The sequence below is a fragment of the Antechinus flavipes genome, chromosome X (genome assembly GCF_016432865.1).
Source record: "Antechinus flavipes isolate AdamAnt ecotype Samford, QLD, Australia chromosome X, AdamAnt_v2, whole genome shotgun sequence".
NCBI lineage: Eukaryota > Metazoa > Chordata > Mammalia > Dasyuromorphia > Dasyuridae > Antechinus > Antechinus flavipes.
In genome coordinates, this window is record NC_067404.1 from 37183180 (window position 1) to 38336612 (window position 1153433).

Genomic DNA, 1153433 nt, shown 5'->3' on the forward strand with positions numbered 1-1153433 from the left:
TGTTCAATTTTCTCTGTGAGCATTTATATCTCAGACCTTCGCAATCTCTACAAATCAGGGCTTCATTTATTGTTTTATTCACTGTCTAGGTCTAAGAAAGTGTTAATATTGTAGATTAAACTTACCAGCATACCCCTACATTGCTCTATAAACAGCTCACCAGGAGTATGGTAGAAGGCTTAGGAATGAAGATATCACTAAACTGAAGATCTGGTAACTACAGACTAATAATAATAATATTGATAATGATAGGCAATTACATAGCACTTTAATGTTTACAAAGGTTTAAGGTGTACGTCTGTTATTTCATTTGAGCCTTAGCACACTCCTGGCTATCATGCCTTCCTCTAGGCTGAATTTACCAAGTTCCTTTAGCCAGTGCTCATATGGAATTAATCTAAGGCTCTTGACCATTCTGGTCGCCCTCCTCCAGAGGATTCCAGATCTCCAAAGTCTGTCTTACACCATGGCACCTGGATCTCAGATCTCTGATGTCTTCCCTACAACATGGTGCTTACAATAACATAGCTAGATGTGGTCTGACAAGATGGAAGACAACAGAATAAGTGTCTTCACATTCTTGGACACTTTTCTTTTTTTTTTTTAGAGACTTTTTTCTGATTTTATTTTTAATTTCATGAGTGTATATTCATTGAGATTTTTTTTCTCATTGAGATGGTTTTGAATGCACTTTCAAATCATTATCAATTAGAACAATATAATTTTATCCAGTGATCCTTAATTTAACATTTTTTATATTTCATTTTATTTTATAATAACTTTATATTGACAGAATTGGACACTTTTCTTAATACAGCCTGTAATCACACTAATAAAATTTAGTGGTGTTAAAATGACTTGAAAACTTGAAAGGATTTATTTTTTTTCCTAAATTGGAAGTCATGACCCACATCTCGAGTGACTAAAATATTAGGAAGGCAGGATTACTTATGTGACTTGCCAGATTTCTGGAAGCTTTATTCTGAAGGTTGAAATGGCTGCTTTATCGCTTAATTTTGGCAAAGGAAAGCAATGATGGATTTTTGTCTGTGCCTCCCCACCCCCAAACCCTTGGTTCTAAATTGTATATAAAAACTTCAGTATTGATTTCAAGTTTCTTTTACAAAGAATTGAAGAATGGTTAAAGCAGAGACAACTGTACTCCTTGATCTTACATTTAATGGTTAAGTCCCTATTTCTTTCAACCCGTTTCTTCTTCTGCATAATGAAAGAGTTGGATCTTTAAGGTCCCTTTCAATTTGAACAATTCATGATTCTACATTTTATTTTTTAAATTCCAGGAAAAGCTATTTGTCAGGAGAATGGGGGTGAAGGGGGTAGGTGGGAAGTGTAATATGTTTAAGGATTTGAGAACCTCTCTTTCATAAATAGGCCCTGTAGTATGAATTGTGGTCTCATATAAATTTCAGGTCAGTTGATCCCATTGCATATTCAAATAGGCCATGGTGATGATGTGGGAAAGCTGTGTTACTTGTGTAAAACACCGAAAAAACACCCCAGCGTTGTGCTGTTCATTTAAATTTTCATTTGTAAATAAAGCAAATCTTACGTGATTGAACAACTATTGCTTCTGAGGTTACAAATAAAGGTACCAATGGGGATGGGAGGCAGCCTGGTACAATGAATAGAAGTTACCCTTGGCATTAGGGGGAGCTGGGTTCAAGTCTTGCTAGCTGTGTGATCTTGGGCAAGTCCTTAGCATCTCCTAGTGCTCCCAAGCATGTCTCTAAGGCTAAAAGGTACAAACATTTGCTGTTTCTTCTGCCTTAGGGGTTACCACATGGATGAAATTATGGGTCCAGGCCCTTCCTCCGATTGTGGATGATGCCATAATGTGAAATGAAATAGTAGCTCATGTATATGTTGCTTTAAGGTTTCCTCACTCAGAAAAACCCTAAGATACAGGTTGGGCAAATATTATCATTTCCACATGACAGATGAAAAGATTGCGGTACTGAGAGGGAAAATGTCTTTCCCTAGAGCACACAGATAGTCAGTGGCCACAAAGCCAGGACTGTGGATGTCTGGTACTGTTGTTTTTACTGCACAATTATGTCTCTTAGGCCATTAGGTGGCTTCTTTCTGTTAGCACAGCAGTAAAAGTAGTGCAGCTGAAACTCAAGCAAAGGAAGGAATGTGGGCTGATACACTAAGGGATTCACTGCTTTTTCCAGCCTACTCTATTAAAACCACAGGGAGCAATCCACGGCACCAGTGAGCATTTCATTACAGGGAAAGTTTCATATAACTTTTGAGGAGACAGGGGAAGAAGCCAGGTAGGACTCAGATACATGGCTGCGGTGCTTTGAGGTTCCTTCTGTTAGCATCTCTGCTGTCTCTTGATTGGCTCAGTGTCCTGAGAAGGCAGCAAAAGAGGGAGCCATGTGTGTGTACCCCTCCAGATATTTCATTTGTCTACAGGTGGCCATGTCTCTCTTTAGAATCTGAGGATCACAGAGGAGCTCCATGATGAATCACTGCCTCAAGTCACGTGGACTGTCTGCTACCTGGATAGTTGGATAATCTGGATGTCTCATTGGTTCAGCTTGAGGCTTCTTCTGTGCCCTTTAAATGCTCTCCTGGCCAATACCATGTCTGATTCAGACTCTGGCACCTCAGCTTCGCTCCTATTCCTGTCAGGCTAATACCTCAGCTGTACACATCTCACTACCTTCTTCAGTAGTGTTAGCCCAGGCAGCCATTTCTGTACATGTCCAACCCATGAGCCCCAGACTGGGAAACTGATGACAGAGAATCTTTGTAGCTCATATGAGAAGCCAACTGAAATTTAGATGCAACAAACTCTTCCCTAAACTCATTACAAAATGACAGGTTGACATGTTGCTTTTTCCTTATTAAAAAAAAATCCCACACAATAAATCTGACCACATTTTGAACATTGTCTAGTTTAAGCATATTTGGGAGTAATTTTGGTGTCTTTGTGAGCAGACTGTTATATTTCAGACAAGTAGCTTAATTTCAGATGTGTAGATGTTATTTTTGTGAAGGTCTATAAAATTGTTTAGATCTGCTTTCATGGGGGAATAATAGAAGCATACCTCGTAGCACTTAGAGCAGGAAAGGACCTTGAGAAATCATATGGTCAAGCTCACTGTCCTCAAGCAAGAAAGGTATTACTAGATAATTTATTTTAGAGATAAGGCAACAGAGGCCCCCCAGAGTGTCTAAGGGTCACATAACTAATCTCTGTGAGCCTCATCTTCCTTGATTCATAGAATTATAGGCCTCGAGCTGAATGGGACCCAGAGAGCCATATAATCCTCATTTGACAGAATTGGAAACTGAGGTCCAGAGAGTTTAAGTAACTTGTTCAAGGTCATAGGAGTAGTAAGTGGCAGAGCTAGGGTCTTTAACCCTTTAACCAGCTGACTCCAAATACACTATGATTTTTAATGCAACCACCTCTAAATCAATATATACCTCAGGGCTCACATAGCCATCTATGTTCCTGTGCGGGGAAACCTTGGGAAACATTGAAAGCTAAGCGCTGCTTCATTTGGCCCTTTATGAACTGGGCCATGGCTTAGAAAAGCATAAGGCTGGGTTATAGAGCTAGAGAATTTTGTGTCTGGCCCTCACTCCCTTGTTGCCACCTGCACGTTGGAGGTCTGACCCCCCTCCACTCCTTCCCCCTTCCCCAAGCCTCTTATAGTTTTTTCACAAAGCTGCCTCTTCTAAGATGAGAGGTGGGGTGGGGGTGGGGGAAGGCTACTAGCAAAGCAGTGGTATTCATGCCTCCCCACCCCCAGCCCCAATCCACTGAAAAGAAGTTGCCAAGATGTGGCTTTAACTATGTAATTTGAGTCTGGTCTCTTTGAGGCTTATGTTTTCTTTCAATTCGCCTACTGTGTTCTCTTTGGAAATCTTTCTTTGCTTGACCATTGTTCCCATCGGGTATAGATTCGGGAGGAATCCTGGTACAGGGGGTCTTGCATTGAATTTCCCCTGAGCTGGACTCTGCCAAATGAACTTCTTTGGGCCTTACATGACCCATATATTCAGTCTGGTATAACTGGTTTCCTTAGGTCAAAGGGGGAGCTTGGTCATCTTTTCAGATGCCAGGTCTTTCTTTTCCTTCTCGTTCACGCTGGTAAATATTTGATTGGATGGTGCAGAAATTCTGTAGTAAATAACCTTTTTCCATTTGACGGATGAAGGCTAAATTCATTCTGGCCAAGCTGGAGAGAAACAAATGGAAGGCTAAGCTGGAAGTTAAAGGCATGAGAAGGCATGGGTACTCCACTGCATTCTAGACTCAGAATCCCTCTCCTCTCCCCCACTCCTGTATCAATTGATGTTTAATATTTAAGACATCCTGATGATTGGAAGAATGTTTCAAATTCTAAATAGTAGATACAAAGATCAGTGGGGTGCGATTAATTGGAAGAGCACTGGATCTGGAGTCCTGACTTGACTCTCACCAGCTGTGTAGCATTGGTCAAGTCATTTCCCCTCTGGGTTTTACCAGCCTTTTCTACAAAAGGGGAGGGAAGGGGAAGGGGAGGAGGGGAGTGTTGATTCTTTTGAGGGCCCTTCAATCGATTGAATCCTGAGATTTGTCAACGTTTCCACAAGGGGGTGCTTATCCTGTTATGGTAGAAGCACTGGTTGTTACAAGTCTAAAAGTTCTTGGTCACATAAGAGAAATTGACAATTTAGATTTTGCATAGTAGAGTAATGTTTACAAAGCCTTTTCCTCAAAGAAACCCTGGGAGGTGGGAAGGGCAAGGATTGCTGTCCCTGATTTATAGGTGAAGAACCTATTAAGCCCCAAAGTGGACAACCGAGTTACGGTTTCACATGCCAGAGCTAGGATTTGAACCCAGGTCCTCTGACTACCCCCACCCCCACAAGGTGCATGCTTTCTATTCTTATCATGCAACTGAAGAATCCATATTGGCAGGAATCATGTCCTACCTGAAAGTTGTCACTCCCCAGCATCTAGACTTGGGCTGTGCATAAAGCTGGTGGGCCCCTAATGAATGTTTGAGTCACAAAGACAGTGCTTAATAGTACCTCGTAGATACTTAATAAATGATAGTTAATAGATCCAAAAAGCCTTTTTTGATTTTGTAAATGTCCCCAAGGCAATGTTTTCCTTTTAAAGCAATATTTTTGTCTCATAACTAGCAGCAAATGAAAAGTTAGCCCAAATTCTTATCACAGAAAATGTCCCCAAATAGGTGTAATCAGAAAAAAAAACACTGGCCTCATCAACTCCCATGGATTTAATTGATATCTCTGTGCACTTGGCTCGTAAATCTACCTAGTCGACCATAATCTCTTTCCTGATCTCTGGTTCCTATATCACCAAGTGCCTATTGGATATTCTTATATGTATGTCCCATAGGCTTCTTAAATTCAACATGTCTGAAAGATATCTTTACTCCCATTCCCCCAAACCCAGATCTTCTGAACTTAATTCCACCAAGGGTTTTTCTGTTCTTTCAGGTACCTGATTTGGCAACCTCAGTGTCCTCTTCAGCTTCTCATCTTCACTTACCCCATATATCCAAACACTTTCTACCATTTCAACATTTTTCTCATTTGGCATATAATTACTGCCCTAGTTCAGAACATCTTTACCTTTCACCTGAACTGTTATAATTAGCCTCCTAACTGGTTTCCTTTCCTTAAATGGCAGCTAAATAGGAGAGAGATAGACATGTGGATTCAAAATCAGGATAGACCTCACTTCAGATCTCTTCTCAGACTTAGTAGCTGTGTCATCCTGGCCAAGATTATCGACCTCACTTTGCCCAATTATAACATGGGGATCATACCTCCTGGGGTTGTTGTGAAAATCTAATGAGATAATATTTGTAAAGTGTTTTATAAATGCTAGATAGTATTAAGTCTCTCCCCTCTTCATTTCAGTCTTTTCACAGTGCCATGTGACTCACATATAATCAATTCCAGTGGCTTCTATTACTTCTAGGATCAAATATAAATTCAGTTCTATTTGGCATTTAAAGAGAAATAAAGAATTTATTTAGCACTTAGCAAAGCGACTTGGCTCCAGGTTTATATACTCTTCCTTTTTCACACTTCCCTGATCCAGGCAAACTGACCTTTCTGTTTCTTACGCATGACATTCCATCTCTCATCTCCATGGCTATTCATGGGCTGTCTCCCATATCTGGAATGCAAACTCTCTTTCCTCTACCTTTTAGTCCCTGCTTTCCTTCAAAATGCAGGTCAAGCACCAACCTCTAGAGCAGGGCTGGGGAACCTTTCTTCTGCCAAGGGTCATTTGGATATTTATAACACCATTTGCAGGCATACATAATCATCATCTTCTAGAACTCTAGCAGTAGCAGGTTATTGTTTAGCTTTTAGCTCATCAGCACTTGTGGTTGATTATGTAGGCCTGACATTCCCCACCTCTATTGGACATGAAGGTATTTCTGATTGACTCCTTTACCCAGGAGCCTTTCCAGTGCCTTTCCCTTCAAAATCACTATATATATATAGTAATACACACACATACACACACACACACACACACACACACACACACACACACAAAGGCCCCTGTTAGAATATAAATTTCTTGAGAGCAAGGACTATCTGAATTTTTTTTTTTTTTGGTATACCCAGTTCCTAGCATGATGCCATAATAAGTACTTAGTAAATGTAAAACTGAACTGAATTGACCTATCACTACTACTGCTATTGCTACTATTACTACTGCTACTACTGCTGCTACTACTACCAGTACTATTACTGTTATTATTGCTACGGTTGCTGCTACTGCAACTACTACTACTATTGCTATCACTACTACTGCTACTGTTGATGCTGCTGCTGTTCCTCTTCCTCCTCCTCCTCTTCCTCCTCCTCCTCCTCCTTCCCCTACTATTACTACATAGTTACAGAAGATTCCATGATCCCTATCTAGATTCTTAGCGAGGCACATTTTAAAAAGTTCTTTATGTTACCAAAACAAAGATGCCCCTTTCATTGAACAGATAGAGACTATGGAGATGGGATGTTGCATGTCTTGTCAGTTGCAGTTGTATTTTCTAGTTTTGCTCTCTTTTTTGGTATAAGGGAAGGGAATAGGGAAATGACTGATATCAAACAAAGACATCAATAAAACAAAACAAAAAAGAAGGCGGGGAAGGTAATGAAATGTGAGAGAAGTTTTCTCACGGTTCCATTCTCTTTTATGACCAAATTCTATGATCTTTGCTTACTTTTATTTCATTCTTATGACCAGAACTTTTGAAGTCCATAGCTTGTCTTAAATGGCAATGATAGTAAAAAACCTAGGATAAACAATCTCCTTTCTTTGCACTGAGATGCTTTCTGAATTACATTCCTTTCCCTCATCATTCATGGAGCCCTTTTCACAGTTATTCATACGTTCTTCACCGACTCTTCTTGCCGATTCATGTAAATAGACTTGAATACTGCAAAAGACTTCTGGACTTCATCCCAGGGGTACAGGCAAAGAAGCACCAGAAGGCTCACAGTAAGGAATTTCTGTCAGTAAGTTCTTAGAACAATGACCCTGAGGACAGCATCAGGAAGAAAATATGTGTATTTCAGTCTTGAGTAGATCTGAAGATGGAGGACATGCAAAGGATAACATTCTGTATAGTGGATCTAGTGGCTGATACAAAGTCAGTAACTTCTGAGTTTGGATTCTACCTTAAATTTTTACTGGCTGAGGGACCCTTAAGTGCAAGGTCCTTAACTTCTCTTTGCCTCAGTTGCCTAATATATAAAATAGGGCTAATCAACATATCTACCTCACAGGGATATCATTTGAAATAACATATAAGGCACTTTGTAAAACTTAAAGTACTATAGGAATGTTGGCTATTATAATTAATAGTTCAGTATTCCAATGGATCTGTGTTCACTGGTCCAACCTAATTTGGAATACCTATTTCATATGAGGTGCTGTGCCAAGATCTGGAGATAGTTTTCTATCTCCAGATAAAAAACAGAAATGGTGTTTTCCAGTAAGGGGTTTAATGTTCTGCTGAAGGAGCGGGGAATACATGTAAATAGATAAATATGGATGCGATTGCTGGAAATGGGAGAGAATATTGACAAATGGGGAGGGGAGAAGAATGGCTTCCCAATGAGAAGTGGCATATGAGTCCAATCTTTAAAGAAACTAAGTATACATACTCCCATCACCATGAAAAATGGTACATCTCATCCTGGCCTTCGAGAAATTTTCTATATTGGAGTTACCCCAGGGGATAGAGGCATTCCTCTTGTGTATGGTTTTTAATATTTCATCATGCCAGTATGACACTGGAGATTCAGTCTCTTATCTCTCTCTTGCTACGTGACTCCTCACATCTATTTCCAGTCACATCATGTGTCCCTGATAAACACATAAAACATTATTATAATGATGTCACTGGCAGCAAAATAAAGCCATATAGTTTTCTTCATCTCTGAAAAATCTAGGGCTATGAGGAAATGGCAAGATATGGTGAAAAGAGTACAGGATTTGATGTTAGAAGGCATGAGTTCAGATTCTACACCTGCCATTTATTATAATCTATTTGACCTTGAGCAAGGCATTGAACCTCACTTTCCTCATCTTGATGGGACTGCTAAGTTCTAAGGTCTATTTCAGCTTGTCTCCCCCATTCCCCCGTTAGAAATGTATTCCTAGAGCTTAGCACAGTATTTGGCACGTAACTTATGACATAAATACTTTTTGATTGTTTGATCTTATGATCCTACCCTTAAAAATCAGGGCAGTGATAAAATAAGGCAAAGATAGGGGGATTTAGGAAGGATTTGGATATTAATTCATCAAAATTTAGTAGACCCTTCCTAGGAAGTTGACTGAGATTCAGAGGAGCAGAGAGAGGTTAATGACTTATCCAGGGACAAACAGCTAGTGTCAGAGGCAAGATATGAGTCAATTAAGACAAGCATTTTTCATGTGCCTATTTATGAGCCAGGCACTGTGGCTAGAAACTGAGGATACCAAGAGAAAAATGAAAGAGTCTCAGTCCTCAAGGGCATTAATATTCAACAAGCATTTATTAAGCACTTTATGTGACAGGTATTGTGCTATGTACTGGGAATACAAAGAAAGGTAAAAAACAATCCCTTCTCTAAAGAAATTTACATTCTAATATATCTGTATATATGTGTACACATATCTATCTACATACATCCATACATATATGTGTGTATACACATAAGATACGTACAGAGTATATATGTAAGGTAATCTTAGATTTCTCTGCACACTTAGTCTCTGCAGGAGACCATAAAAGGTCTCTTGCAGAAGGTAGTTCTTGTGCCGAGTATTTAAGGAAGCCAAGAGTTCTAAGAGATGGAGATAAGGAGGGAATTCGAACTCAGGTCTTCCTGGTTCCAGGATCTTTTAGGAAATCTAGTGAAGTCTATGGACCTCAGATTAGTGTTTTTAAATGCACAAAAGAAAAGAAATAGCAAGAATAAGGAAACCAATCAAATTGAATTATAAATATATACCAAAGTTCATGGACCCCATGTTAAGAACTCTCACTGTAGCTGTACTTTGCCACCCTGAATCTATGCCAAGTGTAAGGTGGGAAAAGGTTAATTCTATGATTTCTTAAAGTCATATTGTTTCTGATGAGAAGAGAGAGTCATGGACCAGGTGCTGGTATCTGCATCCATGCATATGTGCAGGAGGTATCTTGTTGACTCAAAGCACTCTGCATGCAGAGGGAGCACATATAAGCCAACCTTTGACAACTCTCTTCTGTGATTTTTTTTCTCTAACAAACTCTGCTCAAGGACTATGACCTACATATTCCAGTAATAATGCTTTTCTTGAAAACCTTTTCAAGTTTGAACCTCTTTTCTCATTGCATCCCATAAACCACAGTTTCTGTGACAGCTATTTATGAAATGTAAATTAGTGACCTGAAAAGAGAGCCTTGCACCCGTGTTAAGTGGTCTGTGTATTTTTATGTAAAATTTTGAGGCCAGGATAAATTTGTGCCCAAGGAAAGAAGCTAGGAGATTAATAACCCAAAGGAGAGATTGTAAAGATTGAAGGTCCATTACAAAATCGGAAGCTTTTATAGGATTATACTCGATCGTGTATCTCCCTGAGATGTTCACCATTCCATCTTTTGATGGAAGGCAGAGATGTATCATGAGAAGCTCTGTTAGCACATCCATTAGATCATTCGCTAAGGGTTACTGCTGAGAGGATCTCATCTGCTTTATTGTCTTGTATTTATTTCATTTTCAAATAACTGAAGCATTGGAGGAAGTCTTAATGATAAGGAGCCTGGATGGTTGGGCAGGAGATGGGGCAGATTTCTTTCATGCCCGAGTCCATTCATTCATCAAACATTTATCGTAAGCCTAATTGTATAGGGTCCTTTAAGGGTGCTGGGGGGAGCTCCAAAGACTATGCTGCAGCTGCAGACTATCCTTGGGGCAAAGTCATGCACTAGAAGGAAAGCTTAGGAGGAGGAGGACCTGGCTTCTCACCCCAGTTTTACTACTTGGATGTGACATGTCTTTGTTCCTCTCTGGGTCTCAAGTTTCCTCCTCTGGAAAGTGAAGACTTGGACTAGATGGCCTCTAAAGTCCCTTCCACCTCAATGATCTTGAGTTCCTTTCTCTCTCAGGACCTCAGTTTCCTCTTCTGTCATCTGAAGGAGTTGAACTGGAAGGGCTTCCGGAATCCCTTTTCATTTCCATGTCCCTACTGGATTCACAGTCTAGTAGAGAGACAGAACCTTAACAGATGTGATAAGGAAGGTGGGAAGGCTTCCCAGAGGAGTTAGCATTTGAGTTGGTTGCTAAGACAAATGAAGTTCGTGTTACCAGGGAAGGGCAATATCGTACTTTGGTGACGTTCCACTTTGAGGCAGATATCAAGTAGAATCACAGATGTCAGTGCTGGAGGGAACCTTAGGAGACTGTCCTATTCTAATCCTTTATGTGGCAGATGGGGAGACTGAGGCCCAGGTGAGGGACATGGCAAAGCCAGAAGAAGAAACCTAGAAGAATGGCTTTCCATTGCAATTCATTAGAAAGAAGAATTTTTTTTTTTGCTCTCCCTTGTGTTTGTTTTCCCCTGCATCCCCCTTCTCTAGCCATCAATCAATGACTCCCCCAGAGAGATATTAAAATACACACTTGAAAAGGTTGGCCTGTACACCATCTGTTCACTAGCTTGACAGAGATTATTTAAAAGGGTAAAGGTTGAAGAAAGCAGGGTTCCTTATAGTTTGTCAAGTTTGGGAGGCATCCCTATAGGAAAGCTGACTCAATTTCCTCTCCCTCCTCTCCTCTTCCCTTTATCAAGTGCAATCTGAAGCCACAGGGTGATAAAAGTGGGAAGTAATGGATCTGAAGTCACGTGACCTAGGTTCAAATCCCAACTTGAATGCCACTTCCTAATTGTGTGACCTTCAACAAGTCCCTTAATTGTCCACCCCTCCATCCTCCCGACCTTATCCTTTGTCAAATAAAGGCTGAATTACATATTCTTCAAGATCCCTTCCAGATCTTGAGCTAGGATGTTGTGAACACCATTAGAACAAATTGATCCCCATCCCTATCCATACTACTCTGTGCCAGAACAGAAGCTGCTCCTCATTCATTGGCTTTCCACTGGGTTTTGTTTTTGTTTTTGTTTTGTTATTGAGCAGCCTCTCTGGTCCTTTCTTTCTTCCATTCCCAGTCTTCCATTCCCATGCTGCCTTTATCACTCAGAAATCTCAGACAGAGGCCACCATGCCTACTTTGTTCTGCCCTTTGGGCAGTACTGGCTGTTTGGAAGGGACTTGGAAGTCTTCGCATCTGTGGCATGCACTGTTCTTCTGTTTCAGGAGCTACAGAGCTTCACCTGGGCTTCCTATTTCTAAACCTGGCCCCAAAAAGCTCTGATTGGAGTAAGGGGGTGGGCCTTAATCCTTTAGTAGCCTAATCTCCCAGGTGTGGGGATGGTCTTGGCAAGGGGAGAGAAAGGGTTGAACTGGAGGGGTCTTTCCAGGCACATCGGTCTAGAGATGGTCAAAGCTAGCTCAACCCTCCTCATTTCTCCTTTTTTTTTTTTAAATAATAGCTTTTTATTTTCAAAACATATGCAAAGATAGTTTTCAACATTCATCCTTGCAAAACCTAGTGTTCCAAATTTTTCTCCCTCCCTTTCCTCCACCCAGACAGCAAGTAATCCAATATATGTTAAACATGTACAGTTTTATAGCACATTTTCATAATTATCCTGATGCACAAGAAAAATCAGCTCAAAAAGGAAAAAAAATGAGAAAAAGCAAAATGCAAGCAAACCACAATAAAAAGAGTGAGAATGTTATGTTGTGATCCACACTCAGTCCCCACAATCCTCTCTAGGTGTCGATGGCTCTCTCCATCACAAGATCATTGGAACTGGCCTGAATCCCCTCGTTGTTGAAAAGAGCCAGGCCTATCAGGATTGATCATCTGGTAATCTTGTTGCTGTGTACAATGATCTCCTGGTCCTGCTCATTTCACTCAGCATCAGCATCATTCATGTAAGTCTCTTCTGCCTCTCTGAGATCATCCTCCTGATCATTTCTTATACAACAATGATATCTCATATCCCATAACTTATCAGCCATTCCCCAACTGATGAGCAGCCACTCCAAGAAGGGCTGCCCCAAACATTTTTGCACGTGTGGCTCTTTTTCCCTTTTTGATGATCTCTTTGGGATACACACCCACTAGAGACACTGTTGGATCCAAGAGTTTACATGGTTTGATAGCCCTTTAGCCATAGTTCCAAATTGCTCTCCAGAATCAGCCCTCCTCTTTTCACGGGCGAGGTAAGGGGATTCTCCCGAAGTGATCCCTGGTGTGAACGAAGCCTGGGAGGGCACTCCACCTGTCCTGCCTCTCACTTCAGGCTTCTCTCAGTGCACCTGGCCAGCCCTTTGTCAGGAAAGCGCATCTCAGCCTCTCGGTGATGGACTAGATTTGACGTTCAAGGCTCTCGGAGGAGGAAAGGACCACAAGTGGGGAAACCTGGGGCCCTAAGCCCTGGGGGAGCCCTAAGCCCTGAGGGAGCCCTGGCCACTCCCTTCCTTCTGTGGCTCTCTCTCTCTCCTCCGCCCTTCTCCTCTTCCACAGGGGCGAGGAGCCCCGTGGGGCCGACAGTAGGGCAGTAGCCAGGGTCCTGCCATCTCCGCCCAAAGCAGCAGTAGCTTCTGCGTGAGCCCCAAACTCCACTTAAGTTTCCCGGGCCGTCCGGCGGAGGCGGAGGAGGCTAGGGGAGCGCGCCGGAGGAATCCCAGCTTTGTCGGCCTTGACCCTCGCACGCGCGCGGCCCGAGGGGCCCCCCCCGAGGGGCGGGGCTAGGGGTGGGGCATTCTCGGTCCCCGCCCCCTCCATAGCTGCCGCCTCCTCCTCCCAGTCGGCTAGCTGCTCGCAGCCCGGGAACCCCGGGCCAGGCAGTAGACGGCCCGTCGCGGGTGGCAGCGGGAGCAGGCGGCGGCCGTGGCAGTGGCAGTGGCGCTGACAGAGGCAGAGCGGTCGGTTGCGGCGCGGGGGCGGCGGCGGCGGCGGCGGCGGCGGCTGCGGCTGCGGGCCCAGGCGGGGCGGACGGACGGGCGGCTTGAGAGGCGCCAGGTAGGCAGGCAGAGAGGGAGGAAAGGGGGTGATCCGGCCAGACGGGGTGAGGCAGGGCAAGATGCCCCCCCCCCGGTTGGACCAGCAGCCCCAGCCACGGCACCTGAACCTCTTACCGGTTCCCCCGCCAGGCCCGCCCCCTCTTCAGGAGCCCAGCCGGGCATCCCAAGCGAGCTGCCGGCCGGGCTGCGGTGCAAGCGGACATGGCTCTGACCCTGACCCCCGAGCGCATCAAGATATCCGAGGTGGAGATGGAATGCTACTACTGTCTCCTGCAAGCGGCGGCCCTCATCGAGTCCATCTCTGCAAGTAAGGGACCTCTTGCCTCCCCGACACCCCCGAGCTCCCTTTCCCTACCCACCCACCGGAGCCCTCCATGCGGCAGTGCTCCCCTCCTGCCTCTCCCCTGCTGTCCTGCTGCCCCGGAGGGACTGGCAAAGCGGCGCCCCCCCCCCCCCTCCCCAGGTCCTCGGGTTTAAATGGGTCAGCGCAGCTGGAAGCGAGTCTGGGAACCTCCTGCGGCGCACCCAGTTCAGCCGTTTCCCCTTTAGTGACACTACTAGAGAGAGAGCGAGAGAGCACGTGGGCGACACAGCCACCCCCCACCCCCCCCGCTCAAAGAAGTTCCGTGTTTTCTCGGGGATCCCTGCTCCCCAAATCTGGAAGGCGAGGGAAACCCGTGGGAGGGATGGCGAGTCCAAGCCAAGCTTCCAGGGCTCACGCCGGGAGGCAGGTGCTGCGGAAGGAGGAGAAAGGGCGTCAGCCCCTCGGCTTGCTACCCACCCTGTAACTTGCCAGCTGGACTGATGATTTGGCAAAAGAGGTGCGTGTGCGTGTGCGCCAGTGCGTGTGTGCGTGTGCGTGTGTGTGTAAACTCCCTTGCTAACAGCTCGGTGTAGTTGAGGCATCTGTGGTAGGGACCGCGGGGCTGGCCCTTAGCCAGCGGTGATGCAAGCATCATGCTCCCTGAGGACGAGGTGCAGCTCAGGAGCTCGGGAGACGTGGCGGCACCTGGAAAGCATCCCGAGGCGGCTGGGCTCCAGTGCCAAGCAGGTTTTGAGCGCTTACTGTATACCAGGCACAGTGCTAAGCAGCGAGGCTGCGGAGCAAGGCCGGTGAAGTCTCTGTCCTCAAGGAACTTGTATCCTAACGGAGGAGACGACCTGCAGACACACTGATACATAGAGATCAATCTAGAGGAGGTAGAAGTGAACCCATGAAGGGAAGGCACTAGCCCGGGGGAGAGGGAAGTGAGAGCCTCCTAAAGGAGGGGGCTCCGGAACACATTCTCCAAGGAAAGCCCGAATTCTTGGAGTCACTGGTCAGGAGAGTGCTTTGCATACAATGGGTACCAAGGCAGGGAGTTGGGAGATGGTATGTGGGCCGCTGGGGCTGGCCTTAGATCCAGTGGAGGAGAATCATCTGTCAAAAGGCTGGAGAGCTGGAAAGCACCCACGTTGTGCAGTACCCCGAAAGCCAAATCCAGGGGTTCTCTGGATACCGGAGGTAAGAGGCTCATCTTTCACTGGGCACGATTGATGAGGCTGGCCCAAGGGCATAAGGTTAAGTACGTTGGCAGAGCTGCAGGTCCTCTGGCTCCGAGTCCAAGTACGTGGCGGACTGATTCTGCCCCCATCCTGCTTGGGAGCCGTGCCAAAGGGTTTTTCATCTGTTTCAGAGGGCATGGCAAAACTGTACGGCTGAGATGAGCCTCTTCAGAGAAAGGGCCTGAGGACAGTGCATTTATGCGTAACCTCCTCTAGAATGGCAGCCTGGTCTGAAGAAAGCGAAAATCCAGTTTCTCTCTTAAACAAGGGACCTGGACCACAGGCCAGGCCCACCCTGGGGCTGAACTGCTAGACTGGTGGGCTCACCGGAGACCGGAGTTCCATTCTCATCTCAGACACTTTACATATCACACTTAGCGAGTAACCCAAGTGATTCTTCCCCTCTCCCAACTGCTTTCCCCCATAATCTGTGAAACAGATAATCATTGGATCTACCCCATAGGATTGCTGTGAGGATCAGACAGGAAGCATTAATTAAGCGCTATGTGCCAGGCACGGCGCTAAGCATTGGGAATCCAAAGAAGGGCAAAGACGGGGTAGTCGACAGTGGTAGCTGAACACCCCTGAATGGGATGCGCTCTGTCCCCCCTGCAAGGATCCTTCTTTCTGAGCTTACCTTCTGGTTCATTTCCTATGCAAACTTTGTCCAGATTCCTCCAACTGGTAACTTTCTCTCCTCTGTCTCACCGGTGTATACTTAATTGTTTATATGTATATGGATTTAGAGCCGAAAGGGACCTTCTGAATCATCTCTGGTTCAGTTTTCTCTTTGACAGCTGACAAAACTAAAACCCAGGGAAATGAATTCAGTTGACTAAGGTCCCAAATGCATAGGAAGTACTTGACAGGATAGGTTACAAACTCAGGTCTTCTTCCTTCAACTTTGTCTCTCTCTCCACCGTTCAGTCTTCATGTCCGATGGAAACCCCTTGAGGTCAGGGCTGGCTTTTTCTTTTGTGTCGATATCATTAGCACTTAGCACAGTGAGGGGTGATACAGAAAGGGCTGTGTGTTTGGGTGTCTCTGTAAATCTCTAATATGTAATCTCAGAGGTTTTCCTACAGCATTTTGGTGAAGTGACATATTGGTTCCAATAGCCAATATGTTTGAGAAGCATAGCTTCAATCTTGGTCTTCCTGACTCTAAAGTTGCCTTCCATCCACTACACTAAGCTGTCTCATCTCACACATAGTAAGTGCCTAATAAGCGCTTACCGGATTGGATTGTCTAGTGGATATCTTGCTTAGGTCCTGGCCCATGGAGCCAAGTCCTTTGGGTTTTGTTTAAGTCTATCTCTACAAATCCTACAAAAAGATCTCAACTGAGAAAGGAGGAGAAGGCTTCAGGGTTAACGGCTGCTCATTCATTACAGATGGTTCCACTGAGTAGTCTAGGTCAACATTTCTCCATTTCAGTAAGGAGTCACACAACTGGGAACACACAGAGTGTGTCCATCTCCCACTTTGTACCAGGTCGCTTAATAACCCTTATCTTTTGCTAGCACAGACCAGACTTGAAGCTAAAGTAAGGAAATTTCTCTGTCCCTTCCTCTACCAAAAAAAGGTTCATTTGATGAACCCTTGGGAGGAAAATGACAGCACATCTAAGTTTACTGGTTTTATATCTGAAAGCAGAGAGGATACCCAATCCTGACTAGACAGGACTTTTTTCTTGGCCTGGGAGCATTCACCTTTCTTAACCGAATCGATCTTCTTTTCCTCTTTGCAGATCAGTGGCATTTAGAAACTGTAGTCCCTGTGTTGTTTGAACACAGCATTAATGGAGAGGAGTTTAAATGCTGTACTGTCCTCAACATTAAAATAAATCTGCAGTCCACAGCAGGCTTAGAATTGCCCCCTTTCTGTGACACCAAATTAAAGTGATCATTGATGCTATTTCTCTTTGCTCATTATCTCAGAGATCAAAGAATTTGGAGCTGAAAGCAAGGGTTTTTAACCTAGGGTCCATGATCCCCAAGGGTCTGTGGATGGATTTCAGGGGATTCATGACTTGGATGGAAAAAAAATTGCATCTTTATTTTCACTAATCCCAAACTCAAATTTTTTAAGAACTTTGTTCTGAGAAAGAGTCTATATGTTTCACAAGCTCCCCAAAGAGTGGATCATGACACAAAACTATTAAGAACTTGGCTTAAAAAAAAAAACAAAACCTTAGGAGCCATCTAGTCCAGTCCCCCTCATTTTATAGAGAAGGAAACTGGGATCCAGAGGAGGGAAGGGACTCGATAAAATATTTGCTGATTTTCCTCCAAAACTTGATTTTGCATACATAATTTCTTTTGATTCTCAATGAAAGCCCTGGGAGGTAGGTACTATTAGTGACTCCATTTTGCAAATGGGGAAACTGAGAGGAAGAGGTTGTCCAGGATCACATTGCTTGCAAGCATCTGGGGGATTTGAACTGAGATATTTGATTCCAAGTCATCACCCTCATTTTAAAAAAATTTTTGGTGATTTTTTTTTTTGGCAAGGCAATTGGAGTTAAGTGACTTGCCCAGGATCACATAGCTAATAAGTGTTAAATGTCTGAGGCTGGATTTGAACTCGGGTCCTCCTGGCTCCAGGGCCAGTGCTCTATCGATTGGACCATCTAACTGCCCCCCCCCCCACTCATTTGTTAATAGTTTCTTTTATATATGCTAATCCTAAACTGCAAGAAGGCCCTTCTATGGGGCCTTTCAGAGAGTTAGAAAAAAATGGAAGAGATTATTATGAGCAGAGGCAATATATGGGAACAGCCCTGGGATATCTCTCAGAGTGCAATAGTCTTCCTCTGGACTGCTTAGAAATGAGAAGCTGAATGCTTCATTTAGAATTTGAGTTTGTAGGTGAGGATTCTGAAATGTGTCTAGTACATGGGTAATCTTTCCAAAAGATGGGGTTCTTTGCAGTTGGAGGTCATCTGTGTGAAGCTAGAAGTCTTGCTACAATTTCAGTTTTATCCATCTTGTCTTTTTGTATCACATTTGGTTCAGGGCATGTTTCAGGGCTCGCCCCCCACCCATGTCTACCCCAAATGAACTCTCCTTTGTAATGATATAATAGCCATGCCTGCTAGGGTATGCAACATGCTGTTCTTCTAGTCCCTTGTCTCTCTGCCAAGAGGTGGTAAATCTGGTTCTTAATTTTCTTGTCATTCAGAATCAATTCACTTTATGTTATAAGTGATCATTTCCCTTACAGTGTTGCTGTCATTGTTTATACTCTCCTCTGGGTGCAGCTAATTTGACTTGATGGACCATGTTTTCTTAAATTCCTCATATTTGTTGATTCTTTTCAGATAAGATGTGATTGCGTTCACAGTCCACCATTTGTTTAGCTGGTCACACCTCTTTGGCTTCCAGGGGCTGTAATAAGTCTGGCCATTTCATTGTCAGAGGACAACTCGGAGTGATGATTGTCACTTGCATTTGAAACGTATGGATTCTATTCCATGAGGTCTTTGGAACTAGCATTGCTGTATTTTAAGTTGTGATTATTGGAGACAGAAGCTATACTATTGTTGTTATAGGCAAGTTGGCCGTATTTCCTGCTATGGATAAAATCATGACGAGACCTTTTAATCAGTCAAATCTCTGGCATCAAAAGGTATGTAAGAGTATGTCAAAGTCATTCCCTGAGTTATAAATGACACCGGGGAGGCAAAAACCTGTTGAATTTAAAATGAGAAAGACCTTATTTTGAATCCCATCTCTAAGACTGACTTTGTCTCCATGATCAAGCAACTCTACCCTTTTGAACCTTTATTTGCACATCTAGAAAATGGAACTATTGAGAAACAGTAAGACTCAGAATATATAGAGATCTAACCTTGGAGTCAGGAGAATTTCGATTTGAATTCCAATTCATATACTTTCTATATAGTGGTGTGGCCAGGGAGAAGTCATTTGACCACTTGTAATCTCAGTTATCTCTGCATCTCTTTATGTGACTTTTCCCAAACTTCTTTGCCTTTTTTTTCCCTTCAATAGCTATGGTCCAATATAGAGCTATATTAAGGTTCAGAGGAGTTGTCAGGTGCTTTGTGTATTTAAAAGGTCAGAAGTTAATGAATATAATTTTGGGCAGTAACCAATACCTAGAAACAAAGTAGATCTCCTTCTCTCCCACCCCCAGTTAAATGCATTTACTCCTAAATCTTTAAACATGCAAAGCATTTGACTAAACAACATGATTTAATGTACTGTAAGAAGTAATACCAACAATTCAGAGAAATTTGGGAAGATATAGGTAAACTGAAAATTAGTGAAATAAATCGAACTGAGAAAACAATACCCTCAATGATTACAACAGTGTAAATGAAAACAAAACCAAGCTAATTATAAGTTTCAAGCTTGATTCTGGAGATGGGATGAAGGAATTTGCCTCTCTCTCTCTGATTTGCCGAGATGGTGGCAGGGCAGACGCTATGTAGGAGAACATTACATATACTGTCAGATCAGGTTGGCTTGTGGATGAGCTGCTGGCTTGTTTTTCCCCTTTCCTTTTTATTCTTGTTACAAGAGATGTTTCACTGGGTAGGGAAAGGAGAAGAGATATATTTGGAAGTAAAGGTGACATAAAAACAAAAGGTATTTTTACAAAAGAGTTAATGCTTCTAACGTACTTCACATACCATCAATTACTATCTGACTGTGAATTGTTGGATGTGCAGCCCTTTAAGGTCAGCTTGTTCAACCTTCTTATTTTGTAGATAAGGAAACTGAGACCCATCTTTCCCCAGATTTTGAGCATTAGAGCTGAAACCTGTTCCTGTGTCACTGGCCTCATAAACCCAGGTGCTTTCCTCTCCAGCAACTGATCTGTTGGACTGCCATTTTCCTGGAATTTCTTCCCTTTTGAATATAATTAATAATCACTCATTCTTGTAATTGGAAAAGTAGATCACCAAAAGTGGCCATGTGCTTATGCTAAAATTACCTTCTGAACTGACCTTTGGAGATTGGGCTTAAATGATTTTTCTTTACCCTAAGATAGGTCCCTATTTCTTTATCTAAAGGAGCAAATTAGAGATGTTCTGCTTTCCTGACAGAAAAATATCAACTCCGTTGATGTAATATGACCTCAGATAAGAAAATTCCAAGAACTTCAAAAGGGAAACTTTTCTACATTGTAGCAGGTGATAAATTCTAGTTGATAGTAGAGAATCACTGTTACAATATTCAGTATTATATTGAATGTAGCACAGTTAGGACTTGGGAACACTGTGTTTTTCTGGCACCACCGGTGGGGGGGGGGGAGGGAATGTAACTTTATCAAGTTCAAGACCTGAGTTGAAATCTTATCTTAGATACTCAGTAGCTATATAATCTTGGGCATATCACTTCCTTTTTCTCATCTGTAAAATGGGGATACTCATAGTACTTCCTTTATCTAGGGGAGGATCAAATGAGATAATAAACAGAAAGGGCCTTCCAAACCTCCAAGCACTATAGAAAGGCAAGTTATTTTTGTTATTGCTAGTTAAATTTTTCAGCGTGCCCTTTAAATACCCAAACTTTTTAAAAACTCAAACCATCTTAGATGAACATCTTTTGAAAATAAATTGCACATTTTTCTGTCTGCTGCCACAGAATTCATTGAATGTCATTCGGTCTTTTTGATGCTCACAGGAACTACTGGAATGCGCTGGGCTATCCAATTCAATAAATATTACCTGATTAACATAAATATTGCAGTACCTTCTAGGTACAAGGCACCGGGGAACAAAGAGAATGTGACACAGTTCTTGTCCTTAGGAGACTTCTGTTTTCTTGATGGGGATGAGAGGGCTATGACATATGCACAGATAAGTATATAATGTGAGAGGCAAAAGAGAGAGACTGTGTGCTAAGAAAATTGGAGGAGGGACAGAACACTTTCTGCTAAGAGATCCGGGGGACCTTTTCAAAGGAGGTGGCATCTGATTAAGGCCTTGAGAAAAGAAGAACAGATGGGGGAAGGGCAGTGTCCCAGGCATGTGGGATGCCGAATTCCAAGAACAATTAGTAGCTCGGTTTCCCTAGAGTGGAGAGTGCCTTTAGGAGGGTCATACGAATTAAGGCTGAACAGTAGGTGTCAGCTTATTTGCAGAGATCCTTCCATTCCAGGCTAAGGACATTTTATTTTTTCCTATGGGCAGTAGAGGAACATTGGAGAATTTTGAGAGGGAGAGTGACTCATGCAGCAGGAAGATTATTTTGTGGATAGTGGCTTAGGAGGGGAGAGACTAGAGGCAAGAAGCCCAATTCAGAGGCTATTTTCATGGTCTGGGCCAGAGATAGAGAGGGCCTGATCCACGGTAGGAATGGAGAGCAGGGGATAGAAGACAATGGAGATGTGGGGTTAGGATCGGTGGAGGTTGGTACCTATTTGAACACTGAGAGAAAAGATGCTTCCGAGTCTGGGTGGGCCCAGAGCATGGTGGTGCCATGAACAAAAATAGGAAGGTTGGGAGGAAGGGACAGATAGTGTGGAGAAGATGAATGATCTCGAGTGATAGATGCTGGTGGGATGGAAGGGGTGCAGCTGTCCGGCAGGCATTTGGAGATGTGGGCTTCAAGTGACATCTGTGGATCTCCTCTGAGATGAGTATTTTTGAATTCATAAAATAAAATACATGGGATTACAAAAGAAAAGCGTAATCCTGAAATATGGTTATAAAAATAGTTTAAAAAAACAAAGAATCCACTGACTCCAGATTAAGAATGCCCGTGATTAGGGACAAATAGTGAAGACACTAAAAAGGAACAATCAGGCCAATCGGAAGTGTTACAGGTGTTGGACGATGTTAGAGATGGCAGAGAATCCATAGAGGAGCTATTCCACCCGCCTCGTTTAAAAGATGAGGAAGCTGAGGTCTGGGATGGAGAGCTGTTAATTTAGAGCCAGGACGCAAACCCTCCCTGCAATGTCCAAGTGTTATCCAGTGCTTTCAGGCCCTGAAAATACAACAGCAACAATCACCACAAAAAGTTTTTATTGTTCAAGGGGTCTCTGATCTCACGGATATGGGTATTTTCTTCAGTAATGCTGATTTCAGTCCATCTCTTACTGCCCATAACGTGGTTTATTTCCTTGAAAATCTGCATTGCTTTTTTAACAAATGAATTACTAAGAACAAGCTCTCTTTCCTAGTATAGCTTAATCTAATTACCAATTTTAGCTATTGAAAGATCAGGCAGAGAACTCTTTGTCATTCCTGTAAGTGCTTCGCAGCTCTAATAGGCATGGCTCTCAATTCTTAGAAATTACCCCAAGGTACTTTAATTTATTTTACAAATAAATGTTCTGGTTCCCCCATGCATGGTGTCATCCTGGTAGGAGTTCTCTCTCTTAGTAACCAAGTCATAACTGTCCTCCCCGATGGGGAAACTGAGGAAAAGCTTCAGATGGGAAGTGCTTCGTGCTGGAGAGAGTTGGGAACGATCTGGGTTTGGTTCCATCTTTGACAGTGACTGGCTTTGTGACCATGGACAGGTCAAGTTTCTTGGTTGGTAAAATTGAGATTCCCAGACCTCTAGCTACTTTGCAGAGTTTTTCTGGATGCTCTTTGAACCTCAGTTTTGCCATTTATAAAATGGGGACAGGAATATCTGGTATGCCTCCATCACAGAGTTGTGAGGCTCTCTATTTCCTCATTCGTAAAATGGAGAAAGCATCAACGTCAGGGTTGTTGGGCAGATTAAATGAGATCGTGTCTGCAGTGAGCTTTACAAACTTGCAAGTGTTATTTAAGGGTCAGTCATTATATCAGTTATTATAAGGTGAGAATGTCATTAGACATTCTGAGAAGCCCTTTTTTTCCTAGCCAGGACCCTGTAGCAATCAATCCAGAGATCCCAAAGTAATATCTGGCACAGAGTAGACTCTCAACAAATGCTTATTCCTTCTATTCCCCCCTTTTCATTCACCTCCTGCTAGTGAGGGATATGTCCAACGCCGCCCAGACTTTTCAGTCTCTAAAGGCAGGACAATCCAAGGAGGGCCCTGCTTGTAAACCAGCTGTTTGTCCTGGAGCAAACACCCACCTGTATCACCTGCCTTCCATTGTAGAAAAAAATAACAAGTCATAGTTTCTTCATCTCCCCCCTGTAGAATAGAAGCTCCTCGAGGAGAGGGAAGGCATTGTGTGTCACCACTGTACCCCCAGCCTTGTTTGTTTGTAGTTATTTATTATGTGTCGGATCCAACTGAATTCTGGGGAGACACGGCTGGATTTCCTTTGCTTCCAGGCTCTTTCTGTTATGGGAGCACAAGCTGAGAGCTTCAGGTGACCTGAGAAACTAAGTGATTTGCTAAAGCCGCCTGGAGAGTTAATTGCAAGGCTGGCATTCAAGTCCGGGTCTCTGATTCCAAATCCAGCAAGCTTTCCTTTGTAAAAGTTATTTTGGCAAATTTGTACTCATCTCTTTAGTGTTTACATCACCGTCTTTTCCTCAGTTCATCTCCCTCCTCTCCCTTTTCCCTCTGTCCCTTTTCCCCCTCTGTCTCTCCCTCCCACCTCCCCTCTCCCTTTCTCTCCCCCTTTCTCTTCTTCTCTCCCTCCCTCCCTTTCCCCTCCATTTCCCTCTATCTCTCTTTCTCCCCCTTTCCCTCTCTTCTTACATCCCTCCCTCCCTCCCCACTTGTCTCTTTTCCTCTGTCTCTCTCTTTTCTCCCTTCTCCCTCTCTTCTTCCTTTCTTCCTTCCCTTCCCCCCTCTTTCCCTGCATCTCCTTCTATCCCTCTTTCTCCCTTCTTTTCCCCCACCCTTCCCTGCCTCTGTCTCTCCTTGTTTTCACTGGATATGTCCTTTTCCTAGTTCAGCTGATTTTTACTTTCCTTGACCTCTTTCTAGTGTCTTGTTCTTCCTCCATCTTGTGTTTGACAGGAGGTACCTCATTAGTTCCCAGACGCGGCTTGTTCTAGATTGAAAAGCAATGCAGTGCAATGGCAAAGAAAACTGGCCTCCGAGTCAGATGCCCTGGCTTCTATACTTGGCCCTGCCATTTTCTGGATAAGTTCTCTGGGCCTCAGCTTTCTCATTTATAGTTGAGAGGTTGAATGATCTGGCCTCCAAGGGGTCTTGCTGCTCTAGTCTATAATCTATAATCCTCTGGTATCTTGAGGCCACCCAGGTCGACTATCCCATGATGCAGGAAGATCCATCCCTTTTCTAAAACAAAACAAAAACAAACCAAAAAACCAGATGTACCAGGAATCATGGCCACTTGTTTTAGATCAGCTCTAAAGCCCCATCTCATAATCGACATTCTCCAAGAAGAAACTAGTAAGATCAGCTTTAGAGGAATCAAACAGTTTCCTGTGAAATGAATAATTTAAGACATTGAAAATGAAGTTTAAGATTCCGGACCTGAGACAATTGTTTGTATAATTCTAGGGTGTCTTAGAGGATACACTCAGGATTCCCTGGCTCTTCTCTGTAGTCCAGTTTAATCCAGGAGTGAGCCAAGTGTTCAGATGTACAGGTGGCCCCGAGCAAAGCCAAACCACTCTTGTGCTCTGTTATTAACATCCTAGAATTATCGGGGGCTTGAGTGGTCGATGTCTCTCTGGAGCCATCAAAAATGAGCATCTATTTAATACTTTAAGGTTTGCTAGGGTGCTTTCCAACTATTATCTCCTTTGAGAAAAATAACCCTGGGGGAGAGGTGCTTTTTTATTATCTCCATTGTTTACAGGCAGTGAGAGATAAAAGTGACTTATCCAGGATCACAAGACTAGTAAATAGTAAAAGCTTTTGGCTCTAGGACCGGCATTCTATCCACTGGTTTACTTAGCAGCCGTTGACTTTTGACTTAACTATCCCCAACAGATAGAGATTGAGGCTTTCTTCAAAGACTACTCCTACTGTCTTTCCCAACCCTGCCCCCTAGGAGAGTGATTGTACGACTTTGCCCTGGAAACCAGTTTGGTGTTAATGATCCTTAGCAATAACTTGTTTAAGTTGGGTCCTTGTTCCTTCTCTTCAGGTCTCAGCAAGATGGCTCCTTGATCATCCTTGAGAGAGAATCTGACTCTGCTTTTTCACTTTAATATGAAATTTACCCAGAAGTTAATTTAAGTAGGGGCAGGAGGGGAGAAGAGAAAAATGGACTGCGGGAGCGCTGGACTGAGACAGCTGGTTTACAGTCCTATGTGGACAAGTCTTTGAACATGGCATTTCTATAAATAGAATCTAGAATGAGGAGCATTGTGGTGCCTGGGGTAGGGGACTCACCTCGGTGTCAGGAGGACGGCCTCTAACGTGTACTGACTGTGTGATCCTGCATAAATCACTTAACCTCTTATTATTCCAGCTAACTCTCCACTGAGACTCATGAAGTTACCAAACAGTTGTCAATCTGTACTGGTAGAGGGAGTTTCTATAATAGGAGTTATATATGTCGAGGATATCACAGGCATGGCCCAAGATACACACGCACACATATACATGCATACACACTCAGTCTCTCAACACACATACACACATAAACCTCCCCCCCCTGCCCCCAGAAAAAAAAACAAAAACAAAAAACAAAAAACTTTGACTACATTAAAATTTCCAACCTACTACAGTATAGTTCTGGTTTCTCTTTCTAGCCTCCTATTTCCCGATTCCCCTTTTCATACCACAGATTCTAGCTAAAAAGGCATCAACACCTTCCCTCTGATGCCCTCTCCCTCCCTGCCTCATCTTGGTGTGTTGAAATTCTACCCATCCTTCAAGGCTTAGTTCAAATGCCACCTTTTCCTGGAAGCCCTTCACGACCTTAGCAAGCTAGAAATGATTTGTCTCTCTGCTGTACCCTCATCTCACATAGTCTCTCTCTTAATGTGCTCATCCTTCTCTCCTCTTGTTCTAGTTAATTGAACATATGGTCTTATTCTCCCTCGCTGACCCCAAACTCTATGATGGTAGAGATTTCATTGTAATTGATCAACCAATAGCAGGCTGGTCTATGTGGATGAATCAAAGTGGTCTACCTGTATTTTGCCTCAGGACAAATTTATTTCTCTTTTCAGCCACTGTCACTTCTTGGGGAGGCATCCTGTGACATTTCTAGGATAAGAGTTTACTATGGCACCAGAGGAGGAAGAAGAGAAGGCCTTTTCAAACAGAACTCATAATTTATTTAATTACTCCCTGCCTCTGGGAAATGGTGAACCAGTAGCCCTCCGGGAGATGAGCCTGCTGTGCTTAATACGGGCTTTTGCATCCATCTGAGATGGGATGCTGTCCATTCCCAGCAATACAGTGGAGAACAAAGAGGACCCCTTAGCAAGAGGGCAAGTTGAGGAAGCAGAACAGCCCTGTGGCTCCTCCCAGATCTGATTTTCTCAGTTTGAAGTCTCGTGTGTGCTCAGAATGTCTGATATACACACTGAGTTTAGTTTGGAAATTCTCAACAGACTTAGAGGATAGGACTTCTAATGCACACGATGGGTAATTGACTCTTTGTAGTTGGTCACTGACTTAGAAAGGTTATAACAAGCATTTTTACATGCTCACTGTGTGGTAAGCACTATACCGAGCACGGGGACATAAAAGACAGTCTTAAAAACCACTCCCTGTCTTCAAGGAGTTCACAGTTCACATTCTACTGGAGGAAACAACAATATTGAGTCATTTTGCATTTTGTCAAGATTGAGTCATTTCAGGAGGGAATTTCTCTTCTTTTTTGGAGAAGGGAGGCAGTCGGGATTAAGTGACTTGTCGAGGGTCACACAGCTAGTAAATATCTGAGACTGGATTTGAATTCAGGTCCTTCTGATTCTAAGGCTCTTGCTCTATCCACTCTGCCACCTAGTTGCCCTCACAGAACATTCTTTCTAAAGGTCAGAACTCTCTTTTCACTAGTGCAGATCGCAATCCCTTCTTGCCTTAGTGTTCAGTTTAGTGAGTGACTGTCCCACTCCTCCCCACCTCTGTCCCTGCCTCCCAGAAAGTATGCTCTGGTGACCTTTCTGAGAGTGAGCTCCTTCACCCTTCATTAGGGTGAGCTTCTGATGACTTAATGTCAGCAGGCATTGGAATGTCTATTAATTCCTATCATCTGTATAGCATGAGAAGGTCAGCAAAAGATCTTCAGCTAATTTTTTCATTTAAGACTCAGGATAGCTCTGTGATCATATTGTCCAGGACGAGGAAAGTAGAGTCTACTTTGATAGGCTTACTCTTGTCTGACACTTGGTGATCCCATTTGGGGTTTGCTTAGCAAAGATATTGGAGTGTTTTACCTTCTCCAGCTCATTTTACAGATAAGGAAATTGAGGCATAGCAAAGTGACTTACTCAGGGTCACACAGCTAGGAAGCGTCTGAGGCTAGATTTGAACTCAGAAAAGATGAGTCTTCTTGACTCTGAATCCAGTGTTCTATCTGCCGTGCTGCCTAGATGTCTGCAAGCTACTAAAGATCATAGATACAATACTAAAAAACAATCTTTCAGGTCATTTAATCCAGTCCCCTCATTTTGTAGATTGGGAAACTGGGGCTCACAAGCATTAAGTGGCACTCCCAAGGTCACACTTTGTAGTAAATGACAGAGCCAGGATTTTAGCCTGGGTCCCTCCAACTCTGAAGCTCAGCATTCTGTACTCTATCCTCCCACCTTGTTATGAGAAGATGTTGGGCAGTGATTTTCAACTATTAACGAAAATAGAGCAGAGATCCTGCCAGAGCCTAAGAGGCTTTTTTCATTTCTAATTTCTAATTACAGCTCCCAGAATGCAACATTTGGTAGTGTTTTAAAGAAGGACTATGGGGACTGAATGTGGATCACAATATAGTATTTTCACCTTTGTTGTTGTTGTTTACTTGCTTGTTTTTCTCCCTTTTTGAGCTGATTTTTCTTGTGCAGCATGATAAATGTGGAAATGTTTAGTATTGCACATGTTTAACCTATAATGGATTACTTGCTGTCTGGGGAAGAGGGGAGAAAAGGGAGAGAGGGATAAAATTTGGAATTCAAGATTTTGCAAGAGTGAGTGTTGAAAACTATCTTTGCATATATTTTGAAAAAGAAAAAGCTATCATTATTGAAAATAAAATCACAGAATATACAAAACAAAACAAAAGAAGTCAGTTGATAACAGGGCCTTGCAGAATGGGGTGATGATATCCCAATGGAAAGGAGAGAGATATAAACATTTAAACATTACCCTCATTAGGAATCTATAAAAGACCATCTGCTTTGCCAAATTAGATAAACCAATTTATCTGAGGGATAGGTAATTTTTTTTTAAGAGAAGAATGTCATGGCCGAAGAGATAGGCTTTGGGCCAACTAATTTGTGGATTTGGATTATGATAGCAATAATGGATATTTCTATAATATTTTAAGGTTTCCAAAGTGCATTTTTACCCATTATCTCATTTAAGCATCATGACACCTCTGGGATAAAAATTGTTCCGCACCGTGAGAGATGTTATTATTTCCCACTTTACAAAGACAGATCTGAGGTTCAGAGATGTTAGGTGATTTGACCATGGTCACACAGCTAGCATGTAGAAGAAATGGACTTTTAATTGAGATCTTCCTGATACGCAGTCTAGTAATATCCTGTGAAAGAGAAAAAAAACCACCCATTTTCCATTAGATCCGAGGTTTATTACTTTGTTTTGTGTCCTGGATCCCTCTGTCAACCTGGTGAATTCTTTGGCCCCTTTCTCAAAATCGTGTTTTGAAATGCATTAAACAAAATATACAGCATAACAAAGGATATTAAGGGTTGATGAAAACAAAGCCATAATTTTTCTCTATCCAAGTCAATCGATCTCTCTGAAATCTATTCATAGATTTGGTGTGGACCTCAGGATAAGAAATTTTGCATTATGTTGTGTTTCTTCCAAAACCCATGCTTAATCACAGTATATTGGAGCTGAATCACACCTCCAAGAGCATTTCAAAGGATCTCATAATTGGAAGGACCTCTTAGAGGTTATTTTATACCTTTGGTGAAGCTTTGAAATAGTGGATTTACTAACGATAATAATAAATTAGCAATGTCAAGATTGTAAAAGATTTTACAGAAAGGACCCAATTTGAGCTTCACAACAATCCTGGGAGGGAGGAAGGTACTACAGGTATCATTATATCCATTCTACAGATGAGGAAACTGAGGCTCAGAGAGATTTACTGATTTGTCCATAGTCGCATAGCCAGTTAAGTGTAGGAACCCAGGCTATCCCATATTCTGTGATCTGTTGGAGATTAATCATCGACCTTTAAAGATGGAAAAGGCTGAGAGCACATAGTCCTAGAGAAATTGTGTGTTACAGCTAGAAAAGTCCTTAGAGTTTATCTGTTTACCTTCCTACATGGGAGGATAATACTTGTAATTCATTAGAACATTCTTATTATTATGGCAGAAGGAGTATATATAGACAAGGCACGGGTGTCAGTTGAATATGAAGGGATATCTTTTTAAAAATAATGAAATTAAGGGGTGAGAAAGGAATGTACTGGGAGATAAGGAAAGAGAGAAGTGGAATAGTGCAAATTATCTACTGTAAAAAAAAGAGGCAAGAAAAAGCTTCTACAGTAGAGGAGAAGAAGGGGAGGAGAGGGGGAGCGAGTGAACCTTACTCTCATTAGAATTGTCTCAAATAGGAAATAACATATATACTCAGTAGGGGTATAGAAATCTATCTTACCCCGCAGGAAAATAGGAGGGGAAGGGTGATAAAAGAGAGAGCATATTTGGGGAAGGAGTGGTCAGTAGCAAAACACTTTTGAGGAGGGACAGGGTGAAAGGAGAGAGAGAATAAATGGGGGGATACAATTAGCAATAGTAATTGTAAAAAGAAAAAATTCTAAGAAAAGTCCTTAGAGATTATCACACCAAATTCTATCATTTTTTCAAAGGGGGAAATTGAGGTCCAAGGCAGGGGGCTGGCTCTCCCAAGGTTTCGTGGATTGAAGAATTGGAACTAAAACCTGAGTTTCCTGACTCCTGTTTTAGTGTTCTTGCCAACATGCTCCACTTTTACTGAAGCTTTGAAATAGAAAGATTTAAATTTCCCTTCAAATGCAGCCACAGGTTTTGGATTGATTAATTCATTAGACTGTGAGCATTCGGCATGTTCTACCCCAAAATGGCAGCTCCTGCTGTTGCACGGTGGAAAACATGCTGTCTTTGCTTGGTGTTTTTCAATATAAAGGTGACAGAAGGAAAAAGGGCACTGCTGCCAATCCCCCATAATTAAACACCAACGAGAGACAGATTCAGGGAAAAGTAAGCCGTGGCACCTGTGGCAAATAACGGCTGCTGCCTTCTTCCTACCCACTGCTTTCTCTCATATTTATGTGGCTTTCTTTCTTCCCCCCTTCTCCCTTTTCCTTCGTGCTCCTCCTTTCCTTCCATCTCCTTTCCCCTTTTTCCTCCATCTCCTTTCCCCCTTCCCCTTTTCCTTCCATTCCTTTTCCCCTTTCCCCTTCCCCCTTTCCTTCTTTTCCCCTTCCCCTTGTCTGAAAATATATGCAAAATTCGACCTCAGCAATCCCTTGACCCTCTACTTAAAGCATTTATTAAATACTTATTATGGGCCAGGGACTGTGCTAAATATTGGGACAGAAAGAAAAGTAAAGTCAACTCCCTTTTTTAAGAAACTCACAGTCAGTCTAATGGAGGAGACCACATAGCAACAATTAGGTACACACAAAAACTATAGGGAAGAAACTGGAGATAATCCCCAGAGGGAAGGTTTAGCATTTTAGCTGAGACTTGAGGGTAGTCCATGAAATCCTGGGAGAAGGGAGGGAGAATAATGGGGGTTTTGGGGGACATCCAGGAAAAGTGCCTGCAGTCGGGAGCTAGATAGGGTATCTAGGTCCAGGAACAGCAAGGGGGTCAGTGGCACTGGATCTGCCTTGGGATGGTGGTAGCAGCAGAAGAGAGAAGGGAACACTTACAGGGAAATGTTTCCAAGGTACAATTGACAAGCCTTGACATCAGTCTCTGTTGTCAAGGAGCTTCCATCTAATAGAGAAGACCAACTGTAAAGGAGAGCTGGAAGGCTGCATGTTTCATGATCTCCCCTTTCCTTTTCATCCATCTGTTAACAAGTACTTATTTAGCACACTATATACTTAATTGGCCCTGAGGATAAAAATAATAAAAGACAGTCCCTGTCCGCAGGGGATTGAGAACCCACCAGGGGGATAAGCTAACATATACATGCATAAGTTGACATGGAGAACGTACAGAATCAATATGTGTGTGTGTGTATTTATGTCTCTATCTGTCCATATCCTTCTCCCCAACCTTCTGCCTCATTTTAAAAAAAAAAGAAGTGTTTGGTCCTTTTTGTGTTTCTATCTATCACTAGCTTATTTTCCTGTCTCAGGCTGGTGATACAGTCATTCATTAGCTATGCCCAGGAGGGATCTGTTGATCAAATTGTGATCTTATTGTTTCCCTACTAACCGAGCTCCCAAGCAAGGACTTAGCATGTCTGCTTTTTGAAACAGACACTCTACTGGTAACAGCACATTTGAGGCCCATGTCCGCGGGCTCCTTGTGGAAATAAAGCAGCCCCATCACTGACATGTAGGGAAGCCTGAGCCTGGTGGAAGCCCGAGGGGGTTAGCTCTGCATGGGGACCCAGTCTGCTGCTCTTTGGAGCAATCTGGAGTCGATTATCCATTATTTGAGGACTATCTGTCCAGTTCTCTCAGCCGATTAAGTGGTTGATAGCTGGGAGGCCAGGGTGGTACGGTTTGTACACAGTTGTCCTGGCTGGGTCCTAATTAGAGAGGGACTCAGGCGCCCCATCACGTCTTTGATGGCTCCTGACCTCAGGCTGTCTTATATGCCTTCCTGTCTGTGCCACCCTCTGACACCGTGGAAAATTGGAAGATGAAAATCAATACAAATGGTACTGATTTGCCAAGTTAGTCACTGTGGGGGCTTTGTCAGAAATTCTCCTGGGGTTTGGTTAGGAGGAGGCAGCCTTATCAAAATCGTTCATGCTACTTATTGCCCTCCTTTTTTTCATATTCAAATGATTTTTTTTTCTCTGATAGTTTGCTAGGGTGGAGGTTTGTACCTCTCTCCCCTCCCCCCCAACCTCCTTCAATGAGAATGGCATTTGCAATATGGGATCATAGGATCCAAGATTTTTCCTTGATAGTCAGTGGGTTTATTTCCCTGCACCCCAATTTTTGACAGAGAAGGGAGAAAACTAAGACTCAGAGAGGGGAAGCTACTCATAGTAGATCACATAGGTAATAAAGGATAGAACTCAATTTGTTTCCAGATCCTCTGGCTCCATTCTCTGCCTTTTTGGTTCGTTTTTTGTTTGTTTGTTTTTTTGCTGCCTTCCATTCCAAATTAAGAATAATTATATATATATATGTATGTATATATGTATGTATATGTATATGTAAGATACATATACACACACACATATATTTGGGGGGTTTATTGCTTTAAGTAAAATGCTTTTAACAGGTTTTGTTGGCAAAGATTCTGTGTGACCCAAGGAATGGAATGGAAGATGATTGAGAGTTGTGAGTGTGGGGCCTGAAGATAGATTTAGGTAACCTTTTCAGGTGACTTGGTCACCATAGTCCAGTGCGTAGTCCTCTTCCAGCCAGTAGAGACTAAGATTTTACTATTAAAGGTCTCTTTGTCCATTTAACAAAAGAGCATTTATTAAGTACTTGTTTTATGCCAGGCGTTGCACTTGGTGCTGGGCATGTAAATACAATGAATGAAATATTTCCTCTTGGAAATGAGCTTGTTTTAAAAGCGGGAAGCTAAGTGATGCTATAGAGGATAGAGTGCTGGGTTTGGAGTTAGACTCATTTTCCCGAGTACAATTCTGGCCGTGGACCCTTTCTAGCTGTGTGACCCTGGCCAAGTCACTTCACCCCATTTGCCTCAGTTTCCTTATCTGCGAAAAGAACCGAAGAAGGAAATGGTAAAACCGCTCTAGAATCTTTGCCAAGAAACCCCATTTGGTGTCCCAAAGAGTACAACTTGACTGAAATGACTGAACAAGAGTAAGTACATACGGAACAGATACAAAGAGAATAAAGGCAGACTACTACTAAGTGGTTCAATCTAAGGGAAGGGCACTAGCAGTTGGGGGTGGGGATTGCAAAGGGCTTCACGCAGAAGACGGTGCCTGAGGTAAGTCTTGAAGGAAGAGAGGGACGCTATGAGACAGAGGTGAGGAAGAAGGGCTTCCTAGGCATGGGGGATAGTTAGCCTGCGTAAAGGCAGGGAGAAGGGAGATGGAGGGGCTCGTGCGAGGGGCAGAGAGTTGGCCACTTTGTCTGGATGGCCAGATATGGGCAGGGGGAGGATCTCGTCCAATGGGGCTGGGAAGCTAGATTAGGATGAGATTGTATGAAGTTGGAAAAATGTAAAGGAGGGGGTTTGAATGGGATCTTTGTAGCAACAGGGAGCCACGGAGGAGGAAAGCAGGCTGGTTGGAACTGCACCGTGGCAACAATGTCAAGGCTAGACAGGAGAGGGGAGATGAGGCAGGGAAGTCGGTTAGGACATTGCTACAATAATCAGAGAGGAAGTGCCGGAGAAGCAAAGAAAAAGGCCGTGCGATTAGAAAGGGTAGGGGTGGCCCGTATGGGAGTTCCCAGCTTGTCCTTGACACATGTAGCAATAAAACTAGAATTCTAAGAGTTCTGAATACTTAGGCATCTCATCTCATCGGATCTGTGCGTCATCTCAAGCCTTATTTGATTGGTTCTCTCATTATCCTCACTTTACAGATGAAGAAACAGGTTCAGAGAGTCAGTGACTTGCCCAGGACCTCATAGCAACCGAGTGTCTGAGGGCAGGACTTGAACCCTGCTGCAGTTCCCCTTATTCTCAGGTCGGAGCAGTGCAACACATCTTGCCTCACGCACTGGCACTGCTACGGGTGAACCCTACCCTCGCGGTGCCCTCGGGGGCAGTTCCCTAGGCTGGAAGTCTCTGCAGAACTGCCGGCTGACCGGGCTCGGATGAGGGAGTCGCCCCATGCTGGGGAAACTCCTAGATCTCAACTCCAGAGCCAGAGGAAAGCGAACGAGTCCTGCTGTGGGGCTGTGGTGAGCCTCCCGGAGGGCTGCCCCTGCACGGCCTGCTCCTGGAGGCAGAGGCCTTCCCGGGCCCCGCCGAGACCTGCCCTTCGGCTGGCTGGCCCGTTGGCAAAATGTTGGGACTGGACTACTCGGTAAATGGCGTGGTGGTGACGCTGATGATCTTGCTGATGGTGGTGATGATGATACGGGCTTTACAGGTCTTAATTCATTTGGTCCCCACAACCACCCCGAGAGGTAGGTGCTGCTATTCTATCCGTTTTACTGCTGAGGAAACTGAGGAAGACCGTGCTTGAGTGGCTCGGCCAGGTGGCGCAACCCGGTAAATGTCCGAGGCGGGAGGTGAAGCCGAACCTTCCTGACTCCAAAGCTGGTACTCTGGTCATCAGGCCACTGAGAGAGATCTTTAAGGTTCTTCCCAATTATAAATCTTTTGGGCCTCCCCTCTTTCTCTTCCCCCCCTTCTATTCTCTTCTCTTTCTTTCATCTGTCTCTTCTCTCTCTCTCTTTTCTGTCTCTCCTCTTTCTCTTCTCTTGGTCTCTCTTCTCTCTCTCCTCTTTTTTCTCTTTCTTTCATCTGTCTCCTCTCTCTGTCTCTCCCCTCTGTCTCTTCTATTCTCTCTTTTTTGTCTTCCTCTCTCTTCTATTCTCTCTTTTCTTCCTTTCATCTCTGTCTCTTCTCTCTCTTCTCCCTTTCATGTCTCTTCTCTCTCTCTTTTGTCTGTCTCCTCTCTACTGTCTCCTCTCTCTCTTTCTCTCTCCTCCTCTTTGCTCTCTTCTATTCTCTTTTCTTCTCAGTCTTTCCTCTCTATTCTCTCTCTCCTACCTCTCTCTTTCTCTCTCTCTTCTCTCTGCTGTCTCTCCTCTCTCTCTTTATCTCCTCTCTTCTTTCTCTCTTCTCCTCTTTGCTCTCTTCTATTCTCTTTCTCTCCTCCTCTCTCTTTTCTTTGTCTCTCCCTCTCCCTCCTCTCTCTTTTCTGTCTCCTGTCTTTCTGTGTGTTTCTCTCTTTTCTTCTTTCTGTCTCTCATCTCTTCTCTGTCTCTCTTCTATTTTCTCTCATCTCTCTCTCTTCCCCTCTCTCTTTCTCTGTCTCTCCTCTCTCTCTTCCCTCCTTGATTCTCTCTTTCTCTCCCTTCTCTCTCCTTCTTTCTCTTTTCTGTCTTCCCTTTGTCTTTATCTGTTTCTTCTTTCTCTCTTTTTCTCCTTTCTTCTCTCTCTCCCTTCTCTCTTCTATTCTCTCTCCCCCTCTCTTCCTTCTTTCTTCTCTTTTTTGTCTCTCTTCTCTCTTTTCTTCTTCCTCTCCTTCTGTCTCTCATCTCTCTCTCTCTCTCTCTCTCTCTCTCTCTCTCTCTCTCTTCCTTTCTCTTGTCTCTATTCTCTTCTGTCTCTCTCTTTTCTAATCTCTCTTTTGTCTATTCTCTATCTTCTCTTTCTCTTCTCTGTCTCTCTCCTCTCTCTCTTCTATTCTCTCTCCCCCTCTCTCTTCCTTCTTTCTTCTCTTTTTTGTCTCTCTTCTCTCTTTTCTTCTTCCTCTCCTTCTGTCTCTCATCTCTCTCTCTCTCCTTTCTCTTGTCTCTATTCTCTTCTGTCTCTCTTTTCTAATCTCTCTTTTGTCTATTCTCTATCTTCTCTTTCTCTCTCTGTCTCTCTCTCCTCTCTCTCTTCTATTCTCTCTCCCCCTCTCTCTTCCTTCTTTCTTCTCTTTTTTGTCTCTCTTCTCTCTTTTCTTTTTCATCTCCCTTTCCTTCTGTCTCTCATCTCTCTCTCTCTCTCTCTCTCTCTCTCTCTCTCTCTCTCTCTCTCTCTCTCCTTTCTCTTGTCTCTATTCTCTTCTTTCTCTTCTGTCTCTCTCTCTTTTCTAATCTCTCTTTTGTCTATTCTCTATCTTCTCTTTCTCTTCTCTGTCTCTCTCCTCTCTCTCTTCTATTCTCTCTCCCCCTCTCTCTTTCTCTCACCCTTCTCTCTCTCTCTCCCCCTCTCTTTTCTGTCTCCTCTGTGCCTCTCTGTTCTCTCTGTCTATCCTCTCTCTCTTCTCTCTGCCTACTCTGTCTTTCTCTACCCTCTGTCTGTTTTTGTTTCTCTCTCTTCTCTCCCCCACTTTGTCTCTCTGTCTCCCCTCCTCTTCTCCGTCTCTCTCTCTCTCATCATTAATAAAGTTATACACACATGTATGTATAGACACACATTTAAAATTAAACTCTCTATTTATTTATACATACATAAAATGAAACACAAGGTTGACATATGCATATATGTACAGTTCTGTGCTTTCTTTATCATTTCGATCACATTTGTTGCAGCAATATAGTTAGTATTTGTAAGGTTCTACCATGTGATTTTTTTGGTAGGAGTAATGTAAATCATAGGCTCCTAGATCCTGAGTTAGAAGGTACTTCAGAGGCCATCGAATCCAACGCCCTCATTTTTCAGGAGGAAACCGGAGGCCTGGATAGTTAAGGAATTTGCCCCCATCACATGAGCCATCCCATCTCCGAAGTGGAGTTTGAGTTCTGTTGCTGCTCCAGGGTCAGTGCTCTTTCCACTGTGCCATGGAGCCATGTGGGTCTCTCTTTACATGTCTCTTTCTCCGTATCACTGCCAGTCACCTTACTTGGAATATTTTTCAGTCTTTCCTTGTTAAAGCTTTAAATTAGAGCTTAACAAGCTGTGTGCCTTCTTTGTGCCTTAGGAACTGAAGATGCTTTTAAACAAATTCATTCCTGATGGGGAACTGTGGGACCTGAGTTCCAGTCTGAGTATGGTCTGAAACCTTCAGCAAGGTGTTGACCCCCTCTGGGCCCCAGTTTCCTCATCTGGAAAAGGTGGGAGGAGGGACTGGATGAATTTCCAGGTCCCTTCCACAGCTCTGGAATGTTGTGATTTGCACTGAGCTTTGCTATTTTTAGGGAGACCATGTGTCAGTCAGATGACAGTCCCCAAGCCAAGATACAAGAGGAAAATGGTAGCAAAGTAGGGAATCTGTTTGTCATGGATACAGCAGGTTCTGACATTAGTAGGTCACCTTCTTTAGTTCATGTTTTAAATAGCTGTTCTCTGATGGGCTGATGTGCTAATGATGATGACAAAGTGCCTTGTGGGGTATTGGTCTGTAGCTCATGTTCACACCTGGTCCCATTTGTTTGTACTTCCAATCCTGACTGGTGACTTGATAAAGTGTTTCTTTAAGTCAAGACTTTCCCATTTTCTCTGACTGAAAAGTAATTGAAACACTCAAAAAACAGTACACTATCCCTCCCCTCCCACCATCTTTAGGCAGCCAGGTATCAAAAGAGATTGAGTGCTGGGCCCGGAATCAGGAAATGTGGCCTCAAATACTTACTAGCTGTGTGACCCTGGGTATGTCATTTACTTCTGCCTTGGTTTTATCATAAAATGTAGCTCACAGGGTTGTTGTGAGGATCAAATGAGATAATATTTGCAAAGTAAATTTGCAAAATAATATTAGTACAGTGCCTGGCACATAGTAGGTATTTAATAAATCCTTCCTTCCTTCCTTCCTTCCTTCCTTCCTTCCTTCCTTCCTGCCTGCCTGCCTGCCTGCCTGCCTGCCTGCCTGCCTGCCTTCTTGCCTGCCTGCCTTCTTGCCTGCCTGCCATCAATGTGCTTTCAGAAGTAGCCAGGAAAGCTAATTACTAAATTTTTTAAATAATAGATAATGTAGATATCTAAAAGATTTTGTCTATATGTTTCTGACGTGCTTTTTCCCTAGAAGAATCTTTATCAAATTTTTAGAATAACCTACAAGAATGAATTGATTGAATTGTTATATGTTTAAGAGACATGATGTACTTTGGGAAAGATAATGGTTATAACGTAAGTTATAACCAGTTCTCTCTACTTCCTTCCCCAACACATATTTAAAAAAAAAAAAACTGCCAGTAGGGAAAAGGTGATGAGAGCAGGGAGAAAGATGAATTCAAAACTCTTAAAAAGAAAAAAAAACTTGCAAGAAGGATATAGTAGAGGGAGGCAGTCTACAAATTTCCTGCAACGTCAGTCCATAGTAACTTAGTAACTATCCAGTTAGTAGTAACCTCCATAGCTTGACACAGTATCATCCTTCTGTAAAGACACAAGGTAGAGATAGATTTTGATGTATCTCTTCATACATCTCTAGCAAAGATACCTGGAACTGACAAAGCTAAATGCTGTCAACATTCTGGAAAAACAAGAATGCTCATCATACATTATTGGTAGAATTGCAAATGGGAAAAATCACGTTGGTCGGATACCCTGGCAGTACCAAAGAGTTATAAAAATAATCATATCTTTTGATTCATCTTATTTTGGAGAATACGATCTAAGATTGACATCATAAAGAAAAATGATACCTTTTATTTTTAAAATGTATAACTGATGGTGAATGATTAAATCAATTCTGGCATATCAGTAGAATAGAATGCTACACCACTATTGATAATTATTAATATATGAAATGTGAAGAACTTTGGAAAGCTCGAATGATTTTATACAAATGAAGAAAGCAGAGCCAAAAGGACATGTATATATGCTTACTACAGTTACACGAAAGGTAAGTTGTGTATACAACTAAAGAGAATGAATATATATCTATATATACACATGTATTTATATATGGACTTATATATGAATATATAGAACAATGTTGTTATTACACCTTATTATGGACACAATGCAAAATTCATTTTGAGTATAAATAGTTGTAAATGTATGTTAGTTTTTATTGTTGTTTAAAGTAGAATAATAGAGCGATAGGGACTTAACCTGTGATTTTATTGATATAGAAGACTTCCAGGTGAGTAAACTCTCTCCACCAACGCAGGTTACTCTGTCACTTATGGTCCTAGAAAATTGCTTGGAGCACTGAAAAATTAAATGACTTGATCAGGATCACCCAGCCAGGAGGTATAGCCAAGGACTTAAACTAAGGCCTTTTTGGCTTTGATTCTGGCTCACCTTCCACTGCAGTCCTTTGCCTCTCTGTTTTACAGATGAAAGAACTGAGGCTCAGAGGCTGAGGGGTTATGCTTAGTATCTTAGAGCTAGCAAGAGGCAGCTCTATTGTGTCTTTTTTTCCCTCCCTTCCTCTTTCCCTCTCTCCCTTCCTCCCTCCCTCTCTCCCTTCTTTCCTTGCTTCCTTCCTTCCTCTTTTTGAAATGGTTTAAAACTTGAAAAAAAAATTTAAAATGACTTGCCCAAAGTCACACAGATTCTAAGTATCAAGCATCCAAGGTCAAATTTGAACTCAGGTCTTCTTGACTCCAGAACTGGTACTCTGTCTACTGTGCCACCTAGTGACCCCAAGGTAGAATTTTTTTCCCTAAAAAAGATCTGGGAGTTTGAATGGACTACAAGCATTACATGGGTCAGCAATGTGATACAGTAACCAAAAAGGCTATTGGGATTTTAGTAAGAGAGGCATGGTGTTCAAAGAAATCTTCCCCCCACATTAATTTACTATCTCATTCACTCCAGCAGCTTTTCCAAACCTTTTTATTCCTTCTCAGACCTCCCACTCTCTCAACTGAGAACTCGGGCTCATATTTCACTGAAAAAATTAAGGCCATTTGTCTAGAGCTTCCTCATTTCCCTTCTTTCTCATTTCACATTACCCAGGTGCCTCCTGCCACAATCCCTTTCCCCCATTTCACATGAAGAGGTGGCACTTCTCTTTGCCAAGACTAACCCCTCTATATGTACAGGAGACCCTATTGCAGCCCATCTTTTCCAGTAGATTGCCTCCTCTGGCTTCTTCACTCTCTCACTTAGCTTTAGTTTCTCCTTGACTACTGGTGGCTTCACTATTGCCTACAAACATGTCTGTGTCTCCTCCATCATCAAAAAACTCACTGTGGGGCAATTAGAAGGCACAATGGATCTAGCATCAGCCAGGAAGTCAGGAGGACTTGAGTTCACGTCTGGCCTCATACACTTAAAACTTAAATAGCTGTGCGACTCTGGGCAAATCACTTAAACCTGATTGCCTTGCCCCTTTCCCCAAAAAAGGAAAAAAAAAAAGAAAAACTCTCACTTGATCTGAGACTCCATGAGAGTCTCATATCTCCCCTCCCTTTTGTGGGTGAGTTTGAGAAAGCCGACTACGAACGCTGCATCTCCTTCCTCTTCTCTCACTCTCTTTTGAACACCGTAAAGTCTAGCTTCCAACTTCATGATTCAGTGGAAATCTCTCTCCAGAATTATGACTGATTGGGGCAGCTTGGTGATACAGTGAATAGAGCACCAGCCGTGAAGTCAGGAGGACCTGAGTTCAAATCTGGTCTCAGACACTTAACATTTTCTGGCTGTGTGACCCTGGGCAAGTCACTTAATCCCAATTGCCTCAGCAAAAAAAAATTAGGACTGATTTTTAAAAATGGCCATAATTATGGATTTTTCTCAGTCCCCCTTCTTGACATCTTTGTAACTTTTGTCAGTACTGATCATCGTCTCCTCAATACTTTCTTCTTTCTTCTCCCTAGATTTCTGTGACAAGGCTGGTTTTCCTCATATTTGTCTAACACTCTTTCTCACTTTATTAGATCTTCATCCTGATTTCACTGTCTAACCGTGGATGAGCCCATTGCTCTATCACGTTTCTTCTCTTTTCCCTTTCTCCCATTTCATTTGGATATTTCATCATCCTTCATGGATTCATTTATCACCTGCATTCCACTGTTCTTGGCTATACTTTTCCAGCCCTAACTTCTTTCCTGAGCTCCAGACTCACATCTTTAGTGCTTTGTTACACATCTTAAACTGATGTCCCATGGATAGCTTCGACTCAGTGTTACTCAAACTGATATCGTGTACTTTCCTCCCTTTTAATTTTAGTTTGTCATTCAATTGTGTTTTGGAGGTTTTCTCGATGAAGATACTGGACTGTTTTGCCATGTCCTTCTTTAGTTCATTTTACAGATGGGGAAACTGAGGCAAACAGGGTGAAGTGACATGCTCTGGGTCACACAACTAACAAAGTCGGCTTTGAATCCAGGAAAATGAATCCTACTGAATCCTGGCCCAGCTCTGTAGCTGCCCTTCTAAGTTACCCTTCATCTAAAGTTTCCTGTTATTGTCTGGGGCGCCATCCATTCTCCCATTCGCTGGGGCTCATCGCCTGGGTTTCATCCTCAATTTCTCCCTCTCTCTCACCTCTGCCCCCCAGATCCAATCTGTTGCTGAGTGCTGTAGATTTTACCTTCATCATTTCTCTAGTAGATGGCCCCTTCCCGCCTGTGAAACTGCCACCACCCAGACTCTCATCACCTCATCCATGGACAGCTACCATTTGTCTCTGCTTTAAGTCTCTCCCCACCCCAGTCCATCCTGCATTCAGCTGTCAAATTCATCTTCCTAAAATTCAAGTCTGAGCACGTCATCCTGATAGTCAATAAACTCTCCTGGCTCCTTATCACCTCCAAGATCAAATATAAAATGTTCTGTTTCATGTTCAAAGCCCTTCATAACCTCCCCCCCCCCACTTCAAGTTATCTTCTATCTTACAATCCCTCCCCCTTGGAATACAGTGACACTGGCCGCTTTGCTGCTCCTCACTTAAGACACTCCATGTCTGGACTCTGAAGCTGGATTTGCTTCCATTTTATCATCTTCAAAATGAACAGTTCCTAAGGTTCCTTCTGGCTCAAAAATTTTATAATAATAGCTAACATTTACATAGTGCTTTAAGGTTTGCAAAGCTATTTACATATATAGTCTCTTGCCTTACACTCTCCCTCCTCCGTGCCCTCTTTGATCCACTGGCACTGAGCTTGCTGTTATTCAAACAAAACACTCCATCTTGACCCTGGGCATTTTTCCTGGCTGCCTCCCCCCACCCCCACCCCCAAGCCTAGAACTCTCCTTCCTCAATTCTGTCTCCTGGCTTCCCCAGCTTTCTGTAAGTCCCGACTAAAATCCCATTTTCTCCAGGAAACTTTCCCAACCTCTCCTAATTCTGGTGCTTTCCCTCTGCTAATTATCTCCATTCCCTTTCTAGAGCTTGTTTGCACATAATTGTTTGCATGTCATCTGCCCCCTTAGACTGTGAGCTTCTGGAGAGCATGATTGTCTTTTGCCATTCTTTGTATCCCAGTACTTAGCACAGTATCTGGGGCATAGTAGGACCTTACTAAATGTCTGTCGACTGGCCAGGGTGGTAATAATCCCATTATGTTCTGTCCGGGTCAGACAACAACTTGGCTATTTGGTGGGCACCATATTTTGGGAGGAACGTTGATAAATCAGAGAATGCTGAGATGGGTGTGACCAAAATGGTGAAAGCCCCTGAGGGCGTAGTGTAGATGACTAACTGAGACACTGGAGCGTGTTTAGAACCCGTAGGAGGGACTTGATGGCTATCTTCAAGAAAGCCAAGTGTAATCATGTGGAAGAAGGGTTAGCTTTGTTCTGTTCCGGGGACGGAATTAGGAGGAATGAGTTGAATTTATAAAGAGGCGGATGTACCTTTTGATCTACTCGGTCTTTGATTTCAGAATAATAATACCTAGCCTTTATATAGTATTTCATATAGCACTTTATACATGTTAACTCATTCAGTTCTCACCACAAATCTGGGACGTAGGTGCTATGATAATGCCACAGATCCTGAGATGGGAAGGACCTTAGTTATATATAGTCTAATGGCATCGTATGAGAGGAGGAAACCGTAGGCCAGAGAGAGTTTAAGTTTATTTGCCCTGAGTCATACAGCTAGTGAATGGCCCTGCTGAGCTGGGAACCCTGGGAAAGTGGCTCCAAGTCTCAAACTTTTTCTTCCACCCCAATCTGGTTCTGGAGATATTCCAGCTGTATATTCATTTCACTTTGACACAATATGCCAGACATCACGATAGGCCCCTTAAACCGGTCCCTGACCTCAAGGAACTTGCATTCTCCTGGGATGACATGACATAAAAACAGACAGATAAATATCAATATAATTTGAAAAGGGAGAATACACTTACAGCCAACCCAAGGGACCGTGGTGTTAGCAGTCACATTGTCAGTTGGTACCAGTTTCACAAGGACCGAGAGTCATGGCATGGGCATGAAGACATGCTTTCCCCTGAATTGATTGTGGGAGTCCTTAAAGTATACTACTGTCAAACACATTGACTTTTGTGCTCTGATGTGAATATTCCTTAGGGATGGAATCGGGCTCGGTTACTTTTGGGATCTGCTCTTTAAAGTATGAAACTTGTCTAGACACGTTACAGTTCATTGCATATGTTGTCATTTGGTATAGAATATAAAAAAGAAATAATAATAACTCACTTTATGTAGCACTTCAAGATTGTTCTAAAAGCTTTGTAGTCATCTCAATTGGGACTCACCACAACTTTGTGAGATAGACGTATTATTATCCCCATGTTGCTGATGGAGAAATTGAGGATCAGGGAAGTTCAATGAGCTGCCCAAGGCCATATATTCTGCTAGTAAGTGTCAAAGGCTGTTTTGGAAGCCAAGTTTTTTTTTTTTTGACTCCAGGGCTGCCCTCTATCTGCATATTACCTCAGCCTAAAAGATTTCTATGCTTTAGTAATAATCCTCATAATTCATCTGAATTGCCTGCCATAATTTAAAACCATCCCAGCAGACTTACTCGCTATAACCCAGTAAAGATAGAGAAGGAAAGATTTTATTCTAAGAATTACCATCCGTCTTTCTATAAAGATGAAGTTGAGGTTTATAGTAAAACCTGTTCTTTGAGAGCTATTGCCCCTTGTCCTGGCAGGTTGTGGCTAAGGCCCCAAGTCTTCCTTGAGTGGTCTCTTATGGTAGAGAGACTAGGCAAATGATGGTAGAAAAGTTCCTAAGAGTAAAGCTTGGGAACCCAAGGAACCATATGCCAAAGGCCAGAAATTGCTCACAGGAATAGCAGACGTGAAGTGAAGGCACACGGGGGCCTTGAGGTACAGAAGCTGTGGCTGAGGCCAAGAAGTAAAAGCTGGCAGAAAGCTATCAGCAGTATCCTAGAGGCAACAGGCAACGTATGCTGAGGTCAGGTCAATCATGTTTCCAACAATGTCTGAGTTTGAGCAAAGATAGTTCAGATGTAATTTGTCACACTCAAGAGAGGAGCGACTTGGGTTTCTGTCCAAACTGTGCATCTCCTTCTAGTTCCTCTGACACTCCCGACAACAACTATTGATATTTCCTGCTTAAAAAAAAAAAGACAGTTCCTATGACACAATGAAAACTTGAAACAAAGAGAACTTTGCGATGGATTCATCTATCCCATGATTACTCTAAAAAGGCACATTTGCCAATCATTGATATTATTTTATTTTTATTGATTTTTCTATCTTTATATCATCTCTGTCTCTGTCTATATCTTCTTTCCCAATGAGCCATCCCTTGTAAACAAGATTTAAAAAGAAGGGCGAAAAGCAGACCTATTTTTTCTGTTTTTGATGCCTATGCTGTTGCTTTAAGGTATAGTTTTAGGTCTGAAAATGCTAGTCCTACTTCATTCCTACCTGTTTTCATTATTTCCCTGAGATTCCAGATGTTTGGTTCCTTCAAATGAATTTTGTTAGTGTTTTGTCTAACTCTATAAAGTACCCTCTTGGTAGTTTGATTGGTATAGCACTGAATCTATAAATAAATTCAGATATTATTTTATTATATTAGACTACCCAACTTAATTGGCAGTTAGCTTTCAGTTGTTCTTTCCTCTCTCCAATTACTGCAGACATCTGAAGAGTGTTTTGTAATGCGTTTGTATAGGTCTTGGTTGATTGACTACTGGATAATTTGTACATTTTGTAATTAGTTTGAATGGGATCAACTTTCCTATGATTTCCTCCTAACTATTAATTGCCTTAATTGGTTTCTTTGCTGATTGTCCAGAGGTTTTCCAAGCAAATCATTATGTGTCTGCAAATAGGAATAATTTTAGTTCCTTTGTCAGTGTATGCCTTTAATTTCTTTCTTGTTTTTCTTGCTAACTGCAGCATTTCTCCAATTAAGTCAAATAATGGTGAGGAATATCTTTTCTTTACTCTTGCATGGGAAAAGTGTTTCTCCATTCCATATAATGTTAACTTTTGATTAGGGCCATGCTTTTGATCTTATTTAAAAGTGGCCCATCTATTCCTATGCATTTTGGAGTGTGTTTATTTGTTTTTAATCATGAGTGAATATTGTTCTTAGCAAAGGCTTTTTTTTTCTGCATCCATTGAGACGATCATGTGGTTTGGTGTGTTTTTGGGTTTAATGATAAATCACAGTAATTGTTTTCCTAATATTGAACCATCTTTGTATACCTGGTATAAATCCAATTTGCTCCTACATGAGCTTTATTTTTAAATGGTTTTTAGGCTAGAAAAGCCATGTGCTTTTTTCCCCCAAGAGATCTGACATTTTAGAGATCATTCAGGATGAAATGTAGCCTTTCTAAATTAGACTTTATTTATTATCTGGTTACATGTAGCTAGATATTTGCATCGTGGCTCTGGAGTATGTTTTTCTGCATGCTGATTTTAGATAGCCTGTCTGAAAGGCAGAGTACTAAGTAGATTGACTGGTTTAGTAAAAAGAATTCTGGATTGGGAACCTGGAGATCTGGATTCTAGTTCTAGCAGTGTCACTAATGTTCTCAATGGCAAGTCAGTTATCCTTTCTGAGTCTGAATTTCTTCCGTTATAAAAGGAGAGTTGGACTAGGTGCTGTCTAGAATTCTAACTTCTTATGAGTCTTTTGATAGATAATATCATAAAAGTGCTTCCAAGCAGATTCTGGGATTAGAAAATACTGGAATTGAGGGAAATGAAGAATGTAAAAGAGCCCCCAGGAGGTGGGCATGGAGCAATAGACTGGATATTAAGAGACACGAAAGCTCATTCTGACTGTTATTAACTGGCTGAGTGATCTTAGGAAGGCCACTTTCTCTTCTCTAGATTTCAATTTCTCCATTTGCAAAAGGGATAAAGGGCTAAATGATCTTTAAGTTTCTTTAGGACTGCTAAATTCTCTGAGTTGTAGTTAAGGGGCAGTGATAAGCAGAGAATTGGGAATTGTAATAAAAGTTGATAATTTTTATAGTCAAAAATTTGCAAAATACTCTACCTACCTTTTCTTGGTTGAGCCTCACAGAAACTCTGTGAGGTAGGTATTCTGGGAATATTATTCCCATTTTACAAATGAGGAAACTGAGACTCAGTTTACAAATGAGGAAACCGAAAGACCAAATGATCTGCCCGTGGTTATGAAGCTAGTTAAGTCTCAGAGGTGACATTTGAACCAACTTCTTAGTGATTCCAAACCTAGCGTTCTGTGCACCATATCAAATACTGGAAGTACTTGAGCCTAATAGACTCGATTTTACCGTTAAATCCAGAAGCATATTTATGTACTGAGGGAATTGCTGACATAGAACAGGAAGCTCAAGATTTGAAATAGCCATTGTGGGGAGTTAGAGGAGGAACCCAAATTGAAAATCAGAACCATGAGGTTAAGATTCACGGTGCTGTTCACACTGAGATCAAGTCTCTGGCTTCTCTTTCCATCGGAGTTGGGTTTTGTCCCTTTTCTTTTCCTCGTCCATTGATTTCGTTTGTTCAGCGAAACCTTACAAACTTCTATTCCCTAGAAGAGACCTTCTTTCTGGTTGCCATGGAATAATTGTGGCATGATAGGTGCCTGAGGAAAGCCCACTTCTCTGGCTTCTAAGTGACTTTGTCTATCTTTTTCCCCAATCACTTTTTTCTTTTCTTCTTTTATTTCCTCTTTTTCCTGAGGAAAACCTCCAGGAGTAGAGGTATTCCCATTTGTAAGCAGTTCCTTCGTTCTGATTCTGCAGTACTTGGATAATGCCAAGCTTGAGTGACTCATGTTTCACCCTCCTATTTTTTCTATTGTCTTTGAACAGTCACCCAGGAAAGAGGATACATGTAAACAAGAAGGGAGTATCATGGGGAAAGGAACCCAGAGCCAATGAAATCTCTATTCTCAAAGACTGTGACCGGTATCAGAAAGATTTTTTTAAATGGCTGTGTTTCAAATAAAGCATCATAAAGCTGAAAAAGCCTTTAGTCAAACTCATGAAATAGCAGGCAGGGAAGGACCATGCAGTCCATCCCCTTCTGCCAGGGCATAATAACATGCTCCCACCACTTAGGCAGAAGTCTTCCTCTTACCACACAAAGTCAATTACTCATTCCGTTCAAAAGAAGAAATGGGAAGAACGGCTTTTAACTGGTCCTCAGTCAGTGGCCTTTCAAAAATTTGAGGAATATTAATTGTCCAAACCAAGTCTCATCTTCTCAAGGTTTAGAAGTATAAAACCAAAGATTTTATGGAAGGGGCCTTAGAGACCAGGTAGCCACATGTTTTTATTTAACAGAGGAGGAAATTGAGGTCCAGGGAAGGGAAGTGACTTGTCCAAAGTCACACTTAAGATCATGGATCTAAAGGTAGAAGGGGGTTCAGAACCCTTATATTTCAGGGGATCTTAAGTTTTTGTGTGTGGGTGTTGGATCCTCATCTCAGTTTTTAAATGCATAAAATGAAATGCATAGGGTTATAAAGCAAAGAAGCTATAATGAAATACAGTTATCAAATATTTATATAATGAGTTCCTGGATCCTAGAATTAGAACCCTTGATCTAGTCCATCCCTTTCATCGTATGGAAGTAGAAACTGAGTTCTAGAAAAGGGAAAGGGTCTTATTAGAAGGTCACACATGTAATAAGCACCATAGCTGGAAATCTAATCTAGGGCCTCTGATTCTAAACATCCCCGTATTAAATACTTCTAAGCATTGGACACTGTACACATGTTAGGGATACAAGTACAAAAAATGGGCTAATCCTTACAAGGAGTTTATATTCCAAATGGCTTGGGGGGGGGGAGGGGGAGACAATTTCCCAATTCTCAACAGGAATCGACTGTTTCTTTTCCTGGCCACTAGGGGATGCTGCAGTAGATAGAACACTGGACTGGAGTCAGGAAGTTGTTGAGTCATCTCAGTCTGTCCAGCTCTTGATGACTTCATTTGGAGTTGTCTTGGCAAACATAATGAAGTCCTAATATGCAGGTCTGATTTTATCACTCTCCTGCTCGATATACTCTCGTGACTCTCTTGTATCTTCAGTAGCTCCCTAACCTCAAAAGGCTTATATTCTACTTGAGGGAAATTTTACATAAATATACACACATATATGAGTGTGTGTGTGTGTGTGTGTATGTATGTGTATATATATATATGTACATATATATATATATATATACACATACACATATATATGAAGTATATATAAAGCATACATGCACACATATAGATATATATAGATATAGATATACACAGAGCTACAAATATATATTAGATACAAAGATATATACGAGGAGAGAAGAATTGGGGGGTACCAGGGAAGACTTTGTATAGGATGTTGTAGTTAAATTAAAATGAAAGGAAGTTGGATATTTTAAGAGGGGAAGTGAGGAGAGCACTCTTCAGGCACAGGAAACAGTTCTTGCAAAGGTTGTCAATAAGACGAATTATTTGATAGAGAGAAATCTATGAGGAACAGCAAATAGCCATTTTCATTGAAACTTGGTATATGAAGAAAGATAGTGGGGGTTCCCAAAACCTGAAAAGAAACATTGGATTCAGATTGCCCCCATGGAAGTACCCATTACTTCTCTTGTTAACCAGGCCAAGGTTGCTATAACTGTTTCTCAGTCGGAATGAACAAGGGACTGGCATTGGTGAGCTTGGCACTGTTCCCGTATCCTGTGCACTTTAGCCTCATTTATACATTCGTCCGGTCATCTTGTGAAATCTTCCTCAGATGCTTTGGTATGGCCTAGAGGTGACCTTGGCTTCTTGAAGGCTATGAAAGCAAAGCACAAGGTTCCATCTTGGAAAGTCTTTGATTCCCCGCTTGGTGATGGACAGTAGACCAAGCATCCAAGGGCCTGCCTTGCTAAGGTCAGAGAAATCCGTCATCAGAGAATTAGCCATTTTGGATCATTTGGTCCCATGTCACATAATGACTGCCTGCTGAGGCGCAGAAGGCTTGGCGTCTCTTTAAGTCAGGGTTCTTCACCTGGGGTTCATGGAGAAATCTCAGGGGGTCCAGACATGTGAATGAAGCAAAATCTAGCTTGGCTTTTATTACCTTTGTTTTCTTTTCTAATCCCCAAATTTTCTTTTATGTATTTTTTTTTGAAAAGGGCTCAGCATTTTTTTCTTCTTTTTCTGAGAAGGGCTTTGCCATCCATAGGCTTAGCCAGATTGCCAAAAGATAAGGACAGCACAGAAAAGGATTACAAAGCCCTTCTCTGAGTGAGGAGGGAGGCCTAAATGGGGAATCATCCCTTCACATTGAAATACTCATCAGACTGTTGAAGGAGGGGAGGATACTGAAGGTGTGGAAATAATCTCAGACTTTATTAATACCACAAAGAAAGTGACTGGGACTATATTAATTCCCTATCGCTATAAAATTTTGATGAGAATCATCTATAAACTTTGATAGCATTCTTGATGATGGTGTTAGTAAGTCATATAACATAAACCCTTTTTATTTAGTGCTTACTATATACTGAGGATTGTGGATACAAATAGAATAGCAAAATGATCCTGCTCTCAAGGAGCTCACGTTTTACTGGAGGAGGTAGCAATTCAAAGAGTTCAACTACAGGGTGGGTAGAAAGGCTTGAAGAATGTAGCGATAGGATGGAAGGCGAGGTCTTTATGTTACCCTCTGGGGAAGGAAAGCTCGCTCTGGGATCTGGGTTGGAAGAGTTTTGGGTGGGGTCACTGGGGAAAGAATCTCAAGGTGGTTCTAAGTTCTGGGGTCCCATGATGATCTTTGGGAAGTAAGACTTGATCTGGAGCAATTTGGGAAGGGGAGGAAGATGTAGTAGGGACTGGGTGAGATTTTTAAGTGTTATTACACACTATGTAGGACCTTGACTATTATAAAAGTGATATGGAGAATCCTAGATGCTGCTGAGTTCATTGTTTTTTTTTTTTTTTGACTATAAAACAGTGTTTGAATCAGCAGAGCAAAATGCCTCCTCAAAGACTCTTCCTCCCCCCAAAATGTCTTCCATGCTCGTGTCAAAGTTATGGAACTCCAAAGCATAAAGGCATTAGATTTTGAGTATAAGTACCACATTCCTTGTTCCATCCCGTTTCCAAACAATGCTTTGTGTCCTGTCTCACCATCAGGTGGCAGAAGGTCAAGGATTTTTAGCCAGGTGCTTAAAGGGGAACAGCAGGGAATAAATATTTATGTGCCTGGCACTGTGTTAAGCTCCTTTACAAATATCATCTCATTTGATCATCACAGTGATTCTGGTAAGTAGGTGCTACTATTAGGTGCTATTATTATCACCATTTTGAAGATGAAGAAACTGAGTCAAATAGAGATTAAAGTGACTTGCCCAGCACCATACACCTAATTTGAGGTCAATTTGAACTCAGAATTTCCTGACTCCAGGATGGTGCTTTAGATGGGAAAAGAACCCAGATACTAGACCTGGGAACAGGGCTGAAAAGCACTGGTCAGAAGTACTGAGTCACAATCAGAACTGAGAAGTAAGGGAGAGATATCTCCCCAAAGGATCAGCCAAACTGGGGGCTCAAAATGAGAAATGCCGGTGTCCAATACGGGAAAATGATCATAGAATCACAATTCTAGGGCTAGACGGGACCTGAGAGGTTATCAAGGCAATGGCCCCATTTTACAGATGAGAAAGTTGAACCTTAAAGAGTTCTGGTGACCTGCCCCGGGATTGTTTTTAAGTATCTAAGGAGGACTTTGGACAGAGGTCCAAGTGATCCTCTTGGTCAAATGTTTAATGCTTATCTACTACACCAAGTGTCATAATGTAAGATTATTCTAGCCTTAGAACTAGTGTGGAATTAAGAGATCATTTAGTCTTACTAGACTAAAAAGAGAAACAGATCAGGTGATAGTGCACATTGACAAGGCCATGTCTAAATCCAACAGCTTTAAGATTTATAAAGCACCTTAAAACACTAGCTCACTTGAACTTTACAACAGGTCTGAAAAGGAAACAGTGAAAGATTTTGCTTTGTTGTTTTTCTTTTGAGAGACAACTGGGGTTAAGTGACTTGCCCAAGGTCACACAGCTAGGAAGTGTTAAGTGTCTGAGGTGAGATTTGAACTCAGATCCTCCTGGTTCCAAGGCCAGTTCTCTATCAGCTGTAGTGCCATCTAGCTGCCCCAGTGAAAGTTTTTGCAAAGATATATATATTATATATATATATATATATATATATATATATATATATTATATATATATATATATATATATGTATATATGTATATATATTTGTGTGTATATATATATATGTATATATATGTGTGTATGTATGTATATATATATATATATATATATATATATGACTTGTCCAGGGTCACACAGCTAATAAATTCCAGAAGTGAAATTTGAACTCAGCTTTTCCTGAGAGCTGTAGACACCATGCCATGCTTTCTGTCTCAGAAACAGCCCTGGGAAGAAACGAGAAACTGAGGACAAAGATTAAGGGTCCAAGAAAGCCAGAGAAGCATTAGACGAGGTACAGAAACTGGGCCATTGAGAGGAGTGTCTGTTTTCTCTAGTCAGCATTTGTTAAAGAGAAGTGTCCTAATGTTAATGGAGCATTGGGGAATACCCTCTTCTTTCCTTTAAGGGGTCATGTCTATCAGAAGTGTGAACCTGAATAGAAGGATCATAAAAGTAAATACAGGAAATGAAACTTTGCATTGAATTTAAATAGAAACTAGGTACTTTTCTTTCTTTCCTGAGGTTTATCTGATTCCTCTTCAATGGTTCCGTCCGTATTAAGTATTTATATCCTGCAGTTCATGAGCGAGCTCAGATTGGTAGGGAAAACATTTCCCCAGTGACCTCCCTCAAATCACGATTGTATGCCATGAATATTAGCTGTAGTATTTCTGTCCCCAGAGTATGCATTTTAGAAGGATCCCGGAAAGATGGCCAGATGTAATGTCAGGGGAGATGATTCCAAATCCTTCTTAACGTTTACTTCTTATGTGATCTTGGAGAAGTCTCAGTTGCCTCATCTGTAAATTGGGGAGGAAAATATCACCTGGGGTTGTGTGAAGGAAAAGATGAGAGGGTCATAGGTTTAGAGTTGGAAGGGGCCTTAGAGGCCATGAAGCCCAACTCCATGTATATAAAATACATTTACAAATCCCAAAGTACAACATAGGGCAGCAAGGTGGTACTGCAGTGGATAGAGTACAGGAGGACCTGAGTTCAAGTGTGGCCTCAGAAATACTTATTAATTGTGTGATACTGGGCAAGTCATTTAACCCTGTTTGCCGCAGTTTCCTCACCCATAAAATGAGCTGGCAAAGGAAATGACAAGCTATTACAGTATCTTTGCCAAGAAAACCCCAAATGGGATCATAGAGAGTTGGACAGGCCTGAAAATGACCAAGCCACAAAAATATAGGTTAGATGGTAGCTAATGTACATTGGTTTGGTTTGAATTAAGTGTTTCTGACAATAATGCTGCCCAAAGGAAAGAGCTTAGGAAAGTGTTTGGTATCCAAGAGGTGGAATAGTATGTAGCAGGAGTCTGGGTTTGGCATCAGATGATTTGAGTTAAAACACTGGATTCACTATTTAATATCTGTGCATCTATGAGTAAACCATGCCCTCTCTGGGACTCAGTTTCTTCATGTGTAAATGAAATACTTCTGTTAACTATGGAGAGAGAGATTATGTGAAAAAAATGACTCAACATTGGAAAGGACCTCACTGACCATGGGTTCTAAAAAGAATCCACCCTACATCATAAAGATAGCCTTTACCTGGAGACTTCCCATCGAGAGGCAAAAGATAGCTCTTTCTGTGCTCTTATTATTTGGAAGTTTTTCCTGATGACAAGAATACATTTACCCGTTTGTACTTTGTACCCATTGCTCCTAATTTGGTGCTCTGGGGCCAGACAGAACACGTAAGATGCCTTCAAAGACTTAGGCAGTTATCCTATGGCCTTTAAGTCTCGTCCAGACTAAACTTCCTCACTTCATTCACCGCTCCTCATGTGGCATAAACAAGAGGTCCCTCACCGTTCTGATCATCCTCCTCGGGAAGCTTTCTGACTAGTTCACTGATACTTCTTTCCTCTGAAACTATCTATATGGGACAGTGTTGTTGTTCTGGCATTTCAGTCAGATTCTCTATGAGCCCATGTGGGATTTTTCTTGGCAAAGACATTGGTGTGGTTTGCCATTTCCTTCTTGTTTATTTTACAGGTGAGGCAACTGAGGCACACAGAGTGAAGCGACTTGCCCAGGGTCACCCAGCGAGTAAGTGTCTGAGACTGGATTTGAGCTCAGGAAGAAGAATCTTCCTGACTCCAGGCCTGGTACTCTGTGCACTGCAGTGCCCATTTATTACTAAAGGGGTGTTGAGAAATCCCTCTCTTGCCCTCAGTTTCCTATCTGTATGATGAGTGAGTTAGAGTACAATGATCTCTAAGGTCCCTTCTGGCTCTAAACCTATAAATGATTAAGCTCTCAAAATATTCATGTGAGACTTTTTTCCAATGTAAAAGCATATTTAATGTCTTTACTTACTCATCTTCCCCCAATCTTCTTATCTATGAAGTGTATCTGACCCCTCAGACTGGCATACATGACATATAGAGACAGGTTGACATAGTACCTAGAATGCGACTCTATCCAGCTTTGGCCCTCAGAATTACCTTGTGAGCTTGATAATGCAAGTACCCATTTTACAGAAGAGCAAAAATAAGTCGGAGGTGAAGTGGATCTGCTTGAGATTAGACATCATGTGAGTGACTGAGATGGTCTTAGAATCTAGGCATATTGATACAAGAACCAGTAATATTTCTACCATACTCTACCATTTCACACGTGCCTCGCTAGTGTTAGCTATCTCCTTCTTGTTATGGCTTTCTTTTTGACTTTCAGAGGGGCATAGCACGTGGATCATTGAGTCATTCAGTAACTTCATTTCAGGAGCCTGAAGGATGTAGGTAGAAGTCATTTCTCCACACTGTCTTGGTGCTTACAAGTTTTAAGAAAGGGTTGCCAGTTCCTGGGTGTGCCAAGGTTAAATGTGCCCATTGATTAAAGTGGGTGGTGCATGTGAAGTGCTTGTGTGCAAGTGATTGAGATTCTCTTAATAGAATTTTAGAACTCAGTGATTGGCAGTTTTGGTATCAGAGAAACTACGGAACATGGAAAGAGCGATCACAATTCAGATGTTGGGGTGAGTTGATAAGAATCGGCTTTAAGTGTGCAAGCCAACTATTATATTGGTGGATGGGAGCAGGCTCAGTGTTCCCTTGGCCTTTTTTTGTGGAGTGGAGCAGGGAAAGGTACATAGAAAAGAGAGTTTTCTGGAGGATGAGATGGGTAGGTCAGGTTCCAGTGATATAACTACCCCCTCTGGAATGGAAATGTTGACTGAGTTTAAAGTAGTGGAAAAAGTCTTGAGCAGGGAGAGACCCTGGAAAGAGACCCAGGGTATATTACTGGGGAGTCCTTCACAGGAGGAGGGAATAGAATGAACTGTGAAGGAGCTTGCTGAGGGCATAGCCACCTAGGAGTGGAAGCTTAGCTTCTCTGTTTTACCTAAAATTAGGTACTTAAGTCAGTTGCTTCCACTTATTGAAACAGTACAACTGGTGTCATCATCTGAATTTTGAACTCTTGGACCGAAGTCCTGTTGCTGTGCCTTAGTTATGGTTCTGGTCTCAGAGGCCAGGTTTCTACTGGTGCCAGCCTTCTCCCGTAGAAATTGTGTTGGAGCTGGGCTGCAAGACCAAAGGGGGTGTAGGGGCTGATTTGAGGAGATACTTGGGCTCAAAGTCTATACTTCCCGTGGCTGAGGAGAGAGCTTTTCAAAGTTTTTGATCAGCACTGGATCAGTGATCGTGGAAACTGTTCCTTCTCTCTGTTAAGGTTTGATTGCCTTGGGAAAAGGGCACAGCATATAGCCCAGCTTCTTAAACTGGGCTTTGCAACCTCATGTGGGGTTTTGTAACTGAAGGGGGGATGCAAAATTATGTTTTATCACTAGTCAGTGTTTCATTTAACACATGAAACTTCTCTAGTGAAAAGGGGCTGCAAAGGGAAAAAGTTGTATTTGTTTTTTCCAGTTATATGTAAAGATAGTTTTCGTCATTCGTTTTGATGAGATTTTGACTTCTAGATTTTTCTTTTTCCCTCCTCCCTTTCTACAACGACAGGCAATCTGATGTGGGTTATACATGTAGAGCATAGAGTTCTAAAGACTCCAAAAGAGAAGCCCCTCCTTAGTAACACAGAATTGAGGGGAGCAACGTTCTGAGGCTGGAGGCTCGGACACTGACCCCTTCCCCGTCCCCCAGTTTGCCATCCATCAGACACATTCTGAGTACCTTCTAGATGCTAAGCACTGTATTAGGCTCTGGGGATCCCCAAATCAAAATCAATGCCTTTTATTTTGCTACTTTGATGGTCTTTTGTCTTCCTGATTTCCTTACTATATTTGATACTATTGTCCACCCCCTCCTCCTGCACACTCTTTCCTTTCTAGGTTTGCTGATGCTGTTCTTTTCTGGTTTTCGTCCAACCTGTCTCACTTACGTGTTCCTTCTTTGTTTCCTTTGCTGGCTCTCCATCCACATCATTCACAAAATCCTAGTATTTGAGAGTTGGACATAGAGTCCAACACATACATCAAAGGAATCCTCACCGTAATATTTTTTACAAATGGTCTTCTGGACTTTGCGTGAAGATGTCCAGAAAAGGAGAGAACACAGCAGCTGTTGCCCAGCTCCTTCCGCTTTAACCCTAAACGTTATAATTTTTTTCCTTATCAATCAAACCAAGTTTGCCTCTTGAAAACTTCCACCCATGATTCCTCCTTTTTTTGCCTCTTGGGACCAAACAGAACAAATCCAATCCCCTGTCCACATGACAAGCTTTCATATACTTGCAGACAGTTCCCATGATCCTCGTGAATCCTTTCTTCTCCTGTCTAAACATGTCTAATTCATTCATCCGATCAATCCTCCATACTGGGGGTTGTTCACCATAACTCTGTCCTGGGCCTTTTCTTCTACTCTTGCTAGACTTTCACTTGGGAAGCTCCCATGGGTTTAATTATTTTCTCTCTGCAGAGAACTCCCAGAGCTATTCGGCCAGCTCCAGTCTCTCCCTTGAGCTTCCATTTTTTCTTACCAACTGCTTTTTGGACATTTTAAATGGGAAATCCCAGAGACACTGAAAGCTCGACATGTCTAAAACAGAACTTATTATTTTTCTTTCCAAATCCCCTCCTCTATTGAACTTCCCTTTTTCCCTTGAGGGCATTACCATCCTCCCAGTCCCCCAAGTTCTTCTTAACTTTGATGTTCTCTGACTCCTCATCCTCTCACCAATTCATATTTGATCACTTGTCAAAGATGCCAAAGATTACTGTTCCTGCCAGTTATACTTTGTTTTTTCCCCTCACGGTGCTGCTATTCAGGCCCTCATCATCTCTCACCTGGTCTATGGCAACAACAACCTCCTAACTGGTGCTCCTGCCTCAAGTCTCTCCCTACTCTGTCCTACACATTGTCACTAAGTGCAGAATTACCCGTGCCCCTCTTCTCAGTAAATTGTAGTGGCTCTTTCTTGCCTCTAAGATCAGATAGCTTTCCCTTTGTATTTTAAATAGCATTCACAATGCGGACTCACTCTATCTTTCTAGTCTCCTTCTTGTACTTGGCTACACTGGGCTTCTCTCTCTGTTGTTCCCATGGGGCATTCCTTCTCCCCTTTCAGTATTTTTGCACTGGTCACTTCCTGTATGCTTACTCTTCATCTCCTCTGCCTTGCATACTCTTTCTTTTCCTTTAAAGGAGTCATTTTCTACAAGGACATTTTCCTGATTTCCTTCTGTCTATGAGTCCCTGCTCCCAGCTATGTTGTTTTTTTATTTTCTAGCATTTGTTTAATTCTCTAGAGCTATATATATATATACTCATGTTATCTCTCCCTTGAACAAATGCAAGCTTGAAATAGCAACTGCTCTGTTTTTTGTCTTTGTATTTCTAGACCCTAGCACAATACTGGGCACACGGGAGGGAGTAAATAAATATGTGTGATTGATTACTGTGTTCTTTTCTTGATGCTTTTTATTTTTGCTGGAAGGAAGAGAGATTTGAGTATCCTTTTGGGTTTGGTGTAAGGGTTTGGAGAAGACCTCATTCTTCTGGCTTTACTAGAAAGAAGTTTGCTATTACCAGAGAAGCCTGCCTACTGTAGTCTTTAATATGTGTTATGGAAGAACAAGCTGTAATTATGATGATGATGAGGGTTACTAGAAGTTTTGTTTTGAACATAAGAAGACAATGTCCCCATTCTAAACTGCATATATAATTTTGACTCTCATTTCTCTGTGGTTTTAAAGTACTTTTATCTTGGTGACCTTGCAAACTATGACCTTAAGAATTCCTCTACCTGTTTTCTAAAGAGAAAATGGCAACTCAGAGGGGTAAAAAAGTTCCATTGAATCTGACCTCCATACTTGACAGATGAGAAAACTGAAGAACACAGACATTAAGTGAATTGTCTGGTCATACGTCTGGGAAGTATTTGAGGCCCGATGTTTTACTCTGCCTCTGCTACTGCAGACTGAATCAGGTGTAGGTGATGTGGCAGAGTGTTATCAAGTGCACTACTCTTGGTGTTTCAACAAATGCATTTCATTTTTTATGTTAGGGACAACAGGTCCCATCTGTGCAAAGGACATCTCTGATTCCTTGATGAAAGAACTAGCCTTCCTTTCTGGTGAGTATACTTCCTCATACCTTTGTTGCCTAATCTTTCAGTGTGCATGTTTTCCAAAGCATCCAGGGCAATGTTACATATTAAAAACAAACAACAACAACTAAGTGAACCCTAAAATGACGACATATGAACTTATCACTTTGCTAAACAGTGTTCATGAGGTCTTTGATCTCAGTTGAAGAATGTGAATAGTCACACCTCATTCATTCAGATGACAGAATATTTGTAAATACACACATATATATGCAAATAATAGATACATATATATAATATATAAATAATATGTATGTATGTGCATATATATACATACACATATACATATACACACATTATTCCAAGGAAAGGTCCATGGATTTCACTAGACTATCAAAGAGGTCTAGAATACAACAAAAATTAAAAATTCATGCCCTACTCTTTTTAACAATGAGGTGATTCAATTCAATTCCAATAGACTTGTGATGGAGTGAAACATCTGCATCCGGAGAGAGGAATATGGGAACACAACATAGTATTTTCACCTTTGTTGTTGTTGTTGTTGTTGTTGTTGTTGTTGTTGTTGTGTGCTTGCTTGTTTTTTTCTTTCTTTCTCATTTTCTTTCTTTTTTGAAATGTGTTCAGAAGAATTGCACATGTTTAACCTAGATTGGATTACTTGCTGTCTAGGGAAGGTGGGAGTGAGGAAGAGAGGGAGAAAGATTTGGAACGTAAGGTTTTGCAAGGGTGAATGTTGAAAACTATCTTTACATATATTTTGAAAAATAAAAAGCTATTTAAAAAAGTCATGTCCTAAATGTGTGATCCTGTTTAGTGTGAGAATACAAAAAGCTGGATGGGTGCAGAACTCTGGAGACTTTTTCCCCTTGCCCAGCCTCATCTGGCATCTTTCTGCCTCTTCACAGTCTCCTGAGCCCATATTGGCAATGATGTCCATCACCACAATGTTTCCCAAGCTAATAGAGCTTAGTTTTGTCTTCTGACATCCAAGATTTTCCTCTCAATTACAGACAATTTATTAAAAAAAATGTTTAATTAAATCTATCCCTGCACTGATCCCTGGGGAGCCTCATTGTTTACAACTTCACCCACTAACAGAGTGTCTTTTTATCTCTAGGTTTGGCTGTCTTTTTTTTTTCAGTTTTTTTGCCCATGAAAAAACTCAGTGACCTACTTCATGCTCTCCATCTTTTCCATCCCATGGTGATGCATTCATCTCTCTCTCATCCTATAGCAACTCAATTTTTCCTTAAATAACCATCAATATGAAACCTTCCAGATAAGCTTTTGGAGTTATAGCTACTGCTTTCCCCTTGCTTACATGCATGTTGACCAAGGACTAATCATAGATTAATCAAGCATGAGCTCCCATTAGAGGAATGAGGCCGACTTTCCCTGAATGAGTTGTATTTGCTGTAGTGCTCAGTGACTCTGTCCTTTTTTTATGGCCATAGCCTCTACCAGCTCAGCTACTATGGAAGTAAGTTCTTTCACATAGCTTTTCTTATACTGGGCATCTCTGGGCAGTCAGCCGCCTTCTTGGTATGGTGTCCATGTTCAGAGGCAGGCTAAGTATTTCGGCTCCAAGCTTCTCATTTCTACTTGAATTCTTTCTAAAGTCTTTGGTGATTTGTTCCCAGACTTGTCAATTTATCTACATCTCGCCTGTCATTTGGGCCTAGTTTGTGTTCCACTGATAAGCTTATTTTCACTATTCATTCACCCCCTTTTCTCTCCTCATGCTAAAGTTATTGATATGGAAATATTTCAGTATTGGGGTTTTGGTCTCCAGGCATTTTCTAATACCACTGCCTAGCTACCAGTTTGGTGCATCTGTAGCCATCATCTGGCCATACAATAAATACAATAAACTGGTGTTTATTGTAATCTTGTATTTAGCCTCTTTGCTTTAAGAGACATTCTGGGAATGGGACCTGCCCTTGGTATCTTCCTGCATCAAAACCAAGGCAAAGAGTTTGTTCAGTCTCCCTCTTTTCTCTCCCATTTCTTCTTCATCACCATGGTTATCAAATGGCTCAAATGATTCAGTAACTTTCTTCCTCTCTTTGATCTATACAAAGCATCTCTTTTGATTAATTCTGGGCTCAGAACTCCTCGACTGGATATTTTCTTCCCTGAATTTTTACGTGAAACCTAAGGCCTCCCTGTTGTCAGACCATCTTGCCAGCCTTGGGAGCCTAAACTGGGAGCTGGAAGAGTTTGCAGAGGTAACCTGATCCGTCCTCTCCTTTTACAAAGGAACAAACTGAAGCCAAAGGGGGAAGTGATTTGTCCAGTGGCACTTTAGCTAGTGAATGAAAAAGCTGGGATTCACACCCAGTCCTGATTCCCTGTTCCATGCTCCTTCCACTGTGCCATGATGCCCCATCACAATCAAATCTCTGTCTATCTCTGTGGCAGGTGCCACAGGGCAGGACTTTTTGTTTTTTTGCTTTTTTACCTTTTTGACAAAAGGCAGTATAGCCTAATAATAGAGAACTCTCCTCAAAGCCAGGAAGACCTGATTCAAGTCCCATCTTGTATATATACTCTCCAGGGTAACCCTGGAGGAATCCCTTAGCTTCTCTGTATTCTAGGCAATTAATGCTCTGAAGATGAGAAAATGTAAAGAAGGTATGGACCTGCAATGGTAGAGAGAACCTCCTCATTTGGAATTTCCCTGTTATAATGAAATCACAGGCTCATTCCCAATCCCATCTTTAGAAATCCTGACCTACGTTCATTTATCCTGGGCTTCCAGATAGCTGTTGCTGGTGCTTCTGTGAATTATTTACTTTTCTAACACTTCCTTCAACTTCCTCCCCTGACTAATGCTCACATTTTATTTCTACCCTTTGCAAAAAGCGTTATTCTGAGTTGGCCATCCAGATCTGCTGCTCTTCTTTCAAGATGTTCACCTTCAATATGCTGTGTTAATTATTTCACCTTTGATTATCCACCCACAATCCGCTCTGATTCCAGCCTGTTTCACAACTCTAAACCTCGGCCTATATATTTCCCTTGCCCATGATTCTAAAAAGTATCCATTTGGGGGAACAGTCACTTGTCCTCTGAGACACTCTGGCCTCCCTATTATCTCACCCTAATGAAGTATTCTGTGAGCCTGTCTTTAGATAATGAGAGTCTCCCATTGTTGCTGCATGGCCTCATCCGCTGCTCCCCACATTGCGTCTAAGAAAGTCCATTTCAGTCACTTTCTCCTGGACAGGTGGCCTCTAGCTCCACCCCCCAACATTTTTATTATTCAAGTAAGGAATTTAAAGACAATTAAATCCTTTTGAGATGAGTGCTTTATTATCTAATTTTATTCAAGTAGACTTTGATCACTCTCTCCTAGTAAGTAACAAAGGGAAGGTGGCTAAGTGCCTTGTGCCCCTGACTGCTTTGACCCTTTTGATTCTGTGATCACACTTTCCCACACTGTTTAAATCACACATTTTGACAGACAGAAGAGGTCTAAGTGATGGCTGAATTTAACCTATAAATGACAGGCATCCCTGTTACCATATACCTGCTCAGTGGTCATCGACCTTCTTTTTGAAGCTCTCCAGTGGCATGAAACTTACTACCTCCAGAGGAAAAACAGGAAACTGAGAACTACAGAATTGTAGAATATCCCACCTGTGCAAAAGAGCAATGATTTCCTCCTGGCAAAGTACTTTTATTCTGTCTCCCCTTCCCCAAATAGATTTATGCTTCTTCTGCCTGAGGAATTCTTGGGCAACTGTCAAAGCAATGTCAATCTCACTTGATATTAACCTGTTTCTGTACCTCCTTTCTTCCCATTTTATTGTTTTTAATTTAAACCTTAAATAGAAAATAGAAAAAGAAACTGTTACATGTATGGCAGAACATATGAAGGGATTCAAAATAGGTATCAATAAATTTCCATTTCAAGAGAATGTAGATAATAATAAGACACATTGTATTCAGAACTGGTCATCTTTTCTTTTTGCTTTCTTGTAGGTTTTCTTTTGTTCTCTGCTGTGCAGTTTTTTCCCCTTTTTTCTCATCCCCACCTCCCCCAAGCAGGCTACATTTAGCGTGTGTGTACACTCACACACACACTCACATATACAATACAGACATGCACACATACTTATATATGCATACCCACATATGCATCCCTATATACACATTACCTCTTGTTTCCTGCTAACTCTTCTATTTTACTTCTACCTGTTAATTTGCCTTGCTATTACTTAACTTTCCTCACCACCACCATGGATTCTTGCCATGTCCTCTCCCCTTACTCTTTACCTTTTCTTTATCCCTTTCTCACTAATCTACATACACTATCCCACTCCCATTAATCTATCTACTCTTCTATACCTCACCTTATTTACTTTATAGATTTTGGAGGAGGATATATTCTTCTTTGTAGATGCACACACATGCACATGTATGTATGCGTGTATTTTTTCTTCTTTAATCCATTCTCAATGTGAGCAGGATTTCAGAACTATCACCTTTCCTTCCCCATCTAATTCCTCTGGGTTGGTCCTTGCTCTCGTACCTCATTCTTATAATATAATTACTGTTTGGGCCTTTGCCTACATGTTTTTACCTTTTAGAATCACATCATATATGGCTCTGACCCAGTCTTTCTTTTCCTATTTTATTTTCAAGTAAGATTTTTATTTACTTCAGTTATTATCAAGCATTTTTTTTCTCTCTCCCAAATCTTCCTTACATCAAGTAGGGAAATGCTGCCTGTAGCATTATTAGACCTTTAAAAAAAGAAAGGAAAAAAAAATTTTCACCCATATTGTTTTATTTGGCCCTCCCATACAATAGCCCTTTTCTGTCTCTTTCCTTCTTATAGAGTTTGTGTTCCACTGATAAGCTTATTTTCACTGTTCATTCATTCCCTTTTCTCTCCTCATGCTAAAGTTATTGATATGGAAATATTTCAGTATTGGGGTTTTGGTCTCCAGGCATTTCTAATACCACTGCCTAGCTACCAGTTTGGTGCATCTGTAGCCATCATCTGGCCATAAGCTCATAATGAAATGTTTTTTATCACTTTGGATTTTTATTAATTTTCCATTCTCTTCTACCCCTGGCTTTTTTATCTTATAAGTGCCGCTTCAGCAGCACTTAAAAAAGGGTCAAGTAGGACTCTTTTATTTTGTCTCAGTCCTGTCTGCCCTGACATCCTCCTTGGGGCTTTGGTTTTTTTTTTTTTATTTTTAATTATATTTGACTTGTGTTTTTCAGGTGGCAGAGGGAAAAATAATGACTGCATTATAACATTTCCAGAAAACACAAGTTTCAAAGAAGTACCAGAGGATGTCTTTAAAAAAGTGTTAACTTACTTAACGTCCCTTGCCAGGTATGCCATTATTTCATTACTGTTGATCCCCAGTACATGGGAGAAAATAATCATTTTTGTGTAATATTAGAAAAACCGAACCAATCTGGAGAGAGGACTGGTCTGAATAACTGCAGGTATAATTGTTGAAATGGTTTCGACTTCTTGGGCGTCTATGTTGCTGGTATGGGTTAATTTTGTTGTGAGTATGAGAATTAACACATAAAGCACTAGTGAGCTAATTAAGAAGATGATTATTTAGTGTGTGATCATGAAAATGTATGGAGTCACAAAGTTGAGTCTTGTCTCTGACAATAATGAGCTGTGTGATGCTGGACCAGTATTTTACCTTTGTGTGTCTTCTAAGCCATTCTCTAAGACTTTAAGGTACCGATAAGTTATTGATATGCATCAGTAGAAGGAATTCATAGTTGGAGAGTTCTCTGAACTGATGAAATCATTAGTCTAGACCTTGAGTTCGGTGGGTTAAAACATAGATAATGGAAAACCTTGAATTTCTATAGTGCTTCTAACATTTAATTTATTATTCTTGCCAACTAAAGTTCAAGCTTTGGAATCTGAATTATAGTTATTTGTGATGTCTTATCTCTTCTTCCAAAGGGCAAGGACCCCATTAGCACAGTGCTTTGTCCACATTGGAGGCTTTATAAATGTTTATTAGATTAAGTTGAAGAGCTCTGAAGGATGAAATTGGAGAAGGAATGTTTGAGCGATGAAGGCTACAGGGAGACTTCTTTAGGAAGAGAGAAAAAAGAATGTAGGACTTTTTAGGTGGGAACCATGAAGGCTGAGGGAGTTTGTGATCTAGATCTAGAACATCATGAAAGGATTAGGGACAGCATGGACTTCAAATGGATTAAACTTTATGGACTCCTAGAATGAGAGAGCATCCCTGGAAGGGGGGAAGGGGGCTATTTATAGGACCAGAAAAGAGTCATACTTTTACACAGCAGGGAAGACATCATTACCCCCATCTGATTGTGGTTAGAAGAGCTAGAAAAAGGTTTTGTGGGTGATAGTTCCTTAATTAATCAATAAAGGAAACTAGGGATATATGGGGAACAACCTTACTTTAAGATTATTTTATCAATTCTTTAAAATATGGTTGTTGCTTCCCGTATCACTCCCCCTGCTCAAGAGAATCCTCCTTTGTATCACAGATAAAGAGTTAAGCAAAAACAAATCAACACAATGTATGCTTCTTTTTGTACCCATTATTCACCATCTTTCTACTTATAGGAGAGAGATAATATTTTTGTCATCAATTCTCAGAAGTCAGGATTGATCATTGAATCTTTTGAGTTCTGGTGTCTTTTAGTGTTTTTTTTTACATCACTGGAATCATTGATATGATCCTATCCTTAGGAGAGAACACCAGAGAGCAATTATCCTGTCTTCCCATAGACCATCCCTTTGGTTACTGCCAGAAAGCAAATCCTGAGCTGGATGAAATGTGGACTCCCAAACCCATTGTGACCCTAACTATGTCCTCATTTATTCAGCTGATATTTCCATGCATACCATGTGCCACTCTGACAATGAGATGGCCTTTCTCCTCGCCGATCTCTGATATGTACCCTTCATGTGCTGAATACAATGTTAGGTGAGAAATAAAATTTTGATAAGTGATTGCCCCTGCTTTTATGAAACTTTATGATCTAATAGTAAGGGATAGGGGATCCATCTTCAAGTAGACTCTCACTGAAAGAAGACCTTTCTTTAGTTCTTCTCTAATTGATTTTCTTCCTTACTCCCTCATAGAAGCTATTCCAATTTTTTTCATTGAATCTTAAAAATGTATTTTTATTATGTTGTCTCTAGCAGCATCAACTTAACATGTGAGACAAATAATTAAGTCTATAAAAGGTATGTTTGCTTATTCATGGATTCATTTATAGATTTACAGACTCCAAGAAATCAATATACAGTCATTTATACTGCCCGAGGGCTTCTTATTAGGAACCACTATTTTCATCATTCGTTTCTCCAGTCTAGTTACAGACACAAGGTTAAAAAGTCAATGCTCTTTCATTTCTTTTCTTTCCTTTTTGCTTAATGTTTTATTTTCTCCCAGCTACATGTAAAAAAACCCAATTTTTAACATTCATCATTAACACTTTGAGTTCAAAATTCTTTCCCTTCCTCCTTCCCCACCTCTTCTCATTAAGGTAAGAAATTTGATATATGTTATACATGTGTAATCATGCAGAACATTTCCATATTAGTCATGTTGTGAAAGAAAACATAGATAAAAAACCCTCAAGAAAAAGTTTTCTTTTTGCTGAGACAATTGGGGTTAAGTGACTTGCCTAGGGTCACACAGCTAGGACTTGGTAAGTGTCTGAGACCACTTCCTATCTTTAGGGATGGTGCTCTACCCACTGCGCCACCTAGCTGCCCTGAAAAATACAATTTAAAAAAGTATGCTTCAATCTGTATTCAGATACCATCAGTGCTTTTTCTGGAGATGGATAGCATTTTTCATCATAAGTCCTTTAGAGCTGTCTCTGTTCCAAATTTTTTCTTCCCTCTTCAAGCCTCCTGTGCCTCCTTCTCCTTTCTCTTTTCCCTAAAGGAGAACCTTGACTCTTATTTTACTTAGAAAAATAAGGTTATTCAACATGAGTGCCCCTTCTCTTCATCTCAAACCCCTTGACATTATTTCCCTACTCTCTCTTCCAACTGCTTCAGTCTCTGACAATGAAATGGCCTTTTTCCTTGCCATGGCCGATCTCCAACATGTACCCTTCATACTATGCCCTTCCCTCTCCTTCATCACATTGCTCCCTTATCATTTCCCTCCTTTCCTGAACCTTAAAATTTGCTATCTTCTGATTTCCTCCCTTATTGCCTTTAAATATTCCCAAGTTTCCCCCATTCTTAAAAAAAACCTATTATATTCTACAGTTCCCTCAGACTTTTGTCTCATATCTCTCCTCTTTTTAGCCAAACTCCTGTCCTTTTTTCCTCTACCTCCTTTCCTTTATTTATTCCTTGATTCTTTATTTATTTCTTGGTTCTCAATCTTATCTTTCAGCTGCAAAGTTATCAACAGCCCTTCCTTAATGAATTCTGAAGGCCATTTTCCAGTTCTCATGTTTCTTGATCTCTTTGCAAAATCTGACACCACTGGCTGCCCTCTAGGTTCTGGCCATCCTACCTGCCAGTACTCTTCCTTAGTTTCCCTTTAGACTCTTCATCTATAACCTACCTGCTATTTCAGAGGTCCCCAAGATTCTTTCCTAGGTCTTCTTCTGTTCTATTTTCTCTCAGTGACCTCATCCATTTCCATGGTTTAACTATCGTTTCTATGTAGATGATTCACAAATCTATCTCTCCATGGAACTTCAGTATCCTATCGCCAGGTGCCTATTAGAATATTGTATATTCTTCAAACTGTATAACCTACAGACATCCCAAACTCAGCATGTCCAAGACTGAACTCCCTAACTACACCTTTATCCCAAGCCTCCCTGTTTCTATTAGAAACGTTACCATTCTTCCAGTCTCTATGGTCTGTAATCTTGGTATCATCCTCTATTTCTCTCTTATCCCACATAACAGATCGATTGTCAAATTTTGTCATTTTTGCCTCCACAATGTCTCTTACATTTGGCCCTTTCCCTCTACTCATACAGCTGCCACATTATAGCCAAACCCTCATCCCCATATTGCCTGGATACTAGCCTCCTAATTTGTCTCCCAACCACCTCTTTCTTCATTCCAGTCCCTTCTTCACATACCCACCAAAGGGATTTTCTTCAAGTGCAGATCTGATCATGTCACTCCCTTCTCTGCACAGTAAACATCAAGTGCTCCTTATTGCATCTAAACCATTATAGCCTACTCTGTTTTGCTTTTAAAATCTTTCATTACCTGGCCAGACCCTACTCTCTAGCCTTGTTGTACATGAGATGGCCTCTATAATTTTGCCAAGCTAACCTTCTCTCTTTTTTTCATATGTGGTGCTCCATCTTCCATCACTGTAACTTTTCACTGATCATCCCTTGTGCTTGAACCCCACCCTCCTCCCTCATTATTTCAATGTAATCCTTAACTGAAGAAAAAGCTTGTTTCACAAAAGCAGTAGTTTTAAGATGAAGCTCAAGTGTTCTTCCTCCTGGAGAAATCCTTCCCTGATTCTGCCCCTCCCCACTCCCTACCAACTGCTAGTGCCTTCCCTCTTAAACTACTTTTTGTTTGGCTACTCTGTATTTGTATTTATTCCATAAATAGTTATATGTGTCCTTGATGATTCTCCTATTTGAAAAGAAGCTCCTTGACAGCAGGGATTATTTCATTCCTTATATTTATATTCTGAGTGCCCAGAACAGAGCTCACTATCCAGAAGGTTTTGCTAAGACTAATTGTTAAGATAGATCCAATCGCTAATAATATACAATCATACACAATGGAAAGGTTAGAGGGGAAAGGTGGCTCTTGGCTCCAGAGTGGGTTCCATCATGTAATGAGTAGCATCAGAGCTGGGCTCTCAAGGATAGGTAGGAACTCAGCGAACAAAGGGGAAGAGAGAATACTGGGCATATGGATCAATATGAGCAGAATGTAGAAGTGGGAAAATGACCACTTTGGAGGGGCAGAGAATCTTCCAGTTTGGCTGGAGTATTGAGTACATAGAGGAACGTGGTGTTATGAGAAAGCTGTGAACATTTGAGTTTCTGTTATCAGGTTAAATAAAGTACAAATGGTTATATTTTTACAAAAAACTAAGGGACTGTATTTCTTTTAAGTATTTCTGAAATTTGCCCAGCATAAATGTAAAACTAAGGAATTTTGAATTCTAGAATGGCAGAGACTACCCAGTCCAATCCTTCCCTTTAGCAGATAAGGGGAACTGCCTACCAAAGAGGGAAAATGATTTGTGCGAGGTCACAAAATTAGTTCCTGTCAAACTCTTTTGTTTTCAAAGGTTGTTTTTCCTAAGTGATAATGGCAAGATGTGACAGATGTGAGGAAAGTTCCTTTTTGGATTATGTCAAAAAGACTTGGGAGGAGTTTGCATTAGTCAAGGCCAAGGTCAATACCTGATTACCCAATGTTTTGCTAAATTATAGATATACATCTACAAGATGAGGAAATGAAGTATTACAAAATCTTTTGCTTACAGGTTTTTTTTTTTTCCTCCTCTGGTCCTTGTGGGGAAGTGGTATCTAAATTCCATACTTTCCATCTCTGAAAGTGGAAGGGGACAGTGGGCTCTTGGAGAAGCATTTAGAGACATTCTCTCTTACATGGATCAAGGAGATACTGTCTTCAATATCATTGCCTAGAATTGGGAATACAAATGCGTGAGAAATCAGGAAGTACTGGATTTGCCTTTCACTAATTCCCATGCTAAATGCTCAGAAATTGAGATGTCAGAAAGTAAAAAAAAAAAAAATCCCAAACCTAAAGTAGACTTTGGATGGGCAATTTGGAAAGTATAAGCTCATAAAAATCCCGGGGTAATAATGGAAAGCATGTTGTGACAGCCAAAAAAGTAATTTGGCTGGGAGGAATAATTCATTATGTGAGTGCCGCAGAAATAAAATGCTCCAAAATGAATTGTGATTAATTCTTCTGATTAATCTGGATCTGTCATATTTAGATGGATTTGATGTACCACAATACTCTAAAAGGCACAGAGATGGAAATAAAGATATGGAAGGGTCTTTGGGTTTAGGTGGGCTGAGAGGGCTGCCAAAGCCCCTTCCCGCTCAGGGAGGCGAGGGTACAGATCATCCCAATGCCTTTGTGGTTTTAGCATTTTGTAATTTTTAAAAACAATTTTTTTAGTATTTTTTGTTTTTGTATTGTGAAAAATCTCTTATCCCTCCTGGATCCCTTCACCTTATCCTTTCTAGAGAATATAGAAGGTCTGAGTTGGCAGATTCCTTAGAAGACACAATATCATAGAATGCCAGGGTTGGAAGAGGCTATGGAAAATACAGTTTCTGACTGAACAGGACCTGAGAACATGGAATGCCATGGATTGAAAATTACCTTAAGACATGGAATACCTAAGCTTGGGTAGGGAGGGAAAGAAGGAGGGAGGAAATGAGAGACAGAGAGACAGAGAGAGATGGAAAAACAGAGACACAGAGATAAAGACAGACAGAAACACACACACACTCTGAAGAGAGAGAGAGAGAGAGAGAGAGAGAGAGAGAGAGAGAGAGAAAGAGAAAAGGAGAAGGAGGGAAAAGAAATAGAAAGGGAGGGAAAGAGAGAAACAGAGGGAGAGAAAAAGAGATACACAGAGACAGAGTAAGAAACACAACAAAGAAAACAGAGACAGTCAGAGAGAGACACACACAGAGAGACAGACAGACAGACAGAGACCGAGAGAGAGAGAGAGAGAGAAACAGAGACAGGCACAGAGACAGAGAGACAGAGATAGAGAGACAGAGACAGAGAGAGAGAGGTGGGGAGGGAGGAAAGGAAAGAGAGAAGAAACAAGAGACAGAGAGAGATGGAGAAAGAGGACATACATACAGATGGACAGACAGATAAAGGAAAGAGTCCAAAGTCACATAGCTAGGAAAGAGCCATACAAGTCTTAGAATCGAAGGCTCCTGATTCCTAAACCAATTTTCCTTCCACTATGTCCCTGACGCCTACATATTTCAATCAGCATCTTCTAGGTCCTACTTTTCAGAAAAGGACTACATGTTCTTTCCAGTCTGATCTAGCTTTACTTGAATCCAAATCCTTTTGATGCCACAAAGTGACCAGAACTCAAACAGGCTCAACTTCTGGATTGTTCCTATGATCTTATTTCTCAGCCTCCCTCCCTGTTTTTTGTCTTTTAGAAAACGTGTACCAGATACCAAATTTATCATTATTTTGGATAGAAGACTGGATACCTGGGCATCTGTAAAAATCACTCTCCAAAGAATTGCAGTAAGTATACATGGATTTTCCAGCAGTTGTCCGTTTTGTGTTTGTGTCATACTTTATAAGAATTGTCTAGTCCTGGAGTTTAGAAGAAATGAACAAAGAGGAGAGCTGGTAAGGAGAGAAAGTAGGATGAAGAGTTGGTGGAAATGGTACCTAGAAGCTCCAGCTCCATTAGATTCCATTGCAAAGCTGTGTGTAAATGGGACTTCAGAAGAACATTCATGGTTAGCATAATGACTGGGTTGTCTCAGAATTCCAGATTAATGCTGTGGCTGAGTGATCTCTGTGATCTCCAGCCTTGCCTTTCAAATAGGAGGTGCCCTGAGTATCCTCATTGGCCTCTTTGGGCAGGTCTCTCTTTTGCATCTCATAGTAATCGGTTCCCTTTACATTTTCAGAATTCCATTATGGAGAGCTTCCCAATCTGGCCTAGACCAAATTTTCCCTTTTTAGTCCATGAAATCCTGCCCATTCTTTTTACTTCGGTGGCTGAAATTCACTCTCCTTCACTCTAGGGGGTTTTATCAGATTATTTCTTGCATTCATTTCTCATCCTACTTATTGCTAAAATTATTAAATTGGTCTAAAAATTAAATTGGAGCACAAATCCCTTGGGCACTCCACTGGAGACTTTCTTGTGAGCTGATATCAAATGATTAATGACTGACTTCTTCAACCACTTTGAAATCTACCTAATTATATTATTATCTGATATACACTCTCTATTTCATCCACCAGAATAGCAAGAAAGTCACATATCCAAGATAATAAATCTGGTTGGTAGTGGAGCTGAGATGAGAATGCAGTGAACTTCTGGGCACCTGTACTTTTCAATTACACCTTCCCTTGCATGTTTAACAGCCTCATAAATAATGAAGGAAGGAAATAAGTAAGCATTTGAGTGCCTACTGTATGCCAGACACTTGGATAAGTTTTACAAGTATTTTCTCATTTTATCTTTAAAACAGCCCCGTGAGGCAGATACTGTTATTATTCCTCTTTTATCGATGGGGAAACTGAAGCAGACAGAGATTAAGTGATCTGTCCAAAGTCACATAGCTAGTAACTATCTGTGGTCAGATTTGAATTCCAGTCTTTTTCATCCCAGACTTAGTGCTCTAAACACTATCCTACCTAGCTGTGTCTTTCAGGCATATGCAATATTCAAACACTAACATGAATGAGATCAAGGCTCTTTTGCTATTCAGATGAAATTCATATTTTTTCCTCATCTTTTTTTGGTCTGTGTGTCTGAGTGTTTCTTCTCCTCAAAGTTATTTAATCATAGATAGCAGCAAGGTATTAATAATAATGAATTATGAGGATATAACCGATTTTATTTAAGTTAAACCTTGTCAGACATTTGTATAGAATTTCTGGCTTTTTCGTTGGCTTTCGGGCATATTGAGTTTTTACTTGCATTCATCATAGTGGAGTTTCTATAGTAACATTTTTTGGTCATTTTCTGCACGAAGCCTCTAGGCTGACCTAAAGAAGGGCTGCCTGACTTTTTGTGTACTGCATCCCTTTGGCAGTCTGTCTCAGGAAGCCTATGCAACATTGGCAGAATCATGTTTTTCTAGGTAAAAATGAAATAGAGGATTACAAAGAAAACCAATTACATTGAAATAAAGATATTATTTTTCCCATCCAAGGTCAGCATCACCCTGAAATCTATTCATATGTACTAGGCTAAGGACACCTCAGCTTAAATAATTTGTTCAAGATCTCATTGCTATCTAGTTACAGAATCCATTTTTTTTCCTCCTAGACTAGGGCCATCACACCCTTTTATGACTGGGCGCTGAATGGTATACTGGGGAAAATCCTGGGTTTTGGGGCTGGAAGCCCCCCTCCTGGAGAATTGGTTTGGCCACTTACTCCCTGGGGGATTCTGGCAGTGGGGTGCTATAATTATTTCTGAGGTCTCATTTTTCTCAACTGAGTACTTAAAGTTAATGTTAAAAAAAAAAAAAAAAAAAGAAGAGCAACTCCAGTAGCTTAGTTTCAGCTGCTGAAGTGGTCCACAACACTTGATTTGAGTTCAGATTCTGCCTTAGACATATACATGCTGTGTCACTTGGTCAGGTTACCTCACTCCTCTGAGACATCATTAAAACAAGAGCAATAATATTTGTGGCACTTAGATCATAGGATTGTCATGAGAATCAACTGAGATAATTTTTATCCAGTGCTTTTCAAGCTGTACGCCATCAAATAAAGGCCAATTGTTGGTACTGATGTTATTTTTGTTATACCAAGGAACTGTGTGAACCAAGCTATGGATTTTTGACCTCTGCTGCTTACTATCTGTGTGGTCACTTTTCCTCCCTGGTCCTCAGTTTCCTCATCTGTAAAATGAAGGATTTGGAGTAGGTGACCTTTTCAGCTTGAGATCCAGAATCTTTTTGCAATACTAGGCAAGGCACTTTCCCTCTCTGGGCCTCGATTTCTTCATCATCATTCATCAAATGAAAGGGTTGATCCAGAGGGCCTCTGATGATCTCTTCTTCCATCTTTAGATCTAGGATATTCTCATCCAAAGTCATTTTCTCTTCCTGAGCTTCATTTTCCTCATCTAGAAGATGAGAGTGGTTGGTTTTCTTTTTCTGAAAGTAGGATCTTCTGATCCCTGTACTCTTAAAATTAGTCCTAAGGCTTGATTAACAGAGTTCAGTTTGTGCCAATAATCAATATACTAAAATTAGTACTTTGTATAATAATGCAATTTTTCAACATCCAGTAATTTTTTTTTTTGGCCAGCACAATCCACTCCCCAAATTGCTTTTTTCTTGTATTCAATGAAATGAATATTTAAATATGTACTTGGCATATGGCCTTGTCTTAGACAGGAGAGGCAGATTCCAAACCTTGGACATCACGCAGAATAGTATTTTTCTTCATTTGTGTGTGCATTGTGTGTGTGAAGGTTCAGTTTTATTTTTAATTTCTCAGGACACTTTGAACAAGACTCAGCGTGATGAAGTAAAATCAGCTTTGTCAATATTCTAGGATCAAAAGGCCTATTTCTGACATTTACTAGACCAGTGACCTTGGACAAGTTATTTGTCTTTCAGGGGTGTCTTTTTCCTTATCCGTAAGAGATGGACAAATGCTTGCTCATGTTTCCCACCCCACATTGTGTGCAATCCAATGAGAAAAGGACTAGCAAGGGCTTTAGAAGCGGCAAACTCCAACTGATTTACAGATGAGTTGTGATATTAGGTTTAAAATATTTTTAATCAGGAAAGAAAAATAATGGTGGCCTTGGGGGACTAATGCAGGTTTCTACTTTTATGAGTAGAACAGACCGACCTTCTCTTCTTAGGTATTATTTTTGATGGGGCCAGATGGCACTGGGCTTTGGACTAAGAGGACTGTACTTCCAGTCCCAGCTCTGTCACAAATTAATCATGTGATCTTGAACTAATCATTTCACCCATTCAAGCCTCAGTTTCCACTTCTGTACATTTAGAAGGTCAGACTAGATGGTCTCTTAGGTCCTTTCCAGTTGTAGATTTATGGTGGTGTTATTCAAAGTCCCTTCTACCTGGCTTTCAGTTTTGTCTTCTATTAAAAAAAAAAAAGCGTGGGGGGGGGAGGTTGGACTAGATGGCTTTTGAAATCCCTATCAGCTCTTGGTCTTTGGCCCCCTGATTCCATGAAGAGGAATTCATTCCATAACCAAAGCTGACCAGATTTCTTAAAGGGCAACCCCCGAGATTCTGCTTCACAGAAACCGACCTTCAGCTGCCACGGGATACAAATCCAAGCTGCAATTTGGGCAACCACCTTTAATTGGTGCTATCAACTATCCCTCAAGTCTGTATTTCAAGTCAAGAAGAATTTTTCAATTACCTCCAGGGTGCTGGAATAAAAGGAAAATTAGTATCTTTGGTAGAAAAATTAGTAGAAAATTATTATTCCCACAATCTTGGTGGGAATTCTAATTGCTGTAATTTAGAAGTTCTTAGTGCTTTAGAAGTGTGATTTTTTTTTGAGCCAATTGAAAATTTGCGGGATTTTTTGGGAGGGGGGAAGCGGGTTGTTTTTAGTTTTGGTGGACCTCTCTTTGGCTCGTCCCTACTCCTACAAGTCCTTCAGAAAGGAGGCAGCGTGGCGGGGCCATCCTGTGCCCTGGCCTGGGAGATTGGCTAAGGCCAGTCTAGTCTAACTCTGAATCTGCGACCCCTGTGCACTGTCCTCCCCTTCCCCTGGCGGAGGGGCATATACTTTCTGGCTCCCTCCCTTCTCCAGGTGATCCACAGTTCTGGGAAGCACTAACTTTATTTGCAGTAGGTAGTCCCAGTCCCCCTGCTCGTTGCCGCTGTCCAGCACAGTCCGGCTGGATCATGCTGTCCTGGCGGGACGGCTCCCGGGAAATTGACTTGGAGGCCGCTCTCCTCCTCCCTTTCTCCCCCCTCCCCCCTCATAGAGCACCCTGGCAGCGGCCACGCCGCCTTCACACCCAATCTTTGCTTTCCACCTTAAAAATCCGACCTCACGCACAGCTGAGCGCTTGCAGCAGCCCCGCTCCCAGCTAGGGGACAGCTTAAGCTGCCTCCTGCCCCAGTCGGGACTAGGTACCAGGTGAAGAAGAGGTGTGTGTGTGTGTGGTGGGGGGACAGCAGATCCAGCATCCCGTCATTCAAATGAGGAGCCAGGGACTTGGGAAAGGCTTTGTCAGCTGACCACCAGGGGGTAGTGGCTTCGGGGAGGGCTGCCCCGTGGGGAGGTGATTAGGGAGGGGGTTGGGGGCCGCTGCAGCTGGTAAATAGCACCCCTGGAGCAGGTCCTATCTCCCCAGTGTTGCATTGGCAACCGGAGAGGAAGAGTGGGCTTGTGTGTAGGCGAGATGGCAGAAGCAAACCCCACGAGAGGCAAGCCGAGATTCAAAAGGAATGCGGTAAGAGCTGGCGCTGCTTGCGGTCCCGGGAAGCCGCTGCTCAAGTTCATGTGGACGGCTCGCTGCCGCATGCTTTGGCACAAACTGCTGCTGGACGCATTAACTGAGGGGGGGGACTGGAAGGGCACGGGGCGGGCTGGAGCTGCGTGCCTCTGCATGGCTTGCATTAGTGCGCTGGCCAGGGTATTTCCGTGAAATGCCACCCAGCCGGCTTCACGAAATGGAGGAGCTGGCAAAGCATTGCGGCATCCCATTCCAATCAAGTTCGTGGCGAAGTGCCGTCAGTCGTTGGCCCGGACCGCCGCCGGAGCACTGGCGGAGGAGCCCTAAATGCCGAGGTCACAGCACTCTCCAGCGCGAGGCTTTGCTCTTTCTTTCAAAGTGCTAAGACGTAGGGCGGTCCTTGGGACAAGGCCCTGGTGAGATTTTTCTCAGCAGAAGCCGTTTCTGGGTGGAACGACATACACTTAGCTCAATAAAGCGAGCCGCAGTGATTTACGTTCAGTCTGGCTGCATGCAGATTTCTGATCTTACAAAGAGACTCGAGATATTTATATCTAGGGCTGGACTCTTACCAAACCCTTCTCGGGACGGAATCTCATTTTCCGCTGTGCAAGTGCGAGATGTTGCTACTTCCCTTTAAGGTGCTAACTTTTCAGGCTGGGTCCCGATCTGTCGGGAGGCCAAAGCGCACCCCCCTACTCCCGTAGCCTTTCCTCCCCGCCTTTAATGTTCGTTGACTCACCCAGGGCTGACCTTTCTCATTTCCGAGGTGAGATTGCTTTCCCGTACCCCACTTCTCACCGAGACCCCTCCGATGGCATTTCCACAGTGACCTGGTGGGGTCGTGAATAATTCAGTGAGAAACTGAACCTGTCAAGTAGGGTCCAGCTCGTGAGAAAAGTGTCTAGAAAATGGTGAATGGATTCATGGCCCTATTGTTCTATTCCTCCCCTTTTGTTTCCAGATTTTGGTCCCATATCTATGAGAATGTTTCCTTTTTTTTCCCCTTAGGTATATCTACCAGGTTATGATAAAAGGCTCACATATTACAGTGTTCCTCTTTTCTTAAAGTTAGTTACAAAGCTATCAGAAGTAACTTCCTTGGGTATCGTCAAAGTCCCCAGTGCTCTAAAGAAAATGTGCTACTGCTGGAGCCACAGATTTTTCTGTGTGTCTGAGTCTACATCATACTAGACTGGTAGTTTTCAGTGGCGTGCAGTCATTGTTCTTCTCTATCTTTACTACTAAAAAGTAGCACAAAGTGAGTTACTCCATGGGCCAGGTGCCAGGTGGACAGCAGGTCTTGGCAAAGGTAAGGAATATGCTCCTTGGGCATCATCAGTCACTTTCCAATAACTTGTGGAGGGTTCCTTCTGAGGAGTTTCCTTTTTGGCCAATTTGTTGCTGCTTCGATTGCTTTTCAGATTTCTTTTTGACTCTCACTCCTAAATGAAAGGTTCTGCTTTGGCACCCTGAGTTAGAGACTTGCAAGATTTTGGTTAGAAGCTCAGAATTTAATGATTCCCCACAAGTGCTCTGAGGATGCCTAAGCCCATGCCTATCTCTCTGCCCTTTATTACCTACCTGACTTTGAGCAAGTCAAAGTGACATCTCTGGATCTTTGCTTATAAAATAAAGGAACTAGACTAGATGTGGGAGGCCCCTTTGAGTTCTAGGTCTTTGATCATCAGTCTGCTGAACATTTTCCAGACATGGCGTGGGTTCAATGCATGCATTGGAATGAAAGAATCAAGGCTGATACTGGCAAAGAAATGGTTTTATTTGAACATTGATGGAGTGCTAAGAGATGGATTGCAGCTGGACACCCTAAGAGAGGGACAAAATTTATGGGAGACGGCTCAAAGATATGTCCTAGTAGAACTGGAGTGCAGAGAATGGTAGCTCCCAGGGATGGAGATCTCTGAGTCATCACCCCATTGATCAAAAGGACCTTTTCTGAATGGTTCAAGAAATCATTTGTGTTTTCTTTTCTCCCTGCCCACGCCTCCCACTTAGGGAGAGGGGAGTGCAAGGGTGAGAATTACAGTGGTATGGTGCCCTTGATAATATCCCACAGAAACCTGGGGTCATAAACATTTTCCTACCTCATTTTGGAGAGTGGCTAGTCCAACTTTAGTAAAAGTCAATAGTATATCATAACTCTAAATTAAATTTTTAATATGATCTTGTGTTCAGACTTTTTTTGGACTGTAGATTTAGAGAAAGAACCTTAGAGCTCATTTAGTCTGCTTCCTTCATTTTACAGATAAGGAAACTGAGTCAGAGGAGTTAAAAAAAAAACTCAATCAAGATCATACAATGGGAGTTTGACTGCTGAGATTCAAACCCAGAAGCTATCCTCTGATTGTAAACACAGTCCACTATACCCCAGCACTCCCTTTAAATGTGTTCCATCTCAGTCAAGTACATTTTGAGCAATATTTTCTTTGCCATTTTGGAGATGCTGAAGCAAAGAAATTGTCACTGACTATGAGATAGCGATCAGAGATAATTTCCTGTGGTTTCTTGGCCGGTCATCTCTTCCTTTCATTGTGTAAAAAATGAAAAACTATGGGCCTAGAAAATAGGACTGTATTGTCTAGCCATTCTATTTATGATACACTAAGTGCTTAAAACATATTTAAGTTTTAATAAGGTTTGGCCCTGAATAATGAGAGGGCAGAATAGTGATTCCAGAGAACAGATAATGAAGCATATCTACCTCCTATCAGAGGACAGGTGAAATAACTAAGAAGAATCTCAGATGCAGTCACTACATTGGATGTTTTTGCTTAACTGTTCTCATTTCAAGGGGAAGGCTCAATTAGGATGTGATATTTCTAGAAATGATTATAATAGAAAATCAAAAGACCTTACCAAATTTAATTTTAAGACTGTAATGGAAGGGTTTCAGTTGTGACTCTGTTGAAGATTTTTAAAAAAATGTTAAATGTAATTTTCTCCTCTTCCTCCTTCCCTTCCCCCTCCTCTACCTTTTCCCTTCATTTCCTCCTCCTCCTCTTTCTTTTTCCTCCTCCCTTTCTTCTTTTTTCACCTCTTTTCCTTCTCCTCCTCTTCTTCCTCCTCATTATTATTTTGTAAGGCAATTGGGGTTAAGTGACTTGCCCAGGGTCACATAGCTAGTAAGTGTTAAGTGTCTGAGGTCGAATTTGAACTTAGGTTCTTCTGACTTTGGGGCCAGTGCTCCATACACTATTGTGCCACCTAGTTGCCCCAATGTAATTAAATTATAATGCATTGGAAAGACTGTTCCATCTGAATCTGAGGATCTGGGTTTGAATTTTAGCTTTTTCATTTTGTATAATCTTAAACAAGTCCCAGGATCATAGATCTCGAGCTGGTAGGGATCTCAGATTCCATTAAGACCAAACCCTTCATTGTAAACATGAGGAAACTGAACTCCAGGGAGGCTGAGTGATTTGCTTGTTGAAGATCCCACAGATGCTAAATGTGAGGTCTGGGCCCAGATGTTTTTGGTTCCAAAGATTCCTTTGTCTTCTGTATCATCCTCCCAAATATTTCACCTCCCCGGGCTTCAGTTTTCTTATCTACAGAATGGGAGTTTGGGCTAAGATAACCTTTCAAGCTTCCCTTTTCCTCTCTGTGGGTGATGCTCTGGCCTTCGATGAAAGTCTTGCTCTGATTCCTGTCTTTAAGAGTTTGGCCCTGGCTATCTGATGCTCTACCAGCAAAGCACAGAAACTTTGATTGGGTCTAATTGGAAAGGTTTTGAGTATGGGACTAACAATACATTTGATGTGTCCCTTGTCCAAATTTAGTCGGGGCGGGGGTGGGGGGGCTTTCAAAACAAGTTTAGCCAGAATGTAACTGATTTATTGTTTGTTTTTGTCTGGAGCAATTCCTGAAGCTCATTTACTAAGGTAGAGAGGGGTTGTCTGGATTGGTGACTTAAACCCTTTCACATGGAATCCTAAATCATTAAAGAAGTGAATAATTATCTACTGTTTGACCTGGTCCCTGAAGTAAAAATAATACCTAGACTCAAACCTCTCCTTGGTCATATCTGCCAGATCTTGTGCTCCATTAGCATATTCTTTGGAAACCTGGGCTCACCTCCTTATTCCAGTGGTGTCACTAACTGATGAAGGTGTTTCGATTGTAGCCAAAAGGCTCGGAAGAGGTTGAAATCTTTCTTTGTCAGTTGAGGGAGATACATACAAAATGGTGGATTCTTTTCTTTGAAAGATAGAATAAAGAATACTTAATATTGCTGGCTGAGATCTGACAGTCTATTTAGCCTGGAAGAGTTACCCTTTAGAACAAGTCAAAAGGGCTAACTCACAGTGACCTGGGATCAGGAGATGGAAGAAACAAGAGCTAGAAAGTCCCTAGATAGAATATCTGGAGCACAAAAGTTATCTGATTTACTTGTGTCTCTATAGTGGTTAGATGTTCAGGCAAGGAGAGCAATGAGAATGACTCTTGCCTCTTCCCTGCCAGTCTCCATGTTTCTAAATTGTTTCTTCTGTTGTGCATATGTTCTTAGAAAGTAGTTGATCTATTTCTAGAATGCCATTGGGTTTTTGACCAACTTTCAATGACCAACTCACTTCCTAGTGAGGTTTTTATTCTTCAGAAAATTGAAATGATATTTTATTCTCTATTACCCACATGATAACAGGGCCTCAGACTTGTATGTCCAGGACTTAGAAAAGAAGATCCCAAATACAGTGGTCTTGGACTATAAAAGTAACCATTTATATTTGAATGTTTACCAAAAAATTATCAAGGCCTTTTGTTTGGATTTTCTTGGTTGTTTCTGTATCCATCCATCCAGAATTAAGCTCTCATTTTCAACAAAGAAAAATAGTTGATATCAGGATCACATCTGACATTGCAAGATTCCACTCCTGTGGTTCTCTGCATCTTTGACAAATGGAAAGGAATCTAATCTCTCGAGTTGCTGCTGCTCTTTGTCTGTTTCTGTGACCTTTTCATTGGTATCATTTTAATCCTGGTTATTTGGGATCTGTTGATTTTTCTCAGATCGGTTCACAAAATCTTCCCTGGTTTCACTGAGTTCTTCTTTTAGCCATTTCTTATTGCACAATAAGGCAACTGCTTTGTGATGGATAGACAGACAACCTCAAAGCCAGAAAGACCTGGGTTCAAGCCCTGCCTTCACAATACACAGTGCTTACTAAGACTTAGTGTTACAGGGAAAGTAGTGACCTGAATTAATGAAGGGAGTTCCTTAGGCTGTTGAAATAACAGACTGATGAAATCCCCATCCCTTTATTCTTATACAGTAGTTGGTTCCCCTCTAATTCCAGAGCTGCATTAGTACTGTTGTGGAACTGAGATAACAAAGTAAAAGTCCTCTGATGTTGGTAGCAACACGTATGCAGAACTGCACCACTGTAGCCATTTGTGGTGGCATTATCCAACTTGCCAAATACTTTGTGTGTTGGCTCCATTCTTTGCTTCTTTATCTATTTAAAAATCATTTTATTTTTTATTATGACCTCTAGCAGAGGGCCTGGGTACATTTATCCTGGAAAGGATAAGGTCATAGGGAGGCAAATTGAGGCTTTTCCTGACATTCCCATAGTTCCTGGTTCTGCCCTCTAGGGCTATATGGAACAAGCCTAAGCCTATCTCTGCAGAATAGTGTCATCGTGGGGGCACTCACACAAATCAAGTTAAGAAGGCAATTTTTGTACTTAATGATTTTGGGGTTGTTGTCACACATATTCCTACTCCTTCATTTTCTGTCTTCTTTCCTCTCCTCTGCTTCCACATCAACATTTATAGAAGGCCAGAGGTAGGTCCTGTTCTGAATGACCCTTCTGTTTTCGTCCATTTTTAAAATTGTATCATCTTTCCATGAACCAGAATGACTATATGTTAATCCCAGTTTGCTTCACTTGGGGCTACCTTATTGACCTAGGAACAGGGAAGGAAATTAATATTTTGGTGTCTCTTCTAGATGGGATGACTTTAGAAATGAAGTTGATTTCACTCTTATCAAAATGGATCAGCTTATGTCTCCTTTCTAACCTCTTCTTCCATCTTAGGGTCAGGTTATTTGCTTGTTGGGATGAAGGAAGAGCTATCATCTCAGCTTCACTGATCTATCCTTTCCTCCTCCATTTTCTTTGGTGGGAGAGATTACCTTTGGGTTCTTCTTAGCGAAGATACCAGTCTTCCTCTATTCTTTCCTGTACTTCCTCAAGCTGAGGGCTATTGAGCTACCTTCCCTCCTGTCTAAAGTGACTGTGCCTTTTGTGTTAAAAGTCTTTCTGCCTCCATCTCTCATACTAGAGTACAATGTAACTACAGATTTGAGAAATTAATCAAATTTGGGGTTTTCCCTTTCATCCCTCCTCTTCTGGGTTAGATTTTTGTGGCCAAGATTCAACTTGATTTAGTTAAATTCAAAGAGTGTTTACTATGTATCTCCTGAATGTAACATACTTTGCTGGTTGTTGAGAATATAGAGACAGAAACAAAATAATTCCTGCTCTTAAGGGTTACATTCTACTTGGGGGGGGGGGGCGGGAGAAACACCATGTACACAGGAAAGACCCAATCTAGACAGAATAATTTTGGGAGAGGTTGACAAAAATCTCAAACAGAACTTTGAAGAAAACTATTAATTGAAAGAGTTTGAAATGAGCACAGAGAATGTTCCATGAGTGGAGAGCAGAATGAGCAAAAATACAAAAGTGATGGATGAAATATTATATATGGATAATGGAGAGCTGGCCAATTTGCCTGGAATGTAATGCCAGGCAGTATTATGTAATCATTGTGGATGGATAGGCTACAATGAGATTATAAAGGAGTTTCATTGCCAAAGGAGTTAGTTTAGATTTTTTCCTAGAGGCAGGAGGGAACAATGGAAGCTTCTTGAGTCCGAAAGTGGTATGGTCAGACTTCTAATTTAAAAATATCAGTTTGGCATCTGTTTGGGACCTGATGCCAGTTGGGTACTTGGAGCTCTGAGAGCTGGATTCGAGCTCCTCAGTCCTTGCTATATCCTTGAGTCCTGGAATCTAGCCTTGACTGGTAAGAATCCAGGAGTGCTGAATCTCACTGAAGGCCCAGGCTTCCCAGGGGAGCTCTGATTCTCTAAGGACACAATGGCCTCAGGTGTATTTGGAAGAATTTTTTCAATTTCTTGGCCATAGTGAGCCTTCTTGAAGAAACTTGTGGAAATGTATGTCTGATTTTTTTTATTAATTCTTTCTCCCTTCTTTAAGCAGCTAATTTAATTATTCTCCTCTTTCCCCCCTCTCATTCAGATTCCCCCTTTCTTTTCCCTCATTCTGCTTATCTTATTCATTAGGTTTTAAATTTCATTTTTGTCCCCCTTTCCGGACAATATTTCTCTCAGTCTCTTCATTATCTGGACTTTCTTTTTGTCTATTCTAGATCCTCATATTCTGGTTCATGATTCCTGTAATTTTCCAGTTTCTCTCTATTGCCCTGTATTTCTCAAAGAATTCAAACTTGTGATGTATCCATTCATGGCTGTCCCTTTTGTTTGCCTTTTGCCTTGTATAGCTCGCAACATGGATTCCCCTTGTCCAGTGTTCCTCCCTCCTAGGATAAAACTACTTTCTTTAAGTGAAAGAAAGGATACTGCCTCATGGTTGCTCCTTTCCCTCATTACATCCCTGATTATGCAGCTCACTGATGATCTATACCATTACCCTCCTGCTTACCCTTGCCCCCAAATTTCCTTCTTGGGTTCCAGTTCTCCTTAGGAGTTGTAATTCTCCCCTGCCCTGAGGATAGACTAGTAGTCTTTTCAAGTGCCACTCCCTCCACCCAAGTACAAGGTTCCCATTTCCCTTTGAAAAACATTTGTGTTCTTCCACAGGAACATTCATCAGTGGACTCCTTCCTACCCCAAAGCAAGACGTCCCTCTTTTACCACATCTCCCCCTTTTTAATCCTTCTCTCCCTGAGAGACCACATGGTTCAACTTTTTGTTCTGACCCAAGCACATTTCACACTCCCTACCGTATTCTGCTCCTTTCCCTTCTTTAAGACACCCACATTATCAGAAAGTTCTGTCTATATTGCCTTAAGCTGACTTCTCTCTCCACTGTTATCTCCACTTGACTTCTAGGTTTACTCCCATCTCCTTGTATACATTTAGAAACAAATCTCTTCCTGTTCTCTGTGTTGTTACTTGATTGCTATTGCTATCCTTAGCTTCTACATTTATTCATCCTTTGTACACTTCTGGGGGTGTTATCTGAGTGTTCAGAAAGCAAATGATCTCTTCTGATTGGGTTTTGTAAGAATAGTATTGAATATTAAGACATTTTCATTTATAGTTAAGCTCAGGTTTGCAGAGTAGGTCATTGTGGCCATTGAGCTCAATATGTTTTGATTGGATAGAGTAAATTTCTTTTATTATTGTTTTTAGCTTTTCTTTTAGATTATCCTCGTGTCTGTGTTTTTGAACTGCAATAATTATTCTCTCTACCAGTGATTTTAAAACAACAAATTCTGCTTTCATAATTTCTTTTTTAAACCACTCAAGAAGACCTTGTTAGGCTCCATGTTCCCATATTTCACAGGCTATTCTGTGTCATCAAGTGCTTGTTCATTTTCTTTTGTTTTGCAGTATTTATTCATAGTTGCCTCAACTTATTTACTAGATCTAGAGGCCATATTTTCTTCTGTTGTTAATCTTTTCCCTGTTAATTTATTGACTTATTTTCCAGATCTTTGATTTTTCTTCTTCTTGAGATCTTGGGTAATTTTAATTTCTATCCCACCTTATTTTCCCCTATTACTCACTTTCCCTTGTTTTTTTTTTTCCCCAATGGAGGGTAGATCAGTCAGTCACTCAATTAGTACTTATTATGTGCTACTATGTGCCGGATGGGTGCTAAGTTCTGGGGATACAATAAGAGGCAAAAGATATCCCCTGCCCTCAAGGGACTCACAATCAAATGGGAGAGAAAACAAGCAAACAAGTATGTATAAATGAGCTTTATATGGGATAAACAGGAAATAATTGAGAGAGGTGACATAGTAGAATTGAGAGGTTGGGAAAGGCTTCCTGCAAAAGATGGGATTTTAGCTGGGACAAGCTAGGGAAGACAGGAGATGGAGATGAGGAGTAAGTGCATTCTGGGCATGGGGATAACCATAATGAATACTGAATACCAGGGCCAAGATATGGAGTGTCTTGCTTGGGGAACAGTAAAGAGGCCAGAGTTACTGGATCAAAGAGTAAGTAAGGTTTAAAAAGATTGGAAAGATAGGAGAGAGGTAGGTTAGGAATGACTTTGAATGTCAAACAGAATTTTTTGTATTTGATCCTGAAGGCTATTGGGAACTACTAGAGTTTATTGAGTAAATATGTATGGGTGGGGTGACATGGTTGGATTGGAGCTTTAGGAGAATCACTTTGGTGGTTGAATGAAGGAAGAATGGATTGGAGTTGGGAAAGACTTGAGGCAGGCAGAGCTATCAGCAGCCTATTGCAATCGTCCAGGAATGGAGTAATAAGGGGCTGACCAGTGTGCAGTGTCAGACAAGAGAAGGAGCTATATTCCAGAGATGTCGCAAAGGTTTTCACCTTTGGCAGGTCGTAACAGCTTGGATGTGAGGAGGGCGTGCAGTGAGAGATAGTGAGGAATCAAAGATAACACCTCGGTTTTGAGTCTAAGGTCCTAGGAGAATGGTGTTGACCTCTATAGTAAGAAAGGCAGAAATAGGGTAGGATTTAGGGGGAAAGATAATGAGTTTGGGAATGAACATGTTTAGTTGAAGATGTCTAATGGACATCCAATTTGAGATGTGTGACATTGGAAGTCAGTAGATAACCAGGGGCAGAATTAGGTAGATTTGAGAATCATCAGCATAGAGATGGTAATTAAATCTATGAGGAGATCACCCAGTGAGATAGTGTGGAGGAGAAGAGAAGAGAACTCAGGACAGAACCCTGCCATCTGGCCGTAATCTGGAGGGAGGATACAACAAAGGAGAGGTCCTACAAGTACAAGGAGAACCCAAAAATCAATGAGAAAGGAGTATCAAGGAGGAGAGAGTGATCAACAGTGTCAAAGACTGTAGAACGATTGGGGAGAATGAGGAGTGGTAAAAGGCCATCAAATTTGGTAATTAAAAACGTATTGCTAACTGTGGAGAGATGAGGGTGGAAGCTAGATTGTAAGGGAATGAAAAGAAAGTGGAGGCTCATATTATAAATGAGTTTAACCACAAAGGACAGAAGAGATATAAAATGAAAATGATAGGTGGCAGGAATGGAAGGATCAAATGGAGTGATTATTATGCAACATAAGGTTGCATTCCAAGGAGCATATTGGAAGGGACTAGACAGATCACCTCTATGGTCCCAGTTTCTCCTGCCCTGCTCAGATCCTAGCTGGTGGACTGTGTCCAGCTCTGGGCACCACAGCTTGGGGAGGGGGGCATTGTTGATTGGAGAGTGTCCATAAGAGCGCAGTTAGGATAATGAAGATAGAATGATGTTTGAAGCAACCGGAGATATTTAACCTGGAGAAAACTTTAGGTGGGACATGATAATTGTCTTCTAGTAGTTTAAGGGTTGTCAAGAGATGCTGCTGCTTGGCCCTAGGGGGCAGAACTAGTAGTAATGGGTGGGATTTGCCAAGAAGTAAATTCAGTTTCTCTGATGTAAGGAAAATCCTACCAGTGAGAGCTGCTTGCAAGTGGAATGAATGGGTAGCTTCAAGCTCTCTGTCACTGAAGGTCTTAAAGCAGAGGCTTGGGGACCACTTTTAGGGAACAGAGACTCTTGTGGAGGTGTGGGGTGGACTACCTGGCCTCGGAGCGCCTTCTAATGCAGAAATTCTATACTTCTTTGTCATTACCTCTGACTCTGGACTCAACTCTTCCCCTCCCTCTTTCTTCCTGCTTCCTGCAGAATTCTAACAGTCCACTTGGTCCAAAGATAGATTCTTTGTTTGCTTTTCTTTAATACCCTGGCTGCCACAGCCTCTTGGCCTAAATAGCACTCAACGTGCTGGGTTCAACTGCCCTCCTCTCTCTCTCTTAAGCCATAGGCTGGTGAAGCCCAGAAACTCCCATCTGCACTCTACTCAAGCTTTCTTCTCCCCATTCTCTAGCTGTTGGGGGATCGAGGATCAGAGTTCAAACTTGACTCCTAAAAGAGGATACGAGGAATAATACAGTGGCTGAAATGTTTAGAGTGCTTTCCACAATGTTATCTTGCTTGAATCTTTCTTTTTTTTTTAAATTAAATTAAAATTTGTTTAAATAACTTTTTATTGACAGAACCCATGCCAGGGTAATTTTTTACAACATTCCCTTGCATTCACTTCTGTTCCGATTTTTCCCCCAGATGGCAAGCAGTCCTATACATGTTAAATAGGTTACAGTATATCCTAGATACAATATATGTGTACAGAACTGAACAGTTCTCTTGTTGCACAGGGAGAATTGGATTCAGAAGGTATAAATAACCCGGGAAGAAAAACAAAAATGCAAGCAGTTTACATTCATTTCCCAGTGTTCTTTCTTTGGGTGCAGCTGCTTCTGTGCCTCGTTGATCAATTGGAACTGAGTTAAATCTTCTCTTTGTCAAAGAGATCCACTTCCATCAGAATACATCCTCATACTGTATCGTTGTTGAAGTATATAATGATCTCCTGGTTCTGCTCATTTCACTCAGCATCAGTTCATGTCAGTCTCTCCAAGCCTCTCTGTATTCATCCTGCTGGTCATTCCTTACAGAACAATAATATTCCATAACGTTCATATACCACAATTTACTCAACCATTCTCCAATTGATGGGCATCAATTCATTCTCCAGCTTCTTTGCTTGATTATTTCAATGAGCAATACAGGTATTTTACAGAGAAGGAGACAGAGACACAGAGAAAACTGAAAGACTTACTCATGCCATACAGAAAGTATTCAAACCTGAGTCTCTCTTACCTCTAGGCCCACTTAGTTTTTTCTGCTATGCCAATCTACTTTCCCCAGAGAAAGAGAGATTCAGAGACTGAGAAAGAGAATGAATGCACAAAGAAGGAGATTTGAGGGAAAGGGATCAGTTGTTTTCTGAATGCGTTTTTGACCTATTTTTGACTACTCAAAATTTAGATTTTCCATTACCGAGCACTTATTTTCTTTCCCTCCCTGATTGGAAAAAAAGTTTAAAAAACCTAACCCTTGTAATGAATATGCACAGCTAAGTAAAACTCATTTCCCACACTGGCCATGTCCAAAAATATAAGTCTCATTCTGCATGGCTGAGCGAGTCAAAAGGATGACTGGAAGATGGTGGGTGAGAACAGGATGGTTAAGGAGAGGATCACATGGGCTTCAGAGGATAGGAGGGATCGCCTGGTAGCAGAAAAGAAGGCTGGAAGGGTCCAGGTCATTGCCAAGTATTTGCAGATATGTCCTTGGTCTTAAAAGCCAGGTAGAGGAGCAGCCATTAGGGAGAGCTCAGGCAGAAGATCAGTGTTAAGTTTTTATGAGGTGGAAGGAACCCTTGAAGAAAAGAGTGAGTGTGTCAGGTTGTAGTCGTTTCTAATAGAATAGTGTTCAAATAACTAAGGAGGGAGGGAGCTGAGCTGGCTATGAATGGGAAGATGAAGGAACATGATAGTAAAAGGGTCCTGTTTTGTTTGAACTCTCAGGAAACATTTATCTTAATGTATGTTGGTAGGTTTTATGTCATAACATATCCTTGGTGATCTTTAAAAGAGTGACTGCTGTATGGCTTACTCCTATTATTAATTGTAAATCTATTGTTTTTCAGCTACATTATGGGTTACACTGGAACTTGTGGGCTAGCCCAGGAACTGGGCAACCAGATCTCCTCTTGTCTCCATGGAAAAATGTGTTTTGAATTCTAAACAAACAACTCACCGTTTAAGAAAATATAGCATGGGAAGCAATTCTCAATTGCAATTTGTGTTTGTGAGCCTCTCGATTACAGGTCTTATGATGGATTTTCTGAGACTCTCTTGACTTTGCCAATGACTTTCTAGATGACTCAATGGCCAAGGGAGGGGAAGGGGAATCTCCTGACTGTTTTGTTTTTTGTCCCCAGGCCTCTTTTCCAGGGAACTTGCATTTGGTTATGGTATTGAGGCCCACAAGTTTTATCCAACGTACTTTCACAGACATTGGCTTTCGGTTCAGTCAAGATGATTTCATTCTCAAATTGCCGGTAAGAGTATTCGTCTGCTTTATTTTTAAAGAATATTTTTGATGTGTATAAATAGTCTAATCCTCATGAAGACTTTGCAGTGCCCTCTCTCCTTTGAGGTTCTGCTTGCTTGGCAGCCAGCCGACCATTTTAAAGAATAAAAAATAAAATTTAAATCATCGGGAAGTCAAATTTTAAACTATTTTGATTTTTTTAAAAAAAATTATTTTATTGATTCCTTAGCTTTCCTTTTCACAGTAATTTCTGGATATTATGCCCCGTCCATGGTATTACGCCTTCCTTTATAACAAAGAAAAAGTTGACCTTTTCTCCCTCAAGATCAAGAGAAAGAATTATGTTTCTTAATATTCTACAAAAGATGTAAAGACATTCATTCTTTTAAAAAATTAATCATTCTGCCAGCAATTTAACAACCATTTATTAAATGTTAGGCATAGTTCTAGATATAGAGGATTCTCTGATAAAAACAAAATAGGTCCCTGCTTTTAAGGGGCTTACTATCTCCTAGGGAGATACAAGATATATAAATTCAAAAGATATAAAAACTAACCCAGAATAATTGTGAGAGAAAGAAAACCCTAGTAACTAGGCGCATGAAAGGACTCATTTTGGAGGGAGTACCTGGAATGAACCATGAAAGAAGCTAAAGATTCTGTGTATGAAGTAGTTATATCACTGCAGATTCTTTTAAAGAAAAATATATTGTGTTGTGAAGTAACTGGAGCTTGTATCTTAGGAAATTACAGAACACCCTGATCTTTTTATAATTCTAGTTTTTAGTATACCACCACCAATAAACTTTTTTAGTGCTTTGCATATATTTTATCAGTGGTACCTCACAACAGCCCTGTTAAAGTAGGTAGTATAGGTATCATCATCCACATTTTACAGATGAGGAAATTGAGGTTCAGAATGGCAAAGTGACTTATATTTAAAAAAAATAAAGCTTAAGGGCTACTAGGTGGCAATCAGGAGCACCTGAATTCAGATTTGACCTAGGATACTTATTAGCTATGTCACCCTGGGTAAGTCACTTAAACCCAATTCTTCTCCCCCCAACCCCAGAAAAAAGAAGCACTTAAAAGTGTTGAAGGCAAGATAAGCTTAGAGGATGCAGAGTAAATATTTTTTTGTTTGCCTGTTATTCCAGGGGAACATAAACTTCCTGAGGTCAGGGATTTTGTTTTTTTAGTTCTTTCTACGTATGTCCAATATTGGATTAGAGTCAGGAAGCTCTCCTCTCATAGTTCTTATCTTTGCGTAACCATGAGCAAATCAATTGATATCTCCAAGCCTTAGGCAAATTCAAACTCATTATTAAGTTTTAGATTAAGGTTTCTGAAACTTTGGCATGTTCTGGACTTTTTTGATGGCCCAGTGAAGGTTATAGACCTCCTCTCAGAATTATATTTTTAGATGCATAAAAGGAAATATATAGGATTACAAGGATTATATTGGAATACAGTTATCAAACTATTTATAAAAAATAATTTCATGGACCTCAGGTTAAGAACCCTCAATGTATAGGAACCTGAAGCATTGGTGTATGTGTCTGTGTAGTTCCCACACACATCCCAGACCCTTGTGTATTTTGAGGGTTCAAAACAAAATAGTGATCTCGACAGAAGTGGGAAAACAACTGAAGTTGAGTCATTTGGAAAGTTTCACCATTCTACTCTTATTTTCAGCAGCACCAAGATGAACATAGAGGCATCTGTCCAGAAACCCTTCTTTGGGTTCTGTCTAATTAGGGCTCTTGTGGGTATCCCTTGGGTTCTATTTCCCCTTTCTGAAACCTCACCTTTGACAATAGATGCTTAAAGGAAATTTAAATATTGACGGTTTCTGTGGCAATTAATCTTGTTTCACAGAGGAATGTTTTTATAAAATAAAAATTTGTGTTGCCTTACGAAGGCAATGAATTAAGACAGTGTGTGTGTTTGTGTGTGACTAAGAGTAGAACTGAGAAGAAATGATTTTTTTGCTTAAAAAACCCTACCCCATGTGACATGTTGTTTTCTAATCCACTTGAGGACTCCAACCAAAGGAGACTTAACAGCATGATTCTTTGTCCTTACAGGTTGTAATGCTTAGTTCGGTCAGTGACTTACTGAATTACATTGATGAGAAGCAGTTAACCCCTGAGTTTGGAGGGACTTTGGAATACTGTCACAGTGAATGGGTCATCTTTAGAACAGTAAGTCCTCTTAGAACAAGGTTTCTAAACCTTTTTATGTCCTGCACTCCTTTAGCAGTTCGGGGAAGCCTAAGGACCATCTCCCTTCTCAGAATGTCTTTAAATGCATAAAATGGGATTGCATGGGGTTGCAAAGGAAACTGATGGGATTGTTAAATATTATTAAATGAAATAAGTATTAAATGATGATAATATTAGTAACGATTTATAGATAAATAATTATATTTAGTAATAAAAGAAACAAAATGGAAAATGACTAAATGCTAAAAATTATTATTAAAATATAAAAAAATATTCATGATTCTCTGAAACCTCTCCATGGAGCCTATCAATATCAGGTCACAACCCTTTGATTTAGAGCCTCAACCCCAAGCTAAAAGTAGCTTACCAAGCCTTCACGTATATGTTAAGAGGTGAGAGAAATAGAATGGGTTAATTTCACATAAAAAGCTATAACTAATTCTGGGTGAGTGGGACTTTGTCCCAGGATGCTTACAACCCGGGGTGGCTGGTATACATACAAATGGCTGCTACTTGGGGCAGCTGGATGGTATAGTAGAGTACTAGCCCTGAAGTCAGGAGGATGTGAGTTCAAATGTGGCCTTAGACACTTAAAACTTACTACCTGGGTGACCTTGGGCAAATCACTTAACCCCAATTGTCTCGCAAACTAACAAATGGCTACTACTTCTCTAACATCTTAAAGTTTTTTATATTAGAGAGAGAAGAATATAAGTATAATCTCTGTAAAAAAATAGTCAGCAGAACTCAAAACCTAGATATCCACAGTTTTCCCTTTGCAGCTTTGTTTTGTTAGTATCTAAGATTCATGTTTTATCTAGAAAAGATGAGAAATGAATCTGAGTCCCTTTATGCTGCTTAGAGCAATCGTTCTCAAAGTGTGGTCCAGAGAATTCTGAGGTTTCTGAAACCCTTTCAGAGGGTCTACTAATTCAAAATTAGTTCTTATTTTTAATATGATCAATATCTATAAATATAATTCATATAAACAAAGTCTTTGGACAGATTCTCAATCATTTTTAGTAGTATACAGATACTGAGAAAAAAGCTTGAGTACCACTGGCATAGAGGACTAGATAGAAAGCTGGACTTGGAATCAGGAAGACCTGGATTTGAATGTTGCCTGTAGTTACATAGTTCTGGGCAAGTGAGTTAACCTCCCTGAGCCTCAGTTTCCTCATCCTTGAAATGAGAATGATAGCATCTATACTAAAAAATTATATTGTGAAGGTCAAATGAGCTAATGGAAAGCATTTTGCAAACCTTCAAGCCCTATATGGATATTAGTTATTCTCCTTCAAATGTTACATTAAGATAAAAGAAAACCTTTTCCTTGAATGCAGGATTTAAAAGATTAAAGAGATGGTCTATGGTCATACCTTGTCTTTGACATAGTGCTAGTAAGCCTGTGCTTGTCCCATAGAATAATCATTTCCTCTCATCCAAGTAATAAAACTCCCCAGATTTGGAATGTTTAAAGAAAGCTACCTGAAAGAGGGATCTTCATGAAATGGGCATGTTAGCATCTGCTTAGCCTCTTTATTGCTTACAGAGTTGAAGGGTTAGTCACTTAAGAAAAGAGGGCTTCCATTGGGAGCCTACATAGTCATGTCACATGTAGAGCAAGGTTGAGAAGTGTTAACAGGGCTGTTCTGGTGATCAGACTGGACCTTACCTAACAAGCACGGTCTCTCCACAGGCTATTGAAAATTTTGCCCTGACTGTGAAGGAAATCGCACAGATTTTGCAGTCTTTTGGGACTGAGCTGGCTGAAACTGAACTGCCAGATGATGCTTATTCCATTGAGCGACTACTGAAAGTTCGTACTGAAAAATACTTGCAGTTGAAGGTAAGGCTAGTAGAATGGACCATTCCATTGGCGCTTTGGGTTTTCCTTTGCTTGTAAAGACAGCAGATGCCTCTTGTGTTACAGATTGCCTCTTCCCTTCCCCCTTCCTTCTGTGTCTCTGATCTATTGTTTTGGTTTTTTTAAAAAAAAATTTATGACATACTGAAAGATAAGTTAAGTACGCTAACCCTACTATATTCTGCTAGGTACTGCAGGCCTATGAAAACAAAAGCAATGTCCCTGCCCTCAAGGAGCTTACATTATTACACTGATGAACTTTAGGATTTTTCCTACTTCTATAAAATAAATTTTTGATAGCTTGATTGGTATGGCATTGAATAAATAGATCAGGATTTCTTAATTTTGAAGTGGGAGGGGGTAGGAAGGAAGAGGAGAAAGGAAGAAAAGAGCATGATATTGAGGGAAATGGGTCTTATTTTGAATGACTTTCATTACACTGCTCAGATCCAATGTGTGTACTAAGTCAGAAAAAGTATATGCAAATTAACACAAAATAATTTGAAGATAGAATGCTAGAAACAGAGTCAGAAAGGTCAGGGTTTGGATTTTGCTTTAGAAAAAAATGCTGCATTGGGTATTGGGAAATATCTAGGTCTGAACAGGCCACTCATTGCTTATGGGATGGGTAAACATTTCACTTCTTCAGCCCTGGTTACATAAAATGAGGGGGTTGAATTAGATCAGTGTTTCCCAAAGTGTGGTACGCGTATCCCCAGGGGTACGGGAAGAGTTTGGTGGGGGTACATGGTGCACCGGAGTTTGGTGGGCTTATGCACTACACCGTGCTTAGCTGCGCCTAATTCTACCTTCTCATGAGTCAAGTCAAGACAGTCTTGTGAGGAGTGAGATGGTCCAGTGTGACACGGCGTGAATATACCACACTTCGTTACAGAGACAACTTACTTCATTAATAGTTAGTGGCTTCTCCAGGCGCCTGTGTATTTTTAGCTTTTGTGCGATTTTTTTATAGGAAAAGTTTGTTATGTGCTTTAGTAAGTCCAACTGATTTTGATTATTTTTATATAGAAGGAGGAAATTGTTTGTGCTGAGATAACAGATCGTCATAATTTGGTTCCCTGGTTGTTCATTTTAATCTGAGATGCAGCTCCACATCCAATAGTCTTTTCCTTATTTTCGACTTAACGTGTACAAATGCTGAAAAAGCAACTTCACATAAATATGAAGTTGAAAAAGGCAAGATGTTTTTCAGAACTTCTTCTGTTAAAACAGGATATACATGTTGCATTTGTAACCAGAATGATGTTAAAGTACATTCCTTATGTTTGTTTTTCAAGAATCCGTCTGAAGCCAATTCAAACAATTGTTCTTTTTCCGCATGCGACAAATCTTCTGGCATGGATTTATATTTTATTATGAATAATTTTATTTTCCATTTATTATTATTTTGTGTATGTACCAAAAAAAGAAAAAAATAAATATATTTTGATTGTTATTAAAATACATCCATTTTTTTGATGAGGGGTATTCAGCATTACGGAAATTATAGAAGGGATACACATATGTCAAAAGTTTGGGAAACACTGAATTAGATATGGTGGCACCGGAGTGGCTAGATTGCCAGGCCTGAAGTTGGGAAGATCTGAATTGAAATCCCGACTCAGACACTTCTAGCTGTGTGACCCTGGGCAAGTCACTTTACCCTGTCTGCCTCAGTTTCCTCATCAGAAATTGAGCTGGAGAAGGAAATGGCAAATCACTTCAGTGTCTTTGCCAAGAAAACCCCACCAAGGGGTCACGGAGAGTTGGACATGTCTGAAAAACCACAGCAGAAAGTTGAGATTCCAAGATTCATATAACTTATCTGAAGCTCTGAATGGCCATTTAACTAATCCATCTTTCAGATTCTTCTTCTCTATTATGGATCATCTGTTAGATCTGAGGATGTAAGGTGATGTTTTGGAAATTTAGACTATGAACACAAGACTACAGTATTGTGGTCATTATGTTCTGCAGAGATTTAAAGTAATTCTCTGTTAATGGTTTCTCTTTGTTCTGCACTTAACTAATCAATGAAATTAATGTTAATTAAATGGCACCAATTAATTTAGTTGATGTGATTGAACCTCTTAGCTTGTATGTTACATGTTATATAGTTAAGAAAACTTGAGTTCCAATTCTGCCTCAGATAATTGCATGCTAGGTAAGTGACCCTGGTCGCTTAACTTTGGTTAGTCTCAGTTTCCTCATTTATAAAATGAGATTAACAATAATAGTAACAATGATACCAATCTCTTGGAGTTGTTATGAGGCTCAAATGAAATAACATGCAAAGTACATTACACACCCTAAAATATTTTTGAAATTCTAGTTATTAAATAGAATGCCATTGAAGCAATCCTCATGGGTAAATGTTGCACCTCTGGAGATAGATCCCTGCTTCTGTCTTCGGAGGCACATTTCTTTTTGTCATTTCAATTTCTTTGCCATCTGGCTCCAATTCCATTTTCTAGACTCGTTTTCTATCACTTGCTCTCATCCAATCTCGGTTCTTACTAACCAAGCTTCCTTGTTGTTTCTGTGCTCCATCTCCTGTCTCCCTGCCTCTGCACAGGCTATACCCCATGCTTGGGGTGTATTCCCTTCTTACTTTTCTCCTTTGGAATCCCGAGATCCCTTCAAGGGGATGCTTCCTTCCAAATGCTTCCTCCAATACAAGCTCTTCCCTGATCTCTGCCAGTTGGTGACACTTCTCTCTCAAAATTACCTTGTGCCCTCTTCATAGCTCAATGTATATCTCATTTAACTGCGAATAGAATGGAAGTTCCCTGAGGACAGTGGTTTTTATTATTTATGTCTTTGCATCCTTAGTGTGGAACATATGGCCTAACAAATGTTGTTATTTAGTATTTCACTTGTGTCCTATTTGGAATTTTCTTGGCAAATGTACTCGAGTGGCTTGCTATTTTCTTCTCCAACATGTTTTACAGATGAAGAAACTGAGGCAGACAGGGTGAAGTGACTTGCCTAGGGTCACACGCCAGTAAGTGACTAAAGGTGGATTTGAGCTCAGGAAAATGGATTTTTCCTACCTCCAGACCTGGCACTCTATCTGCTGTACCACTTATGTGCCTGGCACATAGTATGTGCTTAATAAATGTTTGTTGAGTCATTAGATTTCACAGGCACAAGGAATGACTTTCTCTTCTATAGATTTAACCCTATAGGGCGAACCGCTTTTGTCCTTGATTGAGGAGAGCACAATATTCAACCAGAGTTTACTTTAAATGGTCCCCAGAGTCTTTCTTTCTTTTCTTTTTTGGAGGCAGTTGGGGTTAAATGACTTGCCCAGGTTCACACAGCTAATAAGTATCTGAGCCTGAAGCCTTGCTTTCAAGAAGACTATGGCTGGCATAGCTTATGGCTCCTAGGGAGATGCCATTTAATGCATCAGTGTAAAAATCTTGTTACTCTGTTTAAGGATCTTCCCAAACATATTCTGTAGTAGCTGAGCTATAGATTGAACTGTATGTAAGCTCTTTCAGAAAGCTGGCTGGTTAGCTGAGTTGTCAGGAGGGGCAGCCTCGGGGAGGGGGCTGTCAGGAGGAGTACTGCTCCCTTTTGCAAAGTGAAGTCATTTTAATTTTAATTAGGAAAAACAATATTTAAAAGAATCGAGAGGTGGTTTGACGTAATGAATAGGAAATCAGGAAAAAGTTCAGAACCTGGAACACTCTCACTGTCAGGAAATGCTGGCACAGCCCACCAAGATCACGCATCTTCAGAGAGCTAGGATACCAAGCGTCATTTCTTGGACGGAAGGACAGAAGAGGGACTGTTGCTGTAGTGAGGGTGTACTTACTAGAACTAAAGTATGAGCTATGAGTGAAGTGGACTTAACCCTGTGTCACTGGCTGCCTTTGCCCAGGATTGATCCTAGAGTGTGGAGTAGGCTGCTGCCCACAGGTGGAAATCAACTCGTTTATAGAGAGCTAAGCTCTTCCAGTAGGTTGGTTTTCCTTTCTATTTTGCTTCCACAATATATCCCTGTGGCTAGATGGAGACAAATTTGAGCTGATAAACTTGAGTTTTTTCAAAGAAGAGAAAAAGTAAATTTTCTGTGGTCTTATTCTTTTTCAGGAACAGATTAAAACTGTTACAAAAGAAGGAAATGTGCTGCTGAAGACCTTTGAAGTGCCTAACACCAAAGACTCAAAGAAGGAATCTTCTCAAGAACAATCTGGAGACTGGGAAACTATTCAGAGGTGAGAATCTTGTTAGTCTCGTTCAGTTCCATTTGATAAGCACATACTGTATGCCAGGCACTGTTCCTACTATTCAGAGACATCTGGAAGGCAGAGATACACTGAGGTAAAAACAAAACAGTCCTGCCCTCAGGAATCTTTTTTGCCCCCATAGCTTTTTATTTACAAGTTATATGTATGGGTAATTTTACAGCATTGACAATTGTCAAACCTTTTGTTCCAATTTTTTCCCTCCTTCCCCCCACCCTCTCCCCCAGATGGCAGGATGACCAGTAGATGTTAAATATACTAAAGTATAAATTAGATACACAATAAGTATACATGACCAAATCGTTATTTTGCTGTACAAAAAGGATCAGATTCTGAAATATTGTACAATTTAGCTTGTGAAGCAAATCCAAAATGCAGGCGGGCAAAAATATAGGGATTGGGAAGTCAATGTAATAGTTCTTAGTCATCTCCCAGAGTTCTTTCACTGGGCGTAGCTGGTTCAGTTCATTACTGCTCCATTGGAACTGATTTGGTTCATCTCATTGCTGACGATGGTCAGGTCCATCAGAATGGATCATCATATAGTATTGTTGTTGAAGTATCTAATGATCTCCTGGTCCTGCTCGTTTCACTCAGCATCAGTTCATGTCAGTCTCTCCAGACCTTTCTGAAATCATCCTGTTGGTCATTTCTTACCGAACAATAATATTCCATAATATTCATATACCACCCTCAGGGATCTTACTGTGCAGAGGGCATCTTTGTTAAAATTTTGAGGGAAAGCCTGATTCTTCTGCCCCACTGTCCTAAGGACAAAGGTTTTCTTGGATGTCCCTCAATCTCTTGGCTGTTACTAGTGGGCATTAATGGTGATCCTTATGGCAGACTTTTCCTGATGTAGTGGGATTTGGCACCTGGATTCACATTCCATCTCACTGCCTTATTTCCCCTTTCAAATAAGGGGCTAGTTTAGGTGATCTCTAAGACCATTTTTGGCACTAACATTTGATGGTCCTAGGAAGTCCTGGGGAGACTTCTGTTTTTCTATCTCTCTGAGGCATCATGGGTTGGAGCTTTGCTTATGTTTCACAGTTGCCAAACAAAATTCTTGCTCTGGAAAATGAATGTCTCTCTGAAACCTGCCCCCCCCGGCCATGTCTGTGTGTCTATGTGTCTGTGTATCTGTCTGTCTGTCTCTCTCTCTTTCTGTGTCTCTCTGTCTCTCTCTCTCTCTCCTTCTTTTCCTTCCTCCCTCCTTCTTTCCCTCTCCTTCCTCCCTCCCCCCACTGTCTATCTCTGTCTCTTTCTGTGTCTCTCTGTCTCTCTCTCTCCCTCCTTCTTTTCCTTCCTCCCTCCTTCTTTCCCTCTCCTTCCTCCCTCCCGCCTCTGTCTATCTTGTCTCTGTCTCTCTCTTTCTCCTTCTCCCTCCCTCTTTCCTTTCCTTCCTCCTTTTCTCCTTCTCCTTCTCCCTCTCCCCTCTGTCTCTGTCTCTGTCTTTCTGTCTGACTGTCTTTCTCTCTCTCTCTCTCTCTCTCTCTCTCTCTCTCTCTCTCTCTCTCTCTCTCTCTCTCTCTCACACACACACACACACAATCATCTTTGGATTTTGCTTTGTCTAGATTACTTGCTCAATTGCATGATATGGAAACAGCCTTTGATGAATTTTGGGATAAGCACCAACTCAAGATGGATCAGTTTGTACAACTTTGGAGATTTGAACAAAATTTTCTAGAGGTATGTTAATCCATTGCTCTTCCCTAGGGAGATTTTAGGCATTTTCAAGGAGATGATTTTGCTATCACAACATCCTATTCATGGTTTTTCACAAATGTATAAGCAAATATAGGAGTTTAGTGCGTTAAAAACAATTTCTCTATCCCAGTAATCAATAAAGAGATATTTGAAAATAATTGAGAGAACAATTAGGTGTTTCCAAAAAAAGGTTGAATAATTAGTAAGGGTGACATTTTATAATAGTTAAAAGTTTGTAGAGGGCTATCGGTAGATCTTCTTCATTCTGTGAGACCACTCGTTGAGGTGCATACTATTGTAGTGTCAGAGAGGTGGAGAACCTTTCCCTGAGTCACGTAGGTCTTAAAAAAATCTGTGGGGAATTTGAATTTAGATATTCCTGAATCTAAGCCTAATACTCTATCTTTGTTCCACCATGAATGGCCTGACTCAAGGAATTGTCAATCTCAAAAAATAAATAAATAAAAGATGGGGGCAGTTCATAGCTGTTAGTAGATTGGAAGCTCCACGGGAGGCAGCTGTGTGATGAAGCAGGCAGAAAAGCTCATGTGATCTGCGGCTTCATTTAGAGGGATCCAGCTTTTGGGAATGAAGAGGTGATAATCCCACAATCCACTTCTTTATTCCTACCACATCTAAGGGATTGTGTTCAATTCTGGACATCACATTTTAGGAGGGACATCAGTAATCTGGAAGATATCCAGAAGAGGAAAGCTTAGATGGTGGCAGATCTTCAGTCTCTGCCATGTGAGGATTGGTTGTAGGAATGAGGGGTAGATAACCTGAGGAAGAGACGACTTAGGGGAAAGGTATGTGATATCTTCAGGGTTTCAAAGGGTTGTAGAAGCATAGCTTTACATGAAGAAGACTCCAGATGGCGCCATCCATTTTGGCCTAGAATGACACAGGGGCAGAGACTTAACAGGTACCAGAGATTGGACTGAGTTTCAGACTCCACCTCAGTATTCCTTCCACCTCATGAAGCTGGAAATGGAATTGGCATTATCTTGCTTGGCCTTAGGGAGCAGAAAAAGGAGAAGGGGAGAAAGTTCTAGGGAGGCTATGCCAAACAGCAGAGTTCTCTATAAATGTGATGAACTGATATTATCATGCCTTTTTTAACTTCCTACCTCATCAGTGTTTATTCATATCATTGCTGTCATCTGTCCTGGAATGAAAAGCAATTCAAGGCAGGGAGTGTGTCCATTGAAACAGTTTTTATAGCATTTCATCTTCTCTATGCCCAGCCACATCTGATAGGATTCTGCCATGGAGTTGGGAAGAACTGGGTTTGAATTCTGACTTCAGTATTTTCAAAGTGGGTGACCCTGAGCAGGTGATGTCATCTCTCAGAGCCTCAGTTGCCTTGTGAATGTAAATGGGTATAGTGGTACCTCTCTCAGGGACTTATTTGGGAGGATCACAGGAGATAATGTATAGAAAGGACCGTGAAAGTGGCATCTGTTATTTATTATTATGGTTATAGTTACAAAAGCTTTCTTCCTTTGGGCAGCTTTTTTTTCCTTCTCAATATTTTAAAAAATCATGTTTTTCTAGGAGACTTAATTAGAAAGAAAAGTGCCTTTTAAATTTGTCCATGCCAGGTAACTCTTCCCTCTATGTCTTTAGCTAAAGGATGCTGTCGAATTCTTAATGGAACAACATGCCGCCATACCCAGTACTGGAGAAAATGTGGCGGATGTAAGGCAAAAGCTCACAGAATTGGCCACCTTGGATGAGATGTCTAAGGTAAAGTTTCATCTTCAGTACTCTCCCTCCCCTTTCTGTTCGTGAAATGGAATAGGTGTTTGGAATGGGACTGAGCAGCTGTTCTTTTCTCATAGCACGTTTCAACAGAATTAGCTAAGCCCACCCCATGTCCAGCTGCAGAAGGATAGCTGATTTTTATGACTTTGGGGGAAATGGCCAATTGGTTAATAGAGCTATGGCAGGAAGCTCCTGGAGGAGTGGAGTGGACTGTTTCCTCTAATGGGCAACAGCTGTGCCAATACAATCTGTGAAAGTGATCCTAATAAAGAGAACAGCCTTCTAATGAGCTTGGGTGTTTGGGAAGGATGGGCAACAGATCAGTGTTATCCCAGGTGCTCCATTTCCTTGTTGGTAGTATGATGAGGGGGGCAAGGATGTTAACTACAGTTGAGAACTGGGACTTGAGAACTACTGCTTCTTACTCCATCTCAGGAGTTGATTGGGAAGGCCCAGCTCGTGATACTGCAAGGGCATCAGCTTGCCGCTAATCACCACTATGCCGTTGACTTAATCTGCCAGAGATGCAATGAGTTAAGACACCAAACGGATGTATTGTCTGAAGAGCTGAAAGCCAAAGAGAAGAAGCTCAGCAAGACCTTGGAACTCCAGAATCGGCTGCGCCAGGTAGTGGGCATTCTGAGAAATGGGGTCATCCCTGATAACAAACTCATTCACCCTTGTGAACTCAACTCCCTCCTGCGTGCCAGTGACTCTTAAAGCTGCAAAGTGAATGCATGAATGAAAATTTATTTATTAAGTGATTAGTCTGTGCTAATCAGTGAGGCTAGGTATGCAAAGACAAAGATATTTTTCCGCCCTTGAGGCATGTGCATCCTAATTGGAGGGAGATAACTCATCCTTCCAGACTCCTTATATGACTACCCAAGTGAATATATCTAAAACAAAGTTCATTATCATAGAATTCTAGAATCTTCGAATTAGAAGAGACATTGGAGACTATCCAGTCCAACTCCAACTCAGGTGGCAAAGGGCCTTGAGTCCATGCCGTGTGAGGATTCGTTATAGGAACTGGGGTTGGTTACCCTAGAGATGAGAAGACGTAGGGAAAGTACGTGATAACTATCTTTGAGGTTTCAGGGGATTGTAGAAATGGAGCTTTAGAGAAGAGAGACCCTAGATGGAACCATCCACTTTAATCCCCTCGTTTTATGGATGAGGAGACTGTGGCATCCTCTATACTTGGCCAGGAATTTCTCTACTACATACATCCGAAGCAGTCATCCAGATTCTACTTGAAGATGTCTAGGGAAGGGGCACTCTCTTCTTCCCAAGGTAGCCTATTCCAATTTGGGACAGCTCTACTTGTTAGAGTATTTTCCCTGATACCAAGCTGTTGATTTTTCTCTCTGTAACTTGAACCCACTGCAAGTTATTCTGAGGCCAAGTAGAATGATGCCTTTTCTAGACAAAATTTTCCTATCTCCTTCAATGAGTCCTCATGGACCATGATGTCAAGTTTTATCACTAGCCTAGTTGCCCTTTGTAGGATGTTCTGCTGTTTAGCAATGTCCTTCCTAACATGTGACACCCAGAACCCAATGCAATATCCCAGACATGGTCACATCTGGCCTAAATATGGAAGAACTTTCGTCCCTTAGTCCTGGATGTTCTGCCCTATTGAATGCAACCTCATATTGAGTTATCAGTTCACCAAAACTTTGCAAAAGCTCTTTTCCAGAACTGCGAACTATCTATAAATCTCCCATCTTCTCCTATGAAGTTGCTTTTTTGACCCCTGGCATGTAACTTCACATCGATTCCTGTTGTTCCACCTTATTAAACAATCAATCCGTTAATTATCAGTAAACATTGATTATTAGAGTAAATTCATCATTCTAGCCTGTTGAGATTGTTTTGTACATATTCTCTTATCATTCATTGTGGTGGTTATTCTACCTGACTTTGTCTCAGCTGGAAATCTGATGAGCTTGCCAAGGATGCCTCTGTCCAACTGGTTGGTTAAAAAATATGAATGCACATGGGATCACTCTCAGACAGCTGGAGACACTCCACTTCATTGGAGACCTCTTTCTAAGCTGATGTTATCTCCCGAATGGTTCCTTTTTGTATCTGGTCCTTCAGTTAGTTCTGAGACCACCCACCTGTACTCTTTGCTAGTTAACATCACTCCGTTTTGTCCACCAAGATAACAGAAGAGACTTTATCAGACGCTCTGATGAAATACTGACCAACTGTGTCTACAGCCTTCTTCAGATCTACTAGTGTGACAGCCTGGGTATCGGAGGAAATGTGGTTAGTCTGGCATGACTTTTTCATGAAGCCATGTCAGCTCCTGTGTTCACTGCTTGCTTTTCCATATGTTTGCTGACCATCTCTAATAAAATGTTTTATGTTGCAGTCAGTTTCACTAGCGTATGGTTTTCAGAATTAACTCTTGCATTTCTGAGCAAATCCGTGCAATATTTGTCCTCTTTAGTTCTGGAATGCCTTGCAGCAGCCTATCTGTTGTGTATCTTTCCATACCCTCTGAAAGTAGTTGAGAACTTTCAACCCCTCCCACATGGACTGGCTTTCTAGCGTTGCAGTTCCTGGGATCCTAATGATAGCAACAATAAAAATAATTCCCATTTATATGAGTCCTTCAGGTTTTCCAACAACTCTCTACACAGTTAAGTCTGAGAGATTTCTTCAAGCCCTTTGAAATCTGCCCTCTCCAAATCTAGGCTGCATCTCAGTCTGGGACTATCCTGTCCCATCTTTCCTATCCATTTCTATCACGAATCCCAAGCTGGCGTGGTCACCTCCTCCACACCCCCATCCCACCCCCACATTTTCCATCATTCCTCCTTCAGCAGCCAGCTTCTCTTTGTGGGAATCTAGTCTGGAACAGCAATTCCCCTTATTGCTTCCTTCACCTTCTAAAGGATGAAATGATCATTAAGGCAAGCTAAGAAATGATTAGCTAACTCTTTTTGGCAGAGGGAGGACTCCAGCAGATGTTCAGATAATTGAAAGCCCCCATCACCACTCTGTCATGTCTCTTTGCCAGTATTGTGATCTGTTGTTGCTTTCTGTCTGTGTGGTCTGTAGTACTTAGGACAATGTCACTTTTTTTCTTCCTCTAAATGCTCCCCGACCCTTTTAATTTTTCTTAATCTGCAATGTCCACCCCTCCCCCACATCTAATTCTGCTTCGTTATACTGTTCCTTTTGGATGTCCTGGCTCTTTCTCCTTAAGGTCATCCCTACTGACTTTACCATGTCTGCTTGCACCTCCCCCTTCCGTTGATCTTGCTGTCCATTTTTGTCATTTATATTATGTTGACTATATTGGTGATCTTGTTTCTCCTCTCTCCTTCCCACCAAAGCATCCTTCAGACTGTTCCCACATAGATCCCGTCACGCCAGACCTCGGCCCAGAAGTTATCCCTATGGTCTACTGAGTTGTTTCAGGTCGCACTCTTCAAAGCTCTCCTCACTCTTGCTTCACCCAACCTTGCTAGCCTGTTCTCCTGTTTCTCTCTTTCATAACTCTTCTTTCCAGCTCAACAGGGGAGCACTTCATGCCTCTACCAGGTCTTAGATTCTCATAATCTACTCTTTGCTGGGCCTGGAATGGCCTATCCACACTCTTGGCTTGTTGAAGTCACAACCCTCTTTAAAGCCCAAGTGAAACGTATTACCCTATGTTATATCTTCCTCAGTCTCCCTTGTGATGAAGACCTTTCCCCGGTACCCCCAAGCATTATGTCATTTCATACTTTCTAATAATGGATAATAAGAGGCGGCTCAGTATCAGTTTGAAGACTCAACAACCATTCTTTGATGGGCTCTACAAAAAGCAGGAAGTAGGTCATAGTTTGTTGACTCTTGGTCATCAGCCTGGGAGTCGGGCTCATCTGGAGCCTCTGGCCCCTACTGGCTATGTAACCTTGGGCAAGTCACTCAACTGCAAGGCCAGCATACAGTAGTCTTAAGTGGACACATGCCAGGCAAAAGAAGGTGCTAGATTCTCTATTGGGAGTGAGAGTCTCTTGCAGTGGGGAGATCACAGGTGTAGTCCTTCATAATAATAATAACTAGCATTTAGACAGTACTTGAAAGTTTCAGAAGTATTTTCTATTTGTTGTCATTAATCAACATGCAATATTATATATTCTAGCTATTTGTGCTACCCAAGCCCCCACTCCTGGGCTAGACTGTCAGCTACATGAAGGGAGGGACCACACCTTAACTAAACTTTGCGCCTCCCTTCACACCTAATATTGTGCCTTGTACACAAGAAGGTCTTGACCAATAGATTTTGTTTTTGAGATCAAAGGCATTTAGCATCCATACACTACCTTATGAGTTTGGTCCCATAAGTTTCCCAGTGCACTGGGGGCGCTGTTCTCCAGGGGGCGCTGCTGCAGTGCTGACCATTATCCAGGTGCGGGCTGACCAAGAGCTTTGTTACTTGTGAGGCCGCATCCAATTCTTGGAAGGAAGCCTTCATTTCTATCTTCTATCGCTCTGCTCTGCATCATTTACATAAAAACTTGGCTTTTTTTTTTTTTTTTTGGCCAGGTATCTTTTATTTCCATTATGATTTAATTTATGCAACACGGAGCAAAAATATCAATCATTGCCGTGTTCGTTTTCCTTATTGCCTCAATGGATGAATATGTTCAATCTTGCTTCGCTTCTCCCTGCCAGGCTCTCCTGTGCTGTGATGAGGGGGCCTATCTCCTTGCTAATCAGCCGATGGATAAATGCCAGGCAAAAGAAGGTGCTCAGAGAGCTCTTTATGACATCGAGAAGTTCCTTGATGTGACTCTCCCCAATTTAAAGTATGATCCTCGTGTCCTACAGCGGGAATTTGAGGTCATTTTGACTCCCGAACTCAAGGTATGGTATGTGCAGTCAGACCATAGATCTGGCAGAGTGGGCACTGGCCAGGCTACTCTAAGGCTGCCATCTTCGATAAGAGCATCGCTGTGGAGCTGGAAGGGACTTGGGGGCCATTAAGCCTGCTCCCTTTATTTTACAGATGAGGAAGCTGAAACCTCTGTAGATTGGAGTGACTTGCCCATGGCCACACGTAGGCTCAGAAACGTAGTTAGGGAAACTGGTCTCACAGGAGCGGATGGCAACCCAGCCCCTTCATTCTGAGAGGCATGGCAGGGACAGCCAAGAGATACTCCAAATTGAAGGCAAAAGTATTTGAGGCCTAAATGTGGGCAGCTGACTCCTTTCCTAGTAGGCGCAGAAGGTGCCCAGTCGAGCCAGGGCAAAAAGAAAGCTGTTTATCCTTTTGGTGGCCCAGGATTGAGATTGGGCGGGGCTATTGCCTATAAACTTCAGATCTCATACTGCTGCTCAGAGCTCACCTTTCCCATTTCTAAAACTGACCTGGAGCTAGAAGGGATGGGGGAGCCGTCTAGTCTACTTCTCTCCCTCATTTTACGGATTGGGAAACCGAGATCTAGATATTTTATTTAATCGATGCCTTGATCCAACTTGGAAAGGAGTCAACTGCTGGTATTCTGGAGGTACATTGATTCTCCCAGCATGGGAAGGGAAAACTTTTGGTTTTTTTCTCTGAAATTAAGGGCTAAGACTTATTAGACGAGCCTGTTTTCCCCCTTCTTAAGTCTGCACCAGTCTTCCTAGGGTCACTGGCGTCCTGGTGGAGGTGTTAGAGTTGTGGCTTTGTAGCCATGACAAGGCTTTACCACTTTAATCTGCTTTACATTACTTTCCTCAAGGTTTCCGACTTGCCATATCTTAAGCCCTCAATTGAAATCCTTCCTTTTGGTTCGTGCTGTTCTATTCTTTGGGGAGGTAATGGGGTTTTGGGGGCCTTCCTTTCGCTGATGATTTCCATCCAGTCCTTGATCCAGCATCTCATTTTGTGCTCTGCAGGCTCAGATCCAGGCTGTCCAGGTCAAGCTGGAAAGCATTCGCAGCATGTTCCAGAATCGGCAGACTTGTTTCCGGAAGCTGACAGATAAACATTCCCGGCCCATCCAACTTGTGGCACCCCGGCCGGAACTCACAGGCAGATCCAAATCGCCACTGTTCTCACCCAGACATGGTAAAATTGCTTCTTGTTGTCTTGCTAGCTTCTTAGCACAAATACCTTCTTTGCCTTATAAAAATGTTTATGTAATTCATTCATTCACTACCTAACCCTAAAACATGGAACTTCTCAGGTTTATTTCAATAGTTGGTATAGTCAATTCAATTCACTCTTTCTCAAATATGTATTAAGCATCTGCTCTGAGCTCTGATTCGTGCTCAGCATTGGGTTTACAAAGACAGTCCCTGCCCACAGTGAGCTAGCCCTCTGCTAAAGAAAAGTAACTGAATACCATCTGTATAGAAAATGATTGGAATATCAAATTTGCACATGGCACTAAGAGGGGAGGCATTACTAACACGATGGGTGAGTCAGGAGCAAAAAAGAGCTCAATAAGCTAGCGTGTTAGCACAACTCTGTTAAGAAAACATGCAATATGAATAAATGTGATCTTGAATGTTACTTCCAAAAATTAAGTTTGTAAGTAGAGGATGGGGGAAGTAGACAGTAGTTTGCCAGAAAAAGATCTCAGTGTTATGTTTACTACAAACTGTTAAAAAAAAAAAAGCTAATGTTCTTTGGGGATGCCTTATGAGAGACCTGGTTTTCAGGAATAAGGAGGTGATAGCTTTTGTACAATATACGCTTTACATAGATTCGAGAACCCAGACAGTTTACCGGGAATAGAGAGTGTTTGAAAGTGAGCAACATTCAATTCCACCAGAGATTGCAAGGTTGTCATTGGCCCGAAGCAGAATGACAATTGGGATAGTCCCTAATGGGTACCTAATACCTTCGAGTTTACCAAGTATGGTCCCATCTAGTCTCATTCGCTCTTTCCAGCAGAGCCCAGTGAATTGAGCAGACTTACTTTTTTTTTTTTTTTTAAATATTTTACAGTTGAAACCGAGGTCCAGTGGAATTGATTGGCCCAAGATCACATGGAGCCCTGACCAGTAATTCAGGCCCTATGATTCCCAGTTCAAGGGTCTCTCCACTACAAAGATTTCTTGCTTCTAAATCTCAAGGCATGGCCTTGGCAAATGAGCCTATAAATAAATTCATTAGTCCAGGGCTGTATTAACCAGGGATCTTTAATCTCCCATAGCCCTCTCTAACCCTTCTTCACCCCTCCACCTGCCAGAAAACTCCCAGGGAATAAAATAAACTGGGATTCTTTACTTTTTGTCTGAAAAAAAAAACCCCAAGAAAGCCAAAAAAACCCTTTCTGTGGTTTGCACAGGCTGCTGGGAAGCTGTTGGCATCGCTGACACCAGCACAAGAGATGTCTGATAAATGCTGCTGGTAATTGAATTGGCAGCTCTATACCCTGGAAAGGATTTGCTTGGGCTTGAGTGGCTGAGCCTTTGGACCCCCCTTTCACAGCTGAGATGTAACCATTTCAATTCTGAGGCTCTTGTAAAGCTAATAGAGACCAGCCTTGGGCTGTCTCTTTCATTCTCTCTGTCTGTCTCTTTAACTTTGTCTCTCTGTCTCCGTCTCTGTCTGTTTCCATCTCTCTTTGCCTCTGTCTATATCATTGTGTTTCTCCATGTCTCTGTGGCTATATCTCCGTCTCTGTGTCTCTCTGTGTCTGTGTCTGTCTGTCTCTTTCAGATTTAGCCTTCCTGAGATTCCTCTCTCAGCTTTGGGAAATGGCTGTTGATCACTTGGCCTTCTATTTTCTTGCTCACCACTTCTTCCATCTTATTTTCATAATAGTGTGCTTGACTTAATTAGAAATTTTAATCCCTACCTAGGATTTCAAGATATTTTTATTTCATAAGTGAACAAAGCTTTTCTGAATTTTGTTGGCATGGTCTGCCTTTACCCCCTCTCCCCAATCCTTTCTTTGGTAGCAGTTAGTTAACTTAGGAAAAGTTTCCATAGAAAGTAGGTCAGACTGTAGTCTGATTTATACCTTAGAAGCATTTATCCAGAGGAATAGGATGGAAGAGTTAAAGGAAATTGTTGATATAGTCTTTTGGGTCATCCATCACTTACAAAGTGGAATGTGATGATGGTCTCTGTTCTCATGGAGGTGACAGTTTAGGAGGGGAGCCTCGAATCATAGAATTTCTGTGCTATCAGATGCCTCAGCAGCCATCAAGTGTAATCCCTAACCCCAAAAGAATACCCATTATTTCTTTCAATTCAGGGAGCATTAATAAAAAGCTTCCTGGGTACCAGACACCGTGATAGCCACTTGGGATACAGAGACAGATATGATAACAGGTTTTCCTCAAGGAGCTCTTATTTTCCTGGGAGAAATGAAGGGGAGAGAGGAGGAAACTTTTCCTACATCTTGCAAGAGTTGTTTTTCTTTTTCTAATGGGAAGTTGGAAAGTGACTACTTATAAAGATAAGATTAAGAAAAATTAAAAGAAGGCCACTAAGGCATTTTTTTAAATGCAGAGAGGTAAGTCCAGAAATATGTCTAAAAAAGCAGGTAATCTCTGAAAGCTACAGGTTGAAATTATATATATATGAATATATAAACATATATATTCATAAGAAACTACATATAATAGAAATATGCTATTTCATGTACAATCCTCCTTTTTGTTCTATATTTATGGAGATATCCATTATTTAAGTCTTTGTTAAGTTCAGAATTTAAAAAATTAAAAAAGAAACAACATGTACACCAGTTAAGAAACATAAAATGCATACACTATAAAGAGTAATTTTTGGAGGGATTATGATACTAACAACTGAGACAATCGAGAAAGGCTTCTTGTAAGAGGCAGTGCTTGAGCCTTGAAGGGTGTGCCTACGAAGAAGAAGAGGGCAGGGAGTTGAGCATGTAGTAATGTTGCTGCAAGGTATAACAAGCAAGCCAAGTTGGCTAAAACAGTGGAATATTCCCCATAATAGGCCATTTTGCATTTGCTTGAGGCCTTTTAATAAGGGGGCAGATATTTTCTGCCATTTCCCCAGGCAGCACAGTGTACTTTGTTAGGAAGTTACTTGTCTGACATTAAGCTTTGATTTGCCTCATTTTGATTTCGACCCATTGCTCCTGGTTTCACCCTTTGGGGATGAACAGAACAAATCGAAGGGGATAAATGGGACACAATTATCTGTGATGCAAATTTGAATATAGGAAATACCTATGTGAGTGATCTGTGATTTTGTGCAGAGTGCTTGTCATCCATAGCTCGGGAGATAAGTCTTTGAGAGTTAACTCGGGCTCAGAGAGGCTCTAAATTAATGTATCCAGGGTTATTTAGCTAGCATGTGTCAGAGGAAGAATTTGAATCTATATCCTGTGCTCCAAGTTCAGTATACTATGCATAAGACTAGGCTTTCTCTTAAAAGTAAAAAAGGGAATATACATCAAGTGTTAAGGGGGAGCCAGAAATATAGAGCTCAGATTTGTCTGGGGTGAAATAGAAGAAGCAGTGTATATCTTCGGTTTGATTAAAGGTAACCAATTCTACTTTTTAAGCAGTAGTTTTCTTTTTCCAAACTCTTGACTCTTTTTTTATAATTCTTTTGTGTCACTCTCATTTTCTTTCCCAATTTTTCTTCTATCTAACATGATTTTTAAGATCCTGATCGAGCTCTTCCATGTGTTCTTTCTGAGCTCGAGACTACTTCCCGTTTTTCTTTGGGATTTTGCCTCATAGGTGTTTTGACATTGTTATCCTCTTCTGAGTTTGTGTCCTAAGCTTCCCTGTAACCATTATCACTTCTTGTGGTCAGATTTTGTTGTTGTTTGTTGCTCCCTTTTTTTTTTGACTTTTTTTCCCCCTATTTTTAAAATTTGAGCTCTTCTCCTGGAGTGGAAGGGGTACTGTCCAGGTTTGTGCCAAGGGTCTTGGCTGTTTAACTAATACTGCCAAATTTGGATATTAAAGTTGTATTTGATATATTTAATTCAAGTGGTTTATATATTTGGAATCCTGATGCAATTAGAGTTAATTGTGGTATGTGATGAAAGATAAATCTCTTTTGTTCATATGGCTATCCCATTATCCAAACAATTATTAAGAACCAAGAAATAAAAGTAGATGAATATAAAGAATTCACATCTGATATGCCTACATAAAAAAATCACCATAAAATGGAACCACAATTCAACAAAAAATGTTTGGAGAATGGTAGTGTTTAAAATAGTAATAGGGAAGCTCACAAGTCGAGAGAGTTGGGGAGGAAAGATGAGCTCATTTTTGGACATGTCAAGTTTACAATGTCCATAGGACTTCTGTTTGGGATGTCCAATAGGCATTGGCAGAGTGTATGGAGAGTTCTGAAAATTGTTTTTATAGACATGATGAATCCATGGGAGCTTATCAGATCACCAAATGAGATAAGATATTTGGGCCACTGTCTAGGATGAACATACCTGATTATGGAAGGGTTGTGATCTGCTTCGTGGAGGGTAGTCACATGTGGTAAACCCAAGATGCTCAAGAAATCACAGATCCTTTACGTATTTAGGCAACTAATGGGACACAATGGGGTTAGGACAATTTGACTCAAATTCTACCTTCGATGTTTATTAGTCTTATATCTCCCTCAGGGTCTGTGAACTTCAGACAATTACTTAGGACTTATTTCCTACATCATAAGTGAGTTATCACCTGAAATGTGAAGAGTTTCTGCATTGTAAGAAACCCCAGAGTTTTTTTTTACCTTTTCATATAAATAGAAACAGTCAGCTATGGTGTGTTGAAAGCACAACCATCCCAGAATTTCTCATTTGTTTTTTAAGGATCTAAATGTGTTCATTCTCTGAGTGTTAGCTTAGCTCTTACCTCTTGGAATCTAAAACTTCTAGAATGCAATTTTGGCTGGCCCAGTCGCTGGCTGTTTGGGAGTATTTGGTCTGGTTATTTAAGCTCCCTGCCTTTGTCAAATCATTTTTAAGATGATCCTAATAATCGTTGAAGCTTTATGCGGAGTGTGAGGGTGATTACTGATTGTTCAGCATTTTTAAAGACCTCTAAGATATTGTACTATTATTATGTGAAATTGACACCCTGCTACAGCTCACTCTGTGGTTCATTTAACCTGCAAGTTCCTGATTCCCTGCGGGATCAAGTCCAAATATTAATTCCTCTTCACCTCACTGTTCTGGGCATTATCTTTGAAGCAGTATTAATGAGATACACATATTTCAGTGTTCATATTGAAGTCAAATGGATGATTCTCTTCTTTTCTTTATTTTTATTGAAGGGATGGACTTTAATTCTTCTTTGAAATTCTCCTTTGATCTCTCTCTTCCTGGGAAGAAGTCAAGAAAAAACCAAAACTCACGAAAAGTAAGAATCATTGCTAATAAATTTTATAGCCAAGATTGACCACAGGCAAGTCATCTCTGAACTGCAAGTGACTTTCTCTCATTATAGAAGGGTCATGAGCAGTATTAAAAGGCTGGGAAATCATATGCTGGACATTCTGAAATTAACTATGGAATCACAGGTTATCAGTTTGCTACTCTTGAATGTGGCTTCAAGAAGTTGCAGATGATTGATATTTTATGATTTATATTTAGATGGAAAGGTCATTGAAATGGATGTTACTGTCTCAGGCTAAGACCTAATATGAAATGAGTGCTATGCAGCTCCTAAACCGCTTTTGTTTTAAAGCTGATTTGTATTGCTTTCAAATGTCTTCCAGATTGAAGTGATGCATGATTATCAAGAGAAGAGAAATTCCTTACAGTACTTTATTTCAGAGAATGATGACAGCTTGCATGTGCTTAAAAGGTATAGTCCCCTCTGTCCTGACCCCTTTCCTCCAACCCTTTTCATTCATACCTATTCTAACAGAAGTTCCCTGAAGCTTGGAAGATAATATGATGTAATGGAAAGCATATTGTATTGGTAGCCAGGTAATCTGGGTTTGAATCCAGCTTGGCATTGTACTTCCCATGAGACTTTGGGGCATTCTCCATTAAATTGGGGGGATTGTAGGGGAATCAGAGACAGAGACAGATAGACACAGAGAGAAAGAAAGGGAGAAAGAGATGGAGACAAAGAGAGACAGACAGAGAAAGAGAAAGAGAGAGAGAGAGAGAGAGAGAGAGAGAGAGAGAGAGAGAGAGAGAGAGAGAGAGAGCGCACGCGCATGCGCACAAGAACACAGAAAACAGAGACCACATAGCAAACCAGGACCACTGAAGAACTGGATTTTTTTTTCTAATTTCTAATTTATAAGTTTGGTCATCATTTCCCCCTCTTATGCCTCTTCCTCCTCTGTAAAATGGGAAAATAACACATTCCTTAGCCATCTCAATGTGCTTGAAAGCACTTTGGAAGCCATCAAGTGTGCAGAAAATAGAAGGTAATGTTATTTAGCACATTTTGCAATAGTTGTTTTTTATAGTGGTATATAAGAATATGAAGACATTTTGCTAATAATAATACAAGATCATGAGAGTTTAAGGTTTAAAGAGCAGTTTGCAAACACTATTTCCTTCCCAGCTATGCTAGCTTGATGATATTGCTATCACCATTTTACAGATAAGAAAACGATCTTGTGACTTGGCCAGGGTCACACAAGTAGTAAGTTTCTGAGACAGGACTTAAAAATACTCCAGCGGGTATTAGCTCAGAGATACTTTAAAGTGTCCAATGAGTGAGAAATTAGATTAAATTGTTATTTATGCTAAGTAGGAGAAGAATCTCCTCTTTCACATTGAATCTCCTATTTCGTATTGAAAATGAATTTGAACTAAGGCTATGTTCAGAAGCTCTATAACTACTGTCTTCAGGCAGATTTCTAAAGTGGGCAAAGATTCTGTCTTCTGTATGTCATAGAAAATTCTCAAATGACAGAGACACTAAAGGCAGGGAGAGAACTGGGGTTTAAACACTCATTCAAATGGTGATAAAGTGAGGGAAATATGTTTTTTTTTTTGGTAGTCTCTGATGAATGATGTTACCATTGGAGGAAAATTCCTCTCTTGAAATAGCTTAGCTACTCATGTCTAACATAGACAGTTGCCTTGGAAACAGAGACACTAGGTAGTTGCCCATGGTCATACATGTAGTATATGTCAAGGATAGGTTTTGAACTTAGGGCTTCCTGATTCTTTTTTTTAATAGCTTTTTATTTATAAGAGATATGCATGGGTAATTTTTTAGCATTGACAGTTACAAAACCTTCTGTTCCAACTTTTCCCCTCCTTTTCCTCCACCCCCTCAGATGGCAGGTAGGCCAATACACATTAAATATGTTCAAGTATATCTTAAATACAATATATGTATACATGTCCATATAGTTATTTTGCTGCACAAGAAGACTTGGACTTTGAAATAGTGTAAAATTAGCCTGTGAAGGAAATCAAAAATGTAAGCAAACAAAAACAGAGGGACTGGAAATGCTATGTAGTGGTTCACACTCATTCCCCAGAGTTCTTTCGCTGGGTGTAGCTGGTTCAGTTCATTCCTGCTCTATTGGAACTGATTTGGTTCATCTCATTGTTGAAGAGGCCACATCCAGTAGAATTGATTATCATATAGTATTGTTGTCGCCATGTCTAATGATCTCCTGGTCCTGCTCATTTCACTCAGCATCAGTTCATGTCAGTCTCTCCAGTCCTCTCTGCATTCATCCTGCTGGTCATTTCTTACAGAGCAATAATATTCCATAACATTCATATATCACAACTTACTTAGCTACTCTCCAATTGATGGGCATTCACCCAGTTTTCAGTTTCTAGCCTCTACAAAGAGGGCTAAGGCTTCCTGATTCTAAGAATGTGTTCTAGGACTACCTCATAGTGGCTTATGAGAGATGCCTGTGAATATTGTCAGTGTGAGCATTTACACCTTGGAAATTGGCAAATTCTACAAATCGGGACTTGATTTATTATTCCACTCATTAATTAAACCAGAGAAGTCAGATATGCAGCCCACAGACCGCAGATGCAAAGTTCCTGAGCCTCAATCAGACTGAAATGTAATTAAAAAATGTTTAACAGAATAAATAAAAATACGATAAAATATAGATGACATTACCTTTGAAAACTAAGGCAATATGAGGTTTGCAGGAATACTTAGGAATGGTTTAATGGCCCCTGTTTTTTATTGGCCTTTGACACAATTAATCTAGACTTCAGAAAGTGATGATGAAAACATTAATGATTGGATTAAATTTGTAAGTGTATCATGCAGATATTTTTTCCAGAGATACAGTTGTTAAACATTTATCATCATAGAGTTGGCCAACCCTCTAGGTGCTACATTGTATTGCCTCTCTGGGAGCTATAAATATAGGAAAAACAATTCTGCGGTCTAGAAAATCTCAGTATCGTTGTGATATTTTTCCAGGGAAGCTTTTAACTACTTAACTTTTTAGAAAAAAGTTTTATTGATACCTTAAAAAAACCCTACAGACATTTCTGTACATATGCCTTCCTTCCAAGGCAGTTTCTCTTGTGACAAAGAAAAATAATTAAATAAAAGCCAAGTAACCAACATATCAACCTTATCTGACAATGTAGGCAATATTCCAAACTTAGTCCCCTCCCTCTTCAATAGAAGGAAGGATGTACATTTCCATTGTTATTGTATATATTGTTTTCCTGATTCTGCACACTCCATTCTACATCACTGGATACAAGTCTTCCTATGTGTTTCTTAGTTCCTCAATTTCATTGTTTTTTTGTAGCACAGTATTATTTCATAAGGATCAGCTAGATGGTTCTGTGGATAGAGCACTGAACTTAGAGTCAGGAAGGCCTGAGTTCAATGTGGCCTCAGACAGTTACTAGCTGTGTGACTCTGGGCAAGTCACTTTACCATGTTCATTTCAGTTTCCTCATCTGTAAAATGAGCTGGAGAAGGAAATGGCAAACCACTCCATTATCTTTGCCAAGAAAACCCCAAATGGCGTCATGGAGAGTTGGATGTGACTGAAGTGACTGAACAACAATTATTTTGTTGCATTCATCTATTAAAATGTATTTAACTACCAAACCACCAATGGAAACCAATGTTGTTTCTAGTTTCTATTAAAAAGAACATTATTATGTATATTTGGCATAGATGGTACCCTTATTTCTATCTTTGACTTTCTTTTTAGAAGTTTTTGCATAAGTTGTCATAATCCTTCAAAATTTGATGAGTTGTAGAAAGAATGGGCAAACTGATGCATTCCTGGTAGAATTATAAGTTGGTCTATCTGTTGTGGAAAGTAATTTGGAACTATCCAAAGGAAGTAGCTAAAATATCCATGCTCTTTGACTCAAAGAATCCATGATTTGTCACATACCTCAAAAATGTCAATGACAAAAAAGACCCAATATACACTAAAATATTTACAACATCATTTTCTGTGATAGCAAAGAACTGGAAACAAAGTAAATGCCCACTGATTATGGAGTGTTTAAAACAAACTGGTGGATGAATGTGATGGAATATTACTGTGCTGTAAGAAATGATGAATACAGGAAAGCATGGAAAGATTTGTATGGATTAAAACAGAGCAAAGTTAGCAGAACTAAGAAAACAGTATACCCAATGACTACGGTGGTATAAATGGAAAGAGCAACAATAACAAGAGAATCAAAACTGAATGTTCAGAAATTATAATGACCGAGCCAAAGAAGAGAGAGGAGAGGTACCTCCCTATTCTCCTCTAGCTTGTTTGTAGGTATAAGGTACCACTTATATGGCATATTACATATAAGATCATACTTTTTAATTCGTGGGTTAGTTTTGATGACTTTTTTGGCTCTTATTTTTTATTCTTTACTATGTGATTGACTAGGAGTGTGTGTTTGGACAGAAGCATTGAGAAATGCAGGTGATATCAAAGGAAAATATATCAGTGCCATCATGATAATGAGAGGGAACTTTGTATTAAATTTCTCTGACAAAAGTCTTGTATCCAAGATAAATAGAGAATTAACACAAATATATAGGATCAAGAGCTATTCCTTCCTAGATATGTGATCAAAGGATATGAGCAAACAGATCTGAATAGAATTGCAGGCCATTAACAACCAATGTGAAAGATCTCTCCAAGTTATTAAAATTTTAAGAGGTGCAAATTTAAATAATTTTATGGCTTTAGATCATACCCAGCAAATTGGCAAAGATGACAAAAGTGGTCACTGTTGGAGAGTGTAGGAAGACAAACACTTGTTGACACTGTAAATTAGTTGGTCTAATTTGGAAAACAATTTGAAATTATGTGAAAATAATACTAAACCTAAGCATATAAGGATCAGATTTTGTTATAAACTTTGATAAATCATTATCACATAGATCAAAAAAGAAGATAGGGTCAATAATTTTAATAAGAATAAAGTATTCTGTATGCTCTACTGGTATTTTCAGGATGTCAGGAGAACTGGACTCCTTGCTCATTGGGTGGACTACCCTTCCCTATAGTAAATTTATGGGAGGGCATGAAAAATGGGCAGTCATGGAAGTGTTTCAACTTCCATTATTAGAGAGGCTATATATGTTTATCTTGTGGTTATGTGTGTAGATTCATTGGAGTGTTGGAGTACCTAGGCCTGGAAGGGACCTTTAAAAGCATCTAATCCAATCCCCTCATTTTACAGAGGAAGAAGGAGACTTAGAGAGGGGAGGTGATTTATCTGAGGTGACACAGTTAGCCAAATCCAATTTCTTGTGCTTCACATCCATTCCTTGCCAATAATTTTTAAAAAAGTAGATTATTGTTTTTCAGTCTCCAGAATAAATTATTAAAACCCATTCAACCTGGTTCAAGAGTTGGGAGAAGAAGCAAACATAATACTTAGGTTAGAAATCTTGTAGCAAGATTTCATTTACTTACATTACAACCCCAAAGAACTTAATTTCTCAATTTGACTATAGGTCTTAGCATGTGTTCTGAATCTGGCTTAGATTGCCTGATTCTCATTTGTCAACACAATCCTGACTGATGGGAAGTCGTGTTTTCATGGACTTACATAGGATTTATTTAGGCTTTTATAAACTTTAATATGCCAAAGAAATAGAGATTTTACTAATTAAAGGTGTTTTCCCCTTTTTCCCCAGGCATGTCATAAATGAGCTAATAGAGACTGAGAGGGTGTATGTGGAGGAGCTGTTCATTGTCTTGGTGGTGAGTGCCATTGTAATTTCAGTCACTTTCCTCCCCTCCTTCCCCTTGTCAGAAATAATAGCTTGCATTGATAAAGAGTATTTTAAAAGTCTTGCTGTGGTTTTAAGTTATTGAATCTTAAAACCGCACAAGTCTTTTTGAATATGCCATATAGCTCTTTTATATACATTGTCTCCTTTAATCTTCACAACAGCTGAGTGCATTTGGGATATATTTGAAAAGCAGGTCTTCCCAATTCCAAGCCTTGTTGTTTTGATTTTTCATATTCACTCTAGAATATGTTGTTATTGGTGTGTGTGTGTGTGTGTGTGTGTATGAGAGAGAGAGAGAGAGAGAGAGAGAGAGAGAGAGAGAGAGAGAGAGAGAGAGAGAGACAGAGAGAGAGAGAGAGAGAGAGAGGAGAGAGAGGGGAGAGAGGAGAGAGAGGGGAGAGAGGAGAGAGAGGGGAGAGAGGGGAGAGAGGGGAGAGAGGGGAGAGAGGGGAGAGAGGGGAGAGAGGGGAGAGAGGAGAGAGAGGAGAGAGGAGAGAGAAGAGAGAGAGAGAGAGAGAGAGAGAGAGAGAGTGTGTGTGTGTGTGTGTGTGAGTGTGTGAGTGAGTGTGTGAATGAGCAAACAGCATGTTTCTTTCACCTGGAACTCCAGTCCAATGCAACAAGTATGTAATAAGGGCTTATTATATGCCAGATGCTAGAATACACCTTTCAAAAAGAAAAAAGAACTCCTTTCTGAAAGAGCTAACAACATATGACATTACAGTCTTTTAGTGCTTAATTTAAGGTTTATAATCATATTACATCTACTTATTTGGGTCTAACCACAACCCTGACAATTAGGTAGGGAAGGAGTATCATTGCCCTCGTTTTCATGGATGAGAAAACGCAAAACGCACAGAGTGAAAGGATTTGCTCAAGTATTGGCTGAACTGGATAGAACTGAGCCTCAAGTCATTTGAACCCCACGTTCATTGCCATTTCCATCACATATCACAGTTCCCAGGCGGCACTCTGGTACCAATATCACACGCTGCTCTGTATTTGAAAGAATAGCTTCTTGCTTACATAATGAACTCAGAGTGAAGTAAGATCCTCATTTTACCCATTCAGCCAGCATATGTTACAATAATGATGGCACAAGAAGTTCAAAAGGCAACATTCGAGACCAAGACATGTATGTTAATGAAAAGTTACTCAAGATACTTTAGTGGAATTCATAGGCTCATGGCAGGGAGCATGGAATGGTGGAAAGAACACTGACCTGGAGTTAGGAAAGACTCAAATTCCTAAATCCTCCCTCTGACACTTGACAACTGTTTGACTCTGAGAAAGTCACAACATTTGTGATCCTCAGCCTTCTTATCTATCTATTAAATAAGGATAATACCAGTAATATGAGTTAGGAGTGACAAAATTGTTAGGCAACATAAATTCTGGACTTAATAAATTGATGTCTCTTTGGGGGTTGGCCAGGGCTACCGAGCAGAGATGGAAAACCCTGAGATGATACCACTTATGCCAATGTCCCTGAGAACCAGGAAGGATGTTCTCTTTGGTAACATGCCTGAAATCTACGAATTCCATAAGAGGTACATTAATGATGAAGCAGACATTCTTACTTCATAGAATTATTTTCCCTCCTATGTCCAATGGAAGAGTTGTCTTATCTTTTCTCTCGACTTTTCACAGGATTTTTCTGCACAGCTTGGAAAGCTGCCTTGAAGCTCCACAACGCGTGGGATTTTGTTTCCTTGAAAGGGTTCGTTAGATCACTGTTCATCTCCCAAAGTAGTATTCTCCTTCCCAGAGAATCATCCCGGAGAACAGGAATTTCATTTTTAACCGGGGAGACAACAAGGCTAGATCTAGGGGGTCCCAAAAGTCTCAGTGCAGTTTTACACTTTAACAGCTAGACTTTTTGATGGCTTGACATGGGGATAACCTGTATGAGTATATAAGCAATAAATAGAAAGAAGAGAAATAGAAATACACAGAAAATTGTTAAAGACAAAGTAATTTGAGAGAGATAGCTGCAAGGCTCTATTAGAAGATTATGATTTTCTTTCTTACTTTCAAGACTGTTACCGTGGGGACCTAAAACTCATTAATTCTAGCATTTGTTTACTTTTGGTATCTAACGAGTATGAGATGCATAGTAGTTTACTTACTAAATGTTTTCTGAATTTATAAGACTATATAGCATCTTAGTTGTCCCCAGAGGGCCATCTAGCGCAACTGTTTCTTTTTACATAGGAGGAAACTGAGGCCCAAGGAAGAGAAATGACTTGCCCAACATCACAATAGACTCCTAGATCTAGAGCAAGAAAAGATCTCAGAGGGCATCTAGTCCAAGCCCTTTATTTTACAGAATTTTACAGAACAGGCCAAGCAGAGAAAAGGACTTTGTCCACGGTCACAGGGTAGTCAGCATGGCAAATCGTAATGCAGTATGGGCCTGTTCTCCATAGGCATTAATGTCCCTTCATTCAAGCTTCTCATCTAGCCTTGTGACTGATCCATTTGGAAAAGGACAACAATATTGCATTTTATTTCTCTTCCAGAGGAATGATTTTCAGATCTATGAGACATACTGTCAGAACAAGCCCAGATCTGAGCTACTTTGGAGACAGCACTCAGAAAGTGTATTTTTCATGGTGAGTGTTATTTTATTGGAGAGAGTAGGGAAAAGTGATTTTGGGGATTTGGGGATTTTGCTATTAGACTTGCCCCCAATAGATTGAGTGCTAGAAGGGACTTTAGAGGTTATTGGGTTCAACCCTTTTATTTTACAAATGGGGAAACTGAGGCTAAATGACTTCCCAAGGTCACACAGCCAGTTAAGTGTTAGAAGTCGATTTGAAAGTATGTCTTCCTGCCTCTGAGTCTCTGGCACTTTATTCACTATACTGTGCTGACCATCCAAGAGTGCTCTACTTTGTTGATTGCCTAATTTTCTTCTCCATCTCTGTGAACTACCCTTATTTCATTGCTGCCCTCTGACCTTCTGTTATACCTCTCTTCCCCATTAGCCCAAATTCTGTCTGCCTAATTAGAAGTCCCCAGATCTTAGGAGCCAAGGTCATGGCCATGCTGTATCCGACTCTAATGTGCCAGTAGTTTAATATTTAGCACAAATGATGTAGGTTGTGTTTTCCTGTTTTATGAAAAAATCCTTTATGCACATCCCATGTGATTTCTTTTCAACTCAGACTAATTTTTTCCCTGGCCTTTGGAATGTGGAAGCCATACTCATTTGCATCAGTGTATTTGGAAATGTTTTCACATTAGTCCCCAGTTCATCCTTCTTTCCCTAAATGTTTTTTTTTCCTTTTATACATCTCTCTAACGTACCAATTCAGTGCTAATGTACCCTTTAAAGTGTAAATTATTCAGTAAACCTAGTGCTTTTTAGGATTGTAGAATTTAGGGGCTTCCCTCTACCACATTAATGGGATAATTTCCAGTCTTTTCTAAACTGTCTTATACACACTAAGCTCTTATGCCATCTGGATGTCGTCTGGTTTCTTTCTTTCTTTTCTCTTTATTCTATTTGAGGTTTAACGGATATTCACATTTTTGAACTAGTGTCATTTAACAAGTGGCACTTTTATGGGTACATGGTTATAATTCAGACACATTGATCTTTCTATTATTTTTTGTGACTTAGGAATGCCAAAAGAAACTGGATCATAAACTTGGCCTGGACTCCTATCTGCTCAAACCAGTGCAGCGCCTGACAAAATATCAGTTGCTTTTGAAGGTATCCACGTGATGCTCATTAATTTCTGGGAAAATCACAAAAGGTTTTGGTAACTCTCTAAGCTGCATTTGGACTGGGTGGACTCTGGGACTTGCCAAGTCAAGGACCACACTGTGTTATTCTGTGTTCCCCAAATACTGAGGAGGCAGATTTCATCCTTTCAATGCCTGCCCATCAGCGCCTGATCTCTTGGTCACATGTTCTCATAAGTTACCACTGGGGAGGTCATATGGCTTCATTTCTTTTCATTCACTGTGACAAATTTTTATTTTTGTTTTTTATTCTGTATTTATTTATTTTTCCTGAGGCAATTGGGGTTAAGTGACTTGCCCAGGGTCACACAGCTAGGAAGTGTTAAATGTCTGAGGTCAAATTTGAACTCAAGTCCTCCTGACTTCGGGGCGCCACCTAGCTGCCCCTGACACATTTTTTATTAAATACTAAATATTAAGTGTTTTATTAAGTACATGCCAAACACTGTGCTAGGCTGTGGGATGCAAAAAAACAAACAAACAAAAAAATTTGCCTTTGGAAAGCTTATATTTTACTAGGGAGAAATGATTATTATATTACAAAGATAATAATTATAAAGAAACTTTAAGATCAAGAAAGTGCTAATGAATGGGGCCAATTAGGAAAGACTCCAAATAGGAAGTGATGTCTAAGCTGTGATTGGAAGTAAACTAGGGGTTCTAAAAGACAGGATTAGAAGGAAGTACACAACTGTGGAAGGCCAACCATGCAAAGGCATGGAGATGAGTGAGGAAGACAGACTGTTTTCTATAGGCAACAGCTAGAATGGAGAATATGTGAAAAAGACAATATGAAATGAGTTTGGAAAGGTTAATGGGTGCCAGACTGTGGAAAGTTTCAAATGCAGGACAAAGGATTTTCCAATAAAAGCATTATTATTGGGGAATATCTTGCATAATGTTGCCCCAACCAGCCCCTGTTCACAGCAGCATCATTGGTACATTATCTTGAAGCTCCTCTCCATGGTATCATTCATTATCTCTGCAGTGCTAATCAGATGTTTGGCATTGAGCTCATGCGTCAGCCCTTGTGGTTTTAACTCCCCCGAGTCGGCTTACTGCGGCGTTGCTTATTACTGATAGATGATGCTTGGCTCCCCCTGAAACATTGTTTCTCCTAATTTTAAGTTTTTGTGGAATTATCTAATGGCATCATTCAAGGTATGGTCATTTTTTGAGTCACATCCCATGTGAGAAATGCCCCTTTGGCATAAACCTCAAGCCATTATCCCACTGAGAACATCTGGCATTTTCTTAGCCATTTAATTAGCCATCCAGAGAGCTGTTTTCCTGGGGTTTTTATGAGGAACTTATATGCATAGCCTTCAATAAGAATTAATAAAAATTAAAACTGCAAACCCCTGTCTCTTAATGGAATGAAAGTGCTGCAAGAGAGGTTGCTTTGGTTTCCTCAGGAAAAGATAAAGATAGCATTCCCCCAGAGTATTGACGTGGTTTCTATTTTTTTTGTCCTGGAACAGTCCAGGTTTGGGGCATATTGATACATTTGAACTATGTGCCACAAAAATAAAGCAGGCATTTGTGTGCAGACCCCCCACAAGGTCTAATGATACCTCATATTTGTAGTTACTTTTCAGAGTTTTGCTCCCAACAACCCTGTAGAGAAGATGGTGAAAGTGTTATGACCCCTGATTTCATAGATGAGAAAACTAAGGTACCTAAAGCTGGTACAAAGCAGAGCTAGAACTCAGACCCAGCTTCTCTTTCTTCCAAGCCTAATCTGTCTCTTTCTCATTTATGCACAGCTCTTGCCTCTTACATGGTCACCCTGAGTATTGCAGAAGCCCAGTGCTTTAGGGAGCGTTTGCTTCTTAACCACAAGCCCCGATTTTATATCTTCCACATTTTAGAACAGAATTAGTTACTGTAGCACAAGGGTGACAAGTGAGGCAAGTGCCGTGTTCCCCGAACTCCACTGGACAGATTGTGTTATCCTGGAAATAAAAACCAAAAAGCCCTCATCTATTTCTTTTCTTGAATTGTTAATATCAGAGGAATGTTGAGTTTGGATTCTGATGTCTCTCTCTAGGAGTTACTCAAATACAGCGCTAGCTGCGAAGGAGTTCACGAGCTCCAGGAAGCTCTTGAGGCAATGTTGGACTTACTGAAGTCAGTCAATGATTCCATGCATCAGACTGCCATTACTGGTTATGATGTAAGTGGGGGCCAGTAATTCTGTATATACTAGGGACCAATGTTTTATATAAACCATGGGGATGATGAGAGCATATCATGAACAGAATTGGTTGACTGGATAAAAAGAGCTTTCTTGTATAATTCCAAGTTATTTTCCAGAATAGCTAGACTAATTCATAGTTTTGCCTAGGGATATTCATATCATATGTCTTTCCTGCTGTAACCCTTCCAACATAAACCGTTTCTGCTTCTTGGCATCTTAGTCGGAGCACTAATTTTTTTTATTTTTTCATTTCATTTCTAGGGTGACCTCAGTGACTTGGGCAAGATATTAATGCAAGGATCCTTCAGTGTGTGGATTAGTCATAGAAAAGGAGCCACCAAAATGAAGGACTTTGCCCGATTCAAGCCCATGCAACGCCACCTTTTCTTGTATGAGAAAGCTATTGTGTTCTGTAAGAGGAGAAACGAACATGGAGACGGACATGAGAAAACACCCTTCTATAGCTTTAAGCACCATTTGAAAGTAAGACATATTTAATCTCTTGCCATAATGATGCATCCATGTGTATCTCTTTCTCTATAGGCCTCCTCTGAAAACTCATTGTCGCGTGCAGGTGACCCTGCACAGGGGCATTCCTTTGGTTTGTTGTAGACAGCTTGTGCTGGCTACTGACACCCTCCCTCATGGGCTGTGTATTGCTGTGTTGTACTGTTGCCATGTAACACATTGTTCTGTTTCCCGGTACGCTTTTCTAAGAGTTCTGTGAGCAGAGCTGGACTCAAAGAGATTAGTGCCTATGGTGTTTATTCACATTTTCTCTCTTGTTTTTCTCTCTTCCTTTCCCCTTAGATTTATAGATACTTTTTTTTAAAAAGTCAGTTTCACTTCCCAGTGGTGCTTTCCTCAGACCCATTAGAATTCACTTTAATAATAAAGACAGATCTCTCTGCCGGGAGTTCTTCACCTGGGATCCATAACCTCAAAGGGGGTCTATGAACAAGTTTCAGAGGGAGTCTGTGAACTCAGAAGAGGGGAAGACAAATCACTTTAAGTTGTCCTAACTTTTTATTTCCTTGGTAATTTTATGCATTTTATTTTATTCATTTAAAAGCATTACTCTGAGAAGGATCTATTGGCTTTATCAGATTACCAGAGGGATCCACAACACAAAAAGATAAAGAATCTTGATCTAGGTAAAAGCAATAAACATATTGGCCATATCTGAACCTGTATGCCTCATTCCACATCCCCTAAAATGCAGCATCTATTGAAATATGGAAGACCGTTTCACTGTCAGTTAGCTAAAGTCACAGTTGATTAGCCTTTTCATCAGAATTGTGTTTTTCAGTGTTGTTTTCCTTTGTATACTATGTAAATTATTGTTCTCTGAATTCTTCATGTTTGCCCTTTCTTATGGTGTACCTTTCTTGGTGCATTCCATTACAATCATATGCCCCAGTCTGATTATCTCTTCCCCGAGTTAGTGGTTGCTCACCTTCCGTCTTGTCCTTTGCCGCAACAGAAAAGTCACTGCAAATGTTCTTGTTTGACTTCTGCCTTTGCCGTGCTTGGGGTATATGCCCGATGGTGATATCTTGTGGTCAGAGGGTATTTAGAATCTATTGACTGTGAAATGACACATCCCCCACCCCCCACCGAATCTTCCCATTGCTTTTGATGAACAAATTCAAGAGTTTTTATTCTCGTTCTAATTTCCTTCCTGATGGATCCATCCCCAACCCGATGGTGAGAGCAGTTGAAGAGGTGGGAATTATGTGTAATTAAAATCTGTTTGCTGGAAGTGGGATAGTGATTTAATCACTGTTCAAACCTCTTCAGATGCTCTTAGCAAGCCTTAAGAGTTTCAGGGATGTTGTTTCCTACCACTGGGAGAGAATTTATATGTATGAAAAAATTAAAAAATGCTTATGTTTGATCTCTGTAATCGGGAGACGGGGTCGGTGAGGAGTATGGGAGCAGAAAATGAGATGTATAAATATTGCGGTCCTTGGTTTTTTTTAATAAAGATAACTGATTTTGTTGCCAACTCTTGGCTAGGTAACCAACCAATTTCCAGGACAATCCCTGTGTCTAGATAAAAATGTGTCCTTTGAATGAGGCTTTGTAAAAACAATCTCCTTTGTCAGACCACATGTCCTTATTTTTGGCTCAGAAAATATGGTCATCTGAATGGGTGTTCTCCTGGGCCATTCTTCCTTCCGTGGCATATGATTTGAGTGCCGCAGTGTATCTCTTTACCACCAAAGGGTGATTTTGGATGTGGGATTTCTAACTTGATAGATTTAGCTTTCCAAAGAAAGAAATGGTTCAAATGTTTTAGCAGCAAAACTCATTGGAAAGTTATTTGGAGACCTGGATTCTAGTCCTGGCTTTGCTGAGAACCAGCTGTGTGGCCTTTGGCAAATTATCTTATCTCTCTGGGCCTCATTTTTCCCATCTGTAAAATTGAGGGGGTTGAACATGACTAAGGATCGGCTTAACTTTTTCTATTGCAGTCTGGTGAAGACTGGACCCCTCCTTGGAAATATGTTTGTAAACAATATAAAGAAATGTTAAATTTCAGTTAGAGGTTAGTGAATTTAAAGATCTATTTCGTTTCACCATTCATGTCATATAATGTCCAGAGTCTTCTCTCTGTCTGTGTCTGAGCTCGAGCATACACACGCACTCGAGTCTCACACTCTCTTCACTCCGTCTCTCTCCAGTCTTCTCAGCCCTTAAATACCCTAGTACAATTACATCACTACAGCACACTGAGCATGTGCCAACTGTAGAACCATTACATCACCATACTAAGTATATGTGAACTAGAGGACCATTATCTCATCAGTCACACTGAGTAAACACCCTGCTGTAAGTATTCTTGTTTCAAATGTACTTCTCCAGAGTTCCGCCCTCTATAATGTCACATATCCCTTGGAGGGGTACATGGGCCCCAGTTTAAGAATCCTTGGAGTAGATGATCTCCATGATTCTTTCTGGCACGAGAAATGAGTCTAATGTTTTATGCAGAGAAATTTCTTAGTTGAAATGTGTATTTGTGCTGAGCCCATGATGCTTAGCTGATGCACATTATTGTACCAGGCCATGCAGATGGATTTCCTGATATCTGAAGGCAATTTTTTGAGCCTACAAATTTCAGAATAGTTGCTATGTTGCATGGCTAGAGGGAATTCCTCATCAGAAGTTCCAGAAACCAATGGAACCAGTGTATTCCTTCTCCTCAAAACTGGCCATGATGTTCACTTTTACCCTTCTTCTAGGTACAGAGAAGATCTTCTAAGAGCAGTTCACTTGTGTCTGGTCAAATTGAATTTCAAGCCAGTTTTCAGAAGCCTGCGTCCTAATAACTCAGGCCTTAACAATGCCAACTAAATCCAACTAAAAATGAGTAATACCATAATATGCATAACTAAACAAAATGCGGGTAAGAAACCCCTCTAAAAATTATGGTGTTCAGGAAAACTAGAAAAGGAACAAGAAGTAGATTGGCAACAGAGAAAGAACTCGGGAGTTGACATCAAATGACCTGAGTTTGAGGCCCAGGCCTATTAACTTTGCTTCTTTTTGGGTTTCAGTTTCTTCCTCTTAAAGGAACTTAAAGAAAATTTCCTCCTTTTTTCTCTCTTTAAAATTTATAGCTCTGGCATTCTGTGATTATATAAAATTTTGAAGGAAAACCTCCAGGCACTTCTAAAGGTTAAAGGCGTTGGTTCTTTAGAATGTTTCTTACTTCCAAAAATATAGGCTGGGGCAGCCAGGGAGTGCAGTGGATAGAGCACCAACCCTGAAGTTAGGAGGACCTGAATTCAAATCTGGCCTCAGCAGTTAACACTCAGCTGTGTGACCCTGGGCAAGTCACTTAACCCCAATTGCCTCAGCCAAAAAAAAAAAAAAGGAAAAAAACCCCAAACTTAATGGCTAACTTTTCCTTGATGCAGATGTTTCCCTAGAAGTACTCCTGCTAGCCACCGTTCATTTGTTGCTTTTTCCCCTACAGTGATGTACATAACAAATGTGATTTTTTTTCTCCTGAGGTAATTAGGCTAAAGTTAGAGGAACAAAGGGAAGGTATAAAGGGTTAAAGAAAATATGGAAGTATATCTGTGAGAGAAGAGTACGTAAGTGGGCATCACTTGGGCTGTTAGTACTGAAAGAGAAATAAATGGGATAGCACAATCTGTACACAATTCCACTGGGAGAGAAGAAAGGAGGTGGTAGGAAAGGGAGTATATACCATTAGGCCCAGAAACATGTTATTCTCTAGGGTGTTGATGGTTGAGGGTAAAGGGAATCAAGGTGGGGAACAAAGTTAGATAAAACAAAATAAATGTGTCAGGTAACCAAGCAACAGAAAATGGGGTTCCTAAATCAATTTCTTGTACATTTTCTCATTGAACTCAAAGGGCATTTTTATTTCTCTTTGATTAAAAAAAACATGAAAAAAGACCATGCAATTCATTTGAAACAGCACCTACTTAAAAGATTTACACAGGACCAATTTAAAATGAATCACTTGGCTTGTGTTTATAATATTTGTTTTTTTTTTCTCCTCTAGAACTACTAATCCATTTTCCAAATTACAATGAGTACTTAGAGTCAAGCTCTAATGTTTCACCAAAAACATTTCTATGTTCTTAACTACAATAGAAATTTGTAGCTTGGTAATTCATAATTGCTGAGCACAAAATGCTCATTTTGTAGGGAGCGTGACATTTTTTATGTAGAATATGATACAGTGCATGGCCCTAGTTAAATTTGAAATTTGAAATAAAAGGCTCATGAGAATCTCTCTCCTTGTTTTGCAGATGAATGCTGTTGGAATCACAGAGAATGTGAAAGGAGATAGCCGCAAATTTGAAATCTGGTACAGTGGGCGGGAAGAAGTTTATGTCTTGCAGGTTAGCAACTTTCTAAGATGGCCTGTCCTGCTGATCCCTGCTTCCACAAAACTTGTGATCTACATCCCGCATCAGTTTGAATTTATGGAGCTCATAAGTCAAGGGATCTATTTTTATTTCACAAAGGTTTTCATCAGAGTTCCTTTTCCATAGAGTATTTAAAACACTATTTGATTTCCTAAACAGATCTATACAGATTCCTCTTTGGAGGATATCCTCTGGATAAATTGTGGCTCAGTCATACCATTACAGAACTTTTACTTAGAAAATTAGAAAATGTTAGAGCAGGGAAGGAATCTTGGAGATAATTAAATTCAACCCCTTTTACAGATGAGAAAGCCAATGCTTCTTGAGGGGGGGAGGGACATGTCCGATATCACACAGATCATATGATAGTAAGATTATATATTTGGGACTGGAGAATTCCTTCAGAATCTAGTTAGTATAAGGCCTCCATTTTATGGATGAGAAAACTAAGGCCCAGATGTGGCAAAGTACTCGCATCATTGGATCATGGATTTAGAACTGGAAGAAGTGGTGCTGTTGTTTATGTTCAGTCATGTCTGACTCTTAGTGACTTCCTTTGGGGTTTTCTTGGCAGAGATACTGGAATTTTTTTTACCATTTCTTCCTCCAGCTCATTTTCCAGATGAGGAAACTGGGGCAAACAGAGTGAAAGGACTTGCCTAGGGTCACTCTGCTAGTAAGTGTCTGAGGCTGATTAGAACCCGGAAAGAGGACTCTCCCCAACTCTAGGCCCAGTGTTCTGTGTGCTACAGTGCCACCTAGGGGTCCTGGAGCTTGGACAGAGACGCTGGAATCTTCTCTTCCAACCCTCTCCTTTTACAAATGAGGAAATAGCTGTGAGAGGTTGTGAAGTAGCAACAGGGCCAGTGTTAGAACTCTGGTCTTCTGATTTGGAAGGAGGGTTGCATCCCTCCCCTGCGAGGGTCTGCTTTCCAGGTAGCTGCTTTTTCATACTAATTAAGTGCTCCAGGCAGCGCCTAGAAAGATGGGACTGTGAGGTCTGCTTGGAGCCCTTTTTGTGGTCTCCCGGCCATATACACAATTATAAGACTACCCACTGTGGCCCCCCAGATTTTGGCCTTTTCTTATCAGACACATGGTTGGGGCCACAGCCAGGTGTGCTACAGGCTCCCCTCAGCTCTTTTCTTTCAGGAAAGGAGAGAAGGAAACTCGGGTCATCTGGGAGTTGCCATTGAACCTAGATCTTTGTCACCAATGTTATAATTATTTTTTTTGGCAGTGTGAGTGGGTGAAGGGGGTACAAAACATGAAGGCACCTAATGCAAGACTATATGTGGTTTTGAGTATTTGTTCATTTTCTTTTCCTTCTTTCCATCTTTTTTCCCTTTCTCCCTTCCCTTCCCTCCCTTTCCTTTCCTTCCCTTCTCTTCTTTTCTTCCTCCCTACCTCTTTACTTCCTTCTCTCTCTCTCTCCCCCTTCCTCCCTCCCTTCCTTCCTGCCTGCCTTCCTTCTTTTCTTTCTAGCAGCAAATACAATATTATCCTGCTATTACTGATTTGGGGAAGCTAGGTACTGCAGTAGAAAAATGGGACACATGGACACAGGAAGGCTCCTCTTCCTGAATTCAAATCTGGCCTCAAACACTTACTGGCTGGATGACCCTGGACAAGTCACTTCACCCTATTTACCTCAGTTTCCTCATCTGGAAAATGAGTTGGAGAAGGAAATGGTAAAAACACTCCAGTATCTCTGCCAAGAAAACCCCAAATGGGGTCACAAAGAACTGGACATTAATGCAAAACAACTCAAGAACAGCATTTTTGGTTTCAACGTTTTCGGCTCCTTTAGTGGGGTTATTGATCACTTTTTAATGAAATCATTCCAACGAATAGGGGCAATCTGGCATAGTCTCTAGAGTGCTAGCAGGTAGAAAATCTAGCTTCAGAGCCTGCTTCTTGATCCTGGCCCAGTCCCTTCATTTCTCAGTGCCTGAAGCAACTCCATATATCTTATCTGCAGTGGAATACAGTAAGGAAAAGCCCTGAGCCAGAAAATCTGGGCTCCCATTCTGCCTCACTACTTGTGTGACATTACGTGAGCGACTTCGCCTACTTAGGCCTCAGTTTCCTCTTCCATTACATAAGGAATTGGACTTAATGGCCTTAAGAGGCCCCTTTCAGTTCTAAATATAGGAATTGATAGCTCGTCACGATGGGGTAGTTTCTCCCCACAAGTGCCCCAAACAAAGTCTTACTTGTCAACCCAGAAACAAAATGGTTTTGTTTTATTTTTCTTAAACGACAGCTGGTGGCGGCATGGACCGTGCACTGGACTTGTAGTCACGAAGACCCGAATGCAAATTTGACCTTAAATATTAATTGGCTCGTGACCCTAGGCAAGGCACTCCACCTATGTCTATGCCAAGTAAAGATTATTGAAAGACACCTTCCTGTGTAACACACACAAAGGTGACCTACACAAACATACCCACATAAACGTTGAAAGCCCATATTTGGTGTTGGTTTTGTGTTGGTTTAAGTGCTTATACCTCTAGTTCAGGGATAACTTGAAAATGGTTTGGTGACTTCTATTGAAGGTGGTACTGACTGACACCCAGGGTCAACTGCTCAGTTTCGGTTTAAATACAGAACTTGGGTGTGCCTAGAGAATGGCTCCTATTGACTCCCTCTCACTTCCCTTTGTTCTGTCATTCCAAAGCTGGCTTCCAGGAAGTCATTGAATGTTACCTGGTCCTTCCTCTTTAGGCCCAGACTATGGAATCCAAGACAGCCTGGTTGAATGAAATAAGAAAAATTTTGATCAAGCAGCAAGAAGTTGGAAGAGGTAATGTTGGCACTACAAACTGGCTTGGGGCTAGGGGGAGAAGGGAGTGGGGTTACCCCCCTGCTTCGATTGGACTTCTTTTTTTTATTGTATTTCTATTTCTATTTATTTCTTTTTCTTTTTTTACTAGTATTTTATTTTTCTCAATACACATCAAGATATTTTTCAATATCCATTTTTGTAAGACTGTGTTCCAGATTTTTCTCCCTCCCTCTCTCACTTCTCCGCCTCCCCAAGGCAGCAAGCAATCTGATATAAGTTAAACATGTGCAATCTCTTTAAACATATTTCTATATTTGCTTGACTGAATTCTTGTTGGCCCACCAGCTCTATACTGTCAGCTGCTTGGTCCTGAGCCTTACAGGTTCCAGGAACTCGTTTTTAGCAGCCCACCCGAGAGTGATCAGGATCCCAACCAATTAATTTATAGTAAAAAGGAGAATCCCCAAAAGAAGACAGGTTATTTGGGTCAGTTGGTCAATGCATTCTCTTTCTAATAATAATATTGACTTGAAAAGTGAAACAGAGTATTGTGTGGGCAACTGCAACTCAACATGGTCAAAACAGAACTCATTATTTTATTCCCCTAAACCAATCCATCATTTAAAAAAATGATTTTTATTTTGAATTTAGCAAATACCACATAAAATGAGCATTTCCATAAATATAGTAGAATAGAAAAAAGAGGATTGTACAGTTAATTACAGATTTCCATTATACATCCACCCTTCTGAAGTGCCCTGTTTCTTTTCAGGTTATCACCATTCTTCCAGTCACCTAGTCTGATGACTTCATAGTCATTCTCAAAATTTACCCCACATATATGTTTTTTCCTGTCCCTGCAATTTCTCTCACAACCATCTTCTTCTCTGTACTCAGGCGGCCACCACCGTAGTTCAGTTTTATCCCCTCTTGCCGAGACTATTACAAAGTCTCTTTGCCCCCAGTCTTGTCCTCTCCCCGATCCATCTTCCACACAGTTGTCCAAGCCGTAGTCCAAAATACATAAGTATATTTAAATATAAATATAGCCCCAAAACATGGGCTTGATTGTTACTACCATCCTCAATAAACTCCAATGGCTCCCCATTACCTCTAGAATCAAACACATACTGCTCTGTTTGACATTTAAGTCCCTTAAAAACTTTCCAAACTCATTATATATTCTCTGACTTTATGTACTCTCAATCTAATTAAACTGACTTTCTTGGTCATTTACATAGAACACTCCATCCCCATCTTTTAACAGGATGTTCTCCATGCTAGAGGTGTATTTCCTCCTTATCGTCACTTTTTGGAATCTTTAGTTTCCTCATATATATACCGCAAGTGACAACTCCTGCAAAGAGGTCATCTACTGGTATTGAGCTTCTCTCTATTTCATAGGATTATGGATTTTGAGTTGGAAGAGACCATTGATGTTCTCACATCAGGTCCAGTTTTCTCATTTTACAGATGAAGAAACTGAGGCCCACGGAGGTTAAGTGACTTGACAAAAGTCCCAGTAAGTGGCAGGATGAGGCATTGAATGTAGCTCATCCTCAAGCAGCAACCACACAGCTTTTTACCAGGTCACACTCTTCAGATTGAGGACATACCAGAATTTGTCTACTGTCATAGTCTTCAGGAATGCTGTCAGACTTTTGTACTTGCAAGTCATGAGTCAAGGGGATGGAAAAAATTCCCACTATGTGCCCTGCACTTTTGTTCTAGGCCTTAGTATTACAAAAACAAAAGCGAAACATCCCTTGCCCTCAAGGTGCTTACCTTCTAATTGGGAGACAGGGACAGAAATTTTGGTCGGGAAAGGCTCTGGGATGTTGCATGGTGTCATTGGGCAGTGGATTGCCACACCTTTTATGGAAGCTATGGTGGTGTTTATTTGATTATTGCTTCTGAAGCAAGAAATAGAAAGTAAACTATGGCTAAATGAGGAGCGCTCCTCATTCGGCTGCAAATCCGATAGCAAGATGTCAGGGGGCTGGGAAGTGAAATATGGTGTGGAACTGTTCACGTGGTCAGAGAATACTGTTTCTGGTTAGGGAGTGGGGAACCAGGACATAATTTAATCCTTTCATGATCTTGTACCTCTTCTCAGTCAGTCAGAATTCGTATTAGTATTACTCAGTGCTGATAATTGTTGTCTAAGCCATAGCTGATAGCTGGTCTTTGAAAAAAATAGGGAATGGCAGCTTTTCTGTAGTCATCGGTAACCACTGGAAATCTGGGTTCTCTTTGTAGTTGAGAACCAGCAGCGGCACCAGGCTGCGGAAGCTGTTCCAAGTGTTTCTCAGCTGACTGAAGGGTAAGTAACTTACTGTCCCTACCCTCATATATCTTGTCTGGAATGAAGAAACATAGACATAAAACCATCTTTATTCTTCAGTACCCTTTTTCAGCCCAACAGTCACTCATGAAAGGGAAAACTTGTATCAGTTTCCTCATTCTGTGCTCCAATATGGGACCAGATGGCGTCCGACCGTTGCCGCGATGGGACACTAGGTGAAGGGCTGGATTGCTTTGCACATGCACGTTGTTTTGCATACCCGAGGCCAGGCATTAAGTTGTCAGGATGTCATGATGGTGGAGGTTGTGGAACTGCAGTTATTGTGGGCCATAACTCTTGGGGAGACCCCCAGACGTGATGGCTGCTATTGTGAACTTTGCATAGTCTCCTCAGCATTCAGCTTGTTGATTTCTAGAAGAATGACATATATTGAGAGAGAACTCTGCTTCTGAAGATAGTAGACTGGATGGAGGACTGCCAGCTTTTCTGAGCTTCTATTTTTCCTCTGTGCTGTAATTGCAACCACCTAGTCATTTGACCAACTTCTACCACCTCTAACTATGGGGTAGGGATGGAATTTTAGCAAGTCTGCCCTGATTCATGGGACAGTATCATAGCTGAGAAAGGGCTGAGGGCTCGGTAATCCTAGGTACAGCAACAACAGGGACACAGCCGTATCTTCTAGCACAGTAACTGTGCTTGCCTTTAACTCTCCTCACACAGGGCTAGCGAGCACAGAGCTCTTTGCCCACATTCTGCATTTCTAGCTGAGTCTCTTACTAGCCATCGGTGGATTCTGGTCAGCCTTAATCTCATATTTCTCTCTTCATTCAAATCATACTTCTGAGTTTTCTAAACTCCTTTCACTCCACACCTGGACAGCGAGTTTGAATGTAGTATACGGGTCAACCAGGAGACTATGGATTATAGTATCTAGGACCTTTCTTTGAAGGTTATAAGTTTGTAAGGGAAGAGTTAGATGTAATCTCAGATACCGTCTAGCTCCACTCCCTCATTTTCAGAGGAAGAAACAGAAAATCAGAGAGGGAAAGAGAGTACTATTTGAATCCAGGCCCTTGGAATCTGAATCCAGTGCTCTTTCCTTTTCCTTACAAGACAGCTCCGTTCTTTGTTCTCCATCACAGTGAGAGATATCTTCTTTAAAGTCTGTACATGGCTGAGGATGTGTTTTGAGAATGAAAGAGGCATGCATGGCAACTAGGGATAGATTGAGGAGATAGCCAGTTCAGTTTTTTTAAACTAGTTTTAACTTATCCTCAAGAAGTCATACTTATCTCAAGCCCTCCAAGATTCCAAGTAAAGTGACTTGCTGCTGGAGCTAGTGCCATGATTAATGGGCTTTTGTCAGCTACCACCTGCATGTTAGGGGTAATATCTTCTCTCTGAACCTACGCATCTTCCGCTATGAAATGAGACGTTTAGAATACATGATCCCAAGTCTCTGATCACTGAGCAGGACAGAAATCTTGAACTCTCCTCAAGACTTCTGGCTATGAATAAAGAATGTCAGAGCTGGGAAAGATCTGGTGAATGAGGGGAAAGAAAAAGGTCCAAGTGGTTTAGCTACAAGTCACACGCTACAAGTTCCAGTACAAAGTTGGGTGGAACTATCTTTGATGGAGGCTCAGACTCTCTTGTTTTGGTGTTTGATTTTGATGGTTATATATCCGTTGAGGGCCATGACTGGTTATCAAACTTACTCTGTACCTCCGACCACCCATTCCCTGTCCCCAGGACTTAGGATAGTACTCTGCAGAGAGAGACAGCATCTGAGGCTTTGGTGGAGTGCATTTCAGCAGGGCTGAGACATACACACATTGCTCTTTCCCCAAGGTTTGATTCTGCCTATTTTTTTGGACAGGACCAAGGCTGGAGTTTGGGAGAGTAACGCTGGATGCGGCCATTCCAATGGATGCTTTTTAAGGGGGCCCAGAATAGAACTGAACCCAATGTTCCTCTCTAACTCCACTGAACATGCCAGTGTATCCTCAGGCTTCCCTCAGTTCCCATACCTTTTCCAGCAGACTCAGTTGCAGCCCTTGGTCTCTAACCCCCTGAGATTCTTTTAAGTTCTCTCTACATGGAGGGAGAAAGGCTCAAGATTTCTTTCTTGGCTGTTTCACCCAGAATTCTTGACCTGACAGCACGACACCTTTGTGTTTCTTTTCTTCTAAGAATATTTGTGTAGGATTCAGCAAGAGTTAAACCTTGAAAATCTGGGCCTGGGGTTTTCTAAGTAGTAGCTTTTAGAAATTCCCACTCCATCTGTAGGTGCCACAGCTCAACAGCACCAAGCATTGTTTCCCCCCTGGTTTGTACCTGGCCTTTCAGAGCTGGCCACAGCCAGAGGAGTGTTGGCTGATTCATTCTCAGAGTCTTTCCAGAGTTACCCAGGAGGTCTTCCTCCTTCTGGGCACTCAGTACTTTTCAATACTCAGGCTTTGACCATAAGTAATAGGATTAAAGGCTTCTAGGTTTGATGCAGTAATTGACTTCTTAACAGCTGGTGAAAAACCAACTAGCATTCTTTTAAGGTTCAAGCTTCATTTATATGCACACCTTACTTAATTCATTAAAGCTAAATGTCTGCACAGCAACAAGGATTTTCCACAATATCCTTGCCGGGGGAGCTAGAGTATTTCTTGCATATTAATGACTGAAGCCTGCTGCTTTATAACCTGTGGTTTGATGTATAACATCATCTTGGATACAAATGCACCAACTGAAATTATGAGGCTCAGAAAGGACCTGTGGCCCCCTCTGGTTTCCCTTCTACTTGTCCCAACCTGTCGTTAAGTGCATACCCCCTTGTGAAGAAAAATCACCTAAAACCTAAGGTATCTCCCCACTCGACTCCTGCCCTGACGGTATCCCCAGTAACATCCTTGCAGCAATGGCCTGGGGTCTTCATTAAGGGTTTCTTCACGCTGCTCGGCCCAGGCAAGCTTCAGAGTACTTGCCTCAGTGACAGAAAATCCTAGTTATGGCTCTGCTTAGCTGGGACATTTTGGATGGTGGCTTAGTTGTTTCGGGGCTTCCAAAACTTAATTCAAGTTGATATGTCATTCTTAACTATGGGAATGGCAGAAATTAAAATACATTCCAACAGAAATCCAAATCGGAAGCACTAGCTTCAGTCAAATGGATTTCTGACACTGTTCTCATGAAGTGATATCTAAGCAGATACATACTGGGGTTGTTAAACCGCCTTTCCAAATGGCCTTATAGCTTTTAACTTCCTTGAAGGCAGGGGCTTTTTTTTTTTTTTTTTGTTCCTCATACTCCTTGGAACCAGAACAGTGCTTCTTTCTCCTATGAGATGTGCCTTATGGGATATTGTTGCATTGAATTAAATTTCCAATTGATCAATCATTTTCACATGGTGAATATTTCAGAATGCAGCAGCGAGTCTCCATAAGCTCTGAAGAAAACGAATCTGATCGCACCAGTCCTGGGACAGCAGACAGTTTGACGCTGTCATCTCAGACTAAAACAAGAAAAAGTATGTGTAAGCTTCATCTCCTTCATTCCCAAAGACAAGCCGGGTCTGGGCAGGTCTGAGTCTCCAGGTATTTCTCTGGAGAATCGCTCTACTTGTCCAAGACCATAATGTTTATGATGTGAACTGAGTTCATCACTGATTTAGGGCTAGAGCATCAGGCGATAATATAGAGATCGTGTAGCAAAGCGCGAAGAATATATTTATGAGCTCACAAACTTTTCTCTTGCGGTCCTTTCTCCCCTCAATCAGGGCCCCTTTCCTTATAGTTTTCTAGAAACTAAATAAATCTGCCTAAGTGATGAAAAAGTTCATAAAGCATCATTTGGACTAATTAATAGAGAGGGGGATGCCAGTGGGAATGAGTAGAAAGATTCAATTTTACAATAAATTGATTTAGAGAAAGGTAGTGAAATTATTTTATTTAGAATCAAACAGAATCTAGGAATGGACTTTCCTAGACAAGAATTCTGCCCCCAAAATGCTGATGAATGGTCATCCAATCTTTGTTTGCAGACTGCTCATGAATGGGAACTCATTCCTTTCCCCAAGATCAACGTGGCTTTTGGTTAGCTGGAATTGTTAAGCTATTTTCACTCGAATCAAACTAAACTTGGCCTAAATTTGCCTGATTTTTCAGCTTTCTCCCATCCATTTTAGTTCTGCTTTTGGAGGCCAAGCAAATCTAATCACTCTTTTTTGTGATGATCCTTCAGAGAGGGCTGAAGGCCATGCCAGTCATTCGCAGAATGTCAGAGTTGGAAGGGATCCCAGAGGCCATGAAAGCTGAACCCAAACCCCCTCTGTAGACTGTCTCTGAGCAGTGACCATCCAGCCTCTCCTTCACTGAGGAGACGTCTAATTACTCCCTGAGGCAGCCCAAGTTTCTCTTTGGACTAGCATTCATTGTTAGAAAATTTTTCCTGCCCTCCAGCCTGGATCTGCCTTTCTGTGATTTCCCTCCATGGCTCCTGTTCTGCCCTCTGCCAAACAGCAAGGCCAGTCTCTGTTCCACATGCTAGCCTTCCAAGCCTTTGAAGACAACTATCATGTGTTCAAGCTTCTATTTCTGGTGACTGAGCCCGAGTAATATTTTCTCCCATGAAGATATCCTACTCAGCCTGCTTTAATGAATACATAAGAATCATCTTCAGCTGGCCATTCATTGTCTGCAGATAAGCTTGTGCCATCTAAAGTGCTGATAAATGTCATGACCCCTTAGGGAAGTTCAGCTTCCTCCTATAAAATGCCTTTTAAATGCTGGATTCTCTTAACAAACCATTAATGTGACTAGTTGCAACATCAACCAGCCAGGCCAAATTTGTGGAATTCACATTCAAAGTTTTGCCATAAAAAGGTTCTCGGCTTATACTAAGAAAGCTTCCTAGCTCAGTGCTTGTATATAAAATGGCGACTCACAACAGAAGCAAGACAGAAGTCAGAAGCTTCAGTTTTTTTGTATTTCTCTTTCAGGTTCCTCAGGGACTTCACTGACTGCGGAACTCAGGGACAACCTGGAGGAATGGGTCAACAGTAGCTTCCTGTTGGCTTGTTCAGACACAGAGGAGGAAGATGGGAGCCAATTGGTTAGTGATGATACGTTGAAATAAAAGATGTTGAGGCCACGTTAAGTGAGAAAACGGGGGCCAACCTTGGTGAGGGATTTCTCTATATCATTGAGTTCATTAGGCATACCCCATGCAGACAATGTGAAACCGATTGTATTGTTAACTGCGTGGAAGTACCCCATGTGTGATCCTACTTTGTCTCTGTATAGAGAACTCCCCCTGAGGTTGACCATATCAATGTTATAGAATTTCAGGTCTGTCCACTGAGTACACTATCCCAGGTCACTTGGAATTGGCCAGTTGTTATCATTTGGTAAGCTCTACTGCTCTTTTCTAACTAGACAAGGGAGGTAGAAGCTGAGACCAAATGAATCTACTTAAGCTTTACAAATAATTGCCTTTTGTCTTATCAGTAGATCAAAGCTACCACTGGGACTCCAGAGTGTTGGCTCTCAAATAACATATCAATAAATGTTTTATCATGTTCAACCACAATAAAACTATACAGGGTAGGAATGGGATGGATTAACAAGGTCTGTCTCCAGATAAATGTACTGAGGAAGGATTTTGATAAACTGAACATCCCAAATTCCCAACCATTAGAACTACATCATTATGCTGAATCACAGTCCAGGGTTCCTTCCATCGAGTCGTCTACAATGCTCTGTCTCCAAATCTCGGCCTGTTGAAACTCCTTCCTTCAACACTTGGCTCACATGCTCTTCCTCCCAGAATCCGAACTGTAAAATTAAGGGATTGAACCAGAGGATAATAGTTATGATATTTGGCATTTCTCTTCTCTCGTTTGGGCATTACAACCATCCCGGAAGGGTAGGTGCTATTTCCCCTCTTTTAAAGACCAGGAAAATGAAATTCAGAAAAGTGATGTTACCTGCTCAGGGCCATGCAGCTAACAAGGTCAGAGATGGTGACAGATCTCAGAACTCCCTGACTCGAGGGCCAGCACATTAGCTACTTTGCAACACTGCCTGTCTTGTACAGTGCTTTCAGTTTAAAGAGTCAGTCCAAAAGAATACGTTCTACAACAAGACAGCAAATATCTGGAGTCCATCACCCCGGTAGGATATATCCTTGGCTGATAGATAATGGGCCATTGGGATGGGATTGGGGCTCTTATGAGGGGAATAACCCTAACCTTCTGAAGTCAGCAGTGCAAAGTACGGTCACCATTCCCTCATTTTACCGTGTCGATGGTGTGGCTACCATGAGCCACGATGTCCTTCGAATATAAGCTCTTTGAGGGTAATGACTATTTCATTTTGGTGTTTTTATCCCCAGGTGCTAGCATTATACATGTACATGTAAATAAGTGCTTACTAAATGTTTGTGGATTGTGTACCAGGGACACAGAGACCAAAAATGAAACGGCATTTAACCTCCAGGAGTGTACATTCTCCTGGGGGGGGTGTAATGTATATATGTCTGTAAAATACAAGTTAACCTATGCCCTCATGTGGAGGTTGGGACTTTAACTGAGCCTTGAAGAGAGTCAGGGATGGCGAGAAGAAGAGGAAGAGAGCATTCTAAACTTTAGTCGGGAGGGCAGAGAAAAGGGACAGTCTAGGAAGGACCCTTTCAGGATGGTGATGGGACCAACCTGGTGTGATACTTTTTAGGTTGAAGAAAAGGAGATGATGGCATAGATGTTTCTCTTAAACTTGGGGATGTATTATAGACCCACCTACAGCTTTCTATTTGGGATTTTCAGCCTCATGTCCTTCCAAAGGCTTTCTTGATTGAAAGTGACATTTAAAAGAATCAGCATTTTGTGAGCCAACACCAAGTGACTGGGGTAGGAGAGGGTGGTGGTGATATGAAGCTCAAATGTGTGCAGAGCATCACAGGGAAGTTGGCCACAGATAATCGACACATGGAGAAATCAGAACTGACAAGCCTTTTTAACTTCGGCATTGTCTCAGCCACAGTGTCTGCAAGGGAAACCGATATCTCACGATTGGTTAACATTTTATGGCAAGTCATAAATCCTGATGTGGAATATTGTAAAATGCTAAAAAAGCATTGTCAGTAGCAGTTTATTAGAACACAAGCAAGACAGTGCTTTTCTTCTCTTTACCCTTTCTTGCTTACAAATGGGGGAATTCAGAGGCCTGGCTATCAATTCCTAATGAGATGTGCAAAGGTTATCTGTCCAGTTGGGATGACCTGTGGCCACCGTTTGGGTCTACTCTCTCCCTCTGCAGCATATCCCCCCGATTGCATACCTTGAGCCCTCACTGGCTGGGCACAAATAACTGTTAAGCCTGGTTCCCCAAGGTTGAAACTCTGCAAGGGGAGTAAGATGATGAATTTCAAAGGTAAAATCTAATTGACTTTGGGGATTACCTGTCTTTCTGAGTTCTCCATGCCACTGGTCTAAGCAGTGGCCAGTGAAGAGCTGGTGCTGTTGACCCTGATCTGGGTGCCAAGCTTGTCTGTAGAGGTTCTGCCATTGTGCCTTGGTTTCATAGGTGCCTTACTTTGGTGCAACCTCTATGCGGATTAACCCTTAGCTCTCTACTTTGTGCTGTTGAGCCTGTCTGGAAAACCTATTTTTCAAGAGATTTGCAGCCCTGCTCTTGTTGTGGATGTTGTTTTCAGTCTCATTTCTGTGGATAAGATGATCATTGACTGAGAGATTCTTGTGTGTTTTTTTCTGTATTTGAATTTTGGGGTCGTACTTTGAAGTGATCACAGTATCTGAGGGCTTTTGCCAAATGAATTCTCCTATTGATGTGCCCTTGCAAACCATATTTTGTTTCTGTTCCCTGTCCACTCTTGAGCTCAGTGCAGTCAGTGTGCCTTGGAGTGTTTACTGTATGGATGGGTTCCTTATGAAATCATGTTAACAAACAGCTAAGGTTGAGCAGGGAAGGCTGTTGTGCTTTTGGAAACTTTTTTGATGGGACCCTCTCATGTAGGCTTGTGTAGTAGCGGGCAAAGCCCAAGAGTCCTCTCGGTTCGTAAATTTATCGTCCACAGTCGTTGCCTTTCATATGTGCCAAAAGGAATTTTTCATGAGATCGGTTTACCAGTGCAGTCTTTTAAAATAAAAAAGTGAAAATGTTTCCAAAGTTTATTCTTAGAAATGATGTAATTCAGAATTTAGTTGTTCTATTCTTTTCTGTCTCTGGCTAAAGGAGAATTGCTATTCAAATAAAAAATGTATTCTTGATGCTACGCCTTTCTTCCTTCTGCTTTGTGACCATCAGTGTCTCTCCCTTTACTCCTGCCAATCTAATACCTCCCACTCCAGCTTCTCGCTCTAACTTATGATGTCACAGAGAATGTAATTGTGTCAAGTGATAGCCACGGAATTTGTCCATAACACACTTTCTCCAAACAACTTTCCAGTCTCCAAGAAACTGTAAAGTCCTTTCAGGATGTAAGAAGAAAGAATGGAATCATCAGCTGGTTAAAATTGGGGATGCCCGTTCACTCCTACGTGAGAATGGTGGGGCAGAAGGGTAGGTGTCACACCTCAAATGCTTTTCCTTCCTTCTTGCTAGGGGACATTGGTACAGAGTTACCCTTTTTGCTTACACTAGTCCTTTGTCAACCTTTTTTCGGTGCCTCACACGCTAAGAAGCAAAGGAGTCATGTTTCTTATCAGGGATGGGATTGATTTTCTCTGTCTGAGCACGTGCCTGGTGTTGAGGGTGACCTCTCCCGGCAGTTGAAAAAGAGTGTGCTTGGCAGAGACCTGGGCAAGGATCTTTGAAAGCCGGTTTGCAACGAGTCCATGTTCCCTTTGTCTTCTTCCCCCACCATCCGGCTATGTTGACTGAGGCTTCTGGGCTGACCGCTAGCCGTGATATGTTACGTTGATTCGCTTTAAGTTCTGCTTGGAGCTTCTCCCGATAAGCCACCGTTCCCATGCTGTCAGCTCTGAATATTGACTCAGTACAGACATCCTGTCTACTCCCCTCAGCCGGATTTTATGTTGCGCTCATTACTGAGGTATTTTGGTCAAGGACCTAGTTTTTAGCATAAAACAATACGAGATGGGTAGGACACCACAGCCTGCTGACAAAGTCGATGATTTTGTGATCTTGATGAATGTTCAGAGGGGGAGCCCTATGAACCTTTCATACTTGGAGACAGAATTCTGATGCTTTTGTGCAGACCCCAAGAACATGTGGTCTTGATGGAGTTGTTCATTTGAACTGGAGTCCTCTATTAACTAGGTGCTGTGTCCCAAAGAGACCATGAACTAGTCAAGTAAGTAATAAGGACCATTACAAATAGGCATTCCAGATCTAAGTATTTCCTCTGTCAAAGGTCAACTTGCCACTGAGCGTACACTTGCCGAAGCTTTGAAAAGGGTCCGGGTTGCGGGGTGAACATTTGCGCAGCCATATTCCATGTTTAGGTTCTTAATTGGCACACGTTTACTTTTGTTGGCCATTAATTCATTTATTATTTAAAGGTCGATGAAAAATCCAAACAGAAGAAAAGAAGTTGTGAATCCGGGGAACAGTTCACAGAGTGTAATCTGGCACAGTAGGGCTCGGAAGGCCAAAGCTAAAGGTATTATATGAGTTGAACTGTTAGCTGCTTTTAAGGCCACATCATAAATGGAACTAGTCTATGTCAGACTGCATGTCAATTAGGCGTACAGGAGGACCAGCTCGGCCCTTAGAAGTATATTTGCCAATGTGTGAGTTGGGTTGAAGGATTGGGGATTGGGAGCTTTTTTTTTTCTTTGATAGTTTTCATATCAGATTTGTTTTTTCCTTTTGAAAGCCAAACTTCCCACCTTCCCCAGAGTTGCTGTGCTTGAAAGAGCTTCAGAACATGAGACATTTTGTCTTGTTGAGGGAACCTTCAAGAAAGAAGTGGTAGATATTTTAGGTGTGACCTGACCCTCTGAGAATCTCATGCCTAGAAATGTTTCCCCTCTGTCCGAGAAGCACCAGGAGTGCTCTTTTCTCATATTATTCATTGCCACTCCCACGTCCTGCTGAAGTCATAGTAGGGACATACACATTTATATCTAATTTGTGACTGCTATCTTTGAGGAAAAGCAGAATGAACCAAAGGAAATGTGGGATTTGAATTTCAAAGATGTGGGTTCAAATTCTGACTCTGCCACTTACTACCTAAGTCAGTTCAGATAAATCACTTGGCTCTGTAGACCTCAGTTACCTCATCTGTAAGATGGGGGTAGAGTTTGCCTTTGAGGTTACTTTAACTCTAATTCTATGAGTCTAAATTTATCCACCTAAACTTAATGATCTGAATAGGGGTGTAGCTGCCCTTCTGTGTGTGTGTGTGTGTGTGTGTGTGTGTGTGTGTGTGTGTGTGTATGGGTGATAGTCCTCCATGACATAAATTTTTTTTCCTGTACACTCATTTACTTGTAAACCTTCCCTGGAGCAAGTAAGTCATGTATGGTCTATATACCACTGGAAGGAATAAGCATATTTCCTTGTAAGTGAGAGCCTTAGTTCCCTCCCATAGTCCGTAGGGTAAGGCTTTGTAATGGCCTCAAACTGAATCAAATCACCAGCCTCACATAGCTCTTAGAGTTCCTTGCCAAGGAACACCCTTTCCCAATAAATGGGCATTCTAACAGTAGCTCCTCCAATGTTGGATTTCAACTAGGCTGGGTCTAAGTTTGCATAAGGCGCAGATCAAGGCATTAAGACTAAATAGTGAGTTTGTCATAGGTCCCTTAGATGCAGTGTCTTCTTGCTTAAAAGACACATGTTCAATGCAACGTCTGAATTGTATGTATTTCATTTGTGTAATTTAGAAAACTGAAAAGAGGGCGTCAGATGCATTTCAAGACTACGCCACAGGCTGAATCCAAGACTTTGTTTTTTACCTTTCTCAGTTTCCACCAGCTAGAGCAGAATGCACCCTTTGGGTGTGGTGTTGGGCCCACCTTTCCCTTCTTACCTCCCCACCTCAAAACAAATGCTTTTTATATGAGTCAATTGCCCCCAAATCCACTGCTGCTGTGGACTCCAGCACTGGGCAAGACAGGTGTATGGATCCCAGTTTGACCTGCTCTCTGCTTGAAGAGAGGAGGGAAGAAGAGAGGATGCTTGTGTCTTGGCAAACAGAACAGCGATCGAAATTCGTGTTTTTCCAGCCATTTAGATCAGCGTGCTTCAACCAGCTTTTAATTAAGCAATACAGTTTTGACAAAGAATAAAACCATGGACTGCCAGTGCAAGATGGGTGAACACTTCTGTGTTCAGGTCACAAGCATTTGTTCCTTTTCTCATGTGACCTTCATGGGGTGGAGACCATTCATCTTGAATAGAAAGAATCAGAGTTGCCTTTTCCATAACACCAGCATTTTAAACATATGAAAAGAGTCATAAGTCCTGATCTTGAACTCAGGAGAAAATTAATTACATTAATTTTTGGCCCAATTCAATGCAGGGTCTCAGAAATGAAACACGTGATAGGTTTTTATTTCACCCCATTCATCACCATAACTAATCACAGTAGCTTTGAAGGCACATGAACACCTTTTTTTGTTTTGTTTTATGAAGCGCTTGCTAACAAAGAAATGTAAATCCACTTAGGGCCCATGCATGCAGAAAAGGGCTTAATTTGCTAAGACAAATCCTTGATTTTAAGCTTCCATGTACTTTGGGAAACATTATTTTTTGCTAACCATAATTAGTTTCCATTGCAATCACAATCGGATTAATGGCAGGTAGAATAGTATGGTTACGAGAGTAATGGATTTGTATCTGTGGTCCCTGGTTTTAAATCTTCCCTGTGCCACTTTACTACCCAAGGAACCCGATTCAAGTCACTTAACATTTCTGAGCCTCAGTTTCCTCAAGTGTAAAATGAGGGGGTCGGACTACATGATTTCTCATATTTATCTTCCACCCCTCAATTTAATAGTGGAAACATTGCTCCCCTCCACCAATATGTTGTAGAAAATTGAACCTTTTGCAACAATCCGAGCATCCTGGTGGTGATCATTATTTTCTGAGCAGTTAATAAGCACCTTTCTTTACTTGAAGATTGACTGCAGAGGACATGGCCTCTGCCCACCAGGAGTAACCAATCAGATCCACCACACACAATGACATATTGGTTATTATTTGGAAGGCAGTGTAAGAAAGTGGCTAGAGAGCCAGACTTGGAAACAGAGGAGACTTTGGTTTCAAATCCTGCCTCTGATGCTTGCTCACCATGAGGTTCTGGGTGAGTCATTTTTACCACTCTGAGCCTCAGCTTCCTCATCTGTGAGATGGGAATACCAATAACTGTAATATTTTCCTCACAAGATTGCTGTGAGGATCAGGTGGGAGTATGTTTGTAAAGTACTTTGCCAACTTTTAAGTGCAATAGAAATGCCGGCTATTATTTTTAATAATTAAAGATAAGGTGCATTTTCAAATTCCATAGCCAAATCAGTTGATTGAAAATCAACCCTCTTCAGTGGACCATGGTAGAATGAAATTGTATCATGTGGTCTTGATCAGGCTGTCCAGCCTCACAAGACATTGTACCTGACCATTTGCTGAGTATTGAAATGTTAGAATAAAAAGCTTTTTCTAATGCATGTGCTAGGAGGTGGGTGGGATATTTTTAAAATTGTGTTTTTAAAAAAAAGTCATTAGAATATTACTGTTTGTAGACTTTATGTGATCATAGAATATCTGCACTTTAACAAGGTTAATTCCAGGCCTTAAATGTGATCTCCATGCATACAGCATTCTTGGCAAAGCATCTATGAAATCTGGGCTTGAGAGAGAGGCATTCTGTTTATTTTGCTTCCCAGTCTTTGTGTCATCAAATAGATGCCATTAAATAACGATGACGGATGTCAACTGACTATACATTTGGAAGGTTTCTGTGGCAGAAGGCATTCTGGGAAGGAAAATAATAACATCATGCTTCGTTACTTTGTAGACGCTGCTTTGAGTAAAATAAGAATGATAAATCCCCTTTGAAATAAGGGAGTTTCCCCCTCCCCCTTACATTTGGACACTCCATTTGCAGGCAAGAACTAACAGTTCCCCCTCAGTGATATTACTGAGGGAAAAAAAATAGCACAGTGATAATGGTAAGCACCCTGCCCTGTCCATGGTACTCACTGCCTCAACTTCATCCATCCTAAGATGGATATTTTAACACTGGGTAGCAGTGCTCTTAGGAATTACCTCCATTTCTCCATCAGAACCAAGGGAGGAAATGCAGGCTTCTTTTTATTCTTCTAAGAACATCCATTCTAGACTCCACCTCCCAAATTGGACATCAATTCAATCTAACCTTCACTCATTGAAAACCATCTCTGTTTCTCTATTTAGACACTTGGGGGAAGGGTAGCTGGTACTTTTTGCTTGACCAAAGAGAAAAGAGCAGATGGTTGTTCCTCTGTCTTACTTTTTCTTGAAAAAATGTACTTGTCTCTTCTCACTCTGTGGCTATAATATAGCAAACCAACCAAGCATTAATCAAATAGTTCTCAGCAGTACAAACTTAAACATAATTAAGTAGTTCACAAAAGCACCTCTTTTTGCAATTTGAACCACCCGAGGTTATGAGATCAGCATTCAGACTCCCCAAAGTTCCAAGGCCAAATGGAAGTGGTAAGGGTTATGTTTGCTGACTTGTGACTTTGGGAAGTGTGCCATAGCTATTCTCACATACATATATGCTAGAGATATCCTTTTCAGCATCTTTACCTCCTTTTAAATTTTGGAAAGAAAACAAAAGCACTATCCTAATAAATGTTTTTTCACAATGTGTGCTGTATTTCTTCGAGATTTTCCCCTTTTCTTGGTAACACACACTTTTTTCAGTCTGTAAGAATACAATTTCCTGTTTTGAAATCCTAGGGGACAGTAGTGTGCGTGTGGTAGTGAATGTGAGCCATCTGACTTGCCTTAAAAGTTTTCTATCATAGTTTGGAAGGTGACTGTTTGGCAACTGTTTTTCTGAGCCATGATTTCAGAGTTGTATGATAAAAAGTGCACTTTTTTCTGCGATTGTTTCTGTATGAAGGGATTGTCAAGCATTTCGGTGACACCGGAATACTGTGGCACAGTACTATTCTTTTCTCTATTCTATTTAACACCATAGGCCAGTCCTGTGAGGTTGTACTAATGGTATAACAAATCAGTTAGATTTTAATCAGAGATCTGGAAATTTGATATTTTCTCACATTGTCCAGTTGCTGCAGTACATCATGGACAATTTTAAAATCATTCATGAATATGTTGGTATATTTTAAATTTCCCTACAGATTGAATCTAAATACTAGATTTGCAATTAATTTGTCATGTGTGCCAGTCCTATATAGTGAGAGGACAAACTTAATAGATAATATATTGCTGAAAGAACAGTATTTCTTAGCATTTAACACTTTTGTGTGGAAAACATGGGGGTCTTTTTGGCTCCCATAGTCGTCAATGTAACTGTTTGATTTTTAGGGTATTGTTTAGGGTATTTAGGTTCTATAGATAAACATTTCTGTTCTAATATTTTAAAAGTTTTCATTCTACACACTTATTATTTGTTTTTGTGTGTGTGTGTGTGTGTGTTTACAAATGCAACCACAGTATTGAAATCTGACAAGATTCTAGTTGTAACTCATAGTAGCAAAATCACTCTAATTTTGAAACTCAAATTCTGTTAATTTGCACTTATTAAAACTGTTAATTCTCTTTGAAAATCAAAAGCTTAAATAAATGTATTCATAACTACCAGTTTTATTTCTGTTTAGTAAAATATTGATTGTATGCCCCTCATTCATTGCCTGTTCCTCAATGGTGACATCTCCAATCCACGACGCCCCTGGAACCACTATCCCCTTGATTTGTGGTTCCTTCTATTCATTCTAATAGAAACCCAATCACACCTGCTTTTTCTGTGCGACTCTAATAACCTTCCTCTAAGAGGTTCTCCCCAGGGAGTACACTGTACCTGGTTGGGAGAAAGGTAGTTTTTAGCTTTCTCTTGACATTTTCTAGGTACACAGGGGTACACAGACTGTCCATCTGTTACGCTCTCACTCTCTCTATGTGACTGACCCACTTCCCATTTCCCAGGCGCTGATTTTCCTGATGACACCCTTCAAACTCACTTCTGCAGCCACCACCTGTCATTCATAAAAGCAACTTATTTCTTTGGAGGGAGAGGTTTCATTTAGGCATGGGAATGGGGAAGAAGAAAGGAATGATCACTTATTAAATGCCTACTGTGTGCCAGACACTGTGTAAAATGCCATAAATATTATCTCATTTGAACTTTGAAATACCTCTGAGTAGGTGCTATTTTATTCTTTTTATTAACCCACTTTTGCAGTTGAAGAAGTTGAAGCAGACAGAAGTTAAATGATTTGTTATTAAATGTCTGAGACTACAGGTCTTTCTGATCCCAGGTTCAGAGTGCTCTCCATGGTACCACTTCAATGACTGTGTGTCATTGGCAAGGCGGATGCCATTATTTTCTCTAGAGAAGAAATATGATTTAGTAGAGGGACCAGTCTTGAAGCCAGAGACATCCAGGTTCTAGTCCCATCTCTGGTACCCACTAGTTGTGTGACTTGTATAGGGGACCTCCCCTCTCCCCTGTTTTTCTCATCGAATTCAGTGTCTGGCTACACTCCCCTCCCTTCCTTACCTCAACTCCTTGGTGACCCAATTTACCACTACATTATTTTCTACCCTCACTTCCCAACATTGAATGATTACTCTTTGCCAAACCTCAACCCTTGATTATCTCGACCATCATATCCACTTGCTGCTTACTGGAACCAGAGGAAATCATGAAAGTTGGATGACTGGATTTAGTACGAATTGATCTTATCTAATCTTACCTGGGACCTTCTATTCCTCTTTAATTGATTTGCTTGCCACAAGGCAAACCTTCTATTCCTCTTTAATTGATCTGCTCACCACTCTCTACACCAGCTGTTCCAAACCTTCACATATCTTCTCGAGCCTCTCATGTCGATTTCTCCTTTCCACTAACTCACCTGAGAATTTTGCCTGAGGACCTTCGCTGAAAAAAATGAGACCATTTACCGAGAGCTCTCTCTTCTTCATCTGACATGCTATTCTTCATCTGATTCAACTATCTCCCTCATTCTGGGGACTGGTGAAGAGTTGACCCTTCTCCTTGTCAAAGCCTCTACTGAAATCCCACCTTCTCCTACCTTCTCCAGAAAATTGTCCCCTACATTCCCATTCTCTCTTATCTCCAGTGTCTACTTATCTACTGGATCCTTCTGTACCTACAGATGTGTCCACGTCTCCCCCATACTTTAAATCTCTCATAGTTTTTATCCTGTCTCTTTTTTTGATCCTTTTGGTCTCTGATCCTTTATCTTTTCATAGCTAAGCTTTCTGAGTGAGTCTTTTGCGACCAGGTTCTCCCATCCTCTCATCTCACTTGCCTCTGGAGCAGATCTAGAGCAGATATTTGTAACATCATTCACAGGCCATATTAAATTATCAACTTAAAAATTCAAGCAGTGGGAGGCTGCCATACCTAGCTTTCAGCTCATCATCTCCTGCCTTGACAGGGCCAAACAGACCAAATGATTTTGTGGGCCTTATATGGCCCCCAGAATGAACATCCCCACCCCTGCTCCAGACTTGGCTTCCGACCTCATCATTCAACTAAAACTGCCCTCTCAAAACTTAATCACGATCTCTTAATTGTCAAATCCAATGACTTTTTCTCATTCTTCAGCCATCATAAGCTCTCTGCCACATTTGACACCACTCATCATCTTTCTTTTCAGTTACTATCTCTTCTGTAGATTTCTGTGAAATGTCTTTTTCCTTGTCTCTCACCCTACCTAAGTCTCCTTGGCTGGTTTTTCATTCATGTCACATCATCTAACAGTAGATGTCTCCTTGGGCTCCCAGATTCTCTTATTTTTTTTATTCTATTATTTATTTCTTGTTGATGGTATTAGCTCCATGGCTTCAATTAACATCTTTATGTAAATGATCCCCAGATTTAAATATCTTGCCTTATTTTCCTGAGCTGTAGTCACACGTCCCCATCTCCCTTTAACATCTCAAACTGGATATCCTCTGGGCACCTCAAATATATTACATCCAGCACAGAACTCAATATCTTTACTTTCAAGCCCTTTCCCTTTGGAATTTCCTATTACAAACAAGCACCACCATCCTCCCCATTACGCAGATTACACCTTTGATGTCACCCTCAGTTCCTCACTCTTCCTCACATCACACATCCAATGCATTGCCAGGTTTTGTCATTTCTATCTTAACGACCTCTCTTCTCCCTCTAACTTCTCCGTTCATATAACCACAATGGTAGCTTGGGTCTTCATCACCTCCTGCCTGGTCTAATTACAAAAGTCAGTCAATTGGTCCCTCAGCCTAAATTCTCTTCCCCACTCTAATCCATCCTCCACTCAGTTAGGAAAATGATTTTCCTAAATGTCAGCCCTGCTACTCGATAAACTCTGGTGATTTTTAGCTTCGGGATAAAATATTAAGTTCTTTGTTTGGCCCCTAAAGCCCTGGCCCCTTTCTACCTTTACAATTTTCCTGTGGTTTACTCCTTGCTATGAATTCAAAGGCCCACTTGCAGGTTCTTCTACACTCCATTCCATCTCGGATCTCTGAACTTTTTCCCTGGCTGTTTCCCCTTGCCTGGGGGATGCCATTCCTCTTTTCCTCTGCCCCTTCCTTTCCCTGGCTTCCTTCAGTGGAATGGTTTGGCAAATCCAGAAATAAGTCAGTGTCTCTTTCCCAGTTCCCGTCTCCTCAACCTTCACACACCTTCAGCTGCTAGTCCCTTCTCTGCTCAGAGAGCTCCTTCTCTTCCACTTAGAAGATCAATGTCTTATTATGTATCTAGTTGTTTACATGTTTTCTTCTCCATCGGAAAGTGAACTCCTTGGCACCATGGGCCATTTGTCCCGCCCTTACTTTTTATCCCCAGTTTAGCTTAGTGCCTGGAACATCTTAAGTATTTAAATATTAACTAACCTACTGAAACAGCAGAGTTGTGACCTCTTCTAGCGATATTCAGCAGGATGGCTGTTGGGATTTCACTAGAAATGAGCAGTTCTGAATTTACCAAACTATACCACCATTTTGTCCACATATTTCCATCTTGTCCACAAGAATCACATGAGACCTTTTGTCAAACATTTTGCTAAAATCTAGGTAAACTATCCATTACTTTCTAACACACTGGTACTTGTGGGATTTCGTTGATATGAGCACACTCTTCAGCAATGCTGATTGCAACCCATTTGTATCTTCTGTGCATTCTATTTGACTCTTGTCCTTGTTTTCCCACAAATTCTCCAATGGCAGACCACCAGATGTACTAGGGACTATTCCTCTTATTCTCCTGACAATGGATGAATACTACTGGAACCTGTGGCCTGTCTGTAATTAGATTTTCCCACACCACTGAAGCTGTGTCTAATGATCGCTGGTTCTGCCATTTCCCCCTCCCCTTTACTATGTTTTTGGCCTTTCAGTAAAGGCAGACTGACTTAATTCCATGGCCTTCAAAGTGGCAGTTAGGCCTGCCCCATGGGGGTTGGTTGTGATCAACCAATCAGAGTGGGAAGATGGTTCACATCCTATCACTCTATGGCCTTATCTCCCAACAGCCCCCCTGCTGTACCCACTCTTTCATTTATCTAGCCCTCAGCCTTTCTGATTCTAAGCCAACTAAAGGTCACTTGGGGAAAATTTGACCAAATCAAAACCTGGGCATCCACAGCAGAAACTAAGGAGAAACCATTGGGAAATTTTTCTTCAGCTCCCCCTCCCCTTTCTGCTCCCCAGATCATCTTGTGATGGTGGCAGGAAAACTCAAGAGTTTGGGCTTTCTGCTCCGGAGGCAGTGACTGATGAGTAAAAGTCTCAACTTCCCTCTTTTTTGTTTTGAGTGGGAGAGAGTGAGTCACACAAGATGAGCAGGCATAGATGAGTGGTGTTCTCCATCCCAGATCTCATTCCATTATCTTTTCCCCAGCCACTTCACCTTTAAAACCTTCCTGTTACTGCTGAAGGCACCACTAACCTCCCAATCACTCGTGTTCATAATCTTGCTATTATCCTCAGATCTTCACTCTTAACCATTGTACAAAGGCAGTCATTTATCTAATCATATCTTCTCAAACTCCATTTACTATATATATATATATATATATAATATATATATATATATATATATATATATATATATATGTATGTATGTATGTATGTATGTATCCCTTTCTTTCCACTCACACAGCTACTGCTCTAGTTCAATCCCTCATCACCTATCACCTGGACCATTGCATTAGCTCCTAATTGGTCCCCCTGTTTTGTTCCTCCCCCCCCAACTCCAATTTATCCTCCACTAAGGTGCCGAAATGACTTTGCTAAAGTGCAGGTCTCATCATGTCACTCCCCTGCTCAATACACTCTAATGGCTCTCTAATCCCTCCAGGATCACATCTTATTTTCTCCTTATTTTTCTGGTTTTTAAGTTCTGTTTTTTGTGCAAGTTTTATAATGGATCTAATTACATGTATGTGTGTGTGTGTGTGTGTGTGTGTGTGTTATTTATTTTATTTGTGACTGACACTCTGTGACCCCATTTGGCATTTTCTTGGCAAAGATATAGGAGTGGTTTGCCTTTTCCTTCTCCAGCTGATTTTAAAGGCAAACAGGATTAAGTGACTTGTCTAGGGTCACACAGCTATTAAGTGTCTGAAGTCAGCTTTGAACTTACGAAGATGAGTCTTTCTGATCTGTCAACTACAACGTCACCTACTGCCCCTCTGTACAGAAGTATATATGTATAATTTATAAATAGGCAAATGTACATATGTTAGGGATGAGTGTTCAAAATGTTTTTTTTTTACTGATAAGGGAGTATTCTGTCAAAGATGTTTGGAGACCACTGACTTCATGAGCTGACTGTATAAAGGTAAGCTATTGAAAAGAAGCCGCTAGGTGACTAAGGAGAGAGAGTATGGACTTATACAGAAAAGTAAATGCAGGTAAGCAACTCTAAGACGTCAGTGTTATGTGAGGTCGGCTCACAGTATGTGGTCAGTCTGTCTAACACACACACACTCACACACACACACACACACACACACACACACACACACACGTCTCTGCAAGCAACAGATTTAAATCTTGGGCCAACATTTATTAACCTGATCTGGGGGCCGAGGGTAACCCAGGTCCTATCCTATATTCCGGGAAAAAAATGAATATACTTGGCTTTCCTCATTGCCTTATTTTCTGTTATGTTTTTGAAATTCTGCCTTTACATTAGTGTGGGGTCTCTGCAAGGAATTGATGATGATCCTACATTTAGAGCTAGAAGGGATTCTGGAGGCTCTCTGGTTCAAGGGAAACTGAGGCCCATCGAAGTCAAGTGACTTTCCTGAAATCACATGACTTCTAAATCACAAAGCTGGGATTTGAACTTAGGTCCTTGATAGAAAGACCTTTTCTACTGCTCCATGCGGCCTAACTTTTGCACAGTAACATTAAGGATACTTTCCTCCGTTTCGATCTGAGATCTGAAAGGCGTGTTGCCTTTGTTGGGATTCTCTTATTATTTGGTAGGACCGATTTTATTTTCCCATGAGAATGCCTCCCAGTGTTCAATAATGCAACCTGATGGGGAAATGGACTGTGAGCACTAAGTGCTTATATTACAGGCAGCTAATGGGAACATTTTATGAGATCACCATTTACTCCGATTATTAGCCATTTAATTCTATAAACATTTATTAAACACCTCTGACTCCAGGCCAGATTCACTAGCCCCTGGACTACCCAGACACCTAGTTAGCAAGGAACTTCAGAGGCCATGCAGTTCAAACTCCTCATTTTACCGAGGAGTAAGCTTAGGCCCATGTAAGTGAATTGACTTGTCTAACGTCCCACAGGTAATAAGTGACACAGCTAGGATTTGAGTTCAGATTCTCTGACATCAAATTCCATGCCCTTTTCATTGTTCTTCCTAGATTTCTGATGCTACTTGTGATCTTATAAACTCTGTAAACTTACTATGTAGATATGACTGAAAAGCGTTGTTTCCCACCCTTTCAGGAGGAAGAAAAAAAGAAAAAGGGTTTTTCCTTTCCCCTTTCCCCAGGCCTTTCCATACAGTGGTTGCCTCAAAATGGCCTTTTTGTTCATGTAACCTCTCTGGGCCTCAGTTTTCTCATCTGTAGAAGTAAGGATTTGGGGCTAGATGACTCCTAGCATCCCTTCAAGCTCCAGATTTAGGATAATGGGAGTTTACTCTGTGCCTAAAACGCTTGAGTCACTGGGGATGCCTTCAGGGAGTTCACATGCTAAATGTAAGATACAAAGTAATTTTGGAGGCAGAGTGATAACGCTAATGATTGTAGAGGTCAGAAAGGGTTTGAATGGAGCTAGGGATTCCAAGAGGCAGAGGGAAGGAGGGAGAATGTTTCAGGCAGGAGGCACAGCCTGCTCAAAAGCAGAGATGCAGGAAATAGAGCAGGAGATTTGGGAAATGGCAAGGAATCCATTTGGGCTGAAACAAAGGAGTCTATAAAAGGGAGTGCATCGTACAAAAGCAGTGTGGAAAGCTAGGTGACAGCTAGATTGTGATGGTCTTGAAAATTAGCCAAATAGAGAAGTTTTTATTTTATCCTGGAAGGATAGTACTGAAAAGATCCCTCCAGCTATCTGAGCAAACCTAAACAGAAGGAATGCCCGTTTTGGCAAGGGTGGATTGGAAAGGATCGGAAGGAAACCAATTGGGTGATCATGCAATAGTACAGCTGTCAGGTGAGGAGGGTCTGGATTTGAGGGTCACTCTACTCCTTCCTGACTATACAGCCCCTCTTTTCTCTGGAGCTCAGTTTCCTGGTTTACAAAAGAAATGGGGCTTAAAAGGGGGGAAACATATCCCTACCTTTTCCCAGCATTGTAAGCCGTTGATTTCCCCAGAATGACACCCTCCCAAAGTCTTACTTATGCAGCAAGGGGAAATTTCTGTGCTGTAATCATGTACTTCTCCCAACTCAGCAAGGATTCTCTTTTAATCTGTCACTTCCAATAGAAGAGCAGCATGTTTTAGCCCATTTGGGCTAAGTAGCTCCCATGCTTTTGAAAGTGTTAATGATTCTGGTATGGGCTGGAGTGTATGCCCTAGGCAGAAGGCGACAAGGGCACAGCTTGCAAGCTGTCATCCCTGGGGTCTCTTTAAGCCGGGATGGAATCATAGATCAGGAGCTGAGAGGGAACTTCTGAGATTGTCGAGATGTGAGGAGACTGTTGGGGCTGCAAGAAGTGAGGGCTGGAGCAAAGGGAAAGGGAGGGACAGGTTTGGAGACGTGGTCTCAAAGACTCTTCATCCAGCCTACGAGAAACAGTTGCCGCCACCATATTGCTTGAGAGTTGGTGATGTACTTTTTAATAAAGGATCTCATTTGAGCTCAGCAACAACCCTACTTCAGTAGGTGCTATGGATAGTTTTCATTCTGTTTCCCATTGAAAGAAATTGAGGCTGAGAGGTCAAAATTGAAGCCAGGATCTCATGACATTAAGTGCAATCCTTTAGTCACTGTGTGCTAGGTCCTACTGAGCCCAGATTCTAAGAACCTGAGCTCTTGGTTTGGGGGGGGGCCATCAGAGGCCTGCTTCTGGGACAGCTGATTGTCATAATGAGGTCAGGAAGCCCCATTTTCAAAAGATGGAGGAGACTCCAGATGTCCAATGAAGTGCTGGAATCTTCATTGAACATATGTCTGAAATCAAGGGAGACAAGAATGGCTCTTCTCTGTTCCTGGTCAGTATTTTGCTTTGGGAAACCTGGATCTTTGGTTTCCTCCATAACATTTTCCAGTTCTCCCTCTATGGTAGATGGTTCAAGAGAGAGAGCGCACAGAGCGCTGGGCCTGGCATCAGGAAGGCCTGGGTTCAAATCTGACCTTGAACACTTACTAGTTGTGCGACCTTGGGCAAATCACTTCATCTTCTTTGCCTCAGTTTCCTCATCTATAAAATGGGGAGAATAATAGCCCCTATCCCCCAGGGTGATTGTTGTGAGGATCCAATGAGACAATACCTAGAAAGTACTTTGCTAACCTTCAGGTACCATGAAGAGCATTTTTCTGAGAAAAGGTCCGTAGGCTCCACCAGACTGCTCCACTCTAGGAGAACAGGAGCTGCCTGAGGATGGATATTTGGTTTCTGTATCCCCTGCACCTAGCTCAGTACCTCATGTGTAATTAGACTAGATGGATAGATTCCATATTGAGGGGGACGGTTGACATTCTGTTCTGGTTTACATAGGGAACTTAGGACTGAACTAAGATTCTAGTCCTGCTTGGATCCCTCCCTGCTCAGTTCCAGACTGTGCCACCTCCCCAGATTTGGTTCCCCCTGCCTGTGGGGGTTCATGTGGACCTCTGGCTTGACTCATCAACTCATGCAATGCCAGTCAAAGAGCATTTCTTGGGGGCCTTCGGTGTGCCTGGATACAAGGGTGATATCTGGAAAAGGCCCTGCCCTTTGGAAACGCCTACTCTTGCTTTCTGGGATATTTTCCCCGTGAGTGGTAGGTGTGTTTCCAAGTAGGTTTTTGAGGACTCACAATGCCAGTATTCACTATGAGCAGACTGGCACTGGGGAGAGCTGGACAGCTTTAGCTTTCCAGCATTTGCCCCCTTCCTGGGTCCTTAATATACTTACAACTTTTTTCATGACTAATATGGCAATGCTTAACATAATTGCACATATATAATCTATGTCAGATTGCTTGCCATCTTGGAGAAGGGGTAGATAAAAGAGGAAGGGGGAAAATTGGGAACTCAAAATCTTAGGAAAATGAATGTTGAAAACTATTTTTACATGCATTTGGAAAAATAAAATACTATTAAGTATAACAAAGAAAAAATACATCTTGATGTATTTTTCTGAAAACAAAGTCCCATAGTGACAATCTCCCCTTGCTCCCTTATTCCCTCACCCTGAGTCTCCTGTATGAGCAGGGACGGAACCCAAATGGCAGCTGCCTGGATGTGCCAATCAGTGAGTGGCCACCTGGCTGGCTGATAAGTCATCCGATCAGCCCCATGTGATGGAGGGCCTGGGCTAGAGAGGAGGTCTGGGACCAGCCAGTATATATTCAGGAATGAAGGGTCAGGCTATAGAAGCAGAGACCTTGGAGAGCTCTCTCTCCAGGCCCTCAGGAATCTGGATATTTTCAAAGCCACTCAGTGAGCAGTTATTTATGGAAGTTATCGTGCTTTTAAGAGTATGAAGCTGCCTTGACAAATAGGTAGAGGAGGGCACCATTTACAAAACGGGATCGGAAAGGCTGCACAGTTGAACCGGTAACGTTGGTTGTAGAGTGGGAAGAACAGGACAGGACTGGAGTCATGGGGTGCTTTTGGAGATGACAGACCCAGAGCCTTGGGTGTCTGGGGATGGGGTGGGAGAGTAGCCAAGGAAGGAGCTACAAAGGAAGATGGGTTGAGTAGGGAAAGGAAATTCAAGGGAGAAGAGATGCAATGGGAACAAAGAGATGGTAGCAGGAAGAGGGATTAGAGACAGATGAGGTTGAGAAGCCAGACTTGGTCTACTTCACAGTTTGGGTAGGAGCTGGTCTTATGGGACTGATCATGATGTCACAGCATAATATTTATTCAGTCATTGTTTCCCCTCTTGTATATACAAACCGATGTATTCTGAGTTCTGCCCAGAATTCTCTCTGTTCACAAGGAAGTAGCAGTATTGGAAGATAACACAATTCATGTCCAACAGTTGATAGGAAATTGATTAGTAACATAGCCATCCCCATCTCTTTTCTCAGTCCCAAATGACAAGCAACATTCCCAAAAGGGAGCAAAGGCAATCTGGCTTAGGTGTACCTTGTCTTCTCTTTAATCCATTTGACAAAGCTGGAGACCTTCGTATAGATGCCATACTTGCCTTTGACAGCACATCTTTCTCCCCAGCTGATGATGCCAGTAAGGAAGCTGGTGCCCTCCACTTCTATGGTATGGGGCCCCCCACTGTCTCCCTGGCAGGAATCTTTTCCACCCTGAGGATAGCCGGCACAGAACATGTTGTTTTCGATGGTGACCGTGGTAGAGCGCAAGCACGTGGCTCTGTCCACGAAGGGAACCGTCAGGAACTGGAGGATAGAGGCTGACCGACCATTGTGGAAGACCTTGCCCCAGCCGCTCACGGTGCCCTTTGCCAACTTGAGGAATAAGTTGGTGTACTTCTTATCAGCAACGCAGATCGGGGTCACATACTCGTTCAGCTCCAAGGGCTCCTCGAGCTCCAGAAGGGCAATATCATTGCTGTGCAAGTTTTTGGAGGCATTGTAGGTGTGGTGAGGAATGACTCTTATTACACGGCGCGTCTGCTCGGTACCTTCTATGGTTTCCGTGTCATGCTCACCTGGGAGAAGAAAACATGGCACCCTTTAGCACTTAGGATTTCACCTCAGCATTTACATTTCTCAGAGTCCTGAATCTTCCACAACATCTTCCCACAATGACCTTATGAGAGAATGGGGAAAATAGTTATTCTCCTTCTGCAGGTGAGGAAATTGAGACTCAGAGAGGGCACATAAGTTATCCAAGGCCACCTAGGTCATAAGGGCTCAGAGTTAAGGTTTCTCAACATACAGGTTCAAAGATTTAAAGCTGAAAGGGACCATATAGTCCAATTCCTCCTCTCCCCTCATTTTATGGATGCAGAACTGGGATTGAAGAAGTCAAGACTTTCCCAAGATCATATGGGCAGACTCCAGGTTCTCTCTGACTTTGAAACCAGTATTTGTTCCTTGGTATCACTCCAGGGCTTCATAAACTGTCTATATTTGAGACCCCTTTTCATCTTAGAAATTTTTATGTGACCCTGGGTATATAGATACATAAAATAGGTATACAAATCAAACATTTACTGATAAAAAATCATAATTTCATGATTCACAATTGTTATGCAGTATATGGGGTTGTGACCCACAGTTCAAGAAGCTTTGCTTGACATCACCTTCTTGCTTAAAGAAAATTCTTCCCCTGTGCTATCCCATCTCCTATAGAAAGAGCTCCCCTGTCTCCTACAGAGTGCTCAGTGCCATGGACCTCATTATGGTCTCCAAGGATTCATATCCTATACCAATTGATCCCACAGGAAGAATACCAGGAGCCAAGTCACATGATCTCCAAAGGACCTTCCAGCCCTAGCAATCTACAAGTTCTTAAGTTTCTTCTGTTCCAACTCCATGTTTCCATCTAATTGGCAAGTGCTGGGAGGAGTGGTCCCCATTTTTCAGGCTAAATGCTAATTTGAAGGTAGTGCTTCCTTCTCATTGAAGTCTTGGTGCTCTTACAGAGGAGCAGTCCCTCTACAGTCATCTCAGTTCCTCTACAATGTCCTCACCATGAGACCATTTAGCTTTCACTTGAATATATTCGGTGATGGCAAGGTCAATCCCTGTGGAAATAGTTTATTCACCTTTGGGACAACCATAAAATGCCACGTGATATTTTCCATAATCCCTTTTGCAAATTTCAACATCTCAGTGGGTAATGGTTCAAATCTCTATTTTGCTTACCTGCAACGACAGTGATTTCATTGTCAGGTTTAATGCAATGGGCTGCAGTTATGACCCATTTCTCATTGATGATGGAGCCACCACAGAACCCTTTAACCTTTCCATTCAAAATGACCTGTGGAAGGAAAAGCACCAGGGTTTTCTGATGTCATTCTGAACAGAGGACAAGCTGGAAAACAGGAGCAAAATTCAAATCTTCATGGCTCCATTGAGAATTAAAGGGACAGTTCCCAAAGAAAATGGAAAAGGAGTTGGAGGTAAGGAGATGGGTGAAGGGTTTAATACTAGCCATGGTGAAGTAGAAAGATTGACTTCTTTGATTGTTTGGAACCTTTTTCCTTAGGGAGTCTGAGTGGGTTGGGGCCTGAATCGTTCTACGGAGATAATAAGGCAGACAGTGGGAGAAATGACTTAAAAAGCCCAGTCTAGCATCAAGCATATTGGCTTAACAAACCAGTGGCATCTTCTTTGCTGGAAGAAAACACTGGGGAGCTCTGTTCCTGTCTATGAGGGCCCCTGGAGTCTGCTTTAACCTGTAGTGCTAGGAAATGAATCAGAATGGTCTCAAAAGCTTAACCTAAGCAAATCTTCTTTAGACCTCAGCAGGCCATGCTTCCAGGAAGTAACACAGGCTCTGGAGTTCCCCATGGGATGATGTGTCCTGACTTCAGGCTTACTCAAGCTAAGTAAGGTTTATGCTCAAAGGAAAGAGGCACCTTTCCCCAAAGCCCTGGGGCGGGGCAGGGATGGGGGGGTCCTGAAACTTTCTTGTTTCCTCGACATCTCTAGCTGTCTGATGAAGTTTAGGCACTGCTTCTCGAGAATAATGTTCTAAAATGTCGAAAATAAGATATATTGACTTCCAGAGGAAACCAATGCTATTGAAATCCATTTATCGAAATGTTAAAAAATAACAAGAAAAATCTACAAGGTCGCAGATGCCATGTTTAGAATCCCTGATCTATAAAGTTCTTAGAAGGGAAGAGCCCTTCTGTGGAACAAGTGAGTGAATCCACCACTTTGTAGCAATAGTGGATTTCTGTGGGGGGAGTTAAGCAAGGAAATTGGCTTCTCTCCATTTTCTCGAGCAATTCCCCACATTTCATCTATTTCACAAAGTGCCTCCAAACCAGGAGAGAAGTGGGAAGTTCTGAGCGCCAGAGGGCGCAATAAACATTTGTTTAAAGGGATCCATGGACGCAAACACGCAGATTCACAGGAATCGGTTAAGGTTTTGCTTTTTGCTAAAGCATATATGCTAAATTAAAGATTTGCGGGTAACTGAAAAAGAATAGCTCATGATCCTTTTGGGTGGGGCTCAGCAAAAGAGGCAATGAATTTTTCAGTGAGAAAAGTACAGGTCCTATTTTTTCTGAGTCACTGCCTCTTCTCATTACCTGGAGGAACCTTGCCTTTCCTAGGGAATCAAAGGTGCTCTGGCTGGGGTGCAGGTAGAAGAGGGTGGCTCTCATTCTCGTCTCTTGCCTCTGTTCTGGGCAGAGGTCCCCAAAGGAGAATGGGGCTTGTGCTCGTTCAAGCTATTTCCCTTACCTTCTGGGACACTGGATCTGCCCCAGCTTCCCCAAGAACTTCTTTCTTTTGATTGATGGCGGCTAGTCAACCCCAGGGATCTGTCACTGTCCAATCAGCTGTGAATGACAAGCTTTTCCCAGCTGCGTTATCAATTCCTCCTTTCCTCTTTCATGGGGCAAGCTCTGGCCATTGTTTCCATTTGGAGCCAGTATTTTTTCACCCTTTGGCTTGACCTAAGTTTCTCCCAGGTGCCTCGAGGTTGTCCCTCTCAGAGGGCTACTTAATAAGATCGTGGCCCTGGAGCGGAAAGCCAAGGAGCTAAGCTGGATCCTGAGCCAGAAGCTGAAGGTCAAAAGCCGGGCTGTGCTGCGAGGTGGCTGGGGACTCTAAGCTGAGTCCTTTTATCCCTCAGTCATCAAACGAGGGGCTTATGGGGATGCCACAGAAAGAGCACCAGATGGAAAATCACAGGACCTGAGGCCAGATCCCAAGGGTGTGATCTTGGGCAAGTTCCTCCCCCCGATTTCCCTTTCCTCTCCTGGAAAGTGAGGGGCTTGGACCAGACGATCCCCAAGGTTCTCCCAGCTGTAAGTCTACAACAGTGAGAGAATGTGCAGCAGCTTCTCTGCTGCTGTTGGGGGAAGAATTCTGGCGAGCTGGGCTTTGAGGGGACCCCCCCCAAACGGGAACGGGCCTATTTCTGGAAAGGCATTTTGATTCATTTCTCCTTGAAACTATGACACTAGTTCAGAGATGTAATTCTTTGCTCAAAACACGGATCTGATGAGCCACAGAAAAGCAGTTTCTGCTTTTCCCCCTAGACCTTTTCTACCTAATACCACTGCACAGCATTAGCATTTCAGGCAGACCTCTCCTGACCCAGGCAATCCCTTTGTTCTTTAAATAAACACTTTTGGAAGGGAAGAATTCTCATATACTCTCTCTCTCTCTCTCTCTCTCTCTCTCTCTCTCTGTGTCTCTCTGTCTCTCTGTCTCTCTTCCCCTCCTTTCTTCTTCCCCTCTCCTCCAACCATTCCCCTTTCTGCCTCTCTCTCCCTCCTTTTCCCTCCTCCTTCCCCCTCTCTCTCCCTCCTTTTCCCCCTCCTGCCCCTCCTTCTCTGCCCACCTTTCCCTTCCCTTCCTGCTTCCCTCCTTCTCCCCCTTCTCCTCCTCTCCATTCCTCCTTCCTTTCCCTTTCCTCTCCAACAAGACTAAAATATCTCAGCATGATAGGGCTGAAGGAAGCTTGTTCCACACCTCCAGGTATTCACCACCTATTCATGGACCGTGGATTATTTTCAGGGGCTGCTGGGGGAAATGCCAATATTTCAGGCTGTGTTATTCATTGTTCAGCTTGAACAATCACTGAAGGATATTTCATCAAACAGAAACAACTCTAAAAATAGGGACAAATATTCTTGTAAAAAATAACAGTGAAAGACATGAGGAGTGGGGGGAGATTGTAAGTACAGTATTTTCATTTCAAATAAAGGTGATCCATTTTCATCCGAGATAAGGAGAATAAGAACAATAATTCACATTTATGCAGACCTTTATGGTTACAAAGCACTTTGCATACATCATCTCCTTGATCCTCTCAGGTCCTGGTGGGGGTAGGACTCAGAGACACAGTAGAGGCATTATAGTCCAACCTATTCCTATATGAACAGACATCCTTGCTAAAACTTATCTAAGTGGCTAGGCAGACCCTAAGGAAGGAAGACCCAGCACATCTCAAAGCCAACCAGCCTATCTGAAGACCACTTTCAACGTGAAGAAGTTTTTCCTTACATTGAATTTAAATCTGCCTCTCAGCAGTTTACATCCCTTGCTTTTAATTCTAGCCCCTCTCCCGCTTGAAGGTAAACAGTACAAAACTAATGGGTCTTCCACAAGACAGCCCTTCAAATACTTGAATACAGTCATCATATCCCTCCCAAACCTTTTTCCTCCAACCTGGATAGTATTACGTTAACCATCCAAAAAAAATCCCTCCCTTCCCTGCTTCTTTTTGGTTCAGTCTTCTCCATGAAGGAGAATAATCAAACTCGAAATGAGAAATAGATATGATTCAGATGAACTGGAAGCTGCAGAATGGGGAGGGGATGGCATGGCATGAGGGTACCTAACTGCTTTCAAGTCTTAAGGAGCAGACAAATGACAGTCCAGAGCATTGGAGTACCGGGAGACGTTATTGTAGAACGAGCGCTGGGAATGGTAGAGAAACTGAGGGCAAGAAAGTGACAAAACCACAAACTTGGGGAAGGTCCCAATTGTTTAAGAGTGAGGAAGAATTCGGGCCCTCTCCTCTTTCGTGCTCCTAATTTTTGAAATAGTCGTTGACATTTGATTACTGTCCTTCCAGAAATATGTCGCTCAGAACTGAAGCCATCCCTGCAGATCTGGTCTAACCAGGGCAGGGGACGGTAACACCATCACCTCCCTCTTTCTGGATGCTCAGTCTCTGCCATTATGCTAGGAGATTTCTGAGGCCCGAGGCATCTCAAAACCTCTATTACACATAGGATTTTTTTAAAGTGTAAAATACGTTGCAAACTTTATTAGTAATGGGTCCTTCAACTAACTGTCTGTGGGGCTGAAGAGTAGAAGTAGATGTTAGAATTCTAGAAAATCTCATTCTGGGGATAAGATATTTCCTCCCCTTCCCCAGAACACAATTCTAAAATTATTTGTCAGTCAACAAGTATTTATTAAGTATCTATTCTGTGACAGAGCACAAATACAGTGAATGAAACAGCTCCTATTTCATAAGGTGCCTAGCTGTGTGATCCTGAGCAAACCACTCGACCTCTATTTGCTTTATTCCACTGAAGAAGGAAATGACAAACTACCTCAAGGTAGTCTGTCAGACTCTCAACAGACAAAACCCTCAAGGGGTTTGACAGAAAAACCCTGTGGGCAGTATGGTCTACAGGGTCACTAAGAATTGGACATGACTGGATAACAACAATAAAATCTTTCAAAGAAATTTCCTCCTTAAATTATGAACTGACAATCACGAAAGGTGAACATGTTATCAATAACACAAAAAAGGATCTCCTCCAAAGCTGTGAGGCTTGGTTACATATTTTTTTTAATGTTTATTTGGAATTTAATAGTAATAACCAAACTGCGCTGGTTGTCTGTATTCCCAAGGAACTTCCTTCTGCTTAACAATTTGACTTCCCAATTCTTTGTCACCAGCTTCCTCCAAGGTCACCGACGACCTCCTGACTTCTTAATCTAGTGACCTTCAGGTATACTTATAGTGTATCTAATTTATACTTTAATATATTTAAACATCTACTGGTCATCTTGCCATCTAGGGGAGGGGGTGGAGGGAAGGAGGGGAAAAATTGAAACAAAAGGTTTGGCAATTGTCAAAGTTGTAAAATTACCCATACATATAACTTGTAAATAAAAAGCTATGAAATTAAAAAAAAATGGGATGAATAAAAAAAAATCTAGTGACCTTTTCCCACTCTCATCCTCCTTGATCACTCGGTAGCAGTTGACATGGATGAGATCACCTTCCTTTGGGATACATTGTTCTACCTTGGCTTCAGAATCACTCCGCTTATCTGGTCCTCCTCTCTCTCTCTCTCTAACCATTCCTTCTCTGCTTCCTTAATTGATTCGTTGTTCTGCTCTTGACTCCCTAAAAGGAATCTTCTCTGTGGATCTGCCCTGAACCCCTTCTCTTCTCTCTCCATACGCTCCTTTAGCAAATTCATTCACTCCCATGACTTGAAGTCCCACCTCTGTGCTAATGACCTCCAAGTTTGTACCTCTAGGCCTGACCTCTCTTTGGAGCCTTAGAAGCAGCTTCAGTTGCCTACATATAGGACACCTTCCCATCCCAGGGTTGGAAAAACTTTTTGAATGAGACATTAATGAGGAATTGGGATTAGCTGCTAATGACAGGTTCAAAAAAAGGAGAAAAGAAGGAGAGCATCTTTGAATGTTTAACAAATACATGGAAAGGACCACTTGACTTTTAGGGAAGAATCTTTGTCAGGAAACTCGCCTTCAATTAGCTCTGAAAATTTTTTAATAAAAAATTTTTAAAAATTCAAATAGGTCAGATGACTAAAGAAATTCATGACTAAAGAAGTTAGTTTCTCAGGGATACAGACAAATGGGGCAATTTTATTACTACTGTGTTAAATTTCAATAGACTTAAAAAATCTGTGTAACTGAGCTTCTTGGCTTTGTAGGAGATCCCCTTTTTTGTTATCTATTGATAACATGTTGATGTTTGGTGATTTGTGAATTTCTAATTAAATGTGAAATTTCTTTTAAAGATTTTGTTGTTGTTATCCAGTCATGTCCAACTCTTGGTGATCCCATGGACCACAGTGCCCATCGGGTTTTCTTGAGAAGATATTGGAATAGTTTGCCATTTCCTTTTCCAGTGGATTAAGGCAAACAGGCTTAAGTGACTTGCCCAGGGTCACATAGCTAGTAAATGTCTGAAGTCAAATCTGAATTCAGATTTTCTTGACTCCAGGCCTGGTACGCTATACACTACTGTGCCACCTAGCTGTCTAAACAGAAGTAAATACAATGAAGAGGAAAGCGGGGACGGGGTTGTTTAGAATGATGGCTCACTCACTGACCAACTCACATTTTTAAAAAGACATGCATTGGAGGTGAGAGCAAGGGCAGGTCCTGCATGAGTATAGATGAGTGTCATGATCCTGTAAGAATCGTGACAGGAGTGCTCAAGATGGGTAGAAAATAAAGCTGAAGAGGAAAGCTGAGAACAACAGGTAAGAATCTTTAAGTTTTATGAGGGAAACAAAAAGAATCCTACATCTAGTACTGGAAGGAAATTGACAGATGAGAAAACGGAAGCCCAGAGGAGGAAGTGATTTGGCCAAAGTCATAGAGTCAGGTTTTGAACCCAGGTCTCCCAATTCCAAAGTCAATGCTTTTTCAGCTATACTGGATGCCTCCTTAGAGAAGAGATGGGGCCACTGCTCAAAGTGAATGACATGAAGGAGTCTCGCAAGTAGAGCTGCTAAATTCTTCTTTTACTTAGGTTTTCTCTGACAAGAAGAATAGTATTTGGACTAAAAAAGACAGACTCAAAATGGCCAAGAGGGAATAGATATCCACTGTATGTAGAGAGATAGAGCTATTCTTGACAAAGTCTAGTCACCTGGCCCAAAAATTACATCCTGGGATATGAAAGGAAAAAATCAACCATTGTAAGATGATCATCTGTGAATGACATAACTATTCCAAGACTACTCTGAAAGATTTAGGATGAAAAATGCTATCCATACCCAGAGGATTGTCTTTGAGTACAGATTGAAGCAGGCTTTCTTCATTTTTCTTGAAGATTTTTTTTTAATTTGTGTTTTCTTTCACAATATGACTATTATGGAAATGTTTTCCATGACTACACATGTATAACCTATATTGAATTGCTTGCATTCTCAAAGGTGGTAGGGAGGGGATGGAGGAAGGGAGAGAATCTAGAACTTGAAGCTTTAAAAATGAATATTAAAAATTATTTTTACATGTAGCTGGGGGAAATGAAATACTAAATAAAAAAAGAGATAAAAAAAGAAAAAAATCAACTCCACAGATAAAGGGTAGGGTAAGACACAAGTAGATAGCATTTAATCTGAAAAATATTTTGAGTTTTTAGTAGGCTATAATTTCATTATGAGTCAATTATTGTTGTGAAGATCAAATGAGATAACATGTAAAGTGCTTTGCAAACCATAAAGCATTCCATACATGCTAGCTATTCTTGTTATTAATCCTTATGTGGCAGACAAAAATGGTAATGTCACCTTAGCCCAAATTGAGAAGCACCAACTGTTACCTCCCTAGTTCGGGTCTAGTGAGATGATGAACAGATAGACCCATGGAATAGTACTCTGTTGTATTCAAACAACATCTGTAATATGTTTAGTTCTGATGGCCACATTTTAGGAACAATATTGGCAAGTTATACGGAATATTTACACTAGAATATTACACTAGAAAGCCTCAAGGGGAACATGATACCTGCCTTCAAGTATCTAATGGAGGAAGAATTAGGCTTACTCTGCTAGGAACTAGAAGAGTGGATAGGAATAACAGAGAACAAATTGTGGTTTGATTTCTTGTCAACTAGAGGACACATCCACACCTGGAAGGGACTGCCTCGAGAGGTCATGGTGCCTCACTTGAGGTCTTCAAGCAAAGGCATGATGGTCCTGATTGTTCATGCTTCAGAGCGGATTGCTGTTCAGGTATGGGTTAGACTCGCCGGCCCCTAAGGCCCCTTCAGACTCTGATCCCCAATGCTTGGATCTCTCGAGAACATCTCACTCTTACCATATTTCAAGTCATAATTTCACCTGGATGCCCACATTCAGATCCTTACTCTTCTCTTTACTGACTCTATGCTTCTATGAACCCATTACCCCAAGAACAATCACTTAGGAAGCACCTGCTGTATATCGTGCCCTTTCCTAAGTCCTGGGGACACAAAAGCAAAAATGAAACAATCCCTGTCCTCTAGGGACTTCCCAGGGGGAAATCATTTTTATATACCAAGTCAAAACAAAATATATACAGGTGAATACAAAATAATTTTGCTGGGGATGGAACAAGTCCTAACAATTGGAAAATCCAGGAAGTGCAGTGCCTCACCAGTAGGCACTTACTATCAGCCTCTTAGATAAAGGCAGTGAAGATACCATTATTATATTTGCAGATGACACAGAGTAGGGACACATTGAATGATGGACTCAATATTCCATGGGATTTGGATGGATTGGCCTGAAGGGTCAAAATTGCAAATGAAGTCCAATTTTGACAGATGTAAACCCTAGCACTTAGACTTTAAAAAAGAAAGAAAGCAAATCAACAGCACAAGAATAGGATCTGAATGGCTCAGCTTATCAGAAGCCATTCCTAAGAGAAAAGATTTAGGGATGTTAGCAGACTGCAGGCTCTGTGTGAGTCAACATTATGATGTGCTTGCCAAAAATGCTAATGAAATATTGGGCTGCAGTAGGAAGGGAAGAGCTTCAAGACTGAGGGATGATTGTCCCACCGGAGCCCTTTAGACGGATTGTGTTCGGCTCTGGGTCGGGCCACCCCAGTGACAACCAGTAGGTTTCTGGCTCGGCTTCTGACACATTCTCTGGTAATTCTTTCTTTTTTAAAAAAATAGTATTTTATCTTCCCAAATACATGCAAAGATAGTTCTCAACATTCGCCTTTGCAAAACCCTGTGTTCCAATTTTTTCTCCCTCTTTCCACAAGACAGCAAACAATCTGATATAGGTTAAACATGTGCATTTCTTCTAAACATATTCCACAATTATCACGCTGCACAAGAAAAGTCAGATCAAAAAGGGAACAAATGAGAAAGGAAAAAATAAGCAAGCAAACAATAAAAAAGGTGAAAATCCTATGCTTTGATCCACATTCAGTTCCCACAGTCCTCTCTCTGAGTGCAGATGGCTCTCTCCATCCCAAGTCTATTGGAATTACTTTGAATCACTTCATTGCTGAGAAGAGCCAGGTCCATCACAGGTGATCATCACATAATCTTGCTATTACTGTGTACAGTGTTCTCCTGGTTTTACCTACTTCATTTAACATCAGTTCATGTATGTCTTTCCAGACTTTTTCTCTCTGGTTTTTCTGCTTGTTCTCTACCCATTCCCTTTTCTCTCTCCCTTCTTTTTCTTTCTTCTTCCTCTTTTTTTCCTTTTGTCTCCAACTAGGAGGCAAAGGAAAGAATGATAACCCCTTCTAAGAACGTTTTAAGGTTTGCCAACCACTCTCTCTCAGGAGCCTTATGAGGTACAGTAGGCAATGCAAATATGATTATCTCACTTTCACAGTTGAGAAAACTAAGGCTCCAAGAGGGAAGGGGCTTGCCCAGTTTTACACCTAGTGTCACAGTGTAGAGTGTCAGATTTAGGATCGAAACCCCAGTCCTCTTGGCCTAAACCCTCTTTGTATTGTATCCTGATGTACCTCTAGAAGTGAGCTTGGGTGTACTTTGGACAGTTCCACTTTCTCCCTTCCCCATCTCCTTCCATGTCTGTCTGCCTGTCAGCAGGGAGGGGTGGGAAGCAGTCTTTGGTGAGTAGCAGCAGTAGTGAGGAAGTTAGAATATTTTGTCAAGGTTATTGAGGTTCCAGCACAAAAGTGGGAAAACATGGTGGTCAGGAGGAAGAAGAGCTGTAGCTAGAACAAAATCCTGCTTTGGGTAAACTCAAAGCTGACCTCTGGGCAGTGTTAGCAGCCCAGGCTGTCTGCCCCTTGTAGGAAGGAAGTTCTTGGCCAAGCAATCCACTGCTTTCTCAAGACATGAGAATGCCATCCTGGAAAAGTGTTTGGGAAAAATTAGTTCCAGTCAGGGGCTCAGAACCACTGAGTTTAAGTCCTTTTGAGCCAATAAATGGGAGCTACATTTCCTGGGCTGCTTGGTGTATACAACAATGTAATTTTTTTTCAAACTGAAGCTTAATAATCTTGCAGTGGGGTTGCTTGGCCCTCTTCTTCCCTCTTCCTTTCTTTCCTTCTTTTCTATTCTTCCATGGCTTTTTTTCTGGTGATGAATGAAACCCAACAAATCTCTTAATGAGCTCCTACTATGTGTCAGGCTCTGTACTATATACCAGTATACAGAACCAAAATTGAAACAGTCCCTGACCTCAGAGAGCTTACATTCTACTGGGGGAAGCAGCAGGTATCCAAAGGATTAGACCATAAGATGCTTGAGGGCAAAGACTGTCTCTAGCCTTTCTTTGTATCCTCCATGTTTAGCACTGTACCTGGCACATAGTTAAGTGCTTTGTAAATATTTCTTGGCTGCCTAAAGTAACAGCCAAGTAAAGTCAGTAGGAATAGATGCCCTACTATAGCACAACTGGAAAGACTTTCTTCGAGGACCATCAAATGGTTGTTTCCAGAGGAAAGGAGATATGTTCTATTCTTCCTTCTCTGTCAACCTCCATATCCAATGGATGACTACAAGTTGTCAATAGGTACAGTCAACAGAATAATGACTCAGAGTCAGGGAGACCTGAATTCTAATTCATCCTCAGATGCTTATTAGCTGTGTGACATTGGGCAAGTCCCTTAACTTCTCTGGGGCTCAGTTACATCATTTGCTAAAGAGGTTAGACTCAATGATTTGTAATGTCTGTTCCCGCTCTCAACCTTCGTTCTCTGACTCAGGTTGGAAGAATAACGGGGCAGAGGCTGAGATGTTCTTGGTAGCACAAAGAATAAACCAGGGTCTGGTAGCACATGAAGACAGTCAGGAATGGGATCCTACCCCCTGGAAAGCCTTGTGGATCTGCTCTTGGCTTCTCAGAAGAATCCAAATGGGCAAGGACTTGCTGCTGGAAATGGTAAGAATCCTTCCAATTTTGCCCCTTTTCCTTTACTTATAGAAGCACGCTTACCTCCCTTTACCTTCTTCATGTCCCTCTAACTCAACACGGACAGTAGCTGGCTCTTTACACATAGAAGATATGGAATAGCTATTTGATGAATGAATGAATGAATTATTGGATCAATGAATGAAAGATCTATTGGAGAATGTGAATACCCATCATGGTCAAAGGAGGTCATAGGAACAAACGTATCTCAACTTGCTAAGGATTATTTTTCTAGATACAAGGCTGTATCCATGGTAAGATTGATATAACAATCCAAAGGAAAAGGCCACTTTTTTTCCTGGATAGCCAGTTAAGTCACAGAAAAGGAGAAAAAAGCAGATAGTAACACAAATACATGTACCTCCATTTATCTTATGTACAGCATGATGTAGTGAAGAGCACGCTGTATTTGTAACCGGAAGACCTGGGATATGAATCCTGTGTTGTTATACTACATATGTGAAATCTTCCAGATTATTTCCCCAAGCTGAGCAGCACTTTCTCCTTTGTCAGGTGGAGATCCCAGAAATCAAAATGTTTGATGGCTGGAAGGGACCTGATCAGGGAGCTAGACCAAGCCACTCATGAAGGAACCCTATCTGTAACCTACCACTCTTGAACAATTCTAATCGTTAACAAGCTCTTCTGGACCTATAGCCCTGATCTGGCCTCTTTGCCAATTTCCATCCATTGCTCATGGTTCTCCCCTCAGGGCCAAGCCTTTCAAAAACTTGACCAGAGTTATTACTAAGCCTGCTTGCTGCTGCCCCAACCTACCCCCAGCCTTTTTTTTCCTGCAGGCTAAACATATCTAGTTCTTTTGGCTTATCTTCATAGTTCATGACCTCCAGGTTCTTTACCAAATAATTTACCCTCTTCTGGACCCTCTAGCTTTTCGATGTCCTTCCTAAACCAAGAATCTACCAATCATCTTCTGAAGAGTACCCCAGGAATACTAAAGGTGAAATCCAGAGCTGTAACATCAAGGAAATAATACTGCAAGCCTCCCAAAAGAAGCAGTTTAAGTAGCAAGTCCCTAGAGTCAAGGTCACATGAGGCCTGTCAGCTTCCAACAAAGGCAAGTAAACTGAGATCTTGAAATGCTATAAAAAGGCAAGAGACATGGGCTCACATAAGCTAAGAGGGAGAATGAAATTAAGGTTAGTCACAAGCAAACCATATTTCCTGATCCTGAAGGGAAGATTAAAAGGAGTAAAAACCAAAGCCAAAGAATTAGAATCTTAGGGAGCTGTCCTCAATTGCCTTTTAGAAATTGGAGAAGGATTGAACAAATTGCAGTATATGAATGTGATGGAATATTAATATACCATAAATGATCACCAAATAAATAAATCCAAAGAATCCTGAACCGAGTAAGAGAATGATTGCCCAAGGACAATGACAAAGAAAAAAAAAACTCTGAAACTCTTAAGATTTCTGCTCTCTAGAGGATCTATGATGAAGCACGCTACCTCCTGAAAGCCATCAGCATCCAAAAGAATGAATCTCTTATGATGGAACTTTGTACATCATTGAGGAAGATGTTTTGAAACAAGGAAACTATAAGTAACATCCCTCAAATTACCATTTCTTTCTAAGGTGTGTCCACTAGGGTCTCTTGTGTTAGGTCAGATATACTCTGGGTACAGTACCTGCCAAGGAATCTGTCCCTTTCTGGCATCTTCTCCACCAACAATTCGAGTGTCTTTTTTGTGGAGGGGAATGATTTGTGTGACTGCATCTGGAACCTCTTCCTCCTCAGTAGAGTTTGCAGTGTCCATATCCGAGAAGAAGTTTTCGGCACGGGTCAGTTTCCTAACAGGAAGTGAAACTCTTCCACATGGATACGGTACTAGAAGAGGAAGAGATTGTCACTTTTGTGGTGTTTCTCTTTGGAAAACAGAAAGCAAACCATGAAAAAGTCCTGCTTAGCCTTCCAGGCACAAGGTAGCCTTATCAGCAGCTATGAACCGGTAGGCAGATTTTTAATTTTAGCTAGCAGTTATGGGTGTTTTATGATTTATGGAATTATTTACAAATCTTAACTCCTTTCATTGTCACAACCACCCTGGGAGGCAGATGCTATTATTATCCCCATTTTACAGATTGAGGAAATTGAGGGGAACAGAGGTTAAATGGCTTGCCCAAGATCACACAGCTCCTAAGTATTTGAATTCACATTTGAACTTGGGTTCTCCTGACTCCAGGCCTACAGTGCTTCCCAAGTAGATGAGAAGTCTGGTCATACAGTTGGTTTAAATGTCTTTATAAAACACCCTGAACGTTCTCTGAGCCTGGACAGCTGTTTCCAATAGTCCCCTTGCTGAGGCAAGGAGAGAGAATGTCTTCCTGCTTTGAGACCATATCATTATAAACTTGAACATCTCTGTCCCCTTGCTCCCTAGGTGAGTCAGTGTCTCAGCTTCTGCACCACTTAATCAGAGATACCAATGGCCAAGCAAAGATCAGACAAAGAGTCACTTGAGTCAAATGTGTCTTTTCACAGTGGTTGAGTGAAGGCCTGGAAGCAGCTCCATCACCCGTAATCGGGCTTCAATTCACGTCACCGAGTCAGGGCTATAGAGCAAGCAGGGGCCTCATTTTACAGATGAGAAAATAGAAACCCAGGGGAAGGCACACAGATAAAGATCATCAGAAGCCAGATTTCAATGCAGGTCTGCTGACTCTTGAGCCCGTGCCCTTTTTGTCATACTAGATATTCAACTTAATAAGCATTTGTTAAATATTTACTATGTGTCGGGCACTGTTCTAGAAACAGACACAAAGCAGTCTTTATTTTCAAAGTGTATGTTTTGCTGGGGGCAAAACATCATGTTCACAGTAGTGTAATTGAACTGGACCTGAGATGTTGTTGGTATAGGGAACTCCCCAGTGAGAAACTGCCTTTTGCCAGTGCTGTTGGGCACCTTCTCTATAACATGGACTTTTAGGGACTTGATGAGAGAAACGAGATATTCAATGCCATGCTCAGGCTCACACAACCAGGATGTGTCAAAGATGGTACTGGAACTCAGGGCTTCCTGGCTTTGAGACTAATTCTCTTTCTGTACCTCTGCTACCTAACACTACCTCTTGTTAATACAAAATATCTATAAATTAATATACAGTAAATTCAAAGGCATTTAACCTTTCATAAGAAGTGGCATCTAAGGTCAATACTGAAAGAAGCTCTGGAGACAAAATCTTCTAGCCACTAGGGATAGCCCATGGAAAGGTGTGATAGAAAGAGATTGAATGTCACATACTAGATGTACCAGGTATGCCAGTATGGCAGAAGTTCAAAGTTTGTGAGCTGGAGTAATAGGCGGCAAGAGGTCTAGAAAAGTCACTTGAGTTCAGACTGGAAAGGGCTTGCATTAAGTCCCCAGCTACAGAAGTTTTGATTTTATCCTAGAGCATTCAGGGGGCCTTTTTTGCACCAAGCAAATGAGCTCAGCTTAGTTCCTGGCACATAGTAGTTGTCTAATAAATATTTGTTCCCTTCTTCCTCCCCCAAGTGGAATGAAAACCTGGTTGCCTCCCAGGTGTAGCTCTTTTCCTTGCCTTTTGATCGCCTGCGTTCTGGGCCTCTTCCAACCCAACCAATGGGTAGAATTCAATGATATCTAAGGATTCTGTAGGATTCTATTCTGCGTGATGTCAGTAGATTAACATTTTCCTCTACCTCCCATTTCAATAGCTATCAAACTTCCTGGGATAAAATTGGGCCACCTAGTTGTCCTACCATTAACCAGTCGGTATGTCCAAACTGGAACATCAGAGCGGGTAGGTTAGAAATTGGAGAGGAGAATGTCTTGTCCTCAGTCATATGGTGATTGAGTGGCAGAGGCAAGGTAGAGTCCCTGTCTCTGCTACTCCATAGCATATGCGACATGGTTAAAATAATCTTACCTTCTGTGCCTTGCTTTTCTCAGATGTAAAATGCTTTGTAGTATATGAGGCAGCGAAGCAGGTATTTAATGTGGAGTCTGAGAGCCTTGTGACCTTGGACAAATAAAGTAAACTCTGTGCCTCAGTTTCCTTTTCTGTAAAATGAAGGAGTTGGACTATTCCTTGAAATTCATGAGCAAATCATCTTATGAGTCTGGGTCCTTCCTAGCATGATATCACTGCCTTATATCAGAGATATTCTTTCTCCTCTCTCCTATGGCCTCCCATCAGAATCAAATGTGAAAGCCTTGGCCAACCTTTTCTCGGGGCTGGCTCAGTCCCCGAGCCTCGGTGAAAATCTAGAAGGCCCCCTCCACCCGCAGTCAGGCTCAGTGGTCTCCAGATTCATTTCTGTCTCTTCCCAGGAGCCTGAATGCAAGATGTCCCATTTTGCTTTTCTACCTCTGCATCTTGTAACCGACATCTCTATTAGCAACCAGCTGCAGTGAGGTAACAGCATGTGTTCAGCAAAACAGGAAATTAGGTTACAAAGGCTTCTGTATAAATATTAATCATTGGTAATGGCTAGGGAGAAGAGTAGAACGCTAGCGAATGACTCTCGTTTAGTCTGTTTCGCTCCCCCTCCAAAGCGAGGCCAGTTTAACAATAGCTTGTTTAAAAGTTGGGGAATAGTTCTCATTTATTCTTTCCTCACTTAGGACACATGAGAATTTCCCCACTGCAGAGTTCCCGCCCAGGTGGGCAATGGATTTTCAGTCTTAAGCCATTAATCCGGGGAGGACTTGTTTTCCCTTCCCAAGGTTACCTGAGTTTTGGCAGCGGGAGATTTAGAGCCTCCCACAGGTCCATGCAGCGGGGAGGCATTTTGGACCAAGAGGGTCTCAACCTGGGCATGACTTTTAGAAGCACTGGGACTCTGAAGAAAAGTTTTTCTCTGTTGTTTTTGAGGAGTGGGGAAGAGCACTGGATTTGGAATTGAAAACAACTGGGTTTAGATCCTACTTCTTCTCCTTACTAACTTAGTGACTCACTTTACTTCCTCTAGACTCAGTTTCTTCAGCTGTAAAGTGGGTGTAATAATACATCCCTCACAGGACTGTCATAGAAGCTCAAATAGGAAGATATGTACAAAGCCCATCGCAAACTTGAAAGAACAATTGAACTCCCAATTATTATGTTTTTTATAATGCACTTCAAATAGAAAGTTCCCTAGGACAAATACATACTGTCCTGCTATTTTTATTCTTCACCCTTCAATGAGCTTTTTCACAGATGGATGAAATGACATCTTTACAATTTAATTATTTGGGCCAACATGATTGGCCAGCCCTGATGGCAGTGAGCACCAAACAGTTGTGGCCAGCTGCTGATTCCCAGTGAGAGGCAACACAGGACTCCCTGGGTGATCTTGGCTGTATCTTTGCCCTCATTTTGACTTCCCCAGGGCTCTTTAGACTTTAAGGGTCACTTCAAAGTGCCACTTCCTTGGGGAAATCCTTCCCTGGTCCACCCAGCTGTCAATATTCACCCCCTGCCTCATAGAGCTGGTATTGACTTATCTGTGTGCATCTTGTTTCCCTCCAGTAGTCTTTTGAGGGTGCAGGCAGTAGGATTTTTGTGTTCATGTCCCCAATTGCTAGGATCTTCCTAACTAGAATTAAGTTTGAGGGAGTGGCTTAAGGTCACTCTGGCTGAGTGACTTACCCAGGGTCTCATAGCTAGTAAGGAGCAGAGGTGATACCTGAACACATCCTCGGATTTGCCATACACTCCTGCCTTTCTACCTTGCACATACATAGGAAGGTGGTAATATTTCTCAAGTTGAATTCAATTTACCCCCTGGTGAGACTGCTAGATATCAATGTAGAGGGAGAGCTAGGTTTCAAGGCAGGAGAGATCTGGATTCAAATCCTATTTCAAATACTTCTTAGGTAGGTGACCTTAGGCTGGTCACAGCCCCCTTCAATCTGTTTTCCAATCAAGAAAAGAAGGGAGTTGGACTTGAAGGCCTTTAAAATGCCCCCAGGCTCTACGTGTGTGGTTCTCTGATCTCCCATCCCGTGATTCAATACAGAAAGGTCTGCAGGAGCTGTCGGGCTGCCAAGTCAAGGGATGCTTGTCCACAAATGTTCAAGCAAAAGCAGCCAGCAGACTTCTCTCCTTGCTGCCTTGGCTCCATGTCTCTGTACCTATTTTTAGAAGAGAGGGGAGGAGAATGGCTCCCTGGGGCCCAAATAATCCCAGCAGCCACGGTGGGGTTAAAACCATCTTGCAGATGGCAAAGTTTGAAAGATCATTCACTTAAGTTGCTGCAGGGACACTCCTGGTTCTTGGTAACGTCTTCAATTTCCTCGGCTAAGATTCGCCTCGATGCTGAGATAGGCAGCCCGCATGAGTGTGCTGACGAAGCTCAAAATGTGATCTACCAGACTAATAAGATTCCGCTTTTGAGACATCAAAAACAGCCCTCTCCCATACAAAATAGGCACAAAGGAGCCACTTCTCAGAGACAACTCCAGGATGCTTCATTCAACTGGTCACCAAACACTTATTAGGCGCCTACCGTGTACCAGACGATGTGCTAAGTGCCGAGGAGACAAAGACAAAACAGTCCATGTCTTTGAGAAGCTGATGGCAGGGGGTTGGGCTGGTGGGGGTGGAAACAAGTCCGCTTATACAAATAACACATATTTATAATACCGCATATAAAATAAACGTAAGGCAGGTTTCTATGGAAGATGTTAGAAGCTGGGGATATCAGAACAGGCTTCAGGTAGGAGATGGCACTTCAGCTAGGTTTGGAGTAAACCCAAGGATTCTAAGAGGTGAAGAACGACTGTATTCTAACCATGAAAGGACTGCCTAGACAAAAACATGGAGGTGGGAAGCTGTGTGTAAGGGATAGCCAGAAGGCCAGTTTGGTTAATACCAAGGGAAAGGAAAGGGAAGGGAAGTCATGTATGATGAGTTTAGAAAGGTAGGTTGGGACCAGGTCGTTAAGGTTAGTTCTCTCTGGTGCTAAAGTAACAGTATTGCTGACAAGAGGGCTGACTTGATCTATTTGAGATTCCCCCCTACATCATTTTCAAAGAAGAGGGCAATATGACCACATTTCTCTGCATGTAGCAGCAGAACGGCTCTCTGACCTTTCTGAACGCATGAGTTGCCCAATCAACACAGGCCTTTGCTGAAGAGGCACAGCCAGCAGAACTGTCTAAAAATGTTGGCCTAGAGAATCGACTCCCTGCTGCCCAGATGCATGGCACTGATCAATCTGACCAAAAGTACAGCTGCAAGAGGGATTGAGAATGTACCAGGTTCTTGGAACACAGCTTGAAACCCAGGGATTTTCAATGATCTCTGCAGTCTCCCAGTCAGGGGCTTACGGAATCATGCTTGGAACACTTGGTCTCTGAGTTTCTGGCTGTTACCACTGATTGAATTTGATTTACTAACTCACAAATATTTAAACTAGCCATGCCAACTGGTGTTGCCCCATGTCCTGAGAGCCTTAGAGAACACTGCTAGGCTTTAAGAAGTTATGGGAAATGGACAGAGCTGAAGAATTCAACTCTAAGAAAAGAAAGAAACAGAAAAGAAGGAACAAAAGAAAAGAAAGAAGAAAAGAAGAAAGGAGGAAGGAAGAGAGAAAGAAAGGAAAGAAGAAAGAAAGAGAAAGAAAGAAAGGAGGGAGGGAAGAAGGAAGAGAGAGAGAGAGGGAGGAAGGAAGCAAGAAAACAAGGAAGGAAGGAAAGAAAGAAAAAGAAAGAAAGAAAGAAGAGAGGGAGGGAGGAAGGAAAAAGGAAGAGAGGGAGGGAGGAAGGAAGCAAGGAAACAAGGAAGAAAAAATAAAGAAAGGAAGGAAGAAAGAAAGAAAGAAAGGAAAAAGAAAGACAGAAGGGAAAAAGAAAGAAAAGAAATAAAGGAAGGAAGGGAGAAACAGAGAGAGAGGAAGGAAGGGAAGGGAAGAAAGGAAAGAGGAAGTAAGTTTAAGAGAGTTGAGAATTCCCATACTAGTAGGGTGAAGGTATTTGAGACCAAAGGGCATGATTTATTTCTTGTTTTGCTCTGGTGTTCCCAGTGCCCAATAAATAGTGCCCAGCATCTGGTAGACATTTAATAAATGATTTTTTGGATTGAACGTGGAATTAGGGAGGGGCCATTAGAGATCTTCTAGTTCAGGGATTCTTCCTCTTTTTGGTATCCTGGGCCTTTTGACTGCCTGAAGAAGTCCATGGCCCCTTCTCAAAATAATATTTTTAATGTGTTAAATAAAATACATAGGATTACAAAGAATACCAATTTCCATGTAAATACAGGTTCACAAACTCCAAGGCCTCTGGCTAGTCAAACATTGCTAAGAAGGAGTTCTATACTCCATTCCATGTCTGGGGTCCTACTTGCTGCTATTCCCAGAACTCCCCATTCCATCCCAGGCTTCTGTCCCTTTGTATAAGGCCCTCCTCATGCTTGGAGTGCTCTCCTTTCTCCATCTCTTAGGATCCCTGGTTTTCTTTAGGGTAAAACTCAGGTGCCACCTCCTGTAGAAAATCTTTATTTGATCCTCCCCACCTCTATTTGGTAGGACTCTCCTACCTTGAGAAATCCCGTGCAGACATAATCTGTATCCCTCAGTAAAATAGAAGTTTCTTGAGGTCAGGTTTGATTTTTTGGGTTTATCTGTGTATTTGGGGGGCCTAGCACTATGACTGGTACATAGTAAGCGCCTAATAAATTCTAGTTGAAACTTAATAAATATTGGTGGTGAATTGATTTGATATGCATTGGAAGGGGAACTAGAAATTTTCAGATGATCAAGAATGTTGAAGGATTAATACAAGTTAGGCGAACTTATCTGTAGGACTTTAGAAAATGTTTCAATTTGGACCTGCTGGTTCACAGGACTTCTGGTCTTCTGCCAGCTGATATCCCGAAACACAGGAACACACCACCTTGTTCAACTCATTCATCTTGCAGAATTGCTTACAGCCTCCATTTTTAATACTGCAGTCAGCATCTGAAAGGGAAGTCGGTTATTCAGTCAATAAACATCTAATAAAGCATTTATTGCACAAAGATAAGCAAAAAGAAAGACAACTCCTGCCCTCAACGAGCTTATATTCTGAAGATAACTCCTAAAGAGACATCTGCAAAACACAGGGGGAGTTGAGAGTAGAAAGTGTCTGCGATGGGCATGCCGGTTCTGTCTGGAGAAGGAGGCTCCTTCCAAGCCAAATAGAGCTTTGGGAAAAAGTCACCAGCTGGAGACATGGAGATTCCTTTTGTTTATGGGATGGACTAGACTACTGCTGAGACTCCCTTCCAATGATCATATTCTATGGTTCTGGTCCTAGCGAAGTTTTTTTTTTTAATTGAAGTATAAGGAAGTTATATATTTCCCCACATTGCATTCAGTTTAGATGACAATAGCATCTCCGGGAAGACCTTGGAAGATTTAGTCTGGAGAAATTCGGAACTCAGAGGGGATAGTGTTAGATTATAGATTTGGAAATGGAACGGACCTTGAAGCTATCTAGCCCAACATATTCATTTTACAGATAGGGAAACTGAGAGATAAATGTAAGAACTGTCTTCAAGTATTTGTGAAGAGGGATCAGACTAGTTCTTCTTGGCTCCAGAGGGCAAAATAAGCAGGAGGAATGGTGGAGGAGATGGAGAAAAGGAGATTTAGACTTCAAGACCACTTGGGCTCTCCCAAAGGGATGTGGGCTGCCTTGGGGGGAAATGAATGGGCTCTTCTTCATTGGAGATCTTCAAGAGAGGGAGTTCTCATTCACACATGGCTACTGACTGAATCAAGAGCAGCCAGGGACTTCTGAGGCTATCTAGACAAATCAAATTATTTCCTTATTTCAGGGGAAAACTGAAGCCCCAAGGTAATGAATAATTTGCCTGATGATATATGGCTAGTTAAGGCACAGAGCTGGGGTTTCAGACCCAGGTGTCCTGACTCCAAATTCCGTGTTTTCCTCACTATGCAGCAGCACTGCTAAAAGGTAAAGCAAAAAGTAAATATTTTCCCAAGGGGGCACTACAGGGACTGAAATTCCACCCAGTCTCAGAGATAATTCCCAAGAAGGATTGTAGCTGTTTTTAATGAATATGAATGTGACTTTGGACTTAAAAAAAAAAACAAAAAAAACCTTCCTCTGCTCTCCCCACCTACCCCACTCCAGTCCATGCTGATAACCTTGCCTATTTTCCCTTTCACTTGGTATCACTTTATTTCTTCCCAGAAATGGGAAAGTGTACAGCCAAAGCAAACAAGACCTGGAGAGAGTTTTCAGCCAATCTGCAGATGAGGTGAGAGGCTTACGATGGAAAGAGCCCTTTGGCCCTATCTGGGTCACCCTTCATCCCCCAGCTCGGTTTCTGTGTCATGTGACTGCTGTGGTCATTTCCCACCTTCATCCTTGCCCTGCACATTCAAGGGGGCCTATGTTCATAGTGAGTGATGGAGTCATTGGCAGAAAAGGGTTCTAGGTTAGGAGCTAGAGTTGAGAAGGCATGTGCCCTTATTCTGTAACTGCCTTTCTTCTCCAGAAGATGACAACATTGGTTGCTACCCTAACCCCTCTTTAATCTTTAATTTCTTTCTATCTACTGGTTCCAGCATTGCTTTCCAAAATTTTCAAGTCTCCCTCAAATTTACAAAGTTAGAAAAAACCTCTCTTCACTAGACTTTCCTACCACAAAGTTACCTCTCATCTATTCCTGAGCCAAAGCTGTCCACACATGCTGCTTCACTTCCCCTCCTCTCTCTCATTCCTCAACCCTTTGCAATCTTCCCTGACGTTGTGCTCTCTTCAGTTACCAGTGATCTCTTATATATCAAATTTCCTGGGCTTTTTGCCAGGCCTCATCCTTCTTTGTAGGCCAACTGTAGCTTTTGACCCTATTGCCCACTCTCTCCTCTAGTCTACTGTCTTTCTCTGCTCTCATGAGACTCCTTTCACCCATGTTTCATCACCCATGTGACACAGCTGAACTGTGCATAGTCTCCCAAGGTTCTGTCCTGGGCCCCAGTCCTTCTTTCTCTCCATTCTCTCTTTGGGTGACCTCCTATCTCCTATAGGATGACTCCCAGATCTTTATATCCAGGTCTGGTCTCATTTCTTCCCTGGACTCCAGCTCCACGTCACCAGTTACTTAGCTGGTAACTAGATATCCCAGAGACTTCTTGAGGTCAACACATCCACAACAGAATTTGTTTCTCTCTTTCCCCTCAATCCATCCCTTTTCAGAACCTCTCTATTTCTCCTGAAGGTCCCACCACCTTTCTAGTCTTCTAGGTTCTTAACCTGTCTCTTCCTCAATTCTTCACTGACCCTTACCCCATACATCTAATTTGTTACCAAACAACATTTCTACCCCCCAAACATTTCTGAAACCCTATCCTTGTCGTCCCAACATGGCTTTCCCCTTAGTTCAAGCCCTCTGCGGTTATTGTAACTCTTTTGTTTAGTCTCCATGCTTCAAATCTTTCCCTACTCTAATCCATGCTCCACACTACTAACAAAGTGATTTTTAGGTATAGAACCAACTATATTACTCCCCTACTTATTCCCCTACTCTCTCAACTCCACTGCTTCCATATTGCCTCTAAAGTTAACTGTACACTCTAGTTTTTGAGACCTTTCACTTCCTGAACTTCTACATTTACTCCTAGCCTCTTTGCATATTCCTCTGCCTCCCATAGCACTCCCCAGTCCAGTCCAACTGGCCTTTCCATTCTTTGTACCTAACCCTCCATCTTCCATTGTCATGCCTTTGTACTGGTTTTTCCCCCTTCAGGGAATACCCTCTCTCCTTTCCTCCATCTCAAAGAATCCCTCTCTTCCTTCAAGACACAGCCCCCAAATCACCTCCTGCATGAAGCCTTTCCTGATCTCTCCAGCTGCTACTGCCTTCCTTCCTAAACTACCATTAAAAAACTATATTGTGTTTAAATTTCTTTTGGATAATTAGAACACAAGCCCTTTGCAAGTAGACATTGTTTCTTTCACTGTATTTGTAGCCCCAGAATTTAGCACAATGCCTGGCATATGGTAGATACTTATTCAATACTTCTTGGTTGGTTAATTGAGTTATATAATCTGGGGCCAGTCTCTTTGTTGGCCCTCGATTTCCTTCTCTGTAAACTGAGGCAGGTGGAGGAAAAGCTGTGCCAGACCCTTATCCCTGACATTCTGGGATTCTTGAAGAGCTCACCCTTTAAAATACTAGCTCTCATGATGCATCCTTCTCCTTTCTATCTCCCCCTTCTTCCCAAACACCCCATGTTAATACAAGATGCCTCTGCTCATTCCCAGTGACTTAGAATCAACTTTATGATGGGAGGGTTTATGTTCCCATTTTCTCCTTTTCCTTTTAGCTAGTCCCTTTTCCTCTCTGACAATAACAACAGAAAGGCTTTCTGGGTAATGAGATCACCTCAGAGTTCATTGTTGTTATTCATTTAGCAGAATTTGCCTAATTCCCAACTTTCATAGCTCTGTAGCCAGCCCTAACACAGAGAAAAAGCAGCACTGTTTAGAAGAGTGGAAGTCTTCATATTTGAAGTAGAAATGCCAGAATACAGAATACAGAAACCTGTCTGTTATGAAATATCTATCCCTCTCAGCTGGTGGAGGGATTATGAGCTCTGTACCCTTGAAAGGGTAGGCAGGTAAGTAGCCCAGCAGATAGAGCACCAGGCCCGGAGTCAGAAAAGCTCATCTTCCTGAGTTCCACCCTGGCCTCAGCCCCTTACTAGCTGTGTGACCCTAGGCAAGTCGCTTCACCCTGTTTGCCTCAGTTTCCAAATCTAAAATGGGCTGGAGAAGGAAGCAGCAAACCAGTCCAGTGCTTTTGTCAAGAAAATCCCAAATGGAGTCACCAAGAAAATTGGACACATAATTGAAATGACTGAACAAATGAATATTTTTGAAAGGGACATGGCACTAGGGGTGCAGGAAAGGCCATGTAACAGGAGCAGACACTAGACTGGTTGAATCCTGGCTCTGCTCCTGGCTAGCAGTGTAACCTTGGGCAGATCCCGGAACTGAGTGGCAAAATGAAGGGACTGGGCTAGAATCCACTCGCTAGGTTATTTCTAGGATCCCTTCCCAGCCTGAATCTATGACCCTCTGATGTGGGGGCAGTCACTTCTCCACTCAAAGGACCTGAGAGCTGGGAAGCCTGGATTTCCTCCATCAAGGGGTTAAAGTAGTTTGTCTTATAGGTCCCTTCCAACATTCAGTGCTTGTCATTGGGTGGGTCTGCTGCCTAGGGTCACGGCAGTGATCTCAGTCCCTTCTCACATATTCCTCTGCAGAAGGGGAGCAGAGTCCCAGGGGAAGGTGGGAAGGGGAAACCTAAGAATTTTTTTCTTAAAAAAGGTCACTTTAGAATCATGTGTATTGTCTATTGCCCCAGCCTAATCTCCTTCTTGCCTTAGTTAAGCGTGACAAAAATATATTTATTTCTATGCTTCTCTGGTTCCAGTAGATATGTTTTTATTATTATTGTGTTAAAAGTTCTATATAGATTGAGAAGATATTAGTGCTGGAAGAGACCCTAGAGCTGACTTCTTCATTATACAGATGAGAAAATTGAGGCCCAAAGATAGTAAGTGATTTGCTCCCTTTTAGCTCCTTTATAAAACCTCCAATCGGAGGACTCAAGATGAAGAAAAAAACTGATGTTTTCAGATATGGCCAAAGTGGGAATTTGTTTTGCTTGACTGTTGCAAGAGTTCATTTATTTGTTTGTTTAGTTAAGATTGAGAATATGGGCTTGCTCTCCCTCCAGAAAGCAAAAGGAAAGCAGGTCATTAAAGCATTTTAAAAAATGCATAGAGGAGAACAGAAGGCCAGAGAGAATCCCAAACTAGAGGGAGGGTGGTGGCTCTTGAAATTACATGTTGAATTTATTCTATATTTAAAAAGAAAAGCCAGCTGTATACCCCAGTGATTCATAGTTTCATGTACAATTCTCTTTTTTTCAGTTCAACTTTAGGTAAGAAAATAATTATACTTCACTTGCTGTTTGCTAAAACTTAAGAACAAAAACATAAAATTTCCAAGTTAAAAAAATGAAAAAGAAAAAACCTCCAGACTTGTAACTTGCTGAGCTGAGAGGAACAGGCCCTTCCTCCATTCTGAGTCAACCTAGAGATCCATATGCTACTGAGCCCAGACCAGCTACAGGCCCCAGGAGAGCCAGCAATTGCTTTCCCTTGGGCCCCTAAAGTTTTTTTTTGAGACAATAAAGTCATTTAGGAATATTTAATGCTAGGGACCAGTTTCAATTATGCTTTCTTTATTGAATGCGTAATTGGGTTATTCCCTCAGCTCCCAGGCTTTCATTATTTAAGCTGATAATAAGTAACTACTTCAAAGATTTCTTCTTGTTTCTACCTTAAGGGGAGCTGCATTAGGCTGGGGACATTCTAGAGCAGGGTTGAGTGCATTTCAGGTGAATGCTGCTAGCTAGAACGGAAGTGATTGAGCACCCCTCCAAAAAACACCAATAAATAAAGAAATGAAAGACTGGAAGCTGTTTTCGACCACTGCAGAATCAGCAGCTCTTCATGCTGAAAGAATGGGCTCAAAGCTGGGACTCAGAGAATCAACCAGAGGCTGGCCTTCCTCCTTCCTCATCTCTTCTCCCTCCTCTTCCCTTTGCCTAATGTTGTATTCTTTTTAATCTGGGGGCAAGGGAGGCCATGTTTTGAAGAGAGACAGTCTTTACATCATGCTTTCATCCTGCATGGATTTCCTGGTACCTTTATGGCTGACTGTGGCTCCTGGCTTGGTTCTGTTCTCCACACAAACAAGAGGCACCTCCATGTTTATGTCCCTTTGATTCTCTTCCTCTTTTTAGCTGGTATGGCTTCTTATGTCTGCTCATTGTATTCTTCTCTTGGAGGCATGAGACCTGTGAGCCCTAGTCCTCTCTCCTTGTTCTATTTGAGTTTTGGAGAAAAAAAAGAATCATCTATCAGCACTGGATTCCTTCCTCAAGTAGTTTCCCATCTTCATCTGGAGATGGTAAACATTGAGCTGAAGAAGTTATAGTTTTGCTTGGACTGGTCCATCACCCAAGCTCAGGAAATAGCTTTTCAGGATGGAATTAGCATTGGGTAGAGGGGTAGAAGGAAGTTGTTGATAAGGTCATAGGATCAAAGGATCTTGGGATCTAGGTATGGAGTTAGAAGGGCCTCAGAAGTCATAGAGATCAGTCTCTGATTTTACAGTTGAGAAAAGTGAGGTTCATTTCACAGAAGTGACTTGTCCAGGATCATACAGATATTAAGTATCTGATGTGGGCTAGGAAGTTCAGTCTTATAAGACTCCCTATCCATAAATATGTTGGAGAAATGCAGATTACTAGATTGATTTTGTCCATGAAAAGAGCATGTAAAAAGGTTTGATGAGGAAGACTTGGACTGTGGAGGGAAGTGAGCGCTGGTTCACCTAACTGAAATTTCAGATAGGCGATTCCCTCGTTCTGTGTGACCATGAAATTTTGCTGAAAAAGCAGTTCCATTTGGCATTTTCTGTGATTCCTGATGGAGGGAATGATTAAAGCTTGTTAAGAATCCATAAGATGCTTTGCTCTTGGTAGAGAGGGATCGCCAGAAAAATCCAGTTTTGACCGTAAGCTCTTTGAGGGCAGAAGTGCTCATCATCGTTGTTTTGTATTGCTCTCTCACAGTGCCTGGCACAGAGTAAGCATGTCATAAATTCTGGTAGAATTGAATTATATGTAAGCTTCTTAAGGACATGGCTACTTATCCCTTTTCTCTTTGCAGCCTTAGCAATGGAGAGAAGTGAGGGTGGTCAGCAACAAGCAGCGAGGACTACACAGGAAAACATCGTCAAGGAAGTCTTCTGAGAAATGTATGAGTGAATAAGAAGTTGGACTGGTCACATGGCAAGTATGAAGGCTAAGCAGTGGCCCACCTCGGGCTCCATAGATAACTTTATGATGTGAAGAGAATACAGAGAAGGTCCCCTGGCAGCCTGAGTATATTCTCATCCTTTCTCCTGATGATGAACTTCCAGGAAGACATGGAGAAGAGTAAGGCATGATGGGCATGGACGAGCCTCAATTTGCTTCTTTGGAGAAAATTCTTGCCTTGAAGAAATTGAAGCCCTTTGGAATATCATCATCTTCCCAGTGCCTTGTACACAGTAGGCATTTAATAGATGTTTAGCAGATTAAGTTGTGCTGAATTGACAAGTCCAGTTGCTCCAAGGCCATTTTAACAGCCAGCAATCGGTAGTACCCTGTAGTTTGGTGCTGGGAAGGTAGCCTGCAGACAAAAGCTAGGTTTCTTTGTTATTTTCAAAACTACCTCACTGTTCTTGGTATAGCCTCCAAGCCATTGTGTATCCTCATAAGGACAATGTGATGCTAGGCGGTTACCTCATAGAAATCACAAATGTAGCTGATGTTTTAGAAAGCAGCAAGTAAACACTGTGAATTATATTGTTGTATTTGCCCATTTTGTGTGTCGAGCTGTTTCTTAACAGGAATCAATTCTGGATGGTATTGACTTACCTAATTCACAGTTCTTTCCTTCATATCCCTTTCTGCACCAGCACTCGTAGGAATTGATTTCGTCCTTGCACACACCTCCATTTAAGCAGGGATTAGACTCACATTGATCTCCATCTTTGAGATTGAAAGAATAGCATACTGAATTAGCAGAGAAGCTACCCACAGAACCCACTTCTACCCCTCAGATTCCCAAATACAGAGAGGGGAGGAGGTTGTATTCAGTATCTATAGAACCACCGATTTGAAATACAAGCTAGTTGCTTTCAAACATTAATGATCTCAATATTTGGGGGTTTCTAGGAGAATTCCCTAAAGAATGAAGGATAGTGTTAGTGTTGTGAGAGGAGCACTGAATTTGGACTGTACATATCCTGAAAATGAGAGCAGAACATTAGAGGTGGGATACCTCAGTAACTGACGCTCTCCCAAGGACAGCCACCAGATCTTTTTATAAGTCCTCTGGCTCTCAAGGCTTCAGTTACACTTTAAGGTACATGGAAAGGACTTATATTTGAGCCCAGAGAATCAAGACTTCTTCTTCCATGTACATGTATACACAACTAGACCTCCCTCTGATCTTCTGCACCCAGTGCCACTTCTTTTATCCAATGCTGCTTATTTTGTAGAGATTGTGCATTCATTTAACAGTGCTTTTACCTAGACCTTCATGTATCAGTCATGTTGCTTGAGACTTAGGGTACTGCCATTACTATAAAGCTCCAGGTAGTGGGAAAGCTTTTTTCATATTCTTCCACTCTTCCGATGCCTCCTCCTAGCACGGAGGTGGTTAGTCCTGAGTCCTTGAAGACTGTGTTAGGGGAGCACGATCTCTGGCAGCTGCTACCAAGCTAAGAAAGCTTTGGGTTGGTTACACGCGTGTCTAACAAGGAACCACCCTGGTTAGGGTTAGAGCAGCTCATCAGCATAAGGATAGTTACCTACTCTTCCACTCTTCAAAATTAAGAATCCTTAGCCCTTTCCCCCTTGCTTTTAGTCCCAGAATAGGGACTAATAATATACTAATACCACTAATAGTGGTATTAGTCAGGCTGACTCCTTTATTGAATCTCTCAATCCCCTTCCCCGCCCCCCGCCCCCGTTTTCTCTAGGATACTGTTCTAGACTGCATCCATCCCTCCTTCATGTATATTCAATCTTTCCCCTTCCACTACCTCTTTCCTGTCAATCTATAAACATACAGTCATAAACAAAAATCTTCCTTTGGCTCTTCCATGTCATCCAGCTACAGTCTCATCTCTTTTTTCCTATTTACTGCTAAATGTCTATACTCATTGCCTCCAATTCGTCAAATCAACATAAAGTGGCTGCTATCTTTGCAGGTTTTTTTCTGAGTGCTCTCTTTAAGGTCACCAGTGATCTAATAGCCAGGTCCTGTGGTCTTTGTCTGGCCCCATAGTCCTTGACCTCTGTTTAGCATTTTGTACTGTTAACCATTCCTCCCTGAATACTCTCTTCTCCTTGGTCTCTGAGCCCTTTCATTTTCCTGGTTCTCCATTTGTTTCTCTAACTACATTTTGGGTAGCTCCTTGTTTTTATCTCAACTTCACAATATAGGTGATCCCCCAAAGTTTACCTGCAGCTCTCATTTCTCTCTACATTTTTCCCTTTGGCAATCTCATCTGCTTTCATGGCCTTTACCTACCACCCCTTGGTTGGAAATTTCCAAACTGGTCTCTAGCCCTGATGTTTCTTGTGTACTCCAAACCCACACTTCCAAATGACCATGGCACTTCTTCATGAAGATGTCTCATCAACATCTCAAACTACCTATGTCCCAAACTAAGCTCATTATCTTTCCACCTCAACCAATTCTTCCTTAAGGCTCTACTATTTTTGCCTCTAGCACCCTTGTATGTGTAGTCTTCCATGGCCAAATCCGTGGATTACCTTTGAATTTTCCTTCACCATCATTTTTTGTATCATCAATTACTGGGTTCTATTGATTTCCTCCCCCTGTTCCCCACCACCACCACCAAACACCTCTCTCCTCTGCCTACTCTTCCCTATTCCCATTGCTGTCACCTCTAGTATACAGCCTCTTCCTGGTCTGCACTCCTTTACAAGTCATAGGACTTTACTCTTGGAAGGGACCTTAGAGGACATCTTGTCCAATCCCCAATTTTACAGATGATCTAGAGCTGGAAAGGACCTAAGGACTCATCTCATCTAACTCCTTCACCAGAAGGGAAGGTGAAGGGACTTTCCCAGAATTTGTCACACACAGAATCAGAGGTCTGGAGCTGAAAGGGACCTCGGACATCATCTAGTCCAGCCTTGACATTTTACTGAAGAGGACCAGAATGTTGAAGTGATGATTTGCTCAGGATCCTCTCCTTCTAATCTCCCTTTTATATCACTGCCAGAATAGTCCTTCTTTTGCATTAATTTGTTCATGTTAGTCTGCTGAAAAATCTTCACTGGCTCCCTCTTTCCTGCTAACTTGTGGCTGGTGTTCGAGGACTTCTCTAAATTGACACCACCTTGCCTTTCCCAACCTGTCCTGTTCATCTTGTGCTCTTGACCCATATTTGACTTTTTCTCTCTATGCTTTTTGTCCCATGGGGCTCTCAATGCTGTGCCAGTTCTATCACTTCACCATCCCTGCCACAAATTCTTGCCCCAGCTCTGTGGGCCCAGTGCAGGGACTATCATTCCTTCCTCGGGGGAAAACCACTCGCCCCAATTAGGCGATCATATTCCCCTATGCTGCTTGTCCCAGCACATGTTTGTCCAAATGCTCTAATTTCTTTTGATTTCATGAGAGCAGTGACAAAAGATGGTAGCACCGGTTTATGTTCTCAGCAACGCTGGGAACTTGTTTCCAAACAAACTCTGCTAGCACGTTCCATTAAGGGCTGACTCCTCTGAATTATTGAGGATGTTGCAGTGAAGGGCCTGGGCTTCCAGCCAGCTCTGCAGCCACTCGGTGGCTGAAGCAGGGCCTGGCAGCCAGCCTTACTTCATCTCGCCTTCAGTCTTCCCTTATGGGCTTATTGGGGTTTGCTGGGGGATCAGGCAGAACTAAAGGTTAAGAGGGGTTAGAAAAGAGGGGCCGGTACCTCCCACCAAGTGAGACATTCATCTGGAGAGCTGCTGAGTCACTCTTTACTGAAAAAACTTGGTTTGGATAAACAGTCATGAAGTCATCGATGGACAGAGCCAGAAGAAACCTTGGAGTTCAGCTTGCCCAGCCATCTCATTTTACAGAGAAGCTGCAAAGTGGGCTAGTGAATATGTAATGGAAATAGGAGTTTGATTTGCCTTTACTTTACTGAAGGGAACTGCCAGGTGAGGAAACTCCTTCTGCAACCTGTCCTGTAACTTAGAGTCTTAGCCAATTGGCTGAGGGCACTAAGAAATTGGACAATTTGCTTAGGATCGGTAGCCAGAGGGGGTTCTTGAACCCAATTCTTTCTGGCTCTTGAGTGCATCTCTCTCTATCCATCATACTATGCGGTATGGAATATGGGGGGGCGGTATGGAATAAGGATAGGGGCTGAATCTGTTTCCATTGGCTTAGGTTACTGAAATATCCTTCCACAAATGAAGATAAATAACTGCAATTTAAAGTTATTAGGTAACTTCAAGTTAAAGGTAACTTAGTTAGCATCGAGAGATAACCAGTATGGCCTACAGCCAAGACAGAGTTTGAACCCAATCTTCCTTGAGGTTGCCAAGCACTTTGGATGTATTCTCTCCTAATATAACTCTGGGTGGTGATTCAGAAGGGATGTTGGGGTGGGGCATGTGGTGACTAGAGTGCTGGGCTTGGAGACAGTGTCTGAGTTCAAATTTAATGTCTGGTACATAGAACTTATATGAGCATGGAAAACTCATTTAGCTTCTCTGCTCCTCTGTGTCTTCATCTGTCAATTGGAGATAATGCCTGTGGTATCTACCTCACAGGATCGAGCACCAGCGACATATATCTAAGGTTTACTCGGCAAGCTACAAAGCTAGGCAAATGGCGGTTTGGGTTAAGTTCCAGCCCCATTTTACAAGATCAGACTGAGGCTGCAAAAGGTTCACTGGCTTCCCCCAAGGTCACACAGCTGGCAAGTATCTGAGGTGGGACTCAAGGTCCCTACCCACCAAGGGTTGTACAAGATGACACTGCTAATTAGTAGCTGAAGTGGAGCTAGAATCCTGGCCTCTTATGTTCTTACTGGGGACTTACTAGGGACCACTCCATGAAGTGGTGATGTGCCTGAAGAAAAGAGACCTTAAGTATCAAGTTCCAAGATCTACAGTTCTAGGTTTGGGCCTAAGGCAGGACTGAGGCCAGAGTTCTGGGACTTGGAGGCTTTGCATTTGAGTGAAGGCCTTGGCTTCCCTTGGTAATAGTAAAAGAAAAGGGAAAGACTATACCTATAGAAGAGTAATAGCAATAGTAATAATAGCCGCTGAAATGCAAAGCACTGTCTAACTTAAACTTTTGGTGCTATAATTTTCCATTTTCCATTTTCCAGCTGAATTTGTGGCTGTTTAAGTGATTTGCTCAGGTCATACAGCTAATAAGCATCAGAGGCAACTTTTGAACTCAGATCCTGACAACTCCTAAGTCTAACTTCTTACTCTTGACTCCACCAAGCCGCTGTGCCAGTCATATACAGAGTTTAACTTGCTCCTCCAATGAAAACTTCCAACCATTCAGAATCGAGACCTCCCATTCTTCTGTAGGTGCTCTTCCATCCAGTGATGCTGGCCTCCTTTCCATTCTATGTCTCAGCTCTAGGCATTTTCTTTGGCTGCTTCCCCTATCTGGAATGCCCTCTCTTTTCAACTCAGACTGGTGGTTTCCTTTAAGCCCCAGCTAAAGCCCTACCTTCTAGAGCCTTCCCTGTATTGAGTATTTTCTGTTTATTAACCTAATAGAGCTAAATAGAATAAATATAAATAATATTGTAATCATTATTTATCCTTATTATATTATTCTTTAGCTCTTTGTTTCTCCCATTAGATTGTGAGATCCTGGAAGGTGAGGATGGCCTTTTGCCTTTGTATCTTCAGGACTAAGGACGGTGCCTGGCACACAGTTGAGTTCTTGTTTAGTCATTTTTCAATTGTGTCCTACTCTTTGTGACCTCCTTTAGGGTTTTCTTGGAAAAGATACTGGAGGGGTTTGCCAATGCCATCTCCAGATCATTTGACAGATGAGAAAACTGAGGCAAACTGGATAAAGTGATTTGCCCAGGGTCCCCAGCTGGATTTGAACTCAGGTCTTCTTGATTCCAGGCTTGGAGCTCTATCTGCTGAGGCTCTAGATGCCCACATAGAAGGCATTTAATAAAAAACTTATTGATGGATTGCAGTATTGACCAATGAGACAAGGGATTAGAACAACTAGTTTGTGATTTCCATCTCCTCCTCTGTCCCTTGCTTGTTAGCTAGTGCCTATGAGAGGAAGTGGCAAGGCTAGAGTTAAAAAAAATGGAACTTGAAGCTTAAAAGTGCTGGGTGTCTAGCTCCCTCACTTTATAGCTGTGTGACCCCACCTCTCATCTGTAAAAGCTGAGGATTATGTACACTGATCTTGCCAGATGCCTCTACCCCAGTTCTCAGAAAACCTCCAATGGAAATAAGACCTCCCAGAAGGGTTTCAACCTCAAAAACTGGGTCAGAGCATGAATGAGGCTGATGGGTCGGCATCCCTTTTGACAGCATTTATATATGTCTCATCTGTTTTACAGTGAGAGGAAATCAATACTTACCCACATACTGCTTCCAAAATTCAGTCTATGAAGAAAAGAGAAAGTAATAGAAGAAAATAAATGATGATGTCATTTATCTCTTTATATATTTAAAACGACTTTCGTTGATACTTTTGGTTTTTAAATTGCATTCATTTTGGGATATATTGCTCAAATGCAATGGATGCCTCTCTTGTGATAAAGAAAATCACTTGAACAAAATGATTCCTGATATGGTGATCATGTCTGATGATGTATCTAATCCTAACCTCTGGACTGAAGGTGAGGAAGATAAGCTGGAGCCCAATTATGTCAGATCTTGAAAACAAATTCTTAAAATTTATACCCTGGAAATCATCAAACACTCTAAATCTGGGCTTGATTTGTTCTTTTGTTGATTTTTTAAGTTCAAAAAAATGATGGAGAAAATATTTCTAATGAGGTTAAATGTAAAAGTATGCCGAGCATATTTTTTCCCCTAGAAATCTGGTTGTTAAACACTTGCTAGCATACCCTTGGCAAAGTAGATATCATTGTCTGTTCTTTGAGATCATGAATGGTGAATTTTGAAAAAATGCTTTAAAATCTGTTGCATTCAAAATCTGCCATATTCCATCATCTACATTGTCCAGGAAATTGTTAAACTGTTACTTTATCTCTCACTTGTACAGATTTGTGCTTTCATCAATGGGGTGCTCCTTTCTCCAACATAGATTTGGAACCCCTTCTGTTATCTTGTTCTTGTGAGTTATCGTGGTCCTACTCTTCCCCTCCAATCCTTCATTTGTGGCCAACTATACAGCGAGGAAACTCTTTCTCCATTAGACTGCTTCTTCTGAAGCCTACTAAAGCCCACTTTGCTGAGATCCATCAGGGCTGGAGTTCTACTGGCAGAGCCTTTGAGAACTTTGAAACAACTGCATACCATAACAAAGAATGGGAAGAGAATGGGAAATACTTACTGTCTTTTCTGTGTTTTCAAAAACTTCTCGAGCCTCTTCAAAACTACATTTTTCTTCATTGCATTCTCTTTCAAGGTTTCCTCGAACAAATTCTTCCAGTTTACCTGAATTGTACCTTTTTGGCCGATTAAGAATCTTGGAGGCATTTTTATGGTCCAGAAAAACTGAAATAAAAGTCAATAAATGTATTATAGGCATAAGAGAATCGAGATCAGGAAAGAATAGCCCCAAGAAAAAGTCTGATTTTCAAACCAGATGAGCCTCAAGGCAATTTGCCACCAGGACCCAAAATGCTGGTCTTCCCATGGGAAACTTACAGAACCCATCTTTGGGAATTAAATTTTTTCTTTTAGCCAGGGCCTTTGGTACTAAAAACCACTACACTTCCTTTTTTGGTCTGATGTTCAAAAGAAATCATTAAATTAGAATTCATCAGATCCTTGCTAATCATCTTGAGGCAATCCAGCATGTTGCTGCAGTCAGCCAATGTGCCAACATTGAGGATGCAAAGAAAGACAAAAGGTGATATTTTGCTCAAGGATCTTATCATCTAATGGGGAGGGAGATGATGGGCAAACAACTCTGTACGTAGAGGCTATATATAGCAAAAATAGGAAACATTCAACAGAGGGAAGGCATTAGAATTAAAAGGGGTTGGGAAAGGATTTTAGCTGAGACTTGAAGGAAGCCAGAAGCCGGAGATGAGGAGAAAGAGTGGTCTAGGTCTGTCTAGTGAAAATCCCAAGTCTAAAGATGGAGTATATTATTTGAGCATTAGCAAGGAGGTTATTGTCATTGGACCGAAGTGTATGGGCGGGGGGTCAAGAGTATCAGAAGTCTGGAAAGGTAAGGGGAGGTTAGATTGCACAGAATTTTGGATGACAAATTTTTTAGATTTCATCTTGGAGGTCATAGGGAGCCTCTGGAATTTGAGAAGGGGGAGGAATATGGTCAGACCTGGAAGTAAGGAAGATCACTGTGTCCTTTCAGAAAGCAGTGGCCCAAAGATTTTGGCTACACATTCCTGAAAGGACAGGTGCTTGGTGGAGTTTTAGCTGCAGATTAGCCCCTTGTCACTCTTGTCAGTGCCTTTAGGGGGAGAAGGTTCCCTGCATCCAGATACCCTGGGCACTCCTCCAGGCTTCAGGAACTATTTATATTTTGATGACTTTGGAGGACTGAAGTCCTTTTAATCTTAGTTAAGGAACTGAGATTTGGATAGATGTGGAAACACCAAGGCCTGGAGATTTCTTGGCTGTGGGTACTGCAGCCCCACACTGTCTTCTTCTTAGTAAATGGAATGCATGAGTTGCTAAGGCTGAAGCCATTCATTATCTACCACTCGGTCCTCTGGGGATGAGCCTCAGTAAAGGCAGATTGGGCCTCTTCCCAATTCATACTCCATGCAGCTATCCAATTGATCTTTCACTAACACAGGTTTGGCCATTCCACTTCCACACCAAATATCAATAGCTTCCTTTTGCTGCTAGGATAAAATACAAATTCCTCTGGTTGGTGTTGAAAGCTCTTCACAATCTGGCTCCAGTCCATCTTCCCAGAACCTTACTCCAGAATCTTATTCTTGTTCATGTTATGTATGTTCTAGCCTTGATGGATTATTTGTTGTTACTCAAGTCCATTTCATCCACCACCTCCCTGCTTTTGCACCTATCCCTTGCCTGAAATGATCCCCCTTTTCATCTCTACCTCTTGGAATCTTTTCTCTCACAAACACTTCTTTTATTTTGCATTGTTGTATAATGACTTATTGTGGATGTCTTGATTTCTTCCTAGGAGAATGTAAACTTCTCATTTTTTTCTTTTAAAGATTTTATTTACTTGTGTCAGTCTACCTAAACTATTATGAACTTTACTTCTTTTTTCATTTAATAGTATTTTTTTCCAACCACATGTAGATAGTTTTCAACATTCATTTTGGTAAGGTTTTGAATTCCAATTTTTTTCTTCCTCCTCTCTTTCCTCCCCCTCCCCAAGACAGCAAGCAATCTCATATAGAGTATACATTAGAATGATTTTAAACATATTTCCATATTAGTCATGCTGTGAAAGAAAAATTAGAACAAATGGGAAAAACCATTAGAAAGAAAAAAAAAGTTAAAATAGTATGCTTCAATCCATATTAAGTCTTCTTAGTTTTTTCTCTGTATTGGATGACATTTTCCATCCCAAATCTATTGGAATTGTCTTGGATCGTTGCATTGCCGAGAAGAGCTAAGTCTATCATAAGTGATCGTCCCATAATCTTGCTGTTACTGTGTGCGATGTTCTCCTGGTTCTGTTTATTTCACTCAGCATCAGTTCGTGTCCATCTTCCCAGGTTTTTTCTGAAATCTGCCTGCTCATCATTTCTTATAGAACAATAGACTTCCTTTACATTCAAATACTACAACTTACTGAGCCATTCCTCAATTGATGGGCATCCACTTAATTTCCAATTCCTTGACACTACAAAAAAGAGCTACTACAACCATTTGTGTTTGTTCTTTTCCCTCTTTTATAATCTATCTCTTTGGGCATACAGACCCAGTAATGGAACTCCTGGATCAAAGAGTATGCAGTTTTATAGTCCTTTGGGCATAGCTCCAAATTGATCTCTAGAATGGCTGGATCAGTTCACAACTCTACTAAATGTGCATCAATGTTCCACTTTTCCTATATCCTCTCCCACATTTATCATCTTTTCCTATCATCTTAGCAAATGTAATAGGTATGAGGTAGTATCTCAGAGTTACTTTAATTTGCATTTCTCTAATCAAAAGAGATTTGGAGCATTTTTTCATATGACTATAGATGGCTTTACTATCTTCATCTGAAAAAAGTATTGATATTTTTGATGGTTTGTCAATTGGGGAATGACTTGTATTCTTATAAATTTGACTTAGTTCTTGATATGTTTTAGAGATGAGACTTTTATCAGAAACACTGGCTATAAAAATTATTTCCTAGCTTTCTGCTTCCTTTCTAATGTTACCTTAATTGTTTTTGTGCAAAAACCATTGAATTTAATGTAATCACAGTTGTCCATTTTGGATTTCATAATGTTTTCTATTTCTTGTTTGGTCAGAAATTCCTGACAGATGAACTAAACCTTGCTCTCCTAAATTGCTTATAATATTACCCTTTCTGCCTAAATCATGAACCCATTTTAACCTTATCTTGGTGTGAGATGTTTCATAGTTTCTGCCATACTATTTTCAGTTTTCTTAGAAATTTTTGTCAGCGAGTTCTTATCTCAGAATCTGAAGTCTTTGAGTGAGATTTTCCTTTTTTCTTTGTCCCCCAGTATCTTTCAATATGACTGGTAAATATTAACTGCTTAATAAATGCTTGTTAAATTGGTTTTTTCTCAGATGAAAGACACATAGTCCACTGGCATCTGTGGGATCATACTAGAATCATTTTCAGGTTGGCACACACGCAAACAGAGCTTATTCTCTGCTTTGAGAAGCCAGCCCCTCTCTCTGACACATCCCAGTGAAGCAGCAGAGAAGGATGGTACTTGGGGGGATATGGGTACTTTACGATATATATAAAATAAAATTAATTTCTGGAATTTTCAAAGATGCCTTAAAGTAAGACCCTAGTTCTTCCCCAAAATAAAGGATCTGAAAAGGCTAGAAGTTCATCAGGTAAACTTTCCAAGGGAGTTTGGGTTGGAAACCCCATGGTCATCTCACACTGAATCTGACTAAAATGTGACTCATTTCCCTCTTTAAGCATGTTATCTGTTAAAGGTACCACTTCTTTCCTGTCATTATCCTCAAGTCTTGGTTCTCTCCCATCGATTTTCAATTAGTTGCAAAATTTTGTCAGTTCTATCTTCGCAACATCTTTCTGATTGATTCATCTTCTTCTATCCACTTAGATGGTTCTCTTCACATCTCACCCAGAGTAATGCATTAGCCTTCCTTGTGGGCTTCCATTTTCACCCTTTCCTTTTGTCAATCCATCTTCCACATAACTACCAAAATCATCTTTATAAGACACAGGTCTGAATATGTTGCTCCCCTGCTCAAACATCTTTGGTGGCTCCCTCCTTTCTCTAGGGTAAAATACAAACGCCTCAGCAAAACACTTAAAACCCTCCATGGAGACTCCAGTCTCTTGTTCCAAGCCTCTCATTTTTTCTTTTCTTGAATTCTATGTTCCAGCCTCACTTGCTAACAAGAGTAAGCCACAGAGTTGGCATTTTATCTTCATCTACAAAGTAAACCCCACAACCTATTAAGGAAAAGCACACATAAAAACAAAAGATATACATAGAATAAAAAAAGAGGCTAAAAAAAATGAGCATGCGTTATGAAAATCTATCCCCAACTTTCATATCTTGGCAATGGCTAGTAGCCAATAAGCCTGGAAGGCATTTATTCCTTGTCTCTTTTTAGAATCTCTAAGTTCCTTTAGTCCTCCACTCAGTTGTCCTCTCCTACAGGAAGCCTTCCTTCTTGTTAGTACTCTTTCTCTTCTCAAACTCTTCTGCACTTACTAAGCAACTCCAAGTCCTTAACCCTTTCTACCAAGTCCTTGAATAATATAGCCTCCATTCTCCAGCTTATAGCCTTAGTCACCTTCCCCTGGATATTCACCAGCTTGTCAATATCCTGGTGAAAATATGCTTCATAGATGGACTTCAGAAAAACCTGGGAAGACTTAGGGGAACTGATGCTTAGTGAAATGAGCAGAATCAGGAAAACATTATATACAGGAGTAACAGAAAGATTATGTGACGATCAACGGTGATGGACTTGGCTCTTCTCAGCAAAAAAAGTGATCCAAGACAATTCCAAAAGGCTCGTGATGAAAAATGCCATTCACATTCAGAGAAAGAACTATGAAGTCTGAATGCAGATGAAAGTAGGAGATTTTAATTTTTTATCATTACTTTTTTTCTCATGTTTTTCCCCTTTTATTCTGATTCTTCCTCCACATCATAACTAGTATAGAAATATGTTTAATGTGTATAGACTATATCAGGTTGCTTGCTGGCTTAAGGAGGAGGGAAGGAAGAAAAATTTGGAACTCAAAATCTTACAAAAATGGGTGTTGAAAACTATCTTTCCATGTGAATGGAAAAAATAAAATATTATTAAATGCAACCCCCCCCCAAATATGGTCCAATTCCTAAGCAAGTTCTTAGTCTTGCTTCCCTCCCCTAGAGATATGTATTGAATACAAAAACTCCTAAAATCTCAACTCCAAGAGCTTAGAAACAGATGAAAGTCCTTCCTTTTGAGCTGTGACAGTGGCTATAGGGTTTGCTGAGAAATCTCAGTGTTCTAATGAAAAGTTAAATGGCAGCACTGCAACCTGCAAACTTGAAGTGGGAAAAGATTCTTAAAATAGTAATAGGCAATTAGACCTTGCGGAGCTGTTTACCTTTCAAGTACCTTGGATAACTTTGAAAGGTGGAGAAGTTTGTAAACACTAGACAGCAAGTTGGCATGGTGACTCTCATTTCACCCGGTTGTTTGGAAAGGAAGGTGTAGGAAAAGTACCAAGGTCTAGTAGTAGATGACTTACTGGCTTGGAGTCAGGAAAAACTGGGTTTCAGTCTCATTTGTTAGACAAATTGAGGGGACTTGAGTAAGTCTTTTTACCTCTGACCCTTGGTTTCCTCATCTGTAAGGTTCAATTCAATTCAACAAACATTTGCCAAACTACTTTTGGTGTACCAGGGGCTTCGTTGGCACTGGGGATGCAAAGACAAAACCAGTGGTCAGAGGCTTAAAGGTGGGAGCTTAACGTTTATTCAGATAAGAATGCAAAGTAAGTGCATAGTAGGGGGAATTGGAGTAGGAAATGGCAAACCACTCCAATATCTTTGAAAGAAGAAGCAAACTTCAAATGTAGTCATAAAGAGTCAGACAAGAATGAAAAATGACCCAACAACAAAACAACCTTTTTTGATTTAAGCGATGATGGATAATTCATTGTATTGTAAAACTCCTTGAATGTGGGAACTGTATTTTGCCTTTTTTTTGTATTTGAACAGTGCCTGGCACATAGTAGGTGATTAATACTCATTCACTGAATTGCATTGTTGAAAGTAAAGGGCGTCTTATTTCCAAGGCCCAAGCCTGACTCCAAAAGGGAGTCTGCATGGGCCTAGTGGAAAGAATAGTAGATCTAAAACCTGGACTCCAAAGGCAAATTTCAGAATCCTGGAATGTTTGAACTAGGAGTAGGCTTAGAGATCACTTACTCTAACCCCCTTATTTGACAAAGAGGGAAATTGAGACTCAGAGAGGGAATAAGGAGTTAGCTAAGACCATACAAGAAGGCAGGACTTGACCCCATGAATTCTGACTCCCAATCATCTAGCACTCTTGTTATGCCCTGATCTCCCCTTCCCCAGGCCTCAGTTTCTACTTCTGTCACTTAAGAAAATTTGGCTAGATGATTTTAAAGATCTCCTGTAGCCTAAGCAATTCACAATACATGTTACAGCTAAGAAAACCATGAAATGTTCTGGATGATCATAACTGATATAAATGAATGAATAACAGAGCCCTGACAGCAGAAGAAGCCAGAACCTCCCAAAGTCACATACACCCTTGCTATATTTTTTTTATCTCATTGGCTGATACCGACATCCTGACCAAATAGAACGAAGTCCCCCTAGCCATTCATTTATACCTATGGTTAAAAGAAATTGAACAAGACACTAACCTGTGCCTTCAGCACCAAAAAGATATCCTGAACAGCAAATAATCAGGAGCAGCGGTAAGTCAGTCATGTTCAGACAGCAGCACACGACTTTTGCTTGTCGATTGTGCAAGTAGGGAAGCTGAAAGATGATGGTTCCAAAGTGCAGATGAAGATTTATTTGCTTCTGGTAAATAGTTAAAAAGGCTGGATCCTGGTATTTGGCCCCCAGCCTGTGAAGACAGAGGGGGAAGGATGGCCAGTAGCCATCTTAGATTTACTGGGTTTGCTGCTATTCTCCAGGGAACAGCAAGGGAAGGTAGAGATTGTAGAGCTGAGAGGGGAGCCTCCACATCTCTACAGTTTTCCCCTCTGATGTCTCCTACAGCCTGATGCCAACTCCTAGCATAATCATTGGGCCAGACGTATGATCTGGGGTATTCTGGAAGCCACATTGCAGTGCCCAGGTTCACCATTAGCCTCCCATTATTTGTGCTCAGAATCATCCTCTATTTGGAAGGGCTCCCATGCTTAACATCATTTTTTCTGTGCTGAGTATTTCCCTATCCATTACTTCCCTGGGTCTCAACACTCTCTTGTGAGGTGAGTTAGGCTGTCCGCACCTTATTTGGTGTAATCTCCTCTCTTTCCTTAAGGTTGAACAGAAGGCCAGAAACAGCAAAGGACAGAGCCAGGTTTCTGGGCTCCCACGCAAGTGCTATTCTACTCCAATCCAAAGCCTCCCAGAAAGAGATGACTATCCCCATCTGACAGGTGAGGAAATTGAGGCTCAGAGAATTTGAAGTTGCCTGGGGTCAAATACGTGGTAGATGCCACTCTGATGGGGCAGTGTGATAAAAGCCTCCATTCCACTCTTCCTTCTCCACTCTCCCCCCTCAACCATTTTCTTTATAATCCACCACATGACCTTGGAAAAATCCCTTCTAGTTTTAAATGATGTGAAAAAGGGTGGATTTGGAGTCTAAGGACCTGGGTTCAGATCTCACCTCAAGTCTGTGGGCCTAGAATTACTAGGTGCTTTAGTGGGTCAGTGGTCTCCTCATTGAGGGGACACAGCTTCTACTGATTCCAGTCCCCCAGACTACTGTGACAGAACTGAGATGTGCAGTCAGCTCCTGTGGCCAGATCCAAGGCTCCCTCTATGGCAGCCACGCTCAGGGGGATGAGAGGGGAAATGCCTGGCTTGTGGCTGGCAGAGGCCCCATCGCTAGGTGGGTGGGCAAACCTCCCTGTTAGTCCATAGCTGTATTTACTCACTGTTTAAGGCTGGGCCAGCTGAGCTGTTTTTCAAGGGCACCGAGAAATACCCAATGTTCTCCTGCCTCTAAGTCAAGCAGGAGAGTTTGCTGCTAAAGGCCAATGTACCTAAAGAGCTGGAAAAGTCCAGAGAAGTTGCCAAAACAAACAGCACAGAGAAGATACAAACCGAGTTTGTTAAATAGCACTTTGAAACTGACAGAATGTTTTTTGGCTTCCTTTGGAGGATTGACTACTCTGTCTGCCCCCCATGCAGATCAAGTTGCCAGAAGTTATTAAACCACTCCCATGTGCCAGGCATGGCGGTATGTACTGGGAATACAAAATTAAAACAATTCTTGCCCTTAGGGATCTTGTCCATCCAGGGGAGAGAGTATGTATGTATATACACAGGTGTGGATGCATCTCTCTCCAAACACATACGTGGCATAGTGGATAGGGTGCCAGCCCTGGAGTCAGTCAGTCTCTCCCTAAATTCAAATTTAGTCCTTTGAAAAGTCTCCTGGTCCTGTTCATTTCACTCAGCATCAGTTCATGTAAGTCTCTCCAGGCCTTTCTGAAATCCTCCTGCTGGTCATTTCTTACCAAACAATAATATTCCATAATATTCTTATGCCACAATTTATTCAGCCATTCTCCAATGGATGGGCATCCACTCAGTTTCCAGTTTCTGGCCACTACAAAGAGGGCTGGCACAAACATTATTTGTGCCAGTCATTTTGAAAAAAAACTTTCCAGATATTAATAGTAAGGGCTAGCAGTTATAATCTCTATTATGTTCCCGTCATTGATCCAAGCATTATACACAATTTAGTCATCATAGCTACCGTTTTATAGCACCTACTATGTGTCACTCGCCATGTGAAAAACATTATATTAGTAGTAGCTAGTATTTCCATGTTGCCAAATATGTGCCTGTCACAGTTCTAAGCTCTTTCCATAGGTCAATAAGAGCTGACATTTGCAAACTGCCTGCTTTGTGAAAGTCACCATCCTAAAAGCTGCATATTTATTAATAATAATAAGTAGCATTTATTATACCTACTGTGTGCTAGTCATTGTAGAAAGGAACTCACCAAAATTCCTAAAAAGAGTCTGCAGTTACACCACTTGCATATGTGAAGGTCATTGTACAAGACACTATACTTTTACTGATCATGGCTGGGACTTGTGGCACCTACCATGTGCCAACCATTATTCTAGGCAATGTCCATATATTAATAGTAATCCTCTGTATTCCTGACACCTACTATGTGCCAGTCATTTCGCAAAATCTTTTCCAGATTTGAATCATGAGAGTTAACCTCTACAGCCCCTATTATGTTCCAGTCACCGATCCAAGCAATATACACAAATTAACATTCGTAGCTACCACTTTCCGCCACCTACTAAGTGTCACTCACCATGGGAAACACTGTCTATATTAGTAATGACTAGTATTTACACACTGCCAAGTATGTGCCTGTCATACTTCTAAGCAATTTCCGTAGGTAAATAAGAGCTGGCATTTACATACTGCCCACTGTGTGAAAGTCACAGTACTAAGGGCTGTATGTTGATTAATAGGAATAAGCAGCATTGATGGTCCCTATTATGGACCAGTCCGTGTAGAATGGAATTCACAGAAAGTCACCAAACGTGTTAGCATTTCTGCACCTACTATAGGCCCGCCGCTTTCCACTGATTGATCATAACTGGGATTGATGGCATCTACTATGTGCCAGTCATCGTCCTGCTCAATGTACTTTTATTCATAGGAACAGTTTCCAATTATCCCACATACTATGGGCCATTCATTTTATGAAATCTTTCCAGATATTAAGAATAATAGCTAGCATATAGCCCGTACCACGTTCCAGTTCCTCTTGCAAGTAATATACAGAAAGGACTACGCATACCTAGCAATTGATACCACCTACTGTGTGCCAGTAGCCATGGGAAAGCTCTGTCTCCATTGCAACAGCAAGTAGTTGCACACGGCCCAATAGGGGTTTTCACTCTTGGAAGCACTTTCCCTAGACAAATAAGAGCTAACCCTGACATCCTGCTGTTGTGGTCGGGGATTCTCCTTGCTGATCTCTTGCTTTGAGGGGGATGATGATGATGCAAGGAGACTGAGGGGCAGTTGCTGTTCTCTGCTGTCTCCACAGAGCAGCAGTTGCAATCTGCCTGCCCTCTCCGACCTCCCGACCCCGGGGGCAGTTGCCCTTCTCTCCCCTCTCCACAAGGTGGCAGGTGTGGTCTCTCTGCCCTCTCCGACCTCCCGACCCCGGGGGCAGTTGCCCATCTCCTACCTCTCCACAGAGCCGCAGCTGTGTTCAATCACCTCCCCCCATGGGGAAGCAGCTCCACTTCTCTGACCTCTTCCCAGAGAGTCCCTTTGGTTCCCTTAGCTCCCCACCGAGAGGCCTTTGCGTTCTCTCGCCTCTCTCCTCTTCTCTCTGCCTCCACGGGATTCCCTTCCCAGGCCACAAGCCCCACGGCCTCAGGAAAGGCTGCCCCACAGCCCCCTCAAGGCTCACACGAGCCCACAGCTGCTGAGCCTCTCCGGGAATTGACCTGCCCTTTCAGCTAGGTTCAGAGCTAGGGCCCAGAACATTCAGAGCCTTTTTGTTTTTCCAGGCACTCTTCCAATCATTGTACACAACTGACTCCTCACACCTAGCACTCTAGTCTCCCTACTGTGTGCCAGTAACCCCATGAAACACGATCCATAGATTCCCAGATCTAGTCTTTCTCTACTGCCCCATTTGTGCCTGTCACTCTTCTCAAGACTTTCCTTAGACCCTGATCAGTCAATGGAATTCACAGAAAGTCATCAAATGTGTTAGCATTTCTGCACCTACTGTAGGCCCGTCACTGGGTAAAGCACTTTGCATTGATTGATCATAACTGGGATTGATGGCACCTACTATGTGCCAGTCATCGTCCTGCTCAATGTACTTTTATTCATAGGAACAGTTTCCAATTATCCCACATACTATGGGCCATTCATTTTACTAAATCTTTCCAGATATTAAGAATAATAGCTAGCATATAGCCCGTACCACGTTCCAGTTCCTCTTGCAAGTAATATACAGAAAGGACTACGCATACCTAGCAATTGATACCACCTACTGTGTGCCAGTAGCCATGTGAATCACTCTCTCTCTATTCCAAAAGCTTGTATTTACATATTGCAAAATAAGTGCTTTCACTATTTTAAGCACTTTCCATAGATAAATAATAATAGGTAACTTTGACATCCTGCTGTTGTGGTCTGGGAGCCTCCTGCCAGTGACTGCTGGAGGTGAAACTCGGGCCTATAGAATGGATCTCTTGATTTTACAGGATGATGATGATGCAAGGAGACTGAGAGGCAGTTGCTGTTCTCTGACCTCTCCACAGAGCAGCACTTGCCGTCTCTCTTCTCTCCGACCTCCCCACCAGGGGACAATTGCCTTTCTCTCACCTCTCCAAGGACAGGGCCGCCACAAACCTTTTGGCACATACAGGTCCCTTTCCCTTCTTTATGATCTCTTTTTGACATAAGCCCAGTAGAAACACTGCTGGATCAAAGGGTATGCACAGTTTGATAACTTTTTGAGCCTAGTTCCAAATCGCTCTCCAGAATGGCTGGATGTGTTCACAATTCCACCAACAATGTGTCAGTGTCTCAGTTTTCCCACATCCCCTCCAACATTCCACATTATCTTTCCCTGTCACTCTAGCCAATCTGACAGGTGTGTAGTGATATCTCAGAGTTGTCTTAATTTGTATTTCTCTGATTAATAATGACTTGGAGCATCTTTTCATATGGCTAGAAATAGTTTCAATTTCTTCATCTGAGAATTGTCTGTTCATATCCTTTGACCATTTATCAATTGGAGAATGGCTTGATTTCTTAGAAATTGGAGTCAATTTTCTATATATTTTGGAAATGAGGCCTTTATCAGAACCTTTGACTGTAAAAATGTTTTCCCAGTTTATTGATTCCCTTCTGATCTTGTCTGCATTATTTTTATTTGTACAACAACTTTTCAATTTGATATAATCAAAATTTTCTATTTTGTGATCAATAATGATCTCTAGTTCTTCTTTGGTCATAAATTCCTTCCTCTTCCACAGGTCTGAGAGGTAAACTATCCTATGCTCTTTCAATTTATTTATAATCTCATTCTTTATGGATAGGTCATGAACCCATTTTGACTTTAACTTGGTGTACTGTATTAATTGTGGGTCAATGCCTAGTTTCTGCCATACTAATTTCCAATTTTCCCAGAAGTTTTTGTGAAACAGTGAGTTCTTATCCAAACAGCTGGGGTCTTTGGGTTTGTCAAAGATTAGATTATTAAAGTTATTTATGATTTTGTCCTTTGAACCTAACCTATTCCACTGATCAACTAGTCTATTTCTTAGCCAATACCAAATGGTTTTGGTAACTGCTGCTTTATAATATAATTTTAGGTCTGGTACAGCTAGGCCACCTTCATTTGATTTTTTCATTAATTCTCTTGAAATTCTTGACCTTTTGTTTTTCTATATGAACTTTGTTGTTATTTTTTCTAGGTTATTAAAATAGTTTTTTGGGAGTCTGATTGGTATAGTGCTAAATAAATAAATTAGTTTAGGGAGTATTGTCATCTTTATTATATTTGCTCGCCCAATCCAAGATCATTTAATATTTTTCCAATTGGTTAGATCTGACTTTATTTGTGTGAAAAGAATTTTGTCGTTTTGCTCATATAGTTTCTGATTTTCCCTTGGCAGAGAGATTCCTAAATACTTTAAACTATCAGTAGTTACTTTCAATGGAATTTCTTTTTGTAACTCTAACTGTTGGGTTTTGTTAGTGATTATGTGGGTTTATTTTGTATCCTGCAACTTTGCTAAAGGTGTGGATTATTAGAAGTAGTGTTAATGAGAACTCCTTAGTGCTGTATATGGTCGCAGCAAAGTATAATAGAAATAACACCGACTAGAAGATTCTAGTCCTGTCTATGTCACCCTAGTCAAGTTATTTCCTCATCAACAAAATTAAAAAAAAACAACATGAACTATCTCTCATCATATTTAGTGCTGGCAGGGGGCTTTGGAGTCCATCTAATATAACTCCTTCATTTTGCAAATCATAGTCATAGAATGCTATAGCCTGGCATATAATAAGGATGTAATAAAGGAACATTTCATTGAATTGAAATGAATTGAATGACACCAGAAAATGAAAAGAAGGCAGAGATACTCAGCTCTTCATGTCCATTTTCTCCTCTGAAGAGAACTGTCTTTGAACTGGAAGGAGAAATTAATAGTTTCGCCACTTTAAGGTTGGCAGAGTCATCAGAGGCCATTCAGTTCAACCACAGCCAATAGAAGGTCATCTATAGTCTACTTGAAGACCTCTAGTGAAAGAGAACCCATTGCCCTCCTGAGGTAGCCTGTCCTACTCTGTTGCAACCCTAATGGCTCAGAAATTTGTTCTTCCCACTGAGCATCAAGCCTAAATCTGCCTTTCTTCACCTTCCAATTATTCTGCCCTCTGGGTCAGATGGAATTAATCTATTCCTTCTTCCTCAGGAAAGCTCTTCAATTACTCGAAGAATGCTACAATGCCCTTCCCAAGTCATCGGAACCAAGAGTAGTGAATGAAAGCTACAGAATTAGGCGTGATATCCAGAGAGCTCCCACCATTACAGCTGTCCCAAATTGGAATGGGCTCATTTGAGAAGTGGTGAGTTCTCCATTGTCGAAGATGGTCACAGAAAGGTTGGGTGGATGTTTGTCTGAGATGTTACAGAGGGGATTCTTGCTCAGGGATAGAATGCATGCTTTCTAATAGATCTTTTGAATTGTGTGGTTTTTATGAACTCCCAAAATGTGGTGTTTTTCTTTTTTAATATATAATATGATGGTTCTCTCTAGGGGAGAGCAGGTTTCTACACAAACTGATGCTGAGTGAAACAAGCAGGGCCAGGAGATCATTATATACCTCAACAACAATACTATATGATGATCAGTTCTGATGGACCTGGCCATCTTCAGCAATGAGATGAACCAAATCAGTTCCAATGGAGCAGTAATGAACTGAACCAGCTACGCCCAGCGAAAGAACTCTGGGAGATGACTAAGAACCATTATATTGACTTCCCAATCCCTATATTTTTGCCTGCCTGCATTTTGGATTTCCTTCACAGGCTAATTGTACAATATTTCCTTGATCCTTCTTCATCTTCACTAAGAATAAAGATCGACGATTTTCCCCTAATCTGAATTCCTGACTCTGGCTGATTTTAAAATATGCGGTCATCACAACTACCGATACATATAACTTGTAAATAAAAAGCTATTTAAAAAAAAGAGTGGTGTTCTTGGTGAAATAATTTTCTTTGTTCTTAGTTCAACCTACTGAGGAAGTTACCCATGTGGAGCTGCCCCTCAAGAAACTTGTATTTTAGTGTTATTCCTTGCCAGCACAGAATTCACAGGTCAAGATGGAATTCCCTGCAGGAGGTAAGGTCTTTAAGATGTCCCTATTTATGGATGACATGTTATTGCTCACATAAGATTCCAGAACCTCACAGAGCCGTCTCAAAGAGATTTGTAACTGCTCGAATGAGTTTGGCCTGTCCATCCACGAAGGAAATTTTGAGTTAGGGGTCCATAGGCTTTGACAGACTGCCAAAAAAGACAAGAACTCTTATTCTAGAGTCTACCCAGCAATATTTATATACGGGACAGAAAGTTCAGAAGGCCAGTGACAGCAAAGTACCAAGATTACTGAAGTGATTCAATTAAAACATGTTTTACTGGTGTCGTGTGGCTTAGGGACATCCAACACCATCGCCACTGAGGAACTAAAGATGAGCATCATCTAGAGAGCGATGGAAATATACATGATAGATATGAGCAGGCCACAAGTTAGAACCAATACGGAGCTCCAAAGAACTAGGAGTAAAGGATGTCAGAAAGAGGGGATGGCCTGGCCACTTGGTAAGAGTGAGGGATGACAGGATAGCCAGAACTAACGATGCAGTCAGAGGTAAGTGGCGAAGCCCTCCAACCCATTGAGTAGGCCCTGGGTAGATATGGACAAGTGTTACCCAGGATGAGCAGATATGGGAAGACTATGATCCCAATTATTGGAGGGAACTCCTGAATTAAGGAGATCACAGATCCATCTGAACTGGAGGTAAGTACTTGTCAGAGTTTTTTACAACTAAACATAACTTGACTCTTGGCCTGGCAGGCCAATTCTGAGCCAGTGCTTGAGAAAAAGTATGGAGAGGGAGCTGATACCTGGGAGCAAGTATAGAGAAAATAATGCAGAGAAGTAGCAAAAGTATAATCAGTGGGAATCATCCATGCCCCCAAATGCTGGCTCTTTCCAGGTAAGCTTCCCAGGCTGCATTACTTCTAACTATCCTTTCCCTGTCTACTCACTCATTGGACAACTAATTATTTGGACATTTATAGTCTAAATCTGCCTCTCTGTAACTTCAGCCCATTGCTTCTGGTTCCAAAGAGTATTTCTTTCTCCCCTGTGGTCCCCTGGTACTCCAGAAATACCTTCATCCCTGTGGCCTTCCCCTCTGACTGATGAGTTCTTTTCTGGAATCTCCATTAGAGGAAGTATCCCCTGAATTGTTGCTCATCCCTCTGCTTTCAGCTCCCTTTTATATATATTATCTTCCTCCTTAGATTGTAAGCTCTTTGATGGCAGAAACTGTCTTGTCTAGTTCTGTGCCTGGCAAATAGTAGATGTCTAATAATTGTTTCTTGATCATCTGCTTGTATTCACAGACCCTTCCACAGTTCCCGGCACTTAGCAAAGGCTTAAAACATGGTATATGTTTCTTTTTTTTCTTTGGAGATGTTTACCCTGGTGAAGAGCAGACTGGAAAGGGGGTATGATAGCTGTCATCAAGCATTTTGAAAGCCTGACACATGGTAGAAAGATTATTTCTGCTTGACCCCAAAGAGAGGCAGATTCAGGCTTGCTACAGAAAAAACTTCTCAACCATGAGAGCTGTCCCAGTGAGGGGCCAGCTGCTTTGGGAAGTGGGAAGGCTTCAGGCAAGCACTCGCAAGATCTCCACTGGAAAGGGGATTTTTGCTTAGACACAAGTTAGACCATATGTCCTCTGAGGTCCCTTCTGACTCTCAGATTCGGTGATCCCGGGAAAGTTCCAAAGTATTCAGCACAGCATTATTGCTAAATCTTGTATCCTCCTCACAGCATAACAGTTAGGAACCCCCTTTGATGAAACAGCAATTCTAGCAGTATCAAAGTTCTTTGGGGCCTAACACTGGGAAAAATGCTTGTCTGCCAGTGGCATGAAAAAAAGTATCGGCTATCTAGCTTATCCTTGGCTCTCTGCCTATCGGGGAAAGGCAAGGGGGAAGGTTTGCCTAGTATGGGTGAGGTACTGTGAGAAGTTCTTTTACAAATATTATCTCATTTGATCCTCCCCACTCTGGGGAGTAGATGCCATTATCTCCATTTTACAATTGAGGAAACTGAGATAAATAGAGGTTAAGTGCCTTGCCCAGAATCACATCGCTGGTATGAGACTATATTTGAACTTATTCCAGGCCTGGTGCTTTATATACCATACCACTAACTTTCCTGTGGATCTTTCCAATTGTCTAGATTTGGAGAAAACAAGATCTGTAACTAGGGTGGTGCAGCTGGGGCACTGCTCCCACCTAAAGTGTTCTGTATCCTCTACGGCAGTGGTCTCCTGGTCTCCTGGAGCCTCTCCCACCCCCTACTCCCTCTGAAATGGAATTTATCTTAAAAAGATGACTTGAGGACACATTTTATGTGATTTTCTGTGGGCATATTTTGTGCTCCATGCCCTGGGCAAAAAAACTCCCAAGGTACCGCTCTGTTCAGAATGGTCTATTTCAATATCACAATGCATTTTCCTCCAGTAGACATGGCCTCAATGAAGATTTATTGAAATAGTTGTCAGGTGAACAAAATAGAGACTCGACTCCTATAAAAGCAGCCCTTTGTTTTCTCGAGTTTAACAGGGCAAGCTGCCACCGAATCTTGAATCTCCTTTTTCACTCTGCCAGTCCTGCCAAGAGAGCTCGGACCTTTGCCTTGCTGCCCCCTGCAGGTTTTTATTTGATGCCAAGCTTGCAGAATGGCTGCTATGCACCCGGGCCCTGCCCCTCACTTTGTGAAGTTCTCAGACATTTGGGATCTTGTTTTGTCAGAGCTTTAGAGCTAGAAGGCATCTTAATAGTCATCAGGTCCAAACCTTTCATTTTATAGAGGAGGAAACTGAGGACCAGAGAAGAGGGAAAGGGATTTGTTTGAGATCAGCCATTTTTATTTTTATTTTTCAGTCATGTCTGACTCTTTGAGACCTCATTTGGGGTTTTCTTGGAAAAGAAACAATGGCAGACAAGCATGTGGAACGGTTTGCCATTTCCTTCTCCAGCTCATGTTACAGATGAAGAAACTGAGGCAAACAGGGTGAAATGACTTGTCCAGGGTCACGCAGCTGGTCAGTGTCTGAGGCTGGATTTGAACTCAGGAAGATCAGTGTTCCTCACTCCAGGTCCATCAGTCTATCCACTGTACCACACAGAGGTAGTAAACAGAAGGGCACCGATTTGAACCCAGGTCCGTGGCTCTAGATTCAGGAGCCAGTGTTTCTCTGCTACTCCCACCCCCAACTATACCACACTGTCATTCCCAACAAGTTGCTTTTAGAATTACATGGCAGCAGTACTGAGTGTCTGCTCTGAGTGTCACTATGTTATGTAATGCCAAAATCATATTGCACTCGCAATCCACTAAAACTCTCAGATCTTTTAATACAAACTGCTGACTAGCCACATGCCCTATGGCTTTTACTTAGGTGACTGATTTTTTTATTCCAAGTATAGAATTTATCCTAATTAAATTCCACCTTATCAGACTGAGCTCACATACTCTGTTCTCCATCCAGACTGTTATTGGTTCCCTTTATCTAGCTCAGTGCCTTTGTTTACAGAGTCCCTCGTGCTTAGATCTAGCCATCACTCAGGATGTAGAAGGACTCTTGGACTTGGTTCATGTGCTTGGTTCACTGCTTGACCATTCTTATTTGTTGCAGGGGTTGGTTTTGTTTTTCTTTTTGCTTTTCCCAATCGGGGGTGAATGGAAGAAGAGGTGTATAGGGATAGAGGAGCCATTAAAAAGGAAAGAAAGAAAAGGGAGCCATCGAAGCATGTTTAAAGAGAACAAAAGGGAACAGAAGGAAGGCCAGAGAGAAGCACCAACAGGATAGTTTCCAAAATCCTATGCCGCACGTGTAGCTAAAAGGAAAAGCAAGCTTATATATAACAGATTCTGCTTCATGCATCATCCCCTTTTTGTGTTCTATTAGATATGTGGAACAACTCATTTTCTTTAGTGTTTGTAAGGTTCAGAAGAAAAAACTAATAAAAGTGCAAAAAAAGAAACTGGGACTGTCTCTTAAGACCCAACTCAAATACTGCCCGTTCCACAAAGCCTTCTCTGAAGTCATCAGTCTCTTCACACAGACTTTTGCTAGTACCACTTTCATGTACTTAATCACAATTGCTGTATAGCTGAGAATCAGGTACTTCCAAAGCCTCTGAAGAATAAAAACTGTGGCTTACCCAAAAGATAGCGGAAAGATGCATGCTAGGTATTGGGAAGGAGGTCACAGAATAGCTCAACTGTAGCTTATTCTAACAGCAATTTGTGTAGAAGAAGTGATATAGAGGAGGTGATTCAGGAAATGTAGTTAGAGGAGCTGGAGGTTGTGGTGGTAGAGTAAGAGGTAAGTAATGGATCAGTCTGAGTGTTGTACCTACAGCCACCTAATGTTAAGCCTTAGACTTTTCCAAACCTGTTATGCTTTTATTAATGGAATCTAGGATCCTCGAGGGAACTGGAGCTCCATGGGCTTATAGGTAATGGAGGATTTGCTCAGGCCTAACTCATTTTTTTTTTTTGGCTGAGGCAATTGGGGTTAGGTGATTTGCCCAGGGTCACACAGCTAGTAAGTGTTAAGTGTCTGAGGTCAGAATTGACCTCGGGTCCTCCTGAATCCAGGGTTGGGGCTGTACTTCCTTTAGCACCACCTCACCACCCCTTTGGTGTTACTTTCTACACAGCGACATAGCTACAGATCCTTTTCCCCTGGAAAAACGATTCTGTCCAGAAGGGGCTCTTCATCCCTTTGAGCTTCTCCATGTGTGTTTTCTTCATGACTTTGCTCAGGTTCGACATTATTGCTGTCAACTTCCACCAGCCACAGGAGCTGCTCATAAGAGCCACCCAGTGATAGATCCATATAACAGGATAGTAAATGAATTTCCTGAAGGTCCTTGTCTACTGTGGCTCCATTTCTTCCATGTTTGCTGCTCTTTGGGAAACCTACTAATGAAATTAAGAAAAAAACACCTAGAAGAAGCCATATGAGTAATGGATAGACTCTCTATGGAGGATTTAAGGGAAATCACAGAGCAGAGTCATACCACGCAGGGACCGGTGTACCCATAGAATACTTAACATAGTGCCTGTCACATAGTAGATACTTAATAAATGTTTAGTTAGAAGGAATCCCCAAGCCAACATGAGATCTCTATATCTCTATATATGCCTTAGCACTCTATTAGAATTTGAGCTCCATAAGTACAGGGTCTTATCTAATATAAATTTTGAACCACCTTCTCCTAACTCCACTGAGTGTGAGGAATTGGGTTCAAATTTTGCCTCTGATGTTTACTATCTGGCAAGTGACTTGACCTCTCGGAATATGTTTCCTCAGCTGCAAAATGGGGATTAATGGTCTCTGAGGTCCATTCCAGCTCCTCTAATCCTCTATCACTTATCCTCCCTGGGCCTCAGTTTCTCCATCAAATGAGGAAGACTGAAAGGTCTCAGGTCCCTCCTGGCTCTAGATCTGTGATGCTATGAAATCAGAACAGGACCCTCTACACACTAGACACTTAATAAGTGCTTGTGAAATTTAATTTAATTTAATTACCAAAAGTCTCTGTCTTGGAAAGTGGATGAAATGTTCCCCAGCACAGGTTCTCTGTAGCCCCTGCCACTTCTCATGTTCTATGGTTTCATTATAGGAGTGAACAAACCTCTTAGATTTTGCAGGTTGAGAAAACAATCATCGAAAAGGAAATTGGGCCAGCCAAGTTGTTAAGGAAGAAAAGACATTAAGCTTGTCTTCACACAGTCAACTCAACCAGGCACAAAATGAAACAAGCACTCGTGACAACCATTGGGGAAAAACAATTAGGATTGTCAGGCAGCATTCTGGTTAGCAGGAGAAACTTGTGCCCAAAGTACAGAAATGTAGAGCAGCCCTCGTTTGTCCCTGGTGCTAACCACCATCAGTGTGCCTCCCCTCTTACGGGTGATTGCCCAGAAACTTCTCCTGCCTGAGCCAGATAGGGGGATAGTGACTCAGAAATATCATCCCTGATCCCAGGGGAATGGTCTGGGGCTGCTTCCCCTCTTCTGCCCAGAGCCTTTTAAAGTTTTAAGCTTCCTGCATGGAAGACCTGGCAAGAAGAAGAATAGGTGAAGCAGAGTTGCTTCATCCCTGGCCGGGAGCCAGGAAACCTATTCTCTTCCTCTTCAAAAGCTATGAGAGAAGCAGAATGACCCTGTGGACAGAAGCTGGAAAGACCTATTTTACATCCTGTATATGACATATTAACTTTGTGACTCTGGGAAAGCCTCGGTATCCTAAATCATTCTCTGCGACTAGAAGTTAGAGATTAGCTGCTGATCTTTTGATGGAAAGGGGCAGGTTCACAAAGGAAGTTCCCAACAGTGGTGAAATCAGAGGTCCAGATTCTAAATCCTGTCCCCCACACTCTTTCCTAAAAGAGGGAACCATGGAAGGCAATGCAATGCAACTGTTGCTCTCTTGTGCTGGTAGACAACAGAAAAATAACACGAAGGAGGCCAGATAAAGAATTGGAAGTATAGCTTGTAGATAATCGGTCTTTTAATTCGCCTAGGTTTGTGACTTGAGTACCATCTCTAATTTGTTCTTACTCATATTCGTGTATCCAAGTACTTGTCATGTCTATCTCCATGACATCTTCTCGAATTCTAGCACTTTTGCCCTACCACTTATACAGATGTCACTTTGATCCCAGCCTTCTCTTCATCAAAAAAACAAACAAACAAAAGACTCTTTTGATGCCCCTTGGATGATCGATGAAGAGAACCCTGTATGGCCAAGGGCGGCCTACTGAGCGATAAATTGAGGAAATGATGAAAAAGGGCTCCAGTGCTACCCATTGAGAGCGTCTGATTGTGAAGATGAAGGCTGAAGTTGGAGCCATACGACAGAATATGATACTGGAGTGAAAGTGAAACCACGCAATAGCACCAGGAAGCAGCTGGGGCTGATCACTGTACTATCATGAAAGCTTTACATGACAACTTTGGATGTAGGGGTCAAGAAAGGATCTTACATTTGGTAAGAAGCACATTTTATTGGTCGAAGATGACTACAGCTGTCCCCAAGAAGCCCGAGACTTGCACTCACTGAGTGCAAAGAAAAGCACCGTTGACTTGTGCCTTATATGGGGGTAGTATTAGCACCAGGCAAGCTTCAGAAGCGGTCTGCATTGATTTTTAATCTTTGGAAAGAGTTTGCAAGAACACAAGTCACATATTGGTCATGATTGATCACTTCACAATGTATGTATGCAGAGGCATCCCCGAAGAAGAACAAGAAAGCACCCACAGATGCTAAAATACTGAGAACAAGTATTTTTCATTAGATGGACTTCCTGCTGGGATCCATTTGAACCAAAGCAAACAGCTTTGGTCTGCATTAAGAAGTTTAGAAGCAGGGTGGGGAATGACAGCTAGGTGGTACAGAGGATAGAGCAGCAGTCCTGAAGTCAGGAGGTCTTGAGTTCAAATAGGGCCTCAGGCACTTCACACTTCCTAGTTCCAGTGTGACCCTGGGCAAGTCACTTAACTCCAATTGCCTCAGCAGAAGGCAATTCTCAGAAGAAGAAGGAGAAGAAGTTTAGAATAATGCCTTACCTCCATCAAGATGGACTCAAGACCTGAACATTTCAACTACACACTAATAAGATATCAGGCACACCGAGATCAGAACAAAATCACAATGGAGTCAGAATCTGTAGGGCATTCCACCAGGAACATGACGCTAACTTTACATGCCATTTGCTAATGCTTGGGCATGAGGCACGCCCACTGATTAATTTGTGTTTTGGATTCCTGATGGTGGAGGGATTGCAGTTATCCCCAACCATTATATTTCTTGACTGAGAGGAAAGCTAGATCCAACTTCAGCCCAAAAGAACTTCAAAAGAAATGCACAACGATCCGATCTCTGAATTAGTTGTCGAGACTTGCACTAAAGGGACAGAATTCTGCTGAGAAATCTTGCTGTTCATGGGACACAAGCATTAGCAAACTGATGGAAAGCCATTGCATATTTAGTAGCGGAGAGACTGGTAATTTGCCTGTTTACAAAGTAGTCCTGGAGACAGGTGGAGGCTTTGTACATCCAATCCACTGTAATCACGACTGCCAGTAGGTGAGGCAGTTGGACTGGAAGATGAACAAATAGAGGCTGATAGACACTGAGACAGAGACCTTTTGGAAGTCATACAAAGTCATCCTGCCCAGAGACAGTGCCTCAGAAAGAGATATTTCAGATGTAAGAGACTTTCTGTGTTGGACCTCAAGAGTGGAATATGATATTCCGAAAGGCTAAGGAACTTGGTATGCAACCAAAAATAACTTACCCAGCGAGAATGAGCATCTTTTTCCAGGGAAGAAGATGGACATTCAACGAAGTAAGCGAATTTCATCTATTTCTGATGAAAAAACCAGAACTTAACAAAAAGTTTGATCTACAACTATAGAACTCAAGAGAAATCTAAAAAGGTAAAGATTAATCTTGGGATCTATATTTCAGCTATATAGATGTATAAAGAATACATGTATACCTTGTTCTAGAAACTGATGTGGAAAGGACATTGTATCAGAAAAAGGGGAAAGTGGGGGTACTACATCTCATGAAGAGGCATAGGAAACCTATTATATCTGAGAGAAAGAATGGAGGGGATGAATATAGTGGGTATTTTACTGCCTTCAGAATTGGCTTTAAGTGAAAAATCTTAAGACATATTCAATCTATGGTGAAACTTCTCCCACCTCATTGAAAAGTGAGAAGGGAAAAGTGAAAAGGGAAGGAATAAGCAGCCTCGGCCCTATGCAAGCCCAGGATAAGGAAGGGAAAGCCCCAGTTCTTCTAATGATTCAGATCAGCCGCTACATACAGTGGGCAGATAGCTGAGCAAAGCACAGAATGCAAAGGCTGGCCAGCTGGTGACTAGACTTGAATGTCATGGCAGCACATCCCTGATGTCATGGACTCTTCAAGAATGAAGGACACCTAACAACAGACTGACATGATTTGTTAGGTGAGATTGGGGAAAGTTACACATGTAGCTAGATAATTATGCCAGTGTTTACCCATATGATGTGTTCTTTTCCCGTGATTGCTTGTGTTAATTAACCCACATGTTAATTGCTTTTTAATCATGTTATTTTTCTTTCATACGTATATTTGTTGGCCACTAGATGCTGCTGGGGTGGATAGAACACTGGGCCTGGAATCCAGAAGACTCCTCTTTCCTGAGTTCAAATCTGATCCCAGACACTTTCTAGCTGTGAGACCCTGGGCAAGTCACTTCACCCTGTTTGCCTCAGTTTCTTTATCTGGAAAATGAACTGGAGGAGGAAATGACAAACCACTCCAGGATCTTTGCCAAGAAAACTGTAAATGAGGTCACAGAGTCAGACATGACTTAAATGACCAAACAACAACATCATATGTTTATTATGCAGTTTTTAAAACTGTGCTTAGTTTGTTGTTAGCTATATTCAGTTATATAACTGAGTACCTCTTTGAATCTGGCCACTTTGCATTTTCTACTGATGTTATTAAGTGACTGAAACAGTCATTCCATTAAGACTTGGACTAGCTACCTTGGGGGGTGGGGTAAGGTATAAATCACTAAAGGCCCTGGAGATTGATTTTCTTCCCAGTTCAGGAAGAGAGGAAGCAATCTTGAGACAGGAACTGAAGATTGGAGGGTTTTTTTTCCTATTACAGTAGGAGCTTACATTTTATGGAGAAGGGAGACTGTTAATTATGAGATATGATCATAAACTGCAGCAAACTTTTCTTGAGACTCTTTAATACAAAGTACTCAAGGTTGTATTCAAAAAGGAAAATGTAGAACCTTTGCATTTCAGTTAAGAGTTTTCCAAGATTTAGGACTCTGAGTTTTGCCAAATACATTCAAATAGATTTTTTTTTTGAGGACAGCAGATATTAAAGCTGAGGACAGAGTAGGAGATTCATTAATTATCCCACCCACTTAAGATGATTACTTTTGCTAAATCAGACCACTTCTTCTAGGATAAAATCACTTCTTGTTGGACTCTCTCAATCAGAAACGAGTGTGAACAGGACCGATATACCCGTTTGAATCATTCCAAGTCATTGGTTGAGGGGGAGGATTCTGGAAAGATGGTGGAGGAGGTGAGTACATTTCCAGCTCTCCAGATCTGCCCCCACAAACAGAACCAATTTGTGCCTCAGTAGGAAAGCAAACTAGTGAAAAATCAAAAAGACTTGGGGCAGAACAGGGATCATGCCAGCAAGATCCAAGAAGATGTGAAGAAAGCCCCCAGGCTGGGGATTAACCAGTGTGAATTGCAAACACCTCCAAGAGTGGGGAGCCCTGGGGCTAGCTGGGTTTGGTTGGAGCCTCTGCAGGGACCACACAAACTGTCACCTCCTGGACCCCATGTGTAGTCTGGAATCTGAATCCTGGAGGACTGAGGGGGCTCTGGACAAGAAGGAATCAGCACACTGGGAGGACAGAGGCTGTGGGTCTGGGACACTGCTGGCTGCAGGCACTTGTGGGAGGGGGAAGCTCTTGATTTGGGGTTCCAGGTCAGGGAGGAGAGCTGAACTGAAGGTAGAGGCACCCATTCTCCCCATCTCAAGATTAAAGATACTTACGTGAATACTTCTCATTAAAAAATAATGAATTGGCAAAGAAGATCCCAACCATAGAAACTTAGCAGGGGAAGAGTGAAGACGAGGGTTTATCTTCAGTGAACACTAAAGTAACAAAAAGCTTCTTCTACCCCAAAGATAATGTTAAATGGCTCCCTGGCTAGAGAGAATTTACAGAACTCAAAAAATTAAAAATCGGCTGAAAGCCAATGAAGAAAAACTAAAAATAACACACACACACACACACACACACACACACACACACACACACATGAAAACATCCAAGAAAAACAAGGTAATTATAAAAAACGTTAACCAACTAGAAAAGGAGATAGAGTCTTAAAGATGAAATTTTTTTTTTGGAAATTAGAATTGGATCACTACACACCTCTCAGATTGGCTAAGATGACAGGAAAAGATAATGACAAATGTTGGAGGGGATATGGGAAAACTGGATACGTTTTTGGTGGAGTTGTGAACGGATCCAGCCATTCTGGAGAGCAATCTGGAACTATGCTGGAAAGGCTATCAAACTGCATACTCTTTTATCTAGCAGTAGATCTGCTGGGTCTGTATCCTAAAGAGATCACAAAAAAGAGAAAAGGGCCCAAATATTTTAACAGCCCATTTTGAAGTGTCAAGGAACTGGAAACTGAGTGGATGCCCATCAGTTGGAGTATAGCTGAATAAGTTAGGGGATGTTATAGAATATTATTGTTCTGTAAGAAACGATCAGCAGGATGATTTCAGAAAGGCCTGGAGAGACTTACATGAAATGCTAAGTTACTTACATGAACTAGGTAAGTGAAATGAGTAGAAGAACCAAGAGAATATTGTACACAGCAACAAGATTATGTGATGATCAACTCTGATGGACTTGGCTGTTTTCAACAATGAGGTGATTCAGGCCAATTCCAGTAGTCTTGTGATGGAGAGAAAGTTCCGCATCCGGAGAGAGACTATGGGAACTGAATGTGGATCACAGCATAGTATTTTCACTTTTTTGTTGTAGTTTGCTTGCTTTTTGTTTTCTTTCTCATTTTCCCCCTTTTGATATGATTTTTCATGTGCAGAATGATAAATGTACAAATACATATAGAAAAATTGCATATGTTTAACATATATTGGATTACTTACTGTATAGGGGAGGGAGTAGGGGAAGGGAAGGAGAAAAATTTGGAACACAAGGTTTTGCGAGGGTGAAAGTTGAAAACTATCTACATATATATATATATATATATATATATATATATATATATATATATTAAAGCTTTTTATTTACAAAACATATGCATGGGTAATTTTTCAACACTGACCCTTGCAAAACCTTCTGTTCCAAATTTTCCCTCCGTCTCCCCATCCCTCCCCTAGATGGCAGGTAGTCCAGTACATGTTAATATGTTAAAATACAATCTACATATATTTTGAAAATAAAAAGCTATTATTTAAAAAAAAGAAAATTAGAATTGGGCAAGGGGAAGCCAGTGAAGTGATAAAGAGATCAAGAAATAACAAAATAGAATATAAAGAATGAAAAAATAGATCAGAAGTGAAACAAGAACCGATCAAGAAGAGAAAATGTAAGAATAATTGGACTATCTGAAAACTGTGACTAAAAAAAGAAACCTGACACAACAATGCAAGAAATTATCCAAGAAAATTCTCCTGGAGTGATAGAAAATGTGGAGAAAGTAGAAATAGAAAAAATCTACCGATCACCACCTTAAAGAGACCCTTTATGGGAAAACATATGGGAATATTATTGCCAAATTTTGAAACTCCCAGATCAAAGAGAAAATCTTGCAAGAAACAAGAAAAAAACAAATATGCTGAAGTTATAATTAGAATTGTGCAGGATTTATCAGCAGTCACATTAAAAGACCACAGGTCCTGGAATAACATATACTGGCAATCAAAAGAATTAGGTGTGTAGCTAAAAATATCATATCTAGCAAAATTATAATATTGAATGAAAAAATGGACATTCAACAAACTTGCAGATTTTTCAGGACTTTCAACCAAATTTGAACTCGATAGAAAATTTAACATATAAGAGGCAATATCAAAGATCACTTTCAAGGAACTTAACATGGATAAATTGTTTTTTACACAGAAATGTATTCCAGATGTTTAAGATTGACACCAGCAATTGGGTAGCTCAAAAGAAAAATTGGGGCAGAGATAAGGTAAAAACAGTAATTATGTTATATAAATGAGGTATAGAGGAAGAACAGACCCAGTATTAGAGGGAGGAAGAGGGCTACCATGAAGGGTATAGCACCTTCCAAAATCCATAAAGCAATAAAGAGAGAGGGATGGGCAAAGTGATGAGCAAAAGGAAGAAGACAAGGGAAGAATCCACGGATGGGGGAAAATTAAATAATAACAAGGCAAGTTAAGGAGCAGAATTAAAGCAAAGAGCAGGGATAGGAAAGATACATATGTGTGTGTGTATCTATCTATCTATCTATCTATCTATATACATAAATATATCCTTGCTTAACTATAGCCTGTTAAGTGGAGGAGGTAGTGGGGATGAAAGGGAAAAAAAGAAAAAAGGAAAAAAGGAAAAAAGTGTGTAGCAGAAAACAAAAGAACAACCTACAAGGAAATAAAGAAAAGATGGACACTCATGAATATAATTTCTCCTATTATAATTTCTTCATATACTTTCTTGAATTGGTAATTTGTTGTTCCATAAAAACAGAAGAAAAAAATAACAAAGTCATTGTTTGTGAAACTTAGTTATGCTTTAAGGAACTAGCATAAAAGGAAGGAGTTATCTCAGATACAGATTCTGAGGGCCTGAAAGTAGAGCAGGAGTAGAGTTGTACAGAATTGACAAAAGAAGCCCCTTGAGCCAAATAGGGCAAGGAGAAAGAGAATGGTGAACTGAACTGATGTGGAGAAAGGAAATATTGAGGAGAACCATCAACTCTATAGGAAGCTTAGAGCAAAAGACCTAGGCTGATGTCATCAATACTCACACATATGTGAGATCAAAAGGAAGTCCTGAGAAAGACTATTTCCTCTGCTTCCTCGGTAGTACCTGTCTCCCGATAAACTGCTGTTTCTGTCCTCAAACATTTCTAGTGTTCACCACCAAGAAGTCAGAGGTAAGCTAGAAAATGGAAAATTTGGACAATCTGTACCTAAATATTAGGAATCTTCATAATAATACTGGGGGCTCAGCATTTGTAATTGAACTCATAACTTTTCTCCTAAAATAAACTCCCTGAAGCCACAAAGGAAGGAACTATACGGATCTCAGGTGCCATCATATTGCTACTAAACTTAGGACAAGCTAATTATAATGGTGTGTTGTTGATGTACCTGTTTTCTCTCTTCCTCTCTCCCTCCCGCCAAACAGAATGTGAGCTCCATGATGACAAGCGTCAGTTTCGTTTTTGCTTTTGTTTAGCAGGATGCTTGACACATAGTAGGCACTTAAGAAATGTTTTTGTTGTCGTCCAGTCCTGCGATCTGCGAGTCTGAAATTACTTCTTTTTCTGTGCCAGAAAGGACCTGAAGGATTTAGTTCAATCCTGCTACTTTATAGATAGGAAACTGAGGCTCAGAAAAATGAAATGATATGCCCACGCTCATCTAGTGAATAATGGCAGAGCCAGAATGAAAATCCAAGTCTCCTGACTTCCAATGCTTCCCTTGACACTGTGTGGCTGATATTTGTCTTCTAGAAAACTTTCCAGGGCAGCACTTTCACATTTCTGCTGGAGAGATATGTTAAGATATACTCACCATATTTATGAATGCAGTCTGGTAGATGTAATGACCATCATTCATCCTTATGATCTCCTTGTGTTAGAACCTGTAGACAGGCAAAGCAACAAGGGGAAAATCACACGAATAGCATTATCGGGTGTGCCTGGCTCCCAGGCCATCCTTCTCACCGACCTAGATAATTAGATCTTTGATGCATGGTTCCGCAGAGAAGGTCTGTGTCTCAGCATACATTTCAGGCTTTACCAAGAGCAGCCCAGCCCCATCTCTGCTTCGTTCTAGAAATATCAGCCTGGGGAGTGGGAGCTGCTCAGTTGTGATGACCTGACCATCCAACGTCCTGACACAAAATAGATATATCGGATTTGTACTTAGGTGAGTTTCAGAAGGCACATTTGAGGACAAATACGTTGGTGAGTCTGAGCCTCTTGAATTATGATCTTTGGAAGAAGCTCCTTATTGCCTCCAAAGGGAGTAAGCACACCGTAGCAACTTGCCGGGGAAAAAGAAACTTGGAATGATGCGATGTGGAAATTAATAGTTCATTTTCTTCAGGAGCCAGACTTGCTATATGTCAACAGTATTGGCTGTCATGGGAGATAGAGGATCGAAGCACTTTTCTCACAGGGTTCTTGGGAGGAAAGTGCTTTAGAAAGAGGACTTCTTCATGACTTATGGAAATGTTTCACATAAATTCATATATGCCTCCTCAGTGAGGGGGAGTATTGGGAGAAAGAGAGAGAACCCAGAACTCAAAGTTTTAAAAACCAATGTAAAAATTGTTTTACATGTAACTGGGGAAAATAAAAATATCAAATTAAACAATAAGAGAAACTTTAAAATTAAAAAAAGAAATATGAGTTCTTTTTATTCTCTCCAATAAAGTTTTCCTTTAGCGTTCGATCATAGTGTAGAGATGACCCTGGGCTTTCAAAGGCTTCAAACTGGGCACTGTCTAACTGGAAAAGCTTTGCATATGAGCCACCCTGTGGAAAAATGTTTTTGATATCTGGGAACCAGCCAGGGTAGCTTTGGGGATCCTCAGCTCCAACTTGACCACAAGATGATTTAGCAGAAGAAAATCCAATAGAATGCCTCTGAAGGCAAGGGCTGTTTCATTTTTGTCTCTGCATCTTCAGGTTCTAGCTCACAACCTAGAATGGAGTTATATGCTTAATAAATGTTTGTTGAATGAATGAATCCAAAAGGCCTAAGCCTATTATTATTATCCAAAGGGAAGGGAATTTTTCCCTCCAGCATAAGAGGCGATGTGTTATAAGAAGATTAACTCTAGGGGCAGCTAGAGGGTGCAGTGGATGGAACACCAGCCCTGAAGTGAGAAGAACCTGAGTTCAAATGCAGCTTCAGAAACGTCACTCCGTAACTAACTGTGTGATCCTAGGCAAGTCACTTAATTGCCTCACCAAAAACAAATAAAAAACTATAGACTCAAGGGTATTGGAGTGAGTCAGGAGACCTGGGTTCAAATAAAGATTTTAATCTTTAGCTCTGTGACATTGAGTCTGACTAATTTCACATCTGCGAGCCTCGATTTTCTTCTCTGTAAAGTAGGGATAATATCATTCCAACTACCAACATATGTCTTCCTAGCACTATCTTCTTGCCTTTCTTGGAGCCCAGAAGCCATTTACTCCTCACTGGCTCTTTTTATCCTACTCACTGGCATATTCCTTCTCTCAAAACCAGTTCTTGCTATTAAATCATTTAGATTTTCCTACAACATTTGCCAACCAAAATAGTTGAATTAGAGAAAGTCTGATAGGATCCTTCAAGAAAGTTTATTTTACAACTATAAATGTAACTCATTTTCATTTCCTTTAGAAACTCAGTGTCACAATCAGTATTCATCTCCTCACTTCATATTTACCATTTGCTTCAGGCCATCTTTAGGCCACACCTTTCAGCTTTTCAATTTACCCCAAAGAAAATTCTTTCTTTCTTGATTTCCTGCTGGATCATAATCCCTATTTTCTCAAAATTTTAATTAGACTCATCTGTGGATACCTCCCTCAAACTCCACTTTTCATCTGAGAAAAGCTGTCACTGTCAAAGATTTCGAAGAAGACAAAAAGCAAAAAAAGAAAGCACACGACAGGTTCTACTCTTTGAAAAATCTCGCCAAGATTAGTTAGTTCCTTTCTCAGATGACAGAAAAGGATGTCATGTCAAGGATAGCTAAAGATCCAGGGATAAGGATAAACATGATTATTAATTCATTAGTAGGCCATCGTCTTCTTCTCCACCCTTATCATTTTCCTTTATTAAGTCCCTTTCTCTTGATGCTGAATAGCCCGAGGTTATTTTCACAAGCCAACTCCTTAATTCTATTTATCTCTGTAAGGGATCACAACCGCATTTGTGAAGTAAAATGAAAAAAGCTCTCTGCTGGAGGTTGGATGAACTGCATTAAAAATAGACAATTGAATTGTCAATAAAGACTCATCATAACTCTGGTCTATGTCAACGTAGCTAGCTTCCCAAGAAATTTTCTGTTATAATTAGGACTGCAGAATTATGGCCTTATCATCTTTTCCTTCCCTGTTCTTCAAAAATTCACTCAATATACATTTTCAGGTGCCTACCGTGTGCCAAATACTCCGAAAAACTCTGGGGATACAAAAAGAGGCCAAAGGCAGTCCCTTCTTCAAGCGGCTCACAATACAGTGGTAGAGACAACATGGGAACAAGCCTATGTCAACAAGCTTTATACAAGAGCAATAGGAAAAAAGGTAACAGAGGGAAGGCACTACCATTAATTAGGAGAACTAGGAGAGAATATTGTCCTAAAAACCTCGAGAGGAGATAGTTTCGAGGAGGAGAGAGTGACCAACAGTTTAAAGGCAGCAGAGAAGTTAGGGAGAATGAGGGCTGAGGAAAAGCCATTGGTTTGGCATTTAAGGGATCAAGAGAGAGGTTTCAGTGGAATGGGAAGGATGGGAGCTGGATGGTAAGGGGCTAAGAAAAGATTGAGAGAAAGTGGAAAAACCTGTTGTAAATGGTCTTTTCCAGGATTTTAGCCACAGAGGTCAAAGGAGATATAGGACTCTAATGAGCAGGGATGGAAAGATCAAGAGAGGGTTATCTGAGGATGGAGCAGACATGGGTGAGTTTGTAGGCAGTAGTGAAGGAGCCAGTAGACAGAGAGCCTGAAGATAAGTAATAGAGCCGTAGAAAGCAAACCCTCTAGCTTATCTTCGAGTATTCTGAAATGGAAAGCTTAAAACTCCTACTCTGATGGCTCATGCTCTGGGTACTCCAAGGAGAGGAATCATTCTGAGTGCTCTTACCAAGCTGGAAGAGTCTCAGTGAGTCGGGACTTTACCACCTCTCTGGACTTCACCCCCTCACCAGCTGGCTTCTCCTGCTGAAGAAAGCTCCACTCTAAAGTCCACTTCTCTGACTGGGGAGTCCTTAATTCAGATGCCCATTCACAGAGACCTCAGCAACACCCGCTTTTCATTCCAGTTTGACTCTCTCCAGATTTCATCTCCTCAGCCGCTCCCTCAGCCTGTCCCTCAGCCTGTCCAGGTACCCTTCTTTCCAACGCCCCACTTTCTAGATTCCCTAGGAATCAGCGAATGATCTGAGTTTCTGTCATCTAAGGACCATCTAAGAATTCTTTGGGGCTCAGCAAGTCAGGAAAATGGTCTGTTACGGCACGAAAGGGCTGCAAGCTGCATTTGTAGAAAGAACATCTATGTCAGCGGCACTTGGCTTTGGAAGCACTGAAAGACTATGTTCTGCTTAGGCCCCGAGAACAGAACAAGGACCAGAACAAGATCAGAACTGCAATTAACCATAGCTGGATTTGACGAAAGGAAAAACTTCATTTTCCTAGTTTTTTTTTTTAATCTGTGTACAGGATGTTGCCCCCTAAGTAGAGTGTAAATTCTTGGTGGGAAGGGACGATTTGGTTTCTGTTTATGCATCCGTAAGGGCACCTAGCTCGGTACTTCACAGAGTAAGTACTTCACAAATTCTTGTCCAAATGGATTGAATTGCCCTATTTGGTCTCCAGGCCCGGTGATGCTATCCGAGTGGGCAATTTCTAATCTAGATGAGCACCTCTCTCTAACTTCTAGTCTTAGGGAGCTGGCTAACTGAGATGTTAAAGGACTTGTTCAGGGTCACACAGCCAATATGTGTCAAAGGTGAGACTTGAATCGTCTTTCAGAGTCCATGGCCAGCTTTCTATGGACTATGAGCATCATCCAAAATCCAAATGGGCTGCCTTATGGGCCCTCACCAGAGGCTCTGAGGCTTAGTCAGGTAGAGGTCCTACTAGTTCCTTAGTTCCTTATTAATGCTAAGTGATATTCAAACTGTTCTCAACTCCATGATCATCTTAATTTCAAACTGGAGTAAGAAGAAAGATGTAATCAAAACAAGGCTTATCCACATATGTTTCCATTCCATTCTCCCTTTTCTCCTCCTTCTTCTTCTCCTTTTTCTTTCTTCTTTTTCTCCTCCTCCTTCTTCTTCTCCTTCTCCTTCTCCTTCTTCTCCTTCCTTCCTTCCTTCCTTCCTTCCTTCCTTCCTTCCTTCCTTCCTTCCTCCCTTCCTTCCTCTTTCTTTTTCCTCCTCCTCCTCCCTCTCCTCTTCCTCCTTCTTTTTTCTCTTCTCTGTCTTATTCTTTCTGCCTCTCTCTCACAGATTGCTGCCGTCTCTAGATTATTTGTTTAACTATAGAAGAACTCTGTTTCAAGGCCTACTCAAGTTGTCTAACAGAGAACTGATTATCTTTCCCCCTGAGCCCTTCCCTCCTCCTCCCTTCCTCATGACTGTAGAGGGCCACACACTCTCCCAGTTTCTCAGACTCACAGTCTCGAAGTCACCTTTCCCTGCTCACTATCTCTCACCCATCCCCTCCCCAGATGTTGCCAGCACCTGTCCTGCTCATCTCTGCAGCATCTCTCAAATATCCCCCCTCTTCTTCTGTGGCACTGCCAGGGCTGGTGCAGGCCCTCGTCGCCTCCCATTTGGACTATCACACTGGGCAGGTCTACCTGCCTCCACTTTCTGCCCCCTCCAGTCCTTCCTCCCTGCAGCCAGCAAAGTGATTTTCCTCAAGTTGGCCGGTCTGACTGTGCCAGTCCCTCCTATCCTGACTCCAAGGACCCAGGATCCTGACCTTCAAGATCAACTACAAGGTGGTCCATTGGGCATGTAGAGCCCTTCGCAGGCTAGCCCCTCCCACCCGTCCAGGCTTCTCACACCTCACTCCCCAACACATACATCTTGGTCCAGTGAAATTGGCATCCTTGTTGCCCAGCAAACTAGACACTCTTAGCTCCTGACATTTTCTCTGACTATCCCCGGACCTGCAATGCCCTTGTTCCTCATCTCCACCTACTGGCTTCCCTGGCTTCCTTTAAGGCCCAATTAATAATTCATCTTCTCCAAGAAGCCTTTCCCAGCCCTTCTTAATTGTAGTGTCTTCCCTCTGTTACCTTTTTCCTACTCATCTTGTATAAGCTTGTTGACACAGGTTTGTTCCCATGTTGTCTCTGCCACTGTATTGTGAGCTGCTTGAAGAAGGGACTGCCTTTGGTCTCTTTTGGTATCTTCAGAGCTTATTGTAGTATCTGGAATATAATAGGTAAATATTCATTGATTGACTGACTCCAGATGAAACATCATATATAGGTATCTGCTCATTGAAGGCAGCAAATGCCTTGTTTTTATTTCTTTATCGGCCCGGTGCCTACCACCATTGTGGGCACTCCATAAATATTTGATGCCTCAATTGTTTGGTTCCTTCAACTAAAGCTCCCTCTTATGCTATGATCTTGAGGTCCAGCCTCCTATCCTGCACCCTTGCCTCTGCCCTCTCTCTCTAGTTTACCAACATTTTTCCTAACATGAGAGAGCTAGAATATGATGGTCTCCTCCATTGGGGTTTGCCCAGGATAGGGAACAAGGGACTTTCCAACTCCCCTGGAGACTTGGACATCTTCTGTCTCTTAATGATTCCTGTGGCCATACTGTCTTTCTTCAACTCCCAGCTCTTTCTCACATGAACCCTTTTCCAACCCAGTCTGTCCTTTCTTGAACTTGGGCCATTTATTTTTCAGACTCCACTGTAGACCTTGGCGTTCATTCCCACGACATTTCATGTTTTTAGAACTGGTCTGCTGTGCCAGCTCGCGGAGATAATAACCAGCATTCGTCGAGCCCCTTAAGGTTCTTTACATTTCATCTCATTTGATCTTCACCACGAATCTTGGAGATTTTCTAGATGACAAAATGATGGCAGAGATAGATGAAGTGACTTGCCCTGAGTCACACAGCTAGCAACTGTTTTAGGCTGGATTTGAACTCAGGCTTTCCTGACTCCACATCCTGTGCTCTACCAATGGTAGCACTCTTCTGCTCTTTTTTTTTTTTTAAAGCATTCTAGGATATCAGCTTCAACATCTCCACTCTGACCATCGAGGGTGTTATGTCTGTATGCAAATGAATTGACCTTCCTGGGAGAACAGCCCCCTGGTAAATCGTCTTTGTTTTCTAATTTCAGCATTTTCCTGTTGGACTAGATGTGTGTGTGTGTGTGTGTGTGTATCACATTTTGCCCCCGCTGCTGTAAATATTGTATTAGCTCGGTTACAGGATTGGAGGGGGGAGCATATCTTGATGTGATTGAAGGGAGCTTCTCCGGGCGAACTTTTTATTTCCAAAGCAACATGTCAAATTAGGGGAAGGATAGAGTGTAGAGTATGTACTCGGCATTAAAAGCTGTCACATTTTTATGGCATGAGTCATGTTTTAGGCAGGTAAGCTATATATAAACTCTCTCCATAAATATATACGTATGAACCGCAGAGAAATTGTGACCAAATTGAGAACGATAGAAATAGTTCTGTCCCACTTCCTGACTGTTAGACTTAATATGTTTGAGTCCTTCAAAGTTATAACTAGGGAGAGGTAGATGGGGGTTGCCATGGCTGCCACCATCTTGGGGGATGTTCTTCTCTCTAATCATCTGGAGTTTTCCAGATCTCGCCTCAGAGCCCTCTTATGGCCCACCCCTTTGGAGACTGCCAGAGGGAAGATGGGGGCTAGGAAAAAGCAAGCAAGTAGGATGGGGAGGACAACAGACAGTCAAAGGAAAAGAGAGAGGGGAAAGGCTTACGACTCTACCTCTGGTCCCGTCATCCATTTTCCCTAACGTCCACCTTGTGCCAGCATGCGCTTCTCAAGTGAATTGGTTCTGGGTGCCGGAATTCCTGATGGTGGCCCTGGAGAGGCTGGCAGTTCAAAGGTTAGGAACGAGTTTCAGAGCCTAAAGGGTTTTATGGGTCTCTTTTTTTGGCCCACTTCACTAAAAGATCTTGGAAGTGCCTTCCTTTCCTTAGCATTTTTCCTTTTTAAGCAAAGTGAATTAGAGCCCTCCCATATATGGCAAAGGTTATTCTGTCCAGGCCTTGGGCTCCACTCCAGTCCCCTGGCTCACAGATGGATGCCTATCTTGGGCTCTAAATGCAACAGTCACATGCAAGTGACTGTAAGGGTCACTTGTTTGTTTATAAACTACTTCTCTGCTGACCTTCTGCATTCAGGGCTATGATTGCCACTCAACATGGGCTGAGAAGAATACAAAGAATGCCCTGTAGAGTCCGAAAACTATGGTACTTTGACACTATTTGTTTAACTAAAGCTATTAGTCAGAGGGATGGATCTCCTAGAAGAATAAGCAAATCTGGAGGCAGGAACTGGGCATTTCCAGCCGTGGCCAAACTCCAGACCATCCTTGAATGCCTGACTCCACATTTGCTTCTAAGCCCTGGGGGGTGGAGCCAGGTCCTGAAAGTGAACCCTATCCTGAAGAGAGGGATGGCTTCTATGAGATCACCAAGACACAATGAGATTTCTCCAGTTCCAGGCAGTGGCGACATGGAGCTTACTTTCCCATAGGGACGGGGTTAGGTTGAGGAATTATCCAGCTTCTAGTTGTCACCAGGGAATTGGGGGTAAGTCCATCTTTAAGGCAGCAGGACCTCCATCCTTCCCGTATCTTCACATTGGCATGTGAGTGTCTGTGCTGTTGAGGCACCCACTAGCGGAGATATGAGGATACTTCCCTCCCGGTAAAGACATTCAAGGGCTGTTGTAAGGAGCAAAAGAGATAATAGTGCAAGTGCTCTAAAAGCCTCTCATTATTCAGTCATGTCCTATTCTTTGTGACCCCATTTGGGGTTTTCTTGGCAGAGATGCCCGAAATGGTTTGCCATTTCCTTCTCCATTTGCAAGCTTTAATGCACTATATAATGCTAGCCATGCTGATGACAATGATGGCTATGACGCTGATGGTGTCTGCAGACTACTGGCTCAAAATGGCATCTTTCAAACAGAGATGACGCCAAAGGTTTGCTTTCTAGGGTACGGGTCACAAGCTTTGGGACAGTAAGTGAGCAAACGATGACCCCAACCGTCAGCAAAGCAAGAAATTAGGCAAAGTAGGCACTCAACTATCATCGCATGGGCTCCATCTCAGCAATATGTATTAGGTGATAACTCGGTGGCCGGCACTGTGCTGGGCTTTGAGAGTACAAAGGCAGAAACGAGAGTCTCTGGTCTCAAGGAGCTTACTTCTAGTGAGAAAACAAACTTGGAGGAGAGAATGAGAAATGCAGGTAACTACCCTGATCCAGAAGCAGTCACGCCAGATCACAGATCTAGAGACAAGAAGGTCTTCAAAGGTTATCTGGTAGAATCTCTTTATCTTACACATGAGGAAATTGAGGCCCACAGAGATTAGGTGAATTGCCCAAGCTGATGCAAATAATAAGTTCTCCTTTAAACTGTGTTTCGTAGGTTTAATAAGCCCGTCATGAGAGAAGAAGAAAACAATTTCAAAATGTGGTCCTCTCACAATCACAGCAAGTTGGGCTTTCTGCAGATTTTCTCCTTATTGGGCCACTATTGGGAATCCAGTCAAGAGTGAAGTCAGCCACCTGCCATTTTAATGTTTATTTTCACGTATATAGTACCTGAAGTCCTGTCATCTTTCTCCCAAGCTCCTCCGGCCCTGCATGTCTGTGTGTCCTAAGATGGATTTCTCTTTTTCTCCCTATTCAGCTCCGCCTCTTGGCCACCTCAGTTCTGTCATCCAGATGCTCCTCTCTCTCACCTCCTGCCGGTCATCAATGATTCCTTCTCTTCTCCTTCCAAGTTCTGCCAAGTTTTATCCCCTCATCAAGGTTTTCATATCCATCTCTTCCTTTCAACCCCCATTGCTATCATACTAGGCCATATCTTCAGAGTCTGGCACTTAGGCTACTCTTATAATCTCCTCCTTGATCTCCCTACCTGTAGTTTCCCCCTTTCTCCAATCCAGCCTCCACAAAGATAGCAGACTAAGCTTCTAATGACACTGACTCCTTTGTTCAAGACCTCCAGTGACTTCCCATTGGCTTCTGAATAAAGTCTTAGACTCTTGACTGATGTTCAAGATCCTTCCCATTCTGGCTCCAACCTAGCTTTTCCGCTTTATTTCTTCTACGTGGTTGTTGTTCAGGTACTCTGTGTACCATGGTCCTGAAACATGTCCTTTGCTTTCCTAGCTTTCGGATTTTCTTTATGCCGTTGCCTCTGCCTGGGATACCTCCCGCCACCGTTCTTACCTGTTGATATGCTGCCCATTTTTTAAAGATGAGATCGAGAATACCTAATATTTATGTTGCACTTACTATGCGTTAGGCACCATGCTAAGCCCCTTTAGGAACCTTCCACGCGAGGCTTTTTCTAGATTTCCGTCTCTCCCCACCCAGAGGCTCCCCTGAATTAGCTTCCCTCTCACATCTTTGAATATCCCTAGTTTGTTTGCATGTTATCTCCCTTATATTTGCTAGCTCCTTGAGACCAGGGACTGTGTTTTTGCTTTCATTGTCAACCCTCCCCCCCCCCTGCATTTAGCACAGTGCCTGGCACACAGTAACATTTAAATAAATGTTTATTGACTGACTGATTGCTTCTCCTCAGCTGAATGCTCTTTCCTCTTCTAGCCCTTGGGATACACATTTCCTATTCTGTAATGAAGAAATGACAGATAGCCAGACAGAGACACCCAGCTGTGGCTCATGGATCACCCCGAGCTTAAGGTTGACTGCCTCTGGATTTAATCCCGAGGGTCAGGAATTTGATTTTTAGCAGGTTATCCAGGATTGATTAGACCCCCGGAGACTGATTCCTGCTAAGCAGCCTCCTCAGGAACTGGGGAGCTGATGAAGCAGAGTTCCAGTTTCTTTATTGATACTGAGAGAATATCCAGCAGGGCCACTAGTCGGTCCCGGACACTGGAAAGAATTTCTTTCCTGGGGGAAGAAATTCTCAGGGTACCGAATTCCTGCTCAGAAGGTGGTCGGGCAGGTCCGTTCTTAACCTTAGCAGAGTGGTCCTCCCGCAGTGATCCCCCCATGGCCAGCAATAGCCGGTTAAGTTTATGTGCCGTATACCTTCATAATTCCTGCGCTCATAAGGCAAATATCCGCAGTTATCTAGTGCTTAGCTAAGCGCAGGCTGCTTAGGAAGGTCCTTCCTTATGGGAAATCTTGAAGGAAAGGACAGATTATTGCTTGTAGAGCAGGGGATTAAAAAATGTGTGGACTGAACTAGGTGGTCACTGAGGTCCCTTCCAACTCTGAAGTTCTATGGGTCTGTGATCACCCAGTTCTTGAAGTAGGAAAACTAAGGCTTAGGTAGATTGAAGCGTAGACCAAAGATTTTGTTAGAGGCAAACCTGGAGGGTAGGTCTTCCGATTCTGAATCTCCCGAGCCTTCCACCATACTGACAGTGATCAAAAGTTAAACAGGTCAGAGTCCGTGGCATCATGGCATTTGGAAATTCTAAGTGGAGACAATGAAAATGACGAGGATGCTAATTCATATTTCTATAGCATTTCCGGCTTCCCCAAATGCTTTCCATTCCACCATCTTGTGAGGCTGGCAGCACAAACAGCATTATTCCATTTTTTCCGAGGGGGAGATCGAGGCACAGAGAGATCACGTCACTTGCCTGACAAAAAGGTCACATGATTTGCCCAAGGTAACATGGCTAACAAGTGGCAGAGGAAAGTTGCATTCTTCTGCAAATATTCATTTTCTGTTTTCAAAAAGGTTTGGCTGTTTCCTCTGCCAAATGAGATTTTAAAATAAATTACATTTAAACATAAGTTCTTCATATCAGCCAGGCTTTTATCTGTTTTCATTATTCAGGGCTCTGGCAGTTGCAGTCTGTCACCTCTCTCAGAGATTTCCCATGGCTCCATAGAATGGTTTCTGAATAGAAATAGCTCCATCACAAGAGATTCTTCCAGGGAGTATGTATTGGGGGAGGGCAGCTCTGGGCTTTCCAAATGAGACCCCCTCATTCAGACTCCCCTGACTGAGGAGACTCCAGGTACCAGATAAGAAGAGCGGTGTTAATCAAATATTCATCCCTTCCTTGGTGGTGAAGACACTATACCTCACCAACCAAAAGGCAGCTTTTCAATCAGGAAAGCTTTCCCGGGTCTTGAACAGATTTGTCTTTAGAAGACCTTTTGTTCCAAGCAAGAGGATTACATGCCAAGTATGTGAGATGGATCTTCCTGTATTCCCTTGCTCTTCCCTTGCAATTTCTCCCCCCCCCCAAAAAAAAAAAAGTTTACTTGCTGTGTACAGAGTCTTTGTTTCCAATCTGCGCTCTTTGTGAATCTAGACAAGTAGCTTAACTTCTCTGTGTCTCAGTTTCCTCATCTGAAAAACTAGGAGGTTGGACCATAGGGTTAGTAAGGACCCTTCCAGGCCCAGATCCTGGAGACTGTGTGACAGAATCGGGGCAGAGTCTACTAAAGAAAGCGAATGATTAAAAGAGGAAAAGGGGCTTAGACTCCAAAGGATTGGGACCTCAGACTGCAGCTGATGCTCAGCTATATATACAAGATCACCCATATATATACAGCTCCACTCCCTGACTTGAAGGCAATACACAGGTAAACTACTTTCTCCTAAACCATTATCCCACCTACTTCCCTTCCCTTTCTACTTCTTAATGTATTGTATTTAGTCATTAGATTGTAAATTTTTTGAGGGCAGGGATTGAGTGGTTGTCTTGTCTTTTGCATGATTAGATTTAGCACAGTTCCTGGAATTTAGTAGATTCTTTTTTTCTCTCTCTTTTTTTATTTTGAAAAAATTTTCTTTACAACATTATCCCTTGCACTCACTTCTGTTGCGACTTTTCCCCCCCTCCCTCTACCCCCTCCCCTAGATGGCAGACAGTCCTATACATGTTAAATATGTCACAGTATATCCTAGATACAATATATGTGTGCAGGACCAAACAGTTCTCTTGTTGCACAGGAAGAATTGGATTCAGAAGGTCAAAATAACCTGGGAAGAAAAACAAAAACAAAAATGCAAACAGTTTAATTTAGTAGATTCTTAATAAATATGTTTTCTGTCTGCTTGTCTTTCTATCAGTCAATCTATGCATTCTATTTATGTCTCCCTTCTTTCCTTCCTTCCTTCTTTTCTTTTTTCCTCCCTCAATTCCTTCTATTCTTCCTTCCTTCCATCTTTTCTTTCCTTCCTCCCTCCTTCCCCCTTCCCCTCCTTTTGCATTTCCCTCTTTTCCCACTCTTTCTTTCTTTCTTTCTTTCTTTCTTTCTTTCTTTCTTTCTTTCTTTCTTTCTCTTTCTTTCTTTCTCTTTCTTTCTTTCTTTCTTTCTTTCTTTCTTTCTTTCTTTCTTTCTTCTTTCTTTCTCTTTCTTTCTTTCTCTTTCTTTCTTTCTTTCTTTCTTTCTTTCTTTCTTTCTTTCTTTCTTTCTTTCTTCACTCTATTTATCTCTTTATTCTATATATCTCCCCATTCTATTTATCTCTCCATTCTTTCTTTCTATCCATATCTCTCCATTCTTTAAATCTTTCTCCATTTTTCTATACATCTATTTCTCCATTCTATCTATGTATCGATGTCTTTTGTTTTTAGTAGTTTTCAGTCCTGTTTGATTCTACACGAACCATTTTTGGTTAGGTTTTTTTTTTTTTTTGGCAAGATATTGAAGTGGTCTTGTCATTTTCTTCTCCAGCTCATTTTATAGATGAGGAAACTGACACAAGTAGGGTTAAGTGACCTGCCCAAGGTCACATTACTAGTTTTCAGTCCTGTCTGATTCTACATGAACCATTTTTGGTTAGATTTTTTGGTAAGATGTTGAAGTACTTTTGTCATTTCCTTCTCCAGCTCATTTTATAGATGAGGAAACTGAGGCAAATAGGGTTAAGTGACCTGCCCAAGGTCACATAACTAGTAAGTGACTGAGGCCAGACTTGAACTCAAGAAGATGAGTCTTCCTGACTCCAGGCCCAATACTTGATCCACTGTAATGCTACCTAGCTGCCTGTTTATTATCTATCTGTCTGTCTATCTTGGACCCTTCAATGAGCCCCTTTGAGTACCACTCAGTTTTAGCAATCTCTGACCTAGTTCCTCAGGGACCTATGTGAGGAAGCCAGGGTCTTGTGTATAGGCCACTTATTTTGATTCTTGACCCCGTTTTGCACCTTCTCTCCAGATCGGTCTCTCACAGATATATCCTCGGCCCAATTCGGCCAGGTAAGAGACACTGTGCATATCCTTACTCTCCACCTCCGTTGCATGCACAAGCCACACTGATGGAGAGATGTTCATTTACACAGGTGAAGAAGACAAGGTGGTCCAGTGCAGTTTGCCCTAGACTGGGGAACAGAGGACCTTGGTTTGGATTATGGTCCTGCCACTTGATTGTGACTTTGGCCAGAGAAGGTCAACACAATATGTTTCAGTTGTAAATTCCCAACTCTAAGCTTCAGAAGTTGTATGAACTAAAAAAAAGACAGGTAATATTTTATGACAATAATTTACAGATACAAGTGGATAATAAGCTACAATTTCGTAAAGAATCATGGACATTTTGCATGCTTTCTTGACCTTTCCACCTAACTGGGCTCGGTTTCTCATCTTAGATCATCTCTAAGACAACTAGGTGGCATAGTGGATAGAATACTGGCCCTGGAAAAGGGAAGGACTCAATTCAAAACCAGCCTTGGGCACATACTGCCTGTGTGACCCTGAACAAGTCCCTTACCGTCTAGAAGCAGCTCCCCAGCTCTATCCTATAGTTGGGGTTGATTTTTATGGGGGCACTACAGGAGACTGTAAATGTCTTGGGGCCAGGACCCGTTTTGTTTTGTGTGTTTATTCCCTCGAGGCCTTGCCTCAGGGCCCTGGAATAAATTGAAGTTTGGAGTTGAATTTCTTCACCTTGTGAGTTACCCAGGTAGTGATGCTTGATAAATGTTTGCAGATAAAATGAAAGTGATTCACAACGTGAAGGCTTCTGAGCTAGCTGGTGAAGCATCCAGGATTTATGGGAGGAGTGTTTTTTCAGGCTTCTTCCAAGCCCTAAAGCACACATTCATTGAAGTTTCAAACAGGTAGGAAATTCACCCTTCTTCCTCAGTCTCTTCCCTTGCCTCCTTTCTAATGCCAGTTAGATTTCCCAGGAGGATGAACGTTGCAGTAAGGCAGGAGGCCTGGGCAGTAGGACCAGCTCTGTCTCTCATGGGCTGTGTGAACTTAGGGAAATCATACAACTCTTCTGAGGTCTTGCTTCCTGGAATAGCAAATGAGGTAATAATCCTGGCCCTGCCCATCTCACAAGGCTTTCCAAGGAACAACTGAGAGAATGAACAGGAATATTCAAGGTGATCCAGAAGTCTTAGTGCATTTGTAGGCTATTAAAGCTTAAAAGTGCACCAAGATTTTTGGATCACCCTCCACTCCATATGGAAGGGACATTGTATTTGTAAGATCCAAATGAACTTCATTTAAGCCTCTTCTCCATTTATACTTGCTATTATCATAGGAGATTAGCTCCAGAAAGGACTTCAGGGGCCCCATAGATCAGTCCCCAGATATTTATAGAGCATTTATATGAGGCCCCGAACAGTGGTAGTATGGAAGGGAGAGAAGATCATGCAGTCTAACTTTCTCATTTTACAGATGAGGAAACTGAAATCAAAGTATTGTGAAATGATTTCCCTAAGATCACACAAATGGTGACAAAGCCAGCATCTGAACTTGGATCTTTATTTTCATTTATTTATTTATTTTATTTTATTAAAAAAATTTTTTTTGAACTTAGGTCTTGACTACAATTTTTTTTTCCTTTTTTTATACCACGAGTGACCAGTGCTTACAAAATTAGTTAAGCACAATTGAGTTCCCTAAGGCCTTGAATGAGCAGGGCACGTAGAAAATGGATGCCTTCCCTCTTTACTAAGAAGTTCTTAGAGTTAAGATAATTTGGATCCCAGATTTTTGAACTGGAAGGAACCTTCCAAGAAAGCCTAGTCCATGCCTTCCATTTTACATGCTTTCCCATGAAATGTCTCTTGTTACAAGCAGATTAAAAAACAACAAAAGAACCTACCTAGGTCTAGCTATGGTTCTTTTCCAAGGCTATCCACTTAATAAGCAACCAAGTGGGAATCTGAATGTGGGTCTTCCGTCCACAAAGCCAATACCTTCATATCCACCTTTGGATAATGGGCTTGGGCATTTTCCTGGTTTCATATTGCCCGGTTTCTAAATATGAGCTCTTCAAGCCCTCGGAGTTCCAGAATTCTCAGGTGAATGAGAAACGAAGAGGGGCAATGTTAGAGAGAAAAATCAGGCCTCAAGTCATAGGTTCAAACCCCATCCCACTGGTGACTGGTTCCAGATGAAAAGCCTCCCCTCAAGGATGTGTGTGTCCCTCCTCTGCTAGGATTCATTCTCAGGATCATGGTGCTCACAGCTTGTTAGTGGCTAACTCATTTCCCTTGGGTTGCACTTGGGTTCCCATCATTTTGTGCTGACCTCAAGGGAGTTGGAGTGGGTGGCCACCCTTTGGAAGAACTGAGTTTCTCTGAAAGAGAATCCCAGAGATTCAGAGGCTGAAGCGACCTTAAAGGCTCCTTTTACTGGCCCAGGGGCTCTGTGTGAGAGCTCCAGTGAGGGATAACCTCTCAAGGTGCCCCTTTACCTTTGGGACAGCTGTAAATATCTGGAAACTTCCAACATCAGACTTAAATCTGACTTTCTGTAACTTCTATTCATGTCATCTTGTAATTTTGCCCCAGTTTCCTTTACCAGGGTAAAGTCTTTTGAATTCCCCTCAAATCTGAGTGTCTAATTTTTAAAGTCATCAATTGTCCTTCCCCTGAACGAGTTCTTTTTGGTTATGCAGTCCAGGGCTGGGCAGAGTGTTTCTAGACAGTGTCTGGCCCACCCTGAATAGGCCGACAGCCTCACCTTTCGTCCTGTGGATGGATGAATGTGTTGTCCTTTGTAGGAAGATGATGCCGCTGGCATATTGTCAATAGAGTGTCTGAATCACCAATCATGGCCTGTTTGATCCGGGAAGAATATGAGAGATCATTCTGTCTACTTCATGCCCCCATCTGATGGATGGTGTGTTTATGAAGACCATTAATCCTGTCTGGCTACATTATCCAACTTGGTCTGTGTTAAATTGCATTCTTTTTATTTTTGACTCCAATTCCCAATTTATCCAGGTTGTATATGAACTGGGACCTGCTCTTCCTGAGCATTGGGATGCAGTTTCTTTGTTTAGGTCACCGAATATGAAGGGCGGTCTGAGAGGGAACCAAATGCAGAAGACAGAAAGAATAAAAACAAAGTAATTTCAGGGGGATTGGAGAAAATTCACTGGGAGATCACAAAAATCCTCCTGTGGGAGAAGAGAAACCTGAGCTGAATCTCAGAGGAAGCTAGTGGGGCTAAGAAGTAGGAAGGGAGCCCATACCAAGTAGGAGGATATCCTGTAGCAAGGCATAAGGATGCGAAATGAAATATCATGAAGGAAGGGTAGGAGGTTGAACTCTTTGGCTGAAATGTAGAATATATGAGAATGAATAATGGGGGGCCAGTGTGGAAAGATAGGGTAAGGCCAATTTATAAAGGATTTTAATTGCCAGTTAGTGTAGTTGGGCTTTTTGAGAGATAATAGGGAGCCACGGAAACTTCTTAAGCTGAGGATTGACATGCTCATATTTGTCATTTACCCATTTTAAATGGTAAAACATCTTTACTGATGCTTTTGTTATCACAAAACCTTCACTTTGGAATGTAATGTTTCCTTTCCCCTCCCTTAAGCAGAGATCAGGAGGAAAAAGGAAGAAATAAGTTAATTCAGTAAAACTAATCAATGCATCAGTCAAGTCCACTACATGCTGTAATACTCTATACCCATACTCTCCCACTTGTAAAATTAAAAAAGGAGAGCAATGTATTTTCATATCTCTTCTTTGAGACCAGACTTGATTGTAAAAGTTATTTTCCAGTTTTTTTTTAAACATGGAATCATCATTATATATTGTTTTCCTGATTCTCATTACTTTGCATCAATTCAGATGTGTTATTGTGTTTCTCTTAATTCTTGGAATTCATGGTGTGTGTGGTTTTTTTTAAGCACAATAACCCATTATATTAATTTACCATCCTTTCTTTAGCCTTTCCCAAATAAACAGCTCTCACTCCGTTTCCAGTCCTTTTCTCCTTTTTATAAGCACTACTTAGGAATAGATGAGACCTTTCTTTCTCTTTTTAACCTCCTTGGGGCATATGCCTAGCAGTGGGATCTCTGGGTTGGGAATGGACTTTCGGAATATCAATTTGACAGCCATGTGGATGATGGATTGGACAGGGGAGAGACCAAATGCTGGGAGACCAATTAGGAATCTATTGCAGGTGAGCAGTGGTGACCTTTTGAGTGAAGAGAATGAAATGAGATTGTATGGTGGTGAAATCAGCAGAACCTGATAATTGGTAGGTTAGGAGACTAAGGGAAGGAGAAAGATGTTTTTCAAACTTTATTTTTCTCTCTAAAACCATATTTGCTAAAATTCTAATGGTAATTATTTTTTGGGGGGAATAACTTGACCATTTTGAAAATTTTGAAATGATTTGTTTTAAATTTCTGTTGTGATTTAGCAGCAAGAACACTATATTTAGAGCCAGAGATCAGGATTTATATTTCTCCTGTACTCCTTACTGTATGACCATTTAACTTCTTTTGGCCTCAGTTTCTTGTACTGAAAGATGAAGGGATCTAGCCACATGACCTCTTTGGTGCTTTCGAGCTCTAAATCTATGATCCTATGACCTTAGAAGCCAAGGATTATGGGGGGAAATTTTTTAGGGCTTGCGATGGTTTACTCTGCATTACTTTGCAAATGGCAAAATTATATTTACATACCTTCCTACATCCTTCACAGCTTTACAACTCTGATTTGAACTGACTCCCTATTGAAAGGCGTGAGGTAGAGGAGTTGGGGGTCGGTAATAGAGACATTTTACAAAAAATCAAGAGAAGAATTTTACACATGAGCTTTCTGGAACAGCTAGGGTAGCACACTGGGTAGAACATTGGGCCCAGAGTCAAGATGACCTGAATTTTAATCCAGTCTCAGACATTTTCTAGATGTGTGACTCTGGGCAAGTCTGGTAACCCCTATTTGCCTCAGTTTTCTCATCTATAAAATTGGAATAATAACAATCCAATTCCTCAAGATTGTTGTGACGATTAAACTAGATGACTGTTAAGCTAGTGCCTGGCACGTAGTGCTATAGAAATTTTGGTTATTATTATTATTCCTTCTTATTCTCTGCCTGGCTTTAGCCTCATGGACCAAATACACTACACTCAGGTTGATCTATGTCTCTGGGTAAGTATGTTGCCTGTGGGGATGTGTGTGCCCAGTCCCCTCTAGCTACCTTTCAAAAATGTGCTGATTAGTTTTATTTGCAAAAATGGAAATCTTTCATCAGATAATTTGGAGCTAATAATAAGAATTCAGGGCTTTATGGGCGGAGGGAGACACGTTACCTTTTGCTATTGTAACCCTCCAGTTCCACTGTTATTAGGGAGCTCTGAGTAACTCCATTTTTTTTTATGCCTTTTAGGCAACTGTTCTGCAGCTTATAGCTGCTGAGAGTTGCCAGGGGAATGAAAAATTACTTTGGGTGGAGGCAGGATGCTGGAGAAAAGGCAGGAACTCGACGGAGCACTTTCAAATTTCCCTCCAAACAACTTTAAAACAATGTTTCAAAACAAATCCCAGAGCAGAGCCAACAAAATGATGGGGTGAGACCAATTTCCAGCCCAAGACAATGTAGAAGGTTGGCAGGAAGGTCCTGTTTGAGTAAGATGAGAGCAGAGTGCCTGTGTAGGTGCCAGTCAAAATGAGACCCTCCCTCCTTCCCCCTAGTGGGGTAGTTAGAAGGAATATACATAGAGGGTACTGGTATGAGTTGACTATGATGGGATGATAGCCAAAAAAAGCAAAATTAAGGGGTGAGAAAGAGGGATGTGTTGGGAGAAAGGGGAAGGAAGAGGTAGCATAGGGTAAATTATCTCACATACAAGACCTATTACAGTGGAGGAGAAGATGGGAGGGATGATGGGCAACAACTGAACCCGGCTCTCCTCAGAATCGGCTCAAAAAGGAACTAACATCCAAATTCAGATTAGCATAGAAATCTCTCACCATACAGGGAATTAGGAGGGGAGGAGGATTAGAGACAGGGAGAACTGCTAGAAGGGAGGGCAGGATGGAGGAGGTAGTGGTCAGAGAGTTGCCCGGGACACTGACAAATTAAGTGACTTTCACATATTATCTCCTGTGTCAAGAGGTGGGACCTAAACCCAGGTCTATGACTATGACGGCAGTCTATGAACTATAGCAGGCTGCTTCTTGAAAGTGGTCCCAACTCTTACAAATAGGATGGCAAGTCTAATTTTACCATGAAAAGTATTTATTGTCTGTGATCTCTTCATGGCATAGAGGTGACCTGGTGTCTCTGAGGCTGTGCCAGGGGATCATAAACCCTCACAGATCCTACTAAACTGGCAAGGCTTTGAGTGTGACTCCCCATAATTCCAGCATCTGACTTTTATCTTGTGCCTTTAAGGCTAACTAAGCTAGCAAAATGCTTTACCTTGGATATGTCATTTGAGCTTCACAACAGTCCAGTGAAGGAGGTGCTATTACTATCTCCATTTTACAGGTGAGGGCACTAAAATTCAGAGCAGCTAAGTGACCTGCCTAGAGTCAAAACAGTTTGCAAATGGCAGATTTGAAATTCAAATCCAAGACCTCTCAACTTCAAGTTCAATACTTTTTCCACTGCAAAATAGGGACTATCCTTCTTCCTTCCCTTTTTCCTCCCTCCCTCCTTCTCCCCCTTCTTTCTTCCTTCCTTCCTTTGTTCCTTCATTCCTTTCTTCCTTCTTTCCCTCCTATCTCCCCCCCCATTCCTTCTTTCTTTCCTATGTGTGTATATATATGTGTGTGTGTGTGTGTGTGTGTGTGTGTGTGTGTGTGTATTTTCCCTCCCTGACCTTGCCACCATAATGGGCTGTCTGTCTGTCTTCAGCACCAACCAGCCTGGCCCCAGGAGAATGGATTTTTCAGCCACAGCAACTCTAGAAGACTACCTTTTAAGTCCTGGAGGGATCTCCATCTGCATTTGTGGAACATCCTCTGATGAATTGCAGATGATGGAAATATAGTCAATAAACATTTTAAAGTCACTTACTATGCTATGCCGGAGTGCTAAGTATTGGAAATAAAAACAAACAAAGGAACCAAAAGAATTTCTGCCCTTAAGGAACTACCAATTTAATGGTGGAAAACACTATATGAAAAGAGTTCCAAACTGGGCAGGGAGGTCAGTGACAGAGGGAGGGTACTCTGGAGCACAATGCAGTCCTGCACTTGGCTGGGGAAATGAAGCCCTTGCCTTGGGCCTCCTCCTGAATTGGCAGAACCAGGAGGAGCTGTCCAAGGTCCCTGGGGGCAGTAGTCCAGGGGCGCAGTGTACTAGGGCAGGGATCAGAGTCAATGTAATTTTGGATGATGCCATTGAAGAAAGGGCCCGGTAGGGGTGCACACACACTCCTGGCTGCTCCCCAAGGGCTTCTCCGTCGAGCCTGCTTTGTCAGACAGGATCATTGAGATTTTCTCATTTCAACAGCTTCATTTTCCTCTGAGTCTCTCAACTCTGTAAGTGCCAAATGTTTGACATTGGGCAACATGGTTAAGATGCCCTGCCTTTTAAAAACTCTCCTTCCCTCAGAGGGAGAGATCTTTGATTCTTGAAGTTTGTTTGAAACTCCCCCAAGTGGTGAAAATGAGCAATTAATATCCTGTATGGAGATGAACAAATCACATTAAAGACTGTCATAAAATTGGGATCTAGAAGAGATGTCAAAAATCATCTACTCCAAACTTCTTGTTTTACAGAGAAGGAAATTGAGATCCTTGAGCAAGGTAGTCAATATCAGGAGTAGAATTTGAACTCAGGTCCTCGACTCCACAGTCAATAATCTTTTCGGTGTGCTACAGCACCTCTTAACATACCAATTAAGCCTGCTAGCTGTCCATTTGTTTTACTCCACTCTTTCCTTATAACGGGGCAAGGGGCCCAGCATTAATATCTGGGGTGATTCATTGGCGACCTCCTTGCAAATCAACATTCAAAAATTAATTTCTTATTTCTCGTTACTCTCTCTCAGTGCCATCCCAGATAGAAGGAGTTTTCTTTGATCTCACATCACACTGTTGATCCACTGAGCTTTTAGTCTTCTAAACTTTCCCGGACTTTTTTAGCCAAATGATCGACTAGCCCCCTCCTCCCCTATCTTTTACTTGTGAAGCTGATTTCTTGAATCTAATTTTGTGTGTGTGTGTGTGTGTGTGTGTGTGTTGAGATTGATTGAATCAATCAGTCATTGCCATTGCTTCAGTTGAAATAACTAACAATATGCTTCACCCTGACACCTTTATCAGTGGAGAACACCTTTATTGAAAGACCGAATCGATCCCAGACATCAGACTAGGTCTGAGAAGTCCTTAATTGATTTGGAAGGAGTAAAAAGCCTTTGGTTAAAATGGAGTGACACTGTTCAGAAAGTGTATTGGGATTGACTGAAGAGACTTGGTCACACCCTCTGGGTCTTTTATAAGATAGCAAATCAATTTGGAAGCTGGTATCTGAGTACATGGCCAGCAGTTCAAACCAAGACATTGAGATGGAAACCCCGGGGTGGGGTGGGAGGATAGGAAGGACAACATCTACTTTCTCTTCTTCTTCTCTTTTTCTCCAAGGTCTCTTTAAACTCCTCAGAATCATGCACACAGCAACCCAGTCCCCAGAGTTTTTTCCCAAACATTCAATGCTATCTATTCTGGGAATCTGAGCTTCCCAGAACAGGGGCTCCATAACATTTAACATTTGGCTCTATTAAATTCCATCTGATTAGATTCAAGTCAATTTTGTAACGACATGGTTTTTGTAGCTCGCTGTGATTTTTGCAGCTCGACGCGTAGCACGATCATTTGGGTCTTGTCATCCAGTATGTATACAAAAGTGCCTCCTGTGTGCAAACCACTGTCCTACCCAGTGGGGATACAAACACAAAATAAAATCCAATCCCTGCCCCGGTGGATCTTATATTTGATGAAGAGAAACAACATGTATATAAATTTATATAATATATTAAGGAAATGAAGCATTCCAAGAGACTGTGACAAAGAGGGAATGAATTCCAGGCACCAGGGACAGTCTGCAGAAAGGCACAAAAATTGGAGGCAGGAGGTCACGTGTGAGAAACAGACTGGGAAACAGGAGGAAAATGCACGACAGTACTTCAAAGGTAGAGTAAAACCAGGCTGTAAAGAATTTGACATTTGATTCCAGAGGTAATCGGGTGCCCCTGGAGTTTTCTGAGTAGGGCAGTGACATGATTAGGGGTCAGGAACGAGATAATGGAGATGAAGCACTTCTCCAACCTGAAATCGCTATAAATTTTAGGTATTATCCTCATCTTCATCATTATCATTATCATTATCATCAGCCTCCAATCAGTCACCAGGCCCCCAGTCTGGTGATGACTTCATTACCTAATCATTATAAGCCACATCTTACTGCCGAGTCCGAGTCCTGTACGGGAGGGTGGAGCGGGGTATGTTATGCGTGCCCACCTTAGCTAAATCTGCCTTATTAACACTCGCTTAAGTCTTGAAAATTGACAAAGCAATAAATCAAACTCTGATCTCTAGCATTTGCAGATATCTGAGGTGTAAATTTCACAATCAACTCTACCAAACCAGTTCAAGCTGGCTCCGGAGCAGTCCTGATTTAGAGCTTTCCTTTAGGACCGTCCTTCCTAGCTTTGTGTCATCTGCAAATGGGCTAAAAGTGTCATTTATTCCTTTACTCAAATCATTCCCCTTCTTTTCCACTAGCACAGGAGCAAGCATAGGTCCCTGTGGCAGTGCAATTGAGACCACTTAAGTTGCTGCAGAGCCGTTAATAAATCTTGAGTCTAGCTATCCATCCCGTAATGGTATTATCATCTAGAGAGAATTTTTACAACTTGCCCACAAGAACAGCATAAGAGATTTTTTTTATTGTCAACGTTTAGCTAAAATCTAGGTAAGCTCTATCTCTAGCATTCTTTAAATAAGGAAAGTAGCAACCTTTCAAGAATGAAAACATTTTGACTAAGCATAATTGCTTAACCATTTAAATTGGCCAATCAATTCAGCCTGATTAGCAGACTTTTATTTGGAGGATTACTCTGAGAAATGAAGGGGGTAAAAAAACATCTTGATTCTGTCCACTGACACCTTAGGATTACATATTGTAATCAAATAGTCGTGAAGATATCATGGGTACAACTAAATAGACTTTTTCTTGTGTCTTTTGTTTTGGGTGGTTGTTTTTGCTTCAAAGTGAACCAGTGGTTTCTGAATACTTGTTCTGGGTGGGATCTCAGAGAAGAAAAGAGCGTTTGTGACAATTCCTTTTTTTCTTTATTTTATTTTATTTAAAGATATTTAGAAGAAAGAAAAGGTCTAGGAAAAACTTTAATATCCTTGTTTCCAAGTCTTCTTCCAAAGATGAGTATTTTACTTATACTTGTTCTAGTAACACATAAACTTAGAAAGTTTTGATCTCATCATCACATTTATCTTGGCAGAATGAACCTAATGATTACACAGATACATACACAGGACTCCGAAATGAAGGTTGTATGTGTATCTGACATCAAAGAAAAATCAATTGCTAATGGAAAATTTTCACCCAAGGACAAACATGCAAATCAGTATTCATAGAAATAGGGAAATTGCCTGAGTGAGTGTTCATAATAGGAATTAAGCTCTAATAATTCCTAACAGTCACTTTCGGGACACAGTCAAGCAAAAAATAAATAAAAAGGCATACATACAGAAAAGGATAAAGTATTTTAAAAGACAGAAAAACAGAGAATAAAGTAAAATATTTCTCTTGTATGCAAAGCACCTTGAGAAAAAGAGAATCCAGTAAAATCCACTGTTCTATTTTGGAAATGTGCTGAGTAGTTTAGCATGTACTGAAGCTTCTTGTCCATTTAGGGAACTGGAGGAAAAAAAGAGTGCACATGACAGTGATCAAAAGAAAAAAAGAGGGTGTGGGTAAGGTAAATAGAAAAAGAGAGGCAAAATGGTTTATGACAATTCCTACGCTCACAGGATTTGCCACTTATTGAAATGGAATCCACAGTCCCGTCACTTATGGGAGAAATGGCAATTCAGCGCTCTAGATGAATGGAAGAAGGGGGAATATCATTTCTGATTGAGAGAACTGGGGACAGCTTTAATTCAGTGAGCATCTATTATATATGCGTGACATTGTGGTGGGCCTGAGGAGGTAGAGGTGAACATAAAGCAGTCATTTGTCATCTGGGATCTAGTAGCCGATTTTTGGCCCACAATATGTACATAGTTGTTAAAAGATATCAAGTTGCTTTGCTTTCTTAGGCTCAGTTTCCTCATTTGTAAAATGTGGGGCTTGGACTCCACGGCCTCTTAAGATCCTTTCTACTTCTAAATCTATGGGGTTGGGGAGGAGAAAGGTCATAGATGTCAGGTGTCACTTCAGCTAAGCTTTGAAGGGAGTTTGTGATCCCAAAAGGAAATGATGAAGAGGGAGTACATGGCAGGTATGGGGAGGGTGCATGTGAGGGGGTAAATTCTGCAAACGCACAGAGGTCAGACGTGGAAGGTCATTTACAGGAAACTGCAAGTAGGTCAAGTTGGTAAAGATTTAGAGAGAGAGTATGAAGAGGAACAATATGGGATATTGGTCTGACAAATTGGATAGGAACCAGATTAAGAGTGTGGGTTTTATCTTGGAGGCAGGAGAGAATCACTGAGGCTTCTTGGGAGTGGTGGCATTTGAACTGGACCTTGCAAGATGGATGAGCTCTTCCGATTGTTCAGGAGCCATTGCTTGGATGGGACTTCTAGATTACATGCTCTTGCCGTTTTTAACTAGGCATGCTGCTGCTGTGAGCCCTGGGGAAGGGTGCGGTGTTCTGACTAGACACAACTTGGGCTACAGAAGCTGGTGATATATGGCACAGCTCCCTCCTTTTGGCAGGGCCAGGGAGGGTTAGGTGAGCAGATCTCAGTGGCAGTCTCAAGGCAGCCACTTAGTTGTACGATCAAACTGATTACAGGGATAAAGTGATGTATTGCCCGTCTTCTCTCTCTTCCTCATATCTGTGACACACAAGCCTCTTAAGATAATTTGATCCCTGCTGGCTGCTATTCAGAAAGTTTTCAGGATGACATGGCCAAATCTGAGTTGAGAGAGCTGGGGACCAACTAAGCCATTGTGGACCTGAACAAGAAACTCTTTTCAAAAATCCTTATCAAGTAGGCATCTCCCTTCCCCTTAAGCCTTTCTGGTGACAAGGGAGCTCCCTATCCCCCAAGGTGGTCCAGTTCCACTCTGGAGAATATAATGATTGGAAAGTCAGCCACAAGACACGACACACCTCTTCTTCATGTTCCCAGAAAGAGGTCAATATGAGCCTTCACTTCTGCTCTAGAGCCCTATCTACAATCCCTGGTCTGTAGTGCTGAAATGCTAGGGATCCTCTTCTCATTTTTGCTTTTAACTCTTCCTGGTTAACTGGTAGTTAGATATAAATGATTCCAATCCAAGAACTTTTCTTAAGTGCCTTCTATGTCCCAAGCCCTTTGCCGGGCATCTGAAAAGACAGAGACAAAGGAAACTGCTCTTGCTTCGAGGAGCTTACCTCCTTCTGGTATCGAGACAATATGTGCCCTGGATAAATGGATACAGAGTCTATGCCATGTGAGTACATATTTTTTCCCAGCAGGAGTGAATGTTAATAAGTAGGGGAGAGATCAGGCAAAAAGCCGGATGGAGGAAGTGGCAGCTATGCTAGAGATTTGACAGAAGGCATCAGGCTATCCTCTTTCTATCCTCACTGCAAGGACTCGATCCTTTTGACCGCAAGCTCTCCGGTGTGTTTCTCTAAGAGAAGGGGGCTGCTCAGGGGGCCCTCTGACTTTGTATACAGAGGCAACTCTGTAGGGCAAAAATGACTGCATTACCCTTTTTGTCTCCTGGCTTGGTAATCGAGAGAAATGTCTCCCTTAGACCCCAGCTGGGTGAGTCACAGATCCACCAAGCAGGCTGCTCTACCAGGGCTGCACGAGGAGCCTTTAATTATAAGGATTCTGAATCACTTGGCCTATCTCTTCAGAATTAGGCTGTCTCTCTTTGCTGCTAAATCGAGCCTGTGTCTGGCAGGCGCTACTTGGGGATATACATCGAGAGAGCTAGGGTGATGAGGCAAGTTTTAGGTCCCAGTACATGGTGGAGAGCAAGGTCAGAGAGTATGGGCCAGAGTGGCTGGCTGGCCTGGAGCCTCTAAGTGATCTCTCTTTACTGCAATGAGTGTTGGCCTGGGAGTCCGGAAAACCTTGTTTTGAGTTCTGGCTCTGGGGGCCTTCCTAGCTGTGTGGACACGGGTGTGTCCCTGAGCCTCAGTTTCTTCATCTGTAAAATGTGAATAGTAGTCTCCATGAGAATCAAATGAAATTATATGGTATGGTGACCTACAGAAAGGCAGTTCTCATTCTCTCTGCAAGGATCTTTTGCCTTCTACCTCCAATGCTCCTTAACCACAGTGGTGGATCCAAAATGCCTCTGTCTTGGCTTTAGCCTACAGTGTGATCAATATCTTCTGTCTGTTTTCTCTTTGCCGTAAGCAGATGGACAAACAGCTACTGTTAGCAACCCCCAGGCAGAATATATCATCTCTGACTCACCATCCCCTGGCATTCTGAAGTTTTCCCAACACTTTCTGACGATCCCCTGGCATTCTGAAGTTTTCCCAATACTTTCTGACGATCCCCTGGCATTCTGAAGTTTTCCAAACTCTTTCTGACAATAATTTTGTGACGGAGGTAGCACGAGACAGTAGCAAGAGAGCTGGCTCTGGGACGTGAGGACCGTTGGTTAGATTGCACCTCTAACATTTTATTTACATGCATTGCTTTGGACAGAGTCAGTTCCCCTCCGAGGCCCCAAGATCTTTCTCATAATACCGAAGAGGTTGAACCTAGATGTTTTCTGAGGTCCCTTCCAGATCACAATCTATGAACCTACAATCCCTATTTTATTAATGAAGAAACTTTCGTTAAGAGCGGTAATATAACTCTCTCAGGGTCACATAGTGAGTGTTTAGAGATAGATGTCAGGCAGTTCCCTCAATTGTTCTAAACCCATTTTTTTCTCTCCTTGAATTTGGTTTTTGTGACTCCCCATCGGCCAGTTGGGAAATGATTCAGCTGACAAAATATTACCGAAGGGAAATAGCGGTCTGTGGGTAGATCCCCTTTGCCCCCTGGGGGAAGCCATCGCAGGAACACTAGCAGAGGCGCGCTGGGGTCATGGACCGTAGAGCTCATCTCACCCCAGTCTGGGGGCTGGTTCTAGGAAGGGCACACTCTGGTGTCCTCAGTTATCAGTCTCGTTTCTCACTAACTAAACACATTCTTCATTTTCTTGGCTCACCTTTCCTTGTCTGACATGGAATATGCCTACAGAGAATTCCTCAATTAGGTACTTTAGCATTTTAAGATGCCACAGTTGATGTCTTCAGACAACTGACCTTTTCTGGGTGTTTACTAGCTTCTCATTCATGCATTAAATATTTATTGAGTTCCTTACTTTATGTAAGGCCCCGTGCTAGGTGATGTGGGGGATACCAATTGGAAGAGGGCACAGTCCCTGCCTTCAGATGCTTATGGGGAAATTTTTTGAGTTAGAAGGGAAACTGGGGCTCCGGGACCTCAAGTGATTTGCTAAAGGTCTCACATGGGTCACAGATTTAAAACTAGAAGGTCCTTAGAAGGCATCTAGGCAGCTGCTACTTTTTACAGAAGGGGAAACTGAGGCTCTGGGACGTTAAGTGATTTGATCGAGGTAATCCAGATAATAAGTGACAGAGCCAGGATTCAAACTGAAGTCACTTGACTCCAGATACAGCCCTCTTTCCACTGTTGTGGAAGCAGAATTTGTGTTATTCAGAGGAGGACACAGTGTAGGTTTAGATCCTGGCCCTGCTACTTTGTTGCTGTGTGACTCAGAAGAAGTACCTTCCACTCTCTGGACCTCAGTTTACCCTTCTGTAAAATGCAGGAATTGGAATAGATGGCCTCTTAAGTCCCTTCCGGCTCTAAGTCTGTGATTCTTTGATCCTGTAATTGGGGGGATCCTTCCCTTCATCAGGGAAGCTCGAGGCTCCTCTGTGAATCAGGGAAACAACACCCCTCTCCTGTTCTCTTGCCACACCGTGGCCCACATGGCACCGAGACTTCCCCTTGTACCTAGGCTGGCCACCGTGGAGGCCTTTATAGGGCTCCTATTTTCCGTTTTTCTCCCTTTGGAGGCCCTGCCAAACTTTGGTGCATTCGTCTCCTGGCACAGCCTTTGAGAGAACACAGGGTCACCTTTACTGTCAGAGGACTTGGCTTCTCTCAAGAATTCTGTCCCTGCCTTCAGGTAACCTTGAGTTAGTCGCTAACTGGCTGTGCCTCCATCCCCTGAACAGTAGCACAGAAATGATGGAAACGCCAGGATGGAAATTGTCAGAATATGGAGAGTGCGAGGCTGTGAAAGCCACTTCTGGAAAGCATTGCAAATCGAAGCCAAGCCAACTAATTAAATCTGGGAGGTACCAGAGCTGCGGGATCTTATATTATGAAAATATAAAACCCTTCCTGGCGGGGCTAGGAAAATCATTTAAGCCAGGCAGATAGCTCTACTTCGATTCTGCACTGCGGGGTTTTTAGTTTGGAGAGGGGCCGCGCGGCAGTGCTGATTCAGAGTTTTCTGAGGTGCCAACAAGAACAACCCCTTCCTCACCCCACTAGTCTCCTATTTGCCTTCTGGAACCAGCCAGTCCCAGAGAGGATTCTGCATAGGACAGAGCTAAGGGGAGAGAGAATTTAACTCAGTATATAAAGGGAGCTGTGGCAAAGGAGAATGGACTGCTTTGGGAAATGGCAGGAATCTCTCCTTATTGGATGGCTTTGAGATTGTATGTCCACTCATTGGGAGATCGTAGGACCTCAGAGACCATACCCCCTCATTTTAGAGATGAATAAACTGAGAGGTTAAATGACCTGTGATCTTCAGATCAGAGGATCCTAGATCTTGAGCTGGAAGGGACCTTAGAAGCCATCCTGTCCAATCCTCTCATTTTGTAGAGCAGGACCATGAGCCTCAGACAATTGAAATGGGTTATTTAAGGTTTGTTCTTGTTATTTAGTCTTTTTCCAGTCCTGTATGACTCAACTCGGTTACCCCATGTGAGGTTTTCTTGATAAAGATAGTGGAGTGGTTTTCCATTTCCTTCTCCAGCTCATTTTACAGATGAGGAAACCGAGGCAAACAGATTATAGTGACTTGCCCAGAGTCCTGCAGCCAGTGTCTGAGGCCAGATTTAAATTTAGGTTTTTCTGAATCTAGGCCCAGTACTCTGTCTGCTGAGCCACCTAGCTGCCCCGAAGGTTATACAAAGGACAATAGACCTAGAGTTAGAAGGGAACTTAGAAACCATTTAGTCATTTTATAGAAATGAAAAATAATCTTCATGAAAGTGAGGGGACTTATCTAAGGCCACAGGAAATAAGCCTCATTGTGCAAATATGTTTGACATGATCGTACATGTACAACCTATATCAGATTGCTTGCCGCCTTGGGTTCGGGGGAAGGAAAACAGTTGGAGCTCAAAATGTGACAAAGATGAATTTTGAAAACTATCTTTACATACAAATAAAATACTATTAAGGTAGTAAGCATCACAGGTGGGATTTGATCTCTAGGTGCCTTCTGGAGCACATGCTAGACTAGATGACCACTAGAATAGCCAGCTTCTTTTGTGATTCCATGCTCCTACAGTTAATTAGCATGACTGCACTACTTTCCATTAAATGCCTCTCCTCTCTCTTTAAGAATGAGTTGCTCAAATGTGCCATTGCTGCTGACATTCGGCTATGTTCCTTTATTAAGTCCTTGTCCAGATCCTGGGCACAGATGATTTTGGTCAATACCGTGCTCCATGTTAAAACTCAATTGTCTCTGATGGACGTGGCTCTCTTCAACAATGAGATGATTCAAACCAGTTCCAGTTGTTCAGTGATGAAGAGAGTCATCCACACCCAGAGAGAAGACTGTGAGAACTGAGTGTGGACACAACATACAGTCTCACTCTTTGTTGTTGTTTGATTGCATTTTATTTTTTCTCATTTTTTCCTATTTGATTTTTCTTGTGCAACAAGATAATTATATAAATATGTATGCATATATTGGATTTAACATATATTTCTACCACGTTTAACATACATTGGGCTGCTTGCCATCTAGGGGAGGGTGTCAGGGAAGGGGGGGGAATTGAACACAAGGTTTTGCAAGGGATAATGTTGAAGAACTGTCCATGCATATGTTTTGAAAAATAAAAAGCTTTAATTAAAAAACCAAAAACAAACAGAATGAATTGTTCATAGTCCATGTGAGGGCAGTGTGCTAGAGAAACAGAGGACTTGATGCTTGCCATCTAGGGAGACTTGTAGTCTCATGGTATAACCTGTAGGCATGCCAAGGGTTCAGAGAAGGAGGTGATCACAGAAAGCTTCACCCATTGGTAGTGGCTCCCCAGAGGAGCCCTTTAATGAGGAATTAAGTGACAAATCGGACAAGTGGAGCAGATTAAGAAGGGCATTACAAGTATGGAGGGAAGGGAAACAATTAGAAAAGCTAGAAGGGCTGTTAGCACTAAGGATTGGTCCCATTTTGATTCTGAGTTTCTATTTGATCCTTCTTTCTTTCTGAGAATTCCTCCTCATGTTCTCTTGCCCCATGATATTGCTTTTTTTTTGTTTTGCTTTAATTTCTTCATTGACTGCATTTTTCTGTGAGGTGAAGAGTTTGGTTTTTTACTTTTCCCTTTTTGTTGTTGTTTTCCTTTGTTACATTTTTTTTCTTTTTTGTGTATTGCCGTTTTGAAGGGACAAAGGGGAATTTGCCTTTATTGTGACCACACATTTCACTATCTTGGGGGAACGTCCCCAAAATGAAATTCTATAGGAAATAATGGATTATCCTAGACTTTGGTTCAAACAATCAATTGCACAGGTATAGCATGGGGAAAATACAGATAGATAAGAGCTCTTCTGACTAGCACACAATGGTCTGATGGAAGAACTCAGTACCAATCACTTATGTAACATGGGTCCTCCCAAATAAAATACAGCCTCAGGTTGGGCTAAGAATTACCACGTCCAAAAATGTTGTCAGATGAAGGTTGGAGTTTTATATTCATTTTGAGGTGCCATGTTTTAGGAAGGCCATCGACACATTGGACTATGTCCAAAGGAGTGTCATCAGGAAAATAAGGAGACTCAAAAACATGTCACATGAAGATTCTGGAAGAGGCATCAGAGGAGTAATGCCCAGATTTCAAGAGTTAATGTGTCACAGTTCTGGAAAGATTCCTCAAAACTATCAACAATTCAAAGCTAAAGACCCAACACAGCATGTCGCTATGAAGAAAACAAGGGGGAGTGTTGTTGAAAGGACCAATGTGAATGCACAAACAACTCTCTCATCCAACTCAGATTTGTTAAAATGGAATCTTGCAGAAGGTAGGAACAAGGGCAGGCAATGAAAAGTGTCCTTTCAGAATAGTGTCAGGAACACTAAAAAAGTGTTCCTGGAAAAAAAAGAGAAGAGGATCAAGGAGAGAAAAAAATTGATGCTTGAGGAACATGGGATGTTGAGTGAAAAAGGACAAAACTATATAACTCTCACTTTGGTTTTCTCTACCATCCCAGTATAAGATGATGTTGGACTGGAAAGTACAGAATCAAATCGCTTAATGCAAAATTGTTAAGTAAGAACATAAAAGGCCATTCATCTTCTCTTGGCAAATTCCGAATATCAAACCCTGACAGATTGAAAGAAGAGAGAGAGGTTCTTACTGAGCTACTGTCTGTGACCTTTGAAAGATCACGGGCAGGATGAGAGGTGCCACAAGACTGGAGAATAACAAAGGTCCCAGTTTTCCAGAAGAAGAACAGAGAGTAGAGTCTGCAAAGTGTAGGCAAATGAGTTTAATTTGAATCCATTTCTAAACTTCTAAGATATATTATTAAAGTAAAGGCAACATCTAGACAAGAAAGCAGTGTTCACTGTGAATCGGCACGATCTCATGAAGAACAAAGTGTATCATGTTAATCTCATTTCTCTTTTTTTGATCTGATTCATTAGACAGGTAGATGAGGGGAAAGTTGTAAATCTATTTTGCTTAGGTTTAAGTCAACTATTTGATAGTGATCTCTCAAGCTATTCGTATATTCCAGAAAGAAAAACGTGGGTCAAGATAATAGTCAGGGGGAGTCAAAACTGGTTTGGGTTGGACTTAAAGAATAGTCAGTAATGGATCAAAGTCAACTCTGAAAGAGGTCTCTAGGAGTGCCCGAGGCATCTGTGCTTGTCCTTGTTCTGTTTAATATGTTTATCAGTGATTTGGATAATGACACAGACCGTATGCTTGTCAAATTTTAGATGATGAAAAACTGGATAGGTAGCAAACACGGTGCCTGAGTTGTATCACAAAAGATCTCAACTGACTAGAACATTGAGCTGGAGCTAATAAAATGAAATGTCATAGGAATAAATTTTGAGTACCGTGCTTGAGTCTAAAAAAAAGGCAACACTTCACAAATAGGAAATGTGGGAGGTGTAGCTAGATAGTAGTGCATCTGAAAAGGATCCAAGGGGGTCCTAATATGCTGTGGGTTGATAGAAACCACTGTGTGAAATAGTCAAAGAATTATCACAATTTCAGACTTGATTGAGAGAAATCAAGAGCATGTCACATGAGTAGCAGCTGAAGGAACCGAACTGTGGAACCGGGATGGTTGTGATAGCCATGGTTAAATATTGGAAAAGCCGCCTCATGGAAAGAGGAACCAGCCTTATTCTGCTTGGTCCCCAAAGATGAAACAAGAAGTAAAGTATAGAAGTTGCAGAGAAAAACAGAGAGGGAGGGGGGAGGAGCCAATAACTTTTCCTAATAATTCAAGTGATCTAGAAGTAAAATAGGCTTCCTGGAAAAATCATGGACTACCCATCACTAGAGGTCCTCAGAGGAAGACTAGATTACCAGGGGATTCTTGGTCGGGTATGGGATAGTCCAGATGCTTTCTGGGATATCAGAAATGCTGTGATTCTGTGGATTAATTTGAGAAGCTGGGGGGGATATAGAGTAGACCAGTTGGCCTGGAACAGAGAGTTTATATAGTGGTCGGTGGAATATGACATTCAATAGTTAAGTTGGCACCAGTTTGTGGAGAGCCTTCGATTCAATTCAGCCGACATTTATTAATCATTTACTGGGTGCTCAGTCTTATGTTTGCTCTGAGGTATCAGGCTAAGCCCTTTGAGTGCTGAACTCAGATAGTGGCTGCCTGAGGCAGGATTTGAACCCAGGACTTTCTGATTCTGAGCTAAACACTCTAGTTGTTATGCCATGTTGCCAGTCTATTGCTGTTAGCAAATTGCAACTTTTCTCCAATTATGTTCAAAACTGTGGCACAGCAACAGCAGCAGCAAGCAGCGGGAAATCAGTGCTACTCTGCTTGTACTAATTAGGCTGCACACAATTTTGACACTGAATAAGAGTTGAAGTTTATAAATAAACCGAGACTTCCACCCGGCCTAAAGATAGTTGGCACTGCAGTCTGCATTTAACAGTGTAGAACAAGTGCGCAGTCATAAGCCTACCATGGACGTAAGCAGTTTTTATTTTCTGAGTTCTCTGAGACTAGGAGTCTAGATTAGAGAATTCCAGCAATGGGAATTGTAGAAAATACATTTAAAGCTATGAGGAGCCTTAGCAATCACCTCCTCTAAATCCTTCAGGGTCCCCAAAATGTGAAGGGGCTTACCTGAGGTCTCACCCATCTTAAGCAACAGTCAAGATTTGAATCTAGGTCCCTTAGGATTATAAATTTAGAGCTAAAAGGAAATTGAAAGATTAGTCCAATCCCCTTATTTAGATAAGAAATGGAGAGTCAGAGAAGTGACTCAGTAACAGAGGACACATTTTAACTGGTACTTTCAGCATAGGCAAAGCCTTCAGTGGGAAGTGGATTAGTCTTGGATTCAACTGAGCTGCTGGAAGCAAGTTGTGCTCATGGGATTGTTTACAAGGACCAAGAGCATCAAGCAGAGTCTGGACTCTGGCTTCTAGCACAGCTTTGTCTACATCTGTTTCTGCTGCTGTGAATCCCTGAGACCCAGACCGAGTTCTCCCGGGCCAGGAGAACCTGGCAATTTGGTTAATGAGGACATTGAGATACAAATGAGAGAATTTTCCCTTAAAGCTACAGCTCTAGGGATCTGTCCCTCATCCGATGAATAATGAAGATGGAGACCAACAAGCTGCCGAAATTGCACTGAAATTGCCGATGTGTTTGAGGACATCATATCTAGCATACATTGGGTGCTTACTAAATGCCCTTTGACTGATCAAGCTCAGGAGCCAAAGTGAAATTTGAACCTGGACAAGTTTTGTTCAGAGTCCATTTGAGAATTGAGTTCTCTCTCAAAGAGAGCCTAATTTAGACGATTCTTTACTAGTGGATTGAGGTCTGCACTTGGAGTCAGAATGACCTGAGTTTGAGTCTCGTCAGACATCCTCTAGCTAAGTCGCTTTGCCTCTCTCAACCTCAGTTTTCTCATCCATAAAATCAGAATAACCTACCAGGATTAGAGAAAATGAGATAATATATGTAACATACTCTAGAAATCTTTAGGTACTATGTAAATATTAGCCGCTATTATTACTAATAATATAATAAATCTAGAGGCTAATGACTTCTAAGGTTTTGAATTTTTAAGTTAACTTAAGTTCTCATGACAGGTCCTGGGGAAGTTTAGCATGTGTTAGCTGGTTATCCTGACATGGACCTGACATCTATCATATTCTCCCCCAAATCCCGAAGGCGATGCTCTTTTAGAGATAAGATCATAAGTTTTAAAAAAATTTTAATAGTATTTTATTTTTCCAATTACATGAAAGGCAGTTTTCAATATTCCATTTTTGTAAGATTTTTAGTTCCGAATCTTCCCCCTCCCTCTCTTACCACTTCCCTCCCCAAGACAGCAAACAATCTGATCTAGACTGTACAGGTGCAATCATATTTCCATATTAGTCATGTTGGGGAAAAAAATCAGAACAAAAGGGAAAAAAATCAAAACCAAAAAGGTGAAAATAGTATGCTCTGATCGGTCATCATACAGTGTTGCTGGAAATGTAAATCTCCTGGTTCTGCTCATTTCACTTGGCATCAGTTCATGTCAGTCTTTCCAGGCTCTTCTGAAATCTGCCTCCTCCTAATTTCTTATAAAACAATAGTATTCCATTACATTCATATCTCCTTTTTTATTCCTTTATTCAGCCATTCCCATGATGGATTAGATTATAAATCCGATGAGTCTCCGTGAGTGCCTATAGATGAGGTAGGTCGATGAGTATCTCTTCTGTTTCCAATTCCTTGCCATCACAAAAAGAGCTGCTAAAAACATTTTTGCATATGTGGGTCCTTTGCCCTTTTTTATAAGGTCGTAAGATTTAAAGCTACATAGTTCCGGTAGTGACCATGTAGTCTAAACTTTTCATTTAGTAGGGAGGAAGTGACTTACCTAAGGCCACACAGCTAGTAAGCAGAGCCATAACTAGGAATTTTTACATCCAGTGCAAAGTGGCATGAAGTATGCCTTCAGTTGAGGAGGTTTAGGTGGCACCTTGCTTTATAGTGGGGAGCAGGTCAGGGTGAGGGGGGGAGTCGATCTTAGGTCAAGATCCAGTACTTTACTGTTTTAATGAATCATTGTGTTAACCAGACGCTCTGACGTTTTAATGCTGCTGAAGAACTGCAGATGCTTTGGGTGACCTTTAAGTTGAGCACCACTGGAGTTGGGCCATGGCTTTCTGGTGTTCCTTATCAACAGCCTCTGCTGAGAATGTGTGGAGTGCCTACTGTGTGCAGAGCATGGTATTGAGTCCTGACGGTTATTACCATGAGTTCTGGGATACCCTGGAAAGATGAATTTGATTCAGTCTTTCAATCATTTATTTCATATCTTGAGTACAAGGAAAACACAAAGTCCCTGTCTGAAAAATTGTCCACTTCACTAGCATTCACTAGGATTCACCCAGATGAAGAAATGCAAAGTAGCATCCTAGTGGGTGAGAAGACTGACAGGTGAGCCAATTAGTAAAACCTTGCAAGAAGTTAGGGGTTCAAGAAGGCAAGGGGGAGGAAGGAAAGCCTTGCAGATGTGGGAGACAGCTTGGGCAAATACTTGAAAGCAGGTGATTTAATATTGCCTATAGGGAACAGGCAGTAGGTTTATTTGACTCAAATGCACAGTATTTGAAGGGGAGCGTTGCGATATAAGTCTGGGAAGATGGACCAAGCCAGGCTGACTTTGATGACAAAGTAGTTTGCATTTTATCCTAGAGACACTGGGGAGCCTCTGATGCTTCTTGAGCATAGCAGTGGCAAACTCAGACTCCTGCTTTAGAAATATAAATTTGGGTGGTGCATCAATAGCTGATGAGTAGATATGATTTCTGTCCTCAAGGTGTCAGTATGCTAGGCATAATGGGAGGCAAGAGAGAATGTGGGTGGAGCCTTCTGTGCACATGAGATATCTTCATGAGCCCATTCAGATCATAAACAGCTGCAACAAAAAGCAGCTGATTTCTTGGACTCTTGCCTTGAGTATTATTTAAAGGCTATTTAGTTGGAAAGAGGAAATGGTATAGCACAGCCCTGTCAAACTGAAATAGAAATGGGGCCATTAAACTAGATGGAAGAATCTCTGCTAGCTACATATTGACTTAGAAAACCACACATCAACATTATCTATGTTCTATTGTATTTTTATTTATTTTCTTGCACATTTCCTCATTGCATTTTAATCTGGTCCTCTACACTGAGAAATGTTGTGGATGAGTGACATCTCTGGAGAAAGAACTGGTCTTAATGTCAGGAAAACATGAGCTCCAGTTCTGCCCCTGAGCATACTAGGGAAGGAAACGTGGGCAAGTCACTTAATCCCTTAGAACCTCTCCCCAGGCAACTTTCTACATCTCTAAGTTTCCCAGGAGGCACTTGTCTAAAGTTCCTCAAAGGGAACTCTCCAAATTGATAAAATCATAGTCTGAATATGGAGAACAGCCTACCCGAGTACATGGAATTGGGAGAATGCAGGGCAAGATGGGAGAATGATGAATTGGTTGGAATAGAGGAGATAAGAAAGGGAATGAATTAAGGCTAGAAAGGGAAGTGGGACCCTGATTTGGGAAATTCTCGAATACAGGCCGAAATCCTCTGACCTGGAGCTCCCCCACCCCTAGGTTGGTCTGCTGTTTGACTGAGCTCGGCACTGGCTTGATCATTATTCTTCTATGTTGGCCAAGATACGAATCTGATTCTTTCAGCCATGATCACACAAATCACTCAATGTTTCCTCTATGATGTCATCTGTCTCCATCCAATCAGTGAGCAAAACACTTTAATTCTCTCAGATCGATCAAAGACTTGTAGGGTGGGTCAGTGAAGTTTATAGCTTGGACTTATTATTTTTCAGAATATATTTCATTTTCTTTGCTTTTTTTGTGATCGCAGACTACTTGCATTGTTCTAATTTCCTTTCTTTTATACTGAAGTTCTTTGCTATCCAAATTGTTCAATTTAAATACTAGATATTTTGGAATTTGAAGCATGACTTTTCATTTTTCTGGAGATGATCTGTAGATTCTTTGGATCCATGTGTTGATGTGTGTGTTCAGAAGATCTGGTAATTTTCTTGTCTTATTTCTTGAATCTAGAATCATGTTCTTTTAGGAGACCTATCCTTAAATTCTGTCTATTCAACTTGCATATAAAGCCACTTCCTTTGGTAGATAGAGAATTCATATGTTGCTTTTGTTATATTTATGAAAGATTTCCCCCCACTTCGGTATTTTTGTATTCCATTCCTGTTGATTTTTCTTTCACTGTTTAAAGAGATTTTCTATAATGGATTCTTCCCCCCCCCCAATCTGTTAACTGAGTTTTAAAAGTTCTGCCCTGAACACTCCTAAGTTCTAACCTATATTCCTTCCTAGTGCTTACTTTTGTTTGCTAATGTTTTCTTCTGTAAACTGTTCTGAAATTCTGTATTTTATCAGACATTGCTTTACCTTCCTTTGTGATACAACAGTTGTTAAGATCGTGTTATTTCCTATTTCAAAAATCCCTATTCATCCTTCCTTCTGATTTTATGGTTCCCTATACTGGCTTATCTGATTGTGCTTTGGAAATACATCGTGGGTTTTTTCTCATAAAATCTTTGGTGTTTCAGCCTTCTTCTTTGTTGCCCCCATCATTTGCTTCTTGGCTCCTCCACATTTGCCGATCTGTATACTTCAAGCCCTTTGGGCTAACACGTAAGGCTAGCTCAGGCTCCTTTTGTGTTAGGGCACATTGCGTTTAGCAGCACGGGACCCTGCCCTGAGTATCCTCTGAGGGGCTTTTAACTGCAGTGCACGATTTTAGAGATCTCTTGTGAAACTCAACTTAATTTTCTTGCTTTTTGGATCCTTAGTTGGTGATCCAGTGCATCAGCTATCTCTTCCCATCTTTGTATCATTATACAGTTTTGATACGTGTTCATCAGATGAGAGTCGGTGCCTCGACTGTAGCATCCTAAAAGAATTGAATGATACTTCTAGTCCGACTCCAACATTTTATAAATGAGCAAATTGAGGCTCCAGTTACGGTTTGTGTTTTTCCTATTCAGTCAGGGTTCCACTGAGATTTTGGCCACCCCAACGTTCACTTCTTAGACACAGGGAGGCAATTTGCTACAACCACCGTCTCTCAAAAGAATTTGTCCTACTCTTCCATTATGAGAGACTTGGATTAGAAATGTCTCGGTATTGCCAAGTCCTGACTCTGCTTTCAAGCTAGTTCCTTGGCTTCTGAAGTCCATGTCACCAGCCTTGATTTGTGGAACAAATTTGTCCTAGAATTGAGCAGCGCTCAGAAACCAGGCCAGAATTTGGTTCTTCTGGAGGAGGGAGAAAAATTGCTGAACCCCTCGGTCAGCCTGGGGTTAGGCTCCTGCATGTCAGAGATGGGAACATTAAGAATCAAACAGCTGCCCCCTTCCCCTGGTCTCCATGTCACTGTCATTCTCTCTACAAATTACAGACAAGAGTTAGGGAAATGTCACTCTCATTATCCTGTAGAGGAGACAGTGTAAACATAGCTCATCCAAGAGCATGTTTTATTGTTCAATTAAAACAGCTAATTAAATAACCTCTATTATAAACCTTCTATGCATGGGAGATGCAGTGCTAGAGGGTGATATTTCATGAACATATCTAATGGATGCTACCTGCAGCCGATTTTTCAATCCTTATTGAATTGGCAGTGGCCACAGCTCTGATTGAGGCTGGAAATATAGCCTTGAATGTGAAAGATTATAGAAAAGCTGGCCACACTGGGATAATACATGCTGCAGGCAATTTTTTTTCAACCCACTTGCTAAAATAGCTAAAACTCATTCTTCAGAATCCATTTCCTGGGCCTTTGAAACAAATTTTCCTTAATATCAACATACTAGTGACAGTATGAATAGGAGCAGGGACTCTTGGTCATGTGATCTCCTATTCCCTCTGGGCCTAGGCTCCTCCACTTGATTGGGTTTGGTAGCACAGAAAGGGTCCACTTTGCCAGTTTTGTAGTATCTTCTTTTGTGAAAATGATTGGAGTTACATAGGCTCAGATGACTGTGATGGTTTTTCTAGGAAAAGAAGTTTTTAGAAGGCTCTCATATGCTGGTCTTACTGTCGCTCTGTGTAGAGGAAGTGGCCAGTTATGACAATAATATGCTACAGGGCTACCATTTCAACTCCAGCCTCTTACTGGTATTTGGCTGGGAGTCATGACACGCTACAGACTCACTAGCAGGATGCAGCACATAATGAGTAAAGAATCACGGGAAAGATCTCCAGAGTGAAGGATGACGTTAGCGAAACGTCCGAGCCAGAAAGAAAGTAGGCCGATCATAGTGGAGAGTGAGGGCTTACTGACGACCTGTGAGCCTCACAGAGAGCCAATCGATGTCAAGGGAAGGCAAAGAAATCCCCCAGCACGTTAGGCACACTCTCCCTTTCCATGGTGAACTTAGAGGAGAACAAGAGACAAGAACTGTACGGGTTTAGATTGTAAGCTGCGTTATTGGAGGAAACATTTGCATTACTGGAGGGAATATCTACACCCTGATTGGTGAGTCCCTAGCCCAGACTTCCATTTTTTTTTTCCATTTTATGAGGGGCCCCTGCCACGCTCACTTCCCTTTCAGCTCAACTTACTCTCTAGACTACTGTCCTCCATGCTTTGTCTTCTCTCAGGAGTTAGAATGTAAGTTCCTTGAGGGTAGGGACTTCCTTGTTGGCTCATATTTGTATCTGGAGCACTTAGCGTAGTACTTGGTACATAATAAACACTTAAATACTCTCTCCCCATCCCTTTTCATTTCTTCCTGCCCGGTCCCTCTCCTCTACTGCCCTCTTTCTCTCTCTGATTCTGTGTAATCAAAGAACCACTGGAGTATCGGAATACCTACTGAGAACTTGATATTTCTTATTGCCCTAACTCCTCTTTGCCAGGGAATACCCATTTTTCCATATGAGGAGACCAAGGCTCAGTGATTGACACGGGTTCATGCATCTGGCAAGTAGCTGAGCTTGGATTTGAACCCAGGCTTAGGTGAACTTAAGTCCAGTGTGGATTCTTCATTATAACGGAGTCACTATTAGTTATTACAAGGCATTTGGCGTCTTTATATCACTAATATGTGTTCTCCTCCTCTGCCTTTTCCAAATGAGGCAACCCCCCCGTGCACATATCCATGCAAAGGTAAAGTGAAGCTGTGGAGATATAACATGGTGCCACGTTATCCATCAATCATATGGAACGGTTTAAGGAAGTTGGGCAGGGTGGGAGGGGTGTTAGTGGCTCAGGGAAACATAGTCTCTGGATGCAGACCCTTCTTGCATGTTACTACCGTAGGCTCTTCACAAGGTGTTAGTCTACGGGTTACAAGTTAATGGGCAGAACATTTTGGCACAATGGATATAATTCCTTTGATGAGTTGAGATATGCAGGTATATGTATATCGCACATGTGCATCCACAAACATGTGAGCATATAACATGGCGTGACACCTGAGGGATGCTCCTAAAGCCCAGCTGTCCCTGGTGACACTAATAACCTTAGCTGGCTCTTCCTTTTCTCTACCTTCACATTGACATTTTCTACAACCAACAGAAATTCTGGCTGGTTCTCCAAGAATACACAACGAGTCTTCCCACCGTGTTTGGGCTTGATACAGAAGCCCTGGATGGAAATACTTAGATACTCCACTAGTTTTGCAGTAGTTGCTTTAACTGGCTGCACCAAGTCTCTCTGTGCAGTCTCCCGCATGCTGTGCATACTCTTTCCTCTCTGTGGCTCAGTCTACTAACCACCCCGACCTAGATATGATGGTCCTAGCTAGGTGTGTCTCAGAGGGCTCCCTTCCATCTGGGCTCCCGGGATCTGGGACTTGGGAAAGACATTCTCAGTATTAGAAGAAGGTGATTTCACTGTCTTGAAAGGCCTTCAAGCAGAAGCTAGGTGATCACTTATCCAAAATGGTGGAGGGAGAATTCAAATTAAGGGACAGGCCAGACTTGATGGTCTCTAAGGTCCCTTCTAACTCCAAGGTTCTATGATTCCAGCCTGAGCCAAGACTGTACAGTGATGGATGAGAGAGCTATGGCCATTTTCTCATGTCTGGGGAGGGTTGATCCATCTGATTAATGGGGACTGAGGTTACCTTGGAGAGCTGACAGTTCAGTTATTACCCAGTATCTAGCCTGGGAAGGCTAAAAGGTGCGGGTGGTATGCAGAGCCTCATTAATATGCCAGGAGGAGTGTTTCCCAAGAGGACAGTTACATCCAGGGGCAAAACTTTAATTCAGCATCAGTTTTTTTCCTCCCTTTTTTGTTCCTTTCTTCTTTTCCTCCATCCCACTGTTCTTTGCATTTTTCCTTTCCCTCTCTTCCCTTCCTCTCAGACTCCTTTCTATTTCCTGTCTCCATTCCCCTTCTCTCTTTTCCTTTTCTCCTCTCCTTTCTTCTTTTCAGCTCTCCTTCCTTCTTTTTCTTTCCCTTCTCCTTTCCTCCCTCCTTCCCTCTCAACTTCCTTCATTCCTTCCTTCTTTCCTTTCTTCCTTCTTTCCTTCCTTCCTTCCTTCCTTCCTTCCTTCCTTCCTTCCTTCCTTCCTTCCTTCCTTCCTTCCTTTTCTCCCTCCCTCTTTTGCTTCCTCTCTTCTTCTCTCCCTCTTTTCCCTCTTTCCTTCCTTTCTTCCTTCCCCCTTCCATGAATCACAGCATGGTTAGCCACCTATAATAACACCTCACTTTCTCCTATTTGCTGGAGAAGGAGTTGCTTTGAATGAGTGAGTTTCTCAGAGAAAAGTGATGTACCAGGTCTTTAAAGAAAATTTTCCAGTTGGTGAAGGAAACATTTTTAAACCATGTTGTATCCTTCATTGCCTACTGTGTTGGCCAGACAGGGACAAGGCCATGAATTCAGTTCTGTGGTTGAATGGAGGCTTATATGGGACTGGCAGTTAGTGCCAAGGTGGGATCTCTCTGGGGACCACCATAACGGGGCATCCCACTCAAGAGAGAACTTTGTATCTCCCACCAAGAGGGTTCGGGGAGCATTACATCGCCCCTGAAGCTTGGGGGATTGTGGTGGTGGTCAGAAATGGAGAGCTCACACTATAGGATAACCAGCTATGGAACGGCCAGGCGTGCATGGGATTTGCCTGCTCTGGGTGCTACGGCTCGTACGGTCAGTGTTTCTAGCATCCCCAGCTGTCTGGGTCTCTGCTAATCTCCCGCAGCCGTGGCACTGAAGTCCGAGCACCTTAAACTGAGGATATTGAAGAGAATGTAACTTTTCTTGTAACCTGGTGTCATTGCTCTGTCAAGGCAGCATGGTAAAGTGGTAAGAAGTTTGGATTTGGACTCAAAAGAGCTGGGTTCAATTCCTTTCCCTGCTCCTTCCAACCCATGTGATTTTGGTCCCTCTGAATGTCTGAGCTTCCGTTTCTTTCTGTGTTAAGTGGACTAGATGATCTCTAAGGTCTCTTTTGCCTCTGACAGTCTGTTATCCTCTTTGTTCTACTGGGAGCTTTCCAGTATGGCTTTCATATACATAATGTTCAGATAAGGAACTGCTCCGTCCAGAGAGATCTGCGCCTGGATGAGGGAGCTGGGAATACGAAAAAGGAAGAAAAGAGATCGAGAGCTTGGGCAAGAGATGGAAGTAAGAGTCAAGAGGCCACATGGAAAGCAGCTTTCTGGGATGTTCCTAAGAGACTGGGCAGAGTCGAACTGGATTACCAGGATAAAAAGGATGTACTCTGCAGATTGGCAACTAGGTGGCACCAAAGCTGCCTAGGCTCAGGAAAACCCATTTTCCTGAGTTCAAATCTGACCTCAGAGACTTACTCTCTGTGTGGTCCTGGGCAAGTCACTTAATCCCGCTTGCCTCAGTTTCCTCACCTGCAAAAGGAGCTGGAGAAGGAAATAGCAAACCACTCCAATGTCTTTGCCAAAAAACCCCAAATGAGGTCACAAAGAATGAGACATGACTGAAATGACTGAACAGCACAAAAAGTCTACTGAACAGGGGATGACAGTTCTGTTCTGGGGTGATCCAAAGTCTTTTACTGCATGCAGAATTAACTGGCAGGAAGATGAATTGAGACTCAAGAGCATGAAATGAATCTCCATGCTTGCTATTGACGGGATACTGAGAGAAGGTAGGGAAACTATTAATAATTCTCTCAACCCATCCACATATGTCCTAGGTAATAGTTACCCCACCCACAGGAAAGTTTCTTTCCTATCCACTCTCTTGGAAGGTTTAGAGAGATTTCATCCACCTGTACAGGCATGGGCAGAGAATGATGCTGTATCCAGGAGATCCTCTGCTTGTTTATGTTGTTTGATGTTTTAATGAAGTGTTTTTAGCTTTGGATTTGTGCTTTATATGGCTTGAGATAGAGGGTTTACACTGAAAGAGGCTAAAATCATGATTTGCAGGATTTGGTTGCCCCATGGGGCCCACAATGAATCTGAGGAAAAGAACAAAGAGCTCCAGATTCCAGAGTTTTCAGGGTCCCAGCATTAGTCATCTCAGGAAGCCTCGTGGAAAGGATGTGGAATGTACTGAGTCTATGGGCCATAGCATTCCGTCTCCCCCTGCCATCCCCCTTCTCTTGTGGCTATCCGTACACTTCTCCGCAGTCGGTGGTACCGCTCCCTGCATTTTTTTGGGGAATGTTTTAAAAGCAGTGACATTAACTAGGTCAGAGCTTATGAAACAGAAGGAAGATGCTATTAGTGTCAAGCTGGCACTGTTAGGAAGTGGGAAATCTCACTTTCTTAGATGCTCAGGACTGAGTAGAGTCTCTGGTTTATTTATTTTAGATAGAAGAGTTAATCTATAACTCTAGAAATCAATAAAAATGAACAGACCGTCTGAGTGATTTTTATGCTAATGACCATCCCCTCTGCCTTGGGGATACAATATAAAGAATGTGGGTACTCGGAGCCAGAAGACCTAATTTTCAGTCCCCCTTTTACCTTACTAGCTGTGTGACCATGGACAGCTCACAGAGGGCCACATGGATTTGTTCCCTCATTTGTAAAATGGTGAGCATTTTTGTATTGTCTAACTCATCTAGCTACTATTAGGAAGGTTAGAAACTGTAAATGCCAGAGAAATAAGAGTTTCCATGATTATTTGGACTATATTACCAGGGTGGTGAGATAGGTATATTCAGGGGAAAGAAGAAAAGAGCAAACATTTTAAAAGTGCCTGATTTGTGCATGACACTACGCCCTGGAGATATTATCTTGATAATATCCAGGCTACAAGTATTTGCTTTGATCTGCACTTGTCCCTTCTCTCTATGTGGGTGCCTGAATCGGGACTCATTCGCCTTGCTGTTGGTACCGACACAGGAATCGTTCCCTCTTTCTCCTTTTTATCTTCCCCCCATTCTTCTTTCCTGTGGAAAACAGCCTTTCTCTTGCAGCTTTCTTTCCACACCTCTCCCTTCCTTGGCATCTCAGCTCCAGGGAGCCTTGGCTTGTCGCTGCCTACTTGGGCAACACCTGCGTGCTTGGCTGGCTGCTGATCATCTCTTACCTGAGGCAGAGCTAACGAATACAGGTGTTTAAGCCGGCGATTTGGTGAGAGAAAGGCAGCCTTCACTCTGGGCGAAGCAGATAGGGTTTGAATTGGGAAGAGAGAAGTATAAGCCAAATAGTCAGGCCAGGTTGGCAACAGGACATCTTTTAAACGTCAGGATCCAGGGGATTGAGATGAGCAGGAAGACCAGTGGGCAGAGGAGTAATTTAGGACTGTGACAGATTCTGAAGGAAGATCATGTTTCCGAGTTGAAGAGGGCCTTGAGTAAGCTAATTACCCCATTCTATAAAGAAGTCGGTATTCTCCTAACACTGGTAGTTGGTGCAGAAGTAGGTCTAGGAAACTGGCTCCTGGGTCCTCGAATTTGTACTGATGTAAGTCTGTGCAGAGAACAAGGATAGAATATTAGTGTCACAATGAGATGGCAGAAAGAATAGTAGAAAGAGTTGAATAACACCCTAGGAGACTGATTTTAGATTAAAAGACCAAAATCCAGGAGATGTCAAGGGACCCACTGTTTGACTCAACCCAACTCCCTAAAACTTGGTTCTTATTGTAGCTGCTTGTGTTTTCTTGCCTCTTTTGATTCTCCTAAAATCAACATGAATTTATTAAGTACCAGTCATTGCCCTGGTATTAGGAAAAGAAAAACAGAAATAAAACAGGCCTTGACTTCACAGGGTTTGCATTCCACTTCAGGCTGTGACATGGACTCCATATGAACGAGAGTATTAACGGGGGCATGAGGAAAACCTTTCCAGAGGGAGTGGTGCCTAAGCCAAGCTGAAAGAAAGACAAGGATTCTGGGAGCTGGGAAGGAGGAAGGAGGGCATTTCAAGGATGAGAGCTGAGGGGATGATGGAGCCAGTTGGACTGGGATGTTGTCGGTGGGCAGTGCCTGCCAAGCTTCCCCTATGGCCAAGTTGGAACTTTGTACACTGGAAGCCTTCTTCCCCATCCCAGTTCCATTGTTATCTCTCTTATCCCCTAAAGAGAGGGGACACGACTCTCTTAAGAGCTGGGATACTGCAACCAGTCAACCAGCCAATAAACATTGGTTAAATGGCTCTTATATGCCAAACACTGTGAAAAGCACTGGGGAGCCAAAGAAAGGCAACAGTCAGTTCCTGATCTTGAGGAGCTCACAATCTGATGGGAGACACAGCATGTAAATAACTGTATAACAAGTTTCTTGTTGCTGTTGTTCAGCCATGTTCAACTTTTTGTGACCCCCTTTGGGTCACATTTCTTGGCAAAGAAATTAGAGTGGTTTGTGAATTCCTTCTGCAGTTCATTTTATAGATGAGGAAACTGAGATAAACAGGGTGAAATGACTTGCCCAGGGTCATACAGGGAGTGTCTGAGGTTGGATCTGAACCCAAGATCTGCCGATTCCAGATGTAGCATTTTATGCACTGTGCCACCAAACTGTCCCAGAAATAAGCTACATATGCCACAAATGAGAAACAATTTGCAGAACTGATTATCTTATGTTTATGTGGAATTAATTGAGCTTGGGAAAGACCTCTTGTAGAAAGAGGAGCTTTAGCTGACACTTGAAGGAAGCCAGGAAGCAGGGGTGAGGAGGGAGAGAGTTCCAGGCTAGGGGGACATCCGGGGAAATGCCCAGTGGCAGGAGAAGGAGCATCATTTGTGAGAGACAAGAAAGAGGCCGGAGTCACTGGGTTGGAGAAAACATAGAAGGCTGTAAGGTCCAAGAAAGCTGGAAAGGCAGGGGGAAGTTAGAAAGGACTTCAAATGCCAGAAGATGTTATATTTGATGCTGAAGGCAATAGGGAGTTGAGAGACAGACAGACAGACACAAAGAGAGAACAATGAGAGAAAGGGAGAGGAGAGGAGAGGAGAGGAGAGGAGAAGAGAGGAGAGGAGAGGAGAGGAAAGGAGAGGAGAGGGAGGGAGAGGGAGAGGGAGAGAAAAAGAGAGAGAGAGAGAGAGAGAGAGAGAGAGAGAGAGAGAGAGAGAGAGAGAGAATGGAGAATGCTGTATTGAGCGTCATAAAGATGTAGATTCAAACACAACCTCCAGTACTTGCTGGTTATGTGACTGCTGGCGAATCAGTTCATCTTTCTGATGATTTCTTCTGTAAAATGGAGATAATAATATCTGTGATGCTTACCTCATATGGCTGTTGTGAGATTAAAATGAGATAATGTTTGTAAAAGAGAAACTTTAAAGCTATATACACGCATCGCGTCATAATAACAATGAACAATGTGTGGATTGTAGATTTAGAGGTAGGAGAGATCTTAGAGGACCATCCCCCTCATTTTACAAGGGAAGTAATTGAAGCACAGATGGGTCATATGACTTAGCCAGTAAGTATCCAAGATGGGATTTGAACTTGGGTCTTTCTGACTGCAATTCCAACACCCTATCCACTATACTAAGCTTAATAGCAGGCTGATAACTACAGGACAGAATCTTCATTTTTGTTTTAAGAGTATTGATATATTTGAATAGATTCAATAATTTGTAAATAAAAAGGCTGATGGCACTATTATTTTAAACGCTCAGTTTGAATGGCAAAGGCATGGCGTTTCATCTGTGTATTATGGAGACTGACCTGGGAATGCAGCCACCACTTATAATATCTATCTGTCTACACACACACACACACACACACACACACACACACACACACACACACACACACAATTTCCTACAGGAAAATCTGGATGAACTCTGAGGACTCTTCCAGCTCTAACTTGATGATCCTTCATATACTTGGGGTGAGGCAGGTACTACAGACATCATTACACCTATTTCCCAGAGGAGGCCCAGGAAGATCCAATCACCCCGCCACTGTCTCCCAGCCAGCAGGTGTCAGAGGCAAGATGTGAACACAGATTTCAGGGACAACAGTCATTTCACTGTGTCGTACTTCCTCCCAAGAATGAAAAGAGAATCTTTGCAAAAAGCAAAGAGATCTGTCCCAAATTTTCACCACATAGTGACTCTGTCCTTTCCCCCCTTGCTGTGAGCAAGGGCCTGTCCTTCACTTCTCCCCATACCCTTTGTCCCCCTGCTATGGGGGCTTCAGATTTCTGCCAATTATTACCCCACTCCTACCCAAGCGAAGGTGACATTATTCCCACCTTGCTGTCTCCTAAGTTTCAAGGTTAGGCAGAGGCCCGTCAGGGCTGTTAGACTATACCCCTAGTGGTTTTGAGACCACAGAGAAATGCCAAAAGCCTAACAAGGAGCACCGAGTCAACGCAGTCGGTTGCAGCAAGGGGGACCCTGGCAGGGAGAACTTGACAATTGACAGTGGGGAGCTGCTAATTGTGAGAACCTGTCTTGCAATCAGTAGAAGATGTGCAAAACCAAGTTCTGCCAAGCTCTCACTGCTTTTGGTGCCAAGTTAACAAGAAGGAAGAGGAGTCTGTTGGCTGAAGTGAAGATGTGTCAACCTGATGGAGAGCTGCCAGCCTGGGTCTCCTGGGAGTACTGTATAGTGATGAGTTGACCAGGGTTCCAAGGCTGGTTCTTTCAGATCTGCCAGTTCACAAAAGGTCAGTGATCAAGTCATCCCTGCATCCTTGAACTCTGGGGAAACTCCCTCACCCGATTAAATTTGCCAGAGACCAGGATGGTGGTGCTTTGTTTAGGCACAACTGCAGAACAGATTGGTTGGTTCGCATTGGCCCTTTTGAATTCCTTCTTCCCAGGAGGGAGACTGACTTGGAAAGTCTATTTAGATCTAACAGTTGATTAAAACCAGGGTCAGCAAAGTGGTTGGAGGATCTTGAGATAGTGGAACGAGGATGGGGGAAGAAAGAGCAATAGATTGGGAATACAAGGGCCTGGCTTTGAATTTGGCATTGCTGTAAAGCAATCATCTTCTCTTACTTTGGGAAAATCACTTTTCTTGTTGGGATCTCCAGTTTTTTTTTTCCCAAATATGTAAGTGGGAGAGACCCAATAGATTAGAAAGCCATTCTTGGAATTAAGAAGACTAAGATTCAAATTCTCCTTTTGACACAGCCTTACTTGTGACCTTGGGCAAGCCATTCAGTCTCTCGGTGTTCTAGATCCTAACACACTTAAGTTGCAGAGAAGGCATTCCCCCTTCATTGGAAAAGAGAGTACCCTTTATCAGTCAAATCATAATCCACTCCCTCCTCCCTGCAAATTGTATAATTTACAAATTGTAATACACTCCCATGTAACTAGGCTAAGGCAACAGGTTCTTTGCCCAAGGGAACATGCTTCCTCCTCACAGCAGTTGTCGGCCCTTTGGAATTGGGAGGTCATTGGACATTCCTCAGAGGTTAGATCTGTACTCTCTGGAGAATGAGATTCCATCACAAATGTACTCCAGACGTCTTGTGCACCCCTCCCTCTCTCCCCCTTCCTTTGCTTGGTGAATTTGTCCCAGGTGCCAGAGTTGCCTGTCACAGATCTGGCTTTTGCACCTGTAAAATGAAGGGGATAAACTGGATGATTTCGAAGGTCCTTTCTAATTCTAAGTCCTGTGATCCTCCATATTTATCAAACTGGCAGCCTCATGAGTCACCCTTTCCACTCTCAGTGCACATCTGCTGAGCAGACTGGATGCTCCTGTCTACTGATCAGGGCCCTATGACAAATGGGCTTGCTTTTCTTTGTAGCTTTAAAAAAAACTGGTGAAAAAAGGAAGGCGGGCAAGCCTTGGTGCCAAAGGACAAGCTCTTGGGATCATTGGGAGGAAACTTGGACACTCATATGCAATGTCAAAGACCCAGGCTTGGATTCTTGGCCATGAACAGTGTTGAAGATTCTGACAAAACTTATGAAGAAGGCTCTAATGACACTTGAAGGGGAGAAGAAAAACTGCCCAGATAAAGCAATAGAAGAAGGTTCTCTAGACCATTACTATTATCTGTAGGTCTTAGCTCCCTGATTCTGTGCAATCCGGTACTGGCTCTTCCCTAAACTTCATATGTCCTCAGAGGTCTGATGGCATTCTGTACACAACGGGAGCTTAATAACTGTTTACAAAATCATAGAGTTAGAGCTGAGAGGAAGCTTGGAAGCCACTGAGTCCAGTCCCTTCACTTTACAGGTGAGGAAACAGACCCAGAAAAAATAAAATAAGTTGTCCAGAGTTTCACAGCCTTGTTTGGAAGCAGACTTTGAATTTCACTCTTCCTGACCTCAAGTCCACTGGACTTAGAATTCACAAAAAAAGGAATAACAGTAGAGGAGCTGCCTTAGAAATTTTTTCTTTTTCTTTGTTTTTCTTTTTAAAATAAAAAAGTTCATTTTTTAAGCAAAGCTTTCACTTTCCAGTGACTCCCTCCTCCTTCCCACAGTAGAAACTTCCCTTGTTTACAAATAAGTGCAGTTAAGGAAAAAACAAAACCAAACCATTAGTCATGTCTGAAAATGTATGCCTTCCTCAATTCCCTTAGTCTACCACTTTTCTCCTGAGAAATGGTAGACATGAGTCACCATCAGGTCTTCATGACTGGCCACTGCATTCATCAGAATTTTGAAATGTTTTAATATTATTTGGACACTTTCATGGTCATCATAAACAGTGATTTCCTACTTCGATTTCTTTGGCTTTGGATCTGCTCTTACAAGTCTTCCCAAGTTTTTCTGGGTTTTGTTGTTTCTTCCAGTGCAATAATATTGTGTTGCATTCATGTACCCCAGTTTATTCGGCCAATTCACAATCAGTCAGCATTCACTTTCTTTCCAATTTGTGGCTGCCACAAGAAAAGAGATGCTAAAAATACTTTTGTATGGAGGGGAACTTGGTTTTTTTTTTTTTTTTTAATTTTTGACCTCCTTGGTATATATGCAAAATGGCAACGCTGAGTCAAAGAGCATGGACAATTTAGTAATTTTATTTAGTATTATTCCAAATTGTTTTCTCCCATAACAATGATAATTTACTTACAATTCAAAGGAGAAACTTAAGCAGGAATAATACTGCATCATGAACATATTATTAACCTCTCCCACCTAAGGCCCCTAGGTGGCGTTGTCGATAGAATACTAGATTTGGAGTCAGGAAGACCCTAGGATGAATCCTGCCTCAGATACTTATTTACCACCTGGCACTGGAGAATCTCAGTTTCCTCATCTGTGAAATGAAAGTGTTAAACTTAATAATCTCTAAGATCCCTTCGAGCTCTCTCTCTATGATGTTATGACTTTGCTGTTGACTTTGAATTCAACAAGGCTGTTTCTCTGTGTTCATTCAAACAAGTGCCTCTAGATAAATTTAATGTTGCCAGAGGTAGAGTTGGACTGGGAAGGTCAGGTGCTCCTGGTGGTTCTAGTGCTAATTTCTAAACAGTGCTGTGTACAGCTCTCAAATTTCCCGGTCACTGGCGGGGGAAGCCGGGTCTTGAGAACGTACAGCCTTAGATTACCCAGTGGCGGGACCAGTCAACGACCACATTGAGATTTGGAAGGAGCACTACCCAAATTCCTGAACTCTTTAAATGTTCCAACTAATGTGAGGAGGAAGCACAGTCCCAGTCAACAATGGGGCTGAGCAGGAGAGGATCTCAGAAGGGTGTGGGATGGAGCAGGGAGGAAACCATGGACAATGTAGTTTCTACCTTATCGGTTTCCTGGACACAGTGGAAAGGAAGATATCCTAGGTTGAGAACTAGACAGAGTGGTGGAAGGACCATGATGGAGGGGGAAATACCACGGGGGTGGGGAGGGCAGTGGGATGGCAGAGCTTTTTTAGGCTTATCTTAGGCTAATCTTCAAGTCTGAAGGCCATTCCCCATGATTGTGGAGACAGTAGCAGAAGAGAACTGGGTAGTTCCATTTTCCTTGTAATCTCAAAGGGCTAGCTATTGATTGACCTCAAAGGGTTGTTAGAAGTATCAAATGAAATGGTGTATGTAAAGTGCTTTGCAAACATTAATCAGTTTTTATTAGGGTTCCTTAGATAATGAGTTTTCACTGTTTTTTGTTTGTTTACAGAACAATAATTGCTTCATAAAGATTCTAGGGGCGAACATTGCTCAGAGATTAAACTAGAGTATCTCTGAAGTGCCGATATATTTATTATGTCAGTGAGAACACAAGAATGCATTTACAAATTTTTTAAATGACCCTTTTTGTTATAGAACAGTCATTTCCCAATATAATCTCCCCTGCTCACCCCTTTGAACCTTACCTTGTAACAGAAGAATTAAGCACAACTAACTGACAAACGACTGAGTCCGATAACGCCTTCACCGTTTGGTACCTTCAGTCTTCCATCTCACTACCAAGGACAAAGGTGGGTTTCATGGGAAAATGAGCGGTCATTGTAATTAGAGTGGTCTTATTGTAGTAGTGAACATTATCCCCCGACTGATTTCTCTACTAGTTCATACCAGTCTTCTCATGTTTGTCTGAATTTCTCGTGTTTGACATTTCCAATGGTATGATAATATTCCATTGCAGTTATGTGTGATGATTTGCTTCGCGCTTTGCCCATCACTGGACATCACCTTTGCCCAGGCTGTCCCCGGTGCCTGAGAGTGAGTTACTGCTTGACTTTTACTTCCTGAGATTCCCAGCTTCCTTCAGAACTCAAGCACGACTTCCTACACGAAGTCTTCCCTTAACCAAGCCTTCCCCCAAACCAGGTAGCTAGTCCCTTTCCTCTCTCTCCCTTTCTCCATTTAAAAAGTCCTACTCACTTATTTTGTATATTGTCTGTTTATTTATATGTATATATCATTTACGATAGAATGTAAACTCCTTGAGGGCAGGAACAATCTCATTTGTCTTTGTATCTCTAGACTAGGGCTTCTTAAACTTTTTCTATTCATGACCTTTTTTCACCTGAAAATTTTTTATGTATAAGTACCTAAAATAGGGAGACAAATCAAACATTTACTGATCATAAATCATAGTTTTGCTATCCCCACATTCAGTTACGTGACTTCATATGGGTCACAATCCACAGTTTAAGAAACTGGGTTTTAGACCATAGCACATAGTAGGCATTTAATAAATGCTCTGATTTGTTTACAAGGTCCTTTCCCTTACTGCAAAGTGTGACGTTGTGATTGTTTTGGTCGATATGGCATCTTGCTATCTTTGACCTACGTGGGATATGTGTATATGCATTATGTATGTGTCTTGCAACCAGAGACAGCAGTGGACTCGAATCAGGAAGTTGTTGTTTAATTTTCTCTTTGTGACCATAGTGTCCGTGGGATATTCTTGGCAGAGATATTGGAATAGTTTACCATCTCTTTCTTCAGGGAGTTAAGGCAAGTAGAGGTGAAGGCTAGCAAGTTCACAGAGTTAGCAAGTATCAGACTGAATTTGACCTCAGGTTTTCATGACTCTGAACCCAAAATTAAGCCACCTAGCTACCTTCAGAGTTACAAAGACCTGAGTGCAAATTATATCTCAGACACTTGTAGCGTTTGACTCCGGACAAGATATTTAAACTTCTGTTTGCTTCAGTTGCCTCATCTGTAAAATGGGAATAATAACAGCACCTACCTCCCAGGTTGTTGTGAGGATCACATGAGATACTGATTATAAAATGCTTTGAAAAGTGCCTGGCACACCGTAAGCCCTATATAAATGTCAGCTATCGTCATTAGTATGTAAGCTCTTTGAGAGAAAGTACTGGTCTTTTTTCAATATTCCCTGTGAGCAGCACAGTGTCTGGCACACAGTAGGCTTGCTGACTGATTGACTGACTGACATTGGTGTTCTTGCCATTTGTTGTGCAGGATCTATTTAGATCCCTGCAGCAAAAGGTGAGATGGAAAACTAATCAGCAAAGTTATCTTTATCCTCACTTGATTCCATGTGGGGAAATCCCACAGAGAATGTTCCTTACTTGGCCTAAAGCCTGGCCCTTTTCAGGGTCCCATGGCTTCAAAATAAGATCTGGGTAAGTGGGACACTGTCTACAGGACATCCATCTTCTTCCCCTGAGCTGCTCAGGACGCACTGTTAATGTAGTTAGGTTCAGGAGTCATTTTTCAAAAACCCGAAACAATGGGACCTTTATCTGAGGATGTCATGTTAATGTGGGACTCTTGATGAAGGATTTCAGTCTTAGATTCTCCAGTGAACTCCCAAAGATAGTTGGAAACCTTCGCCTCCTTCCTAAAGCCTTCAATCATAACACTGCCTCTGCCCTCCTTCATAGCAAATGACCTTTCCTCCTACTTCCCTGTGATAGACATCGCTGCAGCTCTCTAAATACTCCCATCAACTCACCTTTCTTTCTGCGCCTAGCCTCTCATTTTTCCCGCTAGTCAACGACTAAAGCTAATCTCCTCTACCTGTGCTTTAGACCCCTTTCCCTCACAATCCTCCAAGACCTTATTTATCTTGTTCTCTCCTCTTGCATCTTTCATATTTCCCTCTCCTCGGATCTTCCTTCTGTGCCTTAAGATTCACAACTTGGGAGAGAAGAGGGGCTTGGGAAAGAGAGGGGTTCGATTCCTTGAGAAAATGATCGGAAGAAAATAAGGAGACGTATTGCTGGAGATCGAGCTGAGACTAACAAAGCAAGGTTATTGCAAATAGCACCAGGAGGGCAGCTCCATCCCTGGCCCATGCCCACAGCTACCTTCGAACCATTTCAACCCTTTCATTACCATCACTGCCATGTTCCCCAGAATTCCTCACCACCGCCCATTGGCGGCCGCTTCTTGGCTTGAAGCTATTAGGCTCAATTACCCGAGCACATTGCACCTTGGCTGAAAAATATAGCTTCCGACATAACAACGGTAGCTCCAGAAATTCTCTTTGAAGCAAAAGTAAAAAAAAAAAAAAAAAAGTTGGAAAGCTACCTCAGTGATGATGTAGATGTTAGCACAGACTTACTGAATTATGAAATAATTCACATACAGGAACATCCTTAATGGCACCGAAGGTAGGCTCTGCTAGCTCTGCTATTAAGTCTACCCAGGGAAACTGAGGTTCAGAAAGGCCAAATGCCCTTTCTTACGGATAGGTAGTTAGCACGTACTGGAAGTAGAAGCTTGCAGAAACAGGCAGAGCAGGAGACATGGAATCAGGAAAACCTGAGTTCAAATGTGGTCTCAGATACCTCCTTTGTGACTCTAGAAAGCAGAGTGGGGAGGAGAAGGAAGAGAGAAATGGAGAAGAAGAGAAGAAAAGGGGCAGAGGAGAGGAAAGAGGGAGAATGGGAGACAGGGAAAGGGAAAGGAGGTGCTTTGCCTATCTTAAATAGAGATAGAGACTGCAGCTGTTATTTCCCTTGGTATCCATTTCCCTTTTGATCTGTTTTTTTAGTAGCATGATGAATATGGAAATATGTTTAGAAGAATTATATGCATTTAAGCGACATGGGATTGCTTAATATCTTGGGAAGGGTGAAGGGGGAAAGAGAGGGAGAAAACTTTGGAATACAAGGTTTTGCAAAGGGTAATGTGGAAAACTATCTTTGCATGTATTTGGAAAAATAAAATATATTAAAGAAAAAGATGGGGCTTCCAGGGGTGTTGTGAGAATTGAAGGAGATAATAATTATAAAGCCCTTAGCACTGTGCTAAGTACTATAGAATAATAAGTACTATAGAAATTCTAATTGTTTTTGTTGTTACTTGTATCCTTCAGCAGATTTCAGCTCCTTGAGAGCTGGGACTGTTTCCTTTTTGTTTATCTCTAGCATGTAGCACCAAAGCTGGGCACACAGTAGGTGCTTATGAAATATTTCCTAAATTCAACTGAATTGGTTTTTAGTATTTATACCTATGGATTCATCTTTCATTTTGTCTACTTTTATATCTCTACGTGTTTCCCTCTGTCTGATAGAACAGAGAAGCTTGGCCAGATAATTTCAGTCATCTGTCTCGATTGTTCTGGGTGATCTTTCCGCCCTCAGGAAGCCATTCTCTTCACCCCTTCCCAAACTCAAGGATATAAAACCATGGTCTCTAGGCATTCAACACAGACTCATAGATTTAGGGTTGAATGAATCTTCAGAAGCCATCTAGTTCAGTATGCACTGTACAGATGAGGAAACTGAGGTCCACTGGAGTTCAGCAAGTTGTCAAAGGTCACATGGGTGACCAGGGTCAGAGGCAGAATTTGAATCCAGATTTTCTGCCTCAGATTCCAGTGCTCTTTCCATGAATAACATAAAGTATACACTGTTCTTAGTGGAAAGTAGGTTTCAAGTATTTACAGGAATATTTCAAGGTTCTATAATTTCATAAGATAATAGCTCTAGAACTAGAAAGGACCTCAGAAGCCACACTCTCCTCATTTTGTAGATGGGGAAACTGAGGCCTGGAAAAGTAAACTGGCTTGTGTCAGATCCCACAGCTAGGAAGAGGAGGAGATTGAACCTGAACATAGATTATCTGATTAGAAATCAGAAGAGAATCACAGAATCTCCCGGGTGGAAGAAAACTTTGTGGCCATCTAATCCAGGGATGGGGAACATCCAGCCCACAGACCATATGAGGCCCTTGAAATCATTTGCTTAGGCGATTACAGGTGATGTTGAGCTGAAAGCTAGGTAGAATAACTTCTCCCTGCTTGAGTTCTGTAAGTTGATGATTAAAATTATTAAAATTATAATTATAATTATTAAAATTAAAAATATCCAAATGGCCCTTGGTGGAAAGAAAGTTCCCCACCTCAGTCATGTCTGAACTCGAACCCCATGAAGCATCCTCTCTAACATACTAGACCAGGGGTCATCCAATCTCTGTCTGAAGATCTCAGGGAGCCCATATATTTTTGGGACAGCTCTAAATTACAGTGGGTTGCTCCTGATATCCCACCAACTTTGGCCTCTTGGCAGCCTCTGCTCCTGGATTTTAGCTCTCTCTTCTGAGACACATCTTCATTCTCATCCCCGAGTGAAACAAGCTAAGGTGACCTCTAAACTAAACGAACCACCGTAAATTACGGGCCCGGGATTTTGTGGCTTTCCACTTCCTGGTGTGGCCCAAAGACATGTTCAGTGCTATACCCATTAACAAATTATCTTTAAAATATTCTTCTTAACAGTAACTCTTTGCTTTGAACTCTTGGTTCAGTCACAATTTCATAATTTCGGTTTTTACTTAAAAGGATTTTAAAAACAATTCTTGTGGACGTTATAGCTTTTTGGGAAAAAAATGGGGTAGTGTTCTTGGTGACATCATTGGTCGTATCCCTTCTCCATCCTGGGGCAAGGGTTTTGATGATTTATACTAGTTGTGAGATGTCAGTCCTGGTCCCAGCGTCAGAGGCTCATGGGGCTGTTCAGGTCTCTTTCTTAGTTGCTCCTATTTTTTGCTCCTTTAGGTTTCTCCATTTAAGCCACACATTGAAGCCTTCCCATTGGGACCTTTTCTTAAATACAGCAGATCAAAAGGAACGTCTCTTCCCTGACGTCTCTAATTCTTCTCTTTTGTCTTAGCAATTGTCCTCCCTTACTCTCTGGTCCTAATCTCATTCCTGAATTCATTCTACTTGTCTGCAGGACATCTCCAGTGGAAGGCCCCATCAGTATCTTATTTTCTAATTTCCTCAATATCATTATCCTTTTTTATCCAGGATTGCAATTTTGGAGTCACTCTTGCCTCTTCCCTTTGCCACAATATCTACGTCAATGTAGATTCATTCTCTCCCCACAAGATCTCTCGCCTCCATTCCCTTCCCTTTTGGTCACTCTGCACATCTTCTTGGACTAAGGAAATGGCCTCCTAAGCAGCCCTACTCCCACTTCAAGTATCTTCTCTTTCTAATCAATACTTCATAAAGCTACCAAATTCATCTCTCTCAAATGCAGATGTGACCATGTTATTCTCCTATTCAAATAGCTTTATTGATTTCCTCTGGGGCTTCGAAGAGATTCCGTCCTCTACTCCCATAGTTCTGGAAATTGCTCCCTCCTTACCTCCACCTTCCTTTGGAATCCCTATCTCCATTTGAGATTCAGCTCAAGTATCACTGACTCCAAAACTTGCCTGATCCCCTACAGTTCTCATAGTAGTCAGCTGTTTTGAAATTGTTCATTTGTTTTAGTTGTGCCTAACTCCTCATGACCCCATTTGGGCTTTTCTTGGAATAGATACTGGAGTGATTTAGTTCTTTCTGCAGCTCATTTTACAGATGAGGAGACTGAGGCAAACAAGGTGAAGTGACTTGCCCAGAGTCACCCAGCTTGTAAGTGTCTGAGGCAGGATTTCATCTCAGGTCTTTCTGATACCAGGCCTGGAATACTTGCCCTCAGAGAGCTTATATTCTATTAGAAAAAAAAAAAAACAACCCACTGACAATTAATGCAAAATACCTGAATAAATGATATAGAGGCAGCTAGGTGGCGCAGTGGATAGAGCACCAGCCCTGAAGTCAGGAGGACTGGAGTTCAAATTTGACCTCAGACACTTAATACTTCCTGCCTGTGTGATCGTGGTCAAGTCATTTAACCCCAATTGCCTCAGCAAAAAATAAATGAATGAAAACATGAAATAATATAATTTAGGTGGTTCAATAATTAGAGTGTGAGGTCTGGAGTTAGGAAGTCCTTCTCTAGTAATTCTTCAACTTCTTAACATCCTAAACTGTAGTGTGCTATGGAATATACAATACTCTAGCTTACAGACAGACTTAGATAAAGGTAAAGAGGATTTTTACCTCCTTATTTATGAAATCTGTGCCTCTCAATACAGCCCAAGAGCACGTTATGTTTTGGCAGCCATAAACATAAATTACTCCCGCCCAGAGTTTGTGATTCATTTAAACCCCCAGACCTTCTTTTTCAGTATAACTTTCCACTTCCCAAGGCATCATGGGAAAGTTTCTCCCAGGAGCCTCAGAGCAGGGTTCCCAGCCAGTCAATGTGGATCTAGCATTAACTCAGAAGCCCTGCCTGGCAGAGCTCCACACTTGTTGCATGCACCATAGCATGTACCTTCTATCACTGGGGTTGTTCACTGGGATTCTGTTGGGTTCTGCAGTGCGATCAGAAGTGGGTTTCTGTTCCCATTCCTCCTTGTCGGCTCAGTGCCTCCACTCCCACTCCCTCCTCTTGGGAAAAAAATGATCTCCTTCCCTACTAAGGTTGAGGCTCTCTGGCCCCCAAACAAACCCTCCCTTGGAGAGATGATAGGGGAAGCCCCCAGATGGGCCGGGCTTCAGCATGTTCTGCCAGAGAAGGATGTATGTGCTCCCAGCTGCTCCCCAGCGTCAATTAACTCACAAATCTGTGCTCCCAAACAGGGCAGATTCCTGCTGTCATCATTGATGAAGCTTGTACACAGATGGAGAAGTAAATAAAAGAGAGAAGTGTTGCTTTGGCTATATTTACCGCGGAGTAAGCGACTATTTTTGCCCCATGGAAAAGCAAATTCTGAAGGGGCGAGGGAGGAGAGGCGAACAATGTTTCAAACAGGAAGCAACATCCCTGTGGCCTGTGGCCCCGGCTTTGTATTCCCTTCGCCAGTGACAAACAGGAACAGACCGGCTGCTCCTGCTTGGTCCCTTGTGGACATCATGGAATTATAGCTCAGTTTGGAACAATTCGGCTCGAATATCATTTTCAACTTTGCTGAGGTCTGAAAGAGCAGAGTGCAGGAGAGTACAAACCCCAACAGAAGCACCCAGCGGCCTTCTGGGAAGGCCTCAGCAAAACCTGGGAACAGGTAACGGTTCTCTTAGGCCAAGGTTTCTTGCCCTTCACGTGTATCACCCAGTGTAGTTGCTGATGCCAGCTTAGGAAAAGGGGTAGCGGTCCTTAAAAATTCCTCAGTGACTAAAGGGGATCAGAAGACAATGCCCAAAGGACGGGATGCATCCCAGGCCTTGATTTGGGGTTGGAATTGGGCCTGTCCAAGACAAAACTGCCCAATGAAGGAAGTTATTCTGTCTCTGGCAGCCAGTGAGGATTCTTTTCACCCCCGATACTTCTTCCCGCAAATCTGTGGCCCATTTCTCTCTTCCTTATCTTTTTTTAAAATTTAGCTTCTCTTGACCCTCACCACACCCTCTCTCCACCCCCCCCCCCCGCCGCTCCCCCTCCCCACCAATTGCCAGCACCCTCCTCTCAGAAACTCCTTTGCGCTTTCTTTTATACTGAGTTCTGTGGCTGCTTGTTGTATCCCCTCATAGAAGGTAAGCTCCCCATGGACAGGGGCTATTTGGGTTTTGTCTCACAGGTAGTACTGTGCTCGCTAAGTAGCAGATATTGAATAAATTCTTATCAAATGGACCAATGAACGAAACTCCTTATCTGATAACTAGGGTCTTGATCTTTCCACGGGGACCTCTAGAAGACTGTAGGGCCATGAAATTTCAAAGGAATTAAGTTGTAATCATGGAATTATTAGGCATTGTGACAGGTTAATGGTAGAGATGGGGGAGGTGCTCTTCATAGGATAGTTATATGTGTTGGGGAGAACTTCCCAGAAGTCTTTTCACTTTGTAGAGAGGCAGCTGCTTGCCTCCTCTTTTTTAAAATAAGATTATTGGGTACCCATTTTCTAATCCGCTTGGGGCTCCAATTCCTGGCGTCATTTCTGTATGACAGAAAGGAACAACGCCATTCCCTGTTACCTCCTGGTGGGAGACAGAAGGTAAATCTTTTTTGGCTTTCGATCATCTGTTTGTTTTCAGGGCTTATTTTTAGAATGGTTAAATTCTAGTTATATTTAAAAATCATTCCATCCTGAAATAGCTTCCATTCCCCCAAATTGGAAAACTAAAAAGCTCTCAAGTTGTAAATTACCACATCTACAATTGGAACCCATCTCTTCTATTAAACAACTAGTGATTAAGTAAGCGGGGAAGAGAAATCTTGGCTCCTCACAATATGCAGCACTCCCCAGATTGACAGACCAATTCCTAATCAGTTTTCTAGCCATCGGGTCCCAAGTGTTATTGAGATGTGAATACACCCGTCCCTTGTTTCACATACACAGCATGGCCACCAAGAAGATGTAAGCCATGTCCACTTTCAAAAACACCTTCCTGCCTCTAAATTAGTGGTGCTGTAGGGGCATTATTTTTAGTAACTTGTACTGGACTGGTTAGCTCAGATGGAGAGAGCTGAGTGCTAAGGAGGCTGAGGTCAGCGATTCCATCCCTCCACGGGATAGTTAGCATTTCACAGGGAAAAAAAATCAGTTCCGTGGCCTTAGCCAGCCATTTCAAGGAGGCTAGCAAGTGGTCACAGGCAGCCAGGCGACCTCACTGTGAGGGATGCAGTCGACAGCAGGCTTGGGGTTGAATCCTGGCTTGGCTACTTCCTTCTCATGTGATCTTGGGGAAGCCAGCGTGTTCTGATCAGATCATAGGATTCTCTGAAGATCTTTCTAGGGCTAAATCTATTGTACCCTCAGCCCAGAAATCTCTTTGTTATAGATCTTAAGTTTTCTTATATTCGTGCAAATCCTATCTGATCTGATATCAGATCTGAGCTGATGTTTAAAGCGTCACCTTTTGACATGAAGGATGGGACTTATTATCACTAAAAATAACCAAAAATATCAAAGCCAGAAAGGACTTTTGAGAGCACCCAGTCGTACCTTTCATTTTCCAGATGGGCAAACGAAGGCCTCGGCATAGCCGTACCTTGTCTGAGGTCACAAGGTGAGGTAGTGGGCGAGCCAGGGTGTTAACCTGGATGTCTTCACTCCCCTTCTGATCCTCCTTTCCCTCCACGACATTCCTCTCACCCCCGAAGAAGCACACAGAGCCCATACTTTCTATTAGTTTGGCTGCTGAGCCATTGAATCGAGTGCAGCCATGGTCATCAGTGAGATATATCCAGAATGCAGGAAGAGAGTGGCCCTGTTGTTTCCGTTTCAGAGCTCTAATTACTCTAGTTCAGGATGCCAGAGCCTTGATATTTAATGTCAAGGGTATATCAAGAATGAAACGGAACTAGCAAGCCATGCATATGACACAGCCCCTTGGAACAGGCGAGGACCCGAACCACCTGTACCCAGTCCAGAGCTGGGGAGTTCAGTGTGAGCCTTCTGTGTCTCCAAGAAGAAGGAAATATAAGTGCTGACACTAGCCGGAGAGTCCAGCCCTGGCTTGGGTAGACACATGTGGGAGGTAGGAAGCTGGCATGCATACTCATACACCACACACACACACACACACACACACACACACACACACTCACACACCATATACACACACACACACACTCCACACACACACACACACCACACACACACACACACTCACACACACCACACACACACACACTCACACACACCACACACACACACACACACACACACACACACACACACACACACGCCACACCATACACTACTCAGTAGCAGGGGTGTAATAGAAGGCACCCTGGATGGAAAACCAGAATACTGAGGTATCAAGCCCTGCTGTGTGATCCTGGGTAAAGCACTTAATCATGTAGTGCCTCTGCTTGCTTAACTGTAAAATGGGAATCATGCTCCCCAATCTCCCAAGGGAGCTGTGAAGATGGAACCAAATTAAACTATCCTTATGAATGGTACAAGTGTAAGTCAGAGGTCTTTGGGCAAGTTCTTGAGAATGGTTCATTATCAAATTAGCCCTCTCTGTAAGCAGAGTATTATCATACTCTGATTATCTCTTTCCCTAAGAAGTAGTGACTCAAGACTTAAGGTAAAGCAGGCATTTCTTTTTCTTTTTCTTTTTCTTTTCTTTCTTTCTTTCTTTTTTTTTTTTGTGAGGCAATTGGGCTTAAGTGACTTGCCCAGGATCACACGGCTAATAAGTGTTAAGTGTCGGAGGTCAGATTTGAATTCAGGTCTTCCTGACTTTAGGGCTGGTGCTTTTCCCCTTAGAGTGCTACCTATCTACCCCAGACATTTCTTAGATAACTATTTATAAGAACAATATCATTCCCTGTCTTTTGATGCAACCAAAAGTACAATGGAAGGCGTATTCATTCCAGACTTAATGGGCTTGGGTTTAAATCCATCTCTAATTCTGTCTGTGTGGTCTTGGACAAGTCACTTAAATTCTCTAGCCCTCGGTCTTCTCATCTATAAAGTGATGGGCTTGGATTAGATAGCCTTCAAGATCTCTTATAGTTCTAGAACTAGGATTTTGTGTGTGACATGCTAAGGGTGATTAATTAAGGGAAATGGGCATACACCATAATTCTGGGCCACAGAATTCTCAAGCCAGAGCTTCAATTCAGTTCACAGAAGCCCAGAAATGGTGACTTTGCAGTCATCTCTACATCCATCTAGTTCAAACCATACTTGAAAAAATAATGCTTAGTAGAACAGGTCTGAAAGGCAGACTGTCAGCTTCTGTTTAAAGACCTTTGCTGAAGGGAAGGTCGTTGCTTCCAGAAGCAATCCATTTATTTTTTTTTAATTTTTATTTAATAATTACTTTATATTGACAGAATCCATGCCAGGGTAATTTTTTTACAACATTATCCTTTGCACTCGTTTCTGTTCCGATTTTTCCCCTCCCTCCCTCCACCCCCTCCCCTAGATGGCAAGCAGTCCTATATATGTTGGATATGTTGCAGTATATCCTAGATACAATATATGTTTGCAGAACCAAACAGTTCTCTTGTTGCATAGGGAGAATTGGATTCAGAAGGTATAAATAACCCGGGAAGAAAAACAAAAATACAGATAGTTCACATTCGCTTCCCAGTGTTCTTTCTTTGGGTGTAGCTGCTTCTGTCCGTCATTTATCAATTGAAACTCAGGTCTCTTTGTCAAAGAAATCCACTTCCATCAAAATATGTCCTCATACAATATCGTTGTCGAAGTGTATAATGATCTCCTGGTTCTGCTCATTTCACTTAGCATCAGTTCATGTAAGTCTCTCCAGTCCTCTCTGTATTCATCCTGCTGGTCATTTCTTACAGAACAATAATATTCCATAACATTCATATACCACAATTTATCCAGCCAGTCTCCAATTGATGGGCATCCATTCATTTTCCAGTTTCTAGCCACTACAAACAGGGCTGCTACAAACATTTTGGCACATACAGGTCCCTTTCCCTTCTTTAGTATCTCTTTGGGATATAAGCCCAATAGAAACACTGCTGGGTCAAAGGGTATGCACAATTTGATAATTTTTTGGGCATAATTCTAGATTGCTCTCCAGAATGGTTGGATTCGTTCACAACTCCACCAACAATGCATTAGTGTCCCAGTTTTCCTGCATCCCTTCCAACATTCATCATTATTTTTTCCTGTCATCTTAGCCAATCTGACAGGTGTGTAGTGGTATCTCAGAGTTGTCTTAATTTGCATTTCTCTGATCAATAATGATTTGGAACACTCTTTCATATGAGTGGTAATAGTTTCAATTTCGTCCTCTGAAAATTGTCTGTTCCTATCCTTTGACCATTTATCAATTGGAGAACGGCTTGATTTCTTATAAATTTGAGTCAGTTCTCTATATATTTTGGAAATGAGGCCTTTATCAGAACCTTTAACTGTGAAGATGTTTTCCCAGTTTGTTGCTTCCCTTCTAATCTTGTTTGCATTAGTTTTGTTTGTACAAAGGCTTTTTAATTTGAAGTAGTCAAAATTTTCTATTTTGTGATCAGTAATGGTCTCTAGTTCATCTTTGGTCACAAATTTCTTTCTCCTCCACAAGTCTGAGAGATAAACTATTCTATGTTCCTCTAATTTATTTATAATCTCATTCTTTATGCCTAGGTCATGGACCCATTTTGATCTTATCTTGGTATATGGTGTTAAGTGTGGGTCCATGCCTAATTTCTGCCATACTAATTTCCAATTATCCCAGCAGTTTTTATCAAATAATGAATTCTTTTCCCAGAAGTTAGGGGCTTTGGGTTTGTCAAACACTAGAAGCAATCCATTTATTAAGGACATGCTTTATATCAGAGACCAGGCTGAGTTCTGAGAATGTGAAGAAATGTGGAAATAAATCCTGTCCTCAACGAGATCACAATTTAAGACAGAAGACAAGTTAAGAACAAATTCCAAAGGGAGACATGATAATTATCTTTGATTATTGGAAAGGTCATCATGTGGAAGATGGAAGGTCCAGGAGCATCAATGGCCAGAAGTCACAGAAAGACATACCTTGGCTTGATGTTAAGGAAAAAAAGTCTTAAAAATCTAGCCTATCAAAAGAACTCACTATTTGACAAAAATCTGGAAAATATTATGGCAAAACTAGACATTGACCAACATCTAACCCTCTATAGCAAGATAAGGTCAAAATGGGATCATGATTTAGACATAAAGGGTGACACTATAAGCAAATTAGAAAAGTAAGGGATAGTCTACCTGTCAGATCTTTGTAGAAGAAGGGATTTATGGTGAAAAAAGAATTAGAGAACATAATGAAATTCAAAATGGATTATTCTGATTAAATTAAAAAGGTTTTTCAAGACAAAGCCAATGTAGCCAAGATTAGAAGAGAAGTAGAAAACTGGGAAATAATTTTTACAAACAGTGTTTCTAAAGTATATGGAGAAATGACTCAAATTTAAAAGAATACAAGTCATTCCCCTGATTGATAAATGATCAAAGGATGTGAACAACTTTAAGTTGGAAAAATTAAAGCCATTTCTAATCATATGGAAAAAATGCTCTAAATCACTATTAGAGAAATGCAAATTAAGACAACTCTGAGGTACCACTTTATACCTCTCAGATTGGCTAAGATGACAAGGAAAGATAATGATGAATGTTAAAGAGGATGTTGGAAAACTGGAACACTAGTGCATGGTTGGTAGAGTTGTGAAATGACCCAACCATTCTGGAGAGCAATTTGGAGCTATGCCCAAAGGATATCAAACTGTGTATCCCCTTTGATCCAGCAGTGTTTCTACTATGCTTATGTCCCAAAGAGATCTTAAAAGAGGGAAAGAGACCCATATGTGCAAAATGTTTGCAGCAGCCCTTTTTGCAACAGCAAAAAACTGGAAACTGAGTGGATGTCCATCAGTTGGCGAATGGCTGAACAAGTTGTTGTGTATGAATGTTATGGAATATTATTGTTCTGTAAAAAAAGACCAGCAGAATGATTTCAGAGAGGGCTGGAGAGACTCACATGAACTGATGCTGAGTGAAGTGGGCAGAACCAAGAGAACATTGTACACGGCAACAACAAAATTATATGATAGTGAACCCTAATGTACTTGACTCTTCCCAACAATGTGGTGATTTAAGTCAATTCCAATTGACTTTGGATGGAAAGTGCCAGTAGTATCCAGAAATATAACTATGGTGACTGGATATGAGTTAAAGCATAGAATTTTCACCTGTTTGTTTTTTTTTTTCTTTCTTTATCATGGTTTTTCCCTTTTTGATCTGATTTCTCTTGTATGTGACAAATATGGAAATATGTTGAAAAAGATTGCACATATTCAACTTTTATCAGATGAGGGGGAAGGGAAGGGAGGGAGGGAGGAAAATTTGGAATCCATAGTCTAACAAAAATAAAAGCTGAAAGCTATCTTTACATGTATTTGGAAAAGTAAAACGCTATTGAAAATGGTAAACAAAAAAGAATCAAGGCTGTCTAATGGACTATCTGGAGAAGTAGTTTCCTCCTTACCTTGAAGTCTTCAATCAGCAAGTGTTTATTAAGTGTTTAGTATTGTGGGGTTTTTTTCCAGTAATGATATTTGGCCGGGAGGTCTGGACTATAAAGAAAACTGAGCACCACAGCATCAATGCTTTCAAATTGTGGTGCCAGAAAAGACTTCTGAGAATCCTTTGGACAGCAAGGAGATCAGATTACTCAATAAACAAATTAATTCATTCTATTCATTGGAAGATAAAATTCTGAAACTTAAGCTTAAAATACTTTGGCTACATAATGAAAAGACAGGACTCATTGGGAAAAAAAACCCCTGATGTTGGGAAAAAATGAAGTCAAAAGAAGGGGACAGCAGAGGATGAGATGGATGGAGACTGTCATGGAAATAAGGAAAGTGAACTTGGACAGACTTTGAGGGTGGAGGATAGAAGGATCTGGCATGATATGGTCCATGTGGTTATGAAGAGTCAAACATAACGGAGTGAATGAACAACCACAACAAAAATATACTAGGTACCATTTGAGGTTCTGGAGAGAGATAAAAGTGAAATGAATCCCTATCCTCAAAGAACTTACAGCCTAAATAGAGCAGACAACATGTGTGTGCACACATGTGCTCACACAGGCACATGATCTTAATATAAAATGAATAGAGGCTGACTTCAGGAGGAGGGCACTAAAAGATGGAGGGGAGTAGGGAAGATCTTATGGGGAAGATAATTCTTGAAACAGGCTATTAAGAAAACTAGAGAAGTAGGGCTGAGGAAGCAATATATCCCAGGAATGGGAGGCGCTTAATACAAAGACACAGAGGCTGGAGATCGAGAGCTCTGGATGAGAAAAAGAAAAAAAAGGAAGTTTGGCTAGATTGCTGTGTGACTAAAGGGAAATAATGTAAAATAATGCTGGATGCTTAGTCTGGGACCAGGCCGTGAAGGACTTTAAATGCCAGAGGAATTTGTATTTGACCCTAAAGGTGGGCCAGTGAAGCTTATCAAGTAGAGTAGATTTACGCTTTTGGAAAGATCAAAGATGGATGGATTGAAGGGAGGAGAGATGACTTTAGGAGACTCTTACAATAGTCCAGGCTCGAGATGTTGAAGATGGGAATTAGGGTGAGTAGAGAGAAGGCTGTGGAGGTGAGCAATGGAGCAAAGTATTAGGGATGAAATTTTACAACTGATTGGATATGTGGGATGAGGGAGGATGAGGAATGGGGCAGGAAAATCAGTCTGGCTGAAGCAGCAAGGAGAAAAAGGAAGCAGATATGGCCACCAAGTGAGTCAGGCTGCCTCTTCGACCTGAGTTTTATGAACCTGGGTGACGGACTGTAAAGATGGCAGTGCCCTTGACAAAAATAGAGAAGTTTAGAATAGGGATAGATCGGGGGGAAGGGAGCCGAGTTTAGTTTTGCTTATGTCAGGATTGAGACATCTACTGCATGTTGAGTTCAAAATGTCCTGTAAAAAAGTTGGTGATGTAGGGTTGGAGCTCAGAAGAAAGACAAGGGTTAGAAATAAAGATCCGAGAGTCATCAGCACAGAGATGGTAATTAAACCCACGTGAGCTGATGAAGTCATCGAGTGAGAGAGTGTGACAAGAGAATAGAAGAGGGCTTGATACAGTCTTGGGGGACACCCACAGTCATCAGGCATGACAGATGATTCAGCCAAGGAGACTGAGGAGTAACTGCAGCAGGTAGGAGGAGAACAAGGAGATATCTGTGTCACACAAACCGGGGAGAAGAGATTATTCAGGAGAACGGGGTGGTCACCAGGGACAGATGCTGAGGAAGTCACGAAGTCCTCCAGCAGCTGTGCGACTTCTGGGAATTTTGTCTAGTTGTCTAGACAACCACTGTTTGGATACAGGCCTGGTGGCTTCCAAAGTACTCCCAGTGGATAAGATTGTTGAGTGATGTTCCTAGGCAAGCGTGAAGGAGAGACCCTGGCTAAATATGAGAAGACATCTGAGATAGAAGACGTACTATAATGAGGGGTGGCACTGAGCAGGAGGAAACACAGGTCTCAGGAAGGAGAATATTGACTTGGCCCGACAGATGTGACAATCCCCTCTTACCACAGTGGATCTCGTGGGCAAAGACACAGGACTGGGGGAGGCCAGAACAAAAATGGGGAAGCATTCCCTCACGTTTGCCTTTACTTAGGGGGTGGAAGCTAAAGCGAGCCCACAGGTCACTGGACAAATCAGGGTCTCCTGGACTAAGCCCACTTTGCCGTGGCTAACACCATTTCAAACCTCTCTGTCCACCTTATCTTTCTTTAGATGCTGCCTCTGGCCCCAGAAGAACCTAACTGGCTGGTAAATTAAACAAATGAGGTCTTTTATAAATTTTTACTCACGAGCCCTCCTCAAAAACTTTCAATGACTCATCATTATCCACTAAATAAAGTCCAACTTCTTCAACATGTAATTCAAGGCCCTCTCTAACCTCTAGAACCAATATGCCATTCTAGCTCTATCTCACAACTGTGCTCTAGCCAAGCTGCGCTCTTCCTCATTTGTCAAACACATTTTTTGTTTTCTTTTTCTTTCCTCTGGAAATTAGAAAATAATTCATTTCAAAAGATGACAGAAATTTAGGAAGTCATTTTGAATGTAAAAACAGATTGGCAAAGCTCTGTCTCAGGGAAGTCAGGGACTAAGGGATTTTCTTTTTTCCCTTTTTCTCTTTGCCTCCTACTAAATTCCATCAACGGGGCAGGAAAGTCAGTCTGGCTGAAGCAGCAAGGAGAAAAAGGAAGCAACAAGGAGAAAAAGGAAGCAGATATGGCCACCAAGTGAGTCAGGCAATCGCTGCCTCTTCGACCATCACCTCCAAGTACCCACTAACTGCCAAGAGTGGAAGCTATGGCTACCGAAGACCTAGAAAAAAACAGATCTCGCTACCCAAGTCCTTGGCGCTATCAAATGGTTTTATATAAGAAATAGATGTAGTTTTATCAGGAGAACAGCTATTCAGAAAGATGTACTAATCCACTTTGCTGCTGCACCCCCGAGGACCATCAAGATCTTTCGGTCTGATTTGCAACTAAAACCTCTCTTGTGTGCTGTCTCCCCCGTTAGATTGTGAGCTTCTTGAGAGCAGACTGCCTTCCTTTTCTTTGTATTACCAGTGATAAGTACAGCGCTTTATACAGAGTAAGTACTTGAGAAATGCTTGTTCATTCATCCCTTTATTCATTCCCAAAGAATCAGGAAGGTCAATACGCAAAGTAGTGGACTTTGATTTTGTAACATTCCAGGATCCGGACATGACCGCAGTTAGCTGGTTCGTGAGAAGGCAGGGCACAGGGGGTCTCCTTTGCAGGACACAGTGGACAGAACTGGTTTCTAGCCCCCAAAGAGTGCCATGTCTGGACCCGTGTGTTAATTGGACTTAGATCGTACTCTAAAAAAGAGATGGGAATCACAGATGGGCCTTCAGAGAAGCTGCCCTTTACTGGATATGCTTGGGTGTAGCTTTCTGCCTCTCATTCTCATAGATGTTTGGATCCTTTGTCTCTTCCTCTACCCAATGGTCATGGCTTTTAGTGATGGAGAATCAAACCTGACTCTAGAATCAGATGCCATGAGTATGGAGAACGATTTAGTAGTGATACATCCCTCCCTCATTCCTGACTCCACCAGTGAAGAAACGATTTGGAATGGGCATCGATTGCTAAGGGGGATAATTTCAAAAAGAATGGTGACTTGAAAGGTACTGACATGATGGTACAGACATCGGCAGACCTCCTTGTTCTCCTGCCTCTCCCAGTGTGAATCTGTCCTGTACACAGTGGCTCAGACATAAACTCCTCTATATGAAATCTAAAGCTTTTCAGAAACTGATTCCTCATAATTCTGTGAGGACATAAAGAACATGGAAGAGAAAATGTATAAGAAGCTTTAAATTTCAAGCAGAGGAGTTTGTTTGATCTTAAAAGTAATAGAGAGCCATTGGAGTTTATTGAGTCGGGGAGGTGACGTGACACGGGCAGACCTGTACTCCAGAAAATCTCTTTGTCAGCTGTATAAAGGATGGATTTTATGGATGAAATTGAGGCTGAGAGAGGGGAAATGACCTCTCCAGGCCCATTACAACGTAAATTCCCTTTGATACGGATTGTCTTCATTTTTCCTTTGTCTCTACCACTTAAGACAGGGCTTGGCACAGAGTAAGTGTTTAATAAATATGCTTATTGATTATTTAATTTTGTAGTCAGAGGACGTGGGCTCAAATTCTGCCTGTTTTACTTGTATGACTCTGAGCAAAACATTTAATCTCATGGCATCTCAGTTTTCCTCTCTGTAAAATGAGGGGCTTGGGCTAGATAACCATTAAAGTTCAATATTTCAAAAACCATGATCCCATGAACTCGGGCAACCCTTGACTCCAATATAATTAGGAGAAACTTTGGCTCTGAACCAGACCTCATGTGGACTCAGAGACTAAAGTTATTCACATCACTGCAGGAGTCTAAGATAAAGCTCTTGTTTTCAGGATAGTAAATCATGGACGCCCTCATTTTCCAGGGGTGAGAGAGTAACACACATCTCCATGAAATCTTTCCTGTATTTATTACTGTGTTTAGTTAGTGCTGTACTTGGGGCAAATTCAGTTGAGTGGAGGTGGCGGGGGTGATGTTACTGGTGGGGGAGCAAACAGTCCCACCTTGGATTCATTCATGTGAATACGAGGCACCTGTTTCTCAGAGTGTCCTGTATGGTTGGTTTTGGCCAGCCCCCCCCTGGCACTGAGACATGGGGAGAACTGTCACTGTGAAGAGGAAAAATATTCCTTGGGGAAGAAGGAAAGTCTTGCCAGGATCATCACCCTGAGGGAAAAATCTGGGCTCCTCAGGCTAGTTATGCCTTTGGTTTAGGTAACATTTTCCAATCGTGTGTCAAAGAGTGCTTTAAAAGCTCCCTAAGAAGAGGAAAAATACTGTTCTTTGGAACAATACATTCAAGTACCATGTAAATGCTTTGAAGCTGATGCCATCCAAACAGGAAAGTGAAGGCAATCTTTGGATTCAGAGACACTTTAATATTTTGAGGAGTCCTCTTCTTTATCTAGATGACAGAGGGTTGTTCAGAACATCTTCTTCCTCAAGGACAGAGATACTTGAGATTATTTCATTTGGGAAAATTTGGAATCCAGAAAAAAAGGCTCCATATAGTTATAGCAATAGTCTTTGTGGTGAGCAAGAACCAGAAAATTGGTTGAAAATGGTTAAATAAAGTGGAGTTCATGAATGCCATGGAATATTCCTATGCTAACAGAAATGATAAGCATGCTCAATTTAGAGAGAGAGAGGAAGAATCAGATGTACCAGTGCAAGGAGAAATAAGCAAAGCTTGTAAAACAATAAATATACTAACTAGAATAACATCTAGGAAAGGAACAACAAAAGCAAAATGGTTGACAATGAAAACTATGAAATCATAATTCTCAAACTTGGCCTCAAAGAAAAGATGAGAGCAGATTGCTGTCTTTGTAGAAGTAGGGGAAGTGGGGAGGGCGAGAATGCTGCATAGAAGGTCAGACTTTTTGGATATGTCTCAGTTTATTTTGCTGAATGTTTCTTCTTCCCCTCATTTATTATAAAGGCTGGCTCTCTGGGAGAAATTGGAAGGGAAGGATATAGTGGGAAATATAAGACTTGCAGAAACAAACTACTTCTATTGAAATGTATTTTTGATGGGGTCTAAAAAAAAAGGTTTGAGCTGAATCGGAACAAAATTTAGTCAAAATGGATGGTAGCCAAACACCCTAGTCATAAGTATAATGATGATAGTCCATGCTGCCCCTATCCTCAATTAGAAGAGATTCGCATTGTTTTCTCGATTGGAATCTTTGGGTACGGATCCGGGTGCCTTGAGATCAGACTTGGGCATTGCCCATTGTGGAGCTGCCTGGACCCTGGTCAGAGGCATGGAATATATGTATTGATTCTTTCCTCCTGGCATGAGACCAGCACCTGCTTTTGTCCTTGGGACTTATGGTCACGGATAGCTTTAGGGTGTCTCTGGGTTATACATTTGCAGTGAGGTTCTTCCTCTCTGGGTCCACTGAGAACTGAAGAAGACCCATGATCTGTGGCAGGGAAAAGTAATAATGGGAAAAATATGGTGGACACCTGATGGACCAGGTCTGTGGAAATGGCCACCTCTGTCACTTTGATCAGCTTCGTTGGAAGCAGAGGAGGGTCTCTGTTGGTTAGCGTGACAACAGGAATGAGTGTTATATTGGCTTTCCCAATGACTCTGCGATCTCAGTGGCATCGCGCTTTTTCTCAAGTTCTTTGCCCGATAATTGCAAATGATAGGCAGAGCTAGCTTCTTGGTCCCTGTATTTACTAGGAGGGAGTGTCGATGTCGCAAGTACTTGATTTCTTCCATTCTATGCAGCCTGACAAATATTCATGGATCAGGCACTGTGCAGAGGATGCCCGGGAAAAACAATTGAAATCGTCCCTGCCCTCAAAGAGCTTTTATTCTGCTGAAAAAAGCAACACACATGAGATACATGTATACAAAATGAATAGAAAGTAATTCCGGAGTCACCGGTGATTTGAGGGCATCAGAAAAGGCTTCTTGTAGAAGGTGGGGATTAAACTGAGCCCTGAAGGGAACACAAGGCTTTCAGAAGTGAGCGTGAGGAGAGAAGGCCTTCCAGATATGGGCCACAGCCTGTGCAAAGATCCTGAGCTGGGAGAGCAAAGGTCCTGTACAGGGAATGTATCAAGCAAGGTCACCTGGGCTGGAATATAGAATGTATGAGAGGGAACAATGGGAAATCAGACTGGAAAGAGAGGTTAACATCCTGAAGTTTGGCATCTTAGTCTACAAATGGCTGAGAACTGGCTTGGAGAGTCACTAGAGCAAAGGTCTGTTTAGATTGTTCCTTCTTCTGAACTCAGTTTGCCTGGAACACTCGGCTCTCTTAGAAAGAGGAAATGGGCTTTGCAGATTAGGAGCCAGATGAAAACAAATCAAGCCTCCTGAGCATCCTCACAGTCAAAACAAGGGGGGTACGACTGGGACTCTGCCCCAAGCTGGTGAATTTAGAGGATGCAACAGCGCTTGAAGTCCTTCAGCAGCAGCACCTTGGCACTCACCACAGTAGCAAAAAGAATGAGGGAAAATAGCATCCGATCCAGAGGGGGACTGAGGGGAGTTCCTCCCCCACCCTCTTTTGTTTTGTTCTCTTTGCTCTCCAATGTGTCATGGGGTCCCTAGCTGTCACCTCTCATCCAGGAGCCAGTTTGTTCCTCCTTCTTAACTTTAGGCATGCTTCATGCCACTTGTCCTGGTAAAGAGTTTGTACTTGCTCCAGCCACAGAAAACGGCCGGTTCCGGCTGTTGCTGACCACATCTGGAAGGCCAGCCGCCAATGGCACTTCTTGGCCCTGACGACTCTCCATTAGCCTCAGCTCCTTGTTTTCTGACCAGTTGGCTTCTGCTCAGATGGGTGGTATGCAGAAGGCAGGGATGGACTGGGAGGCAGCTGCTGTCCCTCCCTGCTCTCCCTCCTCCCCTCAGCAGCGGGAAGTGAGGGGGCGGGGTGGGATAGGAGGGCCGACACGGGAACTTAGCTTGGCCCAGAAGATGGGGGAACTTTCTCTCATCAGACTTGTCACATCCGATGTTTTCCAGAAGCAGTGACAAGAGTTACCACTAAGAGGATTGTCACTTTTTGTACCAGGAGGCACTAATTGAAGCCAGCCCTCCTGCAAGGGATGGCAGACCTGCTTTTTCCTTCCAAGCACCTCACCGTACTGCTGGGGACCCAGGCTCAGAGCCTCGTAGGCATCTTTGGCTCTCGTGGCCCCCTGACCTATCTTCCTCCATCTAGTCAGTCGATTCTGTCTCACAATCTCTTGATCCCTCCTTTCCCTTCTCTTGGTCCCGTGTTGACTACCCTAGTTCAGGCCCCCATCAGTTATTGCCTCAGCTTGTGTATGAGCTTTCTAAATGATTCTTTCCTTTCTTCAATTCATTCTTCTCACAGCTGCCAAGATAATCTTCCTCCTGTACAGGACTGACAGGCTCAGTCCTTTGTTCACAAACCTCTCTATTAGCTCTCAGGGAAAAATGAGCTCCCTAGCCTGGCATTTCATACTTACCTTCTCCAATCTAGCTTCCATCTCCCTTTCCAGTCCTTTCAAGGCCAAGGAATCTTGCTTGAAGCTGACCTTTCCAGACTGATTTCACACATCTTTCATTCTCCCTGTATCCAAGCCCAGCTGCCCAGGTAGCTGTCCCACCTCCCCCAGCCACATCCTTTGCTTTGCTATATTGCAATTGCTATATCTGTATTTGGAATTTGTATCTTCATCGCTGATCCCAGCTTGTGCTCGCTGTCTGTGTCTGTGTCTGTCTCTGTCTCTGTCTCTCTCTCTCTCTAAATTCAAATGCTCCCCTTCTTCACCCTCCATCTACTGAAAGCATGGTCTCCCTCCTCAGATTCTTAGAGTGATTTGCCTCACCTTTGCCCTGGCTACTCACTGCCTCCTATGAGACTTAGCTGCGTATGTGCCATTTCCCTCAGTTAGACTATAAGGTCCTTGAGGGCAGAAGTTGTGTTTGCCGTATCTTTGTATCACCAAGGCCCAACATTTGTTTTGTATTCGTTTAAACAAATTTGTGATTTGTATATAAGTCTGAGTTCAGTGATGGTTGATGTTTGGTAGTTATTGTCATAATGACTAACATCTTTTCAAAGATTTTATTTTTTGAATGAGGTTTTACATAAACAAAGTGTTCTAACATCTATTAAAGCTTAAAAATGCACTAAGATTTGTCAGACGCTCATTGGAGGCAGCATGAGTCTTATCTCACTTGATTCTAATAACTGTGAGATAGGCGCTTTTAGATGACAACAACAAGAATATGTTACAGATTTTACAGATGAGGAAACCAAGGCTGATAGAGATGCTTATTAATCTGGCCTTGGTCCCTGGACTTGATGAATCAATCATCAGACATTTGTTAAACACCTAATATATGGAGGCACTGTGCTCCAATATGGGGATGGCCTTCAGTGACATCTCGGTAGCTATTCCCTCAATGTCATATAAACAGTAAGTGTCTAAGTTTGCATTTGAACTAATTTCTTCTTTATTCCTAGTTTAGGCTCTCTCTACTACGCCAAACTAGGCCATTGAAAGTTTAACGTTTCTGTCTCTGGTCAGGGTTTCTAAAAACTCGTGGTCTTGGCTAGAAGAGTTGGCCAGTGCCAGACGTGTGCTCCATCTTGGACCATCACAATATCAAGTATAGTTCTGTACTCCTCCCCTCATCCCTGCCACTCTTGGCAGCCTGGAGAAGTTCAGCTCTAATTAGGTCTCATGTACCCTTTCTCCAGATGGTCTTGAAGTACTCAATGCCTGCTTTGCCTAATAATAAATAGAAGATGAATATCATGGGAATTTTTTTAGAGCAGTGGCCTGGGTTACCTAGGATTCCTCAGAGGATGCCAAATGGATTGACTACAATGGTTATTTGACTGTTACAGATTCATGGGTATCCTTTAGGTACAGGTTAGTGTTGATATATCTTGCATTGGCTTCAGGGAACAAGAGACTTGGTCTTGCCTTGGTCACCCTTTAAAGGTAGGGGTGGGCTTCTTGGGACTAATCTGGAGTCTTAGGGGCCATTGTTGAGTAGAATGGAGCATCAGTATTCAGGGATGGGCTAGCTCCTTTTTGGGATTCTGACTTATCTGTCTTCTGGGAAATTTCAAATTTCTGGGGAATTTGAAGAGGAAACAATACAGAAAACCACCATTTGACTTCTACAATAGATGGATTGATTATGTTGATTTTTTCTTTTTTTTTTGTCTAAATGATTTAAGGAAAGAAGCTAATAAATGTGGCTGAATTTGGGGAATCAGAGAATCTTACAACTGGTTCATTACGAGTAGGGATTATTTCTTTCTTTGGACTTGTAAGCATTTATCAAATATCTGTTAATTGGTTGATTGGTAATGCAGCCCACCATTCAGCTCAGGAATATCATACATAGAAGAATCCCTAGAGTATCTGCTTTAGTCTTTCTGATGACAGGAAGCTCGTTCTGTCACAGAACAGACTTTTCCATCAGTGGAGAGTTCTAATGGTTAGAAATGTTGCTCTTTTGTTGTGCTGAAATCAGCCTCCCTCTAATAACTCCCACATTAGTCCTAGGGCTGGACTCTAGAATGTTCCTCCCTGAAGAGATGCATTCCTAGTTATTTTCTAAAAACACAAGCATAGAAACAAACAAAGTGTGAGCCTGGGATTATGGGTTTTTAGCAGTATATCAGATAGTCACTCTCTTGAACTAATAGTTCCTTGGGGGGAAATTCTTGGTATAGATGGGATATGGATCTGGATAATAGTACGGAAGTATTGTTTTTTCTTAAAGTGAAGGGAAGGCATGTGGTCGACCGCATGGGCAGTATGATGGAAGGCCATTGGAAAGGAATGAGACCATGATCGGGGCCTAGTTAAAACCTAGAAAACATGAAATGAACCCTTTGATTCCTTTTCTGATGTTTCTTTTGTTTTTTTACATCACCTTCATTTCCAAATATATATCTTAATTGTGTTACCCAGTGAGCCATCCTTGGTAACAAAGACTAAAAAAAGAAAGAGACGAAAGAAGTAGTTCAGTAAAACCAACAATCATAAATCGCATTTGATGATACATGCAAAATTTCACAGCAGTAGTCCCCTACCTCTGTAGAGAATAAAGGAAGGTACATTTTCATAACTATGATTACGGCTGAGCTTGATCATTATAACATAGTATTCGATTTTGTTATATTGTATATGTATCATTATATTGTATATTATATTTGTTATTTTGTCATTGTGAGTATTGTTTGCCAGGATTTGCTGACATTATTCTGCATCAGTTCATGCAAGTCCAAGTTTTTGTATGTTTATCTGAATTCTTCATATTTATAATTTTCATTCATGTACCACAAGTTTATTTAGACATTCTCCACTTGAAAAGCATCTACTTTGTGTCTACTTCTTTGCTACTGTGAGAAGTGTTTCTATGATTCTTTTGGTGTATTTTGGTCTTCCTTCCTTCCTTCCTTCCTTTCTTCCTTCCTTCCTTCCTTCCTTCCTTCCTTCCTTCCTTCCTTCCTTCCTTCCTTCCTTCCTTCCTTCCTTCCTTCCTTCCTTCCTTCCTTCTTTTCTGTCTTTCTCCCTCTTTCCCTCCTTTTTGTCTGACTTATCTGTCAGCCTTTCTTTCTCTTCTTTGGACTATGTACCTAGAAGACATATCTCTGGATCAAAGAATATGGGCATTTTAGTCACTTTATTATCTTTCCGCCATATATAATAGTATTTTATCTTTAACCAGTTACATAGCAAGAACAATTTTTGCATTCATTTTTACGAGATTTTGAATTCCAAATTTTTCTTCCTTCTCCCTCTCCTCTCTTCTTTTGAAGATGATAGGCAGATTGATAGTTTATACTTGTGCTATCATATAAAACATATTTCCATATTAGTCACAGTTATGAAAAAAGAAACAGATCAAAAGAAAAAAAAACATGAGAAAGAATAAAGTAAGTAGAAAAGATATGCTTCAATATGCATTCAGAATCTATCAGATCTTCATTTGGATATGGATAGCATTTTCCTTCCCGAGTCCTTTGTACTAGTGTTTGATCATTTGTTGCTGAGAAGAGCTAAGTCATTCATAGTTGATCATGGCACAATATTGCTGATACTATGTACAATGTTTTCTTGGTTCTACTCATTTCAGTTCATGTAAGTCTCCCCAGGTTTTTCTGAAATCTGCTTGTTTATCATTTCTTATTGCACAATAGTATTCCATTACATTCATATACCACAACTTGCTCTCCTGTTTCCCAATTGATAGGCATCCCCTTAGTTTCCAATAGTTTATCACCATGAAAAAAGGCTGCTATCAATATTTTTACACAGTAGGTCCTTTTCTCTTTTTATGATCTTTTTGTGAATCAGACCTAATAGTGACATTGCTAGGTCAAAGGGTCTGTAATGTTTGGTTGCCCCTTGGGCAGAGTTCCAAATTGCTCTCCAGAATAGCTGGATCAGTTTACAACCCCACCAATAATGTATCAGTGTCCCAGTTTTCCCGTATCCGCTCCAACATTTACCACTTTCCTTTTTGTCATGTTAGTCAGTCTGGCAGGTGTGAGGTAGTACTTCAGAGCTGTTTTAGTTTGCATTTCTCTAATCAAAAGTGATTTAGAAAATATTTTTTTCATATGACTATAGATGTCTTTGATTTCTTCATCTGAAAACTGCCTATCTACATTCATTTCACTTCTTTGCCACAACAAAAGGCACTTTATGATAATTGGATTTGGAGTTAGAGGATCTAGTTATGAATCCCAGCCCTGCCTCTTGATACCTGTGTGACCATGGGCAGGCCCCTTACTTGTTTTAGCCCTCAGTTTCCTCATCAGTAAAATGACCCTTTAAATTAGATCTCTCTATCAGAGCTCTAAAACTCTATCAGTGCTCTTAGAGCTTATGGTTCATTTCTATGATTGCCTTTAAATTGCCAACTATTCTTTTATGTTTGGAAAGACCCCCTAACTCCCTGGGAAGGTGGCAGGAGGAGGGATATAAAAATAAAGAACCCTAAGTCAAGGGGTGGTGAGGGTTTCAGTATCAAGAATGCAAATGGCCAAGGATAAAGCCCCTGTGTGATAAGAATAGAATCTTTTGCTCCTACTTCAAATGCGGTTCATCTTTCTGGAAGGGAGGGTGGTCTGTGGTCAGTAGGCTGAAAAATATAACCTTCCTCATGCATTAAGGTTTATGTCAGATCTGGATTTGCCAGACCCAGTCTCCCACGCTGAATGGTAGATGGACAACAGTTGTATTCTTAGCCTGGACAAGGCCCCCGTCCTCATGGGCTCAATTTGTCTTCTACATGATAGATACAATCTGCACATTTTCAGTATTGCTTTTGTGCTTAGGTTTCACTCTTCTGCGAACCTTAGCTCTCAATCCCGCCTACTTCTGGCTTCTGAGATAAGGCAGCACATACCCCTTCTTCCCTCAGGTCCTGCCTTGTCACTGCCCCTTAGAGATGCTCAGTAAGAACATCTACAAAGGAACAAATCATGTAATCAAGCCAGGGACAGATTTATAGGCACCCAAGCCCAGCTTTGATGTGGCCACTGACTTGCTGGTTGGGATGATGAATGGCCTTATATCCATTGCTACTCTTTCTTAGATAGAACACACAATCTCTTAATTAGTAATCTGATGATTTATATACCCATGTGGCAGCCCAGAGCATAGGGGTGAAGAAGCCATGTCTCCTTATGGTATGGGGATCACTGCCCATGTGAAACAGAGGCCTCATTTGGACGCAGCACAGTAAGGCTCAGTTTGGGGTGGAGGCTCCTTGGAGACCAGTCCATCACTATTGTAATATATGATCTAGACTAGCTAGTGCTCTCTTGGGGGTCAGTTTTAACCTTAGAGAAAATATAAGAGATAGACACAAAAGGAAGATAGGTTGGCTTGGTGTGAGGACAGTGGTCTGTCTCCATGTCACTAGATGCAGGGTTTATGAAGATTAACTATGCCGAAGAAGTTTGCCACCTGGAAGTGGTCAGCCAGGATCATGCTGCTGTTGATTTCTAACTGATCTTGTGAATCCTTCAAAAATACCTTTAACCTTGTAACTGTTTAAGTCTAATCACATTTGAACCTGAGTACCGATCACCTGGTCTATCAAACTCATGCAAACGAAAATCAATTTTTCCTCACGTGTTTGCCTCCTCTAGTGGTGTTCCCTTCTTAGTGTAAGCATTGTGAGAAGGGCCTTCCAGTTTGGGCATGACTTGGGTCTCTTTCTCTTTTGCCTTGAGGGAACACCCATGGAAAGGTAGAATGAAGGAAGGAGAAACAATACTTAGGATGGCTGCTGTCTGGGGCACCCACCTCTAGTTCTCTATGTATTTGAGAAATGAAGCCTTTATCCGAGTACTTGCTCTGAAGGTTGTTCCCTACCTTACTGCTTTCCTTTTCATCTTGGTTGCATTGGTTTTGTTTGTGCAAAAGCTTTTTAATTTAATATAATCAAAAAATTCCATAACAGTCTCATCTTTTGTTTGGTCATGAATTCTCCCCCTCCCCATAAATCTCACTAACTGGCTTTCCATTCTAGCATCCAACTCGTTAGTTGATTAGTAGAATGGAAGCTAAGCAGTTGGGTGACACAGTGGCTAGAGTTATGAGCTTGGAAGACAGTTCAGACCCAGTTTAGATACACACTAACTGTGCAGCACAGGGCAAGCTCCCTAACTTCTGTCTGCATTACTTTACTTAACTCCTACCTTCTCAACAACCTACCCCCCGAGTTGTCAGGCTCAAATGAAATAATATTTGTAAATTCCTCAGTGTAGTATGTCAGGTCCACTTTCTGGAGCTTGTCAATAAGCCATTAAATGGCTTAAAATGTCCATCCTCTGTCTCTCAGTAAGGATCTGGAAGAAGTTGCTACTAAGTATGGTATGATGGTCACGTTGAGTATCAAACTGCTACTAGGTCCTCTTCTGGATATCAAGAAGAGAGGATGAGTGATGTATTGACTGAAATCTTCATTTTGAGGACAACTGCATTTGGGCATTATCCAGAGGGAGCTGAATACAGTGGCATAATGGGAATTGGGTCCTAGTACCTTTTTTTTGGAGGGGGGAGGCAATCTTGGTTAAGTGATTTGCCAGGATCATACAGCTGGTGAGTGTCAAGTGTCTCAGGCTCAATTTGAACTCAGGTCCTCCTAACTTGGGGGCCAGTGTTCTATCCACTACATCACCTAGCTGTCTCTGGTACCCAGTACTTATGCAGGATTGTATTCCTGTGATGCCTGGGAGTGGTTGTGTCCCCCACAGTAAGAGAAGCTGTGTATGAGAGAAGGAAGCTATGGCTTCTGATGCATAGAAAGATGAAGGGGATTAATATCTCAGTAATAATAGTTGTTGTTGCTGTTCAGTCATTCAGTCATGTCTACCTCTTTGTGACCTTATGGACCACACCACACCGGGCCCTTCTGTCCTCCACTGTCTCACAAAGTCTGTCCAAGCTCATTCTGGTTGCTTCTCTGACCTTATCCTCTGCCATCCCTTTCTCCTTTGGCCTTCAATCTCTGACTCCCTATATTTTAGACAGGATTCCTTTCCCTGGGGATGAATGTGAATTTCCTATTTGTATTCCCAACTTAGAGTACAGATAAGAACTGAGGAGGCCAAACGGGAATCAGAAGTTTTCTGACCAGGTGGCCCATTGGATGCATCTCTTCTTTGCAAATGACATTATCGCTTGCTTGGAAATAGTATAGGGCAGTTCCTTTCGTAAATGGCAGAAACTTGAGAGTCATGACCAAGACCGAAGGGCAATGATTTGATCGGACAATAGTTCTGAACTTATGCTTCTCATGGGACTTCCTCTTAGCACGTGCCAGAGGTGGCGACACTTCCAGAGTCTCCATTGTATTTTCTGTGCCATCATATCAGATGGAGTTAGGCATTTTTATCTTGTATGCTTGGGGATGGGGATGGGGTGGGGTCTGATTTATTTATATAGACATTGCACTAAGAAGGTTCCTCAGTGGCTGCACCTCTGTATACCACTAGTCAAGGAGTGGAATGGTGAGATACTGTCAGGGGTATGCTGGAGTTAGTTTAACCTGTCTGCAAGAGCTGATGTTAAATTTTCTTTGTGAATATTTACACCTTAGAAATCCCCAAAACCTACAAATCAGGGCTTGACTTAGTTTTTGACTGTTTGGACTTAAGAAATTGTTAATAATGTAGATTAAAAGTGTGTACGTGCTCCCCCCCAGAGAGCCCAATTGGTACCCATTTACTAGCACATACTTATCTTGTTCTGTAGACATTGCTTGAACTCAGCAGGAGTGTAGTAGAAAGCTCAGAGAATGAAGTCACCATACCGGAGTCCTGGTGATCGTAAGCTAACAACACCAACCATCCACAACAACTAGCATATAATGCTTTAAAGTTTGTATCATGCTTTACACCCTTTATCTGATTTGAGCTTCACAACACCCCTGGATCTATCCCCTTTACTTGGAGGAGCAAGAAGAACATCCAGATAGAAACCATTATAGTGACTGGTGAGCACCCATTCATGAGGTCCCAGACTTCAAAAGTAATCTACTAGCTTCTGTGTCTAGTCTTATCTCCTTATAATTGGAGTATATATTGGTCACTGAGGCTTTCTAAATCTAGATAGCAATATCCAGCTCATGTTGTCTACCTCAGTCTAAAACTGCAGACTCCTAACATCTCTGGACCATTCAGTAATAACGTTTTGAATGGAATCAATGTTCTGTGAGCAATTTCACTTGCAATCTGGCTTGCTTTGACTAGGTGAAGTTGTGGAACACAGAAGGTACCAGTGGGTAACCCAAGAACACTTCTGTATTCTTTCTGACTAAATATGTATACATTACTTGTATGTTATTCAGTGAATCCTATAGTTATCTAAGATAGATGTGTGGCTGTGTTCCTTGAAATCCAAAGTTGACTTGAAGTTCAAACTTACTAATAATGAAATGCAGAGTTTATTGTCTGTAGTTTAAAGGTGAAAAAACTTAGAAACAGAAGTTAAGTACTTGTCCCGGGCCATACAACTTTTAGTTGTCAACATAAATAAACAACAAATAAATATTTATTAGGGGTCTAGTTTGTGCTAAACTGCTAGGGATACAAAGGCAAAACACTATCTACTATGAAGGAGCCCACATTCTAATGGGGGAGACAACATGTAAGTGAATATAGATAAACAAGATGACATATTATTGTTTATCTCTATATAAATATATATATATAACACACACACACACACATGCACACATACACACACACACACAATTGGAGATTATCTCAGAGGGAAGACATTTGTTTAAAGGGCAATCAGGAAAGGCTTCTTATAATCTTTGCAGCTGAGACTTGAAAGAAACCAGGGAAACCAAGACATAGAGATGGGGAAGGAGAGATTTCAAAGTGTGGAATTTTAAGTGGTAGAATCCAACCTGTAGACTTCAAATGCATGGATATTTCCACTACATCCAGTTGCCTCACTATCATGATCATCGTCTTGTTATTTACCATATATGTCCAAAACCTAGCACTGGTTCAAATTGAACCAGTTGTGGCTAGACTACAGTAGAGTTTAACGAGACTCTCATTTCTCTTGTTTTGGAGATGAAGGCACACCTACTACAGGGAAATGTTAAGCATAGTCTTCCTCAGAGTCTTGAGGGAACTGGAGGCTATTCTACATAACAATAAATTGAAGGAATTGTGAATGCTTAATCTGGGGAAGGTAATATTTCAGGTAGCTTATGATAGGTGCCTTCAAGTATCTGAATTTTTTGAAAGATGATTAAAATTTTTTTGGGGGGGGAGCTTAATCCCAGAGGACAGAACAAAGACTTATGGTTATGAGTTACAAGGAAATGGATTTCAGCTCAATATAAGGAGGAATTTGCCATTAGAGCTGTACAGAAACGCAATAAATTATTGTGGGGAATCCTTCCTCTCTGAAGGTCAGGCAGTAGAGTGACCACTAGTTAGATAAACCATAGAAGAGATTCCTATTCACTTATGGGTTAGAGGAGAAGAACCCTGAGCCTTTCTGAAAGAGATTCTGTGAATCTACCATCAATATTATCACCTTCAAAACTATCAGATAGAAAGAAAAGTGATGCTATGTCTTTTCCTGAATAAGGATGTTTATTTTTCCTAAATATTGTGGTTTACAATAAAACAGAAGGGCTGGAAGGACCTTTGTTGCACGAAATGACAAAGATGCAAGGGACCTCGTGCGTGGGTCTAATTCAGCCCTCTTATTCATCATTCCCTCTTAGGAGTGGATACTTGGCATCAAGTGTGAATCCAAATACTCATTCTTTATGCAACACACCCTCTGTAGAAGTGAGCCTTTGGCAACACAGAGAGCCTTGAAGAAAAGAGGGCAGAATCAGTCTTAGGGTTGGAAGGAGCCTTAGATGAACTCTTGCCTAGCCTTGAGATGAAACTCAGGAGAACACCATACAGAGTAAAGACATTAAAGGCCCCTCACTGGACCCAGTGTGAAATGAGGGCCAGAGATAAAAGACATTCCCTCTCCGTGGTGCTGAAGTTGTCGTTAAGGGGAAACTAACCATCTACCACCTGATGTAACTGCGGGTGTTAAAGGAAGATTCCCATGTGTTTCTATCACTTTTCCCTCTTTATTCTTCTCACATCCCATTAGAAGAATGAACCCATCTGTCTGCTTTTCTTTCTGGTCAGGTAAAGTAGACTGTGATTATCCTCACACAGGACTCTGGAATCTTCCTCTTTAATCTGGCAACTGGAATTTCAGTGACTTCTAAACGCGTGAGCAGCATGCCATAGACTACTTATTCTATAGGCGGATCACAGCCACACTCTAACTTTTACTGATGAATGAACCCTTCAGCTCTAAAGGCAATAGCTACCTATTAAAATGTTCACCCTGGCCACAGTACTGAAGAGCACAGATTTTTAAAGCGGGTCATGCTACAAGAGTTTTATTCTCATGCTAGCTTAGCTTTTTCTCAAGAGGCAATGCTGTATATGGAGTCAGGAAGACTGGGTTCAAATCCTTCGTGTGTGATCTTGGACAAATCGGTTTACTTTTGTCAGCCTCAGTTTCCTCATCTATAAAATAAATCTAATAATAGCACTCACTTCAGAGTTGTCATGAGGAACAAATGAGATAATGTGGGTATGGAGCTTTGTGAACCTTAAAAAAAAGGTCTATTTTAATTCCATCCAGTAAGCTCTGTCAGGCATTTACTTTCTCTGCTAGACACTGAAACCTTGGTGATGCAGAGACAGAAGAAAATGGTCCCTACCCTCAAGGATTTTTACAGTGTTGGAGAGGTCAATAAGGGATAGTGATAAGACCACTGGAATATGAATCGGAGAGCTTTGAATCCCAGCCGTACCTCTTGTGATCTGTGTGATGCTAGGTGGCCCTGGAATAGTGTCCTAGGCCTGGAGTCAGGAAGAGCTGAGTTCAAATCCAGCCTCATATGCTTACTGAATGTGTGATTTAGGGCAAATCACTTAACCTCTACATAACTCAGTTTCCTCTCAAAATGGGAATGATAACAGCACCTACATCTCAGAGGTGTTGTGAAGCTCAAATGAGATAATTTTTGCAAAACAAATAGCACAGCGCCTGGAATATATTAGATATTTAATAAATGCTTGATCTGCCCTCACTTAACCTCTCTGGCTTTTAGATTCTTCATCCGTAGGAAGTGAGGGACATGCACCAAATGCTTTCTTAGCACTTGTAGCTCAGCTCTTTGGCTAAGAGGTGAAATAACTGGTCTAAGGTCACATGGGAAGTCAGTGTCAAAGGCAAGTCTGACCCTCAGCCACATCTTCAGAACCAGGTAGCCTCTTGAATAGTAGTAATAATAATGACAGTCATTTACATAGCTCTTGGCAGTTTGAAAAGTAGTTTACATCTATTATCTCAGTTGAATCACACAAGGAACACATGAGGTAAAGGGTACAGGCATTTTCCCTATTTTATAGATGAGGTACCTAATGAAACTGGAAACCACTTCTCTAAGAGTCAGGGGCTATTCCTTTCTGTCTAATAGGAGCAGGCTAATTTTTGTTGGTGTTCAGTTGTTTCAGCCGTGTCCTACTCTTCCTGACCGCATTTGGGCTTTTCTTGGCAAAGTTCCTGGAGTGGTTTGCCAATTCCTGCTCATTTTACAGATGAGGAAACTGAGGCAGACTTCTTAAATGACTTTCTCAGGGCCATGCAGCTATTATGCATCTGAGTCTGGATTTGCACTCAGGTCAGCACTGCCTCCACTGTGTCACCTAACCACTCCTAGGCAGTTAAAACTGGCCAAAGTACAATGAAGATGAAATCCAATGAGAATCATGAGGGATTTTTCTGCTTGCATATAAGTTGCCAACCTGCATTGTTAGAGGGAGTCTTGTCACTGAGAGTTCCCTACACAGATCCAGCCCTGATCTCAGCCCCGTGCCCTTAAAATGGGAACGGGAATACAAAGACCAAAAGGAATAAAGTTCTTGTTCTCAAGGAGCTTAAGTCCTCCCGGGAAGATACAACATGTCCACAGGTAAGTGAATACAGAGTATATACAAAAAGATTGCAAGGGGACGAGAACACTGGTAACTGGAAGGCATCGGGACAGGCTTCTTGGGAGAGGTGACCCCTGAGCTGAGCTTTGCAGCCAATGGTTTGAGCGCTGGATATGGAATCCGGACAACATGGCAGTAAATTTTAGCCAGACTTCAGCACCTTTGGACTCCATGATATTTTACTCCCTTTGAGTCTTCTCTGTGCTTCAGTTCCCTAAGCTGTAACAGAACTGAGGGGAGGATGGGAATTGGACTAGATGACCTCTAGTTCACCAAGGGAAAGTCTCGAAGGTCCCTTTCTGCTCTGCATCTGTGATGCTGGGAGTTTGCAGATGCTGTTTTATCCAGAGGAGTTTGGCAGGCTTCATGACGCACTGGCCCTTTCACTCACCCCCAGTGTAGTGCCAAGAGACCAGGGCTCAAAGAAATCGTTCCTCGTCTAACTTGTGGGCCTTCATTCAAAGAATCCCCGAGAAAGTATTATCCTCATTTAGTAAACGTCAAAGCAAGAGACCACAAGATGAAGGCCATGTTTAGCCAGTATGGACGTGATCGGACATGCTGGCCAGATTGAGTCACTTGGATTTGCTAGGGCCAGCCTCCAAGACTGCGAGTGCCAGGGACTCCAATGCTCGACCTCTTGTCATTCTGTGAGGTGATCTTAATTAGTTTTGCGGCATCAGAGTGACTAGACCTCCCAGCCATGGCTGCATCTTTTATTCATGGAAACAGGAGCTCAGCCAGTGGTCCCAAGACTATAAGAGCAGTTGGCATTCAGGACCAGGGCCCTGGAGACTGGCCCTTTTGAAGGGGCAACTGTCAAAAGTCAGAAGTTGGGTCTCTGATACTGTCTTTGGTGTTTGCCTGGTATGGAGCAGGGACAAGTAGCTGAGATACCACCCCGCACTAGCCACTCCCCCCAATTACCTTCCATTCTGAAAGGGGGGCCAGAGACAGAGAGACAGCATGATACAATTGAAAGTACACTGCCTCTGACTCTTATGTGACCCAAAGCCAGTCACTTTCTCCCAGAAACTGTTTCCTCATTCAGAAAATGAGGGGGGTTGGCCAACATGGTCTCTGAAGTTTCCTCCAGCCGTAGCTCTGGGACCTCTCCTCCTGCAGGACCAGCCTAGTGACACTAGAACAAGGCCCGAGAATCCTTCTCTCCTCTAGGCTCTATCTTCCTGTGCTACCCCTTTTCTCTGTAAAGTCCATTGTTTGGGGGCAGCACCAACTTTGTGTCCAGTTAATAATGATTAGCTTTAGTTTTTCTTTCTTAGTAATGAAAGGTTTTGTTTGTTTATTACTAACCAGCCTCAACTTCCTGCCCTGAATGACACCTTTTCTCCTTGGCCCAACAATCCCGCCTCTTCCCCTCAGGTAAGCTGGTCTCTGCCTCTGGGTTCTTCAGCTAGGAGAGGCGGGCTTTTGCCTTATTGTACTAGACACAGGCCTCCCTCTCCCTTCCTGGCCTGCTGTACATCATGATGCTTTGCATGTATGGTTTTTCCTATTAGACTGTAAGCTCCTTGAGGCTAATAGTTGTTTTGCTTGCTTTGATTTAAAATCTCAGAGCTCTGGGGCAGCTGAATGGCACTGTAGTGGATAGAGCACCCCGCCTAGTGTCAGGAGGATCTGAGTTCAAATCTAGTCTCAGACACTTGACATTTACTAGTTGTATGACCTGGGGACAGTCAATTAATCCCAACTTCATCACAAAAAATCCTCAGAACTCAATAGAATTACTGGCACATAGTAAATGCGTAGCAAAATTTTTCCCCACCATGAGTACATGCTGGCTGACTCTTCCAAAGTCAAGGCAGCTATCTCTGTCTTTTAAAGTTCTAGGGTTTGGGACATTTCTTTTCCCTCCAATGACATTGCTTACGTCCTCCACAAGCTGTGTTTCCTTCGTTGTGAGGTGCTACCATTTTCATGTCCAGATACAGCATTTCCATGGGTGTGGGTCCAAAGTCACTTCTGTAGGTCATTCATTGTTCTATGGGACATCACCGCTAGACTGACTGTAAAACCTGGACTGGAATCCAACTCCCAGATGCCTGTGGCTCACTCTCCTAACCCTTTGAAACGTTCAGGATCAGAGACGGTATTCCCTTCCCCAAGAATGGAAAAGAACAGACACAGACATCCAGGACCAAAGCCGGTATCTCCCGGCCACATGGCATCGATGAAGAGGAGAATCCAAAGCCTCTCTCCTTACAGCGCCTTATCGACACTCTTGTATCTCACCGAACACAGTGAGCAAAGAAATCCAACCGTGAAAGAGAACGGCCAAAAGGATGGGGTCGAAAGACAGGTGGAAGCTGACTAATGCTTTCAAAGCCGGCTGCCACATGGTTAGCCAACCGGTTCCAGAATATCCACAAATGCTCCACGGTATCTACAGGGCACTTTGCTCATACGTCATCCAGCTCTTCCTGGAAGCAAAGTCCTCGGCTTCACCGCACGCGCTCAGATATTCTGCAGGTGTACGGGACCCCTGGTGCATTCTCCTCGGCTTGCAGGATTTGATGCCCTCAGCAAATAGGCAGTGATGCCTTTTAAACACATTGTTCATGTCCCTAATCCAGAACAGCCCTCCTGGATCTCTGAGGAAGCATAAGATTTGGAGGCAAAAACTGCAATTGTCTTTAAATACAAAGTGATAACAGATTCGACAGAAAAGAACATTTCACTGTTTATTAGAGATTATACTACTTGCTCAGTGCTCAACAAGTACTTACTATCAGGGCCAAATGGCCTTCCTCAACCCCACACAAAAATAAATGAAAAGGCCAAAATTACATTTGGTCCCTATACAACTTCCCAGACCATGTGCAGTTCTCCCTGAAGCCTGCCCCCACCTTTCTCTGTCTCTGTCTCTCTTTCTCTCTCTTTGTTTCTGTCTCTCTGTCTCTGTTTTTCTGTGCTTCTCTCTCTCTCTCTCTCTCTCTTTCTCTCTCTCTCTCTCTCTCTCTCTCTCTCTCTCTCTCTCTCTCTGTCTCTCTCTCTCTCTTTCCCTTCCCCTGTTTTTCTTTGTCTTTCTCTGTCTCTGTTACTCTTTCTGTGTATGTCTCTCTCAGTCTCTCTGTTTCTGTCTCTCTCACTCTCTTTGATGTGTCTTTCTCTCCTCTTTCCCTTCCCCTGTTTTTCTTTGTCTTTCTCTGTCCGTTTCTCTTTCTGTGTATGTCTCTCTCAGTCTCTCTGTTTCTGTCTCTCTCACTCTCTTTGATGTGTCTCTCTTTTCCTCTTTTCCTTCCCACGTGTTTCTCTCCCTCCCTCCCTCTCTGTTTCTCTGTCTCTCTCTAACTCTCTCTTTCTCTTCTGTCCCTCTCTCTCTCCCATCTCTCTCTTGCATATTAGAAGTGAGAAAGCTGAGCCAAGGGAGAGAATGGGATTTCTGTAAGGGAGAGAATGGGACTTCTGTAAGGCAGCAGAGACAATTCGAGGCAGAGCCGGGACTGGGACCCTGAACCATTCAGCCCCAGGGCAGAGAGTGTTCTTTTTGCTCCTCTGGGTGGCCCTGGCCAATTTTTGTCTGTTTTGAAAACAAAACATAGGGAATAAAGCGAATAGCAGCCTATATTTTCCTCCTTCTCCAGCCCACCCTTGGATCTGTATGAAAGTATCTCTTTGGGCTGACAAGAGAGAAACACACACACACACACACACACACACACACACACACACACACACACAGAACTAGAGACAGAGATTATTTTGTGATGTTTAGGGAGCTTAGCTCTTTGCCACTTGCCGCTTGCAAAAAAAAAAATGTGGGTGACATCACCATTTCCTGTTCAGAGTCCCAGCTGCTGTGGAGCCTGGAATTTGGGTAACCTCCTGCCAGCCGCAGCTCCACAGAACAGAGCTGGGCTGTGTTTGGGAAACAGAGTTACCCTGGCAGCCCGGCCTTGCTGCTGCTGAATTCCCAAAGTGCTAGGAGTCTTTCCCGGCCCCGAGAAAGCCCAAAGCAGGGGAAAGAGTGGAGCCGTGGGCAGACAGCACCCGGACAGGAAGGTGGAGGTCCCAGAGTGGCCTCGGGAGGTTCTGGACGCTCCGTACTAAAAGGGACCTTAGCTGTGATTCGGTCCACAACTCTCCTTACATTGTGGACTTGGCAGTCCCTGCTCAAGAAGCTGCAGAAGCTCCCTTTTACCCAAGGATAAAATACAGCCTCTGTTGGCAACCAAGAGTTCATTACAATCCGATTCCCTTTACAATATAAATTTCTAGAGAGTGTTTTAGCCTTTCTTTGTATCCCCAGTGCCTAGCACAGTACCTGGCACATAGGCACTTAATAAATGGGTGGCTGATTAGTTGTCCTTCAGGATGGCCATCGTGTCACCTCTCTGAAAGTGGTCTCTATTCCAGCCAAACTGTGCTTCTTGCTGTTTAGCGGGCCTCTATATTCCATCTCTGCGCCTGTGTGATGGGCTAGAACCCTGGGGGCTCTCACTCCTCACATCTTCCTTCTCAAATTCCTAGCTTCTGTAAAGCACAGGAACCTTCCTTGGCCTTCCCGATTGTTACTTTTCTCCTAACCCCTACAAAATAATTTTGTGTTACTCTGGTTGTTTTTTCTCCTCTTCCTCCTCTTTCTCCTCCTCTTCCTCTTCCTCCTCCTCTTCCTCCTTCTCTTCTTCTTCCTTCTCCTCCTCCTCCTTCTTCTTTTCCTCCTCCTCTTCCTCCTTCTCCTCCTTCTTTTCTTCTTCCTCTTCATCCTTTTCCTCCTCCTCCTTCTTCTCCTCGTTCTCCTCTTCCTTCTCTTCTTTTGATTGAACTGGTGTGTAAACTCCACTGTTTTCTCTCAATAGAATCTTTTCTTTTATGTCTTTGGATCTCTGTACCTAGCGCTGAGTAGGTACTAAATAAATACTTGTTCAATGAATGAATGAGCATCTAAAACACTGTCCGATACATATTACTTTATGAATTGTAGTTGAATTAATGAATATCTATCACATAATTGATACATAGCAGATGCTCAATAAATGTCTCAAATGAATGAATGAACACCCATCTCTGTGTCTGACTAAGAATAATAGTGTCCAGAGAAAGGTAACCAGGCCAGTGAAGGGCTTTAAGATCACACTTTATAAGAATCAGTTGAAGAGCCTGGGAATGTTTAGACTGGAGAAGATAAGGCTCTGGCCGGAGGGGGGGGGAGGGGGGAGGAGGAAGGACTCTATTCAAGAATTTGAAAGGCTATAATGTATAAAATGAGATTAGATCCTTTTCTGTTTTGTTAGGGGGTGGGGGAGAATCAAGAGCAATAGACAAAATTGCAAGAGAGGCAGACCTGAGCTTGATGGTAGGAGAACTTTTTAAGGAGAGCTGCCTTGAGGAGGCTGGGCTGCTTTGAGCCCAAGGGGGTTCCCTTTCCCTGGAAGTCTTCAGGTGGAGGCTAGATGTCCACTTGTCAGAGGGGATCCTTGGACTAGATTGCCTCTGAGGTCCCATCCAACTCTTAGATCGTTGGAGTATGGAAACTTAGATGAGAAAGATGGAATAGGTTGGCTGGGACAGATTTCACTTATCGGGAAAAGGGGCAGCTTTTTGAGAGATGGATCCCAGAACAGTAAGTGCTAATGCTTCATTATCTCATTTGATTCTTACAACAAACCTGTCCATTAACTGCTGTTATAACCCTCATTTTACAGATGAGGAAACTGAGGCTTAGAGAGGTGAAGTGAGTTGCCCATGTTCACATAGTTAGCAAATATCAGGAAATTCAGACTCTGGGCTTCCTGCTTGTCACTAGCCACTATGGCATGTTGCTTAGATGCTTTTACACTTTCATTGATTATATTTGCTTAGAAAGATTTTCACACTTGTGCCTGAATTCATTCTTTCATTCATTCACTTTGGCCATATCTCCTGCCCTTCTCCCCTCACCCGATAATCGTCTCATCTCGTTCTGTGTTCTGAGTCCTTTGCCTCCCTATTGGGACTGGTGCCCGGATTGATCGAATCATGTATACTTTCAGTCACAGTAAAAGTTGTGCTTGCTGTCATTTCTTCTATCTGGATTTCATATTGGTCGGGGCTTCCTAAACATTTATTTTGGCAACAAATATCTCTGAGGACATAGAAGGAGGATTTCTTTTTCCTTCCTCTCTTTCTTCTTGACCCATCGTGATGGCTTCCTAATTGCACAAGTTCCCCTCCAACCCATCTTCCACACGGCTACCGAAAAGTTTTCTTAAAATATATGTCTGGTCACATAGCGAGTCCCTATTCACTAAACTACAGTGATTCTCTGTTACTTCTAGAATTAAATATAAACGCCAGGTTGAGCCTTTCAGAGACACCCACAACCAGGTTCCAACCTGAATTTCCGGCTTGTACACATCACTCCCCTTTTGCTAGACATCTTTGGTGGTTTTACCAGCTATTAGCAACTTCTCTCTTCTTCCTGCTTCCCCTTGCCTCCACGTCTCCATCAAGGTTTCCCCGCATTAGCCTTCCGTGTATCATTGTATGTCTATGCTGTCTCCCCCACTAAAATAGACTCTTTGAGGACAGGGATTATTTTGCTTCTGTTTTATAACACGCTGTCCAACACACAATAACGTTTGATAAATGTTTGACAGAATGTTTTTCCTTCTGGTAGGCTAGGAAAATCCAACTGGGTTACTCTCTAGGTCCTCCTTTGTAGGTTGGGATGTCCAGAGAGGAGACTTGTCCTCTATTTGGCATTAGATTCAAAAACAAAAAGTTTGCAAAGTTGCAGTCAAAGGCTTGCAAAGAGGAATCGAGTGGGAATTCTATCAGAACCACTATGGCATTTCCATTCAAGGGATGCTGGTTCTTGGGTGAGAGGCCCTGTGTCAAGGCCTGGGCAAATCATTGAACATATCTGGCCCACTTATGGTTTCCTCCTCTGAAATGATCTCTCAGTTCCATTCCTGCCCTAAATCCTATGGACATTTGATTGGATCTAAGCATTTATTAAGTGCCTACGGTACACCAAGAATTGTGCTGGGCTTTGGTAATTTCAAAGCCAAAATGGAAATAGTCCTTGCCCTGAAGAAGCTTTCATTTTAGTGGAGGAAACAACATGTGCCCCAGTAAGTCAACATATCACATATAAAGCAAGTGCCAAGTTATTTCAGGGTTTGGAGTACTAGGAGAACAATTGAAGGAATACATATTTTGAATCGTGTTCTTCTTTTGATACAAGTAAAGGGACTTATTTATTCCACCTTCAAGAGAAATAGAGATTCATTTAGAAGTCAGGGGCTAAAGTAGAGAGAACGCTGGCAGACTCCTGCCTCCTAGATCTGTCACCCCTTTTTCTCTTTGGACCTTGGTTTCCTCCCTGGTAAGACGAGGCAGCTGGTTTCAAAGCGTCTAAGGTCTCTTCCAGCTGGAATGTTTTATGATTCTGCTCGGGTCCATCCCAACCTTCTGGCTTAGCTGGGAGTCAGCCTGACAGAATTGGCTGAGACTCAAGGTAGTAAGCAAAGGACAGTCACCTCCTGCATCCAGGGGTCATTTAGCCCATCTTCCTTGGAGGTCACACAGTTACATCCTGAGCTAGCCCCATAGGCCTGATCAGCTTGGGAGAACAAATGGCCTCCCAAGACCCAGGGGGGATTCTTGCCAATAGGAAGGCTGCTCTGGTTCAACACAATCTGCTTCTTTCTTCACGCCAAGAACTACAGTGGATAAATTGTATCCCAACTGGCCGTTGGCATTCCCTGCTGTGCTCTGCCCAGAATAATGCACTAAGCCATTGATTCTCTCATTTAGGCCTACAGCCTCTACGAGAGCAGAGCGAAGGTTGTCCAGGGCCCACGACTGCCAGGGAGCCTACGTGGCCCAAGTGAACGTCCGAGACCTCACAGCAATGGCCAAGGAACATCTGGAGAGGAACAAAGGACTCTGCAGAAAGGACGGGAAGAGAATGGAGGAAACAGATGTTAACAACACATGTGTTTTCATAGGAAAACATAGAGGTAATGGGATGGGTCAGTATATAGGGTTCTCAGGCTCAGAACCAGGGATACATAGTTCAGTGCCATCTCTGACACCAGCTGGTTATCAGTGGGCTTCTTTTCATTTACAGCAAACCTCAGGCAGCATCTCGAGACATAGCTCTTCCCACGTGGAGAGATCCTGAGGCTCACCAGATTTCCGATCCTCAGAAAGAGATTGGAGAATAAAGGGACATGCCTGGATGTGTGGGACGACTGAGTCCCAACTCCCCCCCATTCCAGGCCAAGCTATGTGGCACAGAACCTAGGATGTGTGGGGGTAGGGGTAGGGGAAGAGGAAAGAAAGGCAGCCAGGCTCCCCAGACTTCTAACGAGGTAAAGAAATTGGGGGTGGAGTGGCCATTTCCTATGGGATCTTTCCTGAAATCTATCTCCCAATATGGGCTGTGCTTGGTATATTAGAGGCCCGGACTGGGAATCTGAAGAGCCCTCAGGATTCCTCTCAGCGAGCAGGGCATATAGGTATTTCATTCCTTTAAGTCTTTGTTTCATCACCTACAGAGGGAGTGAGCACCCTGTTTCTACCTCCCACCCCAAAGGGTTTGTAAAACTCAGTGCCACAGCTGTCCTGGTTTGCTTTTAGGCTGTTTGCCCGAGACTGCAAAATGTCATTGCACAGGGTGAGGAAGCTCCTTCTGCCATCATGGCAGCATCTTCCCTGTATATCAGAGAATGGCCTAGCCAGCGATGTCAAACTGCAACCAAAACAGGGGCCGTTCATTCATACCTCCGGATCCCTGGGGACTGATAGTGCCTTAGTTCTAAAATGTGATATCATCTATGTTGGAATTTTTAGTACTTTGTTAATACTTCTTATTCCATTTTAATCTGGTTCAGGCCCCACTCAGGAACCTTCTCTATTTGACATCTTTGGCCTAGAACACTGAGGATTAGTGACTTACTCAGGATCACCCAAGCAGTATGTGTCAAAGGGAGGACTGACTTGAACCTAGCTCTCTCTCACAGTTCCAACACGATTTGAGTGGCCTAACTTTGATTTACATTTCAGAAAAAAAAAAACAAAAAAACAGAGATCAAGAACTGAAAGGGATCTCAGAAGCCTTCACTTTAGTCCCCTCATTTTGCAGCTGGGGAAAATGGGACTCACGAGAAATAACTTGTCTAAGGTCACACGACTGGTATGTGTCAAGGCCAAGATATGAAAATGAGTCTTCTCATTCCAAATTCGTCTCTCCTTTATACTTTAGAATTGTAAAATAACATCAGTCACTTCAATATTATTACTACTGATGAGAAGCGACATTTTTAAATTTGCAGTTCTTCACAGTATTTAGCAGACATATTTTCTTTTCATCCTTTTTGTTTTTGTTGCCATTCAGTCATTTTTAGTCATGTCTGACTCTTCGCAACCCCATTCAGGATTTTCTCGGTAGAGATACTGGACTGATTTGCCATTTCCTTCTCCAGCTCATTTGGCAATGAGGACACCGAGGCAAGCACGATAAAGTGATCTGCCCAGGCTCACGCAGCTAGGAAGCGTCTGAGGCTGGATTTGAACTCGGGAAGAGTCTTCCTCATTGCAGGCCCAGCACTCTGTCCCCTACGATATGGATGGCCTGATGTGTCAGGCTCAAGATCTGAACCCAGGTCTTTTGATTGCAAATTCTTTTTTTTTAATACAATAGAAGTAGAAAATAATTGTAATCACTTTAATCAATATTGTTAGTCCTGATGAAAAGTGGCATTCTTATAGTGTTTTGCATTTTTCCCAGTGCTGGGCAGACATATTTTCCTTTGACCTTACTTAGTACCTGTTCTGCGTTTGGGCTATAAACATTTTTCACATGGTGCAGTGCCTTTCTCTGAAGAGCTGACATGAAGTAACAGGGTAATTGTTGTGCTGATGGCTGGGGAGGCGTTTTGGGGAAGGGGATCCAGATCTAGGATTTTATCTCTGGTGTGGAAACTCTCTCCATCTCTGGCAATCTGCCCGTCTTCATAGAGAATCACCTTGGCCAGTGAAAGGTTCGAGGAATTACTCAGCATCACATAGCCAATATTACCAGATGACAGAGGGCCGCCCCTGGTACCAGAGAGACTTGTGTTCAAGTTTCCTTAACTATAAAACTTACTAATAAATATGCATTTCTCAAGTGGTTACTAGGCCCCTTAATGCTGTATTAGGCATTTGAGTAACAAAGCATCTTATCTACTTCCTGTTACTTATTACTTACTTTCTTAATAGAATGATACTTAATATCGTGCTAGGTGTTTGAGCCACAAAGACAAAAATGAAATAATCCTCACCTTCAGAGAACTCACATTGTATCAGAGGAGACCACAGGGAAGGTACTTTGAAGGGGCCGGCTGCTGAGGGGATCGGAAAAAGCCTCATATGGGCACCAGCATTAGAGCCGAGCTTTAAGGAAAAACAGGACTTGGAAAGATGCAGGTCAAAAGGCAAAGGCACAGAGATAGGAGAAAATGGCAAGCAGGCCGGTTGGGTTTGGCTGCAGAGTGCGTGAAGGGAAATCATGTGAAATAAGGCTAGAGAAGGTAGTTGGGAGCCAGGTTGTGAAGTACTTGAAATGCCAGTAGAATTTGTATTTGATCTTAGATGTAACAGGAAGCTACCGGTTCTTATTGAGCAGAGGAATAATAAGGTTAGAACTAAGCCTAAGGAAAAATCACTTTGGCAGTCGTATGTAGAATGGAAAGGAGAAGGGAGGGAACCTGAGGCAGGGAGATTGGTTAGGAGGCTATTGCAATAGCCTGGGTGGGAGGTGATAAGGGCCTGAACTAAGATACTGGCTACGAGAATGGGGAAATGGGGGCAGATGGGAGAGATTGTTTGGGAAATAGAATAGACCTGCCTCAGCCACTGATCCGCTGTGCCGGCAGAGGAAGAGGGAGAAGTCGAGGATGCCACTAAGGTTACAAACCAGTATGGCTGGAACGAGAGTAGAGCCTTGGACTGTAATAAGGAAGTGGGATGGATTTTGATCCAGCAGTGTTTCTATTGGGCTTATATCCCAAAGAAATACTAAAGAAGGGAAAGGGACCTGTATGTGCCAAAATGTTTGTAGCAGCCCTGTTTGTAGTGGCTAGAAACTGGAAACTGAATGGATGCCCATCCATTGGAGAATGGCTGGGTAAATTGTGGTATATGAATATTATGGAATATTATTGTCCTGTAAGAAATGACCAGCAGGATGAATACAGAGAGGACTGGCGAGACTTGCATGAACTGATGCTAAGTGAAATGAGCAGAACCAGGAGATCATTATACACTTCGACAACGATATTGTATGAGGACATATTTTAATGGAAGTGAATCTCTTTGACAAAGAGACCTAACCAAGTTTCAATTGATAAATGATGGACAAAAGCAGCTACACCCAAAGAACGAACACTGGGAAACGAATGTGAACTATCTGCATTTTTGTTTTTCTTCCCGGGTTATTTATACCTTCTGAATCCAATTCTCCCTATGCAACAAGAGAACTGTTCGGTTCTGCAAACATATATTGTATCTAGGATATACTGCAACATATCCAACATATAAAGGACTGCTTGCCATCTAGGGGAGGGGGTGGAGGGAGGGAGGGGGAAAAAAATCGGAAAAGAAACGAGTGCAAGGAATAATGTTGTCATTATAAAGTAATCATTAAATAAAAAAAAAAGGAAGTGGGATGGAAAGGGTGAGTTTTGAGGGAAGATGACGAGCTCTGCTTTGTACATGGCTGAGTTGGAGAGGACTCTGGGATATCCGGTCGAGAGTCCGATAGACAGTTGGTTAGATAGTATTAAAGCTCTACAGAGAGATAGTTCTCACGTCTGTCCCCGTTTCTTCATTTCCAAAGCTGGATGTGCAGATCTGGGGATCGTGAACTTGGAGATGACAAGTTGCTGCTGAAATCACCCGAGTCCTAGTGTCAGAGTGAGATCTAAATGCCAATTTTCTTTGTTTTGAGCCCTATATGTGAATCCTGGCCCACTATCTCTGCTTTATCCCACATAGATCCATTTGCTGTTAACTTCTGTTTCCTCCATTCTCTTCCTGTCTTTTTTCTAGACTTTGGTTATTTTCATGTACTCCTGGCTTCCCCTCCCATTTCTAACATTTATTTTGAACCTCACTTTCCCTGTCTCTAAAATGGGGGCTGCAGTCTTTACCTTATGGAATGGTTGTGAAGATTAAATGGGGCTGGTATACCCTGGGCTTCACAAACTTTCCAGCCCCAGAGCAATGTTCGTTTTTTCTTTTTGATTTAGGTCACGAAGAGTTCATAGAGCATCCCCAGCCTGGACACGGAATCCAGGAGCATAACACTCAGACTGTCATTACGCTGATAGACAGTGTGTCTCTGCAAAGGGGATACAAAGAGCGTGGTGCTTTTGATATTAGCAGCCCACTGACCCAGAGCATGCAAATGGGTTCAAGAAGATTTGCTACTGAGACTTGCTCTCTTTCTCAATGGCTTATCCTGGGAAAATAAATAAATAACAAACCCACTAAAGCACAGCAATGCTTGCTGCTGAAACCAGGTCTGTCTCGGTTTCCATGGCATCCAATCTGTTATCTCCAGTGTTCTTGCCGGGCTGTTTTGAGCCTTTGGGACTACAGCATAATGCTGAAGGTTTATGGGGAAAGGATCCGCTGGCAATCACAGCCCCACTGATTCCATTAGGCCCCAGGAAAACAAGGTTTTCTAGAAACTCGGGCAGAATCTGGCTCGCTTTACTGACATCGGGTGGAAAGCATTTATTATTTGTCCCCAAGGTTTCAGATGCCACGTGGGAAGATAGGGATGGGACCTGGGAACCTTGGTTTATGTTCTACTTGTCCCAAATAACAGAATGCTTTAGAAAAGGTTGCATTTTTTTTCCTGAGGAAATTGGGATTAAGTGACTTGCCCAGGGTCACACAGCCAGGAAATATCAAGTGTCTGAGATCAGATTTGAACTCAGGTCCTCCAGACTACAGGGCTGGTACTCTATCCCAGATAATTTTTTTATTATAGCTTTTTATTTACAGGATATATGCATAGCTAATTTTTCAGCATTCACAGTTGCAAATCCTTTTGTTCCGATTTTTCCCTCCTTCCCCCAACCCCTTCCCCCACATGGCAGGTTGACCAATACATGTTAAATATGTTAAAGTAGAAGTTAAATCCAATATATGTATACATGTCCAAACAGTTATTTTGCTGTAGATAAAGAATTGGACTTTGAAATAATGTACAATTAGCCCATGAAAGAAATAAAAAATGCAGGCAGACAAAAAGAGAGGGATTGGGAATTCTATGTAGTGGTTCCTAGTCATCTCCCAGAGTTCTTTCCCGGGGTGTATGTAGCTGGTTCAGTTCATTCCTGCTCTATTGGAACTGATTTGGTTCATCTCATTGTTGAAGGGGGCCACATCCCTCAGAATTGACTATCATATAGCATTGTTGTTGAACTATATCATGATCCTCTGGTCCTACTCATTTCACTTAGCATCAGTCTCTCCAGGCCTTTCTGAAATCATCTCCCAGGTAAATTTTTAAAAGAGCTTAGACTAGAATGATAATTAGGACTTCTGTTTGTGTTTGATTTAAGGACCTTAGAGATCACGGGATCATAGATTTAGAGTATGACCAAAGCTTCAGAAGCTATCTAATCTAATCTCAGGAAACTGAGGCCCAGAGAGATGTTTCCAAGGGTCACAAGGTATTAAGTGGCAGATCTCTTCCCTTTGCCTAAGGTCACATAGGTAGGAAGGAGCAGAATCAGAACTCAAAGCCAGTTCTTGCCCATATAAAAGTACTAAGTGCCCCAAGCTGCCACCTTAGGGAGCCGCCAAGCAACACTCAGAGGGTAGGGAGGGGTGGACTTCTTAGCCTCATTTTGCAGATGAGTCAACTGATGTTCAGAATGAGTGGTTTGTTGCAAGGCTCAGGGTTTGAGCTCCAGGTTCTTCACCCCAGTGCCATCACCAGTAAACACTTAAGCAATACTGCCCAACTGCCGGGCGCTGGAGATCCAAAGGTATAAAGAAAACAGCCTCTGGCTTCGAGAAGCTTTCGGGCTATAGCATGGGGAGCAGAGGCAGGAGGGTACAACATGTAGGCAGATGAGTAAACAGAAGGGTATTTGAGGAAGGACAGAGTATTAACAACTAGTGTTATCTGAGATCTTCTGTAGGAAGTGACATCTGAATTCGTCATTGATTCTAAGAGTAGAGGGAAAGCAGGGGTCTGTGCAGGCGTGGGAGCTTGGGAGATCAGATGTCAAATCCAGGAAGCAGCAAATAGGTTCAGGTTTGTCTGGAATATAGCCAGGAAATGCAGGGAAATGTTACAAAATCTGGAAAGGAGGATGAGTGGCCGGCCGGCCACTGGGTAGATATGTTGTAAGGCTGCCTCTTATTCACAAAGGAGTTAGAATACATGGTTTCTGAGGGCCCATTCATGCTCATTGCTGCAATTTTCTGATTTTGTAAGCTGAGAATGACTGGGTTGAGAAAGCTGGATGACGACAACAACGATATTTAGCCCTGCTTGGGCATGGGCCTCTTTGGCTGTCTGGTAAAGCTTAAACATTCCTCAGAATCATGTTTTTAAATGAATTAAATAAAATTCATAACATTATAAAGGAAACTAAGTATATTAAAATATAATTCTCCAGTTATAAAGACTTCCAAGTCACGGACCCCAGGCTAAGAACTCCTAGTTTAGGGGGATACTGATTATTTCTTTTTAATATTCTGAATTTGAAATGCTGCTGGGCTGTCCACCAGATAGCTGTCAGTGACAGCACTCATAGGGCTGGTTATATAGAGCTGTGAGTCATCTGCATAGAGATGATAATTGGATCCATGGGAGCAGATGAGATCACCAACTAAGAAAATGTAGAGAGAAAAGATTAGAGGACCCAGGACTGAGACTTACGGGGCAAACAACACATGATTCTATAGCAAAAGAGATAGAAAAGGGTCATTTAGACATGCAGGAGATGAGTTGGTGTCACAGAAGGTAAAAGAATCCCCAGAAGAGGGGCTGGTCAGTGTTGTCGAAAGTGGGAGACGGTTTAGAAGAATGAGAACTGAGAAAAGGGGCCTGGCTTAGTTTTCATCAGCAATCCCAAGGAGAGTAATTTCACAGAGTATTGGGGTTGGAAGCCTGATTGTAAAGAATTATGAATGAAGTGGGTGATGGGCAAACTGAGGCAGCTGTATCACCAAATCTTTTGGGGAATTTGGTAGTGAAAAGGAAAAAAAAATCAAGAATAATGGCTTGCGAGAATTGGAGGGTTAAATGAAAGGTTTTTTCTTTTTTTTTAAGGTTTGGGGAAATCTGGGCAAAGATATAGGCAGCAGGAGAAGAAGAGGGAGGAATGGCGCAAACCCCCCAGAGAAGAAAGGGAGATTGGATCAAGGACAGATCAGAGAGTTTGGCGACCCTCTTCCCCAGAACCTTGAGCAAAGAGAATATGGGTGATGAGAGCGTTGGAGGTGTAGAGATGAGGGAATTTATGACGGACGACCAAAGTCTTCTCAGTAAAATGAGAGGCCTGGCCATTGGCCGAGATAGACCCAGAGTGGGGTTGGTGTAGAGCTTGAGCCGAGAGGAGGTTTGGAACAACTGTTATGGGGCACTTTATGGAGTCAATCAAGGAAGAATAAAAAGATTGCATTCAGCGATGAGGTCCCTGTTGAAACGAGCTAACATGAATTCGTAGTGGATGTAGACCGCGACTGACATCCTTTGGTGATGTTCGGGAGCTTGGGAGTAGTTGCTGAGAAGGCAGATGGTAGAGGCAACTAGAGCTGAGGATTGGCAGGGCATGAATGGTGAAAAGATGATGTCCCAAGGGACTAGTGAACCATTTCCATTCCAGGAGTTGACTGGTCTCCTGGGGCTTCAAAAGATACAACATCAGCACCTGTCATGAGGTTGAACCTCAAGGGAGGATCTCAAACAATCTAATCACACGCTTCCCTTAACAGACTTCTTTCTGACTATTCACACTCTGCCTGGACTCACTCTTCAATGGTTGGGATACTCCATCTCCCTTTATTTGCTCCAGTCAACTGATTCTGAATTCTCAATTGCCACTGTGTAAACCCATTCCCAATCCCCAACCAGCTGCTCACTTACTCCCATCCACCTTGACCTTCCACCAGGCCCAGTATCCTGTGCCGTTTCTGTCCGACCCTTCCACTGTGTCCTCTGGAATTTCGGCTCCATAATGAACAGACTCATCTCACCACATGAATGTCCTGTTTGCTTGAGCTTTGGGGGATTCTCCAGGATTACATAAATATTTCTCCATTCAGCCTTTCAAGTTCTTCATATCCTGGCTCCTTCTGCCCTGATTTTCACACACTTTATTCTCCTCCAGGGGCTATATAAGCCAGTTACCCCGGCTTACTTGCAGCTCCTCAAACATGTCACTCCACCTCCTGTCCCCGGCTGTTCTTTGTGCCTCAGCTACTCTTTCCCCTTATTCTTCAGCCTGTTGATTTTCCTGGTTTCCTTCAAGACAACTCACTTCTTGCCTTCTGCAGAAATTCTTTCTTTGTTCCTGAAGCCGACAGCGATTTCCCTGTCAGATTAGCTTCTATCTACTCTGTATACATCTTGCATGTAGGTAGTTATTTTTATGTTATCTTTTTCTCATTAGAATGTAAATCCCTTAAGGACGGGGAGGGTTTTTGCCTTTCTTTGTACCCCCAGCACTCTGCACAGTGCCTGACATATAGTATTCACTTAATAAATCCTTCTTGACTTATTTGTCATCTGTACGGTCAAATTCGGGCAGCCGGGAACATGGGGACGAAGCAGTAACAGTATATTGGAAGGAGAGGGATTTAAGAACTAAAGGTTACAGGGAAGACTAGATTTGGGAAGGAGGAGACAGAGGGCTATATGGAAGGAGAGGAAATTATTTGTTAATTCCTATTTATCTCGTACATAGCTTGCTTTGAATATTTTTATATGTTGTTTCTGCCATTGGATTATAAGTTCCTCAAAGGCAGCCACTGTCTTTTGCCTCTTTTTGTATCCCCAGCACTTGGCACAGTGCCTACTACATAGCAGGCACATAATAAATGTTTATTCAATTGAATTGGAATCGGCATGAAGTGGAAATTTCAGACTGAATTTATTAAAGTGGCTTAGCAACAGCAACATTAAGCTCTAAGGCGTGACCATCCCCGTGAAGGGCTTAGTTGCAGAAAGATGTAAACCACAATAACTGAAGAAGCTGAACATTGTTCGTTGTCTCTTGAAAGGAAACGTTGTCTAGTGGAATGAGTTCCAGAGAACCTTAATTTGAACCCCAGCTTTACCACTGAATAGTTGACACAAGTCACCTCGACTTTTAGGGCCCTTATATTCCTCTTTAAAATGAGGAAGTTGGCCTAAGTGACCTGTGAGATCCTTCCGGTCCTATGACATTCAAGTTTCCAAGTATGAGGTCGGGGTAGAAGTAAGACAAAGGTCGTAGGTTAGTTACTGAACTCCTTGAGAAAAAAGAGACTGTGACCTGGAGATCAAGATGTAGATAATAGAGCAAAATGGTGTGCATTTTAAAACAGGAAGTGTTACAGATGGATGGCAGCAAGAGGAGTATCTGGATGTGGCAATAGGGAGTGAGGAATAGGTCCATTCTCCCTCTTGACCCCAAGATCATTCGTTACTGTGCTACAAGTAAGGCACAAGGGATGCAAAATCCAAATATATTTCTTGAGGAAAAGAATGGTCAATTCATAGATTCCCCCCTGCCCCAGTTCTGCAGGCCTGTATAATCTCCAAAGGAAAGAACTGGAGGATGTAAAGTAGTTCTTGTTGAAAAAAAGAGTATTGGGCAGCAGAAAATGTATCAATCCAAAAAATAAATAATAAACTTTATCAGAAATCGGAAAGGGGGAAATTACTCTGCTAGCTCCCTTGGCTGTATTATTTTTTTAAAATTTCATTTGGGAAAAATATTTTAATGTAAGCAGTCCAGAGGCTAAAAAGTTGACTCCCACTTAATTCTAAGTGTTGTTTTAAATGTAATCTTTTGTCCCAGTCTGTTGTCTTTCTTTTGGGGGGGGATCAGATTGTAGGTAGAGCTAAGGTTTCAAGGCAGGTGCATTTGTGATGGGTTTTTATTTGTTAAGTATGACACATTCATGAAGACTGGGGAGTTTTATGTGGTGAGAGGTTAGCTCACTGGGTTGCTGACCTTTTGAAAAGAAAAGCGTTAGAGGCAGCTTAATGAGATGAACTGAATGCAGGAGCAGGAGACAGGGGCCCTGGGTTCGAGATCTGGCCCTGTCACAAACTAGTTGTAAGTTGATGCTTCCCTGGACCTCAGTATTCTGTTCTGTAAAATGAGGAAATGGAACTTGTGGATCATTATGCTCCCTCCCATTTCAAAGATGCTATGCTATTTGCTAAACATCCTTATTTTTAGTATTTTTCCCTTGCTGTAGAGAATCAGAGCTGGAAGTACTCTCTGATGCCATTTACTCCAATTCCTACCTGAAGCATGAACCCCATTTACAACATCCTGTTAAGTAGCCATCTGCCTCTATAATGGAGAGTCTACTACAAGATGTATCCAGAGTAGATGGAAAGTGATGTAGAGGAGGGAGCACTAAAAGCTGGGATCAGGAAAGGTCGCCTGCAAAGGTGAGAACTGAGCTGAGTTTCGGAGGAAGCCGGAGAAGCTAGGAGTTAGCGCCGAGATGGTAGAACACTAAGCAAAAGAGACAGCCGGTGCATAGTCATGGAGATGGAAGATGCAATTTCATGGGCAAGAGGATCAATGTTCCCAAATTATATAGAGCATGTGGAAGGCAGGAAAGTGTGAGAAATCTGGAAAGATAGGCAGGGGCCAGAGTGGAAAGGAAAAACAGATCTGTTGAAAGGTTGATCGCTACAGGCTCGGTAGGTTGTTTGCTGTATTCAAGGCTATTTCCCATTCAACTTGTAGGATATTTTAACAAAATACGAGAATTGCCTTTTTGACATGGGGGAGTGTCAGAAGTCAGAATATTATAGATTGAGAGCAGCAAAGAACCCCAGAGCTCAGACGGGTAGTGAGTGACTTCAAACCTGCAAGCTATCTGGACCTCATTTTGCCTCTGTAAAATGAAAGGGTTAGATTAGAGGACACATTCTCTTCTAGCTCTAAATCAGTGAGCCATGACACTGAATTCAAAGGATATTCTTCGGTATGAAGCGCTAGTACAATGGGAAGGACTCTGGATTTAAAGTCCGAGGACTTTGATTTAACTTTGGTTCCAATTCAGATGCTACCTATGTGATCATGGCTAAGTCATTTTGTCCCCGGACCTCACTTTCCTAACCTGTAGGAGTTCAGACCTTTGAAAAATGGCCTCTAAGTTCCCTTCGAGCTCATCGGTCCAAAGTCGCGAACCATCGTTCCAGGCCCTCTTCTGGGTGACCTTCTCCCCTTCCTTCTTCTGGGAATTAGCATGCGGGCTGATGTCTGTCCTCTCTCTGCAGACCCGCACATAGCCAGTCTGCCAACCTACTGGCTTTCCAAACAAGCAATGCAAATAGAGAATCTCTATGACATGCAGACAAGATGAAAATGAAGCTGACTGTGATTGCAAGTAGGTCAAATCTATTAATATGTGATATTTATGTCTTCGCATGGTTGAAACTGCAACTTCTTTCTTGCACAACATTTCCTCTTGCTTTGATAGAAAATTTCTCACTCGGGAGATTTCAAAATCATCACTTTAAATTGGACTGTCTTTGAAAATTCCATTTTTTAAAGTAGAGACTAATATTATCATGTCAAAGGAACTTCTGTTTCATCAAGTTCCATCAGACTACGAGATGCTGGCCTTCTGTAGGGTTCATTTATTCAGGAACAACTTGCTTTCATACGATGCTTTAAGGTCTCCAAGTCACTTTGGAAGCTTTGGGCCAAATGATTCCTTCTGATTTGGGAGGTCAATGGCTCTGAGGAGGACCACGATAGCAAAGCTAAGGTCATGGGTTTGGTGACTGTGAGGGCCAGCTGCCTTGCTTAGTTAGTATTCTTGGCCACAGTGGCATCTTTCACCCCCAACCATGAGCCTCTGGCCCCTAAAATATATGAGAGCTCTTGGTCACAAGGAGGAACCAGGTGAGAGAATGGTGGGAGCTCTTTGCAAGGGCAGCCTTTCTACCCGAGACACGACCCAAAGGCAGGGCTGTAAGTACGATTGTTTTTTACCTGGAGCAAAACCAGATGTGAGGATGAGGTGATGGATAACGGCAGTGACTAGAGAGGACAGACTGACCGTGTCCACAGTCACACCTAGAAGTCTGGCCGGGGTCCTCGTGGATGCTGGGGGGGAGGGGGTGGGGAAAGTGAGGAACCTTGGAGGTGGCAGCTGGTACCTTAGCCAAAGAGCGGGATCTCTCCCTGGATCAGAGGGTCAGCAGTAGCCTGCAAGGCACAACGGAAAGCTCATTTTCTGGGCTGCTGACAGGATAAAGTACCCTCCATGCCAGCACCCTGGGGCAAAACTCCAATCTCCCTACTAGGGCACGTGGCTTACTGGTAGGGGAGAGGGGAGGGGTACGCAGATGATCATCTCAGTCTTGCCACTCCTGCTGCCAAAATTGCTTGTAATCTCCTATCTCGTCATTTCCCTCCTTTGGGGGGCCTCATTACCTCTCATTTGTTGCCTCGCTGCCCTCTCTGCCTTCAGTCTCTGCTCCCTCTAAACCTGTCCTCCACATGCCTGCCAGAACAGTCTTCCTAATATGTAAGCTGACCACTTTACTCCCCTGTTCAAATACTTTCAATGACTCACCGTTATCCATTAAACGTAAGCCAAAATCCTGACCTGCCATTCCAGGGTCTCTCAGATTTTGTCCTAAACTACCTCTGGAGTATTTTTTCTTCCTGTTGTCCTGCGTGTATATGACACGTCGGTCAAACTGGATTATCTATTGTGCCTTGAATTAGGCCTCTGCTCTGCTTGCATTATACTTTCCTCCGGAGCACCGTGTAGTAGAAAGCTTGTGAATCTGAAATCGGAGGCCTGGGGTTAGACGTTTCACTCTACTGTTCACTTGCTTCCTATGTGATCTTTGACAGGACACTTAATCTCTCTGAGCCATCCTGTTCAAATCTGTAAAATGAGCAAACTGACCTATGTGATCTTTTAAGGCTCAAATTTTCAATCTTATAATAATGCCCTTGAGCAGCAAGGAGCATCTATGCGCTTGAGCAGAAATGGCGATTTGTGATACAAGTGGAGAGAAATGACTATTTTGCTGTTCTATGAATAGTCTGATTAAATTAGGATTAAGTTTTATTTCCTCTATTTCTTCATTCGGAGCCTAATCCCTGAAGGTCAGTCAGCTAGTCTCTGAAGGACAGGGCTGATAGATGAGATTGGCCTAATCTTTGAGGTACACGCCCATCAATCTTGGACAGGGCCCCACCCAACTAGGTGACCCTACTTGTTTCTGTTCTTAGAGAATCTAGGGGAATTCTTGCCCTCAAGGAATAAGCCCATGTCCTTGTACCCCTCCACTGGAGGTTGGGATGACCCAGTTCAGGAAGGAGAAACCTAACCCAAGTGATTTGGGTCCAGATTGCTAAAGGCTGCTGAGTCTCCTAGTTAAGCCACATTCTCAGCAGGAGGACCCTGAAGATTTTTAGTCCGCCCCCTCATTAATTAGTTGTCAATTAAGGTTGATTTTCACCTGTCAGGAGCATGCCTTTTCCCAAAAGCATATGAAGGCTTCCAGTCTTTTGTTATCAAGAGAAACTCGATCATTAGTTTATTGATCAGCTAACCTAATTAATAAATGTATATTAATTTCCCAGAAACTCTGTCTTTTCATTTGTCACAAAGTAATTGCTCCAAGATATAATAAGAGATCCTTGGAACATTTCACTGGGTATCATCCTCTGGGCACGGTGGCAGAGTATATGGCAGTGCCCAGGACTCCAGAGGGCACAGTGGCGGGGTAAATGGCAGGTACATTTGTAACAGCAAATACTCTGTTGACTCTGGGTCTTGCCAGACCTAGAGTAGTTAGTCATGTGTTACTGTAAGCTTGGAGGGTGATATCCAGTAGAGTGTTCTAAGGATCTCTTCTTGGCTTTGTCGAATCAACACTTTTAGCCATGACTGGGATGAAGGTGAAGGATATGTTAGATATGTCAGCGTGTGACATGAAGCTGAATGAGTGATTTGATCTGTTACATAACAGGATCAAAAAGATCTCCATAGCATAGGATGATGGGCTAAATAAAAAAATGAAATTTAGCAGAGAAACATGTAAAGTTCCACAACTGGCTTTTTAAAAATATCAGCCTACCGAGTATGGGATAAGGGAAATGCAACTGGACAACAGCTCCTAAGGGAAAGATCTGGGAGTTGATGTGGGCTGCAAAGATAGTGAGAGTCAGCGGTGAGTCCAAGCTACTGCTGCTCTACACTTCATGAAGATAGGTATGGTGTTACCTCTAGAATGATAGGGGGTCATAATTGTGCCATGCTTTTTATTGGTCAGATCACACCTAGAGGACTGTGTTCCGCTCTGGACATCACTTATTTAGGAAGGACGTACCCAAACGGATGCATTTTCAGAAGGGGATAAACAAAGATGGGGAGAAAGCTAGAGAACATTCCATATTAAGATTGATTAGAATAATTAAATACGTTTATCCTCGAGAAGAGATGACTTGTGGCAAGGGTGTGCAGAAAAGTGCCAGTCTATACATATATGAAGAACTAGAGTGTGGAAAAGAGGGATTTTCTTAGTTATACTTAGCCTCAGATTGCCTAATCTGAGTTGTGGCTGGGAGGTCTCTAGAAGCAGTTTCGGGCTAATAATCATGACCAAAGACTTTCCACTGATCCGTTGCAGTTATGAAAAAAAAATATTTGAATGTTTCTGCACTCAGCAGATGTTCAGGACAGAGTTATGTCTCTGATAAATCAGTAGGATCTAATTTGATGGGAGCTGGGTGAGAAAAAATGGATAGAGCTTTGGCTTGGAGTTGAAGGAAAAAAAAACCCAGGTTATTAATCCAGCACACCTTCTACTAAGAGGCACAGTGGATAGAGCACTGGGCCTACAATCAGGAAGATTTGAGTACAAAAGGGATGTCAGATACTCACTGTTTGGTGAGTGACCCTAAGTCACATTTAAGTTCTGTCTACCTCACTTTCCTCCTTTTAAAATGATTGAAATGAATAAAAATTAATTAAAAATTCAATTTAAAATTTTAAAATAAGATGTCTGGACCAAGGTCTCTTCCAGGTTTAAAATCAGGATGTTATGAAACTATCTCCGAAGGTTGAAAATATGCTGCAGACTGAACAAAGGAGGCCGGGGCCTGGAGAGAAAGCAAGTGGCCAGAGAATTGCATATGCACACTGGAATGAGAACTGGGGTCAGAGAATGTGGGTTCAAATCCTAATTCTACCGGTACTTTTGTGTTCTGGGTGAGTCACTCGATATCCACGAACCAAAATTTCCTTGCTTCAAATTGAGGAGACTGGACTCATTGACCTCTAAGGTCCCTTATGGCTTTAAACGGATGAGGCATCAATCCCAAGGGCTTTTAAGGCAGAACTGATGCAGATGATGCTGTCACTTGGAGAGTATTTCATGATATTTATTTTTAAAAAGTTCATGGGAGCCATTTTGCCATTAACGCAAAGAAAATAAATTCTGTCATGCCAGACTTTTTTAAGGGGTCTTAGAAACAAGCAGATTTAATTTAGAAGTTTGGGTCATCCTAAAGCTTCCTCGTAAATATCAATAGCCTTGACACCAGTCGGAGCCTAACGACTCACGCAGTCTCGCCGACGGGAGAGAGACGAGGCAGTGCCTCGGTGATAAATCAGCAGCGTCTAATTTGATGGGAGCAGCAAGACTCCTGAAAAGGCAGGCGGCCTTGATCCATTCAGCCTGGGTAAGGATCAGCTAGGGAATGGGGCTGTGGTAGAGGCAATCAATGAAATAAATTCTCTAAGCCGAGCGTAAGCCCCAACCGCACACGGAGAGGAAGCTGCATGATGGAAGGGGCCTGCGTGCCCACCTGGGGGATGGACTAGGCACACTAAAGTTGCCCCAGGTCAATAAGGAGTGGAGGCATTTGGGGTTTTGACACTGATTAAAAATCCCCAATGAAGCATTGCACCACAGGCCAGTTTTCTCTAGCAGAAGCTCTCTCGGTTCTTTTATTTCCTACTTTAGCATCTCTGCAGCATCCTAAGAAAGAGTCCATATGCTCCCTTCCTCACACAACTCTGGATGCTTCAATTCAAGCATTTATTAAGCTTCTACCGTGGGCCAGATGCTGTGGTAGGCACTGGGGAAACAAAGATGTCCTCAAGGATCTTACAGTCTATTGGGCGGAGACATTCTATTACATAGCAAAGTACACATTATGTGCCCGATAATTAGAAGGGGGTAAAGAAGAGGGAACAAGCATCGGTTCTGTGTCTATTAGGTGCCAGGCATGGTGTTAAGAGAGTTACACATATTACAAATAACCCTTGGAAGTAGAAGCTATCATTATCCCCATTTTATAGATAAGGAAATGGAGTTTCAGAGGTAAAGATACTTTCCCAGGGTCATACATTAAATCTTATTGGGAGAAGGGTATGGAGGGAAAAGAACAACCAGGAGAAATAGAAAAGGGTCCCTTGAAGGAGGTGGCAGTTGAGCTGAGACTTGAAGGGAGATCTGGATTCCAACAAGTGGAGGAGAAGGAGTGTGTTCCTGGCTGAGGGGATAGCTTATACAAAGGCAAGGAGGTGGGAGATGGAATGTCATATGTGGGAATCAGTAAGTGAGTCACTCTGGCTGTAACAGTGAAGCGGGTGAGGGGAAGTACTATGCACTAACCCTGGAAAGGGAGACTGGAGCCAGATGGCCAGGGTTTTGAAAATCAAACAGAGAAGTTGGCATTTTATCCGAGAGGCAGTCGGGAGACACTGTAGGCTGCTGGAACAGAGGACTCATTTAGGCAGACCTAGACTTTAGGAATATTATTTTGGCAGCTGTGAGGGACAGGGATTTGAAAAGAAGAGACCAGTGGCAGGGAGACCAATGAGGAGGCTATTGCAGTGGGCCTCCTGAGTGATAATGGCCTAAAGGAGGGTGGTTGTGATGGCGTGGAAGGAGTGGGAAGGAGGCGAGAGATGTAGCAGAGTTAGCACTGATAATATCCTGACCCCCACAAAAGGCTCCGTTTGGCAACCGTGACCTCTTAGGTCCTTGTATATATTTAACTTTGGAGTTTTTAAACCATGTGGCTATCCAGGCATTCCTATTTTCTTCTCTGCAAATCGAAAATAATATTTTGCCTTTTCCCCTCAGATGATAAGGGAAGCCAGTAGACCATTGCTAATGAGGGAAGCTCTAACCAGAGCTATTCTTTATATAAGCAAAGGAGGAGTAGGAGGCAATTGACCAAAGTCCTGACCTTGCTCCCCGATTTGCCATGGAACGCCAGGTCAGATGACTGATAGGTGATCGGGTTGAGTTCATCTTTGTGATGTTACCGGGATTCCTTTGAATTCATCACAGAACTGTAGAATTTGGTTTTTTCTCTCACATTTTTAATTGGTGCTCTTTTAAAAAATTGTTCTTTCTCCTAATGATCCTCCTTCCTCTTTTTAAACCAAAAAAGCGCAATCGAGCAAAGTAAACCAGCATTGCTTCGCTCCATATTTGTGGTCCCATAGCTGTATGTGACAGCTTAGTCATATACACTTTTTTGGAAGTCGTGAATGAACATAGTGCTGTTCCCAATTGCGAGGTCTTTCATTAATGTTATTCTGGTCATTGTGGAAAGAGAATCATGGAATCTAAGAGTTGCAAGAGATTTCTGAGGCTGTTCTAGCCCAGCCTGCAACTGAATAGTTAGGTGGTACAGTAGATGGAATGTTGCTTATGGAGCAAGGAATACCCAAGTTCAAATCCCACCTTAGATAATTTCTAGACTCCTGGCAATTATTAACCTTTCTGTGTCTCGGTTTTGCCATTTATAAAATGGGAGGTTAGGCTTGATGGTAAGGCCCTTTTAACTCTAAATCTGTATCACTGACATGCTTATTAAGTGGCCATGCAAATGCCAGTGAAAGATCGGCAGCAGTGGTGACCTCACTCTTTCCCGGGGCAGCCCGTTCCGCTTTGACGTAGCTACTTAACCTATTTATCTGTGCCAGGGTCTCGGAGCAACTGGCTGCAAATCGCCCCTTAGTTCCACCTCCGGATGGAGAGTTCCCAGGTCTGAGTTTTTTTCCTATTTCTATGGTCAGAGCTTTGTGCTTCCGCCAGTGGCTCGGCACACTGCCCCCACTTTCTCTGGCCATTCCCACTCATCTCGTCACTAACTTGTACCTCACTGATTCACCTCTCCCGAGATGATTAGTTTAAAAAGCATTTAATCAGATTAGATAAAAAGTTTTAAAAAAAATAACAGCAGTATCCCATGGAACATGACTGTACATTCCCTGGCAATCTGATTTCTGACCTCATGACTCAACTGAAATTGCTCTCTCCGAGGGGGCATTCAGCTCTTAATTGTCTAGTCTGAATATCTCTGTTCAGGATTGGCCATCCTGACTTCTCTCTTTCCCTGAATACTGTCTCCTCCAGCTTCTCATGAGACTGCTCTTTCTTGAATCTCCCACCCATCTAGCTGCTGTTACTCCTCAGTCTTCTTTGCTCTTAGTGGTGGGCAGACCGCAAAGGTCTCTCCTGGGTCCTTATCTCTCTCTTTCCTTTTTCTTACTGTTCTTATCAACTGCCATGGGTACAATTATGATTTCTGTGTAGATGACTTCCAGATCTACGTATCTAGCCCTAGTCTCTCCTGTGTGTTCCAGTCCCGTATCTCTTATCGGGCTAGAACAAAACTGAGTGTTTCCCACAAATCCTCTCCTTTTTGATACTTCCCTGCTTTGGGTCAGCCATGTTCATAACCTCAGTCACCCTCCCTTCTTCCCTCTCCCTCACCCCAAATAACCATGCATATAAGGTATGCTGGGTGTGCTCAAAGCAACTCCAACTTGTCATTTGGCATCTTCCTGGGCCTGCTGAGGTTTGGAGGAAGGTGGATTTTTCCAGCCTCTGGGGATCTCCACGTACTGCAGCTGCCACTGCTGCTAATCCGACTTCCTTCCTCCGATTCTTACTTGCTTTCTCTGTGCCATTTCCAGGAAGCATGTGCACTGACTTGATCATCCTCCAGTACAGGGTCTCCCGTGACCCTCTCCAAAGATCCCTCCAGGCTGCGTCCTTGCCTGCTCTTGTGGTGCTTCTGCTTGGCAGAGCCCAGTTCCTGAACTGTTTCACTTTTGTCTTTCTTTGTTTACTGCCTTGCCCAGAGCCTGGCATCTAGCAAATGTTTATCAAATGAGTGAATGGGTGAATTATATTCAGCCTACAGCCTCAGTCCCCAGACCCAACCTCTCAAGGAGGCAGAAATCCTTCTGGGTTTGCATCTGCATCCTTCCGGTATGGATCGAGGCTTGGGGCACAACATGGTAGCGATCCATACCTGTTCACAGGGGCCTGGCTCTTAGAAAAAAACAAAAACAAAAACAAAACCAAAATTGAAGTTGGCTGCACACAGCTACCACAGAGCTTGTTCAGAGCACAGGAGCAGCCTGGAGGGCGCCTTTTCTGATTGCAGCTGTCCAACTACCCAGTAATCAGTATGCCACAGGGCACTTGGATGCCTACTGGAAGTCTTAACTCCCTCACTTCCTGTGGGTCTTCTCTGTTTCCCCTCTGTCTCCTTATAACCAGAATAAAGTGTATTGGGTTTCTTCTAGCCAGTGAATGCCTATTACCAGATTCCTTTTCAAGGCAAATGGCATGGGTGGGTGGGGGTGAGAGTCATTGTATGCCCAGGGACCACTGATTCTCCCCTCCTCTCCATAATCTCTGTGAAAAAGGCCAGCACTGATGTACCTTCAAATTCATCCTGTGAGCACATCAGCTGGAGAGAGGGTGGCTCCCCGCCTCAATCCCCGATGACATTAGCCCCTCCTCCCCCCCAACAGTATTGGCTACTACCTTATACGCGTGATTCACTGAGTTCTCAGTCTCCAAGCCTCGAGTCTTTTCCACACAAGCTGTTGTCTAACTGCATCTTCTCCATCCGGTGACCCTAATCTGAATGGTTTTCTTTTTAAAATTGTTTTTGTTAACGAGCATTAGTTCCCCCCCCCACCTCCCCTCATCGCTTCCAATATGCATAGTCAAGCAAAACAAATTCTTGTCTTGGCAATGGCTAAAAGGAAACAACCAACCGAAACGACGTGGCTCTCTCTGCATCTTGAGCCCATCTCCTCTCCGGCAGGAGGGCCAGATCCTAATGGTTTTGTTTTTTGGGTTTTTTTACCTTGTATCACCGATCCTTTTGAAAAGCCACGATTAGGCCTTGCAGACCAGATCACCGGTCTTGTTGAATGTTGCCTCCAACCAAGGCTCTTCCTTATCATTTAAGGGGATGGGTGTTAAAATAAATTCCTCTCCTGCCAGAAAAGAAAATCGGATTGGCAGACAACCACATTTCCATCCCCAACCAGCTGCTATCGATTAGAACCCGTGCTTGCTTCTCGGGGATCGGAGAGCACCAGTGAGCTCAGCCTCCCAAGGGAAAGCAGATGATAAGGGTAAAAAGGCAGCTTGGGACTTGATGCAAGGAGGGCAGAGAATCTGCTCTATGTCTGCCACAGTTGGGCTGGGAGGAGGGGTTGGGGTGGAGAAGAGATAAGAAGTGAGAAGAGGCTTGAGAGTGTTAGTGTTGAAGACAGGGAGAAGCGACAGGGAGGCCGTGCACTTGACACCGAGCTTTGAAAGATTCCAGTCCCACGTCTGCCCCTCCCTCCACCTCTGACTCTGTGCAAGGCTTAGAGAAATCGGGGTGACTTGTTCGCTTACAGGTTTCGCTCTTCCATATTGAGGTTGCGGCCGAAGGGTTTTCTAGGAATCCATTTAGCCTCCCTGCAATGAAAGCCTTGCCATGGAAATCGGCGGGTCGGCAAGGTCTTTGTAAACTTTGGGAAGGTATGTAAATGTGAGCCGCTGGGATTTAACACAGCCCTTTGGCTTTTCCTGGGAGACGATTCAAAATAGGTCTGCTGTAGTTCTGGAAAGGACCTTGGAAGGCATCTCTGTCTCAGCCCTTCATTTTACAGAGGGGACACTAAGGTCAGAGAACTAAATTGACTTGACCCAGCTTCATTACGGGGCACCTACACGGCACAGTGGATAGAGTGCCAGGCTTGGAGTCAGGAAGACTCATCTTCCTGAATTGAAGTCCAGCCTCAGACACTTATGAGCTGTGTGACCCTGGATGAGTCACTTCACCCTGTTTACCTCAATTGTCCTCAACTGTAAAATGAACTGGAGAAGTAAATGACAAACCACTCCGGTATCTTTGCCAAGAAAATCCAAACAGGGTCACGAAGAGCTGAAAAACAACTAATAAACAATGAAAATAATTTTACTGAAAAGTATCAGAGCCGGAATCTGAACTTGGGTCTCTCCCTGAACCTAACACTGAGAAACACGAAATGAAAACATTTATGTATCTCCTAAAGTTTTTCTGAATGTATTTTAAGAATACATAGTCAAAATCAATATTCCTTAATGGGCGGATGGCTAAACCAGATAACTTTATGTGAGCAGAGTGAACCTTGAGTCCACTGCACCATATTAAATAAATACAAAGACTACATGGAGGCATGCAAAATCTTATATGAACTCATACAGTTCATACCGGAAAGGCAATATACAAAACTCAGTAGACATTGTTGATGAAAAAAACTAAAAGTGAATCAATGGCCGTTATAATGACAAAGGATATTGGCCCTGGATAAGAGATTAGAAAATATACCTCTTTTCCTTCATTGGTGGGGAACTGGGGATGGAGAATTTTATACACACACACACACACACACACACACATATACATGCATACACACATATGTATACATATACATATATAGATATACATGCACACACACACACACACACACACATATATATATAGTCAGACATTTGATATTGACTTGGCTGGAACTATTTTTGTTCTTTTTCTTTTAAAATCTTTTTTTAAAAAACAAGACATGGCTTGCTCTGTAAAAGAGTGGGGAGGGATGAGAAGACAAACAGGAAGGGATATATTGGGAAATGAGGGTAATAGAAAAACAAAATAGATCAATACAAATTATATTAAAAACTATACGGTTGGGGTAGCTAGATGGCACAGTGGATAGAGCACTGGCCCTGAAGTCACCAGAGTTCAAATCCAGCCTCAGACACTTAATACTTCCTAGTTGTGTGACCCTGGGCAACTCACTTAAGCCCAATTGCCTCAGGAAAAAAAAAGTATATAGTCACTATAAACTCAAGTACAGATGTTTATTTCCCAGACAAAACAAAGGGAGGTACCATTAATCAAAGAGATACAAATGAAAATAATACTAAGGTATTCAAATCCATCAAGTTGGCAAGAATGATGACATGCAAAGAATTTCACAGCCCGTGGACAAATGGGTACGTTTATTCTTTCATGGAAGAATAGCAAACTTGGTGAATCTTCTGAAGAACACTCTGGCAATTCATGGTAAAAGACAAAAAAACAAGCAAAATTTTGAATCCATTTGTTCCATTGTTGGGAAGATACCCTGAAAATCTTTATTAAAAAAACCAAAGGGTAATCTGTTCAAAGATTGTCATAGAAGCATTGCGTGTAATTGTTAAAATCTCAAAGCTAAATAAATGTCTGACAATTAAGGTATGACGAAGCGTAGTACATTCAATGAATGTAATACTACAATGCATTAATACTAACTAATACAAGGAATCGGGTAAGACCTTAAGACCTTTATGGAATGATGGAGAGCAAAGAAAGCCAAGTCAGAAGGTCAGGGTTATGCTGGATCATAGGATCACAGATTTAAAGTTGGAAAGAATCCAAGAGGCCATCAAATACATCCTAACCATTCCACAGTGAAGGAAACGGAGGCACAGAGAGGTTAAATAAGCATCTTTGGAGGGACTAGAACCTAGCATTTCCTTACTCCAGGCCCAGTGCCATAACCTGTCTATTACATTTCTAATAAAACATTTATTACTAAATAAATAAAAAATAAAATAATATGAATACAATTAATAATTTATTTATTTATAATGTAGTTACCAGAGAGGCACTGTGATATTGGCTAAAGCTGTCTCTTCATAGAATCATAGATTTAAAGCTCAAAGGGTCCTGACAGGCCCAGTACCCTCTGAAACACAGTTTCAGAGAGATTACATGACTTGGCCAACATCAAGTAGTAGGTATCTCCAGTGAAATTAAAACTCCAATTTTCCTAATATCAAGTGCAGTTCTCTACCCATCATTTCTCCCTGTGGTTTTTTCATTCAGGGCACCATGAGAAGTTGATTGTTACTCACTCACCTCTGGAGCTCGATCCTTGGCTACCAGCCCTCTACTCCACCCCCAGTGCCAAACTGCTCCTCCCACGGTGGTGTGGTCTAAGTAAGTAGTGGGGCGGTTCTCTAGGAAAGGCTCATGATTGCCACAGGATCCTGGTAGAACAGCATCCCAGGCTGAATGAGGAAATGGGCAGTTAGAGTGACTGGTGGTGGGAAGGGATGAAGAATTTTGTTCCCTAGAAAGGTGACGCCTGGAGTTGACACCTGGTCTCTCCATTCTATCTTTAGCTACGACTATAATGTTTCTTCGTGTTAAACTAAGTTACTTACCTGTTTCCCACATATATTGGTGTCATTTTCCATGTACAGTTGATTTCTTAGATTTAACTGTCAAACTTTACATTTATCTCCATTAAAACTTGGAAACACAATCAGCCCTCCCCAATTCTTCATTTTCATATGTATTCTTTCTTCTGACTATATAATTATGCCCCAAATGAGTCAGCAGAAGCAGGTTTCTCTCAATGAGTTGGAATCTTGACAGTGGTGTCTTAGTAACTGTTTAACAACAAACTCTCTGAAAAGCAATGTTCAAATGGTATAGACTTTTACATTATTTAAAATGATGTAAATTGTGAGAAAAAATTAAAATGAAAAAAATTTAACAATGGGTCATCGCAAGTCAATGAGAGCTAGCCCCAGGATATTCCTGATTCTCTCTCTTACATATGTTCTTGAAAGGTAATAGAGGTTCCAGTTAGATCTGCCTTAAAAGCCAGAGTGACACAGCAGAATGTTTGCCTGGCAGTCGGGAGACATCTGGGTCCAGTCTTACTGCTAACCCTCACTGTGTGACCATGGGCAGGTCATTTCATCTCCCTGACACTCAGCTTCCCAATTTGTAAAATGGAAAGAATATGCATGGGGCCAACCTCCCAGAAATGTGAAAATCGACTGGAATTGATATAAGATGCTATTAAGTATACCTAAAAGCACTATATAAGCGGTAGCTAGCACGATCACATAGGGCTGCTTCTGTCGATAGCAGTGGGATGCTCTGAGTGGTTCTGTATCTTCTGAAAATTCACCTCCCCACTGTAATGAAACCCCACTGTGAAGGCCTGTTTGGGGAGTCAGTGTGATGGAATCTGAAAATCTGGAGACTGAGGTTCCAATCTAGTCTAACATGCTGTGTTACCTTGTGCATCATTTTACCTCTCCCGACCCTTGTTTCCTCCTCAACAAAAATCAGAGTTGAGGGTGGGGTGAATTCTTATATTACCTATTTCGGAGGGTCACTGGGCAGATTAAATGAGGTGTATATGTGAAATGTTGGAGAATTTTAAAGTGCTATTTGAGTGTAGAGAGTTACCTGATTTAAAAAAAAAAAAGTCAGAAATCCCTCTGAACTCAGGAAATAACAACGCTCAACTGGGGATTAACATGGCTATTTAGAAGATTTCAGTGCTACCTTATGGGATTTAAAGATTCACAGGGTTCAAAGAGTGTCAAAACTTTGAAGAGGTTTAGAAACTATTTAGCTGTACCTTTATAGAGAAGTAAACTGAGCCCTAGACAGGGGAAGTGATGTGCCCAAATCCACACAGCAAGCTAGCGGCCAAACCAAGACTAGTTTGGATTTCTCTTTTCTTTTCTTGGTGCGACTAGTCTATGGCAGGGGACAGTCATTTAAAGAGAGCATTATCTAATCAGGTTTATCATTTTGCTTGCCTATTTCTTGTGTTATTTCTATGCTTAGCTTTGAACCGATGTCAACTTCACTTATATTAAGGTATATCAGAGGATGGCCCATCACAGCACTGTGAAGAGATGGAACTAGGGATGAGGAAACAGAGCTTTGCCCCAGGTTGCTGAATTCAGAGGGCACTGACAGCACTTGTTGTCCTTTAGTAGCTCAGAAACAAGAGCACTTAGTACGAAGTTAACGAAGGTAACTGATCAAACTAGAAAGCTACCAAATAGCTGGTTGGATTAGGTTCCTCCATTTATCTTACAAACTGAGAGCCTGCTTTGTGTTGATTATCCCAGGTGCAAAAATTCCTAGTTACAGCTCTGGCATTTGACCATGAGTACTTTACAGAAGCATCACAAGCAGCAAGTGGAACTAACTAAATGAACCTGTCTGCTTTTGCTCTAGCACCCTTGACCTCAGCAGGTCATTGCCCATGGGAATCACTTACAATCTATTACCATCCTGGTAGAGCGTTACAAAGAGACTGGGCTCTCTAATGTCTATGGACGGCTGCGGGGGGAAATTGGACATTCACATAGTCCTGAAATTTTTTCTTTGCTTTGTACACAAGTAGCAGAGGGCAGATTTTTGGACCCTGTTGGGCTCTAAATAAATGCATTCGATAAAATGTTGAGTTTGGCCAGTGCTTCTAATGGCCATCTGGAAAGGGAGAAGTTGGTAATTTACAAAGCTGTGTTTACCCTGAATCCATTGGAGAAATTCTATTTCAGGCCAGTAGGCATTTGATAATAAAGCAGTGGGTTAGCAAAAAGTGCTGGTGACTGTCGGAGAGGGCTGCTTTAGGCTCGCCGGCTTCAACCTGGGCTTCGCCACACTATGCCAACTTGAATAATAATGTGCCGCTACATGGCGAGATAGAATTGTTAACCCACTAACAGTAGTACATCCAGCTGGGCTCTCGCTGCACAATCTTCATTGCTCAATAATTCTATTGTTCATCTCTTCCTAAGGCTTAGCGTAATGGCTACCTCCGTGATGATTTACTTGACGTCACCTGACTCACTCTGATTTTCCCTTCTTACAAACTCCCTCCTCACAACATTCTAAATTTTGCATGCCATTTATTATATTCGCTCTTATTTGTATACTTTCTTTGTCCTCCCTTTCCCTCTCCTGGAGGGCGGGACCTTTGCTTTATTCATTTGTCCATCCCCTGCTGTAATTATCACTACAGCACGCATATTAAACTCTCTTAAGTTTTGTTGAATTGAATCATTGATTCTGCAGTACATTCCCACAAAAGCTACTGCATCCTCTTTGACCCAGAGATTCCATGGCTAGACATGTAACCGGGGGAGGTCACCGAAAAAAAAGAAGATTGCCATGTATACCAAAATATTTACTGGTCTGAAAGAACTTACCACAAAGGTGCCCATCAAGTGGGGAATGGGGTACGTGACCGTAATAGACTATTATAATGCTATAAGAAAAGATGGGTGTCATGACTACAGAGAAGCCTGTGATGACTTAAGTGAACTGATGCAAAGTGAAATAGAGTGAGGAAATGACCATTCATAAGGACTACAGTAAAGAGAAAGAAAAACCCTGAAGTAATCAAAAACAAATGTTTCTAAATCGCCCTCATAGAAGAATTATGATAAGACATCTCCCTTTCCTTTGCAGAGGGGTCTCACCTCTGAATATGGTGTCAGATTTGGATGGTTCTTTGTTACAAGGGATGTATCAGAGGGCCTGGATTACACTTCCAGCTTTGCAATAGAAAACTAGTATGACATTGAACAACTTACTCCCGCTCTTGGGGTCTCGGTGTTTTCCTCTATAAAGTGAGGAAGTTAAATTAAGTGGCCCAAAAGTCCCTTTCAAGTCTACAGCTACAATCCTAGAAGAGAGAGGAAAATGCGAGTTATTGTCAACCCACTGAATTCGAATACCCAACATCTTGCAGTGTTTTGCAAAGAGGGGCACTAAAAAAAGTTCGTTGACTTGAAATAAAGCAGAGGCTATATGTGAGGGGGTATTAGAAGGAAAGGCAAGCAGGACGGTCGGTCAGCTGGTCAAAGAGCATTTACCATTAAGCACTTGCTAAGGGCCAAGTACTGGGTATACAATGAAAAGTGAAACCACGCTCTTGCCCTCAAGGAGTTTACATCCCAGTGGAGGAGACAACATGGAAGTAACTAGGTATATATGTGATCTATACAAGATGAATAGATCCCCGCGGAGCCGTCTATAGACATCAGAGAGCCCAGTCTCTTTGTAACGCTCTAACAGGAGGATGGTATTAGAAAAGGATGGTGAAGAGCTTTGAGTCCGTGCCATATGAATATCAACTGAAGGAATCGGGCATTTTTAAAACTCAGACGAGGGAAGACGCCGGGGAGCGCGATTGCTGTTCACGATTGCCCACTGATTAGGCTGCCATGTAGGAGAAGGATGCAATTTGTTCTCTTTAGCCCCGGAGGCTACAGCTTCGATGCAATGGGCCAGGATGGCAAAGAGGCAGAAAGATTTAGGTTGTATGCGAGGGGAAAAATTATCCAATAATTAGAGCTGTCCAAAAGTGGAATGGGCTGACTCAAGCAATGTTGGACGGAGACTCCTTCCTCGTAGAGGGTCTCCAAGCAGAAGCGAGATGACCACATTTTGGGTGTGTCTTTTTCAGGTGAGCTCTGAATTACATGGTTGCTGAGGTTCCCACCGGTTCACAAATTCTGTGATTATGCCAAGACTGGAAAAGTAGAATAGGCCAAGTGGTGGCAAGCCAGAAATGGTAAAGGTTCGAAATTTATTCTAAAAGCCAAGAGCAGCCTCGTTCAAGGTGTTTGAGAAAGGCAGTGAAGTGGTCTTAGAGATGCTTTGTGTGTTGGCAGGAGTATGTGTAATTCGCCGGAGGAAAGAGACTAGATGCGGGGAGACCATTTAGGAGGCTGGTGCAATAGTCCAAACGAGAGCTAGCCCATCACTCTTCCAATCTCTTACTTGTCAGTTTTCTTCATCCACTGATGAAAAACTAGAGTCTTTTTCTCCCTTCCAAATTTATCAGAAGTATCAAGTGCTTTGTTTGCTTTTTCATTTGTTAAATGTGGCTAATAGTAATTGCTATCCTCTTTACCTCACAAGGCTGTTAGAAAAGATCTAATGAGAGCATAGATGTGGAAACACTTGACAAAGAAGAAAATATGTCCTGGAAATGAAAGGGATTATTGTCATCACTAGGGTGTTTGCAATGGCCAAAGATTAATTTGGTGCCTTTTTAGCAAAAATTATTGCCAAAATTCAAGATTTCATTGGCATGTGTACCTCTCCCTCCCATCTCCTCCTCTCCTCTCCTTTTCTCTTCCCTCCCCTCCCCTCCCCTCCTCTTCTCTGTTTGTCTATCTGTCTGTCTGTCTGTCTCTCTCTCTGTTTCTGTCTCTGTCTCTCTCTGTCTCTTTCTGTCTGCCTCTCTGTCTCTCTGTCTCTGTCTCTCTCTCTCTGTTTCTGTCTCTGTCTCTGTCTCTCTGTCTCTCTCTCTCTCTGTCTCTCTGTCTTTCTCTCTCTCCCTGTCTCTGTCTCTGTCTCTCTCTGTCTGTCTCTCTGTCTCTCTCTCTCTCCAATCCATAACCTAGAATCAATCTTGTGGCCAGCTCTCTCAAATCATCCTCTTTCTCCCTTGGGGACATCACAATTTAGTTTGGGTTTAGGTTTCTAAAAGGTTAAACTGCCTCTGGGCTGCCATGCAAGCACACAAGTTATCAATATATTGGATCTAAGTAATGCTTTACCTCCTTCCTGTCCTGACTCTGCTTCTGACTGCAGACTTCATCACACTTCGGTTTTCTTTTTCTTCCTGGAAGTTCCCATGGTCTTCTCACCCTGGAACACCCCTTCCCATTGCAGCCTTCTCCTATTGATGATTTTCCCCCAGAACCTCTATTTCAAGAAAGCACTTTATGAATGCTTCTTGTTGTTATTGTTAGTTAACTACCACCAAAAATGAGAATGTGAAAACATTTGCATCTAGGCTTGTGAACAGTGAAAACAACTCTTGTTTCTGTATTGGGCCTTTACCTTCCCTAGGGCCTTAGAGTTCTCCATATACTTATAGCGCTATTCAAGAGTTGAGATTGACCTGCATCAGGTTAGCACTGTTGGGTTTCTTGAGCATAACCTCCATCTACCTCAAAGACTTAGACGGTCCTCCAGACTTACAGTGCTTTTCTAGAGCTGGTCCTCTCCCATGAGGGTAGCTAGAGTTCACCCATTTTCCCCTTGAACCTACTACTTTGCAAGACTCCCAGTACCAGGCAGTGCTTGGGTTTGCTCTCCTACAGCCCGACTTTGCCATTTTCTGCTTCTTAGCTTAAGATTCCTGTCTGTCTCAGAATTCCTTTCCTTTGGTTCACCTAGGAACTCAAGATCATTGAGGAACTCCCCTTTTTCTAGAGGAGGTATGGTTCAGAAATTTCATTTTGTCCTTTTCCACGTTCACAAGGCTCACTCCCAGAATTCCCGTACCTGTTTGAAGCTTGATCCTATGAATTTAGCACTACTCTACAATGGCTTCCATCCACTGCCATCTCTAGAGTCGATCAAAGACTTCATCCTTTAACTTTGGTAATCATGATGAGACTCCCTCTGGGGATATCCTTTACATGCATAGTAGTAGAACATACACATCTCTAAAGGTAGATAAGTCTCAGAGGATTTCAGAATTTGATTTACTTTGGAGTCCAAACCCCTAAATATGGATGTTTTCCTGAGCTAAACTACCTTTTTGGCCTTGTAAAAATCATGTTTCAGGCAAGAAAATCTCTGTCAAATCTCTGTCTTGTCTGTTTCTGGCCAAGCTGCAAATTGCTTATCTGGATATGGACTCAGTGTTTGTAGGAGTTGGTAAGATGGAAAAGATGAAGTATAGAAAAAGAAACAAAATAGACAACTGATGATCTCGAGTAAACTCTTTAAAATTTTTTTTAAAACTTCAATAGTGTTTTATTTTTCCAATTACATGTAAGGGTAGTTTCCAACATCCATTTTTGCTAGATTTTGAGTTCCAGATTTTTTTCTCTTCCTTCTTCCCTTCCTCCTCCCTCAAGACAGCAAGCAAGCTGATATAGATTATACATATACAATCATTTTAAACATATTTCTACATTAGTCGCTTTGTGAAAGAAAAATCAGAACAAAAAAGAAAAACATGGGGAAAAAATCTTAAAAAGAGGTGAAAATAGTATGCTTTGATCCTCATTCAGTCTCCATAATTCTTTCTCTGGATGCAGATAGCATTTTCCATTCCAAACCTACTGGAATTGCAAGAGTAGTAAACTCTTGGAAAAGAATTAGATTTGGCCCTTCTGGACTAGATGAGAGATGTCAAGCACACATATAACCTACAGCCTACAACATGCCCAAATGTGGCCTGAAGCACATTAAAATATAATTGAGAAATATTTAACAAAATAAATACAAATTCAAGAAAACAGAAACATATTACATTTTAAAAGTAAGTCAATGTGTGGACTTGAGGTTTTATGGTTTAATGGCCCCTGTAGCTATTTGAGTTTGATCCCACTGGGCTGCTCTTCTAGAAGCTCAGATTGTGCATTTACCTCTTGGGTCATATGATCACAGACTTTCTTTTACACTTGGTTAGACAGCTAGGTGGTGCAATGGAAAGAGCATGGGACTTGGAATCCAAAAGACCTAAATTCAAATTTTATCACACACACTGGATATTTGATCTGGAGCAACTCATTAAACTCACTTAACCTCAGTTTTCTTGTTTGTGAAATGGGGATCATGATAGAATTTATCTCCCAGGTTTGCTGTAAGGATCAAATGAAATAGCATCTTTCAAGAGGTATGTAAATGCTAAGTGATAGTTATCATCATCATCATCATGATCATCAATCAATAAGCATTTATTAAGCACCTGCTACGTGGCAGGCATTATACTGGGCAGAGAGGATAGAAAGGATAAAAAACAATCCAAACATATAAAGAAGCCGAGGTGGATGCTGTATGTCCTATTCTAATGCATCTCCTGATCCCCCAATCCCACTTGCTTCTCAGACATTTCACAGGCTTGGTGACACCCTCAACTTCCCATTCTCTCACTAACTCCCATGTCTAATTTCTTGTCAAGTCCTGTTGATTCTACCTTCACAGTGCCTCTCATATATGCCCCTTTTCTTTTGTTATTAAAGCTTTTTATTTTCAAAACTTATGCATAGATAATTTTCAATATTCACCCTTGCAAAACCTTGTTTTCAAAATTTTTTTACTCCCCCCCTTCCCTATATAGCAAGTAATCCAATAGAGATTAAGCATGTACAATTCTTCTATACTTATTTCCACAATCATCATGCTGCACAAGAAAAATCAGATCAAAAAGAAAAAAAAATGAGAAAGAAAGCAAAATGCAAGTAAACAACAACAAAAGAGTGAAAATGCCATGTTGTGATCCATACTCAATCCCTACAGTCCCTGGATGTGGATGGCATTTCCCATCACAAGTCTATTGGAATTGGCCTGAATCACCTCATTGAGAAGAGCCAAGTCCCTCAGAATTGATCGATCGTAATATAATCTTGTTGTTGAAGTAAATAATGATTTCCTGGTCCTGCTCATCTCACTCAGCATCAGTTCATCTAGGTCTCTCTGGGCATTTCTGAAATCATCCTGCTGGTCATTTCCTATAGAACAATGATATTCCATAACCTTCACATACCACAATTTATTCAGCCATTCTCCAACTGATGAGCATCCACTCGGTTTCTAGTTTCTGGCCTCTACAAAAAGGGCCGCCACAACATTTTTGCACATGTGGGTCCTTTTCCCTTTTTTATGATCCCTTTGGGATACAGGCCCAATAGGGACACTGCTAGGTCAGAAGGTATGCACATTTTGATAGCCCCTTGTGTGCCCCCTTTTCTCCTCTGACACCACTGTCATGCTGGTGCGGTCCTTCATCACTTACATCCGGACTACTGCAGTAGTCCTCTGCTTTATCTCATTGCCTCAAGTCTCTCCTCACTCCAGTTCTTCCTCCACTTGGCTAGGAAAGTGATCTTCCTAAAGCACATGTCTGATCACGCCATTCTTAATTCCCCCTATTCATCAGCTAGAGTTGCTCTCTGCTACCTCCAGGACCAAATTTAAAATCCTCTATTTGGCTTTTTCCCTAACCTTTTCTAACCTTTGTAGTCTTCCCATATTTTGCTCCCTTTCATTCTCCATGGAAGGTGACACTGACCTCCTTCCCTGTGCTCCCACAGGAGCACAACACAGGAGACTCTCTGCCCTCCCCACTTCCACCTCTTGACTTCCTTCAAATCTCAGCTAAAATCCCACCTTCCACAGGAAGCCTTTCCCAGTCTCTCTCTCCCCCAGTTCTGTCCCTCTGCTAATCACTTCCAGTTTACCCAATATATATTTTATGTGTATATAGTTATTTTCACGCTCTTTCTCCCATTATATTTGAGCTCCTTTTGATGCGGCAGTAATGCAGCCAGAGGTTGCTCCACCCTTCAGTCATGGGCATGAGGGGAGCCTCATTGGGTCTTCCAGTCAGCCCACCCCATCCTGTGCTGTCAGAGTGGAAACTCTGAGGGGCAGGTTGTTAATAGGGCTCTGAAGAAGTCCTAATGTAGCAGGGCCCAACAACCCTGAATCTGCTGGTGAGTAGCTCAGGATCTATAAGACCCGGGAGTAAGCATCTGACAGCACCTTGTAACCTGGGAGCTCAGTGATCTTGGGGACTGGGTATCCCGAGAACCTGGAAGACACAGCAGAGCTGTTCAATGTCAGTCTCACCAGAGAAGAGAGGGGAGCCATCCAAGAGCCCCTCAAGAACGCAGCCCACAGCTCATAGGGCCTACATCCTTATCGTACTTCCAGGCAACATCCAGAGGCTGTGGGGTCTGCTATCACCCAGTGGCCACTCGGTTGTTAGAGAATCAGTCACTCTCATAGGAGAAGACTAGAGCACGCCAAAGTTTGTGCTGTTCAGCTGGCCCGAATTGCTGATGAGCAGCTTGCCTGGCTTCAGGTCACATTACCTCTCCTCACAGTCTCCTAGAGATCTATGATCTCCCACAGGACCTGGGTGGAGGGGGAGCTCCATTCTCCAACTATTGCTGCAAGGCAACTTTCTTGAGAGGCCCTTTCTCCCCAGTGTAAGACAGTGCTAAGCCCTCATCATATATGAACAAAACCAAATTCATCCCTGCCCTCTCTGAGCATTTTGTAGGGCTTTAAGGTTTGCGGAGGCCTTTATATATAATACATGTTTGATCCTCACAATAGTCCTGTGAAGTAAGGGCTAATTATTCCCATTTTATAGGTGGGTAAACTGAGAGTAGCTTGCTCAGAAAGAAATAAACCACATACCTTCTAATTGCTTTCTAAAGCAATATTTCATAATTTAGTTTAGGGTTGGAAAAAGAAAAAAATCAACAGCTTTTTGCATTCCTTGCATATTGTCTAGAAGGCCTCTGCCTGGTGAAGCACATAAAATGTTTTGATGAGAGAGCATTTTCAGAAACAAAAGCAAAATCATAAGAGTCCAGTTCATTTAGTAATCTTGGAGAACTGAATTCTTTGCTTATGGACACATGCGCTTCAACCTGACAAGACTTAAATAGAAGTGATCATCCTTGGGAGCATGAGCTTTCCATCTGGCCCAGCTCAGAGTCAAAGCTTACTCCATCCTTCTGGGGAATGGAAACCATCATGATGACCCATGCTTCCTAAATCTTCCTCAAAGCCGGAGTCTTACTTGACTCAAACTGAGGCCGTGTCAATTTATGCTGGAATCCATTTCTGGGCATTGCCTTAAAAGTAAAACTTTTCTTTTCCCTCCGTACTTGCATTCAATTCAGTCAAAATGAACCAGCATCTCTTAAGCTCCTACTTTGTACTGTGTCAGGAGCTAGGAGTACAAAAATGAAGCACGCAGTACTTTCCCCCGAGGAGTCTGTAATCTAGCAATGGGGCAGAAGGGAGAGAGGAAAAGAAACATCTGCACAAATAGTCAGTTTGATTTGTTCTTCAGTTTATGTATCTATGATACTTCTGTGAGACAATATGAAGATTCTAGAAGATAGCTAGATGGTGCAGTGAATCGAGCGTGGGATTTGGGCTAAGGAAGAACTGAATTCAAATCTTGCCTCAGATACTAATGCGTGAACTTGAGCAAGCTACTTTCAGTTTTCCCACCTGCAAAATGGGAATAATCAGCCCCTACTTCACAGGGCTATTGTGAGGATCAAATATGTACTGTATGGAAAAGCCTCTCCAAACCCTAAAGCACTACAAAAATGCTAACCACTACTAGTAGAGTGGTGGTAGTGGTGGTGGTGGTGGTAGTAATAGTAGTAGTAGTAGTAGTAGTAATAGTGAGCCTTACTGTATACTTGGAAATATAACAGGGAAAATCCCTTTTTATCATCTTGTATGCTTTGGTTTCTTTTTTCTTATAACATTCATAATCTATCTAATTTTACAAAGTAGCCTATTTGTATTTTGATTACATTGTATTCAGTATATGAATTAATTTGGGATGTATTGACATTTTACTACTGTAGCAGTAGTAGTAGTAGTTGTAGTAGTATTAGTAGTGGTGGCAGTAATAATTATAAAGTAATCATAATAAATATTAGTAATATTAATTATAATTTATTATATATAATTTTTATACAAAATTACTACTATATAATGATACATAATAAGGATAGATATAATTATATATAATATACTAATTGAATGTATCATATTGAATAAATTGGACAAATCGTCAGTAATTAATATGAATTAAGTAATAAGAAATAAGTAATAAGTAAATTAATATAAATATATGTTATATAAGTAAATAATGTTGAAGTATCACTAGTGTAAACCCTCCTCACAGAGTTCCTGTGATTCAGATCACAACCCCTCTGTGATTCAGGAGATGATCTCTACAAATTGCTTGGGCCTAAAAATTCATCATCTTCCAGCCAATGTAGAAGTACGCTTTTCAGAACTTTCCTTAGTCTTCCCAAAGTAGTTTGAGAGCTTTGAAGAGCTATTCCAACAGTGAAAAGAGTATTGGATGAAGAGTCATATGAGTCAAATCTCAACTCTGCTACTTACTACCAGTATGTCCTTGGGAAGATCATCTACCTCCCTGGGCCTCACTTTCCTCATATTGAAATAAGATTGAACTAAATGACCTCCAGGGTTCCTTTTGCACTAAATCCATAACCTGCTGGATTTTAGTAATAATGATAATGAGAGTAATAACAATCAGAATTATCATAACAATAATAAAAAGAAGAAAAAAACCCAAATCCTGATTCTGTTGCTTCTGTGACCCTGGGCGAATTCTTTTGTCCAGGCCTTAGCTTAATCATCTGTAAAGTTAAGGGTTAAACTAACTGAGCTCTGAGGTCGCTTCCAGCTACACTGGCACCTACATTATGTTAACAGTCTAGAGAAAGGCCTCTAGCATGTTGCAAACAAGTCCTGTTAAAGATTTATGGGAGAAGCTGGACCAGATTTGCACGCAATGAGGTCACGAAGAGGTTGCAATCTGACCTGGGTGGATGGAAGGAGTGCCCACATCCATGAGATCAAAGATATATCAAAATATCAAAGATGTTTTGCCTCAATCTGTTTCTTTTCTTTTTCTTTTGGTTCTTTGGGGGTTTTTCATGTGCAGATCTTTTTTTTTAATTTTCATATAATCAAATCTGTTTTTTCTCTAGCAATTTATTCTAATCCTTAGTTATTTTATCCTCTCCATGATTGAGGCAAATATATTATTTCTTTTTCTTCAAATTTTAAATGATTTCTTTTGTTTATACCATTCATACAACTGGAATACCTTGTACTGCATAGTACAAAATATGAATTTCAACTCATTTTACTCCATGCTGCTATCTAGTTCTACTAATAATTGCTTTTGAATAATGATTCCTTTCTCTAGTGTTCTGTAATCTGGAGTTCATCAGACATTTATCTCACATATATTATGTTCTATTCTGGATTTTTCTGCTCTATTACTCTTTCCCCCCTCCTTTACTACCAGAGAGCCTTACTTATGCTTTGAAATATAACAGGGCAAATCCCTTTTTGTCATCTTGTATGCTCTGGGGTTTTTTCATATAAGAGTAATTATCACTTTATCTTATTCTACAAAGTAGCCTATTTGTACTTTGATTACATAGCATTCATTATATGAAGTAATTTGGGAGGTGTTGACATTTCTACTGTATTCACTGAACCTCACATACAAAAGGTATTCCGTCATTGGTTCAGCTCTTCCTTTATCTTGGCCAAAATCCTCTTCAAAGTTCTCTTCTTTTTAAAAGTATTTTTATTAAAGCTTTTTATTTTCAAAATACATGCAGGCATAATTTTTAACATTAACCCTTGCAAAAACTTTTATTCCAATTTTTTTTTACTACCTTCCTCTCATACCCTCTTCTAGATGGCAAGAAATCCAATATATGTTAAACATGGGTAATTTTCCTATACATATTTCCACAATTATCATGCTATAAGAAAAGTCAGATCAAAAAGGAAAATAGTAAGAAAGAAAACAAAATGCAAATAAATGACAACAAAAAGAGTAAAAATACTATGTTGTGATCCACACTCAGTTCCCGCAGTCCTCTCACTGGGTGCAGATGGTTCTCTTTCACAAGACCATTGGAACCGGCCTGAATCATCTCATTGTTGAAAAGTGCCAAGTCCATCAGAATTGTGGTTGCCATTTACAATGATCTCCTGGTTCTGCTAAAACTTCACTTAGCATCAGTTCATGTAAGTCTCTCCAGGCCTCCCTGAAATCATCCTGCAGATCATTTCTTATAGAACAATAATATTCCATAACATTCATATACCATAACTTAGCCATCCTCCAACTGATGGGCATTCGCTCAGTTTCCAGTTCCTTGCCACTACAAGAAGGACTGCTATAAACGTTTTTGCACATGGATCCTTTTCCTTTTTTGATGATCTCTTTGGGATACAGAGCCAGTAGAGACACTGCTGGACCAAAGTTTGATAATTTTTTGCTCTCCAGAATGGTTAGATCATTGCACAACTCCACAATGTATTAGTGTCCCAGTTCTCCCACAAACCTTCTAGCATTCATCGTTATCTTTTCCTGTCATTTTAGCCAATCTGAGAGGTATGTAGTGGTATCTCAGAGTTGTCTTGATTTGCATTTGTCTAATCAATAGTGACTTAGAGCATTTTTTCCATATGACTAGAAATGGTTTCAATTTCTTCATTTAAAAATTGTTCATATCCTTTGATCATTTACCAATTGAAGAATATCTTAAATTCTTATAAAATTTGAGTCAATTCTCTCTATGTTTTAGAAATGAGGCCTTTATCAGAACCTTTGAGTGTAAAAATGTTTTCCCAGTTTATTGTTTCCCTTCTAATCTTGTCTGCATTGGTTTTGTTTTTGTACAAAATCTTTTTTGCTTTGTTTTTGTTTTTTGTATTGGTTTGTTTGTACAAAAATATTTTACCTTAATATAATCAAAATTATCTATTTTGTAATCAGTAACATTCTCCAGGTCTTCTTTGGTTACAAATTCCTTCCTCCTCCACAGATCTGAGAGGTAAACTATCCTATGTTCTTCAAATTTGTTTATAATATCATTCTTTATGTCTAGATCATGAACCCATTTTGACCTTATCTTGGTATATGGTGTTAGGTGTGGGTCAATGCCTACCTTATGCCATACTAATTTCCAATTTTCCCAGCAGTTTTTGTCAAACAGTGAATCTTAACCCAAAAGCTGGGATCTTTGGATTTGTCAAACACTAGATTATTAAAGTTATTGACTATTTTGTCCTGTGAACCTAACCTATTCCACTGATCAACTAGTCTATTTCTTAGCCAGTACCAAATAGTTTTGATGATTCCTGCTTTATAATATAGTTTTAGGTCTGGTACCACTAGGCCACCTACATTTGCATTTTTTCATTAATTCCCTTGAGATTCTTGACCTTTTGTTCTTCCAGATGAACTTTGTTATTCTTTTTTTCTAGATCTGTAAAATAATTTCTTGGGAGTTTGATTGGTGTAGCACTTAAGTAGATTAATTTAGTCACACTGTCATTTTTATTATATTAGTTTGGTCTACCCATGAGCACTTGATATTTTTTCAATTGATTGTATCTGACTTTATTTGTGTGGAAAGTGTTTTATAATTGTGTTCATATAGTTCCTTACTTTGCCATGGCAGGTAGATTCCCAAATATTTTATATTATCGACAGTTATTTTTAATAGAGTTTCTCTTTGTATCTCTTGTTGTTGGACCTTTTTGGTAATATATAAGAATGCTGATGATTTCTGTAGATTTATTTTGTATCCTGCAACCTTGCTAAAGTTGTGACTTGTTTTTATTTGTTTTTTAGTTGATTTTCTAGGGTTCTCTAAGTACACCATCATATCATCTGCAAAGAGTGATGATTTGGTTTCCTCATTACCTACTCTAATTCCTTTAATTTATTTTTCTTCTCTTATTGCTAAAGCTAACCTTTCTGATACAATATTGAATAGTAATGGTGATAGTGGGCAACTTTGTTTCACCCTTGATCTTATTGGGAATGGTTTTAGTTTATCCCTATTACATGTGATACTTGCTGAAGGCTTTAAATAGATGCTATTGGTCATTTTAAGGAAAACTCCATTTATTCCTATACTCTCTAGTATTTTTAATAGAAATGGGTGTTGGATTTTGTCAAATGCTTCAAAGTTCTCTTCAACCAGCCAATAGACATTTATTAAACACCTACTGTGCCAGGCACTGTGCTAAGTGCGGGGGATACAAAAACAGGCAAAAGATAGTCGCTACCTTCAAGGAGTTTATAATCTAAATGGGAAGACAATGTGTACATAGATATATTGCAAAACAAACTATGGGATAAATAGGAAATAATTAAAGAAGACAAGGCATTGGATTTAAGAGGAGTTGAGGAAAATTTCCTGTGGAAGATAGAATTTTATTTTGGACTTTAAAGAACGCAGGGACATCAGTAGTCAAAGAACAGAAAGTAGAGCATTCCAGGCCTGAGGAAAAACCAGAGAAAATGCCCTGAGCCAAGAGATGATCTTAAATTTTTCTTTGGTAGATTAACATCCAACCAGATAATTTATTTTGTCATGTTTTGCAAAAGCTAACTTTTACTCTTCTTGATTTTTCCAAGTGACATATAAAATTACAAATTAGTTTCATGGGGTCATCTCATTCACCATTACTTTCCTAAAGTCATTTATTCTTTTTTTATTGGCCCTTTAGATATTTAGAAATGTTGTCTGTGAATAGATTTTTTTTTTAGCCATTTATTACGAATGTGTATTCCTTCATTTTTTCACTTTATCTTATTCTACAAAGTAGCCTATTTGTACCTTGCTTACTGGGGATTAGGGTTAGAGTCTGGTTAGAGTAGATTACCTAACTTTTCTCAAACTTTGAAAATGAATAGCCTATTTGTACTTTGATTACTAGGGATTACTACCTAACATTTCTCAAACTTTAAAAATGAAGCTAGTGACAGAGGACAACTCAACTTCTCTCCTATTTTTGGTGGGAATACATCTGTTGTCAATAATCTTAACTCTTGGTTTGAAATAGGTATTTTTATTATATAAATACTTCCAGTGCCTATAAGTTATAGTCATTATGATTATTTCCTTCCCAGACAAAAATCACAATCTTTCCATGTTTTAACTGATGCTGTTATAGAGTTGCTGAAGTTGAAAAACTCATCCATTTGCGGTCATCCTGGGTCAATCTTTCCAAGCTTAGCTAAGCTTTCCAAGCCTACTAAGCCAAACTGCAAGTTACGTGTCAGAATTTGCATTCAACTCTTATAGATTTCAAGAAGACATTGGGATTAGCACACCATGCTGAAGCACTGGAGTATACCTTTAAAAATCATTTTGAGGGGAAATTGTGGAAAGACAGCAGAAAAAGGCAAGAAATGATGTAATAGCCAAGTAATAGGCCATTAAAAATGGGTAAGCAAAAGAGAAAGAATATGACTAGAGAAAGCTACTGTGGCAATAGAGAAGGTCTGGATTCAAAATCAAAAAACAGTGAAATAAAAACAGCTACTTCTACTGAAAAAGAAATGTAAATTGGTCACAATAACCTCCCCAAATTTTTCTGAAAGATCTTAAGAAGGATTTCCAGAGCCAAACAAGAGAGGTTGAGGAAAAATTGGAAAAATAAATGAGTAGCGCTAGAAAATCAAGAAAATTATGAGAAGAAGCTCAATCAATTGGGAAAAGACATCCCAAAAGTTACCAAAGAAAATAATTGCTTTAAAATTAGAATAGGGCAACAGGAAGTGAATGATTTCATAAGACATCAAGAAATAATCATTCAAAATCAAAAGAATGAAAAGATAGAAAAGAATATGAAATATCTCATTAGAGAAACAACTGACCTAGAAAACAAATTGAGGAGAGATAATATAAGAACTAAAAATCATGGTAAAAAAAGAGTCTAGAGACTATATATACTTCAAAAAATTATTAAGAAAAATTGCCTTGAAGTTCTAGAACTAGAAGATAAAATAGAAATTGAAAAAAATCACAGATCACTGCCTGAAAGATATCCCAAAATGAAAACTCACAAGAACACTATAGCAAAGTCAAAAGCTACCAGGTCAAGGAGAAAATATTCCAAGCAACTAGAAAGAACAATTTAAACACTATGGAGCTATATTCAGGATAACCTAAGATTTACCAGCTTCTACATCAAAAAACCCAGAGGCATGGAATATAATATTCCAAAGAGCAAATGATCTCTTTTTGCAACCAAGAGTAATCTACCAGGCAAAAGTGAGTATAATCCTGTAAGGAAAAAATTAATTATGAACTAAAGAATTTTTAGGTATTCATATAGAAATGACCAGAACTGAATGGAAAATGACTTCCGAGAATCAGGAGAAACACAAGAAGGTAAACATGAAAGACTAATTATAAAGATTAAACTGTTTACTTCTTAAAAGAGATAATGATATTTGTTAACTCTTAAGAATGTTATTGCTACTAGGGTAGTCCAAAAGAGTATACATAGATAGAAAGCTTGGAGTTGAGTTGATTATGATGGGATCTTAAAAAAATAAAATGGGGTAAGGAGAGGTATAATGGAGCAAATTGTCTCATACAAAAGAGACATGAATGGAAGAAATGTTACAATGGAAGGGAGGATAGAGTGAAGGGCAGGTAGTTTAGGAACTCAATATTCTCCTTGGAATTGGGTTAAAGGAGGTATAACCTATGTTTAATAGGATATAAAAGGCTTCTTTATTTGAAGAGAAATAGAAGGGCAAGGGGATAGGATAAGGGAGGAGCTTTTAGAAGGTGAGAAGAAAATTAGGTTTCTGAGGAGTGATAGGATAAAAAGAAAAAGAGAAGGGTAAAAAAGTTGTACAAGTTCATGTTCCCCATGGTATTAAGAGTCATAATCACCATGAAGGACATGCTATCATTTCTTTAATTGATCTTTGTACTTTAGATTATAATGAGTCCTCCAGGATGATGCCATTTCTGGGGCTTTTGTGACCTCTGAGAATCAACATTCTGTTGGTGTTCATATTGGGAGAGACTGATGCCATTGTGTCAGATTTATATTTTTACCAGAGTCTGGGGGCTTATCTGGGTACTGGGAAATTAAAAAAAAACGATTTCTTTAGCTTCAGCTACATCATCCAAGGGGCTGATGCCCCTTAGAGGCTGAGTTATTTGTTCTAAAATCTCCGAGTAAAATCTGCCATGCTGTCATGGTTGGGTTAGTGTTGCCTATTCAGTCCACTGACATATTTTATAGTTTCTAAACTCTTCATTTAGCTATAGTGAAGCTTCATATTTATTAGTATAAAGCTGAGCTTAGCAATCATTGATCGTTTTCTTTTGGATTTACTGTAAGTTCCTCTTTCAAATACCTAATTTTTACAGTGGAGGCTTTCCCAATTCTTTTGATCAATTTAAATTTGTTCATTGTTTATCAGGGCTTTTGTTGTTGTTTAAACAGCTTCGGGTTTTAGTTATCACTTCATTTGCTTTTTTGTTCTTTACCTTGTTTATTTCTTCCAAAATCATAAAAATCTCCCCTTTACTGTGTTTTGGGTGCCTACTTTTCCTCCCACTTTCTTTAAATGCAGACTCAACTCCTGAAGTTTCTCTTTTAATGTAAAACATTCTGTGCTATAAATTGACCTCGGAGTATCGCTTTGGCAGCTTCCCATAGATTTTGATAAGTGGTATCTGTGTTGTCATTACCTTTGAGGTCCTGATAAGTGTAATATATGGCATTTCTACTTTTGTAAATTTGCCTAGGGTCTCTCTGTAACTATGAACATATTTTTGGTTAAATTTCTATGTGCTTAGGGTAAAAAAAAGTATATTCATTGCTTCTTCTATTGAGTCTTCACCACAAATCTATTAAATCCATTTTATTCAATACTATTCTAGGCTATAACTCTGTAGCTTTTGTTTGGTTTCTTGTATTCTAGTAATAGAGTTCTTGGCATTTCCTAGTACTGTTTCTTTTCTGTCAATTTATTTTTGCATGTGAGTTCCTCCCTCCCCTTATAAATTTAGCTGCTGGGTCATTTTGTGTGTAGGACCACAGAGTTTCAGAATTACTATAGATCATAATTTCTTCCTTAAATTCACCTTACATCTTTCATATAGCTTTCTCTTTTAGATGTTTCCTGTATACGGCATATTTTTTAAATTCTATTTTTGTAATCTATTTTCTTTTATGGAAGAGTTCAATCGATTTGCAATTTTTAAAGTTGACTTACTGAATCCCTTTCTTTGTTAAACTATTTCTTTTGTCAGAAGAAGACATATATTTGTTTATTCTGAGTGGACAGGTATACAGTGGACAGAGAGCTGGACCTGAAGAGACAAAGACAGGGTTAGATGTCTGGTGGTTGCGGGACTCTGAGCAAAACACATAACCTCTTTGAGCTTCAGTTTTCTCATCTATAAAATAGGCATAATAATAACACCTAACTCTTGGGATTGTTCTGAAGATAAAATGAGATAATATTTATAAAGTGCTTTACAAACTTTAAAGTGTTGTATAAATGCTAGCTATTATTCTATCTATTCTTAACACTACAGTGCTGAATAGAATTCTTGTATTTTATTTTGTTGTTGTTTAAACAGCTTCAGGTTTTATGTATCATTTCATTTGCTTTTTTGGTCTTTATCTTGTTTGTTTCTCCCAAAATCTTAAAGAGCTCCCCTTTATTGTGTTTCTTTGGTGCCTACTTTTTTCATGAACTATATGTATATCTGTCTAAAACACTCCCTCCCCTCTTTCTTCCATCCTTGTCATTTTTCTTTATGTTTTTTGTTTATCATCCTTTTCATTATTGCTTCTTTCTTCTTTTATGTGTTTTTTTTCAAATGCAAGTATCATCATTTAGTAATGAAAGATTATGATAGGAGAAATGAAGGATTATCCTTTGGACCATCTTAGAGAGGCTGCTAGGAATCAGGACGCTCTGGGTTTGTGTTTTGCCTCTGACAGGATACATTCACACTGCGCAAGCCCATGATGGTCAAATCTCAATCTGTCTAAGCTGCAGGCAACTCTGAAAGAGCCTCTGAAAGACCCATAGTCTAGATGCAGTCTTTATCTGTTGGAGGAGAGAAATCAAGGTGTTTGGCTATAGAAGCTCTTAATTTTAATGGTAATTAATTTATTATTACATCTGTTATTTAACTTACTCAACTTGTCCAGCTGTCTGTCCAACTTATCTAAAGGTTTTCTTGAAGCAGCCTCTTTTTTTTTCTTCTCCCTACATTATTTGGAGTCTTTTTTTTTTTGCTCAGTAAGTGTCCCGTCTTTGGTCTTCAAGCATTCTGCTCAGGTTTGCAGGGAAATGAATTCTAAGATGAGGCCTATATTTTCCATTTTTTATATCTGTCAAGTTCTAACTTCTTTAGTATTTTCTGGTTGTTGTGGAAAAATCTGGTGAGTCTCTGTTGAATTTTAAAAAGGAACCTTTTTGATATGGAATGCCTTTTTCCTCATGGTGGTCAGAAAGATTTTTTTCCCTTTTGTCCCATGTATTGAAGTTTGACTCAACTGCCTGTGTGAGTGGAATTTGGAGTTTTTCTGTGTTTGGACAGATGTGTGCATTTGGTTTGCAGAAAGTTGCCTTTTTGCTGTGTTTTATTTTGTAAATCTAGGAAATTTTCTTGAAGCCTAGAGCTTAGATTATTATTATTTTCTCTGAAAAGCACTTAGGATGGTACCTGGCACTTAGTAGGTACTATATAAGTGCTTCTTCTCCTCTGTCTATTCTTTCACACTTCATTGGACTGTAATAATTGTGGAATGGTCTCCCCTTGGTCTGCCCTTCCTATCCATCACTTTCATCCAGGTTTTTTTGAAATCTCTTCCTATTAGAGCTATTTTCTGAATGTTTTTTTCCTCCCTCACCTGTGTTCTCTGTCATGCTGTCTTGCATTGCATTATTCCTGCTCTTGGTTGCATCCACTGATATTTTCACATTTTTCATGCTCTTTTGCATTTGGGAGAAGCTTTGCCATTATCTCCGACCAAGATTTATTTTTTAGCTACATTTCTTCCTCCAGTCCCTCCCAGGTTTTCTTAACAATGTTCAGATCTTTTATGTTCTCTTATGATGTTTTTGCTAATTTAAATTCTTTTTGATGTGGCTATCTATTTGAGGATTATAGAGTCATAGATTTAGAACAAGAAGGTACATCAGAGGCCATCTAATCTGACTTCCTCATTTTATAGAACAGGAAACAAGCTCAAAAAGGTTAAATGATTTGTCTAGGCTCACACGAGTTCTATATGGGCTAGAATTTGAACTAAGGTCTCCTTGAATCTGTATTTCTCAGGGTTCCTTGTAATGTTTCATGTGTAGTTTCTGATATTACCTACGTATGTATAGCTTCTGATACCTTGCTTCTCTTCCTCCCTGTTAAAAAAAATTGTACCAGTTTGCTTATTGTCTTTTGATGCTTTTTAATTTTCCCGAGATAAGGTCTAACAAGTTCACTTCATTTGGGTAATTGTCCAATCACTGAAGAAGGTAGCAGAGGGGGACTACATGAAGTCTAATTCTCTTGAGACCTCTCACTGCCATCTTCTTGGAATCTCTTATAAGTTGGTGTGTCCTTTTTGGAAGCATAAGATTCTATCCTTTTTGGTGCCCTGAAATTTTCATTAAATCATAAATAGAAAATAGAAAAAAAGAAAGGAAAAATAAAAAAATTGAAAAAGGAAAAAAAATCATGTGCACAAACTTGAGGGGATTCAAAATATGTAATAAATTTGCATTTCAAGAAAGTGTATATAATAATAGGATACATTTTATTCAGAAGTGTCCATCTTTGCTTCTTTGTAGGTCTTCTTTTGTTCTCCATTGTGCACTTTATTCTTCTTTCCCTTTCTTCCTCTCCCACCTCCAGCAAGCAGGCTACAGTTAAGCATGCATATATTTATGTTAATATATATGTACATATATAATACATACACACACATACACCCACACACACATATACCTACAGACATACACATATATAAACACACACACACACACACACACACATACACACACACACACACACACAAAAAAATTTCTTGTTTCCTAAATCTTCTACTTTGCTTGTACCTGCTAGCTTTCTTTGCTATTACTTAATCTTCCCCTCCCTCTCCCCTGTCTCTTTATCCCTTTGCCATTAATCTACACACCTTACCCCACTCTTTTTATAGCCCTTTATAGCCCATCTTATCCTATTTCCTCCCCCTCTTTTTTCTTGATAGATTCTGGAGCGTGTTATACCCTTCTAGGTGTGTATCTCCACACACATGCGCACATATGTATTATATATAATATTATATTATATTAACATACATTTGTATGCATGTGTATGTATTGTCCCCTCTTTTACCCCTTCCTGATGTGAGTAGGATTTCAGAATTACCAGCCTTCTCTTCCTGTCTAATTCCTCATGTCAGTTCTTGTTCTCTCACTGCATTCATTTAGCAAAATTATTGTTTTTACCTTTTCCTACATGGTTTTGCTTTTTATAATCACATTGTACTCAGCTCTACTTCAATCTTTCTTTTGGATTACTGTTACTAATTACTAGTGATAATCTTAGACATCCAGTTTACATTTCCACATATACAGCATAAACAGTTTGTCCTTTTTTGAGTTCCTTGAAATTAGTCTTTGATGTTGGCTCTTATATGTTAAATTTTTTATGGAATTCAGGTTTCTTTGCAACAAAATCTTGAAAATATGACAGTTTATTGAATGCACATTTTTTATTGAGTATTATACTTAATATGTTCAGCCGCAACCCTAATTTTTTGATTGCTGATATATAGTTTTCCAGGACCTGTGGCCTTTATTGTGGCTGCTGATAGGTTTTGTGTGATTCTAACTGTAGCTCCAATAAATCTGTATTTTTTTTGGTTGCTTGTAAAACTTTCTCTTTGATCTGGGGGTTTCAAAATTTAGCAATGATATTCTTGTATGTTTTCCTTGTAGGACCTCTTTCAGGTAGTGATCAGTGGACTTTTTTCTATCTCTTCTTTCTCCTCTTCTTCTCTTTCTTCAGGACTATTTTCTTTAATTATTTCTTGTAGTATTGTATCAAGGTTCTTTTTCTAGTCATAGTTTTCAAATGGTCCAATTATTCTTATATTTCTCTTCTTGATCTTTTCTCCAGATATGTTGTTTTTCTTATGAGATGTTTCATATTCTCTTCTGTAAGAGAATATTTTGTTTCTGTATTTCTTGGTCTCTTATAACTTTACTGGCTTCCTCTTGCCCAGTTCTAATGTTTAGAGTCTTTTTCTTCTTTAAGATTCTAGATCTCCTTTTCTAGTTGGTTTTCTTTCTTTTCATAATCTTTATGTTTTTCTTGGATTGTTCTTATTTTTCCCCTTAATCTTTCTCATTTGATTTTTAAAAGTTTTTTTTGAGTTCTTCTATGAATTCTTTTTGCAGAATCATGGCATTTTGAGGTACAAAGAATTATCATGAGTCAAGAAAAGTGATTTGCCTAAGGTCAGACAGCAAATAAATGGCCAAAGTGAGAGTAGAACTCAGCTTTTCTCACTCACAGAACGGGAACTTACAATCAGTCTTGTTCAAATACCTGCTCCTAGCATAACATCATTAGGACAAAATTTCTGGATCTTTCCTATTCCCATCCACATTCAGAGAGCTGCAACTTTACCCTGGCACACATTAGAATGAGTTGAAGGGACCAGATCTTTGTAAAGTAGCATGATATGGTACAAACAACACTAGACTAAGTGTTCTCTAAGTGTAGAGCCAGACTGAGGCTCAACTTACATATCCAACACTGAGTTGCTGCATGACTTTTAGGGAAGTGATTTTCCCTCTCTTTGTCAAGATTTGGGGGAATCGGAGCCAAGAATGGAAACAGATGAAGCAGCTGTGTCCTGCATGCATAAGAAGGACAAGGATGCAGCTGTCTCCAATTCAATGGATCACTTTGAGAGCATCAGGACAGAGCTTTAGGCCTGGGCATAGAGGTTTGGAGACTGGCAGGAAGGGAATGGAAGAAGAGCCAGAGCTCAGAGAGTTGAGTGAATCAGAGTAGTTTTCCTGGTTATACAAAGGGGAAATTTGGAGACTGCCATTGAGAATGCACTTAATTATAGAGTGATTCCATAGTTGTCAGGGGAAGATAGTGAGGAGGTCAGCAACACCTAAGACTAGTGTCATATTCGAGTCCTCATTGGCACAGCAGTAAATAAAGTACTGGTCTTGGAGTCAGGAAGCCCCTTTTTTAAAACTTGGCTTCAGATGCTTAGCAATTGAATGATCCCAAGCAGTTCTGTTCCCTTTTGTTGATCCTATTTCCCTCCCTGTAGATACAGTGGTCCTCAAAGTGTAGTCCAAAGAATTGTTGGGGTCTCTGAAACCCTTTCAGAGGGTCTACAAATTCAAAATTATTTTTTATTTCTAATATAGTAAATAGCTATAAATATAACCCATGTGAACAAAAAGTCTTTGAACAGATCCTTGATAGTTTTTTTTTTAAAAAACATAATACTGAGAACAAAATTTTGAGAACCATTGCTGTAGAATAAGGGGGCTGGACTTAATGGTCTCCACCAACTCTAGTTGTCTGTGTGAGGAATGCAAAGCGTAGGATGGTAGGGCACAGCCCCAAGCTAGTCCTAGTCTAGCAGCAGCCGAAGGTTATGATAAAAAGCTGAGATTAGTTCTTGTCTGACATGGCAATTGTGAATCAGGGGCTTTTTCAGCCCCTGCTAATTGTTGGCTTGACTGTACAAGGGAAGAGTGGAAAGTAGGGAGGAAAGGAGAAAGTGAAAATAAAAAGTAATTTTTTGTTAATAGAAAGAACAAATAAAAATGAGAGAGAGAGAGAGAGAGAGAGAGAGAGAGAGAGAGAGAGAGAGAGAGAGAGAGAGAGACAACAAGAATGCTCATATAGAATTATAAGATAGTCTAGGCCGAATACCTCCAGTATAAAAAAAGAAAAATATTTATTACGCACCTACAATAGGCTCGGCACTATGGTTACAAAGACAAAAGGCAAAATAGCATCAGTCTTCAAGAAAATTATGTTTTGCCATATACAGTTAAGTATGTAAACTATTGTTTAGGACACAAAGAGGCAGCACAGACAAGTAAGAGGTCCAGGAAAGGCTTCTTGTGGGGGTGGTACCTCCACTGGACCTTGTAGGAAGTTAAGAATTCTAAGTTAGGCAGAGGTAAGGAGGAAATGCATTCCAGGCATGGAACACAGCCCATGCCAAAGTAGAGGAATAAAACTACAAGTTCGGGAAACAACAAATAGGCCACTTAGGCTGGCAATCTGCCGAGAAGGGTGAGCTAGAGACTGATTGTGGGAGGTTATTTTTGGCTGCCTGCTTCCCTGATTAACAGTGGGCTTGGTCCTTGCTTCCCTGCTCAAGAGACTTTGTTGACTCCCTCTAGAATAGAGGCCAAAGTCCTTGGCTTTGTATTTAAGACCCTTCATACCGTATATCATATGGCTCATCAATCATGAAGACTTACAGGGGCAGTGACTAGGCAGCTTCAAGGTCATAGCAGTAGAAAGTGAAAAGGCCAGTATTCAAGCCAGGTTCTCTGATTCTCTTTCCATGACCCTGTGGTCTTCTGGGTGTCTGATAACAAATGCCCAGGGGACTCCTTTGCTACTAGGCCATGGTTTGTGTAGAAAGTATTGACACAGTGCCTGAGAGCAGAGGTGGAACAGCAAAGTTGGAAACCCAGTACAAGATCTGTGAAACACATTCAAGATAAATAGCATGAAGTACATTTTCAAATCAACTTTGGAAGGCAAACTTTGTTTAGTGAAGGAGGCTGGGGAAGGGAGGGGATGCCTAGAATGCGAGGCCTTATGGGAGAAAAGAATACCCCAGGACACCACTCCAATTGGGTAAGAACTGAGCTCAAAGCACAAGGGAGTACTAGTGAGGTTGTATTTCCGGGGTTGGGGGTGGGAAGTAGGCAGGGGGAAGTGTACCATCTAGTATCTTCCTGTTTTACCTAATTATTTGGGATTAACTGTTACTAAGCTAACCTGTTTCTTATGTTGCTGAAGGAATGTTTGTCAACATGCTCTCCATTTCAGTGTTCTGGGACGTAGCACAGATTGCCCTCCTTAGTTACGACTCCAGACTATCCTGAACCAGGTTTTTGTACCTCACTTGTTCCTCCGCTCCTATGTTTAATTAATCCCGGCGCTTTGGTGTTAATCGACAATTTTCTTTCCAAAGGAAGAGGCACTTTGGTACACCGCCACAATTTTAACGACAAGCACTCCTGGGCATATGTTGTGAAATAAGAGGTGGCTCAGGTCAGGAACAATAAATAGTATTCTGGCATTTAATTCATTTTCCTGTTAAATCACAAGGGGTGGGGCTTCAATCTTTTATCTATTCGAAGAACGGGGGAGGGGGGAAGGGGAGAGGGGAGGAAGGTATTCAGGCAGCGGATCAGATTTTTGTCCTTAGATAACTAAGCAACATATGCTAATAGAGGCAGGAATAAGCAGATCTGGGATGGAGGCAGGACTCTGCCAGCCTTTGAATCACTTAACCTCATTGTGTCCCGTTTTCCCAGAGTAGAGCACGGAGCAGAATATGCATGCCAAAGGAATGTTATGATGATAATAAGATAACAGGTCCCTGGCAGCGCTCAAGTTGCTCCCTGATGGTAAATTAGGTCTATCAGCTCTTGTAAGCCCCTGGCATACCATGTAGGTTACCATATTGATGTGCCCTTAAGTATACTCTCAGGTTGTGAAGCTGGCCACTCACACAAATATATACTACTGTGTACCAGGAGGATCCAGGGACAGAGTGTGGACACAAGGTCCACGTGGGCGAGGCCATCCCCAACACTTGATTTAGCTGGTTTTCGATTTTTTCAATTTAGAATGGAACTTTTTAGTACTTGCCAGAAATCTTCCTTGAGTAATCACTTTGGCTAAAGACTGGGGTGGGAGAAAGGGGAAGGGAAAAAGGAGAAAGGGAAAGAGAGAAGAAAGGCCTCACAGATAAGATGGAGCACACTGGCAAAATTGGGGATTTAGCAGCAACAGACTCCATTTCAGATCTGGATTACATTATCTACTAACAAGATGACCTTAGGATGTCTCTTTCCTTCTCTGAGTGTCACTTACCTCTCTTCCTTAACATAAAAAGGCTGGACTGGATGGCCTCTGAACTCCCTTCAAGCTTTCAGCATATCATTGTATGTTCAATATTAAGCAAATAATTTCCCCTCTGTGGCTCTCAGTTTTCCCCTTGATAAATCGAGGGGGTTTGGACTGGATGGCCTTTGAGGTGCCTCCCAGCTCTAGATCTATGATGTCATGATCCAAATATAGTTTTTACTCTGCTTTTGAGGAGATGTCTATTTAGCCAGAGAGGAAAAACATACGGAGAAATACAGGTATAGCAGACGCTTACTTCGACTGCCATTTTGGAGTTACAGGAATGACAGAAACCAGCACTATAGGAATTCGGAGGAGGAAAAGGTGACATTCATCTTGGGGAAGGAAAGGCTTCATGGAGGAAGTAACATTTGCATTTGATCTTGAAAATGAGTGGAATTCCCATAGATGCCTCTTTCAAAGGCATATTAGGAAAGTGATGACAGTTTAATTTTACTAGAGCAGGGGTTTAGGTAGGGGAATAATTAACAAAAAACTTGGCTGTGTCAGAGGTCTCAATATCATATAAGGAGTTTGGACTTTCTTTTGAAGGCAATGGGAATGAATGCACTGGAGCTTCTGAGCAGGGCAGTGAGTGACTAGACCCGTTGTCAATTATGTCGCCACTTTCCGTAGCAGCAAGGACCTGGAACAAGAGAAGAGAAACAGGAGTCTTTTGGGGAAGTGGCTATGATGAATAACAAAGAAACATGGGAAGACTTAGATGAACTGATGCAGAGAAAATCAAGCAGAACAGGAAACAACATACAGAATGACTACAATCTGATCAATGGAAAGAAAAATATAAACGTGGATGAATGTTGTATAAAGATAATAATCAAGCTTGGCCCCAAAGAATAAAGAAGAAAGCCTACCTCCCACTCTCTTTTGCACAAGTCAGAGACTACGAGCGTTAAACGCTATATACGCTGTCGGATTGTGGTGTTGTTTTGCTTTGCTGAATTACTTTTTTTCCTTCTCTTTTTAAAAAAAAAATTGTTATAATGGATAGTTTCTTGGGGGAAAAGGGAAGAATATTCAAAAATGAAGGTGATATAAAAACAAATGCTATTAGTGAAAAAAAATTAAAGATGATGCTACCAGCAGCATGTAGATGGATAGATTTGTGATAGGGAAAGGCAAGGGGACCGGAGATGAAAGTATGGTAGCATACAAGATATAAAGATATCCTAGGACAGGATTAGAAGAGCCGGTAGGCCGGGCTTCGGCTGGCAAGTATTTTGTGGGTCGTTCAAAAATCCAGGAAGGTTTTTAGACTTTTTGTCATCCTGACAAGGTTGAGTTAATGTCTGTTGAGAAATTAGTGCGCTCAGAGTATGAGAGAGCATTTTCCATCTATCTGCATTACAGATGTGATAATGAAATAGCTCGATCATATACCACAGTATTCCGTTCAGACATGCTGCGTTAGAACATAAGCCATTGACTCCAATTACATAATAACTGTGTTTTTCTTCTTCCACATGCGGTATGCCATCAGAGTGCCTTTCGCTAGCCTCCCAAGCTTTCTCTTCCTGTAACTATTGAAATGAAAGGTATCGAGATCAAACGGGGATGGAAATGTATGGAAATGAATCATGAAACACAAGTCCCAGTTCTATATTTACATCCCTTTATTCTGGGATTTGAAAAGGCTGGTTATTTTCATCAGTTTCCATTATGTTCTTTGAGCTGACTATGTTAGAGACTCCGAGCCTGATATCGGATTAGAGAGTGGCTGTCTGTTTGGGGTAATTGCTGTCCAGTGTAATTATTCACTTGTCTTAGCCACCCTATTCTGAATGTTTCCATCCGTATCCAAGTCAGGCATTCAGACATATAAAGTGAGTCCCAGAGGAAGGTGGGCTTAGGAACCCAAACCCATGAAAACATCATGAACCCAGGATTCAGCGCTCACCTGAGAATCCTTGAGCCTTTGAATACCAACCCATGATATTCCTTGAGAAGGAGTTTATTAGTTGATCGTTAAACATATTGTACATGCCACATAATTAATTTTTATAGCAAAGTTGGCTGGAACCTGGAGAATGGAGCAATTAGTCTCTTCTATGAAAGCAGATCCATTATCATAATTGCTAATGGCTCTGAAATTCACACATACAGGAGACAGAAATAAGCCCTCCTTCTCTCTTTGCTCTTTGATTCAGAAGCTAATCTATAATTTCTGGCAGGCAATTAGTAGGTGCCTATGTCTCTAACACTTGTGACCTATTAATATGTGTCATTTTTTTTCTCCCTTAGCCCCTTATCAGTAATCAGGCTACCGGAGCAGATTTCCTCTCCTCTCCTACGGGACTCTGGCTCCTCCAATTTGTAATAACTAGCTTACAGATGACAACTTCTAGAATGTAGCTGTGGGACATCTTGATAAGTAAGGCCTTGGCAATGCGAATAATTGATCCAGCTTAGTATGGTCTCTTTTTTTATTGTTTTTCAAGTAATTAAAAGAATTGCTCGGTTGTTTCTAAGTTGCACGCATGCAGTTTGTTAAAATCTTCAGGTGAAAATGAAGACAAATGGGAGACAATAGAAGAGAAGCGGGCTTAATTATAGAGGGATTTTTGATTGCTCGTTTGAAAGGGCCACCCGTCTTGCTCAGTATTTTCACAAGTAGAGATAACAACGAGCATAGGGAAATCTTGTTTCTTTTGTGAGAGTCTTTTTTGGCAAAGTGAGATAAAGATGCTCGAATGTTATTAATGCTGTGGATTCAGTTGACATTTTAAGTGGTTTCTCCCATGATATTCTCTTTGTGATCAGAACTGGAAAGGAATGCAGATGCCAATGCCCTTTCATTTGATGGATGAAACAAGTCATTCTGAAAGAAGTTAAGGGACTTGGCCGGGTTCACACGACCAATAAGTGTTTGAACTCCGGTCGTTACCCAGTGCTCTAGCCACTGTGCCACCTGCCTGCCTTCTAACTTCCTCCTTTTTCAGGTGAGGAAACTGAGATCCAGGCTTGCTCAAAGTTGAATAGGTTCGAAGTGACCAAGGCAGATTATGAACCTAGGTTCTCTCTCTCCTTGTGTAATGTAACAAAAATGGCAGTTATAATAATAACTAGCATTTATATAGTGCTTTAAAGTTTTCAAAGTGATTTGTGAAGATAATCTCATTCAATTTTCACAACTACCCTGGAAAATAAGTGCCGTTATTATCCCCATTTTACAGGTGGAGAAACTGAGGCAAAGGTTCCATGACTTCCCTAACGTCACACAGCTAAGTGTCCAAAGCTAGATTTGAACTCAGGTCTTCCTGACCTAGTCAGGTCTAATACCCTATTGACTGTGCCTATGTTACCTTAATCACTCTTAGAGAAGAAAATCCAGCCTCCTGTAGCCTTCGTTTGGCATTCTCCTTGACGGCAGCATAAACAATTCCCATTTCCCATTGCAATAAAGGGAAGTCCCCAAATCAGAGGAGATCTTTGAATAACTTGTCTTTGGAGAATGAGAGTTATATCTAAATTCATTCCCATTTAGCCCCTGGCAGTAAAAGCTTCCTGGAAAATGAGATTCAAGTTAAGGAAGGGACTGTTTGCCAGGTGACTAATGGAAATGCTTTTGTAATGAGAGCCAGCCTGCTGGAGTGTGCAGAATACTAGAACTGGAATTAAGAAGACTTGGGTTTGAACCCTATATCAAACATTATTAGCTTTGTAACCCTAGAGAAATCACTTAATTTCTCTGGGCCTCAGTTTCCTTTTCTGGGAAAAAAACGGGGCAGGATGTGAACGTGATGACCTTTTTCCTCTACTGCCTTATTATTTCTGTCACTCCAGTCTTTGAGAGAGGGGCACCACTATTGTTATTCCCATTTTGCAGATGAGTAAAAACAACTCAGAGGGTGAATGGTACAATCCAGGTCACACAGCCAATAAGTGTCTGAGCCTGGATGTGGTTCCAGGTATCCAGATTTAAAACCTAGTGTTTTTCCCATTCCACTATGTTGCTTCATAGAGGACCTGGGTCCAAATCCTGTGTGACCTTGGACAAGCCTCTCCATTTCACTGAGCTTCAGTTTACTTATTTGTAAAAAGAGGAAGTTAAACTAAAGAACTGACAAAGTCCTTTCTAGTTTTAGATCTGTGATCTTCTGGGTGATTCCAGGCAGGTCACTTTCTTTTCGGTGTAATGAGAGGTTTGGACTAGAACTGAGACCAGAACCTTTAAGATCCCTTCTTTCTCTAGTTGGGCATTCTTCATCTGGGATCAAGGAACTTGGGTTGTGTTTTTTACAATTTTGATAACTGTATTTCAAAATCATTAGTTTCCTTTGTAATCCGATGTAATTTATTTTATGCATTGACATTCTTCCAAGAGGTAGTCCAAGGACTTACAAAAACCACTGACTTCTCTGAGCTTCTTCATTTTCTTTTCTTATAAAAAGAGGGGGGAAGAAAGTGCTCTAAAGCAGGGCTTTTAAAATTTTTTCCACTCACTACCCTTTTTTGTCCAAGGAATTTTTGCAAGACCCTGGGTAAATAGGTATCTAAAATAGATAAACAAAGCAAATGTTTACTGATGATAAATCATAATTTCCCACCCTCACCTTCAGATCCCAGACTCCATTTGGGATCATGACCCATAGCTTAAGAAGCTTTGTTCTAAACGACCTCTAGGGTCACTTCTTGCCCAGTATCTGTGAGATCAGGAATATCAACAGGAAGTCTCCTGATTTTACAGTCCTACTTCTTGTAATCCAGGTTTTTCCAAACAGGGCTGTTTAACTCACTGGCATTTGAAAGAATGTAAAGCTATCCCATGGGATTTTTAATTGTCTTCAACTGTTTAATAAGACAATAAGCTTTATTGTACTGAGAGTATGGTTACATCAGAGTATCCTATAAAACCTCAGTAGGAAGTGGCTTACATAGTGATCCAGTGGACAGGAGAGGAGGGAAATGCTTCTTGCAGTCAAGGTTCCTCATAAGTCATCAAGTCTAATTCTCCAGGGTTTTATAAATGACTAAACTGAGGCCTAGAAAAGTCACAACAATTGCCCAGGTCCCGCGTAGTAAGTTTCCGAGGCAAGGTTTGAACCAAGGTCTTTGTACCTCCAGATCCAGCCTTTCACCACCACGCAACACTGCTGTATCTCCTAATGTGAGATCTGCCTTCTTCCGCTGCATATAACTGCCTTCCATGAATAAAGCTCCTTAATGGTCCTCACAGTCCAGCCGTGTGGACGTGATCCTTATCCTATCTACTATATAGTAATTCTCTCCAAGCTGGAATATAAGAAAGAGCCTAAGGACCAGAGGCATCCAAATGGCTCTCTAAGGTTAGAGAAGGTATGTTGTGTGTGCCTCACTGGACTGCCAAGGTCAAGACTCTAAATGTCCAAGGAAGCAGAGAACACCCTCGGCCGTGTGAGTCGCAGATGCTTGGTGCTGTAAGAACGTTTGAAGGCAGGGCGTCGCCCCCCTCCCAGGATGTGGCATGGATGCCAAAATACAAAATGAGGGACTCACCAGCTCTGTCCCTAGAGAAGGTGATTAATTGGGGATCATTTTGAGATACAGCCAGTAGTGTCTAGAAGGCTGTACTCCCTACTCCCTAGTTAAAAACTAGCAACAAAAGCTATTAAAAAAATCTAAGTGGTGGCAGGGCAATTTGGTTGAAGTTATTTTTCAGTTCGATTCTGGCTGAGCAGATATTCTCTTCAGAAGGACGTTTTATGCTGACCCTTTGTCCCTGGCCTGGAGGTGTGTTTTTCCGCCGAAGAATAAGACAAACAGCATGACGTGGTGAACAAGTCATACTTATAAGGAGGAAGGTTAAACTTTCTCCATTTTCTCCCACAGGGCGATTTAGAGGATTATCCACCAGGCCCTGGCACCAATGAAGCAGCAGCAGTGAAAAATGGACAAATGAGACTTCCTGAAGGGCAGGCAGGTGTCAGCCTTGGCAGAGCCTGGACCTTAGGACAAGGGAAGGTTCCCCTTCAATCCGAATGGAGCCTGCTTACTAGTTCACCTTCCTTGTCACAACCCTTGGAGGCAGGTAGCATGAAGATGCTTGCTCCCATTTTTCAGAGAAGAAAAGTGAATTATATTAAGCCCAATTCTGGATTCCTGAAGGCTCGACCTAGAGATTCTAGTTTCATTTAAAACCAGGAGGCACCAGAAATGTGGATTCCTCCCAAATACTTTATTGTCCTTCATCCCTAAAGGCCTTTCAGATGCAGAGATCATGGTTACACGATACCATGTGTTTGGTATGAGGGTTTGTTTTCTTTTTTCTTTCTAATTTGGGGGTAGGAGCGGTTGGGGAAAGAGTAAAATTAAAACTTAAGAAAGCAAATGAAACAAAATCAAAGTGCTATTAAAAAGGGAACAGAGATGAGATCGACCTTCAGATTCCAGTCTTAACCTTCTTCTGTGTATCCTCCATACAGCTGACCATAGCACTCTGCTGCTCCAGAAAGTCCAATTGTTCCCTATTGTCTCTAGGATCAAATACAAACTCTCCTGGCATTCGAAGCCCTTCACAATCTGCTCCCTGCTTTCCTTTCTAGGCTTACTATATATTTTTGTCGTTCGGTTGTTGTTTTGCACTTGTAGCTAACCCATTTGGGTTTTCTTGACAAAGATACAGGCATAGTTTGCCATTTCCTTCTCCAGCTCATTGTACAGATGAGGAAAGTGAGGTAAACAGGGTAAAGTGACTTGCTCGGGGTCACACAGACGGTACGTGTCTGAGACTGGATTTGAATTCACAAAGATGAGTTTTCCTCACTCCGGGCCCAGTGCTCTATCCACTGCTGCACCATCTAGTATGCCGCTTTGTATTGCTTCATCATATTTCAACCAAACTGGCCTGGTGTTCCCTGTACTTACTGTTTCATCTCCCACCTTCACGCCTTTGCGTGGGCTATCTACCATGTCTGGAATATTCTCCTTCTCTGCCTCCTAATATCTTTAGCTGCTTCCAGGCTCAGCTGAAGTTCCTTTGGGAAGCCTCTTCTGCTACTACTTTCCCTCTCAGAGATCTCTGTCTCTCTCTGTCTCTCGCTCTCTCATCGTAGATAGAGATCTGCATATTTCCTTCTCATTTTGCAGATGAGGAAATAGTCCCAAGGAGCTTAGTGGAATTAGGGCCCTGCAATTGGAGTCAGGAAGACCTGAGTATGACTCCCACTCCAGATACTTCTGAGCTGTGTGATCCTGGGTAAGGTACTTAATCTCTTTCGGCCTCAGGTTTTTCATCTATACAACAGAAATAACAAAGTGCCTACGTTCCCAAGATCACAGACTTAGAGCTGGAAGGAACATGAGAGGCCACTGAGTCCAACTCCCTTGTTTTACAGATGGGGTAATTGAGACAGAGGTTTAGTGACTTACGGTCACACAAGCTAGTAAGCATCTCAGGCTGGATTTGAACTCAGGTCATCAGCTCTGTGTCTACGATGCTATGCTTAAAATTTTTGCGATCAAATGAGAAAACATACCGTGTACTTTCCAAACTTTAAATCACTAGAAACATGAATTCTTTTCACTATTGTCTAAGAAGGCCTCAGGGACCCTCTTAATGGGGGGATGAAAAGTGGTAAGTTGTTTCTTCCAAAAGAATGTAAAAACACCGAGGACAGGGACAAGTTTTGCTGGAATCCCTAGCATCTTGCACGGTGTCTGACTCATGGGACGTGCATAATAAATCCTTGCCAAATAAATGATGTAGAGAATAAATAATGATTTGGAGACTGACAGTCATGACTTTTGTTTTTGTACACGAGTGCTTAGCTCAATACTTGGAACATGGGAAGTACTTCACTGAGTTTTTCATTCATTTATTCCAAAGTATCAAGCAGCCAAGTTGCAGAGTTTGAAACTGGAAAACAAGATGCTCTAGGGAGATAGTCCATGATCAAGCAGTCTCGGAGTTCAAGGCTGACAGAGGGATCATGGTGACATTTCCGATTCTCTGGGCATCCAAGAAGCCAAATAATGATATTTGCCATATCTATAGGATTTAAATGTTCCAAAACAGCTTCACATCCATCCTAATCTTCAAACCAGCCCCGGAAGAGAAATAGAGCTAAGATCTTCACCTCCATCTTATTAATAAGGAAACCAAGAAAGAGTTAGAAGATGAGGAAATGACTTGCCTGCATCCACAAAACTTCTAAGGAGCAGAGATGGATCTTGAGTCTGGGTCTTTAACATGGTACTTTTTCTACTTGATCCCTCTGTAGAAGTAAGATGATGGTAAGAGGAGGGATGGAAGAACCAAAGCAAATCTCCTCTGCTTCCCTGTTTTGCTCTATGATATCCTGAACTTATGTTCACTTCCTGACCAGGTGGTGCAGACCTCAGAAGAAAGCTCCCACAGTCTCTCTCTCATTTGGAAAACTCTGGGGATTCAAAGAACAGCCAGAAAGTTCAAAGGAAAAGGTGACAGCTCAGTTCTATGCCTCATAGGAGTTAAACCGTGAGTGGAGAAGTGTAATGAAGTGGCCGCTTAAACATCACCCTGTTTTGTTAACTGTTGAGTTGAAAAGAAATATGCTACCCAGAGCATTAATTTCTGATGAGCTGTTAATCAGGCCACATTGAAAAATCGACTGAAAAATCATCTGCGCTTACACATTTGTTTTCCTATTCTTAGCTAAAGCAGCCCATTCCTTGCGGGGTGGATCACCTCATGGATAGGGAAGATAGAGATTTAAGAGAAAGACTCAACTCTAGATTGCCATAGTCCGGCCAAGATGGTGGGAGTAGGAGTTTTGAAAATGTATGAAGATGTCCAACTGGAGACCTGATCCAACTAGGTACCCATCTGAGGTCTGCTTAGTATCTCTGCAGCCCCAAATTCATATTACAAATTTACACTGTGGTGAGCATTTATTATGTACCTCCTGTATGCAGCACTGTTCCAGATGCTAGAAGTACTAAGACAAAGACAAGAGATAGGATATTTGCCCTAATGGAACTTGTATTTTAGGAGGAGAGGATGTACATAGATAAGCAAATACATTGTAAACAGAATAAATACAGGGTCATTGATAGAAAGGGGAAGGGGAGAGCGCCAACTATGAGGGAACTTGGAAAAAGCCTCACGTGAAGAGACATTTGAGCATTTTGTCACAATGGGTATCCTTGGCAAAGGCAATGAGGTAGGAGAAATAATGGCATGTAGTGCATGGGGAAGAGCAAACTGACCAGTTTGGCTGATTTGGAGTGTGGAGTGCAAAAATGGGCTGGAGCCAGATGCAAAGATTAAATGCCTGTCAATAGGGAGCTACTGATGCTTCTCGAACAGATCAATGATGTGGTCAAACTTGTACTCTAGGATTATAAATTTGGTAACTGGGCGGAGCCTGCGTTCATTCCCATCTTACAACGAAGGAAACATTGTAAGGAAAAATGATTGGCCAAAGGTACAAAGACAGTAATTACACTGTTGAACCAGTAGTAGGACCCAGATTTTTTTTTCTAACAAGCAGGCCCCTTTTACATGGCAGCAAGGCCACGATAGAGTTATCTCAACACAGTTCTATGCTAAGCCCTTACTATTTGGGGGATAGTTAATTCTATACACATGCAAAGGGGAGACCAAACTTTGAGGTCCTTGGAGCCTTAGGATGGTTAATGATACGGAGTGATTGTGCATCCCTGGACACCGTAAAGCAAACGCACTATATGTGATCTGGACTTCTACCTCTCGATATATCTGGGTCTTCCATTTTCGTGCACACAAACGAACAAGATGTCTTTGACCCTATGTCCCTGACAGTTGCCATCTTATCTCTCTTTTCCCTTCTAGTCCTAAGCCTCTCCAAAGTCTCATTTATGCTTTCCATATGTACTTCTGGACCACCCTTCTGAAACCTTGCCTACTAAAATAGCCAGTGAGCTCTTCATCATTAAATTCAGTGGCCTTTTCCTCACTTCTCATTCTGCTGAACCTCTGTGTGACATGTGAGAATGACCATCTCCTCCTTGTTAATATGTTCTTTCACTTAGCTACTCTGATCAATACTCAATCACAAAGAACCCATGATGAAAAAGGCCATCTACCTCGAGAGAGCAAGAACTGAGGAACTCTGAGTGTAAATTGAAATAGACTTTTCATTTTATCTTTCTTGCTTTTTTATTTGCAACATGGCTAATATGGAAATAGGTTTTGCATGACTTCTCATGTATAATTGATATCATATCCCTTGCCTTCTCATGGGGGGAGGAGGGACAAGAAGGGAGATAAAGAATTCAAAACTCAAAATTTTCCAAAAAATGAAGGGTAAAAATACATAAATTGAAAGAAAAACACAAATGTAAAAAACAAAAAAAATAGTATTTTCTTTTTTTATTCTATGACCATGAATTCTTACAGTTCTTTTTCTTCTTCCTCAGACAATTTCTTCTCTGTCTCCTTTACTGGTCCATCCTCTTTCTTATAGCCTTAAGTAGATTTTGCTCTGAAGTTCATAGAATCATAGAATTTGAGGGTTAAATAGGACTGTCCAACATATACATCAAAGAGATCCCCATGATGACGCACACTCCAAGTGATCACCCTTCTTTAATACCTCCAAGAAGGAGGAACCTACCACACCTCTCAGTGCAGTATTTTCTACTTTGGAGCAGCTCTCATCCGTAGTAAAGTTTCCTTGACATTGAGTATAAATGAGCCCCTGTGCAATTTGCTTCTCTCTGGAGCCAGAACAAATCTCATTCCTCTTCTACACAGCAACCTTTCTAACACCTGAAGATAGCTATTGTGTCTACCCCAGTCTTCTGTTTTCCAGATTAAACCTTCCCCGATCCTTTAACCATTTGTCATGATATATAACTCCAGACCCTTCCCTGCACTGGTTGCCTCTCTCTGGACACTGTCCAACTTAGCCATGTCTGTTTTATACCTTAGCATCTAGAACTGAACACAAGGAACAGAAATTTCTTGACCCTCTTCTGTATCTCAGTCAGTCAGTCAGACAATTAACATTAAGTTCCATCTATGTTCTGGGCACTGTGCTAAGCACTGAAGATAACAAAGAAAAGCAAAAGACAGTACCTGTTCTCAAGGAGTTCAAAGTCTAATGGAGCAGACGACATGCAGAAATATCAACAAGCCCTATATGGGATAAATTGAAGGTAACAGAGGGAGGCATTAGCATTAAATGGGATCCGGAAAGGTTTCTTGAAGGCACTGGGATTTTAGGTGGGATTTAAAGGAAGTCAGGGAAACGTGGAGATGGAGATGAGGAAGACCATTCCAGGTCAATAAAATGCATGGCATCCAGAGATGGGATAAGGTGAAAGTCATAGAATTTGTAGTCTGAGAACCTCGGTTTCACATTTGAGTTTCTCATTTCATTCCTAGGTCACCTTGGGTGAGTTATTTACCCACCGGGGGCCTCTTTATTTATTAAAAGAGGGGTTTGGCTCGCATGCCTGGTAGGCCCACAAGGTACTGAGGAGTTAAAGCAAGATTTGAACCCAAGTCTTCTGACTCCAAAGTCAGAAATTACCCCTTTCTAATTTTGATGAGGTCTTCAATGTTAGGTGTGGTTAGCAGAGGAAGTGATAACAATTAATCCCTGAGGCAGGCAGAGAGAAGACTCTGAGAGAGATCAGTTTAGCTCTGGGGCGGGCATCCGTCCAGTCTGAAATCCAAGTTAGGTCAAACCCTTGAGAGCCACTCTCTGTAGGGGTCTGGAGAAGTCTCACCTTGCCATGTCCTGTCAGAAATCCCAGTCTTGTCCCGGAGGTTAAATTTTCCCTCTAAAATGTACTTATGGCCCATCCCATAGTGGCTACCTTCCTTTGGGCCAGTCCACCATGGCACTCTGCATCATGGTGTCTTTCTTCTAACACTTTCCCCATGCCACCCCTAATCCACTATGCTTCCTAATCCCACTTCTCCTTCTTATAGCTAACTTTCTGGGAGTACTAAATCCTTAGCCTGACAGATAAGGACACGTCCCGTGCTCATGGGGTGCTTCCTATCTATTAGATAATTGTGAGTTCCACTGAGGAACTGGTCTTTCTCATGCTCTCCCAACTCAATTTCATATTCATCATTCCCGGTGTCTATTGTATCCCTTCATTTTGTCTGTAACCTATCCCCTTAAATAAATTGACCTTTTGCCAAAGGGAATGGCCATTGCGAATTCTTCACATGATCAAATCCCAATTTTTGGTGCCTACGATCATCTGGTGTCTGCTTTACCCACTTCATTTTGGTGCCTTTGAAAATACATCAATATTATACTGCTTCTTCCCCTTTTTCAACCCACTAAACTAAACTAAACTAAAATGTCCTCTAACTGCTAAAGTCTTCATATTGACATTAAACAGTATGCATTGATAAATTGATGATTTTCACATTTACTTTTCTTTCTTTACAGAAAGCACCCAGGTTTTTTTTGCCTCTTCCCAAGCCCTACCCATTTACTTTTGTACCAGTCTAGAGAGGAAAATCATAAACGAGGAAGGGTTGAGTCTAGGCTACCAAAGATTTCATCCCTGTGTCAGTGTTACAGTCCTGTAGTTTGAGCTTTACTGGTACAGAATTTGAGGCATTTTACCCCCTCTTAGGTACCTTTTCTGCATCTTGAGCACACTAGCTCCACTTTTCTTGGTCGCTTGTTTCAAATGAGCAGGCTAAAACAATGTGTATAATTAACGGAGTTCAAAATGATCGTAGTGCTCCTATCTTTTGAAAACAAAAAATAAAACTCGAAAACAGCTAAGCATAATGAATGTGAGAGTAGTTCAACTGTCAGAAACAAAAGCAAGCATTTAGGTACAGTTTGGTGCCTTTCACACTACTATTTAACTCTAAAATAATCTGACCCCATTCTTTTCCTTGACTTGGATTAGAAGGATCCTTTCTGAATAGTTACCTCGAATGCCATTTTGGATGCCTCTTAGGGCTAATGCCCTGCTCTGATGCTTCACTTTAAGATGGTGTCCAAAACCCTCACGGGTTTTCTTCATCTGCTGGTGATTTCTTTCTTCTTCCACCCTCGGTTTCTTGCCATAATAGACAATCTGTATCGGTTTAAGGATTGAACTTGATCTTCCTCGCCTTCAGATCAGGTAAAAAAAGCTGATTGTTTTTTCGAGTTTCACATGTCCCCAACGAATAATCTTGCTTCCTAGTCAAAATGGCAAGAGGAAAGGTAGAAGAGGGGAATTCTCTGGTGGCTAGTTCTTTTCAGTCCTAGAAGATTTCTCCAATACTTTTCTCTTTCTGCTTTTTGTTTCTTTATCTGGGAGCTACTAAGCATAACTAAGTGTGTTTTCATTTAAATATAATACCTCTCTTAACACCAGGTAGGTCCACAAATTGCCTTATTTTACAGAGCTTCCAGTTACAAATCCACGCAGAACCGGCACAAACAACATTTTTTCAACAGAACATTGACCGAGGTGTTTAAACATAGCTCTTTAAACAGGTTTCCTCAGTGTGAGCTAGAAGCAGGGATAGCACTGAAAATTCCAGTCAAAACTCTGTGGACCTTGTGGACCTGAACCTTCCTGGCAACCAGATCCCCAGAGGGCTCTTCAAGGTCCTCTCAGCTACTGAGGATCACCTCTTTCCTTTTGGATTATTATCTGTGGTCGGTCTTGCTCATCCCTTCCTCTGTAGCTATATATATCCCTCTCTTAACTCTTTCCTTCTCCTTTCTTTCCAATGTTCCCATCTCATTAGCTTCCTCTTCTTTCTCTTTCCTCCTTTCGCCCTCGTCTTTCTCCAATTCTTCTACCTTCTCCACCTTTTGCCCTCTCTCCTACCCACAGTAGGTTAACTTTTCTTAGTTCAGTTACAAAGAGAAAGCTTTGAAGGCTACAGGTTAAATTTATATTCTTTGAAAAGAAAAGCGAAATGCATTTATTACAGACAAGTAGTTTCGGTTCCACTATGTAGACACAAAATGCCCTTTCTATTTAATATTTAAGTACAAAATAAAAAGGGAAATTAATTCCAAAGTACAATAAAAGTGTCTGCTGTCAAAGAATTTATATTCTTCCAGGGTTGGTGGTCGATCCAGCATGTGTCCAAAGGCAACATGGAGAGTGAAAAAAGGCAAGTGAGCTATCCGGGCACAGTATCTCCGGGGGTAACATTTGCAGCTAAGGCTTCCTGAATATGCTAAGGAGAGAGGAAGAAAAGATGTCATGGAGTCTGGGAGCGGGCTGTAGTCCAGTTAGGCTAGAAGAGATACACAAAGGGGAGTAATGTGAGAGAGAGATGGCTGGAAAATTAGTTTGGTGCCAGACTTGAAAGATCAATTTTTACCTTCCACTTTGGTTCAGCTTTAAATATTTTTTTTATTTTTTTCAGCTTTAAATATTTGAACCTCTTTCCCTCTGCCTTGCATTGAGCCAAAATCTATGTCTGTGTAACTTCTACCTACTTTTAGAGGTCAAGCAGAACAAATTTCATTCTTGTCACAAGATAATCCTTCCAATATTAAAAACAATTCTCACTCCTCCCAATTCTTTTCCAACTTAAATATCTCCCATTTCTTTCCTCCCAAATCCTCAAAGGCTACTAGGTGAAACAATGGCTGAATCATTGAATTTGGAGTATAGAAAACCTGAATTCAGATCTTGCCCCATATACTTACAAGCTAAGTGATCCTGAGTTAATCATTTAACCTCTGTCTTCCTCAGTTTTCTCTTCTCTGAAGTGGGCACATTAATCTGAGGATCAAATGAGATTTTTGTAATTCAGCCTATTAACAAGTATTTATTAGTTCCATAATATATGCCATGCACTGTGCTAGGTACTTGAATACAACTACAAAGAATGAAGGGATCCCCACTCTCAAAAAGCTTATGTTCCCAATGGTTGGATAAAGGTTATAAATTCATCTTCCTTAAACTCACTAAAAGAGTCCTCAGTACGGCTCCATTAGTGGACAGGACAACCAGAAGGATACATACATCCTTTCCCCGTGTGATTTTGGACATAGCCACACCTCTGTACTTTGAAAGCTTTTCATGTCATGTAGCTTGATGATTCTAAGTCTTGGATATGGTGATATTTAAATGCTTTTCTTAAGTTTTATGAATTATTGCTATGTTTTAGTGATTGAATCCAACTCCTGAGTTCAGATCTGACCTTAGTCACTAGCCCAGTGACCCTGGCTAAGTCACTTAACTCTGTTTACTTCAATCTCATTATCTATAAACTGAGCTAGAGTATCTTTGCCAAGAAAACTTCAAACAGAATCATGAAGAGTCAGATAGAATCAAAAATAATGACTGACATTTGGTTCCAATACAATTTCTTGGGATTTTTTGAAACCTTTATTTGCAACACGAGCAAATGTCGTCTCACAGTCTGTGAAAGATAATGAATTTTTGATTATAATTGTTGTCTCAGGTCATGCCTTTCTAAGTATTCAGTTGATGCTACATTTGTACAAAGTGTAATGACATATAACACCATTTTCATCATTTCCTTGCAAAATCTATCTTAATTACTACTTTCAGGATAAACTTTCTATGCTTTATGGTAAGAATCACATGATCCCGAGTTGTCATCATGAACTCCACAAAGAATCCACCTGACTCGCTATTTGTTTGAGCCTTCTTTGAGCCTAAGTTTATGTGGGTGTTGCCCATGGAGGGCCTTTGATTTCCCTCTCAGATCTTAGTCATTTCATAGGTTCCAATGAGGGCGAGCCATTTTTAGTTACATTTGACAAATCCAGTGGCATCCACCTGTTATCAGTCCTGACAATTGCTTTGTGAAGGGTTTCTCTGAGTTTCTGACCTGTTTGTCATGTGCTCTAAGAATGTCTTTTATTATTTTTTCCTTTTTTGTTGTGGAAATGTTAACCAATAGATGCTTTAGAATGAGTAGGCCTCGAATTTAAATAATATTATACAAGTTACTGTTAGAATACTTTGCAAATCAACAAACTGGGAAAACATTTTCACAGTTAAAGGTTCTGATAAAGGCCTCATTTCCAAAAAATATAGAGAATTGACTATAATTTATAAAAAATCAAGTCATTCTCCAATTGATAAATGGTCAAAGAATATGAACAGACAACTTTCAGATGATAAAATTGAAACTATCTCCACTCATATGAAAGAGTGTTCCAAATCACTATTATCAGAGAAATGCAAATTAAAACAACTCTGAGATACCACTACACACCTGTCAGATTGGCTAAGATGACAGGAAAAGATAATGATGAATGTTGGAGGGGGTGTGGGAAAACGGGGACACTGACGCATTGTTGGTGGAGTTGTGAACGAATCCAACCATTCTGGAGAGCAATCTGGAATTATGCCCAAAAAGTTATCAAACTGTGCATACCCTTTGATCCAGCAGTGTTACTACTGGGCTTATACCCCAAAGAAATACTAAAGAAGGGAAAGGGACCTGTATGTGCCAAAATGTTTGTGGCAGCCCTGTTTGTAGTGGCTAGAAACTGGAAAATGAATGGATGCCCATCAATTGGAGAATGGCTGGGTAAATTGTGGTATATGAATGTTATGGAATATTATTGTTCTGTAAGAAAAGACCAGCAGGATGAAGACAGAGAGACTTGGAGAGACTGACATGAACTGATGCTGAGTGAAATGAGCAGGACCAGGAGATCTTTATACTTCAACAACGATACTGTATGAGGATGTATTCTGATGGAAGTGGATCTCTTCGACAAAGAGACCTAACTCAGTTTCAGTTGATCAGTGATGAACAGAAGCAGCTCCACTCAAAGAAAGAACACTGGGAAAGGAATGTAAACTATATGCATTTTTGTTTTCCTTCCCGGGTTATTTCTACCTTCTGAATCCAATTCTTCCTGTGCAACAAGAGAACTGTTCTGTTCTGCAAACATATATTGTATCTAGGATATACTGCAACATATCGAACATATATAGGACTGCTTGCCATCTGGGGGAGGGGAAAAGTCGGAACAGAAGTGAGTGCTAGGGATAATGTAAAAAATTACCCTGGCATGGCTTCTGTCAATAAAAAGTTATAATTATTTTTTAAAAAGAGAATACTTTGCAAATCTGTTGTGGTTCCTTTTATAATTCCAAAGATTTACTTTGACTTATATTGTATAGGTGTTAATTGCTTTAAATTTATTCTTCCTATTTAGCTTCAATCTCAGGATTCTAGTAAGTTTCAGCGTATTTATTCATAGCCTCCTTTTTATCTTTGTACTCAGTATATCTTGTCTGGAGAAACATAACACCTTCATCCTTTTGTTCAAGCCTGAAGCTTTTAGTCTCTATCTTTCCCTGACCTAAGTTTTTATAGTTATTGAAGTTAAATGATATTTTGATATCATTGGAGAAAGACTTCACATAATGAGAAAGTTTATTTTAACTGGGGAGCCATGTAATTGGTAGTAATTCACATACATCCCATAGTTGATGGGTTATTTTAGTTCAGCTTCTTTAATTTGGAAGCCATATTTAATGAGGTGACTCAGTGGATAGCACACTGGCCCTGGAGTCAGTCAAGGGTTCAGTAAACATTTATTAAGTACCTACTATGCATCAGGTACTATACTAAGTATTAGAAGACCTGGGTTCAAATCTTACCTCAGACAGTCATGAGCTCTAAGACCGCCCCCTTAACCTCTGCCCTTTAACTGAAAAAAGGAGATAATAATAGTACCTATCTTCCAAAGTTGTTGTGAGAATCAAAGAACAAAAACCATTTGGAACATGTGTGGCATACAGAAGGCATTTAATAAATGTTTGTTTTTTCTATCTTTCTAATTTAGGAGAGATAATGGATAGGTAGCTAAGTACAATGACAGTAAATTTAAATTGTCTCTCTGAAAAATGCCACATTTTATCCAGATTGATTATAACATTATTACATCAGTAACATGTTTTAAATAGAGTAGTTTTCCATAATACTTTCACACAGAGGTATCCGGCACACAACCTACTGTTCACATGCAGCTAACGTTGCCTAAACCAGATTAAAATGTAATTTGGAAATATTTTTAAACTACAAAAAAGATCACGTAAACATAGATAACACTAAAAATTTAAACTAAGCCGATATGCAGCCTGCAGTGATCCTTAGGTGTGGATTAGTGAGTCCCCATTTCTATTTGATTTTGACACCACTGGTCTAACTTGAGTCTGTTTCACATATTTGCTCAGCATGAACAAGTCATGAGTATAGAACTGAGTCAAAAAGTTTGTAAAAATCACCAAGGGTAGTATAATGTCATATGTGTTTCCTCAGCTTGCCCTGTAATTGTGGGATTGATAAAAAAAAGTTTCTTTTTAAACCCTGAGACTTTTTGGCATACCTTTTTTGCTCCTCAGTTAATATATCACTTTCTTGTTAAGTGTTTATACATTATTTTTTCTGGTAAAAACTACAAATGATTTCTATAAAACATATATATATATATATATATATATATATATAATATATATATATATATATATATATATATATATATAAAACCACATAATCAGCTCATATTTAGAGGGGTCTCTGGCATTTTCATCCTTTGTTAACAAGTATGTAATGCCTTCTGTCAAGAAAGGAGGCATCTGGCTAACATCTGAGAGAAAACTGGCTAAGTGCTTTGCTAGTAATCCACGCACTACTGTGAAGCATTTGAGCCAATAATTATGGATCTCACTGGGCTCCGTCACTTTTTCAGTTTTACAGAGAGGCTAAAATTTCACTCGCCTCCCTTGACATTACCATTCTTTCATTCATTATGCTGATTACATAAGAATTATGTCTCTCATGTGATCTAATTTATGTTTTAGTTGAGTATTGAACCTCTTGATACTGTATAGAAGAAAAGAAAACTTTTCATGATTCTCCTTCAGTGGTTCAATCTTACCCATGACCTTTTAAAAAAATTCTGTAGTAACGTTTTTGATTGATGTTGAATTGTTTATTTTGCCTTAAGCTTTTCTGACTTATACTTCCTTAACATTTTACCTTTTGGTTTCAATTGGTGATTAAAGGAATCAAGAATTTCTGGATTTCTTTACACATGATGTTTCATTTGTCAGTAATCGAAGAGTATTGCATTGAAGTTTTCTGCCGAAGGTCCTAAATAGCTATTGTATTGTGTCCTGCTTTCTAGAGTCCCCAAGTTGGGGCAACAAAATGTACCATTGCTTTCTAGAGTCCCCAAGTTGGGGTGACAAAATACACTGCTGCTTTCTAGAGCCCCTACGCTGGAGTGATTAAAATACTGTGTCCTGTTTTCTAGGGCCCCCAAGTTGGGGTGATAAAACATACTGTTGCTTTCTAGGGCCCCCACATCAGGTTGATTAAAGTATCTTGCTTTCTAGAGCCCCCAAGATGGTTAATATACCATCTTAATGGAGAAGTGATGAGGCGGGACTCCTGAGGCTGGTGGAAAAATGGAGTCCATGTATTACAAGGTCTTTCCCCTTTTTATGCCCTCCATACCCTTATGTAACAAAAATACTGGGCATGTGCCAATATATACTGCACAAGTGGGACCACATAAACAACTTGTGGTTGTACATAGTTTGTCACCTGGTATCACTCTTTGTCACCTGGAATCACTCTGCTTCAATCACAACACAGGTTGTCACGGCCCCCTGACTTTTCAGGAAGGCCAAGAGCCCTTAGGGGAGACAGAGAGCTGAACCAGACACGGTCAGCAGGTTCTCTCTGGGCTGAAGGGTCTTATACCTCACCCAGTGTTCCCCCACTGTCTGTGGCCCTCTGCACTCTTGAATTATTCTCCCAATTTTTTCCCACAGATCCATAATAGTTACTTCTCATCAATACTGCCATGTAATGTTAGATGTCTGCCCTTAGGGATGTTCTTTGATAGCTCATGGTTCTTTCATGACTTTCATGATATCTGCTATGTGCAAGTGCTGAAATGTTTGTTATACTTTCTGTTAGTACAGGAGAAGAGCTTTGATCACAATAGCAATGACAAATATCAGGTATTTCGTAATCATTCTGTTTTAGTATAATTGGTCTGCTAGTTGGATTCATGCAATCAGACAAAAAAAGCATTTCAGCATTCCAGTTTGAGTTTGCCTATCTCCCTTTCAAAATCATGTAAGATTCTGGTCACATTTTTTTTTTCCATCTGATTTGTTACTAGGTACAATTTCTAGACTTTGCAATAAGTAAAGATTTACAAATGATCATGAAATTTTCAATTTTTCTCTCTTCTGATTTTATTAGCTCTTTGATTTCATCATTTAATTTAAGCTTAGTAATAAAGGTTTTTAAAAATGTCCCCCGCATTGGTCATCAGTTCTGTGACTTGGAGTTGAGGGTTCCATTTACAAAATGCAGTATGAAGTCCTTGCTTGTAATTGATGTGTTCTACTTCACTATTCTACTATAGCATTGATGTATAATGAACATATTCATGTCCTTAATCCATTTTCTTATGCACTATTGGTTTCATGATCTGGATCATCTGCACAAAAGCATTTCCATCATGTGGTAGTATTGGTATTTCTGATTTATTGTGATACATTTTGCCTTGTTTGTGAACTAAAAAAAAGGAACACTCATTCTGCTCTCCTCAGTGTCAAGATGATCATCAGTAATGATTAGGGCTAATCTGAAACTCTTTGCCAGTCCATCAACTACTTAAATTCATAGGATCAGTTCCAAAAACTGGGCTGGAGTGAAAGTTAGGGTTCACTTTATCAATGATATTGCTGGTATCTAACTGGCCAGCATTTTAGGTCGGAAAGCTACCATACCTCAGGGCATTTAAAGGCCCATTCTATGCATTGCTCTAGTTGAAATTCTCTTACTTTCCCATCTTCTCCCTTCTCGGCAGAGACAACAGATTAGACTTTTAAAAAATTAGCATTGTTGTCATTATTTCATTCTTATATTTTTCAGTCAGATTAGAAAAAAAAAGATCTTCTGAGAAATTTCCATCTTACTGTTATTCCTTTCCATTTAATGATCTATATTTCATTGCATAGGTAGATAAGATAACAATGCTTCATGACTTAATAAATATCAGGATGTAAGCTTATCTTCTGCAGCCATGGAAAGCATCCTTAGTACAACTGTAGTCAGGATGCCAGGGATGCTATATGTTTCGTCCTGTACACGTCCATGCTTCCCTCACCTAAACTTGTAAAGTTGATTCTTTTCAACTCAGGTATAAGATTTCATATTTATCCCTATTAAGCTTCATATTAGGTCTAGCCCAATGTTCCAGATCATCAGGCTCATTTTAGATCCTGACTCTGCCATCTGATCTGCTTGCCATCCCTTATAGTTTTGAGTCATTTGGAAATTTGATAAACCTATCACCTATGCCTTCAATCTCTGATAAAAATGTCAAACACCACAGGAATAGATCCCTTGCTTACTTCAGTAGAGTACTCCTTCCAGTTTGATGGGAAGATTTTAATGGTTCTTCTGTAGCCTAATTATTCAGCCAATATGGAGTCATATTGAGTCCATATTCTATCACATGTGCTCGTACTTTCTCCATGTATGTATACACACACATTTATGCATGTAGATGGTATTCCTTTGATCTACACGATTAGTCATCTTGGTAACATTTTAAAATGGCAGTGGGGTTAATATGACAGTGACATATGACACATATGACAGTTGTCCTCTTTGCTGTCCCTTGAACACAATACTTCATCTGTCACCTGTGACCCTTTTCACCAGCTGTCCCTCATGTGCTCAACTTTCCCCTCTCTTCCTCCTGGTCTCCCTGGCTTTCTTCAATATCAACTTAAGTCCCGCTTTCTGCAAGAAACCTCTCTTGAAATATTGGGAAATGAATGTGAACTATTTGCATTTTTGTTTTTCTTCCTGGGTTATTTTTACCTTCTGAATCCAATTCTCCCTGTGCAACAAGAGAACTGTTCAATTCTGCAAACATATATTGTAACTAGGATATACTGCAACATATTTAACATGTATAAGACTGCTTGCCATCTAGGGGAGGGGGTGGAGGGAGGGAGGGGAAAAATGGGAACAGAAGCAAGTGCAAGGGATAATGTTGTAAAAAAAAAATTACCCTGACATGGATTCTGTCTATAAAAAGTTATTATAAAATTAAATTAAATTAAAAAAAAAAGAAACCTCTCTTGATCCCCCTTAATTCTAATCTTTCCTTTATAGTGCCCCCAACTTTCCCCGTGTCTCATTTGTTTATACATAATTGTTCACAGGTTGTTTCTCCCATTGGATTGTGAATTCTTCCAGAAAAGGAATCACCTTTTGGCTTTCTTCATATCCCCAGTGGTTATTGCAGGGTCTGGCACATAGAAGGAGCTTAATAAATGCTCATTGACTGATTGAGTCATTCTCAAAGCCATAGTAACTCTCTGTTATCACTGTTTCTTTGTCTAGATGTTGACTAAACATTCATTTAATAATGTCCTGTGATTTTGTCAACAGTCAAGTTCACAAGCCCACAGTTTTCAGACTTCACTGTCTTTTTTCTCAGAATCAGGGCATTTGACCCTCTCTAGTCCTTTAGTTCCTCCCTTCCTCTCCATGAGCTTAAAAAATCTCATTTGTTTTTTACAAATAAGTTTCATTGGCATTTTTCATTTTTCACCATGGTAATTTCCAGATATAGCACTTCCTCTTTCTTGTCTTGCCTCTCATATCTCCATTGTTGAATGGTCCCTCTTTTTCAACAAAGAGAAGTGGATAAAAGGAGAATCAGCAGATAAAATGATCAAGGCCGGCTATATATGCAGCACTTTACTCCAGTATTCCCCCACCTTTTTGCCAACTCTTTTTTGGACTGGTTATTTCATTATTTTCTCTCTAGGATACTACATTACTTTTACTTAGTACTATATTAATGTTAATAATCTTTATAACTTAACTTCCTTTTAACTTTCTTTTTGTTTTTTTTTAATCATTTCTGTCATTCTATATCTTGTTCTCATTATGCTTACCTCATTTTCTATCAGTCTATATAATTTCCCCATGTTTCTTTGAAATTCTCAGGTCTGTCATTTGTGTTGCACAATAATAGTATACTTTGATTTCTCACTTTGCTAGGAAAGACTTGTACATAGTAGATTCCCGTAATTTTGTTATTTCTTTTTTTGTTGTTGATAATTTATCTTTTTTTTTTTTATTTTGGTATTTTTTTTTTTCTTGAATCAGGATAGAGAGAACCACACTCAGTGTTTACTGTTACCTGCTATGTGAATATATTTTGAATTCACCCCACTTCAAGCTCCACTGCTAATTACAAAAGCTTTGCTTTACCATGCACTTGGTGGATCAAAACCAATTACAGAAGATCTTCCTGTGCTCTCCTATCCCTCCCCCCAGGCTGCTCTACATATAAAGTGCCAAGAATGGTACAAATGCTAACTACCCCCATCTATATTTACTTAATTCCTCGTCTCCCTTTCTCATTTTTCTCCTTTTCTTCTTTATTTGCTCCTTTTCTTTCTCTTTTATCTTTAATTTTTCTATCATTTTTTCATGTTTCCTCCCTATTTTCTCTTTCTCATTTAACTTTTTTCCTCATCATGCTTCTGTTCTCATTTTGTTCTCTCATTTCCCCTTTCTTCCTTTTTGTTTCCTTCCTTAATTTTTCTGTTCCTCCTTTGTTAATCCCTCTTTCTTATGCATTCTTTCCTCTCATTTCTTTCTCTCTTCTTTCCTTTCTCTTCTCACTCTTCTTCCTTTCCTCATTTCTTTATTCTTGCTTCTTTTTCTCTCTTTCCTTTTCTTCTCTTCCTCTTTGCCCCATCACTGTTTTCCTCTGTGTAGTTGCCTCATTTTTCTCTTTCCCCTTTCTCCTTTCTTATTTTTCCACATTTTCTCTGATTTTCCTGCCTTGATTGCTCTTGTTTCTCTTCTTATCTATCATTTTTTTCATTTTGTTGTTATTTTTGGGGCTATCTAGTGAACCCAGCTTCCTTATGAACATGCCCAGAATGTTCAATTGCTACAATCCCCACTAGGACTTTGGAACATGCATAGATATTTTGGTATTGGTTCCAGTAAAGAAAAATTCTTTAATTATGTAGGTAGAACTTTATAGTGGAAAGTAGGGGGATAAAGGGGAGAAATGACATTCAAAAGATAGGAGCTGACCAAAACCTTGCTAGTCCGCTCATTGATTTTTGCTAATCTAACTGTCTGGACATTCCAGTAAGAGAAGAAAGGTAATGGTGTATGGAGAGAAGTCTTAATCTTGATTTTTGCCTTAGCATTTGTTCTTTGGTTTTGATAAAAGGCAATTAGAGATAGAGGCCTAAGAGTAGAGTTTATGAATGAGTTTCTTTTGTGATCTTATTTTTTAAATCTTTTATCAGCATAATTCTGAGAAAGAATCCCTCCATAGGCTTCACTAGACTGCCCACGGGGTCCATAATACACAAAGGTTAAGAGTTCCTGTTTTAGAGAAAGGCTCTTCCTATAAATCAGAAGAATCTGTATCTACTGGAATGATGTTCCTGTCTGTACACTCCTCCTAGGCATCTTGAGGTGGAGATGGAGTTCTCTGTACTCAAAAAGATAGAGTGTGGTAAAGTTTGTATAAATACGATAGAATGATTTTTCAATGGACCCAAGAGTTCACTGTGGAGAATCTTCTTACCATACAAATCATTAGTGAATGTGTTGAGTTTGGGGATCTAGATTTTCTGAAAGATATGAGTTCAATATGGGGAATAGTATCCCACGCCTATAAATGTTTATTTCAAAGGCTTTCATTTCAGAATGCGGACCATGTCAAAATTCCCTTCTGAATTTTGAGTTCTTAGAAATACTGTCTTCTTCTAGACAAGCCTCCTTGCATACCACCAGGCTTTAGTTAGTCTGGGGAAGTCTGAACAAATCCCACCAAATATTAGGAGCGTAGTGAAGTGAAAGGAAAACCAGGCGTAGGATTTATACTTAGTTTGGTTCTCTTGTCAACAGGAAGTAGTGGGATAGATTGGTCTTTCCCAGATACCATCTACACCTGCTTTCTCATTTTCTCCACTTTATTTCAGTGGATTAAATGCTTTGAGATCCTCAAAAAAAATCCCTGTGGTTGATATCAGACATTGTCTTTTTTGTTTTTTCAATTTTAATAGCCTTTTATTTACAGATTATATGTATGGGTAACTTTACAGCATTGACTATTGCCAAACCTCTTGTTCCAATTTTTCTCCTCCTTCCCCCCACCCCCTCCCCCAGATGGCAGGATGAGCAGTGGATGTTAAATATATTAAAGTATAAATTAGATACATAACAAGTATACATGACCAAACCATTATTTTGCTATACAAAAAGAATCAGACTCTGAAATATTCAGACATTAACTCTTAATGAAACATATAACGCTTGGGATTATCCTGCTGTCTGGTGATTGGTGCTTGTGAGATGCCCAAGCTGAAATAATTTAACATTTTGGTCCTAACAGATTTATGCATAATTTTAAAATGACTAGACAATTTATGCAGACGTTAAGCGGTCAAGAACTGTGTGTTCAAAGCCAAGCTCTGGGAGAATCTTCATTGTAGACATTAATAGGTCAGCTTGGATGCCTGGTGGCAAGCTCCTCTGAATAGACTATGGTTTTCCAGATAACCTCTAGTCACTTATGCTAAACCAGAAATTAAGCCATGAGCCTGCATTCAGTTCATCTGATTATGAACCCCGGAAACTGTGAGCAGGTGCCCTTCGACTGACTTCTATCTTTCTCATTTGTAGTGACTTGAGTCTGAAAATGCTTCTCTTCCCATTATGCACCCTGATTTCGGGTTTCCTTTTTGTGTCCCTGAGATATGGAATAGTGTTGGAGTGTGGGGGCAAAGGGGAAGATGTCTGTGATTATTACATGCTGGGGGAGGGCACTTACAAAACAGGCTGCTTACTGCTCATAACAAGTCACTTTCTCCCGAGTTACTACCTTGTAGCTTTGGTTATGGGTGTAATTATGTTATTACCATCTCTGGCCTTGGGAACACATTTTACAAGCACGGAAATGAAAAATCACTGTCATCATCGTGTCCTTCAAAAATCAGTATGGAAGTAAATTGCAGCAAACACACAGCTACCAGTCCCCAAAGGAAAGAAACATAAGGCCAGTACCAGGAACCCATTAGTGATAAGTGGTACCTATAAAAATCATAGGGCCCGTAACACTAATCATTGGTATGGTAACAGTAACGAGGTAGGTGGGCAAACAGTTGTCAGGCACTGTTGCCCACTTTAGATGATGGAGGGAGGGAGAGGGAGGAGGTGTAGTGCACAAAGACCTTATAGGCTGAGCTGATAAAAACACAGGAAAATGGATTCAGAGGTAGAAGGTATTTAAGAGGTCACCAAGTCCAACCCTCATTTTGGGGAGGAGGAGGAGGCCGAGAGAAGTAACTGGATTTTTCCCAGGTCATATAGGAATTAAGTGGCTGAGCTAGGACTCCAAAGACATGACTTTTCCACTGGCATCTTCTATCCACCAAAGAAAAGATGAGAAAAAGTGAAAAAACACCATTTAGTAGCTTCCATGGTTAAGATCATTGTCTTTGTCATCTTTGAGCTTCTAGACAGACATTCTCTTCTTTTCTCTTTTTAGTCTTCTTCTCAACCCGCCAGTATAACCCTAGGATCAGAAAAACTTGAAGCGAGAAGGAACCTCAGTGTCCATCTGATCCAGTCTATACCGAAGCAAAAATCCTCCCTCCATCTCTAATAAATAGATTCCCTTTGCCAGGAGATCTCCAATGATGAGGATCCATTGCCTTCCAAGGTAACATTCTATTTTGAGATAGCTTCCACCATTAGGAAATTTCTGCTGACATTAAGACTAAATCTGTGTCTTTGCCACTCCCATCTATTATTCCCACTTCATACCTGATTCATTCTCATTGATCCCCCATTTCACACCTTGATTTCTCACTTCCTTGACATCCTTATCTCCTGTAACTTCTAGCTGTATTTAACCTCAGCTACTTTAGTCCTCTTCATCACCCAATATTATTCTTCCTCCATGATCGGGTGCTTAGAAATCCTATAGTTGTATCACAATTTTTTGTCCTATGCCTCTCCAGCCTCAGTCCCCTTGAATCTATTCTTTCCTCTTATCATGTTATCTGCTCCTTCTATCTGTAAGATACTTTCAAAGAAGCTGTGTGTTTGTTTTTGAAAGAGTACTGGACTGATATTTAGAAGGCTCGGATTTGAGCTTGATCATGAATGAGTTCTGCAAAGTTGAGTAAATCTCTCCCAAGTCTGGACTTCAGTATCTTCATTTCTAAGATGGGATGTACCAAGTGATCTATATGGGTTCTTAATATTCTGCATAGTGAATGGTCAAGGAATAATTTCTGAACTTTGATGGAAGCTGAATTTTGGGAAAGAATGTCCTTAGTGGACTGAACCCTTGGTGACTCTTTTGTGTGATAACAGCTAAATACTGGATCCTTGAGATATCTGCTTTACCAACTCCTACCTCCTTACTGGCTCTCACGAGCATTGAACTCCCAACTATTATTGATGGACAAATTCTATTCCCTAAGCCATGCTGTCTGCCCTCTTCTTCCCATTTATCCCAGCCTTACTTCCACGGTGTCCCAGTCCAGATCTGCCAGGGAATCTCAAACATATATCTTTATGCTCTTAACTTCCCAGTTATCAGTAAATTTCCTCCTCATGACTTACTCCTTCATTCTTCCTCAGCTACATACAGAAATAGTTATATCCTTGTTCTTTCCAGCACCTGTAACAGTTGTCCTTCCATGTTCATGAACTCCCAGATTCTCTTATCTGATCATAATCCTTTATCACACCCTTTCCCCAATGGCTTTTGACTCCTTATTCTTTCTCTTCACTGAAACATTCAATCCCTCTGCCCCTCAATACTTTCCCAAGCCAACAACTCTGAACTAGCTCTCCTTTCCCTGGCTGGGCCACTTTGGTAAACTTACTCAAATCTATGCTGTCATGTACACTCGGATTCTCTGCCCCTTTGTCCTAACATCAATCACAGTTTACCCAACCTTCACGCTCGATCACTTCCACCATTTTCTTCCTTCATTCCTATTCATGAGCTGCTCAAGGAAACTGGGGAAATCGCAAATCCATAACCAATGGATTCACTACAAATTTCAGTTATCTATCAGTTGGGCCTCATGGCTGTGAGGCATTTATCTACTACTCTTTAATTTAGCCTCTCTCCAACTTACCACAGCAGCTGTTCCAAACCTTCACAACTCTTTTCAAGCTCCCAGTGGCACCCCTCCCCCAGACTTTCCAGCTAAAGACCTCAGGTCATGTTTCACTAAAAACACTGAGGCCATTTGCTCAGGGCTGTTTGTCCCTTCTCATCTTATAACCCTCTCATATCTCGTGATCTCAATCTTTAGTCTCCTATGAAGAGTTCTCCCTCCTCCTTTCCAAGGTCAACCCCTCTACATGTACATTTTATCCCATCCCCTCCTATTTGCTAAAGTGGATTATCCCCACTGCCATCCTAGTTCTCTGTGATTTGCAGGTTTTTTTTTGACTCCCGTCCCATTGCCTAAAAAGATACTTGTGTCTCCACGGTCTCAAAAAACCCTCAACTGACTACCATCCTTACTTGCTATCATCCTATACTTATCTTCCCCTTCTTTGCTAAAATTCTTGAAAAAGTGATCTCTACTTGGTGCCTTCACTTATTTTATTCTTTCTCTCTTCTAAATTGATTGGTTTCCCAATCTCATTGTTCCACTGATATTGTCCTCTATATTTATCCTCAAAATATAGACTTCTAGTTTTGTTTTTTTTTGGAGTTTCAATCTCTTATTTCCAAATGCATTTTGGGCTGTTGGGACCCAATGTGTCATAGTCATCTCAAATTGCAGAGTTATTTATCTTCATCCATCCCATCTGAATTTCTTTTCACTGTTGAGGATGACATGATCCTCCCATTCTCCCACATTGTCTATTTCAGCATCCCCCTCGGTTCCTTGTGTTCACTCACCCTGCATAAGCAATCAGTTGACAATTATTGTCATTCATTTCTCCATAACATCTTTTAGATGGATCCCTTTCTACTCACATGGCCACCACTCTGTCCTAGGCAGAGTGCCCAGAGTGCCCTCCTTACTTTAAGTCTCTCCACACTCCAGTCCATCCTCCACAGAGCTGCTGCCAAAAGGATTGTCCCGAAGCTCAGTCTGCCCATCTCACTGCTTCTCCCTACCCCCCAATAAAGCCCTATGGCCTCCTGGATCCAATATAAACTTCTCTGTTTTGCATCCTTACAACAGGCCTCCTTTCTAGTTTCCCAGTCTTCTCATGCTTCATTTCTTTTTTTATTGGTTTAACTTTCCTTTTATTGTTTTTAATTTTCACTTGTTATTCTTAATGCTGTTTACTTCTTTTATTATTAAACCATTTTATTTACAAAACATATGCATGGTCATTTTTCAACACTGACCCTTGCAAAACTTCTGTTCCAAATTGTCCCCTCTTTCCCCTCAACCCCTCCCCTAGCTGGCAGGTAGTCCAATACATGTTAAATATGTTAAAGTATATGTTAAGTCCAATATATGTTTACATATTTGTACAGTTATCTTGCTGCACAAGAAAAATTGGATCAAGAAGGAAAAAAAAATCGAGAAAAAACAAAATGCAAGCAAACAACAACAGAAAGAGTGAAGATGCTATGTTGTGGTCCACACTCAATTCCCACAGTCCTCTCTCCGGATGTAAATGGCTCTTTTCATCACTGAATAATTGGCACTGGTTTGAATCATGTCATTGTTGAAGAGCGCCACATCCAACAGAGTTGATCATCATGTATAGTCTTCTTGTTGCCGAGTATAATGATTTCCTGGTTCTGCTCATTTCATTCAACATCAGTTCCTGTAAGTCTCTCCGGACCTCTCTGAAATCATCCTGTTGGTCGTTTCTTACAGAACAATAATATTCCATAGCATTCATATACCACAATTTATTCAGCCATTCTCCAATTGATGGGCATCCACTCAGTTTCCAGTTTCTAGCCACTACAAACAGGGCTGCCACAAACATTTTTGCACATGTGGGTCTTTTTTTCTCCTTTAAGATCTCTTTGGGATATAAGCCCAGTAGAAACACTGCTAGGTCAAAAGGTGTGCACAGTTTGATAACTTTTTGAGCATAGTTACAAATTGCTCTCCAGAATGGCTGGATGTGTTCACAGTTCCACCAACAATGTATCAGTGTTCCAGGTTTCCCACATCCCCTCCAACATTCGTCATGATCTTTTCCTGTTTACTTCTTTTTAAGCATTTATTTTTATCACTCAATTGGACAGGGTTATATCTTAGCTCACCTAATCAAAATGATGCTGAAATTAGTGGTGTTTTATGAAATTAAACAGTATTCTTTCCCTCATGCCCATGTCATTTCTCAACAGAGGATGAGGACTTGGAATTTCTTCTTTTATACATTAATAACTTTTTATTTTTCAAAATATATGCAAAGTTAGTTTGAAATATCCACCCTTGCAAAACCTTGTGTTCCACATAATCCAATAGATGAAACACATGCAATTCTAAACACATTTCCACATTTATCATGCTACACAAGAAAAATCAGATCAAAGGGGGAAAATGAAAAATAAAAAACAAGCAAACAACAGCAGCGGCAAATAGTGAAAATGCTATGTTGTGATCCACATTCAGTTCCCATAGTCCTCTCTCTGGGTGCAGATGACTCTATCCCAAGTTTATGGAAACTGGCCTGAATCACCTCATTGTTGAGAAGAGCCATGTTCATTACCACTGATCATCACATAATTTTGTTGTTGTGTACAATGTTCTCCTGGTTCCACTCATTTCACTCAGCATCAGTTCATGTAAGTCTCTCCTGCCTCTCTGACATCATCCTGCTGGTCATTTCTTACAGAACAATAATATTACATGACTTTCATATCCCATAACTTATTCAGCTATTTTCCAACTGATGGGCATCCACTCAGTGTCCAGTTTCTAGCCACTACAAAGAGACCTGCCACAAACATTGTTGCACATGGGGGTCCTTTTCTCTTTCTGTGATCTCTTCGGAATATAGACCTAGTAAAGACACTGCTGGATCAAAGGGTCATGCTTCATTTCTAGCAATATCAGCCTATATGTTGCTTCTCACACCAGCCATCCATTCCCCACCTCTGTGCCTTTGTCCTGGCTGTTCCCCATGTCTGGCATGCCATGCCCTCTCTCCTCACTTCTACTTCTTGACATTCCTGTCTTTCTTCAAGTCTCAGCCCCTCAGCCCCCTGAACTTTCCCCTCTAATATTACCCTACCATTAAGATGAGAGTTCCTTGATGGCAGACTTGTTTGTATTTTAGCTTTTCTTTGTACCCCCAGTCTCTAACACAGTGTTTAAAATCATAACTCTGCTCACCCTCATTGTGATCTCTCCGTGGCCAGTCTTTCTGTGTTGTGGTCTTTACCCCAGTGTGTCTTGATGTTAGGGGGCTGAAACTGTGAGGGTCAAGGGAGGAGAACAAAGGTGAGCCTGGGCTGTTGGCCACCTATGATCTCTCGTGGCTCACCCCCAACTTAAAGGTTTATTTTTGTTTCTCCAGAAGAACAGAAAATATGGATTTTTCTGAGATCCTGTGCCCTTCAGTATAGCTGTGCAGCTGTCCTTCCTTGACAACCTAGGTTACCTAGAACTTCCAGGCATTACTTCCTTGGGATTTTTGACCTGATTTCCCTATGGGGAGCCTGTTTCATCTGCTACGGCCTCCTGACAGCTCAGGCTGGATAAAATTGGCCACCTTCACTGGCTTGCCATCCTCTGGGCTGCTGGAGGATGGGAGTTCAGCTCAGTCCCTTCCCCCATTTCCTTGGCGGCGGCAGCCAGGCAGCATGATGCTTGGAAACAGGTGCCCATCTACAGATTTGGAATCCCTTGACCATGGTGACCAAACACCAGGATCCAAAGGGGTATGGCTTCTTCCAGCCCATGGGGAAGGCTGGTCCTTCTAGGTTTAGTGTTTTGACTTCATTGTGATTGGGCCCCACAGCTGTGTGAAAATATTGCCCCTGTACTGCTGTGAATCTCGGAGCTTGTGCACCACAGAGAGAGGTAGTTCCTCTGAGATCCTCAGGCATTCTTCATTTTCATTTGCGGCCTTCTGTTCAGGGTGTGGCAGTCACCCACTGGACAGCATTTGATTTCTCCTAGAACCATAGGTTTAAAAGTAGAAGGAGCACCAGAGGCCTCTGAGTCCAGCTCCCTCATTTCATTTACAAGAAACTAAAGGGACTTGGCTGAGGTCATACAGTGAGCAACAGAAGAGCTGGGATTTTTATTCAGAAAACAGGGTCACAGGAGCATAAATTCACAGATCTAAGTGGCCACTGAGTCCAACGCCTTCATTTTATAGAAGAGGAAAGTGAGGTCCAGGGAAAAGAAGGGACTTGTTCAAGATCACACATAGGATCATAGTTATACAGCTGTAAGGGACCTCATATTACCTAATAAAGATCAAAGTTACAGTGAGTCTGAGTTGGGTTTGTCAATTGGAAAATCTTATTAGCTGAGCTGTTCTGCAATGAGATATCTCTGTCTCTGGAGAAACAGAGCCTGCACAGCTACTTGTCAGGGATGTTTTAGAGGTCTTTCTGATTTCGGCCTAGGCAGCTTCCTCAGAGGTCCCTTCCCAATCTCAGACCTGATTCTAGACTCTATTCATACTAGTTTTTAAAAGTTTACCAAAGCTTTTAAAAAATGAAATACCTTTTTGTTTCTGTGCCATTCTAATTTTGCATATTATAATAATCCCATAAGGTAGGTCAAGCTGGTTGTGTTCCCTCCATCTCTCTGAAGGCTCTCTGAGCCTCTCCAGGGCTCAGTGCACCTGTGAGTTTATCAGTCACAAAGTACCATCATGACTATGATTAGTACCCATGACTCCCAGCACACACACTTGAGTTTCTTTCTATTCCATGGGCGGTGTTTAAAAGGGCATTTTGTCTTTAATCACTTTGAAGATGACAATAGTGATCGCGTGTTTGGAAGGGGTCCCCGGATATGAATGTGGTATGGTGGAAAGAGCATTCGTCCTGATAACCAAAGAGCCTTGGGTAAAAATTGTGAAGAAGCGATTTAAGATTTCTCATTACCTAAAACTTGCTCCCAGTGTATGCTGCCCCAAAGAGAAATGGGCTCCCTCCCTTCCCCCGGTGGGAGCTTTGGTTCCAATCCTTCTTCATGTATGGATTGAGCTGGCTGGGTCTTGTAATCTCTTCCTGCTCTGGGGTTCTGTGATTTGCTAGTTCCCATCCCCTCAGTAACATATATAAGCTTTACAACTTTCAGCAAATCACTTGGCTTTCCCTGCAAAATGACAATCATCTGTCAGAAAGGATTTATTAAGCACTTGTTTGTTCTATGTCAGACTCCATGCTCGGTGCAGGGGCTACAGAGAAAGGCAAACATTGCTCATGTCCTCGTGGGGCTTACATGGAAGAGAAAACATGTAAATAACTAGGTATATACTATATAGCCATATATCTATATATAGCCATACACACACACACACACACACACACACTGAAAGTAGAAGAGAATCTTGGAGGAAATGTCATTGGCAGTATGGGAGAAGGCTTGGAGCTGTGTTGAAGGAAGCTGGGAAACCAAGGTCAGAGGTGAAAGAGAAAAGCGTTCCCAGGGTGAGGGACAGGCAGCGCAAAGGATGATTGGGAGATTGTGCTATCTGAGGGACTATAGGTAGGCTAGTGTAGCTGCCTTATAGACTATGGAGAGGTCAATAAAGTATAAGAAGCCTGGAAGTGGAGAAAGAAGCCAAGATATAAGGGGCCTGGTCTCCTAACAGAGGTCCTGGAGGCAATAAGGAACCACTGGAGTTCCTTGAGCAGGGAGGTGACAGGGTCAAATCTATTGTGCAAATTCTTTAAGCACTTGCTTTATGTCAGATGCCATGCTAAGAGCGGGGGGCTACAGAGAAAGGCAAAAATAGTCCATGTCCTGGAGCTTAGGTGGGAGAGAAAACATGTAAATAACTAGGTACATACACTACATTTACAGGATTAGCGAAGATAATCTCAGACGAGGTGTCACCAGCAGCTTGGGGGAAGGCAAGGCTGAGAAAAGCTCCTGCAGAAGGTGAGTTTAGAAAAATAATCTTGGCCTCTGTGTGGAGGATGGCTTGGAGTGAGGAGAGACTTCCCGCAGGGAGATCACTTAGTAGTCTATTTCAGTAGTCCAGGTGAGAGCTGATAAGGAGCTAGAGCAAAGTTTCAGGGGTAGAGAAAGGGAATACACATGAGACATGTTATCAAGGTAAAAATGGCACAATTTGGTAACGGATCGGCTGCATGGGATCAGTGAGAGTGGCGAGTAGAGGATGACGTCGACATTCCCAGACTGTGACTGATAGGATGGGGCTACTTTTGACAATAATAAGGAAGTTCAGAAGAGGAAAGGGTTTGGGGGGAAAGTGAATGAATTCTTTTTGGACATATTGAGTTGGAGATGCCCATGGGACATTAAGTTTTAGTTGCCCAAAAGGCAACTGCAAGATTGTGGCTCAGGAGCAAGACTAGGGCTGGATATAGAAATCTTGGAATCATCTACATAGAGATGATGATCCTATAAGGATGAAAATCCTATGAGACATGAGCTGATTAACAGATATAGAGACAAATGGGAAGGGAGCCTGGCACAGGCCCTGGGGCAAGAGGAAACCATAGTTATTGGTCATGACCTGGAGGATGTAAAAGAGCCTGAAGAGTAGTTGGGTAGGAAGGAAGGAAATCAAAGAAAGCAATATCACCAAAACATAGAAAAGAGAGAATATCCAGGAGGATTAATAAGCAACTATGTCAGGGGCTAGAGAAAGCTCAAGAAGGATCAGGATTGAGAAAAAACCATGAGATTTGACAATAGAGGTCATTAGTAATTTGGAGAAGTCAATTTCAATTAATCAATGAGTTTGGAAACCAAGTTAATGAGGATCTAAAGAATGTAAGAGGAGAAAAGTTTTTACTTTTACACTGAATGTAAAAGATTTCTTTAAGGGGTTTGACTATAAAAGGGAAAAGAGTTAGAGGATGTTGGCTACCAGTGCAGTTGGATGAAGTGAATGGGGTTTTGTGTGTGGGAAGACATGGATATGTTTGTAAGTAAGAGGAAAGGATCAAACATTAATGAGAGGGTAGAGATTATGGGGGCACAGTCTGTTGAAGAAGACAGGATGAAATAGGATCACAGGTGAATGTAGAAGGGCTAGTTTGGCAAAAAGGGCCACCTTTACATAGGAGCCAGGATGAAGGAGGAGGTAGTGAGAGAACCTGGATGAGGGAGATGAGATGGGAAGAGAATACTCTTGGCCAGTGGCCTCAGATTTTGCAGTGATATGTGAACCAAGATGAGGTTCTTAAATGAGAATGTGAGGGTGAGAGGGAGTCATAGATGGCTGCAGAAGGAATGAGAAGCTCACAGGAGTGTTGTGAAGAAGCCAAATGAGTCATTATTCTTACGTTAGGAAACTGCACAAAAGAATTATAATCAGGAAGGATTTTTTCAATAATATTTTATTTTTTCTAAACACATATAAAATTAGTTTTCAGTATTCATTCTTGTAAAGTCTTGTGTTCCAAACACTTCTCCCTCCTTCCCTTATGCTAGTTTTTAAAAGTCTACCAAAGCTTTTAAAAAATGAAATACCTTTTTGTGTCTGTGCCATTCTACTTTTGCATATTGGAATAATCCCATAAGGTAGGTCAAGCTCATCATGTTCCCTCCCTAAGACAGCAAGCAAGCTGATATAGATTAAATATGTGCATTTCCTCTAAACATAGTTCCACATATTATCCAAGAAAACCAGACTAAAAGGGAAAAAAAACACAAGAAGGAAAAAAAAAACCCAAACAAACAGCAGTAAGCAACAACAACACAATAAAAAAGGTAAAAATGCTATGCTTTGATCCACACTCAGTTTTCATAGCCCTCTCTATGGAAATGAATGGCTCTTTCCATCCCAAGTGTATTGGAATTGCTTTGAATCACCTCATTGTTTAAAGGAAGGACTTCAAAAAACCAAAATGGAAAATCCATGGGACGGTGGAAAGAGTGTATGTAGAGTGTGGGGACCTGGGCGAAAATCCTTTTTCTGAGGTTCACTTGATGTGTGAAATTTAACTTTTCTGGGTCTCAATTTCCCCCTTTGTAAAATGAGGGGGTTGGGCTAGATATCCTCTGAGTTCCTGTCGATCTCTAGATCTAGGAATCTGAGATTATAGTATCTAAAATCTTAAATCCTACTGGTAAGGAGAAACACCAGCAAATCAACAAGTCCTAAAGATAGAGGACACTGAATAAATTGTGTTAAGATGGATCTATCAGGCCAGAAAGGGAGGTGGTAAGATAAAACTGCATTGGAGGTTGGGATAAATCCAGGACAGTGTAAGTCAGGGACTAGTGCTACCATATTTCACGAGCATCTTGACACTTCCAACTTTCTTTCTTTGCAACAATCCTGGGAGGTAGGCAGGTAGTGCAAACATCATTATACACATTTTAAAAGTGGGGAGTCTGAGACTCAGGGAGCTTAATAATAGATGAGATCTCCATAGCATTTTGTGGTTTATAAAGTACTTTCCACACAACTGATCTCTGATAGAGCGAGTAAATAGCTTTATCCCCATTTTATAGAAAAGGAAACTAAGACTGAAAAAGAGAATAACTTGGCCAAGTCCAAATCTGAGCTTTGCTCTTTACCATCTCAGTGGCCATGAATAAGGCCCATCTCCTTTCTCGGCCTCACTATAAAACCCACAGGGCTGCATTAGATCTGCCTCTATCTAGATATGCCCCTATGTGGAACCTTAGGCAAGAACCTCCCATTCTTGGACCTCACTTTCCTCATCTGTGAAATGAAAGGGTTGGACAAAATGATCTCTTGGGTTCCGTCCAGTGCTAAATCTCTGATGCAGGATGACTGATAATGCCTTCAGTGGTGAATTCCATGGGACCCTTAGCCCAAAGCAAGGAAGTTACAGGCAACAGCTCTTGAGCGTTTAAGCAGACACAAGCTGCCCCTCACTCCCGTGGCCACTGGGAGTCAATTGCAGAATTAGGTTAGGGTTAGACCTGTCAATGGCAATGTTGTTTCTTGCAAGCAAAGATCAATGGACAAGAATAAATACTCAGAAAAATATGACTTAAATGAGTTTGTACTTGAAAACAACATTTTGATTGGTAGTATTTTGTAACAGAAGTCTCAAGTTTGATGCTTCTGCAAAGTATTTTTATTTTTTTAAAAGTGCTTTAATTAAAAAAAAAATAAGTTTAGGGTTATCCACTGAGTTAGGGTCTTCACTGGGAGTTAAGAGCAGATTTATCCTCTGCCTAATGACCCTCTTCTAGGGAACCACACACTCCTGTCTAGGTTAGGGAAAATTAGGAGTTAACTACAGGGAAGAGGGTCTGGGAGAAAGCCCTGAAGGCTGCTGCTGTAGTGGGCTTGATCAGGAGGGTGGGGGGAATGAAGAGATTTTTGTTGTTTTTCCATAACATCGGACTCTTTGTGACCCCATTGAGAGTTTGCTTGCCAGAGATACTGGAGTGATTTTCCATTTCCTTCTCCAACTCGTTCTACAGATGAGAAAACGAAGCAAACAGGATGAAGTGACTTGCCCAGGATCACCCAGCTTGGAAGTGTCTGAGACCAGATTTGAACTCAGGATGATGAGTCTTCCTGCCTCCAGGCCTGGTGCTCTGTGCACTGCACTTAGATGATTGATGATCCTGTAGTCCTAAGTCTCTTCCCCTCTCTGGGCCTCAATTTACTCCTCTGTAAATTGTCTTCAACATTCCTTCTAGTTCTTGATTCATGATCCCTCATCTACCTGGGCAGTTTCCTTTGCTATAAAATAAGAGAGTTGGTGTAGATGACCTCTTAAGTTTTCCTCCCTAGTTCTAAATATAATATCTGCTGATCCCATCTGGGTAAAGCAGCATTTAACTGAGATAAAAAGCTATTCTTTTACGGGTTCCCAGGTAGTTTGGGGCCATATTTGTAAGGGCGCTATTACCTACCTCCTCCAGAGTTTTGTTAAGAGCTTGTTGAAATATAAGTGGGTTTTTTTAGTTCTAAGAGTCTAAAAGAACTACAGAGAGAGACTCCTGGTATCAATCCCTGAGTTTGCCATTCCTCAAGGTAGGGAGGAAGCATCGTCACCCGGGTAAAGAAAGTAATACTCAAATGAGATGACAAATCTAAAGTGCTTTGACAAACCTTTGGGCACTATGGAAATGTCCCTTATGATGATGAGGAAGAGGAGGGGGTCTCATAGCAGAGGAGGCATGTGTTTAAGGCCTGCCTCTGGCACATATTTATTGGGTGCCTTTGGGCCAGTCTCTTAGTTTCTCCTCACAGTTAGACAGGTCACCAGTGGAAAGAGTTTTCATACTGGGAGTCCATTGCATTAATAAAATCATAATCTAAATCAAATTTATCTTTATTCCTATCACTATATCTTCTGTATGACATATCCAACATACATACCCACAGTGACAAAGGGAATTGCTTTACTTGGGAGTCCCTTCTGCCATTAAAATTACAGGTCTAATCCCTTTCTCTCTCTTTAGGTAATCATTTTTCCAGCCAGTGAGGGCCATGTCTTCCTTGGGCCCAAGAAGCAACTAATTCCAAGCATTGCTCCTGCTCTCTGCTACTCTCCTGATCTCCACGGGATTAGGGAACTAGCAGGGGCGAGGGGGGAAGTGGCTATTTCCCATGGCGGGGTGCCATGGTCACTGTTTTCCCTGGTTTGACTGAATTCGAAAGGCTCGAGCCGTACATGCCATTCCCCTATGTGACTGACAAAAATGAATCAACGTTCAGTTAATGGGACTTTAGTAAGCACCCACCCAAGCCCTGAGCCACAGGCTGCAAATTCCAAGATAAACCCCCCCCCCAAGATGAAATAAAATAAAAAGCCGGTAGCAATGTGGTGAGAGCCAAGAGAACAGTGTTTTAGACCTGGGCTTTGTCCTTAACTTGCTATTGGGGGAGACTTTTCTCCTCTCTGGCCTTTCTCTGTGCTCTCTGTAAAACGGAAGAGTTGGGTGAAATGACCTTTTAGGTCTCTTCCAGCTCTAATGTCCTCTGTATAAGGTTCCTTCCTCCTGGAAGGTGTCTACATTCATCTCTATGCGGCTCACTATTCAGAATTTTAATGTCGATTTTAAATGCTTATTTAAACATGCATATCTTGAACTCCACGGAGAGCTTTGAACAGCCAAGGCAAATGAATGGTACAATGAAAATTGATGTGCTACAAACGTGGGCAGGGCTTACAAGAAGTCGAGCGGCAGTTTCTTATTAAGCCTCCCCAGCTATTGCCAAGTTTGAACAAATTGCACTCGGATGTGCCAGAAAGTATATTAGGTGATTGGGTGACATTGCTGACCATGGGGAAAAAGTAACTATGAAAAAACCACCTCCCTACTTAGCAGTTCTTCTTGAAGGCTTCCTCTTCCCCACCCCTTTTATTTGTTTTAAGATAAGCTTAAGCAATGCCTTTTGGTTTTATATTACAACACTATTGCCACTATTGAATCTTCCCTTGTAACAAAGAAAAACAGTTGCCACTCTGAAGGTCTTTATCAATGTATGAGATGTTCCGCCCCCACAGATCCTTTCTCCTCTGCCCAGGTGGATTCTATATTATTCCCTTGATTCCTTTAATGTAGCCACCCTTTTCCAGATGTACTTTGAAAAGATGCTTCTTTTTGTACAAAGTAGCTAAAGAAATGGTCACCTTTGGCAGGGAGCGAGATGATAGTTGGAGAGGGGATGAGAAAAAGGAAGCAAAGCAATCCTTCTATAGCACACTCAACAAGTAGCCAGCTAGATTTTCGTTTTAGACGTCCAGGGAGGGGGGATCCTGTTACCTCCCAAAGCAGGCTATTTTACTTTTGGACAGTATTCAGTGGTGGTAAGTTCTTTTCATTATATCTAGCTTAAGTTTGCATTGCAACAATGTCTAAACTTTGCCCTCTTCCACATGACTTCAGATATTCAAAATCAGTTATCATACCGCCCCCCCAAGCCTTCTTTTCGCCAGGCTGATTAGTCTTCATATGGTTTGCTCTCAAGGCCCTTCATAGTTCTGGTCATCCTTTTCTGGGCTCTTTCCAGCAGCATGGCACCTGGTTCTGAATATAGCACCCTGGAGGTAGCCCGACTAGTAGCAGTATCATCTCCCTAGCCCTGGATATTGTGACATTCAATCCAGCTGAGCTCTTGTACTTGTAAACTTGATTTTTTGATCCACGTGTAACTTTACATTTATGCTGTTGGATTTCATCTTGATAGATTCGCTCCATTTTTCTGGCCTTTTGAAACCTTTTTCGATGGCACCTCTGCCACCCAGTATTAATTTTCATACGTGTCAGCCATAAGTTTGATAATGCTAGCCGTGCCTTTGTTCAGATATAAAAATGGTAAGTAAAACAGGGCCAGTCACACCACTCGAATCTTCCTTCCAAGCTGACTTCTCCCCTTGTTAAGCCATCATTCCCTCTCCTTCCTAGATCTACCTATGTGGCCATATCCTCTTTAATAGACAATGCTGTTCAATCGCCCCTTTATCAATTCTGAGACTGTTTTAAAAAAATGAGATATGACTTTCCAGAATCACATTCTGGTCCTGGGTTCTACCTTGGCATGTCTCAGTAACAACTATGGTCACCAATTTGCCTTCATGCATTGGGGTATGTTTGCTTTGCTTGTCTAGTTCATCTGTGTTTTATGTATTTGTATATAGAGATCTGAAGTCACATATCTTATTTCTGGCTTCTTTTTTAGATTTTTTTCTCCTCAGAATTTCTAGGCATCTTATTGCTATAAGTTTTCCTACATTCGAGCTGTTCTTTATGGCTTCTAGCTTGGTAGCTATTTCTCCCCCTCCCTGTTCCCGTTCAAAGCTCCTTTGATTAGATTTGGAATACACCAGGCAAATACAATTTTACCAGCCCTCATTAGGTGCTCTTCATCCCTGGCCAAGAGCCTGTCATTTTGATATTTTAAGCCCTGGTCTAAAAATCTGAATCTTGTTCACAGACATCATCTTCTTCACCAGCTGTTAGTTTCCCACATCTTCATCTTTCTCCCCAAAACAACTGTCTTCCATTGGAGGCAGCAATAAAAATACTCCCCGTGTTTCGGTCCTTCACATTCTTGCGCATGACTTCCTAATCCTTAGCAGAGCTCTGTAGATTCCTTCTGGCCCAATAATTTCTCTCTTCTTCCCCTACCTGGGCCCCGCCACCAACACACATACACACCTTGACTTTGCAAAAGTAGAAAATCATGTAGTCGTCTGGTTTTGTACACTGGATGTACACGCTGCAAATATGGCCAACTTCTTTACTGGGAAAAGGTCTGGACTTTACAGACTGGAAAGGCTTTAAATAGGCAGAGATGGGAAAGGGGGGCATTCCACATAAAGGGACAAGCAACGGCATGGAGTTGGGGAAAGCTTGATGTGAATTTGGAGAACATTTAACATTATAGTTGGGCTGGTGCATGATGGGAATAGGAGTGGGAGCAAGAAAGATCTTGAAAGTCTTAAAATGGCCTTTCAGGCAGTTCTAGAGAAGAGGGGAGTAAGAGAGAAGGAATTTTTAAGTCCCCTGATCTCAGAGGTAGATTCCTTCTCCAAAGGAAGTGGGAGAACTTCCCATGAGGCATGGCTTCCCAGGGGTCCCAGCCCTCAGTTGCTCCATACCCTCCCATTCTGCCCCATGACAATTCTTAAGCAAAAGCACTAGATAAATGTTTTTTTTTCCCTCTGCAATATTCCTGACCTGCAAATAAGACAAATCTTTTTATTGTTCATCTTTTAACATGGACATTCTCAAATCAATTGGCAAATAAGGTAGTGTCTTAAATAATTCCATTCTTTCTAGGGATGATTTGATTTTTACTTTGGCTCGCTTTCATATCTGGTGCCCCAGGTTTAACTTAAAATGATATATGAATGTTAAAGGCACTTTATCTTGACCCCCCCATGATTAGAGTTTTGCTCAGGAATATTTCATTAGAGTAAGAATTTCTGAACGTAAGGTAAAAATCTGTATTTTCAAAACATAGTCAGTTGGAGAATTTGTGTCTGCTTCACTACGATGGATAAGGACTAGGCCGATGCTGTTTTGCAATAAGCAGACATCAGAGGAGCTTCGCTCTGGAGCTGGAAGGTGGAAAATGTCTGTAGATGGTTCGGCTTGGTTTTCAGATATTTATGAAGGAGACAGTGTGCTTAAATCAAAAGAAGCTTGGATTGGAAATCAAGAGTTATATATTGGACTCCTGGCCCTTTCATTTCCTCCCCTTGTGACCTTGGGTGGGCCTTGTTTCTTCTGTCAGCTTTTCTTTCTTCCTCTCTGAAATGAGAAGGTTGGAATGGATGACCTCTAAGGTCCCTTCAAGCCTTCACACACTCTACTTTAGTAACTGGAGATAATGAGGTGCTAATTTATACTATTGTTTGAGTAGGCCATTGGGTGTCATCTCTGATGAGTCATACAATTACAGGAATTACAGTGTGTCTTAATAAAAAATGTAGCATTTCTTACTTGGGAATATCCATCTTGAGCTGGAAAGGTCTCCTAGTCCCACACTTTCATTTAACAGCTGAGGAAACTGAGGCTGGAAGCGTGGCCAGGGTCACACAACATTGAGACTCTAGTACTGGAGTTTTCGATGGCTTGTGTCGTGTTCATCAAAAATGCATGCGATGCACGAATACCAGAGTTTAAAGTAGAATCGAAATTAGAAAAAACAGTACCAGAATGCTCAGTTGTTAGAGGTATGCGTCTGAAAAGGAACCAGCAACCAGGGCACACAACTCCAGGTGAGCCGAAGGGGCCTCGAGGAGCTGCAGCTTCAGCTCCAATTCTGTCTCATGAAGATACCAGGCTCCTCCAGGCCCAGGCAGGAACCTCGAGAGTTTCCCCCAGGACTCTTTGTAGCAGGCACTGACAGGCTTTTCTTTCCCACTTTAATTAAATCAACACAGAGCAGGGTTGTAGAAGCTTTACTGAGGAATTAAAGGGGGTAAGGAAATCAAACAAAACCATTTAGAGAGGGTGAAGATTACACTTACAAAAGTGTCAAGAGCTTCAGTTAATCCTGTCTGACGGATTCGGCGGGGTTGGACGAGGGCCGCTTTGGTATGAGAGAAAAGAACTGAGCATTGATGGTAGAAAGAGCTGAATTTGAATCTTACATCTCACCCTGCCTAGTTGTGTGGTACTTGACAAGGTGGTTTTCCTCTCTGATCACCAGTGTCCTCATTTGTAAAACATAGGTAGTGATTCCTTTACTCCCTCCTTCTCAGAATGTAGAGATTCAAGTTTCCACCCCCACCCTAATTAATTTAAGTGCAGAAGGCTCAACCAGTTAGACTGACTCAGTCTCCCAATGAAAAATATAAATCGGGGGCAAACTAGTCCTTAATGACTTGGGGAGGCATGTGGTGTTTTGCTCCTTGGATGGAAAAAGATGGCACCACATAGGAAATAGGTTGGGATTGGCTAGAAAACATCCAACGGAGCTGTGGGACTATGTCTAACGTGAAGCCATTCACAGCACTTGGTCACTCTAGTGGAAGAACTCCATCCAGACCCCTCAGAGGGAGTTTCTCACTTCTCTCCCCTGTATTCCTTGCCCTTCTGGGCCTGTATGAGGTCGGAAGATCCATTAGAGCCATGACAGATTCCCACTGCCAACTGGAAGTCTGTCACACTATCTATTAGAGCTAGGAGAAGTGTCCCCAGGGCAGTGCTGGCCCATAGCAGTGTCTGTATTGGGCACTGCGGACAAAAAAAAAAACCAGTGAGTGAATAGAAACAGTGCTTCTGACCCTCACAGTTCAATAGGAAGTCGTGCCTGATGGGAACTTTCTGAGAACCCCATACAAGCAGAAAAGGACTACCTGTACTAGGAACAAAATCTCAAGTTTACCTTTTGGACACATCGGGTCTTTAAGTTCTGAACCTGGTACTTTCTTTCAGCTTTTGTGTGAAATTAGAATTTGCCCCTGGTTTAGGGAGGATGTTTCTGTGACAGATATCCTTGCTATACATTTTAGTAAATCTTCTTTCTAAAATCCAATTAAATTTGGGTGCTCATCCAGGAAGATCTGAACAATGAGGTTCATGAATGATATCCAGGGAGTACAAAGGCACAGGGACAGAGAACAGCAAGCAAGCCATTATCATTGCAAATAGTGTGGGAGGGCAGCTAGGTGGTGCTGCAGTAGACAGAGCTGCCAGCCTGGGGTCAAGAAAACTCATCTTCCCAAGTTCAAATCTGGCCTCAGATACTTATTAGCTGTGTGACCCTAGTAAATCATGTCACCCCTGTTTTATTCGATTTCCTTGTCTGTAAAAAGAGCTGGAGAAGTAAATGGCCAACCACTCCAGTCTCTCTGTCAAATGGGATCCCAAAGAGTCAGATGTGACTGAACAACAACAAAAGTGCAGCAAGACTGGAAAGATGGGAAGGAGCTTGAGAATTTTAAATGTCATGGGACTTTGTGTTTGGTATTGGAGCTAACACAGAGCCACTGGAGTTTTTGAGCAAGGTAGTAACACAAGAAGAACTAGGACTTCAGTAAATTACTTTGGCAGTTGTGAAGAGGTTGGATTGAAGTAGTCAGAGACTTCAAGGAGCTTGATTAGAAGGTTTTTGGAATGGTTTAGGCAATAAGTGATGGATAAGGTCTTAAAATAGGATGGTGGCTTTGACTGGGGAGAAGGGGATTTATGAAATCCATATTGTGGAGGCAGAAATAACAAGATTAGGCAGCTGATTGTATGTGTGCAATAAGGGAAGAGTAGGGGAGGACAACAAGGTTGTGAACTTGGGAGACTGGGGGAATGCAGACCTTTGGGGAAAACGCAATAAACTCTGTTGTGGTCATGTTGAATTTGAGATACCTATCAATTGGACATGTGGAACCGGAGTTCAGGAGACAGGCTAAGATTGACATAAAGATCTGGGAGTCATCTGCATAAAGATGATAAATGAACTCAGATCATCAACAGAAAGAGCATAGAGAAAAAGGGAAGAAGGATCCGAACCTAGACAGTTAACAGGCATGTCCCGGATGAAAATCAAGTAGGAAGTTAAAATTGAACAGTTAAAAAGATAGGGGATGTAGGGAGAGAGCAATGTCACAAAACCCCACAAAGGAGAGTATCCAGTAGGGAAAATTAGTCTAGAAGGTCATATCCTTGATCAAAAGAGGTCAAGAAGGATGAAGACTGAGGGAAAAGCTATTCAATTGGGCAATCAAGAGACCACTGATAACTTTGGAGAAAGCAGTTTCAGTTGAATAAAGCAGTCTGAAGTCAGATTGCAAAGGGTTTACAGGAGAATGATAAGAAAGGAAGTGGAGGCACTGAATATAGATGACATTTGCAGGAGTCTAGCAGAAAAGAGAAGTATTCACAAGGATGACAGCAGGCCTAATGATAAAATCAAATAAGGTCATTTTTTTTGCTGAGGCAATTGGGGTTAAGTGACTTCCCCAGGGTCACACAGCCAGGACGTGTTAAGTGTCTGAGGCCAGATTTGAACTCTAGGTCCTCCTGACTTCGGGGCTGGTGCTCTATCCACTGCCCCACATAGCTGTCCCAAATGTGGGTCATTTTTAAAGGATGGGAGGGAGCTGGGTGTATTTGTAGGCTGCAAGAAGAGAACCAGTAGATAAGGAGAACTGAAGACTAGAAACAGTGAGGATGATATTGTCAACTGAAGAAGACAGCAGGGAATGGCTTGCAGAGTGCGTTGGAAGGATTGGATCTGGTGGTAAGAAGGCCCCACCTCTTTATTAGAGGCTTGAGAGAAGGGGGAGTAAAGGGGAGAAGTTGAAGCAGTAGTCCTCACCTGAGGAGATTGGGAGGGATTGCTGTGGGAAGCTTGAGGAGAGCCGAGAAGAGCTAGATAGGACACTAGAGTAGGCTTTCTCTTACATTAAAGATTAAATTACATAAAGTTGCAGTGCACCCAGTTGACTCAGTTTCATGATTCGTTGAGTTCTCTTCAACAGCACGAACAAGAGAACTGTTGGAGTAGAGGGGAATGTACAGTTGAACAGGGTCATTGAGGGTGTCCTGATTAGAAAAAGCACAATATGTCACAGTGAAGGGGCAGCGAGGTGGTACTGCTGTGGATAGAGTACTGGACCTGATGTTAGACTCCTCTTCCTGAGTTCAAATCCAGCCTCAGACACTTACTAGCTAGATGACTCTGGGAAAGTCACTTAGTCCCGTTTGCCTCAGTTCCTCGTGTAAAATGAACTGAAAATGGCATACCACTCCAGTATCTTTGCCAAGAAAACCCCCAATGGGGTTGTGAAGAGTCAGACATGACCAAACAACAAAAAGGTCACACTTAAGATGAAGAATGGGGTTAGGAGTTGAAAGGAAGTTCTAGATGATGTGGAATGAAGAAAGAAATGTGGAATGAAGGTAAGTAAAGAAAACTGAGTTTACTGAAGTTACAAATCCAGGTATTTGAGAGAACAGAAATGTATATATCTAAAGTCATGTAGAGTAGATACAGGAGTTGGGCTGGAGAAGAAGATTGTGGATCTAGCATTAGACTCATTACAATTGGAGGAAAATGACCCGGGTGTTGGGAAATCATAGTCACCAGGATCTGGATCAGATGATAAATTTTGATAGAAGAAGAGATCGATGAGAGATTGCCGTAGAGAAAGTTTCTGCAAGTGGCAATAGGGAACAAGGAGTATTCTGTCTCCCCCACTGCGAGCAGTGACTAGGATGAGATGAGAGACGGTGTATCCAGTGCTGGAAAGGGACAACCTGGGTCAGAGTGTTGTCAGAAGTGACCCAAGAGATCCAGAAGATGGAAGAAGTAGCAAAGACAGAGGTTTAAAATGAAAGGAAATGTGTTACTTATGGAGCAGATCTTCCAGCTCGCACAGTGGAAGGGCTCCAGGGATCTGAAGAAGGTCACTGTGAGAGTAGAGTTGGGGATGGATGATCCTAAGAGGATTAGGGAACGGGATTTGGTCTTTGGTAGTCTAGGGGTCAGTATCATGGGGAGAGAGGTAGTGGAGCGGGGTGGGAATTTGCTAACTATTGAACATGTTCAGGCAGAATATCTGTGCTTGGAGAAAAGGCCATTTGAGCTGGGTAGTAGCTCTGAGACTATCTAGTTCAGCTTCTTTTACACATAAGGAAACTGAAGCCCATGGAAATCAGGTTACTCATGTAAGATCTCAGAGTAGAGTCTGCTCCTCGGTCATAAGAGCCAGAAGCACATCACAGGCCGTGTCATCCAAGCCTCTCATTTGCCAGATAGGGAAAATGAGGTCCAGGGAAGTTGTAAGTTGCTAAGGTGATGAAGGCTGTAGGTGTCGGGGCGTAATCATCGTTTGTACCGATCTTTTAAACTCTAGAGCCTGGGTTGTTTAAACTTTTCTTCCCCACCTGGTTGCTATAGGATATGATGTGATAAAGTTTTGACTTCCCCATACATCTGGCATTCAGCCTATTTAAAGAGCTGGAGATGGTGCGAGCAGATGTGTCTGGTGCACATTTCAGATTTCTTTCCTTCTCTATTGATGTGACGGAATAGTTGGTTCCCAGGACACTCTGCTCCCCTAAGAAAGTGTTTCTCTCTCATAGTCTTCTCCTCTGCTTTGACAGATGACAATATTCATTTCCACTGTAGTAGGAAAAGGGTCCCTTCATCTCTTGTGGTCACTGCTCCAGCACATTCTCTGCTTTTTCTGCTCCTTCCATGTTCTGTAGTGATTCTCTAGGGTCACTGGTGACCATGGCCTTGTTTCTCTCCAGTGCCAGGAGGCATTCATTTTGTGGTTAATTAGTATCCCCAAGTAGCCGCTGCATCATGACCTACCTAGCAGGCTTTGTAAACTATGTGGGAGTTGGCTGTCCTCTCGTCCTCCTAACATAGAGCTCTTTGACTTCCTTGTCTGAGCACTGAGATCAGTTCAAGTTTGCAGCTAGATGAGGCCATTGCCGACCCAGGGAATGGGCTTTTCTTTCTTTCTTTCTTTCTTTCTTTCTTTCTTTCTTTCTTTCTTTCTTTCTTTCTTTCTTTCTTTCTTTCTTTCTTTCTTTCTTTCTTTCTTTCTTTCTTCCTTCCTTCCTTCCTTCCTTCCTTCCTTCCTTCCTTCCTTCCTTCCTTCCTTTCTTTCTTTTTTAACAAGGGCTGAGTCAAAAGCACTCTGACAAATCCTAGTATTTGCATGTTGCCTTTTAAGCTTTCAGAGTATCTTTCATATGATCATAGGGATATGTATTTCCATCTGGAAATCTTAAGATTTCTCGTGGATAGCACTGTCCCTGGTGCCGAGGAGAGCTACAAAGTTTAGCTAAGACGATGTCCGGGTTTCCACGGAATTGATGGCTTAATACTGGGATTTAGACCCATACCCAGACGATTGCAGCACACGATTTTCTATCCCAGGTCAATTAGAGAAGTACAGGTAAGATCTCTTTTAAAATGTAACAACCCATGTGCATTTTTGACCACCAACTCTGACAAGGTAAGCTTAATATCTTCAGATTTTTAAAGAGGGTTCTCCACTGCCATGAAATCCCTGGACCCTAGACTCTGGAGTTCCTCTACAGAAAATCAATATCGCATCAAAGGATATGCTTTATATCTGTGTTAGCTGGATATTGGTGATGCTCTGAAACAGTACTGTGGTATAGAAGAGCCACATGCCTGGAACTTGGGCTCAAATCCGGGCTGTCTCTGTTAGACGAGGGCCTTCTTTCCTCTGGAATTCCTCAGTTTCTTCCTCTATGAAAAAGGGATGAAGGAAGATGACTAGATGCCCTCTGAGGTTCTTTCCAGCCCTTAAGATTCCTTGTTCTCTTCTCAGATTGTAAGCCCTTCATATCTCAGATTGCCCTCTTCCTTCAAGACTTAACTCAGGTACCAATTCTCTTATAAAGCCAGATCTAAGGTCTAGAGCTAGAATTCTTTTAAGTATCATGGTTCAGTGAATTTGGAGTTAGAGGACCTAGGTTTAAATCCCACCTTTGTCATCTCTACCTGTGTGACCCTGAGCAAGTCATGTAACCTTGGGTCTTAATTTCCTCATTTGTCAAATGAGGGAGGTAGATTAGCTATAGCCTTTAGGCTCTCCGTTCCAGCTCTAGATTTCAGATCCTGTAAGTGATTCCTTCCTTTGAAAATCTGCCACCTTTCTCCATTTCCCTTCTGTTATATATTTAGAATATTCTACTTTGTATTTTTATTTATTGGAGTATGTTCTACCCTCTTATGGAAGTGTAAATTAGTGAGAATGTGGGAGTAGTTAAGTCCAGTTGGTCAGAGTTGAACATTACTTTTCCCCTCAAGAAGAATACAGAAAACATTAGTTTCTTAAAAAGACCTGATTGTCTTCTGGGTATGGCTATCAGTGGCAGAATAGTAAGAAGCGATGAGATGATTTCTGTGAATGGCTTTGGCTTTTGTCTTTGTGGCACAAGCTGCAAACTTGTGTGCTGTGATGTGTGAGAGAGGGGGCTCCATATCATTTAATGTAATTAGTGTAAGGGCTTGATGAAATTTCAAGTGCCTAAATAGGATAGTTTATGTCCTGTGATCTCTTTATGCTATGTGAACCCCCTTGATCGGGTCAACAGCTAATTGGCTAACCAGGCAAGCTCACCTTTGTCCCTAACTGCTTTAAAATCTCAGCAGTTCACCAAACTATGAACCAGGCTAGTAGTGGAAAGTTCAACAGATTGAGAGTTTAAACCAAATTTCCCAAGAGGAAATCCTTCTTTGGCGGGGAAGGAGAATAGAAAGAGAGAGTTTCTTTCCTCTTCTTCCACTCCATTGTGATAAAAAAGAATGGACAGTAGGAGGTGGCTAGATGATACTCTGGATGGAATGCTTGACTTGGAGTCAGAAAGACCCAGTTCAAATCCTGCCTTAGAAATTTATTAGCCATGTAGCCCTAAAGTGCTAAATAAATGCTTGCTGCTGCTATTGTTATTGTTATTGTTGTTATAATTATTAGACACACCCAGCTAGAAGCCAGTCATCCAAGAAAGGCAGATTTAGGGACAGACAGTCCTTTTGTGGAGAAAATCACCAAGTGTAGACTCAGAAAATTACACTGAAGGGGAGATACCCTAGGCCTCTTTATTGAGAAAAAAGGACTTCCGGTAACCATAAGTTGTGGGTTGACCTTTATACCATGTATTCTGTATGTTTGTGCCTTGCTACTTTAAGTTTGTTCCCACTCTCCCCACAGATCCCATGAATGTTTGTGGGAGAGTAGGTATTTTTGCAATGACTATTCCAGCTACAACATATTAGTAAATACTTTAGCTAAAATGCGAATTTTGTCTGTTCGGTCTTATAACAGAAATAAGCTAGAAAAGGGACTGGCCAATTACAACCTAAAACAAAAGGAAAAACCACACTTTCTTATGGATTTCTTGCAATGTAGAGAATCATTCCAATGGATTCTTGAAAATAGGAAGGACACGGAAATATATCTCAGACACCCCCTCCCTCCGGCAAAGTGTGGTACCCTTCTAGGTCTGCTTTGTCAGATTCTGTTTGCTTTGGCAATCTAGGTCCCCAAAGGGTAGCTGCTACTAGTATGCTTAAGGTGCTAGGGTAATCCTGGGGGGCTGGGTTTCTAGTATTGTTGATTATGAGTTCCTACTGATGTACTTCTTACAAACAAGAAGACATCCAATTAGCTTTTAAAGCAAAGGTTTTAACTAAAATGGTATCATAACAGTTGGTAAAAAAAAAATGCCCCCAAGAGTCTGGTCCATACTATCCTCCACATATATAGGATCTGTGAGTAAATGAACATAAAGCGCAAAGGCAGTAAGGTAGAACAAAGGTGGTAAGGCCTTGTGTAGAACAACATGGGGAATGGGGTTACTCAAGACTTTTGGTTACTGGAAGTTCTTTTCTTCCTTCATTCAGTCTTTCAAATTTTCCTTTAGTTGTAGCTTTTTTTCTGGACTTCACGGGGCTGTGTCTTTGTATGATTCATAGCTTCTACCCTGAAGCTGCCTTTCCTCAGGCACCTATTACTCCTGATTAGGTGAGCCATCTCCTGAACTGGTCTAGTCTCATGATCCCTGATACATGCAAGGTCTGCTACTGGCCTAAGTTCTCTGATGACATGGTCTATAGGGGAGGTAGTGGAGGGAGAGAATTTCTCTCTTCTTCTAGTCCTCCTTTTCCCCATTGATTTCCCTTTCAGAGGCTTGGATCCAACTCTTAATTGGAATCCTCTGAACTGGAAAATTTCCACTACTAGCCTGGTCCATAGCTGTTGAGTGGTAAACTACTAAAACTTTTCAATTCTTTAATTGTCCCCTCCCCCCAAGTATGATCAGCTTAGTTTGGTTAGCTAATCATCTTTTCCTTGCTTGAATCATTCCAAAGGGTTCATATTTACTAAAGAGATCCAGGGTATTCAAATAAGAAAATTAATTATTGAGTAGGTAGGTAGGTAGGTAAGAAATTTTCTCTTTTGTACATATACTTGCAGGGTCCCTTGTAACCAGCCCAGGATCTCTGTCTCTCTCTCTCTCTCTCTCTCTCTCTCTCTCTCTCTCTCTCTCTCTCTCTCTCTCTCTTGTTCTCCATCCTTGTCAGTCTTTGGAACTATGACCAGAGACCAGCAAAGAGTGTTACAGATTACCCTTTTAATCCCTTTCTTCCATTAATCCTCCCTCCTTTCCTAATATAACTGACACGGCTCACTTGTCCCCCATTTTCCTCTTTTTACCTCCACGAACATGTCTATTACTCTTCTCTCTCCTCCTTCCCCACATCTGCCTCTTATCAAACTCCAATAACCTCTTGAAGAAATTGTTCCGGATACGTGGCTGACTCTGGTCTGGAGGACATGCCAATTTTCTGGTTTTCTCTCCCTCCTACAAGTCCTTTGCTTGCTGCTGATATTCTGTGGACTCCCACCCAGCATGCCTCTTTTCCCCATCCCCAAGGTTTTGAAGGTATGTCCCCAGGCTCTGCCTGGCCTACTCTGGTCTGTTTTGTTCCAAATAATCAGAGAACATTAGTGACTTCAGGCTTCCAGGCTTAAGTCCTGCTGCAACCCTTCAAAACTGGAGCCTGTTCGATGGCAATCTGTCTCCAGCTTGACTGCATTTCACTTAATGAAATTATCTGAAAAGAATTAAGACCTGCATGGTTTCTGGTCAGCCGGATCCCACCATTTACTCAGAGGTTTTGAAGTCATCTGAAAACAAAGCAAACCACAGCAGAACAAAAAATAAGTCCCCAAATACTCTAGTATATAGGGTCAAGTTTGGGTTTTTTCTGGGCCAAAATATCTAACTTTCTTGCATAGATCCCTATTTTATAGGGAAGGAAAATGAGGAACAGCAAAGAAAAACCAAGTTCCCAAAGTCACACAGGTGGTAAGTGGCAAATTGGGCACTCAAATCCAACTTTTGTGACTCGCTTCATTCATCCTACTTCCTCTGGGAGTTTTTGTTCAGTTTTCTTTAGGTCTTCACATTTCACTTAAGCTTCATTTACTAATGACTCTGAGTTCTAACCTCTCTGAACCTCAAACTTCTTTGTAAAATGAAGATAACACATTCTAGCCCACGGGATGGCCCTAAGGTTCCCATCTTTAAGCTATGGATTGGCTTTGGTGATGCTGGACACGTGGCACTTGTGACTCGCATTTAGTTGACCTCTGAACTCGCCCTTTCAGACCTCACAGAGTTGTTGTTGGGATGTAGGGAAGAATTGAATGTAAAAACCTTCGAGTGAAAAGTTGATGGGAATTGCGATAGCATTTTATGCATTGTAGCTCATGGATACTTGGACTATGATGCTTTCTTGTTTACTTCTCCAGCAACATATGCCCTTCATCCAGTAATTCCTACCAGCTAGATACCTCCCTCTGGGAAGTCCCCTTGGTGTTTCAGACTCGGCCTGTCCAAAAGAGACCTAATCACCTTTTCTCCTAAACCTATTCCCCAACTTCCTGATCTATTTATGACACTGCCATCTTTCCAGTCATCAGGATATCATGATACCCAGGGTCAGTCAGCTCTGATCGGTGAAATTGTTTTATCTTGCCTAGAACCAGGATTCCACAAATGCTACCTCCTTCCTCCCACCTCTCTCTACTGCTAATTGCCCTTCCCGGCCCCCTTTCATGGGTCTCCTACCATTAGACTCATTCGAATGTGAGCAACTTGAAGGCAAAGATAGTCCTGGTTTTTTATATGTATATATGTAGAGGACGTCCTTTAGTAATGAGAACAAAGTATGCACTTAATACATCATCTCTCTGTGTGTCTCTTTCTCTGTTTGTCTCTCTTTTTCTCTCTGTCTCTGTCTTTTTATCTCTTTCTCTCACTCTTGGCCTTGCTATGTATAAATAATGGCCATCTATTCACAAGAGACTTCAATGAAGAAGGAAATGTGGGAGATAAAATAAAGAGGCTGTGAGATAAATAAGCAAAACAGAGAGTTTGCAATGGCCTCAATTTTCTCTATAAAGTAAGAGGCGAGAGGTCTGCAAGCTGAGAGATTAGATATAGGAGAGACTTTGAAAGGCCCAAGGAGAGACACGAAGACCTGACATCTCAAAGCTGTTTGAAGTTGCATTTCTCTTGTTAGTGAGTTGAAGTAATTTGCACTTCTCTGAAGTAAATTGCACTCCTCTGAAAAATGGTTCATATTCTTTAAACACCCATGAAGTGAGTCCTTAGAATGGTTTTTTATAGAATCACCAAGTTGACCAGGACCTGCGAAGTCATCTGGTCTGACTTCCTTGCCCAATGTTTAAAAACAATTTGGTCATCTAATTTTTTTTCTTGGACATAATGATGTAACTCTCCACCTTCTCAGGTAGCTCATTTGCATTTTAGGACAGTTCTAATTGTTAGAATGGTCTTATAAGATCATAAGATCCAAGAGTTAGATCTGAAAGGGACCTTAGAGATCATCTAGTCAAATCCCTACATTTTACAGAAGAGGAAACTGAGGTCCAGAGAGGGAAAGTGATTTGCCGAAGGTCACAAAGAGAATCCTAGATCTAGAACTGGAAGGCCTCTGGGAGGCCAGATGGTTCCATCTCCTCATTTTCCTGGTGAGGAAACTGAGGTAGCTAGGTGGTATTGTGGATTGAGTGCTGGATCTGGAATCTGAAAGACCTGAACTCAAATCCAGCCTCAGATACTACCTGTGTGACTCTGGGCAAGTTACTTTTCAGTGCCTTTTTCTTTGATTATAAAATAATAGCACTTCCTTTCCAGGGATGTTGTAAAGATGGAATGAGATGGTTTTTGTAATGCTTAGCACAACACTTGGCACCTAGGTGCTTAAAAATGTTTCCTTCTTTTCCCAAGGATCCAGGAGGTAAAAACAACTTGCCCAAGATTTCAAAGATAGTATGTGGTAGATCCAGAATTAAACCCCCTTCCTAGTACTAAATTAAACTCTGCCTCTCTAGTCTGTCTACCCTTTGGTCCCTTTTTTCTCCCCTTTCATCTCTGAAGTAGGAATGATAGCAGCTTTCTATTCAGCTCTCAGGAAAATTCATCCTAGGTACCCTTTGAGATCTCTCTAACTCTGAGAGTCTGCGATTCCATGAGGTTCTGACATTGAATTGGGTTTTTTAAATAAAATCTCCAAGTGCTTTGAGCAATCAGTGCTATAAATAACACCGAAGGAATTCTATTATTAAACTCTCTTTGTTCATTGAAACTACAGGCAGAGTGCTGAAAGTTGGAAACGGCTCCCTTGCCTTGCCTCCACGAGGGCAGGAGGACTCTGGGTATTGGGAGGAGAAGGGGGAGGAGGAGAAGACAGGCAGGTGTTACAGCTCATTGTCAGTGTAGCACTGGTGGCCGCCTGCCTGACTCTTCCCTTCTGTCCCAGGAAAAAATAGAGTATGTCGGATCTTAGACGTCTGTTCCTTGTTCTTAGGGGATTTGGAAGGATGCTGCTTCAGGTAGTAGGCAGGCCGAGCAGCTACCCAGCATCTCTGTGGGAAGCTGGAACTTGGACTGGGCTTTCTGTAATATCGGTTCCGGGCCCCGCATGAACCAGCGAGAACCCGGGAACCCACGGCAAGGAGACTGCCGAGAGAGGGGCTCAAGTCTGGGGATTCACCATGCCATTTGGAGGCCTTCCAAACAAAGGGCCAAAGAGCTGAAGCACTGGGCTGAGCAGCCAGGAAATGACCCTGCCAGACCACCAGTCAGTGAGGTCAGGCTTCAGGCCTGGCTCCATGAGGGACAATTCTGTTTTTGAGCTCCTTATGGCTGAGCCCTCAGGAAGGGCAGAGCGATGGGAAGGAGCTCTCCTTCTCTGGGAAACTGCCGCCTCGCCTGATGTGTCAGAGAGCCTGGGACGAGGCTCACACTGCAGGCCCCGGCAGGTGCTTGGCTAGAGCCAGCGTGGCCCGCTCCCTCTCTCCATCTTCGGGCAGGAGAGGTCCCTGTGTGCCAGGGTAATATCCTGGATGACAGATGAGCATACGAGTTTGCAAAATGAGCAATCCAGTTGGAATTTTTAAAAAGTTAATTAAGTTAAAAGCAACAAAGACAGAGGAGTCCCCATATGTGAAGTGGGAAGTTTGAAAGGTTCAGCCTTCTCTGAGTTTTCTGTGTGCCCAAAAGAGGATCTTATTTTGGAAGGAGAATAAGTAGGATTCTTTCCTCATCTACTCAAATGTGGCTGAACTGATTTAGCTCGAACTATATATATAAGAACAACCAGGGTGGGGGGAAGCTACCACGAAAAAATAAAAACAACTGAAGACTAGAATTCATTTTCAGTGCAGAAGGTAAGAAGGAAGAGGGTGATGCTGGGAAACGAGGGGACAAAACGGGAGATTCCTTGAAATTTGGATGGTTAGGATTCAAATCCCACATCTTAGGTCCGAAAGGAACTGTGAGATCTTATGGAACCAAATATCCTGCCTTCAGGGAGATCAGGCGATGCAGTCTTATGGGAGAGGGGGCTTTGCTACTTAGTTCCCATGTGACTTTTCGGGAGTCACTTCCCCTTTCTGGCCTGTAGTTTCTTCATCTCTCAAATGATGGGGTTGGATAAGATCTAGAAACTTCCTAGTAGCTGCAAATTCTGGGCTCCTGAGCATTCTAATGCTCCTTTTGAGTTTTCAGGGGGCTACTCGTGTGTGTTGGGAAGAGATTTAAAGGATTCTAAATCATCGACAAATTTTTACTGAGTGGCTCGCATGGGCAGAATCTTCTGCCAGACTCTGATGGAGATGAGTCGGAGTTGAAGGATCTAATTTGAAAGGAAACATTTTAATTTAAGGTTGCCAGACTTTTCCAGGACAACTGGGGAGCTCTTAAAGATGTTTTTGTTTTAATTTGCCCAGATCTACTTTACCTAAAAAAATAAAAGCAATCCACCATATCAACTCCAGCTATATGTAATCAAACTCAATGAAGCTAGATGAATGAACGTAGCATTCTGTAATGACAGCAGATATTATTAGTGAAGGGGCCAAGAGCTGGGGCTAGGAGCATCTCTGGATCTGGGGGCAGCTTCCTTGGTCCATTTCTTTGAAGAACAGACAAGGTACCAAGAGGGATTAACATAACAACCTCTCAAAAATGAAAAAATAAAGTGCAGTGTGTGTGCGTGCGTGTGTGTGTGTGTGTGTGTGTGTGTGTGTGTGTGAGGAGCATCGTCCCTCAGGTTGACCTTTGTGCCAAATTTCACCAAGTTATCTCAAAGGAGCTTGGAGAGAGTTATTAGCATCAAACAACTAGATAACAGACTTAAATTTTTTTTTCAGAATCAGCACCTCTGGCCAAGTTCTGAATCAAAAATAAATCTTCACTGAATTTTCTTCCCTCATTAAAACAAGCTCTTAGGGCAATGAGTGATGGCTGCATATTGGCTGGACAGCTGCCCTCTCCATACTGACATCCCTGGCCTGGATCTGAGATGATGACACTTTTCCTGGACGCTTCTAGTAACTCAACCCAGGATCTGGGCTCAGATGCAAACCTGGCTGTGTGTGTGTGTGTGTGTGTGTGTGTGTGTGTGTGTGTGTGTGAGAGAGAGAGAGAGAGAGAGAGAGAGAGACAGAGAGAGACAGAGAGAGACAGAGACAGAGACAGAGACAGAGACAGAGACAGAAAGAGAGACAGAGAGAGACAGAGACAGAGAAACAGAGGGAGAGAGAGACAGAGAGAAACAGAGAGATAGAGAGAAACAGAGAGATAGAGAGAAACAGAGAGGCAGAGATACAGAAACAGAGAAGAGGAAGAAGAGAAGATAGAGAAGGAGGGGGAGGAGAAGAAGAGAAGATAGGAGAGGAGGAGGGAGAGACTGAGACACACACACAGAGAGAAAGAGAGAGAGAGAGAGAGAGAGAGAGAGAGAGAGAGAGAGAGAGAGAGAGAGAGAGAGAGAGTGTGTGAGTTTGCAGGGGGAGGGGAAGAAAAAGGATGCCTAGCCTTCAACGACTTTCCCCCCTCACGTCATCTGCCTATTGAGTTTCAGCCTCACTGGAAAGGCTCTCCCCATCCCAGGAAGTAACTCTTTCTTCTCTGGGAGCTGGAAAGGGCTCCCCTTAACTGTGTTGGGATCCTCTCTGAAAAAGAATCCTTCATCTAAGCCCCATCTCCTTGGGATTGGGTCTCTTTGCCTTGACACAGAGCCTTGGTCCAGTAAGATGATCCCAGCACAGCTGGTCTCCCCCACTTAAAATGACTTGGAGAGTAAAAGAACTTGGGCGAAGGAATTCAGTTTCACTAAAAATAGCTGCAATATAGACCCTGTGACTTACCACTTTTCAGATCAGTCTGACATGAAGAGCGTCCAGTCCAGTGACCCCTATAATTGCCACCGACAGTCTTATTTTCTTGCCCGGATCGCTGGGAAACAGGAGGGCTTTTTACAATTGGGTCTCTCTCTCTTTCTGTTTCTCTCTTGGATTTGACCCAGACGCTGATTACAAACTCCAGGAAGGCACGATGAGGACATGAACAAGGACCTCCCTTCTCCTGGGAACCAGTGATCACTGGAGCTGATAGCCCCAAGTTTCTTTCAGATTGTGGTTCATGGTGTGTTCTTGTGTTTCATTGACTGGGTCCAGTGCATCTTTTTTTCTAAGGTAGGTAAAACAAGCTGTTTGGAAACTGGAAGGGACTGATGAGCCTGTTGAAATCGTTCGAACTAAAGACTAGATGGTCTGGTTTGGGGTTTGGTGTGTCTCTAAAGAATGCAGCCCCTGGGCGGGGGAGGGGGGGAATCAAGCCCCAAACTTTCAGCAAAGGTTGTCCAAGAGTCCCTTTCTAAATCTCTGGGGACCCCCTAGGTCCTTTTCTAAATCTGTGATGGTAGACATTTGTAATATGTTGGTAACTGACTGCCTTATTCTCATCCTCCCACTCCAAAATGAGTAGCACCAGGGGAAAGACCCCCGAGTAATGAGAATGTATCACTTAATCCTTTCTAAAGGCCCCTCTCCCATTCGCTCACTGCCTTCTCCCCCTCCCCTCCCAGTTCTATTCTACCACTCTGGCCTTCGGCCTGTGGCTTCGGTTGTCTTTGTTTACATGTTGGCTAGACTACTGTGGAGGCGAATATAGAGATAGTTGGGATAGGGAAGGATCAGCATAGCTCAGTCCCAAGGATCCAGAGGGATTCCCATGCTAGAGTAAACAGAGATGGATGCCTTAGGGTTAGACACTTCATGATTGTGACTCTTCTCTGGTTTCCAGCCAGTTATATAGCATAGGTTGTGGGATGAGGTGGGTTGGGATAGTGGGTTGGTGACGGCAGAGATTGTGGAGTGGGGTCCTTAGAGGGAAAGAAAAACTAGATGCGGTCAGAAGAGTGACGGATATGTCTTCCAAGTTGTCAGGGAGCGGCGGTGTAAACAAACACAGCATAGGCCTGTTAACCCAATCGTCTAGTCAATAAAGATCTATTAAGTGCTGACTGTGCCAGACACTGAGTTAGGTGCTGGGGATACAAATGTAGTGAATGAAACGAGTCCCACCATACGAACAAATACTCTAACACTGGGAGACGGCAAGAGCATAGAGAAGTATACGTGAGCGCTTGGCTTGGCCAAACACATGGTGTCTCATTAACACAATTATATACTTTAGTAGGGGGTCGCTTGACATAGCAATGCTTCTTTTCAAATCTCACCTCTAACAGGTATGGCTCTGCCACCCTGAGAAAGGCACTTTTTGCACTCCTACTGTCCCAGTCTCTTAATAACTCTACGTGACAAAGGAGCTGCTGCTTACCATCCATTGGATGGGATTTCCATGCTAGATCTCTACGTTGATTCAGTTGCACTAGTACTTTAGCAAGAATATTTTAGTTTGTAATTTAAACTCATAGGATCACAAAATTATAGGACCTTGAAAGAGACCTCGAAGGTCATGTAGTACAGCCGATGAGGATACAGAAGCCGATCAAGATGAAGTGACTTGCACAAAGCCACATGGACAATAACTAAGTGGTGGCCCCAGGATTAAATCAGTTGTAATATTAGGAAGTCAAGGAAGCATAGATTTAAATTATTCTCCCTTGGTAGCTATGAAATTATGAAAACCGGGTTGAATGGGTTGACCCATGGGTTTCCCCATCTGTGCTTTAACACAACTCTTTTTGTCTTCTCGGTCAGTGAATACCCAGCTGGCACTGGCTTCAGACTTGATAATGGTTAGGGCCACTGGTGGCCAGTGATGGTCCTTAACATTCTCGTGTTTCCACCAACGCTTTAAAATGTAGCCATCTTGCACTCTCAGAATTAGATAAATCAAACCACAAAATAAATAAGAAAGAAGTCAAAGAGGTAAATAGAATACTAGAAAAGTTAGATATGATAGATCTCTGGAGAAAATGTAATGGAGACAGAAAGGAATACACTTTCTTTTCAGCAGTTCATGGAACCTATACAAAAATTGACCATATATTAGGACATAAAAACCTCAAACTCAAATGCAGTAAGGCAGAAATAGTAAATGCATCCTTTTCAGACCACGATGCGATGAAAATTACATTCAACAAAAAACCAGGGGGAAGTAGACCAAAAAATAATTGGAAACTAAATAATCTCATACTAAAGAATGATTGGGTGAAACAGCAAATCATAGACATAATTAATAACTTCACCCAAGAAAATGATAATAATGAGACATCATACCAAAATGTATGGGATGCAGCCAAAGCGGTAATAAGGGGAAATTTCATATCTCTAGAGGCCTATTTGTATAAAATACAGAAAGAGAAGGTCAATGAATTGGGTTTGCAACTAAAAATGCTAGAAAAGGAACAAATTAAAAACCCCCAGTCAAACACTAAACTTGAAATTCTAAAAATAAAAGGAGAGATCAATAAAATTGAAAGTAAAAATACTATTGAATTAATTAATAAAACTAAGAGTTGGTTCTATGAAAAAACAACAAAATAGACAAACCCTTAGTAAATCTGATTAAAAAAAGGAAAGAGGAAAATCAAATTGTTAGTCTTAAAAATGAAAAGGGAGAGCTCGCCACTAACGAAGAGGAAATTAGAGCAATAATTAGCAGTTACTTTGCCCAACTTTATGCCAATAAATTCGACAACTTAAATGAAATAGAAAAATACCTCCAAAAATATAGCTTGCCCAAACTAACAGAGGAAGAAGTAAATATCCTAAACAGTCCCATCTCAGAAAAAGAAATAGAACAAACTATCAATCAACTCCCTAAGAAAAAATCCCCAGGACCAGATGGATTTACATGTGAATTCTACCAAACATTTAAAGAACAATTAACTCCAATGCTAAATAAACTATTTGAAAAAATAGGGATTGAAGGAGTCCTACCAAACTCCTTTTATGACACAGACATGGTACTGATACCTAAACCAGGTAGGCTGAAAACAGAGAAAGAAAATTATAGACCAATCTCCCTAATGAATATTGATGCTAAAATCTTAAATAAAATATTAGCAAAAAGATTACAGAAAATCGTCACCAGGATAATACACTATGACCAAGTAGGATTTATACCAGGAATGCAGGGCTGGTTCAATATTAGGAAAACTATTAGCATAATTGACTATATCAATAACCAAACAAACAAAAACCATATGATCATCTCAATAGATGCAGAAAAAGCATTTGATAAAATCCAACATCCATTCCTAATAAAAACACTTGAGAGCATAGGAATAAATGGACTTTTCCTTAAAATAGTCAGGAGCATATATTTAAAACCATCAGTAAGCATCATATGCAATGGGGAAAAACTGGAACCTTTCCCAGTAAGATCTGGAGTGAAGCAAGGTTGCCCACTATCACCATTATTATTTAATATCGTATTAGAAACACTAGCCTCGGCAATAAGAGTCGAGAAAGATATTAAAGGAATTAGAGTAGGCAATGAGGAAACCAAACTATCACTCTTTGCAGATGATATGATGGTATACCTAGAGAACCCCAGAGATTCTACTAAAAAGCTATTGGAAATAATTCATAATTTTAGCAAAGTAGTTGGCTACAAAATAAATCCCCATAAATCCTCAGCATTTTTATACATCACCAACAAAACCCAACAGCAAGAGATACAAAGAGAAATTCCATTCAGAATAACTGTTGATACCATAAAATATTTGGGAATCTATCTACCAAAGGAAAGTCAGGAATTATATGAGCAAAATTATAAAAAAGTCTCCACACAAATAAAGTCAGACTTAAATAATTGGAAAAATATTAAGTGCTCTTGGATCGGCCGAGCGAACATAATAAAGATGACAATACTCCCTAAACTAATCTATTTATTTAGTGCTATACCAATCAGACTTCCAAGAAAATATTTTATTGATCTAGAAAAAATAACAACAAAATTCATATGGAACAATAAAAAGTCGAGAATCTCAAGGGAATTAATGAAAAAAAAATCAAATGAAGGTGGCCTAGCTGTACCTGATCTAAAATTATATTATAAAGCAGCAGTCACCAAAACCATTTGGTATTGGCTAAGAAATAGATTAGTGGATCAGTGGAAAAGGCTAGGCTCACAAGACAGAATAGTCAATTATAGCAATCTAGTGTTTGACAAACCCAAAGCCCCTAACTTCTGGGAAAAGAATTCATTATTTGATAAAAACTGCTGGGATAATTGGAAATTATTATGGCAGAAATTAGGCATGGACCCACACTTAACACCATATACCAAGATAAGATCAAAATGGGTCCATGACCTAGGCATAAAGAACGAGATTATAAATAAATTAGAGGAACATAGAATAGTTTATCTCTCAGACTTGTGGAGGAGAAAGAAATTTGTGACCAAAGATGAACTAGAGACCATTACTGATCACAAAATAGAAAATTTTGATTACATCAAATTAAAAAGCCTTTGTACAAATAAAACTAATGCAAACAAGATTAGAAGGGAAGCAACAAACTGGGAAAACATTTTCACAGTTAAAGGTTCTGATAAAGGCCTCATTTCCAAAATATATAGAGAACTGACTCAAATTTATAAGAAATCAAGCCATTCTCCAATTGATAAATGGTCAAAGGATATGAACAGACAATTTTCAGAGGATGAAATTGAAACTATTACCACTCATATGAAAGAGTGTTCCAAATCATTATTGATCAGAGAAATGCAAATTAAGACAACTCTGAGATACCACTACACACCTGTCAGATTGGCTAAGATGACAGGAAAAAATAATGATGAATGTTGGAGGGGATGCGGGAAAACTGGGACACTAATGCATTGTTGGTGGAGTTGTGAACGAATCCAACCATTCTGGAGAGCAATCTGGAATTATGCCCAAAAAATTATCAAATTGTGCATACCCTTTGATCCAGCAGTGTTTCTACTGGGCTTATATCCCAAAGAGATACTAAAGAAGGGAAAGGGACCTGTATGTGCCAAAATATTTGTGGCAGCCCTGTTTGTAGTGGCTAGAAACTGGAAAATGAATGGATGCCCATCAATTGGAGAATGGCTGGGTAAATTGTGGTATATGAATGTTATGGAATATTATTGTTCTGTAAGAAATGACCAGCAGGATGAATACAGAGAGGACTGGAGAGACTTACATGAACTGATGCTAAGTGAAATGAGCAGAACCAGGAGATCATTATACACTTCGACAACGATATTGTATGAGGACATATTTTGATGGAAGATTTCTTTGACAAAGAGACCTGAGTTTCACTTGATAAATGACAGACAAAAGCAGCTACACCCAAAGAAAGAACACTGGGAAACGAATGTGAACTATCTGCATTTTTGTTTTTCTTCCCGAGTTATTTATACCTTCTGAATCCAATTCTCCCTATGCAACAAGAGAACTGTTCGGTTCTGCAAACATATATTGTATCTAGGATATACTGCAACATATCCAACATATAAAGGACTGCTTGCCATCTAGAGGAGGGGGTGGAGGGAGGGAGGGAGGGAAAAAAAAAATCGAAACAGAAACGAGTGTCAATATAAAGTAATTATTAAATAAAAATTAAATTTAAAATAAAAGAAAATAAAATAAAATGTAGCCATGTTTGGCATTCAGACGGCAACCATGCAGCTACCATTTTGAATCTCATTGACACGACAATAACATAGCATCTTAAAGGTGAACTGAAATGCAAACAGTGTATACGTTTTCTGAAAAGTGTAGTTTTCTTAAATTATTCCCCTTACAAAAGAATTCTCTGCTTTCTCAAAAAAAAAAAAAAAAAAAAAGATGAAAGGCACAGCTTTAAATTGTAACTCCCCTAGCATATTGAAAACGATTTTGTTTACAAAAATTCAAGGTGCATATGGCTTTTCTAGAAAAACTCTGCTTGTTTAAAAAATGGCCCACCTCCGTCAGCACATGCAGTTTGGATTTGCACACTGAAAGACTGGGAGTAGGGAGGTTTGCTTTTCCGTACCGAGGCCTACTGGATCTCCAAGTGCCGATCTCTTCCATGCTTGCTGTGGTCTAGCTTCCGACATGACTCCTCAATCGAAACCTCTCTCTACAGTGTTATCAACAGACTCTTAGCTGTAAAAGATGACGGCTGCTTCTCGGTCCTCCTCTCACTTCTCTCTATGTTTTGACAGAGTTGAGAACCCTCTCCTTGCGAAAGGGATTTTTTAACCCCACATTCTCCTAATTCACCTTCTCCATCTCCTTTGTTAGCTTGTCATTTATCAACAGTTCCATTTAGAAACATAACATTCTTAGGCCCTCTTCTTTTCTCATTCTCTATCCTTTTTCAATCATTTCACCAAATCCCATGGGTTCAACCATCACTTCTCTGTGGATGTCTCTTTGAACTACATATCTAAGAAGTGACCCTGCATTATCATCTTCCTACTGGATATTTCTATCTAGATATCAGGAACTTTTTAGAAATGCAATTTGGCTAAAACACTACTCACCTTTCTCTTTAATCCCACTCTTCTTCTAAATTTGTCTCTTCTCAACTCGACTGTTTTCCTCTCCTTCATCCCTCACATCCAGTTAGTTTAAAGTCCTGTCAATAATTATAAGAATAATTTCAAAAATAAGAGTTAATACTAAATTGCACCTAATATGTGTCAGACATCGGGTTAAGCACTTTACAAATATTATCTCATTTGATCCTTCCCAATAGCCCTGGTAGTAGGTGCTGTTGTTATTTCAATTTTATGGATGGAGAAACAAAGGTGGAAATGAATTACTCATTACACAGCTAGGAAGTGTCTGAGGCTGGATAGATTCATCTCCCTGGTACAATGTGTTACCTTCATAATATCTCCCACATCTTCTCCCTTCTCTCCACTCCTGCTGCCCTCAACCTGCTTCATATCCTCTTGCCTGGAAGGCAGCAGGATGGAGAACAGATAAAATGGCATGCTTGGGGTTAAACTCTGACTCATATACTAAGTAGTTGTGTGACCCTGGACTAGTCATGTAACCTCATCTGTAAAATGGAGTCAGTGACCCCTAAAGTCCTTTCCAGCTATAAATCTGTCATCTGTCTTGATCTGTAAATGTGACTGTGCGTTGGTCTTTTAGTTAGTCTTCTTGTTTCTAGCCTCTCTTCTCTTTAGAATCTGTTGAACCTCACTCATCTGCTTGAAAACCTTCCATGGCTACCTGTTTCCTCTAGGAGACCTTCTCGATTTTCTCCAGACGTCAGTGCTTTGTTGCTCTCCATTGGGCATGCTTACAATCACTTGGGCCTATGTTATAATCCGCTAGTGAGTTCCGTGAAGTCAGGGAATTTCATTTTATTTCATCTTTGCAGTACCCTGTGCCTTGCACATAATAGGTGCTGGATTGTGTTGAGTTTTTCAAAATAACAGCTGGATTTAAGATGACTTCAAGTTGCTTCAAAGAGCAGCTTTGGCTGAGCTGCAGTTCGGTACCGTTCTCCGTCTCGGCAGAATAACGACCAAAAAACCCTCAACAAATTGGTATTTTCCCCCATCTCTGATTATGCCCTACTCTCCTGATGGGAATTCCTTCCATGCTCTGGGACCAGCCACATCCTTCCTATGGCTCAGCTGCTCACAAGTCCCCACCCCCATCTTCCAGTCTTGCCTCATCAGCTGTTACTGCCTTTCTTACAGTAGCAAATGGTTCGCATCAGAAACAGATATGGTTTTATCAGTTGAGATGACATTAAAGAAGATGGATCACCATCTGCTCGGCCGCTACACCCAAAAGATCAGGAAACCTTGCCATCCGTCCTATCTCTTAAAAAAAAGGGAGCTTCTCTAGAAACTGTCATCTTTTTCTCTTTGGATGCCCAGTCATTCACACATAGTAAATACTTAATAAATACTGTGCCCTTCATTCATTTATCATGTAATAGAAAGAGGGTGGGGCTGCTCCTGAAGAGCTCAAGGGGGTAGGGAGCTGCAGTGGAAAGGAAGGCAGCCCCTCAGGACCAAAAACAATAGACTTTCTACTCTTCTGGATAATCTACTCAGTCTACTCTCCATTACCCCGAGATAATGAGAATATTTTCCGAGCATTTTGAGGGTCACGGAATCCTTGATTATCCGCCTCCCCCAGCCTTGCGTGGCATCTGGCCTGAGAACTCTGTTCTTCATTTTGCAGATGGAGATTCTCAAGTTCATAGAGTTTCAGGGCCTTGCCAAGATCATACAACTAGTAATTACTGCAGTCAAAAGTTAAAGCCAGGTTCTCTGACTACCCAAAAGCCTGGTGCTTTTTTCACTTCACAAAGTAAACTGTGATACCTGATTGGGAAAAGGCAGCAGGGAGCAGAAGGTGCTGATCCCCAGAGTCAGGGGATGCACAGGAAATGAGAGGTCACATTCCCACCTAGAAGAGGAAATCCCCAATTGTAGTTTCAACAGCCCCAAAGCGATAAGTTCTGGCTGTGGGGAAGCCAAAGACCTCCTTCTGCTGTCCTCTGCGCAGATCAGGGATCACACCATTGACCTTGTGGTCACTTCTGGCTGCCGTAGTCGAAGAAGCACATGATAAACTAGACAGTGGGTAATCAGGATGACGAAGAGTCTTGAGTTCATACCACATGAGTATTCCATTGAAAGAAATTGGAATATTAAACTTGGAGAAATCTAGACCCAGAGAAGACACAAAAGCTACCCCCAAAGTATTTTAAGGACTGTGACACACGAGAAAGATGAGACTGAATTTTTCCTGACCTCTAATGAAGGAACCAGGGGCAATGGGCAAAAGTATCAATGAGTTTCATTCAGATTTGCTGTCAGAAGAAAGTTCCTCCCAAATAAAGCTGCCCGAAGCAGAGCAGGCTGCCTCAGGAGGGAGTGGACTGCCCTTCCAAACCAAGGCTGGATGGTGTTTGCTGAGCAAGATGGTGCTAAGAGGATTCTTGAGCAAGTGTGTTGGGTTGGCCTAGAATGGACTCCCTGCTGGGGTCCCTCTCCCCCCCACTATGTCAATTAATTTTTGGATGCTTTGATCATCGTGAGGACATGCATTTACAAGTCCTAATATCAATAACCAATGCCCTATCACTGACGTTGCAATAAGACATGGTGGCAAGTATTCTATGTGGAGGCCAAAGCTTGGAGATGGTAGAATTGACCCGGAATCCCAGCTCTGCCCTTCGGTGCTTCTGTGAAGTCATTGAGATGATTTGATTAGATAGGCCTTGATATCCCTTTAAGCTTCATGATCTTATGTGTGACTTTAGGTCACTTCATCTCAGAATTCCCCTAAGTCTAAATTGAGTAAGTTGGACCAAATGCCCTGTGAGGTGCTTTCTTGCTATAGAGCTATACTTTGATCTTCTCTCATACCATGTGTTGACTAGAGTGGTAACAAGAATTTAGGTTTTTGTGAGGACATCGCTAATGCGATATCCATGCATAATTAAATGAAAAATAAATGGCTGCAATCCCATCATACCCTGGGCAACAATGGCAGCTATCTCAGGAGCATCTTCTTGGAGCACTAGCCTTTCCCACCCGGATGCTTTGTAGCTCAACAGACCATAGTGTAGTCCATCTGAGCGTCAGGAGAACAGGGTACAATCTTTGGGCCTGAGTTTCCTCATCTTTACATAAGCAATTGTATTAAATGAACAGCTTCTTCCCTAGCCTAACAATTAAAAATGGAAAAAAAATAGCATTTCTTATCATGCTATGTGCTGGGCCTACAAAAATGAAGTAAAAATTTTCTCCCATTCCTCGCCATGGAGAAGGCAGCTCAATAGAATGGAGTAAATGATGGATTTGGAGTCAAAGGACCCAAATCTTAGCTCAACTACTTAATATTTGTGGGACATATGACAAATCATATGACCTCTATGAGCCTCAATTTCCTCATCCATAAAATTACAATGTTCAATTAAAAGCCTTCTAAAGACACTTTCCAGCTCTATAGGATATTTTCAAAAAAAAAGATAAACAGAGGGACATCTGATCTCTAGAACAGAGAGCCTAGAAAATGCTAAGAAACTGTGGACACTCCCTGACCCTTGTGCATGTGTTTTCCTGTCCCCACCCCCACCCCCACTCAAGTCTGGCTCATTACTCACTCAGCTGATAACTTCCGATTGCTGGGCAAACTGGGACCCATATGCCTGGGATTGGACTTCTTGGCTGCCTATTTCTGTTGCCTCTACAGAAAATCTGATGTATGCCTCCAGGAAAAGACCTCTGACCTTATAGCCCCTCTGTCTCTCCTGACAACTAGCCCCGCCATCCATATTTTCAGCTGACCAGACCGCAAATGAAGCATATTCTATTTCTTTCATCCCCACATGGTCTTAGGGAAGGAGCAATAACAGCAAAATCTTCTTTCTTTCTATGCTCTCTCCCTGTCCCCCATTCTCCTTGCAGTCCTCCACTGTTTCTCCTAGAGAAGACAATTCCTATTTCAAGGGGATGGCAAGATGCTAAGAAACATAAAATGGTGGAAAGGAAGAGAGAAACACCAACGAATAAGTATGAAATTAAGAAAACCAAGGGACAAAGAAAGACTGAGAGACAGCTAGACATAGAGATACAGACAGGTGGATAGTCACCCGGTGTCCCTAGATGCAAAGTCTAGAGCTAGGTGACACCATATAATATCTAGGGTGAGTAACAAACAGGATAAAAATAAAAGTAATGCAATTCGAATGAGAATGGAATGGAGAAGACTTAGCTAGCAGTGAATAGTGGTCAAGGGAGGGACAAATGGAGAATATTAATTACCTGGGAGTGATGGTTCATGATTTATGAATTGGCTTCCTCGCCATAATCCCCCAGTGAGGCAGCTAAGGCAAGTAGCCGTGTCCTCATTTTACAGAGAAGGCAAGGGAGCTCAAGGCCGGTTAAAAAAAAGGGCTAGTAAGTGTCAGAGACTGTTCTGTAATCCAAGTCTTCTTTCTCCACTGCCATCCCAACAATGAGACAGAGATGCTTACAACTGAAGGGAAGGAGTCAGATATAGTCAAAGCTCACCATTAGGATCAGAAGCGCATGGCTGTTCACTAATGGTCCAAGAACGGAGTAGTCACATATGCTGTTCGGCATGGATTCCCCCTCATCAAAGAACAAAAGGGTTTCAGCTCTTCTCTGTGACCATTAAGAAAAGGTTCTCCTCCCAGATGGGGTTCAGCTGCTGGATTTCTGAAAATGGTTGCTTTACAAAAGTATGTTAACTGAGATAGTCTCGATATAATGTTTCAATTGTGTTCTTCACCAAGGAAGTCTGAAGACTAAGATAAGGGTAAAGAAAAATCCAAGGCCAGACCTTGGCCTTAACGGACAAGTGAGAAAATACTCCTCTCTCCTTTTCTTGGAAGCTTGGGCACTGTTGCTAGTACTTGATTTTGTGTTTGAAAAGGTCAAGTATTATGAGTATGGAGTATTCTACATGATAGCAGGTGTGGCTATCGTGCAGATTGGTTTTGCTTAATTTTGTTATTGAAGAAGGTTCACTGGGTCGGTGGGTGTAACTGGACAGAAATGTGATGTTGAAGGAAAAAGAATCAATATAATCTTGAATTTTAAAAGGGAGAGGGGAAAAAGGAGGGACGGGGGTCATCATTTGATTTTCCTCATTGAAGAAATTTGCCCAGTTTTTTGACTCTTTCCCACAGAATTTTTGCTGTTGAGACAATAAGTTTTGGGTTGAGACAAGATGGGGAAGTCAGTCACTGACAGTTTGTAAAGTTTGCCTTTGTAGATGAATGGGAATCTTCTGCATACTTTCTTGATAAGAGACAGCACACTTGTGAGAGACATCCTGCAGCATGTAAATGGCCCATATGCTTCGTGACAAGGAAGCTTACCGCCATACTTTAGTTCCTCGGAACATTGAAGGATTTTTGATACTCATCTGCCTGCTTTAAGATGAAATGTTGAAATATGAGGGTTTCAGTAACTTCTCACAGGACATACCTATTCTGTTCTGCATTTGATTCCAAGGGCCTTGTCAAAGGATCCACAATCTTATCTGGTTACCTTTGAAAGCCACGGAGAGCATTACTGTGGATGAAGAGAAGAAGAAACTGAAAAAGAAGAAAGAGTTTGAATTGGAATGTATTGGAAGCTATCCTGGTTCTCAGGTTTCAGAAGCCAAGTTTCAGATTGCTGAGCTTTAAATGAAAATGATTGTCAAGTCCAAGGACAAATCATGAAGGCTTTCCTTCATTATAAGAAGATAGTGCATGAAAAATGCCACATGGTACTGGCTATCCTCCCCAGGACTCTAGGTGGTGCTGGGAAAGGTTTGCTTAAAACAAAACCAAATTTAGTCTCATGAGCATCATGTCATCTCTGAAGCTGTAACCTATGGAATTGGAGTCCAGAAGACAGAGATCAAATCTTGTCTCAGGCAATTATTAGCTTTGTGACCTTAGGCAATCCACCTAACCTTTCTAGGTCTCTCTTTTCTCCTTTGTAAAATAGTTAGACTGGATGGCCTCTGAGATCCCCTGCTGCTCTCGATCTATGCTCTCCTGGGAGATTCCCAACTGCCGATAAAACAGGTATTGATCAATCCTTTGCCTCCATACCCTCACTTTCTGCAGATTGGATCCTTTTTAAGGGGAGATTCTTCATCTAAGATCTCTGTTCTCTGGGGCCCCATTGATTCTTTTAAAGAGTCATGATCAAACCTAGGATCCAGACGTTGTTCTCTTAGTCATCCCGTAGCTGCTCCCTCATCTGTAAAACAAAGGGGCCTCTGTGGCCCCTTCCATGACTGCAGCTGTGATCCTCTAAATCTAGAGGCATTTGCTGCTAGGAGAAGTGGCAAGGTCCATGAGAGAAGTAAAGAATTGCTCTCCTCTGTGAGATCAGTGATTTTTCAGAGCACGGCTAAACTCCTTTTGTTCCGCACTGTGATGACCTCCTCACGGAACCATTTTTGACATTGTATAAACCTGGCAGTCTTGTATCTCAGAGGCAGGTCACACATCCTTATGTTGGTGAAGGCCAGACGGCGCTATGGACACAGTCGCTAATAATGAGGCCAAACGGGTAGGCCACGTGTGCGCCTAGGGAAAGAATCTCGGGGCCGGATTTGTAATAAGTCCCTATATGGTGGAGGCAGACCACTGTCGCCCAAAATTAGGCTGCAGGGGAGTGCCCACTCGTCTCCCACTAATACGGGCTCTGGATTCCTCACTGGAGCGGTGGGGAAGAGAGTCATCTTTTACCCGGAATGCTTCCTCCAACCACGCAGCTCGGACCCTTGACAAGAGGCTGTTCTTTTCCAGGTCAGCTTCAGGAAATGGGGCCCAAGGTCTGATGAAATTGAGAAAGATTTAGGGGATCCCATATCATCAGCTTCATTGGTGTATGATCATTCTAAAAGCCTTCTTAGAGGTTTATGGTTGACTTATTGTCTCTCTATTGGATCCAAATCACCCAAAACAAAGGTCTCTTTCCTTTTCCTGTTCTAACTTTCCTCCTCTAAACAATGAAGAGGATTGGACTAGGCCCTAGTCACTGGGAGCTCTGCCCCATTCTCTAGGTTCTGAGTCTCTATTGCCATCCTAACCCAACCAGAACAATTCTTTCTAGTAACTCAAAGAACTGGGGATTCAGTGTGCTGAGTCAGGGAGGGCTTTCTGAATGATGGAGAAAGAGATTACAAATGCTAAAGCTAGACACATGCATACACAGCTCACATGTATGGAGACAGAACAAGTTTATCTCAGCCAAATGTCAGACTTGGAGACAGAGAGGTTGGACAAAGAAGAAGGGAAATGTAGCTAGTCATATTAGCTAATCTTGAGATCTGTGCTCCTGTAGTGGAAAAGGGGAGAAGGAGGAGGCAAAACTGGATCACCTTTAAGGGCCTTCTCTCCCTTCTCTTCCCACCCCACTCCCATTCTCATGGCAAACACAGTTAATATAAGCTTGCCTTGTTTCAATACGCAATGTGACTTGGGTGGTGTTTGGCCATCCATTATTCTTTTCTCTGGCATGAGGAAGAACATCCATTCTCTGGATGGAAAAAAACATCTTTCACAGAATTACAGAAGGATCTTCATATCCTTGACAATCTCTGCTTAAGGACCAAGAGAAAAAGTAACTCACCACTTTTTTGATTAAAGAATTTTAATAGTATTTTTTCCCCAAATACATGCAAAGATAGTTTTCAATATTCACCTCTGTAAAACCTTGTGTTCCACATTTTTCTCCCTTTTTCCTCCCTTCCCTACTCCCCAAGACAACAAGTGATATGATACAGGTTAAACATGTGCATTTCTTCTAAACACGTTTTGGTATTCTTCATGCTGTGCAAAAAAAAAAAAAAAAAAAAAAAAAAAAAAGATCAAAAGGGGGGGAAAAATGAGAGGAAAAAAAAACCCCAAGCAAACAACAAGAAAAAAGTGACAATACTAGCATCCATATTCAGTCTCATAGTTCTCTCCCTGGATACAGATGGAGCTTTCCATCACAAGTCTATTGGAATTGCCTTCAGTCACCTCATTTTTGAAAAGAGCCAAGTCCATCACAACTGATTGTCACATAATCTTGTTGTTGCTGTTTACAATGTTCTTGGTTCTGTTCACTTCACTCAGCATCAATTCATATAAGTCTATCCGAGCTTTTCTGAAATCAGCCCGCTCATCATTTTAATAGAAAAAGAATATTCCATAACCTTCACATACCCTAACTTGTTCAGCCATTCCCCAACTGATGGGCAGCCACTCACTTTCCAGTTTCTTGCCACTACAAACAGGGCTGCCCCAAACATTTTGGCACACATGGGTTCTTTTCCCTTTTTTATGATTCTTTGTAACCACCACTTTTAAGGCAGTCCGTTTCATGTTGGGAAAGTTCCGATAGGAAGTGGTTCTTTGCTTTTTTCTACTTTTTGTTTTGTATAAGGGTGGTCTGTCTGTCACAGGACAGTTTTTCAAATACTTCAGAACAGCTAGTGTTTCATTTGTCTTGATTTACCTCTTTAGGAACTATAGAGTGTGTGTGTGTGTGTGTGTGTGTGTGTGTGTGTGTGTGTGTAGGGAGGGAGGGAGAGAGAGAGAGAGAGAGAGAGAGAGAGAGAGAGAGAGAGAGAGAGATGGATCTAGAGATATAGAGTATTGATTTCTCAGCTTGCTTTATTTTCTTAGATTCAGGCTTCTCCAGACAATGACTTGATGGTCAGGACAGGCTGGAATGTGCCTCAGGCTTGTTTTTTCCTTTCTCTGGAAATTCCATTTTGCAAGTAAAAGAGAAGTCCTTCAGTGGTTTCTCAGCAGCATAAGCAGCCTATGGTCAAAATGATCCATGATCGGGCTAACAGTCCAGCTTTGAACTGGCTCTGTAGAAAACACCTGCATGCATATGTGTGTATATGTGTTTGTATGGAGTGCCTGCAGGTACGGCCTGTGTGGTTTTGGAGGGAGTTAAGAAGACTCAGAGAATTAAGGTCTGACAGGCCTGCTCACGATTTGTTTCCATCTTGGTTTTTCATGAAAAAGAAATTATTTCAATCTCACATTTAGTTAACCCCTACTAGGTGTCATGGAGTCTGCTGGGCTCTGGGAGAGAGAGTAAAAAAGAAACCATACCCTTTTCTGACTCCCCCCTCCCCATGTTTACATGTGGGGAGAGGGCAGGAATTTTGAAAAAAGCCTTCAGAAAATGTTGCTCTTCTTTTCCCGTTCATAATAGCTCCCACTGATACATGGTTTGAAGGTTTGCAAATCAATTTACATGTATTATTTCATCTGATTCCTATGGCAACCCTGTGAGGTGGGAATTATAGTTATTCCCATTCTCTAGATGAGGATTGTGGAGGCTGAGGAAGGTCCGGAGGCTTGAGTAGGCTTACGAGGCTGGAAGGTGGGACAGGTCTTAATTTCCACTTGCGGTGGAAGGTTCTAGGGAGAGGTTTTTAGCCTTGAGGACCCGGGTTAAGGCCCCAGAGAGATTTCAGAAGGGGCCTGAATTCGGCCTTTCTTTTCACTTCCTATAATTCCTAATTCCCATGCATTTCAGTTTCTGAGATGAAAGGCCATCCACTGGCTGCCAAAAGGGGGACAGGGCACAAAAAGGTGAAGATCCCTGGTTCCCTGCTTCCCCTCCCTAGCTGTCAAGCAACTAGAAACAGAGGAGAAAACGTCAGGCCCGGCTCAAAGCTTCCGGGCCTCTTTCCCTACCTGCAGCTCCCTCCCCACGGTCCAGTTTTCTTCTCCTGTGGATCTTCTGCTTCCTCCAGCCCTCCCTTCCATCCTGTCCCTTTAAAGAAACAGGCTCTCCCGTGGCCTTCCTTCTCAGAGTCCTGCTATTAATTAATGGGGAACCATCGGGCTGGGCAATGACATTTTGTCATCAAGCAAGTTTCCTGATAGAATTTACAAGAAAAACCGGCCCCTCCTCCCCTCCAGTTCCTCCAGATCGAGGAAGGAGGCTGCAAATTGAGTTTCCAGGGTTGCCCACCTTTCAACCCTGGCGGCGGAGGCAGCTGCATCCCCGGGTCCTTGGCGCTGCAGCAGCAGGCTCTTTTAATTGAGTTACTGCCTGGATCTCGCTAGGACTAATCCATCTATATGATGTCTGCGCCCAGTTTAATGCCATTAACTAAATCGAATTAAGGTGTGTGTTGGGGGAGTTTCGTGGCACAGAGGGGAATTAGCACGGGGGGAGACCCTCCATGACGGCTCTTGGGGTCCTTGAGATTAGCGCCCTGGCTGATGGGAGCCTCGGTGCCCGGCCGCCGCCGCCGCCTCCCCGGCCGGGGCCCGCAGAATTCGAAATCGGCCTCCCTGGAGCTGGGCCACTCGATTCTAGGGTTGTGCCCCCCGAAAAAGAACCTGGCGACGGCGGGCCCACGGGATCCCCCTCGGTGCCCACCCCGTCCTTACCCTGGGTTTCCTCCTCCCTTCGCTTCCATCCTTAAAGAAGTGTGCCTCTTCCTTCGTCTAGTTCTAGCTCTCCGTTTTCCCTCGAACCCCGAGCCCCGCAGAAGGCGCCCGTCTTGTCGCCACCCGAAGCAGTTGACAACAAGTTGGAGCCGGCTCGGCTTCCTCGGGAAGGGCAGCCTGGCTACGGACGAACGCAGCCCTGGCGCAGGGCCGGAGGCCGGGCGGCAGGCGTGGGGAAACAAGACGGGCGATCTTGGTTTCGGGGGCCGAGCGGCTCTGGGATCGGCTCCCCAGTCAGCGGGCTCAGCCCTTCTATCGCCAGAACCTCGATGGCTAGCGAAGGCATTGCCACTTGGTACAGGCTTGGCGACTCTCTCTGCCTCTTGGTGCAAATCTGTTGCACACACAGACACACACGCGCACACACACACACACACACACACACATACACACACACACGCAGGTGCCCCCGAAAACACGTCGCTTTCCTAACCTCTGGGGACCTCCGCAGCTGCAGGGCAGGGTGGCAAGGGGATCGGGCAGAGGAAGAGAGGGCATAGGGGGAGGGTCTTTGTCTAGGTGCCCGCCCCCTCTGGTGGTCAGCTCCAGACCCTGCCCTAGAAGGGCGACCCGAAGAGAGAGGGGGGGAGGAGGGCGGGGCCGAGCCGAGGGGGCCGAAGAGCCAAGCAGGCGGGCAGCCCCCGCCCCTGCGCCCCTCTCCGCGGCCCCTAGGCAGGGGGCTGGCCAGGTTCTCTCCCCACCCGGGCTAGGCTGACGTCGGCGCGCCCCTGCCGCGCTCTTGCTTTACTACAGCCAGCCGGCGGCTTTGTGTGGGTCCTGTCCCTCCCCCAACTCCCCCCCCTTCTCCGTGCCCACACCTTCCCGTTTATATATAACGCGCCGCCGCCGCTGCTGCTGGGGCTTCGCAGCTGGCTGGGAGCGAGCGAGCGAGCGAGGAGAGTTGGCGACACCGGAGCCGGGGGGTGTGGGTGTCCGAGAGAGACCAGGTAAGGAAGGGCGGCAGCCTAGCGGGTGTGCGCCCCCCTCCCGTGCCCTCCACCCCGCCTAACTGTTCCTACAACTAAAGGAGGCGAGGAGGGGGCTGCTAGGACGGCTCGCCCCGCTTGCCTCCTCCCCCCCCCCCCCCCCCATTCTCCCAGGCTCTGCGGTGTAACAGGCTCACACGTTGCTCAGCACATGTGCAAACAGTGCCTGTCCTCTCGGGCTGCTGGGCTTGGGAAGCGCACATTTCCGTCTTTGTTGTATTTTGAGGTTAGGCTGCCTTAGGCTCTTTTTGTCCTGTCGCACCCTCGGGCGCCCCCCCCCTCCCGGTAGGGTCGGGTCCCGCTGTTCCCAGCCGGCCCGGGCAGGCGCTGTCCGGGCAGGCGACCCCTTCCCCCCTCCCATCCCGGCTCTCCGAGCCCCAGCTGCGGTGGGTGGCCCTTGGAGAAAGCCTGGGAGTCCCGGCTGCGCTCTCGCCCGGGCTCTCGATGTGGCATCGGGCTGGGGAGGAGGGGAGGGAGAGAAAGAGAGACGGGGAGAGATAGGGAGGGAGGGGGGAGAGTCCGTGACACCGAGGCAGAAGCCGCTTTTGTCTTTGCCACTTCTTGTGGACACCTCCCGTGGGTGCCGGGGAGCGGCGGCGGCCGGCTGCCTCACTCACCACCCCCCGCTTCGCTGTCTCCCTTCCCCGCTCTCCTGCAGGCACCGGCGGAGGCTGTGGGGGCAAGCGGAGCCCGAGCCAGAGCCCCGGGGTCGGCTGTCGGGCGCTGCCTGCCTTCTCCCTTGCTGCCAGACCCCCTCCGCGACCGGCCGGATCCGGGAGGGCTTCAGTTCATCTGGGCGAGCTCCGTGATCAAACTGGGATCTATGAGTGGCAAGGTGATGAAACCCAAGGAAGAGAAAGATGCTTCGAAGGGTAAGTCCGCCCGCCCTGCCTCGCCTTCTCTCCCTCGCCCTTCCCGTTGCCCGCCCTGCCCTCCCCTCTCCACCCCTTGCGGGCTCGGAGCTTTTCCTTTCCCCAGCCGGAGCTGGCGCTGACCTTTTCCCCTGGGGGGCCGGGCCCGGGCGGGGGTGGGGCCGGGATCGGGCCGGGGGCCGGGGGTCGGGCCGAGCGCCAGGGCCAGCCTCTAGCCAAACTCGGGACCCGGACACTTTTCCCGGCTCTCGGTGCCTCTCCTCTCCGGACCCACACCAGCGACGAGGTGGGGAGCGGAGGGCTGCCACCGCCGCTGCTCCGCGCTCGGGCTCGGCGTGTGCGCCCGTGCGTGTGTACATGTGTGTGCTTGGGCGTGTGTGTATGTGTGTGTTCGTTGGACAAGTGCAACCTGAGGGCCCCGCGCTCCGCAATCTGCTCCGTCGGCCGGATCCTAACAAAGAAAGCGGCCCCAGCCAGCCGGGCACGCCTCCCCCGCCTGCGGCCGTCAGTCCGTCCCGGACCCGGCTCGTGCCGCCGCCTCGCTCCGGGGCTCCTGGGAAGCCCAGCCCCGGCCCAGGAGGCTCCCGGCCCCAGACCCTAGTGCCCGAGCCAGCCCGCGTCCCCGGCTCGGCCGGACCGGCAGCGCTCTGCTCCCCAGTCCCGCTCCGGCCGCGCAGGCTCGGCTCTCAGTTCCGAGCAGTCACCCCAGGGAGAACAAAGGCTCTGCTCCCGTTAACCCCCCAGCGCCATGTCCGTGCCCGGGAGAGGGGACAGCTCCGGGTCTCGCCCTCAGCCACTGGCAGCCTTGGCCTCCGGGCTTCTGCTGGTTAGCGCTCCCCCTTTCTCAGAGAGCTGCCGGCTGCCCTGGGGCACTTGGCTCCCAGGATGGACAGCCTTAGGGAAGCAGGGGAGAAGCCGGCTGTCCACCCCTCCTCTCCTCTTCCCCCTCTCGTACTTCTCTTCTCTCTCTCTTATCCCTTCTCCCCTCCTCTTCCCCCTTTTCTCTCTTATCCCTTCTCCCCTCCTCTTTTTCCCCTCCCCTCTTTCTCCCTCTCCCCTTTCCCTCCTCCTCTCTTCTTCCTCTCCTCTTCCCCTGTCCTTTTTCTTCCCTTCCCTCTCCCTTCTTCCTCCTCCTCCTCTCTTCCTCTTCCTCCCTCTCCCCTGTTCTCTTTCTCCCTCTCCCCTTCCCCTTTTCCTCTGCTTCTTTCCTTCTCCTGCTCCTCTCCCCTTCGTTCTCCCCCCCCCCCAATTAGCAGTGGACCAGTTTATTTGCTCCTGGATATAAATTGGGTAACAATTGCCATGGAAACGGGGTGGGGAGGTGTAGAGAGGGAGTGTTGGGGAGATGCGGGGAACAGCAAGCAGATTAGTTCAATCTAATCTATATCCCCTCCCAATATCACCCATTATGGGATGGGCTGAGGTTCCCTTTCAAGGATTTGGGGTTATTATTAACGACCCGGGGGGATCTCCAGAAGTTGCCCGGATTCAGGGGCTTGCTCTGTTGGCTCTTCTGGAGCAGGAAGCTCCTTTACCCAGTGCTCTTCGCTACCTACCCACTCCTTCCCAGACCCTTTTGTCTCTTCTCTCTTCACCTGTGTATATGGGGAAGGGGGGGGGATTGAGAAAAAGGCTAACCTTCCCAGCTAAAAAGTTGTCTAAGTCATCAGCACCGATTCCAAGTAGAAAGGATTGTGTCTCTCTCAGGCTGAAAAGGAGTATGTGTGGGAGGGGAAGGACCCAACCTGGCGGCTTGTAGGGGTTCCGGGTCCTGTCCTTTGCTCGCTTGATATGAGCTGACTCCCCTTGACTGAAGGTTTTAAGTGCAAGGTTTAATTGAAATAGTAAACTTTGGAAAGCAGGCTGCTAAGCAGGCTATTCGTGTTGTGCTGAGCATTTGAAATATGTATTTCTGTGATAAGGTGGAATGACTCGAGAATCATTCAGAAGCCTCATTTTCCACAAAGTGCCCAGATAGATAAACACATTTGAAAACTGTAGCATAAACCCGTCCTAATCCAGGTAATTCCACTTGGAAGCGGGCAGCATTTTGAATTCTTTCCTTTCACCGAGTTTCCCGTTGAAGTGCTGTCTTACCTTCCTTCCACTTTGAAAAATAAATCAAATCCAACCCCTACACATGCTATAAGAAAATGACAGTGGCTGCTCGGAAGCATTTCATGTGGAATTACGTAGCATGAATGTTGGAAAAGATGGCCCTTGCTTTTATGAAATAAAGTATTTTACTAAAGGTAGGGTATAATTTCCCCTCCATTACATCGCTGACCTTTTTAGCATCATATACTTTCACCTGAGAATTATTTATTAGGATTTCAGGCCTAATTACAAAGGACTTAAAAAAAAACAAACCCTTTTATAATTTTTTTTTTTTTACTGGGGAATTAATGGTAGATATTTGGGCAAATCTCAACCTACTATTAGTCTTTGCCATGTCTTTTACCATTTTATCTTAAAGGAAGCAATCAAAATCTTTTACAGCTACTGTGAAATGCCCTTTACATACTAGGGCATCTCAGAGTGGCAATGGAAGATTTGAATTCTTGATTGGCTTTCCTTTTTTTAAGAACCAAGAAACTTTTTAGTAGTGATCCAGGAGTATTCATTTTGGGGGGATTTCATTTCCAATATCATAGTTTTAGTTACCTCCCCACGTAGGTTTGGGAAAAGACCATATTCTGCTGGATCTTGAATTTTATCCATGGGGACCCGCCCTCCTCCTGTGCTGAGGAAAACGGGGTTGAATAAAGTCAAAAAGAGCTGGCCGGTGGCTTAGTTATTAACAGTTCCTTTCCCTGAAGTCAACAAGTTGTTTTGAAAGCTATCCTGATTTGATGGGCTTTCAGCTGCCCTCTCCTTCCTTATCTCGGTTGCTCTGTAGACCTTCCAGCCCTGAAGAAGTAAGTCCTCGAGGAAATTTTCTTCCAGTGCCCGTTTTGTTCATAGGTGTGTGCCTTGAACCGTGCCCTTTTCTCCCCCGAAATCCCTCCCCTTTTGGATGCTGTTGTTATAAATCGGGAAAAGGGAAGACGGGGGTACAGTGCAGGGTCTGCGGCAGCTCCCGAAGGGGCCAGGCTTCCCCTGCTTGGGGAAGAAGGAAAGAGCGCTGTTTGTTTGTTTAAGCGGCTTTGACTGGCTGGCCCACAAAATCCATTCAGCCGCCGGTTTCCTGCAGAGGTGCCTAGCTAGCGCTGGCCGGGCTTTGGCGCAGAGGGGGCAGCCGCGGAGGCCTCCGCAGTGTGCCGGAGACGAGCGCTTTTCTTGGCGGGCCCCGAGCCCTTGACAGTTGGGAGATTTCTCGCTCTGTTCGGGGGAGTTTGGGGTGTGTTTGCAGCAATCCCCGTGGCTTGTGCTTCTTGCGGGAGCCTGCCGTTTCGGTCCCGTTTTCGGCGCGGCTTTCTGCCCGCCGGCCTTGCAGTCTGGGCCTGGGCCTCTTGCTGAGCCGTGGAGAGAGATTCCAGGCATATTCCCAGAAGCCCGCGGCTCTCAGAGCGGCCCCCGTGATACCGGCAGTCCCCATGGCCATTAGTGGATAGGCTTCCTTCTCTGCTTTGCAGACTTGATGCCCCTTTCCCGGCTGTTCCAGCTCCCGAAAGCCCACCAGGCTTGGAGGCCGTTTGTGGCTGCATGTGGGGCACATCTCACCACTTTATATTAACTCTGAAAACGGTTTTGATGGAGATCATCTTGGTCTCTCCGGGGTTAGGAGCTGGCCGAGGTTCCCCCCCCCCCTCCACTGGCTTCAGCCTTAAAAAATGGGGGGGGGGGATATTGCAATCTAACCAATCGATCATGGTGACATGGATCATCTCTCTTCCTCTACTTGCCCCACTCCCTACGATGTTAAAAATGTCAAAGAATAATCTACCAGTCACTCAAAGTCCAGCACGCTTAGCTGCCGTACTGCCATGTGGACAGGTGGTAAGCCAGTGGTTTTACCAACAAGGGATAAAGGAGAAGAAGAACTCCTGGGCAGAATGCCTGGCTGAGCAAAGCCACCCACCTGAACACTGCTAACAGTTTACCTTTTTATTGTATTTTTAGTTGTGGTTTTTTTTTTTTTTTTTTTTTTTTAAGAGATTACAGATTGGATGGTCAGATGCTGTGTGTTCACATTCCCCGGTCTGTGCTCTTGGGCAAAAGCTGAAGGGAGGGAGAGGCTGTGCTAACTACTCCCCTCTTCTGCGGCCCTCCCAGTGTGGCTAGAGTTGTACCGTTGTGGGTCCCGGGCATCCAACTTGTGTCTTCGAGGTGAAGATGATTGGAGCAGGGCAGGTCCCCAGCTGCTTGTTGTTCTATTGTTAGCATTCCTCATGGTATATGACCTCTTTGTGTAGGACTGTAGCTTCCTGAAGGAGGTCGGGTAGACAGGCTGTGCCTTAACCAGATCTTCCTTCTCCCCAAAGCTCTGTCTCTTAAGCCTATTATTTAGGCCAGGAGCTGTGGACTAGGGAAGGTAACCACAGTGAGAACTGAGGTAAAGAAGGCAGGAGATGGCCTGGAGAACTCATTGGCAGGCACTTGGGCTGGAGAGGGGATTGGGGGCTGGGAGCTTGGCTGGGGAGGCGAAATCTTCAGTCTCCAAGTAGCCGTACTGCGTGTTTTATGTTCAATTCGTCTCCTCGGCCTCGAAATTCCATCGAGTGGAGATCTTGCCGAGCTGCACGTGAAGGCTTGCACGAAAAAGCTTGTGCCCTCGTGATTTCTCCTTTTGGGACAAAGTTTGCTAATAAGGTTTGAGAGCAAATTGCTCAGATTCAGCAATTAAAGGAGGTGGGCCATCCCCAGAAATAAAACAGTGGGGAGGAAGCCTGGAAGTGAGACACCGAGTGAAATCTGCAGAGCTCTGCTGGTGATTGGTATCTACCACAGGCAGCTCCTTGCCACTTGATTTCTCCAGCGCCCATCTTAGCCTTCCCCAACCAGGAGAGAAATCATCATTAGATTCCAGCAGGGGAGCTTAGGGGATGATGTTGGCGGCTGATTGCCTTCCATCAGAGACTTTGTCAGCACCCCCCTTCATCATCCTGAAATGAATATTTTCCCCTGGTTGTGGCTCACTTTTGGGGGTGCTTTTGTTTTCTTTGGAAATTTCCCATATCTGTGAATATTTTAGGGAACTTCCCTTCCAGGGTATGGAGGGCTAGGGGGGCAATTTCCCAAGGAAATGGAGAGATGTCATAAACATATCACCTCTTTGACAGCTTTTGCTTAGAATAAACTGTCGGAAATCATAGAATTATCTTATCTCCAGGTAAAAAGGGATCTCAGAGATTCAGAACCAGGCAGTTTTTCTTTTCTAGTATCTACAACAAAAGGTCTTGCAGCCTGTGCTGGAGACCTTCCCGTGACAGGGAGGTCATCACTTCTCTTAGCAGCCCATTCGTTATACATTTTGATAGCTCTAATTACTGTCATCGTTCGGGCATTTTTCAGTCATGTTCAACTCCGTGACCCCCTTTGGGGTTTTCTTGGCAGATACTGGACTGGTTTGCCATTTCCTTCTCCTGCTCATTTTCCGGATGAGGAGCTGAGGCAAACAGGGTGAAGTGACCTGCTCAGGGTCATCCAGCTAGGAAGCATCTGAAGCCGAATTTGAGCTCAGGAAGATGAGACTTTTTGACTCCAGACCTGTTGCTCTATGCACTGTGGTACAACTAGAAGCCTCTAGCTCTAATTATTAGGAAGGTATTTCCCCCCATTTATATCATGGCCAAATCTATCTTTCTCTGATTGCCACAGGTTGCCCCTAGCTCTGCCCTCTGAGATGAAGCAGAGTTCTAGAATCACCGATTTTGCAGTTCAGGAGCGGTCCTTAGGGGCCATGTAATCCAACCTGGAAGCAAAAGGAAGCCTCACTATCACATAGCCACCAAGGGCTTCTACCATCTCTTCTTGAAGACCTCTGGTGGATGGGGAGCTCCTCCCCTGTGGAGGCAGGCCATTCTGTGTTTAGACAGCTCTCACTGGCACTGGCCTCTTGCTGAGTCCACCCCATTGTTCATGATTCTCTCTGGGGCCCAACGGAACAAGCCTGATCCCTTCTTCCCACGACAACGTTTCAGATACTTGGAAGACGGATCATGTTCCTTCCAAGTCTTTTCTGTTCCGGACTTACTATTCTCAGTTCCTGCAGTGGATTTTCATATCCCCTCTATTCAAAACCCTTCATCATCCTAGTTTTCCTCCTCTGGACGCTCTCCAGTTTCAGTGGTATTTGTCAAGTAGCTCTTTTGTGTTGGTCCTTGGGGATACAAGTACACAAAATGAACCGGTGCCTATTCTCAGTGAGCTTATGTTCTAATAATGGAGATAAGAAGTACTATCTAAATAAAAAGTGGCATACATGCAGATGTATACTGAGTAGCTAAATACAAGATAGTTTGGGAGAGAGGGCACTGCCTGGGGACATTAGGAGAGGTTTTGTGTAAGACATGGTGCCAGAGCTGCAAGGAAGAGGGGAGTCTACTCCTTGAAGAAGGAGTGAATGTGCTCTGAGCATGGGAGACAGCATTTGCAAAGGCCCAGAGAAGGGAGTATGGTGAGCAAGAACTAGAGAGAAAGCTAGTCTGAATGGTTATGACTGCAGAGGAAGAAGCAGTTATCCAGTGAAACTCGAAAGATAGATTGGGGCTGGGGCATGTAGGGCTTTACAAACTACAAGCGGTAGTGTTTATCTTCTAGAGGCAGCAGCAAGCCGCTGGAGTTGGTCAGACAGGGGTATGATGTAAATCTTGACTTATGGAAAATTACTTTAGCAACAGTTTGTGTAGGATGAACTAGAGCAGTGGAAGACTTGAGGCTGGGACATTAATTAAGAGGCTGTTGTGGTAATTGGTGAGAGGTTTGGAGAGCCCGATCTAGGGCAGTAGCTACTTGAATAGATGAAAGGGATTGGATTTGAGGGATGTTGTGATGATAGAAATGGCAGAGTTTGGTAAGTGATTGGCTATGTGGGATGAGGAAGGGCAAAAAGTCTGGGATGATACCGAAGGGAAAAATCCATGGTACCCGTAGGATGATAGTGTTCCCAGCGGAAATGGAGCGTTTGGAAAGAGGAGGAGGTGGTTTAAAGGAGAAGATAATACATTTAATTTTAGTGTGTTGACTTTAAGAGGTCTCTAGGTTAGCCCAGCTGATATGTTCAAAAGATAGTTGGTCCTTGATGTTGGATCTGAGTATCATCTGCATAGGGATTATAGTTTAACCCCTGGGAGCTGATGAGATGATAGAGAAAGCTAAAGAAAAATACCAGGATAGAGCCTTGGGGAATACTGACAGCTAGGGGGGTGTGATGGGGTTGATTAGCTAGTCTCTTCGGAGACTTGGAGTGGTGAGATAAGGAAGAACTGAAACAATCATATTTGGCAATCAAGAGATCATTGATAACTTGAGAGAGGATGAGAGAGAGGCTTGAGATGAGGTGGGAGATAAGATTGGAAAAAGTTGAAGAGGGAGAGGAGACGAAGCGTAGCAAGTAGAGGCAACTTTTTCAAAGAAGTGGCCCGAGATAGGGAAATGAAATATAAGATATAGTGGAGGATATGATGTAGTCTAGCAAAGGTTTAGGAAAATGTTGAAGGCCATAGGGAAGGAAGTAGCAGATAGGGAGAAACTGAAGAGAGAGGGAGAGGAATGAGGATGCAATCTCCTAGAGAAGATGGGGAAACATGGGAACAAGTGGATATAGAGAGGGGTTAGTCTTGAGTTGGAGAAGAACCATCTCTTTGTCAGACTGAGGGAAAGAAGAAGAGAGTGGGAGGTGGTGTCCAATGATTTTAAGGGAAAGAGAATGGGAAAAGAGGTCACTCACATTAAATGCTCTCTTTTTTTCCTGATTTAAAAAAATCAATGTATTTATTTATTTAAAATTTAAATAAAAAATAGAAAAAGAAAAACACAATATTGTCATGTACCCAGCAGAACCTAAGAGAGGGTACAAAAATGTAGCAATAAATATAGATCTATATACATGCACCCACACATATATACGTATATATGTACATACATCTCAAACACTATTAATATGGCTGACATAATGTAGATTTCTCTTTTGATTGAATCTTTTAAAATAAAGACTTTGAGAATATCTTATTTTTTAAAAATTAAAGTAACAAACATGGTTCTCAGCTGAGGGAGGAGGGAATAAAGGGAAGTTGAGAGAAGAGAAGGTTTGGAGTAGCCAAATGAGATAAACAATCAGGGAGGAAAGAAAGGACTATCTTGCTGCAGTGAGAGGAGAGTTGAGGTTGGGTATCATGGATTGGTAATGTAGCCAGTTCTCCAGCTTCATTTAGGGACTTGTGAATACTCGGGGAATTTTAAAGAGTTGAGTTTTGGCAACAGATGATGTGTGATAGGACGAGGGAGAAAGGGATTAAAGACCCAAGGGCAGTGTAGAATCCAATGTCTAATTATTGGGTTGAAGTTGGAGAGGGAGGAATGTGAAGTCATCTGATGATCAGTGTCCTTAAACTGTGGCACCACAACTAAAGCCAGACCTCCAGAAGAGATCTGAAGGAGACAGAGAACAGGGGGGACTGTCACTCTCACCCCAGTTCTTGGAAGCTTTGCCCTTTTTAGTGCTGTCCAAGATCACATTAGCTTTTGTGGCTCCATATCACTCTGTTGACTCATATTGACCTTACGGTTCACTAACACTCCCCTTCCCAAGATCTTTCCCAGAACAATCACAGTCCAATTATTCCTCCTGCATATGTTTATGAGGTTAATTTCTTGGTAGTCTAGTACATCACATGGATCCCTGCTAAATTTCTTTTCATTAGATTCAGCCTAATATTCTAGATGCTGGTGGTGATACAGAGATAGATGATGATGATGATACTAATGGTGGACATTAATAGATTGCTTTAAGATTTGCAGCCATGTTATTTGATACTTAGAATGACTTAGGTACTCTTGGTCCCTTTCCCCACTTTATATATAAAGAAATTGTGGATCTGATGGGTTGTGACTTGTCCATGTTAGCAGAGCTAGTTGTTTGCAGAGGCAATATTTGAACCCAGATCTTTCTTGATTCCTGATTCACTCCTCTTCGTACTGCACTGTGTTACCTCCCATAAATGGGACAAGCGGTCTGCTGCTAATCTAATAATAACAGTAAGTCCTTTATAGGGATAAGGCCAAAATTAGTATGGTTTTGTTGGCATGGGGAACTCATTGGTATGGAAGCTCCCTTTATCAATGCAGGTGGGCATTTTCTCTGCAATTTATGGTCTTAGTTGCCAAAGCAGAGATGTTTAACATATGGCCTATAGGCTGCAAGCAGCCCACAATAGTCTCGAGTATGACCCAAACCAGATGAAAATGTAATTGGGAAATACATAATGAAATAATTAACAAATTAAACAAGTACAATAAAACATAGATAATATTGTGTTGTGAAGCACAGTCAATATACTGCCTATAAAGATGCTTATGCAAGGATTAGAAAGTCCCTTTTATATCTAACTTGGACAACATTATTCTAGGCCAGGGCTTCTAAACCTTTTTTCACTCTTGGACCCTTTTTGGCCAAGAATTTTTTATGCCACCTTGGGCATACAGATATGTTAAATAGGTCTACAAATCAATCATTTACTGATAAGAAATCATAGTTTTGCACCCCCACATTCAGTTCCAAGAGCCCGTATGGGGTCACGAATCATAGTTTAGGAAGCTGAGCTCTAGAGCACACACACACAGAGGTTCATTGATGTCCTGACTAGGGGTCAAAGGCAGGACTTGAATTCACATCTTCTTGGTGCAGGGATAGCTCTTTCTACCATGCATAGTTTCAAAATGTCGAAGTGATTCTTGACTCTTGATTCTCCCTCACTACCAATCTATGCCATTGCCTAATCTTGCTAATTCTGCCCATTATCTACTATCTCTCACATCTATCCTCTTCACCACATGTATTTCACTCTCCTCCAAGCCCTCATCCACTTCTGGTTTTCTTTAATTCTCTCCCATCTCCAGAATCTACCTTCCATGCAAATGCCAAAGTAATCTCCTTGAAACCCCAGTCTAACCATGTCCCTACTCAGAGATTTCAAGTGGTTCCCTCTTTTGTCTAGGATCAAATGGAAAATCCTTAGTTTAGCATTGCAAACCTTTCCCTCTGTGGCTCCTACCTACTCTTTCAGACTTAGGCAGATCTACACAGGCCTCTTTGCTTGAGCTTGACACTGCACTTCCTGCCTCTAACTAGACCTCTGCACAGACTTCCCGTTGTGCTTGGAATTTCTTTCTTTCTTCAGCTTCTTTTATTGCTCTGTTCAGATATGACCTCCTATAGAATGTTCCTTACATATCCCTCTAACTAGTTCTCTTTCCTTCCTCATATTATTGTATGCATCACTCTTCTGTATAAATATCATTTCCCCCAGTCAGCGTAAGGTCTTTGATGGCAGACAGATTTTTTTTTGTCTTTCTGCTCCCTTGTGAAATCTCCCCACCCCTGCAATTAGAGTACCTTCCAGATAGTCGTGTTTCCTAAATGCTTATTGGATGAATGGATAGTACTTCTGTAGCCTGTTCTGGTCAAACCATGTCAAAAGTGGTGTATTCATTTCTGGGTGACATATTTTGGGAATGATATTGATAAAGTGGATGAGGGTAACGAGAATTGAGGGAGGAATAGACGCTCTGCCAAATGAGGTCTTGGTTGGTAGCCCAGAGAAGAAGGGATTTAGTTGGGGTTGGAAGTGAGGTGAAAGGGGATGGATGGGAAGTGATAGGGTAGCAGCTTTTGGGTGTTTGAAGTTCTCTCGTGTAGAAATTGACTTTCTTTGTTGGGTCCAGAGGACAGATCTAGGAGCAGCAAATGTAGAGGGGCAAATTTAGACTTGACATCAGTACAAATTTGTTCCCAGCAAGAGATAGCTAAAAATGGGATGGGCTCCCTCAAAGAGTATCTGGTTCCGCTTTACTAAAATGTTCAAATAAAGGCTGACCCTTTAGAGGGCATTTTTATAGGGAGAAGTCCTGCTTACGGTATTGTTTGGGCTAGAAGGATTCAGAAGTCTCTGAGTTCTGAAGTTCTGTTGAGGCTTCATTAAAGAGATAGGTACTGGATGGAGCTTTGAAGGAAGGATGGGATTTCAGCAAATGGAGGTAGAGGAGTCCATTTTATGGTTGAAGGAGGTGGCGGGGGAGAGAACAAAGGCCTGGAAATCAGAGGGAGAAACAGATTAGAGCTGAATATGGACAGGAGTCTACTTTGGCTGAAATTCAGACTGCATTAAGGTAATTAGCATGAGTTAAGGCTGGAATACATTAAGGCAATTAGCATGAACTAAGGCTGGAAAGGTAGGTAGAAGTTAGTCTAATCTGTCTTTCATGTGATAACTCTTCATATATTTGAAGACTGCTCTTATGTTCCTTTCCCAACCAAGCTCCAATTTTCTCTCCATTAAATATCCCCGATTCCTTTGGCCAGTTCTCTGCTGGCGTGATTCCTTTTCCTCTCCTCCAAGAGTTTCTCTGTCCAGATGCTGACCAACTTGACAAAAACATGGGGATCAGCAAAGAGTGTATTAACTGGCAGTACAGTAGGAAGCTGCCCCTCCAATTTAGACCCCTGATGAACTGGATGTCAAAGCCCTCCATGCAGCACCTCTCTTGTGTAGGAAAGTGTTTGTTCCTTTAAAAAAAAAGGCAAGCTTTTGGGTGAAGATATAGAGACTAGACCTTTCATTTCCTAGTATCGAGAATTCCCAGGTGAGGAAGTTCCTTACACCAATGCAAATAAGCACTCTTCTTTTCAATTTAGTCTTAATGAGTGGCCTGGAGCATTGAGCTGTTCAATGCCTTGGCCATGGTCACCTAGCCAATAGGTGGCAAAAGCTGGACTTGAATCCATTCCAAGTCAGCTGTCTATTTCCAACACCATATTGTCCCATAGCGTAGGTATTGTCCTTTCTGGAACTATAAGTTAATAATACATATTAATTATTGGGGCCATTGGAGTGCAGACTTGAAGCACTGTATATTTCAGAGCCTTGTTACAGGGGTCTCCTGAACCCTGTCTCCCTTTGCCCTTTGGCATTCCATTGGATGTTGACTGTGGAATGGAGACAGTGTGGGTGTCAGTGTCTAATGTTCTTCCTTCTGACAGAAGCAGGGGTTAGTAGGTGTCCTTGCTGATTGTCTTAAATTTGGCAGTGGCCCTAGAGTCTGCTGGCATCAGCTTTGTGTTGACATGTCTGAAGCCTCCAGGAGGGTGGGCTGGCCTGTGTGGTTCTTGGCTCTTTTCCTTCATTCTGAAGAGCTCTCACGAGGTGATTTAGGCCATTTCTGATGTCTCCCAAGGGTTGCACAGGTACTGAATTTTCCATCATTCTTTCTGTATCCTATCCTAAACCCAGAGAAAAAAAAGCAGAAAGAGTTGGAGTAGAAATAACATCCTTTTATTGGCCAATTTTTTAATGGCTCTCAGCAGGCTTGAACAGAATCAGGAAGTATGTTTTTTGGTACTCATTGACTGACCTCCCCTTTTGGTATCTTTTTCTTTCTATTCTCCCCATATGTGCTTCCTTTCCCCAACATTCTATGCCCTCAGCTTCATCCTCAGCTAAAGCCAGATACATCTCAGCCCCTTGATAAATGTTCATTATTTGCCCGATGGATAGCTAATTCCACTCCTGGGCCCTTCATCTTCCATCTCTGGTGCTCCATACTGCCCTGCACCAAAATAAAGGCTTAAGAGATATGTCTATTGAATGGCTTCCCCATGGAGTCATATATACCCAATACTTGTGTCTTGCTACCATTCCCATCACAACTTATCCACCTGTGGTCTCTTCCCTCCAGTTTATATAGCAGTTATGTGCCCGTAGCTGCACGTGGCCCACAACACTCCTGAATACTGTCTGAACTTGATTACTATATGTATATGTATATATATATAAATACTATATATATATGTAAAATACTATATATAATATATTATATACTATACATTGGGAAATATTTAGCCAATTAAATAAAAATATAATAAAAGATGGATAATATTAATGTGATTTTCTAAATCGATATGCAGCCTCCAGGAATCCTTAATATGGTTTAGTGACCCCATTTTCTATTTGAATTTGACACCACTGATCTAGCCTGTTGGAAAGTTTCCCATAAAACTAATCCTTACAAAGGTGTTAACAGATAATGGCTAAATGTATATTATCCCCCTCCTCTCCCATTTGCATTTTAACTAAGGATTTCTGCAAATGCTTAGCCTTGACCCAAAGGAGTGACTTTAATAACAGATTATCAGACATTTTGAGGAGGAGGATAAAGAAATGAGAGGGAAAAGGGAGAATTTTCCAGCAGAGCTTGACTCCTTCAAAATAAGAGACCATCTTTCTCCCTAGACAGCCTAGTTTGTCCCCAAGGAGACTAGGGACTTTTATTTTTGACCAGTGTGGTTATAACAATGAGTTATGAGGTAATACAAAAAACTAGTCCTAGAGTCTCTTTCCCCTGTGAATCGAGATGGGAAGTTATAACCATTGTCTTCTTCCTCTGTGCTTTTCCTCATTCTTCCATCTCTTCCTGTTGTCCATATAGGGTTACTCCAATTCAATTCAGTTTAGATCAGCTCCATTTTGGAGAGCACACACACACACACACACACACACACACACATTTGTGTATGCATATATATACACACATGTGTTGGCCTGTACTGACAAAGGCCTCAAATATATATATATATGTGTGTGTGTGTGTGTGTGTGTGTGTGTGTGTGTATCTATGTGTATTTATACCTATTTATAAAAACTATATACACACACACATATATGTGTACACATATGTATATGTATGTACATATATATACTGTGTGCAGTATAGAGAGCTCGTTTCAAAGCTCAGAAGACATGTCCACCATTTTACCTAGAGGGACCCTGGATTACACTGGGACTCTGAATTGCAGTCAAGGTGCTGATCTCAGTGGTAGAGGGGAGTCTCCTCACTAGAGAGCTCCCCATATCACTGGGCTAGTCCCTATCTATTTAACATCTTCAATGGGCAAGGTACAGAATAAGGCCCTGAGGCCATAGATGCAAAGAAGAAATGGTCTCTGCCCTCAAAGGGTTGCCTTTCTACTAGTGGAGTATACCAAGTATCCAGATAAGATTTAATGGGGGAGTAAAGGGGACATCACAGTGTTTCAAATTCTGCCATAATAATCGTAGTTGAAATTTATATAGTGTTTTAAGGTCCACAAAATTTACCCACAATATTTTATTTGATCTGCAACCAAGGAGATAGGTATTATTATTATCATAATTATCTCTCATCCAAATCGAGGCTCAGAGAAAGTAAGCGATTTGACTTGTCACACTAGCTGGTGTTAGGCAGAATTCCTCCTACATTTAAGGTCAGTGCTCCTTCCTCCAGCATTCTGAAATCTAGTGTCCTGGTAGCTGCATGTGAGGATGACGTTTTGCAGCTTCACCTAGCCAGGGTGCTAGGGCTGTTGCTGATTTTCAGCTCATGTTTGTTCCTGCTTGTTACACCTGAGTTATGGGTTCTCGTTCTTAATTGACTTCCCGGTAGGACTCATGTTGTTTATTTTATTTTAGTTTTTTGTTCTTCTTACGTGGCATATGTTTTCTGTCTCTCTCATCTGTCCCTCTCATCTGTTTCTGGCTCTCTCACCTTTTCTCTCCTTCTCTTCTCTTCCTCTATACATCTTGTCAACAGATGTCATCAGTTCCTCCAGATCTAAGTAAGTTCCTTCGGTGGTTTTCAGTCATGGGACTCGTTGCCTGGACTTTTCTCCCTTATTAGCTGGTCTGGCCAGCTAGTCACTCGCCCCCCCCCCTTTATAAAAAGGCATCTTAAAGGAAGGGGCCTTTAGAATTATTATATAACTCATTTAAATGAAAAAATAAAAGCTTGGGGTTTATTTTTTAAGCCCAACTATTTATGCAGCCCTTCAGTTAGATAATATTTCCAAAAATATATCTTGTTAAGAGAGATGCACTCCTTGAACAAGCATATTAATTATAGTTCTCAAACTTGGGTATCATGTAGCCGGGCTTCAGTGTGTCGGAGAACCCATGTTTAACAGCAACAATTAAAAGTGAAAAGCCGATTGCGACGGTTCTAGGTGAAATTGACTTCGAGATGGGAGCCGTTCCCCCGTCCTTCCAAATAAGGAAGGTGGCATTTCTGCAGCTATGGACTTGGGCATGAGTAAACAGCCAGGCTTCTTAAAATATTTATCTGGCTGTTGAAAGAATATTAAGTAAACAAGACGCTTTGCGCTGCCTGGCTTACATTTCGTGAAACCCCTCTGATCTCTGCTTTGACAAGGGGAGAGAAATTGACCTGCTTGTTTTTCCATTTGATTTTGCTCTGTATATTTTACTCAGCCTGGGGGGTTTCCGGTGAGCATGAATGCTTCCAGAGGACTCGAGCTTTCTGGATTTGAGTTTTGCTTTTGGAGATCTGAGAACAATATGAACTCTGAAAGATTGGCTTTAAAGCGATGGGGGTGGGGGTGGGAGTGGGTGATGCTCCTAGAACTGGAAGCTCTGGTTTGGGAGGCCAGCAGGGAGCCGGACCTCAGATTGGTCAACAAGTCTCCTTAGCTTCTGGTGTCTGGCGGGTGAGCCCGTGACCAGTTTCCGTGTTCTCGTTTGCCTTGTGATTTGCCTGCCGAAAAAAGCAACACCGAAAAGTTGTGTCTAAAGGTGAAACTTGGCCCCGAGCTGCTCTCTGCCGAGCTATGACGAGGTTTCTTTCACAGGCTGCGTCCAGGATGACTTCTGGGGGCCTCAGTCATCTTGTCGCTTGCAGCAAAATGAATTTACCTTGCCGGGGCTGGGCAGCTGGCACCCTTTCCCCTGAATGCCATGCAAGGAGGCTGCTCTCTTGGAAGACAGTGGATGTTCTCAACATAGCTATTTCAGGATAATGAAGCAGCCGAGGAGAGGAGAGGACAGCTCTGGCCATCAACACAATTGTGTAATTAGAGCAAGGAGCACATTGCAGCAACTCAGGAGGGAGGCAGGGCTGAGATTGTGGTCCCAGGCGGTGTCATGGTTCCAGGAAGCCAGGCCTCAGACCTTGGGTTATCACTGTGGTAGCCGTGTGCCTATGTCCTCTCCTCTCTTCTCCTCCCCCTCCCCTTCCTTTTCCCTTGCAACCCTTAGCACCCATCCAGTATTTGGTTACCCTCAGATAGTCTCAGTTCCAGGCCTTTCCGAAAGGAAAGGCAATATGGCTCCTCTCCCAGCATGGCTACTGGCTTTAGAGTCAGGGGAGCTAGTTTTTAGGCCTGATATTGCCAGGTGCTTCTGAGTAGGTGTCTTCCCTTTTTTTTTTTAAAGCCCCAGGTATAACATCAGGAGCACTGTCCTTGTAGTGCTGCCCACCTGGGGAAACACATGTCCAGTAGAAAGAGATGTAATCCTGTGTATGACCTTGGTAAGTGACCTTACCTCCCTGAACCTCAGGTTTCCCCATCTGGAAAAGGAGGGGATTGAACTAGTTTGCTTCTGAGGTTCCTTTTAGTTTGAGATCTAGGATACTGTGATGCAGGAGACCAGGTCAAAGTAGTGTGTGTGTGTGTGTGTGTGTGTGTGTGTGTGTGTGTTGGGTGGACAGAAGAGGCATTAAAGGGTGGTTGGTAGCTACTGAGTAGTCACTGTTAAAGAGCTCCTCAGCAAGCAAAGCATCGTGTAAGCCAAACTTTCATTTCCCATGATCCTTCTAGTTAGTCTAGTTCTGTCTACTTTCAAGCACCTATTAGCTATGGGACCCTGGGGCAAGCCATTTGACTGATCTGAGCCTCGCTTTCCTCATTTGTAAAATGGAAATTAATACAGTCTCACTCACTGAGTTGTTGTGGGGACGGACTGATCGAATGTAGATAAATGCAGCACTATAAAAATACTCATCAGTAACCTTTGAAAATTTGTTATTATTTTGGCCTTATAAAATTATAGTTTTAGAATTTGGAGCGACCTAGGTGACCATCTAATCTAATAGTCTTATTTTCCACATGAGGAAGTGAGTCTCAGGTTAAATGGGAGGGAGGGTGCTGAGCTGTGAATCAGGAAGAAATGAGTTCAAATCCACCCTCAAACACTTCCTGGCTGTGTGAACTTGGGGATGTCACTGTCTGCCTCAATTTTCTCATCTACCAAATGGGGATGATATTTGCACATACCTGCCAGGCTTGTGAAAGTGAAATGAGAAAATAATTGCAAATCACTTAGCTCGGTGCCTGGAACATCATAAGAGCTAAATGTGTTAACCATGTTGCTGGTGTTATTATTATTATTACTATTATTATTATATGACTTAGCCTAGGCCACACAATAAATGACTAAAGCAAGATTTGAATCCAAATCACCTGACTGCAATCCCAATATTTTTTCTTCTCTACCACATCCATTCTCTTGGCTATATGGCAAGGAATTGTTCAACAGTTTAGTGGCCAGGGATTGTTCTAGTCAGTCATTCAGTCAGTAAACATTTATTAAGCGCCTGCTACATGTGCCAGGCACTATGCTAAGTGAGACCCTGGAAATACCAAGAAAAAAACAGAATTGCCCCTGTCCTTAAGGAAGCTTACATTCTCTGAAGCAAAGGCGCTTGTACACAAATACAAAATCTGGGATGGGAGTCTGAGCAATTTGGGGGGAACAGTTGACCAGCAAGCATCAAGAAAACATTTATTCTGTGTGCGGCAGTGTGCTAAACTCAGGATATTCACAGGCAAAGGACCTTCCCTTCTCTCCTGAATCTCCCAGTCTTATGAAGGAGACAACATCTAAATAATGAAGTACAAAAAGATGGATTCTGTGTAAATGAAAGATGATCTCAGAGGAAAGGGATTAGAAGGAGCCGGTGTGTGTGTGTGTGTGTGTGTGTGTGTGTGTGTGTGTGTGTGTGTGTGTGACAGAGAGAGAGGGAGGGAAGATGAGGGGAGAGAGGGAGGGAAGGAGGTGGTGAAAGCCTCCCACAGATTGGAAAATTTGAGGGGAATCTTGAAAGAAGTGATGAGGAGGAAAAGCATGCAAAGCATGGGGCACAGCTGGTGGAAATGCAAGGAAGTGTAAGAGATGGAGTGTCATGTATGGTGAAAGCATGTAGGCTACCATATCTGGAAGAATGGCTAAGAGCTCTGGGGGCGGGGAGTGGGGAGGGGTAGATTCTAAAAGACTTTGAATGCCAGACATGTTTATCTTTTTTTATTTGATTCTGGAGCTAATAGAGAGCCATTGGAGTTCATGGAATTGGAGGGGGATGCTCTTTAGGAAAGTTGCTTTGACAATCAAATAGGGATTGGATCGGGTTGGGAAGAGAGTTGATGCAGAAAGCCTAATTGGAAGGCTTTAGTCGTTATCCAGGGCCGGGGTCAGAGCATCTGTACTTGGATGGCTGCTGTGTGAGTGTAAGGCACTGTTGTGGGAAATGGCATCCCTTGGTAGCAATGACAAGACTGAGCAAATGGCTAGATGGATATCTGACTGATAGGGAAGAATCGGAGATGACGTTGAGGTTGAGATTGGGTGACGGGGAGGGGGGTGGTGTCCTTGGACAGTGAGAGGGAAGTTCAGAAGGGTTTGGGGGAAAGACGATGGGTTCTCTTTTAGACAAGTCGAATGTGAGAGGTCTATGTGACAACAGAAAAGCATCATATAGGATTAAAACCTGGGAGATAAATCAAGGCGGGATATATAGATAGATCCCGGCGTTGGGCCGTCAATTGAACTCACTAAGTGAGATGGTGTACAGGGAGGGCAGAAAGCCAGAGATGGTCTTGGGGAACACCTGTGGTGATTGGGTGTGACTTGGCTGAAGAACTAATGAATGAGCCAGAGGAGAACAAGGAGAGAGAAATGTCACCTCAAAGCTAGAGAGAAGGGGATTAGTAGTCTCGAAGCCTGTGGAGAAGTTGGGACAGATGAGGGGAGAGAAGAAATGGACATTTAACAATGGATGGCATTGAGAGCTTTTGAGACGGCGGTTTGGGCCAAACGAGGAGGTTGGAAGGCAGATCAAAGAGAGGTTAGAAACCAGGATAGGAAGTGGAGGCTCTGATCATACAGGGTCCCAACCCAGTGCCAGCACCAAGGGCTGGAGAAATGGGCCAATAGCTTGAGGGCACGTTTCAATGGAATGAGTGCTTTTGAGGAGAGCGAGGCATGAGAATTCAGTCAGGAGATGGGATCGTTTGGAGACTGGAAACAAGAAGATCTCATCTAGATGTGGCAGGTCAAAAACTGAGCTTTGGAGGCTGTCCAAGGCCACCATTGGGGAAGGTGATGAGGAATGAACTCCCAATAACTCATAGAAAGGAAGGGTCCTTAGAGGCTATGCACTCAAACTCTTGCCTTTCCAGCAGTTAAATAATCCTCCAGCCTCCTCTTCTTGGACCTCCAGTGAGACTAGGTAAGGTAGTGACTTCCCAGGGAAGCACAAGCCTCTTGGACAGCTCTTAATTGTTGGGAGGTTATGGCTGACCTAAAATCTAATCTTCCTCTTTAGCATCTGCCCATTGCTCCTGGTTCTGCTTCCTTGGTCCAGAAGAGTAAGTCACATCCCTCTTCCATATAGTAGCTCCTTGAGTTATTGAGGACATCTCTTCTGAGTGCTCATGAGTCTTTTCTAAACACTGTTAGAGCTAAGCTTCTTGAGGGCAGTAATTGTCTTTTGCCTCTTTTTGTATCCTCGGTGATTTGGCACACTGCCTGGCACATAATAAGTGCTTAATAAATATTCATTGAATTACTTGTTGAATTGAATAGTTCCTTCAAAAAAATCATCCTGTGATAAAACAAACAAACAAACAAACAAACAAACAAAAACAACCCTCAAGTCCCTTCACTCTCCCTGGACGTTTTCCAGCTTATCAGTGACTCTTGTTTGGAGATTTTGATTACCCTTGAGCTCTGACCTCACCTGGCCAGATCTCCTTTTACTAGCTACCAGATCCTTTTTCCCTTTGAAGAATTCTCTGGGGAGAGGGGGAGTCTTGTTAATTGTCCATAATCACTCCTCTCCCCCACCACACAAAATCTGTGGCTGAGGATAGGAATACTACTTACCCTGAGGCTGTTGCTCAGTAAGTTGTAAAACTTTCCCCTAGATGATGCTAATTGAGTTTTACTGCTCTCTAAATCCAGGATATTAGGGAGCTCTGCCCACTTGTGCAGTCTCACTTGCTGGATTCTTAGAGTTAAATCTAGGGCCACTGTATGAGGATAGCTGACTTGCTTGAGAAAGGTCTTAGGATCCCTGGGCACTGAGCTCTACTGGAAAGACAGAGAGCTTTGGACTGGCCTTTGAGAGCTGGGATGGGGGCTTGAGTAGGACATTGCAGTAGCATCCACAACGGAAAGCAAATGAGGTTTTAGAGCACCCAAGAATCCGGTAACTCTGATATTGACTTCATGAGCCATGATGGTTTCAAGGGAAGGAAGAAGTGTTTTGAAGGAATTATTCATCATCATGGGAATGGCGATCCAGAACCAGAAGGGACCTCAGAGGTTTTTTAGTCCTGCTCTTTCATTTTACAGAGGAGGAAACAGACCCAGGAGACTGAGGCAATCCTCCCCTGGGATCTGCTGTCCATGAAGAAGACTTTGAGTGGGATTGATTTTTATCACCCGATTGATCTGCCCAAGACCAGTAGGTGACTTTACATCTCCCTCACTTTGTTCTGTTCCCAAATGATAGAAATTTTAAGCTGTTAATGGTGAAACCGAACACAAAAGTGTAGCCCTCCAGGAAACCTTTTAGCAGTGTGCATATGATTCAAGCACTGGAAACCCCTACTCGGTAGAGGTAGAAAGGCCACCAAGAAGCTAAATTGGCCATTTCTCTAATCAACTTTCCCATGAATCCAAAAAGGGTGTATTTTCTTCATCAGTCCTTGACATAGTTTTCATTTTCCCACCTCCATGCTTTTTCTCCTTATTACTCTCCCATCTGCAGATGCTTCGCATCTCAGTTCCACCCTTCCAAACGCTACCTCTTCTTCAATAGACAACTCAATCATGGCTACTCTGAGAAGTCTTCCCTGACCATCTCAGGCTGAGGCGATCTCTTTCTACTTTAAATTCTTTTTTTTTTTAAAAAGCTTTTTATTTTCAGAACATATGCATGGATAATTTTTCTTTTTTTATTATAGCTTTTTATTTACAAGACATATGCATGGGTAATTTGTCAGCATTGACCCTTGCAAAGCTTTCTGTTCCAACTTCCCCCCTACTCCCCTAGATGGCAGGTAGTCCCATACCTGTTAAATATGTTAAAGTACATGTTAAACTATATATATATATATATATATATATATATATATATATATATTATATATATATATATAATATATATATATAATATATATATATATATATATATGTATGTATGTATATATCCATACAGTTATTTTGCTGCACAAGAAAAATCAGACTTAGAAATAAGGTAAAAATAACCTGAGAAGGAAATCAAAAATGCAAGCACACAAAAACAGGAGTGGAAATGCTTTCTTGTGGTTCACACTCATTTCCCATAGTTCTTTCGCTGGGTGTAGCTGGTTCTCCTCATTACTGAACAATTGCAACTGGTTTGAATCATCTTTGTTGAAAAGGGCCACGTCCATCAGAATTGATCATCATATAATCTTCTTGTTGCCGTGTATAATGATCTCCTGGTTCTGCTCATTTCACCCTCTCCAGGCCTTTCGGAAATCATCCTGCTGGTCATTTCTTATGGAACAATAATATTCCATAACATCCATATACCACAATTTATTCAGCCATTCTCCAATTGATGGGCATCCACTCAGTTTCCAGCTTCTAGCCACTACAAACAAGGCCACCACAAACATTTTGGCACAAACAGGTCCCTTTCCCTTTTTTAGTATCTCTTTGGGGTATAAGCCCAGTAGTAACACTGCTGGATCAAAGGGTATTCACAGTTTGATAACTTTTTGAGCATAATTCCAGATTGCTCTCCAGAATAGCTGGATGTATTCACAATCCCACCAACAATGTATCAACAACAATTGTTTGTCCCAGTTTTCCTACATCCCCTCCAACATTCCACATTATCTTTCCCTGTCATTCTAGCCAGTCTAACAGGTGTGTAGTGGTATCTCAGAGTTGTCTTAATTTGCATTTCTCTGATTAATAATGACTTGGAGCATCTTTTCATATGGCTAGAAACAGTTTCAATTTATTCATCTGAGAATTGTCTGTTCATATCCTTTGACCATTTATCAATTGGAGAATGGCTTGATTTCTTATAAGTTGGAGTCAATTCTCTGTATATTTTGGAAATGAGGCCTTTTATCAGACCCTTTGACTGTAAAAATGTTTTCCCAGTTTATTGCTTCCCTTCTAATCTTGTCTGTATTAGTTTTGTTTGTACAAAACCTTTTTAATTTGATATAATCAAAATTTTCTAATTTGTCATCAGTAATGATCTCTAGTTCTTCTTTGGTCACAAACACTTTTGACCAAACTTAACACTGGTATACAGTGTTAAGTGTGGGTCAGTGCCCAGTTTCTGCCATACTAATTTCTAGTTTTCCCAGCAGTTTTTGTCAAATAGTGAATTTTTATCCCAAAAGCTGGAGTCTTTGGGTTTGTCAAACACTAGATTGCTATAGTCATTGACTATTTTGTCCTGTGATCCTAACCTATTCCCCTGATCAACCAGTCTATTTCCTAGCCAATACCAAATGGTTTTAGTAACTGCTGCTTTATAATATAGTTTTAGATCTGATACCTTTTGTTCTTCCAGATGAATTTTGTTGTTTTTTTTTTGGTCATACAGATAATTTTTCAACATTGACCCTTGCATAGCCTTGTGTTTCAGATTTTCTCCTCCTTCCCCCACCCCTTCCCCTAGATGGCAAGCAATCCAATATGTGTTATACATGTTAAAATATAAGTTAAATCCAATATGTGTAAACATGTTTGTACAGTTCTCTTGCTGCACAAGAAAACTCATATCAAAAAGGAAAGAAAATGAGTAAGAAAAAATGCAAGTGAACAACAACAAAAAGAGTGAAAATGTTTTGTTGTGATCCCTACTTAGTCCCCACTATTCTCTCTCTGGGTGTCAATGGCTCTCTCCATCACAAGATCATTGGAACTGGCCTGAATCACCTTGTTCTTGAAAAGAGCCAAGTCCATCAGTTTTGATCTTCACATAATCTTGTTGTTGCTGTGTACAATGATCTGGTTCTTCTCATTTTATTCAACATCAGTTCCTGTAAGTCTCTCTAGGCCTCTCTGAAATCATCCTGCTGGTCATTTCTTACAGAATAATAATATTCCATCACATCCAATTTATTCAGCCCTTCCCCAACTGATGGGCATCCACTCGGTTTCCAGTTTCTTGCCACTACAAAGAGACCCGCCACAAACATTTTGGCCCATACAGGTCCCTTTCCCTTCTTCAAGAGCTCTTTGGGATATAAGCCCAGTAGTAATGCTGCTGGGTCAAAGGGTATGTACAGTTTGATAATTTTTTGTGCATAGTTCCAAATTGTTCTCTAGAATGGCTGGATCCATTCACAACTCCATCAACAATGCATCAGTGTCCCAGTTTCTCACATCCCCTCTAAGATTTATCATTATCTTTTCCTGTCATCTTAGCCAATCTGAGAGGTGTGTAGTGGTACCTCAAAGTTGTCTTAATTTGCATTTCTCTGATTACCATCCACTCTAAATGCTTACAGCTTACTGTTTCTATAAATTTTCTTGTCTATCTGGCAAGTCTTTCATGCAGGCTCAGTTTAATTGAATAAGCATTTATTGCTGTGGTTCATTTGTTTCAGTAGTGCTGGATTCTTTGTGACCTCTTTTTTGGATATTCTTGGCAGAGATCTTGGAGTGCTTTGTCATTTCCTTCTGTAGCTCCTTTTAGAGATGTGGAGATTGAGCCAAACAGGGTGAAGTGACTTGCCCAGGATCACACAGCTAGTGAGTATCTGAGGCAAGATTGAAACTTGGATCTCTCTGACTCCAGGCCTGGTGTTCTCTTCCCTATGCCACTTAAGTTCCCTTAAGCATTTATTAAGCTCCTGCTACAGCATCCCAGGGATTGTGCCAAATACTCAGGATAAAGAGAAAAATGCAACAGTTCTTCCCCTCATGGAACTCTCCTTCTGCCAAGCAGATATGGCACTGTTTAGGAACAACAAATTACATTTGCAATCACAAGGGTTGAATTTCTTCCTTCAGAGGTTGATAAAAGGGTGAAGTTCCTAGTCTCAGTGAAAGACTCTTAGCTACCCCAGCTTCTGTGTGGTTGATTGAGAAATTCACACGATCAGAGATCTTGAACTGGAAGTGTTGTTGGATGGCACTTGATCCGTCCTCCTCACTTGACAGATGAGGAAACTGAAGTGCAAGGTCACATAGATGGGAAGTGGGAGAGCTGAGATTTGTCCCCATTTTTTGTAACTGAGTTTAGTCTTCTTCCTCTGTCTGCATAATCTTGGCAAGTCCCACTTTGAGCTCCCATCCAGTCCATTACTCTGTTGTCAGACCATACAAAAGACACATAAATCCAGTAAGTGAGATATTTAATTAAAACATGAACCAAAGTAAATAATGAGAAAGGTAATCCAAGTAGTCAAACTCTGCTGTCTAGCTTCTTCAGATGGAGGGAAAGTGCTAAATGCCTTGAGATCACACCTATAGAGATAGGGAAAGCACCTCTTGGCTGGTGGATGGTCAAGGCCAAGATACTGAGCTGAAGTCTTTATTTATTAAATAACTTTTTATTGATAGAATGCATGCCAGGGTAATTTTTTACAGCATTATCCCTTGCACTCACTTCTGTTCCGATGTTTCCCCTCCCTCCCTCTACCCCCTCCCCCAGATGGCAAGCAATACTTTACATGTTAAATAGGTTACACTATATCCTAGATACAATATATGTGTGCAGAACCGAACAGTTCTCTTGTTGCACAGGGAGAATTGGATTCAGAAGATAAAAATAACCCGGGAAGAAAAACAAAAATGCAAGCAGTTTCTATTCATTTCCCAATGTTCTTTCTTTGGGTGTAGCTGCTTCTGTCCATCCTTGGTCAATTGAAACTGAGTTAGATCTCTTTATCGAAGAGATCCACTTCCATCAGAATACATCCTCAAACAGTATTGTTGTTGAGGTATATAATGATCTCCTGGTTCTGCTCATTTCACTTAGCATCAGTTTGTGTCAGTCTCTCCAAGCCTCTCTATATTCATCCTGCTGGTCATTTCTTACAGAACAATAATATTCCATAACATTCATATACCACAATTTACCCAGCCATTCTCCAACTGATGGGCATCCATTCATTTTCCAGTTTCTAGCCACTACAAACAGGGCGGCCACAAACATTTTGGCACATACAGGTCCCTTTCCCTTCTTTAGTATCTCTTTGGGGTATAAGCCCAGAAGTAACACTGCTGGATCAAAGGGTATGCACAGTTTGATGACTTTTTGAGCATAATTCCAGATTACAGAGCTGAGGTCTTAAAAGGCAGACGGAATGGGGAATATTCACTCTGCTCTGGCATTAGCCAGCTTTCCCTTGGCCTCTTCTTCTCCTGCATTTCTTCCCTATTCGTTTCTGAGTTGGAAGCCTTTGCTCCTTCTCTCCGTTTGACTTTCTGGTCCCTGATCCCTTTTTACCCATGATTCCCTAGACACTGACTTCAGTGGCCTCTTCATCCTTTTCACATTTCCCTTTACATTCTCTTCTTCGTTCCTTTGTCATTTAGCAGCCCATGTGGCTCTTGAAATAGGTCTCTTAGTTCACTAATCTCGAAATGTCTCATCACGTCACTTTGCACCAAGAGGAGTCCTCCCCTGATGGGCTGCTCAGACCACATTAGAAGTCTAGACCCAAGAATTTCATAGAGATGCTTCCCCATGCACCTCCCCCTCCAATGACAAAGGTTCTAATCAAGCTGATTTCCAGATGTAAACTGTATAGAAGATGAATTGTGTTCTTGTTCCTACAGAGCTTTGGTGCACGTTTGGGCTCTAGGCCAGCTTGCTAAGATAGAGAAGGCTACTTGTGGCTCTTGGAGCCCTGGCAAAATTCCACAATAAAATAGTTTTGTTTTTGATGTCATCTTGCCTCTTTCTCTTTCCTAGGTCCCATCTTCTGCTTCTTTTGCTAGCTGGAAGCTAGCAAAACTGTCCCACCCCAAGCTCCCATTTGTATTTCTCCAAACTCATTCTCATGGGATTTTAGGGAGGTGTTAGGCAATCTGATTAAAATGATTCATAATACTAAGATGTGAATGACTAAGAAGTTTTATCACTCCCATCCCCCACTATGGTATTTGAATTTTAAAAGAAGAATTTATTAACAAATGAAATTTTAATTTATAAGCTGTGTGTGGGAGATGTATCTCCTCCTTTTTCACTCTGAATTACCTTCATCTTTACCTACCTGTCCCGGGCGGCACAGTTTTAGGAGTAAGGCTGGGTAGAAGACTGTCTTTGGTTCCATTTTCCAAAGAGAGGAGCTACTTTATATCTGGTCTCTGGTTAGGCCCACATCACTTTACCCCTATCCTTTTTTTTTTCCATCAGTCTTCCATTTCTTGCTCTTTTCCCCTATCTGCCCCAACCTTTGTAATCTTTCCTGTGATTGGTCCATGAATATTGAAGTCCATGTGGTTAATTCCTCCAATTAAGAGAGATTACCTTAGGATTTATTCCCCTCTGAAACAGCTTTTGGGATTTTGACAGGAAAAAAAAAAAGATTTTTATCAGTTGCTTTTAGAAATCATCCTTCACATTCTTCTTGTGAGGGGCTCCAAGCCCCCCTTGAATCAGTGGGACAAAGAACATGAAGGAGCTGACCTAGCTTCTGTCTAAGGTCCTTTGCAGCTTGAACTCTGTGATTCTCTGTTTGTAAAAGGCAGCACACACAGGAAAGAAGGAATAAGAGAAATGAAGATTATTCAGCTTTTTCTTTCCTTTCCCTGAGCCTTGCATCTGCCAACAAGAGACAGGAATGGAATCAATTGAAAAATCCTTTATTGATTTTGTTTTAGTGTAGTGGCATCCCACTAGCGACCCACTGGACTTGGAAGGAAGCTAATGAATGGCCCAGGGCACATCACTTGGTTTGCTCCTTGAGTTCCTTTTGCACCTTTGCCTCTGAACTCCAGGTTTGAATTGAGCAGGAGCTAATGCTTGCAGGGCCCTAACTGCAGGGGCTGGACTTGCAGACAGGCCAGGCTTTAAGCAAAATGGCTGCATGGAAGGATGGCTTGGGAGGTGATCTTTTTTTATTAGAAAAGTATTTGTCACTTTATTTAGTTCAACTGGATGAAGATGTATTAGCCTGCTATGTGGAAAGGTCTACCCTAGGCCCTGATGGAGATACAAAGGTGGCTAAGACATGGATCCTGCCTGCTAGTTGCTTAGAGTCTACGCATTGGAGTTCACAACCTGGTGTCTATGTACTTGGTTTAAAAAATGGATAATTCCACTTCAGGATAATTCGTTTCTTTTATAATATTGTGATTTTACTTTATGCATTTAAAGACATTTTGAGGAAGGGTGTATAGATTTTGCCAGATTGGTAAAGGAGTTCAGGATGTGATTCCTGGCTAGAAGGAGGACGGAATGCTCCCGTGTATGGTGCTTAAAACTGAGACACACTCGAGAGATGCTCGAGTAAGGTCCTGTGAGAATGCCAAGGAGAGAGGCAGGGGGGTTCAGTGGAAAGAGCCCAGAGATCAAGAGCCTGAGGGACCTGGTCAATTTAGCCTCCTAAACTTAACTCCTATGTGGCCTTAGGCAAGTTCCTTAACCTCTCTTGACTTCACTTTCCTGGTCTGCACAGAAGGGCTTGGTCTCACTGCCTCAAGTTCCTTTGAGCTCTTAAGCTGTGAGCCTTTGAAATCAGGGAGGGCTTCCTGGATGAGCTGATATTTCCGAAAATAAGTTTTTTAGCAGCATCATTCCAAGTATATGTGCTTCATCTTAAGGTTTAAATGAGTTGATAGGAGGCCAGTGAGCCCTTTTATTCCCTATATATGCCTACTTTATGCATATTCCCCCATAATGCATAGGTTCACTTTAGCCTAGTTCCTGCTAATTAGATGACATCTAATGGATTAATAGATTATACTCTGGCAAAAATAAAGTATCTGGCCCAACCTAGTTATTTTAGAAGCACAGAGTCAGAGAGGAGGAGGAGACCTCAGAAGTCCTCCAATTAGTACAAGGTTTCGCTGACCAGGAATCCCATCTGCGACACTGGTACCACCCACTCACTTGAAGGACCATAGAGGTCCATTCTCCACTTTTGATGCTGAGGAAAGTGGTCCCTGGTATAGAAAGGGGACCTTGCCGGCAGAGAATCTGATAGAGAACCATAGTGAGACCCATAAGGAAGGGCCACATTTGCTGATCCATGCACCAAATAACAATTTAACATCATTTCCTCGTCTCCCTCTAGTCCTTGATGTAGCACGGCCTCACGTGAGAATCCCTGCAGGCGCCGAGCCACCCGCCTTGATGACGTGGGCCCCTGATTCTTTTGTTGGGTATCTGTCTTGCTCATCTATCTGACTTCTGCAGTTCCCATTATGCTCACACGTCTTGTGATATACCATGGAGTGTCCACTGATACACAGCAGCATGGATCAATTAAACAGGGAATCCTTCACATACATTAACATAGTTGGATGTTCTTTGAATCTTCTCTAGGGTAGTATTTCTCAATTTTTTTTGGTGTCAAGATCCCTTTACTCTAGTAAAAAGAAATTATTGAGAACTTCAAAGACCTTCTGTTGATGTGAGGTATGTAAATAACATCTTAGTATTATTATGAAAATAGCTGTGACCTCACAGACCCTCTGAAGGAGTCAGAGGTAGGAGAAGGTCTCTAGATCATAGTCTCAGAACCACTTCTCTAGGCTAAACATCCCCAGATCCCAGGAAATTCCAATAGCTATGATCTAGAGGTCCCTCATCATTTTGGTCTCCCTCCTTGAGATATCCTCTTGCTTATCAATGACTTTCCAAAATGTGGTCTTTGATTTCCTGCCTTGGTACTTCTAAGGACATGTCTTGAGAAATTACCATGCATATAGCACCATGCCCAAGTAGGACAAAAGTTCTTAACCTGAAGTCACACATAGATTTCAGAGGGTCCATTTTAACTTGGATGGGAAAAAATTCCATCTTTAGCTTCACTGATCACTAACTGAAAGTTTGCCTTTCTTTTCATTATGAACGTGAGCCTCAAACACTATTCTTGAGTCATGGTCCATAGTTTTCCCCAATGTGCCAAAGGGCTGAAGCAAAAAGGTCAAGACCTGCTGTCCTAGGATCAAATACAAGCCCCACGTTTGGTTTTGAAGGCCTTCACAGTTTGGCCTCAACCTACCTTTCAAGCCTTTGTCCATGCCCCTTCTCTTCATGTGTGTTTCTTTCTAGTACATTGGTTCTCCCAGTTTGCCGCAAGGGTATAACTCTTCAATTTAAATAGAACTTGGGAAGAATCTTTGTAGTAAAATCCTTTAGAATTATTATTCTACTCTATTCTATTCTGGAATGAGGTTCATTAAAAAAAAACCCAAGACAACACAAACTTGGGACATTTCAGGGTCCCTCGCATCCAGTTTGAAAAGCGGTGGCTTGGTCCAAATGGCCTTCATCCAGTTCCTCCTACACAGCAGACATTCCACCTTTCATATTCATTCCCTCCCAGTACCTGGGATGTATTCCTTTCTCCTCTTCCACCTCACCCTTTAGAATCTTTCTTTTCCTTGCAGGCTCAGTTTAGCTGGTTCCTTCTTAATGCTCCCCTTCTCGCAGCTTCTAGTCCTTCCCCTCCAAATTATCCTGTCTCTACTTTGTACATCCCTTTGTATAGAGCATTCCCAAAGTCTTAAGTGTAGTTTTAAGAAATCGAGTTTTAAAACCACTTTACATTATCTCCTTAGGAGTTACCTTCTATGTTGACTCTTTTTGTGTGTGTGTTCTAAGTTTCTTCAGGCAAGGATTCCTTTACTCCTCTCTTTGTATCTCCAGCACCCGGGACGTCATGTACTTGACACAGGAGAGTCTTACCAAAAATACTTTTTGATTGATCTCCATTTTAGAGAAGGGGAAACTGAGGACCAGGAAAGGGAAGAAACTTGCCAAGATCATGCCTCCAGTCCTCTTCCATTGGCTCTCTGTGGCACAGACATGTCACTGAATTCCCACAGGCTATTCCAATAGAACACAAGTCCTGGCAGTGCCTTCTTGGCTGGTGAAACATCAAGCACAGGGCAGCTAGTTCTGGATTCTCGGTGGGGGGAGGGAGGGTTGCGATTTACTCATATAAAGACCATACTAGCTGAGACTGACCTGTTTGAAACTCGGCTCTGGCATTTGATGTCTGTGTGACCTTGAGTAAGTGTCTTCCCACTCTTGGGGCTGCCATTTTTATGCTGGTAAAATGAAGGCAGTTCTCCCAGCTCTAACTTTCTGGGAATCACAATTAATTAGTGCTCAGGTGTCCAATTGCTAAAAGGGTCTGATCGTGGCAAATCACAAAGCCCCTTATTAAGGTCTGAATCCAGGGTGGCCCCATGGTTCCTTTGAGACCACAGGGCCTTGGGAGGTTGGAGAAGAGGATAAGCTCGTTCACCTGAATTGCTGGGGAAGGTGGCAAGAATTCAGATCACCGGAAAGTGGAAACTCCAAAGTAGATATAAATAATTTCAGTGCTCTCAGGTAGATGAGAGCACATGAGTTCCTGCCTAACTATGTCTGACCACTGCAAGGCTCGCTTTATTGAATAAAAAAGAATCATTTGTAATTAGTGTATCGATTACCTACATGCAAATGGTTGCTGCTAAAGCCTTTTTTAATGTGCTAGGAACTGAGCTTGTTTTCCCATGTAGGTTAAGCATCCCTCTGAAACCTTGCTTTATGCGCTTAATTTGCTTTGGCAACCCCTCTGTTGATAGCTAGGGCAAAACCAAGTCCATGCTCGATTTAGGGCTACTACATCAGAAGAGCCTGAACTGATGAGGCTCGTGCTAGTTCGTAATCAAGGCGGCATAGTATAGTGGATAGAATACAGGGTTGGGAGGCAGGAAGTGAGGAGTTCAAATTCTGACCTGAACTCTTCCTAGCTGTATGGCCCTGGATGAGTGAGTTAACTTTTCTGCACCTCAGATTCCCCAAATTGAGGGAGGTTGGATTTAATGACCTCAGAGATTATTTTTAGCCCTAAATCTATGATCCTGTGACCCCTCTTCTGTCAACTTCTTATGGAACCCTGGGCAATTCACTTAACTACTCTGATACCTCAAATGACTCTCTAGGACTTAGCTTCTGAGTGGAGGATGGCTTAGAGCCTGCATTTGAGGAAGAAGTTCCCCTACTGGGAGCCAGTCACTGCTTTTCTTTGTATTCATTTATTTTGGTATCTTATTAAGAAACCAAAGGCTAGAGTTGGATTGTGCTCCAGTGCAAGGTTCATCTTTCTGAGCCATAAACTATCAGAGCTTTGCAGCTCTGATATTCCCTCATTTCCTGCATGGAGAAGCTGAATCTTATTGTGAGGAGGAGGCAGGTGGAAGTCTGACAGTGGTCATACAGCAAGTTGGTAGCAGAGATAGCACTAGTCCCCAGATCTCTGCCCATCACAGACAGCCAAGCAATAAAAAAAAATAAAGAGATATAATAGCCCACTATGGCCCCATAAAGACACCTGGCATATTTCATTCGATCGCTCCAGTTGAAGAAGATCTCTTTGAAACCAAGAAATGGAATAGGGAACTGAAGAAAGAAAGGTGTTGCTAATTCTGTCCTATCACTTTGACCTCATGTGGGGAATTTTTTTTTTACAACTTTAAAACCGAAGACTTTTTTCTCCTCAAGGCTTTTTGCTCTGTTGGCCAGAAACCAAAACTCTGAGCTTAAAATCACCAAATGCATCCCCCAGGAAGGCCAGTCAGAGTTGTATTATATTGAAGTCATTTCTTCTGTGCTCCCAAATACATTAGAGGAGGCGGGCTCACCACTGCAGGCCTCCAGCAATTGCAATCAGAAAATTGGACCTGCAGCTTTCCGCATCTTGGCATTCTCTCCATTTGGATGGATGCATATTAGACACATGGCAGTTGAATGTGTTGGAGTGGCTCTGGCTTGGGAGGGGTCTTTTCTTGATGCAGAACTGAGGAGTGGCCTTCTTTGTCCAGAGGGAAAGAACAAAAAGCTCTTTGTATCTGGATGGTATATTTGTCTTCCTTTCAAATATGCGACCCCCTAAAGCCTTGACATTAGTGCAATTGCCCACAGTCGGGGCCAGTTTGAGGGCTGTTCCTTTCCTGGTGGCCCCAGTTCTTGTTCTGGTAGTACATGACTCACAATCAGAGGTTTAACAGCTCCTGTACAAACTCTTAAATTATTGTGGAGGAGGATTCGTATTAGTGCTAGTGGGTGCACACCCTTGTTTTCTACCTCCTTCAACAACTACTGTGCTTAATTTTTCTTTTTCTCTCCTGGAAAAGAACAGAACAAATAGCAAATGAAACTTCAGTGTTCCAGATGCTCACATCTGTGCCTAGACATCTAAGAATATGAAGAACTTTGAATAACCTGGAACCCAGCTCTTCTCTTTTCTTATTCCTTTGTCTTCTTCTTGAAATAGTTACTTTCTCTCCCTTTTTCATTTTCCTTTGTAGACATCGTGCCCGTTCTTTCAGTAGCTTCTTCTCTATGGGACTTTCAGTGATCCCTGGTAGTGGTCTTGCCTTCAACTGATCTTCTAGAATCACTGTCCTCCTCTCACGCACTTATTCTCTTTCTCTTATTTTCTCCTCTGATGTGCCTTAATCTTCCCCAACTAGACTGAAAACTCTCTGAGGACAGAGTTCTTGTTTATCTCCTCATTTTCCCCAGTGCCTGACACGGTACATTGCGTAAAACGGTATCGGTAAATGTGTGATGAGTGAGCCACGGTACAGCCCACTTGCCACTTATTGTATAAAATAGGATGACAGAGGATTCGATGGGAGAATAAGTTTCTGGTTTATTTGGAAAACAGGCTTTTTGTCACCTCAGTGTATCTGCCGTTGCTTTTCCCTATTGACTTTAGTTAAGCCCTTATTAGCCATCTGAACATACAGAGAAAAAGACTTTTTTTCCCTTTGTGAAAATTGCTCAACCATGGAACAACTGTACCAATTGTTATCAAGTTCTTCTCGTAGAATTAGTGATGCTCTGACTTGAAACGACACGTCGCGTTTGGAATCTTTAGTAAGTCCAATGATTTAATTTCACTACTTCCCCCCTCCCAAACAGACATGCAGAAGATTTGATATTGACAAATAAAAGATAATGTGCTGTGAAACTGACAAGGCAGAAACAGCAGGAGAGCTCGGAATTTCTACTCTCGTGTCATCGTACGATGATGGAAAGACGACTGAGACCTTAACACCATGTGAAGTAGAACAATAAGCAATTTTGATAGAAGTAGCCTTCCTTCAATTTATTTACTATAGCAAAGACCGATTGCTCCATGACTTGGAAATCGTTCTGTAAATAACACTGAACAAATTGATGACCCTGCCTCTAGAGGCAGTGCTCGTGGAGCTTAACCCGTTCTTTCAGAAGCACAGGTCCCCACAAAACCATTGACGGGACTCCCATTCATTGTGGGAAGCCTGCTGAATGAGGCCCTCTATGGCTGCTCTAGGCAGCAGGTGATTATCTTTGGACTGGTCCCGGACCATTTGTTGGCACTGGGGAGCTTGATATTTTAGGGAAGCTCTTATCCCTTTGATACTTTCTGGATTTTTTGGTATCTGGTTAGCATAGTGATCCATTACCCCAGTACTGCTTCTCCTCTATTTCCCCAACTGGGTCTTTGCTTTCTCATCCCTTCCCCACAGTCTGGTCTTAAACTTACTAGAGGCTTCCAACTCTTAACACTGAGCCCCAGTAGAAAATGAATAGCAGAGTAGTAGACTACACAAAGGTCTGGCTTTGGGATCACACAAGCTGGGCTTGAATCTTGCCTTTGTCACTTACTACTTGCAAGACAGTGGCCAAGTTACTTCACTGCTCTGGTGATCTCCAAGGCCTCTTCCAACTTTGATACTTTTTTGATGCTAGGAGACAAGAGCAGAGAGGAGCAGTGCTAGAGAGAGAGAGGCACGTTCATGATTGTGGTGGCCAAAAAACACCCTGATGACAGAGGAGAAGAAGAAGAAGAGAAAACTCTAGTGGTTCATTTTCTGGCTCTGTCACTCTCAGGGCCTCAGTTTGCTCATTTAGACCTTGAGGGGATTGAACTAGATGGAGTATTAGACTTCTATTTTTCTCCAATTTTTTTCTTTATTTTTAAGAAACATCAGTTCAAATGAACACACAATAGAAGAAAGAAGATTCACACATGAAGCAGCATATCTGTCCTTTATTGCTTTCTTCTCTTTTAATTATAAAATAAATTCAAAATTCCACTTTTGTGGCTGTCCTACTTGTCTGTGTTTCTCTAAAATCCCTTAACTAGAGATCTGTGATTCTGTAATATAGGCATGGAGAAACAAGGATAGAACAAAATTATGATGATTGTGTGTGTGTGTGTGTGTGTGTGTGTGTGTGTGTGTGTGTTGGTGGGAATGGGATAGCAAAAAATGGCTCAACCCCAGCAGTAATGAAGCTTTTAAGATACACATAAATATACCTGTATGTATGCATCTACTATGTATGTGCTATAAATATACTCCCTCAGTAGCTAGTAAGGATTGGCCATTCAATGGTAGGCTGAAGATGGTTGTTTTCTAATGAGACTGGGAAATGTCCTCAGCCTTTTTACTGTGAATTCACAGTAAAAAGAATGAGATTGGCCTAGCCATCCACACTGGACAAACGAAAGGGGTAAAGAATGCATGTTGACATTCATATTGACTGACATGCAACTGGCCAGGCAGTCCAATGAGTTAGTCTCTGAATGGTTGTGGGACTGCTGCTGTAGACAGTGAATTAGACAGAGAATTGATTAGAAATAGAGGAGAGAAAGCTGGTTTGCATTTGAGGAGCCATTTTCAGGGATCCCAGGTTACTTAGTACCTTGTGTAAAGGCCTATCTTTTTAGTACTAAAATGTTCGTGTTGATAAGTTTTTTAATTTTTTTCATTTATTTTTCACTTAACAATCATTCGTTTCCTTTCTTTCCTAACTCCTGAAAAAAAACCATCATTACTAAGATCTTGGATCCTAAATCCCTTTATCCTTTTCCTTCTTTTAGTCCTGTTAGTAGTTTCCTTCAATGTAAAATGAAGGTGTTGTACTATTATGACCTTGAAGGTCCCTTCCAGCTGTAAGGATATGATCCTGTGATTTAAAGGCTAAAAGAAGGATTCGAAGGTATCCGTTCTCTTGCCCATTGGGTGGTATTCCTTCTTGAAGCTCTGATTCTGAGGGTACCTTGGACAGCTCAGGCTAGTATCATAGCTCTGATGCAGCCAGTGTGGCATCCTCACCACCAAAACCAACCCCCTTTTTTCTTTCTTTCTCACTTTGATTTATAATATTTGGAAAAGGTTTCTGAGGACTCTTAGTAAGTCATTCTTATTTAGTCAACTTGCCCTTCTTCCTTTTTTTCCCTTTGAGATCACTGAGTAACTCCTTAGTGTCTCCCAGACAGATAGCTCCATGGTGGGGACAAGAGCATGAGACTACGCTTAGAAGAATGGCCATAATTTTGAGTCTTTCTGAATTTTAAGATGCCACAAGTGATTATTTCATGTTGATTGAAGTCAGTGGAGGGATTTGACAAGGAAGACGTTGATCCTTGCTTGCATGGGAACAAAAATGTGATTTATTTTTTTTAAAAGGTGGCTGAGTCTTTTGCTGATTCAGTCAGGCCAAGTTAAGGCAGGGGACATAAAAGGCCCCAGAACACTGTAGCATAATTGAATTCCTGTGTCTTGCCAGCAATCAGCATATAAAGTAGGGGCTAACAGCTATGGCTTTGTGGCAAAGGAAGAAAGAGGAAATTAACTGTGATTACAGATCGTCCACCAAAATGATGATGACACTCAGATTCTGCAGCTTCAGACTGGGTGAAACACATGTCTTGGGGCAGCATTTGCTCTCCTTGGCACTGGCTTGTTCTTTGTCTGAAGTCCTCGCTGAGAGGGCTGATAACAGAGTGAATTTGGGGACTGACAATTATATTCTGGCTTGGCTCCCCTTTCTTTTTGGGTGGGAGGATCGCAGACTTTACATATGGATGAGAAGTCCTGGCAAAATTGATGGTGCTGGATGTTCATTGCTTTTTTCTGCCTATAATTTTCACCCTTGAAATTGTCTGGGTGCTGTTCAAAAAGGACGATCTCTTTGATGGTAGACTGTCTGGGGAGGATAGGTGTGTGGTTAGGAATCGAAGGCATTCTTTGAAGTCCTGAATTTACTTAGGAGCTTGTTTAACTGTGTATGGTAACTGATGTATCTATTTCTCTCCCTTCCCTTCCCAATGTCATCACTCAAGATCTATTGAGCTTAGAGAGGCCTTAGAGATCATGTGTCTAACACTCTTGGTTAATGGAAGAGGAAAGTGAAGGTTAGAGATAGAAGGGACTTGCCCAGGGTCACACAACTAGCCAGTGATATAGTTCTTGAGCAGAACTCGGAGCTATTGACTCTTAGTCCATTGCTTATTTCATCCACCCTCCTAACTGGTCTGTTTGCCTCCAACCCACTACACCCCCCCCATTCATCTAGCACAACATTTTAGCACAACTAAAATAATCTTGCTTATAAAGAAGAAAAATTCTTCACATTGTTCCCTGATCAAAAATCCTTGATGCCTCCCTGTCTCTATAGGAGGTTTCAATTTGTCAGGCTGGCATTTAAGGCCCCCGCTCCCTTTCTGGATGTATTTTTTATTATTCCCCTAGTTGAATCTTCTCTTATCAAAGTGATGTCTTCTTTGTCTGTGGAACATGCCATACAAATTACAGCTTCCATGCTTGTGCTCATTCTTGTTGCTTTTCTTAGGGCTCTCTTCCTAACCTCCATCTTCTCCATTGGACAGAATCTTACCTAGACTTCTGGTTCCAGCTCCACAAAGCCTCCCTTCAAGCCTTACAATGTTCTACTCTTTCTATGAATTTGTTCTCATTTGATACTTTTCTAAGGCTTTGGGTGTTTTTAATTTTGAAAATTTATGTCATTGCCTCTGAATTTAATTTAATGCCTTTCAAACTTGCCTCTAAGCTTCTTGAGGATGGAGCCTAGAACCACTTTTTTGGTGTCCTGTCCCACAGAGGGCTATACTAGCCAGTTCAACAAATATTTATGAAGTGATTCCTATATGCCGAGGAATACGCCAAACTCTGGCGTTATGAAGAAGCACACTCTCACATACACACAGGCACGCACATGAACATCGTTCCTGCCTCGAGAAGCAGGAGACACTGTGTAAACAACCAGGCTATGTACAAGATAACTACAGAGTAGGTGGGAGATGATTTGTGAAGACAGCTCAAGTGGGATGGTAAGCAGGAAAGACCTCCTGGAGTAGGTTGGATTTGAGCTGAGTCTTGACGTTAGAGAAATAAGAGGCTAGTGTGTGGGGGTATGGCATTCCCAGCATGGAGAACAGTCATTACACAATGAAGAGTAGAAGGGAGATGTAATGTGGTTGAGGAATCAGCCGATGAAGTTGGGCCCCACTAGGAAGGTCAGAAGGGGCCCGGTTGTAAAAAAAATTTCCAATATTGAAAAGATTTGTATTTGATGCCGGAGATAATAGGGAGCAAGGCAGGAGTGGGCCGATGTGGCCCGACGTGTGCTTTGGGGAAATTACCTAGGCATCTGAGTGGAGGCAGGGTGGCCAAATTATTTGTTTTCAATAGTGTGGGTAAGAGATGATGAGGCCCTGGCCTAGGATAGTGACAGTGTTATTGAAAAGAGAAAGGAGGCGATGTGTCTGAGAGATGTTGTAAGAGTAGAAACTGTAGAACTTGGGGACAAATTGGATGTGTGGGGCAAAAGCGAGGAAGGATTCCGGAAAGCCGCTGAGATTGTAAGCCCAGATGCCTGGTGAGATGACAGTGCCCTCAATGGTAATAGGGACGTTGTGAAGAAAGGTGGCTTTAAGAGGAAAGACGAGTTCTGTTTTATACACGTTGTGTTTGAGATAGCTATGAGACAACCAGTCGGAGATGGCTATCTTAGATGCTTAATGCACATTGCAGATTTGGTGATTGATTGATACTGCATTGGAAAAGAGACCTTCTTAGGTCTCATAGAAAATCTGCTGGTTAAGTGCTTTTCCATTCCTGGCTCAGAAAATGATTAGTAGTAGAATTTGCAAGTCTCCCAGTCCAGTCATGTGCTCTGAGAAATTTATATCTTGATTTGTGAGAACCTGTCGCTGCCAGCAAATTTTGGCTGGTGGAAACGGATATAAAGATTCATTTGAGACTGCAATGTTGTTGTATGGGGTTTGTATGATTCCTCATCAAAGTGTCCCCAGAGATTTCTAGTGTCTTAGGATAGTGGCACTTGGATTTAGCTTCTTTTCCTTGCTGACTTCCTTTTTCAGCATTCTGTGACAGGGCTCCCAGAATAATATTCTCCTCCTTCAGTCTTCTATGTATCTCTTGTCTCTTTGTTTTTGCCCCTTCCCCTGATCCCTGGAATGCCCTCCCTCCTGACCTCCACTTCTTGGAATTCTGAGCTCTCTTGAAGCCTCATCTCATATATGACCTCCTACAGGAAACCTTTTGTGGTCCTCTCAGCCAACAATGCTTCCCCTCTTCCCCCAAATCACTTTGTGTATTTTGACTTATTTGTCAGCGTACATATCATTTCCCTCCCAACGAAGTATACGTTCTTTGAGGGCAGGGAGTATTTTGTCTTTGTATCCTTAGTGTAGAGTGCAAATCTTCTAAGAAATGTGTGGTAAGGTGGCAGACTTAAAGGTAATTCTCTTCCTTTCCAAATGGACAGAAATGAATCAGAAGAGGGTAGAGAATAGAAAGAGAAATTGAGGGGGGGAACCCACGATCAGTTAGGAGAGAAAGAAAAGGTGAAGGAAGAAATAGAAAACAAAACAAAGGGGAGACTATAGAAGAGGAATTTGAAATACAAGAGAATGAAAGGAAAAGTGACATAGACTTCTTTAGTCACCAGAAAAGCATTCTGTCCTCACTACTAACCAGTGACCTTGGCATTGCCCTAAACTGAGCTCTTGAACCTGAAAATTAATTTCCTCTTGTTTAGATTGGCTCAGGGTGTGATCTTTAGGAAGAAAAGCAGTTTTTTTTTCAGTTTCTCCTGAAACTGCGTGTGATTTTGTGATCTGATGAAGAATTTAAAAAGCAAATTTAAATGAGTGAGAAATATTGAGTCATTTTTTCCATTTCTGCTCCCTAATCACATCTTTCTTCCTACCGGATCATCAACAATTCTGGTTGACGATACACTGGGGCAAAGCCCTAGAATAGGTGGCCTATTGGGACAGCGTGTGTCTAAGAAGGAGCCTGCTTAAACTAGCTTTGCAGTGATGCCGGAGTTGGAGAAGGCAATGAAAAGGACAATGAACTATTATTCCCCTTTTAGAAGTTTATGAATCAGCTACGTGTCAAAGCAATATCACGGAAAGTGAATCCTTTTGTTTTTCTTAAGTTGTTAAAATGGTAACTGTTCAGTTCATTTGAAAAAGGTGCATTCAGAAGAAAACAATTACCCTCTTCTTTGATGACTTCTTGAGCCTACTCAGTAAGCTGTCTAAAAATGTACACACCGGTTTTATTCATGTTTTAGGGTGTTCAAAAATGAATCTTACATATGATTGAATACATTTTGATAATTATCCAAGTGAGCAAAAGATAATCTTAGAGACAGAACTTGTATGTGCATCACTTTTACTATTATGTGAGTCTAATAAGATTGAGGGTTGCTAAAGCTGTCACCCCTTGATCCTAAATTGAAGGGTAAACTTTGGATTGACTTGCATTTGCTGTCTTCTCCCACTGTTGCTCTGTGCTGATGAGGTGATTTTATAATTAGACAGTGAAATCTACTGGGCATTGAAATTGGGTCTCCATTAGTCATTAAGCTAATAATTACCTTTCTGCTCTTTCTTTGTTGTTTTAGCACTCTTTATGTACTTCCTTTGGTAGTCTGAGAGAGACATTTTTAGTCATGTAGCCATTTTGTTTTTCATTTGGCAAATGATTTATAGTTTAGGAAGCTTCACTTTGTGTGATTTGGCTGGTCGTGACCTCTGTTGTTTCTTAATTTAGATATTTTACATTTAGTAAGTAATCATCCCTTTTCTTCTTCTGTTGGTTAGCAAAACCAAAAATGATTTTGCTAGCATCAAACTCTGGGTTATTGATTCTGATAATTAATTTACCCTTTTCATTGTGAATTTGACTAGGTGAGGTTTTTTTATTTGCAACTGTGATTTTTCATTCCTTTTTGAAATACATATTAGCAAAAAGTTTGTCTATTTTGTTAGTTTTAAAAATATAGCTCATGGTTTTTGTGTACCATTTCTAGTCTTCTCAGTTTCCATTTTATCTATTTCTCTTCTCATTTTCATGATTTTTCTTTTATGCTTATTTTGGTTTTGTTACCATTTTGATTTTCTAGTTTAAAGATGAGTATGATAACCCTTTTCAAGAGCAGAGAACAATAAAGCATTTATGTCACAGAGGACTTCAGTGAAGATGATTCCAAAAACCCAACAATCCGAAATTCAGAACTATGAGATCAATATGAATTCCATGATGAGGTTCAGTGTTGAGTTGTGAGGGGGAGAGTATGTCAGCAATACGGTGATGGTTATTTATTTAAATATTTAAATTCTGTAGTTCAGTTCTACTCAACAGGTATAGACAAAACACAGGGCTATATGTTTGGGGTAGGATTCAGACTTTTGATCAAACATGCTTCCTGCCATCTTGGAGCTTACAATAACTTGGGACATAAGACATAAAGACAGCTAAGCATTATATATCATTTTACATGCTAAACACATTGGATAAATACATTATGTATTTTGTGGGGTCTCAGGGAATGATCATTACTGAGACATTACGTGCACCACTACTAACCTTAATCTTAACCCTAATCCTAACCTGTGTGACTGATTTCTTTTAGCAGGGTAAAGGAAGGACCTGTGATTTCTTTGGTTCTGAATGCTGGGGAATCTCAGCATACGAATCTGCATTGCTAACCACGTTGTAACTCATAGTCTTGCAGAGCTGCCTGGAACACTGAGTGGTTAAGTCTGTAGTCAGTCACATGACCATTACATATCAGATATAAATCTTGAACTCGGATCTTCGTGACTCCAGCATTGGGCCTTTATCAGTTATCCCATGCTGTCAACCCTGAAATGGGAAGGCTCAAGCAGTGTCATCCTCCGTCTGTCAGCCGTCAGGTTTTACATCTCCCCCTGTTCACTGGTGTGCTCCACAGTGACAGATATAACTACCTTGTCACTGAGAGTGTCATTTAGACATTAAGACAAGGGCAGTGGCACTGGAAGTGAAAATGGATGTGGGTATGGAACTTTCTTGAAGATAATATCGTGGGTGTCGTTGGTGACCAATGTGGAAGGGAGGCAAGTTTTGGATTTAGAACTGGAAAGGAAGATGAACCAACCTACCTTAATCACTTTACTTTTTATTGAAGCCCACACAAGGAAGTGACTTGGCCAGAGTCACATAGGTAGCAAGTAGTAGAGCAGGGATTCAAACTCAGGATGTCTGAGGCCAAATTGAGGGCTCTTCTGTACTGAAAAGCATGCTTTGTGATCCTGGAGGGGACTGAGGGTGGAGGGAAGATTGACGATAGGGATTGGAGTATGGAAGTCAGTTGACGGTAGACTTTGGGAGTACGCTAAGGAAGTCACGCATCCAATGACAGATTAAGCCCAATTCTTTTACTTGTATAAGGAAGGTTCTACAATGTCTGTTAGTTCAGGAGGGTGAGAATTTTGTCTCCCCTTCAGAAATCGTGGCTACTGGAAAATGTCCTTAGTGTTTTAGCTTTGGACAGCATTTTGGGATCAGAAGATAAGCTGTTTAGAGGGCTTCTTATTGATTTTGGCTGCTCTCTCGCTCTCTCTCTCTCTCTCTCTCTCTCTCTCTGATGGATCATAAGGGGACCTAGGGAAGAAATGAAGAAAGAAGGAAAAAATGAAGCAAGGAAAGAAATGAACAAGGGAAGATGGAATTATTTTAATGAGATGACCCAGAATATCAGAGAAAGAAGAAGAGAGGGAAGTGGATGGTTTATAAATAAGCTTAATGAATGCTTGTCAAAAGAATGGCAAAATAAATTCTTAAAACAAATCTGGGAGGCTTTAATAGCGGTCTTAGATTTCTCTTATTTAATGTATTGAAAGATGAACACGTTTTAATAACAGATTCTGGCTTTACAGCTCAATTTTGTTACAATGATTTTTTTTTTACATCCAGTCAGTAAAATTGGAAACTGTGGTGCAATTTTTAAATATTGCTATTCCTATATACTTGCATATTACTCACATTTCAACATTCTCTTGTGTATGATGATACAGTGATACATTTATATCATAAGCTAAAATCATTGGTTTATCCAAAGGGGAGAAGACTATAAGAAATGTGTTTTTGTGGTCTTCGGGTAACAGGAGACAATCTTGGATTTTATCCTTTTAGCCTGCTGTGCTTTATGGCTTACAGAATGTTTTCTGTATCACAACTTTGGGAGATGAGAAGTATTAAGTATTATGATGCTCATTTTACATGAGCAAACTAAGGCTCAGAGAGATCATAGGGACATAGAATCATTGCTTAACCGGAAGAGATTGAGGAGATCATGAAGTCCAGCCCATTTATTTTACACCCGAGCCGGTGAAAGCCCAGAGACATAAGTACATTTCTCAAGGTCACGCGGCAGCCACTACCTGCCAACCAGCTGCCACCGTTGACACAGCTGAGAGACAAGAGTAACACGGCCAGGAGGGTCAAACCACTGCTACCATCTTGACCACCACCTGTCCTTAGACCTAAATAAAGACAGCCTGAGAAATGCTGCCTAAAAAGCCTCCCCCAGATCACCACCCCTGCTTCCAGCCTGTCTTTACAACTATCCTGGAGGAAAACTGCTTTTATGGATAAGGAACCTGCCATCATCACCACCACCACCGCAACCACCACACAACGACAACTGTCAGCTCCTACTAATACACAAATAACTCCAAGAGCCCCAAGAAGAGAAGTTCTGCCCAGACTATGAGTTCTGCTCTTCCTTTGACCCCTGTGACTTTCTCAAGGAGTGACCATTATGAAGATTCATCTTGACAAATATCTCTTCAGGTGCCACAGGCTCTGCCTCAGCAACCACAGCTGACGAAGATCCAGAAAAGAAAGGTCTCATCACCAGAATCCTTGGCCCTTTCAAATGGCTCAACTTCAGAGATGAATGTGATGTTCGCCATGGCAATGTTAAAGAAGAGATATGGCCCATCATCTGCTTTGCCACTGTATCCTGAGGACTAGGGCATTTTTCCATCTGACTTGTAGCTGAAAGCTCCTCTGTGCATTTTCTCCCTCCTTAAAAACATGGGTTCCCTGAGGATGATGGCCTCTTACTTTTTTTATTTGCAGCTTAAATATCTTTCATTTTTAAGTGCTTAATAAGTACTCTTAAATGAATCAGTCCGTGATCTGTCGTTTCCTTCATTTCATTGCTTTATCTTACCTGAAAATGGGACTTCCTTAAAGTCACATAGCTTTCAGAGCTATGACTTGAATCCAGATCTCCTCACTTGAGGTGAAGTGTCCATTCTATTACAGCAACCCACAGATTAGGGCCCTCAACTCCCCGGGCCCTAACTCTTACACCTTCTAAGCTTAGATTAGGAGACTTAGCTCTTGATTAGATGCTTTTATTGACAAAACTTCAAGAATCCTGTTTACAAAGGACTTGACTGGATTTACAATCTTGGCATCCTGACTGAATTAGGAGGAAAAATCAATAGCAGAATGTGTTCATGGGCTTAAGTGAAACCACATGTGTAAACTGTAGTCTCAGGCTTATTAATTTTGGCATGAAATCATATGTTACCTAGCATTCTGCCCTCCAGCATCCCGTGTTTATGAAGTGTGCTGTCTTCCTGTTGTATAGCTTTGGAAAGTGTAGAAATTTGTAGCTCATTTCCTCTCTAGGCAGTATGTGCTGTATCCATTACCGACTGCGCTCTAGCTCTGAGTCAAGTTTGTCTGTCCTTGCATGCCAATTTTACAGCCATTTTAAATTTAGTTCCCAAACTGTTTATCAAGCAGCTTCCCTGAGCAAAGCCCTATATTCTGTGCTATGGATACCAAGACAAATAAGTTAGGTTCCTTGCCATCAAGGGGGCTTATACTCTATTTTCTGGTTCATTCTCATGCTCGTTTGTACTCCAATCTCTAACTGGGAGTTTTGCAAAGATCAGAATTTTGGTCATGGTTTCAGCCATGGAGAAGCAATGCCACACAAGGTTTAGCTTCCTAGGGGCATCCTTAATCCACTTCAAAATCAGGTAGGACCAATCTGGAACACTTACTACCGCGATCTTAAGTTAGCATGTCCTCCTTTACATGCTATCTGAATTTATGATATTCATGATATTGTAGGTATTGGTAATGAGTTAAGTGCATCGATCAGGGTCACATAGATAGTAAGTGTCTGAAAATAGATTTGAACTCAGAAAGATGAGTCTTCCTGACTCCAGGCTCTATCCACTGTACTACCTCGTTGCCCTATCTTAGCAGCTGGACAGATACAGTTCCTGAGGGCATTTTGTCTCCTGAGTGTGGCTTGAACCCTCAGTTGATTCTGTTCTCAGGCTGTGACAAGCCCAAGGTAGCCTCTTAGCTATTAACCCTTTCTGTTTAATATTACTTCTGATTTTATTTGACCGTATCTGAGCACAGGTCGCCTACTTCACCTTTCTTTGCAGCACACTAACTCGCAGCTGCATCAGGGACTTGGGATTTGTTTTCTTTTGTTCTCCCCGCTTCATCTTCAAGTAGATGTCTGGTCTATTTAAGGGTTCCAGTGGTCATTGCCTTGATGCAGCTAGACATTGGGTTTGGTCTTGCCGTTTGAAGTTATCTTATTGGGAAGCTGATCCAGAAATGAAGAAGACCATCTGGAGAAGTTCCATGTGTGGGGTACATTTCTAAGAGACCTTCAACTTAATGAAGCCTTTGGAGAGAGGTAGAGAAACACTGTAGAAAGAAGAAACAAGACTTATGTTCGAGACTTTTTCTTCCACCTCCTGGTTATATGACACTGGTCAAAACTCTTAACCTCTAAGTATTCCCAAGCTTGCTTTCCAGGATAAGAATTTGGGAAGGAATTACTGATCTGCCTTTGCTGGGTGAGTTTCTACTCTGGAACTTCTCCGTGCCAGTGAAAGTTTTGGTGTGAACCAAACAACCCAAGAGTTTTCCATTAGAGCAACAAAAACTCTGTCAGTTTGCTTTCCAGAAGATGTGTGGATTGACATGATGGGAGTATGTTCAATAGCCGCCTGCTGCCAAGGTAACCAAATGGAATGGCAGCAGGAAGCTCCAGATGGCCAGTGAGGAACGTAGGCTGGCCCAAAGGATTTCCCCAGGGCTGGGTCACAGGAGTTTTCTCTGCTTCTGGGAGGAATTCATCTGTGGCTCAATGCTTACCCTGCAGAATATCCCAGAGCTGTTAAATTTGTACACCTGCATCAACATATGTTTACAGGGGCATCACGATTTGCATAGAACTTCCTGAATGTCTGTCTGATGGATTTTTGAAAGGTACAGAGTAGAAGACTCTTTTTAGAGACTTGCGTTTCAAATGCTTACCAGCTTGCAGGATTCTTCTTGCATTCTAGAATCTAGTTTCATTCAGAAGTCCTCTTTCACGCATCTATTGTCCATCCCATAGAGTTGTTGGTAAGATAAAATGATGGCAATTGAAGCATTAAATTGATAATGGACGTATAAAAGAAATGAAATATGAGTTCCTGTTATTTTCTTCCCCCTCAGCTGGCTCCCCTTCTACCTATGTCTTACTGTGTACCAGGGGCTCAGTCAGCATTTGATGAATGAATGTTCTAGTCCATGGTTGAAAGTGAAAGGCTTGAATATGATGCCATAGCCATGAACTTGATGCCATGAAGCATCTTTAAAATTTTCTCATGGCAAGTTGACTTAAGAAGATCCCACTGAATACAATGACAAGAGTGTGAATTTAGAGTCAGAGACATTGGGTTCAAATCCTTAGTCTATTTGATACCAGTGTGATCTCTAAAGTCAAAGGTATGGAAAGATGAAGGGCCTTTGGACTAAGGACACTAGGGCCTTTGTCCAGATTCTGATGATAATTTGCAGTGTAGCTTTGGGCAAGGCATCTCACTTCCCTGGGCCTTCCTTTCTTCATTTGTAAAATCAAGGAATTAGAGTATATAAAAATGCTCTGCTTTGTTATGTAAATATTATTAATTCACATTCATTAATGCAGTGCTAAATTAGCTAATCATATTAGTTGTCACTTGTCAATTCAAGTCAATAAACATTTATTAAGAACTTGCTTTGTTACATGGATACAGATACACTGTGAAGATAGGACATAACACAGACATTATTATTGAGGAGCATTCCCATCTAATGGGAAATAACAACAAAGCTCTATGGGAGATAATGTAGAGGTGAGATCTGGGCAAAGAGTTATAAATAATTTGAGGAAAGAAAGCTCACTCTTCACCTTGGGTCAGGGAAGAAGTTAGGGCCGGCTTCCAGGGGAAGATGAAATGAGGGGTCCAAAAATTTCAGGGAAAGTAGGTCGAATGGTCCTCTGAAATGAGGGGCAACTGGTAGTTGGAGATACATCTTAAATTGGGAATAGAGGCAGAGAAAGAACAGATAGAGGCATCTAAGACATATGTTGCTCAATGAATATGAGTTAGTATACTAGATGTATGATGTTTCAATAATGTTCTTAAGTTTTGGTGATGTATTGAGAGCTGTTTGCCCCTGAACTAAAGTGCCTCAGATTACTGGATTTTAGAAATCTCAGTCCTAGTCCTAGTCCTAAAATTTTTTTAAAACAGTTTTGATCTTCATAAGGCTAGTCTGAATTAAGTTGGATTTGGAGAGCATGCCTACCTAGTGTTGATAGAAAGAAAGCTATGGAAAATATTACATACATGTGTCCAAGTCTGCATCCTCAGAACCCTTATTTTAAGAGTGAGCTTGAACTAGAAATCTTAATAGCATTTTCTCCTCAACCTTGCAAAGTAGGTAATAAAGATCTTCTCATCCCTGTTTTTCAGGTGAGGGAATTGAGATACAAAAATTGTTACTTAACCAAATCCTTAGAGGTAGTATGACCCAGATCCATATTCTTTTTTTTTTTTTTTACTGAGGCATTTGAGGTTAAGTGACTTGCCCAGGGTCACATAGCTAGGAAGTGTTGTGTCTGAGACCAGATTTGAACCCTGACTTCAGGGCTGGTGCTCCATCCACTGCGCCACCTAGCTGCCCCTTCTTGACTATATTCTGAATAAAGGAAACTACTGAGTGGTCAAGTTCTTGGTAGGTAATCATTCGCTGTAGTAACTTTTGACTTATGTAGAGACTTTTGGGGTCATGATCAGAGTGAATCACAATTTTCTTGGTCTGTTCCAAGGTTCATTCAAGTAGAGCTCTGTGCCTACATCCAAGGTGCAACATTTGGATTCTAAGGCAAACACTGACCCTTGTGCTTCAATCCTTGAAGGATCTGGGATTTCTTTGAGATGCATTTTCTTTTCACCAACACTGATTGCAATATTCTTTTGATTTAGGACGTGACCTTCATGAGGTGATATGGCCAAAAAAAAATCCATCTACAATAGCTAACATAGTGATGAGGTGTCCATACTTAGGTTAGTTATCAGATGACAGAGATATGGTTTATTGTTGGGGCCCTTCTCAAAGCCTTTCTATCTGGGTAGGACATGCCAGTGAATACACCTTCATGCAATCATTTCCATTGGGTTTATGAGGTTCCTTTACATTACACAAAGCTTCAGATGAAGAGAGTGGTGGATTAAACTGAACTTGTGGAAAGAAAATGAACATTCTCCATTGATGACATGCTTTGGTGGCAAAGTTACTTACAGGGAGAACAAGCTGAGAATGTGGGGTTTTTTAATTAAAAGATAATTAATACTGAGGGAAAACATAATTATGGAAATGGAAATTTTGACCTGAATTCTTCAACAGCTATTTTAAAAGATATTTCAGATTCAGTTATATTTTTCTTTCACCAAGTCTTCTTTCAGAGATATGTGAACTTTAAGGTTGTGATATTGGAAAATGTAGATTTCTATGTATTGATTTGTATTCACTTAACAAAAGAGATACTCTGTAACATAATATGCTTTTTGTTCTTCGAGGGCAAATTCATATTTCTAATTTAATTTTTAATTCCCGAAGCTCATATGCTATATTGATGGGTAATAGGAAGGCAGACTTTGGGGTTGGGCTCTTTAGAGTATTATGGGTTGATGAAATGTCAAATACCACAAGATGAGAAAAATTAACAGGCAAACTCTGAAAAAGGGAAGAAGACAAGAGATCAAGAACAAAAGTAATACTAGTTAGGAGGAAAATTTACCAGGGAAATAAAAAGATTTTGTAAAGTCTACATTTGCATCAGCCTAGATAGGCAGATTAAAAACTCAGTGCCATTTTAATAAAGCAAAGGATTTCCTAAGAGATGCTTGAAAAAACATTGAGGAAAAAGGAACTTGTCCTGTAGAAGGCTGCCTTCACCCAGCATCATCTTGTAATGCTCTCATGATAACATAGTAATCCCAGCTTATCATGGTCATCTGAATGCTGTTGGATGTTCATATCCTTCCTCTCCTCCTCATGTGCCCTTTTGCCACCTCTAAGCCCAACTTGGATAAAGTCATTTCTGACTTGAGTGCCTTAGTGTACTCCTTGCCTTAGCAGTTCCAACTCCACTCAGAGCTGTTGTTCAGCACAAAATGGTCCCATAATGTTTCCCCCAGAGTTGCATGTCACTGGAATTGAACGGTGTATACCTTTACCAAGGTTATATTTTATTTAGGTATCAGTTGTTCGCAAATAGCACTCTCATTACTGCAGTACTTCCAAATATGGGAGGTAGTATTATGTAATGGAGAGAATCCTGGTTTTGGAACCAACAAAACTCAACTCGAAGCCTTGCCTTTGACAGATGATGGCTGGGTCAGATACGAAGCAGATACCCTCAGATCTCAATACTTTAAACAATTCTCTAAGACTATAAATTGTAGAGAAAATAATGCTCTACCTAGGAAGAGGAATTTTCCTCACCTGAGATCCTTAGGCAAGTTATTTGATCTCCCTGAGCTTTAGTTTCCTTATCTGTAAAATGAAGGAATTAAATTAGATACTATCCCTTCCAGCCCCAAATCTAAGATGTTATTTACTTACTAACTTGAAATATTCTAAGCCTCAGTTGTCCTGTCTGTAAAAAGAAGATGATAATACATGCAATATCGACCTTAAAGATTAGTTAGGAAACTAAAACGAGATTCTGTTCAATTCAGTAAGTCTTCATTAAAAGCTCCTTCTATATGCCTATATTCTTGGTACTGAATATATAAAACCAAAAGGAAAATTGGCTCTGTTCTCAGGCTGATTTCATTCTGTTGGGAATAGGAATGTACAAAGAAAATGCAATATAAAATATATGCTCTTTTTTTCTTGTCATGAGGAGGTCTGACATGTTGTTAATAATAGGATTGCAGTTCAAAATATCCCATTGGAAAGGTAGGGTAGAATAGTGATGTGCTTTTCAATCTAGGCCTCTTAGGAAGCAGCATTAAAGGACTCCTGAGTGGACCTTTAGAGCACTTGATTGCCACAGGCTTCACAGAAATAATGCTAATATTAATGATTTGATCATCTATCAAATCTTGTATAAAGCACTTTACAAATCTGAATGCACTATATAAAAGTCAGTTGATTTTTATTAGATGATTTTATGGGATGCTTTAGTTAGAAAAAGATCTCATAATATGCTAGCCAGTATTTTCAGGCTGAGCCTCTTTAGCTGTTTTTTTTATTATTTAAATATTTTATTAATAGTCTTTTATTTTCAAAATGCCTACAAAAATAGTTTTCAAAATTCATCCTTGCAAAACCTTGTGTTGCAAATTTTTCTCCCTGTTTACCCCCTACCCCCTTCCCTAGACAGCAAGCAAGCCGATATAGGTTAAACATATGCAATTCTTCTAAATATATTTCCACATTTATCGTGTTGCACAAGAAAAATCAGACAAAAAATGGTGAAAATACTGTGTTGTAATCCACATTCAGTCCCTATAAGTCTCTCTCTGGGTGCAGATGGCTTTCTCCATCATAAGTCTATTGGAACTGGCCTGAATCACGTTATTATTGAAAAGATCCGAGTCCATTATAGGTGATCATCACATAATCTCGTTTTTGCTGTGTACAATGTTCTCTCGGTTCTACTTATTTCACTTAGTGTCAGTTCACGCAAGCCTCTCCAAGCCTCTCTGAAATCAGCCTGCTGATCCTTTCTTACAGAACAATAACATTCCATAACATTCATATCCCATAACTGATTCTCCAACTGATAGGATCCACTCACATTTGAGTTCCTTGCCGTTACAAAAAAGGCTGCTACAAACATTTTTGCTCATATGGGTTCTTTCCCCTTTTTCATGATCTCTTTGGGATACAGACTCAATAAATTCACTGCTGGATCAAAGGGGATGCCCAGTTTTATAGCCCTTTGGGCATAGTTCAAAATTGCTGTCCAGAATGGTTGGATCATTTCACAACTCCAGCAACAATTTTAGCTATTTTTTGAATAACAGATGGACATCCCCTAGCTTGAAAGTTCTCAAAGTCTTTTAGTGTAATAGAACCTTCTAGAGTTTGATCTCCATTGTAAGTATCCATACTATCCTGTGGAATGGGTCAGTCCATCACATGGTATCACGAGCTGTCAGGGAGTCAAAGATAGTTGCCAGGCCGAGGGAATTTTGTTTTTAGCTTGAATCAATGGCACTGAGCTTGAGCAAAACCTAGAGTCCTCATGAAGTTGACAGATCAGAGGGGTGGTCAGAAGACGGTTACCTGAAGCTTCTAAATCCTATAGAAGTCATTGAGTTAGACAGGAAGAAGAAGAGATTAAGGGAAGTCAAGGACTGCTGAGGCCAACAGTGCCTTAGCTCAGCCTCTAGCTTCCCCTAGCACCTTGGACAGTACCTTGAGCCACATCATGTGCTTTTAATGAAGGTTGCTGGTTTATCTGTATTTACCGGCAGTCACCAGCCCCCCTTGGGCTCCTCAAATGTTTGGCCAATCAGGATCAGAAATGGCTACAAACTCATTTTTCGTCTTTCTGGTGGTATGTTCATTCATTTATCACTGAAGAAAGATCTAATATTTGGGTTGTAGAAGTTCTTAATCTGGGGTCCATAAACTTTTTTTTTTGGAGTAACATATAATTATTTCAATATAATTGTTTTCCTTTGCAATCCTGTGTATTTTATTTTATGAATTTTAAAGTATGATTCTGAGGGGGAGATCCATAGTTCTCACTACACTGCCCAAGAGATCCATGAGGCACAGAAATGTAAGCATCCAAATGTCATAATGGATGGAGGGGTGAACCTAGGAGTCCAGATAACCTGGATTTGAATTGTGTCTTTGACACTATATGGGTGACTTTGGTAAAGCTATTTAATCTCCCTGAGGCTCAGTTTTTCCATCTATAAATGAAGAATACTTCGCAAGGTTGTTGTGAGGATCAAGTGAAATTATATATAGTGCTTTGCATACATTTGAGCTCTATGGAAGTATCAGTCAGTCATTATTATTAATATCCACAAGACTGATTCTTAGCACACCCTGCTCCATCTTGTACCACTCTCTGAAGGCCCTGCCAGAAATGGATGAAGGCTTTGTCACAATGCATTGTCAGAGGCAGGATTCACACACAGGTCTTCCTGTCTTCATGGCTATATTACTCCTCTTCTAATGGGTATGGACTATAATTTTAATGTTATCATGTCCTAGTCAGGAGAGAAAGGCTTTGCCAATGACAGTCAATATGAATGAATGGATGAATGAATGAATGAGACAAAAACAAGATAATACTCTGGGTGACTCCCCTTGAAAGTTCTGTCCAAGCTTGTATACTGCTGAGAGCATTGCAATAGGATCCTGATGACAGAGGCAATGAAAAAATTTAATGGCTTGTAAGCATTAAAGCAAACCATAACATGGAAGTAAAAAGTTAATAATTCACTTTTTAAAAGTGGGATATATAAATATTTGGTCCTCACTTGATGCTAAGGGCCCAGAGCTTTTGAACAGCACCAGTATTTCAAAATTGTTTCTGTGCTGTGGACTGCAACAAGATCTTGATTATTGCCTTTTCCATTGATTGCTGCGAGACTGTCTCATCCAAATCTTTTTAAACTGTAAGTAAATGTGGGAGATGAGGAATCATGACTTATTATCAGTAAATGTTTGATCTGTATATCTATTTTTATATCTATATATCCAGGTTCAAAAAAATCCCTGGTCTAGGCCACAATCCTGCCTCACTGATCACTTCCGCAAGAGGGAGCACATGGCAGCATAGGGTCAATCATGGATCTGACAGTTGTAATTTATGGCATCTCTGCTGGTAAGCTTACAAAGCGTGGTGCCATGGGGGAGAGAAAAATTTGAGCTAAGACTGTCCCTGCCCTCACTGGGGACATATGTGGTTGGAGGAAAAAATACCAAGCACTCTGAACGTTAGCATGTGTATTAGCCCAACAAATAGTACACGATGATAGGTGTGGTAGAAAGGGACAAATACATTGTTATACGGAGTTTGGTGGGGGGGACCTGAGGAGGCTTCAAATAGCAGGGACAACATTTGGATTGGAATATAAAAGATGAGTTGGAAATCACCAGGTGAGGTAAGGAGAGGCCCACATTGGTTTTCTGTTCTCATTTCCCCAGAATCCTTTCTCCCACCCTTGCTTTTCCTTGTCTTTTTTTCTTCTCTCCATGACTTCTGAAACCTATTTACCTTTGGATCTTGAATCTCTTTCATTTATGGCCTCTTTCTGGAAAAAGAAAGATTAACAAATTAAGCAGAGAGGAAGGAGGAAAGAGGTCAAGAAATTCCAGTCTTAATGGATCCCAGCTGATCTCACACAATTCCCAACTGACCCATAAAATCAATCATCTTCTAAGCTTCTGTCATTGCTCATTAACAATTGACATCACTTTACTTTGAGTCACTTTCAGTGATTAACCAAGCATTCATTCAGAACCTGAGTTTAAGGTACCTCAGTTAGGTTGTTTGTCACAGAATCATCCATGCATCCACTAGCAAATATTTATTAAGCATCAACTATGTGCAGAGCTCTGTCCTAGATTCTGGAGGAAATATCCAATTTAAGTTAGACATGATCTCTGTCCACATGAAACTTATAGTCTGATAAGAGGGTGATGTAATTGTAATATGGAACATTTCTTGAAAATGTATTAAAAAGAGACCAAATGCCAAATGAAGATTAAAAGTGGGGTGGAGTATGAGTCCCATCGATGAGCCTCTTCCAAGAGTACTTTCCTTCTTATTCTGAGCAATTCTTGTACATGTCTTCTGGCAGATCCTTCATGAGTGTGGGGAAGGAGAATGTGTGTGTTTTTTTTTAACACGATAAGAGACTTCCTCCAAGTCTCATGGTATTCTATGGATATCATTAAAGTTCACAGGCTCTCCTGTGTATACCCCGCAGTCTCTCTACGTGACTAGCCCACTTTCTTGTCTAATAATGTATTTCTCTGATAATATCTTTTATGTGACTTCTCTTGAATTAGCTTTTACTCCTAATAAATAGCAGCCGATTCGTGCCCATGCCTCCAGTGGCCTTTGGGTGACCCACGAATCTAATCCATGCTTCTCAGTCTTGGAAGAATACATTGGAAAAATATTGTCTTTTACAAGATGGGCTTTTTGTTTTGGGGAGAAACTTGGGCTTCTTAAAGGCACTGCAGCTTCACAGATGTAGTTCTGCCTACTCTCCTTCTCTCATTCAATAGTTAATTCAATTTATGGTCCATCTTCAGTGTCTCTTCAAGACAAATGTCTTGATCCAATGTCCATCCAGCTGCATACCAGTGCCTGGAAAGAGAAGGTATTTTGTTGACTTGATGTTTTTTGGTGTGCGTATTTAGACTGCTTTTGACAGATAAATATTTGTGTAATATGTGATATGTGACCCTGGGCAAGTCACTTCACCCTAATTGCCTTGCTTTAAAAAAGACTTTGCTTCTTATATGTTTTACACCTAAGCCATATTTTTGCATAATTTTGTCATTGATTTTTTTGGTGTGCTTATGAATTGGATTTTAAAGGCAAAATGGAATTTCTTTTGCAAGCATCATCATCTGGCATTTCATTTGAACTCTGCCCTCAACATCCTCATATGACAGTGTAAGACACCTTTTGAAATTTTGCATCATCCTATCTTAGGTCTTGTTTGATCTTTGTAATCTAAGGATCATTTAGTAAAGTTGTCCTTGATTTAATGTTCAGGAAATCTTGAAAAAAATGTTAACATATGCGATACGGAAGCCACCTTGTTGGAGAGCCATCAATGCACCATTTTGCCCTGATAAATCAAATTCTCTTTTTAAAGTCAACATATGATAAGCCTGATAGGATTTTGTAGTCTTGCATCTTTTAGTTAGTTGTGTGACTAAAGATGTGATTTGATGCAGAACATCATTTGTGAAAGACTGATACAAAGAAGAATTTGTTATCGTCTTGACAGATTGCTTGCATTTCCCAACTCTGATGCTTCCAGTTTGATTTTTAAATCTCTCAGGATGATCTGGCTAAATTGGGTCTTTTGCCCAGTTTTCTGGAAATTTGATTTATATCTCTGCCACTTCTTACTGTGTTATCAAATGATACTTCATAATTGTTCCTCTTCCATCAACAAGTATGTATGAAATAGCTCCTTTGTCTTAGTAACTGCTTGATGTTAGAAATAAAGATACACAAGTTCAAGTAGGACTTCTTAAACTTTTTCTCCTCACAACCTGTTTTTGCCCTAGAAAGTTTGACATGACCCCATCTCAGATTTGAGCCGAGGTGTTTCTGGTAGCATGCATGCATGTACAGCACAAAGTGAGCGTGTTGTGTGTTGTGTGTTAAGAACTAACGCTGCTGTGAAGTCGTGTGAATCAACATAGCAAGTGCTTCCGGAAACACATTGGATTCATTGTGCATTTGATTTTGAATTAATTTTTGGTCTTTGTGTTTAGAAACTTTGTACTGTTGCCAAATTTTCTGTGATCCCCACAATCAGGTATGAGACCCCATATGGGGTTGTGACCCATAGTTGAAGAAGTTTTGAGTTAGAGGGTCCCTGCCTTCAAGATGCTTGTGTTTTATTGGAGACACACAACATGTTTACAGGCTTTATAATCAAATCCACACTCTAAATTGGTATTGACCTTAGCTGCCATTTAATTTCCATTAACGAGAGCCTAATGTTTGCTGGCTATCATAATTTCTGAGCTTTTTTGGTCTCCTTATTTTGACAATTGATTTACATCAGTTAAATTTCTAGAAGATATGGTGATAGTTGGTACCATTTGCCAATGCATCTTATTATTTCTTCTCCTTTTTGATGTGAATTAATAGATTTTTCAAACAATAAGGTTGGAGTTGTTTTAATTGTAAGGCATGATTTTTCATTCTTATTTTTTATAATTTAGCATTAATTTTTGGCCTATCTCAGAAGACAGCTGATTTGCACGTATCTCTTAGTAGTTAACATGAAATTTTGTATTAAAAAAGGTATTTGGACCTCGCCATATCTAGCATTTTCTTATTCTCTTCTTGAAGAAAACATTCATGATCTCTAGTAATGTGTCTTCTATGTAGTTTAGAAGACTTAGCTTTGGGGCAGCCAGATGGCACAGTGGATAGAGCACTGGCCCTGGAGTCAGGAGGACCTGAGTTCAAATTGGATCTCAGACTCTTAATACTTATTAGGTATGTGACCCTGGGAAAGTCACTTCACCCCAATTGCCTTGCTTTAAAAAAGACTTTGCTTCTTATATTTTTTACACCTAAGCCATATTTTCGCATAATTTTGTCATCTTTCCCTATGCTGAGCATTGTGTTAAAATAATTGAGTATTAAAATATATATTGACATAGTTTAAAGAATCTGCTTGAGTTCTTCTGTAGATTTTGTTAACTCTTTATCCTCTGCAATAGCCATTAACATCTAAGCGACATTTAGGCCTTTAGGTACAGCATACTATAAACTTGCCCTGTTATTTTATTTTCTCTCCAGTGAATACCCATGAGCCATCATTCCATTTAGCTGCCAACTCCTTTTGTCTTGTGGTTTTCATTATAGGTCAAGATGGATGTGATTCATTACCTTAATCAGTAGTCACTGGATAAAGGGTTCACATTTAGATTACCAAGAACTAAGTTAATTTGTCACAGTTGGTATAAAACCTACGTGCTGCTTTAGACTGTTTCCATCACTCTATCACTGTTTTGGGTTAGGAGGACACTTAGTGGCTTCTGACTCTGGGCAAGTTACCATCTCGTGCCTTTAGTCACCTCAGCAGTAAAATGAAGAAAATAATATCATCAACCTTGCTTTGTTTTGAGGATCAAATGGAAGCATAAGTCAAGCATTTGGGAAACTTGAAAACATCATGTAAGTGCTTGATATTGTTGTTCACAAAGCAGGAGGGGTTTGAACAGGACCGAGTGCCATCTTGTAAATCACTTTGTTTCCTGGGCTCCTGTGGCCAATGACCAGCGTCCTGGTGATGAGCTCATACATACTTAGCTGGGCTGGTCCTGGGATGGAAGGATCAATGTCTTGCCAGCACCATATCCAATACCTTGCCAGACGAGTGACCTTTGCCAGTGCTTGTGCTCTGCTGGTATTGCTTTTCAAATCCCAGGAGTGTTTCCCCATGGTGTAGAACTAGTTGACATTGCTTTACTGCTTTAAGCTTTGCTGGTTATTTTCTCTTTCTTTCTCTCTCTCTCTCTCTCTCTCTCTCTCTCTCTCTCTCTCTCTCTCTCTCTATGTAAGTAGATCTATCTGGATAGGCCTATATTTTTGAGAGTAATTGGTAAAGCTTATGTATGATGTGTTATATAACACACACATATATATACACACACACATGTATATACATATGTATATATATATTCTCAATTCCATATCCCAACTAGATAATGAGATAGGTTGAACATCATTAGCTCCATTTTACAGATAAAGAAACTGAGGTTTAAAGAATGACGGGTTTAGAGAACTCATGCACAGGTCTCCTGTTGTCAAGTTTAGATCTCTTTTTCCTCTAGGACTTAATATCTGGAGAGCCCTCCTCTGACACTTACTAGACATGATCCTGGGTTAATCAGCTAATCTTGCTGCTCCTTTATTTCCTCAGTAGCATAATGGGGACGATCACAATTCCCTCCACGTGGTTGTGAGCCTCCAAGGAGATGATGCATGTGAAGCACTTTGCAGCCCTTGCACTATATGCCAGCGATCATCATTTTCATTCTCTTCTCCCTTTTGTTCCCATACGGCTGACATAAATTCTCTCTTGCGGTAGTTCCTTGATTTGGTTATACTTTTGACAGCAATCCAAACTGTGTTTCTTCAAGTTATAAAGAAGGAGCAAAGTCTCTCTATATGTCAGCCCTTGAGACATTGCATACTACATATTTTGCCTTGAAAAACACACTTTACTATTTCCTGAAAGCGTATACCTTATATGTGTTTGTTTTCTGTGGTGCCATTTTTTAGTTCAGTTGTATTTTTCTATCTCTATTCCTAGGAGCAGTTCTTTCTAATCTTGAGAACCTGTAGTTCACTGTGGAGACTGTTCACTCTCTCTTGCTTTCTCACTGGTAAACTAAAACAATCAACATTGCATGACAGGGAGCTCAGCTAAATGTGGGTTGCGATGTACACTGTGCACTAAACCACAGCAAAGTAGCTGTAGCTGAACTCTTTATGGCTGGTGTCCTTTGGGTCTCTCTGGGCCTGTCTCTGCAAGTGCCTCTGGCTTTGGCAGAATCCCTGTGGCCTATCTGGCAGCTCTGTCAACAGGACCCATTTAGCCATTGAGAAGGAATTGAGGGAGGTCACTTAGCCTGGAGGATTCTGGAAATGGAATTCAAGATGGCCACTAGAATCTAGAAAGAAAAAACAGGAAGCCTGGAATCTAGTCCTGACTCTGCTCTGAACTCACTGTGTGATCTTAAGACAATAATCACCTTTTTCTGGGTCTTACCTTCTGCCTCTGGAAAATGGAGTGTGGTAGGGGATTGAGGTGAATGCGTAGAATAAAAAGTTTCTTACGGCCTTTTAAAACCCTCTGATGTTCTACTTATGCCTATTTGTTGGATAAATCTTGAGAACACCATCTCTTTTCGCTTAGAAATGCTATCTTCCAGAACACATAAGACTGCTTTCCTCCAAAATCATGTTTCGGCCACTGGTGAGGGTAATTTTCTGGCATCAGAACTCTATGTACATTTTAAAGTGTCCCTTGTCATGAGCATGTGGTCCCCTAGGCTATATTGGAAGGTTTGATAGGTTGACTTGCGGGTAAGGTGGCCACGTGAAAGGTGCTCAGGAGCCCAGTTCTCCTACTTGTTCTCCAACCATGAGCTACAAAGAACCCCAGCTAGAGCCCCAGCCTTAAAATCCAAAGATAAGTTCCTTCATCCCATGTGAAACTGAAGCACAAGCTGAGGAAACTTTCATGTGCTAGGAGAGGGTGGAGTGGCTCACCATAACCTTGGAGTAGTCAATATCCCACTGTCATTCAAAGCTTTCTCCAAGTAATGCCCCTCTGTTGTGGGAGGGAAAGTTGCTTGTGGAACAGATTGTCATTTCACTAACTCCTACTGCTTCTCTTTGTATGGGTTCTCCCTGACAGGCTCCAAGATGATTCTCCCTCGCCCGGCAACTGCAGCTCTCCCCACTGTTCCCACATCCTTGTCTCACCCTTTGGCTCTGGCACTCCAGAAACCATTGGTTTGACCAGGGAGGCCCCTTGCACTGTCATCTTCCTTCTTCCTTGGGAGGGCTCTTCTGTCTATTCTGACTGATGGATCTTCCTCATGCCCCAGTTTCCAAAGTGTCAGACCTTCCCAAGTTTGGATTATCATGTGTCCCACTTGGGGGTGTGTGAAATAGTTATATTTTAAAGTATTTTGTTGAGATAATTCTCTTGTGTTAAGTGGTAACATTCACGTGTGAATTTTGACTTGTCTTTGGAAGAGTGCCCCAAACCGAGAAACTTCAGAAAACAGAAACACGTGCTCTTTCATAGACCTTTTGCTCGAATTCCACTTAAATGGTAGTGGAAATTTCAAACTCATTATGGAAAAGCAGAATTATAACCTAGAGCTGAAAATCATTTGAGAGATCCATGAAGTCTGGCCCCTAATTTTATGCTTAGTACATCTCTGCCTCTGAAGCTCTCATCATAAGCCTAGGGAAGAAAAGACTTGAAGGTGGGGTGGGAGAGAAGAGTGGGGAGGACATGATTATTATCTTCAGATGTCTAAAGACTTTTCTGTGTGGAAAAGAGATTAGAATCGCCCTCCTTGTCCTTGGAGAGGAGAGCGGGGACAAATAGAGGGAAATTTCAAGGAAGGAAATTTCAGGTTAATGTAAGGAAGATGTGAGTAGCAATTTTAGCAAAGAGTGTGATGGGCTCAGGGGGTCATGAATTTTCTCTCATTTAAGGTATTTAAGGAGAGACTTGCTGCTTACTTGGTGAGGAGGATACACTGGCCCCTGATGCTCCTTGCGCCCAAGGATTCCATTGTTATAAAGTAGTCTTGCCTATATATAAGTTTTATAATAGGTCCTTGTGCTATCACCAAACTTGGCTATATTTTAATGGCTCCTTCTAATGAATGGATACTGAATCTGTTTATTTGTTCATTTAAAACAACCAAGACTTTCTTTGGGTTTCTCCTAACTTAGGCATTGAAATTCCCTCCTGACAATTGGTTCTTTGATGTTATTCTTTTTAAAGTGAGTTTTACCCAAATCCTGTTGAGTTCTTTATTTATCTGTCCTTATCACGGTAGAAATGCAAGCGGCATGGAGCCCAGAATATTTTTAAAAGACTATTTGAAGGCTTTTATCCTTCACCCACTGGAGAGTTGAAAAGTGATGAAAGACCTTGGATCATCCATGTTAGTTGTTTCTGCTGGAAAGACCTTAGCTATCTCTTATGCATCCCGACATGCAATTAAATGCAGCAAACATGTTTACCCTGCAGCTGAGTACAAGCTGCTGTGTTAGGTGTTACAGAAATGTGGTAACCTCTGCCCTCAAGAAGCCCACAGCACCATCGCCTTTGGACTGATTTGACTCACAGAATGCCAGGATTAGAGGGCGCTTTAGAGAGCCTCTTGTTGAATCTATATTTGAAAGGAAACTCAGAACTCCTCTCACAGAAGGATCCTTAGAAATCAACAAATCCGATCCCTTTGGTTTCCAGAGGGGAGAACTAAGTGAGGAAAGGTCACAGAGCTAGTGAGTTCCAGAGGGAGGATTTGAAACCAGGTTTTTGACTCTAGATCCCTACTGGTCCTCTCAATCCTCACTTCATAGAAAAGGAAACAGACCGAGAAGGGGGCTGTTTATGATTAGACCACATAGCTTGTGGTTGGCAGAGCTGGGATAACAAGTAAATGAGGGCCAGAGGGCATAAGAGTGTTCCTGGACCAGTGTTCTGCCTGCTGCCATTTGGAAAGAGATGACCCTTTTAGCCATCTTCACAGGCCTTTTGGGTACACATGGTACATGCAGGAACCCCCACCAAAGATTGGGTAGCTATCCCTACAGAAATGTGAAAAAGCTCAACTTGGCTACTGTTCTTCCATGTCAGCCCTCATGGACAAAGATTTTAGGACCAGGACACTCCTGCCCAAGCCTCAGTCAGAGTAGCAGGTTCCATTCTGTAGAGGACTGGGTTGGAGATTCCATGAAAGAGTCAGAATGCAACCTCCTGCAGTGGTAGTCTTGTACTGGGTGCCATTGCAGCCCCAGACAGCTCATTTAACATCTCCAGTTCGAAGAGCTTCAGATCCTCCCTAATCCAGCCGCCTTGAGGAAACTGGGTATTGTAAGGAAGTAGAGGATAGCCGTCTGTAGGATGGCAAGTTCCCAAGCCTTCTGCCTTGGGACATTCATTGAAACCTCGAGGTTGCTTGGCCATGGCAGTGCTACAGCATTGGGAAAAGAAAAGAATATCTGTCTGGAATTCAGGAGACCTGGGTTCTCATGTCAACTCTCCTATTCACTTGCTGGGTGGCCAAATTTGTTTCCTTCTCCTGGGCCTCAGTTTGCCCATCTGGAAAATCAAAGATCAGAATAGATAATCTTTAAGTCGCTTTCTAGCTTTAATGTTCAGTGAGCATTAAATCGATGCAGTGAGCTTACAAGTTAAATTATCAGTGAATCCAGGGCTAGTGGCAATGGTAGCCAATCCTGCTGATTCTCTATCAACTGGGAATGATTCTGTGTGTGTGTGTGTGTGTGTGTGTGTGTGTGTGTGTGTGTGTGTGTGTATGTGTGTGTCTATATGTGTGTATGTATGTGTGATCTCAATTCTAGTTCCACTTTTGAGCCATTCTACCTGTGTGTCCATAAGCAAGTCAAATCACTTCCCCTCTCAGGTTTCTCATCTAAAAAATGAAGTAGTTGGATTAAATCAGGGCTACTTGACCTTTTTTGTGCCATGGATGTCTTTGCTAGTCTGCTGAAGCCATGTTCCACCTTCCTCCAGAAATAATGTTTTTAATACATAAAATATATAGGATAATTAAAGAAACCACTTATTCTGAAACAGCTACTAAACTTTTTTTCTTTTTAAAAAAATTTTAATAGCTTTTTATTTACAAGTTATATGTATGGGTAATCTTATAGCATTGACAGTTGCCAACCTTTTGTTTCAATTTTTCCCCTCCTTCTCCCCACCCCTTCCTCTAGATGGCAGGATGACCAATACATGTTAAGTACATTATAGTATAAATTAAATACAAAATAAGTATACATGTCCAAACTGTTATTTTGCTGTACAAATGAATTGGATGCTGAAATATTGTACAATTAGCCTGTGAAGGAAATCAAAAATGCAGGTGGGCAAAAATATAGGGAGTGGGAATTCAGTGTAGTAGTTCTTTGTCAACTCCCAGAGTTCTTTCGCTGGGTGTAGCTGGTTCAGTTCATTACTGCTCCATTGGAACTGATTTGGTTCATCTCATTGCTGAGGAAGGCCAGGTCCATCAGAATCAATCATCCTATAGAATTGTTGTTGAAGTGTATAATGATTTCCTGGCCCTGCTCATTTCACTCAGCATCAGTTCGTGTAAGTCTCGCCAGGCCTTTCTGAAATCATCCTGTTGGTCATTTCTTACCAAACAATAATATTCCATACTATTCATATACCACAATTTATTCGGCCATTCTCTAATTGATGGGCATCTACTCAGTTTCCAGTTTCTGGCCACTACAAACAGGGCTGCCACAAACATTTTGGCACCTACAGGTCCCTTTCCCTTCTTTAATATCTCTTTGGGATATAAGCCCAGTAATAACACTGCTGGATCAAAGGGTATGCACAGTTTGATAACTTTTTGAGCATAGTTCCAAATTGCTCTCCAGAATGGCTGGATGTATTCACAATTCTACCAACAATGTATTAATGTCCCTGTTTTCCCACATCTCCTCCAATATTTGTCATTATCTTTCCCTGTCATTCTAGCCAGTTTGGCAGGTGTATAGTGGTATCTCAGAGTTGTCTTAATTTGCATTTCTCTGATTAATAATGATTTGGAGCATCTTTTCATGTGGCTAGAAATAGTTTCAATTTCTTCATCTGAGAATTGTATGTTCATATCCTTTGACCATTTATCAATTGGAGAATGGCTTGATTTCTTAGAAATTATATTTTGGAAATGAGGCCTTTATCAGAACCTTTGACTGTAAACATGTTTTCTCAGTTTATTGTTTCCCTTCTAATCTTGTCTGCATTATTTTTATTTGTACAAAAATTTTTCAATTTGATATAATCAAAATTTTCTATTTTGTGGTCAATAGTGATCTCTAATTCTTCTTTGGTCATAAATTCCTTCTTCTTCCACAGGTCTGAGAGGTAAATTATCCTATGCTCTTCCAATTTATTTATAATCTCATTCTTTATGCCTAGGTCATGAACCCATTTTGACCTTATCTTGGTGTATGGTGTTAAGTGTGGATCGATGCCTACTTTCTGCCATACTAGTTTGCAATTTTCCCAGCAATTTTTATCAAACAGTGAGTTCTTATCCCAAAATCTGGGGTCTTTGGGTTTGTCAAACACTAGAGTATTAAGGTTATTGACTGTTTTGTCCTTTGAACCTAACCTATTCCACTGATCAGCTAATCTATTTCTTAGCCAATACCAAATGGTTTTGGTAACTGCTGCTTTATAATATAATTTTAGATCTGGTACAGCTAGGCCACCCTCATTTGATTTTTTTTATTAATTCTCTTGAAATTCTTGACCTTTTGTTTTTCCATATGAAGTTTGTTATTTTTTCTAGGTCCTTAAAATAGTTTTTTGGGGAGTCTGATAGGTATAGCACTAAATAAATTGATTAGTTTAGGGAGTATTGTCATCTTTATTATATTTGCTCACCCAATCCAAGAGCATTTAATATTTTTCCAGTTGGTTAGATCAGACTTAATTTGTGTGGAAAGTGTTTTGTAGTTTTGCTCATAAAGTTTCTGATTTTCCCTTGGCAGATAGATTCCTAAATATTTTATACAATCAGTAGTTACTTTAAATGGAATTTCTCTTTGTAACTCTAGCTGTTGGGTTTTGTTAGTGATATATAAGAATGCTGATGACTTATGTGGGTTTATGTGGTATACTGCAACTTTGTAAAGTTGTGGATTATTTTTAATAACTTTTTAGTAGAATCTCTGGGGTTCTCTATATATACCATCATATCATCAGCAAAGAGTGATAATTTGGTTTCCTCATTGCACACTCTAATTCCTTTAATCTCTTTCTCAACTCTTATTGCCAAAGCTAGCATTTCTAATACAATACTGAATAGTAGTGGTGATAGTGGGCAACCTTGTTTGACTCCTGATCTTATTGGGAATGGTTACAGTTTGTCCCCATTACATATGATGCTTACTGATGGTTTTAAATAGATGCTACTGATTATTTTAAGGAAAAGTCCATTTATTCCTATACTCTCGAGTGTTTTTAATAGGAATGGATGTTGGATTTTATTAAATGCTTTTTCTGTATCTATTGAGATGATCATATGGTTTTTGTTAATTTGGTTATTGATATGGCCAATTATACTGATAGTTTTCCTAATATTGAACCAGCCCTGCATTCCTGGTATAAATCCTACTTGATCATGGTGTATTATACTGGGGATGATTTCCTGTAGTCTTTTTGCTAATATCTTATTTAATATTTTAGTATCAATATTCATTAGGGAGATTGGTCTATAATTTTCTTTCTCTGTTTTCAACCTACCTAGTTTAGGTATCAGTACCATGTTTGTGTCATAAAAGGAATTTGGTAGGGCTCCTTCATTCCCTAGTTTATCAAATAGTTTATATAGCACTGGGGCTAGTTGTTCTTTAAATGGGAGAATTCACATGTAAATCCATCTGGTCCTGGGGATTTTTTTCTTTGGGAGTTGATTAATAGCTTGTTCTATTTTTTTTTTCTGAAATGGGACTGTTCAAGCAATTTACTTTCTTCTCTGTTAATCTGGGAATCCTATATTTTTGGAGGTAGTCATCCATTTCACTTAGGTTACCAAATTTATTGGCATAAAGTTGGGCAAAGTAACTCCTTATTATTTCTCTAATTTCCTCTTCATTGGTGAAAAGTTCTCCCTTTTCATTTTTAAGACTACTAATTTGATTTTCCTCTCTCCTTTTTCTAATCAGATCTACCAAAGGCTTATCTATTTTATTGGTTTTTTCATAAAACCAACTCTTAGTTTTATTTATTAATTAGTTTTTTTACTCTCAATATTTTTAAGTTTTTCTTTTAATTTTAGAATTTCAAATTTAGTATTTGATTGGGGGTTTTTAATTTGGATTTTTTCTAGCTTTTTTTAGTTGCAAGCCCAATTCATTGATCTTCTCTTTCTCTATTTTATTCAAATAAGCCTTGAAGGATATAAAATTTCCTCTTATTATCACTTTGGCTGCATCCCACAAATTTTGGTATGATGTCTCATCGTTGTCATTATCTTGAGTGAAATTATCAATTGTGTCTATAATTTGCTGTCTCACCCAATCATTCTTTAAGATGAGATTTAGTTTCCAATTACTTTTTGGTCTATTTACCCCTAACTTTTTGTTGAATGTGGCTTTTATTGCATTGTGATTTGAAAAGACAGCATTTACTATTTCTGCCTTCCTGTATTTAATTTTGAGGTCTTTATGTCCTAATATATGGCCAATTTTTGAATAGGTTCCATGAACTGTTGAAAAGAAAGTATATTCCTTTCTGTCTCCATTCAGTTTTCTCCAAAGATCTATCATACCTAATTTTTTTCTAATATTCTGTTTACCTCTAATTTAATTTGTTTTGTGGTTTGATTTGTCTAATTCTGAAAGTGCAAGGTTAAGATCTCCCACTATTACAGTTTTGGTGTCTATTTCTTCTTACAACTCTCAACTTCTCCTTTAGGAAGTTAGATGCTATACCACTTGGTGCATATATGTTTAGTATTGATATTGCCTCATTGTCTATGCTACCCTTTAGCAAGATATAGTTTCCTTCCTTATCTCTTTTAATTAGATCAATTTTTGCTTTTGCTTGATCTGAGATAAGGATGGCTACCCCTGCTTTTTTGACTTCAGCTGAAGCATAATAGATTCTGCTCCAGCCTTTTACCTTTACTCCACATGTATCTCCCTGCTTTAAATGTGTTTCCTGTAAACAACATATTGTAGGGTTCTGACTTTTGATCCAGTCTGCTATCCACCTCCGCTTTATGGGAGAGTTCATCCCATTCACGTTTTTGGTTAAAATTACTAATTCTGTATTTCCTGTCATCCTAATATCCCCAGATTATCCTTTTTTTTACTTGCCCCCCATCCCTCAGTTTAAACTTATGTGCCCCACTTGTATCACGTTGCTCACCCTCTTTAGGATCCCTCCCTGCCCCCCTTTGACTCTCTTCCCCTCTCTTGTACCCTTCCCTTATTACTCTTTTTCTTTTCCCTTTCCCTCTCCCCCTTTTTAATGAGATGAGAGAAGCTTTTCTGTAAAACAAGTATGTCAATTATTTTCTCTTTGAGCCAACTCTGATGAGAGTAAGATTCACACAATGTTCTTCCCCCTCTCTAAGTTCCCTCAGAGATGATGTTTCCTTTGCCTCTTCGTGAGATGTAGTTTCCCTCTTTTTATCTCCCCTTTCCCTCTTTTCTGACATTATCACTTTTCCATTTCTACTTCCCTTTTTTATGTTATATCAGTAAAATCAAATTATATATGTAGTCTTTTTGTATATCCACAACAGAAATACAATTCTCAAGAGTTCCTTTTACCTTTTCTGCTTCTCTTGAGTCCTATGATTGGAGATCAAATTTTTTGTTTAGTTCTGGTTTTTTCCTTAGAAACAAATGGAATTCCTCTGTTTCATTAAATGTCCATCTTCTTCCCTGGAAGAAAATGCTCAGCTTAGCTGGGTAGTTTATTCTTGGCTGCATTCCAAGTTCTTTTGCCTTTTGGAATATCAGATTCCAGGCCCTTCGATCCTTTAATGTAGAGGCAGCCAGATCTTGGGTGATCCTTATTGTGGCACCTCGGTATTTAAATTTTTTTTCTGGCTGCTTGTAATATTTTTCCTTTAATCTGATAGTTCTGACATTTGGCCACAATATTCCTTGGAGTTTTTATTTTCAGAAGGTGTTCAATGAATTCTTTCAACGCCTATTTTACCTTCTGATTCTATTACCTCTGGACAGTTCTCTTTGATGATTTCCTATAAAATAGTATCTAGGCTCTTTTTTTCCATCATAATTTTCAGAAAGTCCAATAATCCTCAAATTATCTCTCCTAGATCTATTTTCCCTGTCTGACGTTTTTCCAAGTAGATATTTCATGGTTTTTTTTCCAATTTATCATTTTTTGATTTTGCTTGACTGATTCTTCCTGTCTCAATGAATCATTAATTTCTATTTGTTCAGTTCTGATTTTTAATGAATTATTTTCTTCATTAGCTTTTTTTTACTTCTTTTTATATATGTCCAATTGAGTTTTTAAATGAATTGTTTTGCTCTATGGAATTTTTTTCCATTTCACTAATTTTTTTAGTGAATTATTTTCTTTTTCCAATGCACAGATCCTTCTTTCTTGTGAATTCTTTGTCTTTTCCAATTCACAGATCCTACTTTCTTGTGAATTTCTTATCTTTTCCAATTCACAAATCTTACTTTCCTGAGATTTTTTTTTTTACTTTTTCCAATTCACAAATTCTGTTTTCCTGCACTTCCTGGGAATTTTTTATCTTTTCCAATTCATATTTCAGGAAGTTGTTACTTTCTTGAAAAGCCTCTCTTTCCTCTGCCCAGTTTTCTTCTAACTCTTTTGAGACTTTTAATGGTCTTTTCTAGGAGAGCATTATATAAAGGGGGACAGGTAACATTCCCCTTTGGGGTAGTGTCTGGAGATTGTTTGCTATTAGTCTCCTCGGGGTTGCAGACCTGCTCTTTATCTGTATAAAAGTTATCAATCGTCCTTTTAATTTTTTTACTCATTTTTCAAAGCTTTCAGGGTCTGCCTTCAGGGCAAGGGGGTTACCAGCTTCCTCTGCAAAGCAGGGAAAGACGTAAACAGGCTTCAGGCAGGGAGGTGTGGGAGTGCTCTGGGTAAAAGTTCCCCCTCCCCCAATTGGAAGTGATTTAGCACAGCGGAGCTACGGAAGTGCCCAGTGGAGAACCCTGCTGTGTGGTTTAGCGACTGCCCTAAGGCTAGAGAGTAGACAGTGAAAGTGTCACTGCCCCAGGCCAGAGCCCCCTGTGGGGCTGTGGGTATTAGCAGCTGACCAGTGAATAGCTCCGCTCAAACCGGAAGTGTCTCTGCCCCGAAGCAAATCGCTGCCGGAAGTTCTATTGTCCCAGGCTGAGCCCCCCACTGTGCAGATTAGAGGCTTCCCCGGGCTGTGCCTCCCTGCCTTGCAGGTTCGACACTGCCCCAAGGAAAAGCCCGGTACTGCGGGTTGGGGCTGCGAGCTTGTGCTGCGAGCTGTGCTCTCACTTCCGGTTTTGGGTGTGTACACACTCCCACCCGGTCTTCACAATATGCTCGCTTCTAGTTCTCTCCCTGCCTTTGCGGATCTTCTCCCCGGCCCCTCAGGACAAACCTTTTCTGAAGAAATTTCAGATTATCTTCAGCTGGTGAGTTGTTGAGCTTCTAATCTTCATGGGTTTTAGCAGTCAAGCGGTATTTTTGAGGCTGAATTTAATGTTGGGCCTGAGGGTATGAGAAGAGCTTAGAAAGTCCCGTGTGTCTTCTCTGCCATCTTGGCTCCCCACCCCCTAAATTTTTTTTTTAAGTTTACATACTACAGGTTAGGAACTCCTGGCATGGGTAGTATTCAAGGTTTCTTTTCCAGGTCTCTGATCTTTTGACAACTCTAGTAGCAGACAGGATGATAGTAATGCTATGTTTCTTATTCAATTCCTAAGTGATTTTGTTATCTTCTCCTACCTCTTTGTATTTTGAACTCTTTTGATTCCATATACTTTGGTACTTATAAGTATTTGGTATAGTAATAGTCATTGAAAGTATAGTCAAATGTTTATGTTTGAAGTCTGTATTTGGGGGCTAGGGATTTATCACCTGTCAATCTATGAAAGATAATGAAATTCTGATGAATAACTTTAACCACCATGTTGTGTCTTACTAGATATTCCATAGCTATTGAAAAATTTAATATTTTAGTCTCATATTTTATTGTTTGGATAAAAGTTCAGGTGGGAATGGTCTGGGGACAAGTCCCTATTCAGCTTTTATTCTTTTATATTTGATGTTAGTTTGTAGAATACTTTAAATGCTCAGCTGAAGAACTGATAGTTTATCCTAGAGGTAGGGTAGAACATCTTTAGATTTTTGAGTAGGAGATTGCATTGGTTTGCTCTTTGCTCTTTGACACGGCCTAGCAGTGAATACTCAGGCTCACTGTAGGGGACCAATCATTAGGTAGCAGTGATGTGTAATGAGGTCATTCTTTGGAGTAAAAGACCTTGTAAATCTTCAGACATAGTGATCCCAGATAATAGTGGTATTCACCAAATCTAATCTCTTTTTTAGGTAGTAGGGTGCAGGTGTTTGTGCCAGTTGGATACTGGCCTTTCTGCCTTGCTCCAGTTCCATTCCACCCTAATATTGGACCAGTGGTCAGTAGGAGGAGACAAGATGAAATGCAGAACAGTAGTATTGAGTATAGTGACATGACGTCCAAATGCTAGTTGAATGAATGATTTGGTATCCTGATTTGGAAGAGATTGAATGTAGCTCATCAGTGAGCCACAAAACACGAGAGCTGGAACTTACCCCACATGACAGCTCCTCATAGCCCTTATTTGACAGAGGATGGTGGGAATCTATGTATTCTCATTTTACAAGCTTGATTCTGGGAGACTGGCCTTCTTAGAAGACCTTTGACCTGGAAGGATAATAGAGAAGCAGGTTAGGAAGAGGATTTCCAACCAGTGGAAGAAACTGAGGATTTGGGGGTTGGGGAAAAGATGACTTAGCAGGAGCCAAAGTACTTTTAGGTATTTGTGCAAATTATCACACTCTATTGGGAGAACAGAAGTGGGATTAATGGACTATGTAGTTTAGTGAAAAGAATGCTGGGTCTGGAGTCAGAGCATCGGAATTACATTTCTGACTCTCCTTCCTGCTTCTCTGACTTTGGGCAATAGCTTCAGCTCTTTGGACTTCAGGTTCGTCATCTATATAATGAGAATGTTGGACAAGATGGCCCCTGGGATCCTTTCTGCCTTGCAACCTATGGTCTTATGACTCTAAGTTACAAAGACGCTAATTGCTGCATAAAGTCAACAGAGACCTTTTTAACTCGTAAAACTATAATGGACTGCTACAGAAGGTAGTGGTTTAGCCATCACTAGAAGAATCTGGATGGACACAAACTTACTTAGAGTATATTTTTACTTACTTCTAGGTTTACTTGGTGTTTCCCACAATAAACTCCAAAAGATTTGAGGGCAGGTACCATTTCTTCCATCTTTATTTCCCTGTTACGTTGCCCTGTACCTGGCCCAGAGCAGGATTATTGATTGTTGTATGACTGATAGAAGGGTGCCTGTTTAGCAGTGGGGCAAAATGACCTTCAAGATCCCTTCCAACTCCAGGGTGGCTATTTCGGTGAGATGAAAAAACTGAATTTCATTTTCATGAAATGATTTACCAAGAGTGCTCCTGGCTTCAGTGGTCCAAATGGAAGCAGAGCACCGAGCTGGGTCAGGGATCTTCGTTCTTACTAATTATATGACTTTGGATCAAGCCACTTTTGGAAGCTTTATTTTCTTCATCTTTAAGCTGGGCATAGACACAACTTGCCATCCTTTTTTCCTGGCTTGCTGAGGTGGTGAAAGCCCGTTAGAGCTATGAAGTGCTATGTAAATAAAAGCTATTATTTTTATTATTGAGAATCCATCCAAAAACTGTTGGAGCTTGATCAAGGAGGGAAAATACTTTTCATTCTTAACTAATTATTTTTTCAAATGAATGGCAGGTGAAACTCTCCAGAAATTTATGATTTCCCAATCTGAAAAAAAGAATTGAATGTCTTTTTCTTGCCAAGGGAAAAATTGCTAGGGGTAATGCCAACATTTTCTCTGGATGAGATTGGAGAAGCTTGGGAAATTTATTGGCCCTAAATATGAAGATTTTACTAAGTAAGAAAATCTCAGAGGAGATTTAAAATGATCCCCCCCAACTGGGCACTCATGATTTCCCTAATGTCTCTCAAATGATTAGATGATTTGTAGGCAGTTCACATGACTTGAGAGTTAGTAGAGAGTTTTAGAGCTCACTGTCTATTTTCCACAGAAGAGGAAGAAGGTCCTTGCTCAGAGTCCCATAGCATTGATTGTTGTATGATTGATAGAAGGGTGCCTGTTTAGCAGTGGGGCAAAATGACCTTCAAGATCCCTTCCAACTCCAGGGTGGCTATTTCGGTGAGATGAAAAAACTGAATTTCATTTTCATGAAATGATTTACCAAGAGTGCTCCTGGCTTCAGTGGTCCAAATGGAAGCAGAGCACCGAGCTCTGTATTAGGTCAGTATTAGGAGTGTAGCCCAAGTTTACTGTCTCCTAAGATAGTGTTCCCTCCAAGCTACATGGCTTTTGCTAGGAGAACTTTTTCCCCTCTCATATTAGGGGATGAAAAGGCCTCATTCATTCATTCACCATTTATTAAGTACTTACACTACAGAGAACAGTCTCCTAGAAAATGGGGAGGGGGGAGTTGTGTGAAAGATAAATTTAGATACTATTTCTGTCTCCACGAATTTGGAATGTACACAAGTAAGCAACGTTGTGCAGTGACCAAAAAAACCAAATCGGGTTACATATAAACTTTGTTGTTGTTACTGTTTTTTGCTCCTCAGTAGGGAGTTTGACCGAATTTAAAACAAAATGTATTTGTAATTTTTTCCCAGTAAAACAACAAACATTTATTGAATACCCATTAATTGCGGGGTATTATGTTTAGTACCATGAGTCATAGAAATATGACTACAAGAGAATTTTTGATCTCAAAGGGCTAACTGGTTGGAAAGATAAGACACACAGATAACTATAATTTAGTATAGTAGGTGTATCCAAGCATGAGCCAAGAAGAGTTGAGTGAAGCCCTTCTTTACTCCCTATCTCTTAGACAAGGTCTGAACTCTTTGATATGGTGGGACCTCTACTAGTGTGGGGAAGAGGGAGAGGGACATGACTGATGATTATAGCAGGCAGAGGACTGACATAGAAGAGTTCTTCTCACTGATCTCCCCTAAATCATGGTACGGCGAGTCATTTGACTATAATGTTGCCTCAACTCAATCCAGCAAACGTTACTTGAATGCTTTCTATGTGCCTATCACTACACTAGGTGCTAGGGTTACAAAGACAAAAGCGAGGCAACTGCTTGCTCTCTGGGAGCTCCCATTCTGCAGTAGATGAATGAGAAAATAGTGTGTTCACAAGTAAGGACATACAGAGCTCCAAGAGCTAGAGCACCAAGCCTGGCTTCAGGAAAGCCTGAATTCTAATCCAGCCTTAGCTAACTTTGTGACCCTGGGCAAGTCATTTACCCTCTGACTGCTTGACATCCACTGGATCCACTGTAAAGGGAACTGTCAAACCACTCCACTATCTTTGCCGATAAAGGCCCATGGGCACACAGGATCCACAGGGTCCCAAAGAGTCAGGCCTGACTGATCCGCTGAACAATGGAGCACACTGTTGGCAAGGTCAAAGAAGCTGACCTTGGGGTCAGGAAGACTTTGGTGTATAGCCAACCACTGACATATATGCCCCCCTCTCCTGCACCACCTGCCCTTGTAGCTACAGGTCATAGGACCTCTGAGTGCTTGAGATACTAATTTAGAACTCTAAGTGACAGAGGAGTTGCTGACCTGTATTAGTAGAAAGGGTTTCCACATTGACAGTGTCCTACATCAAAGAAATAACAAACAAGAACCTAACCTTCTAGAATTACAAAGCTACACAAAGTAATTTCAATAGGAAGAGAACTTTCAAGGGGGTTAAAAGCCCTGTTTGGGAGATAGCATCTGAGTTGTGCTCTGAATTCTAAAAGGGTAAAAGTGAGAAGAGAAGGAATTACTTTGCAAAAGCCTGGAGATGGGACATCGAATGCTGAGGACCTGGAATAAGTGGCCAGATAATTTGAAGAGGGAAGTTAACAAAAGGGGAAGAGTGCCTGAGGAGAGGAGCAGTGAAAAATTAGATTGGGTGGGTAGGTGGCAAGCTGAGGGATTTCCCGTATTATCTTAGAGACAAGAGGGAGCCCCTGAAAGTTTTTCAGAAAGGGAATAGCATGGTTGGATCAATACTTTGGAAATATCCATTTGAAAGCCATGCTGAGGAAGGATTGGAAAGGGAAGTGTCTGGAAGCGGAGGACCTGATTAGGTATCCTTTGCAGTAATTTGGGCATGAGCTAATGAAGGGTGGACCTAGAATAAAGCGTATGTTAACAGAAGAATTGGACGTAAAATATGTAGAGACAGGACCGATAAGAGAGTTGGCATCAGGTTGACTAGAAGGAATGTGACAGAGAGAAAAGCCCATGATTAACTTAGAGATTGTGAACAGCAGTGACCAGATGGATGCACTTTTGACAGAAATAGAGAAGACTGGAGGAGGAACAGGATCGAGGAGCGTGATTTCTGCTTGGTAATATGGTGGGCAAAGGGGAACAAATATTAGACCACCTAGTGATGTTACTTTAACTCTAGGTACTCATAGATGATCTTTGTTTAAGACCAATGAGTTGGTGAACTAGAGGAACAGAATCACATCTATATTGACATTTTTTGGTTATAATTGGACAGTAAGACAAAAGGAAGTTCTTTCTAATTGGAAGGATGGCTCATAGGATCTCCTAGGAGAGATAAATAAAGGAATTGTTGGAGATAATTTTATTATGTGTTCGCAGACAAGAAGCATGAGAGTCTTGGTCATCTCATCTTAATGTGGTAACTCTAAACATAAGCAAACCAATTCCAGGGAAGATAATTTTCATTCAGATGTCAACATCTCTTGGAAAGAAATTCTATGAAGAATGTTTCAAGGTCTTACAAACCAAGTCAGCATATACTTCTGTAACTTGGGGCTTACAGTGTGACAGTGCACACGGGGAAGAAAGTCAGTTACCAAGGGAAACTTGGTGGAGGATCAAGAAATGAAAAAAGTTTGAAGACCTCAGGTTACTTAGAAGTCTTCTGCTTGTAAATAGCGACTATTTTCAGGAGACACTGAATGTTGCAAGAACCATATAATATAAAAGATGAAACTGTCTGCATTTTATGCAGTTTTATCTGTTATATTAGGAATATAATAAGGAATTCTTAAAATTCTATATTTCTATATGTACTATAATTATATATAATTCTAAAGAATTAGAAATTCTAGTTGCATGTATGGTAGTGATTTCAGAAGTCTGGATACTTCAGGTCATTGAATGGGTAGAACATAGGGCAAAGTAAATAGAACTAGATCCTGATTAGTTCAAGTAAAGAATCTCCCGATATTGTCACGTTATTTGAATTTGTATTGAATTTTTCCATGAGTCTGGAACCAATTATCATATTTTGTGTCATTTTAACTTTAATGTTAAAAACTCAAGTGCATGTGACCACTTTTAGATTTTTTTCCATTGTTTGCGCTAATTGGACCTAACTCTACCAAATTAGAGGAAAGAGCAAGTAATGATAAGAGGACACTGTGTGTGATCATAATAGTTCTAATCGAGTCTCTTAAAGCAGGTTATTGACTCCCCAAAGGGTCAGTGGACAGAAATTAGAAGAGTGACTTGATTATCATATCTCAGAGAAGTTTAATCATTTCTGCACATGTCACTAGTATCAGAAGACCAAAGGAATTTAGAAACTGTCAGCCAGTAAATACTCTCCTGGCCAAGTGAAACGGACATGACAGCCAGCGGCAACACAGATTTAGAGTACAAGTTCATTTGCAAAACATTATGGAGGAGGATGACAGGATTCTGAACAATATTTTGCAGAACACCAACAAGTAATTGGGGGGAAATGGAACTGCAGAGAACTTGATGAGAGATTCAGTGAAGTCATTTATCCCGAGAGCATTTGTAGAAGAAACTAGGTAGACACAGACAGACATGAATTGAAATAGATATGCCAACATTTTTCTAGTGGTTACTGGTGACAGCGGTAAGATTGCCACATTTGGACTGTATTGCCTCTCAGATACCATATGTGTTGGAAAAGAGTGGCAATGCCACCTAAGATACAGATAACAGCTACATCTGAGAAAAGTACCTGAGGAATAACTGGCCAGACAATTTGAAGAGGGAAGTTGACAAAAGGGGAAAAGTGCCTGAGGAGAGGAGCAGAGAAAATTTAGATTGGGTGGGTAGGTGGCAATATAACTAAAATATATAATTATATATTATATAATCTATGAAATATGATTTATAGTATTCATCTATAGATTTTTAGGAAACTTCAGAGAGGAAGATGATACTAATAAAAGACCAAGAAAATGTTGGCATATGTTTTGATTACTCTTCGAAACACTTCTCTTAGAGTAGTTTATAGTCATGTACTAGGTGTTGTTTGTATACTCATGAAAAAGCATAGGTGTGCTTTTGCTGATTGTTTTTTACAGCAACCCAAATCCTCACTCTTATACAGTAAGCTGCTAAGAACAGAATATCCAAGATAGTATTATGTGTGTTGCTGATTGATTTGTAAAATAGGATCAATTTTACAGTACAAGATGTGATTTGAAATGTGTTGTCAAACAAGACAAAATCCAATTTCAGACATTCCTGGGAGACAAGAATGTTGATGTTGGATTGGGCTTACTTGCTGTGTGACCCTGGGCAAGTCATTTAAACCCAGTTTCTTCACAAAAAAAGAGGAAAAAAATAGGAAAAAAGATATTGGATTGAAAATTACAGGCTTTTTGGAGACTTTGGCAAGGACATTTTCATCATATCTCTTGCTTTTATATGTTGCTGATTAAGTTAATTGAATTACTCCTGACAATAGAAAAGGATAAATGAATTGAGTTTCTTAGAAAATGGCATTCGTTAGAGATTCTGGCTCTGCCCATTGTCCCTTTTCCGTCCTTCAGTTTCCTCGTCTGTAAAATGAAATAGGTGGAGCCTGATGATTTCTAAGGTCATCTCCTCCAGCTCTAGCGTGCTGTGATTCTGCACCCCATACGATGCTCAAAGAGCAAATCTCTCCTTTCCCGTTCCCAGCATTTAGAGTTGGAAAGCTATGGAGTGGCCGGGTGCAGTGGCACATGTTTATAATCCCTGCTTCTGCTCGGGGCCAGGCAGATGGATTTCTTTCACTCAGAAAGGACCCTTTCCAGAGACCTTTGGTGGCTGATTTTGTAAACATAAAAGTGAAGCTGGTCCCAACCTGTTGCTTTCCATGAAGGTTCAAAGATGATGGCTAATGTGAATCAATTTCCAATGCAGTATCAATATGATAAACCGAAGCAGTGGCACATCGATGGCAATTTAACCAAAGTGACAATGATACTTAGAAAGTTGGAATCTCTTGAAATTAAAACAAACTATGGCAAGGCTTGTTTTCTTCCCAAGTCTCTACTACAAAATGTTAATGTGGCATACATATTCATTCTTTCCTGTCAGAAGAATGCCACCCAAAATTATGAGTGAGTGAGAATAAAACAGTATTTCTGGGGCTGAAAAAATGAGTAATACTCTTGTCATTTTTCCATACCTCATGTGCCTTAATTAGTAATATCAGTTTCAGTTTGTGAGGTCCTGTCATGCTTATAGCAGAGTTAACTTAGACTTTTTTTGGGGGTAGAAAGGACAGGTGGTAAGTTTGGGGGTGGCCCAAGTGGTTCCACCAGTGGCAAGGAGTACAAAGAGGAAGCGCCAGCCTTGCTTTGCCAGTGAGCGGGGTCAATCACAGACTACGGTGTGAACTCTTTGAAAGCTTGGGCAAGTGCCTGCTGACAGTAATCTGGAGCTCTCTGCCCACGTGGCAGGGCCCGGAACCCTCTGGAAGCCAATGGTGCCATCTCAGAAAATGAGCTAGTTCAGCAAATCAGGGTTTTTGTTGCCCATACGTTTTTGGGGAGAGATTCTCAGACCAGCAAATTCTCCTAAGAACTTTCTTTTTTCCTTTCTTTCTTTCTTCTTCCCTTCCTCCTTCCTTCCCTCCTTATCCCTTCTCTTTCTTTCCTTCTTTCTCTTCTTTCTTTCTTGTGTTTACTCTCTCTCTCTCTCTCTCTCTCTCTCGTTAATTTAGAGGAAACAAAGAAGTCAACGCAAACTTGAGAGGTACACTTTTTTCTTTCAGTGGAGAGTTTTTTAAAAGGTGGACTTTTTTGTTTGTTTTTCTCTCTTTGGTCTTTCCCCTTTGGGTCTGATTTTTCTTGCACAACATGACAAATATGGAAATATGTTTAAAAGGATTGCACATGTCTAACCTATATTGGATTGTTTACTGACTGGGGAGGGGGAGAGGAAGGGAGGAAAATGTGAAGTACAAAGTCTTACAAAAATGAATGTTGAAAACTATCTTGGCGTGTACCTGGAAAATAAAATCATATTGAGGGAAAAAATGGTAGAGAATTTACTCCCCTCTCTTCCAATTATTATTCTCTATTTTCCTCCCATCTTTTTCCTTTCTCCTTTTTCTTTCCATTCTTTCCCTTTCCTTCCCCTTTTCTGTTTCTCCTTCCTTTTATATTCCCCCTCCTTCATTTTCCTACCCTATCTTTGTTTTCCCACATTCTTCCTTCATTATATATTAATTGAGCTTGGTGCAAGGTACCTGTCTGCCCATCAATCAGGCAATGATTGAGCCAATAAAATGAATATGGACACTTGAGAGAAATATGGTGAGGCTTGTATGAATTGATCCAGAGTAAAATGAGGGATCGTTTCATTCTTTCTCTAGCACAGTGCCTGACACATAGTAGGCTCCTACTGAATGCTGGTTTGCATGATTAATGCATGTCAGCTGAACCAGGTGAACAATAGACACAGTGGCCACCCTCAATAAACAAAAAGAATTAACACAAGGCTAAGTGCCATGTAATTGTGATGATTCATTTTGGTCACAGAGAAGAGATGAAGAAATGTACCTTTATCTTTGCTCCTGTTAATTTGGGAAGCCAGGAATCCTTATCCTTTGGTACTTCTTAAGGATTTGAGATTTCATAGCTGTCCATGGTTCCCCTGCCTCTTCAGGTCACCGCCCTTCTACCATTTCAGTAAATGATTAAATTGAGGTGTCGAAAGAGTTCATTTCCACCCCGTTCCTGCTCCCCGAGATGGCCTGACATTAGCCTCCTTTGCTTCACCAGAATGGCCTTCAGTATACAGGTATAGGGCCAGTTCCTGGTAGTTTCCTTGAGGCTTTTGCAATGTCATTTAATCGGCCAGAACTTGTGTTCCCCGTGCATAATCTTTAGGAACCCAGGATTTCTTCCACCCTTTAGGAAACCCTAGTTTGCACCCGAAAAGTAGCCACAGATAAAGAAATTTCAGGGCGAGTATAGTTGAGTCTGGGCCAATCAGGTAAAGGCTCCCAAGTGATGTGAGACTTGAACTGAACATGTTTGGGGTGGGAGTGGTTTTTGAAAAATCCGGAGAAGAGTTGAATAAGGGCTTCCTGGGCAGCATGGGAGAAAGATATGGAAGCGGGAAGGTACCTATTACCTTCAGAAAAGGGCAGCTATTCTTTCTTCACAATGGCATGTAGGGAATGAGACTACTCTTGTCCCCATTTTACTTATGAGAAGACTCAAATTAGGATAACTACATTAAGTGTAGTCCCTAGGGCCTAAACACAAGGTCTCCCAACTTTAGGGGTCTTTCCATTATGCCACAGTGACTCTCCACAGGGTGTAGTAGGTACATTAGTCCAGTTGGATTCGAGGGTTGCCATTGAAGAATATTTGGAAATAGTGTCGGAGATGGGGGAGGGACATATAGGGTGGAGCCTCGAATGCTGGGATAAGCAGTTCAGGTTTGATTTCTTAGACATGCATTAGACGCATTAGCTCCCCTGGGCCAAGTCATATACCAAGTCATGTTTGAGGTACGTGAACCTGGCATGGCTCAGCCGGGTGGATGGGAGTGCAGAAACAGTGTGATACAATGGATAGAGTGCTGACCTTGGAAGCTCGGGGCCTGTTTTTGAATCCCAGCTCTGCCACTCACTTACCTCCTGACCTATATTTAGCAAAGCATTTCAATTCTCTGGGGTGGGGTGAGGGAAGGGGAGTTCAGGGTCCTTCCCTAAACAGAGTGAACTGTACTGAGTGGGGCTTATTGGAGCTGGTCTCTTAGATCCCTTAAGAGATGATCTGATTATTTTAGCTTACAGACAAGGAGAATGAAGCCCAATGAGGGGAAGGGATTCTTATACAGATGGTCTGCAGCAGAAGTGGACTCAATGGCACACTTGGATTGGAAATTCAGCATGCTTTTTGGCTGTCGATTAGAATACTTAGAAGAGACTAGATGCTCTCAAGTCTCCTTCCAGCTCATACAGTCTCCAGTTTGGGATCCCTAGCTTGGGAGTTGATGGGGGCAAGCAGGAAGTTGGCAGTGGTACCCAAAGACCCCAGGCCTTTGAGCTGCCAGCTCCTCTTCTCATCAGGAGAACCTTCCTCCCAGCACATTTTCAAAGGACTTGAGCAGCTGATAGAGTTGTTTACATTTTACCCCCACAGAGCCCCAGCTCCAGGGAGGCTGTGTGTGTGTGTGTGTGTGTGTGTGTGTGTGCACACGCGCACGCGTGTGCAAAGACTTTGGCAGGCAAAGGTGCCACACACTCTACAGGGTTGGCAGCCCAAGCAGCTGGGGGGTTACTAAGAATAGCTCCTTCCATTTGTCCTCCCCCAGCAAAGGGAACACTTCGAATTTATTTTTAATCCATTTAACAGCAATGAAAAGGGAGGGGAAGTATTTAGGTTTGATTAAGCTGTCTGAGAGAGATTCAAGAGAAGGCCCCTATATCCCAAAGGTTTTCCTGAGCCATCCAGGAGCCCCAAGTGTCTTTTGTCTTAGACTCCGTTCATCTGCTTAGTTTCTTGATGGCCACAGCACCGCATGCTTATTTCAGAAGCATTGCTAATTCTTTTAAACTAGCTGTCAAACTGCCCACTGCACTGGCCATCGGATTTGGACCTCAGGGAGGTTGCCCTGAAAACTCTGGACCATCCACATCCAGCCTTATGAGCCACCCCCCCAAACTGGTACAATGTTAGATTCCAGCAGGAAGTGTTCTCTTAGACCTTGAAGGATCATAGATGTGGATCAGGAAAGGGACCTTAGAGGTGAGCTAGCCCAGCCTTCTCATTTCACAGGGAAACAGCTCAAGAGACTCAAAGCCTTTTCCCCATGCTTCCACAGATTCTAAGTGGCAGCATCCAAATTTGAACCCAGATCATCTCAGTCTCCCTCATTTTCCCAAATCCTTCCACTAGGCCACAGCTTGGAGGCCTTCCAGAGGCAGATTTGTACATATCTCTGGGCAGGGTCTCACCTGAGGACATTCTCAGCTGATACACCCTGGCAGGAATAATTTATCACCTCAATTTCTGTTTTTAGCAAAAATATTTTACTAGGTTTAAAGGGTTGAAAGCAAGCCCACATTTTTGCAGTTCTGTTTTTAATCATCACAGTACACAGTGAGCAAGGCCCTTTGAGAAAGGGGCTCAGGCTGGGTATATAGTGAGGATGACGGTGGGGAACGGAAGAATATGGAATCTCCCAAAGACCAACCTTAATTCTGGCTTTACAGATTGTGACCAATGACTTAGCTATGAGAGAGACTTTGGAGGTAATTTTGTTCAGCTGCCCCCATTATTTAACTGACTGGTCAATCATGGGGATTATAACTCGGGTTTAGAGATTCAAAATCAAAAGAGCCATCTTTTCCACACAACACTATCATTCCCATGATTCTCAGGCTTACTAGATGTAGCAGTCTTGGAGTCTTCTTGGTCAGGATGAGATGATAAGGCAGGACGGGCAACATTGTCCTCAGAGCCAAAAAAGCAATATCTACGTTGCTTAGGAAGTGCCTATGGTCCCAGTTCAGTTTTTTTCTTCCTCTAGGGATAGACCTAGCATCATTTGACTATGAGACACTTGGGCAAAAGGTATATGAGTGACTCCATGTCAGATCATAAAAAGTACTTAGAGGTATTGGTGTCCTAGTGGAGGGTGGGAGTCGGGAGCCGCATTTTGTACGTAGAGAACTAGAAAGAACTTGAGAGCCTAGATCTGTAGCCCATTCCCCTCATTTTACAAATAAGGAAACTGAGCTTAAAAACATGAACTGATTTAAATCACATATAGGATCCTTTATCTAGCGAGTGGAAGGGTCTTCAGGGGCCATATAGTCAATCCTCCCATTTAAAGGGGAGAAAACAGGTTTTAGATATGAATTACCTTGCTCAAGGTCACACAGAGGGTCCTGTATTTAGAATTGAAAGGGACCTCAGGGGATTTCTCTAGTGTAGCCTTCCATCCTCCCATTGTATAGATGAAGCAGCTGAGGCTCTGGGAGGCCCCTTGACTTTCCTAAACTCACATGAAAATGGAATTTATATCTCTGTTTCATGACTTTGGAGCTCATGCTCTTTCTACTTTTGGTCTCAGCAGGGAGCTTGAACATCCCCTTGTATCTGAGGGCCACAGGAGGGAAGTGATATGCCCAAGCTTTAGAACTCTTGAATAGCAAAACCAGGACTGGAGATTTGGAAAGCTCATTCTTCAGGTTATTCATGAATTCTCATATGCATGTTGGAAGGTCAGGTGGGTGGTTTCCCACTCGTGTAATGAATCGGATTATCACATCACACACTGTGTGACCTCGGGAAATACTTAGCTCTTCTGTACAATTTCCTTCTTTGTAGAATGAGGGGGTTGGATGAGCTGGCCCTGAAGGTCCCTTCCAGCTCTGGATAGCTGATCCTCTAATCTACTTTTATGGACAGTTTGAACCACACATCCCGTTCTGTTCCACACTAGAATACCATCGGTAGCTGATCTGCCTCTAAGGGCTGATTATCACTTCATTTTGTCATGGGATCACTGGGGAGCCACAGGCTGAATTTCTGCTTACTAAAAATGATACTGATGCCGCTTTCCCACAACACCCTCTCCTTTGTCTCTCTACAAGGGAATATGGGAGTCAGCTTAGTGGAAAGAATACTTAGAAGCTCTCAGTTTTGCTTCCCCCCCTCTGCCTGTATGACTTTGGTTAAGTCCCTTTCTGCTCTCTGGCCCTCACTTCTTCTTTATGAAATGGACTTAGAGTAGGAGGGAGAAAGCAGAGTGATATTAGACTGTACCAGAAATTCTTATCCTGGGATTCATGGATTTTTTAAAAATGATATTTTATTTTTTTCCAAATTCATGCAAAAATAGAAATTAGGCATGGACCCAAACTTAATATACCAAGATAAGATCAAAATGGGTCCGTGGCCTAGGCATAAAGAATGAGATTATAAATAAATTAGAGGAACATAGAATAGTTTATCTCTCAGACTTGTGGAGGAGAAAGAAATTTGTGATCAAAGATGAACTAGAGACCATTACTGATCACAAAATAGAAAATTTTGATTATATCAAATTAAAAAGCCTTTGTACAAACAAAACTAATGCAAACAAGATTAGAAGGGAAGCAACAAACTGGGAAAACATCTTCACAGTTAAAGGTTCTGATAAAGGCCTCATTTCCAAAATATATAGAGAACTGACTCAAATTTATAAGAAACCAAGCCATTTTCCTATTGATAAATGGTCAAAGGATATGAACAGACAATTTTCAGAGGATGAAATTGAAACTATTACCACTCATATGAAAGAGTGTTCCAAATCATTATTGATCAGAGAAATGCAAATTAAGACAACTCTGAGATACCACTACACACCTGTTAGATTGGCCAAGATGACAGGAAAAAATAACGATGAATGTTGGAGGGGATGTGGGAAAACTGGGACACTGATGCATTGTTGGTGCAGTTGTGAATGAATCCAACCATTCTGGAGAGCAATCTGGAATTATGCCCAAAAAGTTATCAAACTGTGCATACCCTTTGATCCAGCAGTGTTACTTCTGGGCTTATATCCCAAAGAAATACTAAAGAAGGGAAAGGGTCCTTTATGTGCCAAAATGTTTGTGGCAGCCCTGTTTGTAGTGGCTAGAAACTGGAAATTGAATAGATGCCCATCAATTGGAGAATGGCTGGGTAAATTGTGGTATATGAATGTTATGGAATATTATTGTTCTGTAAGAAATGACCAGCAGGATGAATACAGAGAGGACTGGCGAGACTTACATGAACTGATGCTAAGTGAAATGAGCAGAACCAGGAGATCATACACTTCGACAACGATATTGTATGAGGATGTATTCTGATGGAAGTGGATTTCTTTGACAAAGAGACCTGAGTTTCAATGGATAAATGATGGACAGAAGCAGCTACACCCAAAGAAAGAACACTGGGAAACGAATGTGAACTATCTGCATTTTTGTTTTTCTTCCTGGGTTATTTTTACCTTCTGAATCCAATTCTCCCTGTGCAACAAGAGAACTGTTCGGTTCTGCAAACATATATTGTATCTAGGATATACTGCAACATATCTAACATAGATAGGACTGCTTGCCATCTAGGGGAGGGGGTAGAGGGAGGGAGGGGAAAAATCGGAACAGAAACGAGTGCAAGGGATACTATTGTAAAAAAAATTACCCTGGCATGGATTCTGTCAATATAAAGTTATTATAAAATAAAATAAAATATTAAAAAAATTCATGCAAAAATAGTTTTTGGTATTCATCTTTGCAAAACCTTGTGTTCCAATTTTTTCTCCCATTCTTTCCTCTGCCCCCTCCCCAAGACAGCAAGCAATTTGATATCTGTTAAACATGTGTAATTTTTCTAAATATATTTCCATATTTCCTCTGTTGAGCAAAAAAAAAAAAAATCAGAACAAAAGAAAAAAAAAACACATGAAGTGGGGAAAAAAGCAAACAACAACACAAAAAAGGTGAAAATACTATATGCTTTGATCCACATTCAGTTTTCATAATTCTCTCTCTGGATATGGATGGCACTTTCCATCCCAAGTCTCTTGGAACTGTTTTGAATCACCTCATGGTTGAAAAGAGCCAAGTCCATCAGAATTGATCATCGCTTAATCTTCTTGTTGCCATGTACAAGGATCTCCTGGTTCTGTTCACTTCCCTCAGCATCAGTTCATGTAAGTCTCTCCAGGCCTCTCTGAAATCATCCTGCTGGTCGTTTCTCTTAGAACAATAATAATAGTCTATTACATTCATACACCATGACTTCAGCCATTCATCCACTCAGTTTCCAGTTCCTTGCTATTTCAAAAAGAGCTCCACATTGTTTTCTAAGTATTTTGTTAACCAAAATCCAGTATAATCGATTTCCTTTGTAATTCTCTGTATTTTATTTTATGCATTTAAAATCATAATTGTGACAAGGCATTCCTAGGTTTCCCTGGACTGTCAGAAGAAGGATCCAGGCCACACTAAAAAAATAAAGATCTGGAAACCTTGGACTGGATGATTACTAATCTTCCATCTATTTCTAATTCAATGGATTTACCTTTATGTAGCTTGGCTCTTTATCTTTTGATGGAAAACATCTGGATCTGTTTTCTTGACTGTTCAGGGTGACAGCATTGCCTGTTTTAGTAAGTAAAAGCTTCTGCAGTGCTTTGGATTTAACACTCCTCTCAGAAAGTCGAGCCATTTATAAACCAGGAAGCTACAGCATCTGCAGAGGGAGCTGGGAGAATCAAAGCCATCTCTCTTTCAGCTGGTGACTCTTGCTTTCTGCAGTTGTCCTATTAATTGGTCTTGCCTTGCTTCTCTCTTGTTCTTCTGGGTTTTTTTTTCTATCTTTGTGTTTAAGGAAACAAAGAAAGGAGTCTAAATCCAGTTAGAAATGAAAGTTCCCTCGTTTGGGACAAAAAAAAGCACCCTGAAGTCCCAGGAGCTATCTTGTGTAACAAGTCTGACATTGAGTAGTTTTTGCTGAGAGGCTGGGACATGTTGGACCTCAGAAGTCTTCTGCTACCAGAAGCACGGTGCCTTTTTTGCATCATCTCTTTGGAGGAGCCTAAGAGAGGCTCAAGTGATATGACTGGGATTGAAATATCAGAACGAGCAAGTCTCTAACAGCAAAATTTGCAAGCCAAGTCCCTTAGCATCAATTTGGCCCGAAGCACGCCTGTCTTCAGGGCTATATTAGAAGCATTTGTTTCCGCCAGGCCACTTTCTGAAAGGCAGAGAATGGAGGTGATAAAGAATGTTAGAGAAGGGAGAAAGAGATTAAGGGCATTCATTTTGATACCCAGAATACACATTCAACTCATTTTGAAGTGTTAAATTTTTAATGACAATTAGCAGCTTTTTGCTTCCATGTTCCTTATTAAGATTCCAGGAGTAGCCTGGAATTTGAGGGTGGTTCCGATTTTGCTAACTTGCAATTAAAGTAACTCCTGATCAGACCCCTGAGTTGAGTAAAACTGGACCAAAACTTCGATTTCATTGGCTCCAAGAGCTCAGCCATGTGGGCATTCCTATGCGGCTTGCTGTTCCCGCAGGCTCCCTCATCCTGGTGTATTACATCTGTGGTCTATGCAAGACCCGCAAGAGCAATATCTTCATTTTGGTTCAGCCCTCTGATGAGAGGATCTGACCTGATGATCCTTTTTTAGTCGTGTGTATTATAATGATATTATACTATTATAGTGAGATCTTTTACTCTGAAGGGCTATGGAAGCCTGCTTTTAGGTCATAAGATTCTAGTTCTAGAGTTCGAAGGGTCCTTAAAAGCCATCCAATGCAACCCCTCCCGCCTATTTTGCAGAGGAAAACCATGAGATCCAGATAAATCAAAGGACTTATCCAAGGCCACATGGTTAATAAGTGGGACAGGAAGGTTCTGAACTCAATTTCTCCAACTATGTACAGTGCTATTTCCCCCCTAGGCCGTGGAAGTGTTCCTGAAAAGCTGAGCGTAAATCACATTTTCATAATCCAAATCCTATTTTAAAAGTTCTAGGAAAGCTTACTGGTAAGAGATACTTTGCCAGTGAATCTTTTTGTAATGTGAAGAATTCCAATCACTCCAAGCCCTCCCATGCCAGTGATCTCTTGGCATCTGGCTCAAGGCTTGGATGTCCAAGTCTAGAACGCTCCAGTGAGCTATACTCCTTGGTGAGATGCACAGCAATCTTCAAAAAGTTACTATGGATATTTAATTCTTCAAACACCTTTGGCATCTGACCAACTTCTCCATAGCCATTCTTGATCCTCCTCCCTGCCAATGAGCAGGTCAGATGGTGTAGACTTCCCTAATTCCTTCCAAATACGTGTGGGCAGGCCCAACCCCAGATTCTTGTGAATGTACCTTCTAGTTAACACAGCTAACTCCACACCACACGGCTGGGAAAAGCCAACTGTTGCCTCCCCAGTCTATCCCTTCCTGTCACAAACTCAGAGACCAGGGCTGGGTCTGAAGCTTTCCTTTCTCTAGGGGCTCATTCTCTGAAGGCTTTTCATTCAATGCCAAGAGGAAATGGGTCCAATCTTGTTCTAGTCAACATATGGGGACCTTAACAACCCCATGTAAGGAGCTAAAGAGCTGTCACATAGAAGAGGCAGTAGTTTTATGTTTGGCCCCATGAGGCAAAACTAGATACAAGGTGTGAAAGGTAAAGGTGAAGAAACAAAAGGAAACTATCCTGACATTGATAGTTGTTCCACAACTATGCTCAAAAAGTTATCAAACTGTGCATACCCTTTGATCCAGAAGTGTTACTTCTGGGCTTATCCCCCAAAGAGATACTAAAGAAGGGAAAGGGACCTGTATGTGCCAAAATGTTTGTGGCAGCCCTGTTTGTAGTGGCCAGAAACTGGAAAATGAAAGGATGTCCATCAATTGGAGAATGGCTGGGTAAATGGTGGTATATGAATGTTATGGAATATTATTGTTCTGTAAGAAATGACCAGCAGGATGAATACAGAGAGGACTGGCGAGACTTACATGAACTGATGCTGAGTGAAATGAGCAGGATGAGAAGATCATTATATACTTCAACAACAATGCTATATGATGATCAATTCTGATGGACATGGCCTCTTCAACAATGAGATGAACCAAATCAGTTTCATTTGTTCAATAATGAATAGAACCAGTCACACCCAGCAAAAGAACTCTGGGAAATGAGTGTGAACCACTACATAGCATTTCCACTCCCTCTGTTTTTGTCCCCTTGCATTTTTGATTTCCTTCTCAGGTTATTTTTTACCATATCTCTAAGTCCAATTTTTCTTGTGCAGCAAAATAACTGTATGGATATATGTACATATATCGTATTTAACATATACTTTAACATATTTAACATGCATGGATCTAACTGTGCATCTGGAGGGGGGGTGGAGGGAAGGAGGGGAAAAGTTGGAACAGAAAGGTTTTGCAAGAATTACCTATGCATTTATCTTGTAAATAAAAAGCTATAATAAAAAAAGAAAAAAGAATATAGTTTGAAAAAAAAGAAAGTTGTTCCACAGTTGAATGAGCTGCTTTGGGAAATACTGAATTCCTATTCTGTGGAGGTCTTTAGGCAAATATCAGCTGACTATTTCTTGGCTGTGTTATAGAGGGGATATATATGGTGAGGTTCTGTGAACGTTTAAAAAATAGAATAATAATTCTAGTTGATATACCTCTAAATAACCACCACCTCATCTATTTTGTCATGTTGTGTTCTCAAACCCACTGGGTTTTCCTAAGGTTGAATCTACTTGGATTCTGTGTAAATACAGAGGATGCATTTCTCAATTGTTGATTTGCTTCTAATTTGAAAAGAATTCCAAGCCATCAAGGCAAATACCTATACAAAGGAGCTTCAATTGATCAGTGTCTCATTCGTTCTCCAATTAATATGCAGGGCTGGTTCCCAGGGCCTAAGGCCTAGGAGGAGAGTGATCCCTAATTTTTTGGCCTTACATTTTGATACAGGACAGTTTTATGATTGCCTCCTGATTAAGTCATACTATGTAAGTCATACTAGCCTATAAAGACATAAGTTATTTAGGTTCAGTGGGTGTTGAGAGTCTTGTATCAGGTACGTTTAGAAGAAAGAATTTATAGACCTTTTTTTTTAGTTAAAAGGGCCCTAGTCATCATTTAGCTCAACTTCCTTATGCTATTGAAGAGGAAAAGAAGTCACTGAGAGACGGGGGGGGGGGAAGAAAAAGCGAAAAGAAGGCAGACAGACACCCACACACAGATAAATTGAGAGTCAAAGGGACAGACAGACTTACTTGTCTAAAGCTACCTAGTCAGCTAATAGAAGAGTCAGGATGATTGGAACCAAAAGGCAAACCTGGCTCCCCATCTGCTACACTATGTATCCACAAAGGAAAAGAGATTTTCCAGCAATAATAGGCACCTTGAAAACTGATTCTTAAAAGTGTGACATATAAATAAGTCATATTTCAGCAGTATGTCCTGGACATTTGGGTGTATATATGATCTCATGTACTTGTACATTCCCTTTGATGATAACTGCAACCATTCACACGTTCTCCTGCAATATTTGTCCCTATCTTCCCACAAAACCTCCATAGGGGATCATCTTCACATATTAGAGGGCTCCCTCTGGTTCTCTGCTACCACACTGTCCACTTCAATAGAATATTTTATGTTCTGAAACTAAGACACAGTAAGGTGTGGGTGAGGAGGGAGTAAATTCCAGGCATGAAGGATAGTGAATAGGCAAGCTCAGCAAAAGGAGATTAGGGACAGAGAGAAGACCCTTTTGCCTCAATTGTAAGTGTAGATAGGGAAGTAGTGTCCAACGACACAGGAAAGTTAATTTTGATGTCAGGTGGGGAATGAAAAGCTTTAAGCACTAAACAAAGGAGTTTATCATCAATCCTATGGCTAATTTCAATAAAAATGAAAACAATTCTAGTCATAAACCAAATAAAATGAAGACCAAACTTTGTCCTAAATAGCTTCCGCTATTAAGAGTTTATTTTTAAATTCTTTTTGTTCACGTTTTACCACTTCAAAATTCATAAAAGAGAACCTCATTTAATACCAGATTTTCTGATGATAATTCTAAGAAGGGTGATTAAAATGAAACTGCAGTTACTTTCCATTAAAAACAACAGTGGTCATGATAAGATTGACATTTCTGTGATGCCTTTGGAAAAGCATTTAACATAAAATATTTTACTTGATCTTTACAGTTTCCCCTTGAGATATATGTGTATCTGGGGGAGAAGAAAGCTGGACAATCTATTACTATCCTCACTTGAGAGAAGAAACTAAGTAGAAATGTTATCTAGTCTAGTACAAGAGTCCTATTTCCCCCGTACAGGCATCAGGGAATGAAAATGCTGCATCCAAGTCAAACGTTGTAAATTTAATGTCAGAGCTGCAGGTACAGGAAAGGTCAGATCAAAGCCTTACTTTCGGGGATAGCCTTGACAATAGAAGAATACAAAAATGCCCAGCATTTCATGAATGGTTGACTTGGAGGAGGAAGAAGAGGAGGAGGAGGAGAAGGAGGAGGAGGAGGAGGAGGAGGAGGAGGAGGAGGAGGAAAGACATTCTCCTCCTATGTAGTAGCCACTTATTATGTAACAATGGAAAGAGCATCTCAAGATTGACTCTTTGCCTATGACTGTTAATAGTGTTTAAGATGGACAGTTTAAAGACAAATACTGTTTAATAATGACCGATGCTTGTAAACTGCAAACTACATTGAATAGGAATCTTTGAAAAGTATAAAGAAGCAGAAGAGATCAAAACCATTTGATGACAAGATGAGGTAGATGAGGCAGTTAAGTGGCAATGCAGTGGACAGAGTCCTCGGCCTGGAGAAGTAGCTGAGCAGCTCTGTGGTGGATAGATCTGGAGTGCTGAATAATGTCGGACCTGGAGATAGGAGGATGTGGTTTAAATCCAGTCTCAAACATTCACTAATTGTGTCATCCTGGGCTAGTCACTTCTGTTTTGCCTCAGTTGCCTCAACTGTAAAACAGGATTAAAATAAAAGCACTCATCTTCCAGTCTTTTTTAGGAGATAATATATGTAAAGTGCTTTGCCCACTCTATCAATGTTATTATTATTGTCCTTTCCATTTTTTCTTGCTGCCAGAGCTGTCATGAATATGGTTTAAGATGAGCTTACAGGCTAATCCTTTAGTTCAATTAGAATCTACAATAGACAATAATTTTAACACAATGGCGCTCATAACATTAGAAATGAATTAATGTATCAGGACAGTTACTTTTTGGAGGAAAGTTTTTTAATCTGTTTTCCATTGAAAAGAGCTAAGAATGTGATGTGAATCTTAACACTTTATATAGTGCTTTGAGGTTTAGTATGCTTTGCTAGGCAGGAGTTGGTCTGAAAAAGATGCATCGAACTAAGTAGATTGGAAACCTAAACTGAGCCATTGCAATGACAGGGCAACTGGAAAGGCTGAGGCTGTCTTAGGTACTTCTAGAGAGGCAGTATGTGGTAGTAGCCAAAGAGGTAGCCTTAGAGTTAGGCACACGAAGGTTAATGCCCCGCTTCTCGTCAGAATCTCTGGCAATTCACTAAGATTCTAAAATGTACTGGCAATCTGCCTTAGTAGGCAGTTTCCTCATTAGAAATTTCCTAGACCCATGAAATCCCAGATCTACCTCCATTCCATGGGAGACATTCAACCTGAATTGGTAGAGGGAGCTTTCTTTTTTTTAATTTAAAAGCATTTATTAAATACTTACTATGTGTCAGGCATTGCTAAACCCTGGGGATATGAATACAAAAAGCACAAGACAGTCCCTGTCCTTAGGGATTTTGCATTCATTTCATCCATTTGCAATCCTTTTGATTTCTTTTTTTTTTTAACCATTCATTTTAAAAGATTTTTGAGTTCCTGATTCTCTCACTACCTCCAGCCCCTTCCCCACCCATTGAGAAAGCAAGTAAAATGATATCCATCATACATGTGAAGTCATGCAAAACATATTTTCATGTTCCAAAAAAAGCAAGAAGAATAAAGTGAAAAAAAATATGCTTCAATCTGCAGTCATAGTTCGTCAGTTTTCTCTCTGAAGGTAGAGAGCGGTTTTCATTGTGCATCCTTCAGAAAAGAGGGGGTTTTCTTAAAGACAATGCTTAAGTCTGAAGTGAAAGAGAAAAGGGAAGTGGATGTGGAACTTGAGTAAAGAATGAGGAGTCTGATAGCCTCCTTGCTCTCTGTCTTGGTCAGCTGGCAGTGGGAGAGTTGTGTTCAGGGCTGGGTAGCATTTTTTGGAAAGGATATCAATATGCCAGACATCTCTCCAGAGCATGACCTCTAGGGGCGTGAAAGGCCTTAAGGCCTCACTACCTGATGAGTGGTAAAAGGAATGGGAATATGTAGTCTGGAGTAGACCTCATGAGACAGTGGCTTCCCTCTCACTCAAGACCTCCATATAGATATCCACTTGTCTGGGATGTAGCAGAGGTTTTGTTTTGATTTTTTTTCAATTCACATTTGAGCATGGTTTTGTGGCCAAGAAGATACCTTCCTTTTCTGAGTTTTCTGAGTTTAGTCTTTTGGAATTATTATTTATGTCAGAGGCTGCAGTTGAGTTGTGAGATGTCTGGCTTTGACCATTAAGACTTCCAATGATAAATGAAGTTTTATTGACAACCATATAGCATCCTATAGACACCACTGGATTTTTCCTTCAACTTGGCAAGAAATGGACATTAAAATAAGTTCTCCCAGCAAAGGATTATGGGATATGATCTTTCAGGCTTTCTGCCGTGCCATTTCCCAAACTCATTGTAAAAGACAGTAATTGGAGACATAATTATTTCACAGTCACACTTGACTAAGTGTTGAGTATAAATTGGAGTTTGCAAACAGTTCTTTGTATAAAGAATTCAAAATGGGGGCTATGTCTTGGCCATTCTTTGCTTTCATCTTTTGGTAGAATGCCAAGCTATTTTCAGCATGAATGGTACTGTTCATTTGGGGGCTTTCGGTTTTGTTTTCTCTTAGCTAAACTTTTTCTTGTTTATGACAAGTAGTTGTGGGTCCTTTTTTTTCTGGAAATAAATAGCTTTCATAAATGGAGGAGGTTTCACTGGGGACAGGTCGGATAGCATCTCAGCAGAAATGTCTGTGCTATTAGAAAAGAGAGTTTTCGCTAAGATGTTGTTGTTCCAAATCCCTCTTTAGAAGCAATAAGGTCATTCAGCATTACATGCTTGCATTTTTTCTAATTTATCCTGTGGAAACAACATAAACAATATCTTTCTTCTTTTGAATGCAAAATGATAAATATATTCCCAAGTTTCCCTTTGTTAGCAGAAACTCATTCATTGCATTGATCTCTAGCCTCCAGGGCTGTGCTGGTACCAGACTCTCCCTCTTCCCATTGGGATATGGGGAGTTGGATGTAGTTATATGGGAGATTCACCGGGCCTTTGTATTGAGCATGCTCCCCTCTGGTCTGAACATCAACACCATAATTTGTGTGATAATTAATACCCTAGACTGGGAATTCTTAACCTGGGGTCCCTGGACCATCAAGGGAGCTTTAGATAGATTTCAGAGGGTCTCTAAACTTGGATGGGAACAGTTACATTGTGATTTCAATATGTAATTTTGTAATCTTTGTAATCTCTTGAATTTTTTATTCATTTGTAAGAATTAATATGAGAAGAGGTCTATCTGTAGCCTTCGCTAGATTGTCAGAAGCCTGGGATTTAAAAAAATTAAGAACCTCTGACCTAGATGGATTTCCCTAATTTCTCTGCCTTTCCAAATTTGGGGGTGGGTGAGCCTCAATCCTTTTTATTCCTGTTCCCCAAATCACAGATTTATCATAGCTCTTTGTTTATCATCTTCAGCACTGGTTACTTATGAAATCTTCTGACCTCTTTCCTTTTCATTGGGATCCTTGCCAGAGGGAATTAATTCCAACACTTAGTTGTAGGATTTAAGTGATTTTATATATATTCATTGAGTGGATCCTCACAGCAACTCCATGCGATTACGAGAAATATCATTATTCCCATTTCTCAAGTGAAGTAACTGAGAGAGAAGTTGAGTGACTTGTCCAGAGTCATAAAGCTAATAAGTGTTAGAGGATGACATGGAGTACCTGCCAGGAGATGCAGAGAAAATCTTTATGGCATCTTTTGGTATCAGACCTGGGTTTCGGTTTGTCCTCTATCAAACGAGGGCATCGCTCAGATGATCACAAGCTGTTGTTTTCACTTCGAAGGCTGTGTTTCCTTGAGTCTTTGTGATCAGTTGATTCGGTTTCCTCATTCGACACCGGAAAGCTGAAGGCCAGACTAATGTTAGTGCAGCAGAGAAGGCGATGTAGGGAGACCGTAGAGGCTAGAATGGAGACATCAGCTGACTGCCCAGGAAATTCATCCCTGCTGTGGCTGGTAATGTCCACTGTGCTTTGGAGGGAGGGTCTGTGATAGGATTTATCTTTAGATAACATCCGCAGCTGCATACATAGGTATAAATTCAAAATGAATGGCAGAAAGAGAGAGAGGAGAGAGAGAAGAAAAACAGACAAGGGAAAGAGGGAGACCAGACGAGACTCTCCCAAGAGGAACCAGCATAGCCATAGCAGTCGGAGGGCCCGAGCATATGGCCCTCTTTGTATCTCTCTTGTACTTGTGCTTTGCTGGGATTCTGCACTGTGCCCCGTCTTCTCCTGTAGGCCCCCTTGCTCCAAAGGGCATTCATGGATTTCCCCTGGGTCTGCAGGTCTTAACGATATCTTGTTCACATCAGAAGGAGGGAGTCTTTAAGGAGATTTCAGACACACAGTGTGTCTGCCTCCTGTGGTCACCCCTGCTGCTGACGGCTAATACAGGATACTCAGAGTATTATTTTAGAGGTGGATTTGAAAAACTTCATCATTTAGCATTAAATCCTCTTGACAATTGAGAGTGACTCGATACTGTTAATAATCACTAATGGCCTAGTTATTCTGTACTGTGAGATGGAGCACACATGACTTCCTTTCCAGGCAGCCTGCATCCCCCGTTGTTCCCTGAATTTGCCCCACCATCTCTTACCTCTGTACTTTTATCCAAACCTTTCCCCATAGCTGGAATGTGCTCCTTCCTCACCTCTGTCTCTTAGAATCCCTGGTTTTCTCTTGTGCCACCTCAGCAAAAAAAATATTTTTAACAATTCCTTTTGTTGTTGAGAGAGAGCACGGTTTATTAGAGTACCAGAGTTGTAGTCTGGAAGATTCTAAGTTTGAGTCTTTTATAGGAAACCTGCAGGGAAACTTGACAAGTTTCTGAAACGTCTTGAGCTTCACTTTTCATCTGTAAAGTGGAGCCAGCATCTCTCCCAAAGAGTGATTGGGAAGGTCATAAGAGATATTACTTGTAATAAGAAAATATGATGCTTGCAAAGTATTTTACATATCTTAACATTTTCTAATGATGGTGAAATGAAATAAGTTATATGAAGTATGTCACCAACCTTTAAGAAATCTGGAAACAATAGGCAGTATGATTATCGTTATTATTTCTTGTTCTTTCCTCAAGATCACTTAAGTAATCTTGTATTTACTTGTCTGTTTATGCACTGAGTCTCACAGTGGAACATAAATTCCTTGAGGGTAGGGCAGTTTTCCATTTTTTCTCTTTATATTGCTCATTCATGGCATAGACCTAGAAAGCTGTTATAGACAGAGTTCAGAGAGGGCTGTTATGGTTTGTCATCCTTGGAGATGAAAATCTGTTTCTTGGGTTAGGTCATTTTCAAATCCTTCAACTCCATTGCCCCCTCCAGGAGAAACCGTGAGGGCTAAATAGCATGCTGCTGGGGCGAGAGCCCCCATGCCCTAGCCCATATTTCTTACCAAGGTATGCAGAGCAGATGGAGATCACGGGCCGGGAGGAGCACCCACGTGCCAACTTTCTGAACTTGGTGTCGCCTTATGTTGCTGAGATAGAAATTTTTAGGGAGCAACATGTTTTCTCCATGACTCAAGGCTTTCTGATTCCTCTTGATCTGTAGGAACTTTGTCCTTCTGGCATCAAAGCTTTGGGTGATTAGATGTTCTGGCTAACTTGCCTGCTTTGGAAGGAAGCCCTTGTATCAAGAAAAGTGGCCTAGCCCAGGCAGGAACACTAGTGTGGAATCGGCACTGCATGGAGATTCCGGCAGCCCATCCGTCCTCTTTCTGCCTGTCTGGCCTTGACAAGGCCCTTTTCTCTTCAGGCTGATGAAGCATGCTTTTTCCTTCATGTGCTCTATCTTCCAACAAAGCTGACTTCCCTACCTCCCATTTCCCATCTACAACATTCCATGTCCAGGCACCTGATAGACAAGAATACTGGGCCTGCGTTCAGAAAACATAAGTTCAGGTAGCTGTGTCATCCTAGGTGAGGTACTTTTTCCTTTCTTTGCCTCAGTTTCCTCAGCCTTGCCCAGTAGTTGCAAGGAGCAAATAAGATCATATTGGTTAAAAAAAAAAAAAAACAACACAGCACAGTGTCTGGCACATAGTAGGTACTATATAAAGGCTTATTATTCCCTTTCTCCTTTGCCCCTTTAATTTCTGTGCCTTACCAAGGCTATCAGTCGATTTAGATAAGGGGGAGGATCTTAAAAGTCATTTAGTCCAACTCTTCATTCATTTTTTTCAACTAAAAAGAAATTCTGATCTTGAATACCAAATAGAATCAGCACATCCATGTCTAGAGAACAGATTAAGAGAATTACAGATCTCTGTGAATGTGTATAGCTTTCTCTTCTTTTAATCCCCATCACTTTCTTTGGATTTGAGAAAAATATGCCCATTTCAATTTATTTAAAAAATAAGTGTTTTAGCTCTTTTGTATCAAAAGGCAAAAAAGCAAAGTACAACTCCAATGATGATAAACAAAACGTGCTACAAATAATGAAATTCATAGCTGCTTGAGTCTTTATGTAAAGGCTAGAGGAACTAACTTGAAATGATTTGATTCTAAAATGGTCTTTACTTTTTAATTCTTGTTAAATTACCATCACCCTCATCTAATATCTGTAGATAATATCTACATAGTATATGTTTTTAATAAATGTTTTTATATGTATGTACATATACATATCTACATATGATGATTTAATGAAGTCCATTAAACATATAATTTCATTTGCTTTTTCTAACAACACTGTGAAATATATTATTTTTTAAAAAATATGTTAAAGTATATGTTGAATACAATATATGTATACATGTCCATACAGTTATTTTGCTGCATGAGAAAAATCAGACTTACAAATAAGGTAAAATTAACCTGAGAAGGAAATAAAAAATGCAAGTGGACAAAAACAGAGGGAGTGGAAATGCTATATAGTGGTTCACACTCATTTCCCAGAGTTCTTTTGCTGGGTGTAGCTGGTTCTCTTCATTATTGAACAAATGGAACTGATTCGGTCCATCTCATTGTTGAAGAAGGATCAGAATTGATCATCATAAAGTATTGTTGTTGAAGTATATAATGATCTCCTGGTCCTGCTCATTTCACTCAGCATCAGTTCATGTAAGTCTCTCCAGGCCTTTCTGAAATCATCCTGCTGATCATTTCTTAGAGAATAATAATATTCCACAATATTCATATACCACAATTTATTCAGCCATTCTCCAATTGATGGGCATCCACTCACTTTCCATTTCTGGCCACTACCAAGAGGGCTGCCATAAACATTTTTGCAATACAGGTCCCTTTGCCTTCTTTAAGATCTCTTCGAATCCTCATCATTTTACAGAAGAGGAAATAGATCTGGGACTATAGCTTTAAGACCAGAGGGATATCAAAGGTGGATACTGAGGCCTGGGATGGGAAGAAATTTGTCCAAGGTCACATAGATAGAAAATGTTTGAGTCACCATTTTAACCCAAGGCTCCCAAATCCTAATTCAACACTTTCTTCTATAGCAACCTGAACTGCTCGATTTCTTCAACTGTATCTCCTGGAGCCCCTGTCTCCTTTTAGGGTTCAACTGAATTCCCACATTCTGTGAGAGATTTAAGCGCAATACTTTTGCATGTTAGCACTTCTGCTGCCATCACCCCTCCCCCACTCCATTTTGTTTCCCCTTAGGTTAAAGTCAATTTGTTGGGGAGAATAAATGCTTGTTTTTGTTTTTATTTTTGTAACTCCAGCAACAACCACAGCCCTGGGCACATAGACATTTAATAAATGTTGTGTCCCTCCCTCCCTCCCTCATTCACTTGAACCACCGGGACATCAGTCTACCACTCTGTAAAATGAAGCAACAGAATTAGATGATCTTCTTTGATTTGATTATCTCTGATAATCTAGGATTTTAAACAATTTTTCCAGAGCCCATGTTAACATGAAGTGGTTAAAACTCTGTGTAATCAATGTCATACCTAGTTCTGACCCTCTTTAGTTGGAATAGACATGTATTGCCCTTCTGAGAATTCTAGATATAAATGTTGAATGCTTTATTGGATTTTCAGACTTGTTCTTTCCCCTTAAATATCCTCCAAGTCTATGTCCAATAACATGATTCATTAAAATATTTAAATCAGGCATGAGAAGGACTAATCAAGATAACAGCCTGACCATGCAGAGGAGTATATCTCATATTCCTTCACCATCTGTGCTGCCTGCCTTCGTACCTTTCTCCCCAAATTAATAAGCTTAGTGTCTGTGGACCTATGCTAGCAGGAAATTATAGTCAGGGGCCCATGGTGGAAAAAGTCTGAGCCCCGCTTTGGACTTGTGTAACGTACGAGTTGAGGCAAATATCCATTTGGTAGCAGGAATATCACTTTAGAGTAAAAGAAAGTTTGCATGTCATCTGATCCAATTCTTTCATCTTAGAGAAGAAAACTGAGAGAAGGGGAGAAGGCTATAGCAAACGGTTAGTTGTCTCCGTGCCGGTAGCCCGGATCAGAGTGCTGGGGCACCGTGATGATAATAGCCTCCATTTCCCTAATGCTGTAAAGTTTCCAATGTGCCTTTCCTACACTGACCCTGCAGGTAGAGTGTACACACATATTCATATCCCCATCATACAGATGAAGAGACGGCAGCTTTGATTGATGCCCATTTTAATGATGTGAGTCATATTCAGGACCCACACAGCCCTGTTCCCAGAGATGTCCTGGGACAAACCGCAGCTGCATTGCTGGCCCCTACCTTTTGCTCCAGTCGTTCATTATCACCTCCCTCTCTTCAATCATTACCCATTATCCCATGTCTTGGTGTTTTAGACCACCCGTTGTCCCATGTCTTGGTGGTCTAAGTGGCTCATTGTCCCATGGCCTGGTGTTCTAGGTGGCACGGCTTCCATGGCGTCATGGTCTAGAAAATTGAAACAAAAAGATTTGGCAAGGGGGCATAGTGAAAATTATTTTTGCATGTATTTTGAAAATAAAAAGCTATTCTTAAAAAAGATTTCCTTTGCCTTCCATTCTTTCTGAAAGTAAGATCCACAGTCTTCTGTCACGCCAATTGGTCCTTTTCATGTAATAGTGTTAGTTATTGATATTATTATTATTAGTCATCTATTTATTTTGCACCAGATTTTAGATTTACCTATTTGTAGGTATGCCTATATGAACTTAATGCTTTTTTTCCCTCTCAATATGATACTAATTTGCTTAATTACCTGTGACTTCTTCCTAAACAAGGAATGCAAATAAAATGAACCCCCAGATGTTGCCCACTATAGAATCTTGTTCACAACTCAATTACCAAACATTTTTCATAGCTTCTCAATTTCTTCTGCCTTAACATCATCTGTTCTAGTCTTAGCACTTTCTCTTGCTACATCTAGAATTTGGGCCAGGTATATTTGGGACCCTTAGTTTTGTCATGTGTTGAGAAAATTTGCAATATCTCCACAACAAGATTATAGTGAAGATCAAGTAGGATGTAGTAACTGAACTCCTTTCTTTATTATTATTATTATATATATTTTTATTGACAAAACATATGTCTTGATCATTTTTTAGCACTGACCCTTGCAAAACCTTCTGTTCCAACTTTTCCCCTCCTTCCCCCCCTCACCTCCCCTAGATGGCAGATAGTCCCATACATGGTAAATATTTTAAAGTACATGTTAAGTGCAATATATGTATACATATTTATACAGTTGTCTTGCTGCATAAGGAAAATCCGATTTAGAAAGAAGGTAAAAATAACCTGAAAAGAAAAACAAAAATGCAAGCAGACAATAGCAGAAAGAGTGCAAATGTTATGTTGTGGTCCACACTCATTTCCCAGTCTGAACTCTTTTTAAAAATAAAGCACTGAACTTTTCATCTGGTGGTATCTGATAAATACTTGTATTTTGTTTATTGTGGTTCTTAAAGTAAGGTTCCTTGGGGATGTAGTTCCCTATTGCCTTTCAGATGAAATACATGAGATGATAGATCTGGAGGTGGCAAGGAGCTCTATAGTTCAACTTCTCACTTTACAGATGAAGACACTGAGGCACTAAGAGGCTCACACAGCTTGTGAATATCTGAGGCAGGTGACTTGGATGGATGTCAGTGAGCAATGAGAATGATTCATTTAAAGTTCTGTTAGAGAACTTGGCTTTTGCGAATTCAGTATTTCCCCCATGAGTGGAATTTGGGAGAAAGTTCATGTTTTTATTGTAAACATGAAGGAATATATGAATAGCAGTTTGCATCGTCATAAAAAGAATCACTTTGGCTTTAAAAATGTAAAGGTTAAGTTAAAATCTCATAGTAACTGAGACATCCTGAAGTCTGATAAAACTTGTCCAAATCGCAGGGGTGGCTTCTGAGTTCCCTTGAAAATGATAATGTAATTCAAAAGCAAGTGATGGTAAGGTTCTCTTGCTGTAAATTAGGATAACTACCTATGGTCTTAGGAGACTTGGACCAGTTAAGATTTGTAGGATCATAGGACTGTAGAGTAATAGTCGAATGAGACCTTAGAGTCAATTTGGTTCAATTTCTTCGTATTTCAAATGAGATAACTCATAAGCTGGGACGTTGTGACCTAAGCTGTGGGCCTTTAATGTTACTAAGTGAGGATACACTACAACTAAACTAGCAAAAGCAAACATAAGCATTCAAAAAGGCATAGTACTGTGGGACATAAAAACAAAATGGCTTCCACGATTTGGTAGATCCTGAGGAATTGCTGTGTGGTTGTTAGGTATGCTAATTGTACCATCAGGAAAGATATTATATTGGGGTTTTTTGTGTGTGTTTAAGAAGCTAAGATAGTGTCCTAGAATGATTTTTACCCAAATTGTTGAAATTTTAAAAATATTTCAGCTCTGAAACTTCAGGTCCATGGAAAACTCCCTTTTGTGAATGCTTCTATTCCTTCAGATGTTAAACAAGTGAGATCTTAAATTATTTTTCTTTATTAATGGGATAAAATCACATCCTTACCAATATTTTGTGTGATACTATTCCATTTGTTTATCTGTTGATTCATTTATATTTTGAAAATTAGAACTTAAATGTTCTCCAAGGGAGAAAGGCATTTCTAAATATATAGCAGAACTCAAAGGGATTATATTGAAATCATGAATCTTCAGTTCATATGACTTGTTTTTATAAGGTGCATAATGAATTCTACACATTACTTTCAAAACTGTCTTGTTTGTTCTTCCTTCTTTTTTCTATGCATCCAAAACAATATTTCAGTTGCTATTTTTTTTTGGCATTAGTGTTGCTAATCCCTCTATACACCTCCAATTAAAAAAGCAGTGAAAAAACCCTCCACTGCTCTCCTCTCATGTTTATACAATATTCGTTCTTGTTCTCTCTCTCTCTCTCTCTCTCTCTCTCTCTCTCTCTCTCTCTCTCTCTCTCTCTCTCTCTTTCATACACACACATACAGTTTTAACTGTATATATATTTTTTCTATAATGTATATATTTTCTTTTTTATTTTCTGTTTTCTTCCTCCATCCTAAAATCTGTAGAACAGAACCAATTCACTGCCAGGGCCAGCTTATGTGTTTATAGTACCATTTTCTAACGCATGAGAATTTGGGATAGGAAATGCCTGATGTTTAGTTTTCAAATGCAAGAATTGTTTTTACACCATCATTCATAGGGGCTTATCTGGCATCTACTTAAATGTGGCCAGTCGTAGGGAGCTCAGTACCTGTTTCATTTTGAAGCAGCTTTGATTATCACAAAGTGAGACAAATTATGACTCCTTATGACTTCAGCTCCTGGTCCTAGTCGTGTCATCAATTCTTAAAATAGTCTTCTAGGGAATGAACAGTTTACTGACCTTTTCTTTTTCTTCAAGATGAAATTGTCTTAAAAGATAGTCATTTTTACCAAATGGATCAGCAATCAAGGTGCTCCTTGCTTGAGTTCACTGGGGGGATATGTTCCATTCAGGGCTCTTTGAAACACTTAGCCCAATGTCAGCAATCAGTGAGCCTGAAATAATGGTCTCAGCTTGCCCAGCTGCCCAGGGTTCTGGGGCTGCCCTAGAATGGGATGTTTTGCAGCTCATGTTCATCAAACCGAGTGCTCTGTCTGACCCAGAATACTAACGCTGTTTGCTTTGACTGAAGGAATCCTTTATTTTTCATGTTATCGGGCTGCTTAGAGATCCTCTTGTCGTTTTCCTTTCCCCATTTTACAAAGGAGGAAACTGAGGCCCGATAAAATGAAATGATTTGCCTGAGATTACTAAGGTAGTTGGGACTCCAATTCAAATCCAGATCGTCTGACTCATAATCCATGGGTTATAGGGAAATGGCGAGAGTCAGAATCTGGGTAATGGGAGTCCAGCTCTAAAAGTTGCCTTGTCTCTCTGATGATGAATATGATACTTGGAGGCATCATACAGTAAACAGAGCATGAGTGGGAGCTGAAGAAAACCTTGTCTCACAATCCTCTTTGACACTTAGTAACTGTGGAGGCTTAGGAAGTCACAGTCTCTCTGTTCCTCAGTTTTCCCATTTGTAAAAGAGGGTAAATGAAAACAGAAGTAACTCCCCCGAGATGCAAGGCAGTTCAACAAGCATGTTTAAACACATACTGTGTGCCGGGCCTTGTGTTAAACAGACATAGAGAAAAAAGAAAGCAGAAATGAAACCTAAAATTGTCCCTGCTCTTAAGGAACTTCCAGACTTAAACCTCTTACTAGAGTCTCTGAGTCTCAGTTTTTAAAGTAGTACAAAAGAGGATAATAATTCATATTATCTTTCTATCCCTGAGCAAAGTTCTTTGTAAACCTTAAAGTTCTATATAAAGAAACCTTCTGATTGGCTAGTTTAGTATCGGTCTCACTGGTTTGGGGGTCAGAGGGGCTTCGACGTGCATGATGAGGGCCCTTCCCGCTTTAGGTCTAGGATGCTAGGTGCATTTTGGGCCGGTCCCTTCCTGGGGGAGTTACTTCTGTTTTCATTTACCCTCTTTTACAAATGGGAAAACTGAGGAACAGAGATGCTCTAAGCTGCTGATGGGTCAGTGATATTCTTGAATTTGGTGCCCATGATCCAGATTCCACAGAGCCTCCCATGCTTTCCCTTTGGACCTCTCCTTTTGTCTTCCCATGAGTTTCCTCCAAGTTGAGCACCTTAAGGGCCTCCTCCAAAGCCCTTTGCATCCTAGAAAGCTCCAGTGTCGGTTATTCTTCCCCACCCTTTTGGGTGACTGTAAGACACAGGCTTTTTTTGCAAAGGGCATGGTGAATATGAACTCTGATTATGCATGAAAAGGGATGGAAAAAAACCCCGGGAAGAAAGGGCAAGCAGACAGATGGCTTCTGTACTCCCACACTGAACATTTGAAAATTCATTTGTTCTAGGAAAGATGTGCTGGTCTCTGAGGTCACAGCCCTACACTGAGTTGGAAGGGGTCCTTGCCCTGCTGCTCCGCTCCTCAGGTTCTGCTGCGGCCAGGCCATTGCCTCACCAGGGCCAGGCCGGGGTTGCCCCCCACCCCCTCGGTCTCCTGTTGTGGGGCCAGTTCCTGTTTTGCTCCGGGAAAGGTGCCTCTTTTGTCCTTGTTCGCTAATTTCCCAGGAGCCTCGTGCCCATGTTGACTTGGAAGGGCCAGGTCATCATGTCCCTACCCATGCAGAGCAGTCACCGGCCAGGCACATCTGGTGCCTTCTTTGGATCTCAAACTTGTCTTCATAATCTACATTTAATTTTGTTGACTCAATTACAAACAGAAGGTGGGGGAGGATGGCAGCTTCCATTCCTTTTCAGAGTACCTTCTATTTATCTTGCAGACTAGATACTTACTCAAATTATGCTTGCTTTTTTCCTCCAGTCCTTAGCTATAATGGCTCTTTGAGCTCTCATAAAAGACAAAGTTAATACCTAATGCACTGAATCTTCCCCTTTTTTGGCAAGCCTATTTTTCCTCCACTTAAACCTATGATGTGATTTCTCATTAAAAAGCATTTATCAGAGAATGTGTTCAAATACAGGAGTTGAAATCTTAATAACATCTCCCACTTCTCTAAGTGTTCTATAGGTCATTTATGAGCCACTTTCCCCACTTCAGAAGTTCTGCAAAGCTCTTAGGCCTATTTTTACAAACCAGCTGAAAGGAAATGACCTATTCAAAGTCACATAGGAAACAGGTGTTAAGCCCAGGCCTGCTGAATTTGAACTCAGAACCTTCCACCACATTGACTCTTAGGCTGGAAGAACTGAGAAGGGTCATTAGAGATCATCTAGTCTTATCTTCTCCCAAGAGGGGGAACTGAGGTCCAATGCAAAGGACTAGCATTGAGAAAGTAGGACTAGAAACCAGTTCTGAATTTAAGACTCATAATCTATGGAATGGATGCTTCAGTATCTGCAGTAACCTGTTTCAATAGTTTTTGACTTGAAGAAAAGTTTTTATTATAGTGCTTGAATTTCTTCAAAGTAGCAATATTAGCTGTTATTTGGAGCCCTGGGAGATCACAAGACTCTTATCGGGAGTGGGACCTTTAGGATAGAGCAGAGGCTCTCGCCAAAGTTCAGCATCCAGCCCTAGAGATGCATCAGCTTCATAACCTAGTAGGGAAGGTGCCCAAGTCTTAGCGTGTGGTTCAGTTTGGTCTGAAAATGGTGATGTTTGGCCACCGCTCCCAACCAGAGCAGACGAGTCTTATGTAAGATGTCTCATATGCTAGACACACTTCCTTTTCCCTTTGGTCAAGGCAGGCAGTAAAACACCATGAGTCTGAAATAAGCAGAGTGCTTGATACTGCTTCCTACTCCGTGGGGCTCAGAGGGGGCCTTAGGTGCAAATTCCCAAAACTCCTCTCCACCTCCCGGTCCCTATATAGAGGGAGAAAGAATCACATGAAATTTTTGAACAATAAATCTCAAGGATTTTGACACATTTCTTGCTGCTTTACCAGATAGACCCGTTGCCTCCTAGTATCTTCCCCATCCTACAAGGTCTACCACCCATGTGATCTCTTCCTCGAAGCTCTTCCTGGCACTCCTCCCTCTCCCATTTACAAATAAGCTCTCTCCTCTGCTCACCTATCATTTTCCACTCTTCTCAAGACAGTTACTATTGTAACTATATGGTTTTGTGGCTCCTTACTGTCCCATGATCTTGGTGAGGACAGGGGTTCTGCCAAGAGACAGTCTTTTCAGAGACCCAAAGATGGAAGATGGAACATCAGGGTACCGCCTGTAGAACCATCCCAGAAACAAATGGAATAGGACAGATAGGGGACTCGAAGCTTTTACTGTGGACATGATCAGCATGGATTGGTGCTGGAAAGGGCCTCAGAAGCCATTTTGTATAACCACTTCATATTACAGAGGAGGGAACTGAAGCCCAGCCAGGTAACTGAGTCACACAGGGTCTCCCATAGATTCATAAGGCTATCTATTCTAGCCACTTCCTTTTACAGAAGAGGAAAATTAAGGCTCAGACAAGGGAAGTGACCTGCCTAGGGCCACATAGCTTATATCACCAGAGACAGAATTTCAAGCCAGATCCTCTTACTCACCATGACATCTCAGGTTTCTCTGGCCTTTAGTTAATGAACTAAACCGAGAAGGGGGATAGTAAGGAGAAAAATTAGTGGTTCTCATCTCAGGAGATGACTTCCATATGCCAAATGTTCTGGTGCAAAGCAGGTAGAGGCCTTCCTCCTATGAGTTCTCTGTTTGGTGCTGAGGAGCACAGGACAAAGGCAGTCTCACTTATGTGACACTGGAGCTGCTGGGTTTCCCCTTCCACCACCCACCACTTCCTCCCACTAAAGCAAAGCCCATCCATTTTCTTCTCTGGGTTTAGACGGGGAGGTAGGAGAGAAAAGAAAGGTGAAGAGATTGTTGTTGTTGACTGTTAACCTAGTTCCCTTACTGTTCCCCCCCCCCCACAATGTACTCTCTCCTGGGTTCCAGATCCCCTTAGCCCTTTCCTCCCCTGCCTGCCCATGGAAGGGTCAAGATATTGAAGGACAATTAGAGTTCTTCTGCTTGGCCCTAGAGAGCAGGAGCAGTTGGTATAAGAAGAAAGATCCTGGAAATTAGTCCTGTCCAAAGAGTATAGTGCATGGACTGCCTTAAGGGGTGATGGGCTCCCTATCAGTGGAGTGTTTCCAGCATTGTTGGGGGCGGCTCCAGAGGGGACTGACGTTCAGGGACAGCTTGCCCTAGGTGACCTTTAGATCATCTTCTAATTAGATGATTCTCTGCTTCCTAATAAAGCAGTCCTCTGAAAGGAAATGGAGAGGCTCCAGCCAATTCTCCATCATCACCAGGACGCTTTGTTAAAAAAGAACCTGTATGGGATATTGTGACTTTGGGCAAATGATTTCCTCTGTGGGCTTCAGTTACTTCCTCAGTACCACAGAGGAGGTGACCTTGAAATTTCCAAGATCTAGACAAGCTCTACCATTTTAAAATACTTTGACTCCATAGAATTCTAGCAAGCCAGGCTGCCTTCACTGATCCTCACGAATGTGCTCACACTTCAAGAGTCATGTCTCCTGGTCCACCTGTTACTCTGGCTCTACCCTTATCAAGCTATTCCTTGGCTCAAAGCCTTGCTGCCTTCTTGCGTGCTCTGGGATGCCATTTTTAGAAGAGGTAGCCAATCCATTAGAAGGAGGGCTGAGGCTGGAGTCAGGGACACAGATAGCTGTGGTTTTAGATACATCACTTACCTCTGCATTCTTGGATTTCCTCCTTTAGGTACCTTGATACCATGTCAGGAAGGACCCCTAAGAGAAAGGTGGAGTGTTAAAACTTTGCATTTCTTCTTTTTTGGTTCAGTTGCTTTTGTGTCTAAGTATCCCCGGTGCTTCACACATGTAGGTGCTTAATAAATGCTTTGAATGGATCAAATCGCCAAATATAGTATTCCTGTCTTTCATGAACCCATTCCTGTGCACATCCGCTACTTGTGATTGTTTTTTGAGGCTCCAGATTTGAGGGAAAGCTTCTGCAATGGACCAGATTGATAGAGGAGATCTGGAATGGAGGCCATGTAGTTGGAATGGCATTGAGAGACCAGCGCGTATCATCTTTGAAGGAGGGTGTTGATATCAAAAGCGTGGAAAAAATCTCAGGTACTATTGAAAATGAGAAAGGTAACCAGTAGAGAACCTCAAAAGTAGCCCCTTCTCGCACTGATAGAGAAGTTTTGCAGGGGTCGCTTATCCACAATTTGAGGATATCCTGTTCACCAGTAGATCACAGCTTTCCCATTTCCCCAATAACCAAGTGATATAGAGAACATAAAGATCCTGTTATGGTTTTTATTTGTTAAGTAGAATAAGAATCACCACAACGACAACAACACTTGATTCGATAGAAAAAAATATCCCATACGGGTTCTTTTTTAACAAAGCGTCTCCCAACTTTACATCAAGATTTTTCAGATTCTCTGAAACATGTCCCAACAGAATAGCCCTCCTTTAGTAACACTCTACTACTGAACAGCAGGGGGGGCATGAAGCAGAGGGGTAAGTGCTAGCCAAAGAGATTTGCTATGGAGGAGCTCTGGTGCCTTGTACCACTTGGAGAATAGGCTGAATGGGTAGGGCCAGTGGGAAGGAAGTGACTTCTTCAGCAGCCCCACAACACCTTGGCCTTTTGGAGGCTGCCTGAGTTTAAATAGTGTACTAGTAGATGGCAAAATTATAATTTCAAGTCAGATTTTCCTGACTTCAAAGTGAGCACTTTCACCTCTGTGACTTTTAGTTTTGTGACTTTGGACAAGCCTTCCTCCCCCCTTTAGATTTCAGTTTCTTTATCTGCAACATTTGTAAGAGTGTGTGTGTGTGTGTGTGTGTGTGTGTGTGTGTGTGTGTGTACTTCCCTCACAGTTCATCCAGGTGTTTTTGTCTTTTCTTCTAGACTTGGAAGGAAATTCTCCAAGAGGGCTTATGTAACTGTGGTGAGACATGGAAGCCTAGTTCCAGGCAGTATAGCCCCTCCCAAATAGATGACTTAGAAGGTGACAGCCTTAGTCTAAAACTGAGTTCTGCTCTGTCTGTTCTGCTATCGGCTGCACACATTAGAACCGGGCCCCATTCTGTGTCTGTGTCACTTGACAGGCCAGGTGATTTAATAACTCTTCTCTGGGAAGACTTTGCTGCGAGCCATTTGGGTGAATGTTTTCAGCACATCTTGATGCTTCCCACAGGAGGAACAATGTCTCTGCCTTTATTACTCTGCTCCCCACTGACCTCTCCCAGCTCAATCATTTGCTGTTGTTACATTTTTAGACTCCAGAAGTGATGAAACTAAATCCTTTTCATGGAAGGAAGAAATCTGGGACCCTTTTTGTGTTGTGGAGGCAGTGGGGTCCCATATTGAAGTGCTGCCCCAAGATGAGCAGCTCCCAGTGAGGTGGGGGCAGAGAACTAATCTGTCCTGGCTTGTTTTTAGAAGATGTCTTCTTTGAGAAGCCAAGGGCTCTCAGAAATCATACTGATCCGATCCCATAAGAATAGGCCACAGACAGAATTTCTTTCTTCCGAGCAGCCTTGGGGGGTTCTTCAGGCATTTGCAAGGATGGGCTTGATGATACCTTAGATCAGTCCCAACAGAGCTCGCTCTCTCTCTCTCTCTCTCTCTCTCTCTCTCTCTCTCTCTATTAGGTAAGCCCAGCAGCGTTAAAGCTGTCCGTCTTGGTCTTGGCAGACTCAGCTCAGGAACCAGTGTGCCCAATGCACCATTGAGTGTTGGGTCTTGTGACTCCACACAAATGCTTTCTGTCTTTTGAAGATTGGTACAAGCAAAGAGCCCTTGACTTCTTCTATAGAATGCAATGTTCACTGGCAGTAAGATGGGGTTGTTGATTTGATCATCGTGATGATTGTCACACAGGAGGAAGGCACCGATCTCTTAGAATTGAAATGCCAGTGGCAAGATCCTCTGGATTCAAAGGATCTGGGTTCTGAGCCTCTTTTTGTTTATTACCTCTCTGTCATTGATTCAGCTCTGTGAGCCTTGATTTCTTCTTCTGTAAAATGAGAGGGTTGGCCTGGATAACCCCTGAGGTCCCTTCCAATGGTGGAGCTAGGAGCCCATGTGTGAGCTCATTGAAGTCCCTTCAGCCCCCTGGGCCTCAGGGAGATCTACTCTGTAAAATGAAGGATTGTGACTAGAAGGCATCAAAGGTCCTTTCCAATTCTAAATGATATTAATTAAGTAAATCGTTTAGATTCTGTGATCCTGTGAAGTCTTCTTGGGTCTTGGTTTCCTCCTCTATTATCTGAGAGAGTTGGACAAGACAGCCTCTGATGGTTTTTTCCCAGGTTTACATCTACGAGCCTGTATATTGGGAAACTCAGTGGTTTGTTGGTGGCAGATGCAATAATGGGGCAAAATGTAACCTGGATTTTACTGGTAAAGGAAATTCCCAGATGAGGAAATTCCCTCTGTCAAGGTGGGACGGCGCCTTCTCTACAAGACAGGAACCTAGAGGGTTGCTTCAAACATTGGGAACTTAAGTGATTTGGCCAGGCTCCCACAGCTGAGGTGGACGTTGACTACTTGAGTCTGAGCCCTGAGGTCAGCCCTGTGCATTATGCCATGCTTCCTCTCCATCTTACGATCACAATATTGATGTTTCTAGCTGGCGTTGATACAGCCTGTTGCCATCTACGAACTGCTTCCATATCCATCTGTTATCTTTATAGATTCCTTCACCATGTCTCTGGGGTAAGTAGTAGAGATCTATTGGAGTTGCTCTTTTGAGGGATACCGGTCAGCAGGCCTTCTGCATAAGCTGCACGCAAAGCCTCTCAGTAGTTCATCCGGGCCAGATGTTGGTCATAACTTACTCTTGCTTCCTGAGGGCCACTCACTGTTGCATCTCTCCATGTCTTTGCCAGTGTGAGTGGGTTAAAGCTCACAACGATTAAAGGCCTTCCAAGAGGGAGACAAGCATAGATAAGGCTACCCCTGTTTGCAAATGACCATTCCCAGAGGGCTAATGACTTGCCCAACGTTGCTCTTGCAGCTCTTGAATAAGATCTCCCAACCCTGAAATGACTTTTTTATTTTCCTCATCTTGATTTATTTTTGTTTCAAATCCTAAGCATTTGTGAGGCATTCTGCAGCAATCTTCACCTGCCTTCCATGCAAGTGAGTTGTGCTGGTGATTTTGTTGCAGTAACTTGGGTTTCTTTAGTGCTTTAAGGCTAACGGACCCTCCCTCCCAATAGCTTTAACATGCTCACGTGATCAGAACTGCATAGCTTTAAGCTGGCAAGGCCCTGGGAGTCCACCCAGTCAGATTTCCTCATTCCCAGATGAGGTAGCTGAGGTCTCAGGAGATGATGGGGTTGCTCCAAGGTCACAAGGCAAGAAATGACAAAGCACCTTCTCCATTTATTGGCATTCGAGCCAAAATGATTGCTAGGGTGGATTTTCAGGCTATTGTTGACCTTCTTCAGGACAGTTGGCGCATTCTCAGAGAAAAGAAGAAGAAAATCAGTTGGCCTTGCACATTTTCTCTGAGACTCTGAGAGGGAGGCATAGAATACAGAAGCCAACTTGGAGAAGTGAGCCAAGTTTAACCCTTAAGGGGAAGAGCTTTGCCTAAGGTCGGGTGACCAGGCAGGACAGAAGCATCTTTAGATGTCAGTCTTCCTGACTCCTTACTGAGGGCTGTCTTTATTCTCTTCCGTGGCTTTCCAGAGTGACTTCACAACACTATGATGTTGTGCTCTTGCCAGACTCGGCACTGCGGACCGGTATGTTTTAGAACTCAGAAATGCAAATTCAGTTGAGTTAAATTCCTCCAAATACCTCAAAACCCTTCAAGCTGCCAGAGGTAGCTCATGGCCTTCTGAAAATCTTGCTGGTGTACAAAGTGCTTTGCTTGTCTTACTTGAAGCAGTGTGCCACAATGGAAATATCCCTGAATTATGCATCAAGGGCCCGTGCTTCCATTGGGACCCTGCTGCCATAATACCTGTGTGATCTTGGCCTTCTCCTTGGTGGCCTCAGTTTCCTTATCTGTAAAATAAAAAGGGAAGAGTGATTTACCCTTCCCCCAAATAACATAGTGAGGTAGTCAGGGCATGTATTGTGCCCATTTTTATTTTTTTTTTACAGATGAGGAGACAGAGAGGTGAAGTCCCTTGGCCACTGTCACAGGGTTAGAGCCGAGACGAGGATTAGGCGTTTTGATTCCAAATATATATTCCTTTGCTGGCAGTGGCCAAAGTTTTCCCCCTAACTCTCTCCAGCAGCCTCATTATCAAGTCAGGGCCACCTGAGAAGGGAAAACTGCTCCCCTCGCTTAGCACAGCCCTCTCCATATTCAAAATATCTCCTAGAGCTGGGCGAGAACAGGATCTTCAGTTCCAACTAGGATTAATGCGATGGGAACATTGTACAGTTAAGCTATCACCTGCCTTTTAGGGCAGAGAGACCATATGAAAACAGGCACATTTTCTTGATGAAATTAGCATAACATCTGTGTGACCCTAAAAGCCGTCCCCAGGTGTCTCATCTAAGCGCCAGTCCAGCTGAATATGGACGAGACTCTAAGCTACAAGGCCGGGTACTCGGCCTTTTTTGATCCCAGATACCCACAAAGAGCATCTCTCTCTCTCTGCATTGAAGTATTAACAGGACATATCTAATGTGATTCCGACCATGATGTTAATACCATGGAAATGGCATTGTGAGGATGAAAGCTTAGAACCTGCCCTATTTATTTGAAAAATAGTCATTTGAAACTAGATTAATTATATGCTGAAGATAATGACAGGATTAAAACTGCATATCAGTTAATGAAGGACATTTAGTGCAAATGAATCTAAAAGGTTTGTTTTTACATGTTGGTCTTAATGCTCTTGGGTTAATCAACCTCGGGGTGTGTTTTTATTAGCCATCCTAATGGAAAGTGAGAGGATTTTTATGGAGCACTTCGGGCACGAGTGGATTTGAAACTTGGGGGAAAATGGTAGGTGAACAGCTCTGTGTTTCCCCATTTCCCAATGCAAGGAGGAAGTAGAATCTTCTATGATGCTTTGATGGGGATGGCCGTGGGATCAGAAGCTGGCAGCAGTCTCCCCTCCCCCTCTTGCCCCCCAAGCCTGGTCTGACAGGAACTGTGAGGGCTCCTTGAAGATTTTCAAGCTGATGCTGGATGAGCATTTATTGAAGATGTTAGATGTTCAGAGTTTGAGAGCTGAAGGGTGTTCTGCAAGTCATCAAGTCCAACCCTCATATCTTACAGAACAGGAAACTGAGGCTTAGGGAGATAAAGGTCAAACACGTGATCCTAGAACCTTGTTTCTGGGACAAGATGCCTGTAGCGGACCTGGCAGATGGGCTGTTAGGCTTGACCAAGATACAACACCCTCACACGCAGGAAGCAGGACAAGGCACTACACACTGCTTGGGAACGACCTGACTGTACCCAAGAGTGTTACTCTCAGAGGCGCTCCCACCTCACGTAAAGTCTGCTGACAGGAATCTCTCAAAGGGAAGTCCTCTTAGGAGGAGGGCTCCGCAAGCCAGTTAGTAAGCACTAAGCAGTGCTAGGGAGGACAGCAGCATGCTCTTTGTAGATCTTCCCTTTGATCCTCTCTGCAGCCAGACTGGGCTCAGTGCTGCCAGCTGCCCCCCACTGCTTCGCTGTGTCTGGGCGCTGGCCTGGTAGGTAAAAGAACTGGAGGAGACAGTGCTAACAGGGGATCAGGGCTTCCTTTACCATTCCCTCTGCCCCCATTTCCTGGTCCCCACCCCTCCCTCTGAGGTTGCCTCTCATTGATACTGTGGATATCTTGTATGTACTTAGTTGTTTGCGTGTTGTTGTTCGCAGTCCCCCATCCCCCAATTAGAATGTGAGCTCCTTGGGGGCAGCTACTGTGTTTTTGCCTTTCTCTGTATCCCTAGTACATAGTCAATAAATGCTGTTAACTGATTGACTCACCTTTCTCTAGCATTTTCAAGGTTTACAAAAGTATTTTTTTCAAAAGGCCCCTGGGAGGAAGATGGTACAGATAGGAGTGAGGCTCAAATCCAGATTTGCAGATTCGATTTCAAGTGCTTTTTTCATTCTACCAGATGGCTGCTCTCTAAAAGCTGGTGCCTCCTCTTCTTTCTGCTTTCTTCCTTTCTTCTCCTTCTCTTCTCCATCCTTTTTCCTCACTCTTTTTTTTCCTTTTTCCTTTTATCTTCTTTCCCCTTTTCTCTAATCTCCTGTTATTTCCTCCTACCTTCCCTGTGTTCATTTTATTTCTTTTTCCTGTTCTTCTTCCTTTCTTCTCTTCTTCTGCTTCTTTCCCATCTCCCTCTTCCTTTTTCATGTTTCTTCCCCTTCCTTTTATTCTTCATTCTTCCTCTTTTTTCTCATCTTTCCCTATCTCCTCATCATTGCTTCCTTTCTCCTCCTTCCTCCTTTCTCTCTTCTCCTTCCTTTCTCCTTTCTCATTCCTTTCTCCTTTCCCCCTCCTTTCTCCCTCCCCCTCTTTTCTCCCTTCTCCCTCCTTTGGCCCCCCTCCTCCTTTCTTCCTCTTCCTCCTCCTTTCTCCTTTCTCCTTTCTCCCTCCTCCTCCTTTCTCCCTTCTCCCCCTTTCTCTCTCCTCCTCCCTTCTCCTTCTTCCCCCTTTCTCCCTCTCCCCCCTTTATCCTTTCTCCCTTCTCTGTCCTCCTTCCTCTCCCTCTTTTCATCCATTCTCATGATCATTTCTGCACTGCATCCTCTCCCTCTGTAGCCGGCCTCTCCTGGGCTGTCTACGCTCTAGGCAGCAGCCCTGATTTATGATGGTTCACAAGAGGGGATGAGAGGGGACAAAGCCTCATTTACATTAAGAGCAATTGTGAATTAGGTTCTGGGGCTGAATGTTAAAATGAATTCATCATTAACGAGCCAATAAAAGGTATCAAAAGACAAATTGGCTGAACTTCACTGGCCTATTTCATTCTGTCCCCAAGAAACAAAGTATTTAATGGAGAGGCTGCCAAATGATAAATCCTTTCTGCTCTTTGTACCTCAAGAGAAAAAAGCCCAGCCTGAGACTGGCCTCCCCCAGTGAAAATATTCCTACCTGGGCAGAGGAGGGGGACGCTCGAGAGGCTGGCCCTGCTAAGTCCAGTGGGGATTCCGGTCCGGGGAACGATTGACTGAGCCTTGCCATTCGTGCCTTGTGACCTCCAGGGTTGGAGTTCTGGGCCGTGGAGCTCTAGGCCCCCCTTTTCAAATTTGTGCTGAGTAAGGCCCCGGGAACCCCCAGTTCTGGACCTTAGGACACAGTGCCGCTGGCCGTTCTTCCATGTGCAGATTCGGGCCATTTCACGCATTCGTCCCCTCTGCGTGGAATGTTCTCCCTCTCCATTTTGGCCTCCTGGCTTCCTTCAGATGGGAATTAAAATCCCGCCTTGTGTGGGAAACCTTTCCAGGATCCCCCTTATTTGGAGCAACTTCCCAATATTTATTTTTTGCTACTTATCTTCTATGTGTAGAACTTGTTTGTATATCAATGTTTGCTTGTTGTCTCTCCCATCAGATTGTAAGCTCCTTGAGAGTAAGATCTCTGTTTTACCTTTTGTTGTATCCCTAGCACTTAGCATTGTGCCTGGCACATAGTAGGCGCTTGATGAATGTTTGTCAACTGCCTGTCCCACAAGGCAAGGCACCTGGCAGGTAGTTGATAAATACTTGTTGAATGAATTGGATTGGATTCCCATTTTACACATTAGTAAACTGAGGCTCTGGAAGATGGTTTGACTTACCCTTGGTCCTGCTCCCTGGGCCAGTTCCCTGGCCCTCCTGACTAACTCCTCCTGGGGATTCCTTTGCCTAGCTGGCTTCTGGAAGGTCCAGTCTGAGTGCTCTTGATGGCATTCTCTGTCCTTCCCTTGGAACCCCAGGCTTCCCCTTAGGCTGCTCGATACTGTGGATTCTTTTTATGTAGCAGCCACTTTCCTCAGCCTAACCCCTTTGAATCCATGTAAATAGCATTCCATTTTCTGTATGAAGAAACTGAGGTTCAGAAGCAAAGCAACCAACTTGCCTGGTAACAGACAGATGCCACGGTCTCTAAGCTGTCGTCCTTTCTCCTGGGTCCCAGGTCCCGGCTTCTTTTAGAGACCAAGCTGTGTCTGATCCGTGGCCATAATTCAAAGACACCCTGCCCATTGCTCACATGGGGATCTCAGGGATCCCTCAGAGAGGGATTCTTTCATCACCTGGCACGCCCAGAGACCCAGACGTTTGGAGTTGGAAGCAGAGGACCTAAAAGTTCACCCAGTGTGGCCCTCTTATTTTGATGATGAGGAAACTGACAGTTCAAATGATTTGGCACAGGTCCCACAGATAAAAAGCACAGTCATAATTTGAACTCAGCTCTTCTGATTCTAGATCCCTCACTCCACTTGCTTCATCGTTGTATCAATGTCTCAACCATGGACATATAGCATGTTGGGAATTCGGGCTGATCACGGTGTGTCGTGTTGTTCTCGAGATCTCATCTGTCTTAGGTGGCACTTGGGTTATGCTTGACTTAACCCAACACGTTTTGCCTGCTGTGAACTTGTACAGAAGCAGCAGGCACGAGTCTGGGAGAAAATATTCTCGGAACAGGCAAGGAGGAATCGGAGAGTCTGATGGCCATCGGGGGCCTCGTTATGGGGTTGCTAGCCTGAGGAATCCGGGCCTTTGGGTGGCCCGGGCTTGCTGCTTTCTAAAGCATTATGGGAATCAACGAACTCAAACAGCTCTCATTAAAGCCCTTAGCATGTGGCAGACAATGTGCTGGGTGTTGGGGATACACGGCTGAAACCCCCACAACGTGTAGCTTATGTCCTACTGGGGCACAGTTAAGTCAGCCAAAATGTAGGCAAAAGTCCAGGCGGCATGGTGGCAAGAGCCCTAGATCTGGTATCAGAAAACCAGCCCCCTTCTTTACTCCCTGGATCTTTGGGCATGCTTCCTTCCCTTTCTCGGGCTTCAGAGTCTTCATCCACAGAAGGAGGTCCCCACATTTGATGTCTTCTCTGGCCCCCTCCAACTGGAGAAGGATAAGCATTACTTTCAGTATGGGGCGAGGGGCAGAGAGGATGAGCGAGAACTGGGGAACGGGCGGTCGGTCTGTCTTGGGAGCTGGTGCTCCGGCTAAGCCTTGGAGGCCTCCCTAGTTCAGGGATGTACAGTCTCTTGTACTCCTCATGCCCTTCTCTCCCACCCCCACCCCCATTCAGTAATAAATTCATGCAAATTCACCTAAGAAGCCAAATAATGAGACTGTTTTTCATTTGGCCAAATGCCCCCCCCCACACACACACACCTCCCTGGAGCTTTGTCCTGTCCTAAAAGGTCCCGGTGCCTGCATCAGAGAACAGTAGAGTTGGAATGAACCTTACAATTCATTGAGCTCCAATTCCTCACTTGACAGATGAAGAGCCTGAAATTCTGAGAGGGCTCCTTTGATTTCAAGCTCTAAGTGGCCGAAGACACGTGCTAATCCCATCCGGGCCTTCGACATTTAGGAAAAACGGGACACAGAGGGAGATCATAGCTTTTAGAGGTACAAGGTCTTAAAGATTCTGGAATCCCAGTTCCTAATTTCCCACACGAGGGGGTCAAAGTGCAGAGAGGAAAATGGCCTGACCTCCTGTGGCTCATTAGCCCGGTCACTGTCAGAGCTAGGCCTCAAATCCAGTGCTGCCAGTGCTGGGACCTTCTCTGGTCCCCACTTACAAGTCCCAGGGAATGCAGAATTTGGGTTGGACGTTTAAAGCCCCTTCCTCTCCCTAAGGCTTCTTTCCCATAGCCTAGGATCCAGCCTCCCTCGGGGGTACACCTCACCTTCCCACCCAGTGCCTTTGTGCTGGTCCCTCTAGTGCCCAGAACACTCTCCCCAGTGCCCAAAATGCTCATCCCGCTGATCTCCCAACTTCCCTGCAGTCTCAGCTTAAATCTGGCTTGTCCACTGACTGCTTGTCAGTTTCCCCAGCTGCTAGCGCCTTCCTCCTTGAGATCATCTCCCCCTGCATACGCGTTGGCTGTATCTAATTATTTTATGCCATTTCTCCCAGTAGAAAGTCTTCTCCCTGAGGGCAGACTCTGCTTTTTGGATTTTCTCTTTGCACTCCTCATTAGCACAGCATTTTTGATGGATGCTTGTTGACTGACTGATGGCCCCGGGGTGGGCTGATAAGGAAGGACACAGCCTCTGAAGCTCCTCTGGCTCTGGAGACATGAGCCCACTCATTACCTCCCCAAGAGGGAGGGGATTTAGGGCCAGGTAACAGAGTTCATTCTAAATGCAATGAATGGCACCCCACAGGTAAAGGGGAAAGGCTTTGTGAGCTGGGCTTTCCTCAGTAGAGCCTTAGCAAACTGACAGAATCCTGGTTTCCCAATCCCCCAAAACTTTGGGACCACCATTCAAATAGAAGGACAGACAAACTGGGGCATCGGGGGAGTGGCTCCCCAAACCATTGTGTAGTCCTGTCTCACTCTGGACTGAGATCCTACCGGATTTGTGCCAAGGATGCCCGTGGACAATACACCATTCAGGTGGGAAACTGCTCCTAACTAGTGTGTGTCTGTCTGTCCATCCTAAGAGGAAGCCGGAGTTCCCTTTCTTCACCGGGCTGAGGTGATTCTAGAATCTAGAACAAGAAAGGCTCATAGAGCTCATCTGTCTTGCCCCTTTCCCTACCTTTTTTTTAAACAAGGAAATGAGGGAGCACAATGAGGTTAAGCGATTATTTTAAGGCCCCCAGATATTCCATAACCAGCAGGGCCTAGGATCCAGCCCCGGTCTTCTTCCCCACAATCCCATTCTGCTTCTCTCTGGCTGTCATAAACAGGTGGGCCATTTGGGCCGAGAAGCCGCAAGGATGACATTTCAAGATGCTGGGGAGCTGACACACAGCCAAGAGGGAACATGTGGGCTGACTTAATTGTCCCACTCTTTGAGGATAAATTACATGGGGCAGTAGCTTATTTTCTCGATAATGTACTAGCTGGCAGGTGCGGACCACGTCTCAGGCGCAGTGTGAATAATGACCAGATGTGACATCTTTGGGAAGATTATTCATGAAGAAAAGCTGGAGGATCTTGGGACTTTTGCTTCTTTGCATTCCAAAGTCTGATTCCATACCTAACTTCTCATTCCAAAGCTGTATTTTTTCCCTTGCAAGACTAATGATTTTCTAAAACTACTTTGTAATTTGCCTCTGCTGCAGATTAATTGCGTGACCCTGGGCAAGTCGCTCTTAATGCTCAAGGCACTCGTTTAAGAAAATATATTCTGTAAGAGCAAGGGTTAGCTAACATCCTCCCACTTTTCTCTGCTCATATGGCCACGACCCCACTTAATGGCCGATCCCCATCGCCCAGACTATAGCAGTAGTTTCCTTCTCCATTCCGTCTTCCACATAACTGCCCAAGTGATATTTTAAAGTACACCTGTGACCATTCTCCAGAAACTTCACAGGCTCCCCATTGCCTCAGGAATAAAATATAAATTCCTCAACTTGTCTCTGTAGCCCTTTACAATGTGTCCTTCCGAGCTGGTTTCCCAGAACTCCCATTTGGGTATTTGGTCCTTCAATTAAACTGGCCTGTTTCCTGTTTCCTGCATGCAGCATTCCCCAGCCCTTTAAGTTGGTGGTTTCTGTGACCATGCGCCACAGCTGATCTGGAGAAGCCAGAGTGGGAGCTGGCTTAGTCACACCTTCCTTGGCCCCACTAAACTGAATCCATGAAACATGGCGATCAAGGGAGTCAAAACCCCGGATGTGCCAGGAATTAACCTTTGGCCTATGACTCCCCTGGGTTTTTTTGGAAGCCTCTGCCTTGTGGGAGCATCTAAGAGTTGGATGAGTCAGGGATTTGCTTGGCCCTAAGGCATCTCCTTGGGACCGAGGCTTTAAAAAGAGGAATGGGACTTGATTTTACCCCATATTGCTTGTCTGATCTCAGTCAATTTCCTTAACCTCTCTAGCTCTCAGTTTCCTCTTTTGTCCAAAGAGGAAGTTAGGCTCTGTGACCTTGAAGGTTCCTTCTGCCATAGATCTGGGGGCCTTTGAGCCTCTGTGTGGTCTTGAGCAAAGTCACTTAGTCTCAATGATGAGGTTGTGCTGGATTGCTGCTGAGGTCCCTTCTAATTCCGGATCTCTGAGCCCATGATTCTAAGTGTGATGTTGGCTGTCTCTGGGCCTCAGTGTCCTCATCTGTAAAATAAGGGGGCAAGATTCGATGACCACAAAAGTCCCTCACACGTGCGATCCCATGTGTGGCTTTGGGCAATCCCCTCGCTATCACTGAGACAGTTTCCTCATCTGTAAAATGAGGGAGTTGGGATAGGATGGTCTCCGAGGTCTCTTCCAACTCTAGATTGTGGATTTGATACAGGACCTTGGACAAGTCACTTCACCTTCTGAGCCTCAGTTTCCTCCTCTGTAAAATGAGGGGGCTACATTAGATGAACTGTGAGGTCGCCTTCCAGCTCTGTATAGATGAGTCGCTTATCCTATGTGTGACCTTGGGCAAGTCACTTCATTTGCTGAACCCCAGTTTCCTCCTCTGTAAAATGAGGGGTTTGGTCTAGAATGGACTGTGAGGTCGCCTTCCAGCTCTCCATCGACGCTCCTGGGATCCACATACAGGGTGCCCCAAAAGTCTTTGTGTAGTTTTAAGCTATTAAAGCTTAAACTGTACTAAGACTTTTGGGACACACTGTACTCGTACTTCAAAGATTGTATGAACTCATCAGTGTGGGCGCCCGTACCCCAGTGGGAATTGCAAGCTCTGCGTGCCCTCTCCTCCTGGCTGAATGCTGTAAGACTTGTGTCTGTGTCAGAACTCAATGAGCACTTTGTCCACAAAGTTATTTCCACAACAGTAAAAAGATTTGAAAAGCAATTGGGCTATGACTTCTTTCCTTTCGTTTGCCTTTTTATTATTTGTTTTTGAATTGTTTTTGAATTCTTTCTAGGAGAAAGAATGCTACAGCTCTGCTATAATGACCCAGAAAACTTCATAACCTGTTTGGGAAGTCTCGAGTTTTGAACATCATTTTTATTATGTGGCACAAAGTTTCCCTCTCTTTCCCTGTCCCCCGTACCCTACCCCTTCCTCCTTTAAGGCTTATTTCAAAAGAGTAAATGTCTAATTGATTAATCTCCTTGAATGCAGCATTTCTAGCTCAGAAATAAGGGACAGAGAAGAGTTGCCAAAGTCAAGTTTTCCATCACTTTTTCCCCCATGCCATGAGTTGAATGTTACCCTGATTGAAACCATTATGCTCATTGATCACTGGAGAAGGGACTGACTCTGAATTTCTCAGAGGGTTTTTTACCCTTGAGAAGGAGGTGCCTAAAATTGTATTATTTGCAACTTCCTCCTTGGTCCCTTCCCTCAGCACTGCTCCCATGCCCCCTGCTGTGAGGTCTTCTTCAAATGGTCTCCTTCCACATCATACCTGTTTTGTATGGTGCTATTCAAAATTCTAAGCAGTATACTTATAATTCCCATTGGCCTATACATTTATAGCTTCCCTGTCTTATGTACCTTTGGCCCAACTAGCTCAGAAGGGACTTAAGAAAAACATTGTACCCAAAGAAACTCATTCATCACTGAAGTCTTTAGAATGGTGAAAGATGTACTTGTAGTTTAGGAGGAAAAGTAGTGGACTTGAAATCAGTATCCAGATTCATGTCCCAGAATCGACATAGATCCTTGATCTATCTGAGCCTCAGTTATCCCCATCTGTAGAATGAGGGTAATATTTTCCCAACCTACTTTCATTGGGTTGCAAAGGATAGGCAACAACAAAAAGGAAAACATTTTGTCAAATATCTCAAGCTTTGAACATCACTTTTTTTTATTTATGTGGCGCAAAGTTTCCCTCTCTTTCCCTTTCTGCTTGTCCCAAACCTCCCACCTTTAAACCTTATTTCAAAAAAGTAAATTATTATTTGATTAACCTCCTTGAATGTACCATTTCCGGCAAAGAAATAAGGAAGAGAGAAGAGTTGCTAAACTCAAGTTTTCCATCACTTTTTGCCCCAAGAATAGACAAAATAGAAAGAATAGACAAAAAAGACTAGAATGCCATGACTTGAATATTTCCATGATGGAAATTCAAATTTTCATTGATCACTGAGCAAGGGGCTGACTCTAGAATTATTGTCAGAGGTTTTTTTGTACTTATTTTGAGGGGGAGTTACCTAAAATTGTATTACTTGCTGCCTCTTTCATGGTACCTTTCCTTAATACTGCCCCCATACCCCCAGGTGTGAGGTCTTCTCCAAGGGATCTCCTATCACATTATACTTGTTTGTATGCTTATATTCAAATTTGTAAGCAGTATGCATATAATTTTCATTGGTCTCTACATTTAGAGGTACCCTCTCTTTTGTACCTTTGTCCCAGGTAGCTTAGTAAGGACTGCAGAAAAACATTGTACCCGAAGAACCTCATTAATCACTGAAATCTCTTGAATGGTGAAAGATCTAGCTGGAGTTAGTAGGAAAAGTAGTGGACTTGAAATCAGTATTCAGATTCATGTTCTAGAATCAAAGTCTATCTAGCCTTGGCAGAAACCCTTGATCTTTCTGAGCCTCAGTTGTCCTCCCCTGTACAATGAGGATAATATATTTCCCAACCTACTTTCACTGGGTTGCAAAGGATGAGCAACAACAAAAAGGTAAAGATTTTGTCCATTATGTCGAGTTTTGTACATCGCTTTCATTGTTTGTGTTCACGTGTTTATGTTTCATTGTTTCCCTGTCCTCGTTGCCCTACCTCTTCCTCCTTTAAGGCTTATTTCAAAAGAGCAAATTTGTAAATGATTAATGTCCTTGATTGTTATATTTGTAGCAAAGAAATCAGGAACAGCAAAGAGTCACAAAACTCACATTTTCCTTCACGTTTTCCTTCCATGGCATCAGTTGAATATTTCCATGATTGAAATTCATATTTTCGTTGATCACTGGGTAAGGGGCCGACTCTGGATTTCTTAGAGGGTTTTGTGTCCTTACTTTGAGGAGGACTTGCTTAAAACTGTATTACTTGCTGCCAGCTTCTTGGTCCCTTTCCTGAGCACTGGCCCTATACTCCCTCCTGTGAGATCTTCTCCAAGTGAACTCCTACCACATTATACTTGCTTTGTATGGTTTTATTTCTATTTGAACATGATATACTTTTCATCCTAATTGGTCTCTACATTTATAGGTACCCTGTAGTAGGCAATTTTGCTCAAATAGTCAGTAAAGACTTGAGAGAGACATTGTACCAAATGAAGAACATTAATCACTGAAATCTTTTGAATGGTGAAAGATGTAACTGGAGTTTAGAAGGAAAATAGTGGACTTGATAACAGTATCCAGATTCATATTCAAGAATCTACAAGAATTTTCTATTTAGCCTTGGCCAAGGCCCTTGATCTCTCTGAGCCTCAGTTGTCCTCACCTGTAGAATGAGAATGATATTTTCCCTGGCTATTTTCATCGAGTTGCAAAAAGTGAGCAACAAGAACAAGATAAAGATTTTGTCAGTTATGTTGAGCTTTGAACATGGCTTTCAATATATGGCAGAAAGTTTCCCTATCTTTCCCTGCCCTCCTTGACCCACCCTTTTCTCTCTTAAGGCTTATTTCAAAAGAGAAAATTTTAACTTCATAAATCTCCTTGATTGTAATATTTGTAGCAAAGAAATAAGAAAGGGAGAAGAAAATGACATTCCTTTTAGAAGGAAAATAATGGACTTGAAATCAGTATTCAGATTCATGTTGTAGAATCAAAATAAACCATCTATTTAGCCTTGGCAGAAACCCTTGATCATTCTGAGCCTCAGTTGTCCTTCCCTGTACAATGAGGTAATATTTTTCGCAACCTATTTTCACTGAGTTGCAAAGGTTAAGCCACAAGAAAAAGGTAAAGATTTTGTCCATTATGTCGAACTTTGTACAGCACTTTCATTATGTGGCAGACATTTTCCATTTCTTTCCCTGTCCTCCTTTAAGGAATATTCCAAAAGAGCACATTTTTCATTGATTAACCTTCTTGACTATATCATTTCTAGGAAAAAAATAAGGAACAGAGAGGAGTGGCTGAATGTAGAGGGCTGAAACTCTTGAGTCATTGCACTGAGTTCGGTTCAAGCACTTAGGACTAACTCATGATTGGACAATACTCTATGGGCATATGTTTGGAAAATGGTCCTTCCCACTATCCTGTGCTAGCTCGATAATTGGTGTATAGAGGATTGTAGGAGGGACGAGGGGGTGGATTAAGACGAGCCAGAGTCACTTTGGCCATTGACAAGGGAGAAGGAGGTCATGGAGATTCTGCTTCCATCCTGTTCAATCCTGCCTCTAAAGACCAAGAATCAAGACTAAGGACTTTTGCTTATCCTGACTCCGGATGATTCTGGGGTGTCTGGGGTGCTAGCGCGGTCATCACAGCTAAACTCAAGTTTTCCAACATATTTTTCTCCCATGCCATCAGGTTAAAGATTTCCATGATGGAAATTCATATTTTTGTTGATCCCTGGGCAAGGGGCTGACTGGATTTCTCAGAGGGTTTTTTGTCCTTACTTTGAGGAGGAATTGCCCAAAATTGCATTACTTGCTACCTTGGTTTTTTTTAACCTTTCCTTAATACTGACTCCATACCCCCTGATGTGAGGTCTTCTCCAAATGATCTCCTAGCACATTATACTTGTTTTGTAGGGTTTACTCAAATTTGTGAGCAATATATTTATCATTCTCATCAATCTCTCCATTTATATGTACCCTGTCTTAACTACCTTTGTCCCAGGTAGCTCAGTAAAGACGAGAAAGAAACATTGTACCCAAAGAACCTCAATAATCACTGAAATCTTTTGAATGGTGAATGATATAGCTGGAGTTTAGAAGGAAAATGATCACTGCACAAGTGGCTAATTCTGGATTTCTCAGAGGGTTTTTTTGTGCTTATTTTGCGGAGGAGTTGCCTAAAATTGTATTACTTGCCACCTCCTTCTTCTTACATTTCCTTAGCACTGCCCCCTTACCCCCTGCTGTGAGTTCTTCTCTAAGTGATCTCCTACCACATTATAGTTGTTTTTTATGGTTATGTTCAAATTTGTAAGCAATTTATTTATATTCTCATTTATCTCTACATTTATAGGTTCCCTGTCTTATGTACCTTTTTCTCAGGTATCTCAATAAAGACTTGAGTCTTTGGGTCAATAAAGACCCAAAGAACCTTAATAATCACTGAAATCTTTTGAATGGTGAAAGATGTAGCTGGAGTTTAGAAGGAAAAGTAGTGTACTTGATATCGGTATCCAGATTCGTGTTCCAGAATCTACTTGAACTGTCTATTTAGCATTGGCCTAGACCATTGCTGTTTCTGAGCCTCAGTTGTCCTCACATATAGAATAATATTTTTCCCTACCTACTTTCACTGAATTGGAAGCTTAAGCAACAAGAAAAAGATAAAGATTTTGTCCAATATGTTGAGCTTTGAACATCTTCCTTATATATGTGCCAGAAAGTTTCCCTCTCTTTCCCTTCCTCCTTGCCCCACCCCTTTCTTCTTTAAGGCTTAATTCAAAAGAGCAAATTATAAATTGACAAATCTCCTTGATTGTAATATTTGTAGCAAAGAATTAAGGAACAGGAAAGAGTTGCTAAAGTCTAGTTTTCATCACATTTTTCTCCTATGCCATCGGTTGACTATTTCCATGATGGACATTTATGTTTTCATTGATCATTGGGTAAGGGGCTGAGTCTGGATTTCTCGAAGGGTTTTTTAATCCTTATTTCGAGGAGTAGCCTCAAATTGTGTTACTTGCCACCTTCTTGGTACCTTTCCTTTACACTGCCTCCCATCCCCCTGCTGTGAGTTCTTCTCTAAATGATCTGTTACATTATATTTGGTTTGTGTGATTATGTTCAAATTTGAAAGAAAGTTATTTATTATTTTCATTCCTCTCTACATTTATCAGTTCCCTGTCCCGGGTAGTTGAGTAAAAATTCGAGAGAAACATTTTTACCCAAAGTACCTCATTGATCACCGAGATCTTATGATTAGGGAAAGATATAGATGGATTTGAGTAGAAAAAGTAGTGAAATTGATATCAAAGTTTAAAATCATGTTCCAGAATCCATATGAACTGTCTATATAGCCTTGGCCAAAACCCTTGATCTCTCTGAGCCTCAATTCTTCTCATCTGTAGAGCTGTTATGTTTTTCTCTTCCTACTTTCACTGGCTCGAGAAGGATGAGCAATAACAAAAAGGAAAACATTTTATCAATTGCCATGAGCTTTGAACATTATTTTCATTGTGTGATAGAAAGTTTCCCTCTCTTTCCCTGCCCTCCTTGCCCTACCCTTTTCTCTTTTAAGCCTTATTTCAAAAGAACAATTTTTACATTGATAAATCTCCTTGATCGTAATATTTGTAGTGAAGAAATATGGAAGAGAGGAGTTGCTAAACTCAAGTTTTCCATCACCTTTTTCTCCCATGTCATCAGTTGAATATTTCCATGATTAAAATTCATATTTTCACTGATCACTGAGCGAGGGGCTGACTCTGGATTTCTCAAAGGGTTTTTTGTCCTTGTTTTGAGGAGAACTTGTCTAAAATTGTATTTACATGCCATCTCATTCTTGGTCTCTTTCCTTACCACTTTCCCCATAGCCCCTGCAGTGAGGTCTTCCCCAAGTGATCTCCTACCACATTATAGTTGTTTTGTATGGCCATATTCAAATTTGAAAGCAAAATACTTATCATTCTAATTGGTTTCCATATTTATATATACCTGTATTAGGTACCTTTGCTCTGATAGCTCAGTAAAGACTTGAGAGAGACATTGTGCCAAATGAAGCACATTAATCACTGAAATCTTTTGGATGGTGAAAGATGTAGCTGGACGTTCCAAGAAAAATAGTGGACTTGAAATCAGTATCCAGATTCATGCTCCAGAATCATCATGAACTTTCTATTTTGCCTTGGCAGAAACCCTTGATTTCTGAGCCTCAGTTGTCCTCCCCTGTACAACGAGGATAATATTGTCTCTTACCTACTTTCACTGAGTTGCAAAGGATAAGCAACTAGAAAAAGGTAAAGATTTTGTCCATTATGTTGAACTTTGTACATCGCTTTCATTATGTGGCAGACATTTTCCATCTCTTTCCCTGCCCTCCTTGCTCCACATCTTCCTCCTTGAAGGCGTATTCCAAAAGAGCAAATTTTTGATTGATTAATCTCCTTGAATATATCATTTCTAGGAAAGAAATAAGGAACAGAGAGGAGTGGCTAAACTCAAGTTTTCCATCATCTTTTCTTCCCATGCCATCAGTTAAATATTTCCCCCATAGAAGTTCATATTTTCATTGATCTCTGGGCAAGGGGCTAAATGGATTTCTCACAGGGTTTTGTGTCCTCCTTTGAGGAGGAGTTGACTAAAGTTATATTACTTGCTACCAACTTCTCCGTCCCTCTCCTTAGCACGACCCTCATACCCCTGCTGTGAGATCTTGTCCAAATGAATGATCTCCTACCACTTTATGGTTGTTTTGTATGGTTATATTCAAATTTGTAAGTGGTATGTATATAATTCTAGTCTCTACATTTATAGGTACCCTCTCTTATGTACCTTTGTCCTAGGTAGCTTAGTAAAATTTTGAGAGAACTGGATCCAAAAAGCTTCATTAATCACTGAAATCTTTTGAAGAGTGAAGGATGTAGCTGGAGTTTAATATGAAAAGAAGTGGACTTGATATCAGTATCCAGATTCATGTTCCAGAATCTATATGAACTGTCTATTTAGCCTTGGCCAAGACCCTTGATATTTCTGAGCCTCAGTTGTTCTCATCTGTAGAGTTGGAATAATATTTTCCCCTTTCTACTTTCACTGGGTTGCAAAGGATGAGCAGTAACAAAAAGGAAAACATTTTGTCCATTGTCTCGAGCTTTGACCATTGCTTTCATTATTTATGTGTCAGAAAGTTTCCCTATCTTTCCCTGTCCTTCATGCCCCGCTCCTTTCTCCTTTAAGGTTTATTTAAAAAAAACACATTTTTAATTGATAAATCTCCTTGCTTATAATATTTGTAGCAAAAAATCAGGAAGAGAGAAGAGTTGCTAAACTCACATTTTCCATCACCTTTTTCTTCCATGCCATCAGCTGAATATTTCCATGATTGAAATTCATATTTTCTTTTTTTTAAAATAACTTTTTATTGACAGAACCCATGCCAGGGTAATTTTTTACAACATTATTCCTTGCACTCGCTTCTATTCTGATTTTTCCCCTCCCTCCCTCCACTCCCTCCCCCAGATGACAAGCAGCCCTATCCATGTTAAATATGTCACAGTATATCCTAGATACAATGCATGTGTGTGGAACCGAACATTTTTCTTGTTGCACAGGGAGAATTGGATTCAGAAAGTATACATAATCCAGGAAGAAAAACAAAAATGCAAGCAGTTTATATTCATTTCCCAGTGTTCTTTCTTTGGGTGTAGCTGCTTCTGTCTATCCTTGATCAATTGAAACTGTGAAATTCATATTTTCACTGATTATTGGGCAGGGGACTGACTCTGGGCTTCTCAGAGGGCTTTTTGTGCTCATTTTGAGGGGCAGGTGTCTAACATTGTGTTACATTCCATGTCCTTCATGATACCTTTCCTCAGTACAGTCCTCAGATCCCCTGCTGTGAGTTCTTCTCCATGTGATCTGCTACAGCATTATCTTTGTTTTGTATGCTTATATTCAAATTCCTAATCAATATACTTCTCTACATTTATAGGTACCCTGTGTTTTGTACCTTTGTCCCAGGTAGCTGCATAAAAACAAGAGAGAAACATTGCACCCAAAGAACCTCAGCAATTACTGAAATCTTTTGAATGGTGAATGAGGTAGCTGGAGTTTCATAGTAAAAGTAGTGGACTTGATATTACTATTCAGATTCTTATTCCAGAATCAACATGAACAGTCTTGGCCAAGATCCTTGATCTTTCTGAGCTCTGAGCTCCCAACTATAGAACAAGGATGTTATTTTCCCCTTCCTACTTTCACTGGGTTGCAAAGGATGAGCAACAACAGAAAGGAAAACATTTTGTCAGTGGTCTCCAGCTTTGAACTTCCCATTCATTATTTGTGGTAGAAAAGTTCCCTCTCTTTCCCTGTCCTCCTTGCCCTGCCCCTTCCTCCTTTAAAGCATATTTCAAAAGAACATTTTTTCATTGATCAATCTCCTTGAATGTAGCATTTCTAGCAAAGAAATAAGGAACAGAGAAGAGTTGGATATCAAGTTTTCCATCACGGTTTTCTTCCGTGGCTTCAGTTGAATATTTCCACGATTGCAATTTATATTTTCATTGATCACAGCAAGAAGCTGACTGGTATTCTCAGAGGGTTTTTTTGTCCTTATTTTGAGGAGGACTTGCCTAAAATTGTATTATTTACTACCACCTTCTTGGTACCTTTCCTTGAAACTATGTCTTTTCCAAGTGATCAGCTACATCATTATATTGATATACTTAGCATTCTTCTTGGTCTCTACATTTATAGCTACCCTGTCTTATGCATCTTTGTCCCATGTAGCTCAGTAAAGACTTGAGAAACATTTTACTCCAATAACTTCATTAATCACTCTAGTCTTTTGATTGGTGAAAGATCTAGCTGAATTTTAGTAGGAAAAGTAATAGACTTCAAATCACTATCCAGATTCATGTTCCAGAATCACCACAAATTGTATATTTATCACTTGGCCAAGACCTTTGATCTCTCTGAGCCTGTTTGTTGTTGTTCTCTTCTGTAAATGAAGATAATATTTTTCCCTCTGTACTTTTGCTGGCTTGTGAAGGCTGACCAACAATAAAAAGAAATGTACTTTCCACTCAGAAGATTTGTACTACAATTATTCGAATTCAATTTCTTATTTTGCACTAAAACAATAAACATTTAATTTTTTTAAATTTCCATGTAAGTGGTTATAGGGGATCATATAAATATAAACATTCTGAAATCCTTGTAATTGTATTACTTTCTTCTTCCTTCATGATACCTTGCCTTAACACTGTCCATATGCCCCCTGCTGTGAGTTCTTCTCCAGGTGATATCCTACCACATTACACTTGTTTTGTAGGGTTTATTCAAGTTTGTAAGTTAAAATGGATTGGGGGTGTAGAGGCAGCTGTGGGGCATAGTGAACAGAGCACTGGCACTATAGTAAGGATGACCAGAGTTTAAATCCAGTCTCAAGCAATTGATGCTAGCCATGTGACCTGGGGCAAATCACTTTACCCAAATTGCCTTGCCTAAATAAATAAAAATTCAGTTGAACAGGTATGTCATTGAAAAAAGAAAAGGTTTGCTCAAATGAGGATACTTCTCTGAGGATGCTGGAGATCAGCTTCCCACATTTATCTGGGGAGATCAAACTTTTTCAGAGAAAAGACTCCTCAGGAGGTATTTCTATCTATGCACTCCAATATTAGTCTCTCTAGGTTAGTAGAAGACAAGGAGGGAGGGGCAGGTAGGAGATTGCATGGGCTTGCAAATTGGGATACCTGGGTTCAAGTTCCTTCTTTATCCCTAATTTTGTGTGTGTGTGTGTGTGTGTGTGTGTGTGTGTGTGTGTGCACGTGCATGTGACAGAGACTTAAAAATCTGGTATAACTCATCTCTGATCCATACTAGTGGAGACAAAAGACCAAATTCTGAGAATTGGCCCTACCACTAACTACCTAGGAATCAGTTGTAGCCTAATTATTTGTATGTATGACCCCATGTTTATTTATGTTCCATCCTGTGAATTTAGTGCTTTAGTCAACATCTTCTGGGAAAACTCCATTGACCTGGTAACCCCGCTGTAATTTATGGTCCAAGAGTTGTACTTTGGACATTGAAAGCTTACAACGAACTTATATTCTCCTAGCCAGAATGTGTATAAGGCATGGTTTTAATGTAGGTCTTCTGAATCCAAAGTCAGGCCTTTATTTACTCTACCACATGGCTTCTCGTGCTTACTGCTTTTCCTGTGAAATATATTTCCTGTCAAGAAGAAGCCTCTGAGCTCCCCAGGGTTCCTCTAGTTAAATAGAAATTCTGGTAGACCCTCCCAAATTGGAAAGCCTTTTGAGTTGATTATAGCAGCAGGGGAACGGGAACAATGTTGATTTGGAGATTTGTATCTGTACCGCTTAAGATATTACTTGGCATATATATTAGGTGTTTAATAAGATGCTTTCTAAAGAATCGGGTGCAGTGTACAAGCATGTTGGATTTGGAATCTCTGGAATAGCTTCAGAATTTGGCTTCTTACCCACGTGACTTTGGCCCACATGATTTGTGACTTTATTTTGTCATGTGTAAAAGATGGGGTTTGGGCCAAATGATCCCAGAATCCCTCGTGCTTGTAGCTCTGTGATCTTAAGTGTGCTGCCGGGCAGATTGCTCCCTGGTTTCGGTTTCCTTTCTGAAAATGAGGGGTCAGACTAGATGGCCCTTTTTCGCTCCAGAGGATCATGGGATCCTCTGCCCGGTATAATTTGATACAGAGAGGCTTGTCGCCAGCACTTTGGCCAACAAATGAACTTCAGGGTTATGACTACTCAGGAAATGAAAGGGGAAGAGCGATACAATGCTAGGGACCCCTCCTCAGAATAAGCTGAGAAAAAAATTCTAAATGAGAATTTCCCAGTGAGGTAGGGCCTCTCCTAGTGATCAGGGAAAAGTTGACTGTTCAGTAACTGAAACAGCTAAATCTTGCTTTGGGGGACAAGGCTGGTAGACTGAAGGTTGGGTTAGGTGGTCTCTAAATGAATGATTCTCTGGTCTAAGGTCACTTCTCTTCTTTGGGCCTTGTTTCCTGCTATGCAAAAGAAGATTTTGGACTTTGAGGTTTCTTTGAGCTTGAAGTCTGTTTTCCTATGAAGAAGCTGCTTAACCTGCTTAGGTCTCAGTTTCTTTCTGTACAAGTAGGAACTATCTTACAGACTTGTTAGAAGGCTCAAGGTAATATGTGTCAGGTGCTTTGCAATCCTTACAGAAACTGAGAAAGAGCGGTTCTTTTTATTGTGATTATTATGTGGAAACTGAGAAAGTTCTAAGGGCCTAGCTTTAGACCTAGGGTGCTAAAGCCCATCCCCTCGGGGAACTGTGGTTTCTTGCTTTGTGAAATGGAAGGCTTTGGACAACTGGCCTATGGGAAACCCTCCAGTGCTAGGTCTTTATTTCTATTTGGATATCCCCCAACCCCAATCCTCCTCAGTTTCCTTTTCTGGAAGGAAATAATTGAACTCAACTCCTGGGTTCTGACCCTCCCCCATCCCTCCGTACCCTCTCTCACTCCCTGCGATGCCGTGTATTACTCTAACCTATCAAAAAGCATGCTTGGGGGGGGGGGGCGGGGGAGATCTCGGAGCTGGCGCAGGGTTCCAGCGTGAGAATCTCGGCGCCCGGTCGCGTGACCTTACGGTTTCCCCGCGTCGAAGGTCACTGGCGGGAGAAGGAGTGTGTGACGCAGGCAAACAGAAGCTGCCATTGCTAGGCACCTATTGCTAAGCAGCCATGCCTGGTGATCACAAACGCATTCGAGGTCCAGAGGACTCGCAGCCGCCCATCCTTTACGCGCCTCCGGAGCAAATCGTCGAGGCCCAGGTTCGAGATTTCATCCCGAACCGGGACCCCCGGCGCCAGCGGCCTGTGTACGTCAGGGCAGGTCAGACCAGCCAGGCTACTGGCTCTTCTTACTTAGAATCAGGAGATACTAAGATAGTTGCTTCTGTGTACGGTCCACGCCAAGTGGAAGGGGGGGAGCCGCTGACCGGCCTCCAAGGGCGCCTGATATGCGACTTCCGCCGGGCACCTTTCTCGGGGAGGGGCAAAAGGAGAGCTCCTTCCAGCAACAACAGGGAGGAGAAGGAAATGAGCCTGGCACTTCAGGAAGCTCTCATGCCAGCAGTTCAGTTGCTGCGCTACCCCCGTGCCCAGCTCGAAGTTTACGTTTTGGTTCTCGAGGATGGTGGCGCAATTTTAGCATCTGGTATCATTGCCGCTTCCTTGGCCTTGGCAGACGCCGGCATAGAGATGTTCGACCTGGTGTCGGCGTGCAGCCTAGTTCTCTCCGGAGACGCCGATCCCGTTTGGCTCTTGGATCCCGTTCTATACGAGGAGCAGCAGGCCTCCGGTGGCCTTACCGTGGCCCTTATGCCCGTGCGCAACGAAGTGTCAGGCCTACTGGGCAGTTCGGAAGGCTGCAGCGCCGAGCTCTGGGCGGAAGGGGTGCGCCTCGGTATGGAAGGCTGTCAGCGCCTCTACACGACCCTGCACAAGTGCCTAGTGAGGTCCACCCGGAGAAGAAGACAAGAAGTCCAGATCCAGGCTCAAGCCCGGAGAGTAGCAGAGAGGGATTTAGCTGCCCAGGATCTCCCACCAACTCTACCACTTCCACCTGTTCCTCACTCTCCCGATGAGGCCTCCGAATAATCGGCCAGGTCCGGGTGCCCACCACTCAGCAACAGCGCCTCTCCCCATCCCCCAGCTGCGGCACTCCATGCAGACGCGACTCTCCACGAGGGGAGTCCAAACTTTCCTTTCCGTCCTTCCTCCGCCCCCCACGGTTTGATCCTTTGGAAAGCAGATGCCAGAGCCCAGTCCATCGCCCTCAAGCCCACTGGAACCGTCTCGCCTCCTGGAAACGGGAAAGCTGGCTCCCCACATCCTCTCCGCCCACTTCTCCCTCGGGAAAGCCGGAACACCTTCCACTTGCAGTGTGGTTCTCCAGAGACCCAGAGGACGGCACCGAGAGGAAAGGTGGAGGGAGACAGACGGAACCTGCTACGACATCCACATGAGGAGGGCCTCTTCCCAACTGCTACCCCACCCCCATCCACCCCCTTCCCCCCACCCTCAGTTCATTCTCTGATACGTATTTTCAAAACATTAATAAACATAAAAGAGTTCTAGAAAAGTTGTAGTGGTTGTGTGTTTTTGGAAAAGCACCCCCCCCAATGCTCAGGGCGGGAATGGGGACAGGGTAGGGAGGCCCCCATTGAGTTCAGGGCCAGGAGTGGGGCAGGGTAGGGAGACCCCCCATGGAGTTCTGAGCCAGGAGGTGGGTGGGTAGGGAGGCCCTCCATTGAGTTCTGGGCCAGGATGGGGGAGGATAGGGAGACCCCCCCCATGGAGTTCTGAGCCAGGAGGTGGGTGGGTAGGGAGACCCCCCCACATTGAGTTCAGGGCCAGGAGGGGAGCAGGATAGGGAGACCCCCCATTGAGTTCAGGGCCAGGATGTGGGTAGGTAGGGAGGACCCCCATGGAGTTCTGGGCCAGGATGTAGGTGGGTAGGGAGACCCCCCATTGATTTCTGGGCTAGGAGGTGGCGGGGTAGGGAGACCCCCCATTGAATTCTGGGCCAGGATGGGGGAAGATAGGGAGACCTCCCATGGAGTTCTAGGCCTGCATGGGGGAGGATAGGGAGACCCCCATGGAGTTCTGGGCCAGGATGGGGGAGGATAGGGAGACCCTCCTCTGAGTTCAGGGCTTTCAAGTATTTCTGTTCCACTGAGGCTTTTAAAGTAGTAGTGGCAGTATGGAGCTTTTCAAAAGATAGGTGGCTATTTATCCCCAAGATGATGATGTGCTCAGGGCCAGACCAATTTGATCCAATGAGCACCGAGTAACTGCTTTCCATCTGCAAATTATTATACTAGGTGCTGAGCGTACAAACAGAAATGAATCTGTCCCGGTTCTGGAAGAACTTAAAATGGGAAGTGGGCGATCCAACCTAAGTGCTGCTAACTAGTGTATCAGTCTGAAGAAGAGAAGGAGAGAATCCGAGCAACAAGAGAACCCAAAAGGTTCTGGGAAAACTAACAAACACATGAGTGGACTGGGGTCCATGGACTCTAAAGGTCTTTCTTATGCCGATCGCTCATATGTATCCCAAACAGAGTAACCCTTCCCCTATGTGACTGTCCTTTTAGGTAGGGCCTTTCTTTCCCTGGGAGACAGGGTTTTTCTTTTCTTCTACCAAGTTTTGGAATCGTTTGAAACGATGACTCTAAGAGGACAGCCGACAGCAGCTTTTCAGACGCCCGGGATAACTAACTGCCTCAGGGAAAGGGAGCATCCTGGCTATAACCAGCAAACCCTGAGCATGCAGGTGTGCAGAAAGACAGAAAGACCCAGAGATCCGGCTAGCTAGACAGCTACATTAGCATATATACACAGGCACATACAGATATAGGAAGGCATGGACATACACACACACACACACACACACACACACACACACACACACATACATACATACATATATGCTACCCATATCTACATAGTGTATATATACTATACACATATGGTATATCATATATAAAGATACTATGCAGTATATATGGATATACTTTCATTGTCCCAACACAACATTAATAATAATTATGTCATTGTATTAATATATAATGTAAAATAGAAACAAAACTATATGATATACCAAGATATTATAAAATACCTGTTTCTCCATATATGGATGAAGGGTACCCAATTCAACACGCTGGCCTGGACACAGAAGGAGGCAGGCCCCTGCCTGCCCAACATGTCCCCATTTCAGACTTTAACTCAATGGGGGGGCCTCCTTATCCTGCCCCCCTCTTGGCCCAGAACTCAATGGGGGGCCTCCTTACCCACCCACATCCTGGCCCAGAACTCAGTGGGGGGGCCTCCCTACCCTCCCCCATCCTGGCCCTGAACTCACAGAAATATTCTAAGAAAATAGCAGTCTAGCCAACCTTCTACTGACCTACATCATATGTTAACAAAATAGAGATTATTTCTCTCCTCTTGTGTGGAATATTAGAGAAAGATAGTCTTCCTATTATCGGAAATCTTTTAGAATTTGTTAGTCTCACTGGAAAGGATTAGCCAGGATTAGAACTTGGGCACAAAAGCTTGGACTCACATCTGTAGTGTATGCGGTCGGGAAGGAGAATTATTATTTGAACTCCAGCAGAGGCTCCGGTGTGGGGAAGCAAAGGTGTCCTGCCAACACGGGGCTTTCTTGCATCAGATACACCAGAGAATCTTAATTTTGTGTCCGAGAGTGTGTCATTGTAGAACCTCCAAGTTGGTTGATAGTGCAGAGGCCTTTTGGTCCAGCCCTTACTGACCAAGAATCCACTGGTCATCACATCAGACAAACAGTTATCAGCCTCTGCATCAAGATCTCCAGTGAAGAGGAAGAAGGTACTTCCTCCTGAGAAAGACCTCTGCTTTTGTATAGCTCTTATCACGATAGTGTTTTTCCTCACATCAATCTAAAATTTGGCCCTCTGTCTGCCACTCACTTTCCCTATTTCTGCCCTCTTAGACTAAATAGAGGGTAGCCAGGTGCCGTGGCAGATAGAACAGCAGGCCTCGAGTCAGGAAGTCTCATCTTCCTGGCCTCAGACACTTATTAACTGTGTGACCCTGGGCAAGTCACCAGTGCCCTTTTGCCTCAGTTCTTCATCTGTCACATGAACGGAGAAGGCAATGACAAGCCACTCTATTATCTCTGCCCCAGATAGGGTTCATAACTAAAAGACATGAGTGAAAACAGCCAAAATGCTAAGCCAGAGTGTGATCAATCTTCTGTCTGACATCCCTTTAAATATTTGAAGACAGTTATCAGTCCTCACCCTCACTCCCATTTCTACCTCCCACTTCCAACCGAATCTTTTTTTCCCAGGCTAAACAAAACTCAGTTCTTTGCATCATTTGCCACAGGTGTGATCTGAGCACTTTTGTCATCCTCCTTATTCAATTCTGGTTCTCTGACTTTATCACGATCTCCTTAAAATCTGACGCAGGTAGTCCGGGATTATTGGCAGCATTTTGCAGAAAAACAAACTGAGCTGCGAATGATCGGTGGCTTGGCCCATGGTTGTTGTTCTCAAGCGGTGTAGGTGAAGCTCAAAAGTGGGTCTTCTGACTAAGCCCAAGGCTCTTTTTCCCCCCCAAACATATCCTATATCATGGAGCCTTTCAACACGCAGGTCGGGGAAGATGATGACCTTCTTGCATCCTGGAATTCCACTTGAAGAGCCAGTTGCTGTTGCTTGGAGCTATGGACGCATCATATTGGATGGCTGAGGGGCCCCACGACCTTCATTTTCCAAAGTCTGTTCTTTGCTCTGCCCCGTGACTGCTGCTATTCTGGGCAACCAGGAAAGGGGCCTGCTTGGCTTTGTCCAGGAGGGTTGTCTCTGGTCATGTACTCTTTGGGTTCTGCACTTGAGGAAGCAGGCTCCTGACAGACTGAGCCGTCCCTTTGGCCTGAGGCAGGATGGGAGGGAAGTGTGGGGATTTTTTTAAATAACAGATCTCTTTGAGGGTTAAGTGGACTCAGTAAAGGTATAATTGAGCCTCAGTGAAAGTGCTGGCACTGAAGAGTTTCAGGACCGAACCACCTCTCTCATAATGCTAGTTAATTTACCCAGACAGTTGCTAATCTGAATTGACAAATATGAAGTAATTATACTGCTGTGCATTACCTACATATTAACATCTATTTATGTTGAAGCACTAGGCGGTAATGATAGAGTACGGCTAACGATTCGGTTTGGTTACTTAAAATCAAATTTTAATATTTTTTTAAAAGACAGATGATGCTGCATAATTTATCCAATTTCCCTAATAGTCATCTCACCCGAATTACGTGCAATTTGGTGGATATGGCCCCTTTAAATGTTTTATGAGCCGGTACAGTGGGAGACATATTACTTTATGTCATTGGGAGACATATTGCTATATCGTGTTAAGTATTTCAGAGACTTGAGCTTTTGTCTCATGGTTAGAGTATTCTTATTCAAAGGTATCTGCTTACTAAGACTATGTATATGTCTATATAGGTACACATATACATACACACGTTTATGCATATCTAATTTTTTTTAAATGGTCACTTAGTTAACAAAATGTTGGCCATTTTGAAATCACAGCGAAGGAGCGACGTAATAGATATTTCTTAGGGAGGTGAGTTTCATGGTGGTATATAGGGTAGAGCAAAGGTAGGAAGATTTAGACAAGGCAGTTACCTAGGACAGATGTTGCAATAATCTCTTCATTAGATGACAAGGGCTTTGACGTGGAAGCTCTAGGAAGGATGCAGAAGTGACACAGATCACCCACGTTGGGCAACAAAAACATTTTATGATTAGTTAACTGAGTGCAAAGGATATGGGAGTGAGTATAAATGGAGATAGGGAGATGTGATTTGTGGACTTTCCGGTCAGAGGGAGAGGATGAATGATACTTTCGTGCTGCAAATCACAAAGATGGCACGCAGTGGACATTTCATTGATAGGAGCTTTTTGGCTGGCCATGCATCTGCTATAGGTCTCATTCTGCTAGGAGTCCAGCATGAATTCTCTGCTTGCCTTGCTGATGGTTTTCTCTCTCAGTGAGTAGAAGTCTCCATGAAAATCAATGTTATTCTAGGCTTAAATCTGTGCTCCCTCCAAGGTTCTCTCTCTCTCAATGTGAATTTATATTTGACTTAGGGTATAATCCCTGGCTCCAATCTGTGGTTGGCTGTTAGGGATGCTCAAGAAAGGAACATAGTTGGCTCTCAGGATATATATATATATATCCTCAGCAGTTGTCTCCTTCCACGGGGATCTGTCTGCTTAGGATCTGTCGCTTAGGAATCTTACATTGCTTTTTCAACACAATTGATCATTGGTAGCATTCTGAAGCCTCTTGATGTCATTGCCTTCTGGGTGACACACCACTTGGATTCTTCAGAGATTATAGCATTTAATAATTTACAGTCACATAACGTCACTGTGAGAATATTGGTGTCATTAGTGTGGACTTTTGCTTCTTAGGGAGAAGCTTCAGCTCTAAATACTATTTGATTTCCCAAAGACAGCACAGTTGACTCTTTTCCTTCTCTTCAATCCCGAGTTTACTTCTCTGTTTGTTTGCCAAGTCCATGTGAGATGTGCTCATGGAACAACTTGATGTGCATTTTACGCAACCACGTGCCATAAACTGGGTAATAAGCATTTGCCATCTATTGGGTTTTTGGTTTGCAGAGTTAGGTAAAACCCTTTAGTGTGCTAGTGGATCTCATTCAGAAGCTCTGCAGTGTCATGGGGTTTGGTGCGCTCAGCACGCTGCCCTTTACGGATTGGACAATGTTATCATCGGTAGGGAGCCCTTCTCTCATTTGAACTCGACTCTGGACTTTTCCCACAAGATCTTCCCGTAGTGGAATGGAATACAGGTTCTCTCCGTTGGCAAAAACCCACAGAAAGTTGTCATAAACCCTGTAGTCTTCTGACAACCTAGCCTCCCCACACATGAATAGCTTTGCAAATCAGCTGAATGTTATGAATATTAATATCAAAATAGGATGTGGCTGTATAATCATTTGACTTCAAATATTTTCTTAAAAGGAAAACTCCATCACCCCCTGAGACTTGAACAGAGTGAGAAGGCATAGTATTTCTTCTGGATTGCTAAAGGTCAGAAATCAATAGACTTCTCAAAGACTCCCCTCGTCCGTGACTCATATGGTTTTTATCCCATAGGTCATTGGCAGCTTTCTTTGTTATCCTCAAGTAAATACTTGAGGAAAATCTGACTTTTCAAAGTTTACTTACCACTCCCTTGGCAACGGGTGGACTTTTCCTGTCTCGCAAGGCTGAAATATGCGGTTTGGGATCATCGCCCTTTCAGTTACTATTGAGAGAAACATCGGAGTTTCAGAGGCCAGCTCTTGAAGCAAAGGAAAGAGAAAGCAGAGAGATGTGCAGGGAAAGTCCACGCCAGCTGCTAGGAAATGGGAAGGGGAGATTGGTCCTGAATGGGTCAACTGAACTTGCAGGGTTGGATTTAACTAACCTTCTGTGAGCTAGGAACTGTGCTAGATAATAGAGAGGAGAAGGAAAAGGAAAGAAAGGAAGAAAAGGAGAAAGGGAGGGAGAGATAGAGAGGGAGAAGGAAAGGGAAAGGGGGAGAAGAGGATGAGGGGAGAGAGGAGAGAGGGAGGAGGAAGAACAGAAGGAGGGGAGACAAAAGGACAGAGGGAGGGGAAGGAAGAGAGACAGAGACAGACATATAGACAAACATATAGTGGGGTGAGGGGAGTGATAAAAAGAGATGAAGAGGAAAGGAGCGGGAGGGAGGAAAGAAAAGAGGGAGAGAAAACAGGCCCTGCTTTCAAGAGACTTAAATTCTGTGGACTAAGCTATCCTTGCCTGTTACTCATGCTAATTCCCCTTGATTGCTATGAATCCTAATTTGACCTTGAAAAAGCTTTCGGAGAGTCCTCTTTCTTGTTCCCATCTTTGCTTTGGAAAAGTTTTCTTGGCACTATGGAGTAGAAAGCCTAGTAGATTTGACTGTAGGGGAGCAATCCTCTAATTGTAGCCCAGCTTTTGCCTTCATGTGTGATGGTAGGGAGCCTCAGCCTTCTCTCGCCCTCATGGTCTTCTTGGGCCTGCCTGTTTTCTGAGCTCCCTTCCACCCCCTTCTATTCTTATGATGGCCTCTATTTATGTCTCTCTCTTCAAGGGACCCAGCTTATACCCAAAAAAGAAATGACCCACAATCCAAGTTAGGGTGCTCCCTTCCAAGTGAAGAGAGGAATAATAAATGTGCAAGGGAGGATTGGGCCTTTAGGCAAGTTATTGACCCCTATGGCCTCTGAGGTCTCTTCCAAATCAGAGAGTCTCTGATGGCCAGAGTTGTTATTATCAAGAACAGAACAGTACGCATGTAGTCCTTGGTGGGAGAGGGAAACCCGCAGGAACATCACTAAGTAATGCAGGTGTTGGAGATGCTAATTTCTGTTCTCCACCAGTGATTTGCTATTCAACTAGAATGTTGCAGATCATAATAAGACATGTAGTGACATAGAGACATCAGCTCATCCTCAACTAATTTTCACTTTTCTCTCACACTTGCTCTGTTGCAAAAGGTCATTTCAGTCACTAGCTAGCACGCTTTTATGAGTAATTGCTTTCTTCAACAACGCCAGTCATTGCAGATCCATGTGTGAGTTGTAGCTCTTTGGATGAGGTTTGGAGGCTTCTGATGGTAAGAGGCAGGGTTGGAAGCCCAGGAATGTCACTCAATGCCACCTGCTGTACAGCAAGCAGACTTAGTCATCTAATACTGTACCTCTAAGTAATCATCTAGTCCACATTGTACCTTGATGATGAGGACCCTCCATATTCTTTATACATAGAAACCTATTTATCTAATAATATGACTTCAGTTCTTGAGAGATCAAGTAATACATATTTATTATTGATATTTTTTTAATCCTCTGAATTTTCCTCTGTATCCTTCCCCCTCCTCCCTCCCCAGGAGCATCTTGGAGTAGAGTTCAAGTACCTGCTCCTTTTCTTACTGTCTTCATCAGTCTCATGGCCTGGACTTGATTTCAGAAACTTTCCTCTCTAACCAGTATTAGAGAAGGGTGTACATTGGACGAGCAAAGAAAAATGCCCAGAGTTGCCTTTGGCTAATGCTTGCTGGCTCAGCCACCAGATTGCCTTCATCCAGATTCTTCCAATATCCAAATCCCAGATTCCCCATCTGTGAAATAAGAGGGTTGGCCACTGGTTTCTGAGGGTTCTTCTAAATTTCTTAATTAATTCTACTTTTCAAGTTGTTATTTTCTTCAGTGGATTTTGTGTGTGTGTGTATTTGGCCAATTGTATTTTTTCAGGAATTGCCTTCCTTTTCCAAGCTGCTGACTCACTCTTGCATACCTTTGGGTTCGTTTCTCTTTTTTTCTTCTCCCTCTCTCATTTGCCTTTTAAAATGCTTTATGAGCACTTCTAAAAAGCCTCTTTGGGCTTGAGACCAATCCATATCACTCTTTGAGATTTCCTCTGTGGGCATTTTGTCCTCATCTGAGTTAATGTTTTGTTCTTCCCTGTCACAGTAGTGGTTTTCTATGGTTAAGGTTCTTTTCTGTTTCTTGCTCATTTTCTTTCTTTTTCTCCCCTCTCCATTTTGTGACTTTTATGGTGGAGCTCTCCTCCTGGGGTATAAAAGGTGCTGTCCCAAGTTTCTTGTGCAGCTTTGACTCTTGCCTTTGATCACACAATCCCCTTGTGGTTGGTATCTTGCTCACCACAGGGGATAGCCCTGCTCGATCTCTCTAGGAAACAGCTCGATTTCCTGGGCTGGCAATTGGCCTCATAGCATGGAGCTCTACCTGCTCTCTCTCAATAACAGTCTGGTTACTAGAAATGTCAATTTGCCAGGGGTTCCTCGTGTTTGGCATCTTGCTCGTAGCAGAGGGTAACCCTACCTGCTCCCTCCTAGCAATAGAATGATCTCCCAGGCTGGCATTTTGCCAGGGCCCCTTGGATTTGGTCTCACAGCAGGGAGTAGCCCTACCTGCTCTCTCCAGACAACAGTCTGGTTTTTCATGCTGGCAATTTGCCTTCTGTGCTGCAACTGGCAGCTGTCCCACTGGTCTGCTCTGCTACCGAGACAGGACCGAATCTACTGTGATTAAGACCCTCTCACTGACTTTCATGGACAACATCTGAGCTGAGCTGAGCACCCCTTTTACTCCCCCTTTCTTGAAATCTTTCCAATCTATCTTGAGGTGAAGAGTGATTTCAGTCTGTCAGACTCTGTTCAGAGGCTTAGTTTCATGTGGTTTTGGAAGGAAACTGGGAAACCTTGCGCAGTTTCTTGGCTTCACTCCACCATTTTGTCTGGTTATTCTAAATCTCACTCTGCCTGTGTCACTAAGTCACTTTCCTTGTGTGGGCTTCAGTGATCTGTCAGATTGAGGGTTTGTTTAAATTAAAGGATTTTTAAGGTCCCTTCTAGCTCCAAATTCTATGATTCTGTTATGGTCCATGTGTCCCACTGGGCAAGTCCTTTCCTTCTGGCTTTGTTTTCTCCTCTGTACAGTACAAGTATTAAACTGGGTATCTCTAAGATTCCTTCTGCCTCTGCCATTTTGTTCATTTAAGATTTTATTAGTGGAAAATAGTATGTGTGGACTTTTTGATTTTTAAATGTCAGGCCTAATTTCCATGAGCATTATTTTTCTGCGTACAGTCTATAATACATGAAATATTTATGAGTTTACCCATCCATTGACCCCCCTTTTTATTGGATGCTAAATACTAAAGACTCAGTAGTATCTGGCTGATACCAGTAATGCCAGTCTTCTTACCGTATAACTTTTGCCCTTGTACCTTCTTAATTCTTTGACCTATCACAATTCTAGCTAAATGATTATAAAGGAGAAAATCCTTATGTTCAGAGCTGTCCAACTGAGGGGCAGGTCCCCTTGTGAAGGCTAGGCTATTCTTAGCTCATACCTGCCTCCATCACTGGAAAGGTGCTAGCTCTGAAATTCCTACTTCTGGTCTTACCTATGTTCAAATCCTACCCCTGATACTTAGGACTTTTGTGACTCTGTGTCTTTCTATCTATCTGCCTGTCAGTCTATTTGCCTATTTATCTATCTAAGAGCTCTGGGCCTCAGGTTCTTTGTCTGTAGAATGAGGGACTGGACTAGATGGCCTCTGAGGTCCCTTCTAATTCCAGACCTGGAAACTAATGGTCTCATCTTCAAGCACAATATAATGAATGCCTGTCAGGGACAGTGTAGATAGATCGTAGATGGCCAGGCAGATTGGACTATAGAACTTATGTAGCCCAAGCCTGTCATTTGACAGATGACAAAACTGCCTCTTAGAAATGGGGAGTGATATATGCAAAGTAACATGGGCAGTAAAGGACAGAGTGGAACCCAGGTCCACTGCCAACAAATGTATTCCTCTTTCCACACCCCATGTGACCTCTTGTAGCCCCTTCCGATTCTGGGACTCTTTGATTTTCTCATTGCAGAATTTTTTCTGCTGTAAGCTCCTGTGGAAAGCTTCTTAGTGATGCTGCCTGCTCTCTCTGAGCTTGGCCTATGTAGCAAGGCAGAGGAAGCCCTGTGAAATACTTTCTTACAATGGAAAGGTCATTCTTTCATTGAGGTGAGAGGCTCTTTTGAGAGTGCTCTGTTAGGTAGTTCACGTAGGTGGTTCTTTGTGCCCTTTCCAGGGATGAGCAGCAACTCCACAAAAACATCTACCCTGTAGCCCTTTCCAACCAAATGGACCAAATGGGAGAAAACGCTTTGTTATAAATACCCAGAGCTGAGGCCTTTGCCTCTGACCTTTAGATGTGTGTGTGTGTGTGTGTGTGTGTGTGTGTGTGTGTGTGTGTGTGTGAAGGAGAGCTTTCCATAATGCAGGCTCCCCAGCTAGTGAGCTTGTGACATTTCTTTGTCAGTACATATATGTGGAATGGTGAGGAGATGATGGCTGACATTTGTAATCCTCCACCATCTTGCCAACAGGAGTATTGTTATGTGCCTCAGGCAGAGGTCCCTCCAGAGTCGCCGTTGAAAGTCACTTTTGACTGGGCCCCAGCCGATCAGAGGAAACTCAGGTTGCTTTTATGCCATGGGGGTCTATATGCTATTGAAAGCTAGCTCTCCGGGCATCCTTTTAGCAAGGCCTGAGCCTTCCTTCCGGCCTCACAGTGAAATCTGTGGTAAGCATTTCAAGAAAAAAAATGCATTTTTCTTCTAAAAGATATTTGGTCCCTGTTGGATGGTATAACTGTGCTTTATCTTGAGTCCCCGTGGCTATATCTCTACCAGCTCGGAATAACTGGTTAAAAGATGCAGCATTTAATCAGTCACCGAGCTGTATTGTCTGCGGGGCATGCAACACAATAGCTCCATTCACTGATGCATCCTGCATACCTGACTTCAATAGGTTTATGGCATTTCCTCAATAGAACTTTGTAGGTGATCCATGCTATGTTGAGCTTGATTGGATGAATCGGTACAAAGACCATCTTGGGTGAAGTTCACTTGTAGAGAAAAATGTCTGTGGTTGGTAGCATGGCAAAGGGGATGGGAAACAATTCCATTGAACAGTTGTTCTTTGTACCTCATCCATTTCATACCTCAAGCCATTTCAGCATCCCTGTTATAACTTTATCTATCTGTCTATCATCCATCTATCATCCATCCATCCATCCATCCATCCATCATCTTTCCATCTATCTATCATCCATCTGTCTATCATCCATCATCTATCCATCTACCTATCATCCATCCATCATCTATCCATCTATCATCTATCCATCTGTCTGTCTATCTATTTATCATCTATCTATCATCCATCATCTATCCATCTATTTATCATCCATCCGTCTGTCCGTCTATCTATCATCTCTCTAAGGTCTCTCTCTCTCTCTATCATCCATCATCTATCCATCTATCTAGCTATTATCTATCCATCCATCCGTTTGTCCATCTGTCTATCTATCTGTCACACCTAGACTCTCTGAGGAATTTCCACTGATTGTTCCCTTTAACATTCCATTTAATTCAACAAATTTTTATTAAGCAGGTACTGTATGTAAGGTCTGGTGTGAAAGGGCACCAAGATGATTAAGGTTTGAGTTCTAACTTTGAGGAGTTTATAGTCTGATTGGGTAGTTCAGAAGCACATGATAATAATGAGGCACTTTATGATTATAAAAACACTATCCAAAGCATCAACACATTGGACCCTTCCAAACATTTTGGAGGATAATAAGCCCTTCAGCACAAGTGATGTCATATCTCTCACCTCTGTGCCTTTGCAGTGGGTTCCCCCATGTCTAAAATGCCCTCCATTCTCACTTAGGCCTTGGAGAATCCTAGTTTACCTCAAAGCACAGCTCAGGTGCTGCCTCGTACCCACGTCCTTTCCTGAGCCGCTCAGTCATGAGCACTCTCTCCCTCCTGCTCCTGAAAGTACTTTGCCTGTACTTTTTAGGGACTTGCTTCTGGGTTCAGTGTTCCCCCCAGCACAGCAGGTGGCTTGCCCCCAGGTAGAACCTTTTTTCCATGTTGATGAAGAGTGTTGCATTTTTTACTTTGTTTTCCAGCAAATGCACGGTCCCCGACACCCTCCATAGCATGTGTCTAACCAGTGTCTGTTGAATCGAATTGAATGACCAGTGAGGTTGTATGTTATTACCATCAATTTTTAGATAAGGAAATTGAGGTCTTAAGAGCTTAATAGCTTAGCCAAGGTTGCACGGCTGGTAAGCATTAGATCTGGGACTTGAATGCAGGTTTCCTTGGGCCTTTCCTCTATGTCTCTAATCCTGGAAATAATAAGCTGCAACACATGCCTTGGAGAAGGAGAAGCACAGGGCTCTAAGAAGCTCACAGCCATTCTGGGACCATATAGTGCCACTTTTTTTTTCAGTCCGTAGAATCTAATTAGACTTTGTGATCTTGGCACATAATTAAAACAGACTGCATTATGGTAACATTGATATGTCATGGTACCAAGCGCAATTTAAATGAAAATCAGCCAACAGACACTGAAAATAACACGGTCTGACAATCTTCCCTCCTGGAGCCCCGTGTGCCTGGGAAGTGTGTGCTTTTTGGGGGGTCAAAGTGGGGTATTTTGATTTTTGGAAATCATAGAAATTGATCACTATCACGGTAGTTTTTTCCTTGCAAAGATTTCTCTAATGAGACGTGTTGTCTTTTGGATCTGGGTGTGAGGCCAGTCGGGGACTTGGCTAGGAGTGATGGTGGCTTGCCCTGAGCTATCCCCGATCTCTCTTCTTGCCCCCGGAAGCCCGTAGCCGCTGGCCAGCTAAAAGCGCTCAGAGCTGGATGAGACCTCAGAGGCCATCTGTTTTAGAAATGAGGGCATGAAGGCAACGAATGCTTGAGGCTGGATTTGAACTCAGATCCCGTGGCTTAGACTGGAGACTCTTGCCATCGTTTCTGTGGACCTCGATTTCTCATGCTGACTGAGAAGGAAAACTGAGCCCTACTACTTAGGCACATTAGCCTTCTACCGCAGCCTCCCCAGCTCACTAGATAATGACTTTCTGTACTGTGTGCAGAATATCCTTCCATCAGAGAACCTGACTCAATAGGCAAGTGTGACCAATTTCTTCTTTCCTTTTCTCTCCCCAGCAAGCTGACAGCTCTTCATCAACGTTGGGACTTAGCACTTGTTAAATGGAAAGGCTTTGTTGATTGAAATTGTAAGGAAATTCATATTTCTTGGGGGGAAAAAGCTGTGAAAGTCTTACCGCCCATCACTTGCCGGAGCCAGCACACCCTGAAATGGAACTTGTTAGAAAAAATGACCGAATTCTTAGCCCAGTGTTATTAACACGAGAGAATGAATGACAAAAGCATTTAAATGATTATTATATGCCAGCACTAAGCAAACTGCTGGGGATACCAATGGAAAATAGCAAGATAGGCAGCGGCCAGATGGTACTACAGTGGTCAGAACACCAATCCTGGAGTCAGGAGGCCCTGACTTCAAGTGTGGCTTCCCACACTTAACCCTTTCTAGCTTGTGACTCTGGGCAAGTCACTTAACCGCAGTTAACCTTCCCCCACAGAAGTAAAATAGCAAGACAGTGCTTGCCCTCAGAGAGCTTGTGTTCTGATGGGGAATACAAGCCATGGCTCCAGAGTGAGCTTTGCTCAGGGAAGTTTCATGGGTGAGCCAGAGGGCGATCGATGTGTCCTTGCTAGCAACAATAGTCTTGATTTGCTTTCTATTCCCGGATCTCGAGGCGGTGGGAGGAAGGGAGGAGTGTGGGCTTGCTAACACTGCATGAAGATGGCATAGTAAGCAGTATGAGTTGGGCTAATTGTGGGGATCACTCACCATTCAGGACAGATCCCAGATGGGGTCGGTTTTTGCTTTTCCATGGAAAATCCCAGTTACAGCAATCTGGATCTGGAGAATCAGATGCAGTCGGGATCAATGTATGCATATTTTGGAAATATTTTTCACTTTGCAAGGCGCTTCGCGTTTTAATATGCTCATTCGGAAAATTCGGTTCAAGGATAACCCAGCATTTATTAAGCACCTACTGAGTGCCCAGAACTATATTAGATGCTGGAGACACAAAGCAAGGTCAAAATAGGGCCTCTTCTCAAAGAGCTCATACTCCAAAGGCATTTGGCTAAGTGAAAAATATGAAGACATCCTGTGGCCCTCAGACTATTTATTGCCTAAGTTTTCTTGTTTGGAAATTCAGTTCAGCTAGCACAGTACCTGTGACCTAGTAAGCACTTAATACACGTTTTAGCTGTTTAATAAGGATGTGTTAGTGGCCTTGTTTATGCAAGGCATGTTCTTGAGGGGAGAGATTCAAAAAGTTTGAGCACTGGGACTTTGGTTGTGTTGAGGTCTACATTTGGGGTACCTAAATGAAATTAGGGTTTAGTTGAGGTCTAGTGGCGGGTTTGGGGTACAGGGAGTCAAACAGAGCTCCCCTGCAACCCCCCCAGGGTTCAGCACAAGGATATGGCAGTAAATGAGGTCTAGTAGCAGTGCCCCACTAAAGGCATTTATTGGCCCGAGAGCTAGATTGATAAAAGAGGTTTATTATTGGTTTTGGAAGTAAGGAGATGGGTGAAGGTAGAGATAAGGAGGGCACCGGAGAGAGGGTCCAGTGGACAGAGGGTCCTCACATGGCTAGCATGTTTGGGATCTATGCAAAGAGGGGGTCCCAGCGTCTCCCTTTTATAATAGGAGATTTAGCTCGAGGGGCTTTTGGGTATAGCCCCAAGTGGCTCAGATCTGGGTGGAGCTGGGACAGGTCCAGATCTTCTATTGGAATTCAAAGGGACCAGGATTTGTGAGTTAAAGGGTAATTACATTAACTGAGGGGGGGGGAGGTTGGGAATCAAAGATAGGAATCTTTCCCACATCAGTTCCTCATTTGTAAAATTCCACTTAATTCTAGTGAGTAAACTTTTATTAGCTGCCTCTTCTGTGTAAGGAGCTGAAGATACAAAACCAGTTCCTAACCTTCAGGAGTTTATTTTTTATTGGGGGGGGGTACAGAAAGGTAAGTCACTCCTCTCTGGTGCTCCCCCATTTTATGTTCTTTCTCTTCTTAAATATTGAGGTACATACCTGATTCTGATTTATCCTCAGTGTGATTGCTTATATAAAAAGTTCAGGTGCATTCGGCTGTTTGGACATCCAGTCTTTGAGATCCCTCCCTGTTTTGGGGCTAACTGCTTTGTGGTTTCAGGAAGCTTGCATTCCTCAAAGGCACTACTGGACTTGGAGTGTAAAGATCTCACTTCCATGCGTGGCTCCGAGCCGTACTAGCTGTGTGTCCTTAGGTAAGTCATTTTACTTCTCTTGACCTCAGTTTCCCAACTCTAAGACGGGGATTATTGGAATTAACGTAACTCACTGGTTTGTTGTCAGGAAAGGGCTTTGTAAACCTTAGATTATTTTAAAAAGTGTCTTACCTGCTGACATATTTCTACCTGTCATCTCTACTGGTTGATCATTGCTAAATTGGTAAAGGGATAGGGCCCAGACTTGTGCTTGTAGTTATGCTTTGTGCTCCCAGACCTCGGCATCTCAGCATCTCGGAGAACTACCCAGAACACTGACAGGTTAAGTGGTTTCCGGGCTCAGACAAACCAGTATGTGTCCCGGGTAGAATTTGAATCCAGGTCTTTGCCACTCTAAGACCAGCTCTATCCACTTAGGTCTGTTGACTCCTAATAACACTGAGGACTTAATTTTCAGTCAGGCCTTCTCCAACCCCACATCCATTCTCATAGCTGTAAAGCATAGGAAGCTCAGAATACAGGCTAACTTCACCTGAGGACCAGTCCTCAGTTTCTCCTTTGGTTTGTCATTAGGATGGTGCTTGAACTGATTCAATTGTTGGCACTGGATGCTGATCCCCTAATGTCTGGGGAAGAGGCTCCTTCCTGATATGGGATTTATCCCTGTTTCAACAGGGCTTCTGGGCCTTTGAGTCTTATTCCCATCCTTCCTCTTCCCTTTGGCTTTCAAGTTTTTATAGCTTTTCAAAACTGACATTAAAGGAAGACTACAGAAGGCGCAACAGCCTTTCATTCAGCATGGTCAAAAATACAATTTTTCTGGAGTGAATATCAGTTCCAAGTGAGGACTGGCTTTGAAGTTGGACTAGCTTTGTTTTAGACAAAAAGGGATAAGAATATTCATCGGTGTTTAGCGCAGATAGATTTTTTTTTCCTTTAGCATATTCATTTGCATTGATTTAACTGGGGCCATGTGGTAGAATGGAAAGGAGTTGCTTGAGTATGAGAGGGCTGGGTTCCAACTTGGTTGGGCTATTTACAACCCAAGGCACGCTGGGTAAATCGCTGAGGGATAGGATAAGGCAGTGTGGTTCAATGAAAAACAAAACAAAACACTGCTCGGAGACTTAACAGAACTGGTTCTATTTCTTCCTTGTCCTTCATTCCTCTGGGTCTCACCTTGCTCATCTGTCCAGTGCAGGGGTTGGACCCTCATGGTTTTTAATGGCCCTTCTAGCTCTGAATTTCACAAGCCTCATTTTTCTTTGAGGAGGGGACTACAATTTGACTTTTGAGGTCTCTTCAAGTTTGAAATCCTGTTGATGGAAAAAGCTCTTGCCATGTACTCAGAGGACCTAGCTGGAAATCCTGCTCCTTGGGCCTCTGTTTCTCCTTCTGCCACATTGAGGGGTTTAGCCTGGAAGGCCTCTGGAGTCTCTTGCAGTTCTAGAGCGTGGACCCTCTGATATACAGAATTGTAATTATGCTTTGTGTTCCCAGAAATGTTGAGTGGCAGGCCCTCCATCAAGAAGTCCCTTTCCCTTTCCCTTCTTTGCCTTTCTGGCCCATGGCTCACTTTCTCCTTGAGATGGCATTGTATAGCTCATCATAGGCCATGTGGTAGATCTCTTCTCAGGCAGAGTGTCAGCTCCTTGAGGCCAGAGCCTTTGTATCTAATCTGTGTTCTTGCCTTAGCACCGTGTCTTACACACAATAAGTACTCGGGGATCTTTGCATTGAATCAATTCTCCAATCTGGAGACTCTAAGTCTTTGTGGAGTCTTAGACCCACAGCCCATCGAGTGAACCTATGAACCGCTTCTCAGCAAAACATTTTCAAACACACAAAAGAAAACAACACATGAAATAAAACAAGAAAAGAATTATATTGAAATAACAGCTATCACAAACTTAAAAAAAAAACAAAGAAAAAGCAAATATGTTAATAGTCCTGGGTTCGGAACCTCTGTGGTTGTGGAGGATGGGGTAATTTAGGAAGAACTAGGGGACATTGGGGCCTCAGATTTGGGGCCTTATTTGTCATTTCCCCATCTTTGCCCTTGGTTAAAGGTTTTGATGGAGTAAAAACGTGTAAGCGAGTAATTGATTGTCTAACCGGCCATCCTGTCTCCTTGTCATAGGGCAGGGTTGGAATCTGGACAGCTCAGTGGTGCGTTATGGAAACGTGTATGCTTCAGTTAGATTGTAAGTGACAGCGTGTTTTAGAAGGTCTACGGGAGCTTACATAAGAACAAATATTTTCCCGATACAATCAGATATCTCCCCTGCAGAAGAACTGGAGTGGAAGTCACAGGGGCTCTGTGTAATGTGTGCTAAATCTGTAATAGCCTTGGGCACGCCACAAATCCCATTGGCTGATCTCAGCTGACAAGCCAAAAAGAGAGGAGCTAAAGAAATGTGGCACTTGTGCCTCCGGTATTCTAGTCAGAAACTCCCTGGCTGCCTCCTTGTTTCTAGGGTGCTGCCCTGATCCGGGAATGGAGACGCAGGGCCCAAAGCAGACTAAGGATGCTTTCAGGCCACCTCCCCAGTTGCCTTGACTCTACTTGAGGCTGGCTGCCCGTGGAAAAGGGCCACGCCTTTAGGTCCGCAGGGTTGGACAGGGCATGGGCAGTGGTCCGGTCTGGCCAGAGCAGCATGGCAGCAGGAGGCGAGAAGTCAGGCTTCTGCTCTTTGTTAGGGGAAGCCATTTTGTGTCAGTGGCCTTACTGCTACAGCTGGGGCCTCTGGCCTAAGGGATTGTTTGGGGGGAGAGGCAGGCTCAGGGGACAGGTGTAGCTTATTCTAGAGGCCCCAATTAATTGCCATTGTTTACTGGAGCGAGTTGGGGTCTGGATGGATTAGACTCCCAGCCTTCTGTTCAGTTAGCCAGTGCAGCTAGGGGAGTGGAGCAGAAGGGGGGCAACTGATGCGTCAGCGATCAGACTGGCATCTGTGTGGTGACAAAGTGGAGGAAGTCCTCTTGTAGGCTTTAGGCAGAGATCAACCAACAGGTTGGTCCATCAGACTGTATTTTCACAGCACCTACTGTGTGCCTCACACTATTCTGAGCAGTGGGGAGGCAAGGAGAAAGAGTGAAATGATGCGTCCTCTCTGTGAGCTTCCTGAGGGGAGGTGAGGAGTGCTTGTATGTACAGCAGAAATATGAAGTTAATAAATGTAAATATATACAAAGTCATTAAATATTGGAATTGTGTGGGAGGGAGGCCTGGGTACTTTAGGGGATAAGGAAAAGCTTTCCACAGCCTGTGACCAAATGAGAGGGTGGAAGGTGGGAGAGGCTCTCTCTAGACTCCTTTTCCTGCTTGCCATGCTCTTGGAACGGCATCGAGGCACACGGCTATGGGATTTAATGCTCTTGTGTCTGTGCTCTGTGATTCTTCCCATAGTCCTTTTCACTTTGCTGTTTCATGCACCCACCGGGTCCATCACTGCCTCATACCAGGAATTTAGCCCTGTTGGAATTGATCTCCCTCAGGGTAGGGACTGTATGCTTTTGGTATTTGTACCTGCATCACTTAACATATTTCAAATGCACTTTCCTCATTCATTTGTTCTTCCAGGCCTTCTACTTAGTCTGTACTTGGAAGGTGGGCAGACTTCAATCAACAAACATTAAGTACTTCCTTTGAGGTGGGCACTATGTTTTGTGATGGAGTTGCAAAAGGGGGCAAAAGATAGTCTGTTCCCCTCGAGCTCACAAGAGACTAGGAGCTTGTAATTCCATCATATCAGTATTGACCCTGAGAATCAACTCGACTCAGAGCCATAACCAGGCTGTGATAGCACATGCTAAATCTAGTGGCTGCTTACAGTGCTTAAGGTTTGAAGTTTTAGATTCTAGGAAAGGTGAAAAGGCACAAGTATTAATTAAGCACTTATTACGTACCAGACACTGTGCGAAGCACTTTACAAATATTATCTAATTTGATCTGCAGGACAGCATTGGAAAGTAGGTGTTATTATTATCTCTATCTCACAGTCAAAGAAACTGAGGCAGACAGAGGTTCATTGACTTCCCAGAATCACACAGCTAGAAAGTGTTGGCGTTTGGATTTAAACTCAGTTCTTCTTGACTTCAGGCCAGCACTCTATCCATTTCACTATTGAGGGATTTCCAAGATGTTCTCAAGCCTGCTGATTTGACAGTTGGGGAAACTATGACCCTCAGCAATGTGGTAGCTCGAAAGTTTAGTACCAGTTTAACAAGAATATTTCATTTTAATAAGAAGCTACCAGATGTCAGGATGGAGTGAGCTCTTCTTACTCTTCTCTGTTATTTTTCTACTTACCACCTTGCCCCTCCCCAGCATGTGGTAACCTTCCTAGTAATGGCTCTGAACTGCTGTTCCATGACCTCTAGTCCTCACCCTCCAAATTAATCCAGGGAGATTTCCCACAACTGAGGCACAATCCCAGTAATTGCTCTGCTCTGAGCTCCACAGAAGGAACTAAGGTCTAATAGATCCTGGATATTCTGTGATGGGATATTCAGGCTGCTGCTGGTGCTGAATATTAAGGCAGCAACTAGTTCTTGGGTAAATGGATGTTGGTTTCCATGCTACCTGGCAGCTGCTCCTGTGCCAGCTCTTTTACTCAACCGGTTAATAGTTGGATGGCCATGGGGATTTCCATTTTTAGTGCAATGAAATGGAAATAGGCCCCACCCCCAGAGTATATTAAACCAAGAAATGTAGCATCTTCTACCGTCTTAGCGAGTCCATGAGAATTATAGCTATTCCCTTTCCCCTTAATTAAGTGGAATGGCTGTTTTTTGCCAGCTAGTAACCCCTATGTGCACACAGTCAGCTCTTAATAGAGAAGAATAGTTACCATTGAAATATTTTCCTATTTATAGCTAAGTACATTATACATATTTTTCATTTGATCCCCAAATGCAATTGCTAGTCTCATTTTACAGATGAGGAAAATGGGGCTTAGATAGGGGAGGGAACTTGCCTACATGGCTGGTAACTATTTAGATAATACTCAAACTCACATCTTCCTGACTCGAAGTCCAATAACTTTATCCATATATACCGTTAGGATTTTTAGAATTGAATTTGGGGGGGACTAATAATACTGAAGATTTGTACTCTGGGTCTCAGCTTTTTCTGATGTAAAAGGATGTGCTAGAAACCTGTGATTTCTAGCATTCTGCTTTCCAGCTATGATCCTTGGGAAGAGGGGTGGTCAGGTGGTTTGCTCTGACTTAGTATCCATAGCACCTTAAAACTGAAAGGGACCTTAGTTCCTTTCATTCATTCGATCAGTTAATCCATCTCTTACTTTATAACAGGATAAACTGAGAAACAGGAAGAGGAATGAAGTTGGTCAGTTTAGGGTAGAATTGGAAATAAAGGGGTCACTGGTGTTTTCCAGCTATAACCAATTCATACTTATGCATATATTAATGATAAGGAGAAATTAGAATAAAACAGGAAAAAAAACAACCACCAAATTGTTTCCCTCTGGAAGAAATGATAGGATTTTTTCCTCTGGAGGAAGAAGAAAGATCTCTCATTTTCATTCCTAATCGTGCTCAGAGTTACATTATAAGGATTTTCTGTTGTGAACCCGTAACCTTCAATAACGGAATAAGGTCGAGAAATGTCTATTTAGTGGGGAGGAGAGAACGGAGGGGACCCTTTTGCCCGAGGGAAAAATGAAGTGGGTAATCTTTTGGGGGAGTTGGCTGAGCTGGTTGTGGAATCTGCTCCCTGAGTGAAGATCTTTTTGTGATTTGATCAGTTAAGATGCTTAACTGATCAGCCCCATATCAACTTTGTAGAGGAGGTATGTGGTGAGCTAAGAGTCCTTTCCTGTAGCTCTGGGTAGGAAGGGAGGGAGCTCATGTGTGAGTTTGGAAGGCATTGAATTCGTTCTAAATTCCGATCTACATTCAAGGAGAAATCAACTAGAGAAATGGACGAGTGTACTCTTCCACAGGTAGGAAAAGGGGGCAGACTAGAAGTCAAAGGAAAAAACTAAACAAAGGCTCCGGTTTCTTTTAAGTGCAAAGCAAATTGGAGACAAGTCATAACTGGGGGAAGCTGAGCCAATCTAGATAACTCCTCACTTTCAGACTGCTGTCCCCCGGAGGAAAGTCAGCATACTGTGTCATTGACATAGGCCTCCTGACTCCAAAGAGACAGAGACAGACAGAGACAGAGAGAAAGTAAGTGAGCCTGGATGAGCCACAGAGCAAGAATCCAGTAAAGTCAGTCATGGTCTGGGCTGTGTGCCCAGGGAGAAATCATTGGTACTGTCTTCTCATTTGTAAACAGAGGTTGATGTTACTTTCACTAATAAAGAGTGACAACGACAATTCCCATTTATGTAGCAGAATTTCAGTTTGATGTAGCGGTTGAAAGACTGGCTTTGAGAGTCAGGAAGATCTGAGTTAGAGTGTGTCCTAAACATACCGACACTTAGGTGCTCAGTACCACAGGTAACTCTATGATAACAGTTATAGAACAATTGGGGATTCGTATTAGGAAAAGGTGTTTTTGCTCTGAGAGTCTGTAGCCAGTTTAATCTCTGGAGTCCGGAGTCCAGATACTCCTTCCCTTTCTCTTTCCCCTTCTTTTCCCTTCCCTATACATACATTTATACATATACTGATGTGAATATACATCTGTCTATTTAAAGGTGTCTATGAGAGCATAGTAGACAGATAGCTCAGTGGGAGGATGGTTGGACTTAGAATCAAGAAGCCTGGAGGTCACATCTAGTCCGAAACACTTATTAGCTGTGTGACCCTGGGCAAGTCTTCTGTATCTCAGTTTATTCATCTATAGATAATGAAAATATTACCTCCCAGATTTATTGTGAGGATCAAATGAAGTAAAGTGTAAAATGCTTTGCATTTTATTATTATTATTGTATTAGCTATTATTATTATTATAAAAAGTATATCTATATATCTATTGGATTCTTTGAAATTTACTAAGCCCTTTCCTCACAATAAGCCTGAAAATCAGATGATGCTAGTGGGTCCATTTACCAATGAGCAAACTGAGGCCCAGAGAAAGGAAATGCCGTACTAATGATCATATAGATGGATAATAGCAGAACCAAGATTCCAATCTAAGTGTTCTTCCTCAGAGCCAGGTCCTTGCAGTCACGACTGGCGGCTCCACTCCATGACTGATTTATGAACCACCTTCTATGTGCCAGGCAGGCGCTGTGCTAAGGATGGGGATACAAAGAGGTGAAAGACAGTCTTCAACTCCTACATACTCAGAATCTAATGAGGGAGACTACACGCAGACATCCGGGTGCAGATGGGATATATGCAAGCAGAAGTGGAGACAGCCAAGCTGGCATTAAGGGAGAATGGCAGAGGCTTCCTAGAGAAAGGGGGTTTGAGCTGGGACTTGATGGAAGCCAGGATTTAGAAACTCCACACCAGGGAAAATCGGGGAAAATTCTTAGAGGCTGGAGATGGACTGTCTTGTGTGAGGAATAGCAAAGGAGGCCAGTGTTACTGGATCCGTGTGTGGGTACGGGCACGTGCCCAAGCAGGGGAATGGATTGTTGAGGTATTTGAACATCGGAGAGGCAGGGTGTGGGGCAAGTTACATTTGGTCCGTGTGACGATAGGGAGCTAGAAGGTGACGGAAAATCACTTTGCTGGTTTAATGGATGATGAGCTGGAGTGGGGAGAGGCTTGAGGCAGACAGCTCTCCCAGCAGCTACTGCAGTAGTCTAGTCATGAAGTGATGAGGGCCCACCCCAGGGGGTACAAATGTCAGAGCAGGCAAGGAGACATGTTTGAGAGCCACCTCTCCTTTTAGGAAGTCCTAGTGAGCTCTCATATGAGAAAATTGCCTTGACAAGGTTTAGACACCTTAGGAAGATCTGCTCTCATTCTTCACCTCTAATATTAGCTTCTTTGGATGTATTTTTTTAATAGACCCAGTTCTTGCTCTGGGAGCAAAGGAAGATGTAATCACCAAGCAACTCTTCATAGTCCTTAGAAAAGCGAGCTCACATTGGGGAATATGTTGAATCAGAGATGGCTTTTGGCAGGGAGGTGGACGTCTGGATTTCACCACATCCACTTGTCTGAAAGACGCAGCTAGTGAGCCGTGGCTGTTACCAAAACCGGGGAGTACATTAGGCCATCCGTGGCCAAGAGTTTTCCTCATACAGAGACTCGAAGTTCTCTTTACCTTTGACGTGTTTTTCTCATTTACCAAAATAGGTCAGATGGCTGTGAGGAACGTGTTATTTAATCCCTGTCACAGGGCTATATGTTGGCTGAAAGGAGAAATTTGTTTCCTGTCTGGTGGCATTTGAGAGAATGCTGCTTTTATCATGTTTCTGAAGGTCATTAGTAATGAAAGGTATATTCTATACGTTTATGGGATGGTTGAAACAGTTTACTAAGTGCCCCTTACCCCCAATTCCCAAGCCTTTCTATTTTAAAGGAAAAAACATATGGCTGAAAAGTCACACATCTCAGTCTTCTTTGTTATTTTCTTGTTTCAATCTCTCTCTCTCTCTCTCTCTCTCTCTCTCTCTCTCTCTCTCTCTCTCTCTGTGTGTGTGTGTGTGTGTGTATGTGTATTACATTGCTTTGCTTCATGACATGCGGAAAATCATTTCTTTGTGGGCCTATAGTTTTCTTCTGGGTAAAATCAAATGCATTTTTGCATTTTTTCCTTTTTTAATGTGAAATTGGAAGAGATTTCAGATACTATCTGGACTAATTCCACCCTTAATTATGAGTCCAATGCACAGCATCCCTGAAAGATGGTTGTTCAGTTTCTATTTGAAGATATCCAGCAAGAGGCCACACGCAAAGTCTGGGGTGGGGGCAAGATTAGATCCCAACTAAACAATTACCCACTCCGTGCTTTTTTCATATTATATAGTAAGATTGCCTCTCATTGTAAAGAAGAGCGTGTTAAATTTCAGAATATCATGATTAAAGAATCAGAGATGGAAGCAAATAAGCATTATTCATAGTACTCTCTCCCCAGACAATCAACTGTTAGGATAGAATTACACCCCAGACTTAACCAAAGTCTGTTAAATTTTAATTTCTTTAGAATAACTTCTTAGCAAAAAACAAAAACAAAAAAAACAAAAAAACAACCTGTCACCATTTTGTTCCTTTTGGGTCTCTAACTGAGTCCTTCCCCCTTCTTTCCTCATCACTCAGTAGGGCTGTGTTCTCAGGCCAGTCATCAGAGTGTGTTTAGAAGAGAATGGGAAGGAGAATGAACATTTACATACTTACTATGTGTCAGGCACTATGAGTGATTTAGAAATAGGATCTCAGTTGATCCTCACAGTGGCCCTGGGGGATAGGTCCGATTATGATCCTCATTTTATGGATGGGGAAAGAGAGACATTCAGTTGACTTGCCAAAGAGTACACAGCTAGAAAATGTCTGAGGTTGGATTTGAATTCAGGTCTTCCTGACTCCTGGCCCAGTGCTCTGTTATACTAGCCTTGCAATCCTCGTTGTCCTTTTTGGGGGAAATTAAAATTTTGTTTGTTTTTTATGACAAAGTACTTGAGGACTTTAGTAGCAACTCTACAGTTAGAAACGAGATAGAAAGAGCATTCTTTGAGCCTGTGTTGAGCTGCCGATAGAAAGAATAATGGATTTGGAACCCAAGGGCTTGGATTAAAATCCTGCCTTGACCACTTGGTCCTTTTGTGCCTGTGGATGAGACCTTTACCTCTCAGGGCTTTGGAGTAGTAGGTTAGCTGAGCTCTGGCCCTTTTGACTCTGCAGCAATGAGGTTCTGAATTGACTCATTTCTGTCACTTCTAATCCATCGTACTGAAGATTGTTCCTTCAGGACTTACTTCTTCAATTTATCCTATAATAAGTGGAAGGAATAAAAGAACCAGGAAGATGAATGAAAAAACATTTATTAAATGCTATTATGTACCAAACCCTGGGGATGCAGATTAAAAAAAAAAAACAAAACAAGACATTCTCTGCTTTCAGGGAGTTTACCCTCTAATTGGAGAATGTTTTCATGGCAATGGGGAGGCCTGTTTCCTCCAATGTACCAATAGTGGCACCAATTACTTAACAAGTGTTTGTGAAGACTTAATGAGGAGATGGTTATAAAATAATTTATAAAAAGCATTAGGGGCAGCTAGGTGGTGCAGTGGATAGAGCACTAGCCCTGAAGTCAGGAGGAACAGAGTTTAAATCTGGCCTCAGACATGTAACACTTCTTGGCTGTGTGACCCTGGGCAAGTCACTTAACCCCAATTGCCTCAGTTTAAAAAAAAAAGCATTAGATAAATATCAATTTATCTCTAGAATTGGTTAAAATAATTTTTTCTCATGTCTTAAGTTTTTAGTGACCAGGAAAGATCTAAAGGGGAAGACACAATCCCAAGTGGGTTATTTTCTAACTAGCTGCTTGCATGGAGTACAAGATCCCTCAGTTTCCCTCTTTGATGTGGCTTCACTTTGTATTGGCCCACACTAGAGAAGGAACACGTGCAGCTTTATTCATTTTCTTGTTTCCCCATGATAATTCCTCTGAGATCCTCAACTTGATGAGTTGGCCCCAGCCTCTGAGAAGGCCCTCCATCCATTGGGCCTTTTGGAACTGGCAGTGTAGGAAACAGTGGCCAAGGGCTGTTTGTTCCCATGCCGGCTGCCTCTGCTCCTGTCCCTTGCTCCCGTTGGTCCCGTGCTGAGCTTTAATATCATTTGGCTTGCAGCAAGGCACTGAGACATGTGTTTCCATCGAGAAGACTCTTACACTCGTTCAGCCTTATGATTGCTTTTGATCAAGAAATACATCCTAGTTTGTAATAAACATGGTTTTAAATATTTAAAATGGTGCAGCTGCTGTACTTCTAAAATCAGTATTTAGAAAAGCAGTTTGGGGAGTTGGGGGTAGGGAACTGAGGAAGGAGGAATTGTTCCTAGAACTGTTCAGGTGGGAGACACCTTAGATTACCTGGGAGGCCTTCTAGAATTCCTAGATTGAAAGCCCAGTGAGGGGAGGGCCCAGGTCACCCAAAGTCTGCATTTACCAAGCATGTTTCCCTGTACACGGTGGGTGGTGAGTGTATATTTTATGCAATGACTCTTGAATGATGGAGTCCAACTATGATCTTTACCTAATGATTTACCTAAGGTCTTTCATGCATGGCTAACTGATGGCAGCTTCCAATCCTGTGGCCTTTGGGTTACAGAAAATTGACACTAAAGGTTTTATATAGCATTTTTAAAAAGCAATTTGGGAAATGAGAGGAAGTCTCTAGGTCTTGATGGGGAGAGCCGTTGAGGATGCCTAGATGTGTTCTCTGAATATTGAACTCTTTCTAGCAAATCAGTTTTAAGAATTTTATTTAAATAGAGCAAATCATAGAATTTGGAGCCTATAAAGGGACTTTTTAGCTCCTCTTTTTCAACTAATTAAAAACAAGAGGAAAAAGAGGCTCTAACAGCAGAAGTTACTTGTCCAAGGTCACACAGAGAACAAAAGATAGAATGAAGACTTGGACTAATATCAGACTTGTTATCCTTTGAATTATATATTATACTGTCTGTTTTTTTTCCTAAAATTTACAAATTGAGATCTGTCATTTATCTATTTAAAAGCGTTCAGTGACTCCCCTTCCACACTGAGAAAAACTGAGTTCAAGACAGATGTTGAAGGCCTTCCATAGTTGAGCACCACCCTCTTCCCAGCCTCATCTCATTTACATCCATGTCATTCCATACTGGGCTTTTGCCACCTTCCACCCATGTTCTCCTCTGTCCTTTGTCTGTGTTTCTGCTCCTGCTGTGTCTCGTGTCTAGAATGTCCTGATGTACTTTTGAACCAAAGTGTCAAACAGGTGATCTGAGACCCGAGCTTAATTAAAATGTAATTGGAAAAATTTTATAAAATAAATTAAAATACAGTAAAATGTAGAATAGTACATTTTGAAACTAAGTCAGTGTGTATCTAGTAGGGGTCCTTATGTACATATCAGTGGTTCTGTTCCTATTTTGATTTTGACATCAGTGCTTTAGAACTACTGAATTCCTTTCATTTTAACTCTAATTCATCCATTAAAACGCATCCTAAGATATGGCTTCTTTAGGAGCCTTACTCTTGTTAATGGCCTCCCCTACTCTTAGATCTCAGATAATAATACTAGCTGACATGTACATAGCTTTAAAGTTGGGGTTCTTAACTTAGGGTCTAGGAACATTTCTTTTTTTAAAAAATCCTTTGATGATTTTATTTCACTCTGATTGGCTTCCTTTGTAATTTTATATATTTTCTACCATTTTAAAATATGATTCTGAGAAAGGGTACGTAGGCTTCCCCAGACTGTCAAAGGGGCCCAGTAAACAAAGAACTCATGCTTTAAGGTTCATTTAATTATGCTGCAGTCTATTTGTGTCCACTCTGTATTTCACCATTGCCCCTTGGGTGACCCACAGTTTTCATTTCAGCCATAGTACATTGCTAAAAGAATATTGGTCTTTAAATATGAATTTTTTATTAGGAAGAAGCTTGGGGATGTAAGTGCTGAACGATTTCTCAAATGTAATTCTATTTGCAGAAATTGGCACCGTTGAGCTGGTCTCAGAACTAAGAGAACCCAAAGTCAAGTCATAGTCAGGAAGTTATACTTCCTGACTATGAGACCCAGGCTAAGTGAATGTTCTAGACTAGGACTTTCTAAGATCATTGAAGATTACAGCCACATTGGGAGAGGGAGCTGGCTTTATTGGTGCATTAGCAGAGCCAGTCCCCGTTTCTGTCTGTGATCGTGACCGACTCACTTGATTGCTTATCAAGTTGCATGTAATAGTCTATAAAATAGTTGTTTTTCATCCATTTCTTTGCTTTTTACCATGTGGATTATTAGGCTTTGCCCATCTGAGTGATTAGACTCCTTGACAGGATGAAATTTAGGGGATCTCACTATTTCTAGGACATCTCTCTTCTGTTTCAGCCCTCTGCTAGAAATTTCCCGCAAAGAGGGCAAACAGCTACGACAAGCAAGTGTCTTCATGAATTATCTTATATTTGATATTTGTCATCAGAGGGTCATCGAATAGTTCTATGTTTATTGTTGCATCCATCAAGAGGTCATAGCTTATACAAGAGAGATCCCTTTGGAAGAGATGCTTTAGGGTAACATTTGACTCTATGTCATCAAATTCTTTTTTCTAGTCGGGTATAATGTATTAACTACTTCTTTCAATCAGGAAGAGGACTATTCCTAACCTCTATCTTTCTTCAATTCTCTACTGTTTAATTTAATTCCTGAAATCTTGCTTACTCTGATTGCATATTTTTTATTAGGGATGTCTTCTGCAATTGTATAGCTCATTCTCTTAAAGGTTTTGCAGAGCTAGAAAACTGCGTAGGTCTGTAGTTATTGATTTTTTTTCCTAAACCATCTTTTTTTTGGGGTAATGATGTCATCTAAGATTTCATCCCCCCGCCCAAGTCATTCAGTGTCTGATAGCCTGAAAATCAGTCCCACAGCATCCTCACAATTGTTGTGCCTAAAGCACTAACTTCCATCTGCTCTAGTGTCTCTTCCTATCTCTGTTTTGTTTTGTGTCATTCTTAAATCCTCATATACCATGTTGGCTTATTTGAATCTAAATGCAGTGGCCCCACTGTCTTACTGGAAAAAATATTCTGTTAATCATTTTTTAGTCTGTTTTTGTCCTTCTCCCACTTTTATCTTTCATTGCCGTTGGGATGTTCTGGCTTAATCAGGCCGCATGCCAAGATTTCTGCCAACTCATTTTTCTGTCTACTACTTCTCACTGTTTTATGAGTGATTCTGCTCATAATCTTTCTCTATCCTCTTGTGTAAGATTTGTTCAAATGGATTTATAGTGTAAACTGGTGTTGCCCTTGACTGCCTATCTCTTCTTGGCAAGGAGATCAGGCGCCCGCTGCCTGAGCTGGTTTTAATTACTCAATCAACATGCATTTATTAGGCACTTACTATGTGTTGGACACTATGTAAAAGTTTGTGGTCTCCTTTGTTCCCCTCATTTTGGTAGCTGTTTTACATTAATTAAACCATCCCTGCAACATGCAATGGTTTTTACTGATAGTTGATTTATCCATTAACTAACACTCTCACTCTCTCTCTCTCTCTCTCTCTCTCTCTCTCTCTCTCTCTCTCTCTCTCTCTCTCTCCTTCTCCCTCTCCCTCTCCCTCTCCCTCTCCCTCTCCCTCCCTCTCTCCCTCTCTCTGTATCTCTTTGTCTCTCTTTCTCTGTCTCTGCCTGTCTGTCTCTCTCTGTGTGGCTTGCTTAAAGTAAGATAGTTTGAAGACATTTTAATTACATACCATTTTTATTCTTTCTTGTAATTTGGTATTGATTTTCATGTTTGCTGTAACACATCAATGGCCTGAAGCATAGACAGCTGCTTTGGAGATTGTCATTTAAATAAGCACTCATTGAGTGTTAAGATGTGATCTATTTCATTTGGAAGGGCTGATGTTATTCAATGCTCCCCACATCCATTACCTTTTTTCTCTCTTTTCAAATAAAACAATCATGATTTATATGTGAGATTTCTGTGTCACCTCCAATTTGGCTTCTTTTTTGCTTGACCCTGAAGCTCAGTTTCCAATGGACTTTTCGATGCCCTCACCCATGCCTATATTTGCCTTGAAGTGGAGTATTAAGGTTTATGCCAATTTAATTGAGAGGATTTCTTTTAAACCTCTCTCGCTCTTCAACAGGTGTAGGTGTATAATCTGCCATTGTCCTCTGGGTGATCTCTCTGCTTAGACTTGTGTTGACAAGTCACGACAAGGTGATCTAGCTTGACAGGAAGTGCTGTTTCTTCATGCCTTTGGACACATGATGAAACCTGCTCTGCCAACTCCTTTATTTGTCCCAGCAAAGAGAATCTATCCACTTAGTTGTGCCTCTTTTATATCTTCTCATTTCTTTGGGTGCAAGAATGTCCATATTGACATATTTCTTTCTCAAGTGGCTCACTGACTACACTTAATTATAATATGATATATGATATAGCATATAATCATTTTCCTACTGCTCTTTGACAAGCAGAGTTTGTTGCCTACTACCACCATAGTGGAAGCCATTCTAGCTTGATAGGCCCAGTTGGAGCTGAAGTTCTGCTAGAATATAGTTTTTGACAGCCCGGGGTCACCTTCAAACCTGATGTCGTAGGACTTCCATGTCCCCCATTGGTGTATAGGAAACCTCTTCGATTTCTTAGCATATATTTTCTTACATCTTGAAACAGAGAAATCCAATGGAACACATCTGTGATTTGATAATGAAGTTCAATGGGGAAAATGGAAATGCCTTATCAAACTTCAATCTAGGTCCAACTGGGTAGGGCCGCATCTGGCCCATTAAATCGGTATTCCCACCTCACTCATTTTCACGAATAATACTTGGAATGTGTAGAGAACAATGTCCTCTTCCACTTTTCAGCATGGACTATTCATGTTCTGGCTTTGCTACCACGAACGTTCTAGGATAATTCAGAGCATTGTATGCTTTTCTTTTCCAAGACAGATTTTTTAGGGAGAGAGATTGATTTTACTGTGCCTATGGTAGATTGAATTCTAGATAATGCATTTAAATATAAAATAGATACATTTACATAAATGTCTTGATATACATATATCTATATAGATAATATAAAGCTGGAGGGGATCTCAGAGCTTATGGAGCCTAATGCCTTTATTTTTATAGAGGAGGAAAATGAGGCCTACAGAAAGCTGAAGTGACTTGTCCAAAGTTACATATAGGAGCCTAGACCTAAAATTAGAAGGGACCTCAGAGGTCATCTAGGTCAATGTTCTCGTTATATAGACAAGGAAATTGAAGTTCAGGGAAATGAATCTACCCTCATTCATTTTTTAGGTGAGTTTGGTTTCTCTGATCTTGAGTTGAGAGATTCGAATTTGTAGGGATAATGAATTCTTGACAGGTAACATATACCAAAGGTTTTATTCAATTCAGTTCAATGAATTTTGATTAAGCCTTGAATCCTGAAAACTGTACTATAAAACTGCAGTGAAATCACAGCCCAGAATGTTTCCTCATAAAGAAAAGTTGAGTGAGCTTAAAATAAATAGAAAAATAGAAAAAGAATAAACATAGAATAAAAATAGAATAGAATAAATATAATAAAATAAATAGAATTTTTATTCAATAAAATAGAAAATAGAATAATAATAGAAATAAATATAAATATTTACAATATAATATAACAATAAAAATAGGAAAAAAAAGACGTTTACTTATTGATCCCAACATATATCTTTGTAAACAATGGGTGGCTCCTGGGGTAATTTTGGCACAGACTAGGCAGTCACAGAAGGGCTCCCAACACTAGCTTTGGATGATATGCTCATGTGGACAACATCATAGATCTGCTGGAATATTGGACTTTGCAGTTGGAGAGCTAGAGGGAAATCTAGGCCTATTATGGGAAAGTCATCTCTGTGAGCCTCAATCATCACGCTCTGTGAAATAGAGATAATCAACCTTGCCCTGCTATCTCGGTAGGGTGCTTCTTTTGGAAACAGCTTTGTAAACTATAATGGGTTATAGAAAGGGGCCTGTCATGGCCAATCGGTTGATCCATTGCTTCTGACACAAAAAGCAAATGCAGTTGTTAACTTTATGAATCCAGGGCCTATATTCAACAGAATGCTAATATTCTATTCTTATTAGACCATTTGAAAGTTAGTCATTTTAATGAAAAAAAAAGACATTCCAATTTACTGTTGATCTCTTTTCAAACATTATCAGTTTGGGCGATAATTAGTATGTTTCTTTATAAGTTGCATCAAAGAAACAGAGTAGAGAATTCTTTATCCCCCTTAAAGATCTAAATAACTTTTTAATTGGATCTAATTTACTATTTGTTTCTGGCCAAGTCATGGTACATGTTGAAATATAGTGGGCAAGAGTATGTTCATTGACGTGTGGGTCTAACATTGTCCAGAATATCGAACCGAGGCCCCCTGGTGGTGAAGTGAACTTTCTCAGGGTTACATAAGCACTAAGCATTGCCATTGGGCCACTGTCCCAAGAACCAGCTCTGTTTCCATCATGCCCTACATTTGACCTTTGCAGAAGAGAGTGAATGCTAGTTCTGATGGGGGGGCCTAAGTACATACGTGCTGGGTGAGTGCTGCCACCTATCTGATTCTATGATCCTCTTCATCTCTTCATTGTTTTCCAGAGTGGAACTACTTCCAGTGACTTCAACTAAGTAAGTAAATAAGTAAGTAGTAGTAAGAGTAAGAAGTAGCTGGATGTAACAATGAATAGAGTGCTGGGCCAGGAGTCAGAAAGTATTGAGTTCAAATCCAGCCCCAGACATAAACTAGCTGTGGGATCTCTGGCAAATCACTTATCTTTGTTGTCTTCACTTTCCTCAACTGTAAAGTGGGCCTATAATAGCACCTGCCTTGCTCACAGGATTGTGTGAGGATCAAATGAGATAATACTTGTAAAAGCACCAAGTACAGTGCTTAGCCCATAGTAGGCTTTTAATAAATCCTTATTCTCCCCTCCCCAAGGATTTCTTGGCTGTAGTATACACCTAGCAGAAACCTCTATGTCCCGGTTTCAAATACTGATTACTGTCCTCTTCCCAGGAAATAGGAGTCAGTGAATCAGGGATGTTTTGAGCAACTCTTTTTTCTTAGAATGGGGAAGAAACATGTTGGGCTAAATGATACTTTTTACTTGTGTGATCTTGAGCAAATCACTCCCCCTCTTTGGACCTCAGTTTCTTCTTGTGTAAAATGAAGGGGTTGGACTAGTGGCCTCTGAGGTCTCTTCCAGTTCTAGAGGTAGGATCTTAAGGTCCTAGAAAATCACTTTACCTTGCTGGTTCTTGGCTTTCTGATCTGGCAGATCGAGGGATTTGACATCCCTTTCGATTCTGGAGCTCTGTTCCTAGGACCATCACCATGGGCACTCCCTCTGTCCACTGAGAAACAGACACTTGGAATGCCTTAATAAAAGGTCATCCTGAGTTACCATACTGAGGAAATTCCTCTCCTGTCAGCCAGCCTTCCAGTGACCAGTGAGGCTCGTGGACCTGGACTGTTTCTCAGATAGTAGATATGAGATTAAGCACTAGGCCTATATTTGGCACTTTTTAACTCAGTAGGAGATGCCAGAGCCTGGGCGCTCCTGGCAAGATCTTCCAGAGCCCAAGATCACTTCTGTGCTGTGTTGAAGAATTGTAGGAGCAATCAAAAATATAGTTTTTCAAGCTCTCTCCAGTTTGATGGTAGCCTTCCTTCCCAAACTTATTCCATAGCTATCCTGTTTATCATAACATTCTTTGCTCCAACTAATCATGTGACCCATCTCTTGACTCCATGCCTTTATACTGGCTATTTCTCCAGCCCAGAATGTCCTCTTTACCTTTGTCTCCTGTTTCCTTCCTGTGATGCCTCCTATTAGTTTCCTTAACCCATTCAAGATGACTTAGGTGCCTCCTTCTTGCTAGGACTGCACTGGATGCTTGAGACACAGAGGGGAAAAGGAAACCGTCTCTGCTCTCAGAGAGTTTCCAGTCTAAAGATCTGTGTAGAGCTGTGTGGCGCTCCATCACAAAAGAATGGGCTAAGACTTTTCCCTTTTCCTCTTTATATTCTCTACGCCTCGCTCATGCTAGGTATGTGATAAATGTTACATTTTGTTAAATTGAATTGAATTAAAAAGCATTAGTATGATTAGCTGCAGTGTTGCTAATATTTTCTCAACCTGGGTTTTTATCCCATTAGTGTTGCAGATAATTAGTGTTGCTGATGGAAAGCATCTCCATTTGGATTTTAATTTTAATGAGAACTGATATATGCTGTATCTCTCACGTGGCTACACTTTCGATGATATGTGTGCCTCATCATTAGTTCTAATGGAAACCTCAGTCTCACCTGCTTTGTCCTTCAGTGCTGGCCTAGAACTGTATGATGGAAGGGACCCGCTACATCCACCTGTCCGGGAACCTTCAGCCAAGGCGGCTCCCCGGGAGCCGCTGCAGTCCTTGGATCACGTGGATGTGTCCAAGACAAGAAATTACAGGTCTTTGCGAGCAGAAGCAAAGATTTCCACTGTAGCACTGCAAGCGTGAGAGTGCTGTGATCTGAAAGCTACCCCTCCCCAGAGCTCTTCAAGGCCTAGGACTGTTTATTGCTTTTGCTTTCCCAGATCCCAGCACTGTTGCAGGCACAGAAGAGGGACTTACTCTATTCCATTCGAGGTTTCTTCCCTTCCTTTGATGGATGAGGGCCTGAGGTCAAAGAGGAGACTCATATCTTTAACTACTATCTGGGGTTCCATATTGACAAAACTGATCTTCCTGTGTGGGAAAAGGGAATAAGCATTTAGTAAGTACCTTCTGTGTGCCAAGCTCCGTGCTAAGTGCTTTACAAATAGCATCTCAGGCGATCCTCAAAACCACCCTGGGAAGGAAGTGCCATTATTATCCCTGTTTTTCATTTGAGGAAATGGAGATAGTATCTGAAGCAGAATTTGAACTCAGTTCTTGCTGATTTCAGGCACAGTGCTCTATCCACTATGTTTCCTAGCCACATGGAAGCTCCCCAGCACTGCACTGGGCTTTTGGGCAATAAGAATGTTTTGAGTTTTTGCTCTGCAAAAACACATTCTCTTGCTAGGAGTCCGAAGGAAGGTGTATACTTCCTATGAAAACGACTCCATTCAGTCAACATTAATTGCATGCTGTATGTGCTTTAGGCGTCATGTGCCTGCTCCACTCCTATGTGTCCTTCATATGCTATCTCCTCCCTGCCCGTTCATAGGTCTAGAGCTGGAGGGAACCCTAGAGATCATGTAGCCCAGCCAAGTCATTTTCCAGAAGAAATTGGGGCATTAGGAGGTGAAGTAGCTTATTCCTGGGCACCCAGCTAGTGAGTGGCAAAGACACAATTGAAACCTAGTTTATTCAGGTCTCAGTTGAATCATTTTCATTCCTTTTAACAATCTGGTGCCACCTGATCAGCCCTTCCCTGATCTCCTCCTGCTCTTTTCTATCTCTGTGCATTTCTGGGCACATTCTCTTTCCATCTCACTTGTAGAATTCTTTCTCTTCTTTCTGGGCCCAGCTCAGAAGCCCCCTTCTCTAAGAGGGTGATTCATATACCCTATTGCAAAAGTCATGGCTTTTCCCCTCCTCATCATTTTGTAAAGTACGAGGTCCAGATTTCCTTTCTGACTTTACTCTCTCTTGTATTGTACCTTGAAGGGTAGTCCTTCCTTTTTACCACAGGGCTCCAATGTCATATTCAACTAATGGTGCTGTGTAGACATCCCTTTAAAAGTAGACGTGAATATACTTGACTCGCCCTTTAAGATTTGCCAAGCAGGAGAAACTTGCATCCTTTACTGATGGGAAGAACTTTCTGCTTTTTTTTTGCCAAATAATCAATAATTCTACAGGTGCCAGCAAGTGTTTGGACCATTATTTTTATCCTTTCCTCATTATTAGCATTTATAAACCAGCTGTTTGATGGCAAAGAGTGCTAGCAATTGCTTGGCGTTTTTGTGCCTAATTGCAGTGACAAAGTGGCTACTAATGCGAATTTTCATTTTTCAAAGAGTCCTCTTCTGTTAATCAAGGCCTCCTGCTAGAGGCAACATTCAATTATAACTGATCAGCATTGACAGAGGGGGCGGAGAGAGAAGAGGGGGAGGAGGAGAGGAGGCAGAGTTGACTTTTTTCCCCTGAATCCCACTTAGGAATTCAAAATATTACTGGCAGATTTGTATCGTTTTCCATTTACAAAGGACTTTCTTCACGACTCTCTGAGTTGAGAGGTGCAAGTATTGTGATCCTTATTTTACAAATGAGGAAACTGAGTCCCAGAAGGGGAAAACCTTCTTCTTAGGATCAAAGATTTAGATCTGGAAGGAATCTTGGATTACATCTAGTTCAACGCAAACAATCAATCAGTAGACTTTTATTTAAGTGCCTACTGTGTACCAGGTTCCATGCTAAGTGATGACTTTACGGTTGAGGAAACTGAGGTCTAGAAATATTATAGGTTGTACAGTAGACTTGTTTTCTCAAACAGACAAATCATATCAGTTGTAGATAAGGAATGTTGGAAACTGATTATGAAAGTAGTCAAGGCTCATTTACAGTAAGATGACAGGATGAACTAAGGTATCCCTTATCCTCGGGTGCGATAACTTTACAAATCGTTACTTCATTCACTCTCTAGTGCCTCTCCCTCTAGTTTTTCCTTTCATGTCTCTTCTCCCCTTCTTTTCTCTTCCTTACCTTTCTTTTTTTCTCATTCCACTGGGCCAGGGATGGGGGAACTCCATCCCTGGCCATATAAGGCCCACTAAATCATTTGCATAATCACCCATAGGCGATGATGAGCTGAAAGCTAGGCAGAACAACCTCCCACTGCTTGTGTTACATAAGTTGATAACTTTGTGTGGCCTGTGAATGATGTTATAAATATCTCCATGGCCCTTGGCAGAAAAAAAAGGTTCCTCACCCCTGCTCTAGGCTTTTCCATTGAGGAATTTGAAAATAAGCATACTCTGCAGCAAGTGCTTTCAAAAGTCTTCTTTGCCCATTATGAAGGCCAAGAAAATCAAATTCTAAGCTCCTTGAGGGCAGGGATGGTTTAGTTTCTTAACATCTTAACATCCCCCCCAAAAGATGACCCAGGAGAGAACCTTGTGGGGGCACTCATAGTTCAGGGTATCAAATGGATGAGGAATCAGCAAAGGAACCCGAAATTAAAGAGAGGTGGAAGTGAGAGACAATGGTGAGACCAAAATCCAAAGAGGCAGAGTCCAGAAGAGGCTGCTCCACGTGGTCAGTGCAGCGGGCCAGTGAGGTGGACTACATTGAGCTTGAAGTGGGGAAAGCCCACTCATCTGGGCACTTAAGAGATCCGGAACGTGCAGTTTCAGTTGAGTGATGAAAGAGCTGCAGAGGGCTAAGGAGTGAGTGAGAAGAGAAGAAATAGAAATGCCAAGCTCAGACAGCTTTTTCTAAGAGATAAGCTGGGAAAGGGAGAAGAAAGAGTGAATGGATTGCAGGGTTAAGTAAAGAAGGGGAATGGATGTCACTTCTCTTTCTGAGCTTCAGTTTCTTCCTCTGTAAAATGGGAATGATAATTCTAGCCTTCCGCATCCCACAGGGCCGTTCTGGGAAAAGTCCTCTGTGAACTAGAAGGCTCTCAAGAAGGAGCTATGCATCATTTGCCCCCATTCCTGAAGACCAAATTTGCCATTAAAAAAACAAACAAGGCTCAAGAACTGTGAAATATTCTATGACAGGCATTCAAATTAGAGGCAGCCCATTTGTCCTAGTGCCCACTGAGCTATTTCAGTACTCATAAGAGCAGGTTATCTCCACGCACCAAGGGAGCCAAATGTTAGTTTAAGGCAATGGTATGTTTGCCCTTGGATGGCTCACGGCCTTTCCCCATTCAGATAACATGCATGTACATATGGGAGAAGGAACAGTTTAAGATGATGATCACGTAACCGAGTCTTTGGCTAGTTTCTCAGTTAGCTGTACTGCTGATCAGCATCTGCCTGAAACACTATGTACCTGAAAAAAGTGCAATTGAAAGAGTGAATCTTAACATAATTTTTAGAATGAATCGGGACCTAGTAACAAAAATGATCCTGGAGTGCATTTGGGAATACGGTGTGGCCTAATGGCTAGAACCCTGGATCTGGATTCGTTGGCCTACCTCTGCCACGTATTGCCTATGTGAATTCTAGCAAGTCCCTTCTGTTTCCTAGGCTCCCATTCCTTTCTCGGAAGCTATGCAGTATAATAGATAAAGCATTGAACTTGAAGTCAGGATAGACTTCAAGTCAAATCTGTCTCCGATACTTACTAGCTATGTAATCCTGGGTAAGTCACTTAAATAAATTCCATGAGCCTCAATTTCCTCATCCATAAAATAGGGATAGCAATAGCTTGTCTCACAGGTTGTTATGAGATTCAAATATAATAATATTTGTAAAGCAGTCTGCAAACCTTAAAGTGGTATATAAATGTTTGATGTTATATTATTATTATTATTATTATTATTATTATTATTATTATTATTATTAAAAAGAGAAAGTTGCACTAAATGATGGAGAGCCATTCCAGCTTTAAATATCTGATACTGGGAGGGTTTTCATTTGTTGTTCTCCAGCAGGAGACTGAGAAGATCTGAGCTCATATTCGAATTAGGCTAAGTCAAGGGGCATTTATTAATCCCCTTCTGTGTGCGGCAACAGCTGAGCAAAATCAAAATACAGTCCTTGTCCCCAGGCAGCTTGCCGTCTAATAGTGGAAACAACATGCAGGTGGTTATGTACACACAAGCTAGAGACAACGTACAAATTGGGGTAGGAGCAGAGGGAAGGCAGTAAGAAAAAGGAAGACTAGGAAAGGGTTATTGTGGTTGGGATAGTTTAGCTGAGACTTGGAGGAAGTCAGGAAATCAGGAGGCAGAGAAGGTTCCCAGCCCAGAGGCCAGCCGCCACTGCTGTGACGGGCCAAGTCATTCCCCATTCTGGGTCTTCACTTTTCTCTTGCAAAAATGTCTAAACCAGATGGTTTGGAAGTCTCTTCCAGCTCATGATCTAGGATCCTGAACAGCAAGTTCTGATATTTCCTTTGGTTTAAACACACACATACAGACCCTAACAAAATCGAGTTTGTTTCATGTCTTGTTACTGTCGTGGGATCCTGTCTGCCTCCCCTAGCCTAGATTCATGGATCAGTGGCATTTGTTTATATAATCTCAGAGCTGGAAGGGACTTCAGGGATCAACCAATCCAAGCCCTCTTTTTCCAAGTAAGATTTAAAGGGATAAAATCTCCCTGGGAGATAGCTTCCACCTGGGAGTAAATCTAGGTGTTGAGTCCTGGTTGAGGTGGCTGAGGGGAGTAAATCCTTAACCATTCTAAGCTGGGAGAAGAGGAAGCTGGCCTAGGAAAGCAATCACACACTTGACAGTGAAACAATCCAAAAGGGGCCTGATGAACTGCACACAGACAGTGTCTTTCCCTTTCTCTCCTCCCTGCCTCCCTTTCAAAATATCTTTCTCACTGTCCAGGAGCTTTAGATTCATTAACCCTTCTCGTTTATATTTTATCCTGTAAAGCACTTTTGGAGCTGGCCGAGATGGGTGATGGCAGGATGATCATGTTGTGTTACCTCCCCAGGGTTAAGCTTCCGTCTCCCACCTCTCAGGGCTTCGTGCCAGGGACTGGATTTGTCTCCTCCTCTTTTCCAACTGTCCCTTGCTTCTAGATCATTACTGGTGTGGTTACTTGATGGTAACAGGCAACAAGGATTAGCAGCTGTCATTTCCTGTTAAAATACATTTTATTATATTTTTTACATTGCCTGAATTCTCCCCCCCCTTCCCCCTGCACTGTATTCTTCCCCGCCCAAGAGAATTTTCAGTGTTTTCTTTGGATAGCAATGGGAATAAGTGGTAGTAAGGGAAAACAGAGAATGCAAAGAAAAGGGGTAGCCTCTATATAAATGCAGTCAATATTGGCCACTGGAATCAAAGATTCCAAATGTTACATGAATCAATTATGATTGTTTTATTTTATTTTTTCTTTTCTTTTCCTTTTTTAAGGCAGTTGGGGTTAAGTGACTCGCCCAGAGTTGCACTTCTAGGAAGTGTCAAGTTCCTGAGGCCAAATTGGAGTTCAGGTCCTCCTGTCTCCAGGGCCGGTCCTCTATCCATATTATTCTTTTGTTATTACTTTAATTTCTTCTTTTCTCAAGGTAGAGTTGAGGCAAAATTGTGAGCAAGTGAGGGCAGTTCTTGTTTTCTGCAGCCTCTTTCACCTTGGCATCCCAGAGGAAGGCTTATTATTGCCTCTGAAGGGGCAGTTGAACTAGCTCACCAAAACTGGTCCATTCAGAACCCTCACAGTTTGCATGGATCCTACTTTCTTTTTGTCTTTTATTATATAACAGACTGAGTTGTTCACCACAGTCCCCACAGCAAAAGATTTCAGTGTTTTGTAGGGGAGAGCAAAGGAGCACTGACTAAGGGTGTTCCACAAATTTGAACTCCTGATCTAGTATCATTCTCCCAGAAATCCTCACAAAATAATCCCACAAACCCCATTTACTGCCAATGAGGAGTGGTGGACAGAATGTATGGAAACTGGATAGATCTGGGCTCAAATCCCACCTCAGATTCTTACTAGCTGTAGGATCCTGGACAAATGACTCACTAGACCTCAATTTTTTCATCTGTAGAATGAAGATCCTTTCCAACTGTAGATCTATGTGCCTATGATCCTTTGTGTACCTCAGGCAAGTTCCTTTTCTACTTTTGGGTCTTAGTTTCTCCTTCTGTAGAATGAGGCAGTGGACCAGATGGAAAATAGCTAGAATTTGTCTAAAATTCCAAAGTTTGCAAAGCATTTTATGTAACAGCAATGCTAGGAAATAGTTTTATCATCTTCATTTCGTAGTTGAGTAAACTAAGGCAGACGGTGGTTGATTGACTTGCCCAAGGTCAGATGACCAGGCACTCAGTGCAAACTCCGAAGCATTTGAGGAGCCCTAGGCTTAGTGCTTGGAACATAGACATAGCAATGACCCAGATCACACCCTCCAAGAGTGTACAATCCAATTGGCTGTGGCTGGGAGAGGAAGACATACTGGAATAGCTGTGACCTTAGGTTTAGAGTCAGCAAAATGAAATTCTAGCCCTGGAACCATCCATTGCGGATCAGACACTTTGCATGTCTGGGCCTCTGTTTTATTCTCCATCCATGATGGCTTGATGCAAAGGATGGGCTTGAACAATAGCTTTGCCATTTCCTACCGATGTGAGTACTTTACCCCTCAGCCTTATTGTCCTCACTGATGAAATGACATGGCTGGCCCAATAAACATATGCTCTGTGATCCCATGACTAGATGATGGCTGAGAATCCTCCAAATGCTATCGATCTCTCATTCTACGCCATGTTTGTTACCACCTCTGTGATTTCACTCAAATTGTTCCCTTCTTTAAATGCCTTTCTTCCCCCCAAAGCTATCAACAGCAAACTTCCCTCTCCTTATCCTTCCTGAGATCTTTAGCCTTTTCCCCATCACCATTTCTAGCTCTTTGTCTCTCAGTAATTGTTTCAAGTTTTGCTTTGACCTCTGGACTAGACAAAAAGCTCTCACAAGCCAAGAGCCATTTTGATTTTGGAAGAAAAGCACAATCTGCCTCTGCCTCTTAACTCATGAATTTGTAACCGAAGGAACCCCTCCCCATGGAGATTAGCCACCTCTCTTTATCGAGCCCCCACTGGGTTGGGAGGAGTGGCTACACTAGGATTTGTCTTGGCCATTGTCTTTTGTCTCTGATTATATTTGCAAAGTGACTATGATCATTGATTATTTGTGTGTGGGGGGGGGAGGTGATGACACAGGACTTATATTTTAAGAGGAGATTGAAGCGGGCAGTTGCTTTTCTCTCAGGGAGTGTCACCTCCTTTCTGACAAGAGATGCCTGATTTTTGACGTGCTGTCTGGCTCATCAAGTACTTTCTGAAAGCCAGATGTATGGTTTCCCCTTTGTGGGTTACAAAGAAGTCGAGTCCAAGAGGAAAAGGCATAAGGCTGCCATTTGTTTGACCACTTATGGGGCTATGGAGTTTCTTTTGTCCTGTAATTTTCCATCTGAAGTGTAGCAGCAAACTCAGGCCTATGAGATGGATGAAAATGGGGCTCAGCTCTTGTGGACTTCATCCTTCTCTTTGGGAGCCTAAGGAAGTCTGAGAGGCAGCAAGAAGAGAAAAGATGGGTTTTGTATACCTTGCAATTTAAGAGGCCTACTTAACAGCCTACAAATGGGCTTGACCTTTGTTGTGATTCTCCCTTGCTTCCTGGGCCCTTGGGGAAGGATGAAACTTTGCTTACCATGTTCTTTTTCATCTCCACTCAGCTCCATGGGCGCTCCAGCTCAGGTGCAGCTTCCTGCAGGAGGCCTTTTCTGAACTCCAACCCCTTCCTACACATTCGGTAATAATGTTTCTCCTTAGGGCCTTTGGGCATGGAACTGTTTCCATTTCCTCCTGATATCCTCAGCACCTAGTATGATCCCTAGCATGTAGGAGACATTAAATAACTATTTGCCGAATGGAATTTCTCAGGTAGACTTTGTAATACCAAAAGCTGGGCTTAATGCTTCACAGAAAGCTCTTTTAAGGATGGTCACAATGTCCAATGTTGCCAGGGATCTCATATTTAGGCAACAGGTGTTTATGAAGCAACAGAGATAAATAAGCCTAGAGGTGACTGAGGCAAGTGACAGATTCGGGGAGTGAGGGGAGGAGCAGCGTATGAGTCATGCGGACAAATAACCAGAATATAAAGTGGATTCCCATATGTGTATACGTGGGGGAGAGGCATCGTGCCATACAGATAGGCTGCGACACAAAATTAGGAATAGCTAGGTTTTAGTTGTGATCTGGGCTAAATTATGCTAGCTTTCTGAGCATCAGTTTTTTCATCTCTATAATGGGAATAAGATAGTACTTAGTTCATCAGGTAGTTGTGAGAATTAAAAAGGATAATGTGTGTGAAGTGCTTTGTAAACCTTAAATTATTACATAAAGGACTAATCTCTACAGTCTAATCACCCTCTGGGCTGCTCTCTTCCCCAAACTCACTCACAACTTGGTTCTGCTGGGGGACAAATATTCCAGGTTCAGAGTATTCTGGACTCTGCACTTGAAAAATTATAGTGAACAATGTACCCCACCCTCCACCTCCATGTATTTACCTTGTCTCTGATTAACCAAAAGACACCATCATCTCAAAATTTACTGAAATCACTCATTTATTATTGCCTTTTAGTTATTGTTTATATTTATTTATGATATTTGTATAATTCTACATTTATTTACACATTTAAATAATTATCTATTTAGATAATTATCATGCTAATTATTGGTATATTAAATCAGTTATTTATTATTAGTAGGTGCAATTATTAAGCATCTATTATGTCCCAGTCACTGTGTTAAGCACTGGGGCTATAAAGAGAGGCAAAAGACAGTCCTTAAGAAGCTCACGGTCTACTAGGGAAGAAAACCTGCAGACAACTCTGTACAACAGAGCAACAGTCCGGTGACCCGTCAGTGTATTCTGCCACACACAACCACATTATCAGTGGGAAAAGAGAACCCGTAGAGGTCACAGATGGAGAGACACATGTGTGAGAAGGGTGAACCTAAGCCTTGGATGCCACAGAGATGATGGTCTGCTTGTGACTTGTGCCTTGAGCTGCTGGGCTCTTTTGGAGCCTAGCAAAACACTTCCACGGGTCCCCATCAGCTGCTCTGTCACCAGGCCCTGCTAGATGTGGCCCTGCTAGAGTGCTTTACCACATGGCTAGAGTCACGACTGCCTCCAGCTGTGGACTCCACCGAGATCCCGCTGATGGTACCACTCTATACATTCAGAAGGAACTTGAGCTCACGCTCCAGGATGGGCGAGAGTCTCAGCCTGGGGCCTGCCGTCTCCTGAGAAGGATCCTGCTCCAGGCTCTCACTTCCTCTCGTGGCCTATACTCAATTCTGTGTCTGGACTCAGTCTACTGGATACTAGACAGCTGCTTCCCATGTAACAGGCTTTTTCTGATGGGGCAAGGGGAGAGAGAACTTCTTCCCCTGGGTACTCTCTTAGAGGTACAAGGGAAAAGATGAAGAGGAAACTCTTAAGAACTTCTTCCTCCTTTGCTGACTCCCAGTTCCAGAGCAGAAGTTCTGCTCTGAAAAGGAGACCAGGATAGATCATTTGTTTTCACCATTCTCAGTTTCCTTTCCAGGCCCTGTCATGTGCAGATGTCCCTGCTGGTGGCTCCCTTGCCCCTTCTCACAGCCAACTCATGACTGGGGATGTGTCAGGTCACTGAAGGTCTTGACTGTTCTGAGATCATGGCATTCCATGACCTGCAGCTATGTTTTATTACCGAGAAGGTATTAGTGCTGAAAAAGAATGCCTCTGTGCTGGCTATCAGGGAGCACCCAAAGTTAGGGCTCTTGGAGAATGGGGTCGTGTTCCTCACGGGGATTAGACTCGGGAGACTTCCACGCTTCCTTCAAGCTCACGGCTTCTTTGATCTTTTTAAAGCCATATTGATGTCTTCTGTTCATATATATCACATTCATTTCTGTAAATAACTCTGCTTCCACATCGAGCCAACCCTTGAAACAAAGAAAAGCACCCAATACGGGGACTGTATCTGCCAAGAAATGTTTCCTTCTGCCCTCTCGGAGACGAGGAGGGGCTGGCCTTCTAGCATCATGAGATCACAGCTGGAGCTCTGGAAGCCATCTCCGAAGCCATCTAGCCCAAGCTAGATTTTACAGATGAATAAACTGAGGCCCAGGAAAGTGAAATGACTTGTCCATGGAGTCTAATGGGGGATTCATCAGGTACACAAAAAAGTACTTCTAAAATGTATACAGAGATAGAGAAAATATGAGAGAGAAAGGGAGAGAGTCAGACACAACTGCACAACACCTTCCCGATTCCAGGCCCAGCGCTCTATCCACTGATCCATATTGCTGCCCCATAGGACATGGCACTCTGTCCTGGGAGTGAGAGGAAGCTTGTGCTGAGTTGGGGAGGCAGGGCATATCCATGTACAGTACAGCAGTGACCCAAAGTGGCAGTGGGCATTTGGATCGCTAGACTTTCTAAACACAAAGACAGAACCTCATCTTGTACACATAATAAGGCTGCTATGAACTGCCTCCTCCTCAGACACAGGAGGAAACCTGGGGGTGGGGAGATCCCTTGCTTTAGCTATGAGGCCAGCAAGGGGAAAGACTTGAATTCGGACCACCTTGCTCTTTGGACCCCAAACCTACTGTAGTGTGTCATTTCATGGAGTAGCATAGACTGTTTTGAAAGTCTTCTGGAGCCCTCAAAAGAGCCATGTTTCTTAATGTAGATATTAAAATAAGGAAACAAAGGAAACCACTCTTCTTGAAATATTTATCCACCATATAATGATATATAATCACTGACATAGTATCATTATTAATGTCACACATAATATACGGTCATTAAAATTGTAGCTATGTATTAAAATTTGCAAGTTCCAGGTTAAGAATCCCCGGTCTAACAGTGAGTCTCTAGACCTCACATGGAGCAGAAGACATTTACAGGATCTGTCAGCAGAAACATCTGGTCTGGAAGAAAGAAGGCTAAATTTATACCCAGAAGACCCGAGTTCAAGTCTAGATCTTTTACCTGATAGCTAGGCAGCTATGAACAAGTTGTTCAGTTTCCCTGTACCTCAGTTTTCTCATCTCTAAAATGGGGATAATGATAACTTTGCTACCTGTCTCATATGCTGATTGTTGAGGAACAAATTAGATGAAGGATTTGAAGTCTTGTGGTGATGTCAATTATTTTTTATTGCATACTGATTGTTAAAGAGACTCGTTATTTGTATAGACATCAGTGGCCGTTTTCGATAAAATAATAACGATAATTCGTCGGTTTGCATAGCACTCTCTTTTGGGATTCAGGTAAAAGCTAAAATGAGTCCAAGTTTAGACTGCCTCAGAGAGGGTGACTGACTTGCTCATGGTCACCACACAACTCGGAAATGCCGGAGGCAGAATTTGAAATCAAGTCATCTCGACACCAAATCTGACACTACTGAGTCCATTGAAGAGGTCCTCCTCATTCCCTTAGGTGCTCATCAGCTGGTTGACTCTTCGGGATCCTTGCCTTGTTCCAGTATCACAGTATACTAAATAATAAGTAAAGTTGTATGAAAGGAGAACTAGCATCTTTGTGACATAGTGAGCTCTCTGCCTTTACAAGATTTATAGTAGTCTAGATCTGGCAGGGAAGCTGTAGAAGGGATTGTTCAGTTGTGTTAGACATTGAACTTTCAACTCGAAGCTTCTCATGCAGGAGGAAAGAATCACCATCTAGGGCTTTGAAAGAGTTAATGAACCTCCCAGACATGCTTCGGGGATTAGGGACATAAAGCCCATGGCTTTCATCACTAAGTGGTTATTAGGTGCCTAGCGCATGGCAGGTAAGTCAAGGTGGCTTTATATTTCTAGGAGCCGAACTTTTGACTTTTACCTATTTTCCTTTTCTTGACTTTGAACATAGATCTGGTTTGGAGGTGAAGCATCACTCTATTTCTGGGCCTGCACATTCTTTTTCCACCTTTCCACTAAACAGCAACTAGCAGCTGTGTGGAGCCCTTCTAAATGCCATCTAATAATTCCTGCATTTTGATGCTATGTTATAGATCTAGAAATTGTTTCTCCTTACTACAATGCCTTCTAATTAGATTGGTGAAAATTCCCAGTTCTGTGGATAGGAGGCTATGTATGCTCTTAAGGATCGCTCTATTTCTGATTAGGAGGATTCAGATTGGGTGCTCCCTCTCTCCTCCTCCCTCCACCTCCCTTCCTCTTCCTCTCCTCTGGCCTTTCCCTTTGCCTTTCTTCTCCTCCCCTTTCCCTCCTCCTTCATTTCTCTTTGATTCTGTCTCTGTAGGTTTGTCTCTCTCTGTTTCTGTGTCCCTCTGTCTCTGTCTCTTTTTCTTTCTGGCTCTCTGTCCTCTCTCTCTCTCTTGTCCTTCTCCCACTTCATTTCTTTCTGTTTCTTTCTGTCTCTGTCTCCCTCCTTTCTCTTTCTCTCCTTTCCTTTCCCTCTCCTCCTTCATTTTTTTCTGTCTCTCTATATGTCTCTGGCTCTTGCTCTCTCTCTCTCCTCTCTCTTTCCCTTCTCCCCCTTCATTTCTCTCTCTCTCTCTCGCTCTCTCGCTCTCTTGCTCTCTCTCTCGCTTTCTCTCTCTCTCGCTCTCACTCTCGCTCTCTCTGGCTCTCTTTCTCTCTCTCCATCTCTCTTTTCTTCCTCCCCTGTTTCTCTCCTCCTTCATTTCTCTATGGCTCTCTGTTTCTTTGTGTGTCTCTGTCTCTGTTTTTTCTCTGGTTCTCTGGCTCTCCTCCTATCTCCCTTTCTCTCCATACCCTCATTCCCTCTTGCCTAAACAGACTCGGGTCCAGTCTTAGAAGTTCCTCGTAGAATCTGTATCTCTGTGCAATTCACCTTCACCCACCTAGAATTCCCCCTCAGAACCCAATGCATGTCTCCACAGATGGAGTTAAATGGCTTCTACATCCCCAGGAAGCATTCTTTACCACTTTGAGTACTTCAAGATTTGAAGGGACTTAAAGCCTCATGTCTAGTACTAATTATATCCTCCCCATTCCCCACAACAACAGAACCAGACTACTCCTCTTGCCTTTGCTTAGAACCTTGCATCCATTTTTTTAGCTTCCAATCTATTCTTTCTCTGAAAAGACAACTCTAGCAGGAAGAGTTTTGCTCTTTCCATGTGTGACCCTTTTGCTCCTCACCCCAGCTCTTCTGCCCTCTGTAAACCCTTGCACTTGCGGTTGCCATCACCCTGGAAGAATGCCAGTCGCTTGGCCCTTGGCCATCAGAGAGTCAAAGCTCCTTCTAGACTTGGCTCCACCCCGGGCTTAGAGCATTCATCATTTTGCATTTGTCCGGCTGTTACCGGACCACCACCCTTGTTCGAGCCAAGCTCTCTGAGATAAAATGGGAACTTTGGAATAGATTGTTTTTTGGGAGGTGGGGGAAGGAAGAAGAAGAAAGATGTCGCTCATGGTGGGTGTCATAACCCGAACCCAAGTCGGCATCTCAGATGTAACCCATTCACCTCTTTAGGCACAGCCTTTGCAACAAATCAATGCATGAAAACTTGAAAACTGTTGCTTCCTGGAGAATATTAGCTCTTGATTCCAAATTTCTTTCTAAGAAAGAGGCTGAAGGTCTCTGGGCCACTGGGCAGAGGTGATAGTAATATTCTCCTCTTCTCGAGCTGAGTCTTATCTGCAATCCCATAGCAATATTGTAGGGATCTCTAATGGGCAGTGGGGCAAAGGCATTGCCAAGGAGCAGATGGCCACTCTAAGAAACATCACCTATGAAACTTTGCTGATTTAAATCCAGAGAAAGCTGGTACAGCTTTTGCCAATTGTTGCCAATCCCAACTCTCGCCAGCCGGCAGCGAATTCCTGTCAGTACCCAAGGTGTTAACTGTTTAGTTTAATAATAATAATGATCTCTTGTATTTGTGTCCCCTCACAAGTGTCTAACCCCTTTCTTTTACACAAAAGGAAGCTGAAGCCCAGACAAGGGAAGGGGTTTGTGTGAAATCACCCATAGGATCATAGATGTAGAGCTGGAAGGGACTACAGAGAGCATCTGGTCCACTTTCCTTCCTCCTTTTATAGATAAGGAAACTATGTCCTAGAGAGGTGAAGTGCCTTGTTACTAAGTTATCGGAGCTCTGGATTGAAACCTAGGGCCTCTAATTCGGGGTGACTCCAGGGCATCACAAATGATTGAAGAAGATGAGATTATAACCCTAAGTATTTTCTATCATTTCATCCTGCCTGGACTCTGAACAATAACTCTCCATTTGTTATATTGTGGTGCTTTTCAGTTATGGATTAAAACCACTTGTTGTGCACAGCACCAAAGTCAGAAGCCTTGTGAATGGCTGACATCAGATTCTAAGGCTTTCAAGATCAGGTTCCAAACAGGTGTGATTTTACTGGGGGAGGTAGAGTTGGCATCCTTCACAAGTAACCTTCTGGGGCTCTGTTTCCTCACCTCAAGTGATGGAATTGCCCTCTAAGATCCCTCCTCAAACAGATCTCTGAACTCAAGGGTGCTCAAAAGTTGTTGCCTTTTCAAAAAGTGTCTCTCAATAACCCACTTCTCCCTCAGCAAACCCTTTAAATCTCTGCTTTAATGATCTCATTTGAGATTTAGAGAAAAATTAAATTGTTATGGCTCCCTGGTAGGAAAGGTGAGAAGGTGGGGGCTAGGTGGCATTTGAACTTTATGCCAGGTTTCCCTGTCAATGGGACAGAGACAGGTTCTCTACCTGATGTCTTTTCCCAGTACTTCAGCATCTCGGTACTTAAGGTCAGTGGGTGGGATGACTTATTTTATGTCTGTGATTTGTGATGATGTTTACAACTTGGAATCAGGAGGTGGAATTATTTCTAAGTGGAGACATGAGCTCATGAGGTCATCTGTGTAAGTGGCCAGTGCTTCAGAGCCGGTCACAATTTTCAGCTTGACTTTCATGCTATCTATCACTTGGTGGCTGGTTATTTATGGCTGTCAGTTAAAGAATGGCCAAAAGTCACCATTGTTCCCCACGACTAACTTCCAGATACATTAGATAATGGAGAGGGGGAGGAGTGAGCTTTTCTCTAAGATCTGGTGCTGTTTGAGGGCAGATAAAGGGTCATTTTCTTTTTTTCTCCCCACCATACTTCATCCTGAATTGTTTGAGCCTAGGGAGATAGTCACAGCTTCTGAAATTTAAGACTGAATTTTCCTAACTTTGGCAAAGAATAATGGTCTCTGGCAGCACAGATGTTATTATAGAATTCCATACCATAGGCAGATGGTTTTTGTTGAAAACAAAAATGATGTGGAAGAATCTGGATAATGTCATTTTCAGAAATCTAATGGCCTGGTTAGTGGGCAGATTTGTTGGTTTGCAAATAGTCTTCTTCCTCATACCTTGAACAGTATCCCCAGGTGACATCTTGATGTCTAATGGGCTACATCCCAAAGGAAGGCAAGGCAAATTTTTTTCCTTGCAGCTTTTCCTCAGGCATTGGGAATTCGATCTGTTGAGTTGTGCTGATCTTGCCTTCATATCCCTGGGCTCCATTCCATCTTTGGGGAAGTCATTGAGTCAGTCATGTCTGAATTATAGAGACATAAATGCAAATGATTTCCTGTAATGGAGAAGAATACTGTTCTTCCTTGCACAATCCACTTATTCTCCTGCTTTTTAGCAGGTTTTCATAGTTTCGGAAGACTTGGCTGGAGAATTTTGCAATTTTTTAGGTACTCCTTATCCAAAAGAGTCATTCGCACCTCATCAGCTGCTCTAATCAAGCCTCAGAGCCGCATCTGCTGGCCATTGATAATCACACCTGTCTGTGACTGAGGAATACAAAAAGATGGCCACAAAATCCCAGAGCTGCAATCCGCCTCAGAGTCTTCCTCTTTGCTGAATAAGAATCTACTTTCCCAGTATCCCTAAGCTGAATGATCTCTAGTGAGAGGGACCCCATTGCTTCCTTGAAGCATTTTACCCTCTTTGAGATAGGCCCAACTGACTAGGGCATTTTGGCCCACATGAAACCTAAATTTGCTTCTCATTATTATTTTCCCCATTTAGCATTTAAAAGGATAAATGGTGTTGGTGCTTCAGATACTTGTAGACAGCTACCATGTCTCGCTACCATGTCTCCTCCCGTCTATGAGTCTTCTCTTCTAAATGCTTAATATGCCAGTGGATCTCTCTGTACTTTATAATCACTTGGGATCTGTGATCTCATCAATGTGGGAATTACTTCACTGATGATTATTGAAATCCATTCATGCTTATACGTCCCATATGACTTGTGTCCATGCCCTTTTAAAAGACTGCTTCAAGGCGGCATCCATCGGACATACTGGAGTCCTTCTTTACTTTCTGCTGAAATTGTGAGGGTACCCATGGAACCCTCTGGTTGTCTGTTATCCCTCACTCTTTCCAGGAGATCGATCCATGTTCTCTTTCTGTCATTCGATTCCTTTATGACATCTTTTTGTCATGCTATTTGGAAATTCTCATTGGTCATATGTTACAATCTGCTCACATCCATCTTAAACTCTATTACTGACCCCTGTGCGGCAATCTTTTTAATTTTCAAAGTCTTACCAAAAAATTTAGAAAAGTCTTCTCTTTTCCAGGCACAATGGCCACATGTTCAGCTGCTAATGTTTATCCTGATTCTCCACCTCCGAATGCTCTACAGCTTATTAGTGTCCTTTTCAAAATGCGGTGGCCAGAATTGAACACAGTATTTCAAATATGCTTCCGCTGGACCAGAGTACAGCACAACTGCCATTGCTTCCACATTTTGGAATATATCATGGTGGTGGTTTTACTCCATGTCCCTTAGATTATATTTGCTCTCTCGTTTACTATCTCACACTGCTTTATCATACTGAGCTTGTAGTTCATAGGATCCTACGATCATAAGGTCACAATTTCACAACGGAAGGGGAAAATGAACTGATTTCTAGCCATGACTCTACCAGCCTCATCTTATCCTTGAGCTTTTGAACTCCAGTGCATCCTTTTAGTCGATTCAACATTTAGTCTCTTGGGATCTTTTTGCTCACCCGCTGTCAGTTCTCCCTCTTAGCTGAGTGTCAGCCACAACTGTGACATCTTTGATTGATAAAAAAAAAAAATCATCGATAAAACAATTCTGTAGCATGGGGTCATAAATAGATCCTGAAACTCTAGTAGAAGCCTCTTCTGAGCTAATGTTGGGGAAAACCACTTTTAACGGGCAGTTCTTCAAAAGCAGAATGGATTACACCAGGAGGTAATGTGTTCGTCCTCACCTGAGTCCTTCAAGCAAAGGTTGGGGAGTCCCTTGTTGAGTGTGTTGTGTTATAGATTCTTTTTGAGGCACGTCATTGAGTAGATGGCTGCTGAAGCCCTTTCACACTCTGAGATTCCACAATTCAGTAAAGCATTATTGACTACTCTTTAGGTATTGATTTCATTAGATGGCCATTCAGCCATCTAACAGTGCTATCGTGTTGCCCATATATCTTCATCTCATTTCGCAGAATATGAAAGACTTAATCATAGGCTTTGCCGAAGAGTATCCCATGTCCACAACATTTGCCTGATCTACCAGCTAGGAACTCTATTAAAATATGTAATTGAGGTTAGTCAGGCAAGCCTTCCTGGCTCTTTCATCACTTCTTTTTTTTTTTTTTTTTTTTTTTTTTTTGCTGAGGCAGTTGGGGTTAAGTGACTTGCCCAGGGTCACACCACTATGAAGTGTTGTGTCTGAGATCAAATTTGAACTCAGGTCCTCCTGACTTCCAGGCTGGTGCTCTATCCACTATAGCGCCACATAGCTGCCCCTCATCACTTCCTTTTTATTGACCATTTATTTATTAATACATTCTAGAATTCTGCCAGAAGTCAAAGTTAAGATTGTTGGCTGCATTATAAATTTGCCTGTTGTTCTTCTCCCTTTCCCCTCTTTCCCTCTCTCTCTCTGTCTCAAATTGAGATATTTGTTTTTCTCAGGTTTCCTGCCACCTTTCCCATTATTGACAATGTTTCAAATTACACTATGTCCCTATAATCATCGCCGCTATTTCTTTCAGTATTGTAGGATGTCATTCATCTGGGCTTTTTGACTTGAACTCATAAATTCTAAGTATGTACTACTGGCACCATCTTCCCATATAGCTTGGCTTTTCATTTTTTAAAAAAATTTTTAAAATAACTTTTTATTGGTAGAACGCATGCCAGGGTAATTTTTCACAGCATTATCCCTTGCACTCACTTCTGTTCCGATTTTTCCCCTCCCTCCCTCCACCCCCTTCCCCAGATGGCAAGCAGTCCTTTACATGTTGAATAGCTTACAGTATATCCTAGATACAATATATGTGTGCAGAACCGAACAGTTTTCTTGTTGCACAGGGAGAATTGAATTCAGAAGGTATAAATAACCCGGGAAGAAAAACCAAAATGCAAGCAGTTTATATTCATTTCCAGTGTTCTTTCTCTGGGTGTAGCTGCTTCTGTCCATCTTTGATCAATTAAGGCTCTCTCTATCGAAGAGATCCACTTCCATCAGAATACATCCTCAAACAGTATTGTTGTTGAGGTATATAATGATCTCCTGGTTCTGCTCATTTCACTCAGCATCAGTTCATGTAAGTCTCGGCTTGGCTTTTCATTTTAACTTAACTTTTTCTGCTTTTGCCTTTTCAGTTAAAGATCCCATTCCCTGCCAGAGAAAACAAAAGCAGAATAAGGCTTAACTAGAGGAACCCTTTTTATATCACCTGTTACTATCGCTCTCCTGAACCCAAGCAGCCGTCTTCCCTTCCTTGTATCTTTTCTCTTCGGCAGCGTAAATAATAAAGTCCCCTTTTGTTGTGCTTCAAATTCATTTCAAGCCTCATTTCATTCTGAGCGTTAGCACTATATATACTGTCTTTAAAATCCCTCATCATATAGATGGATTCATATTTCCTTCCCTGCTTTGTTTTCTCCCATTTTTTGTGTCTTTTTAAGAAAACCCAGTTGCCTGGTGAGTTTCCTGTGCATCCACATCTCTTCCCCCTTTCCCTCTTCACTGGGATGGTTTCCTCTTATGTTGGAAGCCTTTCATTTTTGAGAGTTTCCCATCTCTCCCGAGTTTACTTCCCCTCTATAATTTTCGTGCCTGGATTCCTACAAGCCTTTCTGCTAAATTCTTTGAAATCTGCTCTCCCCAGATGTGAGTGTATGCTGTGGTGTGCGGCATTGTCTTCCCTGCTCTCGCAGATTCTCCTGTCCCTTAGGATCCCATCATTTCTACTTTAGCGGCTGGTTGTTCCTTGTTCGTGATAAACAGAGACAGAATAACAAATTTCTCACTACTTATCATAGAGTTTAAATCATGAAATCATCGTTAAGGAAGGTCTGGTTATTATTAGCTGAGAGAGACAGAGAAAATGAGGAGGAGGAGGAAGAAGAGTAAAAGGAGAAGAAAGAGGAGGAGGAGAAAAAAGAGGAGGAGGAAGAGGAAAAGAGAGAGGAGGAGGAAGAGAAGAAAGAGGAGGAGGAGAAGAAAAAGGAGGAGGAGGAGAAAAAGAGAAGGAGGAAGAGGAAAAGAAAGAAGAGGGGGAAGAGAAGAAAGAGGAGGAGGAAGATGTGGAGAATACTTTGTCAGCTATTTGGATTATTGAAGTCTCCCAACACCTCAGGCCATTGATCAGTTTCTGAACTCCCATTTCTGTCTTCTTTCCTCTGGTGACTATCATTTCCACTTGTTTATCTTCACCCACACATTTTCCTCATCCAGGCTGAATTTCCTTGCCTCAGTGTCTCCATCTTACCAGTGTGCAATGCTACCTTCTCCTTCGTCCTTTCCTTCTTTCTCTTATCATTTCCCTTCGAATAAGCTGTGCCCTCCACAGCCATATTTCTGTAAAGCAGCCAGAAGTTCCATTCCACCAAGTTTCAGTGCTACTTATTAGATTAAATCTGCATTAGGATTTTGAGAAGGAAGGGAGATAAGCAGCTCTTAAGTCCAACGCTCTGGTTTTGCAGAGGAGCCAAGCGGTGCCCCCTATAATCAAAGCTCATATTTCTCCAGGCTTTTGTGGCTTTTCTTACAAATTTTTTTGGATGGCAGATTATCATGGAAGCACTTTAATACTCATTTTATAGCCGAGGAGGCTGAAGCTCTTCTAAATGAACTTTGTGTTCTAAACAAACACGTCTTCTTTCTATGCTTTTTAATATGTCCTCTGCTCTCTTGCTTCCATCATTTGCTTCCACTGTTTCTGGTCCCTCGAAGTTCCCTTCCCATCTCCTAGATTCCTAGCCATCCTCTAGCTACCTGTTCCAGACATCTCAACTTATCTCCGTAGCTGGTAACAACCTGCCTCCTTGGACCTCTCATAGCCCTTACTAATGAGTTCATGGACTGGATTTGTGATTCTGTTGGCATAAAGAGCTCCCAAATGAAGAAAATCCAAGTCTCTGATGACCGAGAATTTTCTATAAACTCTACATCTCATTGACTGCCGATATATCTGGTAGATGGTTAATCATTGGTTATTTCTTTTGGCAAGACAGTTGGGTTTAAGTGTCTTGCAAGGGTCATGCAGGTAGTGTTAAGTGTCTGAGGCCAGATATGAGCCCAGGTCATGCTGGCTCCAGGGCTGGTGTTTTATCCACTCTGCCATTTGGCTGCTCCCATAATCATTGTTTATTGAATAAATAAGGTGAAGTTAGTGGGCCCCATTATACATGAAAAAAAAAAGAACCTGGATTCAAATCCAGCTTGATTTTCTGGCTTCAAAGCCATGGAGAGAACAATGATCCTTGCCCATGGATGCAACCCTTAGTGTGTCTTATAGGTATCGGAATAGGGACATAAAATTGATAGGCTAGGTAATATTTGAAAATACAGACTGGTGGGGCAGCTAAGGAGTGCTATAATGGATAGAGCACTGGCTCTAAAGTCACAAGGACCCGTGTTCAAATCCAACCTCAGACGATTAACACTTACTAGCTGAATGACTCTGGGCAAGCAGTTGTGTGAGGCATTCCCCAATTGCCTCACAAAAAAAGAAAAGAAAATATAGATTGTCAGAGACAGGGGACTGAATGTAGAAAAGAGGGAGAGTTCCCCTCTTTCTGTGTCCCCCCAGAAATGACTGAAATGTCAAGACAAAGGCTAAAAATAAAACACGCTTTTAAAAAAATTGATTGTCAGATGTGGAAGGTGCCTGAAGGGATCCGTTCAGTCAATCTTTTGACTTTTATAGATGAGGAAATTGAGAAGCAGAGGCAACAAGGAACTTAACTACAATCCCACAATGGGTTGCTTAGGGTCCCAATCCCATGAAAGCCTAGATATAGAATTAGATGGGATTCCAGAAGCCCTCCAGTCCCATTTTTCTCATTTTACAGCAGAGATCACTGGAGCTCAGGGAGTTTGATTATCTTGTCCAAGGTCCTACAGGAAGTAAACAGCCAAGCAGGAATTTTGTCTCCAAATCTGATGCTCTTTCCATATTCTCCAGTGCTTGGACTAAAACAGAGCTCTCCCGATACCGATCTGATAACATTTTGTCTTCCTGATTTCATTCCACTTGACCCGTGAACAAATTTTCTCTTTTAAAGACGTTGGGCCGGTCATGTTCAGATGAAACAAATTGATGTTTTTTTAAACGATCGTTTAGCATTTTTCATTAATGAACTCATTTACTGATTTTTACATTCTGCATATCCATAACGTTTGATCGGACCATTCCCCTACCACTCCCTCATTCAATATTTCCTCTTGAGAGGTCATCATGCAACAATTCCCAACTAGAATACCAGGAAATTGGGCTGTGACTTCAAGCATTTAATTATAAGTGAAAATGGAAGAAAATAACAACAATAGCTGACATTTCTATAATGTTTTTTGCAGTGCAAATTAACCTCCATATATTACTTAATTTGTTCAGCCAGCCAGCCCTATAAGCTGATGTTAGGAGGATTTTTTCCCACCACTTTAACAGTGTAGTACTGTGAAAAGATCAGGTGGTGCTGCAGTGGATTCAGTAAACCTACTCTTCGTGCGTCCAAATCTGGCTGTATGACCTTGAACAAGTCACTTATCAAGCCCTCAGATTCCTCTACTGGAAAATGAAAAGGTTGGACTCGTTATCCTGCTCCAGATCTAAGATCCTATAATTCAGGGCTTTGGAATTAATTCAATTTATTTTTCTACCAAATTAACTTTTTTCAATTGAATTAACTTTTTTTTAGTACTACCAATGGGCCAATTGTGTCTTCTTTCTTAAATTTAAATAGCGCTTTTGTTACAAAACATTCTGTGTCCATGAACTCACATGATTCTCAAAAACAACTCTATGGGAGAAGTAGAAGACTCCCATTGTCTCCATTTTACAGATTTTGAAATTGGGATTCAGTGATGCAGTAAATTGGACAAGATTATACAACTGGCTGGCGCTATTGCCAGGAACTGAGAATATTCTTTAGACGCTAACTTCCCGGGCTCTTTGAAGTCTACCCCATTGCTTCTCTATTGAAAGTAAATTATTTTAACTACTCTTTGAAATGCTAATGAACTGAAAAAATTTACCCTTTAAGGTTTTGCAATTTATCCTCCTTTTTCAGTTGGCCGAAGTGATGATAACAACAACAACAATAATAATGTACTAGCTCATAGATCCCATAGAATTTGAAGGTTTTCAAAGTACCTTCCTGATATTATCTCCTCTGATACTCATCAGTGCCCTGGAAGTGCTGTCACTGGCCTCCTTTTATATATGATGAAGGTCAAGTTCAAAGGGGTTATATATTTGACCAGTATTGCATAACTGCCAAGTGTCAGAGCTGGGATTTAGACCCTGATCTACCTTCCTCCTGAGTTCTAGCTACCAGACCACACTGTCTCTCATGACACTGGTATGTTAAGACTCAAAGGGCAATCAAGTGGAGACACTGAAGCACTTTTCTCCCTCCTTCTACTCTCTTCCCTATTCCACGTGTGTACTAAGTTGGGTCTACAAGATGTCTCAATCTTTAGCTTTAATAAAATGGGTATAGAATTGCTCGAGACTTTGAAAAATCTGTGACTGGCTCACACAGACTGCTGCATCTAGAGACAAGAACACTTGGATTTAAATCCAGCTTCTATGTGACCTTTGGTAATTCACTTAACTTCTACCTGCCTCAGTTTCCTTATTTGCTGAAAGGAGATAATTATAGCCCTTAGCTCCCAAGGTTGTCATGAGGACCAGCTGAGTTGAGAATAGTAAGGCACTTAGCACAGTGCCAGGCACATAGGAGATATTTAATTAATGCTTATTCCTCTCTTCCCTACTCCTCCCCTTTGCTTAGTCACACAGGATATTATCAGTGATACATTTGCGTAGTATTTTACAATTACAGCATTCTTTCACATATATGCTCTTATGCAATTATCATTACATGCCTTTGAATTAGGTCTTTCAAGTCTTGTTCTCCCTATGTTATGGATGAGGAAACTAAAGTTGAAAATTTGATCAGGGCTTCTTAAAGTTTTTATACTCTTGAACCTTTTTGCCCCAGAAATTTTACATGACTCCGATAGATAGATAGATAGATGGATAGACAGACAGACATATATATCGTTAGAATTATAGTTATATAAAATAAGTATGTAAATCCAACATTTACTGATTATAAATCATCATTTCACAACCCTCATATTGAGTTACGAAGCCCCATATGGGTCATGACTTGGACTTTAAGAAGCTGGGATTTAGAGGACCTATCCAAGATCATACAGGTAGGAAAATGTAGGACTGGGATTCAAACCTAGAGCTTTCTGTTTCAGGATCCAGAAGAAGCAGTGTAGTGCAATTCAGACTTCTGCAATACAAACCTGGGAGAAATCATGGACATCTTTGAAAGTCTGCATGATTCAGAGCAAAGAGTTTTGTATCTGAGAGGCAGAGGCCTTGGCATAGAGTACAGAACTCTTGCTGAGTAGGTGAAGAGAAGGAGCTCCCTTTCCTCATCCTCAAAAAATGGGAGTTGGATTTCTGACTTCTAAGATCTTTAAATTCCCAAATCTGGTTTTAGGACAGCAAATGAATCAGTTCTTTAATTTAGAAAGATCCACAATTTCCTCAGTGTAAGTAGTCTTTCTATCAAGGCAGTTAGTTGCTCTCTCTGTCTTTATAGTCAGTTGGGGACTTGATTTGGTTAAATAATTCATCATCTGTGTGTCCAAACTCTTGGTGATGAGAATCAAGTTAATAATCAGAAATATATGTGTGTGTGTGTGTGTGTGTGTGTGTATTCATCAGCAAGTCAGAGCATCTTTCACATGGAATTAATGTGAACTTAAATAATCTTAGGCACTTCTTTATATAAAAATATTTTCTCGATGCTCTCTAAAACTTTCTGTCATTTCCCTAGACTCTATCCCCTTATAACCGAGAAGTACAATCATCCTAAAGAAATCGACTCATTGGCCATGTCTAATAAAGCATACCCATTGTGCACTTATGGCCTCCCATGTCTCCTGCTACGAGGTGGGAGGCTCAAAATACTTTTCTGAAAAACAAAATCATTGGCCTCCAATTGGCCCACAGAAGGAATGTGGAAAGGGAGCTGGCGAATGCTTCATTCCTGCGGTGCACGGTTATTTCCAGATCCACCTGTACTCCGGTGCATCTCTAATCACCTTGTGCCTATTATTTTGACTCTCATTCTTAATAGCTTATTTGAAAACACATGGAAGGATGTAATTTTCTTTGCCTGCTTGGTTTCCTAAAGAGGTGCAAGTCACTGAGTTTTTATAATTGGTGTTAATGGGGATTGGGAGTCCTATTCGTAGCCTAGCGCTTTCCCCAAGGAGTGGTCTGTTATGGACATCTGAGCAATGATTTTAATTGGCTCCATTCAGAACCGCTGACTGAGCAATTTGTGTCCACATCACTACTTTGTGACTTGCTTGGCAACCTTTGGCTGGCTGAGCGGTGCAGTATCTGTGGAACAGCTGCAGACAGAGGGCCAGGGCCCCTTTATAACCCAGGCTAGGCGGTCCAGATGTTTTTCTGCTTTGAAACTTGACCTTGGAAGACATACAGCTTCTTGTGCTTTTTGTAATGTACAGAAATGGAAAAGGACCATGGTCTTTCTTGGGAGGCGGTGGTGGAGAGAAAAGGTAAAAAATGGTTGGAGATAGGAGAAGCAATGGGACCTTCTCTGATTACCTCTCCATGCAGAACATTCCACACAGCTCATTCAAAATGGCCACCCCAAATTTTAAATAACAATTATTTGTCTTAACTTGGAATTTTCTCACAGCACCATGGACAGTGCTCCATTCACAGTAGTTGTACAATGAATCCTTTTTAAGTCGAATTGAATAACTAATCATAGGCTCATAAGTGTAGAGCTTGCAAACACCTTGGAGGCTATCTAGTCCAATTGCTTCATTTTATAGACCAAGAAACTGAAGCCCATGTCAATGCTCTGGTGGTTACATACCCATCACATCCTTTTTCTTTATCAACTCCTTGAGGGACTAATTGCATTTCTACCAGTTCTCCTTCTAATTCTTGACATCCATTGGCGCTTTGAAGCTCTTAGTGTATCCACTTCTTGGTTTTAATATCATAGACCAGAGGTAACAAACCTGCATGCAATGTTCGATTCTTTCCACTGCAACCTGAATCAGATTAAAACAACCGGTAAAAATATAAACAAAATAAATAAAAGTGCAATAAAACATTGATACGTCAATATGTAGCCCACAGGGATCGTTATGTGCACTTTAATGGAACCGTTTCTATTGAGTCTGCTACGCTGATTTTGACAGCTTTCACTTACTTGTTTTAGGCTGTCCTTCCCCCTCTCAACTCCCAACTTGTCTGCCTATGAGACTCACTGGGGGCCTTACCCTTAAAGGAACGCTGATGTTCATCTCCCATAGTCCATAGTTTCCGGTTCTTTGGGGGCAACTGATCCCGCATGCCTCCTAGATCTGCAACTCCTCATGAGTGACTGGCTTTACAAGGGGTCATTGTCCTCTGGGATTTCTCAGGATTGGGGAATTTATCAGGAGGAGAGAGCAGCTAGCTGCGACATTGGAGCCAAAGAGGCCAAAGCTCTGTGGGAATCTCATGGCGCCGTTTGCTTTGGAAGCCCTCGTGGCTGGGCCTGCTACTGAGACGGCACTGGCTCACTTCTCGAGGACCGGGGCAGCCTTGAAAGTCAACCCTGGGCCAGGTGCCTGTGACCCAAAGCAAACCAGGGCAGGCTCGGGGAACTTTGAATAGTTGGCCCAAAGCACCAGTTGGCCACTCCTCTTTGCTCTAAGAGCTGTGTTCTTTGGACCTTGAAGAAGAAAGCACTGCGGCTGATCAATTTCTGCTCTTTCCTGGTCTGAGGCTGCCAATGGAATAACCCTCACACCTTGGAAATTTAACCAAAGCATATTTAGAAGCAGGCTAATAAATATGCAAAGCTGAAGTGGTCTCGGGTGACTCTAACTAAGCAGAATAAGCCTAGTGGGAAAAATAACATTTCCTTCCAAATCTCACTGAGGTAGGGGCAGAAAGCATTAAGTACCCCAGGAGAGTTGACAGGTATGTTCTAGAAGCCTCTCTTGACCTCTCCCTGATAGAAACAAGTGAGGAGGTACCCCAGGGGAGATGCCCCTTTGCAAAGACTCATTCACACCAGTGTTTTAATTAGAACCTTGGGGCCCACTTAGCCTACAGCTCCTCCATCCTCTCTGGGTCCTCCCCACCCCATCTGCTGCCTGCCTAGCAAATTCCTACCTCTTACTATCCTAATCTCTCATTCTGAACTCCTGTCTATCTTGGCAGAAACTCTTTTTGACCTCCTGCTCCTTTTCTCTGGGTTCTCTTCCCCTTTCTACCTTCCCTAGAACCTCATGTCCTCTGCCCTTCCTTACTGTTTTGCCTTCTACAGCCCTGTTCTATTATTCACATTCCCTTAATCCTCCATCCAATCCAAACCTCTCGCCTTGCGCTTTTTCTTGAGAATCTTCCATCTCTCAGCATGCTCTCTTGTGGTGACCCCATGTTTCACCCACCCCCAAGCAGAGAAGGAAAAGGAGGTAGGAGTCACATAATCCTCACTGCTCCTCTGCCACCAGCAGCATTTCCCAAATTTTGCCCCATTTCTCCCGATCTTTGTAGTGATCATTTACCAACGTCTCTCTGCTGCCTCTGGGAGGCCAGTCCCGGCCACAGTCTTCATTTCTCCTCCAACAGCTATCTTCGTCTTTGCCAGTTTTGTGATTCCTGTGGGCGACACTTCTGGCCCTCGGGCTTCCTGGTTGTTTGGTATTTACTCCCATGACCATCATCTCTATTCTAGCTCAGCAATCCAGCTTAGGCCTCGTAGTTCTAGAAACTATTTGTACCACAAAGTGAACTCTGAAAGTCTTCCCTTTGATTAAACCTTCTGACTTTTGCCTCCCACCCTCCACCTCCGCCACACCACTTCATCCTCTGCCAGCCTCACTTCCAGTTCTGGTAGCTCAGTCTTCTGTTCGCCTCACTTTTCTGTCTTGATCCTATAGTTTAACCCCAATCCCTCGCCCTCTTCCCTTTGACTAGTCATGTATTGCTAATGTTCAAACCCTTGTAATCTCTATTATTGCCCTTCTTTGTTCCCACTCTCAAGCTACTTCATGTTACAAAAGGAAGCCAGAGAACTATGTGTACTTTGTCTAGCATAGATTTATAAAATGTAATCTCAGCTGCTAGATGGCAGGAGTATTCTTTCTTATCCCCAAGTGCTGGTACAGCAAGATTTCTACCTCTGGCATCAAAGGACTTCAGTTCAAATGTCACCTCTGATGCTTACTACCTATTTGACATTCAGTCGCTTGCTAGACCTCAGTTTCCTCATTTGTAGAATGAGAGGAGTGGATTACGCAACCTCCAACGTCCCTTCCACATCTAAATCTGCCATTTTGTGATGCCGATGAATCCTCCTTTGACCACAAGTCACTATCTCAATAGGCAACCTTGCTTTTCTTTACTTTACTGGGTCAATTAAGGCCATCTCTCTTACCTTCCTGTATCTCCTTTCTTCCTTTTTTGTTCCTTCCTCAGAGTGATATGAACAACCTCAATCTTTCACTTCTAAGGCTGACTCTATTCTGTCCTTGCCTCATTGATTTCCCCCTCTTTCATCATCACCTTCTCCCTGTCTCCAGACTCTTTCCCTAATGCTTCCAGACTTGCTCAAGTCTCTGTGGTTCTTAAAAACAGACAGACAAGACCACTTTCCCTTGAATCTGTGGACCTATCTTTCTTCTTCCTTTTTCTTCTCCAGAAGGAGGCTCCCATCTTCACTCTCTCTGCTTCTTCGCCAGTGATCCACTGCTCGCCCACTTGCAATTCCACTTCTGACCCTGTCACTGTGTTGAGACTACTCTTGCCAAGTTGATATGACTTACTAATTGGGAAATCATTATCGTTTTTAAAATCCTCATCTTTGTTGACCTTGGTGATGATCACTTCAGTTTTGTAAATGTTGGAGGCTGTGCAGAACTTGGGTGGTTCTATTGCTCTCGGAACCTTCTCTCTCTGTAGGTATGAATGCCTGCATTCATCCTTATGTGAAAGAAAACCTATTGTTTACTTACTACAAGTGCCAAGCTTTGTGTCAGGCATGGGATACACAGAAAGACAAAGGTAATCCCTGTCCTCAAGGAGCTTGGCTCTCAAGGGGAGAGGGGAGACAGTGAATTCGGAGCTATTGGCCCAGGGTGGGTGGGGTATTTTGATTTGGAAAGTTACTGGGATAGTGAGGGAAGGAATAGAGTGGATCGATGCCTTTTCTAGTAGCAATATCATTTTGTTTATGGCTCCAGAACTGCAAAGTGTGAGGGGAAGGAGGGCACATCTAGAATAACAAAATTACTATGCACATGTTAAGGAGTAAAGTGAAACATGGCTGGGGCCTCCGAGATGTCACAGGCCCTGTGAGTCACTCTCTTCTCATGATAGGGAGGAGAACAAGGAAGGAGATGTGTAATATTTCAAGAGCTGGTGATCCCATCTTTGCGAGTAGTCCTGTTACCCATCAAAATCCCTTTGTCCCATTCCCTCCTTCATGACAGCATTCATAAGTCGTTGCAGAAAACAGTCCTCAGCCTCTAATGGCCCAGCCTTTAGTGATGAGCCTTCCTGTACTTTGTCAGGTGGCTCTGTGACTGGCAGTCCTTGCCCAGAACCATGCTCAGTGGCTTTCCATTCGGTGTGACCTGAGAGCATTTGGTCTCTGCTGACTGTCTTGGGGAACCCAGGGTGACTTTCATCACCCCATGAGGACCAGAAGGCTGCCTTGGAGGGAAATATATTTTGTATGGAAAAGTACTGAGGAAATAACATGTATTTCCCCGATTTTATTTTCCCTGCAATGTTGAGGCTATTGTTTTCTTATGAACTAAGCAGATGGGCAATGCCTTTGAGTTTAGTCAAGAATGGATTCTTAATTAACTGTCCAGAGGTTTGTTTCAGGAGGTAGAAGTCAGAGAAGGGCTCCTTCTGTGAGTAGGGAAAATTGGATCTATTGCAAGCAAACAAAAGGGTGAATTTCTTCTAAATGAATTATTTAAGGGAGCCAAGGAAAGATAAAAGAACAAAAGTGTGCTTAATCTCCTCATGCTAATGCATGCCCTTGCATGCTGGGTTCTATTGCTGCTTGGAGGTAACAGGAGAGGTTAGTGTTAGGGCCTTGATATTCAATTTTCAGGTTGGTTTAAGAAAGGGAAGCAGATCTAGGAGGAAAGGCAGAGAAATTCAGGAAAAGAAAATGTCCAGAATTGATCTTACCTCAAGGTAGTTTTTCCTCTTCCACTTTTTCCCTCACCTTGGATTTCCGGCAGCTCAGAGCTATTTGGGGAGGAAGGGGAACATGGCAATTCCTTCCTTAGCTCTCTATTGCTGCCATTAGACCTTTTTTGGAAACTGAGTCTAGACGAAAGAATGAAGGAAGATTTACTAAGTGCAACCTCGGTGTCGGGCAGCTATTGTATTTTGTCCTGGGGACACACAGACAATGAGACCATTCTGGCAAGGAGATGGCACCATTACCCCCATTTGTGAGTGAAGAATCCCTCAGCTAACAGAGCTTGAAGGACTGGAGTTTTGCTGGCTCCAATTCTAGTCCTCTCTCCAGTGCGCCACCTAGTGCTGAAGGTGAGCAGAACCAGTTGGAAAGTTACAAGATCAATTTCATATAGACTTAGAAAGCAAAGCCTGCCCTCTAATTGAGGTCCATAGTTTCACATATAACCCCCCCCCCAACACACACACACACACACACACACACAAACACACACACACACTCACTCCTACCTGGTATGATGCATCTGTGGCTTGTTGGGGATAGAAGGGGGAATCAACATAACCAGGTATGAAAAGAAGTCCAAAAGCATTAAAAGTCGGTTTCTCTCCTAATGCCCTGCATTTGTTTTTGTTTGTGGGATTGGCTTCTAACTCTCTGATTTCTCCTTTTCTCTCCAAAACCACTCTGATATCCACCTGAAGTCAAATAGAAAATCAGTTCTAGACAAGACACAAGACATGGGTAGAAAGCCTTCAAATGTTTCTGAAAACCTAATTTACCGACTTTGTCTCAAGAGCTGTTTTTACTTTATGGGCCCTCCCGAGGAGGGCCACTGGAGTGACCACAGACTTTTTGAAGAGCTGGAAAGAAGAGAGATCACCTCCCTATCGTTGGCTCAGTCGGGTTTTAGACCAAGGCTTACCAGGTTTGTGGCTGAGTTTGTAATTACACAGGTAATTCAAAGCTTATCCAATCTGAAGAATCTCATGGGTGTGATTGGGGTAGGAGGAAGCAATCTGTGAAGAGATGGTTTATTTCAAAAATCCTAGGTGAAGGAAGAAGTGCTGTGAAGTAACGACAACTTTGTCCATTCCTGATTCCTTCCCGCTCAATTATTAGCATGATTATATTAAGAAAGTATTTAGATTACATGTCTGCAAGATACCAGGTACAAATAACATCGGAGGTAGTTTAAACATCGGGGGGATTTACACTAGTAAATCTTCCTTCATTCTTTCGTCTAGACATCAGGGGAGTAACTTCATTCAGAACGATATTATTTGGCATTGTCAATCAGCCAGCATTTATTAAGCACCTCCTGAGTGCTGGGAAATTTGCCAGACTCTATTGTCTGTAAAAATTTCTCAGGCCACCAAGCTATTTTCTCATTTAATTATCCTCTTGACTGCTCAGTCTTTGAATTATGTCAGGTGAGATAATGTTTGGAAATTGGTTTGCAAATGTATATAAATATGAGCTCCTTTTATTTTATGACTACAATTTGCTTATCTCTAAAAAAGCCTAGGGGAAAAAAAGACTTTTAGGGAACATGGAAGGACAGTCTTCCAGAGGTAAATAGTTCCTTAGAAGTGGCATAGTCCCTTACCCCCATTTTACAGATGGGAAAACTGAGGTTCAACAATTCAATTTAAAAATCATTTGTTAAAAATATAATGTGAGCCAGACATTTTTTTGTGTAGATATCTGCTGCTTTGCTGCCTCTTTGGGGCCATTGCTACTGAACCGGTTCCGGAAGCCTCTGTCCACGGAGTGTTGTTAAAAGCTCCCTGTGGGGAGATGATGTGACACGGCAGATGTAGAACCAGTCTCAAAGCCAGGATGGTCTTGGTTCAGATTCTGACTCAGACATATGCATACTGGCCATATGATCTTATTAGATAAGTCACAATATCTTAAGAGTTCTAGACAACTCTTAAAGATATTAAGTAATAGAGAAGTAACCTTCATTTGGTAAATGGAGCTCTCTCTCCCCTAGGAGGCCTCAAGGCCAAGGAAACCAGAGCTCCAAGCCTGACCCCTTTAGAACTAAGATGCCCTTCATCTTGTAAAGCCTTCTGTGTTCATTGCAAATACAGGTGGACACCGTTGCTCTTGAGCAACACAAATCAGGAGAGAATAGAACCCACCACATCCCTGAGATTCGATGGAACCCAAGAGCTCTCCCTGAATTGGTCCAATTCACTCGATTCTCTAAATGTTTTAGCAAGAATGACGGACTTAGCTTGGAAGGGAAATAATACAAACAAAAGCAGAAAAAAGAACCTGTCTTGATTTTGAAATGAAAGACATTTTCTCCTTTAAAATGAAGCTTTGGGGAAGCCAGAGAAAGCCCATAATAGGGAGCTGGCTTTGAATTTTCACTGAAGTGAACGATATCTCGTTTGTGCTCCTACCATCTATCTCCTATCTTCCTTTTGCAGCCCCACACTTTTTTTCTTGATGTGAGGACTTATGATGAAGCTTGACTATCAGTGTCACTGTGATTAGGACCCCTGGATAATGATAGTAGTGAGGAATATGTCAAAGACCCAAGTTCTGAGCATCTGAGTTATTCAGGTCCCTTTTAGTTAGCCACATTGATCCAGAAAAGGGATCTCTGCCAGATCAAGTGAATGGTGGACTGGGGTGGGGGTGGGGCACTCTGCTTAGATAATGAGAACCCCTTAGTCAGCAGGGGTTGATCTAGGGTTGAATATAGACATCTCCCAGATGTCAAGGCGGCAGAAGGCTCCTGCTCCCTTGGGCCCCACTCTCTCTTGGCTACCCTAATACAAGGTTCTGTTGTGTTAATCGTGAGACCATCACCCTATTGTTTGGTCAAGTGGTATTGGTTTCAGTCCCTGAAACTCACACTGTGGGCCCTTTATGCTGCTGACTGTGTTGTCTTGAATTTGCTCAGCTTCTTTGAGTGCAAGTGACCACTAGAGTAGGACCAAATGTGCATATATTTGGTTCACCCTCTTGTGTTCCAGACCGTGAGACCACACCGCCGCTGGCCAGCTTGTCTGAGCGAAGCACCAAAAGGATCTGTCACAAGCCCTGACCTCCTGAGAGGACACAATTGGCAACTAAGATCTTGAGATTTCAGGCCTTTCAGACACCCATGGTGTCCTATGGGTGTAGGTCCCATCTCTGGCCATATCCAATGTGCATCTTGGTGGTTCGGTGAAAGAATCTCAAACAATCCTATTCACTGTGCAGTTTGACTGTATGTTTATCCAAGTCCAGTTTATCTTCCACATGGAAATGTTTGTAGTTTTTGTTTTTTAAGGGGCAAAAATGCCATCATTTGATTATCTTACCCTTGATACTCTGGTGGGGTTGCAAGGCAGAATATAAGAGGAAAGATAGCTTTATCTGGGCATCTCTTCCTTTTTCAAGACTGGCAAATTCATTTTTTCTGGTTTCCCTAGATGGCAAAGCTGCTGAATACCCTCATTTGAGCTACTGTGTGTGTGTGTGGGGGGGGGATACCATTTGATCATTTGGAAACCCTGAGTAATAGCCTTGCAGTTTTCTTGGCTGGTGCTATTAATACCGGGATAGAAAATGCTCTCACCTCCAATACTGAAGTTGAGTGTTGGGGAATTATACACTGACTCCTGAAAACCACTAGGGGACTACCCCAAACTTCATTGTCCCTGCAGCAGTGTATTCCCCAAGCTACCTCTGACTTAGGAGCATCTTTCCACATAAATGAAGATTCCAATCTTGGCCCACAAACTCCTTTCTCCAAGGACTTGGGGATTTTTCATCTTTAACCAAAAATATCTGGGACCATCCTAACTTTCCATGCCCCACCATTGCTGGGCCTCCTTTATTCCCTTCCGCACTTCTTGAACCAATGGTACCCATTTCTCCCTTCTCCTTCTCCCTCCATTGTTAGGGTGACCCCAAAAGTCCATATCTCACTTTTTGGTCTGGGAAAGAAATTGAATTCAATTCAGTAATTCAGTCTTATAATATAAAATCAGAGATCTTGAGCTGAAAGGGACCTTAGAGGGCATATAGGCCCCAGCTTCTTAAACTGTTGTTTGTAACTCCATTTGGGATCTTATAACTGAATGTGAAATGATGATTTATTATCAGTCAGTGTTTGATTTATGTACCTACTTTATATATCTACATACCCAGGGTCATGGAAAAAATTTTTGGGTGAAAAAAGGTTACAAGGGGGAAAGTTTAAGAAGCTCTGAATTTCTAGTCCAAGCCACTCATTTTGAGGATGAGGAAACTGAGTCCCAGGGAAGGGAGGTGACCTACTGGATGTCACACAGGTATTAAATACCAGAATGGGCATTTGCATTCGGGTTCTTGGATTCCCAAGCCTGGAATTTTTCTACAGTCCCACACCTACTGGGCGCCTCCTTTGTGCAAGGTCCTGCACTTGGTGCTCATAATGCAGAGATTACATTCTAGGACAGGGGTCTTCAAACTACGGCCTGTGGGCCACATGAGGCAGCTGAGGACGTTTATCCCCCTCCCCCAGGGCTATGAAGTTTCTTTATTTAAAGGCCCACAAAACAGTTTTGTTTTTACTATAGTCCGGCCCTCCAACAGTCTGGGGGACAGTGAACTGGCCCCCTATTTCAAAAATTTGAGGACCCCTGCCTAGGAGTTTCCATTCGGCTTGGATCAGTGTGATAAAGTAGGCTGGAATAGAAGGGGGGCTCTCAGTCCTCATTCCCACAGTGAGTTATGATAGTATTCTTTTGATATCCAGTACCTAGCACAGGACCTGATTTAGTAAATGCTTGGTATTGTTAAGGGAACTATTTTAGAACCACTGTTAGCATTCAGACTAGTATTGTTAGCATTTCCATGTGTATCTGGCCATTTTCTGTTGGATCTGATTATTTGTGACCCCACTGGGAGTTTTCTTGGCAGAGATATTGGATCAATTTACCATTTCCTTCTCTAGCTCATTTTACAGATGAGGAAATTGAGGCAAAATGGGGGAGTTATCTGCCCAGGGCCATACAGCTAATGATGCGTCTGCAGCAGATTTGAACTCAGGGAAATAGATGAATCTTCGTGACTCCAGAGTCAGTGCTCTAACCACTGTACCATATGGCTGCCTCTAGTGTTTCCACAATGGTAATGTATTTTAGGGTCAAATACATTATGAATTAAATAGATTTTTGTGGGCTAACCTAGAAATCTAATTAATCTTGGGAAATGTTTTGGTGGAAAAATTGATTAGTCCTCCCAAGTAGTTGACTTTAAAAATGAACTTTGGTGCCCTAAATCCTTGGACATTTTTAGGTTATGAACAGACCTAGGGGAAAAATGCTTAATGTGGCAAATGCCTAATTGAAATGCAGAACTGTTATTATCCTACATGACATGCATTTAGGCATAAATGAGAAGCAACTTTCAGAAATGGCTACATTTCTCTTGCGTGACCGAAGTAGACATTGCAGAGCTCAGCCAGATCTAGGCTAGTTTTGAGAAGTTGGAAAAGGGGGAGAGGAATCACTAAGCTTCTTAACTCTCCAGATCTTATCTCACTTTTCTTAGGCTAAAGTATCACATGGAGCTTCGTATGAGTTCCAAAAACCTGTTGTGCGATCTACCTGTTGTCCAGGACTTCCCAGAATACTTTGCCATCCATGTTCCCTGATAGAGAAACAAGATACCCATTGAGTTCTGGTAAAGAGGATGTTAGATCTAGAATCGTAAAGGTCCTTAGAGACCATCGTGTCCTACCCCATCATTTTAGAAGTGAAAAAGCCGACTCCCATAGATGTAATGTGATATGCCCAGGGTCACAAACTATGTGATGTGGGATTTGAAGCCAGGTCTTCCTAACTCCAATTTTATTGTCTTCTCTTATATTTCATCTTTCAAGGATGATGATTACTCAAGTACTACAGTGAATTTATGGCTTCACTCAAGGGAGCGTTCCATTCGGCAGCGCAGATCACAGCCCATCCATTTAACCCTGTCCATCCTCATCTCTGCTGCTTTCATACCACATCTCTCGATTGGGGGATGGAGATCACATTGGATGACAGAGGAAGGGTCCAAGCAGATCTTGACAGTCTCAGAAATGAGCTCAGAAAGCTCTAGTAAGACCAAAGTGAAGGTTAAAGGTAGATCATTAGTCTTGGATTCAAGAAACTGATGCCATAAGTATACGAAGGGGAGAGGCATGAGTAAACATGTTTTTGTCCGGAAAAGATCTTGATGTTTAGTGGCCCACAAACTTAAATTGAGTCATTGGAGGCAGCTACTGATGCAGTGGTGTGATGAATAGAGTCCTAGGCCTAGAGTCAGGAAGACCTGATTTCAAATCTATTTATTAAAAATCCCAGTTATTTCTAAGTAGAATGGGCTTTCTCTGGAGGTTGTGAGTTACTCTTCTCCTTCAAGGTCTTCAAGCAAAGGCTGGATTCCCACATTGGTTGGAGAGGGGGCTACTTGATATCTAAGTATCTCTTCCAAGTCTGAGCTTCTATGAATCTCTATTTTCATTTATTTATCCATTCATTCATTCATTTATCTATCTATCTATTTATTTTTATGAATCTATATTTTATTTATCATTCTTAAGAAAGCCTCCCAAGAAGTTTCTTCTAGTTTTTCATCTAACCTGAATCTCCTCAATTTGGCCCATTAATCAGCACAGAAATCTTTTTATCCACTAGTTAATAAGCATATTTTGCTTCCAAGCTGTAAATGATTTCTGGCTTTTCCTTAGGCCAAGGACAACAGGGTGAGGATATTAATGATCAAAAGACAAAGGGGGATTCTTTTGTCACTATTTACAGAAACCAAGCAGAGACAGTTGCTGTTAGGGGAAAAACCCTTCCAAGATGTGCACAGGAGAAGATTTTTCCCTTTTCTATTTTTAGGGGGGTTTTTGTCTTTCAGTTTCTAAGTTAAATTTAATGGCTTTGTAAATTGTGAAACTGCTAGGAAATGATGTTTAGCTGGGAAAATATCAAGGACCTGGCCTGCCTTTTACATCCTGTACTTCCTTATCTTCTGAGGGATATGGAGGTTTAAAGGGATGATGTCAGGAGTGACAAGTACATCCTATGAACTAATCTTGAAGACATCAAATGGAATTATCCTTGTCCTGGACAGAAATCTGTCTGCTTCTCTCCCAGGGAGACTCCAGCATTGACTAAAGCCTGACATCCCAAGTAAGCGACCTACTGCAGGCTCCAGAGAGAAAAGCCTTTGAAACAATGGAGCCTTTTGCCTTCTCCAGCTGTGGAGCTTTCCAAAGTTCTGAGAGATACCTATGGTGACCCTATGGTAGATAGAGATGGTAGCTATGAAATTGTAGATGTGTGTTTAGCAGAAATAATTGGCTTGGTTTCTCTTTCTTTCTTTCTTTCTTTCTTTCTTTCTTTCTTTCTTTCTTTCTTTCTTTCTTTCTTTCTTTCTTTCTCTCTCTCTCTCTCTCTCTCTCTCTCTCTCTCTCTCTCTCTCTCTCTCTTTCACACACATACACACACATACACATTTTTGAGGCAGGGGGAGGAGAGAATACTCTACCTGGAACTGGCAGAAACCTGGACTTGAATCTCATCTCCAATAATGACTAGCCACGTGACCACAAATACATTGTTTAAACTATTTGAGCCTGTTTCCCTCATCGTAAAATGTGATGAACATCCTTATTACCTATCCCCTTGGAGTTATAGCTCATGAACAGATGGTTTAATCTCTCTAAGTCTCAGTTTCTGTATCCATAGAATATGGTTAATTAAGTCTGTAGAACCCCATTCCTGGGAGGGTTGTTGTGTGAAGTCTCATGGACACCTCACTTAACTTCATGACCTCAGCTTCCTCATCTGAAAAATAAAAATAGTAATACCCATAATCTCTATCTCAGTGAATTACTATGAAGCCCCAGTGAGATAATGAACACAACATACTTTTCAAGCTGTAAATCACTATGGAAATGCCCATGAGGATGATGATGGAAAAGAAGCCCAAATCCACTGTACCCCATTGAGCTTTCCACTTAGGCAAATCTCTTTCTATATGTACAAGTCTATATGCAAAGATCTGCATCTCTTAAAGCAAGAGAGAGCAGAGGGCAAGTTGCTGACATCAATATAGAGGGGGTGTGGAGGCCGGTGGCAGTCTTGACTACCCAGAGTTATTTTTAGCTGTGTGAGAGAACAGTCCCTGAACTAGGAAATGAGGAATTTTCTGTTTCTAAATATTGCTTTTTATCTTCAGGTAGAAGTATCACTCGGTCATTTTCCCTCATGGCAAAAATAAGGCTCATGTCCTCTCTGCCCTGGTTGTTACTGCAAGCCAGAGTCCTTCTAGAAGAAGGAATACTGCAAGCTAAAGCTCTCCCTAGTCTCCCTGGCAGGGTTTGGCCATTTGTTTCCTAAAAAGAATTAGCATCATGAAAAGAAGGAACGAGAGAGAATATGCACAAACTGGACATTTTTCTGTAGAATCGTGGCCTTTTCCCTTTGGAGAAGAGTAAAATCATAAATCTTGTCTCTTTTTTGTTCAAGTTTGTCACTACATTTCTCCTCAGACCACAACCCAGATCATCCTGGCTAAAGAGATAACCATTCCATTCTCCATTTTCTCCTATTTTTATCATTCTTTACATTTCCACTACAGAGACCTTTCAAAAAGAAAGCCCAATTGACAGATGTCTGGAGACTGCCATGGAGATAGAAACATCAAGAATTTCCCCTTCTATTATCTAGGAGAGGGTTCTCTTTCCATACCCCTTAGTGAAGGAACAAAGCCACTGGACCAAATGGCGTTGCCTCCATCTCACACTGCATAGACAATTTCATCTGTCATGGTGTCTTTGTGTCCCCCTCCCCCCCAGAATCCCACACTCTCTTCTAGACGCAGCTGACATACCATCTCCTGCAATAACTCTGTCCTGCCCTTGCCTCCACTTGTCCTTCTTTCCCCTCCAGTTGTCCTTCCCTCCAGAAATTATTTTGTATTTATTTTGTGAATTCAAAAAAATCTATTACATGTACACCCATCATTTTCCCTCCGGTAGAAACTAAGCTTCTTGAGAACAGACACGAATTTGGTTTTGGTTTTGTATCTCTAATACTTAGCACAGTACCTAGAAATTGAATTGATTGGAATGCAGTACTAAGAGTATTCTCAGGGCCCCTGAACAATGCCTGTTCCTTAGCCATAACAAGTGTATGTACTTTGGGGGAGGGAAGAAGAATGCTATTCCGATCCTGTCTTGACATTTACTAGCTTAGCTGTGTGGCTGGGCAGTTCACCTTTCTGGGCCTCAGTTTCCCCATCCACAAAAGGAGGTGATGGGATTGGATGATCTGTGATCCCAAGAAAAATGAGAAAATGGAGAGATGAGAAAAGGGAAAATAAGAGAGAGCAGCGCAAAAAGGGGAAACGAAAGGCAAGGGACAAGGAACCAAAGAAAAGGAAGAAATGAGAAGGGGAACGGGATCCCTAGAAAGCGGGTTTAATTCCATTGTGACTCTGGCCAAGCAAGGCAGCCAGGGCATGAGTGGCTCTGGATTGTTTGTCATCATCTCTCCTCTAATCTCCTCTGCAGCAACTGCTGGGGGAAATGATTTAGCAACTCAAAGAGTGACACCCTGGATGGCTCTGGGTGCTTTGGTTTCCGATGACAAATGAGCCTCTTGCAAATGAATGCTGCTTAAAGAGAATGGATTAAAAGAACATCCCAGAGTCACTCCCATAAGGAGTGGGGGGTATTCATAGATCTTCATTTTTCCTTTTTTCTCCCAATTTGTAGACATCCAGTGAAAGAACAGCCCGCTTAGGAGAGCAATGGATCAGCCCATTTCCCAGCCTTCCTGCATTTCACTCACGTCCGCAGCTTTCCTCCTCGGGCAGATCGTTCCATCCCTCCCCCCCCCCCCCCCCCGTCTCTGCCTTCCCCAACACCTCCCACCCCAAATCTATAACTTTAAATATGCTCCACTCTTTCAAAGCAAACGCACATAGTGGTTATTAGTTGGATACAGGCAGCTTTTAGAGAGCACCACTGCTTTGTTGTGGCATAAATCTGCTGAGGATTCAGTCACCCCAACAGGGCCCGTGCCGTCTGGCTGTGCGTTCAAGGCACTTTTGCCCATGTGTTCATGGCTTTTAAATGCTTTTCTCTGCTCTACAAATTGAACCATATTCTCCTTCCACATGAGCAAAAGCAAGTTAACTCTTTCAGGCCATTTCTCCTGTGATTAGAGAAACAGTACAGTAAAGTAGAAAAGGTGTTATTGCACTTGGAATCAGAAGACCTACTGTTGAATTCTGGCTCTACCTTCTACTTTAATATTGTGTGACCTTGTACAAGTCACTTTTTCTCTGTCAGCCTTAAGTTCCTCATCAGTAGCCGGGCTACTGGGTTTTATTGGTCTCCTAGCTCGAATCTCTGAGCCCAAGTCCCCAGCCAACCTGAGGGGGAGAATATCTTCCCTAGGATACTCACTTCATTGCTAAGGACCTGGGCTCAGAATTTGGGCTAAGCTTGAGTTCGTGGAAGGAGCATTGGATTTGAAGTCAGAACACCCGACATGGAATTCCGTCGGTGCTATTTACTGCTTTTGTGGTATTAGAAGGCTCTTCAAATCAATGATTTGAACGAGGTAACCTCTCAGGACCTTTCCAGCTCCTGTAAATTAGGCACCCACTTTATATAGAGCATGGTGATGGCCATGGAGATTCTGCTTAGGATTAGGTTTTTGGGGAGGACCATGTTTTTGCAGTGATGTTCCCAAGATGTACTGTGTAGACAGAAGAACGAGTAGCTGGGGAAGACATAACCCAACCATGTCGTATGAGATCTGGTTAAAGGGAGTGAGAATAGCATGTAGAAGAAAAGATTTCTCAAGTTATGAGTGACAATCACCATATTCAACTATCTGGCTGGTTGATACGTGGAAGGAGGAAGACTTGTTTCTAGAGGGCAGAGTTGGACCGATGAGTGCATGTTACAAGGAGAAAGAATTGGGTAGAGTGTAGCAACACTTAGAATTAGACAACATCGGTACACTGCGCTGGTGGGCAGTGAGTTTCTTGTCATTGAAAGTCTCTAGGCAGAGGTTGGAAGGGAACTTGTAAATATGGTTCCTGCTTAGGTAGGCATAGGTTAAAATGGCTGCTGAGGTCCTTTTTAGCTATGAGAACCCATGATTAGGTAGCAAAGTCACGGGTTCAAGAAGGGATAGATCCTTGAGGCTTTGAACAGCCATGGAAGGCCTCTTGGAGCAGGTGAAGCTTGGAATTCCTAATGTGAATGTGCAGAGAAGATGGAGAATGCTAAAAGCTCAGCTGAGGCCAGATTTTAAAGGGGTATGGAATTTAACTGGCAGGCAGTGGGGACTTATCCTAGGTTCTAAAACACAGGGGAGTGCCATAAAACAGCAACAGTCATAATAGCACTTTGAGGTCTGTAAAATACTTTGCAAATAATATTTTATCCTGAAACAAACCTGGGAGGCATTTACCACTATTTTACCCTTTTTACAGAAATGGTAGAGGTGTAGAGCTTAAGGGACTTCCCTAGAGTCTGAGGCTGGATTTGAACTCAGATTTTCCTGACTCCAGGTCCATTGTTCTAGAAAGAGCAGAAATATCAGAGGCAAGAAAACAAGTTGAGAATCCAGGTGACAAGATACTGACAGTGGCGATGGAGAGAAAATGTTGGATCCAAGATTTACTTCAAAGAAGAAATCAATGACTCTCATTTTCCATCCTTGAGTTCTTCCTTGAACTGCCATTTTGAGGAAAGGCCCTGGCCAACCATCGTTCATTCTTTTCCTGCCTCTGCCTCTCATTCTCTTGACTTTGCCACCATGTTCTCAACATGGTACCTGCACCTTTGCCACCTCACCTCTCAGCTTCATATTCTGTCTCATCTCCTCCCATTAGAACGTAAGCTTCTTGAAGGCAAGGACGAGGGGACACCTGAAAAAAGTTGGGAGGGACGGGGTTGATTTGTGGTGTCAAGGATTTGTTCAATCTGAACCCCTTTTGGTTTAATGTAATGATGGGATATCCATGTTGAGACGGGCAGGCAGCATGGGCTCAAATTGGGATTTGGCAGAAATAGACACCGATTTCTTCCCTCTACCTTCCTTACAAGCTCTCTCATTCTTCTGATAATATCCAGAAACCAAGAGAGCTGGATCTGTCTCTCCATCCTGTTAGTTGACATTGCGTCTTCTGCCCGCCCCTTCCCAGTCTTCAGTAGCCATCCACTTTTTTACCTTTCTCTCTCTGCCAGTTTGCTTTCCTCTGCCCCTCTCTTGCTGCCTGCCTTTGGGCCACTTCAACTGTGTCTCACTGTGCCCCTTTGGAAGGCTATAAGGAAATAAAAGGAAGGAGATAAATACCTATGCAGTCAATTTTTGGTAGCCACTTGGGCCTAAATTGTATTTGGGGGAGGAAACAAATATCCCTTTATGGGATACACATGCTCCTCCAAATTTGAGTGCTTAGCAATGACTCCTATTTAAGCACACTAGGGGGAGGTTGCTATTTAAAGAAATCCTAGGGCAAAATCCTTTTGTAAAGCCCTTTCTGTGAGTCAAGGTACCATGGATTTTTTTTCACAAATATGAAAATCATATGATCATAGATTTAGACCTGGAAAGGATCTTAGAGGTCATTGAGTACAACCATGTGATTTTATAGATGAGGCAAATGAACTCCTTAAGGGTCAAACAACTCCTTCAAGGTCACACAGCAAGTGCTGTGTCAAAACCTAGCTCTTCCTTACTCCAAGATGGATGTACTCGTAAAGTGTAGTATTTAGAGAAGAAAATATACACGATTTCAAAATTATTGGCAGATTTCCATTTTCTTCTGTACCATATTTGTTGGAAATCAGCCTTAAGGTAGTTTTTTACTCTGCTTTATCATAGACTTTTTAAAAAACCATAAACAAACCATAAAGATAGTGGGTTTTTATATTGTCTGTTCTTTTCAGTCAATTGCATAAGAGTCAAAATGGGTTCTATTCTAGAATATGATTTGTGAAAGCTTGCCTTTTCCCTGCCATATTTATACCATGCCATATTCAGATATACCCTCAGCAAATATATTCTTCTCATTAACTTACTGCAGAGATGAGAAATAGATATGTTAGTAGGTATTTACTATTGTATTTGAATTTGGGAGAGTTAAGCAGATCTGAATTGTGTTCCCTTACCTCCAGTCTTTGGTGGCCCCTTTTTTTGCATATGCTTTCACCGTACTTATTTAAATTCCTTTGAAAGTCAGAAGATTCCCTCCTTACCTCAAATAGCCAAAAGGTAATTCTCTCTGAACAGTGGTTTTTTGCTCTTGCTAATGATCTGATATAACCTGGGTTCTCTATGTATATCCCTGTAAGGTGTATTATGAAAATCAAAACCAATAACGCATACACCAGTGCTCTGCAAAGTATAAAATGCTACGTGAATGTAAGGTGTACAACAAAACATAATAAGGTTTAGAAAAAAAGGAATTGCTTTTTTTTTCTTTTGCCCGAGGATTATTGAAATTGCATTTTTGGGAGATGGCTTGGCCTAATGCAGAGAGTGCCCTTCTTAGAGTCAGGAAGACCTTCCTTCAAATCCCAACTCTACCATTTACTAGCTGCATAATAATAAACTTTTTAAAGTATCTTTCTAATATTGAATGTAGAGGTAGTCTTTAGACTCCTCGGTTTCGTGATGGTCCAGGACTGATAGAACAAGACCGTAGGTCAGAAAGTGGGAGTCGGTAACATTGGCAGCATTTGGTGGGGAATGCTTGTGAAACAGATTAAAACATACTGGCTGAACTCAAAAACCATTAATTTCCCAAGCACAAGATGGAGCGGACACGGATAGGTAGTATTTGGTTTAAAAAAGATCCAGAGATTATAGTGGCCTGCCAGTTTGTTACAAATCAATAACCAGAAAGCTAAGGCAATGTTTGGCTTCATGAAGACAGAATATCCTAGAATAAGGAGGTGATTGGGGAACACTGCTACTCTCATTTTTCCATAGTCAGAGCTTTGTATTCTTTGCTGGATGCTACATTTTAGTAAGGCCTTTGAAAATCTGAACAGTCTCCAGAGGAGGACAGCCATGGTGACAATGGCATCCAGTTCTGACATCGTGAGGATTATTGGAAGGAATGGGGAATTTAGCATAGAGAAAAGGAGACTGGGTTAGTGAGATTGATGACGTGCTAGCTTTTTTCAAATGTTGTAAGAATTTTCTTATAGAAGAGATACTTCTTCTGTTTGGCCTCCAAAAGCAAAAAAAAAAAAAAAAAAAAAAAAAAGATGCAATGCAAAGAAAGATGCACAGAGGCAAATTTTGACTTGATAGAAAATTTTCCTAATAGTGAGAGCAATCCAGAAGTGAAATGGGGTACTGTCTAGGAAGGTAAGGAGCTCCTGTTTCCTGGGTGTGTTCAAGGAAAAGCTAAAATACCTTATAGAGGGAATCCTTGATCAGGCATGGACTGGACTAGTTAGCCTATGAGGTCCTCGAAATCTTTGCGATTCTAAGATGGAGGTGACTCTTGCCAACTGGGAAGTGATGCTGTGGGGAGCCAGGAGGAGAGCTTGTAGAGACCATGTTAATGTGATGGGGGAAGTGCTAAAGGAAGTAGGAGTGGGAAGAGAATGGCAAAGTTAGAGGAGAGAAAGAGAGAGAGAGAGAGAGGGAGGAAAGGAGGGAGGGAAGGAAGGAGGAAGGGAAGGAGGGAGGGAGGGAGGGAGGGAGGGAGGGAGGGAGAGAGAGAGAGAGAGAGAGAGAGAGAGAGAGAGAGAGAGCGCGCACAAGCACACTCATGTAGCAGGCCTTAAGCTTCTCAAGCCCATTGGACTTCATGCAAGGACTAATGCTCCTAATCCTAGCTGGCCTTTGTGTGCTCTTTGCAACAGGCCTTCCAATCATTGTTGCTTTCAATAGCGTGGTAAACTTGTACTGGGATAAATTTCAAGGAGGAAATAACTAGATTGGGCTTCTGTAAAGCAGGCACCTTGAACCTGAAATTAAAGGCTTGACCCTGACACTCAGTAAGATCTAAGGGATTAAGTGTCCTCCGGACTCGGAGGCAACAACTAAATTGTCCAAGCTGAGAGAGAATTTGACTATAAAAACCATAGCTTTGTAGTAAACTGAAATGAGGAGTTGTGTTTAAGCAACAGAATGCTCCAGGTAGAATGTGGTTCTGAAGTGATGTGTCCTAGAGGCCAGCTGGTAGAAGAGAAAGAAAGAGCTGTGGTTAACTCTGCTTTTTAGATATACTTCTTGGATGATCCTGGGCAGCTTAGAGTGCCCTGGCAAATGTTGCAGAGAGGAGACTCGTCTTTACTGATGGAAATCTCAAACTCCCTACACCAGTGAAATTATAAGCCCACTCAAACTTCCACATTTATTCAAGATATGTATATTGATCATTAAAGAAGTATCGATCAAGTGCCGACTGCATGTAAGGTACTTTATTAGGTAAAAGGAATACAAAGGCATAAATGAAACTATCCTTGCCCTCACAGAACATACATTCTACCGTAGGGTTGGGGAGAGAACATATCTACAAGCATGCACCAAATTTGACTTTTCATAGAATTTTGAAGGAAGGGCTTTATGAACTAATGGGGAGGATCCAGAAAATGTTTAGAGTAGAAGATTTGGATTGAGTTTTGAAGGAAGCTAAGGATACTGAGTGAAAGGGGGTACCTTCCAGGCCAAATCCTGCTCTTTTGTAACTAATAGGACAATCTGATGAGACCACAGACTACGAGGGGAATAATGTGAAACAAGTCTGGAAAGATGGGTTCAACTGGAATGTTTGAAATGCCAAAGACAGGAGTTTATATTTCTCCTTAAGGAGCTAGGGAGCCTTGGTCAAAATGATTTCTAGGCTCTGTTCAACTCGAGCTGTGTGACTTCAAGTAGGTCAGTTAACCCTCTGTGCTGTAGGTAACTCTCTCAGAGGGTGTGTTGCAGAGAAACAAGCTTCGTGAGTGGAGGAAGCTTTGTCATCTGGGACCCTAGATTAATGAAATCACAGGTTCTTTCTTGCACATGTGAACGTGGAAGGTGGGGAAGAATGAGGCATTGGGGCCATTGCTAAGATTTTTAAAGATAACATGCTAAGGTCTTAGGAAAAGATAGAGAAGTTAAAAGGGGAGGGTTTGTGGGTAAAGACGGTTCATTTTGTTTTGGACCTTGATAGGAGATGCCTGCAGGGAGGTAGAGCTAGGAATCTGTTAGGCATTTGGGAAGGTGGAATAAAGCTTTGGAGAGAGTCTAGAGCTAGATATGGAGAGCTACATAGAGGTAATCGTTGAACCCATGAAAGCTGATGAGAGAGCAGGGAGAAGAGAGGAGATGGGGAAGGGAGAGATAGAGAAAGAAAGAGGGAGAAAAACAGAAAAGAGGAGAGGAGAAAGAGACAGAAAAGGAAAAAAGGAGAAGGGTGGCCAGGCCAGAGCCTTAGGGTTCATCTACCCTATCATATAGGCAGGGGCTACCTGATTTTCTTTCTAGGGAGAGACTGTGAAGGAGTAGACAGACATGTAGGAGAACTAGTGGAGAGAAACTTGCCCAAAATCCAAGTGGCTCACTGTACAAAGGATATGGCTACGGCTCGCTGTAGAAGAGATTGGGGCAGAGGGGTGGGGCACGAATGGCAACTCTCCAGGAGGCGACTGTTAGACATCTGAGATCAAGTTCTCCCGTCCCATGGCAATAGTGCCAACGATCAGGGAGAAGATGAGAAACTTTTTGCTTTGGCATACCCCTGTTACTTATTTCCCAGCGGTGGCCACCATCATCTTTCAGTTTGGAGATTTGAAGGAATTCCCCTAAATGGAAGGCCATTTCCTCTAATCCAACTCTTGGGTGGACTCTGAGCACAGCTGCCTGCTGTCACTCATAGTTTCCATGACACGTCCCGAAGCATTGCTTGGCTCTGTTGTCAATTTGCTTTCCGCAGGAGACTTAGAACTGGCTTGCTTTCGATTTCCTCCTAACGGGCCTGGAAGGGAGCGGTGTGTAAGCCGAAGAGTGCCGGTCCAGACTCTGGGACAGGAAACCTTCAAGGGGAAGAGGGGAGAGCCCTCTTGAGCATTCCCCTTCCCAGATGGTGCAGCCAGTTACCACCATAGGTAAAGTTGGGTTGAGAGGGGGATTAAGGCAGGAGAGGATTCCAGGGGAAGGACGGGAGTACCTTTCCGCCCTATCATAGTTCTTCCAAGGATGCTTCGGAGGCCTGGGGAGCTGAGACTCAGCCCATGGTGGGCGTGGGTGATGCTTTATGCTGAGTCATTCTCTCCCGGGTGTTCTTGCCTTTCATGGCAAAAACCAAGGTTGCTGCTTTAAAATGACGGGCTTAAAATCAGACCTCTCATCAGAGAGCTCCTTAAGGAGACTTGTGGCAGCCCTGCCGAGAAAGAGCAGTCTGCACTCTGGACTTGAAGGAGGCATTAGAGGAAAGAGAAATGGTATTTGGGGGAGGAAAAGCGGGAGAAGTCTCCCAGGCCTCTGTGTTACAGGGTATAGCATTTGACCCCTGGCAAAGAAACCCAGCGTCAGCGAGCAACTTGAAAGTAAATGGACGGAACTGTGAATGAAATGTATCCGGTGCTGGGTCCTTTACTCACCTCTCCTACAGCCTTTTATCTAGGAGAATGGACAGAGCTGAGGGATCTTAGAGGTACTGGAGCAGTGTGTAGGCTTGCAAGTTAACTTTGAAAAAACTGCAGGGCCTGGGGTAAAGCCCTAATAATTACGGATTGAATTTATATAGCACTTTACTATGACAAAATATTTTCTCTGTATTGTCTCCTTCAAACCTTCTAGTATTCTTGTGATTAAAGATTGCAGCTATTATTGACCCCATGTTGTAGATCTGGAAACTGAGGCCAAGAAAAAAAAATTGAACTGGTTATAATCCCATAGATGGACAGTGGTAGAACCAGGAACTACAAGGTATTTTAACCAGTAATCCTGTTTTCTCTAAAAACAAAACCAAAACTTTTTATCAATGCTTTAAAACAAACTCCAATTTTCTAGGCATACCACCATACAGCTGTTGTCAGATTTCTTGGTACCTGACTAAAATTGCTCTTTAACTGATCCAGATGTGTATTGGATAGCTTCAGTATACTTCACTCATTATTCTTGGCTTGGGGGACTTGAGTGGAGGTTGTTCTTTGGTCAGTTCTTTCTTTGTGACTCTATTGGGGTTTTCTTGGTAGAGATACTGGGGTGGTTTGCCATTTCCTTCTCCAGCTTATTTCAGAGATGAGGAAACTGAGGCAAATAGGGTTGAATGACTCGGTCAGGGCTGTAGGGCCACAGTAAATATAGGAGGACACATTTGAACTTGAATCTTCCTGGCCCCAAACCCAGGACCATAGCCCCTCTGCCATCTAGCCTCCTCTGGGTTGTGCCAGTGTAAGATTGACCTTATATATGGACCCTGCCCCTGTGGGCCACACATGCAGAAAACTCCTCTTTCCGTCTGACACCAAGTAATGAGCTCCAAGGGGAAAGGTTAGTGTGGCCAGGGTGATCACAGAAGGCTTCATGGAGGAGGTGGCATTTGATAGGTAACCTAGCTGTTACATACAGGGAGGAAGAGTACTGCACGTAGAGATCAGGGTTCTATTTAGCTAGAACATGACCAAGCTGGCTGAGAGTAGTTTGCATGTAAATACAGGTTGGTGCCAGACCTTGGAGTGGGTCCAATCTGAGGAAAAAAGACTTTGAACTTCACTAAGTAGACCCTTGGGAGCCTCTAAAGATTTGGAACCGGATTATTGCATGATTAAGTCCATGCATATGGATGATTAGTCCATTAGGGGCATTAAAGTGACTTTAGAGCGAATGAGAGTCAGAAATCTAGAGCACATTAAGATGCTACATTAAGATGTAGGTCCTTTTCCCTTTCGTCCAGGTAATCATCCAGGTAATAGAATAGAATAGAAAGGCCAGTGCAGGTCATCAAGTTTGAGCCCCTCAGTTTGGAAAAGTAGGGACCACTAAGACAGCACTAACGGTGCTAAGGAAGTTAACATTAAACACAGATTTCGAGGGGGGAAGCCACTTGTTCCATCCCCTAATTTTGCAGTGGAGGAAAACGAGACTGAGAGAGATGGAGTGATTGACCATGTCACACAGCCAATAATTGCATAGGTGGGAGAATGTATCTGATAAGGTCATGGGTAGTCGGTCGGGTCAAGGCCAAAAAGGATGAGGAATTAAACAAGATGACGGAATTTTAGGAGGTTCTCTGACATCTGGGGAATCTGAATCAGTAGAATAATGGAAATTGGAGGCATAAGGGCAGGCAAGGCATTTATTAAACACTTTCTTTTTTAATAATATTTTATTTCCCCCCGGTGGACATATCAAGAAGATTTTTCATTTTTACAAGATTCTGAGTTCCAAATTTTTCTCCCTTCTTCCCCCTTCCCTCTTCCTTCATCACAGAAAATATATTTCTCTATTAGTCACAGAAACAGGAAAGAAGAAACAGATCAAAAGGGGAAAACAAGAGAAAGAATAAAGTAAGTGGAAAAAAATGTTCTTCAATCTGCATTCAGAGTCCATCAGTTCTTTATCAGGATATGGATAGCACTTTCCTTCATGAGTCCTTTGTACTCGTCTTAGATCATTGTGTTTTCTGAAAGCTGCGCAGTAATATTCCATTACATTTATATACCACAGCTTGTTCAACTATAACCCAGTTGATGAATATCACCTCAATTTCCAATATTTTTCCATCACAAAAGGGCTGTTTAAACATTTTGGGGCATGTAGGTCCTTTTCCCTTTCATATGACCCTTTGGGATGTAGTCTTAATAGTGGTATTGCCGAGTCAAACAGTATGCACAGTTTGGTTGCCCTTTGGGCATAGTTCCCAATTGGTCTTTAGAATGGTAGGAGCAGTTCACAACTCCACCAACAGTGTTAGTGTCTCAGTTTTTCCACATCCTCTCCAAAATTGCCTTTTTCTTCATCTTAGCCAATCTGATAGGTGTGAGATGATATCTTGAAATTGTCCGTTTGTATTTCTCTAATCAGAAATGACTTAACAGCACTTCTTCATATGCCTTTAGAGAGCTTTTATTTCCTCATCTGAAAACTGCCCATTCCTATGCTTTGACCATTTATCAAGTGCTTCATATTAAGTACTTTCTGTGAACTAGACACTGTACTTAGTGCTGACAATACAGATGCAGCAATGATACAACATCAGCCAAAAAAACAAAAAACAAAAAAACAGTTCCTGCCCTCTCAGAGCTTCCATTTTAGTGGGGGAAGATACTACCTTCTAAACTAAAACTAAAAAGTTTAAAACTAAAGAAAACTAAAAAGTTGGGAGAAGGAGCTCCCAGTCAGAAGCAGTCAGGAGCTAGTCTGGGTAAGAAGTGAGAGTGGCTAGATTGGACAGTTCCTCAGCTTGAGGGTCTGAACAGAAGTTCACCAATGTGAATAGGAGTTGGGAACAGTAGAAATTCCCAGAGCTTTGACAGTAAAAATAATGTGTTCTGGGATGATAGCTAGAAGAAGTAGAAGGAAAAGGGGAAAGCTTGTATTTGAAAGGGTCAGGAAAACCTGGGATGTTGGGAAGGTACCATTAGACAGGAGATATTGAAGAAGACATGCATAGAGGGGGTGCTTGCCGAAATAAGATCTTGGAAGAGGCGACTTGGCTGGTATTTTGAACGTAAATGGAAGGAAGGATTGGCTTTAGTGAGAGTGGATGATAGATTGTGAGAAGTGACGTAGGGGACCTGGTGAAGCTTGTGTTGGGTGGCCTCAGTCTGTTCCATGAGGCAAGAGGTGATATCATCCCTCTGAGTGTGTGGTGGGGCCACAGAGGATTGAGGAGAAGAAAAGATTTGGGAGCTGGACCTGTAGGAAGTACAGTAAAGGGTTGAGGAGGATGGTGGAGAGTGACTCTCAAGCGGTAGATCATACTCTCAATCTGTCATTTATGAAATCACCTCCATCTTGGGACTTTTCTGTAATGTCCAGGCTAGTTCTCTGAAGGTCCTCTGAATGGGCCTTGGTTTCAGCAGAATAATCACCACAAGAATAATCAGGAATAAAGTCCAAAGTCTTTATTATCTCCTTCACAGTCTGTCTCCTTTGCCTGGGGATGGGCTAGCTTTCTGGGAGACCTTCAGATGGACCTTGTTTTAATGGAGAAGTGAAGGAGACAGGACAACCGCCATGAGGGTCTTTATCTTCAAGTCTATCCTCCAGCCTCCAGTCTTCTGTCTTCTCTATCTCTGAGTCTGTCTTCCTTCCCAGATCTCTTAGCACTTATATACTCTATTATAAGTACATCATCATAGGTGTTAATCTTGTAGAATGGGTGTCAATTTGTAGAACTATACTAAGTACTGAGTACTGTAACCTAGAGAATCATTATCTCAATTAGTTAACATTTTATTGTAGGAGTAAATCAATCATATGAGCCTTAAGTAGTATACCTTTTCAGAGTTCCTGCCCTCTACACTTCACCATTTCTTTTGTGATGCTGGAGCTGGCTCACATGATTTGAGTTGAAATGACACTCTCTTTGTGACTTTGGACAAATGATCTCCTTTGTAAAGTGAAGGAGTTGAATTAGGTGACCTCTGAGGTCTCTTTCACCTCTAGAGCTAGGATCCTATGGGTGACCTTAGTCACGTCGCTTCCCCTTCCTGGGCCTCAGTTACTCTTTCTGGAAAGTAAAGTAGTCAGGTTAGACCTCCTACAAGATCTCTTCTATCTCTACATCTATAATTTAATGACATATTTAAACGCTGACTCCCCCCCCCCCCCATGTCTACACCGTGGCAAATATTTCCAATCACAGGTAATTCCCACCTTTTCTTCCTGTGCATTTCTTGTTGTGTCCTCCTAAAAATTCTTTAGAGAGGATTTCTTGTGGATCTCTTGACATGGTATGCTTACCAGAGTATTTTCACAGGACTTTTGTGTGTGTTTGGGAACTTGAACTTTCAGCCAAACAAGCAACCCCCTGCCTTTTTTCTTGGTTCCCTTTGCACAGGATTCCTCCCTTCTCATACTTGGGATTCCTCACTGCCGTTTCTTAGCATATTTATTTCCTTCAAGGCAATTCAAGAACCCCTTTATCCCATGAGGCCTTTTTGATGGCCCCTCCCAGCCAAATTGCTAGCACTTTCCCTTGTGAAATTACTTGGTATTTATTCCCCAGGGTACACCCCCACACACACACTTGTATCCAAGAGAATAGAACCTCCTCAAAGAAGAGGGCCATGATGTGTACCCTGGTGAATAAATACCAAAATCCATATAATGGTAGCATGAGATTGGCGCCAAATGGTTTCTTAAATCAATGGCCTTTGAGTGACTAAATGAAGGAGTATCAGTGTAGCATGCAGGCTTTCCTTTTCTGTCCTGCTCTCTCTCTCTCTATGACTGCTTCACCTTTCATCAAAGGCATCCATCTTTTTGCGCAGAATTTTTTTCCTCTGTTTTGTGCTAGCAAATCATCATTCTCGTAATTTGCTGCCATCTATTTACACCCGACATGTGTCTTTCCATTGCCCTTTGGGTGACCTGCACTTTAGATTCCTTAGAGATGATGGCATTCTGTGCTTTACAGTCATAGAATATTGAATGCTAGTGCTAAAGAATGGGATTTGCTTTCCAGCACTGTGATTCTGAATCAGATATACCTCTATCACTTCATTTTTGCAGCAATGCCCCTTTTACACAAAACTGACTTTTGTCACATTCCAGCGGTGTGTGACTCCTCTGGGACAGCGAGGGCCCAGCTTACATACTGATGGAGTTATTTATTAAGCGAAACCTTAGCCCCGTGAAGAAGTTAATTTATCTCTCAAATCTGAGCAATTTATCTGGGGCTCTGCTAACTTATTGAAAGATCAAACAGAATATTTGAAACTCATGCTAACTTGTTCCAGAGATGATCCAAACAGAAAGATGATTTGCAGAGCACTCAGTGTTCCTGCAACAGTAATTGATATCTGCTTGTACCATCTCGTGGGCATCATTTTGTACAATGAAACTGAGATTTATGAGGATAGCTACTCAAGCAACTATCTTTTTAAAGAACGAATTGGAAGTAATTCTTTTTTTTTTCCTTAATAGTTGGCTGGAGTCACTGTGTTTATTACATCATAGGCTTAGAATGGAAAGGAATATTGGAAGTCATTGTCTCTCCATTTTACAAACAAATAAACTGAAATACAGTGTAGATAAGTGACTTGTCTAGGATCAATCCATTTCTGACCCTAACTTTAGCTGTAATTTCTCATATTTATGTTCAAAAGAGAGTGAGGTGGGACTCCAACCTAGGTCTCCTTGACCCCTAGTCCAATGCACTATAACTTTATGAGACTACCTCTCAGTGGTAACTGGTCAATTTTCAGACCAATTTCAGTAGACACACTCATTTGTGGAAGCTCAGAGGCAGTCCGGGTCTTTAGCATCTTTAATTCAACATACTTTGCATCCTCTTTCCATCTTGGAACACTTCACCAAGATTAGTGCCCTATCTACCATTTTGCTTCTCAATCATGTCTGGTCAATTTCTAACCAGTTTCAATAACTTACACCTTCAGTTGGAGTTTCCAGTCTAGCATCTCCCTCACTTAGTAACAGAATTCACTTGTCCACCTTCTGATTTTAAACTTCCTGTGAAATTCCTCCTGTGTCTCTCTCCAATTGTTATGGGATAGATAAATGCTACTAATACTTATTTATTAGTATTTGCTGGATGCCAGGCATTGTATTAAGCACTTTACAAACATTACCTTATTTGATTTTTACCCTGGGAGGTAGGTGCTATTCTGATCCCTGTTTTGCAGATAAAGAAACTGAGGCAAACAGAAAGGTTTTTTTAAATTATTAAAGCTTTTTATTTTCAAAATATATGCATAATTTTCATCATTCACCCTTGCAAAATCTTATGTTCCAAATTTTTTCCCTCCCTTCCTCCCACCCCCTCCTCTAGAAGGCAAGTAATCCAATATATGTTAAACATGTGCAATTCTTCTATACATATTTCCACAATTATCGTGCAGTACAGGAAAAATCAGATCAAAAAGAAAAAAAATGAGAAAGAAAACAAAATGCAAGCAAACAACAAGAAAAATGAGAAAAAAAACAAAAGGCAAGCAAACAACAACAACAACAAAATGAAAATACTATGTTGTGATCCACATTCAGTTCCCACAGTCCTCTCTCTGGGTGCAGATGGTTTCCTTCATTGCAAGATCATTGGAACTGTCCTGAATCACCTCATTGTTGAAAAGAGCTGCATTCATCACAATTGATCATCATTTAATCTTGCTGTTGCCGTGTAGTGTGCTCTTCTGGGTCTACTTAATTCACTCAGCATCAATTCATGTAAGTCCCTCCAGGCCTCTCTGAAATCATCCTGCTGATCGTTTCTTATAGAACAATAATATTCCATAACATTCATATACCGTAACTTATTCAGCCATTCTACAACTGATGGGCATCCACTCAGTTTCTAGCTACTACAAAAAAGGTTGCCACAGACATTTTTGCACATGTGGATCCCTTTCCCTCCTTTATGTTCTCTTTGGGATACAGATCCAGTAGAAACATTGCTAGATCAAATGGATGAAATGATAGCCCTTTGGGCCTGGTTCCAGATTATTTTCCAGAATAGTTGAATCAGTTCACAACTCTACCAACTATGTATTAGTGTCTTAGTTTTCCTACATCCCTTCCAAAATGCATCATTATCTTTTCCTGTCATTTTAGCCAATCTGACAGGTGTATAATGATATCTCAGAGTTGTCTTAATTTGCATTTCTCTGATCAATAGTCATTTAGAGCATCTTTTCATATGATTAGAAATGGTTTCAACTTCTTCATCTGAAAACTATCTGTTTATATCCTTGTACCATTTATCAATTGGAGAATGGCTTGATTTCTTATAAATTTGTGTCAGTTCTCTCTATGTTTTAGAAATGAGGCCTTTATCAGAACCCTTGAATATAAAACATTTTTCCTAACTTATTGCTTCCCTTCTAATCTTGTCTGCATTAGTTTTGTTTGTATAAAACCTTTTTAACTTAATATAATGAAAATGATCTATTTTGTGATCAATAGTGATCTTCTTTGGCCACAAATTCCTTCCTCCTCCACATATCTGAGAGATAAACTATCCTTTGTTCTTCTCATTTGCTTATAGTCTCATTCTTTATATCTAAATCATAGACCCTTTTCGACCTTATCTTGGTATATGGTGTTATGTGTGGGTCAATGCCTAGTTTCTGTCATACTAATTTCCAATTTTCCCAGCAATTTTTTTCAAATAATGAATTCTTATCCCAAAGTCTGGGGTTTTGGATTTATCAAACATTAGATTGCTACAGTCATTGACTAATGTGTCTAGTGAACCTAACTTATTCCACTGATCAGCTGCTCTATTTCTTAGCCAGTATCAAATGGTTTTGATGACCACTGCTTTACAATTTAGTTTTAGATTTTGCACAGCTCAGCCACCTTCATTGGCATTTTTTTTCATTTATTTCCTGGAAACTCTTGACCTTTTGTTCTTCCAGATGAACTTAGCTATTATCTTTTCCAGATCTGTAAAATAATTTCTTGGGAGTTTGATTGGTATGGCACTGAATAATTAGATTAATTTAGGTATTATTGTCATTTTTATTATCTTAGCTTGGCCTACCCATGAGCACTTGATATTTTTCCAACTGATTAGATCTGATTTTATTTGTGTAGAAAGTGGCAAACAGAAATTGTGACCAGGTCATACAGTTAGTAAGTGTCTGAAGCTAGATTTGAATTCAGTTCTCTGATTCTGTGCCACTTGGTCATCCCAATAATTGCCTGATAAATTAATGAGTGAAAATAAATAAAGTTTCTTCTGGTACAAAGAGATCCTTAAAAAGTGGAAGGTAGAACTCAGTAGACAACGTTCATTAAACATATAAAGAGGATGATCCTAGGATTCTGGATCTAGAGAGAACTAAGAGTCTAACCCCTTCAGAAACCCAAGAATGTGAAAAGGTTTGCCTGAGTTTACCCATGGAAAGGAAGAAAGATTAAACACTTGTATAGTGTCTAAGTTCTTTACAAATATCTGAAACCCTGTGAGATGTAGGTATTGTTATGATGCCCATTGTATAGATGAGGAAACAGGGAAACTGAGGATAAATGACATGGCCAGGAGTTCACAGCTAAGAATTTTCTGAGTCTGAATTTGAACTTAGGTCTTCCTAACTCTGGTTCTGGTGTTCTGTATGCTGTGCCACCTAGCTAATCCATGTATTATTATTCATCATTACAAATGAAGAAACTGAGGCCCAGAAAGGTGAAAAGATTTTGCCAAAGTAACATGGAGTAAATTGTGGTATATGAATGTTATGGAATATTATTGTTCTGTAAGGAATGACCAGCGGGATGAATATAGAGAGGCTTGGAGAGATTGACACAGACTGATGCTAAGTGAATGAGCAGAACCAGTAGAATTTTCTGAGTCTGAATTTGAACTTAGGTCTTCCTAACTCTGGTTCTGGTGTTCTGTATGCTGTGCCACCTAGCTAATCCATGTATTATTATTCATCATTACAAATGAAGAAACTGAGGCCCAGGAAGGTGAAAAGATTTTGCCAAAGTAACATGTTACTTGTTTTCCAGCTTTCTGCTTCCTTTCTAATTTTGGCTACATTGATTTTGTTTGTGCAAAGCCGTTTTAATTGAATATAGTCAAAATTATCCATGTTGCATTTCAGAACATTCTTTTGTTGTTCTTTGGCCATAAATTCTTCCCTTCTTCAAAAATGTGATAGGTAAACTATCCCTTGCTAATTTTCTTGTATTATCACCCTTTATGTCTAAATAGTGAACACATTTCAACCTTATCTTGGTATATTGTGTAAGATGCTGGTCAATGCCTAGTATCTGCCTTACTGTTTTCCAGCTTTCCCAGCAATTTTTGTCAAATAGTGAGTTTTTATCCCAGAAGCTGGAGTATTTCAGCTTATCAAATACTAGATTACTAGTCACTGAGTACTGTGTCTTGTGTACCTAACCTGTTGCACTGATCCACCACTTTATTTTTTAGCCAGTATCAAATGTTTTTATGATTACTGCTTCATAGTAGTTTTAGGCCTGGTATAACTAGGCCATTTTTAAGGTCTGGTACAGCTAGGCCACCTTCCTCTGCTTTTTCCCCATTAATTCCCTTGACATTCTTGAGCTTTTGTTCTTCCACTTCTGTTGTTCTTTGACTTTTTGTTATTTTTTTCTAACTCTTAAATTTTTTCTGGCAGTTTGATTGGTATGGCACTGAATAAGTCAATTAATTTAAGTAGAATTGTCATTTTTAAAATATTAGCTCACCTTACCCATAAACAATTGAAATTTTCCCTGTTGTTTAGATCTGATTTCATTTGTGTGAAAAATGTCTTGTACTTGTATTCATAAAGTTCCTGTATTTGTCTTGGCTGGTAGATTCCCAAATATTTTATATTATTTACAGTTATTGTAAATGGAATTTTTCTTTTTTATCTCTTGTTGCTGAGCTTTGTTGGTAATGTATAGAAATGCTGATGATTATGTGGGTTTAATTATACCCTGCGATTCTGTTAATGTTGTTAATTGTTTCAGGTAATTTTTTAGTTGATTCTCTGGGATTCTCGAAGTTTACCATCATATCATCTACAAAGAGTGATAGTTTGTTTCTTTGTTGCCTATATTCTAATTCCTTTGATTTCTTTTTCTTTTCTTATAGCTAAAGCTAGCATTTCTAGTGAATAATAGTGGTAATAATGGGCATCCCTGTTTCATTCCTGATCTTACTGGGAATGCTTCTAACTTATCCCCTTTATATATATAATGCTTGCTGATGGTTTTAGATAGATGCTACTTACTATTTTAAGAAAAACTCCTTTTATTTCTAACTTCATCCCTTTCTTGCTTGTGAGTATGTCTCATTGGTGCCATGAAAAGCAGAAAGCTACATTAATTAGAGAGCCAAAAGCCTAATCTCATGCCATGGCAACACTCCATGTTTGTAAAAGGTAGCCTGGTTTTTTCCTTTTTCTTTTTTCCCCCATTTTTTCAAAGATGCCTGCAGTCTGGCAACTTCAAAGAGAAAGAGAGGAACTCTCCACAAAAGTGGTCTACTGGGCAGACATGATGTGCAAATTTGTGTTCATCAAAAGAAGTCGGGCTTTTTGTTTTCTTTCCACCTTTTTTGTAGTCAAACTTTTGTTTAATCGGGAGCATCCAACAGGGGTGGGCAGGGGCTAAGAAGCCCTATATTTTGAGCCTGAAGATATGGTTCTAGTGCTGGCCCTGCCACTTGAGAAACCTTGACCTTATCACCTGCCTCGCTGAGTCTCAGGCTCTCTGTTAGTAGAAAGAGTGGACCAGTTTATGCCCTCAGAATCCCCAAAGTTGCAAGTTGGCAGACACCTCAATGGTAATCCAACCATAGAGCAGGGTTGGGGCACCATTTTTCTGCCAAGGGTCCTTTGGATATTTATAATTTCATTCATGGGGCATACAAAATTATCAACTTAAAAATTCAAGCAGTGGGAGGTTGTTGTAACTAGCTTTCAGTTTGTCATTGCCTTGGCAGGGCCAGATCAGATAATACCATGAGCTTTACAACAGCCTGAAAGGTTTTACATGGCTGAAGGTTTCTCATCCCTGCCATAAAGTAAAGCAACCCCCATTATTATAATGTATCTGTGATGTGACCACATCCAGCCTCTATATGAAGATCTATAAGGAGGCCTTTCTCCTTCATGGGGTCACTGTGATGAATCCAGAATCTAGATCTGGAAACCTCCCCCCACCCAAGGCAGTCTTGTACAACCTTTGCATCTTACAGGTTAGGAAACTGAGATTAGGGAGATTTGCCCAAGGTCCCAAAGAGCATCAGAGATCCAGAGCTTTAAGGAATCTGGGGATGGGGTGAGGTGGTAATTGAGCTTCTATCAAGATCACACATATGGAAGTGCTTTATCACTCATCAAGCTCTGTTAGTGATCATTAGTTTCAAGATGTTCTTGATACGTCGGCATAGCTTGTTCCACCAAGAACGAGACCTGCATGAGAGATTTAAAGGTCATTTGCTATTATCATCTTCAGCAATGTGTCTAAGTTTCCATGACACAGCAGGATAGATGTCTTAACTAAATCAAAACTAAGAGTGCCCAAGAGTGCTTAAATTCCAAAAGCAAAGTAATTTAAAATAATAATTTTAATGATGCAGTTTTAATGTTGGTTGTATTTGCATTTTTGATAGATGTAGACTCTCATCAGCAAAGATAGACACTGCTGTGAATAAATGGCTGAGCTTGGCCTAGAGGTGAGCTCTCCGAAGTCCTTCTTTCAAATACTATCTTACAAATCACTGGAACTCTTGAATATTTTAGGGGTTTAGGGCACAACCTTTACCAACACAGGTCATAATTACTCTGCGACTTTGTCAGACTAAAGATTCAAAGTCTCTTGCTTGCTCTCTACTCAAAACCTTTTTAGCTTGATAAGATCTCACAGAGATGGGAAACCAAAAAGGATTCCTCGAGACAAGGAGTTGAAAGAGTTGGACTTGAACTCATATGTATTTAGTGCTTGAGGATTTACCAAGGCCCTAGGAAGAAGAGAGGGCAGCTAGATGGCACAACGGTAGAATGTGGGTCTGGAATCATATATCTCAGTTATCATCCTAGGAATTCCAGGAGCTTCAGACACTTAGTAGCTGTGGGACTCTGGGCAGGTCATTTAGCCCTCCTTGCCTCCATTTCCTCATCTGTAAAATGACTTGGAGAAGGAAATGGTAAACAACACTATTACTTCTGCCAAGAATACCCAAAGTCACAAAGAGTCAGATTTGACTCAAAAACAACAAATCTGTCCAGGATTCAAGCTCTGTGACCTTGGGCAAACCTCATCTCCTTTTCAGGATGCAGTTTTCCTCTTGTTCAAATGAGGGCCTTGGACTTAAATGGTATCTGAGGTCCTGCTCAATACCAGAGGGCATGATCCCATCTCAGTCAAAGCAGCCCTTTCTAGTTTTGAGCTGGTCCTCTCTTGTGATTGCTCTAGGATTACTTTTGTGCAATTTAAGGTCTTCAAGGGAGTTGTCTGGGGACACTGAGATGGAATGAGAGGTTTGCTCAGGGCCACATGATCATGTGTATCAGCAGGAGTTGAACCAGAGACAGAGGCCAGTTCTACTTTACCTCTGCTATCATGTTTCTCATCTATCTCATGATTATTATTTGATAACTGTCCTTATATTTGTAAAAGGTTTTGTATCATGTGAACTGTAGAACAGTAGTGATGTGGATAGGACGGGTAATATCACCCCATTTCACAGGGAGAAAACTGAGGTACATAATCATATAGGTACTAGGGCTAGAATGAGCCCCTTGATCATCTGACTTCTTGTTCAAAGTTCTTTCCTTTGTGTTACAATGTCTCTTATTACCAAAGTATCCAACAGTATGCTTAGGACCTAATCCATCTAACAATACTATTAATAGTAATAACAGCTTTCAGATTTAATATAATATTTACTGTAGGGCATCTCTCTTGGCATATTTTTTTCTTTTGAATGTACATAAAAGCAAAATGGACTGATGTTTGATAGTCATTAAGCTATTTACAATTACAAACATTCATGGTTCATCTTTGTCAAAAAAAAAACAGAGAAAGGTAATTTGAAAAATTGGGTGCGGTTCATGTTTAATATGGTCTGTGGCTCCAGCATGTCATACTTTTCTTCTCTTTCTCCCATGTTCCTTATTTCTCATTGTAATTCTGGGTAATTTTGTTCATCAGCTTTTCACAGCCATAATTGGGGATTCAGAAAAGTGGGAACCATTTCTGCTCAGCAATAAAGGAAGTAAATCATGACAGGGTCCTGCCCCTGAAAACCAAATGACACTGCTTGGCTGGAAATGGGTTTCCGATGGAATGAAGCTGTTTTGGGTCTTTATTATGGCAGAATAATAGCCTTGGTTTTAATGAGTCGTCCGGATGGCCTGTAGCGCTAACGATTTCAAGATACTGATTTGTCATATTTTATTCCATGTTGCCTTTCAGTGCTGGGTTTAGCTTTTGTGAATCCACCCCTCCCCTTCACACTGGGACAAAGTATGGTAGGGTTGGGGCAGAGGAGAAAAAGATTTTCTTGACACAATCTCGAGGACAAACCCTGGCCCTAATTAGAAGAAGAATCTGAAGGATTCGGTCATTAATCTTGTCCTGGCCTCTTGGCAATCTGTCCCTGCATGAGTACATCTGAAGATAGAGCCCCATTTGGAGGGGGAGCTTCCTTTAAGCCCCACATAGAAGCATGGAACAGGGTTTCTCACAACTGCAGCTATCAGAGCTGTAACTAGCACAGGAGTGAGGCAAATGGGGCTTTGTCCAAAGACACCGATACTTTAGGGCTCAAAAGACTGAAGACTTTGTTTTACATGTGCGTGTTCCCTCCCCGTGGTGACTGCCACGTGCACACCTGGTTTCATGATCTCCCTCTGGGTCACAGGCTGCTCCAGCTCAGCTCAAATCTTTTTCCTTGAGGGGAAAGAACTTCGTTATACCTTTGGCATCTGCTGAGACCCTCTTTTTCCAAATGATCTCACAACAGCTCACATTTGTACAGAGCTAAACGAGGCTTATTTGTATTTCTCCTTGAGTCCTTCCAACAACCCTGTGAGGGAAGGAAGGCAAATATCAACATTCATCTACAGAGGAGAAAGGAGAAAAAGCAGGAGAGAGAAAGAGGGAGGGAGGAATGGGGAGAGTTACAGAGAGATACGGACACAGAGAAACATGGACATATTTGCCTAGGGGTCAAGTAACTAATAAGAGTAGGACACAGGATCCCATTCTGACTCCATGCCCAATATTCTTTTCACTGCTACCATGATACAATGGAAAGATTACTGGGTTCAAGTCCAGTTGTAGCTGTGTCACTTTAGGCATGCCACTGTCCCTTTCTGGGACTCAGTTTGTTCATCTATAAAATAAGCTGATCAGATTCTATGTCCTTTAGAGTCCTTACCTTTTCTTATTTTATGACCCTATCATCCTATGTATCGTATCAGGTAGATTATTTTCTTGATCTTGGCTTCTTCATCTGCAAAATGAGTTGGACTCTTCGGTCCCTTCCAGCTTCAGATCTCTGAACCAGTGACCATGTTGCATCTTGCAAGGAACAGGAGTGCTTGAAAGGGATTTTGAAACCAATGAGTTCGGCCCTCTCATGTCATAGTCAAGGAAAAGGAGACTCCATGAGGCAAGATACCTTGTCCAAGTTCAGGTTAAAGACTAGTAAGAGGCTAAATCAGAACTCAAGACTTTTTCATTATAGTCTGGTGCCCCAAGGGCTATCAAACTGTGCACACCCTTTGATCCAGCAGTGTCTCTACTGGATCTGTATCCCAAAGAGATCTTAAAGGAGAGAAAGGAACCCACATGTGCAAAAGTGTTTGTGGCAGCCCTTTCTGTAGTGGCGAGGAACTGGAAACTGAGTGGCTGCCCATCAATTGGGGAATGGCTGAATAAATGGTGGTATATGAATGTGATGAAATATTATTGTTCTGTAAGAAACGATCAGCAGGAGGATTTTAGAGAGGCCTGGAGAGACTCACGTGAAAAGACGCTGAGTGGAGTAGAACCAAGAGAACATTGTTCACAGCAACAACAGGATTATGTGATGATCAATTGTGAGGGACATGGCTCTTTTCAACAATGAAGTGATTCAAGTCATTTCCAATGACTTGTGATGGAGAGAGCCATCTACATCCAGAGAGAGAACTGTGGCGACTGAGTGTGGGTCATAACAGTATTTGCACCTTTTTGTTGTTTGTTTCTTTTTTTTATTTCTTTCTCATTTTCCCCCTTTTGATATAATTTTTCTTGTGCAGCATGATAACTGTGGAAATATGTATAGAAGAATTGCATGTGTATGATTACTTGCTGTCTAGGGTATGAATGGGAGGAAGTAAGGGAGAAAAACTTAGAACACAGGGTTTTGCAAGGGTTAATGTTGAAAACTAGCTTTCTATGTATTTTGAAAACAAAAGCTATTATTTTTTAAAAAAATTGTCAAGGAAGAAAAAAAAAGAAACTTCTAAGACTAGAGTGAGAAAATTGTACATTTTCATGAATTGTAGACATTTGTTTCTGAATTTTTCTCATGAAAATTAGTCACTCATGGAACCATTAGAGTTTTCTAATTAGAACTTGTTGACATGCTTGTCAAGGACACAGAGACTTCTAAGTGGACCTTGCTGGTCCTACACAGCATTTAAGAGCTTTGCGTGCTGTTCCCTGTTCTGTCCCTCAATAGTGGGATGATCTTTATCTTGAGTTTCTCTCGTTCTGTTAAATGGACCTAATCGTCCTTATTTAGTATGCTGCATGCAAAAGGAAATTATTTTGAAAAGTTCAAAATGTAAATTGCCATAGCAACAGTATGATGTCAGAGAAACATATGTACCAAGCAGACAAAAGAGAAGATAGATTAAGACAGTGAAATCATCCATTTGTCAGCCTTGGATTAATTAATCTCTGCTTGTCATTTCTAATGTTGTGCTTTAAAAGACATAGATTTTTGCTCAGAACGTCTCTTGGCTGGTAATTTTTTGTCACCCAGGCATCCTTGAAGTCTTGCATCCAAAGTCCCTGAAAGAAATGTCCAGCAGGAGGCTATGAAAGCTGGAGGTGGGCTGGTTCCTAAGAGCAATGGGCTCTTCTCCCCTGTTGACTTTTTTCTCCAGTAAGGAGAAACAGTAGGAGTAGCCCAGCATAAGAAGTGTCCCCTTGACTTGCTCTGGGGGAAGAGTCTTTACTTTTGGGGGGAATTGTTTCCCAGAGCTGTCTCTAGCAATTTTGGTACCCTGCAAGAGTGCCACAAACTGTGACAGGCAAGCAGCTTGCAGAGAGTCCTTCCAGCTGATTTTATAATTCGAAATGGGAAGGAATTCAGAAGAGTTCAATTTCTGGGGTGATTGCAGGGGATTGCCATAGAAGTGTCTATATATGCGTGCAATTTTTGCAGTATTTAAAAGGCAGGGTCCTAGGGCCCAGCCTCAGTCGTGATGTTCTCTTTGTGATTCTGGCTATTCCAGATAGCCCAGTCATGGGAAATTGGACTTGTTGGCACTTGAGTCTGCCTTCTTCTCTGTTGTGCACTGTTTGTGCCGGGTGCAAGCTTTCAAGCAGAAGGAGATTGTGTAGCAGCCTATAGTCAAGGGAAGGTGCTGGGTCAGGAGGGAGGAAAGGACTTTTCTACAGAAAACACAAGAGATGTCTCCTTTGCATTTGGAAGGTTTGGGCTCTTGCTCCCTAATTTCCCATCAGTTTGATTCAGATCAAAAGAATTCTTTGAAGGCAAGCAACGTAGCTCTCTTTTCTAGTTGTGAGTGCAGGGCAAAAATACTCCCACTCTCTCCACTTGTATCTTTGTAAACTATATCAAGAGAACCATCCCAGCCCTTTGACCATCTGGGAGATCAGAATTGAGGAGGCAAAGTTCAAGCCCAGATTCTTCAACCTGGAGTAAACTCTTTATATCTCTGCCTCTTAATGCCTTCTTATTCTAAGTCTCTGATACTCATTCCTCCCATGTTCCTAATTGCTGCTGTTTCTCCTCTTCCTCTTCCCTTTTCTTTCTTCTTCCTCTTTTTCTTCTCCCTCCTCTACCTTCTTTATCATCCTCTTCACACCTCTTTGCCTCTTCTTATCTCTTTTTCTCCTTTGTCTTCCTCTTCATCTTCTTCCTTCTTCTCACTGAAGACAGGACCAGTGGAACTCTTGGTAAACTTGAAAATCTATGACTGGATCCCCTAATAGGCTTTGTGTTCTTCTAACTCTGAAGACAGCTTAGAGTTGGGCATAAGTCCTCATGAAGATCTTTTCCTGAGGTGAGGGGTTATGATTTATATCATCACCAGTGGAAAGATGAATCACGCCAGTCACTTTATTGTCTGACAGTTCCCCAAGTGTCTTCACTTGTGTATTCTTGGATTCTAGAAATAGGTTTTTAGGCAACTAGGGATTATTCCCCCCATTTGGCAGAAAGAAACAGAGCCAAAGCAGCAGTTCTTTGTAAGAGAGAGTCACCCCTCACCATTCTAACATGACCTACTTGTATTTCCACATCTCAGGATCCATCAAGTTTTAATCATAAAGTTATACCTAATATCCACTCAGACCTTTCGACTCACTCCCATAGCTTTTGTCCAGGACCACTTACTCATCATCTTGTTTTTTGTTCTCTACTTTCATTTTGTGGATTTCTAATCATTAGGTGGCCTCTGTTAAGGAGGTTGCTTTGGTACATACTAGGTGCTTTGATGAGTTTATTATTCATGAAGCAGTTAGTCAGCATTTTATTAGAAGAAGCACCATGATTCAGACTAGGTTGATTCAGGTATAGAATGAACTAAAAATGACCTCAGAGGGCCCTTCAAGCACTGAGATTCAGTGTTTCCAACCTCTGCTCCCCTCCCTTGCTCATTGTCTATTGCCTGTAAGCCATGGAAGTCATCTAAAATGACTTTCTGAGTTTCTTTTTATATCTTAACATATGGAGAAAAGAGCAATCTGTAGAAGTAGACATTAGAGGAACCAATAGTTAGTTATTTATCCTAGCCCTGAAGTGCCCTTAAATAAACAGGATTTGTCATAAGGGAGTAGTCAATTAAGAAAAGGTAGGGGTCAGTCAGGAAACTTCAGGAAGTAGGAAGATAAGAGTTAGGTAAATCAGGAATTAAAGACTTAAAAGGTGCCTAAAGTCAGAACAATTGAGGAACTTGGAATCTAAGAAGTTAAAGGCGTGAGGAGAAAGGGATGGATGGGTGTTCATTTTCCACAGCTACTTATAAGCCAGAGAAGCAGAAAGAAAAAGGAAATGGGTTTTTTTTTTTGGCCAAGTATGTTTTTATTTTAATGATATATTGAGTTTAATCTTTATCATTTATATAAGCATGCATAACATGCATATATACGTATATACATATACACACATGGATTATATATATATATATATATAGACACATGTATACATATATATATATATATATATATATATATACACACTTAAATATATATTACTTTGGATATAACATGGTATTTTATATCTGATATTTCAAAAAAAATTTCTCCATTTAAAAAAAAGTCAATAGTTCTTTATTTTTCCAAATACAAGTAAAGATAGTTTTCAATATTCATTTTTGAAAGACTGTTCCAAATTTTTCTCCTTCCCTCCCTCCCTTGCCTCACTCTTCCCCAAAATAGCAAGCAATCTAATATAGGTTAAATATATGCAATTATTTTAAACCTATTTCCATATTTGTCATGTTGTACAAGAAAAATCAGACCAAAAGGGGTAAAAACCATGAAACAAAAAAAAATAAACAAACTGTTTTTTAAGAAGGTGAAAATACTACAGTTCAACCACATTTAGTCTGTATAATGGTTGAAGATTGGCAAAATGTGAAATTTGTTCAAGAGCATAATACATTGAAAAGATTGTATACCATGAAGGAGAAGCAACCAAAAATCCTCCATGAAAAATATTTTTCTGGACTTCCTGGAGATTATGGAACAATAACAAAGACCTTCAGAATGGTATAGAAGAGACAGAAATTTTTAAAATATATAGTAAGATAAGCATTAGATTAAAAATCAGAGCTTTTAAAGCAGATCTAATTTAAAAAAAAATACAGCAGAGTAAAAAACTTTGAGCTCAAAATAGAAAATCTTAAGTAGCAGAGGTTGTGAAAAAGCTCTGAAAATTATAGAAAAATTAACTAAAAATATGGAAATAGAAGAGTTTAGTAGATGTAAATGGCATCAACTTTGGAAGAACATAGAAATTCTATACAAGCCAAATACTTATTTTGAATACAGAGGGTAGAGATTAATTGCAGATTATAGATCTCTCAGAAGAAAAAAGAAACATGTCAAAAATAATTAAAAAGACAATTTGGATACACTATTTCAGGAAATAACACAAGAAAATTCACAAACTATTGAATAAAGAGAACAGAATTAATCAAATCCATAGATCACTGCCAGGATTTGGGAGTAGAGTGGGAAGGGAAGGATGAAAGAGTGGATAACTATACATAAAATTACAAAATATGGAGTGGTTAAATTTCAGAATTTCAATACCATATGACAAATTGTTGCCAAGAGAAAGATCTGTAGTATGAAGGAAGATTTATTCTAATAATGAGACTATTTTACAGCCACAAGAAATCAGAGAAAATAATGGAATATGATATTTCCAAAAGCCTAGGAAATCAAGTTTAATCGCAAAATAATGTACCATGAAAAAAGAAATCTAATCATTAATGTAAAAAGTTGAACCATCAACAAGAGAAGGAATTTTAAGACAACACTTTTTTTAAAACAAAAAAAGCATAACAAAAGAAAAGAGTTGGGAAAAATATTTACCTTGTAAACTACTCAAATAAGAGATTAAATATGTATAATCTTCAAGAAAAGGCCAAAAAAAAGGTCATTCTCTGCCTTTGTTTAAGAAAGAAAGTGGATAGGTAAAAGAATGAGCAAAGAGATGTCATCTTCAGCCATGATAAGGGGCTAAAGATTTAAGGGAATCAGCAAAAGGAAAGGTGGAAGAATTGAATTAATAGCCTACAGACTGAATTTCATATCCCCTTAAAAATGAATCAATATCTTTTGTGTGGGAGAATGACAATAATGGGAACTCACTCAAGTGGAAAAAAGCAGAAGAAAGAAAGAGAGGGAGTTGGAGGTGCACCCCTATTCACACTGGAAGTGATTATAATAAGAACAATAATTTCTTCAGTCTCTCAACGAGAGTGACAGACTAGGAAAATAGGGCAAGAATAGTGGAAGGGAAAGATGATGAAGGGAGTGAATAGAAAATGAGTGATAGGATAACTAGAGTGACCATGGCAAGATCAGGAGGTAGCACTGGGTTTCAGGCTTGGGGATACCGAGTAACTCCCCTCATATGTGAACTAGAAACACTTCATGGATCTCCTGAGAACACTCTTAAGACTTTTCCGATTCCCTCAATCTTTGGGAAAGTATCACAGTTGAGAAAAGATGTTCTAACCCTGTCTCCATGCCTTTCCCCACCCCTACCAAGCCTTCCATGGTGATCAGAGAGTTTGCCTCAAAATCAGGAGATCCCAATTGAGGCGTTGCCTCTGACATGTGGCGCTATAGATCCAGGGCAAGTCACTATGTTAGTGCTCTAGTCAACTCTCTGATGTCTTCATTGACTCTTCATTGACTCTTTAGTAAAGCCGTGAGTAATCCTATATGCTCTAGGTTTGGCACGATACAGTGGACACATTTTCCTCCTATCATTTATTCTGGCCAGAAATCGTGCTCAGGATTCAGGGGATTAGATTCAGAATTTCAAATATCTGGAATCCCCTCCTTCCCCCTCTAGTTGAAGGCCGTGTTGATCCAACTCTTTTGCTCCAGGAAATGCCACCCACAGAGGGTACATTATAAACAGGTTTGGTTCAGAACGGCTTATCCCTCCTTATTGTGAGCTGGAAAGCCACAGTGTGTTCTTTGGCTAAGTTCTCGTTAAAGATTATTGTTTTTCCTTCTGGTAAAACATGGACGAGAGCTGATTGGCAGGCTGATCAACTCTTGTGTTGTGGAGTGTGTCCAGCTGTTTACATCTCAATGGAAAACTATGCCTATGGAGAAAAAAGGATGGCGCTTTAAAAACTCACCGTCTTTTTAATGAGAGTATAATTAGCCATCTCTAGCCCTGGAAGGACAATATAGGAGACTTGACTTTTTTAAAAGGCTCAACTGGGTTTGAATAAAAATTATTGTAGGAGACAACTGTCTGACAGCCACACTGCTCTTCACAGCCATCCACTCGTTGAGTCCAGATCAGTATATTCCTGGTCCCTCAGATGCATCCAGAAAATAGCTCCTCTGTATAAGCTTTTGAATGCTCAGCAAGAGCAAATAATTGTCTTGTTTGTCAAAAGAAATGGTCTGTCAGTGCTTCCCCAAATTTTAATTAGCCAATTAAAAATATCCTTATTATTTGGGGAGATAAAGGTACTTTTAGGTGTGAGATTCATTGAGTTTCTATGGCCTTTTGCCCACTGCAAAGGAAGGGCCCATTCAATGGCCACCTTCGCAGCTTCTGTCCTAAGCCTGCTCCTGCAGCAACCTGTCCAGGGTTAACTTCCTGCTACTCTTTATTCATGTGGAACTCTTATGTCTGTCCTTTGGAATGCAAATTTCTCCAGAGCAGGGACAGTTCCTCCAATTTCTGTTTATCTCCAGGGCAGCAGTGGTCAAACATCCCCAATGGGCACGGAGGGCGGCCCTTTACAGCAGATATATGCGGGGACTCTGAGGCAGGCTGGCACAAGGAGGAGCAGCTTCAGGCTGGTGCGTCCCAAGTGGCCGAAACACAATGGAACCAGAGGACAACGCACGCCTTCTCTTTACTGGAAGCCCTTACCCCCTTTTGTTTGGTTTCTTCTTTTGTATGTTTCTGATTCTTACTCCCGTTTGTAGAGAACTCATGAAGTTCCCCTTCGAGGTCACTATCCACTGGAGACAGAGACATGGTGAGTTTGTGGAGGGCCTCCTTGGTACTTCTCTTCAATGAGGGGCTCACATTCTCCAAAGCCACTTTTCCTTGAGTTACTCCATTCCACTTAAATGTGTTGTCTCCTAATGGTTCAGTGTCTCTGGAGATATTGCCAGTTGGGTTGAGAAAAGAGCAGCAAGAGACAGAGACAGAGACAGGGATGGGGGCGGGAGGGGGAGGAGGAGCCTTGGCTCTATACTCAAATTGAAATGCTTTCCACTGGAACTCTTCTGCCTTTCTCCAGTGGTCAAAGAACTACAATTCTTTCACATTAACCAAGGACTTGGACATGATTTGTACTTTTAATGTATTCAGTCGAGCTATACAGGTCTTCTGAAACTACATTAATTAGGTTTGGGGTCAGGGCCCCATCATTACGTGGGAATTGAGAAGTTGGAACAAGACCTCCATGTCTTTTGTATCTTGAGAGCTATGTTCCTATGATTTAATAACAACTTCCTACTGTTTTATGATTTTGTTTATGGTGACAGTGACAGGGTTGATATGATTCAATGCCTCTTGTACTGTGGCCATTTATTATTATTTGTTATCAGGTAGTCATTTTTAGAAAAACTTTCTTTCAGAGTACCAGCAGCTAAGGTACTTTTTATTGATGCTTTAAAAACTCTCAGAAGTGACTAAAACTAACAAGTGAGCCCCTCCATTATTTTTCCACCACTCTGTCATTATCACTGCAGAGTTAAAAGAGACTTTGCCCAGCTCTGGAGGCCATTTTGTATTTGTCTTTCTTCCATGAATTAATATGACTGAAGAATTTAGGACCAAGAGACATGACATTACATGAATTAGAAGGAAATAGTCTTTTCTCTATGATCATTTTTCTGCAGATTCTATAAGCGCACACTTGCTAAAGAGAAACAAGGATACTTTACATACCCATTTCCCCTCTGAAAGTTCTCTCATACCTAACTTTGCGGTGAAGTTAATTCCGTATTCTGAAAGGTTCTGTAAGTATTAGCCAGTCTCTCAGTAGCTTCTACCAAGCTAGGGTCTCTCGGGGACCATGTCTGTTTTCCAGGCTAGTCGTAGTCAGAGTCTGCTCCCTGGGTGGCTGGCTACAGTCACATCTTTGATCCCAGTAATTCATAAATACTGCCACATCGTCAGGAATTTGCCATATGGGTGAAATCTCATTTTGGTTGCTTTCTTTGACATTGTACAGTAGAAATCACACTGACTATGGAGCCAGTGGTCCTGGGGTCAGCTCCTCTCTCTTCCTTGTGTCATCTTTAGCAAGACATTTTACGTCCTTGGGCCTCAGTTTTCTCATCTATAAAATACAAATGTTGGAGTCAGTGGCTTCTAAGGACCTTTTCAGTTCTTAGAGTCTACGACTCTAAGTCTGTGGGTGTCTGTCATGTCCAAGGGGAATTATATGGATTTTTCTTGGGCTTGGTGGGCAGAGACCTATACTATAGGAGCAGTGGATGGAAGGTGCCGTGAAGCACATTGAAACCTGATGGATGCAAAGATTTCTTACAATTAGAACTATCCAAAACTGGTACGCAGTCCTCTGGAGGTCACGAGTGCCCTCTGAGCAAAAACTTGGGCAAAAACTGAACAACTGTTGGTGGTAATTGGATGCAGTTGCCTCTTAAGTCACTTCTGATGTTTAAGATTCTGTTCTGCTGATAGCCCTGGATTAGTGGTCAGCAGTCCCGGGTTTGGATTCTGGCTCCACCACTTCTTTTGTGAGCTCCCTTTATGATCCCCTCTCTGTAGAGGTCGCTTCTTTTTAAAAACCATAGGATTAGACTAAATGGCATCTAAATTCCCTTCCAGCTCTAAACATGTTGATTCTCCCCAAGGAGCCTACCTTGAGCCTGTCATGCTTACTGATTTCCCAGCTTCCCCCTCCCAATACTAAATCAGTACATTCTGTAGTTCTCTTTTCCTTAGAGTCCATCCCCTTCTCCCAATAATGACATATGTCACAGTTGCTTAGTTTGGAAGATTAAGTATGAGCTGGTGCTATTTCTTACCCAGGGATCATCTAATTTTCATCTGTTGAATATATGTATTGCACATGGGCACACATATACATACATGTATATGTACACAAAATGAAATATGGTCCTTTGAAGCAGGCCTGGAACGACATTTAGTCCAATTTCTGGTGCTGGATGATGGCTGCTCAACTCTAATGGGTCCCCTTGAGGGACTTAGCAATGAGTTATTAGAATTTCAGTCTGACTTTTAAGGAATGAAATGCTCACGCTGGTGTGGGTTGGGATCTGAAGGGTACCATGGGAGGGTATTTGAAATTCTGTCCAAGCTTTTGCAGGAATATCTGTTGGGTTGATGCACTTGAGGGCTGTGCTCCTGTCCTTGCTCACATCGGCCCAGTCTGGCTTGTCTTCCTCTTTCTTGCCTGTCCACCTCCGGCTCCTTCCTTACTCATTAGCACTTTCACTGATGGAGCAGGAGGAGCTCAAATGAGTAAAGCTTTTTTTTTCTCTCCTCATCAAATCCTGGTAAAAGGTTGCTGAGCAAGGAGGGAGAAAGTCTGGGTGAAAATGAGATTTGGAGATTATCTGTGAAAAGGGGACAGCGTGAATGAATTCTGTTCTAAGGTGAGAAGGTTTCAGCCACAGAGCTAGGGGGTGGAAAAGATGGGCATGTAGTTGAAATGGTATCATTAAGGGACTAAGAGCTACCTTTTCTAGGCCCCTTCACAGTTTTCAAAGCTCATTCCCCCTGACCAGGACCCATGAGATAAAGAGTAAAAGCGTCATTACTTCCATGGTTCAGACTCGGAATTGGCAAGGAGCTTAGAGGGCATCTAGTCCAAGTCCCTCACTGTATAGATGAAGAAACTGAGGCCCACGAAGCAGAAATATTCTCCAGTCATGCAGCAAGTAAATAGCAAAGCTGGGACTTGAACTTTGGCCCTCTGACCCCAAGCTCTGTCTTTCACTTCATTATGATGGTTTTAAGGATGAGGAAACCCAAGGTCAGGGAGGAAGAGAGGAGAGGGATAAAGAGTAGAAAGGTCCCTTGTCATCCTCCAATGCTTTCTGTCTCTCTCTGGGCCTAAATATGTACCATAAGCCAGGTGAGCCATTCCTGGGACCACCCCAATAGCAACTCTCTCCAAGAACTCCTGCTCCTGGGCAAATAGAAGTACCTGAGCTAGCTAAGCAGAAGTTCAGCAGACTCGGAGGTTGGGTTGCTACCAATAAAGAGAGAGGACTTGCAGTTTCTAGTTTTGCATGATATTTAAAAACAGATCTGCCTCAAGTCCCTCAAATGGATACATCAAGGCTTTGTCCTTTTTAGGCATTGGAAACTGGCCAAAGTTAGGATTCCCAAGGACAATGACTCAAGGCTCCGGAGCACGCCCCTTGACGCTCAGACACATCAGAAGTCAATGGCATACATGGAATGGCTCTCCCCACCAATTCTTATGACCGAAAGTCATTTGAGTGTATATTCCCCAACAAGGGGTAGGATAGTTTGGAGAGGGAGACAGACTTTTCTGGATGCCGTGCCTGCCATTTTGTAGTTGTCAACTCTAGCCAGGTGGGCTTGGGTATATGATTTTTAATAGTTCCACAGTTACTTCATTATCTTCCTTTGTCTTCCTCTTCATTCTCCTCTGGTTCTTCCTCCTCCTACTTTTCATACTTCTTTTCTCCTCCTTTCCTTCCTCTTTCTCTTTTTCATCTTCCTTCTCTTCTTTTTTCTACTCTTCCTGCTTCCTTATTTTGTTCCTCTTCTTTTTCCTTGTCTTCCTTCTCTTGCTCTGTATAGTCACCTTCCTACTCCTCTTCCTTTTATTTCTCCTCTTCCTTCTCTGTGGCTAATCTTGTCATATTGTCAGGACTTACCACTGGTTGCAGCATCCTAATGGGAAAAAAAGTCCATTTTTCCCCTGGAGGAAAAAAAATCATAAAATAATTGACCCAAAATGAGGGAAATGAGATGTCAGCAGGATAGTTACAAGAGAAGATCTGGCCCCACCATTCTTCTCATTAGGGACAAGAATCATTTCCTTGTCCAGTTTTTAATGTGTTGCTGGGGGGAAAATCAGATACAAGAGAGAGTCTTTCTCCTAATTTAAACACCAGGACATTAATTAATTCAGAAAACTCTGATTTGGTGTGATACTTTCTCACCAGAATCCACTTTTCCTGTGGCCAATTTGTCCCTACATTTGTTCTGGGGTTAAAGGTGGGCCTGACTTTTCTGAGCCTGGATGCCCAGAAGCCTCTCTCTCCCCGAGTCGGTCCCTCACATCCCTGGATACATTCTTGAAGATAATGTGGGAAGGGGCCTTTTTTGCCCTGCTCCGACCTCTGGAATGACACATGACACATTTACCAAATGGGATGATAAAGGGAAAATGTTTTGCACTGTAGAAATTGTGCCATTTATTATTATCATTTACTAGAGTTGCAATTTCATTGATGTAGGGAACTCCCAGGGGAGGAAAGCCTCTCCTCGCTGAGGGAGTTCGGCAATATGGCTCTGAATTATGGCCTTAGTGAGTTGTTTGGGTTACTGAGAGATGAAGTGGTTTGCCCAAGATGGGAGGACTCAAACCCAAATCTTGGTGATGGCAAAGCTAAGCCGCTAGTCACCAAGCTCTTGTGAAAATCTAGTCGGATACTGAATGGAAAGTACTTCTTGACTATATGGTGAAAATAAACCCGGGTATGGCTGCTCCCTCGCAGAATCCTGCCCTCTGGAAGACTCTGAGTCAGCTGAACTTGCTGGCTGCATCCTCCCTTTAAGACAGCAGGCCAGATCTGGGGAAAGATGAAAGTGATTTACACATTTAATGGATCAGACTCAGGAAAGACTAAAAATTGATTGCCCTAAATGAAGGCACTGTGGGGTTCTTATTTGGTTAGGGACAACCACAGGGGCAGAGGCAAGCAACAGGCCACCTGGTCAAATTCAAGCATCCAACATAGATTAAAACAAAACCACTTTCTAAATTGAGCTGCCTTCCTACATGACATTCTAGAGGCATCTTGCAACTTACCTCAGTTTCTCCAGAGATCTACACTTTCAATTGTGATTCATTTGGACTCATATTTTCCCCTTTCAGAAAGAAAAGGGCACCATTGAGATCCAGGTAAGAAAACTCTAGAAGTCTTGGAACTTTCACAGGCACCTGGGGCAAGTTTGCCAGCATGGTACAAGGGAAAGAGCTTTGAGTCTTGAACTGGGTTCAAAAAGTATAAGTGATCTTAGATAAATGGCTTTACTTTCCTGGGTCTCAGGTTGCTCATTTGTTTGCCTCAATTGCTTTTGAAGCCCTTTGCAGCTCTAGAGCTTTGAACCTATGTCATCACTGCTCTGGATCCCATTTTTTCCTCTTCTGTAATAGTTAGGGATTAATCTGGATGGCTTTGGAGGTCTCTTCAGGCCCTAAATCTGTGACAATGTAATCCTAAGTCACAGATTGTCTCTGGGCCTCAGTATTCTTATCTGGTGAATTCAGCTCTTGAACAGCAAGGCCTCTTAGCTTCCTTCCAACTTGAAATGTTTGACCCTATGATTGGCTTTTGTTCCATGAAGAGGGTAGAAGTATCTGCAGAGTGATCTTAGAGAGTTAAAAGGCTAATGGGGACTCAGATTTAGGTCAGAGAAGGCATGGAGTTTAAGGAACAGAAAACAGAAAATGGGGTGTGTGTATCTGTGTGTAGTCCCGCTTCTAGCCTTCCTGATATGGATTTTCCTCCTTTTCATACACACACACACACACACACACACACACACACACACACACACGCACACCTGCCCGTATTGAAACACCTGCAGCAGCATTTCTGACTCAGTTGTCTTTGCTGCTAAGCCTTCATTTACAAGGCCAGAGACACCAGGGAAGGTTTTGATCAAAATCGAGGGTATGTTTGAGTACATGTGTGTGGTAGCAGTGGGGAGACAGGAGACTATACATTTAAAAGACTCAAAAGAGCAAATGGCCTCTTGCCTCCCACTGGCTCACGTGTACATGTGTGTGTGTGTGACTGCTTGAGCTTGTGGTATTCGGGATCCCAGTAGCAGCTGAGTTTAAAGAATGGAAAGGAAGTTGAGATGAGGGACAGCCAAAAGTGATCACCAAACTTCATCTGTGAAATAGCTCTTCAAATGAATGAAGATCATGAAGGTGTCCCGGGTGACATTTCCTGGTTCTCAGTATCCTGAAGCATTTCAGCCTCAGCAAGGAGGGGCCAAAGAAAGGTCACATGTGCCTTACTCTCACAAACCCCAAATAAGTTTGGGATCTTTATTAGGAGCAATATGCTGGGTAGCTAGAAGCATGATAACAAGGTGGCTATTTGGGGAAAAAATGGCTCCTCGGAGTCATCAAATCATGCGATGTGAGAGTTGGAAGGGACTTTTTAGACCGTCCAATTGAACTTCCTCATTTTGGAAAGGCCCAAAGGGAAGTCAAGATCTGGGAAAGAGCAGGAAATTGGCTTGTGTAGTCAAATTTGACAGCTAGAATGGCCGTAGAAGACAGAACATGAGGTGAAAGAAACACGAGAGTGCCTGATTAGTAAACTATTAGAGCCCAGAGGATCTCAGAACATGGCAGGCCAAGAGGTAGGAAGGACTTTAGATCATAGGCTCAAGCAAGTCTTTCTACGGTTCTTACCTTGTACTAGGCTCTGGGGATAGGGAGCTGCTATTCTAATGTCTGACCCAAGAGGGCCTTTGAACTCAGAGTGGCAGAATTAAGAGAGCCTTAAAGCACAGAGCATAAGATCTTGCTAGAGGGGCCTTAAAAGATAAAACGTCAGTAAAAAAAAATAGACTTGAGGACATTGAATGTTAGCCTTTAAATGAGCCTTAGAACATAGAATGTACGAATTGGAAGAGACCTTAGAACAGGGAATGTTGGAACCAGGAGGACTCATAGAACATAGACTATCAAAACGAGAAGGAACCATAGAACACAGATTGTCGGGACTGAGATGAATCTTTGAGTATGAGAACTTCTCCCATCCTTTTGTGTTCCTTTCCCTCCTCCTTTCCTGCAAAAGCAGAGATGTCATGATCTCACTAGTCCAGTCAATCCCTCTAAGACTCAGAAAGGGCAGGGCAGCAAGGAAGGTCCACAGCCTTCACCATGATGCTATCACTGTCACTTACTTCTCAAAGCCTTCTGCAGCAGCATCCTGGATGCTTTTTCCTGCTCTCAGATGCCCTTATGACCTGGGCTGTCCTTCTCAAACTTTTTTTCTCCACTTTGTGGACAAGTGAGACAGCCTCTCTTCTAGCCTGCTCTCCTGTTTTGCCCAGAGGTGGCTTATCTCCCAGCTTCCTCCTTGCCTGCATCAGCTCATAATGGTTCACAATTTACTGATAGTTAAAAATGTCGGCCCGGTCACAAAAGTGCAGCCTGCAGCCGCATGGCAGAGGGTCCAGTTGGTATAAATCTAATATGCAAACAAGAAAACACCCAGCCTCTATTACAAAGGCGCACGCAGCAGATGCTGCCAATTGGTCCCACTGGTTTCTGATAAGCTGGAAACAAAAACCGAGCTGCGCTTCCCTCTTTTCCTTAGCTGGCATACCCAGGGATTGCGCAGAAAAGAGCAGAGACCTAGAAGCTGACTGGCTGAACACATCTCCCCAGAGAAGTTACTGTGCTTGAAAGGATCCAGCCCAGCCAAGCATCTGTGGCCCTGTGCTGTCAATGGGATCTTTTAGGTACCAAAACAGGTTCTCAATTACAAGGCCCTGGCCCCAAGTCAACCCTCAAAAGTTAGCTTCCCCCGCAAACAAAGACGCAAAGCCAACGATTCTGCCTCAGTAGTATTGATATTTCACTGGCGAAGGATTGCTGCAAGCTGCCTGCTGCCAGACCTGGCAGCTCCCACTTGAGCCTGGGGCACTGCAGCTGTACACCATTAGCTGCCTCTTCCTTGCCTGATCCAATATGATTCTGTCGCAGGACCCAAACTAGCAGAGAAAAACACTGTATCAAGAGCACAAGGACAGGCGTTCTAAGCCCAAGGTTGCTGTTCTGTGGACTCTGTAACAGTCTCACTTCTCCAGAATGAATAGTAGCTGCCAGATGTGGTCAGGGTTGGCTGGAAGTAGTGGAAAGAATGCTGGGATGGAAAACCTTGAACCTGGCCTTTCTACTTAGTCTGGTACCTTCCCTCTGAATCTCAGGTTCCCCATTTATAAAATAATAGAGCTTAACTAGTTCATTATATCCTTCCAACCTGCTCTCTTGGGAAAAATGGAATCAAGAAAAAGAAAGGGACTGGGTATTGAGAAATACATAGATGCAGGGGCATAGATTGAGGAGGGGTCAAGAGTAATGGGAAGGTCTCTCGACTGGAGCATTATGTGCTAGCTAAAGTAGAGGGCCTATGATGACGAGTGGGCCATCAGAAGAGAATATTAGCAGGTAGAAGACCTTGGGTCTTAATCTTAAGGGCTTAGCAGAGAATAGGGGAAATTTGAGTACTGTAATAATAGCTCACACTCACCTAGTACTTTCATAACAATTCACATGTATATAGTGCTTTTAGTTTTGCAAAGCATTTTACATTACCTTGTTCACTCTTTACAACAACCCTGGGAGGCAAGTACTATTATCCCCATATTACAACAGTGGAGACTGAGGCTGAGAAAAGTTAATTGACTTGCCCAGGGTCATACCATTTATAAGTACCTGAAGCAGGAATTGAATTCACAGCTTTCTGATTCTGGATAGTGGATGAAGCAATAAGAAGATAGATTTGCATTTGATTCAAAATGGAACATCATTCTTCTGGCAGTAGAATGACTTACCTAGAGGAATGATGGATCTCTTTTGGGAAACGGTGGCATCTTCCTGGGTTTAGCTACAAATAATTGCATGGATCTCTCATAGCTTCCAGAAATAGTTCACTGCCTTTTTAACCTCCTAAATGACATTCCACAAAATATTATCAGCCCGGGGTCTGCAAAAAAGATGTGTCTGCATATGTTCTCCCCTTGATGTATTTTCCTCCCAGTGTTCTTTCTGTAGCTCTAAAGGCGATCATTCTGAGGTCCAAGGCACTTTGGGTTCCCTTCGAGACTGGCCCTTTCATTCACCCCCTTTCATTTCCATTCCATAACCATCCGATTCGCTGAATTGACTGACAAGTCTGAGGGAGGCTTCTGGAACTTTGGAAAACATATATGTGTATAGACAGGTGTCAATATACATAGATAGTTATCTATAAGATAGCAACATAGATGCTATATTCTTGCATCTAATTTTCTGACTATGCCTTTATTCTACTGTAGTAGAATGAAGAAGACCAGAGTTCACAACTTGCTTCTGATTATTCCCTGTTGTGGGACAGTGGGCACATCCCTGAATTTTCTTAGCCTCAGTTTCCTAATCTGTAAAATATAACTTATAATAATTGTTATACTCTATAAATGTAATGTGAATTATATTGCTTTTTCAATGAGTTGGGGAGGGGAAGGAAGAAGGGAGAGAATATGGAACTGATAATAAAAAGAATTTTTTTTTTTGCGAGGCAATTGGGGTTAAGGGACTTGCCCAAAGCCACACAGGTCGTAAGCATTAAGTGTCTGAGGCTGGATTTGAAGTCTGGTCTTTTTAACTTCAGGGCCGGTGCTCTATCCACTGTATCATCTAGCTGCCCCTAAAAAAGGATTTTAACAGCATGGTGACTGTCATATCTGTTGTGACCTTCTAGTGGGACAGTATTGATAGAGTATTTTGTAAACCTCAGAGCACTTCATGCTCAGTACTTCCTCGTGATATTTATGAACCACAGGGTTCATATAACTGTTGAAAGTGATGTACCCACTACAGGTACCTCAAACTAAAACCGGATCATCTTGCACAAAATACAACTTCAGCTGAGGTCACTTGCCAGGAGTTCCTTGGACAATGGTTCCACAATGGTGCTGTGTGTGCTCAGGGGCATCGGGGTAGGAGAAGATCTCTCAGCCCACCATGTGGTAACTTCCTATTTTAAGTACTTATTTTTCCTAAAAAGATGCTAAATACTGTTGTTTCTATGAATGCCTTCTAAATGTATTTGCCCTAGGCAAAGACCCCATTTGCTCTATCTTGATTATAGATAAGTTGAGTAGTACAGCAGTTGTTCACTTTTAGGCACACTTGGGCCAGGAGGAATAAAATGTCTTAAATCCCAAACTTTGGCCATTTTCCTTTTGTGAGGAAATCTAATCAAACTATTGTGATTAATCAAAATCTCATCCCAAAGCCACTGGACCAGTAATCGGATCTCACAGTTGATCATCTGTTAAAATGACGAGGCACAGGCCATCAATATCTCATCCAAGCCTCCCACTGAGTTACCCGAGGTGCTGGACCCAGACTTAAGAAAGCTTGAATTCAAATCCGGCCCGAATGTTCCTAATTGTGAACAAGTCATTTCATCTTTCTCTACCTCTCTTTCTTCATCTGAAATGACTTAGTAAAAGCCATAGGACTAACAAGTAATAATAACTAATAAGTAGCAATATTGTCTTTGAGGTGCACCAGCAGTAGTAGAAGAGGAAGCTCAGAGTGAGCTTTCATGCTTTGGGTGGAGGGAGGCTCATCCGGGGTACACCCAGAGGGAGACAGCTCTCCCTAAGATACCAGGCAGCCTCTACTCTGCTGGCTATGGGCCGTCTCAAAGGGGGAGGCTCACGTGCGGGTACCACCCTAGGCGTGGATGCTGAGAGATTTGGGGGTTGGATGCTCAGGATGAGGGTTGGAGCTGGTAAGAGAAGAAGGCTGACCTCTAACTTCCCTGCCTTTTGACAAAGCCCCATGGCCCTGTCCTACTTCCATCTCTGATGACTAGGCAGTGATACAGCTGGGCCCAGAATTGAATTTTCCTCATTTCAAGGATATTTTGTCCTGCACCTGCACTTGAGAACATCACTCTTTTGTCGGCAGACAGGGAAGAGTTACTCTCGCTGGCTGGATTTGGTCACAGAGGGGAGGGGAACAAAGGGAACAACTAACTACAGAGCTGCATTGCGCTTTGTACTTTGTTTATGTCTTTTGGCATGAGGAGTCCGGTTTAATTATTTTTGAAAGTGTGTCCCTATGTAGTCAGTCATAAGACTGAAATCTCAGTTGAAAAAAAAAATTTTCCTAATGTACCCATTACATCAGAGCTGAACTATAGGATGGGATGGAATGATTGGGGGAGTGCTGGTGGTTTAAGGAAAGGAAGCAGCTCTAGATTACTCAGGAAAGATGAATGAGAATCTGCCAGGTAAAAATTTGCCAAATATTGGCCAAGTTCTAGGCCCCAGAAATTTGAATGTGGAGTATTAGCAGGACACCAGGAAGACTGAAATCAGGCAGGCAATTTTTCTGGGCTTTGAGAGAGAAGAGCCCAGTGGAGTTCTGTTGGCCAGATGACTCGACTCCATCTCCAACGCAATCACTTTAGGGTTCCCTTTGGGCAAATTTGCCCATTGGAGGCTGTAGCATTCTGTCTTAGCTAACCAGTCATCGGTAAATTACTCTGAATTTTGTGAATTTGTAAAAGAGCTGGGATTTCATCAGGCTGGGGATCTCTTGTTAGGGGAACTCCTTTTACTAATGCAGGTTGCAACCAACTTCAGGCTTAGTAGAGCAATCTCATGATGTTACTTGAGGCTCATAGAGATTAAACAGCCCATCGAGGATCATACAGTAAGTGCCAGAGTCCACATTTTCCAGACTCCATGCCCGATGCTCTATCCATTACACCACGTTCCTCTTAGAGCAACAGTATCATTGTCTCAGCTTAGAGAGTCAGGCTGGAGATTAGATTTTAGTTTAGATGATAGTAACTTCTCGTTTTGTCAGATTTTTCATCTTGCAAATTCAAAGGGTTTTGACATTCCTCAGAATTATTTTCCTGAAAAAAGTTCTATGAGGTAGAGAGGCATTTGTGATTATGTCCAGATGGGGAGGGAACACCGGACAAGAGGGATCACGTGGATTGTTCTGTGTGTGGTAGTTAGAGGAAGATGGGAGGCTTTTAATACACATTCATACATAAAGTAGATTCCAGTGATCTTTACTCCTCTTGACTTTGAGGCTATTTATTTGCTTTTTCTCTTTAGAGCCTTCTCCCAGTCCTCATTGCCTTATAACAGGATTGCTGCAACTACCCCCATACCCTGCTCTGTGTTGATCTACCTGTTTCCAGTATTTCCCCTTTTTAGCCCTTCTTAAATAGTCTGCTACTCTTTAAACACTCATTTCACCAGGTCACTCCCTTGTCTCAAAATCTTCAGTGACCTCGTATCCCTTCAAGTGTGACTTCACCCATCTGGCTTCCAAGGTGTTCCTCTTTCACTTTTCCATAGGATCTGGAGGTTAGGAATCTCAGAGACTCCTCGTTTTATAGATGAGGAAACCAAAGCCCATGGCTAAGTGACTTGATCAAGATCACTCGTGGGAACTTTGATCTAGAACTTGGAAGGACTTCACAAGCCATGAGTCCAACCAGTTCATTTTATAGGTATGACACTGAGGCTCAGAAAGATGAAAATGAGACACAAAGTCACATGTAGAATCTTCATTCTCAAGCCGGAAGGAACTTTCAAGGTGGTCTGGTCCATCTCTCATTTTGAACGAGGAGATTGAGATCCGGGATACCAGGCTTTATCTTCTCCTTTTCTGACTCTATGATCTCAGGACACCTGGGGCATTTTCCTTTGGCTCACTCCCGTGACCTGTCATCCAATTTAAGAAACAGTTGTGAGGTTCTTATCGGGGATGCCGACAGACACGTTTCTTGCCATCAAGGAACTTCCCTTCTCCTTGCTTTTCCTTGGGTTCTTTGCACTATTTGTACTGCTGTCCCTCCCTTCTCTGCTCCTTGAAATGCAGTCCACCCCTCAGCCCACCTCCTCCATCAAGCTTTCCAAGCACCTCCAACGCAGTGCACTTAGACTTCCTTCCCTGTTTCCCTAGTAGTCTGCTAATCTCTAATAATAGTTAGCATTTACATAACATTCCACAGTCTCTAAATAATAACAAATATCATTTCATGTTCTCTTCACGACAACCCTGGGAGGTAGATGCTATTGTTATCCCTTTTACAGATGAGGAAACTGAGGAAAACCTGAAGTTAAATGACTTAACCGATATTATATAGCTAGAAGTGGCTGGAGCTGAATTTGAACTCAGTCTTTCCGACTGAGTCCAGGGCCAGTGCTCAATCCATTGTTTACCTACCGTGGAGTCGATTGTGATGTTACTGCCATACCTGGGGTTCTTTTGGTTTCTTCCTTAGGTTATAAGCCCAGAAGGGCAGAGATCTTGTTGACGTTCATTCCTCAGAACAGCCTGAAGACCTTTATGATGTAGGAACCAATGCTGGACATACAGTTCGGGAAATACCTGTTGAGTGACTGATAAATGAGTGGCCACTGGATTTGAGTCAAGAATAGCCTTCTCAGTCCCAGCTTAGTGCTTGATAAGCCACAAATGCATCATAGCAGATAAGTGATAATAGTGTTCACATCAGAAACCCTAGATCCGGAAGAGATGGAGAGGTCAGCCTAGGCCAACACCCCCATTTCTGAGAAGGGGAAACAGAGACCTAGAGAAGGGAAGTAGCGAGGCACTCAAACCCAGCTTCTCTGACTCCACACCTGTTCATTTTTCTCTTGCACCCTCTTGACATGCATATAACATGATGGAAAATAGGCAGGTACTCTGTAGCTTAATGATTTCCTCTGCTTTTTAAAAAATGTTTTACTAAAATATTAATATTGATTATCAGTACAATCCACCAAGCATGCTTAAGAATGATTTACATTTAAATTAACTTAAGCATGAAGTGTTAATGTATAATTTAAATTAATGCATAAAGTATAATAATTTTTCATTCTAAGTTTTCCTTAGGATCCTTCATCTATTAATTCTCATTCACTTTTCCTTTTATATGGTCATAGTTAATGGATATTCTGTTCTTATGGTTAGGCTTTCTGCATTTAGTATTATTTAATTTAGCTCTTTGCAGGTTTCTTTGTATTCATCATAGCAATTCTTCTTAATTGCACTGTAGTATACCATCACATATATAATTAATATGCCACAATTTCTTTACCATTCTCCAATTATGTCATATTCCAATTATTTTTAGCTTTTTGTGATTACAAATTCTACTGCTTTGAAAATAATGGCACACATAGCTTTTTGTATTTTTGATAGCACTTTCTTCTCGACTGTGAAATTATTGTCAAAGCACATGATTATTTTTGTCATTTTCACTTGGTAGTTTGACATGGTTCTCCAAAAATGACTACAGATTTGCAGTCCCACCAATAATGAATGAAGAGTGTCTCTTCATCTTGGCATTGAGTATCTCTGCTTTTGTCTACTTGATGAGCAACTCCAAGATGGTTCAATTTGTACCTCTCTGATTATTAGTATACTGAGCATTAGTTAAGTGATCAAAAATAATTTTTCTTTCTTAATTTATTCCTGCCCTTTGACCATCTCTTCATTGTGGACGGAGACCCTGTGCCTTTAGATAACACGGGGCATGGGGGAGATGGAATAGGTGTTACAAGGCCTAGCTAGGAGAAGTTTCAAAATTTCAGGAAGGATAAACTCATGTCTTAACTTCATTGCCAGTGAATGATTTTCTATTCAGATTCAGGAGAATTTGAGCCTTTCATTATGTTCTAAAATAGCGGTATCAAACTCACAGAGACAGGGGCTACATAAGCATATGTGAGGACTCTGCAGGTCACATATTGACTTAGAAAAGCACTCCTTAATATTATGTATTTTTAAATTATATTGTTCAATATTTTCCAATTATACTTTAATGTGGCTCAGGTTGCACTAGAATGTTGTAGGCCACATGTGGCCCATGGGCTCCTTATTTAGCACCTCTGCTCTAAAGCACATCAAAGCCTCCTTTTGCCTGTTAGCTCTTTTGTTTACCAATCTTGACATATGGTCAAAACACAGAAATGCTGCAGCACTGGCTCCCTCTACTGGAATGGGAAATAGAAGTCTTTCTCCTTCTAAAGTCTCCTAGACTTGTTTGGGGATCAACCTTGCCATGCCAGCTGATGCAGAGAACGCTGGGAAAAAATATGGTAGACGTCAAATTCAACTTTGATTTCTTCTTTTGGTAAATTTCCAGTTATAGAAGCAGGAAGTTCTAGAATCATACATCAAAGACTAAAGGTAACTTTAGAGAATATCGAGTCTAATCCTTTGTCTTCAACAGGAGGAAACTAAGGCATAGAGAAGTTAAGCGACTTGACCATTTAGTTACTAAATGTTGAAACAATATTTGAATCCCAGGTTTCTTCCTGACTCTTACTCCAGTACCCTATCCAGCTTCTACAGGAAATGGCTCTTTAATTTTTTTATAAACAGAAAATTTCTATCCAAAATATTTCTTTTTTTGTGAGGTAGTTGGGGTTAAGTGACTTGCCCAGGATCATACAGATCATGAGTGGTAAGTGTGTGAGGCTGGATTTGAACTCAGGTCCTCCTGAATCCAGGGCCAGCTCTCTATCTACTGTGCCATCTAGCTGCTCCTATCCAGAACATGTCTAAGAATTTTTTTTTAACGTTGATACCTTAAGGAAGAAATTATGTGGATAAGTCCCTTGTGTGCCATAGCTCATGTTGGAGCAATGCTGAGTGAATGGAGAGTGGCTGTATGAGCATAATCTGGCTATAGATGGTATCCTTAATATCACAACTTGATGGTATTTTCTCTTTTTTACTCTCACTAAGATTTTATTTTTCCAATTACATGTAAAGATAGTTTTCTACATTCATTTTGGTAAGATTTAGAGTACCAATTTTTTTCTCTCTCTCTCCCTTACTCCTCTTCTTCAAGACAGCAAGCAATCTGGTATAAGTTATGTATGTATAATTATTTTCAACATATTTCCATATTAGGCATGTTGTGAAAGAAAAAAAAATCAGGACAAAAGGGAAAAACCAAGAGGAAAAAAATCAAACAAAAGAAAAGGTGAAAATGCTTTGGTTCACATTCAGGCTCCACAATTTTCTCTCTGGATGTGGATGGCATTTTCTATCCCAAGTCTATGGAACTGTCTTGAATGACTGTTTTGCTTCTGCCTACTTCACTTGGCATCAGTTCCTGTAAGTCTCTCCAGGCTTTTCTGAAATCAGCCCGCTGATCCTTTCTTATAGAACAATAATGTTCCATAACATCCATATGCTGTACTCAGCCATTCCCCAACTGATGGGCAGCCATTCAAATTCCAGTTCTTTGTCTCTACAAAAGGGGCTGCCACAAACATTTTTGCACATGTGGGTCCTTTTCTCTTTGGGATAAAAACCCAGTAGGGAGACTGGGGGATCAAAGGGTATTCACAGTTTGATAGCCCTTTGATCATAGTTCCAAATTGTTCTCCAGAATGGCTGCATCAGTTCACAACTCCATGTTGATGATATTTTCAAGACTATGACTGAGCAACTCAATAAATGTCCCATAGCACTTGTCATAGGTAGCTACAGGGCCAAGGTGGGAATGAAGACATGGTCTTCATGGGAATGAAGAGGTCAGGATTATAGCTTAGCCGAAGCCCATTTCTCACTGCTCAGTAAGTGCCAACCGTCCAGGGGCACTGGCCTCCAGTTTCCCTCCCCGTCCTCACTCCCCTTCACCTCCCCCATCTCATTCTCTTTCTGAAAACCCAAAGTAGCAGATATAGGTAGGTTAGGCCTGGGGTTGGTGGAGCCCAGGACTTGTTCTGCATGATCTTTTGGTCACCTGATTGTTGATGATTCTCCTGCAGTTCGATTCACGGAGAACTTAGACAATTGTGTGCCAGACACCATGATAGGTGCTGGTGAAATCAAGGCAAAAATGAACTATTCCTTGATCTCAGCGAGCTGCCATTCTAATGAGGAAAAGAATGCAAGATGTTCCCAGCCAAGTCAGCCCAAACTAGGTATCTTAGTTTCCTGGGTTTCTTGGGTAGAGGGGAAGTAACAATTTGAGGAGATTGTACTGGATTACCTTTGAGGTTCCTTTCACTTGAAGTGCCATGATTCCCATGCCTTTTTTATATGCATATAAACTAAAAAAAGGACTCCACTGATTTGGGGATGGGGAGGCAAATCCCCTAAAAATGGAGGTTAGTACTTTTCTCTAGAGAGTTGCCTGGAGCACAAGCGTTCATGTGACTTGCCTGGGATCGTGGAGCCAGGATGTGTCAGAGGCTAGACTTAATCCTGATTTGTTGGCTTTCAGATCAGCTCCTCATCTGCTAGGCCGTACTTTTTGCCTCCCTCACATCTCCATAAATATGTGGATTTTAACTCTTACTTTTGTAGGGTCTTGTAGGTGGTAGAGTGACTCATTTACTTCTTTTGCAAGTAAATCTCCAGGCGTACTGCTTTGAAGTCCTCATCTTAGTGATTTGTAGTCCCACACAATGCATATTGAGTTCCTTTGTGCTCTGATGTGTGTTTGTATAGTGTCATTCATCGGAAAAACTCTCTCATATTTCATTTCCATTGGCTTGTGTTCTTCAGCCCTAGCTTTCTCATCACATCCATCCTTCGGGTTTGAGAATGAGATCTATGTCAAGAAAATGAGCTTGATTCTAATTCGTTTCAGGCAACAAGCTGCCCAGCTTCTGGGCTGCCACCAGCCAGTTCAGAGACTGTGGTCTCAGGCCAGTGCCTCAAAAACAGATGCTCAGGGTGAAGTGAATGAACATTCAGCCCCATATAAGCAGGTAGTTTTAGGGCAATTGAAAAAGCCTTCTCCATTCATCATCTGGACACCAATGGCCTCGATATGTCCTGTTCCTTCCCTCCCTCCCAGTTTTCCGGTGTTATCACTTGGGCAAGAAAGGCTACGAAGGGACATTGGGGTTAACCTGCCTGGTAGAAAGAATTCAGAGGAAGGAGACCTGGCTGTCCCTTCTTCTCTGATGTACCTGCTTTTCTTCATCCACATGCCTACATCCTTCATTTGAGCAGCCATTTTAGATGCCTGCAAGTGCCCTTCAGAGTCATGTTCCTCTCTCCTCTATCACCCTCTTCTGGACATATTCTAGCTTTCCATCCTCTCCTTCACTCCCATGTACTCGCAGTTGCTTAATCTTATCAAGGCTGTGCCCCTAATATGTCTCAAATTCTCCCCTTTTTATTATTCATGCAGCCTCTTCCCTAGTTCAGTCTCTCATCACTTCTTTTTAGCCTATTGTTTTCCTCCTAATTGGTCTACATACTTCTCATTCCTTTTCTCTCCAATAGATCTTCCACTCAGCTGCCAAAATGAAAGTTCCTAAGACATAGATCTGCTCATGTCACTCCCTTACTCAAAATTCTTGTGTAGCTTCTTACTGCCTCTAAGATCAAATGCAGATACCCTTTGACCCAGCAGTGTTTCTCCTGGGCTTATATCCCAAAGAGAGCTTAAAGGAGGGAAAGGGCCCTGTATGTGCAGAAATGTTTATGGCAGCCCTTTGTGTAGTGGCAAGAAACTGAAAACTGAATAGATGCCCCTCATTTGGAGAATGGCTGAATGAGTTACAGTATAAGAATGTGATGGAATATTATTGTTCTATAAGAAACGATCAGGAAGATGATTTCAGAAAGGACTGGGGAGACTTACTTGAACTGATATTAAGAAGCAGGAGATCATTGCACAAGACAACAGCAAAATTATACGAAGATCAATTCTGATGGACGTAGCTCTTTTCAACAATGAGATGATTCAGGCCAGTTCCAATGATCTTGTGATGAAGAAAGCCATCTGTACCCAGAGGGAGGACTGTGGGAACTGAGTGTGGATCACAACATTGCATTTTCACTCTTTTTGCTGTTGTTTGCTTGCATTTTATTTTCTTTCTCATTTTTTCTTTTTGATTTGATTTTTCTTGTGCAGCAAGATAATTGTATAAATTTGTATGCATCTATTGGATTTGACATGTTTTTACTATGTTTAACATATTGGACATCAAGGGGAGGGGTGGAGGGAAAGGGGGAAAATTGGAACACAAGGTTTTACAAGGATTAATGTTGAAAAATTATTCATGTATTTGTATTGAAAATTAAAAAGCTTTAATAAATTTTTTAATTGCCTTAGAAAAAAATTTTAAAATAGCCATCAGGGACTTCAAAAAAATAAGATAAAATGTAGAATCTTTACCCTACCATTGAGAGTCCTTGCTCAAGAAATAGATTTCTTGTTTTCCTTTTCACACTTTGGGCACTCTGGGTTCGGGCCAAACTGTCTTACTTTGTATTTCCCCTACACGAAGTTCCATCTCCCACCTTGGTGACTTTGCATGAGCGGTCTTTCTTATCTCAAATGCCCCTGTGCCAAACATCCTCAAAGCATAATTCAGGTGCCACCTCCTACACAAAACCCTTCCTGATCACTCTCCAGCTGTTACTACAAGTCCTTCTTTTGGTTTCTTTGTACACAATTAACATCTTTAATGTGTACATGCTAAATCCCCCCAATAGAATATAAGTTCCTTGAGATCAGAGCTACTACGACCCCTTGGACAGCACCTGGCTATCTAACAGATAGTTAATTTTTTTAATGGACCTGAATTGAATTGAGTAATGGATGGTGCACTGGGCAACTGGATTCACCCAATGCAGAATTTCAGTGGCAGGGGTGATTGAATGGTCCCTCACCTGGGTTTTTCCACCTGCAAGCAGGCGTGTCAACCTCTTTCCCCTTCTGGCTTTTAGGACCAATATGGGGTTAAATAAGAGCAAGCCCATTCAATCTTGAGCCCTACTGCAGAACAACTTCTGATAAATGCCAGGAATTTTGGATTATTAACATTACTCTTTTCTCTCCATTGTGATGAGAGTGGATAATTGTCTCTCAATAATCATCACAAAATCTTCATCTATTCACTCTCAGATTTGAATAATTCCAATTTTCTTCTGCACATTATTTGCTATAGCAACTCCTTTTTCTTTCCTCAGTAAAGGAACCTTGGTTACCATCGTACTTGAAGGGTCCAAACTGTCCCATATCCCCTTGTCTTGTTTTACATGACTTTTCGCACGTACACTGCATAGCCACCTGTGTTTTCCTCCATTTCCATTACATGGTGATGGGCGATGCCATCTTCCATTTACTTCATCTTTGACAGATGATGGCGTCAGTTAGCTACTAGCTTTTCTACCCAAAACAATGACACGTAGTAACCAGAAGACGCCAGCCCATGTGGCTGTGCCTGCTATCTTACCAGCTCTTGCTCTTGTGATTGAGGAAGCCCAGAGGCTTCCGTCATAAAGAAGCCATGAGATAGAATAGTGGAAAAAAGTGCTGGTGCTGGAATCAGGTGACCAGGGTTCAGGTCTTAACTCCTCCATATTCTGGGTTTATGGTATGGCCTTTAGGAGCCTCAGTTTACTCATTTGTGAACATTGTAAACGGAGTATTGCCAACCCACAGTGATGTTGTGAATGGTTACATTCTCACAGGCACTGTCAAATTTAAAGGCCTAGAGAAATGGAAACTTATTAGCATCCTCCCATCCCTTGCAGACTTAAGATTTGAACTCAGGTCTTCTGACTTTCAAGTTCAGTATCCAATCCACTATGCCTCTATAAACTTACCACTTGTTAACCAACTCTACTGCCCTTGTGTTTCCTGTGCAAAAGGAAGAACCGTATTTCCTATCTGGAATATTCCTGACACTGACTTTGGGTCACTCTTGGTTATGGCTCAAGAGGGCAGAGTCCATTTTCCTCAGTGGTTAGTGAACCCCAGGCTTCTTTTGCATAGCCCCTGTCTAAATGGCCCCTTTCCTGGACAAGGGATGTCTTTCTATCCTTGAATGATCACATGATGACAACCACACTTCTGTACTTAGACCTGTGCAAATGTTGGGGGCTCTGGCAACTCCAGCAACTTATCGTTTTCTTGACAAAACATGAGAAAGAATTGGGAGTTTGTGGCTGGCATCTCATGGTGAAGACACTGGAATCTCCTTCAGTGGCTCTCTGAGTTTGTAGCTTTTGTAGTATTCTGAAAATGCCCTTTTCTGTTGCTGCATTTAATGTGTTTAGTGATTTTCAAAATCATCAGGCACAATTTCCTTTCAAGAGGTCATTCTGACTACCCTTCATTGAATAATCGCTTCCAAGGTGCACGTTTCTGTTTCTGTTAAACTTTCTGTTGGATTTGCTCTGGCAACCCAGCTGGCCAAACTCTGTCATTGTAGACTTGTAGAGCTGGCAGGGTCCTTACTCATCATTTAGCCCAAACTCTTCCTTTGACGTCATTTAGACCAAACTGAAGCACAGGAAGAGGAGGGACTTGCTCAGAGTTCCAAACAGGACCCTAAATCTAGAGCTAGAATAGGATTCAGAGGTCATTTAACTCAACCCTTTCACTTTCTAGAGGAGTAAACTGAGTCTCAGAAGGGGAAGTAATTTGCCAAAATCATAGGGGCCATTAAGGTCAGCACTGGGATTTGTACCCAGAACCTCTATTTCAAAATCTTATATTCTTTTCACAGCACCCTGTGGTCTCTGTGCCCGCTTTTTGGAGCATTGGAAAAATGCCATATTTTATCAGCACAATTTTCCCCTTTCCCCTTCCCAAGGGATAAAAACATTCTCAGAAAGTGTGAAGGGGAGAATAGAGTTAGTTGTCAATCTTCCATCTCTCCATTGTAGAATCCAGGGCCTGGGGTTGAATGTGGACACCACCACTGTGTGGCTTTGCCAGTCACCTTGGCACATGGCCACTTCCCCCCCCCCCCCCCCCCCGTGGGCCGTAGTTCCCTTCTGAAGGGACTGGACAATGATCTCTCAGGTCCCTTCCAGCTTGAGTTTTGGGACCCTATGATCCTTAGAGTTGATCTGTCCCTGCAAGAGTTGTATCTAAATCATGAGTTTCCACCTGTCTAAATTCAGGGCGCCATATTTTGAGAGACAGGCTAGGTCAGTTCAGGTTTTTGGCCTAAGTTCATCTGGAGGGGTGAGGCAGGGGTAGGGAGGGGACTCCAAATCAGGCCGCTGTGGAATAGTGTAGAAAATACAGAGGATCTGGAGTTTTGGGATCTGGGTTTGAATCTAGCCACCGCCAGAGTTGTGTGACAATTAAACAAAGTCATGTCCCCTCTCTGACTTTGATCCTCCGTCTTTATAAAACGAAAAGGGTGGGCCCTATGACTTCTGTCGATCAGCTTTATGGGTGCGATCCTCTGGACCTGAGTCTGGGAGAGGGAATTAGATATATTTTGATTGGAGGAGAGAAGATTTAGGGAGATCCGGGGGGATGAGAAGATTTAGGGACATGGGGGGGAGAGGAGGGAGAAGATTTAGGGAGAGCCGGGGAGAGAGCAGATTTAGGGAGATCTGAGGGGAGAGAAGATTTAAGGAGATCGGGGGAGGGGGGAGAAGATTTAGGAAGATTCAGGGGGAATGTTAGCTATGTTCAGCCTTCCCCAGGAGGAAGAAGGAAACTAGGCGGAAATGACAGTCTCCATACAAGCCGAATTTCCCAAGCGGCGGAGCTGTCCAGCAAGGGAGCCAGCCAGACGTCCCATACGTGGGGTGGGGCAGGAGTGAGTGATTTCCGCCGGGGTTACAACTGTGCGACCCTAACCCAGGCACTCGGCTCACCCTAGCCTCCCATTCCCTGTCTTTCCTCGTTCCCGCCGGGGCAAAGGGTTCCCATCCTTGCTGCTGAGGCCCTGTGGCAGGCAAGCCCCAGGGGAGCGCCGTCCACATCGGGAAGCCGCTTCTCCCGCCCGCCCCGCCCCTGGTCAGATTGGTGAGCGCAGTCAGCAGTCAGGAAGGCCCGGATTGGGTGTCTGGCTGGAGTGCAAACCCTGAAGGATCCGGTTCAGGGCAGACGAGACACCAGCAGCGGAGTCAGGAAAAGGGGCATCGGGTTCCTAAGCCGAGGGAGGGAAGCCCAAGGGGCAGGTTGGAGAGAAGCGAGAGTGCGGCTGCAGTCTGGGCTCTGGACGGTAGAGAGGGCCGAGCCCTGCCTCCACAGCGCCATCTAGTGCTCGCTTCCGCGCTTTGCTGCGGTCGCGCGAGAGGCCGGGGCAGGCTGGGACCTTGGGCCCTGGCGAGCGTGGAGCTGCGGGCCCTGGCGGCCCGGCCGGGCAGCTGGCTTCCAGGGCCCCGCCTCGCTCCCGGGGTGATCGGCAGGCGCGTCCCGGCAGCTCCAAGGCCCTCGGCTTCCAGGGGCGGAATCGGAGGCCACGGATAGCTGGCTGGGGAGTCAGTGCCGGGAAGGCCCCCGAGCCCGCGCCTAATCTCCGTTCTACCACCATGTGCTGTTTTCGTGGACAAACACTCTTCCCTGCCCCCTTTCTCCCTTCTTTCCCCCTCTCTTCCTCTCCTTTTCTTTTCCCCCATCTCTTCCTCCCTGTTCCCCATCTCACACACGCTCTCCCTCTCTCTGTGTCTCTCTCTGTCTTTGTGTGTCACTCTATCTTTCTTTGTTTCTCTGTCTCGCTCTGTTTCTCTGTTTCTTCATCTGTCTCTCTCTATCTCTGTCTCTTTATCTTTCTTTGTCCCTATCTGTCTCTGTATGTATTTTTCTTTATCTTTCTTTATCCCTCTCTATTTCTCTCTTTCTTTGTCTCTGTCTCTCTGTATCTATTTTTTCTCTGTCTCTTTACCTTTCTTTGTCTTGTTCTGTCTCTATCTGTCTCTATCTTCATCTCTCTTTTTGTCTCTCTGTCTGTCTCTGTCCCTCTCTGTCTGTCTTTCTATCTCTCTCTGTCTCTGTGTCTTTATCTTTCTTTGTCTCTCTCTGTTTTTGTCTCTGTCTCTTTGCCTCTCTGTGTCTCTCTGTGTCCCTTTCTGTCTCTTTCTCTGTCCCTCTCTCTATATCTCTCTTTCTTTATCTCTCTCTGTCTCTGTCTCTATATCTGTCTCTCTAGCTCTCTGTCTTTGTCTGTCTGTCTCTCTCCCCCTCTCTATGTCTCTGTTTCTCTGTCTTTCCTTGTCTCCGTCTGTCTCTATCTCTCTCTGACTCTGTCTCTCTCTGTCTCTGTGTCCCTCACTCTCTCTCTCTTTCTCCCTATCTCTTTCTCGCTATCTCTATCTCTGTTTCTTTCTCTATCTGTCTCTCTATCTTTCTGTCTTCGTCTCTCTTTCTGAATCTCTGTCCTTCTCTCTGTCTCTATCTCTTTCTTTGTGTCTCTCTATCTACATAGCTCTGTCTATCTCTCTCTGTCCCCTCTATGTCTCTGTCTCTGTCTTTCTTTGTCTGTCTCTGTTTCTTGATAGATAGATAGATATTTGTAAAGAGCCTAGGTGACACTGCAGTTCATAGAGCTCCCAACCAGGAATCAGAAAGACCCAAGTTCAGATCCGGCCTCAGATACTGACTGGCTGTGTAACCCTGGCAAGTCTCTTTGCCCCATTTGTCTCAGTTTCCTTATCTGTAAATCAGTAGAGAAGGAAAAGGGAAACCACTCCATATCTCTGCCAAGAAAATCTCAAATGGGGTCATGAAGAGTCAAATGTGACTTGGGAACAACTGAACATACATACGTGTGTGTATATGTGTACCCTGGTTGCTGCTAAATCATTCATTGTCACTCCTCTATTTCAGACAGGAACCCTCTTCTCGAACCATTTTCCCATCATGTGTCTCATCCTCCTAAATCTCAGTTATGCCTGTGATGGCTAAATTATCAAGGTGTATATTAGGCTCTCTACCTGACCTTGCTCAGGAGTCCACTTCTATGACGAGTTCAGTAACGGTCCCTCTTTTGCAGTTTTGTCTCTTACCGGGACAAGATCACTCTCTTGCTATTCCGCCTCAGCAGGACCAGCCTCAGTAAATGTATAAGGACATCTATGTAACAGAGTCTGTCCCCTCCATAAAGATGGTCCCCGGCATTTTATTAGATATCTGGGAAGGACTTGAGAGATCATCTGGCCCCGTTTTGATGTCTTGTGTCACATCAGCCAGGTCACCAGGAGGGATCCCAACCCAGGTCCTCTGACTGCACATGCACTACTCCCTCCACCATCCCACACGGCTTCTCCTCATCGGACCTTGTCCCCTTTGTCAGTGAACATTTCCCTTTGGATTCGGCTCCTAGCAGCCTTGGTGCTGCCTGCCTGTGCTCCCCCTGCTGTCAGTTGCACACCTGCTTTTAAATGGCCATTGCCGTGCACAGCAGACCCCAACCCACATCTGGCTTGTCCTGCTGCATCCTGGGGATTGATGTTGTTCTGTGAGGCCAGCCTGCCATCTGGGAGCCAAGCAAGGAGATGCAGTTGTCGTGCAGGGCAAAAGCAAATATTCTGTCTTTTCAAGGAAAGAGTACTTGTGGTATTCTTCCTCTTCTATTCTGGACCATCACACGATGCCCAGTGTCTAAGGACAGTCCCCTTATCTGGCAGTCGTTTCATGTATCTAGTAGAAATGCACTTGGATCCAAATTCAAAACCCCTAGAGGAATGCTGGAGTAGCCCAGCAGAAATAATTACAGGGAAGTGAATTTTGAGTCCTCTGTGTTCCTTTGTACTTTCACATATAAGCCTAATTGAGGAGCATGTTTCTTAAAGGAAATTTGGGACCCTTGATGGCTCATGCCAGAAGATATTATCTTAATTCATCTATAGCCAGAGCTGTGCTACTTAGAACTAGCTCAGACCTGCAAGTCGGTTGTTAAATTTTCAGGTTGATCATTTACACTTTGGAAATCAAAGCTTGGTTTATTGTTTTATTGATTTCCTAGAGTTAAGAAAGTGGTCGAGAAAAATAATGCTAAATTCAGATTAAGGCTAAAAGTGTATCATGTATACATTGTTTTAGAGTCATCTGTTAAATATTTACCAGCATACCCCTGTCTGTATCCTTCTAATGGCCTTCTTTCCTTCTGCTCATCACTTAAAGAGAATCTAGACCAGTGATGTCAAACTCAGAAATGGGGGTCACTAAACCATAGTAAGGATCCCCGTGGGACACATATTGACATAAAAAAATCACAAATTGATACTATGTTCTATTATACCAGTCTTCTCTTTCATACTTTGACAGAGTAAAAATCTTTTTCCCAGAGAAAGGCAGTTTATCCCAGTTTCCAAATAGCTGGTCCAATAAAGGGAAGAATTGGGTATCAAATGGTCCTTCTCATGATCCAGCATAAAACTTCAGGCAGATACTGAAACTTTTTAAGGCCTTGTAATCATGAACATTGAAATGAGATGCTAGATGATCCTGTGTAAGTCTCCCAACTCTGAAGAGGGCTTCAGCAGTTGTTCTCAATAAACATGGTGACTTGTCTGGTGGGATAACTGATTTGAAAACAAGAGCCTAGACATTGATTTGGGGCAACCCACTAAGACCAACACCTCTTCTTGTCCCTTGGAGCTCAAACCCACGAATGGCAAAAATGCCCTGAGGAAGACAGATCAGAGGAGGAAAGCTAGTCCTAACAACAAGATCATGGAAGGCTTTCCGAGGAGATCCCAAATTTGTAGTAATACCTTTCTTGGAAAGAACATGACCAAAACAGCATCTAGCTTGTAGAAGGCATGAGGCTGGGGCATATGGCCCCATATAGATACTCTGAGGATAGAGCTAAGGGGATGGGGCATACTTTGGAATAGAGCACTCTTAATTCAATCGGAAATCCAACTGAAGTAGGTTGGAGAGGTGGAAAGTGTGGAACACATGTTGCTGCCAGGTCTCTGGGGCCCACTCTCACTATGTAAAGCAAAGTTCAAATAAAATGCAAAGAAGTTAATTATCGGGGCAGATCCTATGTGGCTCATTTTTTTTTCTAGAGCCTTGGTTTAGTAGCATAGGGATAGATGTTTGCCGCCCCCATCTCCCCCCCTTTCCCCCCCCCCACAAATGAGGGAAACTTACTACACAATGATGATGCTAAAGGTTCTTCCCAGGTCCTTTAGTTCATAGCAGCATAGACTCGGAGATTTAGAAGTGGGAGAACCTTAGAAACTAACTTACCAAACTCTCTCATTTGACAGATAAGGAAACTGAGGCAGAGAAGTAAAGTAACTGCCTGTGACATTAGACTTCTTCGAATCAGAGGTTTTTAACTTTGGCGCAGACCTCTTAGCTTGGTGAAGCTTACGGTTTCCTTCTCAGAATCATCTTTGTAAATGTATCAGAGTACCAAGAAAAGCTATCCTATTGAAATGGAGATATATTTTTCCCATCTTTGTTCAGGTACCTCCTGAAATCTACCCATAAATCTCTTGGTAGTCAGTGAACTCCAGATTTAAGAACCCCTAATCTAAGTAAGACTCCCATTCCTGGCAAGCTACGGAAGAGGGTATTTACCATGTTCTCGGGTATTGCCCAGCCATAATACTATAATTTTGTAAATTCAGCAGCAGCCACCACGAATCTCATCTGACTGGCGGCGCCGGAGTCTGTGTGCCAGCTGGTGGCTCCGGAGTGGCTGAGTTACCCTCTTATCCCAATCAGTCTATTCATCTGGGTCATGTCATTGTGAGTGCCCCTTAGCACAGGCAGGGCCATCATATTTAACTATCATGACTTGCCCCCTCTCCCTCCCCCGCTCAGTGTAGGTGGACTCACCCCAGAATGAAGACGGTTTTCCTCAAGAGCAAATCCTCTGTGAGCTGAGCCCCATCCCCTGGCAACTTATCCCCTTGTATCTAGCCTCTACCCCGTGTCTTCATTTTGAGCAAAAAACAAATCAAGACAAATAATTCCCCTGCATAATTCCTCCCCTCAGCAAATAAGGCTGTTATCAGTCTCCTCAGAGACTCCAAGAACATCAGTCAGCAGAATGTGATTTGTCCTTGGCAGGGCATGGGAAGGGTTATTAGATTCAAGGAGCAGTCACTCCTTCCATTAATTGGGGTGGGGGGGAAGCTAGTCAGTCCTCATTCGTCTCCCTTGGCCAGATGTCTTCCTTTCCCCTTGTAACTTCTTCTGTTTGGGTGGGACAGGGTGGAGCCTCATGGACACCGAGCTTGACCAGGAGTAGGCTGGGATGGCCGGCCCTCAAAAGGGCCTAGCCAAGGAACAAAATCATTGGTTCTGGCTTGTAGGGAAGCGCGAGATCGTCTCATTGTTTTGAGGGGACTCGACTTTAGATGCTGCCTACCACTTTTGCTTTCTTCTGTTATGTTTGATGAGGAACATTCAAGGAGAGAGGGAGAGATTGATCCATTTAAAGAAGGAAAATAAGAATGATCAAGAGGTTCAAGGGATTGGATTGAAGAAAGAATGCTAGTTTTCACCCAAGCCATGGCCATCCTGAGTATCCTGTTACAATGTATAGGCTTCTATACCCCAGGCCCTTTTCAGCCTTGTATATTTACATGTGGTTTATAATCTGTATAATGAAATCCAAAGGTATATCCAGTTATCCTCAATTCTGTAAATGCATAGCTCAGGATAACTAAATAATAAGATGTCCCTCTTTGCAAACCTAAAGAAAACTAATCCACAAAAGCAAATAAATACATGAGGAGGTTTTTTGCTTGGATTAAGTCGTGGAGATTTCTTGAAACTTTCATTTGCTCAGCAAACATGCATTATAATGGCAGTGTCCTGGGCCACACGCCTTTGTCAGATGGTATTTATATTAAGGATTTACCTGCTACTTTCCATATTCCTTTTTACATGCTCACGTGACCAGCAATCTGAACCTCTGAGAACATTTCATCTTGATTAGATTGTGAGCTCTTTAGGGCAGGGACTGTCTTTGATGCCTTTTGCCTCCTAGAACTTAGCACAGTGCCTGGCACGTAGTAGATGCTTAATAAATGTTTAGTGATTTATTGCTTGATGTAGAGCTAGAGGATCTTCAAAGCCATTTGGTCCATCCCCTAATTTTACAGAGGAACAGAATGATGCCTAGGGAGGAGAAGTAATTTGCTGTCGTTTTAGATTTATGATTAGAAGAGTGCCTGGAAGTCATGAAGTCTACTCCTCTCTTTTAATAGATGAGGAAACTGAGGCAAAGAGAAGTAGGGAGACTCGTCACATATATATTCACAGATCTAGAGCTGGAAGGGATCTCAAAAGCCATATCTAACCCTCCTCATTTTACAGAGAAAGAAACTGACTTGTAAAATGACTTGTAAAATGACTTGTCCAGGGATACACATGGAATTATAATTTGTAGACCAGAAAGAGACTTCAGAGGCCATTTGAGTAATCCTTTCATTTTACAGGAAACAGAGAGATAACATGCCATGACCAGGAAAATGCATAGTGTTGCAGATCTAGAACAGGAAGGAACATCAAATGCCATTTAAACTAGTTCTCCCATTTTACAGATGAGTCAACTGATGCCCAAAGAGTAGTGACTTGGTCAAGATCACGTGGAGAGTAAGTAATAGGGAGAGGATTTGGAGCAAGATTTGCCCCGTGAGTGCTTATCGTGAGGTTCTGGTGAAACTGTTTTCTCAAGGGCAAAAATAGTAGAAGGAACCTCAGCTCTAGCTGTTCCTACCAAGCTCTGAGTCGAGTCCCAATGGTGTATGTGACAGCTACAGGTCAGCTCAGCTCAACCACTGTGTTGATTGGTAGCCATTCTTGAAACAGGTGATGATGAAGGTAATAATAGCTGATTATGCAATGAAAATAGTAATATTTAATGGAATAATGTAATGAAAATAAGAACTACTCATGTCAGTACAGAAATAATGATAACGACTCTCAGAAAGGACAGCACATTGCGTTACCAAGTGCTCCGGCCCATTTTTTAGAATTCCAAAGTGAGCCAAAATACAGCCCCTCCACGCATCCTCGACAGATCCTTAATGGCCACGGTCCTCATCTTGGAAAGCCTCGTCCTCCAACCTCGTTTAACCAGCTGGGTTTGGAGGGAACACGGGAAAAGTTTAATCCAAGTGTTTATGATTCATTTACACCTAAATCATTAAATGGTATTTTAAGGACAGTTGATGGCTCCAGGCTTTTAAAATAATCATACTGCTTTTCTCTTAAACAGAAACAGCTGCCAAGAGTAAACAAACTCAAATACCATTTGCTGCGAAATTCCTCCCGCCCAAATCTGGAGTAGGCTTTAAGTTGGCGTGGAAGCTTCCATCTGTATTCTGTGCGGTGATGGTCCCCCTGGGTAGCAGCGCTCACCCTTTCCTGAAAGGGCTGCCTGTGGCCACGGGCCAGTCTGTGCACGGGCCTTGCTTTTGGGGCTGTGTGGGAAGGAACCTTGGAGGTCTTAGGATAAGGAGACGCTTGACTCAGTCTTCCCCCTCTAGCGTTGGGCCATTGGGTGTGCAGTGCGAACACCGAGTCTGAGCTTCATGCTAAGTCAAATGTGGAGGGGGGTAGCCCTCTCAGGATTGAGAGAGTGACAGTGCTCTGTCAATATGAAAGGGCTTTAGAGATGTCCCTAAGTATTCATAATTACTGGTATCAGGAGGAGCAGCAGCAGTCATCGTTTTCAGAAGACCCGGAGATCTGGCTTTGAATCTCAGGTTGTGTACCATAGATCACTTGGGTAACTCTGGGAATGAGCACTTATAAAAGCACCTAGTCTGTACCAGACACTGTGCTAAGCAATTTACAGATATATCCCATCTGAGCTTCACAACATCCTGAAAGTGAGTGGTATTAGCCCCATGTAACAGGTGAGGAAACAGGCAAACAGAGGTTAGTTGGCTTGTCCAAGACCATCCAACTAGTAAATATCCGAGGCCATTATCTGAACTTGCTCCAGGCCCAGCATTCTAACCACTGACCTACCAGCTGACTCTACTGATTACATTCCCCTCTGAGCCTTGGTTTTCCCATTGGTTAAATGGGGATGGCACTTGGTATTCTCTCCCTAAAAGGACAGTTTTTAGGAGGGTGGTAGGGGAGTATGAGTCACTTTGTAGCATCAGAGGAGCTGAGACTGAGAGCTGGATCATTCAATGCTCTCACTCTACACAGGAGAAAACTGAGGTCCCAGAAGATGAAGGCTCTTGAGATCCCGGGATTGAGGAGTGGAGGAGGCCCAGGGAGGCCCAGTGGATTGCCTGAGTGAATTCCCAGAGTTGGGACTTAAACCCGTGTCTTCTGGCTTCAGAGGTGCCCGGCTGTAAGATTTTGATAAACGATGGTGACAAGAATTTCATTATAATAATCGGGATTAGAAGAGTAAGATGATGACAGAGACAACATCATGAAGTGGATGATAGCTGATCTTGGTATTAGGAAGGGAAGACCTGTGTTCAAGTTCAGTCTATTAAAATTTTGGCCGTAGGACTCTAGGCAAGTCACGTAACTTACTAGTTTCCCCCAAGTAGCTCTCTGAGTTTGTCAGCTGGAGAAAATGCTGGCTGGCATCAAGAAGGGAGTTCCTCTCCAGGTCACATGATGAAATCACAAGGCTGGCCCAAGTCATCAGTGAAGATGATAACAATAATGTCTCCCACTTGTATAGTTCATCAAGGTTTTACAAACCTTATGCAGAAAACACTATTTCCTTCAGTTCTAGCAGTGACCGTGTTATTGTCCCCATTTTTCAGAAGAGACAACTGATGCTCAAAAATGTTCATTGGCTTGCCCTTCTAGCTAGTAAGTGACAGAGGCCGGATTAGAATTCCGGTTTGCTGACTCCCTTTGTATCACTGCCTCTCTTGAAAATGTTTCAGGAGCATTTTCAATATTCTCCCCTTTTGCAGGTGCATTCTGACCTCTTTGGGCTATTCGGGGGAGGGGAGAATACCCACGTTGCCGATTTTGAAAGGATTGGATGTTGCCCATCAGCATCTACTCCTCCTCTTCTCCCGCCCCCAACCCCACGTTGAGGCAGCCTCGTGGAAAAAAATGATTTGTGCTTCTGTATCGACTACTAAAATGCTGTAATTAGATAAAAATAACTTCCTTGTGAAGAGCTCTGGTGTATCTTGTGATTGACTATTGAGAGAAAGGAAAGAAAGAACAGAGAGGAAGACAAATGGGCTGGTTTGAAGAGAATGAGTAAAGGCCCTGGGTCATCAGCCCTCCATTATTTGGGGACCCTAAATGGGATGTCGTTATGTAATCGAATTTGCTGGAAGCAGTCCAGTTGGCTGGGAGTCAGGAGATCTGGGTTCATATTTGTCTTCTACTTTTTAATCTTGTGACCTTGAACAAGCCCTCTCTAGCCCTCAGTTTCCCCCTTTTTCAAATTAGAAAATTGGTCTAGAGTTGGGTTTTGTTTGTGTGTTTGTTTGTTTTTTGGTATCATGGCCTCCTTTGTCTAGTGACGATTATGGATCTCTTCTCAGAATTATATCTTTCAATGCATAAAATTAAATTTTCAAGATTTCAAAGGAAAATCATTACATAGAAAAACGGTTGCCAAAACATTTTAGTCCCCAGCTTAAGAATGCCCGATGTAGATGGTCTCAGATATCCTTTTCCTGTAGTGATTGTGGAGCCCAGAACAGGTGCAACCAAGGTGCAGGCATGCTACCGGTGACTCTGGAACCACATCTTGCAGCTCCCGACTCTTCTGGAGTACCTTGCATCTTGGAGACCTATTGCTTTCTTCGTGACTTTAGTCTTCTTGGTTTGAAGCTGGAATCTTCTTTCTGGACAGGAAATAAAAATCAAGCTAGCAGGAAGGAGTTCTAGTGGACAGCTCTTCTGGAACATTTTGGTCCTATATATTTCTTCATGGAGAAGTGTAGGGAAGGCCCTCAGGAGAGAGAATCTGAAGGGTAAGGATCCAGTGATGTGGCACACCGAAGGGAGACCGTACCCCAAGAAGTTTTGGTGAGTAGATTCCAGAATCAGCCTTAGTGCCCTGAGAAGTGGTGACCTAAAAAGAACAAGAAAGAGTGATGGTGAAAGAAGTAGCAATTTAGTTTGCAAGGAGGCCCAAGGGAAGTTCATGATGAAAAGTTGAGTAAGTTTTGAAGCTGTTTTTCTGAGTTGCTATGATGTCATTGGAGCTATATTAAGAGTGGTAATAAAACTAGAGAAATAGCTGTTGCCTGCCTGGCTGTCTGTCTGTTCCCCCCGGTCCAGGTCAGAGCGGCCTGACTCAAGGGAATCAATTTGGAAACCATTACTTTAGCTTGCTGGAAAAATGCTATTGAGCTCATTAATTACATTTGGGTCAAAAAGGAAAATTGCATGAAAAAGCCATCACGGCGGAGTGGGACTGGTAAAAGGGCAAGTAATCACTGATAATGCGGTTAATAACATTATTTCTGGGGCACTGTGGCCCAAAGTGAGACTCTGCCCCCTCCAAACTATATATCTAATATGCACATCACCCCCTTCCTCCCCACCCAAACGGTAATGAATGTGCTTACGGAAACTTGTGCTGTCCTAATGAGAGAAACCCAGGTAGATTCCACCCAATGAGTAAGAAGGAAATCAAAAGAAGACAATGTTTCCTCCTGGGTCACTGTGCCCCATTTTGCTTACAAAACTGTAGAGATGGAGAAAGCCAATTCCATTTGTTGGGAACATGCTGCATCTGGCTATCTGAACTTTTCTCTTATTATCAAAATGGTAATGATAACGGCTGATATTTTAGTGGCGTGTCTCTTATGGAAATTATCTCCTGATGTACAGAGAGCCTTGGCTTGGTGAGCAATAGTGAGGTACATCTGGGCACAGCAGGCCCACACCCTGCACATGGTTCTGAGGTTTAGCGGGCACAGACATATAGATCTCCATTTTATAAATTGTTAATAAATGTGGCTAAGGGGCTAGAACACCAGCCTTGGGAGCGGGGAGACTTCTTGTTTCTACAAATTGAAGGGCAGATAATGATTTCCTTTGTTAGGGGGAGCTTCCTGAATGGCAAGCCAGCGCCCAAAGAATCCCCCCAAAATAATAGCACCTCAAATTTTAAAATACTTTAAGGTTCGCACATGATATATGCTACCACGTTTCATCCTCAATGACTCTGGGAGGCAGGTACTATTTTTATCCCCATTTTACAGATGAAATAAAGCTGAGAGGTTCCCAAAGTCATACAGTAAATTGGCTGAAACAGCATTTGAACGCATCCTTCTGTCTTCCTCCACCATACTCTAGATTCTCAGAAAGACTCGGCATCTTCCCCAAGGAAACACAGTTACTGGATGGCAGAAAATGCAAATTCTTATTATCGGCCCTGAAATCACTTTCTTCTCCCATACCCCTGGACATAAAGATGCTATGGCCATCTCTTCATTTGTTCACTCCTTCTTTCCTCTGTTCTCCATTTATTAGGTATCTCCTCTGGGCAAAGTCTATACAGCACTGGCTGTGAGCTTAAATAAGAGCAATGTTGCTGTGGGTTCTAGGAGCCTTGGGAAGATTAATGCAGTGGGAGGAATAGACTTTGGAGCAGAGATTGCATTTGGATTTGGGAGAGGAATACTATAGGCAAGACAGGCTAATCAGAAGAAGAAATATTGCCAAAGGCACGTGCTTAAAGATAGTGGACCTTTGAAGGGAAAATAGAGACACCTATTGGGCTAGACTTGATAGGAGAAGGGATGGAACAGGGAATCACAGCTGCATTTTGGAGGTCCTTGAATAGCTTCTCGAGATTTCAGAGTTTTTCCAGGGGATGATGAAGAATGTTATGAGAGCAGGCCAGTGCCAAGCTGGATATGATATTTTAGGAAGATGTTTTTTGTTGTTCTCTTCATGACCCCATTTGGAGTTTTTTTGGAAAAGATACTAGAGTGGTTTGCCATTTCCTTCTCTAACTCATTTTACAGATGAAGAAACTGAGGCAAACAAGGTGAAGTGACTTGCCTAGAGTCACATAGCTAGTGAGTGTCTGAGGCCAGATTTGAACTCAGAAAGAAGCTTCTGATTCTAGACCCAGTGTAGTGCCAACTAGTGGCCCTTTTAGAAAGATAGCCTGGCAAAATGTATTTGGACTAGTTTGGAGAGACACTGGAGACAGAGAAATCAGTGTGGAGACTGATGGATTGTCAGTAATCGGGCAGCAAATATTTATTAAGTAACTAGTCTGTGCCAGGCACAGGCCAAATGCTGGAGTTATAAAGAAGGGCAAAAGACAGTCCCTTCCCTGGACGAGCTCACAGTCTAACAGAGAGACGACAGACTGCCCACCCTGTACCAGCAAGCCATATGCAGAATAAACTGGGGAGAACCGGCAGAGGGAAGACTTCCTGAAGTAATCCAGATAGGGGGCATCAAGGGCCTAGTCAAATCAACCGACAGGAAAGCAAGCATTGAAGGAAGGCCCAGCAAGATCTGGATAGGATGTTGGGGAGAAAGAGGAAGGGAGGTGTCTTTGGCTGTGGAGGGAGCCCCTGGGCTTGGAGAACAGAAGGCCTGGCTTTGAATCTGTCTCTCACTCTTAGGAATTGGCTTCAGGCCGTTCCTTTCCATCCATGGTGTGTCAGCAGAATTGGCCTAAGCAGTGTTCGAGGTCATGGTCCAAGACTTTCGGGGACTTTGCAGGCTGTCTCCGTGGTGCTATAAGCTCACAACTGGCTGCCCGGCCCCATTCGGTGAAGTGCCTCACTCAGCACTCAGTTGAGTGTTTTTGAATGATTCTCTGGGCATGGTTCGCCCAGTCTTTGCACCTCTGTGGCCATCCTTTCCTAGCAGCGATGAGGAAGCGCAAAGCGGATCATTCTTATGCCGTATCTCAGGTGTGAATAGAGAGAGAAAAAATGTGGGTCTGATACCAATGTATGCGCCCCTAGATTTGGTTCTCCATCATTAACAGCCCTCCGAGGTATGGAGGAGTGAATTGCGTAACATCTTTGGTCCTTTGCTTCATCCACGTGTCGTCTTCCATTTTCCCTGTGTTCTATTTTCCAAGAGCGGCGGGTTGCTTGGGCCGCGGCTTCCATTGACCTGGCCCTGTTGTCTCAGCAGCGGCCCCCTTCTCGTTAGCTCAGAGATGGGAAGTCATTCCACTGGAGCATCATGTATCATTAATTAAGGCTTGTGAGTCATCTTTGTGAAGTCACTTTAGTAGCGGGAGAATAAAAGGGTCGTGTCTCCTGAGAAGCACAGGCCTCGTTCAACGGCCCCGGGGCTCCGAGCCAGGGAAAAAACACTTCATTTGGACATTCCAGGGCCCCATCACTGAGCTGATGTTGCTGAGGTCGTGTGCCTTTGTTTTGAATAGTTTTCTATCCTGTCTCTGGCCGGATTTCTGTCTCTGAACAAAGCAAAAGAAGCTAGTTGGAGTTGGGGGTAGATCGGGGGGAAGCTAGTCTGATCAGAAATCATTAGCTCATTTGCTCCATACCAACCTTCTAGTGCGAAGCGGTGCCATCGAGAAAGTCCCGGACCCCGAGGCAGCCATCCTAAGGCTAGGCTCTGCCACTCACTACCGTAGCGAGCTTGGCCAGGAGATATCTCTTCTGGGGGACTCACTTTACCCACCTTTAAAAGAAGAGGGTTGGACAAGTAGCCCTCTGGGGCCCTTTTCCTCTCTAGCTCTCTGACTTAATTATGGTCCCCAGTTGACAGGAAACTGAGGTCCAGAGAAGGGGAGACACTTGACCAAGGACTTACTGCTCATTAACAACAATAATAACTAACATTTATATAAAGCTTACTGTGTACTTGGCTTTGTGCTAAGCTCTTTACAGATCTTAGAATCATTTAATTCTTACAGAAAAACTGGGAGGTGTCTGCTCTTATTGTCCCCATTTTACGGATGAAGAAACTGAGGCAGGCAGGTCAAATGACTTGCCCAGGGACAGACAGCTAAGGAAGTGTCTGCATCTGAACTCGGACCTTCCTGACTCTAAGCCTGGTACTTTAGTTACTGTGCCACCTAGCTGCCACTGGAGGAACTTAATATTTTTCATTTGGGAATATTCGTTTCTGCCTTCCACTGTGACCGCCTCTCCTGGGGTCCCAGAGGGCTGGACTTGGGAAGCAGGAAGAGTTCAGTTCAGTTTCCACTTCAGACACCATCTGTCCCTTTTCTCAGATCCTAATGAGAAATCATCAAGTCTGCAGTAGCCAAGGTGCAGAGGTCTGGGAGGCTCAAAGGAGATCATGGGCCGAAAACGCCTCGGGATCTTTAAAGCTTCTTAGAAATGTCTGTTACCTCTCTTATCAGGCACTGGAAACGGATGATAGCCCCGACATATCAGATTTGCAGCCACTTAGCTACTTCATAGAAATCTTCACTATAACACTAAGAACGAATCTTAGAGCCTGTTGTACTTGTAAATGATGCTTCATGGGATAGTTTTGTGTTCTCTAAAACATTTCTTTGTGGATTTAAAAGGTAAATTATATTGAACTCCCTTCCACCAATTTTTATTAAAGGTTTCAGTAGAGATTAATGTTTTCACTGAATTCTAGTTATAGAATCATGGATTTGGAAGGGACCTCAGCAGGTGTGTTCCGGTAATTGTTTAACATCAGGCTCTCCAAATATATGTATATGCACTTTTTAGTTTTATCTCCATGATGAAAACATCCCCCCTCGATTTCCTAAGTTGAGTAAGAAACAAAACAACAAAGTGAGCCCTGCTCCTTAGCAGTTGCGGATTTCCAGGGTATATGTGCTCACACTGAAAATTTAACAGCTGGCTTTCTCCTGAGATATTTTGAGCTGACTCCGCCACACCGCTGGATCTTTTGAACCCTTCAGGACAAGCTGTATACAGTTGGCAATCCTTTCCCCAACATCCTGGCCAGCGAGTCTTCCGGCTTTGTCGTGGAGAACTCCAGAGAGGGGATACTCACTCATTTCCCAAGATAGTTAAGCCAGTCATGGCTTAAGACCGTATGCCAGTCATGCAAAGAAATGCCATGACATAGTCATTGACGTCAAGGAACTTACACTCGGATCGGGGACATAGAATGTAAACGACTAGATATATATAGCCCGTGTATAGGTAGAAGACATTCAGAGAGAGGAAGGCATCAGCGGTTAGGATTGCGAAATGCTTCCTGCTGTAAATTGGATTTAAGCCAAATCCTGAAGGAAGGCAGAGAGATTGAGAGGCAGAGCCGAGATGCTAAAGTATTCCAAACTTGGGACAATAACCGGCAAAGGCCAAGAGACAGGAGATATGGCGGGATAGTCAAGGGAGGACAAATGTGCTACTGTACAAGCCTCAGAGAATCAGTGGAGAAGAAAGAGGGTAGGAAGGAGCCACGTTAGGATGAGCTTTAGATGCTAAGCTAAGTAGTGGGCCCATTCCACATTGGGGATCGCTCTTATTATGAAGATGTTGGTAGTGGGTTGTTGTTGTTTTTTAACATCTAGTTGATACTTGCCTCATTGTATCTTCCTCCCATGGATTCTAGATCTTCAATCTGGAGCCATTAAAAAAAGACCAAACCCATCTAAATCCTCTTTCACATGGCAGACGTTGAAATAATTGAACATAACTCTCATGTTGCTTGAATCTTCTTTCCTCTAAGCTAAACATCGCAGTTCCTTGAAGTGCTCTTTTGGATGATTTTCCAAGTAATTCGCTCCATAATCCCAGTCGCTTGTAAGTTGGAATGTGGTTAGCTCCAGCAGTACTGATAAGACCAGAGAAGTATATTCCCTGCACCGTGTTCTCCTAGTGTCTCAAATCGCTGTCTTCACCCCGGCCCTGCCCTAGCTTGCTGTGTTCAAAGCTCTGCGCTAGACACTGTTGTTACAAGTAATAAAACGGCATTCTGGTCTATGTGGTGCCTACAGTGCAGTGGGGGGAGAGGGGGCGGATTGGGGTAGAGCTAGGTGGGGAAAAAAGGTTTACAAATAAACCTAATTGAAATTAGAATGTGAAAGCAATGAGAGGGAGACAGTTCGATGAGATGTCAGGAAGAAAGGTTGGGGGTATCCGGAAGGCGTCACGGACGAGGAGATTCATTATGAAGGCAATGCCTGCACTATGCAGTGATCACAAAGTCCTGTGTCATACTCCTTCTGCCTTCGGTATTTGTTTTTATGTTAGTTCTGTCAGAGTATGGGATATTTGTGAGTGTGTATGTGTGGGGTGTGTGTGTACGTGTCTGTGTATGTATGTGTCTTCCTTATGGTGGGTCCAGCCTTTGGGCTAGCTGGGCCACCCACACTGACACAAGTGCCTCCCTTTCTCAAAGGCGAGCCTTGTCTTGGCCACCTGTAGCCCTGAAGAATAAACTCTGCTTTCCTTCACACGACCCATTGGTTGCCTTCAGTACTGCAAAGCAATAGTTACATTTTCTTTCCTGCTCTGGAGAATGAAGATCACTACTGAACTTCGGGTATGGGAAGAAGTATCTATATGGATACCTCTCGCCTCTTGCTTCCACTTAACTATGACTAAACACGGTATTGCCGTGGCCTAGGGAAAAAAAGGGATGGGATCAAGACAGAAGAGAAAAGAAATGGGAAAACGCCAAGGAGCCTTCTTTCTTCCATGGTTTCCAATTGATGGAGATTACCCTTTTAGGCAAAGAGCCATTAGGTTAGACTGAAGTCAGACTTCATCAATGGTCTCTTAACTGTGCTATGGGAAGTCATCCTTTCCTGCAGCCCACAGATAGACCCACACAAAGAACTTTCCTACCAGGGATTCCTCATCTCTCAGGAACCACTCTCCCCAAACTCAGAGGTGCAGAAACGGCTCCTCCCAGGTCCACATTGTGTCCCACGAGTGAACGATGGGAGACGGAGCCCTGATCTTGCCCAATCCTGGTAACAGTCCATTTGTGAAGTCCAATACTACTTCTGCTCAGCATATTGCGTGGGTGACCAGGTGCTAATGGAGAGGATCTTATTCAGATGCAGGTGATTGTACAGTTAGTGTCCATCCTGTAGGATATGTAGAATGAGGAGGACTACCTGAAATAGCCCACCACCTAGCCAGTGAGACGGTCTAACATACCCAGCCTAGTCAGAAGTCTGAAAGTACTTCAGCTTTCAGAGTGAATCTTTGACCCTGGTTTTCTGATTCCTCTTCCCTTGTATTTTTCTCATTCGATCTTGCACCTCGATGCCATCTCTTCTCACTGGATGTAGAGATCCTTGTCCTTCTTTTGACTAGACTTTTTTACATCCAACTAAATATCCCTTCTGTCTGCCCTCTGTTTTGCTAATTGGATTTGGATCTTTCCACTGTGTTTGGGACAGACTGCTTATTTTTGCTCCGCTTTTTCCTAACCTCAAATCTCTGTAGGAGGGCACCAGATGTCCTTAATCTATATACCTCCCTCATTCCCATCTCACACCTCATCTTGTTTGTGCTTGTTCTCCTGTCTGTTTTACAAGGTAGACCCTTGTTGCATTTGCTATGTGATAACTACCTAGGCCCCTTCATGAGGGTTGTGCCAGGAATTAGAGAAGAGAAAAGAAATGAAATCAGAGTAGAAGGAAGCAGAAAACATGGTGATGAAGTGAAGAGAGAAAAATGCTTTTTTCCAACCCTGTCCAAACACGTGGATTTCTTTTCCAGCTGCCTTTGTTTCCCTCCCTGAATCACTAAGCAATGTGATCTATTTCCCATTGCTTGGGAATAAGAACATCTACTCTATGATCAGGGCACAAATCCCCTTTGCTTCTGCTTTCTATAGCAGACCCACAAAGACACCACATTGATATTGGGAGGCTTTCACGAAACAAATATGTTTTCTGAACTCTTCCTCATTCATCAGTTCCAATTTCTCATTCTGTGATCGCCTATATGGTGGCGCAACTGTCTCTTCGTGCTGCTACCACAACTGTGTGAAAAATCAGTGATTTAATCAGTTGCTCTGCTGATGCCGTACAAAGCCATTGGTTTGATGGACTCTGAGGTTGGAATTGACAGGTAGTTCTAATGGAGGCCCAGCCAAAGCCACAGAGCATGGTCATTAACTCCCAGATTCCCAAGACAATCTCCCGAGTCTATGCTTATTGCTCAAACAGATGACTTGTTAAAGCCCTCATTAAAGAAGTGAGGCACCTTTGGCATTAGTTGAATTCAGTCTGAAGGGGAAAAAAAAGAAAAACAAAAAGGGAGGGCTTTGTGGGAAGCAGCTGCCTTGGATTTCAGTGCCCTCTTTGCTTCCTCAGTCATAATATATTTTTGTCTTGGCTCTTGGATCAGTCATTACATCCCTTTCACTGTAATACAGTGGTCTGTTTCAGATAATCCACTGTATCTAATTAAGCCCAAATGATGGCAGCCTAGGGTTTTTCTAGGGATTGATAACTAGCTGGAGAAGTGGCTGACTGGTGATGTGGCTAAAATGCTTTCCTTCAGTCTGGCCTTTCTTTTGAAAAATGCTTATTTGTGATGTCATAAAACTAGAAGGGAGAGAAGATTTCTGATACTTATCAGAAACTTCAGGATAACAAATTCCCCTAATGTCATCCAGAATTTCTCCTTCTTCATTTCCCTTCCATCTTATCTTATATTAGCTCTATGGCAGTGTATGGGTAGCTCCATGGGGCCCTCAAATAGATGTAGCAGCGGTCTCCTTTATGGACAGTGCTTTTTCTGGATTTCCAAATTTGGAAGATTTCCTAGGATATTTTGGAGTGGTAAAACCAAAATCACTTTTGAGCTGTTACGCTAAAATTTGGTGCCTTTATTATCATAAATAGCTGTTTATAATATAAATAAGTCCATTTGCTTTAGAATCTGATTCTAGCAAGGAACTATATCCACAAATGGAGCCCTGAGATCTCATCATCATCATCTTCCTAGGAAATGAAAGAAATTTTCTACTGAATCAAGCTGCCATGCTGGGGCAACATAATATTTTTGATTATTGCTGGTGAAATTGACTAAAATATTCATCACCTTCCTGCATAATTTAATGACTCATAAAGAAGACAACAATTCTGAATGGGGGCAATCTATCAAGACTCGTCTGAACTCCTAATACTCACACACGAGTGATTTTTCCTTTGTATCCCGCTTTTTCCCAAAGCGAAAGAAAGTCTATGAAATCCATTAAGATTCCACTCTCTGATCTTTCAGCCAGTCGCATAACATTATTGCCAATCACGGGAATATCCAGTTCTCCGGCACTGAAATCTCAGGCTGTTGTTGAGAATGCTTCGGAATTATTCTTACCATAACGAATTTGTCATTGGTATCTCTCCCGAGGAAACCATGTGGAGTTTAGATATTTGGGGGTGTGCTGTGAGTCAACAGCTCATTAATCATAAATACAGAGACACTGACTCATAAGGGAAATGCAATGGCCTAATTGTGGAGAGAATGAAATATAATCATTCAGTAATGTGGTCAGTCCTCTAGTTGCTTTTTGGTTTTGTTTTGCATTTTTTCCAATAAAGGTCAAATTGGTAATGACTTGGGTGGGTGGGTGGTTAGCAAGTGCAAAAATGCCATAGCGGGATGGCTCTTTATTCAGTAGGAAGACAGAATATGCGAACCTTACAACATGTGAATGATAAACATATGTGGGTACAGAGACAGGAGGAGATGTGGGGGGGGAGAGGAAGGAGAGTGGGTACATCGTTGACCTATTCGATAAAACAAAATGCTCAGTGGCCATCAAAAAATAAGGGCGCTGTGCCTTGATTGATACTTCTGTTTTTGACCCAATGACAACTTTATCTAAATGTCATTTGATGCCCTGATTTGGAAGCCTGAGTGCATTAAGATATTTGAGATGACCCTCAATTCCCCTCGGGAGCCATGGGGTAAAGTCAAGACCAGTCGGTCACTTTGACAAGCTCAGCAAACAGTGTTTTAGATGTTCTAGTAGTCCTTCATTTGGGTCACTGGCCAAGAGTTAAAGCAGTAGGTCGAGAACAGACATGTAATCACAGGCACATTCCCCTAATTTGCTGATAATCGATGGCCTTTAGCCAGTTCTACCTCGAATATCTATGTTGAACCTTCATTTAATACAAACATCATCTACATGGTATGTTTTTCCAGTCAACCTGCTTCTTGGCATAGCATAATCTGATAATATTTTCATTGAATCTCAATAACAGTATGAATTGCCAAGTAGTTATTCTCTAGGCAGCAATATTTTCAACTGAGCCACTTTAGAAAAAGTTCATGAACCCAGTTTATTTTTTTTGGACTCTTAGACTCTTAGAAATGTTGTTTGATTTTCTTCCATGGGAATAGGGTTGGTATAAGTTGATCCTTTTGAGAAGCTCTAACTTGAGTTCATTTTGTTATGTGGTGACCGCAGCGCTGGATGACGCTACCCCTGGCACACAGGAATACATTATGTTACGGCAAGATTCCATCCAGTCAGCGGAATTAAAGAAAAAAGAGTCCCCCTTTCGTGCTAAGTGTCACGAAATCTTCTGCTGCCCACTGAAGCAAGTGCACCTCAAAGAGAACACAGAGCCGGAAGGTTTGTGCACGCCGGATCGGTGTTTTTGTTTGTTTTCTCTCGCTCTTCTTTCTTTCTCATTCATTTCTAACATGCGGTGTGCTGTGCGGTTCCTTTTGGGCCTGTGTTACACAGGAGGCCAAGCACACTCTATGCTGCCCCTGCTTGCCTGTGACAGTGTTATACAGTCTCCCTTGGGACACTGTACAATACCGATCATTGCCGACTGCCACTGGCAAGATTGCGCTGCTGCTTTTCCCCCAAAAATGTTTTCAGGTCCCCCTGCCCCCATCGTTCTGCTGTCCCCTTTTGGCTGCCAAAGATGCTTTGCTACATTAGCCACCATCAGCCCTGTGCTGGTTCCATCTCCTCGCATTCCCAAAGTGGCAATCAGCTCATAGATGGCCCTTAAACATGAATGCAAAGATTGCGCAACATTTTCCAACTCTTCTCTGCTTTATAAGACAGTGGGGAGTGGGAAAAGATGGTCTCTATAATGCACGGCCAGTCACATTTGGGGAAATGAAATGCATGCCTTTAGGAAATGATGCAAAGAATGTTTTCCTTTTCAGCTTTAAAGTACAGGTTTGTACAATTCTTCTTTCCATGAATGAAACTGAGACTTGAATGAAATATTCAATACTTTAAATGATCGATCTACTTCATAACCTGCAATTTTCTCTCAATGCTCTCCTTTCACTTGTTTTGAACAGCTCGACAAAGATACCACAATAAGCATTGTCCATTTATCTCCATTTCAGCCTCCTAAATTCAACTTGGGGGCAGGGTGGTTGACATCACATAGGCTAATCGATATGTCATCGGAAGTGACCTTGACATTAACTTTAATGAAATACCTTACGCATGCTCTTTCCGGGTTGATGATACAGGAGGAGACACAAGTTCTATATCCATTGGCTGCCGCTGTAGCTTTGATTGCATGAACAATTCTTGTGTTAGTTTATATCCTCCACTAATGGTCTGGTCACAAAATTGAGGTTCTTTTTAGTGCTTAACATTTGGGGTTACATCTGCCTTATTATGCTGTTATATGGAAGGGGATATATACAACAATGTGCATTTTTTTTTCATATTGACTGGGAAATCATTGGGTTTCTATCTGTAGTTCTCAGGATGGAAACTGACATCTTAAAGGAATGGTATCTTACTACCAAACACCTCCATCCCTTCCTTTTTTCTTCTTTTTCTTGAGTCAAGCTTCAAATGTTAGAATAACTTACTTGTATTGACTTCTTGCTCAAAGTTTCATGTCCATTGGCAGCCACTGTATCTTTGATCGCATGAATGGTACATGTGTTAGTTTCTATCCTCCATTAGGGGTCTGGTCACACGACTGAGATTCGTTTTAGTGCCTAACATTCAGGCATACGTTTGCCTTATGATTCTCTTAGAAGGAAGAAGATATCACAGTGTGCATTTTCTTTTTTCCATGTCGACTGGAGAGCCATTGAGTTGCCATCTCTAGTTCTGAAAGTCAACACACGCAAGCCAATCTGGGGTGGTGGTGGTGGGGTTCATTAAAAAGAAAGTAATTAAGCAGTCACCCTGTTATCAACGGGTTTTGTAATTAACAAGCAGTGTACCTGAATTCATTACCATCTCGTCCCTTATCCCAGTCCTGGCAATATGTGAGTTTCCCGAGGTATCCCTTCCAGTTTCCTAAGGTTTTGTCATTTATACATGATGTATTATTCCCTGAAAGCTTTCCTAACATGTAGTCCTTAGGAGAAAGGACAACAATTCATATCCTTTCAAATATTTCTTTCCTATTTCCTACAATTTCATTTTGACCACATGCAAGGTGAGGTTGCAAGATAGCTGCTATTTAAGTATCGGCATACTAGTTGTGGCTTTCCAGATGGAAAGTTTGTACTGAGAGTTTCTCTCAGCCTCTCTTTCCTGCCAAGGTTTCTGCCACTGCCAAGCCCGCTCTCTTCCCATCTTTCTATGAATTGTCTGGCAAGAGAATAAGACCCAGCTAAGACTTTCCGGAATCATGGTTGTACCCTGTCAGGTCTAACATCAGGAGCCTGGACATGATGACCTCTCAAAGGAGGCTCCAGCACTTAAGAGATGTACTCTGCCTAGTCAGAAAGAGAGAACCCTTCGTAGGCTTGCCCATTATCTGGACCTGGAGATCATCGGTCAAGGATCAGTGCGTGACTTTAGATTTCAAACAAAGAGATGGTGCCGAGAGGCATTCAAACCAGGCTCGCCTTGGACTCGGACACTCGCCTCCGGCAGGCATATCATCTGTGAGTTTGGGTAGGTTTGGGGGGAATCTTTTTAGCAAGAGGCAAAAGGTGATTCTGTGGCTCACTTGAATGTTCTTCCTGCTGAGGGGTCATTTATATCTCCTTCGAAGGTCTGGCTCACCAGTGCTGGCAGACGTACCAGTGAACGGGGTTACTGTTGTGTTTGGACAGCTCCTCCTCTACAAAGACTGCTTTAACTCGGAACCTTTTCACTGAATCCCTAGGAAACTAACGGAAGACAGCTGTAAGAGACCCTGGTGCCTGGTTTACTTGTGGTCTGGAGTCACAGTGGAAGTCTTTACTGATTCATAAATAGGAGTTTTCCCGTTCTTGGTTTTTCAGAGGCAAGGCCGGCATAGCAAGTGGAAGCTGGTCAGTCAAGTCACAGTTGTGGTTGTATCTTGCCACACTGATGATTATAGAGAGTTTTTCCTTGTTACTGTGTCTCCATAATTTTAAGGGGGTTGCTTTCAGAGGGGTAGGGAAAGGGGATCGTGTAGGATAGTCCAGACTTACGATTTCATTGATGTGATAACATCCCTGTGTCAAAACATCTACACAATAGAAGAAGTCAACTTTAGAACTAGGAGACATCCTGGAGGCGATCTGGTTAATCCCCTGCTTTTACAGTAAAGTAAACTGAGAGACAGAGCTACAACTGGTCTTTTTCATTCCTGGGTAGTTCTTCACAAAATACTAGCAGGGTAGGCAAGATTGATTTCAGACAAATTTGGTTTGGAGGAGGCGATGAGGGTAATATAGAGACCATTGGAAGAAACCTCCTCTTCTTCTAAGAAGGGAGTCTCGCCTTAAGTGGGGCAGCCAGAGGGAAAAAGTAGTGTCATCTGATAGCAACCTATTTTAATTAATAGTGTGTATAGGGTGATGAGGTAGAACTAGCCCCTCTAGTGTGAGGACAGGATTTTAACTGATAACTTTTGCTAACTAGTTCCTAGCTGTTCTTTTATTACTGAAAGAAGGTCAGTGTAGTCAGCAAATTCCAAATTTTGATATACTGGAGCAAAGGCCTAATTTTTCAGTCCTTGTTATATCTCTGTCCAGTAAGGAGAAGGGACTTGTTCATCAGAAGAAAGGTTAAAATTTCAAGCAGGTTCATCATTTGCTGTCATATAGATAAAAGCAATAATAGCTACAGCGTCTCTGTACCTCCCCACCCCGAACAGCCTTCTGGTTATTACCAATCTATTTAAGACCCTACTCATTGATCTCTGGTGACTTGGTGCCAGTCAGTGATGGTCTGTCATTATTCCCTAATAACCACTCAGAGGGCGATAGCATGTCTCAGACTTTGGCCCTCAGAAAGGCGTGCCCACCTGTCAGATTTGGGATTCTAATTGGGCCCAGGCCCAAGCACGTGTTTTTTTGGTAAGGAATCCCATTTACTCTTTAGGACAGAAAACTTTCGTGAGCATGTACTTTCTCTATTTCCCCCCGAGTCAGCTGCCTCCGGCATTATTGGCCGATGTGTAATCGAGACATCCAGGAAAAAGTAACTCCTGGCAAGTCTAACTACGATCGGGAGGCCTTAGCAAAATTTTATATAGTCCCCAATTAATTGATGTAATTGATAAAAGTAATTGATAAAAGGCTGTCTCATACATTGTCTTCTTTTGACCTCACCGTAAAGAGAACCCTGGGAGGCCTGACCAAAACAAAATTGCTATTATCTTCATTTTCAAAATAGAGATTGAGAAAGGGGGTTAGTGGTTTAGTCAAGGCCACGAGGGATCACCAGAAAGCACAGAGCACCAGGTCTTGAGTCAGAAGACTGGTGTTCAGATGTTGCCGCAGATACTTAAAATCTGTGAATCTCCATTTTTTTTTAACTTTCCTCATCTGTAAAATAGGAGCAGTAAGAGCACTTACCTGTCAAGGGCTGTGGTGAAGATCAAGTGAGATAAACATTGTAACACAGTAAGTGCTATATAAAAGTTAGATAGTATTTGAGGATGCAGTTAGTTGCTGAACTGGAACTGGAACATTGATTCAGCTCAAAAGCTACCTGGTGCGATTTCCTTGTTTTACGTATGGGGAAACTGAGACACGCAAGTCAAAGCCACTTGAGTAAGACTATACACAATTTAAATCTAGGTTCTTTGAATCCAAATCTAGAATCATGGAGTGGCAGATGTGGAAGTGCTCTTCCAGGCCATCTAGTTCTCATCAACGCCACCACTCCCATCCCTTACCAATTTACAGATGAGGAACTGAGAGAGAAGTTAAATGACATGCCCCAGGTGACACACTTAGCGTTACTGTCAGGTCTCCCGACTCCAAAAGCCTCTTCACTATTCCAGGATCATGAATGGTAAAACTGGAGGCTCCTTAAATATCATTTGTTCCCTGGCCCTCATTTTGCAGAAGAGGAAACAAAGAGGCAGCTTGTCATAAATCGCTTGAGTTTTAGAGGTGGGCCCCTGACTCAGGTTTTCTGTCTCCAAGGCCAGTCTTCTTTTCTGCTTTGCTGCAAGGTTTTATGTAAACACATCAGAAATTGCATTTCTACTAAACTGAATAGATCTGACAGTATTTATGACTCAAAAGAGTCTCCAGAACCTATCACAAATCCCTCGGGGTTCATCTTCAGAAAGGATGTTTAAGTTATGTCAATAAATTTAAAGAAGTCAGTGTAATGCAGGGAAATATGAAAGCATGAAGTGATTCGTCACCGACTTCTCATTGAGCATTTGGCCTCTTTTCCACAGTTCTGTTGTCCTGTGCTTTCAAAAAGATCCCATCTCCCTCAGGCCCTCTTTAACTCTTTCTTTCAAAGAGTCCCACAGCCATGGTAAGCCCAGATTGGACAAGGACCCTCTCTGATGGCAGCTGAGGATCAGGTATGGCCACTTTCTCCCAGCGATTGAAAACACAGTCTTATGCAAAATGTTCCTGATGCAAATTGGTAATGATCATAACTTCTGGTACCTCTGATAATGCCTTGGTCTCTTTATCCCAGAAATAGAATGTGTCTCCATGAATATCCACACTGCTAAAACGGTGGGAGGGGAGGAAGGTGGAAGAGCGCTAAGGAGCATGCTCAAAAGACACTTTTCATTTTGGTCCGCTCTCCTCAATGCTTCCTGTTTCGAAATGTCTTGATTTCAGATTCTCTTGTGTCTCACTCATGTCTTCTTTTGAAAGTTCTCTGTGGAGGGGAGAAAAATGCTTCAGATTTCATTTGGATTTGGAAGTTGCCAGATGGCCCACGTAATACCATTGGAGAATCGGTTTCGACCTTGGTCTCGGAGGAAGAGCTGACATGGAGTGGCCACTTTCAATGCCAGGTATCAGAAGGATCTGTGCCCTTTCGGTGGAGTTCTGTGGGCACTGCCATCGTCTGCCATCTCTCTGACCAGAAGGCAAAGATGAAGTTTACCCGCTTTGGAGCCAACCGTGGGGAGAAGCAAAAGTCAGGCGATAATTTGTCCACATAATTGTTAAAATTTGAATAGACCATCATAGTTCTCTCAACCTACCCCAGCCCGAAGCCTCAGATGCCTCTAAACCCAGTTAGCCTTGTCTTAGCCATCTGGTAGAAATGAAGGTACTTAGCCATTTACTTTGTCTATTGAAGGCAAAGGCTTTGAGAAAGAAGGGAAAAAGTTGCTCAAATGGTTAAACCAAGAGAAATCCACTAAAAAACGAAAACGTCTCCACATCCCAAGGAACGACAATTGAGTTACTTTCTTTTGTTTAAAGGGCGCTGACATTTGTTTTTCCCTTTGGTTAAAAACAGCCTGTAGATGAGGCAGCTTTAAAGCTTGTGCAAATCAATAGGAACTATAGAAAGTACTGCCACCTAACATTTCTTCTGGCACAATCCAGACATTCTGGGTAGTATGACAGTGAGTAGAAGGCCAGCCGGTGAATAGAAGGCCAGCCTTGGAGTCAGGAAAACCTGGGTTTAAATCTTTCCTCAGACACTCACTAGCTCATTGTCCCTGAGCAAGTAATCACATTTCTCAGTGAAATAGATAACTCTCTAAAGTTACAAATTATAGGAGAACTACTTATATAGCCAAAGAAGTTTTTACAGTGGCATTCCCGCCACACTGATAAAATTACAGGCTTTTGCCAAAAAAAATCCACAAAAAAAATCCCAGAACATAGGATAATATTTTAAACTGTGTAACATGGGGAGCATGTTTTTGTTCTCTGGAAATTTCGTAATCTGATAGAAGAATATACTTAGCAGCTTAGAATTCAATTTTCTGTCAGGAAGGACATTTATCAGTCTTTGATTAGATATTCACATCTTAATTCGATTGTGTCTTCGAAGCTGAGCTAAGCTGACAAGGGAGTCACCTTGGACGCCTGCTCTCAGGGGCGGCTTCAACCTTCTGATGGTTTCACGTGGTTGGGCTCTCTTCGCAGATCAGAAGCCATAGATAGGCTCATCCCAAATCAAAGCTCTCCACAAAAGGTACTGTTTGGTTATGCAGCTTCTGTCTGTAAGGTGATGACAGCTTCTTCTTTTTGATATGATCCTTTTTAACAAGTGAAATGGCCATCCCTCACCTCCGAGCAGGGATTTGTGGCTTTGCTGAGATAGTTTGTTATGTTCCTGGACCTTCTGTTCTGGTTCCGCCAAGGCATCCCACTGTGGTACGGGAGGGTGATGGCCTCGTGCATCCGGCCTCGCTTCAAAAGTGAGTATCAATAACAGTGATTTCACACCTTTGGGAAAGGGCTTGGAAGAGACTAAGCCAACACTCAGTGAGTAAGCATTTACTCTGTGTGCTATGAGATGCTCTGTGGACCCAGGAGACAGAAAGACAAAGTGATGCTTGCCCTCACAGAATTTACATTCTACTGGTAGAACCTGTGCCCAGATAAGTATACATCCCATAATTTGCAAATGAGAGATAGATCGTTGCAAACAAAGAGGAACAAGAACAGAGGTTTCCTGTTGGAGAGGCTATGGTAGCTGAAACGTAAAGGAATCCAGAAATTTTAAGAGGCGGAGGTGAAGAGGGAGTATGTTTCAGACACAAGGGACGTTCTGCGCAAAAGCAGAGAGGGAGGAGTAAATCCCAAGATTAGAAAATGGGGTTGTTGGGAATCTAGAATTCAGCAAGGGCAATGTTCTGCAATAAGTCTAGAAAGGTAGTCTGGGACCTGGTTTGAAGAACTCTTACTGTCCAACAGTAAAATTTATATTTCATCATAAAAATAATAGTGAACCACTAAAGGACTTAGGGCATGACAGTACCATGACGTTGCTTGGCAAGGTGATTTGGCAACTATGTGGAAGATGGACTGGAGAGGGAAAGAAAAGAGTCAGGGAGATCTAGTGGGAGGCTCTTGCAGTAGTCCAGATGAGAGATTGGGAGGGTCTGAAGTTGCCTTTCAGTTGTGTGAGTGAAGAGATAGGAAGGCACGGAAAGGATCTTGTAAAGGTAGAAATAAAAAAAGTCTTAGCAGAGAAATGGATTGGGAATGAGCAGGAGCTGAGGTGGACTCCATTATTGGGTAGAGTGGAAGTAACTGGAATGATAATAGCTCCCTTGAGAGAAATAAGGAAGTTAGAAAGAGGTGTGAGCTCAGGAGGAAGACACGGAATGGAGCCTGGTGTATGTAGAATGTGAAATGCCTTCGGCGATGTCTGAGAGGTAGGGGGCGACTGCTGCACGGGAGAGCTTAAGGGCCAGATATAAAGGGTCCAATGAAAGGTTCCAAGGGGAAGAGGGGAGCGTGGAATATCCGAGCCCAAATCTTACTTCTGCCCAACATTATTGACCACAGGCAAGTCACTTGATACCCAGAATTCCTCACCGCTCAGTAAGTTCCTGCAGTGCTTTGGTGGAGGAAGTTTCATTCTAGAAGTTCCCTCCACCTTTGAAATGAGATCACAGAATTAAAGAGCTCAGGCCAGAAAGGAACTTTAAAGGCCATCCTCTAATTTTCCAGATGAGAAAACTGAAATGGCTTGTCCAGAGTCACACAACTAGTAAATGTCAGAAGCATGATTTCAACCTCAGTTTCCCTGACTTGAAGTCTAGTGCCTTACCCACTCTACCACTTTGCCTCTCCTAGGACTAGGATGGAGGAGAAAGGAGAGAAGGATCAGGTCCAGAGGTTCAGTCTCTTTGGAGACTGCCGAAGTTCTAAAAAATTATCTAGTTGACATTTTGTCACCCACCCGACAGGTTCTTTGGGGGGTTGGATACTTTGTTCCAGTGAGGTGACCGATCCACAGAGGTACTTGGCTTCCTCTTCTTGAATGATCTTAAAAACCCACGCACAGCCCCGTCTGTCTCATGGTGTTCTGTCTCCTCTGTGAGAACTCAAAGCACCACAGCCAGGACTGGAGAGGATCAAAGACACTGGCGTCCCTTCAGGAACCCAGAAGCCAGGGAGGGCCCTCCCAAGGGTACAGCCCTCTTTTAGGGAGGTGGATGAGCCCTGCTTGAGTTAGGAGCAAAGCAGCCTTGTTTCCTTCTGAGCTCTTCTTGGCCCAGCGAGGCAGTGGGGAATCAACCAATCAGTTAATAATATACTAAGTGCTGACTATGTAGCAGGCACTGAACTGGGTGCTGGAGAGTCAGAGAAAGATCCAAACAGTCCATGCCCTCTTGAAGAACTTAGATTATTCTAACAGAGGAGACAATGTGGACATATAATATACCTAATATGTATTGTGTTTCTATATATGTATATGTGTTATGTGTTTTATATATATATATTATATGTATATATATATAAACTGTAGTATACAAATATATATATATATACATATATGTTTGTATACTACAGTTTATCCATCTAACATGTATGCTATTTATACACAGCATAAATATGAAATCAATACATCCAAATAAATCCACATAAGTTAAAGAAATACATGGTGGTTCAGGAGAGAAGGCACTAGCAGCTAGGGAAACCTGCAAAGTCTTCATGGAGAAGATATTCTCTGAGCTGCTGCTTAAAGGAGGAAAGGGGCTCTGAGAGAGAACAGAGGAAGGAGTACATCCCAGCAGTGTAAGACTGCCACTGCCAAGGCGCAAGAATGGGAGACTAGGTTCAGGTGTGAGGAACACAGAGAAGGCTCCTTTAGGCTGTATCTCAGGGTGGATGAAGGGGGAGCAGTGCCCCCCGAGGCTGGAAAATAAAGCTAAGACCAAGTTCTAAAGGTTTTTCAGAGGCCTAAGTAGGAGTTTATATTCAATCCTAGAGGCAATAGGAATCCACTGGTATTTCCTGAATAGAGGAGTGATGTGTTCAGATTGGGAGTGAAGAAAATTCACTTTAGCAGCTTTGTGGAGGATAGAATGCCGGGAGGGGAGCCTTGTGGCAGGGAGTCCAGTTAGGACGATGTCGCTGTAGTCTCGGCAAGGGATGATGAGGGCCCGACCTAAAGCCGGAGCCGTGTGAGTGGTGACGAGGGGCTGCTTTCAGTAGGTTTTGTGGGAGAGGTAGACGGGAGATTTGGCAGCTGACAGGGTGTGTGGGGTGGAGGAAGGTGAGATGTCGAGGATACCATCGAGATTCTGAATCCGGGAGTCAGAAGGAAGAAAGTGCCTCCCTTTCCCCTGGCCGGATACAATGTTATTTCATTCCTCAGCAGTCAGGAAACGTATATCGCCTGCTGCTACTTCCCCACCAGGGAGGAGGCCCTTAGCCACAAGATTTGGAAGTTGGTTCGGGGGCATCAATTCATTTCAGTTCAGGAATGGCATCCCCACCCCTCACCCAGCCTGCATATCCTTTAAGGCCTATAACTTGAGCATGTGCTCCAGCTGAAGTTTGGGAGGAGACCCCAGATTCCCAGCATCCTCTCTCAATGCGTCTCACGGGGCACCTTGTAACAACCAAACTTCCTTCTCAGCCAGCGATTAGCAATCAGAGTTGGACAGAGTGCCCACCTGACCTGTAGGACTCATGAGCACCCGAGAGAAATTGGCCGGCAGCTTTCCAAACAGCTCTGAGTGCTCCAAAGTCAGGGGAGAAAGAAGCAGGATGATGTCTTTCTTACAAGGTGCTCAGCTTTGGCAGAGTTGTGTGGCGAGCTGCCCCCGTGTGGCGCAAAGCGGGTTCTGCAATCAGCCAGGAAGGATGGCGATTTTACTGGAAAAAGGCAGAGCTTGGAGGGAGCCCTGCTGAGAGCCAAGACTACTCCTCTCTTCTCCTCTCCTCTTCTCTCCTCTCCTTTCCTCTCCTCTCCTCTCCCTTCTTCTCTCCTCTTCTCTCCTCTCCTCTGCTCCCCTCTCCTTCCCTCTCCTCCCTTTTCCTCTTCTCTCCTCTCCATAAAGATGTGGGAATATAGTTTAAAACATTAATTCCACCTTCCTTGGATACAATTGTGGGACTTGGTTTGACCTATTAAGCTTCAGTATCCACATAATTAATGATGAGATGACCAGCCGGAAAAGAACCCAGCTTTCTTTCCTCTTGTAGGCTGCCTGAGTGACACCATTAGCAGACCATAGGAACTGAGACCCAGAGCCAGAAGGGACCCTAGAGGCCATCTAGTTGAACCTCCCTCATTATACAGAGAAGAAAACTGAGGCCCACCAAGATGAAATGACTTCCCTGATGTAACCCAAGTACTAAGCATCGGAGGTGAGAGTTCAATCCAAGTCTTCTAACTCAAGAGCCAGTACTCTAACTGCTTGATTGACCTTTAGGACTGATAAGGGCCTTAGAGATGATCCACTTCTACTCTTCCTATTCCAGAGGAGGATACTAAGCTCCAAAGGAGGAGCTTGTTCAAGGTTACAGAACAATTCTCTGGGGCTAGAAGCCGGGGCTTCCTTCCTGGAAGGCCACGACCCTGTCCTCAGCACCCGTTCTTCATTATTATCCGAAGAGATTCAAATGACGTGCCTCCAGAATCCATCAAAACCCCTCATTTTCTTTTCTTCTCTGGACACATATTTGAGCAAATCCAGTGGGTGACAGCCCCAGCCATCAAGGCCAATGGGTAGCGTATGTTCAGGTAACTGAGCTGCCAGGGGGCATTTTAAGGCCACGGGCCACCCACTAGCAGAGACGTTCACATTGTAAGCCACCTCGATAACCAGAGAAAAAATGCAGCAACATCTAAGCATCTAGCAAAAACTAGCAAACTAGCATCTAGCAAAGCTAACTGTTCTTCACGCATTTTGGCATCGAGGACACAAAAGTGAATGAGAAACGGTCCGTGGCTTCAAGAGGCAGCATGGCACGATAGATAGAAAGTTAGTCTCGGAGCCAGGATATCCAGATTCTGGGTCACTTCTGACACACCTTGGCAGTACGGTCCTGATCTTGGTGTCAGGAGGGCCTGGGTTTAAATCTCACCTCCGATACTTATTAGTTGTGTGTCTCTGGGTGAGTCACTTAATCCTGCCTCAGTTTCCTCATCTATAAGATGGGAATAATAGGAACATCTACTTCACAGGGTTTTGAGCGTCACTGTAGGTAATATTTGTGAAATGCTTAGCATGATGCTTGACACATAATAGTAGGTGCTTAATAAATGTTTTTTTTCCCCCTATCCCCGGTAATGTCACAAATTGAGTCCCTATCTCTATCCTACACTCAAGAGGTTTATAGTCAAGTAAGAGGAGAAAAACCAGAGATCACGGATTGTAGAATTCTAAGTTGAGAATGGGTAGGAACCTCCAAGGTCATCTCATTTCACCCAGAGGTTTAGGTGACTTGTGCAAGGCCACGTGGGTAGGAAGGAGCAAAACTACGATCTGAAGGTAGGTTCTCCTGCTTCCAAATCTAGTGTGTTGCCAGTGATGTGAAGCTCCCTTGATATGGATCTTCACAGTGATAAATCACTTTCTCTCTGTTATCCTATTAGAGTCTCACAGTCCCCCTTTCAGAGAGAGGCAGTGCCTGAATTTTCATCCTCATTTTACAAATGAGAGGACCAAGATCAGGGACTGGCCCACTTAAGGTCATCTAAGTACTTGGATGGGACTCAAATGGGATACAAACGGGCATCTGCCCTGAAGTGCCATCTTCATATTATCGCATACGTTGCCTACGCAGCATCTACACTGCGTTGGCTCCCATTTGAGCTGCTTCGCTCTCATCCTGCAGGTACCATCTGCTCTTCCTCGGAAGACAAGGAAAGAGCAAAGGGTGTTTCTGAGATAGCGAGAGAGACGCCCAAACACAGGTCCCACTAGGAACCAGATGAGGGGTTTCCTTCCTCACTCGCTGTTTGATGCTGGTTTTTCCTGGGAGCTTGTACTTAAATCCGGTACTCTGAGAATCTTCTCGTTGCATCCAAGTTAGAGGGCTCTTGATCAGATTCAGAAAATCTCAAACTGGCATGCAGAGCTGGGTGTTCACTTAGCATGTAATCGGGGGAATGAGAAAACCATATTTCCCCAAATAAACAAAACTAGAGTGAGACCTCAGAGCCTTCACTAGGGATTCTGGGTCAAAAATAGTTGGCTGTGTAGATAGAGCACCAGCCCTGGAGTCAGGAGGACCTGAGTTCAAATGTGATCTCAGACATTTAACATTTCCTGGCTGGGTGACCCTGGACAAGTCACTTAACCCCAATTGCCTCAGCAGAAAAAAATCAGTTGGCTGAAGTGGAGAAGACAGTAGGAATATGGGCCTAGTAATATCAGAAGAGACGTGTGTCCTCTTTCTGGAGTGGGGAGATGGGTATCAAAAGAAGGAGTATCTCAATGAAAGGGCCATGGGTGTGGTAACCCAAGGATGAGAATCCCACCACAAAATGCACACTGTGGAGAACTATGAGTCTCCCTACCTCCATGGGATGAGTCATCGAGACGGCACTCAGAGGCCAAGCCCCCCATCACCCCATTCTTCCAGTGTGATCCTAGGGAACTGTCACTGACTTGTATAAGCATGTATTTTTTACTCTCTCAAATTGGGTCTCCTCTTGGAGGATATCTTTGCCCTCTGCACCTCTAGTTGCATGTGTGAATTGATGCCTTTTGAAATGTATATTTACCATTCTCATGCAAACATCGGAATTGGGGGATCTGTACCAACTACCTGACACCTGTCGTGTCTAGCTGTATGTCCTTGATCAAGCCATCTTTGCTCTTAGAAACCCAGTTTCCTCTTTTGTAAAATGACGGTAAGATCTCGAAGGTCCGCCTCAACAGACATTCTAGGCTTCTAGCTTCCCTGTCGGTAACGAGCCCATCAGTCTATCCTGCCGAGTTTCCATCGCCGATAGTTCTTAAGTTCTGGATTCGTCACCATTTTACCTTGATTCTATTGAGTTAAATTCAACAACTAAGACTTAGCACGGTGCCTGGCACATAGGAGGTGCTTCATAAATGTTTGTTTGCTATTACCGTTCCTGCAAATGTTTGGCTTGTAGGGTATCAAGAGGATTGAACTTGGGTTTCTCAGCTACTTACTATCCCACGGGACATTTAACCTTCCTCGGCCCCATTCCCTCATCTCTAAAATGGGTAGCGGTGAGAGGGCATTGCACTAGATAACCCCTGAGGTCCCTTCCAGTTCTTTGACCCTTTTCAGTGCTTTTAGGTGCTTGGAAAGGCCCGGGCATACAAAGACCAAAAAAGCTACTCCTGGCCACAAGAAGGGTTGTGGCTTAGTAGCCAGGCTGTGTGACCCATTGAATCCTGCCATGGATCTGACAACAGGAAGACCTGCTCTCATTCAGCACTGCAGATACTTACTGCCCACATGTCCTTCAGAAAGACCCTTGACTTCTCTGACCCTCTGTTTCACACCTGTAAAATGGGAATAATATCAGCATTTACCAAATGGGGGTTGTGAAGTACAATGAAGAAAACTTTGGTTTAGATCCAAAGGATTTGGGTTTGAGTCCTGGCTCTCCTACTTATTGCAGGTGTAATCATATACAATTCTTTTCTCCTTCCTCAGCTTCAGTTTCTTCCTCTGTTAAATGGGAAGGTGACATTCGATAATCTCCTAGATCCCCTTCGGCTCTAGGTTTATAAACATTGGGCCAGTCACTTAATCTTCGTGGGTCTCGATTTCCTCATTTACATAATGAGGAGTTGGGCTCTGACATCCCTTCCAGCTCTCTATGTGTGACAAAATGTTGAATTTCTTTAAACCTCAGTTTCCTCCTCTAAAATGAGGTTCCCACAAATCTCCTTGGGCTGTTTTGAGACTCAAAGCATGAAATGTCACTGGCAATAATAATGGCCATTATTATTATAAAATATATTCACATAAATAGAATATGAGGAAAATGGATGAGAGAGAAGATGAATAACTGACAGGGGTGAGAATCAGAGGGATTTCCTGCACGGACCTTAACTGAACCCTGCAGGAAGGCAAGGATGCTGAGAGGCAGAAGAGAGAATATTCGAAACAGAGACCACTTAGCTAAGAATACCCCAGGAGGCAGCTGGGTGGTGCCGCAGTGGTTGGAGAACTGGGTTGAGAATCATGGAGACTCATTTTTCTGAGTTCAAAGCCAGCCTCAGACACTTCCTAGCTGTCACATTGAGCAAGTCATTTTATCCTCTTTGCCTCAGTTTCCTCATCTGTACAATGGACTAGAGAAGGAAATGACAAACCACTCCAGTGTCTTTGCCAAGAAAACTCTAAATGGGGAAAAATCCTAAATGGAGTCACAAAGAGTCAAATGTGACTGAAAAATGACTAGACAGAAATCCCTCCTCCCAAATGGCCACCTCTATCTCTAGTCTGGGTTAAATCCCTACTAGATTTTCCATGCAAACCTCACAGGGACCCCTTCATCTAGGGCTCAGGGTCCAAAGAATTTCACATACAAGTGGAATGCTGGCCTAATCAGCCATGGCCTAAGGTAGAGCAGAGCCATCATCACGGGAGAAGCGAAAATTTGGTGATTCTGGGCTTGAGAGACCGGTGTTAGATTCCCAGCTCTCACTTAATGTTTGGGGGCTCACTGGCAATTTCTTTCTCTCTCTGGGCCCTGCTTTTCTCCTCTGCAAAGTGAGGGGGTTGGATTAGATGGCCTCTGAGGTCCCCTTCACTCCAAAGGAGTATCTGTTCCCTATGATTATCATTGCTGGTGTTCATGGAAGTGATTTGAAGCTTGCAAAACTCTTTACATACAATATTTCATCTGAGCCTTTCGATAACCCTATGTGGTATGTGGCACAGCTATTCATATCCCCATTTTAAAGCTGAGAAAACTGAGTGAGATTAGGAGACTTGTTCAGAGGCCTAGTAAGTATCTGAGAAAGAGTTTGAATCCATCTTCATGATCACATCTGAGCACTCTAGCCCTCGCTCTGTGCCTGGGAGCAAGCTGTTCGGAATGGTATCGCTGATTGGCTTTCTGCATAACACACCCTCACTCTGGAGTCTCTCCCATGCCCGTTTGACTCTTTCATCGACTGCAGTGAAGTTTGCCAAGTTTTGTTCAATAACGCAAAGATATTGGACCGCTGGGAATGCAAATGAAAACCCAATTGTCTCCCGTAGAGGTTTTGGAAATGAACAGACTGTGGCACAGGCTTACTAGACAATAATTAGGAGGGGCACTAACGGGAACCCCTGGATTTGCCAGCTTCCCGAGGGTTCAGGACAGGGAGATGAGAAAGTTGGATGAAAACACCTAGGGCTGCTAGACAAAAGGCCCACCGTGTCCCTTTGACTAAGTCACCTTCTCGGGTTCCCAGTTTATAAAATAAATCCAGCCCAGTTTTGTATTAAGGTTTCCGCAGCCATGTCCCATCATTTACTTACACCGAGAAAGCCGTCCACTGAGCTGTCCTCCCAACATTCAAGTTGAATGAGCAGGAGGACTGTACCCATCTTTTTTATAATCATGAAGTTGATTCTTTGAACAAAAGTATAAAAAATTATATTTTTTCCATTTTAATTTTACATTAAAGAAACATCATGTTTTGGTGAATAGAGAAGTGGCCCAAGGATCAGCAAAACCCACATTAAGTCTCACCTCTGAAACTCGGCTGTCGAGAAGTCATCTAAGTGCTGCAAACTCCTCTCCCAGACTCTAAAGTGGAGACCATTTACTGATCTGCATTTGCAAATGGGAGAGTTCCCTCCAGCCAAAATAAGAAACCCAAAAGACAGATATGGATAACCTTTCCTCAAGAAAGAAAATTATACCCGTCTTAGAAATGAGGCTCAGAGAAGTGATACAGAAAGACTCGGTGGAAAAGGTAGCACCACAGCTGATGCTTAAAGGAGAGGAGGGACTGATTCTGATGGCATGGGGGCAGGAGCAGAGGTGAGGGGTGTCCATTCGAAGATGGGAATGAATGCATCAGGCTGGGATGGTGCCAGACGAGATCAGAACGTGCACTTGTCGAGTCTGGCTTTCCATTCCTATGGGGAGACAAAACATGCGTCCCATGAAAAGACAGGCCTACAAGTAGGTGGCCTGCGCCAAATGATGAATGAGCGGGATGGTTGGCAAATACTCAAAGGATCCTAGCTCTAGACCTGCAAGGGACCTCCAAGCCGGTGAGTCCAGCCTCTTCATTCTATAGAGCAGGCCCAATGGTTAAGTGACAGGCCCAGGGTCACACAGGAAGTAATTGTCAGAAATAGGATGTGAACTCAGACTCTTTGGGCCCAGGGATGGGGGGAGGCCAAGATCATAGGCTTGGCTCAAGAGGGCAGCATGGACTTCACAGGCACATGGGGATTGACTTGGGCCAAGCAGGCAGAGAATAGGAGGTTAACAGGCATCCCAGCAAGGAAGATGACTGACCTGACAAACTCAAAGGAGTTCCCATCTTTGTGATTATTTTTCTTCCTGTATGGGGTTTTCATTGTATAAGGACAGCTTAAAGTGGCATTTAGGACATCCTGAGGGATCTCTGTGTTGATTGCTTGTGTTTCGATTTCTACTTTCTTGTGGATGAATAGCCATGGGTCAGGATCTGCCCCATTTGACCTTTGACATTCTAGGACATTGAGTTTCACTTTGTTGTTCATATCGATTTTTTAAAGCAGGAAATGATCCGATGTGGAAGGAATTTTAAAGAAAGTCCATGCAGAGATAGTAAGGGTGCTAATACTTCCAAATGGGAAACATCTCTTTTCAAATCTGTTATATTCCAGATGCTGAGTTTGTTTAAATGTCCAGACTCCATATCAGAAGACCTGGTTTTCAATCACAACTCTACCATTGACTCACTGTATCACCTTGGATAAGCCGTTCAATTTCTCTGGGCCTCCATTTCCCCATGTACTAAATGGTAGATTTGGAGTTGACCATCAGAACTAAGCTTGGTTCTCACGTACCACAATTGAGAGGGCACAGACAAAATTTATACTCTTTCGGTAGGTAGGAACAACTGACTTTGGCACTTGGTCGGCATGAAAAATAATTTAAACTAGGAAGCTCACCAGCTGCTATTTCCTCAGCCCTGCCCCTTTCCCTTACCCAGCAGTGGCCTCCCCAATGGTGAACCTCTGATGCTCTTACCCTGAGGTCTCTCCAGTGTAGCCTGGAGTGCTGAGGTCCACATTCTTTTCTTGTAGCCTTTCTGAACCCTTCTGTATGGTGCCTGTTCTTGGTCCATTCTGTGGTCCTTAGCCCGGGGACCGCAATTTCTGGCCGTGACTCTCGGGTGTACTCCCTTCCAGTTTTGCCATTCTGATCAGCTGTCACATCACTGGTTTGATTCATTAACTCCCATCCAGTGCTAGCTGTGTTGTTGGGCTGCTTCGTCTGCTGTCGAGAAATTAAATCTCTGGTCATTATTTACATGCACAGCTCATTTATTGTAGAGTGCTGGCCATGGCAGTCAAATTAAACTCTTCGCAAATCTCTTTATATACAAGTAGGGGTAGCTGTACAAATCAGCACGAAAGCCTGATTGATTTCACCGCAGTCCCCCTGTACTCATTTGTTTCTGTTTTCTTTTTTCAATGTACCTTTTATTATATTTCACTTAACAAGCTTTTGTCCCTCCCTCTCACAAAAGATGAAATTTTAACGCAGAAGCTGATCTGTGAATAAAAATTCAGTTATTTAATAGATATTTATTAAGCACCTACTATGTGCTGGGCATCGTACAAAACACTGGGTATGATGATCATAGCTGGCATCTGGGAAAGGCTTGCTGGCTCCCAAGGGCTTTATGTTTATCATCTTCTTTGATCTTCCCAGCAACCTTGGAGGCATGTCATCTAAGAATCCCTCCTTCCCAATTTCCCTATTACTCTCGAGGGTATCCCTATTCTCCTCGTCATCCAGATGTAAAACTTGGGTATCATCCTGGACTTCTCCCTTTCTCTCACTCCCCCATATTGAACCTGTTGCCAAGGCCTGTTCCTTTTATCTTCACAACTTCTCTCCTCGGATGGTGCCTCCAGCCCGATACGGTCCATCTCACACCTGAACTGTTGCACTAGCCTTTTGGATGGCCTCCCTTTCACGAGTCTGTTCCTACTCCAATCCATCCTCTGCTCAGTTGTGATTTTCCTAAAATGTAGGTCCCACTCCACTGGCTCCCTCTCACCTTGAGGATTCAATGTAAAATTTTCTTAAAGCTCTCCCCTCTCCCACTTTTCCACTCACACACCCCGATCTGGTGACACTGGCCTCCTTACTGTTCCCTGAGTAAGCAACGCCATCTCCGGGATGGATAGTTTTCAGTGGCTGGAATGCTCTCCTTCCTTCTCTCCAATTACTGGGATCCCTGGCTTCATTCGGGTCCCCACTAAAATCCCATGGGAAGCCTCTCCACATTTTGTATATATCATGTGTGTAATGTATTTTTTCTGAAAGTTGTCTTGCCCCTCGACTGCGAGCTGCTCCGGTGCTGGGGCTGTTTTTTGCCTTTTTTTGTATCCCTAGAACTTAGCACAGTGCTTGGCACCCAGTAGGATCTTAATAAACAATTACTGAATTCAAGTAAAGTTTTACTGATGAGGATGCTCACTCAGAGAGAGGAGACAGGACTCCTCCCAAGAGACACAGCTAAGAAACAGGGCCGTGGACTCAGATCTAATCATTTCCAATTCTCTGCACACAGCTTTGATAAAGTGAGGAAAATAATGGGAATGGTTTTTAATTGGGATGCAGAGTTGAAGGAAGGAGGGTGGCAGGCTGATGCAGCTGAGCGGGCTTTTCAGCCTCAGTACCTTAGTCTGCCCGTGGAAGTTTGGGGTGGGGATTTTCTTAGCCTTTAGAAAAGAAAGGAACTCTAGCTATACATGATGGTGGAGGGAGATCCGGATCCGGGGGGGGTGAGTACTTCTCTCTTAAAACATCCCGGTTGTGTTGCTGATGTGCTGTATGACACTAGGTAAGTCCGGTCCCCTCTCCAGCCCTTTGTTTTCCCATCTGCTAAGCGAAGGGCTTGGACAGGCTAATCTGCAAGTGCCCCCCCCCCACATTCTCAGCTCCTGAAGGGTTTGGATAAACACGACCCTGCATGGTCTCTATTGCTGAAGACACAAAAGCTCCTTTCTTGCAATTGCCTATACACCAGCTTCCCATTGCTGCTGGGAGCATGTTCACCTCCCTCATAAGCAGCTTTCACAGAGTGATTCTCAATAAGGCCTGTCTCTTGAGTTCTGTTTCACCTTAATGGAAATTTTCCCAATGCAGAATGAACAATGGATTCCTTCCCACTGCTGAGGGATTAGCCACAGCATTGAAAGTACTCCCCATTTGCTTTAGGTGGAAAAACCTCGGGGTCGCTGATTGCATTTGTTTCTCTTCTGAATGGGGGCTTGAGGAAGTCATGGGAGGGTAGCATTTACTGGGAGGGCCGACCGCTGGTGTAATTAGCACCAGGGCTCCCTGGGGATGTCGGTAGGCCTCCAGCATCTCTCCAGACCACACATGAATATGGATGGAGATGCAGTCTTCTTCCACACAGGCAGCAGCCATTCTCATTTTTCTTCCCCTTCACCCTATTCTTTCATCAGCCCAGTGAATCAGCACTCTGGAGCCTCTATTTTCCATCTTATTGATGGGGCTCCGCAGCATCCTCCTAAGTGGGACCAGTCTTGGATTCAAGAGAATTCCAACTTTCGGTCCTGGCTCAGGCACAGAATAGCTGTTTATTCTTGGGGTGGTCGTATCAGCTTTCTGAGCCTCATCATCAGTCTCTGTAAAATGGAGTTGGTTCCCCGAGTCTCATACTGCTCAGCTCCCAGGATGACTATGAGCAGAGTGTTTAGTAAAGCTCTAGAAGAATGTCAAGGAGCATCACTCGAGGGCACAGAATAAAAACGGTGGTAGCTCGAGATCCCGGAGACTCCACAGCCTTTGGGCCAACTCTAGTTGTTAGAGAATATTTCTCAGCACCAAGGTCAACTCTGTGTCTCTGGAAACTCTCCCCACTCTGTCCTCATGACTGAGCAAAACAAAGCTTTGGCTTGCCTTTCTTCAGGGCACCTGAAGAGACCTGGCATGTCCCTTCTCAGTGGCCTCGGGCCCTTCAGGTCCCTCCCTCCATGTTTTATCTTCCCCTAATGTGGCGCCCAACCTGCTCGCAATCCTTTGTTTCTGGCATCCTCTGAAGATGATGGGATTATCACATCCCTTATTCTAGACTGCACATTAATGCCCCCTGAGGTTGTGTCTGCTTATTTGGCTTCCGTGTCCTAGTCATCTTGAGGATCCGGACCACTGGCTGAGTACCTCCATCTTTTTCCGAGAAACCACTGTCTCTCCAACCATGCCTTTTTTTGTGCTGAAGATAAAAAAACTAATAGACTGAGAACCAAAAGGGGCCTTATAGGCCCCTGAATCCAGCCCCTTCATTTTATAGGTAAAGAAACAGAGGCACAGCTCAGTGGGGTCATTTGCCCTGGGTCACAAAGCCATTGTTCGAGATGGGATTTGAACCCAGGTCTTCTGGCATATCCACTTTGGGGTGCTCCCTCTCACTGATTTTTGAAACCCTCATGTGGGGTTTTACATTTATCCCAGTTCAATGGGATTGTATCAAAGTCAGCTTGTGACTTTGGGGTTATCCCCCTGTAGTCAGTTGCATTCTTTCTGGATGGTGTTCGACAACATCCATCTTAGCTCCCCCTACTCCTCAGTCCGCCTCCCTCTCCCCAGTACTCTTGACTTTTTCCCTGTGCTAAATTTTGTATTTTTTCCCAAGGTCGAGAACAGCAATGTCATATAACGTATATCTTTTATCTGTAGCCCCCTGGAGCACGATTGGTATTCTTGGGCGTTCTGCATCTACCAGTACATTGCATGATTATAGCATACTTGTCTTGAAATTGGAATTGGTCGCAGTAGCTCAGGGAAGCAGGTTTGAGCCAGATGTTTTCAGGCTCAAAGCGGCGTCTTTAGTGCAACCCTAATGCGTAAAAGTCTGTGCTGACGCAAAAGCTAAATCGGGATGGTAATGGCTGGCATTTGGAGAGGGCTTAGTGCGGTCCGGCTTGCACCATCAGCTCCCTGGATGCATTCAAAGCATGAACTGATTTACACACAACTTCTCAGGGATACTTGTCTGGAATGAAGGATGGCAAGGGCCGTTTCCTCATTCCCCACCGTGTCGCTCTTTTGGCGTCCTAAATCAAGCTTCACTATGAATATCTGGATCCCCATCACCTTGGAGCAGTGGAGAATCAGGTTTACTGGGAGTGGGTGTTCTGTGGCGCAGGCACAGGATAAGCAGTCTAGAACACCAAGGAGAACTTTTCTTATAAAGATTGTCAGTTCTCTCTCTCTCTTCTGAGCTAATAGATTATACCCTGGGGCCAAATATGCTTTTTTGGCATCTATTTTCCACAGTAGATTGCATTCTTCCCCCCGCCCGATCTAGTTAGATTTTTTGTTCAGGGTGTAAGCATTTTGTGGGAAATGAATAGGCTGCTGTAGAGCATGTGCCAATCCTCAGACCCGGGTCGGTGCTTTCGATGCGTGCCAGATGCTATTGATTTAATGGGATTCAGGTACCCTGAAAGAGTTAAGCCATTTCCTCAAATTGCTAACTCCCTCCCTGGAGTAATTAAGGCACTGAAAGCCTCAGGAGTTAGAATGCCAGGGGCCTGTGGGAAATAACAGAGCCCCCAATTTAGGAGAGGACGAGCATTATGTTCTTCAAGAAGCTATCTTTATAAATCTGAAACCTGGGCAGGAGGAGAATGGGAGGGTGCATGGCTTTTCAATCAAGAAATCGATTCCATGGGATGAATCCTTCCCTACCTGCCTCCTTTGTGAACTTCAGATTTCTCCATCTTTCAGCCTATCACATTTTCTAAATGCCCTCAGAAGTTACAGGGGAATGAGATTTTTTTTCTCATTACAACATTAAACCTATTTAAAGCCCTCTGAGAGTTAACCCTCTGAATGCCAGCGCCGGCCACCACCTACGGGATGCCGAACGTGCTAGATTGTAAGGAGCTCAGAACATGACAAGCTATTGCTTACTAGAATGGGGGAGGACAATTTAAATATTTTCCCGACTCTATGTTTTCCTGCCTATGTCTGGATGCTTTCTAAAATGGCTAAATTATTGGCTAAGGGGATCAGAAAACCATCGATCCCTGGAAGGGGGAGGGGCTCTTACCCAAAGCCTCTTAAGCACTGTGTGGCAGAGATGGGATTTGAATCCAGTACCTTGTCGGCCACATTTGCTGTCCGTGCAGTTGCCGTATGGCTGAATTCCTTGATGAATAAGAGCCAGAGATCAAATGGTCCTACAGGCTATTTTGAGACCCTAGGAGTCATCCTCTTTCCTCTCCCCAGCCCAGAACTTACCTATTCCTTGGTCAGTAATCTTGGCCCATTCGGGACATAGGTTGTAAGTGACTGCCCATTAAACAAAAATTGCCAGAGCAGAATATTTGGATCGTTCCCCAGCACGAATCTAATCATTGCTCTAATTCCCTTGCAGTGAGAAGCAATAGTTTGCTTACTACAGCAGAGATTTCTTGGGGGGTTTTCCACTGAGACTGTATAGAGAAAGGATAAATAAAAGAAATGAAGCAAGTCAAAGTTTTCCTAACATCAAAAATCATAAACATTTCTAGACTTTTTGCACCTTCCAAGGCCAAATGTTAGCATTTTCATAGGTACTCTAAATGCATTCCGAGGACTAGTGAGAGTACTTTCTGGAAGCTTCCCTTTTCTTCCGGCCAACTTCATTGCTGTAGCTAACTCTGAAATGAGTTTTTTATGACAACAACATCTCGATACTTCTGGGTACCGTCTGTTATTTTGTGGTAAGAACATGTTGACCTTAGCTGGGCCACAAATAAGCGATCGGGACAAACAATTTTTCATCGAGTGGTCCTTAGAATGTTTGTATCAGGATCTGATAATGAGAAAATTCTAAATATTTCCAATTTCCTGGGAAAGGTTAGGAAGAACATCCAAAATGAGGCTCTTTTCTTAGTAGTCTGCCAGTAAACAAGCATCACAAGATTTCTAGTTCAGGCCTCCAGATGAGGAACTCTAGGACAGAAAGATGTCACATTATAAAGGAGTTGGAAAAATCATTCTGACCAAATGATGACTTTCCCCCCCAAGGGAATTGAATGAAAAAAGATTTTTATTAGAGGAGTAAGATTCTTCCTAATGATGAAAAATTAAGGTAACACTTAGGCTCTGACCATTCTATTCAAAACAATGCCAGCTCTTTTACACTCTTTATAATGAAACAATCACCCCCCCCCATCTTTTCCCGTGAGCGCCACCATGAGTTTAGTGATTGAAGCTTGCTGTAACATACCCTTATCCTATGAAATGGTCATCAAGCCAACTAAAAAGTCATGCAGTTGTTGTTAGTACATTATCAGATCTGGAAGTTTTATCCACCTCCCTTCCTCAATCATCCTTGGATACCCCAGATTGCTTTAGAGTCTAGCCAATGGATAGACGCAGCGATCACAATGACCCTGGGAAAGATGTTGGTAGACCGGTTTGTAAAGTCAAAAGCTTTGATAAAATCGCACTTACTGGATTCAATCGAGAGAAGATTGATGTGTTCCTGATGGGTAGCAGGTCAGGGAAAGAAAACTCCTCCTTTGAAGACATGGGTTTACTGTTATTCATTTAGGAGTTTGACAATGGGGCCATTTGGCTGTTACACATCACTGTGGGGTTTTTTTTAAGTTTTATTGTCGTTTTGTGTATGGCCCATTAACTTCCCTCTCTTGCCTATAAATCCTTCCTTGCAACAAAGAAGATCGTTTAGGCAGAGCCGGTTGGTACTCTGCCGATTGGTACAGTGATTGAGTCTAACAGTATATACTACATTCCACATCCATAGACCCCACCTCTATACTGAGAAAAGCAAGGTGTGTTTTTTATCAGCTCTTCAAAACTGGGATCCTCCATGTTTTCTTCCTTCATTTTGCCTTCTCAGTCTGTTTTGTTCTCTCTCTGGTTGCTGCTTTCCCAAACTGTCTTTTTTTGTATTTTTGCAGCCCGAGCATAGCTGTGTTACAAATACTTCTTCAGTTTTGCAAGCTATAAGAGTCAGAGCGTGCAAAGAATATGTCTATTAAAATGACAGAAAGAATAAAACCAGAGATAATTCCAGGTTTCTCAGAAAACGAGGTGCTGTAAATGAGATGTAGTTATCAGTTGTTCCTTGTAGTATTCACTTGAATAGATGTGGTTTGATTCATAGGGGAAAAGAAGTAAAATACTGAGCTTTTTTTTTTTAAATAAAAAATGCTCCATATTTTCTACATAGGTTAGTCTAGAGAAAAGGCATCTCAACAGTATTTTAGTTCAAAGAAGAGAAAACCTAGAGAGAAACAGGACCTATGCCTTCAAATGGCAATCATGGAAAATGAATAAAACTCATTCTGCTTGACCCTGGAAGTCAAAAGCAATAGCAGTAGGTGGAAATTGTAAAGAAATAGAGTTTAGTTGAACAGAATGAAAAAAAAACATCCTACTGATGAGCATTGCCCCCAAAGTGAAATGGATTATCTCAAGAGGTAAGGAGTTCTCTGTTAATGGAGGTCTCCAAGAAGTGACAAAGCTGTTAGGGATCTTGCTTGCTTGAAAATTGTCCATCATGCAACCTGAGGCAGCCTGTCATAAGGATTCAAGAGAATTGGTCTCAGAGCCAGGAAAATCTTGGTTTAGGTGCCTCTCTGACAGACAACTGACTGTGTGACTTTGGGCAAGTCATTTAATTAGGCAATTCCCCAAGCACTTACAGAGGAGGGACCAATCTACAGTTTCCTGTACCAATGAAATCACTGGCCTAGTTTCTATCTCTTTCCCACAAAAATCAGGCTTTGGCATAAGCATGTAGTTCAGCCCTTCACGTCTATGGACAAGAGCTTATTAAAGAATAGTGTCTTGCTGAGAAAGGGAAGTATCTTGTCCTCTGAGGGAGGAGAAGTGCATGCCATCTCTTTCATTCCTGGGGAGAGAAAATAAAGCAGTAAAACATGCTTGCTTTGGAGTTAGAGGGCCCGAATTCACGTCCTAACTCGGCCTCTTACTCTTGTACCTTTGTGACTCTGGGCAAATCGCCTCTTGTCTTCCTCCTCTGCAGAACGAGGGGGCTAAATGAGATAATCTCTAGGATCCTTTCCATCTCTAAAGCTGGGATCTTTTGGATGACTTTGAGCAGGTCATCACATCCTGGATGTTTCCTCCTCTATAAAATGAATGGGTTGGTTTCAATGGCATCTGAGTCCCCTTCCTACTCTAGTTCTAGGTTCCTGTGATCCTGTGATTTTCCTCTCTTCCCCTCTCCCTTACCACTTGACAGTCAGTCTGCTGTCACTCAGGGGAAAAGGAGACCCAGAAAAGCCCTCGTCTCTTTGACAAGCCAACAAGTTGCCTGTGTCTGAAACCTCACTGTTCTCTCTGACTTTTGCCTCTCACCGAACTTTCACCTCCAAATGGTTATCAACTATTTCACCTCTGCATCTTCTCCCCGCTATTTTCCATTGCCATTAATCTTTTATTATTATTATTATTATTATTATAGCTTTTTATTTACAAAACACCTGCATGGGTAATTTTTCAGCATTGACCCTTGCAAAACCTTGTGTTCCAAATTTTCCCCTTCTTCCCCCCAGCCCCTCCCCTAGATCCACTGCCATCAATCTTGTTGTGACTTAGCTGGACTACCCCAATGGCTTCTTAATTGGTCTTCCTGCTTCTCTGGGAGGCTTGTTCCAGTACATCTCTCATATCAGTATCAACCTAATCTTCACCATATATTGACAGATACCTTCTTCCTCTGCTCAGAAATCTTCAGTGGCTCCCTATTGTTGAATGCATAAAGCCTAAATTCCTATGCCTGACATTCAAGGTTCTCCACGATCTGGCAACCTCTCCAAAAGAATGGGACGCCACAGCGCAATGCAAGAAAACAAAATGGAAGGATAGATATGCCCAATGGCAGTTTCTCTTTATGTCCACAAGTTAGGTAACACCTTCCAAAATGGTGCCATTTGCTTGTTATTGGTGTAACGCGGTTAGGAAGTATGGACTTGGTAAGAAAGAGATCTCTTATTATGTCTCTTCTTCTTCATCAACTAAGATTCCCCAGCTGGTGGCTGGGCTTCTCCTCTCTCTGCAGAAGCCTCAAAATGCAGAAGGAATAGCATCTCAGAGAGTGGAGGTGCCATCTTGTTCATTTCTACACATTTATAGAAAGGGAAACTGAGGCCTAGGGCTGGGAATTGTCTCAGGTCATGCGACCTGAATCTCATAGTGGCAAAGCTCAGAATGTACCTGAGGTCCTGTGATTCCCAGTCCACTGCTCTTTTCCAATGTGTTCTCCTGAAGAATACACTCAGATTTAGTGTCTTAAAGTCCACCCTGAACAATTGTTGTTGGCCTTTGAAAATAATGAGTCTCGCTCCTAAATTGCTTTAAGGCCTACAAACCACGCTCCTAACAATACCCAATGGGCTAGGTTGGATAAATATTGAATTTCCCATTTTACACATGAGGAAAATAAGGCTCCAGGGTCTCACAGCTAATAAATACCATATGCTGGATGTGAGCCCAAGTTCTGAGCAGCCGGAATCAACTCTTCCAAGTGCCCACAAGACCTATCGCCACCTCTGGCTAGTAGCGGTCAGTTCATAAGAAAACCTTTTCTGGAAAGGATAAAAAGGAGCAAGACGAGAGCCGGCCTTTCTTTGACACTAATATCTTCTGCACACAGTAGGCATTCCTTCCATAAATGATGTTGACTGATGGACTGACAACAGGTGCTGGCAGCAGGAATCAGGCGAGGACCGGGCCGATGTTTGATTTATGATTTGTTGAACATTCTTTTCATTTGTAATTCCACAGCCTTGATCCTCTAATTAGATTAAAAATGTAATTGGAGACAGCTAGCGTGGCAGTGGGAGTCTTAAAAATTCTTATGATCATCTCTTGAATGTCTCCTTAGGGGGAAAATGCTTTGTAAATGGGGGAAGAAAAAACCTAAACTATGGCTTACTTTGGAATGTTGTCGAGCAGTTTCATCTTGGGGAAAAGATCTAAAAATAAAGACAAAGGCAGAGTCCACAAGTCAGGGCTAGGTGGGCATCATTCCCCATTCCCATTTCTGCCCACCCCTCCCCATTTAGATCAGTCACTTAGATGAAGGTATCCACGACGCACTTATCCAAGGCAGGCAAGGGCCAAAACTGGAGCAGAGTGGCTCGGATCCTTAAACCAAAGATAGCTTAACCATTTTTGTCTGTGTCCTGGACCTCTTTGGCAATCTGGTGAAGCCTCTGGACCCCCATCTCAGAAAAATGTTTTTGAAATGTTTACCATAAAATATATAATATTCAAAAGGAACCGACTCCAGATTAAGAAACCTGGTCTTATTGAGATCTAAAGCCATTTCTCCTCAAAGATATTCATATTTTATTGAGGCTGATGAGATTGAGCAAAGGAAGTCCCTTGCTTAGGGTCATCCAACTGCTCAGACTCAAAGGTGAGATTTGAACACAGGGCTTCCTGACTCCAAGTCCAAGACTCCAATTTCATCCAGTATGCCTCATTTCTTCTGTTGAGCTCTTTGGTAATATGCTTAAAGATTTGCCTGAACCAAGAGACACAGGTGAGTAGCATGGTCTTGATTAGAAGTAGAGGGGGAAGGCCCAAAGCAGCCTTATGCTACCTAGTGCAGACTTGGAGGTCTCTGGCATGAAGTGTTTTCAGTATGTATCAGCTTGCCTTTCTAGGCTTCTTATCTGTTACTCCTCATCACTCGTTGGCTTGTTGGGCTAAATCAGCCTATTTGCTCTCCTTCACACGCGATCCCCATCTTCCATCTCCTTTCCTTTGAGCAGGCTGACCCAGGGGTATAGGGTATACACCCTCCTCATGTCTGCCATTCAGAATCCTTGGATTCTTTCAGACCTCAGATCCCACTCTACCTTCTGCAAGAGGCCTTCCCTGATTCCCCCACTTACTCAAAAGCACCTCGCACTTGTTTTGTAAATATTTATGTACCTACATGTCTTCTCCTCCGTTACAAAGCAAGCTCTTCAAGGGCACAGAAAGCTTTTTGCATTTCAGGTTTGTTGTACCTAACACATAGTAGGTGCTTAATAATTGCTTATTGACTGAGAAAAGAGGGGCATGATCCTAGCAGGTTACCTAGGGCAGATGATATCTGATCTAGGATTTGAATGATAATGGGTAGGAATCTGTTGGGTGCAGAGGATGAAAGGAGAACATTTACAGTTTTTGGAAAACCATTGAACAGCCTTGGCTGATAGTTGAGAATGGCCTTTTGTAGGAATTGAGTAGGTTATCTTCACATTTGATAGGAATCCCTTCAGTATTGTGTTTCAGTCTGCTTTTGGTAACATCTTTGCTCATGAAAACATAAAGGCTTCTGAAGAAGAGCCATTTGCCCAAGTAGAAAGGAGAGAAAAGCAAGGTGGGTCATGGGAATCAGTACCAAAAATGCTCTTCAGGTTGTCTCAAGTGTCCCTATTTGTCATACCTGTTCCATTGGGACAAGAGATGAGAACTTTCTCCTGTAGTTTAACATCTCCTTAAGCTCAAAAAGATAGTAAGGCAACCAGGAAGCTAGCATTTATTAGTTGCTTATCTTATACCAGAGACTTTTAGGCAATAAAAAAAGACAAAATCAGTCTCTATCCTAAAGGAGCTCACATGGTAAAGAGGGAGACAAGATTAAATAACGAGTTGTATATAAGACACTGCAAGAGTAGGTTATCTCACAGAGGAAGGCCCTGGAACTTTGGAGTACAGGGAGAGGTCTCTCCTAGAAAGGAGGATTTGAGCAGTTTTGAAGCACAAGGTCTACCTCTTTATCAGAGAAAGAAGTGAAGAAAAAGAGTGGGGAAAGGTTTCTTGTTCTTGTGAGGTGGAGTGGAGAAGAAGGCGCTCTTAACAAATGGCCTTAAATATGGGAGTAGGGGATGAAGATCCTCAGCTGGAATGGGATTGGTGACATTGCAGGAAGGTCAAGGAGAGAAGAGTTCCTAAAACAGCTGCTGTGGAGATAGGGTCTCAAGTAGGGAAGAGTTGAATAATTGCCTTCTAGCTGTGAGGGCCCATTTAAGATTAGATAACAAACTTGCAGTGGTTCTAGTCAGTATGGTTGCATGAATTCCTTCAGCAGCAAATGCACAGGAGCTAAGGAAGCGGGGGTATCGTGTGTAACTCAGAGCTTGAGTTTGACACGGCACGATTAGACACAGGACACAGGGAGGAAGGCAAAGATATAAGAGGAGATGCAAACGTAGAATTGATCTAGTTCCTCAAGGGCTCATATTAGGGAAAGGAGGTGAGTTCAGAAATGATGGCCTTATAATGAACTGAGAAAGTTGAGGGAATGGAAGATACCTTGGAGACAAAGAATAGAATTAAGGGGTCTGAGCCACAGGGAAAGACGGAATGATAAAAGATTTTGCTGAAGTAACAGAATTTTAGAGTTAATGGATATAGAAATGGACTGCTTGCAGGTAATAACAAATCGCAGGGTCTCTTTATCTCCACATGTATCGGAGGAGTGGTGGACAAAGAGTCAAGGGAATTGAGTAGACCGAGCAGGCAGAAAGTTGGGCTGTTTGAGAGAGTATCTGTATATGTGTTCCAGTTCCCTATGGTGATGGCAGAAGATGACATGGAGAGGACATCTCTGAGGAGAATCTCTCTCACTTCTCAAAGGTTTGGCAAAACAAGAGAAGGAAGACGGAGGGGAATCTTAAGGTAGGGGGTCGTCAAAATGCCTTTTGTCTGCCCTTCTCTCCTTCCCAAATCTGCAGTCTGGAGGGCCAAAAGTGAATACTCTACCGGTTGGCAGGAGAGAGGCAGTGTTATGAGTAGATGGGTACTGGCTTTGGAGTCACGGGAATCTGATTTCAGATCCTTCCTCTGAGCTTGTAATGCTGAAGAAACTGAGGCAAGATAGAGATTAGAGAGTTTTTAAATTTTATTTTAAAGGGAGAGATTTACTGGGACCAAATGGACCCATGGTTTGGTCCCAGGGCTGAATGAGGCTATCATCTCCAAGAATTCAGCATCCAGCAAAGAATGTAAGTTCTCCATGACATATTTATACACAGTAGCCAAACAAAGGCAGGGGGTGGAGTCCAAACTCTGGTGAGCAGGAATCTCCAGACAGGAACTATTAATCCAGTTCTGACAAGGTAGGACCATAAATTCTTACTAACCAGGAGGGAAGAAAATGTCTGGCTAGAGACAGAAAGTCTGGACTCTCCCTTTTTGAGTTTACACATTGGCAATTTATAACCTCTGAGTTAATACCAGTCTTAATGAACCGGAGAAAGGTTTTGCAACTAAGGGGATTGAGGCAGAACAATTAAGGAAACTGAGGCAGAACCAATTAGGGAAACTGAGGCAGAACAATTTAGGGAAATGGAGGCAGAACAATTCAGGGAAACTGAGCTAGGACAATTTAGGGAAACTGAGTCAGGACAATTAGGGAAACCAAGTCAGGACAACAAAAGAGAACTGTGGTACAACAAGCTCTACTCACTGTGTGACTATAAATAACAAGAATGCTAACAATAATAAAAATGGTACTTTAAAGTTTGCAGTGTTCTACATAGATTTTCTCATTTTATCCAAAGATGCTTTTCTCTGATCCTTGGTTTTATATATAACATGTAAAATGAGGATAATAATAGCAGTAGTAATAGGTTTGTGGGGTTGTTGTGAGACTCCCCTGAGATAATCTAGGTAAAGCACATTGCACACTTTTGGGCACTTTGTAAATGTCAGTCATTATTATTCAAAAGCAGTATGTAGTCCTCTAGCCAAGAAAGTGACCATAAGATGAGGAGTATATCTGGATATTTGTAGATATTCCTTATTGCTGTTTGTGAATCTTCAGCCTTGCAACATATTTGTGAAAACAACTGGACCTTTTCTGCTTCCAAAGCCCCTACCGCTACTTCCCCGCAGAGATTTCCGACTGTCCTTTTTACCCTTCCTCTTAGCCGCTCAAGGGTAGCCTCCAGGAGGACCTTCCATTTGGCCAAAGCCCCAGTTTGCCTCAGTTCTCCTCCTCAGTTAATAGGCTGGTTGAATACAGTGATAGAGCTGCCATGTTGCTTAGGGGTTGTGTCGAGATAGCCAGAGAAGGATTCATAAATAAACAAACAAATAAATACATATAAGTATCTGCCAAAATCTTCCTCCAGTACTTCCTCATGGTGTGGAGGTTAGTCAAGGCTGTCAAAGGGCTACACTAGCAGAGTTTTTGAAAGATCCTGCCAGGCTGGCGAGGTACTGAGCTGGGGCTTAGAAGAGGGTCTCTGGGTCTCTTTCCGAGGCATGAGCTGGGCTAAATGTGAAGAGGGTTATCACCAGATTGGCTTCAGGGTGAGGAATTTTCAGACATAGCCCCTCTCAAGACTGTCTATTGAGCTGGGGACCGTGATCTGTACCAGCAGAGGACCTATTGATACTATAGAAATCCCAGAGCTTTAAAGGATTGTAGTAAGGGTAAAGATGGATGGAAATACTGCATGGCAAACCTGTGGATTAGGGGGTGATTAATCCCTTTTCAAGAAAGAACACTGGCACATAGTCCGGTGGTCCCAGAACAGAAGGCTCAATAAAGTCTCTTTCTAATGGTGGACTTATGTCTTTCCTTCTTCATCTCAGCTCTTCCTGATTACCTCTGCTGTAACCTGCTAGCACTCCAGGCCCCTGCTCCAAGGTAGTTGGGCCCTTGCATCTTGGCATACGAGCCAGCCAGATGCCCAGCCTTGTATCGCTGTCTAATTGGAATATCGTCATAGCTAGTTAGCCGAGGATTTGAAAACTCTGGGGAGATTTAACAGATGAGACAGCCTTCAAAATTGGAGAATCCATCCCTTTCAAAGCTTGCTGCAGTGAGGTCTAAAGTCAGTCTGGGGAGGCGCTGTTACCCCTTCCCTTCTACTTACAGAAGGGGATTTGAATTGCAAAGGAGCTATTAAAAATAGCAGCTCTGTGTATATTTTTTAAAAGAAAGCTTTTCCAAGTTAAATTGATAAAACAGAAAACAATATAAACTACAGAGGGATTCCAGTGATCCATCACAATAACAGTCTTCTGTATATGAATCAGGAAGTAATAAAAAAGGTACAATTTCCAAATGAGTATGAGTTTTATTGAAATAATTGGCAATAGGAAAAATGCATAACAGGAGAAAATAATTAGCTAAGTATTACTGGTGAGACGTGACGGCTGTATCTCTTTCCCACTGGGGATTGCTTCCTGGGTGGAAATGAGAATCCTAGCTTCTGAGTGAGCCTTGGGAGCCTGTAGGAAGTCCTCCCTCCCCAGCCTCAGGTGGCACCCATGACAGCCATCTATTACAGCTGGGAGATTTCTGACAGTGAGGTAGCCGGGATTTATTTTTTCCCCTGAGGAAGAAAATATAATCTAATACTGGAAGACCTTAGCCATTCTGGAACAAAGAAAACAATCAGGAGAAGTCAAGGAAAGAAAAGGAAGGAAGGAAGAAAGGGCGAGAGGAAAGAAAAGGGAAGCTGGAATTAGAAGCAAAGCATCTGTGACACATTTTTCCCCTTGTTAGGGAGAGAAGGATATTTTAAGTGAATGAAGAACAAAATTTAAATTCTGCAGCAGCCAGCTTTATGGAGTACATCGGCATTAAATGTGGTAATATATGCCTCCCTCCAGAGGGGTCACCTAGAGAAATTATTCCTTCCCGGGACTCCCAGTAGTAATAATGACATTAGGTTGAAGCAAGAATAGGGACTGCTCTCAGGAGAATGGCTTTTTCTTTTTCTCCATTTTCTCCCCCTTCATTTTCCCCCATTTGCTTCTTAAGGTCAAAAGCAGAGTCTGTAATATCACAGGGGTTGGCAGTTGAGTTAATCAAAAGATTAACCATTTCCAGTCCATTTCCAGAAGCAGCACAGTAAAGCTGGGCTTTGGGAGCTTCAGACTGGGTTGAAAGGCATATGGGTCAATTCCATGACCTTGTGGTGTGGAAAGGGGGAGGGCCAGGGCTATGACCCCACATTTCACATCTTCAGAGAAACTGAGATGATTGTGCAAATGAGTTAGCGTTCCTCTGCCATTCAACTCCTTTGCCCTCTACAGGCAACCAAAGACTGCTCCCAGAAATCCTCACTCAAAACAGTTTCCTGCCCAGTAGCCTAGGGCAAGTCACAAGCTGGCCCTAGCTTAGAAGAGCAAGCTCAGCAAACTCAGTGTGTTAGAGTGTGCCCCAACAGGCCCCCTCTCTGACCTACAAAGCTTGGGGCCTAAAGCTTCATGCTGGCTTCTCAGGAGCTACAACTTCTGGAACAAGTGAGATCACAGGGAGATGACAAGAAGTTCCCTGGGGACAAGAGAGACCTCAGTGAATGGGAGACCCTCAGAGGCAGTGGGGGGGGGGTTTGTTGGGGGGGGTTTCCAATTTTTTAAACATTTTTTTAATTTAAAGTCTTGAGTTCCAAATTCTATCCCTCTCACCTCCCTGACTGGTAAGCAATGAAATAGAAGTTAGATGTGTGCAATTATGTAAAAGAGTTCCATATTGATCATTTTGTATAAGAAGATAAAAGAAAAAATGAAAGAGAGAAAGTGAAAAATAGCATCAATGCTTCAGTCTGTATTCAATCAATATCAGTTCTTTCTCTGGAGGCAGATAGTACACTTCATCATCAGTCCTTTGGGGTTCTCTTGGATCATTGTATTGCTGAGAAGAGCTAAGTCATTCTCAGTTCTTCATCAAATAATCTTGCCGTTACCATGTACGAGGTTCTCCTGATTCTGTTCACTTATCAGTTCAGGTAAGTGTTTCCGGGCTTTTCTGAAATCTTCCTCTTTGCCATTTCTTATAGTACAATAGTATTCTGTTATAATCTATACCACAGCTTGTTTAGCCATTCCCCAATCGGTGGGCATTTCTTCAGTTTCCAATTCTTAGTGACCACAAAAAGGGCTGCTATTAAGTATTTTCATACCTATAGTTCCTTTTTTCTTTTTTTGAGGTGTCTTTGGGATTCAGACCTGGTAGCGGTATTGCTGGTTCAAAGGCTATGCCCAATTTTATAGCCCTTTGGGCAAAGTTCCAAATTGTTCTCCAAAATGGCTGGATCAGTTCTCAGCTCTAGGAAACTAAAATGCTAGCTCCATTAGGTTGCATGGCCCTGCCCACCCCATAGGACATGGGGAAAAAGCGCTGGCTCTAGAATAGGGTAAACTGGGTTCATAGTATAAGAGTTAGAATTGGAAGGAATTTGAAAAACCATTGATTCTAATGTCATCATGTATTTATTAAAATTTATTAGGAGTTCTTTACCTGGGCTCTGTGTACTTGTTTTGCAAAAACATTTTGATAGTTTCAATATAATTGGTTGCCTTTATAATCTTATTTATTTTATTTTATGCATTTAAAAGTTGTATTCTAAGGAGGCTATAGATTTCAGTAGCTTGCCAAAGGGCTGCATTCTACACTCACAAAAAATGTTAGTAATTTATTCCCTGATGATGGTGCTGGTGGTGATGGTGATGATGCTGGTGATGGTAGCTATCATTTAGATAGCACTGTAAGGTCAGCCAAGTGTTTTACAAAGACAATCTCATTGTATCTTAGAGTAGGAAGGCGTCTTGGCCTGGAATTAGGAGAAGATGCCTTGCCTTTGTAATACCAAGATTTCCAGTTTGCCTTAGGCAAGATGCCCAGCTCTTGCAATCTTGGGCCTCTTCATCTGTAAAGTGGATAGAGTACTCTTTTCATTCCTTCCTTCATAGATTAATTATAAGAAAAGAACCATATTTTCAGGGCTAGAAGGAAATCACCCCCTCATTTTACAGATCGGGAAACTGAGGTTTAGAGAACCTTTCCCAGGGTCACACAGATGGTGAATGTCCAAGGCAGGGTTCAGGGCAAGAACTTCCTGACTCCAAGGCCAGTGCTCAGTCTTTGGTGTCAAATCAAAACAGGGACTCTTAAACTGTCCAGCAGGATCTCTGCTCCTGTGTGTTGACTTAGAAAACCACATATTAGCATTATCTATATGCTCTTGTGTTTTTACTCAGTTTGTGAAATTTTTCCCAATTGGATTTTCATCTGGTTTGGGCACTACTTGGGAATTAGCAGCAGATTGACATTTGTGCCCTACATCACTCTGTGAATAATAAGAGGGGGCACTTATATAATGGTCTACAATGTGCATAGGTTTCCAATACATCTCCTATGAACCCCTCAACAGCTTTGTGATGCGGGTACCAGAGGTAGTATCATCCTCATTTTATGGGTGAGGAGACAAAGATGCGAAAAGAATGACTTGTCGTTATGGGTCAGTTTGAAGGGGGCTTTATTTATAATGAGGAAAATTAAGGATTAACTGCCTTTTGATGGCAGGAAAGTATCCAGTCCAACCCAACAAGTGTTTAATAAGCACCGACTATGTGCGGAGCATTAGAAATACAAAGGCAAAGTATAGATCTGTACTTGCCTTCATGGAGGGAGCTTCCATTCTCCTGGGAAGAATATAGTATGAAAAAGCCTAAGCAGATGTGCAGAGGAAAAAGTGGTATCTTTAGAGTAAGAGAACCTGAGTTTTTATCTACATTCTTCAGTGATCTGTGACCTTGGACAAATCCCTGCGCCTCTCTTTCTTCATCTGTAAAAATGGGTGGGACTGGACTCTGGTGACTTCCGATGGGCTTTCCAGCTATATATAAATTGATGGTTTTGTAACACTTTGAAAGACAAAATAATTTGAGGAGGGGGAGAAGACCAACGACCAAAGGTGTCAGGAAAGGCTTCCTGCAAGAGGTGACATTTGACATTAACTTTACATGATGAAAAGAATCCTAAGTGGCAGAAAAGAGTAGAGTGTACAGTAAACCTAGGGCCCATTGGTCAGGACAGCAGGGGACTGCAAGCTCTAGCAGCAAAGTCAAAGTCTCTGGGGGTCTTTTGATAAGGTAAATGCCTTAGGAGAAGGGACAGAGATAAGAACTCTTAACAAGTAGAATATTTTAGAGAGTTTCACCCCAAAGATCCCACTTTATTTTCCTCAAATATCTAGAATAAATCAGCATTTTGGAGAGACTTAGTTGGCTACCAGAAAGTACCCTGGCTATAGAGACTGGGTATGAGTCCTGACTCATAGTTGTGTGCCCTTGGAAAAATTATTTATCTTCCCAATTCTCATTTACTCCTCCTGTAAAAAGACACAGTACTTCTTACACTTCCTACCTCACTGGATTGATGTGAGGAAATCCCTTGGTAAACCCTTACTTGCTGAAGAATTAGAAATTATGATTATGATTATTTAGAGCATGGCCTCTGTCATAGCCAGGGCAGTCACATGCTAGTTTGTCTATCTGCTAGCCATAGAAAGAACTTTGCTTCACAAAATCTTGGTTTGCTCCTGAGTGACTCCAGTTAAATGGAAGTCCCCGAACTCAGTAATTCATTTTGCCTCGGAACACTAATTGTACTCTGATTAGCTTCCATTTAAAACCATGTGACTTGATCGCTTCACCCAAGCCCCTCGTTTCCCTGTCTGACCGCTAGTCACTCTCAGGTTCAGGACTCAAAACTCTCTCATTGAGCAAAAACTGTTTTTGGACCTTCAGCAGCTACCATATTGCCAGGATAAATGACAGACTTTTCAGCAATTCTGCCTACAACATCTTTTGTCAGTCACACAGAACCAAGAAAATACAGGAAAAAGCAAGGGAGCCTCAGAATTTAGCAAGGAGGGGATGGTCACCAAAGCCCAATGACAAAAAGGTTGAGAATGATGGAGACAAATCAAATATTGGATCTGGTGATTAGTCAATGGCATGTCCCTTATGAAAAAGCTATCTCCTTAATGATAATGGTAAGAACCTGTTTTCTTATTAGTCCCAATGCCTTTAAAAGTACTTCTCTCTCAATAACCCTGTGACCCAATAGTCAATGGTGAGGAGTAGAGAACATGTAGTCTATTACCACCAGCATGTAGGACTACCAATCACTGAAGATGCTATAGCTAATTTGCTACCATTTTGTAAATTTTCCAGCTCCTTATTGTTATTTCAGGTTTCTGGTTGGGTTGAGCCATATGACAACATACAGAATCCTGATTTAAATGAGAACTAAGATTCTTGTGAGCTTGATCCATATGGTACATCCCAGTGTCATATGGTGTAACCTGGTATAGATGGTTTGTCACTTGTCAATTCCACTGGTACATCTTTAATACCCATGCTCAAGTATCTAGGAGCTCACCCATCCTACGACCTTCTTTTAGCTCATCTGTCAAGTTTCTATAAAAATTGTTTAATGAGAATTGATTGGAGTGACTCAGTGTCACATTGCCATCAGGTTCGAGGCTTAGTCACTAGAATAACTCATTGTATGAAGCATGCTAAATGTTCTCATTCATTTCAAGATAATAATTTGGGAGAAGAATTATGATTATAGCGTGCATCCCTGTGTTAAGGGATAGGCTGGATAAAAAGAATTAGTGGGGCTGTGTTGCTTTGGAGCCAACCAGCAGAGAGAGGTTCATGGAGTTAGAGTTGGAAGGAACCTTAGAAGCCACGTAGTCCAGCCCTGTAATTTTGCAGATGGGGAAATTGAGGCCTGGTGAACAATCTGGAACTTTACTAAGGTCACACATGGTAGTAAATGAGAGATTTGATTCCAAATTCATTGTTCTTTTCCCCATACCACACTACTAGCCGGCATGACAGAGATGAGAGTATGGGAATAATCACATTCAAGTATGAATAAGAAAAGGAAGATTCGGACATAGTCCGTCCTAATTTGTTCCTATCCGGCACGCCTCAGTATATTCATATGTTCAGTCGGTCACCATAAATGTTTCTTTAGTCCCTTTGCCTCTCTCCGGCTCTTCATACCCCACCCCACCCCCATCATCCTGGTCCTGGAATTTGACCCTTCTATCACAGAAGTCATGAGGGCCACTCTCAGTTATCCCAATACAGTTAAACCTCTCTCTGAATATTATGGTTTGGTGTTGGAGCTCGACTGCCACAGTTTCTTGTGTGAGAATGATCCAGTTCCTTTCTCTTTGGGCCCAAATTTGCCTTATCTGTCAAATGTGAAAACTGAACTGGATGATCTCTTAAGGCCCCTTTCTGGCTCCAAGAGTCAGTCTGTCTATACTGTTGATGTTTTCTGCCGCCTTTTCAGGAGACGTCATAATGTGTTGGAGTCATACACAGACACAGGACAAAATGTCAAAACGAGGCATCAGTTAAGGGAGAAACTATGCCTTGTGTGGCGCCCGCCTGGAGTTATTTATGATTCCATTTCTTTTTCAAATGACTGACTTTCTGAGTAGCACGTTAACCTGTGCTTTGGTAACAGTCATATTCAAGTGCTCCCAATAGCCATAATTTTCCTTGCTGTGTGTCAGCCTCCACCCATCCACCCCCGCCCTCAACAGAATCACTGTCTGAGGGTCAATAGGTCAATTTCATCAAGACATACATGGCTGTGATTGAAACAGAGGTTCATGGGAGCTGCTCTTGGCTCCACATCCATCCACATCCTACCTGAAAGGAGAAAGAAAAGTTCCACTTGTCATTCTGATGGATCTTACATGCACCTCCTCCCTGAAGGAGCTGACAGATTAAACTGCAGGGAAGGGGTGGGCTGGCAACTGAGTGGAACATCTGGAAATGAAAGGTGTCGACTCATGTCACACTGCTAAGGAAAGAGGACTCCATGAGCACTCCTAATTCCCCGTGGCTTTTCTCCGGTTTTATGCCATCTACACATCTGCTTCTGCAAAAATAAAATGAACGGCATCATCCATCCATTTTAATGACCATCGCATTGGTGCCATGAGTCTCTCTTTAATTGCATCTCATTCCATTTGTTAATGTCACGCATACATGTAACCATGCAGTAAAAAAGAGCTTGGGCTAGGTAACCTCTCAGTCTCTTCCAACTTTGTTTATGACCCTCTGATTCTAGATGACCTCCGGTATCCCCTTTCCCCCTCAGTCCCCAATCCTATGAATGAAAGGAGAAGCATTTTACTTTGGAAACTATGGTATAATAAAATGGGTGCTAGACTGGTCGGTCAGGAGACAATGCTGCTAACTGATGTTGTGACCTTGGACAAGCCTTTCTCTCTCTCTTTTTTTTGGATGCTGCTTTCCTTCTGGATAACATGAAGGGCTTGAAATGGGTGATCACTGAAGTTCTGTCTATCTCTATTTTCTTGTTGAACCTCATGGTAAAGAGGCAGAATTCTGTCTTATAACCACATACTTTCATCATAATTCTAGTAGGCAGAATTTTCATAGCCCAATGTTGAAGAATTGTTCACGCATATGTTTTGAAAAATAAAAAGCTTTAATAAAAAAAATTTCATAGCCCATGGGAGGGAGAAATGATGTCAGAGTAGCTAACATAGGGAGTAGACAGTCTGTCATAAAAACAGTAGCCAAAAAAAAGCAATAATAAATAGAGGAGCTACAATTCAAGAAGGGTCAGCGGTAAAATCTGTAGCCTTAGAAATCCATAAACAAAGTACAAGATATGGGTAATAAATAATAAGGTCAATTAAAGAATCAAATTCAAGAGAGCAAGTTGGATGCTCATAGTTACTGAGCCTTACTTAACGAAGTAGTACTGCTGACTGGAATATGGCATTGGAAGGAGAAAATTTATTCCAAAGGATTAGAACTGGTAAGACACAGACCAGAAGAGCCTTATATAACATTAAGATAAATACACCGAGAAAATCCAAGTACCTAAAAGAGGAGCACATTTGAGTAGGACATCAACAGATTAAGAAAAAGATGCTTTACTTTTCTGGATGTACCATAGACCACCCTGACGAAAGAGAGATTTAGAATACACCTTTGACAGATTGACCCCAAACTTGGCATAGAGACATAAAACCACAATGAGATGGAACCAGAACTTTTGCTGGAACTTTCTTTCTTTTCCAAAAAAGGAACAGCCTTCATGATAATTTCATTCATTAAGAGGCAAAGGAGGTAACAAGGTAAATGATATTTTTCAAGATCTGATTCTTACCAACAAAGACAATCTGATTTTTTCCAAATATTTCTGTTAATGACCTTGGCACAAATTACCACTGCATATTAAAACTGGAGATAGAGGAGAGGAAGTTGGGTATAGTCTGATAAGTTATTCTGAGTAATAGAAAGAGCAGACTTCAAGAGGTTCAGTGGCAGGCAAGGTTAGAATTCAATGTCCTAAAATTCAACAGGGGAAATTAGCCCAGAGGGCTAAGAAGCTCTGGGAGATGAAAATCTGAACACAGAAACATAAATTATTCTGATAGAGAAGTAAAAGTAGAATTATGACTCCACAGAGAACACGAAACTAAGAAAGACTGTTGAAGGACGAGACAATGGACTTGGAAGCTGAAAAAGAGTCAGTCACTTCTTTGACATGGCAGAGCAAAACCATGAGAGCTGGAAATATTGTCTGACCCTCAATCATATTTCTTACTAGCTATGTCACTCTGGGTATCACTTAACTTCTCTGAGCCTTGATTTCCTTATCTGTAAAATGGCAACAACAACTGTAGCATCTATCTTGCAGGATTGTAAGTTTCCTATGAGATATTGTTTTTAAGAGTGCTTATATGGTTTAAAGCCTTTTTAACTGTCATTATCATCCTCGTTGTCAATAATAATAATAATTACAATTATAGGAAACTCAAATAGATATGACTGCAGCATAGTACACTGGCAAAGTAACAATCCTTAAAAGGAGAGGTTCTTCATTCCAATTCAGACTCCACATTACATGATCCCAAGCAAGTCAATCTGGGTCACAATATAATGAAGTTGGACGGGATCACCTCTGAGTCCTTTTCACCTTTCAGTCTCCCTAAGTTGGACACCAAGGCACATCACTGAGAATTAAAACAAAAGAGGGTTCCACACAACAAGTGTCAGAGCCTCAAAGCCTTCTGATGTCACCATGTTTTCTCTATTCAGCAGCATTATATCTACCTCCCAGCATCCCTGAGCACCTTTAGAGCCTTGTACTTTATGGCCCTAGTTCCTACAAAGTAAGAACGAAAACCTGCCTTAGATGGCCTGCCATTCATTCATGCCGGTTTCTCCTTGGCCAGAGAGGGAGAAAAAGGAGAGCGAGCTTTGACAACAAGAAATAGTCTGCCTTGGTCCATTTCCACGATCGCCACTGATGTAAACCAGCTCATTAGCCCGGGGCCAGGCAGAGATAATGCAGGGACACTCCAGGGAGTGTCCATGCCAGGGCTCTGCAAATTGACTAAAGGTTAAGTAAGTCAAGCTAAAGACTTCCTGTTTTAGGATGATATACTCACTAGCATTATGGAAATCGTTTATGCTATTGATTTGGTTTTTGTTCTTATCTTACTCTTGAACCTTTTCAATCATGGACAAATGCTACCCAGAACTCCAGCTGAGGAACCTTTTCCCTGCCCTGCCACAACTCAGTTTTAGCAAGGGAAATAGAATTTGTTGATTGGCTCCTTTCTGCGGGCAGAATGAAAGGTCAAATGCCCATTTTCTCATCCCTCCTCCCTACTTATCTCTCCTCCTCCAACACACAAACACTTAAGCTTTCCCATTGATCTCATGCCAAGATACGTCAACATGGCATAAATAGATGATTGGGGCGACGTTATAAATTGGTAAGCATTTATTAGGCTCCTACTGTGTTCCTGCCACTTTATCTAGACACAAAGATCACAACTAGGCAGTCCCTTAATGCCTTCTTACAGGCACTTATTTAGTTTCTGCTATGTGCAAACACTGTGCCCAGTCTTGGGCATGCTACCTGACCTCAGGGAGGTTGGCGGGAAACAAGTGTTCATGGATAAGTCAATTTCAAGTATGTCCGATAACAAATAAATAACACGTTCTCTGGCAGAAGTATTTTTGCCAAAGGCCTCATGGAGGAGGTAGTCCTTGTTCTGAGTTTTGAAGGGGGCTTGGAATTGCAAGAGGAGAAGCTATAGATGAACAGTGTCAGAGTCATAAATAGCAAGAGTGATTCATTATGGTCATCTTTAAAGCTCCCCTATAGCACGGCTTCTTAACCTTTTTCCACTCGGGATCCCTTTTCCCCGAGTGTATGTGTATATAAAATAGATGTACTAATCAAACGCTTACTGATGAGAGGTGATACTTTTGCATCTCCCACAGTAACAAGACCCACTCTAGGGTCCCAAACCACAGTTTAGGAATCTGATCTACATGTAATCAAATATTGATAGCCCCCCCTCTTTGTGGGCACAAAAGACTGGAAACAAAATAGGTAATAATAATAATAGTTACAATTATGAGAGCTAACATTTCTATAGCACTTATTATGTGCCACGCACTGTGCTAAGCACTTTACAATGATTATTTCATTTGAACCTCATAACAACCCTGGGAGGTAGGTGCTATTATTTTTCCCATTTTGTAGCTAATAATGATAGGAATATTAATGATAAGAGCTAATATATATATAGTGCTTGCTGTGCACTATGTGCACTAACCACTTCACAGTTACAATATTGTAATTTGTACAATTATAAAGAACCTCTTTACAATTACAATAATTTACAATTATCATGTCATCATATTTTCACAATAGCCCTGGGAGCTAGGTACTATAATGATCCCCATTTTGGAGAGGAGGAAACAGAGGCAAACAGGGTGAATGACTTGCCTATGAGAAGATGTAAAGGATATTCTAGAAAGTGTCGGAGAATGAATTTGAGGAGTCTTCCTGTTTTCAAGCCTGAGACACCCAGCTACCGTAAACAATTCAAAATCATCAGGAACAGATCCTTACCAGAAACGGGTAAGGAGAGTGCAGGGAGAGCGAGTCTGTCTGAAATCCAAATTCCAAGACTACATTGGAATCCTTGTGACCTTGGGAGCAATCACCATTTGCATTTTTGTATTCCAAAGCAATTAATTTTTTTATTTGAATTTCTGTATTTTGTTGTCATATTACCTCACTTTTCCTCTGTATATCCCCTTCCCTCCCTCCCTCCCAGAAAGCCATCCCTTATAACAAAGAATACCAATTATTTTACTGCAGTAAGCATTTCTTCAGTGTCTCCTAGGAACACATAGTAGGACTATTATTATCCCCATTTATATCTTTTTAAATTTTTTATTTCAATGGGATGTTATTTTTCCAGTTATAAGCAAAGACAGTCTTTGATGCCCATTTCTGTAGGATTTTGAGTTCCATTTTTTTCCCTCCCTCCCTCCCCTCTTCCTCTTTCTTCAAGACAGTCAGCAAACGGACATAGGCTTTACATGTACGATTTCCAACACATTTCCATATGAGTCATGTTGAGAAAGAAAAATCAGAACAAAAGGGGAACATCACAAAAAAAGATAACCACCACAACAAAAAAGAAGAAAATACTATGCTTCGTTTTGCATTCAGTCTCCATAGGTCTTTCTCAGGATGCACATGGCATTTTCCATCCCAAGTCTATTAGAATTGTCTCAGAGAGCTGAGTCTATCACAGCCGATCATCACATAATCTTGCTGTTACTGTACTCAATGTTCTCCTGGTTCCGCTCACTTCACTCAGCATTAATTCATGTAAGTCTTTCAGGCTTTTCTGAAATCAATCTGTGGATCACTTCTTATGGAATAAGAGTATTTCATCACATTTCCATACCACAGCTTATTCAGCCATCCCCAACTGATGGGCTTCCGCTCAGTTTCCAAAAAGAACACATCACAAAAAGATTCCACTACAGAAAGTACAATTGCAAATTTTTTGCACATGTGAGTCCTTTTCCCTCTTTTATGATCTCTTTGGGATACAGACCCAGCAGTGCCATCAAAAGGTATGCACAGTTTGTTTAGCCCTGTGGATGTAGTTCCAAATTGCTCTCCAGAATGGCCGGATCAGTTCACAACTCCTCCAATAACGCATTGGTGTCCCAGTTTCCCCACATCCTATACAGTGTTTATCATTATCTTTTCCTGTCATTTTAGCCAATCTGATAGGCATAGAGTGGTACTTGAGAGTTGTTTCAATTTGCATTTCTCTAATCCGTGATGATCTAGAGCATTTTTTTCAGATAATTATAGATGGCTTTAATTTCTTCATCTGAAAATTGCCTGTTCCTATACCTTGACCATTTAGCACCTGGGGGATGACTTGTATGCTGATAAATTTGACTCAGTTCTCTACATATTTTAGAAATGAGATCTTTCTCAGAAATGCCAGCTTTCTGCTTCTCTTCTAATCTCAGCTGCATTGGTTTTGTGCAAAACCTTTTAAATTCGATGCAATCAAAGTTTTTCATTTTGCATTTCACAATGTATTGTTTGGTGATGAAATCCTCTCTTCTCCAAAGATCTGACAGCTAAAGTATCCTTTGCTCTCCTAATGTACTTATAATCTTACTCTTTATGTCTAAATCATGAGCATTATCTCGGTATGGGTTGAGACACTGGTCTATGCCCAGTTTCTGCCATACAATTTTCTGGTTTTCCCGGTAGTTTTTGTCAGACATGCTAGAATAGAAGTGAATAGTCTTGCCCGGAAACACAGCAGAGATTAGATTAAAACCCAGAGCTTCCTGCCCAACTAATGCTTTTTTCCTCCTTGACATGCTACCTCTTCTGGAGTTCAAATTGGAGCTTAGGTTAGCCCAGTAAGAGAAGAGTCGCTCTAAGAAGGTCCAGTTGACAGTACCCAATTAAGGTATCTGGCACTTGGTTTATTCTGAGAATGTGTAGCTCAGGGCCTTGGGATCTTTAGGTCTAAGCTGTGACCTTTGGGGTTATATTAGCTAGACCAAGGTTGTAGGGCATTATGGAACTGGCTTCCTTCTCATCTGGCTCACGGCCTTACCAATTTGACCTCATGAAGTTCAGAATGGTTAATCCCATTCTCAACCCCATCTGTCTTGTCTCTTTCATTGTCATGGAGAGAGCTTTCATCGAATTCCACTGGGGAAGGGGGCTATATGAAAGAACCAAGAAGGAGGCACAAAGTGTTGCCTCCAAACTTCCTTAGCCTGAGGTTTGATACACCCCCACCCCTCACCACCACCACCCACATTTGTTCACAACCCAGCTAAGTTACCTTTGCCCTGGTGTGAAAAGGAAAATGATCTCTGAAATCTGGAGCTAGAAAGAATCCTGGGCACAATCTGATCATAGTCTTTTAGCTTCCCAGATTTAGAGCCAGAAGAACCCTTCACTCATCTAGTCCAGCCCTAGTACGTGGAGAGGGCACTGAGCGGGCCAGAGAAATGAAGGGCCCCTACGGTCACCTCGGTCACCCAGGGTTTGCCCGAGACCTGTTGGGGAATGTAAGCCAGGAAGGGGAAAGTTGGAATGAAGGAAACTTCTCCAAGCTAGAATCTTCTCTCTGCAAAATTTAGAGATCAAAGATATAGAACAAAATGAATCTCTCAGTTGTCAAAATGTTCAGATCTTCAACATGTCCTGAGGATCATAGATAAATGCAGATGACTAACAAATGACTCTTGTTTTTAAAATTGCCTTTCACTTTTTTAAAAACGGAACAATTGGGGAGTTATTTTTCCCTTTTTCTTCTCAGTAAGTTCCCATTAGAGTCATTCAAATGACAGATTCCTTTGATTGCTCATAACTACCTTGCTTTGGGAAAATGGTGCTGGTCTCTACCCATCTCCTCCTACAGAGCAGTTATTCAGGTTCTACTGAATGCAGATCCTTCTGCCCCTTTCTGAGGAGGGGGCTACTAGGTGTGACTGGGGTCTTTGCCTTGCCTCCTAGAGCTTCTGATCTTGTACTGTGCTGGGCTCATCGAGCCAGAGCTGAAAGGGAGAACAATCCCCTCATTTTTCAGGGCAGGAAACTGAGGTCCGGCAAAACGAAGCAGCGATTCGCCTGAGGTAGTGAGTGTCGGAGGCAGGATTTGAACGTGAGTCCTCTAACTCTGGTAACAAGTTGAGATACGTGCAGTCCGTGGTATAGCCCACAATGGTACAGCTTGTTGGCATCACCCAAGCATTTACACCTGGCCGGCAGCCTGTCCCGTCCACGTGCTGTCACAATAGTCACATTGAACATGATTATCCTGGTTTGGATTGCGGCTCAATGCAAAAAAAGTGCTTTTTAAGTTTCTGAGATTCATAAGATCCTATCACACCCAGGAGGTGTGGAAAGCATCTTATTAAATCAAACGGCCATCTGACTGAGCAAGACAGGGACTTTCAGTGGCAAAGGAAAGGAACCTCCAAGGCTCTTGGATCGTCAAAATGAACCAAGGCCTCTGTTAATTGCACAGGAGTCTTTGATACTCCCTTCCAGCTCCAAAGTGTTCTTCACGATTTCAAGGATGGAATTAATGAGTTGTCCTAGGCAAAAACTCATCTGTCTCTCTGGCCCACCTGGTGATGAGCCTCTCTCCCTCAGGTTAGCTTGCTTGCTCCTTCCCTAGGCATTGTCTTCCCCATTAGAGAGGGAGTTCTCGAAGCAGGGAGGGACTTTAGTACTCGCATCTCCAGCAATTAGCACATTGCTTTGCACATAGTGAGTGCCTATGGAGTCCAGTTGTGTTCCCAGGCCTGTCCTTGAAAAAGGGGTGGGAAGGTCTCTGCTTTCAAAGTCAGTGCTCTAGCCTCTGCACTACATATTTGGGTCTCTAGTTCATCCCTTTCTTTCTGATAGATGTTGAATTTCTGCACTAACCAAGGCCATATAGCATTCTGTTCTCTGCGTATCATCACCCCACTTTCCAGTTGGGGAAATTGAGACAGAATGGTTTTCATCATCCCTTTTCTAGCCCTAGAATGAGTTGAATGGTACCATAAGCACAAGAAAAGTAATGAGGCATCATGAAGCATTTGTCTGGGACAACACAAGAGGTTAGAGGAGGACCATTAATCAGCTAGGGGTGTCTGAGGGCCTCCTGGGGGGTATGCAACCCCTGGGAATTTTCTTGAGGTCCAGGGCTGGTAATTGCTCCTAATCACCACTAGAGGTCCCCAGTCCAATGCATCAGGGAAGTGACATGCTGGCTCCATGGCCTTTGCTCACTTGGACACCATCGTTCTGCAACTTCTTTTAACCTGCGAACCTGTGTATAGGTGTCCCTGAAACCCCCTGCAAGCCTTTTCCAAGTGGGTTTTACAAAGTGAAAGGGATCGGAGATGGCCAGGGAGTGGGACGGGCTGCCCCTCTTGAGGGCAGCGGCGGGCAGGCACGTCCTCAGGCCCCGCGTTCTGCCGGACCCACCTCTGAAGTGGCCCCACATTAAGTATTTTCACTAATGAATTGCTTTGCTCTAAATGTTGCTCTCTGTGTAGCTACTAGAATATGACAGCTGAGATGTAAGACTGTGAAAGTTAATTGGCCAGGCCAGAATTAGGCCTTCCTTAATGCCTTAAGCAATTCACAGCCAGATTACAGGGTGGATATCCTAATAGAAGATGCTGTTCTCATCTGTAAGCTAGACATTGAGGCCAGTCCCTTTCCCTTTGGACTTTGCAAGGATCCCATGGCAGTGATTGCAAGTCCTTACCACGATATCATTCATTAGACTTGGTGAGAACATTTCAATTTCATTCAGTTCCTTATTAATCTTTGCCTTCTTCAGAGGTCGCCTGCAGTTGGAAGTGGGGACTTTGAGCCGTGAACGTTTCTTTATAGGGTATGATATTAAAAAACACCTTAGGAAGAGGCCTCACATATAAGATGGCATCAAAGGAATACATGAGCGTGAAGGAAAATAGATTGGCCATTTTCCAAGAGTGAAAGACCATCCACGTGGCCCTTCGGTATCCTTGGTCATGAGAAAACAAGAAAGATCCCAACGTGTTGGGTGGCCACCCTGTGGCAAAGTTATGGAAGGACATGGGCTGAGGACCACCTTTAGATCATTGCATCTCAGATTTAGAGCAAGAATGATTTCACAACCCATTTTTCCCTACTCCTTCACTTAACAGAGGAGGAAATTAAGGACAGTGAGGAAAAGGGATTTATTTGCCCAAAGTATTACAGATAACAAGTGATGGAGCCAAGGCTGGAAGCCTGAGCCTCTCGCACCAGACCCAACATGATGAAATTACAAGGCAGGCAAGCTAGACTAGCTGAAGCAACCGAGGCCCCTGGTGAAGATATAGGATCGCAGCATGTGCCAAGCAATTGAAACTACCACCACCATCTTAAACGGCAGTTCCCGGCAGACTCGAGTCTATGCCTCTGAACTCAAAAGCCGAAGGTATGGGTGCCCTTAGCCACCATCCTAGGAAGCAGGCTGGGAAGATGCAGCCCAGCAACTGCTCGGGTAGATGCTCTCGCCATAGCTACTGAAACCTATCCTTGCCACCAAACACCTTGACTCTCAAACGGTTTGGGATGAAAAACTGACTCGGCTTTTTGGTGGAAGGAGGGGCCTTACCATCCTCTTTGCCGCTGCGCCCTCAGGACCACGAGACTTTGTCTGACTGGGAGCCGAAACCCCTTCCCTAGGTTTTGTCTTCCCCATGAGAGTGTGGGTCCCTCAAAGTAGGGAGGGACTTTAGTATTCATACCTCCAGCAATTAGCACATTGCTTTGCAAAGTGAGTGCTTATGAAAAGCTTGGTTTGCTTAACTCTGATGCATGAGTCAGCATAGATTGGGCTAAATGGAGCAGGTGTGGCTTAAGTGTGCAGAGTACTGTGGTCAACTCTAAGGAGAGGGGCACGGGACACTCTCAAGGAGATGATCGTCTGGTAGGAGGAGGTGCGTCCGCCTCAGAAGCTTACCTCCCCCTCCCACACATCCTCGTACAGCCCAAAGCCTTTCTCTCGTGATCCCTTTGTCCCCGACTGATATGATCAACCCAGTATGTCTTCTTGGGAGGGTCCGTCCTGCAGGGGGCCCAGCTTCCCATTCGGTGCTTTAATAGAGATCATCCACTAGAATATGTAAAAGCACAGAGAGCTACATGTTAGCTATTGTTCCTACATTAGCCTTTAGCACGTTAAAGCCTTGCACATAGTATCAGATTTGCTCTTCACGGGAACCCTTTGAAGTAAGTAACGTGGATGTTCTCCCTGCTATTTTGCACATGATGTGAGTGTTTTACAGAAATAAAATGACTTGTCCAAGGTCATGCCTAGTTAAGCAGCTTGGAGAGATCTCGAGCCCAGGTTTTCTGACTTCAGATCCAGTGAGTTTTCCACGATGCCCCTGAAAAAAGCAACTAGTCCATCCGCTACGGCTTGTGAGAGTTTGAGACATATATGTTGACTAACAGTCTCGGCTGACATTTATGACAGGTAATGTGAGTTGGTGCCTGGACACCTTGAATCCAGGAAGACCCAGGGCCAAGTCTCACCTTTGACATACATACCCTGGCTATGTGACTCTGCAAAGATCATTAAGCTCCTGGGTGCTCTAGGCCAGGGGCCAGATTTTAGGCTCAGTGAGCCCACCTGAAAAACTCCTAAGCAGGGCCTAAGCCAGATGAAAATATAGTTTGGAAACAATGAACAATGTAAAGAAAAGAACAACAAAGCCAGGATGTTCATTTAGTGTTTTCTAAGTCAAGGTGTGGCCCCCAGAAATCCATTTTGATTTGATTTTGCCACGACTGCTCAGTAAAACTCTCAGAGACTATCGGTTACAGAGAATGTGCCAACCTGTGTCAGTAGAGTAAGTTTCCTCACCTGGGAGTTCCTTGGGCTATTCAAAACCCAGGCCCACTCCCTGTTCCCTAGCTAGCACATTTATGGTGCTTTCTATAGTTTAGTTCTGAAGTAGTTCCTTAGGTCACTTCCTGGGATCAGCTCCTCCTGAGGCCATGCGAGAGCCACTCTCACATTTCCATGCTGCCCTTCACTTCTTGCATGAACTCTCTTCCTAGAATTGGGATGCTGCCTTTTATTCCATAGCCATCGTCATTTGACTGTAGTGAATCTATACCCAGAGCCCCCATCATTTTCTAAATGGGGACCGAATACTGGCACAGCAATTAAGTCAGCACATGGTGGAGGAGCGTCCCTCGCGCCCGCCTCCCACCCCGGCATACTAGCAGACGTTCAGGCCCCACGTTCGAAGTATTCCTCAATGAATCAGGCCTGGTCTCCGTGCCTTCGGGGAAGGGCTGATGCTGTTTCCTGCGTGGGTTTCCCATGGAACATATTTATAATTCTGTTGCTTTGTCCTGTTTTCTCAAAGTTAACACGCCCTCCCACCCATCCCAGAAGATGAGTAGTAGGTAAAAGTGATGGGAAGAGTGATTTGCCCAAAGCTACGAGAGATAAAATCGCCTTACAATTTAGAAGCTTCTAACACCAAACCATAGAAACCATTTTCTGTATGTGCAGCACTGTGCAAGCTGCTGGGAGCATAACGGCTCTTATATGGCCCCACATTGGTCCTTATGGGACTTACAATTCAACAGGGAGGCAGTATGGTGTGATGCTAAGAGCACCCAGGTTTGGAGTCTCTGCATCCCTGGAAAGCTTTTTTTTATGTGTCTCCAATAAAGACCCAAAGAGGGCCCAGCAGGCAGGATGGCATCGTGGGCTTTAGTAAGTAGGAGGAAGGGGAGAGTGGGTAACAGTGTGCCACATAAGCTATCCATTCTAGTACTTTATGAGTTAGACTAGATAGCTGCTGGGGCCCCTTCCAACTCATAAATTCTGTCATTCTGGACTTAGACCAGATGCTCTCTGAGGTCCCTCCCAGCTCTAGATGTGGGATCTGATGCTTTTCCTTCATCAAGTCCCTTCCCCTTACAGGGTCTCGGTTTCCTCAGCTGTACAATGAGCTTGGACCAGATGGCCTCCGAGGTCTCTTTCAATTCCAGAGCTAGGATCTCAAGATCTCATTGCGGTTACACGGCTGGTCAGCCTTCCTTTCCAGCCACAATGTCCACAACGACGTGTTTTGTGCCACTTTGGGCGTACGAGTCATTGCTGGTCATGTGATGTTGCCCATTTGGAATATCCTTCCTTTGCCCTTTGGGCTGTTTGTTAACTTTATGCTTAATTTAGTTGTTGGCAGTCAGCGGGTCATCTTTGTCCTACATCCAAGGAGATGACAGATATAACCCAAATAATTCAAAGAACTGTATGCCAAAGTAATCTAGCCTGAGTCCATAAGCAAGCTGCAAGTCGGGAGGTGGGGAGATCACTTACCCCGGTGAGCTCCCAGAAGGCATCCCAGGCCTTCTCATGTGGATTCTCACCCAGAGCGCAGGGTCCTCTAGGCATCCTTTTCCCCTAATGCGGGCGACTCCCTTTACCCAGAGGAAGATGATAGAGAGCTCAGCAATCAGTCATTCAGATGGCTAGATTCTGCTCAGGTTTCCCACTGTGATCTCTAATCCCTGCAGGAAGGCCTGTGACCTAGGGCAGGGGTCCCCAGTCACACCATCTCCAATGCTTCCTCTGGATAGGGTGGGAGGATCCTCGGCTGAGAGCTGGGAGGGACCTCCGAGGCCTCCCTAGCCAACCTTCTCTGCTTACGCATGAGAGAACCGAGACCCAAAGACGTGGCCTGTCCAAAGTCACCCGGCTGTGGAGTGTGTAAGGACTGCTGTGCCGTTTGGTCTTTCTGCCATCATGCCAGTGCACTGTTGGTGAGAGCACACTTCCTCCCAGGGGATCCAAAGCTCAGGACATTCCCACACACCTGCCAGCCTAATAGGCAGCATGGCAGAATGGGTTGAATGCTGGACATGGCCTCGGGAAGACCTGGTTTGGATCCTGTCTCTGACACTGTCACCCCGGGCAGATCTGGCCCATCGGCTTCTGTAAAGTGAAGGGATTCGACACAGTGACTTTTCCAGGCTCTTTGGGCTCGCGGTCTGTAATCCCACTGTTTGCTGCATTGGCACCTGAACCACTCCATCAGAGCTACAGATCTCTCATGCTTTGCCTCGAGAGTGGCATTCTGCTGGCATCCTTTTGAACACCAGCGGTGATGAGGATGAGCTGCTGCCTGTGTAGACCTACTTTGAACTGCTTTGTGCCCTTAACGTCTCCTGCATCTAGATAGACGTCTTTTACCAGCTTTGACAAAGTAGACTTAAAGGAAGAGGTGGAATTTGGGGCTGGGCTGTAGAGAATGGCTACGATCTGGCCAGAGGTGGAAGAAGAGGGTCTCTGAGCCATGGGAAACAGTCTGACACGAGGCACGGAAACAGGAAAGATCAGAGAATTTGTGAAGTACTTCAGATACTTCCGTTTTGCTGGACCATGGAGGAAGAGTGGGAGGCATGCGAAGCTTGATGAGTAGAGAAGCTAGAAGTACAGGCTAAAGAACTTGAATTGTATTAGGTAATTGGGAGCCATCGATGGCTTTGGAGCACAGCAGTCTCATGACCAAATCTGGATGTTGGGACAATTAACCTGGCAGTAGTGTGATACTACTATATGGATAGTAGATGGATTGATGGAGCAGTAGGGAAAAGAGGATTAATGGAAATAATGTCTGAGAGGCAGTTGAAACCATCCAGATAGAGAGTGGTGAAGGCTGACTCTAGGGGCGTCATAAAGTTTAAAAAGAAGGGGGTGAATGCGGGTGATGTTATAATGGTAGGATGTGGGGTGGTGATCTGTCTGTGCCATGTCCGGAGTTGAAAGTGGCAAAGCAATCTCAGCAATCCCCTGTACCCACGAGTGAGATTAGAGTGAGTGAGATTAGAGTTGGTTTTTCCCAGCGTCAGTCCTGAATATGTTTGGAGGCGCGCGCGCACACACACACACACACACACACACACACACACACACACACACACAGATACCGTAGGTTCATGAAGCAGAGACGTGCGGCCCAAAGGTATCCATTTGCACCCAAATGCTACTTGTGTCTGGATAATGCTTTTGTGGTAGTCACATTTATTTAATTGATAGCTGGTTCTGAGAGAAAGTTTTAACCACTGAGAAGACATTTTCCCCCAGCTCTCTTGAGATTGTTCCTGCTACCAAAAAGAGTTAGTAAGTCAGCATGGCCATACTCTCCCTCCCCTGCCCCCCCTTACTCATTTATAGAGTAAAAGAAAAAACTCTCAATTTAGTTACATAGAGAAATCTATTCAGTAATACACAATAGCAACAGTAGCTCACGTTTCTGTAACACCTTGATGTTTGCAAATCTGTTTGTATCCACCATCTCATTTGCTCCTCACAACAATCCTGGGAGAGAGATGTTCTTATTATTCCCATTTTATAGATTAAGCAGACAGAAGTCAAGTGAGTTGTCTAGGATCGTCCAGCTAGGAAGTTCTGAGTCAGGATTCAAATTAAGATGAGCTAAGACAACTGAGCAAAATATGGAACAAAGCACCAATGAAAACGTAGCCTTTCTACAAATTTTGTTCCCATTTTAAATTGGTTCTTTCCCCTTCCCCTCTATGAACTTCACGCCCTTCCTTTTAGGTAGGAGGGAGTAGTTTCTTTGAGTCCCAGCAGCCTCTGTTCTCTCTCTTGCCATGCCATCTCCAAGGTTCCAGTGATCCCTAAGTCAGAGGTTAGGGTTAAACAGTTCTGTAAGATCTTTTTCCAGATTCTTCCTCCATCAGGTACTGCCATGGCCGTCTCTCCACCTCTGCTGGAGGGCTTCTCCGTGTGGATGAAGCCGACTACATCCCTTTCCCTCCTCCCCCTCTCCTTCTGTACACAAAAAGCCTCACCATGTTATTCATAATTTCCAACTTACATAAATTTGATACAACAATCTGAGAGATTATAACTTGCCTCATTACAGTAGGACTACTGGAAAATGGGCTCTGTTCCCTTAGCAACAAATGAACAACAGATGTCAGAATTTGATAATGGACCATCAGCTGAATAGTCAACCTATGTAATAGTTTGAGCACTAGAGAGGAAACTGCCTCCCTAGAAGATGTCTGCCAGATATATTTGGTTTATTTTCATCTTCTTCATTATAGAATCACTGAATCTTGAAGGTGAAAAGAACCTGAAAGGGCACCCAGCCCATAAACCTTCCACATGTATAAAGACTCTCTACGGTATTCTTAACAGGTGATAGGATAATCTACCAGCCTCTCCTTAAACACTTCCAGTGACGGGGAGCTCATTACTTTATTTGGTCATCTATTTCATTTCCAGATGGCTTTAATAAATACCTAGCTTTTCCATATGTTATTGCAAAATCTCCCTTCCCGGAACCTCCGAGAAACGTGACATCTGGGGATTGGAAGGGATTTCATCGGCCCCTGTGGTCCAACCTGGCTGTCCTCTACAACAGTCACAACTTGAAGATTTCTCATGAGGTGAGGGCAAGGGTGGGGACCACTACTCCCTTCCAAAGGGGTCCATTCCACTCTCAGCTAATTCTAAAGTAGGGATTCTTAACCCTTTTGGGGCCACGGAGCCCTTGGCAGTCTGGCAAAGTCTTAGAATACTTTTTAGAATACTGGTGTTAAATGCATTAAAATACAGAAGATTACCAAGGAAACCAGTTATACTGAAATAAAGTTGTCAAAATATTTTTGTCAAAGTTCACAAATCCCAGTTAACCCCACCCAGCCAAATATTATGAATCTTCTTCATCAATCAATGAACAAGTATCTATTAAGTACCTTCCATGTTTCAAATGCTGTGCTACAAATCAGAAAACAAATCTAAAGAGTGAAACATTCTTATACGTTAAGCCTAAGGCTGCTTCTTTATAACTTTTAGCCCTCCCTTAGAGTTCTGCCCTCTGGAATCAAGTAGAACAAGTGTCATTTTTCTTCATTCTCTCTGATAGTCCTCCGGATATTTAAAGCTATTATGGCATCCTTCTCGGTCTCCCCACCACTGGCTAATGTTTTCTCTTGTCCAGTCCAAACAGCCCTAGTTTGGTTCTTGCGGACGCTCCCGAATTTCTCATATAACTGAGTTTCCAGCTCTCCTGTCCTCCTGGTTAGCCTCCATATTGTTGGTATCAAGGCAAAGTAACAAGCGAGTCAACAAGCTGAGGAAAAGATACTGTACTTTAAACGCGATCCAAATAGCCCTGAGTCCAATGGGACTCTCATATCCTGTGATGGAAATCCCATAGTTACAAGACTGCAACCTAAGATCGGGCTGTTAAATGATCACATCACTCACATACACATTGCACTAGCGCAAGGAGGCTGCTAATGGACCTGGGATGCTGCGTATTGATAGTTTACATAAAATAAGGCTGTTTAACATGCTTGCTGCAGTTAATAATTGGTCACACTTGGGAAACTTTAGTGCTCGGAGAGCGTGCAGGCTGGCATTTACTAGTTATGGTCAGGTCATAGAAGCTCCGATTTAAAAGAGACTTTGCACAAAAAGGAATGTCTCCCCTCCCCCCAACAATAACCCCAACAAATGGCCCTACAACCTGTTTGAAAACTTCTAGTGGTAGGGAACTAGGAGTCCCATATTGGTTAATTCTCATGGTTAGGATTTCCCCCTCTTACATCACATTAAAACTTGCACCCCCTGCTCCTAGCTCTGCTTTCTAGGACTAAGCCAAGGAACTGAAATCCCATCCAAAATGATAGCTCTTCAAAATCTTGAAATCTCTTGTGGTTTTCCATAATCTACCTCCCCATCCAGTCTACTACTACAGGTTTCTTCAAGCAATATTTTTATGTCCTGAAGCTCGTCATCATCTTCACCATCATCCTCTGAGTCTTCTCTAGCTTTTTAGCTACTAACCCAAAAGGAACGAGTAATCCACATGGAACTTGACCAGGACAGAATTCAGCAGGATTAACACCTTCCTTCATTTTTCTACTTCGCCTTGATCAATGTAGCCTAACATTATGCTAATGTGTTTGCACGGTTATATCATGCTGGTGATTCGCATGGGGCTTATGATCTAGTGAAATCTCCATGTCTTTTCATAAGAGCTTCTCTCCGGTCATTTATCACATGTCTCATGCATGTGTAAACTTATTGTTTGAATCCCATTACGGGACTTTACATTTATCTGTACGAAATTCCATCCTGTAGCTTCAGCCTACTGTTTTGGCCTATTGAGATCTTAATTTTGCCAGTGTGCCATTTGCAGGTGTGATGAGCACATCTTCTATACTTTGAGCCAAGTATTGCTGGAAGTGTTGACCTCCATGGGTACAAGGACCTATTCCTTGAGATCTCCTTCTGTGTTGAAATTGAACTGTTAATCATTATCATTTAGGTCCAGTCATTTGACTTGTTCCAACTCCACATGGCTATCCTCTCAAGAAAGAGTCCTTAATTCTTCATCTTGTCCAAAAAGGAGTCTAAGATTTTGTGCAGAGGCTTGTTGAAATCCAGGTTATTCAATCCTGTAAAGAAAGGAAAGACTTCTTCTCAGTAAATTTGTGTTGATCTCCTTATGATGATCTTATCAATCATCTTTCCCTTTAGTAATACACCAACATTTTGTCAGAAGTTGGTGTGTCTGGGAGTGTCTAGTTTGGGGGACCTGACTCTTCTGCACCTTGGAAATGGGACAATTAAAATTCTCGGACTTTGCTAAAGAAGGATCCCCTATTCTATTTCCTTTTTGTATTGGAGTCTTCTTTTTTGGTAGCCCAAGAGGTCACACCCTAAACTCCATGGAGGAGTTGGTGCTAAAACAAGAGTCCCGGGAAGTTGTACTAATAGTTCAGGGCTGAGTTAACTGAGCAGATAATTAAGACTAAGCATGAAATATCCATATTTGAAAGGCCCGACACAATTCTGGCCACCAAAGATGAAGGATGTGGTCGTGGAGCTCAAGAAGACCCATAGAAGGATCTTGATATTGGTCAGAGGGGATAGTCGAGGGAAGGATATTTGGAAGATTATTATACAATAATAGACTTTAAAAACCCTAGTTTTCTTTGGTTTGATAAGTTTACAAGGGAACGTGGTCAGTTTCTATGAAATCATGCAGGATATGGCTCGGTAGCAATTCTGAAAGTTTGGAATGCTGCACAGGATGGGTAGAGATCATGATGCTCCTCAAAATTTAATGAAATTAACTTTAGGGGGAAAGAGACAGGGAGCAACCAAAACATTTTGGTAGATTAATAGTACACTGATCCACAGAGGCGTCTGAAGAACACGAGTATTGCTGCGTTTGACCATTGTAGGTAGCTCTTCACGCTCCCGATGGATCCCTTGGTGCCCTCGGCACAGGCGGTTTGGCTGTGACCTAGTGTGGGCCTTTTGGCCATACTTCCGGTTTGCTGAACTCAGGACCGCTTTTTAAATCCCAGCACCAAACAATGCAAGCACATGTTCCCAGATGAGCAATTTCTAGAAAAAAGCAGAATCAGAAAACCTGGGTTCAAATGCTGCCGTTAACATCCAGGTGAGTTATCTAAGTAGTCTGAGGCCTCTGTTTTTTCAGCTTTAAGACAGAAATAGAATTACATGTACTCTTCACCTCACAGAGTCATCATGTTAAAAAGAAATCCCTTCCTGTCCTTAAAGCACTTACCATGCTGTTATAGCCATTGTTGTTCTTTGTGCTGTTGTCAGTTTTTTTGTTGAGGTCACTTGAAAGAAATGAGGTCTAATTTTAGGGGCTAGTCTATGTATTCCTCTGGTAGATTTGCAATGATAAGAGAACTCTAAAGCAAGGTCCCTGGCATGTTGGCTGGACCTCCCGAGTGAATTTATGGACAGACAGGGACAAGAGCCTCATGCTGGACTTTGATCTGCATCATCGGAGAGGACCCCTAAGTCCATGAGATCCCAGAGGCATTGGCAAAACTCTCTCCAGTTGCTGATTTCCTCTTAGATGATTTCCAAGGTCACGGCTCCCTCTAAAATCCAGGGCAGTCCATTCATTTGGGCCTCCCAAGCCAAGTTAGTGTTCTCATTCCAGCTTCCTGACTGTCCGTCAATTGACCCAAGTGACTATTCTTTGCCAAAAAAGAAAAAAATGCTAGCCAGGTGTCTCAGGAGCATAGCCAAGTTCCTGCCTCAGAAGCCAAAGCTCCAGCAGGCACCCAGTAGTAGTTTGGGTGCTGAGCCAGTTGAAGTACATTTAATTAGATTGCCAGAGGAGGTGTATTTAACAGCATAATGTCAAGCAATAGACACTGGGGTGCTTTGACTCATTGAAATGGTTTGTTGGGCAGCTCTTCAAAACCAGCTTCTTTCTCTCGGGCTGAAGACCAATGATTTCCGCAGTTCGGTCGACTTCTGAGTAAAGTCACTTTGAAAAGTACTTTGGCCATGCGGCCTGAGAAGGGTCTTCTGTTAGGGAGCACAAAATCGTAATATATACAGTGGGGGAGGGATGATGTTCATCTCCTAGGGGGAATTCAGAATGCTGGGTTTGACCTCTATGAGGTTTAGGGACCACTCTCCCCCCACAAAGGCTTCAGATTTTTCTCTCCCTTTTACTTCGAGGCAAATGAAAGAAGCTTATTTTTATTCAATTAGCATCCTAGTGATCTTATAGGTCTGCGTGTGCTCATTTCTAAAGGATGACAGCTGCCAGCACCCAGTTGGACTAAGATTAGACATGAAACGTGTCCTGTTTTAGAGCTGCAGGGGTGACAATCACTTAGCCCTAGCTTTAAAGGCCCCCCAAAAGGAGGCGGGCATGGAGTTTAGAGTACAGTTTGGAAATAGTAGGTGGCTGATGGCTCAATTTGTAAAAGGGAGCTAAGTAATTGGGGGATTTAATAGCGGGTGCGCTCATGCCTCGGTGTCTTGTGTTCACAGAGTAGTGAAAGACGAGGTATCAGCTTTATTTGCACGTTGTCCTGTTTTCTAGAACACCCAAATGCCAACGTGAGCCTTTATTTCATTCGGTTGGGTACCTCCCAAAACCCCACTCCCGCCTCTTGAACTGATCGTCGTACAATAAGTCGAAGGCGGCAATCCGTCCCTCACGCTGACCTCGTGTCCCTAGATATGGGCGCATCGTATCATCGGCACTTCTTTAACGGAAAGAATAATTGAAATCCTTGCTTTACAGCTGGGGTCTTGGAGGAGGATTTAAATTCCGCTGCGTCCACTGGTACAAGATCTCAGGTTGAGGTCTATGAATTCACAAGCAGGATAATAGTACCAATAAGAGTGCTAATTAACAGTTACCGGAACACTAAATCCAAAACCAAATGTTGACTTAAGGGTCTTAGCTGCCAATTATCTTTACTGCTGTAAGAGACAGATTCAGTATATTCTCCTGCCTGGGTGCAAGAGCGTACCAGCATGTGAGAGCAATGGATTACATTTTGCGTTGGGGTGGGGGTGGGGTCTGTTAATGGAATTACCCAAGCTAAGGGTATATGTGTGTGTGTGTGTGTGTGTGTGTGTGTGTGTGTGTGTGTACATACATACATTTATGTGCAAGTCTTTGAACCCCCAGGGCAATAAGCTCCCATTCTATCAGAACTGCTTGATTTACTGACCTTTAGATCCAGAAGGACTTTGAAAGGCATCTCATCTAATGCCTCATTTTCACTCATGAGAACAGTAGGACCCAAAGTGTGGCGATGACTTCCCCGGAGTCACATAGGGAGTTAAGCGTCAGAGCTGGGATTTGAATCGGGATCCTGGGATTCCAGGTTCTGCCTCTTAGAATTCCATTTCTTCCAGGCTCCTCTCAAAGTCTCATGCTCCACATGAAGCCTTTCCTGAGGCCCGATTGTTAGTGCATAGATCCTCTCAGACTTACATGGATAACTACCCGCTTATTTCACTGGCTACATGTTGTATCCATCCCCAAGCACCAGAAGAATATCAGCTCTTAGAAGGCATGGAAAGTTTCATTTTTCTCTTTGTACCCCCTGCCCTTAGTGCACCGCTCACACTTAGTAGACGGGTGATCAGTATTTGCCAAATGGAATTGAGATGAATAGGAAGTCCTTGATATCCATGTGTCACATTGAACTGAAAGTCACCTTCGGTGCCCAATAGGTATTGTATTGCTTTCAATAGTCCATTCCTCCATCTAGGTCCCTAGTGCTCCCCCAAGCAGCTCTACTTTTGAGTTTGTGAGAAATCAGGGAGACCTTAGAAATCAATGCTTCATATGAGTTTCATTTTACAACTCTGCGCTCCGTATCCCCAGTCACTTCCTGAACAAAAGCACATTTCTACTACAGTTGTCGACTACTGTGCCTTGCAGTCCTCGGCTGGATCTGCAGATTCCAGTCTTGTGACTTCCGATCATGAGATATTCCGTCGTTCTGGCCCGTTCAGTATTTTCGGCCAGCGGCAGCTGCCCCTGCGAGGTGGGAGACGTGCCCGCTCGGCGGCGGCCGAGACGTACCTGCTCGGAGGCACAGCCGTAACGGCGTATCCCTTCTCGTTCAGGGGGTCCGTGTCAGCTCCCAGCATACACTGCCAATGGGAAACAGTTGATCCAAAAAGTCAGAGCAAGGAGACGTGGGTTGGAACCCTGGCTCAGCCATTCACGACCTCAGTGGTTTTACCATCTCCGTCTCTCTGAGCCATCAGGAAAATGACTGGACTTGGTGATCTCTAAGGAAACTGAGCGGTGAGGTGGATAGAGCCCTTCATCTTATCTATTGGGCAGTAAGAAGCCACAAGACTGGATAGAGTTGGGATGGGAAGCTTTGGAGACAGGAAGGCCAGAGTTCAAATATGACCTCACACACCCATTAACTGTAGGATTCTAGACAAAGCCCTTCATCTCTGTTTACATCTTCAACCGTAAAATGGGGAGGATCACTGGACACCCCTCCAAGGTCTTTTGCAAGGATCAAACAAGGTATTTGTAAAGCACTCAGTGCTCTGTCCAGTACACAGGAGATGCTTGATCATTTTTTTTTCCTTTTTCTAAGCTTCCTTCTCTAGCTTTTTGGAATCTTTGAGCCTCCTCATTGCCTCCCTTTACTAGTGATATTATTCTCTTCGTGTCATAGGCGCAGGCCATTTACGGTATTTGTATTTTTTTGTGTAGCTCTTTTCTGTTAGACATGGTGGGGATCAGATAAAATGGGACCTCTGATTTCACTGGCAGAGGGAACCTCAGAAGGACGAAATTCCCTCTACCTTATCTGCAAGTTCTGGTTTTAGAAAATTATCTGTGGATGCTGAGAAATCGAGTGACTTATCCAGGGTCACACAGCCAGTAGGAGTTAGAGGTAGGGCTTGAACCCAGGGCTTCCTAATTCAAAGACTGGCTTTTTTCCTCTCTCAGGCATTAACAATAGCATTCAGATGAGGCTTTAAGATTTATATAGCACTTTAAATATACTATATCATTTGGTTTATGGTAAAAGTAAGCTAGCAATAGTAAGAACCAGAGGAGAAAAACCCTCAGACTTTCCCCTTTAGTATATGTTCTCCAGACCAGAGTGGAGAAAGGAAATATCCACACGCTCCTTAATTCAGTCAGTAAGTCGTCATCAAACATTTGATCTATGCAACATTCAGATCCCCAAAGTTGGGAAGCGGGAAGGAAAGCTAAGGCCCGCCACCAGCTGAGGAATCCCAAACCTTCCCTGGAAAGTGCTCCTCGAGACTGCACTTAGCATGGCCGTCAATAAGAGAAAGAGAAGGCCTCCTGTCAATAGCAGGGCCAAGCATTCTAAAGCCTACTGTGTGCAAAAAACTGTGCCAGGAGCTGGGGACACACAGACAAAGTGAAAGAATGTCTTTAGCTCCGAGAAATTTTCACTCGGAAAGGAAGGGTCACAAATTTCAGTTTGAAAGAACCCTTGGAGGCCAGCAAGTACAACCTCCCTCATTTTATGGCAAAGGAAACTGAGGACAAGGGAAGTAGAGGGACTCACCTAAAATTATGCATAGGATGTTCGAGCTGGATCTGCAAAGGATTTTGGGAACCATCTGGCTCAATCCATTTATTTTGTAGAAAAAAACTGGAGTTCCATTGGGTTTCAGTGGCTTACCCATCGGTCATCCAGGTAGTAAGTGGTAGTTCTAATATTAAACCTGGGCCCTTTCTCTCATTCCAAAGCCAGCATGCTTTCCACTTTACTATACTTTTTCATGTCTGACTCTTTGTGACCCCGTGGAACGTAGCACACCAATTTTGCCCACAGGGTTTTCTTGGCAAAGATACTAGAGTTTTTGGCCATTTACTTCTCCGGTGCAGTAAAGCAAACAGGGCAAAGTGACTTGCCCAGGGCCACACAGCTAGTAAGTGTCTGAGATCACATTTGAACCCGGGTCTTCTTGCCTCCAAGCCCAATGTTCTATCCGCTGCATGGCCACCTAGCTGCCTCCTGTGCAATTGGGGATGTGATTGTATCACACGACTTATCTAGAAATAACAACAGAGCCAGACCTAGAATCTCCTGGCTCCCAACCTAGTGATTTTGCAGTGATGTTAGACCAGTTCCTCCTCGCAGTGTAAGCCTTCTCACCAAACCCTCACCTCATCAGGAAAATGCTCGTCAGAACTCTGGAATCCTGCAGGGCAGGGCAGAGGTCGGGTGTATAGGGATTGCTCTTTGTACGGGATGATTCCCCCTATAGGCCTCCCCATGGTAACTACTGTTAAGGGAGCAGGATAATCGATATCGGCCCCTCGGGTTTATTGAGAAGTGGGCCAAGTTGATGATGTATGGTGAAAGGTGGAGTGAAATGTGGACAGCAGCCTTAAAATGCTGCAGTGGCAGTTACAGGAAGGTGGGAACCGCCTGGCTGGCTCCCACATTGCATCTCAGTGGAGGTTGTTTCTGGGCATTTGTCTAGGTTGGAGTTCCTGGCCTCGGTTGCTCTTGCACCTCCACATCCCCTCTTCGAGCTCACATATATACACAGAGTAGCATATAACATACAGGAATAAGCAATGATGGATGGTGGGCCATGAGTGAGATCTGATTTGCTTTAGTCCTACTTATCTGAATCTTGTCAGCCAAGCATCCTTTTGGTTCCATTGCCAAAGGAGGGTGCCTGGAGGGAGGCAGACAACCTTACCCCACGTAGATGACTATGGGAGAAGGTAAAAGGCAGTGCGGCCCAACTAGGTAGGGAGACATGCAAGGTTGGGAATGTGGCTACAACACTCAGGTCCCCCCAAAGTGGGATATGTGCAGCGTAGGCAATTGGCCTGAAGGGGTGCATTTCACTGGAAGGTTTAATTCTGCTCCTGTATCTAGGTGTAGCTATAAAATGAGCACTCAGTATAACTAGAAAAGAGGGGACAGATTAGGGGGGCAGAAAGAGACAGAAGAGAGAGGGGGACAAAGAGAGAGGAGACAGAGAAAAGGAAAAAGAAAGGACGAGCGAGGGAGGAGAGAGAGAGAGAGAGAGAGAGAGAGAGAGAGAGAGAGAACTAATTTATTCCTGAGTTACTTTGCCATTATTTTCCATTAGCAAATAGCCAAATCGTGTATTGTGGAGATATTATTTAATTAGCATAAATGAAATGGCCATGTTATGAGATATAATACATGTATTGATTTGGACTTTGTCCTTTTACAAGCTGCTGGATAAATCATTGGACCTCAGAGCATTTTTATCCAAAGAAAAATGGCTAAAAAGCAAAAGGCTGATCCTGAAGGGCAGATCTATCTTTGAAAGCCATAAGAAAGGAGCATTTGGGGGGAGCCGAGTCTGGGTTTGCACTCACCTAAACCTTATTCTGATGTGTGCAGCTTCAAGGATAGAACCATGGGGAGAGTTAGGAGGGACAAATTCCATTTCAATATAAGGAAGAAGGCATAAAAGTTAGAGCTGTCCAACACTGGAATTGTTGGACAGCTCCCCTAAGAGGTAGTGAGTTGCCCATTACTGGAGGTCTTCAACTCCAAACTAGTGGAACTCTCATCTGAGATTTTGCGGAAGATATTTTCATCCTTCATCCTTCAATGGGTTGGACAAGATTACCTCTGAGGTCCTTTCCAAATGAAGCACTCAGAGGCTTAGAAGTCCAAGTTTTGATTTGGGTTTTATTTGACTAGTATATACATGCAAGGCAGGATTCTCTTGCTTGTTTCTAGAGGCATTCTGTGTCTGGAGAAGAAAGGTGTGGAGAAAGATGGCCAGGGACTTCTCATCTGGTGATGTTTGCACGATGTTTGAATTAGTAACGCTGTGGGCTAAGAGCTGCTGTGGCAGCTTGGGAGGCAGGAGGCCCAGAGCTGGGGAGGCTGGCTGGCTTCTCAGTGACGCCTTTGGTAAATCACTCACCTGCTCCCTGCAGGTGGAATTGGGAAATGGCATTAAAGAAGACGCTTTCCTTCTGCTTTTCTAGTGCACCCTAGGGACCAGGAGACTTTTCTGTGCAACTCTTTCCCACTATTACAGTGTAAGGTCCTTGGGAGCTGGGCCTGTTTTCATTTTTCTGTTTGGCTCCCCAGTGCATCACGCTTTTTTACAAAAGAACTTCATAAGTGTCTTTTTCATTCATTTCCTTCCCTCAGCTCAGTTTCCTCTTTTATATTAGATGATCTCTGCAGTCCCTTCCAGCTCTATAGAGACTATGATCCTGTTTATATTCTTTGGCAAGTAACCTTACCTCCCCAGTCCTCGGTTTTCTCCTTTGGAAAATGAGAGGATTGGACTAGGTGATTTCTGTGGCCAATCGTAGCTCTGGATCTAGGATCCTATGATCCCATGACTCAGCGGTGCCATTGGGAAATGGAGGCTCCGTCCAGAGGGCAACAAAGAGGCCGGCATCCTTTGCTAAAGGACTATTTTCTTGTCAGGCAGCAGGCCCCCTGCTGGCAACAGGACCTGGGTAAGGACCATCCATGCTTGAGGAACAAGGCCGCTAAGCCTTCCTTAAATGTGAGTTTCCAGAAGACCCCCAACCCATTCCTGTGAAGGGGAGAAGCCAGCTGGGCAGGCCAAGGGAGTAATCTTGAGCCAATGCTGCCCCCTCCAGGAATGGAACCGCTCATTGGCAGCCACTCTACAGCATGCTAGCCAGCAGCTGCCCCCTCCTCCTGGCCCCACATATAGTTACGGATCAGAGAGGTCAGAGACTTAATAAGCATCTCATGTCATCACCTCCTTGTATAGAGGAAGGCGGCAGAAGCTGGAGGCAGCTGGGGAGAGCTTACCTGAGGGCCTATGGGTAAGAAACAGCCAAATCAAGATTCTGCCTAAGACCCTCTGCTGCCAAATGCAGCCCTCGACCCTCTGCCTTATGCCACGCCTCCAGCTTGCCGCATCACGAACCAGTCACTCCTTTCTTTGACAAGGTACCTCAGAGTCCCCCTCCCATGCCAAGAGTCTGAGTGAAAAGTGGGATTAACCAGTGATCTGATGCTGTCTTGGGAAAATGGGGGCTTGTTTTGAAATTTCAGATACATCTCATGTTTTATCTTGGGGGGAAAAACATCATCATCAATAAAAATGACTTATGGAAGGTGCTGATCCAAACATAGATGCCTCCGATTTTTCCTGACAGTGAGTAATCGCCTGAGGAAAGAAATGTCTGGGAGAGACATCCCCCCAAGGCTTCATTTTAAACTGAAATCCATGGTCTGAGCTATTCTCTCGTGAATGCTGAGCTCTGGCTCCTCTGAGCTCAGCAGGCTTAACTCTCCGTCTGGCTGATGAAACGCTGCAGAGGCTGCTGGGATGGGAGGAGGGGAGCCCCTCCAAGGGGCAGGCGGAAGAGAAGGCTCATTTCCTGGTGGCAACTCTAGCTCTGCAGCTTTGAACCGAGGAAGGCCGGCTTGGCTCACTTAGGGCAGAAGCCTGGGCCGAACAAAAACCCTGGCCTTCTTATACAGAGGCTAATCTTGATTTGTCTGTATAATAATCTGTGAGTACATCTTGGGGAGAGGAGGAGGCAAATCAGCCAATCAGGAAGCAGGGCTTAATACTTGCAATGTGCCAGGTACTGTGTCAAACACAAGGGATAAAAAAGAAAGAGCCCCCACGACCTCGCCTTTGCGTATTGGGAGGAAGTGACGTGCACGTAAATAGCTTTCTGTGAAGAGCGGCATGATATAGGAGAAAGAGCCAGCTCCAGAACCAGGAAGACCTTAATTCGAATCCCGCTTCTGACATATAGCGACCGTGTGACTGTGGCCAGATTGTTGGACCCGACAGTGCTCTAGGGAATTCTCTACAAAAATTAGTCACCTAAAAGATGCCATTATGCATTGGTAGGGATGGCAGCTGGGTGGCACAGTGATTAGAGCATGAGACTTGGAGTCAGGAAATCCAAATCCAAATTCCTGCCTCAAACTTTCACTAGCTGGGCAAGTGCTTTTCTTAGTTTCAATTTCTTCATCTATGAAATGGGAAGAAGAAGAAGAAGAAGAAGAAGAAGAAGAAGAAGAAGAATATCACCTGCCTCCCAGAGTTGCTGTGAGGACTCAAAACACTTTGGAAATGTAAAAGTGCCATTTACATGTTACCTTATTTGAGGAAGTGTTTCACCAAAACCTCCTTCTGCCAGTGAAATCACAGGTCTAATATCTATCTACACAAGGTACATTCAGGGTAGTTGGAGGGTTAGGTTCGAGGAGAAAGCAAGAAAATGGCCACTGGGTCATTGGGAAAAGGTTTCTTGCAGAAAGTGGTGATGGAAGCGGCGATTCTAGGAGACAAGTAAGGAAAAGGAGCAGTCCAGGGACAGGGGGCAGGCAATCCAAAGGCACCGAGATGAAAGATGGAGTGACATGTGTAATGACCAGCTGGGAGCCAGTTTAGCCGGACCAGAGAGTTTTTGAGGGTGGGTAGGAAGACCAATATGAAAGAAGATTTGAAAAGGTCAAGGAAGCAGGACAGAAAAAGTGTTCAGTGCCATATTGTTTCCAGGAGGTAATAGGGAGCTACTGGAGATGATTGAGGGCAAAAGGGGCCATGGGGAGGATCTATGCTTTAGGAAAATACCTCTGGCAACTGAGTATAGAAAAGATCGGTTTGGGGAGAGACTAGAAGCAGGAGGACCAATTAGAAAGCCAGGCCAAAGGTCATAAGGGTTTTAAACTAGGGGGGTGGCTCTGGGAGCAGAGATCAAGAGATATATACGAGAAATGTTGTAGAGAATGAGATGACGTGATTTGGTAACCAACTGGCCGTTTGGGCTGAGGGAGCAATTGAAGACAGCACTAGGCTATGAACTGGGTGGTACCCTCAAAAGGAACCAGATGTTCATTCGGAAGAGAGGAGGAAAACCGAGTTCTGTTTGACATATGTTGACCATCAGGTACCTGTGAGCCATCCAGTCTGAACGCTGTTCTCTGACATTGAAAAGCTGGGTAACCCTGGGCAAGAAAGGTTAAATTTAAGGCGGAGGTGCTAAATGCAGTGGGTAAAAGCTATCCACAGGTAAATTGGAGCTCAAGGGCAGGAAAAGCTTGCTGATGGTCAGCGCTATCCCAAAATGGAATGAGCTGCTTTGACAAGTCCTAGGTTGCCTCTTTCTGGAGGACTTCAAATGATGGCTGAGTATCGGTTATATCATATGGGGGCTTCTTACTGGAGTGTGAGTGGGATTAGATGGTCTCTTGAAATCTCTTCCAACTTGGAGATTCGGAGAGAATGTCTTCCTCTATATGTAATTGGAATCATCCTATTTCAACTGCATTGCTAATTCGCAGATTTCTATTCATGGAAGTATGCCTTGTAAAACTTAATGTGCTATAGAAATGTGAAATATTGGTTTAACTCTAGCCTTTAAGGCTAATCAGGTAATATTGGTTTCTTAGTATATGGCAGTGGGTTGCTTGAGACTTCATATCATCTATATGAATATAACTCACATGTGATTTCCATACATTATCTCCTCATAAATGCAAATACGATGCTCCCCACTTTACAAATGACAGACAAAAGACAAAAATAACAAGGTGAACGGTTTAGTGGAAAGGAGCAGCTGGGTGATGCTGCGGTGGATAGAGTACGGGGACTGGAGTCAGGAAGACCTGAATTCAAATCCAGCTCCCGACACTTTCTAGCTGTGTGACCCTAGTCAAACTATTTCACCCCATTTGCCTTAGTTTCTTCATCTATAAAAAGAGCTGGGGATGTCAATAAAAAGTTATTTTTTAAAAAAAGAGCTGGGGAAGGCATGACCAACCACTCCAGTATCTTTGCTAAGAAAACCCCAAATGAGGTCACGAAGAGTCTGACACGACTGAAAAAATCCTGAACCAAAATAGTGGAAAAAGAGATGGCTTTGGTTTCAGAGTAGCCCTGCTACTTATTGTCTTTGTCACTCTAACAAGATTTCACCCCCTGGGTTTCTTCCTCTGTCAATAAGGAGTTTGGCTTAGATGACCTTCTCAGGTCCCTCCTAACTTCTGAAGTTAGGAAGCTAGGAAGAGGTGGGCCAGGGGCTCAAACTCAAGTTTTCAGATCCAACATCCAGGAAAATGTGTGGTTTTTGAGTAAAGTTTGATTGCCCTGATGGTAAAATTCTATCTCTTTTCTGTCTTTTAGATCAAAACTCTTTGAATGGAACCATATACTTGAAATCTGTGAGGAGGAAATATTCTAGTTCTCAAGTGAGGGAGTGATCTGGATGATCAAGAAAGTCTTCTCCTAATTTTAACCTTCTGTCTTCTAAATGCTCTTGAGGAAATTGAATTTTCCAGGGTAGGATGGGGTTAGATAGTAGATCATCTGGCAAGAAAGATCTAGGGTGATTTGGTGGCCACAAATGTTGGTGTGATCGTGGTCAGCATTAAGAGGGACATGGACTCAAGGAATAAGGAAGAGATTCTCATTCTACTGTCCTTTCTACTAGTCAGATTACTCCAGGAGTATTGAGTTCCATTTTAGTAATACACATTGATAAGGTGGCCAGTTTCTAGAGGAGAGCAAGCAAAATGGTGAAAGAATTAGATCTAGGCCACATGAAAAACTAGTTCAAGGAAGTGGACACAAAACAGATTTACTCTGGAGAAAAGAAGGATTAGATTGATGTCATCCAATGCTTGAAAGGCTTAGACTTCTCTCTGCTTCAGAAGCACCCAGATGTCCAGCTGTAAGAGGCCTAGAGGTTGGGCAAACAACAGGCAGCAGTCCTGATCAGAAGGATCCCTGTTCAGGCTTGGGTTGGACTATTGGGCCACCGAGGGCCCTCCCGGAGCCGAGATGCTGAGGTTTGGGGAGTCTCTGTATCCGTATCCTGGAAAAAGACTGACCGTGTGTGTGGATGGATGAGTGTCGCCAGTGGATAGCGGCATTCATCTGAAGCAGAGGCCCAATGAGTAAGAAAGAAGGGGGACTAAGAGGGGGCAAGCCATTTCCCCTGTCTCGGTCTCAATTTCCTCTTCTGGCACATAAGAGCACGGGACTAGATGACCTTTAAGGTCTCTAGCAGCTTTCGCTCTATGACTCCACAACTCTATTAGAAACACTTTCAAATGAAGGGCCAGCTTTCCCTGATTTGCATAAGTGCCTTGTAATGTTCCGGCCCATTTGTAGTCTTTCATTTAGGAAATGTGCTTCCCCCTCCCTTCCACTCCTTTCTCTTTCATTAGAAGTGCATCCCCCTGATTGAAACCCCAGGGCTGTGCTAAATGCAGATCCCTCATTGCCTGGCTTAATGGGCCTTTGCCAGCTCAGGGGGCTGCTGCCTTATCCTCTAGGTGGTGATGTTTGTCTGCCTCCTGCTTCTGAATGGACCAATGAGCCATTCAAAGTGATGGAAGGGCTTTTTGTTGTTGTGTTTTTTAATTAAGTGAAAAGCCTTTTTTTAGGGAAGGGGAAACATCCCAAACTGTTTCCCGCTTCTTTGTGCTTCAAGTGGCAGGAGTCAGGAGCCATCAGTAATCAAAACTGCGGTTTCTTTAGCACCTTGAGATTGGCAAAGGTCTTGACTCACAGTGTCTTATCTGAGCCATACCACAGACCTGTAAGGTAAGGTGCTGGACTGACTTTCATTTTGTACATAAGGAAATTGAAACTCGGAGAGATTAAGCGATGGATGCATGGTCACGCATCCAGCCAATGAAGCGGGCTCTATGGATACTTCCATCTTCCAGACAGAGAGACCGAGGCCAGGAGAAGCAGTGTGTCTTGTCCGTTGTCTTAGATGGGGCTCCAACCTGGGTCTCACTGACTCCAGGTCCTTTACATACATTATCTCCTCATAAACGCAAAAACGATGCTCCCCACTTTACAAATGGCAGATAAAAGGTGAATGGTTTAGCGGAAAGGAGCAGCTGGGTGACGCTGCAGTGGATAAAGTACAGGGACTGGAGTCAGAAAGACCTGACCATTGTAGCCCACTGCCCCTCCTATCAGTGGAACAGAGAAGAAAGGTGGAACTTGCTTGGATTTTGTTGATGTTTCTAGAGAGTTCCTGCTGCTTCTCCTTTCTCCTCCCCTAAACCCAAATAGGAGAGTGGGCAAAAGCCTGTGGCCTCCTCGCTATAAGATTAGGTGACTGTAGTTCACCCTTATGTTAATGGAGGGGGGTATTTATATGTGCTAGTATGGGTCCTGACAATTAAATTCAGACAGAAAGCTCAAAATCTTGAGAAAGGAGTTCGATTTGGAGCCAGAAGCTCTTCTCTGTGTCACCCCAGTGGATAAAACACTGGACTTCATCAGGAAGGCCCAAGTTCAAATCTGAGCTTGAGCACGTATCTCTGTGACCCTTGGAAAGCCCCTCAGCTTCAGTTCCTTCAACTGTAAAATGGAAATGCCCAGTTGTATTCTCTGTCAGAGTTGTTGTGAGGATAAATGATAGAAAATTTGGAAAAGTAAAGTGTTACATACTTGTTATTTAGCATCATTATGATTATCTGTGTGGCTGAGCGGTACCTCGAGAAGTGGCTGGCTTCGAGCCCTGCCCCGGACATATACTAGCTGTGCAACCGTGAGCTCACTTAGGAACTTCTCAGTACTTAGAAAGCCCTTTGATTAAAAGGTGCCAGAAGAGAGAGTTTATTAGAGTTCCCCTTATCAGTGAAATCACAGACCTAGTGCTTAGTGCTCTCTCTCACTTCTGTGGCCGGGGGCCCTTTTAACTCTTGATGAGAGGATTTTAGCTCTGTAGTTAGAAGGGACCCTAGAAGCTATGTTAGAGATGAGTAAACTGAGGCTCGGGGAAAAGAAGTGGGATGCTCAAAGTTATAAAGTTGCCAAGTGCCAAAAGTGAGATTCGAACCCAATCCTCTGACTTCACCGAACTGTAGAGGCTATAAGGAAAGGATGCTGGCAGAGTGGGCTCTGGGAATAGGTCATTTTCGGGGAATTTGGAGGCTGCGGTCACTGTAGGTTTGTATGGAAGTGTCCCCGGTTTCCCCAAGGGGTAAGTCGATCATATATCGAGGAAACCGGCGTGAGCAAACCCGGTTGGGCAAGGGGCACGGCCGGCACGAGGCGGTTCGAGCACGACTGCTTCAGAGAGGCCCCGGACTGGTTTCGGAGGAGTTCCTGTTCAGCCACGCTGGAGACTTAGGAGGGAAATGAACCGAGCTCTTGGCTGGGTCCTCAGGGCCATTTGAGGAGTACAGGAAACCCATTTCTTTCCTTAAACTGAAGGCCCCTGATGTTTCCCAGATCCGTCCAGAGGAGCCATCACATGAAGGGGGCCGCATTCAGAATCCAAGCAGCTCTGAAGGGGAGTCAAGGGATTGGAGTCCCGGGTTGATTCATAGAGAAAGATGGAGACAGAGACAGAGAGAGGAAGGGAGGGAGTGACACAGAGGGGAGGAGGAAGAGGAGTGGAGAGAGAAGGAGAAATGGAGAGGAAGGAGGAGGAAGGATAGAGACAGAGCATGAGGTAGGGGGAGGGAGACTTACTTGGTGGGGAGGCTGGCTGTGAGTGTGGCTATGTGCCTGATTCCCAAATCTCATTTTCTCCCCAAACCCCTTTTAGGGATGGCCTCTTAGGCGTTTTTCCCTTCTAAACGCAGGCTCCTGTGATTCATAGCAAATCAAAATGTACTCGCTGTCCACCAGGGGGCGATGTAACCCCAAAGTGCGCCGTGTTTTTCCTCTGGCAGCCTTTTCTGCTTGTACTGCGCAGAGGGCTTTAGAAATGTAAATACCTGTTCTGCTTTGCCACAGCCAGTCCATCTTTACAGGAAGGTAATAATGCTCCTAGCAGGTTGGAGAGGCAGATAGGGGCAGCCCGGCCCGCCCGGAGATAACATGGCCCATCTGTATTCTGAAAATGGCAGCAGGCCTGAAATTGGCCATTTTGTATTCACTCGTGTTCATATTCCCAGTCCCAAGCAGCAGTCGCACTTGCCAGTTGATGAGCACCCTGACATCAGGTGGGGGGTAATTTGATTCATTGCTTTTTAGCCTGAGTTTAGGTACAATACCACTCTGAGAGTCACAGGCCCTGAATTTTAATCCTGGTAGGGTTCATGTGGGAATTTGACCGATTCTCTTTCCAGATGGGAGGGTGGGTAAGAAAAGGCTGGTCTGGATAAGAAGTTCTTACCACAGGGCCCGTGGACCCCCAAGGAATTTCTAGATAACTGTCAAGAGACCCTCACGCTTGATTGGAAAAAAGATATCTTTATTTTTACTAACTGCTAACTGAAATGTAGCATTTCCTTCAGTGATGAATATATGAATAGATAGTATTTATTTGAATATATAAAGCATCATCCTGAGAACGAATGGCTCCAGAGTTGTCACCGGTCTGCTAGAGGGGACTACTTCACAAAAAGAAATTAAGACCCCACAGATTAAACGACCTCCTCTCTCTCCATTTCTAAAGCCGGCCATCCTAAGGTGGCCGACGTTGTCGGATGGCAATTTCTGTCATTGCTGTTGTTATTAATGCTGGCCAGCTTTTTCTCTGCAGCTTAGCATCTTAAAGAATTACCTAGAGCACTGTGAGGTTAAGTAAGTTGTCCAGGCTCAAGTAGATGAGTTCTTTATATCAGCAGAATCACAAAGCCAATGCCTGCCCCTTATCCCTATCCTTAATATTAGTAAGCTTTATCAATGTTTTGTTTTTCCTTATGATTTTCCAGATTTAGCCTCTCCTACCTCCCCAGTGAGCTTTCCGTTAGCACAGTGGAGAGCAGTTTTGAGCAGCTTTGAGTTACTTTTAATTTTGCATTTAGTAGGATGGACTAAACCAGATGGAGCATGAAGTCAAAGAGGGAAGGCCAGAGCCTTGTTTGGCCAGGTACAAGTACGGTGGCAGCAGGGCATTCTGGGTAGAATAGCCTAACTGACTCGGTATGTGTGTTCACCTTTCTCTCCCGATTGACTTTGAGAAATGCACATTCTAGAACCCAGGCGGCTATGCGCTGTGAAGGAGCGGGTGAAGCATCAACCCCCCTGCACCCCAGGTGGATTGGTTAAGTCAGTGTCTTCCTCCATTACCATTCCCTATTACTGCTTATTGTATAATAAGCACCATGCTAAATACTGGGGATGCAAATAGAAAGAACTAGGCAGATCCTCCTCTCAAGAAGTTCTTACTCTAATTGGGGGAGACAACATAATAAAAATAATTTTGTATTATATAAAACATTTATGTAGATGTTACTTTCAGGGTAGAGAGAAAAGGATGCAAGCCCTCAGCTTTCCTTCTCAGCAAAGGAGAAAATGTCCAAACCCAGTGATCCTTTGGTCAAATCTATATCCGGTGACTGCTGTGAGTCTGCAGGGCGTGGAGGCAGGGTGGATGGTAAGGCCCATTGGTTCTCCATCCCACTGGAAGAAGTGGTGATTTCCATTTCTTCCAAGCTCCGTGAGCATAATCTTAGATGAGGTTCTAGACTCAGTAGCCTCTAAGGTCCCTTCCAAATCTAGATCTGTGACCCTTTGTGTGATCATGGGCAATCCAGTTAACTTCCTGGAGCCTCTGCTACTTCATCTGTAAAATGAGAGGCTTCATGATTTGTTCCACTTCTAAATTCATGATCTGTTATACATTTGTAACTGCTAATTGAGGTTAATTGATTAAATGGAACTTGGGAGTTTGGGGCTAACGCCTGAGAGTTTAAGCTGAGGGCATAAGGGAAAGATAGTGTGTCCTCTCAGGAATATCCCTAGAGACCCTGAGGGCAAGACACAGCCAGCCTAGCTCAAGAAGAGGTGCGACAGAGAATCACTGATACATTAAAAATGTGGAAATGGGCAGGCTTGCAGGGTAGATAGGAAGATAATGGAAAGTTGAAAGAAAGGGAGTGGGGTATGATTGTGGAGGACAAGCTGCCCCCTTGGGGGGGGGGGTCAAAGGCACATGTAGAAGAGTGGATGACATGGAAAAGCCCTGTCCCTTCATCAAAGATTGGAAGAAAGGCAGAGAATGATGAGAGTTTTCAAGGGATTTTATGATCTAGACTAGGTGAGAAGAGGGAACTTGCTACAAAAAGTGCCCATTTTCTCAATCGAATATGAAGCAGAGACCTCGACTGAGAGGGAGAGACAAGAGTAGGTGCAGGGGGGAGGCTTGATGTGGGGAAACCCTAACAGGAATTATTCTTGGGAAAACTCTAAAGAACAGAAAGACTCGAGGTTATGACAAATATTATTATAGGGTCAGTAAAAAGGAGGATCGGAGAATATTAGAAAAGGAGTTGCATGGAGGAATCGTGGGCGAGGATAAGGACAATCATGGTATGGAGGACAGAGAGCTGGCCTTCAAGCCAGAAAGACCTCTGACATTTGCTGAATGTGAACCCAGCTAAGTTACTGAACTCCTCACCACTCTAGTAGATCCTTTTCTAAGACTCCATGTTGAAGAGAAGGTGTCGACCTGCCTTGGCAGAGGGAGATTCCCAATCTATGAGTTTGTTGTTCTTGAAATCACAGGTCCAGCCCTGTCACGCTTGTGGTCAATGGGGAAATGGAGGCCGTGACTACTCCTGTGTATGGCAAAGGTGGAATACAAAAATGGAAGTTCAAGGTACACAAATAGAGTGTTTAGTCATGAGGCCGTGGGCAGGATGTGGGCCCACCTCCATTTTTTAAAGATCAGCAATGAGTGAATTGCTTGTTTATAGCAAATACGGTTTAGTAGTAATATCAATATAACAAATGCTGCCCTTCCTAATTAAAAAAATATCCATGATCTTCTGGTCCTAAACAGCAGAGGCAAGAATCGAATCCAGATTAGGGGACTCAAAAGCCTGTGCTCTTTCCTTTGGGAAATCCTGTTCTTCTCTTCATCCTCTCAAGGGTTCTCTCCAGAGCCTTGAAGGAACGAGTGCATGCGGGAAACAAACTGCCGGTATTGGTTGGCTGATGGCTGAAACACAAGGGAAGCTAGGGCTTTAAAGAAGGGGGAGAGATGCAAACATGGCTTACGGAATTACGGAAGAGGCTCCGGTTAGGCAACTCTGGGACATTGCCAAGGACCCTGGGTGGAAGTTAGGAGTCAGGAATTGGGTGGTAGGAGTTCTGGGCCTAGTGTCACCATTTGCCTGCTGAGTGACATTGGTTAAGTCCTTTCCCCCAATTCTGGGCTTCGTTTTCCTTATTTATGCAATGAGAGATCTCCCAGATGATCTCTGTACCTTCCTTTCTGACTCGGCCTCTTCACAATACGTGTAAGTGGCAAAAATCCAACCGGCACCTGGGATTTTGTCAGTGTGGAAACTCTGTGAGGCAAGTGAGCTCACACCGTCCTCAGGAGATTCTTGGATTCACAGGTTAAGTGCCTATATATATATATATATATATTATATATATATATATATATATATATATATATATATATAAAATAACATTTTACATAGTGTTTTAAGGTTTGCTAAGTACTTTACAAATATTATCTTGCTTGATACTAGCAACAATCCTGGCAGGTAGGTGCTATTATTCTTCCCATTTTACAGATGAGTAAACCAACGCAGCCCAAGGTTGTGGCTCACACAGCTAATAAATATCTAAGGCTGCATTTGAACTCAGGTCTTCTTAACTCTAAGCCCAGTACTGTTTCCATTGCACCACTTAGCTGCCTATACAAAAAATAATTATGCCTTATTATAGTTGTCAAAAATGTTTCCTGTGCAGAGGTAGCTTGGCATAGTAAATTGAGTATTGGGCATGGACTCCAGAACACGTGGGTCCAAACCTCAGCCTTTAACAAGAATCATGAGATTATTGACTCAGAGCTAAATGGGGTGTTAGAGGTCATCTAGTTCAATTCTTTCATTTTACAGATGAGGAAAACTGAGGACCAGACTGGGGAAATAATCTTCCCTAATCCTCCCAGGCATTTTAGTGCTAGAACCTGGCTCCAAATCCAGGCTCTAGCTTGTTTTCTGACCCTGAGCAAATTATTCAACCTTTCGGGGCCTTGATGCTCTTCCCTAGAAGTCATCTCTTTTTCTGAAGAAGATTTCCCTGTTAAATCATTGTGGCATTGTGGTAAGGCAGTTCCAACATCACAGGGAAAAGATTTCCCATCTGCATTTCAATGAACAAATCAGCAAAGATTGAGTAATGTGCCAGTCACTGTCTTGGATGCTTCACCTCCATCTATAAAGACAGAGTTGTTGCCCTCCAGAAACTCAGCATTCTATTAGGGTGTTCAGCACATATTTCGGGGTGGGGGGCGTCAGTGGCCAGGGAGGGGAGCTTCGGTCTAGGCAGCGATGGGATCTATAAATGGAGCCACAGTGAGGACCGGCCCTTTTTCCAGTAAAAAGGGGTATATTGATTTAATTACCATTCCTCGATCAGGAGGTGAAGAGCGGGACAGGAGGTACCCGGGTCGGAGGGCAGGAGGCAAGATGGGGAGGCCCATTGGCCAGGCCATTCCCGCCTCCCTCCCGCTGTCACGGATGGCTAGATGCAGTGCAACATTGTCAGGAAGGGGGCATCTCTCTCAAGACAGAGAAAAGTATCTCTCTGATTTCCTCCCGAAGAGAGCAGTGATTAGAAAAATAAATAAAATAAAGGTGCGATTAGAAGCTGTCCTTGTGTTCTAGATGTTAGATGTGTGGGGAAAATGTAGCCTGGATTTTAACTATAGAATCACAGGTTTCCATCTGCAAGGGATTTCAAAGGTAATCACCCCGAGCCTTCTGGTTTTACAAGTGAGGAAAAAAGTTCATAGAATGTAGGTGACTTGCCCAAGGTCACACAGTCAGGGCGTGTCTGAGATCAGATTTGAATCCAGGTTTCCATGACCCCAGACCTGGTCCGCTATATATGCCACTGCAGTATTTTTCTTATCTCCTGGTTTGTTCAGTTCTCCTGAGTCCCAACTTAGGTGTCCCTGCGGGATGACCAAGGGCCCCTAAAGCAAAATGCAGAAGTAGTTTGGGATTTCTAAGCTCACCAAGCTGAATGTTTGATGCTCAAATCATGAGGTAGGAGGCATTGCCATTTTCTTTAAAGAACCACGCCGGGTCCTATAGTCCGGAAGTGATGCAAGCAGGATTTGGAAGGGGCATCTTCTGCCTCCTTGTCCATGTGCTGCCCCACAGTCCCACAGATACCCAAGAGCCCCCTCTGGTGATACGTTGGAGCACCTCGGTTCTCCACACTATCCAGGGAGCACCCCAGAAGTTCCCTAAGAGACAGTCAAGGAAGAACAGCTTCAAGCCTTCATCTGGGCTGTGTGGAGCCATGCAGTAGCCCTCCGTTGCCAAGTAAGGCCTGCAGCTCGAGTCACTTATGGCTTCTGAATCAATAAGGGAAACCTGCTGACTGCCGTCTGATTCTTCTTCTTGTCATTACAAGAAATAAATTGGCAATTTGCGGGGCGATGCATGAGGCCTCCCAGGTGCCTGTTAGACCTTGAGCCCTGCTTTTCGTGACCTATGATATCAAAGTCAATGGCTGAGGAACCAGTGGAGTGTGACTCGCTTGAGGACTTTCTCGGGGGGCCACCATGATGGAAGTGCAGAGTCCAAGAGTCGCATTTGATCTCAGATGTCGTCTCATTCAACAGCTTCCTGATCGAGCATCCCTCCTTTAACATCTCCAGCTTCTGCTGGCACCGCTTCAGTGACAGGGAACTCACTCCCTGTTGAAACAAAACCATTCTATTTCGAGGACTCCATGAGAAAGTTTAGATTAATCCTAAATCCTCCTTTTTCCAACTATCACGGCCCATAGTCTGGTCCCCTGAGCTTAAACGGAACAAGTCGTCTCCCTTAAGGCTTCTTTTTCTCCAGGCTAAACATCCCAAATTCCTTCTTTCTAGCCTCATAGGGCATGGTTTCCACAGCCTCTTCCCTTTTCTTGTCAGCCTCCATCAAGTAGCCTCCAGCTTTCCAGCTGGGGACGGGGGTAGAAGTAAACACGGTCATCTAGCTGCGTTCTGACCAGGGCAGGGCCCCGTCATTCTGTTCACGATACCCCCCTTCAGTGCAATCTAAGGGAAGGTTAGCATCCGGGAACAGGTTAAAAGTCGGTGAGTGGACCTTATCAAATGTTAATCTCTTCTTTAATTGATAGGACAATGCAGCCCCATGCCAGCTGGCACTAAGATGGCCAGATTGATTTGGAAAGAGGCTGCTCTGGCCTGGTGGGCAAACGATGCTCCACCCTTCGCTCTCCATCCATTTGGTGCAGACCTTTTAAACCGAGGCAAATGTCAAGGGGGCCTGGAGATGTCACCTTGACTTTGAATAGGCAACGATTAAATAGCAGACATGATTTCCTTTGATGTGTCTGGGCTTTCAGAAGAGGGCAAAAGTATCGATCGGGGCCTCCAGGAAGGCTCGGGCCCACGATGCCAATGAAAGCCGTGAGCCGTATCACGGCTCGACTTGATTAAAGGAGACTCGCTGGACAGGTAAAGGGATCTGGCAGGATTGGTTTGATCTGGCTCCCAACCCAGCTCTGACTCCAGAAGGCTGATGGCATCTGGGGCTGGGAGGGGCGGAATTGGGGGACAGGGGGGCTGGTCCCTGCTCTTGATACTTTTCCTACAGTCATCATAGGGGCACGGAGCCCAAGCCGAGAGACACTCTCAAGGCCAGCCAGTTAAAACCCCTCAATATACGGGTGGAAACGGATAGACGGGAAGTGTAAACAACTTCTTGGAATCATCGAACGTGGGCCAGAAGGAAGCTCAGAGCTCATCTGGTTCCACCATTTCATTTGCCATCGAAGGAAACTGATGTGATTGGACATCACGGGTTCGGAGATCAAGGGATGGAAGGGAACCTTCGAGAGCATTTAGTCCAACCGCCTCATTTTGCGGAGGAGGAAACTGAGGCCCCAGGGAGGGGCCCATAGATTTTGAGGTGGAAGGGACCTTAGGAGAAACCATAAGGGAAGCGACTTTGTCCAAGATCCCACTTGGGATCCCTAGATCGTGAGCTGCGAGGAACCTCAGAGGCCACCTAGTTGAATTCCTCCGTTTGAGAAGGATGAGAGGAGTAAGCTGAGGCTCAGAGATGTTAAGTGACTTCGGCTCATAAATAGAGAGCTGTGAGAAAACTTAGAGGCCATTTAATGTAACTTGTCATTTTCTAGAGGAGGAAAATTGAGACCTGAATAGAGAAGTGACTTGTCCGAGAACACAGTGGCAGAGTTGGGGTTTAAATCCAGGTCTTGGATTCAAAGCCAGTGGTTTTCCTCACACAGTCCCAGGTGTCAGATTTCATCCTGGTATATAGATCACTCAGCCACTGATGGTAGCCTCAGTTTCAGGTTCCCAAGGATGCCAAGCCCATGCCCCACAGTTAGAGAGCCAAGGAGAAGGTCCTCAAGGGTGATAAAATGGCGGCCGTTCCTCCGGGCGGGCCTCACGTTTTAGACTGCAATTTATTTTGCTTGGGGTGTTTTCTCTCATCAGCTGTAGTGTGTGATCGTGGACAAGAATGCTGGAGTTGGAGGTCATCAAGATCCGGGTTCGAATCCTGCCTCTGACGCCTAGTAGCCGCGTGACCCTGGGCGAGCCATTTAACTGCTATTTGACTCAATAAATGGGGATAATAACAGCGCTCATGTCATAGGACCATTGTTAGGCTCAAGAGATAATCTTGATAATACTTTGTAACACTAATATAAAGAAGGAAGGAAACCAGCATTTATTAACCACTTACTATGTTCCAGGCATTGTGAAAAGAACTTTACAGATATTTCATTTCACAATAACCCTGGGAGATAAGATTTTATTGTCCTCATTTTAAAACTGGGGAAAGTGAGACAAGTGGAGGTTCAGGGACTTGCCCAGGGTCACATGGCTAGTAAGCGACTGAGGCTGGATTTGAGCTCAGGTTTTCCCAACTCCAGACTCAGTGCTCTGGATTTGAATGCTGGCTCTGCAACTTACTAGCCATGCCATTCCACCTCTCTGGGTCTCACTTTCCTCATCTGTAAAATAGGAAAGTTGAACTGGATGATTATGGAGGTCTCTTCTAGCTCTAGAGATATGTAACTGGGATTCTCTGTGTAACGTGGGAATCGATACCTGCAATATGATGGCTTCATAGTGGCAAGGCTCTGAGGATCATGGGATCTCCGTGGTTAGAGTCGTGCTTTAGATTTAGAGGATCTCAGTTGGATTCCTGGCCTTACGATCTAAATGATCACCTATAATCAAATGAAATCCTTGGGCCAAGTAATCTGCAAAGTCCTCCCCAGTCTACATTTATGATAATGACAAGAATGTTGTTATAGTACTGAACAGTTAGCAGAGGGGTTTATGTATGTTATTACATTTGATCCTCTCATTAATCCCGTGATCTGACCGCTACCACCGGCCCCATTTTATATATGCAAAAACTGAGACCAAGAGAGATGATATAAATGGCTTGTTCGATGTTACCCAGCTAATGAATTTCAGAGGCGAGTTTTTATAATTCAGATCTTCCTGACTCAGAAGCCCAGCATCCTCTCCTTTCTACCGTTTAGCTGCCTTTCAGGCCTTTTGTGTGCTTTATGACCACAAGCCTTTATGAATAGAAGCTTTTTTTTTATAAAATGCAAATGTTTTTACAGAAGAATAAATACACTAAATATTAGCAGTCACTCCTTAGTGTGGCTGAAATATCTGAAATCCGGTTTCAATAGGTGAAGGCAAAAGCCCGGTAATTTATAGGCAACGTTAGAGTGAAATTTTATATAAGTATGTGGAATGCTCTCGGACACACAGGATCCTGCTACGTGTAGCACTTAGTATGGGAAGCAGTAGTGTCCAATAAATATAGCTCCCCGTGGGTGTCCGTAAATATTCAATATTCATTGATGCTGATGATATACAGACCCTGCGACAGATTTCCATCCTGTCCGCCTCAAGGGAAGGTTTCCCAGAGTCCTACAGAATGAGACTCTAATATGAGAAGGTACTGTGATGAGGAGGAAAGAAGCTTTTTTTTCTCTCTGAATAACTTACATCTCCATTTGAAGTTTTCACAGAAAGGCAAAGGAGAAATTAATGAAAATTTGCCTGTTTTTGAAAAGCATTTTGATTTAAAATTTTACATTTCTGAAAATATAGGATTAGAGAAAAGCATTTAAAAATCACATTTCAAATACCTAGCTGAACTACGGTCTTTCCTTTTCATAATAAATATTGGGAACCTGTTTTCCTCAAAGGCATCAACTAAATATTCTTTTCTTTCATTTAAGCATTTCTTTTTTACAAAGCCCTAATGGGAAAGAAGATTTTCGTTATCAGACACCTAAAATTTCAGGTTGAATTTCAACCTCCTGCAAGTAATTGTTGCAGAAGGTTGAGCAAACGTAATTCTTGTAAATGTCTCTTTTGCTTGTAGCATTTTCTGTTCATCAATAATTCAATTTACAAACTAAAAGATACATTTTCTACCTCCCCAAAGCTACTGGGGAGGTTTTTCGCCTGGAGAATGCCTAACAACGCAAGGCATCTGTCTACCAAATAAGGCATTGAATTCCAAAAGCTCGTCTAATGGGCTCAGGAATCCTGTTACAAGCCATTTTTCGTAATTCTAGAAGACAAAATAAAATTTTATGCTTGGAAATAATAAGTTTAAGCAAATAGTATGGGAGAAGCTTATATCTGCGTCCAAGAAATGGTCTGGTTATTGCCAGAACAACACTGCTTCATGATGAATCATTAATGACCTTTGAAAGCCATAACGGCCTGTCACTAATGCCCATTAATGATCTCTCTATACCGCGAGTATGGTCTGGATGCTTCTGGCCAGTACCTTGGAGAATACTTGAAATAATGCCTTAAACTTTCTCCGATCTACTCTCTCTGTGTCTGCTGCTAATGTAGACAACAACTGTCTGGGTAGGATCAGCTTATAAAGAAGCATGGCCTTATTAAGGAAGTCTTATTCAGGTAAGCTTTATTTAAACAATATATACATGTATATGTTATTTTTTCAAGGAATATGAACTTTGAGATCTTCCTGGTCACTGATGCCTTTGTACAAGAGATTAGAATGATCTGCAAACCTTGCTACTGCTTTCTGTCTCTTCGGTTGGAATAGTGACTCTTTATGGTACGGGTGTCGGGCATGAGGACTTTGAAAAAACACACGGGTGTTCTTTGGAAATAGAAATGAATTTAGCAAGTAATACATGCGATTGGATATGTATGTCTGGCTTATTTGGAATCCCATAGTTAATTACTAAACTCTGGGACTGGGTTGATTGACAGAATTTCCCATTTTAAACTCCCAGTCAGCCTACTAATCAAGCATAGAACTGCAATTTGAATTTATAAAGAAAGAAAACCGAAGGAATACTACCAAATGGCTTTAAGTCTATGTTGCCTAGGGCTTAGCTAAAGCGGGAAGGGGGTAGGGGAGGTTGGGGAATGAGAACACATACAATTAGTGAGTATAACAAATATATAAATTCTAAGAGATTCTGATTAGGTCTACCTTCTGGGAAATCATGAAAGAGAGCCACATCAGGAAAAAGGAGACGTTCTGATCCTCCATGGCGGTACGCTAGATGCTGCAGAGAGCTGCTGGAACCAACGCCCTAGACCGCTCAGGCTAGGGGAAAAAAACAAGCCTCTGTGTCTACTTTGAAGCCCCTAACAGAATAGCAAACCCAGTTATTCTTTTGATGGCTGAAATTGACTCTGCTGTCTAATTTCCTACTTGGAATGTTAACCCGTTAGCTAATTGGCAAATGGAATCACCATCTTGGGAGACCGTGAGCTTCCTTTCTTATTACCTAGACAAGATAGCATCCTGAAGGCGAGTGCATTCCAATCTTGTGCTGAATTTTATTTTTCTTTGAATTGAAAAGGCTATAGATATATTCCAAACATCTTAAATAATTTTACATAAGTACAGTGGTGAATTATCTTCTCTGGATCGGTGACTCCCCAAATTAGGAGAACTGGGACATTCGGCTCTCAGGTTTTTTTTTAATTTTATTATAATCTCTCCCCCTTTCCTCACCCAGATCCTTCCCTAACATAAAAAGTGTTAGACAGCAAATGATTATTCTTTTAATTATGTGAATTCAAAAAAAAATGAATATGTTCCTGCGATGTTACAAAACTAGACTTTGGCATTCACTGGTTCCGTGGTATAGATGTGTGCTTGCAGTTCGATCACAAAAAATAAAATGGACCTATTTGAAAGGGAGTGTAGAATGACCATTTCGGGGTTAAAATTAACATGAAATGAGGAAGAGAAGTCAGTTTAACATGCCATTAACAGATATCACTTAAAGTGTTGTCTGTACTTTAAAGAAAAAAAAAACCCAGTACCATGGACAGAGGCAAGACAGAGCCCTGTTATTTTTCTTTTCAGAAGGACAGTGGGTACAGCAGTTAAATCCTGAAGCTAGAACCTTCAACGGTCTTTTGTGCTCGGAGAGTATTTGAGAGGAATGTGTACGTTAATTAGCTGCTTTGTAAGGCTGGTGACATAGTTTATTGTTTCCTTCGTCTGTTATTTTCCGTGGGATTGGGTCAGCTTTTGTTTGAGCTGGCTGACCAAGCCCATGTCCAAGATGACTTTGGGCTTACTGAGGACTCTGAAACTGATCGCTGAATTGAATGTTACAGATCTGGGTATATATTAGCATGAGGCTTACCCCATTGTGGAAATCTGAACACCTTTGAGGGGATGGGAGTGATTAGTGGAGGAACAGGCTGGGTCTAGAGAGATCTTATTTGTTCCTTTTTGGAGGTAATGTCAAAGTGTGGCTCAGATACAGATCGTAGTCCCACAAGATCATCCATTTTGAGCTGGAAAGCAGCTTAGAGGCCATTGAATTTCATCCTTAAAATTCATAGATTAGAAAACTGAGTCACACAGCAGTTAAATGATTTGCCAAGGGCCACATAGCTAGTAACTGTCTGTAACGGGAGTAGACCCAATTCTCCAGGACTCCAGGTTCAGTGCTCTTTCCACTATGCCATATTTGATTTTTCAGTTCATTAAAACACAAGGAAAATCAAAACGTCAGAACAGATTTCACTGAAAAGTAAGGTGATTCCCTTGAAAGGTATAATCTTTTCCCCCGACTTCAAGATAAAAACATCTCCCTTATGCTAAGAACCTTCCCCTTTAAGGCAGCCAAAGTCTCTCTTAAATAATGCCTTTCAACAATCCTCACTGGAAGAAAATTCATCCTAAATCCCTGGTCCTTGAATTTCAGTCCATTTCTTCTCCTAGTCAATGCTCACTGAAGATCAAGAACAGATAGGAGCTCTGTTCTATAGAAGCCTTCAGGGATTGAAAGATGTCATAGCTTGTTTTCCCCAGGCTGAGTAATTTTATGTCCTTTTGCGTATTTTTTAAAAGTCTTTTTACTTGTATTTGTTTGCGTCTTTTCACCGCCCCCGCTTGTGCTGATTACCATTCCCATTTTCTCTGCCTACTTCAGCATGTCAGGGTCACTTCACCAAGGATCGGGCCACCTTGACCTCAGTTCTTTCATTTGGTATGATCATTGATCTTAATGAGCATACAGCATAGCACACTCCTTGAAAATAGTACATCTCCTACAGACTCAAACACAAGAGAAATGAAGGCAGATCTGTATCTTTTAGGTGCAACTAGGAAACAACAGCTTTGAAAATGACTTCATTTTATCTACAAGCCTTGCATTGGTTTTTTAGTGACTACAGAAGTATAGGTTCACGTGTGGCACAGATCAACTATACAGAACTCTGGGGACATTATGACTTGGGACCCTGCCTCCGAAGGTTAGGTCACCGTCCAGTGACTGCATATTGATTACCCCATGTAAAAATATGTCTTCACCACTAGTAATAACTAATCCCATTTTTTATTGGAATTCCAGGCTTACAATCCCTTTTCTCATAACAATCCTGTAAGATAGAAAGTCCCAGTATTCCTATTCTCGTCTTGTAGAGGAGGAAACTGAGGCTCAGGGTGGGAGGTGATGTGCCATGGCCAAAGTCACACAAATGGTTAATGGCAGAACCCTGACTTGAATCCAGTTCATCTGACTTAGACGCCAGTGTTCTTTTCATATACTGGATTTCCCCAGATATTCATTCACTTAAAATGACTGAATGGAATCAGTTTTAGAAGAATTACATGTTTGTAGCAATGGCTGATATATTCAGAAATGTAAGCAGATATGCTAAAACAAAATTTTCTTTCTCCTCAACTTCCTTCTTCCTCCTTTCTCCTTTCCCCTTTTCTTTTCTTTCCTTTCCTTTCCTTTCCTTTCCTTTCCTTTCCTTTCCTTTCCTTTCCTTTCCTTTCCTTTCCTTTCCTGTCCTGTCCTGTCCTGTCCTGTCCTGTCCTGTCCTGTCCTGTCCTGTCCTGTCCTTTCCTGTACCTGGCTTGTACCTTTCCTTTCCTTTCCTTTCCTTTCCTTTCCTTTCCTTTCCTTTCCTTTCCTGTCCTGTCCTGTCCTGTCCTGTCCTGTCCTGTCCATCCTATCCTGTACCTGTCCTTTCCTTTCCCTTCCTGTCCCATCCCATCTCGTCATGTCCTGTATCTGTCCCATCCTGTCCTGTCCCGTCCTGTCCTATCTTTTTCCTTTCCTTTCTTGTCCTATCCCTGTCCTGTCTTGTCCTTTACTATCCTATCCTGTCCTGTCCTTTTTTCTTCCCTTCCCTTCTTTTCCCTTCATTCCTTTCCTTCTCTTTCCTTTCCTGTCCTTTCCTTTTATTTCTTTTTCGTTCCTGTTCTGTCTTTTTCTGTCTTGTCCTGTCCTGTCCTTTCTTTTTCCCCTTCATTTCTTTTCCTTTCTTTTCCTTTCCCTCACCCCTCCCTTCCTCTTTCTTTCTTTTCAAAATTCTCCTTCTCCCTCTCTTTTTTCTCTTTTACCTCCATCCCTTCATTCCTTCCCTCTCTGCCTCCCTACTTCCTTCTTTCCCTTCCTCCTTCTCTTCTTTCCTTCCTTCTCTCCTTCCCTCCTCTATTATCCAAGTCCTTATACATTCAACAGTCTTACTTCACTCTCAGACATTGACCCAACCGAAGGGGGCTTCATACTGTACATGTTTTGCTGAAAAGTCAAACATGTCGTGTCATTGTATTGGGGCTGGTTATACAGAGACAAAGAAATGCAATCATCCATGTCCTTCGAGGTCCTTAAAGTCTCCTGGTGGAAGACATAACAATATGCAGATGAAAAATGAATTGTAGATAATTTAAGAATAGAGATTGTACTAAAGCTGGCAGTGTATGGGGGAAGGCTTCCTTCCTGACATCTGAGCTGCATTTTGAGGAAAATAAGGCTTCTGGAAGACCTTGGTGAGGTGGGATCACATCCCGGCCGTGGACAACAACCTGAGCGGAGGGATGAGGAATGGAGGCAATAAGAATAGTTGGCTTCTATCTGAACTGGGGCTGTTTCGTTTGGAGGAAATGTGACTGAGAAGCATCATCACTGTTTTTGAAGATCTGAAGATCCATCTTATGAAAAAGGGATTGGGTTGATTCCAGCTAATCCCAGAGGACAGATCGAGGACAGGTGGCCATTTCAAAGACTTAGGTAAATGAAGATGAAGTCTGAAAAAAGACCAAGAGATTTAGCAGCTAAGAGATCATTGAAACTTTGGAAAGAGCAGTTTCATTGGTGTCAGAAGCTTAATCTCAAGGTGTTGAAAAGTGAGTGGGAGGTGAAGAAATGGAGATGGGGAGTGCAAAATGAAGAATCCACTTGTAACACAAAGCATCACCCCCTGACTCACCTGTTTTGAAGGCCTAGATTTCTGTGTATCAGATTGTATTAATGCTAAACAGATAGTATAAATTGTCTGGGGGACAGTGTTCGGCTCCATGTCTGGACCAAATGAATGCAATTAATGAGAAATTAAGAATACTAATATTTATGCCAACATTTTTGTGCATAAAGTTGTAAGATTCAGATGTGCTTTGCTCTGGTGGACAAAACAGGGTTCCTTCCCAGCAGAGTCCATGATCTGTGATTCAAGGTCTTGTCTCATGTGTGTAGTGACACCTGTTACTTGGCAATGTCTGGAAATGCAAGGAAGTGTTGTCTAATTTGGGACGATATCATGGGTCGTGGGCTTGGGCTTCCATGGGGAAGTTTGTACAGGCTCGCTCTTCTTTGTTTGCATTTTTCTGTGGAACCCAAATATTATACTGTAGATACACAGAATCATAGAGACTCAGGGCTGGGAAGAACTTTAGAAGCCATCTAGTTTAATCCATGGCTCAACAAGAATTCTCTTCCCTTCCAAAAACTTTAGATATGTATATACACATGTGTACCTACACACACATGTATATCTATGGGCAGATAATCACATTCCCACCTACACATGTGCATATGGACATCTACAGGTACATGTACATATGTAGGTCTGTACGGGCATATCTGCACATGTGTATATATATATATATGTATATATATACACACACACACACAGGTACATGTACATATGTAGGTCTATATGTGTATTTCTACACATGTATACATATACAGGTATGTGTGTGTATACAAACATACATAGATAGATCTAGATATAAATATATTCAGGCATTCGCCCAGTCTTTTCATCTTTGCTCTCCAATGAGGGCAAATGCACTGCTCCTTAAGGCCAACCATTTCACCTTGGGACAGTTCTAATAGTTAACAAGTTCTTCAAGTCTGAATTTGCCTATTGGGACTTGCCCCTCATTGCTCCTGGTGCTCCCTCGGAGGCCGAGCAAAACAAGTTACATTCCTCTTCCAAATGGCAGTTCTTCAAGCATCCTTTGCCTTTGCCCTATCCCACCCCCACTGTCTCCTCTCAAAGCCAAACTTCCCCCGCTTCTTCAACCGGTCCTTCATGAGGTAATGCAAAGCCCTCCATCGTCTTGGTGGTTCTTCTCTAGATGGTTTCCAACTTTCTAGAATTCAATATCTAGAATCAAAGGCAGTTCTCCAGATGTGGTTTACCCAGGGCAAAACAGAATAGGACTATCGTGTCGGTAGGCCTGGCCGCAATGTTTTTGTGACTGCAGTGACTGACATACTGTGTGCTAAATGCCATATGGCCCGGTGGCCCACAGTGTCACATACTGCTAAATTTTGGGTTACGATGATATGCTTTCACTTCATATTGAGATTGTTGGTCTCAGGAAAACCCAGCTCTTTTGACTGCACAAGTGATTAAGATATAGGACAAAGTAATTCAATTCCACTTCATCGTTATCACTTTTGGAGACCTTCGGTTGCTCCATGTTACCTAGAAGATCAGGTCTTTAGTTCTTGGCCTGTCATTCAAGGCTCTCTACAATCTGGTATCCAGACTCATTTCTAGCTTTCAAGTGCCTTTATCACCCTCTCCTCCAACAAGCTGATCTCTCTCCCCACTAGACTTGAGCTCTGTACCCAGTGGAACTTCATTCATCCTCAAGATCTTATTCAAATCTCACATCTTCCATTAATCCTTTCCATCTTTGAAGGTCTCTCTGTATCTTAAGCTTAAAGTCAGATTTTTAGCAGATAAATCTAATGTTATTTTTAGTTGTGGAAAGATTTTTAGTTAATAACATGAGCATTATTTTAATGAGATGTCACCCATATCCCTTCCACTTTTTTTGTAGTAGAAAGAACATTGAACTTGAAAAAATGAGAAACTTGGGTTCAAATGCCACTTCTGACAAGGATCAGCTGTGTGTCCCTGCCAAAGTCATTTGTCCTCTCTGTGCTTTAGTTTCTTCACCTGTGAAATGGAATAGTAATAGTACTTACCTCACAGAATTATAGGGATCAAATGTGATACTATATGAAAAAAGTGTTTCCTAAACTAGAAAGCATTCTGCAAAGACAACTATCATTCTTAATCTAAAATTCACAGAAATAACATGATGATTTAAGATCTTAGGGACAATTGCAAAGCTGCTGTCAAATTCCTAGAGATTCTAAGACACACTAATAGAAATTACAGTTTTAACTCATCCCCATAAAATTATTTTATTTTATGGGCATATGAAAGTTGAGTTTCTAGCCCATAAAGATGCCTTAGATAATATTTCCATCATGGGCTCTAGTTTTGCCTCGCTCCAAAATTTTTCCCTTGTGAACTTTTTCCAATTACTAGTTGAACATCCCATAAATCATGCTTCTCCATTAATTCCTCCCCTCCCTCCTCCTCTCCTTTGGTGTGGAAAAAAAAGGATAAATTCAGCTATCAGCTCCCCATTCTCTTGCTTTTGCAAACACACTACCATAATGGTGAGTAAATGAGCAAATGACTGACTCTGATGGCGTTAGAATTGGAGAAGTCTGTCTAATTTTCTTCACAGCCGAAGACTGGCAAATCAGTATCGGTATTAGGGAGGCAGCTGGTCCCTTTCCAGAATCCTCTATCCAAGGGCAATGCGTGAAAGCCTCCAATTGTACCCTCACGGGTGAAACAAGTTATCGTTCTTGTATGTTCCCAAATGATGATGAAGAGAGCAGCTGCCATTCATACAGCTCTCTAAAGATTGCAAATTGCTTTACATACGTTATTTCATAGAGTCCTCATGACAGCTAGGTTAGCCATTATCCCGATTCTTCAGATGAGGAAACCGTGGCCCAGGGACCCTACGTGATTGGCTAGGGTCAACACAGCTAGCTAGTACGATAGGGGCTATTATCATTCCCATTTTACAGCTGAGGAGATGGAGGTTTTGAAAAGTGAAGTCCTTTGCTCAGGGTCACACAGCATGTAAGATGGAGACTGTTATCTTGATTTTACAGATGAAGAAATTGAGGTTTTGAGACCCACTAAGGTTTGTCTGAGGTCCCACAACACATAAGTGTCGAGGCAAGATTTGGACCCGGGTGTCTCCCGCCTATATGTCCACTGCTATAAGCACTAGGCCATCTGGAATAGCTACTGTGTCCTAATCTTCCCTCTTCTGCAAACCCTAAGTTCAAGATTGCCCGTTGTCACTTTTCATAGGAATGGACTTTGCTCCAGGCCCAGGAGTCCCTGGAAAAGGAATTCAGCTCTTCCAGCCTCCACGGGAACAGTGAGAAAAACAGTGTCTCTGCTGTGGTTCAAGCGGGGTGGTCCAGTGCCCCACCGAGCCAGAAGGGAAGAGCGTTCCTGAATTGTGATCAGTTGAGAATGGGCTACAAGCAAATAGACCATTTCATGATGGATGGTCTTTCATGAAGCAGCTTTGATTTAATATAGATGAGTTTATATTGGTCTGCACATAAGGATTCTCATCAGACCATGAATTAACACATTTTTCCCCCTCAGAGGATGTGTGCGCTAAGTTATACTTTGAAAAGCCTATATTGAATATTAGGATTGTGGGTGAGGAAAAGTCACTGTTAAATTATAAACTTCTCCTTCTCTCTGCTTTTTTCTTATTTCGGGTCACAACCTTGTTGACGATTTCAGAGACGTTTTATTTTGCCCAGAATTGAAAAATGAAGTGATATGAATATAATATTGGCTGAGGGAAGGATGAAAATCACGGAAATTTCATCGCTTTCTGACGGTTATTAATAGCAGAAATGTCTTTTTGCCATATTTGTGGACCATATTTCCAAGCTGCTAATTGAAATAAATAGCTGGACCAGCTTTTAAATTGCATTAGGCATATTTTTATCTGGTAAATCACAGAAAATGCATTGGCTTCATTCATGTCCCAGTGAATTTTAGGGTAAATCTGAGAGAACTGTTCTCTCCAGTGGAATTATATAGGGTGAAATTAGACCCCGGTTTTTGGTCTAGTGCATTTTATTGTATTTCATCATGTAAAAAGTGATATGATTATGGGCCTGAGTCAGAATGTTATTTTGCTCACTTTAGATTCATTCTCGGGAAGGTTGAACAAATTTGCCTTTCATAGGAAAGCTCTCTCTATGTGCTTCAGTAACCTTCTTTCTCTTTCCATAAGGCAAAATGGTCTTGTCAAAGAGGCTTCCAGAATTCCTCGGGGCCTGCGGGTCTCTGAGTAGCAGCAGGCTAGAGTTTTTGATTTCAGGGCTCTTTCATGTGAAGGCTTTTCATTTGACCAGGGATAGACTCTTGGATCGCAGTTAGCTGACCATTTCCCTCCGGGCAGTTGGCCACTCGGTGGGGTACGTGTCAATTGGCTGCCTCCACGAGACCAGTTCCGTTCCTACCTGATGAGCTAATCAAGGCAGGTTCACAAGATGAGTCCATCTGGAAGGTAGAAATGGCCTCTAGCTCGCCCAAACAGGTCCCTACAATTGGTGAAATGGGGATGGTGCTTTAAACCTGGGCATTTGCCCAGGTTCATTGCCAGGATCTCCTCTCTTCCTGCTTCTTTGTTACTGCTGCCATTCTACTAATTCCTTTTGTCTCCCTCAATTCTGGAGATCCTCTTGATCTCTTTCAGCTTGGTCCCTGAACCCACAACAGTTCTGGAAGCAAATTACTCCTGAGATTATTGCTCATGGCATGTGAAGCTAGCGGGTATCTCAGGGGGTCTTAGACTTCAGCCTTCTCATTTTAAAGAGGAGCGAGTGAAACCCCTGGGTAGGAGGAAATGACTTGTTTGAAGTTCCATAGCTCAGGCATAGTGGAGCAGGGAGGAGAACCCAGATCCTGACCTCCATAGCCACTGTTCTTCCCATAATGCCACTGCAATTCTGCAACAGAGTATCTCAGTGATGGAAAGGATTTTAAGGGTCATCTAGTCCAACCTCCTTATTTTACAAAGGAGGAAACTGAGGCCCAGAAAGTCCTGGAAAAGGAGAAAGGATTTGCTCAAGGTCATCCAGATCCTCCAATTCCAAACTCATCCTCTTGCTCTGTATCAGAGAACAAGAACCAGAAAGAGATCGGAGGGACCATCTCAAAACCCTCGTTTCACCGAGTGACTGAAGCCCAGAGAGAGGAAGGGACTTGACCAGGGTCACGCAATGAGTTAGCCATGACTCCTGGTCCCAGTTGGGCCTTCATTATGCTTCATTCCCAAGCAGCACCACTGGAATGTACTTTGGTTAACTAGAAATTCTTGTTCTGAACAGACTCTGCAAAGCTCCGTGTCTGGTAGCAATGCGCCAAGCCTTCATTAACATTTTTTAGAGCGATGAACTGCATTATCAATGCCTATTCATTATTGTTGCAAATGCAAAGTCATGCCTTGTTCATTAGCAATAACATCAAGAATTTTAAAGGCAAAAACCGGAACGCTTATGACTTTATAGACATAGAAAAGTAAATCCTCACGGATGCGCGTGCCAAATTGCCTTAGTTAGGAAGGACATGATCATATCAATGGTATTGGTCCTAAAGGGTAGTCTCTTAATGAGTGGGGTTTTGCAGCAGTGACAAATACCATTTCCTGTCAGCTCTTCCTGGGAAGAGTAAAAAATCTTGAATGATGAGAGAGGGACTTGGTAATATGGGAGGCTGAGAGTCGGGTTGCCGTGAGCCTGCCTGTCATGCAAAGGAGAACAAGGGTACCGTTTCTGATTCTACGAGACATTTGTGAGCTGCTCCTTACCTGGCTCGAGTCCCCGCACTACACTTGTGTGATCTTGGAGATGGATCCCCTGTTAATTGACCACGTTGCGTTCATTATGATTATTTATTTGCTATCTTTCCATTAGGAGCAGCAGAATAACCATGTGGCTTCCTCTGTAGACACTCCATCTGGCGCCATGTTGGCCAGTTGATATGGTGTCATTTGTTTACCCTCTCTGTTAGAGTTTTGAAAAAAATGTTCAAAGGGGACGAGGTAAAGAACCTTCAGCCCTGTTTTAAATACCTCACCCCTTCCTAATCCTGTCATTGGAAGTAATCAGTCCCCCCGTTCCCAGATCATCCATAGCTGCCCAGAATTATTGTTCTCAACTGAATATGGGTTAAAAGATGTAGAAAAAAATCTGTGTAAATCAAGTAATCATGAGCTTTAAAATGGGAAGAGACGATAAAAGATAATCTAATGTGAGTCCCGTCTAAAGTAGGAATTCCCTTTGCAACATGTCTGACTGATGAGCGTCTAGCCCCTTTATGAATATTTCCAGTGGTGAGGTCACTATATTCCAAAAGCAAGCCATTCGATTTTTTAAATGCCTCCAGTTTGTTCCATAGCTTTTCCTCATGGTGAGCCCATATCAACCTCTCTTTACCTTCTACTCATTTATTGAATCTAGATATAGCTTTTGAACAAGTATAATTTTGTGATGGGGTGAAAGGAGGAGATGGGAGGTGACAGAGGGCAAGAAACAGCTGCAGGTTCCATTCCGTTCTGTCTTTGCTATGGTTGAATTCTTAGTGTTTTCCTGGAGTTCATAGCTTGAGAGATGTAAGGGATCTCAGAGCTCAGCTGGTTTGGTTTCTTCATTTTATAAAGTTGGTGCACAAACAAGACATGGGGAACGGTTGTAGCAAAGGGAGCAAATCCCTGGACACATTTGCCAAACAGTCATCCGGTCGAGCTGGAACATTGAGTACAGTATTATGAGATAAGACTTGAAAAGTAAGTGGGGGAGATTGTAAAGAGCCTCAAATGTCAGATGCAGGGGTCTGGGATTTTTTTGTTGTTGTTTTTAGCGAGGCATTGAAGCATCCAGATAAGAGGAAAAATATGACAAGAACTGCATTTAAGGAATAGCCAGGGTTGGATGGCCCAGTGCTTTTAGGCTCTCTGCTGTTAGGGACAGTCCCTCCATTTTGTTGGATAGAAGAAGTAAAACAGAATGTGGTTTTTTCCAAACATCAAACAACAAATCAATGGCCAAATTAGAGCTGAACTCAGGAGTTCACTGCTTCCACTTAATTAATCAACACCTGACGTCTTCAATACACCAGGGAGTCCTAGTTTCTGTACTATTTGTGCCCCCTTCCTGGAACAGAACACAGCTCCTCTTATACCTTAATAGATGGTCTTTGTGAGTTGATGTAGCTTGGTGGGGGGAGCTTATTTGCCAGTGGCTGCCTGTCCACATTTAGCTAGCCGAATGAATCATACAGCAGATGTGTGGCAGAACATTGCTAGTCTCTTTACCTGTGGGACAACCCACCAGATCTAGCACCCCATCGGTGTGATTGTCTAGGCCTTGGGGTCAGCGTCACCATGGCACCGCAATAAGCCATAACTTGATGTCTACAGGGCCTCACTCACTCTTTTTCAAAATTCTGTTTTTCTACTTTGCTTTTTTTTTTTTTTTTTTTTTTTTTGCCTTGACGATCAGATGGGACGTTACTGAACTTGGCTCCACGGCTAGAATTGTACAGTTAAATAACCGGAACTGATTGGTTCGTAACATTCATGTATTCCTTATATAGCCAACTCTGGAGATTAGTCATGGCAGTGGAGGGAATGGCCTGGCATGGCTTAGCAAAAACTCCTGCTAATCAACAGAATGTGCAAATTAGGCCCCGGTTCAGAGCATTGATCAAAATCTCTATGGCAACTCCTGGTTGAGCTGTATACACCCGGAATAAGTGATTTCTGAGCCCAAAAGGCCAATAAAAACACTGCCATTCACGTAAAGCACACAAATGTAGCTGATGAGGGAAGTCATGGCTTTCTCCAGGAAGTTCAGAAAACTTTCCAAGCTGCTCACCAGGATGGTGTAGCTGTGGGAGAGCAGGCAACCATACCTCCCTGTGCTGGCATAGTGGAGAGAACACACTGGACTGGGAAGTCAGAGGACTTAATTTTATGGGAAGGCTGTGTGACCTTAGATAAGCCACTTAAGCTCTCTGCCTCCTAGATTTCTCATCCCTAAGACGAGGCTAATTAATGTCTGCAGTTTTAAAAAACTGCTATAGAAATGGAAAAGTATTGTTAAATCTTCCTTTGTCTACCAATAAGACCTGTTCTGAACAGCTATTTTTATGAGGTCTTCTTTTGAGAGGGACACAAAAACTATGATTTTATTGATATAAGGAGCTCTCTACCAATGGAGATCAACTAGTCTTTGGCACCTTATATATACTCTTCATGTCAGCACACTGGATAGAACACTGGCCATAGTCAGGAAGACCCAAATCACTTAACTACTGTTTGCCTCGGTTTCCTTAACTCTATAATGGGGATAATAATAGCACCCATCTCACAGGGTTGTTATGAGTAACAAATGAAATTACATTTGTAAAAAGTGTTTACCATATTGCCTGGTGCATAATAGGCATTCAATAAAAGCTTATTTGCTTCCTTTCCCATCTAATATTCTATAATAATACATATAATCATAATATATATTTGCATATATTTCTATATTATACACACATACACATACATACATATTTACCCATGCTTATTTAGAGAGTGGTTTAGGACCTGAGGGTTGAAGTGATGTGCTCGGGGTCACATGAATTAGTTTGTCTCAGAGACAAGATTTGAACTCGGCTCTTCCTGAAGCAAACATAAGCTCTCTCTTCCCGGTCTTCCATGTACTTCTTCCCTTCTTTCCTTCTCCTTGGCCTCTAAGGTTTACAAACCACCATACAGACTTTCTTTCTTTGGAACCTCCCAACAACCCTGTGAGGAAGCAGCGTGGAAGCTTAGTGGACAGAATGCCAACCTGGGTGTCGGGAAGATCAGAGTTCAAATCCCCTCACTGCCACTTGCTAGTCATGTGACCGTGAACAGCTCACTTAGCTTTTCTGCAAATCTAAAAGTCTTTCTAAGTCTCTCAGGTTCAAAAGAGGCTGTGTTCTTCCGGCTCCAAGAAAGCCCATGGCTTGATCTCTTGATGGCGCAACCCTAAGAACCTTCTGAGAAGGTTAGTAGCTTGCCCAAGGTCGTCCAACGAGTAATTATTAGAAATACAATTTGAATCTATGTGGTATCATTGAATCTCAGAACTCTGGACTGCCTGGTCCAATAGAGGAACAGACATCCTCTTTGACAACCTCACCCTCAAATTCTATCTTTGAGCCTTGCTCTGTTAGTGAGAGAGAGCCCACTACTTCCTATTTCTACTCAGACCTTCACATCAGTCTCTGCCTCCACTGTTAGCTACTCTTTTGACGCCAAGTCTAGGGGATGCTGACGAATGGTAGAATATACGCAAAGTGGGCAAAGAAAAGGAGAGTTAAAGTAAAGGTTAGAGAAAATTCACAAACTAAACATAGACCTCCAGCTGAAAGGAAATGAAAAACAACTCTGGCTTGGCCGGTGTGCTTATTTGCCCTTTTCTGTAATTCACTTGTGAATTCTGAAGTACACATTGCCCTTCAGATCCATGGCTAGCTAAGAAAATGTAGGATAAACTATGTGTACATTGCCAGTCCTCCGATTTTCTTTTAAAGAAACTTCTTTTTAATTCTGAGAAAGGCATTTGCAAATGTGAACATGGATATGTTTTCATTTTTACCTTCCCAGCTTAAGACAACTTTCTGTCTGCCCTTTATCGGTCTGTCACCTCCCTTCCGTGGAGCTCGGTTTCCTCCATCAAAGGAAGGAACTGGACTAGTTGATCTCTGGCTCTGTCATTCCTAAGTGGGATTGAGAAAAGCTGAGTTCTTGATCTCGATCCCTATTGAAGCAGAGGTGGCTGTTGGCAAAATCTGCTGCCAGTGGGCAAGTTCAAATCAAGTTAGTCTAGCACAGAGAGTAGAGCCTTCCTTGGGCTAATGGTTTCTGAAATATATATTTGGCTCCAAGGAACAGATGCTATGCAGGTTCTTTCCGCTTCGTGAGACAAATATGTCCATGGTGTCGACTCATTTCACCCCGGAGTCAGATGGCTGATGAAACTTCTCTTCCAGTCTAATTGCAGTAATTCAACTTTGGCTTTAATTTCCTAGGCCTCCCTCCCTTTGATGGAAGCCAGGCCAGGAGAGTCTTTGCTTTTGTCGTAGGGCCAAAGGGTTTCTCCTTCGAACACAGCACTTTTAGATGAGGGACACTTGCCAAAGTTCTCTGTCTAGCAATATATAATACTAGTCAGGGAATCTGCTAACAATATACAAACGGTCATAGAAAAAGGAGCTAGACCTTTTATTTACCATGGATGCTTCACGTGACCACATAGGCAATGGAGGGAACAGGAGTGTCAACGAAGGCCTCCCACACAGTCCCACGTATGATATCATGGGCTTCTGTCTCCCACCTCTGGGCCTTTGCATTGAACGTCCCCCATGTGTGGAATGCATTCTTGCCTTAGCTCTTCAGGTAAGGACCTCTCATCCTATCGTCACTTTTGGCCAGCTCGTTTTCCCCAATAGAACAGTGTGTAGAAACTCCTCGTGTGTAGAAACGATAGTTGTCTGGATCCTCAGCACCTAGTATAATGATTGGCACATAGGGGAGTGACAGAGACTAGATCTGTGCTTTTGTTCCGAGGGAAAGAAGTCCCTTCTACAGATAGAGTGTGGTCTCTTCTCTATAACTCAGAGCCTTAGAGAGCTGTCTACTAGCAGATTAAGTGACTTGTTCAGGGTCATATGGCATCAGAAATGAGACTTCTTCTCAGTTTCAAATCCTGCTCCCTGTGAACTATCTCACACTGCCTTTTGTCCCTTTTCCTGTTCCACTGAGTCTAGTTTTGCTGCCTTCCAGCCTTTGTAGTCTTGGATAGGTAGTATTTTCACCTCCATGGGCCTCTATTTCCTCACCTGTACATTGAGAGAGTGGGTCCAGGTACATTTTGGATCTTCTAGTGGCCAGACTGGTATAGTTGGTGCAGCCCTTTTCAGAATTATGTATTTAAATGCATCACAAGGGAACTGATTATATTAAAACATCATGATCAAAATACATTTTTTTAAAATCAAGGTCACAGATCCCAGATTAAGATCCCTTGAACTGGATGTTCCCTAAGGTTGTGTCTTATTTCCATAGCCTTTGAGCTACTCTAAACACCTCGTTTTGTGGCTGGAGACATGTTGTCCAAGGGAGAGAAAGGGCCTTGCCTATTCTATGCTTCTGCGGCTGCATTATGCCAGATCACACATGTATATACATGGCCTCACGAGGCCAGCAGTGCACATAGGTGAGAGAAAGTTTGATTTAGAGCATCCCCAAACACCCCACCTGCCTTTCCAGTTTCTCTCTTTAGCCTATTAATCACCTAAAATTCTCCCCATTGGAGTCACTCTTTTGAGTTAAGGCTTTGCCTTCAGTTGTCCCCTGGGAAGGGAGGGAGCGCCTATTAGCTATTACCATGGCCCAGCTGACTCTTTTAGAATCGTTGATTTTCCAAGAGAGGGGCGTGAAGAGGATTGGACCCTGGAGGTCGGAAACTGTAATGAAGGTGGGGGACCAGAAAGAATCAGCACCGTGAGGTCCTAACTAGAAAGACCTTGGCCAGAAGAGATCCTGGTGGAGCTGGGCGGTGAGGTGGGGTCCAACAGGAGGGCTCCGGAAATAAGGCAGGCACAGTGGCAAGAAAGCAGAAGCCTCGGTCACATGCATCAGACACATCAATCCCCACACTCAACCACCCACCGTATTTCTTGCTTTTGTCTACTTTTGTTAAAGAAAAATCTTTGCAGAGAAAGGTGCTTTTTAACCCCCAGACAAGTCCCCCTAAGAGTACTTCAAGTGCTCTTTTTCTCAGGCAAAACAACAGATAGATCCTGGCAGATAATACAGAGGCAGAATTTTTCAATTCAGACAGAAGGCCATAGTGAGGATCTCAGGAGTTGGGACTCATCTCTACTCCCTTCTATCCACCCACTCCCCTCCCCACAATGCCCTGGTGTTCACCCTCTGATAAGAACATTCAAATCTGCATAGAGAAAAAGACTAGGATGACCTGCCTTGAAAAGCTAATGAATTCCCCCTCTCCCCTGTTATCTTTCACACAGCAAGGGGCTAAAAGTTTCTCCTCACCCTCACCATCATCATCATAAAGCACATTTAATAAGAGCCCACATGGGCATCTCTGGTATTGAGGTTCTCCGGCTCACCCAGTTGCTGCATTAGCAGAATGGCTGAGTCACTGTGGTTCAGATGCCAATTTAATTTTCATTTTGATTGGCATCTTCCCAGTACGAGGATTGCTACTAAGCCCTCTGCCGATCGCCATTTGAAATCGACCAGTGACTGTACACTCGAACACCACTCTTGACAGTATGTGCTGAACATGATCAGGAGAAAAAGGGAGACATTCTCTCTTCAAAATGGCTTGCCGATGCTGATCGGACAAGTACTCGTGGATGTTTTTTTGACCAAAATGTCCTAGACTGTTTCCTGCCCATATTACCTATAGAAAAATGCTGCACATTTCCAATAGTGCTTTAGCATTTCAAAAGCAGTCTGCTGCTAGCAAGCTTATGAGCTAAGCAGTATGCATGCTATTTTCTTCTATTTTTCAGATGAGGGAAACTGAGGCTTAGAAAGGATTTAGGTGACTGGCTGCCAGTGGTTCAGTGTACTGGTAAGCCTCTGAGCTGGAAGACAAACCCAGGACTTCAGCCTCCTAGATCACCATTCCTTCCACTGCACTGCTTCAGAAGCCATATAGAATCTAATGTTGACAAATTAGCTGTATAATGAAGCTAACTCAGTTTCCGATGAACCACAGAAGTCGAGCTAAACAGAGAAGTTTGAACGGTTGCTCAGATCCCTAGACAAGCACCACCCTGGTCTCTGGATGTGCATTTGTGGACCCCACTCTCTTCTCTGTGCTTGGGCTGAATAGCATTCAGTGTGGAAAATTCCAAGGAGAGCCGTGGGGAACGGCTCTTTGAAAATGCAGCAGGTTCTATTCAAGCAGGTTTGAAAATGGGGTTTCTGAAACAACATAAAAACCCTTCTAAGAAGCCCAGTTCGAACCCAGCTGGGAGTCTAAAGAGGTTACTAAAGAAGTGTCACCCAGTACACTTAACCAACTGAATAATAATAATCTCAGCTACTTTTTAGGGGAGGGGATATTAGAGCAAGTTAGTAAGGCTGGTTGCCAGGGAAACCCTTGATTGCAGAAGGACAGTCACGAAGCAGTGGACTGCCCGCATGCATGCCTCGTGTGACCATAATGTTTAGCTCTCTTGACACAAGGCAAGCTATTAGGGCAGAAAAAAGCAGGCAACAGAGAAAAGGTAAAAAACCTGGAGCATTGGAACAGGAAGCAAGTTTCCATCTTGTTAAAAGAACTCACGAATTAGCTCCAGAAGCCCCCTAAGTACTACTCAGTGGTATTCCTGAGCTAAACAAAAAAAAAATCTGAAAAGATGGGAAAAGCTTACTTGCAAGGGTTCTTGATGGCAAAGTTTCTCTGAAGCCCCTAAATACCCTCATCAAATATGGAGGTCTATGCAATCCTTCCCTGCTTTGGCTCCCTGCAAAGTTTCTGCTAGAAGGAAATGCTCAGTGAATTTTCAGTCTACCTTGGGTCAGAAAAATAAAGATTAGTTTAAGTAGTGGTGGAAAAATTCTGAAGTACAAATGAGAAATATTTCTCTGATTCTTGTTCTTAATCATGTAATTCATTTTTAGGTATGATGCAGATGTTGAATGATTTGCTAATGTTTGTACTTGTTCATTTAATATAGTGTTTATTTTAAAAGGGATCAGTGGCAAAACATGTTAGCTTACATTTGGCTCTTTCCCAAACCCTGCTAAAAAAAAAATCTAGCTCCATACCCCTAACCCCAGAATCACTGCTGATCTGGTGGTAGATGGCTATATTCCAAGCATAAAGTATAGGATGCAAGTAACAGCTTTTAAAGAGCCAGCCTTGTATCCCCAAGCTTATACAATGACAGCAGATACCATTTTAAAACTTAGCTCTACTGGCTAAGATTCCCGGGCATCACACTCGGGCAGTGATCTTGGGAAGATATACATCAAATAATCAATGAAGGCACCCACCGTTGACCTACCAAGATCAAGCCAAGTGGAAGACTACAAAGCTCTCTGGTGGCTTTCTCAGGTGGATCTCGCATTTGACTCCTGCTAGGGAGCAGAACGGACACCACTGGCCCCCACCTTCCACACTTTGTCCGTTCCCACTTGGTATCTGGAACTGGAAAAAAAGGGGGATTAAGAATGTAATCCATAGGCATACTCAGATTGATTTTCTATGTTCTCTCTGTTCTCTAAGATGGAAAAATAAAAATTTGGGGGGGAACGAAGGGGAAGTATAAATAAGAGATAATGATTAACTGTAAATGTTCTATAAGAAGTTAAGAATCTCCTTATATCATAAGAACTAGCCATGGCTTCAAACCTTCACCTGTACTTTAAATTCTCTTCCTAGGCTCTGTTATAGAGTAATAAGGTCCTCACATTGCCCCCTAAATAATAACCAATCCTATTTATGTTCTGCCTGTTACAAAGCGCAGCGCATACATTCTATCATTTAAGTTTCCTCACAACTTGGGAGATAAGTAACATAAAATTCGTTATCCCCATTGCACTGTCGAGGAAAGTAGGGCCCTTGCTCAGTGCCACACAGTTTCTGCTGAAAGCCCTAGCATCTATGTAGCGCTTTCAGGTTTACGTACATTTTCTTATTTTATCTTTAGAACTGACCTGGGAGATGGATGTTATTATTGGCCCCATTTGACATAAGAGACTATGGAAAGTAAGAAAGGCCATGTAAACTTGCCCAGAGTCATGCAGCTAGTAAGTGTGTGAGGTGGGATTTGAACTTGCTTCTTGCTGCCTCAGAATCCAGCTCTCTATCCACCATGACACCTGTTTGCCCTCCAAAGCTGGAAGAAATGATAAACCTAAAACCAATCTTTCTTCTCCCTTGTAGATTTTGCATCATGCTATGATGCCACCTCTAACCTCACCCCTCCATTTTCAGATGCCATTCTTATATTGGATGCCCAGAAAAAGAGGGTCTCACCAAACTTAGGTGGGTTCACACCTCCGGCATCCCAAAGAAATGAGGTTCTATGTTTAGAAATGTTTCTATACAAAGGAGTTCAAGGAATTCCTTTGGGAACCCAATCTTTCCATCAGTGATCTTTATTGGCAAAAGTCCTTTCTTCTTCATACACAATCAGTACCTCATTGGGGTGACAAAGGCTGGGCTCCTAGAGATCAAACTCTGAGTTGTCACCCAAGAGCCAACTTGGCTAAATGGGATACAGGCTAATCCCCAGAAGTCTAGAGACCCGGGACGATGGTTTTTTTTTTTCCCCCAGACATAACTACTGCCAAGGATAGCACTAAATTATAGAATCTTGTCTGTCTTCTTCATCAGGGAGATAGGTGCCCACAACTTTGGACCCATGGATCCTTAAGGCTCTGAGAAATATAACTAAGCATATTGCTGCCTGAGCTTGTCTTCCCTTAGTGGATAAGAGGTATACCTTTGCCTTCACCTAAAAAATGGGAATACTAATTCATGTGGTACCTAGCTCAGATGAGCAGCAAATGAGATAACATATGTGAGAACTTGACAAACCCTCAGGTGCTATATAAATATTGATTATTATTATCATCATTTACCCCAGCCATTGTAGATCTCTATCTAAGCCCTGGTCATCGAATGACCAAAGAGGTCATCAAAAGCCAGAATCTCTTGTTGTTGCTGCTCCGACAGCTAATTAAGTGGCCAGTAGCTGAGTTCATAGATGGCATGAAGACTGTCAGCTGTGTTTTATGATTGTAATGTTAATTAATTATGAGTGAATAATGAACTTTTATAGAGGTTATAGAATTTTCTTTCTTGAGAACCAGAATTAATCAGTGTTTTTCCAATTGATTTTAAATATAAATCAGGAGTGGCTTCAGTAAATTCTATAGCTTAAGTATTTAGAAAATGATCTCAGAGAAAAGGCATAATGAAGACAGGGACACTGTAGCAATAAGGCCCGTGTTCAGGGCTCCTCACCATTTTATTGTGTGTGTGAGCCAGGACAAGCCGATCAATCTGTAACCCTGGGGTAGTCACTACCTTTCTATGCACCTCAATTTCCACCCCTGAAAAATGAAAGGATTTGAAGTAGATGAGGAATACTTAACCTATGGATATGGGAGCTTATGTGCATGTTCATTTTAACTTTATTAAGTATATTTCAACATTATTGATTGACTTTGTAATTTGATGGTTTTTCTCCCCAACTATTTCAACATTATTGGTTAACTTATTAATCTGATGGGGTTTTTTTCCTATTTTATTGCATGTACAAATATTTTTTTTCTCAGAAGGAGCCCATAGGCTTTCCCAGAGTGCCAAAGAGAGGCCCATCCTGGAGAAAAGAATAAGGCCCATTGAACCAGATGAACTCTGAGCCCTCTGAGCCCTAAAAATTCTCCTGGGCCATCCCGTTCTAAATATTTTCTTAGGGAAACCTTCTCTTCTGATCTTTCTCCTTCATATCTGTGACTAGTACCAATTCTGAGGAAACTTGCTTTCAGGAGCCTTCTTTCCAAGATAGACACCCAAACAGACCTGACAGTGATGAGCAAAACAAAAACAAAAACAAAACTTAGGACAAGTGAGTCTCTTTCGGCTTCTGCAATCAAGTAAGAATCAATTGCTTCTAGGACACCCAGAAAACAAGAGGCTATAGAAGCAGCCTTCCTTCTCAGGCTAAATCCCCAATTTAGCCAGCTCAGAAATGTGCCAAGTTCTGTTCTGGAGTGCAGAACTCACTCTTTCTGTTCCTGGAATCCCAGCAGTGTAACACTGACAAGGTTTTTTGAAATTGCATTTTTCTTATGGACTCTGGTTAAGTGGCGCAGTTTTTGTTAATGGCCTTTCTCATCTATTCTGCTCGTTTATATTTCTCCCCAGACTTTCCCCCAATGCTTTGGGGGCATAACTAAGTACTCTAAAGAAGGTGGCTGGGTCCAGCCAAGCCTTTTGCCACCTTGATGCCATCCCCAGGCTCCTGACCTCTTGGATTCTGAACCTGGCTTTCACTCTGTCTCCATCTCAGATATAAAGTTTTTCTCTGTGTATCTGGCAATATCTATGAGCTGATGGACATCAAGAGAAGGGAAGTGGACTGAGCAAAGAAGCAAAGGGGATTTAGCCTGAGAAGGAAGGCTGCTTCTATAGCCTCTTGTTTTCTGGGTGTCCTAGAAGCAATTGATTCTTACTTGATTGCAGAAGCCGAAAGAGACTCACTTGTCCTAAGTTTTGTTTTTGTTTTTGTTTTGCTCATCACTGTCAGGTCTGTTTGGGTGTCTATCTTGGAAAGAAGGCTCCTGAAAGCAAGTTTCCTCAGATTCTTCACCTCATCCATGACCTGCCAAAAGGGATTCACAAAAAGCCATGAGAAATGTATGCCCTGATAACTCCCATAACTCTCTGAGACAAGTTGGCAAAAACTGATTCAATACTGCCTGATTTTCATGGGGAATTAACAAAATGATGGAAACAAAGGATTTTTTATACAAATATCTTTATTTTTCCATATCTGTATCTATATTCCCTGTGTACATAATGTATCTTTTCATTTATTAACCAAACAGATATTAAGTCAGGTGTCTACCATGTGCAATGCATTGTGCTAGGCACAACATAAAACAAGGAGCCCACCCTTAAGAAACTACAGTCTGAAGGATTATACTCAGCTGTCCTAGAGGATATTTTGTTCTATCTTGTTCTGACTCAGAGGAGAGAGACAGAGAAAGAGAGAGAGAGAAAAATACAGAGACAGAGACACACACAGAGAAAGAGTGATAGAAACAGAGACAGAGACACAGAAAAACAGATGGAGAGACACAAAGACAGAGAGACAAAAAAGAGGAGAGGAGGAGAGGGATTAGTAAAATACAAGTTTAAATTCTGCTTCAGACATTTACTAGTTTAAATTCTGCTTCAGATATTTACTAACTATATAGCCCTGAATCACTTAACCTCTTAGCCTCAGTTTCCTTATGTATAAAATAAGGATAATAGCTCCTACCTCAGAGTTTTTGTCAGTCAACAATTTAAGCACCCACTGTGTATTAGGCACTGGGCTAATTGCTGAGAAGATAAAGAAAGGCAGGAGATAGTTCTTTCAAGGAGCCTACAGTCTTGCAAACAATTTTGTGCCTAGAAAATCCAGATGGAGTAAATTGGAGATAGTTTCCGAGGGAAGATAGTAATATTAAAAAGGCTTCTTGTAGGTGGTGAGATTTTAGTTGGGACTTAAAGAAAGCAAGAGAAGCTTGGAAGGGAGGAGAGATAAGGAGGGAAGAGTATTACAGTCATAGGGGGTCAGCCAGCCAGGGAAAATACCTGGACTTGGGAGATGGAGTGTTTTGTTTGAGGAGCCACACGAAGCCTGAGTGCCACTGAACCGAGGAGGACATGGGGAGGTGGGGGGAGGGGACGAGGGCCATTAGGCATGAAACTATTTTTGTAAATAACTTTGCAAACTTTAGAGAACTATGCAGATGTTGTGTTATTATGAGATATTTGAACCAGAAGGAACCTTAGGAGCTATTCATTTTGCTGGTGAGAAAATGGAAGCAAATTCAGGTTCATTGATCTGTTCAAGTCTCATAACTGATTGATGACAGGGCAAGGTCTAGAATTCAGTTTTCCTGACTCCAGTTTCTGTGCTTTGGGGTGTTTTCCCACTTTCTCAGTGCTACTCTAAGTAAATTCAAGAGGCTGTGTGTGGAGACATATCATTGCTCAGAGAAGACCTGGAAACAGGAAGCTGGACCGTGCCCAGCCAGAGTGTGGCCCAGTTCAGGAAAAGCCGTCCGACCTTAGGTCAAAAAGTGACGTGGCAAGAGGGCAGAGGTTAGCCTGGTGTCATGCTTTGTAGAAGCCAGGAGATGAGGCTTCAATCAGATCCCCTCATTCAATCAAAATATCCACCAGAGAAGCACCGCGACCAGAGTGGTAACCCTATCATGGGACAGGCCCCAGTGCAATTCTTTGCTTTCCTTCTCTCACAACTCACCATCTCTCAGCTCACTGTCTTTGCCCTAGCTCTTCCTCATGCCAGCATATATTTCCCTTTGTGATTCAGATTAACTTCTACCTTCATCATGTGGTCTTTCCTGGTCCTACCCCACTGCTAGTACCTCCCCCCACCACCACTTACACTGTATATATTTTGTAAGTATGGAGTTCTTTGCTTGTTGTCCCCACCATTGAAATGTAAGTTTCTTGAGGACAGGGATCATATTTTGGCTTTTCTTTGAATTCCAAGGGCTTTGGCACAGTGCCTGACACTTACAAAAGCTTAATAAATGCATGTTGATTAATTGGCCATTATTTTCTCCCTTTCCTTGACTCAGATAATCTTACTCATTTTTTACTTTGGTTTTCTGTAGGGGGATGCCATGTTTAGCTGGTGTGTACTGTGAGGAAGCGGTAAAAATATACCATAGTTAGACTGCATGGCTCTGTGCAATCTCAGAGTGAATTTGTGTGATCCTTCAAAAGGGAAAGTAATATAAAGAACACAGAGGTTTGGCCTCAAGCGGTCTGGATTTGATTCCCACTCAGTCTCTTGGCAGCTGTGGAATCTGCCTGCCTCAGTTTCCTCATTTGTCAAATGGGGCTAACCATCCCTGCAGTACCTACTCCACAAAGTTGTTTCAAGGATTTGGTGAGATTTGGGGTATAGGATGATTGTTAAGCACAATTATTTCAGAATGAATGGATGAGAAATGATTATGTGCCTAGTATGATAGGTGGCATATGTTTGTGGAGGTGCCCATTTCCCTCAAATATCCATTAAACTCTGGCCAAAACAGACTTCCTTCAAAGAACATTTGAGGTCAGTGTGAGTGGCCATAAAACTTCACTTTCATTCCTGCCATTGAGGGATTGGAGAAAGTAGAGAAGTCACAGAGTTACTAAGTAAATGGATAGCAAGTAGGCCTGTGATTTCCTTGGTAAAGAGAAGTTCTGAAAGAAGAAACTATGCTAATGTGGGTGACACCCCATCAGCCTTCCAGAGTTACATGTGGACACAGAGATAGGAAGGGATTTGCTTGCTTAGATTCACATAGCCTGGATGTGTCAGCGACAGGACTTGAACCCGTGTCTTTTTGCCTTCATTCTCTATTCATTTGGCTTAGTGAAAGGAACTCTACGATATAAAGAGAAGAGCTCTATTGGCTACAGAAGTGAGGGCTGTTCCAACCTGGTACCGTGAGAACAAATTGCCTAAACTGTCTCAGGATTGGAGTCTGCCCCTCGTGGTCATGGGAGAGGAACACTTGCTGGGATCTGTTTTGATGGGAATCCTCCTCCTCCTAGGGGAACTAATCATAGTATCCATCTTTGCCTGAAAAATGGCTTAATCTTCTCTGGGCTTGGCACTGGGGAGGAAAGATTCTCTCTAGGGGAGAGTATTAACATACCTCAAAGACCAGCCAGCCAGAGGCCTTCCACAGGATATGTGACAAATGGTATTCTAGTCATTGCCCAGAATCCTCTAGGAATGGTGAGCCCTTATCTTCTAAGCAGCACTAGCAAATCTACCTCTCTGCAGCTTTGGCTGCTGCCACTCCTGTTTTGATCTTCTGGGGCCAAGCAGAATCCAGCTGATCCTTCCTTGACTTGAACTTGATCCCTTCAGACTTGAACACAGCTATTCTGGCCCCCTCGAGACTTCTTTTCTGCCAACTTCCTCTAACTGATCCCTGTTTTGAATGATCTGAAGACTTTCTTTCCATTTTCTCCCTGTTATTTCCCTTCTTTCTAACCACCGCTAATGAATGATCATTCCCTTATTTTCCCATCCCTATTTTCCTTCTTTCCAATGACCTTCCTGTTTCTTTCCCTCTATTTTCTTTCCCTCTCCCCCTGCTTTTTTCCTTGTATTTTGCCCCTTGACATCACCCTCATATATTTCACTTCCAATGTCTTTAGTTAGGATTCAGCTGGTTGCACAACTGGGCTTTGAGTCAAGATGGCCTGAGTTCAAGTATGACCTCAGATACTAGCTGAAGGACCCTTGACAAGTCGTTGTTTGACTCAGTTTCCTCAAAAGGATAATGGGGATTATTAGCCTCTACCTCACAGGGTTGCTGTGAGAATCAAATGAGATAATATTTATAAAGTGCTTAGCAGGTGCTATAAATATAAATATGTGCTAATAAATGATCATTCCCTTCTTTCCCCATTCCTATTTTCCTTCTTTCCAATCACCTTCCTGTTTCTTTCCCTCTATTTTCTCTCTCTCTTTCTGCATTTTTTCCTTCTTTCCAATCATTTTCCAATTCTCTTCTTTACATTTTCTTCCTTACTTTCCTTCTCTCCACCCATGAATTTTTCCTTCTCATTTTCTTCTTTCCAACCACCCTTCCATTCCCTTCCTTCCATTTTTCTTCTCTCCACCTCTCAATTTTCCTTTTTTCCTTCCTTCCAATCATTTTTGTTTCTTTCCCTCTATTTTCCTTCTCTCCATCTCTGCATTTCCCCACTTCTTTTCAGTCATTTTTAATTACCTTCCTCATATTTTCTCCCTTAATTTCCTTCTCTCCACTCATGAATTTTTCCTTCTAATTTCCTTCTTTCTTTCCAACCACCCTTCCACTTTCTTTCTCTCCACCTCTCAATTTTCCTTTTTTCCTTCCTTCCAATCATTTTTGTTTCTTTCCCTCTATTTGCCTTCTCTCCCATCTCTGCATTTCCCCCTTCTTTTCAATCATTTTTAATTACCTTCCTCAAATTTTCTTCCTTAATTTCCTTCTTTCCACTCATGAATTTTTCCTTCTAATTTCCTTTTTTCTTACCAACCACCCTTCTACTTTCTTTCTCTCCATCTCTCAATTTTCCTTTTTTCCTTCCTTCCAATCATTTTTGTTTCTTTCCCTCTCTTTGCCTTCTCTCCCATCTCTGCATTTCCCCCTTCTTTTCAGTTTTAATTACCTTCCTCATATTTTCTTCCTTAATTTCCTTCTCTCCACTCATGAATTTTTCCTTCTAATTTCCTTCTTTCTTTCCAACCACCCTTCCACTTTCTTTCTCTCCACCTCTCAATTTTTCCTATTTCCTTCTTTTCAACCACCTCTCCCTTTCCTTCTTTTTTTGTGCACCCCTGAATTTTCTCTCCTATTTCCTCCTTTCTTTTTGAAAATCAGTTCCTCCATTTGCTTCCTTCTATTTTCCTTCTTTGCATCCCCTGCATTTGCTTCCTCTCATTTTCTTTCTTTCTGATCAGTACCTTTTATTTTCTTCCCTGTCTTTGCTTCCTCTCCAATTACTGCCGTTTCTTTTCTTTACATTCAACTCCTCTTTTTACTTTCTTCCATCTTTCTTCCCCCCCATCTGCATTTCCTTCTTTAATTCCCTGCCTTTATAAAGCCGAAAGAGCAAATGAAGAGGCTAACCCATAGAAAATGGAAGGGTTCTTGCCAGAAATCTCCCTAGATGCTCGGTACTAACCAAGCCGGCAGGCTTCTCTTTGAAAAAAACACCTGCCTCCCAGCACACACCAGTGTTCCTTATCAAGGACATACACACATGTGGGAGTGAACTGGGCAATAGCTTCTTGTGAGAAGTACTGAAAACTGACTTGGATTGTTAATTGTTTCAGCCATGTTGGTTTAATAAGCCCCGGTGTGGGAGGGGGACCCGTCCTTTGCAGCAAGGGGAATGAGCCTGGAGATGTGCAAAGCATCTGGTCGAATGACTGCGTCACATTTGAAAAGCGCAAGAGAAAAGGGGGCAAAAAGGGAGCTGAGAAAATGACTGGGCTTTGACAGTGCTCAGAGTGAGGGACGCACTTCCTATTCGCATTTGCAAATCTGATTCTTCTTCTCCACGGCCCTTCTTTCTCCTGGAACACCAGGATGTAAATGTGCTTGAATCGTACATGGCAATTGCTAGAGGACAACCGGGGACCCGGCTAGCTTCTCGTACATGATTCCAGAGTCAGGGCAGGTTTTCCGTTGTGCGCTTGAGAAAAGAAGGGTGGGTGGAAGCAGAGGGAGACAGAAGGATCCTTCCCTTGTGGCTCCCAGAGGTGAGAAATTGGAGCCCAAGGAGCCACAAGTCAGTGATTACAAGAAGAGCAGTAAAGGTGAAGCGCTCTCCCGCTTGCTACGTCTTACCGCTAGCTCCCTCTAATCCCCAGGCTCTTCCTGGTCCCATGTTGCTGGGAAGAAGGATGGGGAAGCGGGCGGGTCTGGGGTTCGGAAGGACTGCACCACTGGGCCCCAAACGAGCAGTGCTCAGAAACCACTGGGTGGCAGGCTGCACGGCCTCCACTGACCTGTAGCTCGCCTTGCCGCAGTGCTTGCTTCTGCTAAAGCCGCTGTTGTTTCTGGGGCCAGTGAGGAGCCCTCCCGGGCCCTCAAGCCCTCTCTATTCAGTGCACTCCTCTAGAAGCGAATTTCCCAAAGGGTCCTGGAAAGCTGAGCCCCCAAAGGTCCCCTCACATCCCGTCTCAGCTCATCATCTTTTCCTCCTGCAGTGTTTCTTCCGGAAGAGGGAGGGGGAAGGGAAAGAGGAAATCTCTCTCTCTCTCTCTCTCTCTCTCTCTCTCTCTCTCTCTCTCTCTCTCTCTCTCTCTCTCTCTCTCACACACACACACACACACACACACACGAGGGGACAGGTCGGGGGAGAAAAGAGGGAAGAAATTGGCTGGATGGCTAGAGGCAGGGGAGAAAAGATGGGAAGAGAGGAGGAAAGATGCAAAAAGGGAGGAGAAAGATGGAAAGAAGAAAAATGCGGAGAGAAGAAACGGGAAGAAGGGATGAGAAGAAAAACGACAATGGAGGAGAGAAGAGGAGGGGGAAGAGAGGAAAGGAAAAGAGACAGGGAAATAGACGGAAAGGAAGAGGGAAGAAGAGAGGAGAAAGCAGAAAAGAAGATTATTCATTTTTCTTTGAATCACTGAACTTGTGTCTCTCCTCGGGAGAAAGAAGGGAGAAATCGAAAGGCTGATAGACAGGAAGGCAAATGAGGAGAAAATAAAGGGAAAAGCAAAGGAAGGGAGAAGGGAGAGGTGGGGAGTGGAAGGGAGATTCTAGGAGGGAAGGGAGGAGGGAAGACGAGAGAGGAGAAGGAAAAAAAAGGAGGAAGAGGAGGGAGAGAAAGGGGAGGGGGAAGGAGAGGAGAGGTGAGGAAGGAAGAAGGGAGGGGGGAAATGAGACGAACTGAGGTGAGGGAAGAGAAGGGGGAGGAGTAGAGAAAGACCTGGAAAGGAGGAAGAGGAAAGCAGGAGAGAGGAAAGGAAGAGAGAGGAGAGGAAACGAAAGGAGGGGATAGAAGGGGGCCTGGTGGTCGCACTCTTGGGTCCAGTGTCGGGGAGAGGGCCTGATCTGGCCCGAGGTCGGGAAGCGGCGGCGGCGGCAGCAGCTAGACGGCCAGGTCTTTTTACCTGTGGGAGCCCCTTGCCAAAGCTGCTGCTCGCCAACTTCGCCTGCGCGGAGGAGGGGGCCAGAAGTTGCTAGGACCCAAGAGCGAGAGCGAGAGAGAGAGAGAGCAGCTCCCCCCTCCCACCAGCCCCTTACCGCAAAGGGCGGCGTCGGAGGCGGGGGCGGAGGCAAGGAGGAGGGGGGCGGGCGGAGGGGGGCGGGGGCAGTACTGCCCTGGACCTGTTTGGTTTGGACTTGAGCTCAGAGCGTCGTCCAGAGCGGCACGGAGCGCGCGCCTGTGGCTCTGCCTCTGTCTGGGACTGGGCTTGCTGCTGCTGCTCCTGCTGCTGCTGCGTGCGTCCGTCTGTCTGCATGGTGTGTGCGCGCGCTCCGCGCGCTGTGTGTGTGTGTGCGCGTGTGTGTCCTCGAGGCCAAGGGGCCAGCGGCTGTGTCCTGCTCCTGCTCACTCGCTCGCTGGGTGCCTGGAGTGCTGGCCGCCCGCTGAGCGCTCTCTGCCTCTCTTTCTGCCTCTCTTTCTGTCTCTCTTTCTGCCTCTCCCTCTCTTTCTGTCTCTCTGCCTCTCTCTCCGCCTCGCTCTCTTTCTCCATCTTCTCTTTCTCTCTCTCTCTGTCGCTCTCTCTCTTTGCCACTCTTTTATTCTCTTTCTCCTTCTCCTTCTCTTTTTCCTTCTCTCTGCTTCTGTCTCTCTCCCTGCCCCGTTCCCTTTCTCTCTTTTCCTCTCTCTGCGTCTCTCTGTCTGTGTCTCTGTGTCTCTGTCTCTCGCTCTCCTATTCGCTGTCTCTCTCGCTGTCTCTCTCGCTCCCTCTTTTTCTGTGACTCCCCTCTGCCCGTCTCTGTCTGTGTGCGTGTGTTTGTGTGTGTGTGTGTGTGTGTGTGTGTGTGTGTGTGCGCCTCTCCATCTCCATTTCTGCGCGTCTCTGCTTCCCTCTCCCTCCCTCCTCCCCCCCCCCCCTCCCGGGGCCCGGGGGCGGCGCGCGCCTCGCCTCGCCTCCCCTCGCCCACCGCAGCTGCTGCTGCCGGCGCCGTCGCCTGTGGCTGCGTTGCGCTGCGCTCCGCTCCTGAGGAGTCCGAGCTCGTCTAGGGTGCGGGTAAGCGCAGCATGCTCGCTGCTGTTTTTTCTCTGAGCCTTCGAATCTGAGGCGCAGGTAGAGAGCAGCAGGGCAGCCGGCGGCGGCAGCGCCAGCGCGGCGGCGCTAACGCCAAGGCGGGCGGGAGCGGCGGCGGCGGCGGCAGCAGCAGCGGGGGGGGACCGGGCGGCCGCGAGGTGCTGGGGCTACTGGCCATGGCGGCTGCGATCGCCAGTTCCCTAATCAGGCAGAAGAGGCAAGCCCGCGAGCGCGAGAAGTCCAACGCCTGCAAGTGTGTCAGCAGCCCCAGCAAAAGCAAGGGCAGCTGCGACAAAAACAAGTTGAATGTGTTCTCCCGGGTCAAACTCTTTGGCTCCAAGAAGAGGCGGAGGAGAAGACCAGGTCTGGGCTAATTGATTTTATGCTTTAGCTTTGGGGCTTTGCGATTTCTTGTCAGAGACAGGCTCCCTTCCCCCGCCCTCACCCCCTACCCCTGCACTTGGATTCTCTTTGGTAGCTCAGCCTCCAAAGTATGGGCCTTTTTGGTTTTGGTATTTTTGTTTTCGAGGGGTTGTGTTTTTTTGTTTTTCATTGCCAGGCGGTGCGGTGCGGTGCGGTGTTTGCGTGCGTGCGTGGGAAGGCGATGCGTTCCTGGCCTCCTTCGTGACAGTTTCATGTTTGCTGCAGTGCAACTGTTGGTGGGGGGGGAGAGAGAGGAGGGGGAGAAGAGGGAAGGAGGCGAGGGGAGGAGGCGGGGGAGGAGGAGAGGAGAGGGAGGGGGAGGGAGGAGGAGAAATGAGGGGGGGAGAGGGGAAAAAGGAGGGGAGAGAAGCAACAGAGCCCAATCCAGGGGTCAGCAGGGCCCACCCGTAAACAGGGCATGCGGACTCCTTCGTGCGACATTACATGCGTATTCACATGTATTCCTGATAGGGCAGGGCTGTCATGGGGATGCCATAGAAATTTCAGTATGGAAGCTCGGTTTTGGCCATTTTCTCCCCCCCCCCCAATTCCCTTACTGTTCATATAAGAAAATCAGGGGGAATCCCGCTTTCCTCTTGTTCTAAACTGTGTTTCTGATCCTTCACCTGCTATCTCACACCCCAGGAGGCAGGGATTCCCCTTGCTTGGGTGTTTCGTTTCTTTTTATCATGTGGCGATGTCTTGAGGCACAGCTGTGGTGCAGCTTTGAAATCCTTGGGTTCCCCCCCCCCCTACACACACGCACACACATTCTGCATGTCCCTTAGCACAGAGCTAGCTGATTAAGCTGAGTAATAATTGAAGGCTGGGGAGAAGGAAACCTTGATTACCTACTTGTGCTAAGGAGGAAACCTGAAATTGGCAAATTGGGGTGCCTCTGGCCAGACCCAGGGCCAGAAAAGCATAGAACCAGTCTTCAGGGGTTTGGGGGAAAAGAGGGAGGGGGAGAAGTGATTTTTGCATATCTCTTGGTGTTAAGGGGAAGGCAATCTAGCCTTGGCGCAGAAGCCTTTTCTGTCAATTCTTAAGCAAAAGAAGTTCACTGGACCGTTTTCTTACGTTTAACAAGTGTAAATATTATTACAGAGAAAGCTACCTATCCATCTCCTGTCATTTCTATGCTTGTATCTTCTCCATACACATGCAGGTCTGGGCACATAGGAAATGGGCTTTTTGCATTTCCAAAGTGAAACATGCTTGTGTCATATAAGTCAGCATGAACATCTGATGTGCAAGATGCCTGGACTCTGAAAAGCAGATTTGGGTTCTTGTGATTTTTATGATTAAACCAGGGATGAGTTTGCAGTGAAGCCTATTGCATAATCATCTTACTCTTGGAAAAGGCTATTGGGTTCTGCTGTTTTGTGAGATTATTTGAAAATGCTTTATGAAATCATTTTGTATCCAGAAAAACAAAAGCCAGGCTGGCGTCACTGCATCTTTTGACCTGTTAGTAATATGCATGGGCCTCTGAGAAGGCTGTTTTAATTTAAAATTGATAACTGCCTGCATTCTGCCCTCTCCTTTTCTCTTGCTCTGTTTCACCTAAGCCCCAGTGGATAATTACAAGTTCTTTGATTCCTCTCTGGTTGTGTGTGTGTTTATTTTATTTTATTTGTTTTTTTGTTTATTTGAATTGAAGTAGTTGGGTAGGAAATCTCAATTCATGTGTCTTTTGGTCCATGACTAGCAAGCAGCTCTAAATTATCTTTGTAGTCCTCCTTTTCCTCCCGTATGAGAAATTGCACCTTGTTAAAAAGGTAGAATACATTGTTTTGCAGCACATCCTTAATCTACAATGAACCAGGGAGGTGCTTTTTAAGCCTGGTGACACACTGTTCAAATTGTAGACACCGTAAGCAGCTTTGATGTTCTCGCCTACATTACAGTGTCGAAAGCCATGTTTAATCATGTTAGAAATTGATTTTGAAACTTGTCGATTTTCGTCTCCAGCAGGACGCCTCTGTGGCGATGTATTCTGTCGTAGTTGACGCAGAATGTTCTAGAGCTGCCCTGTGAAATCAGGGATGATGCAAGTCCGTGTTCACATATTAGCAATTAACCTGATGATTGCTTTATTTACAGAGCCCCAACTTAAGGGTATAGTTACAAAGCTATACAGCAGGCAAGGATACCACCTGCAGCTGCAGGCAGATGGAACAGTTGATGGGACAAAAGAAGAAGACAGTACCTACAGTAAGTGTCTATAGAATAAATAAATAGTAGATTACCTTGGTGTGTTTGGTGAAATATTGTTCGTTCTCTCCACCTCCATCAGCTCATTTTGTCATTTCCAGAAATGGATGGCAACATTCTCACTGTACTGTCCTGTTTTTTGATATATATGTGAATATATATATTATTATTAAAGAAGCAGAGCACACACACACACACACACACAGGCGCGCACGAACACACACACACACACACACACACATACAATTAAAACAATGACCTATAGGAAATAATGTTGACACCCTCTGAAAAGCAATCCAAATGTCATCTCCATGGCAATCTCAATAGGTTTATGGCTGTCCTTTGGATTTTATTACATTTTCCCCACAGAAAATTTACTCACCCACACGCAGAGCCTGAAATAGAATGTTTTTTCCCCTCTTAAGAGGGGTCTGATCCTAAGAGAGTAGAGTTGTTACATGTCATGAAAAATCATCATTGCTACAGAGCATTCATAATTTTTTTCTTTTGATAACTCATACACTAATTGAAATCAGATGACTTGGGAGATCTTAGATGATGATGCAATTTAGTTTCTTCTTTCTCAACCAGAATTTAAGCGAAGGCCAAAATGGAGATTAAAATGGTGAACCAAAAGGAAATATTTTTAAAATGACATTGTTATACTGTCATGTGTAACACCTGAAATCCTGGTTTGCAAAGATACATTATCCTTAATTATACATGCTTTTTTTACATGGGAGAAGAGCAAAAAAAAAAAAAAAAGCCCAGTGAAAGCTCTTATTTGAATGATTATAATTCATATTATGCCATTATTTGCACTGACTCATTAAATTAGCTACAACATTATTATGATGTAGTCTCAGAATGTGCCTTGTATTTTCCTCAATTCGTACTGCCTCAGAAATGCTTGGTAAACATCAAGCTTGGTTAGGAACATAGCCCGCAAGAGCAGATATGGTTTCTATTTTCTCTGCTAATGAGTGCTCAGCTCCATCTTTAGAGTAGAATTGCCCCTTGACAGCAAGCCCAAAGAGAAGGGTCCCAGTATAAGGTGTTAATAAATCCTTTAGTGATGTCTCCTGAGCAGATGCCCAAGAGCAGACTGCAGAGAGAGCTGCCATCACCTACCCTCAAAGCAGCCTCTTCTGATGCCAGGAATGGGAAAAATCCTTAATAATCACTTGAATTACTGCTTCACAGCAAGCTACGTTATTGTCGTTAATATTAACGTATATGTGACCAGCAATATCCTAGTGAACAGCCTTTAATTTACATCTACCTGTCATTTGCATCACTGACCAGTTCTCAGTGATGTGTAAAGCTGAGTTTTAGTTTCATCATTTTTTTTTCAAGGATGTTAATGGATAGAACATCATGATCATAAAATAATACTGTGCACCTACCAGAATTTGAACAATGCTCTGATAGGAGAACTGTTCATTGGAGAGGTATATCTGACTGCATATGAAAATCAGGAACTTCTACTGCAGAAAGGAAGGCTTATTCCTGTTTTAGATATTAACTGACCACACCCAACCTCAAGGTCTCACCCAATTTTATCTTCAGCACCTTCTCTAGCTTCCATATAGAAAACAGTTATTCTGAATTCATTGTTCACATGTGTGTGGTTTTTATTTTTAAGGAAATAAAAAAAAATTGACTCATTTTTTATGCTTTATAAAGACTGATAAACTTAATTCAATCCATAATACATTTACTAAATTTTTTTTCTAAGTATAACAGTTATGTTTATTCAGACAGTCAAAGCTCCATCCCTGCTTTGATTTGCTATGGGGTTTTAATCGAATGCATCTGGTTTATATGGTACCATTTGTGCTCTTCATTTCTCCAATATGTGCGCCTCTTTTTTCCTCTCTTTTCTTTTTTCTTTTCTTTTCTTTTCTTTTTTCTTTTCTTCCTTCCTTCCTTCCTTCCTTTCTTCCTTCCTTCCTTTCTTTCTCTTTCTCTTTCTCTCTGCTGTCTTTAATTTTAATTAAATCTTTGACCACATTTTAAACATTAAAAATTGGAACATTTTAAACAACTGTATTATACAAAAGAGCCTAATGCCCCAGCTCACTCTTTTTTTAGGCGTGTTGAAGCTATCAGCAGCAGTCCAACGAGGTAGTAGCTATTGGCACACCGTGACACGGCACCTTGAACATCTCACAGGAACAGCACCAGAATAAGGAATAAAGGTGTTGGACATAGCATTGATTGCTAAAGTGACCAGGGGCTAGGAAATCTAACCCCCCCAGTGTCTCCATTTAATTTTTTAAAGGCTATTTTGTGCCTAAAGTGATCTTTAAGAAAAAAATATAATTAAGTGATAAAAAATAAAAATGTTTTTATAATCAATCATGTTCTTTTTCCTCAAAAAGGACAGAAGAGATACAGAATTACAGAATTATTCCTTGAAATATTTATAACTTTCTCATCAAAAGTTTTTTAAATGCCTCAAGCAAACATATCTTTCTATTCCTGTTTTATTAATATAGTCTGTTTTATTAATATAGTCTGTAATTATGTGCTTATGGAATTTTATTTAGTTTTCTCTCTTTACTATCTTAGTGAGATATTTAATTTTGATTGGTTTTCTGTTATTGGTCGTTCTGACATGCTAGGCCAAAGGCATGATTAAGCAAATTGGTGTTCCTCACACTTGCCCGAGTCTATTTATTTATTTCTAAGATACGTGTGGGTATCACACATTTAAGCTCCCATAACATAGATTCATTACAGTGGTAAATGTCAGTCCAATAAAATTCTCATCATGAGAACATCAGCCTTTATAAATTATGTATTTTCCCTTGAAAAGGAAGAGACGATAGGCGGTTCATGGAAACTGCTTTAATGTAACAGCTTTGGGAGCAATGATGGCTATTTTTCTCAGAAGAATATTTTGCACTCAGAAGAATATTTCCCTTCGAAAGTTCAAAAAGACATCTGTTTTAAAGTTATAAGGACACCACATTTGTTGAACCTGTCATCATTTCCTACCTGTATGAAGAGACTTTTATTATTTTTGCCTTCAAGAAATTGACCAATTTAGCCAAACTGACAAGTACGAGAATACATTGAGTTCTGTGGGATGATAAGCTATATTTATACAGAGAAAGGGCTGTTTCTGTAGCTCACATGAAGCTAAATCACCATCTCCAAAATGAGAGAAATTTGCCTCCTTTTTATGAAGAGAAATCAGAGAGAACAGGTATATCATATAGTAACTTTCCATTCCAGTCTATGACTCAAGTCAGCAAAGAGAGTTAAGAGATTTAATGACTTTGTCTTAGTTTCCTAAATAAAATTCATTAGCTTTGATTGATAGTATGTTTCAATTCATGTTATAGCTTCATAAAGAAGAGTTTTTCTCTTGCAAAAAGAGAATGGAGAAAGATGTTGATACTCTACCTCCTACCTGAGATGCTCAATTTTGTATTGTGATCCAAACTAGCCTCCTTATTTTAAAAAGGTTTTTAACCAACTAAGCCCAATTAATGTCTATCCCTAGAAGAAAACAGTGACAAAGGGAGAATTTTAACAAGCTCTTTCTTTCCCCTTTTGTTATTGTTGATTCATTTTTGTTGGGTTTCCACGGATATTTGTGTTATTGGGTAAAAAAAAAAAAGAAAGTAAAACTGAAGATTGTAATACACAATCATCCCTTTCATTTGGGGGTCAGTTCATTAGCCTGTTTTGTGGCTCATCGTGTTCTTTGGAGTCTTCTTCCCAATTTCACCTCTCATTAAAAACCTGAAGTGCACAGTAGGTGAGATTAGGGAGGTGAAAATCAAATATGCCCATTTTTGTGCTTACAAACAGTGGCATGAGGAGTAAGGAGGTTATGGCTCTCCAGCAAAACTGAAGAGACTGAGCCTTTTTTCAGGGTGTCTCTGTCCCCTTTGGCAATATGAAAATTGGATTTTGACATATTTTGGTACCTTCTTAGCCTAGGACTCTAGACCTTACAGTAAGGTCCTAATGTGGGTGGGCTGGGGAAAACTTTAGGTCCTCAGCATTTTGTGACCATGGCCCCTTTAAATAATATAATAGTCTTGCTGGTGATAAAACTATGCCATTTTCCCTTGGCATTAGTGATCATCAATCAACAACTGCACAAGGGACCAGCATCCCATTATATAACATATGCACATATCTGATATAGACCAAGCCGCAGGGATGTGTGTTGCATTGTCAAATATAGCATGAGCTACTGGCTTACAGGCTGTGTCACACAACAGAAGGGCACCGCTTTTAATATGAGTAGTGAATGGGGTGCCATCAGTGACATGTGGTGCGAACGCTTATATTTTGAACTGTACAATATGTCCTAGCTCCTCATCAGTAACACCCTGAATTTAAGTGAAAAATCCAGGAGAGATTCACCAAAGAAAATCCCTGTAGCTTTGTGAATTTCTCCTGTGGGTGTACTCCAATGATCAGGGTTGGGAATGTTGGGGCAATATGTATATTGAGACAGGAGAAGCCAGCTCCTCCCCCTTGGGGGGACGCCGCACTTCCTTCGGTAGGCTCCCAGTAACCATCTCTTCTCAGGAGCACTCCCTGACGATCTTCGGCAAATATCCACGGTGAGAGGAAATCGATAATGCTGGTCCTTAATGTCTTGAAAGGAAGGTGCACGGACTGCCTCCAAAATATTCTCTTGCAAGCACTATGTTTAAAAAATGTACTGTTATATTTTTATTCACAGTGTGGGAGTGAGTAGACAGCTGGTAGGGGGAGGACGCCCACCGGTTTCCTTCAGTGAGTGGTGTGCGATTGTGAGCAGAGTCTGGGTGTAGGTTTCACACAGTAAAACCTACTAACGGTGAAATACAATGTGGGCCTCTTTCTCACCAGCTGCCTGCCCGCTTGCTCCTACTCTGCAAGTAAAAATAAAATAAACCCAACCAGAGCCCAGTGTTTCCAGTAGAAATAAATGTAAAATGTCTGTGACCTTTGCTACTTCCCAATGGCAAGGCTCGGGGTAAACAACCCTTGCCCATCTGAAGATTTAGTTCCTTTAAGGAAGACTACCCCGGGAATGTTTCAGGGCAAATGGACATTTTAAATGGCTGGAAATAGGCAATTTAAAAATAAAAGGGTTGGAACATACTATTCCAAGAGTTGCTTAATGCTATAATTCTCAGCATTTTGCCAGACCGGCAGCATTAACCTGATGGTCCCTTTGCATTCCCTCAGCAGGCTCAGACAGATGTTTAGACTGTGCTATGTATGTTTAAAACAGTACAGGATTATGTATTTATATGTAACCCTCAAATAAGCACCGTGGTCTGTTTGATCCCTGTTGCATCTCTTCCTAGCCGTCTATAACTCCTAGCATTACTTGGCTCTTTACCATTGCAAAAGAGAAACATCTTGGATTAAACATGTAGTCTAGTTTTTGAATTTTCTTCTGCCCCCACTCATTCATTTGCAAGATTCTTTGTGAAAACAGGAAACCTTCAAACAAACTTCTTTCCTGAACGATGCCAAACCTCTGGAAGAAAAAGGAATAATTCCATCAAAAAACCTAGGGATTTGTGTGTCAGGAGGGCATTTTATCTGTTCAGGTTGCCGTGTTAGCCTGCACGCACACACACAATGTAAGGCATTTAATTTGCCTGTTTTTAAAAATGGAATGTAAAACTAATAATTACGTGTGCGTATACATATATAAATATTTATTTAATGTGTCAAAAAGGAGTTATCAATCACATCTATTGTAATAATGAGAGAGAAAGCAAAGGAAAAATACAAAATGGAGGGAAGAAAGGCAGAATGAAGTTGAGGAAAGGAGGACCAAAAGATGTAGGAAAAGGAGAGGAAGAGAAACATAGAGCCTCCTTTGGTTCTGCAATATTAGTAGATGGTAACCGCATATCTGCAGTGCAGGGCATCAGGGTACTTTGCTATGCGCTCAGTAACTCCATAACAGATGAAAACAGCCTTCTCTACCCTGGGAAACAGCTTGTCTACTTTTATTTTCAAACTTCAGAATTTATTTTTGAAATAAGCTTTATTTTCCCATGGAATTTTGAGGGTGTAAGATATCTATAATGAAATGAATTGGATTTTAGAAATTGAATTTGGAAGAGGTGGTCAGTGAGCTAGCTAAGCCTGAAAGTCCTTCTTAAATTATTATGTCTTCTCATCTTGCTTAAAAGATTCAGGTAGCCTAATTCCATAGTACTGAAGCCTCTGTTGGAAACTGATTTTATTTCATTGTTACAAGCCTTTGATTACTCCCTCAAATCAATTGTAGATTGGGGGTATAATATCTAATGGGTCCAAACCAAAACTAAGCCAGTAGCCATAGCAGCCCATGAAAAGGAAATTTGATAATCTGGGAATTACTTCTCAATAGAGGCAAAGGAAACGCTCCACCCTCACCTTGGAGATGTCAAAAAACAGCTTTTTTGGGGGGGACTTATATTCTTTAACCATCACTAAAAGGTTTGGCCACATGTACATACTGTTTGGGTTTTTTTCAAAATACAAATGGAAATTAAGTGTTCTGATTCCTGCCAGTAGGCTTTCCAGTTTTCCTAGCAATTTTACTCTTCCCCCCAATTAGAATCTCTAGGATTTTGGAATGCTACAATGTATTTTTTGTTTCCTTATTGGAGAGAAAGAGACTAAATACTTACCAATTGGGAAAAAAAGATTGTGTCCTCGACAGGTGCATCTTCCATAGGAAAGCATCTGCTTTTGTAGATTGGGACAATCTATGTATAGTGAAGACAAACTGTTTTTTTCTTGTTTATCTGTATGGAAGTAATGGTTGTAATATTTTGTTTTTTTCCCATCTCAGCACTGTTTAACCTCATACCTGTGGGGTTACGGGTGGTGGCCATTCAAGGAGTTCAAACAAAATTGTATCTGGCGATGAACAGCGAGGGATACCTGTATCCATCGGTAAGTTGTATAGTGTGTATGCATGTGTACCGTGTTAATATGTATGGTAATGATGAGAGAATCAGAGATGGAGGGTACCTTAGAGAAAATCTAGTTCAACGTCTTTATTTGAGAATTAAAGAAACCAAGACCCGGAAAGGATAAATTCTTTTGCCTCAGGTGACACAGATAACAGATAGTTGAGGCAGCTTTCAAACCCAGGTATTCTGGCTCCAAATCCAGTATTCTTTCAATTATTTCATGTTTCCTCCAGAAAAATTAAAAGAAGTCCCTTGACTGCTTTTGCTCCAATGTTTCCCACTGTCACCGGCCGCTAGCTGGCATCTTAGAGGGATGCTGCATTAGGCAAAGCGTCAGACTAAAAATTCATGTCAGATAACATTAAAATACAACATTAAAAATACTCATCGGCACTGCAGGGAAAATTGGCCTTGATAGAAATTGAACCTTTGTATAGAAAAATTGAGACTTAGGGGAAAATCATCAATACATCAGCATTAATCATTCGAAGGTAACACTGTCTCTCCCAAATTGTTGAGGTAGCAACCTTGAATTTGACATTGCTTTGGCCCTTAAAGTCCTGAACAATGCAGGTTCTGGACCTGTAAAGCTGAGCCAGTTTCTGTTTATTCCTTTAGAAGAGAATGGGATTTCCCTCCCTCTCTGATCACCTCCAGAACATATTATTCGGATGTTTTATTTGCTCTCTGTGATTCAAGTTGAATGCCATGGGAATCTCCTTCGATAGTGTTCAATATTCTGTCTTTCCATCAAACATGTCTCAACCACTCCAACAGAGACCAGTTTAGCCTTCTAAGTGTATATAGTTGGGGAGGGGGAAGGGGGGGTATGCAGGAAATAGGGAAGTCTTTTTAAATTTACAAATGTTTGGAATAAAAATGCACTCTGATACTTATAACCCTGGGTCCAGGTTAGGGTTTTGGGGTTTTGCCCATTTTGGCAAGGAATTGTTAATAAATATTAATCAAAAATAAAAAAGCCTAGGCTAAATGTCACCATCTTAAATCAGGGTGCCAACAACATAAGGCTACAGATTATATATGCAGAACTAAGGTCACAATGCTGGCACATAGAAGTCATAATGTCAATATTAGCTGTTACTAGTATTGTTGTTACCATTTATTATTATTGGTAAACTAATTTCTAAGAAAGGGAATAACCTATAACTTTATAATCTTAGATATTTCAGAAATTACATAGAAATTAAATCTCTCACCATACCTCAAAATCTTTTGCTTAAATATTTTTTCTCTGATATGACTTAGGGCAAATTTCTTATTAGCCAATCAGAAATACATGGTGACTTCAGTGTCCTAATTTTTTTTTTTTACTTCACTTGAGTTCACTAAGGTAGAGAAGCTGTAGGAACCCAGAATCATGAAAATGTCCCAATTTGTAGAAAAACTTCCCAGAGCCATGCTTTTATTTTTTTTTTCTCTTAAACCTTATCATAAAACAGCTATTGCCATGGCCTTATGATTGCTGTGAATATATTTAGCTAAGCAAAGGGGAAGAGTCTGTAGCAAACTTCCAAAATATGTCTCTCTGTTATGATAGTTTGGGCTATCCTCACAATGGGAGTGGAAAGTGGTCTATTCGGTGGTATTTGTGTGTTTCCTTAAGGCCAATTAGCCTTATAATAACTGGTTTTAGCTTTCCTCGCTTTGATGGACAGGATGCCAAACCGGACGTGAAAATAGGTACGTTTTTTTGGTTTTGGGTTTGTTTTTTTTTTTTTTTTTTTTTTTTTGTTTTTTTGTTTTTTTGATGATGCAGTAATTTTTTCCTGAAACATATTCAGGATTCATGTGCAAATGAAATATCCTGGACTTGATTCTAAGAAATAAACCTCAGCAGATATAAAATACTTTGGGGAATGGAAAATGAGGGGCTAATGTAGAAAAGGAGCCCCAGCACAATAAAATTTAGTAGCTTAGGGTGGGTGGGAGGAGAAGGGAATCAAAGATATCTACCTAGCACCTCCTCAGTTGGGAAGAAGGCAGCTCTTGACGGTATGTGGGCAAACTCTTAAGGGGAGGAAATGGAGAGAAATATCACACAAGAAAGCTGGAAATTAGTCTTTAGCACATCATCTGGCAAATAGTAAGTGTTTAATAAATGCTTATTCCCCCTCCTTTCCTGCCTCCCTCCCCATCTCCTCATTTAAGAATGTTTCTTGGATAGCCCTAGTGAATCACATAGGTCATAGAGATAGTTGCCAGAGAGTTTCAGGCACTTTAGGGATCTGAGTTCTAGAACAGATTAGAGGGAAGCTAGAAGCATTTGGGGCAAATGCTCTATCTGTGAGATGATTTTGAAAAGACATTCAAACCCTTTGCTGGCTCATCACAGCCAAAAAGAGGTCCAGATAGACCATAGGATTGAGCCAGCTCCTATGTGTTAATCTGGAAAAGAGAGAGTTGAAGCACAGGCCTTCAGAAAGGGGGAAAGATTGAACAACAGTTCTTTTTCTGTAAAAGTACAGTTTCCTTAATGAGTATTAACTTCAGGAGGAATGGAGGCTAGTTATCAGAGAAGCCTCCCAGAACATAGATTTGGGGAGAAACTGCAATTTTTTCAGAAGGGGATGTTAGATAACCTTTTTGTAGTTTTTGAGAATAAGGTAGAAAATCACTTGTATCTCAGAGATAGAGGGAGGGGAGAATAGGTTAGGTCACTCAATTGATCACTAAGCATTTATTCAGCACTTTCTATTTCATAGACATTGTGTTAGACAGTGGGGATATGGAAATGAAACTGAAACACCCCCAAATTCAAAGGTTCTTACTTTGTACATGTGTCATATATACACAGATAATTAAATATAAAATATATACAAAGTAAATTTCCTTCTAGCTTTGTGACTGAATTAAAACTCCGTGGCCCTTTGATTTGAGTTGAGGCTAGAGATAAAAAAAATCTCTCTGCGAGTTCTTTTGATCTAGTGATTAGCAACCATTTATAATGCACAAGTTATTATTAAAATGATTAGTGCTAAAGTAAATTCAGTTGGAGCTGTTTCCTTCTTCATTAAATACCCTACATGTTTTAGTTCCATAAATTATCCTTTCATTCCCCTGAGAAATTATTCCAAATTTTTTGATTTGGAGAATGAAAACAATATAGTGAAAGTGCATTAGACTTGGTGTTGAGAATCCTGGATATGAATTTTTCCTTTGAAATGTATTAGGAAATCATTAACCTTTTAATTGCCAATTTTCTTATTTGTAAAATGGGGGTAATAATAGTAACATGAACACTTACCTCACAGGGTCCTTGTATTTTGTTAAATGAATTCACGAGGTCTTTGTGACTAAAATAAGCAAAACATCTTCTAATTAAAATCCCCGATGTGTTCTGTTACCAAAGCTTAGATTACAAAAGCACTTGTGCCCTTGTTATTTTAAGCATAAATTGGTTAAGATATTGATTTTGTTGAAAGTTGGTAGATTTCCATTTTATTTCGGGGGCTACTGCTAAGAGTTACTCATGCATCTTCTTAGGGTCCAGTAAAAGATTAGTGCATTTTAATTGAGAGAAAATGGTTGCCTTCACCTACACCTTCCCACATCCAAACCGGCCCCAAATATTCTGGATTAATGGTTGTCTTGCTGAAATCAAAAGCTCGTCAGACTAGATTCTTTGATTTATAAATAGAACTTATTAGATCTGACAATACCAATAATACCAATGTGATCAATCTGGCAACCTGTAATATCTGAGTTGCTCTCCTTTAAAAGACTGGGTGATTTTCACTGGAAGTCTGTTTTAGTCCTTTGCTGGTACCTGTCTTTCAATTAAAAGATTGAGAGATGAAACCAGTCTCTAATGAATAGAGCAATTAAATCAAATGTCATTCTAAGTAAGGAATATTCTTCAATATATGGCTAGAATGAAGAGAAATTGGAATCATTAATGGAATTATGATTCTCAAGAACTGAGTTCGAGGAAAATGTCCATTGTGGAGAAATGGAAGATCATTAGTCATTCTTTATCTAAATGGTCAAAGCAATCTTTTGGGGGTTGTATAACATTGGTGTATACATACACATACACACACACACACACACACACACACACACACACACACATACACACACATATATATAAAGTACCAGGGTGCACAGTGTTATAATAGGCAACCAAAACAAACATGTGAAAAAATTTTAGTGTTCTAAAGAAACAGATATAAACAGCTGTGATTATACTCAGACTTCCCTAGTGTTTATAGTTGATATTACCTCATTTGATTCTCACATCAACCGGGTGAGATAATATTCCTAGCTATAGTATTTGACATTTTTCAGAGGGATTTTATTGTACTTGAGTATCAGCCCATTTTACCAAATAGGAAAAAACGGTTTTGAGAGTTAAAGGATTTTATTCACTGGCCCAAGTGGCACAGCTCAACCTCACTTTTTTCAACTCCAAGCCCACTGTTCTTGTCACTACCCCCATAGTAAGAACTAGTGTTTCAAAGTGCTAAAGAGGACTAGATGACCATTGTTATCACGGATTGATGAAATTGTTAGCTTTTTCTCCTAGCAGTTCTTCAGGACACAGAATGAACTAACATTTTCTTACATGTGTGCTAAATTGAGCTACCAATAGAAATTTATTAATAATAGAGGTGCTTGGTTACATATCCCAATAAGAAAAGGATGCTGTCTCCTAGCTGATGGTTTCAGAACCAAGTCCAGTAACTGAGATTTGATATTGAGGATTTATTTCATAAATGGTCTACAAAAGTTTTCTCTTGTCTGTTGTACTGTTTCATTGTTGACCACAACCAGCTTTTGTTTCTACTTGTAACCAAAGTCTCTTCAATACCAGTGATAAAAGTTCTCTATTTAATAAGGTTTAGTTCTGGTCTCTGCAATTGAAAAATATCCTTTTTATCTTTAGTTTTACCTTTGCCCCTTGATCACTCCCTTTAGCCCATTAGAAACAACAATTAGTAGTTGTAGTTTGTTGTTGTTGGTTTTGTAGTTGGTTTTTTTATTATTATTTTTGGCTTTGATCTCAAGACTTTTGTATCTCCCCTAACTTTTTCTTGTTGCCATGGGGGACAGACTTGGTATGGTTCAAGTGACAGTGAGAAACCATCTAGGTCTTAAGAAATAATAATTAGTTGTCATTCCTTTATGTATTTGGTTTCATACATAATAATTACTGAAGACTTTATCGCACATAAAAATGGCTCAATGTGACTTGATATCTTTCATCTTACCTTTGGTATTTCATCGTCATCATATGTTGAGTAGTTCACAGATTGTACACATGTCCATGGAAGTTTTTTGGAATGTTTCTGTAGCATTTTACAGCTTAGCAGGTTAGTCTCCGTACATTACTTTGATCCTCTGTCAAACAGTAAAAATAACAATAGCTTAATTTTACATAGCTCTAAAACTAAATATACTGGAAGTACTTACCTTAATGCTAGGGCCTTCCCTCTATTGTTTATCTCCAATTTTTCCCTCTATTAGGTTTATTTGTTTATAGTTGTTTGCGTCTTGTCACCCTCATTAGACTGTGAGTTCTTGAGAGCAGTGATGGAATTTTACTGCTCTTTGTATCCCTGGCACTTAACACGGTGCCAGCCATGTAGTACATACCTGATAAATGTCTTTTGGCTAACCTTTGACTAACCAAATCTCTTTTCATTATCAGTATATCTTGACCAGTTCACAGACTGAACACAAGCCCATCAGAGTTTCTTGGAATTCCTCTGTAACATTTTATAAGTTAGCAATCAGTTTGTGTATATAACCTTGCTCAATCTTTACCACACCTTTGAAATAATAAAGATAACAGTAGCTCAAATTTGCATACCTCTGAAAAGAAACATGTTTACACTAGTTATCTTAATGTTAGAACCTTCCCTGTGTTGATATCTCCTACTTTTCCTGTATATACCTTTGCATGTTGTCTCTCCCATTAGATTGTGAGCTCTTTGAGGGCAAGCTGTCTTTTGACTTTCTTTGTATCCCTAGCACTTACCATAGTGTGGCTCATATTAAGTGCTTAATAAATGCCTTTTGACTGACTGATTCAGAACTGCTACCTGCTTAATAAATATTTCCTTTTAGGAAAAATATCCCAAAATAATTTCCATTTGAAGAATAGCTAGTTTTTAATTTTAGGAAACACAGTATAAAACTATAGGTAAAATTCAAGTCTTTCTGTTTGTCTTTGGATTTTACCATCCTAATTATATTTGGCCTTGTGTTTCCTGATTGGAAGAAATCTGCTGCAGTGGAAAGATTATGAGGCTGTATTGTACAATTATGAGGTTAGTATGCAAGTAGTAGGTCTACCTAACAGGTGTGGAAACTAAAAAGGAGGAAAATTAATTTGATATTTTTCAAGAGCATATTGAAAATCAGTGGCAGATCTAGAATGGGAATGAACACAGGTGAATCATTATATTAATAAGTACACCAAATAGTCCCTGACAAATTTAGATACAGTATGTCACCTGTACAAATATGTAAATTGAGGTAGAGTAACCCACATATAAAGCATAGAGTCAGTTGCAGAGAAAGCAGAATCTCATCCTTTGATTGTTTGACTACTCTGGCAAATAACCAGTTGTTAGTAAAGAAAAGATGAGGTCACGTTTTCCAGGTGCATTGAAAAAATTGTTTTTGTTAAAATAGTGTTTAATATATATTTGAATTTGACAACAGATGGAGTTTATGTAAAAATGTTGATAATTTGAAGTAAATTATCCTATCAGTTGTAATTTACCAGTTACCTGACTTAGTTCTTGGATTTCTTTTTTTTTTTTTAATTTTTAAAATATTCTGTAGTATTTTATTTTCCAAATGGTTGTAAAGATAGTTGCCATCATTCATTTTTTGTAAGATTTTGTGTCCTGGATTTGTCTCCTTCCTTTTCTTATCTCCCCCCAGAGAATAAGCAATCTGATATAGGTTAAATATGTGCGATTCTTTTAAATAGTTTCATATTTGTCATATTGTGCAGGAAAAATCAGACCAAAAGGGAAAAAAACCATGAGAAAGGAAAAAAAACAAATCAAAAAAGGTGAAAATACTATGCTTTGATCCACATTCAGTCTCCATAGTTTTCTCTCTGGATGTGGGTGGCATTTTCCATGCCCATTCTCTTGGAATTGCCGTGAAATAACACATTTTTGAGAAGAGCCAAGTCCATCAAAGTTGATCATCACAAAATCTTGTTATTGTATGCAGTATTCTCTTGGTTCTGCTCACTTCACTTAGCATCAATTCATATAAGTCTTGGGTTACTCTATAGAGCAATTTAAGGTCTAATTTTAAGCAGTGAGATTTCACACTTATACTCTGTCTTCTAAATAGGAAAAGAGGTAGTATGAAATCTTTGTGATGTCCAGTATCTACTCCATAAAATGAGAAATTTGGACTTGATGGTGTCTAGTCACTTCTTGTTGTCAATAGTCTTATGCAGTAAGTCACTATTCAACATGATAGCCTTTCATCCATTGCCTCAACTTCTTCTCCTAAAATAAGACAAGTAAGAATGCCTTATGCATCCTCACTCCTAAAGCCTCTTACCCAAACTGTCGTAATTTCGTGTGCTTTGTAATTCATTAAGGTAATCACACTGTTAAAGATCTCAGAATGACTGTTGTATGTTCATATCTCTTTGAAAAGTTCATTTCATATGTTTTGTATAACTGTACCTGTATAATTTATATCAAATTGCTAACCTCAGAAAGACGGTAAGAGAAAGAGATGGTGAGGGAATTTGTAACTCAAAATTTTAAAGAACAAATGTTAAAAACTGTCTTTATGTAATTGGGGAAAATATTAAGAATGTAAAAAAGAAAAAGATAGATAGTACAAAAAGAAAGAAAGAAAAGTTCATGTCAGATCATCACCTAACAATTTTGCAAGCCCAACCTCTCACCTTGGTTTTCTTTGCAGTTAAAAAATTCTTCATGTCCTAAGGTAAACTCCATTTTTCTTCAGAATCCAATATCTTCTTGATCCAGTGATAAAGTAAATGCATTATTATAATTTCCTCCCAGCCTGTGAAAGTCCAAAGCCTCACAATCATTTGATAGCTTTGAGACTGCTTTTCAAAATACTTCCCTAGAAATAAGGGCTTGTTTAAGATGATAATATTTTCTGAAAGGTTTCTTGAAGTAACGCAAAGTGCTATATTCCCTCATAAGGATTTTTAAAATGTATTTCTGCAGGATTTTTAAAAACTAGAATGGAAATTTCAGTGGTAGAAGAAACTCCCAATATGGAACTTCTTCTGCCAGTACAGATTGGTACCTGCTATACAACTTTTACTCTTGAGAGTATCCCAAAGCATGCCACTTTAAAAATAAAACTTACAGAAAGTAGAATTTTTTTGGAGGATGTTACAGAGAAAACCCAGAAAATCAAGTTACAGAGATGTGGAAATATATTCAAAATACTTTTTAGCTTTTGAGAAGTGATGTAGACCTATTATATCAACACAGAAATGATTAGAATTTTTGTAGAATGAAAATTTGAAAACACAGAGAGGAACAACTTCAATGAAAGGAAAGGGGAGTTATCTAAAAGACCAATATGGACACACAGGGAGCTCTCTGACATACTTGGATTTAAAAAAAAATCTATACTGTCAAGAGGAAGAAACAATAAATTAAATCAAAAACATCTTAGCATAGATCCGTAAATATAATGTAAAGAATTCTGAAGCCTAGAGTAAACTGAGGTTGTTCAAGAATGGATTGCTGTTGTTTGTCCTTTGAGAACATGAGAACTATAATATTAAGTAGCTTAGGGTATGACATGCAAGTGAATTAGATTTAAGTGAAAGAGGGCTGTGTCAAGTCATTAGCCTCCCTTTCTCCTCCTGAGCCATCTGGGTCCAGTGGCAATATCATGATAAGTGGATATGATCCTGGATGCAGTGGGAGACCCTGGCCTTCTTAAATTTAAGGTCATTAACAGGTCTCAGTTTGACTGAAGCAATACTCAATCAGTGATTAAGGCTAGGTAAGAAATAAAGCCGAAAATGACTTCTTTTATTTAGTCCAAAAAAATATCAGTCTGAGAGGGGAAGACCCTCAGGGTTTCTGGCAAAAACAGAAACAATTGCTATTTTCATTCACTCTGAGCCAATCTGGGCCAAAACAATGATGAAGTGGGGCTTCACCTGGTACCTATTGTTGGCTGATCAATGAAAGTCAAAGTGATTTGAATTTAAGGTGGCATGATCCTTAAATAAGAAATATAGCTCTTAAATCCCACAATATCTTGTTAGATTTCCGGATAAAAATTTACATTCTTTGAACAAAGCACAGGGAAGCAGAGAAGAGAAAGAATAAAGAAAAGGAAAGGAAAGAAGCTGTATTGCCCAACTAATCAATTCCAATTGGATCCCCAGGGGAAAATGGAAGACATAAGCTAAAACGAGAGTATCTTTAAAATTATTTTGAAGATATTACTATAATGTTACTTACACATAAGAGAAAAAGCTACGTTCACTGCAGACTTTCCTGATGAACACTTCCTTAGTCACATTTTTTCTTGTGTGTTTGATACATTTCTTGATGGTAATGAAAGTTCCATTCATTATGACAAGGAAGTCAAGTTTAGCATTCTTTGAGTCTGAAAATCTTTATCTTTGGTTGTATCTATCCATCCAACTGAAAATGCTTTTTGCCTGATGGCCCCAGGTGGAAAGTTCACCAAGATAGATAATTATTTGGGGGGAATGTTCAGGTCCTCTATTAAAAGAATGACTGGCTATGGTAATTTCTCATAAGCCAAACAAATATTAATTATTGTATCAACATACATTTAGATTGGCTCTGATCTCGACTTCAGAGGCCAAGTTGAAAAAGGATTCAAATGACAGGTCATAGGGCATGTATTTAAAAGTGTCTCATGGCTTTGACTCAGAAGCTTAATTGAAATTGCAAAGGAAAGTTGTTCTTTTGGAGCTAGAAAATCTAAATTCACTGGCAGGGGCAACTGGTGGAATTGGTTCAAATGAAACCATATTTTAAAAGGTTTTCATAATTTAAAGAAAAAATGAAGCCAATCTTGTTTTCAGTTTTGTAGTATTAGCTAATTAGAAATTCCTAAAAGAATACAAAATGTTAAATATAGATCCTCATCAACTTTGACTATCTCTGAAGGATCTTATTACAGCTTATCTGGTATAGGCTAATGATTTTTTGGAAAAGAACAAAGAAGACTTTTTAGTCTTGTATTATTCGAATGCATTTTATTAAAACTATTACTTTTTGTTTCTGGCTTCTAATATGCAAAATTTGGGCCAAGACGTGGTAAGAGTCCTTTTGGACTGCTAAAATTTTCTTATTTTATTGTTTCAATTAAATGCAAAAACAATTTGTTAACATTCTTTTTCTTTTTATAATCTTTAGGTCCAAATTCTCCCCTTCCTTTTTCCTCTTTTTGAAAAGGCAAGTAATTTATAGAGATCATACATGTGCTGTCATGTAAAGCATAATTTCCATATTAGCCATGTTATAAAAGAAATACAGAAAAAAGTTTTTAAAGTATCCTTCAATCTGCACTTAGACTCCATCAAGTTCTTTCTTTGGAGAGATTTTTTTATTATATTTTTATAAGCTTTTGAGAATTTTCTGGATCATTTTGTTACAGCAACTAGTTAAAATTAGCCATAAGCTGATAATCATAGGATACTTTGTACCTAGTTCTTCTGGTTTTGCTCACTTGATTTTGTATCAGTTCATATAAGTCTTTCCAGCTTTTTTGAAAGTATCCTGCTCATCATTTCTTATGGCATAATACTGTTCTGTCACAATCATATAACACAACTTGTTCGACCATTCCCCATCTGGTGGATATTGCTCAATTTCCATTTTTTGCCACCACAAAAGAAGCTACTATAAATATTTTGTATACATATATCCTTTTTTTGGATGTTTTTGGAATATAGGCCCAGTAGCAATATTGTTAGGTCAAAAGGCAGCCACAATTGTATAGCCCTTTAAGCATAGTTCCAAATTGTTCTCCAAAATGGTTGGACCAGTTTACAACTGGACACCAGTTAAATGTCCCAGTTTTCCTGCATCCCCTCCAGTATTTGTCATTTTCCTTTTCTGTCATACTACCCAAGATAGGTCATGGTACCTCAGAATTGTCTTAATTTGCATTTCTCTAATCAATAATGATTTAGAAAAATTTTTCAAATGACTATAGATAGTTTTGATTTCTTCTGAAAACTGCATCTTCATAACATTTTGGACCATTTGTCAGTTGGGAAATGATGACTTGTGTTCTTATCAATCTGAGCCAGTTCTTTATGTATTTAAAAAATGAGGCTTTTCTCAAAGAAATTTGTAAAATATTTCCTTAATTTTCTACTTTCTTTCTAATCTTGGCTGCATTGTTTTGTGCAAAGCCTTTTTCATTTAGTATAATTAAAATTATCCATTTTATATTCCATAGTGCTCTTTATCTCTTGGTTATAAATTATTTCATTACCCATATATCTGACAGGTAAAGTATTCCATGCTTCCCTAATTTGCTAATGATATCACTGTTAATGTCTAAATCATGTACCCATTTTGACCTTGTCTTAGTATATATATATATGGTATGAGATTTTGGTCTCTTCCTAGTTTCTGCCAAATTGATTTTCAATTTTTCTAGCAATTTTTTTTTGTCAAATAACGAGTTCTTGTCCCAGATGCTTGAATCTTTGCATTTATTCAAACACTAATTACTATGCTAGGAGCTCATCAGTACACAGACATCACAACAAATAAAAGTAAAATGGACCCTAAGATTTAGAATGTTAAAAAGTTGACTGTGGCAACGATGCATGTGATTCAAGTAAAAAGAAAGCCATGTCTTTTCCTTAGTTACAACAATATTTATAGAATGTCCATTGTCATAGAGCATCTGAAATTTAAGCAGCCTTAGAGGAGTTCTCACCGAACACATGAGAAAATTAAAGCCAAGGAGAAGTAGATGGTTTTCCCATAGTCACTTGCAGAGCCATTACCTCAACCCAGATCTTCTGACTCAAGTCAAATTTTTGTCTCTCTATAGGATGTTAGGAACTGAAGCAGTGAGACTCCCAGATAAATGCATTTTTGTTCTGGAAGGATAACGTGAAGAAAAGTCAGAATCATGACAGTAAGAATGGTATAGTCAGTACTATTTCTTAAGTATGTTAGCATGATTACGTATTTCTGGTATCTCTTTACAGCTTTACCATAACCCAGTTCTTCTAAAAGTTTATAGAGGGCCACGTAAAGCCCTTTGGTGAAACAGTGGGTGATGGACTTTTGCCATCTAGCTGTAGGAACTGTGACTTGGAAAGTGCCTGTTGCTTTACAGAGTAAAGAAACTAACTTTCACATGTCCTGACCTGTTAGGACTTGACTAGTTTGAGAGCTCTAGATTGATGGAGAATTTCAGCCAGTATAAAACTGTGCAGATCCTCTGATCCAGGAATGCCACTACTGGGTTTTTATCCCAAAAGGATCATAAAAGATGGAAAAGGACCCCCCTGTGCAAAAATGTTTGGGGAAAGTCTTTTTGAGGTGGCAAGGAATTGGAAATCGAGTGGATACCCACCAGTTGTGGAATGACTGAATAAGTAATGGTGCATGCAAGCAATGGAATATTATTATTCTACAAGAAATGATGAGCAGGTAGATTTTAGATAAACCTGGGAAGACTTGCATGAACTGATGCTGAACAGACCCAGGAGAACACTGTGCACACAAACAGTAACACTGTATGATGATCAACTGTGGCAAAATTAGCTCTTCTCAGTAATAAATTGTTCCAAGACAATTCCAATAGACGTGGGATGGAAAATGCCATCCACATCCAGAGAAAGAGTATGGTGACTGAATGTAGATGGAAGCTTCATATTTTTGCTTTTCTTTCTTATGGTTTTTCCTTTTGTTTTGATTCTTCTTTCACAACATGACTAATATGAAAATATGTTTTAAATGGTTGTACATGTATAACCTATACCAGATTGCTTGTTGTCTTGGGGAGGGAGGAGGGAAAAGAGGGGAAAATTGGAACTCAAACTCTTACAAAAATGAATGTTGAAGACTAGCTTTACATATACTTAGGAAAAGATAAAATGCTATTAAATGAAAAAAAAACACAGAGAATGAAAGAGAAAGAGAATGAAAATGAGAATGAATTTCAGCCAGTGGGCCATCAGGACAAAGCAGCAACTAGCATCAGGGACATGGGTAGGTCCAGAAAACAGAAAATTAGGAGGGCAGGAATTGAACATTCCTTTAGTATGTCCCTGTAGGACATTCCTGACACACCTTTTCTGAGATATCTCTGCTAATGAGGAATTCTCTCTCCCACAGGACAGAGCCATTCTACTTTGAGAGCTTCCTTCCTCTTGTTAGGACTTTTGCCTTCTGGTGACCAGAAATTTGCTCTTCTGTAATTTGTACCCATTTGTTCCTACTTTTGCTCTTTGTAACCAAACCAAACATAGTAAATCCCTCCTAGCATGATAACTTTTCCAAAACTTAAAAGTTAGCCAGTGAATCCTCCATAAATCTCTTTTCCAGTATAATTATCTTCACTTTCTCTAAACGTTCCTCCTATGTCCTTATATCAGGAAGGTGCCTCTTTTCTTTGTTTTGTAGCCTGGCACCCAATATGAGTTTTTTGATGAGAGTTGCTGTGAACTGAGCTAAGGGTACCTGCTTAGCCCAGGAAGTATGGCATGTAGTAAAGGCAGATGCTACCACAACATCTCTTTTTTAGGGCTATTTAGACTTTGGCACATTATTTTTTATTTAAAACTTTTTATTTTCAAAATATATTAATAGTTTTCAACATTCACCCTTGCAAAACCTTGTGTTCCAATTTTTTTTAAATCCTCCGTGTAATTAGCAGAATACAGGAAATATTTACTGGAAGAAATGATAGGCTCTTCCTTTAGGGAAAAAAATGCAGTGGAGTGAACTGTTCTTCTCAACCTCATTCTGACCACCAAGGGGAAAAAGAGTTTGTGAAGATGGAATTGACGGGGACCCTTAAGGGAAGTGATCCCTTTGTCTTAGAATTTGGGGATAGGAGAGAAGAGAACTAAGCATCTTCTGATGTCTACCATTTATTATTACACAGCAGACATCAGGGGTTGGGATAGGAAAAGGTGCAGTACCATGATCTGAAACAGAGTCAGCCAACAAGAGATATAAAGTTCTTAAAGATCAAATTCTGGAACTCCAAAGAGAAACAGTTTCAATGAGGAAGAAGTGGAGGAATTGTCTAAACAGATCAATGTAGATACATGGGTAACTCTTTGACGCACCAATTTGGATGGGCAAGTAACAGAAGACAGTATCATAGTTGTATATAAATAGCATCGGGACTGTTAAAACTCATGATAAACTGATGCTGGAAAGGAATGGAAAACCCAAAGAGATGTTTTTAAAAACTATATTAAACAAAAGTCTCAAAGATGGACATAGAAAACTTCTCAGATGAGATGGAAGGATAATGGGTGATGGAGAGAAGCTAGAATAGCTCAGTTGTTACTTTGCTTCTTTTTTTGCCTGCCAGGAATAATCTTAAGGTTAGAAAGTATAGAATAAAAATGGCTACAGAATTAAAACCTACAATAAGGAAAGGAATAATAAGAGTACCTGGCTGTCCTGGATGAATCCAGATCATAAGACCTAGACAAACTGAATTCCAGAGTATTAAAAGTGGAATTTTGGTGATTTTTGAAAGTTCATACAAAATGAGAGAAATGACATAGAATTGGAGACTGAGTGTTTCAGTTTCTAAGAAAGGGAAAATAGTAGATGCTTGACTTTGATTATTAATAAAATTCTAGAAAGTAATGTAAACTTAAAAAAAGAAGCCATCATCCCAGAGAGCCAACATCTAGAGCAGCTAACACCAGCATAACATCTTTTAAAATTTTTTTCCATAGGATTACTAGATTGGTAGATGAAGGGATTCTTTAGCAAAATATTTCATCTAATCCTTCATACTCTCCTTGTGTCAGAGATGAAGAGAGATAGGATACTCAATGTTAGAATCAGGTAAATTTGGGACTGATTTAAGGACCAGAAGAAGTTAGTCATTAACATATTTGTGCTTGCCTTTGTACTCTTGGACGTTTTTCCCAATGGATTTAATAAAGCATAGATATCGTGCTTATCTAATTTTAAATTGGTGCAAAGCTGAAAGGGGAGCTAATATGTTAGATATTAGAATCTGATTTTAAAAAGAATTATATAGACTAAGGTGTTGAGTCAAATCTAATCAGATTAAATTTCAGGGTCAATTAGCCAGAAGGTATCTGAGATAGGGCTGGAACCCAGGTCTTCCTGCTCTGAAGGCAGCTTTCTTTCTGCTCTGTCATGCTGCCTGCATGTATTGTATTAGATGAATATAGGTAAAACATCTAAAAACTGGGATTTTAGCAAACTGTATACTCAATGTAATTGAACATTATGATTTGACATTTTTAAAAAAAGCATGTACATGTAATATAGTTACATATATATGTATACACACATACACAATTGTTTGTGTATGTATAAAATGATAGGCTAAATTATAAGAGATCTAATATGCAGAGTGAAGGTGGTGATAGTTCCACTGTTCTCTGCCCTATTCAGTCAATATCTAGAATATGGTGTTCAATCCTGGGTTCCATATGGTCATATTTCAGGGGCTGGAGGAGAAAGCACTTTAAGAGAATCATTTGCTACCTAATAATTACTAATATAGTAGTAGTAATAGTATTTAAATAGAGTTTTATATTTTGCAGAGCTTTTTGCAAATATCTCATTTGATCCTCACAGCAGCCTGGGAGTTCAGTGTTATTATTATCCCCATTTTATAGATGTGGAAACTGAGGCAGAAAGCTTCAGTGACTTGACTCACATAGTAAGACTGGATTTCTACTCAGACTTAAATAAGTCTGGATCTAGCACCCTGTATACTGTGCTACCCACCTAGCTATCCCTAGGATGAGCTTTGTTTTTCTTAGCCCCACAAAGTAGAATTTGGAGGGTTAGGTAGAAATTTCATAGAGGAATATTTAAAACTATTCCATTATGAAGTAGGGTGCCTGGGAAGGTAGTGTGGATAAGCTTCACTGAAAGCCTTCCTTCAAACCAAAGCCTCAATGATGATATGTGGGAGATCCTGTAAAGGAGATTGTCATTCTGGCCTTAGTTGGGCCAGATGGCTGCCGGGGAACCTTCCCACTGAGAGGCTCTTTAATTCTCTGACCATAGCAATACATTTTAGCACTTTTTGGATGGTTATTGAAATTCTCTTAATTAGAAACTTCAAATTAAATCTGTGTTTACAAAAACTTCAGATTCCTAATGAATTTCGCTGCAGGCTGAAGAGTAAACATTTTAGGTGCTTTGCCCATTTGATACTGATATAGACCCAATAAAGAAATGCAGTTGGGGATGCAAACCGACATTTTCTGTCTCACTCTATAACCCCCCTCCAAAAAATGACAGGTACTGGAGGGAAAGAGAATTGAAAATGCATGAGGCAGTGAAACAGAAACAGAAAATGTTTGGGCTTCCATGTGAGTTTTGGACCTGATGGATTTGTTTTGTTTTTTGTTTTTTTGTCAGAGAATATTTGCAAGTGAGAATATGGAAAGAACATGTAGTTATTTGAGGAAAACCTAGATTCTGCCTAACATTTACCTTCTACCCATTACAATAGAAAAATTCAACTATTATTGATTGTATATTATAACAGAGGCCATTGTAGCAGGGAACTGGCTAGAAAAGTTGAAAATCTTTATATAATCATTTAAATCATTTTACTATTTTAAATCATTTTAATAATTAAGTTCATTTTAATCACTTGCTTCATTTTCTTCCAATGGTAAATATATTCTACTCATTATTAATAAGTAGCATACTTGATAAGTGAGGACTTTACCTTCTCTCTTCTTCAGATTCCAAATTGGAACTTTTCAAATTTGTCCAATAATCCAAACTCAGGAAACACAAAGTGAGGAGGACAACAATGGCTTTAGATTATCTTGCTCTGTATCACTGAAATTTGCAGGGAAAGACTGGCTTAGCCTACCTGACTATAATCAGCTTCTGTCATTAAAGACCACGCCACTCATATAAAGAACGTGGCATTATCAGTCCAGACCATTAGATTTGGGAGTACCAGGTGTAATCATCAAAATGGGACAACTCTCTTCTCCCCTCTGGCCTTCATTTTCCTTAGCAAAATAAAGAGACTTAGTAAAGTGATCTCTAAATTGCTGCCTATTTCTATGATTCCATAAAATGTCATTTTTAGGGAAGCTTTTTTTTTTAATAGCAAGATCGTAGTACCCATTAGCATTACTACACTATAAGATGTGGCATTTTAACATTTCTACAAGCTGAGTTCCTTTGTTCATTTGAATCCCTTTAATCAAGGTTAAGAACAAACACATTGCATCTGTCTTAGCCAGGCTCAGGGCAAATACATAACACATCTCTGTGAAAAAACATTTTCATTATATACTTGGATTCAGACTGTTTTTGATAATACCAGAAGTTGAATGTTTATTCCTTATAAAGGCCTGGGTAATTGGTCATAGCATAGCTTCATAGCCCTATTAGTTTTCTAGTTGAGCGAATGAAAAATAACATTATCATATATGTTTATGGCAGTTTGAGAATTACAGAGCCTAAATCAGTGACCTTTCCACATAAGACCTTGTTCCAGAATAGCTCCTTGGGTGATTGGTATCTGGCACATAGTAGGAACTCAGATGCTTTTTTGATTGATTGGAAATGGACAAGAGGGGCCAGTTTCACCTAATGACAATTGTCTATCACATCAATAAAATATCTAGACACATACATACACATACACACACAACAGAGAAACGTATCAGTGGTTTAAACAGATTTGTATCTGTTAGTAGGCTGATGGTTCTGTGATTGCATTGATGAGGGTCCTCCTAGTGATTTAGGTCATAATCCAGCCACGTCTCATCCTGTGGGGTACTTGTCCATGCACTACTGTGAATCTTTTACAATGTGTCAGTCGGTATGTTTTGGGCCTTCTAGATTTCTTAACATTGTGTAGTTATCAGTAGAATGTATGGAATTGGGCATAAGTCACCCATAAATCTTACTACATTTTTGACTCTCCTCCTTTTCTAGGCATCCATGTCTCTCATTGTATCTTTGAACAGCTTTCCACTGGCAGTATTTTGTAGCCTAGTCATAGCCAACATGGAACTCCCCATTGCTTTCTGGGTGAGCTAAAAATGTTAATCTTTGGAAACCATAATATTACATGACTCAGCATATTTGTCTCTCCATTGATCTTTGGGTGACTAACAACTTTGAGTCTTTGGAGATTGATAAATTATATGATTAACAGGCATATAATCTCCCTAGAAGATTATGGGTGTATAAAGGGAATAAATATGAGGTTCTTTAAAATATGACATAATTCCTCAAATGCAATCCAGCTTGTTTTCTTCCCTCTTTTCAATTCTTGGCCTGGTTCAATGGTTATTTTTATTTTTGGCTAAGATAGCTTTGGAGGCTGGTCTCTCCATTAAACAGAATGCTGTCACCTAGACAGTAGGCAACTGTTGGTCACCTACTTGGCTTTTTCTATATGGTTTGTCAGCCTGGACTCCTTTGAGTGGCTGTGAATCTCATTAGGATGCTTTACCCAGTCCCAGGGTTTGATGTCACCAGCACAGCATCATCCACCATTGGCACCATCTGAGATACCTCATCATCTCTAGGGAATCCCCTTTGTTCTCTAGGGTGGAATGGCTCTTTGACAGTGGCCAACAATTATTTTATTTATTTTTATAGCTTTTTATTTACAAGACATATGCATGGATAATTTTTCAGCATTGACCTTTGCAAAACCTTTTGTTCCAGTTTTTCCCCTCCTTCCCCTCACCCCCTCTCCCAGATGGCAGGTACACTAATACATGTTAAATATGTTAAAGTTTAAGTTAAATACAATATATGTATACATGTCCACATAGTTATTTTGCTGCAAAAGAAGAATTGGACTTTGAAATAATGTACAATTACCTGTGAAGGAAATCAAAAATGCAGGCAGACAAAAACAGAGGGATTGGAAACACTATCTAGTGGTCCACACTCATTTCCCAGAGTTCTTTCCCTGGGTATAGCTGGTTCTATTCATTATTGAACAAATGGAACTGATTTGGTTCATCTCATTGTTAAAGAGAGCCACATCCATCAGAATTGATCATCATATAGTATTGTTGTTGAAGTATATAATAATCTCCTGGTCCTGCTCATTTCACTCAGCATCAGTTCATGTAAGTCTCTCCAGGCCTTTCTGAAGTCATCCTGCTGGTCATTTCTTACCGAACAATATTATTCCATAAGATTCATATACCACAATTTATTCAGTTATTCTCCAATTGATGGGCATCCACTCAGTTTCCAGTTTTTGGCCACTACAAAGAGGGCTGCCACAAACATTTTTGCACATACAGGTCTCTTTCCCTTCTTTAATATCTCTTTGGGATATAAGCCCAGTAGTAACGCTACTAGATTAAAGGGTATGCACAATTTGAAAACTTTTTGAGCATAGTTCCAAATCACTCTCCAGAATGGCTGGATGTATTCACAATTCCACCAACAATGTACTAGTGTCCCAGTTTTCCCACATGTCCTCCAACATTCAGTATTATCTTTTCCTGTCATCCTAGCCAATCTGACCGGTGTATAGTGGTATCTCAGAGTTGTCTTAATTTGCATTTTTCTGATTAATAATGATTTGGAGCATCTTTTCATATGTCTATAAATAGTTTCAATTTCTTCATCTGAGAATTGTCTGTTCATATCCTTTGACCATTTATTAATTGGAGAATGGCTTGATTTCTTATAAATTAGAGTCAATTCTCTATATATTTTGGAAATGAGACCTTTATCAGAACCTTTGACTGTAAAAATGTTTTCCCAGTTTATTGTTTCCCTTCTAATCTTGTCTGCATTAGTTTGGTTTGTACAAAAGCTTTTCAATTTGATATAATCAAAATTTTCTATTTTGTGATCAATAATGATCTCTAGTTCTTCTTTGGTCACAAATTCCTTCCTCCTCCACAGGTCTGAGGAGGATACTATCCTATGTTCTTCTAATTTATTTATAATCTCATTATGCCTAGATCATGAACCCATTTTGACCTTATCTTGGTATATGGTCTTAAGTGTAGGTCAATGCCTAGTTTCAACCATACTAATTTCCAATTTTTCCTGGCAGTTTTTGTCAAACAGTGAATTCTTTGGGTTTGTCAAACACTAGATTGCTATAGTTAATGACTGTTTTGTCCTGTGAACCTAAACTATTCCACTGATCAACTAGTCTATTTCTTAGCCAATACCCAAATGGTTTTGGTAACCACTACTTTATAATATAGTTTTGGATCTGGTACAGCTAGGCCACCCTCATTTGATTTTTTTTTTAATTAGTTCCCTTGAAAGTCTTGACCTTTTGTTCTTCCAGATAAATTTTGTTGTTATTTTTTCTGGGTGATTAAAATAGTTTTTTGGGGAGTCTGATTGGTATAGCACTAAATAAATAGATTAGTTTAGGTAATATTGTCGTTTTTATTATATTTGCTCGACCTATCCAAGAGCACTTAATATTTTTCCAATTGGTTACATCTGACTTTATTTGTGTGGAAAGTGTTTTGTAGTTTTGCTCATATAGTTCCTGACTTTCCCTTGGCAGATAGATTCCCAAATATTTTATACTATATACAGTTACTTTAAATAGAATTTCTCTTTGAAACTGTTGGATTTTGTGAGTGATATATAAGAATGTAGATGACTTTTGTGGTTTTATTTTGTATCCTGCAACTATGCCAAAGGTGTGGATTATTTCTAATAGCTTTTTAGTAGCATTTCTGGGGTTCTCTAAGTATACCATCATATCATCTACAAAGAGTGATAATTTGGTTTCCTCGCTACCTACTCTAATTCCTTCAATCTTTTTCTCAACTCTTATTGCTGAAGCTAGCATATCTAATACAATATTGAATAACAATGGTGATAATGAGCAACCTTGTTTCACTCCTGATCTTATTGGGAATGGTTCCCCATTGCATATGATGCTTACTGATGGTTTTAAATAGATGCTATTTTAAGGAAAAGTCCATTTATTCCTATGCTCTCAAGTGTTTTTAATAGGAATGGATGTTAGATTTTATCAAATGCTTTTTCTGCATCCATTGAGATGATCATTTGGTATTTGTTCATTTGGTTATTAATATAGTCAATTATGCTAATAGTTTTCCTAATATTGAATCAACTCTGCATTCCTAGTATAAATCCTACTTGGTCATGGTGTATTATCCTGGGGATGATTTTCTGTAATCTTTTTGCTAATATTTTATTTAAGATTTTAGCATCAATTTTCATTAGGGAGAATAGTCTATAATTTTCTTTCTCTGTGTTCAACCTACCTGGATTAGGTATCAGTACCATGTCTATGTCATAAAAGGAATTTGATAGGAGCCCTTTATTTCTTATTTTTTCAAATAGTTTATATAGCATTGGAGTTAATTGTTCTTTAAATGTTTGGTAGAATTCACATGTAAATCCATTTGGTCCTGGGGATTTTTTCTTAGGGAGTTGATTAATAGCTTGTTCTATTTCTTTTTCTAAAATGGGACTATTTAAGCAATTTACTTACTCCTCTGTTAATCTGGGAAGCCTATATTTTGAAGGTAGTAATCCATTTCACTTAGATTATCAGATTTATTGGCATAAAGTTGAGCAAAGTAACTCCTAATTATTGCTCTAATTTCCTCTTCATTGGTGGAAAGTTCTCCCTTTTCATTTTTAAGACTAATAATTTGATTTTCCTCTTTCCAAAGGTTTATCTATTTTATTTTTTTCATAAAACCAACTCTTAGTTATTCAATAGATTTTTTACTGTCAATTTTATTAATTTCTTCTTTTAATTTTAGAACTTCAAGTTTAGTATTTGATTGGGGGGGTTTAATTTAGTCTTTTTTTTATTTTTTAAGTTGCAAGCCCAGTTCTCTTTCTCTATTTTATTCAAGTAAGCCTCTAAAGATATAAAATTTCCCCTTATTATCACTTTGGCTGCATCCCACAAATTTTGGTATGTTGTCTCATTGTTGTCATTCTCTTGGGTGAAATTATTAATTGTGTCTATGATTTGCTGTTTCACTCATTTTTTAGGATGAGATTATTTAGTTTCCAATTACTTTTTGGTCTATTTACCCCATGCTTTTTGTTGAATGTAGTTTTTTATAGCATTGTGATCTGAATGCATTTACTATTTCTGCCTTCCTGCATTTAATTTTGAGGTTTTTATGTTCTAATATATGGTTCTAATCTAATAGATTAATCTAATATATAGATTCCATGAACTGCTGAGAAGAAAGTGTACTCCTTTCTGTCTCCATTCAGTTTTCTCCAAAGATCTATCATACCTAACTTTTCTAGTATCCTATTTACCTCTTTAACTTCTTTCTTCTTTGTTTTGATTTATCTAATTTTGAGAGTGCAAGGTTGAGACCTCTCCTTATTATAGTTTTGCTGTTTATGTTTAGTATTGTTTAGTATATTATGTTTAGTATGTGTTTAGTATTGATATTGCTTCATTGTCTATGCTACCCTTTAGCAAGATAGTTTCTATCCTTATCTCTTTTAATTAGATCAATTTTGTCAACAATTATTTTAAATAAATAAATAAAATTATTTTGTGCTCTTGTTGATATTGATAATTTGAGGACTGTGAAAAATCTGTTTTTAAACAAAGTTCTGTTTGTATCATCAATCTAATAACAGTAGCTCACTTTCCCATAGGATGTTTAGGTTTACAAAGTACTTTTCTCACTATCAGCACCTGAAGGTAGATAGTAGTCTCCATTTTTACAAAGGGGAAAACCAAGGATCACAGTTTTAAGTGTCAAACATAGAAAATATTCCACATGACAGCAAGTCTTTTTCCACAAAGAAACAAGTAGTATGGGAACATTGCTTTGTTGAGAAAATTACAATAACTCTCTAAAATGAATAATGCTCTAGAGTAAATTTTTCTTTAATTCCCTACCACATAACAGTTACTCACTCTGACAAAGATAGGGGTTTGTGAGCTGTTGGCATTGAAGAAGAGGATGGGGAGATTTTAGTTTCACAAGCTAAACACCAGTGGAACTTCAACTCTTTCAGATACTACTATGCCTCTAGCTTAGTTCCCAAACTGTCTTCTACAATCTAATAATCTCAGGTACATGAGATTTAGAGGAGCTAAACTGGGACATTGAGGAATAAGGGATGAGACTTCAGGAGTGACCTCTTTTCCCTCCCTCCTTCCATCCTTTATCTTTGCAGGCAAATTCTTAAATCCACTTGATCTTACCCCTGGTTCCTAATGACCCGTGGCGTATTGCTTTCTGTGAGCCCAGAATTCTTACAAATTAACAATGGTATTTTTATGGGTTCATGATATATGCATAAAGAATGAGATAATAAATAAATTAGAAGAACATAGGATGGTTTACCTCTCAGACTTGTGGAAGAGGAAGGAATTTGTGACCAAAGAAGAACTAGAGGTCATTATTGATCACAAAATAGAAAATTTAGATTATGTTAAGTTAAAAAGCTTTTGTACAAACAAAACTAATGTGGACAGGATTAGAAGGGAAGCAATTAACTGGGAAAACATTTTTACAGTGAAAGGTTCTGATAAAGGCCTCATTTCCAAAATATATAGAGAATTGACTCTAATTTATAAGAAATCAAGCCAATCTCCAATTGATAAATGGTCAAAGGATATGAAGAGATGATTTTTGGATGAAGAAATTGAAACTATTTCTAGTCATATGAAAAGGTGTTCCAAATCATTATTGATCAGAGAAATGCAAATTACAACAACTCTTAGATACCACTACACATCTGTCAGGTAAAATGACAGGAAAAGATAATGACAAATGTTAGAGGGGGTGTGGGAAAACTGGGACACTGATGCATTGTTGGTGGAGTGGTGAATGGATCCAACCATTCTGGAGAGCAATTTGGAACTATGCTCAAAAAGTTATCAAACTGTGCATACCCTTTGATCCAGTAGTGTTACTACTGGGCTTATATCCCAAAGAGATATTAAAGAAGGGAAAGGGACCTATATGTGCAAAAATGTTTGTGGCAGCCCTTTTTGTAGTGGCTAGAAACTGGAAAATGAATGGATGCCCATCAGTTGGAGAATGGCTGAGTAAATTGTGGTAAATGAATGTTATGGAATATATAATTGTTCTGTAAGAAATGGCCAGCAGAATAAATACAGAGACACTTACATTGATTAAATACTTACATGAACTGATGCTGAGTGAAATGAGCAGAACCAGGAGATCATTATATATACTTCAACAACAATACTGTCTGACTGATGGATGTGGCTATTTTTGGCAATGAGAGGATGTAATTCAGTTCCATTTGTTCAATAATGAACAGAACCAGCTACACCCAGAGAAAGAACACTGGGAAATGAGTATGGACCACAAAATAGCATTTACACTCTTTCTGTTGTTTGCTTGCATTTTTGTTTTCCTTCCCAGGTTATTTTAACTTTCTTTCTAAATCTGATCTTTCTTGTGCAGCAAGATAACTGTATAAATATGTATACATATATTGTATTTAACATAGACTAACATATTGAACATGTATTGGACTACCTGCCATCTAGGGGAGGAGATGGAGGGAAGCAGGGGAAAAGTTGAAACAGAAGTTTTTGCAAGGCTTAATGTTGAAAAATTACCCATGCATATGTTTTGTATATAAAAAGCTATAATAAAAAATGTAAAAAAATTCCATCACATCTAAGAAAAAATAATGGTATTTTTGAGCTGTGTTCTCATCATAATACAGTTAAATTATATATACCTATTTGGCTATTTTAAAGAGGTATCATGATGGGAGCTTACAGTCAGATTAGATATTGCATATGACTGTATTTGAATGCCACGAGCATGGCAGACTGTGATGGAGTCTATCCATATAAATCAAGGGTATTGAACACAGCATGCAAAGTATTCTTGGGTTCTGATTTCTAGCCCTACTAGAGCAACTTAAATAAAATCAAGATAATTCAGGGCCTGAAAACTTTATGATCACATCTGTATCCTTCTCAGCTGTATAAACAAAGATACTGACTAAAAGATTCTCTCTCTGGCTCTTTTTTCCCTCTCTCTCCTCCATCTCTCCCTACTTCCTCTCTTATATATAATTTCATGTTAAAAAAGCATCATTGTCAACTTGAGTGGTCCATCATTGATAGATGCAGTTGTTCATACTATGTTTATGTTACATTAATATAAGATAGGTGACCTTGCTCGTGTTGGGCATGAGCATGGAACATGAAAGTGGGTGCTTTCTGGGCCCTTTATCTCTACCCTAGTGGTCTCTCATGAAAGGTGAAATGGAATGTTCCCAGTATGGCCTCCATCTCTGCTTACTTTCAGGCTCTTATTACTGCTGGCTGGGAGCCAAGTTCTGGAGAGAGTAAGACAAGATGAGAAGTACACTTATTAAAGCTATTTGTTATGTCTGTATTCATAACATGCGTATTCATCCCAGGAGGGCAAAAGTTAGCAAATTCATTAATTGTGTTTCTCTGTATACTTATATCCCCAAATCCAATTATTTGGTTAAATAAAAGGTTTGGTCAAGCTGATGTACCATCAATAACTTAAACTGTGCTTTGAAAGCAGAAACTTAATGTAGTGAAGAAATTCAAATTCATCTTGGTTTAGCCACTAGCTTGTCTCTTTGGGCTTTATTTCTTCACATGTGAAAGAAAGGATTTTCTTAGTTGTTCCATTAGTACAGCATGGGAAACACGTGATGGGATAATGGTTTATATGAAAAAGACTCAGAAGTTTTGACCAAGTGCAAGGCAAAGTCAACATCAGTTAATACTATGTCTTAACAGTGTCGCTGCTCATTTAGGCAGCAGAGAGAAAAGTATACTCGGTGGGAATATGGATTCCTTTTGTCCTTTGCCCAGGTTAGACAACATCTTCAAATTGTAGCTATTCTGGGCACAACATTTTAAAAAAGCTATTGATAGGGTCAGCTAGGTGGTACAGAACACCAGCCCTGAAGTCAGAAGGACCTGAGTTCAAATCTGGCCTCAGACACTTCCTAGTTTTGTGACCTTAGGCAAGTCGCTTAACCCAATTGCCTCAGCAAAAAAAAAAAAAAAGAAGAAGAAGAAGAAGCTATCGATAAGCTAGAGAGCTTCTAGCTGAGGGCAACCATGCTGATGAAGGAGGCTTGAATCTGCCATCAAAGGATTGGTCATAAGAACTGGGACTGGTAAACTTGGAGAAAGGAGGGAGCAGTTGGTGGGGACATAGTAACTGTGTTGTGAAAATCAAATCATAGAAAATGCTGAGTGCCTTGTAAGACCTCCAAGTGCTTTATAAATTCTAGCTGCTATTATTATTATTTGAAAGGTTGTCATGTGGAAGGATTCCTGAAGGATTCACTCATTTTCTTTGGCCCCAGAGGATAGAATCAGTGAGACTATAAGATATATATTTCCTGATAATTACAACTCCCCAGCAGTAGAACAGGCTGCCCAAAGTCAAGTGTAAGCTTCTTGAGGGCAAGGGAGGTATCATTTATTGCCTTTGTATCCTCACCCCCAGAAGGAGCCTAATAAATCTTTACTGATCTATTGGGAGAATGTACATTCCCTGTGCCAATATCTTTATGTGGAGGCTACCCTTGTCAGTGTAGGTTGACTGTGGGTTACCAACTCTTTAATTCTATAATTCTGTGACTACATGATTTTCAGGTCCCTTTCAGCCTTGCCACTCTCTGATCCTATAATTTCACAGTTATGTTTGTTTCTCATAAGTTTGGCATTTCACAAGGAAATAGATTCAGAAAACATTTTCCTGTGCAGGTTCCTCTGACCCAGGCACAAGAATTGATTTAAACCAATAATTATCTGTTGTAAATAGAATGATAGTTTGTGATTTTCTCTGTCCGTGGTGAGGATAGTAGCTTATTTTCAGTCTCCGGTCATGTATGTTCCTTCAGCAGAAAAATTGTAACTCTATTATCTGTCTATCTCTTATACACTTTCCTCTAGGAACTCTTCTCAAATTCTACATTTCAGTGTATGTGTTCATTCTTTATGTATGCCTTCCTTCTAATTTTAAGGTGGAAATGTTTTTTTCCTCTAAATTATTCCTTTACTACTACTACTACTACTACTACTACTACTACTACTACACCACACACACACACACACACACACACACACACACACACACACACACACATTCACATCAACATCGGCATCAATCCTGGACCTCTAAAAGTTAATAACAACTGCAGATTCAACCTAGAGGTCTGATTTCGATTACTTTCTCGAATCTATTCTGGTAATGTTTTAGCTGTTTGTAATATCTAGTATTGTTGATTTTATCAGCTCTTTTGAGAAGGAAGGCCACAAGTATTGATGATACATTTTTATAAATTTGGCATGGAGGAGCCCATTCCAGCTTGACTTTTCTGAGTTATTTCATTTTTCAGGATTGCATTTTGGGGAGACCAGGTCAACGAGAAGGGAACAGGTTAGGTGGATTTTGAAGGAATTTGGTTTTCTCTCTTTGGAGGTAGAGATGGAAACAAAATATAGTCATCATAGGTTTCTATGTGTTGTATAAATCTGGGCAAGTTTTATAAAGTAGACATGACTCTATTGCTAGAACCCAAGACCTCAGCAATAGCAGTTTAGGGGGGCAAAACTATAATATTTATGTTTTTTCTGCAGTTATCAGTGCCTTTTGAAAAATGTAATTAGCCTTGTTCATCTAGACCTTTTAACAGGTAGACGGTAAATAGCAAAACTAAATTAGTTGGTCTCTGATCAGAAAATGTAGCTGCTTCTTGGCATGGGCAGAGAGGAACCTGTAGATATTATTTCCTAGCTGTAGTACTTAGCACCGTGGCAACCACATCATTGTATAAACACCCATAACTCCCTTATCCATTTTAGAAGTGAAATTGTTGCTCCAAAGGGGGCATGCTTTTGAATAAAATTATCCTGTTTTTTCCCCTCTAGCATTATTATTAATCTCAAATGGGTACAAGTAGCTTTTAAACTGATAATTTACCCGGTATGATTCAAATTTCAAAAACGCAATTATTAGTGTTTCAATTATTTAGAGCTTCCTACCCAACCGAGTGCTGAGGTACTCTTCAAAAAGTGACTGAAGGAGAATTTTTTGCTTTGTTTCTTTGTTTATGATGAATCTTACATTTAGGGTTAGAAGACCTGCCAGTTTTTGTCTAAATGATAGGAGGCTGCCTTGGTTGACAATTGGAATCATTCATGAGGCTTAACTGTTACTGTGGTGGGCTGTGGATGTATTGGCAGTGTGCCAGGGTACGCAAGTGTGCCAGAAGATGGTTCTGCTCATTGAATTTGGTTAAGTATGGCATTTATCTGCAATGGCATGATTGAGTGTTGGCCAATGATTTCCACAGAAGTCATGTTCTACAGCTTGAAATAGTTTGTTATTTGCATATTAATATTAATGACATTTGTTATAAAGTAGGTCTGGTATCAGCTTCTACCTTATAATCTCAGCATTTTACTAAGTATATTGAGTCTTCATATTATTGCCTTATGATTCCCATGATTGGATTGAGTCTTTTATCCAGTATGATGTCATTTATTTGGTTGGTGTAATGATTTGACCAACCTCTCAAATTGAGATCTGAAAAAATCCATCAGCTTCAGATAGAGCAAGGAGCTTGATATCACAACCAAATGAGCTTTTTGCACATGAAAAACATCCCAGAAGTTTGGGGGATTACTGCCCCATTTCTTACATACGTAACATCCTTTAGCAGATAAGATCTATTTCACATAGCCCTGCACTTCTGCTTCCCACCCAAACTTATCTCTCCTTTACACAGAGTTTCCAATTCATTAGAAATGAAAATAGGACTCATAGTAAAGAAATCTTGAAAGTATCATCACTAAGTTGTTCATTTCTGGCACATTAGTTAATTACTTCACAAATTGGTCATCTTGTTCACATTGCAATAATAATAATAAGCAAAATAACACTTTCTTTTTCCAAATGATACTAACAGTTAATTTCTTGATGAATCAAATACTATTTTTATAGGCTATAAATTAGCAAATGTTATCCAAACTGCATTGCTAAGTTGCATTCCCAAAATAGTCTTTATAGGAGTAAAAGAGAAAAAAATCAAAATCAGTAATTATCCCTCGTGTATTTAAAAAGTGTAATATTTCTGTTACCCTCCAGAACTTTAACAAAATCTAGACGCAGAGTGCTAAAGAGAGTCAAGGTTTTCCATAGAGAATTTACCCAGATGTACCCGCAATAAAGAAAATTTGCCTTTCTTTCTGAGGTTTCATTATATTAAAATCCACAAGCATTGTGACCTTTCTCTTGCTGCTGTGGTGGCAGTGTTATTGGTGCAACATGAGAAGGCATTTTGTTGAACATATTGAAGAAATTGATCTTGTAGGAAGCTACATGCAGATGTGTCTGGCACCAGAGAAGTACCTATTCCTTAGGATTCTGGGATCCTTAATTACATCAGTGCCTGTAAAGCAGAATATGAATGGCGGCCTTCTTGGCCCCAGCCAAGTAGGGGGTTAGTTGGTTAGTTACTCCCACACCAAAATCATATTCTTATAGTCATATTCTTCTAGGATCCTGGGGTGATATCATAGCTTATGGCATAGAGCTAAGGAAAAAAAAAATGTGGGCTATTACATTTTCTGCATCGCACTAAATGTAGTGTGTCAGCATACCCCCAATAGCTCTTGCCGTCCATGGAGTCGACCAACAGGTGGTCCTCCTCTGTTGGGGACATCTGTTTATTTTAAAAGTAACAGATAGAAAGGGGACCCACGAGGAATTGATTTTCTTATGATGTCCAACATTTAACCTTATCTCCGATAACTGAATGTTGTTGCTTATTCGTTTGATTAGGATGGTCTTCCTGTCAAAGTGGCAGAGGTAGAACCAAGGAAGATCCTATACATTAGATCTAAAGAATCTATATTTGTAAGAGTGACCAGTCAAGATTAGGTTAATTTAATGGAAGATTAATATGATGTATGCAATATTTCTTTATCTAAAATTTGGTTAGCTGGTGCTTTGACACTTAGTTACACCCAGGCCAAATTCTATTGTTCTTGCTTCTGAAGTGATATGGAAAGTTTAGAGGGTCTCCAGGTACCTAATTTTGATTGAGCTACCTAAAGTGCTCTGAAGGCAAGTCTGTATTTAATGCAAAACTTCATCAGCTTTTTTCTGTATATCATAGACCCCTTGGGAAGTCTGGTGAAGTCAGTGGGATCCTTTGCCAAAAGCAGGATTTTTTTAAAAGCATAAAGTAAAATACATTGGATTACAAGGGAAATCAGTTACGTTGAAATATATTTATCACATAATTTTTAAAAATACAGACCCCAATCTAAGCAACCCAAGTAATATCTCTATTTAGGAATTTCATTGTCTTTCTCCCATAGTTCTTAAAAGAAACCTTCTTATTGAATTCAGTTTTAATTTTGAAGGTTTTTAATTCACTTTTTCTGTTGTAAAAATTGCATCTCCTTTTCAGGTGTCACAGTCTGAGTTCAAGTAAGACAAGGATTCTTAATGCCTTTGCCCCTGATTTTTAATTCTTGACTTTCCTCCTGAATTCTCAAGAAATGATTTATTGGGTTCATATCCTTATTTAGCCAAATTTCCTAAGGAAAGGATGTGAGCATGGCTTCAAGGCCATTCACATAATCACTTCACCAAGTCACTTGGGAATGTGGAGATTCGAGAAATGAGGTACAAGTTAATGGCTTGATCTTGTCTCGGAGCGCGACTGCTTCTCTGGATGTTTCCAGCCTGCGGACAGGGAGAAAGAGATAGTGATCATGCAGTCTGGCCTCAGGTACTTGTGTGACCCTGATCAGGTCACTTACCCTTTTTTTCTGCCTCAGTTTTCTCATCTATAAAATGGGGTCATAACATCACCATATTAGTCCCAGAGATGTGTGGATCAAATGAAATATTCATTTAGTGGCTTGCAAACTTTGAGAGTACTATATGAATCCTGCTGCTTTTACTGTAAGTGGAAAATTAGGGGAAACATTTACTGTGGTCTCTTTCAACTGGAAGGTGAATAGCTCAGTTCTGGCCCAAGGCAGGAGCTAAGTATTGTGTTGTTGGGGTTTTTTTGTGCATGTGTTGAGCAGGCACAAACATTTGTTTTTGGCAAATGTGATTTTTATATAGGAACTGAATTCATAGGAGCTAGATCTAGAGTTGGAAGGGACTTAAAAGGCCAACCAGGGCAATCCTTTCATTTTACAAGAAGAGGAAACAGAGGCCCAGGACTGTTAAATCACTTAGTGGAAAGTAATTTCCTGAGTGAGATGAGAGAATAAAGTGTGAGAGGCAGGATTTGAACCTAGGTCCTCTGACTGCAAACCCAGTGTTCTTCCTGTTTTACCACATAGCTTTGATATGCCATTGTACTTTTGACCAATGTTTACATGAAAAATAATGAGAAATTAGAAACTTTTGCCCTCTATTTTGCCTCTACAACACGGACACTGTTCAGAAAAGCCTGCTGGTTTTCAAAGATGACGCCCTGATAAGTCAGCATTAAGGCATGATGATTAAGAACATGGATGATGGGGAGAGCAATGATCTCAAGAGTCAGGGGATTTCTTACTGGGTTAGGTAACTGGGGTCCCAGGTGGAGAACATGATCTTTGGAGCACTGGAGATGTGACAAGTGTAGCTAAATCTTGAACTTGAGACTCATGGAAAATGTGTTACATGATTATGTGCTTCATTACTAGTTCTTGTTTTTACTTAATTTGGAATTCCTGCAAAAAACCCACTGGAAATAAATCAACATTCTGCAATTATCATGCTTCTAATTAGTTTACTGATGTGAAAGTAACATTAAGATCCTTCTTTGACACTGTCACAAGGGATCTGTGATTCATTGTTGTAGGAGCTAAAAAACATAACGTAGTTCTGAAAACAGCTTTGGTTCTGGTGTCAAAGGACTTTTTTTTCTAATAATTATGTGACCCTGGGCAACTAATTCCATCTTGTTGGGGCCTCAGTTTCTTTGACTAAATTTGGGGGGTCGAAAATAGATGACCTCCAACGTCCTTTCCAGCTGGCTCTAGGGCTGTAATTCTTACGATGATGTATTCTGTAACCCATCAATACATGCTAATTCTTTTGTCCATCTCCCCTGAAATTCTGCCACAGGGGGTCTAACCAGTGTACTAGCTCTTCACATCGTGAAGATACTAATGGTTCACATAGACTGTCCGTTCATTATCACTTATTCTCACTAAGCGACTAGTTCATTAAGATCTGACTAGAGAAAGAATTGTTTTTGACCAGTGAGGTAGAACTCACTGCTTGCTTACCTAACCACCCCTGCGTGTATCTCTTACTTCTGGGAAATGTTCCTCTTCTCCATTTGTGACTCATATATAATCAAAGGATTGACTAAAGGTGTCAAAATATGGCATTTTGCTGTAGATATGTATTATTTTCCCAAAGGGCTATGGGTGTAGATATTTCTAAGCAAAATCCCCATACCTCATTTGGGTTTCTAAAGAAGGCTTAATAGTGCTGTTAGTCATTAAATCATCAAATGAAATCTCAGTTGCCAACCTGTATTCTTACCCAACTGGTAATGACTCCATACGCAAATCCAGTGTGCTGAAAGCCCTAATTTCATTACCACCGACAGCAAGAGAAAATACATGATTTCCTTTCTCTGCTAATACCAGGGTTCTCTTTGTGCTGACTTGTTTAGTTTCCCCCATAGTGCAGTCTTCTAAACATTTGTTATTTCTCTTTTCATGCAATTTGAATTAATGTGGGTAATTGTAGTAGTTACAGGCTTTCAGATAGTAATTATCCAATCTCTACTTTTCCCCAAACTCAGTAAAACACTATTAACAAACTTAAAATTTATAAGATGGGGTACTCTAGAGCTAACTTAATAGACTACTTGTTAAATTTTGTAGGATTTAAAAATATGTGCTCTCAGGTCAAAATACAACAAATCGAGTCCCCAAAGCACGCTAGTCACACATTCTGCTAGGATACTTTATCATTGTGGATACAAAAATCACAATCTGGCATTTTTTCTCGTAATTAAAATTTCAGAATCTTCCCACTGCCTCCTATGTTGATAGCTTTCCCCGCAAGTGGTGCCCACCTTGAAGGGAAACAGTTCCAAAGATACTTCTGGACCTTTTTCTCTTTAGAGAAGAAAATTCTGGGCGCTCATGGTCTCCGGAGAGAACAAGGGCTAGGGTGTCATTATTTGCTTGATTTTGCTGTTTATTCCTTTGTATTTAATTTCAGTGGAATTGACAATTGCATAAGGTTTGAGATTGCTACCAATTTAAGTACAGGAGCTCTGCCCATCACATCTCTTCTCCTTTCGTAGCTTGGGAGTTATGCAAAGCTGCTTCATAGGCTCCTTCTTTAGAATCTTTTCAGAGGCGTCTGAATTGAGGTGAAATTAAACATATCTTTTTGAAGCACAGAACCTTTTCATGAAGGTCCTATTCATGGGAAGAGTCTTAGTTGATTATAGAGCAGTGGGGTATGGTGGTAAAAGGCATTGCTCTTAGAGTCAACAGGCTTCCTGCTCAGCTGCTTCTCAGCTCTGGCATCCTGACTAACTTTCCGCTCTTTCCTGGGCCTCAGTTGCTTCTTATATCACATAGATTGCTGATACAGCAACGCCTCCCTTCGAGGGCCGTGGTGAGAAAAATAGTCCCTGAACTATCAAGTTTTATGGTAATAGCAGCTACTCATATTATTATTAAGAGGTTGCATGTCCTAGCGTATTGGATATTGAGATGACTTCTGTGTTAGGAGGGACTGACAAATCACTTTACCTCCCAGTGTCTCAGGAAACTGTCTAAAGACTCTATTGCTGAGCAGTTGCTGGCTTATATTGGTAAAAGGGAATTTCTTCCCTTGGCCATTCACTATCCTGACAAAATCACAGTGCTAGACCTTATCCTTCTTTCTAGTGTTACTCTGTGAAAATCTAGGTTCAATGTCTCCCCAGATCTTAGCCTTTATAATGTAATTGAAGCTGTACACTTCTGTAATTCTGTAGAAAAATGGATATCATTTAACTTGGGAGCCAGTGCGGGGCTGCTTGTTGTTTGCCAATGGCCAGTGCTCCTTCTCTGGGCCCACCTTCTCTGAGCCTTGGAGGAACTTGAGTTCCTTTGAAACCGAGTGTCCGGGTTTGCTAACGTAGTATGGCCAGAATTTGCAAGAGATTTCCCAGCCCTGGCCATAGATGGTGTTGGGATTAGGCTACATGTGATCCCCAATCCTTGAGCTCCGCACTTGAGATCTAAAACAATTGCTACAATTTGAGATCTAATAGATTTGCTCCAACAGTCATCTATGTATTTGGACCTCACCACCCTTGGGAACTAGAACTCCCTTCTGGAGATCTTAGAGTTAAAGTCATTGAGCTAGCAGAAATCTCCAAATATCAGGTAGGGTAAGATGCTACACCCATTTTACATAATCCACTGGCATCCTCTGAAAACCTTCATTTTCTCAAATGAAGTGAAAAGCAAATTGTGAACAATCTCTAGAGAATCCTAGAGTATTAGAGCAGGAACATTGTGCAGTGATCAACTATGATTGACTTAGCTCTTCTCATCAATACAATGATCTAAGACAATTCCAAAAGACCCAGGATGGAAAATGCTATCCACATCCAGCGAAAGAACTATGGATTCCAAATGCAAACTATTTTCATTTTCTTTTGTTTTGTTTATTTTTTGTTTTTTCTTTCTCATGTTTTTCCCCTTTTGTTCTGATTCTTCTTTTACGTGTTTAATATGACTGCATATGTATAACCTATATCAGATTGTTCACTTTTGGGGGGAGTAGGGAGGGAAGGGAAAAATTTTGAATTCAAAATCTTATAAAAATGAGTATTGAAAATTATCTTTACATGTAATTGGAAAAAAATACCATTAAGTGGGAAATTTTTTAAAAGAAGTGAGGATATACAAATATTTTTAATAGCTTTTTATTTACAAATTATACGTTTGGGTAATTTTACAGCACTGACAATTGCCAAACCTTTTGTTCCAATTTTTCCTCTCCTTCCCCCCATCCCCTCCCCCAGATGGCAGGTTGACCAATACATGTAAAATATATTAAAGTATAAATTAAATACAAAATAAATATGCATGACCAAACCATTGTTTTGCTGTACAAAAAGAATCGGACTCTGAAATTACAAATACTTTCAAAGTATAAATGAAAAAAAAAATTTCACTGGAAGGACCTTTCTTTATCTGCTGGTTCTGTGGGATCATACAGTCAGAGCTAGACTGGAGGTCATCAAATCCAGCCTCTTCATTTTACAAATAAAGAAACCAAGGTGAAGGGAGATTAAATGATTTTCTCACAGTCACCCATTAAATTAAACCCAGCAAAGCTAGGATTCCAGTCCAGGTCTCAACTTCAAATTCAGCACTCTTTCCACTGTGCTGTAAGCCTTGTTGGTCAGATACTCTTGTTTTACTTAGAAGGAAACTCAGGCTCACGGAAGGGAAGGGATTTACCCAAAGTAGTGAAGTCAGGACTAGAAATCAAATTCAAATGTCAAATCATTTCTCTTTTGCTAATAATGGCAGGGCATGTGCCCTGTGTCTGAGGACTTGACTTCTGTGAGTGGTGAAGAATGAAAGTATACATTCTCAGTAAGGAAAACTTCCCCAACAACAACAGAATCCTACACTGTCCTTTCTGCATAAGGGTTTTAGGTCATTTCTGTTATAAAACCACCCATATTTTGTCTGTCTGGCGTCAGAAAATCTAAAATGCCAAGCCAGCAAGTGTTTCTAAGAAGGGCTTACTGACAGTTTCTCCATCAGTGTTTGTGTATTTGCCAGTTCTGCTATGGGCCACTGAAGTAGGGTGTTAATTTCATGAAAGCTCCCACCTGAAAGGAGTAAAGAGCATATTAATGACATTAAAAGAAAAAAAAAACTGACGTGATATAATCGAGCAGTTTCTGTATCCATTGCAAGAGCTCACTTATTTGCAGCCAAGCTTTCTTTCCTAATAAATCATGCCATTATTTATTCCAATTTCTGTCATTCTGTTTTGTGGAGCTGTTTTATCAGTGTGGGGAGCGTGATTATCACATGACAGCATAATATAGTTTATTTTGCATGAAGAGCCCTTTCAGAAATTATCAGTGAAATCTGAAGAACAGCTAGTTTTTAGTGTGATTAATATCCCCCGTCATTTGGATTCTCAAGTAGCTGATCTAGGGGCTCTCTGTATATTTCAGAACTTCGTAATAAATCATACCTAATGAGAAAATGACAGTCTCTGCAAAGTTGATCTCTTTGATCTGAATCGCTCAGAGTGAAATTGAGATGCTTTTTCCCACAATATAAGGAGTCACCCCATTTTAGAGTTCAGATTCTGCTGTGGAAACTCTTATTTTTCATAGCAATGAGGTTTCAAGATCTTAGACCTCTTTCGGGAAGAGGTGAGATTGCAACAAAGCTATGTTCAGCCTGCAGTAGGTCTTCGTTCTCGATTGAGGCATGTAGAGAACTTGAATTTGCAATGATTGACAATTAATAGACAGCCATGCTTGCATTTCTGGAGCTGTCCAGCTTTTGCAAGACACCAAGAGTGTTCTTTGGACTCATTCAACTGGGAACCAGAGATGGGACTGTCAGCAACAGAGGCAGATGTAGACTGCTAGGAAAGACAGAACATTAAATGGGAGTAAGGATAAGGGACTAGCAGGTATTCGCATCATTGACATAAACATCCAAGATTTTTTTTCTCTTTCCTTCCCTCTTGTCCTTCTTGTGAGCTGCTACTTGCTTCTTTCTGTCTTGATCCTTCCACCTGTAAAAGGAAGGAATTAGCCTGTGAGAGCCTCTTCAGAGCAATTCAGCTATTGCAGTGGTTCCTGAGAGTAATGCTTAGTTTTACACCCATAAGATCTCAAAGCTTCCAAGGGCCATATGGAGAGAAAGACACATAGACAGATGCACGGAGTTATGCCTTTAAACATGATTTAGACCGTCGTCACCAGAAACATCATTTCATCCAATGTAATCGGGCAATGTCAGTGTATCGTCCAGCATAATATCCTGGGAAAAGATAGTCTAGCATAAGTAGTTGTGGCTAGCAAAGAGGCCTGGATCTTAGAGGATTTTAGACAGAAGGGCTGTGTCCATGCCTGCCTCAGTTTAGCATTCAGCAAGGAACAGTTCATATTTGAGCAGTTAGCAATGTTCTTTTGATGATAGTTGTTCTCTCTGCTTAGAGCCACTCAAAATTACAGAGGACACATCTCTGTAAGATTCATATGGGAATGCAGATCACTTAGCCAGAGCCTGCACCACTTCATGATTTAGACTGGCAAACTCCAATTGTCTTGCCATTGATTAGTTTCTTGCTCATTTTGCTTTGCTACAAAAGGACATGCATGGATCAAGAGCTGAGTTAGTAAGTGCTTAATGCTTCTCTACAACCAGTTTTTGAGTAGTTTCATCTTTTTATGTCCTTTATGATAGTATAGATTAGGAGTGGAAATCCAGAAAGTTACTCTGTGTGTGTGTGTGTGTGTGTGTGTGTGTATCACAAGCATAAGAGTAGCATTAAGACTGGCTGACAGCTAATACACCCTATTCCTCCTCCTTCTCTTCTACATCTCTTCCCCCCACCATTCCGACTAATTGGGAGGAGTGTCAGTCTGATTTATAGAAGACTCTTCTTTAAATAAATTGTTTGATTGCTTTCCAGTACATACTGAAACCCAGACTACATGGAGAAAATGTTCTCTAGTTGAGGTCCTTAGGCTTTAATGAAGAGATAAACATGATTCGTAATTAGGATACCTGTTGTTTGTCACTAAGTAGGTGCTTCTAAAGGGCTTGAGGGTTTGTGAACACCATTTTCAAGTATTTTAAACATTCCTCCCTTGAAAGCATTTCACTTATTCATTTGCTGAGGGAAAGGTAAGCTTCTACCTAGTCCCTCTGTGCGTCATTACACATTCCAAATCATTGGAGTCTGAATTAACGAGGCTTAACTGCCCACATTTTGCTCTGTAGCCCTTTGGTGAAAGGCTTTCCTACTGTATGCCATTGGAATGAAAGGGCTCATTAACAAAAATAGCTATTGGAGTTCAAGATCAGATCTGATGAACATTTCCCCTAAATATACCGATCTTCTCTCCTTGACGCTCTATGTTATATTTGATGTGGAGAATAAAAACTTTGAAACAAGCTATAATTTCTGCATCCATGCATATTCAGGTCATGAAATGAAAGAAGAGTATGACAGGTTTGCATGTAGCAACTTTCCACCCACACATCTCTTTCTTTTCTCATGCTGACACTTCAGCCTTTGAAACAGTTCCCAAGAGCAGTACTGAGATTCAGACTACTTAGATCTAAAGGAGAGAAAAAAATCCAAATCTTCTCCTGCTTGTAGCTGGCACCTGGAAGCTGCTTTGAAGAAGGGCTCTAAATGTATATCATGGCATTATTTTTTTGAACACAGGAGAAATCCTTCGGATGTTTTAAGGAGGAATGGGGGTGAGTATTTTAAAGAGAGAGGAAGGGCAAGAAGACTCTGTAATCCACATTATAAAAGTAACACTCAAAGCGAATTCCCCATCAGTTCTTATTCATTTATGTGCATAGCAGCCATCACTCTGTCCTAATCAGGTATCTGGATTAGAAGAATACAGAGCAGAAAATAGTGTAGAAGGGGAAAAGGGAGTGCCTTCTTTTAAAGTTGGATTTAGTTCAAAGAGTGATACAAACAGGACAGGGATGGAAGTGAGGGGACTGACCAACTCTCTAGTTGGTATATGTAGGTATTGTCCAACGTATGGCCAAAGGAGGTAGACAAAGAGAAGGGAAAGGCCTTCCCCTGCATCACAGCAAACAAGTAGGCTAGTTGGAATCTTGTGTTTTTTAAAGAGTATTTGATTTTTCCAAATACATGTAAAGATAGTTTTCAACATTCATTTTTGTAAGACTTTGTGTTCCAGATTTTTCTCCCTCCTTCTCTTCCCTCTCCCTTGCCCAAGAAAGCAAGCAATCTGATACAGGTTAAATATGTGCAATCTTTATTTAAACCTATCTCCATATTCATCCTGCTGCACAAGAAAAGGGAAAAAATGAACAAACAAAAATGGTAAAAAATATTATGCTTTGATCCACATTCAGTTTCCATAGTTCTTTCTCTGGATGCAGATAGCATTTTCCATCCCAAGTCTATTGGAATTTCCTTGAATCACGTCATTGTTGAAAAGAGCCAAGACTATCACAATTATCATCACAAAATCCTGTTCTTACCATATACCATGTTCTCTTGATTCTGCTCACTTCTCTCAGCATCAGTTCATGTAAATCTTTCCAGACTTTTCTGAAATCAGCTTGCTGATCATTTCTTATAGAACAATAATATTCCATAAATATTCATATACCACAACTTGTTCAGCCATTCCCCAACTAATGGGCATCCACTCAGTTTCTACTTGCCACTACAAAAAGGGTGGCCACGAACATTTTGGCACATGAGTCCTTTCCTCTCTTTTATGATCTCTTTGGGATACAGACTTAGTAGAGATACTGCTGGATCAAAGGATATTCACAGTTTGATAGCCCTTTGGGCATGATTCCAAATTGCTCTTCAGGATGGTTAGAGCATTTCACAACTTTACCAATAGTGCAGTAATGTTTCCGTTTTCCCACATCCCTTCCAACATTCATCATTATCTTTTCCTGTCATCTTAGCCAATCTGACAGGTGTGTAGTGGTATCTCAGAGTTGTCTTAATTTGCATTTCTCTAATTAAGAGTAATTTAAAGTGTTTTTTTTTTAATATGGCTAGAAATGGCTTTAATTTCTTCTGAAAATTCATATCTTTTGAACATTTATTGATTGAGGAATGGGCTGTATTCTTATAAATTTGAGCTAATCTCTCTTTATTTTAGAAACAAGGACTTTATCAGAAACACTGGCTATAAATATTTCCCCCCAGCTTTCTGCTTCCCTTCTAATCTTGGCTTCATTTGTTTTGTTTGTACAAAAGGTTTTTAATTCAATGTAATCAAAATTATCCATTTTGCATTGTATAATGTTCTCTAGTTCTTCTTTGGCCAGAAATTCCTTTCTTCTCCATAGATCTTAGAGGTAGACTATCCCTTATTCTCTTAATTTGTTTCCAATATCACCCTTTATGTTTAAATCATAAACCCTTTTTTAGCTTATCTTGGTATATATCTTAGTGTTATATGTTGGTCAATGCCTAATTTCTGCCATACAATTTTCTAGTTTTCCCAGAGATATTTGTCAGATAGTGAGTTCTTATCCCAGAAGCTGAGTCTTTGGGTTTGTCAGACATAGATTACTGTAGTCATTGACTGTTGTGTCTTGCGAACCGAACCTATTTCACTGATACATGTGAGTTAAAATTTGAACCCAGGCCCTGTGACTCCAGATAGTGTTTCACAGTCTATATTATTTGTTGCTAAGAGTTCAGTGTGAGACATGGCTAGGTACCATTTCTTGTGAAAGAGGCATATGGGGCTATTAGTGGACAATAAATTCAGTGGAAATTAAGAGTAAACATACCATGGCAACCACAAGAGCCAATGCAGTATTAGGCTATATTAAGAAAGGCATAGTATTTAGGATGAGAGCAGTGGCTGTCCCGTTTTACTCTGCACTGGTCAGGCTTTGCGTAGAGTATGGTGATCAATTCTAAGGACCACATTTGAGGAAGGCCACGCGAACAAACATTCCTAGGTGGGCATCCAGAATGGCCATGGGCCTTTGAGGCCATGTCATAAGAGGCTGGGTTGAAGGCCATGGAAATATTTTGTTCACTTTTGTATAGCTATAACTTTCTTCATGGTGGCTTAATTGTTGTGGATAGGTGGGAGAGCAAGGAGAGACCAGCATCATTAGAACCGAGCAAGGAGAAAAGTATGCAGGAGTTAATGGCCAAAATGGCCCAACCCTCAAGGTCAAGAAAATTTAAGTCTGCTTGGCCCCAGAGCTCAGATTGAGCTAGTAGAAGGAAGTGGAAATGCCAAGAAGCAGATTCTAATTCAGTGAAAGGAAAAGTGTCCTCAGAATTAGGGCTACCACAAAGAGGGGATTGCCTCAGAAGGTAGCAAGGTTTCTCTCTTCAGCTATCTTTGAGCTTCAATTGGGACAGGGCAGAGGGAGAGGGTGTCGAAAAAAGGATTCTTAGTCAGATGTGGACTGGGTTTGCTGATCTCCGAAGCTTCTTCCAACTCTGAACTATTGGGGTTCACTAAGAATGGTGAACAGCTTTGATGAGTATATGTCTTCCAGTCTTATGCCTCACTTGATACTCATAATCAAAGGAACATTACTCAATATTATCTTTGTGGTTACATCTGACAGTGAATCTTGTCTGATTTTAACAAATGTGTGAAGGCTCCTTGTTGGAGGAGTGCTTTTAAGGCTTCATTTTGCTTTACTGAGTCGAATTCTTTTTTTTTTTTGTAATCAGGAAATCAACAGGGCTTAGCTAATGAGATTCAAATGAAGTCTGTACTTATGCATGGTGTATGAACTGACCCATGGCACCGATAGTGCACTAAGTCAGCCAGCTTCCTGACAGGTGCCCATCATTACAGCTAAATGGATTGACAGTCAAAATGAATGTATTGACCTTGGTGTGATCCATTCATTTCACACATACAAATAAAGCCCAGAAGTCAAAATCAAGAACTGAATTATGCGTTGACATACAATCTATTGCTAGGAGGCCCTATGCCATTCTACCATCTGCCTGCTTTTTGGAATGAATGGGTTTTCTTGTGCAGCAGACACAGCCCATCTCATAAGGTGATGAAATCTCTCTCGCAAGCACTGTCCAGTGGCCTGCATATATAAAAAGGTATCTAATCCATCTCCAAGAGGTAATTCAACTGAGGGGTGGGAGTAATCCTGCATTACCAAAAAAATCCTGTTTGGAAAATAGGCATTCTCTAATGGTGTTTTAAGAGTATGGAAGCCAGTCAGAGCAGTACTCAAAGATTTAAACTTCCTTGACCTTCAGTGTTGGGCCATTTTAACCACTGACTCCTTCTGCATACTCTCTCCTTGCTTCATTCTCATGATGCTACTCTCATTTTAATCTCCCACCTGCCCAATTGCTTCTAAGTCTTCTTCGTTGATCATACTTTACTGCTCTGTTAAGGCCTTCTGTCTTCACTATCTTATACTCCCTCTTGATGATGTCATCAGCTCCCGTGGTTCAGTTTTCATTTCTATGCTAATGGCTACAAAGTCTCCATTGGCAAGCTTCATTCATTGATTTCCCTAGTTCCAGTGCCCTATCATATATCTGCTGAACATCTCCACCTGGGACCTATTTCTTCAACATCTCAAATCTAACATATTCAACCAGAAGTCACACCCATTTGGAGAACCAGTCTTCTGATTTCTTTCTGTTTTTTAGGGTGCCATCATATTTTCAGGCACTTATGTCAGCAACTTCATGGTCATTTAGGTTCTCCCCTGTTCCTTTCCTTTCCTATACCCAGGTAATTTGTCAAGTCTTGTTGATTCTACTTCTGCAACATTAGTTCAAGTGACTCATTCTACCTGAGACCTATTTTGATTCCCCCAAGCTATTATTTCCTCTGCTTCTTCCTATATATATCTTGGTACAAATCAACCTTATTTCCCCCCAGTAGAACATAAGCTCCTTGAAGGCAGGATCTGTTCCTTTTTTATTTTTGCCTTTATATTCTCAGTGCTCAGAATAGTATCTGGCCCATAGGAGGTGCTTAATAAATGCTTATTGAACTGAACTAGATTTGAGTGTCATAGAAATGTTAATCAATAAGAAATCATATGTTAAAGTGCCTAATAATGAGCCCCTTCCTCCCCTGTCAAAGAACCTAAAGAGAAAACACAGGGGTTTTTGTTCTGTTTGTTTGTTTGAGCAAAGAACAGTCAAAATGCTACTGCTGCGAACTGTATGGTCTGCTGCTTTCCCTTGTTACCTACCCCAAGCCATGCCACGCCATGCCCTTCCCCTCTTGGTTCCAGGCTCCAAGAGGTTTGTAGAATAGAGACCAAAGGTGGAGAGGGAGGGGTGTGCTGACACTTCTACACTGGCCTCCCATACCTGAATCCACAGCGCCTGCCGCTGACAGAGAAGATGTTCAAGTCTGCTCTGTGACATCAGAACATGTCCCTTCCTTTCAAAAAGGGGCATATTTTAGTGGCCTGTTCGTTCAGTCCCAGTAACCATTAAAAAGTAACACCAGGCACATGTCTTCCTCTTGTATATCAGGACAAAGATGAATGTGTACATCGAATGAGCATGCATACTATTCCTCTGTATAATCGCCTGAAGGTTCATCCTGCAGAGGGAAGTATTGGCCTCAGTATTCTCCATTTTGTTAGGATAGATATCATTGAAGAACATGGAGTTTATAAAATATCATTTCTATATGCCGTTTCAGTTCATTTCAGCCAATATTTATTAATTGCCTGTTGTGTACAGAATAAAATAATCGAGCTAGGTTCCGGGGGTACCAAGCCAAAAAGAGCAACAACAAAATCTCTATCCTCCAGGAGCTTACATTGTACTGAGTAGACAAAGACACAAAGTATATATATAGCGCCTATATAATACAAAAGCAATTTGCTAAATAAATAATTAAAAAGCAATTTCATCCCTAGACCTACCCTCAAAGTCACAAGTGTTAGCAGTTCCATCATCTCCAACAAGGAACAGTTATAGCAGTTCATTTGACTGTTCAGCCTTCCACACAGGTAAGCCTAATCCATAGACTGGAGGGGTGTTTGGGAGGCTGGGTCCTATATTCGTATGGAAACTATGGGCAGCTGAACTCCCAAGCCAGAAGTGAAGCCTGGCTTTGGGCAAGTTACTTGATCCCACAGAGCCACATTACTTCAAATTAAGTGATGCCTGTGGTCCCTGCTGGCTCTATATCTGTGATAATGCTAGGACCAGCTGCTTCTCCCTGGTTTCCTCAGAATCAGAAATGACCTAGACCCCTCACTTCATTCTTCTAAACCTGAGGAAATGAAGACATTCCTGATCAATATGTCGTAAACCCAAAGAACCCTGGTCTGTGAACTGGTGTTCATCTGCTACTGAGTTACTTTGTGGATCCTAATAGATGTGGACCTTTCACTGTCCCAAGGAACTGTAGGAGCAAGCTGCCAAAAATTTGATCCCACCCTACTCCTACCCTAGCAGCTTTGGAGCCTTGGTTTCCCTCCCACATTATCTAGAGAGTTTCTTGGATCCCATCTGCTTCCTAAATTTCAAGGTTGATGCACTACTAGGTTTCCAAAGCTATGGTGAAGGAGGCCCAGGTGGTACAGTGGTGAGAAGGAGGTGCAAATGAATAGAAGAGGATGGCGAAAGAAGCATTTCTATTTTTGCTTCATTGGGCAAAATTAGCACATGTCACTTCCACCAGCCTTCCTAGGAGCCGTGGTGTGGGGATGGGTGGCAGGAGGACTAGGTAGTTAGCCTCTGCTTTAGTGTTTCAGAGCTTCCCTCCACCCCACCCCTCGCTTCTCATGCTTCTATTAAAAAGAAGTAGGAGCGTTTTTGTTGGCTCTACGTGGGAAACCTTCTTGGCATTTTCTTAGTGCTAACTATTCTGTAACCAACCATCTGGGGAAAGATTTTTTTTACATTAATTTATTTTCCTTTGCTGCATCTTTCACGCACACACACATACACAGAACCTTGGACTACACTGTGAGGTTCCAGGAGTGAAATCCCCATTTTGAGATGATTTTACCCAAGAAAAAGAATGCATATGTTATACATGGACTCTGAGAATGTACCCAGTGTAATGATTTGGATCTGGCCCATTTGGTTTTGTGAGGATTTGATCAGTGTGGGAAATGTAATACATTTCTCTATCATGTGACTGCACTAAAAAGACTTTACCAGTCAGAAGTAGTTTTTGCCCATTTTTTCAAGAGGTCTCAAGCTGTAGAAATAGTTATTCTCTCTGTAGTGCAACACCTAAAATGAAGTCAAAGATCATTTGCCCACACTTTTACCCCCCTTTCCTTCAAATATAAGGGGTGACACCTTTCCTTTTGGAGAAGAGGTCCGGGTACATATGTGTCGATATACTTCTCTGAATGAATAAGATAAATGTCAGAATAATATTCCCGCCACTGCTACCCCCACCCCAATCTAGCTTGAGGTCTGTCTACTAATCGAGACTTCAAAACATTACTGAACATTTGCTATACCTGAGGCCCTGTGCCACGTGTTGAACATGGCCTTAGTTCTCCAACCTGTCTTCCTCCCTTCTGTGGAAATGAAGGGCCTATATATCTTGTAGATTTTATTTCTTGAGAGTTGCTAATCTATTAATGACTCTCTGTGTGGATAACAGAGATGTCCTTACCTCCACTGATCCTACTAAATAATTTGTTTCAGAATTGATCTAGAATAATGCATTTATGGTTGACTTTTTTTTTTTGTCACATGAGAAATTTTTGATTATAGATTGACTTCACTCTGTATAGCCCATGAATGTGCTTTAATGCTGATGAAAAATCATAGCCCAGAGGGGGAATGTGGCTTTCCTAAGGCCATATAGTAGATTAGTGACAAAGCCAAACTGAGATCTCCTAGTGTTTAGTCTACTCTGCTTTCTACTATACCCCAATGGGTCACAAGCTAGCTTTGGGCTCAGGGAGTCTCATTTTTCACATTTACCTAAACAAAATACAATTAGGAGGATCAGTCTGTTGCAAAAAAAATAATCTTTTGGCCTAATCAGAAAATTCAGTAGAAATGCATTTGTGATGATCTGTACTCTTCATTTCCCAAATTCAAGCAGACAACTCTAGAGCTTTGTCTAGGAGGCTGTCCTGCCCTCTGTTGGCCTCTCAGTGCCTGTCATGGTATGGCCATCTTGGAGGCGGTGAAGGTAGTGGAAACCAGAAGTGGAAACCAATATGTCATAGAAGGAAATGAACTGAGTGACTAACACCCCTCTCTTGGGCAGTGACAGCACACAGTAACTGTAGCAGACCCCACTCTCTCCCGGCATAACACAAGAAGTCTGTACAGCTCGTGTGGTTTTCATCATCTATAACAAATCATCTGTTGTGTCAAGTGATTGGGCTCACAGTTGCTAAGAAGCAATTAGCATTTGGAAAATTGTGATTTCTCTCAGTAGGAAATCAGGAAGGTAACACTTCCCTTGGAGCATCCCAAAGTGGTATCTGTGATGAACTTCATGGGCAAGATAGCTTGGTGTGATTATCAATCGATAATCATTTATTAAGCATCTTGTGAATGTCAGGCACTGAATTAAGTACTACGGATATAAATGTAATAGTGAGACAGTTCCTGTCCTCAAGGAGCTTCAACTCTTCCTAATATAAGTGATTTCTGTCCAAACATGCAATAGTTTTGGATGTCAATTTGTATTTTCTATTTGTTGCATGCGTTGGCAGCTGCTTTTTAGAAAACTTCGTTTAATGCAACAAAATACGACTAACTGCCTGCCAAAAGTTATCAGCATCTTCTCTGGACTCAGACGATGAGAATATTAATATTCAATTATTGACTGCTCCAAAGATAGTTTAAACTTGCAAAGATAGTTAAACTTGGTCATTTGGAAGACTTGCATTTTTTATGCCACTTGTCATTATCTATCAACACTTCATCATACCAGTGAGAGCATCACACTGTTGCCTAAAAGGGAACCAATTTTAATAGAAGACAAAAAGGGTAAAATGGAAAAGATAATGGATTGGATCCTGTTAATGAAGAGGAAATAAATTGTTCATTGCCAGGCAGCTAGACTTCAGTGAATGCTCATTAATTTGCACCCCTCTGCTGCCGAATGCTGGCACAAGCTCATCTGAAGCTTTCAATAAATGCCAACTCCCTCATTCCTTCTATCATTGCCCCTTCATTTTTCCATCTCATATCCTTCAGCACCAGGTGAATGAATCCAGTATATTTAACATACTTGTTTGCCTTCCTGATGGAGACTTCAACATTGGTTTTCCCAGGTCCCATCACGTGGGAGAGATTAGGGACTGCCTGATCGGAGTCGCATGGCCGTGAAACCTATCAGGAGGCCAGGGTGTAATTGAGTGTGAATGAATGGCATTAGTGAGTCTTTGTTGGGGAAATTGTCACAGCTTGATTTAAACTCATTTTCATGAACATTCCATTTCTTCCTCCAAATTATTAAGCAAAATCAAATGAAATTTTTCTTCAAAATGAAATTTGTCAAAATAGTGAACATCAAAGAATGTTACGTGGAAGAACATATGGGAAATAAGTCATTTTCAGCTGGTCTTGTGCATTCATTCTTATCACCTCTGTCCTGTGGAGGGATTTGAAAATGATGTAACCTTCTGAAAGAGAACCAGGAAAGAAAGGCCATGGAGCGACAGCAGAGAGCATAGGTCAGTGGATTGGGAGGCAGGAGAACCTGAGTTCAAATCTCACTTGACACTTACTGGTTCTGTCATCCTGAGCAAGTCACTTAATCTCTGTGTTTTGCATTTTCCTCATTTGCAAAATGGAAATTCGACTCAGTGCCCTCTAAGATTTGTTGCAATCCCGTTTGATGAGAGATCATCTTGTCTAACTTCACTCTCTCCCTTCTTTTATTATAGCCTCCTGTAGAGGAGCTGATTGTCTTTTCAACTGTATTAGAGGGTACTAATATTTGGTAAAAGCCATTTTTTCCAAACCATTGCTGAACTAAAGAGATTGGGACTAAAGAGATAGGAAAGCCAAGTTTGAAAATTTTCAAAGATTGACAGTAGGAAAAAAAAACAAACCTATTATTGCCACTGTCAGCTTGAGCAAAAGTTCTCTCTTTGACCTTATGATAAGATGGTTTAGGGTGGACTAATTGAAAAGCTGCCCCTGGGACTCCAGTATGATTTGCTTCCTTGCCCTCTTCCCTCTCTTCCTAGCAGAAAGAATGCATGTTATTGTTGGGAGACTGGTAGCTGGCCTTCTTGCCCTACCTACTGCTCCGTTCTGAGCTTCACCAACACCCTTACCAGATCCTGGCCCCAAAGTTTCTGAAAGCAGGTATTAAAATAGGCATGGATGTGTGGAAGTTGAGGGCAGCCATTATTCAGCAGGTCACAGGTTTTTAATTTGGGGAGTTAAAAGATTAGAGTTTCCCATTTCTTTACATTTGAAGCTAAATTTCTAGGAAAAGAAAAAAATATCCATAGAGATTAGGCTTGACAATCAGCTGTTTAAGAATCCGAATTACACGAGTACAAGTCATCTAATTTGTTAAAATGTGTATCATCCTCCCCATTTTATAGATTTTGGAACCCATAGCTCAGAGAAGCCACCAAAAAGATCTGCAGTAGCCTTCAGTCATCTAGTGACCATATGGTTTTACCACTTGAGAAACCATAATGAGATTTTTGAGTTGACTCCTGAAGCCTCCTTCATCCCAGAGCATTCTACCTCACAGAGGGAATATTGTTTGGAATAGCTTCTAGGCTATTCAAGATAACTGAAAGAGGAGGTCACTTGTCTGAACAAAAGGTAGGAACTCACTTGGACATACAGTCCTATAAAGTTGGCAAAATTCTTTCCTTTCGATAGCCCCTTACAAGCTAGGCAGTACACGTAGGAATATTCACCCCCAAGCTAACTTATGAGGAAATTGACCCTAAGAAGTGAAATGATTTATCCAGCATTATACAACCAGTAAGTGGTTGAACTAGAATATACTTTTGGTTTCTAAAAGTCAGGTTCTCTTTCCATTCCTGCAAATTGCTTTTTCCTTTGGGAATTCAAAAACATTTTTCCCCTAGGGAAAAAAAAAAAAAAGAAAGAAAAATGGTTTCCTTAAGTAGTCCTCTAACTAAAAATCATTGTCATTGTGACTTTGGGGTAATCCCTTTAACCTTAGTAACTGGACAATGTAATTAGCTTAAACACCAAAACAGAAACCTACATTTCTCTAGTCTCAAGTAGTGAAAGGATGATAAATGAAATAAGTTAACATCAAAAGGTAGTCATTTGTCCATAGTCCTTTTCAGGGTTTCTAATCCAGTCCGGTAACTGCCAGCCTCTCAGCTCTTTCAGCTAGCTCTCACCATTGTAAGAAAATGGGATTTGGAGGTAGTTCTTAAGCATGTACAAATCAGCAGTGTTGGAGAAAAAGGTGATTTCTTATTGGTTGCACATTGCTGGGTAGGCTCTGAATGTGAGCAATGATTTCAATTAGTAATTGCTGAGAGGATTTCCCACACCATCTCTGTAAAGGAAACTGCATGTTTTGACAAGTTCACATTTTTGCTTCTTCTGAAAATTATGATTTGTATGGGAAAATATCTCTTCCCTCTAATCTTAGAAAAAAATCATACCTCTGGAAAAATTGCATGTGGTTTAGAAAGTTGCAATCACAAATATGAACACATTTTCACATAGTATCTATCAGCTTTTGTAATGCTCACACTTATGACAAATTTTTCTACCAAAAAATCCTGGGATTTAGAGCTAGAATAATAGCATCACACATTTAAAGCTCTAGAGGAGACTTTGCCAAGTAGCGAGTCGAGATCCAGAGAACTTAAGTGACCTGCCTGAAGTCACACACAGGTAACTGTATGGCAGAGCGGGGACTCCATTTCATTTCATCTTCTTTCAAATCCAGTGTCTTTTTGTAATCTACCAGACTTTCTCTAATTGATTGTTTCAATGGAAAGAAAATTAATGAATCTATCAGATCATTTGGGAGTGATCCATTTTGGGACTGTTACCTTGAACTTGGTACCTTTAAAATTCAGGAACAAATCAATAAGGTCCTTTCATTATCGGAATGAATATGTTTTATTTATTAGAATTAGCCTTTTAGCGACCATAGTAAGTCATTTGATTTCGGTCTGTGATTTGGAGTTGTTAATGACCATAATTATATCAGAAGTTTGACCTTCTCCCTACCTGGGAAGTACCAAAAAAACCTTGGGGGGTAGATATAAACTTGAATCTGCATTCGTACACAACAAGAATAAACTTCTGTGATTCCAAAGCCTGGAGAATGGATTTAGCTGCTTTTTGGCAGACATAGTCATGTTAGGGAAGAGATCAATGAAAAAAAAGTAGCATACCTAGATCCACTCCCACCATCACGAGGGATTCCATTTTAGAATCTTGGCATTAACAATTAAACTAAAAAGTTTTAAAGACAGTGTATTTTATACATTGCTATGTTCACCTTTCTGTGCCGCACTGTTATGAGACTACTAAAGAACATTCAGTGATGAATGCTGTTCTAATGATAGGCACAGTAGAGAAATCAGCAAAGATGAAGACACCAAGAGCACATTAAATTCTTTCTTTTTTTTACCTAGCTGTAGCTATGTTGTGGAAAAATTATAATGCCACATTCATTCAGCAAGCATTTGTGAAATGCTACCAGATGACAGGCCCTGTGGATATGAAGACAGAAAAAAAGAATTCTTGACTTCAAGTTGCTCATATATTTGATTGGAAAGAAATTTGATGAACATAGAAAAAGATATATACACACATGTATGTATGTATGTGTACATGCATATGTATGTAAGTGTACATTCATGTATATGTGTGTACGCATATATACACACACAGTGATTTCCAGGGAGAAGGGTCGACATTAGCAACAGGAAAGATGAGGAATTGTCCATCCCCACAACATCTTTAAAAAGTAGTAGATCATTTGTAAAGGATTCAGCTAATGTTTTCATAGCGATCACCTAGTTTCCAGACAGAAAAGTCCCCAGGAAGGGGTAGCAGCTTATCAGAGACCATAAGTCATTTGTGGCAAGATTCAGGACTAGAAAGCTGACTTTCTGTTCCCTAATACAAGACTCTTCCTACTCTACCACACTTTGTAAGTCTGCCCACAACCCCAGGACATGAGGTGCTCAAAAAGTGCTTCTTAAGGACCAAGTCAGTTTTAGTGTTGTCTAAGACTGATTTGAGTTGATTCCTGAGAAACAGGATTTTCCTTTCAAAGAGAAAAAAATATTAGTGCCAAAACAACTGATAAAACCTCTGCAATTCTGAGATGTTCCAGAGGCTGAAATGGACCAGCTTGCAATCAAATGGCAAAAGGAACTTTTCTGCTATTAATTGGAAAATGCATTGTAAAGCGAATAGAGGTGATATTCCCAACTCTTTGAAAAGCTTCAGTAGAAGTCATTAAAGAAAACAGATGTTTGCCACCTGATAATAATCCAAGCTTGCAAGTATGGGTAGCTTTCGTAAAATACCTAACTGGTAGGCTCCTCTTTTTTTTCATTCTTTGGCTCTCTCACCTTCTATTCTTTCTTCCTTCCATCCATCTGCCATTCCTTCTTTCCTTCCTATCTTTCATTATTGTTACTTTTCCCCACCAAAAAAACAGTCTTTCCAGAACAGATCATGAGTGCTTCCAGAAACTCCATAGTTAAAACCTCCCAACCTTATTTGTCATCCTGGATATTAGGAGTACACTCCTTAAGTTTAAAAGAACCCCTTATCTATTTGGTCTCTATTCTGATCCTTTGTATTATCTGTATACAGGATTAAAAGCTCATTTTGCAGCGCATACCTTTGTTTCCCACCAGTACCAAACTTTTGATGACTAACTGGCATCTTCCTGAGGCTAATAATGGTGGATACCTCTACTTTGGAGTATTGACTACTTGCTATTTCCAGCCCAAGGACTAACGTTCTTCGGCTTCTGAGATAGCTAAAAGGTGGTTTCCATTGTTGTCTCCCAGCCATACGCAGATGCTGGAGACCATTTTCCGTGACTGATTCCATGAAGTTCAGGGTGATAGGCTTTGAACTAAAGGACATTGAGGTCCACTGGGGAAATCTCTAACTTCTCTTAACTTTTTTCATTCCTACTCTCTGAAAACGTTTTCTGTTTTCATCTCCCTGCTTTCCTTTTTTTTCCCTCCTTTTGCCCTGGCAATGACATTGCTTAATCCTTCTGCTTAGTCTTGGGTTGCAATGGCTACTCAGTCTTACTGTAGGGTGACAGACTCAGCATTAGGCTGTGATGACCCAGTAGTAATAGGAAGCAGATGCTCAATGAAAATGAAGGGGGTGACTGACTTCTTGTATAATGGATGCAAGAAACAAAATAAAAAGGTATGTCTTCTCTCCTTTTAACCTAGCAGACAGGGTTAATATAATTGACATGTATCTCATGATTGGATAAAAACCATTCATTAACATCAGCTCCAATGACTAATCTCTGGCCAAAAATAGTAGAAGTCATGTTCCATTAATAATCGTAAATTATCTTACAGTTCTGCCATCATTATACAGTATCACACTGATCTGTTAAAGCATACTCACTGTAGGAATCCCTGGCTGATAGTTCCTTCTCCCATATTTCATTTGTATATCAGTTATTCCAACATCCTCTTCATAGCAGTTATCTTCCTCTTTCCTGTGACCCAGTCACCTTTGGTTCCACCTAACCACTCCGAATGAGTATTTTTATTTTTAATCATTCTTATCTTATACATTCATTTGAGATTCCTTTTTAGATTCCTGCTTATATTTCATTTCTTTTTTTCTTCATCTTTCAGTTCAAGATAGTCTTAACTTTGGTTATTATTTCCATTGCCTCTGTTCTGATTAATCTCTAACCCAGCTAAACTTGTCATTGTTTCAGTACTTAATAGCATAGCTACATTTTGAAAGAGGGAACATTAGATTATAAGCCCCTTGAGGTCAGAAATGATCTTTTGTCTCTTTTTGTATCACCAGCACTTACCATGGTACCTTGTATATTGTAGGTGTTTAATAAATGTTTATTGATTAGAAAGAAGTCCCAATTTTAAACTTACACGTGAACCATAAAAAATAGAAAAGTTTTCTTAAAATGTTTTGTCTCCGTGACAGATGCAAAAGATCATTATCTAAGTTTATGCCCTTGCCATTATCCATTCTCAGGCAAAAGTAAGAAAGGGCACTTTACTGCATTCAAAGAAAGCTGAGATGCAGTTGTACACCCAACCTAAGAGCAATACTTAAACCCATCTCCACCATATCTTAATGAAAAGTTTAATGGGCACAGCTTGGGGAGGTAAAGGTGGCAAGTGAATTCAGTCTAAAAATTCATTTCATGCGATAACTTTTCAAAGAATCAAAATCTGAGAGGTGAAAGGAATTTCAGTGACCATCTAGTCTACTAGAGGGACTCTCCAGTATGAAATACCCCTTACGTGATCATCCAGGTTCTACTTGGAGCCCTCTAAAGAAGGGAACCTACCCCAAGGTCAAGGCAACACATTCTCATTTGGATGAGCAAGTTGAATCCATCCTCCATACTATCTTCCTTCAGTGATAGAGTGTCCCAGATCTCTTAGTGCTGTTAAAACTTAAAACTGCACTAAGCCTTTTGGAACACTCTGTCCTTGAAGACAGCTATCATGTTCATCGAGTCTTCTCCAGGCAAGGTGGACCCAAGCTCCTTCAGTACCCTGCTATGCCTTCCACTGGATGCCTTCCAGCTTATCCATGGTCTGCTTAAACTGTTGTGTCCACAACCAGCTTCTTCCGAGGTCTGAGGAGGACAGAATACAGTGGAATTTTCATCCTTCTACTCCAGGACATGCTTATTATTGGGGAAATCTCATCATCCTACAAGATCCCATTGCTTTGGGACTCCACCTTATCACTATTCTCTGTTGCTCTTTTTTGGAAGGAGGGACCATGAACTGCAAACCTCCACATAATAAAGGAGCTCAGCTCAGATATCTCATTTTTCACCTGTCTGCACCTCTTTACGACTTCTCTGACTTCTCCACTGTGCGCCAGGAGACTCTTTATTGAGAAAACCTGATCATCCAGCAAACTTCCTCTCAGCCTTGGGACTCCACCTTCTCACCATCCTCTGTTGAATTGGAAGATGGACTCCAAAGCCTCCATTTAAGGAAGAAGCTCAAGCCAATTCATTTCTCACTTAAATATATGACTTTGAGACTTCTCTAACTATTGTACCATGCCCCCAAATCAGGTATCTTCCCTGGCATTCTTCTTGTTCTTCCTCTTTCTCCTCCTCTTCCCCTTCTTTCTCCTCTTCTTCTTTTCCTTCTTCTTCCTCTTCCCCTTCCTCCTCCCTTCCTCCTTCTTCTCTTTCTCTTCCCCTTTACTTTTCAGGTTCTTTTGTGTGACTTCTTCCCCCTTTAGATTGTAAGTTTCTAGAAGGCAGATACTCTCTTTCTTCTTTTATATTTGTAACTCTGCACTTGGAAAAGTAACTGACACATAGTAAGCATTTAATAAATATTTATTGATTGAGTGAGTGACTGCTCTCTCTCCTAATGCAGTTTAAGATTTCATTAGCCTTTTGAACTGCTATATGACACTGCTGGCTTCCATTGGATTACAGGCCACGAACACACCTCTCCCTCCAGACCTCTTTCAGAACAACTCTTGCTCCATATTATATTGGTGAAATTGATTTATGAACTCAAGACTTGACTTTTCCCTCTACTAAATTTTATCTTGGGACATTTAGGTGGCACTGCAGTGAATAGAGCACTGGGCCTGGAGTCAAGGAAGACGCTTTCTGAGATCAAATTTGGCCTGAGGCATTAGGTGTGTAACCCCGGCCAAGTCACTTCACCATGTTTGCCTCGATTTCCTCATCTGCAAACTGAAATGGAGAAAGAAATTGTAACTGGTGTCTTTGCCAAGAAAACCTCAGATGGGGTCACAAAGACGTGAATATAACTGAAAGGCCTGAATAAGAAAACAAAAAATTTCACCTTATAAGATTCATACCAGGGTTGTAGTATGTGTGAAGATCTTGGATCCTGATCTTGTCTCTCCCATGTTCTGATTTTCCCACACTCTAAGATTTAAATTAGGTGCCAATCTAAAATAAAGATGTTATTCTAAGTGTTGACAAAATGTCCTACATTTGTATAACTCATTAAGATTCATGCTGCTAATTGTGATTTTGGCATGCTAATGGCTATAGAAGGGACTGGAGAAAGGGGGTTGATCTGTTAGAACTGATGTCAAGAGATGAATAAAATGTAGATGTGGAAATGTGATTTTTTTAAAAAGTAGAATAGCAGGCTTTTATTGAGCTTTGACTTTCAGCTGATTGTGAATGAAAGATTCCTTTTTTAGTGGACTCCACCTTGTATTTCTTTTTACTCACTTTTTTCCTTTCTACCCTTTCTTCTCTTCTCTCCCAGATCTTCCCTAGTGACCCTGAGAGTTACTCCTTCAAGTTAGGGTCTGTATTCCAGAAGTCTGGAATTGATATAAAATTATCAGGTAGTACAGAGTAGCTTGACCTGGCCCAGGATTCTGTTGCGCTTTTGACTGATAGGTACCCAGTAAATGAAGAGATCTTAAAGGTCTCATCGAGCAAAGGTGATAGACACAGCAGAGAGGGAGAAATCATGGAAGGAGAAGTGGTCAATCTCCTCCCTAAGATGACAGCATATATACAACTGACTGGAGTAAGCTGAAGAATGGACCCACAATAACTGTGTGCTGAATATGAAAGAAATGAAATGAAAAGGTAAGAATAAGAAAAGGGAATATATTTGAAGAGAACTTTGTAGGCTAGGGATTTTGAAACTGGGAAGGCATTTTAAGGCACATTCGGCTGTCCCCTCTGTGCAGGAAGCTGGGGGAAATACGCCTTATGAGCAACTTTTGGTGATGAGAACTAATACCCCCGTGTTTGCAAGTCAATCTGGAGCCACAAAAGAGTCATAAACCTTTCAAAATGAGAGGAAGCTTTGTAACACTAGTGGAGGGGCCAGACCTTCTATGGTTTGTGGTTTGTATATATACCTTCCACCGCAGGCTGGACTATAAGGAAGGCAGAGAGCGCATTTTTTCTTCGTGGCATCTTCTGTAACATCCAGCATAGATATAGCCTTATACATAATAGGTATTCATTATCCAATAAATGTCCTGACCATTGTACATCTGGGCCCATGGATTAAGAAGAGCCATGTTATAAAGCAGTGATGTCAAACTCAAATAGAAATTGGGTCCCTGCTGATTAAATGTTGATTGAGAAAACAAGTTAACATTGTCCACATTGCATTGGATTTTTTTTTATTTCATTAACTATTTCCCAAGGACATTTTTATCTGGTTCCAGTTGTAGTCAGATGGTTGGTGGGTACAAAAATGAGTTTGATGCTTCTGAATAAGGGAGCTCCTCCATGTCATACATAGGATGAGGGTATGCCTCTTGCTCTTCTTTGGGCAACCAGATAATTTATTGCCAGTCAGTGTTATAGCCACTGTTGTCTACAGAGCTCAGAAATTGTTTACGTGGGCCTAACTCCTTTGTGAAATATGGTAATTCAAAATTGAGGCTGTGATTTTTTGTTAGCTACTCTTCTTTCTTCCAAATGACTCTCCTTTTGTAATAACAACATTTGAAATGTGCTATTGACATGATTGTTTCTGGCCTGTTGTAGTTCATGAGCAAGCTCCAGCATTTACTTCTTTTTTTAATTTTAATTTAATTTAATTTTATTTTATAATAACTTTTTATTGACAGAATCCATGACAGGGTAATTTTTTTTACAACATTATCCCTTGCACTCGCTTCTGTTCCAATTTTTCCCCTCCCTCCCTCCACCCCCTCCCCTAGATGGCAAGCAGTCCTATATATTTTACATATGTTGCAGTATATCCTAGATACAATATATGTGTGCAGAACCAAACAGTTCTCTTGTTACACAGGGAGAATTGGATTCAGAAGGTAAAAATAACCCGGGAAGAAAGTTCACTCCATTTTAAAATTCCTTGTCCTTTTTTAGAGAACTTGATTATAAAGCATGGTGGTTTCCAAAAGCATGGGAACTAGACCTTTAAAATGATAGGTTTGAGATTGCAATCTTCTGCACAATTTAATATAAATATAAGGATCAGTCAGTTATTTAACTTTTTTATAGCCATGAAAAGGAGACCCTGGGGCATAATGTGTAGAGAGCTGATCTCTGGTCCAGGCAAATCAGGGTTCAGGTTCCACCTTTGACAAAATGTGTCCTTGACCCCAGGCGCTTTAGAAGGTTTGCTGACCACTGCTCTAAAACTCTACATTGTAAATAAGGTGCCAGCCTACATTAGTCAAGGGAATTTTTTTAATCCAGCATCGTCCTGTATTAATGAAATCCCACAAAGAAACTTCTGTCCTTTTGTCCACAAAAGAAACAAATAAAGATTAGATCCTGAGTCCTTTGGATATATCTACTTCCCAAGATTAGATGTCAACCATCCATTTGGGTTGGATCTGCTCTCCTAGGTAGAGTGTAAGCTGTTTGAGAGCAGAGACGTTTCTTTGTCTTTGTTTTGTCCATGCTTCCCGCAGTGCCGGTAGTTACTTAAGAAGTTGATGTTGGTTTCTGTCTGGAATGCTCTCCCTTCCTGTCACCATCTCCTGGTTCTCTTGCCTTTCTTTAAATCTTAACTTAATTCCCTCCTCCTGCAAGAAGCTTTTCTCCATCCACTTGAATGCTAGTGTCTCCCTCCATTATTTTTATCTACAATTTTTTCTGTCCTTATCTTGTTTATGTAGAGTTGTAAACATTAGACTGAGAGTACACTGAGGGCAGGAATTGTTGCTGCTTTTCTTTGAATCCCCAGCTCTTAGCCCAGAGTCCAGAACACAGTGGACATTTAATAGATGTTCGTCGATCTGATTGGCTCTGTTCCTAGAGGATCAAGATTCAGTGGTCAACCGATTCCAAAAGATTCAGTTGTAAACAAGTGAACTTTTAACTTCCCCATCTGTTACTATAAATGTCCCCCTCTGTCGTATGTCCTCCTGCGCCCCTCGGAACCAATCCTTTAAAATACCTTGGAGGTTAATATGTGCTATTTGTTCTTAGAGAGCAGGGGAATGGTTGAATGAGAATTTGGGGTACTGGTCGCTGTCTGGAGGTAGAAGTGGTAATAGTCAAAAACTTGGAGGGAACAACATTGAGTAGAGATCCAGACTTGTGGGGGGAAGGGAAGGGAAAATACAGTAGAGTTATGGAGTGTAGAAAGTCCTTTGCCCCCATGGCTTACTCAGAATACATTAGGAGACTTTGGATGTACTCTGAGACTATTTAGCAGAATCAGGAGTTAATGTTGCTGAAAAGACAAATCTGTAATCTGCAGTCATTTCCCTCGCTGCATGTGTGTGCATATGTATGTGGACCTGGCCTCCAGTGGCTGCTCGCTTTTTGCACACCTGCCTCTCCTTCCCCCTTGTAGCCACACAGTGGAAGACACCCCCATTCTGTTCGCTGCTCTTTGGCATGATCCCTGCTGTTCATGTTACTTTCTAACCATCGAACCTTATACAAACCCCTAGCCAGATGTTTAATAAGAGAAAAAACTGGTTTTAGTTTCATTCTTCCTTTTTCGGCTAAGTGTGCATTTGCTAGCATGGGTCGTTGTGTCTGAGCACTCTTCCCTTTCCCCAAAGAGACTAACTAGATCCTGGAGACTCGGGGAGCTGATACTCAGGCCCCGGTGTCAATCACAGCATTTTGTGACACTCCATCCATTGTGCATGGGGTACCAGGTTGTCTCCAGGTTTGCCTCCGATGTTCCATTGTTTCACAGTACATGGTTTAGTACCACAGTGTGTCTGAGCCTGAAATAGTTTGCAACATTTTAAAAAGGCGAAGTACAAGCTTTTATTCTAGAAAGAACAGGTTACTTGTCTATACCTTTGTAAAACCAATGCAAGGGGAGCCCTGTTCTCTCCCCTTCTCTCGCACTTTCTCTCCCTCTTCCCAGTGTGAAGCTCATTCTTGAGCATGAGGGTGTATCTCAGCAAAGCTTCTCATAGTATTCTGGCACCTTCCCCTAATTAAAGCTCACTAGTCAGGAACTGACAGCTTTTAGAACAGAAAGGGTATTCTGCAACCTGCCGTAGTCTCAAAATGAAAGAGACCCTTGTTAGCAAAATGGCTCTCCCCATGTTATACTGTCTTTACTTATTTGCCTACATGTTGTACTCTTTACGCTTCTGAAGAGCAGGGATGATATGAGTGTCTGCTTTTGTATCCCCAGTGCCTCAAACAGGGTTTGACACACATTTAATACTTATTCATCATTTGGTTGATAGATTGCATTAGAAGGAAGAGCTTCACACCAGGACAGATAGACTAGGCTCAATTTATATATTTTTGTTTATTTTTTATAACACTAGCTTTTTTTTTCAATATATATACAAAGATAATTTTCAACATTCACCCATGAAAAACCTCGTGTTCCAAATTTTTTCTCCCTCCCTCCCCTTCTCCCCCTTCCCCTAGATGGCTAGTAATCCAATATAGGTTAAACTTGTGCAGTTCTTCTAAACATATTTCCATGCTGCACAAGAAAAAATAGATCAAAAGGGGGAAAATGGCAAAGAAAAACACAAGTAAGCAAACAACATCAACAAAAAGGTAAAAATACTATGTTGTGATCCACATTCAGGCCCCCTAGTCCTCTTTCTAGATGCTGACGGCTCTCTCCATCACAAGTCCATTGGAACTGGTCTGAATCATCTCATTGCTGAAAAGAGCCACATCCAGGGGCAGCTAGGTGGAGCAGTGGATAGACCAGCCCTGAAGTCAGGAGGACCTGAGTTCAATTTTGGCCTCAGACACTTAACACTTCCTAGCCCTAGACCCTGGGCAAGTCATTTAACGCCAATTACCTTAGTGAAAGGAAGGAAGGAAGAAAAGAAGGAAGGAAGGAGCCACGTCCATCAAAATTAATCATCACATAATCTTATTGTTGCTGTGTATAATATTCTCTTGGTTCTACTCACTTTGCTCAGTATCAGTTCATGTAAGTCTTTCCAGGATCTTCTGAAATCGTCCTACTGATTGTTTCTTAGAGAATAATAATATTCCACAACATTCATATAACTACATAACTTATTCAGCCATGCTCCAACTGATGAGCAGCTACGCAGTCTCTAGTTTCTAGCCATTACAAACAGAGTTGCTACAAACATTTTTGTAGCTGTGGGTCCCTTTCCCTCCTTTAAAATCTCTTTGAGATACAGGCCCAGTAAAGACACTGCTGGATCAAAGGGTATGCACAGTTTGATAGCCCTTTGAGCATAGTTCCATATTGCTCTCCAGAATGGCTGAATTTGTTCACAACTCCACCAACAATGTATTAGTGTCGAATAGACTTCATTTGTATAAAAACCATGTAGCATGAGATTTAGGTAAAGGAAGGCCTCAGAAACCCCTGGATTTCTCATCCATACCATACCATAATTAGCCTCTACAATTTAGTTAGTAGTAACGATGATGATGATGATGACTCACGACGACAAGCATTTGATAGAAGAGTAGAGGTTTGACTCAGTTGTTAGATAGCAAAACTTTGAATTCCTAGGAGCCTCAGGGCTTACAGTTAAGGACATAAATCAGTTCTTTGCTGGAGGGAGACCCCTGGAAAGTGTGTACCTTTAGTAGCAGTTTCAGTCACCAGGTTGCTGCTGCTAGGTTCCTCGTTCTCAGATAATTACCAAAGTGAGAGAGTCCCTGACCTAGAGAAGCTTACATTATACTCAGATAATAAGTACATTCAGAGATGAATGAATGAATGAATTATTTGCATCTACTGTGAGACAAACATGCTTTTTAGCAGGTGACATTTTAATGGGGAGGAAGTACTAACAACTGCAGAAATCAAAAATGGCCTCCTACAGAGATTCTCTTTAATATCCTTTCCCCCTTTCTAAGTAAAAGAATTTGAGAAAACATAAATGAATGGGTCGTTGGACTTCATAAATTCAGTGTCAGTCGATCAATAAACATTTATTATGGGTCAACTCTGTGCTAAGCACTGGATATCCCTGTTCTTCATTACAGGTAGGAAAAAGAACTCTGGAGCTGAGGTACATCTTTAGACCTTCCTACTTCCCCTACATCTCACCTGTCACTCATTTTCCCAGAAAACAAATTGTTTGTGGACTTGTTAGGATCAGACAAATCCATGAAAGCCCCAGGGAAAATCTTGCTTTTCTCTCTCTTTTGGTGGCCCCTCCAAAGACTGATGGGATAGAATTGGCTTGTACCTTTCAATAGTCCCCCTGTTGATGTGATTTATGAGTAGGTGATGTAACTTTTCCTGGCTTCATGATAAAATTTATTATATTCTAATCATATAAATTTAGAGCCTTCTGTGCAAAGAATCAGGGAGAGCTGTAAGGCTCAATATACATACACATACACACACACACACACACACACACACACACACCATTCAAATTCAAGTTGGATCCCTTGATTATCCTAAAAGTAATATATACAGCACTCTCTCCAGTGGAGATTTTTCACCACCAACCATCTGGTAAAAATTAGTATGAGATAAATAATTTAGCTTCCTTCTGCTCAGATACAATTTCATTACTTTCTTCTTTGAAACCGAAAAACAAAATCTTCAAAAATAATCAATTGTCAAGTGCTTTTTTTCATCTAGTGATGAAGCTGGAGATTTCCTGACATGCTGCAATTTGAGTTTCTATCTGTGCAGTAAAAATCAGAAGTTCCAGTTATAAGGTAGTCCTCAAAGCATTACTCTTCAGAGAAAATCCATGATGACCTCCACTAAGCCAGTAGTTCATTGCAAATTCTCATCCAAAGGAGCCTCTTTTAGAATCAGTATCAAAAATTGCAACTCCCAAAAGAACCTAATCTCTTGAGTCTTTTCAAATGAGTTTTTGATTTTGTTTTGTGAAGAGCTGAGCGAAAGCTAGCAGAAATGTTCAGGCAAGAGGGCCTCAGTTAAACTATGCTTCCTGCTGACAGCCTCTGTATTAACTCACTCTTAAACACCACATCCTCTCTTTAGATTAGAAAATTTCACAAAGATAATGGTCTGTGCTGTGTTGTCATGAATGCATTTCTCTTTGCATTAATCAGTTTTGTAGTAAATGCATTTGAAAATAAATAACTATTTCAGTTTTGACACTTGAGTCCCTTTGAAGTTCAAGGAATTTCTGTGTTTGTGAGATCCAAAACTATAGTGCTAAGTGATGATTGAAGCATTCACATGATAATTGCATTGACCAGATGACCAATTCAAAGCTTGGAGTTCCACAATGTAGGAGCCAGTCAGAATTAGTTCTGATGGTCTGAAATGTGGTGTTATTGTTAATAACAGAGTGATATCACTTTGGAAGGTAGGAACTGTTTGTTCATGCATTCATTCACTTATTTAACAAACATTTACAGTGCCTACAGGGTAAGGCCCTGTCTTAAGCACCATGGGAAATACAGAAATGAATAATCTATGGCTCTGCCTCTGAATGCAATTCAGAATCACGTGGTAAATATCAAAGATGTGGTCAGAAACAGATGGAATAATTTTCCATAAGAATAAGTGTCAGGTGATTGTACTTGGAGGAAAAAAATAATCTTGAAATACAAGAAAAGACTGAGTTGCAATTTTACATATCAAGATCTTGGGTCACAGTAAATAACATGGTGGCCACAACTTAGTATTGTCAAAAAGAACAAGAGCGGATAGATGAGTAGATGGAAGTTTGTATGACAGATGACTGTGGAGAGGAGAGTCTGTCATAGTTCTCCTCCCTTCCTGTTCCATATGGCCAGCTCCTTGCTAGGATATGTCATCTCGTTCTAGGTTCTGCAACTGAAATAAGGAAATTGAAAGGCACTTGGTGAAATTTTCCCAATCCCAGTGGTGAACTAGTGCTCACTCTCTAATGCTAGCCTAAAGAAATCACAGCGCTAGTCTTAGAGGCTGCATGTTTTCCATGATTGCTACACCTTTTTCCTTCCATATAATTCAAGGACAGCAGACCTGGGTTTGTTTCTCTTAGGAGTACCTGGGACAGAGGAGGGCTCCTGCAACGCAGCTATGGGGAAGAGGTTGAAAAAGAAGCTCCAGATCAGATTGTGGCAAGCTTTGAATGGCAACCAAAGGAGCCACTGGCCATGTGGAAAGTTTCTGGACAGGGGGAGTGCCAAATGAGGGACCCCTTCAGGGAGTGTGTTTCACGTCGAAATACTTTGCTTAAACACATTTGGAAAGCTTGCAGTACTTCTCTTCTCAGCCCGAGCGTAACTGGAGAATCCATCTCCATTAGCTGTCTAGGTCAGCTTTTTACAGAATGCAAATTTTCTGAGGCAGCTGGAAAAGCTTGATGGCAAAAGAACAAAGTAGGAATTTATAATGTGAATATAATTGTAAAGAGAGGGATTTTTAGTGAGCAGGATCAGGGGTAACACAGAATAATAATTGCCTTAGAGGGTGACTGGAGAATGAGTTGTTATTTTGTTTGAGTTCTGGGAAACCATGCCCATACTATATAATTACCTTAAGTTTTAAGTGCTTCCTGCAGTGGTAATTGATGCATTTTGTATTCTCATGCAAATGCTTTACCAGTCTACATTGCTGAAATAGAAAGCTGAATATTATTCAAAATAGGTAATGGTCATGCAAAGCTGATGAAGAATTCCTCACATGCCATCCCCACCCCCAGGCCCCCTGTTGTGGAGCGTAGATGATATTTGCTATGTTACCGTTGGCAGCCATCTGAAGCTACCCACATCTCATGTGGATCCTGTACTTTGGAAAGCCAACCCCGTCATTTTCAATCTATTTGCAGTGGAAAGCTTTCCTTTTAGTTCCTGTAGATAAGTGTTATGGTTTTTCAGCAAGCGACTTAATTTCGCTTATACTAAAGCAACCCTAAAAACACACATGGGGACAATTGCCAAAGATCTGCAGTGGCTTCTAGAGGGAGGATTGGAGAAAGCATTGGACTAGGAGGAAGAAAACCGAGGGTATAGCTGTGGCTGTGCCAGGTACTTACCAGTCGCGTGACCTCGGACTCGTCTTCTGATGTCTCTGATCTACCATTATTTTACCTGTTTAAAAATAAAAAAAAGGACAGGAGAGAACAGTAATCCCTTTCCTGTAAATTCTGTGGAATTTCAGTTCAAACCACACTAAGAAATAGGCATGCAAGTGCTTTGAAACTCTAAAGCGCTATTCTAATGTAACATTATATTTTTGTGATTAAAATACCAACATTACAACAGATGAAAATTGATGTATAATGAACCACTGCTGTATTATCAAAGCTATGATTATAGATAAGCACTTAATTTCAGTTACATAAATGTGACTATCTTTAAGATGATAACTTAAAAAGGTACTGAATGCCCTTAATGATTTAACTGCTATTTTTAACAAATTTGTCAGTTATGCTAGATCTTGATCGATTTCTCTCTCTCTCTCTCTCTCTCTCTCTCTCTCTCTCTCTCTCTCTCTTTCTGTCCCCTGATTTTACCCCCAAACCCAATTTTTCATCAAATCTCTAGAGTGGCTACAATAATACTATACAATAATATACAGTAATAATAATAGCAGCTAACATTTATATGGCACTCTGATGCTACACTAAATACTTTTTTCATTCTGTCATCACAACACTCCTGGGAGGTGGGGGGTATTATAATTTCCAACTTGTAAATGATCAAACCGAGACAAATTGAGGTTAAGTGCCTTGCACAAGGTCATTTAGATAGCAAGTGTCTGAGACCAGGTTTGAATTTAGGTCTCCTGGACTCCAGACCTAACATTCCATCCATTGTACCATCTAGCTATCTTTGAGTCATGATCCCATTTCTTCCCTGAATCTTTCTGGAATTCCCAGAAGCTACAGGCCTCCTCCTTGTCCTCAGTAGGATTCCTTCCACTTTCGAGTTGAGAAAATCGGGAAGTGTGCAAGGTACCACCTCTGCAGTGCTTTATGAAGAGTCCTTATGCTCTCTTACAGAGAGAAAATTCATCACTCCCCTCCTTTCCAACACCCCCCCCCACACACACACACCCCCCTAGATAAACCTGTGGAGGACAAGTCATTACGACAGGTCACTCCTCTAAATCAAAGGATTAGAGAATTCAAGTGGATAGATGTGATATTATTCATTTTGTCTGACTTCACATGTTATTATAGAACTTTAATAGATTCATTTACATTGTGGAACAGAGCTAGATTCATTTCTTATTAAGCCTGTTCCCATTGAAAATGATAGCCATGGAAAATAAATGGATGCCCATCAATTGGAGAATGGTTGAGTAAATTGTGGTATATGAACGTTATGGAATATTATTGTTCTGTAAGAGATGAGCAGCAGGAGGAATACAGAGAGGCTTGGAGAGACTGACATGAACTGATGCTGAGTGAAATAAGCAGAACCAGGAGATCATTATACACCTCAACAATGATACTGTATGAGGATGTATTCTGATGGAAGTGGATCTCTTCGATAAAGAGAGCTAATTCATTTTTAATTGATCAAGGATGGACAGAAGCAGCTACACCCAAAGAAAGAACACTGGGAAATGAATATAAACTGCTTGCATTTTTGTTTTTCTTCCCGGGTTATTTTTACCTTCTGAATCCAATTCTCCCTGTGCAACAAGAGAACTGTTTGGTTCTGCACACATATATTGCATCTAGGATATACTGTGACATATTTAACATGTAAAGGACTGCTTGCCATCTGGGGGAGGGGGTGGAAGGAGGAAGAGGAAAAATCGGAACAGAAGTGAGTGCAAGGGATAATGCTGTAAAAAATTACCCTGGCGTGGGTTCTGTCAATAAAAAGTTATTTAAAAAAAAGAAAATGATAGCCATTTGAAAACATAAACCCATCATTGATATTTGAATTTTCTGCCACCCTAAAGAAACTATACAGAGATGAAATACATGCCCATTGAAGAGATGGGGAAAGAACAATAAAATGAGCACTTGGCAATAGGGGATGGAACTTTTCCTGGCATGAAATTCTCAATAATTTTATTTATTTTGGAGGTTACCTAACTTGGTGACATCTGACAGCAACACAGGGCAGTTGGCTTTTTCTTGTTGAGATCCTTAACTCAGAATCTCTTAAATTCAGAGTTCAATAGCCATCTAGTCCAACCTTTAAGTGAAAAAAACATCTTTGCTGTAACATGGATGACAAGTGGCATCTGGCCTTCAGTGCATAGAAACACCATTTCTCTCATGTTATTCTGTTTAGTCTATTTTCAGTAATATTTTATTTTTTCAATTGCATGTAAAGATAGTTTTCAATATTCTCTTGCCTTCCAAATACATGTAAAATAGTTTCCAATATTCATTTTTGTACAACTTAGTGTTGTAAAAATTTCTCCTTCATTCCCCCTTCCCAAGACAGCAGGCAATCTGATACAGGTTAAATATGTACAGTCCTTTTAAACATATTTCCATTATTTGTCATGTTATGCAAGAAAAATACAAACAAAAGGGGAAAAACATGAAAAACAAAACAAATAAACAAGAAATTAAAATACTATGCTTCAATCCACATTCAGTTTCTGTAGTTCTCTCTCTGGATGCAGATAGCATTTTCTAGCTCAAGTCTATTGGAATTGCCTCGAATCACCACATGGTTGAGAAAAGCCAAATCCATCACAATTGATTGTCACATAATCTTGCTGTAACTGTGTACAATGTTTTCCTGGTTTGGTCCACTTCACTCAGCATCAGTTCGCATAAGTCTCTCCAGGTTTTTCCAAAATCAGCCTGCTCATCATTTCTTATAGAACAATAATATTCCATTACATTCATATGTTACAACTTATTCAGCCATTCTCTGATTCCTTGCCACCACAGAAAGAGTTTCTGCAAACATTTTTGCATATGTGGTTCCTTTTCCCTCTTTTATGATCTCTTTGGGATACAGATCTAGTAGTGGCATCGCTAAATCAAAGGGTATGCACAGTTTTATAGTTCTTTGGGCATAATGCCAAACTGTTCTCCAGAATGGTAGGATTAGTTCACAGCTCTACCAACAATTCATTAGAATCCCAGTTTTCCCACATCCCCTCCAACATTTATCATTATCTTTTCTTGTCATTTTAGCCAATCTGAGAGGTATGAGGTGGTGCCTCAGAATTGTTTCATATGTGCATTTCTCTAATCAGTAATGATTAAGAGCATTTCATATGACTATAGATGACTTTAATTTCTTTACCTGAAAATTTCCTGTTCATATCTATTGACCATTTATCAACTGGGGAATGATTTGTATTATAAATTTGACTCAGTTCTCTATATATTTTAGAATTAAGTTCCCTCAACACTTTAGCCTAGATCTTTGTGAATCCTGACTTGTTATATGGTATTTGTTAGCTCTCCTTTCCATCTTGGTATAATCAGCAGATATGTTAAGCATGCCAGCTATGTATTTGCTTAAAATCCTGATAATCCTTGTACTAAATGGTGGAGGACCAAGCTTGAAGAAGTGAATTGGAAATTGTACCACAAATATTGAAATGCTTATGACTGCTCTTTGGGTTTGGCCATTTAGCTACTTCTGAGCAGTCTAGCTCCCATCTCTTTGTCCTTTTAGCAGGGATAGAATAAGAAATTGTGTTAAATGGCTTGTTATTGTTCAGTCATTTTTTCCAGTCACGTCCGACTCTTCATGACCCCATTTGGGGTTTTCTTGGCAAATATATTGGAGTGGTTTGCCATTTTCTTCTCCAGCTCATTTTACAGATGAAGAAACTAAGACAACCAGGATTAAGTGGGTTGTCCAGGATCATACAGCTTAGTAAGTGCCTAAGGCCAAATTTAAACCCAGATCCCCCTGACTTCAGGCCAATCCCACAGTGTTTACTGTGTCACCAAAGGCTTAGCTGACATTAGCTAAACTCTCTACAGCATTCTTTTGACCTCTCAGTGTAATAACTCTGTTGAAAAAAGAAAATTGGTCAATTAGGTATTAGTAATATTGATAAAGCTATGCTGGAGCTCTTTGTGATCATTGTTTCCTTTTCCAGAAGTTTATACATTAACTATCCCTTTAATGATATTTTCTAATTTTCTCCAGGAATCGAGGTCTATCTCATTGACCTGTAGTTTATAAAAATCATTCTCTTATATGTGTTTTGGTTTTTAATGGCAACATCATTTGCCTTTTCTAATTCTTTGGTGCCTCTCTCATTTTCCATGATTTTTCAGAGATCACTGACTCAAGAATTACATGTGCCAGTTCTTTCTGGATCCAAGGATGTATTTTGTCTGAGCCAGGACAGCTCGGTGCTTTGGGATCTTCTTACTCATCTTGAGTATTAACTGTCTTTTTGCCTTTCCAGCTGAAGAGTATTCTCTTTGGTAGAGAAAACAGAAGCAAAATAGTTCTATCTTCTATCATCAATTTTCATCATATCACCATTATTTTTGCTTCTTTAATCCTCCTTTTTTAACTACAGAGCTTCAAAAGTACAGAAATTTGTTTTGTTTCTCTTTTCTCACTAGTCTCAGCTTCTTCTGAACATTAATATTCCTGATGGTATTCTTACAGACTAGTATTTTCATTGTCTGATACTTGTCCTTGATTCCATTATCCACACCTTTTTAAAAAAATCTAACTTGGTCATTTCCCTTTTGATCCATATTAGTCTTTAAATATTCCCATCCCCATTTCTGCTTAATTTGAATTATATTTCTTTGTATTTTCAGAATTTCTTCTTGAGAGCTTCCCATCTCCCCATTATGACTTTTCCCATAGATTTTTAAATCTTGAGATCATTTATCCAAGATTTTTCCTTATTCAGAGGATTGCTTTCCTCTGAACACCTGTAGTCTGCTCTGTCAAAATCCATGGTATCCACCTTCTTCTCTGTCATAGATGCTAAGTTAAAGTGGTCATTCCCCTTCAAGGTTGTCATTTCCACCCCAGAAAGCAGATACCCTACCTAGATTCTGTTTGTTGAAATTATATTCAAATTTCCCTTTGTTTATTCTACTTCATTTTGAAGATGGAAATTGTCATAAGGCCAGAAACCATTACCTACTCTTCTTTTGAAAGTGAGCACTAACAGATGTTCAAATTGGTGGAAATTTGTGGACAGTTTTCTCCCTCACTCTTTATTTTATGTTTAATACCCTCTTGATGAGTTTTGAAAAATTCCAGGTAAATACCTTATTATAAGCCATTTTTGGTATGTACAATCCCTCTCTGGGATTTTATGATTCCTTTAATCTAAACCCTGACCTGGAAATCTAAATCCCAATCTTAGACACCATCTTCTTAACCGGTCACTTCTAAAATCTTCCTTTCTTATCTGAAGCCCTGGCTGGCCTCCAGTAGCATTGATGAAAACACCATCTGTGTCTTCATGAAGTTTCTTGCCCATAACTTGATAAACTTGGAGATTGTTATCTTCATTCTTTCTGGCATTATCACAACAAATGGGCCATTTTCATCTGCTTTGACACTTTAGGAGGCTGTCTGTTGGGCCTTGGATGGAAGCTTGCTGGGAAAACAGTATGCTCTATTGCCTTTTCTTGTTATTAGCTGTCTCAGGACAACCTATAATGAAGCACAAACCCATCACTCTGCTGGATGATCTCTCACCTGACAGCAGCACCTGGAAATCTGCTTTATCACTCCTTAAAGGAAAAGTAGCTGGAAGGCAAACTATTGAGTTTCCTGGCAATATGCTGGCAAACCACGCTAGTATCTTTGTTAAGAAAAGTCCAAAAAGGGTCACAAAGATTTGGACAAAACTGAAAAATGACTGAACGACGCCAAAAAATACATTCACCTTGACTGAATATTCCCAGTATGAGGCTTATAGATTGTCTTTTCATAGCTTATGGGAAAAGAAGACAATGGAAATGGCAGAACAAGCCCTTTTGTTATTTTTGACATGATTTTACAAACCTTAAGATTGTTTTGATGTGCATTTATTTCTCTTATTACTAATTATTTAAAACATTTTTTCTTGTAGTTGTGAATTCTTTACAATTCTTTTGAGAATTATTTGTTCATATCTTCTTACCTTTTTTTCTATTGGCAAATGACTATTAGTTTTTTATACACATGCATATTTTAAAAAATATATATCTTATATACCAAATCCTTACACCTATCCTAGGTATGTTTTGTCTCTGTAGAAACTTTCAGTTTCATGTAATCAAAGTTATTTATTTTATCTTTTATAATTGCTGTGTTCTTTAAGAACATATCTCCTGATATGAGAAGCATATGATTGGTTTCCCTTCTGACTTTATATTAAGTAATCTTTAATATTAAGGTCACAAATCCATTTAGAATATATAATGAAATATAGTATAAGGAGTTGGTTTAAGCCAAATTTCTGCCAGACTTTTTTCTACTTTGCCTAGAAGATTTTATCAAATAGAGATTTTTTTGCCTAAGCAATTTGTTTTCCACTTTATCAAGCAGTGGGTTATTGAGGTCTTTGGTTTTATTTGTAATTCTCCCTTGTTTGGTCTCTTTCATTGATCCCTCTCTCTGTTCTTTAACCAATACCAGATTTTTTTTTTGATGACTGTTGTTTTATAATGTGTTTTGAGGTCTAGGAGTGCTTTTCTTGCTTCATCCCTACTTCTTTTCAACATTTTCTTTGATATCCAAGATCTTTTGTTTTTCTAAATGAATTTTGTTATAATTTTATCTGGTTCTGTAAAGTATCAGTAATTTAATATAGCATTAAAAGTATAACTTAATTTGATAATATTGTCATTTTTGTTATATTGGCATGGCCTACGCATGAGCACTGATCATTTCTCCATCTATTTAAACTGTTCTTGATTAATGCTTAAAACAAATTCACACTGTTTCTTCCTTAAATTCCAGAGTGAAGTCAGCATGAACTTATTCATTGCCTTTGACCTAGGCATGTACCAAGCACACATATTCTAACTTCTGCCATTTACAAATCAGGAGTTTGTACTAGATTGCTTTTGAGGTCGCCTTCTAGCTCTCAGTCTACAAACCTATGATCTTAATTCATTTCCTCTCTCAGGACCTCAGTTTCTTCATCTGTAAAATGTTAGAGTTGGTCTTAAAGACCACTTCCTAGCAAGTCCCTCACCTCGCTTGATCTTCATTTCTTTCCTACAAGAACTTTGGATCTCTTAGCACTTAAAAGTGAGCTTTTAACTTATCTTGATGGAACTCCAGGATGCTATGCTATTCCCTGGGCATATTCTCATCATGCTACTTTATCTCCCTCTTAACGTTCATCTCTTCCCCCTCTCTCTGTTATCCTGGATTCATGTAAATGGCAACTTTTAAGAGAGGACAAGTCCTTTTTACAATCTACTCTTCTTTACAACCTTACCCTGGAGACTAAAGGAAAATTATCTAAAAGCTCAAGTTTTGCTCCTAACTATGGTCTCCTCAAAGGGGAAGTAGAAGAATATACAAAATACAGTGTATAAAGTAAGTTTGAAGCAGTTCCTTATTTCTTCTGTACCAAACAAAAACTCAAAAGGGCATACTTAGAGCTCCCACCCTGTTGATGATGAGCATGATCTCCATTGCAGAAATTTGTCCAGATGCCACTAAATTCTGGCTAAGGGACATAACATCTCTAAACCTCTAGAACTTACAAGGTTATCTTCCAGGATGGACCCATCCATACATCTTGAGATCACTTGGGAGTCTCCGCTACTCAGGAAATGAATAAAAACACTGGTGGTTGCCAAGGACCTCAAGACTCAGACTTAGGCTTTCCCAAGCCCAGAAATGTGCTTTGTAGCTATGCAGTTCCTTTTTTCAAGCCTGATTTCAAGAAAGCCAGTTGCCCAATTCCTATTCCTTTACTTCTCCTAATCCCCAAGGATGAAGTTTTTAGATTCTTGCTCTTCTCTGCTCATACTCATGGGAAAAGCAGAAATCTGCTGATAGTGGGTCAAACTATTTTATTATTTGTACGCATGATCTTGTTCTAGCAATAGTGAAGGGTTTGCTTCTTCATCTCACAGCACACCAGCTTTCAACTTTGGGTCCAAGAAAGCATCAAAGAATACACTTTGGACTGCCTCTCCCAGAGACATTTGCATTTACACTCTAGCCACTATTTGCAAAACTAATGGAAAACAAGAGAACTGGATGAGATGGCTTCTGAGATCCCTTGCTGCTTTCAGTTTATGTCAGTGATCCTAAGTCACTTCCCTTCTCAGGACCTCACTTTCCTCATCTGTAAAATATGAAGGCTGAATTTTATTACTTTATAGATTCTATCTAGATAAAGATACACAACTCACTATTTATGACATTGTCAAGAAAGAATACCATCCTCTGAACAATATTAAGGATGTGGTTCTAAATTCATTGGTATGCTCAGTTGATAGGAAAAGAAGAGATGGGGAGATTGCTTGTCAAGCCATTTTATTAATCATCTTCAGGATTTTATTCAGTGACCAGTAAGTAACACACTTGCTTTTTCTTCTTGCAGCACAGTGCCTTTCAGTATTGGGTTCATGGAAGTTTCTAGGAGCTCTGCTGAGCTGATAGGGAAAGAAGAACTGAAAGATGGTAATGAGCATCTTTTTATTTTTTATGATTTTCATTTTTTATTTATTTTTAACCCACATTGTTTTATGAATCATGTTGGGAGAGAAAAATCAGAACAAAAGGGGAAAACCATGAGAGAAATAAAAAAAAAAAACCAGAAAAAAGAAGTGAACATAGCATGTGTTGATTTACATTCAGACTCCTTAGTTTTTTATCAGGATACAGATGGCATTTTCTGTCTAAAATCTGTTGGGATTGCCTTGGATCTCTGAACCACTGAGAAGAACCAAGCGGTTCACAGTTGATCATCTCACATTCTTGTTGTTATTGTGTACAGTGTATTCCTGGTTCTGCTTGTTTTGCTCAGTATTGGTTCATGTAGATCTTTCCGGGCCTTTCTATAATCAGCTTGTTCTTCATTTTTTTATAGAAAAATAATATTCCATTATCTTCATATACCACAACTTGTTCTGTCACTCCACAAGTGATGAGCATCTCATTTTCCCATTCTTTGTCACTACAAAAAAGAGCTGCTACAAACATTTGCACATGTGGATCCTTTTGCCTCCTTTATGATTTCCTTGCAATGCAGACCCAGTAAAGACCCTTTTTGTTAATGATTGAAAGAGCTTATTCAGTTATCCGTAAAGGGTGTGCTTCTTTATCTCAAAGCCAAAATCCTTAAGCAGTCAGGCCATCTCACAGAAATTTCCTCAGACTTGGAAAGGTGTACACATATGTATTAGGTGTGGTGACCAAATGGTTCCTTATTTTTACCTTAGGCAATAAAGGACATCAGTCTTTTCTTGATTTCTCCAGAATCAGACTCTTAGTCCGGCTATGCTCTGCTGATGGGAAAAGGACACTGAGAGATGGCGAGGCAAGCCCTTTTACTAATCATCTGCATGATCATACTCAGTGACTAATAAAGAGCTTGCTTCTTCATCTCACAGCACAAGGCTCTTCAGTAGTGGCTCTAGCATGTGCCTGGCATCCATGGAAGTTTCTAGAAGCTATGGTAAGTTTGACAAAAAAGAAGACCTTGGGAAACAGCTTCTTCAGGCCCTTCTGTTACTAGTAAAGTGATGTTACTTTGTTTAGGAAGAATGTTTCTTTATGTCACAGTGCAAGAAAGTTATGAAGAAAAGTTAACTTATGTTAATATGAGTGATCTCATTCCAGGAAGAATCAAGGATTGGGACCTTTATCTTAAAGCACAAAGACTCTTCTAATTAGGGCCTTCTTGGGACCTGGAATCCATGAAAAGTACCTCAGGCTCAGCAAGGTCCCCAAATGTATATATTCGATGCCATGCATACAGAGTGTCTCATGATAGGGAAGTTTCCAAAATGAAGCTCTTTCATTCCTGTCACACTCAACTGATGAGAAAAGAGGATGGACACTGAGAGATGGTGAGACAAGCCCTTTTATTAGTGATTGAGATATTTCCCTCAGGCACTAATAAAGGGTTTCTTTCTTCATCTCAGAGCGCAAAGGCATTCAGCATTGGAGTCATCATGTTGCTGGCATCCCTAGGTGTTCCCACTGTCTCACCAAGAGACATATTTAGATGTGTAATATGCACAGTTCCCTCTTTATGTCTGGGACAGGATATTTCACCAACCTCTACATCCCCAGAATGTGACTTCTAGATTCCTCTTCTGATTAACTGATGGGAAAGGAAGACTCCCAAGGTGATGGCAGGGCAAGCCCTTCTGTTAGTAGTTGAGTTATCTTACTCAGCTACGAATGAAGGGCGTGCTTCTTCATCTCAAAGCACAGCATCCTTCAACACTGGGGATACTCCTTCCCTGGCATCCCCACAAGTTTTCTCAGGCTTTCTGAGCCCTTCAGATGTGCTTGAGATCCAGCTATGTGCATTTGCCCATTTCTGCTTGTGATAGGGCACCGGCCCTTGTTAGATAGTTGCAGAAAGAAGTACAATGTTCAAGCTATACTTGGCGGTTGGAAAAAGAAGAAACTCAGATATATGGGTTCAAGCTTTTAGTGGTTACTTAGTCACTAATGAAACATTTGTATCTTCATCTCAAAGCATAAGCTCCTTAACCATTGACACCATCTTGTTTCTGATAATAGTGCATGTTTCTCTCGAATACATAGCCCCCCCTGCAAGTATGTTTTAGATGCTGTGTATGTACAATTTCCTATTTCTACAGGGAAAAGGTAGTAGGGCATCTGACACAATTCCAGGAAGATGCTCTTAGATTTCTGCTACACTCATTTCATGGGGAAAGAAAATCTGGGAGATGGTGGGTCAAACCTTTTTGTAAGTATCTGAGAGATCTTACCTAGGTACTAACTCGGGTTTTGCCTCTTTGCCTCAGGGCACAGATTCATGTCAGTGTTGGTGCCATCCTTTCCCTGTCATCCCTGCCATTTCCCTCATTTTCTGAAATGCACAAATGTAGTGGAGATGATATGTATATGCAGAGACAGACACTAGGATGTCATCCATCATTCTGCTGGAAGACACTAACATTCTCCATATATCCAGCTGATGGGAAGAGGCAACTAATGAAGAGATGATGGGCAACCTCTTGACATTAGGATTAGAGATGGTTAGGGAGGAATTGTTCCTTCATCTCATAGAACAGTATCCTTTAGATTTGGAGGCATGCTTCTCCATGTCACTTCCTAAACTTTCCTTAGGTTTGTTCAGATCTGCCAACATGTATTAGATCCTTTGTATATGTAGTAGCCTATCAAGCTCCAGAACAAAGAAGGATATCCACATGAGCCCCAAACCTCCAGAACGAGGCTCTGAGATTCAAGCTATACTCAATCTATGGGAAGAGAATGCCCATGGAGATAACAGAGCAACCAAAAGAGTACTCTTTCATCTTACAAAACAAACTCTTCTTCTGTGGAGGCATCTTGACTCTGCCATATCCCAAAATTCTCTCTTCATCCTTAGCAAGGCACCCAAAACTAGATTTGATTTTTCTTACATCCAAGTGCTCACTTCACTATGAAACAAAGAAGAGCGTCAGCCCCTGCCCAACACCCCCAGAATGAGGCTCTGAGATGGAAGATAGAATCAGTTGATGGTAAATGAAGACACACTGAGATGGCAGGGCAAGCCCTTACCCATTCTGCATATGCAGTTGCACATTTTCCCCTGGAATAGGAAGAGGCATTTGACCGTCCCCAAAACCACCAGAAAGAAGATCAAAGATGCAAGCAATGTTCCACTAATAGGAAAAAGAAGGCCCAAGCACAGGATGGGACTCTCTATTTCCTCTATTATTAAGAGATGTTACTCAGACTCAGATGTTACTTCTTTCTTAAGTGGATTGATCCTTTATCCCAAAGTCCATTGCTCTTCAACTCTGAAATCAGCTTTATCTGCCAGCACCAAAAGTTTCCTAAGGTTAGCCAAAGCCACCAAATATACATTATATTCTGTCTATGTACACCCTCCTCAGGTAGAGGGAACAGTGTGTATCACTCCTGAAAATCTCCAGGATGAGGCTCAAAGATACAAAGTATATTCTGCTGAGGAATATGGAAGACATGCAGAGATGGCGGGACAAGCCCTTACCCAAATATCACATAGATGTTAATCTGATATACAGGAAGGGATAACTTCTTCATCTCAGAGCCCCTCTTTCCTCAGCTCTACTGTCACCTTGACCCTGCCATCACCGAAATGCACTTGGGCTCTTCAGAAAAATCTTAGAAACCCCACATGTGTAGTTACTCATTTGCCCCAAGAGGAGAGAATGACATAGGTTCCTGTTCAGTAACTCCCAGCATGATATTCAGAGATTCAAGTTATGCTCACCTGATGCACTTAAACGAAAGGGGAAGGTATTTCCATTCCAGAAGAGATATGGCTCAGACCAAAAGGAACGAATTGCTTCTTCACCTCATAGCTCAAAACTTTTTGACTCTGGAGTCTTCCTTGGATTGCTTTCTCTGAAAGATTTCTTAAACTTACTGATGCCTTGCAACATGGATCATCTACCTTTTATATGTGCATAAACATTTCCCTCTGGAATAGAGAAGGGCATCTACCCATGTACAAAACTTCCAGAGCTAGTCCATGAAATAAAGCTATGTTCAGCTACTGGGAATGGAAGGCCTCTGAGATGATGTGACAAGCCATTACCCAAATATTCAAGAAATATTATTCATATAAAGGAAGGGTTTGCTCCTTCATCTTACAGCCCAAAATGCTTCAGCTACATCTTGACTCTGGCATTTCTGCATGTTCCCTTAGGCTCTCTGATGATCCCAAACTTCATTAGATGTCTTGCACGTACAATTGCCCTTTTCTCTGTTGAACAGGAAAGGCCGTTGGACTCTGACAAAAATGTCCAAAATGAGTTGCTGAGATGCAAGGTATGCATAACTATTTAATATGCCTCATAGAAGTTAACCACATAGAAAGGAAATTGTTGCTTCTTCATTTCATTGTACAACAGCTTTCAGCTTTGGAATCATCCTGACCCAGCATTCTGCAGTAGTTAGCAGAAGCTCACCAACAACCCCAAATAAGTAGTGGATGTCCTTCATATGAATTTCCCTGTAAAAATGGAGGGGCATTCAACCATTCTCAAAATCACTAGAAACAGGATCAAAAATGTAAGCCATGCTAAGCTGATAGAAAAAGAAAGGTCCAGAATGGGATTCTTCTTTCTTTCCTTTTCAGCTGAGAGACTCAGACAGAAAAAAAAGTGAATTGCTCCTTTATCCCATCACCCACTGCTCTTCAGCTCTGGAGTCATCCTACTCCACCATTTCCAAAAGTTTCCTAAACTTAGCCAAAGATACCAGATACATGTCTTCTATATGCAGTTGTCATTTTCCCTTGTCATTGGGAAGAGCATTGGCAGCTTGACCTTTTTGTCTCTTAAAGGCTCATCGATGCCCCCAAAATGCTTTACTGGATATTTTGTATGTGCAGTTACCCATTTCTCCCTGGGAAAAGGAAAGAGATTTGCTGCTGTCCAAAACTTGCAGAATGAGGTTCTGCAAGGCAAGCTAAATTCAACTGTTGGGAAAGGAAGACTCACTGAGATGGCGGGGCAAGCCCTTACCCAACTCTTTGCTAAGGGTTTGTTCATCAGAGAGAAAGGAAGAGTTGCTCCTTCATCTCACATCTTCATCTTTGGAAACATCTTGACCTTGTCATCCCCAAATATTAGACTGACACACTCCTTTGGACCTGTATCAGAAGCTTTGCATGTGGAGTCACCCATTGACCTCTGAAAAAAAGGATCAACCACTCCTCCCAAAAACCATCAGTATGAGGCTCTGAGAAGCAAGCTGTCTTAAACCATTGTCAAAGGAAGACTCATTGAGATGGCGGGGCAAGCCCTTACCCAACTCTTTGCTAAGTGTTTGTTAATCAGAGAGAAAGGAAGGGTTACTCCTTCATCTCACATCTTCAACTCTGGAGGCATCTTGGGCTTCTCTTCACCAAATATTAGATGCACACATTCCTTCGAACCTCTATTAGAAGCTTTGCATATGGAATCACCTGTTTCCCTCTGAAACAAGGAAGATCATGCACTCCCGTTGAAAACCTTCAAAATGAGGCTCTGAGAAGCAAGCTATATTGAACCATTGTCAAAGGAAGACTCATTGAGATGGCGGGGCAAGCCCTTACCCAACTTTTTGCTAAGTGTTAATCAGAAAGAAAGGAAGGGTTGCTCCTTCATCTCATATCTTCACCTCTGGAGGCATCTCGATCTTCTCATCACCAAATATTAGACTCACACACTCCTTTGAGCCTGTAATTAGAAGCTTTGTATGTGGACTCACCCACTTGCCTCTGAAAAAAAAAGGAAGATCATCCACTCCTGCTGAAAACCTTCAAAATGAGACCCTCAGAAGCAAGCTATCTTGAACCGTTGGGAAAGGAAGACTCATTGAAATGGCGGGGCAAGCCCTTACCCAACTCTTTGCTAAGTGTTTGTTAATCAGAGATAAAGAAAGGGTTGCTCCTTTGTCTCACATCTTTACCTCTGGAGGCATTTCAACCTGCTCTTCACCAAATATTAGACTCACACACTTCCTCAAACATATATTAGAAGTTTTGCATGTGGAGTAACCCATTTCCCACTAAAACAAGGAAGATCATGCACTCCTGCTGAAAACCTTCAAAATGAGGCTCTCAGAAGCAAGCAATCTTGAACCGTTGTCAAAGGAAGACTCACTGAGATGGTGGGGCAAGCCCTTACCAAACTATTTACTAAGTGTTTGTTAATCAGAGTGAAAGGAAGGGTTGCTCCTTTATCTCACATCTCCACCTCTGGAAATATCTCAAGCATCTCTTCACCAAATATTAGATGCACACACACCTTTGAACCTGTATTAGAAGGTTTGCATGTGGAGTCACCCACTTGCCTCTGAAAAAAAGGAAGATCATCCACTCCTCGTGAAAACCTTTAAAATGAGGCTCTTAGAAGCAAGCTATCTTGAACCGTTGGGAAAGGAAGACTCACTGAGATGGCGGGGCAAGCCCTTACCCAAATCTTTGCTAAATGTTTGTTAATCAAAGAGAAAGGAAGGGTTGCTCCTTCTTCTCACATCACCTCTGGAGGCATCTCGACCTTCTCACCACCAAATATTAAGACTCACAAACTTCTGCAAACATGTATTCAAAGCTTGGCATGTGGAGTCACCCACTTGCCTCTGAAAAAAAGGATCATCCACTCCTCTCCAAAACCATCAATATGAGGCTCTGAGAAGCAAGCTGTCTTGAACCATTGGGGAAAAAATACTTACTGATATGGCGGGGAAAGCCCTTACCCAAATCTTTGCTAAATGTTTGTTAATCAGAGAGAAAGGAAGGGTTGCTCCTTCATCTCACATCCTCACCACTGGAGGCATCTTGAGCTTCTCTTCACCAAATAGTAGATGCACATACTCCTTCAAACCTGTATTAGAAGCTTTGCATGTGGAGTCACCCCCTTGTCTGTGAAAATAAAGGAAGATCATGCACTCCTCCTGGAAACCTTCAGAATGAGGCTCTGAGAAGCAAGCTATCTTGAACCGTTGGGAAAGGAAGTCTCACTGAGATGGCGGGGCAAGCCCTTACCCAACTCGTTGCTAAGTGTTAATCAGAAAGAAAGGAAGGGTTGCTCCTTCATCTCATATCTTCACCTCTGGAGGCATCTCTATCTTCTCATCACCAAATATTAGACTCACACATTTCCTCAAACCTGTATTCAAAGCCTGGCATGTGGAGTCACCTGTTTCCCTCTGAAACAAGGAAGATCATGCACTCCTGCTGCAAACCTTCAAAATGAGGCTCTGAGAAGCAAGCTATCTTGCACCATTGGGAAAGGAAGACTCACTGAGATGGCGGGGCAAGCCCTTACCCAAATCTTTGCTAAATATTTGTTAATCAAAGAGAAAGGAAGGGTTGCTCCTTCATCTCACATCTTCACCTCTGGAGGCATCTCGACCTTCTCACCACCAAATATTAAGACACACACACCCCCAAATATGTATTCAAAGCCTGGCATGTGGAGTCACCCTTCCCCTCTGAAAGAAGGAAGATCATGCACTCCCGCTGAAAACCTTCAAAATGAGGCTCTGAGAAGCAAGCTATCTTGAACTGTTGTCAAAGGAAGACTCACTGAGATGGCGGGGCAAGCCCTTACCCAAATCTTTGCTAAATATTTGTTAATCAAAGAGAAAGGAAGGGTTGCTCCTTCATCTCACATCACCTCTGGAGGCATCTCGACCTTCTCACCATCAAATATTAAGACACATACACCCCCAAATATGTATTCAAAGCCTGGCATGTGGAGTCACCCGTTTCCCTCTGAAAGAAGGAAGATCATGCCCTCCCGCTGAAAACCTTCAAAATGAGGCTCTGAGAAGCAAGCTATCTTGAACCATTGGGAAAGGAAGATTCACTGAGACGGCGGGGCAAGCCCTTACCCAAATCTTTGCTAAATGTTTGTTAATCAAAGAGAAAGGAAGGATTGCTCCTTCATCTCACATCTTCACCTCTGGAAGCATCTCGACCATGTCCTCGCCAAATATTAAGACACATACACCCCCAAATATGTATTCAAAGCCTGGTGTGTGGAGTCACCCGTTTCCCTCTGAAACAAGGAAGATCACGCACTCCCGCTGAAAACCTTCAAAATGAGGCTCTGAGAAGCAAGCTATCTTGAACTGTTGTCAAAGGAAGACTCACTGAGATGGCGGGGCAAGCCCTTACCCAAATCTTTGCTAAATATTTGTTAATCAAAGAGAAAGGAAGGGTTGCTCCTTCATCTCACATCACCTCTGGAGGCATCTCGACCTTCTCACCACCAAATATTAAGACACACACACACCCAAATATGTATTCAAAGCTTGGCATGTGGAGTCGCCCATTTCCCTCTGAAAGAAGGAAGATCATGCCCTCCCACTGAAAACCTTCAAAATGAGGCTCTGAGAAGCAAGCTATCTTGAACCGTTGGGAAAGGAAGACTCACTGAGATGGCGGGGCAAGCCCTTACCCAAATCTTTGCTAAATATTTATTAATCAAAGAGAAAGGAAGGGTTGCTCCTTCATCTCACATCTTCACCTCTGGAAGCATCTCGACCATGTCATCGCCAAATATTGAGACACACACACCCCCAAATATGTATTCAAAGCCTGGCATGTGGAGTCACCCGTTTCCCTCTGAAAGAAGGAAGATCATGCCCTCCTGCTGACAACCTTCAAAATGAGGCTCTGAGAAGCAAGCTATCTTGAACCATTGGGAAAGGAAGACTCACTGAGATGGCGGGGCAAGCCCTTACCCAAATCTTTGCTAAATATTTGTTAATCAAAGAGAAAGGAAGGGTTGCTCCTTCATCTCACATCACCTCTGGAGGCATCTCAACCTTCTCACCACCAAATATTAAGTCACACACACACTTCCCTAAACATGTATTTGAAGCTTTGCATGTGGAGTCACCCATTTCCCTCTGAAACAAGGAAGATCATGCCCTCCGCTGAAAATCTTCAAAATGAGGCTCTGAGAAGCAAGCTATCTAGTACTGTTGTGAAAGGAAGACTCACTGAGATGGCGGGGCAAGCCCTTACCCAAATCTTTGCTAAATGTTTGTTAATCAAAGAGAAAGGAAGGGTTGCTCCTTCATCTCATATCTTCACCTTTGGAGACATCTCGACCTTCTCTTCACCAAATATTAGACACACACACTCCTTCAAATCTGTATTTGAAGCTTTGCATGTGGAGTCACCCGTTTCCCTCCGAAATAAGGAAGATCACCCAGTCCTGCTGAAAACCTTCAAAATGAGGCTCTGAGAAGCAAGCTATCTAGTACTGTTGTGAAAGGAAGACTCACTGAGATGGCGGGGCAAGCCCTTACCCAAATCTTTGCTAAATGTTTGTTAATCAAAGAGAAAGGAAGGGTTGCTCCTTCATCTCACATCACCTCTGGAGGCATCTCAACCTTCTCACCACCAAATATTAAGTCATACACACACTTCCCTAAACATGTATTTGAAGCTTTGCATGTGGAGTCACCCATTTCCCTCTGAAACAAGGAAGATCATGCCCTCCCGCTGAAAATCTTCAAAATGAGGCTCTGAGAAGCAAGCTATCTAGTAGTGCTGTGAAAGGAAGACTCACTGAGATGGCGGGGCAAGCCCTTACCCAAATCTTTGCTAAATGTTTGTTAATCAAAGAGAAAGGAAGGGTTGCTCCTTCATCTCATATCTTCACCTTTGGAGACATCTCGACCTTCTCTTCACCAAATATTAAACACACACACTCCTTCAAACCTGTATTTGAAGCTTTGCATGTGGAGTCACCCATTTCCCTCCGAAATAAGGAAGATCACCCACTCCCGCTGAAAATCTTCAAAATGAGGCTCTGAGAAGCAAGCTATCTAGTACTGTTGTGAAAGGAAGACTCACTGAGATGGCGGGGCAAGCCCTTACCCAAATCTTTGCTAAATGTTTGTTAATCAAAGAGAAAGGAAGGGTTGCTCCTTCATCTCATATCTTCACCTTTGGAGACATCTCGACCTTCTCTTCACCAAATATTAGACACACACACTCCTTCAAATCTGTATTTGAAGCTTTGCATGTGGAGTCACCCGTTTCCCTCCGAAATAAGGAAGATCACCCAGTCCTGCTGAAAACCTTCAAAATGAGGCTCTGAGAAGCAAGCTATCTAGTACTGTTGTGAAAGGAAGACTCACTGAGATGGCGGGGCAAGCCCTTACCCAAATCTTTGCTAAATGTTTGTTAATCAAAGAGAAAGGAAGGGTTGCTCCTTCATCTCACATCACCTCTGGAGGCATCTCAACCTTCTCACCACCAAATATTAAGTCATACACACACTTCCCTAAACATGTATTTGAAGCTTTGCATGTGGAGTCACCCATTTCCCTCTGAAACAAGGAAGATCATGCCCTCCCGCTGAAAATCTTCAAAATGAGGCTCTGAGAAGCAAGCTATCTAGTAGTGCTGTGAAAGGAAGACTCACTGAGATGGCGGGGCAAGCCCTTACCCAAATCTTTGCTAAATGTTTGTTAATCAAAGAGAAAGGAAGGGTTGCTCCTTCATCTCATATCTTCACCTTTGGAGACATCTCGACCTTCTCTTCACCAAATATTAAACACACACACTCCTTCAAACCTGTATTTGAAGCTTTGCATGTGGAGTCACCCATTTCCCTCCGAAATAAGGAAGATCACCCACTCCTGCTGAAAACCTTCAAAATGAGGCTCTGAGAAGCAAGCTATCTAGTACTGTTGTGAAAGGAAGACTCACTGAGATGGCGGGGCAAGCCCTTACCCAAATCTTTGCTAAATGTTTGTTAATCAAAGAGAAAGGAAGGGTTGCTCCTTCATCTCATACCTTCACCTTTGGAGACATCTCGACCTTCTCTTCACCAAATATTAGACACACACACTCCTTCAAACCTGTATTTGAAGCTTTGCATGTGGAGTCACCCATTTCCCTCCGAAATAAGGAAGATCATCCACTCCTGCTGAAAACCTTCAAAATGAGGCTGTGATCAGGAGATCATTATATTCCTCAACAATGATACTGTTTGAGGATATATTCTGATGGAAGTGGATCTCTTCGATAAAGAGAGCTAATTCAGTTTCAATTGATCAAAGATGGGCAGAAGCATCTACACCCAAAGAAAGAACACTGGGAGATGAATATAAACTGCTTGCATTTTTGTTTTTCTTCCCGGGCTATTTATACCTCCTAAATTCAATTCTCCCTGTGCAACAAGAAAACTGTTCGGTTCTGCACACATATATTGTATCCAGGATATACTGTAACCTATTCAACATGTAAATGATTGCTTGCCATCTGGAGGAGGGGGTGGAGGGAGGGAGGGGAAAAATCGGAACAGAAGTGAATACAAGGGATAATGTTGTAAAAAATTATCCTGGCATGAGTTCTATCAATAAAAAGTTATTTAAAACAAAATGAGGCTCTGAGAAGCAAGCTATCTAGTACTGTTGTGAAAGGAAGACTCACTGAGATGGCGGGGCAAGCCCTTACCCAAATCTTTGCTAAATATTTGTTAATCAAAGAGAAAGGAAGGGTTGCTCCTTCATCTCATATCTTCACCTTTGGAGACATCTCGACCTTCTCTTCACCAAATATTAGACACACACACACTCCTTCAAACCTGTATTTGAAGCTTTGCATGTGGAGTCACCCGTTTCCCTCCGAAATAAGGAAGATCACCCAGTCCTGCTGAAAACCTTCAAAATGAGGCTCTGAGAAGCAAGCTATCTAGTACTGTTGTGAAAGGAAGACTCACTGAGATGGCGGGGCAAGCCCTTACCCAAATCTTTGCTAAATATTTGTTAATCAAAGAGAAAGGAAGGGTTGCTCCTTCATCTCATATCTTCACCTTTGGAGACATCTCGACCTTCTCTTCACCAAATATTAGACACACACACTCCTTCAAACCTGTATTTGAAGCTTTGCATGTGGAGTCACCCGTTTCCCTCCGAAATAAGGAAGATCACCCAGTCCTGCTGAAAACCTTCAAAATGAGGCTCTGAGAAGCAAGCTATCTAGTACTGTTGTGAAAGGAAGACTCACTGAGATGGCGGGGCAAGCCCTTACCCAAATCTTTGCTAAATGTTTGTTAATCAAAGAGAAAGGAAGGGTTGCTCCTTCATCTTATATCTTCACCTTTGGAGACATCTCGACCTTCTCTTCACCAAATATTAGACACACACACTCCTTCAAACCTGTATTCGAAGCTTTGCATGTCAAGTCACCCGTTTCCCTCCGAAATAAGGAAGATCACCCACTCCTGCTGAAAACCTTCAAAATGAGGATCTGAGAAGCAAGCTATCTTGAACCGTTGGGAAAGGAAGACTCACTGAGATGGCGGGGCAAGCCCTTACCCAAATCTTTGCTAAATATTTGTTAATCAAAGAGAAAGGAAGGGTTGCTCCTTCATCTCACATCACCTCTGGAGGCATCTCAACCTTCTCACCACCAAATATTAAGTCACACACACACTTCCCTAAACATGTATTTGAAGCTTTGCATGTGGAGTCACCCATTTCCCTCTGAAACAAGGAAGATCATGCCCTCCCGCTGAAAATCTTCAAAATGAGGCTCTGAGAAGCAAGCTATCTAGTACTGTTGTGAAAGGAAGACTCACTGAGATGGCGGGGCAAGCCCTTACCCAAATCTTTGCTAAATGTTTGTTAATCAAAGAGAAAGGAAGGGTTGCTCCTTCATCTCATATCTTCACCTTTGGAGACATCTCGACCTTCTCTTCACCAAATATTAGACACACACACTCCTTCAAACCTGTATTTGAAGCTTTGCATGTGGAGTCACCCGTTTCCCTCCGAAATAAGGAAGATCACCCAGTCCTGCTGAAAACCTTCAAAATGAGGCTCTGAGAAGCAAGCTATCTAGTACTGTTGTGAAAGGAAGACTCACTGAGATGGCGGGGCAAGCCCTTACCCAAATCTTTGCTAAATGTTTGTTAATCAAAGAGAAAGGAAGGGTTGCTCCTTCATCTCATATCTTCACCTTTGGAGACATCTCGACCTTCTCTTCACCAAATATTAGACACACACACTCCTTCAAACCTGTATTTGAAGCTTTGCATGTGGAGTCACCCGTTTCCCTCCGAAATAAGGAAGATCACCCAGTCCTGCTGAAAACCTTCAAAATGAGGCTCTGAGAAGCAAGCTATCTAGTACTGTTGTGAAAGGAAGACTCACTGAGATGGCGGGGCAAGCCCTTACCCAAATCTTTGCTAAATGTTTGTTAATCAAAGAGAAAGGAAGGGTTGCTCCTTCATCTTATATCTTCACCTTTGGAGACATCTCGACCTTCTCTTCACCAAATATTAGACACACACACTCCTTCAAACCTGTATTTGAAGCTTTGCATGTGGAGTCACCCGTTTCCCTCCGAAATAAGGAAGATCATCCACTCCTGCTGAAAACCTTCAAAATGAGGCTGTGACCAGGAGATCATTATATACCTCAACAATGATACTGTTTGAGGATGTATTCTGATGGAAGTGGATCTCTTCGATAAAGAGAGCTAATTCAATTTCAATTGATCAAAGATGGGCAGAAGCAGCTACACCCAAAGAAAGAACACTGGGAGATGAATATAAACTGCTTGCATTTTTGTTTTTCTTCCCGGGCTATTTATACCTCCTAAATTCAATTCTCCCTGTGCAACAAGAAAACTGTTCGGTTCTGCACATGTATATTGTATCCAGGATATACTGTAACCTATTCAACATGTAAATGATTGCTTGCCATCTGGAGGAGGGGGTGGAGGGAGGGAGGGGAAACATCGGAACAGAAGTGAATGCAAGGGATAATGTTGTAAAAAATTATCCTGGCATGAGTTCTATCAATAAAAAGTTATTTAAAAAAAAAACAAAAAACAAAATGAGGCTCTGAGAAGCAAGCTATCTAGTACTGTTGTGAAAGGAAGACTCACTGAGATGGCGGGGCAAGCCCTTACCCAAATCTTTGCTAAATGTTTGTTAATCAAAGAGAAAGGAAGGGTTGCTCCTTCATCTTATATCTTCACCTTTGGAGACATCTCGACCTTCTCTTCATCAAATATTAGACACACACACTCCTTCAAACCTGTATTTGAAGCTTTGCATGTGGAGTCACCCATTTCCCTCTGAAATAAGGAAGATCACCCACTCCTGCTGAAAACCTTCAAAATGAGGCTCTGAAAGGCAAGCTATCTTGCACCATTGGGAAAGGAAGACTCACTGAGATGGCGGGGCAAGCCCTTACCCAAATCTTTGCTAAATATTTGTTAATCAAAGAGAAAGGAAGGGTTGCTCCTTCATCTCACATCTTCACCTCTGGAGACATCTCGACCTTCTCTTCACCAAATATTAGACGCACACACTCCTTTGGACCTGTATTAGAAGCTTTGCATGTGAAGTCACCCATTTGCCTCTGAAAAAAAGGATCATCCACTCTTCCCAAAAATCATCAATATGAGGCTCTCAGAAGCAAGCTATCTTCAACCACTGTCAAAGGAAGACTCATTGAGATGGCGGGGCAAGCCCTTACCCACCTCTTTGCTAAGTGTTTGTTAATCAGAGAGAAAGGAAGGGTTGCTCCTTCATCTCACATCTTCACCTCTGGAGGCATCTCCACCTTCTTATCACCAAATATTAGACTCACACATTTCCTTGGACCTGTATTAACAGTGTTGAATATGGAGTCACCCATTTCCTTCTGAAACAAGGAAGAGCAACCACTCCTGCTGAAAACCTTCAAAATGAGGCTCTGAGATGCAAGCTATATTGAACCATTGGGAAAGGAAGACTCACTGAGATGGCGGGGCAAGCCCTTACCCAAATCTTTGCTAAATGTTTGTTAATCAAAGAGAAAGGAAGGGTTGCTCCTTCATCTCATATCTTCACCTTTGGAGACATCTCGACCTTTTCTTCACCAAATATTAGACACACACACTCCTTCAAACCTGTATTTGAAGCTTTGCATGTGGAGTCACCCATTTCCCTCCGAAATAAGGAAGATCACCCACTCCTGCTGAAAACCTTCAAAATGAGGCTCTGAAAGGCAAGCTATCTTGCACCATTGGGAAAGGAAGACTCACTGAGATGGCGGGGCAAGCCCTTACCCAAATCTTTGCTAAATATTTGTTAATCAAAGAGAAAGGAAGGGTTGCTCCTTCATCTCACATCTTCACCTCTGGAGACATCTCGACCTTCTCTTCACCAAATATTAGACGCACACACTCCTTTGGACCTGTATTAGAAGCTTTGCATGTGAAGTCACCCATTTGCCTCTGAAAAAAAGGATCATCCACTCTTCCCAAAAATCATCAATATGAGGCTCTCAGAAGCAAGCTATCTTCAACCACTGTCAAAGGAAGACTCATTGAGATGGCGGGGCAAGCCCTTACCCACCTCTTTGCTAAGTGTTTGTTAATCAGAGAGAAAGGAAGGGTTGCTCCTTCATCTCACATCTTCACCTCTGGAGGCATCTCCACCTTCTTATCACCAAATATTAGACTCACACATTTCCTTGGACCTGTATTAACAGTGTTGAATATGGAGTCACCCATTTCCTTCTGAAACAAGGAAGAGCAACCACTCCTGCTGAAAACCTTCAAAATGAGGCTCTGAGATGCAAGCTATATTGAACCATTGGGAAAGGAAGACTCACTGAGATGGCGGGGCAAGCCCTTACCCAAATCTTTGCTAAATATTTGTTAATCAAAGAGAAAGGAAGGGTTGCTCCTTCATCTCACATCTTCACCTCTGGAAGCATCTCGACCATGTCATCGCCAAACATTAGACTCATACACTCCTTTGATCCTGTATTCGAAGCTTTGCATGTGGAGTCACCCGTTTCCCTCTGAAACAAGAAAGAACAACCACTCCTGCAGAATACCTTCAAAATGCGGCTTTCAGAAACAAGTTTTATTCAGCTGTTGGAAAATGAAGATGCACTGAAAAAAATATTGTATAGATATTAATCCAATTTGAAGAAAGGGCTTGCTCCTTCATCTCACAGAAGAGCCCTTTCAGCTTGACCCATTCTTTCTCAGATCTTCTTTGCTGACATACTGAAAGCAATATTGGATGCTTTGTGCAGTTCTACTCCATTTCCCTTTGGAAAAGGAAATTGCCCCCACCAAAATGTGACTCTGAATTGCAAATATCAGATAAATGTGACACTATAAAAGAAGGGTTTGTTCCTTTGTCTCACAGTGCAATATTCCTCAGCTTTGGAGCCACCTGACTCCAGCCATCCCCAAATGTTCCTTATACTTACCAATATCCTCAAATCGGATTTAAATATTTTGCATGTGTAGTTGCTTATTTCTCTGCAGAAAAGTGAAAGTCATCATCAACCCCTGCCCAACACATCTAACATGAGGTTCTGTGATGCAAAGTATACTCAGCTGATGGAAAAAGAGAAGCCTTTGCCATTTGACCTGATAAGATGAAAAGCAAAGAGTTGCTTCTTCACTTCACAGCACAGCACCCTTCAGCTTTGGTGGCAGCTAGGTCCTGTCATCCCCAAAGAGTTCTTAAGATTGCCCAGTGTCCTCTTACCTATGTTAAATGGTTTGAATGTTCAGTTACTCATGTTTCTCAAGGGAATGGAATATCATAAGCCCCTGCCTGACATCTCTAAAAGGAGAATCTGAGATGCAAGATGTCTTTGGCTGATGAGAAAAGAGGACTCGCTGAGATGGTGGAGTTAGTTCACTCCATTCCTTCTGAGAAAATATTACTCAGATCAAAAGGAAGAGATGGCTCCTTCATCTCACAGCAACACCAACCTTCCAGTTGTAGAGTAATATTTACTCTGCTTTCGCCAAAACGTTCCTTTGTGTTGCTGGTTTTTCCAAATGCGTATTAAATACTTTGTGAGGTCACATCAAGGCTCCTGACCAAACACCCCTAAAACATGTCTCTGATAGGCAAGCTATGTTCAGCTGATGGGAAAGATGTCAGGGCAATCTCTTGTCCAAATATTAGATAAATAGTGATCTAAATTAAAGGAAGGGGTTGTGCCTTCATCTCACAGCACAACACTGAGCATTGTTGGAGGCATCTTGCATCTTTCATTCCAGCACCTACTGAGCTGGTGAGTACATTCACTAATGTACTCAAAACACAATTAGATGTGTGGCCTGCATAATCATTATTTCTCCCAGAAAAGAGAACGACATCCCTAGCCCAGCACCTCCAGAATGAGGTTCTTAGATGCTTAGCTGATGGGAAAGGCGGTCCCACTGAGATGGAAGGGCAAGCCCTTACCCCACTGCTCAATAGGTGTTAATCTGTTAGGGTGGAGGAAGGTGCTACTCCATCTCACAACACAATAGCCCTCAACTTTAGAAGTATCTTTAGAAGTGTCCCAAAAAGTTCTTATGCTCGCCAAAATGCTCAGACCACTATTTGTTAGATGTATTGCATGTGTGATGACTTAATTTTCTCCCAGAAAAGAGAAACCCGGCTTTCTCCCTACCCAGTCTCTCCAGAATCAGCTGATGGGAAAGGAGGTCCCATTGAGGTAGAGAGGCAAGCCCTTACCATTTGGTCTGATGTCAAACAGAAGGGACTGCTTCTTCATCTCACAGCACAGCACCCTTCAGCTTAACCTTATACCTGTTATTTTCAAATAGGTTATAGGTTTGTGAGTATGCCCAAACCATTATTAGATGCATTGCATGTACAGTAACAGATTTTCTTTCAGAAAAGAGAATGTCAACTCTCAGGCAGGGGCTTCAGAATGAGGTTCTGGGATGCTCAGCTCTTGGGACAGGAGGTCCCACTGAGATGGAGGGGCAAGCCCTTACCCATCCTTAATAGGTATTAATCTGTTAGGGTGGGGGAAGATACTACTCCTTCATCTCACAGCACAACATCTCTCAGCTTTAGAGGCATCTTGTGCTCCTCTTTCTCAAGCCTGTAGTTCTTAGGCTCACCAATATGCTCAAACCATTACTAGATATATTGCCTGTATAGTAATTGATTTCCTTCCAGGAAAAAAAAAAGAACATCAACTCCTATACAATAGCTCCAGAATGAGGTTCTTGGATGCTTAGCTGATGGGAAAGGAGATCCCACTGAGGTGGAGGGGCAAGCCCTTACCATTTGGTCTGATAACTGTCACTCAGATCAAAAAGAAGGGATTGCTCCCTCATCTCATGGCACAGCACCCTTCAGCTTTGAAGACACCTTGCGCTTGCTATTTCCAAATAGCTCTTAGGCTCGCCAGTATGCTCAAACGATTATTAGATGCACTGCATGTACAGTAACAGATTTTCTTTCAGAAAAGAGAATGTCAACTCTCAGGCAGGGACTTGGATGCTCAGCTGATGGTAGGGAAGGTCCCACTGAGATGGAGGGCAAGCCTTTATCATTTGGTCTGATAGAGGTCGCTTAGATCAAAAGGAAGGGATGGCTCCTTCATCTCACAGTGCAGTGCAACATCCTTCAGCTTTGGAAGCACCTTGTGCCTTTCATTTCTTAAGTGGTTCTTGGGCTCATCAGTATGTTCAAACCACTATTTGATGTGTCGCGTGTGTAATAATTGGTTTCCTCCCAGAAAAGAGAAGGACATTGACTCTCAGGCAGGGGCTCCAGAATTAAGTTCTTGGATGCTTGGCTTATAGGAAAAGAGATCCCTTTGAAATGGAGAGGCAGGCCCTTACTCCACTGATTAATAAGTGTTCATCTGTTAGGGTGGGGGAAGGTGCTACTCCTTCATCTCACCCTTCAGCTTTAGCGGCATTTTGTGCCCATCTTTCTCAAATAATTCTTAGGCTGGTCAATGTTCTCAAGATACTATTAGATGCATCACACATATAAGAACTTATTTCCTACCAAAAAAGTAAACACATTGGCCTCTGCCCAATACCACCAGAATGAGGTTTTCTATTGCTCAGATGATGGGAAAAGAGGTCCCACTGAGATCAAGAGGCAAGCCATTACCTCACTAACTTATAGATTTTTATCTGTTAGAGGGGGAAGGAATAGCTCCCTTATCTCACAGCACAACATGCTTTAGCTTTGGAGGCATCTTGCCTCTGTCATATCTTGGTAGTTCTTAGGTTTATTGATGTTCCATAGCAGGTCTTAAATATTTTGCATGTGTAGTTACCTGTTTTCTGCTAGAAAAGTGAAGGACGTCAGCCTCTGATGTCAGCAGATCCACATTGATAATGTTGATCTGAGATCCAAGCTCTGCTCAGTGGCAATGACAACCTACTGAGCTGGTGAGGCAAGCCCGTGGCCAATTACCTAGTAGATTTAAATTTGTCAGCGGAGGAAACAATAAGTTCTTCATCTCACAATACAACACAATTTAGCTTTGGAGACATCTTGCACCTGTCATCCCAACATAGTTGGTAGGCTCGTGATAACCTCAAGCTATTAAATGAACTGTGCACGTAGTTAATGATTTCCTTGCAGAAATGATGACAACGACCCCTGAACAGTAGCTGAAGAATGAGGTCTTTCTATGCTCAGCTGGTGGGAAAGGAGGTCCCACTGAGATGAAGGGGTAAGCTCTTACCCCACTGGTTAATAGGTGTTCATCTGTTAAGGTGGGGGAAGGTGCTACTCCTTCATCTCATAGCATGACGTCCTCCAGCTTTGGAAGAATCTTGGATCTGTCTTTCTCAAATAGTTCTAGGCTCGCCGATATGCTCATCTCACTACTAGATGCATTGCATGTGTAATAACTCATTATCTCCCAGAAACGAGAAAGACATCATGCCTAGCCCAATGCTTCCATAATGAGGCTTTTGGACATACAGCTGATGGGAGAGGAGGTCCCACTGAGGTGGAGGGGCAAGCCCTTACCATTTGGTCTGATAGATGTCACTCAGATCAAAAAGAAGGGACTGCTCCTTCATCTCACAGCACGACACCCTTCAGCTTTGGAAGCATCTGCGCCCATCATTCCCAGGTAGTTCTTAGGCTCGCCAGTATGCTCAAACCACCTTTAGATGTTTTGCATGTGTAATAGTTGTTTCCTCCCAGAAAAGAGGAGCTTGGCCCCTGGCAAATATCTCCAGAATGAGGTTCTTGGATGCTCAGCTGATGGGAAAGGAGATCCCTCTAAGATGGAGGGGCAGAACTTAACCCTGATAATGAATAGGTTTTAATCTGTTGAATGAGGAAAGAAATAGCTCCTGTATCTTGCAGCACAGCACCCTTCAGCTATGGAGGCATCTCACTCTTTTTGTCCCGAATAATTCTTAGGCTTGCCACCATCTTCAAACTTAGTGTAGATTCATTCATTCATTGCAGCTCTAGTTGCTTATTTCTTCCCTGGAAAGTGAAGGGCATCATCCCCCTACTCAACACCTCCAGAATGAAGTTCTAAACTGCAAAGTATGCTCTGCTGATATGAATGAACCCTGTAATCCCCTAATAGTTCTCAGGCTAGCTGATGTCCCCAAGCCTTTGTTAACTGCTTTGCATGTGTAATTACTGATTTCCATCCAGGAAAGTGAAATACATTGGTCCCTGAAGAATACTTCCAGATTGAAGTTCTGAAATGTAAGCTCTGCCCCACTGATGGGAAAGGACGACCTTCTGAGATGGCGGGGCAAGCCCTTACCCAACTAACTAATAAATATTACTTAGTTAGAGGGGAAGGGACTGCTCCTTCATCTTCCAGCACAACACTCATCGGTTTTGGAGGCGTCTTGCCTGTTTCTTCCCCTAATAATTCTTAGGCTTGTTGATATACTCACACCAGTATTAGATTTATTGTGAGTGTCATTGCTTATTACATCCTAGAAAAGAGAAGGACATCAGCCTCTCTGCAGTACCTCTGCAGTGATGTTCTTCATCATTAGCTGGTGGAAAAGAAGGGCCCCCCTGGGGTGGAGGGGAAGTTCCTACCCAACTAACTTATATTTAGCTGTTGCGGTGCAAAAGGATTGCTCCTTCATTTCATTTCATAGCACAGTACTCTTCAACTTTGGAGGCATCTGGCCTCTCTCATCCCCTGATAGTTCTTAGGCGTACAATATCCCCTAATCTTTATAAGAGGTTTTGAAGGTGCTGTTACTCATTTACCTCCAGAAAAAAATGAAGGTCCTAACACCTAGAAAATGAGGGTCTGGATTGAAATGCCTCCATAGCGCTGGGAAAGAAAGACCCATGAGATTCTGGGGCAGGCCATCCCCCAACTAGTTAATAGTTTCATCTTTAGGGGGCAAGGAATAGCTCCTTTGTCTCACAGCACAATGCTCTTCAGCTTTGGAGAAATCTTGCCTCTATCATACCCAGATAGTCCTTCAGCTCATCTCCCTTCAAACCAGTATTAGATACATTGCATATATCCTTGCTCATTTCTTCCTGGCCCCCATGTAACACCTCCAAAATGTTGTTCTGGGATGCTCAGATGATCAGAAAGGAGGCCCCCTGAGGTGGAGGGGCAAGCCTTTACTCAAGTATCTAATAGACATTTATCTCAGAGTTCAGCGCCTTTGGGGGTATTTACCCCCGTCATCCCCAAACAGTTCTTAGACTTGCCAATGTCCAATATGAGTTTCTGAGGTAAAAAGTTGTGTTCCACTGACGGGAAAGGAGGTCCCACTGAGATGGCGGGGCAAGCCCTTACCCCACTAACTAATAGATACTACTTAGTTAGTGGGGGAGGAATGGCTCCTTCATTTCAAAGCACGTCGCCCGTCGGCTTTAGAGACATCTTGCGTCTGTTGTTTCCAAATCTAGGCTCACCAGCATTCTCAGACCAGTGTTAGAGTTTCCTCCTCTAACTTGTTTCCTCCTAAGAAAGGGAAGGTCAACGGCTCCTTCCCAGCCCCTCCAGAATGAGGTTCTTGGATGCCCAGCTGATGGAAAAGGAGCTCCTGCTGAGATGGCGAGGCAAGCCCTTACCCAACTAACTAATATATCTTTATTAGTTAGAGAGGAAGGAATTGCTCCTTCATCTCCCATCACAACACCCTTCTTTCAGCTTTGGAGCCTTCTTGATGCTTTCTACCCTGAAAAGTCTTTAGGCTCACTGGTATGCCCAAACCTCTGCTTTGCATGTGCAATTATTCCTTAGCCCCCTGGAAAATGAAGGTTATGGCCATTGCCTCAGATATCCAGAATGAAGTATGCTCACCTGATGGGAATGAAAGACCCACTGAGATGGTAGGGCAAGCCCTTACCCAAATATTAGGTATGTGTTAGTCTAATATGAAGGAAGGGTTTGATCTTTCATCTGCCAGTACAAGACCTTCAACTTGGGTGGCATCTTTACCCTGTCATTGCCAGTTGTAACTTCAAGTCATCACCGCCCTCAAATCTGTATTAGATACCTTATATGTGCCATTGCCATTCTAAGGGACATTTATGTCTGCCCCAAATCCTCCCAAATGGAGTTCTGAGATGAAATCTATGTTCAGCTGATAGGAAAGAAAGACCCGAGTCTCAGTTGATGTGGTGAGCCCTTACTTTTCTGTTGGAGAGATGGTGATCAAGTAGAATGAAATGAGATTGTTCCTTTGTCTCACAACTTAACACGTTTCAGCTCTAGAATCCTCTTTACATTGACATCATTGAAAAGTTCCTTAGTTCTTGAAGAGGCCTAAATATACATTGGATGCTGCATGTATGTTGTTTCACATTCTCCTCTGGTATAGGGAAAGGCTTCCACCACTGCCTGAAACCTTCAGGACAAGGCTTCGATATGGAAGATCTACTCAGCTGATGGAATCGAAAGACCACTGAGATGGCGGGGCAAGCCCTTGACAATATATTAGACAAATCTAAATCTAATATAGAGAAAGGGGTTGTTCCTTCATCTCACAAGTCCACAGTCTTCTGCGCTGGAGTCATCTGTCCCCTTTCGTCATCGAAAAGTTCACAAGTCGCCAAATTCATGAAAGATGTCTTAGATGTCTTCTATGTGCGGTTTCTGTGTGAATTTCTCCCTTGAATTGTGAAGGGCATACACCTTGCCCTAAACCTATAGAATGTGGCTTTCAGGTGCAGAGTCTGTTCAGTTAAAGGGAAAGGGAAAGGGAGACCCAAGATGGCCTACAATGTTCTTAGCCATCAAGCCAGTCAATATTACCCAGATAGAAAGGTAGAGATTATTATTTCATTTCATTGCACAACCACCTTTTATTTTAGATGCATATTGACTTTGTCATTCCCAAATGTTTTCATAGAATTTGTGAATGTCTCCAAATCTGTTTTAGATGCTTTAAATGTACAGTTCCCCATTTTACTGTGGAAAGAGAAGGCCCTTGCTCAGCCTCTGCAGAATGATCCTCCATTCTTATATTCAGGGGATGTTCTGCTTATAAGAGGACCCAGTCATCTGAGTTTTTTCCAACTGAAAAAGGAGATATAGTTTGTTCCTTCATCTCATAGACCAACAGCCTTAAGCTCAGAAATTTTCCTTTCCCCACCATCATTGAAAGATCCCTTAGGTTCATGGAGAATCCAAAATATTCGTTAGATACACTATGCAGTTCTCCCTGTGGAAGAGTATCTTCTCCTGCCCCAAACCTCTAGAATAAGGAGATTGAAACTATACTCATTTGACGAGGAAAGCCCTTATCCATATATCTGATTTTATTGTTATTCAGCCATGTCTAGTTGTACGTGATTCCATGGACTTGTCTGTGGGTGAGTTTTTGTTTTTTTGTTTTTGTTTTTTGGCAAAGATACTAGTGTGGTTTGCCATTTCCTTCTCCACCGTTGTCTCCATTTTTGTAGATGAGGAACTGAGATAAATAAGGGTTGCAAGTAACTTGCTTAGGATCACCCAGCTAGGAAGTATTAAGTGTCTGAGGCCAGATTTTCACCTAGACTCCAGGCCCAGTGCTCTGTCCCCTGCAGTGCCATCTAGCTGCTCCTTTATGTATCTGATAAGTGTTACTCAAGAAGAAAGGGAGGGATTGCTCCTTCATCTCACAGCACAGCATCCTCCAACTTTGGAGATATCTTTACCCTGTCGTCCGCAAAGAGTCCTTGGATTTGCCGATCCCTTAAACCTGTAATAGATGTATCTAACAGATTTTTTTCCTTTTATTTTTTTTCTGGAGAACTAAAAGACATCTATCTCTGCCCAGGTCCTCTAGAATGAAGATCTGAGTTGCAAATTTTACGTGGCTGATGGGAAAAGAAGATCCACTGAGATGGTGGGGCTAGCCCTTGTCCTTCTGCCTTAGAGATGTTACTAAGACAGAAAGTAAGGGTTTGCTCCATCATTTCACAGCACAACATCTTCCAGCTTTAGAGGCGTCCCGATCCCGTCGTTCACAAACAGTCCTTAGGCTCGCCATCACCTAATATGTGTTAGATGCCTTAATGTGTACATTTTCTTAATAAACTTTCTCCTTTTAACAGGATAGGGTAATGCCCCCTCCCTGACTCCTCCGGAATGAGGCTGTGATAGTCAAACTTTGCTCAACTGGTGGGAAATGGAGACACAGAGCTGGCGAGGTCATCCCCTGCCATTCTTCCTTAGAGATGTTGCTCAGATATAAAGGAAGGGATTGCTCCTTCATCTCCCAGCACAACACTCTTCAGCCCTGGAGGCATCTTCACTTTGGCATTCTTCAACATTTCCTGGGAATCCAAATATTTTTGATGCTACATAGTTTCCATATATGTTTATTTCAGCTTATGGTAGGGAGAAGGTACCAGTCTTTTTTATTCCACTTCAGGGAGAGACTCTTAGATTCCTGCTGTGCTCATCTCTTTGGAAAAGGAAACACTGGGAGATGGTGGGGCAAGCTCTTTCTTCATAGAGGAGTTATCTTACTCAGGGCTAATAATGGCTTTACTTCAGCACAAGGCCCTTCTTCACACGGGTCATCACTTCCCCAGGGTCCTCCAAAGTTTCCTCAGGCTCACAAGTACCCTATGAGATATGTGTAGTTCTTTATTTCTGGATGGGACAAGGAAGCATACTAGCCTCTTGCTGATGGTAAAAGATAACAATGGAAGATGGTGAGGCAAGCCCTTTTTGAGCAGTGAGTCATTTTCCTCAGCTACAAATGAAGGACTTGCTTCTTTATCTCAAAAGCACAAAGACCTTCAGCCTTGAGTTCATCCTGTCCTTGATATGCTCAGAAGTTTTCTTAGGTTCCACAAGGCCACCAAATAGGTATTGGATGCCATATGTGTTTAGTTGCCCTATTTCTATCTAGAATATGGAAGGGTACCAGAATTTCCTCTTTGGGAGAGGCTCTTAGATTCTGGCTATTCTCAACTCTCCAGAAAAAAAACAAACAAACGAAAACCAAAAACACAGAGATGCTTGCTCAAGCTTTTTTAAATCATAGTTGATTGCTATTATTCAGCTGCTAGACAAGAGTTTGCTTCTTTATCTCAAGGTACTGTGTGCTAAAGATACTTTAGCATCAGGGCCCTCTTGTCTCTGATATCTTCAAATGTTCTTTAGGCTTGCCAAGGAATCCCAGGTACCTTTGAGATGCCAGGTATGGGCAGTTCCCCAGTTCTGCTTGGGTCAGACAAGAGTATAAGGCCTTTTTCTGCTATTTCTAGGAGAGACTTATTGCTTAGTAGGACACTCGCTTCTGAGAAAACACTGGGAGATGGCCCTTTTGTCAGAGCTGATACAACTGCTAAGTTTGTACTTTATCTCAAAACACAAAGTCCTGGCATGTGAGCCATCATGATACTGGGGTCCCTAGAAATTTCTTCTGGCTCCCCGAAGCCTCCAGATATGTATTACATGACTTGTGTGTGGAGTTCTCTATTTCATACTGTGACAGCAGAGGGGATTAGGTCCTTCTCCTCCATTTTAGGGAAAGGTTCATTGAATCCTGCTTCAATTAATGGGAAAAGAAAACAACGGGGAGATAGCGAGTCAAGTCCTTTCCCTAATAATTGATCAATTTTTATTTGTATTGCTTCTTCCTCTCTGCACAGAGAGCCTTTATAGCATTATAGCCATCACTTCCCTGGTTTTCTCAGTAGTTTCCTCCAGCTCAACATGGCTCCAAAATATGTATTATATTTCTTATAGATGAAGTTCCCCATTTCTACCTGAGATATTGATGGATTTGACGCCTCCCTCTACCATTCTAGAGAAATGTTTATTGATTCCTACTCCACTCGACTTATGGAAAAGAAAACTTGGAGAGATGGCGGATCAAGCCCTTTTTCTGGTAGTTGAGTGATTTTGCACAACTGCTGCTAATTAAAGGCTTGCTTCTTCATCTCAAAGCACAAGGTTCTTCTCAGCCATCTTGTCCTTGATGTATCCAGATGTTTTCTCAAGATTACCGAGTGTCTGATATATGGACTACCTTCTATGCAATTCTCTATTTCTACCAAAGACAGCAAAAGATACTACGCTTTCTTTCACCATTCCAGGGGTATTGTCATTGATTCCTGTTCTACTCAGCTTATAGGAAGAGAAAACAAGGAGAGATGGCGGGTCAAGCCCTTTTTCTGGTAGTTGAGTGATTTTGCACAACTGTTGCTAATTAAAGGCTTGCTTCTTCGTCTCAAAACACAAAGCCCTTCAGCATTGCAGCCATCTTGTCCCTGGTGTCCCCTGAAGTTTCCTCAGGATTATCAAGGTGCACACACACTTAGATAATGCCATGAATGCACAAATCCCATTTCTACCTGGGACTACAAAGAGATCTCCAGTGCCCAAGAACCATAGAACGAAGCTCTTCATTTCTTGCTAAAAGCACAAGATCCTTCATCCTTGTAGCCACCTTTATGTCCAGCCTCTTCTGAAGATTCCTTAGGACAGCTAAGGCCCAGAGGAATGTTTTAGATTTCACCTATGCCAACTTATCTTTTCCTGCCTGAGTCAGTTTAGGATACCAGGTCTTCTTCTGCCATCCTAGTAAAACTCATTGCTTCCTACTCTGCTCGGCTGATGGAAAAAGAGAAAATACTAAGAAATAGATGGTCAAGCCCTTTTATTTGGAAATACAGCAGTCTTGGCACATGATAGTGAAGGGATTGCTGCTTTAGGAGCACTGGATTCTTTGTGTGTTTTATATCTTTGAAAGCTCCTAGTAGGGGAATGTTGTATACAAAAGGGCCTTGCCCCAGAAGGAATATTCCCAATTTTATCCCAACCAGTGCTATGTGTAAAATGAGGCTGAACCAAAAAGGCTTAGTTCCCATCCAACTTTTATCTTCAACCCTATGGTCCTAAATCATCTCTCTCTCAAGACAATTTTCCTTATCTGTAAAATGTCATTGTTGGAGTCAGTCAACTTTCAAGTCCCTTATAAGCTAACCATGTACAGTCCTTTAATGCTATATCACTTGGCCTCTCAGAATTTGTTTCTTCTTCTGAATCTAACAATTAGAAAGGTTGCTGGGCCCAGAAGACTCAGTTACTGGGCCTTCTGTTTCTCCCAGGATCTTCTCTGCCCTGCAAATTGTGTTTGAGGTTAGTCCTGCAGGAGGTTGGCCTGTCATGAAAGTGGTCAAGCAGGTCCCAACTTTAGTTGTTTATGCTTTCAACCAGGAGTTTTGAGGGAAAATATTTAAGTTTAGGTTTTTTTTTAACTTTATGACTTTCTCCTTAGTAGGTAGAAAGGTACCGAGTACAGTATAGATCAGGTATGCACTTTTTGATAAGACTTGAAACTGAATAACTATAACATAACTCTTATTACTAGGATTATGAAAAATGGATAAAGAAACTAAAGCATGTTTTGAATCAGAGCTTCCATTGTCAGGTTTTTACTCCAAGAAAGTCACTTATAAAAAAAAACTCATGTTTACCAAAATATTTATCACAGCACTTTTTTGTGACATTAAAGGACTAGAACCAATGTAGATTTCTATTATTTGGGAAATGACTAAACAAATTATAGTGTTTATGCCTAATGGAATATTAGTGCACCATTAGAATCAACAAATATGAGGAACCCTGAGAAACATGACAAGATTTATATGAACTGCTGGTACCAAGCAAAGTATGCATGCAGAACCAGTAAAACATTCAGTATAATGGCATAAATATATGTAACAAGAACAACAAAACCATCAAAAATGGATGCTTCAAAGGAAGATGCTTGACCTGGAAAAAAAAGAAATGAGAAAATACTTTTTCTCATTTTCTTTCACAGGTAGTGATGAATACTATATGTAACATTCAATTTTATGATATATTTGGTTAATTTTTTGGAACTTTTCCTTTCTTTCCCTTTTGTATTCTTTATTATAAGAGCCAGTTGTCTGGAAAGGATTGTGGGAAAGATCTAGTTAGAAATATAACTGATATGAAAGAAGGATTCATCAATAACAATTTATATATTTTAGAAATATATAACTACTCCTTTAACCAGTTATCTTTGAGCAAGGGATACAGCTTTTCTGGAACTTTCCATGCAGTTCAATATGTGGCCAGTTTAGGGAAGAAATAATAGGACCTCTTCTATTCCTCCAAGGAGAAAAGGGAAGATCCTTACTACCCTGCTTCATCACTTCTAGTCGTATGGCATCAAGTCAACTATATCCTTGAAGTTTTCAGGAGAACACGCATGCATGATCTCTGAGAGTGGCGTCCAAAGGGCATCCATGCGCCAAGTCCTGCTACGTGGAATATTGGACAGCTGAAAGCCTTCTAGCTCTAATTCTAGCCCTCTGCTCCTATTACTGTTTCTCTTTTGTCTTCCTACTCTGCTCTGCTGATGGAAAAAGAGAAAATACTAAGAAATAGATGGTCAAGCCCTTTTATGATTATGATAGTCATAGTCATATATTGTCTTCAGTTTACTTGTCTGTAAAATATTGAGACTGAATTTACTGCTTCCTTTAATTCCTTTCACCTCTATATGTATGATCTTAAATAATTTTCCTTTTCTAGACATCAGTTTCTGCCTTGGTAAAACGAAGGGATTATAAGTGATATGCTCTCAGGGCCCTTCCCACCAAAGATCTGTGATCCCATGATCTTATATCATGATCCTCCATAAGTAGTTTTTAAACCACCTTAGGAAAAGTACTAAGTTTTATACTTGTCTGTTGGTCCATTCACAAATTTGTTTGCTGTTGTTTTTGGTCTTTTTTTATCTGAAAGGTATAAATCCATACAGGGCAGGCTCGTGAGTCCCTCATGATGCTTTTGTAGTTTGCTCAGCCTCTTGTTGTTCTTCTTAGTATCTCTTGTGGGGATCTTAAACCTTGGAATTCATTAGTCTCCTCATCTCAGCATCTTTCCTCCTCTTTAGCAGCATCCTACTTCCTTTCCTTTGTCTTCCCAACTTCCTTTTTCTTCATCTCTGTAGCTTCTTTTTTATCTGTAACTCCTCATATCCTCCTACCTATTCACATGTGGCCTTCTTCATAATTCCTGAATTGTCCAGATCACCTACATTAGTCCTTCTTTGGCTCTAATTCCTAAATTCTCCACTTTTGGATTTTCTGTTAGTCAGGTATAATTGAAATACTTGTCTCCTCAAGGAAAAAAATTCCAAAGTAGACTAAACAAAGTACACCTGAAACATTATTATTTTCTAGGTACATTGATCTTGTTCCCTAAAAATTTTGCTGATCCTTCTCCTCCTCCAGCTGAAAATAGAAGCTGAAATTTTTCTAGAGAATTTTGAATATGTCCATAGAAGCTATGACATTTGGTGCTTTCCTTTTTTTTCCCCAAAGCTTGTGTGACAGAGCTATCATAAGATAGTATCTCAATCTAAAATCCTGGACTACTAATCACAAAGATCTTTATCTCTTTAGTGAAAATATATTCATAGAACATTCATTTCTGAACATACCATAGTCTAGAATGTAACCTCTTCAAGGGGTTCAATATTTTTCATTGTTCTATCCCTACCATCTGGCATAGGGCCTTGAATTTAGTATAAGTTAATTTGTAAATATTTATTAAGCATGGCTACGTGGCAGGTACTGTGCAAAGTGCTGGAAATACAAAAAAGAGGCAGTCCCTGCCCTCAAGGAGCTTACAGTATAATGGAGGAAACTACAGACACACACACACACATACACATACACACACACACACACATACACACACAAATAATAGAGAAAGCTCTAGAATTAAGATGGGGTGGTAAAGGCTGCCTATAGAAGATGGAATTTTAGTTTAGACTTAAAGGAAGCCATTTACAAAGTACTGAATAAATGTTGATGTTGTAAATTGAATAACTGAAATTCCTAATCTTGCTCATTGTTTCTTATCTCAACTCTCCAAATCTGTGAGATCCTACAGCTACTGGCAACTGGCCTTTCATTCTTCTGTGGTTACCCTTTTTTCTAATTTATTGTGTTAACTTAGTGCTTTTGTATATGTTCTGAGAAAATAGAACATTCTGTACCAGCTTCGATTAGGCTTTTGAGGTCATATCACAGAAGGGAGCCAAAATTATTCAACAGTTTGGAAAATTTGTAGTAATGATGTTGCCAAGGTTTGTAGAACTAATCATTTTCCTTTCCATTCTACATTCACCTCAAAATACATCCTGTGGAACTATTTGATTTCTTTTCTTTGTTCGACCATCAGCTAAGGCTTAAGAGAGATGGTTTTGCCATTTGTTTTAGTCCTTCTTTGTCGCGTCTATCAGTGGGTGCCCAGATAGTCTCCCCTGGATAGCTTTGTACCGTATGGTCTTTGGAAAATAGGCAAGGAACACGTTGTTATGCAATGGGTTCTCGAAGCAGAGACTCATATGGTGGTCTTTAGAGGACAAGGAGGAGCACCTAATAGACAAGAGCCACACTGGGCCAGGACTATCCCAATCGGTCCCTTTTTCACCCAGGCCATGTTGACATTTAGCCATCTGTTTGATAAGACTATGACTATCACAACCCCATTGCTTGTACGTGGATGATGTAGCATTTAGTGCTTTCTTTTTTCTTCCCTAAAGTCTATGTGATAGAGCCATCATAAGATAGTATCTACTCAGTCTAGAACCCTGGACTATTAATCAAAAAGATCTTTATCTCTATCCAGTAATGCTAACTCCCATGTATACCTGTCATCTTTTTGTGTATGGTAGTCCTCTAAGTAGGCAAGTGATTGGTGATAAATGAATGTAGACTGACTCAATCAAGGGACATCCAACTAGCCCTGAAGATCTTCAGGCGGAAAAAGCTTAAGTCTTATGCTGTATGCTCTCATTTCACAGCCTGGGTTTCCACATTGTTTCCATCAGATCACAGAATTCCTATCTCAAAACAACTGTTATCTCATAATTCAAGAAATAAACAAAGAAGGAGGAGTGCTAGATTTTGTTCTTAGATTAACCAGCATGTCAGGCCTTCCATCTTCCTATCTAAAATAGGATTATTATAGCTAAACTTTTTATGAATTCCTTGGATAAAATATCTACTGTATCTCCAAAAGTAGTGATAAAAGTTTAAAAGACAATAAAGAAACAAAGACTTTAAAGAAATATTTACCACTTGAAAAATGAAAAAGACTTTTTTTTTCTCTGAAAGAAATGCAGAAGCAAAATATTTGTCCCAAATAATAAACAACATGATGTGCTTTTTTGTTTTCTTAAGTCCTGAGAAGTTCTTTATTTGTGGCTATACTGTGAGCTGAATCAGGAAATGTTGGAGACTCGGGCATACATCCATTTGTCACTTGAACCAAGTATTTCCTAAGTCTACCAGGTATAGAGCATAGTGCTAGGTGTTCTTCAAGTGGTCTTCACCAGACTCCTGATCTTTTGAATTCCATCCCACCATCTTGAGCTGTACCCCAGATTATTTATTCCCTTGTATCCTCACACATACACACAACCTCTTTGGATATCGAACTTAACTCATTCTTAGATGGGAAAAGAAAGAAAAATGATATTGTTTTCTCATACAGCAGGAGCATCTGTGGGGGAAACTATTTACTTAGAGAGGCAGTGATGGGGAAGAACCAGAAGACTAAAAATCTGTCCCTAGTTTGGCCCGTCAATAGAGGGACATTCAGGAAACATTTACATGCCTGGTGCCATTCCTAGCACTGAAAATTACAAAGAAAAGTAAAAACCATTTTTGCCTCAAGGTGCTGATATTCCAATAGGTAAAACAGCACATACATAATGAATATATACAAGGGAGATACCTTTCCCTACAAAGCTCTTTCCTCTTCCAAATTTCCTTATTACTGTCCATTTCAGTGTTTTCCTAAAATCTTCTCCTTCCCTTTATATATCAAATCATCTGTCTACCCTTGCAATTTCTTTCTCTACAATATTTCAAGTCTCCTTACTTCTCCAGCTACCACCTTATTTCATCCTTTTATTACCTCTTGCCCAAACTATTGCAATGGCCTCCTAATTGACCTCCTTGCCTCTTCTCTTCCCAATTTCAGCTATTTTTCATGTAAGTGACAGAGTGATTTTTGGAATTTCCATTCTCCTAGGTAGTTATAAATCCTTTGGTGCATGAATTCTCTAAGTTTTGATCTAAAGTCTTATAAATTAAAGGCTGGAAAATGGTCTCTGGTCTCTGGTTCTTACTTATTTATAAATGGTTTTCTCCTCAGAATATCTCTGAAACCATTAAATACATAGAATCACCATGAATATAAATGGTATGGGATTGGCTCTATTGCAGTTAGCAAGCTACCTGTGTCTAATATTCTTCACTTCTCTCTTTTGGGATTGTAAAACATTGAATTATTTTCTTTAAAGAGCTAAAGAGGTAGAATTATTTATAATTTTTTCTGGGTTGGTGAGTGAGGTAACAAACTGTGAAGAGGCATTTTAAGTAGAAAGTCACTTTTTATTGAATGTTTCGTTTATTCCAAAGTCCCAGCTTAGCAGAGAAATCATGGGTAAGTCATGCCCACCCAATACAGTGGCAAAGAGCCTGGGAGGTACTTCTATAAATAGTTTTAAGATTCTGTACTGAAGGCCTTGGATTTGGAGCTAAGCGTTTTTCCTAGGAAGGGTTTTGTTTATGTAATTCTCTGTTCGCTAGGTTCCTGTTCAAGTCTCATGACCTTTCAGGCCAAATGGTCTTCCCTCTTAATAAATCATTTTGCTCCAAAGAGGGAGCTATGTTGACAAGCTCCCTTTTAAAAGAGGCTTAAAATATGGAGCCCTAAGAATGTTATTATTACTGTATCATATAATGATATAGTCACTTACCATTTCAGAATGTATACTTGGGCTACAAGGTCATTCTTCATACAGGGCTCACACATCTCAGCCCAAGAAATCAAAAATTTAATGCTAAAGAGTCTCAATCCTGAATCTCATCATGCTAATTTTATACTATTCTATTTATTTTTTTATGATTTATACCATTCTAGTTCTAGAGCTGAAAGGAGCCTCTGAGGCCCTCCTGTCCAACTCTGCATTTTACAGAGGAGGAAACTAAAATGTAGGAAAATTAAGGATTTAGCCCAAGGTTAGTGAGTCAACTAGCATTTATTGTACACCGGTTACTTGGCTAAGAGCAGGACGTTCAGAGATAGTCCTCGGCCCACAGTGAGTTCAAAAGGCAAAAAGTGGCAAAACTGAGATTGAAGTTTGCCCTCTTTCCCCTGGACCAGGCTACAGCCTTCTTCATCAAATGTACTTTGGGGTCATCAGGGGAAAAGACTTAAAGGGATTCTCACTTGGCTAAAATTTATGAAGCAACTGAGTCTGTATTCCCTTTCTCAAGCTTATTCACTGAATGTTGAGTCCCATGTTGTGCCTCAGCTTTGACATTTTTCTCACATATGCTTCTAGAGAATGTTGTTTGTTGCTTCTTTGTTTGTATAGAATACTATTGCTATCAGTTGTGAAAAGTTCCCACTAACACGTAGGGAGACAGTGGGTTGATGGCCAATGATGTATCACTTGAACTTTTCTTGGTATCACAAAATTGTTTGTCTCATTTTGGTTTTCCAGTGTACTATTTGGTTAATATTTACATCACTAGAGCTTTATTTTTACAGGTATGAGACAACAGAGGACCAATTGTAGGATAACGAATGCTGAATGTTTTATATGAGTGTCTAACCATGTCTATGTGTTGTTTTTTTATGTTTTCACAGGAACATTTCACCCCTGAATGCAAGTTCAAAGAATCAGTGTTTGAAAATTATTATGTGACGTATTCATCAATGATCTATAGACAACAGCAGTCGGGCAGAGGATGGTATTTGGGGCTTAACAAAGAAGGAGAAATAATGAAAGGAAACCATGTGAAGAAAAATAAGCCGGCAGCGCACTTCCTTCCCAAACCACTGAAAGGTAAATCTGGTCTTTTAGAAGTAAGAGTTGTATTTTCATAAATACTAAATCTCAGTTTTGAAAGTAAAACATAGTGTTACCATGCTGGGCCATTTCTGGAAAAGGTCACTGTCATCATATAACACTTGAAACCATTAAGGTAATCATGGACATGTCTGCTAACTTACTCTCATCACAGTTGATGTTCTTCAACCCTGGCCACACTACCTTGCCAGGAGTCACTTAGGCAACATGGCCCGAAGCAAGGCCTAAAAGCATCTGGAACAAATGGCACTAATTCCTTGCTCTTTGCTTAAATGATGCTTCACACCTTTTACTTAAAAGGGCAGAGAAAGGAAGACTACAGTTTTTTGTCTAAATTTCCATTATTTTCACTTTAAGGCAAAAAAAAAAATCATGGTGACTGAGAAAATCAAATCTAGAGAGCTTCTTTCCAAATCTTCCGGGTCTTCTATTAAAATTGATTTTTACCCAGCATGAGCCATCGCCTGCCCCAAAGCCCTCGGGTCGAAGCTCATGTGGAAATTCCAGATAAGCCTAGGAGTCAGCTGCCAAGGAAGGGAGGAGAAAGGAGGGATCTGAAGCTCACCTTTCCTGTGTGCAGACGTCATCTACTGTCTCTTTTGTATTTTTCAGTGGCTATGTACAAAGAACCATCCCTTCACGATCTCACTGAATTCTCCAGATCTGGAAGTGGTACCCCCACCAAAAGCCGCAGTGTCTCCGGAGTGTTAAATGGAGGTGGCAAATCCATGAGTCCTAATGAATCAACGTAGCCAGGTTAAGGCAAGTCCAAGTGCTCTATACTGGAACCTTACCTCCGGATGCAGTTGAATTCTTAATGGCGGTCTTTCATCCAAATGGCCAATTTTAGAATAAAACCCACCAAATATGCATAGGTTTCCCCCCTCCTTCCCTTTTATCATCTACTATATCTGCTGGCTAGCAGTGAATATAGTCCACTAATACAGAAAATGATGTGCTCATGCATATCACAAGGCCCAGGTTAGCAGACAAAACCCAATCTATGGGGGGGGGGGGAAATTGGACAGTCAATATCCACATCCCCTTTTCCCATAGCCTCTCATCCTGTCCCCTTCCCCACCCCCGGGGTTACCTATGCTTGGTGGAAAACCAAACCAAACCAAACCAAACCAAACCAAACAACACTTAACAGCACACACTGCTGATATGAATTTGCTTTGTAACCAAGGGGGAAAAAAAAGACCATTTTTATTCTTCGAGGGGATTCTCAAAACTTTCCACTTTTATTGGGTCAAACCAATCAATCTAACCATTAATCAGTTTTCTTGTCTTTTTTCTTTGCTTACTGTTTTATATCTACGCTTGATAAAATTCTTTCTTTAATTTAGAGTAGCGCAACCTTTTTTTTTAATTTCCAAATTCAAATGGTTCTCTCGCTCTGCGTCTTTCAAATCAAACTCTACTTCAGGGTTGGAACTGAGTCGGCATCTCAGGCTTAAGTTTTCTGTGGTGATTTTGACACATGATGATCAATACATTTTTATAGGTTTGTTTAGCCCCCTGGTCAAGTTTTTGTGTTGACCCTCATGTGTAGAAATCTTGTCACCCCCTGGTCAGTGGAAGATAACATTAAGGTTAACAGCAATCCGCCAGTGTAGACATATGTAAACATGTGCAAAACAATTATCGTGGCTTCTATTCTAAAGACAGAAACTGTGGAATGAAGTGATGTCGTTTATCGTGTTGTCGTGTTGTTGTTTTTTTTTTCCTTTGGGTGAGAATTGTCTTACTTGTAGAAGTCCTCCTGTCGATGTATTGGACTCATGAATATCGTGTCTATGGCAGTGTTAGGACAGGTTAGCTTTAAAATGCATATAACTTATACTGCTACTGGAAAAGTGTTGCCATTTAGTTAGATGTCCATTTAGCTCACCCTATCTGTTGCATGGGAGAAAGTGGGAGTCTTGACATCGAGTTGCATGACACGTCTGATTTATGTGTATTAATCTTTGTGGAATCTTGTGCTCCCAAACTGAGTGGAGCGACTCTAGACAGGCCGCTGTCTGTCTTGTACAAAAGAGGCATGTGTTATCTCTTACATATATATATATATTTATACACATGCTCTAAATAAACTGTTTCTATTAAGATGTCCTTTTCTAAACAGCTAGTTAATTGAGCAAAAAGCTCTATTTGGATTCTAGGTTGGAAACTAGTCTGTAAACACATTTGGAGTTTTAGTCAGGCAAGGGGGAAGGAGACCATTCTCCTCTATCTGAATGAGTATAAGGGTACTTCTTACCTGGAAACAGCTTCTGCTGTAAGAAGGGAAGATGGTGAATGACCAGAGAGGTGGAATAGAGATTTAGGCAAGCTTTTCAGGGCGCTACGAAAGCCCACGTAGCATGCCCGTGCAGACACATTTGGGAGGGGCCTAACCCCAGAGCCTTCTGGCCTCGCACCCCTACCCGCTTAGCTCACTTTGCAGGTTAGCCGGCTGGCCGACCTACCCAGTCGTCACCCTGGAGCTCTTGGTCTCCTTGAGTTTGACTAGGAGACACGTGGGAGAGCTCTTCAGGGCAGCCTGACAAGTTTAGACAGTTGACCTGTTCAGTCAGGCTAGAGCCTGGAGAAAGTTTGAGCTGATCTGCATCCGCAACACTTTTTAAACCGACCAGTGGATGCCCAGTCCTGCTTTTGTTTTTGCCTGGGTTTACATTGGGTTGAGGGAAGTTAGCCCGCTTCCTCTCCCCACAAAACGGGAATTTGAAGGCTGACGCTAACTGGCCCTTACCGGGCCACTGCTGTCCCCTCAGTCAGCGAGGGCTTGTTCTGAGCGTAGCTTGAGTGTAAAGGTTTGAGGGAGCCAGCCCTTCTTCTGGCTCAGTGCAAGTCTTGTAATATAGAATCCCCGGGCCCAGGGCTTCAAAAGAATGCTTCCTCTGGAAGACCCTTCCCAAGGTGACAGTGCTGAAGCTAGAATGCTGTCCTTATTATCAAGGTTTCCAAAACTCTGACCAACACACTGTGGGCACACACACTCACACACAGTAGTCTGCAACAGCATACTCTTTATCTGCTTTCATCATCACCATCCCTCCATAGTGAACTTCTTTGTGTGCATGGTCCTGTCTTAAGCACTGTACAAAATATTAAAAACAAAAAAAATCAAAAAACAAACAAACAAACAAACAAAAAATCCATTGCTTCCCTCAAGCAGTTTCCACATCTATGAAGACAACACAAATGTCCAGAATCCGAGCTCTTTTTCATTCACTCCTGTGGTCCACTAGTTGTGTCTGTACCATGTGAGAATATACTCCTCATCACCAGTGAGACCTAGAAGGATGCCGCAGGATCAGAAGGGAGGAGAATGAGGGAACATCTGGGAAGGACAAGTGTTCTTTACTCAGTCCAGAAGAGTTTTGCGGCTGCCATCCCCTTTCCTTCCCCCTCCACCCCCACCCCCCCGCCACATACACCCACCCCTCCTCAGCCCAGGACCGTGTTGCCACCATTTGCTTTGGTGATTTTTCTAAGAAAGAGCATTCCCAATTCAAGCACCTTTGACCCAAAGTTTCCAAATCTTTCCAAGCATCCCACTTTTCAAATATCCATATGTGAAATTGAATTAGAGTCTAACCATTTGTAGTAATCGTTAATGGGGATAATATATAAGGGTGGGTGGACGAACTACAAGTTCGTGGGACCCGACCGGATCACTCCGGTTAGGTAATCTTAAGAGAGAGCAAGAAGACCTAGGGCAAAGGGTGTGAAGAAACAAGTGGTCAAAAAGCATTGCATTTCCCATTTTAAAGGAAAAAAGTTAAAGGAAAAGATCCATTGTGCTAGAGTTTGGTCAACAGAAAACTTTTCCCACATCCCTACCATTCTGCTTCTGTAATTGTAAATTTCATTTACAGAAACAAGTGGCTCACCGAAGAGATGCCTGGACATTTGCAGCCAAAACATGTAAACATTTTTACGATCCACAGTTTTGTGCATTAGTGACCATAATTCCATCCACAAAGAGCAAGGTCTCATGGTCTGTCTTGCCTAGCTTCACTCTCCTAGAAAGAAACATCTGGCCGCCATGCTGGACTCTTGTCCAAAGCCCACAGTGTGCCCCCCACCCAACATAACACCCTTCGAGTTATGCTGGGAACTCTCTGGCCCGTGCTGTATTAACAAGAGATGTTTCTAGTTGCCGACTGCTCCGTGGCATTGATGAAGAGAATCCCAACCCTCCTGAAGTAGTGTTTTGATGTTAAATATTTCATTATCTATCCCAACTGGTCTTTTTCCTTAATGTGTTATTGCTTTGTAGAACTTTGTTCGAATCTGTAAAAATAATGTGGAAATAATAACCTGATTAAATGTATGTCTTGCTATATGGTGTTGGTTTCTTTAGGACAAAATGAAGCAGCCCTTATGCTGACTTCAAAGGAATGCTTAATGTTCTCGATTTTTCTCGTCTCCTATATTCTAATAAAGCATCCAGAAGAGTACATTATATTTATATTGTTCTTGATTATTCGACTTCTCTTTTGAGTGTATTTTGAGGATGTTTGTAACACCCGTGTTCTGTCATGGTGCAGTGAGGTTCTCAACAACATACAACCTGGACCCGATTTTCAATCTCTGGCATCAAAACCAATTCACCAAATTCCAATCCGATTTCTCTTCTTGCACCCTAACTGAAATAGACAGATCCTCCACACTCACCAAATCCCCCCTCCCCCCTCTCCCTCCCCCCCAACCCAGGGCTCAGGGGATGCTCAAGATCTTTGGGAATGCTGCCAAATATTTGGCTGGAGGACCAGCCCAAAGGGAGTGTTGGATGGTCAAATAGATGAAAAGAGCTCCCTGACCTGTGAAAATGCCCTCTCTATGGTAATTCTGTACTCTAAGGTGCCCAGTGTTGGAAAAGGGCGACTGCATGTGCCCATGCCATGTCTATTTGGTAATGTAAATAGTCGTGTGTACTCTTGTAAGAACTTGTTTTCAACTCTGTAATGTTATCAAATACAGTAAGAAAAAAAATGCATCCAGGCTAGTGAAAAGCTCAACTGTTGTTGGTTAATGGCCTGGCCTGTTGGCTCTGAGTGTATGACTTTCTGATGTCCGTGTTGCACAGTGAGTAACGGCAGCCTGAATAAAGCATTCATTCAAAGGCATTCGTTGTGTGACTGAGTCAATGATGCACACACACCACACACGCACATACACACGGCCCCAGTGTTCTTTAGCAACAGGGAACTTTCCTCTTTCTCAGTGGGATTAATAAGGTACCGATACATTTAAAAGCTCTCTTCATTCGGCCCCACATCTGCTTAGCAGAAATGCCCATCAGAGAGCCCTGTGTGCAAACCAGAGAGCTCATTACCTCAAGGGCTATCGGCTTCTTCCGCTCCTTCCACTCCTCCACATACTAGCCTGGAAGGCACTGGGCCACCTCTGCGGCCTCACCAGAGGCCAGATTTCCAGATTCAGGATTCAGGAGCATTCCTCAATGTCTCACATTGGCACGTTTCTCCTTTGGACGAGGAGGAACGGCTCCTTCCCTTCAGAGTCATGCTGGAGAGAGCTGAAGCCTTTGGCCCACAGTCCTAGAGGGAAGGGGTGCTTGGCAAATAGATACTCACCATACCCTCCGGGTGTAGCATGCTTGGGTAGAAATCTCCCACCTTCCATGTATCGAGGATGCGACACCCCACTATGCTGGGCAGTTGGGGTATTCTGCGCCGCCCCCGCCCCCCCCCACTTCTTTCAGAGGAGAGAGCTGAGACTAGAATTTAGAACCGTAATCCCAACAAGTGGCAGAGTCCAAATTCAAATCCAAGCCTCTGCCACTAACAAATGGCCAAACAGCCCCTATTGGTTACTGTTAACCTCTAAGAGACCACACATTCCCTGGAATCTCTGGTCCAGATGCTTGTATTGTTGTGTCGTCTTTTGCTCAGAGCCTGTTGCAATACTCGTATATCTTTTTATAAATCCGATATATAAGATACTCCCTATAGTAGGCGTCAAACAGGAGAAATGGTTATAAGCAAAGGGGCATTCCCAACTTGGCTGATCTTAATCCCTCCTCTTGGATTTGACAGCTTTGTTTGTTTGTTTCTTTCTTTCTCCTCCCCTGACCTAAATAATCTTGCCTGAAGCACAGATTTCTTTATCTGAGAAATCATCGCCTTCGAATATTCATACTAAGGATAACAAGAAGAGAAAGGGAGCTGGCTTTCATCCTACAGTGAGGAGTCTGTGGGTTTCTTACCGAGTTCTTTTCCCTCCCACCATATTCCCTCAAATCAGAAAGTTTACTGAACTGATAACTGAAGCCACAGGAAGGTTTCCCACTGAATAAAGTGTTTTCTCAGTTCTGATTTCTTGCTGTTTTCAATATTCAAACAACCCCTGTCACCAAGTCACATTCCTGTTCTTCTTTTCCCTGTTCTTCAGCATGTAACTGCACCATCGGCTTCCCTGTGTAAGTGGTGCCATGGGTAGAATGCTGGACTTCAAGGAAATCCTGAGTTCAGATTCTACTTCAAACACTAATTAGCTGTGTAATCCGTGGAAAGTAGCTTCTCCTTGGTGGGCCTCAGTTTTCCCTTTTCCATCAAATGAGACCTTAGATTTGAAGGCCTCTTAAGGTTTCTTCCAGCTCCTTCCAAGTCCCATGATCAAGTGCGAATCATTCCTGGAAATCCTACACATGAACCCTCATGATCGCACAGCCAGTATCCTGAACCCACATCCTGATAGTTGGGTGCCCTCACTCCTGCTGACATCCTCATGCTTCTCACACATTCCAATCCCACCCTTCCTTTCTTCATCACCACTGTCGGCCCTGGTCCAGGAAGCCTGAGGTACATGACCAAGAGCTCTCCGTTCTCCACACCACGTGCCCCAGGTGCCAGAGGGTTTTAGGCAGCAATTCTCGGGACCCAGCTGAGATGGGAGGATGGGCTGGTACATATGGAGAATGAACTCTGAATTCTCAGCATCTGAGAGTCTTAGGGCAGAGGAAAAGAAATGGAATGGGCTGACGTTAGAATTAAGTATTAGAGAGGGGCAGAAGTGGTCCAGAAGTATAAACCTTGGCATCATAAGGGATCCCTAAGAAGGGAATAGGAGGGAAACAGATAGCGCTAGGCATTCCTCCCTGAGCAGTGAAGGGAGGGGGGTAATCTTGGGCAAGGGAGAAATAGAAGACTATTGTACCTTGACTACAGCAGATTTAGCTGCAGAGCCAGCTTTGAGCGTACATAGGTTTTGTGACCAGCCACACTATAGATGTGGCAGGGTGACTGAGTTTTGGCCCTTGCTATATTGGCTGCCATCACAGGGTATGTTTTCTGGAGTTTTCATCTCGTTTCCTGTAGGGAGGATGACCAGAGATCTCAGAGGAGCTAGACCAGGATTAGGATGGGAGGAGGAGAGGGGAGGGAAGGGAGGCAGAATATAATGTCACAGAGGAGGAAAACAGCACCCCGAGGAAGCTGAACGTCCACCTGAGTTTCATGTATTCCTGACCTCAAAAACTAACCTTCCGGGCTATCTTAGGGCTTGCAGAGACCCTCAGATGCAAACCTCCTGAAAAAGCAATCCTACACCTTCATTGAGCAAATAAGCAAGCTTTTCCCCACTCAGTTCTCTACTCTGCTGGTACCATGGTATACAAAATCAAAAATGAAACAGCCTCTGCCCTCAAGAGGCTTCCATTTTAATGGGGAGGAGGATGGAATGTGACACATAAATAGGTATTCAATATGTGATCATCTGAAGAAGGTAAGAATACTACCCTCTGGGAGAATCAAGATAAACTTCCCTTAGAAGAGGGCACTGGAGCTAAGCCTCAACTTACCATTGAGTCAGCTGTGCCCTTTTTCACCCCTACCTACTGCTGCTTAGTCCTGATCTCGCTCCCATTCTATCACGTTGCCACTCTCTCTCTCCGGAGTGTCTTTGAATTTGGGATCTTCTGGGCTGTAGCTGACATGTCCCTTGCTTCCTTCTTGCAGATTCCACCCTCAGAAAGTACATATGTGAGGGGGTTCAGTTAGCTGAGCTTAAGGCCCCTTGCTCTCCATGGTTTTGTTTCACCCTGCATGACCTGTCAGTCATATCTTGTTTCAGGTCCCCGCCTTACTCACCATCCCATCGACCTTGAACTATTGGATACATTTGGCCACAAAGACTTTTCTGCGTAGTCAGGTTTCACTAAGTTGGTGTGGCACTGAGGAATGCGTACTGGGTTTAGTCAGAGGCTCGAGATTGGAATTCTGCTAGCATCCAAGCGTGATCTTTGGCAAATCATTGAAATTTTTTCAACCTCAGTTTCTCAGTTTCTCTTCTATAAAATGAGGAGGTGGGATTAGATTTCCAAGATACTTCCAGCACTAAATCTATGATCTCATGATCTTTCCCCAAAACATATAGTTTCTTCTTCAATTTCAGACAGTGAGTGAATGAATTAAATGGCATTCATACTTATGATGTGCCTAGATCTATGATCATTACAGGGAATAGAAATACACAAGTGAATCGAGACCCTTCCCTCAGTAAGCTTACATTCTAACAGGGAAAACAACACATAAAGGAGAATGTGGAGGATGGGAGAAGAGTATTTCCATGTGGAAAGTTTGGGGAGTTATGAGCAAAATTCTTGGGGACTGCAGCAATATGTCCTTTGTGATAGTAATAACAATATTGGGTGATTATAGGTCAACATTAGAAGAGACTTGGTTTGGCCAAGAAGAGGTAGGTGGGGAAGCACGGAAGCTAGAGAGTAAATGGCATGTTGAAGTATGTTTTGAGCCTGCCTAGATAAAGTGAAGTAAGAGGAGCACTCACCCATAAGGAAAGCAGGAGCCCAAATCAGAAATTCCAGAGCTTAAAGGGTTAAATTCTCCAGGATGTATTATCCAGTCCATATAAAGAAAAGGGGGCAACATTTCATCTGGGCTTCATAAAATGATTGTCTCCTTTTCATTCATTCAACAACCTTTTGAATACCTGCTTCGTGATAGTCTAATGGAATTAGGAAGATGATTGAAACATGATCCCTTCCCCCTCGGAGTTTCCAGTGGTGGTAATTGGTAGGAAGAGGGGATATATGAAGACATTATCATTATATAATACTTAAGAATTAGTGTATTATATCATTATAATGGGTAATTATATGATCTTTAGAATTATTCAAAGACCCAGGTGAAAGAAATCCTGCAGTGGATTGCAAGGTTGTTCTATGAAGCATTTCTGGGAGGATGCACAGAAGAATCCCAGAGAAGGCATGAAAGCACCATGTGGGATGCATGTCAGTAGAGGGAACACTCGCTTGGATGGCATAAATGAGCCATTGAAGTACTGAAGTTGGTAATTCTCCAGTATCTGTGACTATATTGGAAGTGCATAAAAGAGAGAAACAGCACTCTCTGTGTTTCAAGGAAGGAATGAAAGATTATTCATAATCAAGGAACAATCAAAGAGGATGGGTAAGATTTCAACAGGTAGAAATTGGCGGGGGGGAGGAAGGGGGAAGAGGAGAAGGAGTTCCAGGAAAAGAAACAAAGCAGTCAGAGGCCCGGGACAGTCTTAGCAAATGTTTTGAAACTTTTGAAATACCTTCCTTCTTTCTCGGCTAAAGCTCACCATTCGATTTTATTAACCTTACAGGCCCATCTTCTTTTAACTCTTACACCTGTTAGTTAACAATACTCAAAGTGATTTTTGTTCCATCAATTATTCTGAAAACTTGCTCTTTAGCCCTAATCGGTTAGCCTGTCAAAGCCTTAGTCTCTTACCACTGCAGCCAATGGTATCCATCAAGAATGATGTATTGGATCGCTTCCTGACCATTCATTTGTTGCTTTGCTCTTTGAACACATTCAGTGAATTTCAACCTAAAGATCAGAATCGTACTTCCTGCCACATTGCCATCCTTTTTTTCTTAGACTTGCAAGCATTTTCCTAGTACTAGAAATTTCCAACTTCCTTTCTAAGGCTGTTGGATTCTATCATCCTTTGTGAATGACTGACATGCAGTCAGCCCACCCTGGTCTTAATACATTATGAGGCTTAGCAGCATGGGATTTGGAGCTGAAGACCATTTTGAGGTGATCAAGCCCACTCCCTTTATTTTATGGATGAGGAAACTGAGGCACCAAGAGTTTAAGTAAATGCTAAGAAGTATCAGAATTTGAACTCGGGTCTCCCAAGTCCAGCATACAAGTATCCTAAAATATATTTAATCAGAAAACTAACCGATGGAGTTGTGAGTCTAGTCCTCTCATTTCTTCATCCTGTGATCTATATATCTCTTTTGACATTTGCTTCAGCCATGTTCCTCTGTACCTCATACTAGATTTGTTGTTTTTGTTGTTCTTTAGTCGTGTCCAATTCCTCATGACCCCATGTGGGGTTTTCTTGGCAAAGATACTGGAGTGGTTGGCCGTTTCTTTCTCCGGTATTTTAAAGAAAACAGAAATTAAATGACTTAGTGTCTGAGGCCAGATTTGACCAGTCTTCCTGATCACAGACCCAATGTTCCTATCCACTGAACCATCCAGCTGAGATGCATGAGAAGCACGATTTATGGGTTTGGTGAAGGAGGCCTCCTCCAAGTCCCCCCATTACATCACACAAATAACTACATATACTGCTGGTGTGCGAGACCAGACCCTCCATTAGAATGAGCTCCTCCTGGACCTCTGACCCTGAGCTTGGCAAAACCAAACTTGCAACAAAAGTGACACTGGCAATGAACCCCCTGTCTCCTTATCACTGGCCCCGGAAGTGGGACAAGGGCAATTTGCCCACGCAAAATGCCTTCTCCTGCCAAAGGCTGAAAGACATCATAAGGCTGCCAACCTCTGGTCAACTGTCAGCTCTTATATTTCAGTCTCAGCTCTATCAACTTAGCAAGGACAATTAATTAAAATAACAAGCTCCCAGATGGGAGGCTGGGAACGCCTACCCAACCCCAGTCTCTCCTCCATGTAGTACCTTTCCCAACAATGGTTCAAGCTAATGATTCAGGGACTCTTTCTCCCCAAACTATAAATTAGCACTTTCCTTTCCCTGATTTGAGGACTCATGCTAATTTCCACAAGTATAACTTGGGGGTACTTTACATAGATAGAAAATAAAAATTCTCCTTAGCTATGGGAAATGCCCAGTCAGGAATTGACTCTTAAGATCCTTGACCATAATTTCTACTTCATTTGGTTATGATTAAAATACATCTCTCCCTTCCTTTCCCTCCCCCATTCAATAATTAGTTACCAAGTGCTATTGATTCCATCCAGTATTCTTCCATAGTGTCCTTAACAGCCAGCCATTTTCTCTAGTCACATAATCACCACTTGGTTCAGCCCTTCACTACTTCTTGCTTGGAGCATTGCAATAGCCCCCTAAATACTAGACCTTCTTCCAGTGATTTTTTTTCTCACCTTATTCCTGCTCAAGCTGGAACCTTCCCACCAGATGCCTGACCCTCTGGAAATGAAGATAATCTGTCCAAACTCATTCTTCCCTCTTTAGCCTATTCCCACCACATCAGACCCTCCCTGTGACAGTGATTATGAAAGCTGGCTGTCATTATACAAGTCCCATTCTTAGCTCTACTGCCTCCTCTTTTATTTCTGTTTTCCAAAACCCACCCTTTCTCTCCAATATCCAGCTCAAGGTCTTCCCACCGCTTCCAATGTGTTCTCTGGAATGCCTTCTCTATAGAAAATTGCTTTTATCTTAAATGCCTTCTATTCTCACTCTTTCCATATTTGATCTGGTTCTTCCCTGGCCACCTCTTCTAGCAATAGTCACACTTTCTTATATACTCCTGGATAACCAAAGAAGGCCATTGGAACACCCTCATTTCTCATCGCCATCCCTCTCTTTTTGATACTATCTTCTGTCTAGGTTTCGACAGTTGTGTTCTCTTTTTGTTCTCCTACTTATCTGACTGGTTCTCCTCAGTTTTCTTGGCTGGATTTTCATCCAGGTCATTCCCACTGACCATGGAAGTCTCCCCAGACTGTCCTGGGCCCTCTTCTCTACATTATTGCACTTGATGCTCTCATAAATTTGTATGTAAATGTTAGTACTGCATCATCACATGGCCCTTTATGACTAGTCAAACAAATTTACCTAAGTTTCCATTGGCTTTTTGTTTGTTTTACAAAGTTCCTATTCTGCATCAGAAATGTTTGAAAGTCATATATTCCTTTAAAGATCCATTTTCCTCAGTAGTATTCCAAATGATCTATTTTTCCCTGTGGGATTACATTTAACTTTGTTGAAGGATAAGGCATTTTTTGTTGTAAGCTCATATCCTTTACCTTTTGAATTTTGCATTTCCCAATATCAATATCCTCGTATTTATGATAGAAGCCAGTGGGATCCTTGTGTGAACTCCCTTGTGGATGCTTACAGGACTTTTTCTTTGATATGAAAGCTCTGGATAGAGGATATGACATTGCTGAGATTTTTCCTTTTTTCTTTCAGAAGATGAACAGTGATGTCTTTCTATCATGTTTGGTCTCTGCTTCCATTAGATCTAGACAGTTGATTATATAAATTCAATATGTAGCTATAGATATATGTGATTATATGGAGTTCAGGTATTTTTAAAAATCAGTCTTGTCAGAGAGTGCAGAATTCTTAAATTCTCTCTCTTTGAACTGTTTTCCAAGTATATTTTAAAAATCTTATATCAACTACTTTGACTGTTATATTTTTTTACGATCTTAATTTCGGTCTAAAAAACCTTTGCGTTGTCTAATGAAGTTACTGATTTTGCTCTATTTTCATCTTTGCTCTATTCTCTTTTTCAAGGATTCCATAGCTTGGGTAAGATTTGTAATCTTCGCTTCTAAGTTATTAATTCTTCCAATTCTTTCCTCTGGTGCTTTTGTTCTTTATTTTTTTTTTGTTTCGTTCATCATTTTTTCCTAACTATTGTAGTCTTTGTGGAAAATTCGTTTTTCATCCATAAATCTTCATTTTAGTTGTTCTGTGACTTAGCTATACAGTGATCCATGACAATTCTTAAGGACTTATGATGAAGGGTTTTCTATCTTCAGAGAAAGAACTGAAGGAATCTGAATACAAATCCAAACATACTTTTTAACTTTCTTTTTCTTGGGAGTTTTTGGTCTTTTTTTTGCGACATGGCTAACATGGAAATATGGTTTGCATGACTGCTCATATACATATATATATATATACATATATATATATACATATATATACATATATATATAGCAAACTGCTTATTTTTAAAAAAAATAATGTTAAAGTTCTTTTTACATGTAATTGAGAAAAAATTAAAATTTTAAGTTGAATTTTAAAGAGAGAATATTAGAGCCTTACAGAAGTTGATCTGGCATTACTCTGTCCTTCTAGTTGTACTTTTGGATATTTCTAGATCTGTTATAATTATTTATAACCATCAGTGTGATTTTGATTTATACAGCTTTCCAGCCCCAGTTCCTGAACTGGGGCTTTCAGTCAGAACCAGGCCTCCTCACTCCTACTTTACTTTTAGGTAGGATTGTCTCCCCTGTTTGGTTCCTTGGATTTCATTGCTGACTTACATATCTGAGAGTTAGCCCACCCCAAATTTAGCTCTTAGTGCAAGACCTGATCTCTCTGGAATCTTAATTCATTCATCTTAAGACAGAATATTAGGAACCGCAGAATGCTGGAGTCTCCTAGTCTGAGCATTACAAACTCCTCAGTAGACTTCCTCCTTTCCCCACCCTGAAATAGAATTGCTTTTCTTGCTTCTGGATACAGAGCTTTGTGGGGTCTACTTGTCTCCAGCTCATCTCTGATTGTGCTCAAATTTGTTGGCTTATTTGCCTATGTTAGTATGCTAGTTTCTTGGGTGACCCCTTTCCTATAGGGCTGTTGACTTTTTGTGTAGTTCTGCAATAGAAGAAGCTACTTCTTGTGGTTTCTTGTTGGACTGACCAGAGTTGGCTATAATAAAGAGACAGATGCCATTAAAGGGAAGATACCCTGAGAAGGGATAAAGAGAGTACCTCCTAGTGGGTTTAATCCTGAAAAGGACTTGGCAAAGATCTTCATCATGAGCGTGTCTTTTATGGGGGAAATAACTTTGGGGTTTCTCAGGGGAAGAGGGAAGAATTTGGTAACTCAGAGGGAGGGAACAAGGAGCCAGATGGAATGCACCTGGCAGACCTGTCTAAAAATATGCTCATCAGGATCTTAAAGGCCATTTAAAGATACCCAGAGGTTGGAGCAATAGATAATGGAGGCTGATAAAGAGTTCCATCCTTACAATCACTCTGTATAAACAGGATGATCTGGTACTTGATTATGCCTGATAATAACCAGATGGGCTTCTTCCTGATCTGGGAAAGAATAAGCTCCAAGTCCATATCACCAGGAGACAGTATGCCTAGCTCTGGTGGTTTGTACTCCACGAGGACGGTGAGATGGATAAGTATCCAAACTTAAGTTTCAACTGCCTATTGGCAGTATTTGCTTTCATTTGGATATTTGTTTCTGAGCCATAGGGACCATTCTGCTTGATGGCGAAGTCATAAGTAAAATAATAGTCGACAAGTTCGGTAGAAGGTATTCTCTTCCTCTTCTTTTATCATGTTCCTAGAGCTCTGGTCCTAGCTTTGGTCCTAGCCTCCTCTTAAAATATCACTTGTTGTTCTTTACCTTGATATTACATACTTCTACTCATTCTACCATAATTCTTTTGGAATTATTTTCGCAGGACCATGTGACCCTTTTATATTCTTTCTTTATTATCTGCCCTTACTTCTATCTTCTTTCTGGATCATTATTTTTATTTTTTCAGGAAGAGAAATAGTTTCACTTTATTGGATCCCTAATGATCTCTCTTTCCCATTTACCTTCTTATGTTTTCTTGAGTCTTGTATTTGAAAGTCAATTTTTTTTTATTCAGCTCTGGTCTTTGCAGAAGAAATTCTTTAAAATCCTCTATTTCATTGAATGCCCATCCCTCCTCTCTCCCAGAATTATACTCATTTTTGCTGGGAAAGTGGTTCTTGATTGTAAACTTAGATCCTTTGCCACCTGGATTATCATCTTCCAAGCCCTCTGATCCTTTAACATAGAAGTTGCTAGATCTTATTTTTTGGTCATTATTTCTAAGGTGATCATTATACATCTTATGCATCCACATCTCTTTCTTTTGACAGCACTCCATTTTCTATGGTATAGAAAGGTTTTCTCTCTTCATTGTCAGTATTGCATATTTGAGAGTTTCTCGTCCCTCCTGGGCTTCCTTTCTTGTGGAATTTTTAATTTAAAGATTCTGCTTATGCTGTCTCTTTCTCCTTTACAGTATATTCATTCAAAACATAGTGGGTATGTCTGACTGTGCCTTCACTTCCTCCCATTCTCTATCATAAAATCCAAGCTTGAGTGGTGCAATTCCCTTCTGCCTCACTCAGTAGAGATATTCCTTGAGGCAGAGATTGTTTCATTCTCTGTATTTGTATCCCTGAGTGCCTAACATAGTGCCCGGTACATAGAAGGCAATTAATTATTGCTTTCTGATCACTTATTTGGTCTATCTCTTTTCTCTTATGCATTTTCAAGCTTTTCTTCTTCAGTGGATTGTCCCATCCCCTGAATATAAACATGCTCACTTCTACCCAATTCAACCCCTACTATGCTTTCTCTGATTGTTAAGCTTTCACTTCATCTTGCCTTGACCCAGACCTACCATTCCATTTCTCGGGCCCAGGCCCACAATTCCACAATAATGCCTGTACGCTAGCTTCTTATTGCTCCTTCCACCAGGATTTCCATCTACTGGGACCCAGAGCTCTGATTGATGAGCTCTCATCTTATCTTGCCCAGACCTGGACATAGCAGATAACTTTCTGTTCATCTCTGGACTCGTTCTGTCAGAACTCAGACTCCTAGTCCTAATATTCTGGATACTTACCACTTAGTTACGCCCTTTATGTTGCCTGGGTTCCCCTGCACTCCTTGCTTTCCAGGGATAACCACTCAATATTGTTGTCTTTCTATATCACAATACAAACCCCCTGAGGACAAGATTGTCTGGCTTGAATTTTTTTTTACCTTCAGCTTTTTGCATAATACCATGCACATAGTGAGCACTTCTGAAGATTTTTTCTTTCATTTGTTTTCGCTAGATTCTCTTTTTTTTCTGTTTGTTTTCAAATAATTTCTAGATCCATAGTGCGTTTTTCCATTACTTACTTTCTTTGGTCATTGTATTTATTTACCGTTCTTGTGTTCCTCTTGTTTAGAATGTTTGCAAGCAGACTAATCTGGTATCTATTTTTTAAGGAATATTTCAAATTCCTCTCTTTTATGATTCTATTTTTTTTAACCTGGTGATTAAGCTCAAGTTTGCATGGTTACATCTTAGGCCTCCTTGTTTTCTGGAATATATTAATCCATTCCCTTCTGTAGTTTCTAGTGTGGATAGAATAGTCTTATGTTATTTAAATTTTCCTTCCTCTATATTTTGCCTGGTCACTTGCAGAATTTGGTGTTTGTCAGTTAGGAATTAATTATGTCTTTAACTTTTGAGCGTGGTTTTGATTTTATTTTGTCTTTTGGAATGTGATCTGTAAGTTTTCTTTTAGTTAGTGCTTTGTGAAGGGGAGAACAGCATATTGGAAATGCAAGTATGCTGAAATGAAAGGGGAGAAACTAAAAAAAAATAACATTCAAAGAACTCATACTTTCTATCCAAGGAAAAGCCATAAATCTCCAAGATAGCCTAAGAACCAGAGGCTTTCCAGAAGACAGCTCCAAAACCTAAAACACCACAATGAAATAAGCATTGCAAGAAAACTGCCCAGAACTTTTGAGGACAAAAAAAAATCATCCCCAGAGCAAAAGAGAACAAGCTTTACAGAGCCCCTACTATATGCCAGGTAGTAGACTGAGAACTTTACAATTATCATCCTATTTTATCCTCATAACAACCCGAGGGGTGTTATCATTATCTCCATTTTATACTTGTGGAACCCGAGGCAGGCAGCAATGAAGTGGCTTGTCCATGGTCACACAGCTAGTAGGTGTTTGAGGCTGACTTTCAACTCAAATTTTCCTGACTCCAGGCCCAGTCTTCTGTGCACTAGACCATCTCCCAGGCTCAGGCACAATAAATAATACTTCAGTTTCCTGTGAACCAGAGATGTGACTCATTTTTGAATACTGAAAATGGGCCCTTCCAGCTATTGTCTACCTTTCCTTACTTAAGTTATTGGATTCCTACTTCTTTTTTTTTTCTTTCTTTCTTTCTTTCCTTTTTTTTTTTTTTTTTTTTTTTCTTTTTGCTGAGGCAATTGGGGTTAAGTGATTTGCCCAGGTCACAGAGTTAGGAAGTATTGCAGATTTGAACTCAGGTCCTCCTGACTTCAGGGCTGGTGCTCTATCCACTGCGCCACCTAGCTGCCCCCATACCTCTCTTTTCAAGGTCAACTCGTGTTACCACTCTCTCTGTGAGAATGACCCAGCTTTGCTGTTGGAAAGACATCACTTAGCACTCAGTTCCCTAACTCTGGTACATGTAAGGAAACACTTCACAGTTCTCTTTGTGTGCTTCTTACCTCTGTAAACTCTGAAAGCTCCGCAGGGGTAAATAGTCCTGTTATTTCTTAATGGAGCCATCGACAGTGTTTGTGTAATGAAAAGAACACTGACTTTGGAGTTTTCTAATAGGGTTCGGGGGCCAGCTTTGCAAGTCCCTTAACCTCTCTAGGTATCTGTGGCCTCCTCTTTAAAATGACAGTTTGTCTTGGGCAGCCTTGAAAACTGATCTCATAATCATGAGATTATGATTATGATGAGTCTGCACTCACTGAGACCCTTGAGGCTTAGCAGTTAGTATCCCCTCCTACACCAGGCTTCTAAATGGATCAGAGGAGGAGGAGATCATGTGGGATGAAGACCATTTCTACTGTCAGTCTTGGATGCTTTTTCATGGAGTATATGGAGCGTCCTCCAACCAGCATGACAAGCTGTCACACAGACTAGCAGAGGGGAACCAACCAGATGAGTTCTGCAAAGCTATGGTTCATTTTGGAGACTGCCCAGGGACATGGCTTTAGGTAAACAAGTGTGGAGGTCTCATTAACTCTTTCCAGCCACTGGAATGCTAGAAGGGAAATGGAGAATCTCAGAATATCGAAGGTAAAACTAGTGTTCATCTAGTCCATCCGATACCTGACCAAGAATCATCTGCAACGTATCAGATAAGTGGTCTTCTTGCCTTTGTTTAAATACTTCCAGTGAAGGGCAACCCACAGCCTCCTAAAGCAGTCAGTGACACTCTGGGATAGCTTTCTTTGTAAGGGATGCTTTCTTTACACCGAATCTAAATATCCCTCCAGCAAAGTCCACCTGTTATTCCTAGCTCTGCACTTTGTGCCCAAGTAGAACCACTCGAGCCCTTCTGATGCTTGAAAACAACTTTTGTATCCTCTTAGCACTGTTCCTACTCAATAGGGAAAGGGGACATTCTACCTGGAGGGAACAGAGCAAGCAAATACCCTACGGCCAGACATGTGCTAGGTACCTCCAAGCTAACCAGATTACCCTAACTCTCCTGCTTGGCCTTTGAAGCCCATCACAATCTACCTCCACCTTATCTTGCCAAGCTGATTTCACATTACTCCCTCTCACACATGCTATAACTAGGCAAATTGGCCTATTTGCTCTTGCTTATATTTGATATTCCATCTTCTGTCTTCACCCCTCTATACAAACTGCCCCCTTTGCTTGGAACATACGCCCTCATCCTTTCTGCATCTCGGAACCCAAAGGCTCCTTGAGGCTCAGTTCAAATGCACGTCCTGCAAGAGACGTTTGCAGATTGCTGCACTTTGTTCATAGCTCACCCCCGAAAGTACTCTGCATCGATTTTCGATCTGTTTTATATTTGCTTATCTATGTACACATTAGCTGCTCACAGTGGGATAAAAGTTCCTTGAGAGCAAGGGTTTTCCCCCTTGCACATCCTCCATGCTTGTCCCATAGCAGTCCCTTAACAAATACTTGCTGAACTTTGACCAGAAATTCTCAAGTACAAATGAAAAAAATCTATAAAGCTGACCACTTCACAAGCCCTTGTTTCATCGCATTAATTTATCAGTTTGTTAGCTATTCTTTAAATGAACAACACCCTCGTTGTTTCCAGATCTTGGCTACTATAGTAATGCGTGGCAGTAAACCATTTTGGTGGCCTTGGGTACTTTCTTTAGGATAAGAGTTCTTCTCGTGGCATGGAGAGAAACTGGGTTTCGATCCTGGCTCTACCATTTAATATCTTTATGAGCTTGGGCAAATCGTGTATCTGCCTAGGCCTCATCTGTAAAATGTGAGCAATATCCTTATATCTGCTTCTTTCAGGAAGATGTTCTATCAACCATAGAAAGAAAAGAGGGTAGATTTATTATTGGTCTAGGGCTTCTGGATTTAAGGATCCAGTTTTTCTGTGGCTTAAACTGTGAGGAAGCATGAGTTTTCATTGGATGTGGCTCAGATCAGATGAAGCTAGAAATATTCAGTGCTGTAAGACCAGAGATCCCAACTTTCACTTGTCTTTTGAATGAGAGAGATTTTCACGAGGGGGCATAGGGCAGGCAGAGCTGTTCTCATAAACTGCCATTTAACATTCAAATAGTAGAGGAGTCATGGAATACTAAACTTAGAATCAATAAGACCTGGGTCCAAAACCAGCCTCTGACATGGGCCTGTTAGGTGCCTCTGAGTAAGTTACTTCAATCTGTACACACCTGCTGTGTTCCAGGTGGCTTACTATGTTCTGGGAATAGAAAGTAAAGAGAGTGAACTAGGGCAAGACACAAATGTGATACTCCAGGGAACTTGTGGGAAAAAGCCTAGCATCCAGTTAGTGAACCATAATTTTCTCACTGGTGGGAAGAAGCTGAGGTATCTATGGGGGCCAGCCCCCAGGGTACTCACACTAAAAAGGAAGAGATTCAGAAAGTGAACACTAGGAGACAATGGGGATGGGGAACGAAAGATCTTGCCAATGGTCTCAGGAGGAAGTTAACACAATTAAAGATCCTGAGCATAAGTAGATAAGCCAACATCGATGATGTTAATAACAGAAGGAAATACATCTAATAAAAGAACCCAAACATTTATAAATAAATATTATATAATGAAGGAAAATTCATCAATACCTCATGAGGCATCTGTCTGCATTTAGACTGTCCAATAAAAGAGATCAACATGAGAATTGTATTATGCTGAAAGACATCATAAACAATGAAATATTACCAATATTAAACATGTATGCAATGAATGACATAGCATCTAAATGCCTAAGTGAAAAGGTGAACGAGTTCCGGGGGGGAATAACAAAAGTATAATAATTGGGGAGGGACCTCAATTTGCTTCTTTTAGAATTTGAAAAATGTAACAAAGACAAATAGAATTTTGAGAAAGTTGTATACTATATACCTCTTATAATTGTTGAATGGGAATAGAAAGAAACATATACACACACTTAACTGTGCATTAGGGCATAACAGTTTAACAAACAAATGCAAAAATTCAGAGTTATTAAACATACCTATTACCGATCACAATGAAATATAATTATATTTAATAAAAGTCCATTAAATAAATATATCAAAACAAACAGGAAACTAGATATCTTAATCATAAATAACAGATGAATTCAAGAATAAATCATAAAAACAATACATAATTTAAAGATGAAGAATGGCATGAAACAAATCACAAAAATTTGTGGATGTATCAAGAGCAATCCTTAAGTGAATGTGTATATGTCTCAGTATTTTTATCAGCAAAAAGAAAACAAGAAAGAACAGCTCAGTGAATCAGGCATACAACTAAAAACATGCTAGAAAATCAACAATTAAAAATTCTAAATAAACAAACATTGAAAAAGAACTCTCAAAATTAAAGCAAGGATTAACAGGATTAAAGAAAAATATAGAATAATAAAATTAGGAACTGCTTTCAACTAATAAAATAGATCAACCTTTAGTTATTTTGATTTTTTAAAAGAAAAAGTAAATCCATATTGCCAATATAAAAAGTGAAAAAGTTGAATTCACAATAAATAAAGTCAATTCAAGAGCACAAGTATGTATTAATCATCTGCTATGTGCCAGGAATTGTGCTATAAACATCTAAAATAAACATCTAAGAAGAAATAAAGGAAACTGTTAGAAACCATTTTGTCTGATTTCTATGCCAGTGAAATTGACAACCTAAATGAAAGGAATGAATATTTATAAAATTTTAAAGTGCTAAAATTAGCAGGAGAAAGAGTACTTAACCCAATTTCAGAAAAAAAAATGAAACTTAACAAGCCAAAAATGAGCTGCCAAAGGAGAAAAACTGGTACCAGATGGATTTACAAATAAATTATATCAAATATTCAAAGATGATTTAATTCTAATATTACATAAGCTACTTGAAATAATAGAAAAAGCTTAAAATAAATGTTGAAGTTTTTTGTTTACATGTAATTGAGAAAAACTTTTAAAAAGAAATAGGAAAAAAAGTGGCACTTTCAGTTTTTTTAATGATACAAATGTGATGTTGATCCCCAAACCACGGAGAGTCAAAACAGAGAGAGAAAATTATATAAAAATATTTCTAATAGGCATTGATATAAATTTTAAAATAAAATATTAGCAAAGAATAAGAAAACTGAGGCAGACAGAAGTAAAATGAGATATCCAGGGTCTTGAGGCTTAATTTCAGCTCATATTCCTGATTTCAGGTATAGCAAACTGTCCACTGAATCAACAAGTTGCTTGATATACTGTGACTAGGTTGGATTTATATCAGAAATTCGGTATTAGAAAATCATCAATATAAAAGGCTAAATAAATGACAAGAAAACCAAAATAATGTAATTATATTAACAGATACAGAAAAAAAAATTTGACAACATACCCAGTCCTTAAAAAAAAAAAAAACAAGAACATAAGAATAAGTGCATTTTCTCCTAATATTATTACAAGTACTATCTATCTAAAACCAAGAGCCAGTATTTTGAATCATGGCGATAAACTAGAGACTTTTTCAATAAGATCGGGATAAAGAAAAAATGTCTACTAGCGCTGCTGCTATTCAACTAAAATTAAGTAAAACTATTAATAACTTTAGCATAGTTTCAGAATATAAAATAAACTCACAAAACCATCAGCTTTTCTGTATATTACCAACAAAACCTAATATGAAGAGACACATTTGTTAAAAATTACTACAGAAAGTATAAAACTCTTGGGAGTCTGTCAAGATACAAATAGGAAGTATTTAAATACAACTACAAAATGTCCTTTATACATAATATATGTAAAGACATACCTACATATTTGAAGAAGTATTGATTGCTCTGGATAACCCTTATCAATAAAAATGATAGCACTACTTAAAATTAATTTACTTATTCAGTGTCATACCAATCAAACTACCAGAGGATTATTAGAACAACTAAGGTAAATAAATATCAAGAGAAATAATGAAAAAAAAAAGTATACATGAATAGGGCAAGGCCGTACCAATTCTTAAACTATACTACATATCAATAATTATCAAAACATTTCACTTAAGTTATTTGATTAACCATTTTTGGCTAATAATATTAAGGGTGTCAGTCTGTGAAACAGATTAGGTATACAATGTACTCAAGCAAACTGACACAATAGACTGCTACTGAATAGTCACTGAGACTTCAACTACTGGGATAAGAACTCATTATTCAATAAAAACTGATGGGAAAATTGGAAGGTGTTCTAGCAAAACAAATAGGTATAGAAAACTTTAAATTTCCATGATAAGCTCCAAATGGCTACATGACTTAGACAGAATGGTAATATCATAAATCAGAAGAAAAAGCAAGAAATTTCCTTTCAGATCTGTGAATAAGAGAAATTCATGATAAATCAAAGGACTAAAAAAATGCATAGACAACAAAATGGAAAATTTCATTAAAATATTTTTTTTTAAATTTGAGACTGGGGGAAGTGGAGCCAAGATGGTGAAGTAAAGGCGGCGACTCATTTGGACTCTCCCCTAAACCCCTCTAAATTTGAGACCAAATAAAACCAATGTAGCTGAAGCTAAAAGGGACACAGATGACTGGAAGGAAAAAAAAAACTTTGCAGCAAGTTTCTCTGATTAAAGTCTTATTTCCAAGATATATAGAAAACTGAATCAATTTATAAGAATAAGAGCCATTCCTTGATTGATAAATGTCCAAAAGGAATCCAAGAGCAGCTTTAAAAGGAAGAAATAGAAATTATCAGTAGCTCTATGAAAAAAAAATGCCTTAAATCATTAGTAATTTAGAGATGTGCAACTTAAAGCAACTTTGAATTCCACCTGGTATTGGTAAATTGGTAAAATTGACCCTCTTCCCCCCAAAATGAAAGTATTGAAAGAGTGTCAGGAAAACAGACACATCAGTGCTCTTAGTGGCTCTGTGAATTAATAAGCTAATTTAGAATACAATTTGGACCTATGCTAAAAACGTTAATAAACTATGCTTATCCTTTGATGCAACAATACCTCTACTAGATTTAAACTTCAAAGACATAAAAGGAAAAGTATCCATATTCACAAAAATATTCATAACAATTCTTTTATGACAGAACTAGAAATTGTAATAATGCCAGTGAATCTGAAAACAAATTTAAAAATTTGGAATAACAACAACAACATAAAGTGCTTTAAAGTTTGAAAAGCACTCTGCACAGATATTATCTCATTTCATCCTCACAATCCTGGGAAGTAGGTACTATTTTTATTACCATTTACAGTTGTGAAAAATGAGACAGAAGTTGACTTGTATAGAGTCAGCCAGTTAGTAAATGTCAGAGATTGAATTTTAGTTTCACATATGAAAGTAATGGAGTATTATTGTACTGTAAGAAATGATGATGGAGGGTTTGGTTTCAGAGAAACTTGGGAAGTATATAAACTGAAGCAGATTGAAATGAGCAGAACCAGGGAAACTATATATATAATAACAACAATATGGTTAGCAATCTGAGCAGTCTAATGACGAGCTATATGGTTCCAGAGAACCCAGGGTGAATCATTTTATTCATTTCCTGACTGAGAGGTGATGGTTTCAGGGTACAGAATGAAACATACATTTTTCAGACTAGCTCACTAAAAACGTGTTATATAACCTCAACTGGGCCCTCTATGGCAAAACAATCCTTTTTTACCTCCAAATTCCATTTTCCACAGCAGTTCTTCCAAATCTTTTCATACCTCCTCAAACCTCCCAAGCTTTCACTCCCCTACCCTGAAAACTGGTAATATTGCCTTATATTCTTTTTTTGCCTTATATTTTAAAGGAAAAAATTAGGTTATTTGTGAAGAATTCTCTCTTCTAATTTCCTCCTTATCGTACATTACACATTACACTTCTGCCACTATTTCTTTCTTTATCCTTATGCCATATGATAAAAGACCATTCTGTATTGTTTTGCCAAGGCCCAACCACTCCAAATGCACAATTTCATTTCATCTCATTTCTAGCAAATTGTCTCTTCTACATCATCTCACCCTTTTACTGCTTTTTCTACAAACATACCCATGTCTCCCCCATCCTCAGAAAAACTATCACATGATCCCCCGGTTGCTACCATCCCATACTATTTTTGCCTTTTGTAGCTAAATTACTTAAGAAGGATGTCTACATAACTACAAATCGCAGTAGAATGACTTCACCCATAAAATGGAAGAGGATGTAAGAATGTTTCAAAAAACAGAATTTAAAAATATATTATGATATTTAGAACATAAAGATTCACACGGCTATAAAGTAAGGCGCTGCAATATATTCATGCAGTTAAAATGGAAAGAACATCAAGTGGAATACCAATCATGATATCAGACATGACTACAATAAAAATAGACTCAATTAAAAGAAATATATTTTTCTCTCTTTTAAACCATGTAGCTATCTTTTTAGTTATATACCAAGTTCATCAATTTGTCATTTGCTCTTTCTATTGTTTGTTGATTAAAAAAAATATTTAAAGCAATAACATTTCCCCTAATGGCTGCTTTGGCTACATCTCCAAAATTTTCACAAGTTGTCTCATTATTTTCGTTTTCTTTGGTGAAATTTTTCACTGGTTTAATCTTATGTTCTTTGACTTACCAGTTCTTTAGAATTATGTTATTGCATCTTCAATTAATGTTTAATTGTTTTTTTCAAACTTTTCCTTTATTCAATGTAATTTTATTGTACTGTGGTCGATAAATACGCACTTAGCACTTCTGCTTATCTGCATTTTTTATGAAGTTTACTCAGGGTAATGAAAAACAGATTTTTAAAAGTATTCAATGGTATAACAAGTATCAATGCTATAAATGAACTCCCAGTAACATAAATGTTCATACTATAAATGAACTCCTCTTCCCCCTCAAAAGTACTCCTGTACCGTGCATTCTATCAAATGTTCAAAAAACAACTAATCCCAGTATTACACAATCTGTTTTCAAAAACAGGAAAATGACCTTTAGTCATTAAGAATTCTTTAATACAAATATGGTCTTGTCTTGACTTGAGAGAAAGTAACCTATAGACCAATATCCTTCAGGAATATCAATACAGAAATATTAGATAACATTTTATCAAATAGTTTTCAGTAACATATTGATTTATCAATTAGCCTTCAAATTATATATATGAAGAGAGAGACAGAAAGAGAGAAATACACACACATAAATAGTTTAAAACTTATGATCATGGTACACTTATACTAGGAATGCAGAGTTGGTCCAATATTAAAAAAAAACATAATACACGTTGATTAAAAATAATAATAAAAGTTGGACAATAATATTCATATTTGCTGAAAAAGCTTTTGACAAACTCCAAGCCTGTTTTGTTCAGATAAAAACTAGAAAACATAATAGCAAATTGACTTTTCCTTAGCAGTAGAACAGATCGCTTACATAACATACAGAAACAAAGCAACACAGTGGCATTGTATTTGATAATCCCAAAGACTCCATTTATAACCATATAAATTATCACTATTTGACAAAAGTTTCTAGGAAAACTGGATAATGATGTGGCAGAAATTAATATAAAAATATCTCTCATCATATACCAACATAAGCTCCAAATGAACACATGCCTTAGATATAAAGAATGACAGTAAAAATAATTTAAAGGAACAAGGATAAAACTAGTTTTAGTTTAGAAGTGGCAGAAAGTCCATGCCCAAACAAGAGAAAAAAGAACTACAGAGTACAAAATGAACAATTTTTACTATATGAAATTAAAACAAATTTTCACAGATATCCAATGCAGCTAAAATTAGATTAGTAATGGTTAACTGAAAAAATCTGCAGTACATTTCTCAGATAAAGGTCTTATTTACCAAAAAATATGGAGAACTTAATCAAACATATAAAAATAAAAGCCATTTGTCAATAGATAAATGGTCATAGGATATGAATAAGTAGTTTTCAGAGAAAGAAATTTAAACTGTCAACAAACCTCTAAAAATACTTCTTAATCACTGATTAGTAAAATTTGAATCAAAGCAACTCTGATATTCTACCTTATATCTGTTAGGTTGGCATAGATGATAGCAAAGGAAAATGATAAATATTGGAGAAGTTGAAGGAAATCAGGCGTATTAATGCACAGTTGTTGGAGCTGTGAAGTGGTCCAGCCATTCAGGGAAGTCTTTGGAAATATTTCTGAAATTCACTAATTTTTTGACCCTTTTGTACAACCATGAGGCCTGTATATCTGAGGGAGCACAAACAAACTTAACAGTTTGGACATAAAGAACATTTTAATAACTTTTGGATCTTAGTTTTAAATTGCTTTACATAATTACTGGACCAATTAGAGCACCCCAATAGTGTATCAATGTACCTATTTTCCTAAAGCCCCTCCAATTTTTAACATTTTTTAGGTCAACTCTGCCAATCCTGATTCTTGTAATTTTCTAATAAATCTGCGATTTAAAAAATTTCCATATGGTTAAGAAGAACTTGGATTTTTTTTTCTTCTGAAAAATATTTTAATACTTTTTGACCATTTATCAGTTTGGAAATAACTCTTATTTTTGTAAATTTTAATTCATTTCCTATATGTTTTAGTAATGAGGCCTTTATTAGAGAAACTTGCTGCAAAGATATTTTTCTGTTTATCTGCTTCTTTTCTAAGTTTAGCTTGATTGGGCAAAAACTTTTAAATATTATGAAATAAATACTTAGCAAGTAATTAAATATTTAAATTTAATTTAACTTAAAATATTTAATCTAAAATAAATAATGAATTAATAGATGAATAAAAATTTAAATTTTGCATAATAAAGATTGTGCTCTATTTCTTATTTCATCATGAAGTCACTTCTTATCCATCGATCTGACATATTTTTTCCATTTCTGCCCAAATTTGTTTATGAAGTCTCCTATAAATGGAGATTTTTTTTCCAGACTCCTCTCCATTTTCCCAATAGTTTTTTTGTAAAATAGTGAGTTCTTGTTCTAATAGCTGTTAGGCTACTGTGCTTATGGATATTATACCTAATTTGTTTCACTGATTAATCTCTCTATTTCTTAACCAATACCAAATTATTTTGATGATTTCTGCTTTGCAGTATAGTTTCACATCTGATATATATTGTTTCCCATTCTTCCCTTTTTTCATTAATTTTCTTGATATCCTTTGTCTTTTGTTCCCTCAAATGAGTATTTTCAATTAATATTTCATTTAATTTACATAAACTAAGTGAAGTGAGTAGAACCAAGAAAACATTGTACACAGCAACAACAAAATTATGCAACAATCTATTCTGGTGTATTTATGATCTACATCCAGAGAAAGGACTGTGGGGACTGAGTATGGATCACAACATAGGTTTTTCTCCTTTTTTGTTGTAGTTTGCTTACTTTTTTGTTTTCTTTTTCATTTTTTCCCTTTCTGATCAGATTTTTCTTGTGCAGCATAATTGTGGAAATATGTATATACGAATTGCTGTTTAACATATATTGGATAGCTTTCTGGGAGGAAAGGAGAAGGGAGGGAAGGAAAAGGAGGGAAAAAATGGAACACAAGGTTTTACAAGGATAAATGTTGAAACTTATCTTTGCATATATTTGAAAATAAAAAGCTATTATTTTAAAAATTAATATTTCATTTTCTATGGTCCAAAGATCTAAATAGTTCTCTTGTGTTATTTCTTGCATTTTGGTATTGAGATTTTTTTGTCTGGTCATGTTTTTTTTTGTTTGTTTTTTTGCTTTTTCTGCCTTTCTTGATGTAATCCTCTGGTTTTTGTTGTTCTTTCATTAGCTTGGCATAGATGTTATGATTATGATTATTGTCTACTATAATCAACCCTAAATTCCAACTCTAAATCAAGCCTGGCCTTAGCATATGATCTTTATGAGATACTGCTTATTTTACTTACTAGTGTTTTATTTAAAATTTTAGCATCAATATTCACTAGTGCTATTGAACTGTTGTTATCTTTCACTGTTTTTATTTTCCCTAGTTTAGAATCAAGTCTATATTTGAAAAAGAGGAATTTGGGAGAACTCCTTTTCCTATTTTCCCCAAACATTTATATTGTATTAGAATTAATTTTTCTTTTTTTATTATTATAGTTTTTTTAATTTACAAGATATATGCATGGGTAATTTTTCAGCATTGACCCTTGCAAAACCTTTTGTTCCAACTTTTCGCCTCCTTCCCCTCACCCCTTCCCTCAGATGGCAGGTTGACCAATACATGTTAAATATGTTAAAATAGAAGTTAAATACAATATATGTATACACGTCCAAATAGTTATTTTTGCTGTACAAAAAGAATTGGACTTTGAAATAGTGTGCAATTAGCCTGTGAAGGAAATCAAAAATGTAGGTAGACAAAAATAGAGGGATTGGGAATTCTATGTAGTGGTTCATAGTCATCTCCCGTAGTTCTTTCCCTGGGTGTAGCTGGTTCAGTTCATTACTGCTTTATTGGAATTGATTTGGTTCATCTCATTGTTGAAGCCCTCTTCCACATCCTGAATTGATGATCATGTAATATTGTTGTTGAAGTATATAATGATTTCCTGGTCCTGCTCATTTCGCTCAGCATCAGTTCATGTAAGTCTCTCCAGGCCTTTCTGAAATCCTCCTGCTGGTCATTTCTTGCAGAAAAATAATATTCCATAATATTCATATGCCACAATTTATTCAGCCATTCTCCAATTGATGGGCATCCATTCAGTTTCCAGTTTCTGGCCACCACAAACATTTTTTGCACATACAGGTCCAAAGGGACCCTTCTTTAAGACCTCTTTGGGATATAAGCCCAGTAGTAACACTGGTGGGTCAAAAGATATGGACAGTTTGATAACTTTTTGATCATAGTTCCAAATCATTCTCCAGAATGGTTGGATGTATTCACAATTCCACCAACAATGTATCAGTGTCCCAGTTTTCCCACATCCCCTCCAACATTCCACATTATCTTCCTCTCTCCTTCTAGCCAATCTGACAGGTGTGTAGTTGTATCTCAGAGTTGTTTTAATTTGCATTTCTCTGATGACTTGGAGCATCTTTTCATATGGCTAGAAATAGTTTCAATTTCTTCATCTGAGAATTGTCTGTTCATATCCTTTGACCATTTATCAATTGGAGAATGGCTTGATTTCTTATAAATTAGAGTCAATTCTCTATATGTTTTGGAAATGAGGCCTTTATCAGAACCTTTGACTGTAAAAATATTTTCCCAGTTTATTGCTTCCCTTCTAATCTTGTCTGCATTAGGTTTTGTTTGTACAAAAACTTTTTAATTTGATATAATCAAAATTTTCTATTTTGTGATCAGTAATGATCTCTAGTTCTTCTTTGGTCATAAATTCCTTTCTCTTCCACAGGTCTGAGAGGTAAACTATCCTATGTTCTTCTAATTTATTTATGATCTAGTTCTTTATGGCTAAGTCATGAACCCATTTTGATCTTATCAAGATAAGTATGGTGTTAAGTGTGGGTCAATGCCTAGTTTCTGCCATACTAATTTCCAATTTTCCCAGCAATTTTTGTCAAACAGTGAGTTCTTATCCCAAAGCTGGGGTCTTTGGGTTTGTCAAACACTAGATTATTAAAGTTATTGACTGTTTTGTCCTTTGAACCTAACCTATTCCACTGATCAACCAGTCTGTTTCTTAGCCAATACCAAATAGTTTTGGTAACTGTTACTTTATAATATAATTTTAGATCTGGTACAGCTAGGCCACCTTCATTTGATTTTTTTTTCATTAATTCCCTTGAAATTCTTGACCTTTTGTTTTTCCATATCAACTTTGTTGTTATTTTTTTCTAGGTCATTTATAGGTCAGTTTTTTGGGAGTTTGATTGGTATAGTGCTAAATAATAATTCGTTTAGGTAATCTTGTCATCTTTATTATATTTGCTCGCCCTATTTTAGAGCATTTAGTATTTTCCCAATTGGTTAGATCTGACTATTTGTGTGGAAAGTGTTTTGTAGTTTTACTCATATAGTTTCTTATTTTTCCCTTGGCAGAGAGATTCCTAAATATACTATCAGTAGTACTTTAAATGGAATTTCTCTTTGTTACTCTAACTGTTGGATTTTGTTAATAATATATAAGAATGCCGATGACTTATGTGGGTTTATTTTGTATCCTGCAACTTTGCTAAAGGTGTGGATTATTTCTAATAGCTTTTTAGTAGAATCTCTGGGGTTCTCTAAGTTTACCATCATATCATCAGCAAAGAGTGATAATTTGGTTTCCCCATTACCTACTCTAATTCCTTTAATCTCTTTCTCAACTCTTATTGCCAAAGCTAGCATTTTAATACAATATTGAATGATATTCAGTGGTGATAGTGGGCATCCTTATTTCACTTCTGATCTTATTGGGAATGGTTCCAGTTTATCCCCATTACATATGATGCTTACTGATGGGTTTAAATAGATGCTACTGATTGTTTTAACAAAAAGCCCATTTATTCCTATACTCTCAAGTGTTTTTTTTAAATAGGAATGGGTGTTGGATTTAAAAAAATTTTTATCAAATGCTCTTTCTACATCTATTGAGATTATCATATAGTTTTTGTTAATTTGGTTATTAATATGGTCAATTATGCTAATAGTATACTAATTGGGGCTAATTGTTGTTTAAATGTTTGGTAGAATTCACATGCAAATCCATCTGTTACTGGGATTTTTACTTCGGGAGTTGTTTGTTCAATTTTTTTTTCTGAAATGAAACTATTTAAGCAATTTACTTCCTCCTCTGTTAATCTGGGAAGCCTATATTTTTGGAGGTAGTCATCCATTTCACTTAGGTTATCAAATTTATTGGCATAAAGTTGGGCAAAGTAACTCATTTTTGCTCTAACTTCCTCTTCATTGGTTCTCCCTTTTCATTTTTAAGACTAACAATTTGATTTTCCTCTTTCCTTTTTCTAATCAGATTTACCAAAGATAATAAACCTATTTTATTGGTTTTTTTCATAAAACCAACTCTTAGTTTTATTTATTAAGAATTAATTATTCTTTAAATGTTTTATAGAATTCACTTGTAAATTCAGCTGGGAAATTCCTGGGTTCTATTCTCATTACCTCATCTCAATTTAATTTTCATCTCTATGTCGATCTCTATGTTGATGATACCTCAACCTCTCTGGGGATCTCCATCTTTCTAATTTCAACTGACTTCCAAACATCTTAAACTGGAGGTCCAATAGACATCTTAAAACTCAGCATGTCCAAAGCAGAAATCTCCTGAACTCTCCCCATTTTTCCTATGACTATGTAGAGTGCCACCATCTCAATACCTCAAGCTCACAACCTAGATGTTCCTCTCAACCCCTCATTAATTTTCACTCCCATTATAATCTCATTTCTGGTTGATTATAATAACATGCTGATGGAACTTCCTCTCTTAAGACGCTTGCCATGCCAGCCCATCTTCTATTCAATCGCCAGAGATTTGCACAGATCCAACTATCTTGGGGCTCCAGATCACTTTTCTGGAGAACCCATTTTGGGGTTCCAGGTCACATCCAGAGAACCTATTTTGGGGTTCTGAGTCACATCTGGAGAACCCATCTTGGGGTTCTGGATTGCCTTTTGGAGAACCCATCTTTGGGGTTCCACATTGTATCTGGAGAACCTGTCCTTGGGTTCCAGATCACCTTTTGAAGAACCCGTCTTGGGGTTCTGGATTGCCTTTTGGAGAACCCATCTTGGGGTTCTGGATCACCTTTGGAGAACCTGTCTTGGGGTGCCAGATTGCCTTTGGAGAGCTCGTCTTGGCGTGCTGGATTACCTTTGGATCACCCCTGCATCACCCCTGTCTTGAGGTTCCAGACCATTTTGGAGACAAGGGTCTTGGAGTTCTAGGTCACCTGCTGTCCAGTGTCTTGGTGTCATAAGTGCCAAGGTGCCTGTTGTCTTGTGTGGGCTCGGCTTCTGTGCCCTGGTGTCCTCATGATCTTGAAAACCTAGCCCAAAGATGTTCTCACCTCAGACAGGTTAATCCCCAGCTGGGAGTCTTTCTTCAGTATTCTCTTATATCAGGAGGATCCCTCTTCTGCCCCTAATCTTCTAGATTTTTTACCAGTCTGTGTTCACTCTGAGGCAAAAATGTGTTCTCTTTATGGAGGAAATCCAGGGAGCTTGAAATTTACCAGATTTTTACCAGAAATTTACCAGAAAGCCACCAAAACAGTCTCCCAAAGTTGTAGGTCTACAGCTGTAGGTTCCCCCCAAAAGATTCCCATACCTTTCTCTACTTCCTCAAGGGCCAATCCATCTACATTGCATTTAAAGCTATCTAGAATATAGCTCTCCAAACTTATTTGATACACATTGCTAATAATAAGAATGCTTAGTATGTTCTTTACTAATGTTCAACATTGCTAATAATCACAATACTTGATAGCCCAAGGTCAAATGCCAGAACACTTGGGTTCCAGGGTCCTGTGTCCTGTGTGGCTTCATGATCTCAAACAGTTCCCCATTGTTTGGGATTCTGGAACACTTGGTGCCCCCTATCTGGGGTTTCCAGATCACTTTGGATCACCTGCTGTCCAGTGTCTTAGTGTCCTAGGTGCCAAGGCCTGGTGTCTTGTGTGGGCTCGGCTTCTGTGGCCTGCTGTCCTGCGTGGCCTCATGACCTTGAAAAGCTGTTCTCACTTCAGACAGGTTAATCCCTAGCTGGAGAGGGTTGGTTTTTCTTCAGTATTCTCTTGTATCAGGAAGTTCTGCCCCAAGTTCTGCCTGTTCTGCCCCAAGTCTTCTAGATTTTTCACCAGTCTGTGTTCACCCTGAGGCAAAAGTTTGTTCTCTTTATGGGGGGAATCCAGGGAGTTTGGAACTTCTCTGCCATCTTTCCAGAATCCTCCTGTGGTACTGTGTGACAAAGAACACTTGAGAAACAATGATCCTTACCCTCACAGGCGTCCTAAAACTAAGGCCCATGGGCCAGATGTGGCAGCTGAGGATGTTTATCCCCCTCACCCAAGGCTATGAAGTTTCTTTATTTAAAGGCCCACAAAACAAAGTTTTTGTTTTTACTATAGTCTTGCCCTCCACCAGTCTGAGGGACAGTGAACTGGCCCCCTATTTAAAAACTTTGAGGACCCCTGCTAGGAATTGATTGCCTAAAACCCCAAAGCCAGCAGACAATCTTCCAAAGTCTATGTCATTTCCCTATCTTCCCCCCAAAAAAATCCCCTATCTAGAATGGGGTCCAAATATTGCTCTCCAAACTTATTTGATAATAAATAATAAAGAAATATAAATAAATAAATAATTGCTTCTTTACTGTTCAACATTGCTAATAATAACAATACTTGGTATTGCCCACTCGGGTTCCAGGGTCTTGTGCCCTGGTGTCCTGTGTGGCTTCGTGATCCCCACTGTTTGGGATTGGTACCCCTGTTTGGAGTTTCCAGATTGCTTTGGAGACCCCTTTCTTGGGGTTCTGGATCATTTTGGAGATCCTCCCGTCTTGGTGTTCTAGACTAGTCGGAGATCCTTCCAGGTCACTTGGACCTGTCCTTGTCTTTTACAAAAAAAAATTGTAGTATTCTACAATGTATACTACATGTAGTATCATGGCAAATGTGTTAACAAAGGAAAAGAAAGAAAGAATTGGAAATATACAGATCGGAAAGAAGCAAAGTGGAAGGAAATCTGTATATAAACAAAATCTACTAATTGAAAAGACAAGATGTCTAGAGACGACTTAATTGATGAGTCAAAAAACAATACAGTAAGGCAAGAAAAAATACAAGCAAACTATCCAGAACTTTAAAACAAATCGCCAGTTGAAGAAAAAAACACACAAACTGTCTACAAAAACAAAAAACAAACAAACAAACAAACAAAAAACTCTGCAGCCACTTTAAGACATATAATATGTATAACGATTCCCATGATAAACCACAAATTCTTCTAGTGATCTGGAGAAAGTTCTTCATATAGGACATTCGAATAACACAAGGGCAATTCTGCACCCACCAGAAACTGCAAGAGGGAATAGGATTATGTATTCAGAAGAGCAAAGAAGAGTAATGTACTCTCCAAGCCTAAGTCTCATCATCAATAAAAAAGACAATAAATAAATAAATGAAAGGCATTTGAAACACTACTACTGAGCTGATTACTTGTTTCACAAACTCTGCAGAGAACAAAAACTAAAGAATGGTAAGCAAACCAAAAGGCTAAGCTAAATAAATTACCATAGAAGAAAAGGAAGGGAAAAATAAAGACACCTAGGCATTAATAATGACAACAGCAGTAGCAGCAGCAGCAACCACCACCTCTGTAACAAGAACTAAATAATGACAGTTATCATTAAAAAGTACACTTTCCAAAAGTGTACAAGGAAATAAGTGGAACTTAAAAGTGATAGTGGAGTAACAGGACTAAACCTGTTAAATACCATGGCCTAAAGTGTACACTACAGGTGATTTAATGTTGGGTGTTGGTTTTGTGTGGCTAACGTGCAGGATTGGAAGGGTGGAGGAAGAAGATAGAGAGGAATATAGGATGTGACCTAAGGAAGTCAGTGGTAATGAATGGAGCAAAGAGGAATCCTGTATTCCCACAGGAAAAAATTGTATAACACTTTTTCATAATTTACAATTATTATCGCATATCATCCTCATAACATCTCTAGGAGATAGCTTCTATTATGATTCCCATTTTACAGATGAGGAACTTGAAGGACACAGAAGAAAAGTGACTTTCCCAGGGTCACAAGGTCAGTAAGGGTCTTACGTAAATTTTAACCATCATGTCTTCCTGACTCCAGACCCACTTCTGCAACCACTGTGCCACCTAGGAAAGGTGCCTCAAGGAAACTGGAAGCAAAAGGAAAGGAAATGTTCAAACAGGAGGGATAAAGGAAGAAAAAAAGGAAATCCTTGCTTTAAGAATGTGAAAGGATCCCTTTGAAGTGTGATATCATGAAAGAGATATAATCCATAATGGGAAATAAGGAACTTAAATTAAGTATAATCTACAGGAATTTGATGCTCTGAGAGTCAGCTGTGCTTCAGTGGAAAGCACTCTACTTCAAAAGGGCAAGTGGTATACAAAAAGGAGGGAGGTCTGTGCATTTATCATAAATGGGAGGAAATGATCATGGAAAGACAGGGAAAGTAGAAATGGACCGTATGATCAGGAACACAATGGTACATATAGAAAGCCCTTCTCTCCTCTCTATCTCATGTAGGAATTGATGCTCCTGAGAATAAAGGGTAACAAAAACAAATTTGGAGAGAACTACAAGAACTACAATGTAGCACTGTCGAAATTATTTGAGAGAACTCCAAATAGCTACTTTAAAAGACTTAACTATGTTGAACTAAAGGAGTAAGTAAAGAAGAGAACCTTGAAATCAAAGAATAAAAGTTTAGAAAAGACATAGAAGGATGACAGTTGGTTAAAAAAAAAAAGGCCAAGCAATCTTTTTTAGAAAAAACAAAAAAGTCAGAGAGGGAAGCAGGGTTACTTAACTAAGTAGCTGAGACAGAAAAGAAGGGGGAAATTATACGACTAGATAAAAGAGATAAAGGGAAGAAACAAAAATCAATTAATAAGTTAAGCAAAATTCCAAAGCTAGGAAAAGAGATGACAGGACATCATAGCTTGAGTGGGGAGGGAGAAGAAAACTAATGTTACATTAAGAGAACTAAGGTTACATTAAAATAGATTAAGAAGAGGACCATGACATCAATGACATAGACAAATCTTTGGTTAATCCAATTAGAAAAAAAAGAAGAAAATCAAATTACCAATATTGAAAATTAAAAGGGTTAATTCACCACTAATGAAAAGGAAATTAAAGCAATAATTAGGAACTCTTTTGCCCACCTGTGTGCCAATAAAACTGACAATTCAAATAAAATGATGAATATTTACAAAAATATAAATTGCCCAGATTAGCAGCAGAAGAAATAAAATACTTAAATAACTCCATTAAAAAAGAAATACCCCCTAAAAATAAAAATAACCCCATTAAAAAAGAAAACCCCCTAAGAAAAAATCTCCAAGGTCTGATGCATTTGCAAGCAAGTTCTACCAAACATGTGAAGAGTAATTAATTACAATATAAATAAAATATTTGGAGAAACAGGTGCAGAATGAGTTCTGCCAGATTCTTTTTATTATACAAATTTTTATTATACAAATATGGTGCTGATACTTAAACCAGAAAGAGCCAAAACAGAGAAAGAACATTATATACCAATTTTCCTAATAAATGTTGATGCAAAAATTTTAAATAAAATATTAACAAACATTATAGCACTTTATCACTAGGACAATATACTATGAACAGGTGGGATTTAGCCAAGGAATACAGGACTAGATCATTATTTAAAAAAAACTATCACCATAATTGGCCATATCCGTAATAAAAGTAACAGAAATCATATGATCATTGCAATACATGCAGAAAAAGCTTTTGACAAAATACAGCACCATTCCTATTAAAAATCTCAGAGAGCATAGGAATAAATGGAGTTTTCCTTCAAATGATAACTAGCATCTATTTAAAACCATCAGCATTCCCAGTAAAATCAGGGGTGAAACAAAGATGCTCGTTATCATCACTATAATTCAGTGTCATGCTAGAAATGTTAGCTTTAATAATAAGAGAAGGAAAAGAAATTGAAGGTATTTAAATGGGCAACTATCACTCTTTGAAGACTATAGCAATCTAATATTTTCTTAACCCAAAGACTCCAGCTTCTGCAATAAGAACTCATTATTTGACAAAAATTGGAATATATATATAGATAGATAGATAGATAACTATATATTGCAGAAACTAGACATATACAAACATCTCCCAATGTATTACAATGTATTGCAAGATAAGGTCAGAATTGGTACATGATAAAAAAGTGATACCATAAGCAAAGTAGGAGAACAAGGAAGAATTTACTTGTCAGTTCTATGGATTAGAGAATAATTTATGACCCCACAAGAGATAGAGAACATTATGAAATACAAAATGGTTGATTTTGATTATATTAAATTAAAAAGGATTTGCACCAAAAAACCCTATAACATAATGCAGCCAAGTTTAGAAGGGAAGCAGAAAGCTGAAAAACAACTTTAAAGCCAGTATCTCTGACAAAGATCTTATTTCTAAAATATATAGAGAACTGAGTCAGATTTATAAAAAATACAAGTCTTTCCCCAGTTGATAAATTGATATGAACAGTTGATAAAGGATATGAACAGGCAGTTTTCAGATGAAGAAATTAAAGCCATCTATAGTCATATGAAAATATGCTCTAAATTACTATTGATTAAAGAAATACAAATTAAAATAACTGTGAGGTATCATCTCACTCCTATCAGATTAGTAAATGGATAATGATAAAGATAGTGATAAATGTTGGAGAAAATTTAGGGAAAAGGCTTTGTTAATGGAGTTGTGAAGTGATCCAACCATTGGAGAGCAATTTGGAACCATAAGGACTATAAAACTATGTATACGTTTTGATCTGTAATACTAGGTTCGTATTCCAAAGAAATCATAAAAAAGGAAAAGAACCCACATGTACGAAAATATTTATAGCAGCTCTTTTTGTGATGGCAAATAATTGGAACTTAAGGAGATGCCCATCAGTTGAGAAATGATTGAATAAGTTGTGGTATAGGAATGTAGTGGAATACTACTGTTCTATAAGAAATGATAAACAGAAAAACCTGGAAAAAACTTATATGAACTGATGCTGAATATAATCAACAGAATCAGGAGAATATTGTACTTGGTAATAGCAATACTGTGCGATCAATTATGATCAACTTAGCTCTTCTCAGTAACACAATGAACCAAGACAATTTGGACTTTGGTTGGAAAATGCCATCCACATCCAGAAAGAGAAATATGGAAACTGAATGAGGATCAAAGTATACTATTTTCACTTTTTTTTCTTGTGGTTTTTCTCTTTTGTTTTGATTTTTTCTTTCCCAACATGACTCATGTGGAAATATGTTTACATGTTAAAAATGAATGTACATTTATAGCCTTAAAAAGAGAAGAAAAATAAAAATAAATTCTCCCCTTCTCCATAGATCTAATAGGTAAACTATTCCTTGTTCCCTTTATCTGCTTCTCTTATCACCTGTAATTTCTAAACTCATTTTGACCTTATCTTCACATAGAGTGTGAGATATTGGTCTGTACCTTATTTCTGTCAAATTACTTTCCAGTTTTCCTACCAATTTTTGTCAAATAGTGAGTTCTTGTGCAAAAATCTTAGATCTTTGGATTTATCAAATATTAAATTACTAATGGTAATTTACTTCTGTGTATTGTATACCTAATCTATTCTAGTAATCCACTACTATTTCTTAGCCAGTACTGAAGTGTTTTGATGATTACTACTTTGCAATACACAGTTTTAAGGCATTATTTTCTTCGATATTTTTTGCCTCTTTTATTAAGCTGTTAATTGTCTTTTTTTTGTGATTTTTTTCTTTGTTTTCATTTCTTTATCTATCTCTCTTATTCAATTTCAAAATGTTTTAGCTCTTCCAGAAATTCTTGATGTGCCTGTGTCAAAAATATTTTTCTTTGAGACTTTGTTTTCAGCTGTTTTGATTTTGTTCTCCTCCTCTGAGTTTGTGTCTTGATCTTCCCTGTCACTATAGTAGATTTTTAATAGTCAAGTTCTTTTTTGTTGTTGTTTTGCTCATTTTCCCACCCTATTTGAGATATTATTTGGAAATTGTTTCAAGGAGAATGTTGGGGAGATTGGCTGAGAGCGTCTCTACTTTTCTATCTTGCAGCATCCCCAGAAATCCCTCATATATTGTAAATACTTATATTCTCCTTTTCAAAACTGTTTATTCACCTCTGTTGACCACTTATGTTTTAGGGAATAACTCTTGTCCTTTTATATTTGTGTCAGTTCCCTATGTATTCTGATATTGAATCTGTATCATGGATATGTTACATAAAATTTTTTCCCCAAACAATCATTACCCTTCTTATCCTAGGTGTATTAATTGTTTTTCATGCACAAGTTTTTCAGTCTCCTATTGCCACAATTTTTTTACTTTATTTTTTATATATTTATATTTCTTATTTGCTTATGAGCTCAAGTGTGTGTATGTGTATGTATATTTATATGAGTACATTTTTTTTAACAAAACAAATGATAGTTATAAACATTAAAGGCAAAATGTATAGATACACTCATATACATTTTTTTTTAAATCACACAAAGAAAATTTTTGCACCTAGAATATAAAAGGAAAGCACAGTAAAGGAAATATTTGTTAGACAAGTTACATAGATAGATAGACAGAGAATTGGTGCAAAGAGTTATTTCCTAATAGGTAAGGAATGTGACAAATTGCTTTTAAAAGAAGAATTGCAAACTGTCAATAACTGTATGAAAGTAAGATGCAAATAAGATTAATCACACTTAAAAGAACTCTTAATGTTTCACCTAATATCTGTGAGTTGGGCCTGCAGTTCTAGGGTCCAGATGTCATGGTCCCAATGCCATTGAAGATAGAAGGAGATTATCACTGAAATAATGACACATTCATTCTGTGTCCCCGTCTTTTTGGTGTCTTGCTGCTAGGATCTTTGATCATGGCCACTTGTAAGGATTTATTCAAATTAGAACTATAATTCAATTGAAGTCATTGTTCAGAAGCATTTAATTTGTGTCTTTTGTGAATATATGCAACAAACTAAATTTAAGACTGCAAACAGTTCTAGTTTGGAAGGAGAAATTAGGTTATAATAATAGCAACAGGGCAACCATGTGGCACCCTATTAGAGTGACAGGTCTGGAGACAAGAAGACTTAAGTTCAAATCTAGCTGCAGACATTTAGCTATGTGCCTTTGGGAAAGTCACTTTACCCTGTTTGCTTCAGTTTTCTCATCCGTAAAATAAACTGGAGAAAGAAATGGACAACCTCTCCATTATCTTTGCCAAGAAAACCCCAAATGGGATCATGAAGAGTTGGACATGATTGAAAAATGACTGGACAAAAATAAGATACAACCAAAAATAGGAATAGAGTTCTTGATTAGTTCTGGAGGAAATTCTGTAGATTCCTCATTCAGAAACCATTTTTTCTCTAGATTGATCCATGGAACCCCCGAGATGGGCGGGATCTTAGAAGTCCCTCATTTAGTCCAATCCCCTGCCAAAATGTTTATACTGGCTGGTGGTTGCATATCCTTTTAATTTCAAAGAAAGCTATGGAATCTTACATTTAAAAGGAACCTGACAGGCCAGCTACTATGAATCATACCTGAGTAAATATCACCTTTATAGATATCACTGACAAGTAATTATTCCATCTCTGTGAAGGGACCATTGTTGCAACCTTCCCCCATTGATCCCCGGATCCTAGTTCTTTCCACTGGAGTCAAATAGAATAAATCTAATGTAGATTCTGTCATTTCTAGTTGTCTCTGATTATTCTCTAATCTCATTAATTTGCAAGAAGTGATTATCAGTGTTAAATATCCATTGTTGTTTTATCTACCTTCATTCCCATTCAAGGCAGAGTCAACAAATTGAGTTCACAACCCCAAGATTTATCTTCTGGTTAATACTGGGCTAACAAGAGACAAAATGCCAGAAGGCATATTTCCAAAAGATTTGGAATTCTCTTTCAGCATTGCCTAACATCTGTAATATACCAATTCCCCAGACTTCAGTAAGGGCAGGAAGTTCATCTCATAATGGAGTACTATAAATGAACAATTTTACATACCCTATTCAGGGTACTGCAGGAATGACATTCTGCCCTGCTCTGTCTCTAGCAATCAGTTGGGAGTTAACAAAATGTGCAGGCAAAAATCCATCTGGGGGCTAGCTCTGCAGCAATGTAGTTTTTTTTTAATTCCTCCATTGTCCTAACACAAGGCTCCCCAGCTTCTGTTTTAAAACCAAGACATCATGTCCTTTGAGCACCCACACTCAGCACTATACCTACTTGGTATTTGAATTAAAAGCAATTTCCTGATTTAAGAGAATGTTCTTTTCTGAAGTGTGAAAGCAAATTACATGGGAACGGAATTGGAGTGACCTCCTTGAACAAGGCCCTGGCACTATAATTTTTATGACAAGACACAAGCTGCTAAATGTACCTGTCCATCATTGTGCTCATGATTTTAGCTGGAAACCTCAAGGAGTATTTTCCTCCATGAAGAGTTTCCTCCAAGTGGGTAGTAAATGTAGCTGTTTGCCTTACAAATACCTGTTTAGATGTAGACACAATTATTAGGGAGGTATCAGCACACTTGAAACATCGGGATTGTTAACTTCCAGCATCTGAGTTCAGAGAAGGCAGCTGGAATATTAGATTTCTGTGCCTTCCATTTGAGATTATGATGGTTTATCAGTACTCATCTCTCAGCAAAGGTCCAGGAGTCAAGAGGCTGATGGAAAGAGCCCAAAGCAGGCATGCTATATGCCTCCTGGAGAGAAGCATAAGGAGTAGGTGAGTTGGCTTTGCCTCCAGAGGCCATTTGTCTGCCATTCACAAGCCTTTATTCTTCTTGCTCGCAGTGGCCCCTGTGAATGTCACTCCTTCCATCGCTCATTCCAGAAATCATGCTACTAGTTATCAAAATAATCCTAGCCCCTATCCCTAGGCACACCAAGATTTACCAGGTATTTTTCTTACAACAGACCTAGAAAGGAGATTGCATAATTATTATTATCCCTTTTTACAGGCCAAATCAACTGAGACTCAGACTTCACAAAAGCCTCCATGCATAGATGTAATGAGTGCTTTCTTCAAGAAAATGATCAGCAAGCATTAGGCATAGTGAGTGCCAAATGGCAGATACCATGGAGATACCTCCAGCAGATCCTCTGCTGCCTCACGATGGCATGGAGGTGGCCCTGGGTCCTCGAGAGTGACGAAGGAGAATAAATATTTTGGCAGCTTCTGTCACGATGAAGAGGTGTTGTGTATGATCTTAGTAACAGACCACACCTCCATTCTGAGGACCAGATTTAGCACAGGGGACTCACCCCCTGTACCACTAACATTTCCTGATGAATTACTTGGTCATGACAAATAATGAAACATGAAAAAAAAATGGAAACTTGCTTTCATTCCTGTGAAGTCCCCTTTCGTTTATTCAAGGGGGGAGGGAGGAGAATCGGATGGCTTGACAACAGCAGGTGCTAATTATCTTTCAATTTTGATATTGTCTATGAATATCAACCTTTCTTTTCACACTGTAAATATAAACTCCTTGTCCGCTGGTCAACTAGGTCAATTGCAGTACTGCTGGAAGCACAGAATCACATCTATGTTGACATTCTCATTATAAAAGAAACCAGAAGACAAAAGGAAGTCACAGCTAAATGGAAGAATGGCTCTCAGGTATCTTGTAAGAGACAAAGGAGTAGGTAGAGTTTATCTTATTGTACTTCCAAAGGTTACGAGGAATTTCATTTCATGGAATATTTGATCATTTCATATTTACATTGCACATTTTAAGTATTTGAAAAAGACTTCCATGGCAATAATTGCAGCTTAACGGCAATTTGCAGAGAAGGATGTAGAAGCATTTTTTAAGAGATGGATTAGACTCTCTAAATTAAACCGACATAGATTTTGATGCATTTTGACTTCAGAGAAAGAGGAAATTTATAAAGTGGGACAACAAAAGCTATTTGGGATGATGTGGTTCAGGGGTAAGAAAGTAGAGAAGTCAAAGCCTTGTAAACTGTATGACTGTTTCCTACCTCTATACCATGGATTTTTTCCTTCAAGAAGGCAGTAGGTGACAAAAAATGGGAATAGTTAATGCTGGGGGAATTGCGGAAAGACTGGTGCAGCAACACGTTGTTGATGGAACTGTGGATTAGTAAATCAGTCGGAAAAGCAACTTGCAATTCTGTAAATGAGGTGGATCAAATCATTCATACATTTCAGAAATTTCATTCTTGGGGATATCCTTCACACATAGAAAAGTTCTATATGCAAAGTATGTATAGTAGTACTTTTGTGGTAACAAAGAATGGAAATAAAATAGATGCCCATCAAGTAGGGGAATGGCTGTTCCCTAGTTAATATTATTGTGCTATAAGAAACTATGATAATGATGTCTATAGAATAGCAAAAAAAATTCAGCTGACAGAACTGATGTAAAGCAGAATAAGCCTGGGAACTTGAATAAATTAAGTGGAAAGTTAAATATTATATCATGACCAAAAAGAAGTCTGGGCCTAAAGAAGAGATGTGGGCCTTTGCAGAGAGCAAGGTGCACTGGTATAGAACATTACATAAAGCATTAGATTTTTTAATGTGTTTTTTTTTTTCTAATCAGTCTTTCTCATCTTTTTCTTTCTTTGCCTCAAGAAAAAATTATTTGCCAAAAAGGATGACTCTGAGTACAGAGAGGGAAGGATAGAAGGAGAACTCTAGGTGATGTAAAAAAAGCAAAAGCTATCAATAAAAATCCACTTTAAAAAGAGAATCAGAAAAAAAAAAACAAAAAAGAGAATCAGAACCATTAGATATGTTGTGGCAAGAACCAAATCCTCCATTGAATCTGGGATCTCCTTAAGCTACTTAAGCTACAGGGTGCATTTGCTTTTCCCTGTGAATCTCCAGTGCCAAGCAATACCTGAGTCATAGGAGGTGCTTAATGCTTTTCCATTCATTGTTTCTATGACCTCGATGGCACTTTAATAACATACTCCCTTATAACATCTTCCCGTATCATTGCCATATATTATTTTCCTTATAAATTCATGTCGTTTCTACCCAACTAGATCAAGAGTTCCTAGAGAGGTCAGGAATACTATCTTAGAAGTCTTTGTCTCCTCCACAGTACCTAGAATATCAGCTTACCTAGTGAAGGAACTCAATTCAATATTAGTTGGTTACCCAGCATGTTCTTTCTTTAGTGGAAAAATGACAGTGGAATCAACATAATCAATCAATTCATTTTATTCATTTACTCAATAAACATTTAAACAAATTCAATAAAAAATTATGAAGCATCTACTGTGCACTAGGCACTGTGCTAAGCTTCTGCATACCCCCTTTTGCTACAGAAGTGACAGTGTCTTCCTTCTAGGAAGATTTCCTTCTCTCCATCTAGCAGGAGAAAGTAAGGCAGGAACATAAAGAGAATGTTCCAAGGGTTTCAATTATTTCGTACCAGGAAGAGGTAGAAGAAGGGAACAAGCATCTGTTCTACGCTAAGCACTTTATAGTACCTTATTATATATATAGTACAATTCTGGAAGGCAAGTGCTGTTAGCATTCTATATTACAGCTAAGAGAACTGAGGCAGACAGAGGCGAAGTGACTTGGCTAGAGTCACACAGTAAGTGTCTGAGGCTGGAATTGAACATAGGCCTTCCTGACTCAGTGCTCTACTCCTTGCCTCGCCACCTAGTTGCCCACCTACTATATACCAAGCATCATTCTAGTCATTGGTTTTAGAAAGAGAGAAACAAAGCTGTCCCTGCCCTCAAGGAGTTTACATTCTATAGGGTGGAGGGCAGAGAGATAACATGTACATATACAAATTGATATAAAATATATGTAAAGTAATTTGAGGTAGGGACTCTCCAAACAAAGAGGATCAGGAAAAATCTCATTTAAGAGATGCCACCTGAACTCAGCCTGGAAGAGAGTTAGAAATTGTAAGAAATAAGCTTGGAGAGTGTTTGAGACCTGGAGGTCAGAAGTAGCATGGAGAACGCCAAGTAGGTCATCTTGGCTGGAGCATAGGATGTGAAGGGCCTTAAATGATCAAGGGAGGATTTTATATTTGATCCTAGAGAATATGGGGAGCTATGGGAGCTTAATGAGTAAGGAGCTGAAATGGTTAGATCTCAGCTTTAGAAAATCCACTTGGGAACTCAGAGATTAAAGTGTTATGAGAATCCCGAGGTAGAATAAGGCTTTTGGCTCAGAGGCTGTCAGGGAAGACTGCCTAGAGGTGCTGTCACAGATGGGTCTTAAAAGATGCAGGCTAGATTTTCAAGTGGCAGAGCTATAGAACGGAGGAGATTTTAAGCACAGGGAAAAACAAGAGGAAAGCGATAAAAGTGGGATGGGTTAGAAGCCAGGGGTTTTAACCTAGGGTCCACAGACCCCCACCGAGTCTCAGAAGTGATTTAAGAAACTCTGTAATCTCGAATGGAAAACAAATGCCATCTTTATTTGCATCACCCTCTACCTAATATTTTGCCTTTCTTTCACTTTTCTAAAAGCAATCTTCTGAGAAAGGATCCATAGGTTTCATCAAAAAACCAAGATGTCTCCCAAAAGGTTAGAATGATAACACTGGTGATAGAGCTGGAGCACAGAACACACGAAGGGAGGTAGTTGGCACTCAGGCCGGAAAAGAAGGTTGGAATCAGACTCAGGAGACCCTCACGTGTCAGGTTCAGAGTTCAGATTTTGTTTCGTGGCCATCGCAGAGCCACTGAATGCTTTCAAGTAGAAGAGCAACATAGCTTAAGGGAAGATGGAGCTGGCAATGGAACATTCAGTGAACAGGAGTGGGGAGAAAATGGTGATGGAAGGGAAGTCAGTTGGGAGGCAAGAGGCTGATGCTGGAAATCTGGCCGAGTGGGTGAGGCTGACAACTCTGCCCAGCTCTGCCTCGGCTAAATCCAGTTCTCATGGAAATCAAGACGTCACCCCATGAAGTCAATGGTTCTCTTTGAGGACAAAGGACCATGACCACATTAACAGGGGGCAGTGCCCTGGGTGGGGAAGTAGAGGTCCCCTTCTGTGAATGTCAGCTCTTCCTGACTTAATAAGTTTTTCCTCTTTCGCAGGCCCAGTTTCTTCACCTCTAAAATGAAGGAGCTGGATTAAATGATTTCTCAGGTCCCTTCCAGATTCAAATTTCTTATTTTTGAGTGAAAATATTTTTCCACTCACAAAAAGGGACAAACAGTCCTCATTTTCTTTGAAAACATGCCTAGGCTTCCTGATACAATGGGGAGACCATTTGAGCCTCATCTCGAGTTCTTTGATTTGGTGGATGAATGTGATTAAATGTGCTTTTAGATAACAACTGTGAATCACGTAATTATTACAATTTGAGGATTTTCCAAAATAATGCATGCAAATTGTACAAAAATATATGGTCCTCAAAACCACATCCTAGGAGGGAGCTGGTTTCCAATAGAAACTGAAGTTACTCTTTTACCCCTGTGGACAAAGATGAATCATTCCACTCTAGCTCTCCATTTTCTAGTTTCCTACATAGTCACATGCAATCAATAGCCCATGCTATTTTGGGGAGGGGGAGACACTCCCCTTTCAAGCTTCCACTCACTTCAGCAAAGGGCTAGGATCCCAGACCATCCCTACTTCCTTTCCTTACTGCTTTCTCCTTTACTCCTTCTGCTGCTGTTGTGATGGACAGTTCAAGTCGTCACACAGTAGTATTATGCCCATGGACTTAGCCCAACTGAGCTAAGAATAGTGGGCTTTTGACTAGTCAGCTTATTTGGGGAGGGACAAAGAGATGTGTTATTGTTCTTCTAAAGCACTGTCCAGATGTGGGATTATAAGAAAACCTCAGAGGTTCTCTGTATCATCATTATACCAAAGAGGAAACTGAGGCTTTTATGAGGGAAGTGATCTGCCCACCTGTCAATAAACAGCAGATCTGGGATATGAGCCTAGTGGAAGAACATTCATTTATTAAATTTTCATTCAGAAGGGACATCAAAGGTCATGTAGCCCAGTCTCCCTCATTTACAGAAAAGAAAACAGAGGGCCAGAGAGAGCAACAAATCAAAGGTTGCAAGGTAAATGGGTGGCAGAGCCTAGAATTTGAATCTAGGGGAAGGTCATAGTTCTAGAACTAGAAAGGGTCCATTGTTTTATAGATGAGGAAACTGAGACCCAGAGGTATTGAGTGACTTGCAGAAGGTCACCAAAGTATCAAGTCAGGATTCCAGCCTCAGCTGTCCCACTCCACATACAGTGCCTTTTCTTGTGACATGCTACATTTCCAACAAAGTCTTTGGACTCCTAAATGCATTGTTCTCTCCGACTCCACTTTACCACACTTTTCTAATAACCCCACAATAGAAATGTATTTACAATAATTTATAAGCATCTCATTTATAGAAAGCACTGTTTGTGTGGGTCACTAAAGATTCATAAAGAAAGTTTTCAGGGAGGTGGTATTATTGGATAATTATGAAATTGATAAGAAGTTCTACTCCTCTCCAGAAGAGAGAAAAAAATGAGTCCAACTTAAAGGCTCTCACATCATAAATTAATTGTACAAAAGAAATAAGCTAGCCAGTTTTGAAGACAGGAGTAACATAGCAAAACTGAATGATGACACATTCAAACCCTCGATAAATGGATGCACTGAAAGCCCTGGAAAAACATCAAAACCAGATTTCCATCACAGTTAAAGCCTCTGTGTCATTTCTGATCCTTCATTCTTGATTCTTATCCACATTGATTCAAGCTTCAAGACTTGTTGATTCTTCCTGATGTCCTCAATTGCACCCACTCTGAGTTTAGGCTCATTTGCTTTTTTTTCCTTTTTCTTTAAACATTTCCTAATTGCATGTAAAAATATTATCAATAGTTTTTTAAAATGTGAGTTCGGAATTCTTTCCCTCCCACCTGCCCCTCCTCTTCCTTGAGAAGGCAAGCAATTTGATTTTAATTATACATGTGAAGTCATGCTAAACGTTTCCACATTAGCCATTTTGCAAAAGAAAACAAGTAAAATAAAACAGTAAAAGTAAAGTTTTAAAAGTATATTTCAGTCTGCACTCAGTCTTCATCAGTTCTCTCTCTGGAGGAGGATAGCATTTTTCATCATGGGTCCTTTGGAATTGTCTTGGATCATTGTATTGATCAGAGTAGCTAAGTATTTCACAGTTGATTATCCTTACAATATTGTTTTTACTGTGTATAATGTTCTCCTAGTTCTTTTTATTTTATTTTGCATTAATTCATGTAAGACTTCCCAGGTTTTTCTGAAACTATCCTGGTCATCATTTCTTATATTTCAATAATACCATTCCATCAAAATCATAATACAACTTGTTCCATCTTTTTTGAATTGATGGAGATCTCCACAATCTCTAATTCTTTGCTGCCACAAAAAGAACTGCTATAAATATTTCTGCACAAATAGGTCCTTTCCCCTTTTCTTTGGTTTTGTAACTTTTTGAACCTAATTCCAAATTGTCCTTCAGAATAGTGGGACCAGTTCACAACTCCACCCATCTTGCACATCACTTCTAACATTTGTCATTTTCCTTTCCTGTCATGTTAGCTAGTCTAATAGATGTGAGGTGGTATCTCAGAGTTACTTTGATGTGCATTTCTCTAATCAGTAGTGATTTAGAAAATTCTGTCAAGTGACTATTGATAACTTGGTTTTTTTTAAATCCTTCAGATCCTTTGACTGCTTCGCAGCTGGTTAATAACTCTTATTTTTATAAATATGGCTCCATTTTCTATGTATTTGAGAAATGAGACCCCTTGTTAGAGAAACATGCTGCAAAAAATTCCTATTTCCTGTTTTCTTCTAATTTTGACTGCATTACTTTTGTTTGTGCAAAACCTTTTAATTTCATTTAATCAAAATTATCTCCTTTATTTCCCATAATCCTCTCCATCCCTTGTTTGGTCGTAAACTCTTCCTTCATCCATAGATCTAACAGGTACATTTTCCCCCACTCCCCTAATGTATTTGTGATATCATCTTTATATCTAAATTATTTATCTATTTTGATGTTATCTTGGTATACGGTGTGAGATGTTGTTCTATAATTTAGGCCCTCTTTACTTCATGCCAGTACTGTTGTAAGAGCCTTCTAACTTGCCTCTCTTCCCCAGTCCTTCTGTCCTTTCTAATATATCCTAAGCCAGGTGTTGAGCTTGAAGGTTTACGACACAAGAAAGAAACCCAACTGAAGTTGTCCAGCAGGCCATTGGAAATTAGGATTTGGAGCAAGAGTGAAAGTTCGTGGATGAAGAAAGAGATGAGTATTTGAAATTAGCTGCTTGGAGGTCCCGGAGGAAGTAGAGGTGAACTCATTTTTAAATTTTTTATTATGTTTATAATAGCTTTCTGTTTTTCAAAATGCATGCAAAGACAGTTTTCAGCATGCACCCTTGCAAAACCTTCTGTTTTATATTTTTCTCTCTCCTTCCCAACCTCCTCCCCCTCCTAGACAGCAAGTAATACAATATAGGTTAAACATGTGTAATTTTTCTAAACATATTTCCATATTTATCATACTGCACAAGAAAAAACAGATCAAAAAGTTTTCAAAAATGAGAAAAAAAACAAACAACAAAAAAGGTGAAATACTATGTTGTGATCCACATTGTCTGTCTGACACACAATTCCCTCTATTCTTCTCTCTGGATGCAGATGATTTTCTCCATCACATGTCTATTGGAACTGGCCTGGATCACTTCATTGTTGAAGAGGGCCACGTCCATTAGAATTGATTGTCACATAATTTTGTTGTCGCCATTTATAATGTTCTCTTGGTTCTGCTCATTTCACTCAGCATCAGTTCATGTAAGTCTCTCCAAACCTTTCTGAAATCATCCTGCTGATCGTTTCTTGTAGAACAATAATATTCCATCACATCCATATACCATAACTTATTCAGCCATTCTCCAACTGAAAGGCATCCACTCAGCTTCTAGTTCCTTGCCACTACAGAAGGGGCTGCCACAAACATTTTTGCACATATGGGTCCTTTTCCCTTTTTTATGATCTCTTTGGGATACAGACCCAGTAGAGACACTGCCGGATCAAAGGGTATATATAGATGAACTCATTTATTTACTTTGTTGTTTTTCAGCTTGGTGATTAAAAGATAACTGGGAAATTTCAATAGATTGGTAGAGTCCAGAATCAATTTGTAAAAGACTGAAGAGAGAATGAGCAGGATATCAATAAGTACGCATTTTCTGTTGATCGGCCAAAATCTGAATATTCAGTCAACTGTCATTTTGGTACCTACTATATAAAAGCTCTGTATTCAATAGTGAGGAATAGGTGGGCTAATGAGCTGACTGTAACTTCACTGGTATAAAGAGCTCCCAGTGAGGACACTCCATGTCCTGATGCATATTGCCAAGACATGTGGAACTAAAATATTAGAGTGTTGCCTAGGCCTCTGAGAGGAAGCATGGCTTGCTTGGGGTCACACAGACATTGTGTGTCAGACAGACAAGAACTGAACCTGAGAATGGCTTTCTTTCTGCTCTGCTCAGCGCTGACAATAAAAGGAAAGCAGAGCTCTAACCCCTAACTTCAGTGAAATTGCATCCTTTTAGAGAGGGGAGGGAGAATGCAACATTTAGAGCAATAAGTATAATACAGACTAGGGCATCATGAAGGCAAAGGAGAAATTGGAAGTTGGGGACAGATGAAATGCTTTCCACTGGGGAAGAGCGGTTGAAAAAGACTTTCTAGAGGATGGGGTTCTTGAGCACAGTCTTGAAGAAAGCAAAGGATTATGAGATATATAGAGAGAAAGGTACATCTTTCAGATATGGACAGTGAACAGAGGTGCAGAATTTAGGTGAACAATTAAAAGTTCACTTTGCCTGAACTCGAGTGTGTATGAAGTCTGGAAGATGGGAGGAAGGAAACAGTCATTTATAGAGTGCCTACTATGCGCCAAGCACTGCTCTCAATTCTTTACACATGTTATCTAATTTGATCCTCACAACTCTTGGAGCTAGATTCTCTTATGACTTCCATTTTACAGTTGGGGAAAGTGAGGCAGTCAACAGTAAAGTGACTTTCTAGGATCACATTTGAAGGTATGTCTTTCTAATTCCAGGCCCAGTGCTCTGTGCACTTTGTTACCTAGCTGGAAAGAGTGGATTAGAGCCAGATAACAGCAAGCTCTGGGCAGGCAATAGGGAGCCACTGAAAGTTTTTAAGTTGGGAAGTGATTTGATCAAACTCTTGATATAGGGAGATCAGCATAGTAGCTCTGTATTGGCCTACTTCAGAGAAAGGAAAGAAATGAGGCAGGGAAGCTAGTCCTTATTACCTTTTACATAGACCTACAGGGTTATCACGTTCAACCACCTCATTCACTTTGCTGAAAACTGCAGTCCACAGGGTTCGGGTGAATAGCCTAGGACAACATAGCTAAGAAGTTTCCGGGCTAGAATTTAAACTCCTGACTCTAAATGCAACATTCTGTCTCCTGTACCACCACACTGGCTCAGGAATCTGAAGATAGGCTCAAGAGCAGGTAGAAGAAGAAGTCTTAGAAAGAGGGCAGTGTGTTGGGGCTCCTATGGATGGATGAGCTTTTAGCTTTAGAAAGGGGTTAGAGGGTTGGCCTACAACACCCCCCAAACTATTCTGTGACTTGTCCCCTTAACTTCTCCTTTGGTATAGGACATTTAGTGTTTTTCCCTTTGGACATGAGAAATCTACATTCAAACCCTGTCCTTTACTTTCTAAGACTTTCAAAATCTTGGGTGTGATTGACTGGACCAGGAGATCAAGACAAGCCTTTTCTATTGTTGATAAGTTCACTTAATCCAAAAAAAGAGCTTATTCCCTTCCTTCAAGGTCCCCAAAGGACCCAAAGAGTGGTCCTGGGGTACCAGTCGCCCTTAGAACTGAACTGAGTCTGAGCTTCTTCCACTAGTAGTGGTGCTCTGATGGTATCCTCTTTAAAAAATGAGTTGAATCGTTGCCAGCAATAATTTTCACCATGGGAATTCTGGCTTATGAGGATAACACGTCACATTTTCCCTCCTTAACAAGCTATTTCCCATTTCTGAATGGCTTATCAACTCTGTGGTGTGGAAATTGACCATTAACATGGGTAAGAATTATGAATTGACTATTAGATGGACCCAACCTTAGAAATTAATGAGGAAAAGAAAAAAAAGGTGATCTCCTAGAACACAGAGAAAAGGCCTTTGGGTCACTCTCAGGAGTGTTCTCCTCAATTAAAATGCTGGGGTTAGTCAGTAACCCCTCTAGCATGGCTAAAAAAAAAAAAAAAGCTAGGAAATGAATTATCAGCCAGAATCCCTAAGTTAAGCTCTAATAGATATTCTTTTTATTATAAAAGAATAGGCTAAGGTCTGAAAAAGACTCAATTAATGGGGAGTGAGTAACCGGCTGGATTAGCAACTTCTCAACAATTAGGATCTCATATATTTCATCAATGTGACAGGATGAAACAACAGCAAAGAACATACCCACCCCAACTTCCATCCCCCCAGTTCTTCCAAGGGTTCAAAGGTAGGAACATCACGATATCCTTTTCTCCCTCCCTTCCCCCATTCCTCACCAATGGCAGAATGAATCAATCCTCTCTGAGCTTTGGTACAGACAGTGGAAGCTGGGTTATTACTCATGTCACTCTGGCGTCTTAGCTGAGATATTGGAGAGAGGAAAGAGAAGAGGAGAGTTATTTCTGTTTGCAAGGAATCAGAGAGATGAAAGAAACAGGCATATCTAGCCACATAAAAGACCCTATGCCATTGTTAAGTCCTCCAAGAGGAGCTGTATGGCATTGTGGAAAAGGTTACCGGGGATCATTAGGTTCTCCATGGCTCTCGTGAATGCTTTTTAACCTCAGGTACCACCCCCACGTCCCCTCCTTAACAAAGGGGAATTTGGTTTTCATTTGCCATTGTTGCTTCAAGGACCATGAAATGATTAGCTTTACCCTTTCAGATGTACTGAGCACAGATTGGTCCTTAGAACCTTATGAAATTTCCGACTATGTAAAGACCATTGGGTACAAAGCCCAGCTCTGCTATTTTCTACCTGTGGGGTCTGGGAAAGTCACTTTACCTCCCTGAGCCTCAGTTTCCTCATTGGCAAAACGAGGTGGTTGGACTAGATGGCCTCTCAAGTTCCTTCTAACTTTAGAGCTAGGACCCTAGTCATGAGACCTGGGTTCCACTTTACTCATTGCCATTCACTCACTTCCCATCCTTGTCCTCCATTTCCACAATCCAGTAAATAATCTCTAGGTGTCTTTCAAATCAAATATATGCTTATTCTCATTTTAATCAAGAGAAATGTAGAAAAAGCTAGGATTAGGATTTTTAAAAATGGCTTCAGGAATTCTGGCTGACTGAGTGATAGGAGTCTAAGAATCATGTCATGGCCAGAAATTCATCTGTCATCTGGTTGAAGATGCTCCACCTTCTGAAGACTCCATGATGGTGGGCCCACTGGGGTCAGTTAAACTTGATTAGCTATAGTACAATTAATTTAACATAAATGTTTAAGGAAATCCTCTAGCCTTTTCATGGGATATTAAGGATAAATCGCCACAAATTTTTATCCCTTTACATAGTTGAAAATGGAATATAACCTTTAAGAAAATGAATGAGCCATTTTGAAAGAGAAATTTCAAATCAAAGTGGCTCCCAAGGAGCATATTGGACAGGAGATGGGGCAATTAGTCACTCAGATGGCCAAAATGGTGTCCTCATTTACTGTGAAGAAAAACTCGGTGCACTGGGTTTCATACGATGAAATATATCAGAGGACAATAATAGAGAATGTGTGTCCTTTTCATATGTGAACACTTTTCACTAATGCTTAAGAACAGCCAATTTTAGATTTGAGAGGTAAATTGGAATTCAGTCCATTGTACATGTGACTACACTGACAGCTATGAGGAGGCTTATTTTTAAAAATGTACTTTCAGACAGCTAGGTGATGCAGCAGATAGAGTACTAGCCCTGGAGTCGAGAGGATCTGAGTTCAAATCTATCATCAGACACTTGACACTTACTGTGATATGCAGCGCAAATCATTTAACCCCAAGTGCCTTGCAAAAAAATAGAGTTTTAAAAAATGATATCACTGCCTAGTTTTCCCCCGAACCCCTTACCTTCTTCCTTTCCCAAAATCCAGCCCTAACAGCCAAGAATTAAAGAAAAAGAAAAACAAAACAGAAAAAAATTCATCAAAGCAAGTCAGTACCTGGAAAAAAATCGAGGTCACAAGCAGTGTTCTACTTGGTGAAGGAGTAGAGACACGCTGTCTTCTCGTATCTTTTCATTGGACCAAACACATTAATTTTATAATTTTACAACATTCATTTTAAGATTGTTTTGTGGTTATTGTTTATCCTTTTGTTGCAGTTTATGTATCTTGTTTCCTGGCCCTGTTAACATAAGTTAAAATGTAAGTCTTTCCATGCTTCTCTGTATTCATCACATCTGCCATTCCTTATAGCACAGTGATACTCTGTTACATCCACATGCCGTTCTTTGTTTAGCCATTTCCCCACCCAATGGGTATCTACTTTCATTTCTGCTTCTTTGATACTGTGAGAGCTACTGTTATAAACATTTTCATATATATGAAGCTTTTCTTTGTATCCATATCGGGATGTAGCACTCAAGGATAAAAGCAGTGTAGCTGTACTAAGGCATAGCACTCAGTTGTTTCCTTTGTTTCTTTCCCATATAGAGAATTTGAGGCTAAATATGTTCATAATTTTAGAGGGGTCCAGAGGCATTTCAGCTATTTATTAGATCCTGAATCTAGAACTAGAAGTATCCCCAGAGGTCATCTAGTCTAACTCCATAATTTGACAGAAGAAGAAGAGAAGTTGCCGGATCATAGGATTATAACAAGGTATAGCGACTTGCCCAAAGTCACAGAGCTAGAGTCTTCCGACGGTAAGTCCAGTTCTCCTCCTTGCCCTCATCTTCCATTCCTTATAACCATTTGCCTTGGGTTATAAATTTTCTGGGCTTCGATTTTCTCATTTGTAAAATGGGGATCACCCCTGTTGTGCTCACAGAACCAGGCTTTTGTAAGGGTCCCATAAACTCTGTGGCCCTGGGAAAGTGCTCTGAAAATAATAACCAAGTGCCAAAGAAATGGAAAATAGTCTTATGATTATATGGCTGTCCTATTATGATTTAAGTGATGAGATCATGGCTATCAAATGAGCTGGTTGCAGAGCAAGGAATACAAATGGGGATGTCTGACTGATCGCCCTATTCTAATCAGGAGAAAATTAGACTGCAGAACAAATTAATGGAAAACACTCTTGACTTAAATGATGGCGGTAAGTAATATTAGCGCCCATCAAGGGGCGGCTGCGCAGATTACGTATTGATTGTGGATCTCAGCATTCATTCCATCCTGTCACATTGTGGAACAGAGGGGGAAAATATCCCCATCCCAATTTCTAATGCAATTCAGTGTTTTAATAAACATTATCATTAATTTATCTTCTGGTACAAAAATAAGTCACTTACAAAAACCCCACCAAATCCTAGAGTAACAGAAATAAGCAACTCAAATGTAATTAATCTCATTTGCATCTCCAGTGATTCCTTTGAGTGGAGCTTTCCAATTGTCATTCCCCCTTTTTTAAACACCCTGATGAATTTTTCATTCTCCTTTTCACTCTCCACGTGATCTGTCTCTCCTGATAAGTTAATAATGCAATTTAAAAAGGAATGCTTAATCATTTTTTTAAAAATTCGACTGGGCTTCTCTCTGTCTCAAATAAATTGATCACATTAGTCCTGTCTTGATTAGCACATCATTCAAGAACGCAGATGGGTGAGTTTAAGTCCTAAAAAGGAGTGGGGGAAAGAGACAAAGGAAGAGGGGGCCTGGCTGTGAGTGCTGGCTGTCAGAATACTTTTCAACCCTGAAATCCTTTGCCACGGAATCACGTAGAGATCACGGAAATTGTCCGGCTACTCTTGCCACAGAATCACTTAAAGAGCACAGAAATTGTCCAGCTCCCAACTCCTATCTTAGCTCATTGAACTTGAGCACAGGAGAGTCTGTTCATTCTCCTATCAATGCAGAGGGCAGAAGGGGCAAGGAAATTGTCGACTCTCTGGAAATTGTCTGGCTGCTTTTGGTTGACTTAAGGAAAGCATCCAGACACCCAGACTTCCACTTTCCTGCCACCACTCTTTATATGATGTAATGCAACAGGACAGGGTCGTGTGTGTGTGTGTGTGTGTGTGTGTGTGTGTGTGTATGGATCTTGCTTCAGTACCTTCCATAGAGATGCTCAATAAATATTTGTTGAATGAATGAGGTAGCCCTGAATAATAGGAAATCAATGGGGCGAGATGATAAAGTGGATCACAACTAATAACTCGTAGCATCATAGAATGTGGTAGCTAGATGGAATCCTTGGGCATCAATTAGTTTAACCCACTTCATTCAAAAGAGAGAATAAGGGTCTTACCCATAGTTACAAAGCAACTTTTAGCAACAGAATCACAAAGGGGTATAATGGATCAAGTTCTATTAGAAAACCCTGTTAATGGAGAAGAAAGTGAAATGTGTGCTGCTAGTATTGTAATTTTTTGCTGGCACTGGTAGAGCCCTGTCATCCCAAACTAAGAGCCATGTAGTGGTGGTTAGAAGGATAACCATCTTCAGGGGAAAAAAAATGACAAGACTGTTCAGACCGACTGTGTTGTATGCTACCTGTCTTATTGATGGAGTTTGAGCAAAGATATCTGTACCAGAAAAATCTACCTAGAATTGGAAGCTCCTGACAGACAGATTTGGTATCCTCAGAATAACAAGATGACCCAGGTTCAAATTCTGTCAATACTACTTACTACCTGGGAGCAAGTCATTTACAGCTCTTGAAAATACTGAGGTTCCACTTGATCTCCCTACATAATGTCATGGATTTAAAGCTGGGATAACCTTATAGGGCTTCTAGTCCAGTGCCCTTGTTTTCCAAAAGAGGACGCTGAGTCCTTAGAGATTGAGGAATTTTCTTCCAAGGTCATAAGATAGTAAGTGGCAAGGCCAGGACTTGAACCCAGGTCCTCTGACTGCATACCGTCATCCTCATCACTTATTTCCATGGCCCAGAGCACCTAGCACAGGACTCAGTTTGTGATAGATAAATGCCCAGGGACTGTGATTGACCAGTAGTGCCATCCCCCTCCCCCATTCACCAGTAGACAATTCCATATTCTAATTCTAGCAGTTCTGTGGTCTAAATTTAGATTTTATCTGTTTATAGGAAGCAGATTGTAATCAGCATCGAGTACCTAATGCCATGCTAGCTTTCTTAAGAGCCACCAAAGCACAACATTACAAGGAAATGTTTAAACCAAACAAGACAGCCAGAGATTGAGTGGAGAATGAGTGGTACTACAGGCAACAAAGACAGTGGGATTTTGGTGAAGAAACGGAATCAAATGCAACAAATATCTATTAGGTTTCCTACTGATCAGTCTATTCTTATCAGTAAAAAAAATTAGATTGTAGAGCAAATTATCCAAAAGATTCTTGACTTAAAAGGATGCAGAGAAGTAGGATTAACCAACATTCTATGAGGACAGATTGTATATTGGTAGCAGAGCACATCCTCCATTGAATGCATCATCCTGAGCTGCACAGGATGGATGATACATGGAAGAGGAAAAATGATAGCATAGTCTTAAAGGGCAGCAGAAGAATAGATGGGATATCAGGGAGAACTTCTTAAATAATAAGAGCTACCAAGAGGACATGGAAGTGAATCTGCTTCCTCTCAAGGCAGTTCCACTGATGTGGGGCAAGCCATTGGGCTTAACCTGAGAGGCAGTAGGTTCCCCTTCTTTGGAGGAGTCTACAAATAGAAGCTGGTGTTTGGGGTAATTGCACCTCCCCAAACTGACTACTCAGGAGTCACTCCAAATGATGTACAGAAAGAATTTATTAGAATCTCGAGAAGCGGACCGTCCTGGCCTGTGGGCCCGAAACGACAGCAAAGATACCCACAGGAGGAGAGTCATTCACTTGAAGATGCTGACAACTTTTATACATTTCAGACAAAGAACCCCCCAAATCCCACCCTTTACAGGCTGTGATTGGTTACATAAACCTTTATCTCCCTATTTGGTCAGTGGAATGCAGTGAAAAAGGTGATCTACAGCTTTGACCACTCAATTCCTTCTTTGGACAATGGAATGCAGTCCAGGTCTCATCTAAAATCATGTGACTGGGGCCTATAGGCCTGATCTACTTTAGTTAACAGTCTCTGATCAATATGTACTTAATCTGTAAGTTCTTCACCTTTCCACACACTGGAGAAACACTTGTTGGGTCAGTTATAGCAATAATCCCGGTCATGAATGGGTTGAACTACACAGCCACTAAATTCCAGGTACAAATCACAGATTCTGTGAGGGACAAGGGACACTGTATCTTGGGAAGAGTAACATGAGAAAAGTTGAGTGGATAGGAATTGGTTTAGTATCTTTAGGGGACAATGAGGAAGCCAGCCTGGTTCATGTTGCATAGAAAGAGAAAAATGTTAAGAAGAGATTGAAATGATAAATAATAGCTGACATTTGTGGAGACCTCCGTGGTTTACACAATGCTTTACGTATATTCATCCTTTAAGAGATGGAGGAAGTGAAGAGGGGAACTAACTAGTGACTGAAATAGAAGAGTGGGGTTAGGGAGGGGCCAAGGCTGAAAATTCTCCAGGGAAAGCCAGCCAGGGAGGGATGGGAAGCTCTCAAAAATGCAATTATAAAGACACAAAGAGAAACGTTTTTGATGAGGGAGAAAAGGGAGGTGTTTAAAAGGACCTATGTCAATGTACAAGGAATGCGTCATTCAAGTTACCTTTAAAGCAGACATGTATAGAAGAGAGAGAAAGGGCAGCTAGCAGAGAATGAATATGAAAGCCTGGCATGTTCCTAGAAGAATTGTATTGGGACCACTAAAGCTCAGGAGGATTGGAATCCAAGAAAATTGAATAGATTTTTGTTTTGTTTTGACACACTGGGGGAAAAGAGAAAGATTAAAGAAGGGATGGGACAATAGCTTGGGGGAGAATGGGGGGATGATCATGAATCACAGGCAACAGGCAAGACTCCACATTTCATTTGTCTTCTCTTTCCTTTGTCAGAGTTAGTCTTTGGACTGTTGAAGATAGAGCAAAAGGGGGTTAATAGAGATCTGAGAACTAAGGTAAGTGAAAAGATAAATAAGAAAGTACAGGCTACCTTCACCCAGTCCCAGTTATTTAGGCCCAGAACACTGGCTTCCTGAAGTACAGACAGAACAGGTTATGATATTGCTAAGATAGTGGCAGTAATCTTTGAAAGATTAGCATGGGGTGGGAAAGGTGACTGAGGACTTAAGGAAGGCCAGGATTGTCCTGTAAAGAGATGAGGGCAGGGATTCGTAGCAAAAAGGTCCATATTTCAAATTCTAGACAAGTGGGTTTGATTCGGATTCCTGGCAAAATTCAGAACGTTATTTGTGAACCATAGGAAGGGAAATGGTGATCACAGAGAGACAGCATAGCTTCATCAAGAGCAGGTCACGCCATACTGACCTTATATCCTTTGTCAACACAGTCACTAGACCAGTAGAGACAATGCATAGGGGAATTGGTGTCAGGAAAACCTGGGTCCGTATCCTCAATCTAACATACTAGCTAAGTAACACTGGTCAAGTCACTTCCCCTCTCGTGTCCCCAAACAATTTTACACATCTACACATTATCGACTGGTTTCCGATCTGCAGGAGTCAAAAGACTCTCCACATCATTAGTTTCCTTCCCTGGTAAAATCACAAGTCTACCCCAACTCATTTCCTCTGATTCTCCACCACCTACCAAATAACCCAACCTTAGACTAGTGGGTGATGCTGTAGAGGTAGTTTACCTTGATTTTGGCAAAGCTTCTGATCATCTGTTTTTGTAGATCGGATGAAAAGAGGTGGAAGCTGTCGAATGAGCAGATCCAAAAAGCAGTCGATATTGGCTCTCCATCAGCTTGGAAGGACGACTCAAATGGAGGGCTCCAGAAATTTGCCCTTGGCCATGTACCAGGTAACATTTGGGATTGATGTCTTAGGTGAAGAGAGACATAGTATGCTTATCGGAGTGCAGATGACACAAAGCTGGCTGAATACCAACACAACAGGGAGAAAAGTCTTCAAAAATTCTGACAGTCTCAAAAAGAGACTAAACCTGAGAAGATGAAATAGAAAAGAGCTGTAAAAGCCGACACGTAAGGATCAACGAACCACAAGTATGTAATGGCAAAGGCAACTTTAGGAACAGATTATGGGGGGAAATTTAGGGGTTTTCATGGATCACAAACCGAATATAAGTTAAGAAGGAAGTCACAAAGTGTAATGTTAAAGTCAGGCTGATGTTAACAGAATGAAGCCCAGGCTGGCCGTCATTCTCTTCCTAGATTTGTTTTTGGCTTCCCCACTTCAAAATCATTCTTATTCCAGAACTTCCCTCAGTGTTTGGGGCTCCTTCACACTGGAACATTGAACTACACCATGTCCTTTTCAATATGGAACATTCCTCTGTAAAGCCTGTCCCTTTCTCCCAGCGGTGAATTCCTCCTGGAGCCTTTTATGGACAAGCCCAGAGATACTTTCATTTCCCTCCTGACCTCTTCCTGGGTTCTGGACTTAACCTCTCCCTACCACTAGACCTCATCCCAACTTTTCAGCTCCCTTTTGCGTATTGTCTTCTTCCATTAGGGTACCAGATTCTTGAGGTCCGGGAGTAACTTTTTTCCTTGTATTTATATCCTCAACACTTTACCACAGTGCTTAACACATAGTAAGCACCTAATAAATGCATGTTTCCTTCCTTCCTCCTTCTTTTCATCTTTTTGTTTACAATCAAAATCCATCTTGTTTATAATCCATTGTTTACAAATCCATTGTTGACAATCCCATTCATCTTTCTTCCTTCTTCCCTCCTTTCTTCCCTCCCTCCCTTCCTCCCTCCCTCCCTTCCTCCCTTCCTTCTTTTCTTCCTTCCTTCTTCCTTCCCTTCCTTCTTTTCATAACGAATAAGTTGCTAGGCTTGGTTTCCTCTACCCCTAGGTCCAGAGTGATATGTTGCAGATCCTGAACTCCTTGGCTAAATTTCAGGGGAATCCACAAATTTGGTTGGGAAAAATATACCTTTTTTTCAATATAATTGATTTCTTTTGTAACCCTCTGTATTTTACTTGATCCATTTAAAAGCATTACTCTGAGAAAGCTTCAGTTGCCTATCCAGGGCACATGGAAACCAAAAAAAGAAAAAGATAAGAATCCCTGGATTCTTTGGGCAAGTCCCTGTATTTAACTGAGGTGTTATAGACCAGATAGTGAAAATTACTGGTACAGATGCTACTCCCACAGACTCCCAGACAGCATGTTTCCTATAAGTGATTGTCACCTAAACATTTGCATGTAATGCACATAGTTACACTGCTGAGAATTTATTTATACATGACACTGATTTAGTGTGACCAGGGCTAACTGCCCAATCACTTGAGAAGGCTGAGTTGGTAACTAATGGAGATAATCAGAAATGTATGACCCTTTTAAAAGTACAAAAGCCTGATTAAAAGTGGAGTCCTCTTATAATAAATGGTTGAAAGAGTACATTTCTTCCTTTAGATCAGAAATTCTATAAATGAAATCAGTGCAATAACACTGATGAGCCCTCTTAATAGATTGATTGTACCTTAGCCTCTAGGGTATATGCTCTTCAAATGAAGATTAGGGAGAGAAGAGGGTGGCAAAGATGGACCCAATCAGCAAAATGTTGAGGACTCAAAGAAAGGACTGACAGACTCATCTAGATGTTATTACTACTATTATCATCATCATCATCATTATTATTATTGATGATAATAATAATAATAAAAGTTTTTAGCCTCTGTTCCTACTCCTAGAGTGTCACACAGTGTCATTACAGTCTGGCTGTACAAAGCAGGCTGGAAGCTGGAGGAGAGACATTATTAGAACATCTAGACCTGGCAATAACTTCCATTATAAAAGGGGGCACTCTGGTTTTAAACAAATCCCTCTTTTCCTTTTTCCTTTTCTTCCCTTTCCCTTTCTTTCTCCCTTTTCCTCTTCCTTCCCTTTTTCTTTCCTTTTCCCTTTCCCTTTTTCCTTACTTTTCCCTTTCTCCTTTCCTTTTTGCTCTCTCCTTTCCCCTTCCCTTTCTTCTTCTCTTTCCTTTTCCTTTGCCCTTTGCCCTCTCCCTCTCCCTTCCCTTTCCTTTCCCTTTCTCCTTTCCTCTTCCTTTTCCTTTTCCATTTCCCTTTCTCCTTCCCTTTTGGTTTTTCCTTTTCCCTTTCTCTTTCTCCTTCTTTCCCTTTTTCCTTTCCCTCTCCCTTTCTCCTCTTCTTTCCCTTTCCCTTTCTCCTTCCCTTTCCCTTTCTCTTTCCCTTTCCTTCTTTCTTTCCCTTTCTCTTTTCCTACCCGTTTCCTTTTTTCTTTACCTTTTTCCTTTGCACTTCACTTTCTCTTTCCCTTTCGCATTCCTTTTCCCTTTCCCCCTCCCTCTTCCTTTTCATTTCCATTTTCCTTTCTCCTTTCCTTCTCCCTTTGCCTTCACTTTCCCTTTATTTTTTCCTTTCTTTTTCCTTTCCCTTTCTATTTCTCCTTCTTTTTCTCTTTTCTCTTTCTCCTCCCTTTTCTTTCTCTTTTCCTTTCCCCCTTTCTCTTTCTCCTTTCTCTTTCTTTCTCCCTTTTCTTTTCTTTTGTTTAGATAGGGATGTCATGATATATATTTGCCCCTATGTGTTCAGCATCATGTCATGCACTATGAAGGGAAAGATACTCAAGAAGGATCCTCGCCCCTCATAAGTTTACGATCAAATAAGAAAAACAAATTCAAGATAATATGTCCCAAGAGGAGGATTGCAAGAAGGGTGAGAGGTAGAAAATATTCAGAGCTACAGACATAGTGGAAAGCACCGTGCACACATAGTTAGACTAGGGCCTGTCTTGAAAGCCTGGCTCTGCCAATGCTTACTTTTTTGATTCTGGGCAAGTCCTCTCACCTTTGTAGGCCTCAGTTTCCTCATCTGTTAAATTAGGGAATTGTACTAGGTGGCCTTAGAGGTTCCTTCAAGCTTTATATGCAGACCCTTATGGTTCAAGTAAAAGGCAATGGGCATTTTCCAGTAAAAGGCAAAAGGGCGGGGAAGAGGCTTCTCTCAGTCTTTGTAGAAACCGATCTGCTGTGAGTCTAGGACATTAGAGACAATTTGAGGACAGGGATCGTTTTGTTTTAGTCTGCCCGGCCCCAGGCCCCAGGATGGTGCCTGGTTCCTGTGAACTACTTTCCAAACTTTGTTGGATTGAGTGGGATTGTAGCACGAGGATGGGCCAGGTGGCTTCCAGCTATGATTTGATAAACAGCTACCTCCTCACACAGGGGCCTGGGAAGGAGAGAGGGAAAAAGCCATTTAGTTTAAGTTACATGTAATTTGAAATATGGCAGTAGGAGATAATGGTTTCGACATTTGGAAAATGCTTATTTAGAAAAACCAGAATAACCTTTTGTTAACTTGCAATATTCTCAGGGTATCCAGGCAGATGATACTTTCTCTACCCTTATAATACATATTGAACGTGAAGCATTTAGCCAGGATTTTAAATACAACTGGAAATGCTTTATAATTAGGACATGATCTAAGAAAAATCTCATCAGAAAAAACTAAAACTAGTGTTTAGGGCTAAGAAAACAAAGCCGTGTGCAGTAATTGGATGAGCTCAAAGAAAAAAAAAAGAACAAAAGGATAAGCAATAACATATTAAATTATTGTTAATTGGAAAAGCCAAGATGTTTCTCCAGGCAGAAATCAGTAATTAGAAAGTGGGGAAGCTCATTATCATTGTCTGAGTTGGAAATAACATGAGTGGATTGCAGGGAGCTGCCTCCCATTCCCCCAGTCAACAAACTTCGGCTTGCTGCTGAGGTTGTTCCTGGAGGACCGTGGGCCTGGGCTGCACAGACCCAGCAGGCAGGGAAATTCAACTCAGCAAACCTCCCCCCGAGTCCCCAGTGGATAAGCTCCCCGAGGGCAGGCTGTGTTCCATTTGGCTGTTCCGATCCCCCAGCACTGTGCTTTGCGTCCATTCATGTAGCCAGCCAGCCATCTATCCATTCATTCATTCCTACTTCAGGTATTTATTAATCTGCCTACTATGCGCCAAGTACCAGAGATGCAAAATCAAGTAGTCCCTGTCCTCGAGTGATTTACATTCTTGGAAGGGGGGGGATAGGGTGTGTCTGTGTGTCGTGCAACATATTCACAAGTCAGTTCCTTCCAAGTATATACAAGTTTTCTTGGAAGGAAGAGAGTAGGTAGAAGGTGGCCCCTGAACTGGATCTTGAAAGAAACTGGGGGGTGGGGGTGTCTGCTTGGGCAAGGAAATCCTTTGTGCCTCAGTATCCTCTTTTGAAAAATGAAGTTTTGTTTTGTATCATTTTACTTGTGGTTTCTTAATTGTGGGTGGGGATAAGAGAGAGAAGCTAGGACTCAGAAATGTTAAACAGCAAATGTCAATTTTGTTTTTTGTTTTTGAATGTAACAGGGGAAAACTATTAAATCAATAAATCAAGTACAAGAGAAATGAGGAGGTTGGACCAGATGTTGTCCAAAAACCTTTCTGACACTTATTCCGTCAGCGTCTAAGAGGAGGAAGAAGAACATTCCCGACAGCTTGTGGCAAAAGGTCAGACATGAGCAGACACTAGAATGTTGTGTTAAGGAACAGCAAACAGGCCAAATTAATTGGAATGAAGAGTATAAGGAGAGTCATATTAAAACACCCTGAAATAGAGGTGGGAGCCAGACAGGGGAGGTACAAAAGGACAGAGCACAGTGTACCCAGCTTCTGTCCTTCGCCATCTATTCACAAAGTTTTCTCATTTTGCTTTTCTTTCTCCCAGTTAATAAAGTGGGGGTAATCACAGCACCTACTTTCCAGACTTGTTGTGCAGATCACATAGATCTGCATATTGGTAAATCATTTTGGTAAAATATAACCAGGGGGCCTAGCATGTAGTAGTCACTGATAAATGTTACTGCCTCCACTATTCCCTCTCCTCTGATTCAGCCTTGGTTTCTGTTACCTTGCCATCCTTCTCTGCACCCCTCACTGACCTACCCACTGAAATAGTGAGGGGGATGCAGAGGATAGAGCATTAGCCTTGCAGTTTAGAAGAGCCGAGTTTAAATCCTGACTCATACGATCTCTAACTGTGTAACCCCGAGCAAGCTGTTTAAGTTCTGTTTGTCTCAGTTGCCTTAACAGTAAAATGGGGGAAATAATATCACCTATCTTCTAGGCTTATTGGAAGAAGCAAATGTGATCGCCGAGTACCTTAAATGACAATATCAATACTGATTGTCACTTCCTTTGGGCTGGCCCCTGTGCCTGCCAAACAAAGTTCTCCCGATCACCTGGCCTTTATCCCGGCCCACCGTCCTACTTCTACAGCTCCCTCTGCTGTGGTATGACAGCTTCCTAGGACCACCCTCCTTAGGCTCCCAAATTTTCTTCCTAAGTATAGACCTCACGCACTGCCCATTATCCACATCCTTACCATGACTGACCATTAAGCTTATCTCCCTTGCCTGAGTACTTGAACCTGCCTGGTTAAACAAAGACCAGTGAGGGGACATGAGGAGAAGGAAACCCATTTTCTGGATCGTTTCAATGTATGTTGCGAGTTTGCTTCTGCCCCGAGAGCTATACCGTACCTTCAGTATGTTTTGCTGTTTTGGCTATTTTTGATGACCTTCCTAGATAGCTGAAGAGAGATAGCTTTCAGGTTCAAAAACTAGCCCCAAACCCTCAGCATCACCCTTAACGCCATAAGGGGATGGATTCTAGAGTTCGGGGGACCTGACTCCCTAGGGTGCAGGGAGCTTAGCATTAGCACCTCTGAACCCGTGAGTCTGGTTGCAAGGACCTCCTCTGGCCAAGACAGGCAGAGGGGTGACCGAGGGCAAAGCCCCCATGCTCTCCTCTTCCCTAAGTGCACCTTCTTTGGGAGTAAATTGAGCTGGAATATTCTCTCCTCATTAGCCATTTATAGAATCTAAATTTAACCTTTTCTTACTGATGCGGGGTCAATCTTATTAACATCATTTGTTCTGATATGTGGCCAGTTTAGTCGTAGAAGCAGTTATAGACGATATGGAACATGGGACTGAATGATCCCTGACCGTAGCCATGGCCTTGCAGTCCTCTTCCTTGAGGTAGTATGGTGTGGCAGAAAGGCCGTTCATTAGACCTGCGGTCAGATGACCCAAATTCAACCCCCAGCTCTGCCATTTAGAACATAGGTCACTTTGGGCTCCAAGTCTCAGTTTCCTTGCCTGTAAAATGGGGATACTAATGCTTACAATACCTAGCTCCCAGGATTACTGTAGGAGAATAATTCTGTAAACACCGATGTGTTAGAGAACACTGAATTCTTGACAAAATTCAATGCCGAGGTTGTTTTTTTGGTTTTGGGTTTTTGGTTTTTTTGGCCTCTCTCCTGTTGACTTGATGACATCTGGTTATATAACTGCACAGTTCATTAGCAAATCAAATTCTGCAGCAAGCTTCTCCCAAGGGGTTTTTGTTACCTTCTCAAAATCATCAGCACTCCTTTCTTTTTGCCTTTGGCTTTGCAGTTGACCTTTCTGAGATGTGCCTTCCTAAGAAGAAAGCCCTTTACAATTTCAGGATAATAATTGGTAAATTTTGGCTCGGTAGAAATGTCAGCCCAATTCCCAGCACTGAATCTGATCTCTACCTCAGATGCCTCCCTGTCATATTCCCCATCTCCCCCAACCGCTCCCCGTCTCTAGTGTTGGGGCAGTAATTTCAGTGCTATATCGTTCAAGAGAACTGTGCTTCATAATTACAGAGAGGGGAGTGATTAAGCTGGTCTCATCATCCCCGTTTTAAAGATCAAAGAACTGAGGCTCTGGAAGTGAAGTGACATCTCTACTTTGGGGTTCAGTTGGTATGGATAAAGTCAAAGCCTTGCTTGTCGCCTGCATACATGATCACCCGGCCTCTGAAGTTTACCCATTTTTCATAGTTACTCCTCTTCCCTCCATCACTGGCCATCCTATCACTGGATTTCTTCTTCAGTCAATCCTAAAAAGTACTCTGCTGGATTTGTGGCTAGAAGGAACAACAAGGCCATCCAGACCAGTGGTGTCAGGTAGAAACGAGTGTCTGATCCTTACATAAGGATCCCTGGGGACAACATATTGACTTCATTTAAAATGAGAGAGATTTTTATTTGATGATATTTTTATTCATTTTCTTCAGTATCTCCTAAGTACATTTTAAATTGATTTTGCCATACTCGGGAGTGTTCTAGGTCACATCTGTAGGAGGCGGCATGTTTAATACCTCTGATCTTGTCCAAACCCTCTCATTTTTACATATAGAGAAATTGAGGCCAGGAGTGCGACGAGGTGGGATTTGAATCCAAGTCCCCTCACTATAACCAGTGCTCTTGTTATTGGAACTCTTTTTTAGGCAGATATCTCACAGGTCATTTAATGCAAACTCATTTTTACAGATGAGGAAATTGAGACCTAGAAAGATCAAGTGGCAAAGGATCATAGAATCATAAATCCAAACTGAAAAATGTCCTTTGAGGCCTTCGAGTGCAGGTGTGTTTGACAAATGAGAGGACAAAGGCCCAGGGAAGTGAGCTGACTTGTCCAGGGTCATCCAGGTAGTAAACAGCAGAGCAAGGGTTTGAACTCAGCTCTCCCGACCCCAAATTTAAGACTCTCGGCACTGCCTTGCATCGTGCCCACTGAGCTGCCAGCCTCTCCATAAAGCTCTCCCTTCTGCCACGCAGATAGTAAAGCAGGCCTGTCTAAATAATGGACTAGTAGAATGTTGTAATGGAAAGGGCAGCGGGTTTGCAGTGGGAGGACTTGGGCTCGATCCTGGTTCTTCCCGGAGCCAGTCTGGCAAAGGGGTCCAGGGGCAGGGTAACCTGGGATGAGAGGAAGAAGACAATGTGGTTTCAGGAAGGGAAAGGAGAAGGGAGCGCAGACAGATTGTTAAATCCCTCCCAGCCTCATAGATCATGCTGGCCCCTTTGGGGAAGGTGAAAAAGAGAGGAAGTGCGAACTGGAGTACAGGGAGACTGTGTAAACATACTTGCTTAGCAGATGGATGGGGCAAAGGGAACTCTGGGAAGGTGCCAACAGGGACTGCTAGAGGAAGGGGGTTCTTTCCAAGTTGAAGGATGCTGGGATGGAACATACAGGGTGTCCAACTACAGGCATTTAATAGTCCTTAGGAGGAGCCTTTTTCGGGGTACCTGACTGTAATCTTTCCAAAACCGGATCGCCTTTGACATCACTGATTCCCATTTTGCAGACGAGGAAACTGTTATATGTTCAAAAAGGAGTTCCAGTGGCACGAGCACTGGCTGTAATTAGGGACTCGAATTCAGATCCTACCTCTGCAGCTCTCGGCGAGGATTTGGATAAGATCAGAGGTATTAAACATGCTGGCTCCTACAGATGTGGCCTGTACCACTCCTGAGTGTGACAGAATCAAATTAAAATGTACCTGGGAGATGCTGAGGAAAAGGAATAAATACACCAATAAAAACACCATCAAATAAAGATAATATCCCATTTTAAATTACCTCAGTATGGTCCACAGAGATCCTTATGTTAGGATCAGTGGCCTGTTTCTATTTGAGTTTGACACCACTGGTCCAGATGACCTTGAGGTTCCCTTCTAGCTAGAAATCTAGCAGAACACTCTTCAGCTTAGGTTAGGTAACTTGTCCAGAGCCACACAGCCAGGAAGCAGTTCTTGGGAGGATTTGAACCCAGGGCTCTGCTGATTTCAAATCCAGTGCTTTTTTGGTTGTTGTTCTGTTGTTTTTCAGTCACGTTGGACCTTCTGTGATCCCTTTTGGGATTTTCTTAGCAAAGATACTGGAGGGGTTTGCCATTCCCTTCTCCAGCTCATATTATAAATGAGGGAATTGAGGCAGAGGGGTAAAGTGACTTGCCTAGGGTCACCTAGCTGGTCATTTGAATTAAGGAAGAGGAGTCTCCGGGAGTCCAGGCCTGGTGCTCTGTGCACTGCAGCTCCACCTAGCTGCCCCAATATGTTCTGCTGCCTTTTGGTAAGGAAGATTGAAATAGAGGGTGCTTTAAGGCGCATGCAGGCACTTCTGCTACTATCTTGTGGTGCAACACAAAGGATGCTGGTCTTGGAATCAACAGAGCCTTGGGTCTCACTTCCGGCTCTGCTCTTAGTATGTCTTTGGACAAGTTTGGGTTGATTTTTAAAAATGAAAGCTTTTTACTTTTCAAAACATATGTGTGGGCAAGTCTTCAACGTTAACCCTTGCAAAACCCTGTGCTCCAATTTTGCCCTCTTCCCCACATCCTCCCCTAGATGAAAAGTAGTCGAAAATATGTTAAACATGGTAGAAAAATACATTAAATTTGGACAAGTTTAGATGCGATTTGATCCTGATGATGAAGCTCAAGAGGGAGAAAATCTGTCTTTTTTATTCCACAGTTAGAATTCTTGGTGCAGATGTCCAATTTCTTGCCTCATTTTATGTTTAAGAAGTAATTGAAGAAGTGAATATTAAGGAAATAATTAATAAATGAGTAAGTAAATAATTACAAAATATTAAGCAGTAAATAGCATTCCCATTTGGTAAGAAATGGGAAATTCAGAGAAACAATGACAAATTGCTCCAATTTCTCTCTCCCCTCCGTGCCCCTCTCTGCTTCGGCTCAGATGACGTCCGTAGTTTCTTTCAGCCTTGGATTCTCCAAAAGGAGGCAGGGGGCACGAACATTGAGGAGCACTGCAGTTTGAGTCCAAGGGCAAGAGTTGGACTCCCACCGGCCCTCTTGTTCGACTTCCATCCCCTTGGGTAAATTCCCGCTCGATGCCTGGCACGTGGTAGACACCGAATAAATGCTAGTTGGCTGACTTAGGCCCCTCTAGGCCTCAGTTGCCTCATCTGTAATTGGGGGAATAGATGACCTCAAAGGTGTCTTCCAGCTGTCGGTCTCTGATGTTGCCCTCAGATCTCTTTGCCTCTTGGGGTGAGGATCTAAGGGTTGCTCAGCCGTTGTTTGAGCAGCATAAAAAGCAAACTCATCAAGATAGAAGTTTCGACCCTGTAAATTGGGGAGGGGGGACCAGGAAAGAGAGCACAATTTTTTTGGATCGTTTTCAGGTTCAGACCTCAAGTACTATTCATCTGGTTGTCTCCAGAAAGCCTGCTCACCAGGCAGAAGAGATCTGAGAGACTGGTTGACTAAGACAGAGCCGAGTTTGCAGGAAATAGCCTAGAGGAAGAAATGTCAGCTTAATGACTTTCCCCACTAGAGGCTGGAAGGCCACTACTCTAAGCTAAATGCGGGAAGGGAGTACATAGGGTGGGATGCAAACGCTTTGCTTCCCATCCATCAGCTTCTGAAAATAATGGAGGAAGCCCAGCGTCCTTTGTCTGTGGAAGAGCAAATCCATCAGGACGGAAGGGATGAGATTTCCCCGAATCCCAGCCAGTGCTTTTACTCCTTTGTAAAAGGGACTGGGCACTGCTCCGCCCACGGCCTCCTTACCTGCTGAGGCCAGAAATTAAATTGTGCCGTTTAAGAGTTTACAGATCAGTGGAAATGTTCTACATGGTTTGGACAAAACATTTCTTAAGGGGAAGAAAGGCTCTGCTCTTTTAAACAATAAATTCGGCTGGCCGGGGGACGGCAAAATGACAGCTTTAAGAGGCAGCTCCCTGTTGTAGCCAAGCCACCTTTCGAGGTGGATTTATTAAACACCTACTGTGTGCCGGCACTGGGGTTACAAAGACCATAATGAATCAATCCTTGCCTCCTCGGGAGCTAATTTTGCCATTAAATTAGCACCCTTCCCCTCCCACGAGGAGGTAAGCCGCCAACATGTGATGGGGGAGATGGGAGCATTAGGCCGATCTAGGATGAATATATTGGAGGATGGAGACAGGGAAGGAGGGAGGGAGGGAGGGTGGAAGGAAGGAAGGAAGGAAGGAGGGAGGGAAGGAGGGGGAACGGAAGGAAAGAGGGAGGAAGGAGGGAGGAAAGAGAGAGGAAGGAGGGAGGAAGGAGGGAAGGAGCTCTCCGCTTCTCTCCCAGAAAAGTTTTCCCGGATTGGCTGGGGAGAGTGGCCCAGAACAGGGAAGTGCCCTGGCCCTGGGATCCCTTCCTTCCCCCTTGGAGTTTTGCTCAGAGAGGGGAACGTGGGGAGACACATGCTGGGGAGGCCCGGCTCCGGCCAGGAGGAGGCGCTGTTCTCTCGGAAGCCTGGTCCCAGTACGCAGGTGTTTAGCCTAAAGGGAGGCCCGTGACTTGAGGCAGCTGAGTTCAATTTCGGCGGCAGCAGCAGCCGCAGGAGCAGGCGCGAGAGCAGCTCCGGACAGCCTTAGGAGGAGAGTCCTGGAGCCCCCAAATTGATTCAAATTCACATTTAGCCGTGTAATGGGCCTTAGGTGAGTGTGCTGTACTCTGCTTCCTTTTCCTTCTTGCTCTAAATGACATTTCTATCTACTCACATTTTCTAGGTATTCGCTGTGGAAATTCTCGTTTGAAAACGGTAGGTGGGGGGAGGGGTAAATCAACCAAGAGTTAGCTCTAAAGTCCTGTTTTCTTCAAATGGCCTTGCTTCTCAAATAAGATGATCAGGTATCAAGCCAACTGTCTAGAAGCTCTTGTACCATAGAGAGCAAGCGAGTAATCGTTTTTCTCAAATTTTTTGTTTTGTTTTAAGCAAGCTTAGTTTGTGTGTGTGGGGGGGGGGGGGGAGTCTCAATAGGTCCATTGAGCCACAGCCCTCCAGGAACCTTTTCCTCAGTTACAACTCACCTAGCGTTTCCATGTGTTCCCTCTGGTCTCCATTCTCCTCGCCCCGCTCTTCCAGGCAGAGGAAACTGGCTTTTGAATCCTCACTCTGCTGGCCAGCCAATTTCTCTTCTTGGTGCTAGCTTCTTTAAAAAAATAATAATAAAAGTGGGGAGGAAGAAAAAAAAGAGAAAAAAAAATTTAAATTAAAAAAATTTAAAAAAAAAAAAAAGAAAAACTAAAAAGGGGGGAGGGGCTGGAGCTGGAGTACACCAACCAACAAGTTTTGAGTAAGTAAACTGTTGCGTGCCAGGCGCCCCGCTTGGAGCTGGGAATCCAGACACAAGCCGTGTGATGTCTGGCACCGAGGAGCTAACGTGGACACCAGAGAATGGGGAAGGACTAGCTCTACGGGCTGTCCCCAAAGTCCTGGTGCAGTTTTCAATCTTAATTGCTTAAAAGCGCACTGAGAATTTTGGGACGACGTACCTAAAAAGTATATGGGAGGCAATTTCTTGGCATGCTGAGGGTGAGGAACAGCAGCTATTTAAGGGAAACTGGGGTGGGGGGGGGTTGTGTGTGTAGGAGGCAAGCTTCCCTCCAGGTCTCAATTTCATGATTTAGGGGCTATGGTCCCATAATTGTTCCCTTCCCCCACCTCCCTCATCACAATGGCGTTCTGGTTTGTTGACCCCTGAAAAGGAACCGCTCCGAACTTAATAAAGTACCCCCGGTGTAGACCGAGTGGGGCAGAAAAAAGGCCTGGGGGGGGGGGGGAGTCTCAATAGGTCCATTGAGCCACAGCCCTCCAGGAACCTTTTCCTCAGTTACAACTCACCTAGCGTTTCCATGTGTTCCCTCTGGTCTCCATTCTCCTCGCCCCGCTCTTCCAGGCAGAGGAAACTGGCTTTTGAATCCTCACTCTGCTGGCCAGCCAATTTCTCTTCTTGGTGCTAGCTTCTTTAAAAAAATAATAATAAAAGTGGGGAGGAAGAAAAAAAAGAGAAAAAAAAATTTAAATTAAAAAAATTTAAAAAAAAAAAAAAGAAAAACTAAAAAGGGGGGAGGGGCTGGAGCTGGAGTACACCAACCAACAAGTTTTGAGTAAGTAAACTGTTGCGTGCCAGGCGCCCCGCTTGGAGCTGGGAATCCAGACACAAGCCGTGTGATGTCTGGCACCGAGGAGCTAACGTGGACACCAGAGAATGGGGAAGGACTAGCTCTACGGGCTGTCCCCAAAGTCCTGGTGCAGTTTTCAATCTTAATTGCTTAAAAGCGCACTGAGAATTTTGGGACGACGTACCTAAAAAGTATATGGGAGGCAATTTCTTGGCATGCTGAGGGTGAGGAACAGCAGCTATTTAAGGGAAACTGGGGTGGGGGGGGGTTGTGTGTGTAGGAGGCAAGCTTCCCTCCAGGTCTCAATTTCATGATTTAGGGGCTATGGTCCCATAATTGTTCCCTTCCCCCACCTCCCTCATCACAATGGCGTTCTGGTTTGTTGACCCCTGAAAAGGAACCGCTCCGAACTTAATAAAGTACCCCCGGTGTAGACCGAGTGGGGCAGAAAAAAGGCCTGGGGGGGGGGGGGAGTCTCAATAGGTCCATTGAGCCACAGCCCTCCAGGAACCTTTTCCTCAGTTACAACTCACCTAGCGTTTCCATGTGTTCCCTCTGGTCTCCATTCTCCTCGCCCCGCTCTTCCAGGCAGAGGAAACTGGCTTTTGAATCCTCACTCTGCTGGCCAGCCAATTTCTCTTCTTGGTGCTAGCTTCTTTAAAAAAATAATAATAAAAGTGGGGAGGAAGAAAAAAAAGAGAAAAAAAAATTTAAATTAAAAAAATTTAAAAAAAAAAAAAAGAAAAACTAAAAAGGGGGGAGGGGCTGGAGCTGGAGTACACCAACCAACAAGTTTTGAGTAAGTAAACTGTTGCGTGCCAGGCGCCCCGCTTGGAGCTGGGAATCCAGACACAAGCCGTGTGATGTCTGGCACCGAGGAGCTAACGTGGACACCAGAGAATGGGGAAGGACTAGCTCTACGGGCTGTCCCCAAAGTCCTGGTGCAGTTTTCAATCTTAATTGCTTAAAAGCGCACTGAGAATTTTGGGACGACGTACCTAAAAAGTATATGGGAGGCAATTTCTTGGCATGCTGAGGGTGAGGAACAGCAGCTATTTAAGGGAAACTGGGGTGGGGGGGGGTTGTGTGTGTAGGAGGCAAGCTTCCCTCCAGGTCTCAATTTCATGATTTAGGGGCTATGGTCCCATAATTGTTCCCTTCCCCCACCTCCCTCATCACAATGGCGTTCTGGTTTGTTGACCCCTGAAAAGGAACCGCTCCGAACTTAATAAAGTACCCCCGGTGTAGACCGAGTGGGGCAGAAAAAAGGCCTGGGGGGGGGGGGAAGGCGTTTTGTTTTTAATTTCAGGCCAAAATTTGGGATGATTTCATGGGGATGGGGAGCAGCTCTTACATTTCAGCAGCTCTTTTGAAATAGAAGAGCCTTCAAGAGTTGCTCCAGCCAGGGTACTAAGAGGGAAAGTGACTGGCTCTTGCTCAGTCAGGGTCCCACAGCAGTATTTGTCAAAGGAATGCCCCTTTTTCTGGCTTTGAGGCTAGCTCTAGCCATTATACCACACTCTCTCTCTACATGGCTCATGGTAGATAATTAGTTCTGGAATTGATTCGTGGAGCAAGTGAGTATATTCCTCAGACAGGGGTTGTTAGGGTTTTTTTTTTTTTTTTTGAGGGGTAGTATTGGATGTTGCATTTCTTATTTCCTGACAAGGTAGGCTGTAGTTTCAGAAATGGGCATGGCTGATGTGGAAACAGAGGCCACCTTACTCCACACTCTAATGCATGTTAAATAACTAGAATTACTTAACAAATATCAGAACAGACTAAATAGAATAGATATTTCAGGAAAATATAAATAGGTTATTGCCAGCTAATGTATCCCTTCCTTGAAACATGGGCTGCTGTAGAATGGGGATGGTACTACCTAAAGATAATCTGCTCTGCATATGAATGATAGTGACTTTTTAAAAAATCGGAACTTTTTGATGTTCTCAGTTTACTCTCCTAAAGAGAAGTCCTGGGCTCTCATTTCACCCCCGGAAACTAATTAGACCTCAAGTCCTAATTAAAAGACTTTGCCTAAGAAAGAATTTCTCATTAATTGATACACTGTAAAGTGTAACCTTAGTTTTAATCTAAATATTCATTATGAAATGACTTCTTAAACATAAAATGAGGCAAGAAATTGGACATCTGTACTAAGAATTCTAACTCTGGAATAAAGAAGACATGTTTTCTCCCACTTTAGCCTCATCGGAGTCTAATCTAAAACATGAGGAGGAAGTAGTCTCCACGAGTAGATGATGAAGCCGACTACTAACCTGTCCAAGCGTACCATCAAACATCATTATTCGGTTCCATAAAACCAGACTGGACAAAATAACATTCGAGAAAATAGGTAAGTACTTTAAAAAGGGAGCAAATATTTCATAAAAGCAGAATTGCAAGCTATCAAGTAACATGTGAAAAATATTTCAACTCATTTATAAGAAGGTGAATGAAAATGCAGACCACTGTTAGGATTTGATCTGTACCGTGCATATTGGTGAAGATGACAAAAGGCCTCTTTGACTTGAGTTTCTGAAGACAAGCAGGAAGTAGACACTTGGGAAAGGGACAGATTGGTCCAAATGTCAATAGTCTGGGGATTTTCCAAGAACAGTGCTTAAGGCAATTCATACATAGTAATCCCACTACTGGAGGTCAGAGATAACCGTCCAATATTTCGTAACATATTCATAAATTTTATGCGTCAGAAAGCCGAAAACCAAGTACGCATCCATTGAATAGGGAATAGGGAATGATGGGACAGACTGGGGTATATGAATAGTGTTGAGTGTTACCATTTGGTAAGAAATGAGGGATTCAGAGAAACAATGGAAAATTTCTCCAAATCAATGTAGAGTAAAATAAACAGAACTAGAAGACCAATATACATAATGACTCTAACACTGTAAATGAAATGAATGTGAAAAGTAAACCTTTTAGGGAAAGGAAGGCCAGACAGTGGAATGGCTATCCTTGTTCTCAGCATATAAGTGGCTTAGGCTAGGCTTCTTGAACTTTTTCTGCTCGTGACCTCTTTTCACCTTTGAAATTTGTCTGTCTCCCCTGATATATAGGTATATAAAAAAGGTATACAAATCAAACATTTACTGATAGTAATTCATAATTCCACAAACCCTAGATCCAGTTATGAGACTTCATATGGGTTGTGAACCACAGTTTAAAAATCTGGGGGTTAAGATGTGTCACAGGGGCAGAGTTTCATCTATTTTGTCAGACACGGTCATCGGATCAACTGTTTTGGGTTAATTTTTTTTTAATTGCCAAAATGAAGGTCTCAGTATGGAGGATTGGTGATATCCAGAACTTTGTGTGTGTGTGTGTGTGTGTGTGTGTGTGTGTGTGTTACAAAAGTAAAAGTCTCATTAAAACCCCCAAAGAAAACATTGGAGAAGGCATTAGGTACATGCATGGCCTCTGTTTCGCATCTCTGCTGTTCAGAATTAAGATTGAGTTTGTGGTCCAGTGGGATTTCCTGACCCTAACCTGCAGCTTTAAGAGAATATATGGTGATACTGATGAAATGGTTTGGAGCATTGTTATGAGGTGAGGAGCTGTAGCTCCTGTAGGAGCAGTTTGGTGCTGTTTTCCACCGTCACCTGGTCTTCCTCCATTTTAATGTGTCTACAGGAAAGATCTTTTAAGAGAAAATAAAGGGGGGAAAAAAGAAACCTAGTTAGATATGCTCAGAGCAAAGTCAGATTTTTCTAAGGTGTCTAGCCACTACATAAATGAAGTCCAAAGTTTCCAGTAGACTTATGGTGGGGGGAAAAAAAGAACCCTGAAGCAAAACAAGAAAGCTCAATTTCTTCCTTTTTCCAAGTGTGGCTTTCATCTCCTCCATATGCTTCCTTCACTGACCTGCAATGATAAGCTTGATGTGAGCAGCTAGCTAATATTTTTTTTTCTTTTACCATAGAGGAATTGGATTGAACTCGGCATCCTGAACTGCGTCTAGCATTACTAATGATTCCATTTTATTTTTGTACTGGACTTGTGATTTCATCAGTGTCAGGAGCTCCCAGTTAGATAGCTCCCTCCATCAAATGAGGTCGACAACTCTCCCCTAGCCTTTCATTTTCCAGTGGCCTGATTGCTGGCATAGCTGATGCTAGATAATTACACGAAAGAGACAAAATAAAAAACACCAGGCTAAGTCTAAAACAATGGACATAAATTATGTTTTGTGTTGTCGTCATTCCCAAGTCTCCTGGTCCTTCTTTGCTATTATTCTGTGGACGGTCTTGTAATAAAACTCTCCAAGAATAGGAATATCGAGCTGATGCTAGACAACATTTGCTCATCTCTAGTGAATTGATAATGGGATAAAATGGGTTTCACTTGTCAAAGGAGGTATTCGTTTTTCACTTTAGGCAGAGTTTCTTGCCTTTGCAGATCATTAGCTACCAATATTTTGATTACCAATGGAACCTCCTTTCTGGAGAGTTTTGGCCCAACCCCAGCTATTTACTGATTCCGTTCTTCAAGTCCACAGAGGGTCAGCCAGAATCTGGGCGGCCGAGCCAGCCAGCCAAGGTACGAGGATGGCCTAAGGCCAGTGAGTCGGTGAGAGAATGAGAGGGATGAATCATAGTTATGAAAAGTGATTCTATAATTCATAGAGCTTTTTGATTGTTCAAGATACATTTTCAAAAAGTTTTGATCTAATGTATCTGATGGCTAATACCTTGTTGGAAAGTCTTTGCCTTGAGCCAACCAGGGTTTTTCTTAGTACTGTTCTCCAGTGTTACTTTATTGTAGCCCTCTGGCTCAGCATCTGCCAGAACCTTAGAAGTCCTCTACCTAATGTACCTCCGTTGTCCCTTGGAGAGCACCACCTCATCCTATCTGCCAGGCAGAATCACTCGCTCCTCCAGCAGTACAGTTAATCAAGCAAAGGCTAGAAAAAGGGGACTGAAAAGTGGATGGTGTGGAGCAAATCAATGTTGTATAGTAGAGTGGAAGCTAATTTGGATTGAAGAAGATGGCTTCGGTTTCCATGTCATACTCTTATTACCTGTGTGTTGATGGACAAATCACTCAGTCTCTGTATTTCACTTTACTCTTATGTAAAATGAAAGGCTTGGACTCTGAGGCCCCTTAGGTCCTTTGTAATACTAAATCACAGTAAAATAAGGCCTAACCTTATCAAGAGCCAGGGGTTCTCTTATCTTTCCCTTGGGAGCCTCACTGTATCCTTTCCTTCCACACTTCTCTTAGGTCATTTGCCATCTCTTTTTCCATATGAAAGTGTTCAATATGAGCAAGCCCCTTGATATGCTAATTCTTCATTGGGGAAGAGGATTAGTAACTAAGTTTGAATTCTGTTTTACCACTTCCTGAATGTAAAACCCATAAGGCAATACAGTTGGTGAAACTTTTTGTAAAATGGGCTTGAGTCTTGTACCATGTGAATTTGGGAACATCATTTGATAAGCACAGAGGATCTTGGAGTTAGGACTCTCACCAGCAGCTGGTGGTACAGTGGATAGACCAATGGTGGGAAGACCCGAGTTCAAATCCAGCCTCCAAAACATCCTAGTTGTGTAACCCTGGACAAGTTCCTTAACCTCTATTTGTCTCAATTTACAACTGTAAAATGGAGGTCATAATAGCATTTACGTTATAGAGTTACTATGAGGATTAAATATTTGTAAAAAGAAAAAAAAGCACTTAGCACAGTGCCTGGTATGTGGCAGGTACCATATAAGTGCTTATTCTCTTTTCCCCTTCCTATCTAATCCAAGGGATATTTCAACTAGAATCCTCACCCTAATATTCTGGACAAGTGGTCATCCAACAAAGCTTCCAAGTGATAGGGAAACTCCTACTTCTCCTTTGGGACAGTTCTCATTGGTAGGAAGTAGTTCCCTTTTATCAAATTTGATAAACTTTTTTTTCTCTTTGAAGCTACCACCCCTTATATTGGACTTCTCCCCCACTGGCTAAACAAAAGGCTGCATCTCTGGATCGTGGCTTATGGCAGAGGAGTTAACAGATTCCTGGCCCAAAATGGAGCACATCTCAAAGAGGCTGGTAAGATCATGTTTGCTCTCTGTCTTGTACATCTAGACAATGAAGAAGGATGGGAAAGGGAGAAGACTATCTGTAACTATGTCCCAAAGTTGGATACTGTGGAGAATAGACCAACCAGCATAAGAGAAGAATAGCACCCCTCACTCCCATAAATTCATAGAAGGGATAACCCAAGAAAGGAACAAATAGTAAAATTCACAGGCTCAAATAGCTTTATCCAAATGTCCCTATTTTAGGCAACAAGCAAAAAGCAGGAGTTTGTAATAGGCACTGTGACTTGGATAAAGGCATTAGACATGAACGTCAAATGTGAGGATAACACAAATCCGGTTGAGACAGTTTACGCACCAGATGGCAAATCCAGGATCCCAGAGGATCTTGACAGGCCTGAGTATTGGACAGAATGTAATTAGATGAAATTCATTTGGGACCAATGTCAACTCTTGTACTTGGGCACCAAAAAAAGTCATCTGTACAAATCAAAGATCGGGGAGAACATAGATGGACATCATTTGTTCTTAAAAAAAGATCTGAGGGGTGAACCTCAAACTCAAGATAAGGAAGTGTCAGCCGAAAAACTTATGTCATCTTGGGCTGTATTAGAAGTCAATCTTTTAGGGACGGGCTGGTGCTAATCCAAATGTTTTTGGCCTTCAGTGGCCCTCAGAATCTGAAATTTTGTGTTCAGTTTGAAGTAGCATGATTTATTTTCCTTTTAAATATATATTTTTATCTTTTCCCAGTTAGCTTAAAACAAATATTTTCATATTTTTTCCCTACTTTTAAATTTTGAATTCCAAATTCTATCCCTCCTTCCCTTCTCCCTTCTCTGAAATGGTAAACAATCAGATATCGCTTATACATGTGCAATAATGATATAGCTCTTATGTCTTCCTAACTCTTTTCCCCAGGCCAAACACTCCCAGTTCTTTCATCTTCTCTCACAGTCTGACTCTCAGTACTTTGAACATCTTTCCCAACATGTGGTGGTGTATCACTATACCTCCATAAACCTCAGTTTCCCCTTCTTTCAAATGAGAGGGCTAGAGCTCTCAGAATCTGCCCCTTTGAAAGAAGAGGTCAGCATCGTAAGGTTCCCTTGGCCTATTTCTTCTCTGTAAAAAGCTTCCAGGTTAGTCAGACTTTACGATTTCTAAGGTCCCTTCTGGCTTTCATTTTGTTCCTTCTTCAAATTGAGGTCAATATTTGGACGACCTTCATCCCCAGCCTGCAGTAAATAGAGTAGTTGGGAAATGTTGCAGCTATGGGAATGTGAACAAGCTGTTATTTTCTCTTCCAAAGTGGGGAAAAAAGACAATGCCCCATGAGCTCTCAGAAGCTTTAGGAGAACCTTGGTTGAGCTCCACAGCCTGCCCATTTTTTCTTCCTGGGGCTCCTAGTGTCGCTGCTCTCCCATGAATGTCGAGACTTACTACCGTTCTTACATTATGGCCCAAGCTTTAATGAGCACTCCAACATTAGCGCAGCAATAAGATTGGTGTTTGCACCATTTGCCTTCTTGTCATAAACAAGGGGGGAAAATGAGGCCATCTCCAGATTACTACTATTATTGTTCAGAAAGCTACGTGGAATTTTTATCAGGGCCCATGGCAATTACCATCCAAATAGAGATGGAGAACAAGGGGCTTCATTTGGTGAAGTACCTTATAGATGGAGAAAATCTTTTGAAGAAAAGCATGCATATATTAAGTAATTATGATGTGACTTTAAAGTATTCATTAAAGGGAATTGAAAAATGAATCTCCAATCCACGGCCTCTCCAAGCCGGCAAGTGTCATCCCCTTTATCAAATGGCAGCAGGCCTGTTCTTCTCCCTTTAGGAAGATGCCTTCCAAATCAGCTTGGATGAGGCTGGAACCTTGCTCATGATTAAACACTGACCTCAAAAAACAACCTCACCCTCTCTGGAATTAGCCAACTTTGCTTTCCAGACTGAGAAGAACTCTGGTCAGTCTGCTGTACTACGCTATCCGACTGCCTGATGTGAAGCCATCCACGTGACAAATATGACGTAGCTTATGAAGATCAGTTATTTGGGAGGGAGAGGGTGGTTTACAGTGGAGAGACTAGAGCAATAAAATGCCTTTCAGGAGCTGCATGCAGACAAAAGCTGCATAAAAAAATGTATATATGTGTGTGTGTATGTGTATATTTGCATATATATGTGTGTGTGTGTGTATATAATATTATATAATATATATGTTAATTAAAGCAAGATTAAGGAAAGCCAGACTGTCAAAGATATAATTGAGAAGAAAATGTCAGTGCTGAGTTGTTGAGAAACTTCAGGCAAAAAGGACCCGACTTCTCATCTACCTTCTACTGCTTTCCCCCTCTGTCAAATGAAAATTGGCTTTCTTAAAGCAAGACCTTGTGTCATATAAAGCAAACTGACTCTGGATTCAGAAGGCCAGATTCATATCCTGCTTGGTTGGCTGATAACTGTGTGACCTTGAGCACATTATCATATTGCCCTGGGCCTCAGTTTCCTCTCCTGTATAATGAGGGAGTTGGGTTAGATGGCTTCTGAGCTTCTTTTCAGGTTGAAATTTTTGATCCTATGAATCCTTGGAACTTTATTTGGTTGAAATGTATGATTAGGGATTTGAGAAAACTCCATGATCCAAACACTGAGGAAGTAATCAGAGACAGCTCATTATTTCATCTCCTTAGAGAGGATGGACCTATCTTGCAATTTAAAAAAAATTGGTTGATAACATCTCACATCCAGAGCCCTTATCACTAGTCATCTCCAAAAACAGAGGACTGTGATTACCTCTCCAGAGCAGTTTAGCTTAAAATGATGTGCTCAGCTTGAAAGTTTCAAAATGTTTCTACACAAAATAGAGAATTGTACTTTCAGGGGACAGGTAACAGCCCCCAGGGAGGGGCCTGGATGGTATAAGTTCAGCTGGAGTAGACACCTTAAGGGTTTTTTCTAAGATCCTGGTTCACCGGCTACCCCTCCCCAAACGATCATCTAAGTAAGCAAGGAGTGCTCTCTGTCCCAAAGGCTGCTGGAACCAACCTCTGTGTGATGGAGGATAGGGAAGGACGGTTGAGTTCGTAACAGACATGAATTAGGCCAGACCCTCTCCACAATGTCTGAGTTTAGGTGAAGGGAATCCTAGTTTAAGGAATTACTACTGTACCCTTCATCAAACAAAATTTTATTCTTAATCCTTTTCTCCTTCCACTGGCACCATGAGAGGAAAAAGAAAATGAAATGAAACAAAAACCACTTCTAGTAACCAGTATGGACAGTCAAGAAAAATATATTTCCATATTCAGTATGATAGTTTCAGCATGAGAGTTTACAAAGCAGTATGTAACACTTGATTGTGGGTGTCTACTTGTACATGTGCTTTACTAGAATATTTGCTTGCTAATTTGCTCATTGCAGAATTTTTCAGAGGTCCTGGGTTATATGGCAACTGTCTTACAGAAAAACAATGTTCTCCTTTCTAGACTAGGGATGGGTCTATAGCAATGTAACTAGAGTCTTGATCTCTTGTGATTTATCAGTAGTTGCATTTGTGAGACATCTATGTGGGAGCTTTTGTAAGGAAGCAGATCAGATGAGTAAACCTGGCTTTCTTAGAATCATACTGAAACCTGGAAGGAGGGAAAAGGTAAAAAAGGCAAAAAGGAAGAAGGAGAAAAAGGAGGACAAAAGGAAGGAAAGAAGAAAAGGGAGGAAGGAAGGAAGAAGGGAAAAAAGAAGGAAGGAAGAAAGGAGGAGAAAAAGCAGGAAGAGAGGAATGAAGAAGGAAGGGAAGGAACCCCTGATCTAGGGCAACCTCCTCATTTTCTCCTTTCATCCGAATTAGACACCATACTGTTTAAATCTCTCCCTCTTCCCCAATATGGCCTTTGTGAGTCTTAAAATCGGCTAGCTTGCTCTGGCTCAATCTGCCAGTTCCCTTTGCCCTTTTTTCATTAGACTTGATTTCACATCCCCTCGCTATCTAGGATGTGCTCTGTCTTGTCCACCCTTTAATGACTCCCAAGATTGAGTGAAGATATTTGCAAGCTCTTGCTTGTTGGGGGATTTGAGTTATATTTCAGACACAGCATGTGTTTTAAATGGATGGATGGACCCATAAAGGGAATTGATATTCTGAACCTACTTCTGCCAACAGGGAAGATCTGGTGCTGGGATTCAGGATCAGCCCTTATGGTACAATTACCTAGTTCGGTGTTGACTGCAAAGAGGGAAAAACACACACCAAAGTTTGACTGTTTTGAAATTCTTGCTCAAACTTAACCCAAGTATATGTGCAATGAGAAACTCTCTCTCGAGGACTTAGGGAAAGCTTTGCCTGTCAGCTAGTAAAGCTGAAAAGAAACCTGTTTCCTAAGCTATAGTGTACATAAGGCTTTCCCACACATCTCCTGTTGCTACGGAAACCTCTCTCTGTGTCTGGGCTCTGCACAGCTGACTCATTTAGAGTCTGGGTCTGAAACCTCCCAGCCACAGCTTAGTGTGACAAATGGAAACAAAGAAATATCAATCTCTACTGTTGGGGGGGAAATTAGATGTATTTTGGTTTCAAGGCAAGAGGGTAGAGTCATCTTAATCCCTGGCCTCTAAAGCCCCTTGGTAAAGAGCTTAAGGGATCATCAACATTTATAGTTCGTCGCCTGTGGAAAGATACTTGAGTCCTTTGGGTGCAATGACACATTCAGAATCAGATGGAAAGCTAACGAAGATTGAGGTGAAAGGGGGAGGAAGGAGGAAAGGAGAAGAGGGAGGGAGGGAGGGATGGATGGATGGATGGATGCTAGGAGACTCTCCCTACCAAAGCAATCAAACTATTTACAGGAACCCAGCTGAAGTGGGCAGCTAGCAGTTTTGCAGGAGAAGGTTCTTGGAATATTACAAGAGGTCATATGACCATCTTGCTGAGGATGCTAGAGAAGAGATTTGGGCCTGGGGGAAGTGGGTGGCCAGATGACCTCTCACTACACTGTATTTCTCATTTCTTTTCTATCCCCTTGTTTCTCCTCACAAAAATGTCCCCAACTTGCCAGCTGATAACATGGTATTAAGTTAAAAAACAAACAAAAACTTTCAGAGCAATCACATCTCCAGGTACTGGGGAACCTTAGATATGGAACATCTGCAAAGATATTTTTTTTTTCTTTGACCAGCAGTCAAGAAATGGGAGGGCTTTGTGTTGGGGGTGGCGGAAAGAGGGTTATATTTAGGTGTGTACGTAGGTAGTGAACTTCAAATGAAGACCTGGTGAAGAGATTGAGGGGAGAAGAAAACAACTAAACAAAGGGCCATTTCTAAGGCCTCTTCCCCCATTTTGTCATTTGAGAAAAGAGATTTGCATTTCTGAACATCTTATGACTAAATTACATCCTTTATGTATGCTTAAAAGAACTGCTTAACATTGATGGGAACATTTATATTGCATTTATTATCTTTGGCTCACTTTTCAAAGAGCTGGACACAATACTTCTCAAATGCATAATTAAGAAGCTGTTTATTCTGTGCACAAATATCAGGTCACTTAAAAGGCTTATTCGAAAAGAAAAAAAAAGTTGCTATCCTAATAGTATCTTTATGAACAGATGTGTCTGTGTTTGTCTGTCTGTCTGTCTTGAGGGACAGGGTGGGGTAGCAATGGATAGCGACATCTTTGGATATAGCACCAGCAAAATAAGTTAGATGCAGATTTAACAGAAGGAATGGGTCAGGAGAGATTATGATGATAGAAAGGTATTATGTGTGGCTGAAATTGAACGGGGTCTCCTTTTACTCCACATCCCCATAAGTTGCACCAAGGGACCAAATCAATGAAGGGAGTTTTCCTATTTGGTAGGGTGACAGGACGGGTAGAAATCAGGGACATTCTTTTAGTTGGCAACAGTAAAATCAGACCGAACTGTGATAGGACTGGATGTAACATTCTGGACTTGTAGTTGTTTTAAAAGGATCAAATGTATAAAGACAGCAGATGTACCCTGACGATAACTCATGTGGAAAAAAATAGTTAGTTGGCCAGTATGATATGGCTATCAATACAAATGTAACCTGACATTTAACCAGTCACAAGCATTTTTAAGCACCTACTATGTGCCAGGCGCTGTACTAGCTCCTGGAGACACGAAGACCTAAATGAAATGAGGCAATTACATGACCCAGTGAATAGAGCACCATACTTTGTGTCTGGAGGACCACAGTTCAAATTCTGCTTCAGATATTAGCCATGTCACCGTGGATAAGTCACTTAACCATGCTGTATCTCAGTTTCCTCATCTGTAAAATGGAAATAACATTAGCACCATCTTCTTGGGGTGGTTGTGAGGCTCAAATAAGATAACTGAAGAGCAATTTGCAAACTTTTCAAGTGGTATCTAAATTCTAGCTATTAATAATTTTTAATTGTAGCTTTTTATTGACAGAACATATGCCTGGGTAATTTTTTTAAATACCATTATCCCTTGTACTCACTTCTGTTCTGACTTTCTCTTCACTTCTTCCACCCCCTCCCCTAGATGGCAGGCAGTCTTATACATGTTAAATATGTCACAGTATATTCTGGATACAATATATGTGTGCAAAACTAAACAGTTCTTTTGTTGCACAGGGAGAATTGGATTCAGAAGGTATAAATAACCCAGGAAGGAAAACAAAAATGCAAGCAGTTTACATTCATTTCCCAGTATTCCTTCTCTGGGTATAGCTGCTTCTGTCCATCATTGATCAACTGGAACTGAATTAGATTTTTCTCTTTGTTTCAGAAATCCACTTCCATCGGAATACATCCTCATATTATATCGTTGTTGAAGTATATAATGATCTCCTGGTTCTGCTCATTTCACTCAGCATCAGTTCCTATAAATCTCTCTAGTCCTCTCTGTATTCATCCTGCTGGTCATTTCTTACAGAATAATATTCCATAACATTCATATACCACAATTTACCCAACCATTCTTTAATTGATGGACATCCATTCAATTCCTAGTTTCTAGCCACTATGAAAAGGGCTGCCACAAACATTTTGGCACTTATGGGTCCCTTTTCCTTCTTTAAGATCTCTTTGGGATATAAGCCCAGTAGTAGCACTGCTGGATCAAAGGGTATGCACAGTTTGATAACTTTTGAACTAGCAATTCCAGATTGCTTTCCAGAATGGTTAGAGTCATTCACAACTCCACCACCAATGCATCAGTGTCCCAGTTTCCCTGCATCCCCTGCAACATTCAGCATTATTTTTTCCTGTCATCTTAGCCAATCTGACAGGTGTGCAGTGGTATCTCAGAGTTGTCTTAATTTGCATTTTTCTGATCGATAGTGATTTGGAACATTCTTTCATATGAGTGAAAATCGTTTCAATTTCATCATCTGAAAATTGTCTGTTCATATCCTTTGACTATTTATCAATTGGAGAATGGCTTGATTTCTTATAAATTAGAGTCAATTCTCAATATATTTTGGAAATGAGGCCTTTATCAGAACCTTTAACTGTGAAAATGTTTTCCCAGTTTATTGTTTCCCTTCTAATCTTGTTTGCATTAGTTTTGTTTGTACAAAGGCTTTTTAATTTGATATAATCAAAATTTTCTATTTTGTGATCAGTGATCTCTTGTTCTTCTTTGGTCACAAATTCCTTCCTCCTCCACAAGTCTGAGAGGTAAACTATTCTATGTTCCTCTAATTTATTTATGATCTCGTTCTTTATGCCTAAATCATGGACCCATTTTGATCTTTTCTTGGTATATGGTGTTAAGTGTGGGTCTGTGCCTAATTTCTGCCATACTAATTTCCACCTTTCCTAGCAGTTTTTGTCAAATAATGAATTCTTATCCCCAAAGTTGGCACCTTTGGGTTTGTCAAACACTAGATTGTTATAGTTATTGACTATTTTGTCTTGTGAACCTAACCTATTCCACTGATCATCTAATTTATTTCTTAGCCAATCCCAAATGGTTTTGGTGACTGCTGCTTTATAATATAGTTTTAGATCAGGTACAGCTAGGCCACCTTCATTTGATTTTTTTTTTCATTAATTCCCTTGATATTCTTGACCTTTTGTTCTTCCATATGAATTTTGTTGTTATTTTTTCTAGGTCATTAAAATAGTTTCTTGGGAGTCTGATTGGTATAGCACTAAATAAATAGGTTAGTTTAGGGAGTATTGTCATCTTTATTATATTCATCTAGCTATGAATATTAAAAATAATAAACCCCTCTCTCAAGGAGCCCTCCATTCTAGTTAACAAGCATGCCTTAAGTGCTTAATGTGTACCAAGCACTGTGCTAAGGGAGGAAGACAGAGGTAGAAACTTTCTTTTCCCTTGAGTACTTCATGCTTTATTGAGGAAGGAAACACGTAAACAACTACATGTCAACAAGATATGTACATGACGAATTGGAAATAATCACAAAATCAAGGCATTAGCATTAAGAGGGATCAGAAAGACTTCTTTTTTTATATATAACTTTAATTTTCCCAATACATACAAAGTTTGGCAAGACTTTGTGTTCCAAATTTCTCTCCCTCCCCGTTACCCTCTCTCATAGACAGCAAGTGATCCAATATAGGTTAAACATTGGCAATTCTTCTAAACACATTTCCATATTTGTCATACTGCACAAGAAAAATCAGATCAAAAGGGGAAAGGAAAAGAACAGGGAAAAAAAAACAAACAAACAACAAAAAGGTGAAATTGTTATGCTTTGATCTATATTTAGTCTCCATAATTCTCTGGATGCAGATGACTCTCTTCATCAGAAGTCTATTGGAATTGCCCTGAATTATTTCATTGTAGAAAAGAGCCAAGTCCTTCACAATTGATTTTTACAAAATCCTGTTCTTACTGTCTATAATGTTCTCTTTGTTCTGCTCACTTTTCTCAGCATCAATTCATGTAAACCTTTCAGACCTTTTTGAAACCAGCCTGCTCATCATTTCTTATAGATCAGTAATACTCCAAAACATTCATATAACATAACTTATTCAACCATTTCCCAACCGATGGGCATCCACTCAGTTTTCAGTTTCTAGCCAGTACTAAAAGGGCTTCTACAAACATTTTTGTACTTGTGGGTCCTTTTCCCTCCTTTATGATGTCTTTGGGAGGCAGGCCCAATAGAGTCACTGTTGGATCAAAGAGTATGCACAATTTGGTAGCTCTTTCAGCATAATTCTAAATAACTCTCTAAAATGGTTGGATCAGTTTATAATTCAACAATGCATTAATGTTTAATTTTCCCACATCCCTTCTTTTCATCTTAGCCCTTCTAAGATGTGTGAAATGGTATCTCAGAGTTGTCTTAATTCGAATCTCTCTAATCAATAGTGATTTAGAGCATTTTTTCATGGCTAGAAATGGCTTTAATTTCATTGCCTGAAAATTGCTCATATCCTTGACCATTTACCAATTGGGGAATGGCTTGTATTATAAATTTGAGTCAATTTTCTATAAGTTTTAGAAATGAGGTCTTTATCAGAAACATTGACTGTAAAAACATTTTTCCCAGCTTTGTTTCCAGTCTAATTTTTGCTGCATTGGTTTTGTTTGTAGAAAACTTTTTAAATGTAATCTAATGAAAATGATCCATTTTGCATTTTATAATGTTCTCTAGTTCTTCTTTGGCCATAAATTCCTTTCTTCTCCACAAATTTGAGAGGTAAACTCTCCCTTGTTCTCCTAATTTGCTTACAGTATCACTCTTTATGTCTAAAGTCTGAACCCATTTCAACTTTATATGTATAAGGTGTTAAACTAGGCATTGACCAATATCTATGCCATACTGTTGTCCAGTTTTCCCAGCAATTTTTGTCAGATAGTGAGTTTTTATCGCAGAATCTGGAGTCTGGTTTTATCAAACACTAGATTATTATAGTCATTGACTATTGTGAATGATGAACCACTGATCCACTTCTCTGTCTCTTAGCCTAGTACCAGAGGTTTCGATGGACATTATAATATAATTTTATGTATGATACAGCTAGATCACTTTTTGGTTTTTTCCATTAATTCCCTTGAAATTCTTGACTTTTTCTTCCTGTACATGAATTTTGTTTCTTTTTTCTAACTCTATAAAATAACTTCTTGGCAGTGATTGGTATGGTATTGAATAAGTAGATAAATTTAGGTAGAATTTTCATTTTTATTAGCTAGGCCTACCTGTGAGCACTTGATGTTTTTCCACTTGTTCAGATCTAACTTAATTTGTGGGAAAAGTGTTTTGTAATCGTGTTTATATAGTTGCTGGCTTTGTCCTGGCAGGTAGACTCCCAAATATTTTATGTTATCTCTAGGTATTTCAAGTGGGATTTCTCTTTCTATCTCTTGCTGCTGGACTTTGTTGGTAACATATAGAAATGCCAGTGGTTTATGTGGGTTTATTTTATATCCTGCAATTTTGCTGAAGTTATTGTTTTTAGTAGTTTTTTAGTTGTTTCTCTAAGTATATCATCATATCTTATACAAAGAATGTTACTTTTGTTTCCTCATTACCTACTCTAATTCTTTCCATTTCTTTTTCTTTTCTTATTGCTAAAGCTTATTACTAAAGTATTTCTAGTACAATATTGAATACTAGTGGTGATAATGGGCAACCTTGTTTCAACCTTGATCTTATTTTATCCCCATCACATATAATGCTTGCTGATAATTTTAGATAGATACTACTTATCATTTTAAGGAAAATTCCATTTATTCTTATGCTTTCTAGTGTTTTCGATAGGAATGAGTATTGTTATTTTGTCACGTACTTTTACTGCATCAATTGAGATAATCATATGATTTCCACGTTTGGTTATTGATACGATCAATTATGCTGATAGTTTTCCTGATATTAAACTAGCGCTATCTCCCTAGTATAAATTCTATACATAATTTTGGTTATAGTGTATTATTCTGGAGATAGGTTGTTGTACTCTCTTTGGTAATATTTTATTTAAAAATTTTCCGTCAATATTCATTAGGGAAATTGGTCTATATTAGGGTTTTGGCCCTTCCTGGTTTAGGTATCAGCACCATATCTGTATCATAAAAGGAATTTGTCAGAATCCCGTCTTCCCTTCTTTTATCAGAAAATCTTCTTGCAGAAGGTGAGACTTTGAGACCTGAAAGAAAACATCAAGACAAAGAAAAGGAAGAATAGAATTCTAGCAATAGGGGACAGCCAGAAGAAAGCCCTAGAGTCAGGAGATGGAATGTCTAGTATGAAGAGGCCATGTGCCTGGCACTGAATTATTGAGAGCACCTGGAAGAGAGAGGAAAGCATAATAAGCTGGTAAATGGCATTTGGAGGTGATAGGGAGCCTCTGGAGTTTATTGAATGAGAGAGTAGTCTCATGGTCAAACGATTCTGGTGAACTACATATGTCTACTTAATAAATGGATCGTGAGAAGTCCTAGTGTATTAAAAACTGGAATACTGTACTGAACTCAATATAAAGACAGTGACTGACAAACAGGGAAGTGTCTAGAAAGTGAGTAGAATGATGAAGGCACTGGAAAGTATCAGAAGAAAAATTGTATAAAGCTTTTTAAAAGAATATTTAATCTGGGGAAAAGAATACTTAAAGAGAGACATGACCCTTATTTTCAGATATCTGAATGACATGAAAGAAAGTATAGTTAAAAGTCTTTGCTTTAGTGATAATTCCATTGTTTAAAAGGTAGAGGAATATATGAGGGTCATTTCTGATCTGGACCTGTTTTTATCAACAGGGAAGGAGGGGAGGGACTGGTTGATGTGGTGGGTTGGTAGGAACCTTTGGTGAAAATGTGAATTCCATCTTAGAATATATAATAGAGAATGACATCGAGAATGTTTATTGACTAAATATGGCAAAGTATAGGCTGAACTTTGCCTAAGACTTTAGGAGAATACATTTCAGTCTTTAAAGAAAGAATAAGTAGGATTTCAGGGATTAATAATCTACAGAGGAAGTCAAGGGAGGAGGGCCTGGAAACTTTTAAGAATAGAAGTTCTGAAGGAATACAAATAAGCTATCATGATTGAGAAGGAAAGGGGGAGTGATCTAAAAAGATGAATGTAGATTTACAGGGAGCTTATCTCCTAACCTCTATTTGAAATAGACTTTTATAGATGATAGAATCAAGGACAGATAGCAGAGGAATACAAAAGCATGGACCAGGTCTTTAAGAAATGTCTGGAGTGCAGTGGCAGAGGAGGATAATGAACAAAGAAGAGAAAGCAGAGCTATTCAAGTCTTGAATCTTGATTATTTATTCTCTGCCACGGAAAATGATCTTTAGACTAGAAAAGACAAAACATAATAGAACAATAGAGAACTGAAAGGGATAATAGAGGGACAATTGTTTTAGCAACTTCTGAGGGATCAGGACGTGGGCTACAGAATAATACAATGGAGGTGGACTAGCAATTGATTGTAAGTTTGATATTCACTTAGGTAGGTAGGTGTGGGGAACCAATTTTCTGTCAAAGGTCATTTGGATATTTATGACATCATTTGTATATCTTAAACAGTGGAAGCTTTGAGACTGATCATGCAAATGATTTCAGGGAGGTTCCCCATTCCTAGCTTAGATCTGCTGTGCAGTGCTCCACATCTTTGGCTCTATGATTTTTAACTTCTTTTTTTTTAAAATCATTCAATGTTGAATCCATGCAATAGGTCTGAGCCTGTCACTCCCTTCTCAAAAACTTCTCTAGTGCATTTAGACTAGGCAGGGAATTAATTATTGCAGTAATTAGAGCACAGCCTGGACTCAGGAAGACTTTCATTCAAAACAGACACTAGCTGTATGAACCTGGTGAAGTCACTTTACCCTGTTTACCTCAGTTTCCTCATCTGTAAAATGAGCTGGAGAAGGAAATGACAAACTACTCCAGTATCTGTGCCAAGAAAACCTTAAAATAGGGTCAAAAAGAGTCAGAGACGACTGGGCTGACTAAACAACAGCATTGACTCTAGAACAAAATATTTGCTTTTTGTATTGAAAATTCTCTACAATTTGACTATAGCCTTATCTTACATAATTTCTCATTAGTGTTCCATATTCTCCCCAAATTGGGCTATTTTCTGGTCTCTTGTGCTGGTCCTTTGATGTTTTCCTGCCCCCCATTCATGTAAAAGTGCCTCCATTGCCTGGGATGAACTCCTGAGTCCTCTTGAGAAATGGCTTTATCTTTTTGCCAGGATCACCTCCTCTTCCTACTGGGGAGCCTTTTCTAATATCTTTTTTTACTTTTCCCTACCCTACTGACAAATTTCTGTCCTTTCTCTAGCATTTCTAAGGCGCTTGTCTAGATCTTCTCTTCTTATCCTCATCACAACTTGCCTTGTATCATACTTCTGTCATTTCATCATCATCATCAAAATAGCTACTATTTACATAGTTCTTTGAGGTCTGCAAAGTATTTTGATTCTGAGATGTAGGGAATAAGGGAGGCGAGCTTTCTGGTTTCTTTGCTTGTTTATCCCGGGTATGCACTTCTGGGAATAGAAGGAGTTCCTAAGAGGTGACTTTTTCTACCAATGGAGATTAGTGTCTTCTCAGTAATTTATAGTGTTGGGAGTTACCCAGGACCCTGAAAGGAATGGGACTTTCCCAGCATCCCAGATCAAGTGTCAGGAGGAGAACTTAGTAGAACTCAAGATTCGTGATACTCTGCCATCTTGGAGAGGTACGGTATCCAGATTATAGGACATACCCACTCTGGCCTTCTTTTCTGTTCTAGTTAGATGATGTCTAAATTATTGTGCTGAGGTCTTTGTATCACATTTTTGTGAGAGCATTTTTAAATCTATGGAGGGCTACATGAGGATTGGTTGAAGAGAGATGCTGAGACTTCAGGGAAACCTACTAGCTGCCCTCATGTCTTTGAAGGGTTCTCATGTGATAGAGGGACTAGATATGTTCTGCTTGGTCCAGTATAGGAACAGTAGGTGGGAGTCTGACTTAGGTAGATTTAGACTGGATGTCAGGAAGACAACTTCTTAGCGGTGAGATCTCACCCAAAGGGAGAACCGAACTGCTGTGGTCAGAAATGGGATCTCTTTGACTGGAAGCCTTTGTGCAAAATTGGATGACCACCTGTCAGGAATGTAGTGGATGAGATTCTTACTGACCTACCTGACACCTGGAGTCCATTTCTGTCATGAGATATTGGGAAACAGCAGAGTCTGGGGCTACAGTTCACCTTTCTTGCCAGGATCTAATCTTTTTGTTTTGGTCACATAGACCCGGCCAGCGATGTTATTGGCTGGTCGCCTGCTGGATTGCAGGCACTTTTTGTAGAATGAAAGGGCAGGTAAATTTAGTAGGTGACAGTAGAGAGCCCAGGGCAGCCCCCTTTTGTTCCTTTGGAATGGCCCCTATTTGCTAACCTCCAGAAAGGCATTGGAAAAGTTCAGAGGCATCGGTGCCGATGATGTCAGTGTGTCTAATATATTCTTGAATGCCCCAAAGAATCCATCATGTTAATAACTAAACATCCAGGCACACTGAGTCAAAGTGTTGTTTAATATTTCCTCAAGTAATTGGAGAGAGATAAATTATTTAACTGAGAAATCAAATTAAGAAATATGCCCGGGAGTTGATGAAATGAAGCTCACCGGAGCAAACCTCTGATTGTCATCGGAAAGCCTGGGGTTTAAGGAAGCCAACTTGGGATTGTTGGTGGTGGGCTGAGAGACATCTTGGCTGTGTTGTGCCTCCAGAAGCATAGATGTTATTGTTGGTATGCCCAAAAGGGCCTGAGCATTCTTTGGGGTCCCCAAGGGTAGCACTGTCCTAGTTGGTGTTAGGGGCCAGATGGAATCTCAGGGAAGCAAATCTGGGCTTGCTATAAGGAATCCCTTTCTAAGAAGTGTCAGTGTCCACCAGTGAAAAAGATGGTCTTTTTGTCACTAGAGGGAGGGTCAGAAGGAACACAGGGGGAGAGGTACGAGGATCCTTAGAGCATGTTGTGGAAGCAGTTCATAGGTTGGAAAAAAGGTTGCATTGAACAGCCACTGAGGTCCCTTTTGACTGAGCCAATTGGTATCTATAAAATGAGATCTCTGAGGTCCCTGGTTTTAAATCTAGGATCCTTGTGTGTGACCTTCAATAAGTCACTTGTTGATAACTCCTGGTGTTACAGGGTTGCTTGAGAAGCTACAAGGTCAAGTGACTTAACCCCGAGCTTGTGTGTGGCTGAGGCCGAGCTTAAGGCCAGGTCTTCCTGAAGCCGTGGCCAGCATCGTAGCCTATGGACCACTTTTGCCGCAGATATCGCCATCTTAACAAAATACCCAAGGTGACAGTCATAGTTCACGTTGCTATAGGGTTTTAAAGTTAATCAAGCGTCTTTCTCCAACCTTTCCAGTTAGGCAAGCATAGAGATTACTAAATCAGTAACCATTTATTAGGTTCTGACTAGGTGCCAGGCCCTATCCTAAGTGTTGGAGAGACAGACTATCCCGTCCTTGCCTTCAAGAAGGTTACATTTTGATGAGAAGAGATAGTAAGTCCATATATTCAGAGTAGCTAAGACGAGAGCCTTTCAAAGGGAAGTATGAGCAGTTGGGGAGGAAGGGAAGCAGGAGAAGGCCTCCTGTGGAAAATAGGATTTGACAAGCCATTCTCCAATTGATAAATGGTCAAAGGATATGAACAGACAATTCTCAGACGAAGAAATTGAAACTATTTCTAGCTATATGAAAAGATGCTCCAAATCATTATTAATCAGAGAAATGCAAATTAAGACAACTCTGAGATACCACTACACACCTGTCAGACTGGCTAGAATGACAGGGAAAGATAATGCGGAATGTTGGAGGGGATGTGGGAAAACAGGGACACTGATACATTGTTGGTGGAATTGTGAACACGTCCAGCCATTCTGGAGAGCGATTTGGAATTATGCTCAAAAAGTTATCAAACTGTGCATACCCTCTGACCCAGCAGTGTTTCTACTGGGCTTACACCCCAAAGACATCATAAAGAAGGGAAAGGGATCTGTATGTGCAAGTTCGTGGCAGCCCTCTTTGTAGTGGCCAGAAACTGGAAACTGAGTGGATGCCCATCAATTGGAGAATGGCTGAGTAAATTGTGGTATATGAATAATATGGAATATTATGGTTCTGGAAGAAATGACCAACAGGATGATTTCAGAAAGGCCTGGAGAGACTTACAGGAACTGATGCTGAGTGAAACGAGCAGGGCCAGGAGATCATTATACACTAAAACAACAATACTATATGATGACCAATTCTGATGGACCTGGCCACCCTCAGCAATGAGATGAACCAAATCAGTTCCAATGGAGCAGTAATGAACTGAACCAGCTACATGCAGCGAAATAACTCTGGGAGAAGACTAAGAATCATTGCATTGAATTCCCAATCCCTCTATTTTTGCCTGCCTGCATTTTGGATTTCCTTCACAGGCTAATTGTACAATATTTCAGAGTCCGATTCTTTTTGTACAGCAAAATAACTGTTTGGTCATGTATATTTATAGTGTATCTAATTTATACTTTAATATATTTAACATCTACTGGTCATTCTGCCATCTAGGGGAGGGGATGGGGGGAAGGAGGGGAAAAATTGGAACAAAAGGTTTGGCAATTGTCAATGCTGTAAAATTACCCATACATATAACTTGTAAATAAAAGGCTATTAAAAAAAAGAAAGAAAGAAAGAAAATAGAATTTGAACTAAATCTTGAAGGTAGTCCCAAGGCAGAGGGAGGAGGTAGAGTATTCCAGGCATGGGAAACTCCCTGTGCAAATACATGAAGGCAGAAGATAGAGTAGCATGGAAGTGCTAGTCATATAAGCTATTGATTTACCCTAACCATTCAAACTTTCTAATGATTCTCCTTGAGCCCATGTTACAGTCTTACTTCTTTGATGTTTGGCTCCCAATGCAATTTTTTTTTTAACTTTCTCGATGCCCTGGTTTTCTTCTAAATAAGCAGATGGCCAGTAACGTCATTTGTCCTATAATAAAGTGGCAGCTAGTATAGATTACACTTGTTTTGTGACTCTAAGGGAAATGCTATCCAACTGCAATGAAACCTGTATGGCGATATAGTATGAGTTGGCCACCCACTCACTGTCACTGGTCTTAGGAAGATGGCGCGATTTTGTGCTGTCCCAACAGTCCTAAGTGGCTGCTATGGGTTGTGTTCTCCCTAACAAATGAAGGTGAATAACTCATTAAATACCAAATGGTAATCTAAAGTAGCTATAATTACACAAGAGTGGGTGGATTACCTAGCTGTTTGCAGTACTGAGAGCTATATTTTTCCCAAAACAATTCATGAACAAAGCTAGGGGAGGGAGGAGAAAGGAGTGAGGGAAGGAGACAAACTTTGAATTGGCTTCTCAGAGAATAATGGAACTTGACTCCTAAGGAGTATATAACCCAACCCCATGTATTTCAACTCACCCAGTTTCCTCAAGCCATTTTGATGGGCCTCAAGATGAATGAGATGGCACAACCCAGTCAAAAGATCAGTGACCATAGAGGAGGATTTGTCTTCAGTTATCACCTCTGACTATATGATGTCTAGCAACTCACCTAATCTCTTTTAATCTCATTTTCCCCTTCTAGAAAATGAAGGCGGCTAGATTAGCTGGCCTTTGAGGTCCCTTCAAACCCTGATCCCTGCCATTGAGAAGCTCAAGTCCAGTAAGGGACGTGATAGATGGACATCTGCACATACATAATTACAGTGCACCACCAAGCGGGACAGAATATTGGTAAGTGTTAAACTGAGTTTTTTGGGACAGAGGCAAAAGAGATCTGTGGGAGGACCACTTTTCCTCTAGGCTGTTTGTTAGCCCAGAGTGTGAAGTAGGTTAAGGCAGCCCCTTCTTTTGGGGCCCTGCTTTTCCTTTAACAAAAATCTTCCCAGCACACCTCCCCCATTGCGTTTTCTTTCCAGCCTGGAATTCTTATTCTGGACAGTAGCCAGCTCCCTCATTGTCAGAACTCCATTTCCCTCATCTTATTCCCTCCCTATCCTACACTCTACTTTTTCTTATTTATTTATTTATTTTTGATTGGTTGTATAAGTGTTAAATCAGCCTGGCTATATTTTAAGGGGATTTCTAGAGAAAGACAATGACTTTCCCTAAGGAGTAACTGAAATATGGCAATTTCAAGATCAGGCATACCACTGAGGAAAGCTCTTGGGGCCGGATGGGACCCTGTGGTCCCCCCCAAGTCTCACTCTGTGGATTAGAAATGTGCTTTTTGGTGAGATTCTGGACATCTGATGACATCATCAGAAGCGTGGATGAAATAGAAGAGGTCAGCCATTCTCCCAGTGAGGTTGAAACATTAGGTGTGCAGCCCAAATGCTAGACTGCTAATCTCCAGATAGAAGTTGCAAGTATGGAAAGTATAGAAAAGTTACAGTTTTTACAAGCAGAGTGAAGTCCTACCCAGTGAGATCACAAATCTAAGTAATGAGCCCTCTTTCTTTCTTCATGCATGTGTAGCACTGGGTGCTTGGTACAGAATCTAAAAGAGAAGGAGAATATACTTACATGAAGGTTAATACAAATAGCAATTACAGTCTGGCAAGATACAGATACTTTGCTGCCAAAAGTACTTTCTGTTGGCGTCTCTTCTTGTAATTAAACTCAGACCATCCTTCAAGATAGAACATCTTAGAAAGAATCATAAGGGGACACAGTCATTGCTTTGAGGTTGGTAAAGGTTATGTAGACGTTGTATTATTTGCGTTTCACAAGGAACTTCTTCAATATTACATAAAATAAGGCAAGCAGGTGCCCCTAGATAAATTATATTTCATTAGCTCTTTATTCTCTTTCTTGCCATGTTATGAAGTCTGGTGCACCATGTCTCTGTCTGAACACAGGAGGCTTTGAACCCTTAATGCTAACAATCTCTTCACTGTTGCAGTGACAATCCAATTGGCGGGAGGTGTGGGGGATGATTGGAAAGAGGAGAAGTAAGGAATGGACTAATAATGAAAAGACACAAGGGGGCCATCCTTTCAGCTTTCTTTGCAAATCTTGCGGGGTTGCGTGGCCAAGAGGAATAAGGATCACCCTACGTACACAGATCTCCATCCAAAGTGCGGTGACCGAGGCCAGGGAGAGCAGGTCTTGGAGACAAAGGGGAATAAATAGCCATAGCCAACTGTAGGAATGATGCTTGGGGTAATCATTGCAGAAGTCATTTCTCCTTGTAGCCTCAATTTGTACCAATTATTGTGAGCCCCTCACAGTAGTGAGTCTGACCCTGGTGCTTCGTGAAGAATTTAGCAGTCTTCCTTGGAAAGAGTGAGTTCCCCACTTAAACAAAAGCAAAACCTAGAATTATCAAGGATGTTGTCTTTGAGCTTTAGACTTTGGGCAAAGGGATCGTTTTCAAAATGATGTAGTGAATGGGGCACTGGACTTGGAATCAGGAAGGCATGATTCAAATCATACCCTTGATACTTAATGTTTGGGTGTGACCCTGGACAAATCATTTAACCTCTTACCACTCAATGTAAATGAGGTCCTTAGTTAAGGGCCTCTAAGAGGCAGGTAAAAGTGATTCAGCTTCCCAGCCGTGCAGGGCTAAGTTCAAACAAAATAATAAGATTTTTTCTCTCAATTTCCATGATTAAGTTCTCTCACAAGTCAGAATTTGGACTAGACCAATAGTGGTTGAATAGAAAGGGAACTGAGCTAGATCCCAAATTGAGTTATAAGGTGGACTCAACATGGTTCACTCAATTCCTATGATTAACTGCTTGCTGTCTTAGTCCTCTCACAGAGCCTCAGTTTTCTCATCTATAAAATGAAGAGAGAGGACCTGATGACTTCTAAAACCCACTTCTTAGTCTATATCAGTGATCCTCATTGACCTGTGAGATTTCTAAGATTATCACCTTTTTATGGAACAAACCCCACTCTGAGCCTTTCTCAAAAGGTCTTTCAATTAATAAAATAAACTGTCTGAGGTTACCAATGAAATCAAAAGTAAGTAACAATAAATATGTCATTTTTTCCCATCCAAGTTCCTGGAATCCCAGAAAGCTTTCCATACACCCCTCGGGAGTCCAAGGACGCCTGGGTGGGAACTCTTGTTTTAAGTAGTCTGTGATCCTATAAACCCAGAGTGTGAGATGAGTTCTTTCTTTGATTTTGCCTGCAATGGAAGCACCTACCATCATGGTGCTTATAGATGGGTAGGAGGAGAGAATGAGCCCAAAGTGTGTTAGGGGAAACGGCCAGATATAGCCACAAGCTCGGATAACTCACCCAGAAGGATTGTACCTCTCCATTACCCAGGAGCAGCACCTTGGAATTTTCTAAGCTTTGAATTCAGTCTGCACCCCATCTAGCAGGGGAATACACCAAAAAACTAGAAGAGACTTTGCTATGGGAATTTCTGTGATGACTACAGGGGCTCTTGTACAGATAAACAGCAAGCCCATAGGATTGAGAAGGAGATGGTTTTGAGGGGAGGAGGCCAGAACGGTTCACTTGCGTTGGGGTTCACCTAGTTTTACCAAGTAATAAGTTGATGGGAAAGTGCTTTTCTTGCTACTTTTTTCCAGATGCCACAACTCTAGGTCTGAATCTGTTCACTCATTAATGTCTGTCTCCATCCACTGTAGAGAACGACACATCCACACTTCCTTACCCCCGTGTAATGCTTCCCAAAGAGCTCCTCTTACAGGACATCGATCTAGAACCACTACTGAACCCTTTCTTAACCCATAAGTTAGATGGGGAAGGTTAGTTTGTAGCTCCATGATGTTGTGTCCAAATGGCAATTTCATGCTTCCATCAATGCTCCAGATGAGCATAGCCCAGTTCTGTGTCAGATAACTTTTTTGAGTTAACAGATTGTGACTTCCCTACTTACTTTTCACCCTTCTGTCCTCCCTCTGTCTTGCCCTGGCTGGGATCACTGAGTGATTTTCAAACTTGCTTTGTTGTTATGTGGCCAGCCAAAATCACATGCAAAGGCTTAGAATCTTCAGGGGAAGAGGTAGGGACATGTATGGCTTGTGTGCCAAGGCTGAGAGTTGGCCATCAGATGCTGAAAATAGGATTTCCCTTTTAAAATAAATATCTAAGTTTGACTGCTTTTCCCTCAAAGAATAATTTAAATAAGAATCTTTGACGCAAAAGCATCCTGCCCTACATTAATTGGGGAAATGAACACAGCAGCATTTAGGTAGGGGTTAGGGCAGAAATCAGTTGAGTTTGTTGCTGAGAACTGTATGTACCAGATTCCTTGATACAGGTTTGACATCTTTCACTGTTCTGTGAGATACATAGACATTTGGACTTACAGCAGAGTTTTTAATGTAATTAAACAAAAAGCCAGTGGTATTTTATTTCCAGGATTTCTCAAACCAAAAAGTGTGGTATAACCTTAAGATAGGCACTCTAGGTCCAGTTCTGCTACTAAATAGCTGTGTCAACAGGGGGGTAGATTTCTCTCTCCGTGTGCCTCAGTTTCCTCATATGGAAAATAAGGGGGTAAGTTTAGCTGATCTCTGAGGTTGTTTTTCTGGCTTTCAATCTCTGGGTCCTGTGATCTGTAAAAGGGGATAATCCCTGCCTTAAATCACAAAGGTGTTAGGAGGATCCCGAGAGATAATGAAAGTGAAATCTGGCTGAAAAAGTCATAGGCTTGAGCCCGATGGCAGGGATTACTGGTAGCAGCTAAGGGCAGGGGCTGCATAGATTTATTCTAAAACTTAAGGCAACTTTAAAATTTAATTTTCTTTTACGGATTTCCTGATGTCCCTTGAGAGAACAGACAACTCAGCTTGTGGCGCAGGAAGCACTGGGCCGTGCCCGTGGCCCTCCCCTTCCATCTCCCCCCTCATCAGTTCTTTTCAGGTTGAATTTCTCTGTGTCAGGTCCCATCATCAGGGAGTAGAACAGAGAGAGAAAGTGCTGTATTTCTGCATATTTACCATTTAAATTCAGCATTTTGTTGATTTGTTTTTCAGTCATGGCTAACTTTCTGTGATCCCATTTGGGTTTGTTTTATTTTTAATTTTTTTTGGCAGAGATCCTGGACTGTTTTACCATTTCCTTTCTCCAGCTTGTTTTACAGATGAGGAAACTGAGGCCCACAGGATCAAGTGATTTCCCCTGGGTTACACAGCTAATGTCTGAGGCCAGATTTAAAATCAGGAAGAAAAGTCTTTGTCACTCCAGAGCCAAACTTGAGCCATCTAGCTACCCTTACAAAATTGTTAGTACTTTTCTAGACCATGTGAGTATGGAGTGGAGGGACATCTCTTTCCTTCTCCTCGTATATGGGTGAATCTTAGGCCTCTCTTTGATGCATTGGAGGAGGGGGGGCGACAGGTAACCCAGGCTTTCTGAGGGAGGCTTTGCTCTCTGTACCTTTCATCAAGTCCTTGCCCTTCTCTGGGCCTCAGTTTTCTTACTTGTAATATGAAGAGTTTGGCTTTGATCCCACTCTCACGAAGTTGTGTCAATAGCATTGACCTAAGGAGGGCACAGTGTATTGACTTGGCAGAAGCTACCTTCTTAGATGGATGTCCTTACTACTGAATCATTTGAATTTTCATACATCTGTTAAACTGACACTAAGGTCCAAATGGAGACCTTTTCAGTAGATCTGGTGTATTCTCCTGTCTGAAGGAGTCTCTTGGGGTACACAGATGAATTGTGCTGCTTAAGGTGCTTCAACATAATGCTCCAAGTGAAGCATTGGGCCCAGGGGGTTATTTTCCCATAGAGAAGAGGTTCCTGCAAAAGCCAAGACCTTGGCTGGTCAGATGTCCCAAATAGCAAAATTTCTCTCTCCTTTGTTGTCCCCTCCATCATGGAGATCAGATCCTAGTGAGGTCCTTGTCAAGCTGCTGAGAGCCTGACTTTGAAGGACCTCCTCTCCTAGTCTCTTCCTATGAATCCTTGGACAAGTTCTTTCTGTTCTCCAGATCTTAGTTTCCCTAACTGTAGAATGGGGTGAGGAGTGGACTTGATGGCCTTTAAGATCCCTTTCACCTCTATCATTCTGAGTCCAGTTGACTGTTATTCTAGCCAATGCTGTCTTTTGAGAACCTTCTAGGTGACTGAATTCTATTCAACAAGATCCTTAAGACTTTTTTTCTCTATACGAGGCCAGAGGCAGGAAAGGAATAATGAAACAAAAATTTTCTGCTTTCAAAGTGTATCCAGTCTAATTAGGGATTGGGGTGGGAAGAGCAACATATGCATAGATGAGGGCAGTCCAGAAACCTGTATATTTGGCTAAGCTTTGAGTGGAAATTATTATCAGAGGCAGAGACGGGGAAGGAGAGTGTTCTGGATCAGAGACAGTTCACATTAAGGCTGGGAGCTAAGAATCAGGTTCCAAAAACCATCATCTTCAGTGTGGAAAAAGTAGGGAACCCATTTTGTGTAAGACTCAGAGTAAAGACAAGAAGAATATGACACAGACCGCTCCCTCAAGGGCCTGGAAAACATATCCCTATAGGATCATAAATAACAGTATAAAGCAGTGCAGAATTCAGCAGATGGCAATGCTAAGTAATGCTGGAATTTGGGGGCCGGAAATGGGACTCATTTGGAAGATCTCTCCTGGGAAGTGTTCTTGGGCTTAGTCTTCCTTGCTGGTTAGGAATTAGTGAGACCAAGAGGAAGAAGAGCACTCTAGACTGGGAGTGGGTTGGGGTGGAGAATGGCCCCAGGCAGAGAGTCTGGTGCCAGACAGAGTCTCTTCTCATCAACAGAACAGTCTGGGAAAAATGGGGCAGTCTTAAGTCATTGCATTGATTTGACATTTTTCAGCTTCAGCAGCAGACAAGTCTGTGTGCAAAGTAGAGGAGGCTCAGACTCTGCCCACACATATTGAGCTGGAGTTGATTTGGGGCCTTGCAATTGGAAACGTCCAGCAGGCAATGAAGAATGTAGGACTGGAGCCCGGGAAAGAGAACAAGGCTGGAGATGTCAGTTTGTGAGCAAGAGTGATGGATGAGGCCATAAGACTTGATGGAGCACTTTGGGCCAAGAATCTGGCTTCTTGTGAGCACGTCAGGCAAAGGGAAATTTTGTAATTATATATTGTTCCCCTTCACACGAATAGCTCCCTTCACCCGCATAGCTCCCTTCACCCGCTTTCTTTTCCAGTTGCACTGTTTTCCCTTGCCTGCCTTGGTACCTTTACTTCCTTCAAGACTCAGCTCGTGCGCTACCAGCTATGTGAACCCTTTTCCGAGTTCTCCCAGTTGTTATTGCTCTCCCCTCCCAACTGATTTGTATTTATCTTATATCTGCTTTTCATTGACTTAGTTTTGTGAACGGGAAATGATTCCAGTAGATTATTAGGCTCTTTCACAGACTAGGGACTGCTTTGTCTCTCTAAGTTTGGCACCTAAGAAAAGCTGAATTGACTAATGAATGAGTCATTTTACTTAGACTGTAGGGTCAACCAGATAACTCCCATCACTTACTGAGATCCAGGCTGATCTCCCTTAGGGAAGAGAAGAAAATCTAGTGAAGGCAAGGCCCCGTTCCACTCTCTGGCTGCTTGGGGAAGAGTGAAGTATCCCTTGAGGACAAAGGGACCCTCTATGAAGGAAACAACAAAGAAGACCTTGCTGCTGTCTCGAGCCACCCATCCCATAACTTTCCTAACTTCTTCCATACTAGACTACTTAGAAGAATGGCCTCCTTCTTCTTCTCCTCCTTCTATGCAGGATTGTTGACCCTCAAACAAGCCAATGGGTGGCAAGCCTGCGGAAAACCTTAAAGCGTGTGGCAAATCCGAGCTGAGATTTCTTCTCTGTTGCCCTGAGTAGCCGCCAATGACCAAATCCTCTTGAGTCCATCCCCGTACTCTTTCCCCACCTGCCCTCTTTGCTAACAGCTGTTACCATCCTAGTTAAGTTGAGCCTCATCCAGCCTGCTATCACATGCTCTTAGTGGTCTCTCTCTGCCTCTAGCTTGTCCAAGTTCTTAGAATCAGAAGATCTTTGCTCTACAGCTGAAAGGAACTTCAGAGGCCATGAAATCCAACCCCTCTCCTTTTATAAGGCCTAAGGAAGGAAGGGGACCTGTCCAAAGCCACTCAAGCACCAAGCCTCACAGACTGCATTTGAACCCAGGTCCTCTGGCTCTAAAAAGAAATAGAATGCTTAGCCAGAAACAAAGAAAGTCTATCTTTAATACCCTTAGGTGTCTTGTGGCCAGAGGTTGCTTGAAATTGACTACCTACTCTCAAATAACCACTCTACCCCTTGAGCTAATGAAAGTAATTTAAACTGAAGTGTGGATGACTGATGGAGGCAACCTTTTAAGAGAACTATTTGCCTTTAAACAGAAGAGCTTCTGAAGTTAAAAGACTGTCCTGTTGGTAGAATGCATGGAAATCTCTTTTCCAGGATCCAGGATGAGTGTTAATAATTTGGCCTTTCCCTTCAGATTTTAGCTCAGTTTAATACCCGGTTTCATCTTTCATCCTTTCTTAAACTTGTCTGTATACCATTTCCCTTGTTTACCTGAACTCAGTCGATATTAGAACACTCTATTAAAATGAATTTGACAGGTACTGGCCACAGTAGGAGATCTGTTTCTTGATTGAGGCACTGCACCTGAGGTCCTTTTATTTCCTGTATATCCTTGCCTTAGTAGAAGAGAATCTAGCTCTCCCAAAGGGCAGATGTTAGATCCCCAGAATGTCAATGCTTGGAGAAGTCCTCCAAGGTCTCATCAATCTCCTTCAGTTTCTCCTTGAGGCCTAGGCACTGAAAGCATCCTGGCCAAGTTTATATAACTAGTTGCATAATTGTATTCAGTTTGTCCAAGTTTGTTACAACTAGTTTCATAATTATATTCAGTTTAAGCTAAACTATAAAGCTAGAGGGAACATTAAGGCATCTGAACAAATTAAGTCCTGGAGGGAGATGAAAGCTAGAATTACCTGTGACAATATTGTGAGCCTTTGTTTTGTGCTCGCTTGTTATAATTATGCTTGTAAAAAGAATGAACAATTTTCAGCATTGTTCGGTATAAATTTTGAGCCTAATTCTCTGACCGAGAGTTCATCGACCAGAATAATAACATTACTGTTCGTCACGATTTTAAAAAAGCAATCAAGCATCAATTAGTAAGCTCTCTCAGAGAAGGAAAAAACCCCATAAAAGACTGGAAAAGAAGATTATTTGGAGGGGAGGAGGACAAGACTGGGAGAGAAAAAAGACCTGTGACTTCTTTTCATATAGGGAACTCCTGGTGAAGAAATGCCTTTTACCAATGCAGGTTGGCACCTGCTCTGAAACTTACAGTTTTAGAAAATTGCCAGAGGCTTTATGAGATTAAGTGACATTCCTGGAGTCAAAGAGCCTCTGCTTGTATCCAAATTTGAATCTTAACTCCAAAATGTGTTCTCTATCTCTTACACCTCAATGCCTCTCAAAAAGAGATCATATATAGTGTCATCTTTTTCCTAATCCCGCCCTGTACCCCCCCCCCAAAAAAAAATTGGCACCGGAAAGGTCTATCGCCTTTCATTGTTATGAGATCTTCATAAATAGTCTTATACCAAAGATGTCAGGCTTATGATGTCTGCAAAAACTTCCAAATTAGATTAAAATGTAATCTGGAAAATGTTTAACCAAAGAAATAAACATGCAGTACAATTTAAATAATGTTCACTTGTTGTCATCCAAGTCACTGTGCTGCTTACCGAGTTATGTTCCTTCTTGAGTTTGACACCCTTGGTCTGCACACACACACACATTGAGGGTATCCTCTATGTAGAAAGCATGTGAGGTCCTCCCATGTACAAGTTCCCATCATTCTCATGTCCAGCTGTAATTTTCTCACTCTACGATTGATAACTGTATAAGGCTTTGTAAGACTGAGCTTGCAGGATGTCACATATGTTCACATCTGTATGACATGAAGGAAACTGATAAGGCCTCCTAGTGTGCAAAATACATCTATTACCCAACTGATGATGCATCACTGGGACTCCTTTCCTTTGGCTCCTGTTAAAATGAACATCTCCCTGGCTCAGTTTTCTCATCCATAAGGACTCTAGATATCACAGAACACAAATTAGTTGTGCTGTCGGTGCTTGTTGTTGGAGGCAGTTGGGGTTAAGAGACTTACCCAGAGTCGCACAGTTAAGTATCTGAGGCTAGATTTGAACTCGTCCTACCTTGGTGAGATGAGATTCCACAAATGGAGTAAAAGAACCTGAAGAGGAAGAAGGTCATCTGATTCAAACTCCTGAAATAATTGAGTATCATCTATCATTTCATTTCACCCCAAGTAGTGTCTTTTGTAACTTAATTGTACCCAGTTACTTAGGACTTCATCTGGCATGAGCTTGAGTCTCTTCAGCATCTTGTTCCCTCTCCCCACTTTGGATAATTTCCAAGTTATCAATATATTTTCTAAAATGCAGCATCTAGAACTGAACAGTATGTTCCAGGTATGATCTGACCAGCAAAAGATGTGGTGGAATTATCGGTTAAATAGTCATAGACACTGTGCCTTGTTTAATACAGCTCAGTACACCATTATGTCTGTTGGCAATCTTACCATATTATTGGCTGCTGTTGAGCTCTCATGGAGTTTTAATTTTTAACCTCAGTGTAACACTATATTCAACCCTTTTAAATTTCATCTTTTGACTTGCCGAGAGCTTTCATTTTTAACTCCCTCATCTCATATATTGGCCATTCCTCTCTATGTCAGGTCATCTGTCAGTCAATTTGACAAGTGGGCCATCTATGCCATTATCCAAGTCATTGATGATAATAGCCACTCCACAGGATCGTATACTGATCCCTGGATACAACCCTGAAAACCTGCTGACAAATTGACATCAAACCATTGATGAGTTCTCATTGGATCCAGCCATTCAGTCATTACTGAATTCGCCTAACTGTACATTTTTTCCACAAGAATGACATTAAATACTTGGCTAAATGCTTTAAAAAATTTGAATGTGGATATTAAGACACAAAGAAGTTGAGTGATTTGCCCCAAGCCATGTATTTCACAGGAGAGCTGAGATTCAAGCCTGAGTCCTTTGCTTCCAGATTCAGCACTCCTTCCACTATAACTAGAAACATAGTTAGTCTGACATGACCTGGAATTTTTTGTCTTCCATTTTGTTTTTCCAGACTTTATTCCTTTTCATACAAACCAGTGCATTTTATTCTAATAAAATGATGCATCTTTTATTTTGAAAATATAACACAAGTACGATTGGATTGGACCTGATTTTTGTTGTCAATTGCTGTGATCGACACACGTTGCAATCATTGACTCTGTTGGTCTTTTGGCTTTTCTTTGTTGACTCTGTATCGGTTCATACATATTTTCCCATATTTCTCTAAAGTCTTTATACTTTTCATTCCTTAAGGTGCAGCATTATACCATTGTAATATATCACACATACCATATGACAGTCTTTTTTCAGCCATTCAGTCAATCAGCAAAAATTTATGAGGTACCGGGTACTTTGCTAGGCAACAGAAATACAAGGCAAAAATGAAATTTTCCTTGATTTCAAGGATCTAACAATTCATTGGGAGAAACACTTATGCCTGTCAGTGCATATAATAAATATACCAAGTAAACTAAAGGTAAACTTGTGAAGAGAAACTAATAGCGGGAGGGAGGAAGGAGTGGATAAGAAAAGGTTTCAAGTAAGAGATGGTATCCGAGATAAGCTTGGAAGGGATCTGGGGTTTCTACAACAAAAAAAGTGAGTAAGGAATGTATTCTAGACTTGAGCTACAGCATGGACAGAAGCGCAAAGAGAAAAGTTTGCTGTGTCTAAAAGAACAACCAGTAGGTCAGTTGGGTTGCACTAAAGAGCCTGTCAAGATGAGCAATGTGTATGATCTCTTTATGTGTGGTGAAGCCTTCTGCTGAAAGGGAGGGGAAGAAGCCATGGTAGAGAATTAAAGAGTGAAGATTCGGATTGGGATTCTTTCATATATAAGCTATATCTTCTTTGCCATTTTTATTATGTTATTTTTTATTTTCAAAGTCTGAATTTTAGTTACTACATTTCAAAGTGATATAAATCTAGAGTGTCTCTTTGCTGGTGGTATCTTATGTATTCTGTTTAGCTGCACTTTTTCATCTTGTTCCTATACTTCTAGGTAATTTTAATTAAATTTCCTTAATTTAAAAGACTATTTAGACATTTACAGTTGCTTTCTTCTGAAATACCAATGCTTACATTTTCTCTCTGAGCTCTATCTTCCAGGAGAATTCTCTATATAGAGAACTCATGCATTCTTACAATTTTGCTATCTTTATATGTAACACGTATAAATGTAAAATATGTAATTACATATAATTTTTTCTTGTCTCACTGCATTAACTACTGTCTTCTACATTATCTTTTTTATTTTTTTCTCTTTTTGGTAAATTCATTAATATTTCGTTTTACCCAGTTATATGTAAAAACATTTTTAACATTTGTTTTAAAAATTTTGAGATGTAAATTTTTCCCTCCCTTCTCTCCTTCCTCCTTCATTGAGTAGGCAAACCATTTGATGTGGGTTATCTTCTTAGTCATGTTGTGTAAAAAAATGAAACACAGACTAAAGAAAAAAGAAAGTAATTTGTTTAAAAGTATGCTTTGGCTTGCATTTAGACTCTGAGTTCTTTCTCTGTGAATTAATAGCATTTTTCATTAGAATTACTTCAAAATTTTCTTGTATTAATGTGTGGCTGAGTATAGCCAAATTATTCATAGTTGATCATCATACCATATTACTATTACTGGGAACAACGTTCTCCGGGTTCTATTCATGTCACTTGGTATCAGTTTATGTAAGTCTTTCCAGGTTATTCTGAGAGCATCTTGCTCTCTGAAATTGATGAACATTCCCTAAATTTCTGATTCTTTACTACCACTGAAAGAGCTGTTATAAATATTTTGTGTACAAAACAAGTCCTTTTCTTTCTTTCTTTTTTCTATTTGGGATACAGACCTATTAGTGATTTTGCTAGGTTAAAGAGTAAGCATGGTTTTATGGCCCTCTGGACATAATTCCAAATTGCTCTCCAAAATGGTTGGATCAGTTCACAACTCCATCCACAGCACATTAGTGTCTCAGTTTTTCCACATCTCCTCCAAGACGTGTCATTTTCCTTTTCTGTCATATTAGCCTATCTGATAGATGTGAGGTGGTGCTTCAGAATTGTTTTAATTTGTATTTTTCTAATCAATAATGAGTTCAAATATTTTTTCATATGATTGTAGATAGCTTCGATTACTTCATCTAAAAATTGCCTGTTCATATCCTTTCTCTATTTATCAAATAGCTCTTATTTTCTATAAATTTGACTTAGTTTTCTATATGCCTGAGAAATGAGGCCTTTATTAAAGAGAAACTTGTTGTAAACATTTTTTCATAGTTATGATTACTCATTGTGCATTTCCTTCCATCCTTTTCCCCTCATGTTTATCTTTCTCTTTCTTTTCACCCTGTCCTTCCTCAAAAGTATTTTGTTTCTGACTACCCCCTTCCTCAAAATGCTTTTCCTTCCATCACTGTTTCCCTCCTACTTTCCTGTAGGGTAAAATAGATATGTATACCTAATTGAGAGTATATGTTATTTCCCCTTCGAACCAGTTCTGATGAGAGTAAGGTTCAAGCAATCCCCTCCTTTCCCATTTCCCCCTCCACTGTTAATATGAGGTAATTTATCCCATTCTTCTTTTCTCTTCTCCCACTACATTCGTCTTTCTCACCCCTTAAATTTAATTTTTTTTTTACAAAAGCATCCCATCATACTCAACTCATCCCATCATACTCAACTCATACCTTTTACATTCAGCCAATTCTGACTTTTAAGAAGTTTTTCTCTTCACTTAAGAAGTTTGTATCTCTTTTTACCATTTGGCCTATTCTGATTTTTAAGGTGTTATTTTCTTCAATATTTTTGTGCTTCCCTTGCCAAGCTGTTGACCCTTTTTTCATTATTTTCTTGCATCACTCATTTCTTTTCTGATTTTTTTCTCTCCCTCCCTTACTTAATTCTGAAAATCCTTTTTAGCTCTTTCAGGAATTCTTTTTTGGGCCTGATATTAATTCACATTTTTAAGGCTTTTGAGGTGATGTAGCAGTTGCGGTGTTCTTCTCAATTTGTGTTTTGATCTTTCCTGTCACATAGTAATTTTCTGTAATCAGGAATTTTTTTCTGTCATCTACTTATTTTCTAGTTTATTCTTGACTTTTAACTCTGTGTTAAAGTGAATGGAGCCACCATCCCAAGCTTTAGGTTTTTTGTGCAGTTGTTTTCAGAGCTGGTTCTGGAGAGTCTAGAAGTCTTCAGTTCTTCCAAGGTAGTATGATCTAAGGATAGTTGTGTTTATTACTCTGCTGAGCCATGTTTTGGTCTGTGTGCAACCCAAGTACTCTTCCACTCTGGAAATGTGACCAAGGAAAGTCCCTCTCTGAAGCCAACAGCATTGCTGTGCTAGTGTCCCTCCTCACCCTGGGACTGGGACCTGGATTTTCATATGGGCAAAGCAACAGAGTCCTGAACTCAGGGCCAGCAACAGGACTCTTTTAATTTGCTTGTGACCAGTTGTCTAACTCCCTTACTCCCTGTGGGCTGAGACCTCCAAAATGAAGCAAGTGCTACCCATTCAGTCAGGCCTGGGGACTACCTATGGAGGAAGAGAAAAGGCCTTGGCCTGAATCAGGTCAAGATGTGCTTTGCTCTCACCTTAATAAGGCAAAGCTTTTAATTAACCCGGACTGGAAAATTGTTTTACCCCTTGCTTTTGTGGGTTCTACTGTTCCAAAATTCATTTGGAATTTTAAAATTTCAAGTGGAATTTGGGAGAGCTCAGGCACTTTGCCTCTGCCATCTTGACTCTGTTTACATTATTTTTTTTTCAAAGGGTGCACTGTGTTCAAGTTCTCTAGCTTCTGTTCTGAGCCATCAGTTCTCCTTTTGAGCTTCCTGTTTTAAAAAAAATCTGATTTCACTCCTCATTTCTTATTTGAATCTTTTATTTGAATTTTTAACTGTGGTGGCAGTACTTGTAGCTAATTTGTTCTCTTTTGGGGGGTTTCTAATTGTAGTTATTATAGATTATTCTCCTATGGAGATTTTTCTTTGCATTATTGTACCCCTGTAATATTGCCCCCATTTTTCTGTTTTGTTAACACAAAAACAGGTTAGGTAATGAGATGAATCAGAGCTTAGATATAACATCTTACTCAACAACTTTGCCTGAAGTTGGGTTGCTTTAAGTTATTTTAAGACAGTGGTTCTTAATGAAGTCGTGCTAGCCCTTTGTGATCTCTCATTTCTTTTCTAGTTGTTTTCTAATGATCCCTTTAATAATATATTCTAGAATTTTGCTGGAAATTGAAGTCAAGTTCATTAGCCTGTATTTTGCAGTTTCCATTCTCTTTGCTTTTTTTGAAAATTGAAATAACATTTGCTCGTCTCTAAAATCTGTAGGACCTTGCCTGTTCTTTATTAACCACTCTGAAAAGAAAATAAAGTCAAATTTGGGCAAAAAAGCTGTTAATGAAAATCTTTTGATTGAATTTGCTTTTTTTCTCCTAATGTCTAACTTTTTAAATGGATTTTTTTCTTTTAAATGTTGCATTGCTAGGGAAAGTATTTTGAGGGGTGAGGTTAGTGAGTAGGATTTCTGGTAGAGTTAGTCAAGTATATCATCACCCTTTTGCCACCTACTTCATTCCAGCCCCTTATCTTCCTTATTCTCCACATGACCAGTGTGCCTCATGCTTCCCAGTGGCTCCCATGCTGCTACTCTGTTACCCTACCTGGATCCAGCCTCTTTATACACTACTCCTATTTCACTGTTTTTACCTAGTTTATTGTACAGAGATGAACATTTAGAGTCACATAAGTAGGGTTTGTTTGTATTGCCTAGTCTAGATCATCCCTCATTTTAAAGTGGAGGAAATAGAAGCTCAAGTTGGAGGCAGTCCTTTTCAGACTAAGATTTAAATAGAGTTAAGGGGACAGTTGGTACTTTTGATTCTTAATGTAATCGACTGAGTTGTGGTTGTTTAGTTGTTTTCAGTAGTATCCAACTCTTTTTGAACTCATTTGGAATTTTCTTGGAAGAGATACTGGAGTGGTTTGCCATTTCCTTCTCCAGCTCATTTTCCAGAGGAGGAAACTGAGGCCCACAGAGTGACCAGGGTCATATAGCTAGTGTGCTTCTGAGATTGAATTTGAACTTGGTTCCTCCTGACTCTAGAACTAGCACACTATCTACTGTACCACCTAGTTGCTCTTAAACTAAGAACTGAGGGACAGCATAAGATAACTTGATGACTGCAGGGCCCAGAGTCAGGGGCATTGTGGGTTTGAAGGGAGATGTGTGAGTGACTTTGGCAAAGATCATTTAACTTCTATGAAGCTCAGTTACCTAAACTCTAAATGAAGTGTGATAATGATACTTGTACTTCCTCCTTTAAGAGTGATCATGGGAATCATTGTGCCTCACCATTAGACAGTATGTACCTGAGCAATAATATTTCAAAGAGGTGCAGTATCCGTATCTATGGAGTAGAATTTCCAATACATACAAGTGAAGAATTTCTGTAGTCTGGCAACTAAAAGCCTCAATGGCTGGACTGGCGTGCTGGACTTGCATGGGGTTTCACTCTCAGTATGTATCTGAGATGAGCTTGAAATGTGGTCAGTCTCAAAGACCAGCTGTCCATCTCTACCAGCATGGCCCCTATATTTATATATATATATGAAAATATTTCTTTTATATATGTATAGAAAAATAATTATATACTATAAAAATATCTATTATATATGTATAGAAAATAATTCTAAGAAAATTAATTTCTTTTACATGTGTATAGAAAAATAATCATTAGAAAATATTTCTTTTATATATGTATATGAAATAATTATACATTAGAAAATATTTCTTCTATATATGTATAGAAAAATATTTTTAAATGGTATTTATTTTTTATGCATAGAAAAATAATATTTCTCATATATGTATATGAAATATGTATTAGAAAAATGTTTTTATGTATATAGGAAATAATTAGATATTAGAAAAATTATGTTTCTTTGAAAGATGTATAGAAAATTATGTTAGAAAAATATCATATATGTATATAAAGTAATTTGATATTAGAAAAATTACATTTCTTTTATATATGTACACAAAATAATTTATTAAAAAATAGTTCTTTTCTAGATGTATAGCAAAACAATTACATTTTAGAAATTCATATGCTATGTTTACAGAAATATGATTCCATATTAATGTTATCAAAGTAATATGTATTTTATGTATGCAGAGACTAATATAAAATATAATTTATACATGCAAAAATTATATGTTTTTTTAAAATAATATTTATTTTAGACATAGAGAAAATAATTGTATATTGTGAATTTGAAAAAGAATAATTCTGTGATTTTAAATCATCACAATCCCCCTCCCATTTCCATGTTGCTTTGAAAAAGCAGTTCTTAACCAGGGATCTCTGACTTTTTTTTTTCCCTTTTTTCATAATTATTTCCATACAATGACTTTTTCTGGGTTTGTGAGAAGGGATCCTTAGGTTTCACCAGACTTTCAAAGGGGTCCTGGAAACAAATTCCAAATATATCTAAGCCCCATTTTAAGCTTTTCAAAGCTTTTTCCTCACTTGAACATGGAAGGGAGGTTGTGGGAAAATAGCCTCGTATTTCAAATGGGGAAAGCAAGGATTATTTCTGACAAAGCTCATATTCACTGATCGATCTTGAAAATGTTTTGTTCTTCTGAAAAAAGGAATGTCAGTGTTAGAGAGACAACTTTGTACCCTGAACTTGGAGGGGAGTAGATTTCCTTGGCAAATAGTTTCTTTAAAGCATTTATATATGAAAGAGTGACAGCTTGATGATTCACAAAAGGTTATGTAATTTCTTTGGCAATGAGGGAATTATGCCTGATGATCGGTAATTTAACCTTCTCAGTGTCTGGCAGAGCTGGACCATCTCAAGTGCCTCGTGAGGCATTTTGTACAAAGGGTCACATTCATTAATATGTCCTTTAACAGAGATGGGTAATCATGTACTTAGGATCAAGCATAAGAGCATGCTAATTTCACATTTAGGTTCTATCTCTAAGTGTCTTTTCTGTTTCATGCCAGTGAGGCATATAGAATAAAAATTAGGCTTTGGATTCCTGGGTTCCCCGCTCACCCAGCTAACCAGGGCCCTATCTCAAAGTAGAAATGGAGAGATGGGGATCTGGCGTTCATTTTTGATTGAGACTTTTGGGGAATTCAGGGTAATTTGTGGGATCCTGCTATTTAGGAAGTGGGGATGAATTATTGAGGTGCTTTCCTCCTTTCCCTCTTTGCTACTACCTTAAGCCTACTCTCCTAAGGATTAAAAAGGGTTTCGATTCCAGTTGGTGATACTGAATTCTAGATCATAGCAGAGACAGACCTAGGAACCACTGTAATGATCTAGAGCTAGGCGTATGCATTTGGAACAGTCTTGAAGCTTGAGTTCTTTGTTTTAAGGATGAGGGGACTGGGACTCTTACAGGCAAAGCTGCTTGCCCGAGTCACATAACAAAAGACAGAAAAATCTGGATCTTTAGGTTTAACAACTTTTGGTCTTTGATCGCAGGGTTTTGGATCCCCTGTGCCGAGCACACAGTGGACTCTGCTTGTTGCCTGAATGATTACATGGAGACATTTCTAGGCCAAGATTTCTTAAAATTCTGTGTTCTCTGCTAATCTGAGAAAGCCTATGTACTTCTTCTCAGAAGGATGTTTTGCAGTGTATAAGATAACCAAATCTAGCATTACAGAGGAAATCATTTTTTTACTGAAATGTATTTAAAAGAATATTTCTATAATTTCTTCCACTAAAATATATGTATACTTTCATAAATTGCTATTTGTTGTCATTCATTTTGAAGCCTCCCCAATGTTCTGCTGGGAACATGATGATGTTCTCTCTTGTTTAGTTTCATTTTGTTTTGTATTGCTTTTGTTTTTCTTTTTGTTTATTCTGTTTCTTCAAATAAAATAAATTTGGAAAAAATTAATATTACATAAAGTTTCCAAAGCCAAAAAAAAAATCTCCTTTTGGATGAAAGAAAAAGCATATTTCTTAAAAACCAGCTCATGAATCCCTGGTTAAGACCCCCTAATCAAGTCTAAACCCCTTGTTTTAGGGTCTGAGGGCTGATTTGTACCTGGGCCTTGCAGGTTCCAAGTCCTGCAGACCATGTACTGTAGGTTGCCTCTCAGGTTCCTTAGGACTTTTTTCTAAAGAATTAAGTCCCTTCCCTTCTCCTGACATAACTCTGTTCCTATTAAAAAGGAGAAGTTGAGCTCTGGTCCAGTTGGACTGCAAGTTTGGTGACATCTAAATGTGACTCTCTTTCTCCTGCATTCCCCGTGCTCTCATGATGTTCAGATTTCTCCAGTGTTTTTAATTATTTGTAATCACATGAAAATTTCTGTGTTTACCCATGTTTACAGTTTTCTAGATTAATTTAAATGGCATTTTAAAATCAGTTCTCCAAATTGATGCCTAATTTATGTGTTTTTTCCGTTCTTTGTGAGTTGGTGTAATCTACCTGTGATTAAGTAAGGCTTCAATCAAGATTCCCTGGGATGTGCTCAGTTCTTAGGGGTCCTCCAAGAGAAGATAAAGGGCCTTCCCTTCAAGGAACTTCCAGGCTATGAGTCAGACTGAAAATGGTCTGTAGATGTAATCAAGTATCTGTATGTCAGATAGTAATGTGGTAGTCCTTTGAAAAAGTCTTTCCTTTCTGAAATTAGATAAAAGTCATCTTCCCTTCAAGAAGCTTCCAGGTTGAGGATCAAGGAATGAAAATTATCTGTATACCTAGAACATCAAACAATTCTTTGAATGGGATCAAGGAAAGTCTGGTATATGGTGCAGTAGGCAGAGCGCCCTAGATGCCGGCTTCTAGTGTTGGCTCAGCTCCTAAGTTGCTAGTGTGATCTTGGACAAGTCCCTCCCTTGCCTTCAGACTTCAGCTTCTACCCAGTGAAAAGGATGGACTAAATGCCTTTCACAGTTGCAGTCAGCTCTTCCCTCCAGACTTACATTGGTGGTGCTGTGAAAGGAACTCTGACTATGAAAGCAGCTACCCCATTTCTTATCTTGGGTCTCCCAGTAGGTGACAGTTACCTCAAGCACTTAGCTTAGTCACTCAGTCAGTAAACATGGATTAAGTGTCTGCTGTGTGCCCCACACAGCTCAAAGCACCGTTTGCTGTTGACATTGAGGTAGAAGTCTAAATTTGGCCAAGCAGTTTGCTCTCAGGGTCTTGTTGAAGCCTTTCAACGTTCCTAATATGAAGGTATTTTACGCATGTTTTTGTTTTTGAGGGACGAGAGCCAAATTTGTTACCTTACGCCCATAGGAATGCTTAGAAAAATCCTTCTGCTAGTTAAGATGCGCAACTGATCTGAAATTTCTATTCTTCAGATTAGGCTGGTTAGAGTTAGATGTGGTGATTACAAAAGGAGGCAGGGATCCCAGTGTATCTGCTAGATATGAGGGCCTGAAATATAGACCAAAGGACTTCACCTCAGATTTTGTTACAAACATCAGAGGGTTACCAGTTTATTAAACAATGTGGATTTTAGTCCAGTGCAAAGAGGGAACTTTTCAGTCATGGCTAATTCTTGGTGACCCAATTTGGGGTTTTCCTGGCAAAGATACTGAAGTGGTTTGCCATTTCCTTCTCCAGCTCATTTTACAAATGAGGAAACGGAGGCAAGCAGGACGAAATGACTTGTCCAGAATCCCATGGCTACTAAGTGTCCAAGGCCGGTTTGGAACTCATGAAGGTGACTCCAGGCCCAGCACTTTGTTTACTGTAGTACCCCCTGCTGAATTTAGAGACCCTCTAATCTCATTCCCAGTATTATATATGAGAAACTGAAACTCAGAGAGATTGTGATTTTCCTGTGATCAAACATGATGGCACTTGAACTGGTGACATAATGTTTCCAAGGCCAGCTCTCTTTCTCTTCTGTCCAGTGAGGGTGTTCAGATGAGAGAGCCTCTGAGTTCCCATTGTTTTGCTTTAGATCATTGTAAGCACCCTAGAAATTGTTGTACCTTTCCTGAGCTTTTGAGTGGAAACCTAGTGGTTAGAGCCCTGAACCTGGAGTCGGTCCTCAAATGGTCTCCTGCCTCAGCCCCCTGTTGGCTGGATCATTCTGGTTCCTTAACCTATAGCTTATATCATCCTAATATCCATCCTAACCTGTTCTTGGGAACAAACAGCAGCTTCTCAAAAGGCTGCTTTTTCCTTCTTTTTTCTCTGTAGCAGGTTTGACAATTTAAGGACAGAGGGGGGCAAGCTGAGGCAAGGCTTTACATCATTCCAGCCCCTAGTCCTTCTGACAGAAATATCCACATGACTGTCTGTCTTTCGATAATCTAGATAATTACCTCCAATCTTCCACTTCACTTTAATGGCGGTGATGGCCAGCCCATCAGAACAATTCAGACACATTTCAAGGGGTGGGGGGTTGGGGAGAGAAAGCAGGCATACAGAATGAGCAAGAACTGAAGGTCTACAAGCAACTCTCATGTGACAGATTCTTCCAAGAACCACTGAGAAAGGGGGAAAAAAGGAAAAGGGGCGAAAAAGCCCATTGCACACAGTTTTATTGAGTAAACGATGTTTGCTTTTCCATTTGGGGGGATTTCAGCCCCGGCACAACAGAAAGCTTGCTTGGAGCAAGATCCAGGGTAATACTTAACTGGGAAAAATGAAAAAATGTGATCAAGGCAGAGCCATCTGTGGTAATTAAATGGTGATTTCAGGCTTGTACCAAAAACACACTTAATAAGAAATTAAGAGCTAAAGGGAAGATGATTTCAAAGGGATTTGAATACTGAAAGAAAATAGCTTCATGTTCACAGATAAAATTATCTGATGATTTGCTTTTAATTCTCTTGGAGCAGGATGTCATTAGTGGAACTGGGAAGCTTTAAGAAGAGAAAAAAAAATGAACTGGCTTGAAGCCTTTACTTGGACTTCATTAAGGCTGTTTTCAAGAAAAAGAATATTAATCCCTCTCATTCCCAAAAGACATCACTGACTTAGGGTTAAAAAACAGAAACTGAAAAATGAAGGCATCTCATGTGTTTTCATCTTATTTAGAATACCCGGTTTGCTGAAAACATTTTCTGCATCTCACAATAAAAATGAGAGTGCCAACTGTGACCTTTTTAAAAATTTAATTTTATTTTTCCACAATGTTTTATTGATGCTCTTTTTTTTAATATTGCTGTTACTTCTCAATAAGTACCCTCTCCTGTTACAGAGTAGACTTAAGCCAAATAAATCAACCCCTTGGCCAGACCCGACAGTGTATGTGCCTCATTTCCTGCCTTTTGTCCATCACTACCTCCCTGCTCATAGGTAGGAGGATTGCTTGTCACCATCATGATTCAGCCTCAAAAGGTCATTTGAGTATTGCATTGATCGGACTTTTGAAGGCTTTAACAGTTGTTTTTTTTTCCTTCACGTCCCTGTAATCCCCATTGATATTTTTCCTTTCCTGATCTATTGAGAGAGAGGCTGTGTGGTGGTTAGAGCATGGCCCTGAAAGATATGCTTTTGTCTCTTGGTAATCATGTGTTTCTGGAAAAGTACCTTAACCTCTCTGAGTCTTAGATCCCTGTGTTTTAAACATGCTCTCACTCCCTAACTCCCAAGGATATTGTGAGGAAAGCATTGTCTAGACTCTAAAGTGAGAATATGAACACGAATTATTGTTTATCATTTCCTGTCTTGGGAGATTTGGGCCAATCTTCTCCTCACCCGATCGGTATTCCCTCAGGAGGTGGCCAGCTAAGAGCCCAGTTGCTTACAGACTTGCCACATGTTTCCTACTCTTTCAAGAGAAGAGTAGAGTTCAGCAATCATTAGCCAGGAAATTGTAGAAACTGTAAATTAGTCAGTTTTCTGGTGTGATGGGGGAAAATCAGAAAACACTGCATGTCTACAATAATACTTGCAAACAACAGTGAAAGGTGGCTCCAGTCAGAGTAAAGGTGCACCACTGGATTCAGGTGTCAGTTGGTCTTCATCATTTTTCTTTGGGACAAGGAAAGGATCTATGAGAAGATAAAATATTAAAGCCGTCTCCCTTTTGAGCATCAGAAAATTTTTTTTGGTAAGGAATTAACTCAAAGTCAGACAAGCGGCATTTGGATCCCAGCTCTGCTGTCTATTCAACATTACTGTGATCTTGTATTGATCTAAGAAACAGGAATTTGGAACCATTTCCTCATCTATAGAGGGAAAATAGTTACCTTAATTCACTTGATTGTTGTGACAGCCTGAAATAATATTTGTGAATGGGTTTTGTAAAATTGAAAGCACTCTATGTATGGAAAGCACTAATTCTCACGCCAATACTGGAAAAGACAGGAAAGACAAGACAGTTTAAGAGACTGTGTATTTGTTCAAGTGAAGCGAACAAAGGAGTGACAACTGTGTGTATCTGAAGTAATATAAAGTGTTATTTCCTCAGCACGGTGAAATTAATCAAAGTCTTTTACTCGTGTGAAAATCTTCATCCTCCGGCAATATCAAAAGCAAGACCGAGGTCAATAAGTGTAATGTTGCATTTTGTTAATTTCATCTACTCAATAAGATTCATCCTGATAAATACATTAAAATGAAAATGAGCCTTCAGATTCAGAACTGTTCACTGGGGAGCCAGTGAAAATTTATTGGTACTCAAGTCACCTTTCGTTAATGATTTTAATTAACAAGGCTGGCAGGATTATTATGTTTTCAAAAAATCAATGACTGTATTTTAGACAGAATAGTTAGACCATATCTACTTGTCTTGCATTTGAGTTATCTGATAACTTACCATGTTCCTGTTTGAGGGAGGAGGGAAGCCCAATTAAGTGAGTTTGAGTTTAGAAATCGATTGTTGATTCTTATCTTTAATGGGAGACATGAGGAAAAGATCTTTTTTTGGCCATTAGGGAACCTTGAGGGAGAGTTATCATTGGCTCTGGAAGCTGCAAGTGTAATTCCTTGTGAAATTCTGTGGCTCTTTACCAAAGTAACTTGACTATGAAAATAAATGATGAAAAGAGTTGACCTTTCCTTTAGAAGAGAAAATGGCAACTCAAGGCAGGTAGATTCAGGAAGCATCCCCAGAGGATTCTAAAAAGTGACCATGGAAGGGATTTTAATACTGAATTTCCCCAACCCCCAAGTGGCTGGAAGATGGTGCTAATTAGATCACTGTGAGAAAATAGTTCCCTGGTACATGCATTTTAAAAATCCCATTTTCTTGATACCTTTTGTTTTTCTGTCCATCCCCTAAGAAGGCCAGCTTCATTTGAGTAGTAATTGTGTGTGTGTGTGTGTGCGTGCGCACGTGTGCGCGTGTATGCAGGCCTGCACATAAAAGCACCTAGCAGTGTCTGGCAACGTAATGATGCTTGTTAATTTCAGAATATGTCTTTCACCATTCTACCTAGTGTGCAATTCCATGTGAAAAACTTGTAGAAGAAATTTTAAAAATTCAACAAAATCAAAGAAAACATTGACCAAGTCTAGCAGTATATTTACTATTTCAGTGAAATAGAAATTTCAGTTTTCCCAATTCTGCAGAAAGGAGGCATTTTCTCACCTCTGCTCCTTGGGCAAACCTCTTAGTCATTTTAATCATGCCAAAATCAGTTAATTTTTCCCTTTATTTTGACATTATTCTAGTCGCTGTGTGTATTATTTTCCTGGTTATCATTACTACACTGTGACTCAGTTCACAGAAGTCTTCCGGTGTTTCTCTAAATCCATCTTTTTTGTTTGTTTCAGTATAACGGTCTTCTCTTATGTGCATGTTTTGCAATTTAGCCGTTTTCCAATTGATGGACTGTTCTTTCTTTCCAAAACAAAAAGTTCAGCTATAAATACTTAAGTATGTGTAGAAACTTTCTTTTTGACTTTGACCTACTTGGGGCATATATTATACTGGAATTTCTAGGGCAAAGGCATGGAGGTTTGCATCATTCAGCACAATGACTTTTCAGAATGATTGGAGCAAGTCATGGCAACATCAACATTGTAATAGTCTCCTTCTTTTCCAGTCGCCAGTGGGCCCTTCTCTGAAGCCTCAAGCTATAAAAAATCTAGTTTACTTAAAATTCCCCTTAGCCCTGATTTTCTGGGGAGTTGGGGAGAGCCTGGGAAGGGGAGAAGTGGGAAGAACATGACTTACTAATCTGTGCCAAAAACCAACTAAAACTGAATCCTGACACTTAAGGCTCTCAGTCTACTAACCAGAACCCATCATTGTCACTAAGCAACTAAGCCCAAGTGGATAGTGGGGTTCCTCTTCCTGCTGCCTCATTCATTCCTCACACCTTTTTGTTCTTTTATCCTCATAAAAAGCATCGAAGGGGAAATTAAGGTGGTACTGCCCAGTGTCATTTTTATCCTGAGCCCCACACGTCCCTAGGGATGAACTTGGGTGCTCAAGGCTTTCCAGCATTAGGTCTAGTTCATAAAAGCCAAGCTTTGTACTTTGTTGGGACACCAGAGGCATTAAATTAATGTTACTATTTGAAGCTCTATAGAAACCCAATTCTTTACTATAGAGAAATGACACAAGTGTCCATTTTACAACCATACCGGTAGTTCGGAGAAGATGGAGGTCATCCTGGCTATTGGTCCAAAGCACAGAGAAGCCAAGGGGAAGGCTTCTGTGAACCCATTACTGAATCAGACCTTGAAATGTGCAGTGTACACAGAAGGATGGTTTAAAAAGGTGGCTTTTAAAAATACAGCTTTTCAAATATCAGGGGTAATAAGAAAATCTCCTCACTCACACGAATGAGTCTTTTTTACGTGTTGGACACCTTCCCAAAATATAATAAGCAACTAACATGGCATCTTACCCAACAGAAAGAAGCCAGCACTTGGAGTGATAGAACTGGATTCAAATCCTAACCATCACTGCCTAAGTGACAAGTCGCTTCATTTCTCATAGCCCATTTCCTTGTCTGTAAAACAAGGGTCAGATGAGTTGTTCTCTAAGGTGTCACCCAGCTGTAGTTCCAGGATCATAGTGGGCATTTAAAAAACATCAGTTATGACAAAGGTGGGAATATGTTTAAAAGAATCGCCCATATTTAGCCTATATCAGATGACTTGCTTTCTTGGGGAGGGGAGAGGTAAAGGAGGGAGGGAGAAAAATTTGGAACAAAATCTTTTAAAAAATGAATGTCAGAAACTATCTTTACATGTAATTGGAAAAACAAAATACTATTGCAATTTTTTAATGGGATTAGATTGAAATCTGATTGTTTTATCAACTGATAACTAGACACTTTTTTTTATAAAATTAGAAATGTGATCCTCTGGTATGTGTTTTGGCTTTTAAAAGAATATAGAGACAATAAAGCTTAATTGAGGGGGAGTTGGACCTAGCCACAGAAAGGTGTGGTGCAACTCTTATCTTTCCCATTTACTGTTTATATGATCTTAACCAAGTCACTTAACTTGCCTTCACCTCAAGTGATGACTTCCTAGGACTTATGTGCTAACTCACAAATGATTTGCCATTTGTTTTGGTTGATGACATTCTTCACAGAGTTGATCTATTATGTTTTTAAATGGAAAAATATTGGTGGAATTTTAATAATGCTCACAAAATATGTAGAATGGTTAGCAATATTTTTCAGTCATGTATAATAGAAAAGTCACTAAATCAAAAAGGCTTTTGGTTCCCATCAATCCCTTCTACCCTAGCCCAGATTCTGTAACAGAGAATTAACTCTCTTCTCAGTCCATTTCCTAGCATTCTGTGATGCCGCTGGCTTTGAGTCACAAACTGGTTTATCTGGGAGAAGGTTGATTGGAAAAAAGATGGAAGAAGACATATAACAGAGTAAAGGTTCCCAAATACAGCTGCAAATCAACAAGGTTGGGGAAGCATATTTATGGTGAAGCACTGAGTGGCAAATGAAGGAATAAAAGACTACATGGTACAGTGGAGAGTGCTGACTTTGGGTTCAGGGAGATTTAGATTGGAATTCTGCTTTCAATTCTAGCCTTACAAATTGAATAACTACTGTGGGCCTCAGTTTCTAACTCTGTAAAATGAAAGATTTAGATTGTGGCCTCCATGATCCTTTTCAGCTACAGTCAAGTCAATAAACATTTATTAAGTACCTGCTTACTGTGTGCCAAGCATTGTGTTAAGCTCCAGGGACACTTGATCAGGCTCTTTGCCTTTCACTTCCTTTCCTCTTCTTCTATGTATGTTGACCTGCACTGTTGGGATTCAGGATAGGTGAAAACTTGGAGAAAAAATTTTAGGGAAGTCAGACGTTTCCTGTCATTCTTACACTTAGATTCTGTAGATGCTAGCACAGATCATAGCACTCATTCTCACAGGATGGCCTAGAGAATGGCATTTTTACTTGAAGGATGGGGAAATGCAATGAGAGAACACGTATTTTATTTATTTATTATTTTTTTGGTGCCCATAGCAAGATTTGGAAATTGTGTGTCTGTGTGTTCTTTCCCACCAGAGGTTTCCTGCTGCCTTTAGATATGTAATAAATCTAACTCTACTACCTCTTTTTTGTTTTTTTGGGTTTTTTTGGCATTTCTAAGGAGAGCCCTTGAGCCATCCTGTCACTTATCTGTAGCTTCCTTATATCTTCTGGTTTCATGTACAGTAGGAACATCAATTCTAATATATGTCATTTCTTTGCGTTAGATAGCCACCTATTCATTGGTGGACCAAAAAAATCTCCCATTTGATGTACCACTTGTTAAAATGACTATTTCTCAAAAATATAAAGTTGCATGTTTCTCATGATCTTGTGTTCCTTTTCCTGACGTTCTGGATCATAGGATAAAATGTACCACACCTTGTTCTGCATAATTTCAAAGTTAATTTTTGGAATTTGATCAAACAACTTTATATTTATTCTTGTGAAATATTATTTCTTCATATATGGCTAATCCTTATAAAAGATTATGATCTTATAAGATCCTAACTTTAAGATCCATTACATTATGTGCTTGTTACCACAAACAGTTCTGGTAAAGAAGGAAGAGGGGGAACTGTCCAAAGAGCCCATGTGACTACTCTGCAACTCCCTTGACTGACTTAGATTTCTTAAAAAAAAAAAAAAAAAAAAGCATACAGAAGGGAGAAGCAAGCACTGTAGCTAAGAGTAATGCCCTCCTATGAGAATGATGGCAGGAGGGTCAGGAATGATCATGAGCAAAAACCAGTGATGAATTCCAAGAGTTAAAGCAAGGTCTTCATAAATAAAATGAGGATAAAGTCAGAAGGAAGGGAGTCACTGGTCAGCTTGAATGAAATGTTAATGGTCAATGCAAATGAAGTTCCATTCACCATGCTTGGACAAAATATCATGCCAGGTCTTGAAAGAACTTCATTATGTGATGACTTATCTGTTGGTTATCTATAGAAAACAAGTGGAAAATAAAAAAGGCACTGCAGAATCCAAGAAAGAAAAGGTTATTCTGATGAAGACAAGATAGAGCTGGATTCTTCTAGTTATAGCCTAATAAGCCTGTTTTCTCTTCTCATAAACATTTGAGGAAACATTAGTAAAGGCACAGTTTATGAACTCATGCAAAAGGAAGAGGTGCTCATTAAGAGCTACAAGAACAGTTGCTATTTTTGTGTATGGAACTTTTTTTTAAACTTAATCATATTGTATTTTTCCCAATTACATGTAAAGATTAAACATTTGTTGTTGTAAGACTTTTGAGCTCCAAATATTTTCTCTCCATCCTCATTCTCCCCCACCCCAAGAGAACAAACAACTTAATATAGATTATAGATGATGTACAATCATGTTAAACATATTTCCACATTAGTCATGTTGTAAAAGAATGCTCAGAACAAAAGACAAAAACACGATAAAGAAAAAAAAACCCAAAAGTGGAAATAGTTTCCTTTGTTCTGCATTCATACTACATTGTTCTTTCTCTAGATGGCATCTCAGTTCATTGCATGGCTGGGAAGAACTGAATTTGTCACAGTTGATCATTACAATCTTGCTATTACTGTATACAGTGTTGTCCTGGTTCTTTTCCCTTCGATCAGCATCAATTCAGGTCAGTCTTTTCAGGTTTTTCTGAAATTTGCCTGTTCATTATATCTTATAGAACAATAGTATTCCATTATATTCACAATACCACAACTTCTTCAATTATCCCCCCCACTGCTGGACAATTGCTCAGTTTCCAACTATTTGCCATCTCAAAATGAGCCGCTATAAATATTTTTGTCCATGTGGGTCCTTTTCCCTTTTTTATGATCTCTTTGGGATATGCATCTAATAGTGATTATTGCTGGATCAAAGGATAGGCATAGTTATGTGGCCTTTGGGTATAGTTCCAAATTCTTCTCCAGAATGGCTGGATCAGTTCACAAGTTGACCAGAAAAGCATTAGTGTTCCAATTTCCCCACACATTCTCTTGCTTATCATTTTTTTGCTGTCATATTAGTCAATCTTATAGGTGTGAGGTGGTACCTCAAGCTATTTTAATTTGCATTTCTCTACTCTGTAGTGTTTTAAAGCATTTTTTTCATAAGACTATGGATAGCTTTAATTTCTTCATCTGAGAACTGTCTGTTCATAGCCTTTACTTATGTATCCATTAGGGAATTGATTTGTATTCTTATAAACTTGATTCACTTCTCTATACATTTGAGAAATGAGGCCTATATCAGAAACACTGGCTATAAAAATTGTTTCCCAGATTCCTGCTTCCCTTCTCATTTTGTTTGCACTGGTTTTGTTTGTGTAAAAACTTTATAATTTAATGTAATTAAAATGATCCATTGAGCATTTCATAATGTTCTCTATTTCTTGTTTGGTCAAAAATTCTTCCCTTCTCCATAAATCTGATAGGTACACTATTCCTTGTTCTCCTAATTTGCTTATGGTATCAACATTTTCTGTTTAAATCATTTATCCATTTTGATCTTACCTTGGTATCTGTTTGGTTTATGCCTAGTTTCTGTCCTACTACTTTCCCACTGTGAAATAGTGAATTCTTATCTCAGAAGCTGAAGTCTTTATCAAACATTAGGTTACTATGGTCATTTATTTACTATTGTATTTTGTGTATGTAACCTATTCCAGTGATCCACCTCTCTGTTTCTTAGCCAGTATCAAATGGTTTCGATGATTGCCACTTTATAATATAGTTTTTTATTTCCTCTTCTATTAATTTGGGAAATTTATATCTCCCAATATTTATTTCACTTAGATTGTCTGATTTATTGGCATACAGTTGGGAAAAATAACTTTTAATTATGGCTTAAATTTTCCCTTCATTGGTGATGAATTCACGCTTTTCATTTTTGATACTGGTAATTTGGTTTTCTTCTTTCTTTTTTCCATCTAATGAAATTAACTAATTCTATTTTCCCATAAACCAGCCTTTAGTTTTATTTATTAATTCAATAGTTTTGTTACTTTCAATTTTATTCGTCTCCATTGATTTTCAGATTTTCTAATTTGTTGCTCAGTTGGGATTTTTAAACTCATTCTTTTTTCACCTTTTTTTAGTTGCATGCGAAATTCATTGATCCCCTCTTTCTCTATTTTATTCATGTAAGCATGTAGAGTTGTGAAATTTCCCCTAAGAACTGCTTTGCTGCATCCTAGAAATTCTGGTACATTGTTTCGTTGTCATTCTCTTTGATGGGATGATTTGTTTATGTGATTTGTTGTTTGACCCACTCGTTCTTTAGGATTAGATTATTTAGTTTTCAATTAGTTTTTAGGCTGTCTTTTCATGGCCCTTTATTCCAAGTAATTCTTATTCCATCATGATCTGAAAAGGATGCATTTGATATTTCTGCCTTTCTGCATTTGAATGTGAAATTTTATGCCCTAATACATGGTCATTTTTTTGTGTCAGTGCCTTGTTTTATTGAAAAAAAAAAGATATATTCCTTTCTATCCCCATTATGTTTTCTCCAGAGGTCTATCACTATCATGTTTAACTTTTCTAAAATTCTATTCACCTCCTTTATTTGTTTCTTGATTATTTTGTGATTTGATTGAACTACTTCTGAGAGAACTGGTTCAGAGAAGTTGAGATCCCCTACTAGTGTAGTCTTGCTATCTGTTTCTTCCTGTAACTCATTTAACTTCTTTAAGAATTTAGATGCTATACCAACTGGTGCATATATGATTAATATTGATATTACTTCATTGTCTATGGTACCTTTTAGCAAAATGCAGTTTCCTCCCTTATCTCTTTTAAGTAGATCTATTTTTGTTTTTGCTTTCTATGAGCTCAGGAGTGCTATCTCTGCTTTTTTTCTTCAGCCGAAGTATAACACATTCTGCTTCATGTATTATTTTAATATATTACTCTGTGTCTGTCTCTGTCTCTGTTTTGAGTATGTTTCCTGTTAACAACATATTGTAGGATTCTTGTTTTTAATCCACTCTATCTGCTTCTGTTTTATGGGAGAGTTAATTCACATTAACAGTTATGATTACTAACTGTATTTCCTTTCATCCTATTTTCCCCCTCTTCATAATTTCCTCTCTCCTTTCACCAGTGTTTTACTTCTGAACATCATCTTCCTCAAGTTGACCTCCCTTCTATCAGTCCCTCTTTTCCTTTTTCCTTTTTTTTTTTGTCTTCTACTTCCCTATAGGGTAAGATAAATTTCTATATCCAACTGAGTGTATGTTATTTCCTTTTTGAGACAAATCCAATGAGAGTAAGGATCACATAAGGCTCACCCCCTTTTTTCTTTCCCTCTATCATAATAGGTCTTTTGTTCCTCTTCACATGGTGTAATTTATCCTATCCTGTCTCCCTCTTTCTTTTTCTCCCAATAGAATCCTTTTTCCCTCATACCTTAATTTTTTTGTATCATTACATCAGTCATCTTATCCCCATGACCTCTGTTTTTGAATACTTCTTTTAACTGCCCTAATAGAGAAACAGTTCTCAAGAGTTATAAGTATCATCTTCCAGTGTAGGAATGTAAACAGTTTAAACTTATTAAATAGCATTTTCCCCCTTCTATTTACCTTCTTATGCTTCTATTGAGACTTGAATTTGAAGATTGAATTTTCCATTTGGCTCTGCTCTTTATATCAGAAAAGTTTGAAACTCCCCAATTTCATTGAATATCCTTCTTTCCCCCTGAAAGATTTTGCTCAATTGTGCTGGGTAGTCTATTGTTGCTTTTAATGCAAGCTCCTTTGTCTTCTAGAATATTATTTTCCATGCCCTCCTATCTTTTAATATAGAAACTGCTATGTCCTGTGCAATGCTGAATGTGGCTCCTTGATATCTGAATTGTTTATTTCTGGTTGATTATAGTATTTTTCCTTGACCTGATAATTCTTGAAGTTGGCAATATTTGAACAATATTCCTTGGAGATTTCATTTTGAGATCTCTTTCAGGAAGTGAACAGAGAATTTTTTCAATTGCTATTTTAGTTTTTGATTCTAGGATATCAGGGCAGTTTTCTTTGATAATTTATTGAAAGATGTTGGCCAGGATCTTTTTTTTTATCATGACCTTCAGGTAGTCCAATAATTCTTAAATTATCTCCTGGATCTATTTTCCAGGTCAATTGTTTTTCCAGTGAAGTATTTTAATTTTTTTTTCTTTTTTCATTCTTTTGATTTTGATTCTTGATGTCTTAGGGAGTTAAAATTCTAATTTTAAGGAATTGTTTTCTTTGGTTAGGTTTTTTTGTCCTTTTCCATTTGACTGGTTCTATTTTTAAAGTTTTTTTTCCCTTCAGTCATCCTTTGTGCTTCCTTTTCTGAACTGTTGATTCTTTTTTGTAATAGTGCTGTATTACTCTCATTCCCCCCATCCAATTTTTCTTCTACTTCTTACTTGATTTTTAAAACCCTTTCTGAGGTCTTCCAAAAGGACTTTTTTGACTTAAGACCAATTCCCCTTTGAGGCTTCATATATAGGCATTTTGACTTCTGAGTTATTGTTCGGATCTTCCCTTTGCCATGGTAGCTTTCTGTGGTCAGAGTTCTTTTCTGGTTCTTACTCAATTTTTAGTCTATTTTATGATTTTTTTGAGTTGACCTCTTCTCCTGAGGCACAGGGGACACTATTCTGAATTTCTTGTCCTAGGGATTATGGGGCTGGTTGCTGGCTTTTCACACTGGGGTTTCAGGTACTTGTGCCTTTGCTACTGGAGTAGCCCAGCCTAATCTTCCTTGTTGTGCCTCAGTTCCAGAATTTGCAGTTTGCTTTCTGTGCTGGTTTTCCTGAGATTCCAAGTTATCTTACGCTGGGAAATTGTTTCACTCCATCTTTTTGTGGATTCTGTTGTGTCTGAATCCATTTAGACGTTTGATTCAGCCATGAACCCTGCCCTCATATAATTTAAAGCCTTAGTAAGGGGAATAAGATAAAACAGATACACTGATGGCTACAATAGCCAATATTATATCTTAGATACATTGGATAGTTACTAAACAAAGTTGTCTGTGAGTTCTTGGGGAGAAAGTCATGATTTAAGGGAGCTAGGTCATGCATTGGAGAGGGTTCGGGGCTTGGAGTTAGCAAGACATAAGTTCAAATTCATCTTCAGACATGCATTAGCTGTGTGGTCCTGGGCAAGTCACTCAACTTTTGTTTGACTCAAATATAAAACAGAGATAATAATGTCACTTTCTTCCTAGGATTATTGTGAGGCTCACATGAGATATTTGTCAAGTGCTTGGCATGTCGTCTTGGTAGGAGCTATATAAATGCTGCAGCTGCTGCTACCACAACCACCAGTACCATTACCGGTACCATTACCATCACAACTTAGGACTAGCAAGGCCAGTCTTCCAAAGACAAACACAGGCCCTTTTGTGAAACCTTTGGATTAGTAGTATCTTTGAGAATTTACCTATCCATGGTACCCATATTCAGGAATCCAGAATCCTAGGTGGACTTGTGGTCTATCTCCTCCGGTTTTCTGAATGAGATAGGCCAAATGAGTCCTTGTTTAGAAGATTAAGGGTTGGCAAGGAGAGAATGCTGACAACTCCAGAGGGTCTGTATTTGGTCATCAAATTACCAAACTGTGTCAAGCATTAGAACTGAATGATTTGTCCAAGCCCATCATGAGAGGCATCATGCTCTAAATGGAAAGAGAACTGAGGTCTCAGAATCAGGTGGCTTCAAGGTAACCTTTGCCATTTACTAGTTGTACAGTTCTTTTTGTATCTTTGAATTTCGGTATACTCTGTAAAATGAGAATGATATTTATGCAACTGTCTTTCTAGATCAGTTATGAAGAAAACACCAGAGGAAGCACCAGAGGAAGAAACTGAGTCCTAGAGAATCTAAGCTTCCTGCCTGCAGTTTGACAGCTAGTTAGCAGCAGGATAGCATTAAACCAAACTCCTTGACCTAAACTGATCCCGAGAAGATGCCTTCAGTATTGCTAGGGTCTTGAAGTAAGAAGAAAATAAAAGTTTAAGCTTCCACAATATCTTAGACTGCTAGTTCTTTCCTGAGGGATAGAAATCAGTGAGGAGGTGATTTGAGGTCTTGTTTGCATTTTAATTTTCTACCCAACGGTAACTGTTGACAAAAAGTTGGTTCATGCATATGTCTCAAGATATGAATGTGATTATGCTTCAGTTTGTTTTTAATAACAGAGAATTCATGTTTAATAAACTTTACCTTAGAGCTATCTGAGGAGATATAAAGTCAATCTTGTGGTATAAGTTTCTCTATAAATATTTATCCATTTATTCAATGAATATTTGTCAAGATCTTGTCAAGTGGGCAGCATAGCACTGCACCAGAAACTGAGGGATCAAAAATATGAATGTCTGGTCCCTGTTCTCAGGAAGCTGCCACTCTAGAGAGTGTGGGATGGAATACCATGCAGACACACATAAGAAACACCAACTGCAAGGCAACTCAGCTCTGTGAGTTGAAATCCCAAGATAAACACTTACCGGTTGTGTGACTGTGGGCCACATTGCTCAGAAATCAAGTTCCTTCCACATAGGGTGCCTTTGAGCTCTAAATCTTAGGTTTGGATGATTTTCTTTCCTTTATTAGGAGTTCAGGAGGAGTAAGCATCAGGGAACATTTCATGACAAAAACATATCCTAAATTACAGAACGAATTTCACCAGGTAGAGATGGTTGGGTGAGGATGTTGTGAGGGGGTTTTGTTTGCTTTTTAGCATTGTTAATAGTATTTTTTTCCAATCACATGTAAAGATAGTTTTCAACATTTATTTTTATAAGATTTTGAGTTCCATTTTTTTTCTCCTTCCTCTTCTCTCCCTCCTCCCCAAGATAGCAAGCAATCTGATATAGGTTATACATATACAATCATTTTAAACATATTTCCACATTATTTGTGCTGTGGCAGAAGAATCATAGCAAAAAGGAAAACTGCAAGAAATAAAAAACAAACAAAAGAAGGTGAAAATAGCATGCTTCATTTTGCATTCAGTCTCCATAGTTCTCTCTCTGAATGTGTTTGGCATTTTCTATCTCAAGTCTATTGGAATTGTCTTGGATCATTGTATTGCTGAGAAGGGCTAGGTCTGTCATAGTGGATTATCACATAATCTTTTTTTCCCAATAAGATTTTATTTTTCCAAATATATGTAAAGATAATTTTCAACATTCATTTTTATAAAACTTTGTGTTCTCTTACCCCCTCATTCCCTATGACTGAAAGCAATCTGATATAATTAAATATGAATCATCACATAATCTTGCTGTTACTATGTAGTGTTCTCCTGTTTCTGTTCACTTCATTCAGCATCAATTCACATAAGTCTTTCCAAGCTTTTCTGATTTCTACCTGATCATCATTTCTTACAGAACAACAGTAGTCCATTACAGTTACATACTATACCTTATTCAGCCATTCCCCAACTGATGGGCATCCCCTCAATTTCCAGTTCTTTACCACCACAAAAGAAGCTGCCAGAATTAGCTGTATACTTGTGGGTCCTTTTCCCTTTTTAATGATCTTTATTAGATATAGATCCAGTGGTGATATTGATGGATCAAAGGGTTTGAACAGTTTTCTAGCTCTTTCAGCATAGTTCCCAATTGTTTTCCAAATGGGCTGAATCAGTTTACAACTCTATCAACATTACTTTAGTGTCCCAGTTTTCCCATACACTTATAACATTTCTCATTTAATTTTTCTGCCATCTTAGTTGGTCTGATAGGTATGAGGTGATATCCCAGAGTTGTTTTTTTATTTTTTGGGTGGGGTGTATGTGTGTTTCTCTAATCAATAGTTTTTAAGAGCATTTTTTCATATGACTTTGATTTCTTCATCTGAAAACTGATGACTAAACATAAACTTTGACCATTTATCAATTGGGGAATGACTTGTCTTCATATCAATTTGACTCGGTTCACCCTGTATTTTAGAAATGAGACCTTTATTAGAAATACTGGCTGGAAAAAAATTGTTTCCCATCTTTCTGCTTCTCTTCTAATCTTGGCTGTATTGGTTTTGTTTGTGCAAAAGCTTTTTAATTCAGTGTAATCTAAATTATCCATTTTGCGTTTCATAATGTTCTCTGTTTCTTGTTCAGTCATGAATTCCACCCATCTCTAAAGATCTGCTAGGTAAACTTCAGTATTGGTAGGGTCTTGCTATATAAACTAGGGTCTAGAGCATAATCTGCTTATAGTAGGGTGAGGATATTGTTGATCTAAGGTAGGGTATGAGTAAAAGCCAGCAGTTGGGAGGATGTAGAGCATACCATCCCACCTAAGAGATTTGTCCAAATTATTACTTAAAACAAATCCTTTACCCAAAAGTCATTCATCTAGAATTTGCTTGAAGTAGCCTAGGGAGAGGAAATTCACTAGCTCCTTTAGCAGCCCATTCTACTTTTGTACAGCTCTCATTGTTAGGGGGAATTTCCTTTACACAGTGCCAAAATCTTTTTCTCATCAGCTTTCACCTACTGCTCCTCATCTTGCCCTCTGAGGCCAAGCGGAATCTCTCTTTCCTATGCCAGCCCTTCAGGTACTTGAAAACAGCTCTTGGAGTTTTTCTATTACCAAACTCAATGACTTGTTCTTAGACCTCTTCCCACAAGACCTCTCTGTAACATTAGACAGTCTTGACCACCTTCTTCCTTAATCCATCTTGGCTCTTCTACTGTGTTTTTACCATCATTCACTCTCATTATGTTTTACCATTATTCATTCTCATTTACTTGCACGTGGGTGTTAACCTAAGGTTCTCTTCTTCCTCTACATTCCTTCGGTAATCACATCAATTCACATGGGTTCAGTTTGTTGTTGTAGAGTTATTTTAGTCTGATCTGACTCTCCATGACCCCATTTTGAGTTTTCTTCACAAAAATACTGGAGCATTTGCCATGTCTTTCTCTAGCTCATTTTATAAGTGAGGGAACTGAGGCAAATATGATAACGTGATTTGCCCAGCGTCACACAGTTTGTAAGTGTCTGGTTATGGATTTAAATTTATCTTCCTGGCTCCAGACCCTGGATTCTATTCATTCGCACTGCTAGCTGCTTTGTATACATGCAGAAGCTTTTCAAGTATTTGTTGGGCTGAATTGGATGCCTTTATTTAAGCCAGTTATCTTCCATGCTATATGTCTCCCATTCCTTCCATCTTCCTGTAGTATTATCTTGAGATCCTTCATCATCCAGGTTGCCCTTCTGTGGTCCTTCCCCAGCTTCTTAATAGCCTTCTAAAATACTACCCAGAAGTGGGTAAATTTGTGTTCTCATCCTTGTGGGTATCCCTCTTGATGCTTACTCTGGGACCTTGAACAAGTAGCTCCATCTTTTTGGACCTCTAGATATGGACTCATAGAATTTTCTGATTCAATGAGTATCTCCCCTCCCTTCTCTCTCTCCCCCCCCACAGTGATGTGGTTGTCTACTCTCCATGCCTGCCCAGCTTATGTGACTGCTGTCTGGGTCCTTCCACAAGTCTACCACTAGGGAATCCCCCAGTGGAGTGGGACCTTCCTGGCCATCTCTCCACCTCACATGAATATTCTTTCTTAATGGATCCAAGATGGTATTTGCCTTTTGGCTTCCATACTACACTGAACCCCATTGAACTCCCAGTTTGCTCAAACTATTTCCTTGATTGAGGTCTGGTTGAGATCAGTCACTCCAACTCCCTCCAACCTACAGAAACACCTCAGTGAAATCAAAATGCCGCAGCTAAGTGATTGCACTAGTTTCACTGTGCCTGAAGGAAAGCAAAAGTAATGTCTGCAGAAATGAGAGGTAAAGAAATCTTGGCTTATGGAAGAAAGACCAGGACTAAAGAGAGAGATCTTTCTCTTTAATGGGTCAGCAAGACTTTGCTAGCTTCTTACCAGATCTAATTAGGTTTCGAATGAGATTCTAGAAGGCATAATCGCTTATTCTGATTGTTCTTTTTAGATCAGGCTTTGAGTAGTCATGGTACGCCTATGATTAAATACCAAATCAATAGGGACCGTTAGTGGACTGTTGGCTACTTTCCTTTGCTGCAGAAGTTGGAACTGTGGCAGCAGTATTGGCTCAATGAGAGTCCTCCATCTTTTTGAGCTCATTGGGGTAAGAAAGGGACAAGCAATTTGCAAGATGCCATTTCCCAAGTTTTCCCCCATTTTTCTTCTGAAAAGGAGACTTCTTTGTAGAGGAGCTGCCTGATGTTTTGGAAATGGCTGCTTTACAGAGGGAGTGCCAAATGGATGCCTGTCTTTTCTCTATAATGAGGGGAAAACAATCCCTGTCTCTCCCATGCCTGCTACAATCCTCAGCCTCTATATCTATTGCGGTTATTTTGGGCTTCAGTGTTTCATAAACCACCCTGGCTTTATGGAATGTGAGGTTTTTCTTAGCCAAGGAGTCCTCCCCCAGACTTCAAAACATACCTGGGAATTTTAGAGATCGCAAGTATTGAAGTACAAAGGAAACCTTGCCACAATTTAATTATTATCGTACGTTCATTTGAAGCCCACTGGTTTAGCAGATGTCATCACTGTAACAGGATATGAGTGGAAGTTTAACTGAGGAAAAAAAAAGTTTGCCTAATGGAGGAGTGATGTAATGATGAATAGATTGGGTCAACTCGTTGAAATTCACTTAGTCATTGGTACAGTGGAAAGACTTCAGGATTTGCAATCATAAGCCCTGGGTTCAAAGGTTTGCTCTGCCACTTACCACCAGTGTGATTTGGGCAAATCATTTCATTTCTCTGGGCTTCATTTGTGTCACTGGAAAATGGAAGATTGCACATTTATAAAAATAAGAGCCATTCCTCAGTTAATAAACGGTCAGAGGATGTGAACTGGTCATTTTCGGAAGAAATAGGTTATTCATAGTCACATGACAAAAATGCTCTAACTCATTACTGATTAGAGAAATACAAATTAAAACAACTGATACCAATTTATATCTATAAGAGTATCTAACATGACAGAAAAGGAAAATGACAAATGCTGGAGGGGGTGTGGAATAATTGGGACACTAGTGCCCTGTGGGTACAGTTGTGAACTAGTCCCGCCATTGTGGAGGACAGTATGGAATTATACTCACGGGCTATAAAACTCTGTATATCCTTTGGTGCAGCAGTACCACTCCTAGGTCTGTATCCTGAAGAGATTAAAGAAAAGGGAAAAGGACCTATTTGTACACAAATATTTATAGCGGTTCTTTTTGTGGTGACAAAAAATGGAAATTGAGGGAATGCCCGTCAATTAGGGAATAGTTGAACAACTTGTGGTATAAGATTGTGTTGCAATACTGTTGTGCTATAAGAAATGATTTTGCAGGATGCTTTCAGAAAAACCTGAGAAGACTGACATGAATTCATGTAAAGTAAAGTGAGCAGAACCAGCAAAAAGTTATATACTATTACATCATTATTATAAAGATAATTAATATGAAAGACTTAGTTCCTCTGATCCAAGACAACTCCAAATGACTCATGATAAAAAAATGCTATTTACTCTGAATGAAGATTGAAACATACTTTTTAAAACTTTATTTTTATTATTTTGTTTGTATTGTCTTTGGCAACATGGCTGATATGGAAATATGTTTTGTGTGGCCTCACCTATAAAATCTAAATCCAACTACTTGCCTTCTCAAAGAGCAGGGAGAGACAGGAGGGATGGAGAGAATTTGGAACTCAAAAATTTAAAGAAAAAGATTGTTCAAATTTTTTATATGTAATTGAGAAATATTTTAACAAAAATATTTACTTATTTGTAAAATATTTAACAAAACATTTATTTGTAAAATAAATTTTTTTAAAAATGGAGGCTCTGTATAAGAACTCCTTTTCATATCCCAGTTTATAATCCTTGATCTCTGGCATTTAACCAGCATCTATTTTGTGCCAAGTATTGTGTTAAGTGTTAGGGGATAGAAAAGCGATAAGTATAATAGGCTCTGTATTCAAGGAGCTTTTAAAAACAACTTTAAATCTTTAAGAAATTTTCTTTCTTTTTTTTTTTTACTTTATTTACTTTTTATTTACTAACTATTAGTAGTTATGTTTCATTTTCAACTATCCATCGAAGAGACTCTAAAATCAATTTAACAATTGATTTACAATTTTAAAATAAGATCTTGGTGGCTATCTAGTCCAACCTCATTTTACAGATGAGGGAACCGAGACCCAAAAAAGAGAAGGGACTTATCCACCCAACTAATGGTAGAGGTTGTTCTAAAATGCTGATCTTTTGACTCCCTAGTCCAGTTCTTCAGTAGAGCCAGCTTCCTCCCTTTAAGCAAAACATCCCAGCAACATTTTGGTAGCCGAGTTCACATTTTCACATTACCTCAAAAACAATAAAACAAATTTTAAAACCTTTCCAATGCAGAGTTGTCATTAATGTAATATTCAAAAAAGCTAATGACATCTTAGGCTGTATTTAGAGGGGTGTTGCTTCCAGGAGTAAGGAGATAGGAATCCTCCCTGTATTAAGAAGGATGTCAGTAAGATGAAAAACATTCTGGAGGGAGACCAGGATGATGGAGAGCCTCAGGTTTGTGTCCTATGAAGATCAGTTGAAGTTACTAGGGATGTTTAGCTTGGAAAAGATAGGACTTGGGGTCTACATGGTGACTTCAGATATCGTCAAGAGCTGACTTCTGGAAGAGGGATTACTCTTACTCATCTCACCCCCAGAGGCCAGACGCAGATTTAAGCTTGATGTCCAGAAAAGCTTCCTATCCATCCGACCTGTCCTACCTTCAAGGAGGTAGATCAAAGCAGATGATATACGTGAAGTGTTTCGCCACTTAAAGCTGTATGTAATTGCTAGTGAGTGCCCTGTCACTGGAGGTATTCACGTGAAGGCTGGCTCCCTGCTTGTTGAGCATGTTGAACATGTAACTGGAGAGTATTTAACAAATTAAGTCAAATAATTTTTTAAAAAAAGAAAAATGGAGGTTCAGAATAAGAAGTCTTTTTCATACCTGTGTCTATAATCTTTCGTCTCTGGCATTTATCCAGTATCTCTCTTGGACTAAGTATTGTGCTGAGTGCTAGGGGCTAGAAAAGCAAAAAGGGTATCAGGCCTTGTATTCAAGAGTTCCCATTCTTGCAGAAAGGGTATCAGGCCCTGTATTCAAGGAGTTTCCATTCTTTAAAAAACAGCTGGTTAAATTTTTTATTTACTCATTTATTTACTACCAATTATTCATTATGCTTCATCCTCAACTGTCCATCACAATAACCCTGTGAAACAGACAGAATATAGCTGATAGAGTATTCCCTTATTGTACAGTGGAAGAAACTGGGCCACAGAAAGGAGAAGCCACTTGCCCAAGTTCACGTGGCGTGTTATGTGGCAAAGGCAGAATTTGAACCCATTTCTTTGGATCCCAAGGTGGATCTTTCTTTTCTAGATAACCCCTAAAGTCCCTTTCTCATTTAAAACACAGTCATTTCAATGCTTCCCCAAGCATCTTACGTCTCTACTGCTTGTTACTTTGATCGCTTAACAAACAATTCTACAGATGGGTGAAACAAGGATTTGCTTCCTGCCTTCTCCACCTATGTTGCCCATCCAGTAAATAGCCCAGGAAAGAGAGGAGTCCCGCCCCTTGAATGTGCTTGTTGGGGAGCATCTGAACAAAAATATGTGTGAAAGGAGGGGGTCGAATCACTCGGGTTGAAAAGGCGTGGCCGGATTATGATTTCCATGGGCGGCAGTGGCGACCACAGTGATGAGATCTCTGATGTGTCCCAGGAAGGCCATCTGTCACCCGGTATGACTCGGTGGCCCATTAGAAGGGCTTAGCTTTCTCATTTACTCTTTGCTGTGCATTTCCGATAAGGGAATGGGACAAAGGCCAGGGAGCTTTGATTTGGAAGGATGGAGAGGTCCGTGATATCAAAAAACCTGGGGCTAGGATCCAGGTGCTTTGCCAAGCCCGGTTGCCATATGTTGAGGGAAGAGAAAGGGAGAAAGAGCAATCTCTTCATCATGGCAAGTCTCTTGGTTTTTGCCTCTGGCTTCCCCTTCAGTTCCACCTTGATGAGCAGTGTTGTAATTCATGGCTTCCTCCTGCATCTCAGGCCTCAAATGAAAGAAGTTAAGTTCCTTTGCAGTTTTAATGGTCCTGAATGCAGGCGAGCACAGGTCACAAACTGCCAGGCATCTGGGAGGCCTATCTAAATGAGTTGAGTCAGTCTAATTTTCCTTACAGATGAGACATTGTTTCGGAAAGCAGGCTAGAGACCTGCCCACTGCCCTCCTAATCCCCAGTGAGTCACACTCCAATTCTTTAATCTGATGGGCACAAAGGCTCAAATTTGTATTTACCAAAGGCTCAGAAAACACATCGCCTGCCTTACAATCAAGAAAGGGCATGTTCTTGTTTTGGCTAGTCCCAGGAGTTAGCACAAAGCCCAGAAATTTTCCTTTAGGATTTCGTCGGAAATGGCTAGCCTAGGTAATGGCGCTGATATTATCACTGTCATCAATCAATCCCCAAGCCTACTGTATACTACCTGCTATGTCTATTACTGACGAGCTCAAATCCCCATATTTATTTTGCTCTTTGTATCCTCAGTGTTAACATGGTTCCTGACTCAAAGTAGGCTCTCGATAAATGCTGATTGACGGTAATTGAATGGAAGCCAGATAAGAGACAGGCCACTTTCGAGGTGGCAGGATTCTGAGGAATGAGGAGGATGTTGTCAGACTATGCCTCAGTTTAATGGCATTGATAAGCAAGGGAACTCCCCAAGGAGAACACCAGGGTACAAAGGGCTCCGATCCATGTCATGTGGTTGTGGGTTGGTTGAGAGAACTGGACAGATTTAGCCTGGAGAAGACTGAGAGTGGAGGTAGAGAGAGCTGTCTTCCAGAATCTGAAGGACACGGGCAGCTAGATGGCACTTTAGTGGACAGAACACCAATCTTGGAGTGAGGAGGACCTGAGTTCAAATCCAGCCTCAGACACTGAACACTTCCTAGCTGTGGGACCTCGGACAAGTCACTTAACCCCAATTGCCTTGTCAAAAAACAACCGTGGTGGCAACAGCAAAACCGAATCTGAAGACTTGTTCTGTAAAGAGGGGAAGTAGATTTGCCCTAGAGAACTGTTTTCTAAAGACTTGAAGAAAGCTCCAGTTTTTAAGAGGCTGAGATGAGGAGGGGTGACATTTCAGGCACGGGGGCCAATCAGTACAAAGTCAGGAGGGTAGGAGACCGAATACTGCATTTAGACCAGATTGTGATTCTGTGACAGGAAGCCATGTGCAAAAGGCCTGGTGAGGGAGGTCACAGCCAGGTAGAGACGGACTTCAAAGTGAAACCAAAGAATTGGTATTTCATCCTCGAGGCAAGAAATTACCACTGAGGTTTCCTGTGGATGAACAGAATGGTTACATGGCTAGATCTGTGCTTTAGGAATATCAGTTTGGCAGTTGTGTGGAGAATGGATCGGAGAGCAGTGGGGCCGAAAGCCAGGAGAAAAAAACGAGAGGCTGCTCTCGTTGTCCAGGCGAGAGGGGTTGAAGGTCTGATTGAAGGCCAGTTGCCATATGTTGAGTGGGGAAAGGAGGATAAATAGCAGAGACATTGGGGAGAGAAAATCAGCAAGATTCTGAAATGTTCAGTAACATTCAGGAAGTCTTCACTATGAGATCAGGGGCTGGGATTGGGGGAAAGGGAGAGCCAACTCTGTTCAGAGGCCCTGCACTGAGGAGAGAGAAAGCCAGAAATAACAGTAGACGTTTTTGTGTGATTCTTCCGTTTGAACCCAAGCCCTGGTGATCCATCTCCATACTCCCATGGGCCGTGCTTGTACTGCAGACTGAGAGGGAAGAGACCTTTCAATAACTATGAAAATGGTGGTAGGAACGAAGAGGGCAAATACAAATGTTATCACCATGGCAATGCAATAAGGTTCAGAGTACCCCCCTTCCTGATTACATTGTTCCTGGAGAATGCCTGCCCACACACTGGAGGTTACCGATTAGCTCTGCTCCCTCCTTGGCATCCTAGCAGTTAGTTCTTGCCCAGCTGGGCCTGTTTTCACTGAGCTACCATCTTCTCCTTCCTCTTCTCTCCATTTCCTGGCATATTTCTTTGACTCCTTATAAATTATGAATTTATCATTTAAGTACCTCTTTTCTGACACAGGGAGATTCATTTTAACTAAAAAAAGGCCTAAAAAGAACAAAGTGATTAAAGCATTATACATATATTTATGAATGCCTTTTTTTGTCAAACCAACTGGGATTTTAGAGACAGTTTTATACTCTAACCAACAAAAAAGAAGGAATGAATACGATGTCTTGAGCAAATGTTTCTACCATGCTCAGTAATCATTGGTTGCAACATTTATTTAATCATAAAAACTGGGGAGAAATCCTCTCATTTAAATCAACAAGCGTTTTATGAGTACATACTATGTGTCCGAAGGCTCCTAGACTCGGTTCTCTAGCCAAAGACAAACAAAATGGATCTTGTCTGAAACCAGATCATAGTCAGCAGCTTAAAGCTGGAAGAGACCTAGCAGCTAGTCAAGTCCTCAGTTCTCATATTCTAAATGACAATACTGGGATGGGTTCCCATAATCATAGAGAGGCAAAATGTATCTCAACGATGCTATTCCATACCAAACTAGCTTGCCACCGGATAGTTTAAAGAAGTTATTTGTATATACACGTCGAGCACACACACAGAGTATTATATATGTGTGTGTGTGTGCATAGACATACATATACATTGAAAGGAAAAAAACAACCCTACAGACCTGCCATCTTTTTTTTTTCTCCTTTTTGAAGCTAGAACCGGAACACAAATCCCAATAGTGCCCTCTAGTGGCCAGGTGGTGTGAGAGATTTCTGAACTCCGGCAAAGAGCAATGTCATGGTCAGTCTCCCATCTTATGGAGGAAGCAGAATATTGCTTCCTCTTGCTTTCTGACGGTAACCAGGTTGAAGACTCTTAAATAAGGCTAAGAACAAACATAAACTAAGTATATGTTCACAGAGGAAGTGTATATGAGGTCCATTTATTTCCTTCCCGTTGGTGGAATGCATAGTCAGTGGCTAGAGTTTCGAGTTATTCTCTGCCATTTGGACAGGTCATGTCTGTCTGGGCCTCAGATCTTAAAATGGGGAGACAGGATCAGATGGTGTTGAATGGAGAGCATAAAAAATCGCATTGAACTCCTACATCTTGTATTTACAAGCTCTGTGATCCTGGGCAAGGAATTTAATCTCGTGAAATGTCTTCTGTAAAATGAAAGGGTTGGGCTGGCTGCCTATGAGGTCATGGTGTGCTCTGAATCTGTGCTCCTGTGACCTCTAAAGTTCCTTCTAGCTCGAAATTATCCTATGAAGCTAAATATCTGATAATAACAAGTAACTGTAATAATAAGAGCTAGTACTTGGAAAGTGCTTTAAGGTTTGCAAAGACTTTATGTTCCTTACCTTCTTTTGTCCTCATGATAAACCTTGAGAAGTAAATACTATTATCATCCCCATTTTACAGGTGAGGAAACTAAGACAAAGAATGATTAAGTGATTTGCCCAAAGTCCCATTGTTGTTAAGTATCTGAGGCAGGAGTTGAACTTGGGTTTCCTGATTCCAAGATGTCAGTTTTCTTTCCAGTAAACAGCTACTTTATAAGGGAAAAAACCCAATAGTTCTTGAGTCTTTGGGTACACAGAAAGACATTTCTTAATGAAGTTTTGCTGCTATCCACCTACTATGCCTTTCTTGGGTACAGGTAAATGATGCTGCATCCCTGGCCATCTATTTTAGCCGTGATTGTATTTTGGGCCTAGTTATTGTTCAGTCATTTTTAAGTCATGTTCTACTTTTTGTGACCTCATTTTGGGTGGGGTTTTTTTGGCAGATACTAGAGTAGTTTGCCATTTTCTCCTCCAGATAATTTTACAGATGAGGACTGAGGTAAACAGGAGGAAGTGACTTGCCCAGGGTCACACAGCTAAGAAATATCTGGGAACCGATTTGAACTCAGGTATTCCCGATTCTAGGCCCAGTGCTCTATTCACTGCAGCACCACCTAGCTGCCCTTTTGCTATAGAGGGGAGTCAGAATTCTCTTTGCTCCCTGTTACCATTTCCAGATGATTCTCCCTCTGGCCCCGTCTCTCAGCACCTTCCCTCCAAGATTCATACAACTCATCAAAGTCATGCCCTGATCCTGGTGGGTGTTCTTATTGCATCTTAAGTCCTCCTTGCTCCTTTCTCAGAGGTCTGGACTTGGTTGTACATCTTCCATCAGCTGTACTTGGTGATGCTCCCTTGAATAAGCAGACCTCTCAGCCCTTAAACTACTTGGCTCCCGCATCCCATTGCTGTCGTCCGCCTCATCACTATATGGCGATGGCCTCACGTTTGATCCTGACAGCACCCGTAAAAGTCCCACTTCCCATGCTTCACCTTTGGAGGCAGCTAGGTGGTATATTGGATAGAGCATAGAGCCTGAAATCGGAAAGACTTGAGTTCAAAACCTGTCTTGACCTGCCCTAGCTGTGTGACTCGGAATCAACCACTTAACTTCTTTCTACCTCAGTGTTCTCAAATGGCGAATGGGGATAATAATAGCAGCTGCCGCCCCATTTTGTTGTGAAGATACAATGAAGTAATATTTGTAAAGTGGTTAGCATTTCCCCGGTACACAGAAGGCATTATATAAATGTTCATAGTTGTAGCTGCTGTTATTCTTGTTCAAATCCAGCCTCAGATACTTCCTAGCTGTGTGACCCTGGACAAGTCACTTAATCACTGTTTGCCTCGGTTTCCTTATCTGTAAATTGGGATAATAAAAGCTCCTACTTCTCAGGGTTGTTGTGATGATCAAATGAGATAATATCCAGTAAGCTCTTAGCCCAGTGTCTGGCATGTATCACTGGAGAAGATTGGCCCCCCTTACTGATTGAGCTCTTTCTGTGTTTGTTACCTTCTCTCTCCTGGGCCCTCACTTTAGACCAGCCATCCTTCTCCTCCTCTCTAATTATTTCCTTCTCCCATTTTCCACAGAAGTTGTTCCGAGCCTTCTTTTCTGTTCTCAAGTTTCCAATACATTGTTCTGCCCCCACAGTTTAGCGAAGGACCTTGCTTCATACATTATTGAGAAGCTAGAAGTCACTTATGTTTGTCAGTAAGCATTTATTAAGTACCTGCTTGCACCAGGCACTGTGCTAATAGCTAGGGATACAAAGGAAGGTTAAAAAGTCCTCCTACGTTCATGGAACTCTCTGTATGATGGAGAACATAACATGAACGAATTTGTACGAAGAGACAGAGGTCTAATCAACAGAAAGTACAGTCATTAAGAGAAAACAACGGAGGCTTCTCATAGGTGAGATTTTAGCTGAGACTTGGAAGATGCTAGGAAGTAGAGATGAGGAGGACAAGATTTCTTGTTAATAGAGAATATCTGGTCAGCTCTCTGAGCCTCAGTTTCCTCGTTTATTAAATGGGGGAAATGTCACTGCCACTGCCTGTCCTCGAGGGTTGTTGGGAAGAAACTGTAAGAGCGATGATGAGGGGACAGCCAGATGGGGCAGTGGATAGAATACTGGCTCTGGAGTCAGGAGGACCTGAGTTCAAATATAGCCTCAGACAACTTAATATTTCCTTTCTGTGTGGGCAAGTCACTTAACCACCTCACCCCCCCCCCAAAAAAAAAAAGAGAGAGAGAGAAGAAATAATTGTGAGGAGTGCTCCCAAAGTGAAAGGTTGGATTTAGAGTTAGAGGACTTGAATTCACATAGTGATATTGACATGTACTGTCCAGGTGACCACGGGCAAGCCATTTCTGAGTTTGTTTCCCTCTAAAACGACGGGCTTGGACCAGAGAGTTTCTCAAGTTCATTCTGTTTGTGAATCTGATGTGGGCACATGCATTTTTTTCTGCTTGGGGAACTGGGACTAATTTGGTAGAGTGGATATTTAATCCTCTCCAACCCACAGAGCCTAACACATCCAAAGCGTCGACACTAAGATTTGTCCTTGATATGTATTCATTTTCATTTCTGGTACATCGAACCTTTATAGGTCTTGTAGGCTTTACAATAGAGACAAGGGGCCCCCTCCTGCTAGAGCCCTAAGTGCCATGATCTAGCTCCTTCTCCCTTCAGTGAGACCTGGCCTGCCCCTCTCTCATCTGTCAGAGGCAATGTGGCGTTACGGCAAGAGTACTGGACTTCTGCGTAGATGAGAGCAGGTTCTTTCCCATCTCTGCCACTTATTGACACGCATCATTTCTCAGTCTTGGTTCCCTCAACTATAAAAATGGAGCTAACACTAGCTTTCATCTCCCAGAGTTATTCTGAGCCTGAGGTGCATAAATCTGAAGCTGGAAGGGACTTCAAAGGGACCACCTAAATCCAACTGCTTCATCTTCTACCTGAGTTCACTGGAGCCTCGCTTGGTTTTGTTTTGTGCGGGCTTCCCATCAGAGGTGGAATTTAAAACCAGGTCCTGACTCCAGAAGACCTCACCTCCCTGGACCAGCATGTGTCAGAGTCGAATGATGTATCTTTGCAAGGACTAAAGTCCGTTGTCATCATCCCAAGCCCCAGGTCCTGTAGCTATATGAAGAGCCTTTCACTGGCTCTGTGACATCATCTTTGGCCTATTTCACGGGTCCTCTTCTGAGTTGACCGCTGGCCTACCATTACTTTTGGTTTTCCATGGCTTTTGCAACTTATGAGCCAAGACAGCATCAGGAAGCCTGTCTTTCTTTGTGAGTAGAGTTGGACCAGTGGGCAAAGCAAAGAAGAAATATTAACTAACTCCCGCTTTTTGGTCTAAAAGTCTTTTTCTCTGGGAAGGCCAATTAGCAGTCAAACAAAATTGATGCCGCTTCCTTCCTCCCCAAAGTTGAAAATCTCCCTTTTTTTCCATTACCTGAAAAGGGCCCCCGTGGGTTGCTTCCCTTCCATTTCACCTGGAAGTTTGTCTTACTCTGGCGTAACCATTCCTAAAGGACCCTCAGCCTTTTTCTGGCCATATATTTTACGCTTTTATAGGCAGGGACTTAACCATCAAGAAGCCGGCCAAACCTTGGCCATCTACCTACCTGCCTCATTCCAAGTCTCGGAGGTGAGATCAAACATCTCAACTATCTTGGCCTCAAATTCAGACACACCCTTGCGGAATTTGAGGTTTTCTTTTCTTTTCCTTGTTTATTTTTCTTTCTTATTAAAATTTTTCTTTCTATATCATAGTCTATTTTAAAGGCTCGATTTGATTAACAGTTTCCCTAACATGAGCAAAATAATGATTTGTTCTCACTAATGTAATTATTTCTGGAGGTTGTTTAATCTAATTAACCTGGGAAAACTACTTTATATTTGTTTGGGGGTGGGGGGGAGAATGCTGTCTAGAAGTGTTTTTTTTAAAGTTACAGTGAAAGCCTCTTCGGTTTTACAGCTTTTTTGTTTTGTTTCCACAAAGCGAAATGTGGGAATCCAATCCTGAGAAGAAAGGGGAAACTGAGGTTTAACCACATTGGGCCACTCCTCGAGTAGCTTCAAAGGCTCTCTGTTTCTCCTGGAATAAAATATGAACTCTTCTCTTTGGCATTTCATAGGTTAAGAGGGATACTTGGAGGAGAGAAAGGTGGAAGAAAACTAGAAAGGGAGGGAAGGGCATAGTTACAAAGGGCATTTAAAGCCAGAGATTTGGTGTTTTATCCTGGAGGCAATAGGGAGCCGCTGTAGTTGATTAAGTAGGAAGGTGACAAAGAGTTAAGATGTAGAATGATCACTTTGATAGCTGAGTGGAGAATAGATTGGAGAAGGGAAGGAAAACAAGCAACCAGCAGGCAATTGCAGTAGTCTGGGTATAAGATGATGAGAACCATTTAACTCCAAAACGTTGAATGACTTTCCATGGCGTACAAGACAAATTCAGAGTCCTCAGCCAGGCATTCACAGAATAGTCTGCTTCCGGCCTATACCAGCCAAACTGAGGTCCCTGAGAGTGTCCATCTTCCACACCTTAATTGGCTCCATTCTCTGTACTAGGGGGCACCCGAGTTGGGACGCTCAACTTGGGAGGCAGGAAGACCTGTCACTTAAGCTCTTGCCACCTCAGTTTCCTCATCTGTAAAATGGGGACAATAATAGCATTTATTTTAGACGGTTATGTGGTTCAAACAAGATATTTACATCAAGCCCTTTGCAAATCTTAAACCACTATAGAATTCTAATTTTTCTCCCATTTTCCATATCTGTTCCCTGTCTATTGAAGACTCGACATGAATTCTGCCTTCTCCAGCAAGCATCCACCGATTCCTCCCTTGCTCCTACAGGCAGGTGTGCTTTCCTTCCTCTGAACTCTCAGGGAGTACCTCTGGTCCTCTGCCATTGATCATATCCTACTTTGCATTGTACCGAGCATGGAACACTTAAGCCCAACCTCCCTCCTTTTACAGATGAGAATGATGTCCAGAAAGTTAAGTGTTGAGTCTCTGAGTCTCTTGACCTTAAGCTACAGGCCCTTTACTCTACACTCCGATACCCTTCATGTAGACACATTCATCTCCATTACTAGATTGGGAGTTCTGGGAAAGGACTGCCTTTTGTCCCCTTCATTGCCAACACGGTACCTTGAACAGCTGAATTGAAAGGCTCACTGGGAAGGGTACCATTTTGCACCTATGCATTTATTTCCTAAGTTTTTTTTCTAGCTCAGTGTGCATGCATATATATGTGTAGTTGATCATTACAGGTATGTCTGATCCTCATTTGTTTGGACCGTGAGGCCATAGCTAAGTTATCACTGCCTATATGGCAAGACCAAGACTGTGCTTATAAATGGTCAGTAATTAAGCTCTCTGGGAAAAGAAGTTTGCCGGACATGCTTTTAAGTTCAATTTGCACTTACATTCTCTCCGTCACTTTAAGTCCAGACAATCAACAAAACAAGAAATCAAGTCCTAGTTTGTCATTTGCCAATTTTTAAGGTGTTGATGCTAACTGTGAAAATTTCACAATCAGCTTTCCTCAGCAAGTTCGAGCTGACCTCCCTCCCCCCCCTGCACACTCCTGCATCTTACACACTGGTCTGAGACTGGTCGGACAAATCTCTTTAAAGTATATGCAGATACAGAACTTCCCCACTCCAAGTTGGAGCCTTCTGACTTGGCCTAAGGATGCAGTAAGTGTCAGAAACCAATACCAAGCAGCAACTGTACAACAGAGCAGATGGAAAATTTGGGAAAGCAGAAAAAGAGACAGAGACAAGCAGAGAGAGAGAGAGAGAGAGAGAGAGAGAGAGAGAGAGAGAGAGAGAGAGAGACAGACAGACAGACACAGACAGACAGACACAGAGAGAGACACAAAGAGACAGAGACAGAGAGTGTGTATGTGTGTTCCAGGGAGGAGAGAACAGAGGCCCACATGTGGTCATCGATTTAGAGCCAGAAGGAACCTTAATTGTCAACAAGTCCAACCACCTCATCTCCCTTTTGAAGAAACTAAGGCTTTGAGGGGACACAGTTACTCTTGTTGCTTTAGAGGGAATGAGAAAGGAACACATAGGCAGCCCTGTTTGTAGTGGCTAGAAGCTGGAAAATGAAAGAATGTCCATCAATTGGAGAATGGTTGAGTAAATTGTGGTATATGAACGTTATGGAATATTATTGTTCTGTAAGGAATGACCAGCAGGATGAATACAGAGAGGACTGGCGAGACTTACATGAACTGATGCTGAGTGAAATGAGCAGAACCAGGAGATCATTATATACCTCAACAACGATACTGTTTGAGGATGTATTCTGATGGAAGTGGATCTCTTCGATAAAGAGAGCCTTAATTGATCAAAGATGGACAGAAGCAGCTACACCCAGAGAAAGAACACTGGAAATGAATATAAACTGCTTGCATTTATGTTTTTCTTCCCGGGTTATTTATACCTTCTGAATTCAATTCTCCCTGTGCAACATGAAAACTGTTTGGTTCTGCACACATATATTGTATCTAGGATATACTGCAACCCATTCAACATGTAAAGGACTCTTGCCATCTGGGGGAAGGGGTGGAGGGAGGGAGGGGAAAAATCGGAACAGAAGTGACTGCAAGGGATAATGCTGTAAAAAAAATTACCCTGGCATGCGTTCTACCAATAAAAAATTATTAAAAAAAAAAAAAAAGAAAGGAACACATAAAAAAAAGAACAACCTGGGTGTCATGGATAAGAGAGGAAGAGACAGTGGGTAAGCCTTTTAAAAGAGTCCTCAAAGGGAAGAGAGCTATCTCCCGAGGAGCTTCCAGAATTGATGGTGAAAAGCCCAAAATACAATCATCCCCTCATGAAGGTACCTTCTATGGGCGCATGCTCCAAAGCAAGGAATTCTGGCAGGCCATGTCACGAACTCTCAGCACGTCCGAGCTAGACAGAGATATTAAGGACCATCTTTTCTATCTCATCTCAGGATATGAGCTTTTGGGAGGGATGGAGGCAGAAGCACAAATGTCCTCCCTCGTTTCCTCTCCTACAGAAATGAAGATGAGATTTCAGCTTTTTTCATTTCCTTCTTTATCGCAGAAAAACCATCTCTCCATTGCCTGAGTGATTTCTAAATTGATTCCACACTTGGACAGAGGCCTGTTGTCTTTGTTAGGCCCGGAAAAGGGCAACCTGGTTTTAAGTGGCTTGTTCCAGGGGTATGCTAGAGCCTCCAAAATCGGGGAGCATTACGAAGCAGGCTTGATTTATGGCTTTGTTGATCGTCTAGACTTAAGAAAGCGATGGGGGCAATGTTAATAATGCAGATGAAATCTAAAAGTGGTGCTACAGGGGCATCATTTGGTAAATGCTGCAGAGCTGATGACTTGGAAGACTTTTTTTTCCAGGGGAGGGATGATGGAAAGTTTGCCTAGTCCTGAGAAGAGATGAAAGTTAGCCTAGCTTGGAGGAAGGCCAGGGATTTGGAAGCAGAAGTGCCTGAGCTACACAGTCAGCTTGGATGATCTTAGCTGTATCGCTCCAGGCAAAGGACTTGGTCTCTGTGGGTCTTAGTGTGTTCACCGGTAATCTAGGGGGGAAAACTTGGGAGGTGCCCTGTGATCTCATTGCCCTAAGGAATTCCTTCTTCTAGGCTGGGTTGGCATTTCTTCTGCCATTTTAAAGGTCAAGGTACTTATTTAGGACCAGATAGTCAGTAGGTGACATGGAGTGGGGGAACGCCAACCCTGCTTCTCCCGGTCCCTTAGCCAGCTCTCTGGCTTCCGAGCCCTCACAAACGTTAGCTCTGCCTACCTGAATGGGGAGTTGTCAAGAAAGTGTTTAGTAAACCTTTCTTTACAGTGCTAGAGAACTCAGTATGATTATCATGATTATTGTGCTATTTTGAAGGCAGTCCTAACTGGTGACTGAGGCAGAGTTGTGGAGCCCTGAAATGATACGTTTTATGGTCTTTAGGCAGACAGAGACCGAGCAGATGTGTTAGGATTTATATTTGTACTTTATCAACAATTCCTTGATCATTTGTCATAATTGCAAATGTTTAAAATACGATCTGAAATTCCTCAGAGGACAATTTCTCTGCCACTGGCAGGTCATCCTAATGTGGAAGCCAGTTTGGAAATGTCAGTGTACACGTTGCTCAGGATTGATACCAAGAGACTCAATCGGAGTAGGATGGAAGAAGTTTTGCTCCTGGGGCAAACAGCATGGAGAATGTGTATCATGGGGGATGGGAAACATGCTCTCATTTGAGGGAGGAAGCGACGTAAGAGCTCCCTGCTGCCCCTCACCTGGCTGCCTCCCATGGTACCCGATGCTTAATAAGCTGCTGAGATCTATTGTTAGTACTCAGCTGCCGAAGGACTGTGGTATCTGTAAAGCCCCATCCAAATTCTACATCCTGGAGCCAAAGCACCGGTTGCCCTGCCCTGGTTATGACTCAGAATCTAATTCCTAGTTCACGATATCAGTACCCCAGGCTCCTCGCAGGGGCGTGCAGACCCAACAGCGATGAATGTTCTGTCAGCTTCATGTCATGGAGTCCCAGCGTGATAGAACTAAAAAGCTTTTACAGAAGTGAGAATGGAGAAGGGAAGAAAAAGAGTGGTAGAAATTACTAAACAGCACACTGACTCATCTACTTTTGAGGCAGAATGGGGAATTTCAGCATGGATTTCTTTCTATCAATTGTTCTTGTGACTGCTTTGTTCCCCCCCACCCCACATCAGATGACTGGCTTAAGATCCTCCTCCTGATGTTGACTGCCTGTCCATAGAATGATGAGTTTGGGCTCAGTGGCCTCTGAGGTTCCAGCCAGTCCATTATCTGTAAAGCTAAGTCTAAGCCTGAGTGAGCCATTTCAGTTCCCAGGGCTCAGTTTCTTCATCTTTAAATAAGAGAGGTGAAATAGATGATCTCTCATGTCCTTTTCTATTCCAGATCCGTGATGCTGTAATCAGCCAGTGCATAAGCATTGAAGAGAGCAATGGACTGGGAGTAGTAAGCCGATTTGGCTGTGACGTACTTGGTGGGGTGGGGTGGGATAATGAGAAATTAGTCTGGACGGAAGAAGTTAGAAACTGTTCCAAGAAGCAGGGAGCTACTGAAGATTCTTGAGAATGGGAGGGAAATGAACTTTCTTTAAGAATATTGATTTACAGATTGTTAGTCTCAAAAATGAAAAGGGAGAACTTTTCACTAATGTAGAGGAAATTAGAGCTATTTTGCCCAACTTTTATGCCAATAAATTTGATAACTTACGTGAAACAGAGGAATACCTACAGAAATATAGATTGCCTAGCTTAAAGGAAATAAATTACTTAAGTAATCCCATTTTAGAAAAAGAAATTAAAAAAGCTATTAACCAACTCCCTAAAAAAATCCCCAGGACCAGATGGATTTACAGGTGAATTTTACCAAACATTTAAAGAACAATTAACTCCAATGTTATATAAACTACTTGAAAAAATAGGGAAAGAAGGACTCTTACCAAATTCCTGGTACTGATACCTAAACCAGGTAAGACGAAAACAGAGAAAAAAAATTATAGACCAATCTCTTTAATGCATATTGATGCTAAAATCTTAAATAAAATTTTAGCGAAGAGACTACAGAAAGTCATCCCCAGGATAACACACCATGACCTAGTGGTATTTATACCAGGAATGAAGGATGGTTCAATAGTAGGAAAACTATTAGCATAATTGGCTATATCAATAACCAAATGAACAAAAACCATGTGATTATCTCAATAGATGCAGAAAAAGCATTTGACAAAATTCAACAGCCATTCCTTTTAAAAACACTGGAGTATAGGAATAAATAGACTTTTCTTTAAAATAGTCAGCATCTATTTAAAACCATGAATATTTAAAAGCGGAAGGCAGAGAAACCAAGTAGGATTCCACTACAGTGTCTAGATGAGAGATGGTGGTTGTGTGAATGAAGAGGTGACAGAGGAGAGATATAGTTAAGAAATAATCATAATGATGTTATTTAGCTCATTGACCGCCTGAAGGGGTAAAATATAGTGCTTTGACACCATCATTTGCGATCGGAAACTCTTCTTATTCTATGACTCCATTTTAATATATAAGATTCCTGTCCTTGAAAATGCCAGACTCCTAAAGCTGTAGCTAAAAACAGACTTAGGGTCTAACTGCCTCACTTGGAAGCTGGGGAAACAGAGGCCTGGAGAAGTTAAGAGATTGAGGAACATAGTTCTAGAGCTGTGATTGGCCTTGGACCCCTGCAGTGGTTGGCCTTGGACCCCTGCTGTGGATGACCTTGGACCCCTGCTGTGGTTGGCCTTGGACCCCTGCTGTGGTTGGCCTTGGACCCCCTGCTGTGGTTGGCCTTGGACCCCTGCTGTGGTTGGCCTTGATACCCTGCTGTGATTGGCCTTGGAACCCTGCAGGATGCCACTAAGAAATTCATGCTGCCCTTTTTTCATGGGATGACTGGCATGGGGGGAGGTATTATGGGTGGTATTATTCCCTTTTACAGATGAGAAAACTGAGGCTCAGGGGAGAGAAATGACTTGCTGAGAGTCATGAAGTTAACAAGTGACAGAGAGAGTATTCAAAGGTAGGCCTTACAAAGTTTTACAAAAGTATATGTTGAAAACTAGCTTTGCATGTATTTGGAAAAATAAAATACTATTGAAAAAAAATCTAGGTCTTCTTGACTCCAAGTCTGAATTGGACCTCCCTAAACCTAATGTGCAGATAGACCCTTCCTTCAGGCACTCAGTCAGTAAGCGTTTATTAAGCGCTTACTTTGCAGGGAGACCAAGAAAGGCAAAGATCAGTCCCTCCTCTCAGAGTTCCTAGCTTAATGAACGAGACAACACGAAAACAGCTGTGCACAAACGAGATTTGCAGAACAACTTGGAGATAATCAGGGCTTGGCACATATTAGACTCTAACTAAATGTTGGTAAATTAGTTGATTGATTCTGGATTATCTGAGATTGGTCTCCATTTTATGGGCCACTGCATATGTGTAGACAAAATCATGACTGTTATGGAGTGGCCAAAAATGCCTATCGCAAGAGCCCTTTGAATATGTGATCATAGAATCATAGATTTCTGGCGAGAAGGGAGCTTGAGCATTATGTAGTCTCACCTCCTTTTTTTCTCAGACAGAAAAAATCTGTAACCAACTGAGGGGAAGTGACATGCCTAAAGTCATGGGGAAGGAAGCCCTGTTAACACTCAGGGCTTCTGATTAGAAACCTAGAACTCATCCTTTGGTGATACACAGGTCAGCTGATTTCCCCAGACCTTAGTCCCCTCTCCACCAGTTCCTGGGTAGATACTGAGTGGGTGGGACAGTGTAGAGAGAACTGGGCCTGGAGTCAGAAACACCCAAGTTCAAATTCAGTCCCAGACTCTGTTTCAAGATTATTTTATTTTTTCCAATTACATATAAAGATAGCTTTTTTTCCCTAATATTTTGAGTTTCAAATTTTCTTCTCCTTCCCTTACTTGCCTCCCCTCGCCCCAAGACAGGAAACAATCTGATATAGGTTATATACATAAAATCATCTTTAACATTTCATATTTGTCAGGCTGGGAAAGAAAAATCAGAGCAAAAGGAGAAAACTACGAGAAAGAAAAAACAAACCCCCAAAAGTGAAAATAGTCTGCTTCTATCCACATTCAGTCTCCTTAGTTCTTTCTCTGGCTGTGGATGGCAACTGCAGGATGTATTACTTAGAGCAAAAGGGTAAAGATGTTCATTCATATGAATCATTCTGTCTCATGAGCCTAAACTTGTTAGTTTTCATTCTTTCATCTCTTCTAAAATGGTGGTTACTGGGTTGTTCTCCATCTTACCTCTATGACTGCTTTGCAACTCAACCTCCTTGTGTCTCTGGAAGCAATTAAGGCTCAATGAATGAAACATTATGCAGAGCACAGTTGTCTTAATTTTTCTTCTTGTTTTCCATATTCATACTATTGTCTGAGACAGACTTCATCTTTGGTCTCTGAGGACTTTTCAGTTACAGGAGTAATTCTCAGGCCCTAGAGAATGAAAAACTGAGTACCTTCAGAAACTAGATGCTAGACAGGACAAAAGGACCTAGAGGTGGAAGAGACTGTCTCTTAATGGGACTTAGAGATCATGTTCATCCACCCCAATTAGCATCAGAACTTTTTCGTGATCAGACTTGGCTAACCACGGAATAGATGATGTCCAGAGAACCGAATTTCAGGGTTAAAATGTGGGAAAATGGGGATCCAGTGTGATGCAGGTAGTAAGGGCCTTCAGTAGGCTAGTCATTGTTCTCTGACCTCCCCATTCATCAACCTCCTAAACTCTCATGTTCTCCATCTTCCCTCCCCTTCTGCCACATATAGAGATGGTGGAACCCTGGACCATCAGCCATCATTTTTCCACTTCTATGATGTCAAACTGCAGTTCTTCTCTCTAGCCTCCCAGCTTCCTTTGATCGCTCCTTCTGTTTTACACATTCTGAATCTATTCTTCATCTTCATGTCACATTCTAGTTCTTTACCTACACATTCTGCTGGTCTGTAACAGCTGGTTTTTCCTCTCTTCACGGTCTTCACCCTAGTTTGGAATGGTTCACTCATACCGCTGGCCCTCATGCCATTGTCTTGCTAGCTCCCAGCCCCGGGTTCCCTCCAGCATCTGCTTTCTCTTGATAATGCCGCTTAACGCGGCTGGGCAGATCCAGGTAACTCTGTTGATTGAGGTCGCTCCAGATGTGTGTTAGCTAATTTCAGCTGGGCCCTCACTCTTGCACAATCCAGCTTTTATCCTGCCCTGATTGATCCTCTATCACACTTGCCACAGTTGCTTTGCCAGACCTTTTCTTCTCCCCTCCAACCAATTATATTTCTTCCTTTCTCTGTTCTCTCGTTGAGGAAATAGAGTTCATCCATAACGAATTCCCTCTTCTCCATTCTTCTGCATCTCGTATCCCTTCTTCACCATCTATCATTCTTCCATCCAGGTTGTGCTGGGAGGGATGATCCTTCTCCTGGCCAAGTTCATCCTCCCAGCTGTTTCATTCTCCCTTCTGTTCAACAAAGCTGACAGTTTCAGTATGATCTCTACATCCTTGATTTGTCTCCCCTCGAGGATTAGAAGATCCTTCTGCCAAAGGAGTCCCCTTATTTCCAGCTACTTCCATATCCTAAAAATATTCCTGAATGTGCATGCTGGCTACAGAAACCAAGCCGAAAAGTGACAGAAAAGACTTTTTCCCTGACCCCATGTCAATTCATATAGAGGAAATAGGTGCACACACTACTGCTGCCTGAAGGAGCTCATCCCCTGTTGGGGGGCGGGGGGGCCAGAATCAGCTAAGGGGCACCACGGTGGATAGAGGAGTGTGGGCCTGGAGTTAGGAAAACCTGAATGCAAATCCAGCCTCAGATACTTAGACTCTGTGATCCTGCGCCAGTCACTTCACCCTGTTTGCCACAGTTTCCTCATTTGTAAAATGAGCTGGAGAAGGAAATGGCAAAGTACTCCAGTATCTTTACTGCAAAAGCCTCAGATGGAGCCATGAAGAATCAAACATGAGTGAATGATAACAACAGAAGGGGGATCAGTGAATTTATTGCCTGTTTTGATTTTATCAGAATATCTTGGTTTTCTGTCTTAAATATATCACTTGTTTTGGGGTTTTCTACATGGACTCATGTGGTAAGACTCTTTGTTTCTGAAACTATGATCCCCTGGCTTGCCTCAGGTCACCCAGGTGTTAAGCGGTAGAGCTAAGCCTGAAACCCAGACCTCTTGAGTCCTTACCCAATTTTCTAGCATGCTGCTTCAAAAGAGTTTTCAGTATTAACTACCAAGTTCTACATTAAACAACAATAAAAGTAAAAATTTCTGGTTGCTAAGGAGAACAATAGATGAAAATTTCAGTTCATATGAAACCTAGTTAGGGAATTTTTTTAAAAGTTGAGGGGGAAGATAGATTTTAATTTTCTTCCCTAAATGGACAGGGACTATAATCTTTCTCTAGTTGAGCCCCGCTACAGGGAGGGTGCCAATTTAAATATTATTTTTGTAGGCAAGGGATGTATTAGGAGCTAGCCTTGTGGGCGCCCAATTTGTGATCATGCCGTCGTAGGTGGTATCCTGTACAGTGATAAATAAACTTGGGATAACATTCGCTTTCCACAAAACTGAATCAGATCATGTAGCTGATGAACGTTCTGATGTGGCGCATCCTCTAAGGCTTTGTTGTTGTCAAAATGTCCATGTGAAGATAGTATCTGTCCCTGTGTCCCCAAAGAAGTGCCTAAGAGAAGCACTGTACCACAGAATAAAAACCTCAGTAGGGCTAATTAGGTGTGGAGATGACATGATGAGATGCTCCTTGTTCTACTTCTCTCCACCTTCTTTTTTTCTTGAGTCTTCTCTTTCTGTTCCTCTCACGCTCAGTTGTTGTGCCATAGGCACAGAGTTATACCAATACTGCACCTGGAGGTGGACCCATAAACTGGCCATTTGTGGTTCCCCGTGTGTGATTTTCAGTTACTTGGCTTTTCCTGTGGGAGAGTCTACAATAGACACTTCTACAACCAGAGAAGGTCATTTCTTCCCTCCCTCCATCCCAGCTACTACAAGGTCCAAAGGAGGCATCAGTGAGTTAGAAGGCTAGATTCTAGAGGGCTAGAACTTCATTGTATATGGATGATGAGAAGCCTTAAAGGTGTTGAAGCTGGGTGCTAGGCTTAGAAAAGTGAAGTCTCAGAAGGTCATTGCCTTGAAAAGCTAAAGCTGCCTTGTCAAAGAGCAGTTGGACTGATTGTGTGTGACTCCCAGAGGATTGATCTAGGACCAACAATTACAGGGGTGACAAGGAAAAAGATTTTAGGTCCTCGTCTGAGCTTTTTTCTGATCAGTCATCCAGGTGTGGAATAGATTATCTCAGGAGAACTGATTGTTCAAAGATGGGAAATTTCCCCCAATTCAGCTGGATAACCACTGTGTGTTGTACAAGGGAAGCTATGCTGCACGTAGGGATTGATGACCTGTAGAGGTCCCTTTCCCCTGAGCTACTAGAATCCTTGATAATGGCACCCAACAAAGGTAGCACATCCCGAGGAAAGTAGGGATAAATATCGGGTGATCATAGATCCAGGGCTGGAAGGAACTTCAGAGCTCTACCTAAGTGCCACTCCCACCTCTTAATCCCCAGCTCCCATTTTCCATATAAGGAAACTAAGGCAGGAAGTGACAAAATTGAGATTCAAACCCAGATTCTCCAATTCTAAACTCTGAGCTTTTTCCGTTGCATTATACTGAGTTTTCTACCTTAGTATGTCCATTCAAGTGTCATAATGGGCTCCATTCCAGAGGCATACGTATTTTAGCCACACCAGGGATCTGAATGCATTAGAATTTGTTTCTGCTACACCTGGGGTTCGGAATACCACAGAGCCATTTGGGATCCTGCACGGGGGCTTAGTTACTCGATTACACTTGTTCTGAAACAGTCTCCGAGTATTTTCTGAAAGTATGGGTCATCCTTCCTGTCTTAAAAAACAAACCTTATGAGCTCCACGATGGCACATTTCCAGGAGAGCATGCTGTGCTTGCTATAACTGGAATTAGCATGTGTTTGTGTCGAGGACATTACTCTTCAATCTCTCTTCTCATAGTGTCCTGTCGTCCACTTCTCGAGGCTAGCCTTCTGGGGTTGCTATGGTAATGACGCCTCTGCAGCAGTAATTGATTCCACAGAGCTGTTCTCAGCCTCGGCCTCTGTGTGCTGTCCTGGACTTGTTTTATAAAGGTAATGACTGCTCTTTTCAGTGTCCATTTGTGCTACAGAGAGTGCTAGGTTAATGGTTGCTTATTATAATAAAGGACAGCGCTTCGGATTTCTGAGAAGGACAGAGTTTTTAAATGCACGGGAGGGCCCTCGCTCCTCTTCCACAATGAGATGCTGGGACATTGCTTTTATCTCATGTTCTCTCATCAGTTTTTCATTATCCAAAGAGTGGTTTAGGATTATAATCAAGAGGATCCTATATCTAAAATAAGAAGAGACTTCAGCAGCCATTTATTTCATCCAACCCCCTCATTTTACACATTAGGATACCGAGGCCCAGGTTATGGGAAGTAACTTGTTCAGGGTCACATTTGAAGGTTTGATTGAAAGAAAGAGTTGGAGTCTAAATGCAATGTTCTTTCCAGGCTAATTGTAGTAGCCTAGATTAGCAAAATGAGTAGGGGACCCCAGTCCAAATGAAGAGTTTTTGAGGTCTTGGGCAAGGAGAGTGGTGGTCTTGGAGAGTACGCCAAGGGGCAGGGCAGCTTACCTGGGCAGGGCTGCCAAAAGGGAAATCTGGTGTGATGGAAAACTGCGACATTTCTTTTCTCTCCAAGGACTGGGGGACAAGGGGGCATGGAGGGGGGGCTGACCCTTTAGAGAGGAATAAAACTGATTTTGGGCAGGGTGGGCCTCGAAATGGAGAAGCTCAGCCGGGATGAAGCTGCTGGGGTAGGAAGTACCCCCTAGGATGGTGCTATAGGGGCCTTCTCAATTTTGACATTGTGAGACAAAACAAATTTTCCCCATCCTAATTACCACTCCACACTAGATTATGGAGAGCCTGAATCAAGAGAACCAGATTCTAACCCTGACCATACTCCCAGCTAGCTGTGTGAGCCTTGGCACATCACTCCCCTTTCCATTCCCTGGCAGATCAGAGAGGTGGATTAGGGAGCAGTAAAGTATTTGCTTTTTCAGTTTTGGACCAAAATCTTTGGAGAGGGGATGGAGGCTGCTTTGTCCTTCATTCGATTATGTGCACGATAGAGACTTGGAGGGATTGGGCTTGTGTGCTCGGAGTCGCTGGACACCATGAGCTATGACCCGAGTCCCTCTGTCCAATCTCTCAGAATCACCCCCCCCCAAGTACCTTTTGACTTTGGGCACAGGAGAAAACAAGAAGAGCAGGGAAATCTGGTGAAAAGAGAAGTTAGGGATGACCAGGAACAAGGCCCCAACTAGCTTTATGACCCTAGGTTTAAATGGCACCATTTACTCACTCTCTGTAACCCAGCTGAGCTCTAGTTTCCTCATCTGTACTAATGCTGCTTCCAGTAGCTCATCTCCCTTCACCCAACTTCCCCAAAGACCAGAGGAAATAGCTGTGTAGAGTGTTTTGCTTGGTATGGTTGGAAGGTCTGATGACATGCCTTCACATTCCCTATCTCTGTCGCTCGTTCTGGGTGCCCTAGAGAAAGCCCCTAAACCCCCCTGGGCCTCAGTTTCCTAATCTGTTAAAAAAAAAAAAAAGAGAGAGCAAGATGGGACTGAGCTCAGGCTCTCTGGTGTCATGATCCTAAATCCCTTCCTCTCCCAGGGTCTCAGTTTTCTCCTCTGTAAAATGGGGGAGTTGGCTTAGCTGGCCTATAAGGCCCTCCCAAGATAGCACGTGACATCACCTCTGGCCCTCCCTTTCCTCATTTGTCAAAAGGGGCCAAATCCTTGTGGCGAAATACCCAAACCACCCAGGTTGGGTTCCCTCCCTTGCAGGGCTGTGAGGAGCCCCCAGTGGTGCCCCCAACCTCCCAGGTAGTCAGTGGCCCAGCCTGGATCTGAGCCCAAATCCTTGGGCTCTTCCTATGGGGTCTTGCTAAAGTTTCCACTTGTCCCATCTTGTGGCCATCCTAATAGGCTCCCTTCTTGTAGCTGTAAGAGTATCAGCAACAAAAGGGAGTGAAAACAACCTAGTCATTAAGATGGACAGAGACAATGTGGCTGTTTCAGGCGGGGCTTCGCTTTGCCAGTTTCTTCCTGGGGTCACCACGAGTCGAGGGTCTGAGCCCCGTCGTCGCATGCTCTGGAATTCAATTTTCTCTGTTCACCCAGGGGTGATCAGGCTCTAGGGAACTAATTCTCGCTAATCAAACTTACAGGAGCCTTATTTTCAGGCAGACAGTTAATTGATTCATTTTCAATGGGAGCTCTAACTGCCTGCGTAAACAGCTCTGGGTCATCTGCCCAGGACACTGCTGGTGGGGAGGGAGGGCCCTCAGGAGACCAATCTGCAGACTGTTGCTTAGCAAACAGAGAATTATAGGAAAGGGAGCCGAATGTTCTCAAGGGGCATTTCTCTCAAGCTGTGATAGTCTGACGAATTGCCCGTCGTCGCCAGTCTGGTGATATTTCCATTTAAAGAACCAGGACTGGTTATTGGAATTGAGATGCCCTTGGCCCGTGGAGATGAAATCTTAATCCCCAAGTCTCCTTTGACTAAGTGGCATGTGATAAAGGGTGGAGTGACCTCTGGAGGGAGAGGCAGCAAGTGCCTTGTCTCAGGATACCCAAATGTACCAGGTTACTGTATTGGGAAGGAGCCGACAACTTCAATCTTGCGGCAAAATAAATAACAGGGTAGGCAAGAGTAAACTGCTCGGACAGGATGTACTGGAAAGTGGACTCAAATGGGTGCCTTCTTCACCCTACTCTGCTCCCCCCCAGCTGAGAACTCACTAGACTCTTCCTGGAGTTCTGGGGTCACTCTCTCCCTCCACAGATGCTACCTACACCATTAAACTAGGGGAGCACTTGCCTCCAGCATGGTTTGTGGTATGTGGTCCAGGTACAAAAGCTCTTCGTTATTGAGCTCCCCTGGGAGCCATCCCGGGCAACACAGACCAAGATGTATCCAGAAACGTTTTGCTTTGGAGTTGGCTCATGTAGGGCTTGAGACAGTGAAATGACTAGTTGAGAGTCACAGTTGGGAAGTAGTAGTGAGAAAATTTGAAACCAGGTTCTCCTGACCACAATCCAGATCTTCAGTTCTGAAGTCCCTGCTTCTACAGCTACCTCTGCATTTGTCACGAGCTTGCTGTGATTCAGCAAGTTCCCCACCCTAGTTGCAACAAACCTGGAGCAAGTTCTCAAACTCTTCTGTCACACTGAGGGGCTGGGGTCGAGTGATGTCCAGGGTCTTTGATGTCTTCTCCGTCAATTAGGTCTCTCAAACTCTGTCCCTCCATCCTTGGGGGGCCGGGAATACTTCCGGATGGGCGCTCACAGGACTCTATCAGTAATGGTACTCTATAGAAATATTGGCTGCTAAGATCTGAATTTGAATGAGGAAGCTGGCTGATGGCCTCTGACTTTGTCTGGCAGCTGATGTTTTCCCCCTGAATACTGTAGCCAGCCAGAAGCAAAGGAAAACACACGCCAAGCTATTTAATCATTTTCTTGCCCCACTGATCACACTGAATACATTTCCCCCTCTTCCTTTTGCTATTTCTCCTCAGATATTTACAGAAAAATATCTTGCTCAGTTACTAACTTGATTCTAAACGAGCAGACCAAATCCCATTCCTAGAGACAATGGATTTACTGCAGGGAGCTGGTGCCCAATGAATGGCTGATTAGGTCCTAATTACAGGCGGTCCATCTTCCCTGGCATGAGGTCGACCCAGAGAATTGTCAGTTTCCTCAGAGGAGGCAACTGGGCATGATGGAAGGAGCCCTGGCCTGGACATAGAATTCTATTTCCCACAGTTTGGGGCCCTGGCGTAGAACAAATCCCTTCTGCCCATTTCCTCATCTGTGAAATAGAATGGTTGGAGTGCTGGGTTACGAGTCAAAAAGATCTCAGTCCAAATCCTGGCTTTGACCCTTATTAATATCACAAGTGACAGATCCTCTCTGGGCCTCAGTCTACTCCCTAGTATGGGATTTTTAGAACTGGAAGACTACTTGGAATCAATATGTTGTCTGAATCTTTTTTGCAAATGAGGAACCAGAACTCAGTGAGATAAACTAACTTGCTAGAATGAAGGAAAGAGGGAAAGAGGAAAGGTGGGAAGGAAGGAAGGAGGAAAGGAAGGATAAGTAGGAAGGAAAGAAAGAAGGAAGGATAGGTAGTAGGTAGGAAGGCAGGAAGAAGAAGGGAAAGACTTGTAAGATATAGATAGATAAAGCTATCTACATATATCTTCTGTCTATCTATACACACACACACACACACACACACACACACACACCCCTCCCTTGGAGATTATGCTGTCTCCCTTAATAGATCCTGGAGGGCAAAGGGCTATTTTCTTTTGTTATATGTTCTCTACCCTAACACAATAGCTGGCATTTAGTAGGCACTTAATAAATATGTATTCATTGATGAAGGTATTATTTTTGATAATTAAACTCAAGGTTTAGGTTGTAAATTTAAGCATCACATTCAAAAATAAATTATCTGTGGACATTTCTAGATTATCCTTGCTTGCTACCCAAGCCTAAGGTGGTAAGCTTACAGAAATCCCTCTACAGAGATTGTGAAACTCCTTTGCATCATACCCAGCACATGCTTAGTCTACGCATAACCCCTTTAGTGGAGTTCTGGGTGAAGGTGGAAACTTCACCTCCAACCTCTGTTATCCACCAATATTGAACAACATTCTCCTCTCTTTTTTCAAGTGTCCTCAGCCCACAAGACTATGAGGTAAAAGTCCCTGCCCTGCTTGCCTGTTGATCTTCTAGGTATTATATTTCTCACTGTGCTCGTTCACCGATACTGCATTGTCATTGTGACAAGCCGAGAGGCAGGACGTGTTCCAGAAAGAGAAATGGTGCAGCCGTGTCTTATTTATCCAGTGAATAGTCTCTGTTGAATAGAGAGGCAGGTTGTGAAAGCCTTTTTCAATTCAACCCCATTTTAATGTACTATTCTCTGCAGAGACAGAGGTGGGGGAGTGAGGGAGCTCAATCAGATGATCTCTCGGGTCCCTTCCAATGCTAATATTTGATGCGTCACCTGTCAGAATCCTGTCCAAAGGATTCTTGGTCCTCTCCCTCCTGCTCCTCCTATTCTCCCTTCTCACATTCTTACCAAGGCTGGTAACAAACAACCGGTAAAGAATAACAAGATGTTCTCAAGGAACTAAGATTTGTTCTTATTTTCCAAGTATAGAGCAAAGAACCAACCATGTTCCATTGTTTAAAAAAAAAAAAGTGTGTCCACAGTCATTAGATCCAAAATGATATCTCCTGTTAAACTGATCCTTCCTGGGAGGATGAAAATAAGTTCCAGCTAATGAGGGGGCAGCTAGGTAGCACTGCAGAGGATAGAGTGCTGGGCCTGAGGTCAGAAAGACTCCTCTTCTTGACTATAAATTATAAATGTAGTCTCAGACATTTAATAGCTGTGTGACCTTGGGTAAATCACTTCACCATGTTTGCCTCAGTTCCCTCATCTGTAAAATAAGCTGGAGAAAGAAATGGCAAACCACTCAAATTTTTGCCAAAATAACCTTAAAGAGAGTCACAAAGAGTGAGAGATGATTGAAATGATGGAGCAACAACAACAATGGGGACTTGGTCAAGATTCTTTATATCTATTCATCTGTCTGATGGCCTAAATACTCCCTATTGGTCATCATTTGGGGCAGCTTTTGAATCTTCTTTCTTATTAGCTGGGAAGAGTGGAGTCAGCCTTACCAGTGGGATCATTGATGGTGTGGTGCTATAGCGTCGGCCATGAAGCCGTTGGGTAGAAACGGGAGTAGGAGTGTTTGATTTTCTCTGTCTCTTCCCCCATCTTCCTTACAAAGCTAACCTGGCAATTTTGACATCAGGGAGCAAGCAAATCAGCTTTGAAGCTCATGATGAGAAGATAATTCTAGAAGTAATTAAGACATATTCAAGAAGCTGGGGAGACCTTGGGAATACCCTAAGGCCATTGCTGTGAAAGATGCTAGAGAGAGATGGGGGAACAGGGAAAGATCATAACTGGTATATAGTTATCAGGAGGGAGGCAGCTTGGCTATGTGGTAGCTTTCTTTTTAAACTAATTATTCATGCAAACTAATTTTTCCCTGTTTTTAAATTTTACCATTGCCTTTTGTTATACTGTTGTCATTTCTTCTTGAGGCCTTTCCTCTAACCCTCCCCACACCTAAACTTACAAATTAAGCACATTTTTTTAAGGTGCAAAAAGGAGTAAAATAGAGCCAAAGGACACAGTGACTAGGCCTGATTGCGTGTAGCCTTGCTGTCCCCCCCATTCCGTTGGCCTATTACCTCATGATGAAGGGAGTAAAATGGATAAAATACTTACCATACCGCTGAAGCAAATGTTGTTGTGGTAGTGTATAAAATTGGGCTGCCTTTTAAAGCATCATTTTAAATATTTGTTCTCTCTCCATTTTGGTTCCATGTTGTCTCCTTGTCCTATTCAAGGCTTTACTCTGACCTTCGCTATGGGATTTCAGCTTGTAGTTGGCAAGGACGTATAACCAGAAGATGCAGGCAGATCTAAAAAGAAATAAATAGATCAGGAAAACTCTTCAGAAAAGTGTCTTATTGGAGAAATAGCAGAAAGAGCCAGAGTAAACGGAGGATGAGGCAGGGTAGAGCAAGTTCTCAGCTTTAGTTATACAAAATGATCACAACATCAGCCAGCCTTCCCCCACCACACACGCATATACTTCCTTCGAGGAAAACTAGTATCACCTAGGGAGATTTAGCTTGAGTGAAGGAAGTCATAGCTGCCATGTGGGAAGGGATTTTTTGGGTCCTGAGCTCCTTAGGGTGCTACTATCTCTAACATTAAATAGGCCCTGGAGAAGCATTTACTATGTTACCTCTTTTTTGCCTAGTAAGTTCCCTCCAGGTACTTAAATTCTCCATTAGAATGGGGAAGGGAGGGGGAGTGATAACATGAATATATGTAAAGATAGGAGCTTTTATAGTCTTTACTCTCCTTCCTGGTAGGGTCAGAGGATGAAAATCTGTCTGGGCTGTTTACTGTTTATGTGATTGAGTTCATTGAATCTCCTTGGCCTCAGTGCTTGCATTTATCAAATGAGGGCCTCTGGTATCCTATGATGCTGCAGAGAATGCAGCCCCCCAAAAAATAAGGTGACTTGGAGTGGGAGTAGGAATGGGAGCTATCAGCTGGGGGACATCAGGGAGGGCTTTATGTAGAAAATGGTCTTGGAGTTAAGGGTTAGAGAAAACCAGTGACTTCAAGAGGCAGACATGAAAAGGCAGAGCATTCTAGGCACTGGGCTAGCCTGTGCAAAAGCATGTTTGTCCTTCATTTTGGAAGAGGACCAATAATATCACAGGGTGATGTGTTAACTTGGGTATGAACTAGATTTAAGTGAGGCAGAGTGGTGACAAGTCGTCAGCCTCACTTTTCCAGTCATTAAAGTCCAGTGGCAAGACAGAAGTCAGTGTGACTGGTGATGGCCCAGGATGCAATGCATGACCTTGGCATCTGCTCTGAATTTCTCCACAGGACCTGCATCAGCTGCCTTCGTGACCATTGGAATAAATTGCCTCATCTGCCCATTCCTGTGGGAAAGTCTTCACATGGTTGGGGTAGGCATTCTCCCTAACTCTCAGCTATGATTTTGAGACCCATCAATTCCCCTCAGTTTGTTTTAGCCTGTCTACTGACATGGTTTTACCAAAGTGTAGCCCTTGTCCACACCACAGATTCTTAGAACCACAGGTGAGAGTTGGTTAGTATGTGGACACCAAAAGTGGATGAGCTGTCTTAGGGTGCTACTATCTCTAACATTAAATAGGCCCTGGAGAAGCATTTACTATGTTACCTGTCTTTGCATGTAGAACTTAATATGGGTGAAAAACAGCAAGAAGGTCAATGAGGCTAGAAGGAAGTAAAAATCTAAGAAGACGGGGAAGGCTCCAGATTTGAAGAATTATTAATGCCAGACAGAGGAGTTGATATCTGATCCACAGGCCATCACCACAGTTTATTGAGTAGGGGAATGAAGTGGTCAGCCAGGAGACCAATTTGGAGTTGACTGAGATAATTCAGGCTAGAGGTGATGAGCGTCTGAACTTGGTGGTGACAGGAAAAGTGAAGAGAAGGGGACATAACTATGAGAGACCTTATGAAGTTAGAAACAACAAGTTTTGGCGTAACTGCTTTGATGTGTGGGATACCTTTGTGAGAAGAGGAAGATGGTAAGTTTATTCCCATGAGTGCCCGGGATGATCTTGATGCTCTAGACTAGAGCATCTTAAACTTTTTTCCACTCGTGCCCCTTTTTTTGCCTGACAAAGTTTTATGTGACCTTGGGTATGTAGGTATATAAAACAGGTATAAATCAAACACTGATAATAAATCAAAATTTTGCAACTCCTATATACAGTTATGAGACTCTCATATGGGGTCATGTGAGTGAACATGTGAGGTCACAAAGTTATGATTTATTATCAGTATGTATTTGATATGTATACCTATTTTATATAGAGGTAGATAGATACCAGGAGTCATGTAAAAATTTCTCTGGTGAAAAGGGGACATGAGTGGAAAAAGTTAAAGAAGGCCTCGTTTATATAAAAGTCTACGTTTGGGCCCTACTTGTTATGGAGAGCACAGCTAGATGGGAGCAAAGAGGTAGACGTTTTAGTTCCTGCTGTGCCTCCTTAATTGCTGTGTAATTAATTATGGACCACATTCCCTTTCTGGGAATTCCCCTCTGTGAGCCTCAGTTCTCCCACTTGTAAGAAGAAAGTAATGCTGCAGAGCAGTGAAACTAAAGGAGATGATCTTTTTCTTTGTAATTTACTTGATAGGTTTCCTCACCTTCCAGTCCACTCCCCTTCCAGCCCCTCCCTTCCGGTTCACTTCATTTCCGGCCCATTGCCCTTCCCGCCCATTCCCCTTCCTGCCCCTCCCTTTCCGGCCCACTCCTATTTTCTTTGTTGGGAGTTCGTAGTTTTGGAAATGGTCACGGGTGTAGAATAACGACTCCTTTGTAACTCTCAGCTCCTCAGCATGAGAAACCAATAGTTTTAGTGACTTCCCTAAGGAGGGGAACTGGCTGCCTATGGCAAGAACAAGACCCAAATCCAGGTCCCTTTGACTCTTAAGGCCGACGGCTCTCTTTGCCGTAGAAGCTCTTGTATATTATGAAGTACTCTGGATGTGGTAGTTTTTATCATTATTCAAGGTCTTCTAATATTTGAAAACATAAAGTTCCTTTATCAGTGCTAGAAAAAAAAGTCCTATACAGAGTGAGCACGTCATGTGAGCCTCACAGAAACCTTCAAACTCGGATGCCTCAAGTATAAGTATCTGTTGTATCCTTCGTTCCCAAAGAGGCCCATGGCTTTGGGGAAGCGATACCGCGACTTTGGGGAAGCGATACCACAACGTGTGAGGGAATTGGATTGAAGTGAGGTAGGGCTGGGCAAGGTCACCTGCCTCCCTTTCGCCTCCAGAGCCATCTGGCTCCAGTGGCCAGATAGAGAACAGGACAACTGGAGAGAGATGGCCCTGGATGCAGTGGGAGACAGAGAGAAGAGGCAGGGAATGATTTTGCAAGGTCACCTGTTGAGTGACAGGTGAGCTATGAGCAGAAGCCCTCTAGTGTCAGTCTTTTGATTTCATTCCAGGCTTCTGGTGAAGCAATCATCTCCTTACTGGAGATGAGAAATGGGTAGAACTGAGACTGTGTTCTGATTTCTCTCATAAGTGAATTTGAACTTCAGATGAGATTAGTCTCTCTGAAGAGAGAGTAAAATGTTCATGATTGTCGTGCTTTAAGCTTCTATGAGCTTGGTACAAGCTTCTAAAATTAGTTTTAAGTAAATGATTATGGACTCAATGAAATCATTCTTTGCAGGTTGGGAACTGACTCTCCAGGCAAAGAACCAGTGAGACTCCAGTCAAAAAGGGTTTGGGAGAGCTGGAAGCGGTGACCTCACATCTGAAAATTTAGCATGAGGTACTCTAAATCCATCACACAGTTCCAAGGTAGGTCTCCTATGCCTTGGCCACACCATCTGCTAGGGAGAAAGCAGGGGCTGTGAGATGTTAGTTGCTCACTGGTTCACAATGACAATTTCTAATGAAAGGAGACCGATTTCATTCACACCCGTCACCAGATCTGTCACATCTAGGGGACTGTTGCTTGTTGGCATTTGCAAGTGTGTGGACTTTAATCATGCTCTCCATCTTATAACAATACCTTGGTTTTTTAAAGTCAGTTTTATTGATGCTTTTGTTTAGTTTTTACAGCATTTATATTATTAGCCCTTATATCACTTAGCTACTCAGAGAGACATTTCTTATAATCAACATTTTTTAAAGAGAAGTAAAATATTTTTCATCAAATCCATTCGATAAATAGGAAAAAATCAGACATTATGTGCAGTTGTCCATACCTCTGCTTATCCCCATCCAGCAGTCTCTGCAATGAAAGAGGAGGCAGGTGTAGGTAGCACTTGGATTTTTAACAGTACTTTTTCCCTTGCCCAAGCCATGCTGCTTAGCACATTCTCCGTTCTTCACTGTGAAAAGACTACAGGCTGTTGCCCAAAGTCATTCTTGTCCTCCAAAGGTGGGCACCCAATTTAAGTCTCATCTCCTATAGTTTCTCTCCCTGCTCTAACCTCCCTCAGCACTCTTTAATGTAGTAATGCTTTGTTTCATATCTCTGGAAGTTACTTGTACTGTCACACACTTCTTTTTTTTTCTTCCCAATTAAGTTATTTGCTCCTGGACAGGAAGCTCTTGGTCCTAGGACTCAGAAGTTCTTAAACTTTTGTGACCTTGACTCGTTGGGCAGTGGGGGGTGAAATTTATCAGTCCCTTCTTAGAATAATGTTTTTAAATGCATGAAATGAAATACATAAGTTTGTAAAGGGAGCCATTTATATTGCAAGATTTACCATAATATAGGGGGGGGGGGGTTTGTTTTGTTGTGTTTTACAAAAAGGTTGTGGACCCCAGGTTAAGAATTTTTCTTCTTGTAGTATAATGAGCCATAATTTTTAGCCATTCCCAGAGTGTAGCTCCTTCCGAGTTTGTTTTTATTTTGTTTTGAGAACATGCTTTTCAAAATGCTTTGAAAGTCTTTGAAGAGAGAGTATTTTTTTTTGTTGTTGTTTTGCATTATATTGTCAGGATATACTCTTAACAAATTAATTATTGGAGCAAGAGTATGTTTCTTTTTATAAGATTTACTACCTGTCATATTGTTTGCTGGGAAAATTCTTTAAGTTTGTAATTCCTCCAGCAGTAAACCAGCATATCTCTTTTGTCAAAACTCTACTGACTTGGAGGTTTTTAAAAAATAATTTGCCACTTTGGTTGTTGTAAGGTGGAAAACTGCAAAGCTGTTTTGACTTGAAACTTTATGATTATCAGTGTGAGTTAGTATTTTTCAAGTAGTTATTAACAATTTGTGGGGCTTTTTTGAAAGCTGTCAATTTACATCTCTTGCAAACATGATCTTTGAGAGTGCCATATATGTTTCAGATGTCAAATTTTTATCTGTCATATTTGTAGGAAACTTTTTTCAGTGTTATCTTTCTATTTAATCACAATGTTTTAGTTCTACAAATTTTTAAATTTTATTTTCTTATGTTCTTTTACATTTGTTGTGTGCCAATAATTTCTTCCATTTGTTGAAATGAATTAATTTTGACTTCCCTCTGATTGAGAAAAAGATTTCATTCCATTTTATTCCATCTTTTCTCAAGTCTTATTAGAATTATTTTTAGGGCTTATTTCATCTCATGTTTCTTAGTACATTTAAAAAAATATTGAATCATCAGGCCAGTTCCAATGGTCTTGTCATGAAGAAAGCCATCTGCACCCAGAGAGGACAGTGGGAACTGAATGTGGATCGTAACATAGTATTTTCACTCTTTTTGTTGTTGTTTGCTTGCATTTTGATTTCTTTCTCACTTTTTGTTCCTTTTTGATCTAATTTTTCTTGTGCAGCATGATATTTGTGGAAATATATATGGAGGTTTGCACATGTTTAACATATATTGGATCACTTGCTGACTTGGGGAGGAAAAAAATTAGAACACAGGGTTTGTAAGGGTGAATGTCAAAAATTATCCATGTATATATTTTGAAAATAATAAGCTTTAGTTAAAAAAATATTGAATCATCTCTTTTTCATTTTCCTAAGATTTATCAAATGCAAATATTGTGTCTACATTTGGTTGAATTTGCATATCCATTTTATCCTATCTACTTTTAAGTTTTGATCAGTGCCCCACAGTTTTGATAATAATTGTAATTTTTTGTATTGTGTTTAAAGTCTGAGTGGAGGATTCGTTGCCTCCTTTTTTCTTTGAAGTGCGCCTATTATTATACATGCCATTTGTTTTTTCACATAACTTTATGATTTTCTCAGAAGTCCTTTTGTATTCAGTGGGTAATTTGGAGAAGAGAAACATTATTTTTACCATATTAATCTGACCCATCCACGGACATTGAATGTCCCTCTTGTTATTCAGCTCCTCCTTTATTTTAGTCATAAAAATTTTTATAGTTTTCTTTATATTGGTTTTGCTTATTCCTAGGGAAGTTAATTCTCTGAAAATTCATGATTTTTGTTGTTATTGTAAATAGGGTTTCTTTTTTATTATGTTTTATTGATCTGTACTACTAGCAAATTAGAATACAAATGATTTTTGTGGGTTAATCTCAGATCCTATAATCTTTGTGAACTCATTTATTGTCTCCATTAATTTTTGGTTTGAGGCAGTTGAATTTTGTAGATCTATTATCATGTCATCTTTGAATGATAATATCTTAGTCTTTTCATTTCCAATGTTAAGCCCTCAAGTATTTTTTTTGTCTTACTGCAACCATCAGAATTTCTAATACCATGTCAAATAAAAATGGAGAGTAGGCACCCTTATCTTGCATTAAATGGGAATATTTCTGATGTTTTTCTCTTGCATATTTTGTTGGACCTTAGTTTATGAAAAATACTCTTTATTTTATTGGGAAAACTTCTATACTGAGTCTTTTAAGTGTTAGTCAAGAACGAACATTCATTGTGATCGAAAATGTTTTTCTTCTGTATATTGGAGTCATGTAATGTCTGAGATTTGTTAGGGTTTGTTTTTAGGTTTTTGCTTCATATATGTTATGATGGCTGGTGTTTCTGATGTTATATAGTTTATGTAGCTGGTAGTGACCCTCCTTGGTTAAGGTGAAATAACTCTTAATGTTATTATGATACTATGTTCCATTATTATGATACTATGTGATTGTGATACTTTGGCTGATTTGTATTTATTATTTTCATATGTATGTTTAGTAGCAAAATTGTCTGTAAAATTCTTTTAAATATGATCTTTTTTATAAAATCAATGTCATGTTTATATCCTAAAATGTATCGAATTACAGTCTCTTTTTTTTCCACGTTGCTGGTTAAGCTATATAACATAGAGATTCTTTATTTTGGGAAAGCTTAGAAGAATTTCGCTTTAACAGTATCAGTCGACCAATAAGCATTTCTTAAGCAGATAATTTGTGCCTGGCCACAGAGTACGAAGCTAAAAGTAAAATCTTATCCACCATCAGAGAGCTTACATAAGATTGCTATCTAGACAAGCGGTGCATGGGTGTATGTCTGTTGTGTCCTAATATGTCTGTGCATGTAGATATGCACAAACATACACAAGTGCTTTGTATTTGTGTATATGTGTGGGTGAATGGATTGATGTGGGTATGTATTATGAGTACATGCCTGCAAATACATGTGTTACTGTATGCACTTCTGTGTGGGTATGTTGCATTATATACATGTGTCTATGTGTGTGAGCATGTATGGGCATGTTGCTGCAATGCATGGTACATTTTATCTAATTCTACAGTAATTGATGTGTTTCTGTGTGTACATATATGTGTGCACATGTGTGTGTTCTTATAATGTTTATATGTCATATTTTGTGCGCAGGTAAAAATGTGTATTTTGTATACGTGAGTGTGTGTCTCTGTTCCTCTGTATATCTGTGCTAATGTGTACATGTGTGTGTATCTGTATGTGGTTGTGCACACATCTGTATATGCTATATGTACACATGTGTATATGCATATAGATGTTTAGTGTGTGCACTGCATTTGCATGTACAATGTGCGTGAATGTATTATGCATGTGTTGTATCAAGGTCACTTGTGCATCTATATGCATGTGTGCCTCGTGCATACATGTGTGCATTGCTGCTTTGCTTGTGTTTATATGTGCATGCCTGTGTGCATGGGTGTGCACATGTGTGGCATGGTACTAATTTAATATTTTTCTTCATCTTGCTTACCCTACTGTTCTGTTTCATTTATTCACTTCTTATTGTGTCTAGTTGGACAACGTATCTCTTTGTAGATGATCTATTCTTCCCTTTAAATTCTCTGATTTGTTAGAATATAAACAAATATGATGTCCTATATTCTTGATTCCTTCTCCTTTTCTGCTGCTTAATTTTACTGATTTGCATATCACTTTGTCTCTCAGTGTCCCTGTCTCTGTCTCGTTATATGATCATTTGGGGTGATTATCCCTTGAGTATTTCACCAGAAGGAGTTTCTTTCTGCTTCACCCATTGAATTCTCTTTTAGAAAACAGTTTAGGGAACCTTACAGAAACAAACCAGATCAGTGATTTCTTAATTGTTATTGATCTTTTTATTTGTCACATTCTTATAGGTAGTAAAGGATTGTAGCCTACTGCTAAGTGAATTTTTTCTCTCTCTTAGTATATAAATTTTCTTTTCCAAATTTACTGTCAGCTATTTGGGGGCATACAAATAGAGGATTTACTCTTTTTTCCCTTTTGCCGTTCTAGACTAGGGATATTTTTTCTTTTACATGCTTTGAAATTTGCAATCTATTTTATCAGACCTCATTATCAGAACTCCTTCTTTTTAGAGCAGCCTGTTGATGTGTATCTAGTCATATTGCTGATTTGGCTCCTCTTGTAATATGAAAATTTTGAAAGGGATTTTCAGACCATTCATGTTTAAACAATAAATTTGATGCATTTTCTTTTATTTTTCTTCTTATTGTTTTGTGGTCTACTGGAGGTGAATCATACCCTGATTTATATCATTATTTCAATTTTTAAAGCTAACAAGTTAAAAAACAAGGTATTTTCCCCTTTTTTGGTCTCCTTTCAGTTTACTCTTCCTTTTTGTTTTACTGCATTGTGATTATAGGTAGAGGATTTTTGGAGCTCCCAGCAGCCTTTCTTTGTCATTCTGTGTCCCTTTTGAAAGTTGTTTTAAAAGGATATTCCTGTGTTTTAAAATTTGTGTTAAACATATTCTTATTAGTTGGTATTTACGTAGCTCAATGGACTTTATCCTTTTAAGTTAATCATAATGTTTTTTTTTTAATTTCTAAGTCCTAGTTTGATTATTTCTGTTGTGCTTAAGGCAGTTTATATATGTTCTTTCTGTCTTTCTAAATGAGCTCTTACTGTAGGCTATAAATGACTTGGAGGATTTATTATATTTGTAAGTAATTCTGTGAGTCACTTTGAATGCCCCCTCCCAGACCTTGTAGGCATTTCTTTCATGGGGGTTCTTAGGTAATAGATTCATCAGTGCCATGTTGTCTTAGAAGTGAAAGTGTTTGTTTTCCAACACTGTAGTCATGACTGTGGAGTATGTTGTAGAGCATAATCCTATATTTTTATTAGACTTTTGTGTGTTTTTTGGTACAGCTTTGATGGTTTTCCTTTTGTTCATTTGAAAAAGTCTGATACTTCTCCAATATTTTTTCACAAGTTTGTAATTAACCTTCAACAGATACATTCTCAAATGCATATGTGAGGCATGTATTAAAGCTAATTTTTTCTCCCTGCTGATTGTTAGCTTTGGGTGATGTGGATATGTTAGAGTTGAGTAAGTTCTGAAAAACATTTAGCTATTTAATTAAGATAGAGCTTACCAGAATGCATTTCCATTAAAGTTTTATTTTTTAATGCATTTATGTTCCACAGAATGCTACATTTATTTCTAAACTGGATATTGGTTTAACGTTTTATAAGGTTTTTCTTTCTTTTTTTAAGGTTTTTAGATTCCCTCTCCTTACCCATGATACTTTTGTAGCTTCACGTGTATATGTTACATTGTGGAATATTTGAAATTTCTTTTTGCTGATATTGGTGAGTTAGTTAGCAAATATTTCTTAAGACACCCACTATGTCCCAGGTATGCTGATAATTAAGGGAAAAACAAAAAGAAAACATTCCATGCCCTTAAGGGGTGGAGGTGTACATTCTAAGAGGGGGAGGGGCAACAGAGTCACAAAAATATACATATAGTAGAGGAAAGGAAGTCTAAGCAGGGAATCCATTTAGACCTGGGGGATGGGGAAAATACATTCGAAGAAGATACATTTTCCAGGAGCCAAGATGGCAGAATAAGCAGTACATCGCCATAACTCTTCCATATTCATCCCTAAACAGCCATAATATAGCAACACAAATAAATCCTAGAACTGCAGCAACAGCCCCCCTAAAATAGAGAAAGCAGTCTTTGAGCCCAAGGAACTTGAAAGATCAGCAAGAAAGGTCTGTCTAGCTTGGGTATAAGGTGAGCACAGTCCAGGATTGAAAGTGGCCCAGCAAGCTAGCAGCAAGTACATGCCCCAGTGCAGTGGAGCAGACAAACACCAACACCAGGACCCCTTACATACCTCAGCATAACCAGGGGAATGAGCAGAGTCCAGTTTCCAAAACTATCATTTGATTCAGCTTAGTCCAGGACAAAGAAGCAACCTCCAGAGATCTCAAAAGAAAGACTCCAAGAGACATTAGAGCCAAATTTCAGAACTATTAGGTCTAGAGAAAAATATAAAAAGAGGCCAGAAGAAAAATCAATTCAGAGAGCGGGGAGCCATAATCTGAATTACATAGGATTTAGCAGCTGCAAAATTAAAAGTTTGGAAGACATGGAACATGATATCCCAGAAATCAAAGGAGCTAAACATAGAACCAAGAATCACCAAGCAAAATTAAGGATAATACATCAGGGGGAGAAGTGGTCATTCAACGACATGGAAGGATTTCAAGCTTTCACAAGAAGATTAGAATTAAATCAAAGATTTGATCTATAATATCAAGACACAAGAGAAGTATAAAAGAGAAACAAAAATATAAGGGATTCAATAGATCTAAACTGTTTGCATCCATACATGGGAATACGATACTTGGAATTCTTTCTTTTTATATATTTTCTTTTTTAAAAAAAACTTTTTATTTTTCAAAACATATGCATGAAAAGCTCTTTAACATTAACTCTTTCAAAACCTCGTATTCCAATTTTCCCTCCCTTTCCCCTAGATGTAAAGTAGTCCATATTACTACTGGTAGAAATGGTAGAAATATATGTTAAATCCAATATATGCATACATATTTATACAATTATTGTGCTACAAAGAAAAATCAAATCAACCTTGTTAAAAAAAAAAAGAAGCAGCAGGATAAAATGCAAGTAAGCAACAATGAAAAGAGTGAAAATACTGTCTTGTGAACCACATTCAGTTCCCACTCGTTTGAATCATCTCATTGTTGAAGAGAGTCATATGCATCAGAATTGATCATCATATAATCTTGTTGTTGTCATGTATAATAATCTCCTGATTCTGCTTACTTAGCATCAGTTCATATAAGTCTCTCCAATCTGCTCTGAAATTAACCTGCTGGTTGTTTCTTACAGAAAAATAATATTCCATAACTTGCATATGCCATAATTTATTCAGCCATTCTCCAGTTGATGGGCATCCATTCTATTTCCAGTTTCTTACCACTACAAAAAGGGCTGCCAGAAACATTTTTGCACATATGGGTCCTTTTTCCTCCTTTAAGATCTCTTTGGGTTGTATTCCCAATAGAAACACTGCTGAATTTTGCACAGTTTGATATCTTTTTGAGCATAGTTCCGAATTACTCTCCAGAATGGTTGGATCCACTCAGAGTTCCAATAAGTGTATCAGTGTCCAATTTTGCCACATCTCCTCCAATATTTATTGTTATCTTTTCCTGTCATCTTAAACAATCTGAGAGGTGTGTAGTGGGACCTCAGAGTTCTTAATTTGCATTTTTCTGATCAATAGGGATTTGGAGCCTCTTTTCATATGATTAGAAATACTTTCAATTTCTCCCTTTGAAAATTATCTGTTCGTATCCTTTGACCATTTATCAACTGGAGAATGAGGTGACTTGTTATAAATTTGAGTCAATTCTCTATATATTTCAGGCCGTTATCAGATCCTTTGGATGTAAAAATGTTTTCCCAGTTGATTGCTTCCCTTTGACTCTTGTCTACATTAGTTTTGTACCAAAACATTTTAACTTAATTTAATCAAAAGTATCTATTTTGTGATTAGTAAGGATCTCTAGTTGTTTGGTCACAAATTCCTTCTTCCTCCACAGATCTGAGAGATAAACTATACTATGTTCTTCTAATATGTTTATAATATCAGTCTTTATGTCTAGACCATAAACCCATTTTGACCTTATCATGATATAAGTGTGTTAGATGTAGGTCAGTGCCTACTTTGTGCCATACTAGTTTCCAATTTTCCGAGCAGTTTTTGTGAAATAGCGAATTCTTATCCCCAAAGCTGGTGTCTTTGGGTTTATCAAACACTAGATTGCTATAGTCATTGACTACTTTGTCCTGTGAACTTAAACTATTTCTCTGATCAAACGCTCTATTTCTTACCCAGTACCAAATGGATAATGGCTTCTTTATCATATAGTTTTCAATCTAGTACAGCTAGGCCCCCTTTATTTGCTTTTTTTTTCATTAATTCCCTTGAAATTCTTGATCTTTTGTTCTTCCAGATGGATGTTGTTATTTTTTTCTAGGTCAGTAAAATAGTTTCTTGGGAGTTCAATTAGTATAGCACTAAATAAGTAGATTAATTCAGGTTATATTGTCATCCTCAATTTATCCAAGAGCACTTGGTGTTTTTCCAATTGTTTATGTCTAACTTTATTTGGGTGGAAAATGTTTTGTAGTTGTGTTCATATAGTTGCTGACTTTGCCTTTGCAGATAGATTCCCAAATATTTTATGCTATGGGCAGTTATTTTAAATGGAATTTCTCTTTGTGTCTCTTGCTGTTGGGTTTTGTTAATGATGTATAAAAATGGTGATGATGTATGTGGATATATTTTGTATCCTGCAACTTTGCTAAAGTTGTGGATTATTTCTAATTGTTTTTAGTTGATTCTCTAGGGTTTTCTAAGTATACTATCTTATCATCTGCAAAGAGTGATAATTTGCTTTCCTCATTACCTTCTCCCACTCCTTTGAATCTCTTTTCCCTCTCTTATTGCCGAAGCTAACATCTCTACTACAATATTGAATAGTAATAGTGATAGTTGGCAGCCTTGTTTGATGCCTGATCTTATTGGGAATGTTTCTAGTTTATTGCCATTACATATGATGATTGCTGATGGTGTTAAATAGATGCTACTGACTATTTTAAGAAAAAGTGTATTTAATCCTATGCTCTGTAGTGTTTTTCATAGGAGTGGATGTTGGATTATATCAAATGCTTTTCTTGCAGCTATTGAAATAATCATAGGTTTTTTGTTAATTTGGTTATTGATATAGTCAGTTATTTTTCTGTATTGAATCAGCCCTGGATTCCTAGTATAAATCCTGCTTGGTCATGGTGTATTATCCTGGGGATGACATTCTGTGATCTCTTTTGATTTTTTGTATCAATATTCAGTAGAGAGATTAGTCTATCATTTTCTTTCTCTGTTTTCATCCTATCTGGTTTAGGTATCAGTAGCAGGAATTTGGGAGGAGTCCTTCGTTTCCTATTTTTGCAACTATATTATTAGAGTTAATTGTTCTTTAAATGTTTGGTAGAATTCACCAGTTAATCCTTCAGGTCCTGGACATTTTTTAGCGAGTTGATTAATAGCTTGTTCTATTTCTTTTTCTAAAATTGGACTATTTAAGTAATTTATTTCCTCTTCTGTTAATCTGGACAATCGATATTTTTGTAGGTATTCCTCCATTTCACTTAGGTTATCAAATTTATTGGTGTAAAGTTGGGCAAAATAACTTCCACTTATTGCTCTAATTTCTTCTTCATTGATGGAAAGTTCTCCCTTTTCATTTTTGAGACTAATCATTTGATTTTCCTCGGGGAGGAGATTTTTTATGTAGGATGGGGCAGAGATTCCCCATGTAGAGCAGTGTGGGAGATACCCCATGGAGACCAGAGTTAGTGAGGCCCAGTTGAAATTACAGGCAGAGACCACCATGGAGAACTGGGTTACAGACTGTCAAGGAGGTCAAGATCAACCCATAGACATCAGGGCCAAAGAGCTTCCAAGGAGATCCGAGGTCGAACTAACTTGGAGATTCTAAGCAAATGTCTGGGCAGATGAGAGTCAGAGACCCTCCATGTACATCAACTGCAGAGCCCTCATGGAGGGAAGTGTGGGAGATACCCCATTGAGATCAGGGGCAGAGACTCCCCATGGAGATCATGGTGAGAGACACAACCCATGGAGAGAAGAGGCAGACTTTCGATGGAGATCAGGGGGAGATTCCCATGGAAGTCAGGGTCAATGACCCCTGTTGGAGAAGAGATAGACCTGACATGGAGATCTGGGTCAAATAATGCCCATGGAGAACTAAAGCAGTCCCCTCCCCATGATTATGGAGATCATGAAAACAGACACCCCATGGTCATCAGGATCAGAGACACCCCATGGACATGAGAAAAAAAATCCCCCGATGTAAATCATAGAATGAGATTGAGGAACACATGAGGGATAGAGAACTTCAGACCCAGGGAAGGGAAGAGAAGGTGCAAGGGGACACTCACATGAATGGAGATGTGGGGCAAGGATGGTCAAGGCAATAGGGGGAAAAAGAATAGGAGGTCCAAGGAGGGGAAGAGAAAGGAAAAAAATGTTGGCCACAACATTGAGGAATGACGTCTCCATGGAGATGAGGGGCAGAGATCCCCCCCAGACATGATTGAGACTGACCCCCATGAAGATGTTTGTCAGAGCCCCTCTACTGAGATCAGGGATAGACTTCTCATGGACATCAGAAGGAGACACCCCATGGACATCAGAGGTAGACTCCCATGGAAATCAGGGTCACATGAACTCCAAGGAAATGAGGCAGACCCCTCCATGGAGAACAGGAGAAGATTCCCCCAGAAATCATGGTTAGAGATGCCTTTTGGAGATTAGTGGAAGATGCCCTTGGGAGAATGGGAAGACTTTTATGGAAATCAGAGGAAGACACACCCCTTGGATCTTTCGGGCAGTCCACCCATGAAGATTGTGGTGAGAGATCCCTAAATAAAAATGTGGTCCATAGACCACCCCCATGAAGATCAGGGGGTAGACTCTCACATGGAGATCCATGAAGACCCCTATGGAGATCACAGGCTAATCCCTCCATGGAAATCAAGTTTGGAGATCCCCACTTGAGATCTGGTTCAGCAACAGCACATGAAGATCAGAGGGAGACCCTCAAGAGACATTAGAGGTAGACCCCCTTCAATGGAAATTGAGACCCCTATGGAGGTCAAGGTCAGAGTTACCCCATGAAGATTAGAGGGAGACTCTTCAGTAGTAATCAGTGGGAGAACCCCATGGAAATCAGGGTCAGACACTGATACATTGTTGGTGGAATTGTGAACACATCCAGCCATTTTGGAGAGCAATTTGGAACTATGCTCAAAAAGTTATCAAGCTGTGCATACCCTTTGATCCAGCAGTGTTTCTACTGGGCTTATATCCCAAAGAAATACTAAAGAAAGGAAAGGGACCTGTATGTGCCAAAATGTTTGTGGCGGCCCTGTTTGTAGTGGCTAGAAGCTGGAAAATGAATGGTGCCCATCAATTGGAGAATGGCTGAATAAATTGTGGTATATGAATGTTATGGAATATTATTGTTCTGTAAGAAATGACCAGTAGGATGAACACAGAGAAGCTTGGAGAGACTTACATGAACTGATGCTGAGTGAAATGAGCAGAACCAGGAGATCATTATATACCTCAACAATGATACTGTATGAGGATGTATTCTGATGGAAGTGGATCTCTTCGATAAAGAGAGCTAATTCAGTTTCAGTTGATCAAGGATGGACAGAAGCAGCTACACCCAAGAAAGAACACTGGGAAATGAATATAACTGCTTGCATTTTTGTTTTTCTTCCCGGGTTACTTATACCTTCTGAATTCAATTCTCCCTGTGCAACAAGAGAATATACTGTAACCTATTCAACATGTATTTGCTTGCCATCTGGGGGAGGGGATGGAGGGAGGGAGGGGAAAAATCGGAACAGAAGTGAGTGCAAGGGATAATGTTGTAAAAAATTACCCTGGCATAGGTTCTGTCAATAAAAAGTTATTTAAAAAAAAAAAAGAAATCAGGGTTAGAGATGCCTCATAAAATTTAGTGGTGGACCCCCATGGAGACCACTGGCAGCGCTTCCATGGAAATAGGGATGAGTGACCTCTCATAGGGATCTAGGTCAAAGACCCCCACTATGGAGATGAGGAAGAGAGAACCCATGTGAACATCAGAAACAGACCTTCTGTGGAGATCAGAACAGAACTCCCAGCAAATCTGGGTCCAATGTCCCAAGCGGTAGAGTCCATCAATGAATATCACGGCTGAGACCCCTAATGGAGATGAAGTTCAGAGACTCCCCCAAAGAGATCAGGGTGCAAGACAACCTAGTGAACGAGATTGTTTTTCCCTTTGGTTAAATTACATTTTATTTTCAGAATGATTAAACACGTGATTAATCCATGTGAGTTGTCTTCAGATTTTGAAATTTCTTAATTGAAATGTTTTGATATTAATAATTAATGAATAACAATTTCCATGATAATACTGAGAAGAATTTTCTTTTTTTTAATGAAAGCTTTTTATTTTTCAAAACATAGTAGGTGTAGACAATTATTTAACCTTAGTCCTTGCAAAACATTGTGTTCTAATTTTCCCTGCCTTCACCCATGCCCTCCCCTAGATGTCCAGAAGTCCAATATATATGTGTATCTCTCTCTATATATGTTTGATATGTGTTAAACATGGTAAAAATGTATGTTAAATTCAATATGTGAATACATATTTATATGCTTATTGTGCTGCAAAATAAAAATCAAATCAAACTTGTAAAAAAAAAAAAGGCAGCAACAGAATTAAATGCAAGCAAGCAACAACGAAAGGAGAGAAAATGCTCTGTTGTGATCCTCACTCAGGTCCCACAGTCCTCTGTCTGGGCATAGTAGATGGCTCTCTTTGTCACTGAAGAATGGGAACTCCACTAAATCACCTCATTGTTGAAGAGAGCCACTTCCATCAGAGCTGGTCATCGTATAATCTTCTTGTTGCTGTGTATAAATGATCTCCTGGTTCTGTTCGTATCACTTAGCATCAGTTCCTGTCAGTCTCTCCAGGCCTCTCTGAAATTATCCTGCTGGTCGTTTCTTACAGAACAATAATATTGCATAACTTTCATATACCATATTTTATTCAGACATTCTTTAGGTGTTGGGCATCCATTCCATTTCCAGTTTCTTGCCACTACAAAGAGGGCTGCCACAAAAATGTTTGCACGTGGGTCCCTTTCCTTCCTTTAAGATCACTTTGGGGTATAAGCCCAGTAGAAGCACTGGGTCAAAGGGTATGCATAGTTTGATAACTTTTTGAGCATAGTTTCAAATTGCTCTCCAGAATGGTTGTATCTGTTCACAGTTTTACCAAGAGGGTATCAGTGTCCCAGTTTTGCAACATCCCCTCCAACATTAGTCATTACCTTTTCCTGTCATCTTAGCCAATGTGAGAGGTGTATAGTGGGACCTCAGAGTTGTCTTCATTTGTGTTTTTCTGATCAATAGTGATTTAGAGCATCTTTTCATATGACTAGAAACAGTTTCAATTTCTTCCTCTGAAAATTGTCTGTTCATATCCTTTGACCATTTATCAGTTGGAGAATGAGGTGACTTCTTATAAATTTGAGTTAATTCCCTATATATTTTAGAAATGAGGCCTTTATCAGATCCTTTTGATGTAAAAATGGTTTCTCCTGCTGATTGCTTCCCTTGAAATCTTGTCTGCATTACTTTTGTTTGTACCAAAAGGTTTTAACTGAATGTAATCAAAAGTAGTTCCCCTTTGGTCACCAATCCCTTCCTCCTTCACAGATCTGAGAGGTAAACTGTCCTATGATCTTCTCATTTGTTTATGATATGCTTTATGTCAAGACCATGAACTCATTTTGACCTTATCTTGGTATATATAGGATGTTAGGTGTGGGTCAGTGCCTAGTTTGTGCCATACTAGTTTCTAATTTTCCGAGCAGTTTTGTGAAAGAGCAAATTCGTATCCCCAAAGCTGGTGTCTTTGGGCTTGTCAAATACTAGATTGCTATAGTCATTGACTATTTTGCCCTGTGAACCTAACCTATTCCCCAGATCGACTACGCTATTTCTTAGCCAATACCAAGTGGATAACCGTGGCTTTATAATATAGTTTTTGATCTAGTGCAGCTAGGCCCCCTTCATTTGCTTTTTTTTTCAATAATTCCCTTGATATTCTTGACCTTTTGTTCTTCCAGATGAATGTTATTTTTTCTAGATCAGTATAATAGTTTCTTGGGGAGTTTGATTGGTATAGCACTAAATAAATTGATTAATTTAGGTAATCTTTATGATATTCACTCACCCTATCCAAGAGCACTTGATGTTTTTCTCATTGTTTATATCTGACTTTATTTGGGTAGAAAGTGTTTTATAGTTGTGGTCATATAGTTCCTGACTTTGCCTTTGCAGATAAATTCCCAAATGTTTTATACTATGGGCAGTTATTTTAAATGGAATTTCTCTTTGTATCTCTTGCTGTTGCATTTTGTTAGTGATGTATAAAAATGCTGATGACTTTTGTGGATTTACTTTGTATCCTGACACTTTACTAAAGTTGTGGATTATTTCTAATAGTTTTTTTTAATTGATTCTCTAGGGTTCCCTAAGTATACCGTCTTCTCATCTGCAAAGAGTGACAATTTGGTTTTCTGATTACCTGGTCCCACTCCTTTGACCTCTTTTACTTCTCTTATTGTCAAAGCTAACATCTCCAATGCAGTATTGAATAGTAATGGTGATAATGGGCAGCCTTGTTTGATCCCTGATCTTATTGGGAATGTTTCCTTCCAGTTTATCGGCATTTGATATGTTGCTTGCTGATGGTGTTAAATAGCTGCTACTGACTCTTTTAAGAAAAAGTCTTATTTAATCCTATGCTCTCTAGTGTTTTTAATGGGAATGAATGTTGGATTGTATCAAATGCTTTTCCTGCCTCTATTGAGATGATCATATGGTTTTTGTTAATTTGGTTATTGAGGTAGTCAGTGATGCTCATAGTTGTTCTACTATTGAAGCAGCCCTGCATTCTTGGTATAAATGCTACTTGCTCATGGTGTGTTATCCTGGGGATGACTTTCTGTAGTGTCTTTGTTAATCTTTTTATTTAAGATTTTTGCATCCCTATTCATGAGGGAGATTGGTCTATAATTTTCTCTGTTTTCATCCTAATTTGTTTAGGTATGAGTACCTGAAATTTAGTAGGATTCCTCCTTTCTCTATTTTTACAAATAGTTTATATCGTATTGGAGTTAATTGTTCTTTAAATGTTTGGTAGAGTTCGCCAGTTAATCCTTTGGGTCCTGGACGTTTTTTCTTAGGGAATTGATTAAAAGCTTTTTTCTATTTCTTTTTCTAAAATGGAGCTATATAAGTAATTTATTTCCTCTTTTGTTAATCTGGGCAATCAATATTTTTGTAGATATTCCTCCATTTCACTTAGGTTATCAAATTTATTGGCATAAAGTTGGGCAAAATAACGTATACTTATTGCTCTAATTTCCTCTTCATTGATGGAAAGTTCTCCCTTTTCATTTTTGAGATGAACAATTTGATTTTCCTCGGGGAGGAGATTCTTTATGTAGGATGGGCAGAGATTCCCATGTAGAGCAGTGTGGGAGATACCCCATGGAGACCAGAGTTAGTGAGGCCCAGTTGAGATTAGAGGCAGAGACCATCATGGAGATCGAGGCCAAAGACTATCAAGGAAGCTCAAATCCGTATACAGCAGCACCAAAGAGCTTCCATGGAGATCTGAGGTCGACATGTTTTGGAGGCCCTAGGCAAACTTACAGGCAGATCAGGGGCACAGACCCTCCATGTACATCAGCTACAGACCCAGCATGAGGGCAGTGTGGGAGATACCTCATTGAGATCAGGGGCAGAGACTCCCCATGGAGATCATGGTGAGAGACACACCCCATGGAGAGAAGAGGCAGACCTTCGATGGAGATCAGAGGGAGATTTCCATGGAAGTCAGGATCAGTGACCCCTGTTGGAGAAGAGATAGACCTGACATGGAGAAATGGGTCAAAGATCTGCCCATGGAGAACTCATGAAGCCCCCCCATGGTTATGGAGATCATGAAACAGATGCACCATGGTCATTAGGGTCAGAGACACCCCATGGACAAAATGCAACACACTCCCCCGCTTCCATGGAAATCACCGGATGAGATGGAGGAACATATGAGGTATAGAGTGCTTTCGACCAAGGGGAAAGCAAGAATAGCTGCAAGGGGGCGCCTGCATGTTTGGAGATGTGTGGCAAAGACTTTAAGTGAAATATGGAGTAAAGATTAAGAGTTCATTAGGAAGGGAAGAGAAATGAAAAAAAAATTGGCCAGGTTATTTGAGGAGTGACCCCTTCCATGGAGATGAGGGGCAAAAATCCCCCTATGGAGATCAGTGAGAAAGATCCCGCCTTGGAGATCTTGATCAGAGACCCTTCATGGAGATAAGGGGAAGATGTACCATGGACATCACAGGTAACCCCCAATGAGATAAGGGGCAGAGCCCTCCATGGAGAACATGTGGAGACTCCCCAAGAAATCATGGTTAATAATACCTCATGGAGATTAATGAAAGATTCTCCTGGAAGAGTGGGAAGACTTTCATGGAGATCAACAGAAGACCCCACTCCCTCACGGATGTAACGGACAGTCTGCCCATTTAGATCACGTTGGGAGACTCCTCCATAAAGATGTGGGCCATAGAATTGCTCCCCCCTACCCCTCCCTCCATGGAAATCAATTTAAAGGTACCCACTTGAAATCTGACTCAGAAATAGCACATGAAGATTAGAGGGATATCCTCAGTGGACATCAGAAGTAGACCACCCCCAAAAATTCAGGTAGATTCCTATGGAGGTCAAAGTCAGAGCTTCTTCATAGAAATTAGAGGGAGACTCTTCCATTTTGATCAGTGAGAGAAACCCATGGAAATTAAGGTCAGAGATGGCTCATAGCTTTTAGTGGTAGAACACTGTGGAGATCACTGACAGCGCTTACATGGAAATAGAGTTAAGAGACCTCCTATAGAGGTCCGGGTCTAAAACCCCTCTATGGAGACCACTGTGAAAGAACCCCTGTGGAGATCAGAACAGAACCCTCAGGAAAACTGGGTCCAGTGTCCCAAGCAGTAGAGTACATCAATGAATATCATGACTGAGACCCCCATGGAGATGAAGTTCAGAGACTCCCCCCAAGGAATCAGGGTGCAAGGCAACCTAGTGAACGAGATTCTTTTTTTTTTTTTTTGATTAAATTACATTTTATTTTCAGAGTGATTAAACAAGTCCTTAATCCAGGAGAGTTGCCTTAAGATGTTGGAATTTCTTAATTGAAATGATTTTATATTATTAATTAATGAATAATAATTTCCATGATAATACTGAGAAATATTTTCATTTTTTTATTAAAGCTTTTTATTTTTCAAAACATAGGTGTGGACAATTGTTTAACAGTAGCCCTTGCAAAATCTTGTGTTCCAATTTTCCCTGCCTTCCCCCATGCCCTCCCCCAGATTGCAAGTTTTCCAATATATATATTATATATATACATATTTACTATATGTTAAATATGGTAGATGTATATGTTAAATCTAATACATGCATACATATTTATTCAATTACTGTGCTACCAAAGAAAAATCAAACTTGTGAAAAAAAAAAGCAGGTACCTCAGAGTTATTTTAATTTGCATTTCTGTGATCAACCCTGATTTGGAGCTCCTTTTCATGAGTAGAAATAGTTTCAATTTCTTCATCTAAAAATTGTCAGTTCATATTCTTTGACCATTTATCAATTGAAGAATGCCTTGACTTCTTATCATTTTGCGTCATTTCTCTCTATATTTTGAAAATGAGTCCTCTGTCAGAACCTTTGATAGTAAAAATGTTTTCCTAGTTTATTGCTTCTTTTTGAATCTTACCTATTAATTTTGTTTGTACAAAAACTTTTAAGCTTAATCCAATCAGCATTTTCTATTTGGAGATCCGTAAGGATCTGAGAGGTAAACTATCTTATGTTCCTCTAATTTGTTTATAATATCATTCTTTATGTCTAGAACATGAACTCATTTCGACCTTATCTTAGTATAGGGTGTTAGGTGTGGGTCAATGCCTACTTTCTGCCATACTAGTTTACCATTTTCCCAGCAGTTTTTGCTGGTGGGGTCTTTGGTCTTTGGGTTTGTCAAACACTAGATTGATATAGTCATTGACTACTTTATCCTGTTAACCTAACCTATTCCCCTGATCAACTACTCTATTTCTTACCCAGTACCCACTGGATAATGGATAATGGTTGCTTTATAATATAGTTTTCAATATGGTAAAGCTAGGCCCCCTTCTTTTGCTTTTTTTTTCATTAATTCCCTTGAAATTCTTGACCTTTTGTTCTTCCAGATGATTTTTGTTTTTTTTTTCTAGGTCAGTAAAATAATTTCTTGGGAGTTTTACTGGTATAGCACTAAATAAATAGATTAATTTAGGTAGTATTGCCATCTTTCTGGTATTCCCTTGACCTCTCCAAGAGCACTTGATATTTTTTCAATTGCTTAGATCTATTTGTGTAGAATGTGTTTTGTAGTTTAGCTCATCTAGTTCCTAATTTTCCCTTGGCAGATAGATTTCCAAATATTTTATACTATTGACATTTATTTCAAACAGAATTTCTCTTTGTATCTCTTGCTGTTGGAATTTTTTAGTGATGTATAAAAATGCTGATGATTTATGTGGATATATTTTATACCTGCAACTTTGCTTAAGTTGTTGATTATTTCTAATAGTTTTTTAGTTGATTCTCCAGGGTTCTCAAAGTATACCATGATATCATCTAAGAGAGTGATAATTTAGTTTTCTCATTACCAAAGCTACCAATATTGAATAGTAATGGTGATAGTGGGCAGCCTTGTTTGATCCCTGCATGGGAATGTTTCCCATTTATCCCCATTACATATGATGCTTGCTGAATGTGTTAAATAGATGCTACTGACTATTTTAAGAAAAAGTCAATTCAATCCTATACTCTCTAGTGTTTTTCATAGGAATTGATCTTGGATTATATTAAATGCTTTTTCTGTATCTATTGATATAATCATATGGTTTTAAAAATTTGGTTATTGATATAATCAATGATGCTAGTAGTTTTTCTAATATTGAACTAGCCCTGCATTACAGCTATAAATGCTACTTAGTCATGGTGTATTATCCTGGAGGTAACTTTGCATAATCTCTTTGCTAATATTTTATTTAAGATTTTTGCATCAATATTCATTAAGGAGATTGATCTATATTTTTATTTCTCTGTTTTCCTCCTACATGGTTCAAGTATCAGTACCCTGGCTATGTCATTAAAGAAATTTGGTAGGAGTCCTTCTTTCCCCATTTTTTCAAATATTTTGCATACTATTGGCGTCAATTGTTTGGTAGAATTCTCCAGTTAATCCTTCGGGTCCTGGACATTTTTTCTTCGGAAGTTGATTAATAGTTTGTTCTATTTCTTTTTCTAAAATGGGACTACTTAAGTAACTCATTTCCTCTTTTTTTAATCTGGGCAATCTATACTTTTGTAGTTATTCCTCCATTTCACTTAGGTTATCAAATTTTTTGGCATAATGTTCAGCAAAATAACTCCTAATTATTGTATGATTTTCTCTTCATTGGTAGAAATTTCTCCTTTTTCATTTTTTAGACCAACAATTTGATTTTCCTCTTTCCTTTTTCTAATCACATTTACTGATGGTTTATCTATTTTATTTGTTTTTTTCATAAAACCAACTTATAGTTTTATGTATTAATTTAAATTTTTTTTTTACTTTTAATATTAATATCTTTTTTTTATTTTTAGATTTTTAAATTTGATATTTGATTGGGGGTTTTTAATTTTGTACTTTTTCTAGCTTTTTTACTTGCAAGCCCCATTCATTGATCTTCTCTTTCTCTCTTTTATGCACGTCTCTAGAGATCTACAATTTCCCCTTATTTCCTCTTTAGCTGCATCCCATACTTGTAATTCTTAAAAACTGTATTAAGACTAGTGTAGGTAGAAGGAATATACATTGATTGAGTGTACACATATAAGCTAAATTTGAGGGAATGAATTTAAAAATTAACAGATGAGATAGAGGAGTCTAGAAGGAACGAAGAAGTAGAATAGGTATATTATTTTAGATGAAGAGAGGCAAAAACCCTCTGTGTAGAGGGCTGAAACTATTGAGTCGATGCACTGAGGTCAGGACTGCTGAGCACTTGAGGCTAACTACCAATTGGACAATAGTCTATGGACATATGCTTGGAAAATGGTCCTTTCCACTATCCATGTTGGCTCAATGATTGGTGTATACAGAGGATTGTAGGAGGGACTAGGGGGTAGAGTAAGACTATCCAGAGTCACTTTGGTGGTAGATGAGGGAGAAGGTGGTTGCAGAGATTCTGCTTCCATTCTGTTCAATCCTGTGTCTAAGACCAAGAATAAAGACTAAGGACTTTTGCTTATCCTGACTCCGGCTGATTCTGAGGTATTCTGGGTGCTAGCGCGTCATCATACCTCTGGGTGATTGACATCACCTTGATCTTATACTCATCAATATTGGCTCAGACAGGGAATAATATACAACATGGTTGAATATAGAAATGCATCTTATCTGATAGGGAAGTAAGAAGAGAAGAGATCAAGTAAATGTAAGGAAGGGATTGACAGAAGGGAGGGCAGGTCAGAGAATGTGATAGATACAAATGATGGTGTGGAAAGAAAGAGTGAATGGAAAAAGAAGATTAACAAGAAGATTAGGATAGAGGGAAATATACAGATAAAAATCTTAACTGTAGGTGTCTCATATAACAGCAGTAGATAGCAGAGTCGATCTAAAAACAGAATCCTATAGTATGTTCTTGGTAGTAAATAAACTTGAAGCAGAGAAGTACAAATAGAATAAACGTAAGGGGCTGGAGCACAATCTATTGTGCTGCAGCTGAAGTTAAAGAAAAAAAGTAGGGGTAGTAATGTGATCTCAAAGTAAAAGCAAAAATAAACATAATTAAAAGAGATAAGGAAGGAAACTACGTCTTTCCAGAAGGTCCCATAGACAATGAAGCAATATCAATACTAAAACTATATCCAGATGCTTAAAGAAGTACTTAAGGGAGTTACAGGAAAAAAATAGAAAGTAAATGTATGGTAGTGAGGGGCTTCAATTGTTCCCTCTGGCTTTGATAAATCCAACCAAAAAATAAGCAGTAAACTAAGGAGGTAAATGGAATTTTAGAAAATTTGGATATGACACACCTTTGGAGAAAACAGAATGGAAACAGAAAGGAATATACCTTTTTCTCAATAGTACATGGCACGTACACAAAATTTAATCATGTATTTGGACACAAAACCCTCAAAATCCATTATAGAAAGACGTATTAAATTTGTCCATTTTGGATCATAGTGCAATAAAATAACATTCCGCAGAGGTCATTGGAAAGATAAATCCAAATTAATTGAAAGCTTAATAACCTAATCCTGAAGAATTTGTGGATCAAAGAACAAATCATAGAAACAATAATTTCATTAAAGAGAATTAACAATGAGACACCATGCCAGAATTTATGGGTTGTAGCTGAAGCAGTATTTAGGGGAGAATTTATTTCTCTAAATTTTCTCATTAACAAAATGTAAAAATGTAAAAAGAACAGATCAGTGAATTTGGCATGTAACTAAACTTGAAAAAAGAACAAATGAAAATCAAATGTGAGATTAAAAAGATTAAAAGTAAAAAAATAAAACTATCGAGCTAACAAAAAGTATAGGATCTGTTGTTATGAAAACACCCAGAGAGATAAGCCATTGGTTAATTTGATTTCAAAAAACATAAAATTATTGTGATGATAAAAATCATATCATTTGGATGTGTTGGGGCTTGGGTAAGTAGAAATTTAGTGATATCCTCAAAAATCATGGGAAAATTGTGATCAGTTGAGAATTTGGAGAGAAAAGATAATTAATGCTCTTTGGGACATGTTGAATTTAATATGTCCAAGAGGCAGTTATAGATATATGATTATACTCAACAGAAGGAATGGGGCTAGATATATAGACATGGGACTACTCTGCATAGAGATGATAATTGAACCAATGAAGCTGTTGAAATCACTGTGTGAGATAGAATAAAGTAGAAAGAGAATAGGGTCCAGGAAAAAGGCTTCAAGGGTAATCTGTAGTCATTGAGATTAATCTGGATGAAGAGCCAGACAAGTAACTGAGAAGAATGGGGACATGACAGTTTGACAGAAATCCAAAGAGAAGATGATCAGAAGTATCAACAGCCACAAAGAAGTCAGGAAGGGTGAGGATTCAGAAAAGGCCATTGGCTTTGGCGATCAAGAGATTGTTAGTAACTTTGGAAGGAGCTATGTGGGTTCAATTGACAATAAAGTCAGACCCCTGATTTCAGAGGTTTTAGAAAGTAGTTAGAGAAGAGTTATTCAGGACCCTTAGTGTTAATAACTTGATCAATGAGTTAAGCCAAAAGAGGGGAGAAATAGTATCATTGCTGCTGAGGAAAAATGTGGATGATGAGATCAAGGGACATTTTTAAAAATCTTTTTTTAAGGATGGGGGAGACCGAAGAAAAGAGGGAGGGTGGACAGGACCATGGGGATGGCTTCCTGCAGAATCAGTAGGGGGTGCTATTAAGGATGCATGGGGAGGGATTGGCTTTGATCAGAAGATGAAGAACCCTCTGAATGGTTTCAGTGTTATACATTGTAGGAGCCTCAGCTGAGAGAGTGGAGGCAATGGGTGCTGTGAACCATGAGAGTGAATTGATTAGGCAATCATTGATTGTTTGCCTGTGTATTCTGTTTATTCTTTCCTTTCTTAGAGAGACTGCTTGGTCTCATTCACTCTGGAAGATTTTATTTAATTAGGGCCCTGGTAACAGTTTGTCAGATTTTTTTTTTCATCCTGTAGTTTCTGATACCTAATTACGCCAATGTTTCCATTTCTCTCTTGATCTCCAATCAGTTATTGTGTCCTTCATACTCATTAGTTGCTGGGTCCTTTCTGTTCTAATTTGTGTTTCTTCCTCCTTCGCTTATTTGTGTTACCTTTTGCTCTTTCCTCAAATGGCATTGATCGGCATTTGCTGCTTCCATTGATGTTTCTGGTCTTTGGCTGTATCATCTTCACAAGTCCCTAATTACTCCTTTATCTCCTCTGAGCATTTTATTCTCATTCTTTTCACCCACAGCAATGGCTTCTTGGTTTTTATTTTCTTTAAAAGACTTTGGATCCAATTTAATTTCTCATTTGGCACTTTTTCATTAGCTATTGATGATTCATCATGAACTTCTGAGGGTGTCTTGTCCCTTAGACCTTTCACACTGCAGAATTTCTTTAGTGAGTCATATACGTTTTTTTCTCTTGTAATTTGCTACTTATTCCTCTCTAGTCTGGCTAGGAGTGGTAGATGGAACAGACCTCACAGATGTGGTGTAGGAGTAAAGTGGAAGTTGGAACAGCAGTTTCAGTGCGGTAAATCATGGAGGAGTTTGTAATCAGGTTCTTGGCTGGGAAGTGACCAGGCCTTCTTGAGGCCTGTGAACAGGTAACCTAGAAGTGTGAATGAGGATAAAACAGTCCAGCGCTGCTTCAGGGGTACTGGGCCAAAGTCTTGGAGATCTGGCTGGGGGATTGGAGAGAGTTTGGGAGTGGATAATGATGGGTCATGTCTCTGGAAGGTTTTTGGCTCCACCCCACAGCTGCCTGAGCTTTTATTCCACTCTGCCATAGGAGTGTGGAAATGCTAATGTGATTTGGGAGGATTACCTCTGGCTAGTGAGATATCAGGGATCCTGGGCAACTGGCATCCTCACCCTTTTTTTGTGGGAGGTAATGAAAAAGGGATGTTCTGTGATTCAAAAGAGCCCTCACCCTACTTTCTGGGCAGCGTGTAAAATTTGAGGGTATATTACAAAAGTGTTGGCCCTCATAGCATTTTCCTCTAGGTGTAGGGGCAGGGTAGAAGAGAGGTAGGGATTTGCAGTAAGGAAAAAATTGCCTTCAGTTGGGCTTGCAGCATCCCAGAGTGAATAGATTCACCCAAATAAGTTTCTTTGGGGTGCTGAGGTGTTGCTTTTCACAATAAAGAGAAAAATGAATTACTAATGAACCTACCAGCCCAGAGCAGCAATCCCCAAATTCTTCAAGCTGTTTTGTGAGATATCATTAAATTTTGGGGTATGACTCCTGAGATCTTTGGACCTTGGTTTCAGTATGTCAGTAAAAAAACCATCAAATAATGCAGTTAACTGGGTGAGGAGAGTGAAGGGCAGATGAGAGACAGTGGGGGTGGGGAGAGAAAAAGGAAGACGAAATAGTGGAGTGGGGATAAAGAGAGAAAAGAGTGGGAGGAAAAAAGAAAGAGGGGTGGGGAAAGAGAAAGAAAAAGAGGTAGAAAGAACAGAGAAAAAAGAGAGGGAAAGAGGTGGGGAGGAGAAAGGGAAAGAAGTGGGAGGGAGATTTTTTTAAAAAGGAAACTATGAGAATATAGACCATATGGAAATTGTTAGCTCTGTAATGATCTTGCCAGTTTAGTGTAAGTTCATCTGCTTCTCAGCACATGGCCCATGGACCATCAGGGGAATCTTTAGCTCAACAACATACAAATCTATCAGCAGTGACAGCTATGTAATAAAAATAGAATCCTTAGCAAGAATATTCAACATATAAAGGACATAATTATTTCTATAAAGGTTCCAGTGGATGACAATCAGTACCTGTTCTAAGCCTAGTGGATTCAAAGGAAACTTCTCAACTTCCAAACAGGGAGGAGGAGGAAGAAAGAGGGGGAGGGAAAGAATGAGAGGATGCTAGTTACCAGTGGGCAGGTTACAGCCACTAAGCTCAGCTCCAGCATCCAGCCTTATATGCTTATTGCCTCTGTGAACTTGGGTTGGCCAGAATCTTCCTAGGAGTCATTTTTTTTTCTCTGTCCATGCAGAGTTGGGACAATGTGGCCCTTCAGATTTTTTTTTGCAACTCCAAGATCTGTGAGTTTCCCTATCACCACCTTGCTTTGGAACACACTCCTCAGTACTTTAACTAATCTGTGGCCTCATTGCTGTGAGTGCTCCCTGTACCCTTCATGATTCTTATTCTTGGTCCTCCCTTGTTCTTCTCTAAATCTACCCTGTGTACTGCCAAGCTTTTAACATTGTGTAGGTACCAAAGGAGCATAGGGATGGTCCATTAGTTATTCCCCATTCTCCCTACCTGATGGGTTCATCATCTTCTCCTTCATTCATCACTTGGATATCTTTTAAACTGTTTCTTGTACGGAAGTTGCTGTGGGTAATTTGTTGCAGACAATTTATTTCCACAATGCACCTCTCCACTGCCCTTTGGGTGAACCACAATTTTGTTTCCTCAGAGATTGAAGTATTATATCATTTGTAGCATATACCTTCACTGGAAGAATATTAGTGTTAAATAAATGAGGTTTTGTTTCAGGAGCAAGCTGGAGTTGTTGAAAGCACCACACAGTTCCCAAATGCAATGCACCTTGCTCCCTTCCCCTATTCAATTTCTGGCCCCAGTTTTATGTCCATCTGCGGTGTCCATCTCAGATATATGCACGATGGGACCAATTCAGTGGACTGCATATCATCCTTTGGACAGTAGGCATTCTTCATCCATGCAATTGGGTGTGAATCTCATTTAAAAGGATTCTGTAATCTATACAATGCCATCCATGAACACCAGCATCTGAAGGATTTGGGGATCTAGAGAAAATGTCTTCCGCTTGGACCTCTAGTGAACATCCTTTGTGATAGTGCTGGGTACCCTTGACAAGTATGCTTCTCCTACTTTGTCCCCTTTTTGATATTAGTAATCAGAGAATGGATGAGTAAACATCTCTGGTTTTGCATATTTCAAGGAATCCTGTATAATCTTAAAATCTACAATGAAAACATATTGTTGAAGGGGGAGCTTTGAAAGCTGAATTTTCTCTACCAACTCAATTTCTTTTTCGTCAAAAAATGTTGAAGATGGTGAGATCTAGCTCTTTAAGTCAAGCTTTTGACCGATGTAATCTGCTATGGGATGTCATTTGCAGAATGTTCCTCTTCCATGTTTTCTTCCATGATCTTTTTGATAAGTGTGTAGATTCTTCCATAAAGATATTTTAGAGTTGGAAAAGTCAACATACATCTGGCAATGCATTCCAAGATTATAAATAAGCTTCTGGGGCTTCAATATCATACTCTCAAGTGTGTAATCTGTGTGAACCCTGGGGTCTTTTTCACATACTACTCACCCTGTACTCATGCAACTGACTTTTTCTTAAGCAAGTGTAGTTCTTTACTTTTATCTGGATTTAATTTTGTCTTTTAGATTTAGCCTGTTGAAATAATTTTGAATCCCAGTTCTATCATCATTTATGAGTTTTCCTTCCTGGATCTGTTTTTTCTCTACCTATCTATATATGATGAACCTTTGGTTCTCATATCACAGGTAAAAACGTACAGAATAGACCCAGATGCACCACAGGAGACCTTTTTGCTAGGCTACTGTCAGTCCATTAATCAGCTTTTCAAGTCTGGGTGTACATCTGAATTCCTCAAAATCTGTCATCCAGGCCTTATCACCTCATCTTATTCTTGAAGCCATGTGAGTCTTGGCAAACTTGAGGTGACACAGTATGTGGAGTGGCTGCAACAATGGAAGTGAGCTCAGCAAGGGGGATTGCCACAGCCCCGGTCATCCGCAGCATCGGCGGCCATCGTGTCGTTCTGTACGTTTGTCCTTGAAGAATGTCCTTTGTTCGGGTGTTTGTTGGAAAAGTGTTGTCTCAAAACAAAGTGTATCATTTTTTTTTAAAAGGAAATGAGTTTAGCCTGGCATGAAGTTCTTAATGAACCCATGCTGGCTTGCAGTGATTACCACTTCTTTTTCTGCAGTCACCAGCCATCCCTTTAATAAGCTCCTCTAGAATTAGATACAATCTATTAAGCAATCATTTCCAGAACCAATCCCCATTATATTATCCCCAAACTAAAACCCTGGAGGAGCTCCATGCAGCCCTGAAACCACTTCAGCTACGCCAGCACAGCACTTAAAATTCACTTGCCACTAATGCAGACGGATTTTATCCATAGCAAGACCTAGGAGAGCTGACAGCCATCAGGTTGTAGGAAAATTAGGAAGAATTCACAATTTATGTGATTACCTTATAAAGACAAAAAGGCACCTTGACTGTGATAGGGTTAAATAATCTTCCACCATTTTAGCAACATCTCTTTCTCTGGAGAAAGCCCTGAAGGGACTTGTTAACGTGGGAGATCCGAATGCCACTGTATCCAACTGCTTCAGGAAAAATATAATTGAAACCAGAAGACATCAAGTTGCAGACAAACAAAAGGGCCCAGTGAATAGATGATTATAGAATCCTGAGATAATAGGATTAGAGCTGGAGGAGACTTGTGGCCATTTGCTCCAGCCCCTTCTTTTTCTGACCAGGAACCCAAGGCCCAGAGAACCACAAGGACTCAATGTATCTTGGATGGGGCACTGTATTGTGGGTTCAGGACTATGTTTTAGTGACCCAGCTGGAAATCAGATCCTAGCATTGTCACTATCGAGCTAGAAGTGAGTTAAGGTAGAGGGAAAGGGCCACAGTCTTGTCCAAGGTCACACAGGCAGGGAATCATATTTGTGGGAAATGAGTTTTGAGCCCAACTATAGATGTCTTTTCACTGCCTCCCACCTTTTAGTAGAGGGAACCCTGCTGATACGGAAGGGCACATGTCTTGCAAGAATTTCATTTTTAGATGCTTTCATCATGTTCACCACGTTCTGTTTTTTCTTGAAGAAAGTGTTCTTAATACCCGGGTGGGAGTTTCTTATTGGTCTCATGAGACCTTAGCCTTGCTCAGCCCTCAGCCCCTGAACCCTTTTTCCCAACAAGATTTTCACACCAAAGTCACTATCAGTGTATGTGTTGATTGAATTTGGGGGATCTGCTCAAGTTTTTGTTTTTGTTTTTCTCTTCGAACTTCTGTCTTCCTCCTCTCAGTGGCTGTTGGCAGATAAGCTGCAATTATCTTCAGAGTGGTTTGTCTGCTCACATTTATTGTACCATGAGCCAAGGTGAGGCAGTTTTCCCTGGAATGATAGTGCTCAGTTCCCTTTGGTCCGCAGCGGAAGAAACTCTGCCAGCTCCTTTAATTGCCTCTCTAAGGAGAGCTTTTGAGCTGGCCCTCCCTTTAGCTGCAACTTCCTTATGTCCTGGTTTTGTTTTCAGCCAGTTGCTCAATAGGGATATCATTCTATTCCTCTAGTATGGAACTCCTTAGCATGGAACAGAGATTGTATATAAAAAGAACAGATTTAAACACAAATACATTCTGTCTCTCTCCCTCTTCATATATAGATAGATATAGTGACATGACATTAGCTGTTATTGTCCACCCAGTATGGTGCCCTGGGCCTGGCTGGTCATATGGAAAAAGTAGCCTTTAGCAGACTTATTTTGAAATATGCCTGGCTTCTCTCAACAGAGAGGAGGTGGACTGGAGGTGCAGAATGAGGCACACATTATGAGACATGATCTATGTGGTGATTGGCTTTGCCTAACTATACGACTTCATTAGAAGGAAGGGTTCCATTAATGGAGGAAGGCATTAGGAAGTATGAATAGTATCAAGAAAGTAGAGGAGTTTTGATGCAGTATTTGAGAAGCAAAAAATTGAGTAAGTGAAACATTTTAAATGACAAGAGAAATTAGTGAGACAGGAAACATTTAGGAACCCTGAGGTGCCTTTCTCTAATCAAAGAGCTAAGTACCTGGTTTAAGTTACTTAATGATTGTCTTGATCAGCCTTACTTTCACAAAGGAACTTTAGCAAACAAACTCATTTTAGGTATCTGTTATATGTAAGATATTAGAGTCTTATATATCTAGATGACAATGACAGAAAAGAAATAGTACTCCTCTCTAGGGAGCTCTGGTAAATTGAGATTGGGGGCTGTGAGTAGAGTGGATGTTCTGTCTGTCTTTGGATTCCTGTCTACTCAAAAACAGGCTCGAAGCAGAGGTAAAATCATAATTTTGGAAAAATGATTGGATTTCTTGGTTCATACCCATGATGTCGTCAGCGTGGGAAACGCCAAACGCAGTATGGCAGCTTCTTTCACAGATACAGACAGCGTGACTTTAGGATCTTAAAGAGTTCCCTTAGGTAGTGTTAGGTTAAGCAACTAGTCGAGTGTCATCCAGCCTTGCATTTTTACTCCCAGACTAGTACTGTTTCCATAATGCCTTGCCCTCCATACCATTTAAGTAATCAACCAAGTAAATGAAAGTATTCCTTTTTCCTTGTCACTATAGGCAGGTGGGGGGATTAACCATCTATAAATTTCTGTTCTGACCCTTTTTTCCCCATTTTTTGGCAAATGCCATCTGTCAGTGGAGATTTTATCTGAAAAGAATAACAGAAGATTGGCCTTCTTCTCCATTTGGGGAAGCATTAGAAGTTAATACTTCAAGCTGTGATCCATATTTAGTTATTTAAGGGGAAATGCTATGTTTCAGTGCGAATAGGGAAAAATCAATTCTAGGTTTAGCTAATACTTTTACAAATGATGGTGTCATTCAAGGTTGGCTTGATTCTTATGAAAACTTTTTTTGGCAATGCATTCTAATTGATTTTCCCATAATTCTTCTATCTAAAACTTTCTAAACATTTGAGAAACAGCAACTTTTCACTTTTGCCTGGGATTGGATGTAACTGTCTAGCCTTCACAGTCTGGCTCCATCCAGGGCCAGAGAAGGAGGGTTTTTAAGAACCAGTAGGGAAAATGGAGATGCCGTAGGGTGTGATGATGGGTTCAGGGCCTTGTTTTAGGATCCAGGCAAATTTTTCCAGAAATGGAGAAGAGACCCTAGGCTACTCTTGCTCACTTGGAAGTGAGCAATTAATCTGGTGAGATAACAGGGAGTGTGAACTTTTGTCCAAGGACAACCCCCATGGAGGTTTGTGGGAACCTTGAGGCCTCCCGAGAACTCCTTTAACTGGCTCTCAACAAATGGGGCTACCTTCAAGATGATTGATGACAGAGAATCAAAGTGGAGGTGCGGCAGACTCTTGGTGGAACTGCAGTCCCTGGCAGCAGTAGGATCTAGGAAAGCAAACTGCCAAACAACTTAGCTTTGGCTTCCAAGGACCCATTCAGCTCTAAATCTAAGATCTGCTGACTCAGTTTTGTATGACTTTCTGTCCTTTGAGCTTCCAGAGAGCCCACACAGCCGGGCTCCATCCAAGGAGCCTTTACCTCCCCCACCCAGGGTGTTTCCTCTCTCTGACTTTTGCTTCTACCCCCTAATTTTACACAAGGAGATCTCTTGAATAAAGTTTAGTATAGTTTCAGCTTAAGTTTCCCAAAAAGTAAGTAACGATGTATTGTCTGACTACTGGACATGGAACAGCTTTATTTCACCGTTTACAAGAATTCATAAAATAAGGACCCAAAGGGATCCACGAACAAATGCAAAACAAAAAAACAAACAAACCAAAGAGCATTCGAATAGTCCGTTGAACTCTGT

At 41.4% G+C, this 1153433-nt stretch overlaps 4 protein-coding genes and 2 long non-coding RNA genes across 13 annotated transcripts; 4 read left to right on the plus strand and 2 right to left on the minus strand.

Annotated features, from left to right (window-relative positions):
• The first annotated feature begins 10923 nt into the window (after positions 1 to 10923).
• On the plus strand, positions 10924 to 147148 carry MCF2 (MCF.2 cell line derived transforming sequence). The gene is made up of 33 exons (XM_051969150.1): positions 10924 to 11001; positions 13495 to 13644; positions 13776 to 13953; positions 34037 to 34160; positions 34302 to 34481; positions 63202 to 63396; positions 70209 to 70299; positions 88288 to 88407; positions 90488 to 90604; positions 92325 to 92474; positions 96594 to 96718; positions 98329 to 98443; positions 100091 to 100210; positions 100664 to 100855; positions 104909 to 105100; positions 106118 to 106289; positions 111459 to 111544; positions 111903 to 111991; positions 117263 to 117329; positions 118796 to 118911; positions 119012 to 119081; positions 119884 to 119976; positions 120990 to 121082; positions 123165 to 123290; positions 123576 to 123797; positions 128105 to 128197; positions 130952 to 131030; positions 133272 to 133335; positions 136734 to 136840; positions 138311 to 138423; positions 141778 to 141890; positions 142853 to 142953; positions 144182 to 147148. The coding sequence occupies exons 1-33, from the start codon at positions 10924 to 10926 to the stop codon at positions 144187 to 144189; spliced, it is 3939 nt and encodes a 1312-aa protein (XP_051825110.1). The 3' UTR covers positions 144190 to 147148.
• Positions 147149 to 158024: 10876 nt separating this feature from the next.
• F9 (coagulation factor IX) lies at positions 158025 to 200842 on the minus strand. The gene is made up of 8 exons (XM_051968036.1): positions 200761 to 200842; positions 194071 to 194234; positions 193130 to 193154; positions 187398 to 187511; positions 179716 to 179844; positions 172568 to 172767; positions 159973 to 160087; positions 158025 to 158810 (listed from the first exon to the last, which is right to left on the minus strand). Exons 1-8 carry the CDS (start codon positions 200825 to 200827, stop codon positions 158263 to 158265), a joined length of 1362 nt encoding a protein of 453 aa, XP_051823996.1. The 5' UTR covers positions 200828 to 200842; the 3' UTR covers positions 158025 to 158262.
• A 226163-nt stretch (positions 200843 to 427005) lies between these two features.
• Positions 427006 to 959495, plus strand: FGF13 (fibroblast growth factor 13). Of its 7 annotated transcripts, none has more exons than XM_051968480.1 (7): positions 427006 to 427303; positions 445667 to 445880; positions 725087 to 725254; positions 840638 to 840748; positions 847566 to 847669; positions 954135 to 954333; positions 954970 to 959495. In XM_051968480.1, the coding sequence occupies exons 2-7, from the start codon at positions 445832 to 445834 to the stop codon at positions 955107 to 955109; spliced, it is 771 nt and encodes a 256-aa protein (XP_051824440.1). In that variant the 5' UTR covers positions 427006 to 427303; positions 445667 to 445831; the 3' UTR covers positions 955110 to 959495. The 7 variants fall into 7 exon arrangements, with proteins under 7 accessions (XP_051824440.1, XP_051824444.1, XP_051824441.1 ...); XM_051968481.1 differs by lacking the exon at positions 427006 to 427303 and adding an exon at positions 444881 to 444969; XM_051968479.1 differs by lacking the exons at positions 427006 to 427303; positions 445667 to 445880 and adding an exon at positions 681867 to 682077 and having other exon boundaries at positions 954970 to 955119; positions 958242 to 959495.
• Positions 576782 to 578215, plus strand: LOC127542710 (exosome complex component MTR3-like). Its single transcript, XM_051968477.1, has one exon. The coding sequence runs from the start codon at positions 576814 to 576816 to the stop codon at positions 577729 to 577731; it is 918 nt and encodes a 305-aa protein (XP_051824437.1). The 5' UTR covers positions 576782 to 576813; the 3' UTR covers positions 577732 to 578215.
• Positions 930033 to 936039, minus strand: LOC127542717 (uncharacterized). 2 transcript variants are annotated; one of them, XR_007948798.1, is made up of 3 exons: positions 934275 to 936039; positions 931814 to 932387; positions 930033 to 931085 (listed from the first exon to the last, which is right to left on the minus strand). It is a non-coding gene; the product is annotated as an uncharacterized LOC127542717 (long non-coding RNA). The 2 variants fall into 2 exon arrangements; XR_007948797.1 differs by having other exon boundaries at positions 931814 to 935092; positions 935380 to 935400.
• Positions 959496 to 1025811: 66316 nt separating the features above from the next.
• LOC127542715 (uncharacterized) lies at positions 1025812 to 1051398 on the plus strand. Its single transcript, XR_007948795.1, has 4 exons — positions 1025812 to 1026151; positions 1029826 to 1029975; positions 1033554 to 1033679; positions 1051265 to 1051398. It is a non-coding gene; the product is annotated as an uncharacterized LOC127542715 (long non-coding RNA).
• The last annotated feature ends 102035 nt before the right edge of the window (positions 1051399 to 1153433 follow it).

Coding starts and splice junctions, on each gene's coding strand:
- MCF2 (XM_051969150.1), top strand. CDS start 10,924: ATGTCAGTGCTGGAGGGAACCTTAGGAGACTGTCCTATTCTAATCCTT. Junction 96,719..98,328: donor GACTGGGAAACTATTCAGAG/GTGAGAATCTTG, acceptor TGCTTTGTCTAG/ATTACTTGCTCAATTGCATG. Junction 131,031..133,271: donor GCAGCAAGAAGTTGGAAGAG/GTAATGTTGGCA, acceptor TTCTCTTTGTAG/TTGAGAACCAGCAGCGGCAC.
- F9 (XM_051968036.1), bottom strand. CDS start 200,827: ATGACTGACTTACCGCTGCTCCTGATTATTTGCTGTTCAGGATATCTT. Junction 194,235..200,760: donor TTTTGGTGCTGAAGGCACAG/GTTAGTGTCTTG, acceptor CTTTTATTTCAG/TTTTTCTGGACCATAAAAAT. Junction 193,155..194,070: donor TTGAAAACACAGAAAAGACA/GTAAGTATTTCC, acceptor TTTTCTTCATAG/ACTGAATTTTGGAAGCAGTA.
- LOC127542710 (XM_051968477.1), top strand. CDS start 576,814: ATGCCTGGTGATCACAAACGCATTCGAGGTCCAGAGGACTCGCAGCCG.
- FGF13 (XM_051968478.1), top strand. CDS start 681,921: ATGGAACCAGAGGACAACGCACGCCTTCTCTTTACTGGAAGCCCTTAC. Junction 682,078..725,086: donor CCACTGGAGACAGAGACATG/GTGAGTTTGTGG, acceptor TGGTGACCGCAG/CGCTGGATGACGCTACCCCT. Junction 725,255..840,637: donor AGAGAACACAGAGCCGGAAG/GTTTGTGCACGC, acceptor CTTTATTTACAG/AGCCCCAACTTAAGGGTATA.